The sequence below is a fragment of the Triturus cristatus genome, chromosome 6, assembly GCF_964204655.1.
Source record: "Triturus cristatus chromosome 6, aTriCri1.1, whole genome shotgun sequence".
Classification (NCBI taxonomy): Eukaryota; Metazoa; Chordata; class Amphibia; order Caudata; family Salamandridae; genus Triturus; species Triturus cristatus.
In genome coordinates, this window is record NC_140589.1 from 385,519,690 (window position 1) to 386,673,122 (window position 1,153,433).

General features: G+C 44.7%; 1 protein-coding gene across 1 annotated transcript; it reads right to left on the reverse strand.

Annotated features, from left to right (window-relative positions):
• Positions 1 to 6,777: 6,777 nt before the first annotated feature.
• Positions 6,778 to 968,671, reverse strand: TPO (thyroid peroxidase). The gene is made up of 17 exons (XM_085609184.1): positions 968,616 to 968,671; positions 914,633 to 914,727; positions 884,524 to 884,608; positions 835,313 to 835,482; positions 823,163 to 823,295; positions 622,754 to 622,883; positions 596,657 to 596,863; positions 553,472 to 553,987; positions 519,052 to 519,310; positions 448,739 to 448,909; positions 422,009 to 422,246; positions 403,461 to 403,669; positions 395,245 to 395,415; positions 285,602 to 285,733; positions 278,680 to 278,779; positions 151,343 to 151,478; positions 6,778 to 6,979 (listed from the first exon to the last, which is right to left on the reverse strand). The coding sequence occupies exons 2-17, from the start codon at positions 914,724 to 914,726 to the stop codon at positions 6,941 to 6,943; spliced, it is 2,790 nt and encodes a 929-aa protein (XP_085465310.1). The 5' UTR covers position 914,727; positions 968,616 to 968,671; the 3' UTR covers positions 6,778 to 6,940.
• Positions 968,672 to 1,153,433: the final 184,762 nt, after the last annotated feature.

The window sequence follows — 1,153,433 nt, forward strand, 5'->3', positions numbered from 1 at the left end:
CTGGACAGACTCCCTTGAGAGAGATCTATCCCTTCCAACCCTACTTTTAACTCTTCCTGGAGGGACAAAGAGGGGAGCATTGTGCTTATCCTCATCATCCTCATCCAGTGGAGCTGGGTTGTCCAGATACTGATCATTGTTATCAGTCTGGTCAGCAGCTGAGGTTGGGCCAGGGGGAGTTCCACCCCTAGGTCCACCCTCAACTGCTGCCCCACCCACTCTGCCTGCCCCTTCAGGTCCACTAGGCCCTGAGATATCATTCAGCCTGAGTATCTCCAAGAGATTCTTGGTGGTTGGGCTTCAGCTTCCTAATAGAACATAAGGCCCTAAGCTGAGCAAAGGCGAGATCCTCATACTTATAGGGGAGAAGCCCACTGGCTTCTGGCAGGGACCCACTGGTTCCTGGCTGATAAGACATTTCTAGTGTGGTGTTGTGTATTGCACTACCTACACTAGTGTGGCCTACTAAACTCTCTTGAGTTTTAGAAAGGGTGTGCTAAGCCCTTGACACACAACTCTAAGTTCAGTAGAACTTAAAGTATACTAAGCTTGATATTATATGTACCTAAGGTACCTTTAGTGGTTTTCAGTTAATCAATTCAATTGAGATTATCTGGTAAAACAAGAGCAAGCTGGAATCCCACATGCTGCACAACAATGTGAGGAAGTTGGCCTGGTATATGCTGTCCACTAATTAAAGTGGGCACCTTGTACCAGTCCAAACAACCCCTTATGGTGATAGGTTAAAGACAACCTTTATTGAAAGCTATCCAAGTGGTAGCTAAGTCTTGAAGGAATGTAAAGCAGCTTGTTTTACCAGTCTATAATCTCTTGAATGACCAAATGAAAGGACAACCACACCAGGTATATATTCAAAATATATGTATATAAGATAAAACACACCCCTGTTGTCTCTTTATGAGGCTGGAGTTCGAAGTACTTAAGTTACAAGTCAGTATTCAACAGTAAAAGCACAAATACACGTTTGGGCACTAGGGGCGTACCAAACCACATACCAATAAAGTGGAATAAGAACCACGACTGAAATAGACACAAGGCCTAGAGCCGTTAGAAGCGTTTGGGCCCCAAGGAACCACCTAAGGTAGTGACATAGGGGAGCCACAGGGGACGCGTGCAGTGTTAGAACACAGGCGCGAATCGCCGTTAACTTCTACGGGGAAAGTCACGGTTGGAAAATTACAAGTTAAGGACACTTAGAGGATGACTACAAGCAAACCCTTTTGGACTTAGAGGTGTCTAGGGCCAACACCCACGGGAGCACCGGAGTACTCGAGTTACCTCACCCAGGGAAGCCGGGTGCATAGGTGTCTTTTGGTGTCGGGTCGCGGCGTTGTTTTCAATGGAAGCTGGCAAAGAAGTGCTGCTGCCGTGAAGAGGAGATGTGTCCGTAAGAGATCCAAGCCTGGATCGAGGATGGAAGGAACCTGAAAGCAGAGGGGACAGAGTCTGGGTCACATACCAGTGTCAGGGGCACGATAGTTCAATGCCCACAGATGTTGGGTGCTTCAGGTGAGTTGACGGGTGTCTTAGCTCTTCAGCCACGAGGTCCAGGAGATGTCGATGATGACCAGGAGCTGGATTCGAGCTGTCCCACAAAGTCGATCAAGTGCTGTGGTGTCCGCGATCAGAATGGACCCAACAAGCCTTGGCAATGTCAAGTCAAGTGGAAATTGAAGAAGGATGTCGGTGCAGACCAGCAAGACCTGGGGGACTCACCCAGCAAAGATAAGTCAGGGCATGTCTGGAGCAACCAGGAAAGCCCAAACAGAACAGGAGTTGCCTTTGTGGGGACCCACTAGCCAACAGGCTAGCGATCGTGAAGGAGCCTCAAGCAGTCACACTGGAAACTGGCCTACGGGTCACTCGTGGAGAGGCCAGAGATCTTCAGTGCTGTAGGTGCCCAAGCCTGGAGCTATATGGAGCCCAGAGCACAACTTCGAGGAAGACCAGGAAGATGATGTACCGGCAAAAGTTTATGGTGTCCAGGGGTCACGGTTCCACGTCACCCACGATAACCACGGGCCTCAGCTTTGCTGTGAACTCAGGGTAGCCTCGGGGAAGTCTGGAAATCCACCTCTGGTGATACAAAGACTTCGGCGTCCAGCAGGAGCTTCAGAGTTGCAGACCGGACAGTTGCTTCTTTGGTGCCTGCCACGCATGGGAGTCACTCCTTGACCCCAAGAAATAGAACAACGAAGGTCCAGGGTATATGTTACAGAGTTTCGTCCAGGGTAATCCAAAGTCTCAAGGACTGGGTTCTTATACTTATACTAAGATAGGGGGCTGGACATACTCTAGGGACCCACCTATGAGAGGGTTTGGAAAGAGGGGTGGTTACACCCATTTCGTTTGTCCAGTTTCGCACCAGAGCAGGGGCAGGTAGCCTCTGCAACCGGTTTGAACTGGACTATGCACAGGGACACCAAGTGTGCCCCCAGGGCAGGACTTCAAAGCACCAGAGAGTGCTCCCGCCCAGCCCCAATACACATCTGCCTGTCTAGGGAGGTGGTTACACCTCCCTGTGACAGGAAACCTATTGTCCAGGCCTCCCCTGCTGGTGTTTTGGTCAGCAGCAGGAGGCCAGACCCGTATCTGTGGCAGTGGCATCCATTTTGTGATGCCCGGGCTCTAGAAAGTCTTTACCGGTTAGACCAGTGGGTACATGTCTCTCCCTCTAGAAGGGTGGAATGCTACCCCCGTCGCCAGAACTGGCGGGGGCTAGCATTCCAAAGTGTTTGACACCAAACACGACATGTTTCCGTGCAGCCAGTCCAAAGTTAGCATTTACTGTGAGGTTATAATGCACTTAAGAGTATTTGGTCAGGCTGCACCACAAACAGCATCAGAGGAGGTACTCCGAATGTTGCAGAGGGGCTCTGCTCATGCAGGGGCACCCTCTCACATAAAAATCAAGCACTCTGCCTTCTGGATTGTTAAGGCCTGCCATAGGAGTGACTTATAGGTTTTATATGTGTGTGCAATGGTAGTGATATAGGTAGCCTATGCTACAGTAAGGGGTGCATGCACCACCTTACCCAGGCTGCAGTAGCAGACCTATGGTGTCATTTTGGAGTGCTTCCCAGGGATGGCATGATACATGCTGCAGCCCCTGGTAGGCCTCTGAGGTACCTATGCCCTGGGTACATAGTGTACCATATATTAGGGACTTATAAGGCACTCCAGAATCCAATTAGAGATGTACCTAATGTACATGGAAACCATTTTAGAGAGGAAGCAACTAGGCTGGGGTCCTGATTAGCAGGGCCACAGCCAGACTAAGGTAAAAAAACAGTGAAACACCAGCAAAAAGTGGGGGCACCCATGTGAAGCAGATCCTACTCTCCCACAGGCAGCAAATATAAGAAGTTAAAACCAAATGAAATGCATTTTTATTGTTCATTGACCTTTTTAAAATCCCACACTTCAACATTGTATCAGGTGCCTCTGCTGCTTGAGGGGGGCAAAGATTTTTATGGGCTGGCCAGGCCCTCAAATGCCCGTGGCTATGGCCCTGCTACTAAACTGTCATAGCACGAGCCAAGACATTTGAGGCTGTGAGCACATTTCCTTGCTTGCCTTGTGTTGTTTCATCCTTGTCACAGTTTTCTATGTCACATTTGTATTAAGAGATAGTTATTTGGAAGAAATATCGCATATCATAAGTAAGCAACACATTTATGCCTGCAATAAAATATTGTCTGCGTATATCAGGAATTTGCTCTAAGGAAGTTAATGGAAGGTGAATATGTCGCTTGACTATCAACACTTGATCAGCAGTGAAAATTTTGGATATTAAAGAACACAGGCACATCTTTGTTTTCAGCCACTTCCAACAAATAAATTTACACTCCAATGCACAAAATTATCAAGGTGCGACACCAAGCTACGCATAGCAAATTGTTTTTTTCTGAAAAGGCCAAGGGGATTATTCTTCTTGTAGGAAATTGGGTTACTGGTTGAGCGGGGTGAAACTCTGCTCAAGCAGCACCCTCAATTTCTGTTAGGGTGAAATACAAGCAAACCCAAATTAACCTGTGCTTAACCCTCTGGCAGCTTGGCACAAAAGAAGCCAGGCTTGAGTTAGGGGCAATGTTTTAAGCATTTATGCAGCACTTCAAACAGTAATAAATTGAAAACACAACACAAAGAAAACCCTCACCAATTTAGAAAAATAGAATAAAATGTAAATGAAAACAGCCCAATTAGTAGAATGAGAGAAATGCGCTTTTAAAGATTTCAGGTAAATAGCACCTAAAGACATAAAGCTGCGACCACCATTATTTGGTAATGGTAGACCAGGTACAAGTAACAAGTTCAGGCTGACCATGATGGAGCATGGGCTGGATACAGGACTGAGGTCAGTCCATTGAGAAAGCACCTTGTGGGCCTGGGAATGGAGAAGTGAAGTCTTTGCGTCAAGATGCATGGAGATTTGTCGACATCGAAGAAGCCTGATATTTCCCTGTGGCTGTGGAAGGAGACCAGCCAACTGACCCTTAGAAATTTACTGGAGTTTGGGCTCAAAACAGGGAGGCTGGATACAGCAGGGCAACCTCAGAAGAGTCCTGGTGCAGCACTTGACAGGAGAGCATTCCTTGGTCAGCAAGCAGATTAGCAGGGTAGATTTCACAGCTTAACAGTCCTTTTTGCTGGCAGGGTCTACAGGTCTAGAAGCGATCTGAAGGGTTGGGTTTGAGGGTCCAATACTTACACCTGGTGCCCACTTTGAAGTGGCGAAAGGATTCTAGAGTTTTCCACCCCCAGATGTGCTTGGAATTTTCTGACTCCCTGCCCTGACCACAGCTTGTCTGGAATCACAAAAGACTAGTGTCAACCCCTTTGTGTGTGTATTCAGGCAGCAGTTTTGTGATGTGCAAATGTGGTAGGTGACAGCCCCCATCAAGTCAGAGATGGCCAATCCTGCCAACACCTATTCTCACTTTGTTTCACAGTCTGGGAGCAATACACAAAGACCAAATGTCTGCTACAAATAGTCATGTGACCCAGGATATAGACTGCAGGCAACAAATGATTAGAACAGCAAAAATCAAACTTTCGAAAAGTGGTGTCTTCAGAATTGTAACTTAAAATACAAATTTACCATTGAAGAGGGGTTTGAATTGGAATTCCACAGACACCAAACCCGATATTCCTTTCTGCTCCTAATTGAAAATTGCCACTTATTAAATGTAACAAAGGAGCCCAATGTTATCCTATGGGACATGTAGGCCTCTAAGTAGTGAACATTTTAATTTAGGAATATTTCACTACCAAGACATGCAAAACTTGAATGTAAATATCCAACTTTTTAAATACACTGTACTCGGCCCTCTGGCTATGTAGGGCCTAAACTAGGGGTAGATTATATGTATTGGAAAAGGAGGTTTGGTCTTGGCAAGTTGTTTATCTTGACAGGTCGAAATGGCAGTTTAAAACGGCACACACAGGCTCCAATGGTAGGCCTGATTAATGTATAAAAGGCTACTTAAGTGGGTGGCACAATGAGTTCTGCTGGTCCACCCGTAGCATTTAATTTACAGGCCCTGGGAACATGTAATGTGCCAATTGGATGTAAGCCAGTGTTACCATGTTTTAGGAGGAGAGCAGAGGCGCTTTAGCACTGGTTAGCAGTCATAAAATGTGCAGAGGCCTAAGGCCAGTAAAAACAAAGTCAGTAAAAGCAGGATGATTGACGGCAAAACAGGGGAAAATCATACCAAGAATGTCAGGTCCAATACTCCTCTAGTTCTCCTATAGTAACTCTATTAGAACTTCACTATATGGTTTTTCAAACTCCATATAGCATGTATATAATGTGTCTTTCCTAACACTGCAGCATTTATTTACCGAGACCCGTCCATTCATATTATATCCAACTTGAAAGCCAAAGTGGGAAAATTATCCCATTAAAAAGCTAAATCAATGACCTGGACAAGAAAGCTCTGTAAATAATGATGTTGCTAAAACAGCTGACTCTATGACCTGGCTAAGACATCTCTTAGAAATACTTTACTTCTGTTGCTTTGTAAGGGTGTTGAATAATATAGGATGTCTTTATCCCTATTACCATTTATATACAGCAACACAGCTCCCATGATAAATTCATCAATTACTGCCTGTTGTTATTCAACCATTCCACAGTATGTTTCACATCAACTCCTGACATGCTTTCATATTTTAATCCTTACAGTATGAATTTAATGTACTGTTTCACAACTGACATCCTATATGAATAATCCAAATAATCGTTCCACAAACAAGCCACAGAGGTTTAGCAATTCCTCTTGCTGAATTCAAAGCACATTATACTTAGAATCACCTTGCTGGAAACTATTTAGCATGTTGTCTCACTTACAATATTCTTTCATATCCAGTGTAACATTTTATACAACATTCTCAGGGTTACTCTCTCTCCCTGTTAATCAATTATTATCATTTTTTTTTAAATATCTCATTCCCCCTCTACATCTCTTTTTAATGGTCACTTACGTTCAGTTAGGAATCTAATGGTATTGAGATTGCAAACTTTTATTTTGGGGGGGAATCTGACCCTCATTGAATGGTTCCTGCCACCCAACTGGATGAGAGATACTTGGTCAATATTTTTGTTGAAAGTTGTTGTGGATAGTTCAGCACTACATTTCACTGATGATTCACAGAGCACTACTTACCACTATCTTTGATTCTATTTACCACTTTCAGTTTTAAAAGCGACACAACTTTAAGAATAACATCTGTTTATTCGATTGAGGTCTTTGTCAATAACACAAATGTGGGCACGTTAAAGAAAAAAGACAAAAACAAGACAACAAAAGTAAATATCTCTTTGGGGAGATATTCTAAAGATGCCTGGTTGAAGAACATCTTGGCATGAAGCAGTGACCCAATTGATTTGTGAAGAAGTTTCCAGTTCTGTAAATTACATGCGAAGTACAAATTGAGGGCCTCCAGAATAATCCTAAAGAAAACAAAAAAGCAAACTGAGGTTTTAATTTTCCATTGCAGTAATGACTATCAATAATACAATCTGCAATAAATAGATAATATGTGCCACAGTGTCATAGACTTATATGTTTAGTTTGCCATACATTTTGTATAAACATCTCTATTGCCATGTTCATCAGAGACAAGTCAGAGTTACCACATATCAAATACGATCAAACACAACAAGAAGTCACAACATGGAAAGGACACCTATAAACAATGTGGTTAACATATGACGCTACTTATTATATGGATAAGTCGTGGAAATCAGAATACTAATAGATATGAAAATATATTGCATTTTGTTTCACCCCTTATCTTACCTTATTCTGGGTGTAATGAAACATGCCACACATATTTTTAGATACCTTTGTGAGCAACCATCATCGATTACCTAACCCTGCCATGCAGCCTCTTGCCCATGTATGTTGCTTCTGTCTCTCTCTAGCATCGTACAAACTCCTATCTTGCCACTACAAGATGAAAGATCAACTTTCATTCCTTGCCTTTAACCAAATCTTAGTCTTCTACTAGGCCCAGATGGAATACTGTAGCACATTTACCTTTTCTGAATGGTCATGGCAGATTTTTCCCATTTATCTTTTTGCTGGTATTAGGACACTGTGCTTGTTGACACTACTTTCCATTGCTACAATGTATGTACCCTTGCCCCAATCTGTCTACTGAAAATTCCTGTCCATACTAGACGGCAGAGAAAATGCTTCACCAGCACGTGAGTTTAATGTCTTACATGGGCTGCATTGTGTAGTTACACCACACACAAATATGACAAAATATGTACCTACCGGGAGGAGCACTGTGCGCTGGGTGGACTGCTGCTTAAAAGTACTGCAGTAGCACGTCAAAGTACTTTTGCCATGTGGGAAAACCAGTTGTTATATAGTAATAACTCACCTCTAAAGTTTGCCATGAAAGCCGACACGTTAGGGTGGCTAATAAAACGGTGTCACACTATGGGGCCGATTCCGATCCTGGAAAAAGGTTGTACGAATCGTTGTATGGAGCGTTTTCTCTGTACGACTCGTTCCCGGTAAACTTTCCGTACAACCTAGGATGTACGATTTGTACAGAAAGCCTATTTCCGTACGTTTAGTACAAAAGCCTATACGGGTCAAAAAAACCTACGATTCTGATCCGGAACAGCTTGTACGCGACGTCTGGACGTATTCAGGCAGCGGTTTCCGGCCCAGCAAGTACGATTCGCCCCTACGTCACTTCGTATGGCCCTTTTTTTACGGGAGCCAAACACAGCCGGAAAAGCAGCGCTTTTCCGGCTACGCAACGGAGCCCCGGTACGCGACATACAAGCCATGAACCCCATCGTACGTGTCATCCCGGTCCTCCTAGCCTACCACCTGGTGCACCGGACCCGACGCACATGCCGCAGAAGGTGAGAACAACACCCAGGGGCCAGGGTGGGGGTGAGGGGCAGGCAACATACCACATACCCAAAGCCAAACCTATAATATGGAGCCCATACATTACCACCAGGGTCTGGTCACTTGGGGGGGCGTGGCCAGCAACCCCTGCGTACCGCAACAACGGAAGTGGACGTGTACGGTGCATTGCACACGTACCCCTACGGCACCACTACAATAGTGATATGGACCGTACACATGCAATGAATGTGTGGGTACGGTGCGTTTCACACGTACCCCTACGGCACCACTACAATAGTGATACGGACCATACACACGCAATGAATGCGTGGGTACGGTGCGTTTCACACGTACCCCTACGGCACCACTACAATAGTGATACGGACCGTACACACGCAATGAATGCGAGGGTACGGTGCGTTTCAATCGTACCCATACGGTACCAGTACAATAGTGAAACAATGCGTACACACGCAATGAATGCGGGGGTACGGTGCGTTTCACCTGTACCTCTATGGCACCAGTACATTTGGGATACGAGGCGCACACACGCCACGAATATGGGGATACGGTCTGGCCCTGCATGTTACCTTCATATTGGTGTGTGTATAGGTCCAGGCCAGCAGTGTACTGCTCCAAGGGGGTGGGTGGGTGGGTGCAAAGGATTCCCAGCAGTGGCCAGCCATATGGGGGGGGGCTGCAGATCAATACCAGCAGTGTCCAGACCTGTAGGGGTAGCTATAGAGGACTCCCAGCAGAGGTCAGCCATATAGGGGTGGCCGCAGATGAATACCTGCAGTGTCCAGCCATATGGGGGTGGGTGCATATGACTACCAGCAGTGGACAGAGACATGGGGGTGGGTGCATATGACTACCAGCAGTGGACAGAGACATGGGGGTGGGTGCATATGACTCCCAGCAGTAGACAGAGACATGGGGGTGGGTGCATATGACTACCAGCAGTGGCATGCAATATGAGGGGTGGGTGCAGAGGACTCCCAGCAGTGGACAGAGACATGGGGGTGGGTGCAGAGGACTCCCAGCAGTGGACAGAGACATGGGGGTGGGTGCATATGACTCCCAGCAGTCGACAGAGACATGGGGGTGGGTGCAGAGGACTACCAGCAGTGGACAGAGACATGGGGGTGGGTGCATATGACTCCCAGCAGTGGACAGAGACATGGGGGTGGGTGCAGAGGACTACCAGCCGGGGACAGAGACATGGGGGTGGGTGCATATGACTCCCAGCAGTGGACAGAGACATGGGGGTGGGTGCATATGACTCCCAGCAGTGGCATTCAATATGAGGGGTGGGTGCAGAGGACTCCCAACAGTGGACAGAGACATGGGGGTGGGTGCAGAGGACTACCAGCAGTGGACAGAGACATGGGGGTGGGTGCATATGACTCCCAGCAGTGGACAGAGACATGTGGGTGGGTGCAGAGGACTACCAGCAGTGGACAGAGACATGGGGGTGGGTGCAGAGGACTACCAGCAGTGGACAGAGACATGGGGGTGGGTGCATATGACTCCCAGCAGTGGACAGAGACATGGGGTGGGTGCATATGACTACCAGCAGTGGCAGGCAATATGAGGGGTGGGTGCAGAGGACTCCCAGCAGTGGACAGAGATATGGGGGTGGGTGCAGAGGACTCCCAGCAGTGGCATGCAATATGAGGGGTGGGTGCAGAGGACTCCCAGCAGTGGACAGAGATATGGGGGTGGGTGCATATGACTCCCAGCAGTGGCATGCAATATGAGGGGTGGGTGCAGGGGACTCCCAGCAGTGGACAGAGACATGTGGGTGGGTGAAGAGGACTCCCAGCAGTGGACAGTGATTTGGGGGTGGGTGCAGAGGACTCCCAGCAGTGGACAGCGACATGGGGGTGGGTGCATATGACTCCCAGCAGTGGACAGAAACATGGGGGTGGGTGCAGAGGACTACCAGCAGTGGACAGAGACATGGGGGTGGGTGCATATGACTCCCAGCAGTGGACAGAGCCATGGGGGTGGGTGCAGAGGACTCCCAGCAGTGGACAGAGACATGGGGGTGGGTGCATATGACTCCCAGCAGTGGACAGAGACATGGGGGTGGGTGCATATGACTACCAGCAGTGGCATGCAATATGAGGGGTGGGTGCAGAGGACTCACAGCAGTGGACAGAGATATGGGGGTGGGTGCATATGACTCCCAGCAGTGGACAGAGACATGGGGGGTGGGTGCAGAGGACTCCCAGCAGTGGACATAGATATGGTGGGGTGTACATCATTATCAGATGACCACACCTACATGGTGGTATGTACGCATCCCTAACTTTGTACTATGATGACAGTGCCATAACAACACATCACTGACAGCAGTGTCCCACTCCCAGGTGGATGGATGTCTTTCACCCACTGCATGACACACCACATGTGGGTGTGAGGACAAGTAACACATGCATACCCACCCATGGCGGATGCAGCACAATACACACCCTGATATCATGCCACAAGACTGTATAGTCATGTAACTGCCTACAAAACGAAGATAGCCAAAGGGAACACAGACTGTCACGAACATCCCAGGACTGATAGGAATGTCCAGGTGCTGGTCCAGTCACAAAGATGTTGTCTCTCATGGAAGGAATAGGGTGGAAGTCCCCTAGATACAATGCCCACAATTGTGAGTCACGTGCCCAAATACCCTGCATAACAAGTACCATTTGTTTGGTAGGCTGAAGGGTGAAATTGTCCCTGAAGGCATTTCGACATACTCAAAACACAAGTACTGTGACTAGCAAGGATGGCACAGACGATTCAGCAGGAGACATCGGTGAGCAGGGATGGCCATTGTTGAAGGGATGCGTCACCAACAAAGGAAATGTTGACACAGGTCAACAATAGTACAACTGTTTGCAGGGAAGATGTCAGGTGCCACAGAGGAAGGAACACTCCTTGGGACAATGTCTAAAAAAAAAATGAACATACACTACCAATGATTCTTTGCAGAGACAATGTGATGGCACACAGATACCATGGTTTACCTCATGACCATCATACAAAAACATTTATCACAACCCTAACACATTACCAGAACACCAACTCCAGGAGCCTCAGCACCAACATAAAGTACCTGAAATGCAATAGTGTTGAAAGTAAAAATAAAGGCTTTATTCAGCACAATTTTTTTTTTTTACCAAAAATAGACTATTTACAGAGGCCAATGGCCAGTCCATATGGAAAGTCCAAGGGGGAACGTAGGGGACTGCGTCTACCCCTAGCTTGCCTGCACAAATGAACCTCAAGGTTTGTCGGCCGGGGGAGGGCATCATCTGTGGAAGGACCAGGCACCGCAGGGACAGGAGGGGGAAGGGTAGGTGGGGTGGGTGCAGGGGTGGATGTCTCGACCACAGTGGGTGGGGCAGCGCCGAAGGTGGAGGTGAGCTCGGTGCTGCACACCGCTGCCAGTACCTCCATCCGAACCCCTGCACCTGAGGATTCCCCTAGGTCAAGGGAGGGTGTGGTGGACGAGGGATGGGGTGCAGTGCTCCTGGGGGAGGGGGTTGATGTGGTGGGGGGACACAACTCCCGTGCCCGGGGACTTCCTCACCCACCTGTGGGGTGGTGGCTCAACGGGGGCGAGGTCCAGCACACCCAGAAAGTGCTCCTTGGGTGACCGTTTCTCAGGGGAGCCAAGGGGAGTGGTTTTGGAAGGACAGGGCTGTGAGGACTGCGGTCTGCGACTGTGGCTGTGTGTATGTCATCTGTCCCCAGACCCTGTGGGTATGCCTACATCCCCCTGAGTGTGCGTGCCAGGAGGTGTGCGCTTTGCCTTACTTGGGGGTGTGCTGCCTGTGTCTGGTGGGGTGCGTGATCGTGAATGTCTGGGTGTGCGTTGGACAGGTATGGGAGAGGGAAGTGTGGATGGGTCTGGGGTAGGGGGGACAGAGTGCTGCAGGAGAGTAACTGCTGTTGTCAGGGAAGAGTCCATGGACCGCAGAATCCTGCGTTGGTCAGACATTGTTGCTGACATGCCCTCCATGAACGACACCATCTGTGTAAGCAGTTTAGTGTGGCCATGGAGGACATTCAGCACCGATGCCTGCCCAACCTGCAACTGCCGCAGTATGTCCACAGACTCTTCACTGAGGGCAGCAGGGGTGACAGGGGCAGGGGGTGCGGTGCCTGGGCCGAAGGAGACATGGTGGGCCTCTGCACGGACAGAAGGGACGGGAGCAACTGGGAGGGCGGAGATGGTAACGGAGGAGGCGGGGACAGATGTGGGGATGCTGCCAGGTGGTGTTGCAGTCTCCGCCTCCTCGAGGAGGTCAGCGTTGGACCCGTCGGCGTCGTAGCTGGTATCGCCTCCAGACTGGTCCTCGGACTGACTCCCCTCACCCTCTGTGCCACTGCCTCCTTCTGACTCTACAGCACTGGTGGCACTGTCGCTGGGTCCCTCCTCCAGGTCCGTGCAGTTGTCTCGTCCGGTTTCCGATGATGATGCTGTGGGCAAGGAGAAGAAACAGAAATGCATCAGTCACCTGTATACATCTGACACATGAGCACAAAAACAATAGGTCACAGTGCATATCAGGCAATGCATCATGAGTAACAGCTAGATTACTCCGCACATATGTAAACCCTGTAATGTCCAGTTGGTAGACCCACTATGCCACTTGGACACAAGGAAAAAAAGAACACACCAGGCCACAACTTGAATGAGAAATACACTGAGAAGCTAGTGTCTGTGAACAGGTGAGCACAGCAATACAATGAAGTCATGCCACCTCTTGTTTACCCTGAAAGAAACAGTAGTGGTGCACCCAACGTAAACTAACACACCTCACTACTCAAGGTGTCACCTCACTCAGAGACCTGTAAGTACTTTGGAACACAAAACGGAAAAATGTTGTTACCTTGGGACTCTCAATACTTTACACAATCGACATGTATTGAATGTGGCAATTCGCCATTTTGTGAAAAGAACACTCATGTGCCTGCATGAAAGATGTCTCCCAAGGAAGTGCACACAAACTACATTTACACTGTCATTGAAGAAGCTGGCACCTTTTTCAAAGAAGCCATTGTTAGAAATAAATGGTGTTGCAGAAAGTACATGTACATGGGCCCATGAAGGTCTTGATCTCTTGACACACGTTAGTTTGTATCACCAACAACAAAGGAGTTTCACAAAATTAAGACCACTGTGGGAACATGTATACAGAGAATCTGCAACACCATTTAATTCTAACACTGGCTTCTTTGAAAAGGTGCCAGCGTGTTCCATGAAAGTGGAAATGTCGTTTGGTGAGCACTTCCTTGGGAGACATCTTTTATGCAGGCACATTAGTGTTCTTAACACACATCATCAAATTACCACATTTAAAACATGAAGAACTGTCGACAAGTGCTGTGAGTGCCAAGGTTTTTGACTAACAACTTGAATTATGTCAGTTGTCACATGGCCATCCATTACCTGATGACACAGTCGGCTACACATATGACCCACTGCCTGTCATGTAGAGTGGCACACATGTCCAAACCCAGGACAATGCATAAGCTAATGGGCCTGCAATTGGGTTGTAAAAAAACATAGCTGTACTGTGGAGACACCCTCATGGAAAGCCAGAATGTCCACACAGATGTCAGCACACAAAGACCAAACTGCGTTGCATCTGAACCACACACATTTGCCAATAATTTATGAGCAGTATTCATGTTGTTAAAAAAATTACACAGGCTGCAAAGCACGAACATTAAGCACTGGCCACCATCACAGGGGCACTGCACGGTGATTCTTTGTACAGCAAATTCTCACACACAGGTCAGACCTGGCAAGGAGAAATCTGGGGTGCCCATGTAGGCCTCTTCCGCACAACCCCCCCATACCTGAGTCAATGTGATTGATACAGATCAAGAAGTGACACCTCTTAATCAGGGTTCCAAAAACTGTGCAGCAACAATTGCTAAATTGACACAACATCACCTCGTGGGGCTGCCAACATATATTTGTGACAAACAACAGATTGTTGTGAATAGCCACACAGGTACCTACCCCTTCGTTGCTGCAGTCTCTCCTGTAACTGCCTATCGAGGTCAGGGAAGACCACCGCCAGGACACGGGTCATGTGGGAGGTCAGGCGTCGGCTCCCGCCGTCGGGGCGAGGAGGGTCCAGCCCCAGCTGGACCCGGGCGATCCGCCGTGTCCAGCATCGGATGTCCTGCCACCGTTTTCGGACCTGTGGTAGGCGCCAACTGCGATCCCCCGCCGATCTCACGGCCCTGACGATGGCCTGCCAGATCCCTATCTTCTCGTAGGCAGTTACCTGTCAGGATGACAAAGTGAGACAACATCACTACACCTGCTCCATGTCCCAGAGACACACATTTGAACATCTTTGATATGTTGAACAGGGCATAGGATGCTGACAGGAATGGCATCATTCTCAATGAGAAATTGGCCTGTGTGCAAGCCCCAATGCACTACATGGCATTGAAAGTCAACAGGTGGCATAAGGGGTGTGACACACTCACTAATCATGGCACACACTGTGCAGCACATGCAACAGCAGGCAGATGGACAGCACGTGCCAAGCAGTCACATGTCCCACTCCACTGATGCACCCTCAGCAGACTAGACAGACACACCCAGGCACAGATCACTCGCCTGTCAGTGACAACAGTGGATACAACCCTCACTCTGCACATGTGCCACTTGCCTGTGGGGTGTCACAGGTGTCGTGCTAGCTCTGCAAGTCAGACACACAGCACGGCTTACTTGTCACATCAGATGGGTAGAGCTGTTTCCTCCTCCATGCAGCTGTGGTGCAACACTTCACATAGACACTCACCCACATGACAAGGAACATTCACACACATCAATGTCCATGAGGTCGAACACATCATTTAGACACTCTCACCACAGGTCCACTCAACTCATACACATCTGTGGGTACAGTCACCTGTCAGACCGGGGGGACCACTGAATCACCTCAGGACAATAGGAAAAAAAGCCACAAAGGATTTGCCAGGCTGAATGTGTCATGCACTATGCAGTGAATGTCACAGTAAGCACAATGCCAGTGAGGAGTGCACACAGGAACTAACTCATGCTCTGCATGAGAGACATAAGCATGTCCCCCCCTGGGACCCACTCTAAACAACATTGCATGTCTGACACACCTGGACACAATGCCAGAAATGACAGTCACACAACAGGTGCATAGGGAAAGGTAGTGGAGTCAGCACTCACCTGCTCCCCTGGTCTCCCATACAGCTTGGGGTACTGTGGGAGGAGGGTGTCCAGTAACGCCTCATTCTCCTCTAGGGTGAATGGCTGGGCCCTCTCCACAGTACGCGATATGGTCCAGAGGAAGCAGCGACAGCAGCAGTGTGGTCGACTGGAAAGTTGTGCAGGCAAGTGCCCTCTCATGGGTTCTGGCTGCCTTATATCTTTCTTGCTGAGGGGCATTCATTTAGAGGAGTACATAGTGATTGGTCAGACTCATTCGCATCATACGTTTACTCCAATCCCTTTAAACATGCAACAATGACTTTAAACATACACCAATGAAACACATTTGTTCAAATTTTGGGCATCATGTCAAGTCAACAACCACTTTGCAACATTGTATTATTTGGCCAACTGACTGTTCCAGGACACCTGATGGACACATTGCAAATGAAAAATCTGTATCCATGACAACCAGCATGCATTTTGGGCCTAATACTTGTCCCCTATGTAATTTTGAAATCCACACACATGCACGGTGCGTTTCACATGTCCCCGTACAGCACCAGTAGAACAGTGATCCGGACCGTACACACGCAATGAATGCGGGTGTATGGTGCGTTTCACACGTACCCGTACGGCACCAATACAATAGTGATACGGACCGTACACACACAATGAATGCAGGTGTATGATGCATTTCACACGTACCCGCATGGCACCAGTAGAACAGTGATATGGACCGCACACACCAAATGAATGCGGGTGTACAGTGCGTTTCACACGTACCCGTACGGCACCACTACAATAGTGATACGGACCGTACACACGCAATGAATGCGGGTGTACAGTGCGTTTCACACGTACCCGTACGGCACCAGTAGAACAGTGATACGGACCGTACACACGCAATGAATGCAGGTGTATGGTGCATTTCACACGTACCCGTATGGCACCAGTAGAACAGTGATACGGACCGCACACACCAAATGAATGCGGGTGTACAGTGCGTTTCACACGTACCCGTACGGCACCACTACAATAGTTATACGGACCGTACACACGCAATGAATGCGGGTGTACGGTGCGTTTCACACGTACCCGTACGGCACCACTACAATAGTGATACGGACCGTACACACGCAATGAATGCAGGTGTATGGTGCGTTTCACATGTACCTGTACGGCACCACTACAATAGTGATACGGACCGTACACACGCAATGAATGCGGGTGTACGGTGCGTTTCACACGTACCCGTACGGCACCAGTAGAACAGTGATACGGACCGTACACACGCAATGAATGCGGGTGTACGGTGCGTTTCACACGTACCCGTACGGCACCACTACAATAGTGATACGGACCGTACACACGCAATGAATGCGGGTGTCCGGTGCATTTCACACTTACCCATACGGCACCAGTAGAACAGTGATACGGACTGTACACACACAATGAATGCGGGTGTACGGTGCGTTTCACACGTACCCGTACGGCACCACTACAATAGTGATACGGACCGTACACACTCAATGAATGCGGGTGTACGGTGCGTTTCACACGTACCCGTACGGCACCAGTAAAACAGTGATACGAGGCATACACACGGCAGGAATGGAGGGCTACGAGTCGCACAAGGATGTCCATCAAGTACTTGTCATTGCATACTTTCATGTGCAGGCCCTAGGTGTGTCAGCCAGTGATATTGCACAGGTCCACTCATCTAGTTGCACAATTGATGTGTGATGACTTGTGGACACATGTCATATGTGATGGGGCACTATGTGGCACACATCACCTTGCCACTTGCCACATGTGTGTCTGTAGTCCAACTGTGTCATGCACAGCAGCAGTGGGATGGCATAGTCATCACCACCCGCACCTGTCTCCTGATGCCAGGGACAGGGACACTCTATCAACTGACATGTCACGATCAGCGTGCCCCTATGTGACTATGTCAGGTGTGTGTCATGTGTTCCCATGAGCTTGCTGTTAGTGTTCCATCAACTGCATCTGCTGTTGGTGCATCCAACATGGGTCTGTGTGGATATGGGCATGGCACAATGCCATCATGCATCAACTATGTCTCTCTTGTTTTCTTTGTTTTTGTCTTTTATTTTACATTAGGACACTACACCTTAGTGTCTCCACTAGCCGGATCTGATACCACACATCCATGACCCTAATGGGGTGAGTTACTTTTTGTTGTGTGCTCCTCCTGCTGCCTTCATTCCTGTTTTATTGTCTCATTTCACTGTTTCAAATTTGTACGACAGACACGTCATAACGCATGCCACTAACAACCTTGTTCAGCATGCGGTTTGCATCATCATGCTGCATGTATTGTCATTACAAATCCTTTATACTGTGACTTGAATTTCTGATATTGTAATCTTGTCTTTTACCTTGCAGGCTGTGTTTTTAGAATTACAGGTACCACACTTTCTTTGGGTGATGTAAGGGTGGTCACCTGTATACTGTACTATAGACCACCACCATTTAAGTGTAGGTAGATCCTTTGGTCCTGACAAATTGCCATCAAATAGACTTAAGGGCAAGAAACATGTTGACCGCTTGACAGACGCATAAACCCCACATCCTTAGAGTTGGGATTAGTGTTTTGTGTCTCATTTTTAATTTGGGTAGGGGCCACGTTCATTAAAATTTTCTGGGTGGACCTTCTCCCCTATTTTACTTTTTCCTACACATCATTATCACCTACACAATTTAGGGCCCTCACACACACTTCACCCACCGGCTTTTGGAAAAAAGATCTCTGCCAGGAAGGCCCCATCTTGGGTGCCGATCGGGGATTGCAGCGCCGCCCCGATAAGGAGCAGACCCGATGATGAAGCAAGACATCTAGCTGGCTGGGTGTGTGAGGGTCTTTTTCCAACAAGGAGAAGTTTCTTCTCCCCTTCTTGCGCAACTACTTACTCTTAAGTAGAGCCCATTTCTCAACACACGTTCGCCTGCATTCACATTAGGAACTGCATACCATCCTTGTTATAGTTCTATCAACGGACGTGTATGCTGGACCTGGATAAATAATAGTCAATTTTTCCCTTCCTTTGACTCTCTGCTTGCACGGGTGCATGCTCGTGGGTTTTGAATAGGTTACCAGGAACACATCTCATGTTACTCTGGACCACTTCTTTTATAACATAGTGTGATTTACCTTTTTCACACTATTTCTCCTTGTCAAGTCCATTAGTACTCCATACCAACAGTATGGAGGACTACCAGGGACTGAGCTTCGGTGACGAAGCAGCAGCTGAGATTCTGAGAGCACCGTCTCTACTAGGGCCTGATGGCAGCGCAGCCTCCAGCAGCCATTCAGAGGATTGGGCCTCATTTGCTAACATGAAGCACAAGTGGCTTAAGATCACTCTACATGGGGCAATGATGACAGAATACCTCAGAGCCAACATAGCCCCTAACAGCCTGATTGTCAATAATGTCCCACGTCTATTCCTTGAGAATACTCTTTTCAAAAAAGAATGGTCCCTAGTTGCATGGAAATGCACTAGGGACTGGCTTATTCTCATAATTAATACAGCTAAGAGAATCGCGGATGCTCTCTTGATCAGGATACAAACAGCAGAAGGGGCTATCAAAGTCATTGTCCAAACAGCAGCATACAAGAGTAAGCTGGCTGAAATAAATGCGGAAATAGCAGACAATCGTGAATACTTGATGAAACAAAAAATCTCTAAACTTCAGAAGGATATCCAGAAATTCTCTACTGAGAAAGTTTATCCATACCTCAAAGCGGATTACATTGCCACGGTCACTAGTTACTCCTCAGATGAAGGTTCCACCTCATCACGTAGGGGATCATCAACCAACAGTGACTCTAGCACTGGGAGTAGGAATAATAGACAACACAGACCCTTCCAAAACCAAGGATATACCACCATACCAGGGACCTCCCTTCTGGCAATTTCCTTTATATCAACAAGGTCCCCCGCCCTTCTTCCAACCTGGGGTTGAGCAACCACCTTTTTTTGACAGAGGTTGGGGCAGAGGAAGAGGGCGCAGAAGAGGACAAAAAAGAGTCCAATGGCCAGACCAACCAGCACGATCAGTGGAGACCAGGAGCCAGACAAGGGGGAAGAGAAATTGATCATCAACCTCTCAGCGAGAGCCTTGACAGCAACAGAAGAGAGGGTCCTACAAGAAGGTTTGGGCTTTGTCCCAACCCCGAGAAATGACAAATTTAGAGACATATGTGAAGTACAGGGCTTCTTCCGCAAAATCCGCTTGCAAGCCTTTTTTCAAGATCAAGCACCACCATCCAACAACGGCTCAGGTCTACATAGACCGTCTACGTTTACACCAAATAACAGTATGGTTCCCAACGAAGTACTGACTTTTGAGCAAGCGGTACTCCAAGATCTGAAGAACATGACGACCACTGCCCCATTCCATAACCTATCCCTGGATGAAAATACTGCCATTAAGACCTTAGCAAGTGACGCAAGCATCACCATTAAACAGGCAGATAAAGGTGGGGCGACAGTCATTATGTCTACCTCAGACTACAACGTTGAGTGCAATAGACAACTGAGTGATAGAAGGTACTACACTCCAATAGGAGAAGACCCCACTCCAAGATTGAGCAGGATTATCTCTGCGATGGTTTTCACTGCAGAAACCCAAGGGTGGATTACCAAAAAAGAAGCAGATTTCCTGGTAACCAAGGAACCCATAACTCCTTACTTCTATTGCCTTCCTAAGATTCATAAAAACACCACCCCGGTCCCGGGACGCCCCATAGTTTCAGGGATCGGGTCTATTCTGGAACCACTGCCTAAATTTGTAGACCACTTTATACAACCACTAGTCAGGGCTACACCATCCTTCATCAGGGACACCACAGATGTGCTCCGTCTCCTGGAGGGGACTCAACATCCAAAATCTATTGACCTTCTGGTCACACTGGATGTTGAGGCATTGTACACCAATATCCCACAAGGAGCAACACTCAAGGTCATTGAAGATGCTCTGTCCAACAGTGAGTGGTGTTCACAGACACCAGTAGCCTTCATACTGGAGTGTGCTACTCTAGCATTGACAGAAAACTTCTTTGAATTTGACTCCCAACTTTACCACCAAACACAGGGTACATCAATGGGCAGTACATTTGCGCCGAGCCTGGCATGTATGTACATGTCAACATTCGAAGAAAGGGAGATTTTCCACACTAGAAATCCCTATTTGCAAAACATTGGCATGTGGAAAAGGTTCATTGATGATATCTTGATCCTCTGGAAACGGGAAAGAGCGAAATGTGTTGAATTCTGTTCTTGGATTAACACCTTGAACCCTTACCTGAGATTCACAAACACTATCTCTCCTTCAGAAATCCCTTTTCTTGACCTCACAATCAGACTAGAGGGTGAAAACATCTCAACCACCCTCTATCGTAAACCGACCGACAGGAATAGCCTGCTACTTTTTAGTAGTCACCATCCTAGGGCTCTGAGACAGAACTTACCCTTTGGCCAGTTCCTTCGCATCAGAAGGAACTGTAGTAATCTAACCGATTATAAAAAAGAATCGCACACATTGAAGAAAGACCTTCTACGGCGGGAATATCCTAAACAGGTTGTTGACACTGCTTGTAAAATAGCTTTAAATAGTAACCGCAAGAACCTGTTGGAAGACAGGATCAGAGTACTAGACCCAGCGATTACATGTGTCACAACATTTACTCCTGACTCTAACCGAATAAGAAAAATTATTCGTAAACATTGGAATATCCTTAACATAGGTACACTTAACTTACCTACACCTCGGTTTGCTTTCAAACGAACAAGCAATATTAAGGATATCCTTATCCACACCAGACCAAAGAAACAACCAATCACTCGTCAAAGTACTTTGTGGGGCTTGCCCCCGGTCACGGGACATTACCCTTGTGGTTCTTGTTCCGTCTGTCACCTCACGAAGGCGACAAAAAATCTGGAATTTCCCAATGGGGTTACTTGGACCATCAATGCACACACCAATTGCAACTCCTCAAATTGTATCTATATACTGCGGTGCAAATGCAACTTGCTTTATATCGGCATGACCACAAGACCGGTAAAAACGCGTATAATGGAACACAGGAGTAATTTCAGATGCCTTAAGAGTAACACCAAAATGACCACCCATTTTAAAGACACACAACATTCACCAGATTCTTTTGAATGGGGTGTACTAGAGACTCATCCTGGAATAACAAAAAACGCGTTATTCCGCATTGAACAACGATGGGTCCTACGATTAGCCACTGATAAGACTGGGCTTAATGAGAATATACCTTGGAGCCTTTTGACTTAATCAATAAAGTTGTTATCTTTTATACATCTTAACATAAGAAGGTCTCACTTTACATCCTCCTCTGTTGGTAACCAGCAATGACCGGGCGGTATCTAATACAGCCAAGGGGCTCAGCCAATGGCGGCCCCCCCCCCTTGTTAAACGTTGTCCTCTACAGACACACAGTACATAACATAGTCCCAGGACCATCACTATTTATTGTCGACGCCTTACACAGACATGAATCAATTGTTGGTTCACCCCTTCAACATTATATCACTACTCCATCGATATAGACACAGAGTACCTAGTTAATATCTTAGGCTTACCACGGACTAGCTTCCACGAGCTGCTCGCTATTTTTTCTTTGAGCACCACTGTGTTGCTGCCCCGTACAGACAAGAACCGTTTTTAACTTTTTGGTGCACCCCTTCAATATCATATCGCAACTCGATTAATATAGACATAGAGTACATAGTTAATATTCTACACATACCGCAGGTTGGTTTTCACGAGCTGCGCACCTATATGGTTCTGAGCACTACTTTCGTATTACGCCCGCCAGGCCCCTTCCTTTTTGTAATTACAATTTTAGTCTGATTGGCATAACTGATTGTAGGGGACGCGGCGGTCTATTGGCTGCGGCGTGCTTGGTCGCGGAAGGTCCACAGTCTTTCTCCCCTCCCAAGATGGCGCCCGCATCTAGGCTACACTCTAGTCTTTGCCCGCGTTTCCGGACAGGTTACCCGGAAGTCCTGCACACCGCTGCCGGTCGGCCGCGGGTATTTTACACGCTAGTTGCCGGTTCTCATTTGTATTTCCCGGACCGGCGACGTGGGGGTAGGTCTGCCGCCACCCTCTTCCTTGGAAACCGTGAGTAATAGCCACCATGGCGCCTCCAGATAGTTGGTTGTACGTGCTATGCCCCTCACATGACTGGCACCTTACTGTGTGGGTTTGATGACCGCACGGGCCCGCGACAATGTTTGCATTGCGGCTACGCAACTCAGATCGTGCACAATACAGACAGGCCCTGCGGGAATACAAAGACCATCTAAAGTTGGCTAAGGCGAAGTTCCTGGAAGATTCTTTGACTAAAGCCACTAATAAATCGCAGACCCTCTTTAAGCTGGTTGACAACTTGGCAAATCCGGCTTCTGCAGCCCCAGTTACGACACCATCTCAGGAGCTGTGTGATTCATTGGCCTCTGCATTTGAGGAAAAAATCAGACTCATCTTGAGTGGCCTCTCGACTCCGAGCCATGTGGCCCTGATGGAGTCCTCCCCACGGAAACCCCCTCACCCTTCGGGTGTTGAGGAGGTTAAGGGTGAACAACAATTATTATCCTGTTTTCCCACCCCGTCTTTGGAGGAATTCTGCATAGTGGCTAATGGTGTGTCGTCGGGTTCCCCTTTGGACCCCCTGCCACATAGGATATGGAAGGCCTTTCAGATAGAGTTGCTACCTCCGCTGTATACCATCTGCTGTCAGTCTCTGACCTCAGCCACGGTTCCTGATAGTTGGAAGCTTGCAATTGTGACACCGTTGCTAAAAAAGGCCTCTCTGGACCCGCTTTGTCCTGCCAGCTATAGACCCATATCGCTGCTTCCATTCCCTATAAAAATTCTAGAGAAGTTGGTCACAAGAACTCTATCAAACTTCCTGGAATCCAACGCCTGTTTGGATGCTGCCCAGTTTGGTTTCAGGCCGGCGCATGGGACCGAGACCGCCCTGATCACCGTGCTTGACGATCTGCGAACGCGTGTCGATATGGGTAAGGCAGCATTTTTGGTGCTGCTGGACATGTCGGCGGCGTTCGACACGGTGGATCACGCTGTCCTGCTGGATCGCCTCAAGGGGGCAGGCGTGGGTGGTCTGGCGCTGGGCTGGCTTGAATCCTACCTGGAAAATAGGCAGCAAGCAGTGGCTTTACCACCTTTTCGGTCAGATACACGTCAGGTGAAGCAGGGTGTACCACAGGGGTCTGCGATCAGCCCGATCCTCTTCAACTTATACCTCCGGCCCCTAATCAGTTTGATAAAATCTTTCGGCATCTCGGTTATCAATTATGCCGATGATACACAACTGATTTTTTCTTTTGAGGGAAAGGAGGCGGTTTCGAGGGACACTTTCCATCAGTGTATGTCGGAAACAGCAGAATGGCTCCGACTCAACTCACTCCAATTCAATGGGGCAAAGACTGAAGTGCTTCATTGTTCATTGGATCAGCCCTCCCGTACGTTACCAGAAGGTTTCTGGCCAGCTTCTATCTTAGGTACGGTGACAGCGGCGGAGTCGGCCCGTAACCTGGGGATTGTGTTCGAGCCGGGGCTGCAACTAAATGCCTCGGTGAATAAGACCATAGCTACGTGCATGGGCCTGCTTCGAGCCCTACGCAAAATCTTGCCGTTGCTCCCCCCACAGGCTCGAATAGAGGTGGTGCGCAGTACTATACTCAGTAGGTTAGACTACTGTAACGCACTACTTCTGGGGGCACCTAAGTCCTTAGTAGGTAGGCTGCAGAGGGTTCAAAACATGGCGGCCAAACTGGCTTTAGATCGACCTCGCTCTGCATCTTCTTCAGAAGCTTTGTCTGACCTCCATTGGCTGCCTGTTCAGCAGCGTATTGTCTTTAAAGCTGCCTGTGTTGTGTTCAGAGCGCTGCATGGGCTGGGACCGCTGCCACTTCAACACCTTTTTTCGTGGTACCAGGCTGCTAGACCTCTAAGATCCTCCTCGGCTTTTTTGACCATAGTCCCTAAATTTGTTAGAGTGAGGATGGGTGGTCGTGCCTTTGGTTTTACAGCAGCTAAGCTGTGGAATACTCTCCCTCTGTTGCTCAGGAGTAAGCAAGAATTCCCCTCCTTTAAAAGGGAGCTAAAGACCTATCTCTTTCCAAAGTAATGTAGTGTATCGGATCTGATGACTCACCTATGGTCCAGCGCCAGGATACCCTTGGGGTGACAGTTGCGCTCAACAAGAATTTAATACTACTACTAATACTACTACGACCAGCGTTGCTCCCGGACCTACCCTTCGTCCTTTCCTTCCCTCTTCCCCCCTCCCTCCCCCTCTTTACCCCTCCCCTCCTTTTCCCCTTCCCTCCTTCTTCCTTCCCTCTTCCCTTTTCCCCTTTTCTCCTTTTCCCCCCTTTCCCCCCCATCCACCCCCTCCTCACCTCCCACCTTCAACATCCTCCCTGAATTGGTGACTGCTCCCGGCATTGTCCGCGTGGTTACCATGCTCCCATCGTTCAACACAGTGTTTTTTCTTGTGCAGTCCCAGGTTAAGCAACCCCACGCGGGGTCCCGCGCTACGCCCCCCCTGGGACACTAGCACTTGATTTTACTTTGTGCTCCTTACCTGGAGGCCTGGCACCACTGCAGTTTACAATGAACCCAGTGTTTACCTACTGGACACCCAGATTCACTGTGTGACCTCCTCGACCCTGGGTGCATGAGCCCGGGACTTGGTGTGCAGTTCCTCATGCATCAACTATGTCTCTCTTGTTTTCTTCGTTTTTGTTTTTTATTTTACATTCGGACACTACACCTTAGTGTCTCCACTAGCCGGATCTGATACCACACATGCATGACCCTAATGGGGTGAGTTACTTTTTGTTGTGTGCTCCTCCTGCTGCCTTCGTTCCTCCGTTTTATTGTCTCATCTCACTGTTTCAAATTTGTATGACAGACACGTCATAACGCATGCCACTAGCAACCTTGTTCAGCATGCGGTTTGCATCATCATGTTGCATGTATTGTCATTACAAATCCTTTATACTGTGACTTGAATTTCTAATATTGTAATCTTGTCTTTTACCTTGCAGGCTGTGTTTTTAGAATTACAGGTACCACACTTTCTTTGGGTGCTGTAAGGGTGGTCACCTGTATACTGTGCTATAGACCACCGCCATTTAAGTGTAGGTAGATCCTTTGGTCCTGACGAATTGCCATCAAATAGACTTAAGGGCAAGAAACATGTTGACCGCTTGACAGACGCATAAACCCCACATCCTTAGAGTTGGGATTAGCGTTTTTTGTCTCATTTTTAATTAGGGTAGTGGCCACGTTCATTAAAATTTTCTGAGTGGACCTTCTCCCCTATTTTACTTTTTCCTACACATCATTATCACCTACACAATTTAGGGCCCTCACATGCACTTCATCCACCGGCTTTTGGAAAAAAGATCTCTGCCAGGAAGGCCCCATTTTGGGTGCCGATCGGGGATTGCAGCGCCGCCCCGATAAAGAGCAGACCCGATGATGAAGCAAGACATCTAGCTGGCTGGGTGTGTGAGGGTCTTTTTCCAACAAGGAGAAGTTTCTTCTCCCCTTCTTGCGCAACTACTTACTCTTAAGTAGAGCCCATTTCCCAACACACGTTCGCCTGCATTCACATTAGGAACTGCATACCATCCTTGTTATAGACACTTCTACGCACACCATGCCACATGTGGATTCCCACGGCTGTAGTGTCTGTGTGCATTGGACATCATATTTTCCCAGGCATACATGTCTGCGTCGTCTCAATGGCTGTGTTTATTTGTTGTCACGTGTACCCCTTCATCGCAATGTGTTTCATATGTACATATGACATTCCATGTGACCTGTGCGTGTGCCTTGCAGTCAACTGTCTGGATGAGATGACATCCTTCTAATGCTGCTATGTGGATGTGTGTCACTCCAGCTCATTTCAGGGCATGTCATGTAGACTTGACAATCAACAGGTGTATATGGCTTTTCGTAGGAGTGCAAGCAAGCTGGCATATGTGTCCTGGATGTATGTTCATGTTTCGTAACTGACCATGTGTGCGGCGAGATTTGTTTTAGGTGACTTCTTGTGTGTCTGTCATTCCCAGGTTTTTGCACCTGTTGTCTGCTCGTGTCATCTTTGTCCTCCTGCTATTCCTTATGAGGATTGCAACGTGTGCTGAATCAGCATTCCATGCACGGACATGTGGAAATGTCAGTTTGGGTAATGATTGCAGCAAGGCTTTTTGGTGGTGGTACGGGTTGGGAATGTGTGGGCACTGCTTCTGTGCATGTTGTGGTACCATGCATACATGTCTTCTCACCATGGAGCATATAACATGTGGCATCACTCCCATGACATGTTAGTCACCCTTCTTGACAGTCATCTGTAGTGGAGTGTGGAGTCTGATGAAGGCATCAATGTGCATAAAACTTGCCTCTGAAACATTGCTGATGCTACGGGTGGACATAGTGTGGGACATCACAACAACAGGCTCTATGGTGATTTGCAGCCTCTCCGTGTGCAGCAGGATGTGTTTTACTCATCCCCTTAACTTGTTTGCCAGTTCATAGGTGTTCTGAAGGAGGGGTTCAGCGTATGTCCCACATGTTCTGTCAACTGTGAGTCTGTTCGTATGGATGCATTTCCCTTTGTGTGAGTTTGTGCAATAAAGGTGTTCAGCACAATCCAAAGTGCCTCATCTCTGTCACTGCAGATCTCTTGCCAGTTTGCATGAGTCATCTATGGCATAATTGTCAAATTTTGAGCATATGAGTGTATGTGTACTTCGGCAACATGCATGCATTTCTTCATGGCTAATAATCTCTATTGTGCATGAAGTACCTGTTTGTGTATGTATTTGTGCAGATTGCTCCCCACAACGAGACGTCAACGCCTGCTGATAGTGTGTCTCCTGTGCGCAGCTCCGCATTTTGTTGCCTGATCCGGTGGCCGTCATTTTTGTGGATTCTTCATCCATTTTCTCGGAGTGACCCATGAGTAACCTGACACTCCTTCCTTTAAGGACACCTATTGCACTGTGCCTTCTGACCTCCTTGTCTTTGTGTGCTACTTTTTGCCTAGTTTTTCACCCCTTCTGCCTGCTGCTGCCTCACCTGCGGCACCGCCCCACCGAGTGCCCTTATTCTGCAACCCACACGCCTCCAAAATGCTCCTTCCTTCCCCCCTCCACCCATTCTTAATGCAGCCAGCAGCTTGTCTGTGCCACTGTTGCGCCAACGCCGTGCCAAAGGCAGGACCGTCTGCGCCTGCAACGTGCACAGTGCACGACCCTCTGGTCCTTGCATGACCCACGTCACACAACAGGATCATGCTGCAGCCATCCCTCAAAGCTATGTCCACCATACAAGCAACCGCCTGCTATCAGGCAACTCCTAAGCGCACACACGACACCTTTGCATGCTGAGTGTGCAACTCCAAATGCCTACAGATCGCTGCCCTGCCTACCAGACCGTGTCAGAACAACCAGGTCATGCTCCACACCCGCTCCGTCCACCAGCACGCCATTGGACTCTGTTACCTCCTCAACACAACAGCCCCACACATCACCTTCATGACAGTAACCTGAATAAAAGCATCCTCAGCACACAACTTCTTCATTGCCATCTCTGACGGATACAAGATCACCCGCAGGGACGGCCCCAACAATCCCGGCGGATGACTTGCAATTTATTCACAAGTACACCCTCAGAGTCACAAATCCGGTTTTGTACCAACCCCCTGGCAACCCTCAGAGTAACTCTCATCTACAGATCTCCAGGCCTACATCCACAAATCCCCAAAGCTATCAACACGTACATCTGCACGCACGCCCTCACCTCCACAGGCTACATGTGGCCAGTAACTTCTTGCTGGAGAGGAACCACACCACCATCCATCATTGGTCCATCAACATTTGCATCCACGTCTCCGACAAGCAACCCACTGCCTCACACCCCACTACCGATCCCCCAAAGATGCTTGATGTAAGTCACCACAGACAAGCTGTGTGGGACACTCGAACCAACACCCCCGCCACACCCTGCAACCTCACACACTGGATCAGCAACTGATCCAACAATCTTGCCACATTGACAGACTTTCCTGTGAAGCACAACAACAGTTAAGCCACCTGGGACAAGGCAGACCTACTGGACTCATACAGATCTAGCCGGACTCTTGTGCAAACCTTGCAACACAAAGAACCATCAGTTACCTTACAGCCCTGGAAAACGCCACACACAGCCATCACCATATCATCAGCAAGGACAAGTGGAGATCCTTCAGATAGGGCCGAGGCACCACAACACATGACATAAAGGAGCTCATCAGCATTGTGAGTGGACTGACAGCAGCTCTCCATCCAAAAGACACCCCACCCTTGCAAGGCAGATCAAATCCCTTGCAAATTTCTACCACTGCCAGCTCATGGACATACACAACAGCCTTGGCACACAGAGGCAGCCAGCACTATTATCCGCGGGACAAACCCCCCTCAGGTTCTGGACTCCCGTCAGCAGCAAATACACCACCTGGCTCATGTGCACCAGCCACTCTGGCTCTACATCAGGCCCCTTCCCACACAACATCTCACCCACATCATTCCCCGTCCTTGAAGCCCACATCCAGCACGTCATGAATGTCTCTTTTGAGTTTGCAACATTCCATGGGAGCTGGAGGCATGCAGAGACCCAGGCCCTTCTTAAACAACGGACGGCAGTACCGCCGGAACTCCTGGAACATCACCCTGCTTCCCTACCCAGCAAATGTCATCAGGAAGACACTCAATGAGCAACTGACAAACTTCCTCCACGCAAACAGCTCCAGGCAACTGGCACCAGACCATCTTCCACAGTAATCACACCACTGCAACCGTCATAATTGCCACCACCAACTACAACTTTGCCCTGCTCAACAATGGTGAGACCACCCCCCTTGGCCTCTCAATGGCATTCTACACCATGTGCTACCACACTGTCAGCTCACACATCTCCAACACTGGTATCCAGAGGAGGGCCCAGGATTTAATCAACAAGTAGCTTACCAGCAAGGCCCAGGGAGTCGGCCTCCACCCTTCAGCATGTGGTACACTGGGGTCATCTGGCCCATGCCCCAGGGCTCATCTCTCAGCGTGACGATTTTCAATGTCTCCAGGACCCCTCTCTCCACCATCACATGCGCACACGTCCTCATCATCATCTCGTATGCCATTGACACCCAGCTGCTCCTCACCCTCACCAAAGACCCAGCCATTGGCAGATCCAACCTTCAAGAAGGCATGAGATCCGTTGATGAATGGCTGAACATCAGCCACCTGAGGCTGGGCTTGGAGAGGACTGAGGTCATCATGTGAGGGTTGTCCCCTTATGGCTGGGTCAACTCCTTGTGTCCCACCGGCCTGGGCACCGCACCAGCACCCAGTGGCCATGCACGCAAGTTGGTGTTCATCATGGACTCATCGCTCACAATTACCATGCAACTCAACACCCTCCGCATGCTGCATATGATCCGCAGATAGATCCACTCCAAGGCAAAAGACAGACCGTCCCCCAGGTCCAGGACACCAGCCGGGTCAACTACAGCACCGCCTTGTACGGTGGGACAACAGCAAAACTGCAGGAGAACTTGTCCACATCCAGGGTGCATCCGCACACCTCATCTTCAACATCCCCCGCTCCAGCCACATCACCGTCCACCTGAGATAGCTACAATGGCTCACTGTCTGCTGCAGGATCACCTTCAGACCCCTCACCCACACTCAGGAGGCAGTCCACAACCCCAGACCCAAAACCGACCTTGGACGTCTGTCATCCAACACCCCGTTGGCCCAACTCCGTGCAGCCAACCTTGCCCTGGCCACCATTCATCACATCCACAGAACAACTGCATGCAGGTGATAGTTCTCCCACCTCGCCAAACAGACCTGGGACTCCCTCCCCGGGCACCTCAACATGACCCATGACCTCTACGCCTTCATGATACTCTTCCAAATTGGTCTTTCTGAGCAGTATTACAAGCTCCCCCTCAGCAGCTTGAGGCCATAACGGGTGAGTATTGGGCTCCATGTCTGTATTTGATGATACATTGTGACCCATGTGTGTCCTCGACCGGACTCAGATCCCAGTGTATGGATGGCTGGAGTTAGTTCCACACTCAGGCATACTTTGACATATCCCCACACTTATGTTGTGGACTCATGCGAAATGACTGCAACATCAAATTAATTTAGTATTTTTTATTATAGGTCTGGGCCGTGATTTGTGCAAGAAAAAGGTGCAATACAGGGACCATAGAATCCAAAGTTCCCAGGGGGAGATGGGATCCTTGGCATTTGAAAGCAGCAGAGTCCAGACCACAGTGTTTGGCATCATTGGTCAGACTGTGACCAGCAAGTCCATGTGGCAGAGAATGTCTGTCAATGAGGTGATGCTGTTGCACATGAAGGCCAGGTGCCAGGCCAGGTGACCTGGGAGATGTGGATGGCCTGCTGCCTCTCACGGTCTTTTCCGTGGACGACCCACCTTCCTCAGGCTACCCTCAGATGCAGGCCTTGATGATGCTTGGGATGCTCCGTCGGACAAATCCTCCTCCTCCACCCTCCCTGTGGCTGGTGGTGGTCTTCGCCTGGTGGCACAGGGAGGGTTGCCCATGTTGTCTGCGATCCGACAGAGTGAATGGCTCATGTCCCTTTGCACCGCCAGGAGATCAGCCAGTCTTGCCTCCATCCGTCCTTGGTGTTCTTGTTGACTGGCGTGTAGCTCGGCCTGCTGGTTCTTCATCTCTGTGATGGTCCCCTTTATCTCTGTGAGTGTCCCAACTACCTGGCTGATATCCCTGGTGTCACACCGGTATGCCTCCATGATGTTGGGTATGTGTGACATACTGGTCTCTTCAGCTGGCTGGTCAGGTTCTCGGATCCACCTGCCTCCACTCCCACCACGCCTGCCCACGCGAGCCTGGCCTGCTGTTGTGGGCACATCGGGTCAACGGGACCCCTGAGGGATGGCAGTGGTGGTGTTGTCTGCCTCCTCCTGGGTTCCCGGCGAACCTTGTCCCTCCTGGTCAGACTGGCTCAGTTGTTCACTGCGGGCAGGGCTCCTCGGTGTCTCCTGGGATGTGGCAGGAATGGGGGTGGTGGTTGGCACAGATGTTCCTGAACCAGGTGCTGCAGGGGCTTGGACAGCAGAAGGTCCAGGTCAGTCGGGGTCATCCGCAGGGTGTTGAGAGGCGTTGCTGCCGGTGGGATCAGGTTCCTCCCGAGCCTGGGACTGTGATTCTTCACCCCTATTGTTGGGGGGAGATTCCTCACGTTGCCCTGTGTGTGAGAGACAGTCAATGTTAATGCTGTTTCATGCACCATCCATGTTTCATACACATTCTAGTTGACACTGTTCCTCCAGGTAGTTGTATGTGCCTAGCATTCTCCTCAATGTTCACTTGTGGATGAGTTTGTTGCGGGGGACAGATTGATATGTGTTCCTGAGACTTTGACTTGTTGATTATTTGCTTGGATGCTTCTTCGGCTATGTATTGGTCTTGTTGTGTTACATGTCCATTGTGACAGTGGGTAATTCCATTGCCTGTCCCGGGGTGTCCGCTTGTGTAAGGGGTGTGTGTGATAGGGCCTGCTGGTGAGTGTAGTGTGATTTTGCACTGGGGCTCCCAGGTGTTGTAGCTGTCCCCCCATGGAGAATGCTGCCATGACAGTGAGTGTGAGTTCCTGTCCTAGATATCTGACCTTGTTGTCTTGGTGTTTGTGTTTGCACTGGTCACAGAAGGGCCTTGGGCTGCCTACACCAGGGCCCAGTGTCAGCTATCTTGTCAGTACTTTCCCAGTCCCTGTGCATTGAGCATGGTGTATGGGTATGTACCTGGGCCATATGGGATGAGGGCAATTGTGTCTGATTTGGAGTTCAACAATGCGTTTAGTGACACCCACCCTCCCAGCGTACCGGACATCCATTCTTGGGTTAGTGCTTCGTGTAGCATGGGACATAGCATGGCCTTGCTTTCTCAATGGGGCATACACATGTTAGTGGCATTAGTGTTGTTTTTGACTATGGTTCTGGCCAGTGAGTGTTTGGAGGTAGTTGCATGCATTTTGTGTAGTTGGGGTGTGGATGCCATTACCCCCATGTTACATAAGTTGTTTGCGTACTCACCAGGCTCTGGAACTCCTTGAAGTCCATGTACTCCCACCGGCGGAAGCAGGGCCATCACCTTCTCCTCCCAGGGATGAAAATGTACTGGTCTGCGGGGCCCACCACCTTCAGTGATGTTGCTCTGGGCGTAGTCATCATTCATTTTTCGCTTGACTGCCCTCTGCAGATCGTACCACCTGGCTTGGCATTCAATCCTGGTCCTTCTGATGGGTGCAACACCATTCACCCTATCGACGATCCTCTGCCACAGGCCTGATTTTTCAGCTATGCTGGTCTGTCTGACCAATGTTCCAAACAGCTGTGGCTCGACTCTGATGACTTCATTGACAAGGATCTCCAGCTCCTCCCTTGTGAACTTTGGATTCTTGTCTGTGGGCATGGTGTAGGGTGAGGGTGTGGATGGTTGTGGGAGTGTGGGTCTGAATGTGAAGTTGTGGGTCTGAATGTGAAGAGGGGGTATGTGTGAAGGAGGTTGTGTGAAGGTGTATATGTTAAGGTGGATGGGTGCAGTTGTTGGTGTATGCTCTCTAGCTGCAGTGAGTCTGTTGCAAAGGCTCATGGTTTGTGTGTGTGGGCCCTTTTTATTGGTCCATTTGTGGGTGGGCCTCAGTTTGAATTTTTGGTGGGTGTGTTATAAGGGGTGGTTGTGAGTTTGGCCTGCTGTTTGCCTGTTTGGATGTGGCCAGGTCAGTAATTTCCATGTCTTGTGCACTGTAGACGTGTTTTGTGGTGTTGTGCGAGTCGAATAGACCCTCCTTGTGCTGTTTTACATTGCCTATGTACGGTGCGTACACACTCGGGGCCCGATTCACAGAACTAACTTAAGACAAAATCCTAAACTTACTACCATTTCGGTATTCACAGAAGGCACTTACTCATTTTGGTATTCACAGAAGACACTTACTCACTTCGGTATTCACAGAAGTTAGGAGTCCTAACTTTAGGACTCCTAAATGCCTTCTGTGAATACCAAAAGTCTTAAAATCAGGATTTTTCTCAGTTTAGGAGTCCTAAAGTTAGGACTCCTAACTTTACTACTACTAAATTGAGAAAAAGCCTAATTTTAAGACTTTCGGTATTCACAGAAGGCATTTAGGAGTCCTAAAGTTAGGAGTCCTAACTATACTACTACTAAACTGCGAAAAATCCTAATTTTAAGACTTTCGGTATTCACAGAAGGCATTTAGGAGTCCTAAAGTTAGGACTCCTAACTTCTGTGAATACCGAAATGAGTAAGTTCCTTCTGTGAATACCAAAATGAGTAAGTGCCTTCTGTGAATACCAAAATGGTAGTAAGTTTAGGATTTTGTCTTAAGTTAGTTCTGTGAATCGGGCCCATTATGTTGTTGTGAGGTGCGTACATACGCGATGTTGGGGTACGCACCGTACACACGCGATGATGTTGTTGTAAGGTGCCTACATACACGATGGTGTTGTTGTGAGGTGCGTACATATGCGATGTTGGGGTACGCACCGTACATACGCGATGATGTTGTTGTGGGGTGCGTACATACGCGATGTTGGGGAACGCACCGTACATACGCGATGATGTTGTTGTAAGGTGCGTACATACGCGATGTTGGCGTACGCACCGTACATACGCGATGATGTTGTTGTGGGGTGCGTACATACGCGATGTTGGGGTACGCACCGTACATACGCGATGATGTTGTTGTAAGGTGCGTACATACGCGATGTTGTTGTGAGGTGCGTACATATGCATGGGGGGCCTGTACGACTCGTACCCCTGTACGACTCGCACCCCGGGAACTACTTTTCCCAGGATACGAGTCATACAAAGTTTGCTTTGTAGCGGGTAAAGTCTCGTACAACTTTTCCCGATCGAATTCGTACGGATTGGGCCGATCCGTATGTATTTTTCCCGTACGAATCGTACTTCATGGGTGGGACGGGACTTGTACGATTCGTACGAGAAAAATTATGGAATCGAGTCGTATGGAAAAAAAAATACAGGATCGGAATCGGCCCCCATATCTTTAAAATTGTGCACCACAGTAACTGAAGCCTAAAATCTATTCGACTGTGTAGGTTCAGTTACGATAGGACAAAACTATGTGTGGCTCAAGTATTTACTTAGATCTCTCTGCCGGATCGGTGACAGAATATCGAGGAGCAAAATATTGACCTGCCAAAATATCGATGACAAAATGTAGAATGACAGAATATCGACTTCCTATATACAAACAGGAAAGTGCAAAAATATTGAATCAAAAATATTGTTGTAAATAATATAGGGGTCTATTAGGGTGTCGGGCGGATCGCCACCGCCCGCATGGCAGTGGCGATCTGCCCGACAGTCCCCTCCGCCCGCATGCCATTTCCCCCGCCATATTAGTATGGCGGGGTGACCCCGGTGGATGGAAAGTCCGTCCGCGGGTTTTCCGCCGGTCACACAGGTGACCGGGCGGAAAAGATTTGCATATGTGAGCAGTGTCTGTTAGACATCGACATCTATATTACATTGCATGCAGGGAAATGCCTTTCCGTGGTGGCAACGGCATGCGGATTTCGCAAAAGGGGGCCTGTTGTGGGCCCCCAGGATGTTGGGGGTGGGGGCCACATGGGGAGTACCTATGGTACCCCCCTGCATTGGCAAGGACAAAGTGGCAGGCACCGCACGGTGCCTGTCACCTTGTGCATGGCAATGCACGCCGAGCATTCCCAGCATTGTGGGGGCGGTGCTGTGAGCACCGCCCGTCACAATGCTGGGTATAGAGGATGCCCATCGCCACGGTGGTGGCGGCATCCTAATCGCCGGTGAGGGACCGCCGCACCACTGGTGGCTGGTCCCAGCACCGCTAGGGTCCGCCCGCAATCCTAATAGGCCCCATAGTTTGTTAAAACATCAAATTTTTTAAATGTCTTAAAATTTATGTAAAATAATGAAATAATAAATATAATTAAGTAGAATATACTTACAAATACTTAAATAACCTTAAAATTATTAAATAATTAATGTAAATAAAAAAAATGAACATGCATTTTTATATTTTAATACATATATATGGTAACTTAATATTATTAAAAAATATTAAATATTTTTAGTGTTGGATAGCGGGAGGGTAAAATGTACTATTCCCACTGCAGTGAGTGCAACAGTAGGGAAAGCGTTGGATAGCGGGAGGGTAAGAATTACTATTCCCACTCCAGTGAGTGCAACAGTAGGAAAAGCGTTGGATAGCGGGATGGTAAAAATTACTATTCCCACTCCAGTGAGTGCAACAGTAAGGAAAACGTTGGATAGCGGGAGGGTAAAAATTACTATTCCCACTCCAGTGAGTGCAACAGTAGGGAAAGCGTTGGATAGCGGGTAGGTAAAAATTACTATTCCCACTCCAGTGAGTGCAACAGTAGGAAAAACATTGGATAGCGGGAGGGTACAAATTACAATTCCCACTCCAGTGAGTGCAACAGTAAGGAAAACGTTGGATAGCGAGAGGGTAAAAATTACTATTCCCATTCCAGTGAGTGCAACAGTAGGAAAAGCGTTGGATAGCGTAGGGGTAAAAATTACTATTCCCACTCCAGAGAGTGCAACAGTAGGGAAAGCGTTGGATAGCGTAGGGGTAAAAATGACTATTCCCACTCCAGTTAGTACAACAGTAGGGAAAGTGTTGGATAGTGTAGGGGTAAAAATTAGTATTCCCACTCCAGTGAGTGCAAAAGTAGGGAAAGTGTTACCAATGACAAATTATTTAATAATTAATTAATTATAAATTCCAATAAATATTAATTATTAAAAATGTATTATCTATTAATAATTAATTAACAACACATTATTTTTCAATGCCAAAAATTGATAAGTAGTACAAAATGTTTACCAATTGATAATTAACAGTAAATTATCAATACACAAAAATATTTTCAATAATTATTTAATTACAATTAAATTACTTCCCACCCTATTGCCCTATAAACCCACAACCCGCTCCGAATAATACATTAATACAATTAATATAATTATCAATTAATGAATTAATAAAAATTCATTACCAAATAATACAAATTATTATCAATTAATAAATAATTAACAATAAACTAATTATCAATACCAATATATAAAAATAAATAATTACTTAATTACAATTAAATTACTTCCCAGCCTATTCCCCTATCAACCCACAACACACTCCGAATAATAAATGAATACAATTAATATAATTATCAATTAAAAAATGAATAAAAATTAATTACCAAATAATACAAAATAATTACCAATTAATAATTAATTAACAATACATTATTTTTCAATACCAATAAATATAATTATATAATTACTTAATTACAATTAAATTACTTCCCACCCTATTCCCCTATAAACCCACAACCCGCTACAGAACTAAAACGCAAAATTTAATTTAAAAAAATGAATAATTCCTAAAAATGTATATTTAATTCACTATAATTAAATTACTTCCCACCCTTTTCCCCTATAAACCCACAACCCGCTACGGAATTAAATTATGCAAAAATTAAATAACATAAAATTCATTACTTTAAAAAATTAAAACATACATTGCATAAATAATACATACTTTTAAAACATATACTAACACTTCAAAACACTATAAAAAAATCGATATTTTTAACAACTATATTATGACTGTCAATATTACTAACTTCGATATTATGACAATCGATATTTCTTACCTGAATTTCGATATTCTGCACCACTATATTTTGGCAATTCGATATTCTGTCCATTCTATATAATAAACTCGATATTCTGGCAATTTGATATAAAAAATTCGATATTATGACTGTTCACCCTCTCTGCCTTATAAAATTCTTGAAAGGTCATTCAAAGTTATTCCCCACTTAATTTTCAAAATTTGATTTACTTGTGAAATCATACCTTTAATGACTTAGGTGGAAGAGCAACTTTATAAATATTTACTTTAGCCAGAACAACTTAAAATAGGTTCTGGCACTCACAACACCCCAGAGCTGGAATACATATCCTTGGCTGGTTGAGTTAATGGCCCAGACTCAGAAGAAAAGGACAGGGTGGCATTAACGGCTGAGCACTTATCAGGCATTACTTATCTGGTATTTGACAGAAACAACTGGTAGAAAAACAACAGCCTTAGGACAACCTCTTTTGACTTGGAGACACCAATGTGGACTTCTTTTATTTACTCCCAAGCCTCTTCTGGAAAGCCAATGTCAGCCATGCCGGGGCAGCGAACCAGTTTGTGTCTCTGAAAAATAGAAGGTGTACTCAGAGCTCGTCTAAATACGGGAGTCGCTAAGGAGCTAAAGACAGGTCTGTCTAGTGCCAGGAATGTTGTGTCATATTCAAACAGGAGCTCTTGGGTCCCGTTCATCCCAATATACTTGAAGCCCTTGTTTTTCAATCAAAGTTCTGATTGCCAACTAACCTCTGCCATATGACTAAGTACTAGTCCCAGGTCCGGCGGCAGGGGTAGGTCTATGAGCACACGCGTCAACCGACGCAGGACCCACGTTGGAGTCCTTTTACCCGCCGGTCACTGCTGCAAGATTGCCTTGTCAGTATCATAGGTTACTTCTGAGCACCTATTAGGTATGTAGAATCCACACACCTTTGCTGTAGATAGTTCATATTTTTGATCCTGATGAATTGCCGTGACCATTTATTGGCTATCTAGGCATGAAACATGTTGATCTTCTTGAGCGTAGGGCATACATAACTAGCAAAATAACCACTAGTGGCTATACCCACCTCAATTTTCATTTATTTTAATTAGGCTGTTCACCACTCTAATAAATATTCATCCGTGGACAAACAGTACCTATTTTAATACTTCCACTACATCTACACACTCTAGGGCCCCTTACCCCCACAGCACCCTTCGGCAGGAACAAAAGATCCCCGCTAAAGAGCCCCATTACTGGGAGCCCGTCAGGAATTGCAGCGCCGACCTGACGAGGGGCAGGCTCAAATGATGAAGCATGACACCTAGCTTGCTGGGTGTGTGAGAGCCATAGTTCCAACAAGGGTTTTCCCCCCATCCGTGACACATGACAGTCCCACTGACAACATAACCCTTCCCCCCCCTTATGTTTTTCTTTGACCAGAGGAACTTTGTACCCTTTTTGCATTACTAGTTGTCAGGGTATGTACACTGGACCTCTTTAAACTTACCCTCCTGTCCCTTATTTTGTTGACATAAGTACTAGTTTGACCAGAGATTTGCCCAAGTTGATTTATATATGATTGAGAACATCAATTAATCTGGATCCAGTCAAATGACTTTGTCCCATGTCTGGAGCAGTACTTTTACTGATATTCGGTCTTCTATATCTGGGAACCACTGAAATCTAATACATTCATGGAGTAATATTTTCACCCAGTCAAACACTTGTTTTTTTTTTACTTTGATCAAAACGTATGTGACAGAAACCCATTGACGCTAACATATGTTCCCCAGCTGCTTCTATAGTGTGTTAAATTTTGTGAACCTAAAACCCATTCTAAAGTCCAGAAGTTATTTAAGAGCTCTATGAGTATTAGACTAAGTTTTCATTTAGTTTACCCAATGTGACAAGAGCATGTATTAAACCTTGAATTTTCATACCATTACATTTATTGGATGTGGTCAGGGCATTTATTACAACTTGAATTTGCCAACCAGTGCTGTATTTCCCTCCAGGTCCTCCTTTGTCTATTGTGGCTGTCTTATGCAGCATTCTGATTTTATCTGTGTGCTTTTTTTGCTACACTGACTCACGTTGTGTCTGCCTATTTTTTGCCTTTTCTTACTGCCCTGTATCACACCCCTGTCTTAACTCTTCTATATTTATGTTACCTCGTATTTGCCAAGTTGGCAATAAACTCTTGGATGTCCGGGAGCCTGAGATTCACATGTCTGTAACATTGTTCTGAGTCACTGAATACGTTTCCAGTTACCAGTAGGACATTATTAATTTAAATGCTTGTTGGCAACATCCTTGAGTTGCTGTTCATATTTCCCTGACCCAACAGAACATTACAACTTTGCGTGCATCCTACTATTGGTCACTAAATTCATGTTTATTATTTCAGTAGTCCTGCTTATGAATTCATTGACTCATAGTCTTTCAGATCTAATGTCAGTATTCTTTCTGCTGTTACACTATCATTAGTTGCATGATTCCGTCATAGATGTCTTAAAATGCACTAGCACTAGGCACTTAATCAATCAATAACATAAGCACGAAGGTAAATAGAATGCTATTATAAAAGAATAGGTATAGATATAACGCATCCTATAGTATCTAACTATGGGCATCTGATGCGAAGCTTGTTTACATTCTCTCTCCCCTTCCCTTTTCACCTCCTTCTTTAAAAATGTTATTGTTAAAATGTACTGTAAATTGATGTGCTTTTATGGTTTTTATGATGTAATCGAATAAAGATATTTATCGATCTATCATTAGTTGCATTTGTCTCTACATTTTTAACTATCTTGCATTCTGGATGTCCTTCCCATTCGTAATCTTCCTATTTCAAAATGTCCACTCTCTAGTGCATCTCGGAATCTGCATACAGTCTGACTTGAATTGAAAGTCTATTGCCTTCCTTTTTTATTAGCTCGTCAAATAAATTGCATTGCTTCATCACTACTTTAGTGTTAATCCAATCAGCACAGGACGTGACATCACTGGATTTCCCATCATCCATCTACACAGCAAGTGACATCAATGAATTGTTCATCATCTGTTTGGACAGGAAGTGACCTCACTGGTTCTCCTGTCAAAACTGTCTTTGAAAGAAGAAGCTAAACAAGAGGACTTCATTTCCCATCTCCTATCAGCACAGGAAGTGACATCACTAGATCCACCATCATACATCTACACAGCAAATGACATCACTAAATTTTTCATCATCCATTTGGATTGGAAATGACCTTACTGATTTTTCTGGAAAAAACGTTGTTAAAAAAAGAAGCCAAGCAGGAGGACTTCCTTTCCCATCAACCAACAGCACAGGAAGTGACATCACTGGATCTCCCATCATCCAACTGCACAGGAAGTGACATGACTGAAATTCCCATCATCCAGCTGGACAGCAAGTGATCTTACCGGTTTTCCCACCAGAACTGTCTTTAAAAGAAGGAGTCAAGAAAGAGGACTTCATTTCCCATCATCCATCAGCACAGGAAGTTACATCACTAGATATCCCAATCATCAATCTACACTGCAAGAGACATCACTGATTTTCTGTTCATCTATCGGGACAGGAAGTGACCTTACTGGTTTTCCCTCCAGAACCATCTTCAAAAGAAGAAGCCAAGCAAGATGACTTAATTTCATATCACTCCTGAGCACAGGAAATTACATCACAGCACTCTACATTCCTTTCCCCTCCCAGGACCTAACTAATGGCAGATGCAACATGGATACGTCTAGTGCTAGGAATCCCGGTCCATTCCCGCCCATCAAACTCCACAGCACTCCTCAGGCGGCTAGACTCCGGACGCCATTCCCCCAACTTCTGTTATGCTACACCTCACACCACAGTAGGAGCTTTTAGCTGCACCCACTGCTGGTTCTCCAGCAGCCACCCACCCACAACTTCCACTCAAATAGTAACAACACCCTTAACACCCCTCCAAATAAACAACTACCAACAATGCCTACACCCTCACCCTACAACACACGCCACAGCAAACCCCCACTTCAACACCCACTCACATGCATGCTTCTCAACACATGATCACTCAGCAAACACACAACCAAAATATGGGACATACTGAGTAGCAGGCACCTGATATCCTCTTTATCACAGATACCTGGCTCAACCCCTCATCAGCTTCCCATATTACCATGGCAATCCCAGCGGGTACAAGATCGCTCAACAGGACCACTTTCACAAGCCAGGAGGATGACTGGCTATCACCTACAAGGAATACATCAAATGTGCAACATCCACAGAGAAAGCCACCCCATTCATGGAACACCTGCAGTTCAAGCTGCAAATCTCTGAAAAATTCACCCTAAAGGGAACCTTCTCCTATTGACCACTAAGACCATGCACCACCTTTACCAATCTCATCACCAACTTCGTTGCTATACTCACTATCAAATCTAGAGCCTTTATTCTCTGTGGTGATCTCAACTTTCACCTGGAAGACCGTAATGACAACTGCTCAACAGCCCTCCTCAAAGCTTGAGGAACATCAGACTCACTCAACTCATACCAGAACCAACGCACACTATAGGACATGCACAGGACCCCGTCTTCACCACAAGCAACAGCATCAAATACAATACCACCATACCACTCACATGGACTGACCTCTCCAAAATCCACTTTCAAATCAAGACACCTCACGTCAACACTGCACCAAGGTTCAGCATTCCAAGCCTCAATCGGATAAAAATCTCTGGAGCAGGTTGACTCAGCACCCCCAGCACAGATCAACCTAGCCTCACAGACAACCTCGACAAGCTCATCAACAACTTCAACAACTGGATCAAGAACTGCGTAGGCTCCTTCACACCCATCCAATACAACAAGCATGGTAGTTAAACAAGCAAGTCAGCTGGTTCACAGAAGATCTCTGGAACACCAAGCGACTCTGTGAAGCGCTAGAATGGAAATGGAGAGCCAGCCATGACACTATAGACAGAACTACCTACAAGGCTGCACTCAGGTGGGGTCACCAGTAAATAGGAGGCACCTAGAAAAAAAGCACTAGCGGACCATATCGAAGTAAGCTCCAACAGCTGCAAGAATATTAAGGATTTCACCTCACCCATAGCCACTGTCGACAACATAGATGCCTACCAACAACTCTGTGATAATCTATCCAACTATTTCCAGAGCAAAATCACAAACATCCACAGTAACTTCGCCCACCAACCCAACCCCAGTTAACTTGTTGCTGATCTACCCATCACCAACCAAGACAGCCACCTGACCAAATGAACAACCCTCCCCATAAACGACATATCAGCAATCATGGGGGCCATCCACACAGGGGCCTCAATTGATCCATGCCCCTACTACATCTGCTACCTGAGAACATCAGCAATCAGCACCACCATGACCCACATCATTAACAGCTCCATCATGTCTGCTACTTTCCCAGAGGAATGGAAACTTGCAGAAATCAACACCATACACAAGAAGCCCACAGCCGACCCAAATCAATTAGACCAAATTTTGATGCATATCCCTGCTTCTCTGTGTAGCCAAAGTGATTGAGAAGGCCATAAAGCAGCAACTCACAACCCACTTCAAACTTCACTATCTTTCAAATAACGCATAATCAGAATTTAGAAAGAACCACAGCACTCATTGCGGCTACTGACGACATTTGAATAATCCTGGACCAAAGAAAAACAGCGGTCCTCATCCTGCTTGACCTCTCCATGGCCTTTGACATTGTCTCTGATAACACCCTCATCAGAAGATTCCACATGATTGGCATACAAGGATCTGCTCTGAAATAGATCCATTCCATCCTCACAGGAAGAACCCAGTGGGTCATGCTGTCACCCTTCAAATCAGTCCCACAGGGATCGTCGCTCAGCTCCACTCTTTACAACATATACATAACATTGCTTGCCAACATCATCCGATCACAGAACATCACCATCATCTCCTACGCCGAACACACCCAACTCATCCTCTTCCTGATGGACAAGACAACCACCACCAGCACCAACTTTGCAAACTGCTTACCATGGTAGCAGACTGGAAATGAACCAAATGCCTGCACCTCAACTCTGACAAGACAGATGTACTGGTCTTTGGAAACAAGACCTCTCCATGGGACTCCAATTGGTGGCCGTCGGAGCTAGGACCAATACCCATACCAACAGACTACGCTAGAAATCTAGACATCATCCTAGACAACAAGCTCAACATAATGGCTCAAGTTATCACAGTGCGTACCTCCTGCTTCCCCATCCGATGCATGCTACGAAAGAGCTTTAAACAGTTGCCTCAGAACACCAGAACTGTCACACAAGCACTCATCACTAGCGGACTGGACTATGGCAACACTGTATATGTCGGAATTTCAAAACAACTCCTGTACAGACTCCAGACCATCCAGAACACCTCTACAAAACACATACTCACCCTTCCAAGCCACGCCACACCCACATCAGACCACACCTCATAAAGCTTCACTGGCTCCCCATTCACAAGCGCAACAAATTCAAACTTCTCATGCACACATACAAAGTCCTACACAACACAAGACCAGAATACCTGAACAGCCTCATTCACTTTCATCAACCCAACAGATACATACCTGGTGCATCGTATAAGCGCCTTGGGGACCTCACAACTGCTTGAGGGCATGGATGCCCTCTCTGGGGATTAGTGTGCTATACAAATCAATATATCATGACATGACATGACATAAAATAACATTAATGGAAAGCACAAAGTAGAATTAACATTTGTTTTTTGTGATCCGAAGGATGTTGTCTCCATTCTTATAGTTCTGCATATTGTCTATTAGAGGTCTCAGTGGTGTGCCCAGAGATGGCTTGGTCATGGGCAAATTGGTTTCTACTTTAAAAAAAAATAGTTTAAAAGGCTGTTGTTTTACCTAATTGACCTGAATAGCGTTTCATGTATAAGCTGTGTATTTCTAACCTGTATCCTATTTTGGTATCCTGTCAGTCCTGACAATGGTCATAAGGGGAAAGACTTCCATGAATTTAAATCTTTCTATGAGGATAAATGTTCAGCTAGGTTGGAAAGTTTACTTTGCATCATAAAAATGTATGATAACAAAACATAACATAACATAGTATACCAATGTAACATACTGTAACATAATGTAACAGAACATTTTATTTTGTGGATCCTTCTGTCTTGCTCAGATATTAACTCTTTCTTCGTGACTCTATTGACTGCATTCTGTAGGTCTTGGCAGGGCAGGGACATGTGAACCAGCAATTTTCTTATTTTTACCTCCATACGACTGCAATCAAAATTCAGGCCATAATTTCCACGTTGTAAAGCTAAATTCACCAGAATTCACTTTCTGGCATGCATCTTCATTTTTCTTCCCCAGAGTAACGGTCAAAGCCCAAAAATTGAACTGTGCTGCACCGGATCGCCTGCCTTATCTCCTCTGGTCCTAACTAGCTTGCACACCATTTGGCACTATAAATAATTCAGTAGTAAGTGTCCCAGCCACAGTCTCACAGATTGCAGTTAGTGATCGAGTGTCTCAGTGTCTATTGTACTGTTAGCTCGTGTGTATACCACACTATGGGGTTATATTTCAAGGAAATGGTGTAGCTTGGCGTTGTGGCAAATGTTGCAGCGCCACACTGCGTCATTTTGTAAATACAGGGATGCGCCTTATTTGCAAAAATATGGCGTACACTTGTGTTTTTCCTCGCACTGGCGATAAATATTTCTGCCTAGGGCCAACACCGACACCCTAGCACCATGGTGCAAAGGTACCTTCATTGCAAAGATGATTTCCTGCAAACCAGGTCCTCTTTCACCATGGTGCAAGGGTGTCTGTGCAGGGAATGATTGTTTAGGTATAGGAAGGTTTAAAGGTGATTTTGTCATTCTATATGTGCTGCCGAATGCAGCACACATAGAAAGAGCAAAAAGGGGGAGAAAATAAAGTATTTCTCCTTGTTGACCCAATCTAACACCTGCTTTTTCATGACGTTAGTTTTTGGTGCTGCCTCAGATTTACACATTCTTGTAATCTGTGGCAGCGTCAAAAAGCAATGGGTGTTGCAGGGGAATGCCCACAGCAACACCCATTGCACACATATCCCTCCAGCTTGCTGATCAAGTCAGTGATTTCTTAAGGATAATTGTCTCCAGCTTCATCCAGTTTGACTAGGGTCCACTTTAGGGTCCTTTAATTCTTATTGAACCTGTGACATTTCAGATCTCGCTTGTACACGTTTTAGGAAGGGTATGCCTACTGATCTTGGGCCACAATGGTTATTAATGTAGTGTCCACAGAGCTGCTTCCTGTCAGGCATTTATTGCAAGTCCAGAAAATACCATAGATCTCCTCACATACAGCAGTGTGTCACCTTCCTATTTCATCAAACCCCCATTAATGGGTGGGCAAAAAGTCATTTGCACTTCTCCAGGACAATAGAATTTATAGGCCTTCTTTCCTCGTGGCCTAATGTCCGTCTTCTCCAAGTTTTTTTTTAACAATATATACGTCCATTCATTCATCTGCCAGCTCAGCTGTCATCATTCACCAGTCTAATTCCAGCAAAACTCTTTCCTATGCTTGTATGCAATGAACAACCTGTTGGATCGCTCTGCTGTATTCTCGCTACAGCCACAGTCCTCAGCAGGCTACTTTTCTGTGACCTGGTGCAGGAGAGGGCCTAATAAGTGCTGTGCTGTCTGTCACCCACCTCCTAATAATGTGAGGTCACTTTGTTCCGCCTCAGACTCCCACTTCACCGGTAGTATCTGAGCACCACTTTACGGCTTAACTACCAGCCTTATGTTCACAGTCTGGTACCACTTTTCTAGCGTTCTTTCATCAAATTGATTGAGAAATTTATAAGTGCATTTATCCAACCTCTTTAGCGTATTTTCAGGATTTGAAAACACTGAAGCTTCTCTTTCTCTTACCTTTTTCCTTGGCTCGTAGCTGGACCTAGTTTTCCACACTATAACACACAAACGTATGTTGATTTTAAGTTATGTGTGAGTTAATTTGATTAGAAACTGCAGTAAAAAAATAAACTAGTCCTGTGCAAGTGTTTGTGGATCAAATCTGCTGGCCCAGTTCTGACGGATAAGGCAGACTGAAATTCTGTCTGATTAGTCTCATGCTTAAATCATTGATTACATTATTGACGAGTTCTAGGTGAATACTATAGAGTATATTCACAAGAACGTGTGATGACTACCGCAAGAGTAGCTTAACGCAACTCTCAACATTGAAGCCTATTGTGGGAAAATTACGCCGTGCCAACCAAGTATTCACAACGCGGCGGTAACATGCGATAGTCACCAAATAACGCGTCAAATGGGCGTGCAAAAATCAACGCCACGCTGCAAAAATGTGAAACACTAAAGCAAAAAATCATGCGATGAGGCCAATCACGGTACAAAAAGTAGCGAAAACAAGCCACAGGCTTGGAAATCCCACACGACTGGCAGGAAAATGCACCATAAAAACCATCGAAACAACACATCAGAAACAAGCCAAAGCACGTAGCAACATGGATGCACCCTGACCCAGCGCAGAGGCCAACGCAAACCCCACAAGCCCCACAGACCACCAGCAAGGAACAACAGGGACGGGGACAGCCAAGGAGAAGACGGAGAGAAAGACGGTGTGCAGTCCACAGCAAAACCAGATCAGCGTCACAGAGGTGACAGAACACTACCAGCAACTGACCCACGAGTAGACCACCTGGAATGCAGTCGGAGTGCCGAGGAGGCCAATCGAGGAGGCCAAGAGGCGCTGGCATGATGTGACAACCTAAACCAGGCACAAACCCGCTGCCAACAGGAAGGCTGCAACGGTGACAGGAGATGGCAGGAAGAGCCGGAGGAAACCGAGGCCACAGTCATCAGTGTGGAGACCGTGCAACGAGTAGGGAGTACGGACACAGCTCGTGAGGACCTGACACAACATCAACAGGGAGAGTAATGACCAGGGACTGGGGGGATGGGGGAGATGGACACAATGGCACACATGGACAACGAGGTGTAGCACACTGCACACCCACAATTACCCTGGATCATGTCCCTCATCCCCTTGGCACACTGCAGCACACAGACATAGCAAGAACAGCACACCAAAATTGACGACAACGTGGTACAATGCGCAAAGCCGACACTGCAGAACAGAGGACACAACTGGCTCCGCACATGCACAGAAACATGCCTTCTACATCTGACAGAGCACCAAACTGTGAAATGGAAATGTACGCATTCGACCTTACATCCGTCATGTAGTCCAAATGTACACTGTCCCGCAGCAGTAGTCAGCACCTCCCAAACAATCACAATGTACATTGTCATACAGTGTGCATGTAGACCAGAACAATGCGCCAACATACATGTCAACACAATGTCAACATGCATCTCCCCTTCACATTGCAGAGGGGCACACAACACCTCCAGAAGAGCACAGAAGACAACACATCTGGGATGCGGGAGAGGACCACCACACCTTCGACACCAACGCTCTACAACAGCCCATGGATCGCGCAACCCACCACCAGGACCCGGGCAGCCAAGCTACTTTGAGGAGAACACAGAGCCTGCAGCAGACCACACAGCAGGAAGCATCTGCAAGCACAACTGGCTCACAACACTTCACCCACCCACACATGGCACCCCAATGCCATGTGTCAGCACGCCAAAAGGAGGTGGACCCAACAGGTGTGGGTGGGCTCCGAACCCATGGATGGCGAACTAGATCACATACAAGGGTGTCTATTACCCTTCAGGGACCACCCTCACCCCACAAAGGAGACCCAATCTGTCATAGAGACACATTCAGATGCACATACACAGTACACAACCACAACCAGGGGCCCGCATATATCAGTCTCACAGCCACGTTGGCTCTGCATACGATGGCCCAGGCCACTCCCCCTATGAACTGAGTGGGCGATGACAAAGCTACATGTCTAAGCTCAGACCTGATGCCTGCATCTGCTGTACACAGCACAAGGTAATGTCGTAGGGCCCTGGGCCCTCATGCATACAAAAAGACCACAGGGACGACGCAGCAGACATTATGTTGAACTGGCTACGGGTACGTGCGCCTCGCCCCTTTATTGGCAGGGCCACATGTACAGTGACACCTGTGCTGGATGTGTGTGGGGTGGGTACAAGCCAGCCCTCAGGGAGTTGTTGGTGCAAGCAACAAATACAACAGTTAACACAATGAATACGTAAACAGACAACACCAGCATCACAGGGACAACTGTGGAGCATCATGGAGGTAGCCTGAGCAAGTCAAGAGGGCACACAATGAGCAAACAGAAGTGTCCGTGACTTGCAGTGCACGGAGGTCTGGGCACTACAGCTGAGTGCGCCCATGTGAAGGAAAAGTCTTGGATTGTGTCCCTTCAAGATATTCCTGATGCAGATGCAGTGGGGTGTGTTAGACCTGCATCATCTTCCTCATCAACGTCCCAGGTCTCCCAAATCGCTTGAGGTGACATTGCTGTGCAACCCCTCCACAGTACAAAAATCAATCAGTAACGAACGATGGCTTGCGGTGCACTGAGTCAGTGGCAAGTGAAGTACCTAGCAGGGTATCAGTCTGATGATGGCATCCACGACAGGTGTGAGCAACTCTGTAAGTCTGCCAGGACGACCGTTTCGACTCTGGCAGATGGCGGTTGGAGGTGGTCCTGGCGATGGTGGCGTGTGCCTCCTGCAGTGATGCGACGTCTGGGCTGGTCAGGACTCGATTTGGTGAGTGAGCCCTGGTGGACCTCAGTTGAGGCAGGAGGCAGCGGACAGCGCAGGCCTACAGACACATGGAGTTGATGACCCTAAGGCCATTGCCTCACATGCCATGCAATATCTCAGAAGAAGGGGTCCCAGACCTGACCAGCACAGAGTTAGTGGCCCCGGATGCACAGCGGCTAGCACAGGCACCCTGCCATGGGACGGTGCCTTCTGGTACACTGAGGTAGGTCCACGTGCAGTGAGCGGGTCCTCATCAATGTCTGAGGTGTATGTTGAGGAGGGTTGCAGGGGACAGTGGAAGGTGTTCTCCAGGGCATGATGAGGAAGGTCTGATGTTATCCGGAAGCAGCAAATGGTGGAGTGGAACGCGACAGCCTCGTTTTTACCACCTATTCGGTATCAGCTACATGTGGATGAAAACTGGCCCCTAGTCCATGGACTCTGACGCCACCAATGTACGACCAGAGAGTGTCCATGAATGTCTGGGAACAGACTTAGTGGCACCGGTGCTGAGAGGGGATGCAGCCTGCGATGATGCCGGTACGCTTGTATGTCCTCCACCATCGCTAAATCAAGACTCTGTGATCTACTGGACCGCAGTGTAGGCCGGAGGCAGTGGACAGCAGTGGCCCACACCCACCTGTCGTTGAGATGCTATGCAAATGGTTGCTGCCACCTAGCCAAAGGGAGTACAGTGAAGTCGAATTTTCCTTTCTGTGCGTACACGGACAATGTATGATCAAGACTCAGTTCCAAATGTGTGACCTACTTGTTCGTAGTGTGGGCTGAAGGCAGTAGTCAGCAGTGGCCAACACCCACCTGTCGTTGGCTCGCGATGTACAGAGTTAGTGACACCACGGCTGCTGTCAGTAGTGTTCGATCACCTCCGTGACTATGATCCTATTCCCTCCAGACGGCAACGTGTCATCCTCTTACGCCTCTCCTTGCATGCGATGATATGTATTCTGCCTTTGAATAATCGATGTTCAGTTCCAATTCTGTGACTTACTCTTGCACAGCGTTGGCCGAGGGCAGTAGTCCACGTAGGCCCACAGACACGTGTGGTTGTAATGCTATGCACAGACTTGGTAGCACCACATCGAAGGGAGTATAGTGACATGAACTCTGCCTTCGATAACGTTCATTGCCATGGTGTAATCAAGACTCAGTTCCCAATGTGTGACCTACTTGACCATGGTGTAGGCCGGAGGCAGTAGTAGAGTATGTCAACGAGAAAGGAGTAAAGCGGGCCTGTGTCGTGGAAGCCGTGATGGTCTGAGAGGCAGTCAAGGTCGCGGGCCTCTGGCTTGGAGCTTGCGCAGGCACGTAGTGGGCCCTCCTTGACACACGCCGGTGTCGGAAGGTGATCAGTGTGGGCTGGCTGCGCAGGGTCGGGCATGACGGGTTCAGGGTCCAGCGACCTGGGGTACGGCAGGTGCACAGGATCGCAGGCAACTCCGCTCACGAGGACGGAGTTGACCTCGTGGTGTGGTGAGAGGCGCCACCCTGGCAGAGACGTTGGGCTTTCCGGAAGAGGACAACGCCCAAGGCTACGTGCTTTTTATTCACACCCCTACGCTGGCCTGCTGTATGCCGGGCCATCCCACTCCGCTCACGCTTACAGGGGGGACGTAACAGGCAACATTTCGCGTACTCCCCCACTGGCTGGGGTGACATGGTTGCGTCCACTGTCCACTACACTCCATACACCAGAGGTGTATGTCGCCATGGATATGGGTGTGTTCGGCATACTGCGGTCTGTCAAGCACATCTCTGCCACTCTTGGCATTGTGTACTTTCCCAATCATGGTTCTCCTGCATCCTTCACACATGCCTGGTTGCCACCTCTCCCCCACTTTCGGCTATTGTGTGGCTGAGGTGCCATGCCTTTGATGGCTCATGTTCACGGCTTGCCCAGGTTACCATTGTGAGTTGTTCTGGCGTGTCTGGTGTTGTTTTGTATCTTGGTTGTGATTTTGTGACGTGTGCATTGCCAGTGTTGTGAGTTGCATGGTTGTGGATTTGAGGTGAGTGGGGTGTTCATTTAGAACTTGCCAAGGGGCTGTGCATTTCCCTTTGGTGCCATCCTGGGAATGCTGGTTGCTGCTGGACTGTCGGAGGATAAAAGGACCATGCACACTTGCTGGGTATTTGGAGGCGAGATTGGTGGAGGTTCCACGATGTTCAGATGTTGCCTGCACATTGATGTGAGACGTGTGCTTTCTGTTGCGGTGATTGTGTGCTGTGTCACCAGGGGGCACATGTGGGACATGTGTGCTGTGGTTTGCCCCCAACATGTGCGTACATCTGGCTGTGGCGTATGGTCCTTGCTTGGTGTCCAGCGGATCCTGAGCATTGTGTTGGACGTATGGGGACTGGAGTACCAGGCTGATGGTGACGTCCAGGACAGGTGTGTGCGACTTGGATGTTGCTGGCAGTGTGACTCCTCGGACGGGTGTTGGTTGGTGGTACCGGGGGCCAACAGGTGCAGCACAGCCAGTAGCTTTGTGTGGGGTGGGATGTTGGTTGTCCGCTGTGTTGGTGCCGTCGGACTGTTGGGCGATGTTGGTCAGGATGCGTAGGATGGTTGTCCATTTGAGCCTGCAGTGGGCTAGGACATTGTCAGGTGTTGGGTCTGTGTGGCTGGTGCATTTCCTGGGGGTCCACTGTCTTTGTCTGCGCTGCCTCTGTGGTGGTTCGGTGTGTGTTCCGGGTGGAGTTTGAGGTCCAGGGGTGGTGGCGGTGGGTGTTGTGGCCCTCTTAGGTGTCCGGGATGCATGACCAGTGGCTGTGGGCTGTGCTCCCTTTTGTGGTGCAGGCTGTGGTCGGACTTTGCACCAGGTCAGAGCAGGTGTTATTTTCCTGCTGCTAAAGCACCTTATCGCCTGTTTTGTGTTCTTATCGCAGTTCTGGCTGGTCGTTATTCAATGTTGTGGAGTGGTGTTGTCGCTGCTTTTGGCACGGGTACGCCTACTCTGCATCTCATTAGCGATAGTTGCGGGGGTCTTCTGTGGCGATGTTTTTTGTGGCTGATATCGTGGGTAAACTGGTGCTGTGGGCTGTTGACACCAGCTTGTGAATGGGGCGATACATTTATCGCAACTTTGGCTGCGATAAAGTGCCGTTAACTCTGCGATAGATCCTTGTGAATATGTGAGTATTCTTGGAAATCCATGACAATCGAGGGTTTTCAAGTTATATTTGTATGTCTAAAATGTACCTATTTATATTTTCCACCACGTTTTCCACCAAGTTGACATTTTTCCATATGGAGATCAGATGAAAATTTGCAAATTAACATAAAGGGCCACTTGAGCTAACATTAGAACTAGAGATTACATTTTTTTAGTGTTGTATTTATTATGTCACACATCAAAATAAAGACGTCTTGATTCTACAGGTCAGGCCGTAAAAGTACACCATTACAAAGTATGCATTCTTGAAGCATTAACATGATTGTATACTGTAAAAGCAGTAATGCAAACCATTTTCTTACAAACAGGAGCCACAGAGAAGCCATTCAGTGGACATAGCAAGCACAATTCCATATCTCCCAGAGTGCATTTCAGTTGCTAGGTTAGTTACACAGTTTAGTTGCATACATCAGTGCCACGTTGGCTAGTAGCATTAGCATTTACCACGGGTTGTCCTCCGTATCGGGGAGTGGGTCTGTGGTCAGATGAGCCCTCCCAGCAAGATATGTTTTATATAATCCCCAAAAGTTCTTGGGGCAGCTTCGGGGGGGTAGTAGCTCACTATACAATTCCTTTTGTGTGTTGCAGTACAACATATCTCGTGATCGCTCCTGTATTGTAGGTGGCGGGCCGCACGAACAACGCATCGCTAATCTATGCTTTGCAATTAACACTCCCATTTCAATCAAACGCCTAATACCCTTTTTCATTTTTTAGTATAGTCTAGCTGTGCAATTAACGGATCAGAGAGCATTAGGGCCTACGTGATGTCACTCAGTGTCTGAAATACCTTTTCCCAGTACTCGGCAATTGTTGGACATAGCCAGGCTATATGTATGAAGTCCGCTGGGCACTCCCTGCACCACTCACACTCACCTGTCTCACGCAGCCCATCCCGAAACAGCTTCTCCGGGGTGTAGTAGACTCTTTGTAAATATTTAAAATGGATTAGTCAGTGCTGGCCGCTTAAGGACACCCGATGTGTCGCCTAACAACTATATCTCCGAGTATCGTCGTCTATATTCATGCCTAGATCCTTTTGCCACTCCTGTCTAGATTTTGTGTAAAAGTTCTTGCGATAGGCCTGTGTGACTCTATAAAAACTGGACACTAGCTTGACAGATGTTTCTGCCTTCAGTATGAGTGTGAGTGGGGTCACCTCTGGGGCTCCGCCATATCTTCGCCTAGTATCTCACGCATAGCGTGCCTCACCCTATGATACTGGAACTGCACTAATGGGGTGACCGCAGTGCCCTCTGTTGCTACCTCTTCCCACGTACGAGCTTTTCCTTCCAGAAAGAGGTTGCCTGCCTCAGTTACACTCAAAACCTGCAGTGCCTTGAGTACTGCTTGATCTCTGCTCATAGGGAGCCAAGCACACCATTTCAGTGGAACCAATGGGGAGTATAGTATGTTGCACTCTAGTCTTTTAACCAAGTCATGCCATGCGTGCACCGTACAGTTTATGGAATCCAGGATCCCAGTGTGTCGACCTGGGGGCCAAAATAGACTAGTGGGAAGGTCAGATGGGGTGACCGCCACCCTTTCAATGTGCAGGTGCGGCGGGTCCAGCGTCTGGTGTAGCCAATGAAACGCATGCAAACTTTGCGCTACTCAGTAGTAAAAGTCCATGTCTGGGGCTCCCAACCCTCCAAGATGGTAAGGAAGGGGGAGGACCTTCCACTGTACTCTCGGTTGCTTTCCCGCCCACGCCAGGTCAGTGTGGATGTAATATTTTGTTTTTAAATGAGCTGGGAGGACCATAGGGATATTTAAAAATAAAAATAAAAACCTTGATAATATCACCATTTTCATCAACGATTTCTGCCCCAAGAGCGAGATAGGCAAACGTATCCATCTTTCTACGTGTTTCCTGTAGTTTAGTGACTGCCTTTCCGTAGTTTTCCTTAAAAACTGTTTTTGGGTCAGTTTGAATTAGTATTCCCAGATAGCGGACCAGCTCAGTGTTCCAGGTTAAGGGGCAATCTAACTTGATAGGTGTGGTGGATGGCGTCAGTGGGAAGATTGTGGACTTAGTCCAGTTAATTCTTAAGCCTGAAAGTTCACCGAATCGAACAACTTCCCTTAGCACTGGGAACAGGTTGACCTCCAGGGTTCCTAATGTAAAGCAGCGTGTCATCAGCATATGATGATACTATTAAGTTATCGTCTGGAAACCGGATCCCACGGAATCCATGGTATTCCCTGAGAGCGCATGCAAGGGGTTCTGCTACCATGGCATACAGAAGAGGTGACAGCGAGCATCCCTGCCTAGTGCACCTAGAGATTTTTACCAGGGCAGTAACAATATCTTCAATGCGTATATTAGTGGTAGGTGAGTTTTACAGTACTGCGACTAAGTTCAAGAATACCCCACCCACCCCCATTCTTTCCAGCACTGCACGCAAAAATGACCATTCTACCGAATCAAATGCTTTTCTGTGTCTAAAAATACCGCAGTAGCTTTTATCTCCTGGTTAACAAGTTGGAGAGTGCCGAAAAAGGTGCGCAGATTGTATGTGATGTTACGACCCAGGACACACCTTGCCTGTTCTGTGGTGGCCAGGCTCGGGACCAAGGAAGCAAGATGGTTGGCTAGTTTTTTGCCATATATTTTTGTGTCCAAGCTCAGTAGCGGGCGGAAAAAGTAGCACTCATCTGGGGGCTTACCAAGGTTAAGTATAGTGACTATCATGTCTTTTCTCATTGATGGGGGCAGTTCCCGTGAGTCGCAAAGCTCTTTGAAAAGCGTCACTAAATGTGGAGTAAGGAGATCTTTAAATTCTTTATAGAAGACCACTGCCAAGCCGTCTTGTCCCGGGGCGCTGCTGGAGCGCATATGGCGTAATGCCTTGTGTATTTCCCCGGCCTCTAGCGGCCTCAATAGTTGGTCATTTATGTGCTCTAAATAGTCCCAAATCGTGCTGTCCTCTGCATGGGGACAAGAGTGATAAAGGGATTCGTAGTACTGCTTAAACTGGTTGGCTATGCCTACAGGATCTACCAACATCTCACCCTCCTCCAACCGTATTGCCGTGATCGATGATGCCTCTCTTCTGTTCTTTAATAGCGCCGTAAGTGTGGCTCCCGGCCGCTCTCCCTCCCCATAGCTTCTGGTGACCGTGTATTTTCCCACATGTTGAACTTCGCTATCAGCGGCCTCCTGATATTCCGCGAGCGTTTTTTGCAAGTCGTCGTCTCCCTCCCCCACCCCATCACTACGCAATGCCGACTCCAACTCAGTCAGACGTTTCTCTAGCTGATCTAGCCTGCTCCTAATTGCACGAAGCACCACAGAGTGCTTAGATATAGCTACACCTCCAATATACACCTCAAATGTTTCCCAGACCGTGGAAAACTGTGACATTGATCCTATCTTTTTTGCAAAAAATTCCTCAATCGCCTCAGCCCTCTCAGCTTTGAATGCTGTGTCAAGCAGTGAATATGGGGGAACCTCCAAGTAAACGGGGCGGGCCGCCTCTGTGGGCTGAGCAGAACCAAGAGTATAGGAGCATGATCAGACAGGGTACGTGGGTGAACCCTACAGTCTCTGACTTCCGAATACATTTCACGCAACAATAACCAATAATATAGTCTCGTATGGAGTCCGTGTGGAGCGGAATAGTGTGTGTATCCCGAGAATCGTGCCATCCAAACATCTACCATCTAATCGTATTGTTGTGTCCGTGATACGTTTTGCTGAGGTCGAAGTGCGACGTTCAGGACCCCTGGAGCAATCTAGCGTTGGATCCAAGATGCAGTGAAAATCGCCTCTCACTAGCAACGGAAGCGCTGCATCGGAAGGGATGTGAAAAGGGATTGGTTGAAGTGGGGGTTATCGTAATTGAGTCCATACATGTTGATTACCCAAAAATCCAGTCCCTTCCCCCTACACCTGGAGATAGTGTACCGCCCCTCTGCATCAGACACTCCCATGTCAATTTTAAATCCTGATTTCGGGTTTACCCACGTGAGTACCCCTCTGGCGTGGGAAGTGAACCCCGAAGCATGGAACAAGCCCTGCAGCACTCACTGTGATAACATCGTACTATCCACAGGCAAATGAGTTTCTTGCAGTAGGGCTATATCTACAGTGTCGTTTAAGATAAGCTATAACATTTCACAGTTTGCGGTTATTATTAAGGCCTCGGACATTCCCTGTTAAGAATCTAATTGTTTGTCCTTCATACTGTGTCATCGTATAGAAATACAGGGAGCTAAAGGTAGCAAAGTCAATCCTGCTCTGTCCACCCCAACCAACTGATTAAAGTAAGTGGAATGTATCTCATGTTCACTTCTTTGCTGTGGCTCAAAAAAAAATTCCCTGCAAACACCCCCGCAACCACGTTGCATCAACCCCCAACTGGACACAATCGAGTATCCCCCCCCATAACTCAAACAAAAATGGCATAATGCCATCAAGTAGTGCACACACAAGGGCGGATGTTGCCTCTCCGACAGCCCAGGCTTGGCTGCAGCCAAGAGTAACAATTAGCCATTTCCATATTATTATGGCAGGTTGCAGTCCGTACCTTAATGGATCGTATTCTCACAGACTGCCTAGGAGTCAGAGGCCCAATAATCACCACCCACCCGGAGTGTACCGCTCTCCCTACAATCTGTAGCTGCAATATCAAGGCCCCAGCTACCTCCAAGTATAGTGCTGCGATTGTCTCCTTATTCCTATAGGATAACATGGTTCCCTCGAAAGATTGACGTGCTCATAACCTCCGTGAAATTGCAAGCACCCCCACAACCCTATCCACTATGCGCCTGCATTGAGGGGTGCGCAGTCGCAATACGCCAACTCTTGTAGATAGACTTAGTGGTGTATATTTATGGGGAACATCCCACTCTGTATGTATCGACTAAGAGCGATCCAGTGCATCTCCCAATCTGATTGTATAGTAGCCTCATGACCCGAGCATCATTAATAAGATTCAATAATCCCCCTCAGCCCCATCAGCATAGGTATGTCCTGCTGGTAGCAAAGCATACATACATTTCTAGTCATTTTCATCCATGGTGCCCCCCTCAGCTCCATGCGACTGTTCCACAGCAGTTGTGCGTTGTTGCACCTTGGTGTAATACTTAAGCACTTTCTGCAAAGACTTGGGGTCCAGGAAAATATTTGAGACACCGTTCATAGTAACTCGCAGACGCGCAGGGTAGAGCATGGTGTAGTCTAGTTCTTGAGCCCGTAGTGCATGCTTTAATGGGGCAAACTGTCTCGACACCTTCTGAACTTTGATGTGAAGTCGGGGAACAGCGATAGTGTGGAGCCCTCATATTGTAAAGTCCCCAAGTCTCTGGCTTTTCTCAGGGCCGCCTCTCTGTCCCTACAGTTTGAAAACTTGGCAATAATCTGGCACGGGCACAACGAGCGATGCGCCTGCTCGATTACAAACATGGTGGAGAAAGTGTCACGACCCAGAAGTGAGACTAGCAGGGTTTTGATGAATAGTTCCATATTCCCAGTGGATGTAGACTCCGGTAGGCCGTAAGACGTATTTTGCTCCTCTTAGACCTAGCTTCAAGGTCTTCTGCTTTGTCTTGTAGCTGCATAAGGGCCTTGCCCATCTGCTTGTGCATTGATTCAGTCTCCATGTGTGCCTCCCCGACCTCTACGATTCGCCTCTCTATCATGTCGGTCCTCTCAGTGTGTTTATCCAGGCATTTAGACATTCGGTCAACACGATAGACCAACACATCTGTCTTGCCATCTATGGAGCTAAGACTGGATTGGGTTGTGGCCAGGAAATCTGCATGGGTCTCTTCGCCCATATCACACTGTTCTGGAGGGGGTTGGGTATCGTCGGTCTCCCAGGTCCTGGTCTTGCACTGTTCAAATGGGAGCTTGGACTGGACTTTGTTCACCTTCCCCATCGCCGCCGGATTGTGCCCAGGGGGAATGCCACAGAAGTCTACCGTTGTGAAGTCGCAGTTACAGCTAGTTGGCCAGGTGCGAGCCCCCCTTTAAGCACACTTAGACAAACGGCAGCACTAATAGCGATGTAAGGGGGGGACTGGATGGGGGCCCAGGAAGCCCAGCCCAACCCTGTGGAGCTCACTAGTGTCGACTTAACTTGGCTTGACTCTGTCGATCACCCTGGCTTTCCGCCTTCCTGGGGATTGTCAACTTTAAAAGAGGCTGTATATAGGCATCAACTCTGGGCTTCTCTTGCCGTACTGTAGCAGTTGTCTCCCTGCGTATGCACTGGGCTCCGGGCCAATTCAATGTACTCCGGGCTGTTGAATGCTCCCTGGTGCACCACAGTCCTGCAGGGGTGTCCCCAACCTCCAGCTTCAAGGGGTCGGTTTCGAAGGGCGAAACCAGGCACTCGCCCACCTGCGTAGACCAGCAATGCCAGCATTAGGCGATCGGATGCTCCTCTTCGTGCCGGGGCACTTCACAGAAGGTCACGCCTCTTGTCCCAGTTCACAGGCGGACTCTGGACATGTGTCACCTCTCAGCGTACTTATCTCTGCCGTTTCGCCATGTATCCGACTCGGAACAGACAGATCGATAACGGATAACCTCCGACACTCCAGGCACCCTAATTAGTGCTTATCAAACTGCAGGGTCTGCCAGGATATTGCAGGATAGTGTTATGGCGTAGCGGAGTTCAACTAGCACGTGGCCATCTTGTTGAGCCGGTAAGCACTGCCCCCCCAGAACTAGAGAGTACATAATTGTGATGTTCTGCGAATCACCATTAGGTAATCTCTATCACTAATGTATGAAACTCTAAGACCTACTTCATGAATTTTGAGGAAGTAGGTCGCAATTTGAGACCCTTAAAATAATGGGATGGTGGCCTGCTGTGGTCAGCGGTCCACCATGTCTGTGATTGCTTTTAAATGAAGCTATCTTTTTTTTTTTTTAATGTAGCCCGTTTTCGTTAAAGGAAAACGGGTGTGTTTAAAAAAGAACAATGAGGGGGGCGTGACTGGGCAAGATGGCCAAACAGACATAGCCGTCTCGGCTCCTGGTACACGCGTTGTCTCTGTGGGGAAAGAAGCAGCTGCGGCAACATAGAACCACCGTAAACGAAGCCCACAGACGTGTGAAGATGTGAGGCATCGGCGGAGATCACCTGCGGACATACATCGCCGCGAGAACTGCCAGGTTTGGTTTCGCCGCCTTGGAAGGGGAAGGCACTGCAGGTTAAAATGGTGGCGTGACTCTTGCGGCGTCGGGAGCCCTACCCGACTTTCTATCGAAGGTGAGGTTGCAGTGACCCCCATATGAGGAGCGGAATACAGTTCAAGTTAGCGGATGGTTCGGGGGCACCTGCAGCGGCAAATTTAGCTCTCTAACCCGGCTAAACTTCACCTCCCCCGCGTGTGCCTGACTTCAAAATGGCAGCCGCGCCTCGCTAAATGGCGGCGATCTTCCACGCTCGTACCTTGCTGCCCAGAATCACCTGTTGTCTACGCATCAGAGGGCTCATTAAGCGCTACAATTAGAGCCTCCACTTCGCTAGACACCGCGGGGCTGATGCATAATTGCAAATGAACTGAAGGCTTGAGGGGCTGCGGCTCACCACTGCTTAATAACGCCGGGCTTGCACATCTCCCCCTAATTGTGGAAACCACCAGCGCCAGTTAACCACTGCTCTTGATCCACGCATTGGCAACCCTGATTGCCGCAGTCTGGCATCTTGCTGCAGTTCCTCCGATCTGGGTCCTTCTGGCTGAGGGAGCACTACCTCAGGGCTCTCTTCCCTACTAAGGGTATTAACATTCACCTGATCGCCACACTCTCGGTGGCCTTCCCTGTGTGTCGGGGGACTGAATAGCTGAATCCTTGAGAGGAATCCTCCATAGGTTCCAAGGTGCGAGTCCTTACAGCACGGAGAGGAACATTTCAGGCACCACCTCATGACGCTTCCCAGCTGGATCCTTGCACACTACATTCTGGAAACGCTTGTGCGATTCCGAAGGTTTCATCCATATGCCGCCTAAGAAGACAATGAGCAAGACACCAAATAAGGTCTCAGATTTCTTTTCGACTGCAGAAAAACGATCTACATTACGGGGCGACGGAAGATCTGCAGCAATGGCTCTTACAAAGGCTTCAAAGACTTCAAATCTGAACTACGCAGTGACATCAGCCAAGACATCAAGTCCTCCATGGACCAACTGTGATCAGACTTGACGGAACGTTTGTCCTCCTTGCAACAAGATGTGGACTCTGTAGGCACTAGAATCCTTGACCTCGAGGCACATCACCAGGAGCAGGAACAACTCTACTGAGCTCCGAGACGATGTGCGATTACTTAAGGATCAGCTTCACCAGTCGCAACTCAAGGCGGAAGACCTCGAGAACAGAGCATGGAGGGAGAACATACGAATCAGGGACCTGGAGGAGGGCGCAGAGAGGCCTGATCTGGAGGCCTTTGTGGTAGGTCTCTTTTCGGAGATTTTTACACCACAGACTCTTAAAATAAAATTGGACTGAGTCCATCGAGTGGGGGCTTTACAATAGAAACAGCCACGTGACATCCTGGCAAAATTCCACTCTTATAAAGTCAAAGAGGCGGTTCTACAGGCAGCCAGAGTGAAAGATTCCATTGCATTTCAAGGTCATTCCTGCAACATCTATCAGGATGTCGCACCGTCCACGCTGGCACGGAGACAACTGCTCAGACCTGTTACCACTACGTTGCGAGATGACAAGATCAGGTACAGGTGGACCTACCCATTTGGGCTCAACTTTGAATTTCAGAACAAACAACGCCATATCACCGACCTACAGGAAGGCTTGGATCTTCTTGGCATTACCTCTGAAGAGGATGCCCCCTCCCAAGGCAAATCTGGAGAATCTACCCGAGGAGCTCCGCCAACCTCAGCGTGGTATGTTGGGTCGCGCAGGGGCGGCATTGAGCGCTTTTTGGGTGTGCCTTGGGCCGAGCATCACAGCCTCATGTTTGCCCGACGTACTGGCTGACGTCTCTAAACGCCTTCGTTGATGTACAACAGGAGCTGGCATCTGCCGGGAGTGCCAGGTAAATTTCACTCCTGAACCCATTACTGCCCCTGTTCTTGTGGCGTCGGACATTTTCTATGGAGGAGGAGAGATCATGAACATTGCAGACTTTATAAGTAAGACCGATGTTACTTCCTTTTGTCTATAGTGAAGTGGGTTTAACAAACGAGGATTTGATTGCTTTTAGATACAGGTTATGATCCACGTTGTTACTAAATGTTTTACTTGCCGATGTAGATGACTTATTGATGCATTTTACTAGGCGTGGGCCTTCATTAAGGTTGCCTTTTTTTGTCTCTGTTTTTTTTTCTCTATGAGCCGCACAACTATGCTTCTGTTTGAGCTTTCCTCCGGGACGGGTGTGGACGTGGTCCTCGGACCTGCTGTCTCCCAAATCTCTCGGGGGTCGCGTCAGCCCCACAGGGGGTCAAAAAGTATTGTTAGTATTGTATGTTTGTTTTTTGTTTTTTCTCATTTTTGTAGGGGTTACAGGGTGGGTCTGAGAGGGTTGTGGGGGCGGCATTTTAACAATTGCTTTGGGGGGGGCCTCTAATTTCTGGGAAAGCACAGCTGGCGTGCTCTGGTCTTACAGTACCGCAGGGGGACAGACTTGGAGTGGTGACAAGTTGGGGCTTTCGGGGCTTGGGGAGAGATGTAGTTTTTTCCCTGTGATATATTGCCGATTGCTATTGGAACTTGGAATGTTAAAGGTCTTAACTCCCCCCAAAAATGCCACAAAGTATGGAAATACATTATTGACCACCACCTTGAGATAGTGGCTTTACAAGAGACACATTTAGCTAGAGCCGAAGACACGCATCTCAAACACAAATATTTTCCACTAATTTATAGGTCCTCGGCCCATCCGAAACATAGGGGGGTGGCTATTATGTTTCGCTCTTCCATACAATTTCAACCTCTGGGTGTGCAGAGTGATAGAGATGGACGCTGGGTTATGATCAAAGGGCGCCTGAGAGGGAACGTCTGCACTTTTGCGGCAATATATGCCCCCAACACTGGTCAGATGGTTTTCCTACACACATTTTTGACGAAATTAAAGTACTTTGCGGAAGTTTCGCTAATCATCATCATGGGCAATTTGATTTGGCAGAAAGATTTGGACAGTACGTACATACAGCGTTCGGACATGGGCTCCTTTTCCGTGGAGACACAACAGCGCATACATGACTTGGGCCTTCTAGACACCTGGCGCTCTGTTTTTACGCAGACCCGAGACTATACGTTCTACTCACACGTCCATCGTACATACTCCCGGCTAGATTATATCTTTATTAGTAGTCCCTACAAGGCGCATTGCAGGACGCCAAGATCTTCCCCCTCTTGGTATCTGACCATAGCCTACTTTCTGTTTGTCTCAATTGGTTTGGGAATGCCCCAACTACCCCCAGGTGGTACTTTCCGCCGTCGCTTATTCGAGACAAGGAATCCTGTACCAAACTAAGAGAAACCATTACTGAATTCTTCGCTACTAACAGGCCAGAAGACACCTCGGAATTTACCACCTGGGATACACTGAAAGCTGTTCTTCGGGAGAGTGTATTGCCCTCAATGCGGCACTGAATAGGTAGCGCGCTAGCGCGAGAGAGCTATTGGAAACCGAACTGACTTCTCTTGAACGAACCCATGAAGCGAGCCCCAAAAGGCAAACGCTTTGCAATCTCACAGCGCTCCGAGGTAAACTCCGGCCCATTTATAATAACAGGGCGGAGTTCACACTCCTCATATTATGGCACCTATAATACACCCAGGGTAATAAAATTGGTAAACATCTTGCCAGACAATTAAAAGATAAAAGAGAGAGAGAATACATAGGCGGCATTTGGGGTCCTTCGGGGGAACTTGCGCATAGAGACGTGGACAAAGCTGAGATCTTTGGATCTTTTTATGGGAATCTATACTCTGGGGAAACCTTAGATTTGAACGCCCAACAGGATTATCTCCAATCACTGCCCCTACCCCAGGTGTCCGCTGTCTGGAATGAATTGCTCACCGCTCCTATTACCACAGATGATGTCACCATGGCCATTAAGGGCCTGAAGCCCCACAAAGCTCCCGGGCCGGACGGCTATATCGCCCTTTTTTATAAGACATTTGATGTGCTGGGGAAGAGTCACTCATGTGTCAGGCAGACGACACTCTTTTGACAGTGAGGCTCCTTCTGTAACATGGAATGAACTGTCATCCCAGTCCACGTTTTCTCTTTCGCCGAGCAGTGAGCAGGAGGAAGGAGGAAGGAGGAAGGAGGAAGGAGGAAGGAGGAAGGAGCAGGGAAACGCCGAAACTGCTACAGCCCCCGTACCCTCCGTCCAGCTTAATCTTGGCTTTGTTACCGGGCTCCAGCACCAGGCTCCCTTATCGGGAGGGTAAACGGGGGGCAAACGGACCGCAGTTCGGCTCAGATAGGGCCGTAATTGAGCCTCAAACAAACGCAACAGGAGCTGCAGGAGCGGCAGGCGGAGGTCTGTTGAGTGCGTTCACACCCCAGGTTCTCACCTGAACTCCTCGTTGGCCGGGTACTTTTAGCAAAGGCAAGGGCTACGGCATCTGTGGCAGTCAGGAGCCAGTGTTACAGAGGACAATTGAAGTGACTGCGCATACCTGCAATTGCCTTGCCTTCACAGGGACTACATTACTTCCTACGTTGTACCACTTACTTTAATGGGGAGTTTCTTTGCCTGTTTGGTGGTGTTCTTTTGCTGCTCGCCTACACCAGTATCATCCTGCTAAGCACCCCTGGTGGGACAAGGGTCCCAGGGGCAACGCCATCACCGCCGCACCATCAACGCTGGTTTGTACATTCTGGGGTGGACTGCAACCCCCAGAGTGCACCGCTGTCCCTGCCGTTCCCCGCAGCTGCCGCGAGTAAGGAGGAGGCGTGGCAAATGCGCTCATACCGCAGCCTCTCCCACCGCGACGCAGGACGCGGGCGGACGAAGCCCGGAACAAGGGCGGGCCTGTCTGTGCCCGTCCGGGGCTGTCAGATTCCGGGCTGGGCCACCCCTCTGACATCTCCTATCAGCTGTGCCTTGCAGTGCCGGGCTTGGCTCCGCTACCACCGGTGATACCCTCTACAGCCGGGCTTTGCTCCGCTGTATGGTACGCCCGGACTACATCCCCCAGCATTCATGCTGCTTTGGACGACGCGGATCATGCAATTCCCAGGCGCCAGGGGGCGCATAAAGGACAGTGTGGGGCCGAGGCCCTTGTGCTGTATAATTTGGGTAACCCCTTCTGGACACGTTTGCTTTCGTTACCCCTGGTGACTTTCTTTTTCAGCCGGGCTTGGCTCCGCTATCACCGGTAATACCCTCTACAGCCGGGCTTTGCTCCGCTGTATGGTACGCCCGGACTTCATCCTCCAGCATTCACGCTGCTTCGGACGACGCGGATCACGCAATTCCCAGGTGCCAGGGGGCGCATAAAGGACTGTGTGGAACCTCGTCCCGCGGGACGCGCGTGGGACAAGCCCGGGACAAGGGCGGGCCATCCAAGGCCGTCAGAGGCCGAAGGAGGCTGGGCCAGTCCCTTTCGGCTGTGTGAGCGAGAATATTCCTATGAGATCTAATGTCATGCTTGAGGTTTGTTTAAATCATAATTAGGGTGTACTCATTTCACCTCTTATTTTGGTGTTGCCAATTGTTTCGAATAATTTGGTATAACAACCGAGGCATGTTATATTGTTTTACTGGTTCTTGCTTTTCAGAATGTGGTACCGGGCTACATCGAGAACTAATAGGCTTGAGATCATGGCTAAAGTAGTGACTAGTCGCCCTTGTACCAGACAAAATGTGCCTCTTATTACCCCTGTTCCAAGCCTTACGGCAATTGATAAAATGTTGCAAAAAACTATAGGGGTGGTGGCAAATGCAATTGAAAATACTGAGCGACGCTTGTCTCTGACCCCAAGTTTAATTTCTTCTTCAATTCTTGGGAATGTTTCTAATCCAATAGACAACAATTTGGTCTCGTCTCTTGCATCCTCTTTTGCCGAGCTTCCTTGTGCCCAAACTCTCTTCGTGGATAGCCCTGTGGGTACTCTATCGAGCACCACACCACTACCTCAGGTTTTCCAAGTAACATCTTGTAATAGATTTACAAACCCACCTGGAACCACTCATTACTTCTCAATTTAAAATTCTGATGAGTAAGATTGATCGAGTGGTATCTCTAATTAATAGTAAACTATTTGGCTGCCCCTTCTGGGAGTGGGATTTCCCACAAGCCCACTGTAACTTCCTTGCCTAGTCATCAAGGTACCAGTTATACAGCTCGCCCTTCTGGTGTGAACAATAGTGGGGCAGGGCATTACATAGTACGACCATACCCCCTTCCACTCTAGGTCTAAGTGCCCCTGACCCCCTCTTATTTTCTAGGCTGTCTTTACCTGTTCCTAATTTGCCACCACCCTCTTCTACCTTTTTTAATTCAACATCGGGCAAGAGGAGAGAGGATAGTGTTTCTATACACCAATTTAAAGATGGGAATGTTCATAGTACTGGGCAACCTCCACCATCACTTTCTCCACACTTACCTCCGGAGGCCTCGCCATATGTGGTGGTTCTTACTGGTGTTCCACCCATGTCTGGCGCACGCCAGGAATCCTATCACAAACTGAAGAACAAGGTTACACATTGGTTAAATACTTATAGATCTTTACCAAGAGGGAGTACTGGGGAAATTTTGTTTGTCCGAAGGGTGGGTTGGCTGTGAGTGAATCAAAAAGATAAAGGAGGGGATTGTGTTATTATTAATTTCAGGGATCCCAGAGTGGCCAATTTTATTCTTGAATGGCATGATCGATCTTCGCAGAGTTTAATTTTACCTCTGAGTAATTTTTTCCAACGGCCATTTGGCCTGGCAAGGTCCGATCTAAGGAACCCCCACTCTGGCCCACACACTGTTACCTATAGTATTCCCGTTGCCAACTCTTTTGGTTGTTTGGACAACAAGGCTTGACTAGTTCCCTTTGTGGGAGCAACTGGTCCACCTTATGGTCGGCCTAATATCCCTAAGTTGGAGGGGGAGAGTGCAGAGGGAGGTTTTTCTATGGTTTGCGCAGCCAAAGCACCTGTGACTCCCCCTGGCTCCATTATTGGTATTTTCGATGATGATGTAGGTTTGTCTCCAACACATCACCGTGGTCATTTTGTGAGCTCAGAGATTGTATCCGACGATGCACACTCTGGCTCCTTAATAGGGTCATGGAATGTAGCGGGGCTGGGTACCAAACTCTCCAACCCTGACTGGGAAACACTGATAGATAATTACGATCTCTGTCTCTTCCAAGAGACTTGGATGACGACCTCTGCGGTCAAGGTTGGTTTTGCTTCTTATAATGTCCCGGCTGTGCAGGGTCCCAGGGGGCGTCCCTCGGGGGGACTATGTACTTGGGTGGCTACCCATTTGGGGTGTACAGTTAGTGTTATTGATTCCCAATCCTCGGATATTCTCTGTATAATTCTGAAGTTCGTGGATGGTACTTCAATACTAGTAATTAATATCTACTTACGCCCCACTCCTTCACATCTAGGTTTCACCATTCTTAATGCCCTCAATGACCTTCTGATTTTGTTTTCTGCACTCCCATATAAGATCATTGGTGGTGATTTCAACTGCCACTTTGAACCCCTGGTTGGCATACCCTCTGTTACTACTGAGGTAGATTTATCCTGGAACATTCAGGACTGTCTCATGTACCCTCCACCGCGTCTTACACCTCTGGCTATTGAGATTAAGAAGCTCGTAGTATCTTATTCAGTGCTAGCTTGTAATGGTAGACTTGCCCCAAACACCCCCGGGAAGCACACTTATAATAGACTGGGCAAAAGTTCAACCATTGATTACATCTTGGTTTCTGTGGAGTTTTGGTCCCATCTTAAATCTCTTACCATAGTGGACAGGGCTGATAGTGACCATAATCTCCTCAGTTTGGTATTCTTATACCATCTGGATCCAGCTCTAGCCCTAGGGGCTGTAGCTCAATCTGCAGTACCCAATCTATTAACGGTGGCTGGTGGTCGTCGCATCAGGTGGGCTAAGTTTCTGTCTGCCCCAAACAATATTGCGGCTTTTTAATCACAGGTGGTCACTCACTTAGCCGAAGTTTCTATTCTTATGGAGGCCGGACAGGGTCCAATAAATTTTGAAGCCTTAGAGACTATCCATTCCAATCTTTTTTCAATGGCCGCTAGCTTTTTTTTATATTTCGGTAAAATCTAAGCCAAATGGGGTAAAGAAACAAGCCGATTGGTATAACTCTAGCTGTAAGGATGCTAAACGGGCCCTTCTATGGGAAGTGAAACAAGGGACGTCTCATAGCATCAGAGGAGCTAGGTCTTTGTATAAAATCTTTACATCTATAGCTAAAAAAGACTGGGAGGTAGACAGGTGGGCTAATATAAAGGACGCCCTGGATAGTCATGATTCCAGGACCTTCTGGAACTTAGTCAGGTGTGGTAGAAGTGAAGGATCCCCAGCCATAACACCTGGTCTTAGTGAGGAGGTTTGGTTGAGGCATTTTAAGCCCCTTTTTAGTATCCCGATAAATGACACTGTGGTTGAACCTTCACCTTTTTTAATTAACATATTTCCCCAAGCCCCTATTGAAGTCGGGATTCTGATTTACTTCTCTGCACCTCTTCAGAAATCCAGGTTGCCCTACTGAGTCTTTCTTCTGGTAAAGCCCCTGGTCTAGATAGGATCCCTGGGGATCTATTCAAAAGTGAACCAACGGTTTGGGTCCCATACCTGAAGATATATTTTAATGCAATTCTTTCGGGTATGGCTATCCCTTTTACTTGGAGGGGTGCAGAAATGATCTCTATTTATAAAAAGGCCTCCCCTCTAGATCCAGTAAACTATCGGCCTATCAGTCTTATTGATGTCCTCCAGAAGGTATTCGCCTGAATCTTATACTAGGCCAGAAAGCTGGATGGAAGAATTCCACATTCTATCGTCCTTCCAAGCAGGCTTTCGCCCTAGAGTTTCCACAATTGATCAACTGTTTAGGTTGCAGTTGATATACTGGAAAACGGTATTCTTGGGGAAGGGTTCTCTTTACCTGATCTTTGTGGATCTTAGATCCGCTTTTGATCTGGTACAGAGGGATAAGCTTTGGTCAATCCTAGTCGAGATGGGCACCCCTTCTTACCTCTGTGACCTCTTCAAGCGACTCCATTCTGGAACGTTTGCAAGGGTTCGGTATGGTAGGAATGGTGAGCTCTCTGCGCCCTTCCCGGTGGACAGGGGTGTTAGGCAGGGGTGTGTGTTGGCCCCTACCTTGTTCATTCTATTCATCAATGGTTTGATTACTCATCTTAATACCGGCCCTAATGTTCGCTGATGACACCCTCCTACTTTCAAAATCTCCAATGGGAGCCCAGCGAACATTGGAGGACTTTTGTTCTTTCTGCTCCTCGAGAAATTTGGAAATAAACCTTTCTAAAACTAAATATATGGTTTTTAATTCCAAACCATCAACCTATCCCCGTCCACATCTGGAGGGATGTTCTCTTGAGAAATTCTCCACATTTGATTATCTGGGAGCTACCCTGAATGACAGGATGGAGTGGGATTGCCTTATGGTTAAGGCTAATCTTAAGTTAATACAATTATCAGGTGGAATTCTAAAGGTTTTTAATGAATGTTCTTATAAACCCGTGGGTCCCCCAGCGGAAATTCATAGGGCCCAGGCCAGGGGAGCAGCATTATACGGTGTAGAGCTCTGGGGCCACGTTAATGCCAGCTCTATGTCCGTTACCGAAAATAATTTTATTAGACGTCTTTTAAACCTCCCTAAGAGCACCCCTTTGATCCCCTTAAGATTGGATTTGGGATTGTGTCCTATACAGGAGACTATTCTTCATCGACCTCTGTTTTACTGGAGGAGACTTTGGTCTACTCCAGAGTTATTAAGCTATAAGGAGGGGTTAGTTGATCTTTTGTCTATATGGGGATCGGGCAAAATTGCGTGGCTTAAACATGTCAAACAACTCTGCTACGCTATACATAGGGAAGATTTGTGGACCTCACCAGAAACGTCTTGCTCTCTGACTAGCAAGAGGGTGTTGGGGGGCATTCTTAAACAGCATCACCTGAATCTCCGTGATCTGGACTCTAGCATGGGCAGGCTGTCTCTTAAATTCTTGGAGGTCAAGGACTATTATGCTTTTGAAAAGTTTTTGGATGACATCCAGCCCTCGCTAGCTAAAAAACTTTATCTTCAGTTCAGACACGGATCTTTACCTTTGAGGGCTTTGACAAACAAATGGATGCCCTCGTCATCCAGGTGGTGCCCTTGCCTTGACTGTGAGCATGTAGAGGAGACAGATGTGCATGTTTTGCTTTTCTGTCCCTCCTATAACAGGGCCCGATCTAAATGGATTATTTCCCTTTGTAAATTAAGCGGTCTCTGGGAGTACAGGGAAGTTTTTAGACTATTAAAATATGATCCAACCCCTGTGTTTGCCTTTGCCACTTCAAGATTTCTTCTCTCTATGTGGTTCGCAAGAAATGTAATGATTAAGGCAAACCATGAGTAGCATTATGTTGTTTTATCTATAGATCTACTGTCCCTCTTCCTGGTCATTAACTGTTTTCATTGTTGATACTGTTTATTAAGCACATTTTAATTATTTTATCTATTGTATTATGGCTGAGTATGTAATATGAATTTTTATCATTGTATCTTTGTAGTATAGTTCTGTGCTTTTATGGTTTTTAACCGAAATAAAGCTGTGAATGAGGATGATAAGACATTTGCCCCCGATATTACACCCTACCTTACACGTCTCTTTAACAAAATGGCGGAAGAAGGCGCGACCTCCGGCACCATGTCCGAAGCTGTGATCTCTGTGATACCCAAACCGGGGAAAGATCCCAAGCACTGCGCCTCTTATAAGCCGATTGCTCTATTGAATCTTGACGCTAAACTGTATTCGTCAATTATAGCCAAACGCCTAAATGACCTCATGCCCGACCTCATACACCCGGACCAGTCGGGATTTATCAAAGGGCGTCAAACACACGATAACACACGTAGAATCATACACTTGATAGAAAAGGCCAACAGACGCCAAATTCCTGCGGTCTTAGTAGGTTTACCTGCCAAGAAGGCCTTCGAACAGGGTTGATTGGGTAGTCCTATTCCACACACTTACAGCATTCGGATTTTCACCTAAATTTCTCAATATGATTAGAGATAACTACCGTCACCCCCGCTCGAGGGTGGTGATTAACGGGATACAATCATCCTCCTTCCACCACTCTAGAGGCACATGACAGGGGTGTCCCCTTTCACCTTTACTTTTTGCTCTCAGCATAGAACCATTAGCCCTAGCGATCAGGACTAACCCCGATATTCAGGGATTACCATTCACGGGGGAATCCCATAAAATTTCCTTGTTCGCGGACGATGTCCTTATGTCCCTGTCAGAGCCTGCTACGTCCCTCCCGCACTTACAGTCAGAACTGCGTTTTGAACTAGTGTCAGGGTTTAAAATAAAGCTAGGCAAATCATATATACTCAACCTTACCCTCCCGCCTTCAGAAGTCCTCCGCCTTCAGTCTATTACTACCATGGGCTACCTCTTTCATCCAATATCTGGGGATTCAACTAACGCCGAGAATTGAGCGGCTATATTCTGGAAATTTCTCCCCATCCTTGCACGCATTCAAGCATAACTCACGAAATGGAAACCTCTCTTCCTGTCATGGTTAGGCCGCATACACGCCGTGAAAATAACCCTTCTGCCCAAGCTCCTCTATTTATTTCAGGTCTTGCCCATTGAACTGGAGAGGGACTTCTTTCGAAGAGTGAAGGCCATGATCCTACGCTTTATCTGGCAGGGGGGACGTGCTCGCTTTTCTTACTCTCTACTGCGTCGCACAGATGGGGGAGTTGGACTCCCAGACATTCTCTTATACTACAAAGCGGCGCAACTGAGGGTCTTGGTTGAATGGTCACAACAAGACTCTGAGAAACATTGTTACATATGGATCATAGCATGACGGGGAGGACTATTTGGGATTTGGAGTGCCTCGAAAGGACAGACTTCAGAATACCTATATTAGCACCCCCACACGCACCACCCTAAGAGTGTGGGTCTCAGTCATGGGTGACGATAGGTGAGCTTCGTTCCCCTCCCCATTAACTCTGATCCACTTCAACCCAGCATTTCCCCCGGCCCTACATGAGGGACCCTTTGACGCCTGGAGAAGGGGAGGATGTTTAGCTCTGACACGCTTGTTTCATAACTTTGACCCTCTCACTTTCGATAACTGTTAATAGGACTATGAACTAGAGAACACAGACGGATACCACTATACTCAATTGATGCACTCGGCCCTTACTCCTCAGGTACGGGAGGCAGCCACCTGACCTCTCACAAAATTTGAGACTTTCCTTACCAAGGCCACTTCTATGAAAGGGGTGATTTCGTTTATATATAGCTTCCTGCTTAAAACCACCCTATCCCCACGCCCCCTATATATGTCCATGTGGGAAGACTTGATTCAACGTCCTATTTCTGATGAGGAATGGACACACCTATGGACTGATATTGCACGACTCAATCACTCCACGGAACTCAGGGAAGTGCACCTGAAGAACATGATGGACTGGTACCTGCATCCATCCAAACTTCGGCAGTTCTTCTCCGCCACCTATGATAGATGTTGGAGAGGGTGCGGATTACTTGGGGACTTTAAACACATATGGTGGGATTGCCCGACTATCCGCCCCTTCTGGGAAGAAATTCTGGCACATATAAAAGACATGCTGGGTTATTCCATCCCCATTACCATGGTGGGTGTTCTTTTGGGGCTTCGTGACCCTTCTCTAGAACACCAGACTCGAGCTGATAAAATGATTATGTGGCTTTGCATTGGGGCGGCTAAGATTACTTTGGCAGCCGCCTGGAAGAGGAAGGAGGCTCCGGCTATTTCCCTTTGGCACTCTCGCCTATGGAAACTGCTGAGCCTATAGCGTATGTCTGACATTTTCAGGGATCACTATAAGAACTTTGAATTCAAATGGGGTCCCCTAGTCTCCTTCCTTTTAAGAGGCCTCCCATCGGCTGTGTTTCCTTCCACCACCATAAGAACCCTACATCTCTTCCAATTTTGATTGGAGTCCCAGTGTCATATGATTCCTCTATTGTATGAGTGTTCCTGCCACCACGGGTAGGGTGGGAGGAGGGTATTAGGAGGGGATACTTTGTCCTTTTTTATGTTATCTCACGTTTGAGATAAGTTGGTACTTGATTTATGTTGATTTCATGCAACACATTCCAATGGGACGACTTGGGGAAGCTACCGTCGCAGAAGGAAGTTGAGCTTTCTGTAGAACTGACTGCTCGCATCTTGCCCCAGAAAGGACTCATCTCAAGCTCCATTATGTTTAGAAACAACTGTATCTACCACTCAGGCCACTCAACAAGGAAAGGAGCTGGTTTATATTGAGCAATGCACCTTGTTCGACTGTTATAGTCTGCGTGGGATGATGCGATGGTACTATCTCAGATTGTAAGCTAAAAAATGTATTAAACATATCTTTGAAGAAATTTTTTTTTTTAAAGTTTTCTTTTCATTTCTTTAGAGGAGGCAGTGGTCCTTGGGACCACTTCCTGCTCTGACATGTTTTTTGTACTACCATTCACAAAGGGGAAGGGTTACCACCAACTTGAAGTTGGTGGTAAAATGCGAATATTTTGTGACCCCCTTTAGGTCGCAAAAAATTCTTCATACTGCTGCGATTCTGTATTGGGAAGGGACACCCTAAACACACCTCTTCCTAACACCAAATTGCAAACCATATTTGCGATTCGGTATTAGGTTACCGTATCGCAAATAGGGTTGGGTGCATCAGAAAATGCTTTTTTCTGGTTGCAAACAGCCTGATTCTGTGAATCTGGCCTTTTTTCGAGCAGGAAAAAGATTCTTACATCTGGCCCTTAATCTTTGTTTGTTAATCTACAAGGAAATTTTTTTTCCCAATGAGAGATACCCTCCCTTACTGCCTGTATGTTCACAATCTGGGAATACACCTGCTCCTTTCAGAGCATTTTAAAGATAGTCAACCACCTGAAAGGTATATATGAAAGGGCAAAAAACCTACGTGTTTCTGGATGTTCACTAACAATTACAGGTAAGACTCTATGCAAACCATTCTCTAACCGGAATGTGAAAATTAATAAATCCATTAATACTAGTGAGATTTTTGAATTTATGGTTCCTGTTTGCAAGGGCCAATCCTGGTTCCCAAAGATTTCCACATCTTTGGTGAATAGATGAAGAAGGCTTGTCGTCTTGCTTTTTTGCACTTCTTCATGTCTAGTCTGATGGTGTTCAGATGCTTTTTTATAACACAACAATAGCAACAGAATTGAAGTATGGTGAGGAAAACCGCTACCAAAGGCATACTATGGAAGAAGCACCTCCTTAGCTTGTACAATACCCGAGGCAAACACTGAAGAAGTCACAGTATTTCACTTTGATACTCTGACCTGTATAAGGAGCAACTCAAGACTGTTCTTTAGGATCATAATTTTTCTGGAGGTGCATAGTACACTGTATCTGATAGCTGCTGTTCCTTCATAAAGAAACAGTATTGTATTGTTCTTGATCTATGTATTGGGAAGATTTGTTTTTACAGGTGTGGGAATTATGATTGTAACATATTATGATGGTTAGTGGAAGGACAAGTAAAAATAAAAACATTTAAAAAAAAAAAAAAAGGAGCAACTCAAGAGCAAAAAAAGTAGAAAGCTGTCCGAATGATCACGTCTATATTAGGTAGCATTTTCAATCAGTTTTAACTGTGATATTGGCACCTGATTTTTAATGGAAAACATATGTAATCATCTCCTGGTTTTGAAAATTCCCAAAATTAAATACATAGAGCGTGTGATATAAATTCCGAGAGTTTAGCATATCAGGGTATTTTTCACTTTAAAAAATAAGCAAAATAGTAAAAACTGCATGAACGCCTATAAATTAAGCAAAAACTGTATGACCGCCTATCAAATAAAGTTTCAAATTCCTCTAGACAGACAGAAATCTATGAAAAATATTGGTTCCCCAGCTGAAACATAAAACAGTCAGAAACACATGGATATAATCAATAACCCGACGCCAGAACTATTGTTTTGATGCTAGATGACACTGCTCACGCCATTAGGTTATTATGTTATTTGTCACTATTAATTAATCAATCAAAATAAGCTTTATTCAAATTCACAAATGAATCATAAAAGCTGCATTAAAACATCCATAAAATAGTTAAAACCCATATGAAATATGAAAAAGTTAAAAAAAGCTTAAAATACTACAGTATGTAAATACAAGTGCAAGTGCGATCATCAATTGCACACTCAGTGCATTTCAAGGTTTCACTATAACCGCTGCCTAAAATTAACAACGCTTAAGAATCGAGACATTACAGTACATATATAAATGGTAGGTAACATTTGCAAATACAAAAAAGCTGTTTGGCATTGCACAAAGCCCAATTGTCTTAACAAGGGTTTAACATATTTTTTTCTAGCCTTAAAGCAATGTTTACAAAACAAGACAGTGTGCATGGGGCTCTGCATTTTTTCGCAGGTACATTACCCCATGTCGGTGGACCAGTTATTAGTAATGGGAAAGCTGATTAAATGATGGAAGATATCCAAATGGAATCGGGTCAGCACGAACCTGTGACGTGCATTAAACACATTGACTAAATAAAACTGTATATTAAAGCTGGTCAGACTCATCTGATTCCTCTGGACAGATGGTTCCAATATTTCTGATGCTAGTGTTGTTTCCTCTAAAAGAGTTAAACATTTAATTTTGGGTACTTTTCTTGGAACGAGAGCCTAACTCTTGGGTTGATTGAAATATTGAGGGTGGCCAATGTCTGCCAAAACGTTGTGTACGAATTTGAGCCAAGGAATTTTAAGGGCTGATGTGGATCTGAGACAATCACTAATAATCGATTGGTTGAGTGTGGTGTGTTCAGATGACCACATTTTGTGCCATAATAACACTGGCTGTATCCTAATCAGGTCAGCAATATAGGGAACTCCTAATTCTGTGTGACAGACATAAGTTGCACTGCTTTTTGGAACTGCTAAAAGGTTTATCCAAAAAGTGTTTTCTTCAAGTTGGAGACTATCAGTCTGCCCATATCCCCATAGTTCGGCCCCATACATAGTAGTAGGTCTACATTTAGACTTGTAAATGGTCAACATTTCCCTTGGATGTTTGATTCCTTGGGTACTAGCAAACTGCAGCAGGGCTCTTGTAGTTTTAACAAATTGAAGTAATCTATATTTTATAGCCTGTTGCCACTTCCCAGTACAACTAAATATTATCCCCAGGTAAGAGAAAGTTGTTGTGTACTCAATTGTTTCACCCTCAATGAAGATATCTCGACATCTAGAACCCGTGCTTCCAATATTGATGGCAGGAGTTTTACCAATGGTGATTTTCAGTCCATGATCCCGCATAAAAAATGACAAATTCTTCCACTAAGCGTTGAAGACCAAGGGGGGTACGAGCCATTAAAATGGCATTATCGGCATAAAAAAGTGCCGGGATTGAACGATGACCTATTTGGGGTAGGTCAGCGCACTTGCTTGCCAAAGTGTCCCCTACGCTGTTAAAATAAAGATTAAACAGGAAGGGGGCAAGGACGCATCCTTGACGTACCCCTCTTCTTATATTAAAATGCTTGGTACAGTTGCCATTAATACTGTAGCGTACTCCGCCCCTGCCCAATGAGTACAGATCTCTAAAGAAGTTTACAATGGCACAATCCAATCCCAGACTAGTCATAATTGACCACAGTTTCTCGTGGACCATGAAATAAAAAGCAGAAGACATGTCTACAAAAACTAAAAACAAATTCCCTTCCTTGATATGCGAATATTTGCCAATTAAAGAATCCAAATTAATGGCCTGTTCGGTAGTCCCCAGCCCAGGTCTAAAACCGTACTGCAGGTCTGAGAGGATGTTATTAGATTCTGCCCAATCCTGCAAACGATCCAAAAGAATACGCCCAGCCACCTTCACTAAGCAATCTCAAAGGGAAATTGGTTTATATTGTGTTGGACTGTTATGGTCATCCTTTTTATATATGGTAATGATAACAGACTCGGGCCAGGAGTGCAAAAAACCCTTCTCCCGGCACACTCTGAAGAGCAAAGTAATAATGGGGCTTCACAGATCAATATTAGACTTGAACAAGTCATTGGGGATCCCATCCGTGCCTGGGGCCTTACAGCCCTTACTAAGCTTCAATGCTGCGACTACTTCATCCAAAGTGAAGACCGGATAATTCATTTGAAAAGGAGGTAAGGTTGAGGGAGACGGACTAAGGGCGGTTAAGGAGATCTGGAAGGTCTCAGTGTCATTCATGGGGGAATATAGGTTTGAAAAGTGCGCTAACCAAGTAGCCTCGGTAATGGCTATCTCGGCTCGTGGGCGAGCCGCAGGGTCGTAAGAAGGGGAATTGATAACACGCCAGAACATACTGCTGTTCTTAGACAAACTGGCTTCAAGTAAGCTAGTCCAAATGTCCTCCTTTAAAGGTTTTTTCCGTTGCTTGATGGCCATGTTATATGCAGCTATGCATTCTTGTGCCTCCAGGACCTGTTGCGGCTTTCTAGCTCAGGTAAGATTTAGCATTTTGTGTGTTTTAGAGCATGTCTCATCAAACCAACCAGGATGGGGTGTCCTAGTGATGTTCTGATTGACGAAGATCCCTTTGCAATGCCCTTTTTTATAAGATTAAATGCTTGGATGAACTCATCTTCCTCCATGTTTTCATCAAGGCATTGTTCGAAAGCCTCCCTATTTTCTCGAATTAATATCGCTCAAAAGTTAGACGAATCGACCAGAGACGTTCTTAAAGCATACCCATTACGACTTGAGATATGAATGTTCTTCAAAGTAATGGCTCTATGTGAATTCCCCCTCTGGGCCAAAAGATTCATATTCAGCGTAACTCTTTGGGAAAGTGGTCGCTAATAGCAATGTCATGTAAAGTAAAACCTTGTACTAAATTAGAATGGCACTGGGAGAAGAGTAGAAAATCTATCACACTATTCTCACCTCTGCCTTTGTAAGTACAACACCCTGGAACCGGGGTACTACTAAGCTCATTCCAGAAGGACAAACTATGTTTAAAAAGCATGTCATTTAGATAGTCCCCATATGCTGTGTGGGAAAAATGGGTAATATCACTGTTATCTGGGGACATGATGCCACAAATCTTGTTAGACGAGCCAGGGCATGCAAAGGTTATAGTCGCCACCCCAGAACCTGGTTCCCAAAAATGTCCATATCTTTCGTGAACAGATGAAGAAGGCTTGTAGTCTTGCTTATTTTGGCACTTCTTCGTGTCTAGTCTGATGGTGGTGTTCAGGTGCTTTTTTAGAACACAACAATAACAGCAAAATTGAACTTTGGTGAGGAAAACCGCTACCGAAAGCAGCACATCCTTAGCTTGTACAATACCGAGGCAAACACTGAAGAAGTCACACTATTTCACATGTATGAGGAGCAACTCGAGAGCAAAAAAAGTTGAAAGCTGTCCGAATTATTACGTCTAAATAGGTAGCATTTTCAATTTGTTTTATCTATGATGTTGGCACCTGATTTTTAATAGAAAACATTGTAATCAGCTCCTGGTTTTGAAACTTCCCAAAATGTAATACATATGGCGTGTGATATCAATTCCAGGAGTTTAGCATATCAGGTTATTTTTCACTTTAAAAAATAAACAAAATAGTAAAAACTGCATGAACGCCCATCAAATAAAGTTTCAAATTTCTCTAGATAGACAGAAATCTATGAAAAAAAAGAAAAATATTGGTTCCCCAGCTGAAACATAAAACAATCCTGGAAATACCTGGAAATAATCAATAACTCCACGCCAGAACTATTGTTTTGATGCTAGATGACACTGCACACGCTATTAGGTTATTATGTTATTCGTCACTATTTAAAAAGGCTCTTTCAAAGACTGGTGACCATGACAACAGAGATCTTGGAACAGTACCCCTTCAAAGCAGGGACACTGACCAATACACTAGGTTCTCACCCTCAATAACTTAATTCAGACTAATGCAGGACATTTCAGAGAAACCGTCTTGGAATATGACTGGCTACAAGTTCCCACTATACAACTAAACATTCAGTGCTGCTAACACCATGTGATCATTTAGGTACATAATTTCTTTAAAATGGAAGGTAATAGAAATAGTGTGAGTAAAAACATTTTCTGAACACATGTCCACACTTTTCATTTTCATTTTTCTTTAAAGGATGCTACAGCTCCCTAGGCAGTGCTAAGTGGCCACTTCTTGCCGCACATTTCATCTACAGTGGAACACATCCCGCAAGACCACTCTAAATCAGGCAGCCATTATAGAATGCGTTTGCCCATTGTATCTCATTGTTTTACCTCTCTCAAATGGCGAACACGTTGGTTCTAAACTTGGTGGTCACGCTGGAAACTTAAAACAGCAATAGGCTTTGTACAGTGCCACTGAAAAGAATGATACCTGCTGCTACGTTTGGTTCATTATTGCAAGCACGTCTGTTGTGTTTACATAGTAGCATGTTTTGCTTTTCTTACCTGCATTCTTTCAATATATCTTGCACATATTGTTGTTTGGCTGTGTTTTATTGTGGTTGTTGCCAGAGTTTGAATGCATGAATGAGTAACTGGATGGATAAATGGATGCTTGAGTGCCTAAATGAGTGAATGAATGCATTTATGAAATGCTGGTGAGTCCCTAAATACATCAATGAAACCATAGGCACTTTTAATCATAATCCAGACCTTTGCCAATGCATGTTATTTCCTTTAGTTCCAGGTCTTGTGATTGTTTTCATATAGATTTATTGCTTTGATCAGAACCAAGCAAGCTTTGTTATATATCTATGATGTAGCTGATACTAAAGACCAACAAAAACAGATACATAAAAAGGGTTACATAACAATATAAAAACAATGTTGTAAATATCAGGCGAAAAAGGAGAGTAGGGCACTTACAGTTTTCATTATGTGCCTATGTATTTTCATTCACACATGTTTAGGTTTCTAAAGGTATCCAGGATTTGTCCCCTGTAGTGAACTGAGGAAATAACCAAAATATAGCATTTTATTTTGCAATTGGGAAAATGTGCTGTGCATGAAAGTGTGTTTTATTTCTGAAAAAGGTGCCATCAAATGATTTGCTCTGCTACGGTCACCATCTTTCCAGCTTACATGAACAAACAGTGATAAAAGAAATATTTTTAAAATCACTGTATTTAGATCTTTATACATTTTAGTAGATTATTTTTGGTTTCTATATACTTGTTTGTGGTGAAAACAGCGTGAAACCATCACAGAATCCTAAAAACCTTTACATTTCTGAAAAGTAAATAAAGTTCCAAAGTCATCATGGGGTCATTTATGTATATCATTCAGGTTTTCCCAAAATAAACTAATAATTGAAATAAAAAACGAATGGAAATAAGTAGGAATATATTGTTATGTTCATCAGACCCTTCTGGTCAAAGGGATATGTACTGTATGTTGGTTTTCCACAAAAACAAAACTTCCAAAGCCAAAAATTGAGCTGCAGCTTTTATTGAAATATCATTAAGTACAGTGTCTTGCGGGTTAGCAACGAGGGAACTCTTTTTGCTCCTGATGGACTCCATAGAGCTGTGACGTAAGTGTCATAGCGGAATGCAATGAAGGCTGGTTTAGAATGTTGCATTTGCACGTGCACACTGAAGAATAAAAACGTATAACACTAAGCTCTTTGTGTGGCATAGTCATTGGTGGGACCCAGGCTGTGAAGGACGCTAAAACTGGTGATGCGAAGGTCGATAGTGCTCTCCCGGAGAGTTTGCTGTGGTCTAAGCAAACTGTACGGGCATGCCATGTGTGCTGTCATCAAAGTACGGAATCAACGCTTAAAGCATGTGGAGTCAAAGTGCAGTTCCAGCCACTGTGGAGCAGTTGAAAATAACAAAAGCATTGCAGAGAATCTACACACCGTTGACGAGAACCTGCTGCTCAGGACATACATAATTGTAATGCACTTCTGCCATGCAATATAAAGTTATATGTTATATATTGCCAAAAGTGGATACGTACGGATACAGAAAAAACGCTAAAGACTGCAGTAGTCAGATATGAATAAAATATATAAAAGCACTGGCTGACAGATCAATTAACAAGCAAGCATATTGCCATTGTACTTAGCAGAGCCACTTAAAACGGAGCTTTACAGCCTCAGCATGGGTGAGGAGACCCAAGAATAAGCATAGGGGTTGTGCTTACTGAGAGATCCACTATCTGAAGTGGCCCACCAAAAAGCTGCCAGGTGGTGGCTCACAACAACTCCAGAAGTCTCCAAAAAGTGAATGGCTCTGATGGAGACCAAGAGTGAGGTCACAGCCCTGCAGACTGTCAGGACGCTCCAGAGGTCAATCCGTTTGCAGGGCCTCAGAGGTGGCACAGATGACGCAGGTCCTAGTGGACAGCTGAAAATATATGAAGGAGATCCACCTTTAATGTCAGCACCTTCCACACAGCATTACACAATGCTGCCACTTTCATGGAACCACAGCCACCTTTCGATACCCCTAAAAAGCAAAATATTGGCAATAGATGGACTGCTTGGGTAGAGACTTTTGATGAGTTCATTGTTGCACTTGAAGAGATTGATAACAAAATGAGTAGCAAGTATCTCAGAAACCTTGCTGGTGTAAAAGAAGTAATAAAGAAAATGCTGTGAACTGATGAAGAAGTCACATAACATCAGATTCAAGAAGCTTTGAATCTCAAGTTTAATCCAATGCCCAATGTTCATTACAAAAGATACATATTCAGTCAAGAATGACAGAAAGTTGGTGAAACCATTAATGAATTTGTGGAGAGTCTTGACACACTCATCAAACACTGTAAGTTCAACTAATTTAATGATGAAGAAGCTATGCATCTTAGAATTATAGATGGATGCTTGTAAGATTCATTCAGACGACAAATGCTGAGAGAAACTCTTACCCTGAAGCGAGTGTCAATGGCTGCCACAGCTATAGATTGTGCTGATAGATAAGCAGCTGACGTGGAGGTGCCCCAAATGAATCAGCCATGAGTGTGAAAAGTAAGCCGAAGCAAAAGACTAAACGATACAAAGTGATGTCTACACATAAAGAAAAGTTGTGTTCTAGATATGGATTTTCATTCCACATGAAGGTACATGTCTGCCATTAGACAGATATGTAAAGGCTGTGGGAAGGAGAACCCTTTCCTGATAGTCTGCAAAGCAAAGAAAAAAGCATGTGTGTCATGGCATGAAGACAAAATGGCCACCGGAACATTCTGGAAGCAACGTTTGATGCATACCCACAAGGCTAAGCGGCGACATCAGTTAAGACAAATCGACATGGAACACATTATCATCTAAATCATCATCAAACAGTTATCGCTATCAGTATCAAGTGAAAGTGAAGAAGACAGTTGTGCCATGAAAAGTGTACACATGTATGACTAGCTGCTTGTGAAGAAAAATGTCAGTCAAACAAAAATCGACATGCCAAAGCACCAGAGTCATTCAAACATTGTCCGAAAATTATAGCGAAAAACAATGGTTGTTCGATACCTTTCATTATCGACAGTAGTGCAACAATAAATATTATGCCTGAGGAGAAATATAATAAATTGTCTCCATCACTGCAACTTACTCCATTGAAAACTAAAGTGTATACCTGGGCTGCATCAACACCCTTAATAAATTCAAGGTTCATTTGTAGCGACAATGAAACAAGAAATGGACGGTGCAAGCATCCATCTATGTGCTTCAAAGTACAGCGTCAAGTGTCTGTCTACTCAGTTTCAGTAGAGAAGAAGATAGGAGACTGATTTCCATAAACCCCAACACAAATGCTCACTTCGAAATAGTAAGTCAATTCCCTTTATTGGGTTATGGTGTAGGAAAGCTTGACTATAAAAGTAATGTTGCATATTAATGAGGACAGCTGTCCTGTTTCTCAAAGACATAGACAAATTGCTTTTCATTTACAAGAAGCTGTTGAAAAAGAACTTGAATCCTTACTTAAGCATGATATCATTGAGCATTTGGTGTGGTCCAACACCATGGGATTCTCCAAAAGTGGTAGGGCCCAAAATGGACAAAGAAAGAGCTGTATGCATCGGTGTTGAAATACCTCAGGCAAACAAAGCAATTGAACTAGAACAACATCCAGGTCCACACATTGCCCACATGATAACACAATTTAATGGTGCTATAGTGTTCTCTCACCATGATTTGAATAAATGTCATCATCAGTTGGACCACAAAGAAAACTGAAGGTACATTGCAACCTTTTCTGCACGTTGGTCTGTTTCGATGCAAAACTTTCTGCAGAATCGTAAAGCCTGTCATAAATGCGTTCAATTACAGTGATGACATATTGATTTTTGGAGCTACACAAAAAGAACATGATAAAGCTCTCACAAAAATATGTTGTTTACTTGCTGATTCAGGTTTGACTTTGAATGCAGACAAGTGTGAGTTCCATCTGACCAGGCTAAAATTATTTGGCCAAATCTTTTCTGATAGAGGTAAGACACCCGATCCTGCTAAAGTACAACCGCTGTCAAATGCTGATTCCCCACAAGATGTTTCTTTGGTGTATTTCTTTCTTGGCATGGCCAGTTACTATTCCATTTATATACAAGACTTTGCCATTGTAAGCGCTTCATTGAGAGAATTGACGTAAAATAATGTTATCTTTCAGTGGTCACATGAATGTGAGAAACGTTTTATGAAAATCAAACAAGTCATTTAGAATGCTGCTAAAATGACATACTTCAATCTGAAGCTGCATACAGAGGTTGTGGTTGATGCTAGCCCAGTCGCATTAGGTGCTATCGTCGCACAGCACAGCGGACACCCGAATGCTCGAAGACACATTGTGGCATATGCAAGTAGAAGTTTGTCAAAACTGGACGTGCTTATTCACAACATGAAAAAGGAAGTTATCTGGGGTGTCTTAATGTATTATTGTACAGAAAGCCTTTTATGCTGGTAACTAATCATCAAGCTTTACTGACTATATTTGACAATCCAAAGGCCAAGATGCCGCCTTGCATAGAATGATGGGGACTACAATTACAATAGTACAATGATAACTTTGTGCATCGTTCAGGAAAGAATCAGAACCCTGCTGACTACTTTTCCAGAGGGCTTATACAAGGTCACAGTAATCCATCCAAGACCACTGAAGCCTATATCAATTTCATTGGAGAATCAAACACACCAGTTGCCATTTCGATAGCCCAGATTATCACTACCATGAGCCATGATGGTGACATGCTGAATTTGAAAGACATAATCACACATCAGTCATGGAACCAGCACACTCGACCTCTCACAAGTGATGGTGAATATCAAAATTAAAAAAATGTCAAAATAAACTGTCCATAATTCAGGAAATAGTTATAATATTAGAGCTGAGAATCCTGATTACGGAGGGTCTCTGACAGAAATAATTGAAGTGGCCCATGAAGGACATTGTGGAATTGTTGCCACAAAACGAGGTCCCCAAGACCTAAGTCTGGCTTCCTTATCTCAATGAGAGGGTTGAAAAGGAATTAAAGGCATCTTTGCAACTGCCTTTCTACAAAAGATACTCAAAACACCTTGAACGTGTCGGAACTTCCGAAGCAGACATGGGGGAGCGTAGCCATTGACTTTTTTAGTCCACTTGACAATGAACATCACCTGATGGTGATTGTGGATAAATGCTCATAATTTTCTTTAATTGAAGATCTCTTATCGACTACACACAACCAAGTCATTAAGAGAGTAGATGGCATTTTTGCCACATGGGGTGTTCTAGCCTTAGTTAAATCTGAGAATGGTCGGGGGCCTGGCTTGCAGCCGACAAAGATGGCCACAGCCTAATGCGGCTCCGGTGCCTAACGCCCGATCCCGCAACTATCCTGACACTAATCCTGGTCGAAACCGGAGGGAAACTCGCAGCGGCATCCCCCGAGTGCCTGAGGCACCGGCCGGGAAAGGCAGGCGCCTGACAGCGTGCATCTTGGCGGAGGGCCGCATGACAACGTGTGAGCGGCCTGCAGACGGGAGCGGCGCCGGGGCCTTGGGTGGCGGCCTGCCGGCCCTGACGAGCCTGGAGGGGCTTGGCCTAGGCCTCTCGGCCGCGGACTCCTAACGCCTGAAACGAGACTCGGGTGGCTGCCGTGGACACGAGGTAAAGTGCCCTGAAGCTGGGCTTGCCTTGACGCCCTGAGAGACCCTGCACGTCCCCTCGTGGTGGCCCCCGCATCGCTCGGTGCCGCTTCTGGAGCGGAGGAGGGGCTCTGGCGGCGCGGCCCGGGGACTGGAATCGGTGGCGGACTGCAGTAACGGAGTGCACTACGGGTACGAGAGGCCGCCGCACGTGTGAGGCGGCAATGTCACCATCAGCGGAGGACTCGGAGGGGTGCCTAGACTTCCCTGGAGCCTCAACGAGCCCCTACAGCGGTCAGTGACTGGAGAGCGGTAGGCTGGCATTGGGGGCATCCGCGGTGCGGACTGGGCAGCACGGGTCCTGGCATCGGACCGGAGCGCGGCGGGAGGCCTGCGGAGGGTCTTGATTACTCTGCGATAGCGGCGGGACCCCGGTGAAACCAACAGGCCGCACATGGACATTCCCGTCGCAGGCGGCGGCACTCCTCCTTCTATTCTCCTGGGGACCCAGACCGACGGGAGTGGAGCCCACCCGCACCGGCCACTATGGGAGGCAGGGGGCACCGTGGGGGAGGCGCAGGCCAAGCTCGAGAAGTTTGCATTCCAGAAGGACCAGGCGGGCCCCCCCCCCCCCAGACAAACCTAAGGAGATTACCCTTAGGGACATCATGGCCACTCTGACACAGATGCAGGTCTCAATAGGGACGATCTCCACAGACGTAACGTTGCTGAGAGCCGATTTTGCAAAAATGAACACGAGACTGTCGGAGGTGGAATCGGCCACGGCGACCCTTACAAGCGAAGCGGCAGAAAGTAGAAAAAGGATACAGACGCTGGAACTAGTCCAAAAGCAGCTATTGGTCAAGCTGGATGACCAGGAAGGCAGGTCTAGAAGGAACAATGTACGAGTCGTTGGTGTGCCGGAGAGCGAACGGGGGCCAGCGTTGGACCTCTTCGTAGAAAAACTTATCACGGACCAGTGGCAGCCACGTGGGCTGTCAAAATTTTTCTCCGTGGAAAGAGCGCATCGGGTGCCCGGAGGACGGCCGAGACCCGGGGCTCCCCCGCGCCCAATCCTGGCGCGCATTTTCAATTTCCGGGACAGAGTCGCAATCCTGCAGGCGGTGCGTACCGCCCCCCGTTGAAGGTAGACAACTGCACGGTCACCCTCTACCCGGACTACACCACAGCAGTGATGAAGCAGCGTTGCGACTTCCTGGCAGTCAAGAAGGAGTTGCGCGCTCGTGAACTCAAGTACGCGATGCTCTATCCGGCAAAACTGCGGGTGGAAGCGGAGGGACGCACATGGTTCTTCACCACGCCGACAGAGGCCACGGAGTGGCTGGAGGGATGGCGACCGGCGAGAGATACGGGCAGCGCGGGGTGTGCTCGTCGAAACCATTCTGGATCCCCCGAGACTCTGGAAGACTCTGGCTCAGATGACAGGGAGTGCGCGCCACTGGACTGAAGCAGAAGGGGAGCGACTGGACTTTGGACAGCAAGGCGGAGTGGAGTGCCAGATGGGCCCCGGCGGTCGCAGGAGACACGGACACTGCAGGGGTGCTGCATGTTTGAACTTTGCTCTCCTCAATAACTGGTTTCTCGCATAGACATACACATGGTGCAGGGAGCGGGCGAAGGACAGCGAGCAGCTCCTCCCCCATACGCAAGTACCAAGTTATGGGATCTAAGCACTCTGCTAAGTTGGGGTGGCGGGTAGTTTTAAATCCGCTGGGCAGGGAGGCAGGGCGGGGGTATCACGGAAAAGTTGTTTTGTGTTATGTTATAAGTTTTGCAACTACACATTGGCGGTTTCTGCAAGCTAGGCCTGTCATAGACCGGGGGAGGAGTGTACAGGTTCTGCCACTTTTCTACTACCCTACATGACCGGGGAAATGCAAAACCCCACCTCGGAGGCCACCGCTAGCTCCACTGTGGGGAATGCGCAACCATCCAGCCCCTCGTTCATCATTTTGTCCTGGAATGGGAATGGATTGGGAGATAAAATTAAACGGGGGCTGGTCCTACAATAACTCAAGCGCAAGGGGCCGGCGGTGGCACTCTTGCAGGAAACGCACTTGGTGGGCACGACTACGAAGGCACTGGACAGATGGGGGTTTAAAATGGCGGTACACTCTGAATTCACGTCAGGTTCCCGAGGGGTGGGCATACTAGTTAATAAGCGCTTCCCCCTGATCATTGCTGACTCCCGTAGAGAGGACCAGGGTCGCTTCGCGGCACTGACCTGCCAATGGGAAGGGAAAATGTACAACTTAGTGACGGTATACATCCCCCCGACACTCCATCAGGATACTTTCCGGGCATTGGGAGAGTTCCTGCTGTCGCTACCACATGGGGAGCTAATCATGAGTGGGGACTTCAATGCGACAATGGATCCGTCACTGGACAGGTCGTCCTCCAGAGACCACGGCAGTGCCACTCCCAAACTGCGTGAATTTACGGAGGCACTCGGCCTCATAGACACCTGGAGAACGTGCTGTCTGGAGGAGAGGCAATACACCTTTCACTCGGGGGCCCACAACACTCTTTCTCGCATAGACTACATTTCTGCACCCACCACAGGGTTGAGGGGAATGACGGAGGCCGCGCACTTGCCCAGAGGCATTTCGGACCATTCTCCAGTACTCATTACATTTGCAACCTTCGCCCCACGGAGACGTAGGGTATTCCCACTTCACCCAGGCTATCTCAAAGTACCTAAAATTAGTAAAGCCCTTCAGGTGACAACCAAACAGTATTTCGCAGAAAACAAGGACTCGGTGACAAGTCCGACGATGTTGTGGGAGGCGTACAAAACAGTCCTTCACGGGCAGGCGATTTCGATGGTAGCTGACCACAAGAAAACCCAACGGCTAGCGGTACTCCAGCTTGAACAGGGGGTGACTGAGGCCGAAGCCGACCATGCCGCGCATACGGATGACGACACCGCACATAGGGTACTTATGGCGCAGCAAGAATATAAGTCCTATCTTTGGGAGGTGGCGCGAGCTAGACAGGTCACAACGCAGCATATGATTTACGAACTAGGGGATAAGGCGGGTAGACTGTTAGCCTGGCTTGAGAAGGGGGAGCGTGCGGCGAGGTGGGTGGTGCGGATCCAGTTGGACACGGGAGATTTCACGTCGGAGCCGCGGCAAATTGCGGAGGCCCTGTCGGCCCACTACAAAAAAATGTACACACCGGAGGCCACGTCCACTGTTGAGGACAATCTGTTTTTTCTTAAAGACATTGCTATGCCGGTGTTGGCCCAGTCTGAGGTGGCGGCCCTAGAGGCAGACCTGACTGCGGACGAGCTCACGCTTGCAATAGCCGCCCGTTGCACTCGGAAGGCGCAGGGGCCCAATGGAATCCCGGTGGAATTCTATAAGAGAACCGCTACTCACATCGTCCCGCACCTTTTGGATATGTATGCGGACAGTCTGACGAAAGGGATCCTACCCCAGGACCAGAGAATGGCTACCATAGTGGCTATCCCCAAGCCTAACAAACCAACGCACGAATGCGCCTCCTATCGCCCAATCTCTTTGCTGAACGCCGAGGCAAAGATTCTGGCAAAGGTCTTGGCGACAAGGTTGCAGCCCCACCTTACGGCCTTGATACACCCGGACCAGTCCGGGTTTATGCGTAACCGTAATACCGCCCTGAATATACGGCGGTTGCACGGGGTCCTCACGCACCGCTCATCGATAGAAGAGGATGCGGCCATCCTCTCGCTGGACGCTCGGATGGCGTTCAACCTGGTGGAGTGTCCGTTCCTCTTTGCCGTTCTTCGCCACGTGGGCTTTGGCCCCAAGCTATGCGCATGGATCAAGCTTCTGTATACCGAGCCGCTGGCACAGGTTGTTGTAAATGGGCATATCTCAGACCCCTTTCCGTTGGGGCGGGGGACGCGACAGGGTTGCCCCCTTTCCCTGCTCCTATTTGCTCTGGCTTTGGAGCCGCTCGCGGCCTGGGTGCGGCAGGACCCAGTGATCGGGGCCTAAAATGGACTATGGGATGGGAGGACCGCATCTCCCTGTATGCTGATGACGTCCTGCTGTACCTAGCCTCGCCGGCACGCTCGATAAACTGTCTCCTGGACATCTGTGCGTCGTACGGGAGGGTGTCCGGATATAAGATAAACTGGGAAAAGTCCTGTTTGTATATGCTTCAGGGCTCCCCGCCGCGGCTCCCGAGGGGGTGTGAAATCAGAGTGGTGGAGGACGGATTCAAATACTTAGGAATTTATGTGACAGCAGACAGGGCGAAGTTTGTTGCCGAAAACCTGGCGAAGCCCCTGATTCGGTTTCGTAGCGACGTCAAACACTGGCGTTCTCTACCCCTGACACTACTGGGACGGGCCGCCCTCTTTAAAATGATGGCTCTCCCTAGATTTCTCTACCTGCTTCAAAACACACCCTTCCCGGTCGCACCTACGTACTTCACCGCCATAAACGCAGAGGTGACCAGTCTATTGTGGGAAGATAAGGCGCCACAGATAAGCTGACCAGAGGCTGGTACGACGGGGGTATCGCCCTCCCTGACATACAGCTATACTATTGGGCATCTCAGCTTTTGGTAATAAATCAGTGGCTTCATGTGCCTGGGGATGACCCGGCGTACCGTATGGATCGACAACTGCTAGGGGCCGGGGGGGGTCATGGGAGCGCTCTACAACCATACGAGGGGCCGCTGCCCCATGGGACCCACGGCACATACTCTGCTGATATGGTTTGAGGCGCAGCGGGCTCTTGGTTGGGCGGGGAAGATAACCCAGGCCACGCCATTGTGGGAAGCAAAACAGTTGGAGGTGCTGCGCACCACTAAGGGGTTTCTACAGTGGGATCTGATTGGCATATCAAGGGTCGGCGATCTCTGGAAAAAAGATGACCTTGTGACATTTGCCCAATTACAAGCGGACTGTGACCTGGCCGACACTGAACGATCCCGATACCTACAAATCCGACACGCACTCTGGGCGGCGGGACCCGGCTGGTCGGAGTCTTCGCCGTTGGAAGACCGACTCCTCACGGAGCATCTGACTAAGAGTGCGACGTCCCTGACATACCGGAAGATGATAAACAACCAACCGGACCCATTTGCTGCCCTTAAGGCTAGATGGGAGACAGAGCTGGGGGACTTTGACGAGACAGACTGGCAGGCGGCACTTTCCTCCCCTAAGGAGGTGGGAATATCGGCCAAATTGAGGCTGGTACAACAAAAAATTCTACACCGCACTTACTTCACCCGCACACTCTTATTTAAACCTAAACGGGCTGACTCCCCGCTATGTCTCAGGCAGTGTGGTATGGACGGTACGCTTTTCCATACCCTCTGGGAGTGCCCCGTAATAGCCCAATACTGGAAGGCGATAATGCGCACACTCTCCCAGGTGACTAAAGTTCCGATGCTTCCGGAACCAAGGAGGTTTCTCCTCAATGTCTGGGAGCCTACAGACCTTAGCCGGGTGGCGCAACTCTGGGTGACACTGGGACTCCTGTTGGCGAAGCGCAATATAGCCCAGAGATGGGGTTCTCGGCAGACACCTACCCTCGCCCAATGGTCCCGAGACATGGACACCACAATGGTTGTTGAAAAAACAGTGTACATTCACAGAGGCTGCCCCAAAAAGTGGACCCCGGTATGGGGAGGGTGGAATGCATACAGAGGAAACATATGTGAACCCCCGCATGAAACCTCAGAATCTGACTTGAGTGACTGAGATTATATGGCTTGTCTCTCGTTTGACTATTGATGGCTGTGTTACTACCTGATGCCTCTAATGTGCCAGTGTTTTGGGAAGATGCTTTCGGAATCTTGATGCACACTCAAACGGTTGATGTGCTGATGTACGTAAGACCAATGTACGTTGTTTTATGTTTGAATTTCTCAATAAAAATATTTATAAAAAAAAATCTGAGAATGGTCAACCTTTCAACAATTGAGAGTTCAGAGATTTCTTGGTGCATCTAAATATAAAGCATCAGAAGAGCACACCTCTGTGGCCGCAGGTCAACTTACTTGTTGAGCGCTTTATGAATATGCTAAAGAAAGCAGTGCAGCATGCTACTCTTGAGACGCTCAATTTAAAAACCTTGTTCAACTCTATCATAAGGGCTTATTGTTCGACACCTCGCTCGATTACAGGTGGAAGTCTTGCTACATTGATGTTTGGGAGAGCAATGACCACCAATTTGGCACAATCGACCAATCAGAGAGAGGAAATGATAATACCACTCGTACAAAGGTCGGAAGGGCACCGAACGCGATCCGGCAGGAAAAACTACGAGCCGTACGCATGTTTTCCGCCCGACTCGTACAGCTGTATGAGTGAGCCAGTACGATGCGAGCTACATGAAATTCACCGACCGAGTCGTTTCCGGGTCTGAACTGCTCCGTATGTCTCGGTCGTAAACTAACCGTGGCGTGCAATGGATGCAATTCACGACCGAGCCAGTACGATGCACGCGTCGGACAGCCTGTGTGAGCCAGAGTGTCCGGCTCGCAAAAGCTCCCAGAGTCGGACTTCGGGGGTCCGCGTCGGACCACCCGACATCCACAGCTGTACGACTCACACACAGGAGGAGATACATGGGTCTCCCCCACACAGGCATGTACGGCACGGATGACACTGACGCGTACCCACTGTAGGGGGCGCACTTGTTTGAGATGTACCCATTCAGTCAATAGGAGCACATGTACGCGTCGTACAACTGGCTCCCATTGACTTCTATGGGAGTCCGACCGAACCGAGTCCGACAGCATACGTGCGCATCGTACTCGCTCGGTCGGACTGTAGGGGTCCGGTTCGGGCGGAAAACACTCCGGATCCGACTCGGTCAGAGTGCTTTCCGACCTGGATTGGAATCTGCCCCTATAATTTCAAATTTTTGCATTTAGGGTTACCTGGCCCAAGACCAAGAAACTTTCTGCAAAATCAGTTTTCTTCCCTCTGGAGGCTCCTACAATCTTTAAACCTCCATATGCCAGCACCGTATGTGAGTACAGGTAAACATTTTAAGCTATAAATTTCCAACAGGAGTGTTATTGATTTGCTACATTAAAAAAGGCCCCAACTACATGATTAAAGCATGAACAGCGGTCAAAATGAGAGGGCAAAAAACTATTACTGGCATCAAATAGCACTCCCAAACAGGAAATGTCCTGACCTTGGTTAAGTTACTTCCCTTCATGGATATAGGTCTGACCTTGCTGCACTGCAACCTGCATTCCACGATATGAAACTCTGCAGTATTTGTGTCAACCCACACCACAACATATTCCTTGCCCTCAAAGAGTGCCTGCTGCCTTTCAGTCCACTTGACATATCCAGTAAGCTCGATCATTTCAGGCCAATCTCCCTTGAGCAATCATATGAGGCTAATTTAAAGTGTAAATCGGGATCCCCAGTGGATGTTTGTGCCCCTGCTTTGTTGACAGTGGTGGTTGACGTCATTAATCCGGTTATTAATAGAATTTGCAACCTTTCACTATTCTCTGCTGTCATGCCAGCCACTTGGAAGCTTGGCAGGGTGATTCCTCTCCTCAGAAAACTATCCCTGGATCCTAGCATTTTTTGCAACTATAGACCTTTTTTTTTGCTGCCGGCCTTTGCCAAAATATTGGAAAAATTGGTCAATGATCGGCTTTATAATTATTTGGAACAGAGTAAGCTGCTTCATCCAAGTCAATCTGTTTTCCATTCTCATCACAGCACGGAAATTGCAGGACTGGTGGTCTGACCATTTTAAATAGTCATTACACCAGGACAAAAAATGCAGCACATACTTCTTGATCTGTCTGCTGCTTTCAATAATGTCCCCCATACAATTCTTCAACATTGTCCTGCCAAACTGTGTGTGGGAGGTACAACATGCAACTGGCTCAAATCCAACTTTGAATCTAGAGGTCAGTCATTCTGGATTACTCCACATTCTCTTCTGAGGTTAAAGCTGGAATCAAGTTGTCCCTTAAAGATCCTCATTGAGTCTTACTCCGTTCAATGTTTTTATTTCACAATTGACCTCAGTTGTAAATGCTTTTGATTGCAAAATATTTTCTCATGCTGATAACACCCAGCTGTTTTTTACCTTTAATGGACCCTTGACTTCCATTGAAACCTTTGTAAGATCCCTCTGAAGGCTGCCTTCAGAAAGTAGTAAAAAACATGGCTCTTCTCCTCTAGGGTTTAGGGTCACTTTGCTTGGTCTGCATACCTTCTATCGCTTCTTGGGTGGTTGTTCCAGTGGCAGCACATAGTTTAGTACCTGTGCATTCTACAAATCCCTCTTTCATTCATTCAAGGAGCTTTGCAAGCATATGCTATAAGGTATTTAATCTATTTCAGAAAGATCCAAGCATCTCAGAAGCAGTTTTAGGTTTTACATGGATTGGATTGCATTTTAAGAACAATTTATTTGCACAAACCATAACCTCAAAGGCATATTACTATAGTATAGCTTTAACTTTCAGAAAGATATTTGCTAAGGATCTCTGCCACCATTTAAAAGCCATGCATTTAATTATTTAATTTAACGAGATTTCCTTGAAATACACATGCCTCTAGGTTCACAACATATCTATGGAGCTGGGAAAACGAACTGTGTGTGTTGAAAGATACAAAAAGGCTGAAATAGAATTTTCCCTTCTGTGCCCTTTTAAAAAGTATCACACAGCTGTACACATGTGCCAAATGGTGCTGAGACAGAATATCGAGTTGGAAATGTCGACTTACACAAATATCGAGTTGGAAATATTGTGATTTAGAAATATCTACAGCAAGAATATTGTGGTCATGAATATCGAATTTAAGGTAAGAAATATTGTTTAAACATATAGATGTCATTATTATTGTTTACAAAAATATAGATGTTTAAAATATCGATTTTTTAGTTAGTGATATGTATTTTAGTTTATATTTTCAATGTATGTGATGTATGTTTTTGTATAAGTTTTGTTTATGTTTTTTAATAATGCGTTACATTTTTAGTAGTTATGAATTTTATTCTAATTAAGTTTTGCATTTTTTAGTTCCATGGCGGGTTGTGGGTTTCTAGGAGAATAGGGATTTAAGTATAATAAATTAATTATTATTTTTTATTTATTTAATTTAGATTTTATAGCGTTAATTGTGGGAAGTAATTTACTTGTAATTCATTAATAATTGGTTGTTAATTAATAGTAATTAATTAATTAATTGATAATTAATTATGGCAATTGTGTAATTTTCTTTAGGTGTGGGTTGTGGGGTTTATGGGGTGAAGGGTGGGAAGTAATTTATTTTTAATTAATTAATAATTAGTTCTTAATTAATATTAATTATTGATAGGAAATTGAATACGAAAATTGTGTAATTAATTCTAGGTGTGGGTTGTGAGGGTTCATAGGTGTAAAGGGTGGGAAGGCATTTTTGTTTAATTCATTATATATTAGTTGATCATTAGTATTACTTAATTAATTAATTTATATTTAATTAGGATATTTGTTTATATTGTTTTGTGTGTGTGCTTTATTGGTATAGGGGTACAGTGTGGGGAGTAAATGAATTTTACTTACTTTATAATTAGTTGTTAAATACTATTCGTTTTTTAATTGAAAATAAGTTTTAATTGTGTAATTAATATTTTTACATTGGATTAATGGGGTAAAGAGTGAGAAGTTAAAAATAATTTTTACGAGTTTTAATTTGTTTTTTAATCAATAATATTTCTTTAATTGGTAATTAATTATGTTAGTTGAGGAAGTAATTTAAAAAAAAATCGATGTGGCTTGTGAATTGTGTGGTGTTATAAGGTAGGAAATAACAAAAAAAGTAAATTGATGTATTAATTAATCTTTTTGTTTCTAAATAATTTTATATAAAAATATTTATTTGTTTGTAAATTATTTTTATTTTATTTAATATAATATTTGTATGCATTTGTTATATGTTTTTAACATTGTTTTTTTAAAATTTTAATATTAAATATATTTGTATTTAAATGTTTAACATATTTATACATTTTCTTATTTATTTTGTTCTTTAAATATTTTTATTGTTGTTACAAATTTGTTTGTTTTTAATTTTGAACTGACTGGAGTGAGAATATTAATTGTTACTCGTCTGCAATCCAACACTTTCCTTACTGTTGCAGTCACTGTAGTGGGAATAATAATTCTTACCCCTCTGCTATCCAACCATTTCCCTACTTTTACAATTATTGGAGTGGGAATAGTAAATTTTATCCCGACACTAGCCAACACTTTCTCTACTGTTGCACTCACTGGAGTGGGAAAAGTAATTTTAATGCCTCCGCTATCCAACACTTTCCCTACTGTTGCACTCACTGGAGTGGGAATAGTAATTTTTACGCCTACTTTATCCAACACTTTCTCTACTGTTGCACACACTGGAGTTGGAATATCAATTTTTACACCTCTGCTAGCCAACATTTTCCCTACGGTTGCACTCACTGCAGTGGGAATAGTCATTTTTATCCCTTCGATATTCAACACTTTCCCTACTGTTACGCTCACTGGAGTGAGAATCGTAAATTATACCCCTCCTCTATCCAACACTTTCCCTACTGTTGCGCTCACTGGAGTGGGAATAGTAATATTTACCCCTCCGCTATCCAACACTTTCCCTACTGTTACACTCACTGGAGTGGGAATAGTAATTTCTACCCATCCTCTATCCAACACCTTCCCTACTGTTGCACACACTGGAGTGAGAGTAGTAATTTTTACCCCTTCGCTATCCAACACTTTCCCTACTGTTGCACTCACTGGAGTGGGAATAGCAATTTTTACCACTACTTTATCCAACACTTTCTCTACTGTTGCGCTCCCTGGAGTGGGAATAGCAATTTTTACCCCTCTGCTGTCCAACACTTTCCCTACTATTTCACTTACTGGAGAGGGAATATTAATGTTTACCCCTCCGCTATCCAACACTTTCCCTACTGTTGCACTCACTGGAGTTGGAATAGCAATTTTTACATTTCCACTATCCAACACTTTCCCTACGGTTGCACTCACTGCAGTGAGAATAATCATTTTTACTTCTCCGATATCCAACACTTTCCCTACTGTTATGCTCACTGGAGTGGGAATCGTAAATTATACCCCTCCTCTATCCAACACTTTCCCCACTGTTGCACTCACTAGAGTGGGAATAGTAATTTTCACCCCTGTGCTATCCAAAACTTTCCCTACTGTTGCACTCACTGGAGTGGGAATAGTAATTTCTACCCCTCTGCTATCCAACACTTTCCCTACTGTTGCACTCACTGGAGTGAGAGTAGTAATTTTTACCCCTTCACTATCCAACACTTTCCCGATTGTTGCACTCACTGGAGTGAGAGTAGTAAATTTTACCCCTTCGCTATCCAACACTTTCCCTACTGTTGCACTCACTGGAGTGGGAATAGTAATTTTTACCACTACTTTATCCAACACTTTCTCTACTGTTGCGCTCCCTGGAGTGGGAATAGAAATTTTTACCCCTCCGCTGTCCAACACTTTCCCTACTATTTCACTTATTAGAGAGGGAATAGTAATGTTTACCCCTCCGCTATCCAACACTTTCCCTACTGTTAAGCTCACTGGAGTGGGAATCGTAAATTATACCCCTCCTCTATCCAACACTTTCCCCACTGTTGCACTCACTAGAGTGGGAATAGTAATTTTCACCCCTGTGCTATCCAAAACGTTCCCTACTGTTGCACTCACTGGAATGGGAATAGTAATCTTTACCCCTCCGCTATTCAACACTTTCCCTACTGTTACACTCACTGGAGTGAGAGTAGTAATTTTTACCCCTTCACTATCCAACACTTTCCCTACTGTTGCACTCAATGGAGTGGGAATAGTAATCTTTACCCCTCCACTATCCAACACTTTCCCTACTGTTACACTTACTGGAGTGGGAATATTAATTTCTAACCCTCCGCTATCCAACACTTTCCCAACTGTTGCACTCACTGGAGTGAGAGTAGTACATTTTACGCCTTCGCTATCCAACACTTTCCCTACTTTTGCACTTACTGGAGTGGGAAATTTAAGTTTGAAGATTTTCAAATCCTTTAATGTTATAATTTATAATAAAATCTTTTTAAATTAGATTTAATGTTATTGGTACACAAACACACATATATATATATGTACATTTTTATATAATTTTAAAATTATAAAATAAATTAAAATTAATAGTTTATTAATCGTTTTAAAGTAAATATATATGAATTATTACGTATGTGTGTTTATCTTTTTTGAATTAAGTTTATTTATTATATTTTGAAAAATGGGTATTAAATCTATTTTATCTTTTATATTAAGTTTATTATGTAACATATTTTTATATATATATATATATATATATATATATATATATATATTCACTGACAAAAACCTTAGAAATTCATTGAAAAAACAATAGGTTTTAGGGGTGTTATAGTTTGCTGGACATTTCACTCGAACAAAACCATTGAACTTCCTCCGATATAGTTAGTTGTACTAACTACATCTCGCGCGCCAGCAATCCACTGCTGATGATGTCACATATTAAATCATTCATGACATGATCAGTGACATCACTGATGACATCATCCAGTGAATGTGGTTTGGTTCGTTATTTAAATGTGTATTATATATATATATAGCAATTTGCATTGAAGAATGAGTGGATATATAAATATAAATATCTGAATGGAGGATTTAGTAGCAGTGTGATTGACTGTTTACTTGACTAATTTATAGTGTCTCACTAAATATATTGGATAGTGACTAAACTGTGTGAATATCTGTATCACTTTGTAAGTTGTTGTGTAAACTGCTGCACCAGTTGGTTACTAGCTACGTGAAAGTCTATATTATTTATTGATTAGTTAACTGAGTATTTGTATGGGAGAGTGAATGTGTGTGTGGTTCGGTGGGGGGTGTGTGACTGGCCAAAGATGTGTGAATAGTTGATTCAGTAGGTATATGAAGTTAAAACTACATGTTATAACAGTTGTTTGGGTGAGTGAATATCTTTATGGGTGTGGTGATTAGCCAATGCATGTCTCAATGGTACATGTCCAACAAACTAGGAAAATAAAAGCCAGTGTATGTGTCAATTGTTGTATATAAATAAGTATACATAAGACTCAGTGATTGTATGAGTGACTGTATGGATAACTGTATACTTGTAATAGTGTTTTTATAACACACTAAGTATGATTTATTATCTATATGAATAGATGAAGTGGTGTTTTTATAAGTGTATAGGTAAGTAAAAGTAAGTATGGTCCATTGTTTGCATAAGTGAGTAGGATGACTTCATAAGTGATAAGGATGTGTGCTGGTGTGTAATGTCGATATAGGTATATAAGTGATAGTGTTCTATTGATCATTGACAGCATGTATGAGTGAACCTATAGGTAAGTGATCAGATGTGTGTATAGATCTAGGAATCACTGAGTGGGTGTTTAGAAACTTGTATTGGTGTGTCAATGGTTTTAAATCTGGCACTCTGTATTTTACAGTGAGTGATGAAAGGTTATACTAGTGTATGATGAGGTGTATCTGATTGTCACATGGATGATGCCATCAGTGATGTCATCAGTGATGTCATTTGAGATGTCACTGACCATGTCATGAATGATGTAATATGTGACATCATCAGCAGTGGATTGCGGGCGCGCGAGATGTAGTTAGTACAACTAACTATATCGGCGCAATTTCAATGGTTTTGTTCGAGTGAAATGTCCAGCTAACTATAACACCCCTAAAACCTATTGTTTTTTCAGTGAATTTCTAAGGTTTTTTAAATGCTAATTCCTAACTATATCAGGCCTGAAACCTATGGTTTTTTCAGTGAATTTCAAAGGTTTTTTAAATGCTAATTCCTAACTCTATCAGGTCTGAAACCTATGGTTTTTGTCAGTGAATTTCAAAGTTTTTTAAATGCTAATTCCTAACTATATCAGGCCTGAAACCTATGTTTTTTTCAGTGAATTTCAAAGGTTTTGTAAATGACAATTTTTAATGTATTAATTGTTATACTGATTTTTTTTATACTGATTTACTACATTTTTTAAACTATTTATTTTTAGATATATATTTTTAATTACATTATAATTACATTATACATTACAATACAAAATATACTTTCTCAGAATGAATTACTTTAGTTTAAATACTTGGCAAATAGGCAACAGACTTTTAAGTACAGTAGTTACAGTTGTTGCAATGGCCAACACAATTTCAAACACAAAGCAACATTGACCTCAATGTGAAATTCTAGTTAAATGCAATTAGTTACTTTATGGATTACTTTTCTAACCACAGGACTGGATCCTAGATTCAGTCCTTGGACATCTCCTGTAAACAGTTGAGTAAAAGCGTTTTGGTTACGGTTGTTATTTTAAGGAATATTATTGTATTTTAAAAGTTGACACTTAGAAATTTTTTCACATGGAATCACCAATGTTATCCTATGGCAGAAAATTCACTTAGCAAGTAAGTAGTGTAATTGTTACTTTTTCTAACTCAGTGATGGATCCTGGATCCAGCACTGGCCAACCTCCTGTAAACATTTGAAAGAATGTGTTTAAGTCATACAGACGATTTTTTAGGAATATTTTTAGTTTCCGAAAATAGACACTTAGAAACTTTTCTGCTGAAAACCACACAATGGATTCCTATGGAAGGAAATACAAGTTACTGGTAAATACGCTTAGAATTACTTTTCAGGGTCAGTGCTGGGCTAAAAGATGCAGCACTGGGTTCTCTCCTGATTATCGGAATTCGTAGTTCAGCTGATTTTAGAGGAATATATGTACGTTTCAAAAATGAACACTTAGAACATTTTCTGCTGAAAAGCACACAATGGATTCCTATGGAAGGAAATAAAAGTTACTGGTAAGTACGCTTAGAATTACTTTTCAGGGTCAGTGCTGGGCTAAAAGATGCAGCACTGGATTCTCTCCTGATTACAGGTGAGTAAATCGGAATTCGTACTTCGGCTGATTTTAGAGAAATATTTGTACTTTCAAAAATGGACTCTGAAAATTTTCTGATGAAAACCACACAATGGATTCCTATGGAAGGAAATACAAGTTACTGGTAAGTACGCTTAGAATTACTTTTCAGGGTCAGTGCTGGGCTAAAAGATGCAGCACTGGGTTCTCTCCTGATTACAGGTGAGTAAATCGGAATTCGTAGTTCGGCTGATTTTAGAGGAATATTTGTACTTTCAAAAATGGACACTGAAAATTTTCTGATGAAAACCACACAATGGATTCCTATGGAAGGAAATACAAGTTACTGGTAAGTACGCTTAGAATTACTTTTCAGGGTCAGTGCTGGGCTAAAAGATGCAGCACTGGGTTCTCTCCTGATTACAGGTGAGTAAATCGGAATTCGTAGTTCGGCTGATTTTAGACAAATATTTGTACGTTTCAAAAATGGACACACAATATTTTCTGATGAAAACCACACAATGGATTCCTATGGAAGGAAATACAAGTTACTGGTAAGTACGCTTAGAATTACTTTTCAGAGTCAGTGCTGGGCTAAAAGATGCAGCCCTGGGTTCTCTCCTGATAACAGGTGAGTAAATCAGAATTCGTAGTTCGGCTGATTTTAGAGGAATATTTGTACAATGGTGAAGGAAGGGGGCGGGGCCTGAGGTGACGTGTGCAAACACGCCCTGTGGCCCGTTTTAAGTTGGGGAATTAATTCCTCTTCAATCCTGAGGTGCCCTGGGGGCCAACTAGCCCACCAGGTACCTCCAGTATACACCAGGGAGCTGCATTGCAGAGAGGTGTCCAGAGGCCACGCCCCTTTTTACAACACTCTGCAACGCAGCTCTGTGGCGCTTACTGGAGGTACCTGGTGGGCTAGTTGGTCCCCAGGCACCCTCAGGATTGAAGAGGAATTAATTCCCCAACTTAAAACGCGCCATAGGGCGTGTTTGCACACATATCACCTCAGGCCCCACCCCCTACCTTAACCACTGTGCAAACGCGCCCTGTGGGGTGTTTTAAGTTGGGGGATTAAGTCCCCTTGAATCTTGAGGTCCCCAGGTGGCCAACTAGCCCACCAGGTACCTCCAGTATGTGCCAGGGAGCTGCGTTGTAGAGAGGTGTTCAGAGGCTACACCCCTTTATACAACACTCTGCAAAGCAGCGCCGTGGCACTTAGTGGAGGTACCTGGTGGGCTAGTTGTCCCCTAGGGGACCTCTGGATTGAAGAGGAATGAATTCCCCAACTTAAAATGTGCCACAGGGCGTGTTTGCACGGTATCACCTCAGGCCGGGCCCCCTGCCTTCACCACTGTGCAAACGCGACCGTGGCACGTTTTAAGTTGGGAGATTAAGTCCCCTTGAATCCTGAGGTCCCCTGGCGGCCAACTAGCCCACCAGGTACCTCCAGTAAGCGCCATGGATCTGCGTTGCAGAGAGGTGTAAAAAGGGGCATGGCCTCATTACACCTCTCTGCAACACAGCCCCCTGGTGCATACTGGAGGTTCCTGGTGGGCTAGTTGGCCCCCAGGGACCCCCAGTATTGAAGGGGAATTTGTTCCCACTCTGCAAACACGCCAGTGGGCGTGTTTGCAGAGTGTTGAAAGGAGGGGGCGTGGCCTCCGGCGCGATGCCGGTCCTTTTTTTTTTTTTTTTAAAGATGGGGGCTGTGTAGCCCCCCTTCTTTCTCTATTTTTTTGGTCCTGGGGACCCCATCCCGCGATTTTTTTAAAAATAATATATAATTTTTTGGGCCTTGGGGGTCCTTGTGGGACCCCCTGAGCAGGCCTAGGGGGTCAGGGTGTTTCTACTCTGCCCCCTTGTCGCGTTTTGCGCCTTTTGTTTTCGGTTTTCTTGTGCCTCGGTTCTACTGAGGCACAAGATGGCTGCCAACACTTCCTGATCTGGAGTGTTTACAGCCAATTAGAATACAGCTCGTGCACGGCAGGGTGCGCGCTGGGTGCGGGGAGGGTGCGCGGATCCTCCGAGGCCATAGATATATCTATCTTTTTAACTCTAATTTTCTCAGGAACTACAGAACGGATTTACACCATTTAAGCAAAAGGCACAAGTCTGAACTGAGGACTACCTCTTTGCCAAATTTGGTGTAATTCCGTTCAGCAGTTCGGGCTGTAGCTGCGTCAACAGGTCCTATGGGAAAAAGGAATGGGGAAAACGTGTTTTGGGACCGTTCTTCTTTTCTCTGCCCCCGCTTGAGGAATCACCATGAAATTTTCAGGATAGGAGCGGACCGGAGCTGGCCAAAAGTTTGGAAAATTTCGTGAAGATTCGTCAATCGGCGCCAACGTTATTCCAAATAGAATGTTGAGGATTTTCTATGGAAAATAGGTCCTAACTATATCTAACTACTGGCGACGGCCAGTAGGTAATATATATATATATATATATATATATGCATTCAAACACCTCTCAGCACTTCCCTTTCGGCGAACTGACAGAAACGGACCACCAGGACAAGTTAGTGTCAATATTTTTTCTTTATTGTTTTTTGTTCCTCATTTCATGACGCGTTTCGGGCATCCAGTGCCCTTGATCACATATATATATATATTCACTGAAAAAACCATGGGTTTCACACACGTTATAGTTAGGAATTAGCATTTAAAAAACCTTAGAAATTCACTGAAAAAACCATAGGTTTCACACACGTTATAGTTAGGAATTAGCATTTAAAAAACCTTAGAAATTCAGTGAAAAAACCATAGGTTTCACACATGTTATAGTTAGCTGGACATTTTACTCGTAAAAAACCAATGAAATTGCCCCGTTATAGTTAGTTCAGCTAACTATAACTCGCGCGCCCGCAATGCACTGCTGATGACGTCACATATTACATCACTCATGACATGGTCAGTGACATCACTCATGACATCACTGATGACATCTCAAATGACATCACTGATGACATCACTGATGACATCATCCAGTGAATGTGTGTTTTTCTGAAAATTAAATATGTTTTATATATGTATATCTCAAGGTCGATGGAAGAATAAATGGGTATATAAGTGTCTAAATGGATGATTTGTTTTTGAAAAATTGATTGTGTAACTGACTGATTAAGTGTATCTCTCACTTTGTGTATAAGTGGCTGCATGGGTTGGTGAGTAGCTACATGGGTGTCTATATAGGTTATTAGTTGTTTTTTTGAGTATCAGTCTGAGTGTCTGTATGGTACGGTGGGGGGTATTACGTAGTGCATAGATGCATGAATGAGTGACTCACTGTTTGTATGTGTTGAAGACAGCATGTGTGCAGGACTGTATGGGTGGATGAGTGTGTGTATGGGTGTGTTAGTGAGTGAATGACTGTCTCAATAGTGTCTTCAGGAGTAACTACATATGTTTTAAACTAGTATATGTGACTATTGGTGAATATATGTGAGTATATGTGAGAGGGAGAGATTGAAAGAGTTCCTGTATGAATAAGTATGTGTTTCTATAAGTGATTGTTTAAAAGACTAAGTATGTGTAAGTTTCCGTAGAAGTAAGTATGGTGGTGTGTGTATTACTGTATATGCAAGTAAATGTATGTTTTATTCTTTATTAGCATGAGTGACTATGTGTGTGAGTAACTCTATGGATGAGTGGCATTGTGTAACAGGATGTATAGATGTATGAGTACATATGATGAGTGAGTACATGTATGAGTGACTGTATAGGACTGTTGGTGAATGAGTGGATGTGTATGTGGATCTTAGAATTACTGAAGAGGTTGTTGTAACTGGTATTGGTATGTCCATTGTTTTGAAATTTTTAGTCTCTATTTTTGAATGTGTGTATCAAAGCTTATATTAAGGTGAGAGGAGGTCTGCCACTCTATCACAAGGATGATGTCATCAGTGATGTCATCAGTGATGTCATTTGAGATGTCATCAGCGATGTCATGAGTGATGTCACTGACCATGTCATGAGTGATGTAATATGTGACGTCATCAGCAGTGCATTGCGGGCGCGCGAGTTATAGTTAGCTGAACTAACTATAACGGGGCAATTTCATTGGTTTTTTACGAGTAAAATGTCCAGCTAACTATAACATGTGTGAAACCTATGGTTTTTTCACTGAATTTCTAAGGTTTTTTAAATGCTAATTTCTAACTATAACGTGTGTGAAACCTATGGTTTTTTCAGTGAATTTCTAAGGTTTTTTAAATGCTAATTCCTAACTATAACGTGTGTGAAACCCATGGTTTTTTCAGTGAATTTGCAAGGTTTTTTAAATGCTAATTCCTAACTATAACGTGTGTGAAACCCATGGTTTTTTCAGTGAATTTGCAAGGTTTTTTAAATGCTATTTTTTTTTTTATTCTTCATTTTTTTCAAACATATTTTTAATTTAATTTTCTTATCTTTTATAAAGACTATGCTTAAATTTTTAAAATCCTTAAATATTTTTTTTATATATATTTTTTAAAATAAACATGTAAAATTTATTTCCAGATTTTTTTTTTTTGTTTTTGTTTTTATAGTACGCGTACCGTAAGCTCACGGTAAGCGTACGGTTTACGCAACGTCCGTAATCTATCTACGCTGCTTGCGTATAGTTACGTACTTTGCGTAGCCGCGCGTGCTGCGCGTGGGACGCGTGCGCGCTTACGCAACACGCGCACGTTACGCGGAAGTGCCGGGAAATGACTGTTATGCGCATGCGCGCAAGCGCGTGTCTTTTTTACGCGCACACGTACTTTTTGCCGTAAGCGCTCCGTAAGCGTACCGTAAGCGTACGGTAGGTCATGTGATCATGAAACACAACTTTTGATTGGTTGAAACTACTTTCAGTTCTAGAACTCTCCTACACCACACCCATTCCCCTCATTTCTGCTTGTGATCCCTTGGAAGAAGGAGCTGGTTTGTCTTTGGGATACGATGGCAGAACAGCAGAGCCCTTCTGAGAGTGAGGCTAGCACCAGCAGCACTGTCTTGAGGCAGAGAGCGAGGAAAGTAAAGCCTTCTTATGTTTGGGATTATTTTACTTTTCCAGAAGGCCAGCAAAAGGTGAATGCACCCTTAGTTACTTGCAGGCTGTGTCAGCGTGTACTTTCTAGAGGTAATCCTGACAGGAAGTATTCCTTTGGGAATCATACCATGATCAGACACCTCAAGGATGTACACAAAAGGACACATGGTCATCTTTTTGGAGGTAACTCTTCAGAAAGACGAGCCAGTACATCCACAGCAGCTCAGCCTGGACCATCATCTGCAGGGCAGACTCCTTCTTCTGCAGGTCAGGTGAGCCCTTCATCTGTGGGGGGAGAATCTCCTTTTGCTGGCCCTCTAGAAATTAACCCTCGGTTTGCGAGGGTTGAAGTACGGTGCGCCACTTGTCACGATCTAATTACTTATAGGGAGACCAGTATTTCCCTAGTGAACAATAAAATAGATCAGCACACTTGTCGTACCGTCTAATATTCCCAATCTTTCTTTCCTCTGTCCCTGCATGAACACAACGGCTCTTTTAAGAGCCAACCTTATCTTTCATCTTTTTTTTACATATGTTTTTAAAAACTTTTTTTTATTTTTTTTTTACCGTACGCGTACGGTAAGCGTACCTTTTTTTTATTTTTTTTTAAAAAAACACTAAAAATCATTTATCACATTACATTGACTTACCATACTCACTCAAAAAAATATTTATTCATTTGTTTTTTTAAAAAAATAGTTTTTAAAATGGTTGTAGTTTTCGAAAATTTTCTATATCGATCTGAAAAAAAAGAAAAAAGTATTAATATTTTTATAACAATTTATAATACAGTACACATATTTACATTTTTTTCCAAAAAATATTTTTGCCTCTTTTAACAATTGGAAATCACTTTTACAGACTGACACATTATGAAACCACTATTTTTGATTTATTTAATTGCACGTGTCCAAGCTGTTTTTTTTTCAGACCACCACCATGTGCATTCTCTGTGACTGCCTACACTCCACCAAGGGCAACCAGCCTTAGTGATGCTGAATGTATTTGCATTACAGACTTAAACCTGAAAACCCCACTGGCTTGTAAATACTGTGCATGACTATACACGGCAAGGACATGGGTGTGTGCTAACCCTCTGCTTATTCCCCCAAAAATTCGCTCCCCCTTTCCATCTAATGCAACTGTGAAATCACCAGAGCAAGACGCAATAAATCTCTGCCTATAATTCTTCTATGCACACAGAGTCATGTTTTCACATTAGTCCCAAAACGAAATTTCTTTGCCAATTTGAAAGCACACTTACTGCTCTTTTTTTTTTCAGGGGCAAGTGTAAATCACTTTTACACACTGACACATTATGAAACCACCATGTGTAACTACAACAAAAACAATTCCCATTTCTATTATTCATTTCTTAAGTTACCACATACATACCCTCTCAAACTGTAAACTCACCTTTAAAATTAGTTAGTTGTGAAAGAAATGTGACACTCAAACAGCAGATTATCAGAGCCAGGATCTCTGTTGTGTTCACCTCTCTCCTCTCAGCAGAACCAGATAATGGCAAACTTTCCCTCTATTTTTCCACACATATACATGTAAGTTTCAAATCTCAGTGCTTCCCCCTTTTTTTCACATGTAATCACACATTTCTATTGGTTGAAAACGAACCCTTTTCCAAAAGTACCCTTCCCCCAACTTGACTTCTGCCTAGTACCCTTCCCCCAACTTGACTTCTGCCTGCTACCATAGCAACAGCTCATGGAACACTGCTGTGTGCAGTTAGGTCAGAAGTTCGACACACAATGTTTCAATTCCACAGAGCAAGAGTGCTTGACTTTTCAAACCTAACAGCAAATCCATAGTACTGTTCTTTGGTTACACATTTTTTTGTACCAATACAAAACATGCTTCTATTAATTTACACATACAGCCTAGTTTTTATTCTAGAATGGTATGAAACAGCCAATCAGTTCTTTTTGTTTTGAAAAAAATATGTATGCCTCCATTTCCAAACTGTCTTTCTTTTCATATTGCCATTCTACTGAAAGACACCTCCTGAGTGCATCCAGATCTCCTTTGAAGATGTTCACAGTGTGGATTGTAGGGCACAGCTATGTCTTCTGGAGTGAAAAGTTTGCAGAGAAAACAGATATGGTGAGAGACCTTGCTTTGCCAAATGTAGACATTAAATGGATTGGTCAGAGAGGGTTAAAGTGGCACCAATTGATGCCATTGGTGAAATCCTTCATGCAAATCCAACACCCTGACCTCATAATAGTGCACTGTGGTGGCAATGACCTAGGCACTTTGACTGGGGTAGGTCTGGAAATGCTTATGAAGGACACCTTTGCACAACTGTTTTCACTTTTCCCTAAAACTGCCTTTGTGTTTTCCAACATATGCCAAAGGCAAAAATGGAACTGGTCCAATCATTTCTGTCCACAGATTGACAAAGCAAGAAAGCACGTCAACAAATCTGTTTCTGCTTTCCTCCGTGACTATGGTATGGGTGCCATTTACCACAACAACTTGCGTTATGACATGCAAGACATTTATAGAGGAGATGAAGGGAACAGAGTCTTCCTCTTGAACCTTAGACTCTGCATCGGTACTTACTTGTAGGTACCACTAAAAAAATGACTTCATAAACACAACAGCTCTTTTTAGAGCTCCCTAATATCTAAACTCTTAAATCTGCTTTTCATTTATTTATTTTTATTTTTTTACCGTACGCTTACCGTAAGCTTACCGTACGCGTACCCCGTGATTTTTTTTAAAATCAATAAATGTTTTTTTTGTACTTTTCTGTCCTTCTTTGACCCCCTTACAATTGTTAGGGGGTCTGTAACTCTCCTCATTGCCCCCTTTCCTTGTTTTCACTCTTTTTTTTCAGAGTGAAATACACAAAATGGCGGCCGCCGCTTCCTGGTTTCGGCCGATTCGAATGTTTACTAAGATCTAAGAGCCAATCAGAATCGCGCTCGCGCACGCCACCGTACGCTTACGGTAAGCGTACCGTAAGCGTACCGTAAGCTGGCTCAGATATATATATTGATTTAAAGGCTATTTTCTCAGAATCTACTGAACAGATTTACACCAAACCTACAAAAGGCACTTCCTTGACCTAGGGACTACCTCTCTGCCAAATTTCGAGTAATTCTGTTCAGCCGTTCGGGCTGTAGCTCGTTCTAAAGGTCCTATGGAAAAATGCATGGGAAAAACGCGTTTTGGGACCCCCCTTTTATCTCAGCCCCCGCTTGACGGATCCCCCCGAAACTTTCAGGGTAGGAGCGGAGCGTAGCGCCCCACCTATTTTGAGAAATTCGCGAGGATTCGTCGACCGGCGCCAAAGTTATTCAAAATAGAATGTTGAGGTTTTCCTATGGAAACGTGGTCCTAACTATAACTACCTACTGGCGACCGCCAGTAGGTAATATATATATATATATATATATATATATATATATATATATATATATATATATATATATATATATATATATATATATATATATATATATATATATATATTCACTGAAAAAACCATAGGTTTCAGGGGCGTTATAGTTAGCTGGACATTTCCCTCGTACAAAACCATTGAAATTCCCCCGTTATATTTAGTTTAGCTAACTATAACTCACGCCCCCGCAATGCACTGCTGATGACGTCACATATTACATCACTCATGACATGGTCAGTGACATCACTGATGACATCACTGATGACATCTCAAATGACATCACTGATGACATCAATGATGACATCATACATGTGATAATTTGATGCATCTTCTCACAACCTAATATAACCTTTGATACACCCACTCTAAATTACATACTGCCATTCTCAAAACCATAGACACTCCAACACCAATAAGTACATACCCCATCACAGAGTCTTAGGTCAACACACCCATCCACTCACTCACCCGTACAGTCACTCATACTTATGGTCACTCACTACAGGACTCTCATATGCACTCATACACCTATATAGACACTCACACACCGCTACTCATCCATAGAGGTACTCACACACGTACTCAGTCATGCAAATAATTAATCACACTGCCATTTACTCACCTATACAGTTATACACACACTAGCTCAATTACTCATACAAATAATAGCACATTCTTATGCTCTTATAGAATCAATGATACAAGCACACACTTATCCATACAGCCACTCACACGATCACACACTCTCACTTATGGTCATTTCTGTACTCCAACACACATATATACTGCCGTTCACATATGTACTAAATCACACATGTACTAATGAAATATACATTCCCTCACTAACACAACCATACACACACTCACCCACCCATACAGTCCATCACAGACCTAGGTGCCAATTCCGATCCGGTAAAAACCGGGTACGAACCGTCGGACGGAGCCTTTTCTCCGTCCGACTCGTACCCGGTGCGAAATCCATCCGAAAATGCAAGTACGAATCATACGGAAACACCATTTCCGTACGATTCGAACAAAACACCGACCGAACAGAAACTAAACACAATTCCGATCCTGAAAGGAGCCGACGTGACGTCGGTACGCATCCAGCCTACGTTTCACGAACCAGGAAGTACGATTCGAACCGACGTCATCCCGCACGGAAAATATTTACCGGCTGCCAAAAACTGCCGGGAAATCAGGACGACACACGCAAGGAGCAGCTGGACGCGACGAACAGACATGGACCCGAACCTACGTGCCATCCCTGCCCTCCTAGCAGTCCACCTGGCGTACAGGAACCGACGCAGACGCCGCAGAAGGTCAGCACAACAACCAGGGGCAAAGGGGGGGGCAGGGGCAGGACACACAACACCAACACATGGTACCAAATCACACATGGCCTGGACATACCTGACCATCAGGGCCTGGTCACTTCCAGGGGGTGGGGGCAAGGCCAGCAACGCAAGCGTCCGCCACAACGGAAGTGGATGGTCACGCGAACCGGTACGTACCCTACCCAGGCCGCAAGAGCGTGGGTACGGAACGTACCACGCGTCCCCCTACGTCACTCCAACAATAGCGGTACGGCCCGTACCCACGTCAGAAAGGCCTTGGTACAGCTCGTACCAGCATTGCTGGGGTCATGTAGGGGTACGCGTGGTACGACCCGTAGCCACGCCCCCAAGGCCTGTGTACGGTGCGGACCCCACGGCCCGCAACAATGGTGGGACGCACCGTACCCACACACCAAAGGCATGGGTACGGCCCGTACCCAGGCACGCAGAGCGTGGGCAGGGGTATGTACGGACCGTACCCCCACCCGTGGAAGTACGGCCCGTACCCCCACCCGTGCATGTACGCCCCGAACCCCCACTCGTGTATGTACGCCCCGAACCCCCACCCGTGTATGTACGCCCCGAACCGCCACCCGTGTATGTACGCACCCAAGCGCCACCCGTGTATGTACGCCCCGAACCCCCACCCCACCCTGGTATGTACGCCCCGAACCCCCACCCGTGTATGTACGCACCCAAGCGCCACCCGTGCATGTACGCCCCGAACCCCCACCCCACCCTGGTATGTACGCCCCGAACCCCCAGCCGTGTATGTACGCACCAAACCCCCACCCGTGTATGTACGCACCAAACCACCACACCAGCCGTGTATGTACGCACCAAACCCCCACCCCAGCCGTGTATGTACGCACCGAACCACCACCCGTGTATGTACGCCCCCTAACCCCCCCCAGCCGTGTATGTACGCACCGAACCACCAGCCGTGTATGTACGCCCCCGAACCCCCCCCCAGCCGTGTATGTACGCACCAAACCCCCACCCGTGTATGTACGCACCTAACACCCACCCCAGCCGTGTATGTACGCACCGAACCACCACCCGTGTATGTACGCACCAAACGCCCACCCGTGTATGTACGCCCCCGAACCCCCCCCCAGCCGTGTATGTACGCACCGAACCACCAGCCGTGTATGTACGCACCAAACCCCCACCCCAGCCGTGTATGTACGCACCGAACCACCACCCGTGTATGTACGCACCGAACCACCACCCGTGTATGTACGCCCCCGAACCCCCCCCAGCCGTGTATGTACGCACCAAACCCCCACCCGTGTATGTACGCACCTAACACCCACCCCAGCCGTGTATGTACGCACCAAACCACCACCCGTGTATGTACGCACCAAACGCCCACCCGTGTATGTACGCACCAAACCCCCACCCCAGCCGTGTATGTACGCACCGAACCACCACCCGTGTATGTACGCACCGAACCACCACCCGTGTATGTACGCCCCCGAACCCCCCCCAGCCGTGTATGTACGCACCAAACCCCCACCCGTGTATGTACGCACCTAACACCCACCCCAGCCGTGTATGTACGCACCGAACCACCACCCGTGTATGTACGCCCCCGAACCCCCCCCAGCCGTGTATGTACGCCCCGAACCCCCACCCGTGTATGTACGCACCTAACACCCACCCCAGCCGTGTATGTACGCACCGAACCACCACCCGTGTATGTACGCACCAAACGCCCACCCGTGTATGTACGCACCAAACCACCACACCAGCAGAGTATGTACGCCCCGAACCCCCACCCGTGTATGTACGGACCGAACCCCCACCCCAGCCGTGTATGTACGCACCAAACCACCACCCGTGTATGTACGCACCAAACCACCACCCCAGCCGTGTATGTACGCACCAAACCACCACCCGTGTATGTACGCACCAAACGCCCACCCGTGTATGTACGCACCAAACCCCCACCCCAGCCGTGTATGTACGCACCGAACCACCACCCGTGTATGTACGCACCGAACCACCACCCGTGTATGTACGCCCCCGAACCCCCCCCAGCCGTGTATGTACGCACCAAACCCCCACCCGTGTATGTACGCACCTAACACCCACCCCAGCCGTGTATGTACGCACCGAACCACCACCCGTGTATGTACGCCCCCGAACCCCCCCCAGCCGTGTATGTACGCCCCGAACCCCCACCCGTGTATGTACGCACCTAACACCCACCCCAGCCGTGTATGTACGCACCGAACCACCACCCGTGTATGTACGCACCAAACGCCCACCCGTGTATGTACGCACCAAACCCCCACCCCAGCCGTGTATGTACGCACCGAACCACCACCCGTGTATGTACGCACCGAACCCCCCCCCAGCCGTGTATGTACGCACCGAACCACCACACGTGTATGTACGCACCAAACCACCACCCCAGCCGTGTATGTACGCACCAAACCACCACCCGTGTATGTACGCACCAAACCCCCCCCCAGCCGTGTATGTACGCACCGAACCACCACCCGTGTATGTACGCACCAAACCACCACCCCAGCCGTGTATGTACGCACCAAACCACCACCCGTGTATGTACGCACCAAACGCCCACCCGTGTATGTACGCACCAAACCCCCACCCCAGCCGTGTATGTACGCACCGAACCACCACCCGTGTATGTACGCACCGAACCACCACCCGTGTATGTACGCCCCCGAACCCCCCCCAGCCGTGTATGTACGCACCAAACCCCCACCCGTGTATGTACGCACCTAACACCCACCCCAGCCGTGTATGTACGCACCGAACCACCACCCGTGTATGTACGCCCCCGAACCCCCCCCAGCCGTGTATGTACGCCCCGAACCCCCACCCGTGTATGTACGCACCTAACACCCACCCCAGCCGTGTATGTACGCACCGAACCACCACCCGTGTATGTACGCCCCCGAACCCCCCCCCAGCCGTGTATGTACGCACCGAACCACCAGCCGTGTATGTACGCACCAAACACCCACCCGTGTATGTACGCCCCCGAACCCCCCCCCAGCCGTGTATGTACGCACCGAACCACCACCCGTGTATGTACGCACCAAACCACCACCCCAGCCGTGTATGTACGCACCAAACCACCACCCGTGTATGTACGCACCAAACGCCCACCCGTGTATGTACGCACCAAACCACCACACCAGCCGTGTATGTACGCACCAAACCCCCACCCCACCCGTGCATGTACGCACCGAACCTGCTATAAGAATGGGGTGTGCAAAACACCCCCAGCAGTGCCCAGACACAGGAGGGGTGGGTGCAGGGTCCTCCCAGCAGTGCCCAGACACAGGAGGGGTGTGTGCCTATCACTCCCAGCAGTGCCCAGACACAGGAGGGGTGTGTACCTATCACTCCCAGCAGTGCCCAGACATCGGACAATATACCCCATCAACAAGTTCAGTGACCTACAAGGGTGATACCCCAGATGCAGGCGGAGACATCGCTGAGCCAGCATGGCTATATTGAAAGGCAACCCTCACACATCCAGGAAATGTAGACACAGCACAGCACAGCATTTGGGAGACACCCTGCAGGAAAAATGGGCTGGGCCACAGAGGACGGAACACACCTTGGGACAATGTCACCATACAGTGAGAGCAAACATGACCAAATACCATTTGCAGAGACCTTTGTGATGGCACGCAGATGGCAGGGTACACCCCATGAGCAGCACACTCCAACATTTCACAGACCCCTAACACATTATCACCACCCCAACGCAGGGAGCACCAGCACCAACAGCAAGTCCAGGAAAGCATCAGTGTGCAAAACAAAAAGAAAAGGCTTTATTCAGCAGGAAAATATATCAGAGAAAATGTCCACTATGTACAAGGGCCATGGGCCAGCCCAGCAGCAATGTCCGGGGGGGGGGGTACACATCGGGACGTGTGTCCCCTAGCTTGGCTGCACAGTTCACAAGTCCATTTCATCCACAGAAGAGGGGGCATCAGGGGGGAGGGTGGAAACAGGCACCGCAGGGACAGGAGGGGAAAGGGTAGGTGTTGTGGGTGCAGGGAGGGATGAATCTGCCACAGGGGGGGTGCCAGCGCCAAAGGTGGAGGACAGAATGGCGCTGCACACGTCGGCAAGTTCCCCCAGCGACTCCCCCGTACCCAATCCAACCACAGGCCCCAAGGAGGGGGGGGGGGCAAAGGGATGGGTCGCAGCGCCACTGGGGGAGGGTGTGGACAGGGTGGGGGACTCAACTCCCCTGGCCGGGTCCCGCCTCCACCGCTTGCGGGGTGGTGTCATCCTGGGGCTGGGGGGCACACTCGCAGTGGATGATGCTGTCACTGACTGTTGGCCAGGAGAGCTAAGGGGAGTGGATTTGGAGGGAGTGGGTTGTGTGGAATGCGGACTCCCACTGTGGCTGCGTGTTCTACGTTTCCCCCCCGACCCAGTGGGTGTGCCTTCCTCACCCTGTGTGTGCGTGACAGGAGGTGTGCGCTTCGACTTCCCTGGTGGTGTGGTGCCTGTGTCTGTTGGGGTGCGTGCACGCTGACGTCTGGATGTGCGTGGGACAGGCACGGGAGTGGGAATTGGGGATGGGGCAGGGGTAGGGGGTGTTACGCAGCGCTGCAGGAGATCCAGTGCTGCAGTCAGTGTGGAGTCTATGGACCTCAGCAACTGCCGTTGGTCAGACTGCGCAGCCGACATGCCCTCCATGTATGCCTCCATCTGGGTCAGCACCTGGGTGTGGGCATGGAGGACATTTAGCATCGCAGTCTGACCAACCTGCAACTGCCTCAGGATGTCCACAGACTCCGCACTCACCGCAGCAGTGGTGACAGGGGCAGGGGGTGCGGTGCCTGGCAGGAAGGAGACATGTGGGGACCGAGCACGGAGGGAAGGGCCACGAGCATGTGGGAGGCCGGTGATGGAACCTGAGGTGGCGGGGGGATGTGGAGGGCTGCCATCAGCTGGGGGGGCAGACTCCGCCACCTCTGGGAGCTCAGCCTCGGACCCGTCTGCGTCATAGTCTGTGTTGGCAGTCAACAGGTCCTCCGCCTCACTCCCTTCGGCCTCCGTGCCACTCCATGTGCCAGACAGGACAGCACTGCTGGTACTGGTGCTCAATCTCTCCTCCCGGTCCGTGCTAGTGTCTCCTTCCGTGTCCCCCGGCGATGCTGTGGGCAAGGTGAAGAGACAGGAGAAAATCAGACACCTGTACACATATGTCACATGAGTCAAATATACATAGGTCACATTGCATAGCCTGAAAAGCAACAGGAGTAACACCTACAAAACAATGTACACATGTAGGCCATGGAACACACAGTTTTTCTACCCACCATGCCACTGAGACACAATGGAGATCATGACACAACAGCAAATCACTGCACCTGAAATTTTAGAGAGGAGTCAGCCTCTGGGGACAAATGTGCACAGCACCTGCACCACACTGCGTCGTCAAAAAGGGATGAGCATGAATCATATCCATTTACTCTTGCCGCATGCTGCAAAGGCAATACATGAAACCAGGCCACACATGACAGGGTCACTGCACCTTGAGCGTATGTCCAGTCAAACATCACACACAGGCTAAACCCAGCAAGGAGGATGAAGCTTCTGACATGTAGGCCTTGTACGCACAAACCACCCACACCTGAGACAATCTCATTGAGACGGAGAAAGTATGTACACCTCTTACTCTGGGATGGAAACACATGGCCTCCACTAATTCATGACTGTAAACACACAGCCCCTGGTGGCCATGTCCACACATCATTGACAGGCAAACATCATCAGATTGTCTCAACAACACACACAGGTAATGCCCACTGTGAGTATGCACAAGCAAAATGGGTCCCCCTGTACAGTGGACACATGTAGCAACCTGTAGGTCCTAACAGTTGAGCCCAGGGTACAATGCCACCCTACGCAACCCATGGCAAAGACACAGTGAATGGCCATATTGTTGGATGACGCACATGATACCTAGGAAGAGGTGCCCCAGGGCACAGTAGTGCCCACACTCCTCCATGGTCCAGGATGGACATGACTGCAAATTAAGCAACCGTCCCTGCACTTAGCAGGCCTCCCACTCAGGCACATCATGTCAGAGGGCACACAATTGGACATGCATGCTGGAAGGCTGTACATTTTGGAGACACACCCCTATGTCGTGATTCACAATCAGTGCCAAGTGACATGGACACCACAATGACTGAAATTGGCCATGGCACACGCAAGGTCCCCATACCTGTGGCACATCACCCCCACACATGATGCTGATAGCATAGGGCACCTGCATGAACTGCCTGCATAAATAACCTTGTGCAAGAGTGGCGACAGACCAGGGAACACATTGCAAGGAGGGGAAGGGAGGGAGTGAGAACAGCACTGTGCTACTTTGTGGAGAAGTTGACGCACTGCACAATCAAACCCTGGCAGTGTATCCATGCAACTGCACACTTACATTGGCTGGGGACACACAACTGACACACATGTACCTACCCCCTTCCTGCTGCTGCCTCTCCTGTAGGCGCCTGTCCATATCGGGGAAGACCACCGCCAGCACACGCTTCTGGATGTGGGTCAGACGACGGCGGCCACGGTTCTTACGGCTCTCAGGTGAGTCCCCCAGCAGGAGCCGTGCAATCCTCCTCGTCCAGCACCGGATGTCCTGCCAGCGTTTCCTCACCTGAGACAGGCTCCGCCTCCGACCCTCTGTACCCCTCACGGCACTGACGGCTTCCCTCCAGATCTCCCCCTTGGCAATGGCGCCTACCTGTGAGGATGCAAAAGAGAGAATACATTAATCCACATGAGCAAAGACACAGAGACACACATATAGAACAATCCTCATTATGAACAGGCCATGGTATGCATGCAACTAATTGCACCTTTGTCATAGGGACATTATCCACTGTGGAAGGCCAAATGCACTACGTGCCAGTGGAAGCACACGGGTGGCATGAGGGGTACCACACACTCACTGACCAGGGATCACACTGTGCCTCACAGGCTACACCAGGATTATGTACAGCACCTCACAGCAGTCACCTGCCCCAGCACACTGATGCTACCTCAGCAGAGTACACAGACACACACAGGTACAGGACAATCACATGGCATTGCCAACTGCGGGTACACACCTCACTCTGCCCATGTGCCAGTAGACGGGGGTGTCACAGGTGTGGGGCTGGCTCAGCACGGCATGCACACAGCACTGCTCCCTGCTCACATCCGATGGCCAGGCCATATCCATCCCTCATGCTGCTTGTGTGCAACACTCCCCATATGCACTCACCCACATGACAGGGGACTAACACACACACCAATGTGCAGGGGACGAACACGGCCTTTGGACACTCACAGCACAGGTACACTGAACAAACACACATCCATGGGTACTGACACCTGTCACACTGGGGGGAACACAGGATCACATCAGGACTGTGGAAACAACATCCCCAGGAGGAGTATGCAGGCAGAATGTGGCATGCACCTTGCATTCATTGTCACAGTAGGCACTATGCAAGTGAGGAGTGCACACAGGAAACACAGCATGCTCTGCATGGGTGACATGAGGCCTTCCACACCCTGGGACCCACTCCAAACAACAGTGCATGTCTGTCACACATGGACACAATGCCAGAAGTCACTGTCACACAAAAGGGGCACAGTCTAAGCTAGTGGAGTCTGCACTCACCTGAACCCCTGGTCGACCATACAGGCTCTGGAACTGTGGGAGGATCACATCTATCAGGGCAAGGTTCTCCTCCTGGGTGAATGGCTGTGACCTCTCCACAGTCCTGGACATGGTGCCAGAGGAATCACTATCAGCAGCAGTGGTAATGGATGAATGGATGTGCAGGCAAGTGCTCTCTCATGGGACCTGGCTGCCTTATATATGCCTGGCTGGCCTGTTCATGTATAGGAGTACAGATTGATTGGTCAGTCACATTAGCATCCTACGTTTCATCCAATCCCTTCAAACCTACCCCAGTGTGTGGCTTTGCATGGTTTCAGTTTTGATAATGATGTCAAGTCAACATCCACATTGCAACAATGTAGATTCTTTCAAACTGACTTCTGCTGTGCACCTGGTGCTCAAAATCAAAAATTTAACTCAGTCTCCATGGCAACCATCAGGCATTTAGGCCCTTATACTTGTCCCTCATGTGTCCCCTATGTGTTTTCATACATTTACACACAGGTACGGTGCGTTCCACGCCCTAGGGCACCCCACAAGCAGTGATACCGACCGTACATGCGCTTGTACGGTCCGGATCACAATATGGGCGCTGGCGTATGCGTACGCCACAGTAGTACGGACTGTACACGCGCTTGTACGGTCCGGATCACAATATGGGCGCTGGCGTATGCGTACGCCACAGTAGTACGGACTGTACACGCGCTTGTACGGTCCGGATCACAATATGGGCGCTGGCGTATGCGTACGCCACAGTAGTACGGACTGTACACGCGCTTGTACGGTCCGGATCACAATAAGGGCGCTGGCGTATGCGTACGCCACAGTAGTACGGACCGTACAAGCGCGTGTACAGTCCGTACTACTGTGGCGTACGCATACGCCAGCGCCCATATTGTGATCCGGACCGTACAAGCGCGTGTACAGTCCGTACTACTGTGGCGTACGCATACGCCAGCGCCCATATTGTGATCCGGACCGTACAAGCGCGTGTACAGTCCGTACTACTGTGGCGTACGCATACGCCAGCGCCCATATTGTGATCCGGACCGTACAAGCGCGTGTACAGTCCGTACTACTGTGGCGTACGCATACGCCAGCGCCCATATTGTGATCCGGACCGTACAAGCGCGTGTACAGTCCGTACTACTGTGGCGTACGCATACGCCAGCGCCCATATTGTGATCCGGACCGTACAAGCGCGTGTACAGTCCGTACTACTGTGGCGTACGCATACGCCAGCGCCCATATTGTGATCCGGACCGTACAAGCGCGTGTACAGTCCGTACTACTGTGGCGTACGCATACGCCAGCGCCCATATTGTGATCCGGACCGTACAAGCGCGTGTACAGTCCGTACTACTGTGGCGTACGCATACGCCAGCGCCCATATTGTGATCCGGACCGTACAAGCGCGTGTACAGTCCGTACTACTGTGGCGTACGCATACGCCAGCGCCCATATTGTGATCCGGACCGTACAAGCGCGTGTACAGTCCGTACTACTGTGGCGTACGCATACGCCAGCGCCCATATTGTGATCCGGACCGTACAAGCGCGTGTACAGTCCGTACTACTGTGGCGTACGCATACGCCAGCGCCCATATTGTGATCCGGACCGTACAAGCGCGTGTACAGTCCGTACTACTGTGGCGTACGCATACGCCAGCGCCCATATTGTGATCCGGACCGCACAAGCGCGTGTACAGTCCGTACTACTGTGGCGTACGCATACGCCAGCGGCAATATTGGCCCAGGGACCCTATACACGCGCTCCGAGCGTATGTACGGTGCGTATTACAACTGTCAGTGGTGACAGGCGGCACACAGACAGGAATGGAGCGGACAGGTATTGCCAAGGGTGGACACCAATGCATTGTCTGTGCAATACCACCTGTGTGTGACACAGGTGTGTCAGGATGTGATGTGGCACTTTACCCCTGAGGTGTGGGCAAAGCACATGTACGATGAGCTGTGTACACATGTCGTGTGTGATGGTGCGCATTGTACCACACATCCCCTGCACTCCTTTGACATGTGTGCATGTCGTACACACTAGTGGAGCCATGAGTCACTTGCATGTCCCAGTCACGGACACCCGCACCTGTCCCCTGATGCCAGGTACACGGAATATTACATATGACACGTGTATGGCTGCGTTGCATGCTGCAACCATGTCATGTGTGTGGCATGTCTTTCCATGATTTTGCTGTAGGTGTGTGATTCAATGTGTCAGCAGTTGCTGCTGCCAACATGTGTCTGTGTGTCGATGGGCATGGCACACTGTTCCGCACACCAGCCCACATATGTGATTTGCCATGAGGTGTGTATGTATCCAACTACACGGAGTATCAACACAAGTACATATCCACATGCTCCCTATGTATGTTCTGTCTCGACATGTACTCCTCAAAGGCAATGTGTGTGGCCTGTCCTATTCCTATGACATGTGACCAGTGCATATCGCATCCAACTACCTGTCTGTACCATACGCATACTACTTCTGCACATGTGTGGATGTCTGTGAATCCTGTGATGCGTGTGCATGTTCACTTACACTGGCCCACAGCTAGTCTCATGCCATGTCATCGTGATCTTGCCCCCCTCCGTTAGTGGCTGTCCCTTGGTAGGAGTGTAACCTGACTGGCGTTCGTGTCCAGGAACTGTGGCACAGACCTGACTCACAACGTGGCATATGTGTATTGGCTGTGTAACATGTGCTCAGTGCATTGACGATGTTGTTGTACAGTGCTCACTCTTAGGTGTTCCTTCCATTTCACTGCAGGGCTCCGCCTCTCCCTCGACGTATGCCAGACATTGCTGCCCTGCATGAACGGGACTGTATACGCCGCTACAGATTCAGCCAACGGTTGATTGATGAGTTGACTGGCCGGCTGGAAGCACAACTCCTCCCGCGCCACAGGTATCCAAGTGCACTGACACCCAAGTTGAAGGTGATGGCAGCCCTACATTTCCTTGCCACGGGTACGTTCCAACATACCATTGCTGATGTCGGGGGCATGTCCCAGACGATGTTCAGCCGTGTTCTGCATGATTTCTTAGAGGCCATGTTGTTTCACCTGGATGAGTACATTAAATTCCCAAATCGTGAGCAGTTGACAGATGTCAAGCGTGAGTTCTATGCCCTGGGAGGGATGCCCCATGTCATTGGGTCCATAGATGGGACACATGTTGCGTTGGTACCACCACAGGCACAGGAGGTGGTGTATAGGAATCGCAAACATTATCACTCCATTAATGCCCTTGTGGTGTGTCTGTCCAACATGGTGATTTCACATGTCTGTGTTCGCTTTCCAGGATCAGCACACGATGCCTTCATCATGAGGCGTAGCAGGGTGCCAGAAATGATGCTGCAGCTGCGGAACGAGCGAGCATGTATTGTTGGTGGGTAGACTCTGGCAGTTCAGTGTTTGGCGTCATCTTCCAATCTCACTGCCTGTGCTGACACACTTCTGTCCATGATGTTTCCTTGTAGGGGACGCTGGCTATCCCAACATGCCATGGCTGATGACGCCTGTCCGCAACCCCAGCACGGCTGCCGAGCACCTCTACAACAACGCACATGGGCGGACCAGGAGAGTCATTGAGAGGACGTTTGGACTTCTGAAGAGCCGATTCCGGTGCCTCCACAAGACCGGCGGAGCACTCCCATATGCCCCGGTGAAGGTGTGCAAGATCATCATCGTCTGCTGCATGCTGCACAACATGGCAGTGGAGGAAGCTGTTCCACTCATACTGGATCAAGATGACCAGGACCATCCACCCGTGGAGGATGAAGGGCTTGGTGACGGGGCAAGTGATGTGGAGGAGGAGGAGGCTGTGGAGGACATGCGGAGTCGGCTCATACGCAACTTCTTTGCTTAGTGGTGAGTTCCAGTGTCTGAGTGTGCACGCATTGGGCCGTGTGTGGCATGTGTTGCAATGTGTGTGTCCATCTGCATGTCTGCCAAGTGAGTCAGTGGTGTGTATTGAAGTGTCACTCAAGTGATGGCGCAATGGAAGGATGTTGTCTGAGGGTCATCATTGTCACCTGTCATGTTAACAACATGATACGTGTTAAGTACATGCTTGCGGATGTGCTCCTTTGTGCTGAATCCTTGTGTGTCTCTCTTCCACAGGTCCATGTGCATGCTGTCTGCTGGTGGCATTGTTGTGCTCCTGCTACTCCTCATGAACACAGCGACATGTGCTGATTCAGCGTCACATGCACGGGCAAGTGTTGAAATCTCCTCAGGGTAAGGGATGCCTCACGTCGTTTTGGGTGTGTGAATTGTTTGTAGTCTGTGTGCACTTCTCCGGTTCATGTGTGTTCCATTTGCATACATGGTGATCCTACATGGGGAACATGACATGGGGCAGGCTTCACCTGGAGCCATGGTCAGACTTGGTGACTGTCATGTGGCAGGGGATTGGGGATTGTGATGAGGCCATCATTGTGTGTAACACTGGCCTCGGAAACATACAGGTTGCACCGGGTTGACATGGTGTGTGATTGCCCCATCAGGGCCTCAATGGTGTATAGCGGCCTCTCCGTGGCAGCAGGGGGTGTTTAGCTGTTATCCGTCACTTGTGTGCCAGGTCAATGGGATGCCAGCATCTGTGTTGCAATGGGGGGTGCCAGTGTTGCTCCCACATGTACATCCACATGACCTGTGTATGTGTTGACAGAGTATCATTGTCATTCCAACACACATGACTAATAAATTTGTCCCTCTGTCTCCAAGGTGCCTCTTCCCTGTCAATGGTGCCCTGTTGCCACTGTGCGTGCCGCAGGTCTGGCATAGTTTTCATAGGTGGTGCATATGTGTCTATGTGTAGAGTGACAAGATGCTAGGGGTTTGTCAGGGAGTGGGAACTGTATTATGCACAAGATGCACAGTTCCATCCACCTCAAGGCAAGAGAGACCATCCCCCAGGGAAACTACAACATCTGTGTAGAATCCTACCCTGCAGTCTACGGACATGTGCCTCACGACTCCCATGGTACTTGTCCATATCCGGAGTGCATCTGCACAGCTCTGCTACTGCGTCGGGCAACCAGGCCACATCAACGTCCTAACGGGATGGGGGGAATGTTTCACAGCCAGCTGCAGGATGACCTTCTAGATCCACGCCCACACTCATGATGCAGCCCACAACCCCAACACAACCATGTGGCACAGTGATCCTAAACTGCATTCTGGCATCTCCATGCATCCAACCTTGGCCTAGCCACCATTCTCAACATCCGCCTGACGCAAGCATGCTGCACATTGTAGGGACACATGTCTAGACATACCTGGGAGCGGCAAGCCAGGTCACTCCACATGATCCCTGACCTCTGCGCATGACTGTTGCTCCCCTGAATGTGTCTGTTGCCACAGTTGTGCGGGAACCACTCAGCTGGTTGGGCCCAGCACAGGTGAGTTTGGTACTCCATGTCTGTATCAGATGAGACATTGGGACCCATGTGTGTCCTGGGCAAGACTGCGACCCCACGGTTTGGATGGTTGGAGTTAATTCTGAGATCAGGCATGCTTTGACTGTACGACACACACATGTATTGTAATAATGTAGAATCACGGCATCATCTTGTAAGTGTGATTCATTTATTTGTGGTGGGGTACGGGTTTGTGGGGATGACAAGAGGTGCACAGCGGGAGTGTAGAATCCAGAGTTCACTGGGGGAGTTGGTATCCTTGTCGTAGCAAAATGTCAGAGTCCATGCCACAGTCTTCGTCAACATAGGTCAGACAGTGACCAGCAAGTCCATGTGGCAGAGAATGTCATGTGCTGCTATTGGGCCAGAGGGCCAGGTGCCAGGCCAGGTGACCTGGGAGATGGTGATGTTCTGCTGACTCTCACAGTCTTTTTCGTGGACGACCCACCTTCCTGCGGGGACCCTCGGAAGCAGTCCGTGACGATGTCTGTGACGCTCCGTCGGATGAATCCTCCTCCTCCTGATCCCTCCCTGTGTCTGGTAATGGCCTTCGCCTGGTGCCACAGGGAGGGTTGCCCATGTTGTCGGCAATCCGACGGAGTACACCGGTCATTTGGGTTTGCACCGCCACGAGCTCAGCCTGTCTATCCTCCATCCTTCCTTGGTGTTGCAGTTGACAGGCATGTTGCTGGGACTGCAGGGTCTTCATCTCCTGGAGGGTCCCCTTGATGTCATTGAGGGTGGACGCAATCTGGTCCATGCCCCTGGTGTCACGCCGGTATGTATCCAGGATGTTGCTGACCTGGGACACTACCGGGTCCTGAGCTGCCTGGTCAGGTTCGCGCCTCCGCCGTCCTCCACTCCCGCCACCCCTGCCCACGTGCACCTGGCCTGCCGTTGTGGGTGCATCGGGTCTCCGGGACCCCTGAGGGATGGCATCTGCGTTGCCGCCTGCCTCCTCCTGGGTGCCCGGAGGACCGTGTCCCTCCTGGGCAGACTGGCTGGGTGGTCGTGTGCGGGCAGGGCTCCTGGACGTCTCCTGGGATGTGGCAGGAATGGGGGTGGTGGTTGGCACAGTTGTACCTGACGCAGGTGCTGCAGGTGGTTGGACACCAGAGGGGCCAGGTTGGTCTGGGTCATCCACGGAGTGGTGAGAGTCATCGCTGGCGGTGGGGTCATCATCCCGCGGAGCCTGGTCCTGTGTGACTTCCCCCCCAGTGTTGGGGGGTGTTCGTCGACGTTGACCTGTGTGTGAGAGAGACAATGTTAACAGTGTCACATGTGGCATCCATGTTGCATGCATTTCTGATTTGGCACTCTTCCTCTGGGTAGTTGGATCTGTCCTGCATTCCTCTCACAGTGCACTTGTGCATGGCTATGTCCCTTGGCCACAGCTGTCAGGGCTTTACGCATGTGTGAGACACAATCTTAGTTGATGCATCTATTTGGGTACACAGTCAGCAGTGTGGTGTGCGGGCGTAGCGAGCCATGCAGAGGCGCCTTACGTGTTGCACTGTACGTGGCCAAATGGTGTTTTGGCAAGGCAATTTGATGTTGCAGGTAGGGGACTGAAGCATTTGTGACAGGGTTCTTACCGACACGGTGGGTGGGTATACTGGGTGTGTGGTTAGGTCTGTGCCTGCAGCACGGATGGACTCGTGCACAGATTGACACATGGACCGGTCTTCATCTACGGAAGGGGGGGTTGAGGCACTGCCAGACCTGGTCTGCATGCACACAGTCCACCGGCTGACGAGTGGACATGGCCACACCACCCAAGGGTGATTTAGTCTCCCTGTGTCTCCCTTCCTCCCTCCCTCTGTCACCCTCCTCCCTCCCTCTGTCGGTCTCCCTCTGTCACCCTACTCCCTCCCTCTGTCTGTCTCCCTGTGTCCCCCCTCTGTCTCCTTCCCTCTCATTCCCCCTCTCCCTCCCTCTCTTTGTCACTCTCTGTCACCTCAGGCCAGCTTCCTGGGCACACACAGTTAGCCGGTCTTTGAATGGCCATTGGCTTGTTCATGTGAGTTAGTCCCTGTTCTCCGGGCACCCATTGGGCAGTGTGTCTGAGTGTAGGCTGCTGCTGTGGCGGTGTGTGCTGAGACTCTATCAGAGCGATGCATCTTCATTGTCTGCTGTTATGTGCAAATTGTGCCTTCAGACCCATGGCATCCTGCATGGCAGCCATCATTTGCAGGCAAGACAGTACTGTGTGGGTACACACAGTTTGTATGGCTGTGCCCTGGGCCATATGGGCTGAGGGCATTGTTGTGTGCTTGTGAGTTGCTCAATGTTAGTTTTGCTGCCCCCACTCCCAGCATCGACCACATCCTGTGTTGTGTTGGTGTTTTGTGTGGCCTGTGACTTGGCATGGCCCTGATTGATGCATGGGGCATGGAGGTGCCAGTGGCATGTGTGTGTTTGTGGAGTGTTGTTGTGTCCGGTGGTGGCTTGGGGGGGGTGGCATGCATGATTGATTGTGTATGGCATCCCCCCCATGTGAGGTGAGTTGTTTGTGTACTCACCAGGGTCTGGGAGTCCTGGCAGTCCGTGTAGTCCCTCCACCGCCAGCGTGGACATCACCTTCTCCTCCCAGGGATGGTATAGTACCGGTCTGGGGGGCGGCCCTCCTCCAGTGATGTTCCCCTGGTTGTGATTGTCAGTCATCTTCCTCTTGACCGTCCTCCGCAGATCGTACCACCTGGATTGGCACTCGTGCCTGGTCCTTCTGGTTGTCCCAACAGCATTCACAGAATCGACGATCCTCTGCCACATGGCGGTTTTTTCGGATATGCTGGTCTGTCTGACCAATGTCCCAAAGAGCTGTGGCTCGACTCTGAGGATTTCGTCGACAAGGATCTCCAGCTCCTCCTTTGTGAACTTTGGATTCTTGGTGGTGGACATGGCGTGGGGTGTGGTTGTGGGGGTGTGGGTGTGGATGGCTGTGGGTGTGTGGGTGTGGTAGTGGAGGTGTGTGTGTGAATGTGATGAGGGGGTGTTTGTGTAGGTGGTTGTGTGAAGGTATGCAAGTGTGAGGTTCAAGTATGGTGGTGTGGGTCGTCTGTGGGCTCTGGCAGCAGTGGGTCTGTTGCAAAGGCTCATGGTTTGTGTGTGTGGTCCATTTTTATTGGTCCATTTGTGGGTGTGGCTGTGTTTGAAATTTGTGTGGGTGTGTTATGAGGAGTGATTGAGTTTTGGGCCTCTGTTTGGCAGTTTGGCAGTTGCAGGTGAGTGTATGTGATGTTTGTGGGGTTGTTGGGCCTGTTTGGTGGTGTGGGGAAACTCTACTTGACTCTCCTTGTGTAAATATGGTTTGTCCGGGTTCAGTACGTGTTTTTTTGGCGTCAGTACGGTCCGTACATGCACTGGTGGGGGTGCGGTCCGTACATTCCCTGGTGGGGTGGTGGTTAGGTGCGTAAATACACGGCTGGGGTGGGGGTTTGGTGCGTACATACACGGCTGGTGGTTCGGTGCGTACATACACGGCTGGGGGGGGTTCGGGGGCGTACATACACGGCTGGTGGTTCGGTGCGTACATACACGGCTGGTGGTTCGGTGCGTACATACACGGCTGGGGGGGGGTTCGGGGGCGTACATACACGGGTGGGTGTTTGGTGCGTACATACACGGCTGGGGGGGGTTCGGGGGCGTACATACACGGGTGGGTGTTTGGTGCGTACATACACGGCTGGTGGTTCGGTGCGTACATACACGGCTGGGGTGGGGGTTTGGTGCGTACATACACGGCTGGTGGTTCGGTGCGTACATACACGGCTGGGGGGGGGTTCGGGGGCGTACATACACGGCTGGTGGTTCGGTGCGTACATACACGGCTGGGGGGGGGATTCGGGGGCGTACATACACGGGTGGGTGTTTGGTGCGTACATACACGGCTGGTGGTTCGGTGCGTACATACACGGCTGGGGTGGGTGTTTGGTGCGTACATACACGGCTGGTGGTTCGGTGCGTACATACACGGCTGGGGGGGGGTTCGGGGGCGTACATACACGGCTGGTGGTTCGGTGCGTACATACACGGCTGGGGGGGGTTCGGGGGCGTACATACACGGGTGGGTGTTTGGTGCGTACATACACGGCTGGTGGTTCGGTGCGTACATACACGGCTGGGGGGGGGATTCGGGGGCGTACATACACGGGTGGGTGTTTGGTGCGTACATACACGGCTGGTGGTTCGGTGCGTACATACACGGCTGGGGTGGGGGTTTGGTGCGTACATACACGGCTGGTGGTTCGGTGCGTACATACACGGCTGGGGGGGGGTTCGGGGGCGTACATACACGGCTGGTGGTTCGGTGCGTACATACACGGCTGGGGGGGGGTTCGGGGGCGTACATACACGGGTGGGTGTTTGGTGCGTACATACACGGCTGGTGGTTCGGTGCGTACATACACGGCTGGGGGGGGTTCGGGGGCGTACATACACGGGTGGGTGTTTGGTGCGTACATACACGGCTGGTGGTTCGGTCCGTACATACACGGCTGGGGGGGGTTCGGGGGCGTACATACACGGCTGGTGGTTCGGTCCGTACATACACGGCTGGGGGGGGTTCGGGGGCGTACATACACGGCTGGTGGTTCGGTGCGTACATACACGGCTGGGGGGGGGTTCGGGGGCGTACATACACGGGTGGGTGTTTGGTGCGTACATACACGGCTGGTGGTTCGGTGCGTACATACACGGCTGGGGGGGGGTTCGGGGGCGTACATACACGGCTGGTGGTTCGGTGCGTACATACACGGCTGGGGGGGGTTCGGGGGCGTACATACACGGGTGGGTGTTTGGTGCGTACATACACGGCTGGTGGTTCGGTGCGTACATACACGGCTGGGGGGGGGATTCGGGGGCGTACATACACGGGTGGGTGTTTGGTGCGTACATACACGGCTGGTGGTTCGGTGCGTACATACACGGCTGGGGTGGGGGTTTGGTGCGTACATACACGGCTGGTGGTTCGGTGCGTACATACACGGCTGGGGGGGGGTTCGGGGGCGTACATACACGGCTGGTGGTTCGGTGCGTACATACACGGCTGGGGGGGGGTTCGGGGGCGTACATACACGGGTGGGTGTTTGGTGCGTACATACACGGCTGGTGGTTCGGTGCGTACATACACGGCTGGGGTGGGGGTTTGGTGCGTACATACACGGCTGGTGGTTCGGTGCGTACATACACGGCTGGGGGGGGTTCGGGGGCGTACATACACGGGTGGGTGTTTGGTGCGTACATACACGGCTGGTGGTTCGGTGCGTACATACACGGCTGGGGTGGGGGTTTGGTGCGTACATACACGGCTGGTGGTTCGGTGCGTACATACACGGCTGGGGGGGGGTTCGGGGGCGTACATACACGGCTGGTGGTTCGGTGCGTACATACACGGCTGGGGGGGGGATTCGGGGGCGTACATACACGGGTGGGTGTTTGGTGCGTACATACACGGCTGGTGGTTCGGTGCGTACATACACGGCTGGGGTGGGTGTTTGGTGCGTACATACACGGCTGGTGGTTCGGTGCGTACATACACGGCTGGGGGGGGGTTCGGGGGCGTACATACACGGCTGGTGGTTCGGTGCGTACATACACGGCTGGGGGGGGTTCGGGGGCGTACATACACGGGTGGGTGTTTGGTGCGTACATACACGGCTGGTGGTTCGGTGCGTACATACACGGCTGGGGGGGGGATTCGGGGGCGTACATACACGGGTGGGTGTTTGGTGCGTACATACACGGCTGGTGGTTCGGTGCGTACATACACGGCTGGGGTGGGGGTTTGGTGCGTACATACACGGCTGGTGGTTCGGTGCGTACATACACGGCTGGGGGGGGGTTCGGGGGCGTACATACACGGCTGGTGGTTCGGTGCGTACATACACGGCTGGGGGGGGGTTCGGGGGCGTACATACACGGGTGGGTGTTTGGTGCGTACATACACGGCTGGTGGTTCGGTGCGTACATACACGGCTGGGGGGGGTTCGGGGGCGTACATACACGGGTGGGTGTTTGGTGCGTACATACACGGCTGGTGGTTCGGTCCGTACATACACGGCTGGGGGGGGTTCGGGGGCGTACATACACGGCTGGTGGTTCGGTCCGTACATACACGGCTGGGGGGGGTTCGGGGGCGTACATACACGGCTGGTGGTTCGGTGCGTACATACACGGCTGGGGGGGGGTTCGGGGGCGTACATACACGGGTGGGTGTTTGGTGCGTACATACACGGCTGGTGGTTCGGTGCGTACATACACGGCTGGGGGGGGGTTCGGGGGCGTACATACACGGCTGGTGGTTCGGTGCGTACATACACGGCTGGGGGGGGTTCGGGGGCGTACATACACGGGTGGGTGTTTGGTGCGTACATACACGGCTGGTGGTTCGGTGCGTACATACACGGCTGGGGGGGGGATTCGGGGGCGTACATACACGGGTGGGTGTTTGGTGCGTACATACACGGCTGGTGGTTCGGTGCGTACATACACGGCTGGGGTGGGGGTTTGGTGCGTACATACACGGCTGGTGGTTCGGTGCGTACATACACGGCTGGGGGGGGGTTCGGGGGCGTACATACACGGCTGGTGGTTCGGTGCGTACATACACGGCTGGGGGGGGGTTCGGGGGCGTACATACACGGGTGGGTGTTTGGTGCGTACATACACGGCTGGTGGTTCGGTGCGTACATACACGGCTGGGGGGGGTTCGGGGGCGTACATACACGGGTGGGTGTTTGGTGCGTACATACACGGCTGGTGGTTCGGTCCGTACATACACGGCTGGGGGGGGTTCGGGGGCGTACATACACGGCTGGTGGTTCGGTGCGTACATACACGGCTGGGGGGGGGTTCGGGGGCGTACATACACGGGTGGGTGTTTGGTGCGTACATACACGGCTGGTGGTTCGGTGCGTACATACACGGCTGGGGTGGGTGTTAGGTGCGTACATACACGGCTGGTGGTTCGGTGCGTACATACACGGCTGGGGGGGGTTCGGGGGCGTACATACACGGCTGGTGGTTCGGTGCGTACATACACGGCTGGGGGGGGTTCGGGGGCGTACATACACGGGTGGGTGTTTGGTGCGTACATACACGGGTGGGGGTTCGGGGCGTACATACGCGGGCGGGGGGTGGTGGGGTGTTCGGCGCGTATGCGGGCACATGTCTCCATGGTTGCTATGGGAGTTCGGTTCGGACGGTGTTTTTTGCGTACGGTTGTGAAATGGGGAGGACGGGAGGGATCGTACTTGCGCAGTCGGACTTTATTTTTCCGCACGGTGGGTTTCTCGCCCGGGGACGTGTCGGTGACTTTTCCCGACCCGAGGACGTGTGGGGAAATCTTCCCAATGCGATTCGTATGGACTTTTTTCCGTTCGAATCGTACTTGGCAGTTTGTACGCTACTTTGACGATTCGGACGGAATAAAATCCGGATACGAGTCGGACGGGGAATTTTTTTACCGGATCGGAATTGGCACCCTAGTCTTGAAACCATGCACCCAGTGAATCACCCACTCACATATCTATGCACAGTCACACACACCCCACCCACACAAACACTCAGGCACCCATACCGATACTCAGACAACCAATCTATAACCCATATAGACAATCATGTAGCAATTTGAAACCCATACAGCTGCTTACACACCAGCAGACAGACGGATAAATGCTAATTCCTAACTATAATGCCCCTGAAACCTATGTTTTTTTCAGTGAATATATATATATATATATATACACACATATTTTATATATATACATACATATATACATGATTTAGTGTTAAAGAAATTACATATAAATAAAAAACATTATTTTATTATAAAACATTTTAATTTGTCTTTTTCGTTTGAAAAACTTTAAGTAATTTTAATTAAATCTACATATAACTTTTAGTATTTTGAATAAATAATAAACAAATACAAATGTTTTAGTGTAGGTGTTTTTTTCAATAAATCTGTAAAATAATTGGTATTTCATTTATTCATTTTCAATAATAATGACTAACTTAAAGAATCATGTTATGCACCACAGAAAATCATCCATTTACACACTTGTACACCCACTCATTCTTAAACAGGCCTTTCCCTATATATATTAAACATATTCAAATTTTTCTAAAACACATACTCACTAGATGATGTCATCAGTGATGTCATCAGTGATGTCATTTGAGATGTCATCAGTGATGTCATCAGTGATGTCACTGACCATGTCATGAGTGATGTAATATGTGACGTCATCAGCAGTGGATTGCGGGCGCGCGAGTTATAGTTAGCTGAACTAACTATAACGGGGGAATTTCATTGGTTTTTTACGAGTGAAATGTCCAGCTAACTATAACATGTGTGAAACCTATGGTTTTTTAAGAGAATTTGCATGGTTTTTTAAATGCTAATTCCTAACTATAACGTGTGTGAAACCTATGGTTTTTTCAGTGAATTTCAATGGTTTTTTAAATGCTAATTTTTTTATTTGTTTTTTCATATTTTTGAAATATTTCTTTTTTAAAAACTTCCCTATGTATACATTTATATATTATCTGTATCCTTTAATTTGGTGTGGCTTTTTTTAAAAGTTTTTTTTATTTAAAGTTGAACAGCATAGTTAATATCTTCTATTAAGTTATGTCCTCTTTTTTTTTATATAAATTCTTGGGGTGCGCGCTCAGAGCGCGCACCTCGTAAGTTTGCGTACATTTTTCATGAATTCCGGCGTACGTTATTTACGTACGCATACATACGTATTACTGCGCGCTCGGAGCGCGCACCTAGTACGCATGCGTACGTGCGCACGCTTACGTACGTCGTACGTACTCCACGCGGTATACTTCCGTATACGTGTAGAGTACGCGCGCTGACGTTTACGCATACGCGCGTGCTGCGTATGCGCGTTACGTACGCGCATAGTACGTAAGCGCATGCGCGCATATGCGTTCGCGCATGCGTAATTGTACCGTGCGCGCAGGGAGCTTGCTCGGTGCGCGCACGTCGGGATATGTGATGAATAAAACAACACTTCTAATTGGTTTTCATTACTTTCAGTTTCAGATTGTTTCAACACCACACCCAATCTCCTCATGGCAAGTCATGTGATCCAGAAACATCACTTTTCATTGGTTCAAAGTACTTTCAGTTCCAGATTCTTCCAAAATCACACCCACCCCCCTCATTGTTAGTTCTGATTCCCTAGGAGAAAGAGCTAATCTGTGTGTTGAGATACAATGGCAGAGCAGCAGCCTCCTTATGAGAGTGAGCAGGACACTCTTGAGAGACAGAGGCAGAGGAAGCAGAAAGACTCCTTTATATGGATGTTTTTCACTTTTCCTGAGGGACAAAAGAAGGTGAATGCACCAAAGGTCACCTGCAAACTTTGTCAGTGCGTCTTGTCACGTGGGAATCCTAACAAGAAGTATTCTTTTAGTATTCATACTATGTCGAGACACGTTGAGAAAATGCATCCAGTGAGTTTTCGTCGAGCTTCTGGAGCAAACCCTCCACCTGCTCAGCCGACGACATCTGCAGCAGCTCAGCCGAGCACATCTTCGGCAGCTCAGGCAAGCACTTCTTCTGCAGTGGTGCCTTCACCTTCTACCACACCTCTGGATATTCGTCCTTGTTTTGGGAGGATGAGTACACGGTGCATGGATTGTGGTACTCTCATTACTATGGGTGAGAGCAGTATTGATCTCATTCAGAGGAAATTTGAGGAGCACCCTTGCACTAGGCCATAGTTTTCATTTTTTTTTTTTCGTTTTTCTCTTCCTCTGTCCCTACATTAACTCAAGAGCTCTTTTTAGAACCACCTAAAATCCAAACACAAAAACTTGTTTTTTAGAATCTATTTCTCTCTCTAACATTTTTTTTCACCTTTACTAAACCTTCCGGAACTCCTTGAGAAAGAGAGGGGAGTGGCTAAGTAGTTAAAAAAGAGATGGTGTACATTTCACAGATGAACGTAAGACAGTTTTCCTATTAAACTTTAAACTCTGCATCAGTATTTATGTATCGGAACCCAAAAAACATAATAGCTCATTTTAGTGCTGCATTTGAATTTGCTGTATTTACAAGGAGAGGAAAAGACACACAGAGAGGCTTATCCTCTCCTTGTAAATATGGAGGAGCACCCTGCGCCACTAGTACGTCAAAAAAATTGACGTAGTGGTAGCGCAGGTGGCTTGTAAATGTGCCCCAGAGATGTAAAGGAAATTAAGGGTGAAACAGACAAATCAAGAGTGACAGATACAGACACAGAGAGCAAACAACTGACAAGGAGTAAGGCAGTTAAAAAGACTAAGACATATGAATACAGAAAAAGAAACATGGATGAAAAATTAGTTTTAGAGGTAGTAAAGGTAGGGGAGTAGTATAGAAGGAGTGAGGAAGTTACAAAAGAGTAGTAAAGCAGGAAGAGAGAGTGAGAAGATAAATGAGAAAAGTAGAGTAAGGACAGGTGAAGAAAAGGAAGCATGAAACGAAACCAGTGACACATACAGATATGTTAAACTTACCTAACCATCAAAATAAATAGTTTAGAATTAAATGTTTTTATTTAATTGCAAAGATAACTGAATAACATCTTCTAAATTTTCTTTCTAGTTCTGTAAAAAAGAAAAAAAAGTATTAATATTCAACAATACACTTTATTAAACAGTACATGTTTTTTCATATTTAGCAAAGCAATTTTTTGCCCTTTTTTTGCTGTTTTCAGAATGTTTTGATTTTCACTGAAAATAGTGAAATCAATTGTATTCATCATTTAACAGCGGGCAAAAAAAAAAACCAATCTGAAAGATTGTTTAAAAAAGCCCCAAATGTATCCTCACTAAAACATACCTTAATCGAAATGTTTAAAATACCTTTTAAGAAGAATAACAATTTCTAAAAAATAACATCTGTAAACCTTGTTGCAAAAGAACATTTTCCAAAATAATATCTGTCAAAGAAGCCCACAATTGTTTGTTTTACCTTTCCTTACGGCCAAATGATAAGTTTAAAATCCCTTTTGAGTGAAATATCCAATTTTAATCCTTTTAAATTTTAAAAATGCTTTCTTCCAATGATGATGTTAGTATTTAAAATTTGGGTTTCAGAAAAATTAGGTAACAATTGGGTAAATCATAAGGCAAACGTTGCTTGAAAATCAATTGAGAATCATTACACAGTGTCCATCCTTTTTCACATTTAAGACAAACTGTGTAATGACCAGAAGTTATGGAAGGTCCATCATGAAAAATTATTGCAACTGCAACAAACGTTTTTCCATATATTGATAATTGTTGTCCTGTAAACTTCTTTATTAAAGTATCCAGTTTTGTTCCATCAGCTCTACAACGTTGCATCATTAAAATTACATACTGTCCATATTTCTTTAAAAATAACGTTGATAACATGTCTGATTTACATTGAGAACATTCCATGTTGTGATTAGCATCTTTAACTAATTTACTAAAAGTCACTGTTTTACTCTCTGGTAATGGTAAATATATGAACATTTCAGAATCAACATTACTACTGCTTGTGTCCATACAGTTATCACAACAATGTTCCCATTTATAAGAGACACCAAATACATTTTCTACTTCTACCCCTTCATCTTCCAGTACCATCAGGATATACATCAAGAATTCCTGTGCATCTTGCTGGACATTTTGTGTAAACTGTGTACGTCCAGAACATACATCTAAAAGATTTCTAACATCAGAAGTACTTTCTATTTTAGTTTTATCATTACTCAGCTTCTCCTAGAGGAGACTCAGCAAAGAACAGAATCTTTTTTCTTGATTTAGTATTATCTGCTCTTGCAAACTTTCAAGATAAAATACAACATTCAGCACTACATTAGCGTAGCAGTTGACACCAGAGCTATTTTCAAAATGACAACCAACAACCTCTTCAGCATTGTCCTTTTTCTTTTTGCTTGCAGTCACATCACTATCTTTTTGTTTTCTCTTCTGTACACCCTCATTACAGATATCCTCAAATCTCCTTTTCCGACAAACAACACGTTTTTTCAAACACAGGATACTGACCTAAATGATGTGCATAGCTTCTTCTTAATCTATTATACTCCTTTACACAGTTTGCATCAGCACTTACTTTTGAGTCATGAAAGTCTATCATGAATAAACCAGATATTTTTTTCACGCGTGATAAAGCAACATATGCCATATCTTCTTTAAACACACTAGATCCAATGTTTACAAAAGCACTATCAACAGTTAATCCTTGAGACTTGTGAATAGTTACAGCATATGCTAGAGAAAACGGAAACTGCTTCCTACGCACATATAAGTCTTTCACAAGCAAGAAACGAACTGAACGACGACAAATGTCTTTAACCTCTTGTATCTGATCAAATTTTATTTTTAAACATTCAATTCCAACTTTTTTCTGGTAATTAATAAAACCCACAACTCTTCCCATAGCTCCATTCACTAAACCTTTCTCTACATCCAAATTCCGTCTTAAAATTACTCTACAGTTCATACACACATAAAGATTCTTTTCCAAACCTGCTGTTTTTGAAATGTTTTTCTCCAGAGAATCCAATTTAGTACCCAATTTGCCTGTCAATATAACAGTTATTCCTTCATGTTCTATTTTATCCACAGCTTCCAGTTTTATAATCTCTTCATTTTCCAATTTCAAAAGTTCTTGATTGAATACAGAACATTCATGTAGTGTTGGCATTAAGCAGATTACAGTATTTTTTTCTGCAATTTTCTTGTATATTTTGTCTGGAACTATTTGTTCTGTTGGAAACAAATTACTCAGCAATCGACTCTGTAATGCTTTTCTGCCATGTTCTGTGAGTAGTCCAATTCTTATATCTTTCAGAATACTTGCATAGTCCTCATCATTGGCTTGCCTCATATTGGTAATGAGTTCCTTATACTCAAAATATGTCCAAATATTTACATTGCCTATACTTCCTAATGACTTTTTTGTGTCTTCATGTGTAAGTGTATGGAATACCGGTTGTCCTTTAACTGGAGTAAGTTGCAAAAGATCTCCAAAAACTATGACATGTTTTCCTCCAAATAGGACGTCAAAGTCTGTCTTCAGAATTTGCTGGATTCTTAAATGCACAAAGGCAAGCATTAAGTTTGATACCATGCTTACCTCATCAATAATGAGTACTTTCATTTTCTTCAATACTCTTGAAACTTCCAAGCATGCTTCTCCTGCTAGTTTGTGGTACTGTATTTTGTTCTCATGCTCTACTGGTAACATTAGCAAACAATGTAATGTAACTCCTTTGATGTTATACGCTGCTAACCCAGTTGGAGCAGTAACAACACAAGACAAAATGTAATCCATTTTCTTCTGTAGGTAGCTTCTAATTAGATTAATTAAGAAACTTTTTCCAGTTCCTGCTTGTCCACTTACATACATTCTCATTGGTTCAAAAGATGTGCATGAGCACTCTTTATTTTCATGTAGTAATCCGTGATCAATTTTTTGTCTGACTTCTTCATAAATTTGTTTTTGTTCTTCATTCAGTTGCTCCTCCAAATATGTTAAGTCTACAAAATCTTCCTGAGCTTGATTCATAGCTGTTTCCACTTCGTTCATGGCTATTGCTGCTTCATTTTCGATGATCGGTTGTCCTAGAGGATCTTGACTGAATGTCCCAGAACTTTGACTGTCTTGAGAACTGTCTCTAGCTACTTCAGCTGCAATTGTTGCTTCTTGTTTAATTTCTTCATTTAACATTTGAACATAAGTTGTGAAAGTACTGCATTCAACGTTGTCTTTGTTAGCATTGAAGGAATCTTCATAGCTCTGAAATTCTCCAAGTAGTTCCTCCTCTGTACGCCATGGTTTAAACAGCTGCAAAAGTGCCAAGTAGTAAAATTCCTTTTTATCAGGAGTGTCGCAAGTCAGCTTCCGGTGATTTATCAAACTTCCTTTTGTTTGCTTCACCAAACATCCTTCCTCACCAATGACTTTATATTTTCCATTGTTGATATCTTCTGTGACATTCCGTTTAAAAATAAAGTTCTGCAGCACTTCAGAGAGACACATGTTCTCAAGGTGATGACTTCTTTGTGGGTAATATGTGTCCAACATGTTTGTTCTTAAAATGTCTGTACTTTCTGGTTCGAACTCTGCTATATATTCAATTTCGCGAATAGATTTCAGAACCCGATTTCGCATTCCTGCAAGGCCTAAACTTGCCCAAATTATTCTTCTGGATTTCGAGTACAGACTTGCAGATGATAACCTATCTGAGCATTCGTAGGATCCAATTTCTCGATGCGATAACATCTTTAAACTGAAACTGTATAGCTTCTTACTGACAGTCTTCTCGTGAGAAATCTCTTCCCACATTTCCTTCAATTCCGTTTTCTCAGATTTAGTGATGTAAGATGTGACATAGCGAGCAACAGCAATAGAATTGTCAGCCACATACTGTATATCCATGTTAGCATTCCACATGGATAAAATGACTGGGTTGTAGTAATTTATATATTTTGACTCTTCTTTTCTTCTTAGGTTGTAGGTATTCTTAGGCAATTTTCTTGTAATAGTATGTCGCACAGCTGACATAAAACTGTTTACTCTTCCTTTTGAAAGAACAGGTCGTGGAAATCCAAATCGACATTTTGTGTAGAATTTATCTTTACTCTTGTACTTCCGTCGACAGTATTTTCCACACCGATGACTTTGGAATCGTAAAACTTGCTCTTTTAAATTTTTCTCTTCTGTGCTTTTAGGTATAGCACATGTTGCATGTCCTTCGATGAAACTTAAAACTGCATCATCAGGATCTGTTCCAAATTTTGGAGCATCCTTGATCCACAACAGAATATGAATATGAGGAGCACCTCTGGCTTGGTACTCTTTTCTCCAAAAGAAATCCACTACTTCTCCAAGAGGTGGATTTTTGTTATTGCAGATGAAGGACCTCATAGCCTCAAATCTATGATTGAAATATCTGCAAACATTAACCGGATCCAATGAGCACAATTCTCCTGCTGTCTTGTATTGGATGTTTTCAATATTTGAATTTGCCTCTCGAAGAAAATCCAGAAGATCATCCCAAGCGTACTCAGCACAGCTTAGGGTAAGGAACCATGTAGGAGTTCCTAAATTCCGTAACATACATTTCAATTCTCCATGGCGTCGGTACCAATATTCATTCGTCCCACGCTGACAAGCCATCAAATTGATCAATTGAGATTCCAAATGATCATCTCGCTGTTGCACTTTGTTCATAAAATCCTTTGCAGTCACATTACATAGATGTACTCCAGTTTTCAAAATGTGATTTACTGCATAAGATAGTGCTGACAAGTCACTTTCAAATAAAAAGATGGAACAAATAAGGAATACTTTGACGAAATCTCGGATCTTCAGCATATAGTCTTGTAGTCCGATACTCAGAAGCAGGAATCTGTACTGGACGTTCATCATATCGTCCTCCTTCTCCTGTAGGAAACAGCTGGGGAAAACAACGAGCTTCCAAGCTCTCTTCCCATACACTCACAGGAGTTCCTTGTGCTTTCTTCCTCTGAAACAGATCAATAGCGTTTCCCATAACTTCTTTAGAATGTAGAGGATGTATGCTGAAATGTTCATAAATTTCTTCTTCTTTTGACTTATACACTTTTTCAAGTTGCCCAGTTGGTATTCCTGTGTCTTCTAGTATTTCTTCTTCATCCATATAAATGGCTTCATACCATTTATTATTTTTTTTCAAATACAAATTTGCTCTTTGTACTTTTCGTACATCCACCAGCTCCTGCCAAATTTTCTTATTCTTTGTAGGTACACCATTAACCAGAATAACTAATGGTTCAGTTTCCAAAGTATCTGCATCAATTGTTTCCATATTTTTTTTCAAATCTAATGGCAAATAGACAACTCTTCCTTTTAAACCTCTCTGTAAATCCGAAGGAGGTAATTTACCAGTTTTTGTCTCCATACGCACTATGGTCTGAAACGGATGGACACATTGAATGAGTATAGACTCATACGTATTTAAATCAGAAAGTTCTGGAGGAATATCAACCAATTCTAAATTATTATGTACAGCTCTAGCTGGCATTCTATTTTCTTCTAACTTGTTATAACAGTATTTACAAATACGCTGATCTTCACCCAAATCAAAACAATTTTCCAGAAATATATATGTTGCAAAATCTTTCCACTTATAATTATCTTCATTTTCACTTTTTTTATACAGATCAACATTCCTTGTTTGATTTTTGTAATGGCTTCTCCGGCAACATATACAAGTAATATTTGGTCTTTCATTAGAGATGATAGCAAATTTTGTCATTTCATCATCAAAATTTTTACTAACAGTGAGTTCTACATTCTCTTCCACATTTTCATCAATAACTGTATCATTTTCTGCACTTTCTTGTTCTGGACCAAAGTAACAAAACTGAATTTCATCAGTAACCTTCACTACATCTGATACAGATCCACGGAACAGAGCATTATTCAACTCATTTAACTTTAGTGCTGGACTTTTAGCAAAATACAATGTTCTCACAAACTTTCTCATTTCAGTATGATGAACTGCCAGCATCCTAAAATGGTAAAAAACACTTTGACACACTTTCCGAGATAGACAAGCCAGAGAATGTCCTTGCAAACCAGTATTCTCTCTCACTCTGCATGGATATAGTCTTTGAAGCACCTTAATCTTCTGTTTAACACTCTTTTTACTATATTCTCTTAGAAAGTCACGTAATTTATCAATAGATTCCTGACGCACAGTACAAATACTACTACAATTCCAAGTGTACACTGGGGCTTTAGGACGTCTTCCCATAACCTCATCAGCCATCACTTGTTCCTCATTTCTTGGAACCATTTTCTCCTTTTCCATTACACACCCATCCTTAACTTCATATGCTCTACCATTGGTGTCAACTGCATGCAACAAACTATTACTTTGAAGATAACTCTCTTCATTAAAAAATGGTTCAGTACTTGAACTATGCTTCCATTCTCCTAAGAACACTTTACAAAAGTTTTTTTTTTTTACTTCTCTTTTCCTTTTGCTTTGTGACTTCATTGCATTGACTAATTTATCTAATCTACGCATCCTGTTCAAAATTAAAATGAATAGTTTTTTTTATTTCTAATGCCTTGGTAACAATATTTTCAATTAATTTATTTTTCTTATAAAATTTTGTTTTTTTCTTATATTTTTTCATATCCTTCAGCAAATTTAACATCACTCTTCTCTGAAACATTTTTCGACGAATGTTTTTAAAATCTATTTTCCGTGTTAAGTCACTCTTCCTAACTTCTGAGTCTATATTAGCATTTTGTTTTTGCTGTCGACTCTGTTGTTGTTTTGTACTTGAAACACTGTTTGAATGTATCTTCCGATCATTTTTTTTTTTTTGAAGATATTTTTAAAAAAATCTTTAGTTTGCTTACCAGAAGACTTTTTCTGTTTTCCAACACGTGCTTCGCCTCCTATTTTTTTTTTATCAGTGGCCTTCAAATATAGTTGTTGTTTCTTTTCTTTTGTTTTTCTTGACTTTATAGGCATCTTTATATTTTTTCACTGTTGCTCACCAATACCTGCAAAAAACTAAAAAAAAATACCTTTATGTAATTTAAATTCATTACATTTTTAAAAAAAAAACTTTTCAAATCCTATCACATGAGCTGATCCTTTGCTACGAGTCAAACTCTTACAAAATAGAAGAAACATGAATTAAATCTCTGACAACAATTCCTGTGTCCACACAGACTCATGGTCTGATTCTATGCAGAAAGCGATATTTCCTTTGGCAATTTGAAAGCACATTTACTACTGGGGTAGAGCAAGTGATAATTTCTGTAACAGACTGACACATGTTCCTTCTAGTTTAGACAGGCAGAAAGGAGCACATGTCCTAACAGCTCCTTGAGACCATGACCATGTGTTACAGGGTGACTGATTAGACTAGAGCAAAGGAAACGAGCCTTGGTGATTTTGAATCTGTTTGCGTTACACACTGCTATCTGAAACAGCACACAGAGCTGACTAATACACATGGGAGTGTAGCAGAAGCTGCTGCGTGTGTGCAAAGAGTGTGTTTGTGGAGACTGTGTATTGTCAGCTGCAACAGACATCTGCATAGAGACTCCCACAACTGCATGAAGAGTACAGACATGTGTGTAAGAGTACATGTGTGGTAAGGGTTAATTGGAGTTTTCAACATGTAGGAACCACCTCAGCCATTGCAAGAATTGATGAATAATCTACCATGCTATTTTCAAACGTGTTTGCATTTGCATCACATTTTTGAGATACTGCTTTCTGCTGATTGCTAACCAACACATTGGAAGAAAACAAGCTGAGCCTTTCCTGAATGTGCAAGTTTTACAGAACAACAGCAACACAAATTAAAACGCTAACAACAATTCCTGTATGCATACAGACTCATGCTCTCATTCTAGGCAGAAAGCAATATTTCCTTTGGCAATTTGAAAGCACATTTACTACTGGGGTAGAGCAAGTGATAATTACTGTAACAGACTGACACATGTTCCTTCTAGTTTAGACAGGCAGAAAGGAGCACATGTCCTAACAGCTCCTTGAGACCATGACCATGTGTTACAGGGTGACTGATTAGACTAGAGTGTTACAAAAAAACAAGCTGCCCCTTTCCTGCGAGTGCAAGGGTAATAGAGCAAGACCAACCGGAATGAAAACTCTCTTTACATTTCCTATGTGCTCACTGTCTCATGGTATGATTCTAGGTAGAAAACAGTATTCCTGAGTGATACCAGTACCTATTAACTTATAATGAAGTCATACTCCATAATATATAACATGTTCAAGCCACTTAAATATCTTCCTTTACATAAAATGTTAAACACAACTTTTAAAGTGGTAGGAAAATGTACCATACTATTTTCAAATGTGTTTGCATTTGCCTCTCACTGATCAGTAAATGATTTCTGCTGAATGCTAACCATCACACTTTAACATAACAAACTACCCCTTTTCTGCGAGTGCAAGGCTAACAGAACAAAAGCAACACAAATTAAATCTCTGTAAAAAAATCCTGTGTGCAGACAGACTCATGATGTAATTCTAGTCACAAAACAATATTCCTCACTAATACCACTACACCTTAACTTACAGTGAAGAAATACTCCATAATATCTTACTAGTTCTAGACAGTTAAATTTCTCCTAAATCACAAAATGTAAAACACAACTTAAAAACAAGAATGAGAATTCTATTATTTATCTCAAAATACACCACATACTTCCTCTCTCAAACTCATAACTCACCTTTAAAATTAATTAGCTGAGAAATAAATGTGGGACTCAAACAGCAGATTATCAGAGCCAGAATCTCAGAGCTCTACACCTCTCTCCTCTCTGCAGAACCAGTAAATGGCAATTTTTCCCTCTCTTTTTTCCCACATATACATGTTAATGTAAAATCACAGTCCTTCCCACATTTTTTCAAATGGAATCACACATTTCTATTGGTTGCAACTTTCAACCCCTTTGCAAATCATCCCTTCCCCCAACATGACTTCTGCCTGCTACCATAGCAACAGCTCATGGAACACTGGCATGAGCACAGAGGTCAGAAGTTCAGCAGACATTGTTTCAAATCAAAACAGCAAGAGTGCTTGACTTTTCAAACCTAACAGCAAATCCAAAGTAATGTTCAGTGGGAACACATTTTTCTGTACCAATCCAAAACATGCTTTTAAAAATTTAAACATACAGCCTAGTTTTAACTGTAAAATGGTTTAAATCAGCCAATGAGTTCTTTTTATCAAAATAAAGTATGTTTGCCTCCATTTTCCAACTGTGTTTCTTTTCATATTGCCATTCTACTGAAAGACACCTTCTGAGTGCATCCAGATCTCCTTGAAACATGTTCACAGTGTGGATTGTAGGTCATAGCTATATCTTCTGGAGTGAAAAATTTGCAGAAAAAAGAGGTATGGTGAGAGACCTTGCTTTGCCAAATGTAGACATTAAATGGATTGGTCAGAGAGGGTTAAAGTGGCACCAATTAATGCCTTTGGTGAAAACCTTTCTACATCTCCCACAGCCTAACCTTATTATTGTGCACTGTGGTGGAAATGACCTAGGCACTTTAACTGGGGTAGGTCTGGAAATGCTTATTAAGGACACCTTTGTGCAATTGATGTCGCTTTTTCCTCAATCTGCCTTTGTATATTCTAACATATGCCAAAGGCAAAAGTGGAACTGGTCCAACCAATTTTGTCCACAGATTGACAAAGCAAGAAAGCATGTCAATAAGTCTGTTTCTGCTTTCCTCAGAGACTATGGTATGGGTTCTATATACCACAACAACTTGCGTTACAACATGCAAGACATTTATAGAGGAGATGGTGTACATTTCAATGATGAAGGGAACAGAGTCTTCCTCTTGAACTTTAGACTCTGCATCGGTACTTACTTGTAGGTACCGAAAAACACTCAATGAACACAAGGGCTCTTTTTAGAGCCACCTAATATCGAAACACTTAAAAGTGATTTTTATTACTTTTTTTTTATACTGTTTTTTTTCGGGTGTGCGCTGGGTGAGCGCACCTCGTGATGTTTTTTAGGTTTTTTCGGGTACGCGTAGAGTGCGCGCACCTCGCGATGTTTTTTAAAAAACTTAAATGTTTTTTTTGCCCTTCGTGTTCCTACTGTGCCCCCCTGACAATGACTAGGGGGTCTACAACTTCCTACCCTGCCCCCTCTTCACGGTCTCCACCTTTCCTTTTTAGTGCGACAGACAAAATGGCGGCCGACACTTCCTGATTTCGACCCATTCGAATGTTTACTGACATCTAACAACCAATCAGAATGACGCTCGCGCACGGCAGGGTGCGTGCACAGGGCTTGCTCAGTGCGCGCACGGTACGCGCGTATAGATATTGATATGCTTTTAAATGCTATTTTCTCAAGAAATACTGAACAGATTTACACCAGACCTGCAAAAGGCACTTCCTTGAGCTTATGGCTACCTCTCGGCCAAATTTCAAGTAATTCTGTTCAGCCGTTCGGGCTGTAGCTGTGTCTAAAGTTTCTATGGGAAAATGCATGGGGAAAACGCGTTTTGGGACCCCCCTTTTTTCTCGGCCCCCGCTTGACGATTCACCCCGAGACTTTCAGGGTAGGAGCTGAACGGAGCGCCCCATTAGTTTTGAAAATTTCGCGAGGATTCGTCAACCGGCGCCAAAGTTATTCAAAATAGAATTTTCAGATTTCCTATGGAAACATGGTCCTAACTATAACTATCTACTGGCGACCGCCAGTAGATAATATATATATATATATATATATATATTTTCACTGAAAAAAACATAGGTTTCACACATGTTATAGTTAGCTGGACATTTCACTCGTACAAAACCATTGAAATTCCCCCGTTATAGTTAGTTCAGCTAACTATAACTCGCGTGCCCGCAATCCACTGCTGATGACGTCACATATTACATCACTCATGACATGGTGAGTGACATCACTCATGACATCACTGATGACATCTCAAATGACATCACTGATGACATCACTGATGACATCATCCATTGAGTATGTGTTTCTGAACAATTTTAATATGTTTAATATATATTGGGAAAGGCTTGTTGAAGAATAAGTGGGTGTACAAGTGTGTAAATGGATAATTTTCTGTGATGCGTAACTGATTGTATAAGTGAGTCATTAAATGTATCTTACTGCAGACTAGTGACTAAACTGTGTAAATGTCTGTATGTGTCTGTATGTTGGTGTATAAGTGGCTGCATGGTTTTGTGAATAGCTATATGAGTGTCTATATGAGTTATTGATTGCTTGTCTCATTATCTGTATGGGTTCCTGAGTGTTTGTGTGGGTACGGTGTGTGTGACTCTATGCATAGATGTGTGAGTGGGTGATTCTATGGGTGCATGGTTTTAAGAGTGCATCTGTGATGGACTGTATGGTTGAGTGAGTGTATTTATGGGTGTGTTAGGGATTGAATGTATATCTCAGTGGTACATTTGTGACTAACTACATATGTGAAAGGCAGTATAAATGCGTGTAAGAGTATATAAGTGGATAGATGTGAGAGTGTGTGATTGTGAGAGTGACTATATGGATGAGTGTGTGCTTGTATCAATGATTCTATAAGAGCGTAAGAATGTGGTACTATTTTTATGAGTAAGTGAACTTGAGTGTGTATAACCGCATAGGTGAGTAAATGGGAGTGTGATTATTTGCATGACTGACTAGGTGTGAGAGTACCTCTATGGATTATTGGTGGTGTGTGAGTGTCTATATAGGTGTATAAATTCATATGATAGTCTTGTATGGAGTGACTGTAAGTATGAGTGACTGTACAGGTGAATGAGTGGAGGTGTATGTAGACCTAAGAGTTAATAAGTGGGTATGTAGTTATTTGTATTGGAGTATTTAGGGTTTTGAGAATGGAACTCTGAAATTTTGAGTCGGTGTATCAAAGGTTATATTAAGGTGTGAGAAGATGTGGTAATTTATCACATGGATGACGTCATCAGTGATGTCATCAGTGATGTCATTTGAGATGTCATCAGTGATGTCATGAGTGATATCACTGACCATGTCATGAGTGATGTAATATGTGACGTCATCAGCAGTGGATTGCGGGCGCGCGAGCTATAGTTAGCTGAACTAACTATAACAGGGGAATTTCAATGGTTTTTTATGAGTGAAATGTCCAGCTAACTATAACATGTGTGAAACCTATGGTTTTTTCAGTGAATTTGCAAGGTTTTTTAAATGCTAATTCCTAACTATAACGTATGTGAAACCTATGGTTATTTCAGTGAATTTGCAAGGTTTTTTATATGCTAATTCCTAACTATAACATGTGTGAAACCTTTGCTTTTTTAAGTGAATTTGCAAGGTTTTTTAATTGCTAATTTATGAATGTATTATTATATTTTATAAATATTTATTTTACAATAAGCTACCTATGTATATAGTTATAGATTGACTTTATCCTGTAATAAGGAATGGCTCAACTCTTTTTTTTTTTATTTGGATAAAGTTGAACAGCATAGTTAATATCTTCTATAAACTTATAAACACTTACATTTTTTTTTTTTTAAGGGTTTTTGACTGTGCGCGCACGGTGCGTGCACGGTGCGCGCACGGTGCACGCATGCGTACACGCTCCGTGTGCGCATGCGTACGTGCTCCACGTGCGCATGCGTACGTCGTGCGTGCTCCGTACGCGCATGTGCAAGTTCTCCGTACGCGCACATGTGCTCCGTACGCGCCTGCTCCGTACGCGCGTGCTCCGTACGCGCATGCGTGTGTGCTCCGTACGCACATGCGTGCGTGCTCTGTGTGCGCACGGTGCGCACACGGCAAGTCATGTGATTTAGAAACAACACTTTTCATTGGTTTATAGTAGTTTCAGGTCATGTGATTAAGAAACAACACTTTTCATTGGTTTATAGTAGTTTCAGTTCCAGAAACTTCCAACACCACACCCACTCCCCTCATTATTTCTTCTGATTCCCTGGGAGAAGGAGCTGAGCAGCTTTTCCAGTACTCCAGTACTTGAGAATGGCAGAGCAGCAGTCTTCTTCTGGGAGCAGGAGACCCTTGTGAGACAGAGACAGAGGAAACAGAAAGACTCTTTTGTATGGCAATTTTTTACATTTCCAGAGGGGCTGAAGAAGGTGAATGCTCCAAAAGTCACCTGCAATATTTGTGGTGTTGTCTTATCAAGAGGAGATCCTAAAAAGAAAAACTCTTTTAGTATTTTCACTATGATCAGGCACGTTAAAGGAGTACATCCTGTGGCTTTTGCTCGAGCTGCAAGAGACAACCCTCCAGCAGCTCAGCCGAGCACATCCGCAGCAGCTCAGCCGAGCACATCATCGGAAGCTCAGCCGAGCACTTCATCTGCGGCGGCAGCTTCACCTGCCTCTGTTCCTCTGGATATACACCCTCTGTTCAAGAGGGTGCATATACGGTGCAATGCATGCAATGCTCTTCTCTCTTATGGGGACACCAGCATTCCCCTAATAGAGAGCAAGATACAGCAACACACATGCGACACCCCATAATTTTTTTCATTTTGTTGTTCCTCTGTTCCTCAATTAACACAACGGCTCTTTTTAGAGCAACCTAACATCTAAACACTTAAATCTGATTTTTAATTCTATTTTTTTATGATTTTTTTCCGCCGTGCGTGCACCTCGCGATGGTGCGCGCACGGTGCGCGCACCTCGCGATTTTTTGAAAAAAAAATAAAATGTTTTTTTCACCCTTCGGGGTCCTTCAGGGACCCCCTGACAAAAGCTAGGGGGTCAGGAACTCTGTACCCTGCCTCCTTTTCATGTTCTCCACCTTTCTTTTTCACTGTCACACACAAAATGGCGGACAACACTTCCTGATTTCGACCGATTCGAATGTTGACTGACATGTAACCACCAATCAGAATTACGCTCGCGCACGGCACGCATATAGATATTTATGTACTTTTAACTGCAATTTTCTCAGGAACTACTGAACAGATTGACACCATATATGCAAAAGGCACATACCTGACCTGAGGACTACGTCTTTGCCAAATTTCAAGTAATTCTGTTCAGCCGTTCGGGCTGTACCTTCGACTAAAGGTCCTATGGGAAAATGCATGGGGAAAATGCGTTTTGGGACCCCCCTTTTTTCTCAGCCCCCGCTTGACGAATCACCCCGAGACTTCCAGGGTTGGAGCTGAGCGGAGCGCCCCATTAGTTTTGAAAATTTCACGAGGATCCGTCAACCAGCGCCAAAGTTATTCAAAATAGAATTTTCAGATTTCCTATGGAAACACGGTCCTAACTATAACTATCTACTGGCGCCCGCCAGTAGATAATGTATTTATATATATCAATCAATAGAGTCCGGATCACAATTGGGAAGAAGGCGGCACACCAATTGCACCACTGGTATATTTATTGGAGTAAGAACAACGCGTTTCTGCCAGAACGGCCTTTTTCGAGTTGCCAAACACTCGTCATCGATGCCATTAAATGCCACATACGTAAACATAGAGATGGAAAAAATCCTGCGTTCTGCAATATGTACTTGTGATCACAAAACATAAATTACTGTCCGTGTATAAGCCTTACATTGATTATACACTTCAATAATTAATCACAGGCAATTTCAGCATGTAATCACATAAAGAAAAGGTTACTCCCACAGCGCAATATCGGCGCTCGTAGGAGCCTTCCATAAACAGAGAGGAGAGACCTTACTCCTAGACTCTTAACCCGCAGATCGCACGTTGGACTTCCAATATACCAAAAATGTGTAAGAAGGAAAAGCAATCATTGAATGCATCATGATATAAGAAAGAGTGAAAAATCATGTTATAATAACAAACATGTTGCCCCACAACCACTTTGGTGTTAATTGTATCAAAGTGAATATATACACATCCACGTATATTGTAATAAATTAGGGCCTTATGTCCATTGAAACAATTCATTAGTAGAACAATTTATATCACACTGAGCTCAGAATGAAATCAACATGACTCATTTTATCATATTATCTGCAACTGACAATGTCGAAACAGTTGGCTGGGTCATTAAAATAAATGACGGCTACCAATGTCACCAATCAGAAGCCAAATTGTTCTAAGCACGCATCTAGCACCCTATAGTGCATGATGCAAAGACACCATATTCCGGGCAGTAAATTAAAGGCCAGAATATGTGTTCTCCAGAAATATATGCCTATTGTGTATTAAACACCATTATATTCACCGGACAAGAAATATACAATACTTCAATGTGGCAACATGTGAGATAATAGGCTGACATACATAAATTACTGATGTATGGACGCTGCATTCTACATGATACATACCATATCCTAGGATATTAGGACAAAGTGATACAATCCGATGTTAATCATATAAGTTAAGTAAACATTTGCTAGGCATCCGAGCGACGTGTGTGTGGGCTGAAGATATCGAAAATAGGCAAGAGGAGCTATCCACACACATAGGGGTATAGTACCTCATAGTTCTCCCATGCCTCCAGCAATTGCTTTTTAATTTCCATACTTCTTAGATGGTTCTGTATCCTGATTAATGTCCTTTTGCAGTTAAACAAGGGTGCACTTCTTACATAAGATGGCGGGCATTCTGTCTATTATCAAATTAGTGACAACTCTACTAATTTGAGAAGTGAGATGCACTATTAATCTTCAGCACTCTGAGGATGACGAGTTTGAAGTGCCATAGCAATGGATAAGAGTGGACAAGGAACTGAACTGAAAGACAATAGTCATTATGAAACCTTTGGCTCACCTACTGTTCCACTATAGCAGTTTTCCATCACACGTGTTTGTTCATGAAAGAAGCAGCAGACAATCATTAATATATTACCTCCTTTTCTTTCTCTGTCTCATTATTTATCTAGCTTGAGTTGTTTTTTAAAGATATTGCACATTTTCAGCTTTGATGCTCTGTTGAGACAACTAAAGTTTGAAAGGTGGCAAATGTATTCTAAAACACATCATATAAATATGTACTTTGCTTGAACAATTTTCAATAATTAAGCACATCTTTGGTTTAATGATGTTCTTACCCAAATGGCTCCAAATTCACAAAACTAAGGTATGAATTTCTGAAACCTAGTGCTTCCATTCCATCCCACGTCCCCTTTACTGCTCGGACTTGGCGTTTTCATATCCACATTTCAAAGAATCATATGTTCTAGCATTCGGTAAAAGATCCTCTATTTTCTTACCATATTAATTATGGCTCCACCTTGAAAACCATGGCTTGTTGCCCTCAATCTCTGAAGCTTCTACCAGATCACTGAGGGTTCTACAGACTCTGCCTCGGTTATAAAGAGCAAGAGAACTACCCACAATCTAGGTCCTCAGCATCCGGTATTCCCCTATTACTCATGATCAAAATATATCTGCGGATATGCCTCATCTTCCAAGAGAACTAATGGGTGAGATCAGTCCGCCCGCCATCATAACAGAGTTGGGACCGCCCGCCAGCCCTGCAGTGGTCCCACCAGTGCAATTAGGATGCGCCCGCCATACTGGTGGGCGCTTCCTGGTCTTGTAACATTAAGGACAGTGCTGCTGGCTGCAGCACCATCTACAATGTCAAAAGAGCATGCACAGCATCTCCCTGCACCACGTGGCAGGCACCATGCGGTGCCTGCCACTTGGTGCACGTAACTGCATGGGGGTACCATGGGTACCCCCCAGTGCCCCCCACACAGAGGGGCAACGGGCCCCCAAAGCAAGTCTCTGCCTGTCTTTTTGCAGCAGGATATCCGCACCAAAAAGACAGGCGGAAGGGCATACCCTAATCACTACGGCTGTGCGTGCACTGCACCACCGCAATGTTGCCCTGGTTCTGGGTTCCGTAAGGCGGGCAGAAAAGGACCACCTTGCGGAACCATGGCGGATGGAGTTTCCGTCCGCCGTGGAGCCATTGTGATTCCCACCGCCATCCTAATTTGGCGGTGGGAATTTTCAGTATGATGGCGAAAGGACCGCCACCGTCGCCCTGGCGGTGGCAGTCCTTCCGCCATCATAATGAGCCCCTTAGATTTTGGATGTAATTGCGGTTTATTATGCACTTACTAGTTACAATACATAATCACTTTGATTTTATTGCCTTACTGTTCAGGTTTGTGCGTTACTGGGAAGGGGAGGAGGGAGGGGGTTTGCCAACGAGCTGTGTGCTACGGCGGGTTTCAGCTGATTTTGTTACAGGGGACGATATTGCAGGCCCCCGGTAACAAAAATGGCCCACAGGGGCCCAAAACCAACCCCCACCCTGGCGTCCCATCGGGGAAACGCCCAATGCCCGCTACAGCTAGTTCGGCTCTGCGTTCAAGCAGGATAGGCAGTATGTACTTCAGTCCTATAAACAAACATGGTCCAAAACTGAAAGCTGCAGGAGTTCTAACATATACTTTTCTGTTTTTTTATTTAAATGCTGGCTAATACCATAGAGCCACTACAAGTCCTCCTGTGGTTCCCCAGCGGCCCTTACTGTTGGTAACAAGGTAACCGCTCAAACGGTCCAGTGGTTTCATGGCTAAACATCTCCATTGTTCCAGGCCTATTCATAGGTCTATCTTTGGGAATGGTGCAAATGGAAATATTGGATGTACTTTGAGATATATTGGTGAGAGTAAAAGGCATTTTTCTACTAACTTGTCCACTGCCAATTGGGGAAGGGTGTACTGAGTCAAGAGTAAACAATAGGTCGGTGGTTTACGTGCTGAAGAAATAGTTGTCCAGGGAAAAATCAGGGCATGCACCTAAGAAATGTGACACTATAAACCCCTATTCTGCTGGAGTGTGCACATTGCTGGACCATTGAGTACAACAAGAAAGGCACTGCAAGATGGATGGCCCAATCATAAGCAATGAAGAAGTGCTCTACCAGACTGCACACAACAGGCAAGTCCTGCACGCAATGGTCCTCAAAATGCACTATGGGGAGGTGCCCTGGGGTGTCCCCAGGCAGATGGCTGCTGTTGGGTGTGCTTTGAGGAACCTCCAGCAAAGCTCAGTCTCTGGGCACTCTACAAGGTACTCCTAGTCATGTCATGTCCTATGTGCATTGAACTATTTTTCTCACAAAGCTAATTGATAAATGAACATGGTATTGGATATTAGGGTGAATTATAATCAAATCACTTGCAAACTAAAAAGTAATTAATGTTGCATCACCACACATTCCTTGTATTTTTTTTGGAATAATTGCTTGAAAAATAACTTCCCTCTTCAATTGAAATATTAGGAGAGATGTAATAACTGTCTTACCTTATCTTCCTTTCCACATGGTATACTTGGCAGAGGAGCATTTATCTCATGCCAAGTGGAGCTGTTCATTTCTGCAAATGTCTGTGCATCTTCCTTTAATAGGTTAAGTTCAGAAGATGCATTTGCAGTCTTGGCTCTAATGATAGAAAAATGCACACAAGGTGAGTAAACAATGATCAGCTAAATGTTCATCTTATGTAGGTATTCCATCATTTAATGCCTATCTTCATACATATAATGGCATTTTTAACTGCATTACCATGATCCCATATTTTATACAGGGTGCCTGTACCTTTGGCCTTTATGAACAGGCTGTGCATGCATCTTAACTATTCGCACAAATTGTTTCAGCTTTTAAACTTTCATGATTACATATTCATAGGAAATATCATTTTCACCGTGACTGTAGTTTTGCAGAAGGTGTCTTATACGCATTCATTCTTGGTGCTTATTTCTGTGAATTAGTGTATATGGCAATCAATACATATTATGCAGGCAGTTCTTACCACACTCTTATCGCCTTGTAAATATTGTTTGATTAGGTCGAGCCTAGACAGCGCGTGCGCTGTCTGCAAGACATGTTGTATTGTATTCAATGTATATTAAAAAATTAACTGCTTTCTATTGGCTGTTGGCTGTGCCATTCAAAAATGTAGCCTTTGTATTGGTGTTGGTTGTAAAAGTCTCTCCCTTCTCTCCTTCTGGCGATTTCACTTAGTGATTATTTAGTTTGGCCATCACACTGTGTAGCGTGTGATGGCCCCTGTTTACAGAGACGTGCATCTGTTAGCAATTATCCTTATCGTAACTTCAGTCTGACTTCCATTCTGCCTAAAGAACCTTTGTGACTTTGTTTCTGTTTCAGCGTGCATCTGTTAGCAATTATCCTTATCTTAACTGCAATTTCACTTCAATTCCGACCTAGAAAAGCCCTGTGCCTTTGTTTATGTTTTAACATACATCTGTTATGAATCATTGTGATCGTAACTGCAGTATGACTTTTATTCCAACAGTCCAACTTAAAAATGATATTAAAAAACCACGGAGCATTTTATTTTACTAATATTAAACATTGCGTGGTATTAATGAAATAATAGGGTAGAGCGTTTTTAGTTTCCTTTTCTGTTGAAGTTGTTGGTTGTTTTTTTCCGTTTTGCCAGCGGACATGGGCAGAAATGCTGGAGTCATGTAAGGTGTGGCTGGAAGTAAATTGCAGTGCATATGCACTTGTTTCGGCTCCAGCTTTTTAGAGCTAACTATGGTGAGCACCGGCAGGATCTGGGCCAATTATAGCTGGTGTTATTAAAAAATATGTTACAGCATTTTTAGTTTCCTTTTCTGTTGACGTTGTCGGGGTTTGTTTTCTGTTTTTCCAGCGGACATGGGCAGAGATGCTGGAGTCCTGTAAGGTGTGGCTGGAAGTAAATTGCAGAGCATATGCACTTGTTTTGGCACCAGCTTTTAAGAGCTAACGATGGTGAGCACTGGCAAGACCTGGGCCAATTAAAGCTGGTTCTCTTGGGCTCATTAATACAACTATATCAAATAGTCAAACTTAAAAACCACGTAACATTATATTTTAGTAATATTAAGCATTGCGTGTTATTAAAAAATACTTTAGATGATTTTTTTCCTTTTTCTGTTCATGTTGTCGGGGTTTGTTTCCCGTTTTGCCAGTGGACATGGGCAGAGATACCCGAGTCAGGTAAGGTGTGGCTGGAAGTAAATCGCAGTGCATATGCAGTCATTTCGGCACCAGCTTTTTAGAGCTAACAATGGTGAGCACCGGCAGGACCCAGCCCAATTAAAGCTGTGTCTGTTGGTGTGATTAATACAACTATACCAAACAGTCAAACTTAAAAATAATATAAAAAAACACAGGCATTTTATTTTACTAATATTAAGCATTGCGTGTTATTAAGAAATATGGTAGATCATTTTTTTTTCCTTTTCTGTTGATGTTGTCGGGGTTTGTTTTCCGTTTTGCTACCACTGCTCTTTAATACTTTCACTGCTCTGTAATACTTTTTATATACTAAACTCCAATATACAGCGAGACCTATTGGCACTGCCAATGCTTGTTTATACTTAGCCGAGGCAAGTAGGAACGCTCCAGGCGTTGTGTTCACTCCTAGATTGGACCGTGGAAGTAGGAACCTCCCCATCTCTCCTTTCCCAAGTATCTTTTTTTATTTAAGATTACAATCTTTAAGCTGTGCGTGATTTGGGCCCCTTTCACCATGATGTGATTGTCTGGTCACTTGAGGTGCATGTGTTGGGAGATAACAAGTGGAACAGGTGTCTGCTCTCCATTTTCATCCCGATTATTTGTCAATAATATGCTACATTCTAAGAAAACAAATTGATACTATGATTGCATAGTCTCAGTCATGAGAGCACCAACTTTGCCCAAGAGTCAACCAGTGTTTTCTGAGGGATACCGTACTAGGGAGATCTTTGTTAGTGGGCTGCAGTATAGAGAGAGACCTTTCACTGGCTATACACAATCCAATATCGGAAGCATTGCCAGCTTCTGGAAATGGTCAGAGACAGAAATTTTATATGCATACGCATTGGTGGGAATGGTTCGATTCAGCCTTTAAAAAAAATCAGCAATTCAAAGCCACTGTCCCAGACAGATGTGCACCTGGGTTCTATGCAATGAATTGTGTGCAAGTTAGTATCAGGGAACAATGCAGGCTCCTGTAGACCCTAAAGCACAGGGGTGCCCCCAATCCAGCAGGGGTCACCACACCTTCAGTGAGGCCCTATTCAGCCTAAAGCCTAATAATACCTGTGAGAAAGTTAGACTCAGGTCCACTCATCACATTGTGCAGGGTGGCAACATTGTTTAGCATTGCACCACTGGTTAAGGTCCTTTCCTAGGGCAAAGAGGTGGTCCACCACTGAGGTTCATTAAAACAGTTTAAATGTGATATGACTCTTGTCAGTGCCAAATCACTTGATCTTTAATAAAAAGTTTGTTGCCAGCCTTTGGTTGATAAGACAGCTGTTTAGATCTCCCTCTCCCGGACCCAAAAGTTTCCTCTTTGTTTTTCTGTTTTCGGAGTTGCTTACACAAGTTTAATTCTTTTGTTATTCTTTATATTCTTTAGGTACCAGTCCAGCTAATTTGAATGTTCCATTTGTTTCTTCTTTTTGATTGCCTGTTGTGAACTGTTATGTACTAAATAGAATTCCTACATATTAATTTCAACGTTGAGAAAGCTCACAAAGTTAAGTTCTGTTTTTGAGCAAAGCATCAATTGTACAATTATTCTAACCCATTTATACGTGCATTCTGGACCTTTCCTTTTCTTGGCTCTGATCGATACTGTGAACTTGAGTTTCCTGTTTGCTACCACCTGGTTTTGCTGGTCTTCCTCTTTCCAAGTCCAAATTCAGACTTCCCTTCATTAGTGGTTCCCTTATTTCTTGCACCTGTCTTATTCCTTGCAGTTTGCTCTGTTCCTACATCTGTGCTATTCCACCAAGTCTCCAGCTACTTCAGCCATGTGAACCCAGAATGCAGTGGTTTGTTGAGTCTTTTCATGCTTTGTTGTGTCCTTGTTGCTGTTTTTACAGACTTGCTTTTGATTTTGTTTCTATTTCTTCCTATCATGCCTCTCTGTTTCTGTTATAGACTTAGGGGCTCATTACAAGGGCGGGCGGACCTGAGTCTGCCTGCCATCATTGCGGTGTGTGGGACCACCTGCCAGACATGCAGCGGTCCCGCCACAGCAATTACGATATGCCCGCCATATTGGCGGGCGCATCCATGGCATTTAACATTACGGACGGTGTTGCTGGCTGCAGCACCGTACGCAATGTAAAAATGTCATGCTGTGCATTTCCCTGCACTAAGTGGCAGACACCACGCGGTGCCTGCCACGCAGTGCAGGGAAATATAGGGGGGTACCATGGGTACCCCCCAGTGCACAGCTCCCTCTCCCCAACACAAAGGGGGGCCTGCTATGGGCCCCCAAATCCGTTTCCTCCTGTCTTTTAACGGTGGGATGACTGTCGCTTAAAGACAGGGATATTGTAATCCCAAAGGCGGTGCCTGCAAGGAACCACCACAATTCTGTCCTTTGTTTTGGTCCTGCAAGGCGGGTGGAAAAGGACCGCCTTGTGAAACTGTGGAAGACGGTCTTTGCATCCGCCACCCTTCCCTGAGGATTCCCCCGTGGGGGGAATACTGCTTTCAGATGGCGGAGGGCCCGCCACCGCACAGCTGGCGGTGGCAGTCCCTCCACCATCGTAATGAGCCCCTTAGTTCCTAGTCTTGTCTACACTCTTCCTAATCTGTCCTGTTAACTCCTTGCGTTAAGTGCAGTGTATTCCTGCCCTAAACCTGACCTTGATTCCAAACCTGCATTTCCCTAAGCCCCTCTCCTGGTTCTGTGTTCTATGTTCTGTGTTCCCTTCACTGCTTTTCTATGTTTTCTTGTGTGTTGTTTATATTATCATTTTGATTGTCATTTCTACTAGGGGTGCCAGTTAGATTCTGAGACTTCGGGCATAAAGAACAACCCAGCATACTTTCTCCATAGTAGCTGTTGGTTGTCTCCCCAAACTCTGTGGGACATATTTACTCCTTACGTTGCTGTAAGATCTTTTCACCTCACAGAGTGATCACAATCCAATGAGTGCACAAGATATCATTTATGATACTTTGACTATCTTTTCGCTCATATTCCTTTGCCGTAGTTCTTGTGTTATCATATAGTTTCCCCTTGCAAGTTTCGGTTTTCTGATCACAACCTGCTCAAATTCTCTGCCTCTTTCTTTCCTTCCTTTACAGTATTCAGGCATTTAATTGTATGTGTTTATCTCTTCTATGGGAACCCCCTTTCCTTCAGAGAACACATCACCCAGTAATCTAGTCTTGTCCCTAACTCAGCCTCCTAGCCTCCTGGCAGCTACAAATCTTCAAAAGATGTACTATTCAAGCTTTCTGAGTATAAACGAGAATGCTGCATTTTCCATAAAGTTCAGAACTCTCATGATACTTGAAAATGGAGGCAGAATTTTTTTAAATCTCGAGTATAAGCTGCTTGTGGTCCAGACCATCCTATTTAAGCAATCGAGATATGTTTTTGTTGCGGCCTGGACTTTGTTGTTAGAAAATTTGGAAACATTGTAGATTAACGGTTTTAAAGCAACTGAAGTCTGAACTGAAAACAGAGAAATATTCTTAGGAACTGAATCATATTGTGGAGCCAAACCCTAGTATTCTTTCGGAGATATCATTATTAAAGTACCAAATTATATTTTCTTTTGCACATCTTAGCTTATCTACCCGAGGAATGGGAGAGATCCCCATCTCATTAAAAGCCTTTGTAATCTCTCCTGCTGCACATATTGCATTAAGGTAGTGATATGAGGTTAAGGAAGTCATTGTTTTATCCCAATATGTGTTTTGTGTTGGACTTGGCGCTCTCTGTAGGGTCATCCCCAAACTTTTTGCCTCCACGCTGCCGCTCTCTGAACCTGCTTTTGGTGGCTTTTAGGTATCTGTGCACTTAACCACTGCTAATCAGTGCCAAAGTGCTCATGCTCTCTGCTCTAAACATGGCAGAATTGGATTACATCCAATTGACATATTTAATTTACTTGTAAGTCCCTAGTAAATTGGTACTACATGTGCCTAAGGCTTGTAAATTAAATGCTACTAGTGGGCCTGCAACACTGATTGTGCCACCCACTCATGTAGCCATTTAAACATGCCTCAGCACTGCCATTGCAGCCTGTGTGTGCAGTTTTAAACTGCCATTTAATTCTGGCAAAATCCTGCCTTTTCAATGCATAATAATCGCTCCTAGTCCAGGCAATGAACAGTCCAGAGGGCAGGGTGAAATGCATTAAAAAATGTGGACATGTACTTATACGTTTTACTTGTCCTGGTAGTGAAAAACTCTAAAATATGTTTCCCACTATTGCAAGGCTTACCTCTCCCAAAGGCTAACATTGAGCAACCTTATTACATTTATTTAGTGATAGCTTTCAATTAACATCATTTATCTGGTGAGGCGGCAGGTAATCCCACATGCGCTGCAGCTGAGTGAGCTGGCCACCACCCCATTTCCCACCAATCTCTGTACTGGGAGTTCCTCTTCTAGTACATGGAAGTCACCACCGCCGCTGCAGCTGCTGGTGTTCAAGCTGCTGGGGGACACTCCAACAGTGTCCAACTGTAGTGGCTGGGTTTCTACTCGGGTAATACGGACCCAGACTAGCTGATCGCCCGTCGGTCTGGTTACGGCTCTGCCTGCTACAAGGTGTGGCCACCCGGAGGCACGCCACTCGATCATTGGTCCATTGGGATCCTCGTGGCTGCTCAGCTGTTCCTTGTGGCAAACCACCATGGAGTTATATGGAATGCCCATGTAGGACAAAAAAGCAAAGGAAAAAGATTAAAAACTCAAGGATGGAAGACGCAGCACTTCTTCAGATTTTGAACCACGAGCCAAATGCAATAAACCTTTGAGGGATATTTGAGCACTTTCCTGCACAATTTTCCTTTTCTTTTTTAGCATCTGTTCTCCATGAACTTTATGAACTGAGACCTACTCTTCGGTTTGAGATTTTTTGTGTCTACTACTTCGTGGGAAGCCCATTTCACAAGTTGGGGTAATGTTACACTTCATTTCAGGACTTTTGTGAATGGGACATGGAACCCCTACCCAGCATCGAGGAGATCACCAAGTTTCACAGCAGGCTTCCTAGGGTCTGTCTCAATAAAGGCGCTCTGGGAATGGGTCACTGAATGGATTCCTCAATTAAGCTTACTCCAACGTTTAAAGAGTAAATACTCCAACCTAATACAATAGGAAAGCATCTAATAATTCCCAATATGATGATGAATACGGACTCTGCTGCCGGCCTGAAATCCAAAGCACCTTTTGTTCAAGCTAAAACTGCATCAGCGGTCACAAAGGCAGACAGCAGTTTAAAATCACAGCTTGGATCTGCTGCAGTATCAAGCCCATTGAGTTCTGAGGAAGAGATTTTTGTACCATGGAAGGGAGGCCAGGATTAACAGGCCAGATATGTTGAACACTCAACAGGCGGGACTAAAGGAGCAAGAAGGACCGGAGCTGAACCCTGCTTTAAACAACGCACCTTCATACTCCTCTAGCTTGAACAAGAGGCAGAGGACGATAAAGAGGCACAGTCAAGCGAGTTTACCGCAGAAGGGAAAATGGAAGCTTGCCTTCTAATGACAACAAATGAAGAGACCGCAACTTCAACTTTAGGGCAGGAGAAAGAGTATCCACTGTTCTTCAAAACTAAAGCTACTACAACCATACTGCCGGGGTCTTCCAGTATTCAACCTGGGCTACTTTCCGGTCTTCAGTCAAATGCTCCCATCTCAGTTTAGGTGTCCCTCTCGAAAGAAATTGCTATTCAGTAACGTCCATTAGAACTAAATTCACTCATAAATATGTAAGAATGCAGGAGTCAGAGTCCAGGATTTCGCAGGGCGAGGATCAGATGAATAGAATGCAGCAGCAAGTGGATCTTGTAAGGAAAGAGAAATCCTCACTGAAGAATAAGATTGACAAATTGTAAAACCACTTGAGATGCACCAACCTTCGATTAGCAGATGTATTAGAAGGCAGCGAAGGGACTCAAACGTTCTAATGGGTTGAGCCATACATTAAAAATAATGTTTCACCGGAAGTCTCTGATGATTTTTCAATTACTTGATCACACAGAGTGCCGGGCCATCCATATCCAAACTCAAAATTGGAGAGAACTATTCTGGTGAACTTCACAGATTATGTCCAAGGCCATCTAGAAGAAATATTTTGCTACCCATGAAGTACCTTGCTGTCAAATCTTCTCTGATATGTCTGCAGCAGCTGCATGATGTTGAAAAGAGTTTGTCAAGTGTTTATATTTATTCAAAGCTCAGGGTACGCAGACAGCAATAGCACAACATTCCAAACTTAGAGTATTAGTGAAAGGGAGGTTTCACATGTTTTTCCAATCTGGAAGAAGCCCAAGAATTGCTGCAAATAATTTCTACTTAGTTAGGAAGAAGTAGAAGAGAAAATCAAGTATTTAGATCTGTCAGGGGGGGGGGGGGTTGAGGTCCTCACTATGAGTGCATCAACATGGCACCCAGCACAGGCGTCCATGGAGGTGCCACTCAAAGTACGTTGGAGAGGGGTATTGTGGGTGGGCAATTCTCCTTCTCCCAGGGTTGGGAGGGTAGCAAGTGGTGGTGTGGGTGTTTGGGTTTTGGGGGATATTTGGTAGCACAGGGAGTTTTTTGGAGGTAGTATGGGTGTCGGGAAACATATGTAGAGGAAAAAAATAAGAATCTGAGGAGACAGCAAAAAAATGTTTCTAATGGATAATGGCTATAGAGGAAAGGTTTTCTAGCTCTAAAGATGAATCTTAAAATTCAAATACTATCATGAAATGTTAATGGTATACCTAAGAAACAAAAGTATGGAGGGTTAATCAAGTGTTTAACTTCATTATCCCCACACATTTTACTGCTTCAGGAGACTCATCTTAAAACCAACATCAAAAGCTTTGTATCCCTAAATATTATCATAAAACATACTTTGATTTAGCTGGGCTGGCAGTGAGGGGGTAGTGGTGTATCTTGGTCAAGGGTTTGATTTGGGGATGTACAAGTCCGAAGAGGTCCGGGTGGTAGATGGATTTGGATTACAGCCCGGCTAAATTGGAATACTATTAACTTAGTGAGCTATTATGCACCGATAATTGACGACCCTAAAACAATTATGCACATCAATGAGGTCAATCAATCAATCGTGGGTTTGTTGAGCGCGACCATTCCATTCACCCGTAAGGGTCTCAAGGTGCTGGAGGGGAGGCGAGGGTCCTGTCAATCAAGGAGGAAGCCTATCGAAGAGCCATGTTTTGAGGTCCCTCGTGAAGTTGGGGAGTGGTGTCGTCTGTCTGAGGTGGAGCCAGAGGGCATTCCAGGTTCTGGCCATGAGGAAGGAGAAGGAGCGGTCTCCTGATCTGGACTTCTTGGTGCGAGGGACCATGGCATGGGAGAGCTGGGCTGATCGTAGGGTCCTTTGGGGTGTGTGGAATGTGAGTCGGCTATTCAGGTAGGCTGGTCCGGTGTTTTGGAGGGCTTTGCGAGCGTGGGTGAGAATCTTGAAGGTGATTCTTGCCTCGATGGGGAGCCAGTGGCGTGTGCGCAAGTGCTGGGTGATGTGGCAGTGTTGTGGCAGGTTGACGATTAGCCTGGTGGCGGCGTTCTGGATGTATTGAAGTTTGAGGTTTTTGTTGATTCCAGTGTGGAGTGCGTTGCCATAGTCAAGTCTACTGGTGACGAGAGCATGTGTGACAGTCTTTCTGTGTTCGAGGGGGATCCATTCAAAGGTCTTGCGTAAGAAGTGAGGGTGTGGAAGCAGGAGGACGCAACAGAGTTGATCTGGTGGTCCATTTTGAGTTCAGAGTCCAGGATGATTCCGAGGTTGTGTGAGTGGTCTATGAGGGTGGGCAGGCTTCAGAGGGTGGGGGGCCACCAGGTGTCGTTCCAGGATTCGGGCTGTGGGCCCATGATGAGTACTTCTGTTTTGTCCGTGTTGAGTTTCAGAGAGCTGCTCTTCATCCATTTGGCAATTGCTTCCATGCCTTCTTTAAAGTTGTGTTTGGCTGCGTTGGGTCCGTTGGATAGGGAGAGAATGAGTTGGGTGTCGTCTGCATATGAAACAATGTTGAGTCCATGGGTTCTGATGATGGGGGCATGCGGAGCCATGTAGATGTTGAACAACGTGGGGTTGAGGGAGGATCCTTGGGGGACTTCACAGGTGGTTGATGTGGGGTCCGAGAGGAAGGGAGGGAGTCTGACCCGCTGCGTTCTGCCGGAGAGGAATGAGCGGAACCAGTCGAGGGCCTTGTCCCTGATCCCTGCGTCATAACGTCTGCGTGTTCGGGTGCGGTGAGAGACTGTGTCGAAGGCCACTGAAAGGTTGAGGAGGATGGGGGCGACTGTCTTTCCTCTGTCCAGGAGGGAGCGGATGTCGTCTGTTGCAGTGAGGAGGGCGGTTTCCGTGCTGTGGGTCTTTCTGAAGCCGGATTGGGAAAAGTTGAGGATGTTGTGCCCTTCGATGAAGGTGGTGAGTTGGCTGTTGATGGCTTTCTCAATGACTTTCGTTGGGAACAGGAGCATCGAGATGGGTATGAAGTTCTTGAGGTCGGTGGGGTTTGCCGAGGGTTTCTTCAGGAGGGGGTTGATCTCAGCGTGGGTCCAGTCATAGGGGAAGGAGTTGTTTGCAAGGGAGCTGTTGATGGTGTGGCTAAGCATGGGGGCGATGGTGTCGGCGGCTCTGTTTAGGTTGTGGTGGGGTCAGGGGTCCGTGGGGGCCCCGGAGTGGATTGACTTCATTGTCTTCAGTGTGTCTTCGGTGTTGAGGGCTGTCCAGCTGTCATTCGTTGGCTTCAAGGTTGTCAGAATGGTTGGTGAGGGTTCTGTGTGTTGGCTGTCTTCGTCGAAATTGTCGTAAATGTTCTTGATTTTGTGGTGGAAGAAGGTGCTGAGTTGTTCACGGATTTCATATGAAGTAGGGCTGTCAGTAGACTCGCTGACGGGTTGGGTGAACTCCTTGATAATGCTGAAGAGTTCTTTGCTGTTTTACGTGTGCGTGGAGATTCTGTCTTTGATCGCTTTCTTTCTTGTATTTCTGATGAGTTGGTGGTGGACGTTGGTGGTACCTCTGAAGTTGTTGTGGGCTTCCGTAGATTTGGAGTTCCTCCAGGCCTTTTCGAGGTGGCAGCATGTGCGTCTGGACTCTCGGAGTTCGGTGGTGAACCAACTGGCTTTCCTGGCATGTGTGTAGTTGTTTGTCTTGAGGGGGGCTATGGTGTTGGCGCAGTCGGAGATCCATCTGTGCAAGGTTCGGGCTGCGGTGTTGAGGTTGACGTTGTCCGCTATGGTTGGGGTGAAGTTGCTGAGTGAGGTGGTGAGCTGGTCATCGACGATTTTAGTCCAACTTATGCATGGGAGCAGGTGCTGGGTTCTGTGGATGGGAAGTGTTCTGAAAGTGAAATGGATGCAGCGATGGTCTGTCCATGGGAGTTCAGTGATGTGGCTGAAAGTGATAGAGTTTCCTATGGTGAAGATGGGGTCGAGGGTGTGTCCTGCTGAGTTAGTGGGCTCAGTCATGATCCTTTATTGTGGAGGTTGTCCAGGAGGGAAGTAGTGTTGGGGTCTTGTGGGTTGTCGAGGTGGAAGTTGAGGTCTCCCAGCAAGGTGTAGTTGATGGACGTTCTGGCCTGCGGAGTGATGCTGTCCGTGATGGAGATTGTGAATGGTCTGCAGGGTCCAGGGGATCGGTAGATGAGGGCTCCACGGAGAGTGATTGTAGGGCTGGCCTGTATCTTGAAGTGTAGGTGTTCCGTCAGGTCTGTAGGCTCATCGGAAAGTGTGCTCAGTTGGAGGGTGGATTTGTGGACAATGGCGATTCCCCCCCCCCCAGGGCGGGTGGGGCGGTCCTTCCGGGAGATCTTGTATCCTTGGGGAATGGCGATGGCGATGTCAGGTCCCGAGGTGGTTTTGGTCCAGGTTTCAGTAAAGGATGCGACATCCGGGGTAGTGCTGTCGAGGAGGTTCCAGCTTTCGGTGGCATGTTTGTGGAGGGATTGGAAGTTGAGGAGGATGAATTACAGTCTTTGGTGTGGTCGCATTGTTGCGGGTGGGTTGTGCTGGATCTATGCTCTTGGTGATCCTGCAGGAGTGGCGGCAGCGGTGACAGCTGAAGGGTCCGTGGGTGTTGACTGGTGATGCTCACTTGCAGTTGTTGTTGTGCCCTGGGTTGAGTGCGCAGAGTGCTGCTGGGTTGTAGCGTTGGTGGTTCCGGAGGTTCAGGGTTCCTGGCGCTGGTTGCGGATGGGTCACGGACGGTCACAGATGGGCTTGCCTTTGGCACGCCTTCGGCGTGCCAGTGGCCGCTATTAGGTAGGTGTCGGGGAGCGTTGTACAACTGGGAGGCGGGAGCGGGGAGGGGAAACTGGCTTGGGATGGTTGCGCTGGGGGAAGGGGCCACGTGGGCAGCAGCGGCTGCAAAAAACAGGAGAGAGGTGCACAGAATAAAGAGTAGAGTGAAACCAGAGTAAAAGTGAAAAGGAGGATGGAAAGTGATAGAAAGAGAGTGACAGTAAAAGGGTGAAAAACGAAGGTGAAAGGAAAAAGCAAGCAGAAAAATGGAGTGAGAAAGAGTGAGAGGTCCACTGGACCACCAGGGATGAGGCGCAGGTATAGCCTGCGGGTGGAGGAGGCCCTCGAACACCAACACTCGAGAGTGCAGGGGCTCAGGAGGGCCTCACTTGATGTTGGAGCTGAGAGGGTTAGAGAGCAATTTCACTGACAATAAGTCCGTGGTCTTGCTCACCTGTCCTCACAGTGGCCGCAATTAAGTAGGGGTCAGGGAGGGCTGGACAGCTGGGTGGCGGGTAGCTGGGAGGGGAAACTGGCTTGGGCTGGTTGCGCTGGGTGGAAGGGGCTTTGGGGGCAGCAGCAACAAGGAAAAAATGGGAGAGAGGTGCACAGAATAAAGAGAAGAGTGAAAACAGAGTAAAAGTGAAAAGGAGGATGGAAAGTGATAGAAAGAGATTGACAGTAAAAGGGTGACAAACAAAGGTGAAAGGAAAAAGCAAGCAGAAAAATAGAGCGAGAGAAAGAGTGAGAGGTCCACTGGACCACCAGGGATGAGGTGCAGGTATAGCCTGCCGTTGGAGGAGGACCTCGAACACCAACACTCGAGAGTGCAGGGGCTCAGGAGGGCCTCACTTGATGGTGGAGCTGCGAGGGTGGTAGAGCAATTTCACTGACAATAAGTCAGTGGTCTTGCTCGCCTGTCCCAACAGCTGCCACCATTAAGTAGGGGTCAGGGAGGGTTGGACAGCTGGGAGGCGGGAGCGGGGAGGGGAAACTGGCTTGGACTGGTTGCGCTGGGGGGAGGGGCCACGGGGGCAGCAGCGGCAGGAAAAAAACGGAAGAGCGGTGCACAGAATAAAGAGTAGAGTGAAAACAGGTTAAAAGTGAAAAGGAGGATGGAAAGTGATAGAAAGAGAGTGTCAGTAAAAGGGTGAAAAACAAAGGTGAAAGGTAAGAGGTGAAAGGAAAAAGCAAGCAGAAAAATGGAGCAAGAGAAAGAGTGAGAGGTCTACTGGACCACCAGGGATGAGGCGCAGTTATAGCCTGCGGGTGGAGGAGGGCATTGAACAGCAACACTCGAGAGTGCAGGTCTCAGGAGGGCCTCACTTGATGGTGGAACTTCGAGGGTGGTAGAGCAATTTCACTGACAATAAGTCAGGTGACTATGGTAGCAGAAAGGCCCAATAATTATAAAAGGAGATTTTAATCATACACAAGATACGTTATACTTCAAATAAAACCAAGAAACAGCTAAAGCTGTATACTAAGAAATTAATAGATATAATGAAACAGGAGTTTCAAATGGTAGACCCGTGGCGTAAAGCTCATCCAGAGTTCTCTCAATATACCAGTTTTCTACAGCAATTTAAATCAGCTTCTTGTATTGACTTTTTTTTAAATTTCTCATTCTCTCATCTGTGTTGGCTCTGAAATATGGGCCATCGCTTTCTCTGATCATTCATTGGTTAGTATCGATCTGGAGATTGAAACTATAAATAGGGAGAGGCCAGGGTGGCTGATGAATTGTCGCCTCCTTTCTAACCAGAAATAGATAGTAAAAAAGAGAAAGTTAATAGAGGAATCATGTCAGATAAACAAGGGCACTGCATCAGTTTTTTCAGTCTGGGGTACCTTTAAGGCAACTTTCCAGGGGCAGATTGTCAGTTTTATGGCCTCACAAGCAAAATAACAGGTTAAACGTATAGAGGTAATTCAAACTGCAGTTGACAATGCTTTACAGAACAGAAACAGTCATCTGGGGACACAAGATTTAGTAAATAGGCAATTAACAAAAGTGAAGCTGGTGTTGAGGGAATTCATTATTCTAGAGGAAATTCTGAGTACGTGGTTATATCAGCATCAGGTGTATGAGGAAAGTCAGATGGTAGGAAAGTTCCTTACTTGGTCAACCAGGGTTAAGCAAGAAGGGGCAATGATTATGGAACTAGTTGAACCAGAGACGGGGGCTCTAGTCTGTGAAAAGGATATGATAGCTACGATGATTCTACAGCATAATAATAACTCATATGCAACTAAACATATGGCCTCACTTGCGACCATGGGTCACTATTTTCAGTCGATACAATTCCCACAGCTGACAAACATAGAATCAGAAGAATTTGTTGTAGCTATTACAGTGCTAGAAATCCAACATGTCCTGTCCACAATGCCTTGTGGCAAGGCCTGTGGCAATGATGGCTTCCCTACAGAATTTTATAAAACTGATTCCCTTCTTAGTTGAGTTTTTTTAATTTTATGAAAAAAGTTGGGGAGAGTTCATAATATTTTAAGAAAACTACAAATATTAGGTTTGTCAAGAAAGGAAAGTACCCAAGAGACATACATTCATATAGGCTCATAAGCCTACTTAATACTGATCATAAATTTTAATGAAAAATTGGGCTATTCATGTTACTTCAATAGCTCAGAAGCTCCATAGGGATCAGACAGGATTTGTGGCAGACAGGTTGATGTCATCTAATACAGACTTTTTATTACAAGCACTTGACTTTATGAATGTTAATCAGACACCAGCAATATAATGATGGTAGATGCGGAAAAAGCATTCAACCTGGTTAACTGAAATGCTCTGTTCTTTGGCTTAGAGGGGTTTGGCTTCCCTCTACAGTTTATTAATATGCTTTGCTGAATATATCAAGGTGCACAGGCAAAGATTTTTATAAATTTGAATCTAGCAGGAGTTGGCAAAATTAACAGGGAAACTCGCCAGGGCTGCCACCTGTATTATTTACTTGTTTTATCGAACCATTGGCTGTTAGCATAAGGGTCAACATGGATATGGAGGCACTGATAGCCGGAATTTCCAAGCTTAAACTATTTGAGGACGATATAATACTCTATCACAGCCGAGAAGAACAAAGTATTAAAACAATGCTGACAGAATTTGAGCAGTTCCAAGCCATTGCGGGGTATAAAATTAACCACAGTAAAACAGAATTGCTGTTATTTAATGCCCCTCGCAATATTATTCCTTCTAGTCTTTAGCAGCAGTTTTCTAATCATGAACCAATGTGTTATTTGGGAATAATATTAACTAGTCAATATACAGAACTTTATAGATTAAATTATGAAACGATGATGAAAAAGATTAAAGATTTGTTGGATAGATCGACACTCCTTCCTCTTAAGCTAATAGGGCTTGTTTCGCTGATAAAAATGACTATTTTACCTTTATTGATTTTTTCTTTACTAATATTCCTATTAAAATTAATAGAGCATACTAAGGGAATTAGACACACTTTTTAGATGCTTTATTTGGAATAAAAAGGCTTCAAGAATACCGATGCTTCAGTTAGAAGTTAGTCAGGAGGGATTAGCATTACCATACATGTATGCATATTAAGAAGCCTCTCTTTTAGATACGATGGTGCGATGTACTGATGCCAAGGGATTCAAGGATATTTTTTTTGTTGACAAGATGGTCCAGGAGGTGGGATCCCAGTTGCCAATATTTATAAAGACGACAAAACTCTCCAAAAAGACAAGGTATAAAACACTTCAGAAGTATGGTTGGAGACTCTGAGCATTTTATTCAAAGAATCAATTTGCAAGGGATGGGTACTTGCAGCTAAGTGAATGTAAAGTGCTGGGCCTTTAAATACCAAATAGCCATATAAGGTACTGGAATACAAATGGATTTAAAAAACTGGGACATTGTTTGGTTAGAGGGAGTAACGTAACTTGGCAGCAACTCCAAGCCAGGTGTGGAGATCGCTGCAGGCTGTTCTATTTTGGCTACCTCAAGATTATACACTTCCTAAAAGAATACTGTGTTTACTCAAATTCTCACCTATAATGACTGCTCTATTTAGGACTGAAATGAGGGTCCCAGGAAATTGGTATATGCTATTACTGAGTCAAGGGGAGGGCCATCTGGTGAAAAGGTTCTTAGAAAAGATTACATTGGCAATGCAGCGCACTGCTTCTGAGGCTGAGTAGCAGACGATCTCAGAATTAGGAAAAAAGGCCTTAAGAGCTGCCAAGTTTAAGAGAATGTCTTTTCTAGCATGTTGAATGGCAAACTATGCTCTTAAATTCTTCCAGAAAATGTTTCCGGAATTGGAAGATCGTTGTCTTTGTTGTAAACAATTAGGGGTGGGGGCTGACTGGTTACATATGTTTTTTACCTTTCCAAAGATAGTTTGGTTCTGGGAACAACTGTTTGATACCTTAAGTAGGGGATTGCACAGAAGGATTGAACCTGAGGCAGGAGTGACACTTTTTGGACTGTCTAGACAGAGGCAAAATCAAGCATCGAGAAAGGGGGGTTCTGAGTTTGCAGAATTGGAGGACAAATAGAGTCCCAAACTATCTGGAGTGGTATAATAAGATGTGCCGCATTAAGAAATTCAAAGAGGCATATGCTAATAGGGTTGGTATCAAAAGATATAATGCCTCTTGCATAGTTATGGAAGGGATTGAAAATGAAACAGGCTAAGATTTTTGAAAAACCTATTCTGAAATTTGTTTTGAGTTCATGATAAACATAGTACATAGATACATAAGTATATGGATACATTGAAATATTCATACTAGAGGCATAATGATATAGTGGTGAAAAATATCAAGAAAAATATCTTACACATGTGGAAGGTCTACTTTAAAAAAATTGTTTTTTTTAGCAGTAATTGATTGCTAAACTAAACCCAGCACAGTTGAATTTTAATATTTTTAATACTGGCAACTGCATCTTGAATAGAAATGGCATACTGTCACATTTAGCAGGATTGCACTTTTTTTAAAGTATACCGGACTATCTCCTTTATGCACATTTGCACTTTGTGCATATAATATTGATGAAATGAAATTTATTATTAATATGACGTACTAACGTAAGGAACGTATTGGGCCCGATTCACAGAATTTACGTAAGACAAAATCCTAAACTTACTACTTTTGGTATTCACAGAATGCACTTACTACTTTTGGTATTCACAGAATGCACTTACTACTTTTGGTATTCACAGAACGGATTTCCGACTACTAACTTTACGTCCGCACTCGGGCCGGAAATTCCGGCCTGGAGGCAGAGCTTACGGCCCGGGGGCGGAGCTTCTGGCCCAGAGGCGGAGCTTCCGGCCCAGAGGTGGAGATTTAAATCTCCGCCACCGGCCGGAATCCCCACCTCCGGGCCGGAATCTCCGCCTCTGGGCCGGAAGCTCCGCCTCCGGGCCGGAATTTCCGGCCCGAGTGCGGATGTAAAGTTAGTAGTCAGAAATCCATTCTGTGAATACCAAAAGTAGTAAGTGCATTCTGTGAATACCAAAAGGAGTAAGTGCATTCTGTGAATACCAAAAGTAGTAAGTTTAGGATTTTGTCTTAAGTTAATTCTGTGAATCGGGCCCATAGTTATTAGGAAGAGTTTATTTAAAAAAAACAAAAGAAGATCAAGACAGAAATTCGATGAATTGCACTTTGAATAAGTAATGGCAGACTGTTAAATGTAGCACTGTTGCACTTTATCAAAAGTATACATGACTATTTCCTTTACCTACATTTGTGTTTTGTGGATATAATAATTATTTTATATATGTGTGTGTGATATTTATTAATGTGCTGTCTTTTATGTATCTGCTCAACGGTATGCGGTGAAATTTGGTGCATACAGAATTCTGAAAATGCCACTTTTAGAAAACTGGTAGTTTCCTGCCAAACCATTTGCCATCTCCTGCCTGTATCCTGGGTCACATGACGAGGTGCAACTAGCAATTGGTCTTTGTGTATTGCTCCCAGACAGTGAGACAAATGAAAGCTAGGTGTTGGCCGGATCGGCTACTCAGAGTTAACGAGTGGGAGCTGCTGTCACCTACTACACTTGCACATTAAAAATGCTCTGCCTGAAACTCTCACAAAGTGGTTTGACACTAGTCAATTGTGACCCCAGACAATCTTAGGCTAGAGCAGGGAGGCAGGAAATTTCAAGTGCTTCTGGGAATGGAAATTTCTGGAAGTTTCTCCTACCGCCCAAGGACTGTTGTTGCTGCACCAGGACTCTTCTGCTGTGAGTCTACCTGGTTTCCCAAGCCTGCCTGTATGTTCTAGAACTCCAGGATCTCAAAGGGTCAGTCAACTGACTTCCTGTTCTAAAGCACAATTAACACAACAGGCTTCTATGCGCCACGCTTCTTTGATGCATGACCATGCATTGCCTCAAAAGCTCCGCAGGACAGAGATCCAGCAAGATGCATCTCCACATTGATAAATGTCCCAGTGTCTTGCAGGTTCGACTCAGGACTGCATATCATGTCAGCGACTCCGCAAGTCTGACCCAGCACAACGCATCTCAACACTGACAACTGGCCTAGCTCAAGGCAGTATGGCACATCTCGATGCAAGTCCTTGCAAGCCCCAGTAGCCTCGCCAGCACCGGCCCAGCACAATGCATCTCGACCTTAAAATTGGTGCGTTCCCTACGCAAGTCTTTGCAATTCCAAGTGACTTCCTCATTAACAATACAGGACCTCACATCACAAACTTTGACTTTATCTTGTGATACCTGTCAGTGCAGGACATTGCATCACAAGCTCCACATTGTTCCTGAACACCGGCCAGCGCAACTCAAAGCAAGAGCTTTGCACCACTCCACAAACAAAATGTATGGTACTCTTGTTCAGCTGGCCTGACTGGGTCCCTGGAGCTGGCCTATGCTCCATCGAGGTTGACCTGAGCATGTGACTTTGACCCGGTCTTGCGCAACCAGATAACCACAAAATAGGGCAAATACATTTTAACATTATTTGCTGCTCTATTATATGGAAAGGAATAAACAGAATGTCTTACAGTCCATATGACAGAAACATTTTTTCACCAGAGCAAACATTAATAAAATGTATAGGCTATCTGGTTTTAGGTTTAAACCTATTATAACTGATAAAACCCCACCAAAAGGAAAACAGCTATCACTGGTGTAAACATATAAACCCTGAAAAAACACCTTTGCAACCACAAACTAAGTGCCATTCATAGAAAGCAAAAGATGAGTGAAAGAGTAATTTTTATTTCTTCCTGAAGGGGCCAATACAATGCAACTTTGTTATACAAGCTAGCATCAAGAAAGACTGGGCTAACATTCTGCTCGAGTTTTGTTGTTTAGGGACGTCACTAAACATTGTCTCTTCTTCCTTCTGCTTTTTTCATTTTTGTGGTCTTTGGTATAAAGATGCATTGTTTAGAAGCATGTTTTAGGTCTTATTTAGTTATTTTATAAACTGTAGAGAATCTGGAAATATCAAAATCATATTTGAAATTTTGGCTACATTTGATTTTACCGATAGGTAAAATGGCTGGTTTCATAAGAATCTTCCCCAATATGTACCATCACATTTACCCACAGACAAAGAATGGGTGAAATCCTTTGATACATCAGCCCCCTTTTCTAGTGAGTCAGTATTGATTGTAAGTGAATTGCCAAACACCCCAGTCTTTAACCATTCAATGCAAGATGTAGTGGCAGGTATATGTGAAAAGAATGTTGTCACCAAGCATCTGAGATTTTTTAATTTGTCATTTTATTTTTAGAGTTTTCTATAGTGTGGACCAGACCCAGGGAAGGGTATCAGAGTGCTTTACACTGAGGGCACAATATGAATAAAACAATTTGCAAAAAAAGAATAGCATATATAAGATCAACTTATTTGCAAAGTTTGTAAGGTCGCAGACGTGAGAGTATTTCTAAGCAACGGGTCGAGAGCAGCGAAGGTGTCTTTCGCGGGATAGCAGGGGCAAGTTTAGGGTGTACATCTGGATTGGTCCATGTGATAGTTTACGGGAGTAATTTGCACATAAGGAATGATTTTGCTTCTTTTTTTAACAGAAGAGTAGAGGAGATTTTTCTGATGTAGGGAGGAAGCGAGTTCCATATTCTTGGTGCAGCTCCGGAGAATGCTCTGTTTTTTTCTTTCCAAAGCGTGAGGGTTTCAGGAGTAAATTATCAGCTCTCCTTGAATGTCTGATTCCTCCAGATAAGGTCAGTTTTTGGGATAGGTAATGGGGAGTATTGTGGTGAAGCGCTTTGTGAGTGATGCATGCCATTTTTAGGTGGATTCGAGCTTCAAAAGGAAGCCAGTTGAGCGCTTTCAGGTGTGGCGATATGTGGTCAAATTTACTGGATCCTGTTAGGAGTCTTGCTGCGGCGTTGAGACAGGCTTTTAATGGGGCGGTTGAGATTTTGAGAAGTCCCGCGAGGGTGGTTCATACGTACTCCAGCCTTGAGATGACTAAGGATTGAACTGCGGTTTTGAGGTCCTGGTTATCGATGAAAGGTTTCATTTTCCTGAAATAGCTGAGGTGAAAGCGTGCATTTTTAGCTAACAGGTTGATGTGTGTTTGCATGTGAAGGTTAATGTTATGAGATAGTGGTGAAAACATGACACCAGGCGTTTGGTAAACCTGGAACGCAGTGTCACTTGGAATGCTGCTTAAAAAAGTTCCTACCAAGTTCCATGATGACTGATATTGTTTATATTTTCAGTAATTTAGTTATATATATGAAAAAGTTGTATGATGGCCTGTCAAAATCAATACCTGAGCTGAGGTGCATCCCTGTAAGAGATCCTTGTCACTTGCTAGATGGTATGCTGAAAGCATCTTTACAATCTTCAGAGTTAATGAAGAATGATATTGACTTTGTAGTCCATTCTGATGCAGTAAAAATGTATTAGTGCAGAATTAAAGCAAAAATTAAAATAAAAATAAAATTGCATAAACACAGGACAAACGCTGTTTCTGTTATTTTTAATGCCGCAAAAATGTGTAACCACTGATAAACACTGTTTTTTAAGGTATTGAAAAAACTGAAGAAACCCCACCAGAATTTACTAAAAATCGAAACAGAAAACAGGGAAGCCTAAAAAAGTATTATTAAAGAATGTGCACCACATGTTGTGCTTAGAAAACAGTGCATGATCTTGAGTGAGGCACAGTGATTTTAATACAGAATCCCCAAGCAATAATTAACACTTGCAAACAAACTTGGCAATGTCTTGTATGTAGTAGGCAAGTGCACATCCCTTTTTACATTTCTGTCATGTTTGGAACTGTAAACAAAAATTTGCAGAATGGCTACAAGCACATCATGGCTCATGCATGTATGTGTCACAATATAGGCACATGCATAGTTAGTGATGTGTGGTCAGCCATTATTTTACTTTACCAATGCCACATACCAGATTTCTATGTTGGGACAGTACATTTAAATTGAAAAGTTAAGTGTGCTGGAAAAATGAAACAACCAGCCCTGTGGTGTTTTGCAGTCGCCCTTTTGATTAATTTTTTGTAAAATGTGAGTCTAGGATGGCAGGATGACACTGGTGCAGGATAGACGGGGGATCCTTAGAGAACAACAGAAGGAGGGTGTGTAAAAAAAGGGAGCAGCTAAAGAGAACGTTGGGTACCACCAGTTAAAAAATAAACACCACTTTTTAAGGGTTTTTACATTTGTGAAATGACATTGGATGATAACTGTGCTAATGGGAAAGCCTGTTAGCCACTGGCCAAAACCAGATAAACCACATGCAATGAACATGCAGTTGCTGTGTTGCATGAGAAATGTGCAGTACGATCGATGAAACAGGCCACACCAGGTCCCGCGACTGGAGAATCTGCTCTCCATCACTAGACCCTCTATGAGGGTCAGGTCCACACAGTACAGGAACCACACACATTAAATGTGGGTGAGGTTTCTGGGGCTATGCACTAGACAATCCGGTCTCCAGACACGACCGCGCTCATGACACTCTACCAGTTGGGATTCAGTAGTCGAGGGGTACACTTGAGAGGGAACTGCTTTCCAGATGTCACAGGTAGATGGTGTAGGTCCCTCAGGGGAGATCTTTGATGTCCCTGAGATCTCCAGGAGAACAGGGGTCCCATAGTCTGGCCCTGGAGAGCACACACTTCAACAGTTCCTCAGCACAGGCCGGCCACTATTCGGACAGTTATCCTCCATTTGCACAACAAAGTCCTCTGACAATGTGCACCACACAGTCTGGGTTCTCTGGTCTCATGTCCTCACAAGTGTATCTCAGCCTTTACTGAAGGATGGCACTTGTAGTTATACTGTAGTATGTCTTTCAAGTTCAGAGTGGTTTAGGGGGTTTTCCCTTTGAACCACCAATCACCCCTAAATTGTAGTCATGGGGCTGTGGAATACTGATCTTATTCTATAGTGGGGCCATGATCCAGGCCCTAGAGGCTAAGTGTTAAAACCTTTATCTTCAATCTTTCCCATTCTGCCCTCTTTTGAGGTCAAATCATATCTATTTCTGCTGGACTAAGAAGCCCAACGCATGCGCAGTGATTCTTGACCTTCTGCGCAGGGCTACATACCTACCCCACTGTCCCGAGGAAGACCCGCCGTGACGCTTATTAAATATTGTGCTTTACACAGGGTTGAAACGTCGACGCATACTATGAGTCTACACAACGTCTCAGTTCACAAATTAACTTATACAGGATCATGAAGCGTATGTGAACAATCATATGGACATAATCACAAATTGTATCCTCACAAAAAATCTTTTTTAATTTCTCTATTTGTCATATACTAAGTGTATCATCTGTATTTACCACTACATGTCACTCCTTCTTCACAAGTCTTTCAATTGTATCACTGTAGCCTAGTTTATTCGTTATTCCTACTTAAAAAAAAAAATACCGATTGAAATTTCGCTTGAGTGTGTTTTATTTTCCTTCCCTTTTTCCTAATTTATGGATATGTGTTACATGTAATGTATATATACTGTGAACACTCTAAAGCTATTGAAAATTCCCCGACAGAACCATTGTATCTATATAATACGTATACCCATGTTCTGATGGACACCGGGTCACCCCATTATTTTTTGTAAATGCATTGGCAGGCAGTCCATGCAATCACGGGCATCATTGGTGTGGGTTTGCATTTACAGTGGCCTACAATAGCAATCTGCTCATGAGTTTACTCATGATAGAGGCCAGTGCGCACCCACTGGTCTGCAATGATAGATCAGCTAGTGTTTCAGAACATTGAATCAGTGCTACTTTCAAACGCAGATAGTAATCCCGCGTACACTTTTGCATGGCAAGGAAAGGCCTGGCATATGGCTCACCCAGGCCTTAGCACCTTTGGTGCAAGTGCGCACACACCACCCTGCTCAGACCAGCTGGACATGGGTTGACCCCATTAGAGGCGCAATTGCACACTCTCGGCCAGCAATGACGGATCCAGAACCTTGCCACTAGCACGGTGGATGCAAGCGCGCAGACCAGTCCTGCACCGGCAGGTCTGACCCAGAGGTTAGAATACTAGGGATGCAGGTATACCCTCATCAGCCCGCAATGGCAGCCGGGCATTTATCCAAAGTGCTATAGGTGCCAGGGTGCAACCTCCAGCCTGCCACAGAAGGCAAGATGTGTATTCGAAACAGCCTCAGGGCCGGTCCGCACACCCGGTCTGCGTTGTTATTCCAGCCCATGTTCTGGAACAGTGTGTCAGAACCTCTTCCTAATCTAGGTAGGAAAGCTCACGCACTTCTACATGGCTTTGACAGTAAGGACATGTGCAGGGTACTGTGGCCACTCCAGAAAATCAGCAACCCCCAGGAGTGTCCATGGGAAGAGCTGAACTCAAAGGCAGGGGAAGCCCCATTTGGGGGGTATCAGACTACCTAGGCAGTGAACATACATATGTACATGCCCAGCTTTCAGCCTACTACCTCCGGTGTGGATCAGGGCTTCCCTGGGGGTTTGTGCCGGCATCATATGGGACGACCTACTCAGAGTTGTCTGAGGCATGGGTGATGCCAACCTAGGCAGGGGTCCCATGGCACCCCCCAGGCTTGTCAGTGCAGACCCGATATAGGGTTGATAGCTATCCGGGGGTAGCACACTCAATGCTACCTCCGTCTACTATCCAGTGCTGTATGTGGTGGACCTGTTTATAGGGGACACTGAGGTTAGACACCTAAATCCAATGTGTACGCACCCCCAGCCCAATACAGATGAGGTGGGAGCACACACCTATCCGCCACAGTACGGGGGAAGGTGCCCAAATCTCTAAGGTTATGCTGAGAGAGTGGCTAAAGACTAGGAGGAAAAAACTACATTTTGAGGGTAATTTCCTCTAATAAGGCCATGTCCAACAGGTGGTCTTTGTATAAAATCACAAGGAAGGGGCCTGGACAAATCTCGGGAAGGGAGATGGGACTGATATGGGAATCATAAAGAGTAGGGCTGGAAGCCTGGAATTTACTTGTTGATGCGCATATCACTGCGGCTGGTTTCCAGGTGTGAAATCTAGTCACTCCTGTGGCCTGTGTTGTGAGACTATCCGCTTCTACGTCTCTCCCGCTGTGACAGACAGCCTTTCAAGAGGAAGGAGAAGGAGAAGGGAGAGAAAAGTGTGCACTTTAAAAGAAGCAAAACCCCAACATAAAATTTCAAAGATCCAGACCACAATTCACATTTGGTTTCTGTATAGGGAATATAAGAAGGGGAGGTTGAGACCCCAGACTTTGTCACCTGCCAAGCATCAAGAAAGGCTGTGTAAGGAGAGGAAGCTCTGCAAAACTTTTTCATGGGACCAGGACTGGGGGCCAAGACCTGCTAGTCTCCTTGCTGAGTGAGGGGACTACACCCAGGGAAACCAAGACTACCTGCCCTGGAGCACCAGTGTATGCCTGCTTGCCAAGATCAGTGTGCCCTGTGAGGAAGAGGAGAGCCTTGGAGGGAGCGAGGTTTATTGGGAAGCTCTACAGTGAGGACTCCCTGTGTGAGGTGTGAGGAGACGGCTGTGAACTGATCTGGTCGTTGTCCATGCACAGGAGGGAATTGTCAACCCCAGGATGCCTGGAGAGGGCTGCCATTGGCTGAACCATGCATTGATCGCCATGCAGGCAGCAGCAAGCCCATACCACCTCATTGTTGTGACCTCATAAGCCAGCGGGAGGCACAATTGAAGTGACTGTGCCAACAAGCGCACCCAGACTCATGTATTCTTTAACGGGGACCCCGTATGCGAAGAAGGGCTGCTGTGGTGTGGGTGATTGCATGGGAGGAATACATGCTGTGCCCAGGAAGGACTGTTGGTACTGAGTTTTGCCAAAAGTTCAGGTCATTGCCTGAGGAACCAAAAGTTGGGTTAAGCTTATGCATCCTGATCTGCCCCTGACTGACCTCGAGGACTTTGAAAAATCCCAAAGAGGAAATCACACCATTACTGGGATCCAGTTGGGAACCTGAAGATAAACCCCATCCCAGGGTAAAAACAGACTTACCATGCCTACAGAAGCTAGGAACATCTCTGATCACTAAGGAAGTCGACAGTGTCACTCGAGAGAGAGCCTGCGCCTGGTGGGTGTTGTCACGTGTACCATGAGCAGCTCGACTTCTCCAAACAGGATAAGAGCTTGCAAGTGCCAGTGGTCAGAGCACCTACTGAATGCTTTTGTGTTGCAGGAGCAGGTAAGACTTGAATCAGGCCTATGGGGCACAGGGAGACTCCCTGCTGAAGTTGCTGCAGCACCATAGACTCTTTTGACCAATTCCTAAAAGCCAAAGAGGAAGTCTTGAGTAAGGCCTATAAGTGACTATTCTCTAAATGCGGCCACCAGTGAATTGGGAATAACCCTGACCACATTTGAAGCAAGAGGGTGGGACAGGAATTTGCCAGACAAAAACTAGTATCATGTCCTTTAGGCTAGTCCTGTCATGTAGTCCCCTTTTTACATACATTGTTTCATCCACACGACAATAATGGTTCTGAACAAGTGACCTTTTATCTAGTAGCTTGCCCCTGTCTCTTCGACACCAGGCTCTTAGTATACTATAATAATCACTGTACCTGACGTACATAAACGTGTCCTTAGGCACTGCATAATTATTCTGTATAAAGGTCATCACTTTTTTCATTCTTGGCCAACAGGCTCTCTGTGCATGATCGCATTTGTTTGGAAAAACATTTATGATTGTTTTCAAAACATTTATGATTGTTTTCAAGACATATCGATTCTAAAAGAAACCCTGAAGTGACCACTCTAGTATATAAGACCCTTATTCCCCCCTGTAATATAGAGGAGTATTCCTTCCACACTGACACGGGGTCCTGCATGCTGAATCTTCAACACACACAGATCTGACATCCCTTGCGGGGTGTCATCCTCGGAGCAAAGACAGGGTCCTTCACTCTCTACCATCAGGTGATGGGGCTGGTTCTGCCCTAAGGGATTCTTGGCTGTATACAAATATATCCATACACATATACATGCTACACCTACATATCTAGGCTAGGTACATTTAGGCAAATTACGTAGGGCGCGCATTTTAGGAGGATGCAAGTGCTACTGTTTTATCTGAACTGTAAATGTTCATCTTCTTAGCACTATGGTAGAAATGTATCTACTGTTTACTATATTGGTCCTAATCGCCATCCTGTGTATTTTTTGAGAATAAGCAAGCACGAGGAACTGAGCGAAAAGTGCAGTACTTCTTCTACGATCCCTGATGAATCAAGGTTATCATGTTCAGTGGTTGCCAGAAACTTCCTACATCACTGTAAAATACAGGGGTGTGGTAGTGGCACTGTAAAGCTAGCTGATCTAACGGCTGACATATCCTGTGGGGGTGTTCGGAAGCAGTTTGGACACCAAGCCCTCAGTTTAGGTCATCCAAAACATGCAGACCCTGGGGATTCCTAGGAACTACACGACACTAGAGCCCCGACCTCAAGGGGATTGTGTTGTTGCTTGCGGATATTGTTATCTCTTTGAACAGAATGTATAGAAATAGAAATAAAATACTTATTTTTCATACAAAATCAAGTATTTGACTTGACGTTGATTTATTGACATTGCAGAGTGCACTTTGATTTATGAGTCGTGTTCACTAACCTTGCTCAGGATCCATTGTAGGTGGGGTCCCAGGACCTCAGACAGTTGGCCCAGTAGCCCCTGCATGCCCCATGACGCTTTGAATGGGGTTCTGACAATGCCATGTATTACTGAAGCAGATTTTTCACAACAGCAGTATCATTCCACACAGTCATAATAATTTGCTATTTTTTATCTACCACTGGCAAATCGTTAACATTTTTTGAAAACCGTCTCATGCAGCTGCAAAGGCCATGCAGGGCATACACAGAACACGAGGACTCTAAGTTACTGACGTAATGTTTGGAGAGATGATCTGTCATCCTCTGATTGCCATTCATGAAGCAGCTGTGTTGTATTGTATCTTTACTCCTAGCAGCATCCAATTTACGGCCTTCCATGAAGCCGTTGTCTATATTCAGAGCCTAGGGATGACATGTTGAAGACAGCATTCTCAGACAGGTGTTCAAGGTTTCTACATTAACTGAATACAAATCAAGTAGGTGGCAAGAAATACGATATTAAGAACTGACATTCACAGATCCCGTCTACACGGACTGCAAACTGCTAGGATTTAAAAAATATATATATTCTTGCATTTGAAGATATACACTACAGATGGATACATTCTGTAAACTGGAATAACTGGTGCTTTCTAGTTAAAGGAAAAAACAGTGCACGCTGTGGTTATGGAGTGAAGAGTGGTATGGAGATTACATATCACTGTACGCGAGCACACAAATAACTGCTGCATGGAATGAAATGCACGGTGGAAGAAAGGCAAGAATGGAATGTACTTAAATGAGCAAAAGGGTAGCAATGAAGAAGTGCTGCATGGAAGCTGCATTGCACTGTAGGAGGCTTTCCTCTAATTTCACTATCCAAGCACAGGTGAATTGATTAACCTGATATGGGGTTGGCAATAAGAACATCAACAGTAAAAGGGGTGAAGCCAAAGGGTACCCCAAATGTGTTTGTTTCTCTCTAGCTAGACAGAAAAGCTGATAGCAAGAACATGCTAAGACGCACTGTGTACCATGATACCCGAAGGATAAATCCCTTTTAAACATTTCAATGCTGAATTTGTCTCACTGTATTTCAAAATTCTCTAATGCAAAAGTTGTAACTATCAGTTGACATCCATACATATTTCTATGCATCCGCACCCGCTAGTTGCATGAATCCACATTCCATGCTGAGAACCAAGGAGCTGAATATTCCAAGTGCAAAGCATGGCCCTGGTGAAGGGTCTTTGTGACCCGAAATGCATTGGGATTTTGGAATTTGTCCGTTAAAAGAATATCGAAAATCATGGAACTACTTAGGGGCATATTAACAAGCCAGGCGATAAAATTATCGCCGCATTAGCGGCAGAAAACTGCCGCTAAAACGGCGATAATGGGCTTGATAATATGCTCTATTGAATTCCAGTTGAAGCACATGTTAGACGCCCTTCACATCTAACATGGGTTTCAATTGGAATTCCATAGAGCATATTAACAAGCCCATTATCGCCGTTTTAGCGGCAGTTTTCTGCCGCTAAAGCGGCGATTATTTTATCTCCTGGCTTGTTAATATGCCCCCAAATTATTTAATTTAATGGACATGCTACGAGGCAGTGCGGATGGACATGAATTTATGGTTTTTAATGGGTGATTATGAATTTACTGTTAAAGAATTTTGAAATACAGTGAGACGAATTCAGCATTTAAAAGGAATTTAACCTTTGAGCATTGTCATAATCAGTGCGTCTTAAGACTGATTTGCATGTTATTACTATCATCTATTATTTCTACTTTATGCAGTGTTCATGGGACAGAGGACACACCAAAGCAGTACGTAGAGGTTGGGTTAAGCTAAATTGATCAATTGAATAACTGGAGAGCTTATTTTGGACTTTGTATCAGTTTGGATATTTCTCTTTAGCGGACAGCACACTTTCTTCCGAAATCCTGTGGCCTGGAGGTGAACATGAGCAATGGGTTTAGGATGGGGCCGGCTTTAGCATTTGTGTCACCCAGTGCCACCACAACTGTTTTTTTAAAGTTGAGTTTTACTTTTTCTCTGACACATATTAAAGTATTACTGTATAAAGTAATAGTATACTAAGGGGTATAGAGGCCACTCTAAACCCCTCCCGCAGACCCTCCCGACCGGCTCCCTTCTTAAGGGGAGCCTGACCAGAACCAGGGAGTGACCACTGCGCCTTCCGGCCTGGTCACCCCCACGCTCCTGTGCCTGTGCCTGCTCCCGCAGCCCCAGCCACCCGAGGGCCGTCGAGCCCACACCAGCCTCCCGCAGCCCCAGCCACCCGAGGGCCGCCAAGCCCGCTCCAACTTTCCCGCCGCCCCAGCCCGTGGCCCGCCCCCCGCCAGCCGATTGGCCCGCCCTCCCGCCTCCCCGCAGACCCTCCCGACCGGCTCCCTTCTTATGACGTCCCCAGAGCGACCGCGCAGCGGACGCGCGCAGCGGGAGCACCGATTGAGTGCCGAAGGTGTGCCAAAGGTAAGCCCGTCTACGCCCGTCCGCGCCTGGACCGCGCCCAGCGCCAGGACCCCTGGCCCCCGCAGACCCCAGCCCACCCGCCGGACGTACGACGCCGCCACCCTCAACGCACTCAACGCCGGCCGAAGCCCAGGATGCTACCGAGCCACCCCGAGACGCACCCACGGACCCTTCTGCTGCAACTCCTGCAAGTTCACCTGCATCCGGACCTGCACTACTCCAGCACCAACCAAGACCAAGACGAGCAACAGCAGCAGCCACCTGAAATGCATCCTGCTCAACACCCGCTCCGTCCACAGACACGCCGTCGAGCTCTGGAACCTGCTTGACACCACAGCCCCAGACGTCGCCTTCCTCACGGAAACCTGGATGAACGCCTCCTAAACGCCCGACATTGCCATCGCCATCCCAGACGGCTACAAGATCATCCGAAGGGACCGCATCAACCACACCGGAGGAGGCATCGCCATCATCCACAGGAACACCATCCGCATCACGACCAACACCGACGACACCCTCGCACCCGCCGAGCACCTGCGCTTCCAGGTCCACATCAACCCCAAGACCACCCTCAGAGGCACCCTCATCTACAGACCCCCGGGACCACGCACACAATTCAGCGAAGACATCGCCGACTTCATCAGCCCGCACGCCCTCCCCTCCGCTGACTACATCCTCCTCGGGGACCTCAACTTCCACCTGGAGAACAACAACGACCGCAACACCACCACCCTGCTGGACAACCTCGCCAACCTCGGACTCAAGCAGCTGGTCACCACCCCCACCCACTACGCCGGACACACACTCGACCCCGTCTTCTCATCCAGCAAGGACATCGCCTTCAGCCACGCCACCGGACTCCACTGGACGGACCACAGCTGAGTCCACTTCAGCTTCAGAAGGACCACGATCCACCACCACCAGCAACAGGTTGCACGCAGAAGCTGGAACAAGATCACAGCCGACCAGGTCGCGACCGCCCTGAGCAAGAACCCACCCACCAGCGCAACGAACCCCAGCCAAGCGGCCACCAACCTCACGAAGTTGATCAGCGACTGCGCAGACGACCTCGCCCCTCTGAAGACCCCGACTAGCAGACCCAGTAGCAAGAAAGCCCCATGGTTCACCGACGAACTCAAGAGCTCCAAGAAGAACTGCCGAGCCCTCGAGAGAACCTGGCGCAGAGACCCAACACCGGACAACATGACTGCCCTCAAGCTCGCCACCCGAAAACACCACCAACTGATCCACGCCACCAAGAAAACCGCATTCAAGGAACGACTGGACAACAACGCACACAACAGCAAGGAACTCTTCAACATCGTCAAAGAGCTCTCCAACCCCAACGCCGGTAACAACGACATCACACCTTCACAAGACCTCTGCAACTCCCTCGCCTCCTACTTCCACAACAAGATCGCGGACATACACAACAGCTTCAGCACTCAACCGACGCACGCCACGACCGAACCACCGCCCCCCACCACCACCCTCCGCGCCTGGACCCCGATCAGCACCGAAGACACCGTCCGCACGATGAACTCCATCCACTCCGGATCTCCTACCGACCCCTGCCCTCACCACATCTTCAACAAGGCCGACGCTGTCATCGCACCCCACCTGCGGGACATCATCAACACCTCCTTCGACACCGCTACCTTCCCGGAGAGCTGGAAGCACGCCAAACTCAGCGCTCTACTAAGAAGCCATCAGCCGACCCCACCGACCTCAAGAACTACCGCCCCATCTCGCTGCTCCCGTTTCCTGCAAAAGTCATCGAGAAGACCGTCAACAAGCAGCTGGCCGCCTTCCTCGAGACGAACGGATCCCTCGACCTCTCGCAGTCTGGCTTCCGGGCCAACCACAGCACCGAGACCGCCCTGATCGCAGCCACCGATGACATCCGAGCTCTGCTTGACAACGGAGAAACAGCGGCCCTCATCCTCCTAGACCTCTCCGCGGCCTTCGACACTGTCTGCCACCGTACACTAGTGCAGCGACTCAGCAACGTCGGAATCCAGGAGAAGGCACTGGAGTGGATCATCTCCTTCCTCGCCGGAAGGACACAGAGAGTCCGCCTCCCCCCGTTCAGATCTGAAGCCACCGAAGTCATCTGCGGCATTCCTCAAGGCTCCTCGCTCAGTCCAACCCTCTTCAACGTGTACATGAGCCCCCTCGCAGACATCGCACGCCAGCACAAACTCAACATCATCTCCTACGCCGACGACACCCAGCTGATTCTCTCCCTCACCAACGACCCCGCCACCGCCAGAGCCAACCTCCACGAATGGATGAAGAACAGCCGCATGAAACTGAACTCGGACAAGACGGAAGTCCTCATCCTGGGATCCTCACCCTCCGCCTGGGATGACTCCTGGTGGCCCCCCGCCCTAGGCAGCGCACCGAAACCAACAGACCACGCACGCAACCTGGGCTTCATCCTGGACTCCACCCTCTCCATGACCAGACAAGTCAACGCCGTCTCCTCGTCGTGCTTCAACATCCTGTGCATGCTACGAAAGATCTTCCGGTGGATCCCCACCGGGACCAGGAAGACGGTCACCCAGGCCCTCGTCACCAGCCGTCTGGACTACGGCAACTCCCTCTACGCCGGAACCACCGCCAAACTCCAGAAAAGACTTCAGCGGATCCAGAATGCCTCAGCACGACTCATCCTGGACATCCCCCGTCGCAGCCACATCTCCGGACACCTGAGAGACCTGCACTGGATCCCGGTCACCAAGAGAATCACCTTCCGTCTCCTCACCCACGCACACAAAGCCCTACACAACCAAGGCCCAGGATACCTCAACAGCCGCCTCAACTTCTACGCTCCCAAACGCCAGCTTCGATCGACCGGCCACGCCCTCGCCACCGTCCCCCGCATCCGAAGAGCCACCACAGGGGGACGGTCCTTCTCCTTCCTCGCCGCCAGGACGTGGAACTCCCTCCCGACCCACCTCCGCCTGACCCAGGACCACCTCGCCTTCAGGAAGCAACTCAAGACCTGGCTGTTCGAGCAGTAGCGGACCCCCCTCCCCTAGCGCCTTGAGACCCTCTGGGTGAGTAGTGCGCTATATAAATGCTTTGATTGATTGATTGATTGACTTATAAAAATGTTTGCGCTAGGAATAGTCTGAAAGTTACTAGAAAATATATTCTAAAAGCACTTGTTTTAGCTTATACATTAAGAGCCTAAATACGATGAGAGTCGGTAAGCCTTCAACCGCATGTCAAAGGCTTCCCCAGTCTCATTGCGGTTTTGACTGCTGCATTACAATGTAGGGGATTGAAAGTGAAACTGGACGATCATTCTTGGTGGCTTTCTACAGGCTCAAGGAGCCTGTCCGCCATTTGGACACCTGCCCGTCATACCTACAGACATCGTTTCTGCCACAGGGATTACAATGTCGGTTTCTGACAGGCTTTCCATGTCTGGCTTTCCGATATGGAAAACCTGTTAAAAAGTGACACTGGGGACCTCTAGCAGTGCCCATCACCCTGTAGCCTCTGGTTGGAGGGTGCGGGGGCACCTATGAAGCCCCCCTGGTAATCGATGCACGGTGTTGCAGGCACCCTAAGCATGCGGTACAGGGATGAACAGATTCTCCCATTTCTCTATGGGCAATAGTGCTATTGCTCGTTTACGGCCGCGGTACAAGCTTCCATAGACAAATGGGAGCATACAACCGCTCCATGTCGGACGACTAGGTCCTAAAAGGAAGAAAATAACAGCTTTTGCTGCCCATGTTGTTCCATATAGTTTAAAAATTGTTTAGACTCTGCTGGTCACCCTATGTTTGATCCACAGCTGATCCATCATCATAATTCTATTGAATGTCTGATCATGTAGGGGAAAACTTTTCCAATAGCTCACATTTACCCTTAGATAAACAAACCAGGGCTAAATTGATATCAAAATGTCCTAGACCATCTTTACCATCCAATATCACTTCAACACCCTCTATTGATTCAAATATGTTAAAATTCTTTTCGAACTTTGGCAAAGATCAAAGACAAGGGGTTGATAAAGTGTGGTGAAATTGTCAAGATAAAATGTTGGGCATGGTAGGTCTTCTTGCCCGCATTTTAGATTTAGCAGAATCAACATGATTGGAGAATATTTCAATTGATGCCAACAAGTTGTCCATGTGGACTCTGTGGGCTTTTTGCTCATTGGGGTATGCAAATTCTGCTATTACCCATGAGACAAGTAAAGGACTAATTTTAAAGTTAGATTCTAAGTAAGCTTACTTGGCAACAATGAGTCATGGGATTAAATCAAAAGGTTTATTACTTGGTGATTCTTTTCTAAGAGAATAATAAAGTATGATACCACTTTTGCTGTTTTGGACAAAGCCAAACAATCCCTACAAAAGGCTTTCGGACAACGAGTATTTGCCACGGCAGGCAGAGGCAGAACCACTTTGCTGACCGTACCTACAAGTACAAAAATTTCAGAGGCTCCTCCAATTACGCCTACCAAGATTTTTGTCCACTGTTCTCTTCCCAGAGAGAGAGATGCTTCTGCTGCCGTGGTACAAGAGCTCACAGAGGTAGAAACCCAACAGGTAAGTCAATCTTCTGGCCTTCACGTTGTAGGGGGAATTAAAATGTTTCCTCAACAATGGCATTCCATAACGATAGATCCTTAGGTATTGGACAATGTCAAGGGTTATTCATAGAACTTTATGCAATTCCTTTTCATATTCATCCTCCTGTTCAAATGAAATTTTCAACCACAATGGAGGCCCTGGTGACTGAAGAAAATTAAAATAGCTTAGACAAACAAGCAATCCAGAAGAGCGTTTTGCATCTTACAGGCTTTCTGAGCTCTCTCTTTCTTGTTCATAAGAAAAACAAAAAAATTAGACCTGTGATAAATTTAAAGGCTTTCAATGTGTTGGGTATCACCATTTAAAGATGGAAACTATTATTCATCTTCGAGATTCCTTATTACAGAAAGACTGGATGGTCTGCTTAGATTCACATGATGTGTATCAAACCATTCAATATATTCAAGTTTCAGAATTTTAACCCCAATTTTAACCCCTTCGATGCTCATGACGGAATGGTTCCGTCATGAGCATCGGTGCCCCTGTGCTCAGACAGTAGAGGGATTTCTTTTTTTTAAAAATTATTTTTATTAAAAACCTTCATATACCATATATTACAATACAGCACAGCATAGAATACATCCATTAGTGACTATACAGAAAAACAAGGAAACAAAACAGAAACCCTATCCATCAATTATAATAGAAAATAACTTGTATGATAATTCATTAATCTTTCTTTCAAATACGGTAATGTAAACAACATGGCTACATTTTTACTCCATTTGCTCTTTCCATCTCTGTATTGGATCCCAGATTCTCAAACCCAGCTGCCTCCCCTTTCTACCTTTACGCTCATAGATCCCTTTTTCTAAATTATAGGCTGCCAAAAGATTGGACAGCCATTGATTCCTTATGGGAGGTGTTTTATCCAACCATGCTCTTGCTATGACAAGTCGAAATACTGCCATAGCTACAAAAATAAAGTCTCGATTGATAGCATCCCTATCTAAAATTATTCCCAGTAAGATCACAGTAGGTGTAATTGTAATTTGGATCCCGAGGTACATTCCCATGAATCCCTCCACCTCCTTAATCAGCGTAGAGAGTTGGGGGCAGGTAGCGAAAATGTGGACTAAATCTGCCTGTAATTGATTACAACGTGGACAATGAATCCCTAAAGTACCACCCCATTGTGCTATTCTAGTCGGTGTATGATACAAGCAATATAGAGTTTTATAATGCTGTGATTGTAACGGTGCTGAACAAAGCACTATACGTCCCAAATCCAACGATTCCTGAAAACCGACATTCTCAATACCCAATTTCATAGCCCATTTATCGCTATATTTAGCAAGATCATCTGTTTTTTCAGCTAATAAACTTGCATAGAAAGCGTATCTTGCAATCTTCCCCCTTCTCAATCTTATCTAGAATTTCATTATTATTAAACCCTATGGTCCCTCCTCGCTTAGTATTTAAAAAACTTCTAACCTGCAGATATTTGAAAAAGCCCCTACTGTCTATTTGATGTTTAGTTATTCAGTCAGCAAACGGCACAATCCCTTCTGGATCAATAATATCCCCTATCCTCCTAATCCCCTTATGTTCCCAAGTTGCAAAGACCGAATCTGCAAAAATCTCCCCTGGTAAGGATTTATTCTTAAACATTCGGGTGTACCTGTTATACCTACCCAACCCAGATTTTTTCAGGAAGGTCATCCAGATATTACCAGCGGCGATAACTGTCTTTAACCTTGTTCTTTTGAAGTAGGAGAAATACGTACAATTTAAAAAACAATTCTCGGCGTCCACCCCCAAAACTATTGCATACACCGCCGTGGACATTCTAGAAATTCTAGGATGTGCCCCTCCACCAATCAAACCCTGCATATATTGCAGTGCTTTGGCCAAATAATATAGACTAAAGTCAGGGGCCCCCCACCCCCCTCTTTCCCTTGGAAGGGTAATAAATCTATACGCCCTCCTAGTCTTTCCATGTGCCCAAATAAATCTATTTAGCATCAGCTCCAACGCCTGAAACCATTTTGCCCCAAAAAATAATGGTATTGCTCTAAATAAATAGAGAAATTTGGGCAAAATTACCATTTTGATGACATTCGTGCAGCCCACTAAAGAGAGATGGAGGTTATTCATTCTGTCTAAATTTAATTTTACTTTTGCCATTAGGGGGTCATGTTCTGCTCAACCACTCTCTCAAGGTCTGCTGATATTCCGATTCCCAGGTATATTGCCCAATTAACTACTCTGTTATCATCACATGACACATGTGAGTTCCTTACAATCTGTGTTTTTGTCTTATTAAGACTGTAGCCTGCCACCTGACCAAAATGTTGTGCTTCCAATTCTATTGCACTAATAGCAAGAGTTGGGTTAGATGTAATAATTGCCACGTGGTCCGCATATGCCTGCGTCTTAATTTCCATATAATTAATTATTATTGGTGGAATGTTAACATTAGTTTCTAATCTACGCAAAAATGGATCCATATAAAGCGCAAACAAGAGGGGGAAAGACGGACACCCCTGTCTAGTCCCTCTTTCTATTTGCACTGCGGCTGAGTGTCCTTTATTAACCCTAATTCTAGCTGATGGCTTGTTATATAAAGTCTGAATAGCTCTGATGTATTTCTCGCCGAATCCATACCATCTCAATACTGACCATAAGAATTCCCAGGAGACCCTATTGAACGCTTTTTTGGCGTCCAGTAACAATACCGCCATAGGATCTCCTGGGACCTCTACGGCATCGAAGAGTGTAAATATCTGTCTAATGTGTTGTGTCGTGCCCTTGCCAGGTATAAAACCATGTTGTATAGGACTAACCAGAGTCTCAATTACATCGGCCAATCTCTTCGCGAGTATTTTAGAATAGACTTTAACGTCTGCATTCATTAGGGTAATGGGCCTATATGAAGATGGTGCCAGTGGACTTTTACCTTTTTTCAAAATGACAACAATATCGGCCCCTCCCCACGAGTTAGGAATAGATTCCCCTCTTTGTGCCTGTAGCAGAGTGCGGAAGAGCTCAGCGTCTAATACCTCTTTAAAAACTTTATAGAATTCTACTGGGATCATATCTGGACCCGTGGCTTTGCCAGCAGGAAGGCTATCCAGTGCTACCATCACTTCTTCCAGCTTAATCGATGCATCTAGCAGACCCCTGTCTTCCTCAGGAAGAAGTGTTGGCCTGATATTATTAACATAGTCTGGAATGTCCCCTGAATCTAGATCCTTGTCTAAGCCATACAGGGCCTCATAAAACTGCCTAAACACTTCCCTTACCGCAACAGGTTCTGTGACCACATTACTCTGAACATCCATGATCTTTTTAATCTCTGCTGACGAAACTTTTTGTCTGGAGCGAATAGCCAATATATGCCCCACTCTCTCGCTCAACTCATAGGCCTCCTCTCTCTTTGTTAGATATCTGGCAGCAGCCTTACTGGCAATGCTCTCTACTGCCTTTGCTTTAAGACTAACTATCTTTAAGCCCAATTGTTCCACAGACTGTTGAAGCTGTACTGCTAAGTATAAGTCTTCCTCTGCTTTAGCTAGCTCTATAACTACTTCATTAAATCTTGCTTTTTCCCTTTTCTGTTTATATAACGAATAACTCAACGTTTCTCCTCGTATACCTGCCTTAAAAAGTGTCCCACTCCATTCCAGAATCTGCAGTCCCCCTGTTTATTTCCCAAAAATTCCTGATCCAAGATTTCATGTGTTTAATATATGCCTCCTCCTATAACAGGGCTCTTTCATACGTCCAAAAGGTACCCATTAACCGCCGCTGACCCATTTTGGCAGTTAGAGTCAGGGGGCTATAGTCAGATACAATCCGACGGTGCTTTTCTATTTGAGATCTACTGACCAGGGAATTAGATATCCAAAAGTAGTCTAATCTGACCAAAACCCTATGTGGTGCTGAGAAGAATGTACTTCCGTCCTTGAGGGGATAAACAGTGGCCCAAATGTCTATCAATGAATTATGATTTGCCAAGTCCTTTAATGCCCTGAATGTTTTTCTTTTCCTACCGGCATAACCCCTCCCTGCAGTTAAAGATACCCCAGCTGGACAATGGATATTAAAATCGCCACAGAAAATAATCTGTTCAGGCCACAAAGCTAACTCTGCATCTAAAAACTGAAACATTTCAGGATCATCCTCAGTGGAGCCGTAGACTGAAACCAACGTGAACCTCTCCCCCCTAAATATAATTTCCAATATCACCCATCTACCCCATTGATCTTCTCTCTTCCTGCTTACTACTATATCCCTATTTTTACCCAACACCGCAACCCCCCTAGTTTTAGACCCCTGTTTTGTATTAGCCAATAGAGAAAATCCCAGCTGCTCCAGCAAAAACCCCCTACCACCCTCTATATGTGTCTCCTGGAGACAGATTAAGTCCAGATTCATTGTTTTCAGTAGAGCCGATACTCGTAATCATTTGTGAACATCGTTAAGGCCACAAATGTTAATTGAGGCTAATTTGCATGTCATTAGAAAACCCCGTGCATTGATCTTATATTAACCACTAATGTAATACTCAAAACCAACAAAAACCAACCTGTGCTGTGCTGAAAATGCCAAATATGCTGTATTTTCTGTGTGATCCCCCTCTTCCTACCCCCCTCCCTCCTCCTCCCTACCCCCCCTACAGGCAAACAGGTCAATCATGACCTATGTGTGATCGCTTGAGAAAGCAGTTGTCGCCTCCTCCTCCCAGTGTCCCGGTGTCAGTAACCTTGTCCTCCCAATCTAACTAGATTCCTTTTTTTTTTTTTTTTTTTTTAATGACCTCCCCTCTCCTTGTAGCCCAGCACATCTACCATATACTCTTTCACATTTATTTCGGAGAATAGCATTTTCACCTGGCCTTTTGTAACTATCTTTAGTTTGGCGGGGTAGAGTAGATAAGCTTCTGACCCTAAGGCCTGTATTTGTGCAATCAGCTGTCTCAGCCTCCACCTTCACTCTACAGTAACATGACAGAAGTCAGGCCTAGCGAAAAAAAACACACCATTGAATGTACGTTTGGATTCTGGCTTTGCTTTCTCCAATATCTGTTGTCTCAGCAATAAATTACCTACAAACAAAAGAATAGCTCTAGGTCTAGTGTCTTGTCGTGGATTCTGCTCTCTCCTAGCCACTAGAGGGAATCGATGAGCTCTCTGAATTTCGGTTTCCCAGTGCCAGGCAGATAGCTCTGGGAATGCACCCTTTAGCATGTTCACCACAAACATCCTGACATCTTGCCCTTCAATCCCTTCCTCCACCCCCAAGAGTCTTATATTATTACGGCGCTGCCGATTTTCATAATCTTCCAACTTCCACTGCATATCCTCGGAAACTTTACTTTGCTCTTGCTTAAAGCTCCGTATATCACTCAAATCATCTTCCAGCCTCCCTGTTCTCTCTTCCACCTGTGTGACTCTTTCAGCAACCTCCTCATACAACTTATTCATCTTCCTTAATGAATTATGAAATTTGTTCAGCCCCTGTCTTGACCTCCGAGCTTCAGCCCTTGCCTCACTTTTCATAGATTTAAGAGGGCTAAATAGTAAGTCCAAAGAAGTTGCTTGGGGGTTTGATTGAGGTGGTCCCTCCCCCCCAGGTAACGCCATGTTGGCGGCATCATGGTATGTCTGTGAGGTAGCAGAATAATCCCATGATAACTTTTTAGTAGGGTCAGGTGGACTTCCTAATGAATTCGGCTTCTTTCGTGATCTACGTTTCTTTAAAGTACACTTTTGGGGCACCGAGCTGCTTCCTGAGGCAGAGGATTCATCCAAACTATCATCACTTGGGGTTATTGGCTCTGAGTCCTCATTTACTGAAAAAAAATAGTCCGGCGAGACAGCCCCCCCAACTGGCCCCCTATTCAGTAAGTCTGCTGTATTATCTTCAGCCAACAGCTGTTGATTTATAGAGACCTCGAGTTCATTGCTTGCTTCCTGTCTTATGTTTTGTAGGTCCCCCAACTCACCAAGTGTTTGAGGTATAGAGATCTCCATGGCCTCTGGGTGTTGGCTCATATTAGCATTATTTTCCATAGATAGAACTTTCACCCCTGCTTCAATTCTCAAGCTACAATCAAAATCTGAGGCAAGCTTTTCCTTTGTTTCTCCCGAGGATTCACCCTCTGCCTGCTCCTGCTCCTCGGCAGCCGCCCACAACCGCGCATGTCGACTCCAGCACGGGCTCCAACCCGGACGCCTGATCTGGTTGCCTGGATACCTCTATGTCCTCTCGGGGATTATGCGGTTCAGCACCGCTCCGTTTATCCCGCTTACTGGCGTTCCCCCAATCCAGGCGCCCCGTACATTTTAGCGGGAAACTCTCTGTTACCGAGGGTTGCCTCAGTAGCGATTCCTTTTTCGCCGCTTTGGCAGATCGCAGATTCCTCAGGTCGCGAGGATCGCTAGAAGCAGTCGACCCATAGGTATTCCCTTGCAGCTCGCCATTGCCTTGCGGCTCTCCTGTCTTTTTCCCCGGTGGTTCCCTTACAGTAAGTGTACCGTTAGCTTGCGGCGCTGCCCCAGTTGCTGATTTTGGATCGGTTTTGTCCCGGGTAGGCTGCTCTTTCATCATGCTGTCTTTGCTCGCATCAGACCCTTTGACAATACGAGGAGGCATCTTATAGCACTCAATGACTGGCGGTATAGTATACCTTGCAGCTTTCCCTTGAATCAATCGAGTTATCTTCCAGGGTAATCCGCCCAAAGCATAATTTTTCAAGACAGCCAAAATATTCTTAAGAGCAATTCCTCGTAGCCAGACGCCAACTCTCATTACCGTGTTGTATTGGGAGGAATTTATACCATTTTCCTTCTGTAATCAGGAGGAGGAGTGAGATGCGACTTCTCACTGCAAACCACCAGCGGCCATCTTGCCCCTCACATCCAGCAGAGGGATTTCTAATTAATTCCTTTGACCTTGGGAGCTGGGGAAGAGCTGGGGAAGAGCTTCAAAAATCCCACAAGACACCAGGGATTTTATTGGGGGCAAATTTGAATTAGGGTGGGGGCTCCCAAAACGGGCATGCCCACGCCCCCACCCCCGCCCACAAACATAACAGCCTTCCTGTCCCCCCCCTAGATGCAGGGATTTTTTTTGCCAATTTTAATTATTGTGGGGGCATTGGCATGGCAGTTTTGGGCAGCCCCCACCCTAATTAAAATTTGCCCAAAAGCTGCTTGGCGTCTAGTGGACTTTCTGCCCCCCTGGGGGGCAGATGGGGGCATTAGCCCCCAATTTGTCCCGCAGGGGGGGCAAAAAGCCCAATAGACGCCAGGGACTTTTTGGGGGCAAATTTGAATTAGGGTGGGGGCTTCCAAAACGGGCATGACCATGCCCCCACCCCACCCGCAAAAACAGCCTTCCTGCCCCCCCTGAGGGGAAGATGGGGCAGTAGCCCCCAATCTGCCCCCCGGAGGGGCAAAACGCCCACTAGACGCCAGGGATTTTTTGGGCTATTTTTAATTAGGATGGGGGCATTGGCATGCCCGTTTTGGGCAGCCCCCACCCTAATTAAAATTTGCCCAAAAACTCCTTGGTGTCTAGTGGACTTTCTGCCCCCCCTGGGGGGCAGATGGGGGCATTAGCCCCCAATCTGCCCTGCCGGGGTGGTAAAAAGCCCACTAGACGCCAGGGATTTTTTGGGGGCAAATATGAATTAGGGTGGGGGTTTCCAAAATGGGCATTCCCATGCCCCCACCCCCGCCTGCAAAAATAACAGCCTTTCTGCCCCCCCCGGAGGAGCAAAAAGCCCACTAGACGCCAGGGACTTTTTGGGCAAATTTTAATTAGGGTGGGGACATTGGCATGCCCATTTTTGGCAGCCCCCACCCTAATAAAAATTTGCCAAAAAAACTCCCTGGCATCTAATGGACTTTCTGCCCCCCCTGGGGGGCAGATGGGGTCTTTAGCTGCCAATATGCCCCGCCGGGGGGGGCAAAAAGCCCACTAGATGCCAGGGTTTTTTGGGGGGCAAATTTGTATTAGGGTGGGGGGTCCCATAATGGGCATGCCCATGCCCCCACCCCCGCAAAAATTACAGCCTTTCTGCCCCCCTCGGGGGCAGATGGGGAAGCAGCCCCCAATCTGCCCCCCTTGGGGGCAAAACACCCACTAGACGCCATGGATTTTTTGGGGCAAATTTTAATTAGGGTGGAGGCATTGGCATGCCCGTTTTGGGCAGCCCCCACCCTAATTAAAATTTGCCCCAAAAACTCCCTGGCTTCTAGTGGACTTTCTGCCTCCCCTGGGGGGCAGATGGGGGCATCAGCCAGGTGGTTTTGAGATAGGCAATTTTGATGTCGCCTCACTACGTTTTGGGCCCTTGCCTGTCGCGGGTACTTGGGCCTCCCACACAAGTGAGGCACCATTTTTATCGGGAGACCTGGGGGAACGCTGGGTGGTGGGAAATTTGTGTGAGCCCGGTGATACCACAACTTTCCCACACAAAAATGTGTGAAAAAAGTGATTTTTTCAGTTCAAATTGGGGCTTGCGAGGATTCTGGGTAAGGAAACGTTGGGGGATCCACGCAAGCCATGCCTCCATGGAAGCCTAGTCTAGTTTTTAGATATGTGTGGGTTTGGTAGGTTTCCCTAGGTGCCGGCAGAGCTATGGTTCACAAACTACAGCTAGGCACTTTGCCAAAAAAGGGTCATTTTTTACTGGGAAATTGAGATGTGACCACATTGCGATTTGCGCCGTTTCCTGTCGCGGACACTAGGCCAACCCACACAGGTGAGGTACCATTTTTCTTGTAAGACTATGGGGAACGCGGGGTGGGTGGAAATTTGTGGATCCTCGCAGATTCCAGAACTTTCCACCACAGAAATGTGGGGAAAATGTGTTTTTTTTGACAATTTTTTAGGTTTGCAAGGGATTCTGGGTAACAGAACCTGGTGGGAGGCAGTCAAGTCACCCGATCTTGGATTCCCCTGGGTGTCTAGTTTCCAAAAATGTATAGGTTTGCTAGGTTTCCCTAGGTGCCGGCAGAGCTAGGGTTAGAAAACGACAGCTAGGCACTTTGCCAAAAAAGGGTCATTTTTCACTGCGATATTGAGGTGTGACCACGTTGCGTTTTGCACCGTTTCCTGTCGCGGGTACTAGGCCGACCCACACAAGTGATGTACCATCTTTCTTGTAAGACTTTGGGGAACGTGGGGTGGGTGGAAATTTGTGGATCCACGCAGATTCCAGAACTTTCCACCACAGAAATGTGGGGAAAATGTGTTTTTTTTACAAATGTTTAGGTTTGCAAGGGATTCTGGGTAACAGACCCTGGTGGGAGGCAGTCAAGTCACCGCATCCTGGATTCCCCTGGGTGTCTAGTTTTCAAAAATGTATAGGTTTGCTAGGTTTCCCAAGGTGCCGGCAGAGCTAGGGTTCAAAAACTACAGCTAGGCACTTTGCCAAAAAAGGGTCATTTTTCACTGCGAAATTGAGGTGTGACCATGTTGCGTTTTGTGCCGTTTCCTGTCGCGGGCACTAGGCCGACCCGCACAAGTGAGGTACCATTTTTCTCGTAAGACTTTGGGCAATGCGGGCTGGGTGGAAATTTGTGGATCCACGCAGATTCCAGAACTTTCCACCACAGAAATTTGGGGAAAATGTTTTTTTGGGACAATTTTTTAGGTTTGCAAGGGATTCTGGGTAACAGAACCTGGTGGGAGGCAGTCAAGTCACCCCATCCCGGATTCCCCTGGGTGTCTAGTTTTCAGAAATGTATAGGTTTGCTAGGTTTCCCAAGGTGCTGGCAGAGATAGGGTTTAAAAACTACAGCTAGGCACTTTGCCAAAAAAGGGTCATTTTTCACTGCGAAATTGAGGTGTGACCACGTCACATTGCGTTTTGCGCCGTTTCCTGTCGTGGGCACTAGTCCGACCCACACAAGTGAGGTAACATTTTTCTCTAAGACTTTGGGGAACGCGGGGTGGGTGGAAATTTGTGGATCCACGCAGATTCCAGAACTTTCCACCACAGAAATGTGGGGAAAATGTTTTTTTTTTTTACAGTTGTTTAGGTTTGCAAGGGATTCTGGGTAACAGACCCTGGTGGGAGGCAGTCAAGTCACCCCATCCTGGATTACTCTGGGTGTCTAGTTTTCAAAAATGTATAGGTTTTCTAGGTTTCCCAAGTTGCCGGCAGAGCTAGGGTTAAAAAACTACAGCTAGGCACTTTGCCAAAAAAGGGTCATTTTTCACTGCGAAATTGAGGTGTGACCACGTTGCCTTTTGTGCCATTTCCTGTTGCATGCACTAGGCTGACCCACACAAGTGAGGTACCATTTTTCTCGGAAGACTTTGGGGAACGTGGGGTGGGTGGAAAATTGTGGCTCCACGCAGATTCCAGAACTTTCCACCACAGAAATGTGGGGAAAATGTGTTTTTTTTTTACAATTTCTTAGGTTTGCAAGGGATTCTGGGTAACAAAACCTGGTGGGAGGCAGTCAAGTCTCCCCATCCTGGATTCCACTGGGTGTCTAGTTTAAAAAAATGTATAGGCTTGCTAGGTTTCCCTAGGTGCCGGCAGAGCTAAGGTTAAAAAACTTCAGCTAGGCACTTTGCCAAAAAAGGGTCATGTTTCCCTGCGAAATTGAGGTGTGACCACGTTGCGTTTTGCACCGTTTCCTGTCGTGGGCACTAGGCCGACCCACACAAGTGAGGTACCATTTTTCTCTGAAGACTTTGAGGAACGTGGAATGGGTGGAAATTAGTGGATCCACGCAGATTCCAGAACTTTCCACCACAGAAAGGTGGGGAAAATGTGTTTTTTTCATAATTTTTTAGGTTTGCAAGGGATTGTGGGTAACAGAACCAGGTGGGAGGCAGTAGTCAAGTCACCACATCCTAGATTCCCCAGGGTGTCTAGTTTTCAAAAATGTATAGGTTTGGTAGGTTTCCCTAGGTGCCGGCAGAGCTAGGGTTCAAAAACTACAGCTAGACACTTCGCAAAAAAAGGGTAAATTTTCATTGTGAAAATGTGGTGTGTTCACGTTGGGTTTTGAGCCATTTCCTGTCATCGGCACTATGCCTACCCACACAAGTGAGGGACCATTTTTATCGGGAGACTTAGGGTAATTCAGATTTGTAAAGCAACTGTTATTACCTATTGATTTTTTATGCATTTCCGCCTTCCAAATGAAAGACATTGTGTAAAAAAAAAGTCATTTTGAAAAATGACTGATAATTCTCATGCTAGTATGAGTATTCCCAATTTCGAAAATGTGCAAATATGTACTGTTTCTAAACTCTATAATTTGTTCCCATTTCAGAAATACATAGGTGTCTTTCATACTGATTTTTCCATGTATACATTTTCCCATAATAATTTCTATATACCCGGAACATAATAAAAAACCTTTGCAAATTGCTGCTCAGTTTTTGACTCTGGGTTCGTTGGGTTATTGGTGAACCTACAAGTCCTATATATCCCCACAACCAAGAAGGTCCAGCGGATGTAACGGTATATTGCTTTCACAAAGATGTCATAATTAGAAGAAGTTACAGGTGAAAACGTCGACACAAAAGGCTGTTTTTTTCAACTGATTTTTAATTTTTCCTAGATTTAACTGTTAGTTTCTATAAAGAAACCTTGATAGATCTACACAAATGATCCCGCGCTGAATTCAGAATTTTGTCTACTTTTCAAGAATGTATAGCTTTTCCAGGATCCATTATTGCTTTCACACCCATTTCTACCATTAACTGGAAGGAGGTTGAAAGCACAAAAAATAGCAAAAAATGCCAAAACTGTTTAAAAAATGTTGGTTTTCTGACAAAAGTCTGTCATTCCCTAAAATCTGGCCAAGCAGCGAAGGGGTTAATAGAAGAGAAGAACTTATCAGTTTTCCTCCCTTCTGTTCAGTCTGTCTTCAGCACCTTGGTGCTTCACAAAGGTCTTGAACTGGAGGTAGCTCAATGTAGATCTCAAAGTATCTGATTGATTATTTGTCTAGAGGACATCCTTTTTATGGGTCAAAATCTCCAGTCCTTACACTCCCAAAGCTAGATTAACATGCTCTCTTTTACCGGATTAGGGTTTCATTATCAACAAAGTAAAGTCAATTTTAATTCCTTCCAAACAAATGGAGTTTTAGGCTTCCTAATAAATTCAGGGAGGACAACCCTTCATTAAGCCCAATCCAAGGCAAAAGCTATTAAACTAGAAATTTCTTTATGTCGTGTTCACGGCGCTTGCCGGTGCCCCCGCTAACACACACACAGAAACGACCGGGAGACTCACTTCCGGGTGGAGGTTGAGTCCCGGTCTAGTCTTTTGACTGAGGACGAAAGGTCATGGAAGCACTTCCTGGGGAAACGCATAAACATCGCGTTTCCCGCCGGTTCTGTGCTTCGAATTCCTTTAGAAGTTCCCCGAGTCGTGAGGATTGTCCTGGAGCCGAGAAGCGTCGGACGCGAGCGGAAACACTCTCTGCAGGAGCGCTTTATGGTTATTTTGGTTCAACCGCGCAGGAGCGCTTTATGGTTATTTTGGTTCAACCGCGCAGGAGCGCTTGGGCGTTCTCTTGAGTTACACAGCGCATGTGCGCTTGTTAGTTTCTACTTGGTTTCTGAGCGCTGGAGCGCGATTCCAGGGCAGCTTTGACTTCCGGTTACGGTACCCTTGCCACGCAGGCACGCACAAGGGATACCGGGTGTCAAACACAGGAGTGCCTTACTTTGGAGTTATCACAATATAGTGCAGTGTCCCATCGCGCATGCGCGCTGAATAGAGTTCCACAGGGTTGGAGCAGCGTTCATCAGGACATTTGCCTTCCAGGGGTGCCACTGTTGTAGTCGTGCATTTTTGGTTATACATTACGCGCAGGAGCACTTTCCTTTGGTTTGCTGAGGAGCTTGCATAGCAGCACCTCGCCTGGATACTACTTCAACTGAGCTACACGTAATACTGCATCCCGTGGTCTGCAGAGCACTGGTGAGTCTCCAGAATTGGGGACAAGGGTATTCTGTGTGTGTATTATGGGTTTTATAAAGAGTGGGAGTTGGGGTCCTTTACTGAACTGGGTCTTTCCTGTTTTCCAGTTGATTCCGAGATACCCTACACACCAACCCACTACCTTCTTTCTGGCTCCCTTCCCTGCATCCATCTCATCCCTGCTGGGTCCTACTGTCCACGAGGGTCAGGTGGGTACAGGGGCGGGCGCTCTTGTCGTCTCTGCGGAATCGCTTCACAAGCAGAGGTAAGTCTTGTGGGGTACCTGACACTTTAACTGTACAGATTTCCACAGTGTCTGTCAGAACTTTTGCAGGGATTGGAGGTTTTCTCGCTTCATCGACAGCCTAGCCTACTACTGGCCTGTTCTCAAAGTTTGTATCCTCTCAAAGCCATGGAAAGGGAAGTAATGAGAAATCTGACAGGCAAAGGGCAGCAAAACCACTTTGCCAACATGGGGGGATAGCTTCTCATCTCTTTTTATGAGGACAAAAAAACACGATTTAAAAAAAAATCAAAACAAAATCACTAGTTGTGCTTGACCTATCTATGTCCTATAGTATTGTCAACCACACAACGCTACAGGAAAGGCTTGAACTTTGGGCAAGTTTCACTGGATCAGCTTTACAGGCAGTTCAATCATTGTTCCCTGGTCAGAGCCAACAAGTCAAAGAAATGTCATTTAAATCGTTACTATGCCTAAGGACATGAAGCATTCTTTAAGATCTTCTCTCTCTCCTCACCAACATCATCTTACACCCATGACAGACCTCACTGGGCTGCGAACAACAACCTTCAAATTAACACTGGTTATACTCATATTACCTTTTTTTCCCAGTTTGTTTTTATTACAGAATTGTGCAGTCCTCTGTGTACATCAAGTTGCATGTGGTTACTATGTGCAAGATTGATATAAAAAAAATGCGCTATATGCATCCGAGTGGCCTTCCGGTGTCTGCAACGGTTCCAAGAATAACCTGAGACTAGGTTTGTGGTCAACACCCTAAAGTACATTTCTCCGTGCCAGGTGTATTACACAAATCCCATGCAATAATCCAGTGTTAGAATAACAAAAAAAAGGAAACGGGATGCAAAATCAAACAACTCTGGCAGCAATTGGCAGTGGTGATACAATTTATACTTTCTTGAGTCATATAAACAGTCTCAAATTAATTCTGGAATCCAATTCCCCCATCCCCCGGAGTGACCTGCTTCTCATTGAGTTGCAAGACTACAGTGCTATGAAGCGGGGCATCTGATCAGGTAGCAATTATTAGTTAACATATACATGAATTATCCCCAATATACAGAGGCAATTTTGTAGGGGACGCCAACCATTTACCCAGGAAGACCTGTAGCGGGTGGTCAGTCCCGGCACGGTCTCCAATGAAGGGGTCGCCACTCTCAGCGCTCTCTCTCAAACCCCTCACATCGGCCAGTAGCCATTATGTGACCAGAGGGTCGGCCTCCACTCATTTCAACTTTCACTTGGAAATTCAGTCACCTCTTTGAGCTTCCACAACCTCAAGAGCAGAAGAGCAATCTTCAAATGGCTTTAGTTTAAGAAAAGCATCAATTGCCACTGAGGCTATTATCACCAGCAACCTGGACTATAGCAATGCACTCTATATCAGCATCAACAACAAGGTCACAACAAAACTATAGGTCGTCACAGCAGCAAGGCTCACAATCAGGGCCCGATTAACAAAGAGCCTCCACACTCGTGGAGGATACCCCACAGTCATGTACCGGGGCCCGCAGCTGTGGCAGCAGGCACACACTCATGAGTGATGGCTCCCTACCAAAAGTGCAGAGGCCCTTTGTGAATCAGGCCTTCAGTCTCCCACTGCAGAGCTAGGTGCAGCAGGGGCGCTTTCGCGTATCTTGCTCCTACTGGGCATGAGAGCTGCCACTCAGTCTTTGATTTCCACAAGAAACTAAGCACCTGGCTACGCCATCTATACCCTTCTTTCCAGTGACTGGATACCCTTATGGTTGAATTGTGCACTCTACAAGTAAACATAACATAACATTACATAGCATAGCATATCATAATATACACATGGTGTACTAGAGAATCCAAGCAACATTTCATTTTACTTGTACCAGTAATGACCCCAAAGCAGAGCTCTTAGTGACTATACATCCTATTCCCAATGTGTCAATATATCAACACTTACCTTGCCCAACCTTGAACAATGACATCTAACTCAGTTCTGTTACCACCTCTATTTTTTTCTCTTCAGTGACACCGGCAGTTTTGAAAATTATATTGTAGCTCTGGATGGTGAAATGTTTTAAGTGGAGAGGAAGAGAGCCATGCTGCTTAGTGTTTTGGGGAAAGAAGGTCAACACATTTTCAAATTCTTGCCTGTTGTCCTTGATGATGGTAATAGGCCCATGCAAGATTGTAATAAGGAAGCAAAATTGCGACTGGAAAAGAGATTTGCCAAGGAAATGAATATCGTCATAACCAGATACAATTTTTATACTCATTGTCAAAGGCCAGAGGAATCCATAGATGAATTTGTTTCTAAATTGAGGGAGTTATCTACTAAATGCTAGTTTGGACAGATGACCGTTGAACTTATAAGGGATCAAGTAAACATATTGAGGAGTGGTTTGGACAGCAACAAAAATCCTTCTTTGAGGCATGCTATTCATACTGCCAAGTTGGTTGAGGAATCTGAGTTCTGTATGTACGAAATGATTTAAAAAGATACAGGAGAAGGCGGGCTGGGAGCGTCGACTATTGATAAAGAGGAAGGAGAACATGAACTGGTTGGAGCATTGAAGAGCTATGGGAAAAATTTGTAATGGGCAAACACCGATGGAGAAGGTTGAGAAGATGTGTTATAGGTTTGGAATTAATTACCATTTGTGAGACTCTAAATTGTGTTTTGCAATCAATAACGAGTTTCTGAAGTGTGGATGGAAAGGGCACTATGCCAGGGTGTGCAAGGGCAGCAGTAAGTCTAGGGTTGTGGTGATAGAAGTTGCTGACTTACCCATTAACTTCAGTGAAAATTGTGTTTTGTGTGTGAAGTAGGACATTGAAAATCAAATGGGCAGGAAATCTCACCCTGCAGCGTTGTTTGATATTTTGGGCAACAAGGTAAAAATGATGGTGGATTCAGGTTCATGTTTGCCATTATTCTCAAAATAATTTTTTGAGAGACCTGGCCAGAGGTAAAGCTGTGTTCCAAGTATTTCAACCCATGGGTTTTCAGGGCAAAACCATTGATATTCTGGGTTATTTTTCAGCTTGAATGAAATTTGAGTGCAGGGAAGTGCAAGGGAAGATTTACTTGGCAGAAGATGGTCTGCTAATTTTGGGGTGGGTTCATCAATATGATGTACACATTATCATCAACCACAAAGCACCCAATCATGTGATGGTGGTAGAGGAGGTGGGTTTTGATAGGATTTCGTAGGAAGCCAAAGATGTATTTAGGGAAATGTTAGATCTCTTGAAGGGGTATGTCCATGAGATTGTGCTTTAAAAAGGGGCAATACCCGTAAAACACATAGTTGGGAGGGTGCTCATAGTGATTAGAAGTGCAGTGGAGAAAATCCTGGAAGAAATGCTTTGTTTCGGGAATAATTGAGCCAGTGGAAGCCACTAGGTGGATGTCTCCAGTGATTTTCACTGAAAAGGCAGGCGGGCATCTCTGCTTTTGTGTCGACTTGCAAAGCGTGAATCAAGAAATTGTGATGGACAGTTTTCCTTTGCCTAATATCAACAAGATGATCTTGTCATTGAATGGGGTAAAGTTTTTTCTCAAAGTTGGACCTAAAAAGTGCCTGTCATCAGGTTCATCTTCACTAGAAGTCTAGAATAGTCACTATCTTCATCAGTATGGAGGGGACATTTTAATTTACAAGAAAACTGTTTGGCCTTTCATCTGAAGCCAGCGCTTTCCAACACATTATGACAGACGTGTTTCGGGAATGAAGAGCATTAAATACTATCAGGATGATGTTCTTGTGTTTTGTAAATCTGAGGAAGAACTCAATTGTACTCTCCAACATGCCTTGAGGCGATTATTGGAGGCAGGCCTCACATTGAAAAAAGTGCAAATACCTGACTCAAGAGGTAGAGTATTTGTGCCACACCATAACTTGTGACAGGATCAGGCCAAAATATGACCTCCCCAATGCTATAAGGAAAGCCCCCATCCCTCGAGAAAAGGACCAGTTGTGATCCTTTATGGGTCTGATTGAGTACTATTCAAAATTTGTGGAGGGGTTTGCAAGGAAAACAGAGAAATTGCGTGTGTTGTTAAAGAAAGGCTGTACTTTTGTTTGGGGCGAGGAACAGCAATATACTTTTTATTCCATCAAGCTAGAGATCTGAGTGATGGGCATTCAAGTGCAGAATCATGTTGACGGTGGATGGCGGTGCCACAGACCTTGGGGCCATGCTGTTCCACATGCACAATGGTATGGAAAGGACAGTAACCTTTGTTTTCTGGTCTTTAACAGACACAAAACTGAATTATTCTGCAATAGAGCGGGAAGCTCAGGCTGCAGCACGAACGTATTTACGGTACAATATATTTACTCTGCACTGACCATAAACCTTCGGTAGAGGTTTTAACACCTGGAGGGGCTGACAAAGGTTCTGCTAGATTATCAAGGCTGGCGGCTAGGCTACAGGAGTACTGTTTTAGAATTCATTCCAGGTTGGAAAAATACCCAAGCAGATTGCTTGTCTAGGCTCTCTTTGGATTGGGAAGAGGTTGGCCAGAAAACGGTTTTGAGGACCGAACAAGAAGGATCAGTAGTTTGGCTGGAGGACATTGGACAGGCCAGCAGAGGTGCCTTAACCATGGAGGAGTGGGAAAGGGAGGTGGTGGATGATGATGTTCTTACTGTGCCCACATGTGTCAGGCCTTATATTAGGGTGATGGAGGAGTTATCTTTGTGCGATCAGAAGGTGGTTATGAGATTGAACTAATTTGTACCACTGATATGGTGGAGAAAAGCATCATATAATTGGCTCATGAAGGTTACCTTGGCCAGACGTTGACTAAGAAAAATGTACAAGAGAGTTTTCTGTGGCCGGGAATGGATGAGGAAATAATTGATTGGGTGGTTAGATGTCAGGGTTGCAAGGAAAGCAAGACAAGACAAAAAGCTGGAGTATAATGCGAAGGGGGCAGATAGAGATTCGGGAACACCTCGGTGCAGTGTATGGATGTACTTTATTGGACCAATGCAGATTTTGAGGGATGAATTAAGCTAGGCTTTGGTAATGATGGATGTTTATTCCAAGTGGCCACTGGTAGAGTTCACGAAAGAAGGGTGTACTAGGAGTACCATTGCTGTGTTGTAAATGGTTTTCATGGAGGAAGGTTTTCCCAGGATTCTCATTACGGACAATAGGACCCAGCTTACGTCATTGGAGATGAAATTGCCCAAACAAAGACACACAGCGCTTTACAATCCACAATGCACTGGCCTTGTTGAGGGAGCAATATATGGTGTCAATCTGTTCAGTAGTTCCTGAGAAAATCAAAAGTAAAATCACATACATATCTGGGCGGAGCCTAACCACACATCTCATCGTGAGATATGATTGGCTGTCAGTACTTCATCCAAGAAGTGTTGGCAGCCATCTTGAGACCAATATACATGATAGCACCTCATTAAAAAGCATTGCAGTTAATAGAAGGTTTTAAGACTTTAGTTACATTATAAATCATTTGTTGATGGTACCATACTCATTTTAGGTATCATCTCATGCTTTTCCCACAGAGGTTTAGAAGGTGATCTATAAGCTAAACTGAGAGCATATTTTCTGTAAATTCACATTATCTTTCTCAGTCATGTAAGAATGAAGTCTGACATTCTCAGTAAAACATGTACATCCAACAAGGGCAGAGACTGTCAGTTGATTCCTTTGTGTTCTACTGCAGCTTCCCAGAGTGCTCTAAAGAACAACTAGAGCGCTAACAGTCTTACTTATGACAAAAGTATGGCACACCTGAAGACATCTTGATTGGAATAAAGTGGTAACACTTAAAACATTTAATTTACAAAGGAACAAAATGAGGGGGTTCATTTTGCCATATAAATTATGATTTGTGCTGCAGAAAGAAAAACTAGGGCACATTTTGACTTCTGAAATCCTCTTTTATTTCATAAAAACATTCTGACATGCAGACTGAAACATGCACTTTGAATACCAGCAGCAGACTTGCCTGGTGAGCAGTAGCTTTACTACAGTGATCTAATGAGCAACTAGAGTGCTAACATTCAGAATTTATTGAAAATGTGTGACACATCTGAATGCCTTCTTGATGGAATCAAAGTAAAACACTGAAAGTATTTCCTACTGAGGAGACTGCAGTAAATGAGGAAATTAGGAAACTTCATAACAAATAAATCTCCCAAGATGGCCAACAGAGACAAAAGAGCCCAAATGTAGCCCAAATATCACCCAGATGTAGCCCAAGTATAGCCCAATGACAGAATGTCCCAGAGTGTTCTTAAGAACAACTAGAGTGCTTACTGTCTTACTTATGACAAAAGTATGGCACACCTGAAGCCATCTTGATTGGAATAAACTGGTAACACTTAAAACATTTAATTTAAAAAGGAACACAATGAGGGGGTTCATTTTGCCATAGAAATTATGATTAGTGCTGAAGAAAGAAAAATTAGGGCACATTTTGAGTGACTTCTCAAATCCTCTTCTATTTCATTACAAAATTCTGATATGTAGACTGAAACATGCACTTCTAATACTAGCAGCAGACTTCCGTGGTGAGCAGTAGCTTTACTACAGTGATCTAATGAGCAACTAGAGTGCTAACATTCAGAATTTATGGCAAATGTGTGACATATCTGAATACCTTCTTGATGGAATCAAAGTAAAAAACTGAAAGCATTTCCTACTGAGGAGACTGCAGTAAATGAGGAAATTAGGAAACTTCATAACAAATAAATCACCTAAAATGGCCACCAGAGACAAAAGAGCCCAAATGTAGCCCAAATATCACCCAGATGTAGCCCAAATGTAGCCCAATGACAGAAGTGTGCAAAACACTTATTTTTTGTGTATTTGCAGTTTTATATAGTGCAGACTTGTCAGGTATTGGAGTGCTTTACATGAACACTGGTTACATCACACAAGATCAAATTCATTTTGGTTGTAGACATGGGGAGATTAAGTGATTTGACCAGAATCACAGAATGTTGAGCTGAAGCAGAAACTCCAACCTGGTTCCCCAGTTGCAAAGTCTGCCGCTCTGGAAGTAACACCACACCCTCTCCCGTTGGATGCAACATTTAATCAAGTGGTCAACTGGATAAAAAAACTAAGATTACAAATAATTTAAAAGTTCTTTGTCGCTATTTGAAAAGTCAGAAAATATGTCCTCATTTTAGTTTTTTAGAGCACTAACCATAATTTTGATGCAAATAAGACCCTCTCATATATGTAATTTCTAAAGGAAATGCTCTAGGCTTTACAGTTTTGATTACATCAAGATGACGTCAGGCATTCCACACTTTTGTAATAAATATAGAATGTTAGCAATCTAGTTGTTCATTGGGATACTGTTGAGAGGCAGAGGCCAGGGGCACGGACTCTGAAAATTGAAGGCAGGTAGGAGAGTGCAGAGGCAACAATTTGACCACACTAGGCAGGCAGGAAGGGCAGTGGCAGCACAACAGACTATGGAGGGCAGTGGAAAGGGGGGCAGGGGCACCAAACCAACAATACAGGACTGGCAAGAGAGGCTGTGGCAATATAATAGACTATTGTGAGCAGAAGGAAGAGGCAGTGGTCATACAACCATACATGCCAACAGACCCGTTTCAGCCTGGAAACGTCCAATGTTTTTAAACTCAAATGGGCTTTACTTGATCTGTTTCCTGTCTACAATCTTCTCTTTTTCAATGTAACTCAAAGGGGAAAATCAATACCCCAGTTTTATTTCAAAATCTCCCTCTTACCAAGTTCAAAATGTTCGCAAGTATGGTACATTGGATCATGGTAGGCAGGAGGAATTGGGGTAGGGACATGGACTCGGATAACAGAGGACAGGAAGGACATTGAGAGGTGCACCAAACTGACCCTACAGGGCAGGCATCAGGGTTTGCAGCAGCACAATACACCACACAGGGCATGCGGGACAGGAGTGCAGCACAACAATCCATAGAAATCAATAGGGAGGGGACAGGACCATGCACATGGACAACAGACAACATAGGGGAAAGAGGCAATGGTAGCTAGCTGACCATAATGGACAGACAGGAGAGAAAGCTGCAGCATAACAGACCATAAAGGGCAGGAGGGACGGATCAGGGGCATTACAATGGAACCGACAAGCCAGGAGGGAGGGAATAGGGGTCTGCACATGGAAACAGAGGGCTGGGGGCAAGGGGGCCGGGCAGGAGCAGCAAGATGACCATGGAGGTCAGGCAGGATGGGCACTAGAAACAAGACACACCATGGAGAGCAACAGTGAGACTATGATGGCATACACACATACCATGGAGGGAAGGTGGGAGGGGGTCAGGAGCAGCTAGCTGACCACACAGGGAAGGTGGGAGGGGCCATGACAGCACAGAAGACCATGCATGGCAAGCGGGTGGGTTAGTGGCAGCACAATGGCTATGATGGGCATGAAGGAGGGTGCAGGGGCATGCACAAATGACCATGCAGGATAGAAGGGAGGGTCAGGACCTAGGCACAGACAAGAGAGTTCAGGGGAAGGGGCCTCACAACAGACCGTGCTGGGCAGGCAGGAGGAGCAGTTGCAGCACAACAGACCAGGGAGGGCAGAAGGGTGTGGCAGTAAAATGGACCATGGAGGACAGGAGGAAGGGGATAGGGGCATGGCATGTGGACAGGTAGGGTGGAGGTGGCAGGGACAGGTTACAGTCATCTGACAATGCTAGGCAGGTGGTAGGGGAGTGGCAGCTCAACAGAACACTCAGAGTAGATAGGAGTGGCAGGTCCATGGAACATGGTGGTCAAAAAGGATGGAGCAGGGGCATGCACAAAGACATCGGAGGGCAGGGGGAAGGAGAATAGGGGCAGCACGCAAAGCACAGAGGCTAAGCAGGAGGTCAATGATGGGCCATAGAATTGGGCAATGGAGGGCAGGATGAGTGGACTGGTACATCATGCTAAATGCAGGGCAGTGGCAGCACATCAGACCATGCATGGCAGGAGGGAGGAGGCTCGTCCATGGATTCAGACAACAGAGGATAGGGAGAAGGTGGATGGGGCAGCAAGCTAACTGTTCATAGAAGGTGGGTATTAGGAACTTTATTGTTTTTAAAATGTGTGTCTGTGCAAACTACTTAAAATATGAACAAGTATGCAGCATAATCTCACTTTTATTCAGGAAGAAGAGGACGTTTGGGACTGTGACTCCGGGCTCACTTGGCAGAAACATCCCTGACCCTCCACCCCCCATCGCAAAATGTAATGCCCGTGAAAAGGGTAGGTGGACGCAGTGTTATATAGAACATAGTCCTGAGAGCACGATTGAAAATGAAAACTAGATATAGTATATGGTATAAACTATGCACCAAAAAGTGTGATATAAGATGAACCGGGGCGTGAAATATAATATGCAATACATTGTGCGCAATGACAGATTCATTGGAGAGCGCGAGATAGCACAGGCACTAGCGCTTGCTATGTGATATGCGCCTTGGAGTGTAATATGCACAGGGCAGTGTTGTGTAACCTAAGTAGTCTCTAAAGTTGTAATATAAAATATGTGCTGGGTAGTGTAACATTGCATATACACTGTGACAAAGATATGGATCCCAGATTGTAATATGTATGGCATAGCTCTGTGCTTTATAACATAGGCATCGAGGAAGGCACGTTAGATGTGGCAATATAACCTGTGCGAAGGCAAGTGTGGCATGACATATTCACGGGGTGGTGTTACAGTGCACATGGGCTAGAGAGTGTCATAGCATACGCACTAGCTGGTGGAATACAACACAGAGGTGTGTGGCACTCGGCGGGCACTGGTGGGTGTAACACAGCATTGGGCTCAGCCAGGAGCACGCTGTGACTCTCAAGTGAGGTTTGTCTCCTTTCCAGAGAGTAAAATAAAAAGTATTACACATCCGGCGGTGGATGTGTGTTTTATTAACCGTAAGGGGGTTTCTTGCATAGTTTGGTCGAATTTTTGTTGAATCCCCTTTGAATGGCTTGGTGTGCATGTGTATTAAATGTGCCCGTCAATAGCTACCCATGTTTGTATAAATAAACGACAAGGGTGTCTACTTGGAGAGTACCCACCAGCGGGGGCGCCGGTATTAGGCACGGTAGGGTGTCAGACATGTCAGAGCTTCACTAGTGGTGTGAATACATTCTACGTGGATTTAGTGTATGCATAGTCGCCTTTTAATGAATATCACGCAAATCGTCATGGTGATAGGTACATACGCTTTGTCCAGCATGTCCTAGGTGTTTCTATAAATATATATATATTTTTTTTAAATAAAAAACAAAGGCCGGCCCCGGGGGATGGGGTCCCCGGGGCCATAAGTGGCCTGAGGAGGGGGGCAACACAGCCCCCCTCCTAAAGAATAAAAAAAAAAAAAAAAAAAAGGCCATGACCTGGGGGTTGGGGTCCCCGGGGCCGATTAAGGCCTTGGGAGGGCCAAATTAATTTTTTTCATCAAAAAAAATGAGGGTGCAGGCCCTGGGGGATGGGGTCCCCAGGGCTAATAAATTAGAAAAAGAAAGGGGGCCACACAGCTCTCCTTCTTAAAAATAAATAAATAAAAGACCGGCATCGTGCCGGAGGCCACGCCCCCTCCTTGCAGCACTCTGCAAATGCGCCCCCTGGCCAGTTGTAAGTTGAGGAATTAATTCCCCTTCAATACTGAGGGTCCCTGAGGGCCAACTAGCCCAACAGGTATCTCCAGTATGCGCCAGGGAGCTGCGTTGCAGACAGGTGTTCTGAGGCCACGCCCCTTTTTACACCTCCATGCAACGCAGCTCTGTGGCGCTTACTGGAGGTACCTAGTGGGCTAGTTTGACCCTAGGGACCCTTAGGATTCAAGGGGACTTAATCTCTCAACTCAGAATGCCCACAGGCCCTGTGGCACGTTTTTAAGTTGGGGAAATAATTCCCTTTCAATCCTGAGGGACCCTGGGGTCCAACTAGCCCACCAGGTGCTTCCAGTAATCACCACTGCTCTGCGTTGCAGAGAGGTGGTGCAGGCCGTGCCACTTTTTACACCTCTCTGCAACGCAGATCTGTGGCACTTACTGGAGGTACCTAGTGGTCTAGTTGGACCCTAGGGACCCTCAGGATTCAAGGGGACTTAATCTCCCAATTTAAAATGGCTACATGGCATGTTTACACAGTGGGGAAGGGAGGGGACGGGGCATGAGGTGACGTGTTCAAACACGCCCTGTGGTGCGTTTTAAGATGTAGTTTTAATCCCCTGCCCTATTATATACTAGGGGCTTACAGAGGAGGTCATGCTAATCACAGGGGGACCCCAACACATAGTGTGCCCTAGTGTATGTAGGTGTTTTCACTGTATTCTGAGTGTCTTTTAACATAGCACTGGCTCTAGGACTGGTTAGTCAGACTCAGTTACCACCAGTATCCGTCTGAAAAAGTTGAGGGTACAGGATGATTTTGCAACAAGGCTTGTTTCTGCTCTTCTGTTTGTTCTTTCTGCACGTTATACTTCTTCCTGCACTTTTCTTCGTCTTTGAGGACTTCTGTTGCTTCTTTCTGCATTTCTTTTTTTCTTTCTGTGCGTTTTTCCTTCTTTCTTCACATGTCCTATCTCTGTAGGCATAGCTAGAAATTAGCATTTAAAAAACCTTTGAAATTCACTGAAAAAACCATAGGTTTCAGGGGCGTTATAGTTAGCTGGACTTTTCACTCATACAAAACCATAGAAATTCCCCCGTTAATAGTTAGTTCAGCTAACTATAACTCGCGCGCCCGCAATGCACTGCTGATGACGTCACATATTACATCACTCATGACATGGTCAGTGACATCACTCATGACATCACTGATGACATCACTGATGACATCATCCTTGTGATAGAGTGGCAGACCTCCTCTCCCCCTAATATAACCTTTGATACACACATTCAAAAATAGAAATTAAAAATTTCAAAACAATGGACATACCAATACCAGTTACAACAACCTATTCAGTAATTGTAAGATCCACATCCACATCCACTCATTCACCAACAGTCCTATACAGTCACTCATACATGTACTCACTCATCATATGTACTCATACACCTATACATCCTGTTACACAACGCCACTCATCCATAAAGTTACTCACACAGATAGTCACTCATGCTAATAAAGAATCAAACATCAGTTTACTTGCATATACATTTATACACACACCACCACACTTACTTCTACAGAAACTTACACATACTTAGTCTTTTTAACAATCACTTATAGAAACACATACTTATTCATACAGGAACTCTTTCAATCTCTCACTCTCACATATACTCACTTATATACACCAATAGTCACATATACTAGTTTAAAACATATGTAGTTACTCATAGAGACACTATTGAGACAGTCATTCACTCACTAACACACCCATGCACACACTCATCCACCCATACAGTCCTGCACACATGCTGTCTTCAACACATACAAACAGTGAGTGCACCTATGCACTACGTAATACCCCCCACCGAACCATACAGACATCAGACACTTATACTGATACTCAAAAAACCAACTAATAACCTATATAGACACCCAAGCAGCCACTTATACACAAAGTGAGAGACTGTTACAGATATTTACATATTTAAACATTACTCACTAAGCCATGTATTCACTAAGATACACTTAATCAGTCAGTTATACAATCAATTTTTCAAAAACAAATCATCCATTTAGACACTTATATACCCATTTATTCTTCCATCGACCTTGATATATACATATATAAAACATATGTAATTTTCAGAAAAACACACATTCACTGGATGATGTCATCAGTGATGTCATCAGTGATGTAATTTGAGATGTCATCAGTGATGTCATGAGTGATGTCACTGACCATGTCATGAGTGATGCAATATGTGACGTCATCAGCAGTGCATTGCGGGCGTGCGAGTTATAGTTAGCTGAACTAACTATAACGGGGGAATTTCTATGGTTTTATATGAGTCAAATGTCCATTTAATGATAACGTCCCTGAAACCTATCGTTTTTTCAGTGAATTTCTAAGGTTTTTTAAATGCTAATTCCTAACTATAGCATCTGTAAAATCTATGTTTTTTTCAGTGAATTTCAAAGGTTTTTTAAATGTTAATTTCATATTTTCATATTTATAAAAACGATATTTTTTCAAATTGTTTTTTAATATTTTGCAATGCTATCATCCTTTTTATAAACTTTACAAATTATGTAATCTTTTATATCTTCCCCACAAAATATGTATATCTTTTTTTTTTTTTCAGAAAACTACAGTCCCGTACCGCTAGTCTACCAAGCTTGATCAACACGCGAATCCTATCCGCCACATTTAAATGATGCGCAATTCGTATCCGACGGGTTTGTGGCACCGAGTCCCGCATAACAACTTTAGTATGAGACGGGTATGAACTACCAAGCCGCGCGTTACGTCATGTACGTATAGGGTCGCACCCGCTGCGTGTTGCGTATGCGTCTGTGTTACGTCATAGACGTACGATGTAGCGCCACATACGCCATTCCCTCCTTTTTTTTGTCTCAAAACTATATCTAAAAAACTTTAAAGTGTATATGCGAGCAAGCGATAATTAAAACTATTTTAAACAGATATATTTCTTTCTCTAATAAACTTATATTATAATAAATATATTTTCTCAAAATCACATCGGGTGCAGTCTCATTGCACACTGGCTGCGCAATTGCCATATAACCATAAAAAAAGCATTTCATTAGTTCATAACATTTCCCATTGTAATAGTTTGAAAACGCCACCCATTTTAGTCAATATCTGTACTGCATTTTATGAGACACACCTCTTCTGCTTAGAGAGCTTTGGTCAAACCTTTTTGCAATATACACATATCTTACACTACACACAACATGCAACCATAATTTTCATCAATATTCATGCTCTGTAAAGTAGCCTTTCACCTATGATACCCATACACCTAAAAGTTACATTACCGAAATTTCCTCCAATACCACAGGTAACATGGTTACATATGCTGTCCACAACATAACGTAATATAGTACGGCCCAGAGACAGTATCATGTATAGATAATGAACACACATACACAGATAGATAGTGGAAGTGGATACAGGCACGTACGCTCGACTCCTTTTTATTACCATTGTGACATATCCAGTAACGTCTGTGCTGGATGTGTCTGCGGTAAGTCTAAAGCAGCCTTCAGACAATGGTTGCTGCTAGCATCAACTACAACTGTAATCATTGGATCACACACAGAGATTCAATAATAAAAGAATCAATAATTTATGCTGTAGTAAGGTGGGGACAGTAGATGTGAAATAATACAGAAATAATTCCATCATAAAAGAACAACAACTTGTGGTATACTGACACACAATCAATAGATCTGAAATAATACACAAAAAGATTATATCATAAACGCTCCATCAGTTCTAGTGCACTCACATAACCACATCAAAAGCATTCAGCATGTGCACAGCCACCGATAATGCGTGCTGTAGACAGGCCGTACTAGGAGCAATATCTATTGCCATCAACACTGCATCATCTGCAATACCGACTCAATCTGAATAATGAACACTGCTGTCTGCAGTGTAGGCCATAGAGAGCGGTCACAAAGGACCCACAGATACGTAAAGTGACTTCACCTACCCAGTTTGTCATCAGCGAAGCAACAAAAAAGAGTGTGGAAAGCCTGCAATGATACATATGCATGGTGCAGACAGTACACACTGGAGCAATGTCTTTTCCTACAGGACTACCTCATCTACAATAGAGACTCAATCTCAATTGTGAACACTGCTCTCTGCAGTGTAGGCCAGAGTGAGCGGTCACAAGGGCCCACAGCCACATGGCATTCACTTGAGCTCTACTGTTTGCAATACACAAACTAAAAAAAACATGTGCAGAGCCTGCAATTATGCATATGAGTGGTGCAGACAGAGCGCACTGGAGCAATATTTTTTCCTACAGGGCTGCATCATCTACAATACTGACTAAATTTCAAATGTGGACACAGAAGTCTGCAGTATAGGCCAGAGAGAGCGTTCAGCAAGGGCCCCCAGCCATGTGGCATTGACTTAAGCTCTCCTGTTTGCAATACACGAAGCTTAAAAAACGTGTGCAGAGCCCGCAATGATGCGTATGAGTTGTGCAGACAGAGCACACTGGAGCAATGTCTTTTCCTACAGGACTGCATCATCTACAATACCGACTCAATGTCAAATGTGAACACTGAAGTCTGCAGTATAGGCCAGAGAGAGCGTTCAGCAAGGGCCCACAGTCACGTAGCATTGACTTGAGCTCTACAGTTTGCAATACACGAAGCAAAGAAAACGTGTGCGGAGCCTGCAATGATGCGTATGAGTGGTGCAGACAGAGCACACTACAGCAATCTCTTTTCTTACAGGACTGCATCATCTACAATAGCAACTTGATCTGAATTGTGAACACTACTGTCTGCATTGTTAATTAAAAGCAGTACTCACACACACAACCATCAATACTTTTTCTCACTTCCTCTTTACAAAATAAAACAACATAAATTACAGAGAACTCTACAATGAATAAATCAAAACAATTCGAATTGGGATTTCATCTTTCCACAGTCTACACTATTCACTTGGACTTCCAAGATAAATTTGGTCATTTCACTAAGCCTATAACTGATATAAAAAAACGTCTTGAAGCAAGTATACTAAAACAATATTGTGTATGGATTCTGTAATTAAACAATCACCACGCAATCTAAATTGTGAACCCTGCGAACTGCAGTCTACACCAAATCCTGTGGTCATTCACAACTCACAGCCACATACCGTTGGATTCGAAAGCACGGAGTTGGTTGCACCTGATCAGAGGGGGTACACAAAAATCATCACAGACTTTAACTTCCGAGATCCTCAATCATGGAATCAAGACCCCATTTCACTGTTTGCAACTGCTGTACCACAGTATACTCCACCGACTACTGTCAACTAATCTCAATAATCATGTGCAGCAGTTAGCTAAGGAATCACAGACTGTGATGCACCTCAACACACAAAATTCTGAAAAAAGGAAGCAGCAGGTAATATTGGACATCATCCATTGTGGGATCAAGACACTGTTCCACAGTTGGGACTTAAAGTTGGATGAACCTGATCGAAGAGAGTACCTTCATCTCCACTCTCAAATGCAGTTCTAAAATCGTCCATTGTGGAGTCAACACACCGTTCTACTTTTGGAACCTAGAGTTGGTTGCAGCTGGTGGAAGGGAATACCTCCATCTCCACTCTCAGATACAGTTCTAACATCATCCATTGTGGGATCAACACACCATTCCACTGTTGGGACCTACAGTTGATTGCACCTCATCGGAGGGGGTACACAGAAATCATCACAAACTGTAACTTCTAACATCCTCAATCATATAATTAAGACCCCATTTCACTGTTTGGACCTGCTCTACCGCAGTCTATTCCAGCAATACCAGTCAACTCTGCCCAATAACCATGTGCAGCACTTAACTACAGAAGCACAAAATCTGATGCACCTCAACAGACGGAGTTCTGTGAAAAACCAGCAACAGGTAATATCGGACATCGTCCATTGTGTGATCAAGACACCATTTCACTGTTGGTACCTAGAGTTGGTTGCACCTCATCAGAAGCTATACACAAAAATCATCACACACTTTAACTTCTGACATCCTCAATCATAGAATCAAGACCCCATTTCACTGTTTGCACCTGCTGTACCACAGTATACTCCACCGACTACTGTCAACTAAGCTCAATAATCATGTGCAGCAGTTAGCTAAGGAATCACAGACTGTGATGCACCTCAACACACGAAATTCTGAAAAAAGGAAGCAGCAGGTAATATTGGACATCATCCATTGTGGGATCAAGACACTGTTCCACAGTTGGGACCTAAAGTTGGATGAACCTGATCGAAGAGAGTACCTTCATCTCCACTCTCAAATGCAGTTCTAAAATCGTCCATTGTGGAGTCAACACACCGTTCTACTTTTGGAACCTAGAGTTGGTTGCAGCTGATGGAAGGGAATACCTCCATCTCCACTCTCAGATACAGTTCTAACATCATCCATTGTGGGATCAACACACCATTCCACTGTTGGGACCTACAGTTGATTGCATCTCATCGGAGGGGGTACACAGACATCATCACAAACTGTAACTTCTAACATCCTCAATCATATAATTAAGACCCCATTTCACTGTTTGGACCTGCTCTACCGCAGTCTATTCCAGCAATACCAGTCAACTACGCCCAATAACCATGTGCAGCACTTAACTACAGAAGCACAGAATCTGATGCACCTCAACAGACAGAGTTCTGTGAAAAACCAGCAACAGGTAATATCGGACATCGTCCATTGTGTGATCAAGACACCATTTCACTGTTGGTACCTAGAGTTGGTTGCACCTCATCAGAAGCTCTACACAAAAATCATCACACACTTTAACTTCTGACATCCTCAATCATAGAATTAAGTCCTTGTTTCACTGTTCGAACATGCTGTAGTGCTGTGTACTCCAGCAACTGCACTAAACCATGCCTAATAATCATGTGCAGCAGTTAAATACAGAAGCACAGAGTCTAATCCACCTCAACGGAAGGAGTTCTGTAAAGATTAAGCAGAATGTAATATGGAACATCTTCCATTGTGGAATCAAGACAACGTTCCACTGTTGCAACCTAGAGTTGGTTCCACCTGGTCAAAGGGATTACCTTCATCTCCACTCTCAGATGCAGTTCTAACATCATCCATTATGGCATCAAGATGCCATTCCACTGTTGGGACCCAGTGTTAGTTGCAACTGGTCAAAGGAAGTACCTCCATCTCCAATCGCAGATGCAGTTCTAACATCGTCCATTGTGGGATCAAGACACCGTTCTACTGTTCGGACCTAGAGTTGGTTGCACCTGATCGGAGGGGGTACACCGAAATCATCACAGACTTTAACTTCTGACATCCTCAATCATAGAATCAAGACCCCGTTTCATTGTTCGGAATTGCTGTACCGCGCTATAGTCCAGCAACTACAGTCAACAAAGCCCAATAATCCTGTACAGCAGTTAGCTATAGAAGCACAGCGTGTAGTGCACCTCAACGGAGGGAGTTCTGTGAAAAGCAAGCAGCAGGTATTATCGGACATCATCCATTATGGGCTCAAGACACCGTTCCACTGTTGGGACCCAGAAGGGAGTACCTTCATCTCCACTCTCAGATACAGTTCTAACATCGTCCACTATGTTATCAAAACACAGTTCCACTGTCGGTACCTGTTGGACTTCTGTGTTACTATTATACAGAGCACTCCACGCTCCTGGGCCTCAGGCTGAGCTCTATGTGCCTGTGTGGCGGTAGTCAGCGTTAATCTCAGGAGCCTTCCGAGCTCACAGACCTCTGCCCAGGACCTTCCACCGGCACGTGGTCACCCCTCTTTCACATACAACGGTGTTGAAAGGTGAACTGTGGGGCATATATGCGTCACAGCGGCTATGGCGGTTTCTGAGTACCAGCAGGCTGAGAGCATTATTCCAGCAGCCACCTTCGCTCACAGCGTCAGCCTTGTGGCGGTGTAAGCTGCGCAGACCTGGCAGACACATTCGCCAATCCGGAAGAGAACCACACCCAAAGAAACATGCCTCTTATTCATACCCCTACGCTAGCCTTGCGTACGGTGAGCCAGCCCACTTCCCCATACATTTGGGGGGAGGCACGTACGCGCTACCATTCCGTAATCTTCCTTACTGACTGTACTATCGCGGTTGCGTCCACTGTCCACTTCACTCAATAGACAATCAGTGTATGTTGACATGTACATGTCTGTGCTCTGCATACTCAAGACTTTGCCTTGTATACTTTTATAATCGAGAATTACTTGCCAACTTCGCACATACTTTGCTCTCATCTCTCCTTGCATTCTGCATAGTGAGGCAGAGGTGCCATGCCATGTTTAGTTTGTAAACATGGCTAGCCATGGTTCCAACAGTATATAGTGTCATTGAGTCTGTTATGTGCACATGTTGTTTGTCATGTTGAATGTCATTATATAAGGTAGCGCATTTATTCACGAGCAGTGGCTTATTCCATTTACATATCGCTGTCTTAAAGAGCATACAAAAGTTTTTCTCACAGGTGAATAGTGCGACCACAATGGCAGTCATTCATTACTATCCAAGAATGTCCAACTACACGGCGCTTCTAAGCTTACAGCCATCAATCTTGCATCCTTTCTTAAAAGGACGCCAACTCCCACAATCACACCAACATTCACACAGCTTTCTAATGACAGTTATCTGCTTCTCAATAACATACACTCCTACGGAATATGAGCTGGCATACTGCATGTCCTTACTGTTTCAAACACAGTAACTTCCTGTGGAAATATCTATTCCCACTCACACATACTAACTCCCAAACTTCAACTTGGTCTTCAATTCCTAGTGAAAACACATTTCAAGAAACAAACCAAACTAAAAGCACCTTTGTTCAGAACAGAAGTCTCCCTCACTTCTGCAAAAGAAATTAATCGACTTCAGATACCACGAACTTCAAATAAAATACACTCCCTTTTAAATACGAACCACCAATTACACTTTGTGATTTGTTACACAATTTTCAACACATGTCACACTCAAGGTCTGGCACACTTTTTTAACACATTCTCCTACAGCCTTCCAACACACTTTCAAACTGTTCTTCTTTTAATACCAGACTCTATGGTAATGGCTCGTAGGTGCTGGAGTATCCGCTTGTGCACCTGCAGCTTGGTACTACTCACGTAGCGCAGGCCACACGGACACTCCAGCACATACACCGCATACTCAGTCTTACAAGTCAGTTTGTGCTGTATAGGGACAGGACTTGTACTCAGGGGAGTAATGTATTCTGTTTTATTTACCCCATTCTTACAGGCTTTACATACTGAGCATTTAAAGAAACCTGTACTGCTATTAAGCCAGGAACTATTGGTTCTGATTTCTGGGCTACTAGATACTAGGCAATTGCTTAAAGACCTTGCCCTCCTATATGTGATACTAGGGGATCACGGTAATTGGCTCCCCAATACCGGATCATTCACAATCAATGCCCAGTTTTTTCTTTATGATCTTACGGATAGTCTGATGTTGGCTATTATACGTCAGAATCAATCTTGACTCTTTGTGCTCATCAGAAACCAATTTCTTTCTGCCTGAGAGTGCAAGTGCCCTGCCTGGTTCATTGGCTTTGCATATGGCCTTATTAATGAGTTCCATAGGGTAACCTCTACTCAAAAACCTAGTCTTACACTCTCTTTGTGCAATACTACAGTCCATGTCATTACTACAAATTCTTCTTATACGAAGCATTTCCCCGTATGGAATACTTCTAATCACATGTGCCGGGTGATGACTAGTGGTGTGTAATATAGCGTTACCCGCCGTGGGTTTTCTAAACAGTCTAGTCTGAAGTGCATTGGAACAAACCCGAATTTCAACATCCAAGAAACAAATAGATGTATCACTGATTTGCCCGGAGAAGCCAAGGTTCAATTCATTGTTATTTAGATTGTCTATAAATTGTTTAGCTTCACTTTCTGGTCCATTCCAAATTATTAAAAGGTCATCAATATACCTATACCACTTTACAATGTTTTCAGACATGATTTTGGAGTACGTGGGTATGAGGACATGTTCCTCCCAGTACCCCAAATGTAGGTAAGCATAGCTAGGGGAGAAACATGCCCCCATAGCCACGTCCCTCACCTGCTGGAATACTTGGTTAGAAAACAGGAAAAAGTTGTTCTCAAGACACATGTTGATCATTGATAGAAACATTCTGTTATGTTCATGAAAATGGATGAGTCTCAGATTAAGGTAGTATTCTATGGCTTTCATTCCATCCCTGTGATGAATACTGGTATATAGGGAGGATACATCTAATGAGATAAGAAGGTACCCTGGTTGCCACACTAAACCCTCTATTTTCTTCAATAGATCACCAGTATCTAGAATGTACGATGGAAGTCTTTTTACAAATTCCTGCAGAAAAAAATCGACATATTTACTAGTGTTTTCCATGATGTTGTTACAGGCGGAAATGATGGGACGGCCAGGTGGTTTCACGCTATTCTTGTGAATTTTAGGAATAAAGTAAATTATCGGCATCACCGGATGGTCATTCTTCAGGAATATGAACTCCTCCATTGTTATTAGACCCATACTTCTCCAACCCATAAGCTTTGTATGGAATACATTCCACGCCTGTTTAACCTCAGTCATTGAGGATCTTTTGTAACATTGTCTGTCATTCAGTTGGCCCAACGCCTCCTCCATATACATGTCTCTTGGCCATAGTACCACGTTTCCGCCCTTATCCGACTGACGAATAACAATATTAACGTTGTTCTGCAACTTCTTGACGAGCTGGTGATATGCAAAGTCACGATACCGATGTTTCTTATTTGTATTTGCTTGTTTTAGGTGCAGATTCTTTAATTCTTGTGATACTTTGTCTTGAAACATATCAATGTTATCTTTCAACATCAGGGGACAGAATGTTGATTTAGGTTTAAATGGGGTGGGTACTATTGTTCCTCCATGTCCCAAACCTAGATTAGCTGAATGTGTTGCGGTATCATCCTGCATATGCAGTAGGTCCTGTAGAAGCTCAGCGTCCCCCGCTGTTAATAGAGTGGGACTTAAATTAGGTTGTGCAGGTATCGTTGTTTTGGTAGACTTGTGAGTTGAGAAAAACTTTCGCAATTTCAATTTACGAACAAATCTGAACACATCGATTTTGGTATTGGCATAATCGAAATTGCTTTTGGCACTAAAAGTTAGTCCTAATGCCAAAATATTATTTTCTTGTTCACTTAGTACAGTATCGGTAAGATTTATGACAGTCAAAGGATCACTCATATTGCACAATGTATTTACCTGCGTTGACACTGCTTGCGGGTTTTCTTGTAAGGTTTCTTTATGTTCACGTTTGTGCAATTTGTTGCATCTCCTCCTTGCGCTCCGTTTCCTGTTGACATTTTGTCGGTGTCGGCATTTCGAATAATCAAGCGCAAGGTCTGTTTGCGATCTTGACGCATGCACTGCAGTTCTTGTGTCAGCGTGAATTTGCGAAACCCCAATCTCTGCGCCCTTTGTTGATCATTGTCAGATTCACTGTCCACATTGGAACTTAGTTCGGAGGCAGAAGTGTCAGGTATAGCAGTGTTGGCAGAGACAAATCGACACGTTAAATATCGAAATTGAAAAATTACCTGATACCTCCCTTGTAGCAAAGTATCGGGAGGAAATGGCAATACGTCTGCGCCAAGAGGAGGATGTGATAAAGAAGAGGAAGACGTACAAATTTCAGCGAGACCGCTTAGACTATGAGCACGGTCAAATTTTCACATTTGCCAAAAAATACGACAGTGTTAAAGCAAACAAGAAGCTCATTCCTAATACAACTGATGCAACAAAGCAACCTTCCAACACTGCTATACCTGACACTTCTGCCTCAGTGATGTTATGAGTGATGTCACTGACCATGTCATGAGTGATGTAATATGTGACGTCATCAGCAGTGGATTGCGGGTGCGCGAGTTATAGTTAGCTGAACTAACTATAACGGGGGAATTTCAATGGTTTTTTATGAGAGACATGTCCAGCTAACTATAACGTGTGTGAAACCTATGGTTTTTTCAGTGAATTTGCAAGGTTTTTTAAATGCTAATTCCTCACTATAAAGTGTGTGAAACCTATGGTTTTTTCAGTGAATTTGCAAGGTTTTTTAAAAGCTAATTTGTAAATATAACGTGTGTGAAACCTATGGTTTTTCTGTGTTTTTGCATGGTTTTTTGAATTCTAATTCCTAACTATAATGTGTGTGAAACCTATGGTTTTTTCATTGAATTTGTTTGTTTTTTTACATCATTTTTTTTCTTTTTATTTTTTCCTTCAAACACTATTCTACCTATGTATATATTCATGGTTTTAATGCATTCTTCAATATAGAAAGATTCACCTTTTTTAAATAAATGGTTAGATATAGTTGTATAACATAGTTAATATCTTCAACAAACCTTTATCTTTTTTTTATTTTTTTTATTTTTTTACCGTGCGCGTACGGTAAGCTTACCGTAAGCGCACGCTTCGCTTTATGTACGGTGAGCGTACGTAATATTTATACTCCGTGTGCGCATGCTTACGCAATTTGCGTACGCGTCCGTACTTCCTACGCGACGCGTAAGCGCATGCTTCATACGCGCACGCAAACCCTTCAGTAAGTCACCCGAGCACACCCGCAGAAGCTCAGCCGAGTACATCTTCGGCAGCTCAGCCGAGCACTTCCTCTGCGGTGGGAGCATCACCCTCTTCTGCTCCTCTGGAAACGAACCCTCGATTTCAGAGGGTACAAATGAGGAGCACCAGATGTTATGGTCTAATTGTTCATGGGGAGACCAGTATTTCCCTAATAAACAATAAGATAGACCAGCACATCTGTGGTCCTTGTTAATATTCCCATTCTTTCTTTTCTCTGTCCCTGTATTAACACAACGGCTCTTTTAAGAGCCAACCTTACCTCACAACTTTTTTTAAATTTTTTAAAGTAATTTAAAAAAAAATTTTTTTACCGTACACGCATTTTTATTTTATTTTTTCACCCTACAAGGTCCTTGAGGGAGTACAACGGAAATGAGAAAAGCAGAGAGAGGAGAACACAGCAGATTATCAGAGTCAGAATCTCAGAGCTGTACACCTCTCTCCTCCCACCAGAACCAGTAAATGGCAATGTTTCCCTCACTTTTTTTACACATATACATATTAATTACAAATCTCAGTGCTTCCCACATTTTTTCAAATGAAATCACACATTTCTAGTGGTTGAAAACTTCAACCCTTTTCCAAATGAACCCTTCCCCCAACTTGACTTCTGCCTGCTACCATAGCAACAGCTCATGGAACACTGGTGTGAGCAGAGAGGTCAGAAGTTCAGCACACAATGTTTCTATTCCAAAGAGCAAGAGTTCTTCACCTGTCAAACCTAACAGCAAATCCAAATTAATCTTCTGTGGGAACACAATTTTCTGAACCAATACAAAACATGCTTTTAAAAATGTAAACATACAGCCTAGTTTTAACTGTAAAATGGTTTGAATCAGCCAATGAGTTATTTTTATTTAAAAAAAATATGTATGCCTCCATTTTACAACTGTCTTTCATTTCATATTGCCATTCTACTGAAAGACACCTCCTGAGTGCATCCAGATCTCCTTGAAAGATGTTCACAGTGTGGATTGTAGGTCACAGCTATGTCTTCTGGAGTGAAAAGTATGCAGAAAAAAGAAGTATGGTGAGAGACCTTGCTTTGCCAAATGTAGACATTAAATGGATTGGTCAGAGAGGGTTAAAGTGGCACCAATTAATGCCTTTGGTGAAAACCTTTCTACATCTCCCACAACCTAACCTTATTATTGTGCACTGTGGTGGAAATGACCTAGTCACTTTAACTGGGGTAGGTCTGGAAATGCTTGTTAAGGACACCTTTGTGCAATTGATGTCGCTTTTTCCTCAATCTGCCTTTGTATATTCTAATATATGCCAAAGGCAAAAGTGGAACTGGTCCAACCAATTTTGACCACAGATTGACAAAGCAAGAAAGCACGTCAACAAATCTATTTCTGCTTTCCTCAGAGACTATGGTATGGGTTCTATATACCACAACAACTTGCGTTACAACATGCAATGCATTTATAGAGGAGACGGTGTACATTTCACTGATGAAGGCAACAGAGTCTTCCTCTTAAACTTTAGACTCTGCATCGGTACTTGCTTGTAGGTACCACAAAAAAAACACTTCATGAACACAACGGCTCTTTTTAGAGCCCCCTAATATCTAAACACTTAAATTTGATTTTTACTTCTATTTTTTTATTGTTTGTTTTCTGCCGTGCGCGTACGGTAAGCGTACCGTACGCGCACCCCGCGATTTAAATTTTTTTTTTTTAATGTATTTTTCATACTTTTGGGACCTTCTTGGACCCCCTGACAAACGCTAGGGGGTCTGCAACTCTCTTCGTTGCCCCCTTTTCAAGTTCTCCACCTTTGTTTATCAGTGTGAGACACACAAAATGGCGTCCGACACTTCCTGATTTCGACCGATTCGAATGTTTACAGTCATGTAACCACCAATCAGAATTAAGCTCGCGCACGGCAGCGTGCGCGTACGGTAAGCTTACCGTACGCGCTCGGAGCGCGCTTATAGATATATATATTGATTTAAATGCTATTTTCTCAGGAAATACTGAACAGATTTACACCAGACCTGCAAAAGGCACATCCCTGACCTGAGGACTACCTCTCTGCCAAATTTCAAGTAATTCTGTTCAGCCGTTCGGGCTGTAGCTTGGACTAAAGGTCCTATGGAAAAATGCATGGGGAAAACATGTTTTGGGATCCCCCCTTTTTCTCAGCCCCCGCTTGACGAATCCCCCCAAGACTTTCAGGGTAGGAGCGGAGCAGAGCGCCCCACCTATTTTGAAAATTTCGCGAGGATTCGTCAATCGGCGCCAAAGTTATTCAAAATAGAATGTTGCGGATTTCCTATGGAAACACGGTCCTAACTATAACTATCTACTGGCGACCGCCAGTAGATAAAATATATGTATATATATATTCACTGAAAAAACCATAGGTTTCACACATGTTATAGTTAGTGGAAATTTTACTGATAAAAAACCAATGAAATTGCCCCGTTATAGTTAGCGCAGGCAACTATAACTCACGCGACCGCAATCCTCTGCTGATGCTAATACTGTATTTAGACACTTATTTGCCCATGTCTTCTTCCATACATTTTTAGCTATACATATATTACAAATATTTTTTTTTCATAAAGACACATATGTCATCAGCAGAGGATTGCGGTCGCGTGAGTTATAGTTGCCTGCGCTAACTATAACGGGGCAATTTCATTGGTTTTTTATCAGTAAAATTTCCACTAACTATAACATGTGTGAAACCTATGGTTTTTTCAGTGAATTTGCAAGGTTTTTTAAATGCTAATTCCTAACTATAACGTGTGTGAAACCTATGGTTTTTTCAGTGAATTAGTACGGTTTTTTAAATGCTAAGTTTTTTTCCCTTATAATAAGCCCTGTACATTTGGTGGCCTACGGCCACCAAAAGCACAGGGGGTGGGGTAAGTGTGGATAGTGTTTTTTTCCATTGTAATAAGCCCAGCACATTTGGTGGCCTTCGGCCACCAAAAGCACAGGGGGTGGGGTAAGTGTGGATAGTGTTTTTTTTATTTTTATTTTTTTACCGTACGCTTACCGTAAGCGTACGGTAAGCGTACCCCGCGAAATTGCCGAAAAAAAAATAAAACCGTTTTTGCACTTGGGGGATGTTTGGGGACTCCCTCCACATGACTATGTGGGAGGGAGTTGTCAAAACAGCCCCTTTACATGTTTTTGGGCTTCCGATTTTAAAAATCTCTCTCAGTGCGAGAGACAAAATGGCGGCCGCCGCTTCCTGGTTTCGGGCGATTCGAATGTTTGCTAAGATCTAAGAGCCAATCAGAATCGCGCTCGCGCACGCCACCGTACGCTTACCGTAAGCGTACGGTAAGCGTACCGTAAGCTGGCTCAGATATATATATTGATTTAAAGGCTATTTTCTCAGAATCTACTGAACAGATTTACACCAAACCTACAAAAGGCACTTCCTTGACCTAGGGACTACCTCTCTGCCAAATTTTGAGTAATTCTGTTCAGCCATTCGGGCTGTAGCTCGTTCTAAAGGTCCTATGGAAAAATGCATGGGAAAAACGCGTTTTGGGACCCCCCTTTTATCTCAGCCCCCGCTTGACGAATCCCCCCGAGACTTTCAGGGTAGGAGCGGAGCGTAGCGCCCCACCTATTTTGAGAAATTCGCGAGGATTCGTCGACCGGCGCCAAAGGTATTCAAAATAGAATGTTGAGGTTTTCCTATGGAAACGTGGTCCTAACTATAACTACCTACTGGCTATCGCCAGTAGGTAATATATATATATATATATTCTCCAAACTTTAGAAAAGCAATCGACGCCGTGTCTGTGCAGAAAGTTCTTTATTGCCAGCTGAAAAAGCTAGACGCGTTTCGCCTGACCTGCAGGCTTGTTCACTAGCGATTTGGTAAAGTTTTCATGGCAATTTAAAACAGTGAATGACGATCAAGTCACATGATGGACTACAAGTACTGAAATAAACGACAGACTCGTAGTTCAACGGACTGCGGTAATATACATATGAATTCCAGGCAAGTGCCACAAGTTATACAAAACAATTCATTGTGGTTGAAGGAACATTGTGAAACTCAATAGATCTGAAATTTAAATAACATTCAGCGTATTTAACAAAATTATATTACCATAATGGTGCTATCTTATTACTCGTTAATCGTATCAAACCAAATAAGTACGTGGTTGACAAGGGTGGCAAAATGCATTAATAATTTGATCTAGTGATCAGATGCTCTGGATATGATTTCGGCGAATATGCCAAAAATAATAAACAGTCAGATCAAACAACGTACAGCTTATTAATGCATTTTGCCACCCTTGTCAACCACATACTTATTTGGTTTGATACGATTAACGAGTAATAAGATAGCACCATTATGGTAATATCATTTCGTTAAATACGCTGAATGTTATTTAAATTTCAGATCTATTGAGTTTCACAATGTTCCTTCAACCACAATGACACGGCGTCGATTGCTTTTCTAAAGTTTGGAGAATATTTGTGACCGCGTTTGGGAGGTCTCTTCTTCGACGCGCCCTTTGTTCTGGAGGCAACGGGTGTTCCCATCCACCTGTGGATTATATATATACATATATATATATATATATATATATATATATATATATATATATATATATATATATATATATATATACATATATATATTACCTACTGGCGGTCGCCAGTAGGTAGTTATAGTTAGGACCACGTTTCCATAGGAAAACCTCAACATTCTATTTTGAATAACTTTGGCGCCGGTCGACGAATCCTCGCGAATTTCTCAAAATAGGTGGGGCGCTACGCTCCGCTCCTACCCTGAAAGTCTCGGGGGGATCCGTCAAGCGGGGGCTGAGATAAAAGGGGGGTCCCAAAACGCGTTTTTCCCATGCATTTTTCCATAGGACCTTTAGAACGAGCTACAGCCCGAACGGCTGAACAGAATTACTCAAAATTTGGCAGAGAGGTAGTCCCTAGGTCAAGGAAGTGCCTTTTGTAGGTCTGGTGTAAATCTGTTCAGTATTTCCGGAGAAAATAGCATTTAAAAGCATATATATATATATATGCGCGCAGGGTGCGCGCACCGTGCGAGCACCGTGCGAGCACCCTAACGTGCGCGAGCGTAATTCTGATTGGTGGTTACATGTTAGTCAACGTTCGAATCGGTCGAAATCAGGAAGTGTCGGCCGCCATTTTGTTTGTTTTCAGTGCGAGAGTGAAAAAGGAAGGTGGCGAACGTGAAAAGGGGGCAGGGTAGAGAGTTCCTGACCCCCTAGCCTTTGTTAGGGGGTCCCTGAAGGACCCCGAAGGCAAAAAAAAAAAATTTTTTTTTTTAAAATCGCGGGGGTGCGCGCACAGTGCGCGCACCCTGAAAAACACAAAAAAAAAATTTTTTTTTTTGCCAAAAAAAAAAAATAATTCGCAGGGTGAAAACCAAACAAAAAAATAATAATAATTTTTAATACGTAGTTTATTGTAAAATAAATATATAAAAAATAATACATAAATAAATTAGCATTTAAAAAACCGTACAAATTCACTGAAAAAACCATAGGTTTCACACACGTTATAGTTAGGAATTAGCATTTAAAAAACCTTGCTAATTCACTGAAAAAAACATAGGTTTCACACATGTTATAGTTAGCTGGACATTTTACTGATAAAAAACCAATGAAATTCCCCCGTTATAGTTACTGTAGGCAACTATAACTCACGCGACCGTAATCCTCTGCTGATGACATATGTGTCTTTATGAAAAAAAAATATTTGTAATATATGTATAGCTAAAATTTAATGGAAGACATGGGCAAATAAGTGTCTAAATACAGTATTAGCATCAGCAGAGGATTGCGGTCGCGTGAGTTATAGTTGCCTACAGTAACTATAACGGGGGAATTTCATTGGTTTTTTATCAGTAAAATGTCCAGCTAACTATAACATGTGTGAAACCTATGGTTTTTTCAGTGAATTAGCAAGGTTTTTTAAATGCTAATTCCTAACTATAACGTGTGTGAAACCTATGGTTTTTTCAGTGAATATATATATATACATATATATATATTTCCAAATGTGCTCCCCACGAAACCCCGGGAAGCATTGGGTGGCACGCCCAAACTGGAAAATATCTCCTTTAATAATTTCAGCAGCAAGAAACATGAATTGCCTCCCAAAGCGATTCGACAATAAGTGTTGTTCACGGGCATGGCAGAGTCAATGGCTACTGTGCATCTCACAGGTGACTTCACTTTAATATGTTGCAAAGAATTAAGCAATCACGCAATGCATCCTGGTCACAGTAGTTCCTGAAAAACAATCAAAACCCACCATTAGGTAAAATAATGTACGTTTGATGCCCTGAATAAAAACAATCAAAGAGTCCAGTTTGTCCCGTCTCAAGTCCACAATCACCAATGGCTCGGACAGGCCCCAAACGCGGAAATCCGCGGTGACTCGGACCACCCATTAGAGAATTCCGTAGGCAGCCCGAAGTCCTTTTACGGGTGGTGCGCTCCTCTGCCGGCACTGGGCTGTGCCATGTAATATATTTCCAAATGTGCTCCCCACGAAACCCCGGAAAGCATTAGGTGGCACGCCCAAACTGGAAAACATCTCTTTTAATAATTTCAGCAGCAAGACACATGAATTGCCTCCCAATGCGTCTCGACAATAAGTCTTGTTCACGGGCATGGCAGAGTCAACGGCTACTGTGCATCTCACAGGTGACTTCACTTTAATATGTTGCAAAGAATTAAGTAATCACTCAATGCATCCTGGTCACAGTAGTTCCTGAAAAACAATCAAAACCCACCATTAGGTAGAATAATGTACGTTTGATGCCCTGAATAAAAACAATCAAAGAGTCCAGTTTGTCCCGTCTCAAGCCCACAATCACCAATGGCTCGGACAGGCCCCAAACGCGGAAATCCGCGGAGACTCGGACCACCCATTAGACAATTCCGTAGGCAGCCCGAAGTCCTTTTACGGGTGGTGCGCTTCTCTGCCGGCACTGGGCTGTGCCGTGTAATATATTTCCAAATGTGCTCCCCACGAAACCCCAGGAAGCATTAGGTGGCACGCCCAAACTGGAAAACATCTCCTTTAATAATTTCAGCAGCAAGAAACATGAATTGCCTCCCAACGCGTTTCGACAATAAGTCTTGTTCACGGGCATGGCAGAGTCAACGGCTACTGTGCATCTCACAGGTGACTTCACTTTAATATGTTGCAAAGAATTAAGTAATCAAGCAATGCATCCTGGTCACAGTAGTTCCTAAAAACAATCAAAACCCACCATTAGGTAAAATAATGTACGTTTGCCTTTTTGATTGTTTTTCAGGAACTACTGTGACCAGGATGCATTTCGTGATTACTTAATTCTTTGCAACATATTAAAGTGAATTCACCTGTGAGATGCACAGTAGCCGTTGACTCTGCCATGCCCGTGAACAAGACTTATTGTCGAAACGCGTTGGGAGGCAATTCATGTTTCTTGCTGCTGAAATTATTAAAGGAGATGTTTTCCAGTTTGGGCGTGCCACCTAATGCTTCCCGGGGTTTCGTGGGGAGCACATTTGGAAATATATATATATATATATATATATATATATATATATATATATATATATATATATATTCAGTGAAAAAACCATAGGTTTCACACATGTTATAGTTAGCTGGACATTTCACTCGTAAAAAACCAATGAAATTCCCCCGTTATAGTTAGTTCAGCTAACTATAACTCGCGCGCCCGCAATGCACTACTGATGACGTCACATATTACATCACTCATGACATGGTCACTGACATCACTCATGACATCACTGATGACATCTCAAATGACATCACTGATGACATCACTGATGACATCATCCAGTGAATGTGTGTTTTTCTGAAAATTAAATATGTTTTATATATGTATATCTCAAGGTCGATGGAAGAATAAATGGGTATATAAGTGTCTAAATGGATGCTTTGTTTTTGAAAAATTGATTGTGTAACTGACTGATTAAGTGTATCATAGTGAATACATGGCTTACTGAGTAATGTTTAAATATGAAAATATCTGTATCAGTCTCTCACTTTGTGTATAAGTGGCTGCATGGGTTGGTGAGTAGCTACATGAGTGTCTATATAGGTTATTAGTTGTTTTTTTGAGTATCAGTCTGAGTGTCTGCATGGTTCGGTGGGGGGTATTACGTAGTGCATAGGTGCATGAATGAGTGATTCACTCTTTGTATGTGTTGAAGACAGCATGTGTGCAGGACTGTATGGGTGGATGAGTGTGTGTATGGGTGTGTTAGTGAGTGAATGACTGTCTCAATAGTGTCTTTATGAGTAACTACATATCTATTAAACTAGTATATGTGACTATTGGTGTATATAAGTGAGTATATGTGAGAGTGAGAGATTGAAAGAGTTCCTGTATGAATAAGTATGTGTTTCTATAAGTGACTGTTTATAAGACTAAGTATGTGTAAGTTTCCGTAGAAGTAAGTGTGGTGGTGTGTGTATAACTGTATATGCAAATAAATGTATGTTTGTTTCTTTATTGGCATGAGTGACTATGTGTGAGTTACTCTATGGATGAGTGGCATTGTGTAACAGGATGTATAGGTGTATGAGTACATATGATGAGTGAGTACATGTATGAGTGACTGTATAGGACTGTTGGTGAATGAGTGGATGTGTATATGGATCTTAGAATTACTGAAGAGGTTGTTGTAACTGGTATTGGTATGTCCATTTTTTTGAAAATTTCAGTCTCTATTTTTGAATGTGTGTATCAAAGGTTATATTAGGGGAAGAGGAGGTCTGCCACTCTATCACAAGGATGATGTCATCAGTGATGTCATCAGTGATGTCATTTGAGATGTCATCAGTGATGTCATGAGTGATGTCAGTGACCATGTCATGAGTGATGTAATATGTGACGTCATCAGTAGTGCATTGCGGGCGCGCGAGTTATAGTTAGCTGAACTAACTATAACGGGGGAATTTCATTGTTTTTTTACGAGTGAAATGTCCAGCTAACTATAACATGTGTGAAACCTATGGTTTTTTCACTGAATTTGCAAGGTTTTTTAAATGCTAATTCCTAACTATAACGTGTGTGAAACCTTTGGTTTTTTCATTGAATTTCTAAGGTTTTTTAAATGCTAATTCCTAACTATAACGTGTGTGAAACCCATGGTTTTTTCAGTGAATTTGCAAGGTTTTTTAAATGCTAATTCTTTTATTTACCTTTTTTTTTTTCAATTTTTTTAACATATTTTTATTTTAATTTTCTATCCTTTTTTAAAGACTATGGTTAAATTTTAAAAATTCTACAATATATTTTTTATTTTTACCATTTTTTTAAACTAAACAGGTAAGATTTATTAGTATAACAGTGTTTTTTTTTTCCCCTTTTTTTTTTTTTTCTATTTTTTTAACGTGCGCGTACGGTAAGCGCACGTCTTGCTTTTATAACGTTAGATTTCTACGCTGTTTGCGTTCAGTTACACAATTTGCGTAGACGTACGTCACACGCGCGCAGTGCGTAACGCGTACGCTGCACGCGCATGTTACGCGGAAGTGAAGGGGCGTGCCTGTTTTGCGCATGCGTGCGTGCGCGTGTCTTTTTTACGCGCATGCGCACTTTTGCCGTAAGCGCTCCGTAAGCGCACCGTAAGCGTAACGTACGCTCACGGTAGGTCATGTGATCAAGAAACAAAACTTTTGATTGGTTTAAAGTACTTTCAGTTCTAGAACTCTCCTACACCACACCCATTCCCCTCATTTCTGCTTGTGATCCCTTAGGAGAAGGAGCTGAGTTGTCTTTGTGATACGATGGCAGAACAGCAGACCTCTTCTGAGAGTGAGGCTAGCAGCACTACCTTGAGGCAGAGAAGGAGGAAACAAAAGAGCTCTTTCATATGGGAGTATTTTTCTTTTCCAGAGGGCCAGCAAAAGGTAAATGCACCCTTAGTGACTTGTAAGCTTTGTGGCCGTGTACTTTCAAGAGGGAATCCCAACAAGAAGTATTCCTTCGGGAATCACACCATGTTGAGACACCTTCATGATGTACACGGTAGGACATATGCTCGACATACTGAAGGTAACCCTTCAGTAAGTCAACCAAGCACATCCACAGCAGCTCAGCCTGGTCCATCATCTGCAGGGCCGAGTCCATCTTCGGCAGGTCAGCTGAGCCCTTCATCTGTGGGGGGAGCATCTCCTTTTTCTCGTCCTCTGGAAATCAACCATCGGTTTTCGAGGGTTTTAGTTTGGTGCGCCACTTGTCATGATCTAATTTGTCATAGGGAGACCAGTCTTGCCCTAGTGAACAATTTAATAGATCAGCACATTTGTCGTAGAGACTAATATTCCCACTCTTTCTTTCCTCTGTCCCTGCATGAACACAACGGCTCTTTTAAGAGCCAACCTTACCTTTCAACTTTTTTTTATATATTTTTTTAAACTTTTTTTTTTTTTTTTACCGTACGCGTACGGTACGTGTAATTATTATTTTTTTTTTTAAAAACACTAAAAATCAATTTTCACATTACAAGGTCCTTGAGAGACTACAATGAAAAACTGAAAATGTGATTGTGGAGAAGTGGAAAAAAGGGACCATGACATTTTTGACTTACCATACACACTCAAAAAATTATTTATTAATTTAAATTTAATTTTAATTGCTTTAAAAATGGTTCAAGTTTTCGAAAATTTTCTATCTCAATCTGAAAAAAAAGAAAAAAGTATTAATATTTAATAAAACATTTTATAATACAGTACACATATTTTACATATTTTCCCCAAAATTTTTTTGCCTTTTTTTTGCTGTTTTCAGAATATATTGCATTTCACTATAAATTGTGAAAGCAATTGCATTCATCATTTAACAGCGGGCAAAAAAAAAATTACAATCTCAAAGATTGTTTTAAAAAAGCCCAGAATCTCTTTTTGCATAAACATAACTTTATAGAAATGCATAATATTTGTTAAAAATATCATCTAATATCAATACTTATTTCTTTAAAATACCGTCTGACAATTTTGTTTCAGAAGTATAATCCCAAAAATATTATATCTCAAATAACTCCACAATACATGTGGTTCCATTTCCTTTAGGCCAAATAGTAATTTTAAAATTCTTTTTTGATTAAATTTCCAATGTTAATCCAATAAAATTCCAAAATTTAAATTGTACAGATCTCACCGATTGTCTGTAACATTTTGGTTTCCGAAAGATTAATTAATAATTAAATAAGTCCACAATACAATTGTTTACCTTTCCTCATGGCCAAATAGTAATTTTAAAAATCTTTTTTGAATAAATTTCCAATGGCAATCCAATAACATTCCAAAATTTAAATTGTGCAGATGTTACCGATTTTGTCTAAATTTTTGGTTTTCCAAAGTTTCATTAAAAATTTAAAAAGTCCACATTACAATTGGTTACCTTTCCATTAGGCCAAATGATAATTTGTAAAATCATTTTTTTTTAATATTCCAATGGTAATCCAATAAAATGGTAAAATTGTTTTGTACAGATCTTGCCAAGTCTCTCTAAAATTTTGGTTTCAGGAAGATTAGATAGGAATTTGCTAAATCAAAAGGCAAACGTTGCTTGAAAATCAATTTTGAATCATTACACAGTGTCCAGCCTTTTTCACATTTAAGATAAACTATGTAATGTCCAGAAGTAACAGTAGGTCCTTCATGGAAAATTATTGCAACTGTTACAAAAGTTTTTCCTGAAATTGATAATTGCTGTCCTGTAAACTTCTTTATTAAAGTATCTAATTTTGACCCATCAGCTTTACATCGTTGCATCATTAAAATTACATATTGTCCGTATTCCTTTAAAATTAACGTTGAAAACATTTCAGATTTACACTCACTGCATTCCATGCTATGATTAGCATCTTTAACTAATTTAGCAAAAGTGACTGTTTTACTTTCTGGCAATGTTAAATAAATAAACCTTTCAGAATCAACATTAGAGCCACATATATTGTAACAGTTTTCACAACTATGTTCCCATTTATAAGAGAGACCAAACAAATTTTCAATGGGAACCCCTTCTTCTTCCAGTACCTGAAGAAAAAACATCAAGAATTCCTGTGCGTGCATTTTGAGAAAACTGTGTTCGTCCTGAACATACATCTAAAAGTTTTCTAATTTCAGTAGCACTTTCTATTTGAGTTTTATCATTACTCAGCTTTTGAAAAAGGACACTCAACTCAGAACAGAATCTTTTTCCCTGATTTACTATTATCTGCTCTTGCACACTTTCCAGATAAAATGCAACATTCAGCACTACATTAGCGTAGCAGTTGACACCAGAGCTATTTTCAAAATGACATCCTACAACCTCTTCTTCATTTTCCTTTTTCTTTTTGCTTGCAATTACATCACTCCTCTTTTTTTTCCTCCTCTCTACATCTTCATTACAGATATTCTCATTTCTCCTTTTACGAGAAACTACACGTTTCTCCAACACAGGATACTGACCTAAATGAGGAGCATAGGTTCTTCTTAATCTATTATACTCCTTTACACAATTTGTATCAGCACTAACTTTTGAGTCATCAAAGTCTATCATGAATAAACCAGATAATGTTTTCACTCGTGACAAAGCTACATAAGCCATACCTTCTTTGAACACAGTTGAACCAATGTTCACAAAAGCACAATCTACAGTCAATCCTTGAGACTTGTGAATAGTTACAGCATATGCTAGAGAAAACGGAAACTGCTTCCTACGTACATATAAGTCTTTCACAAGCATGAAACGAACTGAACAACGACAAATATCTTTAACTTCTTCTATCTGATCAAATTTTATTTTTAAACATTCAATTCCATCTTTTTTCTGATAATTAATAAAACCCACAACTCTTCCCATAGCTCCATTAACTAAACCTTTTTCAACATCCAAATTTCTCCTTAAAAATACTCTACAGTTCATGCAAACATATAGATTTTTTTCTAATCCAGCTGTTTTGGAAATGTTCTTCTCTAGTGAATCCAATTTATTTTTCAGTGTGCCTGTTAATGTGATAGTAATTCTTCCATCCTCAATTTTGTCCACTGCTTCCAATTTCCTGATATCTTCCTTTTCCAATTTTAAAAGCTCCTCATTGAATATTGAGCATTCACGTAGAGTTGGCATTAAGCAGATGACACTTTTCTTTTCTGCAATGTTCTTGTATATCTTCTCTGCAACTATTTCTTCCTTTGGAAAGAAATTATGTAGCAGCCGACTCTGTAATGCTTTTTTGCCAACTTCTGTGAGTAGTCCAATTCTGATATCTTTCAGAATACTTCCATATTCTTCATCGTTTGCTTGCCTCATATTAGTAGTAAGTTCCTTGTACTCAAAGAAGGACCAAATATTTGCATTACCAATGCTTCCCAATGACTTCTTTGTGTCTTCATGTGTCACAGTATTAAACACTGGTTGTCCTTTAACTGGAGTAAGCTGTAGAAGATCCCCAAAAACTATGACATGTTTTCCACCAAATAACACGTCATAGTCTGTCCTTAGAATTTGCTGCATTCTTAAATGCACAAAGGCAAGCATTAAGATTGATACCATGCTCACCTCATCAATAATGAGAACTTGCATCTTCTTCAATACTCTTGAAACTTCCAAGCATGCTTCTCCAGTTAGCTTGTTGTATTGTATTTTGTTCTCATGCTCCACTGGTAACATTTGCAAAATCAACAATTGATGGACAGAATGCAGAACAATGTCATACATTCACCCCAGTACAGAGATCTGGGCCTAAATCCATCGTTTTTTTGCTCACCATGCCATTCCAGTTTGAACCCAGCCATATGCAAATCAGTCTTGACCCTGTGCCCCATGGGAACAGTCCTGCCCGAACTGCCAAGCCAGGTCCTCCCTGGACTGGAAACAAGCATCCTAGGACCGGTTTCGGGCTTTCAGCCCTCGTCAGCCAGGATAGCTTGATTCCAGTGGCATGGAGAGCAAGGGACTCACGTCTGAGCATACCCTTCCGAGTCGGGGTGACAAATGCAAAATCAACAATTGATGGACAGAATGCAGAACAATGTCATACATTCACCCCAGTACAGAGATCTGGGCCTAAATCCATTGTTTTTTTGCTCACCATGCCATTCCAGTTTGAACCCAGCCATATGCAAATCAGTCTTGACCCTGTGCCCCATGGGAACAGTCCAGCCCGAACTGCCAAGCCAGGTCCTCCCTGGACTGGAAACAAGCATCCTAGGACCGGTTTCGGGCTTTCAGCCCTCGTCAGCCAGGATAGCTTGATTCCAGTGGCATGGAGAGCAAGGGACTCACGTCTGAGCATACCCTTCCCACTCGGGGTGACAAATGCAAAATCAACAATTGATGGACAGAATGCAGAACAATGTCATACATTCACCCCAGTACAGAGATCTGGGCCTAAATCCATCGTTTTTTTGCTCACCATGCCATTCCAGTTTGAACCCAGCCATATGCAAATCAGTCTTGACCCTGTGCCCCATGGGAACAGTCCAGCCCGAACTGCCAAGCCAGGTCCTCCCTGGACTGGAAACAAGCATCCTAGGACCGATTTCGGGCTTTCAGCCCTCGTCAGCCAGGATAGCTTGATTCCAGTGGCATGGAGAGCAAGGGACTCACGTCTGAGCATACCCTTCCCACTCGGGGTGACAAATGCAAAATCAACAATTGATGGACAGAATGCAGAACAATGTCATACATTCACCCCAGTACAGAGATCTGGGCCTAAATCCATCGTTTTTTTGCTCACCATGCCATTCCAGTTTGAACCCAGCCATATGCAAATCAGTCTTGACCCTGTGCCCCATGGGAACAGTCCAGCCCGAACTGCCAAGCCAGGTCCTCCCTGGACTGGAAACAAGAATCCTAGGACCGGTTTCGGGCTTTCAGCCCTCGTCAGCCAGGATAGCTTGATTCCAGTGGCATGGAGAGCAAGGGACTCACGTCTGAGCATACCCTTCCCACTCGGGGTGACAAATGCAAAATCAACAATTGATGGACAGAATGCAGAACAATGTCATACATTCACCCCAGTACAGAGATCTGGGCCTAAATCCATCGTTTTTTTGCTCACCATGCCATTCCAGTTTGAACCCAGCCATATGCAAATCAGTCTTGACCCTGTGCCCCATGGGAACAGTCCAGCCCGAACTGCCAAGCCAGGTCCTCCCTGGACTGGAAACAAGCATCCTAGGACCGGTTTCGGGCTTTCAGCCCTCGTCAGCCAGGATAGCTTGATTCCAGTGGCATGGAGAGCAAGGGACTCACGTCTGAGCATACCCTTCCCACTCGGGGTGACAAATGCAAAATCAACAATTGATGGACAGAATGCAGAACAATGTCATACATTCACCCCAGTACAGAGATCTGGGCCTAAATCCATCGTTTTTTTGCTCACCATGCCATTCCAGTTTGAACCCAGCCATATGCAAATCAGTCTTGACCCTGTGCCCCATGGGAACAGTCCAGCCCGAACTGCCAAGCCAGGTCCTCCCTGGACTGGAAACAAGCATCCTAGGACCGGTTTCGGGCACAGGGTCAAGACTGATTTGCATATGGCCATGTCTAAACTGGGGTGGTGTAGTGGGCAAAAGAACGATGGATTTAACCCAGATCTCTTGACTGGGGGAGAATGTATGCATTGTCAGCAATGTTGTAACGCTTTTCGCCCTAAGTGGGATGGGTATTCCCAGACGTGGGACCCGTGCTCACTACGCCACTGGAGTCGAGCTATCCTGGCTGATGACGGCTGATAGCCAGAAACCGGTCCTAGGATGCTTGATTCCGGTCCAGGGAAGAAATGGCTTGGCAGTTCGGGCTGGACTGTTCCCATGAGGCACAGGGTCAAGACTGATTTGCATATGGCCATGTCTAAACTGGGGTGGTGTAGTGGGCAAAAGAACAATGGATTTAACCCAGATCTCTTGACTGGGGGAGAATGTATGCATTGTCAGCATTCCGTCCATCATTTGTTTGTTGTAACGCTTTTCGCCCTAAGTGGGATGGGTATTCCCAGACGTGGGACCCGTGCTCACTACGCCACTGGAGTCGAGCTATCCTGGCTGATGACGGCTGATAGCCAGAAACCGGTCCTAGGATGCTTGATTCCGGTCCAGGGAAGACATGGCTTGGCAGTTTGGGCTGGACTGTTCCCATGAGGCACAGGGTCAAGACTGATTTGCATATGGCCATGTCTAAACTGGGGTGGTGTAGTGGGCAAAAGAACGATGGATTTAACCCAGATCTCTTGACTGGGGGAGAATGTATGCATTGTCAGCATTCCGTCCATCATTTGTTTGTTGTAACGCTTTTCGCCCTAAGTGGGATGGGTATTCCCAGACGTGGGACCCGTGCTCACTACGCCACTGGAGTCGAGCTATCCTGGCTGATGACGGCTGATAGCCAGAAACCGGTCCTAGGATGCTTGATTCCGGTCCAGGGAAGACATGGCTTGGCAGTTCGGGCTGGACTGTTCCCATGAGGCACAGGGTCAAGACTGATTTGCATATGGCCATGTCTAAACTGGGGTGGTGTAGTGGGCAAAAGAACGATGGATTTAACCCAGATCTCTTGACTGGGGGAGAATGTATGCATTGTCAGCATTCCGTCCATCATTTGTTTGTTGTAACGCTTTTCGCCCTAAGTGGGATGAGTATTCCCAGACGTGGGACCCGTGCTCACTACGCCACTGGAGTCGAGCTATCCTGGCTGATGACGGCTGATAGCCAGAAACCGGTCCTAGGATGCTTGATTCCGGTCCAGGGAAGCCATGGCTTGGCAGTTCGGGCTGGACTGTTCCCATGAGGCACAGGGTCAAGACTGATTTGCATATGGCCATGTCTAAACTGGGGTGGTGTAGTGGGCAAAAGAACGATGGATTTAACCCAGATCTCTTGACTGGGGGAGAATGTATGCATTGTCAGCATTCCGTCCATCATTTGTTTGTTGTAACGCCACTGGTAACATTAGCAAACGATGTAAGGTGATTCCTTTTATGTTATATGCTGCTAACCCAGTTGGAGCAGTAACCACACAAGACAAAGTAGAATCCGTTTTTTGCTGTAGGTAGCTTCTGATGACTTTTATTAGGAAACTTTTTCCAGTTCCAGCTTGTCCGCTTACATACATCCTGATTGGATGAAATGATGTGCATGAGCACTCTTTTTTTTCATGTAGAAATCCGTGATCAATTTTGTTTCTGATCTCTTCATAAATTTGTTGCTGCTCTTCATTCAGTTGTCTTTCCAAATTTTGTAAGTCTATAAATTCTTCTTGAGCTTGATTCATAGCCGTTTCCACTTCATTCATGGCTATTGATGCTTCATTTTCAACGATTGGTTGTCCTAGGGGATCTTGACTGAGTGTTCCTGAACTTTGGCTGTCTTGAGAACTGTCTCTAGCTACTTCAGCTGCAATTGTAGTTTCCTGTTCAATTTCTTCATTTAACATTTGCAGATAAGTTGAGAATGTACTGCATTGTATGCTGTCTTTGCAAGCATTAAAAGAATCTTCATAGCTTTGAAATTCTCCCAGTAGTTCATCCTCTGTACGCCATGGTTTAAACAGCTGTAAAAGAGCCAAGTAGTAAAATTCCTTTTTGTCAGTAGTGTCGCAACTCAGCTTCCTGTGATTTATCAAACTTCCTTTTGTTTGCTTCACCAAACATCCTTCCTCACCAATGACTTTATATTTTCCATTTTTTATGTCTTCTGCGGCTTTCCGTGAATAAATGTAGTTCTGCAGCACTTCATAGAGACACATGTTCTCCAGATGTTGACTTATCTTGGGATAATATGTGTCCAACATGTTTGATTTCAAAATATCTGTACTTTCTGGGTCATTCTCGGCCAAATATTCAATTTCTCCAACAGATTTCAGTACCCGATTTCTCATTGCTGCAAGGCCTAAACTTGCCCAAATTATTCTTCTTGATTTCGAGTAGAGACTTGCAGAAGATAACCTATCTGAACATTCGTAGGATCCAATTTCTCGATGCGATAACATCTTTAAACTGAAACTGTACAGCTTCTTACTGACAGTCTTCTCGTGAGAAATCTCTTCCCACATTTCTTTCAATTCAGTTTTTTCAGATTTAGTAATGTAAGACGTTACATATCGAGCAACAGCAATGGAATTGTCAGCTACATACTGTATATCCATGTTAGCATTCCACATGGATAAAATGACTGGGTTGTAGTCATTTATATTTTTTGATTCTTCTTTTCTTTTTAGTTTGTAGGTATTCTTAGGTGATTTTCTTGTGATAGTATGTCTCACAGATGACATAAAACTGTTTACTCTTCCATTTGAAAGAACGTCTAGGAAATCCAAATCGACATTTAGGGCCTCATGTAGGTAGCGAAATACCGGTCGGTAACGGCCGATTTTCGGTAAATATGCCGTTACCGACCGGTATTCAGACAAGTGAGATGTAGGAGTCCAAAAACCACTTTTCGGTAAATATGAGGCGGTAAATACCGATTCATAGTTACCGAATTCTAAAATACCGATTCATATTTACCGAATACATAATTAACGAATCGGTAAATATGAAGTGGTAAATATGAAGTGGTAAAAATTTAAAATGACATGTAGGAGCAGTCGGTAATTAAGAAATCCAGGAAAATCGGTAAATAAGAGTCGGTAATTAACACGGATGGAAAGCAGGTGGTAACCATCAACAATGCACATAAGCAATCCCAAAATGCAACAGCGTGGACAACATGGCCGCCATGTACGTCATTGCAAGGCGCCTACGTCTACAGGCAGCAGGACTGAGGGTGTGGCGACGGGAGGAACAAATCTACAGACAGCGCATCACACTATTCCAGCTGACTGATGCAGAGATACATGAGAGGTACAGGCTACACCCCGAAACCATCATGGACCTGATAAGGGACCTGCACCCACTCCTGGACCAGCCAACAAGAAGGGCGCACGCCATACCACCACATGTGCAGGTGCTCTGCAGCCTACATCTACTGGCATCCGGCAGTTATCAGGTGGTGACAGCTGCGGTGGGTGGTGTATCCCAGAGTTGCCTGTCCCGTTTCTTCAGGAAGTTCCTGGATGCCATGATGCAGAGAATGCACCACTACATAAGCTTCCCAAACACACAGGCTGCACTGCAGAAAACAAAAACAGACTTTTATCACATGGCACAGTTCCCCCATGTCATCGGCTGTATTGATGGTACACACATCCCAATCTGTCCACCAGCTGATACAGAGCACATCTACAGGAACAGGAAGTCCACCCACTCCATCAATGTGCAGGTGATCTGTGATGCAGGGAACATCATCACAGATATTGTTGCAAAGTTTCCTGGGAGCACCCACGACTCTTACATCTTCCAGAATAGTGGGATCTACACACGACTGAGTGCCGGAGAATTCGGAGAGGGATACCTGCTGGGTAAGTAACAGTGACGCCCCTTGAAACCTGCAAATCAGAGTGTATAGAGGCATGTAACTGATGGTTCCCTTTTACTCATCCAGGCGACAGTGCATATGCATGCCGGTCATTCATCCTCACTCCCTACCTACACCCAGCAACCCAGAGTGAGAGACGATACAACGTGGCCCACAAATCTACACGCAATGTGGTGGAGCGCACGTTTGGACTACTGAAGAGCAGGTTCCGCTGCCTCCACAAGAGCGGAGGCGCACGCCAGTACAAACCCATCACCTGCTGCAAGATAATTGCCACTTGTGCAATGCTGCACAACCTTGCCACGAAAAAAGGTACAGATGTGGAACTAACATATTTTGAGGACAACGAGGATGAGTCAGGCCAGCCAGAGGGCAGCGCAGCTAGAGTGCCAACTGCAGTCGATGGGAGAGAGAGACGGGCAGAGATCACATGCAACTATTTCTGAGTAAGTAAGGGGACACAGCGAGTTGTGAGAAGTCATGACGTAGTTTAATGTGGCACCACGCCATGAACACATGAACAGGCCAATCTGGCAATATGCCATCTATACAATGAGTATGCCCAGGGTTACGTCACCCAATGGCAAGTGGATGAGCAGGGCCACATCAATGTTTGCGCATACGCGCTGCAGTGGTGGATTGCACGGCCTGTGCATCCTCACTAGAGCCAACCCCAAGCCGCCTGCTGCTCCTGCGTGCTTCGGGGACGGGGGGTGTGATGCTGCTGCTGGTGTCGATGCTCTCCGCAGCATCCCCTGCAGCAGTTGTCGACGCCTGACTACTCAATAGCACCCCTAGTGCACTTGTCACCTGCACCATCCCCCGAGACAGGTCGCTGCAGCACTGTGTTAGGCCCTCCTGCATCGTCACAGAGCGCCGGCAAAGTAGGGAAGTCGCAGTTGCCAGACGGTTGAGTGCCCTGCTGGTAGTGTCCCTTCGCTGGCGTTCCCGGCGCCGTGCTTCGATGTCAGCATCTAATTTGCTGCACAACTGCTGGATTGACTGGGACATGTCCCGAATGCCCGCAGCCATGCCGCCAATGTTTGTGTCCATGTTGACTAAGCTTGTCTTCATCACCCGCATGTGCCTCTGGACTGACATAACTGCCTTTGATTGCAGGCGCTGTTGCTTCAACATTTGGCCCTCGAGCCCCAAGAAGACACCATGGCCGTCAGTGGGTGCTGGTGGACTCTGGACACGCGACCTGCGGCGCCCTCTTGCTCCCGTCTGTGCTGCCTGTGAGGTGTGGGGCACAGTGGGATGGCTCCCTTCCTGGGGCCCGGTGCGGTCTTCTGGGCCCATGCTGTCGTCTGACGAGGTGTCTAAGGCTCGTAGCCTGGCTGCTGGACGCCTCCTCATTCTCACACCTGCAAGCGGAGATGTGGCCGGTGAATCTAACATGAGTGGCGATGCTGGCTCTGGTGGTGGTGATGCTGGCTCTCGGTGAGGTGATGCTGGCTCTGTGTGCGGCGAGGCTGGCTGCGTAGGTGGTGCGGCTGCAAGTGGGCCTGCTCCCTGGTCTGAACTCGTGCTGGCTAGAGGTGATTTTTGTGGCCGGTGTGCCGTCTCCCCTGCAGCATGCCCTGTACTGCATGATGTCACATCTGTGGACAGAAAAACAACATTGGCTCAGTGTCCCCGAAGGGCTGCATTGCAAGCGTCACAATAAATCATTTCACATTCCAATCTGTCCTCTGTCTCCTTGTGCCTCGAGTGCGTGACATGCCTTGTCGCCCTGTGACATTTACGTCATGGTTAGTGTTGCCCTGACTACATCTCCCGGAATGCATTGCCTGTCTGCACTGACACGTGTGGACTGCAGTGTGATTCTCGTTTCACAATGGGGGATGTGGGATAGGGGTAGGGGAGGCTACATTGCTGTGCTTTCGTCTTACCTTGGTGTGTTGCGGCTCTGGCAGAGCTGTCGGCGTCCCCAAGACCCACGACGCTCTCTTGCTCGAGTGTGGCCGCCACCAGCTCCTCCAGTTCGGTGAGGGCAGGTGCCCTGTTGGTTCCACCTCCGGTCTGGCTGGCCTCCTTCTGGATGTCGCCCATCTTCCTCTTGGTCACAATCCTCAGGTCATACCAGCGCTTTTTGAGGACCTCAATGTCCCTGTGGGTCACTCCCACAGCATTGACCTGCGCCTGGATGGCCAGCCATATGTTGCGCTTTTCGGCCTCAGGCACTTGCAGGGATTGCCTCCCAAACAGCTTCTGGTGCTGCTTCACCACCTCCTCCACCAGCACCTGGAGTTCCTTGGGGCTGAATTTGAGCTTCCTCCTCCTTTCCCCTCCGTCTTTCTGTGTTCTCTGGCTGGACATGCTGTTCGTTTCCCGCTCGCACATGCAACTGCTCCCTGCCTCTCCTCTGCACTCCAGGCCTCTCCAGGGTCGGCTAATTATGTACACCTGCCTGGGTGTGGCCACTTCGGCTAATTGTGTACACCTGCCTGGGTGTGGGCAGTTCCTGGTTGGGTGGGCTGTCGTTGCACAGGATTAGCTGTTTCGTCAAGTCATGTGATGTTATTTACCGAATCCGTACGTACCGATACGGTATTTTCCGAATCGGTAGATACCACCTCGGTATTTTCCGATTCGGTAGATACCACCTCGGTATTTTCCGAATCGGTAATTATCACCTCGGTATTTACCGAATCGGTGAATTCCGATTCGTATTTACCGAATGTTACCGAATCGGTAACTGTTACCGAATTTTTACCTACATATAACTTACCGATTCTAATTTACCGATTCGGTACGGCTCGGTATTTAAGAACCGGTAAAATTTATTTACCTACATGAGGCCCTTAGTGTAGTATTTATCTTTGCTCTTGTATTTCCGTCGACAGTATTTTCCACACCGATGACTTTGGAAACGTAAAACTTGCTCCTTTAACTTTTTCTCTTCTGTGCTTTTTGTTATAGCACATGTTGCATATTCTTCAATGTAAGATAACACTGCTTCATCAGTATCTGTTCCAAACTTTGGGGCATCCTTGATCCACAACAGCATATGAATATGAGGAGCACCTCTTGCCTGGTACTCTTTTCTCCAAAAGAAATCCACTACTTCTCCTAGAGGTGGATTTTTTTTATTGCAGATGAAGGACATCATAGCCTCAAATCTATGATTGAAATATCTGCAAACATTAACCGGATCCAATGAGCACAGTTCTCCTGCTGTCTTGTATTCGATGTTTTTAATGTTTGAATTTGCCTCTCGTAGAAAATCCAGTAAATCACCCCAAGCGTACTCAGCACAGCTTAGGGTAAGGAACCATGTTGGTGTTCCTAAATTACGTAACATGCATTTTAATTCACCATGGCGTCGGTACCAATATGCATTTGTCCCACGCTGACAAGCCATCAGATTGATCAGTTGTGTTTCCAAATGATCATCTCGGTGCTGCACTTTCTCCATAAAATCCTTAGCAGACACATTTTGTAAATGTACTCCACTTTTTAAAATGTGATTTACTGCATAAGATAGTGCAGACAAGTCGCTTTCAAATAAAAGATGGAACAAATAAGGAATACTTTGTCGAAATCTGGGATCTTCAGCATATAGTCTTGTAGTCCGATACTCAGAAGCTGGAATCTGTTCTGGACGTTCATCGTATCGTCCTCCTTTTCCTTTAGGAAACAGCTGGGGAAAACATCGAGCTTCCAAGCTTTCCTCCCATACACTCACGGGAGTTCCTTTTGCTTTCTTCATCTGAAACAGATCAATATTGTCTCCCATAACTTCTTTTGAATGAAGAGGATGTATGCTAAAATGTTCATAAATTTCTTCTTCCTTTGACTTGTCCACTTTTTCAATTTGTCCAGTTGGTGTTTCTGAGTCTTCTTGTAAATCTTCTTCTTCTTCTTCTATATAAATTGATTCATACCATTTGTTATTCCTTTTCAAATACAAATTTGCTCTTTGTACTTTCCGTACATCTACCAGCTCCTGCCAAATCTTCTTATTCTTTGTAGGTACACCATTAACCAGAATAACTAATGGTTCTGTTTCCAAAGTATCCGCATCAATAGTTTCCATATTTTTTTTCAAATCCAAGGGCAAATACACCACTCTACCTTTTAAACCTCTCAGTAAATCTGAAGGAGGTAATTTACCAGTTTTGGGCTCCATACGTACTATGGTCTGTGTTAGAACCGGCGGTCTCTAGTTGGCAGAGGTATACACTTCTGACAAATAGGGACCAACCAACTCTAGTCAGGGAAAGGGGATTACACACTCAGATAACCCCTGCTACCCCCTTGGTAGCTTGGCAGAGCAGACAGGCTTATCTCAGAGGCAGTGTGTTAAGCATTTATGACCACATACAGTAATAAAGTGAATACACTACAGATGGACACGACACAGAAGTTATTATAAAAATAGTATTTTTATATAAGGCTTAGCACAAGACCAAATAACGACAAAAATATACCACAGTCTTAATAAATACTCTTTGGAAGGAAAAATAATAGTTCAAGTAAGGTTTCTTCTTGGCAAATAGTTTTTTAGCAAAGTATTCTTCTGAGCACAGTTCTTTGGCAACAATGCAACCCCCACAGGAGTCACACGACGTCGAATCTACAAGATTCCCAAGGTTCGGCGTCGACCGCGAGGAGCGCTACGTCGAGCCAGGAGTCGCAACAGACCCCACAAGTACAGTACCTTGAGAAACTAAGAAAACGATGATCCACGGCGTCGAGATGTCGGCGTCGAGGTCGGCGTCGATCGTGCCTCGGAGTCGGGTCAATCCGCAGCGGTGTCGAGGGATGTCGGGCCGGAGCAGCGCTCACGGCGTCGAGAAGGGCGTCGAGTCGATGCGATCAGCAGCGGCGTCGGGACGGGGTCGCTTGGAGGTGGAGCCGATACTCACTCCCCACTGGCGTCGATACCGGCGTCGAGACGGGGTCACTTGGAGCCGGGGCCGATACCCACTGCTCACTGGCGTTGCTGCTGGCGTCGGGACTGCAGATTTTCCCTTGTGTACTGGAAACAACACTTTCCAGCAATTCAGCAATTCAGTAGATGGTGAAGTCCTTTGGCCCTGTGACTTCAACAGGAGACTGGCACTCTTCCAGTCCTTGGAGATTTCCTAGCAAGTGTTCAGAGAGTACACACCAAGTTCCTCTCTCCTTGTTCTTTGGCAAAAATAAAGAAGCAGCTTTCAGGTTCCTCCACAGCAAAACAGCACTCTGGCAGAAAGGGGAGGCAAGTCCTTAGATCAGCAGGCTTCTTGTCCTTGGTACAGGTTTCCTTGTCAGAAGTGATCTGAGTTCTTGGTTCAGGGGTCCTTCTCTTATACACCTTTTTCCCTTTGTTCCCTTTGTCCAAGCAGGGAGATTCCCACCATCTCAGGTTTGTTGTGGGTGTTGCCAGGCAGAGGCACCTGGCCTATTCACTGAGCAGGGCAGAGTCCTCAGCCGCCCAGCAGGAGGCGGAGCCAGTATTGTCACTGGCAGGAGCAGGGCTATCAGTCGCCCAGCAGGAGGCGGAGCCAGTATTGTGTCAGGCAGGGCAGGCTACTCTTCCCTCACTCTACGTGTAAACGCCCCATTCACCCCACACTGACTCACCCAGACCTCTGGGGCCACCCAGCCCCTGACACACACACCAAACCAGCAGAGACCGGTAGATAGTTGGACAAGAAAATAGCCACTTTCTAAAAGTGCTATTTTCAAACATAGAATTTAAAAACCATCCATCCTAAAGGGTGTGTTATTAAATTCTGAGTTCAGGGATACTAAACTCGACATGCTACCATGCTCCCTGAGTCAGATAGATTATAATGGAGTTAATAATCAGTCTGCCCAGTCTGGCCTATTGGAGGCAGGTAGCCCTTCAATAGTGAAAAACGAAAATGGCTGTAATTCACTATTAGGTCATGCCACACACATCAGGGCATGACCTACCTTTTACCAACAATGCACCCTGCCCTAGGGCCTACCATAGAGGTGTCTGAAATGTGGCAAAGTGAAGGTTTAGAGACTGGTAAGTAGGTTTCCTTACCAAGTCGACATGGCAGTCAGGGACTGCACGTAGGCGCTGCGGTGGCAGGCCTGAGACACATTTTACACGCTGCTTCTGTGGGTGGCACAACCCGTGCTGCAAGCCCACCAGCAGCAGTTAACTTACACGCCCTTGGCACACGCAGTGCACTAGACTAGGGTCTGAACAGTAAGTCAACCAAGCCAATCATGGTAACACCAATCAATGTAACAATTTAACATAGGGAGCACTTGCACTGTGGCACTGATCAGCAGTGGCACAGTGCCCAAAGCAATAATCCAGCAAAAACATCGTAAACAGAGGAGGCAAACAGAAAAAAATGGAGGAGAGACTCATGCCAATGATGCCAGGTCTAACACGTGTCCCCTCCAGCTGAAATGTGGGGAGAACTACCCTTCACCCAGGGAGTCCTCATCACTAAGGCGGAAAAATCTGGACAGACCATCAGCATTGGCGTGATCTGTACCAGGGCGGTGTTCCACCGTAAAGTCCATGTCCTGTAGGGAAATGGACCACCTCAACAGCTTTGGGTTCTCACCCCTCATCTGCATTAACCATCTGAGGGGCCTGTGGTCTGTCTGAACCCGGAAGTGAGTCCCAAACAGGTAGGGTCTTAGCTTCTTCAGCGCCCAGACCACAGCAAATGCCTCACGCTCTATCGCACTCCACCTTTGTTCCCTGGGAAGCAACCTCCGGCTGATGAAGGCTACAGGTAAGTCTCGGCCCTCCTCATTCATCTGTGCTAGAACAGCCCCCACACCATGCTCTGAAGCGTCTGTCTGGACAATGAATTCTTTTGAAAAGTCGGGTGCCTGGAGGACCGGTGCTGTACACATTGCAGTTTTCAGGGTGTCAAAGGCGTTCTGACAGGCGTCAGTCCAGATCACAAGTCTCGGCTGCTTTCTGGAAGTCAGCGAGGTCAAGGGGTGCACAATGTTGCCATACCCCTTGACAAACCTCCTGTAGTAACCCGTGAGACCCAAGAAGGCTCTCACCTGAGTCTGGGTTTTGGGCGGTTCCCAAGCCAGGATGGTATCTATCTTGGGTTGCAGGGGGGCCACCTTGCCGCTCCCTACTTGGTGCCCCAAGTACACCACTGAACCCTGCCCAATCTGGCACTTACTAGCCTTGATTGTGAGGCCTGCTCTGCGCAGGGCCAACAACACTTCCTGGAGGTGGCGCAAGTGTTCCTCCCAGCTGGCGCTGAACACTGCTATATCGTCCAGGTAGGCGGCGCTGAAATCTTCCAGCCCGGCCAATACCTGGTTAACCAACCTCTGGAATGTGGCTGGGGCATTCTTCATCCCAAAGGGCATCACACGGAACTGGTAGTGCCCATCTGGTGTGGAGAATGCAGACCTCTCTTTTGCCCCATCAGTCAAGGCGATCTGCCAGTACCCAGACGTTAGATCAAACGTACTAAGGTACCGGGCAGCCCCCAACCGATCGATGAGCTCATCAGCTCTGGGGATGGGGTGCGCGTCAGTCTTGGTGACCGAATTGAGTCCTCGGTAATCCACACAGAACCGAAGTTCTGGTGAAGCACCAGGCGCGGCAGCCTTTGGGACCAAGACCACTGGGCTGGCCCAAGGACTGCTAGAGGACTCAACCACCCCTAAGGCAAACATCTTGGAGACCTCCTCCTTGATATATGCTCTGACCTTTTCAGTCACCCTGTAGGCCTTGTGCCTCACAGGAGTGCTGTCCCCAGTGTCCACATCGTGGACACACCACTGAGTGACACCAGGGATTAAGGAGAACAGATCAGGGAATTGTACCAACAGATGGCGACAATCTTGCTGCTGCTCGGGGGTCAGTGTGTCAGAGAGGACAACACCATCCACTGACCCATCTTTTTCTTTTGCACACAGGAGGTCAGGAAGAGGCTCACTCTCCTCCTCCATACCAGCATCTGTGGCAAGGAGCATGCCCACTTCGGACCTGTCTAAGTGGGGCTTTAACCGGTTGACATGCAGGACCCTTAAGGGGTTCCTGGGAGACTTCAAGTCCACCAAGTAGGTGACATCGCTCTTTTTCTCCACAACCTCAAATGGTCCGGTCCACCTGTCCTTGAGCGCACAAGGTTCCACAGGGGCCATGACCCAAACTTTCTGACCAGGTTGAAGCTCAACCAGAGTGGCATTCTGATCGTACCACCGCTTCATCTCTTCCTGGCTGGCCTCCAGATTTGCCTGAGCAAGATCTCTGAAGCGCCGAGTCTGGTTCCTAAAGGCCAGCATGTAACTATATACATCCTGGGGAGGTTTCCTGGGAGATTGCTCCCAGCCTTCTTTAACCAGACTCAAAGGTCCTCTTACCGGGTGACCATACAAAAGCTCAAAGGGGCTGAACCCTAGAGACTTCTGTGGCACCTCACGGTAAGCAAACAGCAGGCATGGCAAGAGGACGTCCCATTTACGCCTCATTGGTTCTTCAAGACCCATGATCATGCCTTTTAGGGTCCGGTTGAATCTCTCAACCAGCCCATTACCTTGAGGGTGGTAAGGAGTGGTAAACTTGTAGGTTACCCCACACTCCTTCCACAGAGACTTCATATAATTCGAAATGAAGTTGGTGCCCCGGTCTGACACCACCTCTCTGGGGAACCCCATGCGGGAGAAAACACCCATCAGTGCCCGTCCCACCACGGGGGCCGTCACTGTTCGGAGAGGGATGGCTTCCGGGTACCGGGTGGCATGGTCCACCAAGACCAGGATAAACCTGTTGCCCATGGCTGTCTTGGGGTCCAGTGGCCCCACAATGTCAATTCCCACTCGCTCAAAGGGGGTACTGACGACGGGAAAAGGTTGGAGGGGAGCCTTCTGCTTCCGCCCGCTTTTCCCACTTGCCTGGCAAGTTTGACAGGTCCTACAATGGATATCTGAATCCCTTCTCATCTGAGGCCAATAAAAATGGGTGACAAGCCTGTCATAGGTCTTGTCCTGCCCCAGATGTCCAGCTAACGGAACGTCATGAGCCAACCCCAGTAGGAAGGCTCTGAAGCGCTGGGGTACCACCAGCACACGGGCTGACCCAGGTTCAGCAGCCTTAGGCTCGCTATACAGGAGGTCGTTCTCCCAGTAGACCCAATGTGATCCTGACTGATCACCTGTCGTTTGGGCTGAGGCCTGCTGCCTCATACCCACAAGAGAAGGGCACACTTTCTGCTCAGCACAAAATTCCTCCCTGGAGGGACCACCATCCTGCTGCCAATGGGTCAGCTCGGGCAGGTCTCCCAGTTCGGCCACTTGTTCTCCTGTCGGTTCCAGGGCATCCCCCTCAGGGTCTGCTCCCTCCTGGACCGCGGGAACGATGGGGGACGGTTTCCCGCGCCCCCTGCCTCTTCTCTTCACGGTTGGGACCTGGGCCATACTTTCAGGCTCCGGGCCCCCATCAACACCCTTACTGACTGACATGGACCGGGTGGTCGCACACACCCACTCAGGCAGACCCAGCATTTCCAGATGCGCTTTTCTCTCCACCTTAGCCCAAGGGGAGTCCTCCAAATCATTGCCCAAGAGACAATCAACAGGCATGGCGGGCCTCACAGCAACCTGAAGAGTACCTGAGACCCCCCCCCCCACTCAAGGGGAACTTGAGCTACCTCACACTGACTCTGTGAGTTGTCAGCAGCTACAACGGGGTAGAATGCATGAGGGACCACCTGCTCTCTGGACACCAAGTGACACTTGACAGCTGTCACACTCGCTCCGGTGTCTCTGAGAGCTTCCACCCTATGGCCATTAATGGTCACCCACTGCCTATATTTCTTAGTGTTACTAGGCAGAGGGGTTGGAGGGACCATTTCCACGTCTCCTAAAGAGACCAGGGACATTTCTGCGGGACCCCACCCACCGGGGGCACCCATCTCATCCCCTCCCAGGGCTACACTCGCTACCTGACGAGGGGGTGCACGCGGCGGTGCATTCGAATCCTTCATGGGACACTGGGGATCATAATAGCGGTGTCCCACCTGCTTACAGGCATAGCAGGTCATGGGGCCCTTGTTAACAGGTTTACCTGTCGGGGCCTCTGGCTTCTTTACAGGGGGAGGCTGGGAACCCTTCCCTTGGTTCCCTTGGGGACTACTTTGGGGCCCTTTCTGAAACTCACTCTGTTTACCCCTGTCCCCCCCACTCTTCTGCTGGGGACCCTGCCCACCTTTGGCTGAGTCTCCCACTGGACCCTTGTGGACCCTGGTACTGACCCAGCGGTCCGCCTCCTCAGCAAGTTTTCTAGGGTTAGATAGCTTGCTATCAACAAGGTGCTGGCGTAGCTCTGGAAAACAGTTATTAGACAAGTGCTCCCAAGCAAACAAATCATAAAGAGCATCATAAATATCAACCTTGCTACCCTTTATCCAACCATCCATGGTTCTGCAGAAAAAAGACACATATTCAACCCACGTAGTACCAGGCAACTTCTTACATTCTCTAAAGGTTTGTCTGTACTTTTCTGGAGTTAAGCCATATCTCAGCATTAAAGCATCTTTCATATGAGTATAAGACATCCTATCCTCAGCAGGAAGGCTCAACAAGGTATCTCTCCCCTCGTTTGTAAAGCGGCTCCACAACCCCGTTCCCCAATCCTTCTCAGGGACCCGGTGGGCCAATAACGCTAACTCATATGCTTTAAACCATTGGCTAATATCTTCATTCTTACTGTAATCTTTGATCACATCTTTAGGAAAATAAAACCTACTTTCTGCAGGCACAGATGGAGTGCTGCCACCAGAGGGATTCAACTCTAAACTCTTAGTTTTAAGCTCCATCTCCCTCACCATCTTCTCACGTTCAAACGCTAATTTCTCTCTCTCAAAATCTAATCTTTTGCTCTCCATTTCAGCTTCTCTCTTGCTTCTTGCATTCTCTAATTCCAACTGCCCTCCTAATTTAAGTTTTGCCATTTCCAACTTGTACCCCCTCTCCTTCTCCCTGTCTTCTAATTCTTCGGGGGAAAGGCTCCTAGAGGACGCACTACTGCCTGGGGATGACACTGGCCCACCTGTGGGCTCTTCCTCTTCCTCTTCCTCTTCTTCTTCCTCTTCCGGTACCACCACCGGATCAGAGGGATTTCTGGCCTCTAACCAGGCCTTCAGCGCTTTGAGGAAGCCCTCTTTCTTTGAGACACCTGTGGTAGGAACTTTAAACTGCTTGCAAAATCCTTTTAGATCTTTTAGCGTGTAGGAATCTATCTTCTCCTTATCGAATTCCCCCACAACATTCTCCACAGGTGTAGCAGCTCCGGCATTCTCCATGGTCAAAACTGGCAGTGTTGAAAAAATAAGCTCCAGGAAAGCGGAGAACAAAAATAGAATATCCTACCAAACAGACTGTGGCTGCGTTATGGTCTGCTTTCACTATGTAGCGTACACTAATCACTGCACATGAGTCATAAATGCAAAGTTCAAATCCTCACCGCTGACCACCAATGTTAGAACCGGCGGTCTCTAGTTGGCAGAGGTATACACTTCTGACAAATAGGGACCTACCAACTCTAGTCAGGGAAAGGGGATTACACACTCAGATAACCCCTGCTACCCCCTTGGTAGCTTGGCAGAGCAGACAGGCTTATCTCAGAGGCAGTGTGTTAAGCATTTATGACCACATACAGTAATAAAGTGAATACACTACAGATGGACACGACACAGAAGTTATTATAAAAATAGTATTTTTATATAAGGCTTAGCACAAGACCAAATAACGACAAAAATATACCACAGTCTTAATAAATACTCTTTGGAAGGAAAAATAATAGTTCAAGTAAGGTTTCTTCTTGGCAAATAGTTTTTTAGCAAAGTATTCTTCTGAGCACAGTTCTTTGGCAACAATGCAACCCCCACAGGAGTCACACGACGTCGAATCTACAAGATTCCCAAGGTTCGGCGTCGACCGCGAGGAGCGCTACGTCGAGCCAGGAGTCGCAACAGACCCCACAAGTACAGTACCTTGAGAAACGAAGAAAACGATGATCCACGGCGTCGAGATGTCGGCGTCGAGGTCGGCGTCGATCGTGCCTCGGAGTCGGGTCAATCCGCAGCGGTGTCGAGGGATGTCGGGCCGGAGCAGCGCTCACGGCGTCGAGAAGGGCGTCGAGTCGATGCGATCAGCAGCGGCGTCGGGACGGGGTCGCTTGGAGGTGGAGCCGATACTCACTCCCCACTGGCGTCGATACCGGCGTCGAGACGGGGTCACTTGGAGCCGGGGCCGATACCCACTGCTCACTGGCGTTGCTGCTGGCGTCGGGACTGCAGATTTTCCCTTGTGTACTGGAAACAACACTTTCCAGCAATTCAGCAATTCAGTAGATGGTGAAGTCCTTTGGCCCTGTGACTTCAACAGGAGACTGGCACTCTTCCAGTCCTTGGAGATTTCCTAGCAAGTGTTCAGAGAGTACACACCAAGTTCCTCTCTCCTTGTTCCTTGGCAAAAATAAAGAAGCAGCTTTCAGGTTCCTCCACAGCAAAACAGCACTCTGGCAGAAAGGGGAGGCAAGTCCTTAGATCAGCAGGCTTCTTGTCCTTGGTACAGGTTTCCTTGTCAGAAGTGATCTGAGTTCTTGGTTCAGGGGTCCTTCTCTTATACCCCTTTTTCCCTTTGTTCCCTTTGTCCAAGCAGGGAGATTCCCACCATCTCAGGTTTGTTGTGGGTGTTGCCAGGCAGAGGCACCTGGCCTATTCACTGAGCAGGGCAGAGTCCTCAGCCGCCCAGCAGGAGGCGGAGCCAGTATTGTCACTGGCAGGAGCCGGGCTATCAGTCGCCCAGCAGGAGGCGGAGCCAGTATTGTGTCAGGCAGGGCAGGCTACTCTTCCCTCACTCTACGTGTAAACGCCCCATTCACCCCACACTGACTCACCCAGACCTCTGGGGCCACCCAGCCCCTGACACACACACCAAACCAGCAGAGACCGGTAGATAGTTGGACAAGAAAATAGCCACTTTCTAAAAGTGCTATTTTCAAACATAGAATTTAAAAACCATCCATCCTAAAGGGTGTGTTATTAAATTCTGAGTTCAGGGATACTAAACTCGACATGCTACCATGCTCCCTGAGTCAGATAGATTATAATGGAGTTAATAATCAGTCTGCCCAGTCTGGCCTATTGGAGGCAGGTAGCCCTTCAATAGTGAAAAACGAAAATGGCTGTAATTCACTATTAGGTCATGCCACACACATCAGGGCATGACCTACCTTTTACCAACAATGCACCCTGCCCTAGGGCCTACCATAGAGGTGTCTGAAATGTGGCAAAGTGAAGGTTTAGAGACTGGTAAGTAGGTTTCCTTACCAAGTCGACATGGCAGTCAGGGACTGCACGTAGGCGCTGCGGTGGCAGGCCTGAGACACATTTTACACGCTGCTTCTGTGGGTGGCACAACCCGTGCTGCAAGCCCACCAGCAGCAGTTAACTTACACGCCCTTGGCACACGCAGTGCACTAGACTAGGGTCTGAACAGTAAGTCAACCAAGCCAATCATGGTAACACCAATCAATGTAACAATTTAACATAGGGAGCACTTGCACTGTGGCACTGATCAGCAGTGGCACAGTGCCCAAAGCAATAATCCAGCAAAAACATCGTAAACAGAGGAGGCAAACAGAAAAAAATGGAGGAGAGACTCATGCCAATGATGCCAGGTCTAACAGTCTGGAACGGATTAACACATTGAATAAGTATAGACTCATATGTATTTAATTCAGAAAGTTCAGCAGGAATAGCATCCAATTCTAAATTATTATGTACAGCTCTGGTCGGCATTCTATTTTCCTCTAACTTGTTGTAACAGTATTTACAAATACGCTGATCTTCACCCAATTCAAAACAATTTTCTAGAAATATATATGTGGCAAAATCCTTCCACTTATAATTATCTTCATTTTCACTCTTTCTGTAGAGATCAACATTCCTAGTTTGTTTTCTATAATGAGTTCTGCGGCAACAAATACAAGTAATATTTGGTCTTTCATTAGAGATTATTGCAAATTTTGTTATGTGATCATTAAATGTCTTACTTACAGAGGGTTCTACATTCTCTTCCACTTCTTCCTCATTTACTGTGTCCTTTTCTGCACTGTTTTGTTCAGGACCAAAGTAACAAAACTGAATTTCATCAACAACCTTCTCTACATCTGATACCGATCCACGGAACAGAGCCCTATTCAATTCATCTAACTTTATTGCTGGACTTTTAGCAAAATACAACCGTCTCACAAACTTTCTCATTTCAGTATGATGAACAGCCAGCATCCTAAAATGATGCAAAACACTATTACACACTTTTCTAGATAGACAAGCCAGAGAATGACCCTGCAAACCAGTATTCTCTCTCACTCTGCATGGATCTAGACTTTGAAGCACCTTAATCTTCTGTTTTACACTTTTTTTACTATATTCTCTTAGAAACTCACGAAATTTATCAATAGATTCCTGACGCACAGTGCAAATACTACTACAATTCCAAGTGTACACTGGGGCTTTAGGACGTCTCCCCATAGCCTCATCCGCCATCACTTGTACCTCATCTCTTGGAACCATTATCTCCTTCTCCATTATGCAACCATTTTTCACTTCATAAGCACGACCTCTGGTGTCAACTGCATGCAGCAAACTATTACTTTGAAAATAACTCTCTTCATTAAAAAAAGGTTCACTACTTGAACTATGCATCCATTTTCCTAAAAACACTTTACAAAAGTTTGTTCTGTTCACTACTCTTTTCCTTTTGCTTTGTGATTTCAGTACATTAACCATTTTATCTAATGTACGCATCCTATTCAAAATTAAAATGAATAGTTTCCTTTTTAATTCTAATGCTTTTGCTGCAATGGCTTCAATTTCTTTTTTTCTCTTGTAATATTTTGCCTTTTTCTTATATTTCTTCACATCCTTTATCAAATTGGACATAACTCTTCTCTGAAACATTTTTCTACGAATCTCTTTAAACGCTGTTTTTCTGTTTAAGTTAATCTTTATTGTTGCAGAAGGAATATTTGCATTAACTAAATTCTCAATTTTTTCCTGTTTTTTTCTATTGAAAACATTCTTTCCAGTACAGACATTTTGTACATTTTTCCTTTTTTTGAAGATGTTCTTTAAAAAATCTTTTGTCTGCTTACCAGAAGATTTTTTCTTTTTCCCAACATGAGCATCTCCAACTAACTTAGGTCCTCCAGTTGTCTTCAAATATAGGTTTTTTTTGTGGTCTTTCTTTAGTCTGGATTTTGTAGGCATCTTAAATTTTGTTCACTGCTCTTCAGCAATACCTGAAAAAAACTAAAAAAAATTCCTTTATTTTATTTAAATATATTACTACATTTTTTATGATCTTTTGAAATCTTAAAATACTATAAACCCCTTTCCTATAAATGAAAATCACAATAACACCTTAAAAAATTTAATATCTAAAAACAATTCCTGTATGCACACAGAGTCATGCTTTGAAATTAGGCAGAAAACGAAATTTCTTTGCCAATTGCAAAGCATACTTTCTACTACTTTTTTGGCAAGTGATAAGTACTTTTACAGTCTGACACATTTTGAATCCACTTTTCAGATTCTGAAAACAGCACATGTCCAAACAGCTTTTTCAGACCAGCAACATGTGTAACCTGGGTGACTGACTACACTCCAGCAAGGGCAACCAGCCTTAGTGATGCTGAATGTATTTGCATTACTGACTGAAACCTCAAACCCCACTCGGTTGTCATTACTATGCATGATTCCACAGGATAAGCAGCTGGCTGTGTGCTAAGAGTCTGCTTCTGCACACAAAAAAATGGCTCCCCCTTTACATCTAATGCAAATGTAAATTCACCAAAGCAATACGCAATAAACCTCTGCCTGTAATTCCTATTTGCACACAGAGTCATGTTTTCATATTAGTCACAAAACGAAATTTCTTTGCCAATTTGAAAGCACACTTACTACTCTTTTTTTTGGCAAGTGATAAACACTTTTACAGACTGACACATTTTGAATCCACTTTTCAGATTCTTAAAAAAGCACATGTCCAAACTGCTTTTTCAGACCAGCACCATGTGTAACCTGGGTGACTGACTACACTCCAGCAAGGGCAACCAGCCTTAGTGATGCTGAATGTATTTGCATTACTGACTGAAACCTCAAACCTCACTCGGTTGTGAATACTGTGCATGATTCCACAGGATAAGCAGCTGGCTGTGTGCTAAGAGTCTGCTTCTGCACACAAAAAAATGGCTCCCCCTTTACATCTAATGCAAATGTAAATTCACCAAAGCAATACGCAATAAATCTCTGCCTGTAATTCCTATTTGCACACAGAGTCATGATTTCATATTAGTCACAAAACGAAATTTCTTTGCCAATTTGAAAGCACACTTACTACTCTTTTTTTTGGCAAGTGATAAACACTTTTACAGACTGACACATTTTGAATCCACTTTTCAGATTCTTAAAAAAGCACATGTCCAAACTGCTTTTTCAGACCAGCACCATGTGTAACCTGGGTGACTGACTACACTCCAGCAAGGGCAACCAGCCTTAGTGATGCTGAATGTATTTGCATTACTGACTGAAACCTCAAACCCCACTCGGTTGTGAATACTGTGCATGATTCCACAGGATAAGCAGCTGGGTGTGTGCTAAGAGTCTGCTTCTGCACAAAAAAATGGCTCCCCCTTTCCATCTAATGCAAATGTAAAATCACCAGAGCAATACCAAACACCTTTCTGAGACCAGCAACATGTGTAACCTGGGTGACTGACTACACTCCAGCAAGGGCAACCAGCCTTACTGATGCTGAATGTATTTGCATTACTGACTGAAACCTCAAACCCCACTCGGTTGTCATTACTATGCATGATTCCACAGGATAAGCAGCTGGCTGTGTGCTAAGAGTCTGCTTCTGCACACAAAAAATGGCTCCCCCTTTACATCTAATGCAAATGTAAATTCACCAAAGCAATACGCAATAAATCTCTGCCTGTAATTCCTATTTGCACACAGAGTCATGTTTTCATATTAGTCACAAAACGAAATTTCTTTGCCAATTTGAAAGCACACTTACTACTCTTTTTTTTGGCAAGTGATAAACACTTTTACAGACTGACACATTTTGAATCCACTTTTCAGATTCTTAAAAAAGCACATGTCCAAACTGCTTTTTCAGACCAGCACCATGTGTAACCTGGGTGACTGACTACACTCCAGCAAGGGCAACCAGCCTTAGTGATGCTGAATGTATTTGCATTACTGACTGAAACCTCAAACCCCACTCGGTTGTGAATACTGTGCATGATTCCACAGGATAAGCAGCTGGGTGTGTGCTAAGAGTCTGCTTCTGCACAAAAAAATGGCTCCCCCTTTCCATCTAATGCAAATGTAAAATCACCAGAGCAATACGCAATAAATCTCTGCCTGTAATTCCTATTTACACACAGAGTCATGTTTTCACATTAGTCACAAAACGAAATTTCTTTGCCAATTTGAAAGCACACTTTCTACTCTTTTTTTTGGCAAGTGATAAACACTTTTACAGACTGACACATTATGAATCCACTTTTCAGATTCTGATAAAAGCACATGTCCAAACTGCTTTTTCAGACCAGCACCATGTGTAACCTGGGTGACTGACTACACTCCAGCAAGGGCAACCAGCCTTAGTGATGCTGAATGTATTTGCATTACTGACTGAAACCTCAAACCCCACTCGGTTGTGAATACTATGCATGATTCCACAGGATAAGCAGCTGGCTGTGTACTAAGAGTCTGCTTCTGCATAAAAAAATACCTCCCCCTTTCCATCTAATACAAATGTAAAATCACCAGAGCAATACGCAATAAATCTCTGCCTGTAATTCCTATTTACACACAGAGTCATGTTTTCACATTAGTCACAAAACGAAATTTCTTTGCCAATTTGAAAGCACACTTACTACTCTTTTTTTTGGCAAGTGATAAGTACTTTTACAGACTGACACATTATGAATCCACTTTTCAGATTCTGATAAAAGCACATGTCCAGACTGCTTTTTGAGAACAGCACCATGTGTAACCTGGGTGACTGACTACACTCCAGCAAGGGCAACCAGCCTTAGTGATGCTGAATGTATTTGCATTACTGACTGAAACCTCAAACCCCACTCGGTTGTGAATACTATGCATGATTCCACAGGATAAGCAGCTGGCTGTGTGCTAAGAGTCTGCTTCTGCATACAAAAAAATGGCTCCCCCTTTACATCTAATGCAAATGTAAAATCACCAGAGCAATACGCAATAAATCTCTGCCTGTAATTCCTATTTGCACACAGAGTCATGTTTTCATATTAGTCACAAAACAAAATTTCTTTGCCAATTTGAAAGCACACTTACTACTCTTTTTTTTGGCAAGTGATAAACACTTTTACAGACTGACACATTTTGAATCCACTTTTCAGATTCTGAAAACAGCACATGTCCAAACTGCTTTTTGAAACCAGCACCATGTGTAACCTGGGTGACTGACTACACTCCAGCAAGGGCAACCAGCCTTAGTGATGCTGAGTGTATTTGCATTACTAACTGAAACCTCAAACCCCACTCGGTTGTGAATACTATCCATGATTCCACAGGATAACCAGCTGGCTGTGTGCTAAGAGTCTGCTTCTGCATAAAAAAATACCTCCCCCTTTCCATCTAATGCAAATGTAAAATCACCAGATCAATACCAAACAGCTTTCTGAGACCAGCAACATGTGTAACCTGGGTGACTCACTACACTCCAGCAAGGGCAACCAGCCTTACTGATGCTGAATGTATTTGCATTACTGAGTGCAACCTCAAACCCTTAAAGTATTCCTTATTTTTACCAGTACACCTTAATTTATCGTGAAAACATAGTCCATATTATTTTACATGTTCCTCACATTTAAATTTCTCCCAAAACAGAAAATAATAAACACAACTTCAACAAAAGGAATTCCAATTCTATTATTCATTTCTTAATTTACCATATACATCCCCTCTCAAACTCTAAACTCACCTTTAAAATTAGTTAATTGTAAAAGAAATGTGGCACTCAAACAGCAGATTATCAGAGCCAGGATCTCTGTTCTGTACACCTCTCTCCTTTCAGCAGAACCAGATAATGGCAAACTTTCCCTCTCTTTTTCCACACATATACATGTTAATTTCAAATCTCAGTGCTTCCCCCTTTTTTTCAAATGTAATCACACATTTCTATTGGTTGAAAACCAACCCTTTTCCAAAAGTACCCTTCCCCCAACTTGACTTCTGCCTAGTACCCTTCCCCCAACTTGACTTCTGCCTGCTACCATAGCAACAGCTCATGGAACACTGCTGTGTGGAGTTAGGTCAGAAGTTCGCCACACAATGTTTCATTTCCAAAGAGCAGGAGTGCTTGACTTTTCAAACCTAACAGCAAATCCATAGTACTGTTCTTTGGTAACACATTTTTCTGTACCAATACAAAACATGCTTCTATAAATTTACACATACAGCCTAGTTTTTATTCTAGAATGGTATGAAACAGCCAATCAGTTCTTTTTTTTTATAAAAAAAATATGTATGCCTCCATTTCCAAACTGTCTTTCATTTCTTTTTACCATTCTACTGAATTACACCTCCTGAGTGCATCCAGTTCTCCTTTGAAGATGTTCACAGTGTGGATTGTAGGGCACAGCTATATCTTCTGGAGTGAAAAGTATGCAGAGAAAACAGATATGGTGAGAGACCTTGCTTTGCCAAATGTAGACATTAAATGGATTGGTCAGAGAGGGTTAAAGTGGCACCAATTGATGCCATTGGTGAAATCCTTCATGCAAATCCAACACCCTGACCTCATAATAGTGCACTGTGGTGGCAATGACCTAGGCACTTTGACTGGGGTAGGTCTGGAAATGCTTATGAAGGACACCTTTGCACAACTGTTTTCACTTTTCCCTAAAACTGCCTTTGTGTTTTCTAACATATGCCAATGGCAAAAATGGAACTGGTCCAATCATTTTTGTCCACAGATTGACAAAGCAAGAAAGCACGTCAACAAATCTGTTTCTGCTTTCCTCCGTGACTATGGTATGGGTTCCATTTACCACAACAACTTGCGTTACGACATGCAAGACATTTATAGAGGAGATGGTGTACACTTCACTGATGAAGGGAACAGAGTCTTTCTCTTGAACCTTAGACTCTGCATCAGTACTTACTTGTAGGTACCACTAAAAAAACACTTAATAAACACAACGGCTCTTTTTAGAGCCCCCTAATATCTAAACACTTAAATCTGCATTTCATTTCTTTTTTTATTTTTTTTTTCTACCGTACGCGTACGGTGAGCTTACCGTACGCGTACCCCGCGATCTTTTTAAAAATTAATAAATGTTTTTTTTGTACTTTTCTGTCCTTCTTTGACCCCCTTTCAAATGTTAGGGGGTCTGTATCTCTCTTCCTTGCCCCCTTTTCAAGTTATCTCCCTTTTTTTTTCTGACTGAAACACACGAAATGGCGTCCGCCGCTTCCTGGTTTCGACCAATTCGAATGTTTACTAAGATCTAAGAGCCAATCAGAATCGCGCTCGCGCACGTCACCGTACGCGTACGGTAAGCGCACCGTAAGCGCACCGTAAGCTGGCTCAGATATATATATTGATTTAAAGGCTATTTTCTCAGAATCTACTGAACAGATTTACACCAAACCTACAAAAGGCACTTCCTTGACCTGAGGACTACCTCTCTGCCAAATTTCAAGTAATTCTGTTCAGCCATTCGGGCTGTAGCTGTGTCTAAAGGTCCTATGGAAAAATGCATGGGAAAAACGCGTTTTGGGACCCCCCTTTTATCTCAGCCCCCGCTTGACGAATCCCCCTGAGACTTTCAGGGTAGGAGCGGAGCGTAGCGCCCCACCTATTTTGAAAAATTCGCGAGGATTCGTCGACCGGCGCAAAAGTTATTCAAAATAGAATGTTGCGGATTTCCTATGGTAAGAGGGTCCTAACTATAACTACCTACTGGCGACCGCCAGTAGGTAATATATATATATATATATATATATATATATATATATATATATATATATATATATATATATATATATATAAATATATATATATATATGTATATATTATATATATATTATATTATAATATATATTATATATTATAATCAATAGACATGCACATATACACACCACACATATATATATGTGTGTGTGTGTATATATACATATATATATATATAACAGATTCTCCTCTCCTCCACTGAGTGAGAAAAACAGGCACTTCTATGAAAATATGGGGTTTTAACACAAAATTGAGGCATTTTGGCCACACAGGGTCTTCAAAGCGAATCAAAAAAATATATATACTCTCACACCCACTTTGACAACTATACAGACACTCTCACATCTACTCTGCTACCCATAAAGACACTATGATACCGTCTAACACACCCAGATATACACCTACTCTTATGTTCGTACAATGTTACACACACTCACTTACAGACAGACAGTCTCACGCCCAGTGTGATGCTTATATATTCTCACACTCACTCACACAGATATACAGACACTCCCATACCCACTGTGACATCTTATTGACACTCTCATACCCTCTCAAATGCCCAGACGGACATACTCACACGCACTTTGATGCTCATACAAACACTCTCACACCCACACTCACACACACACAGGCACTCTCAAACCTAGTCACACATACAGACAGACACTGTCACACCCATCTGATGCTAATATAAATACTCTCACACCCACTCTCATGCACAGACACTATTACACCCAGTCACACACACAGACACTATCACATCCACTGTGATGCACAGACAGGCACGTTCACACCTACTCACATACACTGATAGATGTTCTCACACCCAACCTGATGCTCATACAAACACTCTCACACCCATTCAGGCACATAGACACTCTCACACCCACTCACACACTTATACAGACACTCCCAAACCAACACATACTCTCTCATACCCTCTCACTTTGCCAGACAGACCCACTCTGATGCTCATATAAAAACTCTGACACCCACTCTCACACACACAGAGACACTATCACACCCAGTCTAACACACAGACACTGTCACTCCTACTCTGACACCCATACTCACTCCCACTCATACACACATAGACAGACATCCTTGCATCTACTCATACACCTATACATACACTCCCACACCCACTCTGACATCCAGACAGACACTCTAATACCCTCTCACATCCCCATATAGACACTCTCACACACAGTCTGATACTCGAACAAGCAGTTGCACACCCACTCACACACACAGTCTCACACCATGATGCCTATAGACACTTTCACACCCACTCACATACCCATATACTTTCACACCTACTCTGATATCCATCTAGACACTCTCATACCCACTACACACCCATACAGATATTTCAACACCTACTCTGATGCTCATAAAAACACTCTCACGCCCACCCACACCCACAAACACTGTTACACCCACTCTGACACCCATATAGATACTCTGATACCCTCTCATACACCCAGACAGATAGTATTACACCAATTCTGATGCTCACACAGACTCTCTCACACCTAGTCACGCAGATAGACACTCCCACACATAATTACACACCCAGACAGATGCTATTACACCCTCTGTGACACTCAGACAGACACTCCCACATCCACTTTGACTCTGTCTCACTACCTTGCAGGCACGCGTACAAGGAGGCTGGAGCGCCAAAGGGGACCCAAGGGAGACCGTTATTTTTAGTAAAGACTCTGCATTTGAACACTTCGCACCTTTCCAGGAATTTGTCTCTCCCATGCAACACTTACCTGGATACACAGCATTCTGGGAGCTGTAGTTGTGGCAGAACTACAGCTGAGTTGGTATCACATGGCCATGGGTCAGCGGATTTCCGCCAATGAGAGAGACACTGGACACTTAAAGGTGGGGGTGGAGCTAGTCTTTGCATATGGCGGCATCTGAGGAAGGCCGTTAGGCTGAAATGCATTATGCACACGCTGTATTCAATAAAGATCTTCCGACGTCTCCCCTGAGTGGCCTCTACCTCTTCTTTCCGGAGTGGGCAGTTGTGGATGTGTTCGCGCTTGCCAGAGGCGCGTTTGGAGGCCCCGTTCCGTCAAGAGGCTGGAGTATCACTGGCTCCCCGCTGCTTGCAGCTTCTTCAAGTATCAAGGTATTGATTTGACTCCGGCCCGCCTCTGAGTACATGCCTAGTATGGGATCGCTGCGTGGTGCAGATCGTCATTGACGAGGAGGCAGATACATTGCTATTCTGTCTCACTACCTTGCAGGCACGCGTACAAGGAGGCTGGAGCGCCAAAGGGGACCCAAGGGAGACCGTTATTTTTAGTAAAGACTCTGCATTTGAACACTTCGCACCTTTCCAGGAATTTGTCTCTCCCATGCAACACTTACCTGGATACACAGCATTCTGGGAGCTGTAGTTGTGGCAGAACTACAGCTGAGTTGGTATCACATGGCCATGGGTCAGCGGATTTCCGCCAATGAGAGAGACACTGGACACTTAAAGGTGGGGGTGGAGCTAGTCTTTGCATATGGCGGCATCTGAGGAAGGCCGTTAGGCTGAAATGCATTATGCACACGCTGTATTCAATAAAGATCTTCCGACGTCTCCCCTGAGTGGCCTCTACCTCTTCTTTCCGGAGTGGGCAGTTGTGGATATATATATATATATATATATATATATATATATATATAAATATATATATATATATATATGTATATATATTATATATATATTATATTATAATATATATTATATATTATAATCAATAGACATGCACATATACACACCACACATATATATATGTGTGTGTGTGTATATATACATATATATATATATAACAGATTCTCCTCTCCTCCACTGAGTGAGAAAAACAGGCACTTCTATGAAAATATGGGGTTTTAACACAAAATTGAGGCATTTTGGCCACACAGGGTCTTCAAAGCGAATCAAAAAAATATATATACTCTCACACCCACTTTGACAACTATACAGACAGTCTCACATCTACTCTGCTACCCATAAAGACACTATGATACCGTCTAACACACCCAGATATACACCTACTCTTATGTTCGTACAATGTTACACACACTCACTTACAGACAGACAGTCTCACGCCCAGTGTGATGCTTATATATTCTCACACTCACTCACACAGATATACAGACACTCCCATACCCACTGTGACATCTTATTGACACTCTCATACCCTCTCAAATGCCCAGACGGACATACTCACACGCACTTTGATGCTCATACAAACACTCTCAAACCCACACTCACACACACACAGGCACTCTCAAACCTAGTCACACATACAGACAGACACTGTCACACCCATCTGATGCTAATATAAATACTCTCACACCCACTCTCATGCACAGACACTATTACACCCAGTCACACACACAGACACTATCACATCCACTGTGATGCACAGACAGGCACGTTCACACCTACTCACATACACTGATAGATGTTCTCACACCCAACCTGATGCTCATACAAACACTCTCACACCCATTCAGGCACATAGACACTCTCACACCCACTCACACACTTATACAGACACTCCCAAACCAACACATACTCTCTCATACCCTCTCACTTTGCCAGACAGACCCACTCTGATGCTCATATAAAAACTCTGACACCCACTCTCACACACACAGAGACACTATCACACCCAGTCTAACACACAGACACTGTCACTCCTACTCTGACACCCATACTCACTCCCACTCATACACACATAGACAGACATCCTTGCATCTACTCATACACCTATACATACACTCCCACACCCACTCTGACATCCAGACAGACACTCTAATACCCTCTCACATCCCCATATAGACACTCTCACACACAGTCTGATACTCGAACAAGCAGTTGCACACCCACTCACACACACAGTCTCACACCATGATGCCTATAGACACTTTCACACCCACTCACATACCCATATACTTTCACACCTACTCTGATATCCATCTATACACTCTCATACCCACTACACACCCATACAGATATTTCAACACCTACTCTGATGCTCATAAAAACACTCTCATGCCCACCCACACCCACAAACACTGTTACACCCACTCTGACACCCATATAGATACTCTGATACCCTCTCATACACCCAGACAGATAGTATTACACCAATTCTGATGCTCACACAGACTCTCTCACACCTAGTCACGCAGATAGACACTCCCACACATAATTACACACCCAGACAGATGCTATTACACCCTCTGTGACACTCAGACAGACACTCCCACATCCACTTTGACACCCATACAAACACTCTCACACCCACAAAACCATTCACACACCCACTCACAGAACCATACACCTATTCACACACTCACTAACTGACCCATACAGCCACTCACACCCCAACTCACACACCAACAAAACCACTCATACACCCATTCACATACCCACACAGCCTCTCACACACCCACTCATTGACTTATACAGCCACTCAAACACCCACTCTCAAAGGTTACAGATTACAGTTAAGAATGGCAATTTGAAAAAAAAACTTTAAAATTCATTAAAAAACTAAAGGTTACAGGGATGTTGTAGTTAGAAAGTAGAATAAAAATACCTTAGAAATGCGATGAAAAAAACAAAGGTTACAGGGATGTTATAGTTAGGCTTACATTCAACTCATATACAACCAGTGAAATTCCGTATTTATAGTTACCTGAGCTAACTATAACTTGTGCCCCCGCAATGCACTGCTTATGACCTCACATATTACATCACTCATGATGTGGTCAGTGACATAAGTGCACTAGTAGCCATCACCCACATTTTTAAGAACTGTTTCTGTACATGGTTGAGAGTGTTATGTCAGAATCACCCACATATCACAGAGGGTGTAGGAGTACACCTCTGTCAGTGCTGTGAGATGTTTAATTAAATGTGCTGGTATGTAACTGCCGACTATGATACCTCTATGGGTGCCTAAATGTATGTGTAAGTGGCTGCAGAAATACTTCAGTGTGTGTTTTAGGCATTAGAGAGCTAAGTAGGTATCACTGCAACCCCCTTTGAGTCTGCTGCTTGCATAAATAGTTTCTGGTGAATGTGTCTGTAGCTGTTAATGTAACTGAAAGAGAGGCTCTATGCTTTTGTGAACATCTATGTCAATTGTTTTAGGGGTGACATACTCTATGTAGTACTTGGCATATAGACCTGCAAGTGCAGAAGTAACGTATTCAACTCAAAAGGACATCTGTCAATGTCTTGAGCACAAAAAAAGCATCCTTTATGGCATACCTACAGCATATCTTAGAAGTGTGTTTAGAATGTGCTCTCTCAATTGGAAAGTTGAAGCACCTTCTCAATCTATAAGAATGACAATGTTTGACTTCTGAGCTGGTTCCTTTACAGGGGTATGTCCTGTATGATTGTTTACTGATGACACAGGAGTGACATATTGCGAACTCACCATATTCAGGACCAAAGGGGTTCTTCCCATGCCTCCACATCTGGGAGCAGCAGGAACAATAGTTGACATATTTACTCCACTACGAACCATTAAAGCACATGTCATGGTCCCTGATGACTCATACAAAGGAACTGTAGGACCAATAGTAACTATAGCAGTTAAATCATCTGGGTTATTAGAAACAGTTGAGTGAATCGAAGCATGAATCCCTGAACTCTCTCCCATAAGGTTCTGACTTGTATTCACTGGAGTGGTGTCTCCCTCTGAGCTTCCACCGATAACAACACCACTCATTCCCTCAGGTTGAATCACATTATAAGGAGGTGTACTCTATCACTATTCACCTGATCCCTCTGCATTCTCCACTTTATCCTCCTTTTTCCTTTTCTCTTTCTGCAGTTCTTCACTTGTTAATGCAGGGTATAACCTAGCTCCCTGAATCATGTCAGTTCTCCATTTTTGTTATTCTGCAACCCATCTAGCTTCTGCACAGTTACATACTGCCTTTCTGACTCTACCCTGATATTTCTCATTCTCTTTTACATGAGCTACATGCTCCCATGCATTAAGTGGTTTGTAATGTGCATGTCTAGGAAGTGGCTTCATCTCGTACAATACTCTGCTCAGATTTTCAATATATCTCAAATTAAATGTGCCATAGCATGGAAACCTCAAAGCACCTTCTTTTTCAGTGATCATATGCCACTGACTTAACCAAATGTATGTGTTGAGTCCCATATTTATAGCCACATAATGACTCTCTGTGTCTTCTGGGGGCACCTCATATCCTCCTCTAATAGGGACTCTCACATCTCCCCAAATCAGATCTTGTATAGCCTTGAAAAATGTCATTTCTCAACAATCACATGTAGAATTCTCATTTCAAATCAAGACATCATTTCTTTTGCCAAAATTCTCATTCAGCATCAACAACCAATAAAAGTGTGGCACAAATGCTAACCGTCCAATCTCAGTGCGGCACACTAGAACGTATTTCTCACTTCTCACAGCGGCTAACCCTCCTTTACAATTTTCATGAATGCACCCTTTCTCAACACTAAGCAAATATAAACAAAACTCAAAGTGATTTAAACAAATAAGTTGTATGATCAACTAAAGAAATCAAAGTGTTCAATCACACCAAAAATGGTCTGGAGAGACACTTTGCGACTTACTTAGTCACATACGCGAGTAAAACCTCTACCAGCGAGAATCACACAGATCAGTGCAGATTATCCGTTGCACAGCAGGACCCACTAAACCAACCACACATTACTCTTGCCCACAGATGTGTGCCCCTATCTCAATTGTGCAGCCAATGGTACCTCACGACTAGCACCACACTTATATATCCATGGATCTCAGACTTTGCCCAGAGCCTGTACACAAGTAGAACATCATCACAGCTCAGCATGCAGGCTCAGCAAAACAACACAAGCTTGACATTAACAATTACAAGATGCGACCCTGTGAATACTCACTCTTCCGCTGTTACAACTCTTTTCTGAGCCACTGGAATTCCATTGATCCGATGAATAAATACATGGGCTTTAAGGCTACGGCTGAGTTTGGGCAAGTCTAGAATTTCTACATTGTATCCCCTAACTCCCTTTGCTTTAGTAGCAAACAATTTGACAAGCATAAGGACCAGGAATAATTGAAAAGGATTAAAGGGTTTTGTTTGGATTTCAGGATAAGCAAAGTGAAATATCTCAGTAGATTGAGACGCAATAGAATGTCATACAGAAATGTAATAGCCACAATAATACAGTACAAAAAGTGAACAGGTGTTCCATAAAAAACACTTCCTTTCTCTATTCTAACATAAGTCAGAAATAGGTTCATCTATCAAGGGCCTCTAATTTGGGAGCATAGGAGAAAGTGTCAGCATGAACAGAATTCAGTAGAATTCCATAGAGAAAGGAAATAAGTGTTTAGCATAAAGCTTCACACTTTCAAGAATAAGGACAGCAGAGAGGTATGTACCCTCAAAGTTTAAAGAGAATTTGCTGTGACTCTGTAAACACTAACTTAAAAGTAACAGAAGATGCAGCAACATTCTTATTTCCTTTCACACCACCAGGGACCATTCAGAACATTACTTGAGTGCATCTGCAACATTACTCTGAATTCCCAACTCATCAAACTGAGACTGCGGTGCTCAGCCTTGAACATCTTTTCATCCTGGCAAATTGTTTCTCCATGTTCACTGCCAAGTCTTCCTACAGGCCTATCTGTCAGCAGTCTAATAATAGACCACCAGATACCCCTTCACACGACTGGACTGCTCTCTAGTTCACCATCCTCATGAACCAGGATCAACCTCCATGTTTTGCTGTGCACCCCACAAGGGACAGCACTGTAGGCGCAGCTTGTGATCCTCTCCAACCTGGTTTAAGATGCACTGCCTAGCCATTCCCTCGATGCTTCTGTTAGTGGGCAGAGATGCCACTTGGGCACCCTCCTGACGATTCTCCATTTCATTATTTCATTTTCTCATGGGATACTGAGTACCCTTTAACCGTGCTTCACCTGGGGGCATGTGTATAATCCCTGACACCTTTCCAATTTACTGTAACTAAATGTTTCTTCGCTTATCCTTTGGGAAATTCCATGTCAAAGGACATTACACCACTCTTTGTCACTGGGCATTCCCATACTTGTAATAGACCTGTCCACATGGTCTATTTGACAGTTATCAATGTCCTTGATTACTGCCATTCTCATGGTCAAAAACTCAGACCTTATTTTATGGTGAAGCGCAGATTATACACTAGCCATTTAACTCCACTTGTTCGTGACTGGTACTTGTTTACAAACCTCTACAACAGACACCAGTAACCCACCTATAACATTCTAAGTCAACTGTTTGATTTGTTTTTGTAAGACTATACATCATAGTCTACTTCCCCCTTCTCTGTCTCCCCCCCTTTTTGCGTAGGTTTGGAAGCCACCTCGAATGCATGCACCAAGGGTGAGTAAGCCATTTGGGCTCCCGACAATACGGGTAAGGACCTAAATGATGATCTATTTATCAACCTTAATTGCCACAGTGATACAAGACTATAATTACATGTGGCACAATTTCTGAGGAGTGCATGTAAACACGTGTACTAAATCTTTTTTTATAACACTTGTCTCTTTACATAGATGACACTGAAAAGCAGAACCCTTCGATTGATGCACCCACCCATTAGTTGGTTGTATCCTTTTCCCTACCACCACACTTGGATTGGTGGCTAGATTTACACGCATACTGTCTTACATTTCACCTGGTCCTGAAGAAAGCCACAGCACATCTACGGAGGGCACTGAGGCTGCAACATGTCGACCAATTGACCACTTTGGGACCATGTTTGGGGCAATTTTCCTGCCATGGCCCACATTTAGAGTTTTTAATCCTGACCCCGAGGAGCCCTATTAAAAGTAATCTTTAACACACTAGGTAGTCAGTTTTATTTGCACTGTCACTCTCTTCACACAATACCTCCTCGTCCAGCTCATCTGAAGGTTTTAGTATACCTCCTTACCATCACAAACAAAAACATCCCTGAGCTCCTCCCTCACATTGAGGGGGTTGTAGCCCGCGCTGTGATTTGGATCACAGTGCGAGGAGATTCCGGATGATGAAGCATGCCTCCTATGGGTGGGTGAGGGAATTCGTCCTTTAAAAAGGGACCCCCTTGCACTCCGCTGTTACTAGTCTAACCCAGGATGGCTTGTTCGTGTTGCCACATTTGTTACAAGGGGAGTTCCCCCCTGCAGGTCATTAAACCTCCTCAGGCCTTTTTGGAGTGTTATATATAGCAGTCTAATACAGGCAAACCATCCTCTAACAGGCAAAATATTATACCTGCAAGAAAAGAAAAACATACTAGCAAGAAAAATGAGGTCTGTAGTCAGGCTGACTTTAAGTGAGCATTTAATGTGTACTTCGAAAATAGTATCATAAATGCACACATGTAACTTGAAACTCAAATGTAAAATGTGAGTAAAAGAGTACATGTTCACATACGTAAATATAATTTGAAGTGCAAGTGTAAAAACTGGAACAAAGAATACATTGTTCATGTTGAAACTGAACATGAGTGCACACATATATACATCTCCAGTTTCTCCTGTCTATACATTTCAGCAATTTAAGTGCTTTACACAGGTTAATATAGTTAAGGCACACAGTAAATATACTGTCAAATGCATGTATATAATTTAATTTCTGTGACGTGCAAGGGTGGAATTTAGATTGCGCTGGTCCATGTTGACATGATTTTCAAAATATCACATCCTTAGAAGCTATATTTAAAATATTCGAGCTCTATAATACTAAAATGGGCTAAAGCTCTAGACAGACCTTCTGGTGAGTACAACTTGAAGAAAGAGACTAACATCAGATGCTCATTATGATTGCTTTGGAGCCCATGCAAGCCTGTTTGATCTGGGTCTGTCCTTTACCTACAGTTGGGTCCTTAGATCTGTGAGTGTCTCAAAAGACCTAGGAATGGAAGGGAAGGTACCTGCCATAATATCCTGTGTCCAGGAGATACAGTCCAACATGTTGGAGCTCTCACAGGTCTTGACCCCCTGTGCCCTGGTTTGCTCTTCAATAACTCCTATCTGAGACTACAAATTATTAAAACTTCTCACACTTGCATATTATAAGACAATTGATAATTACATGCTAGGTGATGATTCATCAAACGGTTTATGTAGAACTCAGGCTGAGCTTGGATACTGCAGTGCTAACAAAATCTCACACTATATGGAAACCTGTAAAGACAGTGATTCCAAGGTAGTGCAGATATGATTCCCCTGCCTTGGATCATTGCTACTATTTTAAAGATGTGTTTGTGCTTCTTAAATGAAACCAAGCTGTGTCTTGGGGAACCTAATACATGAAACATTTTTGTTTTTTGATCCGGACGCTGTATCAATCGTGGTTGTCACCTCTATTTCTAGTGGCTGTGATGGGCGTTGTTCCTGGCCATACAACACTGATGTTCTAGATTGTGTGCAGGCTTAAGCCAGGTATAACCATTTTTACTGCTGTTCTGCCATAAGGCCCAGTAGTGGGCGTGGAACTCGGTCCCCCAGTGCACTTCAGGGCAGGAAGCAGGGGCCAGGAGATCCCCACACGAACTAAGGCACCGAAGCAGTCTCTCGGTGCGTGACTCCTAATCACATTCACTGCTGTTCTGCCATCATGCTCTGGAGCTGAGGGTAGGGCTAGGTCCCTGAGTACACCATGGGCCAGGAAGGAGGGACCAGGAGAAGTCCAAAGCGAGCAAAGGCACCAGAGCAGTAACGCAGTGCAGGATGCGCACAGTCCAAGACAGGGCAAAGACAGGCTTGTCTTCGCATGTCATTGGCCGGAGGAGGCCGTGCCGTAATTGAACTCAATTGGCTGTCCCATTTGGACCTGGACCAAGTAAGCCTTTTTTTCCTTTTTAAAATGCCATTTTTGTTATCTGGCATTTTAAACCTCATGTGGTCATTGGGGAAACAGAAAGCTGGAGATCCTGCAAAATCTGAGGCAAAAAAACCATAGAAGCCTCCAAAAACAAATCTGAGCTCCCGATGACTGACAGTAACACACTTGCCGACATTGATTCATTAATTGAGGCAGTGGAGTCACTTTTGAATACTAAAGCCCCTAAACCCAAAGAGAAATTGACATGGATGCTAGATATGTACAAGAAATCCAAACCAGAATCAGTTCTTGATGCAGGTACTAAAGTTTCAAGCATTCCAGCAACTGCTCCTCTTGACGCCCCTGTTTATCCTGAGACTATAGACCCTGTTTCAACCTAGATCTGTGCGGCATCACTTATTGAGACAACCCAAACCAATGCCACATCCCTTATCTCCTGTAATTACTATTGTTTCTTATGTTCCATGCCATAACAGATTTGCCTCACTAGCAACTATCGGAGATAATGGGGAGCAACTCACTCACATGGAAAATTCTCACATTTTTAATTATGTGCAAACTGATAATGCTTCCCTTCAAGAGTCTGGGGGAGTAAATGGCTTACAAGTACTCAATTGTAAGCTGGATCTTCTTAGGAAGCTGTTTACTTCTTTAATCGACCAGGTTACCACTCTGCAACCAAATATTGCTGTTGTAGATGTGTGTGTAGTACATGGCGATAAGGAATTCATTAAAAGGACCATATAAGTCTAAACTCCAATATAAGGAAACTTTCCTAACCAAACATAAAGTACATGAATCTGAGGCCGTACTCGGTGATCACTAAGCATCTAGTATGATTGGAGGAGAAAGACAAACTCTCTTAAAGAACCCTTGATTTGATATTCCCTTTGACGGCCCATTTTCAGCACTCATCAAGTAGCAAACCCAATGGACAATTGAATGACACTCAGCCCCATCTACCATCTCAAACTTTTACCACACCAGCTTCCTATTATAATATGGGGCAGAGGGAGCTAGCTAGCAGGAGGAACATACGTTTGTAGGCCAACCCAAGAGCACCAACATATCAATTGGTGAATAACTGTCCTTTGAACACATCATTGCTTTTCCTGCCATTAAATTGCAAAGACAATTCTAATTCTAGAAGAAAAAGTTATATGACTTGGGTACCTAGATTAAATCCAGGATCATTTGAAGACCATGATGCACTAACAAATAGAGCGATTCATTGGCTTAGGATGAAGCAAAATTGTCTCTCTGTGATCAGATCTAATATTGTCTATGTAAGAAGGTGTATCTGATTTATCTGCCCATGATTATATTCTGATCTTGTTGTGCTCAAGTTAGTTGGCTGAATAACTGATACATTTTGAATGGCATACCTGCTACCTTTAAGGGGGTAACAAGTTGGTAATAAGGCTAAAGACATCCCTCCATCTGCTAGTACAACTATGGGATCGGCCATGCATCTGCCTTCTAGTAGAACTGTGGGATCAACCATGAATCCTCCTAATCTAGCTAAACATGGTAATGTTACTTCTATGCTTAATGACGATTTCAATCTAAATACAGTCAACTGACTGAGCTTTCACGATGCAACAGGCTTGTGCTCTGCTACAGAAAAAATATCTTCTACTACTACTAGTGTTGTTGCTAAAACATTTAACTGCATTAGCTGCAGCTCCAATTTGATAGGTACGACTGACAGCCTTGCTGCCATGTTGCTAGAAGAAGACTTCCACTCTGCAAATATAGCTGACCCCAGAGGGAGCAGAGCAAATAGTTATGTCACAGATAATATATTTCTCCCTCCTATTGTGGCTTTGTTAAAATCTAAACCTGTGATAGCCATAGGGTAAATGTACAGGGCAGAGAGGATGGTACTATTAGCACACTGCCAGAGAAAGCCTTCTGTCCTCCAAGTACAGATGATCTTATGGTTGGTAGGGATCCCCATTCCAGTATTAATCCACTATCCTGGAATGTGGCCTGTATAAAGTTAAAACTGTAGATTCTGAATGGGTGTCATACATTGGTGGTTGTGACATTTGCATGTTCCAAGAGACATGGGCCACTGAGAAACTGTATATAACTGGTTTCACTACATTAAGTGTGGAAGCGAAACCCCCAGAGAAATCAGGCAGAGCAATTGGTGGTCTATTCATTTTATTTACGAATTACCATTTTTGTCCCAATACCTTATTGCAGATTGATTGTCCTGATTTGATGGAGATTATTGTTACGCTTTCCTCAGGCATCCGATTGGCACAAATGTCTATGTGAGATCAACCATGGCTAATAATGAATAGTCTACTTTACCTCTCCTGGAAGAGGTCCTAGAAACCTTATATCTGAATACAAAAATGGTACTCGCAGGAGACTTCAACCCCCCCTATGAACTTTCTTCATATATTATTGAGGTACCAGATGCGGAGGATGGAATATGGGGCATTCCTTCATTGGTAGGAAAGCCTTGGAATAATTTCTATGCCACTGCAATGGTTGGTAGATAATTCAGAGCATGTAATGGACGCACTCTCCCACACCCAGTGAGGGGACCCACTAGACTTGCACTCAGACAGTGATCACAATTCTTTGATCCTAACATTATCTGGCGATGCCATGAAAAAGACAAAGAAAGCCTGCCACACTATAGTACTGGAAACAATTTTAGCCAGTCATCTTTTTCTGGGGTTAAAATGTGCAGATATTCCTATACTTAATATAGATAACTTACTCTTTAATGAGATGCAGAAGGTTTTTAACAAAGAGGTTGGTCACATGAAATCCAACCTAGCCAAGGAGGTTAAGTGGTAGGATAACTTGTGTAAACAGGCAAAGCTTTCTCTGAGACTAGCTGTCATGGGGGTGTTAGAACCTCAAAAACTGAAGCTAGGAGTAACTACAATTCTTCCTTGAGTGTGGCTAAAAAGAATTGGGATAAAACGTTTGGCAAGGTGTGCTCGCTGCTGCTAAAACAAATGAGGATCAGTCCTTCTGGCATACAGTAGCTCAGTATCGATTAGAAAACACGAAAACCTACCACTATCATATCCAACCTGATAGATGGTTATCCCAATTTTACAAGCTATATGCGGCAAAAGATCTTAGTGAACCACCATTGTACTACGATTAGGTGACTGTTGTCGAGATGCCGTATATAGTCAGCACAGAGATCGTTGACCCAGTAATCTTTAGCTCCAAAGATACAGCTAGAGCAATTGATCTCCTAAAATAGGCTAAGGCCCCCCTGTCCTGATAAAATACCCAGAGACCTGTACAAAACATAACAATTAATTTGGATATGTTATATAGACTTACTATCTAATGCAATATCTACATGTGGTGAGATCCCTGATTCTTGGAGAGGGGCCAAAATCATCAGGATTTATAAGAAGGGAGATGACTGTGCCCCCTTCAACTACAGGCCTTTCAGTCTCATTGACAACCTATAAAAGATCATTGCAAGGCAAGTTTAGAATAGATTATTAGATTGGGTGGACTCTAAAAAAATCACGTCCCCACTCTAAGCTGGGTTCTGCCCAAAGACTAGTACCACTGATCAGATCTTTGGATTCGCCACGTTATGCTGGAAATATGCCCTATTAGCTAACCATTTGGCAGATCTTAGAGCTGCCTTCATTCTTATCCCATGTAACAACCTGTGGTAAGTCTTGTCACACATGGGGGTCCCTGAGAACTTGATCCAGCTCATGCTAAAACTTCACACTAAGAACTTTGCCAAAGTTCACTGTGGTAGCAGGGGAGAACTAACAGAACGCATTTCTATTGAGCACGGTGTGGGCCAAGGGTGTATTCTTGCTCCAACATTATTTACCCTTGATGTGAATGAAACAGTCGAAATACTGTTGGATTGTAGAAATTAATCACCTGCATTGAACAATAGGAAGGTTCCCATTCTTTTGTTTTGCAGATTATTCTCTCCTTATATCCAAAACACCTATGGGTCTCCAACTCCTGGGGTTCTGTACAGCCAGGGGTTTGGAGCTCAATGTGAATAAGACTAAATATATGGTGTTTGGGAAGAGAGTGGTTAAAAACTCTCTCATCTGTGTTGGTAGTGAAGTAATAGAGATGGTACACAGTTTTGATTACTTATGAGTTATATTAATGGAAAAATTCAAATGGTAGGACAACTTACTAAGAGAATTATGTTAATTGAGCATAGATCGAATGCTACCATCAGACAAAATATGAAAACGAGCTCACGCTCTCTATCACTGGCCCTAGAGGTGTGCCGGGCCAAAGTACAAGGTGCCGTGCTCTATGGTGCCGAGATTTGTGGATGCACTGATGTCCATCCACTAACTATCACAGAAACTAATTTCATGCGAAAGTTAGTTTCTATACCAACCATTACCCCTCTCATTCCCTTATAATTTGATCTAAGACTTAAGAGGATTACTGACTTGGCAGCACATGATCCCCTTGTACATTACTGCTGTATATTGCTGTTGCTAGTGCTACGTCAGTCCCCTGGGTTAAATTTGTGTCTGATTGGTTCAGTAGGTTGGGCCTTCAAAGGCTATGGGATGAGCCGAATCCTCTTTGTAAAGCTGAGTTTAATGGTTTGAAATCACGTTACGGGGCATATACCCATGAACGATATACAAACAGTGGGATAAAGGGCCTTATATCCAATATTTATTTGGAGTTCAAGTTATATCCGTGCTTTGAGCCAGTTCAAGATTCAGTTTCTCCTCCTCTAGCCAAAAGTTTGTATGTTCACTTTCAGCTAGGTATTCTCCCATTAAAAACATTTACAAACAAATGAAAAAAGGAATCAGTCTAGAGCCTTTGTCCAGCTTGCAGCCTGGATTATGAGACCAAGGCACATATTATGTTTTCTTGCCCAGAGTACATTGGGTCTCGCCGCAAATTGATTTGCCCAATCTGCCAAAACTTGGGACTGACCAGATATCTTGTAGCCGAAGAATTTTAAAAAGTGACACTTCTCTCCCTTAATTGTTTTTGCTGTAAGCAAAGTTTTTGCATGGATCTTCTTAAGTTTGCATTTTTTAATCTATTATAAAGTCAAAATTCATATTTATTATGAATTTTATGGTTGAATAGAGAGTTTTAACAACTATAAACTGAAGCAGAATGTGCTGTTTTATATTTTTACATAGATTGTTAGTATATTGTGTATGTATACTTTGATGGTTCTTGGCCAATTCAATAATGTATTATGATTTGAGTGTAGCAAAACTGATTCTTTAATGTAGCTTTGAAATTTGGTATGTTTTAACAAGCTTGATACTGTGCTTAGCTGGTGTAGTTACAACAAAATGTATGGTAATATTTAATTATTATTTGACTGACATGCCATACATGTATAATCTTGTATTTTCCATTGAAATATGAAACTTGATAAAAGTAACACTTACCCTCTACATATTACCACCCAGCCAAGTATTGAACAAAAACTAAGCATGATAACAGCTAAAATGATGGATGTTAATGATGATTTAGAGAGTCTTCCTGAATCTACAACAAGGAAAACAAAAACAATATATGTTAGTATCCAAATCTGTTCATCAAATCATTTACAGGTTCATGCCAATGTATCAATTAGCCAGCCTAGTTAGTTTACAATGTTTAATGACAAATATACTCCGCCTGACCATAAAACATTATACACTTAAAAATAATGTAAAATAATATAATACATTCCTTGCCGTTCCATCAACACAGTATGAACCAACTGTATCTAGCCTTATTTACTGAAAAGCATGTTCTTCTGGTTTACTTTTTGTGACTCTGTTTTTTTAGCCTGTCAATATCTGGCTTCCTGTTTTTATCAAGTAGAAACTTGCAATATGACAGTTCTGCATCCCCAACCTTGATGTAGCAGGATAATGCCAGCATGTCGATATTATCATAATTGAGCAATCTCTATATTTTCACATGTTCCAAGATGCAAACTCCAAATGTGGACTATTTTCTCTGTAGCAATTATGTTATGTTATGTTATGTTATGTTACGACTATTTATTGTGCGCACAGATACTCCAGCCAAGGAGCGTCCTGGCGCAGAGACAAGGTAGCACGTAACACAACCACAGGCTAAAGTTTTACCAGCAGAACTTATGCGTGGGACATGCTTTAGAATATTAGTACTTGTAATCCCAATCAAGGTTATTATGTCACAGAATGGGTTCTGTCCAGTTAGTCTCCCTGGAGTTTTTTGCAGTGGACTCCCTGGCTTTTGATTTTTACTGTGGCCGAGACTCACCACCTGAGTCTTACAGCAAATTCAAGGTAAATGGACTGAGAGTGCTAACTGCCAGTATCTGCCTTTTAAGATAAGGCCACAGCTGCACAGCTAGGGTAAGATGTTCTGGGCTAGTTACACAGAAACATGTGAGCACATGTTTGTGTACCTGTGTGCTGACTGCACATGTGAGACTAGCATGTTGCAGAGCCTGGCATTTTTGCACTGGTAGCCTGTCACAAAATGGGAACTTAAAGGATTTATACTGACCTGTGGTTTGCCATATAATATGAATTCATATTCACAGTGTAGGTCTGTAGTGTTTACTGAAGATATGTGGTGCTTACATCGTATTTCACATTATAAATTAAATCTGCACTAAAGTATAGTTTTACTCTATTTAGGCCTGCAAGGTCCAGCGAGTTATCAATCGAGGGGTAATGACTATCTTCAAAACTATACTCCTTGTGACACTTGAGGCTTTTTTTATTTTTCCCTGTCTCAGCTTATAGTCAGATTCCAAGCCCCCCCCCCCCCCATTCTGGGCTAAGTTAATTAATCTGCTCTCCAGCAGATGGACTGAAGCCCTCACACACAATAAAGCAATTAGGCTTGACCTACTTCCTTGGAAAATAAGAAGTGTGTGTGAAATCTATATCTGTTAATTAGCTTGTTCTACTGCACATCGATTGGGAAAGCCCAGGCTCACTAGAACAAAAGAGCCAACAAAGGAGGGGCTTATCTTTGAAGTTTCTGTGGGAATGGATCAGGCAACTGTACGAACTAGGAATGAAGAGAAGGCTCTCACAGAAGCTCTTTCCACAGACAATTTGAAGTTGCCATATAGCATTGTTCCAGACGGATTTTAGGAGAATTGGGACAAAGGTGTAATGATGATGTGGCACCCTGGGATTGACAGGGGGTGTCTAGCATCTAGAACTTTCCACCCCCCTTAGAAATCCCTGTACAAGTGAGAGACAGCTGACAAGACACAGAACTTAGAAGTGATGATGACAAAAGAGTGGCCAGCTGCAAGGAGAAGCCACCTGCTGCACTTGCGAGGATGTACTTTGGGACTTAGGCTCTAGGTGACACCTAAGGCTAGATGATTCTCTCCAGGGCCAGTTCCTCCTAGGAACAGATGGGGGATGTAGCTACCGGGAAATCAAAAATGGTCCTGGAAATGTCTGTGGACTGACACTTGACCCCACAGATAAAAGCAGCCAGGAGGCTGTGGGACCTGTAGAGTGACAGATAGGAAATTCTTCTCTGTTTGTGGGAGCGGGCTTCTCGCTCCCTGCACCAGAACTGTGCTCCTCCACTGTGTGTGGATTTATTTTTAACGAGGGGGGACATGCAACAGTTTTACCCCTGGAGGCCCCCATTTACCTAGGGGCCAGTGCATTTAAGCTTCTGTCCCGGAGACCCTGTCTCCTGGCTCAGGGACACATTAGCTGGGTGCAGAGTCACTCTATGTTCCCATGCCTGGGGGTGGATGCACACAACTCCTGCAGCAGTAGACCCAGCAGGCAGGAGAACCACAAGAGAAGTGCCAGCACCCACCTGCCACACAGAAGTGCTGTGCATTTGCAAGGAGCTAGCTCGGATCCTGGGGGCCTTGGGGCTCCTCTGCCTCCTCCACTAAAAAACATCGCTCTGGGAGCAAAAAAAGGAGAAAAAGTGCCACTCATCAAATATTCATGACCCGGGTGGTGGGCGCACCCCATAAGATCCTGCTAGGGCCTAATTTTCAAATTGTGCTTCTTTTGTGGTGACCCTTAGCACACAGTGGCACCTCAAACGTTCTGAAAATGCACTTGGGGGTGCATGGATTCTAGAAGCGCTCCAGAAGTTGCTCCATTATGTTTTCCCCCATGTCTCCTAAGGGTTGTGTTCATAATCCTGAGAGAGGTTTAGCTACATTCAAAGCTCTCTCTGTGCCTGAGCTTTAGACTTTGTGCTTTGTAGGGCAGGGATACCTGTTGGTTGGTCCTATGACTGCAGTAGCAGTTTGATAAGAACAAAAGAGAGGCTAACCAGTACATGCTTCAAATCACAATGATTTTCTAACTATGTTGGTGATTGACAAGGCACGGTTCGACAGTACAATGAATACTTTTGAATATTGGTATTACCTCCATTGACTTCAATGAAGGGTGATAACATGTACTGTCTCTATTGACTACAATGGTCTTGTGTTGTTGAATTATAACATGTGGCTGTTTTTACTGATGTGGTGACACCCTGACAGAGCCAGTAGACTTGTCTTGATGATAATGACACCCCCTTATATTGTGAAGTTGTGTACGTTAGGCATATTTTGTTATACGGTTCAGGACTCTCGAGGGATGTAATATGATATGAAGGTGTCATCAAATGTAATTCCATTTACCTGATTGTAAATATTTGTAATCTACAAAGTGTATTTAATTTTGAGTATTGTTGTTGCGTTCCAGCTTTACTATATGGAGAGATGCAAGTGCTACAACAGGATATTTTACATGGGAGGGACTCACATTATTCACAACTAATAACCCAATTTCTAACACACAGTTTGTAGCAAAATCCGTACTCAAAAACATTTGATAGCCTCGTCCTCTTTGTTTGAATCTATGCAGAAAATCTGCGGAAAAGTTGCACAAACTGACACTGACAAAATAGCTATTAAATCAGTTAGTATCTAGTAATCTGTCAACCAATTTATGGCGATTTAATACCCCGAGGGCTATGGGCCAGTTTAGTCATACCCCTTTATTAGGTCAGGAAGATTGTGACAATATGGTTTTCAAATCTCTCATATTTGTCAGCAATTTTAAACAGATTGGTCTTTGTGCTAGACCCTAGAATTACTGTTGCATTTCCTCTCTCAAATGATGCCAGATCATTGTTTTTCACCTCTATTATATTGAATCTTACCAAAGCTCCCTAAAATTGTAATTACTATAGTAATTGTCTTGCTACTATAATTAATGAATTCTGTTTTTTATTTAATTTAATTTGCATTACACGAAAGATTGGAAGAACTCAACACTCACATAGTCCTCTAAGATCAACTGAAAATTCAGCATTGATGAGAGCAGTGCCAGAACGAGTTTCTATTTTCACAAAATGCTCAATGTTACTAGTTTATATAGATCCTCCTGAAGAACCAGGCATCTGAAGGAATGTAAGTATTGTTGACAATGTTGAAAAAGTAAGCACTTGTGTGTTTAACAAGCAAGTTACTGATAACATAAAATTAAATATATTGAAATAGAAAAAACTATGTTATTGAATGCACCTTTTATGTTACCCAATAAAGCTCATAGGGTTTACATCGAGTATTACAGATTTTACACTGTTAGACCTATAATCCTTAGGATGATCTTCCCTCAGCGATTTGCCCGTTTCTCTCCACTTTTTGCTGTATCTTTTTGTTGGCCATAGGACTCTGAACACTTTACCACTCGTGACCACTGCTAAAGTACATGTGATTCTCCCCTAAACATGGTGACCTTGGTGTATACCTGATTGTCATATTTAGTTTATGTGTCTTGTAAAGGGGTATAGTATATACCCAGGGGCTGTAATCTAAATGCTAATAATGTGCCTGCATCACTGACTGTGCCACCCACTCAAGTAACCTTTCAAATCTGTCTCAGGCCTGCTTTGGAAGGGCCTGTGTGTGCAGTTTGCTGTCACTTCGACTTGGCCTTTCAAACCAATTGTCAAGCCTTAAACTCCCCTTATATTACACATAGGTCACATCTAAGGTAGGGCGTAGGTAGGAGTGTTGTGTGACTGAAAGGTAGGACATGTACTTTTAAGTTTTACATGTCCTGGTAGCAGGGCCGCACTGGGAACCGAAACCAGCGCTGGCAAACTGCTCAGCCAGCCCCTGCTATAGGGAAGGGGGGGTGCGGCCGAGCTGTTTTCTAGGACCGGTTTCGGACGATTTTGTTACCGGGGGCTGATATTGCCAGCCCCCTGTAACAAAAACGTCCCCCAGGGGCCCAAAACCGGCCCCCACCCTAGCGGCCCATTGGGGAAATGCCCGGTGCCCGCCACGGCTATTCCGGCCCTGCCTGGTAGTGACAAACAGCTGAATTTGTTTTTCACTCGTGTGAGGCCTACTCCTCTTATTGGCTAGCACTGGGAATTCCTTAAAACACTTTAAAGTTGTAATTCCTGATTAGAAAGGATTAACTGCATCATATTTCAAATCTTTGGAATGGTGGTGATAATTCCTCTTTATTGGTAAATTTCGATTTAACCTTACTATTTTAGAAATGCCACTTTTAGAAAGTATACATTTTTCTGCTCTTACCTTTGCCCTGTTTGCCTGCAGCCTTTCTCCAATACACATCTGGACTGGGAGACAGCTACACTTTGTGCATTCCCTCTAGACAGCCGCAAACACAGAAAGGGTGGGTGTGACAGAGGACCCATCTGAATTCATCTGCATTCGGATAGCAATCCTGGGCAGGAAGGTGAAAAGGGAGCTGACACTTGCATCTGAATAGGTAGTGTCTGATCCCCACACAAAGGACTGATTACCTGCCACAGTTAGCGTGGCAGAGGTGTGGGATAAATGGAGACCTGTGCACCTCAAGAAGCAGCTTTGAAGTCGCCCCCACTTCTAAGGCTCATTTTGGTATAAAGGGCACCGACCCTATCAAATCAGTCCACTACTGGACCTGGGAAGAACTGTGCCAGCATTAAGGACTGCTGTTCCACAAGGGCTGCTATTCTGCTTGATTGACTGTTCCAAGGAACTGCTTCACTGCTGAGCTGCCTTTGCTGAGGACCCATCTCACTCGAACCCAGAGTGATTCCAAGGGATTGCTGGCTTGCCTACTGTTTTCTGAGGTCTCAGGGAGGCAAAATATGTCTTGCGATTCTGCTGGTGCTGCTGAACTCTACCATCTTTGAATCCTGCCTTTGCCTGAGGTGCCCACTCCACTCCTAGGACTCAGAAGTGGGTTCTGTGGCTGATTTACTACAATATAGGTGCATTTCACCAGTGCACCAATCAGAATCAATGCAGTGCCCTTCGAGGCATAGTAATGGTCTGGAGAAATCCCTGCGTGCCAGGCGACGATGCAGGACCTGACTGTGAGGTATGACTATGAACCAGCGTGGATCCGAGGTCCCAGCTGCTAGGCTTGACTTTGACGCATTGACGCCACTTCGTGAATCACAACTGATGCATAAGACCCACAGCGACGACTCTTTGCTCCTTCCAAGGTACTTTGCCAGTGGGGCCTGTTTGAGTCCTCTAGCTAGCCTGCCCTCCATCGTGGTCAGCCGATTTGGATTTACCCCAGTCTAGCGTTTCCTTGAGTAAGCTTTTAGCGTTTTTGACTTCTAAGTACCATTTCTGGTTTATTCTTTAAAAATTCTTAACTCCGGTTCTACTAATTGGATTTCTGTCGTTTTGGTCTTGATTTTGTTATACAAATAATATACAGTCCCCAGTCCCTTGCTCTCTTTACCACTGGACACAAGCTAGCCTGGCTGATGAAGGGTGTTACCCAGAAACCGATCCCACGATGCTTGTTTCCGGTTCAGGGAAGACCTGACTTGGCAGTTCGGGCTGGACTGTTCCAATGAGGCACAGAGTCAAGACTGATTTGCATATAGCTGGGTTTGAACTGAGGTGGCGAAGTGAGCTAAAGAATAATGATGGATTCAACCCAGATCTGTGACTAGGGATAACTGTCTGAGAAGTTTCAGTGCTCCGTCCATCATCTCCTTGTGTTTGCTATAAGAATTATATTGCCAGATAACTTCAGTAGAGTGGATACTAGCTACAGCGAAATACATGAATAAACAAAGTGCAAGGCATATGCATTTACTCTAATATGACTTGTGGCTTGTTTTGGAAGAGTGAAATGTGAAAACTCTTGAACCCAATCAGCTGCTTCATAATAAACATATGCTTCAAAGTACAAAGAGAAGAAGTAGAAAAAAATGGCATTAGAGCAACATTTGTGATTTGTGGATGTCTGACACCAAGCAACAAACATATTATCAATATACGTAGCAGATGATATTTTGCAAAAGGACAAATCTGTAGAGGTTACGCAATTGGGCATAAAGGGTTGATAGACTTACCTATGCACGTTCTTTCATCATCTGCAAGTGTGTAAGGTTCCGTACATAAACACTGGTAGCTTCCTAATGTATTCTTACACACTGAAGAGCGATGACATGGTGGATTAATTTTATTTTCGCATTCATTTATATCTGTGTAAAATAATTCAACACATCATGTAAATGAGTAGTCAATGTAATGACATTTCAACATATAATAATAATAATGATAATTAGCATAACCCTCATCAATAAGGCTCTATGAATAGCAAATCAAGAACATTGATGGGACTGAATATCAAGGACAGAATACTGAAAATAAAATATCGACAGGTAAGTACGTCTAGATTTATTAAACATAACTCCACACATATGTACCCACGTTATATATATATGTATATATAGTTTAGAGGTATTGGTGTGGAATTAGGAATAGTACATCTATATTTCTCTATAACCACTTTCCTTTCGATATTTTGTCTCTCAATATCAGTGGCGCCTGGCATTGCTCGATGGTGGCAGCGTGGGGGCCGATGCGGGCGATGGGTTATGGGGGTGCGGTTTTGCACAATGAAAACAAAAAAATATATATATATACTTACCTAGCTGCCAGGTTCCGCATCTCTGCTTCTTGCTCCTGCTCTCCACATGGGACTTGAACAGGAAGCCAGGAAAAACAGTGTTGTGATTGGTTTTGAGTGTCCTGTTTCGAGGGAATGGGGGCCTGGGCATGTTCTCCATACAGGCTCTAATGCCACCTGGATGGAGAACGTGCAAAGAGCACATGAGTGGTTTGTGCGGCCCGAGAGGGCGCACCAAACAGTCACTGCGCACTTAGGAGTGGGCAAGCTACTCTTCCCTTGCCCTGCTCCGAGAGCAGAGCAGCCCCCTGCAAAGGAAACATAAAGTGATAATAACTCAAAGTTAATATCATTTGATAACTCAAAGTTAATATCATTTTATAATTTCTTTACTTTACACTGCTCAAAAGCAGTGTAGCGACATTCCTCCTCCATAGTGGAGGAGCCGCCACTGCTCAATATTCTGTCCTTGATATTAGTATACCATGATATTGTTGATGTTGATTTTCAGTAGTACAATCTAATAATAATAATAGTAATAATAATATTATTAATAATAATAATAAATGGTTCAGGGCATCATTTTACCGTAAGAACTTTTTAAAAATCCTCGCAACTTGCGTTGTTAAAGAGCAGAATGATTAATAGCATAGCAAAATGTTTTGTAAAATGAAGAAAACACACAGTATCCGATATGTTTGTAACAAGGATGGCACAAATACAAATATGACTGAACAGTAAACAATCGTGCCATGCATGACTTGCCCTGTCACAGAGAGGATAGTAACAATTCCAAGAAACGATCTACTCCAAGCTATTTTTAAAGATGGAAATTCAAAGAATGAAAACATTATAACATGACACAAATCAAACCAATAGGATAGCACATCTTTGAGCCAGGGCTCTTGTTCTACAACCTTTTTTCATCTTCTTAAAATAATAGCAATCAAACCAGGGACTAATTTAAAGGGTTTCCTGCAAATTCAATTACAGTCGGTAAACCCCGATCTTCATGACACTGTAGGCGTTCATGACTTGATGTCAGTCAAAATGTAAACTTGAATTAAATACTGCAGATCCATAGTTACATGCCAGGCAATTTCATGCAGCTAAACAGCCAAGATGACTGGTCAGGACGTCTAACTACAGAGTATCGTTTACTGCATCCTAATAGCTGTGTACCAAGGGAATTGCCGGCTGCTATACAGTAAACATTTTCCTACTACCGTCCAATGTTATCTTTAAGGGCAGTGAGTAAATTATTCCTGCTGAGCAGAAGCACACTGGTGGTTCCCCACCCATAATGGTCCCACAACATAGCATGGAACTGCAGTTTATGACAGCATCTCGTGACCTGAGCGTAAGCCAGAATATGTTCCTGCTGCTAAACAGGGCCACTAACGCTGCCCCTTTCTGTTTTCTTTTTTGCAAAGTTTTAACAATGTTAAGTGAGAGGAGGCAATCGTGTCCCTGTGGCCAAGGAAGAAAACAGTTGCTACAGAATTTTTAATTAGACTGAGAAAACCAACAGCGATTCCTATTTTTTGCTTCAAATTAACTTTCAATTGGTTTGGTAATAGATATGAATCTGATGGAACATTATAAGCAAGCTGTAAATTGCTCAAAAGTAGACAAAATTCAAAAATCAACAATAGGTAATTATGTAGCTTGCAAACTATTTTCCAGTGAAAACGAATGAATGAGATATAAAAAAATAGTGATATTTGGAAAAAAGACTAACAAAATGTTCACCAGTATATCAATTCATCCATTAGGATCTCTAGGTTACAGACGTATATTGCCACATCATTGGCCATTTAAGAATGAAATCATGAATACAAAGGTTGATGGGAATATTTATCCAATTTAAAAGTGGGCAGACCATAGGTTTAATCACGGCAGAGCATACTCCTTCTTTGCTGTAAATAAACCGCTCCCATTACCCTGCAGGCAGCCGTTGGAGGACCTTTGGCACACCTCTCATGTTTCCCACCTGATTTAGATGGACAGACTTAGAGGTCAGTTTTCTGTGCCCGTCGCCTCCAGACGGGGTTTTTCTGGCAGTAAGGGCCAGTCAAAACTGCACTAAATGCTACCCTCGCCATGGGAGAGGATTCCCATGCTGAAGAGAGCATTTTATTTTTTTATATAACTTCAAAATGCATTGACAGGAATCTCCGCAACGCCGGTTTATGCCAATGCTTGAAAAAAAATGACTATCTGCTTGGTGGTCATTTCTCAATTTGGCAGGCTGCAATCCCTTCAGGGTGATGGAGTAAATTTCTCCATCTTCCTGACGGAGAAACGGGACACCTGCCAAAATCTAAATTAGGCCCAATGCTCCAATACTGTAGCACAGCGAACAATGGTCCCACATTGGCCACTTAACCCTATCATTAAATACACAAAAGTTAATGGAACGAATGCTTCCAAATAATCTAAACCACTGACAGTTTCCCTGTGTGGCATTCCAACATATAGTTTTTCATCCACTGTACCACTACAGAAAGAGGCCTGCTTTAAAGACTTTAGGGGGATATGTACAAGAACTGCAGCTAACTAACGCTAACGCTAGGAAGCAGCAGTTTTCTTAACTCGGCCTATCACTAAAAACTATCGCCCTGTTAGCGATGTATTTACTATACGTCGATACATGATGATAGTTCCAGGTAGCTGCGGTGAAAACTGCCATTAACACTAGCGTGAGAGTGAAACAAATTCTGGGGTTAGAGGGCGAAAACTGATGAAAGGTCAATTTGCGGACAAAAAATTTATGTTAGTTTGCCCAACATGAGTTTTTTGCCTCTAGAGGCAAAGATAGCCTATAAGTCCACCCCCAATGAAAAATAGGAAGCAAATAGAAACCAAAACCAATGGAATGCAGATTGGAGAAGCCAGGGCCAAGTGCAGCATAGATCAACAACCCCCACCAAGCCACCAACAGCCAGGATGACTGGCCAGAGTCCCAGGGAAAGAGGAAATTCAGGGCTACAATCATGAAAAGAGGCGCATCGCTGGGCAAAACCAGTGATGCATCACTTATCATTGTGCACCCCTAGCAACATCATGACATCCAAAACCTTAAAAGCAAGACAGTCCCCGGGGCCCAAAGGCCTCCCTTGGCCTGCATTTGGTCCCGAAGTGGGATGCGGGGGTGTTGTGGAATTTCTGGCACGTGGTGGTAGATATTGAGGCGTTGGCCATCACCCTTACCTAGTGGTGAAATCTGCCAGGTCGCATGGAGAAACGTTGCTGACCTGTGTGACTGGTGCCCCTTGGAGCTGTGAACAGTATAGGTGCTCCTGCACACCAACGTTGGGAGGTCTGCATCGCATACCAAGCACCACCACTACACCTGAGTGCATGGAGGAGATAACCAATGGTAGGCCACGCCTCTCTTCCTCATGGTCCGGAAAATGTTGTGCTGACTGGACGCTGTTGAGGGTGAGGCCCCTGAGCTTCGCCAAACGTGTGTGGTCGGAGCGCTGCAACTTAACGCCTATGGTGGCCCTGTTGCATCACCTGCATCCGGAGGTTCCGCGGCAGACTTGGCATCGGCTGCTATACCCTGGCTTGTGAAATCCTGCCTGGCAGAGGTTCCTGCTGGCTGAGTCACAGATTTGGAGTTAGTGCGGCTGATTTTCTCACGGTGTCAATGCACAGGTGAGGAGAAGGTGGGATGCATAGCGGTGGAGACCTGGGGTTTGAGTCGGGCCAAGGCCTAGCACCTGTGGGTGGTGCACCCCCAGTGGTGGCTCATCTGCTGTGGTGGAAGAGCATCACCCCACTGCTTTCAAACAGTGCAAGAAGAGGAAACATAACATGATGATAATTTACTGATGTACTCATGCTATGTTTCCTTTCCCAGGAGGGTGGGTGGGGCTGCACTACCCACGGAGCAGGGCATTGGCGGAGTGCTATGCCCACTCAAGTGTGCACTGACTGGTTGGCCCTCTCAGGCCGTCCAACGCAGTTATGCGCACATCACTGTTTGCAATGAAGGCTGCATTACAGCTTGCATGGAGAACATGCCCACCACTCCAGCCACTAGCTGAACACCTTGTGACGGTGCTCAAGTACAATCACAACGCTACATTGCAGTGTTTTGATTGGCTTAGGGGAGGGAGCCTGGCTGCCTGCTTCTTGTTCCTGGGAGCAGACTCAGGAGAGCAGGAGCACCGACGACGCAGGACCCAGCCTCCAGGTAAGAATTAAAAATATATATATTTACAATCCCCGCTGCCCCGGCATTCCTGCCCCATCCAGGGTCCTTTCCTGCATTCCCCGCCTCCCAACTGTCCAGTCCCCAGCACCACATAATGGCAGCCGGTGTGCGGCTATGGACAGCAGGCATACCACTAGTGTGCCAAAGGCAAGATCGTCTGAGTCTGTCCACCCCTAGACCACGCCCAGCTCCAAAGACCCTTTCTCTCAGACAGTTCACCGCTACGACGCCAGAACACTCCTTGCCATCAACCCTGAACACCACACCGCCTGCCATCTAGCAACACTGTGGAATTTGTTTGCACCCTGCGCCTGTCAAAACTGGAAACGCACTTTCTGCGACATCAGTACACCAGCACCCCCTGCCCCCCAGCCGAACAACAGTGAAGCTGACTGCATCATCCTCAAGGTACGGTGCCTTAACAAACACGCAACAGAAATCTGGGACCTCCTCTACACCACCTCTTCAGACATCACCTTTTTCATGGAAACCTGGACCAACCTCTGCTCCAGACTGGACATCGCCATCACCATCCATGACGGCTACAAATTCACTCGCACGGACCACCCTGAGCAGCCAGAAGAAGGCATTGCCATTGTCTGGAAAAGGCACACTCCGACTGACCATGCACTCTAATGAACCTGACGGTAACCATGGAACACCACCACTTCCAGATCAGTACCAACCCCAACACCACCATCCGTGGCACCCTCATCTACAGGCCCCCGGGGCCATAAACCCCCAGTCACCGATGCCATTGTAGACCTCATCGTACCCCAGGCTCTTCCATCCACCAACTACATCCTACTCGGAGACCTCAAGTTCCACCTGGACAACCCCAGTGACCAGAATTTCACCCCCCTCCTGGGGAACCTCGTCAACATTGGACTCAACCAGCTAGTCAATTCACCAACCATATAGCCTGACACACGCTCGAGCCCGTCTTCTCCACCATGGTAACTTCAACTACAACCACACCACAGGACTCTCCTGTACCAACCATCTGTACGCCATCGCCATCATTGCGCCCCCATCGCAGGTCAATCAAGGCCACCAAAGAACTTCTCGTCAACTCCCTTAGCACCACCACTCCGTCAACACTAACAAAACAATTGTAGGACGCCACTGCATCAGTACCTTACGCCTGCCTCACCTGCCTCATGGCAGGCATAAGGGTTATGCAGTGTCACAGGGATAGGCTGTCCCCATGCATTGCTGAAGTTGCATCATGCTTGTGACACAACTGCAGTAATGCGTTACTTTTGCGCTGACAGATACTTCAGGATTCCAGTAATTAATTGCGACATGGAGCGCTGTTCAGTAAATACAGTGCATCCATGGTGTCGCAAGAAGGGCGTAGTGAAAAGTGGTGCAACGCTGTTTTTCGTGAATGAGTCTCAGGAATGCACCCTATCTTATTGATGGTGGGCATTCCTGCCCGGTAGTTTTGTCGCAGGGCAGCACAGCAACATTCCTTGCAGAGCTGTCCAGCACCACAACTTTCTGAAATGAGGCCCCAAGTGTTTGAACCATTTTTAGGACCAGCTATTTTCTGGTCTCAAAAAATGGCCTCTAACTGGAGTTAGAGGCAGTTTTATTGGTTTTGCACCATACAAGGAAATCTTTGTAAATATCGCGAAGTGGGTTTAGCGGCTGTTTTTGCATGGGAATGCCTACCTTGCATCTCATTTTCACTAAGCTAACAGAACTGGCAATCCGAAAAACTACCGCTAACTGCGTGTAGCGGCAACTTGTAAATACTGTGAGAAAAAAAAGCCACCATAAAGTCCCAAAAATTGACGCTCCGGCGGTGTTAACTCCCTGTGCATATGCCCCTCAGTTCTGATCCTGATCCTCATGGAAGCAGCCCAAACTGCCAGGTGAGACCTGCTCCAGAAAGCAGAAAAGAAACCCTGACAGGTTTCAGCCTTGTTAGGCCTCATCAGTGATATGTAGCTTAGATACTGTGGCACTGCGAGCAAGGGATCCATCTCTGGGCATACCCTTAGCCATTTAGGATATCTGGAACAGGAAATGTCAAACAATTATAACCATGAAAAACCGAGGAATGAAGTTTGGAATTCAGTTGAGTTTTGGGATGTGGGTCTCGTGGGTCTCGTGGATTTTGGAACTGAGATTGGCTGGCACCTAGGGAAACGTAACAATCCCAGGCACTTCCAACAACTATATACCCAGAGAATTCTGGATGATGTGGCCTATATGGATGCCACCACTTTTGTTACTGTCGGGGGGATGGTCGGAAACAAAATCTAGGAGGCCGGAATAGGGGCTCAATTTTGACTTTTCTATTGATTCATACAAAAATAAATGAATAAAAAAAGAATTCGCAATTGATTTACAGTCCTTCTTTCTTTCTCTTCTTTTCCTTTTCTTTTTTTTTCTTCTTATGTTCTCAGAGGTTTTTGGCAGTTTTCTGAGCACTTCTGTCCTGTTTTTGTGTTCTGCTACTACTTGGCTTGGTTGTTCATTTAATGTTCACTTAATGTCTCTTCTCATCTCCTTTCTTCACAGGTGCCCAAGGCGGACACACCCCAGGAGGCTCGGAGGAAAACAGGAGAGAAGGCGGTGAGTATCAAGGTTTTTTTTGGATTCCTTGTAATAGGAAAGACTGCCACCAAACCAAGAATGTGTGCCCATAAACTATAGAAACTATAGTGCTTTACTAAGGTGAGGAAAGGTTGTGTTGGGAAAAAAATAACATAATGTGCACACGCACACACACCAGGTTCCCCTCCTCTCTTTTTTCTTTATTGAGCCAGGGTACACGGTTTCGAGTCTTAGTATCTTTTATGTATTCAGATGGGGGGGGCTTTATGTAAACAATAAAGTTAGAGGGACAAATAAAAAAAGAAGAAAAATAAATAATACAATTTAAAAAAATGTTGCTTTGTCTTTAGCCCTTGTTATAGCGGTAATTTAGTCAGGTCTGGTAGGGTCCATTTAACATTGCGAAGGAGGGAGAGAGAGTCAGTTACCATTTCCACCCTCCTCTCCCGTCCGATCTCTCACTGCGATAGCTGCAACTCTCCTGAGTTGTGGCAGTGCTGTATCGCCCCTACTTAGTGGTCCACCACTCTTAGGACCAGCTCTCCGCTACGTCGTCTACTGGATCCTCTAGATCTTACCGGCCATGGAAACGTCATATGGAGTTCTTCTCCTCAGCTTTCGGCGTCTTGTCCCCATCTTCACGCTGTTTCTCGGTGTCCTCTCTGACTTCCTGCTTCTGCTCCTTGTTCCCGAACTGCGCCTCTTCCTCAACAAGATCCTCCTCTTCAAGGCTGCCTGCCTCAGCTGAATTGTTCCCCAGCGAGGTGGACTAGCCGTCAACCTGTACGGTGAAGGTCAAAGGTTTAACCCTTTGGTCACTTCCCCTTTTCTTTTCATGCCCTCGCTCTGCGCCGGCTCTAAGGAAAACAGTACCAGGTAGGGGTCAAGGTTCTGATCGTGTCTCTCCCTCACAGTTGCACACAATGCTATACAAACTGCAAACCCTGGTTCAAATAGCAAGATTCCCTCACATGTTTATTATGGATCCTTAATTTATTAAGAACAGTGAAAATGCCACCACACAGTGTTTCCACACTTTTCCTAATAAAAACAGTACATCACATGTGTGAGTGGGCCTATCTTCATGACAGGAACAGGCGAAAACTGTCAGCGTGTGAAGTCATTGTACCGTCAATGTGGTCTTTACACATCCAATGTTTTGGCCTCTTCCTGTCCTGTGCAGTTGGCCCACCTGAACATTTGCCGTACCATTTGTTACAGAAGAGGTATGGAAACACTGGATGGTAGGACATTTCCTATTTGACAAAGATTCTTAGGTTTTTTGTCATAGTAGAGTGAAAAAGTTAGTTTTTTTACTTATATTTCGACATTTGCAGGACATTCTGCCTAATCAGAGGTGCCATGACTATTACAAGCCACAACACCCTGGTTTCCCCGGGGTCTCTATATTTTATAAAAATCTATAGGATAGAAAGCATGTTTGTTACTTTCATCTTCAGGATGCTGATGGGAACACAGAGGCAGGTTAAGCCTTGCCAGGGATATCTTTCTTCATGTGTAAGACTGAATAGAATTGATTATCATGTTTAAGGAAAGAAAATTGCTGAAAGTCTAACACACATCATGTTCAATTTTGTTATGACCAGGCAATCGGCTTGTAGGAGGGTTGGTACTCACCAAAAGAAGCTTTATAATTTTTAGGTTTTAAAATATATAGTTGTACATTTCCATACAGTTGTGACCAAAAGCAAGGTAACATGAACCAGTATTTTGTCTTCCAAATTTCCCACTACATTCAGTTTATCTCCGGTGTGGACATTCAACTCACAGAAAGTCCACTTTTGTCTGGTATCACCATAATCAGAAAAGCCTGACTACAAAGTGTGAGGGTGTGGGAGTGTTATACCTGTCAGCCTTATGATTGTCTTCCACCAAAAGGTTTGCCTCCACGCCACAGCTTTTTGCTGAAATTTGTTTTGTTGGCCTTAGGACCACTGCTAACTAGTCATATGGCACTTGTGCTCTCTCCCATAAACATGTTAAAATTAGCTTCCACCTGATTGGCATATTTAATTTACTTATACGTAGCTAATAAAGTAGTATACCGCATAACCAAGACATGAAAATTAAATGCTACTAGGAGCTGTAGCACTTATTGTGCAACCCACTTAAGAGGTCCCTGAAAACCTGTTCCAGGTCTGCCTTTTCAGTCTGAATGCAGTTTTAAATTGCCAATTTGACTTGGCAAATGAATCCTCTTTCCAAGCTTTAAACTCCGCTTTCATTGAATACGTCACCCCACAGTAGACCCTAGGTAGCCATTAGGGCAGGGTACATTGCAATGTGTTTTTCACTACTGTGAGGCCTACCTCTTCTATAGCATAACATTGAGTTGCCTTTTTACATTTAATAATTGCCAACAGTTGATTGGGAATAGGTTGGTGTTTGAGAAATTGTAATAAAAAATCCTCTTTAATGGTAAAGACAGTTTTTAAGTTACAATTTTGAAAATGCCGCTTTTAGAATTTTTTTTTTTGAAACAATGGCTTTTATTAGTGATACAGTCATTTTAAAGATAACAAAAAGCAAGAAAGGCTGTAAGTAGGTGTACTGTTCACACCATAAATTAATGGGAGAGAGAGTAGTCAAAAAGGTATTCAACATTTATTATCATTTATATTTCTCATGTGTATAGTGTCACATGTGAAAAAGGGGGAACCAAGCAAAACTAGAATACTAATAATACACACTACATACATATAACAAGAAAGACACATAAACATATGTGTTCAATAGAACAACAAACAACCATATGAATATCCATATGGAACAGTAAATATAGTAAATCCATGACCTTATTGGGTCTCATCAGGATCAACAAATAAGGGGACACCTAGGAAATAAATGAAAAAACAAACAAAAATGACTGCATGGCGCCTATATTGTAATGACACCCACCTTTTAACTGTAATTATTGTACATTTCATTGCATCAAATTATTTATGTAATCTCCTTTATTGTCATCCTCCTACTCTCTCTGTGTGGCATATTTTGTGTACACCCCATTAACTCTTGCAGCATTACTATAAGTATAAAGCATTTTTCACCACCGTGAACATCAGCAACTATCTTGTGACGCCATCTAAAACACATTGCATATTTTGCTTTATTGCCTCATTACTTACAATGCTTTATTGCCCCATAACCATATTGATGTCATCCTTTTATTCTCTCTGATCCTTGACTCTGCTGCATGCTTCCCCATTCTGGAGGGTGATTCTTGATTTTCCATTCAACTTTGCTATAACCTTGATGATGGTAGCCTTTTTTTCTCTCTGCCTCTAGGCATTACTGCATGCACGCCTGTTTTGGAGCATGATTCCTGATTTTCCGGTCAACTTTGCCAATTCAAATCTAGCAGCAAATCCCCTACTCTTCTGGTTCACCCCTTGATTGTTTTCTCAATTCCTTTACCTTATATCTTTACTTACTTAAAAATGTTTGCTTTGCATTTTCGGCACGCCCTTGTTCTATTTACACTTTTTCCTTCATTTATTCATCCATTAAAAGCCTTCTTTTAATGCTGCAGCTTAAAATCCCTGTATGCATGCTCCCCTCTTTCAAGCATAAGTGCTTTATTGGTACACTCTCATTCATTTAATCTCAGAAGAGTGGGTGTGATCTCCCGATATGGCTGCACTGCCCCCCAACCTTTTGAAATTCCACTGTCTCTGTAGGCCTGGAATGCATGCATTCCATCCCTTACTTTTAGCTCCATCAGTGTCTTGAGAGAGAGCACATCCGCGTCTTCACTCAGAAAGTAAGGGAGGTGCGAGTTTGACGCCCATGGCCAAGATTTGCTCATGCAGAGCAGATATTGTCTCCTGCTATTGTTTTATTATATTACAGTGCTTATCCTTTGACAAGACTGTTGCAGGGATCTTGCGTAGGTGCAGAAGTATGCCTGGGAGCAAAGGACCTTCGTAGGCAGGTACTGAGTAATCCTATCACCTTGGTACCCATGAGCCCGTGACCAATTACCTAGTGTCTCACTTGCCCTCCTACTCACTCACAGAGGAGCAAGTGATTAGACTCCCGAGAACACAACACTCCCGATTCGCTCAGAAATCACGATTAGAGGACGCACCCTTTTGCTTTTACACTCATACTAGTCCACAATAAGATCTGACAGACACACAAGGTAAGTTTAAAATGTTTATTTGCAACTATCGTGCTGTAGTATGCAGTAAACGTGCCACAATAAGTAAGAAAATGCCTAGCACAAATACGGTCAGCATATTAAGTAGTCCATAAATCATAAAAGGAGCTGTTATTATATAAGACAGAGTTTCCTAACCCCCTCCCCTTCTACCGAAGGAAAGTGAATATATATCAGAAGATCTCCGTGTGTTGACAGCAGACCCCATACCTTAGCATGCACAGATGTAAGCTCTACATCTCGGGTGCTGTCACGATCTTTTCCCTGGAAAGACCCCTCACCAAGTGTGTTGTTGCCTATCTGTGCATTACTATAAGACAAAAGTTTGTGTTCCCAAACAACGGCTGCATTTGCATGTTTTGTCTAGGTGCTAGGGCCTAACCAGAACAAAATAACAATGGGTATTGTTGTTAGACCTTGTCTATGATGTTCAGACTAAGACCCAGGAAAGTACAGAATGCAAAAGAAAAGTAGGTTCTGTATGAAAGTACAGTGTGGCACAAAGCAAAACAAGTTTATATAGTAACGTGCACAAAGCAGAGGGCAGTTTGCAATGTGCCCATGCTAACATAGGCAAAACGACAATGGGCCTGCACGGGGCATGTGACTCATATTCATTGAGGCTTCTGCAGCAGTCATATTCCTGATTAATGTTTGCGTCTTCCTGAAACATCAGAAGAAGCAGTTAAATGTAATTGCATCACTGTGCATGCTTACAACAGCACACATGTCCATGTCCTTAACTGAAATAAGGTTATGGATTTACTATAATTCCTGTTCCATATGGATCTTCATATGGTTGGCTGTTGTTCTATGGAACTGATACGTTTATTCTGCTTTCTGGCTATATGTATGTATTGTGTATTATTATTGTAGTTTTGTTTGGGTCCGCCTTTTCCACAATGGACACATTGCACATGAGAAATATGAAAAATAATAAATGATGTATACCTTTTTCACTACTCTCTCTTTGTAATTTATGCTGTAAACAGTACACCTACTTACAGCCATTGTTGCTTTTTGTTATCCTTAACTCCTTCGCTGCCAGGCCTTTTCCCCTCCTGTGCCACGCCCTTTTTTGGCTATTTGGGGTAGTGCTCGCTGAGGCCCCTGTAACTTTTTGACCACATAAGGTATCCACGCCAAATTTGCGTTCTTTTCTTCCAACATTATGGGGATTCTAAAGGTACTCAGGGTTTGTTGATTCTCCTAGAGGGGTCACAGAAATGAGCCAAAATACAGCAACATTTAGTTTTTTTTCGGAAAAATGGGAAAAACGGGCTGCAAATGAAAGCATCTGAGTTTTTCCCTGCAAATGTTATCAAAAAAGGGTTTGTGGGGTTGAAATCCCCATTTTCCCAGCTTTTCGGGGATACCAGACTTTTGTCAGAAACCCAACATTTTGTACACAGTTTTGGCATTTTTCTGGGACATAGCCTATTTTTGCTATTTTTTGTGCTTTTGACCTCCTTCCAGTTAATGGCAGAAATGGGTACAAAAGCAATAATGGATCCTGGAAAGCTATACATTTTCAAGAAGAAGACAAACTTCTGAATTCAGCAAGGGGTCATTTGTGTAGATCCATCAAGGTTTTTTTATAGAAACTAACAGTTAAATATAGGATAAATTAAACATTAGTTGAAAAAAACTGCCTTTTGTGTCAACGTTTTCACCTGTAACTTCTTCTAATTATGACAGCTCTTTGAAAGCAATATACCATTACATCCACTGGACTGGTTGTGGGGATATATAGGACTTGTAGGTTCACCAAGAACCCGACGAACCCAGAGCCAAAAACTGAGCAGCAACTTGCAATGGTTTTTTATTATGTACCGGGTATATAGTAATTATTCTGTAAAAATGTGTACATGGAAAAATCGGTATGAAAGACACCTATGTATTTCTGAAATGGGAACAAAATATAGACTTTAGAAACAGTAGATATTTGCACATTTCTGAAATTGGGAATACTTATACTAGCATGAGAATTATCAGTCATTTTTTAGAATGACTTCTTTTTTACACAATATCTTTCATTTGGAAGGCAGAAATGCATCGAGAGTCAATAGATAATAACAGTTCCTTTACAAATCTGAATTACCCTAAGTCTCCCGATAAAAATGGTACCTCACTTGTGTGGGTAGGCATAGTGCCCGCGACAGGAAACGGCGCAAAATGCAACGTGGTCACGACTCAATATCGCTGTGAAAATGTACCCTTTTTTGGCAAAGTGCCTAGCTCTAGTTTTTGAACCCTAGCTCTGCGGGCACCTTGGAAAACCTAGCAAACCTATACATTTTTGAAAACTAGACACCCAGGGGAATCCAGGATGGGGTGACTTGACTGCCTCCCACCAGGGTCTGTTACCCAGAATCTCTTGCAAACCTAAAAAATTGACAAAAAAAACACATTTTCCACACATTTCTGTGGTGGAACGATCCGGAATCTGCGTGGATCCACAAATTTCCACCCATCCCGCGTTCCCCAAAGTCTTACAAGAAAAACGGTACCTCACTTGTGTTGGTCGGCCTAGTGCCCGCGATAGGAAACGGCGCAAAACGCAACGTGGTCACACCTCAATTTCGCAGTAAAAAATGACCCTTTTTTGGCAAAATTTCTAGCTGTAGTTTTTGAACCCTAGCTCTGCGGGCACCTTGGGAAACCTAGCAAACCTATACATTTTTGAAAACTAGACACCCAGGGGAATCCAGGATGGGGTGATTTGACTGCCTCCCACCAGGGTCTGTTACCCAGAATCCCTTGCAAACCTAAAAAATTGACAAAAAAAAACACATTTTCCCTATATTTCTGTGGTGGAAAGTTCCGTAATCTGCGTGGATCCACAAATTTCCACCCACCCCTCGTTCCCCAAAGTCTTACGAGAAAAACGGTACCTCACTTGTGTGGGTCGGCCTAGTGCCCGCGTCAGGAAACGGCGCAAAACGCAACGTGGTCACACCTCAATTTCGCAGTGAAAAATGACCCTTTTTTGGCAAAATGTCTAGCTGTAGTTTTTGAACCCTAGCTCTGCGGGCACCTTGGGAAACCTAGCAAACCTATACATTTTTGAAAACTAGATACCCAGGGGAATCCAGGATGGGGTAACTTGACTGCCTCCCACCAGGGTCTGTTACCCAGAATCCCTTGCAAACCTAAAAAATTGTCAAAAACAACACATTTTCCCCACATTTCTGTGGTGGAAAGTTCCAGAATCTGCGTGGATCCACAAATTTCCACCCACCCTGCGTTCCCCAAAGTCTTACGAGAAAAACGGTACCTCACTTGTGTGGGTCGGCCTAGTGCCCGCGACAGGAAACGGCACAAAACGCAACGTGGTCACACCTCAATTTCGCAGTGAAAAATGACCCTTTTTTGGCAAAATGTCTAGCTGTAGTTTTTGAACCTTCGCTCTGCGGGCACCTTGGGAAACCTAGCAAACCTATACATTTTTGAAAACTAGACACCGAGGGGAATCTAGGATGGGGTGACTTGACTGCCTCCCACCAGGGTCTGTTACCCAGAATCCCTTGCAAACCTAAAAACTTGTAAAAAAAAACAAATTTTCCCCACATTTCTGTGGTGGAAAGTTCCGGAATCTGCGTGGATCCACAAATTTCCACCCACCCCGCATTCCCCAAAGTCTTACGAGAAAAACGGTACCTCACTTGTGTGGGTCGGCCTAGTGCCCGCGACAGGAAACGGCGTAAAACGCAACGTGGTCACACCTCAATTTCGCAGTGAAAAATGACCCTTTTTTGGCAAAATGTCTAGCTGTAGTTTTTGAACCCTAGCTCTGCGGGCACCTTGGGAAACCTAGAAAACCTATACATTTTTGAAAACAAGACACCCAGGGGAATCCAGGATGGGGTGATTTGACTGCCTCCCACCAGGGTCTGTTACCCAGAATCCCAAAAATGTGTGAAAAAGGTGATTTTTTCAGCTAAATTTGAGGTTTGCAGGGCATTCTGGGTAAGGAAACGTTGGGGGATCCACGCAAGCCATACCTCCCTGCAGTCCCTAGGGTGTCTAGTTTTCAGAAATGTGTGGGTTTGGTAGGTTCCCCTAGGTGGCCACCGAGCACCGGCAAAAAACCCAGGTGACCCCCCTTGCAAAACCAGGTTATTTTGATGTAGGCAATTTTCATGTCGCCTCAATATGTTTTGGGCCCTTGCCTGTCGCGGGTACTTGGGCCTCCCACACGAGTGAGGCACCATTTTTATCGGGAGACCCGGGGGAACGCTGGGTGGTAGGAAATTTGTGTCAGCCCGGTGATGCCACAACTTTCCCACACAAAAATGTGTGAAAAAGGTGATTTTTTCAGCTAAATTTGAGGTTTGCAGGGCATTCTGGGTAAGGAAAAGTTGGGGGATCCATGCAAGCCATACCTCCCTGGAATCCCCCGGGTGTCTAGTTTTCAGAAATGTGTGGGTTTGGTAGGTTTCCCTAGGTGGCCGCCGAGCACCGGGCCAAAAACCCAAGTGACCCCCCTTGCAAAACCAGGTCGTTTTGAGTTAGGCAAATTCCATGTCGCCTCTCTACGTTTTGGGCCATTGCCTGTCGCGGGTACTTGGGCTTCCCACACGACTGAGGCACCATTTTTATCAGGAGACCCGGGGGAATGCTGGGTGGTAGAAAATTTGTGTCAGCCCGGTGATGCCACAACTTTCCCCCACAAAAATGTGTGAAAAAGGTGATTTTTTCAGCTAAATTTGAGGTTTGCAGGGCATTCTGGGTAAGGAAACTTTGGGGGATCCATGCAAGCCATACCTCCCTGGAGTCCCCCGGGTGTCTAGTTTTCAGAAATGTGTGGGTTTGGTAGGTTTCCCTAGATGGCCACCAAGCCAGGGGCCAAAAACTCATGGGACCCCCTGTGCAAAACCAGGTTGTTTTGTGATAGGTAATTTTGATGTCTCCTCAATAGGTTTTGGGCCCTTGCCTGACACGGGCACTAGGCCTACCCACGCAAGTGAGGTACCATTTTTCTCTGAAGACTTTGGGGAATGCAGGTTGGGTGGAGTTTTGTGGACCCACGCAGATTCCAGATCTTTCCACCACCGAAATGTGAGGAAAATATGTTATTTTGGACACATTTTTAGGTTTGCAATGGATTCTGGGTAACAGAACCTGGTGAGAGCCAGTGAAGTCACCCCATCCTGGATTCCCCTCGGTGTCTAGTTTTCAAAAATGTACAGGTTTGCTAGGTTTGCCTACGTGCCAACTGCGCTAGGGCCCAAAATCCACAGGTATGCACATTGCTAAAAACAAATCGGAGCCCAGTGGGCTTTCTGCCGCCCTGGGGGGGAATCGGGGAAGGGGGTTTCATCCCGATATGCCCCTAAAGGGGCAGAAAGACTGTGGCTATTTTTTGTGGGGGTGGGGGCATTGGTATGACCATTTTGGGCAGCCCCCACCCCATGCATAAAAAAGCCGGCGTACTCGCTGGCGCCTAGTGGGCTTTCTGCCCCCCCAGGGGGCAGATCAGGGGCCACCATCTGCCCTCCGGGGGGGGGGCAGAAAGATTGGAATTTCTCTGGGGGTGGGGTGGGGTATTGTCATGCCCATTTTGGGGATCCCCTACCCCTACACTAATAAAACAAAAAAATCCATGGCTTCTAGTGGGCATTCTGCGCCCCCCAGGGGGGTCAGATTGGGGGCTACAGCTCCCATCTGCCTCCTGGGGGGCAGAAAGACTGTCATTTTTGTGGGGGGGAGGGTGGGGGCATTGGCGTGCCCGTTGCGGGCAGACCCCACCCTAAATAAAACTAAAAACTAATCCCTGGTTTTTAGTGGGCTTTCTGCCCCCCTCGAAGGGGCAGATTAGGGGCCAATGCCCCATCTGCCCCCCGGGTGGGGCAGAAAGAATGTAGTAATTGGGGGGTGGGGGCATGCGCCTGCCCGTTTTGAGCAGCCCCCACCCCTATTGTTTTTTTTTATTATTTCCCTGGTGTCTAGAGGGCTTTCTGCCCCCCGGGGGGGCATATTGGGGCCAATGCCCCATCTGCCCCCCAGGGGGGGGCAGAAAGGCTGTAATGGTGGTGGGTGGGTGTGTGCATTGATGTGCCCGTTGCGGGCAGCCCCCACCCTAAATAAAACCTAAAAACTAATCCCTGGTTTTTAGTGGGCTTTCTGCCCCCCCAAAGGGGCAGATTAGGGGCCAATGCCCCATCTGCCCCCCGGGGGGGGCAGAAAGACTGTAGTAATTGGGGGTGGGGTGGGGGCATGGGCCTGCCCGTTTTGGGCAGCCTCTACCCCTATTTTTGTTTTCTTATATTTCCCTGGTGTCTAGAGGGCTTTTTGCCCCCCCGGGGGGGCAGATTGGGGGCTACTGCCCCCTTCTGCCCCCCAGGGGGGGCAAAAAGACTACATTTGGCCAAAATTCTTTGGGGGGAGCAAAGGCCCTTGCCCAAGGGGCCGCTCCCCCCCTCCCTGGTGTCTAGTGGGTGGATCCCTGCTTGGGGATCGCCCTCCTGTGGCGATCCCCAAGCAGGGTACCATTGGAAAGGGGAGATTCTCCCCTTTCCAATGATACCTCTCCCGTCTTTCTACGTGCTCAGGGGGCTGAGATAGCCCCCTGAGCACGTAGAATAGTGAAACTGAAATGAGCCTTTCACTGTAATGACGTCGGCGCGGCGTGCGCGCCGATCGTCATTACAGTGAAAGGGGGGGGGGGGGGCCTCGGGAGCTGGGGAAGCTCTTCCCCGGCTCCCGAGGCTATTTTGGCAGAAAGGGAATCCCTCTGGTGCCCGAGGGATTCCCTAGGGTATGCCTCGTGACGAGCTGGACTCGTCATGGGCACAGCGCGACTGTGCTCCATGACGAGTCCAGCTCGTCATGGGCATACAAGGGGTTAAAATAACGGTATCACTAAAAAGAATCATTGTTTCCTAAAAGTACCTTATACACTGGTTCCTTGCTTTTCCCCCCAAAAGTTTCGAAAATGCACATTTTTCTGCTCTAAACATTTTGGTGCATGTTGCCTACCTTGGGTCACATGACTGGGATTAGGAGTGCCTGGATGGGCCATCAGCTGGCAAGATGGGTGGTGGAGCTAGGCAGAGCCCCACTTGCAACTGAAAAAACTGTGCTCTACCTTCACACAAAGGACTTGTCAGTCCTGCATTCTTCATGTAGCCAGCTTGCAGCCTGGGCAGGGGAGTAAGGAAACTTCAATTACTTCAAAAGGAATTGTCTAGAAACCTCTCCTACTTGAAATAAGTCCCCATGTAGAAACAGGGAACTCTCAGACCAACTCTTGAATTCACATTCTGGACCTGCGGAAGGACTCTCAGAGGACCTCCTGCTGCTGTCGTCTGTTGTGTACCCCACAGGACTGCTTTACTGCACATTGAAGGACTGCTTTGTTGCCTGGAGCCTACCTTGAACCCTCATAGGCCTACCCTGCTGCCTGAGCCTCATTCCATCAACTGCATCCAGGACTACCAGAGTGACTCCAAAGGCTAGTGTGTTGGCTTTCTGTTCAGAGCTACAAGGACAGAAGGGGCTCCCTCCATCTTGAAGCCACACCTGGACCCAGCCCCCCAAAGGGTGTAACTTCAGTCCTGGACCATTAGTGGTGGTGCTAAGGGTGCCCAAATAGCCAAAGTCCAAAACTTGACTAAAAACTGGTTTGAGAACCGAGGGAAGACTGGGAGCCACCTGCTCATCTAACCGGCCAAGGAGCATCACTGGTTGTCCTAACTAAGTGGCTTATACAAGGAGTGTGGGAACCACTTTAGGTCTATGAAACATTTAGGTAGACAATAGGCAGTAGTAGGTAGACACTTCGAGGAGCGAAATTCATTCAGTCTCAATTAGCTACACAAACACATTTAGGTCGAAAATCCTCAGGAGTGTGGTATCTCATTTTCAGTGCAAAATAAAATATTTAGTGCCATATTGAGAATATTGGTTGAAGGAGCCTGACACAGACACATTAATAACTTAAAGGGAATTATACTGAGTCCCTATCTTAATATTTTTGTGTTGATGACCTGAGGTTTGTCACGCAGCTAAAGCTGTTTTTTGGTAGATTGCCTCTTCTGTGAGCTGTTTCAAAATATCAGTTGCACTTTTTTTTTAAATGGCTGAAGGACACTGGCCCATATCTAAATTTTTTTGTGGTGGCGAAACAAGATGTGACAGAAAGCCAAAGATCTCAACGGGAAAACCATGCAATAGACTCCTAATAAATTCCTCACTGGCCTTGGAATTCTATTTCCAATGTCCCTTTACATTTCCTTCAATGGCATACATTAAGTACCTTGTTGTTTCATGAACTAAGATGTTGACTTTTCTCATAGTTTAAAAAAATGAAACATGCTCTTTAATGTTCATATACATAAGGAATATGGTGTTATGCCCACATAGGATCCAGTAGAAATCTTGTAATGCAGCCAAACTATGGACTTGTGAGTTAAAGAAGAAAAAATATCTATGTCTATATCCAGTTTTGAGGAAGGCCAAGGCAGATCACTTGGCAATAGCAGAACCTGAGAGGAAGCATCTCATGAATCTGTGCAAGTCACTAACAAATCATTCACTGTGGATTATTTTTGCCGATGGAATTTAGATCTGTAAAATCAAAATGAGGTGGCCTACCTGCTACCTCAGCGGTCATAACTGTTGCTGGTAATTTTACCCCCTAAAATCACAAATATTCCTAACTGTATTATGTTCAGAAAACTAAAAATATATTTGCCTTGCACTGGAGTTACTTTTTCTATGAAATTTAATTTACTATTTTGCTTTTATCTGTATGTCATTCAATCATTAAGGCTGTCCATCATACTTTTTTGTTGATTTGATTGGTCAAGTTAGCATGCAATTGTACAAGCTTACACAGACTTTGCCTTTGTTCATGCCTATAAAATAATAATGGTATTCCAATTACATCCAAAAACATTACTGGTTGTCAAACTGTCACAAATACCATGATCTTTTAATACATATATTGTGGGCTCTTGAATCTGAAGGTTGCAATGCATCATACATTCGAAAAAGTCGATCTTAAACATGATACACTTTACAGATCACAGTTGCACTTTCAAATTTAGACTATAACAAATAACGAACATTTTTATTATTTCAAAATGATACACATAAATTGGCTATTTTAGCAAACTTACATTTTGAATTTATGTGTAAGGAAATGGACCGAATGACCTTGTACACAAATATGAGATAAGTTCACAATTGTTTTCAATATGCCGCTTTTAAATGCACCATCAGAATGAAAACTGAATGTATTTTGCACATTGTAAAAAGTACATAGTATTCTTCTGATAAGATAATTTAGTTTGATTATGCACAATAAGGTTTGAACATTGAACACTGTGAACCCCAACTTTAACCCAATGTCAGGCCACTTGCATTTACTCTGAAATCCAACCTCACCCTCAAGGAACACATTGCCCAAAAAACAATATGGCTTGGCTCCAGCTCTCTCTTCTAATGAAAGTCAAAACATTTCTTCCAGAAAGCTGCTTTAGAACTGCTACCCCTTAGGACCATCCTATTTGCTGCAGCACATCCCATCAAAGGCCATGAGAAATATGATCACATCACCCCGCCATCCTGATGGAGCTCCATATGCTCCCCTTGCCAGACCAATCCTCTTCAAACCCATCTGCATCATTTACAAACTATCACAACAATTACCCTTCACCCCTTAGCTTGCAGATAAGCTTGCCATCACTGGTGAATCTCAGGACACTATCAGACTGAAGTCTAAGAAGTATAAAAAAGAAAAGAAGGCAGCTTCATCCATCCAGGGCTTCATAGATCTATGCACACAGGAGCTGAAACAATGGGCCAGATGTACTAAAATTAGGAACAAGGTTTTCCTAATTACAATTATATTAGAATCACAATTAGGAAATCGCTGTGCCTAATGTACAAAACAATTTGTGACCCACTACAAAAATGCCACCATCAAAAGCACGGTGACCTGCTTGGGTTAGCAGACCATTGTTTTGTGATTGCTTTTTAATAAAGCAATATACTACCTACTGGTGGTCGCCAGTAGGTAGTTATAGTCACAACCTAGTTTTCATAGGAAAAACATTTTTTGATTTGCTAATAACTTTGGCGTCATTTGACGAACCTTTGCCAAATTTTCCAAAGAAAAAGCCTATCCAGGTCAGCTCCTATCCTGAAAGTTTGGGAGTGATTTGTCAAGCGGGAGCTGCGAAAAAAGGGGGTCCCAAAATGAAGTTTCTCAATGTTAATTTCCATAGGAAATTTTGCGATGAGCTACAGACCGAACTGCTGTACGGATTTACCCCAAATTTGCCAGAAAGGTAGAGCTTGCTTCAGAAAGCGACTTTTTTTTAAAATGGTGTAAATCCGTTCAGTAGTTTTTGAGAAATTCAAAGAATAAGAGCCAAGAAATCAATTTCCCATAGGAAACTTTGTGCAAGGCTAGAGCCGAAACTACTGAACTGAAATACCCCAAATTTGGCAAAAAGGTAGTGCTTGGATCAGAAAGCAACCTTTTTTTTTAAATGGTGCATATCTGTTCAGTAGTTGCTGAGAAATTAGAAAAAATAAAAGTTTTGATATCTGGTATGAGCCTAAGTCCCGTGCACGAGCTTTACTGTGATTGGCTGTCAACACTCCAAACCAGGAAGTGTTGGCAGCCATCTTGTGACTCGGTAGAAGCGAGTCACCAGAAAACAGAGAAACAAAGGTATAAAACAAGAGAAGGGGGCAGGGTAGAAACACCCTGACCCCCTAGGCCTGCTCAGGGGGTCCCAGAAAGACCCTCAGGCCAAAGAAAGCATTAAAAAAAATATATATATTGGTGCAATTCACGCTCGGGTCACGGGTTTCCACATTTTATTTTAATGAGACCCCGGGGTGGGCTAGGTCCCGGGGCATTTCTTAAAAAATAATAGGGGGGCTTGGTGGGGCTGCGGGGGCTCGCTGGGGTCCCCACAGACCCAGGACTTCACTCATGTTGGGAGTGGGGTTGCGCAGACACCCTCGTAGAGCCCTCCATGTGCTTATAACTTTGGCATCGTTTGAGGAATCTTTACAAACTTTTCCAGAAAGTTTCTCTTTTTTGATCTGCTCGTATCTTGAAAGTTTAGGGGTCCGAAAAAGTGTTTTCGCAATGCATTTTCCATAGGAAACTTTAGACAATGCTACAGGTCAAACTGCTGAACAGAATTACGCCAAATTTGGCAGGGAGAAAGGTCTTGGTCCAGAAAGCGTGCTTTTGTTGAAATGGTGTAAATCCGTTCAGTAGTTTTTGAGATATTAAAGGAAAAAATATATATATATCTGGACGGTGCCTAACTCCTGAGCACGAGCTTGCCTCTGATTGGCTGCTAACACTTCAAACCAGGAAGTGTTAGCAGCCATCTTGTGCCTCGCATCGAGCGAAAATATAAAAGAAAGGTCCCAGGGGCAATTTAATATACCGGAGCTCTGTCTGTGCGAGATACCGCTTTCAAGCTGCGTCTCCCTACATCAGCAGGTAACGCACCCTTTTCCACCATCAACAGCATACCTCCAACATCATTCTTGGGCCCGCAAGTCTTCCTCTGCGAACAGCTAGTCGGCTCACAGCTCTTCGGGTGCGAGTTCTCGGGCCCGCAGTTGTATCTGTGAAGCCAAGACTGGAAATATACCGCAGGTCTCTCTCTGCGAGATACGCTCTTCACGCTCCCTCTCCCCACATCACTGTTCCGTAGCTATCCCTTTGCAAGCCGATGGCCCGCACCTTTCCCTATACCAGTCGGCCTACAGCTGTTCCTCTGCGAGCCGGCCCGCAGCTCTCCCTCTGCGAACCGACGGGTGGCAGCTCTCCCTCTACGAGCCAGCCAGTCGGCTCACAGCTCTTCATCTACGAGCCAGCCCACCGGCTCGCAAGTCTCTGACAACAGATGCAATGGAGCCAACGATCATGCAAGTCGGACACCCAACACTGCTCCGACACCCTCCGCCGGCTGCCCCTTGTCCGCCATCCTCCATCACCCCCACCCCCCACAAATTGGGTAATGTTCTAAAAATGTTAATATGAAGATGCTTGTGAGGTTGGACAAATAAGAATCTTAGTCATGTATGGATTTACATATAAAAAACATTATTAAAACAAAATAACAACAAATACAACTATGTATAGCCATGTCGTGTCATCGCTGGACCATTTGTGAATCACAGCCTGCAAGAAAAAAAGCGTCCAGAAAAAGAGAAAGAGAGAAAGAGTGAGGGAGAAAGAGAGAAACAAAGAAAGTGTGAGAGAGAGGAAGACAAAGAAAGAAAGAGAGAAAGAGACAGAGTGAGAGAGAGAGAAAGAGTGAGATACAAGGAAGAGAGAAAGAGAGAAACAGTGTGAGAGAGGAAGAGAGAGAGAGAAAGAGTGAGAGTGGAAGACAGAGAAAGAGTGAGAGAGAGAAAGAGTACGAGTAAGATACAAGGAAAAGAGAGTGTGAGAGAGAGGAAGAGAGAGAGAAAGAGTGAGAGAAAGGAAGAGAGACAAAGAAAGAAAGATAGAGAGAGGAATAGACAGAGAAAGAGTGTGAGGGAGAGAAAGGAAGAGATAGAGAGTAAGAGAGAGAGAGAGAAAGAGTGTGCGTGACAGAAAGGAAGAGATGAAGAGGGAGAGGAAGTGTTGACACTGTGGAGAAGATCCTCACAGCTCACCTTTCTGCCAACGGTGTGTCTCCAACCACTTGCCGGGATATAGGGCAGCCCTCAAGCTTAGTCATCTGAAACATAGTATGGAATCAGTAATGGATGAGTACATACAAGTGCACAATTTGTGAATCACAGCCTGCAAGACAAAAGGAAAGCGTGCGTCCAGCAAAGGAGAGAAAGAATGAGATAGAGGAAGAGAGAGAGAAAGAAAGAAAGAGTGGGAGAGAGAGGAAGACAGAGGAAGACAGAGAAAGAGAAAAAGAGTGAGAGAGAGAAAGAGAGAAAGAGTGAGATACAAAGAAGAGAGAAAGAGAGAAACAGTGTGAGAGAGAGCAAGAGAGAGAGAGAGAGAGAGAGAGAGAGAGAAAGAGTGAGAGAGAGGATGAGAGAGAAAGAACTGCCCGGAGGTGACTTCGTGCCGCTGCGCACACAGGCTGCTGCACCCCATCGACTCCCACTGCCTGGAGGTTACTGCCTGCTACTGCGCAAACAAGCCGCTCTGCTCACCTTACACCACCGGTGTGTGTCGAAGAGGGTCCACCACGTGCCGAAGAAACCTCCTCACCCGTTGTGTACACGTGGCGAAGCAGAGCTCACAATTCAGGTTGAGTGTTGATTGCAGGATGGCCACGCATCATCGCAGGCCTGAAAGACAAAAAGCAAGATAAGATTGTGCGTCATGCGTCCATCAAAGGAGAGAGAAAGAGAGATAGAGAGAGAAAGAAAGAGTGAGAGGAAGACAGAGAGAAAAAGAAAGAAAGAGTGAGAGGAATACAGAGAGAAAGAGAGAAACAGTGAGAGTAAGAGTGAGAGGAAGAGAGAGAGAAAAAGAAAGAGTGAGAGGAAGACAAACAGAAAGAGTGAGAGAGACAAAGAGAGAGAGAAAGAGTGAGAGAGAGAAAGAGAGAGAGGGGAAGAGTGAGAGAGAGGAAGAGAGAGAGAAAGAGTAAGAGAAAGGAAGAGAGAGAGAGAAAGAGTGAGAGTGAGGAAGAGAGAGAGAGAAAAAGTGAGAGAGAGGAAGACAGAGAAAGAGAGAAAGAGTGAGATACAAGGAAGAGAGAAAGAGAAAAACTGTGTGAGAGAGAGGAAGAGAGAGGGAAGCAGTGTGAGAGAGAGGAAGAGAGAGAAGTTGTGTCTCCAACCATGTGCCGGGATATAGGGCAGTCCTCAAGCTTAGTCATCTGAAACATAGTATGGAATCAGTAATGGATGAGTACATACAAGTGCACAATTTGTGAATCACAGCCTGCAAGACAAAAAGAAAGATAAGATGGTGCGTCATGCGTCCAGCAAAAGAGAGAGAGAGAGAAAGAGAGAAAGAGTGAGAGAGAGAAAGAAAGAAAGAGTGAGAGAGAGAGGAAGAAAGAGTGAGAGAGAGGGGAAGACAGAGAAAAAGAAAGAGTGAGAGACAAAAAGAGTGAGATACAAGGAAGAGAGAAAGAGAGAAACAGAGTGAGAGAGAGGAAGAGAGAGAGAAAGAGTGAGAGAGAGGAAGAGAGAGAAAGAATGAATGAGAGAAAGAGGAAGAGACAGAGAAAGAGGGATAGAGAGTGAGTGAGAGAAAGGAAGCTATAGAGAGTAAGAGAGAGAGAAAGATTGTGAGTGACAGAAAGGAAGAGATGGAGAGGGAGAGTGAGTGTTGACACTGTGGAGAAAATCCCCACAGCTCACCTTTCTGCCAACGGTGTGTCTCCAACCATGTGCCGGGAAATAGGGCAGCCCTCAAGCTTAGTCATCTGAAACATAGTATGGAATCTGTAATGGATGAGTACATACAACTGCGCATGCCTAAATCGCTGTCCCGCCTTTGTGTATCCAGGCTAGTGTACCCCATCCACTTCCACTGCCCAGAGGTGTCTACTCGCTGCTGAACACCCAGGCTGCTGCACCCCATCCATTCCCACTGCCCAGAGGTGTATGACAGCCACTGCGCACCCAGGCTGCTGCACCCCATGCACTCCCACTGCCCAGAGGTGACTGCATGCCGCTGTGCACCCAGGCTGCTGCACCCCATCCACTCCTGCCGCCCAGATGTATTTGCCCACCGCTGTGCACCCAGGCCTCACTGCTCACCTTTTCACGGAGAGGGCACCCTCCACATCATGCAGTCCCACTCCGCAGTCCAACAGGTCATACATATGGTGCTGCATCATGATTTTGCCATGGCAGAGGACATACTAGTGCACCTATTATCATCGCAGGTTGCACACCCCTCAGTCCTTGCGGTGCCACTAACTCAGTCAAATCAGGTGTTTGTTCAGCGCGATCCGTAAGGGTCTCAAGGCGCTGGGGAGTGTGTGGTGGGCTTGCATGTTCCAGTCCATCAAGGAGGGGGTTTGTCGAAGAGCCAGCTTTTGAGGTTTCTTGCAAAGATGGGGAGCGATGTTATCTGTCTGAGTTGGAGCCGAAGGTCGTTCCAGGCTCTGGCCGCGTGGAAAAGAAGGAGTGGCCTCCCAATCTGGTCTTTCTGGTGTTTTGAGCCCATGATGAGTACTTCCGTTTGGTGTTTAGTTGTATGCAGCTGTTTTTCATCTATTCGGTGACGGCTTCCATGCCTTCTTGAAAGTTGTGTCTGGCGGTGTTGGGTTCGTTGTATAGGGAGAGGATGAGTTGGTTGTCGTCTGCATATTACACAATGTTGAGTCCATAGGTTCTGACGATGGGGGCGAGCGGAGCCATGAAGACGTTGAAGAGCGTAGGGCTGAGGGAGGACCCCTTGGGGACTCCGCAGGTGATAGGTGTAGGGTCCAAGAGGAAAGGGGGGAGTCTGACCCACTGCGTTCTGCCAGAGAGGAAGGAGCGGATCCAGTCGAGGGCCTTGTCTTGGATCCCTGCATCGTGGAGTCTGCATATTAGGGTGCGGTGAGACACTGTGTCGAACACCGCTGAGAGGTCGAGGAGGATGAGGGCTGCTGTTTCTCCTTTGTCCAGTAAGGTATGGATGTCGTCTGTTGCGGCGAGGAGGGCAGTTTCCGTAATGTGTTTTTTTCTGAAGCCGGGAGGAGTTGAGGATGTTGTGCTCTTCGATGAATGTGGCGAGTTGGCTGTTGATGGCTTTCTCAATGACTTTCGCTGGGAACGGGAGCAGGGAGAGGGGTCTGTAGTTTTTGAGGTTGGTGGGGTCCGCCTAGGGTTTCTTCTGGAGGGGGTTGATCTCATCGTGTTTCCAGTCGTCAGGGAACGAGGCAGTTGCCAGGGAGCATTTGATGGTGTGGCAAAGCAAGGGTGTGATGGTGTTGGTGGCTCTGTTGAAAATGTGGTGGGGGCAGTGGTCCGTGGGGGCCCCGGAGTAGATTGACTTAATCGTCTTCAGTGAGTCTTCAGTGGTGAGGGCTGTACAGTTGTCGATTGCTGGCTTCAGGGTGTCGGTGGTTGGTGAGGGTTCAGTGTGTTGGTTGTATTTATCGAAGTTGTCGTAGATGCTCTTGATTTTGTGGTGGAAAAGGGTGCTGAGTTTGTCGCAAAGGTCTTGTGAGGGAGAGATGTCAGTGAACACGCTGGTGGGTTGGGCGAACTCCTTGATGATGTTGAAGAGTTCTTTGCTGTTGTGTGCATGAGTGGAGATTCTGTCTTCAATCGCTTTTTTCCTCGTTTTTCTGATGAGTTGGTGGTGGGCATTGGTGGTGGCTCTGAAGTTGTTGTGGGCTTCTGTGGATTTGGTATTCCTCCAGGCCTTTTCGAGGCAGTGGCAAGTGCGTCTGGACTTTCGAAGTTCGATAGTGAACCATCTAGCTGTCTTGGCGTGGGTGTTGTTGTGGAGGGTGGATCTGTGGACAATGGCGATTCCTCCTCCCGGGCGGATGGGGCGGTCCTTCTGGGAGAACTTGTATCCTTGGGGAATGGCAAAGGCGATGTCCGGTCCCGAGGTGGTGTTGGTCCAGGTTTTGGTAAAGAATGCTATGTCCGGGGTAGTGATGTCGAGGAGGTCCCAGATTTCAGTGGCGTGTTTGTGGAGGGATCGGACGTTGAGGAGGATGCATTGCAGGGTCTTCGGTTCGGTTGTGTTCTTGCGGGCGGATTGCGCTGGGTCAGTGGCCTTGGCAGTGCTGCAGGTGTGCCGGCAGCGGTGACAGCTGAATGGTTCATGGGTGTCGGCTGGTGATGCTAGCTTGCAGTTGTTGTTGCAGCCTGGGTTGAGAGCATGGAGTGCCGCTGGGTCGTAGCGTTGACGGTGCAGAGATGCAGCGACCGCCATTAAGTAGGGGTCGAGGAGGGCTGGACAGCTGGGAGGCGGGGAGGGGAGCTGGATTGAGCTGGTCGCACTGGTCATGCTGGGGGGAGGGGCTGCGGGGGCAGCAGCGGCGCGTAAAAACAGTCTGAAAAAGGCAAAAGGAAAAAGGCAAAAAGAGAGAGAAAAGTGCAAATAAGGCAGCAAAAGTGCAAGAAAGAGTGGAGGAAAGACACAGAGGATGTGAGAATGAAAGGGGGAGATTGAGATGAGGGTTAAAAACAAGTGTAAAATGGAGGACAGACACAGAAGGAGAGTGAAGGGGGAGCTTGAAATGAGGGGAAAACAACAGAAAAAGTGCAGGAAAGAGTGGAGGAAAATAACAGAGGACACAGGAGAGTGAAAGGGGGAGTTTGAGATGAGGTTAAAAAATGAGTGGAAAAACGCAGGAAAGACACAGAAGGAGAGTGAATGGGGAGCTTGAAATGAGGGGAAAACAACAGAAAAAGTGCAAGCAAAAGTGGAGGAAAGACACAGAGGACACAGGAGAGTGAAAGGGGGAGATTGAGATGAGCTTAAAAAAACGAGTGAAAAACGGAGGAAAGACACAGAAGGAGAGTGAAGGGGGAGCTTGAAATGAGGGGAAAACAATAGAAAATGGAGGAAAGACCCAGAAGGAGGGTGAAGGGGAGAGATAGAAGTGTGGGAAAAAACAAGTGAAAAGGAGAGAAAAAGCGGAGCAGGAGAATGGAGACAGAGGTCCACTGGACCACCAGGGATGAGGTGCAGGTGAAACCTGCGGGTGGAGGAGGGCCTCAAACACCAACACTCGAGAGTGCAGGGGCTTGGGAGAAGGCCTCACTTAATGGTGGAGCTGCGAGGGAGGGAGAGCAATTTCACTGACAATGAGTCAATGGTCTTGCTCGCCTGTCCCCGCAGCGGCTGCCATTAAGTAGGGGTCGGGGAGGGTTGGACAGCTGGGAGACAGGGAGGGGAGCTGGATTAGGCCGGTCGCACTGGTCGTGCTTGGGGGGAGGGGCCGTGGGGGCAGCAGCTGCGGGGAAAAATGGTCTGAAAAAGGCAAAAGGAAAAAGGCAAAAAAGAGAGAGACAAGTGCAAATAAGGCAGCAAAAGTGCAGGAAGGAGTCGAGGAAAGACACAGAGGACACAGGAGAGTGAAAGGGGGGAGATTGAGATGAGGGTAAAAAATAAGTGGAAAACAGAGGAAGGACACAAAAGGAGAGTGAAGGGGGAGCTTGAAATGAGGGGAAAACAACATAAAAAGTGCAAGAAAGAGTGGAGGAAAGACACAGAAGACACTGGAGAGTGAAAGGGGGAGATTGAGATGAGCTAAAAGACGAGTGAAAAATGGAGGAAAGACACAGAAGGGGGAGCTTAAAATAAGGGGAAAACGGCAGAAAATTGAATAAACACCCAGAAGGAGAGTGAAGGGGGGAGATAGAAGTGAGGGAAAAATCAAGTGAAAAGGAGAGAAAAAGCAGAGCAAGAGAATGGAGACAGAGGTCCACTGGACCACCAGGGATGAGGCACAGGTGAAACCTGCGGGTGGAGGAGGGCCTTGAACACCAACACTCGAGAGTGCAGGGGCTTGGGGGAAGGCCTCACTTAATGGTGGAGCTGCGAGGGAGGGAGAGCAATTTCACTAACAATGAGTCAGTGGTCTTGCTCCCAGTGACCAGTGAGGCCATGCACGTGGCGGTAGGCCTCCCTATTCGGTGGCTCAGGCCTGCATAAGGTGTCTGGACCACGGTGACGGGCCATCTCAGTGCATGCGATAGGAACAACTCTAAAATGGCGTAGAGCAGGTGTGCCCGGTCATTTTTATTGGAAGGGTCACGTGTCCTGTGACGCCTGTGCTGGATGGGTGTGGTGTGGGTGTATACCAGCCATGAGGAGTGGCATACTGACAACTAGACCTGTGATCAGCTGATCACTACAATTAAAATCTGGACCATGTAGCGTTGTTGCCCTTCCCAGTAAGCGTAAGCAGATTGGGCTGGCCTGGTGTATGCCAGTCCTGCGTGAGGCTGTGAAGAATGACTCTGGAGCTATGGGCGTGGCTCCATTGTGCGCTGTATGAGAAATCAACTGATGCGCCGCTCTTTTGCCAAATTGGGCTAGATCACGCACAATTGGGCTATGTTTTTCCCAGTTGTGTGGTAAAATTTTGGTTTGTGCTAGTTGCCAGATTATATATATATAAACAGCGCTCCAGCAAACTGGTATGTTAAAGCGCTTTATTAGACAAATATTTACTTGGCAGCCAGCTGCAACATCAATTCCAATTCATTCACCGCCTGCTTGACAATGTCCCTGCCCCTCCTTCCTTAAATTAGCAATATTGGGCTACTTTGGGCTACTTTTTGGTTGTCTTTGGTCGAGAGAATGCTTAAAAAATCTGCAACACTAGCATGCGGGTGTTCTTGTTGTAGTGCTGCCGTCACCCAGGTCGCAAGCATCAATGTGTCACTCTGAGAGCCAAGTCCCACAACATGGCTAATATGAAAGGTACGGGGAATCACTGACCCTACATTCATCCATAGTTCCACACAAGAAAGATGGTGGACATGACACATCTGTGTGGATGTGAATGTTTATTGCACATTCAGTGGAGTATTGCAGCTGTAGCAATACTGGGCCATGCAAAGTCCAAAATTCAGTTTTTGGGACATGGAGGGCAGCCAATTAGAGACAAGCTCGTTGTCGCAGTTAGGCTGCACCAACATTTGTACTTATACAAACATTCCGCCAATCCCCACGCACTTAAAAATTCACTATACACTCTCCTTGCAGTACTCTAATCATCCAGTCTCTACGTACGTACTTGTACAATGACCGACACAAAGTTACATAACCAAAGTTTTCTCCCACTGTCAAAGGCAAGTTGCTTGCATACGCTGTCCAGAGCACAATGTAATGTGGTAGGGCCCAGGGGCAGCATGTTGCATACATAATGAACACACGGACACAGATAGATAGTGGAACTGGGTACGAGCACGGGTGATCGACTCCTTTTTATTACCAGGGTCACATGTCCAGTGACGTCTGTGCTGGATGCGTGTGGGGTGAGTGTAAGCCAGCCCTCCGGGAATGGTTCGTGCTGGCAACAAGTAGAACAGTAATCATTGGATCAGACAGAGATTCAAGCATAAAGGGTCAATGATTTGTGCTGCGCTAAGGTAAGGGCACCAGATGTGAAATAATACACAAAAGATTCTATTGTAAAGGGTCCATTACTTGTGGTACACTGAGGTAGGGGCACCAAATGTGAAACTATACACAAAATATTATATCATAAAGGGTCCATGAGTTGTGCTGCCCTGAGATAGGGGCATTAGAAGCATTCAGCATGTGCGCAGCCTGCGATGATGCGTGGTCCGGGCGGGCTGCACTGGGAGCAATGTCTCTTGCCTACTGGACTGCGTCATCTGCAATTACGACTCGATGTGAATTGTGAGCCATGCTATCCGCAATGTAGATGGAAGGCAGTAGTCAGCACAGACATCGAGGAATGCTTTTTGTCTCTTCCTCTTGACAAAATTCAAGGACTTAGAGTACAATTCTGTCTGCAATTAATAAATCATGTCTCAATGTAAATTGTGAGCTCTGCTGACCGCAGTGTAGGTAACAAAAGATGAAATATGTATGGAATACATTGTCGAAATGTGTAAGTTTCGGGGACATTATAGTTAGTTGCCTACTGGACTCTGAAATTCATGAATCAAGACTGAATTCGAACCGTGAGTTCTGCTGGCCGCAGTGTAGACTGCCATTCAGTGTTCCTTTGGACTTGCAAGATGAATTTCGTGATTGTACTAAAAGCTATAATTGATATCAAAAAAGTTCTTGAAGCAAGGATACTAAAAGGATATTATTTAGGTTTCGAAGACGTTGTAGTTAGTTGACTACTGGACTCAGTAATTAATGAATAAACACTTCATTTTAATTGTGAGCAGTGCTGACCGCAGTGTAGGCCAGAGGCAGCGGTCAGCAAGGGCCCACAGCCACATGGCGTTCAGTAGAGCTGCACAGTTGTTGGCAATTCAGCGTGTGTGCAGCCAGCAATGGTAAGTGGTGCACTGAGTTAGTGGCACCTGAAGCAACCAGCGTGTGTGCACCCTGCGATGATGCGTCGTCCGAGCGGGCTGCACTGGGAGAAATGTCTTTTGCCTACTGAATTCTGCCTAATAAGTCCACATGGCGATGACTTGTGGTGCAGTAAGTTAGTGGCACCTGAAGCAATCAGCTTTTGTGCATCCTGCGATAATGTGTGGTCTGGGCGGGCCGCACTGGTAGCAATGTCTTTTGTCTAATGAATTCTGCCTCAGTAAGGCCACGTGGGGGTGACTTGTGGTACACTGAGTTAGTGGCACCTGAATCACTCAGCGTGTGCGCACCCTGCGATAATGCGTGGTCTGGGCAGGCCGCACTGGTAGCAATGTCTTTTGTCTAATGATTTTTGCCTTAATATGGCCATGTGGCGTTGAGTTGTGGTGCACTGAGTTAGTGGTACCTCTGGCGCTCAGCATGTAGACAGCCTGCGATGATGCGTGGTCCGGGCGGGTCGCACTGGGAGGAATGTGTCTTACTTACTGGACTGTGTCATCTGCAATCGCCACTCCATCGGAATTGTGAGCCCTGCTGTCCGCAGTGTAGTTTGAAGGCAGTAGTCTGTACAGACATAAGTCTGCGGTGCTGTGCCACTGTGTTTGCAGGGGCGTGTGTCGAGGTGGCCAGCGGATATGGGGGCAGCAACATGGCAGGGTGAGGGCCGCTGCTTTGGCAGACGCGTTGGCTTTCACACAAGTGAACCACGCCCAGAGTCCTGGCCTATTTATTCACACTTCTACGGTGGTGTGGCATATGTTGGACCAGCCCACTGCGCTTCCGCTTACAGGGGACGACGATACAGGTACAAGACCGAGATCTTCCCCACTGCCTGAGGTAATATGGAATATGGTTGCATCCACTGTCCACAACACTACAAGCACCAGCAGTATATGTACACATGGAGAGGTTTGTGCTCTGCATAGTGAGGTCTGTCCAGCACATCACCACTACACTTGATATTGTGGGAATTATTATTGGTGGGTGACTTGCGTCCTTCACATATGTTTGGCTGCCACATCTTGCAGCATTCAGCTATTGTGTAGCTGAGGGGCCATGCTGTTTTTGTAAGATCCACTCTCCTGTTGTGCGCTGCCTCGGTGGTAGTAGGGGGGTGATCCGGGGGGAGGTCCTGAGGGTGGTGGCAGTGGGTTTTGTGGCCTTCTTGGGTGTCGGAGGTGCATGATCAGTAGCTCAATGACATGTGTTGGTCTTCAGATGTGATTCTGGGCTTGGCTCTCTTTCACACTGTAGGTATTCTTCCTACTTTATATCAGTAAAAAGCAGATGTTACATTCCTACTGCTAACGCAGCTTACAGCCTGTTTTTAGATCACACCGCAGATTTGGCTGCTCGTTGAAAATATCGGGAAGTGGTGTTTTTATGTTATTTTTGTACAGGAATGCCAACTCTGCATATTATTTGCGTTAGTTGTTGCTATCGTTTGTGGCAAAAAAAAATGCGGAAGCTATTGCTGGAAAACTGGCAATATCGCCTGTTTTCACCGTCTGAGCCGCGGAGGGAGGCCCGGTGCCTCACAGCACCCCTGCAGCGACGCCAATCGACGCCGCTGTTGAAGGGACGGGTGCCTTTTGTTTGGAGATACTGTGTGTCAGCGAGGAAGCGAGCTCTGCAGCACTACCCACTGTGGTTTTATTATTAACATTGTGAATGTGGGGCAAAGATTGCTCACTGTAGAAGGAATATGGCACTGCAAGTACCATCATGCCATGGTGTGTGGCCACGCCCACGGAGGTGACATACGAAGTCAGTATTTAAGTGCCTGAAAATGCCGTGCCTCGCATTTCATTAATCCATCACCTCTGAAGAAGTGGATAGACACGAAACGCGTCAGGCGGCTTGGACATTACTCCTGTGCTTGTGAACTTGAATTCTTGCTGTTCCCTCCAAGTAAAGATTGTGTGGCAGAAACTTACCTGTTGTGGGCTTCCTCCATACCAGGCACCTTTTGGTTGTTGATGTTAAGCGGCCCCACCTGAGCCACGGAGGGAGGCCCGGTGCCTCACAGCACCCCCGCAGTGATGCCAATCGACGCCGCTGTTGAAGGGACGGGTGCCTTTTGTTTGGAGATACTGTGTGTCAGTGAGGAAGCGAGCTCTGCGGCACTACCCACTGTGGTTTTATTATTAACATTGTGAATGTGGGGCAACGACAGCTCACTGTAGAAGGAATATGGCACTGCAAGTACCAACATGCCACGGTGTGTGGCCACGCCCACGGAGGCGAGGTACGAAGTCAGTATTTAAGTGCCTGAAAATGCCGTGCCTCGCATTTCATTAATCCATCGCCTCTGAAGAAGTGGATAGACACGAAACGCGTCGACGGCTTGGACATTACTCCTGTGCTTGTGAACTTGAATCCTTGCTGTTCCCTCCAAGTAAAGATTGTGTGGCAGAAACTTACCTGTTGTGGGCTTCCTCCATACCAGGCACCTTTTGGTTGTTGATGTTAAGCGGCCCCGCCTGAGCCACGGAGGTAGCCCCAGTGCCTCACAGCACCCCTGCAGCGACGCCAATCGACGCCGCTGTTGAAGGGACGGGTGCCTTTTGTTTGGAGATACTGTGTGTCAGCGAGGAAGTGAGCTCTGCGGCACAACACACTGTGGTTTTATGGGGCAACGACAGCTCACTATAAAAGGAATATGGCACTGCAAGTACCATCATGCCACGGTGTGTGGTCACGCCCACGGAGGCGGCGTACGAAGTCAGTATTTAAGTGCCTGAAAATGCCGTGCCTCGCATTTCATTGATCCATCGCCTCTGAAGAAGTGGATAGACACGAAACGCGTCAGGCGGCTTGGACATTACTCCTGTGCTTGTGAACTTGAATCCTTGCTGTTCCCTCCAAGTAAAGATTGTGTGGCAGAAACTTACCTGTTGTGGGCTTCCTCCATACCAGGCACCTTTTGGTTGTTGACTCCGCGATCAACACACACCGTTGAAATGTATGCTGGGATCTGTAGTCTTCCGATGACAGACTGCAGCTGATAGCAATCAGAGGTGGAGCCTACTGTACTCCCACCAATGGGAGAGCTGTGGAATATTCAAATGGAGGAAACGAGTGTGAACCAGTGCAAGTGGCATCAGAAGAAGGCCAACACCGAAATGCATCATGCCGAGCACTGTGAATAAATGGCTGCCCTGTAATCCCCGCTGTGTCCTCTGGTCATTTGAAAGAAGTGATCTTTGTTGGATGTTTTCACGCGCCAGCCAGTAGCGCGTGTTAGAGGACCCGTCTTAAAGAGTAGCTCACGGCAATATTGGCAACGTGGCAATTTTTCTCCAAGGGATTGGATACTGCGAGCCCGCCTCGGAAACAGACCAAGCAAACAGCCGCAGCTAACAGCAGTCCGTGACTGCACGGGGACCCGTGATTACTGAATCTACGCGTCACGGCCCGGTTTGGAACCTGGATTTGGGGCTGAGGCGTTGGGGACCCAAGGTAGCTATGGACACTGTTATTTCGGGACACATTCAGCTTTTACAAAGCCCCCTCCCTCTCTCCACAAGGCACAACAGTGCTCACTGAAGCACGTACTGACTCCATGATCAACACACACCGTTGAAATGTATGCTGGGATCTGTAGTCTTCCGATGACAGACTGCAGCTGATAGCAATCAGAGGTGGAGCCTACTGTACTCCCACCAATGGGAGAGCTGTGGAATATTCAAATGGAGGAAACAAGTGTGAACCAGTGCAAGTGGCATCAGAAGAAGGCCAACGCCGAAATGCATCATGCCGAGCACTGTGAGTAAATGGCTGCCCTGTAATCCCCGCTGTGTCCTCTGGTCATTTGAAAGAAGTTATCTTTGTTGGATGTTTTCACGCGCCAGCCAGTAGCGCGTGTAAGAGGACCCGTCTTAAAGAGTGGCTCTCGGCAATATTGGCAACGTGGCAATTTTTCTCCAAGGGATTGGATACTGCGAGCCCGCCTCGGAAACAGACCAAGCAAACAGCCGCTGCTAACAGCAGTCCGTGACTGCACGGGGACCCGTGATTACTGAATCTACGCATCACGGCCCGGTTTGGAACCTGGATTTGGGGCTGAGGCGTTGGGGACCCAAGGTAACTATGGACACTGTTATTTCGGGACACATTCAGCTTTTACAAAGCCCCCTCCCTCTCTCCACAAGGCACAACAGTGCTCACTGAAGCAGGTACTGACTCTGCGATCTACACACACCGTTGAAATGTATGCTGGGATCTGTAGTCTTCCGATGACAGACTGCAGCTGATAGCAATCAGAGGTGGAGCCTACTGCACTCCCAGCAATGGGCGAGCTGTGGAATATTTAAATGGAGGAAACGAGTGTGAACCAGTGCAAGTGGCATCAGAAGAAGGCCAACGCCGAAATGCATCATGCGGAGCACTGTGAATAAATGGCTGCCCTGTAATCCCCGCTGTTTCCTCTGGTCATTTGAAAGAAGTGATCTTTGTTGGCTGTTTTCACGCGCCAGCCAGTAGCGCGTGTAAGAGGACCCGTCTTAAAGAGTGGCTCGCGGCAATATTGGCAACGTGGCAATTTTTCTCCAAGGGATTGGATACTGCGAGCCCGCCTCGGAAACAAACCAAGCAAACAGCCGCTGCTAACAGCAGTCCGTGACTGCACGGGGACCCGTGATTACTGAATCTACACGTCATGGCCCGGTTTGGAACCTGGATTTGTGGCTGAGGCGTTGGGGACCCAAGGTAGCTATGGACACTGTTATTTCGGGACACATTCAGCTTTTACAAAGCCCCCTCCCTCACTCCACAAGGCACAACAGTGCTCACTGAAGCATGTACTGACTCCGCGATCAACACACACCGTTGAAATGTATGCTGGGATCTGTAGTCTTCCGATGACAGACTGCAGCTGATAGCAATCAGAGGTGGAGCCTACTGTATTCCCACCAATGGGAGAGCTGTGGAATATTCAAATGGAGGAAACAAGCGTGAACCAGTGCAAGTGGCATCAGAAGAAGGCCAACGCTGAAATGCATCATGCCGAGCACTGTGAATAAATGGCTGCCCTGTAATCCCCGCTGTGTCCTCTGGTCATTTGAAAGAAGTGATCTTTGTTGGATGTTTTCACGCGCCAGCCAGTAGCGCGTGTAAGATGATCCGTCTTAAAGAGTGGCTCGCGGCAATATTGGCAACGTGGCAATTTTTCTCCAAGGGATTGGATACTGCGAGCCCGCCTCGGAAACAGACCAAGCAAACAGCCGCTGCTAACAGCAGCCCGTGACTGCACGGGGACCCGTGATTACTGAATCTACGCGTCACGGCCCGGTTTGGAACCTGGATTTGGGGCTGAGGCGTTGGGGACCCAAGGTAGCTATGGACACTGTTATTTCGGGACACATTCAGCTTTTACAAAGCCCCCTCCCTCTCTCCACAAGGCACAACAGTGCTCACTGAAGCACGTACTGACTCCGCGATCAACACACACCGTTGAAATGTATGCTGGGATCTGTAGTCTTCCGATGACAGACTGCAGCTGATAGCAATCAGAGGTGGAGCCTACTGCACTCCCAGCAATGGGAGAGCTGTGGAATATTCAAATGGAGGAAACAAGTGTGAACCAGTGCAAGTGGCATCAGAAGAAGGCCAACGCCGAAATGCATCATGCGGAGCACTGTGAATAAATGGCTGCCCTGTAATCCCCGCTGTTTCCTCTGGTCATTTGAAAGAAGTGATCTTTGTTGGCTGTTTTCACGCGCCAGCCAGTAGCGCGTGTAAGAGGACCCGTCTTAAAGAGTGGCTCGCGGCAATATTGGCAACGTGGCAATTTTTCTCCAAGGGATTGGATACTGCGAGCCCGCCTCGGAAACAAACCAAGCAAACAGCCGCTGCTAACAGCAGTCCGTGACTGCACGGGGACCCGTGATTACTGAATCTACACGTCATGGCCCGGTTTGGAACCTGGATTTGTGGCTGAGGCGTTGGGGACCCAAGGTAGCTATGGACACTGTTATTTCGGGACACATTCAGCTTTTACAAAGCCCCCTCCCTCACTCCACAAGGCACAACAGTGCTCACTGAAGCACGTACTGACTCCGCGATCAACACACACCGTTGAAATGTATGCTGGGATCTGTAGTCTTCCGATGACAGACTGCAGCTGATAGCAATCAGAGGTGGAGCCTACTGTATTCCCACCAATGGGAGAGCTGTGGAATATTCAAATGGAGGAAACAAGCGTGAACCAGTGCAAGTGGCATCAGAAGAAGGCCAACGCTGAAATGCATCATGCCGAGCACTGTGAATAAATGGCTGCCCTGTAATCCCCGCTGTGTCCTCTGGTCATTTGAAAGAAGTGATCTTTGTTGGCTGTTTTCACGCGCCAGCCAGTAGCGCGTGTAAGAGGACCCGTCTTAAAGAGTGGCTCGCGGCAATATTGGCAACGTGGCAATTTTTCTCCAAGGGATTGGATACTGCGAGCCCGCCTCGGAAACAAACCAAGCAAACAGCCGCTGCTAACAGCAGTCCGTGACTGCACGGGACCCGTGATTACTGAATCTACACGTCATGGCCCGGTTTGGAACCTGGATTTGTGGCTGAGGCGTTGGGGACCCAAGGTAGCTATGGACACTGTTATTTCGGGACACATTCAGCTTTTACAAAGCCCCCTCCCTCACTCCACAAGGCACAACAGTGCTCACTGAAGCACGTACTGACTCCGCGATCAACACACACCGTTGAAATGTATGCTGGGATCTGTAGTCTTCCGATGACAGACTGCAGCTGATAGCAATCAGAGGTGGAGCCTACTGTATTCCCACCAATGGGAGAGCTGTGGAATATTCAAATGGAGGAAACAAGCGTGAACCAGTGCAAGTGGCATCAGAAGAAGGCCAACGCTGAAATGCATCATGCTGAGCACTGTGAATAAATGGCTGCCCTGTAATCCCCGCTGTGTCCTCTGGTCATTTGAAAGAAGTGATCTTTGTTGGATGTTTTCACGCGCCAGCCAGTAGCGCGTGTAAGATGATCCGTCTTAAAGAGTGGCTCGCGGCAATATTGGCAACGTGGCAATTTTTCTCCAAGGGATTGGATACTGCGAGCCCACCTCGGAAACAGACCAAGCAAACAGCCGCTGCTAACAGCAGTCCGTGACTGCACGGGGACCCGTGATTACTGAATCTACGCGTCACGGCCCGGTTTGGAACCTGGATTTGGGGCTGAGGCGTTGGGGACCCAAGGTAGCTATGGACACTGTTATTTCGGGACACATTCAGCTTTTACAAAGCCCCCTCCCTCTCTCCACAAGGCACAACAGTGCTCACTGAAGCACGTACTGACTCCGCGATCAACACACACCGTTGAAATGTATGCTGGGATCTGTAGTCTTCCGATGACAGACTGCAGCTGATAGCAATCAGAGGTGGAGCCTACTGCACTCCCAGCAATGGGAGAGCTGTGGAATATTCAAATGGAGGAAACGAGTGTGAACCAGTGCAAGTGGCATCAGAAGAAGGCCAACGCCGAAATGCATCATGCGGAGCACTGTGAATAAATGGCTGCCCTGTAATCCCCGCTGTTTCCTCTGGTCATTTGAAAGAAGTGATCTTTGTTGGCTGTTTTCACGCGCCAGCCAGTAGCGCGTGTAAGAGGACCCGTCTTAAAGAGTGGCTCGCGGCAATATTGGCAACGTGGCAATTTTTCTCCAAGGGATTGGATACTGCGAGCCCGCCTCGGAAACAAACCAAGCAAACAGCCGCTGCTAACAGCAGTCCGTGACTGCACGGGGACCCGTGATTACTGAATCTACACGTCATGGCCCGGTTTGGAACCTGGATTTGTGGCTGAGGCGTTGGGGACCCAAGGTAGCTATGGACACTGTTATTTCGGGACACATTCAGCTTTTACAAAGCCCCCTCCCTCACTCCACAAGGCACAACAGTGCTCACTGAAGCACGTAATGACTCCGCGATCAACACACACCGTTGAAATGTATGCTGGGATCTGTAGTCTTCCGATGACAGACTGCAGCTGATAGCAATCAGAGGTGGAGCCTACTGTATTCCCACCAATGGGAGAGCTGTGGAATATTCAAATGGAGGAAACAAGCGTGAACCAGTGCAAGTGGCATCAGAAGAAGGCCAACGCTGAAATGCATCATGCCGAGCACTGTGAATAAATGGCTGCCCTGTAATCCCCGCTGTGTCCTCTGGTCATTTGAAAGAAGTGATCTTTGTTGGATGTTTTCACGCGCCAGCCAGTAGCGCGTGTAAGATGATCCGTCTTAAAGAGTGGCTCGCGGCAATATTGGCAACGTGGCAATTTTTCTCCAAGGGATTGGATACTGCGAGCCCGCCTCGGAAACAGACCAAGCAAACAGCCGCTGCTAACAGCAGTCCGTGACTGCACGGGGACCCGTGATTACTGAATCTACGCGTCACGGCCCGGTTTGGAACCTGGATTTGGGGCTGAGGCGTTGGTGACCCAAGGTAGCTATGGACACTGTTATTTCGGGACACATTCAGCTTTTACAAAGCCCCCTCCCTCTCTCCACAAGGCACAACAGTGCTCACTGAAGCACGTACTGACTCCGCGATCAACACACACCGTTGAAATGTATCATGGGATCTGTAGTCTTCCGATGACAGACTGCAGCTGATAGCAATCAGAGGTGGAGCCTACTGTACTCCCACCAATGGGAGAGCTGTGGAATATTCAAATGGAGGAAACGAGTGTTAACCAGTGCAAGTGGCATCAGAGGAAGGCCAACGCCGAAATGCATCATGCCGAGCACTGTGAATAAATGGCTGCCCTGTAATCCCCGCTGTGTCCTCATATATATATATATATATCTATATCTATATATATCTATATTACCTACTGGCGGTCGCCAGTAGGTAGTTATAGTTAGGACCCTGTTTCCATAGGAAATCCGCAACATTCTATTTTGAATAACTTTGGCGCTGGTCAACGAATCCTCGCCAAATTTTCAAAATAGGTGGGGCGCTGTGCTCCGCTCCTACCCTGAAAGTCTCGGGGGGATTCGTCAAGCGGGGGCTGAGATAAAAGGGGGGTCCCAAAACGCGTTTTTCCCATGCATTTTTCCATAGGACCTTTAGACACAGCTACAGCCCGAACGGCTGAACAGAGTTACTTGAAATTTGGCAGAGAGGTAGTCCTCAGGTCAAGGAAGTGCCTTTTGTAGGTTTGGTGTAAATCTGTTCAGTAGATTCTGAAAAAATAGCCTTTAAATCAATATATATATCTGAGCCAGCTTACGGTGCGCTTACCGTACGCGTACGGTGACGTGCGCGAGCGCGATTCTGATTGGCTGTTAGTTCTTAGTAAACATTCGAATCGTCCGAAACCAGGAAGCGGCGGCCGCCATTTTCTCTCTCGCACTCTTAAGCGGAGAGGAAAAACAAAGGCAAAAAACATGTAAAGGGACTGTTTAGACAGCTCTTTACCATCTAGCCATGACTAATGGGTCCCCACAATTACCCCAAGGTCAAAAATTAATATTATTTTTTTTACGAAAAATCGCCGATTACGCTTACCGTACGCGTACGGTAAAAAAAAAAAAAAAAATATCCAAACTCTCCCCACCCCGTGTGCAAATCGTGCCCGAAGGTCGCCATTTGTGCATGGCATATTACTGTATTTGTAAATGTAAAAAATTACCTTTCACAGCGAAGCGCATAATATGTCCTCCATGTGCGCACGGTGCGCGAAGCGCATCGTGCGTACATGGCCCATCCACGGCACTAACTGCGTAAAGTGCTCACTGTGCGCGCACGGTGCGCGAAGCGCACCGTGCGCCCACGGAGCGAACTGCGTTAAGTGGGCGCGCACGCCACGAATGGCGTAAAGTAACTTAGCATTTAAAAAACCGTACAAATTCACTGAAAAAACCATAGGTTTCACACACGTTATAGTTAGGAATTAGCATTTAAAAAACCTTGCAAATTCACTGAAAAAACCATAGGTTTCACACATGTTATAGTTAGCTGGACATTTTACTGATAAAAAACCAATGAAATTCCCCCGTTATAGTTACTGTAGGCAACTATAACTCACGCGACCGTAATCCTCTGCTGATGACATATGTGTCTTTATGAAAAAAAAATATTTGTAATATATGTATAGCTAAAATTTAATGGAAGAAGACATGGGCAAATAAGTATCTAAATACAGTATTAGCATCAGCAGAGGATTGCGGTCGCGTGAGTTATAGTTGCCTACAGTAACTATAACGGGGGAATTTCATTGGTTTTTTTATCAGTAAAATGTCCAGCTAACTATAACATGTGTGAAACCTATGGTTTTTTCAGTGAATCTATATATATATATATATATATATATATATATATATATATATATATATATATAATCTACTGGCAGTCGCCAGTAGATAGTTATAGTTAGGACCGTGTTTCCATAGGAAATCTCAAAATTCTATTTTGAATAACTTTGGCGCCGGTTGACGAATCCTCGCGAAATTTTCAAAACTAATGGGGCGCTCCGTTCAGCTCCTACCCTGAAAGTCTCGGGGTGATTCGTCAAGCGGGGGCCGAGAAAAAAGGGGGGTCCCAAAACGCGTTTTCCCTATGCATTTTTCCATAGGACCTTTAGACACAGCTACAGCCCGAACGGCTGAACAGAATTACTTGAAATTTGGCAGAGAGGTAGCCATAAGGTCAAGGAAGTGCCTTTTGTAGGTCTGGTGTAAAGTTTTTCAGTAGTTCCTGAGAAAAAAGCATTTAAAGCAATATATATATCTGTAAGCGCGCTCCGTGCGCTTACAGTAAGCTTACCGTACGCGTACGGTGCCGTGCGCGAGCTCAAATCTGATTGGTTGTCACATGACTGTAAACATTCGAATCGGACGAAATCAGGAAGTGTCGGCCGCCATTTTGTGTGTTTCACACAGAAAAAAAAGGGAGATAACGTGAAAAGGGGGCAAGGAAGAGAGTTATAGACCCCATAACATTTGAAAGGGGGTTAAAGAAGGACACAAAAGTACGAAAAATACATTTATTAATTTTAAAAAAAAATCGCCGAGTGCGCGTACGGTAATCTTACCGTACGCGCACGGCAAAAAAAAAAAGAAAAAAAAAAAAGAAATAACAATCACATTTATTAAATAAATGGAAGGACCCGCAAGGGAGAAAAAAAAATTGTTACTGTGTAAAAAAAGGCGAGGCGCGCACGGTATGGACTGCGTAATGTGGGCGCTCGGTGTGTGAAGCGCACCGAGTGCCCACAGCGCGCGCACGGTGCGCGAAGCGCACCGTGCGCGCAGGGTGTGCGCACGGTGAAAAACCAGAAAAATAAATAAAAAATAAATACATAACTTAGCATTTAAAAAACCGTACAAATTAACTGAAAAAACCATAGGTTTCACACACGTTATAGTTAGGAATTAGCATTTAAAAAACCTTGCAAATTCACTTAAAAAACCATAGGTTTCACACATGATATAGTTAGCTGTACATTTCACTCGTAAAAAAACAATGAAATTCCACGTTATAGTTAGATCAGGTAACTATAACTTGCGCGACCGCAATCCACAATGTGTCATTTCAGATGTCATCATTGATGTGAAGAGTGATGTCACTGACCATGTCATGAGTGATGTAATATGTGACGTCATCAGCAGTTTATTGTGGGCGCGCAAGTTATAGTTAACTGATCTAACTATAACGTGGAATTTCATTGGTTTTTTATGAGTGAAATGTACAGCTAACTATAACATGTGTGAAACCTATTGTTTTTTAAGTGAATTTGCAAGGTTTTTTAAATGCTAATTCCTAACTATAACGTGTGTGAAACCTATGGTTTTTTCAGTGAATATATATATAGATAGTTATAGTTAGGACCGAGTTCCCATAGGAAATCTGAAAATTCTATTTTGAATAACTTTGGCGCCGGTTGATTATCTTTGTGAAATTTTCAAAACTAATTGGGCGCTCCGCTCAGCTCCTACCCTGAAAGTCTCGGGGTGATTCGTCAAGCGGGGGCTGAGAAAAAAGAGGGGTCCCAAAACGCGTTTTCCCAATGCATTTTCCCGTAGGACCTTTAGTCGAAGGTACAGCCCGAACGGCTGAACAGAATTACTTGAAATTTGGCAAAGAGGTAGTCCTCAGGTCAGGCATGTGCCTTTTGCTTAAATGGTGTAAATCCGTTCAGTAGTTCCTGAGAAAATCAAAAGTAAAATCACATACATATCTGGGCGGAGCCTAACCACACATCTCATCGTGAGATCTGATTGGCTGTCAGAACTTCATCCAAGAAGTGCTGGTAGCAATCTTGGGACCAATATACATGATAGCACCTCATTAAAAAGCATTGCAGTTAATAGAAGGTTTTAAGACTTTAGTTACATTATAAATCATTTGTTGATGGTACTATACTCATTTTAGGAATTGTGGTGTGTTCTAAGGTGATTTTACCATGTGAAAAAGCCTTCTGCTGTGATATCATGAATCATGTTTGAGAAAAAACTATTTTCTCATGCTTTTCCCACAGAGGTTTGGAAGGTGATCTATAAGCTGAGAGCATATTTTCTGTAAATTCACATTATCTTTCTCAGTCATGTGAGAATGAAGTCTGACATTCTCAGTAAAACATGTACATCCAACAAGGGCAGAGACTGTCAGTTGATTCCTTTGTGGTCTACTGCAGCTTCCCAGAGCGTTCTAAAGGACAACTAGAGCGCTAACAGTCCTACTTATGACAAACGTAGGGCACACCTGAAGCCATCTTGATTGGAATAAAGTGGTTACACTTAAAACATTTACTTTACAAAGGAACAAAATTAGGGGGTTCATTTTGCCATAGAAATTATGATTAGTGGTGCAGAAAGAAAAATTAGGGCATATTTTGACTTCTCAAATTCTCTTCTATGTCATAAAAAAATTCTGACATGCAGACTGAAACATGCACTTTGAATACCAGCAGCAGACTTCCCTGGTGAGCAGTAGCTTTACTACAGTGATCTAATGAGCAACTAGAGTGCTAACATTCAGAATTTATGGCAAATGTGTGACACATCTGAATGCCTTCTTAATGGAACCAAGTAAAAAACTGAAAGTATTTCCTACTGAGGAGACTGCAGTAAATGAGGAAATTAGGAAACTTCATAACAAATAAATCTCCCAAGATGGCCACCAGAGACAAAAGAGCCCAAATGTAGCCCAAATATCACCCAGATGTAGCCCAAGTATAGCCCAATGACAGAATGTCCCAGAGTGTTCTAACGAACAACTAGAGCGCTAACAGTCTTACTTATGACAAAAGTATGGCACAAGTGAAGCCATCTTGATTGGATTAAAGTGGTAACACTTAAAACATTTAATTTACAAAGGAACAAAATTAGGGGGTTCATTTTGCCATAGAAATTATGATTAGTTCTGCAGAAAGAAAAATTAGGGCACATTTTGAGTGACTTCTCAAATCCTCTTCTATTTCATTAAAATATTCTGATATGCAGACTGAAACATGCACTTTTAATACCAGCAGCAGACTTCTGTGGTGAGCAGTAGCTTTACTACAGTGATCTAATGAGCAACTAGAGTGCTGACATTCAGAATTTATGGCAAATGTGTGACATATCTGAATACCTTCTTGATGGAATCAAAGTAAAAAACTGAAAGCATTTCCTACTGAGGAGACTGCAGTAAATGAGGAAATTAGGAAACTTCATAACAAATAAATCTCCCAAGATGGCCACCAGACACAAAAGAGCCTAAATGCAGCACAAATATCACCCAGATGTAGCCCACATGTAGCCCAATGGCAGAAGTGTGCATAACACTTATTTTTTGTGTATTCACAGTTTTATATAGTGCAGACTTGTCAGGTATTGGAATGCTTTACATGAGCATTGGTTACATCACACAAGATCAAATTCATTTTGGTTGTAGACATGGGGAGATTAAGTGATTTGACCACAATGACAGAATGTTGAGCTGAAGCAGAAACTCCAATCTGGTTCCCCAGTTGCAAAGTCTGCAGCTCTGGAAGTAACACCACATCCTCTCGCCAAGGTGCAACATTTAATCAAGTGGTCAACTGGATAAAAAAACATAAAGATTACAAATAATTTAAAAGTTCTTTGTCGCTATTTAAGCTCAAATGGGCTTTATTTGATCTGTCTCCTGTCCACAATCTCCTCTTTTTCAATGTAACTCAAAGGGGAAAATCAATACCCCAGTTTTTTTTCAAAATCTCCCTCTTACCAAGTTCAAAATGTTCGCAAGTATGGTACATTGAATCATGGTAGGCATGAGGAATTGGGGCAGGGACATGGACTCGGATAACAGAGGACAGGAGGGACATGGAGAGGTGCACCAAACTGACCCTACAGGGCAGGCATCAGGGTTTGCAGCAGCACAATACAACACACAGCGCAACAATCCATAGAAAGCAATAGGGAGGGGACAGGACCATGCACATGGACAACAGAGAATAGATGGGAAAGAGGCAATGGTAGCTAGCTGACCATAATGGATAGACAGGGGAGAAAGCTGCAGCATAACAGACCATAAAGGGCAGGAGGGACGGATCAGGGGCATTACAGTGGAACAGACAAGCCAGGAGGGAGGAATAGGGGGTCTGCACATGGAAACAGAGGGCCGGGGGCAAGGTGGCAGGGCAGGAGCAGCAAGATGACCATGGAGGTCAGGCAGGATGGACACTAGAAACAAGACACACCATGGAGAGCAACAATGAGACTATGGTGGCATACACACAGACCATGGAGGGAAGGTGGGAGGGGGTCAAGGCAAGCTAGCTGACCACACAGGGAAGGTGGGAGGGGCCATGGCAGCACAGAAGACCATCCATGGCAAGCGGGAGGGTTAGTGGCAGCACAATGGCTATGATGGGCAAGAAGGAGGGTGCAGGGGCATGCACAAAGGACCATGGAGGATAGAAGGGAGGGTCAGGACCTGGACACAGACAAGAGAGTTCAGGGGAAGGGGCCTCACAACAGACCGCGCGGGGCAGGCAGGAGGAGCAGTTGCAGCACAACAGATCAGGGAGGGCAGAAGGGTGTGGCAGTAAAATGGACCATGGAGGACAGGAGGAAGGGAATAGGGGCATGGCATGTGGACAGGCAGGGTGGAGGTGGCAGGGACAGGTTACAGTCATCTGACAATGCTAGGCAGGTGGGAGGGGAGTGGCAGCTCAACAGAACACTCAGAGTAGATAGGAGTGGCAGGTCCATGGAACATAGTGGGCAAAAAGGATGGAGCAGGGGCATGCACAAAGACATTGGAGGGCAGGGGGAAGGAGAATAGGGGCAGCAAGCTAAGCACAGAGGCTAAGCAGGAGGTCAATGATGGGCCATAGAATTGGGCAATGGAGGGCAGGAGGAGTGGACTGGTACATCATGCTAAATGGAGGGCAGTGGCAGTACATCAGACCATGCATGGCAGGAGGGAGGAGGCTAGTCCATGGATTCAGACAACAGAGGATAGGGAGGAGGTGGATGGGGCAGCAAGCTAACTGTTCAGGGAAGGTGGGCATTAGGAACTTTATTGTTTTTAAAATGTGTGTCTGTGCGAACTACTTAAAATATGAACAAGTATGCAGCATAATCTCACTTTTATTCAGGAAGAAGAGGACGTTTGTGACTGTGACTCCTGGCTCACTTGGCAGAAACACCCCCTGACCCTCCACCCCCATCGCAAAATGTAATGCCCGTGAAAAGGGTAGGTGGACGCAGTGTTATATAGAACATAGTCCTGAGAGCACGATTGAAAATGAAAACTAGATGTAGTATATGATATAAATTATGCACCAAAAAGTGTGAAATAAGATGAACCGGGGCGTGAAATATAATATGCAATACATTGTGTGCAATGACAGATTCATTGGAGAGCGCGAGATAGCACAGGCACTAGCGCGTGCTATGCGATATGCGCCTTGGAGTGTAATATGCACAGGGCAGTGTTGTGTAACATAACTAGTCTCTAAAGTTGTAATATAAAATATGTGCTATGGAGTGTAATGTTGCATATGCACTGTGACAAAGATATGGATCCCAGATTGTAATATGTATGGCATAGCGCTGTGCGTTATAACATACACATCGAGGAAGGCACGTTAGATGGGGCAATATAACCCGTGCGAAGGCAAGTGTTGCATGACATATTCACGGGGTGGTGTTACAGTGCACATGGGCTAGAGAGTGTCATAGCATACGCACTAGCTGGTGGAATACAACACAGAGGTGTGAGGCAATCGGCAGGCACTGGTGAGTGTAACACAGCATTGGGCTCAGCCAGGAGCACGCTTTGACTCTCAAGTGAGGTTCATCTCCTTTCCAGAGAGTAAAATAAAAACTTTTACACATCCGGCAGTGGATGTGTTTTTTATTAACCGTGAGGGGGGTTTCTTGCATAGTTTGGTCGAATTTTTGTCGAATCCCCTTTGAATGGCTTGGTGTGTGTGTATATTAAATGTGCCCATCAATAGCTACCCATGTTTGTATAAATAAACGACAAGGGTGTCTACTTGGAGAGTACCCACCGGCGGGGGCGCCGGGATTAGGCACGGTAGGGCATCAGATACGTCAGAGCTTCACTAGCGGTGTAAACACATTCCATGTGGATTCATTCTATGCATAGTCGCCTTTTAATGAATATCACGCAAATCGTCATGGTGATAGGTACATACGGTTTGTCCAGAATGTCCTAGGTGTTTCTATAAATATATATATTTTTAAAATAATAAAAAACAAAGGCCGGCCCCGGGGGATGGGGTCCCCGGAGCAATTAGTGGCCTGAGGAGGGGGGCAACGCTGCCCCCTCCTAAAGAATTTAAATAACAAAAAGGCCATGACCCGGGGGTTGGGGTCCCCGGGGCCGATTAAGTCCTTGGGAGGGCCACATTTATTTTTTTCACCAAAAATATTAGGGTGCAGGCCCTGGGGAATGGGGTCCCCAGGGCCAGTAAATTAGAAAAAGAAGGGGGGCCACACAGCCCTCCTTCTTAAAAAAATAAAATAAATAAAAGACCGGCATCGCGCTGGAGGCCACGCCCCCTCCTTGCAGCACTCTGCAAACGCGCCCCCTGGCCAGTTGTAAGTTGGGAAATTAATTCCCCTTCAATACTGAGGGTCCCTGAGGGCCAACTAGCCCAACAGGTATCTTCAGTGTGCGCCAGGGAGCTGTGTTGCAGACAGGTGTTCTGAGGCCACGCCCCTTTTTACACCTCTATGCAACGCAATTCTGTGGCGCTTACTGGAGGTACCTAGTGGGCTAGTTTGACCCTAGGGACGCTTAGGATTCAAGGAGACGTAATCTCTCAACTCAGAACGACCACAGGGCGCGTTTACACAGTGGTGAAGGGAGGGGACGGGGCATGAGGTGACGTGTGCAAACACGCCCTGTGGCGCGTTTCAAGTTGGGGAAATAATTCCCTTTCAAACCTGAAGGACCCTGGGGGCGAACTAGCCCACCAGGTGCTTCCAGTAAGTGCCACTGCTCTGCGTTGCAGAGAGGTGGTGCAGGCCGTGCCCCTTTTTACACCTCTCTGCAATGGCGCTTACTGGACGTACCTAGTGTGCTATTTTGCCCCTAGGGATCCTCAGGATTCAAGGGGACTTAATCTCCCAACTTAAAACACGGCCACAGGGCATGTTTACACAGTGGGGAAGGAAGGGGACCGGGCCTGAGGTGACGTGTGCAAACATGCCCTATGGCGCGTTTTAAGTTGGGGAAATAATTCCCTTCCAATACTGAGGGCCCCTGGGGGCTAACTAGCCCACCAGGTGCTTCCAGTAAGCGCCACTGAGCTGCGTTGCAGAGAGGTGGTCCAGGCCGTGCCACTTTTTACACCTCTCTGCAACGCAGCTCTGTGGCGCATACTGGAGGTACCTAGTGGGCTAGTTGGACCCTAGGGACCCTCAGGATTCAAATTAACTTAATCTCCCAACTAAAAACGGCCACAGGGCTTGTTTACACAGTGGTGAAGGGTGGGGACGGGGCCTGAGTTAACGTGTGCAAACAAGCCCTGTGGCGCGTTTTAAGTTGGGGAAATAATTCCCCTTCAATCCTGAGGGACCCTGGGGGCCAACTAGCCCACCAGGTGCTTCCAGTAAGCACCACTTCGCTGCGTTGCAGAGAGGTGGTCTAGGCCGTGCCCCTTTTTACATCTCTCTGCAACGCAGCTCTGTGGCGCTTACTGGAGGTACTAGTGGTCTAGTTGGACCCTAGGGACCCTCAGGATTCAAGGGGACTTAATCTCCCAACTTAAAATGGCCACAGGGCGTGTTTACACAGTGGGGAAGTGAGGGGACGGGGCCTGAGGTGACGTGTGCAAACACGCCCTGTGGCGCGTTTTAAGAGGTAGTTTTAATCCCCTGCCCTATTATATACTAGGGGCTTACAGAGGAGGTCATGCTGATCACAGGGGGACCCCAACGCATAGTGTTCCCTAGTGTATGTAGGTGTTTTCACTGTATTCTGAGTGTCTTTTAACATAGCACTGGCTCTAGGACTGGTTAGTCAGACTCAGTTACCACCAGTATCCGTTTGAAAAAGTTGAGGGTACAGGATGATTTTGCAACAAGGCTTCTTTCTACTCCTCTGTTTGTTCTTTCTGCACGTTATCCTTCTTCCTGCACTTTTCTTCGTCTTTGAGGACTTCTGTTGCTTCTTTCTGCATTTCTTTTTTTTCTTTCTGTGCGTTTTTTCTTCTTTCTTCACATGTCCTATCTCTGTAGGCATAGTTAGAAATTAGGATTTAAAAAACCTTTGAAATTCACTGAAAAAACCATAGGTTTCAGGCACGTTATAGTTAGGAATTAACATTTAAAAAACCATAGAAATTCACTGAAAAAACCATAGGTTTCAGGGGCATTAGAGTTAGCTGGACTTTTCACTCGTACAAAACCATTGAAATTTCCCCATTATAGTTAGTTCAGCTAACTATAACTCGCGCGCCCGCAATGCACTGCTGATGACGTCACATATTACATCACTCATGACATGGTCAGTGACATCACTCATGACATCACTGATGACATCTCAAATGACATCACTGATGACATCACTCATGACATCAATGTGATAGATTGGCAGACCTCCTCTTCCCCTAATATAACCTTTGATACACACATTCAAAAATAGAAACTACAATGTTCAAAACAATGGACATACCAATACCAGTTACAACAACCTATTCAGTAATTCTAAGATCCACATACACATCCACTCATTCACCAACAGTCCTATACAGTCACTCATACATGTACTCACTCATCATATGTACTCATACACCTATACATCCTGTTACACAACGCCACTCATCCATAGAGTTACTCACACACATAGTCACTCATGCTAATAAAGTATCAAACATCCATTTACTTGCATACAGTTATACACACACCACCACACTTACTTCTACAGAAACTTACACATACTATGGGCCTCATGTAGGTAAATAAATTTTACCGGTTCTTAAATACCGAGCCGTACCGAATCGGTAAATTAGAATCGGTAAGTTATATGTAGGTAAAAATTCGGTAACAGTTACCGATTCGGTAACATTCGGTAAATACGAATCGGAATTCACCGAATCGGTAAATACCGAGGTGATAATTACCGAATCGGAAAATACCGAGGTGGTATCTACCGATTCGGAAAATACCGAGGTGGTATCCACCGAATTGGAAAATACCGAATCGGTATGTACGGATTCGGTAAATAACATCACATGACTTGACGAAACAGCTAATCCTGTGCAACGACAGCCCACCCAACCAGGAACTGCCCACACCCAGGCAGGTGTACACAATTAGCCGACGTGGCCACACCCAGGCAGGTGTACATAATTAGCCGACCCTGGAGAGGCTTGGAGTGCAGAGGAGAGGCAGGGAGCAGTTGCATGTGCGAGCGGGAAACGAACAGCATGTCCAGCCAGAGAACACAGAAAGACGGAGGGGAAAGGAGGAGGAAGCTCAAATTCAGCCCCAAGGAACTCCAGGTGCTGGTGGAGGAGGTGGTGAAGCAGCACCAGAAGCTGTTTGGGAGGCAATCCCTGCAAGTGCCTGAGGCCGAAAAGCGCAACATATGGCTGGCCATCCAGGCGCAGGTCAATGCTGTGGGAGTGACCCACAGGGACATTGAGGTCCTCAAAAAGCGCTGGTATGACCTGAGGATTGTGACCAAGAGGAAGATGGGCGACATCCAGAAGGAGGCCAGCCAGACCGGAGGTGGAACCAACAGGGCACCTGCCCTCACCGAACTGGAGGAGCTGGTGGCGGCCACAATCGAGCAAGAGAGCGTCGTGGGTCTTGGGGACGCCGACAGCTCTGCCAGAGCCGCAACACACCAAGGTAAGACGAAAGCACAGCAATGTAGCCCCCCCTACCCCTATCCCACATCCCCCATTGTGAAACGAGAATCACACTGCAGTCCACACGTGTCAGTGCAGACAGGCAATGCATTCCGGGAGATGTAGTCAGGGCAACACTAACCATGACGTAAATGTCACAGGGCAACAGGGCATGTCACGCACTCGAGGCACAAGGAGACAGAGGACAGATTGGAATGTGAAATGATTTATTGTGACGCTTGCAATGCAGCCCTTCGGGGACACTGAGCCAATGTTGTTTTTCTGTCCACAGATGTGACATCATGCAGTACAGATGCAAAAACAACAATTGATGGACAGAATGCAGAACAATGTCATACATTCACCCCAGTACAGAGATCTGGGCCTAAATCCATCGTTTTTTTGCTCACCATGCCATTCCAGTTTGAACCCAGCCATATGCAAATCAGTCTTGACCCTGTGCCCCATGGGAACAGTCCAGCCCGAACTGCCAAGCCAGGTCCTCCCTGGACTGGAAACAAGCATCCTAGGACCGGTTTCGGGCTTTCAGCCCTCGTCAGCCAGGATAGCCTGATTCCAGTGGCATGGAGAGCAAGGGACTCACGTCTGAGCATACCCTTCCCACTCGGGGTGACAAATGCAAAAACAACAATTGATGGACAGAATGCAGAACAATGTCATACATTCACCCCAGTACAGAGATCTGGGCCTAAATCCATCGTTTTTTTGCTCACCATGCCATTCCAGTTTGAACCCAGCCATATGCAAATCAGTCTTGACCCTGTGCCCCATGGGAACAGTCCAGCCCGAACTGCCAAGCCAGGTCCTCCCTGGACTGGAAACAAGCATCCTAGGACCGGTTTCGGGCTTTCAGCCCTCGTCAGCCAGGATAGCCTGATTCCAGTGGCATGGAGAGCAAGGGACTCACGTCTGAGCATACCCTTCCCACTCGGGGTGACAAATGCAAAAACAACAATTGATGGACAGAATGCAGAACAATGTCATACATTCACCCCAGTACAGAGATCTGGGCCTAAATCCATCGTTTTTTTGCTCACCATGCCATTCCAGTTTGAACCCAGCCATATGCAAATCAGTCTTGACCCTGTGCCCCATGGGAACAGTCCAGCCCGAACTGCCAAGCCAGGTCCTCCCTGGACTGGAAACAAGCATCCTAGGACCGGTTTCGGGCTTTCAGCCCTCGTCAGCCAGGATAGCCTGATTCCAGTGGCATGGAGAGCAAGGGACTCACGTCTGAGCATACCCTTCCCACTCGGGGTGACAAATGCAAAAACAACAATTGATGGACAGAATGCAGAACAATGTCATACATTCACCCCAGTACAGAGATCTGGGCCTAAATCCATCGTTTTTTTGCTCACCATGCCATTCCAGTTTGAACCCAGCCATATGCAAATCAGTCTTGACCCTGTGCCCCATGGGAACAGTCCAGCCCGAACTGCCAAGCCAGGTCCTCCCTGGACTGGAAACAAGCATCCTAGGACCGGTTTCGGGCTTTCAGCCCTCGTCAGCCAGGATAGCCTGATTCCAGTGGCATGGAGAGCAAGGGACTCACGTCTGAGCATACCCTTCCCACTCGGGGTGACAAATGCAAAAACAACAATTGATGGACAGAATGCAGAACAATGTCATACATTCACCCCAGTACAGAGATCTGGGCCTAAATCCATCGTTTTTTTGCTCACCATGCCATTCCAGTTTGAACCCAGCCATATGCAAATCAGTCTTGACCCTGTGCCCCATGGGAACAGTCCAGCCCGAACTGCCAAGCCAGGTCCTCCCTGGACTGGAAACAAGCATCCTAGGACCGGTTTCGGGCTTTCAGCCCTCGTCAGCCAGGATAGCCTGATTCCAGTGGCATGGAGAGCAAGGGACTCACGTCTGAGCATACCCTTCCCACTCGGGGTGACAAATGCAAAAACAACAATTGATGGACAGAATGCAGAACAATGTCATACATTCACCCCAGTACAGAGATCTGGGCCTAAATCCATCGTTTTTTTGCTCACCATGCCATTCCAGTTTGAACCCAGCCATATGCAAATCAGTCTTGACCCTGTGCCCCATGGGAACAGTCCAGCCCGAACTGCCAAGCCAGGTCCTCCCTGGACTGGAAACAAGCATCCTAGGACCGGTTTCGGGCTTTCAGCCCTCGTCAGCCAGGATAGCCTGATTCCAGTGGCATGGAGAGCAAGGGACTCACGTCTGAGCATACCCTTCCCACTCGGGGTGACAAATGCAAAAACAACAATTGATGGACAGAATGCAGAACAATGTCATACATTCACCCCAGTACAGAGATCTGGGCCTAAATCCATCGTTTTTTTGCTCACCATGCCATTCCAGTTTGAACCCAGCCATATGCAAATCAGTCTTGACCCTGTGCCCCATGGGAACAGTCCAGCCCGAACTGCCAAGCCAGGTCCTCCCTGGACTGGAAACAAGCATCCTAGGACCGGTTTCGGGCTTTCAGCCCTCGTCAGCCAGGATAGCCTGATTCCAGTGGCATGGAGAGCAAGGGACTCACGTCTGAGCATACCCTTCCCACTCGGGGTGACAAATGCAAAAACAACAATTGATGGACAGAATGCAGAACATTGTCATACATTCACCCCAGTACAGAGATCTGGGCCTAAATCCATCGTTTTTTTGCTCACCATGCCATTCCAGTTTGAACCCAGCCATATGCAAATCAGTCTTGACCCTGTGCCCCATGGGAACAGTCCAGCCCGAACTGCCAAGCCAGGTCCTCCCTGGACTGGAAACAAGCATCCTAGGACCGGTTTCGGGCTTTCAGCCCTCGTCAGCCAGGATAGCCTGATTCCAGTGGCATGTTTGTTGTAACATCATGCAGTACAGGGCATGCTGCAGGGGAGACGGCACACCTGCCACAAAAATCACCTCTAGCCAGCACGAGTTCAGACCAGGGAGCAGGCCCACTGGCAGCCGCACCACCAACACAGCCAGCCTCGCCGCACACAGAGCCAGCATCACCTCACCGAGAGCCAGCATCACCACAACCACAGCCAGCATCGCCACTCATGTTCGAATCACCGGCCACATCTCCGCTTGCAGGTGTGAGAATGAGGAGGCGTCCAGCAGCCAGGCTACGAGCCTTCGACACCTCGTCAGACGACAGCATGGGCCCAGAAGACCGCACCGGGCACCAGGAAGGGAGCCATCCCACTGTGCCCCACACCTCACAGGCAGCACAGACGGGAGCAAGAGGGCGCCGCAGGTCGCGTGTCCAGAGTCCACCAGCACCCACTGACGGCCATGGTGTCTTCTTGGGGCTCGAGGGCCAAATGTTGAAGCAACAGCGCCTGCAATCAAAGGCAGTTATGTCAGTCCAGAGGCACATGCGGGTGATGAAGACAAGCTTAGTCAACATGGACACAAACATTGGCGGCATGGCTGCGGGCATTCGGGACATGTCCCAGTCAATCCAGCAGTTGTGCAGCAAATTAGATGCTGACATCGAAGCACGGCGCCGGGAACGCCAGAGAAGGGACACTACCAGCAGGGCACTCAACCGTCTGGCAACTGCGACTTCCCTACTTTGCCGGCGCTCTGTGACGATGCAGGAGGGCCTAACACAGTGCTGCAGCGACCTGTCTCGGGGGATGGTGCAGGTGACAAGTGCACTAGGGGTGCTATTGACTAGTCAGGCGTCGACAACTGCTGCAGGGGATGCTGCGGAGCGCATCGACACCAGCAGCAGCATCACACCCCCCGTCCCAGAAGCACGCAGGAGCAGCAGGCGGCTTGGGGTTGGCTCTAGTGAGGATGCACAGGCCGTGCAATCCACCACTGCAGCGCGTATGCGCAAACATTGATGTGGCCCTGCTTAGCCACTTCCCATTGGGTGACGTAACCCTGGACATACTCCTTGTATAGATGGCATATTGCCAGATTGGCCTGTTCATGTGTTCATGGCGTGGTGCCACATTAAACTACGTCATGACTTCTCACAACTCGCTGTGTCCCCTCACTTACTCAGAAATAGTTGCATGTGATCTCTGCCCGTCTCTCTCTCCCATCGATTGCAGTTGGCACTCTAGCTGCGCTGCCCTCTGGCTGGCCTGACTCATCCTCGTTGTCCTCAACATATGTTAGTTCCACATCTGTACCTTTTTTCGTGGCAAGGTTGTGCAGCATTGCACAAGTGGCAATAATCTTGCAGCAGGTGATGGGTTTGTACTGGCGTGCGCCTCCGCTCTTGTGGAGGCAGCGGAACCTGCTCTTCAGTAGTCCAAACGTGCGCTCCACCACATTGCGTGTTGTTTTGTGGGCCACGTTGTATCGTCTCTCACTCTGGGTTGCTGGGTGTAGGTAGGGAGTGAGGATGAATGAACGGCATGCATATGCACTGTCGCCTGGATGAGTAAGAGGGAACCATCAGTTACATGCCTCTATACACTCTGATTTGCAGGTTTCAAGGGGCGTCACTGTTACTTACCCAGCAGGTATCCCTCTCCGAATTCGCCGGCACTCAGTCGTGTGTAGATCCCACTATTCTGGAAGATGTATGAGTCGTGGGTGCTCCCAGGAAACTTTGCAACAATATCTGTGATGATGTTCCCTGCATCACAGATCACCTGCACATTGATGGAGTGGGTGGACTTCCTGTTCCTGTAGATGTGCTCTGTATCAGCTGGTGGACAGATTGGGATGTGTGTACCATCAATACAGCCGATGACATGGGGGAACTGTGCCATGTGATAAAAGTCTGTTTTTGTTTTCTGCAGTGCAGCCTGTGTGTTTGGGAAGCTTATGTAGTGGTGCATTCTCTGCATCATGGCATCCAGGAACTTCCTGAAGAAACGGGACAGGCAACTCTGGGATACACCACCCACCGCAGCTATCACCACCTGATAACTGCCGGATGCCAGTAGATGTAGGCTGCAGAGCACCTGCACATGTGGTGGTATGGCGTGCGCCCTTCTTGTTGGCTGGTCCAGGAGAGGGTGCAGGTCCCTTATCAGGTCCATGATGGTTTCGGGGTGTAGCCTGTACCTCTCATGTATCTCTGCATCAGTCAGCTGTAATAGTGTGATGCGCTGTCTGTAGATTTGTTCCTCCCGTCGCCACACCCTCAGTCCTGCTGCCTGTAGACGTAGGCGCCTTGCAATGACGTACATGGCGGCCATGTTGTCCACGCTGTTGCATTTTGGGATTGCTTATGTGCATTGTTGATGGTTACCACCTGCTTTCAATCCGTGTTAATTACCGACTCTTATTTACCGATTTTCCTGGATTTCTTAATTACCGCCTGCTCCTACATGTCATTTTAAATTTTTACCACTTCATATTTACCACTTCATATTTACCGATTCGTTAATTATGTATTCGGTAAACATGAATCGGTATTTTGGAATTCGGTAACTATGAATCGGTATTTACCGCCTCATATTTACCGAACAGTGGTTTTTGGACTCCTACATCTCACTTGTCTGAATACCGGTCGGTAACGGCATATTTACCGAAAATCGGCCGTTACCGACCGGTATTTCGCTACCTACATGAGGCCCCTAGTCTTTTAAACAATCACTTTTAGAAACACATACTTATTCATACAGGAACTCTTTCAATCTCTCACTCTCACATATACTCACTTATATACACCAATAGTCACATATACTAGTTTAAAACATATGTAGTTACTCATAAAGACACTATTGAGACAGTCTATCACTCACTAACACACCCATGCACACACTCATCCTCCCATACAGTCCTGCACACATGCTGTCTTCAACACATACAAACAGTGAGTCACTCATTCATGCACCAATGCACTACGTAATACCCCCCACCGAACCATACAGACACTCATACTGATACTCAAAAAAACAACTAATAACCTATATAGACACTCATGTAGCTACTCACCAACCCATGCAGCCACTTATACACAAAGGGCCTCATGTAGGTAGCCAAATACCGGTCGGTAACGGCCGATTTTCGGTAAATATGCCGTTACCGACCGGTATTCAGACAAGTGAGATGTAGGAGTCCAAAAACCACTTTTCGGTAAATATGAGGCGGTAAATACCGATTCATATATTCCGAATTCTAAAATACCGATTCAAATTTACCGAATACAAAATTAACGAATCGGTAAACATGAAGTGGTAAATATGAAGTGGTAAAATTTTAAAATGACATGTAGGAGCACTCGGTAATTAAGAAATCCTGTAAATTCGTTAAATAAGAGTCGGTAATTAACACGGATGAAAAGCAGGTGGTAACCATCAACAATGGATAAATGCAAACCCAAAATGCTACAGCGTGGACAACATGGCCGCTATGTACGTCATTGCAAGGCGCCTACGTCTACAGGCAGCAGGACTGAGGGTGTGGCGACGGGAGGAACAAATCTACAGACAGCACATCACACTATTCCAGCTGACTGATGCAGAGATACATGAGAGGTACAGGCTAGACCCCGAAACCATCATGGACTTAATCAGGGACCTACACCCACGCCTGGACCAGCCAATAAGAAGGGCGCACGCCATACCCCCACATGTGCAGGTGCTCTGCAGCCTACATCTGCTGGCATCCGGCAGTTATCAGGTGGTGATAGCTGCGGTGGGTGGGGTATCCCAGAGTTGCCTGTCACGTTTCTTCAGGAAGTTTCTGGATGCCATGATGCAGAGAATGCACCACTACATCAGCTTCCCCAACACACAGGCTGCACTGCAGAAAACAAAAACAGACTTTTATCACATGGCACAGTTCCCCCATGTCATCGGCTGTATTGATGGTACACACATCCCAATCTGTCCACCAGCTGATACAGAGCACATCTACAGGAACAGGAAGTCCACCCACTCCATCAATGTGCAGGTGATCTGTGATGCAGGGAACATCATCACAGATATTGTTGCAAAGTTTCCTGGGAGCACCCACGACTCTTACATCTTCCAGAATAGTGGGATATACACACGACTGAGTGCCGGAGAATTTGGAGAGGGATACCTGCTAGGTAAGTAACAGTGACGCCCCTTGAAACCTGCAAATCATAGTGTCATGAGGCATGTTACTGATGGTTCCCTTTCACTCATCCAGGCGACAGTGCATATGCATGCCGGTCATTCATCCTGACTCCCTACCTACACCCAGCAACCCAGAGTGAGAGACGATACAACGTGGCACACAAAACAACACGCAATGTGGTGGAGCGCACGTTTGGACTACTGAAGAGCAGGTTCCGCTGCCTGCACAAGAGCGGAGGCGCACGCCAGTACAAACCCATCACCTGCTGCAAGATTATTGCCACTTGTGCAATGCTGCACAACCTTGCCACGAAAAAAGGGACAGATGTGGAACTAACATATTATGAGGACAACGAGGATGAGTCAGGCCAGCCAGAGGGCAACGCAGCTAGAGTGCCAACTGCAATCGATGGGAGAGAGAGACGGGCAGAGATCACAGCCAACTATTTCTGAGTAAGTAAGGGGACACAGCGAGTTGTGAGAAGTCCTGACGTAGTTTTAATGTGGCACCACGCCATGAACACATGAACAGGCCAATCTGGCAATATACCATCTATACAAGTAGTATGTCCAGGGTTACGTCACCCAATGGGAAGTGGCAAAGCAGGGCAACATCAATGTTTGCGCATACGCGCTGCAGTGGTGGGTTGCACGGCCTGTGCATCCTCACTAGAGCCAACCCCAAGCCGCCTGCTGCTCCTGCGTGCTTCTGGGACGGGGGGTGTGATGCTGCTGCTGGTGTCGATGCTCTCCGCAGCATCCCCTGCAGCAGTTGTCGACGCCTGACTAGGCAATAGCACCCCTAGTGCACTTGTCACCTGCACCATCCCCCGAGACAGGTCGCTGCAGCACTGTGTGAGGCCCTCCTGCATCGTCACAGAGCGCCGGCACAGTAGAGAAGTCGCAGTTGCCAGACGGTTGAGTGCCCTGCTGGTGGTGTCCCTTCTCTGGCGTTCCCGGCGCCGTGCTTCGATGTCAGCATCTAGTTTGCTGCACAACTGCTGGATAGACTGGGACATGTCCCGAATGCCCGCAGCCATGCCGCTAATGTTAGTGTCCATGTTGACTAATGTTGTCGTCATCACCCGCATGTGCCTCTGGACTGACATGACTGCCTTTGATTGCAGGCGCTGTTGCTTTAACATTTGGCCCTCGAGCCCCAAGAAGACACCATGGCCGTCAGTGGGTGCTGGTGGACTCTGGACACGCGACCTGCGGCGCCCTCTTGCTTCCGTCTGTGCTGCCTGTGAGGTGTGGGGCACAGTGGCATGGCTCCCTTCCTGGGGCCCGGTGCGGTCTTCTGGTCCCATGCTGTCGTCTGACAAGGTGTCTAAGGCTCGTAGCCTGGCTGCTGGACGCCTCCTCATTCTCACGCCTGCAAGCGGGGATGTGGCCGGTGATTCGAACATGAGTGGCGATGCTGGCTCTGGTGGTGGTGATGCTGGCTCTGGGTGAGGTGATGCTGGCTCTGTGTGCGGCGAGGCTGGCTGTGTAGGTGGTGCGGCTGCCAGTGGGCCTGCTCCCTGGTCTGAACATGTGCTGGCTTGCGGCGATATATGTGGCCGGTGTGCCGTCTCTCCTGCAGCATGCCCTGTCCTGCATGGTGTCACATCTGTGGACAGAAATACAACATTGGCTCAGTGTCCCCGAAGGGCTGCATTGCATGCGTCACAATAAATCATTCAACATTCCAATATGTCCCCTGTCTCCTTGTGCCTCGAGTGCGTGACATGCCTTGTTGCCCTGTAACATTTACGTCATGGTTAGTGTTGCCCTGACTACATCTCCCGGAATGCATTGCCTGTCTGCACTGACACGTGTGGACTGCAGTGTGATTCTCGATTCACAATTGGGGGATGTGGGATAGGGGTTGGGGGGGCTACATTGCTGTGCTTTCATCTTACCTTGGTGTGTTGCGGCTCTGGCAGAGCTGTCGGCGTCCCCAAGTCCCACGACGCTCTCTTGCTCGATTGTGGCCGCCACCAGCTCCTCCAGTTCGGTGAGGGCAGGTGCCCTGTTGGTTCCACCTCCGGTCTGGCTGGCCTCCTTCTGGATGTCGCCCATCTTCCTCTTGGTTACAATCCGGAGGTCATACCAGCGCTTTTTGAGTACCTCAATGTCCCTGTGGGTCACTCCCACAGCATTGACCTGCGCCTGGATGGCCAGCCATATGTTGCGCTTTTCCACCTCAGGCACTTGCAGGGATTGCCTTCCGAACAGCTTGTGGTGCTGCTTCACCACCTCCTCCACCAGCACCTGGAGTTCCTTGGGGCTAAATTTCAGCTTCCTCCTCCTTTCCCCTCCGTCTTTCTGTGTTCTCTGGCTGGACATGCTGTTCGTTTACCCGCTCGCACATGCAACGGCTCCTTGCCTCTCCTCTGCACTCCAAGCCTCTCCTGGGTCGGCTGATTATGTACACCTGCCTGGGTGTGGCCACTTCGGCTAATTTTGTACACCTGCCTGGGTGTGGCCTGTTCCTTGTTGGGTGGGCTGTCGTTGCACTTGATTAGCTGTTTCGTCAAGTCATGTGATTTTCTTTACCGAATCCGTACATGCCGAATCGGTATTTTCCGATTCGGTATATACCACCTCGGTATTTTCCGAGTCGGTATATACCACCTCGGTATTTTCCGATTCGGTATATACCACCTCGGTATTTACCGATTCGGTCATTTCCGATTCTTAATTACCGAATGTTACCGATTCGGTAACTGTTACCGAATTTTTACCTACATGTAACTTACCGATTCTTATTTACCGATTCGGTACGGCTCGGTATTTAGGAACCGGTAAAATTTATTTACCTACATGAGGCCCAAAGTGAGAGACTGATACAGATATTTACACATTAAGGGCCCGATTCACAGAACTAACTTAAGACAAAATCCTAAACTTACTACCATTTTGGTATTCACAGAAGGCACTTACTCATTTGGTATTCACAGAAGGCACTAAATGCCGATTCGGTAATTACCGAATTTCTCCGATTCGGTAATATTTACCGAATGATTACCTACATACGAGTTACCACTTCTTAAATACCGAATCGGTAAAGTTCGGTATTTAAGAAGTGGTAACTTGTATGCTACCTACATATGGCCCTAAGCCATGTATTCACTAAGATACACTTAATCAGTCCGTTATACAATCAATTTTTCAAAAACAAATCATCCATTTAGACACTTATATACCCATTTATTCTTCCATCGACCTTGCGATATACATATATAAAACATATGTAATTTTCAGAAAAACACACATTCACTGGATGATGTCATCAGTGATGTCATTTGAGATGTCATCAGTGATGTCATGAGTGATGTCACTGACCATGTCATGAGTGATGTAATATGTGACGCCATCAGCAGTGCATTGCGGGCGCGCGAGTTATAGTTAGCTGAACTAACTATAACGGGGGAATTTCAATGGTTTTGTACGAGTGAAAAGTCCAGCTAACTATAACGCCCCTGAAACCTATGGTTTTTTCAGTGAATTTCTTAGGTTTTTTAAATGCTAATTCCTAATTATAACGTGCCTGAAACCTATGGTTTTTTCAGTGAATATATATATAGATATATATACTCCATCAATATATATATATATATACTCCATAATCCACTGTACTATAATCCACCGCCTATATACAAGGGCAAGGAATAAATTAAGTGTAATCCCTACATTTAAGGAAGCTGTGATGAATTTGAAAATACAAGTCCCAGAATGCAATCTCACTGGGCACACAGACTGACACTATAAAGGGTGAAAGCGATAAAGGACTCTCATAACCGTGACAAAGACCATCTCTTGGTCGAAATGTTTGGTTGTGGTAATGGTCATGGTAATTATGCTTTAATAAAAGCCTTTTCAAACTACACGACTTCTGGAGTGCAGTGGATTAATTAATGGAGTAAATTACAGCGAGGTATGGTCTGACCTCGACACGAGCACCAGCGAAGTAAAGTGCGCACTGATTATGGACCATTTGCTTTTGGATATATATATCTTCCTACAGTTCTTCTGGAGGGTTCGTGGACATTTACAGCGTCAGCCAGAGACGCTTCAAGAGGCCCCGTCTGTCAAGTGGCTGTGGCATTACTGGCGTCTGCATGAGCAGTTTTTCTTTGCACCTGAGGTATTGGATTGCTCCAGCCCACCTGTCCAGCATGAGCAAAGCAGGGTTTGCTGCCAGCCGGCAGCTCGTGACTTCACGGAAAGGTTTGGATAATTTACCGGCCTATGACACGGCGGACTTGTGCTGGGGCGGTTATGACGTATGCGGGGACCCAGGGAAGCCCGAGGACTTAATTTGCACCAGCAACAGTGTGCCCCGCTCTGCAGTGCACCAATGCCACATGGACTTTAACCATCCATTCCCCTTGCAGCACCGACCCAGAGATGATGCATTCTGGGAGCTGAAGGACTGACAGCACTACAGCAGGTGAGCGATCACACGGTAGGGGAGGTGCTTCCTTTCAAGAGGGGGAGGTCTGCAGATGGATTCAAAAGTGGAGGCGTGGGGCTGTTTCTCAGTGCAGCAGTGGCATCTAAGGAAAACTACAATGTCGAAATGCATTATGCCTTACCTGCGTGTCCATTAAAGGCTTTTTTCCTGAGTTTCCCGTGTGCCCTCTTCCTACAGCTCTGCTGGAGGGTTCGTGGACATTTATAGCGTCAGCCAGAGATGCTTCAAGAGGCCCCAACTGTCAAGTGGCTGTGGCATTACTGGCGTCTGCGTGAGCAATTTTTCTTTGCACCCGAGTGATTGGATTGCTCCAGCCCACCTCTCCAGCATGAGTCAAGTAGGGTTTGCTGCCAGCCGGCAGCTCATGTTTTCACAGAAAGGTTTGGATATTATACCGGCCTATGACTTGGTGGACTTGTGCTGTGGCAGTTATGACGTATGCGGGGACCCAGGGAAGCCCGAGGACTTAATTTGCACCAGCAACAGTGCGCCCCGCTCTGCAGTGCACCAATGCCACATGGACTTTAACCATTCATTCCCCTTGCAGCACCTACCCAGAGATGATGCATTCTGGGAGCTGTAGGACTGACAGCACTACAGGAGGTGAGCGATCACACAGCAGGGGAGGTGCTTCCTTTAAAGAGTGGGAGGTCTGCAGATGGATTCAAAAGTGGAGGCGTGGGGCTGTTTCTCAGTGCAGCAGTGGCATCTGAGGAAGACTACAATGTCGAAATGCATTATGCTTTACCTGCGTGTCCATTAAAGGCTTTTTTCCTGAGTTTCCCGTGTGGCCTCTTCCTACAGGTCTGCTGGAGGGTTCGTGGACATATATATATATATATATATATATATATATATATATATATATATATATATATATATCCATAGAAAAACCAAGTTCCACCTTGCATGGAGACGCCATCACAGTTGGACATATCACCTCATTTATTGTGGGCAGCGAGGAAAACAGGTAGCACTCCACCACAGAAAATCGCCAAACATGTTTCGGGCTCCATGCCCTTGCTCACTGGTTGCAACAACAGAGTCCCAACAGCTGTGAGGACTATAAATCATTAACCCCGCCCAAGTGGGACGTCACTCTGCCAAATTGCATTATGGGGCATGGAGCCCGAAACATGTTTGTCGATTTTCTGTGGTGGAGTGCTACCTGTTTTCCTCGCTGCCCACAATAAATGAGGTGATATGTCCAACTGTGATGGCGTCTCCATGCAAGGTGGAACTTGGTTTTTCTATGGACATCAATAGCGGCGCGCCTCACCGCGGAGACGCCCTGCCGCGCTATTTAGCGGACCTTGGTGCATGGAAATCGAAGCACTTTGAGGAGATGGACATGCCGGTATTGTGGGGTTATCGTATCAGCAGGCAACGCGGTGGTTCCCTGCCTTAGGACCCACTTGGGAATAATTTTCAACACGAAGCGCTGACAGCATCCACTATGGTAAATGAAGGACTACTTACCCCATAATGCAATTTGGCAGAGTGACGTCCCACTTGGGCGGGGTTAATGATTTATAGTCCTCACAGCTGTTGGGACTCTGTTGTTGCAGCCAGTGAGCAAGGGCATGGAGCCCGAAACATGTTTGGCGATTTTCTGTGGTGGAGTGCTACCTGTTTTCCTCGCTGCCCACAATAAATGAGGTGATATGTCCAACTGTGATGGCGTCTCCATGCAAGGTGGAACTTGGTTTTTCTATGGACATTAATAGCGGCGCGCCTCGCCGCGGAGACGCCCTGCCGCGCTATTTAGCGGACCTTGGTGCATGGAAATCGAAGCACTTTGAGGAGATGGACATGCCGGTATTGTGGGGTTATCGTATCAGCAGGCAAAGAGGTGGTTCCCTGCCTTAGGACCCACTTGGGAATAATTTTCAACACGAAGCGCTGACAGCATCCACTATGGTAAATGAAGGACTACTTACCCCATAATGCAATTTGGCAGAGTGACGTCCCACTTGGGCGGGGTTAATGATTTATAGTCCTCACAGCTGTTGGGACTCTGTTGTTGCAGCCAGTGAGCAAGGGCATGGAGCCCGAAACATGTTTGGCGATTTTCTGTGGTGGAGTGCTACCTGTTTTCCTCGCTGCCCACAATAAATGAGGTGATATGTCCAACTGTGATGGCGTCTCCATGCAAGGTGGAACTTGGTTTTTCTATGGACATTAATAGCGGCGCGCCTCGCCGCGGAGACGCCCTGCCGCGCTATTTAGCGGACCTTGGTGCATGGAAATCGAAGCACTTTGAGGAGATGGACATGCCGGTATTGTGGGGTTATCTTATCAGCAGGCAACGCGGTGGTTCCCTGCCTTAGGACCCACTTGGGAATAATTTTCAACACGAAGCGCTGACAGCATCCACTATGGTAAATGAAGGACTACTTACCCCATAATGCAATTTGGCAGAGTGACGTCCCACTTGGGCGGGGTTAATGATTTATAGTCCTCACAGCTGTTGGGACTCTGTTGTTGCAGCCAGTGAGCAAGGGCATGGAGCCCGAAACATGTTTGGCGATTTTCTGTGGTGGAGTGCTACCTGTTTTCCTTGCTGCCCACAATAAATGAGGTGATATGTCCAACTGTGATGGCGTCTCCATGCAAGGTGGAACTTGGTTTTTCTATGGATATATATATATATATATATTTCCACAACGTTTGTGAACAGCCGCCGCACTCCTGATCAGCAGGTGCGTCGTCGAGCAGACCTCGCAAACCAGGTCCGAAATATGAATAAATACTCCTCTCACAACAGGAATGACGACGCCATGTCTTGACAATATGGATCAGATTTTAATCAACGGCAATGTCGGACGCGTTTCACCTGAACCAGCAGGCTTGTTCACCAACAAAGTTTTGTCAAAAAAACACAATTTTAAAGCTGTGCACATGATCAGTCACATGATAAACTACAAATAAAGTGCATTGAAAGACAGACTCGTAGTTCATTTAGGTTCTACTTCAAAACAAGAGCAGACATTGCGGAATTACTCTCAATTGAAATTCAACTGGTACCACAACTTTTACAGCGTAAATACGCACAAGGATACTGTACTGCTTGTCATGTATAATACACACGCCAAACCTTAAATAGAGCCCTAGTGGGCGTACGTAATGATTCTTGCTGGTGTCTAACTGATTGTGCCCAAGTGGGCATGCACTACATGATTTTTCAACCTCTTAAGAGCACATCATGACTTTTCTTATTGTATCTAATAAAGTGCTACCCAGTGTAAACTAACAAAACATACAATTACACACACTTACAATAAAATTGACATAAAAAGAGATTGCAGAAAGAGAGCAGTAGTAACATAATGCTGATAGCTTGAGTCTCAGGTCTTTATAGATGTGTAAACAGGTCCTCTTCCATATTGAGGCCTGTCGGGGCTCTGCTATTTACCTCTAAAATATAGCGGGACTCCAATTTTCTTAGATCTTTTTCCCTATTGCCCCCTCTAATATTGGGAGCAATCACTTCAATGACAAAGTACGTAAGGCCTAGAACATTATTTTCATGGTATTTTGCAAAATGACGAGCCACAGGGTACGTCTTGTCCCCATTCTTGATAGCTCGGAGATGCTGCAAAATTCTTTTGTGAACAGGTAAAATAGTACTGCCCACATAAGATAAGTTGCATGGACAGTTAAGTACATAAATGGCAAAAGCAGTTTTACAATCATATTGCCCTTTGATGTTCTTTTCTTTTTTCGAGCAGCCCGTTACATATTTTGAGGTGTTCTTACCATGATGACACGCTTTGCACTTAGTGCATTTAATAAAACCATTTTTGCGTTGCAACCAAGCAGCTTTGGAAGATATAACAATGGGTTTGGGTGCCATGTTACTAACCAACATTTGCTTAAATGATCTGGCCCTACGGAAAGTTATTAAAGGTCTGGCCGATACTATTTTATTCAGAATAGGGTGATTGCGAATTAGATGCCAATGCCTTGACAATTTATTCCTTACTTGGCCATGCTGTTTATTGTAGGTTGTTATCATTCTACAATCATTTGATACAATTTCCCTGTTCTTAACTTTCTTGTTGGGCCTTGTGATTTTAAACAGAATATCTTCCCTCGTTTTGTTCTTAACTTTGTGAATAGCTGCATCAATAGATTCATCCCCATAACCTCGAGATTTGAAGCGGGATTGCAGGTTTGTTAATTCCATCTCCCTGACTTCATGTTCACTACAGTTGCGCTTAGTTGAAATTGAAATTCCCCCGTTATAGTTAGTTCAGTTAACTATAACTCGCGCGACCGCAATCCACTGCTGATGACGTCACATATTACATCACTGATGACATCTCCAATGACTATAACTATAACGGGGGTTTCAATGGTTTTGTACGAGTGAAAAGTCCAGCTAACTAGAACGCCCCTGGTTTTTTCAGTGAATTTCTAAGGTTTTTTAAATGCTAATTGCTAACAATACACTGCCTGAAACCTATGTTTTTTTCTGTGAATTTCAAAGGTTTTTTAAATGCTAATTTCTAACTATGTGACATCATCAGCAGTGGATTGCGGTCGCGCGAGCTATAGTTAGCTGAACTAACTATAACGGGGGAATTTCAATGGTTTTTTACGAGTGAAATGTCCAGCTAACTATAACATGTGTGAAACCTATGGTTTTTTCAGTGAATTTGCAAGGGTTTTAAAATGCTAATTCCTAACTATAACGTGTGTAAAACCTATGGTTTTTTCAGCGAATTTGCAAGGGTTTTAAAATGCTAATTCCTAAGTGTGAAACCTATAACTTCCATAAACTTATAAACAGTATTTTTTTTTAAGTTTTTCACGGTGCGTGCACCGTGCGCCCACCGCCTCCGTGTGCGCATGCGTGCGTGCTCCGTGTGCGCATGCGTACGTGCTACGTGCGTGCTCTGTGCGTGCTCAGTGCGCGTGCTCCGTACGCGCATGCACGCGTGGACCATGCGCGCATGCGCGTGTACTCCGTGCGCGCACGGCAAGTCATGTGATTACAAAACAACACTTTTCATTGGTTCAAAGTAGTTTCAGTTCCAGAATCTTCCAACACCAAACCCACTCCCCTCATTAATACTTCTTATTTCCTTGGAGAAGTAGCTGAACAGCTTTTCCTGCACCTGAAAATGGCAGAACAGGAGACTTCTTCAGGGAGTGAGGAGGAGACCTTTGTGCCCCCAAGGCAGAGAAAGCAAAAGGACTCATTTATTTGGCAATTTTTTACTTTTCCAGAGGGTCAGAAGAAGGTGAATGCTCCTAAAGTCACCTGCACTGTTTGTGGAGTGGTCTTATCTAGAGGAGACCCTAAAAAAAATACTCCTTTAGTATTTACTCCATGATAAGGCACTTTAAAGCAGTGCATCCTGTGGCTTATGCTCGGGCTGCAAGAGACAACCCTCCAGCAGCTCAGCCAGGCACATCATCTGCAGCCGCAGCTTAGCCGAGCACATCATCTGCAGCCGCAGCTTCACCTGCTTCTAGACCTCTGGATATGCACCCTCTGTTCAACAAGGTGCATATACGGTGCAATGTGTGCAATGCTGTTCTCTGTTATGGTGAGAGCAGCATTAACCTAATAGAGAACAAGATACAGCAGCACACATGCTCCACCCCCTAATTTTTTTGCTTTTTTTTTTTTGTTCCTGGTGAACAGTTTTTCATTTTTTTTTTTTTTGCTGCATTTTTTTTTTTTGCTGCTCGACAAAAAACAACAGTTCTTTTCAGAACTCACTTCACTTCTCCAAGAAGAGCTATATTCCTAATATACTGTGTTGTAATTTTTTTAATTAATTTTTTGTCACTGTGCGCGCACCGTGCACGCACCGTGCGCGCACCCTGCGATTTTTTGAAAAAAAAAAAAATGTTTTTTTCACCCTTCGGGGTCCTTCAGGGACCCCCTGACAAAGGCTAAGGGGTCAGGAACTCTCTACCCTGCCCCCTTTTCACGTTCTCCACCTTTCTTTTTCACTGCGACACAGAAAATGGCGTCCGACACTTCCTGATTTCGACCGATTCGAATGTTGACTGACATCTAACCACCAATCAGAATTACGCTCGCGCACGGCACCGTGCGCTCACGGTACGCGCACAGTGCGCGCATATAGATATTTATGTACTTTTAACTGCAATTTTCTCAGGAACTACTCAACAGATTGACACCAAAAGGCACATGCCTGACCTGAGGACTACCTCTTTGCCAAATTTCAAGTAATTCTGTTCAGCCGTTCGGGCTGTACCTTCGACTAAAGGTCCAATGGGAAAATGCATGGGGAAAACGCATTTTAGGACCCCCCTTTTTTGTCGGCCCCCGCTTGACGAATCACCTCGAGACTTTCAGGGTAGGAGCTGAGCAGAGCACCCCATTAGTTTTGAAAATTTCGTGAGTATTCGTCAACCGGCGCCAAAGTTATTCAAAATAGAATTTTCAGATTTCCTATGGAAACTCGGTCCTAACTATAACTATCTACTGGCGAACAGGAAACATCCACCATGGACCAAGAACCTTTGATCAATAGAGGGTCCTGTACTACTCCCTTTAAAGCCAAATCTGTTTTTCAGCCGACCATGTTACTTGATAATTTAGATACCTATCATGAACTAGTCATCAAAGATCTGAAAAAGCTATATTTTACAACTAACCGAGCTTGCCATAGTATAGACAAGCAAAATGTTTGTTACAAACAGCTAATGAAGAAACTACAGTCCGACAACAACATCATTGTGAGGCAGGCAGATAAGGGCGGAAATGTAGTTCTATGGCCAAGACAACTCTATATGGAAGAAGCTACACAGCAGTTGGCGGATCTGGCGTGTTATAGAAAAAGCAATGTCCATGTTGTCAGAACGGCTTGGAATGAACACTATCATAAACTATTGGCTTGGAAAAGTGCAGGACTAATAACCAACGATGAATATCGATTTTTAAAAAAAGAACATCCGGTTATTCCTACCCTCTATTTAATACCGAAACTCCATAAACATAGTGATAATCCACCCGGAAGACCCATTATTTCTGCCATTGGCAGTATAATGGAAAATACGTCCAAATACGTAGACTTCTTTTTACAAGATTGGGTCAAGGGCTTGGCATCCTACGTTCAGGACACCTCGGATTTCCAACGGAAAATTGAACATGTGATATGGGGTCCTGAGAAGTTCCTAATCACCTTAGATGTAACATCACTGTATACTTCCATTAGGCACCTTGATGGCCTCAAAGCTGTGGAACATTACTTGAATCTACGTCCAATGAACTACTCTTTGCATAACAAGATGATTATCGCTATGATACAGGGATGCTTGGAACAAAATTTCTTTCTGTTTAATAATCAGATTTATCAGCAGATTAGAGGAGTCGCGATGGGGGCCTGCTTCTCCCCCAGCTATGCCTGCTTACATATGGGGCTGTGGGAGGAGCAGGTCCTCTGGGGAGAGAATAGAGAAATCATGGACGATCTATTTCTGATTTGGAGGGGTACTGAGTTGAGTGCCAAAGACTTTGTAGATTCTGTGAATGATAACTGTTTCAATCTCCAGTTTACATCAACCATTAGCACCATGTCGGTTTGTTTCTTAGATGTAGAGGTCTATGGAGATGGAGGAAATTTGGCCACTAGATTATTTAGAAAGCCGACAGCAGGCAACACGATCCTGCATGCAACTAGCCACCATCCGCATCATCTAATACGCAGCATCCCATATGGTGAGATGCTGCGTATTAGATGAATCTGCAGCACAGACCTGGAATGTGAGAGTGCACAGGAAGCTTGCAGGCAGAGATTTTTAGCTAGGGCCTATGCGAACAAGATCATTGACAGTGCCATCAGAAAAGTAAAAAAATCTATCTAGAAGAGAGGCACTTACCTCCAAACCTAAGATGTCAGTGAGCAACTTAACAGATACTTCATTGCAACCCAGGGTTATTTTGACATTTAACAACCAGCATCAGGAACTTAGGAAAATCTTTTACCGAAACTGGAATCTGATACAAGGGGATCCAGTTATTGGTAAGTTAGTTCCAGCAAAACCTGCATTGACATTTAAAAAAGCACCGTCAATGAGCAGCTCCCTGGTAAGAAACAGCCCAGTAGCCCCCAACATTTGGTTGGCACAGTGCAAGGGCTTTAGAAAATGTCCAACGTGCAAAGCATGCCACTTTGGCTGCAACAAAACCCATTATTCCAGTCCATTCAAGCAAGATCCCATTATGATCAATAAGAGGTTGACTTGTAAGACCGAATTTGCGGTTCATGTGCTGGAGTGTCCTTGTGGGCTCAAATACATCGGAAGTACCAAACTTCCGGACTACAAGAGGATACTCCAGCACATAAGAGCAATTAACTGCAAAGATCAGACGTACCCAGTCGCTAGGCACTTTGAGCTAAAACACGATAGCAATCCCACTTATCTTCAATATTATGTAATTGATACTATGATGTCACTGACCATGTCATGAATGATGTAATATGTGACATCATCAGCAGTGGATTGTGGGCGCGCAAGATGTAGTTAGTGCAACTAACTATATCGGAGGAATTTCAATGGTTTTGTTCGAGCGAAATGTCCAGCTAACTATAACACCCCTAAAACCTATGGTATTTTCAGTGAATTTCAAAGCTTTTTTAAATGCTAATTCCTAACTATATCAGGCCTGAAACCTATGGTTGTTTCAGTGAATTTCAAAGGTTTTTTAAATGCTAATTCCTAACTATATCAGGCCTGAAACCTATGGTTTTTTCAGTGAATTTCAAAGGATTTGTAAATGACAATTTTGTATGTATTAATTGTTATACTAATTTTTTTGATACTGATTTACTACATTTTTTAAACTATTTATTTTTAGATATTTTATTTTTTAAATTACATTATAATTACATTATACATTACAATACAAAAAATACTTTCTCAGAATGAATTACTTTAGTTTAAATACTTTGCAAATAGGCAATAGACTTTTAAGTGCAGTAGTTACAGTTGTTGCAATGGGCAACACAATTTCAAGCACAATGCAACATTGAGCTCAATGTGAATTTCTAGTCAAATGCAATTAGTTTCTTTATGGATTACTATTCTAAGCACAGGACTGGATCCTAGATTCAGTCCTTGGACATCTCCTGTAAACAGTTGAGTAAAAGCATTTTGGTTACAGTAGTAATTTTTTAGGAATATTATTGTATTTTAAAAGTTGACAAATTTTTTCACATAGAATCACCAATGTTATCCTATGGCAGAAAATTCACTTGGCAGGTAAGTAGTGTTATCGTTACTTTTTCTTACTCATTGGTGGATCCTGGATCCAGAACTGGTGAATTTCCTGTAAACAGTTGAAAGAATGTGCTTAAGTCATACAAACGATTTTTTAGGAATATTGTTAGTTTGTGAAAATAGACACAACCTTTTCTGCTTAAAACCACACAATGGATTCCTATGGAAGGAAATACAAGTTACTGGTAATTACGCTTAGAATTACGTTTCAGGGTCAGTGCCGGTCTAAAAGATGCAGCACTGGGTTCTCTCCTGATAACAGGTGAGTAAATCGGAATTCGTAGTTCGGCTGATTTTAGAGGAATATTTGTACGTTTCAAAAATGGACACTTAAAAACTTTTCTGCTGAAAACCACACAATGGATTCCTATGGAAGGAAATACAAATTACTGGTAAGTACGCTTAGAATTACTTTTCAGGGTCAATGCTGGGCTGAAAGATGCAGCACTGGGTTCTCTCCTGATAACAGGTGAGTAAATCGGAATTCGTAGTTTGGCTGATTTTAGAGGAATATTTGTACAATGGTGAAGGAAGGGGGCGGGGCCTGAGGTGATATGTGTGCAAACACGCCCTGTGGTGCGTTTTAAGTTCGGTAATTAATTCCTCCTCAATCCTGAGGTCCCCTGGGGGCCAACTAGTCCACCAGGTACCTCCAGTATCCGCCAGGGAGCTGGGTTGCAGAGAGGTGTTCAGAGGCCACGCCCCTTTTTACAACACTCTGCAACGCAGCTCCGTGGCACTTACTGGAGGTACCTGGTGGGCTAGTTGGCCCCCAGGTGACCACAGGATTGAAGAGGAATTTATTCCCCAATGTAAAACGCGCCACAGGGCGTGTTTGCACACATATCACCTCAGGCCCCACCCCCTACCTTCACCATTGTGCAAACGCGACCCGTGGTGCGTTTTAAGTTGGGAGATTAAGTCCCTTTGAATACTGAGGGTCCCTGGGATCCAACTAGCCCACCAGGTACCTCCAGTAAGCGCCACAAGGCCGGCCATTGATTTATTAATTTATTGTTTAATGGGGAGGGGGGCCGCGTTGTCCCCCTCCCGGGCCACTTATGGCCCCGGGGACCCTATCCCCCGGGGCCTGGCTCATGTTGGGGACCATGGGGGGGTCCCCAATCCCCCCATGGTCCCAGCCAGCTCCCTGCCTCCTGCGGGAGCCAGCATTGCTTTTCCACATGGGGAGCAGCTAACATGCTGCTTCCCATGTGGAAAAGCAATCTGCTTTGCTTCATTGAAGTGAGAGCAGGTTTCCCTGCTCTCGCTTCAATGAAGCAAAGCAGTTTGCAATGGCATGGTGGGAGCCGTGAGGCTCCCGCCCTGCCATTGCAAACAGCAGTGTCCCGGGGGGTTGGCACCCCGGGACACTGCAGGAGCCGGCCCTGGGGGGTGGCAGTCCCCAGGGCCTGTACAAGGCTCCAGGAGGGGGGCCACGCGGCCCCCTCCCTCATTTTAAAGTTGCCCCGGGGGGTGGCGGTCCCCGGGGCTGGGGGGCCTGAGAGCCCCCCACACATTTTAAAGAAGCCTCGGGGGTGGCGGTCCCTGGGGCTGGGGGGGCCTGAGAGCCTTCCCACCCAATTTAAAGAAGCCCTGGGGGTGGCGGTCCCCGGGGCTGCGGGGGGGTTGTGAGCCCCCCGCCTATTTTATGTTAGTGCCCCGGGTGTGGCGGTCCTGGGGGCAGTGTGGGGGGGGATTGGGACCCCCCACACTATATTTTCATTATGCCCCCGGGATTTGCGGGAGCCCGCGCTGATTTTTTTTTTCTATAAACAGGATGCATGCATCCAGCGCACATCCTCCCATTTGTGGGACCCCCTGAGCAGGCCTAGGGGGTCAGGGTGTTTCTACCCTGCCCCCTTTTTGCATTTTGCGATGTTTTTTGGGGGGTTTCTTACCGAGGCACAAGATGGCTGCCAACACTTCCTGATTCAGAGTGTTTGCAGCCAATTAAAATTCAGCTTGTGATCGGGAGGGTGCGCGGATCCTCCGAGGCCATAGATATATATGTACTTTTAACTCTAATGTTCTCAGAAACTACTGAACGGATTTACACCATTTAAGCAAAAGGCACGAGTCTGAAATGAGGACTACCTCTTTGCCAAATTTGGTGTAATTCCGTTCAGCAGTTCGGGCTGTAGCGGCGGCTAAAGGTCCTATGGGAAAATGCATGGGTAAAACGTGTTTTGGGACCCCCCTTTTTTCTCGGCCCCCGATTGACGAATTGCCGTGAAACTTTTAGGATAGGTGCGGACCGGAGCTGGGCAAAAGTTTGGAAAATGTTGCGAAGATTCGTCAATCAGCGCCAAAGTTATTCCAAATAGAATGTTGCAGATTTCCTATGGAAAATAGGTCCTAACTATATGTACTTACTGGCGACCGCCAGTCGGTAATATATATATATTATCTACTGGCGGTCGCCAGTAGATAGTTATAGTTAGGACCGAGTTCCCATAGGAAATCTGAAAATTCTATTTTGAATAACTTTGGCGCCGTTTGACTTATCTTCGTGAAATTTTCAAAACTAATGGGGCGCTCCACTCAGCTCCTACCCTGAAAGGCTCGGGGTGATTTGTCAAGCGGGGGCTGAGAAAAAAGGGGGGTCCCAAAACGCGTTTTCCCCATGCATTTTCCCATAGGACCTTTAGTCGAAGGTACAGCCCGAACAGCTGAACAGAATTACTTGAAATTTGGCAAAGAGGTAGTCCTCAGGTCAAGCATGTGCCTTTTGCATATATGGTGTCAATCTGTTCAGTCAAAAGTAAAATCACATATATATCTGGGCGGAGCCTAACTACACATCTCATCGTGAGATCTGATTGGCTGTCAGCACTTCATCCAAGAAGTGTTGGCAGCCATCTTGGGACCAATATACATGATAGCACCTCATTAAAAAGCATTGCAGTTAATAGAAGGTTTTAAGACTTTAGTTACATTATAAATCATTTGTTGATGGTACCATACTCATTTTAGGTATTGTGGTGTGTTCTAAGGTGATTTTACCATGTGAAAAAGCCTTCTGCTGTGATATCATGAATCATGTTTGAGAGAAAACTATTTTCTCATGCTTTTCCCACAGAGGTTTGGAAGGTGATCTATAAGCTAAACTGAGAGCATATTTTCTGTAAATTCACATTATCTTTCTCAGTCACGTGAGAATGAAGTCTGACATTCTCAATAAAACATGTACATCCAACAAGGGCAGAGACTGTCAGTTGATTCCTTTGTGTTCTACTGCAGCTTCCCAGAGTGTTCTAAAGAACAACTAGAGCGCTAACAGTCCTACTTATGACAAACGTATGGCACAACTGAAGCCATCTTGGTTGGAATAAAGTGGTAACTCTTAAAACATTTAATTTAAAAAGGAACAAAATGAGGGGGTTCATTTTGCCATAGAAAGTATGATTAGTGCTGCAGAAAGAAAAATTAGGGCACATTTTGAGTGACTTCTCAAATCCTCTTCTATTTCATTAAAAAATTCTGACATGCAGACTGAAACATGCACTTTCAATACCAGCAGCAGACTTCCCTGGTGAGCAGTAGCTTTACTACAGTGATCTAATAAGCAACTAGTGTGCTAACATTCTGAATTTATGGCAAATGTGTGACACACCTGAATACCTTCTTAATGGAATCAAAGTAAAAAACTGAAAGTTTTTCCTACTGAGGAGACTGTAGTAAATGAGGAAATTAGGAAACATCATAACAAATAAGTCTCCCAAAATGGCCACCAGAGACAAAAGAGCCCAAATGTAGCCCAAATTTCACCAAGATGTAGCCCAAGTATAGCCCAATGACAGAATATTCCAGAGTGTTCTAACAAACAACTAGAGCGCTAACAGTCTTACTTATGACAAAAGTATGGCACACCTGAAGCCATCTTGATTGGAATAAAGTGGTAACACTTAAAACATTTAATTTACAAAGGAACAGAATTAGGGGGTTCATTTTGCCATAGAAATTATGATTAGTGCGGCAGAAAGAAAAATTAGGGCACATTTTGACTTCTCAAATCCTCTTCTATTTCATAAAAAAATTCTGACATGAAGACTGAAACATGCACTTTGAATACCAGCAGCAGACTTCCCTGGTGAGCAGTATCTTTACTACAGTGATCTAATGAGCAACTAGAGTGCTAACATTCAGAATTTATGGCAAATGTGTGACACATCTGAATGCCTTCTTGATGGAACCAAAGTAAAAAACTGAAAGTATTTCCTACTGAGGAGACTGTAGTAAATGAGAGAATTAGGAAACATCATAACAAATAGGTCTCCCAAAATGGCCACCAGAGACAAAAGAGCCCAAATGTAGCCCAACTATCACCCAGATGTAGCCCAAGTATAGCCCAATGATAGAATGTCCAAGAGTGCTCTAACGAACAACTGGAGCGCTAACAGTCTTACTTATGACAAAAGCATGGCGCACCTGAAGCCATCTTGATTGCAATAAAGTGGTAACACTTAAAACATTTAATTTACAAAGGAACAAAATGAGGGGGTTCATTTTGCCATAGAAATTATGATTAGTTCTGCAAAAAAAAAAATAAGGGCACATTTTGACTTCTCAAAAAATCCTCTTCTATTTCATAAACAAATTCTGACATGCAGACTGACACATGCACTTTGAATACCAGCAGCAGACTTCCCTGGTGAGCAGTAGTTTTACTACAGTGATCTAATGAGCAACTAGAGTGCTAACATTCAGAATTTATGGCAAATGTGTGACACAGCTGAATGCCTTCTTGATGGAACCAAAATAAAAAACTGAAAGTATTCCCACTGAGGAGACTGCAGTAAATGAGGAAATTAGGAAACTTCATAACAAATAAATCTCCCAAGATGGCCACCAGAGACAAAAGAGCCCAAATGTAGCCCAAATATCACCCAGATGTAGCCCAAGTATAGCCTGATGACAGAATGTCCCAGAGTGTTCTTAAGAACAACTAGAGCGCTAACTGTCTTACTTATGACAAAAGTATGGCGCACCTGGAGCCATCTTGATTAGAATAAACTGGTAACACTTAAAACTTCATAACAAAGAAATCTCCCAAGATGGCCACCAGAGACAAAAGAGCCCAAATGCAGCACAAATATCACCCAGATGGAGCCCACATGAAGCCCAATGACAGACGTGTGCAAAACACTTATTTTTTGTGTATTTGCAGTTTTATATAGTGCAGACTTGTCAGGTATTGGAGTGCTTTACATGAGCATTGGTTACATCACACAAGATCAAATTCATTTTGAATGTAGACATGGGGAGATCAAGTGATTTGACCAGAATCACAGAATGTTGAGCTGAAGTAGAAACTCCAACCTGGTTCCCCAGTTGCAAAGTCTGCAGCTCTGGAAGTAACACCACATCCTCTCCCCTAGGTGCAACATTTAATCAAGTGGTCAACTGGATAAAAAAACATAAAGATTACGATTAATTTAAAAGTTCTTTGTCGCTATTTGAAAACTCAGAAAATATGTCCTCATTTTAGTTTTTTAGAGCACTAACCATAATTTTGATGCAAATAAGACCCTCTCATATATGTAATTTCTAAAGGAAATACTCTAGGTATTACAGTTTTTATTACATCAAGATGACGTCAGGCGTTCCACACTTTTGTAATAAATATAGAATGTTAGCAATCTAGTTGTTCATTGGGATACTGTTGAGAGGCAGAGGCCAGGGGCACGGACTCTGAAAATTGAAGGCAGGTAGGAGAGTGCAGAGGCAACAATTTTACCACACTGGGCAGGCAGGAAAGGCAGTGGCAGCACAACAGACTATGGAGGACAGTGGAAAGGGGGGCAGGGGCAATAAAACCAACAATACAGGACTGGCAAGAGAGGCTGTGGCAATATAATAGACCATTGTGGGCAGAAGGAAGAGGCAGTGGTAATACAACCATACATGCCAACAGACCCGTTTCAGCCAGGAAACGTCCAATGTTTTTAAGCTCAAATGGTCTTTATTTGATCTGTCTCCTGTCTACAATCTCCTCTTTTTCAATGTAACTCAAAGGGGAAAATCAATACCCCAGTTTTTTTACCAAGTTCAAAATGTTCGCAAGTATAGTACATTGGATCATGGTAGGCAGGAGGAGTTGGGGTAGGGACATGGACTCGGATAACAGAGGACAGGAGGGACATGGAGGGGTGCACCAAACTGACCCTACAGGGCATGCATCGGGGTTTGCAGCAGCACAATAAACCACACAGCGCATGCGGGACGGGAGTGCAGCACAACAATCCATAGAAAGCAATAGGGAGGGGACAGGACCACGCACATGGACAACAGAGAACAGAGTGGAAAGAGGCAATGGTAGCTAGCTGACCATAATGGACAGACAGGAGAGAAAGCTGCAGCATAACAGACCATAAATGGCAGAGGGATGGATCAGGGGCATTACAATGGAACAGACAAGCCAGGAGGGAGGGAATAGGGGTCTGCACATGGAAACAGAGGGCTGGGGGCAAGGAGGCAGGGCAGGAGCAGCAAGATGACCATGGAGGTCAGGCAGGATGGGCACTAGAAACAAGACACACCATGGAGAGCAACAATGAGACTATGATGGCATACACACAGACCATGGAGGGAAGGTGGGAGGGGGTCAGGGGCAGCTAGCTGACCACACAGGGAAGGTGGGAGGGGCCATGGCAGCACAGAAGACCATGCATGGCAAGCGGGAGGGTTAGTGGCAGCACAACGGCTATGATGGGCAGGAAGGAGGGTGCAGGGACATGCACAAAGGACCATGGAGGATAGAAGGGAGGGTCAGGACCTGGCACAGACAAGAGAGTTCAGGGGATGGGGCTTCTCAACAGACCGCGTGGGGAAGGCAGGAGGAGCAGTTGCAGCACAACAGACCAGGGAGGGCAGAAGGGTGTGGCAGTAAAATGGACCTTGGAGGACAGGAGGAAGGGGATAGGGGCATGGCATGTGGACAGGCAGGGTGGAGGTGGCAGGGACAAGTTACAGTCATCTGACAATGCTAGGCAGGTGGGAGGGGAGTGGCAGCTCAACAGAACACTCAGAGTAGATAGGAGTGGCAGGTCCATGGTACATGGTGGGCAAAAAGGATGGAGCAGGGGCATGCACAAAGACATCGGAGGGCAGGGGGAAGGAGAATAGGGGCAGCAAGCTAAGCACAGAGGCTAAGCAGGAGGTCAATGATGGGCCATAGAATTGGGCAATGGAAGGCAGGTGGAGTGGACTGGTACATCATGCTAAATGGAGGGCAGTGGCAGCACATCAGACCATGCATGGCAGGAGGGAGGAGGCTAGTCCATGGATTCAGACAACAGAGGATAGGGAGGAGGTGGATGGGGCAGCAAGCTACCCATTCAGAGAAGATGGGTATTAGGAACTTTATTGTTTTTAAAATGTGTGTCTGTGCGAACTACTTAAAATATGAACAACTATGCAGCATAATCTCACTTTTATTCAGGAAGAAGAGGACGTTTGTGACTGTGACTGTGACTCCGGGCTCACTTGACAGAAACACCCCCTGACCCTCCACCCCCCATCGCAAAATGTAATGCCCGTGAAAAGGGTAGGTGGACGCAGTGTTATATAGAACATAGTCCTGAGAGCATGATTGAAAATGAAAACTAGATATAGTATATGGTATAAACTATGCACCAAAAAGTGTGATATAAGATGAACCGGGGCTTGAAATATAATATGCAATACATTGTGTGCAATGACAGATTCATTGAAGAGTGCGAGAAGGCACAGGCACTAGCGTGTGCTATGCAATATGCACCTTGGAGTGTAATATGCACAGGGCAGTGTTGTGTAACCTAACTAGTCTCTAAAGTTGTAATATAAAATATGTGCTGGGGAGTGTAACGTTGCATATGCACTGTGACAAAGATATGGATCCCAGATTGTAATATGTATGGCATAGTGCTGTGCCTTATAACATAGGCATCGAGGAAGGCATGTTAGATGGGGCAATATAACCCGTGCAAAGGCAAGTGTGGCATGACATATTCACGGGGTGGTGTTACAGTGCACATGGGCTAGAGAGTGTCATAGCATACGCACTAGCTGGTGGAATACAACACAGAGGTGTGTGGCACTCGGCGGGCACTGGTGGGTGTAACACAGCATTGGGCTCAGCTCGGAGCACGCTGTGACTCTCAAGTGAGATTCATCTCCTTTCCAGAGAGTAAAATAAAAAGTATTACACATCCGGTGGTGGATGTGTATTTTATTAACCGTGAGGGGGGTTTCTTGCATAGTTTGGTCAAATTTTTGTCGAATCCCCTTTGAATGGCTTGGTGTGTGTGTATATTAAATGTGCCCGTCAATAGCTATTCATGTTTGTATAAATAAATGAAAAGGGTGTCTACTTGGAGAGTACCCACTGGCGGGGACGCCGGGATTAGGCACTGTGGGTCGTCAGACACGTCAGAGCTTCACTAGCGGTGTAAATACATTCCACGTGGATTCATTCTATGCATAGTCGCCTTTTAATGAATATCACGCAAATCGCCATGGTGATAGGTACATACAGTTTGTCCAGCATGTCCTAGGTGTTTCTATAAAAATATATGTTTTTTTAAATAATAAAAAACAAAGGCCGGCCCCGGGGGATGGGGTCCCCGGGGCCATAAGTGGCCTGAGGAGGGGGGCCACGCAGCCCCCTCCTAAAGAATTAAAAAAAAAAAAGGCCATGACCCGGGGGTTGGGGTCCCCGGGGCCGATTAAGACTTTGAAAGGGCCAAATTAATTTTTTTCAACCAAAAAAATTAGGGTGCAGACCCTGGGGGATGGGGTCCCCAGGGCCAGTAAATTAGAAAAAGAAGGGGGGCCACACAGCCCTCCTTCTTAAAAAATAAAATAAATAAAAGACCGGCATCGCGCCGCAGGCCACGCCCCCTCCTTGCAGCACTCTGCAAACACGCCCCCTGGCCAGTTGTAAGTTGGGAAATTAATTACCCTTCAATACTGATGGTCCCTGAGGGCCAACTAGCCCAACAGGTATCTCCAGTATGCGCCAGGGAGCTGCGTTGCAGACAGGTGTTCTGAGGCCACGCCCCTTTTTACACCTCTATGCAACGCAGCTCTGTGGCGCTTACTGGAGGTACCTAGTGGGCTAATTTGACCCTAGGGATCCTTAGAATTTAAGGGGACTTAATCTCTCAACTTAGAACGGCCACAGGGCGCGTTTACACAGTGGTGAAGGGAGGGGACGGGGCCTGAGGTGACGTGTGCAAACACGCCCTGTGGCGCGTTTTAAGTTGGGGAAATAATTCCCTTTCAATCCTGAGGGACCCTGGGGGCCAACTAGCCCACCAGGTGCTTCCAGTAAGCGCCACTGCGCTGCGTTGCAGAGAGGTGGTCTAGGCCGTGCCCCTTTTTACATCTCTCTGCAACGCAGCTCTGTGGTGCTTATTGGAGGTACCTAGTGGTCTAATTGGACCCTAGGGACCCTCAGGATTCAAGGGGACTTAATCTCCCAACTTAAAACAGCCACAGGGCGTGTTTACACAGTGGGGAAGTGAGGGGACGGGCCTGAGGTGACGTGTGCAAACACGCCCTATGGCGCGTTTTAAGAGGTAGTTTTAATCCCGTGCCCTATTATATACTAGGGGCTTACAGAGGAGGTCATGCTGATCACACGGTGATCCCAACGCATAGTGTTCCCTAGTGTATGTAGGTGGTTTCACTGTATTCTGAGTGTCTTTTAACATAGCACTGGCTCTAGGACTGGTTAGTCAGACTCAGTTACCACCAGTATCCATCTGAAAAAGTTGAGGGTACAGGATGATTTTGCAACAAGGCTTCTTGCTGCTCTTCTGTTTGTTCTTTCTGCACGTTATCCTTCTTCCTGCACTTTTCTTCGTCTTTGAGGACTTCTGTTGCTTCTTTCTGCTTTTCGTTTTTTTCTTTCTGTGCGTTTTTTCTTCTTTCTTCACATGTCCTATCTCTGTAGGCATAGTTAGAAATTAGCATTTAAAAAACCTTTGAAATTCACTGAAAAACCATAGGTTTCAGGCACGTTATAGTTAGGAATTAACATTTAAAAAACCTTAGAAATTCACTGAAAAAACCATAGGTTTCAGGGGCATTAGAGTTAGCTGGACTTTTCACTCGTACAAAACCATTGAAATTCCCCCATTATGGTTAGTTCAGCTAACTATAACTCGCGCGCCCGCAATGCACTGCTGATGACGTCACATATTACATCAATCATGACATGGTCAGTGACATCACTCATGACATCACTGATGACATGGTCAGTACAGTAAGTGCGAAGGTAAATTCACACGTATCAAATCAATTTGGTATTTGGAAAGTGCAAACTACTCACTCGTATGGGTCTGATGGCGCTGGGGGCATAAGCTGAGCTGCTGCCGGATTCGGGGATAAAGGCGCTGAACTACTGTCCCCTACCAGTCTGAAAGTGCGGGGTACGGAAATTAAGGGAGGTATTGCGTAGAATGTGATGCTGCTAAATTGAGCTGCTGCTGGACTCGAGGATGATACTGTGAGCCCAAACTGTGTGTCCTATGCTGTGAAGTCATGTGCTCTGGGCGTTGTGCCACACATGTCCAAGTAGTGTTATCAATATTTTATACGTAGTAGGAGGAAGTTTTGTTTGGAACACGGTAACTTGTATATGGTGCTGGTAAGTGATCTACAGCACTTGCAAAGGCAGTGCACCCAGGACATGCAGCAGACATGCAAGGTATAGGTGGACGTGAATGGAGTCGACCATGTGTTCAGGATGCCCTGCTATGCCTCAGTGGCTCTGCTTGTAGCGGCAGTGGCTTGCCGTGTGCCAGTCTTGTAGATAAAATGGTACAGCTTGGTGCAATGAGCCGGGTCTGTGTGCAATTGGTGCAGGGCAGGGTTGTGGTGGGAGTACGTGTGAAGGCCATTTCACGCACGCTAACTACAACAAAGGACTTTTGAGTGTGGGATGTCCACTCGTTGTTCTCAAATCGGGCAGTGAGTAGTGTGGAAGATGGATGCAAATATTATCGTTTCTGTTGGGGGGGCTGGCTACTTGCAAGTTCCTTCTCGGAGCGGCATATGTGTTAGTGAAAGATAGCTCAGACAAAGAACCTTTCTTCCTTACAATAACTTCTCCAGGTACATTCATACAGGATGTGTACAAAGGCCAGTCATGGGTGTTGTGGGATGTCTGCGACCCTGGTCATCATGGATGAGATGCCCAGCATGTGGCACATGAGGGGGTTCACTGTGTGGCAAAGAGCTGCTCCTCCCTCCAACGAGCCCCCACACTTTTGTGTGCTGCGCTGTTGTTTCCCATGCACTCCTACGGCACACCTTTGTAATGGCTATTGGCGCATGTCCTGCGGCATTTCAATCACACCGTGACACTGCCGTTTGGAGGTGGTGCATGCCACTTTACACCAACGACTGCTGCAGCCCTTGTGGTGGCCACAGCAGAACACAGAGACACACGTACCACACTTCTTGCACACGGACATGTATGAGACACCCCGTTCCCTTTGCTGCTTGTGCATGCAGGAGGATGCGTGCGTAGCTACATCTCCGGGCTCACTGCCAACGCTGAGGTGACATGGTGACATCCGCAGAAGACAGCAAACAGTGATGTTGCAGGGCCGGTGCCTATCATGTTAACCCAATGACCACACGGACATACTTGCTCAGATGTGAGTTCGGGGGGCGTTGGCGGTCCTGGGGTTGTTGCGAGGAGTGTTATGGCCCTCATGGGTATCAGTGTATCATGCTCATTGACTCTATGGCACCTGTGGGTGTTCAGGTGCAGCTCTTGGCAGTGTTCCTTTTCATGCTGCAGGCAGTCATCCTGCTTAACACCAGCAGAAAGAAGGTGTGAAGTCTCTGGTGCTAACGCGGCTTATCGCCGGAATTTGTTTTGCTTCGTACGTTTTGGCTTTCGTTGTGAAAGTTGTGATGTGTAAAGAAAAATAAACAAACTGGGCAGTGTATCCTGTCAGGATCCAGCACCTGACCCACTATTCCCAATCAATATAAATACAATGAGATTTCTTTATTGGTTTTGTGTGTACACTGTAAATGTACCCAGTGGAATTCAATACAGGATTTTAGTAATCAGAATAGATCGCAAAGGTGCACCTTGTGTGTTTTTGCATGGGAACGCCTACTCTGCATCTAATTATCAGCACTTTAATGCAACTAAAGTTGAGATAAATCTAACACACTAGTCAGAAGCTGGTGCAAACTGCAGACATCACCAGTATTCCCACGTTAACTGCCCCAAAAGTTAACACCATGGTGGACACCACCAAATAACAGTAATAAGAATGAGAAAGAGTGACACAGCACTTAAGTAACAAACAAAAACGTTATTGAAATTTTAAAAAACTCAACACAACAAGGCGGAAGACTCCGGTTGGGTCCATCAATTTCGACGACACAGCCTGGAAAATAAAGCACAAAATAAGGATGTGTGCAATGCGCATATCAGAGGAGTGAGACACAGAGAAAGAGAGAAGGAAAAAAAGCCAGAGAGTAAAAGAGAGTGAAGGAAAGAAAGGGAGTGAGAAAGGGAGAAGGGAGAGAGAGAGAGAGAGAGAGAGAGAGAGAGAGATAGAAGGAAAGGAAGGAAGAGAGTGAGAGAGAGAGTGAAGAGAGGGAAGTGAGAGAGAGAGAGAGAGAGAGACACTGCCACCCCTGCGCAGCCATGACCAAATAATTACCTGCTGCCACCGGAGTGTCTACCAGTGGGCACTCCACGTGCCCGTCAAAGCTCCGCGGCCCGGCCGATCGCACAGGTGTCGCTGAGTCCTGAGTCATGAATGGCAGAGACCACATCAGCCCGGCAGATCTCACACATGCCGCTGAGTCCTGAGTCCTCAATGGTGGAGACCACATCAGCTTTTGGGGCCGCTAACCCTGTGCAACGCAAGTCACCCCTGCGCAGCCATGACCAAATAATTACCTGCTGCCACCAGAGTGTCTACCAGTGGGCACTCCACGTGCCCGTCAAAGCTCCGCGGCCCAGCCGATCGCACAGGTGTCGCTGAGTCCTGAGTCATGAATGGCGGAGACCACATCAGCTTCTCAGCGGCCCGGCAGATCTCCCACATGTCGCTGAGTCCTGAGTCCTCAATGGCGGAGACCACATCAGCTTTTGGGGCCGCTAACCCTGTGCAACGCAAGTCAGCACCACGTGGTGGTAGGCTGCTGACGGGCATACAACTTAGGGTGCGACTAACCCTGTGCAACTCAAGTTGTCGCCACGTGGTGGTAGGCCCCTGATGGCCACATCAGCTTCGGGTGGCACTAACCCTGTACAAGTCAAGTCCACGCCACGTGGTAGTAGGCCCCTGACGGCAATGCAGCTCAGGGTGCGACTAACCTTCTGCGCAACTCTTCATGGACTCTTTATCATTCAGACCTATGGAGCGTCCACCATCCAGTCACCACCGGCAATAAAGGATGTGACGTTGTTGATGCATTATATTTGCGTGGTCACATGGCCTGTGACACATGTGCCAGATGGGTGTGGTGTGTGTGCAAAACTGCCCTCAGGGAGTGGCCGTGACATGTTGACAACTAGAGCACTGACCTGCACATCAACAGCGAGTACGCCTGCGTCAGGTCGTAATCTTCTCTATAAACGCGGGAGACTCTGGTAACACAGCGGCCATTGTCTCTAACAGATCATCCTATCTTGATTGGAGCAAACTAGATGCCACAAAACTAAATGAACAGCTTACACTATCCATTCCAAAATTAGAACCAGATAGCAATATCGCAACACATCAAATATCCAGCTGGATAAAGACAGCAATTCATGATCTAGTACCTCAGAAAAAAATCACATCCAGACGAAAAACCCCTTCCCAACCTTGGTTCTCAGACGCCCTCAAAACACAAAAACAACTATGTAGAAGGGCGGAGAGAAGATGGAGGACCAATTATGACCCACTGCTGAAAGATATTTATAAAACCTCCCTGGCCTCCTATAAAAAATTAATTCTTGCTGAAAAGAGCAAATATTTTGTCACTAAAATTAACGAAGCAAAGAACTGCAGCAAAGAACTCTTTGCCACTGTGAAAAAACTAACAAATATTGATAATGATAAACAGGCAGTAATAAGCACTGAATTTAGTAATACCTTGGGCCAATTCTTTGTGGACAAAGTAACTACAGTCTATGAATCCTTCAAACTATCAGATAAGGACACACCACTACAACGGCACACCACTTTCGAGAAGTCCCCACAACCTTCAAATCATAACATCCACTTTCATTTCACACCACCATCAGTGGAACAAATTCTTCAAACCGTCAAGAATATAAAATCAGGGACTTTAACGGACCCCTGCCCTCCCAGGGTCATGCATCTTTTCCCAGAGCTTATAAGTGAGCAATTAGGTAGTCTATTCTCACATATAATAACATCCTGCCAATACCCTGATCTCTGGAAAACTACCTCAGTACTGCCTCTCCTGAAAAAACCTAATTTGGACCCACAAGTTCCAGCAAACTATAGACCCATCGCAAGAATTCCTTTCTCAGCCAAAATTCTTGAAAAGTTATTAAATAAACAACTGTCTACGTTCCTTGCAGATACTCAGGCCCTAGACCACTCGCAATTCGGCTTCCGAGAGGGTCATGGAACCGAAACAGCACTGATTACGGCAGTTGAAGAACTCAGATACATTCTAGATGCCGGAGGGAAGGCCGCCTTGATCCTACTCGATCTCTCTGCGGCCTTCGACACGGTCAATCACGACATTCTTCTCACCCGCCTAACAGAAGCCGGAATACATTCATCAGCTAAAACATTACTTGCTTCCTATCTGTCTAACAGAACATTCACAGTTGAGCTGGGGGAAGCAAAATCACAATCTTTTAGCTCTCCATGTGGAGTGCCTCAGGGATCTTCTCTGAGCCCCACTCTTTTTAATCTCTATGTTAAGCCCCTAGCTGCCATCATTAGAAACTGTGGATTTCTGCCAGTTTCGTACGCCGATGACACCCAAATAGTGGTGTCAATTAAAAATGACACCAGGGAAACAGCAGTTAAATTCAAAGACTGTATGAAACAAGTTAATCAATGGATGCAGAGGAACTGTCTAAAGCTGAACGGAGACAAAAGTGAAATTATGTTGCTAGGTACAGACATGGAAATCTGGTCCCCGGAATGGTGGCCGAACAACTTAGGCCATTGCCCAAGTCCAGTAAACAAAGTGAAAAATCTTGGCTTTATACTGGACAATAAGTTGACTTTTGACGCACATACCAATAAACTTGCATCCACCATGTGGTATATCCTAAAAATAATTAGGAAACTCTTGCCTTTCATCCCCATGTCTGCCCGCAAAACGGTGGTAACCTCACTTGCTCTATCAAGGCTCGATTATGGAAATGCCCTATTTGCTGGAATCCAGGCCCAACATCTAGCCAAACTGCAGCGTCTACAAAACGCTGCAGCAAGATTGATCCTTGATGTTCCCAGATCAGAGCCAATCACACATAAACTGAGATCCTTACATTGGCTACCAATAGAGAAAAGAATAAAGTTTAAATCTGTCTGCCTAACTTACAAGGCCTTGCAAGGGGTCGGATCTAAGTTTCTGAGAGACCACCTGCAACTATACGAGCCCATTAGGACCCTGCGCTCAAGTCAATCAAAATTGATTCAAACAGTCAGATACAAGCAGGTTAGATGGGGAGGGAGAAGCTTCCTATTACATGCAGCAAGGGCTTGGAATCTCCTTCCTATCGCAATTAAAAACAGCCCCTCCATTCTGTCATTCAGGAAAGAGGTAAAAACATGGATGTTCTCGTCCATGTAAACTAGGCCACTGACATCTTCTTCAGGTAGTCACTATCTCTGTTCAGCGCCAAGACGCCCATGGGCACACGTGCGCTTTATAAGTTCTTAATCAAATCAATCAAATCAAATCAAATCGTATGTGGGGGTGTGAAAACGTGTTTTCTCAATGGAATTTCAATAGGAAACTTTAGACAAGGCTACAGGTCAAACTGCTGAACAGAATTACGCCAAATTTGGCAGGGAGCAAGGTCTTGGTCCAGAAAGCGGGCTTTCTCGCATTGAGTGAAAATATAAAAGAAAGGTCTCAGGGGCAAATTAATATACCGGAGCTCTGTTTCTGCAAGATAACTCTTTCACGCTGCCTCTGCCCAACATCATCACTTCGCATCTATGCTGTTAAAAGCCAGTCCGTCGGCTCGTAACTCTCTAACTTTGGGAGCTAGTACGCTACTGTGCCTGTACCTCTGCGAACTACCACGGTGCTGTTCCTTTGGGAGCGGACGGCTCGTAGTACTGCGTCTGTGAGTCGAGCGGACGGGCCGCAGTTGTCCCTCTGTGAGTTTGGGTGCGAACTGTTCATAACTCACACTACATAAGCATTGAAAAACCATTTTGTGAATCAGTCCGTCAGCTGGCATCTGTCTGAGGCATTTCTGAAAACATATCGGAGTTCTTTCTGTGAGAGATACCCCTTTCACGCTGCCTCTCCCCTCATCAGCAGGTAACGCACCCTCTTCCCACATTACCAACATACCCCCAGCAACCTTCTTGGGCCCAGAAGTGTCCCTGTGCGGTTGGACAAATAAAAATCTTAGTCTTGTATAGGTTTACATATGAAACATTTTATTTAAAGACAGCAACAACAAATAAAACTAAAGGCAGTCTCGTGCTGTGGTCGCTGCCACGAAGTAGGGGACACTGCCATTCAGGACTCAGGACACAGTTCCACATGTGAGATTGGCTTGTGTTGAAGAGGGTTAGTGGCACCACGTGTCGCTGGCTTGTGCTAAATAGGGTTAGTGGCACCTTGTGTCACCAGCCTTGCATATGGAAATATGCCAAACAGATCGAAGGGAGTCTGGTGCTGTGGTCGCTGCCACAGACTTGGGGTCACTGCCATTCAGGACTGACGACACAGTTGCACATGTGGGATCGGCTTGTGTTGAACAGGGTTAGTGGAACCACGTGTCGCGGCTTGTGTTGAACAGGGTTAGTGGCACCACGTATCAAAATTTCAAATCGCGAGCTCTGTTGCTCACAGTGTAGACTGTTGTTGAGTGTTTGTTTGCACTTGAAGATGAATTTGTTGATTGTACTAAAGGTATAACTGATATAAAAAAAGTTCTTGAAGCAAGGATACTAAAAAGATATTATGTAGGTTTTAGGCCTGTGATTGTTACTTGCCTAGTGGACTCTGTAATTAACTAATCAAGATTTAATTTTAATTGTGAGCCCTACTGACCGCAGTGTAGGCTTATCATGAAAAGATGAAATATGTATAGAATAAGCTATCCAAGTGTATGAGCCTGTGATGCTGCTTGGTGCGGATGGAACGCAGTGGGAGCTATGTCTCTTGCCTACTGCGTCATCTGCAATCGTGACTGTATCTGAATTGTGAGTCCTCCTGACCGCAGTGTAGGCTAGAGGTAGCGGTGAGCAAGGGCCCACAGCCACATGCATAGGTTGGTGGACGCTGCCACGGACTTGGGGTCACTGTCATTCAGGATTAAGGACACAGTTACACATGTGGGATCGGCTTGTGTTGAACAGGTTTAGTGGCACCACGTGTCACCGGACTTGCATGTGGAAATACGTGTAACTAATCAAAGGGAGTATGCTGCTGTGGTCGCTGCCACGTACTTGGGCTCACTGCTATTCAGTACTCAGGACGCAGTTACACATGTGGGATCGGCTTGTGTTGAACAGGGTTAGTGGCACCACGTGTCGCCGGCCTTGCATATGGAAATATGCCTCACTGATCAAAGGGAGTATGCTGCTGTGGTTGCTGCCACGGATTCGGGGTCACTGCCATTCAGGAGTCAGGACATAGTTACACATGTGGAATCGGCTTGTGTTGAACAGGGTTAGTGGCACTACGTGTCGCCAGTCTTGCATATGGAAATATGCCTAACTGAGCAAAGGGAGTATGCTGCTGTGGTTGCTGCCACGGACTTGGGGTCACTGCCATTCAGGACTCAGGACACAGTTACACATGTGGGATCGGCTTGTGTTGATCAGGGTTAGTGGCACCACGGGCCGCTGGCCTTGCATATGGAAATATGCCTAACTGATCAAAGGAAGTATGCTGCTGTGGTCGCTGCCACAGACTTGGGGTCAGTGCCATTTAGGACTCAGGACACAGTTACACGTGTGGGATCGGCTTGTGTTAAACAAGGTTAGTGGTACCACGTGCCACTGGCCTTGCATATGGAAATATGCCTAACTGATCAAAGGAAGTATGCTGCTGTGGTCGCTGCCACGGACTTCGGGTCACTGCCATTCAGGACTCAGGACTAGGCCTGGGCGGTAAATTCCGTTCCGCTTGCGGAATTTGCGGAATTTCAGTAATTTCGCGTTCCGCGGAGAACGCGAAACTGCCCAAAATTCTGCTTTCCGCGACTTTGCAAATTTTTTTCTTGTTCGCGTTCTCAAAATGCGTGTTCGCGAGATATTTCTCCCCGAGCACGCAAACAGCAACTGTGAACAGGAAAAAAGCATCGCGAACAAGCAATTCTGTGTGTTCGCGGAATTTCTGCATGTTCGCGGAGATTTGCGTAACGCGATTACACAAATTCCGCCCACCCCTACTCAGGACACAGTTACACATGTGGGATCGGCTTGTGTTGAACAGGGTTAGTGGCACCATGTGCCGCTGGCCTTGCATATGGAAATATGCCTAACTGATCAAAGGGAGTATGCTGCTGTGGTCGCTGCCACGGACTTGGAATCAGTGCCATTCAGGACTCAGGACAAAGTTACACATGAGGGATCGGCTTGTGTTGAACAGGGTTAGTAGCCCCACGGGTCGACGGCCTTGCATATGGAAATATGCCTAAGTGAGCAAAGGGAGTATGCTGCTGTGGTCGCTGCCACGGTCTTGGGGTCACTGCCATTCAGGACTCAGGACACAGTTACACATGTGGGATAGGCTTGTGTTGAACAGGGCTAGTGGCACCACGTGTCGCCGGCCTTGCATATGGAAATATGCCTAACTAATCAGAGGGAGTCTAGTGCTGTGATTGCTGCCATGGACTTGGGGTCACTGCCATTCAGGACTCAGGACACAGTTACACATGTGGGATCGGCTTGTGTTGATCTGGGTTAGTGGCACCACGTGCCGTTGGCCTTGCATATGGAAATATGCCTAACTGATCAAAGGGAGTATGCTGCTGTGGTCGCTGCCACAGACTTGGTGTCAGTGCCATTTAGGATTCAGGACACAGTTACACATGTGGGATCGGCTTGTGTTGAATAGGGTAAGTGGCACCACGTGTCGCCGGCCTTGCATGTGGAAATATGCCTAACTGAGCAAAGGGAGTATGCTTCTGTGGTTGATGCCACGGACTTGGGGTCACTGCCATTCAGGAGTCAGGACGCAGTTACACATGTGGGATCGGCTTGTGTTGAACAGGGTTAGTGGCACCACGTGCCGCTGGCCTTGCATATGGAAATATGCCTAACTGATCGAAGGGAGTATGCTGCTGTGGTCACTGCCACAGACTTGGGATCAGTGCCATTTAGGACTCAGGACACAGTTACACCTGTGGGATCGGCTTGTGTTGAACAGGGTTAGTGGCACCACGTGCCGCCGGCCTTGCAAATGGAAATATGCCTAAGTGAGCAAAGTGAGTATGCTGCTGTGGTCGCTGCCACAGACTTGGGGTCACTGCCATTCAGGACTCAGGACACAGTTACACATGTGGGATTGTTCGGCTTGTGTTGAACAGGGTTAGTGGCACCACGTGCCGCTGGCCTTGCATATGGAAATATGCCTAACTGATCGAAGGGAGTATGCTGCTGTGGTCACTGCCACAGACTTGGGATCAGTGCCATTTAGGACTCAGGACACAGTTACACCTGTGGGATCGGCTTGTGTTGAACAGGGTTAGTGGCACCACGTGCCGCCGGCCTTGCAAATGGAAATATGCCTAAGTGAGCAAAGTGAGTATGCTGCTGTGGTCGCTGCCACAGACTTGGGGTCACTGCCATTCAGGACTCAGGACACAGTTACACATGTGGGATTGTTCGGCTTGTGTTGAACAGGGTTAGTGGTACCACGTGTCACCGGCTTGTGTTGAACAGGGTTAGTGGCACCATGTGTTGCGGCTTGCGTTGAATTCTGCCTGAATAAGTCCACGTGGCGATGATTTGTTGTGAAGTGAGTTAGTGGCACCTGAAGCACTCAGCGTGTGCACACCCTGCGATGATGCGTGGTCTGGGCGGGCCTCACTGGTAGCAATGTCTTTACATGCTTTGAAAGAATCTTCATAGCAGTCAAAATCTCCAAGTAATTCCATTTCCGTACTCCAAGGTTTGAAGAGTTGGAGAAGAGCTAAATAGAAAAACTCTCTCTTATCTGGAGTAACACAACTTAATTTCCTGTGATTAATCAAATTTCCTTTGGCATTCTTTAAGAAACATCCATCAGATCCAATTACAGCATATTTCACTTAATTTATTTTCTCTGTAAGAACCTATAATGTTGCAATATTTCATATAGACATATGTTTTCCGGGTATGGACTTCTATTTGGATAGTATGCGAGGAACAGGAATTGAGTTATCTGCAACATATTGTATGTCCATATTTGTATTCCACATCTTCAAAATTACTGGATTGTAATCATTAATGTAGTTTGATTCTTCTGTTCTTTTTATATTATATGTATTTTTGGGTGAATTTCGAGTGATAGTATGCCTCACTGCTGACATAAAACTCTTCACTCTTCCTTGCGATGACTTATGCATGTACGTACCCTGCGATGATGCATTGTCCGGGATGGCTGCATTCGGAGCAATGTCTTTTGTCTATTGAATTCTGCCTCAGTAAGGCAACGTACCTTTGGCGCTCAGAGTGTACGTACCCTGCGATGATGTCCGGGGGGCCGGGGGGGCCGCACTCGGACCAATGTCTTTTGTCTATTGAATTCTGCCCCAGTAAGGCCACATGGTGATGACTTGTGGTGCACTGAGTTAGTAGCATCTGAAGTACTCAGCGTGGGCGCACCCTGCGATGATACTTGGTCTTAGAGGGCCGCACTGGGAGCAATGTATCTTGCATACTGCGCTGCGTAATCTGTAATCGCTACTCCATCTGAATTGTGAGGCCTGCTGTCCGCAGTGTAGATCGAAGACAGTAGCCTGTACAGACATAAGTCTGCGGTGCTGTGCCGATGGGTTCACAGGGGGCCTGTGTTGAGGAGAGCCGCGGTCATGGCGGCAGCCTCGTGGCAGGGTGAGGCCCGCCGCTCTGGCACAGTCGTTGGTCTTCATAGTTCACAAGTGAACCACGCCCAGTGCCCCGGCCTATTTATTCACACTCCTACGCTGAAGTGGCATACGTCGGACCAGCCCACTCTGGTTACCCTTATGCTTACAGGGGGGACAAAACAGCTACATGACTGAGATCGTCCCTAGTGTAACATGGTTGGGTCCACTGTCCACAACACTACAAGCATCAGTAGTATTTGTGCACATGGAGAGGTGTGTGTTCTGCTTACTGAGATGTGTCCAGCACATCACCGCTACACTTTGCGTTGTGTGCATTGTTATTCATGGGTGAATTTCTTCCTTCACATATAGTTTGTTCACACTTGTCCCAATATTCAGCTATTGTGTGGCTGAGGGGCCATGCCGTTTTTGGAAAGTTTGCTGTCGTGTTCTGTGCTGCCTCGGTGGTAGGGGGTGGGTCTTGAGGGTGGTGGTGGGTGTTGTGGCGTTCTTGGGTGTCAGAGCTGCTTCATCAGTAGGTCTATGACATGTGTTGGTCTTCAGATGTGGCTCTGGGCTGGGCTCCCTTTCATACTGTATGTAGTTGTTTAATATTTTAAAAACAAGAAGACATTAAATAATAAATAAAAAAATATAAAAACAATTTTTCAAAATTACTGAGAAAAACATAGGTTTTATGAACATTATAATTAGAAATTAGCATTTAAAAAACCTTAGAAATTCACTGAAAAAACCATAGGTTTCAGGCACGTTATAGTTAGAAATTAGCATTTAAAAAACCTTGGAAATTCTCTGAAAAAACCATAGGTTTCAGGGACGTTATAGTTACTTGGACATTGGACTCATATAAAACCATAGAAATTAGCCTGTTATAGTTAGTTGAGCTAATTGTGAGGGCCTCAAATTTACATTGACGTACGACAAAGCTTCCATTCCATTCCTTGATCTCAATATCCTCCATAAAGTAGGGGTACTAATCACCAGCCGTTTCCGCAAACCTACTGAGCGCAACACTTTATTAAGATATGACAGCCACCATCCCCTCACACTCAGAGACTCTTTACCTTACTCTCAGTTCCTCCGGATTATGAGGAACTGCTCACTCAAAGAAGATTATTTCCATGAGGCTATGGTGCTGAATAGCAAACTAACAAGTAGAGGGTATCCACGTAGGCAAGTCCGCAATGCCATGAAAAGAGACTGGTATTGTCCTTGAGACGTCCTTCTTGAACCCTCCCAAAATCACCTAGTCTGCGTCACAACCTTTTCCCTGGTCTCTAACATCATACGCAAAACCATCATTAAGAATTGGGGGGTCTTGAATGCTGGCACACTTAATCTTGAACGTCCGATGTTCACTTTCAAAAAGAACAAAAATATTAAAGACCATCACGTACATGCAGCCTTCCCCAATGCCAAATCCTCGAGCACCCTCAATGATTACTGGGGGCTTGCATCCCTTACTGGGCACGCTAAGTGTGGTAACTGCAGTGTATGCGACTTCACTATGGAATGTAAAGAATTTGTTTTTGAAAATACTAAAATCAAACTAAAATTGGTCTCTAATTGCAATTCATACAATGTTGTTTATGCTATTTTATGTCCATGTAATAAAATCTACATAGGGCAAACCACCCAAAAGATACACATCAGGATCTGCCAACACCGTCGCAGAGTACGTTGTAAGACACAAAATGCTCCCCTCGTTGAAAATTTTGAGGAAACCGGACACACTGACAAAGACATATGCTGGACTGTCATCAGTGTGGTTAAACCGAGAGGTTGGGACATTTCCAAACTACTCAACAAGGAAGAATTAAAATGGATGCTGAAGACTACCAGCATACACACAAGTCTGAACCGGCTTGAAGATTGGACCACACGTATATAAAGTATACTGTAATTGTGGTTTAATTGTACATTATCTGGAACCTTTGATGCAAGTATTACCATCTTCACACCAATGTATACATAGCACTGTGGTCATGCTCATTTATTGCTTACATGTTTTTGTCCCACCTACCCTCTACTGTCCTTTTTTTAATCCATTCGGAATTTATGGATTTAACTGGAGGCATTGGCATCGTTCTACCTGCCATTGGACGATTGTACTTGGCTCTGACCTTTTTGTTATGTAAGCGCCATACACTGGAAACTGTATAGAATTTCACCAAATTGGCTCCCCGTTTTTCACTTTTCTTTCTCTTTTATTCTCACCTCCGTGATCTATTTTTTCTACATGCTCTCGCTCTCAGAGTTGCATTCAACACTCTACCACTCTGACACTTCCTTACCAGCTTAAGATGACTGACACCATTCTTACTTTCCCTTGTCCCTTGTTCATCTCTATCCAGAGACCACATGACCATTTTTACCCAATAGCGCCTCAGCACACAACCACAAAACCCTTGTCCCTCTTTCATCTCTATCCAGAGACCACATGATCATTTCTACCCAATCGTGCTTCACCACACACCATAAAAACCCACCTGGCTAAGGGCTCTCTTTCCTACATCTCGGAAGCCGGCACTTACTGTCTGCAACCCAGGAACACGGACCTAGGTAAGCGCTCTCTCACTCCTAAATCCTACACACACCATAAAAACCCAGCTGGCTAAGGGCTCTCTTTCCCGCATCTCGGAAGCCGGCACTTACTGTCTGCAACCCAGGAACATGGACCTAGGTAAGCGCTATCTCCCTCCCAAATCCTACCACTATGCTTGAAGATACCATTCTTCAGACCTGACCTCATTCTTTCCTTACAGCACAACACTATATCTGGAATTAGGAGCACGCGGCTGCAGCTCCCTCCCCCATTGGGATACTCAAGCCATCGCGTCTTCCCCTTCCCATCACTGGATGGTAAGCCCTCTTTTCCTTCACTCACAAATTTCTATTTCAGAACGATTACTCTTTACGCTCCTTACTTTTTCCTTATTATTCTTGTTTGTACAGGTCTCACTAAAACTGCGCCATTACGTTTGACGCTCTAAGCGGTCCAGTTCCCCTACACCTCTGATTGTATTTTTCTCGATAAGCACCTGCTTGATCATTCTCTGGCATCTATTTTAACTACCTCTTCCCCCCTTACTACAGCTCCTCTATTTTTCCTCCTTCAGGTCTGGCTGTTCACCATTCATGCCCTCAGTTCCATGATGAACCATTTATTGTATGTATAGATCGAAACGCAGTCGACAACTGATACACCTTATACACTGCTCTAAATTGACATTTAATGTGTAAAGGTGTTCTCTTGCAATTTGTTTGTTACATTGAAAATTGTGTGTTTAACAAACCTACAGCTTTCATTGAGCCTATTGTGTTCTTCATTGTTTGTCCCTCTAGGTTTAGTTGGATGCAGGCTTGTGTCCCACTTACAAATTGTCTTGCCTGTATTGTTCCTATTCGAATTTAAAATATTAAATATCTGACATCTGTCTGGCTGGACAAGTTATACAAATATAGTACTAACTGGGTCTATATTAATTTCCCCTCATTTTACTCTTGTTTCTCTAGGGACCATTGTTCTTAAAAATATCCATTTGAGCAGTAGCAAAGTTCTTCAGTATTCTTCCCCTCTGTCATGTGTCACAGAGCTTTCATATGATGATGCAAATTACATGCAAGGCAGGTCTAATTGTACGTAAACATGACTGCCTTTATTACAATAGCATGTGTGGAATAGGCATAGGGCTTAGAAAAGCAAACCAACTGTTTGAATGGTAATGCTAACAAATATGTGATATATTGTATGGTTTTTAGTTTACAAACTCAATTTTTCTGACACTGTTTCAACCACCTTCTGCTTTGTAACTTTGTGGGCAAAGGGGTATAGACTTATAGAGATCCCTTTAGAAATGATGAAGCAAAATAGTAGTGTAAGAAAGTGGGTTATTAGTTGAGAATGATGTGAGTCCTCCTCAAGAAATAAATTCACAAATTGCTCTTTACTGGGAACCAAATATCCCATTGTAGCGATTGACACTTTCAGGGTAGCAAACCAGAGCAGTTCAAGGCACAGTCAGCGGAGGTGGTGTGGGCTTCTAACTCTAGCTCACTGGAACACAACAACAACAATAAACAAATCATTGTCCAGGCAGTGCCTTTTCTTATAAAAAGGAAAGGTACCTTTATTTCACATAGACTCATAAATACTATGCCCTAATTCCCAATGTATACAATCAGGAAGATGGGAATACCTTTGATGATAACCTCATATCACGTTAAACCCCTAGTGGGTCCTCAACCTCATGACCACAATATCTCACCACCTTTACTAGATGCACTATCAAAACATAAAGGGGGTCGTTATCAATAATGCAGACCTACTGGCTTTGTTAGGTTGTCACCACATTAGTAAAAGCAGCAATATTTTATATTCACCATTGCAGCACCATTAAAATTAATCGGCATGGTACCAATAAGTGACACAAGCTTTAACCCACCAGGGAGGTCAAAGGGGGGAGTAACATTCAAACGTATTCCTTGTACTGTACAAACCTGACATTGTCACCATGATCAATAAAGCATTGTCTTGAACAACGTAGCAGAATCATTCTTTTACTTTTACTATCTACAACTGCAGCTTTATAATCAAGCAACATATGTCCCTGCACTCCAGAGCTTATGAGCAAAAGCTCCAATTCCTTTGGTGCTTTGAAAACAGGGAAAACCTCTGTCAGGGTTAGAGATCCCCTTATAGATGTAGAATTACTTTAAAAAACATTCTGGGGGCAAAGGGGCTAACACATGTATGTATATTTGTATTTCTATAGTGCAAACATAGTCAAAAGGCAGCCCAGCCCTGTACATGGTCAAATGCAAGCCTATACTTGGTGAGTAATAGCAGAGGCTAGCTGAGTTGTGGACAGTTAATGCATTGTAATGTCGTGTTCTTTACAGAAGTGAACCTTAACCACTTTTGTAGATTGGAGCAGCATTGGGTTTTGATGGATACAGGGATGTTTTTCCAGATCCTGGCTGCATGCATAGATGGAAAAGGCCTGCTGTCTTGTTTTCTCTTGTTACACTTCTTAGTCTGCAGTCTAACGGTGTTGTGTCTACCAGTGTGCCGAGAAACATCTGAGATGGTGCGTTTGTCTTTAAGAGGATAGGGTGTGCCAGTTGTGCTAGCTTTGTAAATTATGCAGATAATTTTTAAGATGATGCAGGCTGGTAAGAGGAGGAAATGGAGTTCTATCAGGTTGGGAGTGATGTGATCATCTTCCTTCAATACGTGGAAGCGCTCCCTTCTTTAGGAAGCAGGATTCAGTGTAGAGTCTGGAAGGCCATTAAGTAGGACGTTACCACCATCCAGATGCCAGAGTTCCAGGGCTTAAATGGCAGTTCTAAAGTTGCTTTTTGGAAGAAATGATTTGACTTTTTTTTAGAAGAGAGAGCTGGTACCAGGCTGTCTTTGTTTTTTTGGCAACATGTTTCTTGGGGGTAAGGTGGGTGTTCAGGGTAGATCAAAGTGAACTGGCATTTGTTGAATGTTAGGGTTGGAAATTGTCAAGGTTCATGTCACAGACCAAGATTTGTAATGGATCTTATATATTTGTCCAGGCAAATAAAAGGAATTTTGTCTAGATTTGGTTGAGCTTCAGGTACATTCTGGACATCCAGGTCTGGATGATGTGCACACTGTGTTACAGGCTCTGAATGTCTGAAGAAGAAGACACTTTCAAGTAAATCTGTGTATCATCAGCCTATTGGTGAATCTTGATGATGTTATCTGTGAGTAGAGCACCAAGTGGCTTCATGTAAATGTTGAAGATGATGGGAAACAGTAAAGACCACTGGGGGACTCAGCATGTGCTAGGGATTTTGAGGGGTGAGGTGCCCATGTAACACAACTGGTATCAGTTAGAAAAGCAGGAGGAGAACTAGTGAAGGACATTGTCAGTGAATGCCCATTTGTGTGCCTTGAGACTGTATATAAGCATGGGATATTTGACTGCATCAGAGGCACCTGAGAGGATGTGCAATATCAGGGGGCAGGGGTCATCTTCACCTGTGATCAAGAGTCAAACTGGTAGGCATGCATGGGATGGTTAGCGTTGATGTGATCTTGGAGTTGAGCATAGCCTGCTTTTTCAATGATCTTGCCGATAAATGGTAGGCAAGTTATGGGCCAGTAGTTGGCGAGGTCATCAGGATCTAGAGCAGGTTTCTATGGGAGTGGGAGGATCTGACCACTAAAACAATATGATAGCAAACATTTTAATGCCAGGATAATTCTACTACAAATGTTTTTCATCTTATTTCATTGATATCAAGACTGGGATGAGCTACTTTAAAGATTTTCCTGTAAATTCAGGCAACTTTGATCTTCATGACAGTGGCAGGCTGTCAGTCAAAATGTAAACATCGGATGGTATACTGCAGATCCAAATCTCCACGATAGGTAATTTCCTTCAGCTAAATGTTGCAGGCAAGAAATCCAGGACTTCTAACGATGAAGAATAATTTACTGCATCATAATAGTTGTGTACCAAGGGGACATGCTGACTGCTGGACAGTAACCGTTTTCCTACTTCCAGTCATTGTTACCATTAAGGGCAGTAAATAAATAACTGTTGCTAAGCAGCCTCACACTGGTAGTTGCCCAATGCTGGCGGTCCCACACCATAGAGAGTGTGATTTCTACATGCTTCTTGTTGCCTGTTACCCATCAGGGCCACTAATGCTGCAGCCCCTTTTTTTTGTTATTTGCAAAGTTTCAAGCTTCACAAAACACAAACCTTGCAAAGCTTTAAAAATGTTAAGTGAAAGGAAGGAACTTTGGGGCTCATTATGATGGTGGGCGGACATCAGTCCACCCGCCATCATAACAGTGATGGGACCGACCGCCAGACGTGCAGTGGTCCCACCGGGCCAATTAGGATGTGCTCGCCATGCTGGCGGGCACATACTGGCATCTTACCATTGCGGATGGTGCAGCTGGCTGCATGACCGTCCGCAATGGTAAAAGGGCATGTACAGCATTTCCCTGCACCACGTGGCAGGCACCATGCGGTGCCTGCCACTTGGTGCAGGGAACTGCAGGGGGGTACCATGGGTGCCCCCCAAGTGCACCCACCCATGGGGGCCCGCAACGGGCCCCCAAAGCCAATCCCTGCCCGCCTTTCCATGGCGGCATCGCTGCCATGGAAAGGCCTTTAAACAACCCACATCATAATATGGCTGGCGGTGCCTTCTAGGCATCGCCACCATATTACCGGCCCAGCTCCGCCCGGCTGGCAATCGTAGCAATTTCCGACCGGCAGAAAAGCAGCGGACGGACTTTGCGTCTGCCACAATACCCACCACCATCATAATATGGTAGGGGTATTTCATTAAAGGATGGCGTAACGATCGCTACTGCCGGCCCGGCGCTGGCGGTCGTTACGCCATCCTAATGAGCCTCTTTGTCCCAGTTCCCAAGGAAGAAGCCAGTTGCTATCTGAATTACTAGGTAGGCTAAGAAAACCATCAGAATTTGAAATTTGTGTGCTTCATCCTAACTTTCAATTGGTGGAGAAATTAGGTGTGAAACTCATGGAACATCACACCCGAGGTGTAAATAGCTGAAAAGTAGACAACATTCCTAATTCATCTAGAGGAAAATTATGTAGATTGCAAAATAGTTTCCAGAGAAAACTAATCACTCAGATTAAAAAATAGTGACGGGTAAAAAATGTCTAACCACAGTTACTCCCTAACTTTTTGCACAGAAGTCTGATTCACAAAAATATTAATATATCATCAATCCATTTTGCTCTGTCACTCACAGACATGTATAATGTTCATAGTGTTTTCTAAAGCATGTGATAACTTGAACAAACAATTTAGCTGTGGTTTGTTATGATTTTCACTTTGTAATGATCATACATCAACTGATAATGACAGCTTCAATGAATTTAAATTAGAGATGGATAAAAAAAAATTGGGGGAAAATGCTTCACTACAGCAACTCTGAATTATCCATAATGCTAAATAATCCCGATCAATGCTTTTGTGGACACCGGTTTACAGTAGGAAGCCAAACATATAGGGAAATTCAATAGGTAATAGCACATGCAATTCTGCATTTCCAGTCCTATTGCAGCTAAAATTAGATCCAATAAATGTGGGTAGTGATATTATCTAGCACACAAAAGATGATAGGAATGCTCATAAATTGTCTAAACCACCATTAATCACTCTGGTAAGCATTCCAACCCTTCGTTTTTCATCCACCAATACCACTTTAGGATGAAGATCACCTTATGTAAATCAGTATTGACCCTGCACTTCATGGGAACAGCTCATTCCGAACTACCAGAGGAGCCCCCCTTCAAACCAGAACTCATGCAACCCTTTACCAAATCTATGTATATTTATTTACTCATTGTTTCAGCTTACAGTCTTACAATACTTTAAAAACATGCAATATAAAAACAACACAATAAAAGCATGTGCACGGCAATCTATCAATAAATTCATTGCAAGTACAATGAGATGCTAAAAATATGCTGTTCCATCAAAGGCATTCAATCTAAAAAAACATATAAATTCTTCGGATACAGTAAAGTACCAGTGCAGTGCAGTGAAAAGGTGTGCATTACCATCAGAGGCAGCATCCTAAGTGAGAGAAATATGTATGCATCACTGTCAGTTAAAAAGCATAAGATCATTTGGGAATTATTTTCTTTCCACATGTAGACAATCTGCCAACCCACCTAGGGAGAAGAAGTGCAGTGCATAAAAATGGTACAAAATTGTGCCATTTTTACAAATGATAGCAGTGTGTTCCATCATGGGAAACAACCGAGTTTGCAGAGCCTACCTACTTAAACATGTACCTAGAGTGGAAGGCAACTCTCTCAGGCAAAGCCACGTAAACCATAAATATGACGCTATGGAGGTGACCATGTACATATCATCTGGTTTAATACAAAACGCCATTGCTGGTTTAGCACATCTGACCACATAGTATTTAGAAAGGGGGTGGAGCGACCTCTCCTGTCCGGCTACATATTTTGTACAAAACAGAATAAAATGGGTTAGATTGTCCAGAATACCAAAGCTACAATAACAGCGGTCGTATCTACCATTGAGTATATGTATACATATAAAAAAATCCCTGGTCGAGAGGATAACCAGCCAGAATTTTAGGTACAGTGTTTACTTCAATTCAGGGTACCACATGTCCAGATATTCTTGACACGAGAGGTTACTGAAATAATTGCTCATGAAAGACCTTGGTTTCAACTCCTGACGTTTTTTTATCTGTGTGCATTCATCATACTGTTCTTTAATCAAATCTGCAGTAGCCTGTCTAATTCGACTGGAAGCTTCCCACAAGGACTCCAACTGTAGCTCCTTTATAATTTTCGAACATGTTATTTTTTTATTTTTCCAGAGTTGTTTTTTTGCGCAAACTTGACCCGATGGTATCAGCTATCAGAGCGCTTTACATGAGCACCAGTTACATTACACAAGGACACATTAATTATTGTTACACACATCGTCATTAAGGGATTTGCCCAGAATCACAGAATGTTGAACATCATTGCTGTGACATGGTTCCCTAGATTTGAGATCGACCGCCCTAGACCATTAGGCAACAACTTCTCCCCATGACCATGTATGGCCCCGACAAGTGCAGCTGGCTGTGACTTCTTCTAGGGTTTCTAAGTAAACTGCGGCCTTAAGGTTTCTTACTAGTCTAACCCAATAAAGAATTGGCCTGAGTGCGATGATTTCTGATATTGGGGTAAAATTGAGCTCCACATACAAAGCCGCCAGAGGGTTACCTGGTCCAAGCCCCAGGAATGTTTGGAGGAAATTATTTTCAACTACTTGGAGTGGGCAAACGTTCACAAACCCCCATAGTTCTGCACCATACAGTGCAGCCGCCACTACCATTTGTTTATATATTTGCAAAATAACACTGATACTTCTGGCACCAGCCTAATGCCTAAATCTTAGTACTCCTCCAGCCAATTGTCTCAAAACGTGCATAGCCTTCTGAATTCGAATGCCCTATCGCAAATTCTCTGAGAATCAGATTCTCAAATAGTATAATACAGTATAGTATATCTTCAACAGAAGGCATTTGCCTCAATACCATACTCTACCATTAGTGGTCAAAGACCTCTTGTTGCAGTACTTCACAAAGCGCGTTAATAACCTATGGGTGGCATTTTCTGTTCATGCCATCAGTAGCGCGTCATCAGTGTATAATAATATTGGAAGCTGCTTCCCAGTTACAGTGGGGATTTCTATGGGCTATTGCATCAAATAATCTGCTGCATCATTTAAAAAAAGTCTAAATAGCAAGGGACACTGGTCTACTGTAGATTTACCTGTACGAAAGCCATATTGTACCTCAGGTAAAATGTGATTATTATCTACCCACTCAGCAAGCCTATTTATTAACACCATTCCCAGAACCTTCACCATCGAGTCAATAAGAGAGATTGTCAAATAACAATACAGGTTGTCGCTACCTTTCTTTTTAAAAATCAGCACAATAGTGGCAGTGGTCCATGAAAGTGGCATAGCTGCCGAAACTGCAGCATTTAATACCCTTGTCAGAACAGGGGCCCACACCTCAATATTGTTCAGGAACAGGTTTGGTGGGATCCCGTCCAGTCCTGGGACCTTATTCCGAGACAGTCCCTCTATGCCTAACCTAGCATCATCAAGAAGGAACTTAATAGGGACATTACAGGGCAGGCGCTGTGAGTCATTAATAGCTCCCTCTGCATGACCAAAATTGTAAACAGTCTGGAAGTGAGCCTTCCATTGGTCAGGATTAATATGATGACGTAAGTTCGGCATATCTGGTTCGGAAAAACAGGGACTGTTAATGACCTTCCAGAAAAAAATGCTCTCTTTTAAATCGCTAGCTTGTAGCAACTCCTCCCAAGCTTGTTTTTGTAACTTTCTCCTCTGTTCGTTGGTGGCCCTTTTATACTTCTGCAACACAAGTAACGCGCTCTCATCCAGAACGTGCTTTAACCAGACTTCATCCCTACTCAGGGGGAGTTACACGCTTGCACCCACGAGTTTAATTAACTCAGGATTACCTTGTTACACAGCACGAGTGCGCTATCTCTGTCTATTCTGTTCCTTTTATACTTCTGCTTACAACTGACCACCCAGGGTCTATTACGAAGAGACTGTTTCAGGGCTAGTTTGAGGTTCCTGTACACCTGCAACACTCACTGTCAAACCCTCTTGGCTTATCCAAACAATTAGACGCTCCTGGAGCGGTTAACAAACTTGCCACCAACTGATCAATACCAATAAATGAGCTAACTATTTCTTCTTCTGAGGATGACATGTTTAAACACTTTATTACTGTTGCCGTAATTTAAAAAGTGAATGGTTAAACACATTAATATCCACCAGTGACCAACATAAGTGCCTTCCCTGATCTGTGACTGCTAGTGTACCCATGTTCCTGCCATCTGGCGCTACCTGAATACCCTGCGTCACAAGTGACAAGACCAGCAGGTTGTGGTCACTAAAAGGGCTACATACAATATTAAAAGAAGATATGCAGCATTCCAAGAATGCAGAAACAATAAAAAAATCAATAGTTGTTGCACAGCCTCTCCCTTTTAAAGATGACGGTTGAATGCAGTTTGGGGGTTTAGGCGCCTTATCAATTGTGGATATTAGCCCAAAGGTATCTAAGATCGCATTTAGTTCGTGACCATCTGAAGAGTGCTCCATGTGCAGTCCTTCAATTTCCCTGCATATGTGGGATTCTCGCAAAGACTGACCCATATTAGGACATAAGTGGCAATTAAAATCTCCTAACAACATAATATTCTCCTGGGGAGACCACCTCCCAGTAGCGTTTCCATAAGGCCACTTAACTCCATCAGACTAGAGCGGTACTGCTTGTTTCTTTTGGCATTATAAAAATAAATTACTGTTAGCCTCATCGCTCTCCTTACCACTAATTTGAGACCTTGTGCCACTTTAGAATCCCAGTTCACCAGCTTCACAGACCCCCCAAGCCTAAGGGCTATAAAAACTGCTAATTCTCCCCTTGTTTTGCCTGACGTGGAGCTCACTGCAGGAAGGAGAATTGTCTCATTTTCTTCAATGAAGAATTTATTAACCACTTCCCATGTCTCCTGGATGCAGATAATATTAAATGTTAAAATAAATTGGATCCACCCAGAATCTTCAAATTTGGAGGCTAAGCCTGCCACTTTTCAGGAGATACCATTTAGGTCTCCCTCTTTCTCCTGCTCACAGGGTGTATGACATGTGGTGGCTTCCACCTGGGGATTTGGGGCCTCATGTAGGTAGCCAAATACCGGTCGGTAACGGCCGATTTTCGGTAATTATACCGTTACCGACCGGTATATTGGCTATTGGTATGTAGGGGGACAAGTTTTGGTTTCGGAATTTACCGAATCGGTAAAATTACCGATTAGGTAATAATACCGAATCGGTAATGTTACCGTATCGGTAACTTTTCCGAATCGGTAATTTTACCGATTCGGTAAATTCCGAAACCAAAATCGAGATGTAGGGGGAGTGTGTGGGTGTGTTTAAGAGTCGGTATTTACCACCAACTTATAGTTGGTGGTAAATAATTAATGTATGTGTTTAAGCATTTTTACGCGCGTAGCAGTGTGCAATGTGGCATACATACATGCCCTTAGGGCATGTATGTGTGCCACATGTGCACACATGGCCGAATCAGGGGTGCAACAGGGTGTCAATGTGACACCCTGCCACCCTTTCATGTGTTCCCCCCATTACCGAATCGGTATTTACCGATTCGGTAATAAGGCATACCTTCCCATCAATGAGAAGGTATGCCTCATTACCGAATCGGTAAATACCGATTCGGTAATTACCGAATTGTAACGAATCAGTAAAAAATACCGACTCATTACCTACATACGAGTTACCACTTCTAAAATACCGATTCGGTATCGTTCGGTATTTTAGAAGTGGTAACTGGTATGCTACCTACATGAGGCCCTTGGTGTACTAATGGGGTTAGAGCAGCTATCAAGTTGTCCTTCCTTTGCGCCTAACCGTTGCTCACTGGACTTGCTTTCACGTGTTGGTAATTTAGCAGGCGTAACCTGCTCTATGGTATTGCAATCGCCCACCTTATGTCAGTCTAAACCGTTAAGATCCAACAAGAGGGTAAAGGGATTAGATGTGGCGTCTAGCCCCCCCCCTCAGCACAGACAGTCCCAGGGCTAAAACAGGCTATTATTTACAACATAGGCTGGAGGTCTACATAACAAATCCCAGTGAAAATGGCTTAATACCAGTAGCATAAAAAGAAAACTGGGCAGAATGTCTCAGGATGTTGCGTGCCAATTCTGGAGATCTAAGTGAGATGATCACACAGTCTCCCTCAAATGTTTTCTTAGAACAGCCAACCCAGGATATCCTCCTTGCCATCAACATTTGGCTGTGATCTGACACATAGAATCTGCGATATTTACTTAGCCAATGCGCCACCTTGTTAATTATTTATTTGTGGGTTCCTCACTGTGAGTTCCTAACCCACGGACCTCAGTCAAAACCACAGAATAGGGGCAGCAAGCAGGGATAAGATCAATGATTGGTAATCAAGGGCTATTTTTAATAGATGAACTTTCCATGGGTGTCACAGGCACCCTTGGCGCAGTGTGCCATTCACCACAATCCCTATTCTCACACCTAACTTGTAACTGATACCCCCCCCCCCCTCTGTCTACTAGGTAATTGTGCACATTTTAAATTGGAAAACAAATGCATTCCAGATTGTCCTCCATATGCCGAGGGGTCTTGAATGGGGGGGATTTTATTGATGGTGTTCAATATTCCTTCCATTCTCACAAGGGTATCTCAGGAGTCAGACAATGCCTTGTTCAATTTGTCCCACCACTGAGACATCAAACCCATCAACACCTCTGTAATTTTTTGAAGAATCCCAAAAGTCCCCTGTATCTGACCAGCTATTTGTTATTACATGTTCCCCCCCTCTTCCTTGGGGCTCACTTTGCTTCTTAGTTCTTCAAAGCCTCTTTATAGCTGGAGAGCCCCTTGGTGCCAATCCTTATTTGGCTACTGGTGTCGCCCTGCCATCATTGCCAGCAGTACCAGGAAGTCCAGGGGGAGGTATACTGGAATTTGCAAGTATGGAAAAGTACAGGGATCAGGCCACTGATTTGGAGGCGGGTGGCAATATATACTCACTGTGTCACCGTGTGAACGCACTTCTCCAAAGGCAAAATACTTTTCTTACTGCCATCCAAACAAAGAAGATGCAGGTCATCCCAGGGGCCGATTCCAGCCTACTCCAGCCAAGGGAGTGGGCCTGGCCCAGCCTCGGTCGGGCGCTGATGGGTGCAGATGGGCCTGCTCTTGGCACAGTGGGAGCCCGACCAGTACTTGATGGTGCCTCCGGGCGAGTGTCAGTGACGCTTGGAAGCAGGCGTCTCTGGGGCCTGTATTCTGGGTAGCCCCCACTGATGCCAGAAGGGAGTATTGAACACAACAAATATACTATGCAGCAGGGTGTTTCAGCCTCCCCCATTCTGTCCTATGGGCAGAATGGCCTTTCAGCAGTGAAAAACGAAATGGACAGTTTTTCACTGTCAAAACATAGCACACACCTCAGTATATGTTATGCCTTTTACCTAAACTGCACCCTGCCCAGGGGTTACCTGGGATCTACCACCGGGGTGCCCAATGTGTATGTAAAAGGGAAAGTCAGGCCTGACAAGTGGTTGCACTTGTCAGGACAACATGCTAACTTAGCATTCTGAACTAGATGAGCATCGTTTTAAAAAGAATGTGCATGCTAAAATTGACAAACATTTAATCATTAGACCTCGATGTGTATCTAGGTAAATATGTGAAGTGAACATTTACCAAAAGTTTACCTTTGCAGACTGGAGGCGGAGATGTCCAGTGGTTGTCTAGGCAGGTTATTTCTTCCTTTCCCTCCAAGTGATAACCATGATGGCATGAGTAAACTACAAGTGAGTCTTTGGATTCTGAACACAATACAAAATCTCCATTAGGAATCTTCCCTGGAAAGCCACAAGGTCCAGCTAAATGATAAAGAAATCAAAGTTAGCATTGATTTAGGTATTGGGATGTACCCCTTTTTCAGGCTAATCTGAACAGTTTAGGATGATGTTACTTTAAATATTTGATTACAAGAACAAACAGCACATTTAGGGCCCGATTATGATGTCGTTTGGAAACTGTTCCGACCAAATTGGGTCTTGACTAGTTTCCAAACGAATCAAGTCCTGCAAGTCCGTCTGACAGATTACGATGCTTCCCAACATCGTTCGGTTTGACTCGCATTGACTTCAATGGGAGCCTGTGTTCTGAAAGAGAACACAGGCTCCCACTGAAAAAAGGTGTGTTTGAGGAAACCTTGCACACTATGGTGGGCACCCCAAGGTGCCTGCCACATTCTGCATGGTTGGGAAGAGGGGTCCCATGGGTACTCCCATGGGCTACATCCATATGCCTCCGGGTGAAGGGGGGCCTGATTTGTAACTGCTGTCTAAATCGGTCATCGTAATCGCTCGTCCGGAAACTGTGCCCATAGAGCTGCACAATTCAGCTCCGAAAGACTCAGACTGTCCCAATGCCTTTGGGACAGATTCGGACTGCTCGAACGGTTTACAGGCTTCGTAATCGGTCGTTGGGAAATCTGTTCGATTCAGTCAGGAACAAGGGTTCCCAATTGGATTCTGGAATTCCGAATGCCATTCGGAGCCCTTCCTAATAAGATCGTAATCGGCCCCTTTGAAGTATATTGACAAGTTCATATATTTTGCAGATATGTATGTGTTGCACTGCTATAACTGAATTACAGAAGTGTCTTGTATATCTTATCAATTTGGGGTCAGATGTCTGCAGAGGATGCGGTAGAGGGCCTAGTCAGAAAACAGGGTGCAGGGTCTGTCCAGTTGCCAGGTCCTTTGAACCACTCTTCTCTCTGTGCATTTTCTAAGGCCACTTGTAGTAGAGTTGAGTCACCTGCGTGGCTTAGGGACTGGGCCTGGCTACTCAAACCCTGGAACAGGCAGGTTATAGAGCATTCTCATAAGTCATGATCTGCAACCAAACCTTGCTTCACATGGCTAGATCATCATGCGCTGTTTAGGTAAGCTGCCTACTATAGGTTGTGCAGAGGCCTACAGCAATTCCCTACTGTGCACAGCCTAAGTCTGTCCACAGTGATGGTTAGCCATAAACAGTGACTGAGGTCACAAAAAACAATTCCATGTGGAATATGCACTGAAAAAAATCCAAAGCTTAAAGTACAGTTAAGGTTAAGTTTGCTCATAACACCATAACCTATGTTTAACCTTTGAAGTCACTGAAAAAGCACTGTTAAAGTGCAGTTGGGGTTTGGAAACAAAACTTAATGAGTACTGAAATTAGCAAGTTATGGTTCAATAATCTAACTACAACTTGCACCCCCATCTTGGACTACTTATGAGGGATACATATTGCAATCCACATTGTAGGTTAAAAAGAAATTACAATAATACAAACAAAATGAAAAAAACACACTTTCTACATCAGCAGCGCACATTCATCATCTCAAAAATGTAAACACCACAAAAAGCACATATTTACTGTCAAACAAACACCCAATATCATACTACAACACACATTCCATGTAATATAAACATTTAATTGATGTCTAACCACATATTCACTGACAAACACAATTAAAACCTTTGGACCTATTTACAAAGGTGGATTTACATGTTGATATACTCACTGCAACCTGCAGTAACTTTATACTTATGCCAATTTACCACTAGTTGCATATTTGCATTTCTCCATCGCTTCAATTCTGGAGGTGGAGCCTACAAGAATTTATCAGTAGAAGTTAACCAGTAGTAACCTTTTAAAAATACGCAGAGTTCTGCACCACTGGAGCAGAGATCTCTGTAAGGTAAAGTATCATGAAAATAATAGCTTTTAATAATTATATATATAAATATTTTAATAGTTTATAATGAAAATGTAAATTAATTTAAAACAATCATTACTAACCTAGAATTAAGGTAATTAAATGTTACAGTTCATTAACCCAACAAAATATATGTTGAATAAATAATTAAATAAATAAAATGTATTCATTACATTTGTAATTATTATTTTAAACTTTTTTTATCCTTCATTCACTACCATTCTCAATAAATAGTATCAAAACATATTTGTTTATGTAACTTTAATTAATGGTAATCTTTAATTGAAAGTAATTTAATTATGTTTTACCAAAATGTAAATATTAATTTAGATTATTTTAAAGAAAATAAATGTAATTTTCAAAACAGAAAAATATATTTATATAATTCAAAATTCAGAATAATTTTTATTTTAGTTAACGTTATTTCCTATGGGATGCTATATTAAGCCTCCAAGGCTGGAATGGGGTACATTTATGACTGTTTTGGGTCACTTTTGTCTGTAATTACTTTGGAAGTGCACTTTTTGAATAGCAATGGGCTTACTCTTTTTTGGTTGAATGTTTGAATTTGTATGTCCCCCCCTAAGCCCCTCCTTGCCCCTTCCTAAGCCCAACAACTATTTGCACATTCCCTCCCATTTAGTAGTAAGCATTGGCCATTTTACAGACACTCCACAAGGTTCCTCCCACATTTACTACTAAGGGGGGCGATTACGATACTGCCCTTAAAGGCTCCGATCTTTGGTCGGAGCACTTGGGGCCACATCGTCATGAGCCAGTCGGTCTTCTTTCTGACCACCTCATTATGTTAGAGGCAGTCAGCAAGGACACCTAACCGTCATTCCGGCTGGCTTCCGATGAGCTCGGAGATCCCGTCTGCCAGTCGGAAGCGGGCATGTAATCTCAATGGGGGGGGGGTCTTTCTGCAATGGAGATTACAATCATGCTTTCAGACATGGTTTCCATACCAGTCTGTCTGACATTAAAACCATGTTGGAAGCGTGTTTTGGAGCCCCCAGCAGGATTCCACTTAGGGTGCCCCACAGTTGATCCCTGCACCTTCGGGCAAGGGGGGCAGGAATGAACCGCAATTCCCATTTCACTATGGGAGCATGTATTATGGCCAGTTTAAGGATGTAATGCATGCTCCCATAGTAAAATCCTAATGTGGCAGTTGGGACCGCCGACCATGTGTCGTTTGGTCTCATGACCGAGTCGGTGTTGGGCGAAAGTGATTCCGCCCAACATCATAATGAGCCCCTAAATGTGTACCTACATGTGCGGAGACCTCCACAACCAGGGCGTAGAATTTCACCTAAAAAGATTCAAGAGGCAGAAGTCTCCACACATAGGCTTGTAAAAAGCATTTTGTAGTGACTGAGTTACTATTTTAGTACTACTAAACAAACTACTAGTGCAGTGAATAGGCCAGCTAGAGCTAGAGACCACATGTAGCAACACATAGCATTATATACACACCATTTGCATGTAACATATATTAAGATATACATATGCAAACAGAAATGTAGTATATTATCAGAGTGCAACACACACCATACACCTAGGTAACTATTTGGCAAACATTCCACCATTAATACAGAAGTAGAGACACAGCAATATGCTGCAAAATAATATATTTAGCCAACAAAAATCTCTTTTGTTGCATTCAGATTACACTGTCTTAGAAACAGTAAATCCAAAATAATGTATTATGAGCTTAGTTTTTACTCCTATTACATCATCATCAAAAGCTTTATTTTGACATTACATATCATAAAAGCAATCTAAAATATAAATATTCAAAAGTGTAAAAGTATACAAGTTCATAAAAAAACATATATACATATGAATTATGCCCTGACATAACAAAAATAACTCTATAATTCACAGTAGGGCCTGGTAAATTCCATTTCAGGTTCCTAATGATGAAAAGGACAATGCATTATTCTTTGATCTTATAATCCACATCCATCCTACAAACTTAGCAACAGAGATACCATACTGCAAGGATGGATCTGAGTGCAGCAATCTCAAAACAACACTGCAACCTCTAGTGCCCATTTTCCTACATGTCTGTTTGAGCCATTTCTTTGTTGGTGCCATTGATTGTTTGATAAAATGTGTTCTCTGCTATAGTTAGAGGTATCAGATTCTCAAAACCCCAGAGTTCTGAACCATAAAGAATGGAACTCACTACTTTAGAATTGTAGTAAATATAATATAAATATCTACATTTGTCATTTACATCATTTACAAAATCAAAATAACATTAATAGTAGTGCCATGGGTGATGCCATCAGCAATGTAATTCGAAATGTTATCAGTGATGTCCTAAATAAAGTAATTAAACGAATCATGAGGAATGTAGTATGTGAGGCCATAAGTGTTGATTGGCACAGTTGCAAGTTGGGGTTAGTTTAATGAACCATGACATGCAAAGTACAATGGTTTTAGGATGTGGGTTGTAACCCTAACTGCACTTTAATTATGAGTTTCTTCTGTGAATTTCAGGCATATGTATGTTTTTTCACCGAAATAAATAAGGTTAAAGGGAAATTATTTTTCTAACATCTAAATGTAGATTTTAAAAAACCTCAGGAATTCACTGACAATACCACTGGTAACGTGCAGTTAAAAAGAGTGATCTTTAGCTATCTAGCATGGCGAACAGCCATGAAAGAACGCACCAAGTTTTTGTAGACGTATATATAACTTGCCTTGTCGAATCATCTTGGAGTTGGTTGGACACATTTGCTCCACTAGGGGCTGTAATAAACATATTTTTCTGGGCTGCTTTTAGCTCACAGTGAACTACTTTGGTTGTGTTCCGCCTCCATTCCCAAACTTAAAACCACATTTTCACATGTCCTTGCAAATAGTGAGTATATGGCTGTTTCAGTGTGGAAAACAACTCTCAAAGATTTGGTGACTAAACATACATTTTCTAGCATGTGATTGTTCCCTAACCTTGCAAGCTGAACCCACCCTGGAACACCCACATACCCACCCTTGACGGCCGACTTGCTCTCAGGAACATAACTACACTGGAAATGTCTGTTTGGCAAATTCTGTTTGTGAATTCACTCCATTTCTATGGCTTCATGTACAAAAAATGGAATAATGATTTCCTAATTGCAATTTTTTGCAAATTGCTAATAGGGAATCACTATTTCTAATGTAGGAAACTCTTTTGAGTTTCATTAGAATTTGATAGTGGGACACAAATAGACCCACCTCGTGAATATTATTGAGGCAGGTTGCAATTTGTGACCCTCTATGATTTGCTGCCATCACAGGCATGGTGGCAAGCTGGGGTCAGCTGTCTATAATTTTTTTTCAATTAAGCAATCTTTTCTTTTTATACACTGGCCGTTTTCCTTAAAGGAAAAGGAGATGCATTTGAAAAGAAAAAAATGAAACTTTCAAGTTCCACTTTTAGGAGTAAGCAGTGATCTGTGGAACCACTGCCTACTCTTAAAAAATATTTTACCAGCCATCTCAAAGGGGAAGGGTTTGCTTGGGAACCCCTCCACATTTTCGAGTGGGTTACCCCACCAACTTTGAGTTGATGGTAATGTGCAAATATTTTGCGACCGCATTTCAGTTCCAAAACATTCATAAATACTAATGTGAAGACACCCCTTCTAAATACTAAATCCAAAACCCAAATTGCGATTCAGTAACATGTTACCAAATCGCAATTTAGACTTTGTACATCCCAAAAAGCATTTGGCGAATCGGCCTGTTTGCAATTAGAAAAAATGCTTTAAACATAAAATTGAAATGAGGATTTGAATGGAGAAATCTGCACATCTAGGTGAAACAAAGGTGTGCAAATACCTATGTGAATCGAAACTGGAACTTCTATGGAACCAATATTTGCCTATGTTACTTGTTTGCCATGCTGTTTGTGATTTTGAGGTAAATTAAAGTATAGCTGCACTATTAAAAGTGTGATTTAAACAGTTTTACCAGACACATCTCTTAAAGGCCAAATTCATTTGTCGGAGTTTTACTTTACAAATGGAGACCAGAATTTGAGACCAATTTCACTTGCTAAAATATAATAAAGTGTACAGTTCAAAATCCAATACAGAAATTCCATATGCAGGTTTATGTCTTCATTAAAATAATAAGATGTAAACACAGTGCTGTATTTCCTAATGCCCAAGAAGTTTGTGGAGGGTTTCAGAATAGTAGAAAGATTAAAATGGGGATTTCATAAGGAACATTCCAGGTAACAAAAGCCACAGGAATCTAGTTTGTTTGTGTTTTGTGGCATGTTATTATGGGTATCTGGGACTGACTGATTCAGATAACATCCAAATATATACGTAAGAAAAGCATGTATTTGGCAGAAATTGGATTTATATTTTTAAAACTTGCATATATGAAACAGAAGTGAACAAATGGCCCAGTATGGGTTCATACTGGTCAACGTGATAATCAATAGAACAATTGCTGGTTGCCTTTTTACATGGTACCCCTAGGTTTGTAAAATTTTCTTTCCCTTATTTATGCTGGCATTAGGACTCTGCACAGTGACACCAAAGTGTCTGTTCAGCCCCTAAAATGTTAGTTTCACCTATTTGATCTACTGACCTTTCCATGGTAAATGGTAAAGAGCACAGAAAATGCATCAGGGGTATGGGTGGGCATAAATTGAGTAATGTTGCTGTAGTATAATTATGCAAAATTATGTAGAATTACGCAAGGAGCATAACACAGCATTTAGTGCTATTTTCGTAGCGCAAAATGAACCCTCGAGTCCAAAATGGACCTGGAGTTGCATTTTGCACTAGGAAACAGAACGTGAATGGCAGCAGCCAGTACCCACTCACTATGTTAATTGTTCCTGCACTCTTTTGGCAGGAGTTCTGTGGAAAGTTACTCACATTTGCGTAAATGGCTGTGATAGTATAATTTTTGGGTCATTTTGTATCAAAAGTAAGTCTAGGCGGTGAACTCTGCTACCCTCGCGGAGTTTGCGGAGATTTCCGAACTCAGAGTTACACGGAGCTAGCAGAGTTCCGAAAAACTCCGCTCTGCATAGCGGAGCAGAGATTTTTTCCTCATTCGCGATCATCAACATCAAGTTGGTGAGCGGGAGTGTGGAAAATCAACCTCCCGGCGAGATTTCTCAATGCAGGCGGTCAAATTTCTCATTGATAGTGGTCGCATATGCTAACGACTGCTCACGTTGAGAAACTGTCCGATCGCATTGAGAAAGCTCACCGGGAGGTTGATTTTCCACACTCCCGCTGCCGCTCAAGTAAAAATCTACTCGAGCTGCAGAAAGGAAGCATTGCCTACTTGCGCTGTGCATGGTGCCATTTGCAATGATTGCAAAGTGCAGACAAGCACCTGGCACTGAAAATAACCGCAAACAGCATTTCTCCAATGCACTCTGCCGCTTGCGGATCTCCTAGTAGCGCGGCTGATTTTGTTTTGCACTTCGCGGAGTTCCATGTAGCAGAAGGCCGCAAACTCCGCCCAGGCTTAGTCAAAAGAGTAAAACAAAATTACCAAAATTACTCTGGGTACTCCGGCCTAATGCAAATTATGCCAAGGGCTAATCAGAGCATGAAATTTAAATTAAATGTCAATAATGTACAGCAATGTGTATTTACAACATCCACATATATGATAAAAAATGTTTGTCTACCAGTGGCACTACTGTGGTCAGGCTGGGCTGCAGTTTAAAGCATTGCAATCACACATGGAAAGGAACGGTGCCTTTTCGATGAAGGGAATCCTATTTTAATGCATTTCTGAATCAATCCTAAAGTGTGTAAAATAATACAACACATCTCAAACAATTCTTTATCATTTATTTCTTTCACTTCTACTATTCTTTGACTTGGAAAAAAGCATACCTCTATATACAAATCACGTCTCTGTCATAGCAAAATGTGCAGTACTCAGTTCCTACATCTATGTGTAGAAAAGCTCAATCATGGTGTGAGATCTGCATGTTACGAATTCTCTCAATCCATGTTTTTACAGCCAGTAATCAAGAATGATCTTGTAGTCAAAAAGTCGAGTAAAAAACACCTTTCGTAGCAAGATATTGCCTATAATTCAATATTAATTAGGGCATAAAAACAAATAACAAAATAGCATGTTTTTAAGCGCTCAATTTCAACTTACCTCGATTAGGAGTTTCCTTCCAAGCTGCTAAATCCATTCCAGGGATTTGACTACATGAAACAAAGTCGTGGGGGTATGTCCCCAGTAGAAATGCATCAATGGGTACCTGGTAAAGTCCTGCATTATCACAGATTATACGGGAAAGGGAATGCTTTTTTAGCTGATTTTGTTGATCTTGTGTAAAAATTCCATTGTTCTCCCACCAAAACCTGAAAGCATTTGTGGCAAGCATTATGATTTATAAATGATATAGTTATCATTGTTTATTATTTTTTTATTGATGTAGAAAAGACATTATCTCAAATACAAAATACAATCATGGTTCAAGTAAATGAAAAACGTAATTGTAACAGACAAAACAATTCATTATAGAAAAAACAAATTGATGTCACTCATCCTAGCTTTGCAAAAATGTAAAAATCTTTTTAAGAATTCAACTTTTACCGGATACAAATTTTCAAACATTTTTGAGAGCCATTGACTGAAAGTAGCAACATCAGCGAATTTCCAATTAAGTGATATCAATTATCTAGCAATAAGTGTGGCTATAAATAAAAACTGTTACTGCCCAACGGGAATCTCTTGGTGGTGAAAGATTATGCTAAACAGGGCTCTGTAGATATCGGGCATTAAGTAAAAATTTTGACTAAAGTAAAGCAAATATGGAGCCAATCTCCCTTTTCATCTCTGCATCTAAATCATGCTGATGAAACTGTAGCATGCTTTTTATGGATAAACTGTGGTGTGCAATACCACATCAATCTGCTGAAATTAGACATTATCTTATAATTTACAGCTTGAATAGCTTTGGAACTCAATTGGTTATTACAAAACCTCAATTGGGTTGCATCGATCTTACAGCTGGTTGTGGATGAGATTTTGCTTAAAAAAAGGGGGTACCACTTCCTCATATAGGCCCTCATTTTGATGTGGGCTGGACCCCCACTGATAGGCTGTCGGTGGCAGTCTGCCTGACAACCAGGGCATTGGTCCGATGCTGGATTATAATACAGGCATTGGAGTAATTATGTCGGGGCGAAGACCACCGCCTCATACAGGTTCAAGGTGCTCATCAGGGTTGGCGGTCAGACCTTAATCCATACAATGGAGGCAGTGCCTGCACAGGCACCACTCTAGGGATTAGGATGTCCCTTTATGGTTCCACCTCCATAAAAAGGCAGAGGAAAAGAGTCTTTGGGCGGCCCATGCAAGGCCCTCATCCTCTGTGGGCTACAGCTAAGTAGCTTGGGGGGCCATGTGGTGCCCCCCAAACAACCATGCACAATGTGCCAGGGACCACACGGTGCATGGATGTTTGAAAAGCAATTTTCTTCTGTGGCGTCTGATGCGGCCTGGAAAAGGGCCACAGCACAAGCCGCAGCAGAAAAAGGCATTTTACAGCCACCTGCATGGCAGTCGGATCGTAATGGGCATGCAGGACAGCCGACTCATTGTCGGACGACGATAGCAGTCTGAGGCACGTCCAAGCACCATTATAATTGGGCCCATAGTTTCGGATACGAACCAAACTATTTAGACGCGCTTCAAAACATTTCTAATTTGAATAAAACTAAACCGTAAATTGAAACTTATATGGGGATAGCTACCGATCAGTTGATGCCATTGAATAAAAGAGCCAGCTTGAAAAAAATCCTCACATGTACAACATACAACACTATCCCATTAGCAAAAAGTATGCAAATTGAACTGTAGCCCTTATAAATGTAAAGATAAATAGAATCTGGGAATGTTATATTCTTGTCCAATCATTTCAAATCTATTGGTTATTACATGTGGCAACCTATATCTAGACATTTTCATGATTTGGGGTATTTTTAAAAATGTGAAAAGCTTGGATCCTGCTTCTCTAATCATCCTATCTAAGTAGAAATTCTTGTGAGCATTGTTGGTGGTAGAAGTTTGGGTTAACATATCCAAAAGGACTACCTGATAATACATTTTAATTCTGGGAAGTGCCAGCCCTCCTTCTTCCTGATTTAATAGCAATGTCTGTAAATTGATCGGTGGTTTGTTTGCCTGCCATATAAACTGTTGTAATATTTCATTTATTTAATCAAAAAAAGATTGCTACGCTTTAATAATGACATTACAAAAGACAAGGAGAAACAAGGGAAGGATATTCATTTTGATCAGTGTTAACTGACTGATAGTAGTTAATAGCAGCATCTACCATTTGTTCAATAGTCTACTCACTTTCACTAGTAGGGGGACCTAGATCAGGCAAAAAATCTGTTGCAACAAAGGTACCAAGGTATCTGACAGGAACAATAGCTTAGGAATGGGCTCATGTTTGTATAGATGGGACCTTCCAGTTATTATTAAATAAAAAGTCCTCCAACTTTGTATGATTGATTTTGCACTGCCCCCTTATACAAGTGAATTCATCTATTCAGAAGACCGCGTTTTTTAAATTCCTTTCCTCCACGGCCAGATAGAGTATCATGTAGTTCACTAACAATTTCAGTTTTGTAGCTCCAGGTTCGATAAATAAGGAAAAGAGTATATGAGACAGAGGGCAGCCCAGTCAAGTCCCTCAACTCGTGACAATTCATCCAGCTTGTTTTAAATAATAATGAATTTTACTTCAGCATTTTTATTTAGTTTTATCAATAGTTTCACCAGGCTCATTGGAAACTTAAGTCTGGCAATTATTGCAAATAGCACTTCTCACTGGACCAGATCAAAGGCTTTTTCAGCACTGAGCATAATAATTGCAAGCTTGATGTTGTTAGACGAATGAAAATCGATTGCTTGTAACAGGTAATTGGTGCTAATAGAAATCCATCTACCTGGTAAGAATCTATTTTGGTCTTCATGGATCAGAGCTTGGGCTAGTGGGACCAATCTGTTTGCAAACATTTTTGTTAAAAAATCATAGTCACTTTTAAGTAAGTTTATCAGTCGATAAGGATTCTTATTCTCAGATGGCTTCTCTTTCTTCAGAAAACGAACTATAACAGCCTCAGTGAATACGCTATGATTATCATTGCCTGTAAGGATTTCATTACACAAAGTAACTAAGAACTTACGTAATTGGTGCTGAAACATTGTATGGACCTCAACTGGCAAGCCATCAGTTCTGCAGGCTTTTGCATTAGAAGAGGAATTGATTGCATTTTCCACTTTGGCTAATGTAATTGGTGCAGCAATGCTTGCTTGCTGATCATTAGGCAAGGCTTTTAGGGTATTGCCTTCCATCCAGCTATGAATAGAGCCAGGGGTGCGTATTTGCGGTTCTGAATACAGTTTTTTGTAATGTTTCAAAAAAACTATTGTGATTACATTCGGCCGACTGCTAGTGTCTGAATTGAGAATAGATTTGATTGTGTTTTGAATATGTTTTTGTCTTACCGACCAGGCTGTGTTCACTTTCCTTGTAACTTTTTTGTAAATATGTATTTCGGTTTACTATTTTGCCCACATAAAATGATCGTTTCAGTTCTGTCTTGCTTGGCCTAGCTTTAGCTTTGTTACTGGTGATTTTCTGTGTATTAAAAGCTTGAGTTGCCAGATTTAATGAGATTTTAATTGCTTAAACTTCGCCTCCTCTTGTTGAGTCTGCTTCGCTTTGAAGGAGATTACCTTGCCTCTAATAAACGCCTTTAAAGCACCCCAAACAGGGAAGGAAGAGGCCGTACCTATATTACACAACAGAAATTCCTCTAAAGTAAGATGCATATTGTCCAGCCAAGTATTGGTATGTAATATAGATTTAGCGAAACACCACTTAGAGTGAATTGAATCCAACTCTTCTATGACTAGTTCAATTGTTACTGCTGAATGGTCAGAAAAGACACTAGCCAGATTCTCAACCTTCTTGAGGCAAAAGAAGTGTGATATCTGAGGCAGAAAGCTCTTATTTCTGACCAACAAGGATCATGAAAGAGTTTTGAACCTTTGTCCCATCTATGCCTTTCGCTATGATCTTCCATGTAGATAGGGCAGAACTTAAAGGCCCTTCAATAGTCCTGCCGGGAACTATTTCTCTCGTGCTTGTAAAGCCTAAAATAATGAACAACACCCATATGAGCTGGCAGCTTTTGAATCACATTTTTTTTAACTAATTTCTTCGTTTATGCAAAATACATTTTCCATTAGGAAGACACAGTCTCTGCATTGATGACTCTGGGCTTTAGACGTGTATCATTTGCCTTATTTTATTTTCTACTGCCTAGTAGCATTAAACCATTTACTGAATTTAGATGACAAAGTTCTGTTTGTTGAAGTTGTTTTCGGTACATTAGTGCTTAATACACACAGTTTAACTGCAGCCACGGTGGAAAAAACATGATTTAACTTTAAAAGAGTTTGTCTCAGAAATGTTTACATTCTGCTATTGTTTACTTGATGTGTTTCTTCATGCCTCTCAAAGTCAGGTTGAAAAGTTTAGTTTTATGGCCTGCAAGGATCTGAATTTTAATCCAACATAATTTCCCTACTGTCTTTATGCTGCCGGTCTTTAAGCCCTTTTGGGCCACATTCAAAAGATTTTCTTTTTTTTTCTTCATATAGTGACTCAATGACTATCCAGTTAACTACTTATTAGTGCCACATGCATCGAATAAGCAGTTTAAAAAAGAAGAAAATAACTGAAGCCACAGGTAAGAGAAAGGGTTGAAAGACTTTTTGAATGATTTGTCACCCTGCCGATCCTCATAATCGATACTGCAATTAACTCATTCTACCGGTCTTGCATTAGCTACTTACAGCATCCCCTGCCTTTACATAGCACCAGTTGTGTTACATGAGGACACATTCAAATCTAAAAGCCCACACCTAAAATATAACTAAAATAGATATATATAGCTCTATTTACATAATCAATAAACAATTAAATAATTAATTGGCAATCAAATTAGCTGTTAATTAAGTCCTTAACTTCCCCTAAAAACTTAGCAGCCTGCACCCAAACCATTACAAAAAAATATCATTATTTCACAATTCAGGTAATTAATTATTAATTCAATAGTTATAAATAAATTAATCATTAATTGTTAATTAATTAATACTTAAATAACTTCCCACCTATAACCCTGCCAACCTAGCAACCTGCATCTAACATATAACTAAAATGAATAAGTATAAGACATTTTACTAAATTGAAAATTAATTAAATCGTTTTTTGACAATTAACAATTAATTGTTCACTAATAATTTCTTTAAACATAACTAAAATATATCATTATTCCATAATTTACATTAATAATAATCAATTAAATAATTATCAATAAATTAATAAATAATTTGTAATTAAATATGTCTTAATTAATTTCCCAACCCATACCCCTACAAACCTAGCAACCTGCACTTATAATATATCTAAAATGAACAAGTACAGCACAATTTACATAATAAATAATCAATTAAATAATTGATTAACAATCAATAATTGATAATTAACAATTGCTTAATTAACTTCCATCCAATGCCCCAACACACCCAGCAGCCTGCAGATAAAACATAACAAAAACATGTAATTGTTACACAATTTACACAATTAATAATCAATTAAATAATAAAAAATAAAAAATAGTTAATTATTTCTTAATTAACTTCCTGCCGTAAACTTCTACAGAGCTTCCAACTTGCACCTAACAGATAACTAAAATAAATTAGAATTACATATTTTATATAATTAATATCAAACTCATGACTAGCTAAAAATTATTGTTTAATATATTATTAGTTTTTGCTTAATTAACTTCCCCTATGCCGCCACAAACCCAAAGCCCTCTATGACAGAATAGATTGCTATTAACAATTAGATTATTAATTCTAACTCACTTAAAATTACAAACTATATTAAAATAAATTAATAACAATCACAAAAACAATAGTAATGCATAAGATTAATATATGAACTAAAGTACATTAACATAATTAAAAATGATAATATTTATCACTATATTATTAAAAGGGATTTTAAAAACAATGATATTTTTTAAAACAATATTTTGGCATCACAACATTTTTGTGTTATGATATTTGTTTCTGATATTTGTGTGTCCCGATATTCTCAACTCGATATTTTGTCCAAACACCCACTACAGATAGGGAATGTAGATAGGTATTCAGTCCCTCATTACTCAGGGTACGGGCGGAGAGGGGTCCTTTTAAGGAAATGCCTCTATTTGCAGGATCACCCCCCAATGTTTTGGACTGATACTGCTGGTTTTTCAACACAGAGTATAATGAGGCCTGCCAACCAGACCCCAATGCCAGAGGTCTAACACCTTACAAAATAAATGTTGAATTGGCCACCCCCAATTGGCATAAGCTGACTCACTTTTAAGCCCCTAGTATATCGTACCAAGGATACACAGGCATGTAAGGCAGAGTGTCCCCCCAGGGCTGCAGCACTGGCTGTGCCACCCTGTTTGCAACAAAGTACAAAATGGCTCCCAGATTGCCACTGCAGCCTGGAAGAGCAGTTTTAACCTGCTAGTATGACTTTGCCAGTTAAACCAAAAGCAAAATCCTCACATCCCTTAACAATATATACCAGCCTCCCCTAAGGAAGGCCTGTGGATACTAATGCAGGACTCTGTATATTATTATGTGGGACATATACTTTTCATAGGTCATTATAGCCAAACTTCCAAAGTGTCGTTTTTGCTGAGGACACATTTGTAGCACCACTGGCTAATACAGACTTACCGACTGACCTCTCAGTCCTGATAACTTCTGAATGATACAATTAAAATGGATATTTCAAGGTATGAAATTAATTGTGGCATTAAATCTGACTGGATGCCCAAGTAGAAATTAATGTCACTTTTAAGGAAGGGCAACTTTTAGAAAGTTGCCACTCTGATGCCCAGTTTGTCCAGTGGCATCGCACAGTTATTGGCCACCAGGCAGCATTCTGCCATCCTGGGGAGTAGTGTGAACAACTCCCAGACTCGAGAACAATAGAAGCTTGCAACAGGAAGAGGTGTTACCTCTGCCTTGCAGGAAGCCTCTCTGGGTGTTGACCCAGAAGGTGAGCTTCAAAGGCAAAGCTGCTTTTAGTGGGCAGATGGCGAGCACACTCTTGGAGTGTTGCCCCTTTGTTCAGTTAGAAAGGCAGGCGACAGGAACAGAGAAGGGATACCAGTGCCCAAACCTGTTTTCCCGTGGGTGTGTAACCCACAGGTTGACACACCTATAGGGTGGAAACCAAGGTCCTTCCAGCCAAGGAAGGGTTCAGACATATTGAGAGTGGGCAGAATAGTGCAGCCTGTGATTGCTAGAGTGCACATATAAACAGAAGTTGTAGCAGAGCAGGAGGGTTCCTGGTAGCCCATTGGCTAGTGATTGCATCATCCTCCCAGGGCATTTTCTGGGCATAAATATCTCACATGTGGCACCCTGAACCTCAGATCAGGACTGTACTAGGCAACAGACCAAAGAAGGACTGTCCTGTTGACCACAAAACTCAGAACAAGAGGCTGCACTGACTGCTGGTCTACACCTGCTGCAACTTGGGATAGCAAAGAGAGGACTATGTTTGTGGCTCTAGGCTCATGGAAAAGTTGCTTCTGAGCCCCAGACCAAACAAGTGACTACAAGGGTCAGTCGGCTGACCCTCTGAAACCAACAAAAAATCACAAAGAGGGGGACGTAGGGAGCTAGATAAAGGTCCAGTGACCCGTGCACCCAAGGAAGACTATACAACCAAAGAGAGTTACTGTTCCTATCAGAAGAATAAAGGTAAGGGGTGAAGAGCTCTTGTCGTCCTACTTCTCTTTTCGTGGGGGACAGTGTTTCCTAGTCTTGATGCCCTCACACACCCCAAGAGGATGTCATGCTTCATCATTGGGCTATTGCTCATCATCGGGCTGGTGCTGCGATGCCCTACGGGTCCCCCGAAGGGTCACTTTGTCGGAGATCTTTTCTTAAAAGCTGTATGGGTGCATGGGGGTGAGTAGCAGTGATGTTCTAATGTGAAGGTAAAAACTGACTGGAGGGGTGATTGGAGAATTTATTGAAAAAAGGGAGTCCCTCTGTCATTACTAAAAACCAAGAAGGTGGTGCAGCGGTGAGGGATATAATGGCCCTCTATATGTTTTGTGCTATATCACGGTCTCAGGAGGAGATTCCAGTGCGCTTCTTTAGGACCAGTAAAGGTATTAGTGAACAGTAAGAGAGATAGTGTGTGGCCTATGATAATCTAGTTCCACTAGAAGAGTGTGGGAGTAAAACTCTGGGACGACAAAAGTAAAATAACATAAAAGATAATAAATTGCAACAAACTCCAATGTATGTATTAATACACTGAAAAGGAAGGGACCTGGGTCCCCCATTGGTGGGCCAAGTAGTAGGTAATTATCATATGGACAGCCTTTCCTATCTGTAACAATGCCGTGGTTCTACCACCTCCATAAGGTACCCCCAGATGTATTTATTGAACAATGAACAATCCTCTGATACTTATAGCCATCAGACATGGCTGTCATTCATTAGTTCCCTTATTATTTTTTATTTTTCTTATCACTGACTTGAGTACAATATTTGTGCCAGAATAGCCGTTTTTGTAAATCTCAGTTGTGGCAGTTGCAAGAAACTGGTTCCCACACCGCCATCGACTCTCTTGTCCTCTCTTTCAAAATGGTCTCTATGCTAACATGAACGATGACCAAGCGCATCTCCTGCCTGTCAGCCGCTCGCTATAGTTCAATAATCTGCACCAAAACAGCCATTTTGGCTAATGTTTTTATTTAGGCAGATGTGAGAATACTGATTCCCACACTGCCGTCTATACACCTGTTTTCCCTTTCCAAGATGGCCCCCACACTGGCGTGAGTGACGGCTAAGAGCATCTCCTGCTTGGCAGCCTCTCACGTGACCCAGAACTGCCACTTCTCCGCGCCGACTCAAGAGCACTTAAAAATACACAGCACTGGCTCATTCCCAGTACCAGCGGAGATGGCATGAGGTTGGGTAGGTGTAGCGGCACCTTTCCCTACGAGGAACTGTGAGTACAATTCTACTCCCTGTCTGCCAGAACCGCCTGATTAATGGCAGCAATCTACTTTTCACTACTTACACCGTCACTGCTTCATTTTATAATTACAATTGGTCTTGTGTTACCCAAGGACCAATTCTCATGGGGAACTTTTCCTGCTTTTCTGGGGTAAGCACACCAAATTGAGATACTTACCTATTATCATACTCACACAGTGATATGAGGTTTGCTATCAATGATGGGATTTTACTCTATATGTTATACGCACTTGTAGCATACCTACCGACCATGGCAGTCCTGACAAGTGGCACTGAGTTCTATGTGTTTTTGTTTGTCCCACCATATTATGAATTTGACATCCTCGCCATGGCTTTATAAGAAATGCTCACAAACCTGTATGCTTGTTTGTCCTGTTTTGTAAATTTATTTTTTATTTTTCCTCCATAGTTCACTTTTAGCTGCACATGATGTATGCTAAATTTCGAGGAATATGACCACAAGCACTTGGCCCACCAATGGGGGACCCAGGTCCCTTTCTTTTCGATGTATTAATACATACATTAGTGTTTGTTGCAATTTACTATCTTTTACGTTGTTTTACTTTTGTTGTTCCAGAGTACTACTCCCACACTCTCCTAGTGGCACTAGATTATTATAGGCCACACACTATCTCTCTTACTGTTCACTAATCCCTTTACTGGTCCTGAGGCAGCACACTGGGATCTCCTCCTGAGACCGTGATATAGTGCTAAACATGTCGACTTAACAGACTTATTACCTAGGAGTATATTATGTATCTAGCTACAGAGGGCCGTTATACCCTCACAACAGCATCACCTTCTTGGTTTTAAGTAATGACAGTGGGACTCCCATTTTTCAATAAATTCTCCAATCACCTCTCCAGTCATTTTTTAACTTCACATTAGGACATCACTGCCACTCACCCCGACAGCTTCATCGAAAACATCTCTGACAATTTGACCCTTCGGGGGACCAGTAGTGCATTTCAGCGCCGGCCCAACGAGGAGCAATAGCTCAATGATGAAGCATGACATCCTTTGGGGTGTGTGAGGGCATCAAGACTAGGACACACTGTCCCCCACATACAGAGTAGTAGGACGACAAGAGCTCTTCACCCCTTACCCTTTCTTCTTCTGATAGGAACAGTGACTCTCGTTGATTGTGTATCCTCTGAAATCAGCACCAGGGCCATGAAAGCTGAAGAAGCCCAATCTGGCAAGTCAGCAGCTGCATTCTCAAAATCCCCATTGATCGCCGCTGGGAGACCCCTGAAACCAATCGTCAACAGCCAAAAGTTACACTCTAGTCTGCCAGACCCAGGATTGTTATCAGAGTCAAGATTGGTCACCAAAGAGGGACACCAGCCTTTACCAAAGTATACTGCTTTGTAGGGAGATCAGTGGTCCAGCCGCAGCTGGCCTTTAACTGGATCAAAGAGGACTTAGAGAGAAACCAACCCCTGTGGCCTAAGTCACCCCAGCTTACCCATGGACCGAGGAATAAGCGCAAGAACACCCCAGTTGACCAAACAGCACCAAGAGCATCTTTCAGCATCCTCAGCATCCCCAGACTGCTTTGGTGACCAGGTAACCGTCAAAATACTCCTTCCCCTACCCTTGTCACTGTTGGATTCCCCCTCCCACTTTGGCTGGCGTAGCCGAACACAACTCTTTCAAACTTTTCAAAAGTTTCTAAACTTTACTGTTGCCAATGCTTGTTTGAACATAGGACTAAATAGCTTAGATTTAATTAAAAATCCATATCTCTGGAACCCTCTGGAACAGCCAAAAGTTACACTCGAGTCTGCCAGACCCAGGACTGTTGTCAGAGTCAAGATTGGTCACCAAAGAGGGACACCAGCATATACCAAAGTATACTGCTTTGTAGGGAGATCAGTGGTCCAGCCGCAGCTGGCCTTTAACTGGATCAAAGAGGACTTAGAGAGAAACCAACCCCTGTGGCCAAAGTCACCCCACCTTACTCATGGACCGAGGAATAACCGCAAGGACACCCCAGTTGACCACACAGCACCAAGAGCATCTTTCAGCACCCTCAGCATCCCCAGCCTTCTTTGGTGACCAGGTAACTGTCCAAATACTCATTATTCCCCTACCCTTGTCCCTGTTGGAATTGTTTCCCCCACTTTGGCTGGTGTATCCAAACACAACTCTTTCAAACTTTTCAAAAGTTTCTAAACTTGACTCTTGCCAATGCTTGTTTGCACATAGGACTACATAGCTGAGATTTAATTAAAAATCCATATCTCTGGAACCCTCTGGTAGATGTTGCTCATCTTGGTGTCAAAAACTCATAAAAATATAACCTATTTGTATAAATTGGTTATAGATTTTTTGTGTTGCGTGCCTTTCTTATTTCGCTGTTTGGTGCTTTTAAATGGTTTACACTACACCCTTTGTTTAAGCCTCACTCCTCGAGCCACAGCTACCCAGGGTTGAGCTAAAGGTTTTACAAATGAGCCTGACTGGACCCAAGGCAGTTTTTCAAGTGTATTACACTAAAATCCTCACAGTTCCATGCTAATACATCATCACTTTCTTAAATGAATCAGCATGTCATTAATACAAGCAGACTTGCAGTTGTGGTTTTGATTCACTTGTCAGAAAGAAACACTACAATTGACAGATAGAAAGAAATGTCCCTAAGATTAATTTAAAAATAGGTATTCATTCTTGTGGTCTATGTGTATTTCGTTTAGATGAGGCCACTGAAACAATTCTGATATCCATTCACTGATCGTGAGCAACATTTTAGAACGCCATTGATGCAGTACATAAACACAGGTCATTAATAATGAAGTTGCTATCTTCCAAGTGCCATCGGTATCATGTAACAGGAAAAGTTTAGATGTGGGGTAAAGCATAGGGCCACTTGCAGTTGATAAGGTTTTCCAGATCTTAGATGAGTAAGTGTTTACCTTAGGGCAGAACCACTGGATGTGCAGTTAAGAACAGTCTAGGGATTGCCATCTCCATCCACAGGCTTTTTGTAAAAGGCTTCCTTTCTTTATCTTTGCACCACTACCAATAATGCAATATCTTAGAATATGTGTATTGGAGCCTTGCTTCTCTTATGCCTTAGTCGTGAAGAGTTAGCAAGAAGGAACATTAATCTTCTGAGTAATATTGCATCAGCAGCAAGATTAATTTTAGGTGTAATTTATCCTCCGCAGATTTTAAAAAGAGAGTAGCCAGTTGTGCATTATACAAGCCCATTATTATTCTTTCAAACTTCCTCCTCTTCTACACATGTTTTTATAGGTGAGGGATTTGGGAAATGATCAGTGCCTATCCAGAATACTCTTGATGCACAGCGTGAGATATCTATAATATTAGTCTTGTGTGCATGTGGTAGGCATGGAATGTTGTTGGCTTTCAAGACTCCACTCTCAATAAATTATCCACCTTTCTGATGCCCTAGATGACCACTCAGTCCAATATTCAAACCTGTATTATGCCTGATGAGCACACCTCTGTGCATGAATGTATTGATTTAAGTTTATTGTCCACCACGCCCCCTGATAAACGCATTGCAGATATTGTAGGGAAGAGTGCTTTTTTGAAGAAAGTCTCCCTGCTTTATAAGATAACTAGGTTTGTGTTTCCTGTTAGGCGGAGCCTTGCTGCTTTTGCCGGGATCATGGGAGTTCATCCAAGTAGCCTAGATGCACTAGTTGTAAGAGTTAGTGGTTTAAGTGATGGTATCTTCCATTTTCCTTACCAGTAGTTTTGCCAAAGCAAAGGTTGTGAGTTTTAGTGTACAGTCGGTCACTAAAATGTTCACCAGCTGCACTCTGCCCCACAGGTAACTTGTAGAGTTGATTACCTGGCATAATTATTCACTGTCTTAGCTATTGGGTTTCACGGTTATCCTCAACCATTTGCATTAATTCCCTGTTGATCAGTACCCCCAGGTATCAAAGGTTGCTTGAGAGCTATAATACATTTTATCTGGTCATTTCCACCTGATTGGTCCCTCTGGACATTGGTAACCCCTCGATGTTTCCCCAGTTGATTTTATATTCAAAATAGGAGGAGAAGGACTATTTCTTTCTGGCAAGTGATTTGAAACCCCACACAAATGTGTGTAGGGGAAGTGAGGGTTTGGGATCTGTTAAAGTGAACAATATACCATTGGCAGAAAGAAATGTTTCAAGCATGATCGTTGTATTGCAATTCTGCCTAATAGCCATTGAGAGCGGCTTCAATGTCAGTAGGAATAAGAGTGATGTAAGTGGCTGCCTCTGTGGATCTTGAAAGCTTCAGCCACAAAATATCTTCGATCATTTGATGCCATGGGGTCAAAATATACCCACCTAACTTTAGCAATGAAGATTTGCCCTGGTACAGCTCTTTCCATGATCCTAAAACAAAACCTCCAATGGTACGATCACAGTCCTTTCCAGAATCCAAAAATATAGTCATGCTTCCACCAGATCATCTTATACTTCCAATAGCACATTGAAGAGTGCATAGGAGTGGTTCCAGGATACGAAGTGAGGAACAAAACCAACAGAAGAGTTATGAATAAGACTATGGATTCACATGAGGGGGTTTGCCACAACCTTTGAAGGAATATTACAATCTGTTTTCAGGAGGGATATTCTATGGTAGTTTCAACATTTGGCGTGTTCTTTGCCAGGCTAAGGGATGAGGAATTGTTACATACTGGGCATGGTATCCATATGGACTGAACCCCTTTGAAAATCCCATGCAGCATTGTGCCTTGTTGATGTTACAGTTTTAAACTGGGTTACTGTGTTCTGAAGAGGATACTTTGTACAGAATAGCATAGACGTTACCACCTCAGATATGTCACAAACAAAAATCTTCCTTTCTTACAGACCCCTTCACTCTGCAGTCAAATTATCAAAGAACATTTGTTCTACAATCAGAGCATATGATACAACTTCTGAAAATAAGAGGCAAAAGTGCTACTAATAGTAACAGGATGTGTGAGGGGATCTCCTTACCCTTACAAATTGATGACATCGATTGGTACACCTTTCTACTCTTTCTTTAACTAGGCAGCAAGAAGGCACCTGCCTTATCCTGCTCATAGTGTCTCCATTTTGGATGTGATAGTGCATATTCTGTCCTTGAGGTATTCAATGTAGCCAGGTCAAATATTTTCTTTTACAACAATCACTAAAGATTGTGTGTCGGCTTTCTGTTGTAAAGCTCAGCCATCTCAAACATTTCCCACACTATTCTTTCCTAGTCTTGTTTGGGTTTATGCTTGGCCAATGAAAATGTATTATCATTTACCCTCCCAGCTTCACTTTTCATGATACCTAGAGAGTTTGAGTACTAGACATAGAATCCCTAACAATTTCTAGAAATGTTGATAAATTCTTTTCAAGCCTGTGTCTGTAGGGATATTTTGTTTAAAAATGGTACATTCTCCACCTCATTGAAGCGAATACAACATGGCCTAGGAATAGCCTCATTAATATTGACGAGTGATCCAAGACCCTTTGTCCCGTGATAATGCACCATGAAATGTCTGACAGTACTATGCTCAAATGTATAAAGTAGTCTATTTTTCTCAAGAACTGTAAATACATAAAACATGGACTTATTTCTTTGTTTTGGGGTTGGCAATTCACCAAGATCCTCAAAGACAATTGTTATCCATGATAGTACAATGTATCACTCTGTTATTGGCATTTAACTTGTCCAGTGGAACAGTCTGGTCTAGGTACATTTCCAGAGCTAAGTTCCTGCTGCCCCCAAAGATTATTAGGGTGAAACCAAATTCTGTCAGTAGGTATGACAGTCTGTCTGTGCCCATTTTATTACTTTTAAAAGAGCACCTTCCTTCCAAAGAAGTCCTTGTTTTACTAATCCAGCAAAGAAGAGATCACTTGAGCAATATAGCAATGCCACATTTCTTGGTAGACCATACAGATGACATCCTATACCTCATCTCAGACTGCCATGAGAATCTGTACTGTTCACCATTTTTTCACACTCACTCTTGCTTACGTTTCAGGGATTCAAAAGTTAATAGGTGTATTTCCCAGATGACAGTGATGTTGCAGGATTTAGATGACATATGACATATTTTTTCATGTAATATAGTGATAGAGACCATTAACATTTGAAGACAGTGGCTTTAAAAATGGCTAAAAAGTCTGGCAATAACCTATTCCTGATGGAAAGGGAAGTTGGAGGTGATAAGGTTGCTCGGTGGGGGCCTTCTATCAGCCTTGATAGGCAAGCTACTTCTTCAGCAAACAAAAGGGTTCCCCCTCACCCTCAGAAGAAGGGTTGTGAGTCAGCAATATCATTAAACAGAGGTGGTGCAATCAATGCCTTCTATCAGTCTGCTCACCAATGACTGGAGGAGAGGTTATGGCTACTGTGGGAGAAGAGTGATATACAAAAGCATGCTCAAAACTAGCCCAATCATTTATACTCATAAAATAAGTAAATCAAAGTGGAGAAGCAGTTATCCTTCAAAGGCAAGCAGGACCTTTGCAAAAATACAAGCACTCTGTGGGGGAGCTGTCCTGACAACCACAGCGAGGGCCAGATTTATCAAGGTATTGCGTAATCCTGGCGCCTCAGAAGGGGGTGCAAGGGCAATGCAAAACATAAGTGAGATTTATCAAGCAATGCAAGTCTACCTTGCGTCACCCTGCATGGCTTGATAACTCTGGAGTGACTAAAGGAACCACAAATCGCTGCCATGTGTTACTCTGCCTCAGGAAGGCATTTCATGGGTGGGGCCTGGGTTTTCCCATGCACCCATCAATAGATTTTGGTGCATTCCCAGATTTACCATTAGTGGTGAAGCTGGGAATGTATCAACATGCTATGCTTCCCCAGGAGTATAAGGAGAAATATCTTTATTTTTCCTTGTTTTTCCCTCTTTCTATGTGTACTGCATTCTGAGATAAAATGCCTCTGAGGATTGTTTTGTGCAGGAAGATGTCCCTTTCTACACACAAACAATCCTGCCTACATAGCAGGGACCCTGCCCCATGATGCAAGGGAGCCTGCATTGGCGTGGGCAGCCAAAAGTGCACCTGTGCTAGGAAAGGACAGGAATGCGTCATATAATGTTAAATACGATGCATTCCTGCCCTTTCACACAGTGCTTCACAGCGAATGGTTTGCTGCGTTGCTTGGAAAAATTATAAAAGTGTGGTCCTGAATCTCAACAACAGATTTCCTTGCATCCATTGCCATGAGGGTTGAGTTCTCTATGTCCGTGGAGTCGAATGAATCCAAAAAGAGTTCTAATGCTTCAGGGACTGAATTTTCCTTGGTTTTACCATGATCATAATTATTGCTGGTTAAAACGTATTAATTGCTCTGCTTTCTGAGTCATGGCAAAATGTTAAGAATAGTTGCTCTTCATCTTTGTTTCAAAGGGGAGGCCAGCTGAAACATAGAATTTATTTATGTCAACTATCAAATGAGAATGTTCTATATTTCTTGGCAGCCCTGATCTTTGGCCTGGCCTGGATGTGTCAGCGAAGGAAATAATTATTGGCCTTGGTGAATGAGGTTTGAGGCACACCACACAATTGTTATTGTCCCTGCAGGATCTATCTTCCAGGTCAGCCAACTTGGCATGCAGAAATCTCAGTTCATTATCCCAAACATGGAAAAATCAAGACTCCCTGGTTAGTCTCTTTTCCATATTGCCGAGATGTTCAAGAAAGCTAGTCACATTATATCTAATGAATTTGAGCTCTTCGGATAGCTCCCCATCTTTATTACTAGGAATAAAACAGAGAGTCAGATAGCAGAAATCTCCTTCAAAATCATTTCTATTGATGTTTCACACATGTTGGCATTATCAGGTTCATTCTGAGACTTTTCTCTCTCACCAGTGCCTCTGAGAATGTCAGTCTTGCATTCATTTGTCTTCAAAGAGATTAAAAAAACAGGAGTAATATGGTGCAGTTTCCAGCGTCAGAAGCATGCAGTTTGTAATGAAAGTGCATTTGAACAGATACTACAGCACTCCAGGAGGGGTGGTTGGCATGTGCACATTCAAAAAATTAATGCTGTCATGAAAACAGTAAACACTTGCAAATGGGTATCAGTAGAATTATGTCACTATTGACTCCACATCACACCATCAGCAGCACAGCAACTCTCAGGTCTTAAAGAAGGATTGTTGCCTCTAGAAGGCTGACTGTTTCCAGTGCTTCTGAGCAGTGGTGCAACGATTTTGCAGGTGACCAAGCCCTGCCTGACAATGATGCATTCATAAATAAATACAAAGTGACCATGTGTACAAAGCAGTCAAAACCCCTAGGATTTGCTTACTCACAAGGTTGCTTGTGACCGCTAAATTGCTTTTTTGTTATGCCCTAAACTCTATTTTGTGATTTGGTAACAGGTTACCGAATTGCAAAATGGGTTTAGACAGGGAACTAATCACTATTGGGAAGGGTGTTTTGGAAAGAATCAATGGGTTGCAACTGCAAATTCAGTATCAAACCGTTAATAGGTTGAGGACAAAGAAGGGGACCGCATGTAACCTGCTTTCCATTTGTTAATGTAAAATATGTCTTTAAAACAAATTAGGCTGCACTTTAATAATTTACTATATTTAAAGGCAAGCCCAGGAATGGTGGTCAGCTGACCCCAGCAGTCGACCATACCTTTGATGGCATCTAATCGAAATGAGTGGCAATTTGTATCCTACCTCATGAATAATAATGAGTTGGGTTGAATTGAGACCCACTCCGATTGTGAACTGACCTAAAGGTAGATAGGGTGGTTTACAAAATCCGACTTGAAAAACAAAAAGTCAGTGCACAATTTGGGACCCCTTTTCGTGAATTAATTCTTTGTAAATCTGGCCCATGATATCAAAAATCATGAAAAAGTAACTTATTACCCCAAAAAATAAAAGGAGAAGATGAAAAATGTCTTTCACTATTTTAGTGAATGTATTCACATCCCGTACAACTCAGGAAAAATGTACAAACATTTAATTCTAATGAAGCCTCTACATGGGACTATCAGACCCACCAGAGTATAGAACTGAATACGGATGATGTATTGGATCCATTGAAATAAGTTAGCTTCAGACTATTCCTACCTCATCACCTGTGTGATGGGTCCAAATACTTTATCACCATCCCAGGTGTCATGCTTCATTATAGTGCTGTGTCATTTGTTAGAAATAATTATAGTGACGAATGGGCTCCCTATGTTTAAATTCAATATTTTTGTTGACACTGTTCATAATATTCTGGTCTCATAATATTTTTGTTGAAGATATTCTGTTTTGCCAACAAGGCGGTTTGTGACGCTGTACTGTCCATCATAGTCTTAATCAGGCCAACATGCATTTCACTGACAAAGTTGTATTTTACTGCAACGTACAGCAACATAGACATTTTTGAATGGTTCCTTCGGGTAATATTGAGTAGGAATAAAATCCAATGGGATGGCTGCAACTCCAACAATGGTAAAAATCTATTTTAAGGGTACTCTTTCATTCCTATACCCCTGAACTAAGCTTGCATTTTCACATTAACATACACATTTGTGAGACATTATATGCTCACCTGTCGCCATCTCGCAGTGCTTGCATTTGCTTACCAATTAAGCATGCAAACAGTGGCCCAGTTCTCGCACCTGGCATAATGTTTTCCACTAGACCACCGACCCAGACATCAACATTATTAATATGCCCATATAACTCAATTATTTTTTCAACCAATTTAGTATCTGAAACCACGGTGCTCAAATCTTGTTTCGTCACCAATGCTGGTAAACCACAATATTCCCTCCAGTCGTTGTAACCTAAAGAAAGAAAATTGTGTGTTTAAACCAATTGAATTTAGTGACCCTCTGTGAATTAGCATTTATAGAAGAATGACAAAAAAAGCAACAAGCAACACGACATCAGTTTCTTTTCTGTATATTTTTTATGAGTCAATATTATGCACAGCAGATGTGTAAATAGGTAGACATTGTCCAACGACAACAATTTCCTTGATCAGAGATTAAGAGGATCATGTATGAAAGGTGAAGAATGTTCCCAAAACAAGTTGTGATCCCCATATGTTTTTTCTGATCTTTTATGTAGAGCTTTACCCAGATATTTCACCTGCTTTCAGAAGTCAATGTGACAGGTTAAAATGCAGAATAGGTGGTGTTCCCCCGGGGCATCCTTTACTGGTATCATCAGGATACACAAGCCATTCATTATGAAGACATGAAGGTCTGATATTTTCTGCGTTGGAGAGAAAAATCCTTGAATCTGTGGAGCAAGTCTCTAGAATAGAATCCACTGGAACATTTGGCATTTTATGCAAAAGGCAGAGGATTTTCTTTCTCCAACAAAGTGATGTCTTATCTGCGTATCTTCTGTACCAGCAAAGAAGACAGTATAATTTTTATCACCACATTTATAATGGTGTCATGGAACATTTGCATTTAGATTAAGTTGGGCGGTGGCCTAGCCTGCATTCACAGAAACACAATCTCGATCTCTCAATGTGAGTCCTCTATGCCTTCCTCCTGTGAATACCTTTGTCTCAGCATCTCAAGCAAGAACCTACCGATTTGTAAACTTCACACCTTCTATCACCCCCCGGGAGACAAGCTCTCCTTTATTGAGCAACTAATGGAAATCATCTCCATCAATGTTGATTCAACTGTGGCCCAAATCTTCCTTGGTGATTTCAACCTCCACTCGTCGAACCCCGATGACACCGTTGTATCCTGCCTAAAATCGTTCCTAAATGAGCAAGACCTGACTCAGCACTGTGACCAACCAACCCATATAAAAGGAGAAACCTTAGACCTCATTATCTCAAATGAACAGTCCATCACCTTGGATTCCATTATCCCTTGTGACTGGTCCGACCACCACTGCATCCTCTTTTATCAACAGGGAGATGTCGTTGAGGAAGGCTCAACCTACAAAAGTAAAGATCTGGAAAAGGGACCTCAGATCAATAAACTCAGATGATATAGCTTTCCACTGTAAATCGGCCCTCTCCTCCCTAGCTGATGTGGTCGAAGTGCAGTCAGTCACTGGCTCCAACAATTCGACCATCTCCAACATCATGGATGACTTCGCTCCAATCCAACAAAAAAATGCCTCAACAAAATTATCTAAGCCCTGGTATAATGACAATTTAAACATGGAATGCCGCAACCTGAGATCATTTGAACGTTCCTGGCGATCCAATCTCTCTGCGGACCAACTAAAACTCCGTAGAGAGGCTAGGAGCCTTTACAACAAACAAATTATTATCCTGGTGGCAGCTCTCCCTCCTGCGAAAAACTTGCTGCTTTCTGCACTGAGAAAGCAAGACTCATCACCATTGACCTCACCTCTAAGAAGGCTCTATTGTCTTCCTCCAGTGACAGATCACGACTTGAGCTCTGTGAAAAACGCAGTTCTACTAACCTGAACATCAAGAACAATGCGTCCTGGAGCACCTTTACCCAATTTAGTGAAAAAGACATCACCAAGATCCTTCATAACATAAACCCATCCAACCACTTCAATGATCCGTTGCCCCCAGCCATCTTCAAAGAAATCAAGAATGTTCTCATTCCCACCTGGACAAGGATTGTAAACGCTTCACTCTCTCAAGGCACGATCCCCGATTGCCTAAAGGCAGCTCAAGTTTCACCTATACTAAAAAAAAAAACAACCCAGACAGAGCTGATCTCAATAACTTCCGTCCTATCTCCAACATTCCCACCCTAGCGAAACTCATTGAAAAATGCGTTCAATCCCAACTTTGTGCTCACATAGAGGAGTACCAACTCCTTGACCAGCATCAATCTGGCTTTCGGAGGGAGCACAGCACCGAATCGGCGCTCATTCACGTTATGGATGACATTTTTAAAATGCTTGACCAAAACGAATCCTGCCTCCTGATCCTCCTGGACCTTTCCTCAGCATTCGACACGGTTAATCATGATAACCTCCTTTCCATTCTGGAAAACAGGATGTGTTTTTCTGGTCAGGTGCTACAGTGGTTCTCGTCCTTCCTCCACCACAGATTTCAAAGGGCCAAGGCAAACCACTCTCTCCCCCAGCCCTCTCCAGTTCACATGGGGGTTCCCCAAAGGTCCGCCCTATCTCCTATCCTCTTCAACCTGTTCTTGGAACCATTAGCTAACTCTTTAAACTCCACAGACACTCTCTTTCATATGTATGCAGACGATACGCAAATCTATGTGAAAATCTCTTCCCCGGAAAATTTAATCTCTCTCAACACGACCCTATCCTCTACTCAAAACTGATTAACTGAGAACCATCTCCTGCTCAACACCTCCAAAACGGACTTCTTGGTCATCTCCCCTCCAAGCCACACCCCCAACCTTGACCTTTGGTTGAATCACCTCACTGCCTTCAACTGCACTCCTCTTATCATTGACTCAGCCAAATCACTCAGAGTCACCCTGGACAAGCACCTGAACATGAAAAATCACATCAGTAAGGTCCGCAAGGGAGCAAATCACTTGATGAGGACACTCAGGAAGATCAAACCATTTCTTCCACAAAACGATTTCAAGCAGGTGGTCCAAGTGCTTGTCCTGCCGAGGCTTGACTATGGCAGAGCAACCCTCTGCGGCCTACCCAAATACATTCTGGCTCCTCTAAGAGTATCGCTGAACTCTGCGGCTAGACTGGTTACAGGCTCAAAGCGAAATGAGCACATAACCCCAGTCCTAAAATCTCTCAAATGGCTGCCCTTCGAAGCTCGTATTCAGTTAAAGATTGCTGTTCTGACGCACAAAGCTCTTCACTTCAATTGTTATGAGGCCTAAATATCCCTGCACCATGTGGCAGGCACCTCATTGTGCCTGCCACATGGTGCAGGGATGTTTTCAAAGTGTACATTTTCTATTGAGGCGTGTGCTGAAGCACAAGCCTCAATGGAAAATATACACTTTGCGACCACCGCAAAGGCAGTCACATTGTAATAAGAGCAGTGGGACCACCGACTCCTTGTCGGGCAGTCCTGCTTCCACTACGGTGCCGGTCGGACACGAGGCCAACCGGTATAGTCATGTTGCCCTAAGTTTTCAACAAGGTGAACTTTATGTTATGTAGGTAAAATTGTCTGAGTGAGATTAGATCCTGTTTCAAAATAATATTTCCACTAGTTACCACTGATTAAATGAATCCTTTTTTATAATCATCTTTTAAGAATGATAGAAGACAATGTAATTTGAATTTACTTTCAATGTGTACATATAATTGCAGTGTGTGATTTAAACATTGTCGGTACCACAATTATAAAAGTATGTGTAAAGAAGAGAAGTAAATAAAAGAGAGAAACAAAATGTAACAATCAAACAAATCCACGGTGTGTTTGTTATAGATGCATTTCCGTAATTTGCACAGTTTGTATTAGGAGTGACCTGCATGCGCATAATCACGCAGTGTCTAAGACAGAGAGGTGCTCATTCACATCTCAGTGCGTATTTGTATAGTTGGGATGATGTAATAAGTATGATGTCTGTCAAATGGGGTACATCATGGCCAGTGGAGTAACAAAACGTGAAGGGACCCCCAGCAAGATATGCTGATGGGGCCCCCTCACCATGTTCCGCCCCCTTTTGCCTTCAGAAAATAATGATTTATGTGATATTTACAGTGGCATGAAGCACTGCATATAAATTAAGTTAATATTATGAGATTGATTTACAAATTATGAGGCTGATAGCATGCCCCTGCCTTAAAAAGACACGAAGGCCAAAAAATGCTTTCTCATCAACGAAGGTGATAAATGGGCGAATGCGGATATCTCAGTCAAACTGCTTCAAATAACATGTGGTATTGGACCACATTTATTTTTACTGGCATGTACATTTAAGAAACTTTCAAACACAAAATCTATTTCATGTTCTATAAGCATTTAATTTTGTTTTCAGGTATAAAGGCAGGCAAGATTGAACTATAGCATACTTCATTTGAAATTAATAAGATTATTTTCTGATTTCAAACATAAGGCAAGTTTAGAGGCAATATACCATTTGAATATAATTTGAATATAATTTGATTTCATACTGAACATAATGGTCTTCTATCATTCTACCTTTCCACTTATTGGTCAATACAGTCTAAGGGAATACGCTGAATATCATAAATTTCATTACAACAGAAAAGGCAGGTTTCCATTTGAACTCGAACCAAAGACAAAGGCCCAGACATTGCTGTCATAGGTATATGACCCTAGCTCCCACTCACAAACAAATTGTGTGATCCTGGGCAAACCACCTCTTCTCCCCATCCCTCAGGTCCATTATCTACCACAAATGCAGTTATACAAAGGTTGCTGTTGCTGCCACATTAAAACACTGAATTATCCTTCAAGGATTTTAAGCTGTGTGTTATATACAGAATCACCACCTTCTCTTCTCAAACTGGCAGTTACCTTTTTCATATGACATCCTATCCCCTGCTGTTACCATGCCAAAGACTCCAAAACGAGTGTCTAACAAGCTTCCTGGAAATCATCAAGTTTCAGGAGGAATCCTGAATATATCCCGAACATGAAGAGAGAGTGAAATATTTTGACAGATTAGCTCTCTGTGTATTGTAACTCACTGTGTCTCCTGCCCCTATAACCTTTCATGTTAATGTAAATAATATTTTTGAATATGGGTCTGTGTGCATTAATACATGAGCATTCATACCCTTTATGCAATTGGTGGCTTCTCCATTATGCAACTATAGATGGAGCATCACTTAACAGAAGAGGCATACTGTCTCGATTGTGTTGCTTGCAGTGGTGGAACGGAGGGTGATGGCCATCCCTGAAGGATATAGTGAAGGACTTCTGAAATTCATGCAGTTCAAATGCTGAATGTTAGCATGTCTCCACGGCCTACTTTGTTTTAAAAAGACTAACTAATCCTCATCTGACAATGAAGTTTGCAACATATAAATTCTGTTTTTCATTAGGATTTGGCAGACATGATTTTAAAAAGTAAAAGCACTTTGAAATTGGCGAAATCTAAAGACTATATTTAGAGATAGGCTAAGGTGCTCACTCAAAGGAAAATTTTGGAAAAATAGGTTACATATTGTGTATCTCAAGGTACATTAGCACAGCAAAACTGACAATAGCCTGATTAGTCCTAAATATGACCTTCATAGGAAGTTTTGAAGAGGTCTCAGTCAAGAGTCCTTTTAAAAACTGTGCAAAATAGAGCATTTTGGTGCAGAGCAGTCAAGTTAAAAAGCGACATAGTGGTGATGAGGGACGGCAGTTCTGCACATCTCTCTGTAAATTAAATGTTTCCTGCTACCATAACCAAAGTAGACTCTAGCACGTTATGAATAGCCGGTCTTGAACTGCCTCTTGCAAGCTCTGTCTCACAGTTTCTCTTAGATGCACTTCACATATCCTAGCACTCACACAAACATGCATGTCTACTTATCAACGCAAACATTTACATACACATGCTTACTAATAATATCCAACACGGTTTCTCACAAACACTTTTCTTCACACTTTAACACATTTTTAGCCTACATGGGCGGACATACACAATGAGTTTCACACTCATACACACTCATACACACAAGGAGCTTCATGGAGAGACAATGGGTTAGAGGAATCCGATGGAAGAGAAGGGAAGCTGCAGAAGTATACTGACAAGTATGTCAGCTTTAGTAACTCTTAATAAGAGAAAGCAGTGAGGATAAGAGAATGTAGGCTAGAAGTGTTTATATATTTTATGTTATGTTATGTTATAGGGTATTTCTTAAGCGCGCGGCTACTCCACAGAGTGTCCCGGCGCTAGCCTGACCCCAGAACAAAAAAGCAAACGTGGATACAGCCACACTATTTCTGGAAAAGCCAGGTCTTTAAGCCTCTTCTAAAGTTGAGGAGGTCACATTCTTGCCACAGGATAAGAGGGAGGATATTCCATAATCTGGCTGCGACCACTTGAAAAGAGCAGCCGCCTTTATGAGAACGGTGGAATTTGGGCACAATTATTAGTTGTTGGGATGATGAGCGCAGTGTTCTGAAGGGTTTATAAGGTTGGATTTTATTTCTGATATATGGGGCTCCAATATTATTCAAGGCTTTGAAAGTTAAAACCAGGGATTTGAAACAAATCCTCTGTCTTACTGGTAGCCAATGCTAAGTATTCAGATGGGAGGACATATGGGCTCTAGGTCCAACAGCAAGAACTGCCCTCGCTGCTGCATTTTGAACCACCTGCAGACGATTTAATAGGTAGTATACTAGCGTGGGCTCTGTGTGTGACATGATTAGATGGCACTACGGTATCTTAAGAGACTAAAAGACAGACCAAGCACAGGGTTTTTGTCACTGCTGGCAAAGATACATTTTCCATTACCATCATATGACCATTGCCCCCTCTTGATATAATAGAAAAATGGAACTCAAACTTATGAGACAAACATCCAGACAGTTTTTATGACCCCGTCTCAAATGTGCTGCATGTTGACCTCATCCAAACAATTTATCAACACACTAGGTTTAATCTTCTTCATGAAATACTCAAACAAAAGGGATAGGTGTGTGCATGCAACTGTATGACAGGTGTCAGGCATAGACATGCATAAACATTCTCTACAGTCACTTTCCTCATTTACAGTCACTTCCTTCAGGCAGAGTCACCCCTAAACTTTTTGCGATTATCTTAGCTTTTTCCCTATGTTTTGTGAGTGCTTTTAGGCCTCTAGGCGCTTTTACACTGTGTCCCAGTGTAAAGTGCGTGCGCTCTGGGTTACATTGAATGAGACTGACCTGCCCTCCCATAGGAATGCATGGGGAATGTGTGTGTCCCTGGTAGTTCCTGATGCGTGGGGAGTGCAGGGACGAGTTTGGTATGTGCGAACTCGTGAGAGTGAATGCTGCGCGATGATGTGTGTGGCGTTACTGTAGCTAGTGTAGAAGTGCCCCTTCTAGACACTGGCATAAATGTGCAGTGACTGTCTGGCGTGTGATTGGCTGGTGTGCATGATGATGAGTGGGAGGAGTACACCTGGGACCTGAATAGGGCTGGGCTTTCCCCACACAATGCTGGCTCCGCCCCCTGTGGTGTGACTGATGACCCTGGCCTGTTCTGTGAATAGGGAGAGGGGCTGAGCAAAACAAAGTGCTCAAGAACCAGTTGCATCTGGTTCGCCCCATCCCTGCACCTTGAAACAAAGGTAACCTGTGTATAAAAAGGGGCTGTGACCCCATGTAAAGTGTTCTTCTGATCCTAACTCGAGGGGAGCCTGCTGCTGCTGGGCGCCAGGAGAGACCGCCACTGGGGACTGCCTCCCTGCTGGAGGGCCCTGTGAGCTGGCCCCTGGGCCCAGCCTTTGCCCCCCCTTGCACCCCAAGACTTTCCCTGGACCTTGCCATATGGGGAGGAGCGCCTTGTCTTCCCTTACCAAGGAGGGCTTTATTTTGATTGCCTGAGGAGCGCCTGTCCGTCCTGAGGAGCAGCGCTTTCAATTTCAGCAGCAGCACAAAGCTGCACCATGTGGGATTCCCCCGCAACTGCCCTTTATCAAACGGGAGCCCACCCCACGTTATTGCCACCTTCAAGGATTATTTCTAAAGGCAGGTGCCCACCCTGCCTCTCGGCGCGAAGGAAACCGAGCGGGAGCCCACCCTGCATCTATGCCGTTTTGTGTACCAGACTTATTTCTAAAGCGGGTAACCACCCCGCATTGCGGTGCCGTTGGCGGGTGCCCACCCCGCGTATGACATAGTTGTGACGGGAGCCCACCCCGTATCGCCGCTGTCGCCGAGAACCCTGGGCCGCCGCGCTGCCTGCGGCGACCCGGATGCAAAAAGAAGTCCCGCCTGGTGGTGGGCGGGGCATTGAGGCGCGCAGCTTGCCCGGAGCCTCGCAAGCTCCCTGTCCGCCTTCCTCCATAGCTGGAAGAGAGGGGGGAGGCAAACGCCGAACCGAGTCCCGGTCCCGAGGAGGGGGACCGGGTGAAGCCAGGCGCGAGCACGGTGCGGGTCTCCCATGCTTCAACAGGTGAGAACTTCCCTCAAGGAGCCCCCCCCCCCCCAAGAGGGACGGCATAAAGGGCACCCTGCCGGTGCCTAAGTCCATGAGCGGCCCCACCTGGCAGCAGAGCGCTCCAACGAAGGGGGCATTATCAATCTAGAGCGCCAGTGCGCTCCAACGAAGGGGGCATATTTCTTTTTGCTAATCTAGAGCGCCAGTGCGCTCCAGCATTTGGGGCATAGTTACTTCCAAAGCCTAGGTGGCTCCAGTGCTGCATATTTGATTTAAAAGGCACAGTGGTGCCCAGGCTCATCTCCCCAGCTGCCCAGCACTTAGTGGGCAGCTGCAACGTTTAGGTTGTGGCCCTGTGCCCTGTTGCTTACGCTGTGTTGGCAGCCCAGCCCTGACTCTGTGGACAAAGGGTGTTTGAGCCCCTGAAAGGCCAAGTTGGCCTGGGGACAGTTTTCTGTGTTGTGCCCTCACCTAGGGTACATGATTATTCCTACATGTGTACTTTTGCACCATGTGTATTGCTTTGATGCTATTTTTTATTTCTAACTGTGCCTACGCGTAGGGGAGGGTTTTTCCTAGTATAGGTTATGCTAGTGTGTTCATGGTGCCCTGCGTGATCTATGCCTAAGTTGTCTAGGATTGCGTAGGGTGTAATAACCTTCTACCAGTGGTTACTGGTTGTGCGCTACAGTTATTATTTGTTCTACATCTACAATTTGGTGATTTGTGATGATTCTGACAGTGGTCCATGTGGCCCTGTCTTGTGTAAATAGTCCCCTGTAAATTCCGCCCAGTGCCAGTTGGCACAGTGTAAATTGTGTGAATATTATCTAATGTGTTTATTATGATACAAAGGCTATTTTTATATATAACCTTGTGTGGAGTTTCTTTTGTGGTGGGCCTTGGGTGTTGTTGCTGGGTGTGTGCGCAAACGCTTTACACATTGCCTCCGGGATAAGCCTGACTGCTCGTGCCAAGATACCAAGGTGGTGAGCAGGGGTTAGGTTTGGCGTGTAACTCCCCAGCCCTGACTTAGAGTGGTGGTTTCTGCCTGGCTTTGGCGCAAGCCCTAGCCAACCAGAAATCCCATTTCTAACAGGAGCAAAGAAAGCAGGATGGAACCTACATGTTGAGAGATGATGGAGGAGCAGCCCACAGAATGAAAAGTAGGGCAATCAACAAGGAAAAAGAAGGATGTTGTGTTGAGAGTAGTGATTTACAAGGTGATGGGAAGACACTTGGAATAAGTACACTGAATGCAGTGTGAAGCAGTGTTACTATGGTCTTTTAAATGTATGCTTTATTTCGAGTAGATGAGCTCTGCTCTGAGAGCTTTCACAAGAGTTTTCAGTGGTTTCCTACAAGAAGAAAAGCATATATTGTAAAGAAGTGTGGTGCTCTCATTTGTAGCGCAGTTTGAAAAATGGAAAAGCTGTCCCATCTTTCTCCCCCAGTTTTCATTAATTATGGAGGAAAAACTTACATTTAAAAAGAGCAATGTCCACTATTCAGAGAATAATTGGGATAGGGCTGCAAGTCAGGGCTCTGAGCCACAGGGCCACACTGCTACAATACCTATGGACTGATAGTCCGAGCTGAAAGCACCACTCACATACTCAAAGGATCTGAACTTGCTTGGTTCTTCTCCCCATTCTCAGACCAGAGCAACATGTTCAATACACATCTTTGGTAAATGTACTTCTGTCTGAGTTAGGAAATTCTTAACTCGCTGTGTTCTGGTGGTAATGTAGGTGCATTTATGTGGTCAGATGTTACTTCTAGGTTGGGGGGGCGGCAAAACCCACCTCTGAAAAGCAAGACTGAGCAATAAAAGGAGCAACTCGTACCCTGAATCCATCAGCTGTTATGCATTGTTAAAACAGTTGCCTTGTTCAGTACTTGAAGGGACCCCAGTGAACAATGCCCCTGCCCCGCACTGTGGGACTGCTAGAGGTTGTGAGGCATAATGAATGGATCTGTGGTATGGTCCCAATACCACTAGGGCCTGCAAGTAACTCTATGCATCCTCAAGCTGGAAATATAAAGTCTGTTGGTGGACTCAGCTGTTGGGGACACCAACTGGTGCAGCACTAGCCTCACTACTTCTTTAATCTCTACAAATCACAGCCCTTCAGCAGCTGATCGGTGCTAATAGGGCATGGGAGAAGGCTGCTGCAAGACCGGGATGCATGAAGCCCAAATGCAGCTCTTTGCTGCTTGCCGCCTCTTTAGTCTGACTGAGATACTGGCATCTTACTCAGGGTGTAGGCTGAATGTGGGAGAGTCCACAGTCAAATAATGAATCCTGCCTTAGTCATCCATCCACGTCTTCAGCAAGAGCCTTTCGCCCACTTCTGCAATTTTAAAGACGCTGGCCTGGCTTCCTGTAGAATCAGTGGCTTCCTAAAATGTCACAATAACTTATTACATTTCAGCAGACCAGTGTCAACCTATCGCACTGTCAGGAAAAGTAAGCTGCGTCGCTGATGGGTCCCAGGGGGCCTCTTGCACCATGGTGGTGGGGGGATGTTTGGGTTGTGTTGTGCCCCTCTGCGTTCACACACATACACACACACCCACACATAGAGTTCTATCATCTCTCTCTCTCTCTCTCTCTCTCTCTCTCTCTCTGAAGTCTCTCTGTATTGCTTCTCTTTCTCTGCCTTTTGACCTTCTCCTGGTCGCCGTTCTCTGGACTGTTTCTTTCTGCACACCCAGTGCTGAGTTTCACAGATAAACGCAGGGGTGCCTTTCATCATCCAGGCCTCTCTACACGTGCGTGAAACAAAAGCTGTAAATTGCAACTGTTTCTTTTTTGTGCACGAGATCTTCACAACACTGCTACTTGCCCAAATAAAGGCTGAAGCTAAACAGGGGGCAGTGGTGTATTTCTCAGGCCTATTTATCCTGCGCTTCAGCATTCACTTCAGTGTGGGCAGAGGGGTCCTTTCAAGTGTAGGGAAACGTGGAGCCCCCACGCACTGGGGGGGGGGGGGGGGCTACGATGGCCTCTGTTTTGCCCCAGATCATGTCATCTCTTGCAGAGGGGATATGTATCAATAAGTAAGGCTTAGTGCATCTATCATGTGTGGTAAGTGTATCTGACCAATGTGTGTGATTCACTAGTATTTGTCTGAGGGGGGTTTGTATCCTCACATGCTCAAATTCATGGACTGAATTAATTGGTTCCATTGGTGCGTTCTTGGGAATGTTATACGGTCTCTTTCGTCTTCAGCGCCCACTGCCACAGACCAGAGAAGGATGCAGGTCAGCCCGTTCTATACGATCTGAGAGGAGCTAGCCTTCCACTTCATAGTATTCAACTCTCTTTTCTGATATTGAAGGCAGGTTGAGGAACTTCGTTATCACTTAACATGTTTTCGATCAAGTCAGGTGCCCGAGTATGCAATTCTGCATGGACAGCAAACCTAACCTGTCTGTTGTGTCAGTCAAAATGTCTGTCGCCCACATTCAGTAATCCCTTAATTGGGGGCAGTCACATACCGTGTTTGATCCCTGCTGCTACAATGTGACATATAGGGTACCCAGAGTTAGAGGCTGGGAACTTCTGTTTAGTCTACTAAGTGTAACATTAGCACTGAGCTTTCATGGAATAAGCAAGAATCCTGTTCCACTCTGAGTCAAAAAAGATTCCTGCCTACGTCAGTTGCCAGTCCACTTTCAGTTTGTGTTAGTCAGCTCCAGTCTGAGATCCCAGTAGAGCCATGATATTAAATGCTGTTGCCCATAACAGAGAGCATCTGAACGTGTAGGTGGTTCTGTGTCCTATATGTCTCACATAACCCTCAAGTACAGAACAATTCTTCTGAGCATTACAAATTGTTCTCTGTGTTACTCTGACTGCTCCTCTACTGTGTCAGATGTTGCTTGGGACCCTCCTTCAAACAGGACCTGCTTCAAACATTCCAGATCTTCCAAGAGAAGTTCTTGGGAATTCTGCATAAGGGAATCACCTGAGCGCAGGAAGCCACGTTCACTGTGAGCTTGAGGCTTCTCTTATACCAGTCAAGAGCCACTCGCAGCAGTCTAGGGCTGCTCATGGGTATGGAGCACCAGTAACGAGAAATTCCTGCATTTTGTTAATTTGGGAAGCTGGTGGTGGGTTACCTGTCCAGTTCATGCCCAGCTAACCAACAGCAAATCCACCTAGGCTGCTAGGTCGTAATCCGTAAAGCTAGAGGCACCTAGCCCGACCCTGTCTATAGGTAGTTTGAGTTAACCCAGGAGACTTTGCACCTGCCAGTAATCCATGTCATATTCGCCAATATGACGTAGAGCACACATTATGAATTATGGTGACAAAAATAAGTTTGTGAAGAAGTAAAGAAGACACTTTCGCCCAGCATTAAGCTGCACTGATCTGTGTGCATCAAAGATGGCAGGCCTGGCAGAGGCTAAATGGCAATCAGTATATTGTAGTGCAAATGCAGGATGGGAAGAGGTCTGTAAAATCATAGTTCAGGGAGGCCTGTACTGGGTTTAGACAGTGGTGCTATTTGGGTTTCTCTGATTGTGGGAGGCAGTTCCCCAATCTACATATGCATCTCGTATAGTGAGTTAAGTTTGCAGGCCAAACATTTCGCATAAGTCATGTAAAGGACCCGAGACACCTATTCGTGCCTTACAATCCATACTGAACTTAATCTTTGAAGTTTTCGCTCAGCCGCAAACACCCTTTTGGCTCAATCCTGAGTCTGCTTTAACTACAACATTATTCAACTATTCAGCTCTTTTGTTCTGTGTTTTATTCTCACTTTAGAGCCCCTACAGCTCCGTGTAACTGCACGCTGTGTGAGCGGAAATAAAATAACATCAATACAGGCCATGGAGTCTTGCAAAGTGCAAGCTCTCTTCCTTTAATTCCAATTTACTGATCGGGCTGTTTAGTACCTCTCTGTGTTCAGGGGTAGTTCTAGGTAGTTCCACTTATGATAGTGAAGGCAGCATGTATTTCTGTCTCACTGTAAACTGTATGAGTGGGTATTGACGTAATTGCTGCTATGTGGGATCTTGTGTTTTCTTTCCTGACCAAGCAAGTGAGCAATCTGCCTATCGTCTCCCCTGACCCCTTCCACATGTGTCCTATGTGTGTTAGCTATGTCCATACTTCTTAATCATTTGAGCAGTATTACATATTTTCTTTGCTTCCATGACTAATCACTTATGCACCTCATTCTGCATATTGGCTGTTTCCCAGTGTACTTGGAAATTCTCAAATGTTCTCCTACCTCTCAATGGTGTGGCAAGCCCCCTGCACCTTTTATGCATAATCCCCTGATTTTAACTTTGAATGAGTCTCATTCAAAATTTGATGATGATGCCGTTTCCGCTTTTTGAGTAAAATATGTATCAATATTTTGAACATGGCCAACCTGAAAAAAGTCCCTTTCAAAATCATTAACTTCATTCTCAATGAGGGTAGAGCGAGCGCTGCTCCGTGAACACCCTGTAAACGGTGGAATATGGTCCAACACTGTTTTACCCTCTTGTTAAGTGTGTTATCATTGGTGTCATTGTTTCTGAACACAAAATGCCATTTAACCTGATATGAAGATCATGAAGTGGAGAATAAAAGCAGTGTTCTTGCACATTTGCATTTCTATGTCACCAGTTGTCAATCAGTGACCAATGGTGTGTTCAGTTTGCTAAAGCTTTGAAGTTTTGTACTGTGATGGAACGTGGCACAGGCAGCTATGATCTGCTAAGAGTGACATTAAGCACAGATTCAAAATTGCCCCCCAGTATCCAAGGTACGTGCGCCCACCTTGATAGTCTGGTGGAGTGTGTGGTCAGGTAGGAGCCTCATCGATGTTACTGGCATAAGTACCCACCAGGATACTTGAAACACTATCTAGCTTGTGTTCCACAACGACATGTCTTCCTTTGGAATCTTATATACTGCTTTCTAACAAGAAGGGAGTCCCTTTGCCTTATTCAAATTAGTGGCCTTCTGGGGTACTCATGGTATGTCGTGTGAAAAACCATGGCTCTCCATCTCTTTTGTAGTTTAGCCCCTGGTGCTGACAAGTGGGTTTCTGGCAGATACGCTATATTACCTCCCCGCCTGCATCTCAGGAATGCATTGGCACTGAACCTTTTAACAATTGTGTTAGTCTTCAGACATTCCAGGTCGCAACTGTTATTTTAATCTGGGGACTCATGATTATTGATGTAAGTAGTGAAAGTAAGTGGCCTCACCTACTCATGAACGCATGCATGATGCAATTTGGCCCACATAGGACCAAGTGTGCATCATGCATACTCAGAGGTTTACTGTAGGACTCAAACTGTCTAAAAATTAATCAGAACTCTCTACCTCAGGGAAAAGGACAAATGACCCAATACCCAAACTGTAAACAATTCTTTTCTATTCTATATTGCACTTACATAGCTCATGGCGACCCTTAGGCTTCCCAGCGCTGCTAGTGCAGCATAACCGAGTTAGAGCGGGTTAGAGGGATCTGGACTGGAACAGCCAGGTCTTAATAGATTTTTGTAAGGGAATTTTCATTTTAGCTGATCTAAGAGAAAGCGGAAGACAATTGCAAAGTTTAGCCGTGTTATAGGAAAAAGAACGCCCTCCAAATGTTGTCAATATGATCCTAGGAACTATGGCTAGATGGGCCAAGGAGAAGTACTACGGGGCATATCATCAAGGAGGTGATATAAAATTATCGCCGCTTTTGCGTCCGTTTTTGGACAAAAAGCGGCGATAACTTTATCGCCTTATCAGCAAGGTCACGCTATTGCGTGAATCCTTGCATTAGCGCCTGTTTACTGAACGCCCCACTTTGCATCTCTAATTTGATGCAAAGTGGGCATTCCTGCCCTGACATAACTGGAGAAATGTCGCTAAGCGACATTTCTCCAATAATCAATGGGCACGCTAACCTACAGAGCGACAAGCAAAGTAGCGACAACCTCTGTTATCGCTACTTTCCTTACGCTTGCTTCAAGACTGATTTAGCCATGATATCCTATGTAAGGTGGATATCATGGCTAAGTATGCCTTGCCCTATCAGCAAGCTATCGCCAAACTTTGTGAGATTATCGCTGGATTTCCACATTTGGCAGTTAGCGCTTGGAATTTTATCGCTTTTGAGATAAGCCTTGCTAATAGCACGCGATACAATTCCACGTGACCCAGCGATAATTATCCTAGCGCTAAGCGCGCTTAATGATAGTTATTGCCAGTCCTTGATGATATGCCTCAAAGTTCTTTTGGGAAGGTAGGGGGCTGCTAAAGTACAGGAGATCATGAGCCCTCTGTTGAGGAGTACTCTGTGGGCAATACAAAGTGATTTAAACTTGATCCTCTCTACCACTGGGAGCCAATGAAAAGAAGCCAGGGCTTGTCAGGCAGATTGTTGTCTGGGTAGATTGCACAGCAGACAGGCAGCTGAGTTCTGGATCACCTGCAGTTTTCTAATCTGGTCTTTGGGGAACTCAAGTATAAAGAGTTGTCATAGTCCAGGCGAGAAAGAATAATAGCCTGGACCACCAGCCTCTTCACAATGGGAGGAAGGAGGGGAACAATTTCTTGAAGCATCCTTAGTAGGTCAAAACAGATGGTTGACAGCTTTACTGCTTTGGTGTTAATGTTCAGGGATTTGTCCAGCCATATACCAAGGCTCTTTATAGCAGTTTTTGTGGTAGGAGGGGGGGGCCTAGACAACTTGGCCATTTCAATATAAATGAGGGCCACACGTTTTGCATAGCAACATGAGCTCTGTTTTTCCTCCAGTCAATTTAAGGCAGGAGCTGTTTATCCAACTTGCAACTTTTTCCAGGCAAGAGCCTAGTGCAAAGGGAGGTTGGGTATTCTGGCTTTGAGTGAGAGTGAAGACCAGTTGAGTGTCAAGTGCGTAATACACTACTGATGTCGCAAATGGATGAACGATCTCTGCAAGTGACCTCATGTAAACATTGAATAGAGTACGGCTCAAATACAAGCTCTGAAGTACTCTGCATTCTAGAGGAAACATCTCTGATGTACCATCTCCATCAAAGACCTAGCAAAACTTGCTTTCAAGAAAGGACTTCAGCCAAGAAAAGACTAGTGAGAAACCAGCTGTCTTTAATCTTTCAGCATGGATGTTATAGTCGATCGTATCGAATGCTGAACTGAGAACTAGGAGGATCATGGCTGCTGAGCCTCCTTGATCAAGCAGTTTTAGTTTCTTCTACTAACATCAATACTTACGTCTGTGCTGAGGTAACTTCGAAAACCGGTCTGTGTCAGGGGCAAAATATTGTTACTTTCTAAATATTCTGATTACGCAAGATTGACATGTTTTTCTAGGGTTTTACTTTTCCCAGGAAGCAGGAAAACTGGTTGATAATTACCAAAGTCAAGGCGGTCCAAATTAGGGTTCTTTAATAATGCTTTGACCATGGCATGTTTCCAGGCTACCGGGACTGTTCCTACCAGCAAGGATAGGTTAGCCATTTCCAACAAGTTAGGGAGTATCTGGTCAGCTTTTTTGGCTGGAATCTGTGGAGGAGCTGGGTCTTTAGGGGAAGGATTAAGAGGAGGGAATGCACTGAGCATAGGCAGGTTTGTGCCCATGGCTTTCATGAGACTCACGTTACTGGGAACCGTGGGTGGTTGGAACTCCCTGTAAACTTTAAGGATTTTTTCTGAAAGAACCTTACGAAGTCATTACACTGAGATGAAAAGGGTTCTGGAGGAGGGCCAGTAGAGGAAGATTCTGATACAGTTTTGGCTATCTGGAATATTTCGCACGAGGAATTGGCAGCACAATTTATTTGTTCCACAAAGTATGATGCTTAGGTTTTTTTTATTTCAGCATGGTAGACTCTAATAGTTTCTCTGTTTTTTTGTTTGCTGGCCTCCCCATAGTCTCTTCTCCAGGCCCTTTCAGCTATTTCACAATTTTTATTTTTTTTTTGTCCTCATTTTGCCAATTTACATGTTGGCAACACTCCCATCCTCTCTCTGGTATACCAGGCCGTGTTGGAGTCATTCCACTCAAGAGTAAAGCTGTCTCCACTTCCACCCTTCACTGGCGTAACACAGAAGGGAAATAGGACCGACAGCTGTTCACTGGCTTAATCATTGGACCCCAGGTTTTGCATCCAGTCCACCAACTTAATCCATACTCTCCCTCGACTGCTAGGGTGACATGCCAGGTCCTGTAAGCTTATATGTAGAACGCTCTTTTTACACTCCTGAAAAGGTGGTGGAATGCTCGATTTCCATGATTTACAAATTTCCCGTGTTCCTAGAAGAATTACATAAAAAATAAATCTTGCATCCAGCCTACTAACATTGGTAACATTATCTGGGCAAATACCCAAAAATACGAGGAGGGGACTTACCCTCACCGTAAAGCCTGTAACTACCGTTAAAAATTCACAGACCTCCAACCTAAACGTAGTAATCTTAGGGCAATTTAGAAACATGTGAACGTCATCAGCTGAGAGATCTCCACATCGTGGGCATGCATAGTGTGTTCCTGAGAATTTTTCTAATCTCGCTAGGTACCAATATACCCTATAGGCAGTGAAGAGATGATTGCGTTTCAGATATGATGGTTTAACTGTCTCTCTTAACATCGCAAAGGAACCCAGCCAGATTTCACTCATATTTATATTAATATTTTCATTTTCCCAAAGTTTTTGAATGTCTTTATTCAGATCATCTTCTGCGTTTACCAAGGTGTGATACCATAGAGCAACCTCTTTCTTAACCATACCAGCTTTAATTGCTTGGTCCATCCACGAATCATACTCCACCTCATTCCAATCTTGAGTTGCCCACCAAGCAGAAAGCTGGAAATACTTGAATCTGGTTAGTTGGCCCCCTGAAAGCAGACTCAACAACTCCCACCTGACTAAATCAGTTCCCAACTGGAGATCTCCCAAGCAAGAGACTCCCGCATTCTTCAGTGGGAGGCTAAGTGAATCCTTCAGACACTCTCCTCTCCATATGAAAAGTGCTGCAACTTACTAACCTTCCATCTGTCTGAGAGTATCTTGAAAGGGCTCCTTGATACTCTGCTTGCAACTGTTCTAGTTGCTTAGTGAGTGAGGGCACCATACTTGGGTTCTCTAATGAGGCCTTTTGTAACTCCTGCTCTTTACTTTTTATGGCTTGTAGGGACAGTTCCTCTTGAAGCCTCATACTACGTTTTTTGCCCACGATAATTGCAGTCCCGCTAGATCTTAGAAAGGCCTTAAACGCGTCCCATATGATTTGGATTTTAGCTGACCCATTATTTGTGTCAAAAAAGGCTGCTACATCATCCTTCATCTTAGACAGGACCCTTTCGTCTAGTAAGGTTGTCCTTTCTAAGGTCCATCTTGCTATACCCCTCTTGTCTTGAAGTTTTAACGAAAAGAGTACGGCAGAGTGGTTTGATAGTATAGCAGGTACATGCTTGATCATGTCCATCCCCGATAACAGCTCACGATCTAATAAAAAGTAGTCAATACGTGAGTGATGACCATATTTTTTGCTAAAAAAGGTAAAATCCCTCTTGTCTCCCATCTTAAGTCTTCAGATGTCAACTAAATGTAATTCATTGATTAAAGTCTGAAGTACCGCTGTTGTTTTTGATGGGGTAACATATTTGACTTTGGAGGTTCTATCCAGCTCCTTACTTAGGACCATATTAAGATCACCTCCAAGTATGATGGGGCATTCGATGCCAATAGTCCTGATTCCAATTTATTTAGTGGATCCGGATTGTCCTCATTTGGGCCATAATAGGAAGCAAACTATTTTACAATCTTGTTTGAGTTTGCGGACGTTAGGGGTATACCAGGGTGCAGATTTATTTTTCACTCTTCTGATATAAGTTGTTACTGGGATAACTTGATCAAGAATTAATGTAATCCACTGTGAAATGTTATTGTTTGTTTGGCTAGGTTCTGGGCCTAAAATAGGTATTGAATCATTAAGAGCTTGTTTCCAAGCCTCAATAAACTAGAACTGTTATGCAAAATTAATCTTGTCGGTGGGCATTGCTGACCTGAAATAAGTAAAGGGAAGTTACATGTGTACTAGGATGGCAATAGTATTTCCATCTGCTAAAATAATTAGGATTGTGTGTGCGCTCTTGCAATAAGTATGGTAACATATTGAAATCTACTGCATCTAATGTAGCAAACAATTTCAATCAATCAATCAGGGGAATTATAAGCACGCTACTCACCCGTGAGGGTCTCAAGGTGCTGGGGGGTGTAAGCAGCTCCGTTCAGTCGAAGAGCCAGGTCTTGAATGTCTTCCTGAAGATGTTCAGAGAGGGGGAACGTCTGATGTTGAGCGGGACCTCGTTCCAGGTCTTGGCTGCGACGTAGCCATGTAGATGTTGAAGAGCCTGGGACTGAGCGATGATCCTTGGGGCACTCAGCAGTTGATTTCAGTGGGTTCAGAGAGGAAGGGTGGTAGTCTGACTCTTTGGAATCTGCCGGTGAGGAATGAGTGGATCCAGTCGAGGGCGGCTCCTTGTATGCCGGCGTCGCGGAATCTGCCGGTGAGTGTGGGGTAGGAGATGGTGTTGAATGCTGCAGAGGGGTCAAGTAGGATCAGGGCCGAGGTGTGTCCTTGGTCGAGGAGGGTACGGATGTCATCTGTGGCTGCGAGTAGGACTGGTCGGTGCTATGGTTGCTGCAAAATCCGGATTGGGAGGGGTCCAGGATGGAGTTTGCTTCGATGAATTTGGTTAGTTGTGTATTGATGGTCTTTTCTGTGGCTTTGGCCATGAAGGGGAGGAGGGAGATGGGTCGGTAGTTCTTGAGGTTGGTGGGGTCTGCTGAGGGCTTCTTGAGCAGGGGTCTGACTTCTGCACGTTTCCAGTCGTTGGGATAGGTGATTGTCTTGAAGGTGGTGTTGATGATGTGTCATAGTTCAGGCGCAATGGCGGTGGTGGTTCTGTAGAAAATATGCAGGGGCAGGGATCCATGGGGGCCTCTGAGTGGATGCCTTTCATGGTTGAGGAGGTTTCTGGGCTGGCTGGCATTGCTGGAACAGGAAGTGAATTGGGAGTTTGGTGTCTAGTTGAAGTTGTCTTAGAGTGCCTTGATTATCAGATGGAAGAAGGATCCAAGCTTGTCACAGAGGTCCTGGGAAGGGGTGATGTCTGTGGTTTCGGTGGGGGCCTTGGTGAACTCCTGGATGATGCTGAAGAGTTGCTTGGAGTTGCCGGCTTTGGCAAGGATCTTGTTTTGGATGAAGGTCCTTTTGGTGGATCTAATGTGTTGGTGGTATTCCGTCATGGCATTTTTGTAGGTGTATTATCAGCAGTGCCCAGGGCAGTGGTACTTCATTGCGGAGCAGCAGGGAGGAGAGAGCACGTAACTGACCAGGAGGTCAGAGATCTTCATATAGGTCTATATTCAGTAAAAGTATCATAATTATTATACTTTTTTGCATAATTGCATTGGGCATTCAGAGCAGGCAACTCAATGTTCATATGGTGAAGGTGGGGAGAGTGTTCATGCCATTATATCACTAGCGTAATGATAAATATGTGTTAACAACTGTGTAAGTTATTCTACGCTCAAAGGGCCCTTTCAGCTACTAATGCTACTTGCCTGTACACGTGTTAATTATAATGACATTCCCGATTGCAGGGTGACTTTACCTCTTCTGGCAAACTTGAGTGGGAGGAACAGAACAAATTCCTCTGGTCCCTGGGGTTTGCTGTTAATGCTCTACATTATTCAGCACAGCCCCAGGCTTCTTCAGTAAAAAACACTCCTGGAATCAAATACATCTCAGGCCATGGATCATCTTAAGCTTGGCTGGTAGGAGTATAGATTATTTATGGCCCACAACTCTAAGTTTTCATTTCATTATCAGGAGGAGGAACTGTGGTGCAGAATGATTGTGGTATAATCAGGGAAGATCATGACCCTACTGTCTTCTATATTAAAATGTGCCAGTTCTTTGCAGAACCACACCAGGATCCCCCTAATTCTGAAGCTTTGCACAACTAGTATGAGGAAGGGATCCTAGAGGAGGGCATCAGAATGGCACCATGTGAGCCCTTTTTACTATGTGTAATGGTGACAGACCATAGGGAGTCACAACTGTCTTCAGCCATTTGTTTTATTGTCCAAAGAGTTGGGCCATTTAGGCCTTCTGGAAGCCCAACTATGCCCACTTTGTTGTTCTATTCCATGTCTTCTGCATCTTCAGATTGGTTGTAGTTTCCATAGGAAGACAATTTTTTCATTTGTCAATCTTTTGATATTGTTTGACAAATCCTTGCGAACTTTTCAAAACTAGTTTGATGTTCACTTCAGCTGCTGGCTGGAATGTTTTGGGGTGATCCATCAAGCAGGGGCGAGAAAATGGCGGGGGTCTAAAAATGCATCCCAATGTTAATTTCCATAGGAAATTTAGACACCAAATTTGGCAGAAAGCTAGCTGTTGGTCAAGAAAGTGCCCTTTTGTAAATTGATGCAAATCCGATCAGTAGTTGTGGAGTAATTTAAAGAAAATTCCACCTGGATATATAGTGATGCAGAGAATCTGCAAATCCTCCCCATCTCGTGCTTAGATCTGAGTGGCTGCCAACACTTCAAACCAGAGTTCAGTAGCCATCATGGTACTCGGCTTGAGTAGACTCCCAGTAAAAATGTTTAAAAAAAGAAAAGGGGGCAGGGTATAAATACCCTGATCCCTTAGCCGTCTTGGGGGACCCCAAAAATATTTTTCAAAAAACATTTTGGCAAGATCCACGGATCCCTCAAAACTTTTTTTTTTACAAAAAGGAACTGCGGGAACCTCTGCTTCATTACTTATTCGCCCCTGGGTGGGCCAGGTCTCGGGGGCTTTTTAATAATAAAGGAGGGGTGCACGCTCCTCCCTGCTGGGACTTATTGATGCCCCGGGTACCACCAGCTCCCCAGGGCTTGTTTACAAATAAATGTGGGGGAGGACCGAACAGCTTCCCCTGCTGCCCCAGAGACCACCACCTCACAGGGGATTATTTATTTATGAATGGGGGGCCTCTTGGACCACCCCAGCCCCAGGGACTGCCACCTCCCCAGGGCTTTGTCTTTAAACAATGCAGGGGGCCATTCAGAGCCCCTGCCATCCCGGAAGCTGCCATCTCCTCAGAGCTTTCATTTTGATTAATGCAGGCACAGACCTCCCTGCTCCCCGGGAATCACCACCTCCCTGGGGCTTTTTCTAATGTGAATGCAGGGGGCCCTCCCACAGCGCTGGGGACTACTAACTCTCCGGGGCAAAATTCAAGAAAGATGGGGGGCCATGCATCTCCCCTCCTGGAGCCATAGATGGCCCTGGGGACTGCCACCCACAGGGACAGCTTCTGCTATGTCCTGGGGTGCCACCCCCAGGCATAGATGTTTGCTATGGCTTGGCAGGAGCTTTACCACTCCTGCCAAGCCCTAGCAAACAGAACTCCACTTCCAGCAAGCAAGAGCATTAAGAAGGCTCTTGCTTCCTGGAAGTGGGGCACAATAGCTTTCAGAGAGAGAAAGCTAAATGTTCAGTAGCTACCTCTCTATCAAAGCAATGCAGGCTCCAACGGGAGGTGGGGAGCTGGCAGGGATGGCAGGAGCCTTCAGGCTCCCCCCAGAGTCCCCAACAGTATAAGTGGGTGCCCTGGGTGGGACCAGGAAACCCATAAGAGAGGCTGGGCCCCAGAGGATGGGGTCAGCGCATGAAGGGGGCCGCATGGCACCCCTCTCTTTAATTTATAAAAAAAAGTCCGGGCCCCGGGGATAGGGTCCCCAGGGCTGAAATCGGCCCTGGAGAGGGGTGCTCAGCCGCCTCCCTTTATTTACAAAAAAAGGCCTGGGTCCCCAGGGTCAAAATCAGCCCAGGGAGTGGAGCAATGTGCCCTCCCCTTTCAAAAAAGGCATGGCCCTGAAAGATGAGGTCCTCGGGCTGAAATTACCCCAGAAAATGGGGGGCACATTGGTCCCTGCCCACAAAAATTAAATTTGGTGGGGCCTCCAGCAAATTTAAATTTACCACTACTTTGCAAACACACATCCTGGTGCACTGCTGGTTGGGGGATGAAGTCCCCTTGGATACAAAGGATCATTGGAGACCAACAAGCCCTCCTCTTGCCTCCATTAAGTCCCACACAGCAGGATTGCTGGGAGGTCTTCGGAGGGCATGACTCCTTTCTTCACCACACTGCAAACGTGCCTCCTGATGCCTTGCAGGTTGGGAGATGAAGTCCCCTTGGATGCTGAGTGTCCTTAGGGGGCAAAAATCCCTCCTGTTTCCTCCAGTAAGTCACCAAGAGCGTGATTTTGGAGAAGACTTCAGAGGCCATGCCCCATTTCTTCACCAGTCTCCAAACATGCCTCCTGACACACTGCTGGTTGGGGATGAAGTCGTCTTGGATGCTGAGGGTTCTTGGAAGCCCAGAAGCCCTCATGTTATCTCCAGCAAGTCCGGCATGGCAGGATGCCTGAGAACTGGTCGGAGGCCCACCCCTTTTCTACACCACTCTGCACATGTGACTACTAGTTAAAAAAAACATAGCAATTCACTGAAAATACCACAGGTTATAGGGACATTATAGTTAGGAAATAGAATTTGTAAAACCTTAGAAGTTCACTTAAAAAACTAAACGCTACAGGATCCATATCGTTTGGAAAAGAAATTGAAAAAACATTCGACATTCACTGAAAAAGCCAAAGGTTACAGGGATGTTATAGTTAGGCTCAGATTTCACTTGTTCAAAACTAGTGACATTTAGCAGTTGTAGTATAAATTACACCCACACAATGCACTGGTTATGACCTCAAATATTACATTACTCATTACTCATGACAAGGTCAGTGACATCACTGATGACATCACTGATGACATCTCAAAAGGCATCACTGATGGCTTCACTAATGTCATTATGCACAGAACCACTCACAAACCCCTCATACCCCATACAACCTTTTGTATGCCCACTTACTCACCAAAACAACCACTCACATACCCATTCACAGACCCATTCCAGTACTCGCTTGTTCATAGAGCCACTCCATCACCCACTCACTCACTCGTACAGCTACTCATACAACCATTCACTCAACCATACACCTGCTCACATAACCAGTCACTTACTCATACAGCCACTCAAACCTCAAAGTTTTGTAAGTCATTTGGATAAAGCAATTTGAAGCATAGTCTACTGTTATTAGACTGGGACAAAAATATGCTCGGGCACCGAAAAAAACTGGCCCCCCATTAGCGAACCAGCTAGCTAAAAATGTGTTCCACATTTACAAATCAGGCCAGTTTTCTGCAAGGTGTGGGAGACTGCACACCTTTGTGTGTGCTGCAGGCAATGTTTAAAAATAGGAAAATCAACAGTAAAAACAGTAAAAAGTGGCCCACCTGGCTATAAAACAGGCCCCAAAAAATTAACCCATCGGTCAGACAAGCCTATCAGGCAGTGATTGATGCTGGTCCTTCCTGGATGAGGCAGGCTTTTGAGAAGAAATGTAAAGACTGAGACAAACCCTTGTGTCATTACCTTTCATGAAAAAGCAATACCTTTTGATAAGCTGTTGACATCTTGAGGACTTATTAGGTTTTTATGGCATCCAAACCAAGTTTACGAGGTCAGTCATGGAACTGTATAGCAGAGCTTTTTCAGTACTAATATTGCTTGGTAAAAAGGACAAAGGAGTGAAAACATAGCAGGGAAACAGTCAGAGTGACATATTTACAAAAGAAGTGGTGTTAGCCTCCTTGGCTTAACGCCACGCTTTGACACTTTTGAAATGCAGGTCTGCACAGTATTTACAAGAATATGGTGCAGCCCTGCATTTCCCCTTGTGCTGGCGCTAATTCAGCTTCCTAGCGCCAACGCAGGCCCCCTTGAACCATTGTGCAAGGGTGCCTGCGTTGAGGGGAGTGATTGTTTATGTGCAGGAAGGTGTCCCTTCCTGCATATAAACAATCAATAATGGAGCTTTGTAACATCTATGTGTGCTTCTTAATGCAGCACACATAAAAGGTGCAAAACATCATTTTTTTTCAATTATTTTTTATGGACAAGAAGGTGTCCCTTCCTGCACATAAACAATCAATGGTGTTTTGCTGTTTCGATGTGTGCTGCACAATGCAGCACACATGGAAACAACAAAAATGAGGAGAAATAAAGCATTTTCCTAATTTTGCCTGTTTAAGACCAGGTTTTTCCTGGCCTCCTATTTACGCCACCCTTGTAAATAGGGGGCAGCGTGAAAATCAATTGGTGTTGCAGTCGAACGCCCACCGCACCACCCATTGCCCTCCCTTTTCATGCTAATTGTGTAGCGTAAAAGGGGGCCTTATTTACAAGCCAGCGTAAAGCCTCGTTAAGTGGCTTAACACTGCCTTGTAATAAGGCAAAGCCCCAGAGTCTCCCTACTTATTCCTCTTATTAAAGAGTGTCTGTCATTAGAAGCTGTCTCATTTAAGAACTGTACTAGAAGACCTCTGCCACTAAATGTATATGTGGAAGATGTAATGTTGCATTCATGCAGCATCAAAGCAATCTTGGTTAATTGTGTGAAGGTATAGCGTTTATATTAAAATACGACTAGATACTGTGCAAACAGTGAGATTAAATGCATGTAGAAGGGTGGAATTTTAATAAATACTTGTTAGAACATTTAAAGACGACACCTGTCTGATTTGGAGAATCCTACATAATGGCAGGGAGATGTTGTGCTGAAATGTTTAGTCCCCGGTGGTACAGCTATAAAATTGGGAAATCGTATTCTTCTTCACTTTGTAGGCACCTATTATTTAATGTTACCAATATCTGCCAAATGATGTTAAAGTGCTGACATCATATGATGTTAGGAATAATAATGAAATGGTTCCATTGACAGCGTGACGTGGTCCAGGTCGCTAGAAGAGACCTAAAAAGTGATGCATGTTTTGCTCCAGATTATAGTTTGCACTGTTTCTCGTATGAAAGAAACACTTTGCTTCTTCTTTGACTAAAATATTACATCACTGTGACAAAAGCAAATAGCAACACACACATCTTTTTCCCGTGAACTTTGACTATGTGCTGTAGCACTGTGTATAAACTAATCGCTACTACTTTAATGTAATTCAAACCCACTCAAATGATTTTGGAAATCAATATTGGTCTTTACTCGTTAAATATTTGCATAAAAGTTTACAGTATGTTTACTTGCATAAATCTGAGCATATAAACGTATCAAAATGGTATTCTGTGTGTGGTGTCACCTTATTAAATACCTGGTAATGTGGGTTTTCTATTTATTTAATTTCAAACCGTTCTAAAATATATCAAAAGGAGAGCATAGACACCGACCTGGAAGAGCATGATCACGTCCACGCTGCAGATTCAATGATGCCAAATCCATCGAGCCATTATTGGACAGCACAAACAGCTTGTCAGTTAATTCTTCATTCATCATTTGATCTTGCTTTTGTAATTTTGCCGGTACTAGCAGAAGACCTCTTAATAAAGGATCCAATCCACCTTGAGTATTACACCAAAGTTAGAAACACAAATTGGGTCATAATCCAAACATTCAATGATTCTTGTCATCATATTTCTAAGGAGAGGAAACTGACTTAGGTAAAGATTACTCGGGCTCTTGTTTCTTGGCTGTCTTAAAAACAGAAATCACACACACAAATCATTATTATACTGCTGAAAAAAAACAATTATGTGAAGGTGATGTATGATATGGTTGCCTAGTTGACAATAACAATAGGAAATATAATGCACACATTGGAAAAAAGGAAGAACTCCAATACAGTGACTTAAACTCCATAAGGCCAGACTCAACTCTATTTTTGCATAATCATCGGCATGTCTGCCTTTAACTCTGATGCTGTCTGTCCTTATCTTTTCAAGAATGTGTGAAAGTGTCAAGTCATTCAGACAATGACATTAATAAGAACTTCTGATACAACATCATGAGACAAGTTACTTGTTACCTCTATATCAAGGGCAGATCATAATAATAACATAATCAGTGTAGTCTGAATGGACATGTTTTAACTTCATTTGTTTATAATAATGCATCTTATACTAGCATATTCGTACACACAGGTTATGTCAGACATTCCTTCGGTTATGTCAGAAATTCCAATTTTAGATAAGCCACAGTATAAAAGGCTCTCTTAAGTCTAGATCTTGAAAGAGGCTGCCAGACTGCTGTAATGCCACAGGATCCTGTTCTGTGCTGGAAACTGATAGAGAGCCAAGTTCAGGAGGAGAGGAGCTATTGCGGATGTGTGGTTTCCTTTTGAGAAAACACTCTCTCCCGGCTAGTTATAACTACAGTGTTTTCCTGTAAACAGGCACAGAAATAGGGTTTACGGTGTTGAGTTGCTAGATGACATTTTCACTGTGGTAGAAATTGCCATTTTATTCTAGTTGTTCACAGCATGTATTAGTGCTGTTTTAATAATATTCTGTGCGGCTATTTTACTTGTGCTAGGCAACAGGATGATGCAGTTCCTTCTTGCACATGCAGCACAGTTTATTACACGGAGAGGCTTCCCCCCGGCCCGCGCGCTGCGACCTGACTTGGACCCATCCATGGCCCAGACAGGCCTTCCTTGTGGATCGCAAATGCGACCCGTGGTTTCACTTCTCTGAGTTGCAGCTTGCAGCATCGGTTTTGGCGTTTCTTGCAAAATAGCTAGTGACTTATTTCTCATCATTAAGCATCTCTGTAATACATGTATGACCTCCCCAGCGGATGTGGTGCACACCCTTGCATTGTCCTAAAGAGGCCTAGAATCACAAGGGTGAAAAGAAATGAATGACCATCCATTCCAGGACTCTTGCCTCACAAGAATGACAAAACAAGATTTCAACTTGCCAAAGACTAGTGCTCTAATTTACTAGAGACAACTGATTTTTCACTCCAATAGGTGGTCCTCATTTTAGGCATCCTACCTGGTGTTGGTACTTTATTTACAAATATTGGTTTGTCTGTCATTTTTTGTAAATTTATGTCTCGCAAGGTGTGTCTTCGATACTCGTACGTGTAATTGTATTACAACATGTTAATTTGAAATTGATTTTGTCTGCAGAAAAAATTCTCATGTATTAGATTTTGTATTGTTTTTGCATAAACTCTTGAAAAAAGTAACATTATTTCTTTGTCTACACATATGCCAGCTGCCTCTCTTTTCGACACAACACTGGTGCCTTGTTGATTAGACATAAATATTCTTAGATATAAAAAGGTTTATATAACAGATAGATATGTTTGCTTTCCGAAAGATAAGTTATCTCTGTGAAAATTGCTTTCAGCTATCCTGCTAGAGCTTTTTTCTCCTTTATACAAGGCTACAGAAGGCGCCTACTGAAATAAATATTTTTAATCCTAAAGTGTCTTTTCTTAGTGCAGTACTTGTGTGTGATATTGTGAAGAACGAAATTTGGCTTTCAAATTACCGCTACGACCCTGAATCGCTATTTAGCGATTGTTGGCAACCTCGAAAGCATGGATTCTGTATTGAGTGAAGCTATTTGGGGCTACAACAACCTGTTTTTTACATTCAATCGCTGAGGCACTGAACTAAGTTCACTCATGACACCAGTAGGAGACACCCATGGGAGATACAGGGATAGTAAATTATTAAAAAGAGCTGCCTGAAGACAGAGGACATGGTGCAAATGGCTTCTAGTGATCAGCCTCAGGCAACCAACCTGCAAACAGGCCCTAAATAACAGAATTAGCACTGTGGTCTGTAGACAAGCAATCACAGGTCCATGCCGACTCCATATGGCATGGATTGAGATATTTCTATATGAGGAAGACTGAAGGATGTTTTTCTGGATTTAGAGGAGCATTGTGTGGTGCCAACAGCATATATTCGTATTCCTGTGAGTAATTTATATACCATATCTGTCCACAGAGAAGAATTGTTCTTGCTGGGATTACCTCAGCCATAACCTAGCCAGTAAGTAGACCCACATGGTACTTTTGTGTAGTGTGAACAAAATTAGGTGAAAAATAATGGGCTGAGGAAAGCATGATAAGAACCTGAAAGGAGATAGAGGATCAGGCTAAAGTCCTTTCTAGACAGTCAAATTCAATCAGCAAAACTCTGCCCACCAATCATGTTGCATCATACACAGATCAAATCAGATCAGATAAATTCCCTCCCAATCTTAGCTTGGGCTCATTTATAATATTGCTATTGAAAATTAGACACTGTATATTTGGGGTGAAATTAAAAAAGCTGTTTGTTAAAAGGTATGTTTTTCAAGGGACTATTTAGGTGGAAGATTTCAAGAAGCACGTCTGTTGGACTTTTAATAATCCCCAATTTTTGCCTTATTGAAAAACCACTGCAGATAATGCTGCTTTTGGGGCTTACAAAAGGCAGATATAGAACTGATGATATCAGATTTTAGTCACAATATAAATCATTTGTTGCTGGTGACATGCTAATTTGAAGATAAGTAGTGAGTTTTATGGTGTTTTCACCATTTGAAAAATGTTGACCCCCTGTTAGAATTTGAGTAACCATATTTGAGAGAAAATGGCTTTCTCACATGATTCTCTCATGAAATGGATGGTAAGTGCTCCAGAAGCTAAAATATTGGTGCCTTTTCTATGTATTCACATATATCTTTCTCAGCCAGGAGAGGAAAATGTCTGATATACTGGGTAAAACATACACTATCAGCATCAGTAGAAGTCTGTCCATTGATTCCTGTGTATTCTACTGTAGCTTTAACACAGAGTTACAATGAACAGCTACAGAGCTAACATGCTGAATTCATGACAAATGCGTGGCACATGTCAACGTCACTTGCTGGAATAGGAGATGTAGAACTGAAATATTCACCAACAGCGGAGATTGCAGTAAATTACCCAAACAATGGGTTTTAACTTGTCATAGATAAAAGTATGACTATATATTCTCAAATATCTTCTTCATCCATGTCAGAAATATGTCTGGAAGGCTGAGTGAAACATATACTGTCAACAACAGCAGCAGTCTGTAAAATGATTCCCCGGTGTTCTGCTGAATGTTCACCACAGATTTCTAATGAACAACTTGAGTACAAATATTTACATTCATGAACAAAATGGACACCTTGCTGCTGAATGAGAGATGTTCAACTAAAAGCTCTTCCTGTGGAGCAGGCTAAAGTAAATGAGCCTGATACAGATGAATACAGATATGAAACTAGCTGGTTAAAAATATGCAAGATCAGGCATAGAGTTTTAGTAACTACTGATATGATTTTTGATTTTTTAAATGAGTTGCTGAGTGGAGATTTAATATTACTTTTTACTTTTCCCGCCGTACTTTTGTCTGTAGGAGCATCTCCCTGCAAGTGCGTGCAGTGGTGTCCATTTTGTTTGTGAATTAAATATAAGAAAATAATAAAAATAGATGTCAAATATGTATGCATGTATTGACTATAAAAATGTTGCACTGTATACCTTGTAAATGACTACATTCAAAGCTAATTATTTGAATATTTTTAAATAAGTACATTGTAATTGAGGCAGAACATTAGGGCTGCATTTTAAAAACTTAGTAAAACACTCATGGACTACACAAGACATGGAATGCTTTAAAAATATACTACAACAAAGTGAACAGAATGTTTTTGGGAACTAATTTATTTCACAAATTTGTAGCCCAGATTAGAACCATTTTCATATTTAGCCTTTTGCACAGTAAAGTAAATTATTCTAATGTTGTCTTCTCCAGCAGCATTTTCCCCAGTGCTGCACATTCTGTGAGCTAGGTGTAAATTATAGTTGTTTATTAGAAGGCAGCTCTTGTGAGAAAAAGGGGTAGTGATGTGTGGGTTAATAGTGTAATGAGACCAATCCCATGTAGTTGCGATGAATCTCCTGGATAGATATTGTCTGACTAGGAGGCATTCAAACTGCAGCATTTTTTTGTAGAGTATGGTTGTCAGATTTACAATGTTAATGAGAGATCACCTGATAATGTATTCAACAGTATTATTGGTCATAATAAAGAAATCCAGTAACACTTCATTGACTTTATTACATTAAGTAAGGAACATATGAGCTGTTACTTTCCATTCCATGATATTTTAACTTTATATGGAGTACATTACCACAGTGACAGAACCAAAATTGGAGAAGATTAACCATGTGTAACCAAGGACATAATTGAGCAAATTATGTAATTTGTAATTCAAACTTGATATGTGACCTTTGCTGTCTGGAACAGCATTTGTACATCATGAATTTTAAAGAAACCAAAGTTAAGTTCTAAAACAAATAAGGCACTCATTATGATGTCAGGCAGACAACACCATTTCTGTGTGAGAACCGATCAACCATAGGTCGGTGGTTCTGCACACCGTATAACGATGCGACCACTCAGGGTGCAGTCGCAAATTTCCATTTCAAAAATAGGAGCTTGTGCGGTGGATGGCTGGAGCTTGTGCAGGGATTTTCAGAGGGGAGCACCATGGGAGCCCCCCCATGTGCACAACCATAGAGTGTGGAGGTATGAAGGCCCTGCTAGCGGTCCCCAAAGTCACTTTCCGATAGCTAGCCTTTCCATGTTGGAAAGGCTGACATGGAAAGGCTGTCCTTAAGAGATTATGGGCGGTTTCCGACTGGCCGACAGGCTCCTTGAGCTGTTGGAACTGAGTTGGATTGACCAGCTGGTTTACACTCCGACCACCGAAATTATTATTTGGGGGTTGGATTCTAAACCTACCATATCGATCAGTAAGACTTCGATGAGCGGTCGGAAGCTTGCAGACCGACATCCAGATTAGGCTTTAAGGTGCCGATCACGATCCGGTAAAAAATTCCCCCGTGCGACTCGTATCGGGTCTTTTTACCGTACGAATCGTCCAAGTGCCGTACGAACTGGCAATCACGATTCGCATGGTAAAAAGTCCATACGACCCGCACCGGGAATCATTCCCCACACGTCCTCGGGTCGGAAAATGTGTCCGACACGTCCTCGGACGATTTACCTTACAAACGTAAAAATCCAAGTCCGACCGAGGAATCACGATCCATCCCGTGCGTCCGAGCCTACAACCGTATGGAAAAAACACCGTCCGCACCGAACACCAATAGCAACCATGGAGACATGTGCCCGCATACGCGCCCAACACTCCCCCCAGCCCCCGTACGTCCGACACGTACCCCCCGTATATGTATACCCCCACCCGTCTATGTACACCCCAGTACGTTCCTGTCGTACCCCCACCCCAGTACGTGTCGTACCACCGTCAATGTACACCCCCCCACCCCTGTACGTGTCGTACCACCGTCTATGTACACCCCCCCACCCCTGTACGTGTCGTACCACCGTCTATGTACACCCCCCCACCCCTGTACGTGTCGTACCACCGTCCATGTACACCCCAGTACGTTCCAGTCGTACCCCCACCCCTGTACGTGTCGTACCACCGTCTATGTACACCCCCCCACCCCTGTACGTGTCGTACCACCGTCTATGTACACCCCCCCACCCCTGTACGTGTCGTACCACCGTCCATGTACACCCCAGTACGTTCCAGTCGTACCCCCACCCCAGTACGTGTCGTACCACCGTCAATGTACACCCCCCCACCCCTGTACGTGTCGTACCACCGTCTATGTACACCCCCCCACCCCTGTACGTGTCGTACCACCGTCCATGTACACCCCAGTACGTTCCAGTCGTACCCCCACCCCTGTACGTGTCGTACCACCGTCTATGTACACCCCCCCACCCCTGTACGTGTCGTACCACCGTCTATGTACACCCCCCCACCCCTGTACGTGTCGTACCACCGTCCATGTACACCCCAGTACGTTCCAGTCGTACCCCCACCCCAGTACGTGTGGTACCACCGTCAATGTACACCCCCCCACCCCTGTACGTGTCGTACCACCGTCTATGTACACCCCCCCACCCCTGTACGTGTCGTACCACCGTCCATGTACACCCCAGTACGTTCCAGTCGTAACCCCACCCCAGTACGTGTCGTACCACCGTCAATGTACACCCCAGTACGTTCCAGTCGTACCCCCACCCCAGTACGTGTCGTACCACCGTCAATGTACACCCCCCCACCCCTGTACGTGTCGTACCACCGTCTATGTACACCCCCCCACCCCTGTATGTGTCGTACCACCGTCCATGTACACCCCAGTACGTTCCAGTCGTACCCCCACCCCAGTACGTGTGGTACCACCGTCAATGTACACCCCCCCACCCCTGTACGTGTCGTACCACCGTCTATGTACACCCCCCCACCCCTGTACGTGTCGTACCACCGTCCATGTACACCCCAGTACGTTCCAGTCGTACCCCCACCCCAGTACGTGTCGTACCACCGTCAATGTACACCCCAGTACGTTCCAGTCGTACCCCCACCCCAGTACGTGTCGTACCACCGTCAATGTACACCCCCCCACCCCTGTACGTGTCGTACCACCGTCTATGTACACCCCCCCACCCCTGTACGTGTCGTACCACCATCCATGTACACCCCAGTACGTTCCAGTCGTACCCCCACCCCTGTACGTGTCGTACCACCGTCTATGTACACCCCCCCACCCCTGTACGTGTCGTACCACCGTCTATGAACACCCCAGTACGTTCCAGTCGTACCCCCACCCCAGTACGTTCCTGGCGCACCCCCAACACAACCTTCTAAGTACGGAGCGCACCCCATGCCCCAACATCACAACCGCATGTACGAGTCGTACAAAGCCACACACAAGGACCAAATCGTACAACCAAATGGCCCATGTACACACCGTACACACGCTCAAAACGCACGTACACAACAAGGACAAAACAAAACAACTCAACAATACACCATTCGCAAGGCACACAGCCACTAAACATGGCCAACAACCACTAAAATAACACAATCACTGACCTGCAACTGTCAAAAACAAACAGAGGCCCAATACACCACCACTCCTTATAACACACCCACCCAAAATTCAAACACTGCCACACCCACCCATGGACCAATAAAAAGGGCCCACACACACAAACCATGAGCCTTTGCAACAGACCCACTGCTGCCAGACACCACAGAACCAGACTACAAGCGACACCACATCTTACACTTGCACACCTTCACACGACCACCCTCACAAACACCCTCTCATCACATTCACACACACACAAAACCATCCACACCCCCCCCAACATCCACACACCCCCCACACCCACACCATCCCCACCCACACCCCTCACCATGCCCACTACCAAGAATCCAAAGTTCAGTCACCGAGAGTTGGAGGTCCTTGTTGATCAAATCCTCAGAGTCGAGCCACAGATCTTTGGAACATTGGTCAGAAGCACCAGCCAGGCAGCCAAAACAGCCATGTGGCAGACCATCGTCGATGCTGTGAATGCTGTTGCGGACACCAGGAGGACCAAGCAGGATTGCCAGAACAGGTGGTACGATCTGCGGAGGAGGGTCAGAGCCAAGAGACAGGAGGAACACGACCAGGCCAACGCCACCGGAGGAGGGCCCTCCCACAGACCCGTACAGTACCATCCCTGGGAGGAGAGGGTGATGGCCATACTGCCGGTGGAGGCAGTTGAAGGAGTAGAAGGACTCCGAGACCCGGGTGAGTACACAAACAACGCACCTCACATGGGGGGAACTGCAACCACAACCAAAATTAATAACAGGCACGCAAACACCACAAGCCATCGCATTACTCAACCACACTCCATGAGCAGGCACATGCCACTGCTGCCACCATGCCCCATGCACCCAGCTGGACAATGTCAAGTCACAGGCCACAGAAGACAACAACACATGACACGGTAACCCGGATGGCGGGAGTGTGGGCACCAAGAATCACATAGTGCGACTCCAAAGCAGACAACAATGCCCTCTGCCCATATGGCCTAGGTCACAGCCAGACAAACACTGTGTCCCAACACAGGAATGACTTGCCAGCAAATGGCGGATGCCTTGCATCAACACATGGGGGTGAAGGCACTGTTTTGCACATGCCAGCAGCTAATGAACAGCCAACAGTGTGAAAGAGTGGCAGCACACACCACCACAGCAGCAGCGCACAGACACACAGCAGACAAAATGGGTGCCTGGAGATCAGAAACAAACTCACATCAACAGGCCAAGGGCCACTCAAAGATCTGCTAACAGTGTGTGCCCAGGAAGCTGGGCCAAGGTGACAGAGGGTGACACACGGAGGGAGGGAGAGGGGGACACAGAGGGAGGGAGAGGGGGACTGAGAGGGAGGGAGACACAGGAAGATGGACAGAGGGAGGAGGCTGACACACAGAGGGAGGGAGAGGGGGACAGAGAGGGAGGGAGAGGGGGACAGAGAGGGAGGGGGACACAGGAAGATGGACAGAGGGAGGAGGCTGACACACAGAGGGAGGGAGAGGGGGACAGAGAGGGAGGGAGAGGGGGACAGAGAGGGAGGGAGAGGGGGACAGAGAGGGAGGGAGACACAGGAAGATGGACAGAGGGAGGAGGCTGACACACAGAGGGAGGGAGAGGGGGACACAGAGGGAGGGGGACACAGGAAGATGGACAGAGGGAGGAGGCTGACACACAGAGGGAGGGAGAGGGGGACAGAGAGGGAGGGAGAGGGGGACAGAGAGGGAGGGAGAGGGGGACAGAGAGGGAGGGAGACACAGGAAGATGGACAGAGGGAGGAGGCTGACACACAGAGGGAGGGAGAGGGGGACACAGAGGGAGGGAGACACAGGAAGATGGACAGAGGGAGGAGGCTGACACACAGAGGGAGGGAGAGGGGGACACAGAGGGAGGGAGAGGGGGACACAGAGGGAGGGAGAGGGGGACAGAGAGGGAGGGAGAGGGGGACACAGAGGGAGGGAGAGGGGGACAGAGAGGGAGGGAGAGGGGGACAGAGAAGGAGGGAGACACAGGAAGATGGACAGAGGGAGGAGGCTGACACACAGAGGGAGGGAGAGGGGGACACAGAGGGAGGGAGAGGGGGACACAGAGGGAGGGAGAGGGGGACACAGAGGGAGGGAGAGGGGGACACAGAGGGAGGGAGAGGGGGACAGAGAGGGAGGGAGAGGGGGACAGAGAAGGAGGGAGACACAGGGAGAGCAAATCAGTCCTTTGGTGTGTGGGAATGTCTGCTCGTCAGCAGGTGGACTGCGTGCATGTAGACAAGGGTGCCCAGTGCCAGAACCCCCCCTCTTCATCATGGCAAAACGCAGGGCCATGTCACAACCTGTACACGAGCACAAGGACAGCCACCTGCATCATATGAGTGTGTGGATCCACTCCATGTGCACATGTACAGTGCTACAAGGAAGGCGCAAACGCATAGCTCGGCACACATGCACACTCCACTGCTGACTGCAGTCACACTTGACGCAGCAAGTAAGACTGTGCCACACATAGTTAAAGGGGCCAAATTGGTGCCCAAGGGACACACACATGCACAAGTGCACTGTGAGTGGAATGCAAGACAGATCCTAATTCCAAGAGGAAATGTGCCAACTTTGTAACGGATGAAACATGGATGTTGCATGGATCAAAAGTAACATTGTCTCTCTCACACACAGGTCAACGTCGTGCTGCACCCCCCAACACTGGGGGGGAACACTCACAGGACCCGGATCTGCAGGAGACCGATCCCACCGGCAGCGACCACTCTCACCACTCTGCGGACGACCCCGACCGACCTGGCCCCTCTGGTGTCCAACCACCTGCAGCACCTGCGTCAGGTACAACCGTGCCAACCACCACCCCCACTCCTGCCACATCCCAGGAGACACCCAGGATCCCTGCCCCAACACCACAATGCAGCCAGGCTCGCCAGGAGGGACACGGTGTCCCGGGCACCCAGGAGGAGGCAGGCGACAACGCCAATGCCACCCCTCAGGGGTCCCGGAGACCCCATGTGCCCACAAGTGCAGGCCAGACGCAAGTGGGCAGGGGTGGTGGGAGTGGAGAGCGGCGGAGGCGCGAGCCTGACCAGTTGGCTGGGGATCCGGTATTTTCCCATGTCCGTAACATCCTGGACTCATACCGGCAGGACACCACGGGCATGGCCCAGGTTGTGTCCGTCCTCGAGGGGATCAAGGTCCAGCAGGCCCAGCAACATGCGGAGCTAATAGCCTGTCTACAGCTACACCAACGGAGGATGGAGGACAGACAGGCTGAGCAAGTGACGGCGTCCCAGGGGATTCACGCTGAACTCCGTCGGATGGCCGACACCATGGCCGACCCTCCCTGTGCCAGAAGGCGGAGAACATCACCACCCACAGGGAGGGATCATGAGGAGGAGGAGGAAACATCCGACGGAGCATCCCAGACGTCGTCACGGGCTGCTGCCGAGGTTCCCCGCAGGAAGCCGGGTCGTCCACGGAAAGGACCGTGAGGGTGGCTGCTACATCACCATCTCCCAGGACACCTGGCCTGGCACCTGGCCCACTGGAGCAACAGCATCACAGCATCAAGAGACATTCTCTGCCACATGGCCCTGCTGGTCACTGGCTGACCAATGTTGACAAAGACTGTGGCATGGACTCTGAGGATTCCCAATGGCAAGGACACCAACTCCCCTACTGAACTTTGGATTCCCTAATCCCGGAAAGGCCCTCACTTGGCCCCCCCCCCCCAATAATAAATCACACTATTAAGAGTAGATGCCTGCTGGTAGCATTATTACCTAACATGTGTCTTGTACAGTCTAAACATGCCTGAGTCATCTGTTCACTTCAACCATCCACACCCTGGGGCCTGAGTCTGGCACAGGACACATGGGTCACAGTTTTCTAGGCAAGACAGACATGGAGCACCATACACACCCGTGATGGTCAGAACCAGCTGAGGGGGTGGCCGAACAACCGTGCTGACAGACACATTGAGTACAGCAACAGTCATGCGCAGAGGTCAGGGATCCTGGCCCGTGTCCTGGGGGGCACCCAGGTACGTGTAGACAGGTGGCAGAACCATGTCCTGCAAGCTTGAGTCCGGTGGATGCAGAGAATGGGGTCATGGACAACGTTGGATGCATGGGGATGGCACATGTCACAATACCCACACAGTCATGGACATCATGCCCATTACACAGTCTCAGCACACACACACAGCTTGCATCTTGCCACTCGACACATTGACACATAGCCACAATCAGGGAATACCATGCCAGACATGCAGGATGCACCGTGCCAACACACCAGCATTGACTGAGAAGAGGCACCTTGGAGGCATAGGGACATCTTTAATAGTCATGTGTTTGGGATTGCAGAGGCAACTTGAAGTACACATGAACACATCATGTGGAGTAACATGTGGCTCCAACACTGGCACCCCACTCTGCAGCACAAATGCGTGATAGCCATGGAACTGGCACACAAGTGTCGGATAATAGCTAAATACCCACAGCTGCTCACGGAGAGCCTGCCATACACCATACATCCGCTGATGTGGAAGTCCCACGCCATGTCAAGACAATGTTAACCGTATGTGTCCGAGGGCAGTGTCACACACATTGATGCCTTCATCACAATCCACCATCCCATCACTGATGACTGACAACCAGGCAGCCCATCTATTCAGGTGTACCCAGCTGCATGTCGTGTCCCATGGGGATGCCACATGTCTGCAGAGGACCCAAACCCCGACCGGGGCAGTGTGCACACATCGTGAACAACTGCCACACCCAATACACCCCAGATGCATCCCTTACCCCATGGAGACTTCCAAACGTGTCCGTGCCTGTAACGCTGAGTCAGCCCACGATGCCATGTCCATGAGGAATAGCAGTGCCACAACAATGCAACCAGCAAACGGCATGCGCAGGTACCTGGGGAAGAGAGACACACAAGAAGTCAGCCACAAGAAGCACAGCCACTTGCATGTGCATGTACTCGACACATGTATGTATGACAACATGCTAGGTCACAATTATGTCTGGGGAAATACTACCATCACTGCCACCATCACTCCAGTGACACACCCACACACACCTCTGACCCACGTGCCATACATGCAGGTGGAGACACACATCACAACGCATGCCACACGTGGACCAATGCGTGCACACTCAGACCCTGGTACTCACCACTAAGCAAAGAAGTCGCGTATGAGCCGAGTCCGGATGTCCTCTTGAGGCTCCACATCCTCCACATCACTAGCCCCATTGCCAAGCCCTTCGTCCTCCACGGGTGGATGGTCCTCGTCATCTTGATCCAGGATGAGGGGCACAGCTCTTTCAACTGCCATGTTGTGCAGCATGCAGCAGACCATGAAGATCTTGCAGACCTTCGCCGGGGCATATGGGAGTGCGCCGCCGGTCTTGTGGAGGCACCGGAATCGGCTCTTCAGCATGGCAAACGTCCTCTCTATCACTCGCCGTGTCCGGCCATGGGCGGTGTTGTAGCGGAGCTGGGCCGGCGTGATGGGGTTGCGGAGAGGTGTCAGCAGCCAAGGCATGTTGGGATAGCCAGCGTCCCCTAAATGGAAAGCACATGGATATCGTTAGAACAGGCGAAGCGGTAGTGCTGCTCGGCCAAACAGAATACAGGACAGACAGACTGTACCCACCAACAACACATGCACGTTCGTTGCGCAGCTGCATCATCATATCAGGCATCCCGCTACGCCTCATGATGTAGGCATCGTGTGCTGATCCTGGAAAACGAGCACAGACATGTGAAATCACCATGTTGGACAGACACACCACAAGGGCATTGATGGAGTGGTAGTGCTTCCGATTGCGGTACGCCACCTCCCGTGCGTGTGGTGGTACCAAACCTACATGTGTCCCATCTATGGACCCAATGACATGGGGCATCCCTCCCAGGGCATAGAAACCACGTTTGACCTCAGTCATCTGTTCAGGGGTTGGGAACTTGATGAAGTCATCCAGGTGAATCAACATGGCCTCCAAGAAATCATGCAGCACACCGCTGAACATGCTCTGGGACATGCCACCAACATGAGCTATGGTATATTGGAAGGTACCCGTGGCAAGGAAATGTAGGGCAGCCATTACCTTCAGCTGGGGTGTCAGTGCCGTAGGATACCTGTGCTGCGGTTGCAGGTGTGGTGCCAGTCTCGCCGTCAGCTCCAGAATCAACGGTTGGGTGAAGCGGTAGAGCCTGATCCTGTCATTCTCCTGCATGGTGGCCAAGTCTGGAATTCTTCGGGCAACAGGAGGCGCTCTGCAGTAATTTGGAAGTGACAAGGAAGAGTGAGTGCACTACGAGAACAACTCATGTCTACTGAGCACATGTAAATCTGCCAATACACACATGCCACATAGGGAGTCAGGCATGTGCTACATGCCCAGGACACGTATGGATGCAAGGTGACACTCCTTCCAAGACCCAGCTACACACGGTGATTGAGAACCTCCCCATGCCACGCCATGGGAATAGCTGTGTCCCAGTGCAAGTGAACAGCCCGACGCAAGACAGAAGTGACATACACCCACACATCAGCAGAAGTAGGATGCCGATTGTAGAGACTGGTAGCGGAACACCGGAGCCACAGGTCACATGACATTACACTAGGCCTGCCCACACACCTTGCCATGAAGGTGCACATGTCATGACTCACCACACATTCCTTGTGAGGATGCTGACATGGCCTTGTCACGCTACTCCGTGTCCCATGCATACATGTGCACCTCACATCAGATACCACATGTGGCATGGTGTGCGGAACAGTGTGCAATGACAATCTACACACAGACACATGTTGGTTGCTGCAACGGCTGCAGCTTTTGAGGGTGCTACAACATCAACCTGATGTAAATCCCGGACACATAAATGACATAGTCACATTGTGCACTGTGGGTAGTGACAAGTCAGGTGTCATGACCCCTGTACCGGGCATCATGGGACACTTCCGTGTGTTGGTGTCCGTGCCATGCCAGTGACGCTCACCCCAAGTGCGCAGTACGACATGCACACATGTCAAAGGAGTCAAGGGCATGCCTGGCACACATTGCACCCTCACACAGTACACCTGTACACATCTCATCATACATCTGGTGCCTCCTCCACTCAGGAGGCATGTTCCACATCACAGCCTGTCACACCTGTGCCCCACACATGTAGTAATGCACAGACGATGCCTTGATGTCCATTCCTGGACAAGTATGTCCATCCATGGACAAGTATGTCCGCCCTATTCCTACCTGTGTGTCGACTATCACCACAGTGATGTGTACAAACCGGCGTACTGCTGCTAAGAGGGCCTGTGTATGTTCCCCAATCACTGTGGGAGTGCTGCCGTATGTGTACCCATCGTGATGGCGAGCGTACAGGCATTTGTACGGTCCGTACCACAACGAGTACGCATACGCGTGCAGACCCATAGTGATAGTGAGCGTACATGCGAGTGTACGGCCCTCTCACTATGGTTCTGCACGCGTATGCGTACTCGTTGTGGTACGGACCGTACACTCGCATCTACGCTCACTATCACTATGGGTCTGCACGCGTATGCGTACACGTAGTGGTACGGACCGTACACTCGCATCTACGCTCACTATCACTATGGGTCTGCACGCGTATGCGTACACGTAGTGGTACGGACCGTACAAATGCCTGTACGCTCACTATCACTATGGGTCTGCACGCGTATGCGTACTCGTTGTGGTACGGACCGTACAAATGCCTGTACGCTCACTATCACTATGGTTCTGCACGCGTATGCGTACACGTAGTGGTACGGACCGTACACTCGCATCTACGCTCACTATCACTATGGGTCTGCACGCGTATGCGTACACGTAGTGGTACGGACCGTACAAATGCCTGTACGCTCACTATCACTATGGTTCTGCACGCGTATGCGTACACGTAGTGGTACGGACCGTACACTCGCATCTACGCTCACTATCACTATGGTTCTGCACGCGTATGCGTACACGTAGTGGTACGGACCGTACACTCGCATCTACGCTCACTATCACTATGGTTCTGCACGCGTATGCGTACACGTAGTGGTACGGACCGTACACTCGCATGTACGCTCACTATCACTACGGGTACACAGACCCATAGTGATAGTGAGCGTACAGGCATTTGTACGGTCCGTACCACGACGAGTACGCATACGCGTGCAGAACCATAGTGATAGTGAGCGTACAGGCATTTGTACGGTCTGTACCACTACGTGTACGCATACGCGTGCAGACCCATAGTGATAGTGAGCGTACATGCGTGTGTACGGTCCGTACCACTACGTGTACGCATACGCGTGCAGACCCATAGTGATTTTGAACGTAGGCATGCATGTACGGGCCGTTGCCATGCATTTGGGGTGCCCTGGGGCCCGGAAACGCACCGTACCTGTGTGTGATTCTCCTAATTACATAGGGGACAAGTATTAAGGCCTACATGCATGCTGGTTGTCATGGCGACCAGGTTCAAATTTCGATTTTGTTCTGGAAGGTGCACAGCAGAAGTCAGTTGGAATTCTTCTACTTTGTTGCAATGTGTTTGTGGGGCTGACATCATGCAGGAGAATGAAACCGATAGAGAACCCACAGACTGCTAGGTTTGAAGGGATTGGTGGAAACATAGGATGCAAATGTGAGTGACCAATCACTCTGTACTCCTGTGCATGAGACTGGGCAGAAGGCCACATATAAGGCAGCCAGGTCCCATGAGGGATTACTTGCCTGCACATCTTTGCATTTGTCGACCAAGCTGCTGCTACTGATTCCCTGGAACCATGTCAAGGGCTGTGGAGAGGACACAGCCATTCACCCTGGAGGAGAACATGGCTCTGCTGGATGTGATCCTCCCACAGTACCCCATGCTGTATGGGCGACCAGGGTATCAGGTGAGTGCATAGGCCACTGCCACAGACTGTCCCTATGTTGTGACTGTGTCTTCAGGCATTGTGACCCGGTGTGACACACATGCCATGTACTGTCGGGGGGGTACCAGGGGGGGGGTGCCTGATGTCTCCCAGCAGTGCCCTGAGACAGGAGGGGTGTGTGCAGATTCCTCCCAGCAGTGCCCTGAGACAGGAGGGGTGGGTGTGGAGTCCTCCCAGCAGTGCCCTGAGACAGGAGGTGTGTGTGCAGAGTCCTCCCAGCAGTGCCCTGAGACAGGAGGGGTGGGGGCCTATCACTAACAGCAGTGCCCTGAGACAGGAGGGGTGGGTGTGGAGTCCTCCCAGCAGTGCCCTGACACAGGAGGGGTGGGTGTGGAGTCCTCCCAGCAGTGCCCTGAGACAGGAGGGGTGTGTGCAGAGTCCTCCCAGCAGTGCCCTGAGACAGGAGGGGCGGGGGCCTATCACTAACAGCAGTGCCCTGAGACAGGAGGGGTGGGTGTGGAGTCCTCACAGCAGTGCCCTGACACAGGAGGGGTGGGTGTGGAGTCCTCCCAGCAGTGCCCTGAGACAGGAGGGGTGTGTGCAGAGTCCTCCCAGCAGTGCCCTGAGACAGGAGGGGTGGGGGCCTATCACTAACAGCAGTGCCCTGAGACAGGAGGGGTGGGTGTGGAGTCCTCACAGCAGTGCCCTGACACAGGAGGGGTGGGTGTGGAGTCCTCCCAGCAGTGCCCTGAGACAGGAGGGGTGTGTGCAGATTCCTCCCAGCAGTGCCCTGAGACAGGAGGGGTGGGTGTGGAGTCCTCCCAGCAGTGCCCTGAGACAGGAGGTGTGTGTGCAGAGTCCTCCCAGCAGTGCCCTGAGACAGGAGGGGTGGGTGTGGAGTCCTCCCAGCAGTGCCCTGACACAGGAGGGGTGGGTGTGGAGTCCTCCCAGCAGTGCCCTGAGACAGGAGGGGTGTGTGCAGATTCCTCCCAGCAGTGCCCTGAGACAGGAGGGGTGGGTGTGGAGTCCTCCCAGCAGTGCCCTGACACAGGAGGGGTGGGTGTGGAGTCCTCCCAGCAGTGCCCTGAGACAGGAGGGGTGTGTGCAGATTCCTCCCAGCAGTGCCCTGAGACAGGAGGGGTGGGTGTGGAGTCCTCCCAGCAGTGCCCTGAGACAGGAGGTGTGTGTGCAGAGTCCTCCCAGCAGTGCCCTGAGACAGGAGGGGTGGGGGCCTATCACTAACAGCAGTGCCCTGAGACAGGAGGGGTGGGTGTGGAGTCCTCACAGCAGTGCCCTGACACAGGAGGGGTGGTTGTGATGCACAGTGTGATCCTTGATCATTGATTGTGACATTGCCATCATTCCACCTGAGTACCCACTATGGCACGTACTGCCTTTTCCCTCACCAGAGGATGATGTCCCTATGACAGAGGTGCAATGCGTTGGCTGCATTACATGCCATGTAGTAACCAGCTATTATGTTCACATATGTCCCTCTGTGACATGTGGCTGGTGTATTGATGTGGTGTCACTTGTTCTTCCTCACAGGTAGGCGCCACTGCCAAGGAGCAGATCTGGCTGACCGCCGTCAGTGCCGTGAGGCGTGTGGATGGTCGGAGGCGGAGCCTGTCCCAGGTGAGGAAACGCTGGCAGGATATCCGGTGCTGGACGCGGAGGATTGCACGGCTCCTGCTGGGGGACTCACCTGAGAGCCACAAGAACCGCGGCCGCCGCCGTCTGACCCACCTCCACAGGCGTGTGCTGCCGGTGGTCTTTCCAGACCTGGAGAGGCGCTTACAGGCGATGCAGCAGGCGGAAGGGGGTAGGTACATGTGCGTTTGTTGTGTGTCACCGGCATTTGTGAGGGCACAGTGGCATTAATTCACTGGCAGGGTTTAAAGGTGCTGTGCCCATCCAGTTTGCCCCTGTGTGGCGCTGCGCCCCTGCCACCCTTCCCCTCCTTGCAATGTGTTCCCTGGTCTGTGTGTAGTCACTCCTTCACAAGGTAATGTAGGCTGGCGCTTTGTCCACGAGAACAATGACTGTAGCATCATGGGTGGTGGTGGTGGGTAACAGGTTGTGGGACCTTGCCTGTGAACTGTCAAGTTCACTGCATGTGGGTTCCATGTCAGTTGGCACTGATGCTGGCTCCAGACATGGGAGTTGGTCTCTCATGTGTCATGCCTTACAGCGCGCATGTCCTATGTAGTGGCCTGTGACATGATGTGCATGAGTGTGCGCTACGCATAGTGCAGGGATGGTGACGTGTGTAGCAGTCATTCCCATTCAGTAGCATGTAGTTGCGTGCCCAATACTGTCCCCTGGGGCACCTTATCCTCAGTGTTGTTTGTGTCATCATCAACGTGGACACTCTCACTGTCTACAGCGTAGGTTGTGCTCTGTGCCATTGTCCCCTGTCACCATGTATATAGACGTGCTATTATGTACAGGTGTCCACTGTGCAGCCTGACCTGATTGTCCTTCTTCATACTCACAGTTGCCAGTGCCTGTGTGTCTTGTTATACTCATCTGAGGATGGGCACTGGTACCTCATTATTTGTACAGGCGCACCTTTGCTGTTTTGCGTCCAATCTTGCCTTTTGCCTGCCACTGTGTTTATCACCCAGACTATGAGATGTTGGTGCCACCTGTGTCTCAGCAATTAGCATCGTGTGGGGGTTGCTTGGGGCGGGCAATGCCTATGTGTCAAATCCTGATTCCTAATTGCTGGGTCTGGCCAGTGTGTGATGTTACTGGACACACACGCAAGGTGCAGTGACCGAGTTATGTTGGGCATGTTTGCAGCATTACCTATGCAGCATGTGTCTCAAGTTCATGGATATTGTCCCTGGTCATAGGTATTTTCACATACGCTGTGTGGTGCAGAGGCAGTGCAGGATTGTCCCCAGGGCCTGGGTGCTATGTCAGACTCCGTTTCCTGTCATCAGCTATTGTCTCATGCTCTCCATGGTATTTCAGTGGCATGGTGGCTCAACCAACTGTGTTTCATGCCCTACATCGGTACCTTGTTTTGCAGATGTTAGGGATCTGCCTCTTCAGGCTATGCAATGTTGACTATGTAGATTGGACTCATGTGACAGATGTGTACAGGTGTCTGATTAATTTCTGTCTCTCCACCCTGCCCACAGCATCGTCGGGGGACACAGAGGGAGACATGGACACGGACCAGGCGGAGGGACCGAGCACCAGTGGCAGCCGTGACATCGGGGCTGGCACATCGAGTGGGACAGGGGCGGAGGATAGTGTGGCCGAGGACCTGTCGACTGGCACATCAGACTACGAAGCTGACAGGTCCGAGGAGGATGTCTCAGAGTTGGCGGAGGCTGCACCAGCAGCTGACAGTGGAACAACACCTGCCACCGCCCCCTCAGTTCCCACCAACCGCCTCCCACTTGCTCGTGTCCCTTCCCAGCGTGCCCGGTCACCGCATGTCTCCTTCCTGCCAGGCACCGCACCCCCTGCCCCTGTCTCCACTGCTGCCGCCAATGCTGAGTCTATGGACATCCAGCGGCAAATGCAGGTTGGTCAGGCTGCGATCCTGAATGTCCTCCATTCCCACGGGAAAACCCTCAGCAACATCGAGGCATTCTTGGAGGGCATTCATTCTTTGCAGGCTGACCAACGCAACTTGCTGAGGTCCCTAGACTCCACACTGACTGCAGCAGTGGGTCTCCTGCAGCGCGACCTCCCCCCACCTACCCCTGCCCCATCCACACTTCCCACTTCCATGCCTGTCCCACGTACACCCAGACGTCGGCATGCACCCACCACAACAGACACAGGCACCACACCAGCAGGGAAGGTCCACCGCACTCCTCCTGACACGCACACACAGGGTGAGATAGGCACACCCACTGGGTTGGGGGGCAAACGTGTGACACGCAGCCAGAGTGGGAGTCCGCATTCCACACAATCCACTCCCTCCAAATCCCCTCCCCTCAGCTCTCCTGGCCACATCTCCCCCAAGGACTCCTTCATGGCCGCTCTGTCCCTGAGCCCCACAGTTACGCCACCACGCAAGCGGTCAAGGAAGTCCTCGGTCAGGGTGGTTGAGTCTCCCCCCCTGTCTCCACCCTCCCCCGGTGGCGCTGCAACCCATCCCTCTGAACCCCCCCCCTCCTTGGGGCCTGAGGTCACTTCGGGTGCAGGGGAGTCCCTGGAGGACCTTGCTAAGGTGTGTAGTGCCATCCTGGCCTCCGCCTTTGGCCATGACACACCCCCTGTGGTTGAGTCCTCCATCCCTGCACCCACAACGCCGCCCCGTTTGCCCTGATGTCCCTGCGGTGCCTGTTGCTTCCCCCCCCCCTGATGCCCTCACCAGTATGGAAGACGATGGCATTTGACTGTGCAGGCAAGGTAGGGGACACACATCCCACTGTGTCCCCCATGCAGCTGGGAATAATTGACTGCCCTATGGCCTTTGTTGACTTTGAACTGCCGTTGATCCACGGACATTGTGCTCATGCTGATTAAAGCTTAATTTTGTTTTCATTATCACACTCCTGCTATGGTGGTATTGGTGTTGGTGGGGCTGCTACATTGTTTTGGGTGGTGTTTAAGGCTTTGGGTGTGTGGGATTTGTAGTAGTGTTCTGCTCTTTGGGGCCACCCTAGGATCTGTGTGCCATCACAAGGTGTTGGCTAACTTCCTTAGGTCATGTCAGCAGTTACTGCATGGTTCAATTGTCCCAGGGTGTATTCCTTCCTCTGTGTACCCAGTTTCTTCCCTGCAGGGTGTTCCCAATGTTTAGCGCAGAGCTGTGTGTACATGAGCTGTGTGTGTGACGGAGCCCTTCTACTTTGGCCATGCATGCATGGCCATGTCTCCACCTGCAACAATCGTGGCATCCTTGGTGATCACTGTACTTGTGTGTGGAGTCAGTTGACATGAGTTCATGGGGACATGTTCCCTTGTAGGCAGTATGGATGTGGGTAATTGTGGCATCACACACATGTGTTACACCCCTCCTGGGTGTGGACACTGCTGGGAGGACTCTGCACCCACCCCTCCTGGGTCTGGACACTGCTGGGAGGACTCTGCACACACCCCTCCTGTCTCTGGGCACTGCTGGGGGGACTCTGCACCCACCCCTCCTGGGTCTGGACACTGCTGGGAGGACTCTGCACACACCCCTCCTGGGTCTGGACACTGCTGGGAGGACTCTGCACACACCCCTCCTGTCTCAGGGCACTGCTGGGAGGTCTCTGCACCCACCCCTCCTGTCTCTGGGCACTGCTGGGAGGACTCACCACCCACCCCTCCTGGGTCTGGACACTGCTGGGAGGACTCTGCACCCACCCCTCCTGTCTCAGGGCACTGCTGGGTGGACTCTGCACACACACCTCCGATTTCTGGATATGTGCGCTTGGCACATACACGGTGGGGTTACGCACACTGCATTAGAGGTGAGGGTACGTGTCTACTGACACTGGTGTGGTGGGGGTACGCTCCGTACGTCCGCGGGTGTGGGTACGGGTCGTACTTACACTGTTGGGCAGGGGGGTACGCTCCTTGCATTCGTGGGTGGGGGTTCGAGTCGTACTTACACTGTTGGCATGGGGGGTACGCTCCATGCATACGCGGGTGGGGGTACGGGTCGTACTTACACTGTTGGGCAGGGGGGTACGCTCCTTGCATTCGCGGGTGGGGGTACGGGTCGTACTTACACTGTTGGGCTGGGGGTACGCTCCGTACGGCCGCGGGTGGGGGTACGGGTCGTACTTACACTGTTGGGCTGGGGGTACGCTCCGTGCGTCCGCGGGTGGGGGTACGGGTCGTACTTACACTGTTGGGCTGGGGGTACGCTCCGTACGTCCGCGGGTGGGGGTACGGGTCGTACTTACACTGTTGGGCTGGGGGTACGCTCCGTACGTCCGCGGGTGGGGGTACGGGTCGTACTTAAACTGTTGGGCTGGGGGTACGCTCCGTACGTCCGCGGGTGTGGGTACGGGTCGTACTTACACTGTTGGGCAGGGGGGTACGCTCCTTGCATTCGTGGGTGGGGATTCGAGTCGTACTTACACTGTTGGGCTGGGGGTACGCTCCGTACGTCCGCGGGTGGGGGTACGGGTCGTACTTAAACTGTTGGGCTGGGGGTACGCTCCGTACGTCCGCGGGTGTGGGTACGGGTCGTACTTACACTGTTGGGCAGGGGGGTACGCTCCTTGCATTCGTGGGTGGGGGTTCGAGTCGTACTTACACTGTTGGCATGGGGGGTACGCTCCATGCATACGCGGGTGGGGGTACGGGTCGTACTTACACTGTTGGGCAGGGGGGTACGCTCCTTGCATTCGCGGGTGGGGGTACGGGTCGTACTTACACTGTTGGGCTGGGGGTACGCTCCGTACGTCCGCGGGTGTGGGTACGGGTCGTACTTACACTGTTGGGCAGGGGGGTACGCTCCTTGCATTCGTGGGTGGGGGTTCGAGTCGTACTTACACTGTTGGCATGGGGGTACGCTCCATGCATACGCGGGTGGGGGTACGGGTCGTACTTACACTGTTGGGCAGGGGGGTACGCTCCTTGCATTCGCGGGTGGGGGTACGGGTCGTACTTACACTGTTGGGCTGGGGGTACGCTCCGTACGTCCGCGGGTGGGGGTACGGGTCGTACTTACACTGTTGGGCTGGGGGTACGCTCCGTGCGTCCGCGGGTGGGGGTACGGGTCGTACTTACACTGTTGGGCTGGGGGTACGCTCCGTACGTCCGCGGGTGGGGGTACGGGTCGTACTTACACTGTTGGGCTGGGGGTACGCTCCGTACGTCCGCGGGTGGGGGTACGGGTCGTACTTAAACTGTTGGGCTGGGGGTACGCTCCGTACGTCCGCGGGTGTGGGTACGGGTCGTACTTACACTGTTGGGCAGGGGGGTACGCTCCTTGCATTCGTGGGTGGGGGTTCGAGTCGTACTTACACTGTTGGCATGGGGGGTACGCTCCATGCATACGCGGGTGGGGGTACGGGTCGTACTTACACTGTTGGGCAGGGGGGTATGCTCCTTGCATTCGCGGGTGGGGGTACGGGTCGTACTTACACTGTTGGGCTGGGGGTACGCTCCGTACGGCCGCGGGTGGGGGTACGGGTCGTACTTACACTGTTGGGCTGGGGGTACGCTCCTTGCATTCGTGGGTGGGGGTTCGAGTCGTACTTACACTGTTGGCATGGGGGGTACGCTCCGTACGTCCGCGGGTGGGGGTACGGGTCGTACTTGCACTGTTGGGCTGGGGGGTACGCTCCTTGCATACGGGGTGGGGGTAGGGTCCGTACATATCCGTCCCCACGCTATGTGATGTTTGTGCGGCCCGTACCCAGGCCTTTGCCACGTGGGTGCGATCCGTCCCGCCATTGTTGGGGTGACGTGTGTGGGCGTGGTCCGACTCGTACCCACGCTCTTCAGGCGTGGGTACGGGACGTACCTGTCTGGTTGTGTTGCCGGTTCGCGTGGTGACGGACTTCCGTTGTGGCGGTCGCTGGATTATCAGGACACGCCCCCACCCCCTCGTGGTGACCAGGGCATGGGAGTCAGGTATGTCCAGGCCATGTGTAGTGTGTCACTCATGTGGTTGTTTTGTGGCCTGCCCTGGTAGTGCCACCCCCACCCCACCCCACTTTCCCCCCTCCCTTAGTTATTCTGACCTTCTGCGGCGTCTGCGTCGTAACCTGTAGAGGAGGTGTACTGCTATGAGGGCAGGGATGACTCGTAGGTTCGGGTCCATGTCTGTCCGTCGCGTACTGGTACTCCTTGCTCGCGTCGTCCTGTCGCGTACGGGTCCTCCTTGATCGCGTCGTCCTGTCGCGTACGGGTCCTCCTTGGTGGCGTCGTCCTGTGTGTCCGTCACGTACTGGTCCTCCTTGTTCGCGTCGCCGTCTGTCCGTCGCGTACTGGTGGTCCTTGTTCGCGTCGTCCTGATTTTCCGGCAGTTTTTGGGTGCCGCAAAATATTCACCGTGCGGGGTGACGTCGGTGCGAATCGTGATTCCTGGGTCGTGAATGGCTGGCTGCGTGCGTCCCGACGTCAGGTCGGCGCTTTCCCGGATCGCATTGGTAGGTGTTTTTTGTTCGGTCGGTCTTTTTTACGATTCGTACGGTAATGGTGTACCCGTGCGAATCGTAATTCCATGTTTGTATATTTTGACGACCGGGTACGCGTCGGACGGAGAATATGCTCCGTCCGACGGTTCGTACCCGGTTTTTACCGGATTGTGATCGGCACCCAAGTATTTTATAACGTTGATGTTGTTAATGGATTTTCAAATAGTATTTTTTCTAAAATGTTTATCACAAAGTGCTGTCTCAAGGAATGTCATCCTCCTACATTTAATAAGAATGTGAATCTATTTCAGAAAAAGCTATCTAGTTGGTTGGTTAACTCTGTCAGCCTCTTAGATTTTAACAAGTGGTATGGTTTTTAGATACCTTCTTTATTGGCACACTGAATAATTTCACTACCTGAAATCCACCCACTTCTTTCTATCCCTTGCATGTAAACTGATATTTGAATAATTCTATATGTCCATCATGTTACTAACTGTACTGTCTGAATGGAGTTGCAGGTACACCATCAGGTAATGGAATTCATTTTGAAAGTTGCTCGTTTATAATATGACATTAGAAGAATAGAAGAAGAATTATCCCAACTAATCTTATTAATAAGATTAATTATGTGTTTCTGTGCTCTCTATATAGCTATGTATGTTATCTGTTTTGTGAAACCTAGGAAAGGCAGCAGAGCACTATATCGGGTCAAAGAAAAGACTACAGTCAACAAATGTTTGGAGAGGAAGATCGTTTGCAGACTCTTACTGTATCATGATGTACTGAGCCAGTAGAGTTCCATGAGGATGGGGGTGATGTGATGATATTTATTCGGGCCCTGGATGAGATGTGCTGCTATTTGTAGGATACATTTAATGGGGGCCAGTGTGGTGCTTGGGAGTCAATGGAGAAGGGTGTTCCCACTACTCAGATGTAAGATAAGAAGACTTTGAACAGCACTTTTAAGGTCATTTTCTGGGAGGAATGGTTTTATGCTTTTCAGTAGAGCTATCTAGAACCAGGCCATATTTGTTTCTTGGGAATGAGTATCTCGATGGTGAGGTTTTTGTTCAGGGTGAATGAAATGACTTGGGACTAGATGAGAGTTGGGCTTCGATGACATTATGGTTCATGTGATCGAGTCAAGATTGTTCTATTTTTAGATTGTTCATCTTGGTAACTACAGAAATTTTCTCTAGGTGTGGCTCCACTTCAAGTAGTTGCTGGACATTCAGGTCTGACAGAAGTGCAGGAATGTTTCAGGCAATGGATGATTGCGAGGAGAACACTGTCAAATAGAGTTGTGTATTATCTGTATTTGGTGAATGTTGATGATTTTATCAGTGAGCAAAGCCCCAAAGTGCTCCTTGTTGATGATGACAGGTCACAGTGTGAAACTCTGACAGTCTTCTCAGGTGAAAGGGATCTTCTGAAAGTGCCCATGTGAATGACCTTGTGATGACAGGAAAGGTATAAGGATAACTGTTAGAACTGGGGTCTCTAGTTGGCAGAGGTAGGTACCTTTGACCAAATAGGGACCCTTGCTTCTAGTCAGGGTAAGGGGTATACACACTTTAGATAACCCCTGCATACCCCCTTGGTAGCTTGGCACGAGCAGACAGGCTCATCCCAAAGGTAATGTGTAAAGTAGTTGTACCAACCACACCACACCAGTTTAGAAAAATAAAATATCTTTATCTAAACTAAACAAGACCAAAAACGACAAAAATCCAACATACGGAGACTCAGTTTGAATGTCTTTAAAAATGGTTGTTCCAAAAATAAACTTGTACATGACAAATGCGACACTTTAGTCTCAAAGTACCTGGGATGCGTAACGCGAAACAAACAGAAGGGGCACAGAGAAGGTGATGCGACGATTCTTTCCGTGCTCCGGTTCCGATGCGACAAGGTGGTGCCTCGATGCATTGCGACGATCCGGTGCGATGCAACAAAATGGCATCTCTGTTGCGATGCGACAACGTGGAGGCAATGCGTGCACGCCCGACGGCAGTGCGGCGAACTTAGTGGTTTTCTGAGCTGCGACAGGCCCTGCGACACACTTCCCCGGTGATGCGGTGAAACCCTCTGCCACCCTCGGCGACTGCGACATGCTTCTCCAGAGTATTGCGGCGGCGATCAGCAGCAGCGGTGACATGCTTCCTCGATAATGCGACTGCAGCTGCTGCGGCGGCATCATGCTTCTCTCTTGTTGTATTGCGGTTCCAGCTCCCGACAGCAAAAAGACCTCACACACAGTTACAGGCCCTCCTGGCCGACTGGAACTCCCAGCAAGGAAGTTCAGGGAAGCTGGGAGTGAAGTCCTTTTGTTCCTGTGACTTCAGAAACAGGAGGCCAGCTCTTCTCAGGCCCTTGGAGACATTTCTTCAGATGGATACAGCACAGAGCAAAGTCCTTCTTCAAGCAGGGGACACAGCACACAGCAAAGTCTCTTGGTGCTCTCCTCAATAGAAACAGCAAACTGCAGGCCAACCCCAGACACACAGCAAGGGCAGTACTTCAACTCAGTCTCTTCAGCTGGTCTTCTTTGGCAGCAATTCCTCTTGATCACAAAGTAGTATTGGAAACTTTTATATCCCTGTGTTTCCACAACAGCTCTTCTCAGGCCCTTGGAGACTTCCTTTTCAGAACAGAGTACACAGCAAAGTCCTATCTTCAATCAGAGGGGACACAGCACACAGGATAGTCCTTCTCCTTCCTTTGGCAGAAATAGCAACTGCAGGCCAACCCTAGACACACCTGGGCAGTACTTCTCCTTCAGCTCTTCAGCTTTCTCCTCAGCAAAGGTTCCTCCTTGATTCTAAAGTAGTCTAACTTTGAGGGGTTTCAGCTCTCATATTTATACCCCAAAAGTCTTTGTACTCTATGTGAGAGGGGTCCTGGACCCAGTCCATACCAGTTTTGGGGGCACTATGCCAGTGTACATCTTCTTCCTTTGTGAGTGTGGGCCAGGGCCATCAGACATACCGCAGGAGGTGAAGCCAGCATTATGGAGGGCAGGCACAGCCCTGTTCAGGCCCAGGTGCTGCTCCTCCCACCACTCCAAATGCAGATAGGTCTATTAAGCCTAGTGCTGACTCACCCAGACTCCTGGAGCCACCCCAGTCTCAGTCAGTCTCAAACCAGACAGTCAATCTAAAAACAGGCAGGGGCACACAGAAAGGTTGAACAAGAAAATATCCACTTTCTAAAAGTGCTATTTTCAAACACAGAATTTAAAAACCATCCTTCCTACAAGATGTGTTATTAAATTTTGAGTTCAGGGATACCAGATTCCACATTCCCATTTTGCTCCTATGGGAAGATATGCAGGTAAACACAACACACAGCATTCCCCATTCTGTCCTATGGGCTAGATAGCCTTCCAATAGTGAAAAACGAAATTGGCAGTATTTCACTATCAGGACATGTTTCACACACTGGTCCATGTCCTACCTTTCACATACACTGCACCCTGCCCAGGGGGGTACCTTGTGCCTACCATTAGGGTGCCCTATGTGTAGGAAAAAGGGCAGGGTGAGGCCTGGCAAGTGGGCAAACTGGCCAGGTCAACATGGCAGTTAACAAACTGCGCACAGGCACTGCAGTGGCACCCTGAGACTTCTTTTATGGCTATTCATGTGGGTGGCACAATCAGTGCTGCAAACCTACTAGTAGCATTTGAAATACCAGCCCTGGCACACTCAGTGCACTTTACTACGGACCTACTGGTAAAACAAATATGCCAGTCATGGGTAACCAATCACAATAATAATTTACACAGAGAGCATATGCACTTTAGCACTGCTTAGCAGTGGTAAAGTACCCAGATTCCTATAGCTAACAACCACAGGTCAGGTAAAAGTAGGAGGAAGAAGCAAATAAGTTTGGGGATAACCCTGCAAAAAGGGCCATTCCCAACAAGAACCATTGAAGGATGCTGCTGATTAATCTCATTTGAGACTTCATCATGAGTGTGGGATAGTTTTAAAGGCAGCAAAGAGGTTCAATAATATCAGGAGACATCTTTGTATGTGATCAGGAGGGCATTGCCTATGATGTGTAACATTGTGGTATGATCTGAAGCCAAATTATTGGGCATGCATGACATAACTAACATTGATGTGAAGTAGGAGTTGGGCGTAAACTGCTTTTTCAATTATCTTGCTGATAAAAACGATGTGAAATATGGGTCTGTAGTTGGCAAAATTATCAGGGTCTAGTGTAGGTTTCTTTTTCAGAATAGGTGATCTGGTCTGTAGTGAGAGCTTCTGGAATAATGGTTTAAGTGAGAGAAGTATTGACAGCAGTGAGTAGATGTGAGAGTTTCCTCAGAGAGGAATTACACTTGTCTATGAAGCGTAGAATAGGATTGTCAGGCAGTTGATGAGGTGTTTATCTTGAAGGGCTTTCCGCTTCCATTGGCAGTTTTGTTAATGGTGTTGCTACAGTACTTTGCTAAGGTCTTTGGATTAACAAAGTGCTGGGGTTTCAGATTTGACTTGTGTGTTTCAGTGAAGCATGGGTGTTTACATGGCTTTTCAGAAAAGTGTCAAAGTTGATCAGAAGGTTGATGATAATAGACCTGGAGTTAGCAGGATGAGAGACGTGTTGAAGTGTTTTGTTGTTAATGGAGAACTCTTTGAAGGATTTGATGGTTTTGTGTGAGTGTTTATGTGGTCTGAGTGTGATTACCAGGATTGTCAGTTGGGGTCCTGAGAGAGGCACAAATGTATATCTTACCTTGTAGGTTTCAGTGGACGAGGATTCAGGCTCTGTGCCCTTACTGGCTTTAACAGGCCAGAAAAACTATGCCCTTGTCTGATTCTACATTTTGCTGGAGATGCTGTGGCATGCCCTGAGGACTTGACTCAAGTAGAGATAAAGTAGAAATGTAAGTCACATCATGACAAGCTTGAAGCTGGGAAATGCAGTTATGTCACTTCCCGTGGCAGGGGCACTTGGAAAATATAACAATGTCACATCCTCTGGAAATGGAACACAAAGAATGAAGTCTACTTGTCTGATTTGTTCTTGTAAGGATGGTTTTGAAGGGAAAACTGTGATTTTACAAATTTCATCATGAATGCTTTATGGAATTTTATCTGGGAGTAACTTGTGTTATGCCTTATGACAGCCACATGTTGAATTTCCAATCCAATATAGTCTTTATTTTGATTATTGCAATCATTAAAGACACAACAAAACAGTGCTGTACAAACCTATACAAATTGTTGATACATAGTTACAAAAGATGCTAAAAAATCTTATAAAATACATAAAAAGATAAAATGTTAAAAATCAGTAGCATAACGTTGGTTAAGATTTTTGGGAATATAATTTTATTACTCAGGCTTTTTCCAGTGATATGTTTTAAATGGCCTGGGTAATGCACATTTCCATGGTCTCATTTACACAATGGGATAAAGCTGGAAGACGTACCTATTTACATGTCAACTGATGACCAAATAAATAATGAAGTTATGAAATTGAGCATATCTATTATGTAGAAATACCGCTCAGTGCACATTGTTTCTTCAAATTATTTGATCTAATACCCCACGACCAGCTCAGAAACTTAGCTATAGCTATTACTAAATGTTTGTGTGTATTGGTCTTAAAAATGTGAAGTGCATGTTGGCTAGATCTGGTGCCCAGATTTTGGCAGATCGGCTTAAGCCATCTGTTTCTGGGGCATTTATTTGTTGGACATGCAAACAGAATGTGAGGGATTGACTCGTCAGTGGTTTGACATGACGGACAAATGGAGTCTGTTGTATTATGCCATTTGACGGTGAGTGATTTTATCGGAAGTGATCCAACCCTAAACTGATGGTACAATTTTCTGTCGCTGGGTTTGGTTATAAAGTTCCAGTAAGCCTCAGACTGGGTATTGTGCTTGTGCTCCATGAATTTACCATTAAGGGATAAATTCTGGACAGATAACATCCACTTTGTTTTAGCCATATTCCTGTAGGCTTCCTTATAGTCTTTTTTAGAAGGATATTTACTGCCTGCTGGGTCCACCCACAGGTGACTATACCCCATATCTACCAATGTGCCCTTAATTCCATGTAGCCATGTGATTTTGCAAGATGTGTCAGCTTCTCTTACATGATTTAATGCATTCGCATAAGATAACAGCTCCAGTGTGGTCCACAGCCTTCTCCAATACGCTATTGGCCTAAACCGAACTAGTGCCTCTATTTCACAGCAGTCCAGGTCTATGTATAAGGGTTTAAGGGGGGTAGATTGGGGGAGACCTTTTATGACTCTCAGGAACTTGTTCTGTGCTATTGTTAGAGGTGTTATGTTTTCAAAACCCCAGAGCTCGGCGCCATATAAGATCGAGGCCCTCACTTTGGCATTGTAGATCGTTGGCGCGGGGCCAACCGGCTTTGTATGCGAGAGCCGGTACTCTTTTAATAGGACGCCAGCAAGTTGAGCATGCCTTAGGGCTAGTATGTCTATCTGGGGTTTCCACTTGAGCCTCTTTTCCAAGGTTACCCCCAGGTAAGTAAAAATGTCAGTTTGCTCCAACTGTGCATCTTTCATGTAGACTCTCCCTTTCACCACTTTACGTTTGTGCAGCACCATAAATGTTGTTTTGTCTACATTAACTACAAGCTCATGATCACTACAGAAGACCTTGAATCTATCTAACGCTCGCTGCAGGCCTTTCTGTGTTTTATATAAAATAAGGGTATCGTCGGCGAACATTAGAAGGGGTACCTTCAAACCGGCGAGTGAGGGTGCATCTGTGGGATATGTAGAATAATATTTAACTACCCTATTAATAAATAATGTAAAAAGGGTAGATGCCGGGACGCACCCTTGGCGGACCCCTCTTGTTACGGGGAACCTGTCTGTAATCATTCCCTTGGACACCCAGCGTACCTGAGCATAGTCCGACTCGTGCAGTTTGACAATTAGGGCAAGAAGTTCTGGAGGCATCCCTGATTCCTTCAGAGCTTCCCATAACTTATTGCAGGGGACCAGGTTGAACGCAGATTTTAGATCGATAAATGCAGCATACAAGGTACCCCTGTCAATGACTACAGTACGCCAGTAAAGCAGCATAAATCTAAAAACCTGATCAATAGTGCTGACGTGTGAGCGGAATCCAGCCTGAAGAGTTGATAGAATATCAAATTTGGATATCCATGTTTGGATTTGGCTCAGCATAAGCCTGAAAAAGATTTTTGGGATCAAATCTATTAGGCTCATAGGCCCCTTTTTGTATATAGCTATAATTTCTGCACCTCACCAGGAATCTGGGATAGGAGCCACCTTGGCTATTGCATTTACTATTATATGAATATAATTGATCAAGGTTGCTCTATCATGCCTAAATAGGTCAGCCGGGATGCAGTCTGGACCGGGAGCTCTACCCTTAGGAATCACGTCCAAGACTGTTTCAACCTCTCCTATCCCAAAATTCACGATGGTGTCTGATTCAATTAAGGGTTGGTAGTTTAAACTGTCCGATGAGGCTGCAAATTGAGCCTCAAACAACGAAACCCACTGATCTGGTGCTACGTAATTGTACAATGCTTGACTTAGTTCGCCACTACCCCATTTTGCTCTTCTCCAGAATTTCTGCATGCTTTTATCGTTACTCGCAAGCAGAAGATCATTCCAACATTTTTCATCTGACTCCTTTTTAGCTATGTTTTAAGTCTTTTTATACAATTTCCGAGCTAGTTTGATTTCCTCCATTGATTTGGTACGTATTGCTTGGGACAATTTCTTGTATGCTGTTCTGCAGTCCTTGTTATACCAATTAACTGACTTGGGGTTCTTCCTGCTACCAGTATTATTAGTCTTGATAAAAAAGCTTTTAAATTTAATGAACAAATCTTCATGAGCCTGTGTGATTACACCATTTTTATTTTCCTGTTAGAGTATTCTCCACCTCTGCCTTCATTTGTTCTAGGATGTTCTCTTTTTCAATTAACATCGCCCACTTCACTGTACGCAAGTCATTTGTTGGGATTATGTCTCCGGTCACCCTCTCAAGAGATTGTGGCTGTAATGTTGATAGCCCCTGCATCTGCAATGTTAGCAGTAATGGGTTGTGGTCGCTCTCACTTCTCTCTTGGACTATCATATCGACGAGGCAAGACCATAACTCCAGATTGATTAAAAAATAATCAATTCTAATGCTTCTTATACCATTGTTATATGTGTGCAGACCCTTGCTATCTGATGTTGACCTCCGGTTTACAGCCCTAACGCCCCTTTCTAGGTACAGGCTCTTTAGTTGAAGGGCTGCCTCTGTCCATTTTTTTATCGGGGTTAGAGAGAGAGATGGAATGCCCCATTGTGAGTCCTGTTCACTACTTAGGCCACCATCTTCATGGTCAAGGGGTTCGAAGGTGCAATTAAAATCACCCGCGATGTCAAAATTGTGTCTACCCCTGTATTTCTCTATTAAAGCTTCCAATAGGGTAAACTGTGTTAGAGAGCTTCCCACCCACCATCCCTCTGGCATATACATTGATCCATCTAGTGTCTCTGCCTTGTTTAAACCTTAGAACAATGGCCAAGATATCGGGACTATCCATTGATAGCTCTTCAACCCCATAACCAGAATGTTGCCGTACCCATAGGGTAATCCCACCAGAGGGCCACCCTTTGCCACTGATAGTAGCAAGTTTGGTCAAATTGAGATCCCCTGGACAAAAAATAAGGCACTCGGACCATGTTTCTTGAAAAGCCCATATACCTTGGTCCTCTATGAACATAGACCATTCGTCTGACACTGTCTTTGTTTGAAGACCCGCTATGTTCCAAGAAGCAATAGCCAGTGTTGAGATCGACAATTCAGAACTTGTTATGTGGAAATCTTCTTGGGTTTCTATTCCCTTATTGATTGACATGCTGCTATGTTCCCTCCCCTTAAATACCGCAACCTCAAATGGCTGCTGTGGGGGAGCTGTCTGTAGAGATCAATCTATATTATCTAAGGTTGAGCCCATTTCACTTCTTAACAATATTTTGGGGTGGTTATTACTGCTAGAAAGTGCGGGAGGATTGTATTTGATCCTGATGTTAGATGGGGTCAGATGGGATGTTCTTAGATCAAATGACACCAATTATCTGCAAGATTCTTGGATTTCAATATTAGACATACATGATAAGTATTAAGGCCTGGAGTCACACATCTTTTAGCTGTCAATATGTCTTCTCTAACTACATATCTACACTTCCTCGTGTGGCGTATCCAATGGATGCTCTTATTTATCAAGGATTGTTCATCTTCCTCATGGGAGTTAGAAGATGTTCTAGGTACATTAGTCAAAAACATGAGTGCACCCCTGGGGCCTACCAACGAGAAATTTGTAAATTGGTGGTCCTTGTGTGTGGGTGGACCTAGATTTCTGGGCAAAATAGTGGATGGATTTGCCAGACAGCCAGTTAACTTTTGCTGCTGCCTGAGACTGTTCTGGATGATATTGTTTGGGTTGGTTTTGGGGTTCGATCTTTCATAATTTTGCTGGTACCTACCATTAGTAATTGATTGGAAGCCTGCTGTGGAGATAGGACATTCCTCAGTGTTTTTGCCCAGTCTACCCGTTGTTGTCTTGTTGGAGGGACTGACTATTAGATTCCTAGTCGGTGCCGGTCTACCAGGATCCACTGCACTGCCGTGTGTTGGCAAGTTGAGGGTATCTGTCAATTCCTCAACCAACGCCTTGAGAGTGGTAATAAGTTCAAGGAACAGATTTAACTGGGACCCTATATTCTCAGTTGGATAACCTGGGCAAAAACATTTGCATATTTCTTCAGGTGTTGGAGTTTTGGTAGACCCGACAATCCCTGTATGCTCTTTGGGAATGATCGGATAAGGGGGCAAATTGGCCTCAGATATGTCCGTCAGAGGCGCAAATCTGCTACTACACTCCAACTCACTAACTGTGTGGATTTGTGTGGTTGTACGCTGGGGGGAGGGGCATTTTTCTCAGTGGGCAATACTGTGCCCTTGTTCAATGGAGGGAACACTTTTTGCGATCCTCTTTTGAACATATCTGGAATACATTTTGCGGGCTCTGGGGATGATGGCCGGTCTGTATAAGCAGTTAGGTTTGCAGCGTGAGTCCCACTTCCAATACCCAAGGGAGTAGTTAATATCCCCTCACAATCGCTGATAATTGCATCAATGCGATTCATGACACAATTGTTTGTTGCATGCTTGGGGCGTGTGGCCGATTTCTTTGGTTTCTTGCCCTTGCCAGTTTCTCCACCTCCTGGTACTTCCTCTGGCTTCCTTTTACCCATGCTTCAGAAACAAACACAGTCAGTTTTACAAGGCGGAGAATGATTAAATAATACACAAAGCTAATGACAGTTTGAAATCATCACTACAAAGATGGACCGACTGTTGACGTTATGTTGATTCCTCACAGCTAACGATACCCACCACAGTCAATATAGTGCTTTAGTTCGTACTCTTGTGCTTGATGGCTGCGCTTTAACCCGTATACACACTAACACTCTGGAAATGAAGCCCCTTGTGCTAATGCCTTCCTTGGCCCTGAGACACTAGAAACAGTACCTTGAGTTCGTTCCAGTCCTTCCAGACAATCGTGAACTGTGGCAGATGTTAGAGGGTTAGTCCTGCCCTGCCTCTTCCTGGCGATGATGGGCAAGGACGAGCCCGCCCTTGGCCCGGGCATTGCCCGGGCGCAGCCCGTGCGCGTCCCGTGCCGCAGTGGTGACTCGCGCTTTTTAGTGCGTTTGAAGCAGGCAAGCTCCTCCCTCCAGGGAGGGCACGGCAGGGCACAGGTTTCTGGGACAGGTAGTCCCCCGCAGCCACAAACAAACAAGGTGTTGAATTTCTTTATGTAGTGAGATTTAAATCCCAATTATTGAACCTGTGAAGGGAGCAACAGAGGACTCCTTTCTTTGAGGATTCACTGTCTTGTCCTTACCTTCCCAAGGCTTTTCTCGTACCCCATTGCCAGACCTGCCATGTGTTTCTTCTGTTGTTATTATTTTGTTATTGTCATTCGATAATTTAATTCTCCATCCACTATTGTCAATGACATTTGGCTCATTGCAAATCCTATATGGTTAGTTCTTATGTGTTATTGTTCATTCAACATTTTCTAAGCATATTTGTATCTTGATTTGTATAATAATCTTAATCTCAGTCACACTTTCACTTTTTTATTTAATCCAGTTTTCAGTTCTCACCTACGGACAGCTTCAGCCAGCTGTCGGGCAAGAGCTCATATAACCACTAAACGCATAACTGCGGCAACTCATATGTTACATCACATTTCATTGTTGCTAATGCACTTGCACAACCTCATTAAGCATGTTAGTGTGTTTGTTTTATGCTGTTTGCGAAAGACGAACTTCATTGAGATTTTGCATTGATTTCTTATACTGCAATTCTGGCTTTCTGAGCCTTTCGAATGAAGTAATCAGGACAAAAAAATTGCCAAGGCCATTGCAGATTAGCAACAAGCATTGCCCTACAAGGATAAAGTCTAATCCTTTCTTTACCCAATATTCTTAGTAACTATGTGTATGTAACATTGTTATGGTTTTAACTAACTGAACAATAAATAAATTATCGACATTCATTAGAAATATTCTTACTAACTAATAGACCAATATTTAGGGAAACCATGTGGAAAATGCATCATTAACTTGTACATTGTGTGCCCTAATAACCATGTTTGAATATATTTTTGAGATGGTGTTAAACCTATATATCCGTTTTCTTCTCCCGAATCCACTCTACACTGCCAGGCAACTGACCAACGTAGTCGCTTAAGGGAGCACTTGTAATCTGATTTGCACAGCATGCTGTTGTCAACTTCTCGGACTCCACACCCTCACAGTAAATATCCACTATGAAAAACCAACATGAAGCCAGCAGCCCGTTATGTAATCATATGTTATACATAGTATGGAAGCATGGAATATACCTCCAGATTTGCATGACATTTTAGTGAATTATGCATTTTTCTCGCATATGTACATTACAACTTTTTCTCGACATAATTTAAACACCCACATGATAAAAGCTAGAGCTGTCCAACCATTTTATTGTGTGATTGCAGTCTCACATAGATCCGAAATACTGGTATAACAGTATGTCACAGATTCCATATTATCCTTTGTCTACACACTTGAATATTTATTTCCACACACACTGCAATGCTTGTCTGGGGTTGCCAATATTTCCTCTTCTGCACCAATATTACCTTAAAAGAGACTATGGGGCAGATTTATGAGCCCCTTGCGCCACTTTTGCGTCACTTTTAACATGGGAAAAGTGACGCAAAAGTGGCGCAAGGGGCTCATAAATCTGCCCTATGTTTTCTCACAAGCGCAAGTTTCCACTGTAATTAATGTGGCCGCCGATTGAGTAAAACTTCTACCCGAGCAGCAGAAAGAAGCAGCACCCTCTTGCACTGTGCGAGATACAGTTCACCTTGATTTTACAAGGCGGGACAAACACCCGGCACAAAAAATCAGTGCCAATGGTGCGAGGTAACCCAATCCGCCACTCGCGGAACTCTGCAACGCTTGGTGGAGTGTTTTTTGTCACTTCACGGAGTTCTGCATAGCGGAACTCAGCGAACTCCACCCAGTCTTTGTAATCTCCTTCGTCTTCTTCCCAAGGCAGTTCTTGTTGTTTTCATCCTTTTAATCACAATGTCATTCTGTTTTATGTATAGTGTTGTGCACTGAAACTTCTCCCTTTCACCCTTGTCTGGTGATGCATTAATATTGAAGTTGCATTGCATTTCTACATTGGTAATGTTTTCTTCAGCATCATAGTGCTTGAATATTTGTCACTTAGCAATGCAATTCGCTTATTTAAAGATTTTCTAAATCATGTTTCCTAATACAGGGGCTATATCATGATAAGCTCCTGCCTCAGCGCACAGTCGAGTTATGCACCTGCAGCGTGTGAACGCAATTCATTTAATTCAATATTTCTCCTCGTGAGAGCTCATTTTTTAAACAGTATAGCTCCAGAAAAGTGAGCAAGGTTTGTCTCTGAGCGATGTTTTATAAAATGAACGACTAACTCAAAGAAATATTGGGTTACATTAATTAACTTTATAGAATACAGAAGCATAAAAACATGCGAGGCGCTTTGCTCTACAGCCAGCGGAGCCCAGCATGATACCGCCCCATATGTCTGTTCTGGCGTCATTTCCACTTTTATTGTAACATTCCTTAATTTAATTCTGCCCCCATCGTTTTCATCACCCTTTGCCTTATTTCACCTCTCCTCTTTTGCTTCCTAGAGGGAGAGTTCTTATGTTTCATGCCTCATTTATCATTCTCAGGACAGCCACTTTTATCTTGATGTGATCATTTTTCTTAATCTCTGTCCCACTTTCAGTTCTTTGTTTAAACCGTTTTACCATTGTTGTTCTTTTGTTTGTGATATGGGGATCTGCGTATTTTCCTTTGTTTTTTCCCCTGGCATTTCTTGTTTTTCTTCACGTTGTCAGTCTTATTTATGCTTATTTCCGTGGATGGCACCCCCTCCCCTTCTCTGATCTCTCCTACTGCTTGTATATTGAAGACGCCCGCTTGTGTACTTACATTGTCATCAGTTCATGATCTGTCCATGATTCATAGGCACTGGAATAAGTGATGCAGAGGTTACTGCAAAATATGTTTGAGTTTCAAAGGTGAATGAGCAATAAAGATGCTTTAAATTTGTATTTGATCTTGACACTTTTGTGGTGCATTCAAAGACTGAGGCTGAAAGCCAGGCTATGTCGTCTGACACATTATTGTTTATTCTTTTAAAATTGCGATTAGTGTTTACTTTTCTTTCTCTAACTTCAGAGTTGGAACATTTTGAAAAGTGAGCTATCTGACAATCTTGCTAGGGGTAGAGGGTGTCTGAAAGGAAAGGCTGTAGTCTATAATTTTTTCCTAACACACAACAACATTTAAATACATGTAAATAAACTCTACAAATATTTCTAAATATATCAGCAGCTTCTAAAACACAAATGAAGCACATTTTTTGGTAATTCTAAAGAGTGAAGAAAACAAAGGGCCCAATTTATACTCTGGCAGACAGCCCAGTGTGATGTAATAAATTACTCCATCGCACTGATGGAGGGACCACCGGTCAGAATCATATGGTCATTTATAAAGCATTTCCAGGAACTGCTGAAATGGACAGAAAACAAAAAAAGTAAAGCTCCCTTTGCCAAGGGAGTAATCTCCCATGACCAGGGGGAAGCATTATTAGCATTTTGCTGTCCCTCATCACAAGGGTTTACTTGGCGATGAAGGACAGTAAAAAAAAATGACTTCATGTCCACCCATCTAAGAGGTATATTCACAAGAACTTGTGATAACTACCGCAAGAGTAGTGTAATGCAACTTTCAATATTCCAGCCCATCGCGGGAAAATAGCCCCGTATCAACATGGGATACACAACAAGGCGGTAGCATGCGATAGTCACCAGATAACACGGACAATGTCAGCGTCAAAATCAACGCCATGCCGCAAAAATGCGAAACGTGAAAAAACATGCTGTGAGGCCAATTGCGGTACAGAAATGAGCAAAGACCAGCCACAGGCCTGCAAATCCCACTCGTCTGACGGAACAATACACTATAAAAGCAAGAAAAAAAAGCCACAAAGCAATTCAAACTGCGTAGCAACATGGAAGCAACCGGACCGAGTGCAGAGGACAAGCCGAACACCACAAGCTCCACGGCAGACCAGTCAGGAACCCTACGTCCGTGGAAGGGCAAGGACAAGAGGAAGAGGAAGACGGGGTTCAGTCCGCAGGAAGACCGGATCATCGTCACGGAGGTGACCCAAAACCATCAACAACTGTTCGGCACCTCCACTGCAGCACTGGCAACCGAAACAGAAATATGGCAGGCCATCGTCACCAATGTCAATGCAGTCGGAGTATCGAGGAGGTCACTGGAGGACGTCCAGAGGCGCTGGCATGACCTGAAAAGGCAGACCAAACATAAGCTCGCCGACAAAAGGGTGGCAGCAACGGCAACTGGAGGTGGGCCTCCTGCGACACAGGAGGAGCTGGATGAGCTGGAGCAAATGGTGGCCACAGTCAGCAGTGAGGAGACGGTGGCATGGTTGGGGGGCCTGGACACAGCGATACGACCTGACACAACAGCTATAGGGTGAGTAACAACCAGTGACGGCGGGGGACGGGGGAGATGGGCACAATGGCACACATGCACAATCAAGTCTAGCACACTGCACACCCACAATGAGCGTGGAACATGTCCCTGATTGGCCTGTCACACTGCAGTACACATAGAAATTCCAAGTAGGCTCCCACCCACAATGTACACAGAGGGCCCTCCCATCACCAACATCACAACCGACCCATGCATATGTGCAGAATCCAGCAAAGCAGTGGCTCTGTGACCCACACTGACTATGTAAGTAACACTGCATGTCCGATAGCATGGCAGCAGCCCAAAAAATGACATGGCCCATGAATCGACATGGAGGTAGCCCAGTGCGGATCACATCCGTAAAGGAGCAGGTCACACTCTGACACGTCGACTTGCACCCACAACCCATGCCCTATGAAACACGCAGCAGACGAACAATGCACCAGCCCACAAAATCTGTCCGATAGCACATATGAACCAAGTCAAAAGCAAATCAGGCCCCGATAAGCGCACAATTCTAAGGCACTCTGCCACAAAGGGAGAAGGCCACATGAAAACAAAGCTGCTGGGGCAACTCCCCCACAATGCAGCACCCACACATAGCAATCACAGGACATCAGCAACAACAGCAATGTGGTACAATGTGCAACACCAGCACCACAGGACAGAGCACACAACAGGTTCCGCTTGTGCGTACTAATTGTCCACTCACATCTGGCATTGCCTGACACAGTGTGATGATAATGAACGGGTACTACCACACATCCGTCATGTATTGAGAAAACACACTGAGTGCCATCAAGTATCCAGCTACTCCCAAACAGTCACAATGTACATTGGCATGCAGTCTGAATGTAAACATCTGAAACTCAACAACATACATGTGAAACTATGTTAACCTGCATCTTCCATGTGATGTGGGTTTGGAAGGCCATGTACAGTCCCAGCTCCGTCAATCACCTGAATGTGAATAAAACATTCTAAATCACAGAGATGTGTCATCACTATGTTCACTCACGTATGGAGTTATGGCTGGACGTAGGAACAATGTTTGCACATGGAGGTACACCCTGGTAACTGACATCTATGCGCATGTGTATCCCTGAGGCAGAGAGAGGAGTTTAGGAGAGCAGTTGGTCTTACGGCTAGGGCGCTCGACATCAGACCTAGGGAACTGGGTTCGAGTCTCGGTAATGACGCTGATCATCCTGTGATTCTGGGCAAATCACTTAATCTCCTCGTGCCTAACAAAAAAATGAATGTGTGTCCTCATGTAACGTAACTGGTGCTATGTAAAGCGCTCTGATACCCGATTGGATTCAGGTCAAGTTCGCGCTTTATATAAGTCAGCAAAAAAAATAACAATCTCCCAACCCCCAACCTAGGCACACGTCCATGTACTGAATAGGGCTGTGTGTGGGACTGACCCAAACAAAAGCAGGCCAGGAGCGGTGTCCTACACCCCATGTGACACCAGAAGTTCACGTTGCATACCTACTCACACACAGCTGTGTGGACACATTCGGTTGTGATATATGACATTGCTCCACATGGTCAGAGGTTGGACACCATACTCACAATGCTGTAGTCACGTAAGTGCACATGACGTCCAGCACCAATCCAAAAACACTGTCTGGCTCACAGAGGTAGAGCTTGCCAAAGGGAAACCCCCCCATTGCACAAGCATCAGTCAGTTCCTCCCTCTGTAGGGATGATGCTCATTGTGGCACACCTCACAGTTAGACACCAGTGGAGTTGCATTGACTTTATTGGCATGTGCGTGTCAGTATGGATGAGGCAATGGCCACAACAGGCATGGACATGCTTGAGACACAAGCAGCATGGGTGCATGTCGAGGTTCAGGAAAAGCTGGGGCTAAAATGGGCAACATTCATCACGGATGGCAACGCTCTCAGTCCACCTTGCCTTGCTGGATGAGTCATGTTTTGTTTGGCGTCTGCCCATTGCCCCATATGAGGGGGCACGACTCACTGCCCATGGGATCTGCATGGTGCTCTCCCTCTGGAGTGTGCCAATTGTCTGCTCTGCTGACGGTGATCAGGTGTGAGGGTCCAACAGGTTCACATGTCGTGCTACATTGCCATATGTGTGCTCTTCCCCAGCAGTGTGTACGAATTGGCAGCTTTGCCAAATGACGCTGTGTTGCACCAAGCATGGACCTGCTTCACCTTGCACAGGTGTGTATACACAGGCGTTGTACCACGCACATGCATCCAGAGCCCGGATGAAGGCAGACGTTTTCCATGTTGTGGTGGGATATGTGAGCAATTCCCATGATGCAACAAGTTGTTGGGACATGTGCTGTGGGTGACAATCAGATGTGGCTGCAGGAACGTAGTTACTCGTCCATGAATGCCCGTGCAGCTTCATATGCAATGTGTTCCAATAGTATGTCATTGTCGTGTTCAAGAAACCCCAGGGTGAGCCAATCCATTAAGTGGTCTGGGCAGGTGTGCTCAGCCCACGCCGTTTCCCCAATCCACAGCCCAATAGGTTAGTGCCTCGATGTGTTCACTGCACACGAGGAATTGTGCAATCTCCCATGCACAACTACCATTACATACGCAGTATGTCAGGGCATCCCATGCACTGCTGTCTCGGTTACACTCCTGTTCGTGATCAAACAGGGGGCGCAGACACAGGTCATAGTCCAATTCATCAACAGTTGTGTTGGATAGGCAGACATCCATGGGACATTCAAATGTGCATGTTCGGCAGTGGAACCAGGGATGGACGCAGGTGACGGAGGCAAGGCAGAAGCTGAGCCGGTAACTGACCCGCAGCACTTCCAGTGGCACTGTGCCCAGTAAATGTAGCATACGTGTACGATACTGTTCCACATTACGGGGGTGAGGTAATTCAGTTTTAACTCCATTTTGTATTCTGTCGCCATTTTGTTGCCCTCACTCACAGGCAGCTTGGTAAACCGAGTGTTTTTGCCCTTTGTACTGCGACGTGTCAAATAACCTTCTGCCTCTGTTTACGAGACTGATGTCAGGGACTGGCTGAGTCCACTAATCCTCGTCTGGTTTGACTAAACCCTGTCTCAACTGTCTGTCGGTTCACACCATTCTTTCCTGGCTTTATCTTATCTTCTGGCCTTCGCTATTCTCCACTTGCATTCTCTCATTTCACAACTGTCCTCCAAAGCATACAAATATGTCCTGCCATCTGCAAGTTGAGTTGTAGACACTACCACTGATTAACTTGTGGGGAGGGGTGACAAAAACAGTTGGAAGAGAGGTTTATTTGGGTTACTTGATATCTTGTTTTCAAACTTTTCTAATTGGTTATATCTTGTTTTCAAACTCTTCTCATTGGCTAACCATGTATGCATTGGGAGTGTTCTTGGTGAATCTATGTGCTATAAAAGATTGTGCGCCACGGAGTAAAGTGGCAGTCTCCTAAGAACATACTGAGTGTACTTCTGGGACAACTGTACTTAGCTGCAGCTAATAAACCTGATCTTCTACGCTCAACAGAATGTGTTGTGTCTCTGTTCAACAAAGCAGGTGAACTCAGGAGATTAAGGCGTGCTCTGCGCCGCCAGGCCCATAAGGCCCTGGTTCTTCAATTGGTGCCCTCTGTGAGGCGGCTTCAGAGGTAGCGGTTTTGCCTGAAGGTCGTGAGGAACCACGCAAGAAAATTCTGGAGGAATCGCGAACCACGTCAAGTGACCCCTGTATGTCGAAGTGGTCCGAAGGTCTTTTTCAGCGCGGTTTCTCCTTCCTGACGGCTGCTGACGACTGCTGCCCTAACTGCCGCCTTGCTTTGGCCCTTTTTGGTGATGTATGGTATCGCGAGACGTTAGACTGGCCTCTGTTGGCGTAAGAAGACACTTAGTTAAGTATTGGTGGGTAGCTCCCACTATTTTGTTTTGATTTGGGTCTTTGATTCGGCTATTGCACAAGCCGAAGCCAAGGGGTGAGTACGTTTGTGCTATATTATTTGATTTAACCCCTTGATGTTTGTGAACAGTCCAGTGAAATAACGATGCCTGGTCTGAGTAAGTTTAGAAAGTTTTGTTGTTTTGGTTGTGATAGGGATTCCCGGCTGGAGGACTCTTGTCCAATTCCTCCATTTGGAACTCCCACTTATGAGCTTTATTCTAAACATGGTGTTGGCCCCATTGCCTTTAATGAGGCATGGATCCGATACATGAAGAACGATGGAGTTCTGCAGTGGCCACAGAATGGTAGCTTTGAGCCTGACATATTAGATAATTTGGAAGCAATTTTGTTTAAAAGAAAAGCCCGGCCGGCAATGTTTGACTCTTTCCGCCTTTGGCGCAAGGAAGCCAAACAGAAAGAAATAAGACAAGCAAAAAGAGATAGGAAGGAAAAGGGCATGACTGTTATACAGGCTGCCCAGCAGTTTAAAGATAATGAGAATGATTATACAATTGAGGTTTTAGATAGACAACATCGTATGGCAGGACATATAGTAGTCTGTTGGGCTGGTTTTTTTGCAGTCTTTTGGAACACTATTAAGAAGCGTTTCTTGTAAATATGACTTGTAACTAGTATTTACAAATGGTTTGGTTTAATTACAGTCTGTGGGCTGTCCTTTGTTTCTGTCCTACGTGTTGATCTGTGGGTTAAAATGTGTGTTTCTGTGGGTTAAATATATGTGTCCTGAGTGTTTGACCCCTTTCTGTTTATGTCTGAAATGAGCTCAATGTGTGTTTGTGGTTTTTCTTGATGTTTTCAGTGTGTTAAGCAAAATGTCAGTTAATTAATATTAAGTAGAAATTAAATAAAAATCCAGAAATGAACCATGTGATATGCTAAATAGCTATATGTTGCTATATAATTTATAGAGTAAGCAACTATGCACATGTACAATCTGTTAAATGCTTAAAAAAAAATTAAAGTTTACATTCACTAGGAATACAATGGCCTCAAAAACGAAAATGTGTGTTTTGTAGAAAAATAAATTTATAGTATTTTTTTCACTTACATACATTGTATTAGATATTAACAGGCAAACACTTCAGCTGAAGTACATTTTTGCTGAACTCAAACGCAACACGCATTGATATGTCTTAGTTTGAAAAAGACTGCCACCGTGCTCATGTTACAACACTGAGAGACAAGCTTTTATTGTCGCTAAGCAAGCAGCTCTAATAGACAGGAATGTTTACTCAGCCAGGACTTCGCCCTCAGTTGAACACGGGTGAAACTTTGCATTTCAAAATGTTGTTTTGAAAAGGTTCCAAAACTAAGGTTCATTAATTTGTATTACAGGAAGACATTTCAATTAAGGGTTTCCTCTTTTTAAGCATTTTTATAAGAATATTCTTGGTTCTAATGTTAAAATAATTGTTCTGTTAAAAAAAAAAAAAAAACAAGTGGCGCAAAAATGTGTTGTGTTTTAAATTAGGCTTCTGTGCTTAATGAATGCATCTAAAATGATAGGCAAGGGATGCAGCTTGCTTTTATATGTGAAATTATCAAAAAGTATTGGGTTTATCAATTTTTGTTATTAATTATGAAAAAGTAATTATTAAAAATAAGTGCTTCTAAATTCATTTTATTACTATTTATAAAGCTTAATACTCATACTGTGACATCCTAGTATTATAATTTAATTTAAGTTGTGTTGTACTGCATAGTGAGGACATTTGTATATGGAATTTCACTTGGCGCAGGCTTAAAAAGACTCATTTTTCTAAAGGATTTGCAAGACATATGTCTAATGTCCAATATCTGCAATCTGTAAAGAACATTCTGAGGATTATTAATATGTAGCACAATTATAGGATATTTATTTTTAAGTGCCCCAAATATCAAAGTCGAAATTGGGTAAAATAGACTATTTAACAGCATTCTTGCCCTTTACAATAGCTTTAAAGTGCCTTAGGCTTCAGTAAATGCATATATTTAGGTATAATACAAATTTGCAGGTTGTTCCCATTTGGGGTTGCTTTTAATGTCTCAGTGAGCCAATGTGCCCAGTGCAGAGGTTTGGGTTTAATATCAAGACTGAAGGTTATAACTCTAGCTAGACCTACTAAGTACCGTTGCATAGGGTAGTAACAAACATTTGTTCTAAAGCTAGTATGTTATGTTATTATGTTTTGTGAGTTATTCACAGTAAATGTTTTAATAATTTAAAAATAGAAATAAATTGTAGCCCCTAAAAGAAGTAATATATATAACATGTGTTTTTAAAAAGGGTTAATTATTGCAGGTTAGGAAGAGTTAGGAAGGTTTTTTGTCTGTGACAAGCTTCAGGGTGAGGAGAGAGACAGGGCTAAAGAGCGCAGAATGCGATGCAGAAATTGAAGGCAGATTTTGACCTTGAAGCCTGTAAGATGGGTGCTAGAAATAGGAGCGAGTAAACCAGGAGGTGAAATCACTGCTTAGAAAGCTTCTCTGACATGAAAATGTGTAATGCTTGCAGCAGGAGAGCCTTGGAAAGAGGTGGGGGCCAGGAGTGCTCGCAGTGGCTGGTTCTGCGCTGAGGTGCTATTTTTAGCTTTTCTGATAAGATAGGACAGCCGAGAATCGTTACAGAGCCCTGTTTGTTCCCATATTGTTCAAGACAAAATTAAAAAAAGGGGTGCTGAGAAGAAAATGATACATTGGTATTTCTGCTTTTGAAAAATAATGTCCACGTAGTTGCCTTCATTTAACAAATGTGGCATTAGCCTCAGACAAAAAGTAAGATGAAGCTCTTTCTTAGAATTTTGTGGGCTACATGCCTAGGTAAAAACGATCAGCAAATTAAGATTCATTTTTCACAGGAGGAATTGTGGCGCAAGGGAACACAGAATGTCTGTGAAAATGTTTTCCTTTTAGACAGTTAAAATTAAGGTGGCTTAACAGGCTTACATGTTTTAGTCATTGCAAAGTTGACAAGATGGTTACAGTTAAGTACCACTAGGTTTGTATATTTTATTTTTTGTGTTTTATTAATGTGTGTTATGTTTTGTCTCCTGATTAAAAGTTATAGTTGATATTTTTGTGTGTTATGTGAAGTGTTTTTCTTTTGTGTGTTGCTTCTGCCCACAGATCATTCATGGATTGTTCTGGGTGGTTCGAGGGCTGACAATACTACAGTTGGACATGTGAGTTGGTTTGACAAAGATGTCAGTTGTGAAGGAATAATGGTGAAATGAGCGCCCTGAATGGCTATAGGCAGGAAATCAGGGTGAGAGAAGACTAGAAAGGACTGAGAATGTTACAGTAGGTGAAGAGGAGTAATGAAAAAGCAGGGGTTAACAGCCAACGAAACAGCGATGGTCCATATCATGAGGTGGTGGAACGAGTGTTCCATATGTCCTTGTGGGACCTAATCAATGTGCAAATTGCAAAAAGGAGGGTGCTGTCAGCTGTGTGTTGAAACAGATGTGTTTTTGCATAACTTCTTTGGAAAGAAATGTTTGTGTTTATTTTTGTGCATTTTGTCTTTCTATGAATTGTTCCTGCTGGTCCTGTGTGTCAGAAGTGACACAGTCAGTTGTTTTGACAGCCGGTCACCACTTTGGTTACCAGCTGTCAAAAGAGGGGAGTAAGGAAATGGAATATTATTTTTGAGCCTGACAAATTAAGCAGGCCAGAATATTAGTTGTTGGGTTGCAGGTTCATTGTGCATAAAGTGCATGACATACTGTTGTGCATCACCGTTTATTTACATATGATATTGAAATTTGTCTATGCTTTCTGTGCTTGGTATACAGCAAGTATACCTGATGGCTTGGCATGTGTGTTTTTAGTTTATGCACGTTTTTTGTTTTTGCGTTGTTTACGCTTTTGCTTTTAATACTGTTACAAGCTCCCCTGTGTTGTGAGGGGATGGTCATGACGATGCCCATCGCTAAGCAACAGTTGGCTGGACTTGTTCTGGTTACTAAATTTCACAGATATGATATTTCATGCTGTGAATATGACAGACAACACTTCACCAGTGCATGTCTATTTGGCTATAATGGTATTGAAAAAAATAAACAAAAGAGATATACAGGATTAAAAGTGTGTCACCTGCAGTTAGTCATGTTACTGCTCCTTCTTTTAAGGGACGAGCAGCCTAGATTGATGTTCCCTGATTAGACCCTAAGGATGAACTATAAATCTGTGGCTCTTGCTAAAGGTGACCTAACTTTCCTTATGCTATTGCACTTCTACATGTAGTCATAAGAGACACCAAGAGTTTCTTATTTGCTGTCCTGAGTAGCAGGATTGTGATTTTAAGTGGGTATAGTGCCCCTCCGGACAGGTGACTAGGGAAAGGAAAAATTGTAGATCAGACACCAGAGACCTGAGAATTATTAGACTAGGGTGACAGGTATTCTCAGTGATCATGAGGAGATATTGTTTAGCCTGTGTATTGCATGGTGCACTTGCTGCACAATGATTAATGGGAGGTATCTGCATGCCCCTGATAATTTGTATCATGCGTTTCCCCTTTTGAGGTGTTCTAGATAAGGAATGTAGGAACACACAGATGTAGTAATTTAAGAGATGTTTATCCCATTAGAAAATCATGAAATAAATATTTGTAAATCCATAAGGGACTGGCCTATGTGTAAAACTGGTGCCACTATGAACCACGTCCAGTTTTACTAATGATATCAGAATGTTTATTTGATTCGTTATTGAATTTGCCTTTTGGATTCCCCTCCTTTATATCTGTCCTACCTCATGAACACTTTCTTTTTTCACACTCCCCTTGGAGCAACCTCTTTCTCTATTAGGAGCATTTAATATGGTGATCTGTTCTAAAAGTCTCTTAGTTTTCTCTGGTCTGTATCATACCCTGTTCTCCTCAGGTTTTGAGCTGATCATGCATCTAACTGACACATTTTCACTCTGACTCCTGCAGTCCCACATTTTGGTGGGTCAGCACTGATTACAGCTCAGGCTACTGCTGCCATACCTTTTTGATGGTGCACTGTTCACACACATGTTGTGACTGATAAAGGAGAGACTGCAACATGGTCAATCTCCTTGTGGCTTAATTATATTGAGATTGGATACAGACTGTCATGTAGCAGATCCTATAGGCTGGCACACTGTGTGTTTGAGTGTTAATATGAGTTACTATGATACGTTTGGCTGGCTGTCACACTTAGGGTCTTGAGATGATCAGCGCTGCCTTCTTTAATAGGCACCTACTCTGAAATTGATTCTGGGCTTAACTTCACCTCAGAGAGCTACTTTGAAGGTACTGGCGAGCTACCAGTGGCTCCCGAGCTACTCGTTGGAGACCCCTGGACTAGAAGTACTGCCTTTGCCTTTGCATCTTATGAGAGTGACAGTGCATTCTAAAACCAGAGTTGTCCCATGGCTTCTGCCCACTCCCTTGAAGATTGCAGGCCACCTGCCTGCAGTCCTATTGTTAAATACAATGAACTGTTTTTATACTAAACTGAGGGAAACTAACAACTGTGTCACATTTCCTACGTCACTAGATTAATAGTACTTGGGTCTTCAGGAGATGATCTGTGCCCATGACCAACGAAGAGCACAATATCTGTAGTGCCTGCCGCAGAGGAAATATATTGGTGCACTGCCTTGAGACATTGAGACTTTTGAGTGAGGTGTGAGTGTTTGCCAGGAGGGCACTCCAACGGATACTGAGAAGCACTATTTTTATGAAAGGCCTGAATGAAGAGGCCCAATGCGGAAGAAAACAACAGAAGCAGATTTGATGGACGATAGAAGCCTACCAGAGAGGCTTAGAACGGACTTTGGCATAGTTATGGTTGCACAAGTGGTTCCCGTGCAATTGCATAGAATGGGTGTTAGGAGACTGATTCTTATTGTTTTGCTGGCATTGTTTTAGAGTAGTATTCTGTTTAGTAAAAGCAGAATGAAGTCTATCGTCTGTTGAAGAGTATCTCCATTTCACCTGAAAGCATTGATAAGGATCGCCACTGTTTCACCTGAGTATACAATAGTCACTGAAATGCATAAGAGCCCTGAAAAGGTTCACTAAATAATTTTAGGATTTGTTTTTGCCTAGGGTTGTGAAAAAATGATAATCCTGTTTGTAATAATGGTCATTACTTTCTTCTGCTATCTGAATGTTAATTTTGACCCGATGCTTTGTTCTCTTTGTATCCCTGTTGATAGCTTACATATAACTGCTTAAATGAAATGTGTAGAATGGAAAATGCTCACCTAGCAATGAATTAGGATTTGCCTGAGTAATGGCAAAAGGAGGGTCTGAAGTAATTCAGTTTTAGCTCCATTTTTTATTCTGTCGCCATTTTGTTGCCCTCACTCAGGCAGCTTGGTAAACCGAGTGTTTTTGCCCTTTGTACTGCGACGTGTCAAATAACCTTCTGCCTCTGTTTACGAGACTGATGTCAGGGACTGGCTGAGTCCACTAATCCTGGTCTGGTTTGACTAAACCCTGTCTCAACTGTCTGTCGGTTCACACCATTCTTTCCTGACTTTATCTTATCTTCTGGCCTTCGCTATTCTCTACTTGTATTCTCTCATTTCACAACTGTCCTCCAAAGCATACAAATATGTCCTGCCATCTGCAAGTTGAGTTGTAGACACTACCGCTGATTAACTTGTGGGGAGGGGTGACAAAAACAGTTGGAAGAGAGGTTTATTTGGGTTACTTGATATCTTGTTTTCAAACTTTTCTCATTGGTTATATCTTGTTTTCAAACTCTTCTCATTGGCTAACCATGTATGCATTGGGAGTGTTCTTGGTGAATCTATGTGCTATAAAAGATTGTGCGCCACGGAGTAAAGTGGCAGTCTCCTAAGAACATACTGAGTGTACTTCTGGGACAACTGTACTTAGCTGCAGCTAATAAACCTGATCTTCTACGCTCAACAGAATGTCCTGTGTCTCTGTTCAACAAAGCAGGTGAACTCAGGAGATTAAGGCGTACCCTGCGCCGCCAGGCCCATAAGGCCCTGGTTCTTCAGGGGTTGTGCATGTGCCCTGCCATTGCGTTGGTGCGTCTTGTGGAACCGGCACTCTTCTGAACTGCGGCAGTTGTGTGGAGCATATTCCACAGCTCTGAGCAATGATTCAAATGTGTGTGCAACGTTGGGAAGGTTGGCTTTCTGATTCCGTGTGTGTCAAGGGCATCCCATGCGTGGGTTCCACAGGCAGGGGCTTCTGTGTGTGGGGTGTGGATGAGTCAGATAGTTCATTTGCAGAATGCGTGGTGTGGGAGTCGTCCCCATCTGCCATGGCATCTCTCTCAGGGTGTTCCAGGTGCGTTCTGGGCCAAGGTCAGAGGTGCAGGTGTCCTCCCGCCTTCTGCATTGGAAAAATTGAGCTTTCATCCCTGATGTTTGTCTGACTGCTACTTGCGTCTTAGGGATGTGTTGTGGCTTTGGCACTGAGATTGGGACCCGGCCTTGGGCTCATGGTGTACGTATGGTGATACACACACACATGTTGGCATGTGGAGCTAGGCGGCCGAGAGGCTTTGCGCTGCTTGTGCAATCTCACTCCGTCTCTCTCCCTCGCTCGCTCTCTCCCTCACTTTCCTTTGGTGGGCACATGGCGCACCTTCTTCTCTTGCATTTGGTCTTCCAGGCTGTGTGCTATGGATTGTCCAGTGAGGAGCCACTAGGACTCATCCTACGGGTTGTCTCGGCTTTTTTTTGCACGGTGTTTTGTGTTGGTGATTGCATTGCTGTTTGACTGAGTCTCCATTTTCTGGCCATGCAGGTCTCTTGAATTTCCTGCTTGTGCAACATCAGGCAAAATGTATGTATTGGGATTCGTGGTGTTGGTGTGCAGTTTCTTTGTCTGGGGTTGGGGGTGGTCATGGGGGGAGGGTGTTGCAGGCCTGGGTGTGGTGTGGGTGGGTGTTGTGGCCCTCTAGGGTGTCCGGGCCGCATGATGGGTTGCTCCATGGCATCTGTTGCTCTTTCGATGTGGCCCTGGGCTGGTCTCCTTTTTGTGGTGCTGGCTGCCATCCAACTTAACACCAGGTCAGTGCAGGTGTAGATTGCCTGGTGCTAACGTGCCTTATTGCTGGTTTTGTGTTTTTATCGCTGATCTGGCTGGTCGCTGAGAATGTTGAGGAGTGGTGTTGCCGCGGCTTTTTGCACGGGAATGTCTACTCTGCATCTCATTAGCGATAGTTGCATGGATCCTCTGTGGCAATGTTTTTTGCGGGTAAACTGGTGCTGTTAGCACCAGCTTGTGAATGGGGAGGTACATTTATCATGACTTTGGCTGAGATAAAGTGCAGTTAATTCAGTGATAGCTCCTTGTGAATATGGTCCTAAATTGGGTAGGCAGATATGTAGCTATATCTTTCACGGCCCTTACTCCGTCGGGCCATGAGAGAGGTTTGGCTATGGTGGTTAATCAATCAATCAGGGGAATTGTAAGTGCGCTAGTCACCCGTGAGGGTCTCAAGGCGCTGGGGGGGTCTGCAGATCTGTTTAGCCAAAGAGCCAGGCCTTGAGGGCCTTCCTGAAGGTGTTCAGGGAGGGGGCGCTTCTGATGTCTGCCGGCAATTCGTTCCAGGTCTTGGCTGCAATGTGAGAGAAGGATCTCTGTGGATGTGCGGGGTTTCGGCCAGTGCGAGGTCGGAAGATCGGAGGTTTCTTTTGGGTACGTGGAAGTTGATTCTGTCGTTGAGGTATTTGGGTCCCGAGTGAGGATTCTGAAGGCATTTGTAGGCGTGAGTGAGGATTCTGAAGGTGATTCTTTTCTTCACGGGGAGCCAATGGAGTCTTCGTAGGTGTTGGCTGATATGTTCGTGCTGGGGGATGCCGAGGACAAGTCTGGCGATGGTGTTCTGTGTTGTCTGGAGTTTGTGGAGTAGGGACTTGTTGATGCCGGCGTTGAGAGCGTTCCATGGTCCAGTCTGCTGGTGATGATTGTGTGGGTGACTGTCTTCCTTGACTCAGGGGTGCTCCATTGCTAGGTCTTACAGAGGATGCGGAGGGTCTGTTGGTCATCCAGACCGCAACGCCTTGCATTCCTTTCTGGAAGTTGAGTTTGTTGGTGGTGGGGTCTTTGGTGAGGGAGAGGATGAGCTGGGTGTTGTCGGCATAGAATATGATGTTGAGGCCATGCTGTCGTATGATGGCTGCGAGGGGGGCAATGTAGATGAGGGTTGGGCTCAGTGATGACCCCTGTGGGACTCCGCAGGTGAGTTTTGTGGGATCGGAGAGGAAGGGTGGAACTCTGATCCTTTGGCTTCTTCTTGTGAGGAATGATCGGATCCAGTCCAGGGCTGTTCCATGTATGCTGGTGTCATGTAGTCTGGCTACTAGTGTGCGATGGGAGATGGTGTCGAAAGCCGCTAATAGGTTGAGTAGGATGAGGGCCTACGTAGTGGCCTTGGTCCAGGAGGGTGCAGATGTCGTCTGTGGCAGCGAGCAGGGCAGTGTCGGTGCTGTGGTTGCTTTGGAATGCGGATTGGGATGGGTCGAGGACGGCGTTCTCTTCAATGAATCGAGTCAGTTCCCTGTTGACTGTTTTCTCTGCAACTTTGGCTGCGAAGGGGAGGAGCGAGATGGGCCAGTAGTTCTTGAGGTTGGTGGGGTCAACTATGGGTTTCTTGAGCAGGGGCCTGACTTCTGCGCACTTCCAGTCATCTGGGTAAGTGCCTGTTTTGAAGGTGATGTTGGTGACGGTGAAGAGTTCCTTGGAGTTGGTGGAGTTGGTGAGGATTTTGTTGTGGATGAAGCTCCTCTTGGTGGTTCTGATTTGCTTGTGGTAGTCCGTCATGGCGTCCATGTAGGTGGAGTAGTTTTCGTTTGTCTTGGTGTTTCTCCAGTTCTTCTCCAGGCTTCTGCAGTTGCACCTGACTTCTTGGAGATTGGTGGTGAACCAGGCGTCTTTTATGGGGCGCTGTTTGTCAGGGTTCCGTAGCGGGGCAACCTCGTCTGCGCAGTTGGAGATCCAAGTGTGGAGTTCTCTGGCTGTGATAATTGCGTTGGATGCCCAGGTGTGGTTGTTTCGGTGAGGGTGGAGTTAAGTTGTTCATCGGTAACCTTGCTCCAGTTCCTTCATGGTGGGCGTGGGGCTTGTTTGGGTGTCTTGGGGTTGTCGATGGCGAAGTGTATGCAGTGGTGGTCAGTCCATGGTGGTTGCGTTGTGTGGCTGAAGTGGATGCTGTTCCCTGACCCGAAGATGGGGTCGAGGGTGTGTCCTGCTCTGTGCGTCGGTGAGGTGATGAGTTGTTTGAGTCCGATGTTTGTGAGGTTGTCACAAAGGATGGTGGTGTTGGGGTCGCTGGGGTTGTTGAGGTGGAAGTTGAGGTCTCCAATGAGTATGTAGTTCATTGAGGCGATGGCGTGGGGGGCGATGAAGCCAGTGATGGTGGTGGTGAAGGGTGTCCGGGGGCTGGGGTGTCTGTAGATGAGGGTTCCTCAGAGTGTGATGTTGGGGCCGGTCCGGATCTGGAAGTGCAGGTGTTCAGTGAAGGGGAAGGTTTTGCTGGAGGTGGTGAGGTGGAGGGTGCTCTTGTGGGCGATGGCGAGGCCCCCTCCTGGGTGGTTAGGGCGGTCCTTCCTCTGGATCCTGTATCCATCCGGGATGGCAGTGTTGATGTCGGGGGCGGAGGAGGAGTTGGTCCAGGTCTCGGGGAAGAAGGTGATGTCGGACGAGAGAGAGTCGAGTAGGTTCCAGATTTCTATGGCGTGTTTGTGTACGGAGCGAACATTGAGGAGGATGCATCTTAGGGAGTCACGGCTGCTGACGTCAGTGGTTTTGGAGGTTGGGGTGGTGGTAAAGGTGTGGTGACACTGGAGGCAGGAGAACTGGCCATGGGTTATGTCTGGTGAGGCCTGTTGGCAGTCTCGGAGTCTTACGGGGTTGAGTGTGTGGAGGGTGGTGGTGTCATAGCGATGGATGGCCGGAGATCCAGGGTTCCTGACGCTGGCCGCATTCGGGTCATGGACGGGAGCAGACGGGCTTGCCTTAGGCGCGCCTTCGGTGCGGCAGCAGAATGACCCCGCGGTCACCATTAAGTAGGAGAGGGGGCGGGAACACGGGTCAGCGAAGAGGCTGGAGGGCGGACTGCTGGAGGCAGCAGGCGCCAACCTTCACCAGTTGGAGGGCTGAGCACTGCGGCGAGGTGGCTTGACTGCGGAGCTGTGGGGGAGAGAGTTAGCCCAGAAAGGAGGTCAGGGACTTACTCCGGAGTGGAGTATTCACTACGGTAGTGGAGTATTCATTACGGCAGACAAAACGAACGTCTGCCTGCATTTAAACTGGATAGACCAACATTCATGTTGGTGATATTTATACTCTGTCACCATTGCAATGGCCTATACACACCACCAACATAAAACTGGGGCCCAAAGATTTTCATAAGATCAAAACAAATCAAGACACATTACTTAGTGATGTGTATTTGATGTGCAAATGATTAATATTTAATGATTTTGAGATGTGTACTTGATGTGCAAATGATAAATATTTGCTGAATCATTATTTTCCATGGATATTTTCTATGAGCTACAGTTTTGTCATTAAAATGGCATGTCAGTGTAAATTTTCTGGCCATTTCAATGGAAAATGCGCTATCAGTAAATGAAAAGGCTCTACCACACCATGCTTTATAAACGTATTTGCAACAGTATTCTCCAAAATGCACCACAGACTAGATTCCACACTCTTACCACTCTCCTGCTAAATGGGCTAAACAACCTGTTTACTATGCTTATTCCTTGTATGACACTTGGATTTTTCACAATCCCTATCACTTCAGTGATTTAACATCGATGTAACCACAACTCTGGAAATTGTTCCAACACCACTGCCATGATTAAAGGCGTAATTTACCTAATTTTAATAGCATGCAATTCCAATGCTTGGTGCCTGGATATGGATGCTAAACTGCACATTCAACCTTCTTTCAATCAACTCTTAAGCTACTTCTGAAAGTTCACACGCAAATATATTCTTAATGGCAATGGAGTTACAGGTTTTGATGCCCTGACCATATAAATACCTTCCTCCCCCCCAATTCAGTTGGAATTTTGGAATGATTAGAGCATTCTCACCAATCAGTTTCAGGCATTTGTATGATTGACAAGGGTTCAGTGTTTCTAGTAAATAAAGCAACAATGTTTTGTGCAACATGTGATATCTTTTTCAGCTGCAATTCACCTCTGACTATGGCATTCCCTGCCCTCTATATTTTACAAACAGAGATTTAGAGAGCTCAAAAGAGTGCATTAAAGTAATCAATACTTTCTTTGACTACAGACTACACCACGTAGATTTATGTGTGATTGATAGTTGTTAATAGACCTAACATCCTTGGTGTGGTCTTCACCCAACAGTTTTGCCTTTACCTCTCATGTTATCTGATTTAATCTTTGTTGGCATTAGGACTCTGTGAACTTTGCAACTGCTAAACAGTGGTAAAGTGCTTATACTTTCCTTAAAACATGGTAGAATTGGCCTGCACCTGATTTGCACATTTAATTTACTTACACGTCCCTAGTATATGGTGCTACCTGTACGTTGGGTCTGTAAATTAAATGCTACTAGTGGGCCTCCCGCACTCAATGTGCCACCCACTAAAGTAGCCTTTTAGAACATTTCTCAGGTCTGCCATTGCAGCCTATAGTGTAGTTTTAAACTGTCAATTTCAACCTACCAAAATAAACCTTTTGCTAGGCCTAAACCTTTCTTTTTAATACACATGTCACCCCTAAGGTAGGCCCCAAAGGCCCATATGAATGGGTATTTTGTATTGAAAGAATAGAACATGTTTCCCTAAGTTTCACATGTCCTGGTAGTGAAAAAGGCCTGTTTCTCCCATTGAATAACATTGGGTTACCTCGTTACATTTCATAAGTGCTAACTTTTGATTCGGAGCAGATAGGGATGTCAAGCTTGGACTTAATATAAAATCCACCTTAATGGTAAAATCTGATTTTAAGTCACAATTCTGAAAATACCACTTTTAGAAAGTTTACATTTTATTGTCCCAAATATTTGGTACCTGCTGCTAGTGCCCTGAGTCACATGACTATAAATAGCTTTCATATTGGCGTTATGTATGCCTCCTTGAAAAATAAACCAAAGTGGGCTATGAGTTGTCAGGATGAGCCATTCTGCCTGAATTTCTGGGGGTGGAGCTCTTTCCTGTCCCATTTAAAATTCAAAGGGCTTGCCTCATGCACACACAATGGAACCTGGCACTAGTCTTTGTCGGACCAGACTTCTTGGAGCCTTGGCAGGGGAGGGGAAGAATTCTTGAGAACAAGATGTGGGTGTAGTATAGGTAATTTCCCACTTCAATGGCTGAAATGAGGTATAAATAGGGAACCCTTAGAAAACCTCTTCAGTATAGTCCTGGTCCAGAGGAACTCTTCAGAAGGACTGCCTTGATCCCCAGAGAACTACCCTGCTACCTGTAGGCCTGCCTTGCTGCTTGAAGGCCTGCCTTGCTGGGCTGCTTGAAGGACTGCCTTCCTGCTTGAAGGAGAACTGGATCAGCTCCTTGAACCCAGGACCCCCAGAAGTGAATCCAATGGCTTGTTGACTGGCCTCCTATTTGACCTATAGGGCCGTAACCAGCTCTAGAGACATTGAACACTGCACCTGGCCTTTATTGGGTGTGTCCTAACCCCCAAAGTGGTGCCCCAGGTCCTGGACCTTTGGAAGTGTTTTTAGAGGCGCTGCTACTGCCTAACCCTAAAACTTGGGACTTGGAAAAATTGTCACCAAAATGTACCTGGAGAACTGACAGAAGACCAGGACCTACCTCAAAGCCGATCCACCTACGACTTCCAAAACGTTGTCTAAGTCTGAAGGTAAAAATCTTCACAGGGCTCGACAGCGACTGCCTCCCCATTGACCACAATGACCTCCTTGTCATAAAAAAAACAGCTTTACTCGCTCAGAAAGTTTTCCTGCTTCACTGAGACGTCCTTTAGCGGATACCTGGTGACAACGATGCCTCCTCAGACACAGCCTGCTGCCTTGCTCCTTTGAACTCTACCGTCTCCTGGATGTTTCTTTAAGAAATGTACCAAGTCTGAAGGTACACTGAGACCTGGCCCAAACCAACCCTTGTATCCGACACATGTTCCATTGTGGTCGGCCCTCACAGTTGGCTTTTTCTTTTCGCTTTGTTCTTTTCGGTGCTAGATTTCACACAAAAACTGTAAAATTCTTTAACAGTTCTACTGATTCGGCTTTGTGTAATTTTATTTATTAAATGTTTTTCTATTTTTCTAAATTAGTTTGGCATTTTACTTGTGTTGTGTTTTCACTTTACTACTGTTTGTGTGCTGCATACACACTTTACACAGTGCTGATAATTTAAGCCAGCCTGCTTTTGTGCCATGCTACCAGGGGTTTAAGCACAGGGTAATTTACTGGTTTTTGTGGTTCACCATGATAGGGATTGTGGTTGTTGCTTCAGTAGGTTTTCACCCCCTCAACCAATAAACCACTTTAATACAGTAGTCTTGTCATTTGTGCAAGTGGCAAACAGTGGTAATGCAGCTCATAATTGCAGTGGAGGTTTTGCAGCTTCAAGTTAATATGTAGATATTGAATTTCATTTGTATATAGCCAAGATTTTTCTCCCTATTATTGACAGGACCAATTACATTCATGACAAAGAGTTCTGTAAACTGAACAGAACACATAATTTATTTAAAAAAAATAACATATCCGGTGTTGCATTTCAGATAGCTAGCACTTGGCCTCTATTGTATGGTTTCCAGGATTTGGACTAATATTTCAAAATCAAATGTGTCAATTTCCAATCCATTGCCAGACTAAGAACAAAAATAGAACAGAAGTCAGCTACTTGGTAAGGAGCAGTAACACTATATAGTTGCTTTCCAATACATTTCCCACAATTTTAAAAACAATTCCAAAGTCATGAACAGCAATTAATTGGTAAAAATATCTGCATTGCATTTTTTTAGAAGTGGGTTTACCATCCTCATTTTAAGACTGTTGAAATTACCTTCTTGTCTAAAAACCTGCTATGGTCGAGTTTAATTGTTGGCTGGAACAAGTCAAAATGTAGCCTTAAGAACCAGGGAGTAACCCTCTGCTGAGTTGAAAACGGTCTTCCCAACTAATGTTTGGAAGCAAAAAGATAATCCACAAGAGTTAATATTAGTTTGCATATGGGGGCGTGGCTAGAGTTTGTGCAAGATGGTGCTCTCTACAGAGCTGCCACGAGCCCTTTGCATCTTGCTGCACCACATGCATCTGCCAGTGGCCAATTTGGGCCTGAGTTCATGGGCTAGATTGGTGATGAATGCAACAATTGATGGACAGAATGCAGAACAATGTCAAACATTTACCCCAGTACAGACATCTGGGCCTAAATCCTTCTTTTTTTGCTCCCCATGCCATTCCAGATTGTACCCAGCCATATGCAAATCAATCTTGACCCTGCACCCAATATAAACAGTCCAACCCGAACTGCCAGGTCAGGTCTTCCCTGGACTGGAAACAAGCATCCTGGGACCGGTTACGGGGTTTCACCCCTCATCAGCCAGATTAGCTTGACTCCAGTGGCATGGAGAGAATGGGACCCACGTCTGGGCATATCCGTCCCTATTGGGGTGACAAATGCAAAAAGAACAATTAATGGACAGAATGCAGAACAATGTCATACATCCACCGCAGTACCCAGCCATATGCAAATCAGTCTTGACCATGCACCCAATGGTTACAATCCAGCCCAAACTGCCAGGCCAGGTCCTCCCTGGACTGGAAACAAGCATCCTAAGACCGGTTTTGAACTGCCCACTGGAACGGGACAGAGTGAGTGAGCCAACTGGAGTCATAGCCAAGGATACTTTTCCCATTTGCCGCCTTGCTGCTTGGTGAGGAGTGATGCACGGTGAGCAAGATGGTGGAGCTTTGTGGAGTCTGTGCCCAATAGCTACAGTTTCAGTTCGTCAAGTAGGGAGGAAACACCGTCACAGGATTTGACAGCCTCATAACTCTCACTGTAATGGTCCTTATGTAATGTGAAGATATTTTCAGCCTCAGGGATGCCACGCTCAGTGCTCCTCTCCACATAACCGTTCACCGCCCACTCATGTAGCATTGTGACTCATGACTCATTAATGGAGCTGCATTCTCTGACTAGCTCCAGAGCTGGCCTCCCATTTCTTGGCCTCTTAGCTGTGTTTTCCAAGACTGGTAGGTGGATTCAATATTATTCTGGCACAGCAAAGTAGTGGAGGCAACCAGTGTATAAACTGTGTGGGGCATCTCATCCCGTCTCTCGAATGCACCCGCCGCTAACTTTTAAAGTGGCATACTTTACCGCCTACTGCTTTCGTTCACCACTGCTATTCCATTAGGTGTGGCAGTAGTGGTGCCTACCATAACTGTCACTTAACCGCACCTGGCCACACTGGAACTTGTACTCACTACTCCCTGCATTGCAACCTTTCTGCCTGCTAACATTTTGTTAATCTTACACTCACTGACCAATTCATCTACTAGACCTGACAGCCTTTTGATGGTCTTCCCCCAGGCATATTACTTGCTTACCTCCAATTTTGCTAATTGTGTTTGTTGACCTGAAGACTCTGAGCACTTTACTATTGCCAACCAGTGCTAAAGTGCATGTGCTTCTCCCCTAAACATGGTTTGAGTGACTTATCCACATTTGGCATGTTTAATTTATCTATAAGTCCCTAGTAGAGCGTGCTATATCTGCCTAGAGTCTGTAAATCAAATGCTACTCGGTCTGCAGCACTGATTGTTCTACCCACACAAGTAACACTTTAAAACATGTGTCAGACCTGCCACTGCAGAACCTGTGTGTGCAGTTTACATTGCCATGTTGACTTGGCATTTAAAACCCCTAGCCAAGCCTTAAACTCACCTTTTATTACATATAAGTCACCTCTAATGTAGGCCCTAGTAACCCATAGGGCAGGTTGCTGTGTAATTAAATGGTAAAACATGTACTTTTAAATTTTGCATGTATTAGCAATGAAAGCATCTAAATTGATTTTTTTACTACAGGGCGGCCTACCCCTTTCATAAGTTAACATGGGGGATTTCTTATTACACTTATAAACTGAAATTACTGATTGAGAAGGATTAGTTCTCTTACGCTTCATATCATTGAAATAGTAGCAATAAATCCTCTTTGCTGGCAAAGCTGAATTTATCATTACTATTTTGGAAATGCCACTTTTAGAAAGAAGGCATTTCTCTGCTCTTAGCTCGGCATGCCTGCAGCCTGTCTAAAATACATGTTTGGGGTGGGTGACAGCTAGGCTTTGTGCATTCCCTCTAGACAGCCACACACAAAGGAAGGTTAGGTGTGACTGAGTGGCCATCCACATCCTGATGGGTCATCTTGGCCAGTTTAGGAGGGAGGAGCTGACATGTAAACCTGAATTGGCAGTGTCCTGTCCCCAAACAAAGGGCTGGATTCCCCCTGAATTGTGTCTAGATCCAGAGCTGGGAGGGAGGACCTATGTGTACTTCAAAGCCCTTCTTTGAATTCACCTCCACTTCAGAAGCACAACTGGGTATTAGTACTGGGTCTCTGACCTCACCAAATGAGACACTACTGGACCTGTGAAAAATCTCTGCTAAAAGAGAAGGACTGCTGTGCTGCCACAAGGAGTACCTCTCTGCTGGACTGTTGCTCTGGAGGAATTGCTTTTCTGCTGTGCTGTGCTGCCCTGTAGCCTGCTACACTCTGCCCTGCTGAGGAAGAACTGGACTCTTTGACGCGAACCAAGAATGATCTATAAGGGCCTGCTGGCGTGCCTCTTGTTTTAAGACTCAGGGATATCAAAGTGTTCCTCCCTACTCCTGTGTCAGGTGCATTGGAAGTAGATCCAGGTGCTTGGTCCAGTGGAGCCGATGCATCAACTGTTGCATGAAGCAGAACTGATGCATCGCCACTGTTATCGGAACAAAACCAGTGCATTGCACTTAGAACTAGTAAATCTCCATCTGTACTAATGTATCGGAACCCTGGCTTTGCAGCCATCTCGAGAAGATAGTCAACATCCAGCTCACCCGCTACCTCGAAGACAACAGCATCCTGGACCCCCCCAGTCAGGATTCCGCAGCAACCACAGCACCGAGACCGCCCTCATCGCCACCACAGACGACATCAGGATCCTACTGGATAACGGCGACACGGCGGCCCTCATCCTTCTGGACCTCTCCGCCGCCTTTGACACCGTCTGCCACCGCACACACTACGCACACGACTCCACGACGCAGGGATCCGAGACAAGGCCCTGGACTGGACCTCCTCCTTCCTCTCCGGCAGAACCCAGATAGTCCACCTCCCCCGTTCCGATCCAAAGCCTCCGAGATCATCTGCGGCGTCCCGCAGGGATCCTCCCTCAGCTCGAAGCTGTTCAACGTCTACATGGCGCCTCTTGCACTCATCGCCCGACACCACGACCTCAACATAATCTCCTACGCTGACGACAAGCAACTGATCCTCTCCCTCACCAAGGACCCCCTCACTGCCAAATCCAACCTCCACCAGGGAATGAAGGCCGTCGCTGACTGGATGGAGGATAGCCGCCTTAAGCTTAACACAGACAAGATGGAGATCCTCATCCTCGGGCCCAACACCTCAGCACGGGATGACTGCTGGTGGCCCGCATCGCTGGGGACACCCCCCGCACCCACCAACCACGCACGCAACATGGGAGTCATCCCCGACTTGAAACTCACCATGACCAAACAAGTCAACGCTGTCTCCTCCACCTGCTTCAACACCCTCCGTAGGCTCCGCAAGATCTACAGATGGATCCCGACAGACACAAGGAAAACAGTCACCCAGGCCCTAGTCAGCAGCAGACTCGACTACGGAAACGCCCCCTACGCCGGAGCCCCGACCAAGCTCAAAAACAGACTGCAAAGAATCCAGAATGCCTCCTCACGCCTGATCCTCGACATCCCGCACCGTGACCACATCACCCCCACCTGAGGAACCTGCACTGACTCCCTGTTGACAAAAGAATCTCCTTCCAACTCCTGATCCACGCACACAAGGCACTCCACAAGGCCGGCCCAGCTTATCTCAACAGTCGACTCTCCTTCTATGTACCCAACAGGAAACTCTGCTCCGCAGACCTCTCCCTGGCTACCGTCCCACGCATCCGTAGAACCACAGCCGGAGTCAACTCCTTCTCCCACCGCGCCGCCAAGACCTGGAACACCCTCCCCCTCATCCTACGACAAACCGAAGACCTTCTAGCCTTCAGGAGACAACTCAAGACCTGGCTGTTCGACCAGTAGCAACAGCACCCCCCTTCTCCCCACCCTAAGCGCCTTGAAACCCTTGCGGGTATGTAGTGCGCTCTACAAGTTATTGATTGATTGAGTATGAGACTATTGACATAGCCCCTCGACTGCGTGGAGAAAACCGGCACATTGGCTTCAGAACAAACTCATCTCAGAACCGGTGCTTCGTCTTCACAAAGTGGCACATCGCCATCATTGCATGGAGAAAATCAACACATCACCTCGACTGTGGGATCAACACCTGTGCATTGCTCGGTTGCACCCCATATTTCGCTGTTGCAACCAGGATCAAGGTAATTTTGTTCTGCGGGCCTTGTGTGGCTCCAGAATGTGCAATACAAAACATGAGAGGAATCCCCCACTCAATATTCATGTAAACGGGTAATAACTCCAAATATGTATGTATCACCCACAGAGTATTTTTTCTCCAAAGTGTACAAAAATAAATTCTTTTATATATATATATATATATATATTATTGTGCATTGTTTTAAATAAATAATAAGTTATAAAAGACACACTTTTACATATAATAATCACAAAAAAAGTGTATACAGCTTAAACAGAGGGAGCCCTGGGTCAGTGCAAAGCAGACAACGACTATGTACATATATACAAATGACAAACTTATTAAACATGTGCAATGGAACAATAAAATAAAATGCACAAAAACAACAACATCTACAATGAGCAATTACAGAAAACAGGAAAAAATGTAATTTAAGAAAAACACATTAAATATGAACCAAATTCAACAACCAGAAAGACAAAGTGAATGCACAGACGCACGTTTCCGAAGTTCCAATTTGTTATAACTTCTTCATCAGGGCGCAGAGTTCATCAATCTAGATAGTGGTCACACAGGGCCATCAATTTCATGCTACATGAGAAAAAAAGAAGAAACAGGGCTCTAGTAAAAGATGAGTCTGTGGGGACAAGCAAACAATGAGTCAAATACACTATAGAAAAAAATAACAAATTGCCAATCGATAGGAGCAAGCTCACAGAGTTAGGTATGCCATATCCGATAGGGGTGTTGAAAGGGTTCTAAGTACCAAAACCACCAGATGTACAGAATTCACCTGATACAGTGTATAGTACTTCGGCTAAAAATGCTGAAAAAGGTAAAAACAGAACACAAATAGAAAAAGTAAAAGTAAGAATCAAAGCGGAAAATCAAAGACCTAAATAAAGCTACGAATTAAGGATACATAATTCTGGAATGACAATATCCAGGTGATTAAGTGAAGTTGAGAGACGACCATATGGTCGTTATTTTCTATATTTCTTTATTCTAATTAGCAGCCCTATTTCAATTTCAATTTCTCATCATTGTTCTCAGTTACGCTAATTCGGTTGGACCCCAATTGTGTTCTACTGCCTGTTTTTACGTGTGGTCTGGGATTCAGGCCTTCGGCTCTCGACTTCACATAATCACCTGGATATTGTCGTTCCAGAAGTATGTATCCTTAATTCGTAGCTTTATTTAGACATACCTGAGTAACAGTACCTTGTTGATACAGATGTTATTTGCCTTTGGTGTTTTCTTTAGGAATCTAACTTACCCTGCATAGACATACTAAAACTGCTTATCGACCCATGTTCCATTTTTATCCTACGCTTCCTGTTTATCTACAGCCATCTAGTTTCACCCTGACTCAGCACCAGTCTGAACATTATGTAAATATTGGTCTTTCATTTTCCGCTTTGATCCTTACTTTTACTTTTTCTATTTGTGTCCTGTTTTTACCTTTCTCAGTATTTTTAGGTGATGTACTATACACTCTTTTTGGGTGCATTCCATACATCTGGTGGTTTTGGTACTTGGAACCCTTTCGACACCCCTATCGGATATGGCATACCTAACTCTGTGAGCTTGCTCCTATCGATTGGCAATTTTTTATTTTTTTCTATAGTGTATTTGACTCATTGTTTGCTTGTCCCCACTGACTCATCTTTTACTAGAGCCCTGTTTCTTCATTTTTGCTCATGTACCATGAATATTGATGGCCCTGTGTGACCACTATTTAGATTGATGAACTCTGGGCCCTGATGAAGGAGTTATAACAAATTGGCACTTCCGAAACGCGTGTCGGCGCATTCACTTTGTCTTTCTGTTTGTTGTATTTAGTTCATATTTAATGTGTTTTTCTTAAATTCATTTTTTTCCTGTTTTCTGTAATTGTTCATTGTAGATGTTGTTGTTTTTTGTGTATTTTATTGTTTTGTTCCATTGCACATTTTTAATAAGTTTGTCATTTGTAGATATATATATATATATACATAGTCGTTGTTTGCTTTGCACTGACCCAGGGCTCCCTCTGTTTAAACTGTATACACTATTTTGTGATTATTTATTATATGTAAAAGTGTGTCTTTTATAACTTATTGTTTATTTACACCAATGTAAAATAATATATATACATATAAAAAAGAAAAAAAAATTGTATACTTTGGAGAATAAATAATTGAAAAATGATATACTCTATCGGTGATATAAATATATTTGGAGTTATTACCCGTTTTGTATTGTACTTGCCCCCCCCCCCAAAACTTGTGTTGTTCTCAGGGTCCCTCTTCTGTTTTTTTATTTTTTATTATTATTTTTTATGGCTCCAGAATGTGGCCCGCGCTGGATCGTGCTCAGCCTCAACTCTTGACTGTGTCCAGTCCAGCAAAACCAGATAACCCCATAAGTGCCTATTGTGTCTAATTGCTATTTTTCAGTTGTATTCTTTTAAAATTCATATCTTGACTTCTACATATTAAAAATTTGTCATTGTTGGTCTTATTTTAATTATGAATCATTATCTATTTTTCTAAGGTGGTTTGAAGTCTTTGGTGCCGATCACGATCCGGTAAAAAAATTCCCCGTGCGACTCGTATCCGGTCTTTTTACCGTACGAATCGTACAAGTGCCGTACGAACTGGCAATCATGATTCGCATGGGAAAAAGACCATACGAATCGCATTGGGAATAATTCCCCACACGTCCTCGGGTCGGAAAAAGTGTCCAACACGTCCTCGTACGATTTACCGTACAAACGTGAAAAACGAAGTCCGACCGGGGAATCACGATCCGTCCCGGGCGTCCGAATGTACAACCGTATGGTTAAAAGACCGTCCGCACCGAACTCCTATAACAACCATGGAGACGTCCAAACAGGTGCCCGGTACGTGCCGTACCCCCCCCAGCCCCCGCATGTATGCGCCGTACCCCCCCTGCCCCCGCATGTACGCACCGTACCCCCCCCCAGCCCCCGCATGTACGTGTCGAACCCCCCGTGTATGTACACCCGAGTACGTTCGAGTCGTACCCCCACCCGTGTATGTACACCCGAGTACGTGTCGAACCCCCCGTGTATGTACACCAGAGTACGTTCGAGTCGTACCCCCACCCGTGTATGTACACCCGAGTACGTGTCGAACCCCCCGTGTATGTACACCCGAGTACGTTCGAGTCGTACCCCCACCCGTGTATGTACACCCGAGTACGTGTCGAACCCCCCGTGTATGTACACCCGAGTACGTTTGAGTCGTACCCCCACCCGTGTATGTATGGTGCGTACCCCCAGCGCTACGCGCTGGGGGTACGCACCGTACATACACGGGTGGGGGTACGACTCGAACGTACTCGGGTGTACATACACGGGGGGGTTCGACACGTACTCGGGTGTACATACATGGGGGGGTTCGACACGTACTCGGGTGTACATACACGGGGGGGTTCGACACGTACTCGGGTGTACAGACACGGGGGGTTCGACACGTACTCGGGTGTACATACACGGGGGGGTTCGACACGTACTCGGGTGTACATACACGGGTGGGGGTACGACTCGAACGTACTCGGGTGTACATACACGGGGGGTTCGACACGTACTCGGGTGTACATACACGGGGGGTTCGACATGTACATGCGGGGGCTGGGGGGGGTACGGTGCATACATGCGGGGGCAGGGGGGGGGTAAGGCGCATACATGCGGGGGCTGGGGGGGGTACGGCGCGTACATGCGGGGGCTGGGGGGGGGTACGGCGCGTACATGCGGGGGCTGGGGGGGGGTACGGCGCTTACCGGGCCACCTACTCTGGTCGTTTCGCGCCGTACTTCGCATTTGCGGCACTTTTTGGGTGCCGTGAAAATATTGCCGTCCGGACTGCTGTCGGTTCGAATCGTAATTCCTGGGTCGTGAAACGCTGCCTAGAAGCGTCCCGATGTCACGTCGCAGCATTCCCGGATCACATTCGTATGCATATTTTCGTCGGTCGGTGTTTTTTACGATTCGTACGGAAATGGTGTTTCCGTGCGAATCGTAATTCCATGTTTGTAATGTTTTACAACCGGGTACGAGTCGGACGGAGAATACGCTCCGACCGACGGTTCGTACCCGGTTTTTACCGGATCGTAATCGGCACCTTTGTATGGTGTTTTCACTGTTTAACTGTTTGAAGTGCTGCACAAATACTTTACACATTGCCTCTTAAGTTAAGTCTGCCTGCTCTGTGCCGAGGTACTAGAGGGTGAGCACAGGTGAATTTATTGTGTGTATTTGACTTACCTGGCTAGTATTGTGGTTCCTGCTTGGATAGGGTACATATCTTTGCCAACCAGAAACCTAATTTCTAACAGCATCTTAACCCAGTACTGTTTATTTAATGCTGCCAAAGGTACTCTATGACAGACAATTGAAGTATCCTGCATTTTCAATGAATTGGTAGCCAATGCCACTACTAAAGACAGATGCAGCTACCAAGCAAAGATCATAAGGAGAAGAATGGAAGAGTTAACCTGTCGGCAGAACTGGATGCTTGCTCCTCACACTCCCCGAAGCTGGGAGCCATGGTATTGACAAATTTACTTTATGCTGACGAGCTAGTGCTGATCAGTAGAACTCTGATAGGACTTCAGCACCTTTTAGATGCCACCCACAATTTCTCACATCGGAACGCATTAAAAATAAATTTAAAAAAATCAAAAGTTATTAGCGTAAACCACCGAAAGAAGTCAAATCCCAGTTGGTACATGGAAGGCAAATGCCTGGACCAAGTAACTATCTATAAATATTTGGGCGTACTCCTAGATAAAAACAACTCCTTCAAACCACAACTTGAATCTTTACGAAGGAAGGGAGTAATGACTTGCTTGGCATTAAAGCCCCTTTAGAAATTGCTGCCGGACTTAACACTTGACCCCCTCTTAAAGGTTCTACGAGCAAAACTACAACCAGTAATCACCTATGGGAGCGAATCCATGACAGGAAGAGATGCTGCTACCCTTGACTGTATAATCGCAACCTCCTACCGGGCGATATTCCAGCTCCCTAAATATGTTTCACCAGCCCAAATAAGGCTGGAATTTGGAATCCAGAAACAGGAAATAGAAAGGCAGGGAGCTTTCTTAAAGAGTTGGCACAAAATCAGAGCTGGTGAGAGAGGGACCTTGAACAACCAACTTTGGCTAGAGCAGTCCTGCACTGGAAAATTACCAGTTAACGTCTACCTACAGAAATTTCTGCAGGCCCTCGGCCTGGCAGACGCCTGAAACACTCCAATGGGCCATTTGGTTTTTAGAAAAATAGTAGCAAAATCGACAAGGCTCATATCGGCTATAGAGAAATCGGTAACCAAGAGAGCTCACGGCTGGGCCGTTCTTAACAACTACGATGTTCTAAAACCTCAGCCCTACCTCAAGGTCGGACCCAACCTTGAGACCAATGAAAAATTTCTAAAGCTACTGGCGGGAGTCGGTCCGATCAACCCGTCCATGCCACCGTGGGAAAGAAGAGAGGCCGATCACTTGTGCCGTTTGTGTGCGAATGACACTGAGACTTTGATTCATATTATATGCACATGCAAGTAGCTAGACGACATATGGAAAAGTCTGTTAAAACCACTATTTAAGCAGCACAGAGTAAGGTCCTGCAGACAGGCAGTGATGAGTTTTAATCCCTCCTTAGTGCAGCTAAACTGTCGCCTTAGAAAATTCTTTGACCTGACAGCACAGAGACTGAAAAGCTCTTGCTGCCATCAGTAGAGACCTATTAATGACTACAGCAGACTCTGAACTCGTCCGCTAAACTGGTTTCAAAAATCACGCAGTTCATACAATGTCTTCAAATGGGCCTGCAATCCTGTGACAGCAATGCTACTATAATCGGAACAGTCTTATGTCTTTTAATTCTAATACAAAGGCTCTTTTTAATCTTGTACTTATATTTTAATTGTTTTATTTAATGTAACTTCTTTTAATATCAACCTATAATGTTCTGAATGCAATGGTTTTAATTAATCATGCATAATAAAATGACTTACTCATAGGTATTATGACGGCGCTGTAATATTCTTAAGCACCTGACAAAGACAGTTTGTGCCAGTATGTTTCATTGTACAGATCTAAAACCCAATAAACTCTTTAGAAAAAAATGTTTTCTCATTCTGTCGGAGTCCTTGTTTGGCACTAGTCTTAGGAGACCCTTTTCAATTGTATTAGTAATAAAGTTGCTAGGTTAGTCGCCAAATTCTGGGAGGAAATAGAAGCAGTCAACCTACCGAGGTCAGTGACAGAATCGAGAACAAAAAGTAACTTACCTTAATACCTATATGAGTGCCCAGTGCTAGATATTCAAAATAACTTTTGCCAGATACAAACGCTTGCATTAATGAACGAACCTGCTGAATACATTGGTGCGATAGAACATGGTTCATGTATACTCGGTAAAAAGGAAAAGTGTATAATTGACCAAAATATGTATGGGGCAAATTTACAAGAAAGTTGCGGAGCGCAGGTAATCCCTAAAATTGCTAACGCTGGACTCTGTCACTTTGAAAATGCAGGGACGCGCCGTATGTACAATAATACGGCACACCCCTGCATTTCCTTCTGTGCTGGCGCTAAATTCACCTGCCTAGCGCCAACGCATGCACCCTTGCACCATAGTGCAAATGTGTCTGCATTGAGGGAATGATTGTTTATGTGCAGGGAGATGTCCCTTCCTGCACAAAAACAATCCAGAATGGCTATTAGCAACTCCTATGTGTGCTGCATATGTGCAGCACACATAGAAGTTGCAAATCATCATTTTTTAAATGATTGCTATTTGTTAAGACCAGGTTTTTTCTGGTGATAGGGGGCATTATATACCAGGCTGCGTTAAGCCATGTTAACTGCCATGTTAAGCGCCATGTTAACGCTGCCTTGTAAATAAGGCGAAGCCCCTATCTCCACAGGAACATCACAAAATGTGATGTTCCTGTGGCTATATGGGCATGTAAATATGCCCCTTAGTTCATTCTATTTTCTTCATTATGTACCTACTGAAGTATTTTACCAGAACATCTTCATATGATAATTATATGTATTATTGAGTAATACGTTTAAAAGGTTTCTATTGTTCATCACAGTGAATAAATATTTATCATTTAGTAATGACACCTGCTTATTTGAAAATTATATAGAAATGTTACCTTCTTTGATAAGTCTCCAGGGGCTAAAGAAAGTTTCATGTAGAGGAAGGGTACGGAAAATCTGGTGCTCTTGAAATTCATTATCGAATCTCTTTATTATTGGTGGGATTGTTGCGTGACCGAAGCGAAATGCTGCTGTTGAAAAAACATTTGAAACGGTGGGGTTCACAGTATGATTATATCCATGATAGTCACCAACATACTGACTGAATGCAGAGGATCCAATAATTTTTGGAATGTAATCCCTTAGAGTAATAATCTAGAACAAATAACAAAAAGAATATTGTTGCTGGTACCTATATAATTATCTCATTACAATTATTCAATCGCTACACTAGAAGCATAGAATAATATAACATAACATAGGATAGCATAGCATTACATAATACACCTTCACCTGTGAGTTTCTTGGCCCTATCTGTTTTTTTAAATTACAAAAAAGAAAACAACATATACATTAAGAGCAAAGTAAGTAGACAGTGATGTTCATTGCTGTAAAGTAAAATTGTTATAGTACTCTAGCAAAATTTACAGTGAGAGCATTTGTTTGGAAACGTAGGGCCTGACAGAAGTTTTCCAATTCAAGATAGACTCCACACTACCTGTGTGTTATTTCCAGGTCCGGTCTTCTTTCATTTCTAATCAATCACTTTATAATTCCTCATGGATTCTTCATCTGCATGACTGCAATGCAATCACAGTATTTTTCGGCGGGGTTATTGCCCTCTCTTCTATTTTTGTCCATTGATTTTCACTCTATTCTTCAGTTGTGTGGACTTTGACTGTTCTGCCTTGTTCCGATCTAGCTCTGCCACCATGGCTTTTCTGTTTCTCTAAAAAAAAGTCTCTCAATTTTAGACCTGTCAGCCTTAGCGTGGTCTTCCCTCAAACTTTTTGCTTCACCCCTCCTATTTTTATGAATTTGTTTTTGTTGTCCTTAAGACTCTGTGCACTCTTACACTGCTAACCAGTGCTAAAGTGTGTGTGCTCACTTCCAAAAACATGGTCAAATTGTCTTACAACTGATTAACATAATTTCTTTACTTATAAGTTCTTAGTAAAGTGGTATACCATATACACAGGGCTTATAAAGTAATTGCTACTAGTGGGCCTGAATCAAGTATTGTTCCATCTACTTAGGTAGCCCATAAATTCTGTCCCATATCTGCAATTGCAGTATGTAATTTTAAGCGAGCATTCCATGGCTACAGCCTCCTTTATGGACACTGTCAGATGTCTTGCCCCGCTAAACTTTATCTTCTCAAACATTATTTCCTTGAACCTTCTTCTGAGTCCGAAGAAAAGCAGAGACCGGGCCCAATCGACCTAGTAAAATAGAACTGCTCTCCATTGCGGTTTGCCATAACTTTTGGGTTTGCCTTGGTCTCGCATGATTAGATATCCGCGGTTGATGCTTTGATCTTTTAGGTGCTAGTTTTCACTTTAAACTTCAAAAAATTTAAAAACTCCAGTGCTACAGACTAGATTTTTGTCATTATAGTCGCAAATAATTTAATAACATTTACACTATTTATCTGGATTGGTATGGGATTTTTCTTGTGCTGTGTTTTCACTTTACTACTGTTTGTGTGCTGCATAAAAACATTTACTCATTGCTTCTAAATTTAACCCTACTGTATTTTTGCCAAGCTACCAGAGGATTAAGCATAAGATAATTTGGAGACTTTTGTGGTTCACCCTGACACGAGTTACCTGAGAAGGGCTCACACCTTCATGTACAACATCCCAATTTCTCACACTTATCTTCTAAACTAGTCTACAGTCTTCATCCTTGCATCAGCAGTTTTTTCTGTTGTTTGGGCCTTCTAAGTGAACATCTACTTCTTCCATGCTTTTTTAATAGTTATTCAGGACACTGCGTTTAAAGGAAAGAATTACCCTTACTTTGGGACGGTCAAGTAATGTGTCAAGGAGCAGCTATTACATTCTGCCATTGACAATCATAAAGCATTCAAAAGGTCAAACCTTAGAATGCCATTATTAAGGCTCATCTGTGACAGCAGAAAAATGTAATGCAAGCCAGGGAATTGTCACAGCAAATTATATTTTCAGACAACAGGAGGAAATTGCTACATGGTCAAGAACTTGATGCACACCTAAATGATTTGGAGATCAAGCATTATCTACTAAGGGCTCAGATACATAAGGGATATATGCTTTGTTAAATATGCAGATGTCCAACTGTGACTGTGGGATCTAATCTGGCTGAGTATAATTCATATAGCATTTTTGATGTATAATTGATTTATATAGTGCATATGCCTCCTCATTGCCTTTTAAGAGGAGGAGGGCAAATATAGAATAAAAGCTGCATGCTGGGGGCGATGGACACATATTAGCTACTATGAGGAATCCATATGCTCCACTAATTTACTATATATGGTGTGGACCTCATCACTTTGTATTATAGCAATGCAAGTGGCTTGGTAGAGTAGCTGAGGTGATTCAACTCTACCCTTTAAATGTATGATGAATTAAAGTAGTTTGTTATTTCTTCTTTTGTGCTGTGTGTGTGAGTGTGTGTGTTTTGGTGGTCACCATTTACATTAGATGGGCTGATGGTATTCATCTAGACACCTTCTACTTCTACCTAACTAATCCAACCACAATGTCTGATGTCCAGCAGTTAGATGACCTATACCTATATCTGGAATCTCATTTACCAACAATATCAGTTCATAAAGGAGTGCTTTCATTAATCCCTGCCTCAAGCTCAATCTCTACCTGAAAGTACTCCAAGTCAAGACAGAATCTGTGCTAAGTGGCAGTAACTTCAAAAACAGTGGCCACAAGGCTTGCTCTCTGAGTTGAAATATGGTGGATTCTCTACTTGCTGACATCATTAAATCGCTAAGCACCTAGATTGATTCAGTTTCAGTGCTCACACAGTGCTCAAGGCAAAGTCTTTCTGGCACCAATGGAAAGTACTACACAGAGTTAAGCCTTTCAAATTGAAGCAGTCTTTAGAACAGTCATGCAGGCTCTGGTACTTTCAACTCTTTAAAGAGGCAATGTTTTGCCTCCTGGCACCTGACTCAATTAAAAACCATTCTCCTGCATCAGACTGAATGAGCTGATTTTTAAGGCACAGACAGCTGCCCCTAATGGTTTCCCAGCGCTAAGTAGATCGCTTATGACATATTGGGAGCAAGGCAATGAAACAGTTGTGAACAACGAGGTCTTCTGAAGCTTCATAAATTGGTACTCTGACTTGATGAATAAAATGGCAGTGGCCAGTTTATTCCATGCTTTAGCCACTAGGATGGTGAAAGATCTTCTTCCCTTTCTTTGTTGTTTGGAACTTTAAGTAATAGCGCCTTGCCTTGCTTAATCTTAGAAGACTTCATGGAGTGCATGGGAAAGTCTCTCTTGGAGGTAGATAGAGCCAGTACAGTTAAAGGCTCTCAGAGCCAAGACCAGAGCCTTACACTGAATATGGTTTAATATTGGTAGACACTGCAAATGTTTCAGATGATGCGATACAGAGCAGCGCTTGGGTGATTCAAGACCAAGATGTGCTGCTGTGATTTAGGTGACCTAAAATCATTTTTTCAAGACGTTCAAAAGATCTAAGTATAAGATGTTAGCATAATCAAGTCTCAAGGTAATTAAATCATGTACCACTGACTTGCACGACTGCAACAGAAGACTAACCAGGAAGCTTTTTAGGGCTTTTATGATAGAAGAACATGACCTAGTGACTGCTAGTATTGGGGAACAAAAAGTCTGCTCATTGCCAAACTTAAAACCCAGGTTTCTGGCAGTGGAAACCAGAGCAGGTGGAGTAGGCAAAGTTTCAGGCTACCAAACAGTGACTGAGAAATTGGAACAATTCTCTGTGACCAAAGAGTATCTCCATTTTATTAGAGTTGCAATTTAGGCATGCTGCTATGCATCCACTGGCATTATTTTGTGAGGCATTGTTAGAAATGGGATTCCTGGTTGGCTAGGGCAAGCGTCTCAGCAAGGCAGAAACCACCACTCTATTCAGGGCAAGGGAGTTACAAACCAAAGATAACCCCTGCTCACCTCCTTGGTAGCTTGGCACGAGCAGTCAGGCTTATCCCAGAGGCAATGTGTAAAGCGTTTGCGCAACACACACACACACACAGCAGCAACACACTAAGCATGCTACAAAAGAGACTCCACACAAAGTTATATAAAAAATAGCCATTGTATTATCTCAAACACGTTAGAATCATAATCACACATATACACTGTGCCAACTGGCACCAGGTAATAATTTACAGGGGGATTATATACAAGACCATGCCAATCGGACCACGGTCAGAAACCATTAGAAGCACAAGAAGTAAATATCACAACCAGTAACTGCTGGTACAATAATGACCTCAGCATTAAATCACATCAGGCATAAAACACATTATGCAATCGTCAGATTAGGCATAAACACATTATAACATCTCATTGGGCCTCATCATAAAAATGACCCCAGTCTAACTGGCCTTTCACTGGGGCCCAAAGGTCCTTGGTCCCAAATGTCAGGGCAACCAAGGTGCGCAATGTGCTGGGGAGTGTAACTCACCCCCTCCTCTTCATGAAAACCAAAATGCCCCCTTTGTTGCAGCTGCCCGAGGTCCGGCAGGGCAGCTGTAGGAAATTGGTTTTGGCACCACTGTGCCTGGGAAGCCTCAATGTGGGGCCCCTACAACAAACTTGCCCCCATGTTGCAGCGTCTTGCTCTCCTGCGGGATCGCTGAGGCAAACAGGCACTGTCTCCACCAATGCCACGGAAGCCCCACTCCAGGGCTTCTAAGATCCAAAAGGGCCCAAAGAGGAATTCGGCACAGGCACCACGGTGCCTCCAGGAGCGTCAACACTGCTCCGCTCTGCCCCAGCTCAGCTGGACAGATCGCGGCTGGCTCCAGGCACCGACAATGTGTCTCGGCAGACTTCTGCTCCCAGGGCTTCTCTTCACTTCCCCGGTCTCTTCTGGTGGCCGCACTCTGGCAGGATATGACTCGCGGGGATCCCACCAGTACATGGGTGCTCCGCCTACAAACAGTCATGCGGCGCCTGACTTCCTGCCGCCGAGTTCGCCCGGAGTGGTCCATGGGCATGGAAGGTGGCCCATTTATCAGGGATGCATTCCTATGAGAGGGCAGCCTCACAGCAGTGAGAAACCAAAATGGCTGTTTGATACTACCAGGACATGTCACACACTTAAGGTACATGTCCTACCTTTTACCTACAAGGAACCTTGCCTATCGGGCTAGCTAGGGCCTACCTTAGAGGTGACTGACATGCAGTAAAAGGGGGGTCACAGACATGGCACACACTTTAGGTGCCACATCACAGCAGCAGTAACACTGCGCGCACCGGCCCTGCAATGGCAGAGGCCTCAGACAGGTTTGAAAGGCTACTTTGGTGGGTAGCACAATCAGCGCTGCAAGCCCACCAGTAGCATTTAATTTACCGGCCCTGCGTATCTGAGATACCACTTTACCAGGGACTGACAGGTAAATTAAATATGCCAAACAGGTGTAAACCAATCTTACAATGTTTACCACAGAGAGCACACGCACTTTACACTGGACAGCAGTGCTAAAGTGCCCAGAGTCCTAGAACCACCAACACCATGTCAGAAAAAAGGCTAGGAGGAAGGCAAAAAAAAGTTCAGGGATGACCCTGCAAAAAGGGCCAAGTCCCACAGGCATGATTTGAGATATGAGACATTAGTGGAGCAGCCCAGTGAGAAAATCAACTGGGCATCATCATCATGTGAAATTATCTTGATCCCAAAAGATTCAATCATTGCCGTGAGTGGTGACAAGTAAACATTGAGCAGGGTGGGGCTCATTAAAGAACCCTTGGAGGATGCAGCAAACAATAAGTTTATTAGATGAAGAAACATTTGCTTATCTGACCAATTGCTGTCTGTCCAACATAAAAGACTGCATCCATCTGGGTGCAGGGCCGCAAATACCTAACCGAGACATGTGTTGAAGAAGTAGAGGAAGGGAAACAGTGTTGAAAGCAGCTGATCAATCTTAACGAATGAGGGGTGCCCTCTCCCCTTATGGAGGGCGATTTGGATGTGATTGGAAATTTAGAACAAAGCCGATTCAGTGTTGTGAAGTGGCCTGCAGCCCAACTGTGAGGCATGCAGAAGACATTCTCATTCCAGGTATAGTTGGGCATTGACCAGTTTATCTAAGGACTTGGCAACAGCAGAGATGGGGTGATAGTTTGATAGACTTTCTGGATTAGCTGAAGGCTTTTTCAAAAGAGCCATTGTTAGAAATGGGGGTCTCTCATTGGCAATGGTTTGCACATTTGTCCAAGTAAGGACCCTTCTTCCTAGTCAGGGTAAGGGGAATGCACTTCTAAAATAACTGCTGCTCACCCCCTTGGTAGCTTGGCATGAGCAGACAGACTGTGTGTAAAGCATTTGTGCACACATACAGTAATCCAGTAAAAACACTACAAATGGACACAACACCAGTTTAGAAAAATAAGTAATCTTTATCTAAAACAAACAAGACCAAAACAACAAAAATCCAACATACAATAATCAAAATGTGATTCTTAGAAGGTAAAAACAGTTGCAACACTTTCAACACAAAGTACCTTGGATGCATCACCATCATAAACACAGACAGCTACAGGGAAGGTGATGTGTCGGTTCCTTACGCGCAGGTAAGGTGATGCATCAGTTCCTTACTTCAGGGGAGGTGATGCGTCTGTTCCTTACTGCCACGCAGGGGATGTGATGCATCGGTTCCTTACTGAACGGAGGTTGATGTGTTGATTCCTTACTGTGGGGGGCGGTGATGCGTCGGATTCTGCCTGTGGCCCGGTGTCCTTGTAGGTTTGGTGCCCCGATGCGATGTGTGGGGATCGCGGATGTGTCGGTTTCATGATGCAACGGTGCTGCGTTGGTCCATCCAGCCACGGTCCCACAATGTGTTGGTTCTTGCAGCCGCACAGGAGAGCCTGCGTCGGAGACGGTGCGGTGATCTCGGGCTTTGGAGATCGGTGCACAGGATTCGTCATGAGGCGATTTCTCCGCCTTGGGCAGGCTCTGCATCGGTTTCTTCGGCCGAACAGATGCAATGCATCCGAAACAGGTGCGGATGCATCGCGCTTCTTGTAGTTGCGTTTCTTTTCCAACTCCCAACAGCAGGAACAATCTCTACAGGCCCAACTTAGCAACCTCTTGGTAAGTCAGCACTCCCAGCAAGGAAGTTCAGGGTATCTGGTGGTGAAGTATTTGTGTCCCTGAGACTTCAGAACAGGAGGCAAGCTCTACTTCAAGCCCTTGGAGATCTTCTTCAAGCATGATACACAGAACACAGCAAAGTATTTGTCCTTTTCTTGGCAGAAACAGCCACTGCATGCCAACCCCAAACAGCACACAGCAAAGGGGTAGTGCTTCTCCTTCAGCTTTCCCAACTCTTCTCCTTGGCAGAGGTTCCTCTTGAGTCCAGAAGTATTCTAAAGGTCTGGAGTCAGGGCCCCACTATTTATGTTCAATTTTTCTTTGTTCTCTTGAGGCAGAAAGGCTCTGTGATCAGTCAAAACCAGTTATGTCCTCTCTGGTCCAGCTTCCCGGCAGGAGGCGGAGACAGCATTGTGGAAGGCAGACGAGGCCCATTCAGGTGACAGGAAATCTCCTCCCCCTACTCTAAATTCAGCCAAGTTCTATTTAGCTCAGCCCTGACTCATCCAGGAAAGGCAGGACACAACTCAACCAATGGGTGTCTACAGTGATTGCACATCCCCAGCCCCTGTCACTCCAAAGCCAGCCAGTCAATACACAATCCAGCAGAGGGACGGTTAAGCAAGAAAATGCCCACTTTCTGAAAGTGCCATTTTCAAACACAGATGTAAAACTCATCTTTAAAAGATGAATCTTTATATTCTGAGTTCAGGCATACTAAACTTTACCTTCCAACCAATGAGAAGTTATATTTATTAGATGTTATAAATAAACCGACATTCCATTCTATTGGACAAATAGCCTTTCAATAGTGAAAACGAAAATCACTGTGGTTCACTATCAGGACATGTTACACACGTCAATATTTGTCCTACCTATCCCATACACTGCACCCTGCCCACAGGGGTACCATGGGCCTATCTTAGGGGTGAATCACATGTAAGAAAAGGGAAGATTAAGGCCTGGCAAGTGGGTGCACTTGCCAGGTCAACATGGCAATTCAAACTGCGCACAGACAAAAGACTGCTTGTGTGGGTGGCACAATCAGTGCTGCAGGCTCACTTGCAGCATTTGTCTTACAGGCCCTGGGCACACACAGTGCACTGTACTAGGGACTAGGCAGTAAGTAAATTAAGCCAATCATGGAAAAACCAATCCACATTGACAACTTACAGAAGGACCACTTGCACTTTGGAACTGATCAGCAATGGCAAAGTGCCCAAAGCATCTACACCAGCAAAAACGCAATTCAGCACACAGCAAAAATATAGATGGCAGAGCCAAAAATACAGGGGTAAACCATGCCGAGGATTCCAGGTCTAACATTCATTATCCTTGCTTGTTTCTAGATAGCTGGGACAGACGCTGAAATCAAAATACATTTAGTAGTTTATTTATCACTGGAGTAATGACTGATCACTTTCGCCATCACACTCGGAGGGCAATGGTACAATGGGGACCATGATTCACAGCAAATTAAAGAAGGTTTAGATTGTTAGAGAGTGATAGGTTCATACTTTTAAAGTGAGGAATTGGAAGAGGATGTCGAGAGCCAAGGAGGGAGAGCTTCAGAAGTGAAATACTGAGCAATCGGGCTGAGTTCCTTTTGGATATTCCTATTTTTGTGATAAAAAACTAAATTTCAAAGATTGGTACGTAATTTGATAGAGGGAATAGTTGCTGGATTACAAGTGTTGGGCTGCAGGAAGAGCTTGGCAATTTAAAAAAATGTGCGTGACTTATTGACGGCTGAGTCAATACCTCAGGCAAAAAAAGCAGATTGAGCCGATTTAATAGATTTCCGGTAGCTTTTTAAAGATTGCTTATAATTTACTTAAACTGCAGATAGATAGTACTTGTGCCACTTACATTTAAAAAATTTGCATTTTCGTTTTTCCTCAGCTAAAGGTGGTGAAAACCAGGGAGCAGTGTTCCTCGGCTTACTTGGGGCTTGATGGGATTCCGGAGCTAGTATATTGACGGCCATCTGAAACCACTGACTCTGTATTATTGTCAGATTCCATGTCAACTCTAAGTGCAAGAACCACATTAGACTAGTTTATGGTTCTTAGCCTGACCCCACTTATGTATGTAACTAGGCATGAGAGGAAAGGAGAGATCGCAACACATGAAGCCCGCCCAATGTATAAATATAACAAAATGGTCTGTTCAAACCATAGGAATTGGTTGGTGGACGTGCAGTGATAAATTGTTTGCAGCAGCAAAGTCAAGTGTGTGATCCTTCTCATGTGCACACTGGTGAACTAATTGTGTTAAGTTGAGTGCTATGAAGGTGTCCAAGAGAGCTCATGCCTGAGACTCCGCCAGAATGTCAGCATGGAGATTGAAGTCTCCAAGGACTATGAAGCTGGGGTAGAGAATACAGTATGAAGCCAATGCACTACCAAGAACATGCCTCAACAAATGCCTTCACTGATGTGCCCCTGTGAATACTGTACTGGAACCTACTCCCCACTCACATCCCATCAATACATTTTTCTTGGTTTTACAAGAAAGTCATCTCTGGCACACCTGAAGGAAGGATTAACCCTTCCATTAGAGCAAGCATGGTAGATAGCAGTGCCAGTGTCAGATAGGAAATAAGTAAATTGAGGAACAGGAAGGCAAAAAGCTACATGTTCTCCTGGTATTCTGAATTCTGAAAACCATTTCAGTCATGATGCACCAAGCTCCATTCCTTTTCCACTTTGTTACAAACCTAACCCCTTAACTTCTGGGCATCACCTCCATCCCAGTGCTGAGACCTTTTTTGGCTATTTGGGGTAGTTCATAACTCCATAACTTTTTGTACACATAGGTTAGCCACGCCAAATTTGAGTAAATATTTTCCAACATCCTGGAAATTCTAAAGGTGTACAGTATTTGTGGATTCCCTAAGACGGAAGTGAGAAAATAGCCAAAATGTAGTGATAGCTTGGTTTGCTGTGCTAAAGTCACCATCTTCCCACCTTTAGGAAAAATGCAGAGCTTAATAAAAAACAGGGGGTGAGGGGGGCTCGTTTACAAGGGGCCTGCACTGTCAGAGCATCACTTTTTTTGACACTCCGGTGTGCAGGCCACTCAATCATATCAACGAGGTGACACAAAGTAACCCTTCATGTCTTTGCATGGCCTCATAGGTATGGAGCAAGGCAGCGCATACAATGGGTGTTGCAGTGGGTGTTTCCATGAAACACCTATGTGTTTTGACCCTGCCCCAGATTTACAAAATCACATAAACCTGGAACATCATCAAAACCTTACGCCTACCTAGAGCAGGCATAATGAGGAGAAATGTTTTCAGATCTTCTAGTTTTTCCTATTTCTCTATGTGCTGCATTCGATAGCAGACATAGAATGGGGAAAATGCCTCTGGGGATTGTTTGATGCCCTTAATCTTTTACCGAAGCTTTGGCTTTTTTCTAAGTGGTAGCCCATTTTTACTATTGTTTGTACTTTCAAACTTCTTTCAGTTGTGGTGGAAACCAGTGTTAAACCCATGGGTGATCGAGGAAAGCTATATATTTGTGAGAAGTAAACATAATTCTGAATTCAGCAAGGGTTTATTGAGAAGGAGTAGAAAAAACAGCCATTTGTGACAATATTTGCACTGTAACTTTTGTCACAATGGCCAATTTCCAAAAGCAATTTGCCATAATGTTCACTAGACCATTTTGGTAGTGGGCATACATAGGGTATCCAAGAACCCGAGGAACCCAGAGCCAAAAAACGAGCTGCACCGTACAAAGGTTTTTCATTGTGTACTGACTATAGACCAATTCATATGGTGAAATAAGTAGAATGAAAAATAGGTTTCTAGATAACCTATGTATTTCTGAAAAGGGCACAAGATGTGGAGCAGTGGTTATTTGTTCATCTCTGAATTTGGGGGTACCCATTCGAACATATGATTCAGAGGGTATTCTTCAAAATATCTTCTTTCTTACACACTGGCTTACAATTGGAAGGCACAAATGTGGCAAAATCCAATTGGTCATAACAAATATCCTGCTATTCTATGCTCCCACATGTCGTCTGATAGAAATGTTACTTCACTTGTACATAGGCTTAGTGCCTGCAACAGGAAATGGCCCAAAATGCAACACGGATACATCACATTTTTCTACTGAGAACTGACCCATTTTTGCAATGTGGCTGGCTGTGGATTTTGGGCTCTAGCTCACCAGGCACCTAGGGAAACCTAGCAAACCTGTACATTTTTAAATACTAGACACACAGGGGAAATCAGGGTAAGGTGACTTGGGAGGCTCTCACCAGGTTGTTTTACTCAGAATCCATTGTACACCTTAAGAATTGACTAAAATAACAGATTTGTCTCACATTTCTGTAATGGAAAGTCATGGAATCTGTGGGGAGCCACACAACTACCACCCAGCTTTGCCCCACTTGTGCTGATAAAAATGCTATGCTTCTTGTGGGCCTAGTGCTCATGACAGGAAAATACCAAACCAAGGTCAGTAGAAGCTCTTGCCAGGGAACTCCAGTTGACGTTGGTTTTATCAGTTGGAACTGGTCAGCTGGGCAGTTGTTGGAAAGGCATCTTGTAGCTTGTTGTGTGACTGTAGCCTGAACAGGTGGTCAGCTTTATGATTGGAAACAGGTCGGAATATCATATTTGGCCTCAAGTGTTTTTTTTTTTTAATCCTCTGGAATGGTAAAGCTAGATTTTAAATCACAATTCTAAAAGATTACACTTTTAGAAAGTTGGAATTTTCTTGACCGAAGCATTTGGTGGCTGCTGCCAGTTCCATGGGTCACATGACCCTGCTTGTGAGCTTTGTTTATTTCTCCCAGACAGTGAGAAAATAGGGCTGAAGTGTGGGCAGGATGGGCCATGTTGACAGGATGGGTGGGGGCTGAGCTGTTCCCTGCACCACTTGTACTTCAATAGGGGCCGCCTCCTGCACAAATATGAAGAAACCTAATACAAGTCTTTTGTCACCCTAGACTTCTTGGTGTCTTGCAGGGGAAGGAAGGAACCAGATTTGGGGATAGCCTAAATGTTCCCCCCACTTCAGAGGCTGGCGCCAGCTATATATATTGGACCCTCAAACCAACAATTTAGTACACTCCTGGACCAGCGGAGGACATCAGAAGTACTGCCTTGGATGCCCAGAAGACTGCTCTTCTACTTAAGGCTTGCTTGCCCCCTAGAGGACTGCCCTGCTCCTTAAGGCCTGCCTTGGTCATTGAAGCCGGGACTACCAAAGTGAGTTCAAGGGATAGTTGGCTGGTTCCTTGTTTGAGCTACAGGGACCTTGAGCCCTGCATCTGGACTCTACTGCAGTGATTACTGACGCCCCAAGTGATGCCCCTATAGTCATGGACCCTTATAAGTGGTGTTAAAGGTGCTTCTTCTGACTACCCTAAACCTTGTGACTTGGAAAATGTTTCACAGAAAATTGGGCTGAGAACTGACAGAAGACAGGACCTACCTGTCTGCCGATCCACCAGAGGTGCATCGCCGGTCAGCCTGAATTTGCAGTAGCTCCTATTGCTTTCTTCTCTGCAGAAACAAAATCCTGTTCAGCTAGTCTTCTCAGCAAAGGTATCTGGTTACATGGTGCCCTCGTTGCTTACAATCTGCAGCTGGGTCTTTCAAACTTTTAAAAAAGTGACAACGTCCTAAGGAAGAAATCATGACCACAACTCCTTTCAGCAGCTCCCTGACGACAACTCCTCCTTCTCGGACAATGCTAGCAGCATTGCCCTGCTGTATTACCTCCTCAGTAACTTTGCTTTAAAATTAGTTTTAAATCCAAAGATAAGTCAATATTGGTCCCAATCAACCTGTGTAGCTGACCTTAACTCTTGACTTTCCGCCGGTCTTGCGTGACCAGATACTGGCTGTTAGTGCTTTAATCTTTGAGGAGCAATTTTACACTAAAACTTGTAAAATGTATAACTCTGGTTCAACTAATTAGATTAAGATTATTTTGGTGTAATTCTAATTATTAACTGTTCTCTATTTTTCATAAATGGTGTGGGATTTTTCTTGTGTTGTGTGTTCACTTTATTACTGTTTGTGTGCTGCATAAATACTTCAAACAATGCCTTTTACTTAAGCCTGACTGCTTTTGTGAGAAGCTACCAAAGGGTTAAGCACAGGTTAATTTAGTGACTTTCGTGGTTCACCCTGAAAAGGATTGTGGTTTGCCCCCCTCAACCAGAAAAAGAGACAGAGCGCTCTCGGTCTAGAGTGGGGTAAAACAGAGGAATTCTAATTTAGATAAATAGTCCATTAGTGGCTGCCATTGGGCTGTACATTTATTTTCAGAAGAGGAAGGTTTACAATGTATTTGTTCCATTGCAATGGATAGTCATAGCTTTTTAAACCATGATGCTATCAGAAGGGGTTCCCTCTGTTCCCAAAAAAGGGCAGTAAGCTGCTTGGCTGCTCCTGATATGTTTCAAACTAATACCCAGGGTGGAGATGTCATGTTGTGAATAATAATAATTAAAATGACAAAATCTGTTCAATAGATACGGAGATACTGGATTTCAAAGTTTTAGGTACATATAGCACCCAAAAGCACAAAACTCCACTTGTGGTCATGGGGTTGTGCTAGGCAAGGTGAAACTCACAAGTTTAGGCCAACTGCAATGGAGTATGGTCTGGATACAGTAGCAAGGTTAGTCCCAATGAAAGAGTTGCATTCTAAAAGTCTGGATCAAAGATTTCAAAACTCCACGATTGCACAATAGGAGCTCAACTGATGCCAGACAAGGGTCCAGACCTGGGAAGGCACCTCTTGGGGATGGGAAACTCACTTCAGCAGAGGCAAGCAGGGCTCTGGCAGGTCCAGTTGCAAGTCCAGGAGCATCCAGTTGCAGGTCCAGGCAGGGCGAGTTGCAGCATGTCAGCTGGGCAGTTACAGGAAGGCCTCTGAAGCTTGAAGCTCAGAACAGGAGGTCAGCCTATTGACCCCCTAGAATCACTCAAGGTGAGCCTGAAATGAAGGGAGCGGGTCCAGCCTTCCTTCTCACAGAGCAAGGCAGGTCTCAAGCAGCAGAACAGTCCTCTTGGGAACAAAGCAGTCCTCAAACAGCAGGGGAACAAGGCAAGTCTTAAGCAGCAGGGCAGTTCTCTGGTAGCAGCCGGGCAGTTCTCTGAGGAAAAGGAGCCGAGTTTACAGTAACGGACACTGCCAGGAACAGGGAGAGAGCTGCAGATGGTCATTGCCTTAGTGTGAAGAACAGCCCTGGCATCACGGATGCAGTTCACAGTAGCGCTTGGGCATCACAGATGGTCATTCCTGGAGCTTTGCATTGGCGGTCACTATGGGTTGCCTTTGCTGTAGTGTGAAGTGCAGTTCTCGAGTTGCCGGTAGTCACTGTAGCATAAAGAGTCAGGTTCACTGGACCTTTGCATTGCCGGTCATTGTGGGTGGCAGAGTCTTGCAGTGAAATAGGTCTATTCTCAGATGTGAAAACTCAAAACTTCAGGATTTCTCCTTTTCTTCCAGAAGAGTGCACTATGATGCCAGCCAAGGGTCCATGCTCTGTGGAGGCACCTCTTGGGGATCAGTGACTCACTCTAACAGAAGCCATCAGGGCTCTAAAAAGGTCCTGTTGCAGGTCCAGACAGGTCCAGTTGCAGCAGGTAAGTGGGGAAGTTGCTGGGAGTTCTCTGGAGCCTGCTATGACTCTGTTAGTGCTTTAATCTTTGAGGAGCAATTTTACACTAAAACTTGTAAAATGTATAACTCTGGTTCAACTAATTAGATTAAGATTATTTTGGTGTAATTCTAATTATTAAAATGTTCTCTATTTTTCATAAATGGTGTGGGATTTTTCTTGTGTTGTGTGTTCACTTTGTTACTGTTTGTGTGCTGCATAAATACTTCAAACAATGCCTTTTACTTAAACCTGACTGCTTTTGTGAGAAGCTACCAAAGGGTTAAGCACAGGTTAATTTAGTGACTTTCGTGGTTCACCCTGAAAAGGATTGTGGTTTGCCCCCCTCAACCAATACCCCAATTTCTTGCACCCCCATTTAATTGAAGAGACAGAGCGCTCTCGGTCTAGAGTGGGGTAAAACAGAGGAATTCTAATTTAGATAAATAGTCCATTAGTGGCTGCCATTGGGCTGTACATTTATTTTCAGAAGAGGAAGGTTTACAATGTATTTGTTCCATTGCAATGGATAGTCATAGCTTTTTAAACCATGATGCTATCAGAAGGGGTTCCCTCTGTTCCCAAAAAAGGGCAGTAAGCTGCTTGGCTGCTCCTGATATGTTTCAAACTAATACCCAGGGTGGAGATGTCATGTTGTGAATAATAATAATTAAAATGACAAAATCTGTTCAATAGATACGGAGATACTGGATTTCAAAGTTTTAGGTACATATAGCACCCAAAAGCACAAAACTCCACTTGTGGTCATGGGGTTGTGCTAGGCAAGGTGAAACTCACAAGTTTAGGCCAACTGCAATGGAGTATGGTCTGGATACAGGAGCAAGGTTAGTCCCAATGAAAGAGTTGCATTCTAAAAGTCTGGATCAAAGATTTCAAAACTCCAGGATTTCACAATAGGAGCTCAACTGATGCCAGACAAGGGTCCAGACCTGGGAAGGCACCTCTTGGGGATGGGAAACTCACTTCAGCAGAGGCCAGCAGGGCTCTGGCAGGTCCAGTTGCAAGTCCAGGAGCATCCAGTTGCAGGTCCAGGCAGGGCGAGTTGCAGCATGTCAGCTGGGCAGTTACAGGAAGGCCTCTGAAGCTTGAAGCTCAGAACAGGAGGTCAGCCTATTGACCCCCTAGAATCACTCAAGGTGAGCCTGAAATGAAGGGAGCGGGTCCAGCCTTCCTTCTCACAGAGCAAGGCAGGTCTCAAGCAGCTGAACAGTCCTCTTGGGAACAAAGCAGTCCTCAAACAGCAAGGGAACAAGGCAAGTCTTAAGCAGCAGGGCAGTTCTCTGGTAGCAGCCGGGCAGTTCTCTGAGGAAAACGAGCCGAGTTTACAGTAACGGACACTGCCAGGAGCAGGGAGAGTGCTGCAGATGGTCATTTCCTTAGTGTGAAGAACAGCCCTGGCATCACGGATGCAGTTCACAGTAGCGCTTGGGCATCACAGATGGTCATTCCTGGAGCTTTGCATTGGCGGTCACTATGGGTTGCCTTTGCTGTAGTGTGAAGTGCAGTTCTCGAGTTGCCGGTAGTCACTGTAGCATAAAGAGTCAGGTTCACTGGACCTTTGCATTGCCGGTCATTGTGGGTGGCAGAGTCTTGCAGTGAAATAGGTCTATTCTCAGATGTGAAAACTCAAAACTTCAGGATTTCTCCTTTTCTTCCAGAAGAGTGCACTATGATGCCAGCCAAGGGTCCATGCTCTGTGGAGGCACCTCTTGGGGATCAGTGACTCACTCTAACAGAAGCCATCAGGGCTCTAAAAAGGTCCTGTTGCAGGTCCAGACAGGTCCAGTTGCAGCAGGTAAGTGGGGAAGTTGCTGGGAGTTCGCTGGAGCCTGCTATGACTCTGTGGCTCAGAACAGGACGTAAGCCAACTGACCCTTAGAGTCACTCGGCCCTTCCTGTGAACAATGACATGGTCCAGTTCTCCTTTAGCAAGAGAGGTCTTAAGCAGCAGGACAGTCCTCTACTAGTCCAGGCAGACCTTCAGCAGCTGGCAGTCCTATGGGGAACAAGGCAGTCCTTCTGGAGTGCTTTACAGATCCAGAAGTATATGGGCAAAGGGTCCTGAGGGATCAATATTCATACCTAATGCCAAGGTTTGGAGTGGAAGAATAGTCTAGGCTACCCCCAAATCAGGTTTATGAAAGTTCCTTCCTTCCCATGGCAAGGGTCTAAGACATCTGGAGTGACAAAAGGATAGTATCATGTTTCTTTGTGTGTGTGCTGGAAGCACCCCATTGAAATGTAAGTGGGCAGAGAACAGCTCCACCTTCAACCATTCTGGCAGAATTGCTTACCCTGACAAAACCTAATCCCCATTTGTCTCACTCTCTGAGAGGGAAAAAACAACTACTAAGCTATTTACTGTCTTTTCACCTAGGGCTCCGGCTGCAGGCATCAAATGGTTAAGACAAGTTAATGTTAAAAGTGATATTTTAGGCACGTAACACAGAGTACTGGGCATATTCTGCCAACCACTGCATGGCAGAGTTTTTTCTCACATGTGGTTCACCAACAGTAGGTTGGTGCGCAAAAGTTGCTGTCCCATAGTGTGATTTTCAGTCACTTGGAGGGTACCCAGCAAGATTTCCCTATCGCGGGCGGTCCTGGGTGGTCGTGGCTGTTTGTGGTGAGAAAGCTGATGCTTGAGTAGAAAATCTACTTAAGCGGTTGCAAAACCAACTCAAGAAACAGCGCCCTTTGGAGCATAGCGTGATGCTTTTTTTGCAGATTTTTCAGTGCAGAACAAGCTTCTGACACTGAAAATCCACGTGAGCAGTGCGACGTGACTACTTCGACTCATTTTCATCTAACTCCGCATAATGCCGTGGACTGATACTCTGCGAGTTCGGTCTGCCCCTACTTTAAATATTACTTTACCAGTGAAGATGATTTAAAATTACAATTCATTTGAGTCCAAACATGAAGTTTCTACCTGTTTCCAATCAAAAGTTAGCATATTTTAAATGTGATAAGGTAACACAATGTTTGCCAATAGGAGAGATAAGCCTTACAGTAGTGATAAATTAATTTAAGAGTTTTTCACTACCAGGACATGCATATAATGCACCCTGCTGTATGGCCTGTTAGGGCATACCTTAGGGGTGACTTGTAAGTATTAAAATGAGGTTTTAGGCCTGGTAAAAGGTTTCTTTTACCAGGTCGAATTGGCAGTTTAAAATTGCATTGCATGCTGCAATGGCAGGCCTGAGACATATTTTTGAGTGCTATTTTAGTGGGTGGCACAATGAGTGCTGCAGACATACTAGTAGCATTTAATTTATAGACCCTAGTTACATGTAATTCTGTATACTAGGAACCTATTCCTAGGCTTTACAAGGGTGCTTTGGACCTGCCATGCTTGCACTGATGTTTCATGTTATTGCAGTCTGTCTTTATAGCTCTAAAAATACTGAATACAATATTTGAAATAAAAAGTGAAGAACACAATGCAATACAAATCGAATGCAATTTAGAAAAATAAAAGTAAATGTTAATAAACAAAAATGACAAAAAAACAATAAGGGGAACCAAAGGTATGACTTTTAGAATATTTAAGGAAAAATAGCACCTAAAAGCACTAATCTCCAATGATAGAATATAGTAGCTGTTGCCCATGAACTGGGCATGATTTCAGGCATTCTGCGATGGAGCACAGGTCAGATAGAGCAGCCAGGTTCATCCTAGCTGGATATGTTATCTTCGGGATTAGTCTCTGAAATGGAAGTCAAAAGCCTTCAGCGGGATAAGGTTGCATGCTGTGTCCGAGAAAGTCCTCTTGAAGTTGAAAAGTCATTTGACATAGTCACACTGAAGCTTTTGGGAACATTCTAATTTTTGGCACCCAGGGAAGTTGATGGCCTTTGCCAGGGCAATATTCCCACATTCTGACTCATTCTCTTTTCCTGAGCTCAGAATACTCTGGAATGGATCAGTCTCTTCTTTTGTAGTCACTCAAAAGTGGTTCTAGTGGTAGCTCCCCTCCCACTAGGGTTGGTGCCCACCTGGCTGCAGAAACAAAGGGTTCCTTTCTCCAGGTCTCACCTTATATTTACTTGTGAAATGGTAGTCCCCTGTACAAGGTAATAACATTTCTGGGTCCACTGCAACTGATCTTCCTTCAATTGGAGTGAAAATACCTCTCATGCAGAGGCCATTGTTCCTGGTTACAGAACAGTTTTTACACCTAACAAGGTCGATCATAGACTGGGCGCCCGCTAGAGACTAAATGCAAACTAGCATCTTGGTGCTTCTGACAGGGAAAAGGCAATGTTGTTAAAATTACATTTTATAAATATTTAGTAACATCCAAGTTCACCATTGAATTGAGCTTTTATTAAATATTAAAAATAGTACCTGAACTACGATTCTAAGTGGTCCCAAACCCAAGATAGAAGAATTAATATTTTAATTTGTAGTATAGTTATCTAATAGGATGCCCAGACATCCAATGTGAAAATAGATTTTGAGGCTTTTCACTGCAGGGACTCAGTTTTAAATGCTATATAGGGGTGGCTCGTTACTATTTAAAAGTTAGGTTGTTCCCTTGTTAAATGGTTTATTGGCAGAGCTGAAGCCACGGTCTCCTTGTCACCCTAGTAGATGGCACAACATGTGATGCAGTACACAGCTGACATTCAACTTTCCATGCCATGGGTGTAGTTTCTACACCATAATCTGGCCTTACAGAAGAGTTAAATATGCCAATCCGGGATGAGCCACTTTTTATGTGTTTTAGTGGTCACTGCATATACACTTGACACCGGACAGTAGTGCCCCCGTCTGCAGAGTCTTGAAAATAGCAACAAAATTCAGCAAAAAGTGGGGAGGTAATCACACAGAAAGGGGCATTTTTTCAGAACAGACACTTCTGGCAAAAGAAGGGAAGGAACAAGAAATATTTTTTGGCAGTTGTGTTTTAATCAGAAATGATGTGGAAAGGCTATCTCTGTTGCCAGGATCAGTTCCAGTCTCACATTCTACTGCGGTGAGCACCCTATGGGAAGTTGGAAAACCACAATAACTTTGAGCCTACCCACACGTTCAACCTTTGACTGTCCTGACACTCTGTCAATCTCAGCCACAGCCATTAACTTGGTCATTGGTATCCCTTCCCATCTACATATCTCACTTTGGATAGAGCTAACCATAGCCTACCCACAGAAGCATCCCATCAGCAGGTAAATAATACCACCACGACAAACAGGTTGATGCAGCTCATCCTTGCCACCAAGGTCAGGTGTTTGTCCCCAACTTAGGTTACGCTCTACCCTGATGGCAAGAAACCACCAAAGACCACTGACAGCTGTCAGTGTCAGGAACCAGGCCTACAGTTGTCCACTGACAAATGAATTCTCCAATTTGGTGACTTAAGTAGGACTCACTTCTTGTAGTTGTGCTAGTCAGGAGGTGCCTACCTGCTCATAAGGTCCCCTAGACCTCTTAGATTTCTCAGAGTGGGATGCCACATCCTCAGGTTGAGACATCCTCCCTCCATTCTCACTCCTGCCATCTCAAGGTCTTTAGTCTGAGACAGAGCATGTGCGTGGCAGATAAAGGCTTCTAGGGTAGACACAATCCCCCTCAAGGGTGACACTCTGTATGTGCCTTGTAGGGGTCTCTCTAGTCCAAGCCTCCTACCTCTTGTTTTTTTGACAGTGTAAGCAGCATCTGCAGGCCAGAAGTGGCCTCAGCAGTGCCAGTCTTGAGGTGATCTCCTGTCATAGCCAGTAACCCCAGGCCCTCTGGTCCTCCCACTGTGGATAGCATCCATCTCCTACCCCTTACTCTTCTCCCCCTAGACTCCTGCATGGCAAAGGCCAATACCTCTGTTTTGTCAGCATTAAGTTATGGGTGTTTTTTCTCATACATCAAGTAATGCTAGACATGCAGTGATTGAACTTCTCAGCTACAGAAGACTGGTTGTTGGATGTGGACAGGATGATCTGGGTGTCATCAATTCACTCAACAGAGCAACACATATGTTAAAAAGTGCTGGACTCGGGTACAAGCCCTGAAGAACTCCACAAGGAAGACTAAAAGCTTCTACCTTGAATCCTCCACAACTAACTGTTTGTAGCCTGATGTGAAGGAAAGAGCAGAGAAGCTGAAGAGCAGCCTCATCAACACCGATTTTCTGCAGCGGTTGAATCACAATGATAATGAATGTGGCCTAAAAATCGAGCATCACTAGAATTGCTGCCCCCCATCCCCAAATTTATTTGATGGAAGATGCTGTCAGCAGCCACAATGAGAGCAGATTCTGTGCTGTGGCCGCTCCTTAGTGCGAGGGATCGAGGATGTTGTATGCCTCAGTGAATTTCATAAGGTCCCAGTTAACAAACATTTCAAGAATCTTGGTTGGTACTGAAAGCAAAAAAATGGGGGGAGCTTTTAAGGTACTCGGAGTCTGCATTTTTAGTAGCAGAGTGACAGTTCTTTCCCTTACAAGTTCTTTTCATTGGAATATCTTCAGTTTTTCTCTGGTCCCCAACTGTCTTTATCGGAGTCTCTCTATTCTCCAAGGAACTTAAAGATGAATTTGAGCTAGATCTTTAACTACATTTTTTAAACAGCTTTGTCTACTTGGTTCACTGTAAACCTCTTTCTTCCTTTGGAGGTCTTTGTAACTTGAATTTTCAACTTCACTTTCTCAGATTCGATCAGAGAATACTTCTTGCTACCCCACATCCTTTTGACATTTGCATGCAACAGCTCGTCACTCTGATCCTTGCTTTCAAACAGGACATAAGGAGTTTCAGGTTCTTCATCAAAATGCTCACTCACTTGAATCTTAAACTTTCTTACTTCATTTCTTTCATTGCTTGCATCTTCACCAGTTGCATTATTGCCAACCCCCTCTTGATCCACACTGCAAACCTAAGCTTGGCTTTGAGCATCACCTGTTTGACTTTCCACTTGACTGTGTGCCTTTGCCTGTTCCAATGGTAGAGTCTACCACTTCTTCAGCTTCTGACACTTTCACTCTCTGCATGTGAACAGTGTGGATCCACTGTGGCACTCTAGCACACTTTCCTACAGTGTTCATCCTTAAAAATCACATGTGGGAGACCCATCCACTTTTCCTCCAGGCAGCTTTTCCTTATGTGTTTATGGACCCCAATATAATCACCTGGATTTAAGTTGTGACATGGAATGTCTTTATTTTCTTCTGTTGCCACATTCACCTGATGAGAGATAGATTTTGCCCTACCAGCCAGACATTTGCAGTAATCCAGCACAGTGTCATCAGCTATTGAAACTAGTGTAGCTGATGGAACATGTGCAAGCCTCATTGTTCTCCCCATAATGATTTCATGGGGTGACAAACCAGTCTTTATGTCAGGTGCACTTCTCATGCTCATCAAAACAAGAGGACGTGAATCTGCCCATCTCATACCAGTTAAAGCACAGACTTGTGCCAGTATATTCTTGAGAGTCCCATTCGCCCTTTCCACCACTCCCGAAGATTGTGCCAATAATTACATTGGAACTACTGTTTAATTGCAACTGCAGTAAATATGATTTGCAATACCTCATTGTGGGAGAGTCCCTTTTTTTTGCATGTTTAGCCCCCACTTTTTGCCTGACGTGATTTCAAACTGTAAATGCACTGTGTCCCTCCTAACGAGGTTCCAAGGGCCATATCTCTTTCCCAAACAATGTAAAATGATAGGCACCACTTCAGCTACCCCTGTTAGTCCCTAGTAAATGGTACCCTTGGTATCTAGGGCATGGGTACTGAAGAGGGTCCTTTGGGACTGCAGCACGAGTTGGGCCACCCCAGCGACCCCACACCAAGGCTATGCACTCTGCCATTGCAGGCTGCATGTCTTGGTGCAGAGAAATTCGAAGAGTCGTCATGGCACACAGTCCTACTTGCCATGCCGCCCATACACTGCATAAGATATAGGTAAGCCATCCCTATTGCAGACCTTTAGCCCTAAGACAGGGTGCATTATATTCAATGTAAGGGCATTACAGAATGAGCAGATATGCCCCTACAATGTCCAGTTTGTTCTGAGATATTGTAAGTGCACAAGGAAGCCATAAAGGGTACAGAGGCTTAATACATGTCAACATGAGTTTCCAAGCTCCATCATGGCTTCACTGATTTTGAAGATATTTGGCACAAAACAACTTGTCTTAGTAAATCCACCCTGATGCCGGCGTTGTATTTATTAAAAGACTCACACAGGAAACCCTTTGAAATGGTCCACTGAAAACCTATCAAGCACTCATATGCTCTCTGACTTGTTTTCACCAGCCTGCCACTACCAGATGTGTTTCTGACCTCATGGGGTGAGAGCCAGTGCTCTCAGAGGACAGAGTCAAAGCCTTCTCTGGGAGAAGGTGCTTCACACACAGGATGGCATTCCTGGGCGGGAAGCTTCAAAGGCGATGCCTCCTTTAAAATCCAACCCAGGAGTCTCCAAATAGTGGGGAAAGCCAAACCCCCTTTCCTGCTCTACCTTTGGTGGGAGGAAAGGTGGGATATTAGTTAGATTAGGAGTGGGGAAGGCAATGTGAACCCCTCTCCTGAAAGTCCACCATCTTGGGATAGTAGAGAACTAACCAAGCAGGGCTAGGGTAGTGCCCCTACCCAATAGAAGTGGTCACTAACAGAGTGTAGACACCCTAAAGGCAGGGAACCCATTGGCTACTACCTGTCTCCCCCTGTAACATCCCTAAATTCAGTATTTAGGTGGCACCCCAAGACCTGAACATCTGATTCAATGGACAAGCGAAGTCCAGGACAAAGAAGACCCACTGCACGAGAACTGATGCCCGTGATACAGAAGAAAAAGGTGCTAAACACTGCCTTCTGCTCGATGGACTTGACAATCGCTGCTTGGAATGTTGTCCTAAACCTTAAAGGACTCTAAGAACCCAGGAGCACCCCAGTTTTCAATAAATCACCAAGAAGCTCCCTTGGAGTGAAGGTATCACTCTCCTACACTTCGTAGGCACCATTCCTATGAAGTCTGGTTTGTTGACTTGCTGCTCTCCGATATACTTGATGCAGCACCAAAGAAAGAAAATGTACAACAGCTTCAGATGGTCAGATCTGTCTCCTCACCAAGTTTGGAGAAACCAGGACATATCGGAGCCACAATGTAGCATAACACGGGGTACCGGACCCCCAACGGCAAACACCAAGAAGAAGAGGCCACACTGGACTTCCACAGCACCAGAAGCAAGCACATTGAGAAACCTGAGATGCACTTCCTGAGTGGCCCGCCTCTCCAGGATGTCTGCTCCTGACCGCGAGGACCTAAAGACGCATGATCCACGGCTAACCTGTTCACTCTGCACTGGGCCCCACCGGCTCTGGCACCAACTAACCAGCTATCATCCCATGGTCCCTAAGCCCTTGTGACCTCCTTCCTCAAAGGAGACCCGTTGGACTTATCTGTAAAGCCCTCCTGTGCAGTGTACTTTCAAATGGCCCCCTTCGTCTTTGCACACCAGCTTCCAAGACTCTTAGCACTTAATTCCCAGCTGATCCAGGATGCTCCCGAACGTAACCTGCTAGAACTTTGGACCTGGTTCCAACAAGGACTTAAAACGAGAAGGTGAACTTTGTGAAAGCATTGCCTGATTGCACATGCATTTTTCTACTTTTTCCCCATTGGTTCCTATTGTACGTAATTGTGCACAAAAGTGATATATTTTCTGAACTTTTCAAAATTGTAACTCAGAAAGTACTAACCATAGAAATGTGTTCTTAGTCTGAACAATTACATAAAAATTGATATTATTTTTATAAATTGGTCTTGAATGTATTCTTGTGTGTAGGTCTCATTTATTGCCTCTGTGGAGTAGAACAAATGCTTAGCACTGCCTTCTGATAAGCCTAACCGCTCACCCACACTATCACAAAAAGAGCATTAGAATTATATGCTTTTACCTCTGTGTACCATTTGGGGATTCTCTGGACTTGCTGCACAGTGTACTTTATTTAGTACATTATACACACAGCCAGCTTTCTACACTCATTTTTAAAGTGTGAACCACAATCTGTTTAAATAGAAGTGGGGAAGCCAAATTTCAGAATCAATTCCCTCAACAACAATTTGACAGCTATAAGTCTATCTGATCTTTGAGTGGGGTAAGCTTAAACCCATTTTCAGAACAGGCTGACAATTAATACAATGTACTTTAATCCATTGTAATTTGGCATCTCAAAAAAGGTTTCCTAAATTCTTGTAAATGGGCCCTCTGACTTGTCAATGTGATTCACGAACACATGAGTTTCCTACCCTGGTTATTCAACTGACAAGCCATACCAGCATCCTCATCAACATTTCAAATTTTTTATGTTCCCAATATTTTTTAACTGCTGGCACTAGTCTATCTCTCCTTGCTTGCCATTTATTTTGGAAGTATTTCTACATAAGATACAGCATAGAATCGAACAGGACATATTCGCTATCAGCATTTACATACAAATACTGCTAATTTTTCTTTTAATCTAGTTTTTCCCATCTGTTTTTCTCATCATCAGGTGCATCTTCCTGTAGATCTCCCAGCTCACCTTGACAAGTTAAGATCGAACTCACAAAGAAACAGTTGACATTTTCTGCATTTTGTGCACTATTTATTCTCAAGTCATCATCTTCTCTCTCCTGCATCACTGTTTGATCCTGTCATGCACGATATCTTGCCATCTGGTCCAAGTACTTTTTTCAAGTGTGACCAATTCCATTCCAGCTTAATGGTCAACACATTTTACTACAGCAACCTCATTTGGCTGTTGTATGGCTTTCTACAAACAGAATATGTAGGCGCTACTTTTATTGGTGCTCTAGAAGATATCATAATTTTTTGTACTAAAGTTGGCTAAAGTCACGCACAACTTCAACACCATCTTGATTAAGAGGTGTTATACTTTGAATCCAGTAATAGCGCTTCCTATTTGAGACAGGGATTGTGAAGACCGGGAACTTGATGATGTGGAAAATGAACCTGAACATTATCGTTTGAAGGTGACAGAGTAACGCATACAACCAAGATCTCCCTTAGAAATGGTTTATCTGACATTATTTGTTGGTGGTTCTTGTTTGATAGATGAATTTGGCTTCCTGAGAGCTGACTGCAATCAGTGGGGACCATGTCAGAGACCTTGAAAGCATAGTTTCTGCTGTATGTAACTTCAGAACAAGTGGCAGAGTTGGTGACATTGGCAAGAGCGTTTTGCATGTTAGAAAATGTGAATGAGATCATTTATGCAGACAGCCGGTATGATCTGCTTGTTATATTTTGAGGAAAGAACTGAAATGAATTTTTTTCTTCTTTTTTTAATATGAGATATCAGTGTATGTTAACCATCATTGTTATGCTGCTGGTCAGATTTGTGTATGAATTTGCTTGTGATGCATTGTTAATTGATTACGTTATGTCTAAAAGCTGAAACATTTAGACTTTTACACAATAACCCTCTTAACACTATCCATTCTAACAAAGGATTTCTGTATGGGATGTCAGGTCCTCGGCTTGTCACAACCACACAGAGTAAATGCTCTTGGACAGCTAATCTAGCCCCTCTCAAAGGAAAACTTCACTCAACAGTGTGACAATTCCCCCAATCTACAATCACACAACCCCATTCAAGTCAACTGTCAGACCACATGCAGAGCCCTTTTTCCTTCTCCGGCTCTTACACCAAAACTGCTGGGCAACCCAAGAAAGAGAAAATATGGTTCAGGGACACATCCAACCTGGACACTGAAGCCATAGCCACCATGACCCCTCCTACCCTAATCTCAATTACACCCCACCTTGATATATTGATGAAGGATGTATGACAATAGAACGTAAAACAAAAACAACGAATGGCATTACATCGCATTTTTTACATCACATCCACTGTTACATCGCATGCATTTACCAAGCAAAACATGACATCGCATTCCCCTTCCCATGCATGCAAAATCCCTTTTCAACGCACACAAATACCACGCATTAAATTACATAGTAAAATTCTTCCTAACGGCCCCTCAAACACTAATATATGAACCTATTAAACACAGTACGACCCCCCCTTGACACTACCCTTAACCCTAAGCCTTAATCCCTAAACACTAAAGCCTATAAAACGACCCTACACTACGAGCTCAACCCTAAGCCCTAAGCCCTAACCCATAAAGCAAAAAACAGTATCCTACACTACTATTAACCATAAGCCCTAAGCCCTAAAGCCAAAAACAGTACCCTACAGTACTCTTAACCCTAAGGCCTAAGCCCTAACCCATAAAGCCAAAAACAGTACCCTACACGACTCTTAACCCTAAGCCCTAAAGCCTAAAACACTACCATATACTTCCTCAACCCTAATCCCTAAGCCCTAATGCCTAAAGCCTAAAACACTACCATGTACTACTTCCTCAACCCTAAGCCCTAAAGCCTAAAATACTACCCTCCACTACACTCCCTATCAACTACCCTAAAACACCACGAGTCCAGCGTCGTCTTTACCTGTCTCTCGTTGTGGTTCCAGCGTTGTCTCCCCGTCCCGGCGCACGACCTTCCCGGAGCCCGTCCCAGTGCACGACCTGTCGGTGTAAAAGCACGCGTTCTAATGTCGCATGCGATGTAATGGCGTGCGTAGTGAACGCACACGTCTTAACGTTGCATGTGTTGTGACGGCACGCGACGTAAACGCATGCTTTGTAACGCATGCGTTGAGATGGTTGTTCGCCTTAATGAGGCCACTGACAAATACAAATCCTGCATGGACTCCCTGAATGACACATTTGCACCCCTGAAGGGCAAGTTACCTACACCAAAACCCTCCAACCCCAAATTCTCAAAGAAACTCCACGAAGAAAGAAAGCTTATCAGAAAGAGTGAGAAAGAAAGGAGATCAGCCCTTGTGAATTCTGCAAAGAACAGATCAAAGAGCCTGTTTGAAATTCAAACACAAGCTACAAACCCCTCCACCACTTCAGGTCTTGAGCCATCAAGGACTCGTTGCTACAATTTCATGGATTTCTGTGACAGAAAATCCAGAGACATACATACCTCGTTACACACTAATGAACCTCCAGAAACTGAAGCTATACTGCACAAGGGAATCCAACTGTGGTCCTCTTTCTCCCCCATTTCTGAACGAACATACGGCGAACAGTCTGCAAAGTTAAACCCTCGAACCACCTTCAGGTTGCCATTCAAGGGTCTATCAGCAAATCTCTTGCCACACTCTTACTCCCCCTATGGACCAACATGGTCAACTCCTCTCTTCAACAGGGCTTATTTCCAGAAAGACTAAAAGTGGGTCAAATCTCTCCTCCGTTGAAAAAACAATCTCTTGACCCAGAAAACATGAACAACTACTGCCAAGTCTCCACACTTACAAAGTGGTTGAAATTTGTGTTGCTTCCCAGCTCACTTCAGACATTTGAGCAAACAACCTCCTAGACTCACTTCAATCTGGTTTCCTCCAGGGCCACAGTACAGAAACTGCAATCCTAGAAATAGTCGTCTACTCCCTTAGAATCCTCAACTCCGGTAACTCCTGTCTCCTGGTCCTGTCCGCTGAATTCGAAACTGTCAAAAATCTGGACCCTCTTTACACTCTTGAATAATGAATGGGCTGTGGAGGCACAGTCCTCAATTGGTTCTCCTCTTACCTTACCAAACACTCCCGAATTGTGAAAATAGACAACGCGTTCTCAAGACCAGTCGATGGACATCAAGGGGTCCCTCAAGGCTTGATCCTCAACGCTGAGGACACTCAAATATGCATGAAAATCACTTCCTCTGAAGACCTTGCCCTCCTTTCAATCACGTTCTAAAGATTCAGGACTTGATGTCTAACCATCACCTAAATCCCAACCCAACTAAAACAGAATTGTTTTTTATCTCACCTCCGAAAGCAAAAACCCTAATTTAGGAATGGATGGCCAACCTTCCTGTACTGGGTGGCTGCCCTGCTATTGTCTAGAGTGCTAGATCCCTTGGTATCACCCTTAACAATCATCTAAATCTCCACAACCACATGTCAGCCATGGCCAAAAGTGCACAACACAAATTTAGGCAGCTATATGGTGACAGACAACTGACCAGACCACTGAATTGCCCTTCTCTCAGGCATTCCCATAGTTCATCTAGACCCACTGCGAGCAACTCTATATGCAGCAGCGCACCTCGTACTAGGTCTCAAGAAATGTGACCAGATTTTCCTGCCCTGCTAACCCTCAAATGGCTTTCCATTGAAGCTCCTGCCCACATAAAGCAGCCTGCATTACCGACAGATTGCTGACTTCCTCTTTACGGTCCTTTCTAAGTGATAAACTGAAAATCTCTGGAGCAAATGGGGTTTCCAGAAATGCCACATCCCTGCTCCTCCATCCCCCCAACCTTCAGTCGAGAACTGTACATGAGCCAGTAATTCTCTGGTGGAGCCACAAGAATCTGAAACTCCTTACCTCCATTCCTTCGCCTAACAACATGATATCGAGTTGCACAAATATTGAGTCATTGATATCGTGGTTCAGAAATATCGACAGCAAGAATATCCTGGTCAAGAATATCGACTTAAGGAAAAGTTGTTAAAAATATTGTTTTTTTATTAATGTTATGTATTTTATTATATATTTTATATGTATGTGATGTATGTTTTTTGTATAAGAGTTGTTTGTATTTTTAATATATATGTAAATTTGTAGTAGTTATTAATTTTTTTTTCATTCGAATTTTGGGTTTTTAATTCTGTAGCGGGTTGTAGGTTTATAGGGGAAAAGGGTGGGAAGTAAATTAATTATATTAAGGGGCCGATTCCAATCCTGGAAAAAGGCTGTACAAATCGTTGTATGGAGCGTTTTTCCCGTACAACTTGTACCCGGTAATCTTTTCTTACAACCTAGGAAGTACGATTCGTATAGAAAGCCTCTTTCCATACAAATCCTACAAAAGACCATACAACTAAAATAACCCAACGATTCTGATCCGGAACAGCTTGCACGCGACGTCTGTATGTATTTAAGCAGCGGTTTCCAGCCCAGCAAGTACGATTCGTTCCTACGGCACTCCGTACGGCTCTTTTCTTACGGGAGCCAAAAACAGCTGTAAAAGCAGGGTCCCCAGGGGCACGAGTCATACAGGCATACACCCCGTGCGTTGTGTATGTACTGTGCGTACCCAACATCGCGTACCCCAACATCGCGTACCCCAACATTGCGTACCCCAATATCGCATATGTACGCACCGTACATATGCGATGTTGGGGTATGCGATGTTGGAGTATGCAATGTTGGGGTACGTGATGTTGGGGTACACACCGTACATACACGATGTTGGGGTATGCGATGTTGGGGTACACGATGTTGGGGTACGTTATGTTGGGGTATGCGATGTTGGGGTATGCGATGTTGGGGTACACACAGTACATACGCGATGTTGGGGTACGCACTGTACATACACAATGCACGGGGGTGTATGCCTGTACGACTCATACCCCTGTGCGACTCGCACCCCGGGAACAACTTTTCCCGGGATACGAGTCGTACAAAGTTCGCTTCGTAGCGGGTAATGGCATTCCCCATGTACGGGACGTTTTCCGTACAAATCGTAAATCGGAAAGCCGGTCCAGATCGTACTAGTACGGTTGGACTGCATATTTACAATTTGTACGGAAAAGTGTCCGGGTCCGTCTGGTACAACTTTTCCCGATCCGATTTGTAAGGATCGGGCCGATCCGTACAAATCGGATCGGGAAAAGTTGTATTTTTTCCGTACGAATCGTACTTCACGGGTCGGACGGGACTTGTACAATTTGTATGGAAAAATGTACCGATACGAGTCGGACAGGAAAAAAAAATACAGGATCGGAATCGGCCACTAATGTATTTAATATGTATTATTTTATTTTAAATTTATATAAGAGTCAATATTTTATACATCTATAGTTTTACACTGATATTTTTTAGTCAATATTTTTGTACTTACTTGTTTAAGTATAGTATTCAATTATTTTGTTGTCTAAATATTTTACATCAATATTTTTTACAGCGATATTGTGTCAGTGAACCACAACATGCATAGTTACCTTCAAAAAGGACCTCAACCTCTTCCTACTTAACAGACACCTGGGTTAATCACACTCAATCATATCTAAGGGGCTGATTATGATGGTGGAAGACCCGCCTTCCGCCATCTGACTGTGATTCCCCCCCCCCTGCCAAATTAGGATGGTGGGGGAAATTCGACCACAACCGTGGCAGGCACAAAGGCCGCTCACCACGGATCTGCCACCGGCAATTGGTCCGATTGCCTGGCGGAGCAGTCAGCATCCGTAAAATGGTGGCGGTGCCTAAGAGGCACCATCCGCCAAATTACAATGCTGCATCCCTGCCAGCCGGTGTATGGTGGTGGAACCGCCATTCACAGGCTGGCGGGATTGCATTTGGGGGTCCGTTGCGGGCCCCCCTGGGGTTATGGTGGGGGGTGCACTGGGTGGTACCCATGGTACCCCCTACATTTCCCTGCACTAAGTGGCAGGCACCACGTGGTGCCTGCCACATAGTGTAGGGAAATGTAAACTGTGAATCTTCAACATTGCGGCAGGTGCTGCAGCTAGCAGCACCCGCCACAATGTTAAAGATGGTGGATGCAAGCACCACGGTGGCATCGTAATATCAACGGTGGGACCGCCACCTTATAGGCGGCAGTCCCACTCCCTGACACGATGGCGGACAGACTTCAGTCCCTCTGCCAATGTAATCACCCCCTAAGTACTCTATCCAGGAGACAAACTACCTTCATTGTATGTCTTAATCAATGCTTGAACCATGTACGTCCCTGTCATATGGCTGTTTTTGTCCTGGTCGCAGCTACCAATGCGATATGTCTGAATGTAATAATTATAACTGTAACTTGCTATACCCTTGTATCATGCTACTTTTGTAAAGCGCTCTGATTCCTTTGGGCAATGTCCACACTATGTAAAATTGCAAAAATAAAGTAAAATACAAATAGACACCAATATGAATACATCTGACCTTGCTCCCCAACCCCTAAACAAATTACAGTTGCTGACTTTGCAAGTAACAACCTTGTTCAAAATCTTCTGCATTTTATAGAGAAGTTACAGAAGTACAACAATAGCCTGATTGTGCGCAAAACACTGTGGTATCCTAGGGTTGATTACCTCTCCATCTAATCACAAGAGGACGGATGCTACATCATCCAGATTTTATGAGAGAAGGAACACCGGATCCAATTTTACTGTCTAAAAATTGTCTAGGCAACCACAATAAAATGATGGACGGAGAGCTGAAACTTTTCAGACACTAACTCCCAGTCCAGGAACAGTCCCGCTCAAACTGCCAAGCGAGGCCCTCCCTGGACCAGAAACAAGCATCCTGGGACCGGTTCCGAGGTAACATCCCTCATCAGCCAGGCTAGCTTGAATCCAGTGCCAAAGTGAGCAAGGGAACCACGTCTGGGCATCCCCATCCAACATGGGACGAACAAAGCAAACACAATAAGATGATGGACGGAGCGCTGAAACTTTTAAGACACTCACACCCAGTCACTATTAGATCTAGGTTGAATCCGCCATCCTTCTTTTGCTCGCTTTGCCACCCCATTTCAGACCCAGCCATTTGCAAGACAGTCTTGACCCTCCTTCTCATGGGAACAGTCCAGTTTAAACTGCTAAGCCTGGTCCTCCCTAGACCGGAAGCAAGCATCCTGGAACTGGTTTCGTAGTAACACCCGTTATCTGTAAGGCTAACTTGAATTCAGTGGCAAGGTGAGCAAGGGACTTAGGTCTGGGCATACCCTGCCAACTTAGGGCGAACAATGCTAATACAATAAGATGATGGACAGAGCGCTGAAACTTTTCAGACACTCACCCCCAGTCACTATTAGATCTGGATTGATACATCATTGTTCTTTTGCTCACTTCCCCACCCCTGTTCAGACCTAGCCATATGCAAATCAGTCTAGACCCTACTCCTCATGGGAACAGTTTAGCCCAAAACTGCCAAGTCAGGTCCTTCCTGGACCAGAAGCAAGTATCATGGAACCAGTTCCAGTGTAACACCCCTCATCAGCTGTTGGTTGATGGCTTTCTCAATTCCCTAGATTGACACATTTTTAGATCACTGGGATCAGTGGAGGGTTTCTTTAGGAGGGGTCTGACATCTGCGTGTTTCCAGCTGTCGAGGAAGGTTCTGTGGAGATGTAGGTTTTGAGGATGTGGGGGGGGGCTGTGCTGATGGGGTTTGTTCCAAGGTTGAAAAGGTGGTGGGGCAGTGGTTAGAGGGCATCCCAGAGTGGGTGGAAGAAATTATGGCTTTGGTGGTCCAGACAGTGAGCAGACACCAAGTGGTGATTGTTCTGGTGTTTGCTGGTTGAATGAGGTTGCTGAAGTTGAGGTTGGTGAGTTGTAGATCGAAGTTGTTGTAGATGGTAGCAATATTCCTGTGAAAGTAGTCTGAGGGGGCATTGCAGCACTGTTGAGAGGAGTGGATAGTGTTCTCTGTGACTGTTGGGTTGGAGAATTCCTTGACTATTTTGAGGAGTTCCATAGTGTGGTTGGCTGTGGAGTCGATGCAGGCAGTTATGGCTGCTTTCTTGGCTTCCTTTATGTGCCAGTGAAAGTTGTCCAGGGCCGTTTTGTGAGCGGCTCTGTCAGCAGGGTTCTTCATGACACGCCATTGCTTCTTGAAGCCCCAAGCAAAACTGAATTTTATTGTTTTGGACTTTCCCTCCCTTGGTAAATATACCATATTGGAGGCCTGGAGGCCTCTCTTTGTAATATCCCACACCTTTAGTTAGAGCTCCCTTAGACAGCTGCATAACATTGATTTAATAAAGCCCTGGCCTTTGCTATTCAAATTGCATAAGTAAATAAATACATATCTGACGTGATTTACAACTTTTTTGTGGTATTTTGTCTTCCTCCTATTTTTTTTACATTACTCTAGAACTTCCAGGCCTGATTCACAAAGCATTTTCTGAGAGCAGTTGCATTTTACTTCAGGCTTGAGTGGGAGTTATTCCTAAATTGTTGAATTAAGAAATGCTTTCTCACATTTTTCAGAAATATCCTTTATCTATGAACGAGCACGTCTGCTCCCCTAAGCGTTTTCTATGATTAGCTTTGACTTCTTTCAGGCTTAGGTGTAACTTTCTCAAGAATTTCCGGAAAAAAGAGATGGTTACTTTGAGGGGAAAAAAACGATTTTTGGCAGACAGAGTTTTTTATGTGAGTAAACATGTTTTACTCTTGGAGAGTACCAAGTCAGTCTTCAATCTGGAATAAGAATCAATTGCTAACAGAAAATCGTTGGTGAATGAGGCCTGGAATTTCAGGGGTGATTTATACCAAAAAGAAAGGCGCAAGACACAGCTACGTCGCGAAAGACTTCCCATTGTTCTTATTGGATGTTTGTTCAATTGAGAACCTTTTTACGGTGCCAAGTTTCTTATTACATTACGATTTACATCAATATGGGACATTTCTGGCCTCTTATGCAGGCTGGCTGAATGTAAGTAGCATAAAAATCCATTTAGAAAACAATGTGTGAGTTTAAGCAAAAGCCAACAGACCTGATGTAATGCACCCACAATTTTGCGAGCTTCTTGGTAAACAGTCTCGGAACTCCAATGTGGATTCAGGATTTTCAGCTTTTTGGCCAGGCGGTTATGTTCTCGTAGCCATAGTGTATGTACAGCTGTCAATGAAATGACTTCGCTAGATCTGCTGTCCCCAGCAAAAAAGCACTCTATTCTCTCAGATGCATTTGCACTAGGGTCTTGTGCGCAGGGGGATGGCACTTGATTCACAAAGGGCAAGTAGTCACGGCCCTCATCTGAATATTGCTCATTTACTCTTAGAAGGCCTTCTGCACTTGTAAGATTTCTCAGCTTTTGCTCCAATGCTGTAGTGCTTCCATATACTGTTGAAGCATCAAGAAATGATGTCAGACCATTGAGTTGTTCTCTTGGGTTCCCTCCAGAAAGATTGCCAAACAGCATTCCTTGATTTCCGGTTCCACAAGTTGGAGATGAACGGTAAAAAGGCAAACACCCTAGTTCTGGGGATCTGGTGTCTTCAGCAGGTATCTACAATCATAGTCAGATATAAAAGATATAAAAACATTCACAATTAATTACTTAAACTAGTCACTCAAACAAAAGACTAAATGTCATTTTTCAAATGGCAAAATTAGAGATCCATCATCATGGTTTAGTTTTCCAAAGGGGTTAGTGATAATTAAATTATCAAAATACAGTTAAAATACAATTGCTCGGCTTTTTTGATGATATCTGCAACTATTGTGATGATGTGTGCAAATGTTTACTTATAGGCAATGTTTCCAGAAGCCCTGCAAGGTGTGCTATTATGTTGCTGAGGGAGACCAATTAATTCTGATCCTTGCTATCCTAATGGTTGGTTCTGTACTAAGAAGAAGTTTCTATCAGTTTCTTTAGTTTATATGTAACTCCTAAGAACCACATGATTCACCACCATTTACAGGTAGACAAAAGCTAAGTGTTATTTGTGGGTGACTCCATTAAACTTGACAGGGTGGCCATGATGGTTCATCCAGACCCAAGTGATCAAATTCCAGATTTCAAAAATGTTGCTGCATTAGCTATACCGTTTTGCAATTGGGTCATTTTAAACAATTGCAATATATTTGTTTGTTCAATTGAACGTACATAGAGATTCACCAAGCTTCCTTACCAATGCTCTTGGAGAATTGAATATTAGAGTTGAATGGTAAGTCTTTGGTGAGGTTCAAAACATTTCTGTGAGGTAGGCCACCATTTGTGCGCTACCAATGTCAAAAGTATTTGCTAAATCAAATCTCAGAGTTTCACTGTTGAGAATGTGTTCACTTGATTTTTGCCTTCCACGAATAGTAACTTTTGTATGAAAATATTTTGTTGAATTGACTAGGAGAATTCTATGAGATGTTGGCACTCTATTCCACTTCTGTTTGCATATTTAATTTTATTAAAGTATATGATGCTTGCTTTACATCTGTGATTTTCGATATTTCCCAGATCCTTTGTTACGAGAAATAGTGATCAGAAATGATTTTTCATATGTCAATATTTTTGTTACGTATGTTACTTTACTGTGATTTCATTTTGTATCATTCTTTTTGGAAAATCAATAAAAAGAACTTGAAATAAAAGAAATTACAGATTTAAACTAAAACTTGCATTCTTGTTTGGGTCACATAAAAGAACCCTGAGTTTATCTAGTGAGAGAGCTGACTGGCAGTGTTTTATTTGTTTCTGTCAGGATCCCCTCCACTCCAGGTTCGTTTTGGTAGCCATCTCAGAATGTGTGTCTTCATTTCTAAGTACAGCTATTTTGAGTATGTGTAGGGTTTACAACTGTCTTATCTTTCACTTTCCACAGACGTCTACTTTCAATTCAGTTTCCGTCTATTGGGCTTTTAGAATTTAGCTACATTGTGTATTTTAAGGGTCTTTTTTGCTTTGTGAACAGCAAGCTGTATTTGTATTTAAATGGAGGGGATTGTCCATATAGCTGTTTTTGATTTTCTATGGTGAATTGCTACAAATGTCCACCTACTCGGGGTTTGGTGACAAAGCTTCTGCTTTTGCTTTCCCTGAATTGCGCGGGGCCATCTTAAAGTGAAGAACTTAAATTATATCTTCAATTCTGGACTGGTTTTTCAAGAAGAATATTGTGTTGTGAGGGTATGTGCAATAGGACCATTGTAGTTTGTGTGATTGTATGCTGATGAATAAAGACATCTGTTACAGAACTCTGTTTGTGGCATATTTATTCGCATGCTCCTAGGATTGGGGGTTGCTACATCTGGCGATGAGTAGGGGACACGTGCACTGAAGGAACAAGACTTCTTTCCTTGAGAGTTTGGAATGGTACAGTAAACTGCTTGTGCATGTCAAGGGTGCCCGAAGTCAATGAAAAGCAGTTTGAAGTTGGCGTGAGTGGATTCAAAGCCCCGCTCCAGCCCAGACACAGACATTAAAGAAATTGAAGGCCTCACACAGGAGCATCTTCAAAAACCTTCCAGAAACCCACTGGTAATGTCTTAAGAAGAGATACTGCACCACATCATCATCATTAGACTTTATTCGCATATATAAAAATGCATAAAAGTACATAAAAGTCATAGTATACAATTTTATATACAGTAATTCCTCCTTTTAGCCTTAGAGTAAAATGTGATCTCATATAAAATCCAATAAAAGGTTTATAAGATACAGCACTGTCACATTGATTGTTCAAATACTACCATATCTGCTATGCTATGTTTTGTTTTTTATTTTTATAAAACCGATGCCCTTCTAGTTTTTATTACTGCTTGCAGAAATGCTGCCATTGCAAAGCATACAAATGCTGTCTCTAATTGAAAGAGCTATAACATAATCAGTTAAACTAAACTTAGGCAATGATGGTACAATGTACTTTCTCCGCTCTGTTTGATAAGATGTACAAAGAAAAAATATGCATAGTTGATTGAATCACTGTAGCGTTACATGGGCAGCCAGAACGTTGGTTTAGTGAGTAAGTGTTTGGTGGATAACAGAGGATTAAAGGGATATAACCTAACTGAAAGCTAACCAATAAATATTGATGGTAGTAGTTTGTCACAAAGAACAGATAAGAAGATGACCTGCACAACACAGGTGCTAAAGCTTGATATAAAGTTACTGTACATTTTGATGTATTCCTCTCCCATCTCACCTGGTTTGTCTTTGCCAAGAAAGATCTTTTAATCTTGATTTAGGTAAAGCTGCACAGCTAAGAGGGGTTTCGAAATGAGCTTAAAGAACAATGGAAACAAAAGATTGTTTCACATAGGTAAGCCTTGGGATTATTACACCATGATCAAGTTTTAAAATGTCCCTTATAATGTGTTGATTAACTTAAACCTCCTGGCTTTTCCAAATAGATAACCACAGGACTAATGATGCTATCTTAATGGTGTCAGTGATATATGGCAAACCTAACTCTTTGTGTACGATGAAGTTGGAACATTATTCAGGCATTGATAGTTATCTTTTAGCAAACTTATCTTCTATTTTTTGCAGTTGTTCCATTTGTACTGTTCCCCATACTTCTGCCCCATAGGTGGCTATGGGAACAGGTTTTGCTAGATAGATTTTAATCATCTCCTGAATTGGTTTATTGCCTAGGTTTTTTGAAAATTTGAAAAGTGCAGCTATACTCTTTGACTTGTGGTTAGCTCTGTTCATTAACATTTCTTTCCTTGTCAGCTTCGAGTCAAACAAGATGCCTGGATAAGTAAATTTGTCAACCCACTCTATGCTATTGTCCTATATATAGAGCCTCTTCAGTCTTTTCTTAGCCCCGTCCATTGCCAAGGTAAAGGTCTTTGTTGCATTTACATGCAGATCCAGTCTTGCCATAAAATCAATGCAAACCAACATAGATTTTGGAAGGGCTTTAGGGGTTCTAGCCGTCAGGACCGCATCATCCGCATATAGTAAGATTGGGAGAGGGATTGCGGCGGCGTAAGGAACGTCCACGTTATTTTAAGTCATAACAGTTCCAGCCCAAATGTATGATAAGCTCTATCGTAGGCTACGCTAATTTTATTACTGATTGTACAAATGTTTTTTTCAATTTTTTTTTTTTTTTTTCACCTCGCCTCACATGTTCATAGAGGTAACTACATCTATAGGTGTCTATTGCACTGTTTAAAATGTCAATGCTTTATATATATGTATATATATAAATATATATATATATATTTGATCCGCTATGATACTGTTTAATGCAACATTTCTATGTATATGTGAAGTGCTCTAATACCCTTTTCTGGGTCTTGTTCGCACTATATAAAACACTAAATAAATAAATAAACAGTATTTAGGTCGTTAGTGTACAAGGAGAATAGAAATAGGGCAAGGACGCAGCCCTGTCTCACCCCTTTCTCAATTTTAAAAGATTTCGTACACTCCCTTTGCCTCCACATACATTTGTCTAATGAATTCAATTATCCCTTCCTCCACTCTCATGTCCTCCATTGTGGGCCGCAGTTTACTGTGGGCCACACAATCAAATGCCACCGAGAGGTCCACGAAGGCCATATAAAGTTGACCTGTTTTTGCTAAAGTATATTTTGATACTAATAGTAATAAATTTAAACATTGATCAAGAGTCCCCCTGCTCTCTCTAAACCTATATTGTGCATCTGGTAAGATCTTATTTTCTTCCACCCTGTCTTCCAGTCGATTAAGAAGTCTGCCCATGCTATTGTCCTCTATATAGAGCCTCTTCAGTCTTTTCTTAGCCCCGTCCATTGCCAAGGTAAAGGTCTTTGTTGTATTTACATGCAGATCCAGTCTTGCCATAAAATCAATGCAAACCAACATAGATTTTGGAAGGGCTTTAGGGGTTCTAGCCATCAGGACCGCATCATCCGCATATAGTAAGATTGGGAGAGGGATTGCGGCGGCGTAAGGAACGTCCACGTTATTTTAAGTCATAACAGTTCCAGCCCAAATGTATGATAAGCTCTATCGTAGGCTACGCTAATTTTATTACTGATTGTACAAATGTTTTTTTCAATTTATTTCTTTTTTTTTCACCTCGCCTCACATGTTCATAGAGGTAACTACATCTATAGGTGTCTATTGCACTGTTTAAAATGTCAATGCTTTATATATATATATATATATATATAAATATATATATATATATATATTTGATCCGCTATGATACTGTTTAATGCAACATTTCTATGTATATGTGAAGTGCTCTGATACCCTTTTCTGGGTCTTGTTCGCACTATATAAAACACTAAATAAATAAATAAACAGTATTTAGGTCGTTAGTGTACAAGGAGAATAGAAATAGGGCAAGGACGCAGCCCTGTCTCACCCCTTTCTCAATTTTAAAAGATTTCGTACACTCCCTTTGCCTCCACATACATTTGTCTAATGAATTCAATTATCCCTTCCTCCACTCTCATGTCCTCCATTGTGGGCCGCAGTTTACTGTGGGCCACACAATCAAATGCCACCGAGAGGTCCACGAAGGCCATATAAAGTTGACCTGTTTTTGCTAAAGTATATTTTGATACTAATAGTAATAAATTTAAACATTGATCAAGAGTCCCCCTGCTCTCTCTAAACCTATATTGTGCATCTGGTAAGATCTTATTTTCTTCCACCCTGTCTTCCAGCCGATTAAGAAGTCTGCCCATTCATTTTTATGTATTTAAACAGCAACAGGGTTTACCCTAATCCTCTTCCCACATCTGGGCAAAATCTAACTACATGCAAAGGGAGTGATGCGGAGGAATCAATACAATACAATTTTCAGTAGGACACATACAAATTAAATCCTACTCTTCAATACATAGTACCCTCATATTAACTTGTTTGCATTTTTACACATACCAACTACAATTCCAATTGGAACAATTTATACATTATTTTTTAATTGTTCCCTTTTTTTAACAACAAATGAGATACATCAAACAAAACAAGGTGAAAATTTGACCATTTACACAAACATTTCTTTTTGCTGAGTTGTCAATTAGCTAAATGGGGCTATAATTTAGTGGGTTTGTACCATCTCCCTTCTTATGTACTAGGATAATCACAGATCTCTTCCAAGAGGCCATTGAGCCTGTTTTCATCACTGTATTAAATACAATTGTCAGTAGGGGTACCCAGAGTAGTTTTTGTGAGAGAAATAAATCAACTGGGACTCCATCCGGCCTGGAAAGAGCTAACTCTATTTCCTTGAGATCGATCTTTAAAAAAAAAAGGGTCTTTTTTGCCTGCCTCATTAACATCCACCTTGGTACTTCCCCTGTTTTGGAATATGGACTGGAATCAGGTAACCCAGGTTTCCTCCTCAATGTGTGTATTCAAAGTTGGGCCACCCTTATCTTGTAAGGAGGGGGAATTAACTACCTCCCAAAAAGGTTTGCTGTCCCTAGAGTATGCAGCATGTCATAACTTTTGTCATACTTCTGCTCTAAGGTGGTTATTTCTATTCTCCCTCGCTAATTTGTACTCCATTTTACTTATTTTGTTCTTTATTTCTTGGTTTCTGATTTAATACTTCCTTGAGTTTAGCAGTGGCTTGCGAACACTTCTTATCAAACCATCATATTCTAGGGCACATTTTTGTGGGGATGAGGCAGTTAATTTGGATCTTACACACTTCAAAACATTTACAAAAGATTCAATTTTTTGTTGCTCATTGGTTTGGGGATATAAACATATGGAAATATTGTTTCTCTTATTCAAAGTTATCTCAGTGATTAACTTATTTGGGTCTATTTTATCCCACCTCAGATTATATCCATTCTTCCTTTGAAGGATTGGCATAGGGACAAGTATATTACTCCTTGGGGCATATTCTCAAGGAGCTATTGCCAAGTTATTGGCACTTTATCGCAGCCAAATTGGCAATAAATTTATCGCCCCATTCACAAGCTGGCGCAAACAGCCCATATCACCAGTTTTCCGGCGATAGCATCCTCAAAAATCATCGCCATAGATGACGCCGGCAACTAACGATAATGAGATGCAGAGTAGGCGTTCCCGAGGAAAAATTAGCACAACACCACACCTCAACATTCTCAATGACCAGCCTGATCTGAGATAAGATCACAAAACAGGCAATAAGGCGCGTTAGCAGTAGCACCAGGAAATTAACACCTGCTCTGACTTGGTGTAAAGTCGGACCACAACCGGCACCAGAAAAGGGATCCCAGACCACAACCACACCTGAAGAACAACAGATGCCATGGAGCTACTCATCATTCAGCTCGGAACACCCACCTCCATCACCCCCAGGACCGCCACCCCCTCCCCGGTCAAAGAATCATTCCCGCACGTGTTGGGGGCAATTGACTGCACACATCAACAAATTGGCGCCCAACTACTGGGGCTCATCGGTGACTCGGATGCCCACAGGATTGGTCGCGACGAAGGATTGGAATCTCGCTCTGGACGCGATCGCTGCCCGATGAGACCCGAGTCTTGGCAACCACGGCCTTTTTCCTTTCTTTCTGATCTGACCATCCAGGTGGTGCCGGTCCTCAACTGAGATCTCTTCTGTTGATTCGCCGTGCAGTGACCATTTGGTCGATTTTAGAACTTGGCAGTTGGAACCTGGACACCAAGTGATTGGTAAGTGTCCTTCTGTGGCGCTTGCTGTTGATTTTGATGCCTGGGATTGATAAGGTAGTTTAGTAACACTTACTGTGGCTTTTGGATTTTGGATTTTGGAGTTGGTGTTGGCCAACTTGGTTTGTTATGAGATTTATATATGGATTGCAATCTATATAGGCAGGTAATGAGGAGAATTTTCTCTATTTGAATTGATTTGAACGGCACATCGTACTAAAGGTACCTTAAGTGCTACTTTGATTATAATACTGCATATTCTGCACTATTTTTGGCATGCCTGTTTTTAGCACACTTCATGGGATGTGTTGCTTTTGTAGTGGTACCAATTTGAGACTAGATGAAGCACAACCGCCCCCCCGGAGGGGACGCCTAATAGGGATATATATATTAAGTATGGTCTTTCTTATATAATGTACAGCGCATTATGGAATAAATACACTCGTAAGGATCCTGAGTTGCGTTGGCCTATGTATGGGTCATTTGATTTACGAAAGATTGAGTATGTGGAACAATGTATGTTTAAGCGAAAGACTAGGCAAAAGATGTTTGATTGTGTACGAATGTGGGAGAAAGAAGTGCATGAACGAATGAAGCGTGAGCAAGCCTTAATTGAAAAAGAACAGCGAAAGAACATTTATGTGAAAGCATTAGAGCTGAAGAACAAAGCAGTTAATTGTAAGCAAATGCGTGATGGTCTTTTTGTTTTCCCCCAGGTGAATTTATGAATGTGTTGCTTTCTTGGATGTACCATTTTTAAACTTGTATATAATTAGCCGGCTCCCCTAGAGGGGATACTTAACTAGGTTTAGGTATAAAAAAGTATTTCTTCTTTGGTGACTAGTACCCCGAGGAACTAAATATGTACATAGAAAGGATTCTGGTCTGTGCAGTTAGTAACATTCATAAGTGGTGATATGCAGAGTGTTTTTTTTCTTGGTGTTCTGCCAGCCAAATCTAGTGAATATGACTTACAACTAGTATTTACAAATGGTTTGGTTTAAGTACAGTCTGTGGGCTGTCTTTTGTTTCTGCCCTAAGTGTTGATCTGTGGGTTAAATGTGTGTTTAAATGTCTGTGGTTTGTCATTAGTGGTACTTGTAAGTAGCGATTGCGCTCTTGGTGCAAGAATGGCTAGCCTTAAGTGCCCTGTATTATGTGTATGGCACCGTTTTGAAAATGTCTGGAATGAGCTCAATGTTTTTTTTTGTCATCATTCTGTTATGCCAAATATCATTAAAATAAAATACATTTTAAAAGAATCCAGCAATGAAATATATAATGTATGCTAAATAGCTGCACGCTATCATTAAATTGACAGAGTAAGACACTATACATGTGTGCAAATTGCCACAATGTTAAAGATAAAATTAGAATCCACAATTAATAGGAATAAAAAAAGCTTCAAAAAACGAAATTGTGCGTTTTGCAATAGATAAATTAAGATACAAAATGTCACAGCATTTATCCTTCTGTATTAGGTATTAACAGGCATTCACATTATCTGAGTGAGTTGGTTGTTGCAGACCTGAATACATTACAGAACGACAGATTTGTGGAAAGGCTGACTTGAAAGGCGTGTGAATTCGACGCCTTTACGTGTCAAGCAGCTGTGTCAGCACGTGGGTATTTCTGACTCCGGCCACAGAGAACAGCTGAAGTCAAACACGGTGTAAAATCCTGCATTTCAGACTGCTGTTTTAAAAGTTAGAAATATAGTTTCATTATTTTTGATAAACAGAGGACAGATTGACAGTAGGGATTTATTTTCTTAATGCCTTTCTAAATATGGATAAAAGTGGTTTTTGATGTTAAATAATAATGACTGTCCTTCATTTAAAAGTGGCACAGACTTTCAAGTTCGGTTTCTGTTCTTAGGGCTATGAATGAATGTGTTTAAATATGTTAGGCAAGGGATGCAGCTTGCTTTTCATATGTGGACTCATCAAAATGATTGGATTTATTTAAAAAAATATATATATTTTGATTATATAAAAAATGTTATTTAAAATAGGTGCATTGAATTCGTTTTTTAATATTTATAATGCCAAATAATGATGCTGTGACCTCCTAGCATCCAAATTGAATGTATGCCATGCTATACAGCAATAGGGGGTCACTTACATGTGCAATGTCACTTTACCCAGGTGTACAAAACTCATTTTTATAAGGGTATACATTATACATTTCTGATGCCACATCTCTGGGATATGTAGGGGACATTCTGGGGATGACTATTATGCAAAGACATTGTAGGATATTCATTTTTAAGTGCCCCAAACAGCAAAGTCGAAATTGAGTAAAATTCACTATGTAAATGAGGTTATTCCAGCTTTTAAACTGCCTGAGGCTACAGTAAATGCACATATGTAAGCATAGAATGAATAGCTAACATCTATACTGCTAGACAATCATTCGGCACACTGCTTACAAATATAAATATGAACAAAAAAACTGGCAGAAGTTATTAAGCTTACCTCTGAATTGCTGGTAGACAGGAATGGAGTGGGTTTTGCTGTTGAGCTCTCAGTCTCCAGGGTCACTTTGAATTTGTAAAACTGCATGAAAACCTTGCACTCAAGATGGAACAACTGCGAATAGGTTAAAGGTCGAAGTTCTACATTTAGAAGCAGGGCTCAGCACAACATTTGCTTTGACATTTCGACATTTGAAAGACGAAATGGCAGGGCAGGGACAGAAAGAGGTTTTGCTTGCTTTTTTTTGCAAAAGCAAGTTTTTGTTCACTCATATGAACAGATTGAATAATAATGGTATATGTCAGCTTTTATTAAGACAATGGCTCTGTCATATGTATAGCACTAATGTTTTCAGGGCTGAATTAATGAAGCAATGGGATTTAGTGTGAATTCATGTGCCCTCGTGTCACACTTGTACATTTGCTAAAGGAATATGTTCTTTAGCTAGCTCAATGTCCTATTTAGCTCCTCAGAGTTTGTTTATGCCCAGTTGCTACAAATTGGGGTTGATAGTGTTCACATAATGAAACCTGTTACAGGTTTCCTACTGTCAAAAATGGGGGGAGGAGGCTAGCTCCTCTACAAATTAAGGGTAGGCAAATTTATGTTTTCTCTCTCTTTTTCCTAATTTCTTTTGAGCCTGTCTAAACTGTCTGTGAAATAGCCATGAGACATTTAATTGGCTATTCAGTAATACTGTTTTAAACATTATTAGCATTAATAAAATGAATAAATGAATTTGCTATGTTACTGCCCATCCTGTCTGATGAAATTATGAAAGGATGAGTAGTCTATATTGTGGTTTCCTTATTTGATCTTTAAGGGGAACTAGCTGCGGGTAGTTTTTGTTCTAAAATTCTCAGGTGATAACACCACTATTGTTTGTTATTCTCATGCTACATACCGTTTTTAAAGGGCATTGCTAGTTTTTATTAGCTAGTCTGTGTAAATAAACTGACAGTCCTTACTAGAGCTGATGTTGCATAGTTTGGATTGTGAAAAATAGAATGCAGAGAAGATGCCCATGTGATCCTTAGCAAACATTTTTGAGGAAAATATTGTTTTATAGGAGTCTGTTTGTCACAAGATGTTCTGCTGGAGAAAACGTACCCATTATGTTGAAGTTTTTAGTTCTTTATGTAATAGGAATCCCTGTTAAAGTAGCAGTTTTAGATTTTCCCTACTTCACAACTGGACAACAAACTCTATACGGATCAACTTAAACTAAACAAAAGAAGAAGCAAAATTTTTTATTATAATCACTACAGCAAACTCTGACAAACTATTTAAAATCACATTGTAGTTGATCTGTCCAGTTGAGTGTCTTTTAAAGTTTCTTTCTTTTCATTTTTCCCTTGTGTGGTGTGCTTGTTGGGATGTAAGAATAGTATGCGAGAATATAATGGAGATATTTATGTTGTCTGTCGAGGGGGATTTTCTATTTGCTCGAATATTGTGATTTGAAACCAATGTATTTGATGTTCACTTCACTGATTGTTTGTACACAATTGTTTCAAGAATATTTGTAAATCACAAAAGAAAATACAAAAATGGAATATTAACATATTTTTGATATATATAAAAAAAAACTCTCTTTTTGATAAAAAATAAAAAATCAAAGATGAAAAAAATAAAAAATTTTGTGTGTAGACATTGAATTTATGGGGAATTACTGATGTACTGATATTTGAACTATTGAGACTACTTACTGGAAAAAAAGAGTGAAAGGTCGGTTAAGAGGCAGTAACCTCACATATTTGTTCCTTTTCCCCCCTCTTGGACCTAAAAGTAACTGGGGAAAACCTCTCTCCCTGTTGCTCCTATAACATGATAGCACGGTCCTAAGCATACAATGTAGGTGCTTGTATTAAGAGAAATCATTTTAGAAGTGTCTGCAGTCCTGTACAAGTAATGCAAAGTCTATGAGTAAAAGTGTAGAACATTTCCTTTTTTCTTGAGGGTCTTTAGATGATTAAGATAGGAATATACAGATGTAAGGATTTGGAGTATGTCTGTATTGTTTTTCTCTTTTCCTCAGAATTTAGTAAATGAACACAGACTTCCTTGGCTGCTTGGGATTGGGTGACGTATTACTCTTGTCAGTTCACCAAAGAGTTCCTTTTATACTTGCCAATAGGTCGAGGCTGTTGTTTTTTTTTACTCTCACATAGATGAAAGTGGTTCTTGGGTGCCTTGCTAATATATGGGGCGTCCCTAGACTAGGAAGTATTCTGAGACTATCCTCTCTGTTGATAGATTATTTCTGTGCCTTGTCTAAAGACCTTTTGTTCTGTCCACCAATAGATATTTGCTGCCTTACAACCATTGCCAGAGGGGCGCAGACATCAGATCCAGCTTGGAGAGTCAGCACCAGTCCAGCTTGAAGTCAAAGTGAAGGTAACCAGCACAGGCATTGCTGGCAACCAGGACCTCAGTGAAGGTAGAAGGCCGGAAGCACTGGGATGTGAAGTGTGTACCCCTGCCACTGTCATGGGCAAAAGACGGGGTCACAAATCAGAAAGGAGAAATCATGGATCAAGTTTTTGATGCCCAGCCGAGAGTCACAGTCCGACCAGGAAGGCGAGAAAGTTTTTGCTTGAGGTAACCCCCTTTGAAACAAGGGTTGCTTCAGAGATCCTAGCATCAGGCCTCTGAATCCTGGTCCCAAAGTGGCTGTAAAGTTTTCACCTTTGTTGGTCAAGAGATACCTGGGCACACTGAATGCAATCTATGGCCCCAACGAAAGAGCAGTGTGCCAGCAGAGCAATACAGGAATTAGGGAAGGACTTGAGTGGGTACAGGTGCTGTGTCTCTAGTGCCTGTTAGATTGAAATGAAGAAAATTGGTGCACTGCCTGAGACACTGGACAGGATCGCTGAGAGCATTTGCCCTGGTGGGTGATTGCCCTATCCTGAAAGAAGACACTTTTCCCTTGAAACTGGGCCGTGATTCCTGAATTGCGAGTTGTGCAGCTCCACCGTGGGAACAACAAGAGTCTGCCTGTGAGGCTCAAACGGACACAGGGAGAAGACTCCCCTCTGGTTGGTTGTACAGCAGCTTTAATTTCCCAAGGACTTCTTTTTCTTTTTTGTTGAAAATGTACCCCATTGGTCATCCCATTTTTGAGGAGGAGCAACCCTTTGCAGCTCTTCGTCCTAATTCTCATGGTCCTGTGTGGTCCTCCTGGTCCTCTGGATCCAGGATCATTTTTGTAAGAATATGTCTGACTGCTTTCATAATTGTATTAGGAATAATGTTTATTCTGCGAGAGAAAAGTTCATCTGAGCAATTGACAAATGTTACTTTACCCTTTCCTTGATGGATACTCTAGCCCTCATAAAGGAAACACTGGAAAAGTCTAGTGAAAATGTTTTTATTAGATATGTGCTGTTGGCTATTTTGAAGTTGAAATTGATGGTCACTGAAATGCATAGGAGTCTTGCAAATGTTTTTACTGGATGGTTCTAGGATTTGCTTAGGACTAGAAAGCTAATAGTTCTGTTCCTGATAATAGTAATTACTCCCTCCTGCTATCTGTATGACCCAATGCTCTGTTCCCTTTGTAATCCTGCTTATACCTTATACATACCAGCTTAACAATATTTAGAATGAGTAATGCCCACCAAGCAATGAATTAGGATATTGATAAATTTATGGAAAAAAATTAATATGCGTATTCCTACTGGATAATGGGAATGGCTTTAGCTCATGCTAAAAGGACCATCTGTTGAAGATTGCATTAATCTCTAAGCATGAGCTGAAAGCCATTTTGTACTTGGCAGCCATTTTAGTTAGCTATGTGCTGGACATTTGCTGTTTCCCTCTCCCAGAGTCTTGCACATGCACAGATGTGCTTAGCTAGTAGAGTGCACCTGTTCCTAGTATAGAACTGTCAGGCTGTTCTAACTGATGTCAGCAACATATTACTCCTCCTACTTGTTGACTGTGCAGTTTCTGTATGACCATCTATGTGCATAACTCTTCTCATGTGTACTTGTACCACCTTTTTCAGCCCCTGTGTGGGTATAAAAGGACCATGCTTCTTCTGTTCAGTGTGCTACTTCACTCAACACCGAAGGGTGCTGTGTGAATGTAGTTCCACCTCATGAGGTTTATTAAACTTTGTATTTTCTATTCCAGATTCTGTGCCAACTTCTTCCTATTGGTCTGAGGACTCTGTGCAGAGAAGGGCGAACCCCTTGCACTGGTAGGCCTAGCTGAGGTCACCATCAACAACATGTCCTACTTGTGCCTCCTGCTGCCACTGCACACAATTGCCGCAACAGAAAGCACACACATTCCATCAATGTGCAGGCGATAGTGGACCACTGGGGACTATTCACCAATGTCGTCGCCAACTACCCAGGCAGTGTGCATGACTCATACATCTTCCGACAGTCCATCATCAACCGGTGCTTCCAGGATGGCACCTACGGAAACGCAGTGCTCGTTGGTAAGTACCAAATGAACACACCTCCAATCCACAATCATGCAACCCACACCTCAGGCAACACACACGTAACAAACCCACATACAACATGCCAAACAACATGCTCACCCACTAGACAAAACAGCACAACTTACCGTGGCAACCTGGCCTTGTCATGTACATGAGCCATTAACGGCATGGCACCTTAGCCACACAATAGCAGAATGTGGGGAGAGGTGGGAGGCAGGCATGTGTGAAGGAGGCAACTGAACCATGAATGAGAATGTACACAATGCCAAGTGTGGCGTCGATGTGCTGGACAGACTGCAGCATGCAGACCACAGACATATCCATGTCGACATATAATGCTGGTGTTGGTAGTGTTGTGGACAGTGGACACAACCATGTCACCCTAGCCAGTGGGGAAGATCACGGAAATGTAGCTTGTTACGTCCCCCTGTAAGCGTGGGCAGAGTGGGCTGGCCCTGCGTATGCCAGGCCAGTGTAGGGCTGTGAATAAAAAGCACGTATCTCGGGGTGCGGTTCTCTTCCGGAATGCCCAACGTGTCTGCCAGGGTGGCGCTTCTCACCCCACCACGAGGCCGATGCCATGTGCGGCCGTACCTGCGTTCCTGGGTGCCTGCCGAAGCCCGGGCCGCTGCTCCTAGGACCAGTCTCGTCCGTCCCTGTGTATTCCAGGCCTCACTGCTCACCTGCCGACATCAGTGTGTCTCCAAAAGTGCCCACCACGTGCCGGTGCAAGCTCCAAGGCCAGCGACCTTGGCAGCCTCCTCAGACCATCACGGCCTCCGCGAGCAAGCCCTGCAATACTCCTTTCTCATCGACGTACTCCACCAGCATACACAGCGGACACATAGGTCACACATTTGGAACTGAGTCTTGTTCACACAATGGAAGAGTACATGTTCAAGGCATTGTTTGAATCCCTATACTCCTTTCGATGTGGTGCCAGCAACTCTGTGCAGAGCATTCCGACAACACGTGTCTGTGGGCCCCTTGGGACTTTTGCCTTTGGCCTACACACTGGTCCAGCAGGCCTTAGACAAATAAAATTCAGTCCATCCCAGGCAGGACAAGGCATCGTCGCAGGGTGCACACCCGCTCAGCTCTGGTGCCCCCACCTCCGTCAACCAGGAATCTTCTCCACATGCCATTCCAACGCCGTGTGTTAGAGATCCAGGAGGAGCTGCCTACACAGCGGTTGCCCCAAGCTGACGGCTGCCTCCGGCACACACTGCGGTCGAGTAGGACACACAATTAGAACTGAGTTTTGATTTGTTAATTGCAGAGTTAATATCATTGTACAGGCCTCATCGCAGACTGCATCCCTTCCTAGCTCTGGTGCCACTGACTCTGTGCCACGGGAGTCATGGGCACTCTGCCTTTGAACTTTGTAGGCGTCTGAGTCTATGGCCTGGGGGTTGTCTTCATCATGTAGCTGATACTGACATGTTGGGAAAAAAGGAGACTGTAGCATTCAACTCCTCCCAATTGCCTGTTTCTGCTTGCTTCTGCCCTCTGCATCATGCCCTGGATGGTCACCTTCCACTGCCCCCGTAACACTCCGCGACATTCTCCTTGGACATCAACGTGGACCCGCTCAGCACTCGTGGCCCTATCTCAGTGCACCACAAGTCACCATCCCTTGCGGGTGTGCCTGTGCTGACCGCAGGGCATCCGGGACCGCTAACTCTGTGCAGCTCATGTCATGGACCCTTGCTGTTTGCACTCTGAACTTCTGATTGTCTGATCACTGTTGTAGTTGTTGCCAGCACCAACCAACCCCTGAGGTGTTGCTTGCACTACCCAACACCCATCCAGCACAGGCATCACTGGACGTGTGACCCTGGCAATAAAAGGAGCCGGGCGCACGTGACCATAGCCAGTTCCACAGATTCTTTCCGTTTTTCCGCTTGGTCATTATGTATGCATGAGGGGCCCGGGCCATACCACATCCCATTGTGCTGTGTACAGCATGCGCAACCTTGTCACCTCAGGCAGTGGTGTACACCTGGGACATGTAGCTGTGCCGGACCCCCCTGTGAGCGTAAGGGAGTGGGCCGGCATATTGCAGTATGGCGTAGGGGTGTGGTCATTCGACACATGGCTCTGGGCGTGGTTGAGTTTAGGCCTTGAAAAGGAGGTAACTGATGCATGTGTCTCTGGTGTAGTGTCTGCTCCAGCCGTCACGCAATGCGCAATGTTGCCATGTAGCATGCCCACAGATTGTGGCCTCGGCCGAGGGGTACATAAGGGTGAGTAAGCCCGCCCGGGGTCCGGTCCAGGATCATACATGCCAACTGTTGTGTGTGTGGTAATTTCCACAGCATTAGCCAAAGGTCTACCCTCTACTGCAGGGCGAGTTCAAGCAGGCATCACCTCTACATCTGTGTCCGCCCTGTCTTTACCATGGGCCTACACACATTTGGCCGCCCACCTTCAGGTCACAACATCACTGTGTCGTTGTGAGGCTTGTGGATATGCACAGTCGGGCATGACAATTGTGTGCCGTAGGGGTGCACGTGGTGCAACCCCGCTGTGCCCTCTAGTGAATGTGCTCAGGGGAGGGAGGAGCAGCAGTGAGGCTACGTAATACGCATTGATGCCGCTCATTTGCAACAAGCAGTACATATCATACAGGTATCACAAGGCCACACATATCACACACCAATGAACCAGTGAGCCTGCCAACACATCATGCAGAACCAACTATTGACTCTCTCTGCACTGTCACAGGTGACCAAGGATATGCACTATGCGCTTGGATGGTGACACCCCTCCGAGCCTCGGACACACAGGGCCAGAGGCAGTACAATGCGGCCCATAAACGCACCAGGGGCATCGTGAAACGCACATTTGGTGTGTTGAAGTCACATTGTTTCAGGTGCCTGGACGTCACAGGTGGAAGGCTCCTGTACAGCCCTGACATCGTGTGCAAGATGATCGATGCATGTTGTGTGTTGCACAAAATATGTGTACGCAGCACGGCACCATGGATACCAGTCCTAGAGGCACCGGACGGTGAGGATGAAGATGAGGCAGGTGGACCACACCCCACTGCAGCCGCAGCAGGAATAGCCAGCAGGGACACCATCATTGCAAATTTCTTCTGATGAACACATCACATTGTGACAGTCCTTGGCAATCATGGGACAGTACAGGATAACCACGGGCATAGCATGTGCAAATAAATGCACTCCAAAGTAACATTCCCTAAGTGCATGTCACTCATCTGTTTGGGCACATCACTCAGACAGGTGTGAGTGCGACATGTGTTGATGACGATTTTATAATGTGTTCTTGGCTGGTGTGTGTGACACCCCTGTGCAGAGGGGCTGTCAATGTACATTGTGACTGTGAGGAGATGCCTATGTGATGCGGGACAATGGTCATTTGTTCTACGTCACGGAAGTGGGGCTGTGCTCGTAAATTATCATCTCACAGTTTTTGTACTCTGCTTTTATGGTGCCTTTTCCCGCATGACACGTGGGAATTGTAGGCCTCTCGCTGATTATCGCTGATTTTTGTGTTGTGATTGGCCTCATCGCAGCTTTTTTTGTGTTCGTGTTTCGCATTTTTGCGGCGTCGTGTTGGTTTTAACGCGTTCATTTGGTGACAGTGATTCAATTGATGAGGCCACCCCATATACACTTATTCACTGTTTTACACTTCCTTTTGGTCCTGAAGAGGCGCTAGGGATCTCCTTCTGAGACCATTAAGAGCGTGAAATATGTTGACCTAAGGCATTTCACTTTTACAAATGCACAATATCCCTAAGCTACTGAGGGCCATAATTACCCTTCAGCAGCATTTAACCTTTCGGTTTTTTAACCATGACAGAAGGATACCTTTCATTCTCATTTTAGACACCCTCTAGTCATTTTTTAACTCACCTATCACAGAACTAGTACTATCCCGCACACATCATACGGCATGAAAACTAAAAAGATCTCCAGCAAAAGTAATCATTCTGGGAACACATAGGGCACTGCAGCACCTGCCCGATAAGGAGCACCTCCCTATGATGAAGCATGACATCCTTAGGGGTGTGTGAAGGCATCAAGCAAAGTCACTTTGACTTCTCCTCTTTTTAAAACAACTCCTCCTACCCCTTTCTTATAGGAACAGTGGCCCTCTTTAGTAGTGTAGACATTCATGGACCAACACATGTGGAGAAATGAGACGGTGTCAACCTTTAGGCAATTTTGGCATAATCCACACTTTTGCCAGCTCTGTGTAATCTGTCAGAAGCAAAATGTGGGCAAAAAGGTTGTAGTAACCATGAGCTATATAGGGAAGTCTGATGGTCCCTTCAAACATCTCCAGATCAATTTTGTGGAGATGCCCTAATGTAATCAGCTAAGGTATATCCTTGTGATTGTATGCTTATTTTTCTGTTGGGTGGAGACATATCCCACCAGGAGGTGTAACAGTTTGACAGTTGCCAAAGTACTATTGCAGGAATTAATTCAATGTTTTGGAATGCCAGTTGATCTTGAATAGAAACAAGGAAGTCACTTACAAAATGAGGTAATGCAGTTTCCATTTACAGCTTCCATAGCAGTTATAGACCAGATGCTTCAGTTATTGTTGAGAGACTGAATCGAACTATCAAGGCAAAGGTGGCCAAAGCCTGAGCATCCCCATATCAATTAAATGGCCCAATGCAATTCCTCTTGTATTGATGAGAATTTAAAGCATGACCTATAGATGGATAGGAGTGTCTCCTCACAAGGTGTTGATGGGAAGAGCCATGCTATTCCATTCCTTTCCAGTTGCTGCCCTTGTGAATATCAAAGATGATCTGGTTTTCGAGCTGATGTGGCGCATTCAATCTCTCATCAGGTTGGTGCTGCTACTCCAGCTGGGCGAGAGTCTCCAGGTCATGAATTGAATCCCAGCGATTGGGTGCACGTGAAGAAACATGTCTGCAAATCGTGCCTGGAAGATCGTTGGAGAGGCCTGTACCAGGTAATCATGGTCACCAACACTGCCTTAAAGTGTGCCTTAAAGTGTGCACATCTGTGGAATTGGATACACACCTCCCACTCCAAAAGGGTGAGTAAAGAAGAGGAAGAACTGGATCCAGTGTCCACTAACTTCTCGAGACCACCTAGGTTTGAAATCTCTTAGGCATTTATGGAAGAAGGCCAGTTCAAGAGCTTGTCGCACCAATACCCAGTCCCCTTCCTGTATGGATGGCTGTGTAGCTTTCGTCCGTCGGTCTGCATATTCCTTCATTTTCTCCTTTTTCAGTTTGTCTGTGGCTGTTAATTATTCGTGCTCAGAGTCTTGAGACAACCCACTAGCTGCATCTTCCCAAGTGTTCAATTTGCTGCTCGCAAAGGAAGGTTGAGTCTGCATGGTAATCCATCCATGCAAGGGAATGTTGTGCATACATTCCAAAAATAGATAACTATTATAAGATAATTTCCAAAGATAGGTTATTGGTTTATGATCCTAGGTGGAGGAATACTTTAATTGCTTTTAACTCCTCTCTTGATTATTCTAATGTATGTTGCATGTGTGCTCTTTCCCCTACCATTTTGCAAAAGAACTTAATCAGGTAATGGGTTTAAATGTGGGTATTAGAAGCTGTTAGCAAAGAGGAAGAGAATTGATGTAAATGTTGAAAGTTCAGTCTACAATACTATGAAGCATTTAGGAGAATCGAAATAGAAATCCTCAGGAGGGTTGTGAAAATTGTTTTACCTTTTCTATGTTTTCACTGTGGATGAAACTGAGCTTGCGCTACATAGCCAAAAGCGTACTGTGTCCTTTTTTGAAATTACGCATCGGTACACAACGTGATCATTGTTGTTGTCATTGGCTATGCTCTAACGGAGAACTGTGTGCTTTCCCACTCTATGGGATTAAAATGTACATAACCAAGGACAACTTAGCTGTCCCAGCCACTCTCTATATAACATTACATTTCATGTCACCTGTATCAGTTCTAGGAGCCTCTGAATCCAATGTAATAGTATTATGAAAGAATATTTGAATGTATTCTGTAGTAAAATGTTTCTTGTTGCCTGTTCCTCACTGGTGCATATCATGTGCAATGAGTTTAACACTTTGTCTAAAGTCCCATAAAAGTACCTGCATTTTCCACATGCATGGAACCCCCATTTTCCAAATCATAGAAGGGGAATCTAAACTGGATTTACTATTGAATTTTACTGAGTTCTTGTACTTATGATCTGTATTCTTGCTGCTAACCTAATAAAGGATAGATCACATAATTTGTCTAATACTTTTTTACATAAAGCCTTGAAACTTTGACCCATGTCTGTCATTCTTATTGAGAATGTCCTAGTTCTAATTCATTGTTGAGTCTCACAAGGAGATAAAGACGAGTCCAATCGGGGAGCACCAAAGTTCATATAGAGACTACACCCGGTTCAAGCCGCTGGCATGCACAGGGTAAGTCAAAGTGATCCAGATTTGCATGCCGTCAAGATCACAAGGTTATTTAAGAGGTCATTGTAAATTTGGAGTCAAGAATCATGGAAATCGATACCGAAGCATTTGGGGCACTCAAATAAAGCACAAGAGATGCAATATGGGCAGATTTCAAAAGTAAAAGAAAGTACGAAGCAAAAATTCATGTGTTGCTGCCTGTAAATGCTTTAAGCAGAGGTTCTCAATAAATAGGAGAAGGAATTGACAATTGATTTAGAATTAGAAATCTGAAAGCTTATGCGCAGAAAGATGCACTTATATCCTGTTTCTGTCCCTCTAAATAAGTAAATATAATGCTTTCTTTGTTATATGCTCACTAAACTGTAGAAAGGACAGACAACATGCAACAGCTGCATTTACAGCAGAATTACCACTATGAAGGTTTAGTTACTCTCCTTATGTATAACAAAATTGAGATGTGACTATCTATGCTCGAGGGGCAATAACAGAAACTTTTTTTATTTTAGTCAGGAGCGACTTTACGGCGGTGCGACCAGTGCCACCGCACCGGGTGCCAAGCTCAGGGGATGCTGTATTTTGAAGCCTCTGATGGAGTTAAAGGCACCTGTTGCAGAGTTGCTTGTGTGCCCAGTCAATAATAAACACATAAAGATAACTGTAGTGATTAATGTATCTATTGGAGAGAGATGGTGGTTTGTCTCACTCACCATAAAGTAGTGTAGAGGGTTAATGTGCCTTCTGCAATGCATGTGTACCATGCAGATCTCCATATTTTTTATGTATAGAGTGTTAGATTTGAAATTCCCATTCTAGCAATGCACTAGTTATATGCCATATTAGATTAGCAGTGGGTGGCTAAATAGACGCCATTTGCATTCACGTTATATAACCCGCCGAGTTATCCTTGTAATGTGCAGGCTTCAGTTAGCAAGTGTGACTCCATTTTGTATTTCGTAATTCCTATTTGGCTGCTTAGACTGGCCCTGAGTTAGGCCTTGTTTCCCATATTGCTTGCCTCAGCAGAACACTATTTCGTTATTATTTTTCTCAGTTGCTCAAGGCTGTTTTCTACCCTGCTAATGAATAGGCTGTTTTGCCCTGACAATGCTTATCTGAATGTGTAGCTGGCAGGTGTGAGCTCATCCTACTGTGCATCTTTCTTAATGTTCGGCTCAGGCCGGTAGTTTTCCATTATTGGCATGGCTGAGGGCCTCACAAGAGGAATGATTATCCATTGCAGACTGTTGGGCATCAGTCCCTCGCCAGACATCCTAGGGTGCAGGTCTGATTGGACTCCTCTGCAGAGTATTGGCAATAAACATGTAAGTGTATATTTTCTACTGTCTGACCGACTCTTCATTTTGGGAAGGCATAGCAGGTGGTTGTTAGCAACCCGCGTGGCCCTAGAGGGCCCGTCCTTAAGTTGGCGCCCAAACAGGGACCCCGCAAGGTGATCCTCTCACCCGTAATCGGGTTGCAGGATCAGGGTGCTGTCCGGTCGGTCGGATGGATCGGGGATCCCCATACAAGACCGAGCTTGGTTCTCGCAGCTGCCCCGCCCTAGTGATCGTACAGTTCCTCGTCTAGTGGTCACCTGCTGGGGTCTTGAGAAGGCGAAACCTTGGAGTTGACCGTCTGGTCTGAAGAGTCGGCAGTGGAGAATAACTTGACTCGACCTGTGTGCACCAGGTGAGTGACTTACTACCATTTTGGTATTCACAGAATGCACTTACTGCTTTTGATATTCACAGAATGCACTTACTACTTTTGGTATTCACAGAATGGATTTACGACTACTAACTTTACGTCCGCACTCGGGCCGGAAATTCCGTCCCGGAGGCGGAGCTTCCGGCCTGGAGGCGGGGCTTCTGGCCCAGAGGTGGAGATTTTGGCCATGCCTAAATCTCTGCCACTGGCCGGAATCCCCACCTCCGGGCCGGAATTACCGGCCCGAGTGCGGACGTAAAGTTAGTAGTCGTAAATCCATTCTGTGAATACCAAAAGTAGTAAGTGCATTCTGTGAATACCAAAAGTAGTAAGTGCATTCTGTGAATACCAAAAGTAGTAAGTGCATTCTGTGAATACCAAAAGTAGTAAGTTTAGGATTTTGTCTTAAGTTAACTCTGTGAATCGGGCCCAGAGTGTTTGCGAGCAGTCTACCGGACCAACTGGAAATTCGGCCTGCGCTTGAAAAGGTCTGGGAATGTTCGCGAACAATCTGCCAGATCAACTGGTAATCTGGCAATTGTTTGAAAAGGTCCGGGACTGAAGTCTGCCTTTGTGAATTTGGTACAGTCCTCGGACTGTAGGGAGTGATCTCTGGATCGTTCGGGTTGATTTCTGAAATATATCTGTTATTTTGTTCCTTTCCTTTATTTACCATTGCTGGTGTTATACTTGTTCATGAGGGACAGTGCATTTGTCTTATATTAGGATGCCTTGTTTAAGCGAATTGGGCTGTTTTGGGTATCGATGTTGCTCGACTGATACTCGATTGGAAGAGAGTCAGCCTGCGCCTCCGGAGGGTTCTCCAAATTTTTACATATACATCAAACACAGCATTGGCCCTATTATGTTCAGCACATTGTGGCATAAATATACGAGTGACAATACTGAGCTGCAGTGGCCACTTACAGGTTCGTTCGATGAGCAAAAATTGAATTACTTACAGGATAAATTGTTTGTCAAAAAGAGCAGGCAGTCGATGTTTGATTCTCTGAGAGTGTGGCATAAAGAAGCAAAACAGCGGCGCCTGAGGGCGGAGAAAGAGGCACGGAAGAGACAGAAACAAACTATAACCCAGAAAGCAGTAGCCTATGAAAGAGAGAAGATAGAGAAGAGCATAGAGTGCGCAGATAGAAAGTTTCAGTTACTTATAGACAAAGTTTATGTTAGTAGAGAGGAAGGTAACAATTTTGTTGAGGAACTACTGGATACTCACCCCCTCCTCCTTACGTCCCTGAATGGATATATCTGGCAGTCCCGACATCCCAGAGCCCATCATCTGGTACTGCCCCTTCCAGTGTTCCTGTTTCTAGTGCCACTGCCTCCGACCCGGCTACTCTTGCTTCACCCCTATTCGTACCAGACACCGGGGCGAGTGCTGTTAGCGCCCCTGTAAAATACGTTAGCTCTGTATCAACTGCTATTCCCCTTTTCACTCCTACCATCCTGTCCCCCTACATGATGGTACCTGTCTCTGCATCTGCTCTTTCCCCCATGAGTGTGATTCCCCAATCACTGTTGAATACCAAAACTCCTGTGCGTGGGGCTCATGAAGCAAATTTGGCAGCAGGGCGAGACCGAATGGATAAGGTGTTGGTGAGATCTGCAATGGGTAATGAGGAAAAGCAAATGGTGGCGGATCAGGCAGATCAGTGGGCTCAGAACAAGGTCTACAGTGTGGAAAATGTGTGGAGTGTGATGAAGGATTATGAGCCGTTTATACAGCAGCATGCCCTTAAGCACATGTCGGCCATGCTGATAGGTTTATGTGAACAGTGTTTTCAAGGTGTTGCACTGCAAATAATCTATGATATACGGACCAAGTGTATGCTGAAGGGATGGCTCCTAATGAGGTTTTTAGCAATATAACAACACTAGTGGGTTTCCGAGGCAGATTACTCCAGAAGGTTCCAACGTTAGCACACAGCATCCCATGAGGGAAGTCCATCCCATTTACCACCCTGAGATACCAGAACTGCGCGACTCTACAAATACTGTAATAAGGCCACGAGTCGATGCTCGGTTTCAGGAGCAGTGGATCTATACTCCGTGGAAAAGGAGTGAGGTCCTATCTCTGAAGAGCCAGCTGACAGACCCCCGGAAAAACCCCACAGCGTATTACAAAGAATTGAGGGAGGCGGGCTCCTCCACAGTAATGAAGCTAGAGTTGTTTTTCGGCTTGTTGGTACCAGTGGATATATGGAGGCAAGTCCATATGCAGGACCATGTAGTAGAGTTGGGGGCACCTGGGATGAGATCAGAGCATGGGATAAGGAGCACAAGCCTGGTGATAAGCCGAAAGCAGAGCTCCTAGCTCTCTCAGGGTGTATTATCACTGATATGCACTCACTTATCCCACCGAAGAAAGTGGACTAGGATAAGTTAACTGCGTGTCGTCATAAGAAGGATGAAAGTGTATTGGATTTCTTCACCAGATTTGAAGGAGTGTTCTTAGACTTTAGTGGTCAGGACCTGTCACAGGAGGGTAGTGCTCAACTTTTTGTTAACAGAATTGTCACTAACTTGCTCCCTGAGATCGCAACACAGTCGGTTGCAGTTTTCGGAAAGTACTTGGACGACTTTGCCCCCTTCTGTGATATTGAGTATGGCACAGTATTTCGAACATAGAGAGAATGAGGACAAGGAAAGGGTAGAGAAAAAGTAAAAGGATTTGAAGACGAGGGTATTGCTGCAGCAAGTTGTAAGGAGAGGTGGACGAGGTAGAGGTTCAGGACCGGTCCAACGGTTGCCCCAGTCCGGCAGGGGCGGTGCTTCGAGTGTGCCCCTCGGGCTTAACCAATGTGTGTACTGTAAGCAGGAGGGACATTGGCGTAATGAGTGTCCAGAGTTGTTGCAGAAAGGTGACGCCCCGAGAGGGGGTAGAGGAGGGATGCAGTCGGAGGACGCATCACACAATAGGCAGTACTATCATAATGATTATGACATGGATGAAGTGACAGGGTTGTCTCACAGCTAGGACAGCCAAGGGCAGGGCGAGGGACCTGTTCCAGTGCCCATAGATCAGCGTGGCCCAGGGGCTATGAATAGCTCTGTTTCCCAATCACTGGTCCCGGGGCAGCTCTATCTGGCCAAAACAATGTTTCAGTGGGTTTTTCAGGCGTACCGGTGATTAGCCCCATTTCCAAGCCTCTTGCTTTGACTCTTGGTTTCAGGATTGCCGCGCGCAGGACGCCGAGATCGGTGACTTGCTATCGCGCATGCGCGATAGAGGCCCGACTGTAGAAAAGCCTGAGACGCGATAGCCCAGGGCTTTGCGTTCGAGTGTTTCTCAGAAGCTTTGCCCCGTGTTTCCTGTTTCCTGTTTCCGGTTTCAGTACCTTCGACACCTGTCGGCGTTCTCTCGTGTAGGGACTTGCTCCTTAGCTTACTCATAGTTCCTTGTTTTAGAGCCCTGTTCATTTAGGATTTCCAGTGTTATTTCCTATCCCTTCACTTATCCAGGCCTCTACCCATAGCTCCGCGTGCCGGATTAGATAGTCCCGAGGTCGGCCAGGCATCTTGCGTGCTCCGCCCGCCTCGCCTCTGGCATTCCGGTTCCCGCTTACACTGTCGTTTGAGGACAAGACGCATACTCAGCGCTCCGCCCGCCTTTCCGGAGTTTGTTCCCGAGGGCCGGCCGGGTGTCTCGAGGTGCTTTTACCCTGTCATTGGCCTTTTCCCCACTCCACTCCTAATACCCCTTTGGTGCTCCATTTCGTTTGCGCTCCTCCGACCAGGCTGGAGTGTGTTTCCAAGATTGCCAGACAATCATCACTGAATAAAAACGTGGATGAACCTTCACCGCCTCCTCACACAAGCTCCTGGAGGTTCGTTGCACCAGACTGTGGCTACTCCCGTGCTACCTCTGAACAGTGGATCTTCTTCCTGTTTGCAGAGCCGGTAACGGGGTATGGGGATGTAGACTGGGCCGGGGGGAGGTGATTAGAAGGTAATATCACTCATGTATGTTTTCTATGTTTAGGAGTTATATATTGTAGAAGAGAAGAGAAGGAATCCTCCAAAGCTGGCTCACATAAAGTCTCTGTCATCTTCAAGTAGACGCTAGGTATATTATGCGCCTCTTTTCTTTCTTGAATACCTCTGTGCCTCGTCTCTCCTATCCTCAGCCCTCTCACCCTATTCTGCTATTCTTCCAGATACACTATCTCCAGTGGCCAGAAAGCACCGTAGACTCGGGACACAATCTACGTTCCATTATTCAGAAAAGGCAGCTGGCAGTAGCCTCAGAGATTTCTTCCCCTCCTTCCTTGTTTTGTTTCCCTGCTTTCCCCTATTACCAGTGCTCTCTAGGGTCTGATAGAGGCATTAGGTGGTGGTGGAAGGTAGGGGTCTAGCAACAACCTCACCGTATCTCCACGACGCTCCTGCAGAACCCATTGCTGGTAAGATCCTTACAGAACGCGAAGCCCACGTGGTTGTTCTGCCCGAGCGCCATGGACATACAACAGGTGACTTTGGCTGACCTAGCGAACATGATTGGGAATCTCCAGGTGGAGACTCAGGCCTTGGCTACTCGGGTTAATTCCATACAGAGGGACAGACAAGGAGAGAGTAGTTCCAGGGATCCTACGCAAGTCATTCATGTTACCACACCACCTACCATTCCCTTTGCTCCACCCGAAAGGTTTGTAGGCGATTCTTCTAGATTCGCAGCCTTCATTAGTCAGTGCCAGTTGCATTTCACATGTAAAGCCCACTGTTGTCCCACTGACCAAGCAAAGGTGGCTTTCGTGATTTCATATATGGGGGGATCCGCAGCCAATTGGGCGATCCCATTAATCGAAAGAGACGATGCTTTATTGCAGAACTATATGGCCTTTAAAGAAGAATTCAAGAAGTTATTCGATAGACATACTTATACCCAGTCTGCAGACACTGAGTTACTCTCTCTTAAACAGGAAACCACAGATCTTACTTCTTACATCACCTCTTTTCAAAGACTAGTGGTGGAGGCTGGATGGCCAGAGGAGAAGCGGGGCACTCTGTTCTATAGAGGGCTTAGAGAGGAAGTTAAAGATGCCTTATCCCAAATTGTGGATCTTCCCAGTTCATGTAAAGAACTTATCGAATTAGTGGTCAGAATCGATCATCGTATGCAAGAACGCAAGAGGGAAAGAGGCAAAACAGACGTTAGGGTGGTTACGGTGAGAGAGAGGAAGCCTGACCCCGTCCTTGGTAGAGAGGAAGGGGAACCCATGCAGATAGGTACCCTGAGGGGGCCGTTAACGCCCGAAGAAAGAAGACGCAGACGTGACAATAGGTTATGCCTATATTGTGGGAAAGCGGGACATTTTCTTAAGACCTGCCCAATCAAGCCTATTCAGACAAAAAAGCCGGAAAACTAACAAACCTGGAGCCCTGTGAGACAAGGACTTCGGGTTATTCTGGTTTGAGTGTCTCCTCTTCTGATCACAAGGCATCTTCGGGTCATTTCTTCGTTTCAGCCGACCTGTCCTGGGTAGCGGGAAGAATTACGGTTCCCATTATGATCGATTCAGGCGCCTCCGGAAATTTCATGGATAGGGCCTGGGCTCAGGTACAGCTAGTCCAAACTCAAGAGAAAGGGTACGGGGAAACCGTAACCACAATTGATGGGAGTGTTTTGAAATCTGGGCCTATTACGCATAAGACAGAACCTGTTACTGTTCTCTTGGAACCGAATCACATAGAGCAGGTGGAATTCGATTTGATTCAGTCCCCTCAGTTTCCTGTCATATTGGGCCTACCTTGGTTACGTTTCCATAATCCCATCATCGACTGGCATCAGGCAACGTTACTGTTTCGACCCGAGTGCTGCAAGACACATATTCTAGCTTCCAGTCAGGTCTCAAAGGAAACAGACACCGGGGATACAGAGGAATTGCCTAAGGTTTATCACGACCTTAGAAGCATCTTCGACCCAAAGGAAGCCACTTCATTACCCCCTCACAGACCATTCGATTGTCGAATAGATCTACAAGCCGGAGCTAAATTACCTTACAGTAGAGTGTACTCCCTAACTGAGAAAGAAAACCTCTACTTATGGGAGTACCTGGACAACATGTTGGAATTGGGTTTTATTCGGCCTTCCAAATCACCTGTTTCTTCTTCCTTGTTTTTTATACCTAAACGTGAGGGTGGTCTACGCTGTTGCATAGACTACAGAGCTATAAACAAGATTACCATCAAGAACAGGTACCCTCTCCCACTCATCTCCTCTCTTCTGGATAGAGTAAGAGATGCCCAGATCTTTACTAAATTGGATTTGCGTGGGGCATACCACCTGGTTCGGGTTGCTGAGGGAGATGAGTGGAAGACAGCATTTTGTACGAAATATGGGCTTTTCGAATATCTTGTAATGCCCTTTGGGCTTTGCAATGCCCCTTCTGCATTTCAATTCTTTATTAATGAAGTGTTAAAGGACATGCTAGACAAATTCGTCATAGCTTATATTGATGATTTGTTAATCTACTCCTCATCTGTACAAGAACACATATTACATGTGAGACAGGTGTTGGAGCAACTGCAGGACAACCAGTTGTACTGCAAATTGGAGAAATGTACTTTTCATGTCCAAACAATCCCCTTCTTGGGTTTTATTGTTTCGTCTTGGGGATTAACCATGGATCCTCAAAAGGTAGACGCCATTCATCGTTGGCCAGCTCCCCAGAAAGTGAAGGACATACAGAGTTTCATAGGCTTCGCCAACTTCTACAGGCGCTTCATTAAGGGCTTTTCAAGATTGGTGACGCCTATCACAAGACTACTAAGGAAGGGAATTCCCTTTATGTGGACAGAAGAAGCGGATCAGGCATTCCAGGAACTAAAGAAGGCATTCACTCAAGCCCCGGTACTACAACATCCAGACCCGGGTTCTCCGTTTGTGTTGGAAGCAGACGCATCAAACGCTGCGGTGGGCGGGGTGTTATCGCAAGCAGACAAACTCACGGGGGAATTACACCCGGTGGCCTATTACTCCCACAAACTGACACCCGCCGAAGTCAATTACGCTATAGGGGATAAGGAACTATTAGCGATAAAAAAGGCATTCGAGGAGTGGAGGCAGTATTTGTTAGGAGCAAGACACATCGTAACTGTTTATACAGACCACCGTAATTTGCAGTTCTTAAAGTCTGCTAAGGCGTTGTCTATGAGACAATTACGTTGGGCCCAATTCTTCAGTGAATATGAGTTCACAATTCAGTACCGGGAAGGAAGAAAGAATGGCAAGGCAGACGCATTGTCCAGATTGGGATATGACCTTCCTGAAGAACAGATAGAACCTCCTTTTTTTATCCCTCAACACAAGATTATAGGAGGGACGTCGGAAGAGGAGTTTCTTACAAAGTCTAAGAATGAACAACAAACTGTGGAGGGACAAGAATTGATAGAGTCAGTGGAACACTGTGTGAAAGATGGGCTTGCTTATGTCCAAGGGGGTATAGTTCTAACAACCCCAGAACTACAAGAACAAGCGTTAGAATGGTGTCATGCTCACCCTTTGGCGGGACATCCGGGGATTAAAAAGACCATTGATCTGTTAATGAGGTGGTTTTGGTGGCCTACCTTAAGAAAGGATGCTGAGCACTTCGTAAAGACATGTTATGTGTTTGCTCAAAGCAAGAGTCCGCATCACAAGCCCACGGGGTTGCTTCAACCTTTGCCTACACCTCCTCTTCCCTGGCACACGATGTCGCTTGATTTTATTGTTGAATTACCTCTGACCTCTTAGGGACATAACACTCTGCTGGTAGTGGTAGACCTGTTTACAAAGACTGCCCATTTCATCCCACTAAAAGGCCTCCCTATGGCGGCCACACTCGCCACAGTTGTTCTCCACCAAGTGGTAAAGTTACATGGATTTCCCGCGGTGGTGATTTCAGACAGGGGGGCCCAGTTTGTTTCTCGGTTCTGGAGAAAGCTATGTAATCTGTTGCAAATAGACGTGAGACTGTCATCTAGCCACCACCCACAGACTGATGGTCAGACAGAAAGAGTAAACCAATGCTTTGAACAGTATATAAGAACCCAAACAATAAGCTCTAGTTCAGAATGGGATAACCTGGTGTGGATGGCAGAATTTGCGTACAATAACAGCCAACACACATCTACCAAATACACTCCATTTTTCTGTTCTCATGGTTTCCATCCGAAAGCTTTCCTTTCTGTCTCTTCATCTGAGTGCGCCTCTCCGGCAGTCAGTGAGTTCATTCAAGACATTCAGACCATACATCGACTCACACAACCCAATTTGAATCAGGCTAAGGCTAACTACAAGAGAGGGGCTGATCTCCATAGACAAGCAGAACCACCATATAAACCAGGAGACGAGGTGTGGTTATCCTCTAAATACATACCCCTACGGGGTCCTTGTAAATTCAAACCCAGGTTCTTGGGTCCATACGAAATTACGAGAGTAATTAACCCAGTAGCAATGGAACTTAGACTCCCAGAGACGGTGAAGGTGCACCCTGTTTTTCATGTATCCCTGTTGAAACCAGTGGAACCCGGCACACGCCTCCCTCCAACACCCACACCAATCTCGGGGAATGGAGACGATGAGTACGAGGTGGAAGCCATTGTGGACTCCAGAAGGAGCAGACGCCGTCTGCAGTATCTCATACATTGGAAGGGTTACGGGGTGGAAGAACGCTCCTGGGAACCCGCAAGTCAAGTACACTCTCCTCGATTAGTACGTCAGTTTCATAGGAGAAACCCTCACAAGCCCAAACCAGTGGGGGGTGTTCTGGGGGAGTGTACTGTCAGGATTGCCGCGCGCAGGACGCCGAGATCGGTGACTTGCTATTGTGCATGCGCGATAGAGGCCCGACTGTAGAAAAGCCTGAGACGCGATAGCCCAGGGCTTCGCGTGCTAGTGTTTCTCAGAAGCTTTGCCCCGTGTTTCCTGTTTCCTGTTTCCGGTTTCAGTACCTTCGACGCCTGTCGGCGTTCTCTCGTGTTGGGACTTGCTCCTTAGCTTACTCATAGTTCCTTGTTTTAGAGCCCTGTTCATTTAGGATTTCCAGTGTTATTTCCTATCCCTTCACTTATCCAGGCCTCTACCCATAGCTCCGCGTGCCGGATTAGATAGTCCCGAGGTCGGCCGGGCATCTTGCGTGCTCCGCCCGCCTCTCCTCTGGCATTCCCGTTCCCGCTTACACTGTCGTTTGAGGACAAGACGCATACTCAGCGCTCCGCCCGCCTTTCCGGAGTTTGTTCCCGAGGGCCGGCCAGGTGTCTCGAGGTGCTTTTACCCTGTCATTGGCCTTTTCCCCACTCCACTCCTAATACCCCTTTGGTGCTCCATTTCGTGTGCGCTCCTCCGACCAGGCTGGCGTGTGTTTCCAAGATTGCCAGACAATCATCACTGAATAAAAAAGTGGATGAACCTTCACCGCCTCCTCACACAAGCTCCTGGAGGTTCGTTGCACCAGACTGTGGCTACTCCCGTGCTACATCTGAACAGTGGATCTTCTTCCTGTTTGCAGAGCCGGTAACGGGGTATGGGGATGTAGACTGGGCCGGGGGGAGGTGATTAGAAGGTAATATCACTCATGTATGTTTTCTATGTTTAGGAGTTATATATTGTAGAAGAGAAGGAATCCTCCAAAGCTGGCTCACATAAAGTCTCTGTCATCTTCAAGTAGACGCTAGGTATATTATGCGCCTCTTTTCTTTCTTGAATACCTCTGTGCCTCGTCTCTCCTATCCTCAGCCCTCTCACCCTATTCTGCTATTCTTCCAGATACACTATCTCCAGTGGCCAGAAAGCACCGCAGACTCGGGACACAATCTACGTTCCATTATTCAGAAAAGGCAGCTGGCAGTAGCCTCAGAGATTTCGTCCCCTCCTTCCTTGTTTTGTTTCCCTGCTTTCCCCTATTACCAGTGCTCTCTAGGGTCTGATAGAGGCATTAGGTGGTGGTGGAAGGTAGGGGTCTAGCAACAACCTCACCGGATCTCCACGACGCTCCTGCAGAACCCATTCCTGGTAAGATCCTTACACTTGGTCCCTTTACGGTTGACTCACCATTTTTGCTGACGTCTAATTGTTGGGAGAATTTGCTAGGACTGGATCTGTTGAAAAGATTTCATGCAACTCTTTATTGTTCTCCAGATGGTGTTTACATGACTGTTGGCCCGCAGGTAGCTCGTGCTAAACAATGCTTCGCAAATTATGCCCCCCTTTCCGCAGAGTTCAAAGATGTGCCGCCCATGTTATGGGCTACAGGAGACACGGATGTGGGATTACTCCAAATCCCTCCAGTATCTATACAGATGAAAGACAATGCCCGGTTTCCCCAATATAAGATATCCCATGCAGGTGGGAAGGCCCTATTGCAGATAATACAGGATTTGATTAAGTCTGCTGTGGTTGAAGAGACTGTGGCAAATGTGTTTAATAGCCCTATTCTTCCAATTCTTAAAAAAACACCCTTGGATTCTCCTGATGCCCACCCTGACATTTACCGTTTTGTGATTGACCTCTGGGAGGTCAATAAGATTGTGGTTCCCAGTACCCTGTGGTCCCAGACATAACCACGATACTGACGATGATTCCCCTATCAGCAAAATTATTTTCTATGATAGACTTAAAGAATGCTTTCTTCAGCATACCGATCCATACAGATAGTAGATATCTGTTTGGATTTGCAATAGCCAGTTGGAGCTTTAGATTCTGTCATGCTCCACAAGGCTATACTGGAAGTCCCAGTATCTTTAGCCTCAGGATTGAAAGTTCAATTGGATTCTTTGGAGCTTCACCCTGGTAATGTGCTGTTACAGTATGTTGACAACCTCCCTGTGGCTTCGGATGATGAGGATGGTTGCAAAGAGGCCACAGTTAAATTATTATTGCATTTGGCACATAACAAACATAAAGTGTCCCTTCCCAAATTCCAATATTGTCGACTGGAGGTCACCTATTTAGGTCACTTACTGTTGAAGGAGGGTCACAGACTAACACCTGAACACATAGCTGCTATTACTAATATGCCTGTTTCCTAGACCCCTTATTGGGATAACTTCTTATTGTCGGCACTGGATCCCCAACTACTACTTACTAACAAATCCCCTTCTTTACCTGACCACTAAAGATGTGCATGAACCTTTGCCTTGGACACCTGCATGCCAGCAAGCTTTTGAGTAATTAAAGGTTGCGCTTTGCTCTGTTCCTGTGCTTGGTACTCCTGATTACCTGAAGCCTTTTGTGCTCTATGTGCATGAGGCGGATGGTTTTGCACTTTCTGTCCTAACACAGGGTTTCGGTGGTAAGCAAAGACCCTGCGCCTACTTCTCTGCCATGCTTGAAATGTCACCAGAGCTCTCCCAATCTGTTTGAGAGTCGCCGTGGCAGTTGCGGTTTCTATAAGCCAATCGGCAGGGCTCGTCCTTGATACTAATCTCACAGTAATGGTACCCCATGCAGTGGATACGTTATTGAACAAGACAAAGACACAGCACCATACAAGTGCACGTCTAACTGGCTACGAACTGACCCTGTTTGCTCCGCACATTACCATCAAAAGGTGTGCTACTCTGAACCCAGCCACGTTACTACCCCTCCCTTTGGAAGAAAAGGACAATGATGTCCACGTTTGTTTATTTCAGACTGAGGAAGAAACAAAAGGACGGGTAGACCTGACTGATGTTCCCTTATCTGATCCCCAAGGGGAACTATATGTCGATGGCTCTTGTTTCAAATTACCAGATGGCACCACCACTGCAGCCTATGCAATCACAACATTGCATACTGTAGTTGAGACCTCCCATATCCCACACCAATCGGCCCAAGCTGCAGAGTTGGTTGCCCTCCTTAGGGCTTGTGAGTTGAGTGAGAGGCTGACTGTTAATGTTCACACCGACAGCCAGTACGCCTTTGGGGTGGCCTATAATTTTGGGCGACTCTGGGTGGAGAGAGGGTTCTTCACCTCGCACGGACAGCGAATACAGAACGGCCCACTGATACATAGATTTCTGTCCGCATTGAGACTTCCCACTAAGTTAGCAATAGTGAAATGCAGCGCTCATAAAGCCATTACAGATGATATGGGGAGGGGCAATGCTTTTGCAGACCAGACAGCTAAGGAAACAGCTCAATCGAAAATGGAAAAGATGTTGGTGCCAGGTCCCGCTAGGTGGGTCCTAGACAATGGGAGGTTTGAGGATACATTGGACAATGTCAGGGAAATTCAGGCTGAGGCAACTGTGGATGAGTTGGCCATGTGGGAGGAGAAAACAGTTCATTTGGACGAGGATGGGTGTTGGACTGATTTGTCTGGGAAACAGCGATGGTTGCTCCTAATGCATTTGTACTCCCTGTTGTCACTATGGCCCAAAGTCCAGCGCACAGTAGTGCCAAGGAATATGAAAGCTACTGCACCCAGTATGGCAGAATGATAATATTGCTAACGTCGCCACGCACCTAACACTGCATCATTTGTCTGAAGCACAACCCTGGGAAAGGTACTTCTAGACCTGCTGGTAACTTTGCCCCGCCTTCCTTCCCTTTCAAAGTTCTCCAAATAGATTTCATTGAAATGGAAAGTGTATGCAACCTAAAATATGTGCTAGTAGTGATTTGCGCATTTAGCAAATGGATTGAGGCTTACCCCTCAAAAGAGAATATAGCCATGGCGACGGCGAAGGCACTTCTAAAAGAGTACTTCCAGCGCAATGGATCGCCACACATGACAACGGAAGTCACTTCAATGCACGAGTCATTGAATTTGTGTGCACAGGTTTACATATTAGGCATAAGTTTCATACAGCGAACCACCCCCAGTCAGGAGGCCTAGTTGAGAAGTACAATGGTACTCTCAAACTAAAATTGGCCAAGATTCAAGAGAGCACAGGATTGAGATTGCCAGATGCGTTACCCCTGGCTTTACTATCTACCAGAGCAACAACGTATTCTAGAACAGGGTTGTCACTGTATGAGGTGGTCTTTGGACACCCTGCCAATGTCTGGAGCATCCTGAGACCCAAGCACTTTTCCAAGATAGAATATCCCCTGGTTGTACACTATTTGTACTAGTTGTCTAAAGATCTCTGTTCTCTTCACCAACAAGTGCATGCCGCTTTGCAGCCAGGACCAGAGGGGCCCGGGCATTGCATACAGCCCGGTGATTTCGTGCTCAGCCTGGAGCCAAGATGGATAGGGCCTGTAATCGTTCTACTAGTCACTAGAATGGCTGTAATGGTGGACGGCAGAAAACATTGGATCCATACCTCCCACGTGAAGCGGGTGCCTCTCCTGCTCCCGTATGACAGCTGGGTTAAAGACGGCAGGACCAGGAGTGTGGAAGGGTGCCACATTTTGTACCCTTCTCTGATGCCCGATTGAGGTGGGCACAGGGGGATGAGGAGAGTGATGCTGCTCTGTCAGAGATAAGGGCTGTCTCGGATCACTCTGTGTCTAATACACCTGACTCTGAGTCGCGATGCCCACCTGATTCTGAGTTTCTGCCCCTTTTTGTTAATGAAGCAGGGCCTGGAGTGATGAAATACAACTTGAGGCCCCAGAAAAATGGTGTTGCACCAGCCGAACAGTCTAGGAGTTAGGGAAGGACTTGAGCTTAGGGCACAGGTGCTGTGCCTAAGGTGCCTGTATTAGACTAGGGTGAACAACACTGGTGCACTGCCCTAGACACTGGACAGGATAGTTTAGGGTATTTGCCAGGAGGGAGGTTGCCCTATCCTGAATGAAGAATGATTTGCTTTTATGCAAGGGTTGCGATTGTGCAGTCCGTCTTTGGGAGTACTTCATAGCATCGTCGTTACTGAGCAATATGAGTCTACCAGCGAGGCTCTAAAAGCATGCTGAGTGAATTGTGCCCTCCTGGTGCTGTTGTTGCAATAGTGGCTCTAGCCTGTGAATTGTTCTCTCCCTTGTGTCATCTATAAATTGCTTTTGAAGTTTGTCTAAAATGTATCCCTTTGGTCGCCCTTTTCCTGATGAGGAGCAGCCCTTTGCGGCTCCGCGCCCCACTCCACATGGTCCTGTTTGGTCTTCTTGGTCCCCCAAGACTAAAATAGTGTTTGTGGTAATAATTTTGCTTTCTTTGCTATTTGTATTTGGGGTACTGTTCTTCCTAGAAGAAAAATATCCTGTGCATGTTTGGATAAGTACAAAGCCTACACCTCCTGAGCATATTATTGGCACCTTGGCTCCTCATAAAGAAGAACACCGGAAGTTCTATAAGGACAATATTTTTATGCCTCAAACACATGCTGTTTATGACACAATGCAATGTTGGGTGTGTGGGCTGTTACCTTCTGTCACACATCAAAGTGTGAATTTGCTAACTATGCCCCTGTCCTATGCTCATAGCTGTGAGGGTTGGTTCACCTTACTTAGTTTGATCTGCTCATTCTCCCAGCCTGACTCTTTGGAACACAGGAGCGCCAGTTCCCAAACTCTGACAATGAATATGTATTCTCAGCATAAGTCCCCATCTGGTGTTTCCCCTGGAGATGAGCGATTTGATCGAGTATTCTTGAGTTCTCGCCTCAGAGCAGCAGATCGAGGTAGGAAGTCAAACAGAACAGGGATGGATAGAGATAGGTTCTCACAGTTCAATATGTCTGAATATTACCAATCCTTCCAAGCCCGCAATGTCACTGAAGATAAGCCCATACCCCTGGCAGTGGTAGATGTACCGGCTCCCTTTTGTGTTCAAGGGACGGGGGCATTGAGGTGGGGGACAGTAGATGCAACACCACTTCCATATTGAAAATGCCCAAAAGTCCGCCATTGATCCCACCACCCAATGTTTATTTTGGCTATGTGTGGCTCCCTGAGGGATAGTCTGGGCCATGCTACCTTTCTTACCTCCTTCCCCCAGTTTATATAGCTCCTTCCAACTACCACAAAACACATTGCTTGCAGCGTAGGGATGTCCTAGTTCCCCGAGTTAAGAGGGTTGTCAATCCAGACAATATTGATCAGACAGATACTTCCCTGCAGCAGTTTACCGATATAATGAAGGGCATTCCGCCTTTCTGGGGTCCCATGTTCAATAGCTGCAATATTAGACGTCTGGTCAGAGTAGTTGAGGGAGTTAATAATGCTACAGCAGGTATATCGACCAATACTACAGTCGAGCTTCAGGCTACAAGGCTCGTTGCTCTACAAAATTGGATATTTCTAGACGTCATCTTGGCTGATAGCGGTGGAGCCTGTTGCGTCATCGTCAGCAGCTGCTGTGTTTATATACCCCCACTGTCTACTTCGCAATACAGAAATTACACAGACTTGCCTCAGAAATTCACCAAGACAACGGGCCATGATCCCTCACAGGATGGCTCTGGGGCCTCTTGACATCATGGGGTTGGAAGATACTAATTGTCTTAATAGTTATTGCAGGTGTCATCTTTTCCTGTTGCCTATGTATTCACTGCCTTCCGATATGCTGCACTTACTGTGTGACTAAGCTTACCCCTACTCCTAGATTGGCAGGACATGATAATAAAGTCCCCACTATGATGATGCAGGATATCCAGGATTTAATGCTCATAGACGAAGGCATCTTTGAATATTAGATCGGTTAGATGATTGACTATGTCGCTCCCTTCCATTGTTGCATGTTCGTCATATGAGTACCTAAGCATTTTCTTTTGTCCCTTAGAATTGTAAAGACCCTACCAGATAGCCAAATAAAGCATTTACCACTTCTGCTAAAAGGAGGGTATGTTAGATTTGTATAATTTCCATTCCAGCAATGCACTTTCATTATATTCCATATTAGATTAGCAGTACTTGGCTAAAGAGACACGATTTGCATTCACGTTATATAACCCGCTGAGTTATCCTCGTAATGTGCCGGCTTCAGTTAGCAAGTTTGACTCCATTTTGTATTTCATAATTCCTATTAGGCTGCTTAGACTGGGATCGAATTAGGTTTCGTTTCACATATTGCTTGCCTCAGCTGAACACTGTATTTCGTTATTATTTTTCTCTGTTGCTCAAGGCTGTTTTCTAACCTGCTAATGAATAGGATGTTTTGCCCTGACAATGCTTATCTGAATGTGTAGCTTCAGCTCCCACGTTAGGAGATGTTGAGACCCAGTTGTGGCCTTGAAGTCCTGTTAGCATGTACCCAACTGGCAGGAGTGAGCTCATCCTACTGTGCCTCTTTCTTCATGTTCGGCTCAGGCTGGTAGTTTTCCATTATGGGCGTGGCTGAGGGCCTCACGAGATGAATGATTATCCATCGCAGACTGTTGGGGGGTCAATCCCTCGGCAGACATCCTAGGGTGCAGGTCTGATTGGACTCCTCTGCAGAGTATTGGCAATAAACATGTGAGTGTATATTCTCTACTTTCTGACCGGCTCTTCATTTTGGGAAGGCATAGCGGGTGGTTATAAACAACCTGCGTGGCCCTGGAGGGCCCCATTCTTTAGGAGTGGTTTAATTTTTGTCGCAGAGATTCTTTTCTTACTTGCAGTTCATAAGTCACAATCCTAACATGACACAATCATCAAAGAGCTGGATGCAAACTGCAAGACATAGGTTAGAAACATATTTTTTCCGTCTTTCCTTAGCTTAAGGTTGCTAAAGAGGGTTTGTGGGGATATAAATAAATCTTATTAGAAAAGCTAACTGAAACAACGGTGATACATGTTCAGTGGCATACTTAGAGCTTTTGCCGCCCAGGGCGATCCCTGAGTTTGTCTCTCAGCGACGGCATGGCTATTGTAGGGAAGAGCAGGGGGGTTAGTCAATAGATGATGATTACATTTTTTTTTAAAGAAAACTTACCCTACGCTCGCCTCCGCCTTCAAATAAAGTGCCGCCCAGGGCAGAAAGGACCCCCAACTACACCACTGTACATGTTAAATCTTGAGTTTGTGCTTCTCGAGACCAAGTATTCTTAAACTATACTTTCTGCCAGTATGAATGACTTGTGACTCCTACATGTTGTAGTCCTCATTGTCGTTTGTAAAATTTGCTCTACTCTGATTTGCACACTTACAAATCTTTGTCTCTGTATAATCTGTGTGTGATGTAAAATGCTCTGTCACCATACATTGGTATGAGTAGCACTATAAAACAAATGAAATGCATGTGAGAGAGTGGCTATGGCGAGATGAGATGCAACATTGGCGGATAGGAGAGGTGGAAATCTACACACATAGGTCAGTGAATAGATATAACTATTTTAGGACTACTAAACACACAACAAAATACAGTTTGTGAATAGGACCTCTAGGTTCTCCTTTCTTGATCGCATGAACTTTTGTACGATCCTTAGAAATTACTGTTGAAATGAGACAGTTTCTCAAAAACAGACTGGTGCACTTTCATTTAGTGCATCATAAATGGTGCTCGGCAAATGTACTGAAATTTCAACAATGCTGTCGCTCTTATGCCCCACAAGAATAAGCCTTGGAACACATCATTGTCTATTGCCTATTGTGCTGGGGAGCAAATGACTGCCAAGGGTGCCTGAGCAAAGCTTTGTGTAAGGATCCTAAAGACACAAGCAGTCTCATGCCGAACAGGATACATTATGACCAAACTTACCCATTCATTTACATTTCTGGATATAATGAAACTATGTATGTGATAATATTGAAACATGCAATAGGTGTACCACTGTTTTTGAAATTAGGTTGCGAGAAGGTGAAATTATATGTGTTGTATCCATTTCTTGTTAGGTGGTCTTTGGTTATTTAGTTCTGAATTGCCAAACCCTTCAGTGCAGCTTTAAGTAACCAGGTGACCCCTTACCTATTAAATCCTTACATTGTAACATTTTTGGTGGTCTTAACGTTCACTTGGACCCGGCTAACAATATTGGTGCTTGAGAACTGGTGGATGAATTAGTTGCACTTTAGCTGGTTCAAATAGTAAGAGGTCCCACACACATTGCCTGACATCTTCTTGCTCCAGTTTTTTCTGACCTTCCCAATTAAGAGGTTGCACTTCGCTGACCTATGAACTGGTCACATCACTATCTGATCCCTATGACCTTAACAATATCGAACATCAGCAACTTTCTCCCCAGCAAAACTATTAGGAAAAGGTCCTGGCACAACTTAAATCTGACAGAATTTAGCAGCTATATATCTGCCACCATCCGTGAGTTGGAGAGCAATGTGGATCACTCTGATTCCAAGGTAAAGTCCTGGCTCTCCTCATCTCTTGACAAGTTTCCCTCTCCCCCCATCAAGCTCGGGCCAAAAGTAAGCCCTCGTTCCCTGGTTTAATGAGGAGTTGGTGGAAGAGAAAAAGCATTGCAAAGTGCTCAATCGAGCCTGGAGAAAGTCTTATGACGCAGTAGCCAATCTAACGTATATGAGTGCAAAGTATACAACAAAGCAATAAGGAAAGCGCAAACATTATTCTTCTCCAATATGATTTTAGATAGCAAAATCCCTCAAAAGAAATCTTTTCCATTTTGAACAGTTTTATGAAACCTGTCATGAGAGGGCCAGTTGAGGCCTCAACTGAACACTGCAACAATATTGCTGACTTTTTCGTTGAAAAGATCAACACTCTTTACTGTCATGTCTCGTGTAAGGTCCCTACTGACCTTGAGGCCTGTCCTGTCCGTTCAGAATAATCACAGCCTGGGCAAAACTTAATGAACTATCCTCCCTTGAGCCACCTTCTTTTTCCACTCTGTACTCCCCGTTGACCCCCTTAAACCAGACTTTGTCCTTAAATTTCATGAGGCCATCCTTCCCTCATTCCTTGAGGTGGCCAATCTCTCCCTGTCTATGGATTCTGTTCTACAGGCATGGAAGCAGGCGAAGGGGATACCCATGCTGAAGAAAGTGTCTCTTTACTCTGTTAAACCTGAAAATTATCGTCCTGTTTCCCTGCTCTCTTACCTAGGTAAAGTCATGCATAAACCTGTCAATCAAATCCTAATGGAGTTCCTAGAAAATAATCACATTCTGGATATGTCCCAAAACTGTTTTAGGTCGAATCACAATTCACAATCGGTCTTGCTGACAGCTACAGAATCTCTTAGAAGAGTAGCTGATGAGGGCGGTTCTGAAGCCCTCATTGTTAAGACCTGAGTACCACTTTTGACACCGTATCCAAGAAGGTGCTCCTACTGTACCTTTGTGATATAGGTTTCTTTGGCAAGGCTCTACCTTGTTTGCTTCTTTTTTGAACAACCACTCCTTTCAGGTTATTTCTCCTCCTTTCACTTCCTCACTGAGACCATTGGAACACAGAGTCCCACAGGGCTCCTCATTCGGCCCTACCCTCTTTAACACGTATCTCAGGTCTTGGCGGAGATTGTGAAATCCTGTGTGATTTCTATAGTATCTTATACATACGGTACTCAACTTTTTGTCTATTTCCCTGCTGATGCCTTTCAAGATTCTGTTAAGTTTAAAAAATGTATGCTGGCATTGGCCACCTGGATGAATGACAACTGTCTTAAATTTAAACAAAACCGAGATTCTGCTGTTCAGCAAGCATATCCAGAGGTGTGGTGTTTACTGGTGGCCGGAGGCTCAGGCGCTTCCTCCTATCCCCAAATCATCCATCAAATACTTGGAAATTTGGCTTGACTCACTTTCCTTTAAGTACCAAGTAAGAATGCATAGCAGCTCCTCTTTCGGTCTCCTCAGAGGCCTCAAACTTAACATAGGGTTTATTTTTAACCCCACATTCGACAGGTGATTATTCAATCCCTCATCCTGTTATGTTTTGATTATTGTAACAGCTTGTACTTGGGTTCCAAGAAATCAATACTGAAGAGACTACAGTTGGTCCAGACTTCTGCGCCTGACTACTTTTGGCCTTCCTAAGTTCTGTTCCCTATCAGGACTCCTTCTGAAGCTCCACAATCGCATCCAGTTTAAAGAACCCAGTACTGCCCATAAGATAATGCACTTCTTAGGAGCCCCTATCCTCTCAGATCTGATGCTGCCCTATCTTCCTACCAGAGCTCTGTGCTCTGTAGATCTTAATCTGGAAGTGGGCACCGATTCAAGAGAGGGAAATTGGGTGGTCACTCCTTTCGGGTACTGGCATCTGTCCTTTGGAACAGCATACCTCATGTTTTAAAGTCTGCCCGAGTCATCTTTGTGTCAGAAAAAAACTTTCTACTCTCGTCTCTTGCTAGCCTTTTGCCCTTCCTGCTGCTTTCTACTTGATTTCTGGGTCCAGCGCTGGGAAGCCCAGTTGCTGGGGCAGCCATGCGCTCCACAAATCATATTAACATCACATAACAAAACAAGACTTTCCCTTGAGGCAAAACCTTAAAGTATTAAAGTATTATCATCATAAACATGTTCAAAAACATAATTAATGAGGAAGCCTCAGACATTGAATGCAATATTCCCAAACATACTTTGAACCGGGTGTCCGCAAGTAAATATTGGATCTTAAGGAGGGTTACGTCAGTTTGCTACTAATTATTCTAAAAGTACATTATTTGGCATTAAAGATAACATTGTATTTTTTTAACAAAAATTAAAACATTATTATTTTCTTATTTTAAGATATACAGACGAATGAACCCTTTCTACATTATGAGTAGCAATCACTTCAGAAATACCTTTATTGGATAGCATGGCTCTTGGTTTTGACATGACAGATGGCATTCTTCTCCTGCAAGGAACGACACTCTGCTGGTACTCTGGGGCGTGAATGCGATGTCATGATCAATATATTGACCCCAATCAATTATAAGGTGTGAATACAGACTATCTTCAGTAACTGCTTCATTGGATACTTGGATGAGTTTTTGTGTTACTTCTCGCACCTGGTAAACAACAGAAAGTATTAGTATGATATTCTGTGTTAACGATTCAAAGCGGAATACACAGTGAGATAAAGTATCCTAGAAGCCCTTGTAGTTTTTTTTTACTAATGTTAACTTTCCGGGTCACAAGGCATATACTGCCTATTGCTTTCTGTGTTTTCACTGCATCGTGCTCCCTTCAATGATAATACAGCACTGCACGACAATCATAATCCTGATCCGCTGTCCCCTTCTCTACCCCATTAGTATATACACCCTTCACGAATGAGGCTGGCACCAGCTTCCCATCACTGGTATTATGACACAAGACGTTCTAGGTCGAAATCCTGCCTGCTCATACCTATGTGATAAATGATGAATATCCCATAATGAGCCACATGTTTATTGTTCCTTTTGCTTTTCCACCTCCTTTTGAAAGCAGTCGGCGTTTTTCCATGTAAACTCTCTTTGGCACACGAGAGACGATTCGACCACTAAACAGACAAATATTCTATGTTTATATTGAACATCTTTGAAAAGCAACGCAAATATAAAATAAGAAGTTTCAAAAGCATATGCAGCGGCAAAATAAGCAAACACGATCTTTGGTCGAGACTAGGCAGCGCATGCGCTGCCCTGCTAGGCATGCTGTATCCAGTGTATGGGCATTCAACACAACCATCACTTTTGATTGGTTCCTTGATCTGCTTTTCATAAATTCTTTATTTTCATTGGTTTATAGTTTACATTTGTCCCGCCGTTTCTTGGTTTGGTCACTCCCTGCAGGCTGCCCATGGTACATCCATTATTTCACAATGGGCCATATAGATTAGTGTCACGTGCTACTTGTTTTGTTAGTTTCCTGCTCATGAAGTACTTCCATGCCTCAGACTCTGGCAGCTGCTTCATCGTCACAGAGGTGTACAATTTACACATTTTTATTCTATGCTTCTTCGTGCACTGGGAGCAGGGGCGGAGCATGGCTGTTCGGTATTACAGCCCTCACAACAATAGAAGGCGAAGGACTCGGGTGGCTGCTTTCTCGTATCAGAGGTGCACATTTTACACATTATAGTCCTAGCTGCTCCTTGCGCTGGGGGCAGGGGCGGGCATGGTTATTAGGCGTTTGATCGGGTTTGGCAGTAAACTGTGAAAATGTTATGGCTGACTACCATGACACATGCAATTATTGTGCATTGCTTAAGCGAGGCCAGGGCTGCGCGCAGGGAACTACCCAAGAATTTGACTTTCATGCCACCACTGGCCAGGGAAAACCCGCAAACAGTAGTTCAGTTGTACTGCAGCTGTATTTAGTGAGGCAACGGGGGAAGCATGTGTGTTCAGCTATTACGTGCGCACACTAGGTCTCTCACATATACACTTTTTGCTTATTTCCACTCTTACACTACCATGCTTTCCATTTTACGTACACACACCTCTCCTTCACCGTTGTTTTCTGTCTCACTGTATCTCTCACAAACTTTCTTCATTTCCACTCAACCTGTCACACACTTTTTATCTTTCTCTTTCACACTCTTTATTACTAATTTTTAATCTCTGACACCTATACACCATCTCATTCTTCCCTCCCACTTTCTCACTCATATCACACAGACTATCCTTGGTGTCCCTGACAACCATTCACACTCCATCTTAGTCTCTTTCACGCAACCACAATGTTTCCCTCATATCCATTCTGAGTCTTTCACACCCACCTTTCTTTCTCTCACTCGCAGTCTGTTTGCTCTCTGTTTCGATGCCTTTCTTCCTTCTTTCACTCGTCGCTTTCCTGACCTTTCTTTCCTTTCATGCTCTGTTTAAATAAGGGTTTTATACCTTGTCTGAATGGCAGGATATATTTTTTAATTATACTAAAAACACTGATCTGTGCAGTTATTTGTTACAACATAGATGGCAGATGTTTTGTTCACGTAATCAAATGATTCTTTCAGATATGCACAATTGGTGTTTTGTGGGGAAAACACTTCAACGATTCCATGTTATTTTTTCTAATGATCCATTTCATGAATGCAATGCTGTCTTTGCACGGTGAAGTGCCACTCTCCTGCAAGAAGATCTGTTCATATTTGTAAACTTTCTTATCCCCTTCCAAGTGCCATATTTCCACATATTGGTTCATGTGTGTGAGAGACTTTCAGAGAAAGGCCCCAAAAGTTCTTCTTTATAGTTCTCAGATCTCATTTGTGTGTTTGCTTCAATTGTTTTGTTTTCAGAAGTTTACCGTCCATCTTCCCACCTGAGCCCAGCCTTTTAGCTTACAATCCCATTGTCATGAAGTTCCAACTAATCCGTAGGATCTGCACGTTTGTTGGACAACATAAAATTTGGGTGAGGTGCCTAGACTTATTCTGGGCACCCACGCAGGATATGTTGGCCTAGAGACCAGCTAGCTCACAGTGCCACCATAAGCCCAGCTAACCCTACCAGGTAGAGAATGGTTTCTGGCGACCACTGAATATGACAACCTTGAACCGTCAGGGATCGTGTTAACAGATCAGATCCTTTCGCTCAGTCACTTGTGCTCTCTTGTTCTCAGCAAAATATACAGAAAATACACTGTGAGACATTTTCAATATATTTATTGAGCCAAAGTTATTCTTGTATAAAATACATGTGATGCGATAATCAATAGACATAAGCAGATGAAAGTGATTACAAGCTCCAAAAGAGTAAATACTAGATATAGTTCTACCATGGTGGTAAAACTGTGTATATATATGCAGGCATATAAAACAAGTTAGTAATCAGGAATACTCCTACAATGTGAATCCTACCTTGTCTGTGTGCCTAGAGTGTGTGTAGGTGAAATGCCAAGAAGCCCCCAAGGGATGATGCAACCTTATGACCTGGCAGGAGAGAATGTAGGATCCCGTTGTTGGGTTTGGCCATTTTTGCAGGGTCTTCCCTGAACTTTTTGCCTTCCTCCTAGCCTTTTTTCTGACATGGTGTTGGTGGTTCTAGGACTCTGTGCACTTCAGCACTGCTGTCCAGTGTAAAGTGTGTGTGCTCTCTGTGGTAAACATGGTAAGAGGATGTATGTCGTTACAACGCACACTTTTACAACGCATGCACTTACAACGCATTTTTTACAATGCAACATCCACTACAACGCATTCCATTACATAGCATGACACTACAACGCATTTTTAAAAACTACCTTTACAACGCATTCCATTACATCGCATACTACCTTTACAACGCATAGCATTACAACGCATAATATTAAATTGCATTTAAGGTAAGTATTGGATAGTATAGGGGTAAAAATTACTATTCTAACTCCAGGGGGTGCAACAGTAGGGTAAGTGTTGGATAGTATAGGGGTAAACATTACTATTCTAACTCCAGGGGGTGCAACAGTAGGGTAAGTGTTGGATAGTATAGGGGTAAAAATTACTATTCTAACTCCAGGGGGTGCAACAGTAGGGTAAGTGTTGGATAGTATAGGGGTAAAAATTACTATTCTAACTCCAGGGGGTGCAACAGTAGGGTAAGTGTTGGCTAGTATAGGGGTAAAAATTGCTATTCTAACTCCAGGGGGTGCAACAGTAGGGTAAGTGTTGGATAGTATAGGGGTAAAAATTACTATTCTAACTCCAGGGGGTGCAACAGTAGGGAAAGTGTTGGATAGTATAGGGGTAAAAATTACTATTCTTACTCCAGGGGGGGCAACAGTAGGGTAAGTGTTGGATAGTATAGGGGTACAAATTACTATTCTAACTCCAGGGGGTGCAACAGTAGGGTAAGTGTTGGATAGTATAGGGGTAAAAATTACTATTCTAACTCCAGGGGGTGCAACAGTAGGGTAAGTGTTGGATAGTATAGGGGTAAAAATTACTATTCTAACTCCAGGTGGTGCAACAGTAGGGTAAGTGTTGGATAGTATAGGGGTAAAAATTACTATTCTAACTCCAGGGGGTGCAACAGTAGGGTAAGTGTTGGATAGTATAGGGGTAAAAATTACTATTCTAACTCCAGGGGGTGCAACAGTAGGGTAAGTGTTGGATAGTGTAGTGTAATATTATGCGTTGTAATGGTATGCGTTGTAAAGGTAGTATGTGGTGTAATGGAATGTGTTGTGAAAGTAGTTTTTAAAAATGCGTTGTAGTTTCATGCTATGTAATGGAATGCGTTGTAGTGGATGTTGCGTTGTAAAAAATGCGTTGTAAGTGTAGTGCGTTGTAAAAGTTGCGTTGTAAAGGTTGTTCCCCTGGTAAGATTGGTCTACACCTGTTTGGCATATTTAATTTACCTGTCAGTCCCTTGTAAAGTGGTATCTCAGATATCCAGGGCCAGTAAATTAAATACTACTGGTGGGCTTGCAGCGCTGATTGCGCCACCCACCAAAGTAGCCTTTCAAACCTGTCTCAGGCCTCTGCCATTGCAGGGCCTGTTCACACAGTGTTACTGCCGCTGTGACGTGACAGCTAAAGTGTGTGCCATGTCTGTGACCCCCCTTTTACTGCATTTCAGTCACCCCTAGCTAGCCCTCTGGGCAGGGTGCATTGTAGGTAAAAGGTAGGACATGTACCTTGAGTGCATAACTTGTCCTGGTAGTGACAAACCGCATTTTGGTTTCTCACTGCTGCGAGGCTGCTCTCTCATAGGAGTGCATTGGGGATTCCCTAATAAGTGTTTAAGTGGTAATTCCTGATATGAAAGGAGCAGTGTGGTCAAATTTGGTATGGTCGGAATATTAATAATAAAAGCTGCGCAATGGTGTGCGCAGATTTATTATCACTATTTTAGAAATGCCACTTTTAGAAGTTGGCATTTATGTGTGCTATGTGTCTGCCTGCCTGATGTGTTTTGCATGTCTGGCTCTGGAGTGTCAGGGGCTGGTGAGGTGTGCGTGGCTCCAGGGAGGGCAGGGTGAGTCAGCTCTAGGCTGAATAGGGGATCAACATTTGGAGTAGTGGCAGGAGTAGACCCCTGACCCTGAATAGGTCTGTGCCTGCCTAGGTGAATGCTGGCTCCACCCCTGTAGATTGTCTGATGACCGAGCCCCCACCTGACAAAGGGGAAGAGGAGCCCTGTAAACAGAGTGCTCCAATTACTACCAGAACCAGTTGGGACTGGTTCCCCCAGCCCTGTGCCAGGGCAGAACAAAGGAAAATCTGGTATAAGTACTGGGGCTGTGACCCCATGTTTGGTGTGTGTGCTTCCTAGTGACGGGGAAACTTGCTGCTGCTGGGTCCCAGGAGGAACCACCACGAGGGACTGCCTCCCTGCTGGAGGACTGTTAGAATTGGGGTCACCAATTCCGACACTGTAGCTTGGCGCGAGGTAGGAAGGCACCCGAAGGCAATGTGTAAAGCACTAGTGCAGCACTCACTCACACAGATTCAGCCATGTGCACACAATGAAGGACACAACACCAAATGCTTTGATGAAAAATGAGATTCTTTATCTAGATCAAGTAGTGGTGATTCAATTCATTTCAGGAATAATGCAGTTAATTTCAAGGCATCAACGAGTTCATTCACGTAATGAAGTAGCTGAAACAGTTATTCACTGGGCAACAATCAGTTCATCCCAATGATGAAGGAGTACACTTCAAGTCAACAATAACAATCAGTCCATTCAGTTACTTTAAGCAATGCAGGATCGAGGGACAATTAATCCATGGCATTAAATTAATCAGGGCACTTCAGAGCAACAATCAATTCATTTTAAGCTCAAAACAGGTATGAATCAAGTGAATAGCACCAAGAGTCTCATGACAACGGTTAATTCATTCAATTGACAGGTTCAGGTACTTCAAGGTAACAGTTAACTTATTCCGATAACCATGGCCAGTACTTGCAAGGTACAGTTAATTCAGTCGAGCCACCATAGCGCATCTGATTCACCACGCCACTCTCCTGGTGGAGGCAAAAGAAGGCACCACCCCTCAGGGGGTATGGACCCAGCTGTTATCACTTGGCCCCATGGCCGGGGGCCGCTTTCCACAGGGGGGGACGTGAATCCGGGTTGGCCCCAGCCCCCCCCTTTCACTCACCAGTCACGCTGCATGCTCGTGGGGCAGGTCCCTGGTACTTCGGCGCTAGCGATCACCTCGCGCCTCCCCCAACGCCTAGGCGGCCCGGCTCTCTCCTCACTTGAGGCCTCACCCAGGGGAAGGAGCACACTTCAGGCCGGCGGAGACCTTCTCGGTGTTCCGGCTCCACCGTCCTGGTTCTCAGAGGGCTCCGGGCTTTCCCTACAGCCCGGGGCCCAGGAGCCAATCAGGAGCCGGCCTTCGAGGGGCTGGGCAGCGGGAGCCAATCGGGTCGCAGCTCTCCGTAGGCGCGACCACCAGAGCCAATGGGGCCGTGCCCGCCTCGCGATGCGGCCGGCGACGTCACGCCCAGGCCTAGTGCGGTCTTCCCCACTGCCGCGGCGGCCCTACCAGGACTCAGGGGCTGCAGCGGCGACTCTCATGCGGGGCGGTGCTGTAGACAACAGGCGCCAGGGCCGCGGCGGTGACTCTCAGGCCCTCGGCACTCTCGGCAATGGCGCCCCACCACAGATCCCACGTCAGCGGCGCAGGCGGCACCTCCGCATCTACAGCGCCCGGGCCGTGGCGGTGATTCTCGGCAGGTGAGCACTTCTCACTCAGCGAAGCAGGGGCCCACGGTGGCGACTTCAGTGGTTAGCGCCCCCACCAGCACAGCGCTCAACCACGTGCACCCAGGAGGCTGCGGTGATCAGGGGCCCGCCGCGCTTATGGTGCACAGCGCTGGAGTGTCGTCTCATGCGGGGACATGGTGGTATCTCAGCCCCCTCCCGGGCGGTGGCGGTGATAAGTTTACAGCGTTTATAGGCACAGCGCTGGGCAGCACTAGCAAATTACTTCCCAGGGGGGCACAATTCCAGCAGTACAGCGCCAGGTAGGCACAGCGCTTGATCACAGTCAGCTTCTCCTTCAGCACGACCAGGAAGTCAGGCGCCCGTGAATATTGCCTAGTGCCAGTTGGCACCGTGTATATGTGTGGTTATGATCTAATGTGTTTTGGATAATACAAAGGCTATTTTTATATAACCTTGTGTGGAGTTTCTTTTGTGGTGTGCCTAGTGTGTTGCTGATGTTTTTGTGTGTTGCGCAAACGCTTTACACATTGCCTCTAGGGTAAGCCTGACTGCTCGTGCCAAGCTACCAAGGGGGTGAGCAGGGGTTATCTTCAGCGTAGAACTCCATTGCCCTGACTAGAGCGGTGGTTTCTGCCTGGCTTAGGCGCAAGCCCTAGCCAACCAGAAATCCCATTTCTAACACATCTCTTGGTCACAAACTGGACCTCACCCCCAGACCGCTGCGAGGTGAGGTCTCAGCATGCAGGGGCCCTTGGTGTCAGCTGGAGTGCCTCCTTTGCTAATCCTATGAGATGATGATTATTTATAATAAAAGCATGCTTGCGATGTACGCATAGATTAGCAATATTATGGATATGTATATTGTATATAGCCCTGTCGCCCCATAGGTGAAGATAGAATGATATTTGTGCATTCATGCGTGAAGACCTTGTACTTGGTGTTCGAGGCATCAGGATAATATGATGCAAATCCAGATGTGTGAACGGAAGTAGTTTCTTAAAAACACATCCACCATTGTCATGCAGGCAAATATTTGCAAAAGGGCACAGCAGAAATGTTAGGGTGAAAAATAGGACAATGTTAGAAATGAGCAGCTTTGCTATATGGGCCTTATCCATGAACATAATGCCCACTCCTCATACTAAGGGTCGATATATAAAAGCTATCTAAAAGCCAGCAGGCCATAATGAAATCAAGACTAAAAAGGTCTTAAATCACTTTTAAAATCTTGTAAAAGCAAGCATCCCTTTAAAATATTCATAAAAGCCATTACACTATTTGAAATCTAATGGAACAAGGTGAGCAATGGTGGACCGGGATAGCCGCACTTCCCTGTTGTATTCCCTGTGTGGTGGATCAAAAAGTATTTCGGGTTGGTGTGCACATGCAACTCCTGCACCTGCTGTTCTTGGGTGCCAACTGCAAAGCAAAGAGAGAACTACACCCTGGAGGGCTGAAAGTCCGATCCCCTCCTGTGTCAGAAAGGCCAGATTGTTGGTCAGAAGACGATTAACTCAGGAAGTAGTGAAACTTATGGTCAGAGTTATGTCCTTTGCTGATTGCCTGTAGTCTACAGATCCATTTGGCCTCCGCCCTTCGTAGTGTCAATTCCCTATCCCCACCACGGTTATTCATCGGGATATGGTCAATGCCAAAGAATCTGAATTTGATGGGCCCTGTGTGTGTTGTGCGATAATGCTCTGTCATGGGGTATCTATCATTGCCATTGATGAGGGCCCGGCAGTGTTCCTGGATTCTGGTTTTAAGACTGCGCACAGTGCTGCCTACGTAGATCTTGTGACATGGACATTCAATGATGTAGATGACATACTGTGTATTGCAATTTATGTGGTGTTTGATTGCGTGAGTGGAGTCTGAGTTATAACAGAATTCCTTGTATTTGTTGTTGCCCAAACTGCAGATATTGCAGTTGGTGCTGGTGTAGAAACCCTGGGGGGTCTGTGGCAACCACATGGTGATGGTTGCTTTGTTTTTTGTGATGCAGCTCGTGCATTGGGATCTCCTCAGTGTGCGACCTCTTCTGTAGATCGATGAGGGTTTGTCATTGATGAGTGGGCATAGTGTGGGGATGTCCAGCATTCAGTGTTTTCTGAAAGCCCTGAAAATCTTGTCACTGCGTGCTGTGTAGTTGGTAAAAAGTTGTGATGTTTGCTGTTGTGATGTTTACCTATCATGTCTACTGAGCTAGTTATACGTGTGTCTGCTCTGGGGAGGCTCAGTGCCCTCTGTTCGGCTCTGTCGAGGATTTTGTGCTCATACCCCTTAGTTTCAACTGTTCCTTGATGTCAATTAGGTTCTCTAGGAACCCTTCCTCTTCACTGCATGTGCGTCGTGCTCAAACCATTTCACCGTAGGGTATATTTGAGATGACTGATTTGTCATGGGCACTCCAGCGTGCAGTATGCTGTTGCAGGATGTTGTTTTCCTATATAGTGTGCTGTGTACTAAAAAAATGGATGTCCAGGAACTCAATGTGTTCATGGTGGTGCTGCATAGTGAGTTGGACATTAAAGGGGTTGCTGTTGAGGTACGTGAGATATTCATTCAAAGCAGCTTCTGAGCCTGACCATAGGCAAATATTGTCATCTATGTACCTCGCCCAATTGACGATCTATTTGGTCCATGGGGAGGCACATCTGTCCCAGGCATGCTCCTTCTCGTACCAGCCCATGAAGATCCTGGCATATGAAGGAGCAAACCTGGAACCCATGGCAGTCCCCTGTAGCTGATGGTACCCCCTTTCATTGTGTTTGAATACATTTTTGGTAAGGATCAGCTCAATCATGTCCATGATCATGTTGATGTATGCTTAGTGGTCTGCCCCTTCCGTGTCTAGGTAGTGGCGGACTGCTAACATCCCAAAGGTTTTAAAAATACAAGTGTAAAGTCCCACCACATCTAGGGTAACAAATCTGAGGGCATCGGACCATAAGAATCCTTCTAGTTTAACTAGGATGTCTTTGCTGTCCTTCAAGTAAGCTGGTAGGTTGGTGACACGTTTTTGTAGTGATAGGTCTACAAACTGTGACAGCCGTTCTGTGGGTGACCCTACCCCCGAGATGATGGGTCTGCCTGGTGGGAATTTCCCTCCCTAGTGCACCTTGGGTAGAATATACATGCACGGGTAGCGCGTATTGTCCACATATAGGTATCTGTACTAATTTTCAGTCAATAGACCTTTCTCCCTCCACTCTGTGAGTCTCGTGTTGATAATGTCGACATGTTCTTCACCCTCAGGGTTCAACCATGTCCCTCCCGCTCCCCCTCCCCTTCCATGACACCACTCCATTTTCCTGGGACATTCCATGTTTCCTATTGCGTCTCACCCACCACCCTCAGTGTTTGACCATACCCCTTCGGCTCACCCTTTCTCTCTTTTTTATTTATATTTTTTAAATATATCACACAGGTATCTCGACTATCCCTGCATATCGTACATTCCTTATCCCACCTCTGGTATTACAACAGGCTTCTGACTTTCACCACACACACGTTCTTGCCGGTAATGCAACAGGTGCTGATGCTGCCACATCTCTAGCTTGCAGGCTTATCACTTTTACTTCACTTACGTTCCTGTCGGTTTTTACCTCTCACCCCTTCTCACCACCAATGTAGACATGTGCTGACACTGACACAGGTCAGACCTGTCGATGGATTAATGGATACATCACCAATTCCGTCATCTACCGGAGGCCCTGCAAGTCTTTCCACCATGTCCCTTTGCCTGCAGGCTTCCCGCTCTCCCAGGGTATATATTACAGAGACGCCGACCCTGGCCAGACTCAGACCGGATTGAGATTCACCCAGGTGTACTGCTCTATCAGGTGTTTATTTCCTACCCTGTCCTCGCCCCTGGCACCGCGACCACTGCTCGGTTCCCTTGCCATCCTAACCCTGCTCCCTGATGGCATCTCCCAGTTACGCGGCACACTCCCCAACCGTCTGGTTCCTATTCACAGGGCCCTCACCATCCGGAGGCAACTACAGGACCCCTACTCTTCCCCACACCAGACTGTGCACTTCTATCTTTGCCCAACAGACCACTGTACATGTGGTAATGGGTCCATAATACATCGTGACCGCCCGTGTGCCAGCACGCACATCCAGCGCTTCGAGGGGGTCCCTTGATCCTCTACGTGACACCTCACTAGGCTGTACAGGAGCATCCATCCTTCCGTTTGGTTTCCTTCTCACCTACATCCCCCCGCAGCTTCCCAATGCGCACGCCAATCCCTTTTTCTTCCCTGGTTTCACTCACTGCTCTCTTTTTGTATCATCTTGTAATGCTATGCCGCACTGCATAAATGGGGTCCCGCTCTGCTCAGGACCACTGCACGGTGCCCACTCTATTCATCGATTCAGGTTCCCTGACAATGAGTCCTGAATCCCTTACTATATGTTTTCTTTTTTTTCTTTCCTTTTGTTCCTCTTTATCCCGGTTTTAATACATGCACCCCATCTTCTCCCTGTTTTTAACACATGCGCCCTTTCTCGCACTTTTCCCCAGCGGATACGGGGGTTACACTGCCGGTTTCAGCCCCCACCATGCCGGTAGATGCAGCTGCCGGCTTGTCCGTTATTGTAACTCCCTGCCCTGGCCTTACGAACCTTGCCACCCCGCTTGTGCCGTACACCCTAGGCACAACCCGCTACATATCTTTCCCGACTTCGCCCCATGCAGGGAAAACATGTTCACCCCTCTGGCTGCCTACCCTGGCAGACATGCACCCTACACGGCGGTTCCTCCACTTCTGCACATGCACCCTTTCTTATCACTAGCCCAGCCCTTTGCTCTACGTACCACCATCCTCTTTGTTCTCTCCCCACATTCTCAGTCCTGCATTTTGTGCCCCCGCCAGATCCCACGGACCTTGGCCCTTATCAAGGAGGCCATAACCCATCCACGACCACGGACAACCAGCGGCACTGATGCCCGGTTGTAACTATTCCAGACGAGCTCAACGGAGCGGAATCGCACCACGCGACCCTAGGACACGGCTGCAGAAAGCACAATTCTCTCCTGCTGTCCCACCGAACAACGATCGGTATGTACAGATCTCGCCCTCTTGCACCTTGCTCCAGTCACCCTCCCCCTTTAATCCCTTCTCTCTCCCTTTTGAGTTTTTGCCACACACACACATTCATGTATGTGGTTCCCTTTCTGCCATCACCACCCCTTGATCACACTCTGATTGCCCTGATTTCCCACCACAAGACACTTGTCGCCAGCCTTCCATCGCATTAGGCCACAGGGGACACACCTATACCAGCACAGAGTGACTGTTCAGCCTTAACATATACCTATTGATGTCCTGCAAAAGCTCATTCACAGGTATGCCTCAGTGTTATTAACTTCAACTTATTTCTTGCTTTGTCGGGCCCCAACAGTTGTCCTAGATCACGCCCTGAACTGCCATTACCATGTCACCCAGATACTTATGTCTTTTCAGTCTCAGGCCACAGGGTCTATAACAACATTAGAATAAAGGGACGGTTTAGCCATACTGTATATGTCCACATGTTCATGTCCATTTGCTTCCTTTCCCCGCTCCCACCTTTATTTACCCCTGCTTCCTTTTTCATTTCTGTTCCCCACATGCCCCTTTGCCCCCATTTCCGTTGTAGCATTTTGTACGTAATTGAGTATGTCTAGATGTTTTGTACGTATATTTATTTCATGTATTGTAATTTTCAGCCCTGAAGAAGTTAATTGTGTAATGAACGAAACGCATTGCCTGGAACTGAGTTTTGTCGGATGACTTTGAAAATAAAGAACTAATTTTTGATACAACTTCACAAGTGAACATACTTATTGAATTGACCACCTGGGTAGTGCACCACTCCAAATTCAGGTGTACTATTTGAAATCTCAAGCACTCACAAAGCCATGGTGCCTAGAAAAAGAAAGAAAAAACTGTTTTGATTCATTTTGTTTAAAAAACAGGCCAAATCTTTCTCACCACACGGAAAAGCCAATTGTTTATGTGGTCTGAGTGATAGTCGCAACATTGGCATTGCATGCAACTGCAGACAACATTCCCAGAGGTGCACCTCGAAGCAGGTTTATGGAGCAAAGGTGGTTCCATCCAGTTTCAACAGCAGCTGCTGAGAGAGGGTCTGCATCCTATACATTTATTGCAGAGCCGGTCTCCAGTTCACTAGGAGCCAAAGCATCCCAGGGTGGCTCGATGAATGCATTCATCAGCAATGGAGTACACTCAGGACAAGAATACCCATGGGCCTTCAAGGAGTCTATCAGTACTTCAATGTCCAATGGCATAACCGATTGTGATCCAAGACATAAATCCAATATGTATTCATGGCTGCAAAACAGCCAGCGGAATATAGGTTGTACGCAATGGAGCCAAACATGCCTGAACGATACGAACCAGTGCTCATTCCATTCTCCTAGCTAAGGTGTGGCAAAGCAGTGTATCATGCGCTCACGGCATCACAGCACAGCCAGTGCTGTGTCCATTCTGGGTTAAGCTGCGAAGTCTATTGCGGAGCAGAAAAAGTAAACTCTGAATTCCTGTCACATGTAGCGACACAAGCGGGAGACCTCCAAATACACTTTACAAACACGGAGTGTATAAAAGATGGTTTAACTCTGGAAATCGTCTGAAAGGTGCTAATCAGTCCAGAGCCAACACATAAAAAATGTGTGCTATTCCCTTTGTATCAGATATATTAAAGGTACAGTGGACCAGCTTCCTAAAATGCAGTGGAAGATAGTATGGAGTAGAGTCTGTATCTCAGATGGGGACCTTGCAACCTTGATATCAAACATCGCTCTGGCTTATGTTAAGGCCACATCTTTTTGAAATAGCATGGCTTTCAGTTTGCTCAGAGAATCAAATTGTATGTTGGAAACATGTATTGAAGGCCATAGCGTTACCATCCTAACTGTGCGGGCAGGTGGTTTTGTGTGAAACAAGTGACTATGGAATTAACCGTTACCAGATAAGCAATGCCTGGTTCCATTCCACTTCAACCTTGAATTCAGCATCAAATACCTCTCATCCAAGAGTAGGTTGATAACCGGATGAATCACGGCAGCTGGACAACCCTTCAGATAACAGGACAAATTAAGCAACTGAAGCATTGCTTGCCCCATGATGTGAAATGTCCTTACATACTAAGGACCCACTCAAAGAATCCTCACCTTTGGAACTGCTAAGGAAAAAGTCTTTGTCCCCATATCTGCATCTAAACCTAAATGTTAATTCCGAGTATTAATGCACATAACCTTCCCCTAGCGCTTCAACTGCCTTCTTGGTGGTATTGTAGACAATATTAAAATTGGAAAGTCGTGACCCGTAGGGAGAGATAACCATGGATTATGCAGTCTGTGGATGGTGTCTCAGCCCCAGTGAAAGGCAATTGGTCTAACTTTTCTATGTGTAACATGGTATACTTTGCATCTCTCCATGCCATTAATATCTGTCTTTCAGTCAGCTCGTATGCAGAAAACAGGCTTGTGCTGTTGTTATAATGCCACGGCACATGGCCAGAATGTAATGTTTGCAACATCCAGCTTAATAATACAATGGGCCATAGTTGAGATTGTCCATGCAGTAAGATGGACATATCTTGCTGTATTATGTCAATTGCAGAAGATACTAGTTGCCCAGTGAATATATCCGGGATGTTAATGTGGTCATACCATTGTCAACCACAGCCAAAGCCTTTTCTAAGTTAATCCTATTAATCTTGCTCTGTCTCTCAGCAGCCTTCTGTTGAGAAACTTTCCATACCTCATTGTATATTGCTTACAACAAGAGCTTTAGATGTGGGTTCCGGGTACCTAACAAGAAATTCCTGCGATCCATGTAACCAGAAAGCAGGGACAAGTGTTCCTTCACCTGAGAAAGTGTGGAGGTTTTTAGCCAATCAAGACACAACATCCTAACACTATATGCTGTCACCACCCTAATTATTCTGATTCCACATATCGCTGGTCAGGCCTATTTATTTTAAACCCCTCTGCATTTCCCAGGAATCTAGACTGACGCCCATTAGTGTCCACAGGCCAAACCAACCAACCCTTCCAATTGGGGTCTGATGAATCATAAGAACTATTTTGTATCATGGCATCTAATGTAACCTCACTGTATTGTGTGAAATGCTGTCAGTTCTCAAAACGTGAGAATGCGGGAATACAAGATGTATTCAAATCCTTCATCTTGGCTATTCCAAGACAGGAAGTTTGTTGCGCTGTTTTATTCAGGAAAATAATATGATGTGGAATGAGGCATTCTCTAAACAAAGCCTCAGTTCCCTGAACCTGTCAGTCTTTTTGTTCCTCAAACAGATTTTGTGTCTATGGTGTCATTCCAAAAGTCAAAACCCTGTATAGACAGCGGGGATAGAAAGAAAGCAGAGTATATCAGCTTAGTGTTTGTCAGCATATTTTTCTTTGCAGGTGTAGGTGCAAGCCTATAGTTGTAAGAGTCTGGATCAAATCCTGAAAAATAAACAAAAGTGTGTGCAAATGTTTTTGAACCACCTTTCCGTGGTGTTGGGCAGCGTTCCTATTGAGTGTAATTATAAACAGCATTTGGAATACTTGCTTTGTGTAAAAAATAGTGACCATAATATTGATAACAGTACATATCACTGAAATTAGATGGACCATCATACACTTCATCAGAAGAAAATGCAGCTGATTGTTCTAAATCTGCAAGCAAATTGTGCACTGTCTCAATGTCCCAATCATCAGAGAAAGTACTAGAGGTGATGATAATATTTAAGGAAATTTTAAACCAACACAGTATTTGTAAAAGTTCAGTAGGACCATACACATCATATGATATCCTGTCCCACACAATTCCTTCCAGAACTGGAACTGCTGTAATGTTCACCAGGGACAGGTCCCCCTGCTCACAGTGCGATAATGCATGTGGTTTCAGTACCAAGTTCACAAGTTATACTGCAGAGCATTCTGGGAGATAGTGTCCATTCAGAAGCAGGAAAAAGACAGTCACAAAACATAACTAAAGGACCAGGAGTAGTCATACAATGGTAACCCAGAGGTGTAGCCAAGGAGTAACAAAGTATGTATTTTTCAGCTAGATAGAGAGGAAGCATTTGTAGCCTGAAAGGAAGAGGCAGTGGTGATGGTATTTCATGTTCAGTTGAATCTGATGAGAAGTTGTCATAGTCCATGAAGTAGCCAGACACCTTTGGGTCTATTTTTGGCAGCTCAGCAGGTTTTGTAGAAGTGGGAGATGACTCAATCTGTGGCATATTCACGTAGAAGTCATCAATTTTTCGGATTGAAATTTGTGTTTCTGTATTAGTTGACTGTACAGTTGTAGTTGTTTCAACAGAAAGAAGAAACACTTAATTGTTGTTTACAGTGTCTCTTTGGAGAGAGGAATCTTCTTTAGATAATAAAGCTTCCATCTGAACTTCCTGAACGGTAGTGAGAGGAGTGCGGCGGCTACCCTACGCAGCCTACTGTTGAGAATCAGCCACATAGTACGATTGATCAGATCTATGGAGACAAACTTTTAGTTTTTCCGGCCAGCAGGAGGAAGAAGAAGTACAGTTTTGGTACATGACAGGTACAGGCGCTCTGTAAAATGGCCCAAATTCCTTCTTGTACACAATATCTTCCCTGACCAGATCCCCAGCCTTCGGGAATCAGCCAGGCCTTTGCTGGAACAACTTTCATTTCTTCAGTGGCGGCGCATTTTACTTGGACGTTGCTTTGTGCACCCTGGAATTAATTGAATTTCTGTAAAACAGCCAAACGTTCATTGATGTCAAATGGTGGTTACACCACCATTGAGCTGACCTTATCGAGGTCTGGGACCCACATTCTCAGTCCAAACAGGATTTCATATGGAGTATGACCACCCATGGATTTTCTTGGCATGTTATTGAGTGCCCTCTGGACCCCATATAGGTGATTGACCCAACTGCGACAATGGCCTAATACCCTTGCTGTTAATGACTGATTTAAGTCAAGGTTTGTCCTCTCAACTATCGAATTTCCCTCCAGATGATAAGGGGTGGAGTACCGCTAGGCCGCAACCAAACTTTCCATGACTTCTTTGTAAGCCTGAGAGCAAAACGCCGGACCCTGGTCAGAATGTAGTGTGCCAATTGTGTATGTCCTGATAAAGGCTCACAAATCCTTTATAACAGGAATCTAGAGCATGAATCCACTGCCACCAAGATATACTTGCAAGCCTTGTCTGAGTATAAGGAGCTGCAGTGATCCAAATAAACAACTGCTAGAGGCTTGTCTGAAATCAATAGAGGGGTCTGTGGAGGACGTGCTATGGTTGAACCCTTCATCTGCTGGCAAATGTCACATTTAAGGATGAAGTTCTTGGTCTGTTTGGTTAGACTAGGCCACCAATAGCAGTGCTTCAATAATGAAAATGTAGCAGTAACCCCAGTGTGTGCTGAACCCAGACCCTCATGTGTGACTAGTATTAAACCCAATCTGCAATCAGTGTTTGGTATACCTTTATCCCCCACTCCTGGAATCCAAACATACAGAATGTTTTATGAATCTAAATTGTAGGAGTATTTAAGTGGAAAGCCTTTCGCAGGTGTATGTCATTAAGAGCAGCATTGACAGCATCCATGATGTCTTTGTCTAATCTAGTACTAGAAAGAGTGATTGCAGCCATGGAATTCCCTGCAAATTGAACGGCAACATTTTGATGACTGTGTGGATACCATGAGCCTGTGGCAAGCATTCTTTCAGCTTTACCACCTGTTCCCAAAGCAGCTTGCACTTGATTGTGCAACCCTTGGAATTTCGAAATCCATTCTGGCCCCAATAGTGAAGATATTCATTTTAGGACTGGACACAGTACTATGAATCACACTCTATAAGTATGAGGAATCCATGATCCATATTTTGTAGAGCCAGTATCAGGGCTTTGAAGTATGTGCTGTACAGTCCCCTAGGGATTGCATGTGTGCTTTTTCAGGATGGAAGTTTTCGTTATGCATGGGCCCCTTTACGATTGCGCATGCCGCAGAATATTTGTGTCTTGTCCCTACTGCAGGCTGAGCAAACCCATCAGTGTAGATGATGTAATCATATCGATCTAGAGGCGTTATTTCATTCTGCAGCGGATATTCTTGTTCGCACAGCAAGAATGCTTGAGTTTGTAATGTAGAAAAAAATCTGTAATCTACATCTGTTGCAGTGAGAGAGTTAGCCCATTGAATCCATCATGGATGTAATGGTTTGGCATTTGGAACACTCGCTTTGGTAAGGCCTCTAAGGTCAGTACCGGGGTCACAACAATTATGCGTTTCTCCTGTGCTTTTGCTCTCTCTTTCACTACAGCAGTCTGTACTGTTGTGAGAATGTTTTTAGACAGTGTAAAATGCATTTCAGCATTTGTGTACAAATGTGATTTGTATGCAATTGGTACTGTATCACCTTCATTGAACGTGATGTATGTATACCCAGTTGGTCCAGCAACTATGCAGATCACCAGGTTAGTCATATTTACATGTGTGTGTAAATGTTTGGAAGCTATCAAGTCAGCTTGTACAGAGCGTACAATGTTTGTATGTTGCTGTGTCTAATGGTTGCTTGAAAAATATTGTCTAATTAAATCGTAGACTGGTTTTACTCATTCTGCATAATCCAAAGTGTATGTTCTGCCAAAATTTTAAAACCCTAAAATGGATTATAGTCTTTTCGGAGTTGTTGGAGGTTGGAGCAATTCACATTTCTGTAAGAAATGTGCCGTCAGGCTTTTGCCTTCACTTGACAACTTATATCCCAGAAACAGGACATTGAGGGGGCATTTTGGGATTTTTTTAAATAAAATTTGTAGCCCAGGTGAGCAAGTCCTATAATTGTACATTCTACTCTGTCCAAGTGTTCCATTAAATCATTGTCCATCAGATAAATAGAATCTGCATAGGACAACTCCTCCTATTCAAAGTTTTGAAGTAACACAGTCACTCTGGAATTCCCCAAGACATTGAAAAATCACCAATTTTTAAATATTCAAGAGCTGTGGATCAATGGATGGCATGGAGCCATCTCAAACTGAATGTTTTCAAAATAGAAATACTCATGTGTGGCGATTGGAACAATTATGACCCGCTTGCCACATGGCCTGATGATCGGGGAACACCACCTAAACTATTGAAGGAAGTAAGAAACCTTGGAATGACCATGGACTCCAAACTATCAATGAATGTCTAAGTGAACAAATTAGAAAGATCAAGCTTTGACTATAAAAACTCTGTGACGCATCTTCCCCTACCTGCAATTCCCATCCAAGGTCCAGGCTACCATCTCTCTTGTTCTGTCCAAACTCGATTACGCCAATAGCCTCCACCATGGATCACCTTTAACAACTATGAAAAGACCACAACGGATTCAAAACGTGGCTGCTAGACTACTCATACATATAAAACCACGAGCCCACATCTCCGCTTCCTTGAAAGCCCTACACTGATCACTGGTTGCCAGAAGATCCACTTTCAAGCTGCTTTGTATCACCCACAAATCTATACATGTAACGGGACCGCTCTTCATCAGGAAAAAAATCACAAAACACATTCAACAAGGAACCTCCACTCTACACCGGCACCGTGCCTCAAATTCCCACCTTACAAGAAAAAAGCCATGGGCGGTACATCCTTCTCTCTTTAAGCAGTCAAACTATGGAACTCTTTACCTCCAAATATAAGATCCACTCAAAATAACCTTATCTTCAAAAGACTACTAAAGAATTTGCTTTTCCCCACATAACCACCATACTCAAACATAAATATACGGCATTTCCCTCCATATATTAGCATTTATTTGGACTATAGGTGTGTACCTGCATATGTGTATTGATTTGTATAATCATGTATAATAACATTTTTAAGGATATAGATCTTCATTACGTCTGCTTTAAAATGTACACATTACTTATAGTTACATTTTTCTATGTTTAATATAAGTGAATGCGTAAATAAGTGACTCTTTTATCATAACTCTTTATCTACAATTTGTTCAGTATTGAATTACAAAAATAGAAAGCAAATACATTAACAACACTTGACAATCTGTGTTTATTAAATCAAACTTGAATCTACATATATTACTTTCCTTATGCATATACACCTCTCATGTACTTATAATATACCTTCTGTCTACTTATGTATCTCTTTATTTATTACTTTGCTTCAAATTCAGCATATCCAATGCATAACCCTATTTCTCACCATATACCACTCTCAATATATCCTCTACCTCCACTCTCTCATTCATCCCATACCACTACTATGAACCACAAAATAACCCTTTCTAGACTCTTCCCTCCTCTACCCCTCCGTGCATCATCTCATACCTTTTTTACTATTCAGATCACCCAAACAAGTCTTCATAAACCCTCCCCTCTGACTCTTCCCCCTCCACCCCTTAACTCATCCCAACCCCCTCCTACTGCTATAAACTCTCCCCAAAACCCAATTTCTAGACCCTTCCCTCTTCTATTCCTCCACTATTCCTTTTCAATCCAAATAACAGACTAACATGTCCACCACTCAAATTAACTTCATATTTACCCATACTAACTCCCCACTAATCCTGTTTGGGTTCCGGAGTAGCATGAATCCCACCAAAAAGCACTTCGACACCTTCTCAGGGGAAGCAAGCGTTACTTAAACGCAAACCCTTCCCTCTTCCATCCCGCCACTATCCTTTTCAATCCAAATAACAGACTAACATGTCCACCACCCAAATGTATTTCATAGTGCCCCAGACTAATTCACCACTAATCCTTTTTGGTTCTGGAGTAGCGTGCTGCTCGTCTAGAATCACATTGACGCCTCATTGGTGTGGCAAGTGCTATATAAATGCAAAACTTTTTCCTCCTTTATTCCTCCACTATCCTTCTCAATCCAAATAGTAGACTAACATATCCACCGCTCAAATGAATATCATATTTCACTATACTAATTTCACCATTAATCCTTTATGGGTTCCGGAGTAGCGTGCTACTCGCCCAAAAAAACGCTTTGACGCCTCGTCAAGGGTAGTAAGTGCTATATAAATGCAATTAGAATTAAAATACAATACTCTATCGAGAGTTCATTCTCCACTTCATACACAAAGGTCCTCATTTATGAGAAGTGACGCATCGCTGCGTGAAAGCAGTGATGCGTCACTTCTCAGTGTGCCCTCCTTGCAGCATGATGGATGCGTCATATTTACTGTATGACGCATCATGTCGCAAGGAGTTACAGATACGTCATTATTTCTGACGCATCTGTAGGCGCAAAAGTGACGCATTGCTGGATTGTGTCAAAAAAGTGACGCAACTCCAGAAATGTGTCCTTTCACATGGGGCAAGCCCCATGTGAAAGGGCCTGTGTCAGTCTTACGCCTACTGTGAGGCAGGCGTAAGATTTTGATGCATTTGCACCCTAGAAGTGGCGCAGTGAAATCTCCTAGATTTCACTGCGTCACTTCTACGAGGTTTACTTACGTGTGAACGCCCACCATGCATACATTATACAAGACGCAGGAATAATGTAGCGCAGGGGTTTACAAAGTGACAGGGGTTTACAAAGTGACGTATCTGCTTAGATGCGTCACTTTGCAAATAGGGAGCAACAGGAGGCATGTTTTACGCCGCCAATGCGTCACAAAAAGTGACACAACGGAAGCGCAAAACTGTCGCAAGGTCTCATAAATAAGGCCCAAACTACCTATCACTCTCAATCTTACTTTCTATCTATTACATACAGCTCTCACCCCTATCTAGTCACCGTACCACATATTTCCAATAAACAAATACACTACACACCACGCAATTCCACACCCCACAATTCAACAACTAACAATTCCAATTCAAAGCACATAATTCCACTACAAACAAAATACATCCACACCACTACAAAAAAATAACATAAGTAGAAAACAAAATCATCTACAACGCAAATAGCTCTAACTTTCGCAAATGTGAGTCTGATTGCATTGCAAGTGCTTGCTGCTGAACTGTTTTCGTGTACCGCATTCGTCAGGAGGTTATTTTGCACCTCAGTCATATAAATGATTGACATTGCAAAATCTCATTATCCGTTGTTTTCTGTGGTGTGCGAATGGGACTCTCTCGGACTAAGCTCGGTCTTATGTTTCAAAATATCAGGCTGTCACGTACCCTTACAATGTGCATATAATGATTCATAGATAACACTTTTTTTGTTTCTTTACTAAAAGTTATCGGTAAAAGACATCAATCAGTGTATATTGTTGTTCGGTTCAACGTTTGTGTAGCATTCTCATTCAGACAGAAACCCCTGTGCCATCATCCGCTGTCTAAAAGTGTATGATGAATGCAAAAGTAAGCATCCTTCTTCAAAATCATATATGTGAATGTCATATTCAGAATTACCAGTCTGAAAATGCTATACTGTATAACAAAAACTGTTATCTAAACATGCCAACAACATCTGAACCCTTTCGCCAATATAATGCACTGACAAATTCTTCCCACGTGAATTCGAAATTCGTTTGCAATAAATTGCCAGGACCCGAAAGGGTTTCTTGCCTTGTTAAAACCTGCATCCTCTACTTGTTTCAGAGGAAAGCTTCCTGGCAACCATCAATCAATTAAAAGCTGAGCGACAGAATACCTTATTTCAATACCTCAGCACACATCACAAGTAGGGCAAAATATTCCCTTTAGAAGGAATCTGTCATAATCTTAGCACACTGTGTGAAACCCTGAGATTGGCCCTGCCAATCAAAATATTTAGAAGGCTAAAACAAACTGAACTGATTTGCCAGTATTTTAGCTCTAGTGGCAATGAAGTAGGCGGGCGCAGTGGATGTATTTATTTGTCTATTTCGAATGAGAGGACTGCGGTAGGTGCAAAAAATATATACACACGGTGTTGGGCTCTTTATCTCTGAGTAGGCCATTAGCAGTGGTAAAAGCCTTCCGCAGGGAGTATTTTCTGCTGTAAACGGCCCGAGAAGACAGCAATGATGCTCCATTCTTTACGTGTAATGCAGATCACCCATCAGATGTAAAAATGAGCAAGAAAGCACATGTTGTTGTAAATAATTAAATATTTTAAAGAAAATTGAGAACACTAATCACGTATAATTAAAATATATGTTTCAATTGTATATGAAACAAAAAAATATCATGAAATAGATCACGTTATATAAACGGTATTTGCATATTACATCTCACACAGATAGCCATTAAAACATCACAATGAACAATGAATGGAACAACATTATATGTGTTTAGTGTATTGTAATTGAAATAACCTTTTTACGTAAATATCCAGTAAACACGCTTATTAAAGAACCTCTATTACACTTGTATCTTGGCCATAGTTTTATATCTGTAGCCCACCGTCATATTAGCCAGGTTCATTATTATTTGTATTATTTTCGTATTGGAAAGGTAAGGAATAGAGACAAATCAATTAAAACAAAATGACGCATTTGCTAACATAAGGCACCTGCACACTATATTGCTAAAATTTCAATTCCAAAATTACATAACTGAACTTCGTTTACTGCTTACTTTACTAGCCCACATATCTACTATTTCAAGCAAAAGATTCTGGTCTAAATATTTTGAATTGTTAGGTAATGGGAATTATAATCTGGAAAAAAGGCACCTGTGTAACCTAATTTACAGAGTTTTGGCAAAAACGGACCGTTCATGGTCACAAGGAGCCTAAAATTCGGGATTTTCACTTTTACTTCAGGAATACACTCTGAGGCCAGCCAAGGGTCTGGGACTTAGGATGGCACCTTTTGGGGTTCAGGGACACACTCCAGCAGAGGCCACGAGTTAAGCTGGTCCATAAGCAGATCCAGGCAGGTCCAATTGCAGAAGGTTAGCTGGGTAGTTCCAGGGAGGCCTCTGAACCTTGTTGTTTCCATGCAGCACACAAATGAGGTGAGCCTTAAAATCACTCTGGTTAGCCTGAGATGAAAGTATGCAGGTCCAGTCTTCCTTCTCAGACAGCAGGGAAGTCCTTCAAGCAGCAGGGCAGTCCTCTGGAAGCTTGGCAGTCCATCTTCTGTAACTTCCACAAGTCCGGTAGTGTTCTGAAGCATGGCTCTGGATACTCAATATTTACACATGGTTCCAGCATTTTTGTGGGGTGCTCTTCCTGTCCTACCCCCACATCTGTGTCTCGAAAGTTCTTCCCCTTCACCTATCAAGACTCCACACTGTCTGGGGGGGGGGGTACAAAAGACAGTTCAGACTTGGTGTCAGGTTTGCTTGTGTGTGTAGGCAGCAAAGCTCTGCAATATGCAAGTGGAGCTGGGTACAGCTCATCCTCAGTCATATTGCAGGGATGGCCCATCCTGTCCACACCTAAGCCCCCTTTGTGTTACTGTCTAGAAGCAAACACAAGTAAAGGATGGACGGAGTGCGGAAACTTTACATACACATTCCCCAATCACAGATCTGGGTTGAATCCATCATCGTTCTTTAGCTCACTTTACCACCCAGTTCAGACCCAGTCATATGGAAATCAGTCTTGACCCTGTTTCTCACGGGAACAGTCCAGTCTCAACTGCCAAGCTGGGTCTTCCCTGGACCGGAAACAAGCATCCTGGACCGGTTTCAGAGTAACACCCCTCATCAGCCAGGCTAGCTTGAATCCAGAAGCAAAGTGAGCAAGGGACCCAGGTATGGGCATTCCCTGCCAACTTAAGGTGAACAAAGCAAACACAAGGAGATGATGGACAAAGCACTGAAACTTTTCAGACACTCTCCCCCAGTCACAGATCTGGGTTGAATCCATCATCGTTTTTTAGCTCACTTTGCTACCTCAGTTCAGACCCAGCCATATGCAAATCAGTCCTTATGGCAACAGTCTAGCCTGAACTGCCAAACCAGGTCTTCCCTGGACCAGAAACAAGCATCCTGGGACCTATTGTGCCACCTAAAAAAATATGTCTCTATGTGTGGTGCTTCAAATGAAAACTTGAAATTGTGCAGTGCATAAGTGGTGACCAAGTGACAGAAAATAAACAGCTTTAGATAAAACCAGAAGATTGGCTGCCAATCACAGAGAGAATCACTAATGATAATGAGATCAGTCTATATGTTTCCTTGTTCAACAGCATTTTCTTAGCAGCTCAATCCAAACATGATTATCGACGTTTCGACACCAAAGAATCATTTGAGAAGGATTTTCATCAGAGCACATTTGGGGGCATCCTCCATACCATCGGAGTGTTTACCACTAACAAAGAGGAAACAATGGAAAGAAGTGACTTCACCTCAAACAATATGCAAGCCTGGGGTGCAAAGATAACCACTGTAGAAATATGAGGTCAAGAGATTCCTAGGCATTCCAGGACCTGCTCTCAGTATGAAGTTCAATACAAGGGTGCTTTCTGCACCCTGAGGCACTTTGGTATCACAGAAGGCTCCACAAAGGCTTGAGGAGTCACTTCTGTGATACAGTTAGCGCCAGCCCCAGAACAATGCTAAAGGGGCGTCGGTCCATTTACACATGTGCAATCATTTACTAAACCCAGCTGCAGGGCATTTTCTGTCCCGCTTTGTAAAGCAGGCTAGGTTCCAGCCCATGACATTATGGTATTACAAAAAAAGGCACCAGTGCTTGTGGAACCCCTTCTGTAATACAGATAGCGCCAGAGCACATATAGCTCCATTATGATCGTAATGGGGTATTCTCCCTTGTGAAGGGGGACCAGGTCCCATGTAAAGGAGGGAAACACTTTGCCTCTGTGCCATAATATGGAAGTGAGCCCAAAGGCAAATATGCTCTCAGAACATACACTGACTGTGTGCCATAGTGAGCTGCCGCACAGTTAGTTCACTCCCAAGGCTGCTCCCTGAAAGGGGGGAAAGGGAGTGGAATGGACCTTCCTCCCAAGATCCTTCTGCAGGGAGGTGCAATTACTCAGTGCAATCACCTTCAGAGGGACCTCTCCCCCCCTTTGTTAAGCAGGCTGTTTGAGATCTACAATGTGAAAAGCAAGGTTGCTGCTGCAAAGAGCCACTCCGGGTACCCCTGCATTTGTCACTGCCCTGGTGGCAGCACATTGATTGTATGAGGGCGCACTGCCCCTATCTGCACCTATCACACCTAGTTAAATGTGTACCATGGTGCAAATAGGGACACTGCACATGAACCTAATGCACCCTTAGAATATATTTATGGGAATTAGGTACAATAAATAGTTTTCCAGGCAAACCTACTTTACTTCTGAATTGGCCTGCTTCATGATGACATCTAACCTGGGTACAACAGAGAAAATAAGCATTACATTAATTATATTACTGCCGTACTTACCAATGGCAACTGATAGCCATTGTACAGGAAATTAGAATTCCAGCCCTTTGGTTCTGCGATTCCATCTTCATACATTGGTGGAAGCCACCTAGCCAACGCAGTGTTTGAAGCCCCCCATCTAGGGTGATCTCTGATAGAAATAGATTAAAAACATATTATTTGCAGACGGATAGAAAGTTAGGGTCTAATAATTCCATAGAAACATTTTAACACATATATTTAGCTTGTTTGTTTTCTATGAAAACCAGTAATTTGACATTTTAAGTGTCACAAACTAGTTGCAATGATGGTGAATGATAGTTCATCAGTACAATGATACTGCAAAAGAAAAATTGTTCTAACTTTGCATTGCACCCTCTGCTTTACCTATTTGGTATATCTATAGCTGTGTTTTAGTGAGCACTAGCATGCCTTTTTTATGCAAAAGATTTGCGGTGCAGAGTTGTCTGAATCTTGTGACAAATTAGCACTATCTCTTCTGAGACAATGAATGGTTGTGATTTTGCTAGTGTCTTATGAGATTTTTCTTAGCTTGAACAGATCATAAAACTGTACTTTGTAAAATGGGGAATGGCAATCTAGATGAGTATCCAAACTAGAGGTGAAGCTTTTGAGGCCGTTCTTGAAAATGATGAGGTAGGGCAGGATTCCCAGTTCACGTTGTAAAGAGTAGGGCTAAGGCATGAATCCTGCTCTACTCAATGTTTAAGAGCCATTGTGGAGAATGATAAAGAGGGAAGCTAGACAGTTTGACATCTGTTTAAGAGACAAGAATGGATCCAATGTAGCGCAGATCCAAAATGCCTGAAGTTGCTAATTTTTGCAATGTCCATCCTATGTCTCTAGAGGACTTATTGACTGTTATCAAAAGTCTGAAGTCGGGATCTCTTTCGGACCCTTTGGTCTCCCTCAATACTGGCCAAAGTAGCCCAGCTCATTAACCCAATGGTAAATAGATTGCTGAACACCTCATTACTATCAGGCATGAGTCCCACATTGGAAAAGTGCAAAAATCGTACAACGAGCCACCGCAGCCCCACACGACTGGAGAACTCCAACTTTTAAAGGTGGCAAACCTTGCTATCCATAACACTACTATCACTTTAAAAAACCCACAGCAGATGCCAAAATACCTTCAAATTATAGAACTATTTCCCCTCTCCCTGCTTTCTCAAAAGTGTCGGTAAAATTTGTCAACTCAAAACGTTCAGAATTTTTAGAGAGGAACAATCTCCTACACCATAGCCAGTCAGGCTTTAGACCCCACTTCAGCACTGTAACAGCTCTGTTAGAAGTTGTTGAGTATTTAAGGGTCACCCTAGATACAGGAGGCAAGGCCATCTTGATCATATTGGACTTACCGGTGGTCTTCGATACTGTCCCCACATCAAAGATTGCTTGACCGCCTCCACGCAATTAGCATGAAGAATATAGTCCTGAATTAGCTGACCTACTTTTTGGATGAAAGAAGCCAAAAGGTTTGAATGTTTCCTTTTTCTATCAAAGTGTGTGAACTGGTGGTTGGAGTACTTTAGGGCCTGGCATTAAACCCTGCCTTGTTTAATGTTTACCTTACACCATTAGCAGTATGAGCGGAGTCTCTGGGAGCCTAGGTAATCCTATGCAGATGACACACAGCTTCTCTCCTTATGTGGGAAGGCAGAAGAGTTTGCTGGGGAGGATATTAAAAAGTGCCTTTCTTAGGTGTTTCATTTGCTGGTCATTTATCAGCTAAAATGTAACCCAGATAAGACTGAAATTATGTTACTAACTTCGGCCTCTGTTATTTTGGTCTCCAAGTGGTCACGCTGGTCTGACGAAAAGGTAGGGAGGTGGGCCTGGTCTAACCATGCCTCCCTAGCCTCCCTAGCCACTTGGTCATCGACAATATCCTCCTTGTAGATGTTTCGAAAGAACTCCTGAAAGGCGATCCCTATTTCTGTGGTGGTGGATCTGACCCTGGCTTCCCCTACCATTTTTATTTCCTTAATATATTTCTTGGCCTGGTCTGTTTTTATTTTCCAAGCCAAGATTTTACCAGCCGCCTCTCCATATTCAAAATGTGAAAGCTTAGATGCCTACCATCTCTTGGCCACCCTGTCCTGAAGTAGGTTTTCAAGCTTTACCTTCAGCGCTACCCGCTTCTCCTGGTCCTCTGCCGAGAGTGACCCGAATTTCAACTCTATCTGACTGAGTTCCTGCTCTATGTTGGTGACTGCTGTTCTATAAGCTTTACACCTATAAGAAGCTCTGTTTGTTATGCAGCCTCTTAGGAAGGCTTTCAATGCTTCCCATACAGTGACTATTGAAGCTAAGTTTATATTGATGTCCAAAAATATGCGTGCCTCAGCAACAAGGAAGCAGATTTCATCTTCTTCAAGCAGAATCGCCCGATCAAAGGACCAAGAGTTTTGCCTACTCTGCTGATGGTGTGACAGGGTGAAGACAGTAGCAGAATGGTCAGAGAGGTGAGAGGGAATATATGTTATATCCTTCAAATCATCCTTCAGCTTATAACTGAAGAAGGGGTAGTCAATTCTTGACTTGTGTTTGTACTTGTAGTTATGAAAGGAGACCCCTAGAATATTGCCCGCTCTCTGCCTCCATTCATCCACCAACCCCAGATTCAACAAAATAGATATAAGAGTTTGCCTGGATTTAGAGGGAGTTATTGCTCTTGAGTTAAATGATTTGTCCAGCTTGGGATTTAAGACAATATTAAAATCTCCCACCCAGACAATGGGGTCTTGGCATGAGATCAAGTGATTCTGAATTTTATTCAGAAATGATGGGTCATCTTGGTTCGGGCCGTAATAACCCACTAGGGTATACACTAGCCCTTCCAACTGCACTTTTACCAATAGCCATCTACCACAAACATCTGAAGCGAGCGAAAGCCGCAGGCCCGGACGGCATTCCAGGGGAGGTGTATAGTGCTTTGGGTTCAGTTATAGTTCCATCTTTGACTGCCCTTTTTAACGCTATATTCTTAGATGGCATGGCCCCGCCAGAATCATGGAATGAGGCTACGATTGTGCTGATCCCTAAACCTGGCAAGGACCCGGCCGTTTGCGGGTCCTATTGACCAATCTCACTCCTAAACAATGATTATAAGATCTTTGCGGCCATTCTTGCGGGAAGGTTGGGGAGTGAGATTGGTTCAATAATCCATCAGGACCAGAAGGGATTTATAAGAGGGTGACAGCTAGCAGATCTTACCCATGACCTGGTCGGAGCAATAGATATAGCCACCTCATTCTGTCTCCCATTGGCCACCTTCACCCTGGATGCCACCAAAGCTTTTGATAGGGTCAATTGGCCCTACCTGGCCGCGGTGCTGAAAAGATTTAATTTAGGCGATAACTTCAGTCGTGCCATCTCGCTTCTTTACAACAACTCAAGGGCCAGACTTCTGGTCAATGGAGTTCACATTGAACAATTTAAAATCACGAGGGGTACCAGACAGGGTTGTCCGCTTTCTCCGCTCCTATTTAATATGTATATAGAACCCTTAGCTCAAATCTTGAGAGATGATAACAACCTTCCCTCTTTTGAGTTTGGAGGTTGGGCTAAGCGGATAGGACTCTATGCGGATGATATAATAGTCTATACATCGGACCCTGTGCAGGCTCTCCCCGTTATTATTAAGAGAGCTAAGGAATGCGGGCAGATTTTGGGATATGAAATCAATGAAGGAAAGACTGAGGTAATGACCTGGAACATCCAAAACCCAAAGTTGGCCGTTACTTCATCCATGAGCTACCTGGGAATCAGGATCACCAAGGAGATAGGTAAAATTGCTTACACCAATTTGGAACGGGTTTCACGAGAATGTCGGGCATTATTAAAAGCCTGGGCCTTTCTTCCATTGACAATTTTGGGGAGAGTCAGTCTAGTAAAAATGTCCATCCTTCCCAAGTACACGTTTATTTTTAATACCATCCCTCTAGCTTTTGATCAGAAACAAATTCAAAAATGTCAACAAGACATAAATTCCTTCGTTTGGAATTATAAAGCCACTAGACTAGCCTGGAAAAAACTGAGAAGGAGGAGGGAGAAGGGGGGGGCTCACACTCCCAGACCTACAATACTATGTCTGGGCATTTCAGTTATCATACTCTAGGATGCTGTTGAAGGCTCCATCAAGTGCACCGATTGGTAAAATGTTTAAGGCCATGCTGAATGGGGCTGATTTGCCACCTGACGGTTTTCTTTTTAAATTTGGAGACTGGAAATTCTTCAAGAAGGTGAGGTTAAAGATCTTACTATCTTTGGCCCATGCGTGGAAATCGATCAGAGAAAGGGTGGGGTTGCCTTACTATTCTCGGTTTGCCCCAATCTGGGACTCGCTGGGGCTTCCTCCGTGTCTGAGGGATAGTCTTGCAACACCTATTAGAGAGGCAGGGATAGTAAGGTGGGGTCAGCTGTTAGTGGAGGGGGCATTGGTGGGTTGGGAGGAGTTATATGAGAAGGTCGGCCCAACACTATCCAGATTTAAATACATCTAGCTAGCCAGCTGGTCCCGGGAATTGATTAGGAAAAAGATACACTTGGGGAGGAGTTGCCTCCTGGAAGAACAGTTGGTAGAGAGACAAGTGGGGGGGAAAGAGGTAGCCTTTTGGTACTGGGCCATCTTGGAGAAGGTGGATGGGGACTTCACTCTACCCGATGTACAATGGGGAGGGCTCACGGGGATGCAGTGTGAGGACATATGGATAAGATCTTTCACTCTCCTGTATAAACTGGTCAAGTCGGCTTGGTTGAGGCGGAATCACCTGTTTACCCTCCATCGAGCTTACCTATCCCCTCAAAGGCTATCTAAATATCAGCCCGGAAAATCATGTAATAAGTGTAATCTTCCTGCAGCCTCCGACGTTCACATGTTTATGGAATGTCCATTTATCAGCACCTTTTGGGAGGAAGTTAAGATCACTTTGCACTCTATCCTTAAGAAGCCTACTCTTATTACTCTGCCGTTAATCATATTTGGGGTGGACGACAATATCATAGGCCAGGCAAAGAGCTTTCTGTTTTATGCAATTCTGCTGGCTAGACGGCAGATTTGTAAATTCTGGGTAGACCAGAAGGCACCATCACACGCAGGCTGGCTAGAGTCTTTATATGATACATCAAATGTGGACATGGCCAGAGCGTGTCATCAACGTAACCTCTCTTTTTGGAACTTGTTGGTCCAGTGGAAATAATTGGTTCTGTTGAGCCTCCGGGGTGTTTTTTTTTTTTTTGTTTTTTTCCCCGGGTCCGATGATTATGCCATCATACTCCAGGTGCCTTGGTGGTCTCTTTCGAAAGGCTTTTCAAGTTTAAGATGGAGTATCGAGGGGTTGTGAGCCCTCACATATTTTTCCCTTTCCTCCCACAACATCATCCTGAGAACGTCTCTCGCCGGTCTACACTTGTTTGATGTCTGGGATGTCTGGGTTGGGGATGGAATAACATCTATTTCCAGACGACATCTAAGGGGAGTGGCGCTTCTCATGGAGACTGTGGGGCAGGCAAATGAGGACAAAAAACATTTAAAAAATAAATAAATAAAAGACTGAAATTATGGTCTTCGGCTCATCTTCACCAGACCTATGGAGATCCTTTGAGCCAAAGGACACTCACCTCCCAGATCCTCAACAGCGCTCAGTAAAGAACTTCGGCATTACATTTGATATTGCCCTCCCCTTTTAACCACAGATCTAGGCACTGATAGGTATCTGCTTTGGTCTGCTGAAAAAAATCTTGCCCCTTTTGTGAGAGTGTTCCAAGAGAACTGTAATCAGGACTTCAACATTGGATTACGGGAATGCTCTTTATCTAGGTCTCCCTATCTACCTTCTAGGCAGACTTCATGTGGTACAGAACTCGGCAGCCCGGGTGCTTCTTAATCTTCCCCTGAGAACACATATTTCCTCTCATCTAATTGCCCTCCTTTGTCTTCTCATAAAAAAAGGATTCTGTTGAAATCCATGGTCCTGGTACATAAACCTTTGCATGTCCCAGGTGCCAGCTATTTGACAGAAAAGATTCATGACTACGTACCTTCCAGAACTTCACCTTTCTCTTCTAAATGTTTGGCTAGAGTTCCTAACAGGGAGCATATCCTTCTCCTATCTTGGGCCAGTTACATGGAATAAACTCCCATCGTAGCTATGTACTACAGTCGATATCCCTACTTTTAAGAAACAATAAAAGACATGGCACTTCGGCAATCTTTATAGGTCAGTCACTGCTTGTGCCATTATGTCTGGTTAGCGCTGAGACACTCTTTGAGTAGCTGTGGGCTGTATAAATCTCAATCACATTACATAACATAATATACCATTACATAACATAACATAGCAAAGAAACACTATGGAAAACAAGGTCAAAAGCTGCAGCTAAAACATGTAATGACAGGAATGCTGGGCTGCCATGATACAAGGTAATTTTGAGGAATTTAGATACTTCAAGAAGGGCTGATTCTGTGCTGTGATTGAGGCAGAAGTCTGATTGAGATGTACGGATTATAGAGCAATTCAAAAGTTGAGTGTTAACTATTTTTCCAATATCTTAGAAACTGCAGGAAGAAGCGAATAAGCTGCAAGTTGGCCAGAATGGCTGGATCAACAGAGGGTTGTTTCAAATAGGGGACCACTTGGGCATGTTTTGTGATTTAAAGGAACTGAGGCCATATTTAGAGACAAACTAAACAAAGAGTTCAGCACAATGTTAATGGGCTGACTAGCCATAGACAGCATACGCAGTGGACAGGGGTCTTCAGGCGATCATGACTTAGAGATGACAATGGCTTGTTCTGATACGGTTAAAGAGATGTTATTTAACTGAAGGAGGTTCTGAGAGGGAAGGGAGGGTGAAAAGATGGTTCTGTCAATGTATGAATTTCAGGTCGGTCCAGGAAATCCTCATGGAAGAATATGGAGAGATTATTTCATAGAGAAATGGATAGTGTAATAGCTGACTGAAAGTTGAAGGACAAAGGAAAGATTTAACAATCTTAAAATAGTTTCTGGGGCATTAGTTCCAAGTCTGATTTGTTGGGAAAGAAAATGTCCTGCACTCATCTTATCAATTTCCTGGTACATTTTGATGACTGCTTTATTGTATCTTTGGCTAAGGGTAGGTAGTGAGTTCCTTTGCCATTTTCTTTCTAGGTTTTTACATTTATGTTTTTCTGCAATCAAGTCTGAGGAGAACCCTGGGGCTGACAGCCTCTGATGTGGGAAATAATACGCTTTCAGAGTAGTACGTTTGTTAATGGTGGAAGCAGTCAGCTGTTTACTAGGCTGACATTGTCTGATCTAGTGCCTGTAGGGGATAGTATTGATGAGTCCAGTGCTTGTATGAGATTGCTGGACTTGATCCTACCCCAGACACACAAGGGTTTAGGCAGAAAAATTGAATTGAATCAAGGAATGAATGGACCAGGTTAAATGTAAAGGTGTTGAAACTTGAAAAGTGGAGAAATTGGAAATAAAGTCAGTCTGATCATATGGCTTGCAGTAGGTGTGGCATTATGGACTAGCTGTTTAATGTTAAGGGCTGATGAGGCATCAAGTAAAGACCATGAAATGGGAACAGCGGTGTCTTCTACATGAAGAGTAAACCTAGGTGTAGATTTACAAACATTTAGCAATGGGTTTGTGTCAAAAAAGGGATGCTTACCAGCCCAAAATGTTTTTTGCCTTATTTATTTTCCAGTGCAAAACTTGTTTTGCACTGAAATGTACCCCGAAAGTAAAGCAAAGCAACGTGAAGCACTGCTTTGAGGTTACTTAGTACCAAGGAGGCGTTACATGGGTGGTACATGGATGTTCCCATGCAACCACCCATGCCTTTTGATGCAAAAATCTAATTACAAACAATAGTAGACATGGTGTTGGCCCCAAAAGTTAATGCCATTTGAAAGGAGGAGTTAAAAGGAGAAATGTTTTTATTTCTCCTTTCTTTTCTGACTTAGCATACGTGCTGCACAATGCAGCACACACACAACTTAGGAAAAGTTTTATAATGTGTCTAATCATAGTATTTTGTACTGGAAGGGTACCCTCCAGTATAAAAACTATGGTAGACTCAGACACACCCTTACACAATGGAACAAAGGTGTGTGTCTGGTGCACAGCAGCTAAAATGTGCGCCGGTGCAATGTAGAGTGGAGGAGAGTGCCATATCCCTGTAGATATGGTGCTCTCTTGCTCCCTCCCTGGTACGCAACTCAGTGCAGCATTTTTGGCTGCTGCGCTGTGTTTCGTGAATGTTTGGAAAATCCGGGCCCTAGACCATTGAATGCATATGGGGCAATTTGTGTTCAGTGAGAGAATTAGGAAATTATGGAGGCCGATAAATAAGAGCACTAGACAAAGAAAATGTGGTTTTAATGTTACAGACAAATCTGTCTGGGAGATCCTTAACTTATGGGTTGTGCAGTCAAAAAAATAGTGGCAACGGTGCTACAGAGTGAGTGGTGGCCTGAAAACGTAATTGCCAAATCAAATATGCAAACAACAAATAAAAATACCATTGGTAATTCTACTAGAAAGAGACATTTAATAAGTGAATGAAATTTTGAAAACCAATATAGTCCTCACTTTACTAACAGTCTTTTTCGCCATAGTTTGGATATTATATTTGTGATTATGTTCTCGGGCCACTACTGATTGTGTGTTCACAATATACACTGAGCTCAAATTTAAAGCTAAATATTAATAAGTATAGTTGATTGTTCAACTATTTGTTGACTTTATCTTATACAAATGATTTCCTTTCTAAATTTCTTAGTGTGTTTGATGCATCTTTTGTATCTGCAATAGACCTCTGGGTAATGACAAAAATAACTATTCTTCTCAGTGCTTAGTTTGTAAAATAATGAGTGCTGATGCCCAAAGATTTGCCCAGAAACCCCCAGTAGGAGCTACTAAACATAAGCACTTCAAATACCAATACAAATATTCAATACACCTCATGACTGTTTAATCCACTACCAGACAGCCCCTTTCCTTTCATCACACTGTTTTCTCCTATTTTTACTTTCTTTGTCCTTGTCTTTCTCCGTCTTGCTCCTTTGTGAGTCTAGCTCTCGGGAAATGTCATGAAGAGGAAAAATAAGTGCAGATCCCCAAAAATGAGTGCCGTAGCCCCCGCCGGCATCCACTGGCTCAATTTAAGCACTGTTTCTCCTGCTACATTGATACTTACATGGACATTTTTCCTTATTCCTGAAAAGTATAGAAAACATTTTTGTTTTCTTCAAGATGGCTGCTATTGTTGCAGTGCAGCACCAACGTCTTGTGTTGAATTAAAAACTTCACATGCAGGCTAAATCGAAAGAATATCTGCATAAGTACACAGGTACAGTGTATATTTCTCAAAAGCTATGAGGTGATTAAGCACAAAGCTTGTTTGCATTGTTGCAAATAGAGACAAAACTTAGCCTTTCCAAGTCTCTAAGACGTTATTACTCACCACCTTGTTCTAGGTGTTGCAGGAGTCAATCTTATTTAAAAAAGAGAGTGAGAGCTAAACGCAACTTTATGCTGAGTCATTTGTATCTGTCTTGTGATGCTTGTGTCATGCCACTAGGTCTCTTCAAATACCCATTTATCCACATTTTGAAATAAAGCTTATGGAAATGTCATTGGGAGAATCAAATGTTGTGCATTGTTCCTATAGTGACCTCCATTGGTATCTTTCACAAACCATCTATTATTTCTGAATGAAGTCTGTTATTGTCATATTTATTGTACTCCTTTTGTCTGTAATGATTGAAATTTCAGTGAGCAGTGGTAGGTCTCAGACCAATGATTCATTTGTATACAATGGCATACATGATTACTCTGGCCAAGGTCATCTAAGACCACGACATCAACTTCCTCTCCTACACAAAACACATACCCTCCCTCTCAGACAGGACCCCATCACAAGAGTCAAGTTCACTGACCACATGACCAAAGTTGCTAACTGGATGTAAGCAAACTGTCTCAAGCTCAATGCCAGAAGTAGTGATCTTTGCCTAGAACACCTCAACATGGGACTCCAACTGGTGGCCACCAAACTTGGACCCATACCCAGCACCCATTCCAGGAACCTAAGAAAAATCATCAAATGCAAACTGCACAAGTCCAAAATAGAGTAAAGTCTAATATATTATTTCACATCAAAATGACAAAAATTCAATTAGTAGAACTGGGGGTATGCAATTTTAGACATTTTAGTGAAAAACAGTGTTTAGGATCACAAAGCACAAACTGGGTTATCTGGTCACACCAGAACAATACAAAGTCACAAGTTCAGGCTGACCGCAATGGAACGTGAGCTTGAAACAGGAAACAAATTAAGCCACTGGACAAAGTACCTTTAATCCTGGTTTGGGATCGTTGAGGATAATCCCACGAATACTACTGGGATTTGAAACGTGTCAGCACTTTCTTTCTGTTTACTGTTGAGGGATTGACACATACTGAACTAAGACATTGTTGAGGGATATTTAACATTGATTTAACCCCATCAGTTCTTAGGCCCATTCCTAATGGATAGCATCTCTCCGAAGTGACTATGAACCGCATGTTATGAAAGTGCTTTTTGTTTAATAATCTAGAAACCACTACCTAGTGTAATGTTTATTGTTTGTTTTGCACTATTATTCAAATTAGTTGTATGCACTATTTTTGATTGTTGTTTATCACGTAACTGCACTATTTGTGAATGCTGTTTCTTATGTAACCAGTGATTGGTCCACATTTTTGCATAATTTTATTGTTTATACTTGTTTGCACTAAATAGTGTACTCTCTATTTTCAGACTGTATGAATTGTCTAAATAACCTAATGAAACTATGAAGTAATGGTTAAATAAAAAAAACAGGACCAAAGAACTCATATATTGGCCCTTAGTCTGTTTAAGAAAATAGCAGCATTAAAAGTGGTAGCCAGGTTCTATTGTGTACCACTTCAACTAGGCCCTATCTGGCTATCAATACAGGACTTACCCCCCTTCATATTACAGCTCTCTAAAAGTGGCATTTTCAGAATTGTGACTTAAAATTCAACTTTTCCATTAGAGAGGGCTTTAAACTACAATTCTTTAGAGACCAAACTCAAGATTCCTACCTGCGACCTGGCATCCTTGCCGTGGTTTTCCTCTAACATTTTGCCTTTAGACCTCCTGTTTTTGCTGATTTTGTTTTTGCTGGCCTTAGGACTTTGTACACTTTACCACTGTTAACCAGAACTAAAGTGCTTATGTTTCTTCTCTAAAATGTGGTACCCTTAACTTATACCCCATTGGCATCTTTAATTTACTTGTAAGTCCCTAGTAAAGTGGCAGTACCTGTGTCCAGGGCCTGTAAATAAAATGCTACTCGTGGGCCTGTAACACTGATTGTTCAACCCACTTATGTAGCACTCTAAACATGTCTCAGGCCTGCCATTGCAGAGCCTGTATTTGGAGTTTAAACTGCCATTTCAACCTGGCAAAGTAAACTCGCTGCGAGGCCCAAACCTTCCTTTCTAATATTAGTCACCCTGAGGTTAGGCGCTAGACAGCCCAAGGGCTGGGTGCGATGTATTCAAAAAGTACTTTAAATTTTATATATCCGGGAAGTGGGAAACTCTTAAATGCCTTTTTTCACTACTGAAAGGCCTCCCTCTCCCAAAGGATGAAAATCTTATTACATTTCATAAGTGTAAATTCCAAATAGGAACAGGTAACTCCTTCATGTTTGGTTGTATATGGAGAAGTCAGAATTTGAATTGCAATTCTGAAAAAGCCACTTTAAGAAAGTTGGTATTTTCTTGCCTTAGCCATTTGGTGCCAACATCCTGTCCCTGGGTCACATGATTGATTGAAGATGACAGTTAGGCTTTGTGTATTCCGCCTAGATAGCCGCACACAATGGGAAGCTTAGGTGTGACTGAATGAGCAAATCACTGGCAGGATGGGAGGGAGGAGCTGGGACCAGCCCCACTTACACTTGAATAGGCTGTGTCCTGTCTCCAAACAAAGGGATGCATACCCCCTGTAGTTAGTCTGTAGCCAGAGAGATGAAGGTAGGGCACCTGTGCACTTGAAAGGCAAGCAAGCAGATTCGAGCACACAACAAGTTTAGAAAATCAGTCCAAAATCCAAAATCGATAGATCACAGTCTTTATTCCATTTCCTTAGTCCAGGCCAAAAGGGTATCATCCAAATTCTTCATATTGGTCTAGTGGAAACTGTTACAGCCAGTATACATTCCAAATTGATAACGGTAATGCAGCCAACAAAGAAGTCTACATCCACATAGAGCTTTACAGCCAACACGTGTTTTTTCATTAGGTAGGTAACATCGCGACTTCTTCAGGACTGTGGGTATTAAGATACATAACATAACCTATGAGAAGTGTACAAAATAATATTGTCTACACCCACTATTGGTGTCCGATGGTAAAGGGTGAAGTGCAGAGGACCGCAGAGAAGTTATAACAGATGATCCAATATCTGGATTAATAAAGGTTGTGCAATAAATATACATAGTGGGTGACCCTAAAATTACATGCAACTCTTCAAATTTCATACACAGATAGGCACACAGCCAGTTAATCTGCATAAAGACAATATATGGTGTGTCACAGAAAAGAACCAAACTCCCCAACATGTCGGAGCTTCAAACACCAGCACCGGACCCTATCATGAGGGGAAAGAGTAAAGCAAAAAAGGCAAGCCTCTAGAAACTTCACTCAACTTCAAAGGCACAACTGTGCATAAATACTGGATCTCAGACACCACCACTTCAGTTCACTTCTAGACCTGTGGATACTCTGCAAGCAAGAAGGAATGCTGTGCTGCTACAAAGACTGCCAGTCCATTGGATTGCTCCTCTGAAGGAATTGTTGCCTTGTGGTGCTTACCTGATGCCTTCTTGCCCAGGTGAGAAGGCCTGGACCTGCATCTATTGAACCCACAGTGACTCCAAGAGCTAGTTGGCTGGCCTCCTATCTGAAGCCTTAGGGACATAGCATGCTTCCAACAACCATGCGTCTGCTCCTGGTCTCTGCCATCTGTGAGACTACCCAGCCAAGTGGTGCCACCCAAGTCCTGGACCCTTGGAAGTCAGCTTAAGGTTCTTTGCCAGTCTCTGTGGTACCAGTGGAACCGACAAGTCTCCTCTGTGGCATGGTGCAACCCCGTGCAGAGCCAACCCATCTTCTCTAGTGAGTGGATTGGATCCATCGCAAAGACCCACATTGCCTCTGGAACCCACAACGTCATAAGAACTGCCACAGTGTGATGCATCTTCGACTCAAGATCTTCCATCCCTTGTTGACAACAACCTCGACGACAACGTTGAGCTATGCATTGCAGCCTCACACCTCTTTGTATCCAATGCATTACTCTGGCTCTGCAGCGCATCCTCAACACCTGACTTCGCATCGCAAGTACTGTTGATACAATCCTCAATGACGAAGCAGGCCCTTGCATCACAACTTCGCTGCATCTCGTAACCAATGCATTGCTTTGAATGTGCAATGCATCTTTTACAAGGATCCCCGCAAAGCTATGCAAAGCAGGATTTAAGGTACTTTTTTCAGCGGGCCTAGCTGAGTTCCTGTAGCCGGCGTGTGCTCCATCAAAGTCGGCCTGAACTTGTGACTTTGTCCTGGTCTAGCTCGACCAGTTATCCACAGTTGGAACTTTGTGCATTTTGGCACTATTTTCACTAAAATCCTAAACGTTTTAAATATCTGGGTGTACTCATTGGGTGTTTGTCATTTTGGTTTTGTTTTATTTATTATAGAAAGTTCTATTTTTCTAACCTGGTGTGGGATCCGTTTTGTGTGGTGGTTTTACTTTATTATTGTTTGAAATATTGCACAAATACCTTACACATTGCCTCTAAGTTAAGCCTGACAGTTCTGTGCCAAGCTGCCAGATGGTTAAGCACAGGTTGATTTAGGGTTGGCTTGTGCCTTACTCTGACAAGGATCGTGGTTGCCGATTGACCAGGGCTCACACCTCAGTCAACAAACAATCCAATTTTTTATACCTCCCAATTGAAAGCTATTACTTATTAAAAGATATTAAAAGATAACTAAGCCTTATCACATGGGAAAGACAGGTCTCACCGACATGTAAAACAGAAAATTACATGTTCAATGTTTTAAATACACTGCAGCCTGACTTATGGGCTGTGTAGGACCTTTCCTCTTAGTGACAATATGTATTAAAAAGGGAGGTTTAGGCCTGTCAAATGGTTTATTTTGCAAGTCCAAATGGCAGTTTAAAACTGAACACACAGGCCTTAGACACTCTCTGCAGTGTACAGTGCAGTGGTTCCGCCCCCATATGAGTCAGATGTCCCTTTGTGAATTGGGCCCATTGAGTCTGCAAGTCTAGTGGGCGGTTTGTGTGTGCCAAGATAGATATACGTTCTTATAGTGTTGTGGTCAGATATTCCACAGGGTACAAAGTCAGCATGCATAACTTTGGGTAAAAGAGTATGAGATACCGAGTAGAAGTCAATATGCGTACAGGTGCCATGGACACATTAGGTTAACATGTATTCTCTCTCCGCGTGATGTTGTAGGCACCATGAGCCTGTATGGGAGATGTCCTGTATCGAGTCTCAAAAGAGGTGTCAGTCCTTAGGATTGTGTATGGTGTGATGTTGAGATTTGTCCAAACAGGGATCAGGCGCTAAGTTCCAATCACCTCCACCAAGAACTTATTGCACAGCATAGAAAAGAGCAACATGGTTATCCACTCAAAGAGTTTCCTTTTGTTTCCTATTTGGCATATACTGATCGTATGGCTAGGGTTTGTTGCTTTACCGGTCGTCTTATGATGACTGTCAGGGTCAGACCATTTTTGTGTTACACTGATCAGAAGACCTTGTGGATGAGGATTGCTATTACGCCTTTCCTTCTAATTCCTGGCATCGTGTCAGGGACAGCAGAGGAGCGAATTTTGCAAGACAAATATACTTAACCCACTCTGTCTCTTTATAATGTATCTGTCTCTATAAGTGTAAGATGGGTTTCTTCCAAGAGGACTTTTTAATATAGTGTGTAAACCCATTAATATTGAGGGATACCACCATAAGGCCATTGTTGGGAAGGGCATGTAGTCTGACAGATTATCTAAGTGAATAATACAGATAAAAAGTTAAGTAAGAATAAATATATCTTATAGTACTAGGGATGGGGGCATAGTCCCAACTGCAAAGACTTTTCTGTATGTACATCTGGTACTGTTGGTTCCACACCACAATAATAGTATAGTTTGCTATTGTACTCAGCTAAGGTCCTCAGGTAAGAAGGCCCAAAGGGAGGGGGAGATATGGTACTGAAAGTGTGTGTTTAGTTGGGTAAACAACTGGAGGTCCTAGGGAATGATTGGAAGGGCCCCCTACGCTCGAGTCACAAGCGGTGACAGAGGAAATTCTTATGAAAATCTCACTACCCACCAGAGGTAGAAGAACGGGCATGGGTAGGAGACAGAAGGGAAGAATGGTGAAACATGGGAAATATGAGATCTGCATGGTAGTGTTGGACAAGGGTGAACCTCAAAAACATTTGCCTTCCTCCTGTATTGTTTTTGACCTGATTCTGTTGGCTTTAGAACTCTGGGCACTTTACCACAGCTAGTCAGTGCTAACATGCACGTGCTCTCTCCTTTTAACATTGTATCATTGGTCTACCCCAGTTTGGCACATTTAATTTTAAATGTAAGTCCCTTGTACAGTGGTATCCCATATAACCAGGGCCTGTAAATTCAATGCTATTCTGGGCTTGCAACGATGTGTGTGCCATCCACAGAAGTAGCCTTTCAAACCTGTCTCAGGCCTGCCACTGAAGGGCCTGCGTGCACATTTCACTACCACATTGACTTGGCATTTAATGTTACTTGGCAAGCCTGAAACTCCCCTTTTATCACATATAGGTCACCCCTAAGTTAGGTCCTAGGCAGCCCTATGGGCAGGATGATGTGTAGGTAAAGGATAGGACATGTAAAATTGTGTGGCATGTCCTGATAGTGACAAACACCATATTTCATTTGTTATTACAGCGACTGCTGTTTCTCTCATAGGCTAGCATTAGGAATTCCCTTAAAAGTCTTCAAGTGGTAATTTCTGATCTGAAACGAGTAGCGTTGCCATGTTTGGTATGTTTGGAATAGTGGTGATAAATCCTGCGTATTCAAAATAGTAATGATTTTTTAGAAAGGGATTGTAAAACAATAAGACCCCCTATACCATAAAAGTATATGTTACTTTGTGGGCCGTATAGCCTATAAACATCCAGACATGCAATTTATGTCCCTGTTTACTGTCTAAATGTGTTCCCTCTCCTTTCCTCTCTGTCCTTTTTTTATCTGTGTATATCACTCATCTTAAACCAACATCTATGTAAACATAAACACATTAAGGACAAATATTGATTAATATTTTTTGTATTTTTTGGTCCAAATGCACTTTAAAAATGCATAAACATATATTGTGTATACATTTAACACAACATACAGTTTAAACATACATTTTCTGACATCTCAATTCCATAAATATTGGATATATCAAAACATAATTTAATCATAAATTGTACTCACTAACAAAGAAAATAAGACATATAAAGGCATAACATTCAAATGTACACGTCCAACTGCAAAATTAAAGCAGGGACATTATTAGGGATTCGATTTTTTATGGTTCCTCAATCGTTTAATCCTGGGGGTCATAAGGTCCTATGAGGTCAGGGAAAAAAGGAGAAAGTGTCTATGTGCAAGAATAATAGATGATAATAATATTCACCCTAATTTTCCTTTTTTTAACCTGATTTGTTGGAAAATGCTCCCCCCACAAACATAATACACTGACGCTTTTTTAAGCTTCACAGTGGGCCTTCTCTTTGTCTTGAAGCTCTTCCTCATGGATGGATCTATGCTTTATATGGACACAGTCTGGGTCATTATTCAATCAAGAATGAAATCCCAGGATACTTCTTCAAGTTACTCTGATAACCTCTTTCGTTAAGACGATAATGCGGTTCCTCTAGAAACTTGAAACCCACCACTAAATTTGCATATTCGATATGTAAATTGTTGCCATCCTTTAGATTTTTTTGCTGCCTTCTGTCCTGGCTTCTAAATTGAACAAATTGACAAAACTAAGGGACCCCCTATTTCCTCAACAGGATCACCCCTATGTTTGATAGACAACTTTTAGAAAGTGGGCATTTCTATGTACTATGACTCTTTCTGTTTGGAGCCTAATTCCAATCAATGACTAGAGCAGAGTGAAAGATAGGCTTTGTGCATACTTTCCAGACAGCCATCACCCAGAAAGGGTTACATCTGCATACTGAATGGGCTTCCTGGGGTGGGAGACAAGGAGTTGGGCGGAGTTACATTTTTATAGGCTGTTCCCTGTCCTCGCACATAAAGGGCTTGTTTACCCCCTACTGTACATCTGGAGCCAGAGCTGGGTTGAAAAGGGGTGTTGTGCACTTTTAAGATTCTTTTGAAGTTAGCTCCACATCAAAGACATTTTGAGTATAAATGCAGGGGCTCTGGCCCATGTTTTTAGACATTGCATGGACTTGTAACCAGATGCTGCTGGCTTCACACAGTGCGCATTACCAGAAGAAAGTGTAATGCTGCCAGGAAGAATAACCATTGGACTGACTTGCTTGGTGTGCTTACCTGTGGTCTGCTGGGCTATTAGAAGGACTGCCACTTTGCACAAGGACCCTGATGGGCTGGCCTGCTGCTTGTTCCCTGCTCTCGTGCACCCCAGTTGTTCTCCAAGAACTGGGTGGTGTGCCTCCTCCCTGTTTCACTATAACGTCTATTTTCATTATGGAGAGAGCTGTGCTGAAGTGCTGATTTCCTTAAGTTTTCATACAGGGTATTTTCCTACACTAGGGCTGGTCCTGAGTTCTAGAGATAAGCGAATGGTGAGCGGTTCTCTGTTACATCATCTCAAAGTGAGCACGGCTCATAGCCTGATCAACTTGAGTGGGAAGCCCCAGGACCTGGAGCATGTTGAGTGCACTTAAAGCCCGCCCCTTTGCTCCATTCAGAAGAACAATGCAGCGCACTGTGTAAACCAGAATCAGCCGGTTTTGCCCATTTGTAGCACCAGAATAGTGGAGTGGATCAAGGGCCTGAAAAACGGTGCTGGGTACTGGGGAAAAGCAAGGCTAGTTGCCTCATTGTCTGGGCAACACCAAGGAACCGCCGAAATCAGCACCGCTTTGAGGCCACCCTAGGAAATGCCAACATTGCTGACACAGGCCTGAACGGCAGGTTGCCTTTCTCCCGGCGTGTTGCTAAGGCAACAAGAAGGCGCCACTTCCATCACGAGCAGCTGCAGAAGAGGTGACCCGCATTTGGAGGGAGCTGTTTTCAGCTACAGGGCAAGGTGGAAGCCCCAAGAATAGCATGGAGCAGTTAGGAGAGACCGAACCATATGAAATGGCTGTCTCTCATCACCAGTTCCAAAAATGACTGTATGCCATCTAAGAGGTGCGCAGGTGCCTTGGTGCCTTATGTCGTCAGAAGGTAGTTCTGAGCGGCATACTTGAAAAGCCTGGACTGGGTTTCTTCAATAAAAGTTGCTCTGGTCAATTGTGTGCCTTTGACTTTGGGGAACATACGTTGGTTTAATAGAGGTAGGATGGGGTGTGTCCTCACAGAGGCCCAAATCTAGGTTTTCCCTAGGCGCAGTTGTATCTTGGTATTCCGTGTGACAGGCACACAAGTGCCTCTGAGCCCTTTGCATGTTATTGGGTTACCATAATCAATGTTGTGGTTGGGCAGGTGGTTCTGTTACCTATGTTTGGTGAAAATTTACTGCATTACTGCATAACATGTAAGACTATATGTTGACTACAATTGTGAGCGGTATTTTGTAATCCCTGTCCATGACTTATTACAAGCAGCCTTTTAGCCTCCGAGATTTATGTATGCCATGTTATATACTGACAGAATCAAAAAATCTCTTTTTAGAGGCTTCATAAGGTGCACAGTAATGTTTGCTTTTATGATGTCTTGCAACATAACAGTCGTTCTTTGATTGCATGCATTCTAATGTTCTTGACAATTGCCTAGTTGGCAAAGTAATCACAGTTTTTGGATGTTTTGGTCTATGTTCACACGTTTTTTTTATTTTAATATAACATTGCGAAGAGTCTCTTTTGTGGTGTATTTATTCTGTCCCTGATGTGAGTGTGTTGTGCAAATGCTTTACACATTGCCTCTAGGATAAGCCTGACTTCTCTGGCCATGCTACCAAGGGGTCAGCTGGGGTTATATTCGGTTTGTAACTCCATTACCCTGACTGGAGTGTTCTGCCTGACTTTTTATTTTTTTATAATAGACATATAATCCAGAGCAAGGAAAAGAAAGATCATAAAGAACAGAAAATTACATTAAATGTCATTTTTTAAACCTTCCCCCCTCCCCTGGTCACTCTCTTCCTGCCCCCCCGATCCAACCCCCACCCTCAGGATCCCAAAGGTAATTAAACTTAGCATTCCTTAGAAGCACAACTAAGCTTTAGTTTCAATTTGCATATAAATGAAAAAATGAAAAAATACCTAAAGTTATTGCCACAAGACTTTCCAAAACCCTTATACTATCTTAAACTAGTTACCATTTAACCTAAGTCCGCATTAATCCATCTAGTCACTGTTGCCCAGATTTCATTTCCTTTCCTTGCTGCCCTATGACCCCTCCGTTTGTACACAGCTATCTCCCACTTGTATACTGCTAACAATTTAGCAAGCCAGGAATGTACAGAAGGAGGGTCCTGGTCTAACCAGGCAGTGGCCACACAAAGCCTAAGTACAGCCATAGCTGTGAACACAAAAGTCTGGTTTGGCCCAGCCATTTCTTGACTGCTTACTCCAAGGATAATCCCTTGGGAAGTGAGATCCAGCCCAAATCCCAGCATGCTACTGAGCCGCTCGCCAATCTAATTTTGTAAAGAAACGAGTCTTGGACATGTGACAATTATATGCACAATATCCGAGGCTAAAACTCTGCATCACAAGCAGTGTACACTGTGGACCACAACCCATTTAAAAATCCATTCTGTGATAATGTACAGATTAAGCCAGGTTTTAAAGCATTGTACCTGCAGATTAGCCAGTAATAAATGCTGTCTGACTCAACAAGAGGGAGTCCTTGCATTCACCAATCCCTGCTTGTAGGAGATCCTGCCAGCGATTTGTATGTTTTAATAAATCATCTCCCATTTCTTAAGTAGTTTATATATTGCTGACAACGTTGGCCTAGCCCCCAGTAGAGTATACAGTAAAGGTACTTTGCAGTAACTGATTACTTTGTGAAGAAATCCCGTAGCTGTAGATATTTTAAAAAGTGATTTTTCCCAATCCCATATTTCCCTTTGATTGTGTCGAATAGGCAGATCTGCCTATCTTCCATTACATCCCCCAGATATCTCACTCCTCTTTCAACCCAATATCTCATATATCCATCATGAAATATAGCTGAAAGTAACACATTATGAGCCAGTGAAGTATATCTGTGGACCCTACCCAGCTTCATTTTCTTTCGGACTCGGGTCCAAACCCTGTAGGCTCCCAGCAATATCTTACATTTGACCCTTTTAAAGTAAGCAACATCAATATGCTGCATAAGACAGCCTCTAGATTCTATCCCATATATTAATTCATATATAGAGATATTTGGACTTTCCTTCGTCTCGCAATTGTCTCTACCCAGCAGATCAGCCATTTGCTGTAAAACAGCAGCCCAATAATACAATTTTAAATTAGGGACTGTCCAACCTCCTCTATCTCTTGGCAAAGCCATGTATTTTAGTGCTCTCCTCAGGTTTTGCCCAGCCCACAAAAATCTAGAGATCAGCTGGTTTGAAGTTAAAAACCATGATTTGTGTATTTCTACATGGATGGCTCTAAACAAATATACATTTTGGGAAAAAATAACATTTTAATATTATTGCCCCTACCTAGCAGTGTGAGATGTAAATTATTAATCATAGTAAAATCTGTTTTGAATTTCTGCAATAGAGGTTCCAGATTAATATTTACGATGTTATCAACATTCGCGCAAATTTCGACCCCCAAATATCTCGCATTCTGAACCAATCTTGCATCCTCCAATTCTTTTTTATCGTTCTTGACAATCATTGCCTTGAGATCCTCACGGGTATGTAGTGCACTTTACAAATGGTTGATTGATTGATTGATTTACTTTCGTTAAGATGGTACCCTGCGATATATCCAAAATAATTTGCCTCTCTTTCTATCTCTTTAAGGGCATCACGCGGATTAGGTGTTACTATTGCCAGGTTATCCGCGTAAGCTAAAATATTAGTATCCTTTCATTTAGTATGTATAGCCTGGATCTTTTCATTTTTCTCTATTTTTCCAAATAGAGGATCAACATAAAGGGCAAACAGTAGAGGCGAGCAGGGGCAGCCCTGTTGTGTACCTCATGTGATCTTAATTATATCAGAAGTAGAACCCATCATAGCTATTCTGGCAGTGGGCCCCCGATACATAGTCTGAATAGCTCTGATAAGCCCCTTGCCCAACCCTTTTCGCTCCATAACTTAGAAGAGTCAAATAGGGCAATCGTCCGATGAATATGATCTGTTGTGCCCCGACCCGGGACAAATCCGTGTTGGTAGGGAGAGACTAATTTCTTCATGACTTTGGCCAGCCTATTGGCACAGATTTTGGCATATATCTTTGTGTCGCTATTGAGCAACGTAATTGGATGATATGATCCTAATTCTGTGATAGGTTTGTCTTTTTTCAGAAACACGACTATGTTAGCCAGTTTGCAAGAATTGGGGGCCTCCTTGCCCAATTGTGCCTTTAAAAATATCTCTTCCATAAGTCCCAATAGCTGATCTGTAAATGTCTTATAGAATTCCACCTGGATCGCGTCAGTACTGACCGCTTTACCTGATGGTAAAGATTCAATTGCCTTTCTCATCTCTTCAATGTTTATCGGTATTTCTAGGGTTCTCTATCTGCTGGAAAAAGTCGTTTTGAGGTTTAATTGTTCAGATATTCTTTTATTTCACTATCTTCTATCTGGAGGTCTTCTGTGTATAGCTTCTGATAAAATTGTTGGAACAGAGATAGAATAGCTGACGGCTCAGTAACCACACCCATGTTAGGGTCTCTGATTCCAGCGATTCTAACTTGGACCATCTTCTCTCTAGTACGGACTGCAAGCATGTGGCCTACCCTTTCGTTACTCTCATATATCCTGTTCCACCAAGCCATATACCTGCCTGCCGCTTTCTGTAATCTCTGTAATTGCCGATCTAGCAAGCAGAATACCAGATTGAGCTTCTTCAGGAACACCACCATTAGAAATAGCATCTATCAGGAGTTGTTCTGCCCTTCCCAGCTCCTCGTACAGTTCTCGTAACAGATTCTTCTCTTTCTTCTGACTCTCCCAGCCATATTTAGATGTTTCCCCCCTGACGCAAGCCTTCAGTGTATCCCAGATTACATGTTCACTAGTACTCCCCTGGTTCTCTTCAATAAACCTAGGTATCCATATCCTCATGCGCTGTAAATAACCTTCTTCGCTGAGTAAAAGCCTATTGAATGTCCAGCATACATTCAGTTCCAGCACCAGAGGGTTATGATCAGACATAACTCTCGGAAATGTATATATTCTGCATCCCTGCAGCAGCTCTTGAGATACAAAGAAGTAATCCAATCTTGCAAGCATTTGATGCGGTGCAGAGAAATACGTAAAGCCTGGGTCGTTAATTTCCTGTTTTGCCCAAACATCTGACAGCCCATGAAGATGCCGTAGCTGTGTCAAATATTTGTAAACTTTGAGTTTGCGGCCTTGATAACTATCCCCCATTTGGCTAGAGGTTTGGCAGCTCATATCAATATTAAAATCCCCACAGATGATAAGTGGCTGGGGCCACCCGACTAATTGCACAGTCAACCATTCAAACAATGCTGGATCATCAAAGACAGAACTGTAGACCGAGCGTTGTGTAAACGCATTATTATCTATACAACTTTGAGTTATTACCCATCTTCCCATTGTATCGGAGCTAGATCGTGAAAACCTGGCTAGTCCCTTTCGGGACATTACTGCCACCCCTCTTGTCCTTGTGTTTTGCATAGTGCTAGAAATCAATTGATATCCTGTCAGCTTCACAACCTCCCTTCTACTTCCTTCAATATGCATTTCCTGGAGGCAGATAATATCGGCCTTCAGGTATTGGATGTCCAAGCTGACTCCCCATCTCTTTTGAGGGTTATTTAGTTCGCAAATATGTAATGAAGCTATTCTGAGCTTACCCATTGGTAGATAATTGACATTTATTTGCTATATGGCGAACTTAAACCAGTTTAAAACTGCCTCCCATCACTATCTCGTAAACCTGCCCATTTATTTTCTTTTTGATCCTTCCCTCCTCCCTCCCAAACCCACTCAAAAAGGCAAAAAGGTCCGTAGACCCTTGTGATGCCTCCTGCATTTCGCTGTGCCCCAAGTTGCTCCCCGCCTGGTTTCAACCAGAAAAAAAGAGACAAAAAAAAGAAAGAAGACCTAAGTTAAAAAAGTGAAATAATCCTATTGATCCTATTGAAACATAAGTCCCCCAAACCTCCTAGATGAAAAAAAGCATAAGGGAAGAGTTCGGTCCTTATATTGTTCCCTTAACCAGGTGACAGTTCCTACATGTACTCATGGGCTTGTATCTCTGAGGTAAATACTCTTGTTGTTCCTTTATGAATAACCTTGAGTCGGGCAGGATTCATCAAAAAAACCTCGCAGCCCATCTTCTAGAAGGGAGTTATTAGCTGCCGGGGCCTCCATCTCCTCTCCTCCGTCTTGTGGCAAAAATCCGGTCGTACAAAGAAAGAGTGCCCCTCAGCTACTCGTCTTGCATCAGGTCTAGCCTTCTCAAATATTGCCTGTCGCAGGAGGAAATTCCCCCAAAATATAAGAATAGCTCTGGGTTTCTCGCTTTGGCCTGCTCTCTTTTTCCTCATCGGAGGGAATCTGTGCACCCTCTGCACCTCCGCTTCGCAGTTCCACTGAGCAAGTTCCAGGAAGGCCCCCTTAAATAGTCTTATAAAAAATACACAAATGTCTTCCCTTTCCACATTTTCTTCGGTTCCTAGAAGTCGCAGGTTATTTCTTCGCTGTCTGTTTTCAAGATCCTCCAGTTTCCAGAGTATATCAGTCATTCTGGACTAATTTGCCACAATTTGTTTACCTGTGTTCTCTGCCCCAGCCTCTAGCCCTACAATACACTCCTCTAAGACAGAAGTACTCTCCGAGATCTCTGAACACACTTTATTTACTTTGCGAATGGCCCCTTGATGTTTCTTTGTTTCCATGTGGGCCCTCTTGTGCTTGTGTCGATCTTCCATCTGGGTTTGCTTGAGTGTAGAATAAATTAACCCCATGGAAGGAGGAGATTCTGTATTATCTTTGGATTCTATCAGGAATTTGGGAACGTCAAGTTGAATATAATTCGAGCCTTCCTCCTCGGTTTTAATCCCGAAATGAATGGTTTGGGTGTCAGGCCTCAGGGTGGGTTGCCACTATCCTCCCCTGTGACTTCGGGACACGTTCTCTCGCTTCCGCTGTTATTAGTAAGTTCTGATTCATCTTTCAGGGAGTAGAATTTATCGCCATCTGGAGTCCCTGTAGTCTTTCCTCCATTATGGACACTGACATTAAGAAAGAAAGTACAGACGTCTGCTTAATTTTGTTTATGGGGTTATGATGAGGGTGTATGATAACCCCGACAACTGCACATAATAATTAAGACATGTTTTTTCTAATAATAAGATGGCGCCGAAGAATATTTTACATGCAATGCCCATGTTACTCTAATTTTCAGTGTTAAGATGGCGCTCACGCATGCGCCTTCAGCCTTGTGATCTCGTTATCTCTCCGTTTAGGATGCGATAACGCGATACACTCGCTATATATAAATCATATTAATAGATGACTATGGCTAATAAGGAGCAGTAGATAGAGGACCTGACATTTAATACATGGAAATGGCACATCCGTTGTGATGCAATTTATGACATCATTTGGGGATAAAAAGCTAGCGTGTCTTACTGAGCTAGTTACAGTATACTGGCAATAATGAACTTTAAAGTTCATTAAATCATGCGTCTTATGAACTACACGTCGGGTATTTTTCCACTGAATGAGACATAAATAGGTTTGTGATACCTGATACTCAGATCATTATCTTACAGATTCATACTGAAGAAGAATTCATATTTCTTATACAAAAAGCGAAGCCCATAGTGAAAATATTCATTGATCGCATAGGAATTTATGTAAACAACTACGCATGACTCTAGCAGTAAGTGACTCTATATATTTTTATGCACATGAGAAACAAGGCCATTACATATAGTCCTTATTGTGATATCAAGATATATGCATTTTAATAAATAATGAGCTGTAACCCACATATTCCTAAATGCATCATTGCTCCAAATTTATTGTGTGTTGGTGTGTTGTACATTATGAACTTTCATTTGGTTAATACAACGAATACTTTGCGATTGTATGTATGCATATAATATAAATACATGTTGAGTCAAAACCTAAGAGCTATCGAATTATATGTTTATAATATGATTATAGGATGTGCCAAAGCTAAAAGCTATAACTGGTTTTTGTCTATAGGTTTACAGAATCTCATTTTGGGTGCAGACAATATTGATCAGGCACCATATTCACCATCAATAAAAAAGACAGCACGTTGATGAGGTATGAACAACAGCCTTAGAGCAATTTATTATTATAAACTACAACTTGACTTAATTTAGAACTAAGAGCGATTCAATTTATGATTTATGATTTTACTTATCGATTATGAGATAGCCATACTGAACTGGGTCTCCTAGGTAGAGAATACACTGACTATAGAGTAAATACAGTCACTGCAATACTTTAAAGTATCACAGAGTAGAGATGCTCCCTCTCTAGTACATTAAAGCTTTAAAATTCTAGGCATTACACAAAGTTGATTCCCAGTCTATTTAGCATGCAATGAGAATATATTTTTATTCATGAATATGAATTGTGTCATTTATAGAGGATTATGACATACAAAATGAATTAAATCGATGTTCATGTGTTACGTAGAGCTCCACGCTAATGTTTTTAACATATAAATATTGTATATAAGAGTTGTAAATTTAGATTTGTAAATAGTGTTTTTATAAATTGCTTTTTAGCCCTGAAGAAGTCCCATGAGGGATGAAACGCGTTGGCAAAGCAATCATTTTTTTGGTGTTAAAGGAAGATAATTGAACTTCAATAAAGAATGGAATAAAAGCTACAATCAAGATTTACGTCATTTTTAGACAAATGCATGCATGGGAAGCCTAATAACTGTGTTTTTGTAATATGAAATATACATTTCTCGGGTGCAGGATCAGTGTATAGTTTGGTAACAGTGGTTCTTAACCACTAAATTGGGTGTATGTGGGTCGCACCCTAGATCTTACTGCACCGAGGCTCAATAGTAATACATTAGGCAGACATATTGGTGACGTTTGGTGCTTGGTTCCTTAAAAGCTCTGACCCTGTCCTTTGGTTAATATGGACACTGACATTAATACTGGAATCAAGAGAGCTTGCCACGCTTTGAACATCTGACACCATTGAGCTTGCTTGTGGACCATTGTTGTCCCCTTTACTTAACTTTGTATCAGTGGTAGTGTTTGAGTCAGTGCTAATGATGTTTGCATTAGCCAAGTTTGCTTCAGGTGTTTCTGTCAGTCTTATACCATGGGGCAGTAAGAGACGGGCTGGGTTTACTGCCATTGCAAGGGGGTCAGCAGGGGTTATATTTGGTTTGTAACTCCCTTACCCTGACTGGAGTGGTGAGTTCTGCTTGGCTTAGGTGTATATCATATCCAACCAGAAAACCTATTTCTAACAGGTAGTATGATTTACTTGTGAGCAAACCAGGCTCGAGGCTTCTCCATCACCATGAGGTGGGTAGTAAAGGACGCCATTTCAGAATGTAGAAAATATACTTCTGAGGAAGTCCCTGCTATGTTCTCCTTGATAACTGTAACTGAACTTTGAGTGCTGAGAGTTTTTTCAGGATTGCCTCTAGTGAGTCATTCGCCATACAGTGAATAGCAGTTCACTTGAGAGTTTCAACATGTGTGTGGACTATCGAAGTCTCAACTCCGTGACTAAGACGGACGCTCACCCGATCCCTAGAGCGGATGATCTCATTGACCGGCTAGGGGCAGCTCGGTACTTAAGCACTTTCGATCTTACGTCAGGTTGCTGGCAGATCGCTATGACGGACGGAGCCAAGGAGAAGACTGCATTCTCCACCCCAGAGGGCCACTTCCAATTTCGAGTGATGCCTTTTGGGCTGAAAAATGCTCCTGCCACTTTCCAGCGGTTGGTAAACCAGGTACTTTCTGGCTTAGAGGCCTTCTTGGCTGCCTACCTGGATGACATAGCGGTCTTCAGCAGCAGCTGGGCGGACCATCTGGAGTATCTCCAGGAGGTGCTGCAGGTCTTGCAGTGGGCTGGCCTAACCATCAAGGCCAGCAAATGCCAGATCGGACAGGGATATGTTGTCTACCTGGGGCACCTGGTGGGCGGGGGTTAAGGTGCAGCCCCTCCAGGCCAAAATCATGACCATCCTGGCCTGGGAGCCCCCCAAAACTCAATTTGACACCCTCAAGCAGGCTGTGTGCACTGCTCCAGTGCTTAGGGCTCCGGATTACCGCAAGGAATTTATTGTTCAAACGGACGCCTCTGAGCATAGCATTGGGGCAGTACTCTCACAACTTAACGAGGAGGGCCTAGACCAACCTGTGGCCTTCATATCAAGGAGGCTACTCCCCCGGGAATAGTGGTGGAGTACAATCGTACGGGAAGCATTTGCTGTGGTTTGGACCTTGAAGAAGCTGAGGCCATATCTCACTTCCTGATTCAGACCGACCACCGACCCCTTCGCTGGCACATCCAGATGAGGGGCGAAAACCCAAAATTGCTGAGGTGGTCCATTTCCCTCCAGGGTATGGAATTTAGGGTGGAACACCGACCCGGAGTAGACCACGCCAACGCTGGCGGTTTCTCTCGATTCTTCCGCCTTAGTGATGAGAACTCCCTAGAGGTTGGGTAGCTCTCCCCACTTTCGGCTGGGGGGGACGTGTGTTAGACCTGTCAGCCATAGGGTGGTCTAACCCCGCATTTTTTCCCTTTCTGCCTCCATTTTTACCACCATCTTTTGTTGGACATTGGACTCTGGGCGCCTTACTGCTGCTGAACAGTGCTGAGGTGCAGGTGCTCTCTCCTACCAATATGGTTGCCATAGGCCCCTGCTACTGCGGAGTGGCCACTGTCATATCTGCGCGCTAGTAGTTGGGATCAGGCTGGGACATAATGCTACTGTAACCCTGAGCGTCCTGCCTCTTGTCACCAGAGAAGCCACCACAGAGTCCCCAGAGCCTTCTAGAAACATCCCACCACCCAGGCTGGCGCCAGAACTTGCTGCCTTTTTGAGGGTCACCTGACCTAGGGGTATAAAGGTAAGGGAGGGAAAACTTAACGTTCAATTGGAGCACTACTGGACAGGGGGACCCTCCACTGGAGTATAGGCTTCTGGGCCAGGGGGAAGCTACACTACTGAGGCCCTGCTGTCCCCAAGATAGCTGAGTGATCCTGCCAGCCTGCTGACCTTGCCCAGTGTGAGGGGGAACCCGGGGTGCCAACACCCATGTGCCGGCTCAAGCCTTCCATTCGCCCAACCTCTGCTGCTGACTTCTGCCACTAATGTTTGTCACCTACTGCCAATGCTGAGAGAAGCCGCGCTGGCTACCTAACATCTGGATCACCCCAACTAGCGCTGAGGAACCTGTGAGCGCTGCTGCAGCTGGGAAACACCAGGTAAGGCGCTGAGTCCCCCAAGCGCTGGATGGCCAAAATCTGTCACCTTCTGCTAGCGCTATGCCACAAGAATCCTGCTATTGTCCATGAGCGCTGTGTCTGCTAAGCGCTATGCCACAAGTATCCGCTATCGTCCATGAGCCCTGCATTTGCTAAGCCCTATACCACAAGAATACGCTATCATCCATGAGCGCTGTGCCTGCTGAGCGCTGACCAGCCCGACTCGCAGTGAAGGCTAAGCGCCTCTGCCCAAGATCACCGCCGCAGCCCGGCATGGCGAAGAGAGGAAGCGCTACTGTGCCTGAACTTACCGCCGCCTCCCGGGGCCTTTAGCGGGCCGCGAGCCCTGCTGAGCGTGATGCTGTGGCCGAAAATCACCATCGCAGCCCGGGCGCTGACAAGGAGGAAGATTGCGTGGCCCTGAACACCGCCGTGGCCCCCGAAGGGAGGGCCGCTGCGGTTACCGAAAAGGCTGCGCTAGGCCGGGGGAGCGCGAGAAGAGCGTTGCTAGGCAACCGGGGCACCGGCCACGTCATCAGCCGCGCCCCTAGGAAGCCGTGGTCCGATTGGCTCCTCGGCCCAGCGTCAGAGAGAAAACGCCGGAGCCCCCCGACCTAAGAGAGAGGAGCTCTGAGCCTGCCGGTCCGGTCCCCCCTGTGGCGAGGAAGCCTGCCGTCTGCCGCGATGCCCGTTCCCCAGGTAAAGGCCTGATAGGAGTGTAGAGGGGGCTGACTGGGGGCACGGCTAAATCGAGGGGGGGAGCGCCCGGACAGGGGAGTGGCCCAGCGCAAACCGGCCTGCATGCCGGATTGCCCCCACTCTCCCTGGACTGGGGAGTAGGGGAGCGCTGGGGCCACCGTCACGTTGATGCCTGAGCCAAGCCTACAGCAGGGAGGGCGGCCCCAGGAGACCATGGGGGTGGTTAGCCTTCGGCTGTAAGGTACTGCATAAGTTGAATTCTTTTACCAGAGGAGCGCTTCCCCAGGTGAAGCTCAACACCCAAATGATTACCAATGCTAAAGCTCTGCAAGAGGATGTTTACCTATGTTGCCTATATTGATTACACACCTGCCTAAGAAATATGTCCCGTAGTGAATCTCTGCCTAGGGATTATTGCATGTGTTGTATAGGCCTGCCATAGCAGTGTTAACTGTTCTTCCTGCCTAAGTGAGCCTAATGACCTGCAGTCCATAGATGTTTAACTAAGTTTACCTGCAGGGAATATATGCCTAGAAATGATTACCTGCATTAGATGACCACATAAGCAATGTTGCATGTCTTGAATATTTGCATGGGAAATGTTGCCTAAATTGAGCCTCTGCCTTAGAGATGTTTCTGGTATTGAATAATTGCCTAAGAATTGTTGCCTGCATTGACCTGATGTTACCAGAACCCGTTTACCCTGCACCCTGTGTGGACTTTGAAGTGCTAATCCTGACAAGACATAGATAAACATACTTGTTTTTGTCAAAGAACTTAACCCCTTCGCTTTGGCACGAATTTTGCCGCGGTGCTGGGGGGGTTTGGGGTGAGCGCGGCGCCGCCATGCCTGTGACGGAACCACTCCGTCATAAGCCACGGGCGCGCTGTGCTCATGACGGAGTGGTTCCGTCACGACTCCGCCCACTTGCATTGTTCGCCCGCACAGGCGGGGAATCAGTGCCGCGTGGGCGGAGCGGCCGCAATGGCCGCAGCATGACGGAACCACTCCGTGGCTCATGACGGAGTGGTTCCGTCATGAGCAGGCAAGGGGTTAAAGTGGTGTCTATTTATTGTGTGTGCTTTACTGGGTCAGTGTGAGTGTGTGCTGCACAACTACTTAACACATAGCTTCCGGAGTGCCTTCCCGCCTCGCGCCAAGCTACCGCGTCGGAGTCGGTGGTCCCTGGGACCTTCCGGGTCTAACATATGGGTTCGCTGATGATGTGTCTTATACGTCACAGAAGGTATTATGCAGCGACTCAGCTCCAGCTTGACCCCAGCATAGATCAGGCTACCCCTGTCTCAGAACCTAAAGGAATGTCTCAAACTGCCATTGGTTTTGGCAGTCTGTCGCAGAAGGTGAGATTTTGCTACTGTCTGTCTCTAGTCTATAACAGCTACTGCTAGCGAGCACGTTGACGATGGGCCTGCACAGAAACAATCATATGCTTAGGGTTATATTAAGTCCCCAAGTAAGTGGTACCATGTGATTTGCTTGCCTGTGAAATGGGGGCCAGGGATGGTGAAAAGAAAGCACATCCACTTTGAGATGTCAGTGGTTGACTGATAGTCCTGTTTTTCTTTCTATTTCTATGCAGAGGCTGTAGCATTGCTGGAATGCTGCAGCAGGTCGATCCTTCAGGGGCTCCGCTGGTCACTTCAACCTCATGATCAGCATGAATGTGACAGTGGTGCGGGAGTTTAAACCGTACCCCAATATTCAAGTCACCCCAGAAGTTCAGAAAACCTAGTTTAATAACAAATGGCTTTTCCATTTAAAGTAATTGCATCAAAAGACAGAAATAATTATTAAACACACAATAACTGAGTTCTGGCTGAGTAGCGGGGAGAGAGAGGAGAACATGGCGGTCGTGAGTTAAGCGGTCGCTGCCGCGCCGGCAGTATCTCCCGCTATTGCTTTTGCATTGCACTTAATTCGCCCGTAAGGGTATGGAAGTGCTTTAAAATGAATTCCAAATATATCTTCCCCGCAGCTCCTTCGGCAATCAGTGAGTGCTCTATATAGTGGCCTTTGAACGACAATCCGGGGTGGCGTCCTTGCCTTCACAGTGCACCCCCCCCGACACACAAGGGTCGCTGATTTCACTTGTGCAGTGGTGATGTCCTTAGTTTTACAGTGGCACTCTTTTGGCACATGGGGTCACTAACTTAGCTGGCACAAGGATGGTTGCTCTAGTTTCATGTTAGCCAACTTCTGCAACACAGACGTTGCTGAGTTCACAAAAACAGATGGATGTCCTGCACTCTCACAGCTGCGGCCCCAATGAAACTGGGCTTCTTACAATTTGCATGCCAGGATGCCCTCACCAGGATCCCAGCAGGGCCATAGTAGATCCAGGTGCTCTCCTTCTCCTCAAAAGGTGCACTAATCTTGGTAGGCAGGCAGAAGGCTGGTGCTCGAGGCTCAGTAGAAGTGGGTTAGACTTCCTGGGTGACAGCTTCTCACCCACCAATGAGACCAGCAGACTTTAGTCCCACGTCCTAGTTCCAGCAGCTAGAAGTCTTGGTGATCTTCTACCAACCACCTCACTTTACACCGAGCCCAGGTCTCACTGGCAGGCAACTCTTCCTGGAATGAAAGAGGCCTTTTCTATGCACAGAGGATGCTTCATTCCCCTTTCTCCAGTGAATGTGTCCCAGCCCTAAGAAATTCCATAAGCCACATCTCTGTCAGCTGGGTGCCTCCTTACCTTCTCTAGCTTTTCTAAGCCCACGCTTCCAAAGTAGAACCCACAGGACTCCAAGTCATGTACCATCCACAGGCACACAGACATCCTAGCACACACTCTTAAGCATCTCTCATTGCATGGTGCTCCATACATTCTCCATTTCGGCCAATGGTGAGTGAAGTGCACAGCAGCGGAACTTTACATGACAGGGCGGGTAATTACCAATCCAGCGGCACAGATAAAAGACTTGTTCAAACTTTTGATTGTTACTGTACCCAAAATGGGTATAATGCCTCTATTGCACTTGTGTAACTGAAATCCTGGCAAGGAAAGTCTCATGCTCCCTCTATGAGGATAGCGCTGGCTGCATCCCTCCTGGTCTAAAAAGATTGCTTTACATGTGACAGGACACTGTTATGGCACACATGCATGATTGTGTTCGCTCTTGAACAAAAATCAGTACTAGGGATCAAGAAACTCCTCAGTGTGACCTCTTACAAAACTATCTCTTAATTTACTGAATTCATAAAGGCTAGAGTTGCACACAAAATAATGAAGAAAACAAATCATATTACAGTGTCATACTTTGGCTGGAAAAGATGTGATTATATCACTCATATACTATGGAGTTAGGCAGCAATCACTTGGTTTAAGAAGTCCTGATTTGTGTTAAACTGTCCTTGTCTTTACTGGGATTACACAACCTCATACTTCATAAAATATATCTACCCATCAAGTTAAACAGATCTTTTAGGCTGTAGAAAGGAATTTTTTTCATTGGTTACAGACATCACATATGCAACTTAAGATCTTGGAAAGAGGAACAATGTATTACTTAACAAGGATTTCACAGGATTTAAATAACTGAACTTTCCTTATTCTACACTTCCATTATAGGTTCAGGTCTCTGTTAGAACCAACCCTTCAGTTACCATCTCTTAAATTCTCTTACTTATGCCAGCAAACCTATCCTATAGGTTACATAAATCATACAACAGCCCTATTTTCAGGGTTACAGAGCTCTTTCAGTGTCAATCATTGTAGGAAATCGACTTTTTCTGTGTAGTCACTCCAGATTTTATGTTGGGACCTGTGGAAGAGCAGAGGAGGACTGGACTTGCTGTCTGTGTGTGACTTGTGAGGAGCTCTGAAAGACTGGAACTGCTCCCCTTTGTACAAGAAAAAAGACGTGGACTCCAAAGGTCAGTTGGCAACCCTTCTCTGTGGCCACAGGAACAGGAAAAGCTGCAAGAAGTATTTTGTCTACAATTTGCAACTGGCAAATTGCTATTGAAACTTGGATGAAACATTACTTGTGGCCTCTGCCTGGCATCCCGAGGGTCTCCAGGTGCACTCCCAAAGGCCCTGGGTCTTAGAATTGTACTCCTGTGGTGGCTTGGGCACCAGGAGAACGTTTGAAATCTTTTGAAAACGTTTGCTATAGAGTCAAGGGGACCTGCCCCAAAAAGTACTTGGATGTCAGTTCCATGGCAAAGGATTTAATTTCAGATTTGCCCCCCCTATAAAGGGTTCATCAACTCTGAAAAAACAGCAAAGTCCCTTTCCATTTTGGGACTTATGACTTTTTCAAGAAAAAAACCTCAAAAACTTCAGAGCCTTATGGAGAACCAATATGCAGTAGGTACCCAATCACCACTTACACTGCTTTGACTACAATTTCAATTTTGTCTCATAGGGAGACACCTTTTTCTTCAAAAAAATGACAAAGTCCCTTTTTTGATTAGGACTTTTTTTAGTTTTTGGCTTTCATTCACTGGCTCCAATTCACGTAGTTTATCCAAACGGGGCTACATCGCTGTTAGCCTCAAATCGATCTTAGGTCCCACTCTACAGCGACCATTGACTACCATTGGCACTTTGCACTTTTTGGGACTGTTTTCACTTAAATCTTAAAAAAATTAATTTTCAAGATATCTTCATTGGATTTCTGTTGTTTTGGTGCCATTTAGTTCATTGCATGTTTCTCTATTTTCCTGATTTATTTTTAGGATTTGTATTGCTTGGTACTTGATAACTGCTTAACATGTTGCCCTAAATTAAGCCTGTCTGCTCTGTGCATAGCTACCACGTGGTTGAATTCAGGTGGATTTGGTGACCATGAGGGTCCACCCTGACAATAGTTGTGATTATTCCTTGAGTTGGGTAGTTGCTTATTTCAAATAGTAATTCAATTTCTTACAATCATCTTGCAGCAAAGCTATCCCATAGACCTTTGGATGCTGGCTTATACTAGGACGGCAGAATGAATTTTCAGGCTACAAAGATTCTGTTAACTCAGGAATCAAACAGCACGGATAAACCTCAGATTACACAGATCTTCCATGTTCATAACTCTTACAGCAGACCTATTTTTCTATTTCTATACAGATGTTGCAGACTTAGGCAGCAGAGGTGTCTCTCAGGGTACAGGTATCTCTCAAGCTTCTGACAGAAATTCTTCAGTCCTTAGGGACTCAGCCATTGGAAAAAAGCCATCCCTCTGTGTAAATAGATTGAACAGAACTTTGAGAATTACATTGGCTGTTGAGGCTGATCAAGGGTTTCTTGAACTAGAGGACTGTCCCTTAGTATTTAAGGCAGAGTGATGGAGGCTAAACTTGGAAAAGATGGAGAAAGGTCTGAGACTAAATTTGTGCATTTGAGTCATTCAATGGACATCAAATACTGAATGTAGGCATATTCAGTGAGACTGAGTTGAAATGTGGGTATAGGAAATGGAAGCTGAACCTGGGCAAATGGGTGAGGTATATGAGGCTGAAACAGAACATATAACTTAGCCCATGAACGATACAAGCTGCTGCTTGGTCTCTTGGGTGGTTTAAGCCTGTGGATGGGCAAACAAGGCCGCACCAGCATAGTTGCTGTATCTGGAATATTTATTTATTTTGCCGTTTTATATGGTGATACAATGTTGACTTTTGGCCTGTACAGAGTGCTATTAAGTTTTTTCTGCTACACAGGCATATGTGGTGGTATGTGGTCACATAAGTCTCTACCTACACATATGAGGCAATATCGGTCCATATTGAGTGGTAGCAAATATACTCCAAGCTAATATTTATGAAAAAAATAGTGAATTTACAAAAAACAAAAAAACAGTATTTAAGAGACTAAATTAATGTAGGCTCATCATGTGGAATGACTTATCTGGTGTAAGATAAAAGCTGTGTACTTGCAGATAAAAGTATTTGATTTATAGAAAAAGCCAAGCTGACATTGTTGTAGAAAAGATTAGACTGATATGAAAATATGGCACTTAGGATAGTGCAAAACTAATTGCAAACAATGTCATACCAATGCTTTGTGACAAAATTACCACATGCCCTATATTTTATTATCATTACATATAGCTCTGTTTTGTTAGACTCAGTGCTTAATTTGAGCTTCTGGTTTCTGGTGCTTGGCACCTGCACCTAATTGTCAACACAGGCGCTTGTGAAAGCCTGCCACAAGGTGGTGCTGTCTGGCTCATCTAGAGGTGACCACATCAACAGTTCATTATTTATTCAATATTGTAAAACTTGGCATATTTTGGCGTGTTTCCCCTGTCTTTTTGCTTTCTCACCTCTCTGTTTTGGCTCTGCTTTAGCTGGCTTAGTGTCTGTGCGCACTTTGCTCCTGTTGTAAATTGTTGTTATGAATTGGTGATTCCACGATTGGTTATTTGATTTACTAGTAAGACCCTAGTACAGTGCACTGTGTGTGCCCACGGTCTGTAGATCAAATGTGGCTAGTGGGCTTGCAGCACTGGTTGTGCCACCCACACAAGCAGCCCTTCAAAGGTATCTCAGATCTGCCACCACAGTGTATGTGTGCAGTCTAGTACTGCCATGTCGACTTGGCAAGTGCACCCACTTGCCAGGCCCTAACCTTCCCTTTTCTTACATGTGAGTCACCGCTAAGGTAGGCCCAAGGTATCCCTGTGGGCAGGGAGCAGTGTATGTGGTGTGTATGGCATTTCCTGATAGTGAACTATTGGCAAGTTCGTTTTTCACTATTGCAAGGCTACCTGTTCCCATAGGATAGAATGGGGAGTTTGCTTATAACATCTTATTAACATAACTTCCCCTGGGAACAAGGTAGGGAAATAACGTTTGGTATGCCTGTACTCAGAATGTTATAATGCATCTTTTAGTGAGGGTGATTTTTACATTCTGGGTTTGAAAATACCCCTTTTGGAAAGTAGGTATTTTCTTTCTTAGCCATCCAGTGTGCCTCTGCTGGGTTTGTGGATTGACTGTCTGGCTTTCGAGTGACAGGAGCTGGGGCTGTGCTGTGGCTCCAGAGAGTCTAGATGGGTCAGGGCTGTGGGGGTAGGAGATTTCCTTTAACCTGAATGGGCCTGGTCTGCCTCTGACAATGCTGTCTCCACCTCCTGCCAGGAAGCTGCATCAGGGAGGACCAGACTGGTTCTGGCTGGGCACAGACACTCTCTGCCTCCAGAGAAAAATTGATTTTGGGCTATAAAAAGTGGGGGCCAAACCCCTAAACTTTAGAACTCTTTTAGAACCAGGAAGACTACCAGGAAGAAGATCTGGAGAAGCTGTGAGGAGAGGCTACCACTTTGCTGTGTGCTTTGCTGTGTTGGCCTGCAGTGGCTGCATCTGTCTTGGGCAGTGAAAGGACTGGACTGAACTTTCTACAACTTCCTTTTTGTGAGTTTCTCCAAGGGCTTGAGGTAGAGCTTGCCCCCTGTTCAAAAAGTCTATGATGCCGCTGCTGACTCCGTGTCCTGAAGGCACCACAGAGGGCACCACCACAATGCTGCACCACAACCCTGGTTTCACAGACGCCGCCACCTGATGCTGCCACCGAGCCGCTGCTTGCAGAGCAACCTGTGGGCACTGCACTCCGCACCACTTTGCTTCACGCTGTCGCCCTGGTATCCCCGACGATGCCGCTGCATGGCAACATCGATGCCGCTGCTTGCACCGTGGTTCGAGGGCACAACTCGTAAGTTACACAATGCACCATCCTCATCCCGCACCGCAGCCTTGGCCTACCGGCACCGGCACCATCGACTCCAGTTCGTCAGCCGACAACAACGCTTCAGCAATGACAACGCCACTGCTTGCACCGTGACCTGCCAGCACAGCGAAGAGCACCACAGCCCTGGTCTCACTGACGCTGCTAGATGACTGTCATTGAGCCACTGCCTGCACCACGACCTGAGGGCACCGCATGCCGCACCGCTTCAATTCGCACCGCAGCCCCAACACCTGCAGATGCCGGTGCTCCTGACTTCAACCGTGAGGAGTTCGATCTGCAACACGTGTGACTTCAAGGGTCTGATGACACCTGCACTGACACCTGGAACTGATGCCAGTGGACACCGGCCTTTTGGGGCTCTTAGAGAGGTCGCCAACACCCTGCATTTCTAAAGGTACTGTTTTGCGGGTCTACCGAACACCGTAGCTGGCCCACGACGCCGCGGCTAGCCAGAACTGTTTGGATTTGTTGTTTACGAAGCAGTGATAACCCCAGACGGAGCTATTGGCTTCAAGGAACTATATTTCAAATCTATTTTGATGACTGAAGATTTCAAAGTACTGTATTGTGGATTTTTTTCGTTTTGGTCTTGTGTGAGTATATAAAATTATTGGATATGTTTCTAAACTGGTGCGGTGTCTTTTTGCAGTGCTTTCACTGTGTTACTGTTGGTTATGTGCAAATGCTTTACACACTGCCTCTAAGATAAGCCTTGATGCTTGTGCCAAGCTACTAAGGTGGTGAGCAGGGGTTATTTTAGGAATGTAACTCCCTCATCCTGACTAGAAGGAAGGGTCCCTACTTGGACAAAAGTGCAAACCCTTGCCAACTAGAGACCCCCATTTCTAACAAATATACATTAGCAGTGACTATTACCTGCTGCCCAACCCATCTTATAGCTTTGGGGGACTTAAAATAGTTTGAATTGTCACACTAATAGAAGTGTGATGGTTAGTTGTTGTGTTGTTACTGTCATTAGCAGTATGGCAGAGGCAATTTGTGGTGCAAGCTACAGCTGCAGTGGCCTCCAGACGAGAGCTCTGGCACTTATTCTTTTATAAATTAAGCAGTGGTTAGACCCAAGCTTTCTGAATCTGTGTAGTGTTATACCTTTTCCTGCTTTATAAAGTAGTAAGTTCTCTGTAAAATGTTCCAATCAGCTAAGCCAGCGAATACTGGACAAGTGCAGTTTTTTATTGAACATCTGCACCTTAACAGTTGGCTCATCCTTGTGCTTGTTACGTAGGGCCTGGTGTTCAAACACTTCTTGTAGACAAATCACAGGATTTCCAATTGCAAAAAGGATGGAATTTTGTATGTTGTAAAAGGGCTTTCCTTTCGAAATCACAAATGGAAGGAAACAGGCAGGGCCGGCTTTAGCACTGCTGGTGCCCAGTCTGACCATATGTTTTGGCCTCCTCCTTTGATTCCCTCACTTCCACCCAGCAAAAGTGCCCCTCAACTCTCCATAGCCCCTCTGTTACATACATTTAATTTGTTATAAAGACCTGCTAAAGGCTTGCTTCACTAATCCACTCAGTTATCAACATAACATACAGATCTGTACTTTGCAACTGGCATATTAACTCTCTGTGCAACTTTATGATGAGTCAACCTAGACAGAACTCTGACCTCTCTCTAGCAGGAACATCAATCAAGAGAGTTATCTTGACATTTTTCTTGCTGCATGAAAGCTGGATGCACAAGAAACGCTGCACCATGCCTTTTTAAATCTTAAGTTATTGCTAGCACAGTAGGTCAGTGCCCCCCTTCAGGTCCGCGCCCAGTGCTGCTGCATTAGCTGCACTACCATAAAGCTGGCATAAAGCTGGTCCTTCCTATTTATAGCTCATAAAGTTATGTACCATTGGTTTGTAAATTGAACTGTGGTCACAAACCAATGAATCAGGTACCGACTGGTTCGTGGTGACTGGTCTTCAAAGGACTGCGCCCCCATTTGAATTGTATCTGGTGACCTCAGAGGAAGCAGGTCATGGTCTAGGAAAATATCGCCGGCTCCCCTTATGCCTTCTCGAATGGGACACATCATTTTTTTAAGTATATAACCCTTTATGAGTATGGGGTGTGTACGAAATTGGGTTAGTGGATGGGAAGATGAAACCCTACTCAAGCAAGAACCACTACCCTTGTTAGGGGAGCCACAAAAATCACTAAATGAATCTGTGCTTAACCATCTGGTAGCCTGGCACAAAAGCAGTCAGGCTTAACTTAGAGGCAATGTGTAAAGAATTTATCCAGCATGCAAATAGAAATAAAGTTAAAACACAACACAAGAAAAATCCAAAAAGAATTTAGAAAAATAAAGTACATTTTAATAAATAAATGTATTCTCTGGGAGGAATATACAAAGCCTAACAGCAGGACCATGTGACCCAGGACATTGACAGCAGGCACCAAATATTTAGGACAAGAAAATGCCAACGCTCTAAAAGTGGCTATTTCAGAATTGCGACTTAAAATCCAATATTACAATTTGAGGCCAAACATGACATTTCTACGTATTCCTAATGAAAAGTTAGCACTTATTAAATGTGATAAAGTAACTCAATGTTATGTTATGGGTCAGATAGGCCTTACAGTAGTGAAAAACAAATTTGGGAGTTCTTCACTACCAGGACATGCAAAACTTAAAAACACATGTTCCGCATTTTAAATACAATTCGCCCACACTGTTGACTATCTAGGATCTCCCTTAGGGGGTGGCTTTTAGGTATTGGAAAGGAAGGTTTAGACCTGGCAAAAGGTTTATTTTAACTTTTTCGAGTTATGGGGCACTCTGTGTTGCTCTGTGTAATTTAGTTTTTTAAAGCAACAAGTGTATGCCTCAGTGGGTGTGTATGTTGTCCAACCTACACAAACTGTAACTGTCTATACTGCCAAAGATAATGTTTCTTTGGACCCCACGAGCACTGCGTTAGAATGTATCACAAACAATATTCAAACTTAAACCTCTGTAATCATTATTTTCACTCAACGTTTATTTTACCAGTTCGGATTTGCTGTTTAAGGCTCCACTTCAGGCTGCAATGGCAGGCCTAAGACATGTTCTAAAGTGATACTTTGGTGGGTGGCACAAGAAGTGCTGCAGGCCCACCAGTAGATTTAAGTTACTGGCTCTGGGTACAAGTAGGACTGTATACTAGGGACTTATAAGTATATTAAATGTTTGAATCAGGTGTAGATCAATTTTACCATGTTTTAGGGAGAGAGCACAACAACGTTAGCACTGGTTAGCAGTGGTAATGTGTACATATATATATTTTTTTGTTTATTTGAGTTTTATATAGCGCTGGCTATACCCGGATGTATCCGAGCGCTTTACATGAGGAAACAGCGTGTTACAAGTTGCTAAAGTTTCACAATAGTTACAGAATGAATAAATATACAATACAGGAGTAATTTAACGAACACGAAAATCAGAATCAGAAAGACCAGGGAAAGCTAGTAATCCATAGGAAGGAGACAGCAGTGGGGAAGAAAATGAGACAAATGTCCGAAGTCCGGCTGGGTAGGTGATGACCATAGCGGTGTGCCAGAGCCAATCTCCCCTATAACTGTCGGAGCAGCTCCACCAGGAATCGGCCATGTATGCGTTTCAGGCTCCGCCAGAGTGAGGAACAGGAGGTGATGAGGTGTAGAGAATAGAAGCCTGAACTTCAACAGAGATAGGCCACTCATGGGGACATAGAAGAAATTGAGTCTGGGCGCCATTTTAGAGTCAGGCAAGTCCCAGGTAAGGAGTGATGCTTAAGGGGGGACTGCTTAACCCCGTGACTCAGCTGTTTGTCTTGTCTCTTGTACTGAGATACTGAGGCCCTTGCACTGAACATTCCCTTCAAACTGTAAGCCAGCGTTCCTACGCTGAGCGGGCTGCCCCAATGCGTGATGCTGACTGTGGGGGAGGGGACCAGTCAGTGACTGAGGTTCGGGCCTTCGGAGGGTGGAAACGGGGTGTGAGTGCCAAAGAGCAGACGCTATGCTAGGAAGGATAAGGGGTAGAGGGCGATGCCGCTTTTCCCCCGTGCTTAAGTTTCACGTTGCGTCGGCAGTGTACTAGGCCCTCCGCGGCCCACAGCGTAATTGGGAGAGCACCCACTGCATAGGCTTACCGGCTGGCAGAAAGGATCCTCCCGGTGCCACCTCAGGACTCTCACAGCGACTCAGTGGGACAAACAGCAGCAGTAATTCCGATGAAGATGAGTGGAGCCTCACGAAGACAGTGCGTTCCGAGGGAGCAGGCCTTCCTTCCACTGATCGATGTGGCATCTGCGGTGTCCTCCGGTCAGATCCTCCACGCCGCGTCGCATCGGCGTCACCCATCCGGCAAAGCGGCGTTCCACATCGCGACACAGGACCCAGGAGTTCACGCAGGGGTTCAGGAGGGAATGAAGCAGCTCCCCGATCATGTGCGCGGGGGAGCCTTTCGGCAGTCTACATAGTCCTAATGCCAACAAAAACTATTTCAGAAAACAGGAGGTGTTGAGGCAAAAAGCTTGGGTGTAATCATGCAGAAAGGGCCAAGTCCAACAGCTGCTTGAAAAATGTTAGGAACCTAATTGCAGAAGAAGATGCTTGGTGTCCCTTAAGGTTACCCATCCTTGCATTTGCTGCCTAAATCACATTCATTAGGCAGGTTGTTTTTTAATCCCCTATGAATGGACAATTTGCGCTGTGAACTATTAAGCCATATTGCAAACTGCACACCGATTCGTAAAGCAGTCAGTGTGCAATTATACACATCCTGGATTGCAAATGGTACTTTGTACATCAGGCTCATAGATTTGATCTGAAATGGACACAATGGAATATGCAAGCAAATTGAATGATGAAGTGACGAGGGAAACTTTAGAAATGTCAAAGAAGCTGTTTTTTTTACTAGTTTCTTTGGGAAATGTTACTGTCATAGGTTATGTTTGGCACCATGATACCAAAATGTTCATACAGGTGAGAATCCTCACAGACACCCTTATCAAGGACCCACATTAATTTAGCAGATTATCAAGTGCTGAAAAATGACATGACTGCTGTTTTGAACTGACTGCCAATCATATGACTTTTTTTTTACTATTCCTTGGAAAAGTGTGCTTTTTGACCCCATTTTTTAAATGTTTTTTTCCAACAGGGACCAATTCCAAATCTGCTGGGGGTAATCAAGCTTGCTTATTTACTCATCCGCTTAGTATAATTTGCAACGAGTAACCAATGTTACTGCGCTACCTTGAATGAAAAAACGGCAAAGAGACTATTGTACATATGCGGCCTCCATCTTCGAATTTGTAACAATTCACATTGGAATCAAAAATTGCAACCTGCCTAATTCAAATTATTAGACAGTGCATTCCTGCACAGATGGACAATTTGCATTGATACCTACTAGTACCTATTAGTAGAATGTATGACATTACAACACAAACTATTACAATGCATACCTTTACAATGTGGTTTTTACAACGCAACCTCCATTACAACGCATGCCATTACAATGCAAGTCATTACAACGCATGTTCCATGCCAACGAAAATGACTATTCTAACACCGCTGGGTGCTTACGTTAGGGAAGGTTCTGGTCTGTGAGGGACATGCGTTTTAATGGCATGCGTTGTAATGGCAAGCATTGTAATGGAACTTGCTTTGTATTGACTGCGTTGTAAAGACTTTGCTTTGTAATGCCTGCATTGCAATGGATGTTTATCCTATTAGTAAATAGATGGCATCTCAAATTGCATTCTCATGTGCGAATGCTCTGAAGAACCTTAGTTGAAAAACCTTAGTTTGCAAATAAATATAGGATCATTGATACCTAATTAAGCAATCAGTATGTATATAGCACAACCAGTGGTGGTTCCTCTGCTAAGCCGGAGGAGCGTTGCCCCACTGCCATGAAGCAGCAAAAACGAGAAAAAAATAAAATTATAATAATGTAATGTTATTACCATTTTAATTTGTCCTCCTGCTGCGGCAGCATGCCTGAGGGGGCAGGGCTGCAGAGCAAAGGATGAGTGATACAACCCTCCTGAATGTGCAGTGACTGTTTGGTTGGCCCTCTCGGGCCGCCAAAACAGTCATGCGCAGTTTCCCAGTTCTCCAAGCAGGCTGCATTACAGCCCACCCCTCCAGCCCCTGGCTTAATGCCTTGTCACGGTGGTCAGACCAATAACAACACTGCATTGCAGCGTTGTGATTGGTTGTGGGGAGCTTGGGAGCCCTGGTGCTTCCTGCTTCCGAACAAGAACTCAGGAAGAGGACAGGACAGGACACAGGAGAAGCGGTGGCGCCCGCCAGCTTGCCAGTCGGGAGATAAGTGATTTTTTTGTTATCCAATTTTGCTCCCACCCGCCCCACTGCTGCTTCTAGGTAGCAGCCGCGACTGAGCACAATATTATCACCCCTAGGGGTATCTGGGCATTGAGGTTGCTTTGTCGCCCTCAAAGAGCCAGGTCTTGAATCACTTTAAGAAATCCACCAGGGAGGTTGCTGTTCTGAGATGGAGGTCGTTCCAGGTCTTGGGGGCGCTGTAGGAGAAAGAGCGGCCCCCGCTGCGGCTGAGATGGATGCGGGAGGATGGAAGGGCAATTGCCCTTCCATTTCAATGTAGCAGTGTGTGGGGAACTCTATTGCTGAGTTCAAGTACTGCTCTCGCTAGTGTTAGCTCAGAATCCACCACCTGTTCACTCTGCAGACTCTAAAAACATCATGTGATTTGCATAGGTTTGCGAATGCGCCCTGTAGTGTCTTTTTTAAGGTACTTGACTCTAGGCCCCATTTACAGTATGACATTGGTCAATCGCTTGTAGACTAGGCGAAATGGTCTTTTTCATAAAGAATGCATGATTAAGCCATGTGCAGAACCTTAGGTTTGATTCCAAATATTAATTTCTTGTTCCTTCATTATTATCGTGTAGCTGCATCTCAGCATGCAATAGGTGGTGCACTTGGCTTGCTGTCAAACGGAAGAAAGTCTGCGTCCATCAGATACGTTCATAATTTCTATATTTAGCTATTTTTCGTGCTGTGCATAAACATGACCCCACAAGTACATTTCAAAACATAATTTTTAACATTGGGAACAAACAATGTAAACAAGTACTTATAGGTATATTGCACGCCAGGCCTTCTTGTAAAGTGGAGGTTTTTGTACATTCTGAAAATCAGTACACAATGCTTGTAAATATTATTCAACTTTCTGTTAATTGAATTTCTAGATTCCTGCAGTTCACTGACATCAAGAGCCATTTCTAAATGTATTGTTGTGACTCGAATTTAAAATGATGTTGCTATAAATAAATTGCAGAACAATATAAAATCACAGGTGCCTGGAATCACTGTTCAGCTTCAATCAATCTTTTTTTGTATGCCTTTTTGCCATTGCCAGCAGGGCAAGCTTTGTCATCTTTGTTTTCTAATGAACTGCAGGAGTCACAAATATAAAAAATGATTGAAATTATAATTTCAGTGCAGAGTGGTTTTAATATTTTAAATACGCCACATGTCTGCTTTCATCCAGCCATGGCCGGCTTTAGGGAAATACGACTGGTGCAGCTGCACCTGGCACTGAGCTTAGGGAGCGCTTTGTTTAGATATAAGGTATGGGTTTAAAAGTACCTGCTGCAGAGTTCCGTGTGTGGTAGTAGTTTTCAGGCAACGATAAAAAATGTCAAGATAACTCTGGTGATTAATGTTCCTCCTAGAGGGAGGTAGACTATTGCCTAGTGGCAGTTATGACTCATCATAAATTAGCACAGAGGTGTTAATATGCAAGCTGCAAATAACGTGTACATGCAGATCACAGAACTGTATTTTATGTGAATAGCTCAGTGGGTTATTGCTTTTGTCACAAAGATCATTTTTTTACTTGCAGTTCATAAGTTACAACCCTAATAAAACACAGTGACCTCTAAGCTGTCATCAAAGCGCTGCATGCAAACTGCATGGTATAGGTAAGAAAGCTATATTTTTCCAGAGTCTTTCATGTCCTTATTTACATATATGATACACTGATATGAGTAGTGCAATAAAACAAATGAAATGCCTATGAGGGACTATGGGGACAGGGAGGACTAGAGGGTAGTAGTGAGGGAAACCATGGAGAAATAGGTCATGGGAGGGGTGCAAAAAAGATTGTTGCAGATGGCGCCACTAAAGCCGGCTCTTCATCCAGCGGTATGTGAATAAATAATTTTGTGACATTGCACATTTTTGCTCTTCACAGAGGTGGTTATTTTCCCATCTTTGCCAGCCTTCACCATCGTGAAGTATGGCACCCATGTTCCTGTAGACATGTGTGCAGCTCAGACAGCATTGGAAATATGGCTGCAATGAATCCGTGATATTTGGCTGCCAGCAGCAAGCCACTCAGGGCTGCCCTAAGACCTGAATGGTAGCAAGTAAAGCAGTAGTGCTCTTCAGCTTTGCGTTGGTGATTCCTCGACACCAGTAGTCTTGTCGCTTTCCTCTGCCATTGAAAGACTAACGCATGGCTAGGACCGAAAACTGGCGGTCAACTCAATGCCCTAGACAGCAGTGTTAATATTTACTGTTGGTGAGCAGAGACCCATTTCCTTATGATTTACTATAAGAATACAATGCAGGATACCCTCATTGCAAGAAGAGTAATTTAACGGAAGTAGCAACCCCGGCAGTCAACTCCTAGACTATGATGACACATGCTTAATCTAAATGGTTTGCACAATTCATCTATCATTCAATCACCCAATAAATCAATAAGTCACTCCATTAAATCATCGTTTAAGCACATACAAAGATAAATGTAGTTTCCACATAGATCATAATGCTATTGACATTTTTGAGGAATTGACACACTTCCACAGCACAGATATCTTCCCATGTCAGAAAATCAAACACAGTTAAAAATTAACAATTTAAATGCCCATTGAAACTTTGAATGAACAAGCATTGATGAGCATAGTTACCACTTGTGCAGCCCGAGCAGTGGCACTGGGGCATGGAGAAATATAGGGGCCCATTACGATGGCGGGCAGACAAGGTCCGCCCGCCACCGTAATGGTAAACGGGAATGACTACCAGAGGCGCGGCATTCCTACTGTGTCTATAAGGATGCGACCGCCACCCTGGCGGTCGCATCCCGCATATTTAACATTGTAGCGGGCAGTGCTGTAAGCAGCACCCGCCACTATGTAAAAAAATTATATTATGTAAACAATGGGGCGACCCTGTGTCCCTCAGAACCTGGGTATAAATGATATGAAATACTGTGGTTCTGTCGGGTATGACCAAACAATTGCTTTGTTTTATGTTATGAATGAATCAAAAGAGAACCTAAGTACATTAATCAGATAGAAGAAAATTCTAAGAATAATTACATTAACAGGACCACATAAAGCAATGACAATGTACAAATCACAATAAAATCAGATTTGTAGGGTGGCAGAATGTTCTTTATATATAAATTGCCTCATTTATATCAACACCCATAACATTCTTTTTTTGCAAAGTATGGCTACCAAAGTTATAAAGATTAAAGTGAATTGGTGAATCAGTGACAAAGTGACACAGGTGACACAATTAGTGTACAATATATACAAAGTGAATACAAAAGTTTTTATGTACAGAATAAAAGTCGGCCAGTATTTGAAAGAGCACAATGACCCAGTTTCCACGGAAAATTCAGATTCTATAAGAAAACGAGTCTTGGACTGGTCCTAGGTACTGTCGACGTTTCAACCCTATATATGCGATCTTAAATCGTCATGCGGGTCTTCATCAGGACTTAAATATTGGCAGTGGCAACCTACAAAAGCAAGTAAAGTACGTGTCAAAGGCTGGTCCTGAATAGTCACAAGCGTATGGTCCCAAATAAGCCAGAAATGGCCATGACTCACCTAGCGGTTGGTCTAGGATGGCCTAGTGTTCATATTTAGTGGGTCCGATGCATTCATCCAGCGGAGTTTCTAAAAATTAATTCAAACAAATGGTAATTGGATGACGTGCAATCATCAACCCATCACCATTAATTCAAGAGCTCCACCTACAATTCTGGGAATTTTGAGACTAACACAATCATTGAATCTCAACGTGGTGGAAATTCAGTTAATGGTAACGTAATTATAACCCAGGGCCAATTTGGAGGTAACTCATGGGGTTAAATAAAAGCTCTTACCATAATAGGGAAGTGCGTATCGATTCAGATATTAATAACCTAATTATCCGGATGAGATTGGCAATTTAATGAGGACCAATTAAAATGAGAGACCACTCATAAAATTGGTCCAGAAACAGAAAGCAATTGTTAAAGAGACATCCCTAACAGGGGGCTAATGGTGACAGGCTCATTCCTTAGGTTTCAAATTTATGTAGAATACGCTTAAACATAGTTTTCCCAGTTTTAGGTATGGACGATTCGCTCACCTGAAAACTGACTTGTAAGCTACAATATTTATTGGAGCAAATGGTAGCCGTCAAATCCAATTTGAAACAGGAGTGATTGGAAGATTCTAACTGCGTCTACAAGGTAAATAACAAGCGCAAGCTTAGTTATAACCATAGCAAGGCAAACAGAGAAGGGCAATGCTTAAACGCGTTAATCGTGAACTTACTTTCGGTGAGAGCAAAAAACGTTCTTCCGAGCGGTCTTGATTCCCGCTTCTGTACCACCTTTCGTTGCTGTGGGAAACCCGCGTAATCCCACCACCCACGCAGTCTTAGGGACAACCTCCCATACGACCAATACCTTAGACTAAGAAGGAATTGTACACGACGAGCTGATTTCATTAAAGAAACTGACATCCTTACCACTCACCTCAAGGAGAGGGGTTACCCTACTGGTCTATTGAAACGCGCACGGAAACGCGCCTGGTACTGCCCGAGAGACCAACTCTTACAAGTGAAGGAGAGAACAACTAAAAAGGAGAGCATTGTATGTGTCACTACATTCAATACTAAAAGTAATGACATGAAGAAGATCATGAAAAAATATTGGAACTTGGTTGCCAGTGAGCTTCCAACCACTGAGGAACCTCTATTTGCTTTTAAACGAGGCAGGAGTGTGAAAGATAATGTTGTTAAGGCATATCTGGAACCACCTAAACCCCTTGGACTCAGAGATCACCTGGGTTTACCTCCCCTCCTGGGCCATTATAAATGTGGCCATTGTAAAGCCTGTCCTTTGACAGTGGAGGGCTCCTCTTTCACGTATCACAACAGAACATACAAATCATTTAGTTTCACAAATTGTAACAGTTGCAATTTAATCTATGCAATAATCTGTCCTTGTGGCCTTCTGTACGTGGGTCAAACCACGCAAAAGATAAAAGTAAGGATACTCCAACACATGAGTCGTATCAGATGTAGGACACAAGGGGCCCCTATGGTTGATCACTGTCTTGCACAGAACCACCAGCCGGAGGATATCAAATGGTGGGTGCTGGAAAAGGTGACTTTGGCTCCAAGAGGGGGTTCAATTACAGTTAATCTAAAGAGAAAAGAATGCAAATGGATACATTCCCTTGACACAGTACAACAGGGTTTGAATGAGTTTGAGGAAACATCTAGACAGATGGGTCAACTATAATCTATGGTTTCCTTTCTTTTCTCTTTAACTGCACAGATATCATTTTAAGGCTGCTGGCCATTGAACTCAGGTTTTACTAGAGTAGGTTAGGTAGTGGATGTGAACGCTTGCCTAATCCCATTTAAATCTTTATCCCTAGATTTATATGTCATGTTGTTTGAAACTTTATTGAAACTCTCTTTTTTACATCCAATTGAAAAGGTGCAACGTGCACCTCCTTCTGAGAGACCATGTTGTAATGTTATGGGTTCCAAATCATAATGCTATCGTGACCAAATTCTGTTCAGGTTTGTTTAATGCGCAAATTGCTATGCACAACGGTCGTATTAGGTTTTCCATTCTGATGTACTCTGTATGACATCTCACAATGCCCTTTGAAATTTTAGTTTTACATCTATATGAAAATGTTCAGTGTGCCCCTTTTTGGGACGAGATATAATTTTCAAATTTGTTTTGGATCATATAACTTCTTTACAAATTATAGTGTCGCTGTTTTTAATAGTTGGCCCGATGTGACATAATTATTCGGGTTTGTATTGATGTCTTCGGATGTTTGCTGTACACAGGGCTTTGTACGTTATGTCATCAACGTTTCACAGAACAAATTGTTTTCAATTTCCAAATGAAAAATTTGAATATGTCTTATTCGTAAAGAAAAGAATTGTTTGTAATTTATTCTAATTCAGTGTAACTGTTTTAGCACACATAACAGCGTGACAATGCTGAATCTTGGTTCACGTTCGTCTTCTGTTGAGTATGTCTCATTTGTAATGCAAAGAATTTTGTATGATTTATTTAAATTCGTTGTAACTGTTTTGGCACATATAACAGCGTGATAAAGCTGAATTTTCGTTCACGTTCGCTTTTTATTGGGAATCATTAGGTACATCAGCAGTACGAGGGCACTCAAATGGGGAGTTCTGTCTCCTTAGTGTGGCTTTCGGCGGAAATTCCGTTACCCAGCGAACATCATGACACATTCCCCATTAGTCATCAGAAGACCATACATTTGACGTCAGTATAGAAAGTGGCACGGTCGAACAGCGACCGCGTTCTATTAGCGGGCTTGGTTTCCATTGACGCTGACTGAGTTGCGTGGCAACCGTCTTGGCGTTTTTTGACGTTTTACGTCATACAGGGAGGGACCTGGTTGCCTTCATATATCAGCTGGCCTGCCTTACTATGTTAAAAAAGGCATGTTGTACATTTGCATGCACAACGTGACAGGCACCGCGCGGTGCCTGCCACCTTGTGCATGCTAATGAAGGGGGTACCATGGGTACCCACCATGTGCACCCCCAACACCCCAACACACCGGGGCCCACAACGGCCCCCCCCAAACCAAAGACTGCATGCGTTTTCATGGCGGTGTCTCCGCCATGGAAAGGCATTCTACCGCACCCATCATAATCTGCAAGGCACCGCCACCATATTATGGGCCTTTTCCGCCCGGCAGGCAATCGTGACGATTGCCTGCAGGCGGAAAAGCGGCAGACCGTCTTTCCTTCCGCCGCGGTACCCCCAGCCATGCTAATGTGGCGGAGGTAAATGGCCATCCAGCGGTGAGGTTTGGCAGGCAGATCACCGCCGCCAGTTAGGCGGTGGCGATCCGCCAACCATGATAAGAGGCCCCTTAGTTTCCACATAGATAATAATGCTATTGAGATTTTTGGGAAATTCACACACTTCCACAGCACAGATATCTTCCCAAGTCAGAAAATCAAACACAGTTAAACATTAACAATTTTAGCACCCATTGCAACTTCGAATGAACACGCATTCATGAGCATAGTTACCACTAGTGCAGCTTGAGTAGTGGCACTGGGGCACAGTTGTAAAGATGGGCCCAATCTGACCAGCACCAGCGGCATTCATATTAGAGGCCGCCCTTTAAGATTTTTTCAAACACAGATCATGCGTGGGCTTAACTTTGTGTTTACGCTTTGGTGGGGGGCTGTAGGTCCTAGGACTCCCCAGGACCTGAGCGTTTTTGATGGCCTAAACTGAGGGCTTGGCGTCCCAACCACACAAGATATGTCAGCCATTAGACCAGCTAGCTTTACATGCCCACTACCACCCCCCTGTATCTTACAGTGGTGTAAGTAGTTTCTGACAATTACTGAACAAGAGAACCCTGATTTCTCAGGGATTGTGGAAAACAGTATTGTACTTTTCACTCAGTCACTCATGCTCACTTATTATCAGAAAATACACAGGATGGTGATTAGGACGTTTTCAATAAGCACTTATTGGTCCAGCGCCAGTCTTGTGTAAAACATATTGGCTGCGACAATCAGGAGACAGAAGCATGCGAAAGAGATCGCTAGTACCAATATAGTAAGTATTAGATACATTTTCTACCATAGTGCTAATAAGATGAACATAAGCAGTTCAGATAAAAACCATAGCACTTGCATATTCCTAAAATGCACGCCCTAAATAATTTGCCTAAATGTACATAGCCTAGATCTGTAGGTGTAGCATGTATATGTATGTATGTATGTATGTATGTATGTAGCCAAGAAACCCCCAGGGAAGAACCATCCCCCTCACCTGCTGCTTAAGAACGAAGGACCCCGTCTCTGCTTCGAGGATGACACCCCCAAGGGGTGTCAGATCACTGCGTGTCGAAGATTCAGCATGCAGGACCCCATGTCAGCTTGGAAGGAATTCTCCTCTAATTTACACGGGGAAATAAGGGTATATATATACTAGAGTGATCACTGCAGGGTTTTTTCTAGAATGGTGTGTTGAAAACAACCATAAATGTTTTTCCAAACAAATGTGATCATGCATGGTGGGCTTTTGGCCAAGGATGAAAAAAGTGGTGACCCTTATACAGAATAATTATTCTGCGCCTGAGGACATGTTTACGTACATCAGGTACAGGGATTATGATAGGATTCTAAGAGCCTGGTGTTGAAGATACAGGAGCAAGCTACTAGCTAAATGGTCACCTGTTCAGGATTGTTATTGTTGTATGGTTGGAACAATGTATGTAAAATGGGGTATCCATTACAGGACTATCCTGAAGGACATGACAGGTAGAGGGGTTGAGAGAGAGTAGAAAATGAGGGAGAGATGATGGAGATGAAAGGGATGAAAGAAAATGAGAGGATGAAAAACCAAAGGTCTAGGAGGAGAGCAAACGTAGGAGAATGGTGGAAAGAATTAAGGATCAGAGAGAAAGAAACAACGTATGTAGAAGCAAAACAGGCAAAAAAGCAGAAAACAAAAGGAGTAATAAATATGGATGTTGGGAGGCAGGGACAAGAAGATGGGTAAGATTCGACAGAAGAGGGGTATGAAAGAGACAGGAATGGGTAAGAGAGGAAGGGTATGAGAGAGTGATGAGTTAGGGAGGAGATAAGGAACGCTAGGTTGAATGGGTAACTTTGAGACAGGTAAGCAGGGGGTAGCTGCCATACATGCAGCAGGTGCAGTGACTCTGAGGTCCATAGGCATGATTAGCTCACTGAGCCCCAATTATATCTTCATTTTATTACCAACTGGGGTGGGGAGCATTGTCTTTGCTTGCAATAGGAACCATGACACCCAGGCTAAGAAAAACAAAACATAAATACCAATATTTTAATACACAGCCATGAGTACCAAGACAAATCACACATGGCAGTGTGCATTTGTGCAGGGCACAGCTGTTTTAAAGTGATTCGAGTTTTACATGCATGTTCCTTGCAATTACAGGGACTGCTGACAACACAACTGTTTTTCCTAACCATGCTGTCTGCAAAACGTACATTAACTCTGGGAAATTGCATGTTAAATGTAAGTGTTTTAGAAAGTGTAATCATATAAAAACACACCCACACTGCTGTGCCCTGTGTGAACACACACTTACTTGATAAGGCCTTTTGGCTTTCAAGTAGTAGGGACAATCTGAAGATATAGAAATAACATTGCAAGTGTTCCTTACTAATTCTCAACCCTCTTCAAGTGCTGCTTTCTTGAGCAGTCAAGTGATTGCTCAGAGGAGGTGTTATTAATGTTAAGAACACACGGTACAAAACGCTTATCAATGTGAGAATGTCCAGCAAGAGTATAATAGATTGGTTGTATGCCATTACAATGAATGCCTTTACCATATATCCTTTACCATGCAATGCCTTTACAACACATTGCCTGTACAACATAAGTCTTTACCCTGCTTATGGATTCCTGAGAGCTGGTCGGAGGTCCAGCCCCCTTTTTCCACCATTTTGCAAAAGTGACTACTACTTATAAAACCTTAGGAATTCACTGAAAAAAACGAAGGTTACAGGAACGTTATAATTAGAAATTAGCATTTAAAAAACCTTAGAAAGTTGGTTTAAAAAAAGCCTCAAGTTCCAGGGATGGTATAATTAGGCTCAGATTTCACTAACTAACTAGCTGAGCTAACTAAAACGTGCGCCCTTGCAATGTACTGCTTCTGACCTCACATATTACATCACTCATGACATAAGGCCAACTACCCCTCCAGTTTAATATATGATGTTACAACGCAAACCCTTACAACGCATCCTTTTACAACGCAGCTATCATTACATCGCATGTTTTTACGCAATTTCATTTGAATGCACTAAAACATCCATTACAATGCAAACCATTTCAATGCATACTATTACTACGCATACCATCACTAGCTTTTTTTCTTAAACATTATTTTAATTAAAAGTATAACTAACCCCTGGGATGGGATGCAAGGGAAATAGGGGTTTGGGGTGGGGAAGTGTATTAATACACGGGTATTAAAAAATAATAATGTGATATTCCAATTAATACTCAAGTGATAAAATTAATACTTGTGTACATGTCCCATAATATTCTCTTTAATCACTTAACAATTCCCAATATTTTTTTAAAATAGGAGGATGCAAGGGAAAGAGGAGTTTTGGTAGGGCAGTGTATTAATACACAGGTATAAAAATAAATACTCATTTATTAAAATTAATACCCGTGTATTTTAATATGTCCCAAAAATAATTAATGCCCACAAATTAATTTTAAAATATATAATGAATCCTTTAAAAAAGAATAATATATTTTTTAGTGAAAACAAATAAACAAAAGCACAATTATTACGCCACCATTTCCAACAACACAAAAACGAAAGTCCAGCAACAATTTCTATGAATGCACCTTAACCCGCAACTCGCCCCTGGGATGGGATGCAAGGGAAATAGGGGTTTGGGGTGGGGAAGTGTATTAATACACGGGTATTAAAAAATAATAATGTGATATTCCAATTAATACTCAAGTGATAAAATTAATACTTGTGTACATGTCCCATAATATTCTCTTTAATCACTTAAAAATTCCCAATATTTTTTTAAAATAGGAGGATGCAAGGAAAATAGGAGTTTTGGTAGGGCAGTGTATTAATACACGGGTATAAAAATAAATACTCATTTATTAAAATTAATACCCGTGTATTTTAATATGTCCCAAAAATAATTAATGCCCACAAATTAATTTTAAAATATATAATGAATCCTTTAAAAAAGAATAATATATTTTTTAGTGAAAACAAATAAACAAAAGCACAATTATTACGCCACCATTTCCAACAACACAAAAACGAAAGTCCAGCAACAATTTCTATGAATGCACCTTAACCCGCAACTCGCCAAAATGGCAGACATTACAACAATAAAAGATATAACTATTATAATTATAGTTTTTATCAGCTTCTAAATCACGCAAAAAAACTGTGCACAAAACATATTGGGCCATATTCTCAAGGAGCTATCGCCGAGTTATCGGCACCTTAACACAGCCAAATTTGCAATAAACGTGCCACCCCAATCACAAGCTGATGCAAACAGCCCATACCACCAGTTTTCCAGCGATAGCAGCCGCAAAAAACATCACCAAGGATGACCCCGGCAACTATTGCTACTGAGATGCAGAGTAGGCGTTCCCGAGCAAAAAACAGCGACAACATCACACCACAACATTCTCAATGACCAGCCTGATCTGCGATAAGATCACAAAACATGCGATACGACGCGTTAGCACCAGGAAACTAACACCTGCCCTGACCTGGTGCGAAGTCGGATGGAAGCCTGCACCGCAAAAGAGAGCCCAAACCAGAGCCACACCTGAAGAACAACAGATGCAATCATCAAAGGACAGAGAGAGAGCGAAGGAGAGAGAGAGTGAAGGAGAGAGAGAGCAAATGAGAGTGAGAGCAAAGGAGTGGGAGCGAGAGAAAGACATACAGGGAGGTGGAGCGAGAGAAAGATGGACAGAGAGAGATAGACGGACAGAGAGGGATATACGAACAGATAAGGGGAGAGAGAGCTAGAGAAAAGAAGAGAGGGACAGGGAGAGAGAGTGCCAACACTGCGCACCCAGGCCACATTGCCCACCTGCTGCCACCGGTGTGTCTCCAACCACGTGCAAGTATGTAGTGCGGCTCATCAGGTCCCACATCTGAGACAGACCCGTCATCTGAAACAGAGTCCAGATACCTGAATGGCAAAGTACATACAATTGCACAAGACATCATCGCCTGACCGCCCCTGTGCACCCAGGCAGCTGCACCCCAGCCCCTTCCGACACCCAGCGGTGCATACCCGCCCCTGCGCACCCAGGCCTCACTGCTCACCTTCCGCCACCGGCGTGTAGAAATTAGGGCCTACCACGGGACGCTGCAAGCCACAAGCCCCGGACCTGCAGACATGGCACCCTCCACATCATGCAGCCAGCAGGTCTCACATTTGGTGCTGGGTCTTGATTACTCCATGACAGAGGACATACCAGTGCACCCAGCCTCATCGCAGGCTGCACACCCATTCAGCCTCATAGGGGCTACTAACTCTGTGTTCCAGGAGGCAATGTCACGTGGCGGTAGGCCCGCGCTGCCCATGGACCCTCTATGATTGGGTTTTGTGGCGCGGACACCATCATGTCCCCTCCGGGCCTTCGGAATCTGATGTTGCAGGCCCCTCAGCACCCATGCCTACATGCACACCACACGGATACACCCCGAGAGAGGTTGGAAATGGCATTGTGCACATGCACCCGGCCCTTTTTATTGGCAGGGTACCATGTGCTGTGAAGCGTGTGCTGGATGGATGTGGTGTGGGTGTAAACCAGCCATGAGGGAGTGGCCGTAGCCTGCTGACAACTAGACCTGTGAGCAGCAGATCACTACAGGGGAGTCCTGGCACATGTTGCATTGTTGTCTCCCCCCTAGAGCGTAAGCGTAGTGGCCTGGCCTGGCATATGCCACTCCAGCGTAAGGGTTTGAACAATGATCCCGGGGGTCTGTGCGTGGTTCCGTACGGGACTGGACAAGGAAGTAACAAATGTGTGTGTCGCTGTTGTTGAGTCAGTGCCACCCGGACGGCAATCGACAATGTGTCACCCTGTGACCCAAGTCCAACGACATGAGCCACATGGATGTAAGAGGAATTCACTGACCCCACATTCATCCATGCCACATTTGAAAGACCATAGAGACGACACATCTGTGTGATTCGGAATGTTTAATGCACATTCAGTGGAGTGTTGCATCTGGAGCAGTACAGGGCCATGCAAACCCCACTTTCAAATGTTGGCCTGTGGAGGGCCAGCCAGAGTCATTCAGAGAATGACCAGTCCAAAGGAAGTGGAAGAGTTCAGTCCGCAGTCTGATAGCAGTGTCATTGGTGATCAAACAGGTTATGGCAATCCATGTCGAAGCCCAAGGTGAGTGTCACAGAGTGTATCGGGGGACAGTGGAAGGTGATGATGCAGAGGGCAGAACCAAGCTGACACCGGCCATGATTCGGAGATGGTGGCTACCGCATCCTTCTGAGCATGAGGGCAGATTCATCCGCATCTTCGTCCCTCTGCTGTTTCATGTGCCTCACGTGTGGGTGGTGCTGGCCTTTCTCCAGCACTGTGTGGCAACGATACCTCAGGGGCCGGAGGTGGAATGTCTGCTGCACTGTGTGGCACTGACACTTCAGGGGGCAGAGATGTGGATGTAGTGGTAGCAGCAGCATGCCTCTGCGCCAGGCCTTGTGGCAGCAATGCCATGAGGATGGTTTTGAGGTAATTGTGGAACCCAGCTACCTCTCGCCGGTGTGCAGCTGTGGCAGCCGCTCCTTCTGCATTGGCATGCTCCATGTTCTCCATGAGCCTTCGCATGAGTCCTAACTCCCGTACGAGCTCCGTGGAGCCACAGTCAGGACTCTAGCGATGTCAGCCATAATTCGTTGGAGAGCATAGAGTGGACTGTGGGTGTCCGTTAGGGACTGTGAGTGGTCCCTGATGGGACTTAGACACCCATGTATGGCATCTAGTTTGTCTGACATGTGGTCGAAGCCCACCCACACCTGTTCAGCCAGCTTCTCCTGGCATGCCAACACAGGGCATTGGAAGGCCATGTGTTCTTCCTGGGGGTCCTGGGAGGCAGCTGTGGTGGTGGGTGCTGCCTGCAGTGTGGTCTGTGCAGGGGGTGGGATCTCCTCATTGTAGCTGGGCTGCTCTGCTCCTGAAGGTGTGCTGCAGACTGTCAGTGAACTCTCTGAGGGTGTTGGAATCAAAGGTGTGGTGGTCCTCTTCATCATCAGATAAGAGAGGTTGGGACTGCTCTGCAGGAGGTGGTGATTGTCCCTCTGCAATGTGAAGGGAAGATGCAGTTTAACAATGTGTTCACATGTGTGTTGTCGCATTGTACATGTTTACATACAGACTGCATGACTGTGTACATCGTGGCTGTTTAGGATGGGCTGCCCATTTGCTGCGGGACTGTGGACATTTTGACAACATCACAGCTGTGTGTTTGTACTTGTACATATCAACTCAGATTTCCCTGCAATGCCACTTGTGATTGGTCAGTGTCTACACCCAGTCGGCACCAGTTGTGTCCTCTGTTCTGTGGTGAACGTGTTGCGGTTTGTGCTTCTTAGTTGTCAATGTTGATGTGCTGTGCACGTAATGTGTGTGTGTGTGTACCGTATTTTGGGGGAGTTGCCCCTGCAGCTCTGATTTGGCTGCCCCTTATCCCTTACATGCAGTGTGCCTCTGATGTCTGTGATCATACAGTGCTGAAATGTTGCATACTTGGGTACATAGTTCTCTTGGTGGGAGTTGGGGTCTTGGGCATGATTTGTCCACAGCTGTGCTCTACTTAATTGTGCATGTGTGCCATTGTGCCCATCTCCCCCGTCCCACCATCCCTGGTCGTTACTCACCCTCTTGCTGTTGTGTCCGGTCCTGTTGAGCAGTGTCCGGTCCCTCAACGCCTGCCACCATCTCCCCACTGACGACTGTGGCCACCATTTCCTCAATGTCGTCCAGCTCCTCCTGTGACGCAGAACTGCCACCTCCAGTCTGCTTTGCAGCCTTCCGGTTGTTGGCGAGTTTCAGCTTTGTTTTGTGCTTGACATCATTCCAGCACCTTTTGACCTCGTCCATTCTCCTCGTAAGCACTCTGAGTGCATTTACCTTGTCCACTATGGCCTGCCATAGTCCATTTTTTGTCGCCAATGACACAGTGGAGGGGAAGAACTGTTGTTAATGGTGTTCGACCACCTCCGTTATCAGGATCCTGTTCTCCTGCTTACTGAAGCGCTTCTTCCTACTCTTCTTCTCCTTGGCCTTCCCTGACCCCGAGGTCCCAGGCAGGTCCTCAAGGGGGGCTTGTAGGGTTCTGGTTCTCCTCCGTACTTGCTCCAGCAACATCCATGGTTCTTGGCTGTAGTTCGGCATTTGTTTTTCTGTTTCTTTTCACCTTTTATGATGATTGTTCCCGCCTGATGCGTGTGAATTGCAGGCCTGTGGCTGGTTTTTGCTGATTTTTGTATCACGATTGGCCTCATCGCAGCTTTTTTTGCGTTCGTGTCTTGCATTTTGGCGGCATGGAGTTGATTTTAACGCGCCCATTTGACACGTTGTCTGGTGACTATCGCATGGCACCGCCTTGTTGTGACTACCTGGTTGACACGGCGTAAATTTCCCGCTATGGACTGCGATGTTGAGGGTTGCGTTAAGTAACTTTGGCGATGGTTATCACACTTTCTTGAGAATATGCCCCATTTTCTTTTAAATTATCGTTCAACATCAAAAAAACGTATCAAAGCAGCCGACCACCATTTCGAAAACAGTGGTAAACTGACTTCCACGAGGACCACACACGTTTTTCAAGGCAGGCAACAGTTGAAATTTGAGGAACAGAAATAGCGCCATCTACAGTCTGAAGTAAGTGTACAAAATAATTATGTTTTAAATACAATATTATCACGTAAAACTAAAAAATTACATTTAATATTTTAAAGGTTTTACAGCATTTGCTGATTTTGAAAAATAGCAATATATATTATCCAGTTACAACACAGCCAATAAATCCACAAACTCTGTAAGTAAAACAAAGAATTAATTAAAAATAAATAAATATAATTTAACGTTTTAATAATATAATATATGGTGAAGTAAAATTTTAAAGGAATAAACAGAGCTCTATTTGACTCTCACGAAATGTGGGATGGCCCAAAAAATTTACTGTTCCAAATCTGACCTGTATTTCACTCACTTAAAGTATAAGATGGTGGGGGAAGCAAATTTATTATACCTACTCCGAACCATGCTGTCTTCAGGGAACGTGTAGGATGTTGGGTGGAGGGTGCAAATATACTATTCCTATTCCAACCTGTGTTTGTCTCAGGGAAAGAGCAGAATGTTGGTCTGTAAAAATGTACTATTCCAACTCCAAGCTGTGTTTGCCTCAGAGAAAATGCTGGATGATGGTGGGGGCAAATTTAATATTCCAACTCAAACCTGTGTTTGCCTCAGGTAAAGTGCTGGATGGTGGTGGGGGAAAATATACTAATCCAACTCCGAATAGTGTTTGCCTCAGAGAAAGTGCTGGATGGTGGTGGGGCAAATTTACTATTCAAGCACCGACCAGTGTTTGCCACAGGGAAAGTTCTGGATGGGGGTGGGGCAAATTTACTATTCCATCTCCACCCAGTGTGTGCTACAGGGAAAGTGCTGGATGGTGGTGGGGCAAATTTACGATTCCTACTCTGAGCACTGTTTGCCTCAGGGAAAGTGCTGTTTGGTGGTGGGGCAAATTTATGATTCCGGCTCTGAGAGGTGTTTGCCTGAGGAAAATTGCTGGATGGTGATGGGGCAAATTTACTATTCCTACTCCGACCAGTGTTTGCCTCAGGGAAAGTGCTGGATGGTGGTGGGGCAAATTTACTGTTCCTAATCCAAAAAGTGTTTGCCAAAGAAGTGCTGGATGGTGAAGGGTGCAAATTTACTATACCAACTCTGAGCAGTGTTTGATCAAGGAATTTTCTGGATGGTGGTGTCAGAGAAAATTTTAGCCACAAATAAAAGCAAAGTTTGTAGATCTCCCCAAAAATGTTTGAAAATGTAAAAATAGCATGGATATATGAAATATTTGTAATGAATAATATAAAACATTTTCAAAACATTAAGGGGCCTATTACGAAAGTCCGCCCGTTATCGCCCCGGGAAATGGGAACGCCCGCTATGTGTGCGGCAGTCCTGCATGTGCAATTTGGATGCGCCCGCCACACTGGCAGGCGCATTCTGCATTTTTTGCATTGCGGCAGGCGGTGCTGTCAGCAGCACCAACCGCAATTCAAAAAAGGCATTTGTGCATTTGGATGCACAACGTGGCAGGCACCGCATGGTGCCTGCCATGTCGTCCATACAAATGCAGGTGGCCCCTCACCCCCCCAACATCCTGGGGTCTCGCAACAGGCCCCCAACTGAGGAATCCGCGTGCCTTTCTGTGGTGGCAACGCCGCCACAGAAAGGATGCTTTCCGCTCCCATTGCAATATGGATGGCACTGTCTAGCAGACACCGCCACCATATTCAACACTTTTCCGCCCGGTCGACTCGTCGACTGGGCGGAAAAGTTGCGGACGGTCTTCCCGTCTGCCGCAGTACCTCCTGCCATCATAATATGGTGGGGAGAAATGGGAGGCGGGCGGGAACTGATGTGGGGCGTATCGCCACCGCCATGCGGGTGGTGGCGATCCGCTCAACATCATAATAACCCCTAAATTTTCTCCACAGAAAAAACATTCAACAACACCAGGAGAGGAGGACACACCCTCCATCAGAAATAAAAGACAATAATTAATAGAAAAAAATAAGAAATCAAGGTAATAAAACTCTACTTTTTTATATATATAAAAGCACAAGTAATTTGAAGCAAAATGTGAGTAACTTTACAAAAGAACAATGAAATTCCCTTTAAAAAATAAAACTATCTTCAACTTTTTACAGACTTTTCATAAAACAAACATTAAAAACAATTCAAACATCAAAGCAGAAGAAAAACAATTTTCCAAGGTAAATATTTAGCTATAGGTTTTTAAAAATAACTTTTTAATAGCTCAACAAAAACACATAAGACAAATCGAACCAAACTAGCCCAAAAAAAACAAGCCAAAATGTTTACTGTACAACCATTTCAAAGCACTAATCTTTTACAGTGCAGGGTAATGGAAAATATAAAATACACCAAAAAAGAATGCTAAACCAATATTTTTTTTTCCAGACCCAACAAACTAACAATGGAAGCAACTTTGAAAAAAAAACAACAGAACAGAAAACAACCACCACAGAACAACCAAAAATCCAGAAGCATAAAAAAAGAACTATAAAAAAGGTAAGCTAAACCAATAACTGTTCTTTATAACAACCTAACAATTATTCATTTCTAGGTAAATAATTAAGACCATAACACTTCAAAAGCAAAATCAACAATGTGAAACAACTACATCAAAGTTCATAGTGCCTAATATTTAAGCTGCAAATATTTGTTCATAAAATGTTCATTAACATTTTTTTTTAAAAAGGAAATCACCAACACTTGCAAATAATTAAACAATCATTTTTTGTTTTAAAATCTTTACAGATAATGACTTCCAATAATGAAGCGAAATACATAAAAATCCAGCAGAGGAAACCATCTGTTAAATCATAGCGGGTATGTTTATTGTAAAGAGAGACTAACTGAGCCCAGGTGTCATTGGAGGATTGTGTAATATTACTATTCCCATTGCACAGGCAAAGCGGTTACTCTTGGTGACTCTGTTTTAAGAACCACAGAGCATCACCACTCTGCAATGGAGATTGAAGTTTGGGAAAACATCAATGAAATAAAAGCAATTGCATCCACCTTCAATGAACCCTGTGACACAGTTTTGAGGGAGGTATCTCAACACATTCCATCTCATGTTGCAAATAGTATGCTCACAATACCCAGCCTACACAGAATTATTCAGCTTAACAAAAAATCAAGTAACCCTCTAGGAGAAACACCCCAAACTTTTTCTGACATTAACACTCCTCCTGAACTTTCTATAACAGTTACCAATGAACCATTTCTTTTACATGACAACCAAAACCCTCATAAAAAATACTAATCTTTAGCACACCCCATAATCTTGCTAAGTTGAAGAGTAGTGATATTTGAATGATGGATGGGATGTTTAAATCCGCACCCCATCCATTCACTCAAATATATACTATTCATGCCTATATCAACTATACAGTTGTTCCCTTAGTGTACAGTTAAACACTCTCAACATACACTGAATTTTTGTCAGTGATGAAAGCTGAAGCAATGAACAAAAGTCCTAGAAAAGTGTTAATTGACTTTGAATTACCAATAATTAACACAATTACCAAAATGTACACGGATACCCAACTACAAGGATGTTTTTTCCACTTTCACAGGCATATTGGTGAAAAATGTATAAAACATCCTTAGTTGAGGATTATATATCAGACAGCAAACTACAATTTGAATTAAAAAAAACAACAGCACTTTGTTTTGTTCCTCCTGACAGTGTAGACGAATCGCACACTTCTATTACAGAATCTGAATACTTTACTGCAAACGAAGACAAATTGGCAACCCTACTAAATTCCTTTGAAAAAAAATGGATTTGCCATTTAAGCAGGTCAGGTCGCAGGAGGAAACCACGTGTGAAGTGATGGAACTGCTACTCGACGTGCTTGGAGGGAGGAGCAAAAACAAACAATGCCATAGAGGGATGGCACAACTCCTTCAATAAATCAATTAGGAAACCTCATCCTAACTTCTATCATTTCTTGGAAATTTTGAGGCAGGAGCAAAGTTTCCAAGAAATTAGAATGTTGCAATCATTAACTGGTAGCCTGAACCCATGAATTTCAAAAAGAACTGAAGAAATGCCCGACCGACTATTGGGTGCAATTCAACAATTTTCGTAGATGGTGGCTTCAGACTACCTAGATAATATTGCACACATCCTCCATTTCTAATCTACACTATCTTCTATAACTCCTTACTTGCCTGTTTTGACCCAAAATACCCCCTAATTCAATTGCCATTTTCCTACCAATACTAAAATGTTGTTAAAAAGTTGGGTTTTCTTCTCTTCTGATGTCTTCTTTTTTTCAACTCTTGGACTTGCATTCAATTCAGTTTTTCACCAAGAGTCCTTTGTATTCATTTAAACCATTGGAACTATTCCATAACCCTTGTTGAAATCCATGACCTGAATGAAACTTTAAAAAAAGAGCACAGTTCTGCAAAAACATATTGTTACCGTTAATAAATAAACTGTAAACATTTTTGTTAACACTGCCAAAAATCATACCCCAAAAAACAGTCCAGAAAAAAAATTGTGGGGCAAAAAACGCATAAGAAATCTAACGATGCAATCCAATCTCAATCAAAATCCAAATCCAAAATAAATCCACATCCAAAACTCCAGCGTTGCAATCCCTTCTAAAAAACAAAATCCAATATGCAATGGTTTAAAAATGTGCCAAAATGTATTTTTCAAAACACAAAGGGGCCCATTAGGATGTCGGGTGGTGGCACCACTGCGGTGCTGGCGGTGCAGAAAAAAGCTATTTTCCAGCCGCTAGCAGCGACCCTCACGTCCACCATATTAGTATGGCCAAACATAGCTCATTTCCAGACCGCTGCAGTGCGACGCGCACCGCCATCAAAGTGTGCCCACCACCGCGGCAGTGGGAGCCAATGGAGACTCACCGCCATGCAGAATGACGTCCGCCAGGCTCCACAACTTAGGATGACTCAAACAAGCAGATGCACCGCAGCGGAGATACCGTCCAACCAGAGACGGCGGAAGCTCGAAAGTGGAGCGCAAAACTAGAGTCCCGGTCATGACTGCCATGGACCCAGCTCTACATGTCTGTACCTGCTACATCACCAGGAATTCATGGACCACCTTGGATGCCGCCGCAGGTACGCAACAACACGACACACAACACACGTGCAGACACAGGGTCCAAATCCACATCAGACACCCTAGGGGGGACAGGGACACATACACAAGGGCACCCACACATCACCCACCTGCCACAAAGTCACCCCTCTGCATCCTGGACACACAGCTACCGCCACCATGCAGCAATGTCCCGGACACATCACTGCAGCGGTGAACACAAGGGAATACATGCGCACAATGCAGAAGGCAGGGCCAGCGCCAGGCATGAGCAGGGCACAAAGACCACAGGGCCACACCTCCACCCACCGCACACTAGCACACCCCGTGAAGGCACATGCCATGTGCCCCTCCTGTGCAGCCCATGCACAACAACAAGCCAGGTCAATACACACCCTGCACCACACAACAAACAATCATGGAGACAGACACTGCAGGAGTGGCTGCACAGGAACACATAACACACATCACAGTAGCACAGGGCCAGGAAAACACACACACCACCACAACACCACACTTGGGGAAATAAAAATGAGGACAAGCACCAAATGAACACATACAAGGAATTAACATCCAAATGGACACACAGCCTACACAGTCCCACATACATACCACAGACTGACACACAGACACATACACACCCCACATGCCAACAGCAATGGAGACAACACATTGGAAAGCCAAAGTGGGATGCACACAAATGGAAGGCCATGGAGACACACAACAAGCATGTGTACATCACATCAACACAAAGAACAGAGAACAACACCCTCACACCAGCAGCACACAACACCAGTACCAAACACACTGAAGGATGGCAATACTTGCCTGTCAATACACACACAAACAACCACATACCCTGGGGTCAGCCACAAACATCACACACAGGGATGCCACCACAAATGTTGAAACAAATACAACAGACAAACACATAACCCAACAGAAACACACACAGAGCCACAACAACAACAACAGACATGCCCTGTGCAGCTAAACTGGGGAAAGGCAATGGGACTGGAGCACAGACACAACAGGAATGCACAGCCTCATCACACAGGAACAATGCACAGACAACATACCACAACATACACAAGAAGTGCACCATCACAGAACAACACAGCCACAGCAAACAAACAACAGATGCACAGGCAGAACAATCACATAACAAACACAGCAGGACATCAGGGGATGCACACCAGGCAATCACAATGCAACATACACACACAGCACTGCATGCACAACAAGCTGTGTGTGCACAGCAAGCATACCAGCCACACACCGACATCAGTGACAGAACAGCAACCCACACAACACCATTCAGCACAGCACAAAGACAACAGCACACACAGGAAGTGAAGCAATAACACAGCCAACACACATACATCCAACACAACACCCAACAGATGCACAAGTCTGGGACACAAAGGTGGGAACAACTTGACCAGATGACTGGGCAGCACACACAGTTGAACTGCATAGGAGCAACCATGACTGACAAACAGTACCAGAACATCGCACATGACCCATTGGGGAAATGCCAAATGACACATTGACCCTGGCCAAAGAACTGCACCACAAAGCACAGTGTCACAAATGAAGTCATGGGGAAGCACACACACATATAAACCAAGAAGCCAAAGTGAAGTGTACTACATGTCAGTAGGGGACATGGCAGGAGTGTACCATACACAAATAGAGGGAGTGCAGAGCCACAATGGATAGGCAGGTGAAGCACAGATAGGGGATGGAATGACAACACACACAACAGCCACACTGGAGGCAAGAAGGCACCATGTGACAGCAATGCATGAGAAACACAACCGCAATTGCAGTGTGGAGCAGTAGGTCTGCACAGTCTCCACAAACAGCAACAAGACACATGGATGTGCAACAAAACACAACACTGACTTGCCAGGAACACTGTCTGCATACTCACAAGTGACAAAAACAACAAGTAGGAGTCAGACAGAACTGCAAGGGCACAGTAACACACTGCACAGTGCACAACATACAACTCACACATGGGCATACAACCACATCCACAGGGATGAACAATCAAAACAACAGACACATAACTCCTGGGTGACACATGTGTGCATTTGACTGTGCAGAGGCATGTACACCTCAACACCCCCCACAAACTAACCCCCATCACACTGCACACTACCTGGCCATCCAAGAGCACACATGGAAAGTAAGCAATGGGACTAGGATGACTGGCCATCACAAGATGACCACACACATACACCACTGGGCACACATAAAGGAAGAATACCCATAAATGATGACCCTGGCCAGCCTGCCTGAAATACTGTGTGCAGAAACCCACTCTGTGCTGGCGGTGCCCCCCCAACCTAACATGTGTACAATATAGCCAACATGAACTAATTAAGTAAATGACTACTGCTATCCATTGTAAATTGACACCATTGCCCACAAAAGAGCTCGCACCTTCACTGCAATGGCCCTCCACACGTTCTAACGCTGGTATACCTTGAGCTGCAGGCATGGGAGACAAGAGGGGGAAACGATAAGTGACACAGTGTCATGTACCGACATCTATCAGTATAGCAGCAAGATACAAAATCATCACATATCCAACGATATGTCAATTAGAGACTATAGTACAGCTCACATGGGACACCAGCATGGGAAAAGCTGATCTTAAAGCATGCAGGTATGAGGGGGAACAACACAGTCCCTGCACATCTCACGCACATGCAGGATGCCAGCACTGAAACATCTATGTAGCCTGCCCACATCTCCAGTCCATTGTTGGCTTGAGCAACACATACATCACATGTCAACCTGTGTTTGGGGGTGGACTCACTGTGTCCAAGACTGCGTAGCCATCAATGTCCCTATCCTGTGAATAGATGAATGTGTCATGGTGGTCACATTGAGGGACATGATCTCACAAATACAAAATGCCATTCACAAGGGCAGTTGTGTGCAAAATACAGTACTGAGATGGCCCATAGCTGGAGTGCAATGTGAAAAGACTGATGTCATACTCTGTAAGCTAAGTGAGGTGTCTTTGTCTTTGTAGGCGGGGACTGTGCAGGCCAGTGGGGCTCACACTGAGATGGACTACAGGGGCACACACTGCCATCCAGCCAAGCAATTACTGTCCTGAATACAGCATGAACAACCTCCTGTGTCACTGTATGGCTAACAACACAACACAGGTCACTCATACATACATGTGCAGGGAGGGAAAGCTGTGTCATTTCCCTCCCTGCACAGCATGTCAGGCAGTGCATGACACTACCCCACACTCCCAGGCACATACTGCATCAGTCCAACTACATGTGTGGCCCCCCTGCCCTACCCCGCCACTGTCGAAGACTTACCACGACATTTGGTGCACCATATAGCCGTGGGTACTGTGTGAGCACCTCGTCCACCAGGACCTCGAGCTCCTCACTCGTGAGGGGACTGGCACCAATCTTCTCTGTCCTTGCCATCACTATGGACATGAGACAACAGCGGCAGAATTGGGTGGTGAGGGGTCTCAGGCAGCAGTCCCTGAAGGCAACAGCAGGTGAGGGGTCTCAGGCAGCAGTCCCTAGAGGCATCAGCAGGTGAGGGGTCTCACGCAGCAGTCAATGGAGGTAGCAGCAGGTGAGGGGTCTCAGGCAGCAGTCCCTGAAGGCAGCAGCAGGTGAGGGGTCACAGGCAGCAGCCCCTGGAGGCAGCAGCAGGTGAGGGGTCTCTGGCAGCAGGCTCTGGGAGCAGTGGAAATGTGAGGCTCACTCCCACACATATATAGCCCCCTGGGGTTGTTTCAAAGGTGCCAAGCTGCAGCAATTGGTGGTCCAGGTCTGCCTCTTTCAAATGCATCCAATGACCTCCTCCACGGTGGTGGAGCACGCTTATCGTGATCTTCAAATTTGCATCATGCCACCGCAATCATGGCTCCCATTGTACAGACAAAAGCTCTTACATCTAACAGAAACAATATCCAGGGGACCGATCGTACAAGCGATCGTCAAAATGAAAATTTTGCAAGCAGAACGAAAGAAAGAATTAGCAAAAGGCCATCTTAATGCTTAATCTGGATTTACTTAGTCAGCGCGTGGTGCTGCTTCCGAGACTCTGCAGGGAGTGACGCGTTGGTAGGGTACAGCACGTTGTTTATATGCGGAAGTCCTTTGGGAGTTGAATCACGTGATGACATGCTCAACGTGTTTGCGTATATACGGATAGACCGTAATGGTAACAAAATAAACCCGGGAATATAGCAATGTGTAATTCTAACTCATTAACTATATTCACATGTAACATAAATATCTATTGTTCGTGTAAAAGCGTCTGACCGGGATATTATTAAAACCAACATCTCTTTCCTTACTGAAATGCGGATGTATTAATGTGACTGATCACGTGGTACATGTCTCATTATGTTAAAGTGTGTCTGCTCTAGTTGCACTCACTTGCATTTTAATCACTATCACTTCGGCAGGAAGAATAAAATTGTTGCCCCTTAGTAGATAGTTTTTAACCTTCACTTTTTTTAGTTTATTACTTTGCACTTTGCCCCTCCTTACCATTTCGAGTTGGTGGATCCAACACATGCTTTTGCACTCCTGCTCCTTCCCTCTTGGGTCAAGTTGTAGCCCACACGGGGTACCTTGCGGTCCCCATGTGTTGGAGGAACCCAATGATGAAGCATGTCACCCTCGGGTGAGTGAGGGTTTTCGTCCATAATTGGCATATGCCCAAATAAATGGTTGGCTCCTAGTTTTTAGTGTACTACCCTATATTACTTGTGAGATTTATTCAATTGGGAAGATATATAGGACAACAGTTTGTTGAAAGTAGCCTTGTCCTTCCTTTAACCCTTCTTTGTGTGAGCTACAGGATATTTTATTTGCAATGGTGTGATGCGAAGGGTGTACATTTCCATTGGGGGGTGGGGTGGAGCAGTGAGTTGACAGTTGTGGTAGATGAGATAATCGAGTAGTCACCACATTGATGTGGTGACCCAGTCCAATAGACAGATGCCATTCACAAGACAGTGTGGGGAATTACAATCCAAAAAGTCAATGCAGTGGTGGAGAGGGTTGCCATCATGGCTGGCTCCGTGACTGGCATCTGGCAGGTGCTTTGCCTCCAGATACTCCCAGGGTCTTCTTGGGATGGCCCCTTTGTCATTTGGCAGGTGGGGCCTGCTGATGGGCCAGTGGGGTCTGAGGACTCACCCCTCTCTGTGGGCACTGGGGAGGATGGTGAACTGTCATCATGCGGCCCACCAGAGGGAGGTGGAGGTGTTGTCTGTGGTGCATGCCTGTTCCTCAGTACAACCACTTGCTGGCTCAAGAGGTCCACGATTTGTCCCATGCGGGTGTCGATGGACCTCATCAGCAGGATGAGCTCATGCAACAGTTCGTCCGACCAGCCTGTTCGTCCCTGGGACTGTTCATATGCGCCCAGGACTCTGCTGATGTGTTCCAGGCATTTGGTCCCAGCCTTCTGGTGTCTGAGGGTGACCCTGCCCCTCCCACCTGCCCTGCTGCCACGGACCTGTTGCCCGCACCCGCATCCTCTCCCTGCCCTCCTTTGTCGGTGGTGTGTGCTGGTCATCCTCTGGGACAGGGAGGGTGTTGCAGGCAGCAATGGTGGTGGTGGTGTAGGTGGCGGTGGCCGCACAGGCCATGACAGCAGGGGTCTGCTGTGAAGTTGTTGTTGGCACAGATGTGGTGGGGGGGACGATGGGGTCCTGGGACATGTTGCTCCCTGGCACACCAGATGGGCCGGCTTCGAGCTCATCGTACATGGAATCCTGGTAGTCAACATCCGAGAGTCCATTTACCGGGTGGGGGGATACTGGCTCTGTGTTAGCTGTGTGTCATTCACTTTTTGTACACTGCACAATTGACAGATCATCACATTGTTTACTATGTGCACTACTGTGCTTCCTGACATGATGCAGTGGTACAGGCATTACTTGTCCATAGTGTGAGATGTCAAGGCATACCATGCGACCCGTACACAATTAAGGATTACAGGGACTTGTTGCCATCTAGGGCCTGGCACAACATGTGTTTAATTGAGAACTCATTGTGCATTTGTCTGACCTGGCAGACATCACATCTGGCCACGGACTGGCCATTGTCATCTCCTGCATACCTTTGTCCTGTCATGTGCATATCTTGATTTGTACCACCACACATGCTATATATTTTTCGAATGGTCCTTGTTGCACTTGCCCCATGGCGATGCACATGTAAATAGGTGCTGTGCATGATTGTGCCTTGACTTTCTTCTACTTGTGCATTGGTGTGTCACACTTTGGTAACTGTGACAGTTTCCTTAGCTTACCTGTGTGCACACTGTGCTTGGCAATGGGGTAGGTATGCCTCTTTGTGCAATGAGAGGGTTGGTGTTGTCATATGGCACCATTTAATTTGTGGGTGCTCGTCCTGGCTACTTACCTGTAATGTGCCCCCATGTGGGTTTGTTATGTCACACATGTGTGTGTGCGTGGTGGCGGCTTACATCCTGCCCAGTGGGGTCACGGTCCAGAATCATATGTCTACCTACCTGTGCGTATGTTTGGTGTACTGCAATGGCTTCCAACTGCTTCTGGGTGGGGGAGTGCTCCATCCTGCTCAGGTGTGGGACAGGGGGAATGTTGAGAGTAGCAGTGCAGGCCTCCCACACCCAGCCACCCTCACTTTGAAGATGGCTACCTACCTGTTAGTTTGATGAGGGTGATGTAATGGCTTCCAACTGCTTCTGGGTGGGGGAGCGCTCCATCCTGCTCAGGTGTGGGACATAGGGAATGTTGGTAATAGTAGTGCAGGCCTCCCTCACCCACACACCCTCACCCGGAAGATGGCTACCTACCTGTTAGTTTGATGAGAGTGATGTAATGGCTTCCAACTGCTTCAGGGGGGAGGGCTCCATCCTGCTGAGGGGGAGGTAGGGTGCATGGTGGGAGTAGTGGTACAGACCTCCCACCCACAAACACCCTCACTGTGAAGATGGCTACCTACCTGTTAGTTTGATGAGGGTAATGTAATGGCTGACACATGCTTCTGGGTGGGGTGGGGGAGGGATCCATCCTGCTAGGCTGTGGGACAGGGGGCATGGTGGGAGTAGTAGTGCAGGCCTCCCACCCCCAGCCACCCTCCCAGGGAAGATGGCTACCTACCTGCAAGTTTGTTTGGTGAACTGTGCTGGCTTCCAACTGCTTCTGGGTGGGGGAGTGATCCATCCTGCTCAGGTGTGGGACAGAGGGAATGTTGGGAGTAGTAGTGCAGGCCTCCCATGCCCAGACACCCTCACTGTGAAGATGGCTGTAAGTTTGATGAGGGTAAGATAATGGCTGACACATGCTTCTGGGTGGGGTGGGTGGATGGAGGGCTCCATCTTGCTGATGCTGTGGGACAAGGGGGCCTGGTGGGAGTTGTAGTGCTGTCTGCCTGTACACATGACCCCATGGTAATGTTGGTAGCTACGTTTGGGGTGAATGTTGGATCTGTGAGACATGTTTTTGTGAGTGTGTGGTGCAGATGGATGGGATTTGTCCTAGGTGGTGTAGTTTTGTAGTTATGCAAGACAGTACATAGCAGAGAGGTGGTAGTCATTTGTTTGTACTTACCAGACTCCACTCCCCCGGCTACTCCTGTGAGACTCTCTGGATGCAGTATGGCAAGCACCTTCTCCTCCCATGGTGTGAATGGTTTTTGTGGAATGGGAGGGCCACCACCAGTCCTCTGAGCCAGCTCACAGTTCTTGCTCCTCCTCTCCTTGACCACCCTCTTCAGATCATGCCATCGCATCATGATCTCCTTTTTTGATCTTGGGGTTGTCCCTACTGCATTGACCCTTTGGACTATCCTTGCCCACATTTGTGTCCTTGTGCCTAATGGTGTCTGTTGGACCAGGCTACCAAAAAGCTGTGGTTCCACTCTGCCTATCTCATCTACCATGACTGTCAACTCACTCTCTGTGAATTTGGGCATTTTCTGTGTGGCCATGGTGTGAGGTGTGCAAAGTGGTTGTGGGTGCAGAAGTGTGAGTGGTGGTTGTGGTTGTGATGTGTATGGTGTGTGTTGTGCAGGGGGTTAGTTGTACAGGTGTGGAAGTGGTAATGGTGCTGTGTGTGGTGTGGCTAATGATGTGTCCTTTGTCTCTCCTGTCAGCTGGGGTATGTGTCCCTTCTCTCATGGAGTATTGCAAGGGATTGTGGTCAGGGAAGGGGCTTGTTTTATACTCAGCTATGTGGGTGTGTCCAATTGGGTTGTTGCTGTCAGGTGTGTTGTCCTGGGATTTGTGTGTTTCTTTCTGACATTTGGTTGTATCATTGGGGTGTGTTTTGTGAATTTGGGGGCCATAGCTGGTTTTCTTTGTGCACTTTTTGGCCTTGTTGTGGGTTTATTGCTTTGTCCGCCATATTTATTACGGATCGTCCACAGCGGTGGCTGTACTTCAGCTCTTCTGCTGGCTCTCCCATTCATCCCATTGTCCGACCGCGGCGGTCGGAGACAGCGGTACGTATCGCGGGACCGTTGGGGATATCCTAATTTCCCGTGTGGTGTCTCCGCTATACTTGCGTCGGGTTGGTGTTTTTCCACCACAAATCCGACCACCGCAGACGGATTTTGGCCATCACCGCCCGCTACGGCCGTTTTTTCTTGGCCCCGTTCCGCCGCGGTCGGTGTTTTTTGGCGGTTGATCCTAATTTGCCGCCGTTTTTCCCATGGTGCCTGCGGGTGTATGTTTTACACTTCCATGGCGGTCGGGGTCCTTTTCCGACTACCATCCTAATAGACCCCAAAGTCTTTTTGAAAGCTCCTACAAACTATCCCTATAACCGTGACGACGCATTAACTTTTTTTCCCCAAAGAACACAGTTGCTTAAAAAAATATATATATATGATTACTTTCATTACACTTTGGTTACATTTTTAAGTTAATACAAACAAAATGAACACAAAACACATTTACTATTTCTAACTACCTCCCTCCTTTCTCCTTTCAAAAAAGATTACCACATTTTTTTTTCAATAATTAAAATTCGGCTTACCTTGAAGGAGCTCTCCCCTGCATCTGATCCATAGCGCGACAATCCTCGAAATTACAAAAGTTACTTATACCCGGCAATGTCATGTCTTTCTGTAAAAATGAAAAAGGACAATTTTCCCTATTGACTTCAATGGTAAACCGTGGGAAAACCTACAAAGAATTAAAAAAATATATGTTACTGTTCATTGAAAATTCTAAAATATTTTTTAAAAATATTATTAATAAAATATTTGCATATTTATTTAAAATTGTATAATTCTTTTAAATGTTAATAAAATTAAGATTTTATAAAACTACATCATTAATCTGTGTATTGGTTATTTCTTTACTGTATTTATTTTACAAATTATATTGAGATGTTTTAATTTTGTGTATGTACTCTTCCTTGCTGATATAGTTCAATTATATTTAGTATATTTTTAAATTGTATTTAAATGTAATTAATATCTTTGTTAAATTCTTTATTTAACATTTTCTAAAATAATTATATTAATATATTGCAATTTGATTTGATCCCCTCTCTCTAAATACTTCCTTTTATTATAAGTACTTAATTTTTTTAATTGATGTAAATATTTTTTAGATATTTTATGAATTTAAAAAATACGTTTATAATATAATATTAAAAGATACGCTACTTTTAAAATTATTACCTGAGTACTAATTTACTATCCCACCAATTAAAAAAAAATGTATTACATCATTTGATACTCATACAAAAAATGTCAGCTCTGTATTAAATATTTTTATATTACCTGAGTGTTAATCCATTAAATGATGAGTATTTAAAAACAATAACTCATCCCCTAATTTGTAATTTAAATGTAAAAAAAATCTACATCTAATTGTTTTTTTTAATTAATAACCTTTTGATTTTTTTAAAATCTGTTATCATATAATACTCTAATAATAAAAATATTACATGAGTATTATTAAACACCCCCGCCCAAATCCAGAATGTACTAGTTTTTTAAAAAATACCTCAGTACTAATATTCCATTACAAATACTCTAAAATTAAGCTTAAACAAAATATAAGTTAAATAATTACAAATAAATACTTATGTGAAAAAATTACCTGAATAATAATAAACACCCACACCCAAATCCACAATTAACCAAATTAAAAAAAGATTACTGAGTATTAATATTCCATTACAAATACTCTAAAATTTATATTAATAAAAAAATCAAAGTTGGAAAATAACAAATAACAACTTAACTAAAATACTTACGTTACAATGCTTTGTAATGACATGCGTTGTATTGGTATGTGTAGTAAGGGCATGCGTAGTAAAGGCACATGCGTTGCAATAGCATGCAATGTAATTGTAGTTGCGCTGTGAAAGTTGCGTTGTAAAGGCATTACGATGTAATGCCTGCATTGTAATGGACGTCTCCCCTCCTGTTACCTTCAGTAAGACCTACACAGCTGGATTGCTGAGAGGTCATCAGAGGACATGCCCCCCCCTTTTTCCACCTCTCTTCAAATGCGCCTCCTACAGCATAACTGGTTGGGGGAAAAAGTCCACTTTCTTCCTGAGGAACTCAGGAGGCAATGGGACGTCATCCCCACACCAGCAGTGTGCTGAGAGGTACATTTTCAGAGTGGGTGTGGCCTCTGACCACTTCCTGCAATCCCACTACGTGAGACTTACTGAAGGTGATAGGAGGTCTTGTTGGCACCTAAGGACCCTCAGCAGCAAAGGGGACTTCACCCCCCAACCTGCAGTGTGCCAGGAAGCATGATTGCTGAGTGCTTCAGAAAGGGGTCAGGGCCTCTGGCATTGTGCATTCTCTTTGCTTTTTTCTTTGATTATAATGAAAGGGGGCCATATTTGGCTTCAAGGACCAAATCCCCCAGGGCAGGCTTTTTTAGAAGCGGTCCAAGTGGCCCGCCACCCAACTGCGATTAGAGCCCCAGGAACCCATCCAATTTTGACCCCTGGGACCCCATCCCCCAGGGCTTGCCATATATTTTTTTTAAATACAAATTTTGTAAAACAAGGGAGGGGGCTGCGTGACCCCCCTTCCCTGGGACAATTTTTGTCCCGGGACCCCTTCCACTGGGCCTAACCTTTATTAAAAAAAAACATGGATGTATTTTTTCATATATGTATGTGATCAAGGGCACTAGGTGCTCGAAACACGTCAACAGAGGAGTGAGGAAGAATAAACAACTTGCCAAATGTATCCGGGTGTCCTTTCTCTCTGTTCGGCTAAGAGGAGGTTCCAAGAGTGCTGTGGTTATATATATATATATGTATATATATATATATATGGCGGTGGTGCGCTCATGTTGAGCTGAATAAAAGAAACTTTTTTGCACTCATCTTTGGGTCTGTGTTCGTCTCTTGCGTGAGGAACATTTGCAAGCTGTGAGACGACTCCTGTGGCATATATATATATATGGCTGGCTTACCTCGAATGAAATAAACAATCATCACGAGCATCAAACTGTGGTCCGTGCTTCTTTCTGTGAACCTGCGGGCGCTTTCCAAAGCGGTGGCGTAGGAGTGCTCTGGATATATATATATATATATATGAGATCTACAATCCTGAAACAATCCCAGTCACGGGCGCGAAGACAGGTATGGACCACACACTGAGAGAAAAAAGGTTTTTCCATTTATTGTTTGCAGATAAAAACGTTGCTGTTACAAGCAAGTGCCCAGCCTGACGCGTTTCGACTGCCCCTCGGCAGTCTTGGTCACATGACGCGCAGGACCTATCCGTGCAAATATATAGTGAAGAACAAAATAGGCACATGTTACTTGTGTTCTAATTGGTTCATGCGGACACAGTGCTCAAATAATTAAAGGGCCATTTACTCTGAAACATTTACGTAAATCAAATACCACAGACATAGGATATTCATAATCCACAATAGATTTAAAAAAATAATTGCATAGTGCTCCTTTGCAAGAATAGTGTTCTGAATGTAGTCTTCATCCACTATAGTCTCCTATATATGTACAAGATAAAATACATTGTGGTAGTTGCCCTCGGTAAAAACTAAGCACATATATATATATATATATAGATATATTCACAGAAAAAAACATAGGTTTCAGGGGTGTTATAGTTAGCTGGCCATTTCACTCGTACAAAACCATAGAAATTCCTCCGTTATAGTTAGTTCTGCTAATTATAACTCGCGCGCCCGCAATGCACTGCTGATGATGTCACATATTGCATCATTCATGACATGGTCAGTGACATCACTGATGACATCACTGATGACATCTCAAATGACATCACTGATGACACCATCCAGTGAATGTGGTTTAGTTTGAAATTTAAATATGTATTATACATATACCAATCTGTATTGAAGATTGAGTGGATATGTAACTGTCTGGATGGAGGATTTAGTAGCTGTCTGACTGTCTGTTTAAGTGAGTAATTAAAAGTGTCTCACTTAATACATGGATTAGTAACTAAACTATGCGAATGTGTGCATCATTGTCTCTGTTGTTGTAACATGCTGCATCAGTTGGTCACTAACTACATGAGTGTGTATATTAGTTATTGATTAGTTGGGTGAGTATTTGTATGGGACACTGAGTTTGTGTGTGGTTGGATGGTGTGTGTGTAACTCTCTGCATAGATGTGTGAATGGTTGATTGACTAGGTGTATAGGTTTAAGAGTGCATGTGGAAACAGTTGTTTGGGTGAATGAGTGTATTTATTTGTGTGTTGGTGAGTGAATATATATTTTAGTTGTACATCTTCAATAAAGTAAAAAAAATAAAAGGCATTGTATGTGAGAGTTGGTGTATATAAATAAGTATGTGTAAGAATCAGTGATTGTGAGAGTAACTACATGAATGAGTGTATAATTGTAATGGTGATTTTTTAACACATTAACTATGAGTTACTATGTGTTTGAATAAATTAGGTGTTGTTGGATAATTGTGTAAGTGAGTAAATGTAATTGTGATTAATTTTTTTCATGAGTGAGTAGGATGACTGCACAACCGACTAAAATGACTGCTGATGTGTCAATGTCCATATTTGTGTATAAGTGCATTTGATAGTGTTCTATTAATTAGTGACTGCATGTATAAATGATTCTGTTGCTGAATGGGTAGTTGTGTGTGTAGACTTAGGAATCAGTGAGTCGGTATGTAGTAACTGGTATTGGTGTGTCAATGGTTTCAAATATGGTACAATGTATTTTACAGTGAGTGATGAAAGGTTATACTAGTGTATGATGAGGTGTATCAGATTGTCACATGGATGATGTCATCAGTGATGTCATTTGAGATGTCATGAATGATGCAATATGTGACATCATCAGCAGTGCATTGCGGGTGCACGAGTTATAGTTAGCAGAACTAACTATAACAGAGGAATTTCTATGGTTTTGTATGAGTGAAATGGCTAGCTAACTATAACACCCCTGAAACCTATGTTTTTTTCTGTGAATTTCTAAGGTTTTTTAAATGCTAATTTCTAACTATAACGTCTCTGAAACCTATGGTTTTTTCAGTGAATTTCAAAGCTTTTTTAAATGCTAATTTCTAACTATAACATCTCTGAAACCTATTTTTTTTTCAGTGAATTTCAAAGGTTTTTTAAATGCTAATTTTTAAGTGTGATAGTAGTTATACCTATTTTTTTGTACTGATTTTCTACAGTTTTTTTAACTGTTTATGTATAATTTTTTTATTCATTAAATAACATTATATATTTTTCTGAAAATTAAAAAAAAAAAATGTAAAAGAAATTCAAACTGAAATATTGATTCATTTTCTTGTTTTCATTTTTTATTTTAATACATTTATATTATTTTCTTTTAAAAAAAATTCCACACACTCAAAGCGTACACATCACGGTGGGTGCGTGCATTCTAGCTGCCATTTTAAAAAAGTCGTGAAAGATCCGAGTACGGTGTGCGACGGCTGCGTGTTTTTCAGTCACATCATATACATTTAATATTACGTGATGTGCGCGATTGGTATGCGACCAGTCCGCGACTCCTGCTCCCGCACATTCGCGACATATACGCATTACGGTACGCTGTGTGCGCGACTCCCGCAAACAAAAATTATGTTCCAAAATGATATGTAGGTGTCTTTAATTAATATACATATTAGGGCACGAGATTATCTAAGATATTCATCAAAATAATATATTTGTACTTATAATAAATTTATATTATTTTTAAATATATTTTCGCGAAGTCGGGTGCGTGCATCGTGAGTGCAGAGAACCAAATCAGCAGAGCTGCTGTAGAGCCAGAGAAACCAGGTCAGCAGAGCCGTTGTAGAACCAGAGAACCAGGTCAGCAGAGCTGCTCTAGAGCCTAAGAAGCGGGTCAGCAGAGCTTCTCTAGAACCAGAGACCCAGGTCAGCAGAGCTGCTCTAGAGCCAGAGACCCAGGTCAGCAGAGCTGCTCTAGAGGCAGAGAACCAGGTCAGCAGAGCTGCTGTAGAGCCAGAGAAACCAGGTGAGCAGAGCTGCTTTAGAGGGAGAGAACCAGGTCAGCAGAACTGCTTTAGAGCCAGAAAACCAGGTCAGCAGAGCTGCTCTAGAGCCAGAGAACCAGGTCAGGAGAGCTGCTTTAGAGGGAGAGAACCAGGTCAGCAGAGCTGCTTTAGAGCCAGAGAACAAGGTCAGCAGAGCTGCTCTAGCTGACACTGACTGACTGACACTGACTGACTGACACTGACTGATTGACACTGATTGACAGTGATTGACTGACACTGACACTGATTGACACTGACACTGACTGACACTGACACTGATTGACTGAAACTGACTGACTGACAATGACTGACACTGATTGACTGACACTGACTGACTGACACTGACTGACTGACTGACACTGACTGACACTGATTGACTGACACTGACTGACTGACGGACACTGATTGACTGACACTGACTGACACTGATTGACTGACACTGACTGACACTGACACTGACTGACTGACTACTCTCTACTACTCTACTACTCACTCTCTACTACTCTCTACTACTCTCTCTCTACTACTCACTCTCTCCTACTCATTCTCTACTACTCTCTACTACTCACTCTCTACTACTCACTCTCTACAACTCACTCTACTGCTCACTCTCTACTACTCACTCTCTACTACTCTCTCTCTACTACTCACTCTCTACTATTCCCTACTATTCACTCTCTACTATTCACTCTCTACTACTCTCTACTACTCCCTCTACTACTCTCTACTACTCTCTCTCTACTAGTCTACTACTCACTCTCTACTACTCTCTACTACTCTCTCTCTACTACTCACTCTCTACTACTCTCTACTACTCACTCTCTGCTACTCTCTACTACTCACTCTACACCACTCTCTACTACTCTCTACTTCTCACTCTCTACTACTCTCTACTACTCACTCTCTACTACTCTACTACTCTCTACTACTCACTCACTACTACTCTCTCCCTAATACTCACTCTCTACTACTCTCTTCTACTCACTCTCTACTACTCACTCTACTACTCTCTACTACTCACTCTCTGCTACTCTCTCTACTACTCTCTACTACTCCCTACTATTCACTCTCTACTATTCACTCTCTACTACTCTCTACTACTCCCTCTACTACTCTCTACTACTCTCTCCCACTCTCTCTCTTCTAGTCTACTACTCACTCTCTACTACTCTCTACTACTCTCTCTCTCTACTACTCACTCTCTACTACTCTGCTACTCGCTACTACTCACTCTCTACTTCTCACTCTCTACTACTCTCTCTCTACTACTCACTCTCTACTACTCTCTACTACTCACTCGCTACTACTCTCTACTACTCACTCTCTACTACTCACTCTCTACTACTCACTCTCTACTACTCTCTCTCTACTACTCTCTACTACTCACTCTACTACTCACTCTCTAAAACTCTCTAATACTCACTCTCTGCTACTCTCTCTACTACTCTCTACTACTCCCTACTATTCACTCTCTACTATTCACTCTCTACTACTCTCTACTACTCCCTCTACTACTCTCTACTACTCTCTACCACTCTCTCTCTTCTAGTCTACTACTCACTCTCTACTACTCTCTACTACTCTCTCTCTCTACTACTCACTCTCTACTACTCTGCTACTCGCTACTACTCACTCTCTACTACTCACTCTCTACTACTCTCTACTACTCACTCGCTACTACTCTCTACTACTCACTCTCTACTACTCACTCTCTACTACTCACTCTCTCCTACTCTCTCTCTACTACTCTCTACTACTCACTCTACTACTCACTCTCTAAAACTCTCTAATACTCTTTCTCTGCTACTCACTCTCTACTACTCTCTACTACTCACTCTCTACTACTCTCTACTACTCACTCTCTATTACTCTCTACTACTCACTCTACTACTCACTCTTTGCTACTCTTTACTACTCACTCTCTACTACTCACTCTCTAATACTCACTCTCTACTACTCTCTTCTACTCACTCTCTACTACTCACTCTACTACTCTCTACTGCTCACTCTCTGCTACTCTCTCTACTACTCTCTACTACTCACTCTCTGCTCTCTATTACTCACTATCTACTCTCTACCTCTCTACCTCTCTCTACCTCTCTCTCTACTACTTTCTACCTCTCTACCTCTCTACCTCTACCTCTCTACCTCTACACCTCTACCTCTACACCTCTACCTCTCTCTACCTATCTCTACGCGCACACATATGCACATATATATATATACATATATATGCATATGCATTTATATATATGTATGTGTAGATATATATATATGTATACATATATAAACATATATATACTCTACATATCTATATAAATACAAATATAAATGCATGCATACATATACATATACATATATGCATACATATGCATGTTATGTACATGAAAGTCTGAAAAACACTAATACAAGCAAAGCTAAAAAGCCATCTGATTACAAACAGAATTGCTTTAACTTAAACGAGGGCGAGACCTATTGCATTTTCAATGCTTGTTTACTTTGGTTCCATCAAGGCATTCAGATTTGTCACACATTTGCCATAAATTCTGAATGGTAGCACTCTAGTTGCTCATTAGATCACTGTAGTAAAGCTACTGCTCACCAGGGAAGTCTGCTGCTGGTATTCAAAATGCATGTTTCAGTCCGCATGTCAGAATTTTTTAATGAAATAGAAGAGGATTTGAGAAGTCAAAATGTGCCCTAATTTTTCTTTCTGCAGCACTAATCATAATTTCTATGGCAAAATGAACCCCCTCATTTTGTTCCTTTGCAAATTAAATGTTTTAACTTTTACCACTTTATTCCAATCAAGATGGCTTCAGGTGTGCCATACTTTTGTCATAAGTAAGACTGTTAGCGCTCTAGTTGTTCTTTAGAACACTCTGGGACATTCTGTCATTGGGCTATACTTGGGCTACATCTGGGTGATATTTGTGCTACATTTGGGCTCTTTTGTCTCTGGTGGCCATCTTGGGAGACTTATTTGTTATGAAGTTTCCTAATTTCCTCATTTCCTACAGTCTCCTCAGTATGAAATACTTTCAGGTTTTTTACTTTGATTCCATCAAGAAGGCATTCAGATGTGTCACACATTTGCCATAAATTCGGAATGTTAGCACTCTAGTTGCTTATTATTACATCACTGTAGTAAATCTACTGCTCACCAGGGAAGTCTGCTGCTGGTATTGAAAGTGCATGTTTCAGTCTGCATGTCAGAATATTTTAATGAAATAGAAGGGGATTTGAGAAGTCACTCAGAATGTGCCCTAATTTTTCTTTTTTCAGCAGTAATCATAATTTCTATGGCAAAATGAACCCCCTCATTGTGTTCCTTTTAAATTAAACTACTTACTCTCTACTACTCACTTGCTACTACTCTCTACTACTCACTCTCTACTACCCTCTACTACTCTCTACTACTACTCTCTAATACTCACTCTCTACTACTCTACTACTCACTCTCTACTACTCTCCACTACTCTCTCTCTACTACTCCCTCTCTACTACTCACTCTACTACTCTCTACTACTCACTCTCTACTACTCTCTCTCTACTACTCACTCACTACTACTCACTCTCTACTACTCGCTCTCTACTACTCTCTACTACTCACTCTCCACTACTCACTCTATACTACTCACTCTCTACTACTCTGTACTACTCACTCTCTACTACTCTACTACTCTCTACTATTCTCTCTACTACTCACTCTCTACTACTCTCTACTACTCTCTCTCTACTACTCACTCTCTACTACTCACTATACTACTCTCTACTACTCACTCTCTACTACTCTCTCCCTACTACTCACTCTCTACTACTCACTCTCTACTACTCACTCTCTAGTACTCATAATGGAGCAGATAATACAACATTTTGTATACCCCCCATTTCTGCTTGATTCAAATTAATCTGAATAATCTATTAATTGTTATAATATTAATCTGTTTGAAGTGATATCTAATCATTCGTATTAATGAAAGAATTACACGTGGGATTTGCATTTGTATGACTAAAATAATTTGTCAACTAATATATGAACACATACTAATGCTAGAAAATTAGAATATTGCATGATATATGTTGCTTTTGTGACGTAATTGTAAGTCGCACCAGATGACATCGTTGGGTGAATATAAATGCTTTGAATGTTGCTATTATGCTAGATAATTACATACACATAGGGGAATTAGTGAGGGTTAAACATTTTAATCGTTATTTCCATGTTTTAATTACTTTTGTGTTCGTTTTACTTAAGTTGACTGAATTGGGCCTACGTCAAGATGGCCGACTTTTGACTGGACGGGACTAGTCACCATTCCACGTGGTTTCGGGTGAAATGCGCCTGCGCCACCGCGAGCAACAGTGGCCTCGTCCTGACCCCATGCAAGATGGACACATCAAGGTCACAATGGGAGAATTGCCAGAACTTTAAACAAAGGACTATCTTTTAAACCGGAACCAGCAAGTGTGATGACCTAACCAAATAGACTATGTGAGAACTTCACCGAACGGCCCCAAACCCACCAATCAGGACTGCCTAAAACTGATTTTTGTTACATCTTGACATTACATTTATTATAAAAGATGGTAGAATAGTGAGTTGAGGGGGCTAAGAAAACTTTGACGAGATGCTGTCGAGACGCTGACGGAGAGATTTCTTCGACTTCGACTTTAGACACGTGCGAACTGATGGTTATTTTCCTGACGTTATGCTGACGGAGAGGACGGTGACACTGCTGGACAGCTGTTTCTCTGAATCTTTGACAGACTGAATTGCTGTCTGATTTTGATGAATTAAAGATTTTCACGACTTGATTGATTTAGAGGACGACTAATAGCCAGATTAGGTAAATATGAAGTTCCGTGGTTTGACTAATGATTTATTAAATTTTGCAATTAATTATATAAAAAGTATTGATCTACAGACAAATGTTTTAGGCTGTTTATTGAAGAGATTAGATTGAGATTAAATATAAATAGAAGAATTGAATTACCAATTATCCAAAACAACTAATTTGATCCATCGACTAAATATAGGGAATATCTTGAGGTTCAAAGTTTAATAAAGGTATTCAATGTATGTATATGTAAATATGTTCTTTTATGTCAAAGGGTATTCCTTTCATGTCAACGTTTGGAAGACGTATCCCTCCCATAAGAGCAGATCAGAATAGTGTGAGTATTGGTGTTATGGGCCCCACCAATGAATGTATTGAGTGAATGTGCTAGTGTGATATTTGGTCTGTAACGAAGGGAGGATTTGACATTCCACGCTGCATCAGTTTTTCTGGTAGCAGGATGATGGTTGTTATTGTTTTGGTTTGATGATTGTTGCTTGTAAATTGCTTATTGATTATTGATTGATATTAGGGTATGTATTACCACTCGGGTGCCCATTCCGATCCTGTAAAACCCGGGTACAAATAGTCGTAAGGAGCGTTTTCTCTGTCCGACTCGTACCCGGGAAAAACACCTTACAAACTCGCAAGTACGGTTCGCACAGAAATACCATTTCTGTACGAGTCGTGCAAAAGACCGACCGTCAAAAAAACACATACAAATCTGAATCTGGACGGCGCATACGCGACGTCCAGACGGAGTCAGGCAGCGTTTTACGGACCAGCAAGTACGATTCGTGCCTACGTCACTCCGCACGTAGCATTTTTTATGGGAGCCAAAAACTGCCTTGAAATTGAGGACGACGCGAAGGAGCACCGGTACGCGACAGACAGCGATGGACCCCAACCTACGCGTCATCCCGGTCCTCATAGCCTACGACCTCGTGTTCAGAAACAGACGCAGACGCCGCAGAAGGTCAGAACAACCCCCAGAGGCAAAGGGGGGGTGCAAGGGGCAGGAAACATAACCCACACCCCACAAAAACAAATATATCCTGCACATTAATTACCTCCATGGTCTGGTCACTTCGGGGGGGGGGCCACCAATCCCACATCCCACCACAACAAAAGTGGACGTGGACGCGTACCCGTCACCACCACAATGGTGGTATGGGACGTACCCATGCCCCTCAGACCTTGGGTACGGTCCGTACCACCATTTCAGTGGTGATGTAGGGGTACGCATGTACGGACCGTACCCACGCCCCCAGAGCGTGGGTACGGTCTGTACACGCGTACCCCTACATCACCACTACAATGGTGGTACGGACCGTACCCACGCCCCCCAGAGCGTGGGTACGGGCCGTACCATGCGTACCCCTACGTCAACGCCACAATGGTGGTACGGCCTGTACCCACGCCCCCAGAGCGTGGGTATGGGCCGTACCACGCGTCCCCTACGTCAACGCCACAATGGTGGTACGGCCCGTACCCACGCCCCCCAGAGTGTGGGTATGGGCCATACCACGCGTACCCCTACATCACCGCCACAATGGTGGTACGGCCCATACCCATGCCCCCCTGAGCGTGGGTACGGGCCGTGCCACACGTACCCCTACGTCACTGCCACAATGGTGGTACGGCCGTACCCATGATCTGGGGGCATGGGTACGGCCCGTACCATGCATACCCCTATGTCACCGCCACTATGGTGGTACGGCCCGTACCCACGCCCCCAGAGCATGGGTACGGGCCATACCACCCGTACCCCTACAGCCCCATTACATGATGGATACAAGGCGTACACACGCCACGGATGTAGGTGTACGGCTTGGTGCAGCACATCATCTGTAAATTGGGGGTGGTGTATGCCCAGGAGAGCAGTGTACTACAGCAAGGGCGCAAGTGGGTGGGTGGGTGGGTGCAGAGGACTCCCAGCAGTGGACAGGGACATGGGGGTGGATGCAGAGGACTCCCAGCAGTGGACAGAGACATGGGGGTGGGTGCAGAGGACTCCCAGCAGTGGACAGAGACATGGGGTGGGTGCAGAGGAATGCCAGCAGTGGACAGGGACATGTGAGCGGTGGGTGCCCATCACTCCCATCAGTGGACAGAGACATGGGGTGGGTGCAGAGGAATACCAGCAGTGGACAGAGACATGGGGGTGGGTGCAGAGGAATACCAGCAGTGGACAGAGACATGGGGGTGGGTGCAGAGGAATACCAGCAGTGGACAGAGACATGGGGGTGGGTGCAGTGGACTCCCAGCAGTGGACAGAGACATGGGGGTGGGTGCAGAGGACTCCCAGCAGTGGACAGAGACATGGGGGTGGGTGCATATCAACTCCACCAGTGGACAGAGACATGGGGGTGGGTGCAGAGGACTCCCAGCAGTGGACAGAGACATGGGGGTGGGTGCAGCGGACTCCCAGCAGTGGACAGAGACATGGGGTGGGTGCAGAGGAATACCAGCAGTGGACAGAGACATGGCGGTGGGTGCAGAGGACTCCCAGCAGTGGACATAGACATGGGGGTGGGTGCAGAGGAATACCAGCAGTGGACAGAGACATGGGGGTGGGTGCAGAGGACTCCCAGCAGTGGACAGAGACATGGGGGTGGGTGCAGAGGAATACCAGCAGTGGACAGAGACATGGGGGTGGGTGCAGAGGACTCCCAGCAGTGGACATAGACATGGGGTGGGTGCAGAGGAATACCAGCAGTGGACAGAGACATGGGGGGGGTGCAGAGGATTCCCAGCAGTGGACAGAGACATGGGGGTGGGTGCAGAGGACTCCCAGCAGTAGACATAGACATGGGGGTGGGTGCAGAGGAATACCAGCAGTGGACAGAGACATGGGGGTGGGTGCAGAGGACTCCCAGCAGTGGACAGAGACATGGGGGTGGGTGCAGAGGAATACCAGCAGTGGACAGAGACATAGGGGGGTGTACATCATTATCAGATGACTACAACTCCATGGGTGTATGTATGTATCCCTAACTTTGGACAATGATGATAGTGCCATAACAAGACATCACTGACAGCAGTGTCCCACTCCCAGGAGGATGGATGTCTTTCCCCCACTGCATGACACACCACATGTGGGTGTTTGGACAAATAACAAATGCATACCCACCCCTGGCAGATGCAGCACAATACACACACTGAGCTCATGCCACAAGACTGTATAGTCATGTCACTGCCTAATAAACTAAGAGAGCCAAAGAGAACACACACTGTCACGCACATCCCAGGACTGATAGGAATGTTCAGGTGCTGGGCCAGCCACCAAGATGTTGTCTGTCATGGAAGGAATAGGGTGGAGTTCCCACAGATACAATGGCCACAATTGTGAGTCAGGTGTTCAAATACCCAGCAGTACCATATGTGTACTAGGATGGGATTACACACATGCATTGTGCGGAAAAGGGACAATTTCCCCATGAAGGCATGGCAAAATACTCTATACACAAGTACAGTGAGTACCAAGGATGGCACAGACGATGCATCTGGAGACATTGCTGAGTAGGCATGGCCAGAGTTGAAGGGATCCATCACCAACAAAGGAAATGTAGACACAGGGCAACACAACAATTATGCAACCCTCTGCAGGGGAGATGTCAGGTGCCACAGAGGAAGGAACACTCTTAGGGACAATGTCTCCAAACACAAAGAGCAGACACAACCAAAGATTCTTTGCAGAGACCTTGTGAGGGCACGCAGATACCAGGTTCCACCCCATGAGCAGGGACATCTTAAGGATTTGGGGGGCCCTGGGCCAAACATATTTTGGGGGCCCCTGTTCAGGACACCTTTGAATTTATGATCTAATTTGAGCCCCTGTTTCCCACGCAGTTTCCGCTTCCTCAGGTGCGCTAGCGATCCAGTTTGCATCATAGGCATTAGCCTATATATTCCCAATGTAAATGGACATGTGCAGCTTACAGGTGTAGGATTCAGGGTTTCCTGCCCTGCTACTATGTTTTTAATACTTTTTAAATTGTATATGTGTGGCTGAATTACTCTGTGCTTTTTAACAATTTCTCCTACCTATGCGCCCTTGCACTTTACTTGATTCTGCTTGTCAACACCTCCTTAGCTGCTCCAATTCGCATTTCGGTTTTCTTCCAGTCCTGGTGCGCTGCTGCTGATACGCCGATTGTGTGGAGGGCTGGGGCTACTATCGGGCTATTCACTTCTGCCCACGCAGTTTCCACTTCCTCAGCTGTGCTAGCGATCCAGTTTGTATCATAGGCATCAGCCTATTTATTCCCGATGCAAACGGATGAGCGCAGCTGATAGCTGTAGGATTTAGTGTTTCCTGCCCTGCTACTAGGTTTTGATTACTTTTAAATTGTATATGTCTGGCTGAATTACTCTGTGCTTTTTAACAATTTCTCCTCCCTATGCGCACTTGCACTTTATTTGATTCTGCTTGCCTACACCTCCTTAGCTGCTTCGATTCGCATCTCGCTTTTCCTCCAGTCCTGGTCCGCCGCGGCTGATACGCCGAATGTGCGGAGGGCTGGGGCTACTATCGGGCTCCTCACTTATGCCTATGCAGTTTCCGCTTCCTCAGATGCATTGGCGATCCAGTTTGCATCATAGGCATTAGCCTATATATTCCCGATGCAAACGGACGCGCTAAGTGGACGTGCACAGCTGGCGCGCCGCTGGCGCCAATGGTAAGCCTGTCTGCGCCCGGAGGCGTTCGGCGCTGGCCCAGCTGCCCAGTTCCCCTCCGGTGAGTTTCTTCCACTATATTGCAATAGGGAAAAACTGCTTAGCCTTAGGTGGCTACCATTATGTCACTGTAGAGCCGCTGATCCGAGGTTGGAGGTAGACTTTCGATGCAATAAGTGCAACTGGACTCTCCTCCAGCCCAGGAAACTCTCACCCAATATCCTCCCACGCAACAATAAGTGTAAAAACAATAAGAAAACAGAGGACTTAAAGGCTACCCTTTTAAATTGTCGCTCAATACAAAAGCATGAACCATACATTTATGGCCTACTTTTAGACTAACAGTCTGATCTTTTATTTCTCACTGAGACCTGGCTGTCTGAAGCCTCCAACCCTACTATCACCTCGGCCATCCCTACGGGTTATAACATTCTTAGGAGGGACCAATCGAATGGGAAGGAGGGAGGTGTTGCCATAATTTACAATAAAAAACTAGACTGCTTAGGCTTCTGCTGTACCTTATCCCCCCATCATAGCATAGCTGGATTTCTGATTTACAGACCTCCCAGTGTTATTGGAAATGTTATTTGGCCACCCATGAGAAGGGCCATACCCTAGACCAAATCGTTCACAACTTTGAAATATCAGTAAGCCTACCTCTTCCCATTACCTGGTCTGACCACCACCTATTAAAATTTGTCATTCCCAACTCTGCCACAGCCCCTTGAGCTAACACAGGGCAGAGGGTCTCTAATTACAGGACGTTCCATAAAATATCCATCCCGATGTTAGCAGACGCCCTCGGTCGTTCCTCACCAGAGCTGTCTGGCTGCCCGACTCGGACGCCCTCTCAATAGATTCATGGCTCCAAACCAACATTGATGCAGTGGTACTGGTTGTTTCCTGCTCCTCAAAGAGGTCAGCCCCACCAGCTCCATGGTTTAACGATTCCCTTAGATCTCGCATCAGAAATTGTGGAACAATTGAATGGAAATGGCGTAAATCCTATCTACCTGAGGACAGGAAGGTGTATAAAGACACCTTAAAAGCTCATTACATTCTCGTGAAGGCAGCCAAGAAAAACCTCTTTCAAACCAAGATGGAAAATGCCCAAAATAAGAGTAAGGAAATCTTTAGCATAGTTAAATCCTTTACTGCCCTGAGAGCCAGCACAAAGGAAGGGCCATGCACTGAAGAATGGTCTAAGTAAATAGTTGAATTCTTCCACAAAAAGATCTCCATGATCCAACAAGCCTTCACTAACATCTCAGAGGAAGAACTGACCTTCTATCTTAGTTCTAATAGCAAATTTCACCTCTTGGATCCTCCATCTTTACTAGCTTTCCCTGAGTTTCAGCTTGAAGAGTCACTGAACCCTCTCCAAAGCATTAAGTCTGGCTCTCCTACTGACCCATATCCAGGGAATATCTTGAACCTATTAGCTCCCACCATAACCACACAGCAAACCAGCTCTTTAATGCTTCTCTCTCCTCAGGCAACATGCAGAAATTATGGAAGAATGCTAAGATTCTTCAACTGATAAAAAAGGCTAATGCCAAACTGACGGACCCTGCTAACTACAGGCCAATCTCCCTTCTTCCGACCCTCTCCAGAGTACTAGAGAAGCATGTAAACAAGGCCCTCCAAAAACACATTGAAGATGGGAAGCTCCCTCATGAGTCCCAATCCGGATTTAGGGCTAACTACAGTATGGAGTCCGCTCTGCTGGAAGTGACTGAATTTCTCAAGGGTAAGCTGGACTAGGGAGGCAAGACTGTTCTGATACTGCTCGATACGTCCGCGGCCTTCGATATGGCCCCACATGAGAGGCTCCTGGAGAGACTTGCTAACATCGGTCTGGGGGGGGACCGCCTTAACACGGATGTCATCCTTCTTGGCAAATAGATCTCAGGATATCTGGCTCCCCCCTTTCTCATCCCCAGTTCCGGCCATGAATGTAGGTGTCCCTCAGGGCTCCATTCTCAGTCCTACCCTTTTTAATATATATCTATCCCCCTTGCATTTCTGGTAGAGGAAGAGCGCGCCTAAATTGTTTCCTATGCTGATGACACTCAGCTGATTTTTACGTGTGAAAAAGGAACCGAATTTGACGGGGCAATGATTAGATCTTGCCTCACAAAGGTTTTTAACTGGCTTAAGATCAATCAGCTGAAGTGCAATCCTGACAAAACTGAAGTTGTTTTCTTTGGTAATCCATAAACGCCTGACAGGAGCGCTTGGTGGCCAAAAGATCTGCCGCCCCCGCCCGTGGAAAAGGAGAAAGTCAAAAACGTAGGAATTGTCATAGACAAGACACTCTCCATGTGCTTTCAAATTCAAAATCTAAATGGCACTTGCTTTGGCATACTCTGGATGCTAAAAAAACCTCCTGCTACTGTTACCACTTGAGAGCAGAAAAATTGTGGTGCAGACTCTGGTGACATCAAAGCTTGACTATGTCAACAGCTTGTACCTCTGTCTTCCCAAATCCCTTATCCAGCGCCTACAAGTGGTACAATACGCGGTGCCAGAGCCATCCTGAGACCTAAACCCAGATCTAGTTTGACCCCTATTCTTAAGTCTCTCCGCATAAAAGAACGGATCGGCTTCAAAGCGATGACCATCTTCTTTAAAGCTTTCCATGGCTTAGGAGCCGGCTACATAAATAAGCGCGTTAATCGCTACACAACAGCTAGACCCCTAAATTCTTCCAATGCCAACCTGGCCACCATGCCTAAAATATGCAGTGCCCGCATTGGAGGCAGATCCCACGGCTTTCTAGGCCCAAAATTGTGGAATAGCCTCCCTGAGTCTCTGAGACTAACGACAGACCTACTCTCTTTCAAGAAAGAACTTAAAAACCTGGCTTTTTGATAACTGATGGGTCTTTTACACATGTTTTCCTCCCACTGTCATGCGCCAGGACACTCTAGTCTGAGTACCTGCTGCGCTTTATTAAATACACAATTTCATTTCATTAGGTCCCCGACAGTGCAAAGGAACACTCATCCAAATTCTAAGTGCCTTATTTATGAGGCTTAGCTTCACTTTTATGCCGCTGGTGCGTCACTTTTTGTGACGCACCGGCAGCATAAAATATGTGCAATGTTACGCCCTATTTACAAAGTGATGCATCTAGGCAGATGCTTCACTTTGTAAACCCCTGCACCGCATTATACCTGCGCCCGGCATAATGTATGCAGGGTGGGTGTTGCCCCGCAAAATGCCTCGTAGAAGTGGTGCATTGAAATCTATGAGAACTCAATGCGCCACTTCTAGGACGCCATTGCGTCAATAACTTACACCTGCCACACAGCAGGCATAAGACTGATGCAGGCCCTTTCACATGGGGCTTGCCCCATGTGAAAGGACACATTGCTGGAGTTGCGTCTATTTTCAGACACACCCCAGCAATGCATCACTTTTGCGCATACAGATTCGTCAGAAATACTGACATATCTGTAACTCCTTGCGACATGATGCGTCATACAGTAAATATGACACATCCATCATGTCGCAACGAGGGCGCACTAAGAAGTGACGCATCCCTGTTTTCAGACAGCGATGCATCACTTCTCACCTGAATGTGTTTACATCTAATATTCAGGGATAGTTATGTGTGTTTTCAATATTGTAACACAGCAGCAGCTCACAAATATTACTGCAAATAATCTCTGTGACGCCCTTCCATTTCTTATATGTTAGGCCTTGTTTTGATCTAAAATAAACATTTTTTATGTATATTGCATGAAACATAAACACAAAATTTCTCTGCAAAATGGCTGTACTAGACTCTCACACAAACCAGGTACATAAGAAATAAATGAAAGGAAAACAGAATTTAAAACAAACTGTTTAGGAAATATTCAAGGTCATTAGGGCAAAACTCTGGAGAATGGAGCTGACTGTCAGGGGGCCCCCTGAAAGGCTGGGGCCCTGGGCCAGAGCCCACTTTGCCCATGCATTAAAACGTCTCTGCCCATGAGATGCAGACTACAACATGTCCATGAAACATAACACATTCCCACAACCCCAACTCCTGGAGCCTCAGGATCAACATCAATACATGAAATGCAAGACTTTTCAAAACGGAAAACAAAATGCTTTATTCAGCATGAAAAAATAAGATGTAGTAAAGAACACTATGTACAAAGGCCAATGGCCAGTCCAGATATGAAGTCCTTGGGGGGGACACATGGCCACGCGTCTCCCCTAGCTTGCCTGCACATACTAAACTTCTGGTTCACTGACTGGGGGGGCATCATGTGGGGAAGGACCAGGCACCGCAGGGACAGGAGGGGGAAGGGTAGGTGTGGTGGGTGCAGGGACGGACGACTCCACCACAGGGGGTGGGGCAGCGCCAAAGGTGGAGGTGAGCTCGGCGCTGCACACTTCTGCCAGTTCTTCAAGCGTCTCCCCTGCACCCGGAGAAACAACAGGCCCCAAGGAGGGGGGTGGTTGTAGGGATGGGTTGCAGCACAACTGGGGGAGGTGGTGGACAGGCTGGGGGACTTAACTCCCCTACCCGTGGAGTGCCTTGACCGTTTCTGGCCAGGTGAACTAGTGGGGCTGAGGCCCAGCCCAGCAAAGTAGGCCTCCTTCTCCGAATCTGGGGCAGGGGAGCCAAGGGGAGTGACATCGGAGGGACTGGGGAGTGAGTCATGTGGATGAGGACTGTGGCTGCGTGCCTGCCTGTGTGCCCCAGACCCAGTGGGTGTGCCTGCTTCCCCTGAGGTGTGCGCTTGCCCTTACGTGGTGGTGTGCTGCTTGTGTCTGGTGGGGTGCGTGTGTGTGGATGTCTTGGTGTGCTTGGGACAGGCATGGGTGTGGGACTTGTGGATGGGGCAGGGGTAGGGGGGGAGGCAGCGCTGCAGGTGACTCACTACTGCCGTCAGTGATGAGTCCAGGGACCTCAGCAACATCCGTTGGTCAGACATCGCTGATGACATGCCCTCCATGTACGACACCATCTGGGTCAGCAGTCTGGGGTGGCCATGGAGGACAGTCAGGATCGATGTCTGCCCAACTTGCAACTGCCGCTGAATGTCCCCAGACTCGGCAGTGAGGGCAGCAGGGGGGACAGGGGCAGGGGGTGCGGTGCCTGGCACGAAGGAGACACGGTGTGGCCTAGCACGGACAGAAGGGACCCGAGCAAGTGGGAGGGTGGTGATGGGAATGGAGGGGGCAGCGAGAGATGTACTGCTGCTTTCAGCTGTGGGAGCAGCCTCTGCCCCCTCTGGGAGCTCAGCCTCGGACCCGTCTGCCTCGTAGTCAGTGTTGGTACTGGGCAGGTCCTCCGCCTCACTCTCCTCGCCCTCCATGCCACTAGATTCCACCGACTCCTCAGCAGTGGTGGCACCACTGCTCGATCCCTCCTCCATGTCCATGCCGGTGTCTCCCTCGGTGTCCTCCGATGATGCTGTGGGCAAGGTGAAGAGCCAGGAAAAAATCAGCCACCTGTATACATCTGACACATGAGTCCAAACTAAATAGGCAACAGTGCTTATCAGGAAAGGCATCATGAGTAACATCTAGGATTCTCCCCACATATGTAAGCCCTGCAATCCCCAGTTGGTTGACCCACCATGCCACTTGGAAACAATGAAAATTAGGACACAACAGCAAATAACTTGAAATCACAAGATCATGAGAAGCTAGTGTCTGGGATCAGTTGAGCACAGCAAGACTATGAAGGCATGCCACCTCTTGTTCACTGTGAACCAAACAGAATTGTCACACCCAAGGCCAAATACCACATGCCAATGCAGAAGGTGTCCCGACGCTCAGAGACCTGTGAGTACTTTTGACACCCTAAAGAAATACATTGTGACTCCTGGAGAATCACAACAATGGACATGTCTAGAATGTGTGAATGTGGCACTCTGTGAAGACAACACACATATGTCTGTATAGCAGAAGTCACACAAGGAGGTGCACACCAAACTATATGTACACAGTCATTGTCTGAGCTGCCAGACTCATTCAAATCAGCCACTGTTAGGCTGAAATGGCGTATCAGTAAGTACATATACATGGCAGCATGGTGGTCTGGATGACTTGACACTCGTAAGTTCGTATCAGCAACAACCAAGGACTAACCCAAATGCTACCACACTGTGGGAACATGTATATATATGAACTCTAAACAAGTTTTGTTCAAACAGTGCCTTACTTTAAAATGTGCCAGCGTGTCCCTGGAAAGTGTAAAGGTGGTGTCTTGTGCACTCCCTTGGGAGACATCTGTCATGCAGGCACATCATTGTCCTTCACAACAAAACAACAAGGTCAAGCATATGAAACATTGAGACATGTTGACAGGTGTAGTGAGTGCCAATGGACATTTTCTCTGAGTAACAACTTGAATAATGTCATTTGTCAAATGGCTATCCGTCACCTGATCACACAGTTGGCTACACATATGACCTACTGACTGTCATCTGGAGTGGCACACATGTCCACACCCAGGACAATGCATAAGCTAATGGGCCTGTAATTGTTTAGCAAAAAAGCCTAGCTGTACTGTGGGTTCCCCCTCATGGCAAGTCAGAATGTACCCACAGATGTCAGCACACAAAGTCACAACTGTGTAGCATCTGAACCACAAACAGGTGCCAAAAATGTACAAGCAGGATACATGATTGTCAAAAACTGACACAGGCTATGAAGCACGGACATTAAGCACTGGCCAACATCACGGGGGCACTGCACGATGACTTTCTGTACTGCGAATCATCACACACAAGTCAGAACTGGCAATGAAACATCAGGGTTGAACATGTACGCCCCTCCCGCACACACCCACCCATACCTGAGTCAATGTGACTGATACCGATCAAGAAGTGACACCTCTTATTCAGGGTTACAATAACTGTGCTTGAAAACTAGCTTCATTAACACAACATCACCTTGTAGGGCTGCCAAAACATATTGCTCACAAACAAACATCAACAGATTGTTGTGAACAGCCACACAGGCACTGGCCAGTGTGAGTATGCACAAGAAAACTGGTGTATCCCTGTCCAGTGGACAAATGTATCACACATGTGAAAAATACTACCTAGGGCAGGGAACAATGCCACAGAGGCAGAGCCATGCTGAACCCACAGTGAATGTGCACAGTGTTGGATGACACACATGACTAGGAATATGGTGGGTCAGGCGCCGGTGCCCGCCATGCTTGCGAGGAGCCTCCTCCTTCAGCATTACCCGGGCGATCCTCCGGGTCCAGCACCGGATGTCCTGCCATCTCTTCCTCACTTGTGGCAGGCGCCGACTGAGACCCTCTGTCAGAAGCTGTGTCGGAATTCCCACGGAGGCAGAACGCTGCTAGCTCCCAATGCCCACCTCCCGGAACGCACCGTAGAATACAATGGCTCCAGGCAGGGGGAAAGGGGAATGGGACAAGAAGAGACACTCGAGCTTTTCTGGACTCCTTTTTCTATTCTTGATATTGTTGTCTGGAGTACCTAATGCACAGAGGGAGAAATCACTTAACTCTTATTTACTCTAAATACCTGACTGCTTCGGTTCTCTCTTGTTGTTACCTTCCCTACCAAGGTTTGCTGGAGTTTGAGCTCCTCTTCGGATTCAGCTGACTACTTCTGGCATGTGTTTCTATCAACCTAATGCACAAAGAGATATTATTCAGTCAGGTGATTACCTATTCTCTCCTCAGGTCTCTTTACTCCTTCGCCTCCCCTTCTATTCTCTTACCTTGTGTAGTCTGATTGAATGATTATCAAGGGGGTTCTACTGCTAGCGAGGACTGCACTGCTCTTGGTGAATGGTGGGATGACCACAGAGTTTTAATGGACTATAGTTCTGCTTCTGGTGATGTGATCCACAGGCAATTCTTGGCTTTCAACGGGAAGCGCGCAAAAAGGTAAGTAAAAGGAAAGTCAGGAAGGAGAGAATAGGGAAGAACGCAAGCGGGGAGATTCGAAGGGGGGGAATACGCCAGGCAGCGTGGTCTCTTTACATTCAGCAAATGAGTACAAGAAGTTCTAGTCTTTAACGGTTGATCTTACTTGTTTCTTGAAGTCTGGACACAAATTCTTAAGCTCCCTAAACTCGACGATTTCCCACCGGAGCAGGAAGGCTGCTAAGTTCTTCTTGGAATATTACTGCTTCTTTCACTCCTGGAAATTATTTATCTCTTCTCTCACTGAAGGCTCTCAGACGGACTGTGAAGGAATATTCCCATAATACTGGAACTCGGAATTTCACTCTTCACAATCCCTCTTCCGCAGCTTACGGAAGAATTCGCCACAGCATGTGACACACACTTGAATTTACTCAAATTCTACGGAGTGCACCCAAAACACAACTTCTCTCACAAAGGACTAAATTGAAGTGCGCATTAGAACGCTCTTCGCTGATGCACGAAACCTCGTATCTCGCGAGATCCCGTGCGTCAAACAGTACTTAGATAGTTCTGATGAGTCAAGCGGCCATCTTGAAATGGTGCGCTTAATCTCTAATAGGCATTTGTCCAAACGTTACAGCAGGAGGGTTTAACCGTCACTCAAGATCTTTTCTGATGCAAATTGAGGGTAGCGACGGTTTTTGCTTCCCTGACAGTACCCCCTCTCAAAGACCGATTTATCGGTCCTGGCTTTAGTGGGTAACGCAAATGAAATTGTTTGATTAGTCTTGGGGCATGCACATCTTCAGCAGGTACCCAGGTTCGTTCTTCTGGCCCATAACCCTTCCAGTCAATTAAGTAGACTGACTTGCCTCTTACCCTCTTACAGTCTAATACCCCCTTTACCTCATATTCCAGGTGTTCTTTGATTTGCAAAGGGGGTGGCGGTCTGTCTACTCTGAGATTAGGAGCTGTCTTTTTTAAGAGGGACACATGAAAAACTGGGTGAATCCGCAACTGCTTGGGTAGCTTGAGTTTGCAGGTAACTGGACCCAAAACTTGTTCGATAGGAAATGGGCCTAAAAATCGAGGCTGAAATTTTCGATTTCCCTTCAATCCAAGATGTCGGGAAGATAACCATACAGAATCTCCCTTCTGATAATGTGGGGCTTTTCTTCGATGTCGATCGGCTTGTTTCTTGTAACCTTCTTTTGCTTTCAACAGATTAGTTTCCGCAGCCTTACGAGCAGAAGCCAAATCCATTAACAAGTTACTAACTGCAGGAACTTCAAAATCTCCCTGATTACAAAAGGGGTTTGGATGTCTCCCAAAATTTAAAAAGAATGGTCAGTAACCTGTTGAAACGTTCTTGGCATTGTTGTGTGCAAATTCCGCCATCCACAAAAAATCTGACCATTCACCACCCCGATCCAGAAGAAACAGACGCAGATACTGTTCTAGCTCTTGGTTCACTCTTTCAGTCTGGCCATCTGTCTCTGGGTGGTAGCTGGTAGAATGTCGGACTTCTACACCCAACCCTCGCATAAACGCCTTCCAAAAGTGGAATACAAATTGAGGGCCACGGTCTGAAATCTGGATCTTTGGAACCCCATGAATCTTTACAACATTTTCCCTGAAAAGCTTAGCCAACTCAGGGGCCGACGGAACTCCTTTTACTGGGATAAAGTGGCTCATCTTGGTGAAAGTGTCTACCACTACTAATACGGTATCATAACCCTTACTCTGAGGAAGATCTACAATCAGGTCTAACGTGACCGTATGCCAGGGATGTCTTGCTGTGGGTAACGGTTGCAAGAACCCCCGAGGAGCCTGTCTACTGGATTTCCCTCTGGCACAGAGCCCACAAGACTCCACATATCTCCTGATCCGAGACCTCATGTCTGGCCACCAAAAATAGCGCCGGATTATATCAATTGTCTTTAGAGTTCCTTCATGGCCAGCTAAAGGTTGATCGTGACAGTCTCTTAAAACTTGTTCCTGAAGCTCTTCAGTGGGCAAATACAGAGCTCCCTGACGATAAGGCAAGGAATCCTTGATGACTCTTCCTTCCTCTTGACTTGCCCATTCGGCCATTTCCTCTGCGGACATCTGTCTGCTGATCTCTTCCTTATAGTTCGAAAAAGATAGTGTGCACACAATCTTAGTGTCTTGAATGATGGGTTGGGGAGTTACCACATGTTCTGTTCCTTCTGTCTGGATTCTGGACAAAGCATCCGCCTTCCCATTCCTACTCCCTGGGCGGTATGTGATCACAAAGTCAAAATCTGCTAAATAAAGGGACCAACGCAACTGACGTGGAGTTAGTGTTTTTGCAGACTTAAGAAATTGAAGGTTCTTGTGGTCCGTGAACACTGTTATAGTGTGTCGAGCCCCGAGTAAATGGTGTCTCCACTCCGTGAACGCATCCTTCACCGCCAACAGCTCTTTTTCTGCGATGGTGTAATTAATTTCAGCTGGATTTAAATTCCGGGAATGATAAGCCACGGGGTGCAGTTGTCCAGTGGATTTGTGCCGCTGAGACAGGACTCCACCTATTGCTTGATCGGAGGCATCTGCTTCCACAAAAAAGGGTTCACTAGGATCTGCATGCAGCAAGATGGGTGCCGAGGTAAAGCTGGTCTTCAGATATTCGAAGGCTTGTTCTGCCTCTGTGGTCCAACTGAACTTCACTCCTTTCTTGAGTAGTTTGGTGATGGGGATGATCTTTTGCGAGAATCCCTGGATAAACCGACGATAGAAGTTAGCAAATCCTAACAATCGCTGAATCTCTTTGACATCTTTTGGCGATGGCCAGTCCACCACCGCTTGAACCTTCTTAGCATCCATCAAGATTCCTCCTGGGGATAAAACGAATCCCAAGAACTCCACCGTCTGTACACTAAAAGCACACTTCTCTAGTTTGACATAGAGCTGATGCTGACGAAGCCTTTCTAGAACCGCCTTGACGTGCCCAGGATGTTCTTCGGTATTCTTGGAATATATCAAGATGTCATCAAGATATATTACTGCCACCTTATCCACCAGATCTCCCATAATGTCATTAATAAAGTGCTGAAAAGCTGCCGGGGCATTGCATAGGCCAAAGGGCATTACCTGATATTCAAATAGCCCGTATTTGGTCCTAAAAGCGGATTTCCATTCGTGCCCTTCCTTCATGCGAATTAAATGGTATGCCCCTCAAAGATCCAACTTAGTGAATATTTGAGCATCTTTAATCTGGTCGAGGAGAACGGAAATCAGTGGCAGCGGGTAACGGTTCTTGACAGTGACCCGATTGATAGCACGATAATCGATGCATGTCCTCAAGGAGCCTTCCTTCTTCGGAATGAAAAAGAGTGGAGAGGATACTGGAGACTGTGACGGTCTAATGAATCCGTTGGCTAAATAGCGATCTAGGTACTCCTTGAGATAGCCATTCTCTGCTTCTGTCAACGCATAGATTCGACTGCAGGGCAGCGCAGCTCCTGGTTCCAACTCAATGGTGCAGTCGTAAGAACGATGTGGCGGAAGTCGTTCCGCTTCCTTTTCACTGAAAACTTCTTGGAATTCTGTATATTCAGATGGAATGTCTAAGGTGTCTATGACCCCAATTGATTCTCCACCAAACGATAACAAGGTGGCCATGGATGGTTCTGGAATCTTGGATGGGGAGTCGAAACAATGTTCGGAGCAGAAGATCGAATCCATATTGACTGTCCGATTTTCCCAATCTATCGTTGGATTATGTAATGTGAGCCAAGGAAGACCCAAAATTATCTGGAACTGAGGGGCGTCAATCAAATTAAATTGAAGGATCTCATGATGATCATTTACCTGGATCAGTTCCACCAACTCAGTGTGATGCGTGATTGGGCCTGAAGATAGATCGGTCCCGTCTACTGCATGAACAGAATCCTTTTGTTCCTTGCGCACAGCCAAAATTCCCATCCTTTTCGCATATTTGATGTCACAAAAATTGCCGGTAGCCCCTGAATCAATCGTAATGCCCACACCACCAAATTCTTGATCTCGAAACTTCAAAGTCATTTGCAGAATTAAATGTGGCGTCAGGGTCTGAAGGGTATTCATGACTTGATGAACTTCTGGAGTCTGATCTTCCATTTGCGCCACCTGAGCGACTCCGCCTACAGATGGTTTTGAGAGTTTCCCTGACTCACTGTCTTCGGTCTTTTCGGACATTCTTTCACAAAGTGTCCAGGACCCCCGCAATACATGCATAATTTCTTTTGTCTTCTTAGTTCCTTTTCTTCCTTGCTTAAAGGCCCGCAAACAGATCCTATCTGCATGGGTTCACTTTCTGCAGCTCCTCCCGAACCCTTACTCGTATCCGACTTTGCTCTGTCAAACCGGGGAAGGTTCCAGCGAAACTCTCTTGTTTTCCTTTCTCCTCTTCTTTCCGAACTTCGAAAGTCAATTTCCAGAACTAGATCTACCAACTCAGAGAAGTCTGTGGGTCTATTAGGAATCTGTGCCAGAGTATCCTTAATCTCATCTCGTAAACCCCGATAGAATAGGGCTGATCTTTTCTCCTCGGGCCATTTGGTTTCCACCAATAATTTATTAAATTGAGTTAGGTAAGTAAGAAGATCTCTGTTCCCTTGACGCAATTCTAACAACTCATTATCAGTGGCCTGTGAAATTCTGCGCCTATCAAAAATCCTAAGGAATTCTGTCTTGAAACGTTCAAAATCATATAGGAAGGGGTCATCTCTGGAAACTAAAGGCATGGCCCAATTCGCTGCATCACCCCCCAAATAGGGTAAAATGAAGGCTACCCGTGACTGAGCATCAGGGAAAAGGGTGGAGCGACACATGAAATGTAAAGAACATTGGGTTAGAAAGAGTTGAGCCTTTTGAGGGTCTCCATGAAATCTTTCGGGAGGGGCCAATGGAATCAAGGGGGAAACCGAATGAATTACTTGAGCTACAGTGTGTGGGTCTTGAGCTGGTTGTGCACTACCAGAAAAGGTCGAGGCTGGAAGTGTTCCAGTGGAGATCTCACTAACTCTCTGGGACAATTGTGTGGTTTCCTGTTGGGAAATTAGCAGTTCCTGTCTTAAATTCTTATTTTCTTCATTTAGGGCTCCTAATTCCCGCTGAATTCCCTCTAACATTTCCCCTAATGCCTTCAAACTAAAACCTTCAGCCATTCTGCCCAAGTGGGGAAATTAACGGCACTTCAATCTGTCAGAAGCTGTGTCGGAATTCCCACGGATGCAGAACACTGCTAGCTCCCAATGCCCACCTCCCGGAACGCACCGTAGAATACAATGGCTCCAGGCAGGGGGAAAGGGGAATGGGACAAGAAGAGACACTCGAGCTTTTCTGGACTCCTTTTTCTATTCTTGATATTGTTGTCTGGAGTACCTAATGCACAGAGGGAGAAATCACTTAACTCTTATTTACTCTAAATACCTGACTGCTTCGGTTCTCTCTTGTTGTTACCTTCCCTACCCAGGTTTGCTGGAGTTTGAGCTCCTCTTCGGATTCAGCTGACTACTTCTGGCATGTGTTTCTATCAACCTAATGCACAAAGAGATATTATTCAGTCAGGTGATTACCTATTCTCTCCTCAGGTCTCTTTACTCCTTCGCCTCCCCTTCTATTCTCTTACCTTGTGTAGTCTGACTGAATGATTATCAAGGGGGTTCTACTGCTAGCGAGGACTGCACTGCTCTTGGTGAATGGTGGGATGACCACAGAGTCTTAATGGACTATAGTTCTGCTTCTGGTGATGTGATCCACAGGCAATTCTTGGCTTTCAACGGGAAGCGCGCAAAAAGGTAAGTAAAAGGAAAGTCAGGAAGGAGAGAATAGGGAAGAACGCAAGCGGGGAGATTCGAAGGGGGGGAATACGCCAGGCAGCGTGGTCTCTTTACATTCAGCAAATGAGTACAAGAAGTTCTAGTCTTTAACGGTTGATCTTACTTGTTTCTTGAAGTCTGGACACAAATTCTTAAGCTCCCTAAACTCGACGATTTCCCACCGGAGCAGGAAGGCTGCTAAGTTCTTCTTGGAATATTACTGCTTCTTTCACTCCTGGAAATTATTTATCTCTTCTCTCACTGAAGGCTCTCAGACGGACTGTGAAGGAATATTCCCATAATACTGGAACTCGGAATTTCACTCTTCACAATCCCTCTTCCGCAGCTTACGGAAGAATTCGCCACAGCATGTGACGCACACTTGAATTTACTCAAATTCTACGGAGTGCACCCAAAACACAACTTATCTCACAAAGGACTAAATTGAAGTGCGCATTAGAACGCTCTTCGCTGACGCACGAAACCTCGTATCTCGCGAGATCCCGTGCGTCAAACAGTACTTAGATAGTTCTGATGAGTCAAGCAGCCATCTTGAAATGGTGCGCTTAATCTCTAATAGGCATTTGTCCAAACGTTACAGCAGGAGGGTTTAACCGTCACTCGAGATCTTTTCTGATGCAAATTGAGGGTAGCGACGTTTTTTGCTTCCCTGACACCCTCCACCGATTGCACGGCCTTGACGGCATCTTTCCAGATCTTCCCCTTGTGGTAGGCGGTTACCTGTGTGGATGACAAAGTGGGACAACATCACTACACCTGCACCATGTCACAGAGACACACATTTGAACATCTTTGATTTGTTGAACAGGGCATAGTATGCTGGCAAGTAATAGCACCTTAGTCATAGGGACTTTTTCCACTGGGGACGCACCAATGCACTACATGGCATAGTAAGTACACAGGTGGCATGAGGGGTGCGAAACAATCCCTGATCATGGCACACACTGTGCATCCCAAGCAACACAAGGCTGATGGACAGCACCGCAAAGCAGTCACATGCCCCAGGCCACTGACGAAACCTCGGCAGAGTACACAGACACACACAGGCACATATCACTCACCTGCCATTGGCAACAGCGGATGCAAACCTCACTCTGCACATGTGCCACTTGCCAGGGGGGTCACAGGTGTGGGGCTAGCTCAGCAAGTCAGACACACAACACGGCCTCCTCCATGCAGCTGTGGTGCAACACTCCACATAGACACTCACACACATGACAAGAAACATTCACACACATCAATGTCCAGGGGGCATACACATCATTTGGCCACTCCCACCACTCTCACCACAGCTCCACTCAACTCTCACACACATCTGTGGGTGCAGTCACCTGTCACACCGGGGTGACCACTGAATCACCGCAGGACAATAGAACAAGAATGCCCAAGAGGATTAGGCTGGCTGAATGTGCCATGCACTATGCAGTGAAGGTCACAGTAAGCACAATGCAAGTGAGGAGTGCGCACATGAACTACATCAAGCCCTGCATGAGAGACATAAGCCATCCACCCCCCCTGGGACCCACTCCAACCAACATTGCATGTCTGTCACACATGGACACAATGCCAGAAGTGACAGACACAATAAAGGTGCACAGGCAAAGGTAGTGGAGTCAGCACTCACCTGCTCCCCTCGTCAACCATACAGCATGGGTACCGTGGGAGGATCACATCCAGCAGGGCCTCGTTCTCCTCCTGGGTGAAAGGCTGGGCCCTCTCCACAGTCCTTGACATGGTGCCAGAGGGAGACAATACAGCAGCAGTGGTATCGACTGACATGTTGTGCAGGCAAGTGCCCTCTCATGGGTTCTGCCTGCCTTATATCTGCCTTGCTGGCCTATTTCATTTACAGGAGTACAGAGTGATTGGTCAGACTCATTTGCATCCTACGTTTCCTCCAATCCCTTTAAACATACACCAGTGACAGCCTTAGCATCTTTCGATTTTGCAGCATCATGTCAAGTCAACAACCACTTTGCAACAATGTATAATGTGGTCAACTGCTTTTTCCAGACCACATGATGTTAAATTTTGAACTTGAAACTCGGTATCCATGGCAACCAGCATGCATTTAGGCACTAATACTTGTCCCTCATGTGTCCCCATTTCTAATTCTTAAATCCCCACACAGGTACGGCGCGTTTCACACGTACCCCTAGGGCACCATCACTACACTGATACGGGCCGTACTCACGTGTGTACGTGCCATACACGCGTGAGTACGAGCCTATCACTATAGTTGGGGGTACCGTAGGCCCTAGTGATATGGCACGTACTCACGCGTGTACGGCCCGTACACGCGTGAGTACGTGCCTATCACTATAGTTGGGGGTACCGTAGGCCCTAGTGATACGGCACGTACTCACGCGTGTACGGCGCGTATACGCGTGAGTACGTGCCTATCACTATAGTTGGGGGTACCGTAGGACCTAGTGATACGGCACGTACGCACACGTGTGTGGTCCGTACACGTGTGAGTACGTGCCTATCACTATAGTTGGGGGTACCGTAGGCCCTAGTGATACGGCACGTACTCAAGCATGTACGGCCCGTACATGCGTGAGTACGTGCCTATCACTATAGTTGAGGGTACCGTAGGGCCTAGTGATACGGCACATACTCACGTGTGTACGGCCCATACACGTGTGAGTACGTGCCTATCACTATAGTTGGGGGTACCGTAGGCCCTCGTGATACGGCACGTACTCATGCGTGTACGGCCCGTACACGCGTGAGTATGTGCCTATCACTATAGTTGAGGGTACCGTAGGGCCTAGTGATACGGCACGTACTCACGCGTGTACGGCCCGTACACGTGTGAGTACGTGCCTATCACTATAGTTGGGGGTACCGTAGGCCCTCGTGATACGGCACGTACTCACGCGTGTACGGCCCGTACACGCGTGAGTACGTGCCTATCACTATAGTTGGGGTACCGTAGGGCCTAGTGATACGGCATGTATTCACACGTGTACGGCCCGTACATGCGTAAGTATGTGCCTATCACTATAGTTGGGGGTACCATAGGCCCTAGTGATACGGCACGTACTCACGCGTGTACGGGCTGTACACGCGTGAGTACGTGCCTATCACTCGGACCTACAGTAACACAACTATAGTGATAGGCACGTACTCACGCGTGTACGGCAGGTACTCACGCGTGAGTAGGGCACGTACACACGCCCTCAGAGCGTGTGTACTGCATTTCACAGCTTACACTGGTGATAGGAGGCGCACACGAAAGGAATGGAGGTGTCAGACTCGCACAAGGCTGGACATCAAGTCATTGTCAGTACAGTCCTTCATGTGAAGGGCCTAGGTGTGTCAGGCAGTGATGTGGCACATGTCTCCTCATGTTGTGGCACAATAGATGTGTGATGAGTTGTTTACACATGTCATGTGTGATGGGGCACTACGTGGCACACTTCCCCTTCACACTTTGCACATGTGTGCATGTAGGACACACATGTCAAGCACTGCATCACTGGTATGGCACAGTCAGCAACACCCACAACTGTCCCCTGATGTCAGGTACACGGATAATTACACCTGACATGTGACTACCAGCGTGCCACGATGTGACTATGTCATGTGTGTGTCATGTGTTCCCATGAGCTTGCCGTTGGTGTTCCGTCAACTCCATCTGCTGTTGCAGCATCCAACATGTGTCTGTGTGCATATGTGCATGACACACATATACGCACACCATGCCACATGTGGACTCACACGTTACATGTGTCATGATGGTTCGAAGATGACTTCCTGACATGAGGCAATATCTGCGTTCTCTCAATGTCTTTGTCATCAGTTTTTGACATGTACCCCTTCATGGACATGTATGTTATCTGCCCTTTTTCAGATGACATGTGACCTGTGCGTCTAGACTCCCGCCAGCTGTCTGTATGAGATGACATCATTCAAATGCTGATATGTGGATGTCTGTCACTCATGTAATGTGTCTGGCTTGTCACTTACACTGGCCCACAGCTATTTTAATGGCATGTCACGTCAACATTGCCATGCAACTATTGTGGCTGGCTCTTCGTAGGAGTATCACCTGGCTAGCCTACGTGTCCTGGATGTATTGCACAGCCCAGACTCTGTATTAAGCAGATGTGTATTAGCTGTTGAACATGTGCTCACCTCAGTGACATTGGTGTGGTAATGTACTCACTCTTCGTTATTCCTTCCAAATCTCTGCAGGGCACCGCCTCTCCCCAGACGAATGCCAGGCGTGAACATGACTGCTTACGCAGATACCGCTTCTCACAAGAGTTGATAGAGGACTTGACCCACCGGCTTGCACCACACCTCCAACCACAACACAGGTATCCTACAGCTCTGACCCCCAAGATGAAGGTGATGGCAGCCCTACATTTTTTTGCCACCGGCACGTTTTAATTGACCATAGCTGATGTTGGTGGCATGTCCCAGACTATGTTCAGCCGTGTCCTGCATGATGTTTTAGAAGCCATGTTGGTGCACCTGGATGAATTCATCCATTTTCCCACAGGTGTCAAGGGTGAGTTCTATGCCCTGAGAGGGATGCCTCATGTAATTGGGGCCATTGATGGGACACATGTGGCTTTGGTACCACCACAGGCACAGGAGGTAGCCTATAGAAACAGAAAATATTATCACTCCATTAATGCCCTTGTGGTGTGTCTTTCTAACATGCTGATTTCCCATGTCTGTTCCTGTTTTCCAGGGTCCGCACACAATGCATACATCATGAGGCGTGGCGGGGTGCCAGAAATGATGCTGCAGCTGCACGTGGAACGAGCATGTCTTGTTGGTGGGTATACTCTGTTAGTCCTGTGTTTAGCGCTATCTTTGTATCTTACGGCATCTCCTGACCCACTTCTTCACATGAATTTTCCATGTAGGGGACTCTGGCTATCCCAACATGCCATGGCTGATGACGCCTCTCGGCAACTCCAGAACAGCCGCAGAACACCTGTACAACGACACACATGGGCAGACGAGGCGCGTGATTGAGAGGACGTTTGGATCCCTGAAGAGCAGATTCCGGTGCCTCCACAAGACCGGCGGTACAAAAGGGGGTGGTGATGGACGGAGCATCAGAACCAATCAAACACTCACACCCAGTCAACAGATCTGGGTTTGATCCATCACCGTTCTTTAGCCCACTCTGCCACCCCAGTTCAGACATGGCCATATGCAAATCAGTCTGACCCTGTGCCTCATGGGAACAGTCCAGCCCGAACTGCCAAGCCATGGCTTCCCTGGACCGGAAACAAGCTTCCTAGGACCGTTTTCTGGCATTTCAGCCGTCTTCAGCCAGGCTTGCTTGAATCCAGTGGTAAAGTGAGCAAGGGACTCACGTCTGAGCATACCCTGCCAACTTATGGCGAACAAAGCGGTACAAAAGGGGGTGGTGATGGACGGAGCATCAGAACCAATCAAACACTCACACCCAGTCAACAGATCTGGGTTTAATCCATCACCGTTCTTTAGCCCACTCTGCCACCCCAGTTCAGACATGGCCATATGCAAATCAGTCTGACCCTGTGCCTCATGGGAACAGTCCAGCCCGAACTGCCAAGCCATGCCTTCCCTGGACCGGAAACAAGTTTCCTAGGACCGGTTTCTGGCATTTCAGCCGTCTTCAGCCAGGCTTGCTTGAATCCAGTGGCAAAGTGAGCAAGGGACTCACGTCTGAGCATACCCTGCCAACTTATGGCGAACAAAGCAGTACAAAAGGGGGTGGTGATGGACGGAGCATCAGAACCAATCAAACACTCACACCCAGTCAACAGATCTGGGTTTAATCCATCACCGTTCTTTAGCCCACTCTGCCACCCCAGTTCAGACATGGCCACATGCAAATCAGTCTGACCCTGTGCCAGTTCGGGCTGGACTGTTCCCAGGGGGCACAGGGTCAAGACTGATTTGCATATGGCTGGGTTCAAACTGGAATGGCATGGTGAGCAAAAAAACGATGGATTTAGGCCCAGATCTCTGTACTGGGGTGAATGTATGACATTGTTCTGCATTCTGTCCATCAATTGTTGGTTTTGCATTTGTCACCCCGAGTGGGAAGGGTATGCTCAGACGTGAGTCCCGTGCTCTCCATGCCACTGGAATCAAGCTATCCTGGCTGACGAGGGCTGAAAGCCCGAAACCGGTCCTAGGATGCTTGTTTCCAGTCCAGGGAGGACCTGGCTTGGCAGTTCGGGCTGGACTGTTCCCATGGGTCACAGGGTCAAGACTGATTTGCATATGGCTGGGTTCAAACTGGAATGGCATGGTGAGCAAAAAAACGATGGATTTAGGCCCAGATCTCTGTACTAGGGTGAATGTATGACATTGTTCTGCATTCTGTCCATCAATTGTTGTTTTTGCATTCCACAAGACCGGCGGCGCCCTCCCATATGCCCCGGTGAAGGTCTGCAAAATCTTTATTGTGTGCTGCATGCTGCACAACATGGCAGTGGAGAAGGCTGTGCCACTCATCCTTGATCCGGATGAGCAGGATCATCCACCCGTGGAGGATGAAGGGCTTGGGCACGGGGCAAGTGAGGATGAGGACATCCGGAGTCAGCTTATCCGCAACTTCTTCTCATGATTGTGAGTCCCTGTGTCTGAGTGTGCACGCTTTGAGCCTTGTGTGGCATGTGTTGCAATGTGTGTGTCCAGCTGACTGTGTGCTAAGTGACTTGGAGGTGTGTTCTGATGTGTCATTCAAGTGATGATGTCATTCCACACATTTTAGCTGGGACACTAAATTTATTAAGAGCATGGTGACAACATCATTCCTGTAGAGTACATGTACATGTCTGCGGATTACTAGCTCTTCGCTGACTTGTTGTGTGTCTGTCCTCCCCAGGTTCTTGCGGCTGTCGTCTGCTCATGTCATCATTGCCCTCCTGCTATTCCTCATGAGTATTGCAACGTGTGCTGGATCAGAGTTACATGCACAGACATGGTGAAAAGTCATTTGGGGTAAGGAGTGCAGCAAGGCATTTTGTGGGTGGTACGTGTTTGTGATATGTGGGGACTGCTCCTGTGCCTGTTGTGTTACCATGCATACATGTCGACTCACCATGGGCCACATGACGTGTTGCATGGCTCCCATGAATTGATAGTCACCCTTCCTGACAGTCATCTGTAATGGTTTGTGGATTCTGATGAAGGCATCAATGTGTGTATAACGTCCCTCAGGAACATACGGGATGCTAATGGTGGACATAGTATGGGACATCCCCATATGAGGCTCAATGGGGAATTGCAGACTCTCCGTGTGCAGCAAGGGGTGTTAGGCTCAACCCCTTCACTTGTGTGCCAGCTCAGTAGGATTTACCACATCTGTGTGTTGAAGGGGGTGTCCAGTGTAGGTCAAACATGGTCAGCCAAATGACCTGTGAGTCTGTTCCAATTGATGCATTTCTCTTAGTGTGAGGCTGAGTTATAAAGGTGTTCATCACACTCCAAGGTGCCTCATCTCTGTCAATGCAGGTCTCTTGCCACTTTGCATGCGGCATATCTGGCATAGTTGTGGAAGATTATGCATAGGAGTCCATGTGCAGTTTAGCAACATGCATGCAGTTGCTCATGGATTAGGTTTCCTATTGGGCATGGAGTACATGGTCGTGTATGTTTTTTGGCATGTTGGTCCACACAACGGGCCATCAACAGCTGCTGAGGGTGTGTCTCCTGTGCGCAGGTTGGCCTTCAGTTTCCTGATCCGGTGTCATGCTTCTTTGGTGATTGTGCATGCATTGTCTCTGGGTGTGCCATGTGACACTGGACACTCCTTACTTTACACACGCGCCTGTTGCAGTTGTCCTTCTGACATCCTAGTCTTTGTGTGCAAATTCTGGCATTTTGCAAGGAGATGCCGCCTGCTGCTGCGGCCCCTGCAGCAAGGGCCCACAGAGTATCCAGATTTGGCAACACACACGCCTCCAAGATGCTCCTCACTTCCTCCCTCCACCCATTCATTTGGCTGTCCTCAGCTTGTCTATGCCACTGTTGCCGCCACGCGGTGCCAAAGGCTGGACCATCAGCACATGCAAGGTGCACATTGCACCACCATCCTGTCCTTGCATAACCCACATCACACTGCAGTCTGATGTAGCAGCCACACTCCGAGCTATGTCCATCCGCACATCTAACGCCTGCTGTCAGACATACCCTGGGCACACACACAACACCTTTGCATGCTGAGTGTGCAACTCCAACTGCCTACACTGCACTGCCCCACCTTCCAGGCCCTGTCACACCAACCAGGTCACGTCCTAATACTCCCCACTGGCTATGTAGCCCAGCAAGGGCATGGGAGTGGGACTCAAGGCTTTAGCATGTAGTATGGTGTCATCATCTGGGACATGGCACAGGTATCATCTCTCAGCATGTCAATCTACAGAGTGTCCAGGACCCCCCTCTCCACCATCACATGCGCACAGCACCTCATCATCTGCTCGTATGCCATTGACAGCCAGGTGCTCCTCACCCTCAACAAAGACACAGACATTGGCAGTTTCATCATTCAAGTATGCATGAGATCCATTGATGAATGGCTGAACACGAGCCACCTGAGGCTGGACTTGTACAGGACTGAGGTGATCATCTGAGGATTGTCCCCTTCCAGCTGGGTCAAGTGCTTGTGTCCCACCCGCAAGAGCCCTGCACAAGCACCCAGTGGCCACACACACAAGATGGTGTGCATCATGTTTGGCTCGCTCACATTTGCCATGCTAGTCCACAGCATCTGTACCTCATGCTGCAACGCCCTCTGCATTATGCACATGATCCACAGATAGATCCACTCCAAGAAAATACAGACCTTCCTCCAGGTCCATGACAACATCCGTGTCAAATACTGCCCTGCCCTCTATGGAGCAAGTACATCCAAACACCCAGGTAACTTGTCCACATCCAGTGTGCATCTGCACACCTCAGCTTCAACACCCTGCGCCCCAGCCACCTCACCGTCCACCATAGATAGCTGCTATGGATCACTGTCTGCTGCAGGATGACCTCCACATTCACCACCCACACTCAGGAGGCAGTCCACAACCCCGACCCCAAACCAACCTTGTACGTCTGTCATCCTAGATCCCGTTGGGCCATCTCCGTGTATCCAACCATGCCCTGGCCACCGTTCTTCACATCCACCGTACTCCAGCATACAGGACATTGTTCTCCCACCTGGCCACACATACCTGGGACTCCCTCCCTGGGAACCTCCACATGAGCCATGACCTCTACGCCTTGATGATAATCTCCCAAATAGGTCTGTGCGCACAGTTTAGCAAGCACCCCCTCAGCAGCCAGAGGCCATCACAGATGAGTGTCGTGCTCCATGCCTACATTGAATGATACCTTGTGACCCATGTGTGTCCTGTACCAGACTCTGATCCCAGGGTGTGGATGGCTGGAGTTAGTTCAACACTCAGGCATAGTTTGACATTTCCACACACATATGTCGTTGAATAATGCAAAATGACAGGAACGTCTCATGACCAAAGTATTATATTTATTTGCGGTGGGGTACGTGTTTTGGTAGATGAAATTAGGTGCTCTACCGGGGGAATAGAATCCAAAGTTCACAGGGGGAGATGGTATCCTTGGCATTGAAAGTCATCAGAGTCCAGGGCACAGTGTTGGTCATCATTAGTCAGACTGTGACCAGCAAGTCCATGTGGCAGAGAATGTCATTGGATGAGGTGCTGCTGTTGCGCCAGAGGGCCAGGTGCCAGGCCAGGTGACCTGGGAGATGTGGATGGTCCGCTGACTCTCACGGTCTTTTCCGTGGATGACCCACCTTCCTCCGGGGACCCTCAGATGCAGGCCTTGACGATGCTTGGGACGCTCCATCAGGCGAATCCTCCTCCTCCCTCCCTGTGTCTGGTGCTGGTCTATGCCTGGTGGCACAGGGAGGGTTGCCCATGCTTTGGGCGATCTGACGGAGTGATTGGCTCATGTCCCTGTGGACCGACAGGAGCTCAGCCAGTCTTGCCTCCATCCGTCCTTGGTGTTGTTGATGACTGGCATGATGCTCGACCTGCAGGTTCTTTATCTCATCGAGGGTCCCCTGCATCTCTGAGAGTCTCGAAACGACCTGGTTGATGCCTCTGGTGTCACGCCGGTATGAGTCCAGGATGTTGCATATGTGTGACATACCGGTGTCCTGAGCTGGCTGGTCAGGTTCGCGCCTCCACCTGCCTCCACTCCCACCACCCCTGCCCACTTGAGCCTGGCCTGCCCTTGTGGGCACATCGGGTCTACGGGACCCCTGAGGGATGGCATTTGCAGGGTTGCCTGCCTCCTCTTGGGTGCCCGGAGAACCTTGTCACTCCTGGTCAGAGTGGCTCTGTTGTTCAGTGCGAGCAGGGCTCCTGGGTGTGTCCTGGGATGTGGCAGGAATGGGGGGGTGGTTGGCACAGATGTACCTGACGCAGGTGCTCCAGGGGCTTGGGCACCAGCGGGTCCAGTTTGGTCGGGGTCATCCACGGAGTGGTGAGAGTCGTCGCTGCCGGTGGGATCATCTTCACGCGAAGCCTGGGACTGTGATTCTTCCCCCACACTGGGGGGAGATCGACAACGTTGCCCTGTGTGTGAGAGAGAGACAATGTTAATGGTGTTTCAAGCGACATCTATGTTTCATACATATTCAAGTTGACACGATGGGCCCGATTCACAGAACAAACTTAAGACAAAATCCTAAACTTAGTACCATTTTGGTGTTCACAGAATGCACTTACTACTTCTGGTATTCACAGAATGAACTTACTACTTTTGCGATTCACAGAATAAACTTACTACTTTTGCTATTCACAGAATGGATTTAAGACTACTAACTTTACGTCCGCACTCGGGCCGGAAATTCCGGCCCGGAGGTGGAGCTTCCAGCCCGGAGGCGGAGCTTCCGGCCCGGAGGCGGGGCTTCCGGGCCAGAGGTGGAGCTTCCGCCCCAGAGGTGGAGATTTTAAGTTCATTCTGTGAATACCAGAAGTAGTAAGAGCATTCTGTGAATACCAAATGGTACTAAGTTTAGGATTTTGTCTTAAGTTTGTTCTGTGAATCGGGCCCAGTTCCTCCAGTTAGTTGGTTGTGCCTAGCATTCCTCTCAATGTCCACTTGGGGATGGGTATGTTGCGGGGGACAGATTGGGATGTTCTCCTGAGTGTTTGACCTGTAGATTGTTGGCTCTGATGCTTTTGGGAGTGTGTAAATCTGTTGCCTGCCCCGGGGGTGTGTGCTTGTATTATGGGGGTGGTTGTGACCGGGCCTGCTGTTGTGTGTAGTGTGAGTTGTCATTGGGTCTCCCAGTTGATGTGTCTGTCCCCTCATGGTGCATGCTGCCATGACAGTGAGTGTGAGTTCCTGTGCTAGATACCTGTGCTTGTGGAGTTGGTGTTTGAGTGTACAGTGGTCCCAGGAGGGCCTTGTGCTGCATACAGCAGGGCCAAGTGTCAGCTACCTTGTCAGTACTTTGCCAGTCCCTGTGCATTGTGCATGGGTATGTACCTATGCCATATGGGCTGAGGGAATTGGTGTCTGCGTCTCATTTTCACAATGTGTTGTGTGGGGCCCACCCTCCCACCCTCCTGGACATCCAGTCTTGTGTTTGTGGTTGTTGTAGCCTTGGACATGGCCTTGCCTTGATTTGTGAAGGGTGCATGGAGACGTTAGTGGCATGAGCGTGGTTTTTGAGTGTGGTTGTGTGCGGTGAGTGCTTGGGGATAGTTGCGTGCATTTGGTGTATATGTGGTGTGGACCCCATTGCCCCCATGTTACGTAAGTTGTTTGTGTACTCACCAGGCTCTGCGACTCCTTCGACTCCGTGTACTCCCACCGGCGGTAGCAGGGCCATCACCTTCTCCTCCCAGGGATGGTAGTGTACGGGTCTGCGGGGCGGCCCACCTCCAGTGATGTTACTCTGGGCATATTCTTTGTTCATTTTCTTCTTGACCGCCCTGCGCAGATCGTACCACCTGGCTTGGCATTCATGCCTGGTCCTTCGGATGAGCGCAACAGCATTCACCTTATCGACAATCCTATGCCACATGGCAGATTTTTCAGCTATGCTGGTCTGCCTGACCAATGTTCCAAACAGCTGTGGCCCGACTCTGATGACTTAGTTGACAAGGAGGTCCAGCTCCGCCGATGTGAACTTTGCATTCTTGTCTGTGGGCATGGTGCGGTGTGTGGGTGTGGGTGTGGATGGTTGTGGGTGTGTGGGTGTGAATGTGACGGTGTGTGTGTGAATGTGAAGAGGGGGATGTTTGTGAAGGAGGTTGTGTGAAGGTGTGTGGCTGTGTTTGAATTTTGGTGGGTGTGTTATAAGAGGTGGTTGTGATTTAGGGCCTCTGTTTGCCTGTTTGGATGTGCCAGGTCAGTCATTGAGATGTATTTTGTCATGTGGACGTGTTTTGTGGTGTTGTGCGAGTCGAATTGACCCTCCTTGTGCTGTTTTACAGTGTCCTGGTTCTGTAAGAGTATTTTTCGCGTAGGTATGATCTGTACATACGCGATGCTGGGTGAGGGTGCTGGGGTACGGTGTTGGAGTGCGGCGCATACATGCGGTGGGGGTACGGTGCGTACACGTGCGGCCCTGGGGTACGGCGCATACATGCGGAGGTACGGCGCGTACAGGGGGGGTAAGGCGCGTACATGCGGCGGGGGTACGGTGCGTACACATGCGGGCCTGGGGTACGGCGCGTACATGCGGAGGTACGGCGCGTACATGCAGCGGGGGGTAAGGTGCGTACATGTGGGGGGTACGGCGCGTACATGCGGAGGTACGGTGCGTACATGCAGGGGTACGTCACGTACATGTGGGGAAGGCGCGTACATGGGGGGTATGGCGGGTACAGGTGCGGGGCTGGGGTACAGTGCAGACAGGGGGGGTAAGGCACGTACATGGGGGTACGGCACGTACATGGGGGGGTGCGGCGTGTACAGTTGCGGGGCTGGGGTACAGTGCGGACAGGGTGGTGTACGGTGCTGACATATTTGGGGGTGGGGGGCTGTACGGCTCGCACACGGGCATAAGTTTACCCGTGTACATGTGTGCTACTGCGTTGGCTCTGTACGGGCCATTTTACGTGCGATTGTGTATTCGGACGGACGGTCGGGATTGTACTTGCGTGCTCGGACTTGTGTTTTACGATTTGCACGTAAAAATGTCCGGCTCACTCTCTTATACTTTTCCCGATGATATTCGGACGTAAAAACTTTCCGACGCACTCTTGTACACTTTTCCCGACGCTATTCGTAGTTATTTTTCACATACGAATCATACTTGGCCATTTGTACGGTCCTTGTACGACTCGTACGTAAAAAAATATTGATACGGGTCGTACGCAAATTATTTTTGACGGATCGGAATCGGCACCTCTATGTTGAGTTGCATTGAGTTCTATGTTGTTTGTACGGCTTCTGGGATGTAGGAAGTCGGAAGTTTGTAACGGTTCCGTAGTAGACCAGAGGTAAGTGCTGCTCTCAAGAAAGACGGAATTGTTGTTACCCTGTAGGTATACGGGGAAAACGTGTGACGATTGGAGTTGCACGACGCATTGTCCGGGTTCGATTCGGTAACATCGTCGTGTGTTGCCATTAGGGACAGTTTCTGTATGAGAGAAGTGTATTAAAGCGAAGGTTACCTGTGAAATTCTGGTCTTAGGTACCAGGAGGCCAGAAGGTACTCTGATAACGCTTATTACTGGAAAGGTAGCAGGTGTTCTCTAAGCTTGTTAGAAGGACAGAGTAGAGGTAAGTGCTACTTTGATAACGAGTGTCATAATTCTGTAGTAGGGCAGACTGTTCGCTGTTTTCGGTAAAGACAGAATTCTGTGTGAATGTACTACATTTTCCGTGTGAAAGTGCGTGAATGAAAAGGCATTCGGGTTAATTGCGAAACTCTGGTTATATTTCTCAGGAGCACTGGGTCTCCAACCAAGTGTCTTAATTCTGGAGAAACAGTTAGCTAATGCTTGCTAGAAGGGTAAGGGAGAGGGATGTGCTAGTTTATCAACGGAAGTAACGATTCCGTAGTAGGGCAGAGGTAAGCGCTGCTCTTGGGAAAGATGGAATTCTTGTGAGAAAGGTCTTTTGCTATTCCTTGGTTAGCGAAGCGGACAATGGTGGTGTATTTGTGTTGTTACTAACAGATTTGTAAATTTGAAACAAAACTTACCGAGTGAATTTTGTAAAGGAGCTGAGGCAGTGCCTGCTGACGTCAGAAAGACCACGCTGGGATTGGCTAGTCAGTTAGAAACGTAAACGCTCCCGATTGGTGCGTTAGTGTGAGTCGCACTAGGAGTGAAGAATCACAGGGTGATGTAGACGCTCCTGATTAGTGCATTAGTGTGAGTCGCGCTGGGATTGGAGAATTGCAAAAGTGACATAGACGCTCCTGATTAGTTCATTAGTGTGAGTCGCGCTGGGATTGGAGAATTGCAAAAGTGACATAGACGCTCCGGATTGGTGCGTTAGTGTGAGTCACGCTACGATTGGTCAGAATAAGCGGTCCAGTCGAGAAGAGAGACCAGTGATACACGAAAAGACAGAAAAGATGTATTACGATCCACCAGAAAAGGAGAAAAAGTCCTGGTTTGGGAGAATTAAGAAGTGGTTTAAAAGGGACAAACTGATTGTGACTAGGGAAGGACAATTACTTCCTCCACCGAAAACCCCCGCATCCTTTATGGTTGCGAAATATGGATATCACACTTGTATTTGGTTAGACAATTGGGTAAAGTACACTAGAGATGACGGAGTTCTGGCTTTCTCAGAACATGGTTCATTTAATTTAGCAGTTCTAAAAATTTAAGAGAGAAAATGATGAATCTAGAACCGAGACCTAGACCAACGCAATTTGAAGCGTTGACAGAATGGGAAGAGGAGATGCATGACCGAGAGAGACAGAGGAGTGGCGGAAGGTATAGGTACATGTTTGGTAGACCATACGGACATGAGAATCATGATGATCGAATGAGAAGGTGGCGCAATGCGTGTATGACTGAAGGTTTGTTTCCTGTAAGAACTGCAGAATAAAATTGAGGAAAAAAATGCACAGAAAAAAGACATAATGTGGAATCAAAAGGGTATGGAATGAATGAATCAGAGGATGATGTTCGTGATGACATGGTTTATAAAAATCCACCTCTGTATCGACCAGAACCCGAAATATTACAGTGCCCCAATGAAAGAAACTTTACGAATCATTAAGTCAGAACCAGTGTCCCAAGAGTTCGAGAAAAATAATTCCATTAGAGATGTAGAATGGAAGTCAGAAAATAAAATAAATGGTGAAAATTCAGCAGAATTAGCAAAGACAACTTTAGAATTAACTGAGAAGATAAGAGAATTGACTAAAGGTCTGGAAGCCGTAACAGTTCCAATGACGATAGGCCCAGTGATGCCTATTTTTAATAAACAGAAGGATAGCGAACATTGTTTAATGGTTCCTTATAAAAGCAATAAACAGGCTGAGCAGCCAAAACTGAGCCAACATGAAAATCCATGGAGACAGACAATAAGTATGATCGAACCAAATGTTTCAAATAGCCCGTGTATAGGCCAAAATTGTGCAGAAAAACATATAGCGACAGTGGAGTCAATGTTAGAAACACAAAAGGATTCAGAACAAGGTAATGTAGAGAAGCCAGTAGGACCATCTACAGAAGAATTAAGTGAATGGTTGAGAAGCTTGCAGAGAAAAGACAAAGAATCCCAATCAATAGATGTGGCCAAATTACGAATGGTACTGGAGGAGTTAATAGTAGGAACTATCCCCACAGAGAAATTAAAAACTTACCAGGATGAGAAATTACTATCTTTATGCAAAAGTGTGACATGGAGAGCGAAAAATCTGCATGAACAATTAGAAGAAGTAGCAAATGAAATGGGTATAGATATTGAGAAGGTAAAGGCTTTGCAAAAACCATATCGAATAGATTTCACTGAAAAAGATATTGATAACTTGAACACCACAGAAAGGATAAGTCAGATTAAGGAAATAATTATCTTATTGAGAAAATGGGGAGATGTGGATAAATGGAGAAGCAGATGGTATCGAAAACGAGATGATACCTCAGATAAAACATTTGCAGCATTCCCGGTAAGAGAAAAAGAAAAGATAGTACCAGAATGCCCTATGAGAGAAATTCCTGGAGGAGGATATGTGCATGTCCCATGAACAAGACAGGATATATTGTCCTTTACAAATGATTTCCCTCGACTACGCAAAAAGCCTGTCGAGTGGTATAGGCAGGTAGATAGATTTGTGAAATTGTCTAAAGTATTATGGATTGACCTGAATAGTTTATTTGACATAATAGTACCAGCAGATTTATGGACAGAGTGTAAGCTCATGATTAATTGGCCAACTCAAGAATACCCTAGGGATCCAAAAACAGGGGCTCCAGACCCCGAGATAATGAAGAAATACGAACAGGTTATTGCCTTTCTGAAAAACAAGGTTCCGCCTAAAGAGACAGACTGGGTGAAAATCGACAGAACACATCAGGAAAGCAAAGAGTCAGTACATGCATATTATGAAAGGCTGATCTTAGCTTTTAAACAGTTTAGTGGAGATGAGAATCTGAGTGAAAAGGATTTAAGTCATTTTGTATACAGATTTGTATATGCTCTACGTCCAGAAATTAGTGAAATGATAAGAACAACATACCGTAGATTGGCAAAATAAGAAAATAGATGAAGTATTGAGACATGCCAAATATTTCAGTGATGAGGTTGAAGCAAAACAGTGAAAATTAAAAGAAAAGGCTATGTGGGCACAGGTAAAGGTAGCGGAAAGGCAAGAAGCTCAATTAGCGGAACAAGCAAATAATACGGGACCAAGACAAGAATTCAGTCCTGGAAAAGGTAAAGGAAATTTTAATATAGAGGAAGCTAAAAAGAAATTCCCATAATTGCGGTAGAATCGGGCATTGGAAATCTGAGTGTAAATTTCCCCCAAGTACTAACAATGAAAATGCATCATTGAATCCACAGGTGCAGAATGAGGTGAGTGGTCAACCGCAGTGACAGCAGCAGGTTGTAACACAACAGAATCAGGTGCCAAAACCTCTTTTACCACAGAGCAAAAACTCTCAGAAATTTAGTCACGAAATGGGATTCTACAATGAAGAACAGGGAAATAAGCTGCTACGCGGTAGCGCTGTTTTCCAGTATTGGCTACAACGAGATGAGAGTGATTCAGAAGAGGGTTATTGACGGTGCCGAAGGGAGGAGGAAGAGTGCGTACTTGGCGCAACTCTAGAAGTAGACCAGACAGGCCCATTTGTAGATGGAAAGATTAATAATGAAAGTATTACTTTCCTAGTTGATACTGGTGCTACTCGATCAACTGTCAGATCAGCTGATGTTAAGAACCTTCCTCTCTCGGATGAAACGATCCAAGTAGTTGGTGTGTCCAACAGGCAAATTAAGACTTACCTTACAGAACCAGTGAAAGTCAGCATAGGGAAATTTTCTGAAGTGCACCACTTTGTCGTGTGCGATACCAGTCCTGTGAATTTATTAGGTAGAGATTTGTTGTGTAAAATGAACTGCACTATATTTTGTACCCCGGATGGGATAGCATTTGAAACCCAGGATGAGGATGTGCTGTATAAAATGACAATGGCAAACAGGGAAAATGAGGTTATTGAAACCTATGCTGTATTTAACCATGATGAATTACCTAAAGAATTGGAACAATTTGTAAAAGCAGAAGTTTGGGATTTTACAGGAGAAGATGTGGGATTAATGAGAAATGTAGTTCCAGTAAAAATAACAGTGAAAGAAGGAGTAAACTACCCAAATGTTCCTCAATATAAACTGACACCTGAAATAATTGAAAGAGTAACTCCTGTGATTGAGAAAAAGATAAAACAAGGTATTTTGAGAGAAATAATGAGTAGTCCATGTAATTCACCATTAATAGGACTGAAGAAGCCTAATGGGAAGTTCAGGATAGTACAAGATCTGAGAAAGATAAACAAAATTGTTGTTTCATGCTGTCCCATTGTACCAAATCCATCTGTGATTTTATATCAGATTCCCCATGATGCAGAATGGTATACAGTGATTGATTTATGCCATGCTTTCTTTTCCATCCCATTGCACCATGACAGCCAGCAAATGTTTGTGTTTCGTTTCAGCGAGCGTATTTTGGCGTGGTGCCAAATTCCACAGGGGTATACAGAAAGCCCCTCAATATTTAATCAGCTATTGAAGAAGTCTTTGGAAAGCTTAAAAATGCCCGAAAATTCAGTGTTAGTTCAGTACATCGACGACCTTCTTGTGGCGTCGAAAACCCGTGTAGCATGTGAGCCAGACACTATAGCCTTACTGAATCATTTGGCAGATGGAGGACTTAAAGTGTCACCATCAAAATTACAATTTTGCAAGAAAGAAGTACAATATTTAGGACACAACATTGAAAAGGGACTGAGAAAGATAACAATAGACAGAATCAGGATCATAAAAGGAATGAGAGCACCCATGACCCAAAGAGAGGTGAGAATGTTTTTTAGAATGGTTGGATATTGTCGTCAGTGGATCAGCAATTTTTCATTGATCGCAAAACCTTTGGTACGACTGACAAGAAGTGATGTGAGAGATCCCATTGATTTGAACAACGAAGAATTGGCAGCTTTTAAGCGATTGAGAAATGGGTTGTGTGAAGCACCTGCATTAGGTATGCCTGATTATGAGCAAGAGTTTGAGTTGTACTGCAGTGAGAGGAATGGGTGTGCAGTCTCTGTTCTAATACAGAAGCATGGAAAACTGAGGAGACCAATTGCATATTTCTCATCAATGCTGGACCCAGTAGCTGTAGCCCTACCTGGGTGTTTGAAAGCAGTAGCTGCTACATGTCGGAGTTTGGAACAAAGTGAAGGAATTGTGATGGGATATCCTGTGAAAGTGTTTGTACCTCATGACGTGGGAATCCTTTTAACAAGGAGTCACACTCAGTATATGACACATAGTCGGCTGACTAAATATGAGAAAGTCATACTAGGTGCAACGAATGTAAGCCTTGTGAGATGTTTGAATATAAATCCTTCAACATTGCTGCCTGATGCTGAGAATGTGGAGGTCAGAGATGAAGCAGATCATGACTGCCTGGATATACTTGATTTCTGTACAAAACCACGACCTGACATGAAAGATGTACCTTTACCAGAAAGTGATTTTGTCATGTTCGTAGATGGGTCTTGTTTGAGAACAGATGATGGAGTGTTAAATGCAGCATATGCAGTATGCACGGTTGCAGCAGTGATGGAAGCATCCTATCTGAAAGGAGTTAAATCGGCCCAAGTTGCTGAACTTGTTCCTTTGACGAGAGCATGCAAGATTGGGAAAAGTGTGAGAGTGACTGTGATAACTGATAGCCAGTATGGCTTCGGAGTAGTACACGACTTTGGTCAAATAAGGCTGCAGAGAGGTTTTTTGACATCAAGTGGAACTCCCATTAAGAATGCTGAAGTGGTTGGAAAATTTCTTGAGGCGATACAGCTTCCTAGACAATTGACTGTTGTGAAGTGTGCGGCCCATAGTCAAAGTGGCGATTAGATTGCTACTGGCAATAAATATGCAAATGACATGGCACAATACTGGGCACGAAATCAGAATTCCATTAATCGGTCCAAGGAAAGAGAGGTGATTTCATACTCCTTGATGTCTACTAACACTGTGGGAACATGGGAAGAAGTAAGACAATTGTAGGAAGAGACAGGAGAAGAGGAAATGAAGCAGTGGGTAAAAGCAGGATGTGCACCCAGAGAGAAAGATCATGTGTGGGTCTATCGGGATGGAAGACCAGTTATGCCTGATAGCATGATGTCTGCCATGGCACAGATGTATCATGGTCAGGGACACATAGGGAGAGATGCCATGATCAGGTCATTGAAACAAACCTGGTACAATGCAAAATTCAGACTTGTAGCAGAAAGTCTTTGTCAGAGATGCCTAATATGTCAGCAATACAATCCAGGAAGAAAGACAGTAGTGAGTCTAGGAACAATAGGACGAGAAGGAGGGCCTTTTACCAGAATGCAAGTGGATTTCATTGAGATGCCTCCCTGTAACAGGTTGAGGTATGTCTTGGTTATGGTCTGCTTGTTTTCTAGATGGGAAGAGGCATTTCCAACAAGAAGAAATGATGGGATGACAGTAGCAAAATTACTTTTGAGGGAATTTATCCCTAGATTTGGGTTCCCAGTGACTATTGAATCTGATCGAGGAGGACATTTCCATAATGAGATCATAAAATTGATTTGTGAAGCACTGAATGTACAATAAAAATTTCATTGTGCCTACCGACCAGAAGCTTCTGGTGTGGTGGAATAGATGAATGGTACTATCAAAAACAGGTTAGGGAAAATGTATTTAGCCACAGGTATGAAATGGCCTGATGTCTTGCCTCTGGTACTCATGACTATTAGATCAATTCCAGACAGATGTACAGGGTTAAGCCCTCATGAAATCATCATGGGACAAGCCATGCGACACGTGTTTATACCAATCAACAAGCTGATGACTATAACTGATCACATGGTGTTGGAATACTGTAAAAGCCTGGCTGACGCAGTCCATTCTGTGTTTCATCAGATTGGAGCGGATGCCACCACCCTTGAAAAGAAGCCAGCCCATGATCTAAGCCCAGGGGACTGGGTAAGGATAAAAGTGCACAGAAGAAGAAACTGTTTGGTTCCAAGGTGGGGAAAACCAAGACAATTCGTCCTGACCACAACAACAGCTGTAAAGTGTGCTGGACTGAAAAACTGGATCCATGCAAGCCATTCATTGAGAATTCCAAATCCAGTGGACAGCACAGAAAAAGAGTATTTTGATGAATCAGAATCCAGTACTGAGTCGGATGACGGAGAGCCAAAAACAGAAGAAAAGCCTGAAAGGGGGGAAACAGAACAAAGTCTAACATTTGTCCCCAGAAGCATTTCCCTGAGAAGAAGATTACATATATCTGATACCAGCTCAGACTTGGAGACTGAACAAGGAGTGAAATGTTCTAGGAAAAAACAAGGAAAGAACAAAGAAAAAGACAGTGAAGAGACAATAAAAGAAATTAATGAAAGAGAAGTTCCAGACGAAAGTTTGAGAGAAATTCCACCTGAAATAACACATTTAGATGGACAGGTGCTAGATACAGAGAGAGAGGGAAAGATTACTGCAGAAGACCCCCGAGGAGGTGTAGGGAATTCCAACATTCAGTTAGAAGCAGGGACAAGTAGTCAGCAGGAAGATTGCGTGTCGGAGATTCGAGGAGGGACAGAAGTAGGAAAAACAGAAGAAGTGGTGGAAAAAGAATCTGTTGAGAGTAAAAAGCAAGTTGAAACAGAGTCAGAGGAAAGCGAAGATGAAGTACCTGAAGGTCGAGTTCTAGGAAAGAGAGCTTGGAGAACTGAAAAGAACGATAAAGGAAGTAAATTGAAAAGAACTGCAAAGGACGACATTTGGTCGAATAAAATAAAGAGATTAATATATCGACTGACATGAGTAAATTCACCAAGGGCTGAACAGGTGAATGAAGTGACGAGTCAGGAGAAATCAAAAGACGAAGAAACCATTGCAATTAAAGAAAGCAAAAGAACAAGAAAACTTAACCAGAAGTATAAATCACCAGAATGGACGTATGTGGCCCTGCCTGAAGTAAAAGAGGAGGTGGATAGCCAAGGAAATCCAGAGGTGGTTGTACCAGAAGTGGTTGAGGAGGACGAAGATTTAGAGATCCTGAGAGTTATCTGGGCCGATATTGGAGAAGAAGCAGATGTTCAGGACATTCTGTATTCAGATCTCGAAGGAAAGGTGAAAGATGATGAAATGCCAAACTGAATAGGATAAGAATATTACTGATGGAAAGACAATAAAATACGGAAAAAGACAAAAACTGGTAGAACCAAGTAGGTGCTTAGAGCCTTGGGTTAGAAAACTAGTTGTCAAGTAGAAGAGGCTAAGTCAAAAGACACTGTCCATTTTAGCAAAAATGGCAAACACATATAGTAGAATAGTAGATGTACATTCTTGAGAAGATGGTGTAAAATGTGTTGTTGTTGTACAGGATTACTAATGCTTCTATGGAGTGTACTTGCTCTTCTGATCTCATTTAAGGTTACTATAGATACAATAGAAGGACATAGTGAAAATAAAACTAATATAGAAAAGATTCAAAAGGTAGTTCCAACCAGAATAGATAAAAACTATTTACACAAAGATAGGTCTACAACCGATTTTACTAATAATATGTTTTTAAAATTGTTGAATGAATATGTAAAGACAATGGATGTAAGGGTCTGCTATGTTTGTATGCAGTTACCTGCCTCTGTATCGGAGGGAGTGACTTATCACCACCTTCCAGTAACCTATGGAATAAGATGTAGTGTAATAGCTAGTTTATTTTATCAAACAGGGAAATTATTTTTCAGATGTAGATAGCATATTTTCACAAGTACCATCAATTAACAAGCTAAACAAAGTAAAACCTGCAAAGGTATTAGGTGAATTTTTCTTAGAAACTAAAGAACTAACATTAGAGTAAATATTTAAAAACAATTTGATTTGCAGTCTAAAGAAAGAGGAAAAGACATTTCTAGATATGGTTGAAGAAAGAAGACTGGAAATGCAAAGAAAGGCATCTGAAGGAAAGGTGGAGAAGACAGTCTGGGATGGAGAAATGGAAAAGCACTTGAAAGGAGAAGCTAGTCCAACTATAGCTTTAAATTGGCCTCAGAAAGGGAAATTGTGTATTAGAAGGAATCAAACTGCATATGAAAATTATTTTGTAGGTAATAGCGAATGCCATGATACATACCGAATCATGGGTGGATGGGGATTTAAAGGTGGAAAAGACCCAGTTTTTCCTGGGTTATATTTCATTTGTGGGAATAGGGCGTATTATCGTTTGCCAGACCATTGGTATGGCACGTGTTATGTAGGCCTGGTTTTCCCGAAGATTTTTCATATGGATAGAGAAGAAGATGATGTACATAGTTTAGGTAGTTATTTAGCTCGTAGTAAGAGAGAATCTTGGTCAGAAATAGTAGGTGACATTTTTGAAGCATTGATACCATCAGTGAGAATATCTCTGAATGCAAACAAAATTAGAAGGCTTTCTTAGTAGTGGATCGCTTGTCAACAAGCACCGCTGGAGGATTTTTATTGGTAAACACTGAAATGGTTGCCATGCGTGCCATGGTAATGCAAAATCGACTTGCCCTTGATATATTATTGGCAAAAGAGGTTGGAGTCTGTGGAATGCTGAAAGTTCAACATTGTTGTACGAAAGTAAAGATTTGAAAATTTATATTAAAAATATAACAGAACTGCATGATGAAATTGCACCACTGGAGGTTGAGAGTGTTTGGGAAAAGATTGGAAAGAAATTATCAGCTATTAAAGATTTTTTAGTAAACTTGGGTAGTACCCTTTTCGGTAAAATATTATTTCCATTAACATGTGTGATTTTCATAGTATTAATAATAAGATTAGGGTGTATCTGTCGCAAAAAGAGTAAAAATCAGAAAAAGTTAAAAAGAGAAAATTTAAGGAGGAAAGATAAGAAACAAGAGAGAGAATTTGAAGAAATAGAATTAGAAGAAGTAAAGGAGAATATGTATAAGTCAGCAAAAAGAGAAGAGACAGGGGATACTGAATTATGAATAAAAGCAAGAAATCACCTTGAAATTCCATAAAAGGGATACAAAATTTAATGGTGTGGTGATATAATCACCAAAGGGGGGATTGAATGAGTGGATAGTACAACATTTTGTATACTCCCCCCCCATTTCTGCATGATTCAAATTAATATGAATAATCTATTAATTGTAGTAATATTAATCTGTTTGAAGTGATATTTAATCAATCGTATTAATGAAAGAATTACACGTGGGATTTGCATTTGCATGACTAAAATAATTTGGAAACTAATGTATGTACGCATACTAATGCTAGAAAATTAGAATATTGAACGATATATGTTGCTTTTGTGACGTAATTGTAAATCGCACCAGATTACATCGTTGGGTGAATATAAACGCTTTGAATGTTGCTATTATGCTAGATAATTACATACACATAGGAGAATTAGTGAGGGTTAAACATTTTAATCGTTATTTCCGTGTTTTAATTACTTTTGTGTTTGTTTTACTTAAGTTGACCAAATAGGGCCTACGTCAAGATGGCCGACTTTTGACTGGACGGGACTAGTCACCATTCCATGAGGTTTCGGGTGAAATGCACAATTACAACGATAGTGGTATTTTATTACAATAGGGAAAGCGCTCCTGGATAATTTCACTCCAAATATCTATTAGGGATGAGTGTTGGGTGTGGTGCTAAAAGGGGAGAGGAGAACCACCAAACTCTTCCAACACGACCGTGGCAAAAGCTACAGTCAGCACATAAATACAAAACCCTTAGCACACAACAAAAAATAATAACATAGTGTTCTTCATATCAGGATTACAACAACACCAATTATGAAAGAATTTTTTGATGCAAGACTTGTCCTTATTGGTTTTCTTCTAGGTCCTCTTTAATAACACGAACTGTGATTCGATAGATAAGTCAATGCCAAATGCCAACACGTGTTTCGTCGACATAATGAATCACAGTAAATACTCAATAACAATAGTCATAATCATGTATTTAGGTAAAAAGTACGAAAGTTCCTTCACCGTGTCCAAATACAATAGTGCAAAAGTACATTCTGATTCCGTATTGCCAATGTGAAGAGATTGGCTACGTAGAAAATAAACGAATAAGTAATTGAGCATAAAAGAAAAGAATCTTGAAAGGAGTGGACAAAAGGTGGGTCCAAGTGTAAATTTATTAAAAGTCACCTCTATAAATTTGTGCGGTGACAATCATAGCAACAAGAATCTCTATATCACCGACACACGTGAGTGCCCTGCCACCCACGCGTGTATACAACTCCAATTTCCACCAACCTGTATTGGCTTCAATACATAAAACTGTGGGGTAAACAAACATAAACTATATCAGTAATCATGCTCAAATTCAAAAAATACTATCAACACAATAGAAAAAGTCTCAGTGGATGACCAAATAAACACTTACTTAACGTGTGGTGTTAATTCCGACCCACACGATCCTGCCGCGTGAGTAGTAAAGCTTAATTGAATATCAGTACAGTATGCAGTCATGTATCGCTTAGGTAACTGTAAGAGAATACAATCCAGTGCTAGTAATAAACCTAAAGCCATTGAGAGTCTATGTATGCTAAGCTATATATCAGAAAACTCTCCTTTTAAATAGAAATCAGATAAACGCAATAGTCGCAGTACCCACTGAAGCACATAGAAAATAGTGAAAATGTCCCTAAGCATACTATATAAAGAATACGACGTGCCTGGTCCCACATTAATTAATTTAGAGATCACTGACTATCTGTGTCAAACGCCGAGAAGCTACATCGGACGGTAACAACTAGCGTTATATTACATGGATTGCGAAGTAGTGAGCATGCATATCGGCAAAGACGCCTCTGTATTGTACATATATAACCCTGTAACAATGCACTATTCAGCTGGATAAATTAGTGTGGTGATCAAATAATGAATCTATTGCTGATTAATTACGTTTCTAACTCCAAAAAGTATATGCACCAAGTTCTTACCGCCTCCTCATCTGGAAAAAAAGGAACAGTCTCACGCCGATTACCTCGAGTACGAGGCCGATTCTTCCGTAACCTTGTTTTCTTAAAACAACGTGAAGACATCACGTGTCTGTACATATCCGGTGCCTGGACACATCCAATGTCGGCGCCATCTTGGAACATGTTTGTTTACTCAAAAAAGTGGGTTACTCCTATCCAAGCTGGTTTATGAAAATGCAGCAAACGCCACTCCTCGCCATATATCGATGTATATAGTGTACTCGGTCTGTCAGCCAGATAAAATTTCAACATACCTCAAAATAAGGCAATACCAAAATAATCATTTGGGGGCCGATTACGATCCTGGAAAAACCCGGTACAAACCGTGGGTCAGAGCTTTTTCTCCGTCCGACTCGTACCGGGTTGTAAAACTTTACAAACATGCAATTACGATTCGTTCGGAAACACCATTCCCGTACGATTCGGAAAAAAGACCAACCGACAGAAAAATACATACAAATGTGATCTGGGACACCGCGGACGTGACGTCCGGACGGAGTTAGGCATGTTTTTACGTACCAGCAATTACGATTCGCACCGACTGCAGTCCGGATGGGAAAATTTTTACGGCACCTAAAAAGTGCCGGAAAAGCTAAGTACGCAGCGATGCGAGCTGATTAGGGGGCCCGGTACGTGCCGTACCCCCCCCACCCCCCCGTATGTACGGAGCGTACCCCCGTACCCCCCAGCCCCCCGTATGTACGGAGCATACCCCCCAGCCCCCCATATGTACGGAGCGTACCACCGTACCCCCCCGCCCCCCGTATGTACGGAGCGTACCCCCCAGCCCCCCATATGTACGGAGCGTACCCCCGTACCCCCCAGCCCTCCATATGTATGGAGCGTACCCCCATACCCCCCAGCCCCCCGTATGTACGGAGCGTACCCCCGTACCCCCCAGCCCCCCGTATGTACGGAGCGTACCCCCCAGCCCCCCATATGTACAGAGCGTACCCCCGTACCCCCAGCCCCCCATATGTACGGAGCGTACCCCCACCCCCGTATGTACGGTGCGGACCCCCAGCGCTACGCTCCGTACATATGGGGGTGGGGGTATGCTCCGTACATACGGGGGGCTGGGGGTACGGCGCGCCCATCCGCGGGGGGGGCTGGGGGTATGGCGCGAACATACAGGGGGCGGGGGGGGGTACGGCGCGTACCAGGCACTTGTTTGGACATCTCCATGGTTGCTATGGGAGTTCGCTCCGGACGGTCTTTTTTCCATACAGTTGTACAATCGGACGGATGGGACGGATCGTAATTGCGCATTGGGACTTCAGTTTTCCCATTTGTACGTAAAAATGTCCGGGGACGTGTCGGAGACTTTTCCCGACCCGAGGACGTGTGGGGGAATTTTCCCAATGCGATTTGTATGGACTTTTTCCCATACGAATCGTAATTGGCAGTTTGTACGGCGCTTTTACCATTTGTACGGAAAAAAGTCCAGATTCAATTCGGTTGGGGAAATTTTTTCCAGGATCCTAATCGGCACCTTAGTGTGTGAGCTGAATTAAAGTCGCACCTCATATCCTAATTCAGTAAAAGACCGCATATATTGATACGAGAAAGCCGGCAATCAACCAATGTCTAATATTATAAGTGTATAAGTAGTAAGAATTAAAGGAAAAGTATCGGTTAGAAGTGTAACCCGTAGTTCTCATCTGTAAAATTCTGTCAAGAGTCTAAAACAAGGTGCATCAATTGCTACCATTATTGTCACTGCACATCACTATTGGAGACGAAGTAAAAAAGGGGGCCGAAATTCACAAGCCAAAATGGAAGTGAGTATCGCGCATCCTAAAAACATACACTGTGAAATATAGAGATTAATACTCCTATGAGTGTATTGCCATTGTATATCCAAATGGCTAATTATTGACTCAAATTAAAAAAACAATGACCTATATTCATGTGTCAACTGAAATACAGTAGTACCAACAAACATCTGGACCATGAATGGAGAAAAAGAAACAGTTACCTCCATATATATTTTTGTATTGCATAAACGGTCCTATACATAAACAATTGAAACATACTATGTAGGCTGACAAACTGTACAATCAGCGCATATTATTTAGTCTGAATATCATATTGATTACCCTTCAGTATAAATATTTCCCACAGTTACGTAAATGAATTATCACTACTCAAAGGTCACAGGTCTATTAATAACATCTCATTTGGTACCTAGGAAATAATGTAGCTCCTGGTCAATTTTAAAACCTAACTCAGTAGTCCGTAATCTGAGGATCCAAGTTGCTTCATTCTGTCGCAACTGTAGTTTCCGATTACAACTCCTTGGGTTTCTGGGTGTTTGTTCAATTCCATAGAATCTGAAGTCTTTGTTTTTGCCCTGTGAGCTGCATTGGTCAATGTGAGCCGCTATAGGGTATCTGATGTCACACTGTTTAACTGCTCTTATGTGTTCACTCATTCTCTCTCTCAGTGTGCGGATGGTGCTGCCCACATATTTTCTGTTGCATCTGCATTCTATAACGTACACAACATAAGTACTGGTGCAAATAATGTTGTTGCATATTTTGTACTGTTTGTCTCCTGGTCCCTTGAATTCTTTCATACCACTGTGTGCCCATTTACGCGCCACACAATGTCAACATTTGTGGAAACCCACACTTTCAAGGGTGAGCCAGTCCTTATTCTTGGCCGGAGTTCTGTAGCTCGGGCTCAGAATGTTGAGGCAAACACCTCTTCTGTACGTAATGTCTGATCTTGATTTAATGTAATCATTAAGGGAGATATCTCCCTTTAAGATGTGCTAATGTTTGTTCAGGCTTTTGATAAGTACCTTAGATAGTGCGCTGTAGTTAGTCACCATCCTAATCTTATCGTCTTTGTTATTTGTGATAAGTTTAGTGTTTTCTTTCAGGGTTTCATGTCTCTTGATTTTGCTAATGCGAGATCTAGCCGAAGTTAATATTTGCGTGTCATAACCTCTTCTGCTAAAGCGTGTCATCATGTCATTAGCACTAGCTTCAAATGCAGGATCAAAGCTGCAATTTTTCCTGGCTCTGATTAGCTCACCATAGGGAATAGCTTTGATTTGATGAGGGGGTGAGCACTGGAGGCATGCAATATTGAATTACATGCTGTAGTTTTCCGATATAATCGGCTATGAATTTTATTCTCTCTAATGTAAAGTTCGGTGTCAAGGAAGGAGATTTTTTCTTTACTGATGTCAAATGTAAATTTAATGTTAAACTCATTTCCATTGAGGAGTCTTATAAATTCCTTAAGTTTATTTCCCCTCCTTGTTTTACGCCTGTTGTAGGGCGTCTGTTTATTTCTCTGTTCCCCCGCTTGATGCGTTGAACTTCTTTTAAAAAATGGTTCTCACTATTAACAGTATCTGTGGAGCCCTCATCTCTTTCTGCTTCTCCTCCACTAGTGCCTGGTGTGTCTAGTGAGCTACGGCTGGAGCTCAGTGTGGTATCTTCCTTTGACTTGTTCTGATTATCTTTGTTCACTAAGTCATCATATTTTCTTGCCAAAGTGAATATTCTACCATTAAGGTAGTCAAATTCATCCCTCTTCAGTTTTTTAGTCTTCCTAAGTTTAATTTCTGCTAGATGTCGCTGCAAAACCTCATTCAGTATCACATAGTTTTTTTTTGTGGCCTCTGGCAGATTGAGTGATTTGATTTCTGCTTCTAAAGCTTCTATTTCAATTTGAAATCTTGCTGCTTTGCGGTCACAGTTTTCAATGAGTATGCCCATCAATTTATTAGGATTGTTAGTCAATTCTTGTTCCCATGTAACCAGCAGATCAGCATCTAAATCGTCATATGTGGGAATAACTTGTGAACGTAAGCCTCTGGGGATTCTTTGCACCTTAATGTACTAAGAGATAAATTCTTTCGATTGGAAAGGCTACGAAGAAATGAGATGTCAAAATGGTGGGATGGGGCCACCCTACGCCAGTACTATTATGACTATTGTTATTGAGTATTTACTGTGATTCATTATGTCTTATTTAGCCTTGAAAAAGTTGCATGTAAATTGAGAAGGCGACGAAACATGTGTTGGCATTTGGCATTGGCTTATCTACCGAATCACAGTTCGTATTATTAAAGAGGACATAGAAGAAAACCAATAAGAACAAGTCTCGCATCAAAAAATTCTTTCAGAATTGATGTTGTTGTAATCCTGATATGAAGAACACTATGTTATTATTTTTTGTTGTGTCCTAAGGGTTTTGTATTTTTGGGTGAAATGCGCCTGCGCCACCGTGAGCAACAGTGGCCTCGTCCTGACCCCATGCAAGATGTACCCATCAAGGTCACAGTGGGAGAATTGCCAGAACTTTAAACAAAGGACTGTCTTTTAAACCGGACCCAGCAAGTGTGATGACCTAACCAAATAGACTATGTGAGAACTTCACTGAATGACCCCAAACCCACCAATCAGGACAACCTAAAACTGATTTTTGTTACATCTTGACATTACATTTATTATGAAAGATGGTAGAATAGTGAGTTGAGGGGGCTGAGAAAGCGTTGACGAGACGCTGTCGAGACGCTGACGGAGAGATTTCTTCGACTTCGACTTTAGACACGTGCGAACTGATGGTTATTTTCCTGACGTTATGCTGACGGAGAGGACGGTGACACTGCTGGACAGCTGTTTCTCTGAATCTTTGACAGACTGAATTGCTGTCTGATTTTGATGAATTAAAGATTTTCACGACTTGATTGATTTAGAGGACGACTAATAGCCAGATTAGGTAAATATGAAGTTCCGTGGTTTGACTAATGATTTATTAAATTTTGCAATTAATTATATAAAAAGTATTGATCTACAGACAAATGTTTTAGGCTGTTTATTGAAGAGATTAGATTGAGATTAAATATAAATAGAAGAATTGAATTACCAATTATCCAAAACAACTAATTTGATCCATCGACTAAAAATAGGGAATATCTCGAGGTTCAAAGTTTAATAAAGGTATTCAATGTATGTATATGTAAATATGTTCTTTTAGGTCAAAGGGTATTCCTTTCATGTCAGCGTTTGGAAGACGTATCCCTCCCGTAAGAGCAGATCAGAATAGTGTGAGTATTGATGTTAAGGGCCCCACCAATGAATGTATTGAGTGAATGTGCTAGTGTGATATTTGGTCTGTAACGAAGGGAGGATTTGACATTCCACGCTGCATCACTCACTCTCTACTACTCACTCTCTACTTCTCTCTACTACTCACTCTCCACTACTCACAATCTACTACTCGCTCTCAACTACTCTCTACTACTCACTCTACTACTCACTCTCTACTACTCTACTACTTTCTACTACTCTCTCTACTACTCACACTCTACTACTCTCTACTACTCACTCTCTACTACACACTCTCTACTACTTGCTCTCTACTACTCGCTCTCTACTACTCTCTACTACTCACTCTACTACTCTGTCTCTACTACTCACTCACTACTACTCACTCTCTACTACTCTCTACTACTCACTCTCTACTACTCTCTACTACTCACTCTCTACTACTCACTCTCTACTACTCACTATCTACTACTCTCTCTCTACTACTCTACTACTTTCTACTACTCTCTCTACTACTCACACTCTACTACTCTCTACTACTCACTCTCTACTACACACTCTCTACTACTCCCTCTCTACTACTCACTCTCTACTACTCTACTACTCGCTACTACTCTGTCTCTACTACTCACTCACTACTACTCACTCTCTACTACTCTCTACTACTCACTCTCTACTACTCTCTACTACTCACTCTCTACTACTCACTCTCTACTACTCACTATCTACTACTCTCTCTCTACTACTCTACTACTTTCTACTACTCACTCTACTACTCATTCTCTACTACTCTCGCTCTACTACTCACTCTACTACTCACTCTCTACTTCTCTCTATTACTCTCTCTCTGCTACTCACTTTCTACTACTCACTCTCTACTACTCTCTGCTACTCACTCTCTATTACTCACTCTCTACTACTCTATTATACTTACTCTCTAATACTCTTTACTACTCACTCATCTACTACTCACTCTCTACTACTCTCTACTACTCACTCTCTACTACCCACTCTCTACTACTCTCTCCTACTCACTCTCTACTACTCACTCTACTACTCTCTACTACTCACTCTCTCTACTACTCTCTACTACTTTCTACTACATACTCTCTACTCTCTATTACTCATCCTCTACTCTCTACCTCTCTCTGCCTCTCTCTCTACTACTCTCTACCTCTCTACCGCTACCTCTCTCCCTCTGCCTCTCTACCTCTCTCTTCCTCTCTCTACACGTACACATATGCACATATATATGCATATATATGCATATGCATTTATATATATGTATGTGTATATGTACATACATATATAAAATATATATAATCTGCATTTATATATAAATACAAATATAAATGCATGCATACATATACATATACATATACATATATGCATGCATATGCAGGTTATGTACATCAAAGTTTCAAAAACACTAATAAAAGCAAAGCTAAAAAGCCACCTAATTACAACCAGAATTGCTTTAACTTAAACGAGGGCGAGACCTATTGCATTTTCAATGCTTGTTTACTTTGGTTCCATCAAGAAGGCATTCAGATGTGTCACACATTTGCCATAAATTCTGAATGGTAGCACTCTAGTTGCTCATTAGATCACTGTAGTAAAGCTACTGCTCACCAGGGAAGTCTGCTGCTGGTATTCAAAGTGCAAGTTTCAGTCTGCATGTCAGAATCTTTTAATGAAATAGAAGATGATTTTAGAAGTCAAAATGTGCCCTATTTTTTCTTTCTGTAGCACTAATCATAATTCTTATGGCCAAATAAACCCCCTCATTTTGTTCCTTTGCAAACTAAATGTTTTAAGTGTTACCAGTTTATTCCAATCAAGATGGCTTCAGGTGTGCCATACTTTTGTCATAAGTAAGACTGTTAGTGCTCTAGTTGTTCTTTAGAACACTCTGGGACATTCTGTCATTGGGCTATACTTGGGCTACATCTGGGTGATATTTGTGCTACATTTGGGCTCTGTTGTCTCTGGTGGCCATCTTGGGACTCTTATTTGTTATGAAGTTTCCTAATTTCCTCATTTACTACAGTCTCCTCAGTAGTAATACTTTCAGTTTTCTAATTTGATTCCATCAAGAAGGCATTCAGATGTCACACATTTGCCATAAATTCAGAATTTTAGCACTCTAGTTGCTCATTAGATCACTGTAGTAAAGGTACTGCTCACCAGGGAAGTCTGCTGCTGGTATTGAAAGTGCATGTTTCAGTCTGCATGTCAGAATTTTTTAATGTAATAGAAGAGGATTTGAGACGTCACTCAAAATATGCCCTAATTTTTCTTTCTGCAGCACTAATCATACTTTCTATGGCAAAATGAACCCCCTCATGTTGCTCCTTTTTAAATTAAATGTTTTAAGAGTTACCACTTTATTCCAATCAAGATGGCTTCAGGTGTGCCATACGTTTATCATAAGTAGGACTGTTAGCGCACTAGTTGTTCTTTGGAACACTCTGGGAAGCTGCAGTAGAACACAAAGGAATCAACTGACAGTCTCTGCCCTTGCTGGATGTACATGTTTTACTGCGAATGTCAGACTTCATTCTCACATGACTGAGAAAGATAATGTGAATTTACAGAAAATATGCTCTCAGTTTAGCTTATAGATCACCTCCCAAACCTCTGTGGGAAAAGCATGAGAAAATAGTTTTCTCTCAAACATGATTCATGATATCCCAGCAGAAGGCTTTTTCACATGGTAAAATCACCTTAGAACATACCACAATTGATAAAATGAGTATGGTACCATCAACAAATGATTTATAATGTAACTAAAGTCTTAAAACTTTCTATTAACTGCAATGCTTTTTAATGAGGTGCTATCATGTATATTGGTCCCAAGATGCCAACACTTCTTGGATGAAGTGCTGACAGCCAATCAGATCTCACGATGAGATGTTTGGTTATGCTCCGCCCAGATATATATGTGTATTTACTTTCGATTTTCTCAGGTACTACTTAACGGATTTATACCATTTAAGTAAAAGGCACGAGTCTGAACTGAGGACTACCTTTTGGCCAAATTTGGTGTAATTCCGTTCAGCAGTTCAGGCAGTAGCTGCGGCTAAAGGTCCTATGGGAAATTGCATGGGGAAAACACATTTTGGGACCCCCTTTTTTCTCGGCCACCGCTACACGAATCATCCCGAGACTTTCAGGTTAGGAGCGGACCGGAGCTGGCCAAAAGTTTCGACAATTTCACGAAGATTCGTCTATCGGCGCCAAAGTTATTGGGAATAGAATTTTGCGGATTTCCTATGGAAAATAGGTCCTAACTATAACTACCTATATATATATATATATATATATATATATATATATATATATATATATATATATATATATATATATATATATATATATATATATATATATATATTACCTACTGGCGGTCGCCAGTAGGTAGTTATAGTTAGGACCCTGTTTCCATAGGAAATCCGCAACATTCTATTTTGAATAACTTTGGCGCCGGTTGACGAATCCTCGCGAATTTCTCAAAATAGGTGGGGCGCTACGCACCGCTCCTACCCTGAAAGTCTCGGGGGGATTCGTCAAGCGGGGGCTGAGATAAAAGGGGGGTCCCAAAACGCGTTTTTCCCATGCATTTTTCCATAGGACCTTTAGACAGGGCTACAGCCCGAACGGCTGAACAGAATTACTAGAAATTTGGCAGAGAGGTAGTCCTCAGGTCAAGGAAGTGCCTTTTGTAGGTTTGGTGTAAATCTGTTCAGTAGATTCTGAGAAAATAGCCTTTAAATCAATATATATATCTGAGCCAGCTTACGGTACGCTTACCGTAAGCTTACCGTACACGTACGGTGGCGTGCGCGAGCGCGATTCTGATTGGCTGTTAGATCTTAGCAAACATTCGAATCGGCCGAAACCAGGAAGCAACGGCCGCCATTTTGTGTATTTCACTCCGGTAAAAAAGAGTGATATCTTGAAAAGGGGGCAAGGGAGAGAGTTACAGACCCCCTAACATTTGTAAGGGGGTCAAAGAAGGACAGAAAAGTACAAAGAAAACATTTATTGATTTTAAAAAAAATCACGGGGTACGCGTACGGTAAGCTTACGGTAAGCGTACGGTAAAAAAAAAATACAAAAAAGAAATGAAATTCAGATTTAAGTGTTTAGATATTAGGGGGCTCTAAAAAGAGCCGTTGTGTTTATTAAGTGATTTTTTTGTGGTACCTACAAGTAAGTACCGATGCAGAGTCTAAGGTTCAAGAGGAAGACTCTGTTCCCTTCATCATTGAAGTGCACACCATCTCCTCTATAAATGTCTTGCATGTCGTAACGCAAGTTGTTGTGGTAAATGGAACCCATACCATAGTCACGGAGGAAAGCAGAAACAGATTTGTTGACGTGCTTTCTTGCTTTGTCAATCTGCGGACAGAAATGATTGGACCAGTTCCATTTTTGCCTTTGGCATATGTTAGAAAACACAAAGGCAGTTTTAGGGAAAAGTGAAAACAGTTGTGCAAAGGTGTCCTTCATAAGCATTTCCAGACCTACCCCAGTCAAAGTGCCTAGGTCATTGCCACCACAGTGCACTATTATGAGGTCAGGGTGTTGGATTTGCATGAAGGATTTCACCAATGGCATCAATTGGTGCCACTTTATCCCTCTCTGACCAATCCATTTAATGTCTACATTTGGCAAAACAAGGTCTCTCACCATACCTGTTTTCTCTGCAAACTTTTCACTCCAGAAGACATAGCTGTGCCCTACAATCCACACTGTGAACATCTTCAAAGGAGAACTGGATGCATTTAGGAGGTGTCTTTCAGTAGAATGGCAATATGAAAAGAAAGACAGTTTGGAAATGGAGGCATACATATTTTTTTCAAAACAAAAAGAACTGATTGGCTGTTTCATACCATTCTAGAATAAAAACTAGGCTGTATGTGTAAATTAATAGAAGCATGTTTTGTATTGGTACAGAAAAATGTGTTACCAAAGAACAGTACTATGGATTTGCTGTTAGGTTTGAAAAGTCAAGCACTCTTGCTCTGTGGAATTGAAACATTGTGTGGCGAACTTCTGACCTGACTCCACACAGCAGTGTTCCATGAGCTGTTGCTATGGTAGCAGGCAGAAGTCAAGTTGGGGGAAGGGTACTAGGCAGAAGTCAAGTTGGGGGCAGGGTACTTTTGGAAAAGGGTTGGTTTTCAACCAATAGAAATGTGTGATTACATTTGAAAAAAAGGGGGAAGCACTGAGATTTGAAACTTACATGTATATGTGTGGAAAAATAGAGGGAAACTTTGCCATTATCTGGTTCTGCTGAGAGGAGAGAGGTGTAGAGAACAGAGATCCTGGCTCTGATAATCTGCTGTTTGAGTGCCACATTTCTTTCACAACTAACTAATTTTAAAGGTGAGGTTAGAGTTTGAGAGGGGATGTATATGGTAAATTAAGAAATGAATAATAGAAATGTAATTCTTTTTGTTGAAGTTGCGTTTATTATTTTCTGTTTTGGGAGAAATTTAAATGTGAGGAACATGTAAAATAATATGGACTATGTTTTCACGATAAATTAAGGTGTATTGGTATAAAAAATTAATAGTTTAAGGGTTTGAGGTTGGACTCAGTAATGCAAATACATTCAGCATCACTAAGGCTGGTTGCCCTTGGTGGAATGTAGGCAGTCACCCAGGTTACACATGTTGGGAAATATAGGCAGAGATTTATTGTGTACAACTCTGGTAATTTTATATTTGCATTAGTAGGAAAAAGGGGGAGCGATTTTTTGGTGCAGAAGCAGACTCTTAGCACACACCCATCTCCTTTCCATGTATAATCATGCACAGTATTCACAAGCGAGTGGGGTTTGAGGTTTCAGTCTGTAATGCAAATACATTCAGCATCACTAAGGCTGGTTGCCCTTGCTGGAGTGTAGGCAGTCACCCAGGATACACATGGTGGTGGTCTGAAAAAGCAGTTTGAACATGTGCATTTAAAAAAATCTGAAAAGTGGATTCATAATGTGTCAGTCTGTAAAAGTGTTTATCACTTGCCAAAAAAAGAGCAGTAAGTGTGCATTCAAATTGGCAAAGAAATTTCGTTTTGTGACTAATGTGAAAACATGACTCTGTGTGCAAATAGGAATTACAGGCAGAGATTTATTGCGTTTTGCTCTGGTGATTTCACAGTTGCATTAGTAGGAAAAAGGGGGAGCGATTTTTTGGTGCAGAAGCAGACTCTTAGCACACACCCAGCTCCTTTCCATGTATAATCATGCACAGTATTTACAAGCGAGTGGGGTTTGAGGTTTCAGTCTGTAATGCAAAGACATTCAGCATCAGTAAGGCTGGTTGCCCTTGCTGGAGTGTAGGCAGTCACCCAGGATACACATGGTGGGGGTCTGAAAAAGCAGTCTGGACATGGGCATTTAAAAAAATCTGAAAAGTGGATTCATAATGTGTCAGTCTGTAAAAGTGATTATCACTTGCCAAAAAAAAAGAGCAGTAAGTGTGCATTCAAATTGGCAAAGAAATTTCGTTTTGTGACTAATGTGAAAACATGACTCTGTGTGCAAATAGGAATTACAGGCAGAGATTTATTGCGTATTGCTCTGGTGATTTCACAGTTGCATTAGTAGGAAAAAGGGGGAGCAATTTTTTGGTGCAGAAGCAGACTCTTAGCACACACCCAGCTCCTTTCCATGTATAATCATGCACAGTATTTACAAGCGAGTGGGGTTTGAGGTTTCAGTCTGTAATGCAAAGACATTCAGCATCAGTAAGGCTGGTTGCCCTTGCTGGAGTGTAGGCAGTCACCCAGGATACACATGGTGGTGGTCTGAAAAAGCAGTCTGGACATGGGCATTTAAAAAAATCTGAAAAGTGGATTCATAATGTGTCAGTCTGTAAAAGTGTTTATCACTTGCCAAAAAAAAGAGCAGTAAGTGTGCATTCAAATTGGCAAAGAAATTTCGTTTTGTGACTATTGTGAGAACATGACTCTGTGTGCAAAGAGAAATTACAGGCAGAGATTTATTGCGTATTGCTCTGGTGATTTCACAGTTGCATTAGAAATAAAGAAATAAGTATTGATATTAGATGATATTTTTTTAGAATATTATGCATTTCTATAATGTTAAGTTTAAGTAAAAAGAGATTCTGGGCTTTTTTAATACAATCTTTGAGATTGTTATTTTTTTTTGCCCGCTGTAAAATGATGAATGCAATTGCTTTCACAATTTATAGTGAAATGCAATATATTCTGAAAACAGCAAAAATAAGGCAAAAATATTTTTTGATAAATATGTAAATATGTGTACTGTATTATAAAATGTTTTAAAAATATTAATACTCTTTTCTTTTTTTTCAGATTGATATAGAAAATTTTCGAAAACTAGAACCATTTTTAAAGCAATTTTTTTAAAAAACAAATGAATAAATATTTTTTTGAGTGGGTATGGTAAGTCAATAATAATAATTGTAGTCTCTCAAGGACCTTGTAATGTGATAATTGATTTTTAGTGTTTTAAAAAAAAAAAAAAAAACATTACGCGCACCGTACGCGTACGGTAAAAAAAAAAAAAAAAAGTTTTTAAAAACATATATAAAAAAAAGATGAAAGATAAGGTTGGCTCTTAAAAGAGCCGTTGTGTTCATGCAGGGACAGAGGAAAGAAAGATTGGGAAAATTAGTCTCTGCGACAAGTGTGCTGATCTATTTTGTTGTTCACTAGGGAAACACTGGTCTCCCTATGACAAATTAGATCATGACAAGAGGCGCATCGAATATCAACCCTCAGAAATCGAGGGTTAATTTCCTGAGGGCCAGCAAAAGGAGATGCTCCCCCCACAGATGAAGGGCTCACCTGACCTGCAGAAGAAGGACTCAGCCCTGCAGATGATGGTCCAGGCTGAGCTGCTGTGGATGTGCTTGGTTGACTTACTGAAGGGTTACCTCCAAAAAGTCGAGCATGTGTCCTTTTGTGTACATCCTTGAGGTGCCTCATCATGGTATGATTCCCAAAGGAATACTTCCTGTCAGGATTACCTCTTGAAAGTACACACTGACACAGCTTGCAAGTCACTAAGGGTGCATTTACCTTTAGCTGGCCTTCAGGAAAAGTAAAATAATCCCATACATAAGAGGTCTTTTGTTTCCTCGCTCTCTGCCTCAAGGTAGTGCTGCTAGTGCTAGCCTCACTCTCAGAAGGGCTCTGCTGTTCTGCCATCGTATCACAAAGACAACCCAGCTCCTTCTCCTAAGGGATCACAAGCAGAAATGAGGGGAATGGGTGTGGTGTAGGAGAGTTCTAGAACTGAAAGTAGTTTCATCCAATCAAAAGTTGTGTTTCATGATCACATGACCAACCGTACGCTTACGGTGCGCTTACGGTGCGCTTACGGCAAAAGTACGCATGCGCGTAAAAAAGACACGCGCTAGCGCGCATGCGCATAACAGTCACTACCCGACACTTCCGCGTAACGTGCGCGTGTAGCGTACACGCGTACGCGTCCCACGCGGAGTACGCGCGGCTACGCAAATTGCGTAACTATACGCAAACAGCGTAGATAAATTACGGGCATTGCGTAAACCGTACGCTTACCGTAAGCTTACGGTACGCGTACTAAAAAAAAAATAAAAAAAAAAGGAAAAAATGTATTGCTAATAAATTTTACCTGTTTATTTTATAAAATATTTTTAAAAAAAACATATTATAGAATTTTAAAAATTTAACCATAGTCTTAAAAAAAGGATAGAAAATTAAAAAAAATATATGTTTAAAAAATAGAAGAAAATAAAAAAATTAGCATTTAAAAAACCTTGCAAATTCACTGAAAAAACCATGGGTTTCACACACGTTATAGTTACGAATTAGCATTTAAAAAACCTTGCAAATTCACTGAAAAAACCATGGGTTTCACACACGTTATAGTTAGGAATTAGCATTTAAAAAACCTTGCAAATTCACTGAAAAAACCATGGGTTTCACACACGTTATAGTTAGGAATTAGCATTTAAAAAACCTTAGAAATTCAATGAAAAAACCAAAGGTTTCACACATGTTATAGTTAGCTGGACATTTCACTCGTAAAAAACCAATGAAATTCCCCCGTTATAGTTAGTTCAGCTAACTATAACTCGCGCGCCCGCAATGCACTGCTGATGACGTCACATATTACATCACTCATGACAAGGTCAGTGACATCACTCATGACATCGCTGATGACATCTCAAATGACATCACTGATGACATCACTGATGACATCATCCTAGTGATAGAGTGGCAGACCACCTCTGCCCCTAATATAACCTTTGATACACACATTCAAAAATAGAAATTAAAATTTTAAAAACAATGGACATACCAATACCAGTTACAACAACCTCTTCAGTAATTCTAAGATCCACATACACATCCACTCATTCACCAACAGTCATGTACAGTCACTCATACATGTACTCACTCATCATATGTACTCATACACCTATATATCCTGTTACACAATGCCACTCATCCATAGAGTTACTCACCCACATAGTCACTCATGCTAATAAAGAATCAAACATACATTTACTTGCATATACAGTTATACACACACCACCACACTTACTTCTACGGAAACTTACACATACTTAGTCTTTTAAACAATCACTTATAGAAACACATACTTATTCATACAGGAACTCTTTCAATATCTCACTCTCACATATACTCACTTATATACACCAATAGTCACATATACTAGTTTAAAACATATGTAGTTACTCAAAAAGACACTATTGAGACAGTCATTCACTCACTAACACACCCATACACACACTCATCCACCCATACAGTCCTGCACACATGCTGTGTTCAACACATACAAACAGTGAGTCACTCATTCATGCACCTATGCACTACGTAATACCCCCCACCGAACCATGCAGACACTCAGACTGATACTCAAAAAACCAACTAATAACCTATGTAGACACCCATGTAGCTACTCACCAACCCATGCAGCCACTTATACACAAAGTGAGAGACTGATACAGATATTTACATATTTAAACATTACTCACTAAGCCATGTATTCACTATGATACACTTAATCAGTGAGTTACACAATCAATTTTTCAAAAACAAATCATCCATTTAGACACTTATATACCCATTTATTCTTCCATCGACCTTGAGATATACATATATAAAACATATTTAATTTTCAGAAAAACAGCCATTCACTGGATGATGTCATCAGTGATGTCATCAGTGATGTCATTTGAGATGTCATCAGTGATGTCATGAGTGATGTCACTGACCATGTCATGAGTGATGTAATATGTGACGTCATCAGCAGTGCATTGCGGGCGCGCGAGTTATAGTTAGCTGAACTAACTATAACGGGGGAATTTCATTGGTTTTTTACGAGTGAAATGTCCAGCTAACTATAACATGTGTGAAACCTTTGGTTTTTTCATTGAATATATATATATATATATATATATATATACGTATTTATTTAAAGATACACATATATATTTATAGATAGATAGATAGATAGATAGATAGATAGATAGATAGATAGATAGATAGATAGATAGATAGATAGATAGATAGATAGATAGTATATAGAACCACTACACCTCACAAAAAAAGGAAAAGGATACCTTGCACTCATCGGTGAGGTGACCTTTGATCATTATTATACGTCGCATTACACTCCAGAGATGCGTTTCGGCGTTTCCGCTTTTATCAATCTGGATGATTGCTTTAATTAGGCACTGGCAAGGAAGAAATACTTTCCATTTGCTTCCAGCAACCCAGTTCGTCATAATACATTTAATGCAGTCTAATATCTCAAGCTGTGCGGTAAGTATTCAAATGTAAAAATAAAGCTGAGCAATCAAAATGGATTTGTTTTTACTGGCGTAATGTCCTCCTTTGTGTGATAAAAAGAAGTGTAAGAAGGTTACATTTTCTCTCCTCTTCACTGCTTGGCGATGCGTCACACAGTGTCCTGATCCGAAGTCCCTGTTGATTCCTTGGCAGATATAAAACATGGGAGGGGGCCGTGCTGCCCTCTTTCCTGGCCGAATTTGGCCCTGGGGACTCCATCCCCTGGACCTGACCCCATACTGGATGCCCTGGTCTCACTCAGGGCACCCAGTTTTTCAAGTTGGGGAACACTGGGGGAGCCTGAATTCCCCCATGGTCCCTGCCAGCTCTCCACCTCTTCAGAGAGCTAATATTGCTTTTGGACAGAGAGAACTGATAACATGCTGCTCGCTCTGTCCAAAAGCAATGCTGCTCCACTTCCAGTAAGCAAGAGCGCGTTCTGCTTTCGCTTACTAGAAGCAGAGCACAGTTTACTTTGTCTTAGTGGGAGGGGTGCTCCCGCCATGCCAGAGCAAACTGCAATGTCCTGAGCCTGGGCTCCCTGGGACTTTGCTGGCGCCGGCCCTGGGGCTGGTGCTACCCAAGGACATATATGACTTCAGGAGGGGTACCGTGCAGCTCCCTTCATCAAACTGAATGACCCCGAGAAGATGGTGGTCCCCAGGGCCTGAGGTCTGCAATGGACCCCCTGCATTATATTATTTAATTTCAGGGGAGGTGGGGGGTCTGGTGGCCCAACTGCATTCCTATTGCCAAGTGCATCGGGACTGTGTCAGTTCCTGGGCCTGCGGGGTAGCCTGTCAGGCCCTCTGCATTCCTATTGTCAAGTGCCCCAGGAAGGTGGCAGTCCCTGGGGTTGTGGGGGTGTCGGGTGGTCCACCCTGTTTTCTTATTGTCAATTGCCACAGGGAGGTGGCAGTCCCCGGGGCTTCTTGAAAGCCTAAGAGGGGGGACCATGAGCCCTGCTGAACGGATTTACACCAAATCACACAAAGGATGCTCTCTTGACCAACAGCTAGCTTTCTGCCAAATTTGTGTAATTCCGTTCAGCCGTTCTACCTGTAGTTGTGTTCAAAAAATGAAAAATCCCCTTAGACGTAACATGGGGAAAACACATTTTGGGACCCCCCTTTTTTCTCGGACCCTGCTTGATGGATCACCCCGAAACTTTCAACACAGCAGCTGAACCAAAATGGGACTTTATGAAAATGTCATGAAGATTTGTAATAGACAAAGCAAAATTTATTGGCAAAACAAATTCACTTTTCCTATGGAAACTTTGATCCTAACCTACTGAAAAAAAAGGTTAAAGGAAAATTATTGTTAGGAAATAGAATCTAAAATACATACAAAATCTAAAAAACATACAAATTCTCAAAAAAACAAAGGTTACAGGGACGGTATAGCCCAGATTTTACACACAAAAAGACACAGAAATTCAGCAGTTATACTCATCTCAAGTAACTGTAACTCATGCCCTAAGGTAACTATAACTAACTCATGCAGTCACTCTCACATCCACTCTTACACCAATACATATACTCTTGCATCTACTTATATACATATACAGACACTCTCTCACCCACAGTTACACCTATACACACTCTCTCACACCCACTCACACACTCATACAGACACTTTTAAACCCGCACTTACACCTGTACAGACACTCTCACACCACTCAAATACCCATACACAGACTGCCACAGCCACACTACCCATATGGACAGTCTGAGACCCACTAAAATATTCATACATGCACTCTCACACCCAATCACACACCTGTACACACTCTCAAACCCACTCATATATCTATATAGACACTCTTACACCCACTGTTACTCCCACTCCCATAGCCATAGACATTCTCACACCCACTCACACACCTATACCCTCTTACACCAGTCACACACCCCTACAGACACTCCCACACCGTCATACAGACAGACAGATGCTCTCATACACACGCTTGCTTTTAAATAACCACTGGGTGGGCCAGGTCCCAGGGAATATAATAAATATAGGAGGGGGACACACCGGGCCCCCTTCCTAGGACCTATCAAAGCCCCAGGAAATGCCACCTCCCAGGGGCACTTTTCATTATGAATGTGGGTGGGGCTATTTCTAATTATGTGTGGGGCCTCACGGACCCTTCTGCCCTGGGGACTGTGACCTCCCTGGGGCCAATTAAAACAATATGGGGGCCTCACGAACCCCACTGTCCCAAGGACCACCACCTTCCCTGGGGAACATACATTATTAACAAAAGAATGCAGGGGCCCGCAACCCCGGTGACCGCCACCTCCCAGGGCACAAATACAATAATTAAGGGGGCTATGCGGTGTCCCTCTAGGAGCTCTACATGGTGCTGTGGACCGCCACCACCAAGGTCCTGCTCCAGCAATGTCCCGGGGTGCCCACCCCTGAAACATGGCAGTTTGCTATGGTGCTCCTGCTCCCACCAAGCCATAGCAAACTTTGCTCCGCTTCGTGCAACCAAGAGCAAAAATGCTCTCTCTTGAACTAAGCGGAGCAGAATTGCTTTTGGACAGAGGGAGCTGCATGTTAACAGGTCCATCTTCCCAAAAGCAATGCTGGCTCCCGCCGGATAAGGGGAGCTGTAAGGGACCGTGGGGGTCTTCAAGCTCCCTCTGTGGTCCCCAACGAGGTGCCATGCCCTGGGGGAATGGTGTCCCTGGATTGATATGAGCCCAGGGAGGGGGCCGTGTCTACCACCCTCCCCATTTAAAAAGAAATTATGAGGGCATGGCCCCGGGGATGGGGTCCTTTTAGCCGAAATATGCCCGGGGAGAAGGGCCGCTTGGCCCCCTCTCCTTTTAGAAAAAATAAATAAAGGCCTGGTCCTGGGGGCTGGGGTCCCTGTGGCTGAAACCTGCCTAGTGAGGGGGGCCGCGTGGCCCCCGTTCTTTTTTAAAACAAATTTATTTTTGAAAAGGGCAGGTACCAGGGGATGGGGCCCCCGGGGCCAAAAATGACCCCCTTAAACCGCCACTCTGAAAAAGAGACTGCTACTTTTAAAACCATAGACTTTCACTGAAAAAACCAAAGGTTACAGCAACGTTATAGTTAGGAACTAGCATTTAAAAACCCTTAGAAATTCACTAAAAAACCAAAGGTTACAGACACATTATAGTTAGGAAAAAGATATAAAAAAACTTGGAAATTCATTGAAAAAACCAAAGGTTACAAAGATGTTAGAGTCAGGCTGACATTTTACTCATACAAAACCTGAAAGTTCAGCAGTCATAGTTAGCTGAGCTAGCTATAACACACACCCCCGTAATGCACTGCTTATGACCTCACATATTACATCCCTCATCACATGGTCAGTGACATCACTCGTGACATCAATGATGACATCTCAAATGCCATCACTGATGACATCACTGATGACATCAATCACAGAATCTCACTCACACATCAATGTTACCTTTCATACACCCACTCCAACTTCCACACTACCAATCTCAAAGCTATTGACATACCCCTTCCCGTACTTACACAACCACTCACTGATTCATAGGTCAACACAAACATCCACTCAGTCACCCATACAGCCACTAATACACCAACTCACGGACTATCAAATGAAATCAAACAAAGCTTATTCGATTTCTGTTTAGAGAATCATAAAAACACATAAAATCATACATTATCACACAGTAAAAAATAAAAATAAGAGACATAGAGTGTGAAATCAATCCATTTTGATCTGCTACCAATCTCCTCTAAGATACAAATTCATTGATGTCTAATTTTTCAAAAAAAGTAAGCATTCACATTGTGATAGTATTCCTGAGTTTAAAAACACTTTTGAAAAACATTGATAGTCTCCATACTACATGTTCATTTTCTAAAAACTGTAATGCTATAAAAGCAGGGCGACATTGTCTAAGACCAAATGACTTTAAAATTGTTACTATCCATTTTTCCTTTGCACATCATAAATTTAACAGAATAAAAGGACAGGAAGTGTTGATTGTTCTGAATGATTGTTGCAGGAACACAAATGCATAACTCTTGAAGAGCCATTCATTCTTGGGAAGATTTTTAGTCTGTGTAAAATCCCTGGTCTGAATCTGGTCAATAATAATCTATGATAACCACCAGGGACAATAATGAGATAAGGTTGAATGCTGAATGTTGTTAAAATCATTTGGTTAGACAGTACAGTCGGCTGTGTTATTTCTACAGATAGCCTAAGTGATTCAAGTAAAATTAGTCCCTCTTTTTTAAAGTCTTTTATTGTTATGGTGGTCATGGTACTGGGCTTAGTGTAAGACTCTGGAGGGCCCAGATCGCACATGAAATTTCAGACATGCCTTAGCCATGGAATAGTTAATACCCGGTCCAATTTGAAACTATCATTTAAAATATCCTGGTTAAGCGCAGTTTAAGTTGATGGCCATATCCTATGCCATAATAGAATGAGTTCCAATTTTATAAGATCTACAATATATGGCACATCCAATTCAGAATGACAAACATACGTGGCTTGGGACTGCCAATATATATCTTAAAAATGCATTTTCCACTATTTTCAAAGAGTGCGGATCGACATGCCCCTAAACGCCAGCACCATACATAGCCGTAGAGTCACACTTGGCCTTATAAATCTGTAAAAGCTCAGTCGGCGGCCATCTACCCAATGTACTCACAAGATTAGCAAGGGCGGCTGTGGCTTTCATAAATATCAATTTTCTGGCTTGCACAGCCTGGGTCCAGGAGCCAATTTGGTTAAAGAGAATCCCCAGATATGAGAATCTTTTTGTGAACTCAACCTTCTGTTTATCAATATACATGTCACTGCATTTTGGACTGCCAGTACCACACCTCATAACAAAGATTTTTGATGTATCTACTCTAAGACCCAGGTTGTGCATGAAAGATGAAAAACTGTTTCTTACCCTTTGTAATCCCACTTAAATGCACAACCTCAAAACAACGTCATTCGCATACATAAGGGCTGGTATGGGCCATCCACCAATTTGTGGGAGGTCCTGGCAATCATTAACCAATACTTGGCCTAGTATGTTTATATACAGATTAAATTAAAAGTGGGCCAGCACACAACCTTGCCTTACCCCTCTCCTTATTAGGAACGGATTTGTCCATTCTCCACTGGTCCCATACCGCACCCTCGCTATATAATCATCTCAAAAAGTGAATAATTAGGAGTTCCACTCCTAGGTCCTCAAGAATCCTCCCTATCTTGTCATGCCTAACACAGTCAAAGTCTACTGTGATGTCAACAAATGCTAAGAACATCCCACCCTTCCTCACAATGGTACACTTCCCTATAATGATGGTCAAATTTAGGCTTTGTTCAGTTGTTCCTAGGCCCTCCCGGAAGCCAAACTGTAAATCGGAGATTACCTTATTGTCTTTGGCCCAATCCTGTCATCTTTCAAGTATAATTCAGCCAACTACTGTTACCAGGTATCTAGTGCCATGCTCCGAAGTCCCTGTCCCTTTATAGATTGAAGAAAACAAGATATATTGATAGTTTGAAAATGAAAGAGAGAAGAGCATTACTATATTTAACCCAAGATGACCAACCTGAAATAAACACTGCGGACAAAGGAGGTAACATCATTATCTAGGATAAGTCTGATTACATAAAAGAGGCACATGATCAACTGAAAAATATCAATTATTCTAAAAGATTCCAAACTAATCCAACCCCTGGTATGAAAGTTGACCTGGATAAAAAATTGCAAGACTGGTTAGCAATGAATCTTATTGATGACAATGAATGAAAATATTTAACTACACAATATCAATAACTGCAACTATGTATTTCCGCCGAATATTCTTAAGCATCGAACCAAACCACCTGGACACCCGATTATATTGGGAAAGGGATCATTATTTGAACCAGTGGCAAATTATGTTGCCTATTTTTTTATATCTTTTGTGTCGAATCTCAGCTCTTATATAAAAGATACCAGTGACCTACTGAGACATCTGAATGGGACACCATGGCAAGAGACATGCAAACACATCACGATGGATGTGGTGTCACTTTATACAATTATTGAATATGCGACTGGCATTTCTTCTTGTGAGTATTTCCTTAAGGACAGAAACATTCATTAGGCTCAACATAATGTTATATTACTGGAAATTATCAAGATGTGTCTCACCCAAAATGTTTTCCTCTTTGGTGATGAAATCTAGAAACAAGTAAAAGGTAAAAGGCACAGCAATGGGCTTTTCTTTTAGTCCAAGCTATGCCTGTTTAGCAATGGGCTGGTCAGAGCAGAAGTGGGCCTGGCAACCGGATAATAACAAATTTGTGAACAAAACTATCATGTGGCTCAGGTTAATTGATGACCTCCTGATTATTTGGAATGGATCGTATGAGGAATTTAGTGAATATTTTAATATCTTGAACTCAACACCAGTACATTTTAAATTCACTTACAATAACAGCCAAACAAGGGTAACATTTTTGGATACAGAAATTTACATACGGGACAACCATACACACAACATTATATCGAAAAGAAATGGCAACTAACGCGACACTACACGCAGAGAGTTTCCATCAGCAAACTGTGATCCAAAATATTCCGTATGGTGAATTCTTAGGAGTTCGAAAAATTTGCTCTGAAACCAGTAAATGGCAAAAACATAGCAAAATGCCAGCACATAGATTCAAATGAAGAGGCTATCCGGGGAATTTGATAAAAAAGTTTGGGGAAAATCTGACCTAAAGGAGAGAGAAGAAATTTTAAAAGCAAGAACACTGAGCAAAATGATGATCCGGAAACAATTTGGTTCACTACCACATATTCAAAAGAATCAAAGCAAATTAAAGAAATATTGAAGAAAAATTAATGTGCGCCCCAATTCTTGTCCTTGTGGAGAGGAGTGTTTAATATATATATATGTACATAAATACTGTGAAAAGAGATGGGCAATAAAACGAACTTAACACAAAATAGACATGACCACATAGATCATGTCAATGTGCACTCTCCAAAATAGTGCTTGCAAAATGTTATGTATAAAGTTTTCATTGATGGACCGCAGTCCGCTTTCTATGCGGAAATGTTTATAAAGCCTTTACTCACTGTGTAACCGTTGTCTGAATAAGCCCCTTGAGGGTGAAACGCATCACGGCGGGTTTATGAATTAATAAACCCCCCTTTTGATGAAACTTGGTTTTGGTGATATTTTGGCTCCGAGAGTGAGATTGGAACTTCGTTCGCTATTAAATATTGGAATACCGGCACACTCCGCCGGCATCGCGCGACCCCTCGAAGGGCTACAATCTTCAAAGGAGCAACTCTAGTTTGGTATATATATATATATATATATATATATATATATATATATATATATATATATATATATATATATATATATATATTGCAAAAACGCCGTTATCCTTCCGTACTTCGTACCTGGACAAACTTGGCAACCACGAACACTCTTCAGCTTCACCACAGTTCTTTTATTGGGAGCAATTTACCAAACGACCGACTCAACGCGTTTCGGGATGAAAATCCCTTGCTCACGAAACACCAAATTTTCTCGTAAGAGCACATGACGATACACCGGCAGGCTCACGGGACCTATTTCTCTCCCTTTGAGTTTGTTTCGGTCATTTTCAACCGCTCTTTCACTTTGGCTACGACACACGACTAGAACGATTTTCCAATATTATGTGTGCCAACCATTTTAGCTTTTTATTCCACACTTTGGTTACCAATCTGTTCACGTTGTTTCTGCCATGGTTTTAGCTTAGTCTTCACAAACACAAGTTGAGGGAATTCCGTTTTTGCCCGTGTAGGCTGAAGGTGCCTCTCGACCCACGGTGTTAACATTATATCTCCTTCTGGAATTTTTCCTCTTTAGAGCGGTGCCTCACTGTCCTGAGCGGATGCCAAGCGAGGCGAGGTGCGTACCCACATTGACTCGGGTAAGTGCAAACGAGAATTTGTGTCAACAACAATTTTTGTTTTAATAAACATGTATCTTCTTTGTAAAATTTCATATCTTTGAGAACTGTTAAGAATTGAGGAGTGTATACTACATTGAACTACACACTATTTTTGGATCAGCAATGTATACTATGGTGCAAACAGATTAAGTTGAGTGTCCCTCTTAGCATACCTGTTTGTTTGTTTCCATCCAGAGGCCCACCTCCAGACAATGCCTGTAACTGTTCCAATGTGACACACAGGACTCGATCAGGTTGTATTGGGTATCAACCGTCGATTCAGTTCATTATTATTATTATTATATTTCATTTTCATCACGCTTTTTGCAGTAGCGTTTACATGGTCCTGACGAGAGCTTGGACTCCCTTGTCCAACAGCCGAAACATGTAGACCTGAAATCTGACAGTTATTTGTTTGAGCTGTCTATATTGGTTTTAATCTTGACACCAGGATAGCGCCAGAATAAAATTACACAGTGTCTTGGTAGTCATTTTTAACTTCACCATTTTTTTCATCACTTTTTTCGCACTGCAATCATCACCCGCTGGTAACAATTTGGCACGGTTGCCTGGGACAACCAGGGTACCACCACAACTAACATAGTGATTGGTACTCCGGGGTTCGTCCTTAGTTCCCAAATGATGAAGAACCACCACCGGTGGGTGATGGGAACTTAAAACCTCAGTGGAGGTTTATACACCTGCCACGGTTACTTTCAGACTCTCTTTCTTTTTCTTGCTCTATTATTACATGCTCTGATCCTACACTCGAGACCCACAGTATTCTTTTGTGTATTGATATTTGATTTGGGGATTTATACTGTGTTGGTCTTTAAACTCATCCCTAGGACGCCCTTATTTAGCTCTTTGTTTCTACTATATATATATATATACATATATATATATATATTACCTACTGGCGGTCGCCAGTAGGTAGTTATAGTTAGGACCCTGTTTCCATAAGAAAACCGCAACATTCTATTTGGAATAACTTTGGCGCCGGTCGATGAATCCTCGCGAAATTTTCAAAACTAATGGGGCGCTATGCTCCGCTCCTACCCTGAAAGTCTCGGGGGGATTCGTCAAGCGGGGGCTGAGAAAAAAGGGGGGTCCCAAAACGCGTTTTTCCCATGCATTTTTCCATAGGACCTTTAGACACAGCTACAGCCCGACAACTCATAAAAAACCAATGAAATTCCCCCGTTATAGTTAGTGCAGGCAACTATAACTCACGCGACCGCAATCCTCTGCTGATGACATATGTGTCTTTATGGAAAAAAAATATTTGTAATATATGTATAGCTAAAATTTAATGGAAGAAGACATGGGCAAATAAGTGTCTAAATACAGTATTAGCATCAGCAGAGGATTGCGGTCGCGTGAGTTATAGTTGCCTGCACTAACTATAACGGGGGAATTTCATTGGTTTTTTATGAGTAAAATGTCCAGCTAACTATAACATGTGTGAAACCTATGGTTTTTTCATTGAATATATATATATATATATCCGCTCGAGATTAGCTCCGTTCTGTGGACCTCTGGCGCTTCTGTTTTTGGTGCGATCCCCAGCAGAGCCAAAGCCGTCACAATATCACCAACAAATTCCTTTCCAGGAAGATTGGAACGCACTCACAGATCCTTTGTTAATATTCAAAGTCTTCTTTATTAAGCCATCAAATCCCAAACATTACCGGGAGATAACCAACGCGTTTCGCTATCAGCAGATAGCTTGTTCACGGTCAGTTTTTCACATTCAAAAACAACCAATAAAAACATCTTGATGCCATAACATGTGACTCGTGATGTCACTTACTTGGCCATAAGGCTTATGGTCATTGTAGTTCACATGTTGTACAGCCATTTCATCAACCCCAACATTAAGACTTTTTTGATAGGCCATTTGCGGTAAATAGATATAATACACAAAGAAGTGCATACACTATCCCTCGACTCATTTTATGTGTGTCCACCCTTTTGTGTTAGCGGTATTCACAACTGTTCATTTACATATATATTTATGGTGGAAATTCGTTATTCCCTTATTTTAAATGTATATGTCTATCTGTATGTGAAGCAGATTTAGCCTTCTTATAAAGGTTGGTCGCCGGTAATTATGTATTTCATGCCCCATTATGTTTGCAGCATTATTGGCCTCAGGGAACGCTCAATTAACGTTACTGTTAGTAATCGAAATTTACAACTGTGCTCAGATAGGTCCCCTCAATTTAAAAAAAGGACTCCGGATTGTATTAACTCAGTCCTCGTATCAAGGTTGACACAGGATGATAGGATATATATATATATATACGTATATATATATATGAACGTAAATTATTACTTAGTGCCCTCCAGTGGGCTTAAAATTAACAGATGTACAATGGTGTGTATCTGTGGGGATGTTATTTTCCCAAAGCTGTGTCAATTACCCAAACCTAACGTCACCAGGGTGTAACTGTGTGGAGTGTCCTAATTGTAGGGTGTTCCTACCTTATTAAATGGGTATCTTTGGGTCAGATGGCTGGCTTGTAAGTAGTTATGTGTGTGTAGTTACTGTTTATCAATTCCCTCCTCAACTTCCTCTCTTGGGGTATCTCTCGCAGCTATTTTTCTTATGTCGTCACATGGTCCTATAAGTGTATATACAATTCTTCGCTTTCATTAAGACCCCGTGGTATGTAAGTCCTGAAGTTCAAGATTTTTCGCGATTCTCTGCGTCTCAGGTTTTTTTCTCGGTCCCCTCCTCTTTCATGTGCTGGAATTGTCTCTAGAGCATAGAAGCGTAGAGATTTCCAATCTCCTCCATGGTGGATTTCCATATGTTTGGCAACCGCGTTGCTCCTGTCTTTGTTGACCGTTGCTCGTACATGTTCGAGTATTCTTTTTTTCAGTTCACATTTGGTACTGCCAATATATTTCTTCAGGCAGGGACATTCAATTACATATACCACATATTGGCTTTTACATGTGATAAAATCTTTGATTTGCCATTTTCTGTCATCCGGCAAATTAACCTCAGTGATGTTTTTAGCAATTTGACAAACTTTGCATGCATAGCACTTTTTGAAGCCCTTAGTTGATAGCCATTGTGTTCCCTTTTTTCTATCATGATCTTGATGATGGCTATGGGCTAGTTTGTCTCGTAGGTTCTTAGCACGTCGGAACGTGATCTGGGGATGTTTTCCCATGATTTCGCTTACAATTGGGTCCAGTTGTAAGAGTTTCCAATTTTTACGAAGGACATCCCCTATTTGTTTGGCTTCTTTGGAATGATCCAAGATTAGTCTTACTGTCGGGATCTGTTGGTTGGTTGTTCTGCTCTTATCTCCTTTGTAATTTGCATCCAAAATGATTTCTCTTTTTTTCTCATTGGCACGTTTCCAGCATTTTTGAATGATACCTTTTTTGTATCCACAATGTTTGAATCTTTTTGCTGTGTTTTTGCTGTGTTCCAACCATTCCTGTTGTTCTGAACAAATTCTTCGCAGTCTCAGGAATTCCCCGTAAGGGATATTATCCTTCACTGATGTTTTGTGGAAGCTATTTGCGTGTAAGGTTGAATTTGTAGAGGTTTCCTTCCTGTGTAATGTTGTTTCCAGTTTGTTATTGGCAACATAGATCACTGTATCAAGGAAAATTATCCTTTCACTGCTGATATTGTACGTGAATTTTAAAGTTGGCATCTGTTGAATTCAGAATCTTGAAATATTCCTCGAATTCCTGCATCGATCCATCCCACACTATTAGGAGGTCGTCAATGAATCTTAGCCACTTCATGATCTTGTTGATAAATTTTTCGTTGTTTGGATGCCATGCCACTTGTTGCTCCCACCAACCCATGGTGAGGCATGCATATCCTGGACTGAAAGAGAAACCCATTGCACATCCCTTGGTTTGAATGTAGATTTCATCTCCGAAAAGGAACACATTTTGGGTGAGGCATATGTGGATCATATCCATCAGCATTTGGTTATGATGTTTAAATTTGATGTCTCTTTCCTTGAGGAAATAGCTGCATGCCAATAAGCCAATATCATTTTCAATATTTGTATAGAGCGATGTCACGTCCATTGTGATTAACATGTATGATGTTTGCCAAGGTAGTTCCTGTAGGTGTCTTAAAAGGTCTGTTGTGTCTTTCAAGTATGAATTTAAGTTGAGTACAAAAGGCATTTAAACATGGGTGTTGAGGCTTAACATATACGTTATAAGTGATATAAATGTGTAAGAAGTATATCCTTTTAAAGTAATAGAGTTGCCAGTTTTTATTTATTGTTTTGAGAGTATTTGCCCTTATTCTGCCACTCTGTATCCGATGTGTCAGGGGCCCTCTCATGTTTCCTAGAGTGTGGGGTTCAAAATCTGCATGTCTCTTTTGCTGGTGTTCTCCTGGGTGTTCTCTGGCACTCTTGGGAGATATGTGCTTTTAGAGTGCTCTTTAAACAGGGCCTGTTACAATTTTTTACGTGTCTATGGCCCCCCACAACTAACTACACCTACACTGAAAATGCTTAGGGACTTCCTATTAAACTTACCCCTAGGCAGGACAGCCATAGGGGTGATTTCAATGACATACTAGGTTCCCTGGATTATTTGTATGCCCCGGGAATTGAAACTAGTGAGGGAAAGTGGCTGTGTACTTGGGCACAGGGCCTTGGCTTATGCAATGCTAGAAGGATATGAAATCCAAATACCAGGGCATACACTCATGCGTTGATAGTGCATGGCTCCCTAACCTGCACTGATTTTTTTCTGGTGGCAGCTTTGGGGCTTCTGCATACGCAGGGATATCACATCCTGGTCCCAAGACCTTTCGGGACACTCACTTGTGCTCCTCCAGTTAGCAGACTACCAGCGGGAGGGGGCGTCAAATTTGGCCCCGTAATGCCTGGTTTCTCCAGTATCATCCATTCCTTGCGGAGCCAATTGAACAAATCAAATAATGTCAACCAGGGGACAGTGGATTCACCGGGGACATTGTGGAGAATGTGTAAGGTCACCATGCGTGGTTACACATGATCGTTTATTAAGGGCTGCGCCCGTGAGGATTAAGACCAAATGGCCTAACTGGAAAGGGACATTTTAACCTTAGAGAGCAAGCATTGAGGTAATCTGACTGAACTGCTTGGCTGGTATTTGGCTTTGGAAAGGCAGACCTTGCGCCAACTGTGTTTAGATGAGGACCGAAGACACTCGGAGACATTGATCAGACAAGTCTGTAAATGGGGGGATAAATCGGACAACTGACTGGCGACTAAAGAGTCTAGGGTGGTGCCCAGTGTAGTAAGGGACGATGGTACTCGAGCCATAACGGGCTCTGAAATAGCCTCCTAATTTGCAAAATACCATGTCCTTCTCTATGCTGAGAATAGGAGATGTCCACCCTGGTCATTGCTGACATTCCACTCTCCTGTCTCACCCCCCTAGAACGTCAATCCCTGGACCAGCCTTTGACCATCGGAGAGGTCAACGAGGGCCTGATGGAGCTTAGTGCTGGTAAGCCTCTGGGACCCGATGGGTTCTCCTGTGTAATACCACCATAAAATCAATCCGATCATTACACAGCCTATCTAAGCCATGTATCTAAAAGCTATTGAAATTAAGTGATTCCCTGCAGAGATGGACCTAGTCACCATTGTGGTGTTGTTGAAACCTGGCAAGCTGTCAGATCCATGTGACTCCTACCAGCCCATCTCCCTCATTAACATGGAGGTTCAATTATCTGCCAAGTTGCTGGCAAGCAGGCTCACTCACATCCTGACCAGGCTGGTCCGCCAAGACCAATGCAGCTTTCTCCCCCACCAGTGCAAGAGGCACTGCAAGGAGGGCTCATCTGGCCTTGGCCTACTTTTGGTCGTGGACCTGGGCCACCGCTTTTCTGCTTCTTGACTTCTTGAAAGCCTTCGACTCACTAGACTGGTCTGTCCTGCAGGAAGTCCTGATGAAACTGGGCTTCGGCCCACAATTCCAATCCTACATTTGGGTTCTGTATGCTGGACCGCAGGCACAGGTGAAGGTGAACAGAGAGCGTCCCCCAGGTTTCCTTTTAGAAGAGGCACAAAGTAGGAATGTCACCTGTCACCACTGCTCTTAGCCCTGGCAATAGAACCATTAGTGGCGTGGCTACAGTGTGATACCCATGTCTGGGCTTTCACCCTTGAGGACAGAAAAGCACTATAGGCAGATGACATCCTCCTGTTTATGGCCTGTCCAGTGGAGACCGTTCCCTGCCTCTTCTTGAGTCTAGACACCTTCGGGCTCCTCTTCTGGGTTAAAGGTAAACTGGTCTAAATCATCACTAACTGGGCTGCATGGCAACAAAGAAGATGAAGATGTTTCCCTATAAGGCTCCTCAGCTTCCGGCACTTGAGAATTCAAATGTCTTGAAACCCAGACTTAGCATGGGGTCTTAACTCAGATATAAAGTGGACTGTGATAGGTGGACCAAGTTGCTGCTCAATCAGACCAAGTCTGGGCATACCCGGCGCACGTAAGGGAAGGAAGCAAAAGACACAAATTGATGGGCAGAATGCAGAACAAAGTAAAACATTCACCCCCAGTCAAGAGATCTGGGTTAAATCCATCATTATTTTGATCACCATGCCACCCCAGTTTAGACCTGGCCATATGCAAATCAGTCTTGACCCTGTGCCTCATTTGAACAGTCCAGCCCGAACTGCCAAGCCAAGCCCTCCCTGGACCAGAAACAAGTATCCTAGGAACGGTTTTGGGGTTTCACCCCTCATCAGCCAGGATAGCTTGAATCCAGTGGCACAGTGAGCCTGGGACTCATGTCTGGGTATACACGGCACACTTAGGGGGCGGAAGGAAAAGACACACAATTGATGGATAGAATGCAAATCAAAACATTTACCCCCACTCAAGATATCTTTGTTAAACCCATAATTATTTTGCTCACCATGCCACCCCAGTTTGGACCTGACCATATGCAAATCAGTCTTGACCCAGAACTGGTTTCGGGGTCTCACCCCTCATCAGAAAGGATAGCTTGAATTCATTGGCACACTGAGCCCGGGACCCAAGTCTGGGCATACCCGGCGCACGTAGGGGAAGGAAGCAAAAGACACAAATTGATGGGCAGAATGCAGAACAAAGTAAAACATTCACCCCCAGTCGAGAGATCTGGGTTAAATCCATCATTATTTTGCTCACCATGCCACTGCAGTTTAGACCTGGCCATATGCATATGGACTCATGGGAACAGTCCAGCCTGAACTGCCAAGCCAGGTCCTGCCTAGACCGGAAACACTCATCCTATGACCAGTTTCAGGGTTTCACCCATCATTAGCCAGGATAGTTTGAATCCAGTGGCAGAGTGAGCCCGGGACCCACGTCTGGCCATACCTGGCGCACTTAGCGCGAGGAAGCAAAAGACACACAATTGATGGACAGAATGCAGAACAAATCAAAACATTCACCCTCAGTCAAGAGATCTGGTTCAAATCCATCATTCTATTGCTCACCATGCCACCCCAGTTTAGACCTGGCCACATCCAAGTCAGTCTTGACCCTGTGCCTCATGGGAGCAGTCCAGCCCAAACTGAGAAGCCAGGTCCTTCCGGTACCGGAAACAAGCATCCTATGACCAGTTTCGGAGTTTCACTCCTCATTAGCCAGGAGAGTTTGAATCCAGTCGCAGAGTGAGCCCAGACCCACGTCTGGCCATACCTGGCGCACTTAGGACGAGGAAGCAAAAGACACACAATTGACGGACGGAATGCAGAACAAATCAAAACATTCACCTCCAGTCAAGAGATATGGGTTAAATCCATCACTCTTTTGCTCACTATGCCACCCCAGTTTAGACCTAGCCATATGCAAATCAGTCTTAAACCTGTGCCTCATGGGAACAGTCCACCCTGAACTGCCAAGCCAGGTCCTCCCTGGACCGGAAACAAGCATCCTAGGATTGGTTTCAGGGTTTCACCCCTCATCAGCCAGGATAGCTTGAATCCCGTGGCACAGTGAGCCCGGGACCCACATCTGGGCATGCCCGGGGCACTTAGGGCGAGGAGGCAACCAACACAAAATTGATGGAAGAAATGCAGAACAAATCAAAAAATTCACCCCCAGTCAGTAGATCTGGGTTAAATCCATCATTATTTTGCTCACCATGCCACCCCAATTTAGACGTGGCCATATGCAATTCAGTCTTGACCCTGTGCCTCATTAGAACAGTCCAGCCGAACTGCCAAGCCAGGTCCTGCCTGGACTAGACACAAGCATCCTAGGACCGCTTTCGGGGTTTCACCCCTCATCATCAAGGATAGCTTGAATTCATTGGCAGAGTGAGCCCACGTCTGGGCATACCAGGCGCACGTAGGGCAAGGAAGCAAAGACACACAATTGATAGACAGAATGCAGAACAAAGTAAAACATTCACCCCCAGTCAAGAGATCTGGGTTAAATCCATCATTATTTTGCTCACCATGCCACCCCAGTTTAGACCTGGCCATATGCAAATCGGTCTTGACCCTCTGCCTTATGGGAACAGTCCAGCCCGAACTGCCAGGCCAGGTCCTCTCTGGACCGGAAATAAGCATCCTAGGACAGGTTTCGGGGATTCACCCCTCATTAGCCAGGATAGTTTGAATCCAGTGGCACAGTGAGCCTGGGTCCACCGTCTGGGCATACCGATGCCCTTAGGGCGAGGAAGCAACCGTCACACAATTGATGGACGGAATGCAGAACAAATCAAAACATTCACTCCCAGTCAGGAGATCGGGGTTAAATCCATCATTCTTTTGCTCACCATGCCACCCCAATTTAGACGTAGCAATATGCAAATCAATCTTGACCCTGTGCCTCATGGGAATAGTCCAGCCCAAACTGCCAGGCCAGATCCTCCCTGGACCGGAAACAAGCATCCTAGGACCGGTTTTGGGGTTTCACACCTCATCAGCCAGGATAGCTTGAATCCAGCGGCACAGTGAGCCCGGGACCCACGTCTGGGTATACCCGGAGCACTTAGTGCGAGGAAGCAAAAGACACACAATTGATAAACGGAATGCAGAACAAATCAAAACAATGATCACCAGTCAAGAGATCTGGGTTAAATCCATCATTCTTTTGCTCAGGATGCCACCCCAGTTTAGACCTGGCCATATGCAAATCAGTCTTGACCCTCTGCCTCATGGGAACAGTCCTGCCCGAAATGCCAAGCCAAGTCCTCCCTGGACCAGAAACAAGCATCCTAGGACTGGTGTCGGGGTTTCATCCCTCACCTTCCAGGATAGCTTGAATTCAGTGGCACAGTGAGCCCAAGAACCATGTCTGGGCATACCTGGCGCACTTAGGGCGAGGAAGCAAATGACACACAATTGATGGACGGAATGCGGAACAAATCAAAACATTCACCCCCACTCAAGAGCTCTTGGTTAAATCCATCATTCTTTTGCTCACCATGCCACCCCAGATTAGACCTGGCCATTTGCAAATGAGTCTTGACCCTGTGCCTGGAAATCATCTGCAGCTGGACCTTTTTTATGACAGTATCTGGCCTCATGAAGCCCTCTTGGACTACAGCCTCCTGCCTTGCCTCACTGTAGATTAGCCAGGATAGTTTAAATCCAGTGGCAGAGTGAGCCCGGGACCCACGTCTGGCCATACCTGGCGCACTTAGGGCGAGGAAGCAAAAGACACACAATTGATGGACGGAATGCAGAACAAATCAAAACATTCAACCCCAGTCAAGAGATGTGGGTTAAATCCATCATTCTTTTGCTCACCATGCCACCCCAGTTTTACCTGGCCACATGCAAATCAGTCTTGACCCTGTGCCTCATGGGAACAGTCCAGCCCAAACTGCCAAGCCAGGTCCTCCCGGAACCGGAAACAAGCATCCTATGACCAGTTTTGGAGTTTCACTCCTCATTAGCCAGGATAGTTTGAATCCAGTCGCAGAGTGAGCCCAGACCCACGTCTGGGCATACCTGGCACACTTAGGGTGAGGAAGCAAAAGACACACAATTGACGGACGGAATGCAGAACAAATCTAAACATTCACCCCAGTCAAGAGATATGGGTTAAATCCATCATTCTTTTGCTCACTATGCAACACCAGTTTAGACCTGGCCATATGCAACTCAGTCTTAAACCTGTGCCTCATGGGAACAGTCCACCCTGAACTGCCAAGCCAGGTCCTCCCTGGACCGTAAACAAGCATCCTAGGATCAGTTTCAGGGTTTCACCCCTCATCAGCCAGGATAGCTTGAAACCAGTGGCACAGTGAGCCCGGGACCCACATCTGGGCTCTTAGGGCGAGGAAGCAAAAGACACACAATTGATGGACAGAATGCAGAACAAAGTAAAACATTCACCCCAGTCAAGAGATCTGGGTTAATTCCATCATTCTTTTGCTCACCATGCCACCCCAGTTTAGACCTGGCCATATGCAAATCAGTCTTGACCCTCTGCCTCATGGGAACAGTCCAGCCCGAACTGGCAAGCCAGGTCCTCTCTGGACAGGAAATAAGCATCCTAGGACAGGTTTCGGTGATTCACCCCTCATTAGCCAGGATAGTTTGAATCCAGTGGCACAGTGAGCCCGGGACCCACGTCTGGGTATACCCGGAGCACTTTGTTCGAGGAAGCAAAAGACACACAATTGATAAACGGAATGCAGAACAAGTCAAAACATTCATCCCCAGTCAAGAGATCTGGGTTAAATCCATCCTTCTTTTGCTCACGATGCCACCCCAGTTTAGACCTGGCCATATGCAAATCAGTCTTGACCCTCTGCCTCATGGGAACAGTCCAGCCCGAACTGCCAAGCCAAGTCCTCCCTGGACTGGAAACAAGCATCCTAGGACTGGTTTTGGGGTTTCATCCCTCACCTGCCAGGATAGCTTGAATTCAGTGGCACAGTGAGCCCAAGAACCACGTCTGGGCATACCCGGCGCACTTAGGGCGAGGAAGCAAATGACACACAATTGATGGATGGAATGCAGAACAAATCAAAACATTCATCCCCACTCAAGAGACCTTGGTTAAATCCATCATTCTTTTGCTCACCATGACACCCCAGATTAGACCTGGCCATTTGCAAATCAGTCTTGACCCTGTGCCTGGAAATCATCTGCAGCTGGAACTTTTTTAAGGCAGTATCTGGCCTCATGGAGCCCTCTTGGGCTACAGCCTCCTGCCTTGCCTCACTGTAGATTTTGGATTAACATTTTTGAGAAATGTTCCATGGTAAATCCTCTGACCAGGTCAAATATGGTCCCTGTATCAAACACACCCTCCTTCGTGGTTGTCCTCACATTGTGACTGGGTCTTGGTCTACACAACCAGTTGGCCATGGTTGGTGCTTAACACTTTTTGAAACGAGTTATATATATATTGGTTTACTGTCATTTTGGTATCATCCTATCTATTAAACTTTACTGTATTTTTCTGATTCGGATTGTGTTGTGTTTTGACTTTATAACTGCTTGGTACTGCATAAAATACTTTACACATTGCCCTAAGTTAAGCTTGCCTGCTCTGTCACATAGCTATACGGCGAATTTAGTGACTTTAATGGTTCATCCTGACCAGGACTGTGCTTGGTTCTTGAGGTGGGTAATTACCACTCTCAACTAACAGCCCAATTTCTTAGAGGTGTTACTGGGTGGGTGCACCTCCAAATTTGCATTTTTATGGCTATGCAGCAAACCTCTGTAGAAAATGTCCTTCCTCTAAACACATAAAAATATTCTCCTGGCAAAGGCAATAGTAAATATGTTTCCAGAGTGGCAATTTGAAAGTAACAATATCAAAGTTGATCGGAATGTGGAAGAAGGGGTTTGTCCATGAAGCCACTCTTGTTTTATATCACTATAAAGATACAGTAAAATATTTTAGCACTCTTGACTATCACAGATTTCCAAAGGTACAATAATTTTCGTAAAAAGTTATATTTAATATATTCCAGGCATACATATAAGCTGAAATTATCACATATATGACATTCTTGCCTCACATACTTGCAATCAACCGAAAATATCTGCTTCTCCGGGAACAAATATGCCAAACATAGAAGTGTCCAGAAATGTGGCAATTGTAAGACTGTGAAAGAGGAAAACATGGGGGTTTAGTCACAAACTTGTGTGTTGCTAATTTATCGGCTGTCTGTCAGCAAAGTATTAATCAGTGTCTCAGAGTTTCCAATTATTCTGTGCTACAAGGTTGAGATTGGCAAAGACTATGAGGCTTCCTGCTCACAAGGGAGCAGTTGGAAAGTAATACACACAGACTTCAACCGCATTAGCCACCCATTTTGGCATGCCTTTCTTCATGACTGAATGTCTCGGACTTTTTCCCATGAGCATTTTTCCCACCTTTAGGTCAGAGTGACTGCCAATGTCTCCATGCTTTTATGCGCCAGGAGACCCAGTGCTCCCAACCTACTTACTGCACAAAGGAGGATGAATAAATGTTTAATTTTGATAATGAATGCCAAACCAAACCAGTTTTCCTATGTGTCAGCACACATGCACAAATTACTGCTTCTTGTAATAGAGCCGGTTACATTCTCACTTCCACCTTTTGCACCTGAAATTAACTATCAGTCAATTCTTCAGAATGTAAATATTTTTTTTTTGTTAAGTAATATTATGCTATTTTCCTGCCATCACATAGAATTAGAAAACATGTGATGAGTCTGATTGTAGCATAGAATACTCGTTTTTGATATGTGCCTTTGAAAAAACAGATTCCTTATTCACTTACTTCTCCTTTATGTCATTACCATTCTCTCCCATGTCATCAGGGCCCAATTTTACTTTTCTCACATCATTGGTGTTTACAGATGTGCAAATTCTACCATTTCCTTGGTCTAAATGTTCCATTATGATTATGTCTGCTTGATTTCATTGTGTGCAGCTGAAGTGAGTCTAAAAATGTGTACACAGATTAGGAGAATAGAGGATAGGAACTAAAACGGTTCACACGCCAAACCTCCCAGTGTATTTTACCCAATATTACAAACACATTTATATTAACACCTTTTATAAATGGTGTCTCTAGTTGGCAGTGGTTTGCACCCTGCCGAAGTAGAGACCCAATCTCTAACATTGATGTTCAGCAGTGAGGATACGACTTTGTACTGTCCTAGACTTTGTTTCTGTTTCTGGCAAAAGACTGCAGCCAAACCAGAGCTCGTAAGAATATTGATTTTTGTGTGGGATTATATGTGTGGAGATTCTATGTAAGTTGCTGAGACATGGTGATGGTGGGTCCTGCTTAGCGTGCAGCTCTGTATTACCAATAGGCTTCCCAGTGGTTTCTGACCTGGTGTAGAAGTTTCCTGGCAGATTACCACACTTTTAATGGTGACAAGCAGCAGAGCTGCCATAGGACCCATGTGTCAGAGTAGCTCTCAAAGGACGGGGAGCTAAACGCAAGTTATTTTATTCTGGGTTCACTCACCTACCTGTGTTGTTCTTTTCAGTTTGTAGGCTCGGCAGGAGTTCACAGTAGTCTCTTTGTTCAGCTTCCCCGATACTGTTCCTTGGGTAAATCCTGTTCATCGCAGCCATTCCGCATCTGCGTTTCAGATGCATTGCAAGTCCGACAGCCATCACAGTTGAATCTCCTACTGTACAGTTTTTTTTATCTATTGTGTTGCCACCTTTATTACTGAATTCATATAAATAGGTGGGTACAATGCAGTCTGTGAATCCTCTTTCATCATTCTTGGAATCACCTGGAGAACGCACTGTAGGATGGAAACATTGGTTTGATGTCTTTGAAACATATTTATGGGCTACAGGGCTTCAAGTGTCTACCCTGAAAGAAAGACGTTTTTATTGTTGCATTTTCTAGGGTTTGAAGGGCGTGCCATTTTTAAGCATTTACCCAACATAGAGGTTTCAGAATTTGGAACAGGTGGATGACTATACAAGTGCGTAAAAGAATTGGAGAAACGGTTTGCTGTCCAAACCAGACTAGAAGTCCTAAAACACAAATTTCTGATGAGGAAGCAAATGACAGGAGAAAATGTTGATATGTATGTGTAAGCTTTTAGGAGACTGGTGGGGGATTGTCATATTGAATCTTTTGCCAACCAGTTAGTAGGTGACCAGTTTAGTTGTCATTGCTCTAACAAACCCATACAACAGAAGTTGTTGTCTTTAACTAATCTGGAGGAAACGCTACATATAGACAAAAGCATTTAAACATCACAGATGTCCATTAGGGAATTGGAGGAACGGAAGACTTAGACTGTGACTGTAGTTAAGCAGAAGGGGAAAGATTCTGTTAAAGACATTGCTCAACCAAGGGAAAGCACAAAAGTGGATAGGATTTTTTTTAAACAAACAAATGTATGCTTTAGTTGCAGCAATCCATCAAATAATAAGAGCGGAAAGTCTAGTCCGGCGAGGAATATAACATGCAGAATTTGCAATAAGTTAAAGTACTTTGCCAAAGTGTGACAGAGTCAAGGGAAACAGGCAAGTAGAAACAACCCTCTGGTCGCTAATTTGGGGGATGAAGTTTCTGAAAGCCATTTGGACAGAGTGCAAGAAGGTCTCCAAGACCTGGTATTAGTGGTCAGTGATGACATGGTGTAGAAAAGTGATCAATCTGCATGTGTGGACCCATATGTGGATGTTTCAATTGGGCACAGATTAGTTAAATTGCTGGTTGACCATGCTGAAAGAATAACTATGATAGCTCAGGAGTTATTCAACGAACTGTGACACAGAAGAGTGTTGGATCCGCCTGACCGGGCTCCTGTATCCTATGAATGGCGTTGTATTTAATTGTCTGGTTTTTTTGAAGATGTGTTAATTTTCAGAGGGAGAAAGATTTTTGGGAAAGTGAATCTTGCTGTTGAAAGGTTGTATATTCTGGGTTGGTTTCACCAGGATTTGTTCAGGGTTATTATAAGACCAGGGGGCAGATTTATGAGCCCCTTGCGCCACTTTTGCGTCACTTTTAACATGGGAAAAGTGACGCAAAAGTGGCGCAAGGGGCTCATAAATCTGCCCCCAGATCTCCATTGTGAGTGTAAGTGAAGCTAGTACTGAGGGTGGCGGTAAGGTAGATGATGGACGTGCAAGTGTCTCCAATGTGTCTTCGAATAGCTTAGGAACTATAAAAGGGTTTCAACATAAAATCAAGTTTAAGGACGTGTTCATTCCTGTCAAGTTTTGGAATCTACCTTTCTCTGTCAGGGAGGATTTGGAAATGGGGTTAGTAAAGCTTTGTGACAATGGGGTAATTGAACCTGTTGAATCTTCACTATGGTTAGCTCCTCTTGCAGTAGCCTGCAAGAGGAATGGTGAAGTTAGGATTTGTGTTTATTTATGCAACCTAGACAGGGCAATTTGGATCAATTTGCACCCACTTCTGAAGATCTCGGACTTGTTAGCTGTGGTGTTGGGTGCAAAGTGGTTCAGCAGATTTCATGTTGTCTCTGCTTACCACCAGGTGGTTTTGGAACCCGAGTCCAGATATTATACTTTTTTCGTCTCTACTATGGGTACTTTTCAATCTAGCACGATGCCGTTTGGGTTAGCCTCAGTGGCATCGGTTTTTCAAAGGATCATGTACTAGTTGTTTAGAGAGGTAGATAGTGCAGTGGCTTTCAAGGACAACACATTAATTTTTGCTAAAACTAAAGAAGAACATGAGGTCATTATGAATTGTGTTCTTTCTATCCACCAGGAAAAGGGTGTAGTTCTTAAGAGTGAAAAGTGTGAGTTTTGCAAAAACTAAATTGAGTACTTGGGTCATGTGGACTCGGAGGATGGCATTGAACCTATTTCAGGGTTGGTTAATGCAATAATTGAAGTGAAGTACAAGCTCCCAGTGATAAAACAACCCTTAAACTTTGATTGAAATGTGCAAATTTTATTCTCGCGTTATACTAGATTATGCTGCTCACATTATACCATTAACTAAACTTCAAAAGAAGGATATCAAGTTTAGTTGGGATGGTTCATGTCAAGAATCGTTAGAATGGAGAAAGAAACAATTGGCCAGTTCTAAAATTTCAAAACCTTTTTACCCAAGCTAGCATGTTGTATCACTCTGGATGTTTGAAATTAATGGTTTAGGTACCATTTTGACCACGGAGAATGGGTTGGTAGAGAACACAATCAGTTATGCTTCTTGGTTATTGAGCGAAGTAGAAATTATTCATCCATTGAAAAGGAGTTGCTAGCTTGTTGGTGGGTTATTCAAAAATTCAAACCATATCTCTGGGGTACAAAAGTTACTGTAAAAACAGATCATAAAACTCTGTTCGCCATTTTGTCTGGGGAGCTAATTAAAGAACGAACAGTCAGAATCTCAAGATTATCGTCCAAGCTGTTACAATTTCACTTTGATATCGTACATATCAAGGGGGGGGCAAGAATGTACGGGCAGATTATTTGTCTCAGTTTTACACAGTGGCGTAGCTAGAGCTTCTGGCGCCCGGGGCTATCCCTCAGATTGCCGCCCATGGCCAGTAGCAAGGGGCGGGCGGAGCTGGGGAAAAAGGACGGCGAGCAGCGGGGGTGGATTAGCAGGGTTTAAGTTACGACACCACTCTCTACTCCACTGCAGGTGAAAGCAAAGGTCGGAGCTGAGTTTGCTGCGTGCGTCCACCCACTATTCTAAAGGTGAACGCCGTCCACCCTGCCAAGAAGTTGGGCCACACAAAAATATGCTGAACTTGTCCCGGTATCATTTTCAGACTCCTGGACAAGTTACACTCATTGTGAGATCCTCTGCTGGCTTCTTGTGAGGCATAAAATACCCCATTGATTGTACACCGCTCTATCTAATCTTTCTCTCCTCTTTGTATCAGGGATTCACTTTAATAATACAGCACAATGTTAACTTTGCACGCCACAAATAAACATTTGCTGAATGTCCTCAGGAATAAAGTAGCTTCCTTTTGGGACAGGGCCTTCTAATTTGCATTGGCTAGAGAATGACCTTCCCCTATTGTGCATAAAAAAAACTTAAGACTTGTATGTAATCTGTATTGTATCATTTTGATCTATAATTCTCTATGATTTGCCTTGTTTTTATTACACTGTTTTTTCCTATTAAGTTGTTCTATAGTGCCAGGAATCCAAGGTATTCATGCTTGTATTAATAAACCATAGCAGCATAACATCAAATGTGAACTGAGCTCTCGGAGAGCGGCCAGCTGCTGTTTGCTCTCCCAATTCTCAGCTCGCAGTTTTGAACTGAGCACAAAGAGAACTGTGAACAGTTCACAGCTCACTGAGTGCTCAGTTCACAATTGCAATAAGCGTTTTGAAAGAGCTATGGGTTGTTCTCAGCTGAGGAAATCCTGAGGAGGTCCTGAGGGAGAGCCCAAGAAGTGTCACTTGCATGATACTCCCACCTCAGAAACCTCCAATTCCCATCAAAGAGACATTACAAAGAAATATACTCTATTTTGAGAACGATAACATTTAGAAAGGGATTTGGAAAGAAAATAATGTGTATTAATGAGCCCTTGTAAGACTAAGGAGAGATAAAGGAGGGCCCTGAAGCAGGCCTGGCATATAAGTAACGATCGGGCGTGCAGTGGCCCACCCGAATGTATCCTTGGCCCACCCGAATAAAAATTCCTGTAACAGGGCCTGTTGGGAAGAAGCACTGTGCGGCAACACGCATGTCATGGGTTCAAATACCGGTAAGGTGGGCAAATCGTTTGAATCTGGGCAGAAGTAACTATCATTCAAGCGCCTTGGGACAATTTTCTGTTTGTGCGCGATATGACGACAGAACATTTGCGGTCATCCAAAAGGTGACTAAACATGGAGCCGAAAAACAATTTCATCCACACACTTTTGCAAACAATCCCCTCTAACCCAGGATAAAAGAGTATCGCGCGCCACAAGGAGAGGCCCTTGCGTATTCCCGCCATTCTACGTTCCACTCCATCCGTTCAGTGGAGAATGGTTTGATTTCTCACAAAAAGTACGCACCGTTATCGCCATTGGCTAAATCTGTGACTTGAGCAACACCTACAGGCTATGTTCAAATTATGACTACGACTGCCATGATTCCAAGCACAAGTTCAAGTGATATGGTCAAATGCTATGTGGCCACACTTCCAGCTTGTCTTGCCTTTTTGGCCGCATTCTAGGAATTGTAGTTGCATTTTAAACATTGAAAGTATGTGCCAAAAATATTATCTTAATAGCCAAAACTGGTTGGCGGTGTCGCACATGACAGGCACTAGTTGGTACATATACATTTGTACTCTTATAATTTAAAATTTATAACGCCGTACATAACAAGTGTTATTAGTGCACTAGTCAATAAGGAACTCGATTTATCGACCCAGAAGTAAATATAGTGTGGACCCCGACGTGATTAATACTAATCAGCTGCTGATAATACAGTCGAGCAGAGAATTGTAGCGCGCTGCAATGATGCATTTTACTCAGATAATGTGCAGATGGCCTGCATTCGTGCAAACATTGATCAGATCAAATGCTCTTTTGGACAAGTTTTGCTGTTTGCTTTTAAGGGAATGGCTCAAGGGGGTTGCTCGTGTCAATATTATGTCAACTGATGAACCAGGGTAAAAAGGGATAACAAATAAATTCCAAGATGCAACCTATGTTCATAAATCATTTTATGCAAAGGTTTTTCAGAAATAAAAACAGAACACAAAATAACAAAACAAAAACTGATTATAAAATTATAGGAAAGAAGGAGAGAAAATATATTGGTTACATTTCTTGTTACGCAAACAAGGCAAATCAGAGAAAATTCAGTATGCCCCACATGCAAAAACCTGTGCGTGCTATGGACTGCTATAACGCCTGGTTGCTCAAACGCTTGAACGCCATTGGCGACGAGGCAGTCACCCACTCTGCTGTTCACATACAGTGGAAGAGCTGCGCGCTCAACAGACATCCAATGAAAGCACTTCCTACCCAGTAACACTGTGGTTAAGGGAAAGGAAACAGACCGGACATCCGACCCGTGTGAAATGCAGACAGTGTCTGCAGCAGATCTGTATTTCCCGGCACGAGACTCCTCCACTCAGAAGAGAGCGCACGTGGTGGTGTGCGGCGTGCGCGATAGTGTGCATCACCGCTGCAGCGCGGGGCTGGCCAAAAATTATGCCCAGGGCCGTCATTGGTAGCGCTTGATGCTCGCTACAAGATTGATGGCCCTGGGACCACATAAACAGTACGCCGGCGCCGCACCACCACCAAGTTAGGTGGAGGTGGTGCAGAATTTTGTGTGGTGCGGCATTTGGGTGCAAGCAGGTGAGCTTGTACTTACAGTTACACGTGTGGTGTACTGGCTGCTCAGCGACAGCACCAGTGCCACGCAGCTGCCGCTGGCCACCACGAAAATAGTGCTACGCCACTGATTTCACTGCGCCACTTCTACAACTTGACTGCATCACAATCCTTCCGCCTGCTTCAAGCAGGCGTAAGGACTGACGCAGGGCCTTTCACGTGGGACTCGCCCATGGTCAATGGCACATTGCTAGAGTTGCCTCAAGTTTCTGGCACACTCCAGCAATGCGTCATTACTGTGCCAACAGATACGTCAGGATTCCTGACGTATCTGTTGACTACCTGGGACATGGAGCTCCATACAGTAAATACGACGCATCCACTGTGTTGCAAGGAGGGCGCAATGAAAAGTGTTGCATCGCTGTTTTTAACCAGCGATGCCACACTTTTCATAAACGAGGCCCTAAATTATTATCAATGGTTGTTTACAAAATGTACCTAGAAACGCTGCCTTTGTCACAGCTTTCCCCAAAGGAGTGCTGAGGGGGAGCACACAATACCACGTCTAATTACATTCATGTGTGTTTACTTTTCAGCAGTTTTATTGGAGAGCATTTAACACATATTTACTGAAAGTAGCAGTGTCCCTTGCTCACTGTGCTTTAAAATGTGCCATTTCCAATATATTATTACAAACAGTTGTAAATATAGAATAATAACAGTTAAAAAATACTTCAAAATGTGCAACATTCTTTTAAATCTCACCATATTATGTCTTTCATTAAAAGATATTGTGAGGGATCGAAACCCATGCCCATCACCAAGACCCAAGTGTTGTTATTGGGGATCGTGCACCCCCAAAACACCTACCTCCGGCTACAGGCTTTTTCTGCACCCTCTTCCCCTCTGCCTGCACCATCTCGCCCTCTGCCTGCACCATCTCGCCCTCTGCCTGCACCATATAACTCTGTCTGCACCATCTCACCCTCTGCCTGCGCCATCTCACCCTCTGCCTGCGCCATCTCACCCTCTGCCTGCGCCATCTTACCCCCTGTCCGCACCATCTCTCTTTGCCTGCAGAAATCTCCCCCTCTGCCTGCACCATATAACTCTCTGACTGAACCATCTCACCCTCTGCCTGCATCATCTCATCGCACCCTCTGCCTGCACCATCTCCCCCTCTGCCTTCACCACCTCCCCTCTGCCTGCACCATCTCACTCTCTGCCTGCACCATCTCACTCTCTGCCTGTACCATCTCACTCTCTGCCTGCACCATCTCTCCCTCTGCCTGCACCATCTCTCCCTCTGCCTGCACCATCTCTCCCTCTGCCTGCACCATCTCACCCTCTGCCTGAACCATCTCACCCTCTGCCTGCACCATCTCTCCCTCTGTCTGCGCCACATCACCCTCTGTCTGCGCCACATCACCCTCTGCCTGCACCATCTCCCCTTTGCTTGCACCATCTCCCCCTCTGCTGGCAGCATCTCCCGCTTGCCTGCGCTACATTACCCTCTGCCTGCATCATCTCACTCTTGGCCTGTACCATCTCTCCCTCTGCTGGCACCATCTCACCCTCTTCCTGCACCACGTCCCCCTTCCCTGCACCATCTCGCCCTCTGAGAGCACCATATAACTCTCTGACTGCACCATCCCACCCTCTGCCTGCATCATCTCATCGCACCCTCTGCCTGCACCATCTCCCCCTCTGCCTTCACCACCTCCCCTCTGCCTGCACCATCTCACTCTCTGCCTGCACCATCTCACTCTCTGCCTGCACCATCTCACTCTCTGCCTGCACCATCTCTCCCTCTGCCTGCACCATCTCTCCCTCTGCCTGCTTGCACCATCTCTCCCTCTGCCTGCTTGCACCATCTCTCCCTCTGCCTGCACCATCTCACCCTCTGCCTGCACCATCTCACCCTCTGCCTGCACCATCTCACCCTCTGCCTGCACCATCTCTCCCTCTGTCTGCGCCACATCACCCTCTGTCTGCGCCACATCACCCTCTGTCTGCGCCACATCACCCTCTGCCTGCACCATCTCCCCTTTGCTTGCACCATCTCCCCCTCTGCTGGCAGCATCTACCGCTTGCCTGCGCTACATTACCCTCTGCCTGCATCATCTCAATCTTGGCCTGTACCATCTCTCCCTCTGCTGGCACCATCTCACCCTCTTCCTGCACCACGCCCCCCTTCCCTGCACCATCTCGCCCTCTGAGGGCACCGTGTCACCATCTGTCTGCACCAACCCCCCCTGTGCCTGCACCATCTCACCCTCTGCACATCTTCCCCTCTGTCTGCACCATTGAACCCTCGGTCTGCGCCATCTCTCCCTCTGCCTGCACCATCTCACCCTCTGCAAATCTAGCCTCTGCCTGCACCATTTTCCCCTCTGCCTGTCCTGTCTCGCCCTCTGCCTGCTGCACCATCTCACCCCCTGCACATCTCCCCCTCTGCGTGCACCATCTCCCCCTCTGCCTGCACCGCCTCCCCTTGTGTCTGCTTCTCTTGTAACCCTATTACCTTCTATCCACCCCCACCGATGCTTTCTGTCTCCCAGTTCACAGCTCTTCTCAATGTGGCGGAAAATAAACTCTCGTGAAATGTGCTTTGAATTCGTGCACGCGATACTGAAAAGTTTAAATAAACAGAGAAGACACACTCACCCTCACCTTCACTCTGCCTTCGAACACACCGCAGGGACTGGGGAGGACTGGTCAGGCTGGGAGCAGGAAGAGTCTAAAACGAGGGGGTTTATGGAGAAGGGAAAGATAGGCATGTAGCTTTGCTTGCAGTAGACACCGCGGGGCTGGCCACAAATTGTTCCCAGGGCCGTCATTGGTAGCGCTTTACGCTCGCTACAAGATTGACGGCCCTGGGACCCACATAAACAGTAAGCCGGGCCCGGCGCCGCACCACCACCAAGTTAGGTGGAGCAGCATTTTGTGTGATGCGGCATTTGGGTGCAAGCAGGTGCGCTTGCACGTACAGTAACACGTGTGGTGTACTGGCTGCTCAGTGACAGCACCAGTGCCACGCAGCTGCCGCTGGCCGCCCCGAAAATAGTGCCGCCTGGGGCGGACCGCCCCCACCGCCCCCCCCTAGCTACGCCATTGGTTTTACAATTCAGGAAGATGGTGTGGAAGATGTAGAGACTATGGAGGAAAGTTGTTCTATTGCTTCAGTGGCTCTGGATTGAATGTATGCAATTACGGAATGTGAATAGAGAGAAGAAATGGATTGGGAAGAAGTTATGAAAATAGTTATGGGGTGTGTTGCTAGGAGATGGCCTAGTGAAAGGTCATTTTCAATTTTGTGTCAGCCATTCTGGAAAGTTTCCAATGAACTTTCAGTGCATGATGGTCTCCTACTCAGGGTGATAAGTTGGTACAGCCCATTGTTTAAGGTTTAAGTTCATACAGATTGCTCATGGGGGACACATGTGAGCAAAGTTCACAAAAAAAGGATGAGGTAAACTTTGTGGTGGCCTTATATGGATAGGGAGGTTAAATCTTTCTTGGAAAATGTGCGGTATGCCTAACCTCAGAGAAGTAGTTGGTTGTGAGGACACCTTTTCTACAACCCATTGAATCTCCAGGGAGAGCCTGAGAAAAAATTGTTGTTGACTTGGTAGGTTCGTTCAATAAACTGCCGGGGCAGTATCGTTTTGCATTGGTAGCAGTTGATTTATACTTGAAGTGGCCAGAGGTTAAGTTTGTGCCTGGACCCAATGCAGTCATTGAGGTTAAGTTTCTACTCGACCAGAGCAGTCATTGATTTCCTCAAGGAAATGTTTCTCAGAGAAGGTTACCCTCGGTTCTTGATTTAGGACAATGGGGTTCAATTTGTTAATGAAGAGGTTGGGAGGTTTCTCAAAGTTGGTGATGTCAAGCACTTGAAGACATCTTTATATCATCCACAAACTAATGACCAGATAGAACGCATGAACCGACTATTAGTCCATTGTGTTCAGTGGGCAGTTAATAACAGGTGTGTAGTGGTTAATGCAGTATGGCCTATGTTTTCGTTTTACTGGACGACTCCACATTCTACTACCCAAGTCTCGCCTTTTGAAATGCTGAGAGGAAGGGAGCCGGCTACCAAGATATGCCGAATTGGATGAACAAATGTAAAAAGTTTGGCATGAATGTTTGGGATGCAAGGGCAAGAACGAAGGGGGAAGAAGTCGAGTTAAGACAAAAAGAAAGTTTTGACAATCGTAATCGGGTCAGAATGATTAAGGTGAGTGTTGATAATAGTGTGTTTATTAAAAAGGGGGATGTGATAAGAAGGGTGGCCGTAAGTTAGATGGACGTTTTGTGTTAGATAAGGTTTGTGATAGTGCAGTGAGAGTTTCCGGTACTAATTGGTGGAATGTAGCAAGGTGGTCAAATTCTCACATGGTTTGGGAATGGAGAAATTGAGGAGAAGCATTCTAGTAAAGGATGGGTTTGGAGGCAGTAAATGGGGTTAAATGCAAGCGTCAGGTACAAAAAGTGGCTGAGGAGCCTGCGAGAGTGCAGTTGAGGGACCTGGTGTGCACAGAAGCAACCGTTTTAATACACATTCCTTTGAGATTCAGGCAATAAACTGATATGTTTGTCAATGACATTGTAAGTATGTGCCTGTCTACTTCTCTATTTCTTTTGATGTAATTGGGAGAAGAAATGCGCATCACCGTGAATATTTGGCATTATTGCAATTACTGTTTTTGTTTTAATTTTAGTTTTTTTTTATTTAGGATGGGTCTTTTTTTTGGGTAGGCTTGGACTGTTTTATGCTTCTGTTGTGTTTAAGGGGAAAAGTAAAATGTAGTGTTCTAGACATTTGTTTCTGGTTCTGGTAAAAGACTGTAGCCAGAACCAGAAAGAATGTAGAGTTTTGTGTGTGGAGATTTTGTGTCAGTTGCTGAGACGTGGTGAATTTGTGTCCTGCTCTGCGGGCAGCTCTGTATTACCAATAAAGTTCACACGGATTTCGCACCTGATGTGGACGTTTCCTGACAGATTACCACAGACTTGTATTTCTGCATTGCATTCTGTGATTGGTGTATACTACTCTTTTTTGTTTTGGAAATCATGTCTCAGTGTGGAGAGGCATCAACTATACCTGCAGATTTGGAGTTTGAGCAGGAGAGTTTGGAAATCTATACTATATTTCAGCTCGAAAAGTTTTTCAGGGATTTCAAGTGATTTCTTAAAGGCCTTACTAGAAAGGAGGAGCTGCACAAGATACTGAGTGCCTGGTAGGCAGTCAGAGAGGTAGCTGGGCACCAAGAAGATGGGAATGAGGTTGTGGAATATGGAGGAAAAGAGTAGGTTTTTGGATTTACTTGAGATAAGGCTCTTCCTGGGGGAATGGCACCCTCTAGGGCAGGGAGCAGTGTTTTCTCTAAAAGCCTGTCCTCAGTAGAGTTGAGGGACAGGCAGGAAAAAAGGAAGCTCAAGTTGGAGCTGACCAAAGTCAAAATGGATTTGGAAAAAGATTCACTGGCAATGGAGGAAAATAAGATGCTTCTAGCTCAGGAGCTGAGCTTGAGGGGCTTGATTTAAAAGCCAAGTTCAGCACAGATGGTGGCAGTGTATTCTGAGGGAAAGGTACACATACCCAAGAGTCTAGTGGCTGATTATCAAGTGGGAAATTACATAGATCAGTGGTTTCACAGCTATGAGGCAGCTTTACACATGCACAGGGTTCCTTACAGATATTGGGGGGTAGGCTTGAGGATGCCTTTTGCAGTGGAGGTGGGAGGCACTTGTTGGCCCTGGGGCAAGTAGACCAGATGAGGTACCCCACGATCAAGGAAGCCCTAACCAGGAGACATGGTCTAACCTCAGACAGATACAGGAAGAAGTTTAGAATAAGTGAGAAATTTGGTTCCCAGATATGTGTGGATTCCTTTTGCAGGGCACAGGATGGTTTGGTGAAGGGCAGTGAGGTAACAGACTATCAGGGGCTGTACAATTTGATTGCACAAGAGCACATGTTTAGTCTATGTTTTCCAGAGCTGTACCAGAACTTGATTGATAGTAAGCTGACTGACCCAAGGAAGATTGTTAACGAGGCAGACCTCTGGTTCAGTATCAGGGTCCAAAAGAAGTTGTATGTGGGAGACTACGCCAAGGGTGGGCAGGAACAAAAATAAAAGTACGGAGTTCTCTAAATGTATTTAGTTATTTAAAAAAACATCAGTAGGAGTAGAAAGAGGTGAAACATTTGGGGAATAACAGGGCGAATACAATGTTCAGATCATAATGCAGAGAAATCCAGCAAATACATTTGTGGGAGTGCAAGGTCAGTACAAGATGTATAGCAGCCAGTCAATCCAAACTCTAGCTGCAACAAAAATAAGCAAAGCCACTGAGCGGTGTGTGCAATGCATGGTTAATAGACGAAACTTGCCTATTAGGAAGGTTTTGGCTTCCTTTTTAAATATTGACAGAGAGGGAATTTTTCTGATGAAAGATGACAGCAAGTTCCAGATTCTTGGTGCGGCCCCAGAGAAAGCACGATTGTAAGTTTTTCCATTCGGAAGCAGGGTGGCTGGAGCACAAAGTATCTGGTGGACCTGGAGTTTCTGGCTCCTCCAGAAACCATGACTTTCTGGGCGAGATATGCTGAGGATTTCGTGTGTTGTGCTTTGTGGGTGATAGATGCTAGTTTGAGTTGGATTCTGACTTCAAGAGGAAGCCAGTTCCGCGCCTTCAGACGCTGTGAGATGTGGTCGGATTTTTTGAGCCTGTTAAGAGTCTGGCGGCGGCGTTGAGGCAAGCTTTTAGGGGGGCTATGGAGATCTTGGGCAGGCCTGAAAGGGTTAAGCATCGGTATTCGATTCTGGAGATAACTAATGCCTGGAATGCCATTTTTAGGTCTGAGGTATCAAGAAAGGTTTTAGTTTCCTCAGGTAGCTCATGTGAAACCTGGCAGTTTTAGCCATTGAGTTGATGTACTTCACATATTATTTATGTATGTGCACTTTGTTTTTACAATAAACAATGATCCAATACAAATATACAAACACTCTATATACAAAGAATACAAATCATAAAGATCCATGAATTTTACAAAACTACATTCAGAATGTGTGCCCAATGCCTTTCGGGATGCAAGTCCCTTCTTCAAGGGAAAATCTGTAATGAAAACAAAATAGAGAGTTCTAGTGTACATACATGGTTGATTTGCAGTGGACAAAACACATGCCAGCTTATACATTTGTGTGTTCTAAACTGATTATAATGTGTAGCTATAAATGTTCCTGCAAGGTGTGAAATGGCGAGTCAGAGTGAATAAAAGCATATGTGTTTAAACGCACCTTCAAGTGAAGAATATCGACACCGTGGTGAAATTGATTCTCGGTTACTAACCAAACCAAAGTGTTCACAAAGATCAATGCCATTGTTGCTGCCAAATAACATAACTACTAACCCTCCGTAAAAAGGAGAATCTAACATGCAACATTAAAAACCGCATGCCGATAGTGCCAAGATCCCCAAGATGCTGGCAACCCTCACCGCAGACCTGCGAGTTCTTGCTTGCTCATCATACAGATTAGTCTATCTGAAGAAATGGAACGAAAAGACCCGTGGGATTAACAACATTCACAGACAGGTCAGTCTATTACCATTTAAAAGAGTCTCAAACATGTCCCTCTCTTGTGCTAGAACGTTCCTGAAGAATGAGGTGGGTGCCTCAATTGTAGCCGAAAACTGCGCATCAAGAAAATGAAGCTCAATAAATTGTGGTCCCATAGCTCAGAAGAACAGAGGGTAAAGACCCCAAAAAAATAAGTTCTTACTGATCCAGTCATGACGTATTAAATCTTAGCAACAGGGTCCGGGTCTCACGTAGGAGTGCGGATCAGGGGAGGGTGTAGTGATTTAAATTGTTCGAGCTAATGAAGACTGGAATTAATAGATTGCTACTATGGGTGCCATCTTGGAATCAATTTGTACGAACGTATATGCCCCCAGAAATGAAGTTCACATAAAGCATCACATAGAGGAAAAAAACTGTGTGCATAGTTTATACACCACGCATCAATGTTAAGTTTGAATGCAAAGTGCCATCATCGATTTCTTTAAAAAAGCAAGAATTGCATGCTGGCCATCCAAAACCAGAGAGTCTGCTTCCGAAAATTGGCCCAGGAGAATCTGGAAGTTAGCCAGGAGGAAATGAAATGTTGATATGAACAGAATACCACTCTGTTTAAGTTTAAGCCTGGTCAGAAGCTGTGGGTGATGTGCCAGTATTGCCCCATGCTCTACAAGAACGTTGGTCTGGGCTATTTGAGGTGAAGGAGCGCAAGAGTGATGTCACTTACCTGATGGACATGCAGACTTCTGGGAACCCTTTGAGGGTCCTACACCTGAACTGCTTCAAACCACATTTTGAGAGATCTGATTTAACCATGCTCTTGGTCACTGATGATGAGATGAAAGAGGAGAGTGAACCCCTCCCCTACCTCCTGTCTTCCAAAGAGCAAGATGGGTTAGTAGAGGGTTTGATCCTCTCTCCTACTCTGACACTAGACCATCAGAGGGACTGTCACCAGCTGCTTGGGCAGTTTGCCTGTCTGTTCTCACGCATCCCTGGTGTCACCCAATGGTGCACCCACAATACTGTGAAATAAACAGGGTAACGCACTCCTCAGTAGGATAAAGGTGATGAGTATGGTAATCCGGTTGGAGGTGCAATCAGGTAAGTCCTCCTGAGTATGAAGATGATCTAGAAGACAGTCACCCATGCGCATTTTGTAAGTACGGTTCATTCTCCACTCGTTCCATTAATCACGGCTGTTTACTTAGATACCAGCCACACTTTTCATCACCGGCTTTTCCTTAAACAACACAGGAGTTTCCAATCACCGAGGTTTATTGTACTCACATACCACGCCCCTGCACGTTACACCAACCGAATTGCAATTCGTTTTACAACACGTACGCTATTCACTCCAGCATCTTTCCTGTTACCCCCGAATGATACTACGCGGTAATCGCCGATGGTTTTAGATTTCCGCACTAACAGCCACTCTGGTTTACTGTTCTACTGATTGCACTACATGCATCAGTATATCACGTACCTACATTCCGTGCACAGTTGCATTAACTTGTCTAACATCACGCCCCTTTCTGCACAAATTTCAAGTTCTTACATTTGCTGATATCCTGTTTCCTTATTTACAGCACATTAACCCCTGATGAAGGGCACTCATGCCCGAAATGCATTGGGCACCGGGCACTTTGAATGAATACCAATTCAAAGCACTTACAAGTGTGTTATAATCAAAATATTGGTTATGGATTAACCTTATGATAACAAAAAAAGACATTCAAACTAAACAGCATTTGAAGAATCGTTTACTGCAATAAAAACCATTGAACCCAATTTTTGAGTGCAAGAGGGAGACACGCTCTTAGTCCAAGAGAGTGCAACTGTATTCTATAGCACCCACAATACTGACACTCGGGACAGCCTTCCTGTTAAGCCCAAGTCTTAGAGGTTGTCTGACAGAGTGAGGAACAGCATCAATTAGGAAGTCTCTGAGATGCTTACTTGGTCCAGCCCAGTGGCTTTGGTCCCCAAGGCTGCCCCACCCAGTGCCTGAAATGCAGTTCTGTGTTGACTACCATGGGCTCAATGTCATCACCAAGACTGATGAGTTTGTTGATCGGCTTGGAACTGCAAAATTCCTCAGCATGTTTGACCTAATGCCTGGGTACTGGCAGATTGCCTTTACTGAGGGGGCACAAGAGAGGTCCATGTTCTCAACACCAGAAGAGGAATGCCCCAGCCTCATTCCAGAGGATGGTCAGCCACGTCCTAGCTGAGTTTGAAAACATCAGTGCCACCTACCTTAATGACATTGAGGTCTTTAGATCCATTTGAAAGGGCCATGTGTACCACCTCAGTGAGGTGTTGAAGGCCCTGCAGAGCATAAGGGTCAGTGGTAAACATTGGACACCAGGTAGGGAGCAGCAAGGTGCAGCTGCCACAAACAAAGATTGACACCATTCTGGCTTGGGCACCCCAAGACCCAGGTAGAAGTGAGAGCCTTTTGTGGTCTCACTGATTACTACAGGCAGTTTGTGAAGGGATACGGCACCATTGTTGTCCCCTTGACAGAGCTGAATTACAAGAAGGAGTCCCTTCAGGTGATCTGGACAGAGGCATGCCCGACTGCCTTTGACACTCTGAAGGAGGTCATGTGCATGGCACCCGTGCTCCTGTTTCTTGACGTCTCCAAGAAATGAATGGTGCAGACTGATGCTTCAGAGCATGGTGAAGAGAGCCTAGATCAACCTGTAGCCTTCATTAGTCGGAGGTTACTTCCCAGGGAACAGAGGTGGAGTGCAATAGAGAGGGATTCTTTTGCTGATGTCTGAGCACTGAAGAAGCTAAGACCCTTCTTATTTAAGACACACTTACAGGTTCATACAGACCACTGCCATGTTGACCTGGCATGTTCACTTACTTGCCAGGCCCAAACCTTTCCTTTTAGTACATGTAAGGCACAGCTAATGTAGGCCTAAGTTAGCCCGATGGGCAGGGTGCAGTGTATTTATAAGGTAGGACATGTACTTGTGAGTTTTACATGTCCTGGTAGTGAAAACTACTAAATTAATTTTTCAGTATAGCAAGACCTATATCTCCTATGGGTTAGCATTGGATGTGCCATGCAACATCTTAAAACGGTATCTTCCAATTGGGAGTAGATAGAAAATTGGTGCTAGGTGTCTCTGGACTCACAGTTTAAAAACACATCTTTTTGTAGAGTTATTTTTTAAATTGCAGGTCAGAAAATGCTACTTTTAGAAAGTTAGCATTTTCTTACTTAACTATTCTGTGCCTCTGCCTGTCCCTAGTATACATGTCTGGGTTGGTTGACAGCTGAGCTTTGTGAATTCACTCTAGACAATCACACACAAAGGGAGCTGAAGTGTGCCCTGTATATCCTGGTGGCCCATCATGAGGCTGATGAGCCTTCCTGAACCAGAGGGGTGGGAGGAGGTGACACTTGCACCTGAATATAGTTGTGACCGGAGCTGACTTATCGGAGGACCGCATCTCAAGGCTTGGTGCCGATTGCTGACTCCGCCTCTCCCTTCATTTCTTCTATGGGCAGCGACAGTGATTTCTGAGGAGGCACGAGTGAACTGCAGGAAACCCAAGGTGCCAGGGGGCCTGGTCCACATCTGCACAGGTAACAAGGGACACGGGGTTGGAATTTGTCCCAGTTTCTTTGAAAGCATGCAGTCAACACTTCAATAAACCACAGAGCTGAATGACACCCCTCGCCCAAAACCCCCAATCTCTCAACCCTTCAAACCCTTCAAAGCCAGGAAGCCAGGAAAACCCCATAGAAATTGCAATAAGGGGCAGCGAGAGACTGCACAAACAGCAAGAGCATAAGAACAGTGGAAAAAGGGAAATCAGCAAATCAAAAGCCGGATCAGGCAGGCTGATCACAGGACACTCTAACAGCAGTGGCTCAACACAAGCACAGCTCAGTACTGCTAGCATACAGGAGACATGCAAGGACAAATCAAAAGCAAATAAAGCAAAGGAAGAAGGAAAAAAAGACCAAATATCATGCAAAATATTAGCAAGCAAAACATCAAACTATCCATCTAAAACACATGGGCTGCCAGGAACCTCAGGGGTGCAAATAGATGAGATCTGGGAAAGAGAGATGGATGGTCACATCCATACTTAGTGAAAGGAAAAAAAGAACAAGTACCACAACAAAACCACTAATAAGGAAAACCTAACGATGGAAGAGAGCACCCACCACCACCACCGGATATTGATAGACCTAAATCCCACTCAGCCTGCTAGAACTATAAAAAGCACCTACCAGCACAAAATCTACACAAAATTCTCATTTATGAGGGATGTGGCGGTGGCACTTTGCTCCAGCAATGAAAGTCTCAATGGCCTCCCTTCCCCCCTATGCCCAGTGGCAGCAGACCACCCAAGTCTTAATGCAGACAAGACCTAGCTAGGAATGGAAGAGAACATGAACAGGGCTAAAACCGCTCCATGCTCAGGTGGCCACCAATGAGGAACAGTCCTAAAGGAAATGAACGTGGACTCAACAAATGGAGACCCCATCACAATTCTCCAAAATATACCCTAGCACAGATGCACCCTGGGCAAACCTGAAAACAACAACAAGATCACTCTCTGCTCTGACCGAGTCTGACATAGGTCCACAGCTCGAACCAACCATCAGAATTCTGTCAAGAAGAACAAGTTCCATCCCCCCAAAAAATCAAAAAGCTCAAATGGTCGCCTCCACCTCAACCTCCCCATCTATAATCTACAATGAGGTACTCATATAGTCGCTAGTAAGCCCGGCACATGGCTCTATGTAAGCACGCATCAAAGCTACCCTTAAAGGGAAACAAAAACAAACCATCTACGAGGCTCCTCAGCTCCAGGAGGCACTGGAGTCAAAGGATTTATGCCACTCTAGTCCGGTGACAGATCAGGAAATCCTGGACACTTTAACAAGTTCAAGCGGGGCTAGGAACCCACGGAGCACTGATAACAGAGAACCACAGCGAGACAAGTCAGCTACAACCAATTGCTTTAGCTCTGGCGCTCTCGGCACAGCACTCTATTTATCCTCTAACTGCCTAGCAGTTTACAACAGGGACTCAGAAATGGGAAGTATGGAGAAGCTTAATAGCAAAACAGCTAATATTCTTGCTCACGCACCATATGAACAGGAGCGGCACAAACCTCTACATTCCTCTGGCTCTACGTAGGCAGAGGCTATTCGCGTCTATCAAACCCACACCAAAGAAGCAAATCAAATGAACACAGAAAAGCTCTGGTCATCTTTATTGGACACCATGCAGCTATCCATCAAGTCAATGCAGTATCACTCTGACAAGATGGACACTCAACCATTTATCCTTAATTTGGTGGCCACTCATGTCTCAAACATCGATAACAGACTATCAGATATGAATAATTTGAGAAAAAGGGCTCAGGCAGATACACAACTAATACAAACACACTGCACCTATGTCGCCATAGTAGTTAAACTTTCAACCCTCCCAGCGGTGATATGGAACCTTTTAGCAGACATCAAGTAAGTGACAAACATTCCAAGCACAACGGCTCAGGAGGCCCAAGTATATGGCCCGATAGAGGGATCATCCGGCGGTACAGAGGTGATGATCAACAAGGGATGGCGAAAAGGCCCCTCAAAGGATTCCCAAAATGATATGATATGATGTAATATACCTAAATCACTCAAGCCCCATATTGAAAAGCTCAGCTAACACACCAGCTGACCATATATGTGAGAAAGCCAGGCCAGCTGACAGCAATACATCAGAATTACTGTCTCTAAAAGTGGGCAACAAATTGAGCCAATTGGCCACATTGACTAAAGGGGGCCCTGAATCTGAGCTGTAAAGGGCTGAGGACGAACTGCCCAAGCCATCTCACAAAGCATCAGACAATAGCATGAAGACTGCAAGTAGCAGCAACCCGAACACTTCAACTAATAATAGGCACGCACATCCAGTCTCTTCAACAAAAGCAAATCCCACCGCAAATGGAAGACTTCAGAGGTCAAGCTGACTCTCTTAATCTCCACCTTCAGGAGGGCCAGGCCACTCAGGCTAAACTCCCAACTAACAATCAGCCACAACTTAAAAGCCGTACTATCCGGTTCATTCCTGAATACAAGTCTAGATGTCATGGGGATATTCTCAATAGAGGGAACATTCTAGGATTATTTTTATCAATCAATAGCTTGGCGGACATAAGCTCACATGACCTTTGAAAAAAGAGAGTTCAAAACCATTAAGAAACTCTCAAGCCGAGAAGCAACAAAGGCAACCTGGTTCTCATAGGAAACAGTGAGGAGAATTCTGGATGATGAGGTCCAACTAAAGGTCTGGGGAATCAAAACACACCTCTATCAAAAGGCAGGCTACCCAGATCCCCTGATCTCAAATAGACATGAGCAAGCAACTCCATGTACCTCATCATTGGGCACGTAGCCACAATCCGTGCATAAAGGGGTCCGCAGCATGGAAGCACTGCTGACAGAATAAAAAAAAACTGAACCTAGCAACCATACCAGAAGACTGGACCTGGTTAGCCAGAACAATAAATCACCATGGCGAGAGTACTTGACTCAGAACAAAACAACTTCCAGCAGGCGACCAACAGATACAAATCTGCTCTTGGAATATAAACGCATCAGGAAACAAAACATCGGATAGAGATTTTCTGGATTACTTCCAAGGCATTGACCTCATCTTACTACAAGAGACATGGTTAGATGAACCTATTCATCTACTTGGCTTCAAAACACATCACTTGCGAGAAGTAAAAGGTGCCAAATTCGGGCACCTAAACGGCGGACTAGCAATTTACTCCTCAATTAGGATCATAATGGCAACCAAAGATGTAGACACTATTAAAACCCCCACAAATGCAATTAAAGCTTTCAGAATGAATATTTGGGATGGCAACATAAAACAACAAATAATAGTGCTAAACCTATACATACATTCACGCGACAAAATCAAAGGAGTCGAATTGATGGGATCTGAAATAACCAGATTGCTCTCAGAAGAATCAATGTACAACATACTGCTGACTTATGACTTTAATATGCACCTACTAGGGCAACAAAAAAGAGATGAGCCACTGGAGGAACAATTTAAGGCCTGGAACATCCCCGCTAGGAAGAGAGCAACTGGACAAACCAATCAAGATTCTGCAGGAACCTCATAAGGGATATGGACATTTTAGCTTTGTGACACTAAATAGGCATTTCCCGGGAGAACAAACCCGGCGGCAACATTTCACAATGCTGATGCCAGTACGTTAATAGATTACACCTTCGTAACCTTACCACTTATAAGCAAGATTGCAGGCTTCCAGATAGGAACACAAGACCAAGGCGATCATCTACCACAGGAAATCACCATGAGCACCTCCAGTCCGATACTAGCCTAGCCTGTGGAGGATCCAGATCCCATATACACTGTGAACGTCAGGAGGATAAAATGCAACACCAACCAACCAGAAATATTGCAGGCTTCAGCAAAGGTACTTTGAGATAACCTATAGGAGGCAGACACAAACGTGATTACGCGCCGGGAACTTTTCATCAGAAAATTAGGAGAAATGCACACAGCAAGTGCCAGTCCTGGCTCAACAGCTAGGGAAACTCTTCAAAAACAGATTCCACGTTGATCATAAGACAACCAAAAGAATCATCTCTTTACGTCCAAGATCTTTGTTAGAGTCGGGGATCTCTGGTTGGCGCAAGGTTGCCCTTGTGTCAAGCAGGAACCCTCTCCTCCACGTCAGGGCGCAGGATAACCCCTTGCGAATGACCCTTGCTCACCCTCTAGGTGCGTGGCGTGAGCAGCCAAGGCGATTCCTCAGGCGTTGTTGGTTAAGCACTTACAATCGTACACACAGTAAATACATTAATCCCCCCAGAAACGGACACCAGACTTGGATATATATAAAAATACGCTTCTTTATGTAAAAATAGGTATATATATCTCAGCAGACTTATCACAAGACCAATAACGTTTTCGCTAGGCCACCAGGTTATACAGCAGGCAAATGTTCTTGGTTCGTAGTTTCAAATGGATACTTTGTAGTCTCTTGCAAATGTTACTTGTGGTTCCCAGTACTCACAGAGATCGGCTCCTGCGAACGGGGAAATAAGGCGTTGCGGGCCCCGAGCCCGATACTGGAACTTCTTTCGTGATGTGGAGAGTCGGCACCGGTCGGTGCGACTCTCAGCTTGGGAAGTGTTCTTGGGTCCTCAATCAGCAGGTGTGGGCACGTAGGCAGGCGCGGCCAGCGACCCTTTAGCACGGCGGTGCAGGAGGGTCTCCACAGCGGGGGCGGCGCGGCCCGAGATGTCCGGGGATAGCGAAGCGGGGTCACAGGGCACAGTCAGTGCAGCTGGATGACCCGGCGTAGATCACAGTCGTCGGACGGCTTCCGGCGGGAGGGGTGATAGCGCGGTCAGCGCGCTCCAGTAGCAGGCGGTGACAGGGATGCAGGCGGCCTGGCCCGGGGACAGAGAGCGGCTCTGGACGGAGCGGGGCTCTCACGGGTTTGAGGCAGGCAAGCTTCTGGGTGTCACGGCCCTAGGAGGGGCGATGAGGGGCGCAGTCTCTTTTCCAGCGGGATGCACACACGGCTCGAATTGCAGGACGAGCAAAAGCACAGAGAACCCACTGGTCCTGGGGTTCAGTTCAGGGGGCAAGCTCAGATCAAGCCCTTGGAGAATGTTCAAGCACAAAGTAGCAAAGTCTCTTCAATAGTCTCTTCCTCTCCTTTCTCAGCAAGGCAGGCAGCAGGCCAGCTCCTCCAGCGTCTCCTTCTCCTTCTAGTCGGGCAGAGGTTCTTTGTGGTAAACAGGATTCTGATTTCTTAGGAGCCAGGCTCCTACTTTTATACCATGATTCTTTTGTTCTTTAGCGCCAGGGGGCCTAGGCCTGGCTCAGTCCAGTTCTGGAGCACTTTGTTATGGTGACTCTGCTCTTTCCTTTCAGCAGCAGGGCAGAGACATCAGCCGCTCCACAGGGGGCGGCGCCGGCTTTGTGGTGGCAGAGCACAGGTCTATTCAAGAGTCAAGGTGTACTCCTCCCACCCATCCTGGGGTCACCTCTCTACCCACCACCTGGCAGCCAACCTGTCTCTGGGGATTCCCCAACCCTGCTCCTTACTGTTGCTAGGCAGAACACACACACACAGCAGAGGCGGACTGAGATGGTCAGATCAGTAAATACTAACTTTCTAAAAGTAGTATTTACAAACCCAGGATATTAAAATAAACTTGACTACAAGAAGTATTTTATTATTCTGAGTTCAGGCATACTAAACTTGACATTCTACCATGCTCTCTGAGTCCACTGGGGTCACAGCGTTGGCGTGATCCCAGCAGCCCATTCCGGCCTATGGAGAGCAGGTAGCCTTCAATAGTGAAAAACGACAAGGGCTGTAATTCACTACTAAGACATGCCACACACATCAGGGCATGTCCTACCTTATGCCTACAATGCACCCTGCCCTTGGGCCTACCAGAGGGGTGGCTAATATGTAGGTAAGGGAAGGTTTAGGGACTGGCAAGTGGGGGCACTTGCGCAGTCAGCGTGACAGTCCCAGACTGCACGCAGGGTCTGCGGTGGCAGACCCTAGACACATTTTACAAGGCCGCTTCTGTGGGTGGCGCAACCAGCGCTGCAGGCCCACCAGCAGCATTCGCATTTACAAGCCCTGGCACTCCTGGTGCACTTTACTAGGGGCTGATAGTAAACCGAATAAGCCAAACATGGACACCAATCAATGTATACATTTTACCATAGGGAGAGCATATGCACCTTAGCACTGGTCAGCAGTGGTAAGGTGCCCAGAGTCATAAAACAGCCAACAACAGGTCAGAAAAAATACAGGAGGAAGGCAAAAAGTTTAGGGATGACCCTGCAAAAAGGGCCAAGTCCAACACAACCCCCTTCCAGCCAAAACGCAGGGTAGACCAATCACCACCGCGATGGTCTTCCCTGCTTGGGGCGATAGAACAAGGACCTGGCCCACAACTGCAGGGGCAGACTCCATTTCTACGCCAATCTGAACCTATCGGACTCCCTCTGTCCATACTCTCAGGGCCCACCAAGCCAATCCATGGGGAACCCTTCTCCTCACCTGTGGACACCACCTGTGCAGCACCTAACCTTAACTGGCCCACAGGTGTGTCCCAACAGACAGACAGCAAAATGCTACAGTGGCCACTGACAGTAGTCAGGGATGAGACCCAGGCCGTATGCCTCTCAGGGCTCTCAATCCTCGGTGGCGCCAGGGAGCGGGGGGCAGTAGCCCCAGGTGCTTGCCACCCTTCACCCAACCATCCAGCGCTCTGCAGAAAAAGGTCACATATTCCACATACGTACTCTCAGGGATCTTCTTCGTCTCCCTGAACCGCTGTCTATATAGCTCCGGAGTTAACCCATACCTGGTCATTAAAGCTTCCTTCATATGGGGGTATGAGGTTTGGAGATCTAAGGGTAAATCTAACAGTGTGTCACGCCCTTCAGCAAGGAACCTTCCCCACAACCCCGCTCCCCAGTCTTTCTCAGGGACCCGGTGTGAGGACATGGCCACCTCGTAGGCCCTAAACCACTGCCCTATGTCATCCTTTCTGAAATACTCCTTTACTACATCTTTGGGGATGTACACCTTGGACTCTACCTGCGCTGGTGGAGTGCTGCCACCAGAAGGAGCGGTGTCCAAACTTTTCGCCTTCAGCTCCAACTCCTTCAATCTTATGTCATGATCCATTTGGCGTTGTTGTGCCTCCAGGGCCAACTTCTGCTTTTCCATTTCCATTTGTCCGGCCAACTTTGCCATCTCCATTGCATGCGCCCTGTCGGCTGCCCTGTCTGCCAGCTCCTCTGGCGACCGGACTCTGCTGGGCTCCTCAAGGTTGTCGGGTGGAACGATGTCCCCCGCATTCCGTGGGTCTCGTGACTCCTTCCAGGCTCTCAGCGCCTTGGCGTACTGGGTTCTCCTCTTGAATCCAGCATGGGGGACTCGGAATTTTACACTGTAGCCTTTCAATTGCTCCATCGAGTAGCCTTCCAGTCTCTCCCAATCCACCTCATCTATTCCAGAAATCACAGAGAGTGCTCTTCCAGCGGAGTGCGAGCCAGGCATGGTTGCAGTAATGGCAGATGTCTCAACAAAGTTCAACAATTACAAACCTGTGGCTGCGTTATTTGGTCTGCTCTCACTATCTGGTGATTAATAATTCACTGTGTGCAAATTACAAGTGCAAATCCGAAATCCCAACCGCTGCCAACAATGTTAGAGTCGGGGATCTCTGGTTGGCGCAAGGTTGCCCTTGTGTCAAGCAGGAACCCTCTCCTCCACGTCAGGGCGCAGGATAACCCCTTGCGAATGACCCTTGCTCACCCTCTAGGTGCGTGGCGTGAGCAGCCAAGGCGATTCCTCAGGCGTTGTTGGTTAAGCACTTACAATCGTACACACAGTAAATACATTAATCCCCCCAGAAACGGACACCAGACTTGGATATATATAAAAATACGCTTCTTTATGTAAAAATAGGTATATATATCTCAGCAGACTTATCACAAGACCAATAACGTTTTCGCTAGGCCACCAGGTTATACAGCAGGCAAATGTTCTTGGTTCGTAGTTTCAAATGGATACTTTGTAGTCTCTTGCAAATGTTACTTGTGGTTCCCAGTACTCACAGAGATCGGCTCCTGCGAACGGGGAAATAAGGCGTTGCGGGCCCCGAGCCCGATACTGGAACTTCTTTCGTGATGTGGAGAGTCGGCACCGGTCGGTGCGACTCTCAGCTTGGGAAGTGTTCTTGGGTCCTCAATCAGCAGGTGTGGGCACGTAGGCAGGCGCGGCCAGCGACCCTTTAGCACGGCGGTGCAGGAGGGTCTCCACAGCGGGGGCGGCGCGGCCCGAGATGTCCGGGGATAGCGAAGCGGGGTCACAGGGCACAGTCAGTGCAGCTGGATGACCCGGCGTAGATCACAGTCGTCGGACGGCTTCCGGCGGGAGGGGTGATAGCGCGGTCAGCGCGCTCCAGTAGCAGGCGGTGACAGGGATGCAGGCGGCCTGGCCCGGGGACAGAGAGCGGCTCTGGACGGAGCGGGGCTCTCACGGGTTTGAGGCAGGCAAGCTTCTGGGTGTCACGGCCCTAGGAGGGGCGATGAGGGGCGCAGTCTCTTTTCCAGCGGGATGCACACACGGCTCGAATTGCAGGACGAGCAAAAGCACAGAGAACCCACTGGTCCTGGGGTTCAGTTCAGGGGGCAAGCTCAGATCAAGCCCTTGGAGAATGTTCAAGCACAAAGTAGCAAAGTCTCTTCAATAGTCTCTTCCTCTCCTTTCTCAGCAAGGCAGGCAGCAGGCCAGCTCCTCCAGCGTCTCCTTCTCCTTCTAGTCGGGCAGAGGTTCTTTGTGGTAAACAGGATTCTGATTTCTTAGGAGCCAGGCTCCTACTTTTATACCATGATTCTTTTGTTCTTTAGCGCCAGGGGGCCTAGGCCTGGCTCAGTCCAGTTCTGGAGCACTTTGTTATGGTGACTCTGCTCTTTCCTTTCAGCAGCAGGGCAGAGACATCAGCCGCTCCACAGGGGGCGGCGCCGGCTTTGTGGTGGCAGAGCACAGGTCTATTCAAGAGTCAAGGTGTACTCCTCCCACCCATCCTGGGGTCACCTCTCTACCCACCACCTGGCAGCCAACCTGTCTCTGGGGATTCCCCAACCCTGCTCCTTACTGTTGCTAGGCAGAACACACACACACAGCAGAGGCGGACTGAGATGGTCAGATCAGTAAATACTAACTTTCTAAAAGTAGTATTTACAAACCCAGGATATTAAAATAAACTTGACTACAAGAAGTATTTTATTATTCTGAGTTCAGGCATACTAAACTTGACATTCTACCATGCTCTCTGAGTCCACTGGGGTCACAGCGTTGGCGTGATCCCAGCAGCCCATTCCGGCCTATGGAGAGCAGGTAGCCTTCAATAGTGAAAAACGACAAGGGCTGTAATTCACTACTAAGACATGCCACACACATCAGGGCATGTCCTACCTTATGCCTACAATGCACCCTGCCCTTGGGCCTACCAGAGGGGTGGCTAATATGTAGGTAAGGGAAGGTTTAGGGACTGGCAAGTGGGGGCACTTGCGCAGTCAGCGTGACAGTCCCAGACTGCACGCAGGGTCTGCGGTGGCAGACCCTAGACACATTTTACAAGGCCGCTTCTGTGGGTGGCGCAACCAGCGCTGCAGGCCCACCAGCAGCATTCGCATTTACAAGCCCTGGCACTCCTGGTGCACTTTACTAGGGGCTGATAGTAAACCGAATAAGCCAAACATGGACACCAATCAATGTATACATTTTACCATAGGGAGAGCATATGCACCTTAGCACTGGTCAGCAGTGGTAAGGTGCCCAGAGTCATAAAACAGCCAACAACAGGTCAGAAAAAATACAGGAGGAAGGCAAAAAGTTTAGGGATGACCCTGCAAAAAGGGCCAAGTCCAACAATCCTTAACCTATGGGAGCTCAAGAAAGCAATAAACAAAATACTACGTAGGCTTTGGCAAATGGGACACAACACCACTATTCTGAAGGAGCTAACACAACTAAAAGCGAATAAGAAAAAGGGAATCTGGCAAATGGGAATCGGATAATAAACTGTGGGCCAGGCTATGGTATGACCCGAAGACCAACAACAGAGCAAAGTTCTGGTGCACAATAAACAGCTTAAAAATCCTAACTTTCAAAGAGTTAACTCACACCTAACGGAAGAAGCCTGGGCCACTCACCTCCTGCAACACTTTAACTCAGAACAGGATGTGAAGCACAGCCCTAGCCACATCTCTGAGGCAACACCCCACGACCAAACTAACCTAGCAGAAAATTATCTTCTTTGATTTACAACCCACCAGATCAAGATCAAGAACAGGATTGCTAAAGGCAAGCCGGATGGTGCACCGTGCGCTAACAGGATCCCTCCGTTCCTATTAAAAAAAATCCAGATTACTGGGCAGCTGCACTACTAACGCTGTTTGAGCAAATCTCCTGAGGAGACAGCCTACCGGACTCCTGGAGGGGGTCTGTCATAACCCCAATATACAAGCAAGGCGACAAGAACAAAGCAAATAGCTACCGGCTTGTAGTATTAATCGATATTGAGGCCAAATAGGCTGGCCTTCCACTGGATGACCTTACAGCTTGGGCAATCGAAAATTCTATCATTCCCATCAACCAGACGGGCTTTTGTAAAGGCATGGGAACTGCAAAGAACATACTCGCCCTGTCTCTGCTAATGGATGGCGCCAATACAGCAAAACTCCCACTCTTTTTGAGTTTCATTGACTAATCATCAGCTTTTGACAACATAGACAGGAACAAACTCTGGGCCAAACTTGAGAAAAAGAAACCAGGTAATACTCTTATACACTCACACGTGGGTTCAAGTAAAGCTAGGAGATGGCAACTTCCTGTCCAGAAAAATACCAACCACAAAGGGGTTGAAACAGGGGTGTGTGCTGGCCCCCAAAGCTGTTCAATTTGTATATGGGTGACTTATCAATGGAATTGGACATCTGTAAAGTGCATGCTCCAAGGTTTCTACTCTCCAATCTGCTGTACGCAGATAACCTTGGTTTGATCAGCCAAACCCCTATCAGACTCCAACACCTGCTAGACGCAACCAGCAGTTATTCAGCTAACAACGATCTAACTATCAATCTCGATAAATCGAAGGTAATGCGCCTAAACCCAAAAAAGATAACATCCTGTCACCGCTGCCATTTGGCCATAGAAGCAGTCGAATAATATAAGTAGTTGGGAGTGATAATAGACAACAAAGGCACACTTAAAACACAAAAAGGAGCCATCAAGAGAAGAGGTAACTCAATTGCAGTTGCTTTAAAATCCATCAAACATAAAGCAGCCGGCCCAAACCTCACCCCACTGCTACAGGTCTAACAAGCAAAGCTCATCCCAAATATTACTTATGGGAGTAAGTGCCTGAGGGGAAGAGATGTGGACATCCTGGACAGCACAGTCTCAAGATCGGCAAGAATGATATTCAACCTACCCAAATATGTCTCACCCTCCCAAATCAGGCTGGAATTTGGCCTGCAGACTCAAGAAATCACTCGCAAAGGTGCCTATGTTAAGTGCTGGCACAGGATTAAAAAGGTCGAACTAGGAATACTGAACACTGATCTATAGAATGAAATACACTTAAGGAAGGAATGTGCAGCCATGTTCTATTTGACAGCATCAATAAATAATCTAGGCCTTGTGGACCTTTCGGCGGCCTCCGGAACTCACAATAGCTTCAAACAACTGGTAAACAAGACAGGGAAAAGGCTGTCTATAGTGGAAGACATGGCAGCTCTCAAAGAAAGGGCCCACGGATGGTTCGTCCTACAGAGCTACACCAAGCCCTCCCCACAATCTTATTTAGGTGCTGGATTCAACAGGAGAATGAAAGAAAAATACCTTCACTTCTGAATGGGCAGTCTACCATCCCTGCTGCACCTCCCTCCTTGGATCACTGACACCAACTACCTGCTGCTTATGTGGGAAAGTGGAAGAGATTGTCTTACACCTATTGTGCATCTGTGGGTAACTGCAATTTGAAGGCTGACAGCTACTGAAACCCATTTTTAAAATCAAGGGGATAAGATCCTGCAGGCAAGCAGTGAGGGCATGTTTTGGAGGTGGAGATGCACACTTGTCTTGTTATTTTGTATGATTTATGGAGACGGCAGGGGAAAAAATATGGAGAAAAAGCGGCTAGGAACCTTTATCACTGCAATCAAAAGAACCCCACGGTGTCGCTGTTCAGTGAATTTCAAGCACTTAGGCCAAACATCACCCACTTCAATCTCAACCAGCGAGCAGCACATCTTTTTGTCTTGTCCCCTACACACACCCCCTTTAAAACCGGGAAACTCTCCCCTCTGTCGCTTGGGACCTCTGAGCCTCATGCTCCTCATATTTCGGCTCTGATGTAGTCACTTGGGATAGCAGAATGATCAGGACCTGGCACAAAAAGCTGCAGCACAACGCCCAACAGTAAAACACCACCCCGGCTGTCTATAGATCAATCGAGTATAGAACTGTCTCCTACCTCTACAGAGATATAATCCTGGGCTTTTTAACCACCAAATCATGCTTCCCTGTACCCTATCCCTCCACCCCCCCCGTTTTTTGCAACCAGGCAACTTTAAATTTTGATACCTCTTTGCTATGGCTTTTAAATAAATCAGGTGAATAAAGTCATTCATCTTCACTTATAATGCACTAGACACTTTACGTGCCAGCAACAGCAAGTTCTTCAAAAAACATTTAGAGCCAAGAATGGAGTTGGTATTCACCTTGCTACTACCTGCACATCAAGCCAACTCATAGAGGATGCATTTGTTATGCTGCTATGCAAGACTGAATATTGATTGACAACTTTAGCTAGCAATGCACCTAGGGTTTTAGTGTTTTATCCCAGTATCCATGTTGCTTTCTTTGCGCATTGAATAAACTGCCTACATTGTACACATTTAGCTAATTACAGCTGAAATTTTATACATCTATTTACCTCAAGACAAATATTTTATGTCCGATCTCAAGATTGAAGACTTTGTCTGTCTACTATCCTGACAACAACCATTGTACATTGTTCCAACTACCTTGACACAAGGAATTAATGTTTATATGACATGCTCTCAAATCTTTTGATTATAAAAACCTGCTGTGTTATGCTTTTCACGTGAAAATTGTTAAGGTTTTTATTTATTAAACTTGCTTACTTACAAAGACCTTTCTTTGAAGTCTCCTCTCTTCAAAGACCAAAGTAGGTATAAGTACTGGACCTCTGACACCATATATGTAGAACACTTCTGGACTGAGGACGTTCTGCCAGGAAGAAGAGCTGTTTTGCTTCCAGAAGAGACTGCCACTTTGCAGTGTTGGCCTGCTGCTTCTGTCCTGGACAGGACTTTGCTCTCTACATCATGCTTTCTAAAGTTTCTCAAAGGCTTGAGTAGAGTTTGCTTTTTGTTGGAAGACTCGGGCCATCAAAGACTTCACCTGCAGCACCGAGGTATCTTTGCTGAAAACCCTACCTGCCAAGTGGTGCCAACACAGTTCTTGGGACCTTGGAAGTGAGTTTATGTGCTAAAAGCTAAAAACGATGTCAAGTGACTTTGGTACTGGTGCCTGTCTACGACTTTCATGCCATGCTGCGGCCTGCACCGAAGACATGGGCCCCGCTCGACTCAACAACCGTGACTTACAATGCAGGCTCCAACGACTCTGCAGCACCTCTGAAGAATCGCCACTGCTTGAGTCTCAAGAACCTCTCCACGGACTTCTGTAATGCACCTCTCTGACATCACAGCTGTGGCCTAGCGGTTCGACATGAACACCGCACAACAGTAAGGAACCGAGGGTCATCTTGGCAATTGCTGCATCACCTCCTCTCCGTCCTGCAACATTCTCGGTGTCAGTGACTCCACAACTCTGCACTGCCGCCTGGAATCAATGCCTCACTTGCTTTAGTGATGCCTCACCTCTTTCGTGCAATGCACTATGCTCGAGTGCAGATGTGCCAAGGACCTACCTAGCAGTAAGGGAACAATGCTGTACTTGCCGCCCCGACTCCTCACCTCCCCTGAGTCTTGCCTCTTCTTTGATTTCCAGTGCCTACAAGGTATTGTACCGGGGTCTGCATGACTACTGACACCTGTTCTCGCTTGATCGACTTATCTTGACTTGTAAATGTTGGATTTTGGTCATTTTGGTCTTGTTTTACTCAGAGAAATATTGGCTATTTTGCTAAACTGGTATGGAGTATCTTTGTGGTATTTCCACTGTGTTATTTTGTGTGTTTGCACAAATACTTTACACATTGCCTCTGGGGATAAGCCTGACTGCGCTTGCCAAGCTACCAAGGGGGTGAGCAGGGGTTATTCTTAGTGTATAACTTACCTACCTTGCCCAGGCTTGTGGGTCCCTACTTGGACAGGGTACAAACCACTGCCAACTAGAGACCTAATTTCTAACAACGGCCAATTAAATAGATTTGAATAAGGTAAATCAATAAAACAACACAATAACAACAGATATCTTGCTTGCAAAATGCATTTATGATGTTGTGGCCTTTGTGTATGTGTGACACCAGTGTGGGGACTTCTAAAGGAGTCAGCTCTGATTTATTTCCTTATGTATTTCCATCACACAGGTCCTGAGTTATGTTATGTTATATTGATTTGCATAGCAAATTATTCACCCAAGCGGGTATCCATACACTTGGGCAGGTGTGTAGGTGTGTGGTCCCCAAGGTGCTTATACAAGGAGCCAAATCTTCAGCTTCTTGCGGACTTAAGAAGTGACAAAAAGGCTCTGATGTGTTGAAGTATGTGGTTCCATGTGTTGGGTGTGAAGTAGGAGAATGAGCGACCTCCAGTTTTACTTCTGCGGATGTAGCTGTCTAGTGAGTTGGTGAAAGTGTATGCTGCTGTTCATGCATTCTGGCCCTGTGTTGTGTAGGGCTTTGTATGTGTGAGTGAGAAGTTTGAATTGGCTGTGCTTGTGAATAGGGACCCAGTAAAACTTCCTGAACTGCGGTGTGATGTGAGTAGGAAGGTGGAAGTAAAAAGTGGGTCATGGACTGTTTCATTTGTTCCCTGGGGCCTGTAGCCATGCTCCAATTTATATTCACTGATGTTTGTGATCATCTAAGGGTTAACCCTAAAAGCATGTGGACAGAATGCAATCTTGATTTGTGTTCCATTCTGTAATGTGCAGTTACCGTTTTGTATTGTGACAATGTTTATATGTATTTGAGGCTTTGATGTATGTTGACATGGTCTGTCCTTCTGCACTGAGTGTTGTATTAAGTTTTCACGCTTGTTATAGGTGCACTAGGTCTGAAAATTAAGCCGCAGAATAAACCAGGGCTTTTTTGCTATATTTGTAAAATTGACATCGTTTTATGTCCGATATTGTCATGTGGTGGTTTTTCCATGTTGCATCAGCTAAGGGGAGTTTTCAGTTATTTTACTACATTCTCACGGTGCCTGCGGTAGTGGAGCTTCTCCATAAGCATGCCTCTATTTTGTGCTAACAGAGTTCAAAAAGTAGAAAGAGCTAATTCTTCTGAACTTCCTTCATGCTTCAATGGAAAATATTATTTACAGCTTGGTGTTGAAAACACTAGGTTGCAAGCAAGAAACAATATGAAGAGAAAACTATATAAATTGAACCCAATTATGGAGGAATGAGAAGAGAAACTAGTTGCTGGGAGGCAAGCTGTCTGTTGAGAAACCTATGGATATTAAATGACTCAACACAAATTGGTTAGAAACATGATGCTGCAAATTAGGAGTTGTATGCAACCTAGTTAGGGATGTGAGGTGAACAATTGCATGGGGTCTATATTGTATTCACTCTAATAATATTCATTATCAGTGAGGTAAAGTATTGTTGTTATAATGACAATTCTTATTCAGATGATTTATAAAAGGTCAACATATAATAAAAACTATTAAATATACCAATTTTGTGTGCGTATTGATTCCACTTGTTCATGGTGAGGGCCCTTTTCTATTCCCTGCAACAATAAGAAATTCTCTGACGTTTCTGTCTGATTCTAAACATCTCACTCCTTCAAAAACATCCAAGATGAGCGGCAGAAATATCTATGTCCATTTTCTTCACTTCAAACAAAAGTGATTCAATGATAAACCACCCTTGTTTCCAAGTTCACAATCATTGCAAATACAACCTAGATCATGGGAGAATGATGAATCTAAATCATACAAACCTGCCACAGGGCCACATTTACTGGAAGAGACAGGACTTAATTTGAAGGAAGCCAGTATGCATCACCCTTGCGTGCATCAAGTGCATTCAACGGGTACATAATGTAGACACGCAGTCTTGGGAATGGCTACAGGGGCATTACCTGATCAGAATTAGAGTGTGGAAACATATCTAGAGTCTCTCCTGCTCTGGTAAACACCAATGATGCCCTTAGGAAGCACTTGATTCACAGTTTGCTTGGGTTACTTTGATAGGAGGAATGTACCACATTTGCAAAAAATACAGGGGAGCCCAGGGAACAAAGAAATGATCACCCTGAGACTTTTGTCATTGCAGTTAGGCTTGACTTTTATATCGGCTATCACTGGGCTATAACTTCCATTTTCTCAGTCGAGTGGAAATGCTGCTTCAGACTTCACTCCTTAATTTCAATTGATCATATTGTTTTGTACTATTTAAACCACACTACAGTTTTGAATATTATCATTTTCAATATAATTTAATTGCTAAGTATTATTTCTTCTTTTCCATCTTCCATTTATTAGGAAACTTGAGTATGAACACAAACCATTTGGACATGTATTTATCAATCATTTATACAAATTACTATAGGAAGGATTGTTAATTTTCTGGTGCAAGTATCAATCGACTTCGGTCAGATGGAGATTATACTAAGCAACACTTACAAATATTCCACCACAATGAAAGCGATTGACTAAAAGCAACAAGACCTACATCATATAATAATGCATAAGATGTCCCTTCCCAGTCATGAATCATTTGCATTAAACTGAAAGAGTTGCTATTAAGCGTAAGGACTGAGGAAAGCAGGACTTTATAAAGATGTATGGATCTTCACTGATGGAACTGCTTCAACTCTTTTCTTTATTTCCCACCACTGGAGCTCCTCCCTCTCTCTGATGTCCAAGGATGCCTTTATAAAAATTCAGGACCATGTCATGAAAGGCCTGAAATTATTGGAGGTTACACCTTCTTAAATATCCATATTTTATTGGCCTTACTTCTCTTATGACAGGACCTGCCATCCTTCAGAAACACTGAGACATGCTACTTAAGAAAACAATGTTTTCAAGAGACTGCTATGAAAGCGATTACACTTCGTTTCTTCACCATTGATCTTGTGAACTCATCTAATTTGCAGGACAACGTGTTCTTCTTTTACTGGTGTGTTCTTTCCAATGGTGTGTAGGAAGCTGGCTTAGTATATGGTGCTCACTTATGTAAGTGTAGCACCTTGCACTAATCCAAGCAATGGGAATTTAAAATTATATCTCCTCTTTCTTAGGGCTCGATTATGATGCGGTTTGGAAAGCTTCCCAACCGGATGGGTTTGGGAATGGTTTCAAACCAAATCAGATCGGGAGAGTCCAACCGAACGAGTACGATGCATCCGGATGCTTCCAGATACAATTTGGTTGGACTCCCATTGACTTCAATGGGAGCCTTTGTTCCGACCAAATGCATAGGCTCCCATTGAAGAAAGGGGTGGCTGGAAAAAATTGGACACCCTGTGGCGGGCACCCCTGACACACTGTGCATGGCTGGTAAGGGAAGACCCATGGGTACCCCCACCAGCCTGATTGGGAAGGCTCCAGGTGCAGGGGGTCCCACTACGGGCCCCTAAAGTCTGATTTCGACTGCCAATTTGAGTCGGATGGCACGATTCCGAAAGGCTGTCCAAATCCAGCATCGTACTCGGTTGTTAGGATACACGGCCCATAGAGATGTACAATTCTGCTCCGTATGGCTTGGTCATTCCAAATGCCATCGGGTTTGGAGTCGGATATTCCTAACGCCTAACTCACATCATACTCGGTTGGTTGGAAACCTTTCAGAGTCGGTTAGAAAGACACATTCCCGGACCAATTTGGATGGAGCAAATGCCATTAGGAGGCACCAGATTCAGGCCTTAGTGTTGTTTTGCATGTGTTATTCATTGATGAAAGAGGGTTTGGAGTTCCACTGTGTTCCTGAACTCATCTAGTGGGACTAATCAAGACCAGAAAACACCACCTGCACAGTACCGTTCAGTAGTTTGTGTATGGGTGACAGTCCAACTGGATTTCAAATTGGTATTGGTGCATTGAACGGAATTCTTGCACCAAGGAGGTAGAAATCTAACCCCTGTGGCTTTGGGAGGACCCCCTGATTGTGACAGTTTGGCCCATCAAGGCTGCCTGCAGTGAGAAGCAACAAGAGGAAAAGTTGAAGAGAGGGGCTTAAGATTAAAATCTCAGATATTGACAAACCCCTGCCCCACTGCCTTATTGTGAATTTGAACTATAATTTGTATAGTAAACATTTTGCAGCCTGGTATGAAGCATACTTCTCTATATCATCCATCTTATGTTTTTACCTGTTATTGCATGCTCCGGTGATGAGTCTGTATTTTGTAGCTAGACATTTTTTGGGACATATTGGTGGCAGCATGTAAGGAAGACATCCTGATACATTGGCAATCATGGCAAGCATTTCCTCCGATAACCGATCTAGAAAAGAAATCCATCTCTTAAGTAATGTTTGCATTTGTGTTCGGTTATTGAAGACATTACTCAGTCTTCCCTATAGCCGAGACGTTATTATAAGTCTTGTGTAAATTTATAGTACTGACGTAAATGAAGTATTCGTTTTCTGACTGATAGAATATACAGGACAATAATCATTCTCTCTATAAAATTCCACCTTCTGTTGGGAATAATTGAGGCACACTGCTATGTTTGCATGATTTACTGGATGTGCATGCTTCTTCTCTCATCTTTGTCTTATTCAATAAGCATACGCCTATTTTATGACAAAATAAAGGTGATAAAAAAGCAAAGACACCTACATCAAGAAAAGGAAATGAGACAAATACAAATAGGCATTATTATTCGAAATATTGATATATTTGTTTAAGGCAAACTCAGTTATAAATACTTTTTTTCCCTTTTCTTTCAGTTGCGCATGTCTAATTATTAAATTCCTGTATATATCTAACCAACAAAATAGGTAATAAAAATATTGTTATTTACAATAAGGGATATTAAATGCATTTCTGTAGCATATTGACTATTAAAGATAGACAACGTATAGGTGAACTTGGTCTTGGTCAAAACTTAATCCACCTACAGCTCTCAAGCTGTGCTTGATTTGTAAATGAAATAGTGACGGTGGTCAAAGCTCTGCTCTGAAATGCAGCTGGTGCAATTAAATTTGCGCGCACGGATTTCCAAGGCTGTGTATTCCTAAACCCCCCTCATTCATCTTTAACTTGCCAAAAGACTCCCCACTCACCTTCATCTCACCTCTGTATGTCCCTGCTTTCTCACTTTGTGACTGTGTTTATGCCTTTCTCTTCCTCCATCCTTACATTTTTTTAATGTTTCCTCTTCCTCTCAGTAAATGTTTAGTGCAGATAAATAAGTGCAGGCCCCCAAAAATAAGTGCTGGTGCTCCCCACCGGAAACCACCATCCCAAATTAATCACTGCTCTCAAGAGTAAGGGAGGCCTGAGGAATCTCCAGTGTGTGGCCCATGTTGAATAAGTGGGTTTCGCAATTTGGAAACCTGAGCAGAACCTTGCCTCAATGGAAAACATTCTCCTTCTACTTCTACTAATTATGACAGCTCTTTGAAAGAAATATACCGTTACATCTGCTGGACATTACTGGTTGTGGGGATATATAGGACTTGAAGGTTCACCAAGAACCCGACGAACCCAGATCCAAAAACTGAGCAGCAACTTGCAATGGTTTTTTATTATGTACCGGGTATATAGTAATTATTCTGTAAAAATGTGTACATGGAAAAATCGGTATGAAAGACACCTATGTATTTCTGAAATGGGAACAAAATATAGAGTTTAGAAACAGTAGATATTTGCACATTTCCGAAATTGGGAATACTCATACTAGCAAGAGAATTATCAGTCATTTTTTAGAATGACTTCTTTTTTACACAATGTCTTTCATTTGGAAGGCAGAAATGCATCGAAAGTCAATAGGTAATAACAGTTCCTTTACAAATCTGAATTACCCTAAGTCTCCCGATAAAAATGGTACCTCACTTGTAGGGGTAGGCATAGTGCCCACAACAGGAAATGGCTCAAAACCCAACGTGAACACACCACATTTTCACAATGCAAAATTACCCTTTTTTAGCAAAGTGCCAAGCTGTAGTTTTTGAACCCCAGCTCTGCCGGCACCTAGGGAAACCTAGCAAACCTATACATTTTTGAAAACTAGACACCCAGGGAAATCTAAGATGGGGTGACTTGACTGCCTCCCACCAGGTTCTGTTACCCAGAATCCCTTGCAAACCTAAAAAATTGCCAAAAAAACACTTTTTCCACACATATATCTGGTGGAAAGTTCTGGAATCTGCGTGGATCCACAAATTTCCACCCACCCCGCATTCCCCAAAGTCTTCCGAGAAAAATAGTATCTCACTTGTGTGGGTAAGACCAGTTCCCGCGACAGGAAACGGCGCAAAACGTAACATGGACACACCTCAATTTTGTAGCGAAAAATGACCCTTTTTTGGCAAAGTGCCTAGCTGTAGTTTTTGAACCATAGCTCTGCCAGCACCTAGGGAAACCTAGCAAATCTATACATTTTTGAAAACTAGACACCCAGGGGAATCCAGGATGGGGTGACTTGACTGCCTCCCACCAGGTTCTGTTACCCAGAATCCCTTGCAAACCTCAAAAATTGCCAAAATAAACACATTTTCCCCATATTTCTGTGGTGGAAAGTTCTGGAATCTACTTGGATCCCCAAATTTCCACCCACCCAGTGTTCCCCAAAGTCTTCCGAGAAAAATGGTACCTCACTTGTGTGGGTCGGCCTAGTGCCCGCGACAGGAAACGGCGCAAAACGCAACGTGGACACACCTCAATTTCGCTGTGAAAAATGGCCCTTTTTTGGCAAAGTGCCTAGCTGTAGTTTTTGAATCATAGCTCTGCCGGCACCTAGGGAAACCTAGCAAACCTATAAATTTTTGAAAACTAGACACCCAGGGGAATCCAGGAAGGGGTGACTTGACTGCCTCCCACCAGGTTCTGTTACACAGAATCCCTTGCAAACCTAAAATATTGTGTCAACAAAGAGAGGGATAGGTGGGTAAGATTAACGAGGTCCAGTGTACATACCCAAAAGACTGATGAGACAAAAAGGGTACAAAGTTCCTCAGGTCAGAGAAGAAAAAGTTATGGTTTCAGCAAAAAATGTCGTATGTCATGGATAGGGGGAAACCCTTAGTTGGAACTAGGGCCCTCACACACCCAGCAAGCTAGGTGTCATGCTTCATCATTTGAGCCTGCCCCTCGTCAGGTCGGCGCTGCAATTCCTGACGGGCTCCCAATAATGGGGCTCTTTGGCGGGGATCTTCTGTTCCTGCCGAAGGGTGCTGTGGGGGTAAGGGGCCCTAGAATGTGTAGATGTGGTGTAAGGATAAAATAGGTACTGTTAGTCCACAAAAAAATGTATTTAATGGAGTGGTAAACAGCCTAATTAAAAGAAATGAGAAAAGTGAGGTGGGGATAGCTACTAGTGGTTATGACGCTAGTTGTGTATGCCCTACTCTCAAAAAGATCAACATGTTTCTTGCCTATAAAGCCAGTAAGTAGTCACGGCAATTCGTCAGGATCAAAAAACATAGACTATCTACAACAAAGGTATGTGTGTTTTACATACCCGAGAGGTGCTCAGGAGTAACCTATGAAGAGATTGGAGACAGAAAAAACATGACAACATACTGCATGGTAAATAATACACACATAACATAATGAGCTGAAATCATCAAGAGTCTCCTGGGGAGAAGTTCCCAGGGCGGGTATTGAAAGGTCACAAAGGACGGATCAAGAGACAGGACTCGGGGCGGAGACAGAGGGGAGGTGCAAAACTCACCTCTTGTATTAGCAAGACAATCTTGCAGCAGTCTCCGGCGGGTAAAAAGGACTCCCAACGTGGGTCCTAGGGTAAAAAACCGGGAAGAGCGATTATAAAAAACCAAGCATGGACCAAAATCCACAGTGGCATGATCGTCCCGGCAATCCAAGCGGTAAGTAAAGTGTTGGAGGGTGAAGGCAGCCTTATATTTCAAAAGGTACTAACGTGAGCGATAAGGTGTGCAGCCGTGGTAACCCTCGTGCTCAGGGGCCAAGGTGTGTCGCCGCCCAAATGGTCAGCGAGGTCAATAACTGGGTTGTTACGGAAGGCTCGTGAGCAAACAGGGGGCGACCGCCATAGCCACTGATAGCGGATGGGTCAGAGCAGGACGTTCTCGCTCGAGGTGCCATTGAAGTCATGGAGGCGCCAAAAAGCCCCCTCAATGCAGCCAAACTCACCTTATGGAAAATAGAGCGGCGGAACACGATGCACTCACCTGCGTCGTTCGACGCGTGGGATGAAAGACCTACCCCTGCCGCCGGACCTGGGATGGGTCCCGTCCAGTGTCGGTCTTGGCCAGATAAGGATATCGAGAGACGCCAATTACGTCACGTGACCATGGTTGTCTCAATCCCATTGGTCGGGGAATAGATTGAGGGGCGGCCATGTTGGAACGGGTAGAGTGAATAGCTATCGGGATCTGGTATGAGTCAGGAAGTGATACTACATTGGTAGGTGTACTCAAAGAGCAGGGTGCCTTAGCGATATAGATTAAAGCAAGGCAAAAGGTGAGTGACCAGGCACAGTCCCCCCAAAAAAAACCGGGATAATGGTGGCGGTCGCGGGGGCCATGATGGAGTTTCAATGACCTAAAAAATCTACGGGGGTATAACCCGTGAATAGGGGTCTAAAAACAGCGCGGCAACTATCCGCACGGGAGACAGACACATATAAACGAACAGAGGGAGGCAGAGAAAAAGATAAAATAAGATACGAGTATTGTGTATCTATTTACTACAGTGAAAAAAGGGATCTAGGTGGTTTGTGATCTCTTCATGGTGTATTTTCAACTATCAACACTGCTAGGGAGGTGAGGTCCGCATGAAAGATAACAGGATTGGCCAAGGTGGTCGTAAGAGTAACAGGCATACATCGTGTATTAAGGAAGGGTCACAGGTCCTATTAGGGAGCATGCTTACCCACTGAGTGTGGACCAAGGGATGTCGTCGTTCAGCCCAGTCAGATGCGAAGACAGTCTAAGAACCCATCTTTGCTCAAGTTTAAACAAAGCATTTTGAGAGATCTGAGGATGTGCTTCTAAGACCACCCAGTTGATGGAGTCTGTCTGATGTTGCATTGTTTTAAAATGGGTGTAGAGTTTGGTGGTCACTCTCTGACATCGTATGTTACTCTTGGCCCTAGTTCCAACTAAGGGTTTCCCCCTATCCATGACATACGACATTTTTTGCTGAAACCAAAACCTAAAATATTGCCCAAAAAATGAATTTTCCCTATATTTCTCTGGTGGAAAGTTCTGGAATCTGCATGGATCCACAAATTTCCACCCACCCCGCGTTCCCCAAAGTCTTCCGAGAAAAATGGTACCTCACTTGTGTGGGTCAGCCTAGTGTCCGCGACAGGAAACGGCGCAAAACGTAACGTGGTCACACCTCAATTTTGTATCGGAAAATGACCCTTTTTTGGCAAAGTGCCTAGCTGTAGTTTTTGAACCATAGCTTTGCCGGCACCTAGGGAAACCTAGCAAATCTATACATTTTTGAAAACTAGACACCCAGGGGAATCCAGGATGGGGTGACTTGACTGCCTCCCACCAGGTTCTGTTACCCAGAATCCCTTGCAAACCTCAAAAATTGCCCAAAAAATATATTTTCCCCATATTTCTGTGGTGGAAAGTTCTGGGATCTACTTGGATCCCCAAATTTCCACCCACCCAGTGTTCCCCAAAGTCTTCCGAAAAAAATGGTACCTTACTTGTGTGGGTCAGCCTAGTGTCCGCGACAGGAAACGGCGCAAAACGTAACGTAGACACACCTCAATTTTGTATCGGAAAATGACCCTTTTTTGGCAAAGTGCCTAGCTGTAGTTTTTGAACCATAGCTCTGCCGGCACCTAGGGAAACCTAGCAAACCTATACATTTTTGAAAACTAGACACCCAGGGGAATCCAGGATGGGGTGACTTGACTGCCTCCCACCAGGTTCTGTTACACAGAATCCCTTGCAAACCTAAAAAATTGCCCAAAAAATGAATTTTCCCTACATTTCTCTGGTGGAAAGTTCTGGAATCTGCGTGGATCCACAAATTTCCACCCACCCCGCGTTCCCCAAAGTCTTCCGAGAAAAATGGTACCTCACTTGTGTGGGTCAGCCTAGTGCCCGCGACAGGAAACGGCGCAAAACGTAACGTGGACACACCTCAATTTTGTATCGAAAAATGACTCTTTTTTGGCAAAGTGCCTAGCTGTAGTTTTTGAACCATAGCTCTGCCGGCACCTAGGGAAACCTAGCAAACCTATACATTTTTGAAAACTAGACACCCAGGGGAATCCAGGATGGGGTGACTTGACTGCCTCCCACCAGGTTATGTTACCCAGAATCCCTTGCAAACCTCAAAAATTACCCAAAAAAACACATTTTCCCCACATTTCTCTGTTGGAAAGTTCTGGAATCTACGTGGATCCACAAATTTCCACCCACCCCGCGTTCCCCAAAGTCTTCTGAGAAAAATGGTACCTCACTTGTGTGGGTCGGCCTAGTGCCAGCGACAGAAAACGGCGCAAAACGCAACGTGGCCACACCTCAATTTCGCTGTGAAAAATGACCCTTTTTTGGCAAAGTGCCTAGCTGTACTTTTTGAACCATAGCTCTGCCGGCACCTAGGGAAACCTAGCAAACCTATACGGTTTTTGAAAACTAGACACCCAGGGGAATCCAGGGAGGTATGGCTTGCGTGGATCCCCCAACATTTCCTTACCCAGAATGCCCTGCAAACCTCAAATTTAGCTGAAAAAATCACCTTTGTCACACATTTTTGTGTGGGAAAGTTGTGGCATCACTGGGCTGACACAAATTTCCTATCTTCCAGCGTTCCCCCGGGTCTCCCGATAAAAATGGTTCCTCAGTCGTGTGGGAGGCCTAAGGACCCGCCACGGGCAAGGGTCAAAAACGGTCTGCCCGGTGATGCCACAACTTTCCCACACAAAAATTTGTGAAAAAGGTGATTTTTACAGCTAAATTTGAGGTTTGTAGGGCATTCTGGGTAAGGAAACTTTGGAGGATCCACGGAAGCCATACCTCCCTGGAATCCCCCGGGTGTCTAGTTTTCAGAAATGTGTGGGTTTGGTAGGTTTCCCTAGATAGCCGCCAAGCCCGGTGCCAAAAACTCATGGGACCCCCTTTGCAAAACCAGGTTGTTTTGTGATCGGTAATTTTGATGTCTCCTCAATTGGTTTTGGGCCCTTGCCTGATGCGGGCAGTAGGCCTACCCACGCAAGTGAGGTACCATTTTTCTCGGAAGACTTTGGGGAACGCGGAGTGGGTGGAATTTTGTGGACCCACGCAGATTCCAGAACTTTCCACCGCAGAAATGTGAGGAAAATTTGTTATTTTGGACACATTTTTAGGTTTGCAATGGATTCTGGGTAACAGAACCTGGTGAGAGCCAGTCAAGTCACCCCATCCAGGATTCCCCTCGGTGTCTAGTTTTAAAGAATGTACAGGTTTGCTAGGTTTGCCTAGGTGCCGGCAGAGCTATGGTTCAAAAACTACAGCTAGGCCCAAAATCCACAGGTATGCACATTGCTAAAAAAAAGCCGGAGCCCAGTGGGCTTTCTGCCGCCCTAGGGGGGAATCAGGGAAGGGGGTTTCATCCCGATATGCCCCTAAAGGGGCAGAAAGACTGTGGCTATTTTTTGTGGGGGTGGGGGCATTGGTATGACCATTTTGGGCAGCCCCCACCCCCACGCATAAAAAAAGCCTGTGTACTCGCGGGCGCCTAGTGGGCTTTCTGCCCCCCCAGGGGGCAGATCAGGGGCCGCTGCCACCAACTACCCTCCCAGGGGGGCAGAAACACTGGAGTTTCTCTGGGGGTGGTGTGGGGGTATTGTGATGTCATGCCCATTTTGGGGAGCCCCTACCCCTACACTAATAAACCAAAAAAATCCATGGTTTCTAGTGGACTTTCTGCGCCCCCCAGGGGGGGCCAGACTGGGGGCTACAGCTCCCATCTGCCTCCTGGGGGGCAGAAAGACTGTCATTTTTGTGGGGGGGAGGGTGGGGGCATTGGAGTGCCCGTTTCGGGCAGCCCACACCCTAAAAACAATTGCGCAAAAAAAATATCTCATGGATAGTGGGCTTTCTGCCCCTCGGGGGGCAGATTGGGGGATACTGCCCCATCTGCCCCCCAGGGGGGGGGCAGAAAGGCTGTAATGGTGGTGGGGAGTGGGGGCATTGGCGTGCCCATTTCGGGCAGCCTCCACCCTAAATAAAATCCATCACCCTAAAGAAAATTGCGCTAAAAAAATCCCTGGCGTCTAGTGGGCTTTCCGCCCCCCACGAAGGGGCAGATTAGGGGCTAATGCCCCATCTCCCCCCCAGGGGGGTAGAAAGGCTGTAATGATGGTGGGTGGGTGGGGGCATTGGCGTGCCCGTTTCGGGCAGCCCCCACCCTAAAAAAAAACTAAAAACGAATCCCTGGTATTTAGTGGGCTTTCTGATTAGGGGCCAATGCCCGATCTGCCCCCCGGGGGGGCAGAAAGGCTGTAGTAATTGGGGGGTGGGGTGGGGGCATGGGCCTGCCCGTTTTGGGCAGGCCCCACCTCTATTTTTTTTTTTTTCCCCTGGTGTCTAGTGGGCATTTTGCCCCCCCTGGGGGGGCAGATTGGGGGCCGATGTCCCATCTGCCACCCAGGGAGGGCAGAAAGGCTGTAATGGTGGCGGGAGGGTGGGGGCATTGGCGTGCCCGTTGCGGGAGCCCCCACCCTAAAAAAAACCTAAAAACTAATCCCTGGTATTTAGTAGGCTTTCTGCTTCCCCGAAGGGGCAGATTAGGGGCCAATGTCCCATCTGCCCCCCGGGGGGGCAGAAAGGTTGTAGTAATTGGGGGGTGGGGTGGGGGCATGGGCCTGCCCGTTTTGGGCAGCCCCCACCTCTATGTATTTTTTTATTTTTTATTCCCTGGTGTCTAGTGGGCTTTTTGCCCCCCCGGGGGGGCAGATTGGGGGCCGATGCCCCATCTGGCCCCCAAGGGGGGCAAAAAGACTAAATAGTGCCAACGTCAGTTGGGGGAGCAAAGGCCCTTGCCCAAGGGGCCGCTCCCCCCTCCCTGGTGTCTAGTGGGGAGATTCTCCCCTTTCCAACGATACCTCTCCCGTCTTTCTACGTGCTCAGGGGGCTGAGATAGCCCCTTGAGCACGTAGAAAGTGAAACTGAAATGAGCCTCTTGGCTCCTTTCAGTTTCACTTTCACTGTAATGACATCGACGCGATGTGCGCGCCGATCGTCATTACAGTGAAAGGGGGGGGCCTCGGGAGCTGGGGAAGCTCTTCCCCAGCTCCCGAGGCTATTTGCACTAAAAGGGAATCCCTCTGGTGCGGGTGAGGGAATGCCTCATGACGAGCTGGACTCGTCATGGGCACAACACGACTGTGCTCCATGACGAGTCCAGCTCGTCATGGGCACACAAGGGGTTAAATTGTGTGCTTAGAAACCACATTTTTAAAAGTGGCTGGTTTCTTGTCTTAAACCATCTTGTGTGCCTCTGCCTGATTTTTGCATTACGAATTGCATTATTATTGCATTACGAACTGCCTGATTCTTGCATCGCGAATCGCATGATTATTGCATTACACACTGCCTGATTCTTGCATCACGAACCTCATTATTATTGCATTATGAACTGCCTTATTCATTCATTACGAATCGCATTATTATTACATTACAAACTGCCTGATTCTTGCATTAAGGACTGTCCTATTATTACATTACGAACTGCATAGCATTGTATTAGGACTGCATTAGAGATCGTAGATGGCTCATTAATACCGCAAGAACCTACAAGTGATTGCTGGCCTAGTAACCGGCCAAGTGAATTATTACGAATACGCATATGTTGGTTTTCTATCATTTGGTCTCATTGTATTCCTTTTTATAAAGATACTGCTATTTTTATGAAACCAGTGTGGTGTCCATTTGTGGTGTTATCACTGTGTTACTGGGCGTGTGGTTGCAAATACTTTACACATTGCCTTGGAGATAAGCCTGGCTGCTCGTGCCAAGCTACCAGGGGGTGAGCTGGGGTTATCCAAAGGAGTGTCCCTCCTTACCCTGACTAGAAGCAAGGGTCCCTATTTGGACTAAGGTACCTACCTCAGCCAACTAGAGACCCCCAGTTCTAACATTCATATATATAAAAACAATATTTTGGACAATGATATTAGCAACAGCGATATTTATTTTTTATATTTTGGTCATTTACATTATTAGTATAGGAAAACAATATTTTTGAGTTTGATATTTTTGACATGATATTTTTGTATCACGCTATTGTTGCTGTTGATATTATGTTAGTGAACAATGAAAAAAAGTGAGGCCACAATTTTCCACTATCTCAGCTAGTGGTTGTACATATAGGTTGAAGAGCAAAGGACTCAAACTGGATTCCTGAGGCACATTTTACACTAAGGGGTGATTTTGTTGATTATTGGGCACCTGGAAGGTGCGGCCCTGTAAAACAATTTTAGCCAGGACAGGGGCCATATCTTTATTTCACAGGCCGTCTAATCTTTGAAGGAGCGTGTGATGATATACAGTCTCAAATGCTGCATTGAGGTCTAGCAGAATCAGTTGAGCGGCTCTTACATTATCCAGTTGAAGACTTAAAACATCAGTGACACCCAGCAGAGCTGATTAGCTGCTATGGCCTGATTGAAACCCGGATTGCAAGGGGTGGAGAAGGCCATTGAGTTCTGTGTACACGGTAAGTTGTTGGATCATGTGTTCTTCTAACTATTTTGCACAAATAGGTAGCAGAGATATATGTCTACAATTAAAACAAAAGAGTGGGTCAAGATTGGAGGCCTCATTTATGAGGCCCTATCGGCACTTTTGTGCCCCGGAACATCACTTTTTTGACATTCCGGCGGGGCAGTGTGCAACAGCATTTTTATAAGGCCGCGCAAAGCAACTTTACGTGGCTTTTCAAGGCCTTGTAAATATGTGCCCCTTTCACACAGAAAACTGCGTGAAAGGGGCGTTTCATGGGTGTTGCTGTGGGTGTTCCTATGCAACACCCATGGAACCTGACACAATCCCAGCTTTACGAGGCATGGTAAACCTGGGAATGCGTCAAAAGCGAATGTCACCCCAGGGGTGGCATTAGCGGGCGCAACGAAGAGAAATGGAAACATTTCTCCTTGTGCTTTCATTTATCTATGTGTGCTGCATTCTGCAGCACACATAGAAAAAGGAAAGCGCCTGAATGGATTGGTTTTGTGCAGGAAAGGTCCCTTCCTGCACGAAATCAATCATCCCCGCAATGGACAAGGATCCAATGAAAATACTGATTTATAGATCTCAGGGTAGCCCTAAAAGCATGACACATCTAAGGGCTGAAACCATTAAAGGAGGTGCACGTACAGCTGACCTGACTTGCTGCCGAAAGTTAACCTGTACATCGGCCATTTTTTTTAAATGATGCTTCTTCTTGGAGACAGGAATTAAACTATCCAATGAGAACCTGAGCCAAGTGTCTTTAAAGGAGTGTCGCCTCTACTGAATCCAGCAATAACTGGGGGTAAGCTTCTAGGATGGCATTCCACAGAGGGGCATCCAATTCTGCCCAGTTCCTGCCAGAAGATACCCAGTGCTTCTCGCGACTCTGTAAACTGTTTCCCAAAGAGAGTGAGAGAGGAACTGCAGATGTACACAGAGGTTTCCTGAGTAATCCGTGATTGACACTTTCTTCTATTATAAAGGACAGTGGTGACCTTTGGATGAAACACTGATGTACTCCCGGCAAAACTGGCCTAAGGGCATGGACCCACACTCCCGCTAGCAGATGGCGAGCTCTCAAAAGCTTTCTTGTTTACTGGGAGCGACTGCATGAGATAAGTTTGATATGGACCGACACATTGTGAAAATAAATTAGATGATTATTTTGTGACACAGCAACATGTAAGAATAACATAACATTCAATTCAGCTATGCGGTATGAATAGGAAATTAGGAATGCGCCAACATATATTAGTTTTGGAAACGTGTGAATTGACTGGCAGGCACAGAATTAGTTTAGAATGATTCTGGTGGGCTTCACGTCCAGCAACGTATGACACGCCGGTCATACAAATGAGCAGTGCACTTCAGTGAATAACTACAGATCCGAATGCGAGATGGTCTGAAAGCAGCTGTGTATTAATATTGCATCGCAGCCTTCAAGTATCTATTTGAAAGCCAGCGCCGACCTAAAATATGAAAGAATTTGCAATGATTTATGACTCTCTGTCCTCTGCTTTCAATGTTGTCATCCATCTATTAAGTTGCTGCATTAGAAAAACCGAGAGTAGTTCAATGAGAAAGAATTGAAGCAGAAAGGAAGGCATATTTCAACTTTTCATATATTTACCAAAGACTTGTCCAGATCGTCTGTTTTCGAAGATGGCTCTGTCTCTCGTCAATTGTGTTGTAATTTCCATTATTTCAGCTGCCCTGGATGCTTCCCAGCTCTCTTGTTGGGGTCGCTTTAAGAAAGCCATGAACTGAGCTGGCGAACACTCTTTCTTGGTTTTAGCATCCCTTTAAGAAACAAAAAGTAAGCTGCAACTGAGCTATTCTTGCCGAAATTGTTCACATCCACAATTTATTTCCAGGAAAATACACAGCAGCTTTATAATACGAGTCAGGCCAAGTCCATATAGATTTAGGAGCATCTGTAAGTATCCCAAAAAGAAATGTTAATCTCTTTTTAATAACCTACCTTTTTGTCATTTAAAAACAAAATGACGTTGCAGCGCCGCCTAACTATCAATGTGTGTCTGGTAATTTTTATTTGCGAACAAGTTTTGTACATTTGAGAATGTCTTGATTACTTACCGGAGATCTTACACTTGATCCAAATCGTTCTCGTCCACCTCGCTTTTAAAATTGATTAGCAAGATTTAAATATATCTACTCATTCGTCCATAATACCATCAGTTATTACATCAGAAGCCTACTTAAAGGTGTGGTGCTGGAATAATGTTCAGAGTGGGGTGCTGCTAATAAGATTACATCACTGAAGCCGTAGAGATCGTGAATTTCTCAAAGAGCAAGAACACCAAAAAAGCCACATCCATTCATCTGAGTAGGGTGTGGTGTAGCAAATTTAGCATTGAAATGGCCACAGAATTTGCAGTGAGATGACGTTTTACTGATAAAATTATATAGTGCACAAATGATAATGTATGTTAGCTTTCATCAAAATATTTATCATTTTCAACTCATCCAGTAAAGAGTCCTAATTCGTTTTAATCCTTTCTATGTATCCATTACGATTTAGAATTACAAAAAATGTACTTCATTAGTGCTTTGCTGAGGGCTGATATATTTTATAATATCTGTATAGGTTGTAGCATCCTACTCAGCCCGGGCACTCACCAATGACTACGCAACACGATGAGTAGTTATACACGTCTTTATTTTTCAGTGTGTAAGCAAGAACCCAACGTAAATCTGAATTCACTTCATTACCTTCCACCGCTTACGTCACAGGTCTACGGAGTCCAGAAGGAACCAAAAGAGTTCCATCATTCTTTACGTACATGACACTACACAGGTACTTCCATTTTTTGTGTGTTAGAAAAAATTGAGATCCTGCAGCCTTTCCTTTCACATTCACTGTACCCAAGATAGATTGTCAGATAGTTCACTTGATAAAATCCTGCAACGTTTCAGAGAAAGAAAAGTAAACACCAATGTATTGTCTTTACTGCATCCTTCACAGCCTCTGACTTGTTCCTGTAGAATGTTCGTATTGTTATGCTGCATTAGAATGTTCCCTGACTCCCTGAAGTCAGTTGAGACCTGAGGCTGAGCGCGTAGGACCCTGCTCCTGGTGGGGTTCATTTATTCAATTATCCATTTATTTCATATTCATTCTCGTCTAATGTACTTACCTGGAATAAACCTGATTATCTACCACTCAGACTGAATACTTGATCCTTTATACATCACTACATACCAATCCCTATGTAAACAGAATAAGGAGCAATTCGTCAGAAGACGTAGCCTGACATCTGAAGTCTGACTTTTGTCCTTGAACCCACAGAAACTGTGACAAGATAAAAATCGAATTTAAAGGTATGTTTATTGCTCATTCACCTACTGAACTCCAACATGGTTATTTTGGGAGTGCTACAACTGCATATTTAGGCATTTTTGCAGATTCTCATTCCGTAAAGGAGTATGCACAAGAAGCTGCAATAATCCAGCCATACTGTTGGTCCTTCGTGTGCTTTCTAGTGGACTTTATGCGTGGCGAACATTCAACCACACTATGCATAATGTAAATGTGCACAAACACAGTTGATGTTTACCTGTGGTACATAACGTGCACTGCACAAGTTAACTACTTTTAAGAGTTTTTGAGAAATAAGTCAGCAAATATCTAGTAGTAGATAGTCCTTGTGGTGAATAAGTAAGAATCTGGTACAAGATTGAGGAAGAATGAATGGTGTTTGTCTTTGGATTATTTTATTGCTCAAATGATTTCCCTATGGAAAAATATTTCCTTTACTTCCCCTTAAGGTATGACCCTTCCCTTCCTTATAGTCCCATTCCTGTACGATTTCTGCCTTTTGTGCTAGTTATTTTGCATTATTTTTTTTGGGGGGGGCAACCTGAAAAATGTTTGTGAAAATCCACTTACACTACACGTTTGGGGTGGTCACTGAATTCTTTCAGGGACACACACCCCACTCAAGTTCTCACTTTCTAAAACCCTGCTTAAACTTACAACATTAAACCATACAGGTGGATTTTATACAGTTGGTGATGCACTTTGTGCTTTGAAGATTTAACTCACTACGGGCCATATTATCAAGGACGTAGTTAAAATTATCACTGCTTTAGCGGAAGGAAACTGCCGCTAGTGCGGCGATAATGGGCTTGATAATATGCCCTTGTAAATTTCCATAGAAGCCCATGTTCCAGTGTGAACATGGGCTTCTATGGGAATTCACAAGGGCATATTATCAAGCGCATTATCGCCGCTTTAGCGGCAGTTTCCTGCTGCTAAATCGGCGATAATTTTAACGCCGTCCTTGATAATATGGCCCTACATTTCATAAGCCATCATATGCCTCCAGTGGCTAACAACAAAACCAATGCTCAAGTATAAGGTTTTCTTGGTTAGACAGCTACCTTGCAGACCTACTGGTTCTGTACAGGTGGACCTAGCACCTATGGTTGGCCACTCACACCATACTAGCTACTGTGCAATTTGTAAGACATATTTGGTGACAGAACACTCTATTTACAATACTACATTGTTTGAAATTCTCTTTGTATCCCTTTGCTTGGACAATACATTTATATACTTTAAGAATCCCTTCAAAAAAATATTTGTATGAAAAGCTTCTGGTCTGAAACACAATTGTTAACCATGATTCTAGAACTTCGTTCCCTTTAAGTCTCCTCCCAGCTCTCTGGAGTGAGTTTTGAGTTGCACTATCTCTAGAAAAGTAATTAGTTAGAGACAATGAAATAAATCAAGTAAATTCTGTGACTGGATGCTGAATTTTACAAGTGTTTTGTGGACATAGCCTTCACGTAAGTGTTCAGGAATGTGTACATAAAAATAATTAGGAGTGAGTGACTAGGGAGATGTGCAGGGTTTCGAATATTATCAAACTCAATAGGATTTATTGAGCAGCACCATCAGCACCACACAAAGAAGCAGAACTGCACCTATATCTGCACCAGAAGCCTTCCCATTCTGTTACAGAGTAAACAAGATTGGGAATGGTCAACTTGCCACCATTTAACACTATATTTACTATATTTGTGAAAGCTGCTTCATCTAATTATAGGGTTGGAAGCTGACTGCATTGCTAGATTGCATCCAGGGCAACAAGTTGGCAAGCAGCAGCATGGCACGGTTTCCTAATGCCAAAGGAATCTCACATTTCCTCTTCTCCTTATTTGGATGTATTGGAATCCAATAACTAAAAGGGGCCTGCAAGATCGCACCCATCCCATCGCTTGTGGGGCAGGGATGAGGGAAGGAGAGATACATACACCCTGTGCCTCTAAGTAATGCTCTTGCTTGTTTGATAGATTCTTTGATAAAGAATGCAGTGTCCATGTTTTGTTGTTCTGAAGTTTTTGTTCACTATTTTCTGAAGGTTGCCGGTGGAGTTGCAACACTCTTCAAAAGACTCCAGTGATCAAAACACCCACAAGAAAGAGCTCAAAGAGGATTGAAAGCCAATGACTCTGGAATCCTTACAGAAGCAGCCGAGGATGAAAGTGAGGGCATCCCATTATTTATTAGGATAGTTTACAGATATAAAGTGAACTCTCAAAATATTATAATGCCAGAACCTGGTTTCTGGTTATTACATCAAGCAAGCAGTGAGATTAGGTCATATGATTGCTGGCCCTATTTGGATCACATGTAAATGAATCCAGTGCCTTAAATTATAAACCTGGGAAAGCGTTTTAAGAACATAATATAGTTTATCATTAATTTGCAGAATTAACGTGTAGGCTTTGATGAAAAAAAAAAGCGTGTTTAAATGCAAAAATTGTAGTAGGCATCTATATTTATTTGTACTAGACCTAAAGTAGCTGAAGCAACAAGAAATGCTAAAGGTGCATAAAATGGTTATTTCTTGGCCTTCCCATGAACATGTTCTGCGTATTATATGAGATAAAGCCACCACATAGGCACACACAATACGAAGCATTACAGTTTTGGGAGAAAACAGCACATGCTATGGAGAGAGAGAAATACCAGAATAAAACTAAGAGAGCAGTGTGTAATTATACAGATGCATATGGAATGAGGAGCAACAGAGACGTAGGAAAGCTGCGGGTGAAGAGACTAGACTGTATCCAGCTATTACTACTGAAAAACCCAAGAAAAATATGGAAAAAGTTGAGGAGGGTGCTGCAAAGAAATCAGCTACCAATAGAGATTCAGGGATGACATTTTGGATGCACTGTTAGCCGCCCATCCACCACCTTATGGATCCCCTCTAACAAATGCTGAGGGTACTTCAACATCTAATGTAACCTTGGCTACAGCCTCTGTTGACGCAAAAATGATTCAAGTTGAAAGACCTTTACAGATTACACAGCCTATTGTTTAACCTGTTATATCTAATGTAGTGCCTACACAAGTTGAAAATGTTCCTACTGTGATACATCCAGTTAATACAGCTTCAATTATAACTTTACAAGCACCTGTTAATAGGATTGTTTCAGAACAACCATTAGCGACTCACAAAATGAGTACTCCGATTAATGTTGTCCCAAATGCAGTAGTTCAAGCAGCTTTTGGAGGAGCACCTGTGACAAGGTTTATCACAGAATTCACAAATTGTAGCCTAGACACCACCTCAAAAAGTTCAATCATTGAGAGAAAGGAGAATGAATGTCTTTACAACACCAGTAACACAGGGTGAGACTAACCTATTTGGAAATGGGATCTTTACCCCATGGTTTGAAGAATTGGCAGAGAATAAAAAGACGGAAAAACATGTTTGCACTACACAGCAGACAGAGACGGAGATACTGTTGATTGTTCCAAGATTAAAAATAGAGCTAGAAGAAGTAATCAGAAGATGTTTAGGTCTTGAGCAAGTGAACCAGTAGCATGAAAAAGAGCTGATATATTTGAGTAAAGAAATTACTCAACATGCAGCGACTACACATGATAAATTACCTGAATTAGCCAGAAAATATGAAGTTGATATTTCAAAAATTGTTCAATATCAGAAAAGTTTTAAGGTACAATTGGATGAGGAAGCTACTGAGACAATGCTTTCTTCAGGAATGCAATTACACATCACTGAATTAGTATAATGCGTTCGTAGGTTGAGGGAATTTGATAAATTAGAGAGCAAATGAGCAAAGAAAAATGAAAAGAACAAGAAACAATTAGAGGCAGTAGAAGAAAATAATAAGACAGTGACAGATTAAGAAGAAGCTTCAACTTATCTGTTGAGAGAAATACTAGGTGGAGAGTATATTCATGTACCTTGGAGCAGTGGAGATCTTGCAGCATTTATGAATAGTATTCCAAAATTGATAGAGAAGTCTGTACAGTGGTATACTCAAGTTGACGGATGTGTTAAAATTTCGAAGGTGTGTGGATACGTTCTTTGATATTGTAATGCCAAGTAATTTGTAGGCTGAGTGAAAAATTGCTATACAATGGCCACATGCTGAGCCAACGAGTGATGTCCACACTAATGCACCATCTCCTGTGGTTATAGAGAAATATGATGCAGTCATTACATTTCTGAAAAGCAAGCTTGCTCCAAAATATATTGATTAGGTAAAGATTAAAAGAAAAGTGCAAAAGTGCAAAAGGAAACAGTGCATAATTACTATGGGAGATTGCTTCAGGTGTTTCAACAACACAGTGGATGGGAATATCCCAGACAGAGTGATATGGGATTTTCTATCCCTCAGTTTGTTCTTGGGTTAAGACCAGAGATCAGTATGCACACAGAGTGGGATTTTCTGTCAGAGTTATGCAATGTATTGCAGTGACAAGCAAGAGATTAAACTAAAAAAGCTCAAGGAGAAGTTCATGCTAGACCAGATGAGGTTTGCTCAGAAAGGTTTTCAAAATCAGTCATTTGCAGGAAATCAAGGAGGAATCCAAAGTGTTGAAGTGCAGACTCAAAGTGTTCAAGGAAAATGTGGGGGTACACATGGTAAAAGGTAGAGGTGTTCTGATTGATCCAAATTCTGGTGTAGATGTTAAAATGCTGAAGAAAATAACTCTTTGTCAATTCTGTAATAAAATCGGACATTGGAAGAGGTAGTATAGATTGAAAACAAATAGATTTAGCGGAAATGGTCAAATGCAAGGAGGAAATCAGATGCATATGTAGAATGTACCAGTTCAGTGCCACTGACCTGGGGACCTGTTTGGTCACATGGGTACTTTACCATTAGAGCTATCCACAGGCAAACTCAATTCCATGCCCTTAGGTCTCAGCCCGGCCCACTTATTATTAGCCCAATTTGAGCAATTGGGCTTTATTTTGAGTGATAGCTTGGTAGCAGAAGACAGGCAGTGGGCAATACCAGCCACTATCACCCCCCTACTAAAAAAGGGGTCCCCTATAGTGCTACAGATTTATGCTCTTACACTGAACCAGTCAGTTCGGACCTGTAATGGGCGTACACCATCAGACAAACATGGCCACCCTACGTTCAATTGGGCCGGCTCTAAGTCCATAATTGATTATGTCCTTGTGGATACAGAAATGTGGGCCTCGGTTTTAGACTTTGCCATTTTAACACGCCATGATAGCGATCATAATGTCTTGGCATTATATCTGATATTCCAAGTAGGGAACAAACATGAAAAGAATAGGGATCCACTTGACCCTAGGCTTCGCCTGTTGATGTCACTGAGAGGTATCCGCTGGGATAAAATAAAGGGGTGCCCAAAATCTATTTCCACCATTTATAAAATTATGGTGACCACTATGGAAGACTTGAGTGTCTGCATGGAGGATATTGAATCTAGAAACCAGGCATAAAAAATGGCTGTAACTCATTCACTCTGTGAAGTAAGATCTAGAGAGAATAAACAGAACATTCCTACTTGATATAATGGGCATTGCAGAAAAGCTAAATCTACCTTAGTACTGGCAATAACATCTAAGGATAAAATCCAGATTTCTAGTGCTGGAGCCAAGTATAAGGATGCAACTAAACAGGCCAAAATAGATTGGGATATGGCCAAATGGGAGTCTCTCTTACGGGAACCCAAATCCAAAGATCCTAGCGCATTTTGGAATATAGTCACCTAACCAGGAAAGGGGAAACAATTTAAAGCCAAATATCATGGCTGAAGTGTGGAATTGCCACTTTTGCTCTCTCTATGATGCCCCGGATCGCCCAAAGGAAGCGATGTACAAAAATGGAGATCTGAAAACATCAGACTGGGACTGGGGCGGTACAATGGATAAAGAGAAGTTTCCTATTGTATACCCTGAGGAAGTATGGAAAGCCATTTCTAAGATAGCCCCCAGCAAGGGGCCCGGTATGGACAAAATTCCTGGGGATTTATATGTCTCAATTTGGGGCTCCTTCTTGCTAGTTATCTGTAATGCAGTACTGGGTGGTATGTCCATCCCTCAGACATGGGCCAGTGCTAAAATACCCCTGTATACAAGAAAGAGTCACCGCTCCTACCGGGAAAATATAGGCGCATTAGCCTTATAGATGTGATGCAGAAGGTCTTTGCAAGGGTTATCCTTGATTGGCTACAAGAGTGGATAGAAACCCATGATGCCCTCAGTGCCCTACATTCAGGCTTTAGAAACCGAAATTCCACCATTGATCAGGTATTCCGCCTTCTACTTCCCTACTCAACAATAGTGATGTTTGAAGGTGGTAGTCTTTGTATATCTAAAATCTGCTTTTGACCTAGTTCCCAGGTCTAAACTCTGGTCTGTCATGTCTAATATGGTGGTCCCCACTGACCTCTGTAACATTCTTAGGAGGTCGCATGAGAAGAACTTTGCACAGGTTCGATGTGGGAAACTGGGAGAGCTCTCTGAACCATTTCCAGTAAGTAGGGGTATCCGACAGCGCTGTGTATTGTCTCCTACCCTCCTTTGTCTGAACATTAATGGCCTGGTTGATACCTTGAATGGGGCCAGTGACAATGATGCTCCTAAGATCTGTTCAACCAAAATACCAGCCCTCATGTTTACCAATGGTACCCTCCTTCTCTCAAAATCCCCCATGGGGTTCCAAAGGGTTCTTGATGGCTTCAATACCTTTTGTATTGGGTGGGGCGTCAAGGTTAACATTGCTAAGACACAAAATGTTTGGGTTTTAATTCTGCACACTCCACCAGGAACAACCTTCTGTTGAATGGAATTCCACTGGAGAGAGAGGATCGCCATCTTTAGGTACTTGGGGATCACTCTCAATGAGCATGTGGATTGGGTCTTTCACATAGGGAAACAGAGGTGGAAATTAGCACAGAACGCAGGTGCACTGGCTAAGGTTTATAGATCATCTTCTTTAAGGTTCACAGCCCCTTAATGGAAATATACAAAACCCAATCCCTGGGAGCCATTATTTATGGGGTAGAGTTATGGGGACATAAAACTGTTAAAGACATCATATCAGTAGTACTCCTCTGGCTACGCTCCGATCTAGGGCTGACTCCCATCTTGGAGGTTATCGCCCTAAGACCGACCCCTGAGTTGACCCTATATAGGCAAGCATTAGAAGAACTTTTGGAGATACCAGGGGCTGAAAGTCTACCCTGTTTATACCATCTCAAGGCCTCTTGGCATCTCTATGGGAAGACTCTTTAGCAATCTCTTCTGTTATCTCTTATCATGAGTTCAACTGCAGGGACCCTAACTGGGAATTGTATACAGTTGAAAGATGTTTATAGATACAAGAATGTGCTGGATAAAATTCAGCCAGCACTAACCAGAAAGCTGTATTTTCAATTCAGGCATGGTTCGCTCCCCTTGCACACCTTTACTAGTGCCTGGTCAGGGGAAATTGACCGTAAATGCCCCACCTGTGAAGCAGGAAAAGAAACTGAGGCTCACGCTTTTTTCTTTTGTCTAGTTTATAAAAGAGGAAGACAAACATGGATAGTACAGGTTTGTAGGAACATAGGGATTCCTAATTGTCTTGAGGCGCTAAGAATACTGAAATATGGTCTCCCTCATGCAATATTATTCGTGGTATCAAGATTTCTTTTCTCTATATGGTGTGTTAGGAAAAGGCTTCTAGGATAAGGGATGGAGATCTTACATGAACTTTGGAAGTAGGAATGGAAATTCAGGCCTTATGTAACTTGGTATTAGGTTCTGGGGGACAAGAAAGTAATAAATTATGTTTTATGACCCCGTATTTTAATTTCCAAATGTTTTTAAATTTCATGTGGATCTTAACTTGCATATAATTGGATCATGCCTTCTTAATGTTCAAATGAACTCTTATGGTCTCTAAAAGCTGCAATAAGGATCAAATGAAGAAATGAACACAGTAAAGTTACCAATAATAGGACAAAGACTGCTGGGAGAAATCCTTGAGAAAAATGATATTTAGGTTTTATGCTGTAGAAATTATACTTTAGCCATTATCATAGTGCACAGTTTTATATTATTCATCTCATTGAGTATATCTGAGCTCCTCACACTAGGTACCAACTCAGATAATTTGTATGACAGAGCTGGCCCCTAATAAGCTCACTTTTAAGGACATTTGTTGAGGTTTGTTCCATGGTCTTTTGTCTGAGTATTGTGGTAGCCTTCTGACAATTAATGTGGTATGATTCTTTTACATATTTATACTGCAATGAGTTGAGAGTTGTATTACAATGTTTTTGGGTATATTTATTATCTTGTATTATGCACTTTTATCGTACAGTAAATCAAAATAAAATTGATTGATTATGAGAACTTGTTATGGTTAGATAACCATAAGAGGGCGAAAGTGGCGAAGCATTTTATTAAAAAAAAGAAAATAATATAGTTTATAATAAATGTGCAGAATTAACAATGTTATATGGCCATTAGGACCATTGTCGACATTGCTAAGTTAGCCTGAGCTCTGCTGCCATGATGTTACTTTTGTGCACGTTACTAAATGACTTTATTTTGCAAGACTCTGTTTGTGCCTTTCGCATGAGAACCGTCTGCTTTCTGCGTTCTCTGCCTGTTCCTGGAGTTTAGTCTGAACACGATGTACAAGGTCAATAAACAATGCCCCTTGTTATTCTTTTCTGGTCAGTCCCTAGCACCGAGACAAAACATGCTAACACAGCTGCGCTGCTGGAAACTCATGCTTTAATATTATGGGGATGCATGTTGTTCAATACACACACTTGGAGAGGGATCTTTCCAGGGCGAAGAGCTATGCTCTTCCTATGATGTAAAACTTTTACCTAGGCACTAAATATGGGGTCTGCTGACAAAGCCCAGAGCTCTTCATTTATATCATAAACTTAACCTTACCAAGAGGAGGGTGGTTAGGCCTTATAGTACTTGTTCCATTGTCTGTATGTGATGACTTCCCCCTTTATACTCTACGGAATTGTAACAATGCTATCTGTTTTAGGTTTATGCATTTTGCTGCTGGTAGTGCCTCGTATACTGCATTATAGAGCACGATAGTTAAAATAAAATTTTGAACTATAACAGTGTCTCTGACCATTCTTATTGGGGACAAGTACGAGTGAGTGAGCAAAAGGGAATGTCTTGCTACCGCGATTCCTGAGAGAGTCAGGAGAGTTGTGTTCTGGGTTGTCTGAACATTTGTAGCTTCATGATTATGTAGGAGAACAAATGAGACACTATAGCTAGTCGGTTCTGAAATTTTGGGTACTAAGGTGGTAGGAAGGTTCAGCCTCTATACACCGAGGGCCTGTTTTCCTGCGCATAGTTATGTGTATGTGCAGAATCCCGGCAACAACATGTAGGTTCTGATGAAAAAATAAAGTGTGTTAAAAATGCAAAAATATTAGTAGGCAACCATATTTACTTGTTCTAGGACTCAAATGGCTGAATCAACATTGCCTGATAAGCGGACCTAACTAGAAATGCTAAATATGCAAAAATTGTTTGTTTCTTGACCTTTCCATAAACATAGTTTTCAGAATAAATAATAGTTGCAGAGATATTTTCACAAATTGTTTCTGCTTGCACAAATACCACAGTTAAGAAATGATTACAAATTAGTCTGTTAAATGGGGTAATGAGTTCATATATATGAAGCTGCAGCATCTTTAAAGAGAATAAAGGGTTCCTGTGCTAAATGTTTTTCTTTTCATTATATTGATGTTTTAACTGCAACATAGGCCATTGTTAAAACATGAATATGTGTGATATAGTGTAAGGTTTGAAATGTAGTTCATACGTTGGAAAATATACTTGAAAGGGTGAATTACCTATTATGAAACTTATAATTGATATAACTTAGTTGCAAATTAGACATTGTTGTCTGGTGACTATTGTATTTGTGTGAGAAGACAAGGAGTGATCCTGCTCATATGAGAGCATCAAAAACTGATTGGCTGACTGGAGTCAGAAGTAGCAACATGTTTCAAACCTTCACGAAATGTGCAGTCTATAATAGTGCATGTTCCTGGAGTAGGTTGCCACGTTTCCAGACCATTCTTCCATGCAATTTACCATACCCAAAGCTCACATTGGCTTGAGACTTTATTGAGTTTTTGAACCTCTATTTATAAGAGGTTCTGCTTTATTGATATTTTGATATAAATTTAGCTGACTTTAATTAACCTTGGGCGTAGTTAGCATAGTAGCTCTACGCGTAGCTACGTGAAGTACACTTCACACTATGCAAGCTACGCATAGCTGCGCGAACTGCGTAGTGCACTAATTGCACAGTGCCGGATGCTTGTCCGCACTGTGCGATCATTGCAAACGGCATCTTGCACAGTGCAAGCGGTCGTTTCTGCCGCTCGAGTAGATTTGTACTCGAGCGGCAGCTTTCTCAATGCGGACTGGTAGTTTCTCATCGCGAGCGGTCGTGAGCATACGCGACCACTTGCAATGAGAAACCTGACCTCCCCGTGTTGAGAATCTCGCCGGGAGGTATATTTTCCACGCTTGCGATCAGCAACTTGATGTTGCTGAACGCGAACGAGGAAAAAGTCTCGCTAGGATGTTATTTTGCTCGCTCACGGTCGCCAACTTGATGTTGAGGGCCACGAGCAAGCAAAAAATGCTTGTTACGCTATGCATTTTTGCACTGTGCTACGTGCAATTCGCGTAGCGCGTACTTTCGCAAACTACGCAAACTACCCGAGCGTAGCGTTGTCCTACGCCCAGGGTTAATTTTAATGCTGAAGCTTAATGCTTTTTCTTTCACTCTCTTGAACTAGAACTTTTTATGGGTTCTGATTGACACAATTTCCCCTATTCTTAGGGTAGGGATTCTTTCATTCATTTATTGTGATTCTTATTGACCAATATATTTCTGTTTTTATTTGATAATTGAGATTACCTTGAATAAACTAAGGACCTTAAAAAAGATGAATTCAAAAAATGATCAGATGAATAAAAACCCTTTAACTCATACCAACCTCTCATTATTGACTGAAAATAGATTAGTGAGTGTGATCGTTTATGTGGTGTACAGATCCTGATTGTTAGACCTGGCCCTTTATGCAGGGTTATCCCCAAACTTTTTGTCTCTTCTCCTATTTTTTCTTGACCTGTTGTTGTTGGCTTTAGGGCTCTGGGCACTTTACCACTGCTGATCAGTGCTAAGGTGTAAATTGTGAACATGATTGGTTATCCATTGTTGGCATATTTGATTTACTGGTAAGTCACTAGTAAAGCGCACTGAAGTGTTCCAGGGCCTGTAAAATCAAATGCTACTAGTGGTCCTGCAGCATTGATTGTGCCACCCACGCGAGTAGCTCTGAAAAGGTAACTCAGGCCTGCCACTGCTGTGCCTGTGCGCAGTTGTTAACTGCCACGTCGACTTGGCAAGTGCACCCACTTACCAGGACTTAACGTTCCCTTTTTGTACATGCAAGACACCTCTATGGTAGGCCCAAGGTACCCCCCCCCGGGGGAAGGGTGCAGTGTATGTGAAAGGTAGGACATGTACTGGTGTGTGACATGTCCTTGGTATTGAAATACAGCCAATTTTGCTTTTCACTATTGAAAGGCTATCTTGCCCCATAGGATAGAATGGGAGTTAATTTATAACATCTTAATAAATATAACTTCCCAATGTACATCATTTTAAATTTTATCTTTGGGATATACCTTTTTCTGGTTAAAACGGTTCATCGTCCCTTGGTTCAAATATTCTCATGCCATCATAGTGAACAGTTTACACCCAGGTTGAAACGCTGGAGTGAAGGTCTCCAGGAATTTAATTTCCGTGTACAATACATACCTGGGAACATGAATAAGTCTGCTGACTGTCTCTCGCGGTTACCTATTGACTATGATCAGAGTGAGATCAGAGATCAGAGTGAGAATGAAACTGAGAGTGTTTGCTGGATGTCTGAGCCAACCTTGTCTGGTGAAGAATGGTTAGATGGGGTAAGTAAGGATAAGGTTCTTTCTTCCCTCAAGATGTGGATAAGTCAAGGGTGGCCTGACTATAAAACGTTGGACCATGAAATGAAATCCTATTGGCCTGTAAGGGAGGAGTTATCATTTTATGATGGGAATGTCATGAGAGGTGACAGAGTGGTTCCTCCCCTTAATTTCAGGAGCAGATTGATCAACATTGCCCTTGAGGGACACTTAGGCAGAAGCCTTACCAAGGCCAGGGTGAGAGGAAGATATTGGTGGCCTAATATGGATCATATGACTGAGGATGTTGTTAAGAATTGTATGTCATGTGCTGCAAATGATAAATCTCGTGTTACTAATGTTGCCCCGCTCTCACCTGTAGGAATTCCTGAAATTGTGTGGACTAAGCTTGGATTGGATATTGCTGGTCCATTTGAACTTTTGCCTTCCAGTGAACATTTTGTCATTTTGTTGGTGGACTACACCTCGAAGTGGGTGGTCACCAAATGTGTTTCCTCTGTGTGCACTAGGGTTGTGATTGATTTCCTCAAGGACGTTTTTACCATGGAGGGGGTGCCCAAGTTTTTAGTAACGGATAATGGAGTGCAATTTGTCTCTCACGAAATGTGTGAGTTTTTAATAGATCACAATATCATTCATCAAAAAACTGCGCTGAACTCACCACAAAGTAATGGGTTGACTGAGAGAATGAATAGAGTGGTCAAAAGTTGTGCTCAGCGTGCTCTTGAATGTAAAGTTTCTTTCAGCGGTGTCTTGAGAGATACTTGGTGGGCACATCGTACTGCTCCCAATATTGTTACTCGCATCTCACCTTTTGAAGCTCTGAGGGGTAGAAAGGCTATCTCCAAACTAAAATCTACTTGGTTGCCAGTCTGTTTAGATAATGGTATTTCTGTTGAGACTAAACGTGCCAGGATTTCTAGTTATCAACAGAAATATAAGTCGAGTTTTGATTCAAGAGTGTGTGTGAGACAAAAGAAATGGCAACTTGGTGATAAAGTTTTGGTCAAGAATGCTAAATAATACTCAGAAAGGCAAGTCTGCTTTCTTGGGTCCTTTCACTATAGTTGCCATAAAAAAATATGTAGTGAGAGTTGATTCAGGTTCCACCTGGAGTATATCCTGACTTGTGAAGTTTATGGAGAAATCATTGGGTTCTTCGCCATCTTTTAATTCCAAACCTCAGTTGCCTGAGGCTAATGTCAATACTAGGAGTCCCAGGGATAAGCATATGCCTGCCAGGTTCAAAGACTTTGTTTTACATTAATGTGTGATTTTAGTAGTAATTTGTATTGTTCGTAATATTCTAATTACTGTTGTTGGGTGGGTTTTTTTTTTCTTCCTTCTTTATCTCTCATTCATTTTTGGGTGGGATTACTCTTGCTCTTACTGTTGTTTGGGTATGTTGTATTTTTATGTCGTAGTTAATTTTTTAAAAATTTCTTTTGTGGGAGGGGGATGTGTTGAGACCTTGTGGCCTGCTTGTGGCCTGCTCGCATTGAGAATGTGATGTGGTCATCTTTAGAATGTACGGGGGTGGATGATTCATTCGTGGGCTGGGAGAGAGGCTGTAATGTTGGTGCTGTTCTTGTCTTATCCACATACAATAAACGCAAATGAAACCTACCGGCACTGGAGCATCTTAAATTCAACACTCTGCCAACTAGCGACTTCCATTTTTAACACTAATCGTATCTAAAACACTGGCAAAGATTAATTGCAGAGTTACAGCTAGTGACTAGCCCTGATGCTGGTAAACTGATCAATCTCAAAACTGGTTTGGGCTTACTTATTCTCATGGCATTTCTTTAATTCGCTGAATGCGTGTATTAGCTGTTTGGATTGGCTAATGGATATCAAAGCTGTGGAGTATACCCACAGCTAATATGGAGAATCAATGTGTAGCTGTACACAGATGTCATAGAGGTCAAGAGGGATCGCAGCTGCGGCCTCTGACTTGTCTCTTGCAGCAATGGGTATTGCTTTTCATTCTATTTTGTGCAGACTCAATCGTATAATAACAAGACCAGAGTTCATTTTAAGTGAGGCATAATACGTTTGCTACTTATGCAGCTGAGTACTATCACCTAAGGGCAATGAAGGCAGCATCAGAAGTCATGCCTGCATTTTATAGTTTCCACACCGTGTCCTTCCCCTAGCCTCTTAGCAGCAAATGGGACACTGCTGAGGAGCTAATAATGGGCCAAGGGGTCAACAGTATGATGGCATTAAGGGTCAAAGAGTAGAGAAATATATTTTAAGCTTCCGCTGAAATTCAAATGCATTAGTGCCTATACCTTTCCTGCCCAATGTTTGTGAAAGTCTACAACAGAATACAAAAATAAACCTTTTACTATTTGCGAAATAAGCTTGGCCTTTGGCCCTTCGCAAGTACGTTGACGGCATTGTATATAACCTTTATCATGTTATTTGATAATATTTTATAGTAAATTACTGTCATTTTATTTTCATTTAATAGTTGCATTGAATAGTGTGAAAGCATGATGAAGTTAATTCAATCAATCAGTGTTTTGGTAGCATTAGTAGGGGACAGATTGATATCAGGGCTATTCCACAAATGCTAGGTTTAAGTTTACAACAATGATGTTGAATGTTTTCCCTATTTATTGCCATGCTGTGCCCACTAGCAAGTCTATAAGCTGTGGAGAAAGAAGACTTTCATACTCCACTGCTAAGAAATCAAGAATATCTATTCTTCATTATCCATAGTACCTTATTAAGCTGACGACCTATTACTCAGAAAGGACTAGAAAAAGCAATCTGTGAAATCACAGATATGTTGATAGGATATGTTTTTCATATTTCAGGTTCCATTAGTTCTGTGTGCCTGCCTGAAAGCTGTGTGGTCCTAAAGACAAAGAAACCACAAGTTTGTGTGAAACAGTGAAGCAAAGAGCGGAGGTCCCAATTTCTTCGTTATAAGATGGCTGATCCAAATCTAAGTGGTAAGGGGACTCGTCTCAACACAATCTGTGTTTTGAGAACTATCAGAGAAATATCGATTATCTACTAGCACAAATTCTCAAAACATGAAATTGCCTTAGATAGATCAAATGACTCATCGTACTTGTAAAAATAAAAAAAATCTTGTGGCTAGAAAAGCTTCCAGGCAAATGATTCAAGACTGGAAAGCCCTCGTGGGTTTCTTCTGCTACGTATATCTAAGCTTCAGCAAGCTCCAGAGAATTCACAAGAAAACAAATGACAATAACAAGGCATTAGTCTGATCTGGCTACCTCGCACTGTTCGTCTTTTGGTTAAAGGTACCTTCCCTTGACTGGATGCACTTCTTCCAGTTTTTTTTACTTCACCAAGGAATCTAGCAAGTTTGTCCAGGCTATGGAGGCCTGATTAAACGTGTCTGCATCATCATCCTACTGAAGGCAGTTTTTCTATGCATAAGAAAATAGTTCTGTAGCTGAAGGGCCTAATTTAGAGTTGGACTAATTCGGGATCGCCAACAAAAATTTGGAGATGTTCCATCCACTAAAAGTGCATTGATGTCAATGGAACTCTAAATAATGCACATAAAACATGCACCACTTTTTGGTGGGCATATCACTGTATCACACTTTAAATAAGGCCCTAGTGGGCATATTTACAACGAGGCAATAAAAAATTATCGCCGCTTTAGCGGCCGTTTTCGGCCAAAAAGCGGCAATAATTTTATCGCTATATTAGCAAGGCCACGCTAACTCGCAAAACCTTGCTTTAGCGTGGGGATGTCTAACGCCCAGCTTTGCATCTCTAATGAGATGCAAAGTGGGCGTTCCTGACCTGACATGATAGGAGAAATGTCGCTAAGCGACATTTCTAATATCATCAAGCCCTACGCTATGAAGCATAGCATCAGGAAAAGTAGAGATAACACCTGTTATCGCTACTTTCCTAACACCTGCTTCAGGACTGACTTAGCCATGATATCCTGTGGAAAGTGGATATCATGGCTAAGTTTGTGAGTCCCTATCAACTAGCTAACGTGAGATTATCGCTGGGTTGCCAGCGATAATCTCACATTAGCCAGTTAGCGCTAGGACTTTTAACGCTGATGAGATAAGCGTTGCTGATAGCACGCTATCTCAGCGATAAAAATCGGCGCTAGCCGGCGATAATGATCCGAGCGCTTAGTGCGCTCAGCGATAATGATCGCCGGTTGTTGTTGATCTGCCCCAAAGTCAGTTACTGATGGCAAAGACCAGCTTAGGCCATCCAATCATGGCTCATAATTAACTGGGCACGAGGTCCTTCTAAAAATCCTACAAGAAAATCAATATTTACATGAGATGTTCACATTCCCATAGACTAAAATTACAAATTGACAGTGTCACTTGCATGGAAGCCAATACTGAAGAAATATTTCTGTAAAAGTTGTACAAAATTTTATATAGGTTTGAGGCAACTTGCTAAAAGATCTCAGGAAATTACTGCTATAATTTTAATGACAGCGGCTGCTTGTGATGAGCAGGCTTCTGCACAGCTTATATGCTGCCTCCAATACCCAACGGCCATCTAAGCCTGGTTACACTTGCAATTGAGGTATATGGAGTAGCAATACTTTCCCCATAGCCTCACCTGTCTCACCTGGCCTTAGAGTGACAGATAGAAGACTGATATTCCCCTTTCTCACACTGCCCCTTCATTAGATGGTACCGTGTTTAATTATTGTCTATGTGCTGGTGATTAATACAGGTAAGAGGTCTGAACTTTTGGTGCAATTTGTTTCAGAGCTCAAAACATATATATATTCAGATTTAAATATTCTGTTTTAGTTATGAAATTATGAGGGTGAAGATTGTACACCGCATCTGGTCAAGTGGCATGAGTGTTTAATCATGCCTCTTAGCAGATGGCTAGGCAAAGATCTAATAGCTTTCTCACCTTGAAGGATTGATGTGGGGTGTGAGCCCTGGTCATGTAGCGACCACAATCCTTGTCAGGGTGAGGCACAAACCAACCCTAAATTGACCTGTGCTCAACTCTATGGTAGCTTTGCACAGAGTAGTCAGGCTGAACTTTTTGCCAATGTGTAAAGTTTTTGTGCAGCACCTCAAACGTTAGTAAAGGGAAAAAAACCACCAAACAAAAAGGATCCCACACCAACTTAGAAAAAGAAGGTACTTTTTATTAAATAAATCAAAACCAAAACAACAAAAATCAAGTCAGTGGAACCAGAGATATGCTATTTTAAAGATTCTGATGAAAATCGTGCCAAAAAGCACAAAGTGTCAACTGCGGCTATCTGGTTGTGCCATACCAGGGAAAAGACACAAGTTGAGGTCAACTGCGATGGAGCCCATGCTGTCTACAGGTACCCAATGAGACCCACTAAACAAAGTACCTTAAATCCTGGTTTGTGGAGCAATGCAAATATCTGAATCGAAGATGTATTGCACTGCCGAATAGATGTGTCAGTTCTGAGGTACAGCAAGGTTGTGATGTGAGTTCCTATGTTATCAAGGATCCCGTTGATGAGGGCTCGCAATGCAAAGTCCGGCGTTGAGGATGCGTTGCACAGTTGAGGCGATGCATAGGTTGGGAGGAGCTGTGAGGGTGCGATGTGGAGTACAGCATCGCCATCAAGGCTGCCATGGACAAGGGATGTGGGGGCCTGTGCCGAGGATGCATCAGGCAACGGTGGATCTTAAGAGGCTACAGAGGTGATGCAGGTCATTGTGATGCGTTGGTTCTGCTTGAGGTTGCGCTGCCTAGCAGAGGAGATGGGTTGGTTCACTCAATCCACAGAGCACATTAAGCCCAATTCCAGTGGTCCGGGACTGGGGTAACAACACTTGGCAAGATAGACTCACAGATGGCAAAGTCCAGGTGCAAGTTCAGTGATTATGGAAGCCCGTTGTGTCCTGTGGCTTCAGATCTGGAGGCCGGCCACCTAACCCTTAGAGTCACTCTGGAATTCTGGGTCAACAAGATGCAGGTACAGTCCTTCTCACCCAGGCAAGAGAGCAACAGGCAGCAAAGCAGGGCAGCAGTCCAGAATAGTGGCAGTCCTTTCAGCTGCACAACAGTCCTTCTTCCTGGCACACAGGTCCAGGTTTAGAAGTGTACTGAAGTGGTGTCTGAGGTCCAACATATACACCCAATTGTGCCTTTGAGTGGGGAGACATTTCTAGAGACAGACCTTTGAAGTACACATTTGCCTTGCCTTCCTGGCCCTGGCTCCAGACTAACTACAGGGGGTATGCAGCCTTTTGTGTAGAGGCAGGACACAGCCTACTGAAATGGGAGTGGGGCTGTGCCCAGCTCCTCCCTTCCATCTTGCCAGTGAGGGCCCATCCAGAAACATAAGCTACCTATTGGGTGTCGCTGTCTGAGTGCAATGCACAATGAAAAGCTGTCACCTACATCCAGAGTCAGGCTGCAGTCACAAAATGGCTAAGGGCTTTATTATGAGTTAGACATGAGAGACATGTGAGGGTGCAGTGGTGGTGGTCTTCTGACTTTCAAGACCATCCGCAAGAGTCCCACATCATCCAGACTATTCTTGTTTAACTTATGGTACTCCATTATGGCTTCCCTGATTTCAGTTCTGACAAAAGGCATCTTGGATTTCCATACCCTTTAAGCACCAACTATAAAACCACAGAGGTGGGGCTGGACTATTCCATACCAGCAAGACTGGAGAGGGTCATTGGCAGAACCTGAGCTTCCCTAATCATGCTCAATAGTGTTTGGGGAATAATCCACATGTCAATCCTAGAGGACACCCTGTGTAACAGGGATTAAAAGGGTATTTGGCGTCCACTGGGCGCAATACTCCCCAGGCATACTCCAAGTTGCATAATTGATTTCTAGCGATTGGGCGTTTGTGAGGTTTATGGTGCTCAGATAACTTTTGCTTATTGTGTTTATATGAATAAAACTTAAGATTTGCTGTGCTCTCAAATTTGGAAGATACACCCTGCTTCCTTAATTGTCAGTTCTACGACACGCAATTTATATCATCATATACATTTCAATAAATTATATTTCAACAAACACAGAGATATTCTTGTCTTGACTTTTGGGTTTATTTGCTGGCTTTTTCTTCCTGCCGAAGAGATGCTTTTTAGCCAACACGTTTTTCGTCGTCTCGGGAGAAAATCCCTACGACTTCATCAAGGCGATTGATTTCGGATATTGTTGGGGTTCATCCTTCTTCTCGCCATATTATTCAAAGTCGGGAGACTCAATTATTATGCCAGTCGACGGCACTGTTGTTTTATGATGTGAGCTTCCACCACAATGAAACACAACTACTGTGGTATATATTTGAGCATTTTCCCTGGTATTTTTCTGCGAGGGATTCATGCAATGTTAAAGGTAGCAGCCTGGATGAGAACCGCCTGCCTGAAACTCAACTGTGACAAGATGGATGTACTGATCTTTGGGAACAAGAACTCTCTATGGGACTATACCTGGTGACTGTCAGAGTGAAGACCAACACCCACAAACCATACCAGAAACCTGGAAATCATCCTCGACAATAAGCTCAACGTGACAGTGCAATTCGAAGTGTTCTGCTTTTCCTGTTTCCAAAAGCTTAGCATGCTATGCAAGATCATCAAATGGTTACCGCTGAACACCAGACACATCATCATGGAAATACTCTTCACATGTAGACTAAACTGCGGCAATGCACTCTATGTCTGGATTTACAAACGATCCTACACAGACTATCCACTATGCTGATGCAAGTTTCATCCTCAACGTCCCATGTAGCACCCACATTTAACAACACTTCAGAGAGCTCCACTGGCTCCCCATTCACATATTCTCAGCCACATTCACACTCACACACCCTCCCCCACATCCACAAGCCTCGAACTGGAGGTCAATCGTCCTACATCATACCCAAAATCCGGAGACCCCCCTTAAAACAACAGGGCTTCTTCTCGCTTCACGAATTCTGCAAGAAGCTAAAGGCCTGGATCTTCGAGTAACTCAGTGAAGTCCTATGCCCATGCACCTGGTCAAGGTGCCTAGATACCTTCAAGAGTGGTTAGTACGTTATGCAAGTCTACATATCATAACATAACATCACAACATAACATACCATAACAGAACAGAACAGAACATATATGTTCGATCCTACTCCATTGCCACTCCTCGTATCTAACGGTACCACTTCCCATTGTGAGTGAATATGTTGTTATCAAGGACTAATCTGATTAGATCTAGTAGCATAATTGTATGTTCATACATGTTGATTGGTCGACTGTCCAAAAAATGTAGTGCAGCATTCAAACCCTGTTCTCCTGGTATGCAATTATATAAATAGCATACATCCAGGGTGACAAGTTGATGACATTCCACCCATTCCACGTCTGCCATTTTACTAAGAATGTCTTGAGTATCTTTTATGTAAGATGGTAAGTTGATTACTAAGGGTTGGAACACTTCGGATTTATTTGGTTACTAATTTGGGGCATCTTGAAGCATAAATTCCTTCATGGACCTTTGCTGTGGAGCTGAGTATAAGGCACATTCTTGTTTCTCGCCTTCTTCTTAATTACTTGGTTGTGTTTTTAACACGAAGTAGGGGTATTTATTTGTGGTATATGCTTAACAAATTGTATAATATAACGCAGCATACAAACCATGTGTATATATGTTTTTGCAGCCTTGAGAAAGCCCAAGGGGGCGAAACACACATTGGCTGCTGTTGATTTCCATGTTAATGGAATGGAATAAAACAAGCAATGGGACCTGATTCAACAATTGTGGTGGAATTTTTCTGAAGGACGTTTATGTTAACTGGCTCAACCACAGACCATTGGAAATTGGATGATAGCTACGATCGTTTGGTGTGCTTTGGTGTTTTTTGGTTGAAGAAAGAACCAGTGGTTGCTCCTTCAAGAAGGAGTTAGAGGTACGCCCCCCTCTCTCAGCCCTCCATGCACACTAAATAGTGCAGAGGCTCGTACCAGCTCCTATGAGACTCTGCACTGTTTAATGTGATCGCAGGCATTGCTGTTGAACCTGCTCCTCTGCACATGTGTAGGGATAGCTAGGGTGAGCCTTGTTCAGCTTTCTGATTCCTACTGAAACACAGCAAGGACAAGCAGTGCAAAAACACACAATTTTAAAGCCCCTTGGGGTGTACAGCTCACAAGCCATGATGCTTTTGGAGGAGTGGCCATGGTCCAGTGGCGTAACGAAGCTTCAGGGGCCCCCTGCAAAGTACATGAAGGGGACCCTCCTCTCGACTCACTCAGGAGCTCTCAGGCCAGGGTACAGTGTTGTGGGGCCCCTTGGAGCTTGGAGACCACCCCTGGAGCTCGGCCACCCTGGCAACTGTAAGGGTTGCGGTAGCCTTTGTATGACAAGACCTGCCTTTCAATCCGCTTCTTTCCATATTATAACAGGCTGCAATGGAGGCAGGTTTACTGGTTCTCAGTCTTTGAAAAGCTAGGACGGCACCATGCGATAGCAGCATGATATCCCGCCAAATGACTGCGTAAAAACCAACGTGACAAACAAAGAATGCAAAACACGAACACCCAAAAAGTTGCGATGCCTCAAAGCATGATACCAAAATCAGCGAAAACCAGTAACAGGCCTGCAATTCCCACGAATCATGCGGGAAAATGCACTATAAAAGCAACAACAAAAAAAACAGCAAAACCAATTCAAATTGCGTAGCACCATGGATGCACCTGGACCGAGTGCAGAGGACAAGCTGAACTCCACAAGCCCCACGGAGGACCAGCATGGAACCCCGTGTTCGGGGAAGGGCAAGGAGAAGAGGAAGACGGGGTTCAGTCCTCAGGAAGACCGGATCATCACCACGGAGGTGATAGAGCACCATCAACAAGTGTTTGCACCTCCACTGCAGCACTGGGAACCCAAACGGAAATATGGCAGTCCATCGTCACCAGCGTCAATGCAGTTGGAGTGTCGAGGAGGTCAATGGAGGAGGTGAAGAGGCGCTGGCATGAAGTGCACAGCCAAACCAAGGGGAAACTTGCCGCCAACAGGAAGGCAGCAACGACGACTGGAGGTGGGAGTCCTGCCCACAGGAAGAGCTGGATGAGCTAGAGGAAATGGTGGCCACAGTCGTCAGTGTGGAGATGGTGGCAGGAGTTGGGGGCCTGGACACAGCTCAAAATGACCTGACACAACAGCAACAGGGTAACCACCAGGGACTGGGGGACGGGGGGAGATGGGCACAATGGCACACATGCACAATCATGTGTAGCACACTGCACACTCACAATTACTGTGGAACATGTCCCTGATACACATGCAACACTGCAGCACACATACAAACACTTAGTAGGCCCCCGTCCACCATGTGCACATATGGGCCCCCTCCAAATCACCAACGACACAACCGAGCCATGTACATGTGATGAATCCAGAAAAGCAGCGGCTGTGTGAGCCACACTGACTAGGCAAGTGACACTGCATGACCGGTAGCATGGCAGCAGTAATGGTGGGCGTCAAATTCCGTTCTGCTTGTGGAATTTGCATAATTTAGGCATGTTCGCGTTCCGCGGAGAACGCGGAGATGTCAAAATTTCCGCGAACCGCGGCGTAGCGTAGATTTTTTTCATTTTCACGCTTTAAAACTGCGTTCTCGTGCGCGCGGTCGACTTATCGGGATCCTTGTGTTCGCCAACGAGTTTTCCGATTCATTCGCGTGTGCCACGAGATGTTGGTAGCCGGTCGCGCTATCCCGCGAGAGTTTGCGAACACGTCATTCACCGCGCCATCGGACACCGCAAGATGTCTGCGATCGCGAACACGTCATTCACCACTGCGAAAGTGAGCGTGAGATCGCAAACATGTCATTGGGATGCGCAATCCGAGATTCGGCTGAAGTGTGGTGAAGCTCACGATCCCGAACACGCAAAATTTTCAATCTGGGGAAGAATAATATCTCGAGCAGCAAAAACCTTCTGTAAATGATGATTTGGATGAAAAAAACTCCTCAGATTGACATTTGGCTGTCCTTTTTTGTGCAAGGAGTCCTTTAGTTAAAAAAAATTGGGGGGGGGAATGGAGGAAGTGCCACTGAGTCTCCAACTTCCTGTTCCTGTCTAGCAGGCTCCTCCCAGTGCTTTGTCCATCTCCTGTTCATTCTGCTTTGGAGTTTGAGCTGGAAGGATCACTCTTTGTGTCTGCTGCATCATTATTATTGGATTTGAGGACTTTTGAATTTGATATTTTACAAGTAAGTTGGTGTTGTTGTTTATTTGATTGGGGCATTGCAGTTGCTGCAACTACAATGTTGGTACTTTTTGTTTTTTCAAATTGTTGTCGGTAGCCAGTAGGCCCAGAGCTAGTCATGGGTGGGTGCATGATAAAGCAATTGTTCCTTTGGTGTGTTTTGAATTTATTTCAAACACCATTTAGGGCATGGATGGCATTGGATTGAATTGCAAAATGTGTATTTTTGGGGGTATTTCTGTTCTTTTTGGGTGTGCGTTAAATACATGCCTTTGTGGTGTGTGGTGTGTTGTGCACCTTGCAGACCTTGTTTAGCCCTGTGGATTTTCCTTTTTGCATTTTATTGCATTAAAAGGCAAACCAGTGTGGTTTAGTATGCATCCTTTGCCTGGCTATTATAGGCCTTTTCTCAGTACATTGTTTTCCAGGCCTCCTGCGTGTTGCTTGTGATTTTTTGTGAGTGTCCATGTGGCTGGTGACATTTCTGGTGGGAGTTATTAATGTCCTGCTTTTGCCATATAGGCCTGCATGTTATTCCTTTGTGGCCTAGGCTTCTTGTTGTTGTGGGCCTGGCCATGAGGCTGGCGGACATTTTGAAGCCTGGCAGTGTGCTTTTTGCAATAGGTCTGCATTGTCTGTCTTCAGTTTCTTGTAGTTGTGTGGGCCTGGCCATGTGGCTGGTGGCCATTTTGAAGGCCGGTAGTGTGCTTTTGCCATAGGCCTGCAAGCTTGTGACCTAGTCTGCCAACAGGCCTTTCATCCATTAGGCTTAGAAGTAGTCACGGGTGCATGAAACAACTGTTTCTGTGTGTTCTGTTGAATTTAAACACCATTTAGGGCATGGAAGGCATTGGATTGAATTGCAAAATGTGTATTTTTGTGGGTATTTCAGTTTTTCTTGGGTGTGTGTTAAATAAATGCCTTTGTGGTGTGTGATGTGTTGTGTACCCTGCAGACCTTGTTTAGCCCTCTGGATTTTCGTTTTTGCATTTTATTGCATTAAAAGGCAGAGCAGTGGTTTAGCATGCATCCTTTGCCTGGCTATTATAGGCCTTTTGTCAGTACATTGTTTTCCAGGCCTCCTGCTTGTGGCTTGTGATTTTTTGTGAGTGTCCATGTGGCCGGTGGCCATTTCTTTTGGGAAATATATAAGTGTGCTGGTTTTGACATATAGCCCTGCATGGATTTCCTCTTGGCTTACTGCTTCCTTCCATCCCCTTTGCCAGCAGCAGCTCCCTGAATGATGTGATGAGCAAATAATTTAATGCCAAACAGGGTCAGCTTCCATTACATTTGTATTTTTGTTGTTCTTCTTCTTTCTTCTTCTTCTTTCCTATCCTTCCTGAGAGTGTACACAGTATACCATGAAAGCCCTTGTTGACAAAGTCTCACAAATGGCTACACTGTTATATCTTTTATTTGTTTGTTTTTACTAGTAGTAATTGAACCACAACAACAAATGCTGATGTTCTTCTCATGGCTTCTGTGCTTTTAGGTGCACAAAAAGACAGAGGAGGAGGTGTCGTCATCACCCGTTGTACTGCCAGACAGAATCTTGCTGCACACCACGTCACATCTACGTGTGACCACAGACATCTCTGCAACTTGTACACCTGCGTCCTGCTGACATCTGAAGAAGATGGGCCCAAAGAAAGGTAACAGGTCCTCCAGTACCAAGAAAGTTGTCAGTGAGAAGAAAGAACAGAAAAAGGAAGTGGCACTTACAGACTGGTGTGCCGCCCCAGATGTTTTTTGGGAAACAAAAAATTACGCCTGCAGCGCCGTTCTCCGGGGACCAAGCTGGGAGCCACACCTCCGCATCAGCAGGCCAGCCCCACCAACCTAGGCCCAAGCCCATGAGTGTCGCAGAGGTAGCCAGTCTACTAACGAGCAGCAATCTTGAAATGTCATTATCGCAAAGTAGTACACAATCAATGCAGGCGGAAACTCAGCAGATAAGTGGGCAGCAGCAGGCGCCGCAGCAGGTGCATCAGCAATTGCAAGAACAGCAGCAGCCGCAAGAACAGCAGCATCCGCCAGAGCAGCAGCATCCACAAGAACAGCAGCATCCACAAGAACAGCAGCATCCGCAAGAACAGCAGCCGCAAGAACAGCAGCAGCCACTGCCCACAATAGTAGTTGTTCCTCCTGAAGTAGGGGCATTACTAGAAATCGAGCTTCCTGCAGACAAAGAGGAGCAAGCCACTGTTTCAGAAGATCCATTGTCTTCCAGACCCCAAGAAAGGAAAAGGAGGGTTAATCCATCATCTTCTTCTTCAAGCCCCGCTTCGGATGATCTTGATGCCACTTGGAAGCCACCAGCTCAGTCTGAGAGTGATGCACGCCACAAGACAAGGCTAGTGAAAAGGAAGGTTCCAGAAAACCTTACAGTTATGGAGGTAGATGTACACACCTATCATCACGAACATCACTCCCGGCCCGAGGAGATGGAGACCAACATTATTACCCTATTCAAAATCGCTGCGAGGGATGTAGCACGGATACCTCCAAACCAGGTAACAACAACACGACCTCAAGCTTCCATATTTTCAAAGGCCCGGCAGGGACCTACATCCAGCTCAACAACCACCTCAGTAGGTAGTGGTAGTGTAACTGCACAGAGTCAAATTCCAGGCACACCCTCCAGTTCATCTGGTATTGAAAGTGGCACATCCAGCAGCGCCAGAAAGTTCTCCTCCCCAGTTTGGGACTTCTTTTTGGTTAGCAGTAAGGAGGCGAACATTGCTATATGCTCAATTTGTCGACAGGCTGTTGGGCGGGGTAAGCTTGGTACAAACTATGGTACCGGAGGCCAAACAAGTCATCTCAGAATACACCATAGTATCCAGTGGGAGGCTCACCTACTTCGCTTAGAAAAAAGTAAAACTGAACCCATTGCTGTTGTTGGGGGATGAAGAATTAGGGGAAGATGTGATGGCGGTGGAAGCTGAACAAGATGGAGACATTTCTAGCCCTATCCCCAGCAGTGTAGTGGTAAAGCCCACATTTTCAGCAACATCTCAGTGGCACCGCAGTAAGAGTCATTCTCAGAGTCAGCCTGAGACAGCAAGGCAACCAAGTACTGCAATGAAAAAAAGTGCGTAGTGGAGCCTAACTGGGTTCAAGAAAACAGCTGCACCACAAAGGAAAAAAATCCAGCCTACCATTCTCAGCATGTTTAGATCAGAGGAGACGTACGAACGCAACCACCCAACAGCACTGTTGTACAATGCGAAGCTGGCTAAAATGTTAGCGCTGGACCTTCTCTCTTTTTCATTTGTGGAAGGGGTGGGTTTCCTTGAATTTGTGTCAGCCATCTGCCCTAAATGGAAGGTTCCCAGCCGGTCCTATTTCGCCAGAGTTCCTGTTCCAGCACTACATCACCATGTGCTGGAATTGGTTGGACAAGCTTTGCAGCAGAGTGCTGTTCACAATACCCTGTTGACCAGTTGCCAAGCCACAGATTACATGTGCATCACTGCACACTGGGTCTCTTTTGTGGGGGTTAGAGATAAGCTATCTCGAGTAGGTGCTGTTGACAGAGCTGAGATGTTTAATGCTACTCGGAAACATGCAACTGCAGCCATGTTCACCATGGAGAAATATCATACTGCTGTACATATTTTGGAAGAGTTTCATAGCAAGATTTTTGAATGGCTGCGCCCAAGAGGGCTTAAGATTGGTTTTGTTTCCACAGATAATGGCAGTAATGTACTTAAGGCCATGAAGCTTGGTTACTATTTCAGGGTCCAGTGTTTGGCGTACTGCATTAACATTATAGTTCAAGACTTTCTGAAAAAGAAGCCATAGTCAGCAACTTACTGACCACCTGCCGAAGAATATGCACTCATTTCAGCCATTCTTTTAAAGCTCAGAAGCAGCTGAGGATCATTCAACGTGACTATAGAATGCCAGTCAAAGCACTCATCCAGGAGGTGGCAACATGTTGGAACTCAACTTATTACATGCTTGACCGTCTGTTTGAGCAGTACAGACCAATGAATGAATATGTCATGCGAAGAGGGGATGCTACTGTGAAAGGCATGAACCTTCAGATGGACCAATGGTGCCTAGTTAAATGCCTGGCTGAGATGCTTCTTCCTTTCGAGGTCTTCACACATGAAGTCAGCAAGGAGGACTGTACTATGGGCCAAGCTATCCCATTGTTGCACATGCTAGAGGCACAGCTGAAGGAGGTGTCTGAAGTCTACAAAGGTGTAGAGAAGAAAAAAAAGAAGCATATGAGTTGGTGGAGAGCTTATTCCGTCGCTTAGCTGACAATTCAAGGGTGGAAATTAAGAGTTTGCCACACGAACATTACATTTGTGCCACAAGATTGGAAAGTAAGACATTAATTCCTTTTTCTGAAGTGGACGTTGCCCGGTACAAAACTTGGATAGCTGAGGCAGCCAGTAAGTTGGAAAATGAACGGCTGGTAATTAAAAGCCCGCTCCATACACCCACAACCACAACAAGTGCTGCAGCAGTGCTCAGAACACTCACCAACACTATCGACAACAGCAAGAACTGGATCATTAGCCCCAGTAATCATTAAAGGATTGGTATTTACAGCAAGGACTTGGTAGGTCCAGTACTAATGCACAAAAGAGGCCGAACAATGTGTAGCTCCCCTGAACATTGAGCGGATGGTCCAGGTCTATCTGGATGACCCGACAGAGGTGTACATTGATCAAAACCCATTGCTTTATTTGTATGGGAAAAGTAGCCAATGGCTACTGCTCAGCAGGCTGGTGATAAACTAACTGGCTTCCCCTGTCGCAAGTGTCTCTTTTGAACGTGTTTTCAGTACTGCTGGTTCCATTGTAACAGTGGGAAGTACCAGTCTCTCGCCCAAAAATGTGGAGAGGTTATCTATGATCAAAATGAATCAGCACTTTATACCACCGAATTACACAATGCATGAATCAACGCAGGAAGATGAGGACTCAGGTGACGGAAGTAGCGTGTTAGATGATGACTACCTACTTCTGGTTGAACCCCCAGAGTTTGAAGACGAGCTATACTTCCCTGACAACTAGATTTCCACTTCTTACTGTCTTCCTCACTTATTTACTTTTATTTGTGTGTCTGTCTTGCTGGTTTGGAAACTTCGAATCACTTCGATTCACAACAAATCCATCACCACCGTCTTCTAGTCTTTTATTGCCATATATGAGTTTCAGCTTTCTGCATTTCAGTCCACTCCTCTGAGTCCTGCTCCTCCATCCTCCTGAATTGCCCTAAATCTATTACCCTCAAGCCAGATGATTAGCATAATAGAAGAAAATCTTGCCTCGTTGAGTCCCTCCAAAAGAAGTGGAACATGATGATGACTACTATAGCTATCCTCCTTTCCGAACTGAGAGAGACTGCCCATTAACTAAAGATGAGAAGGAACAGGTAATGAATGATGACATGCATTGGACGCTGACTGAGTGGTTTGTGTCGTTGTTGTTTGTAGTGCATGAAGTTATTCATTGTGTACTATTATCTAATCTACACACTAAAAGTAACTCAAGGCAATGATTGTTTCCCTTCTCGTTTTTTTATAACAAATTTGTACTTCTACTGCAGGCCGATCGATTGCATTTTGAATATGGAAAGGGGACTCAATCTGTACAATGCACACTGAGTTTGACAACACCATGATGATGACTACAGTGACATTATATCTTCGCAGTCACTCAGTAGGATCCAAGATGATTGATGGAATAACTCAGGGTGTTTCATGAGTGGCATAAAAGGGAAACAAGTCAACAAAAACCACTGCAGACCTACATGTCTGTGTAGTGGTAGAGTCAAGTGTGGTGGTATGACTGAGAGCGGTGCATTGATTTAGTCACTTAATTTGTTAAAATGCTATGTTGCTGTATATTATGTGCTTTGTCTGCCTCTGTCCCCCCAAAAAAGTACGCTAAATAGAGGATGGGTCACGGTGGGTGACGTGGGCCTGCTCTGTCCTGTTGTTGTTGGAGGTTAATGCTGGAAACAGACTAGAGAAGACATGATGTATCCATGCCACCTTTGAAAGTGTTCTTGTTGCACTCCACCGTAATTTATGCATTTTGTTTTCTACTAGATCCTTCAATATGCCTTTTGTTTTTCTATCTATAATTACAGGCCGGCGCTTACCCTGTGCTATACTGGGAAAAACAACTCACACTTACCTTACCAATATATCTACATCTGCCAGGCAGGCAGTGGCGTCACCCAAGATTGATGGCCGGAGCATCCATGGAAGGGAGGACCAAGAGGATTGCCGAGATGCAACTCCCCATTTTGACCAGGATAACATACAGTAACAGTATCAACTTTCATCATCTTTTAAATAATTTGATTCATTTTTTGTCTTCAATCATTACTACTGTGTGTTGTAGTTATTAGTATGTTTGCTCTCTGCATAAAATTCAATTCATCCCTACAGCTATTTTTGAATTTCCTTTGCTATCTTTAAAAGTAAGCCTGGGCCGGTGCAACAGAACAGAAACTGTATGTAATTTGGGCCTCTGAGGGCAGACAGGCAAGGCAAATTGCATAATATACTGCTGCCCTGTACTGTCTAATTGTCTAGTAGTTGTTAGTAAGTACTTCAGTAATCACCAAGTTATCATCATCATTCATGCATTTCCTTTTTCTCCCTTAACATATTTATGCATATGGTCGTCTGTCAAAATAGATTTTTCTTTTGTTGTTGTCCATGCATACTGTTTATCTTTGTCAAACCTTTCCCCAAACCCCCCTTAGCAACCATTCATCAAACCCTAACCCTCTTCCCCCGGGCTGTGTGACTTATTGAGGTGTATAATTGTTTGGCAGTAAGTTCTGTACTGTACTTCGTTCTACTACTCCTCCAACAGTCTGTCTCAGGCGACTGACTGTCTCATTTTCATTTTTTGCAAATGCTACTGCCAGTGTCTACTACTACTACCACCATAACCATGGCATGTTGGGAAAGAAAACCATCATCACCATGCAGCCATCGCTGTGCCTAAGTTAAACATCAAGCACAGGTAAGAGAAGAAGTTTGGGGGAGGCATAATTAATAATGGAAATGTTTTCATTAATTCAATTTCACACACCCCTTTGATGAGTCCTGTTGCAGAATGCATAGACTAGGAGGAGAGAGTGACAGTACTAGTAGGACAAGTCACTCAGTCAGGGGTACTGCATCTATCTGTTTGTGTCTTACAAAGTCAGCCAATTATTTAAATCAAACAATGGCTGTGGCCCTGCACCAGCAAGGAAACAGTGTGACTTAAAACAGTAACCCCACCCACAAAACATTAACAACATCGTATGTAAATTATAAATATATAATTTAATCCCCTAACAGAAATAAACTATGTAAAAAATCCCACAACAACACCTGACCCACCTCTCTCCCTAACTCCAACCAATATCCGGAACGAAAAGGTCCAACCTTTATGAAAAGTCCAATTGTCCAAAGTAAGTTAACCCCAACGCCCGATTCCCACCCACCAAAAGAAGAAATATAAAAGGGGCAATTAACAGGGTCTTATCGTCGGGCTCGCCTCTCCAGGAGGACACGAACTTGCTCCTCTAGCCGGGCCATGTGGTGCTTCAACGCACGGCAATTGCATCCACGGGGGGGGCAGCAGTGATATTAAAAGATGGGCGGCTGCCACACGGTGGTGCCTTAACGCTGAAGGGGGGTGGCTGGGGCCCGGGGCATTGGAGGAGGCTGCAGCTGCTGCCACCTCCTCCTATGCCAAAACCACCAGCCGCCGGTATTCCCTTTGTATGGCCTCCAGCTTCCGTCACCGGGCCTTGGCTGCCAACTCTTTCCTGTCCGGTTTCCCTTTGGAAGGAGTAGCTATATCAAGAAGAAAAAACAAGACTATTGTAAAATATACTCTTAGCAAAGCAGTAAGACAAATTAATTCTAGACATAGTGGCACGGTAGCACTAGCAAGCACAGTACATAACATTTGTGGTATGTATCTATCTTCCCACTTCCTCTGCCTCTAACATTTGTGGGAGTTTCAGGCATTCAACCACCCATGCATCTGATTCCTATCAGCCACCTATGCATGCATGCATCCTACGTATCCTTCTCTGCCAGTCATAAATATTAAATCTCCTTCTTCCTTCCACCCTTCTTACCCTTTTCATTCAACCCATCCATCAAGGTCATCTGATCGGACTTTTAGTCTTCTCCATAAAACTTTCACAGCTGAGTTGAAGTCAGATAGAAGAGGCCATTGGTTACTCAACACTCCCGCCGCTAATGCTCTTACTAATGCTAAGTAAAGGTTGTCTTCAACCGTTCACAACAACTTCTTACTTAATAAGTCTCAGCTGTACAGTACAGTATACAGTACACCCTTATAGTGAGTGTAATGTCAATAAGTAAGGATTAGGAATATAACTTACCACCGCCCGCCACTGCTGCTGGCTCAGCCCCGGCAGCTCCTCCTGCAACTGCAGCATCTTCTCCACCCTCAGCAGTCTCGTTGCCTTCGCCGCTGGCCCCGGCACTGGAGGTCGGTAGTACGCCTAGAAAAAACATTACACATTTTTTAGATACCATATATACCTCACCATATTTTTCACTAGCAAGATTGAAAAAAAAGTTAATAAATACATATACAACATACATCACTAGTACAAATCAGGTAGTAGAGTAGACACTGGTAGTGTTATATGGTCCCTAGGGTCATTCTAGTCTTTGCTTAGTTAGCCTGAGCCATGCAACCATTTTACCTTTGTGTCTTTTATTTTTGCACACGTTACCTCGCAGCTTGTTGTGTAAGACACCATTGAGCCCACGTGAGCTCATACTGCTACTGTCTGAGCGCTGGGTACAAGGTCTAAAAACAAGCCACTTTGTAATGGAGTTCTGGTGTTAGTCCATATTGCTTATCCATAAAAATGCTACACTTTTTGGCACGACTGAGAAATGCTTGCAATATAGTACTAACGCACACCCTTTTTCTCATAACAGACTGAAGAGTTCCTTCTACGAACCAGAGCTTTGCAGAGCTTAGGATGTAACCAGTACTAGGTTCTTCTAAGGTGAGGGGTCCCCAGAATTCACTCAGAGATCTTCATTTATAATTTTATATAAACTATATTCCTACCATGGGGAGGGTGGTGCTTCCACCACTGTTCAGTTATCATGATTTCGCCATTTGTGTAACAATGTTTATTGTTTTAATCTTATGCATTTTGCTGTTGACGCTGCATTATAGAACAACGTGCAGAGCTTGTCAGTTGAAAATAACCCTTTTAAACTTACATAGACTCTGTGGTATTTGGTGTGGACTTACACGAGTGAGTGAGCGAAAGGTGTGCATGTGCATTGCTTCCGCGATTGAGAGGTCGGGAGTGTTATAATTTGGGTTGTCTACTCATTGGGTATCTTGGGGGGGGGTTCGGAGAGTGTCAGGCCTCCAGAGGACGAAGAAGCGGTAATGGGGGCAACGCTGGGGTCTTTCTGCCGCCCAAGACTGAACGGACGGGCAAAGAACAATCTATGGACTGAATTAAACAGAAAAAGGAATTCCAAGAAGGCGGCCGCGCTGGAAGCATAGCGGCAGTCTAGTCTTTCTCCCACAGGTGTCCAGAGGTTAGGTGAGGCGCGCGCTCCAAGAGGAATGCGCACTTCACTGAGGTAATTCAGAGAATCGCAGCTAGAAATTTAGAGCTCCCGAGTAAATGAGTTTAGAGCAGAATTAGAGTTGGTTAGTCAGCGTCAGTGCTAACAGAATAGTTTTCCTAGTCAGGAACGTTACATAACTCCGTGAGAAATAATAGAAGTGAATTCCGAAAATTCCACAGAGACGGAAAAGACGACGAATTCACTCCTACCTTCGTGAAGACTTCCAATTACTTCTCCGTTTTCCCGAGCAGAAATTCGGAGGTCTTTTGGCGCCATCCTGTGACAAAAAGAGAAGACCGAAGCTAAGTACAATTGAGAGGCATGAGAGATTGAATAAAAAAAAAGAATATGATAGTAAAAGATTGCATGGAAGACTTACCTGAATAGCCATAGTAATCCGTAATTCAACCTGAGAAAAATAGACAGACGTGTTATGCAATAGTGTTGAAAAAGACAATACGAAGAAATATACTCACCACAGTTTCAAGTAGTAGATAACTAGAAATAAGGGAAAAGTAAGGAATACACAAGCTTCGAGCTTAGAATAGTATTTGCGTTTAGAGAAACACACTACAAGAAGAATTCACAGAAGAAGAAGACTAGCTAGAAATACTCTACTCTAGAAGTAAGTCAACCAATAGTAAATTTCAAGGTAAACGAATTTAAAAGGAAAAGAGGTTATGAGAAAAAACTAATAGAAAGATGTTTTGTAGAGAAAAGAGTTGGAAGAGTATCCAGACCTACAGAAAGGAATTTAAAAGCACAACACAAGAAGACAGACATACAGAAGAGGGGCACAGTGCTTGAAACCCAGGGTAGGTGTTAACACATAGAGAGAGGTTTAGGAGTAGAAGGGAATTTGATAGTTATCGTGTTGTGTTCTTGTTTTAAGGTTCTCATTTACAAGAGCAGCCAGCAGTGCTAAGAAGAAGCTGAGGAGAATAGTAGATAACCGGTGTTTCAGGACCAGTCTCTTCTTGGTTTATTATTTTATCTACTCCCCCCCTTCCCCCTGTAGGGTAGTTGTGGAGTCCAGGTGAATATTACTGGAACTCTGGCTGCCTTGTAGAGGGAGTTGGGAACTAGCATCTCTGTTCCTGTGCAAGCACTTCTGGAGAACGTCACCTTGACCCTTACAGAGAGCTAATAGTAATGAGACACTATAACTAGTCGGTCAGGGGATTGTGGTGGGTTCTGATTGAGGTGTGAGGAAGGTCCAACCTCCCATCACTAACGTCCTATTTTCTTGTGCAAAGTTCTGTATGTGCAGAATCCCTACAACAGTAGTAGTATGAAATGAAATGAAAATGGCACTTATAAAGCGCATGGCTACCCTAAGGCCTCCCAGCGATAAGAACCGAGCCTACCCAGTGACCGCTTTAGGTGGCCGGGAACAAGAATGTCTTGACTGTCTGTGAAAGGCTAGGTGGTTTTCTTCCAAACGAATGCGGTCTGGAAGAGCATTCCACCTCTTGGAGGCAATATAGGGGAAACGTCTGCCCCCACTTCTGGCCCTGTAAATTCTAGGTACTATGGCCATCCGTTTGTTTTCTGAGCGATGAGCTCTGCTGCAATGGTATGGGGAGATGATAGACTGTAAAATTGGCGGTGCTTTGGAGGCCATAATCTTGTGGGTAATGCAGAGGGATTTGAACTGGATCCTCTCTGCAATTGGTAGCCAATGTAGAGAGGCTATAGATGCTTTTGCCGATTCTCTGTGGGGGGTATGTAAAAGCAGTCTAGCTGCACATTTCTGAACCGTCTGGAGTCTTTTTATGGCGGATCGCGGAGAGTCCTAATAAAGGGCATTTGCATAGTCCAAGCGTGAAAGAATTAAAGCCTGGACCAGCAGTTTCTTTGCGCTGAAGGGGAGTAGGGGTAGGACTTTCCTTACCATCCTAAGTAGTCCGTAGCAGCAACCTGCTACCATCTGGGCTTGTACCTACATGTCTAGCTTCCTCCCCCCCCCTGTTGTCCTGAAGAAGACCCGCACGGTCAAGGTCTCAAAATACCTCTGTACCCTGAGACGCGTCGAAACGTCGACACCCCCTTGTTGTTAAGCCTGGTATACGCCATTCCCCAACGTGCTACAACATGAATTAAATTCTGTGTATGAAATATCCAAAACTGTTTGTTGATATGTTCAAACGTTACCAGGACACCTTTTACGGTGAATTATAACCGTGTACTCTGTAAAGGTTTTTAACAATTGTTCTATTGTTTTCCTAATCTTCTGCCTCTACACATTCACTTCTCAGCACTCTCGTTTTTATGCACGTTCCCTCTGGAGCAACCATGCGCCGAACATTATGCAATTTGAACTCTCTTTGTAAATAAATATTGATGAATCAAGTACTGGATGTTGCATTGCTTCATGTTAGAATGCTATATTGAATATTTTGAGCTACCCTAAATGATCTCTCTTAGCTCTAAACTTGAAAAGATATAACTGAATGACATTATTGTGTTGTGGTAACTATTGAGTTAGGACCCTTGTTTTTTGTATAGCTTGTGATCAAGCCAGACTTCCAAACTTTTTATTTGGTCTTCGGGCGGCGGCATGCTGCCCAGGCATTTAGGCCATAGGTGGGGTGGAACCTACTGGAGAAGGATTCCCCAGAAACATCAAGTTTGTTTTTGCTCCATTTAGTTGTAGAAAGGAGCGCTCCATCCACGCCGATACTTTTTCCAAGCAGTTAGCTACATTGATTGGCTTGTTTCCAGATTGATTAAGGGAAACTATCAATTGAGTATCGTCTGCGTATGAAATAATTTGTATGCCAAAGGATTCAACAATTTTGGCCAAGGGGCTCATATAAATGTTGAAAAGAGTGGGGCTTAGGCATGAGCCCTGCGGCACCCCACACCTCAATGGCATACTCTTAGAGATGGAGTTGTCCTCGAAGACCTGAAATGAGCGGAGATCTAAAAAAGACTCCAGCCACATTAGCGCAGTTCATGATACCCCTGCCTCTCTGGTCCTGGAGATCATCAGTTGATGGTTCACAGTATCGAAAGCCGCACTCAGATCTAAGAGGGCGATTGCTGATGAGCCTCCGCAATCTAACATTTTTCTAGCTTCCTCAAAGACAGCAATCAGAGCAGTCTCTGTGCCCTGATGGGGTCTAAATCCTGTTTGGATTGGGTAAAAACAGTCATTTTGCTCCAGAAAGGTGTTTTTCTGCAATTTTTGCGATCCCTGGCAGCAATGAAATAGGGCGGTAGTTGGAGAAAACTTTAGGTTCCGCCCCTGCATTTTTAAGCAGTGCTCTCACCATGGCTTGTTTCCATAAGGAGGGGACAATCCCTGTACCCAGCGACAGATTGATAAGTTTTAAAATAGTGGGGGCAACTGTTTGGAAAACTTGGTTCAAAGCGGTAGGAGGGGACATGTCCCTGGGAGAACCTGATTTTAGATTACTAAGGTAGATTTTAAGAGATTTAATATCCAGAGGCGGAAAGATCTCCAGTCTAGTCACTGGTGGATCTCCCCTATTTTCCAGCGGAGGGTCATTTGAAAAGATAGTAGCTGAGGGGAATGCTAGGTAGAGGGATTGAATCTTTGTGTGAAAGAACTCTGCTATATCATTACAGTGTCCTATACTATCAACCGCAGGTAAGGCTGAAGATAGAGGTGTGGTTAGTGCTTTAAAAATCTTGAAAATTTCCCGCAGAGCATTAGATGCTGAGGAGATTTTAGTTGCATAATACTTGGATTGTGCTTTACTGATTTATAATTTATACAATTTTATGGCTTCCCTGTAAACATGCTTCTTCTCATCTGAGAAATCTTTCCTCCACTGTCTCTCTGATTGTTTGCACTTTAATTTCAGTTCTCTAAGGCCAGGAGTGTACCATGCTATACTCTTTCGGCCCTTTTTGTTGAATCTCAACTTCTTCGAGGCCACCAAGTCCAAGGAGGCTTTAATCCATTCATTAAATTCATGGTTCGCTGGTTCTGGGTCGCCTTCTAATATTGGGCGAGTATTGTTAAGGGTAGCTGCCCATGACTCAATAGAAATCCTGGACCAATTGCGGCTGAGTTTCTTTAATGGATCCACAAGAGGGTCCCTAGTTGGTGCGGACCAAGAAAAAGATATCAAATAATGGTCACTCCAAGGTAATGTAATGTAAATATGTCCTATCCTATCAAAAATAGTAAAATCTGGTTGGGCATTTTGTTGGTGGGAATTGTCGAAAAGCCTCAAGATTAAGAAAGCCTCAAGATTGAGAAGACTAGAAGTAGTAGAAGAGGACAACCCAAAGAACTGGACTCAATGGCTAGAGCAATTGGTGAATCGGAGTTTTATTTAAAACCTTTTAAATAAAGAGTGGCCAACTGGGCAAGCTTAGCTACAGACAGAATAGTAGTAGTACAGAAAGTCATAGCAGAGGCAGTTAGAGGTAGGGATAACAAGAATTTAGAAACAGATAGTCTAGATCGAAGAAGAATTGATAAAAAATAGCATTAGGAAACGGAAACAATAGTTCGGAAAAAATAAGGTGCAGTAAAAGTTAGGGAATAATAATTAATAATATTAGCAACAGGAAGACTTACTGGGGCCAGCAGCAGAGCCCTCGATAGAGGAGTGGTCCTGGTCCTGTTTCTCCTGTCCCTGGTGTTCTTGTCCAGCTGCTCCCGCCGACTCCGACCCCGTCATCTTGCCCCTGGATACTCATCATGAAAGACATAAGAAAGAACGAGACAAACATTGATGATTGGTGTGAAACAAATAAAATATTTGTAAAAACGGTCAAAAAAACATTTATGGAAACAACAATTGCAATAAAATTGACCTATCTAATCTGGTCGAGTAGTAGTATCGGGGGATTTGCGGACCGACTAGTTATTATTTAGCAACACTAATCCAGTGTTCCATTCTGATTCCAGAATACCAACTAAGCCTAAGTACCACCTGACCTAGCCCACCTATTCCAGGCGGGCCAATTGTTCACTAAGTCTGCATTTCCATTTATTTTAATCCTCAAAAATGCATAAATGGAGGACACATGCCTACATTTTTGCATACACCAAATTGTTGGTTGGTTGCTGCTGATGTTCTGCTAGTGCTAAGCCTATTACCACTCACTAAACAAACTACAAAAGGTTCTACTAAGGACTGGGGTAAGCAGCACTCAGCAGCACGTGACGTAACAGAGGGTGCGTCACGAAGACCACACAAAAATTACCAAATCATACTAATAAGTAACTAAACCTAAGTATCAATCCACCATTATCTCTTAGTGACAGGAGGACAAAGGAAGGACTAGAGTCTCTCTAGCATTACCTAACTTAAGTTCTCTAAAAGAAACTCCTATGTAATCACGCTACGCAAGCGCAAAGATGCAAACAAGTAAGATTAGTAGCGCCGAGCACCTGTGTCAAAACAATCACAGAAGATTCTTAAACGTAATTTACCTGCAATGTAAGCAGCAGCATTCTCGCTGGTCGGAAAAACAAATATTTGCAATATATAACACAGAGCAGAAGAACAGACACAAAGTAGTAATATTAAATAGCTACTCACCAAGCCCCAGGACCTCCACTCCTAGCAGGTCCAGCAGGTCCTGCTCCCGGTCCAGGATATCGGACCACCGGTGCGTCAACTGGTTTTGGGTGCGCCGGACACCAGAGCAGCAAAACACTGCCGGGCGCACCTTTCCCCAACGCTGCCGACGCTCCCGGAGCCCGGACCCAGACCCAGGCCTGCTGCCTGCTGCCTGCTGCCTGCTGCCAGGGTTAAAGGAAGGCAGCGCTGCACAAAAAAAACCAGTGCGGCCACCTCGACCTCACCGAATAAGGCCAGTGACTGCACCCTATGTTGGTGCCGGCTTCGGAAGGCGGTCGCGGCTCTGGCTGTGGCTAAGAGCCCTGAGGCCCTTTGCCATGGTTCTGGGTAGTAGGACAGGGGGGCGGAAAAGAAAAGAAAGGAATGAAAAAAGTAAGCGAAAGAAATAAAAAAGGCAGGTAATAGAGAAAGAGTGAAAAAGTAGTGAAAAATACAAACAAAGTTGAAAAAAACTCAAAATATAGAATCAGGAAAATAGGTCCAAAAAAGTTTCCAGAAATAAAGGATTGAAAAGATAGAGGGAGGATTGAAAAACAGGCCCAGAACCATAGCAACAGAGTGAAAAACAAGATGGCCGTGCCCATTGCGACTGCGTGGGCAAGTTTGTGCGATATTTCCCCCCGAGCATGCAAAAAGCGTCGCGAACACGTAATACGCATTCCCGAACAGGAAATACTTATCGCAAACGGACGGGAGCATGCAGTACATGACCCGGAACAGGAAATAAGCATCGGGAGCACGCAATACGCGACCCGGAAGAGGAAATAACCATTGCGAGCGGGCGGGACAAGTGAAAAACAAGATGGCCGCGCCCATTAGCGACCACATGGGCAAGTTAGCGATATATTTTCCCGCGAGCACACAAAAATACATCGCGAACGGGCAGAACAAGTATTTCCACGTCTTCGCGGAGATTCTGCATGCTTGTGGGAGATTTGTGGCAATTTCGCAGAGATTTGCGTAATGCGACTATGCAAATTCCGCCCACCCCTAGGCAGCAGCCAAAATACATGACATGGTGAACAAATCAACATGGAGGTGGCCCAGTGCGGATCACATGCGTAAAGGAGCAGGTCACACTGACATATCCACGTGCACCCAGAACCCATGCCGTCCAATACACGCAGCAGACGAGTAATGCACAAGACCACAAAATCTGTCCAAGAGCACATATGACCCAAGTCGCAAACATTTCAGCCCCCGAAAATTACACAATTCAAAGGCACACCGCCTCAAAGGGATAAGAGTACACGAAATCGGAGCTGCAGGGGCAACTCCCCCACAATGCAGCACACACACACATAGCAATCACAGAACATCAGCAATGACGCCAATGTGGTACAAAGTGCAACACCTACAGGACAGAGGAAACAACAGGTTCCGCTTGTGCATAGTAGCTGTCCACTCACATCTGGTATTGCCTGACACTGTGTGATGATAATGTACGGGTACTACCACACATCCGTCATGTAGTCGAAAATCCCATTGTCTGCCGTTAAATAGCCAGCTCCACCAAAACAGTCACAATGTGCATTGTCATGCAGTCTGTATGTAAACATCATGGGAAACTCTGTTAACCTGCATCTCCCCTTAACATTGCAGAGGGACAATCAACACTTACTGCAGAGCAGACCACAAATCTCACCAGTGATGATGAAGAGGACAACCAGCACATTTGTCAAGACACGCTCCAATGGCTAATGGACAACCTCCGCACCCCACCCCCAGAAGCAGGGCAGACCAGCTGTCTCAAGGTGACCCCACCACCTGCACAGACCACACAACAGGAAACACACACCACCACGGCTGGCACCCAGGGCCCCCACAAACAATACATTTAATTTCAACGCTGTGTGTTGGGTTGCCAGGTGGAGTTGGCTGATCAGCTGCGGGTGGGTTTCGAGCTCGTGGCACCAAAATTCAATGTCATACGTGGGTGTCTGAGTCCCATCAGGGATGACGGACAGTCATGACGAAAAACCCTTGTCTGCACCATGCTCACCGAAAATCCTTGGCTGACCTCGCTGGGGCCATTACTCGGATGCAAGAACTGTCTAGTCAGACAGGCACCAGCGATGACAGCACAGAGGTGGCATAGATGCGAAGGACAATGGGGACCATGGAGCAGATGCAGGCTGGAAGTATGGCTGCCACGGCTGAACACCAGTGGGATGTAGCTGGGATCTTCCATGCCCTGCAGTTCATCATCTTGCCATTGCTGCCACTGAGCCAGTCCCAGATAACTGCAGCGGGAACTTTGACACACACATCTCTGACACCTGATGTGTCAGTGGCACACAGTGCTGCAGCCCCATCACCTTCACACCCTGATGTGTCAGTGGCACACAGTGATGCACCCGTCAAACTGCCACACACACCGGACACACCAGAAACCGAAGAATTATCAGAGGAGTAAGATGTGGATGGTAAATACTATGTGAGGAAGGAGATAGTAGCATCCATCACCACCAGATGGCCTGTCCCTGCCTGGTTCTGCCCTATGCATCATGCCCTGGGATAACATCTTCAACTGACCCCCGGAAAACTCTGCGACATCCACCCGGACCCCGACATGGACTGCCATATCTTCGCTGCTTGACAATTACACAGCAAGCCTGCTGCGGACTGCACTCTCCCTCTTCCAAATCACTTTTCAATCCCCAAAGGACCCTGGTTAGCCCACCACTGGGCTTCCATGTTATGTGGGCTTGGATGGCCCTGTACCGCTCCAGCTCCGTCATTCAACAGATTGTGAATAAAACATTCAAAATCACACAGATGTGTCATGACTATGTTCACTCACATATGAAAGTAAGGCTGGATGTAGGGACAATGATTGCACAAGAAGGTACACCCTGGTGAATGACATCAAAGCACATGTTTATCCCTGAGACACATGGCCAATTGGATGACTGTGACGGTGAGTACTAGCTGTGTCACTATTGCACATTAACAATAATCTCACCCCCCCAACGTAGGCCCTCGTCCATGTATTGAATAGGGCTGTGTGTAGGAATGACCAAATCAGTAGCAGGCCAGAAGTGGTGTCCTACATCACATGTGACAACAGAACTTCATGTTGCATACCTACTCACACACATCTGTGTGGACACATTCTGTTATGATTTATGACATTTCTCCACATGGTCAGAGGTTGGACACCATACTCACATTGCTGAAGACACGTCAGTACACAGGTCCACCAGCAACTATCCCAAAACAATGTCTGGCTCACGGAGGTGGAGCTGTCAAAAGGGACCCACCCCCATTGTACATGCGTCAGTCAGTTCCTCCCTGTGTAGGGACGATGCTCATTGTGGCACACGAGTGGTCATTCTAATCAACACTCCTCACAGTTAGACACCAGTGAAGTTGTGTAGACTTTATTGGCATGTGCGTGTCAGTACAGACAAGGCAATGGCCACAACATGCAGGGACATGCTTAAGACACTTACACACAGCATGGGAACATGTTGAGGTGCAGGAAATGGGGAGGCAGAAATGAACACCAATCATTACGGATGGCAACGGTCTCAGCCCACCTTGCCTTGCTGGACGAGTCATGTGTTGTTTGGCATCTGCCCATTGCCCTATGTGAGGGGGAATGACTTACAGCCCATGGGGTCTGCACAGTGCTCTGCCACCGGACTGCGCCGACTGTCCCCTCCGCTGACAGTGATTAGGTGAAAGGGTCCGACAAGGTCACATGTCGTGCTACATTGCCATGTATGTACTCTCCCCCAGCAGTGTGTCTGAATTGGTAACGTTGCAAAACAACACTGTGCTGCTCCGACCATGGAACTGCATCACCTTGCACAGGTGTGTGTATACACGCTTAGTTCCACGCCAATGCATTCAGAGTCCAGACAAAGGCAGACATGTCCTCTGTTGTGGTAGGATATGTGAGCATTCCCCACAATGCAACAAGGTGTTGGGACCTGTGCTGTGGGTGACAATCTGATGTGGCTGCAGGAACGTAGTTACTCGTCCATGAATGCCAGCGCAGCTTCATGTGCAATGTGTTCCAATAGTACGTCGATGTCGGGTTCAAGGAACACCAGGGTGAGCCAATCCATTAACTGGTCCGGGCAAATGTGCTCAGTCCACACCGTTTACCCAATCCGCAACACAGCCCAATAGGGGAGCGCCTCAATGTGGTCACGGCACACGAGGAGTTGTGCAATCTGCCATGTGCAACTGCCAGTACATACGCCAAAGATCAGTGCATCCCATGCACGGCTATCCCGGTGACAATCCTGTTCGTGGGCCAACAGGGGGCACACTGTCAATTCATAATCCAATTCAGCTACCGTTGCGTTAGCTAGGCAGACCTCCATGGGCCACTCAAATGTGCATGATCGACAGTGGAACCAGGTCTGGACTTAGGTGACGTAGGCAAGACGGAAACTCCGACGGAAACTGATTCAGAACACTGCCATTGGCAGGGATCCCAACAGGTGCAGCATTCGTGAACGGTACAGTTCCACATGACAGGGGTTGTGCATGTGCCTGGGAATTCCTGCAATTGCGTTTGTTGGTCTCGTGGCACCGGCACTCCTCAGACCGGCGGTAGTTCGGTGGACGATATGCCACAGCTCTGGGCAATGAGTCATATTTGTGTGCAACGTTTGGACGTATGGGTAGTTTTTCATCAATGTGTCAAGGGCATCCCTTGCATATGTAGGTCGTGCAGGGACAAGTGTGTGTGGGGTGTGGGCATGTTGGTGTTTCATTAGCGCAGTTCGTGGTTTGGGAGTTGTTGGAGGCTGGTATGGTATCTCACGCAGGGTGTGCCAGCCGCATTCAGGACCAAGGTCGGGGGTTCGGTTGGCCTTCAGCCTTGTGTGTTGAGACAAAGGAGCTTTCATTCCTGATTATAGTAACTACTGCTAGCATTTCTTAAATGTGATGTGGACTTTGCGCTGACTTTGATGCCAGGCCTGTGATTTGGGGTGCACAGATTTCGAGACACACGCAACTGTTGGCATGTTTGCATGAGCCAAGGGCCCGATTGGTCCTGGGGATGGTGGCGGTGCATGTTCAGTGGCTCCATGGCATCTGTTGTTCTTCAGGTGTGGCGGTGGGCTGGGCTCTCTTTTCTGTTGCCGGCTGTCGTTCGACTTTGCACCAGGTCAGAGCATGTGTTAATTTCTTGCTGCTAACGTGCCATATCGCATCTTTTGTGGACTTATCACCAATCTGGCTGGTCATTGAGAATGTTGTGGTGTGGTGTTGTCGAGGCTTTTTGCAGGGGAATGCTTACTTTGCATCTCATTACCTATAGTTGCCGGGATCATCTGCGGCGATGTTTTTTGCGGCTGCTATCACAGGTAAACTGGTGCTATGAGCTGTTAGCACCGGCTTGTGAATGGGGTGATACATTTATTGCAACTTTGGCTGCGATAAAGTGCCGATAACTTGGTGATAACTCCTTGAGAATATGCCCCTAAATGTATCGATAGGTAAAAATAAAACATGAGCAGTATTTCATAGGAACTGTAATGATACAGTGTGAAGCATCCTGATTCTTAGATGTGAGCTGGAGCATTTCCCATCTCTTTGTAGACAACAATATAACAGCAATGCTCACAAATGATATCCAGCAGCACTTCCATATCATGGGAGTGCAGAGCAGTACTCCTACACATGTTTGCTTTACTGAAGGAAAAGACACCAACAAACGTGCATACATATGCTATTGCATGCACACCAACCTACCATCAAATAAACCAAAAGAGAGTGGCACAAGTAACCTACCCACTTCTGTACTCAGCAGTAAAATAAAAAGTAAATGGAAAAATACCAGCTGTGTCCATGCCTGAGGTTACTTACTTATAACAACTTCCCCACCATGAAACCTTCAGAATTTGAGTGGATGGGGAAGAGTGAGATAAAACCGCAAAGGAGGGTAGTAAGCATCAAGGAGCAAGACAGACAAGAACAGACACACCATTGCTGGAGAAGAGAAGCCAGAAGGAGAAAGAATGACTTAACGTAAGTAAATCTGAGTGTGATAGAAAGAGTGAGATGGGGGTTTGTGAGAGAAACAGATGTTGACAGGGGAAGCTGTTGAGGAGAACGTGAGAGAAAGGGAGAGTAAGGGTGAGTTAGCTACATATGGAGAGACAGGAAGATGGTAAGGGAATAATACATGGCTGGAGAAATGTAGAGAAATGTGAGAGAGTTAGGGGTCGGAAGTAGAATCCCTATTTTGAATATTTGTATGAGTGCCTTTTCATAGTGGTCTGTAAACCTGTTGCATTTTGACATATCTGTTGTACTGTAAAATGGACTATTTGGCATTCAAATTTTAAATTTTTTCTTCATATGAACCCTTACAACACCCCTTCATAGAATTGTGTTTGCACACCATTCTCAGTTTCTGTCTGCAATACAGATTACCAATTCATTCCCTACGATCCCTACTTCATCAAATGAGGATACAATAAACTTCCTGAAAAACGATTCTTCAGGTTCCCCTTACGACCCTTGCCCACTTAACATACTTAATTGGCAGCAGAAGTCCAAACTAACACTTATTTTCAAGCCATGTGTAAAACAGGCACTTTCCCAAATATTTGGAAGAAAGCAGTACAGATCCCCTTACTAAAAAAAGCCTCTTTACACCTAAAAGATCCAATAAACTATCATCCAATCTCCCGTCTTCCACTACCAGCCAAAATAGCCAAAAATTTTTAGAATCATCAGCTGATAACTTTGATTGAATCAAACAAATTGCTGGACACACCCCAATTCGACTTTCGGCAAGGCCATAGCACTGAGACTGCATTGATCAGGGCAACCGAAGAGATCAGGCAGATTCTAGATCAAGGAAAAGGGGCAGCCCTCATTCTGCCTGATCTCTTGGCTGCCTTTGATACAGTCAGCCATGAGTTAATGTCAGCACGGCTAGCAGCATGCAGGATCACTGATCTAGCAGGGGACTTGCTAAAATTCTATTTAACAGATCAGGAACAAATACTAAAACTGGAGAACTTTGTCTATTGCTCTGTCTCCCTTCCATGTGGAGTTCCGCAGGGGTCCTCACTGAGCCCTAAACTTTTTAATATCTATATTTCCCCATTAGGGAATCTGATAAGAAGCTTTGGGTTCTCTCTGACATCCTATATCGACGATACTCAAATATTCGTCTCTGTTGGAAAGAACGATATAGGTATATAGTCTAGATTCCATGATTGCATGCTCGCTATCCATAGCTGAATGGACAGTAATTGTCTTAAATTAAATACAGGAACAACAGAAGTCCTAATTTTTGGACCACTGTCATCTTTCTGGGGTCCAACAGTCTGGCCAGCTATTATGGCTCCTATCCCTTCCCCACGTGGAAAAGGCTCAAAACCTGGGGGTGATTATTGATACCAGACTCAACTTTACTGATCAGGTAAATAAACCTACTTCTTCTGCCTCTTACACTCTCAGAATAATTAAAAAGGTATTGATCTTTATACTTCATAAAATACAAAAGATACTAGTCACATCGCTAATTCTGTCCAAGATTGACTATTGCAATAGCCTGCTTCTCACTACTCACAAGTATAAAATCAATAACCTTCAGGTTTTACAAAATGCAGCACCCAGACTTCTGTTAAAAATTCCCCCAAACTGCTCAGTGTCTCAAGACTGAAAAAGTTTGCACTGGCTTTCTCTTAAACAGAGAATACATTTTAAGGTACTATGTCTAGTTTATAAAGCATTCCATAATCTTGGCCCCGAATCCCTGAACCAAAGTTTCAAACAATATCTCTCTGTCAGAAATCTTCGATTATGTTCTGCTAATTTATTAATACTATCAAGGTACAAACAAGTACAATGGGGGAGAAAGAGCATTGTGCTGGAAACATCTAAATCATGGTACACACTGCCTCTCTCCATAAAAACAGCATCCAGTATTTTAGTTTTCAGGAAAGTAGTAAAGACCTGGCTGTTTGAATCCCAATAACCCTTCCGGACCTGTAACACAACTAGCCTGAAGTGAATAGCATTTAGACGCCTCTGGGCAGTAATGCGCTATAGAAGTATTGTTAACTTAACATAAAATAACAGCTTCACAATTTACTAGCCGCCTCTGGGAAGCATTGAAGGAAGGGAGCCGGAGCCACATAGGCAACCTTTAACATAGACTAGCAACACTTTAGGCACTAGTAATCATATTCAGAACAGCTCACCTGAGTAATAGGCTAGGCTAAGCAGTAAACAGAGTCAGTCTTCACAATGAAAGCTGCACGTCCATCAGCATTTAATAACCGAGAAGCTGATAGCTTCTGCTGGAGTGAGTCTTGATCCAGTCCCAAAGTGCTGTTTCTGAGGTCATGGGAATATGGGCTGTGTCAAAGTGTACTCCACTTACCATCTTGTGTAACCTGGGACTAAGAAACGTTTTGCTTCCAAAGACCTCCGGTGGACGAGGACAAACCTGCCAAGCAGGTCTGATGAAGGTGCGTTGCTGCTGGGCTCGAGATTCAGGTTTCAATCATTCAGAGATTTTTCACAGCAACAAATCAGATTTTGCAGGACATCATGGAGAAGGTATCAGGCCTCGTGGAGCCCTCTTTGGCAACAGCCTTGCTCCAAGGGAGGAAAGCAAGCTCCAAAACAGTGATTAAAAGGCTATATCCTTCGGTGCAAAATTCAAATTTCTCTTGCCCTGAGCATTTCAGCCAAATGTCAGTGGCTTCACAGGGACATCATCCAACAGATATCCAACCTCCCGGAATCCTTATGCCATGGCCCACTGAATATATTGGATTCATTTCAGAGACTAAGTCCAAAGGTAAAACTGGGTTGAACCTTTTTTCTGTTGCCCACCCACACCCCATTGTAGTCGGCCTCAAAACGCGGCTAGGTCCGGGTCTTCCACAGCCAGTTGACTGAGGTTGGCACTTAATACTTTTTGATGCTATGTATAACACTTACAAATTCATATATCCACTAATATGCACTATTCCCCTTAGTGCATCTTTGTCCCTTTGGTGTCATGATTTACTAACATTTGCTCTATTTTTCAAAAGTGGTCAGGAATTTATTTTGTGTTTTGGTTTGACTTTATTACTGTTTTGGTGCTGAACTTTCATCTTTAGCCAGGTATCTGTGAATCTATTTCAAGTCTTACATTCACATTATTGACATCTTATTGCACAATTGATCATACCTTGTTATTGTTGTGTAAATTGCACTGTCCACTATTTTAAGACCTTCTTGGAAAGCACTGGTAACCGTGGCACGTTCATCGTTACCTGCAAATATGAGCAGTTTAAATAATAACACCTCTATTAAAACAAATCTTGAAATAACTCACAGTATGTTCATTGCTTAGATTAATTACATGGTAAAGTAATGCTTGTTTCACTAAAAAAAATATTAAAACATTTCCATACAAAGTAGATAAATAAATAGCAATTTATTAGGCTAGCATATAGGTTTGTTATGTGAGATTAACTTGACACTACATATTACGTAATGTGATGTTTAATGTGATGTAAACGCTGCCAGAAACTAACCTCAATCTATTGCAAGATCTAGAGACAACTACACAAACGTATACATCTTGGATACAAAATGTATGGACACTCTAGCACCTGAAACAGTTTTCATCAATCGTCGCAAAAACCCCCTCAGAACCCTGGTTCTCTGACTGCCTGAGAACTCAGAAACGAGTATGTAGGAAACTGGAGTGAGTTTAGAGGTCCATACGGTAAAATAATTAACTAAAATGGTCGCACCCATTGGCCGTATTTTCAATCAAACTTTATGTGACCATCTCGCAAATTTCTTTCAGAAAAAAGTACAAGACGTCTTTGACTCGTTTACATTAAATAATCAAGGGGCATTAAAACCCCTGCTGATCACATCACAACCTCAAAAAAAATTATGGGCAGGTTTCCTTTTTTATATGTAGAGCAAGTTTTAAAATTGATTGAATCAATTAGAACAGGATCCCCACTTGATCCACGCCCTTCAAAAAACTGTTCAATTATCCCCCAGGATTTATGGAACTCAATTGACCAAGATTTTAAATAAAGTTATCATTACTGGTCAAATTCCTTCTGAATGGAAGTTGGCATCAATCCTACCTCTGTTAATCAAGAATCATCTCGACCCCCAGGAGCCTAGCAGTTACATGCCTATATCCAGACTATGCTTTTCTTGTAAGCAGCTGGAAAAGGCCTTGAATATGGAACTTATGTCATGCATCAGCAAAAACAAATATTTTGATTGCACTCAATACAGATATAGGGAGGCACACAGCATGGAAACTGATTTGTTAGCCGCATCAGAAGAACTGAGATTCATTTTGGATGGTAGAGGTCAAGCCGCACTGATACTGCTGGATCTCTCTGCGACCTTTGACACAGTCAACCATACCATCTTCATTGAACGATTAGCTGAACTAGGAATAAGAGGCGCAGCAGTGAAGTTATTAACATCTTTTCTAACCTAACCGATAGAACAACTCAAGAAGCAATGGGTGAGGTTACCTCTGAGCAATTTTGTTTGCCATGTGGGGTACCTCAGGGATCCTCATTGAGCCCTATTCTTTTTAATCTCTATGTTACCCCTCTGGCCAAACTTATAAAAGCAGTATATCTCTCAGTAGTCTCCTATGCTGATGACAACCACATTTTGGTGTCAATATTCAATGACCCCAATGAAGTTGCAGACAGGTTTAGTTCCTGAATGTCCCAGATAGAACAATGGATGAGGGCGATTTGCTTGAAGCTTAATGCAGGAAAAACAGAGATTCTTCTCCTTTTGGAAATGATAAATCGTTTTGGTCAACAAGTTGGTGGCAACAGGACATGGGGCCTTCACCTATACCAGTACAGAAGGGAAGGAATTTAGGAATGGTCTTTGATGACAAACTTAACTGTGAAGATCAAGTTAATGCCGTTGCTACATCAGTGTTTTTTAGTTAGAAAATAACCAGAAAAATCTGCCCCTACGTTCCTCAGGACCTTCAAAAAACAGTGGTCTCCATCCTAGTCATTGTTATAATAGACTATGGAAATGCCATTTTCATTGTCATCTGAAAAAGATAGTTCAAAAACTACAAATGCTGCAGAATGCTTGACTTCTAACAGGAATTCCAAAATATCAATCAGTGTCACAGGCCTAGATTAAACTACACTGGCTTTCAGTAGTAATACGTTTAGAATTTAAGGCTCTTTGTGTTGCATTTAAAGCACTGAACAATTTATTATTTTTGTCAAAATGTATCCCATACAGAGGACGCTTAGATACTTAGCACAATGCTACTAACACTACCAAGGGTTAGGCGGCCAGATGGGGAGGTAGGAGTTTCATCCTGAGGACTGCCAAGTTTTTGAATGTCCTTCCTGTCAACATAATAAAGTGCTCAGATATCATTGTATTTCAGAAATTAATAAAGACCTGGCTCTTTAATCAATAGGGATCCGTCACCTAATTCTTTTTTGCATTACTTCTTCTGTGAGTGGCAGGGCAGCAGCACGAAGACGCCTCAGTACAATTGAGCGCTATTCAAAATTAAAAATCAAATCAAACGTGATGTGATGTTAAGTGTGATGTAATTTCTGATGGTGTTAATTTGCAAAACATGACGTTACGTTAAGTTACTACTGCAGATTATTAGGATTTCATATGATTATGAATATACATGAGCATATAAAATATAACTGTGAAGAAGATATACCATCCTCTTACCACCATTGTTATGTAAGTTAGTACACTTCAGATATTTATTGCCCTTGGCAATAAAGTGGGTGTCACACTCTCATTTTTGTGATTGATGCCTATATGGTTTACTTTAATATGGTGGTGTACTACTTTAAAAATAGTTACTTTATTATAGATATGGGTTGGGGATGCCTGGGTTGCAAAATGCCACATTGAAAACATGAAACAATGAGCGGGGTGGGTGACAGAATGTGTCTGAAATAGTCCCCAGGCCATCAAAGTGCCACGACAGTGGCAGTGGGTCAGCAGTTAAATTGCAGTTCATTTAGGGGTTGGTGGTTGTTAAGATAACAGTGATAGAAAAATAATAGAGGATCTAAGTTTGAGATTTTGTCTTAAGGGAGGTGTTCAAGTTTTTTATGAAATTCACAGTAGCAGCGAAAATGTTTAGTTTTACTCATGCATTTGATAATCACTGGCATACGTGGTAGAGAATGATAAGCATTGCTTTCTTGATACACAAAACATCTATATGTCCCAGGCTGCCCACTGTGAGAAATTAGGTTGGGTATGCCACAACCTTGCTTGCCTGTGCTTTGGGGGACTCCAAGCCCCACAAGACATCTTGCCTGCCTGGAGGAGGGGCTGCAAGTGCTTAAAAGCGCCAACGAACACCCGGGACGCGGGACGCCAAAACCTTGTTTGCCTGTGCTGTGGGGACTCCAAGCCCCACAAGACATCTTGCCTGTCTGGAGGAGGGGCTGCAAGCACTTAAAAGCCCCAATGAACACCCACGACGCGGGACGCCACAACCTTGTTTGCCTGTGCTGTGGGGGACTCAAAGCCCCACAAGACATCTTGCCTGCCTGGGAGAGGGGCTGCAAGTGCTTAAAAGCACCAACGAACACCCACGACGCAGGATGCCACAACCTTGTTTGCCTGTGCTATGGGGGATTCCAAGCCCTACAAGACATCTTGCCTGCCTGGAGGAGGGGCTGCAAGCGCTTAAAAGCGCCAACGAACACCTGTGACACGGGCCGCGCCCGGGGCAAGCGCGGGCCAAGGGAGGGCCTGTTATTGTCCGTCATTGCCAGGAAGAGGCAGGGCAGGGCCACCTCTCTTTCGCCTACCACCTAGACGTTGGATTTCCCTATGGACCTTTACTGGACATTGAGGTACTGATCATCTTTGCTTTCCCCTATTTACCTTCTTAGGTGGAGTACCCGTGCAGAACTCTGAACTTTAGAGCATCTCGTACTGTTTCAATTTGTCGAGTGTTCATATGTCAAACCATATCCTGATTTTAACATTGGATCTGGGTTAGATTTGAAAGCATTCGCAGACATTTTGGTTTGGTTGTACAAACTAGAAGTATGGGGAAAAGAAAGGCCATGGAAGGAAGCGGGGATGGAGGCGGTGGAACTGTACCGGTTAACAAAGGGAAAAAGGCCAGAAAGCTACAAAAGCATGCAGGTTGTAACTGTGTCCTACACCATATTGACACCCTCATTAGTGAATGTGAGGATATACTAGAGGCGGTGCCTAATGCACAATCTGTGAGTGATAAGTCCCCCCCTAGACCCAACCAACCCACTAATGGAAGCCACAACTGCTATTTTTCATAAACCACGCAAAAAAGGGCCAACTATTCCTAATGTCGAGGGAAAGCGTGATACAACGAGGGCAGGACACTCGCCTAACAGCTCCTCCGGGACAAATTCTCAATAAATAGACCCCGCAATCATATGTACAAACAGATTCTTGCCCTTGTCGGAACTGACTTACACTGATAGGGAAGAGAGGTCCCTGTTAGCACAATTACCCCAGTTACCTTCAGTTAGCATTGTGTGGGGTAGTGGTAGGGTCCAAAAGAGAGTCTCAGGACATGATCCAACTAGTCAATATGCTCTATCTCGAAATAGGGACCATGAAAACTATGATTGAGGATTTAACCTCTATGGTTAAGCTCCTATCGCATCAGGATTTCTCCCGTACAGAGAGTGTCAACACTCTGTACAAGCCATTCCTCTCTACTTAGCCAGGCCACCAACTCAGAGAGAGCAACAGTCCCCCCTGTCACGAGCACTAACCTTAATGACCGTCACTCACTTTCTGATGCAGCTAAGAGTCAAAAGCTAGTGCCACCACTACCTACGATTAAGCACCTACCGCATCCTAACTTAAGTAATTTCAATAACTTCCGCAGTGTAGCAACAATGAGGGACCAGGCATCGCACAGTAGACATACTCTTTCCCAGATTCAATCACCTCAGTGTAGTTCCCAAGCCAGGTTGGCTTAACAGAACATCTCCAATCACCCCCTTAGCCACAGAATCTATATGGTGAATGTGCTTAAATATGACATCAACTCAGGTACAGAGAATGTGGACTCCCTAACCAATAAAGCCATTCATTGGATAGGGTATGTCGGGGGATGCCGCTCAGTGATAAAGGAAGACATTGTTAAGGCTCGTAGGCTCACTTCCCTAGCCCATCAGATTGCATTGAGCTTACCCTAACTAGGGTGGATCTTGCCAAAAATCTTTTTGCTCTGTAGTTTCAAACTAGTTCTCCTGGATCATCATCCATCCAGTTTAGATGATCTCCTCCGAGCAGCCAGACTAGACATCCCCCTATGTAGACACTTATCAGTCAGTCGGAATGTTCCACATTGGATAATAATGACTGACTCAAGAGGGTGCCCCAAATCCACCAAGCTTCCCCCAAAGTCCCCACAAACACCAGGGGTAGTACTCCCACTACCAAGCTTTTGAGTATAGGCCCTGCTCGGCCTTTAGGGACCTCATCTACATCTCCACCTTTGAAAGGGGGCTTGAGGGAGGTCAGCTGCATATCTCCTAATCTCCTAATAGATTAAACGGGCCACTATCACCCTGTCATACCTCTTTAAGGAAATCTTTGTTGTGTTGGAATATCGCAGGGTTGAGTTCAAAGATCACATCTCCCGAGTTGTAAGCCTTCATTGAGTGCTATGACATCTGCCTCTTCAGGGAAGCCTGGTCATTGGCCCCCCTCCATTGTTTAGGCTATTTAAACTATTACATTCCAGCTACCAGAGGAGCAAAAGGGCGTCCATCAGGAGGATTGACAATTTGGATCTGACAAGAATTAGGCTTTAATGTCCAGATGCTCTCAACTCAAAGAGTAGTGACATCCAGGTCTTAGACTGAATATGGGTTTACAAGGGAACGTAGACATTTACAACGTTTATGTGAGAGGAACTAGGGGGAAGAAGTCAGAAGTTTCAGCGGCTCTCGACGACCTTCTTGACCTATAATCAGAAGAATCTAATGTCATAATTGCAGGCGATTTTAACTCGTCATTTGAGCCCCTTGCCAATGAGGAGTGCTATCTCACAAAAGAGGAAGATGCTCAGTGGGGCATTCCAAAGCTGGAGCTTGCACCCATAAAAAAATGGACGGATGTGGCCATCCAAATTAATTTCATTTGCTTGGAAACAGGCTTGCGGGCGGCAAATGAAAGATCGCCATCAGAGTGACTTGGGGTGAATACATTCAATAACAGATTCAGTGCTAGTCGCATAGATTACTTATTAATTAGCTTGAAATTATGGCACACTATTGGAGATATGATTGTTAGGGACCGGCTAGAGAGCAATCATAACCCATTGTGTGCGACCCTGGGACTATTACGACATAAGGCATCTGCACAAATAGGAAGTCAATTGCTCTCTTGCGATGTTGTTCGTACTAATGATATGAGACATTTAAAGTGTGTGAAGATATTAGAGAGGCCCAAACTTATATTTAGTATCACCAAGGACATGGACTGTGCTATAACAGAGTTTAAGGCTAGCGCAGCTAATACAGTGGTTTTCGAGCTTCCCCTCTATATTCATAATACATTCTTTGCCCTTTTGCGCACGCACTTTATCAAGCAGGGCAAGCCCAAAAAGGCTATAAACCAGAAAGTCTGTCACTGGTTTAATAAGGAATGCAGAGGGGCACGTGAATCACTATGGCTAGCTATTAAAGCAGGTGATCCAGTTGTAGTGGTAGCAGCTAGGCAAATCAATAGGGGTGCCCAGAAAAATGCCAAGAAAATCTGGGATGAAAAAAGATGGCAGGATCTTAAGGAGGCTTGTGCCTTGAGTAATACCAAGCACTTCTGGAACATATTAAAATGAAACAGAGGAGGGCAACCGCAACAGCCACAAAACCATGTAACACAGGAAGATTGGGTTAATCATTTCAAACCCCAATATGCCCGTAGTCCATCAGAGAAAGATCTGGGTGAGACTGTACATTTGCTTTATCTAGACGAGGCCTAGACGGCCTTCCAGCAGATATATTCCTTTATGACAAGGCCAGATGGTGCTGGTACATTCTCCTGCTGGCTAACGCTATTGTCCATGGTGCGCCAATCCCTGACCCGTGGAAAGGGGCTGAAATTATCCCCGTTGTTAAAAAAGGGGAGAAATCTCACCCAGGAAACGACAGGCCCATTAGTTTAATAAACTCCTTGCAGAAGGTAATGGGGTGGCTAGTTCTCAACAAGGTCCATGAGTGGATAGATGAATATAGTATCCTATCCCCTCTGCAGGCTGATTTTCTGACTTACACTAGCACCATTGACCAGGTGTTCTGTTTTATCTTATTATACTGGAAGACAGTGGTTCTGGGTAAGGGTAACTTGTATGTTGCCTTCGTTGACCTTAAGACAGCATTCGATCTTGTCCCCCGTAACAAACTATGGGTGATTCTGCAAGAAATGGGGATGCCCTCTGAACTGCTAACCCTCATTATTAGATTACATGAGGATAATTATGCAAAAATCTGATGGGGTTCGTAGGGTAATGTTATCAGTCCCTTTCCAATTTAGAGAGGCGTGTGCCAGGGCTGTGTCATGGCACCCACGCTATTCTCCTTGTTCATCAATGGAATAGTGAACTGTATGGAATCCACCGCTACTGATGCCACAACATTAGATGGTTAAAAAATCCCTATATTAATGTTCGCAGATGGCACATTAATCATCCCAAAGACCCCGAGTGGTCTCCAACGGGCCCTGTCAATTTTTGAGGAGTTTTGCTTCACGCAGGGCCTGGAAGTTAATGTGTCGAAAAAAAAAATGTATGTCTTTTAATCCACATAGAGCATTCAAAGGTGGTATTTTAATGAATGAAGTCCTTTGGAGCAAGTTAATGCGTTTACCTACCTGGGGTCAATATACAGGATGACTTGAAATGGAATCATCAAATTGATCTGGCAACACTGAAGCACCAGCAACTTTCGGGAGTGCTCTACTCTGAGTATAATCTCTGTAAGCGACTGTAGCGTGCTTGGAGACGCTCTTATGATGAAACAGCAAAACTTGAGTATCGAATGGCCCTTAAGCAATATCATAAGGGTATTCGAAGAGCGCGGGCGGATTTTGTGGCCAGCAAAATTCTGGGTAGCTCCAACCCGGCCAAGACTATTTTCTCTTTGTTGAGGGACATGAAGAGTACAGGTGCTATTGGGGCTTCGCCTGTCACCGTCATTGTGATGAGCTAGCCCAGTATTTTGTTAAAAAGGTGGAACTGATTTATCTGGCTCTCCCTAAGGCAGCTCCACTGCAGGAGGAAGGTGGCTTGCGGGGGGGAGCTGACATGGAGGGTCGTAGTTTGGCGACACTTCCTCCCCTCTCGCCTCAGGAGTTTGAGGCACTATGTTTAAAAATCAAATCAGGCTCCCCGGCCGATCCAGTAACCCCTACCCATTTTCACCAGCTCTATTCCTCCATATCAGCCGTGGGCCTGGATCTGGCTAATCTGTCGCTGCGGTCGGCATCAGTCCCTCGGGCATGGAAACATGCAAAGGTCGTCCCCTTGTTAAAAAAACCTTCTTTGGATGCTGCCAATCCGGCCAACTATCGACCTATCTCCCAACTGCTTTTTCTGGCTAAAGTTGTGGAGGCTCATGTGAATTCCATTCTGGCCAATTTTGTCGAGCAACATGCTATATTTGATTCTACTCAACACGGCTTCCGGCCCAGACACAGCACTGAATCCGCCCTTCTAGCTGTGTCAGAAACCATTAAGAGCAGTCTTGATATTGGGGACTCAGCGGCCTTGGTCCTCTTGGACCTAAGTGCCGCTTTCGATACGGTGTCCCATAATATACTTCTCAAGCGTCTGCAGGATATCTGGATCAGGGACTTAGCCTTGGCCTGGATTAAATCATTTTTATCTGAAAGATCTTTCCAGGTCCTGGCACCCCCCTTTTCCTCACAGGAATTTGCACTACACCATGGGGTTCCACAGGGCTCCATTTTGAGCCCTTTACTATTCAATCTATACGTCAGCATTCTGGCAGTGCTGGCGAAAGAGAGGGGGCTGTCGCTGGTGTCGTATGCAGATGACACCCAATTAGTGATATCCTTTTCTAGGAAATGTACCTCCAGTTTAGATAATTTTAAGGACGATCTGTTAGCTATCTCTGATTGGATGGCAATTAACTGCCTTCAGCTTAATTCTGGCAAATCAGAGATCCTTCTATTTGGAAAGGATAGGGAGCTGTGGTCAGATCTATATTGGCCGGATCGTCTAAAACCTGCCCCACTTCCAAAGGAAACCGTAAAAAATCTTGGGGTATGGTTTGATCAGGGACTAACCTTTGAGAAACAAACTAAAACGGTTGCGGGGGTCTGTTTCGGACTCCTGCGGGGTCTAAAGCCTTTGCTCGGGTTTTTCCCTCCTTCAGTGCGCCAGACTATCGTCCAGGCATCTGTCCTTTCAAGACTGGACTACGGCAATTGCCTATATTTGGGAGCTATAAGAGCCAGCGTAAAGCGCCTCCAGAGGGTCCAGAATGCAACGGCGCGGATTCTGGTCTCATTACCCAAGCATTGTTCAGTTGCACAGGTTCTTCCCAAACTCCACTGGTTGCCAGTGGACAAATGGATACAATTTAAAGCACTGTGCATCTCACACAAGATCTTGTCTAAACAGGCCCCGCCAGGCCTTCTCCAGCTGTTGGAGGTTTACACACCCAAGCGCCCTCTGCGTTCCGCTAACCTAGCTATAGTCTGCACCCCTCGAGTGTGGAGGGCTAGGGCAGGGGGACGCTCGTTCCGCTGGCTGGCGGCAAAATTATGGAACTCACTCCCGACCCCTATCAGAACCATTTCTAACCATCTGCCGTTTCGAAAGGCCTTGAAGACTTGGCTTTTTCCCACTTCTACTATTTAACTGCCTCGATTTGCCTTGGTTCTCGTCTCTGGTCCTTGTACTGCGCTGGGACGCCTCGTTGCTGGGGCAGCCATGCGCATTATAAATCTGCAATAATAATTCACAAAACCAATCAGTCCGGTGCTCCAGATATATAACATGAAAGTTGTCAGCTCAGCCCTTTATGGGGCAGAATTATGGGGTTGTAGGAACCTGTCTAATCTCACCATAGCAGAAAATAGGTTCCTGCGTAATATTACCAACCTCCCACAAAGTACTCCAAGGTCCCCTACTCAACGACCTGGGTAGAAAACCAGTGGCCGACACTGCAAAATTAAGCCCTCTATTATATACTGGCGTAGAATATGGACTACACCTGAATTGGCATCGTACGCTGCTGGATTCAAAGAAATAACAAAGGCAGATCATTTTCATCAAATAAAATGGCTCTTCCTGGAAATTAAACTAACCCCTAGCCTAGAGCAATATTGGGATATAATAACAAAAGTGCACGATCAGAAGTTATAATTCTAGTTCAGGGTGGGCTCACTGCCATTAGGAGCTTTTACTGCTAGATGGGTGAAATCTGGTGATAACTTGTGTCCCGTATGCCAGGCTAATGTAGAGTTGCTGGCACACTTATTGTTCGCCTGTTCAGGATATGTTACCCCAAGTCGTGCATGGCTGGTGCCAATTTACAAACTATTAGGCATCAGAAGGAGCAATGAAGCAGAAAGAATATTAGGCTCTGACACGTCTACTCCTATTGTTATAGAACTGGCAAAACTCTTGGGGTGGTCATAAGGTCACATTCCCTTCGGGTAAAATAAGTTTGTATCTGCTATTATGCATCTGCATATGAACTAGGGGAGCTGTAAATTATATCCTACACAAAGTAGATATTAGCAATAACCAAGTGTCTGCATTATCTAATTGTGGCCAAATATTTGTACCCCTTTGGCAATGAAATCCAAAAAATTTTGATTTTTTTATCAATTGAGTTTATAATGTCATTTTAAATGCTTTTATTGATATCAGTTTTTCTTATGGCTTAATTTAATTTCCCCAATCAAGCTTCAAATCATATTTCTGTATGGTGTTTTATGAAATATTTATGTATCGTGCTTTTATGACTAATATGTTGAATATTAGGATTGGATTGGATGGGGTTGCTGTTTGAGGAGAATGTTAGCCCTTCTCAGGCATCAGCCACAATCTCCATCAGGGTGAAACACTAAAGTCACTAAACTAACCTGTGGTTAACCCTCTGTTAGCATGGCACAAAAGGAGTCAGGCTTATCATAGAGGTAATTTGTAAAGGATTTTATGAAGAACACAAACAGTAATAAAGTGAAAACACAACACAAGAAAAATTCCACATCAATTTAGAAAAATAAGAGTACATTTAAAAAAACGATTTGATTCTAAAACGACAAAAACGACAATTAGTAGAACCGGAAATATGCAATTTTAAAGGTTTAGATAAAATTGGTGCTTAAAAACACAAAGGCCCAACTACCTGGCATCCAGAATTTTGTCATATTTCTCAGCTAGGACACTCCGCTCCTCAAACAGGGCATTAGCTAAGGTACCAAAGATAAGCCACTCCAGGTCGAGTGGATTATCTTAGCTTATCTTCTCTTATTTGGGTCACTCTGCTTGGAACAATCACCCGCTCGACCTTCATTTAGTTGAATCAGAATCTCTCTCCAAAACATGTTAAAAACGGGGGGCCCGATTCACAGAACTAACTTAAGACAAAATCCTAAACTTACTACTATTTTGGTATTCACAGAATGCACTTACTGCTTTTGGTATTCACAGAATGCACTTACTACTTTTGGTATTCACAGAATGGATTTACGACTACTAACTTTATGTCCGCACTCGGGCCGGAAATTCCGGCCCATCCTGCAAAAACACGGACCTCCCGTTGTGATGCTGTCTAGGACACAAATGCCAACTGCCAACTAGAGCTAGTCATGTGACCCAGGGACAGTCTGCAGCCACCAAATGGTCAGGACGAAAAAATGCCATATTTCTAAAAGTGTCGTTTTCAGAATTGTGAATTAGAATCTGACTTTACCACTAAAAAGGGTTTTAAATCATAATTAGTGATTAAATGTATTAAGGTAACCAAATGTTATTCTATGGGAGAAGTAGGCCTTGTAATATTGAAAAATTAATTTGAGAGATTTTCAATACCAGGACTTAAAAAACGTAGGTGTACATGTCCAAACTTTCACATACACTGCACCGTGCTCTCTGTGCTGTCCACGGCCTACCCTAGGGGTGACCTTCATGTATTAATAAGGAAGGTTTGGGTCTGGCAAAAGGCTTCTTTGGCCAGGTCACAATGGCAGTGTAAAACTGCACACACAGGCTGCAATGGCAGGCTTGAGACGTTTTGAAAGGCTACTTAATTGGGTTGAACAATAAGCATTTAATTTGCAGGCCCTGGTTACATGTAGTACCAACTTTACTAGGGAATTAAATTAGGTTAAATGTGTCAATTGGGTGAAAGCCATTTCCCCATGTTTTAGGGAGTGAGCACAAGCATTTTAACACTGGGTAACAGTGGTAAAATGCACAGAGCCCTAAGACCAACAAAAGCAAATTCTGCAAAAACAGGAAGGGTGAAGTCAAGAAAGTCTGGGGATACCTCTGCAGAGAGGGCCAAGTCCAACACCCACCATATTAGAGCACACCTTCCTCCTTTCCCCCAGTACCCATTGTGTTAGCCAAGGGAGCATCTGATTGAGTAGTACCAGTGACTTTCCATGGAGAGCTAATTCAGACCTTCAATTTCTCAAAATTATGCTGCAATTGTAAAAATATGGGGGTCATCATTGTTTCAATTTAAAGTGCTGGCGAGGAGGCCTCTGAAGGACTTTTCGAAGACCACACAGTCAGCAACAATGAGAATCTGCAGCGTAGCTTGCACCCCCCCTTCTAACTGCATGCAAAGAGGCATTAGCAGCAGCATCAAACTAATGTTAGTGTAGGGAATTGGTCCAATATTTTTAATCTGAACTATGAACTGAGTTGCAAACCTCAAGATGTCTAGCACTAGTACAACAAAACTTGAGGGGGGATCCCATGTTCTGGACCAAGTCAGGAGCTCCCAAGCCAGGGGCTGGCCGCCTGTACACAGTGCCAAATGGGGCCCACTATAGATTGAGGCCCCCTTGCACCATGGGGGCTGTGGGGGCTAATGTCAAGCCACTGATGTCCCATATGGTATTTGTAATTGTTTGGAAGGGATATTCTTCATGCTTTGATGGAGTGCTTGTTTCTGGTCCAGGGAAAACCTGGCTTGGCAGATTGGGCTGGACTGTTCCCATGAGGCACAGGGTCATAGCTGGGTATGAACTGAGGTAGCAAAGTGAACTAAAAAATGATGATGGATTTAACCTGGAACTGTGACTGGTTGTGAGTATCTGAAAAGTATCAGAGCTCCGTCCATCATCTCTTTGTGTTTGCTTTGTTTGCTCTAAGTTCACAGGGTATGCCCAGATGTGGGTCACTTGCTCACTTTGCCACTGGATTCAAGCTAGCCTGGCTGATGAGGGGTGTCACCCTGAAACCGGTCCCAGGATGCTTGTTTCTGTTTCAGGGAAGACCTCGCTTGGAAGTTCGGGCTGGACTGTTCCATGAGGCACAGGGTCAGAACTGATTTGCATATAGTTGGGTCTGAACTGAGATGGCAAAAGTGAGCTAAAGAATGATGATGGGGTGAGTATCTGAAAAGTTTTAGCACTTCGTCAATCAATTCCTTGTGTTTGGTTTGTTCGCCCTAAGTTGGCAGGTTATGCTCAGAAGTGGGTCCCTTACTCACTTTGCCACTGGATTCAAGCTAGCCTGGCTGATGAGGGGTGTTACCCCGAACCCGGTCCCAGGATGCTTGTTTCTGGTTCAGGGAAGACCTGGCTTAGCAGTTCAACCTGGACAGTTGCCATGAGGCACAGGGTCAAGACTGATTTGCATATAGTTGGGTTTGTACTGAGGTGGCGAAGTGAGCTAAAGAATGATGATGGATTTAAATAAGATCTGTGACTGGGGGTGAGTATCTGAAAAGTTTCAGCGCTACGTCCGTCATCTCTTTGTGTTTGCTAAATTCTATATAAATCCCTTTGTTTATTTACGAGTGGTTGAGTGACGGTACATTTACAGTACCTTGTACTTAGGTAATGTGTCAAACTGAAAAATGATATCCAGGTGCAAGCTTAAAAGTTATCTGCTATTGTAGGATGATGATTATAAGACCATTTTTCTTCCAGCACGTTCCAACTGTTTCTAGGAGACCCTTATGGATAAGATAAAGGCATTGCCAATAAAGCCACACTCCCACAGGTATACCCTAGAAGAATAGCTCATAGAATTATTTTTACATGTGAGTGAGACATTTAGATAGAAAGATGGATTGCTGATTGGCTGCTTTTCCTTGATAGATATCATTGTCAAGTGCTGTTCTGAATGTTATGATTTATCATGCTATACTCATAATATGCAAGGGTATATAACCTGTGCATGGAGAAAGGGCGAGTTACAGTTAATGTAGTGTGGTGATTGAGGTGAAAAGACTGTGTATGAAAATGTGCAACATATAGTATATTCAAGGTGGTCCGTAAATGCTGAATGTAAATGATAACTGGTGGTGCGTAAATTACAAATGTAAGTTTTGTAAATAAAGTTTAAATACCTGTAACTTATCCTTAACCTTTGTTTAAAAAAAAATGTGATTTAAATTGTACTGTCCAGGATTATCAAGTGGATTGTTAGGTGGAGAGTCGTACAGTACAGTGGAGGAGAGTGGCGTACAGTGGAGTAGAGTGGATTGGAGTACAGTGGAGTGGTGTGTGGTAGAGTGGAGGGGCGTGGAGTGGAATAGCGCAGAGTGGAGTGTGTACAGTGGAGTTGTGTGCTGTAGACTGTGGTGTACAGTGGAGTGTTGCACAGTTTAGTAGCATAGAGTGGAGTGACGTAGACTGGTTTGGGATAAAGTGGAATAGAATGGAGTGGAGTAACATACAGTGGAGTAGAGTAGAATGAAATACTGGACAGTGGAGTAACGTATAGTGGAGTGCTGTACAGTGGAATGGCATAAACTGGAGTGGTGAACAGTGGAATGGCGTAGAGTGTAATAGCACAGAGTAGAGTGGCTTAGAGTGGAGTGGCGTAGAGTGGAGTGTGGTGCTTCAAACAGATTTGGCATGAAAGTGAGTGAATTGATGAAGATGTAATGTGGCAGGAATATAGATTAAGAGGTGTAAATGTTCATTTTTGGTAGTATTTGTAAATAGTATACGTAGTGTTAAAGTTATAAGTGTTAAACTACTTAGTTATATATTGTGCCACAGTATACCATGGTAAGTTTGTGGTACATGCTGATGAGAAGGCACAATCTGATTGGATTGTGGTTGTATTTATAAATTGTAAAAGACAGCCGCGTCTTTCACTGTGTTCTGCTCTTTACTGACTTCTGGGTTAAAGCCTTAGATATAGGTGAGCAGTGGGTTTTATTATTTTTCCCTTTATGAAAGGGAGTAATTTATTTATGTATTTATATTTATTTAAAATAGTTAGTTATAGTTTCCTATATGTTTTTGCAGCACTGTACGGAGAACGACACTTACAAAAAGTAGTATAGTAATTTTAAGGTATTACCACAGTACTTTGTAGATTTTTTTGTAAACAAATATGTAAAAAAACTAATATACACTCTAGTACACGATGGGCCTGATTTACAAAAGTAAACTTACACTTTTGTGTAAGTTTACTATTTTTTGAATTTCACAAAGGAATTTTAGGAGTAGTCTACTTCTGAGGAGTCTCCGCACTTGTGTTTGAGACTCGCACATAAAACGATAGGCAGTTGCCAATGTAGAAAAAGGAATAGGTCTGCAAGGTTTAATGGAGATTTGTCAAATGGGTAAAAAGTTATTAATGGTTAAAAATTCTTGGAATTCCTATTTCTAGCAACCCTAACTGTAACTGGAGAGTGGCTAAGGCCATGCGCAGAGGGCCAGGCCCTGTGGTCAACCCACCTGAAGGCAGTCAACCTTCCCGCTGGCTTCCGAATTTAGAATTTAGAATGTTCGTATAGTTTAAGTTGAATTTGTATAAAAAGAATAAATCAAGATTTCCTGACTATAACTTATCTGATTCATTTTGAATACTTTATTTCAGTCAATGACTATTAAATTAACAATCAAAAACGATTATACAAGCAATTAAATAAAAAGATCACTAAGAGCAAGATTAAAAAAACAGTTTCATGAAAAAGACAAATATTTCATTATCTCAGGACAGTATTATAGTAATAAATTGTAACCATACAATACAAGATTAAAAAGACATTTAATGTATTAAAACAGGATAGCTGCTAGTTATTAATGACAATATATTAATTCTCCGGGAACAAAGATTCCATGACTTTATGTCGTATGGGCCAGATGCGTTCAAGAAACTTAGCAACTGAAAAACCAATTAAGGGAGACGTGTCTGCTCTACAAATTCTTAAGGCTACTCTACATTGCTGAACACCCGAATGGTATAAGGGAAAACCCAGTGTTCCGTTGTTTAAGAAATGCAGGACAAAAAAACTGAAGATGGTTGTCAGTTTCTTCACCCCCTGCAAATGCTAGGCAGATCTTGCTATCCCACATTCCTTTAGTCCAATTAGGAGTGAATGCAGCTAAATAGAGGGAGCCCAATCTACATTTTTATTGAAAGGACTTTGTGTGGAGACGATCAATCTCATCCATATAAGCCTCAAATCAGGGGAATAGCCTGAATTCTAAAACATGTTCAGTCAAGTACCCCAATTGAACATTCCTTTGTCGTCATACTCCCAGAAGGAGTACTTCAGTTTTTAGAAGCAATGGACATTATGGTTTTTGGATCAAGACAATATTCTTGAAGGCCACACTGTAAAGCAACTGTTTCACATGTTTAAACCATGGTAATATCTCCCTTCCTTGCAGCCCAGTCAGGACATCTTTTAGGCCATCCATATAATGCTCTAGGTCAGGTGTATGCCAGACTATCAACCAGTATAAAATTGGCTTAAGGTGAATTGTTGGGCTATAGGCCTATATCTCAAAACATTTCTGAATACCAATAGGACATTTTGGTACATTTATTTTCTGCTACTTCCAGAAGATTTAGGTTACTATCACCCCACAACTTAGCCGTTTTAGATCTCCAAACTTCAAGAAGGGGGGGAAAAGCAATGGAGAGAAGATCTACTGGTGAATTTTAAGATGTTGCCTGCCTTATGGTTCAATATAGAAATGCTTTTTGTGACTTGGTTTGTCCAAGTGTTTAGATAAGATAGGCGAATGCAGAGATAATCAAGTCAGGCACTCTCTCAATTTCCTCCCCATCTAGGGCAATTGTCCCTCTAAATCCCCTATTGGGATGGATAGCCACACACTTTGTTTTTCTTACGTTAACTTCCAAAACCATAATCTCAACAGAATTTATTGAATTTTCCAGGAGGGTTTGAAGACCTATAGGGAGTTTTGATACTAGCAAGGTATCAGCAAACAACAGTGAACGGTAGCATGATAGCCCCTAAAACCGTGGAATCATTGTCACAATACAATAAATACTCAATGCTGTTGTTAAGAAACAGCAGGAATAAGGTTGGGTCAAGTACACACCCTTGCCTTGCACACTATTCAAACCTAAATTCCTCATTTGGACTCCAGCAAATTTGGGCAAAGGTGTTATGAAGGAGCCGGACAATGATGTCTAAAAGGAGTCAAAGGGCCATATTGAAAAAAACATAGGTTTCAGGGGTGTTATAGTTAGCTGCCCATTTCACTCATACAAAACCATAGAAATTCCTCCATTATAGTTAGTTCTGCTAACTATAACTCGTGCGCCCGCAATGCAGTGCTGATGATGTCACATATTGCATCATTCATGACACGGTCAGTGACATCACTGATGACATCTCAAATGACATCACTGATGACATCACTGATGACATCATCCACTGAATGTGGTTTAGTTTGAAATTTAAATATGTATTATATATATACCAATCTGTATTGAAGATTGAGTGGATATATAACTGTCTGGATGGAGGATTTAGTAGCTGTCTGACTGCCTTTTTAAGTGAGTAATTAAAAGTGTCTCACTTAATACATGGATTAGTCACTAAACTATGTGAATGTGTGCAGCACTGTCTCTGTTGTTGTATAACATGCTGCATCCGTTGGTCACTAACTACATGAGTGTGTATATTAGTTATTGATTAGTTGAGTGAGTATTTGTATGGGACACTGAGTTTGTGTGTGGTTGGATGGGGTGTGTGTAACTCTATGCATAGATGTGTGAATGGTTTATTGACTAGGTGTATGGGTTTAAGAGTGCATGTGGAAACAGTTGTTTGGGTGACTGAGTGTATTTATTTGTGTGTTGGTGAGCGAATATATGTTTTAGTTGTACATCTTCAACAAAGTAAAAAAATAAAAGGCTAAAAAAATAAAAGGCATTGTATTTGAGAGTTGGTGTATATAAATAAATATGTGTAAGAGTCAGTGATTGTGAGAGTAACTATATGAATGAGTGTATAATTGTAATGGTGCTTTTTTAACATATTAACAATGAGTTACTATGTGTTTGAATAACTGAGGTGTTGTTGGATAATTGTGTAAGTGAGTAAATTTAAGTGCGATACATTTTTTTCATGAGTGAGTAGGATGACTGCATAACCGACTAAGATGACTGCTGATGTGTCAATGTCTATATATGTGTATAAGTGCATTTGATAGTATTCTATTATTTAATGACTGCATGTATAGATGATTCTGTTGTTGAATGGGTAGTTGTGTGAGTAGACTTAGGAATCAGTGAGTGGGTAGGTAGTAACTGGTATTGGTGTGTCAATGGTTTCAAATATGGTACTCTGTATTTTACCGTGAGTAATGAAAGGTTATACTAGTGTATGATGAGGTGTATCAGATTGTCAAGTGGATGATGTCATCAGTGATGTCATTTGAGATGTCATCAGTGATGTCACTGACCATGTCATGAATGATGCAATATGTGACATCATCAGCAGTGCATTGCGGGCGCGCGAGTTATAGTTAGCAGAACTAACTATAACGGAGGAATTTCTATGGTTTTGTATGAGTGAAACGGGCAGCTAACTATACCACCCCTGAAACCTATGGTTTTTTCTGTGAATTTCTAAGGTTTTTTAAATGCTAATTTCTAACTATAACGTCTCTAAAACCTATGTTTTTTTTCCAGTGAATTTTAAAGGTTTTTTAAATGCTAACTTTTAAGTGTGATAGTAGTTATATCTATTTTTTTGTACTGATTTTCTACAGTTTTTTAATTGTTTATTTATAAATATTTTATTTATTAAATAACATTATATATTTTTCTGAAAATTGCAACAAAAAAAATGTTTTTAATTAAAACTGAAATATTGATTAATTTTCTTGTTTTCATTTTTTATTTTAATATATTTATATTATTTTCTTTAAAAAAAAAATCCAATTTTTTTCGGAGTCGCGCACTCAAAGTGTACACATCATGGTGGTGCACGCATTCTAGCCGCCATTTTAGAAAAGTCATGAAGGATCTGCGTATGGTGTGCGACGACTGCGTGTTTTTCAGTTACATCATATACATTTAATATCACGTGATATGCACGATTGGTATGCGACCAGTCTGCGACTCCTGCTCCCGCGCATTCGCGACACATGCTCATTATGGTACGAGATGTTTGCGTCGTTGCGGGTCCTGCGTGACATCATATACATGCTGAGGCATGCTAGGTGCGCGACTACTTATAATAAACTTATATTATTTTTAAATATATTTTCGCGAAGTCGGGTGCGTGCATCGTGAGTGCAGAAAACCAGGTCAGCAGAGCTGCTGTAGAGCCAGAGAACCAGGTCAGCAGAGCTGCTCTAGAGCCTAAGAACTAGGTCAGCAGAGCTGCTCTAGAGACAGAGAACCAGGTCAGCAGAGCTGCTGTAGAGCCAGAGAAACCAGGTCAGCAGAGCTGCTTTAGAGGGAGAGAGCCAGTTCAGCAGAGCTGCTTTAGAGCCTGAGAACCAGGCCAGCAGAGCTGCTTTAGAGCCAGAGAACCAGGTTAGCAGAGGTGCTTTAGAGCCAGAGAACCAGGTCAGCAGAGCTACTCTAGAGCCAGAGAACCAAATCAGCAGAGCTGCTTTAGAGCCATAGAACCAAGTCAGCAGAGCTGCTTTAGAGCCAGAGAACCAGGTCAGTAGAGCTGCTCTAGAGCCTAAGAACCAGGTCAACAGAGCTGCTCTAGAGCCAGAGAACCAGGTCTGCAGAGCTGCTGCAGAGCCACAGAAACCAGGTCAGTAGAGCTGCTTTAGAGGGAGAGAACCAGGTCAGCAGAGCTGCTCTAGAGCCAGAGAACCATGTCAGCAGAACTGCTTCAGAGCCATAGAACTGAGTCAGCGGAGCTGCTTTAAAGCCAGAGAACCAGGTCAGCAGAGACGTGTAGATCCAGAGAACTAGATCAGCAGAGCTGCTCTGTAGCATAAGAACTAGGTCAGCAGAGCTACTCTAGAGCCAGAGAACCAGGTCAGTAGACCTGCTGTAGAGCCAGAGAAACCAGGTCAGCAGAGCTGCTTTAGAGAGAGAGAACCAGGTCAGCAAAGCTGCTTTAGAGCCAGAGAACCAGGTCAGCAGAGCTGCTCTAGCTGACACTGACTGACTGACACTGACTGACTGACACTGACTGACACTGACTGACACAGACTGACTGACACAGACTGACTGACACAGGCTGACTGACACTGATTGACTGACACTGGCTGACTGACACTGACTGACACTGACTGACACTGATTGACCTGACTGACTCTGACTGACTGACACTGATTGACTGACACTGATTGACTGACAATGACTGACTGACTGACACTGACTGACACTGACTGACACTGACTGACAACTCTCTACTACTCTACTACTGACTCTCGACTACTCTCAACTACTCTCTCTCTACTACTCACTCTCTACTTCTCACTCTCTACTACTCTCTACTACTCACTCTACTACTCTACTAATCTCTACTACTCACTCTCTACTACTCACTCTCTACTACTCACTCGCTACTACTCTCTACTACTCACTCTCTAATACTCACTCTAATACTCATGCTCTACTACTCTCTACTACTCACTGTCTACTACTACTCTCTCTACTACTCACTCTCTACTACTCTCTACTATTCACTCTCTACTACACACTCTCTACTACTCACTCTACTACTTTCTACCACTCTCTACCACTCACTCTCTACTACTCTACTACTCACTCTCTACTACTCTCTACTACTCACTCGCTACTACTCTCTACTACTCACTCTCTACTACACTCTCTACTACTCTCTCTCTACTACTACTTTCTACTATTCACTCTCTACTACTCACTCTCTACTACTCTCTACTACTCACTCTCTACTATCTGCTGCTCTCTACCACTCACTCTCTACTACCTCTCTCTACTACTCACTCTCTACTACTCTCTCTCTACTACTCTCTCTCTACTACTCTCTACTACTCACTCTCTACTACTCACTCTACTACTCTCTACAACTCACTCTCTACTACTCTCTCTACTACTCACTCTTTACTATTCACTCTCTACTACTCGCTCTCTACTACTCACTCTCCACTACTCACTCTCCACTACTCGCTCTCTACTATTCACTCTCTACTACTCACTCTCTACTACTCACTCTCTACAACTCACTCTCTACTACTCTCTGCATGTCAGAATTTTTTAATGAAATGGAAGAGGATTTGAGAAGTCAAAATGTGCCCTAATCTTTCTTTCTGCAGCACTAATCATACTTTCTATGGCAAAATGAACCCCCTCATTTTGTTCCTTTGCGGTGATATTTGTGCTACATTTGGGCTCTTTTGTCTCTGGTGGCCATCTTGGGAGACTTATTTGTTTTGAAGTTTCCTAATTTCCTCATTTACAACAGTCTCCTCAGTAGGAAATACTTTCAGGTTTTTTACTTTCATTCCATCAAGAAGGCATTCAGATGTGTCACACATTTGCCATAAATTCAGAATGTTAGTACTCTAGTTGCTTATTAGATCACTGTAGTAAAGCCACGGAAGTCTGCTGCTGGTATTGAAAGTGCATGTTTCAGTCTGCATGTCAGAATTTTTTAATGAAATAAAAGAGGATTTGAGAAGTCACTCAAAATGTGCCCTAATTTTTCTTTTTTCCGCACTAATCATAATTTCTATGGCAAAATGAACCTCCTCATTGTGTTCCTTTTAAATTAAACTACTCACTCTCTACTACTCACTCGCTACTACTTTCTACTACTCACTCTCTACTACTCACTCTCTACTACTCTCTACTACTCACTCTACTGCTCTCTACTACTCTCTACCACTCACTCTCTACTACTCTACTACTCACTCTCTACTACTCTCTACAACTCTCTCTCTACTACTCCCTCTCTACTACTCACTCTACTACTCTCTACTACTCACTCTCCAGTACTCACTCTCTACTACTCTACTACTCTCTACTACTCTCTACTACTCACTCTCTACTACTCACTCTCAACTACTCACTCTCTACTACTCTCTCTACTACTCACTCTCTACTACTCTCTACTACTCACTCTACTACTCTCTACTACTCTCTACCACTCACTCTCTACTACTCTACTAATCACTCGCTACTACTCTCTACTACTCTCTCTCTTCTACTCACTCTCTACTACCCACTCTCTACTACTCACTCTCTACTACTCTACTACTCACTCTCCAGTACTCACTCTCTACTACTCACACTCTATTACTCACTCTACTACTCACTCTCTACTACTCTACTACTCTCTACTACTCTCTCTGCTACTCACTCTCTACTACTCTCTACTACTCACTCTCTACTACTCTACTACTCTCTACTACTCTCTCTACTACTCACTCTCTACTACTCACTCTCTACTACACACTCTCTACTACTTGCTCTCTACTACTCACTCTACTACTCACTCTACTACTCCCTACTACTCACTCTACTACTCACTCTCTACTACTTACTCTCTACTACTCCACTACTCTCTACTAATCACTCTCTACTACTCACTCTGTACTACTCTCTAGTTCTCACTCTCTACTACTCTCTACTATCTACTACTCTCTCTCTACTACTCTCTACTACTCTCTACTACTCACTCTCTACTACTCTCTCTCTACTACTCTCTACTACTCACTCTCTGCTACTCTCTACTACTCACTCTACACTACTCTCTACTACTCTCTACTTCTCACTCTCTACTACTCTCTACTACTCATTCTCTACTACTCATTCTCTACTACTCTCTCTCTGCTACTCAGTTTCCACTACTCACTCTCTACTACTCTCTACTACTCACTCTCTAATACTCACTCTCTACTACTCTCTACTACTCACTCTCTGCTACTCTCTACTACTCACTCTACACTACTCTCTACTACTCTCTACTTCTCACTCTCTACTACTCTCTACTACTCACTCTCTACTACTCACTCTACTACGCTCTCCTACTCACTCTCTGCTCTCTACTCTCTACTCTCTATTACTCATCCTCTACTCTCTACCTCTCTACCTCTCTCTACCTCTCTTTCTACTACTCTCTACCTCTACCTCTCTACCTCTACGTCTCTACCTCTACACCTCTACCTCTCTACCTCTCTCTACACGCACACATATGCACATATATGCATATGCATTTATATATATGTATGTGTATATATATATACATACATATATAAACATATATATAATCTGCATATCTATATAAATACAAATATAAATACATGCATACATATACATATAGCATGTTATGTACATGACATTTTGAAAAACACTAATAAAAGCAAAGCTAACAAGCCACCTAATTACAAACAGAATTGCTTTAACTTAAACGAGGGTGAGACCTATTGCATTTTCAATGCTTGTTTACTTTCGTTCCATCAAGAAGGCATTCAGATGTGACACATTTGCTATACATTCTGAATGGTAGCACTCTAGTTCCTCATTAGATCACTGTAGTAATGCTACTGCTCACCAGGGAAGTCTGCTGCTGGTATTCAAAGTGCATGTTTCAGTTTGCATGTCAGAACTTTTTAATGAAATAGAAGGGGATTTGAGAAGCCAAAATGTGCCCTAATTTTTCTTTCTGCAGCACTAATCATAATTTCTATGGCAAAATGAACCCCCCTCATTTTGTTCCTTTGCAAATTAAATGTTTTAAGTGTTACCACTTTATTCCAATCAAGATAGCTTCAGGTGTGCCATACTTTTGTCATAAGTAAGACTGTTAGCGCTCTAGTTGTTCTTTAAAACACTCTGGGATTTCTGTCATTGGGCTATACTTGGGCTACATCTCAGTGATATTTGGGCTACATGTGGGCTCTTTTGTCTCTGGTGGCCATCTTGGGAGACTTGTTATGTAGTTTCCTAATTTCCTCATTTACTGCAGTCTCCTCAGTAGGAAATACTTTCAGTTTTTTACTTGGTTCCATCAAGAAGGCATTCAGATGTGTCACACATTTGCCATACATTCTGAATGTTAGCACTCTAGTTGCTCATTAGATCACTGTAGTAAAGCTACTGCTCACCAGGGAAGTCTGCTGCTGGTATTCAAAGTGCATGTTTCAGTCTGCATATCAGAATTTTTTTTATGACATAGAAGAGGATTTGAGAAGTCAAAATGTGCCCTAATTTTTCTTTCAGCAGCACTAATCATAATTTCTATGGCAAAATGAATCCCCTCATTGTGTTCCTTTGTAAATTAAATGTTTTAAGTGTTACCACTTTATTCCATTCAAGATGGCTTCAGGTGTGCCATACTTTTGTCATAAGTAAGACTGTTAGCGCTCTAGTTGTTTGTTAGAACACTCTGGGACTTTCTGTCATTGGGCTATACTTGGGCTACATCTGGGTGATATTTGGGCTACATTTGGGCTCTTTTGTCTCTGGTGGCCATTTTGGGAGACTTATTTGTTATGATGTTTCCTAATTTCCTTATTTACTACAGTCTCCTCAGTAGGAAATACTTTCAGTTTTTTACTTTGATTCCATGAAGAAGGCATTCAGATGTGTCACAAATTTGCCATGAATTCAGAATGTTAGCACTTTAGTTGCTTATTAGATCACTGTAGTAAAGCTACTGCTCACCAGGGAAGTCTGCTGCTGGTATTGAAAGTGCATGTTTCAGTCTGCATGTCAGAATTTTTTTATGAAATAGAAGAGGATTTGAGAAGTCACTCAAAATGTGCCCTAATTTTTCTTTCTGCAGCACTAATCATACTTTCTATGGCAAAATGAACCCCCTGATTTTGTTCCTTTTTAAATTAAATGTTTTAAGAATTACCACTTTATTCCAAGATGGCTTCAGGTGTGCCATACGTTTGTCATAAGTAGGACTGTTAGTGCTCTAGTTGTTCTTTAGAACACTCTGGGAAGCTGCAGTAGAACACAAAGGAATGAACTGACAGTCTCTGCCCTTGTTGGATGTACATGTTTTACTGAGAATGTCAGACTTCATTCTCACATGACTGAGAAAGATAATGTGAATTTACAGAAAATATGCTCTCAGTTAGCTTATAGATCACTTTCCAAACCTCTGTGGGAAAAGCATGAGAAAATAGTTTTCTCTCAAACATGATTCATGATATCCCAGCAGAAGGCTTTTTCACATGGTAAAATCACCTTAGAACACACCACAATTCCTAAAATGAGTATGGTACCATCAACAAACGATTTATAATGTAACTAAATGCTTTTTAATGAGGTGCTATCATGTATATTGGTCCCAAGATGGCTGCCAACACTTCTTGGATGAAGTGCTGACAGCCAATCAGATCTCACGATGAGATGTGTGGTTAGGATCCGCCCAGATATATATGTGATTTTACTTTTGATTTTCTCAGGAACTACTGAACGGATTTACACCATTTAAGCAAAAGGCACATGCCTGGCCTGAGGACTACCTCTTTGCCAAATTTCAAGTAATTCTGTTCAGCCGTTTGGGCTGTACCTTCGACTAAAGGTCCTATGGGAAAATGCAAGAGGAAAACGCGTTATGGGACCCCCCTTTTTTCTCAGACCCCCGTTGGCGAATCACCCCAAGACTTTCAGGGTAGGAGCTGAGTGGAGCGCCCCATTAGTTTTAAAAATTTCATGAAGATAAGTCAACCGGCGCCAAAGTTATTCAAAATAGAATTTTCAGATTTCCTATGGGAACTCAGTCCTAACTATAACTATCTACTGGCGACCGCCAGTAGATAACATTTGTGTATATATATATATATATCCACACTTAAACATGATTATGACGCGTTTCGGCCACCGGTTGAGGCCTTGATCACATACAACACGCGCTACGTAAACATCTCATTAAATATGCACAGACATATATGTGACGTTACAACGCCACATATTACATCACAATAGGTAACAATGCGGTCGTTACAACGACCGCATTGTTACCACGCGTGCCTTTACAACGCAAGTCGTTTCTACGACTTGCACTAGATGGCGCACTGGACTTAGGAATAGTATAAATTACTATTCCTACTCCAGTTAGCACAACAGCAGGGAATGTGTTGGATTTAAAATCCAACACATTTCCTCTTGTTGCACGCCACTTAGCCCAAGTCGTAGAAATGACTTGCATTGTAAAGGTACGCCTAGTAACAACGCTGTCGTTGTAACAACCGCATTATTACCTACGTACGGGGTAAGAACAGCATTGTAAACGTGGTTTCCCGCACAGAGGGAGGAAACATAGCGAAAATACTTATATTGTCATGTGATTGACACTGTGAAAAAGTTCAAGAAGACAGATCTAAGATACCAGACTGCTCTTAACACATCTTGCGCTATTAATATATGCTGTTATATGAATTATATCTTTGTGTAAATATTGAATAATACTCTAATAACATGGTGTTATTTATGCTGCTTCCTACCTTGCTAGTAATATTTTCTGCTCAGAAATGCTGATAGAGGTTGATTCAATATTTGACAGAATGCAGATAAGCTTCTTAAGACTCCAGATACCTAGTATCGCAATCTGCATGATGGTAATGGCTGGACACAGGTAGACTTCATATAGTAATACCTGTATGCTAAACTGGGACGGAAACTGTTGAGTGGTTGTTCTACTATGTACTGGGCTATTTCCACCTGGTGTTTTACTGAGCTATGTGCGTTGAGGTTTCCAGTTAAGAGAGAGATGCTGCTTTTTGTTTGCCCCACTGGAAATTTCCTTTTTAACCCTCTCCTCGTTAGTGGTTAGGGAATCTCTGGAACTCCCCCACGCCTACACAACCTCTATAGTCACTCATTACAATGTCATTTTTCTTTTGAATGATGTACACTCTTCAAGCATTGGTTTATAATGCTTATCCTGCATTTGGAGATTTCAACTGAAATGATTGTAATTGGATTTGCAATGGGCATCCTATTCTGCTTATGCAGCTCCATCTGCAGTCTGCCAGCGTGAGCACCTTCAAATAGAGTTATATCTGTAGGATTGTCCCACTGGCAGCAGACTGTATGCATTATTGCTATGCTGTTTCAAATGAGTAGGCCATGGACTCCAATAAGATTGAGGTGGTGGACTCGTTCCCCTATTAAGGAGTCCTTTTTGATAGAAACCACTTATGGTCCTCATTAATAGAGGTAATACCGTTGGGCATGCAGAGAAGCCTTATGTGGCACTGAAAACATTCTCCAAAAGGCTGGGAGTCAAACCTCTGATCCCAATTAAAAAAATGTACAATGCTAAAACTAAGGCGGCAGCAGTATATGGTGCAGCGATATGGGGGATGGCTCCCTGTGATACTCTGCGGTCCATAGAGAACATTTTTTTAAAGTATTTTACTTCCGTTCCACAGTCATATTCAAGCTCTGTTTTACATATGGAATTGGCTTTACCGTACATCATTGGTACGATTAAAATGGCACCACTCCTACTGTGGCACTCTATCTGGCGCAGGATGGCAGTTCCCCTCATGCAAAACCTGATAACACTCATTCTAAAGTCAGATAATTACAGCAGGGCTAAGTGGCTACAGTATGTGGAGTCGGAATTATCTGCCATTGGTTTAAGCTGCCTTTTTAAAGACCCCTCTACTTTTAAGTCCATGTCTAATCAAAAACTGGTTGAGATATTCATTTTGAGGGCACAATATCTGAGAAAGGAAAAAACTCCCACACCCAGACGGCTCGTCTGTATGAACTAAAGCCAGTGTTAATGGAGGGATGTTTTCTGTACTTGGCTGATGTCACACTCTCACAGCACAAATACATTCTACTGAGATTTCGCTTAAATATGATCCCTCTGATGATAGGATCTTCAGGGAAGCAATATAAACATTCCGATCTCTCAGTATGTCCTTGTGACAACAAGTCCCCACAAAATGATCTCCACATTTTGTTTTTTGGTGGTTTTTATTGCCAAGAACGACACAAATTTATTGTACCAATTTGCAAGAGTCATAATTTTAAACTTTGTCGTGTAGCTCTGGTCTTCCTCAAATCCTTGCAGAACCCTTATGTCTGTTTTTCTCTGGCCTCATTTCTCTGGACATGCCTGAAAAAGAGAAAGCAGCTGGGCCCTTAAGATATAGCAGGATGGCTTATCGTGTTTTTATTGTATTCATATAGAGGAATTAGATTTTATGATATAATGAATGTTTGCATTCTTTTTACACCTGGGTTTATGATACATTTTACTATGTCTTTTATAAACTGTGATTGTAAACACTTATGATCTTATGAGTAAGATCGAATAAAGGACTTTGAATTGAGTTGAGTTGAGTGGGCCATGCTACTGAAGTAGGCACATTTACCACAAAGTGTTAGGGACTGTACACATGTGTAAAGGGATCCTAATGTCTTGCAGACATGCTTGGAACTTCAGGTTACAAGGTAGAGCAGAAACCTAAGGTCATCACCCAACGGTGAAGACAAGTTACTGAAAATAGACCAGAAAATTACATTTCTTTCACTGTATGAAAAGCACTGAACCTACTAAAATTAGATTTTTCCTGGAATGCAGGATAAACTTCCAAGGTTTTTGCTTACATATAATTTAAGACTATTTTATTCATTAACACATTGCATATCTTCCCTGTCTATTTCTTAGAAAATTTCTTGGGATGATAGTACACCTTAAAAAAAATATATTATGGTCACACATGCCTAACCAGCATATGGCTCTGTGAAAATGATGTCTGGAACCTCATTGCCTTCTCTGGAGCCTTTACAGCATGCACATATTCTTTATTCACCATAATAGATTCCAGCTCGCATTCCATAAATCTCATATAATACTTTTAGTATGCAAAGGCATCATTAAAACCCCCCCTATTTTAGCAGCTTGAGCAGGTGGGCGTGCAGAAGGGGGTGGATAAATTGCCATTCGGCAGTTCTGTGTAACACAAAACATTTACATTGGTGTTTATGACTCCTTTGACTTTAATTTATTGAATTGTGGTCTTCAAATAGATCATAAGTATGGCCGTTTGAATGTAATGAAGAGGGAGAGTGGGTTGTACACTGAGAGGAATGGAGAGGGAATGGATGTATTAATGATTAAATACAGAGACGGATGGAGAGGAGAATGAAGGGATGATGGGGAGAAGGACGATGCAGCGATAATGGATGTAAAGAAAGAAAGATGGATTTATGGAGAAAAAAGATAGACTGATGGATGGATTGAACGATGGAGAATAGGATGTTTGGATGGCGAGAAGGAGATAGACTGATTAATGGCTTGAACGATGGAGAGAAGGGTTTTTGGATGTTGAGACGGAAAGATGGATGAATAGATGAAGGAAGGACAGAAGAGGATAAAGATGGAGAGAAGAAAGGTTGCAAAAAAATCAGGTAGAGAGGAGGAAAGATAGAATGAAAAAGACAGAAAATAAGGATGGTTAATGGAAAGGGCAATGGGATCCAGGAAATGGATGTTACGAAGGATGATAAAAGGGAGGAAAAAGGCAAAGAGGGTGGAGAAAAGGAAGGGTGGATTAAAACAAACAGGAGATAGAGAGAAGGTTGAATGGTGCGAAAAAGGTAAGCAGAAGGATGGATTGAAAAAATTACAGAAAGTATGGAAAGAACTAAACAAAGCAAGAGGGAGAAAAAAAATAGGCTAAAGAGAAAGAAGGGCCAAAGATAGAAAAATAAGGGAAAGAAGGTAATTTCAGAATTCTTTCATCGGAGCAACATACCAAACGACGGAAGGGTGTAATTGCCTCTCTAGCTTGCTCACTGCTATGTGTGACATGGCTTAAAGGGGGATATTGTTTGTCTCTGGCTACTTCCTCAAAAGTACATTTTCTATTTTCTATAAGAGGAACTACCTAAATATACTTACTATAAAGCCTATGTTTGTCTTGTGTTATTAGAGAAAAGAACACTGCAGTGCATGTCATTAATAGGGAGGTTCCAAAAGCAATAACAGCTCTCATTCTGAAAAATAGAAAAAAGAAGGAGAGAAATTTAAAAAAAACTCACGAGGCTTCCTTTCAAATTCATACTTATAGTTTTTTTTGCATATGGATACAAAGATGTGACTTCACAAATGTTTTATGTGGTCTGAAGGCAGATGAGTCAATGTAAACATGAATTTAAATATTTGAATGTGGAATTAATTTAAATATCGTGATTCTATGATTGCTATCAAGATAATTAGTAACAAATCTCATTCATATACCCTGTTCATTTTCGGATTACGTAAAATGACTCAATCACATTCGCCAGAGTCCGCATTGTGTTCCTAAAAAAAACACATTGGAATAAAGAAAAGCACATTGATGATTCAAGACAAAATATGATGAACTCCTGAAAACTGCCTGATGCCCAGAAAAGTACACATAGATTTAAATGAAGTGAAGTGAGTCTATTGATGACACACTGCCACACTGCCAATCTTACTCCTTTTAAAAAGTGTTGAAGTCACCAAGCAAGGATCAATTAATAGTTGGTCAGTAATAGCAGAAAAAGTTAAGTGATGGTCGATCAATGCATTTTAATGTATTGTTTTTTAAGGAGGTGAGTTGTCAACTCTTTCCTCAATTGGAGCAACATTGGGCAGTCCTCATGGATAGGGGATGTTATTCCAGATCCTGGGTCCATAGATAGAAAATACCTATTGTTTTTTTTTAACTTCTTGGTCTACCGTCTGATTGTATCCTGGCTAGGGTGTGCAAAAAATCACTCAAAAGGGTGAGCTATTACCACTTCTTAGGGGCCCATTCGGATGGCGGGCGGACTTCAGTCCGCCCGCCATCCTCGTGGTGCTGGGACTGCCTGCCATACGTGCGGCGGTCCCGCACCACCGATTAGGATGCGACCACCATCCTGGCTTCGCAGTCTGCATATTTGACATTGCTGCGGGTGCTGCTTACAGCAGCACCCTCCACAATGCCATAATGACAAGTTGTGCATTCCCATGCCCATGGTGGAAGGCACCGTGCGGTCTTAGGCATCTGATCATGCAGTACAAAGGTGAAACTTGCGTAGTTACGATTATCCATATGCTTGATGGAAAAGGTGAGTCTTTCAAGATCTTCTGACTTTGAGCTGAGGAGCTCCAAAGGGAGAAATGCTTTGCACCTGGACAGGACGGCTGCCATATCTCCTGAATCTGACCTATTAGGAGAAGCACAGTACGTGGACCTGAGTATTCCGGTCGGTTAGTAATGGACAAATTGTATTATATTTTATTTGGGTGAGTGGCAATAGAGAGCCTTATTTACAAGGCAGGGTGTTTTTTTAAGGTTGCTCTTTCCTTTATTGGGTACTTGTGAATTTCAGGGCCTCCTGACGTGGTCATTTAATTTCAGATTAAACAACAGATGTACTGCATAGTTTCAAGAGAAATATGTTGGGGAGATAATTCAATCATAACATTATTATGGTGAGGATTACATTGATTTTCTGAGAAGTGTCGAACTGCATTAGAACCATTTTTAGCAAACATACATTGTGTAGTGATTGGATACATTACTGATCAATACACACAAATTGTGTAATTTATTCATAGGGAAAGAGAGTATCTACTTCCTCTGTATAGGGCAGTACTAGATTGCCTGAGCTGTGTAGTGTCATTTCAGATTTTTAACAAAAAAGAAAAGGTAATTGCTCTGAATCCAGAGACAAATCTGAATTTCCTCTGCAGACTTGTGATATCTTGTAGGACTGTAGCTGGCAGTAGGTCTGTTACATTGTGCAACACACGTTACAGCCATTAGACCTTCATAAGTGGATAGTTATTGCACCCTGTTAAAGCTTGCAAACACGTTTCTAGCATGTATTGCTACAAATTATGTTTGAAGGTAAAGCTTTGTTAATCCTGTGTGACAAAAACAGTTTTTGTTTTTTTATTTCATTGGTTTTGAGCCCTGGTTTGGCAGGGCAGCTATCTGTAAGGCCTTATGTGATCACTTGAAAAAACGCTGCAAGAAGTACCTCTAAAGAAGGCACTGTGGCTCTGCCCACAAGTTCTTCTTCTATGCAAGCATTTGAGTATTATTGTTATAATTTATATTATTAATAATAATAATAATAATAATAATAATATTACACTTTATTTCGGCCTGAAGGCCATGAAAGTACAAGATAAAAATATGTATGCATCAATAAAAAAAAGTTAATAGCAGTACAAATTCCAAAGAACACAGGCTACATATTTAGGGCACATTAAAAGGAGCATCTAGTAAGGGGCAGATAAATACATGATGGTATAATCCTATGTGACAATAAAATGCTTAACTACTTAGAATCGATGTGACACAAGGTCACCAGTAATCTTAGGGCAGAACGGTAGGTATAAGAGATCATCGTAATCAGTGCAAATGCATTAGGTAAATCTAGGTATAATTACTCTTTAGAATTTCTCGTGTCAGAGCGATAAAAAAAGTTTAGAAAAATATAAAGACTGTGCAATTTCTAATATGTCAATCAGCATCCTTAAGGTGGAAGGTGGTTAATTGGAGTGTGTAATACAAAAATAGGCCCACACATTTCGTTCTACACAATACGATTTACCTTCTATATTATTATTATTACTATCTTCAGGTTAAAATCCAAAAGATTTGCAAAAGTTAAAATAATGTGCCATGCATGTACGGCAAAAAAACAATCAGATGAATTCACGAACACACATTAAAAAGTTCAAAATAGGCAATTCTATCCCAGTCTATAGAGTAATGTGTATATTACGTTCTACCAATTTAAATTCCAAGCAGGCTTATCATGAGTCTACCTTATGAACTTATAGATCTAGGGGCCGATTCCGATCTTGTAAAAAGGCTGTACGAATCGTTGTACGGAGCGTTTACCCCGTACGACTCGTACCCGGTAAACTTTCCGTACAACCTAGGAAGTACGATTCGTACAGAGAGCCTATTTCCGTACGTTTCGTAAAAAAGCCCGTACGGGTCAAAAAAAACCTACGATTCTGATCCGGAACAGCTTGTACGCAACGTCCGAACGTATTCAGGCAGCAGTTTCCGGCCCAGCAAGTATGATTCGTCCCTACGTCACTCCGTATGGGTCTTTTTTTACGGGAGTCAAACACAGCCGGAAAAGCAGAGTCCGACGCGAACCGCTACGCAACGGAGCCCCTGTTCGCGATGTACACGCCATGAACCCTGTCGTACGTGTCATCCCGGTCCTCTTGGCCTACGACCTGGTGCACCGCACCTGACGCACATGCTGCAGAAGGTGAGAACAACACCCAGGGGCCAGGGGGGGTGAGGGGCAGGAAACCAACCCCATACTCAAAGCCTAACCTATAATATGGAGGCCATACATTACCACCAGGGTCTGGTCACTTGGGGGGGGCGTGGCCAGCAACCCCTGCAAACCGCAACAACAGAAGTGGACGTGTACGGTGCGTCTCACGCGTACCCCTACGGCACCATTAGAACAGTGATACGGACCATACACACGCAATGAATGCGTGGGTACGGTGCGTACCACACGTACCCCTACGGCACAGTAGAACTGTGCTACGGACCGTACACACTCAATGAATGCGTGGGTACGGTGCATGTCACACGTACCCCTATGGCACTATTAGAACAGTGATATTGACCGTACACACATGCAATGAATGAATGGGTATGGTGCGTGTCACACGTACCCCTACGGCACAGTAGAACTGTGATACGGACCGTACCCACGCAATGAATGCGTGGGTATGGTGCGTGTCACATGTACCCCTACGGCACCATTAGAACAGTGATACGGACCGTACACACGCAATGAATGCGTGGGTACAGTGCGTGTCACACGTACCCCTACGGCACCATTAGAACAGTGATACGGAACGTACACACGCAATGAATGAGTGGGTACGGTGCATACCACACGTAACCCTACGCACAGTAGAACTGTGATACAGGCCGTACACACGCAATGAATGCATGGGTACGGTGCGTGTTACACGTACCCCTACGGCACCATTAGAACTGTGATACGGACCGTACACACGCAATGAATGCGTGGGTACGGTGCGTACCACACGTACCCCTACGGCACAGTAGAACTGTGATACGGACCGTACACATGCAATGAATGCGTGGGTACGGTGCATGTCACACGTACCCCGTTATGGCAACAGTACATTTGGGATACGAGGCATACACACGCCAGGAATGTGGGCTTAGAGGACTGGCCCAGCATGTTACCTTCATATTGGTGTGTGTGTAGGTCCAGGCCAGCAGTGTACTGCTCCAAGGGGGTGCGTGGGTGGGTGCATATGACTCCCAGCAGTGGTCAGAGATATGGGGGTGGGTGCAGAGGACTCCCAGCAGTGTCCAGACATATGAGGGGTGGGTGCATATGACTCCCAGCAGTGTCCAGACATATCAGGGGTGGGTGCAGAGGACTCCCAGCAGTGGTCAGAGATATGAGGGGTGGGTGCAGAGGACTCCCAGCAGTGTCCAGACATATGAGGGGAGGGTGCATTTGACTCCCCGCAGTGTCCAGACATATGAGGGGTGGGTGCATATGACTCCCAGCAGTGGTCAGAGATATGAGGGGTGGGTGCATATGACTCCCAGCAGTGGACAGAGATATGGGGGGGTGTACATCATCATCAGATGACCACACCTACATGGTGGTATGGAGGCATCCCTAACTTTGGACTATGATTTTAGTGCTATTACAACACATCACTGACAGCAATGTCCCACTCCCAGGATGATGGATGTTTTCCACACATTGCATGACACACCACATGTGGGTGTGAGGACATATAACACATGCATACCCACCCATGGCGGATGCAGCACAATACACAGCCTGATTTCATGTCAACAGACTGTATAGTCATGTAACTGCATATAAAACTAAGATAGCCAAAGGGAACACACACTTTCACGCACATCCCAGGACTGAGAGGATTGTTCAGGTGCTGGTCCAGCCACCAAGATGTTGTCTCTCATGGAAGGAATAGGGTTTAATTCCACCAGATACAATGCCCACAATTGTGAGTGAGGTGCCCAAATACCCTGCATAACAAGTACCATTTGTGTGGTAGGCTGTGATTACACACATGCATAGTGCTGAAAAGGGCCAATTTGTCCCTGAAGGCATTCCTACATACCCAGAACACAAGTACAGTGACTAGCAAGGATGGCACAGACGATTCAGCAGGAGACATCGGTGAGCAGGCATGGCCATTGTTGAAGGGATCCGTCACCAACAAAGGAAATGTGGACACAGGTCAGCACAACAATTGTGCAACTGTTTGCAGGGAAGATGTCAGGTGCCACAGAGGAAGGAACACTCCTTGGGACAATGTCTCCAAACTAAATGAACACACACTACCAATGATTCTTTGCAGAGACATTGTGATGGCACACAGATACCATGGTCCACCTCATGACCATCATACAAAAACATTTCTCAGAACCCTAACACATTACCAGAACACCAACTCCAGGAGCCTCAGCACCAACATCAAGAACCTGAAATGCAATAGTGTTGAAAGTAAAAGAAAAGGCTTTATTCAGCACCAATAATAAATACATTTAAAAGAGACTATGTACAAAGGCCAATGGCCAGTCCATTTCTCAAGTCCAAGGGTGGACGTAGGGGACCGCGTCCACCCCTACCTTGCCTGCACAAAGGAACCTCAAGGTGTGTCCGCCGAGGGGGCATCATCTGTGGCAGGACCAGGCACTGCAGGGACATGAGGGGGATGGGTAGGTGTGGAGGGTGCAGGCCACCATCTGAACCCCTGCACCTGAAGATACCCCAGGGCCAACGGAGGGTGTGGTGGGCAAGGGATGGGGTGCAGCACTCTTGAGGAGGGGGTGGACATGGTGGGGGACTCAACTCCCGTGCCCGGGAACTTCCTCGCCCGCTTGTGGGGTGGTGGCTCAGTGGGGGCGAGGCCCAGCTCAACCATATAGGTCTCCTTGGGTGAGAGTTTGGCAGGGGAGCTAAGGGGAGTGGTTTTGAAGGAACAGGGTTGTGAGGACTGCGGACTGCGACTGTGGCTGCGTGTATGTCATCTGCCCCAGCCAATGTGGGTGTGCCTACATCCCCCTGAGTGTGCGTGCCAGGAGGTGTGTGCTGTGCCTTACTTGGGGGTGTGCTGGATGTGTCTGGTGGGGTGCGTGCCCGTGACTGTCTGGGTGTGCGTTGGGCAGGCATGGGAGAGGGCAGTGTGGATGGGTCTGGGGTACGGGGGGGATGGAGCGCTGCAGGAGAGTAACTGCTGCCGTCAGGGAAGAGTCCATGGACCGCAGAAACCTGCGTTGGTCAGACATCGTTGCTGACATGCCCTCCATGAACGACACCATCTGTGTGAGCAGTTTAGTGTGTCCATGGAGGACATTCAGCACCGATGCCTGCCCAACCTGCAACTGCCGCAGTATGTCCATAGACTCTTCACTGAGGGAAGCAGGGGTGACAGCGGCAGGGGGTGCGGAGCCTGGGCCGAAGGAGACATGGTGGGATTCTGCATGGACAGAGAGGACGGGAGCAACTGGGAGGGCGGAGATGGTAATGGAGGAGGTGGGGACAGATGTGGGGATGCTGCCAGTTGGTGTTGCAGCCTCCGCCTCCTCAGGGAGGTCAGCCTCGGACCCATCGGCGTCGTAGCTGCTCTCGCCTCCAGACAGGTCCTCCGACTGACTCCCCTCGCCCTTCGTGCCACTGGCTCCTTCTGACTCCCCAGCACTGGTGGCACTGTCGCTGGGTCCCTCCTCCAGGTTCATGCAGGTGTCTCCCTCAGTTGCGGATGATGATGCTGTGGGCAAGGAGAAGAAACCGAAATGCATCAGTCACCTGTATACATCTGACACATGAGCACAAGAACAATAATGCCAGAAACCGGTCCTAGGAAGCTTGTTTCCGGTCCAGGGAAGGCATGGCTTGGCAGTTCGGGCTGGACTGTACCCATGAGGCACAGGGTCAGACTGATTTGCATATGGCCATGTCTGAACTCGGGTGGCAGAGTGGGCTAAAGAACGGTGATGGATCAAACCCAGATCTGTTGACTGGGTGTGAGTGTTTGATTGGTTCTGATGCTCGGTCCATCACCACCCCCTTTTGTACCGCTTTGTTCGCCATAAGTTGGCAGGGTATGCTCAGACGTGAGTCCCTTGCTCACTTTGCCACTGGATTCAAGCAAGCCTGGCTGAAGACGGCTGAAATGCCAGAAACCGGTACTAGGAATCTTGTTTCCGGTCCAGGGAAGGCATGGCTTGTCAGTTCGGGCTGGACTGTACCCATGACGCACAGGGTCAGACTGATTTCCATATGGCCATTTCTGAACTGGGGTGGCAGAGTGGGCTAAAGAACGGTGATGGATCAAACCCAGATCTGTTGACTGGCTGTGAGTGTTTGATTGGTTCTGATGCTCCGTCCATCACCACCCCCTTTTGTACCGCTTAGTTCGCCATAAGTTGGCAGGGTATGCTCAGACGTGAGTCCCTTGCTCACTTTGCCACTGGATTCAAGCAAGCCTGGCTGAAGATGGCTGAAATGCCAGAAACCGGTCCTAGGAAGCTTGTTTCCGGTCCAGGGAAGGCATGGCTTGGCAGTTCGGGCTGGACTGTACCCATGAGGCACAGGGTCAGACTGATTTGCATATGGCCATGTCTGAACTGGGGTGGCAGAGTGGGCTAAAGAACGGTGATGGATCAAACCCAGATCTGTTGACTAGGTGTGAGTGTTTGATTGGTTCTGATGCTCTGTCCATCACCACCCCCTTTTGTACCGCTTTGTTTGCCATAAGTTGGCAGGGTATGCTCAGACGTGAGTCCCTTGCTCACTTTGCCACTGGATTCAAGCAAGCCTGGCTGAAGACGGCTGAAATGCCAGAAACCGGTCCTAGGAAGCTTGTTTCCGGTCCAGGGAAGGCATGGCTTGGCAGTTCGGGCTGGACTGTACCCATGAGGCACAGGGTCAGACTGATTTGCATATGGCCATGTCTGAACTGGGGTGGCAGAGTGGGCTAAAGAACGGTGATGGATAAAACCCAGATCTGTTGACTGGGTGTGAGTGTTTGATTGGTTCTGATGCTCCGTCCATCACCACCCCCTTTTGTGCCGCTTTGTTCGCCATAAGTTGGCAGGGTATGCTCAGACGTGAGTCCCTTGCTCACTTTGCCACTGGATTCAAGCAAGCCTGGCTGAAGACGGCTGAAATGCCAGAAACCGGTCCTAGGAAGCTTGTTTCCGGTCTAGGGAAGGCATGGCTTGGCAGTTCGGGCTGGACTGTACCCATGAGGCACAGGGTCAGACTGATTTGCATATGGCCATGTCTGAACTGGGGTGGCAGAGTGGGCTAAAGAACGGTGATGGATCAAACCCAGATCTGTTGACTGGGTATGAGTGTTTGATTGGTTCTGATGCTCCGTCCATCACCACCCCATTTTGTACCACTTTGTTCGCCATAAGTTGGCAGGGTATGCTCAGACGTGAGTCCCTTGCTCACTTTGCCACTGGATTCAAGCAAGCCTGGCTGAAGACGGCTGAAATGCCAGAAACCGGTCCTAGGAAGCTTGTTTCCGGTCCAGGGAAGGCATGGCTTGGCAGTTCGGGCTGGACTGTACCCATGAGGCACAGGGTCAGACTGATTTGCATATGGCCATGTCTGAACTGGGGTGGCAGAGTGGGCTAAAGAACGGTGATGGATCAAACCCAGATCTGTTGACTGGGTATGAGTGTTTGATTGGTTCTGATGCTCCGTCCATCACCACCCCATTTTGTACCACTTTGTTCGCCATAAGTTGGCAGGGTATGCTCAGACGTGAGTCCCTTGCTCACTTTGCCACTGGATTCAAGCAAGCCTGGCTGAAGACGGCTGAAATGCCAGAAACCGGTCCTAGGAAGCTTGTTTCCGGTCCAGGGAAGCCATGGCTTGGCAGTTCGGGCTGGACTGTACCCATGAGGCACAGGGTCAGACTGATTTGCATATGGCCATGTCTGAACTGGGGTGGCAGAGTGGGCTAAAGAACGGTGATGGATCAAACCCAGATCTGTTGACTGGGTGTGAGTGTTTGATTGGTTCTGATGCTCCGTCCATCACCACCCCCTTTTGTACCACAAGAACAATTGGTCACAGTGCATATCAGGCAATGCATCATGAGTAACAGCTAGATAATTCCGCACATATGTAAGCCCTGTACTGCCCAGTTGGTAGACCCACTATGCCACTTGGACACCAGGAAAAAAAACCCACAAAAGGCCACAACTTGAATGAGAAATACACTGAGTAGCTATTGTCTGTGAACCGGTGAGCACAGAAATACAATGAAGTCATGCCACCTCTTGTTTACCCTGAAAGAAACAGTAGTGGTGCACCCAACGTAAACTGACACACATCAATACTTAAGGTGTCCCCACACTCAGAGACCTGTAAGTACTTTGGAACACAAAACAAAAAAATGTTGCTACCTTGGGACTCACAATACTTTACACAATCAACATGTTTGGAATGTGCAATTCACCATTTCGTGAAAAGAACACTCATGTGCATGCATGTAATATGTCGCACAAGGGAGTGCACACAAAAGTACATTTACACTGTCATTGAAGACGCTGGCACCTTTTCTAAGAAGCCACTGTTAGAAATGAATGGTGTTGCAGAAAGTACATATTCATGGGCCCACGGAGGTCTTGATGTCTTGAGACTTGTCAGTTTGTATCACCAACAATAAAGGAGTCTCACAAAACCAAGAGCACTGTGGGAACATGTATATGGAGAATCTGCAACACCATTTTATTCTAACAGTGGCTTCTTAGAAAATGTGCCAGTGTGTTCCATGAAAGTGGAATTGTCGTTTGGTGGGCACTTCCTTGGGAGACTTTTTTCATGCAGGCACATCAGTGTTCTTAACACAAATCATCAAATTTCCACATTTAAAACATGAAGAACTGTTGACAAGTGCTGTGAGTGCCAAGGTACAATTTTTTAAGAGTAACAACTTGAATTATGTCAGTTGTCACATGGCCATCCGTCACCTGATTACACAGTTGGCTACACATATGACCTACTGCCTGTCATCTTGAGTGACACACATGTCCACACCCAGGACAATGCACAAGCTAATGGGCCTGCAATTGGGTTGAAAAAAAGCCTAGCTGTACTGTGGGGACACCCTCATGGCAAGCCAGAATGCACACACTGATGTCAGCACACAAAGTCCAAACAGCATTGCATCTGAACCACACACAGGTGCTAAAAAAGTATGAGCAGGAATCATGTTTTTAAAAAACTGACACAGGCTGCAAAGCACGAACATTAAGCACTGGCCAGCATCACAGGGGCACTGCACGGTGATTCTTTGTACAGCCAAGTCTCACACACAAGTCAGACCTGGCAATGGAAAACCAGGGTTGCACATGTATGTCTCTCCCGCACACCCCACCCCATGCCTGAGTCAATGTGATTGATACAGATCAAGAAGTGACACCTCTTATTCAGGGTTACAATAACTGTGCTTGAAAAATAGCTTCATTTACACAACATCACCTCGTGGGGCTGGCAACACATATTCGTGACAAACAACCATCAACAGATTGTTGTGAATAGCCGCACAGGCACTGCCCAGTGTGAGTATGCACAAGCAAAATGGTGTATCCCTGTCCAGTGGACACACGTAGCACACATTTGCAAAATACAAACTAGGCTAGGGAACAATGCCACAGAGGCAGACCTATGCTGAACCCACAAAGAATGTGCACAGTGTTGGATGACACACATGATAAGGAGACCAGGGTGTCTCAGGGGACTGTAGTGGGCACACTGCTCCATGGTCCTGGAATGAGCTGACTGTACCATATTCAACCGTCATGGCAATATGCATATCTCCCACTCATGCACATCATGTCTGAGGCCACAGCGTTGGTCATGCATGCTGCAAGGGTGTTCAGTTGAAAGCTCACACTCCTATGTTGAGAATCATCATCAGTGACAACAAATATGGACCCCCAACATAGTGAACAGGTCATGGCACAGGCAAGGTACCAACACAAGTCACAGATCACCCTCCCACATGATGCATAAAGCAATGTGCACTTAGATTTACTGGCACCCTAGATGACCATGTGCAAATGTGATTACACACAGACCAGGGGACACATGTCAAGAAGGGGAAGGGATGAAAAAGAGCACCAGTTGACATTGGGGAACCGAAAACGCACTGCACATATTAACTCTGGGAGTGTATCCAGGCTACAGAGCACTTCCAAAAGCTGGCGACACATAACACGACAAACAGCCATGTACCTACGCCCTTCTTGCTGCAGTCTCTCCTGTAACTGCCTATCGAGCTCAGGGAATACCACCACCAGGACACGTTTCATGTGGGGGGGTCAGGTGTCGGCGGCCGCCGTGGGGGTGAGGACTGTCAAACCCCAGCTGGACCCGGGCGATCCGCCGGGTCCAGCACCGGATGTCCTGCCACCTCTAGCGGACCTGTGGCAGCTGGCGACTATGCTCCCCCTCAGATCTCATGGCCCTGACAATGTTTTTATAGATCACCCCCTTCTCATAGGCAGTTACCTGTCAGGATGACAAAGTGACACAACATCAATACACCTGCTCCATGTCCCAGAGACACACATTTGAACCTCATTGAAATGTTGAACAGGGCATAGGATGCAGACAGGAATTGCATCATACACAATAAGAAATTGGCCTGTGTGCAAGCCCCAATGCACTACATGGCATTGAAAGTCAACAGGGTGGCATGAGGGGTGCGACACACTCACTGATCATGCCACACACTGTGCAGCACATGCAACAGCAGGCTGAAGGCCAGCACATGCCAAACAGTCACATGTCCCACTCCACTGACGCACCATCAGCATACTAGACAGACACACCCAAGCACAGATCACTTGCCTGTCATTGACAACAGCGGATACAACCCTCACTCTGCACATGTGCCACTTGCCAGTGGGGTGTCACAGGTGTCATGCTAGCTCTGCAAGTCAGACACACAGCACGGCTTACTTGTCACATCAGATGGGTTGATCTGTTGCCTCCTCCATGCAGCTGTGGTGCAACACTTCACATAGACACTCACCCACATGACAAGGAACATTCACACACATCACTGTCCATGAGGTCGTACACATCATTTGGACACTCTCACCACAGGGCCACTCAACTCATACACATCTGTGGGTACAGTCACCTGTCACACCGGGGGGACCACTGAATCACCTCAGGACAATAGGAAAAAAATCCACCAAGGATTTGCCAGGCTGAAAGTGTCATGTACTATGCAGTGAAAGTCACAGTAAGCACAATGCAAGCGAGGAGTGCACACAGGAACTACATCATGCTCTGCATGAGAGACATCAGCATGCCCTCCCCGGGACCCACTCTAAACAACATTGCATGTCAGTCCCACCTGGACACAATATTGACAGTCACACAACAGGTGCATAGGCAAAGTTAGTGGACTCAGCACTCACCTGCTCCCCTGGTCTCCCATACAGCTTGGTATACTGTGGGAGGAGGACATCCAGCAAGGCTTCATTCTCCTCCTGGGTGAATGGCTGGGCTCTCTCCACAGTACGTGACATGGTCCAGAGGAAGCAGAGACAGCAACAGTGTGGTCGACCGGAAAGTTGTGCAGGCAAGTGCCCTCTCATGGGTTCTGGCTGCCTTATATCTGTCTCCTGATGCCAGGGACAGGAACACTCTATCAACTGACATGTCACGATCAGTGTGCCCCTTTGTGACTATGTCAGGTGTGTGTCATGTGTTCCCATGAGCTGGATGTCAGTGTTCCGTCAACTGCATCTGTTGTTGGTGCATCCAACATGGGTCTGTGTGGAGATGGGCATGGAACACATCTTAGCACACCATGCCACGTGTGGATTCCCACCGCTGTAGGGTCTGTGTGCATCGGACATCATATTTTCCCAGTCATACATGTCTGCGTTGTCTCAATGGCTGTGTCTTTCTCTTGTCACGTGTACCCCTTCATCGCAATGTGTTTGATATGTACATTTGACATTCCATGTGACCTGTGCGTGTGCCTTGCAGTCAGCTGTGTGGATGAGATGACATCCTTCCAATGCAGCTATGTGGTTGTGTGTCACTCCGGTGATATCTGTGGCTCTTCACTCAGACTGGCCACCAACTCATTTCAGGGCATGTCATGTAGACTTGACAATCAACAGGTGTATCTGGCTTTTTGTAGGAGTGCCAGCAAGCTGGCATATGTGTCCTGTATGTGTTGCACACACCCGACTCCATAGTTACCTGACCTGTATTAGCAGTGTAACATGTGCTATGTTCATTGACATTGATATTGGCAGACTCTCAATCTTCATTCTTACAAACAATGTCTTGCAGGGCACCGCCTGTCCCAAGAACAATGCCAGACTTGGGTGCCATGAGGGAACGTGCCTGAATCCGTCGTTACAGATTCACTCAACAGTTGATTGAGGACTTGACCGACAGGCTGGCACCACACCTCCAACCGCGACACAGGTATCCTACTGCGCTGACCCCAAAGATGAAGGTGATGCAGCCCTACATTTTTTTGCCACAGGTACGTTTCAATTCACCATAGCTGATGTTGGTGGCATGTCACAGACAATGTTCAGCCGTGTCCTGCATGATGTTTTAGCAGCCATGTTGGAGCACCTTGATGAATTCATCACATTTCCGACTCCTGAGGAGTTGACAGATGTCAATGGTGATTTCTATGCCCTGGGAGGGATGCCCCATGTAATTGGGTACATTGATGGTACACATGTGTCTTTGGTACCACCACAGGCACAGGAACAAGCCTATCGCAATAGAAAACATTACCACTCGATAAATGCCCTTGTGGTGTGTCTTGCTAACATGCTGATTTGCCATATCTGTGCACGCTTTCCAGGATCAGCACACGATGCCTACATCATGAGGCGTAGCAGGGTACCACAAATGATGCTGCGGCTGCACAACGAACGAGCATGTCTTGTTGGTGGGTATACTCTGTTTGTCCTGTGTGTTGCGGTATCTTTGGCTCTTACGGTATCTCCTGACCCACTTTTTTACATGATGTTTCCATGTAGGGGACTCTGGCTATGCCAACATGCCATGGTTGCTGACACCTCTCCGCAACCCAAGAACAGCTGCAGATCACCAGTACAACAATGCACACGGGCAGACCAGGTGAGTGATTGAGAGGACGTTTGGACTCCTGAAGAGCCGATTCCGGTGCCTGGACAAGACAGGCGGGTCCCTTCCTTATGCCCCAGAGAAGGTCTGCCGTATCTTCCTCGTGTGCTGCATGCTGCACAACATGACAGTGGAGAAGGCAGTGCCACTCATCCTGGATCCGGATGAGCAGGAACATCCACCCGTGGAGGATCAAGGGCTTGCTCACGAGGCTATTGATGAGGAGAAGGAGGAGGAGGATGATACCCGGAGTCAGCTCATACGCAACTTCTTCTCATAATGGTGAGTCACTGGGTATGAGTGTGCAAGCTTGTAGCATTGAGTGGCATGTGTTGCAATGTGTGTGTCCAGCTAACTGAATGCAAAGTGACTTTGATGTGTGTTCTGATGTGTCACTCGAGTAATGATGTCATACCACACAGTTTTGCAGAGAGACTTTCTTTGACATTTACATGTGTCCAACATTGTTCATGTTTTGTAAATGTCCATGTGTGCGGCGAGAATTGTTTTAGGTGACTTCTTGTGTGTCTGTCATTCCCAGGTTTTTGCGCATGTTGTCTGCTCGTGTCATCGTTGTCCTCCTGCCATTCCTCATGAGGATTGCAACGTTCCATGCACGGACATGTGGAAATGTCAGTTTGGGTATGGATTGCAGCAAGGCTTTTTGGTGGTGGTACGGGTTGGGAATGTGTGGGCCTGCTTCTGTGCATGTTGTGGTACCATGCATACATGTCTTCTCACCATGGAGCATATAACATGTAGTATCACTCCCATGACATGATAGTCACCCTTCTTGACTGTCATCTGTAGTGGAGTGTGGAGTCTGATGAAGGCATCAATGTGTGTTAACCTTGCCTCTGAAACATTGCGGATGCTATGGGTGGACATAGTGTGGGACATCACAACAACAGGCTCTATGGGGAATTGCAGCCTCTCCGTGTGCAGCAGGATGTGTTTGGCTCATCCCCTTGACTTGAGTGCCAGTTCATTGGGATTTACATCATCCGTGTTGTGAAGGGGGGTCCAGCGTATGTCCCACATGTTCTGTCAACTGACCTGTGAGTCTGTTCACATGGATGCATTTCCCACTGTGTGTGTATGTGGAATAAAGGTGTTCAGCACAATCCAAAGTGCCTCATCTCTGTCACTGCAGCTCTCTTGCCAGTTTGCATGCGTCATCTATGGCATACTTGTCAACGATTGAGCATATGTGTATGTGTACTTCGGACAACATGCATGCAGTTCTTCATGGCTAATAATATCTATTGTGCATGAAGTCCCTGGTTGTGTATGTATTTGTGCAGGTTTCTCCCCACAACGGGACGTGAACACATGCCTGACCCCGTGGCCGTCATTTTTGGTGATTGGTCATACATTTTCTCATAGTGATCCATGAGTAACCCGACACTCCCTCCTTTAAATACACCTGTTGCACTGTGCCTTTCTGACCTCCTTGTCTTTGTGTGCTACTTTTTGCCCAGTTTCTCACCCCTTCCGCCTGCTGCTGCCTCACCTGCGGCACCGCCCCGCCGAGTGCCCTGATTCTGGAACCCACATGCCTCCAAAATGCTCCTCCCTTCCCCACTCCACCCATTCTTAATGCAGCCAGCAGCTTGTCTGTGCCACTGTTGCGCCAATGCAATGCCAAAGGCAGGACCGTCTGCGCCTGCAACGTGCACATTGCACAAGCCTCTGGTCTTTGCATGACCCACGTCACACAACAGGCTCATGCTGCAGCCAACCTCCAAGCAATGTCCTCCAGACAATCATCCGCCTGCTATCAGGCAACCCCTAAGTGCACACACAACACCTTTGCATGCGGAGTGTGCAACTCCAACTGCCTACACAGCGCTGCCCAGCCTACCAGACCCTGTCAGAACAACCAGGTCATATGCCTCCTACTCCACACCGGCTCCGTCTACCAGCACACCATTGGACTCTGTTACCTCCTCAACACAACAGCCCCACACATCACCTTCATTACAGTAACCTGGAAATAAGCATCCTCAGCACACGACTTCTTCATTGCCATCTCAGACGGATACAAGATCACCCGCAGAGACGGCACCAACAATCCCAGAGGATGACTTGCAATTTATTCCTAAGTACACCCTCAGAGTCACAAATTCGGGTTTGCAGCAACTCCCTGGTAACCCTCAGAGTAAGACTCATCTACAGATATCCAGGCCTACATCCACAATTGCGCTAAGCCATCAACACGTACATCTGCATGCACGCCCTCACCTCCACAGGCTACATGTGGCTGGGGGCCAGAAACTTCTGGCTGGTGGAGAACCACACCACCATCCATCATTGGTCTATCAACATTTTAATTGACGTCTCCGACAAGCAACACACTGCCCCACACACTGCTAACGATCCCCCAAAGATGCTTGATGTAAGTCACCACAGACAAGCTGTGTGGGACACTCAAAACAACACCAACGTAACACCCTGAGACCTCATGCACTGGATCAGCAACTGATCCAACCATCTTGCCACATTGGCGGACTTTCCTGTGAAGCACAACAATAGTTAACGCACCTGGGACAAGGCAGAACTACTGGACTCCTACAGACCTAGCCGGAATCTTGTGCACACCTTGCAACACAAAGAGCCATCATTTACCTTACAGGCCTGTAAAAGACCAAACACAGCCATCACCATATCATCAGCAAAGACAAATGGAGATCCTTCAGATAGTGCTGAGACGCCAAAACACACGACATCAAGGAGCTCATCAGCATTGTGAGTGAACTGACAGCAGATCTCCATCCAAGACACCCCACCCTTGCAAGGCAGATCACATCCCTTGCAACTTTGTACCACTGCTAGCTCATGGCCATACACAACAGCCTTGGCACACAGAGGCAGACAGCACTATTATCCGCAGGACAAACCCCCCTCAGGTTCTGGACTCCCGTCAGCAGCAAGTACACCACCTGGCTCATGTGCACCATCCACTCTCGCTCTCCATCAAGCCCCTTCCCACACAACATCCCAACCACATCATTCCCCATCCTTGAAGCCCACGTCCAGCGCGTCCTGAATGTCTCCTTTGAGTTAGCCACATTCCATTGGTGCTGGAGGCATGCAGAGACCCAGGGCCTTCTTAAACAATGGACAGCAGTACCGCAGGATCTCCTGGTACATCACCCTGCTTCCCTACCCAGCAAATGTCATCCAGAACACACTCAACAAGCAACTTACAAATTTCCTCCATGCAACCAGTTCAAGACAACCGACACCAGACCATATTCCACAGTAATCACACCACTGAAACCGTCATCATTGCCACCACCAACAACAACTTTGCCCTGCTCAACAATGGTGAGCCCACTCCCCTTGACTTCTCAACAGCATTGAACCCCATGTGCTACCACACTGTCAGCTCACACATGTCCAACACTGGTATCCAGAGGAGGGCCCAGGATTAAATCAGAAAGTAGCTCACCAGCAAGGCCCAGGGAGTCGGCCTCCACTCTGCAGCATGTAGTACACTGGGGTCATTGTGGCACATGCCCCAGGGCTCTTCTCTCAGCGTGACGATCTTCAATGTCTCCATGACCCCCCTCTCCACCATCACATGCGCACACAACCTCATCATCATCTCGTATGCCATTGACACCCAGCTGCTCCTCAAACTCACCAAAGAGCCAGCCATTGCCAGATCCAACCTTCAAGAAGGCATGAGATTCGTTGAGCACGGAGACGGCCCTGTTGGAGGTGACTGAGGCCATTAAGGAAGTTCTGGACTCTGGGGGGAAGGCAATGCTGATTTTGCTTGATCTCTCGGCGGCATTCGACACCGTACCTCATGGCCACCTTCTGGCGCGCCTTGAGGAGATCGGTATTGGTGGAACGGCGCTCAACTGGTTTTCGTCTTTTCTGTCCAACCACCAACAAACAGTCTGGGCACCCCCACTCTCCGCGGTAGTACCGCCCATGGAGGTGGGTGTCCCTCAGGGATCAATCCTGAGTCCAACTCTTTTTAATATCTATATCTCCCCTCTGGCGGCACTTGCGGAGTCTCTCGGTGCCCAGATTGTCTCATATGCTGATGATACTCAGCTCCTTTTCTCATGCGGGAAAGATATGGACTTCGATGGTGCTCTCATCAAAGGCTGCCTGGAGGCAGTTTTTAATTGGCTTCAAGAGAATCAACTCAAATGCAACTCGGATAAATCCGAGGTTCTCTTTTTTGGCTGTCCCCCTGATACTTGTTGGAAATCCTGGTGGCCGCTGGACATGTCCCCCCCTCTAATGCAACACTGGTGGCAAAAAATCTTGGGGTTAAGCTGGACACCTCTCTCACTCTGAAACCACAAATTATGAGTCTGGTTGGTCAGTGTTTTGGGGTCTTGAAATCACTTAGAAAATTTCTTCCCCTTCTCCCCATTGCCCATAGGAAAACGACAGTGCAGGCCCTAATAGGATCCAGGCTTGATTATGCCAATGTCCTTTATTTGGGCCTCCCGAAATCTCTCCTCGCGCGCCTGCAGATTGTGAAAAATTCGGCCGCTCGGGCGATCTTTGGTCTTGGTCATCGCGCCCATGCGACCGGCCTGCTGCAAACCCTTCACTGGCTTCCTATCCAGAGGCGCATTGAGTTTAAAACGCTCACCCTTGCTTTTAAAACCCTTCAAGGCTTGGGCCCTAGCTACCTCAGAAAGAGGTTTATCCTCTATAGACCAGCCAGAGCCTTGCGCTCAGCGTCTCTATCTCTCACCATGGTCCCAGCAATCAGGCGCGCCCATATTGGTGGACGCTCCTTCAAGTACCTTGCGCCCCGGGCTTGGAATGCCCTCCCACTCTCTTTAAGGAAGAGTGAGAGCTTGCTGTCCTTCAGAAAAGAGCTCAAAACTTGGCTCTTTAGCCAATAAGCCCCCCTCCCCCTGTTTAGAGTTCTGTGGTTTCGGGTCTGACAGCGCCGGGACACTCTGCTTGAGTAGCTGAGCGCTTAACAAAACCCCGTCTAACATAACATAACATAACAAATGGCTGTACATCAGCCACCTGAGGCTGGACTTGGACAGGACTGAGGGCATCATCTGAGGACTGTCCCCTTATGGCTGGGTCAACTCCTTGTGTCCCACTGGTCTGGGCACCGCACCAGCACCCAGTGGCCACGCACGCAAGCTGGTGTTCATCATGGACCCATCGATCACAATTACCATGCAACTCACCACCATCTGTACGTCATGCTGCAACACCCTCCGCATGCTGCAAATGATCCACAGATAGATCCACTACAAGGCAAGACAAGGTCTACGACACCAGCCGGCTCAACTACAGCACCGGCCTCTACGTAGAACAACAGCAAAACTGCAGGAGAACTTGTCCACATCCAGGGTGCATCCGCACACCTCATCTTCAACATCCCCAGCCCCATCACCGTCCACCTGAGATAGCTAGAATGGCTCACTGTCTGCTGCAGGATCACCTTCAGACTCCTCAACCACACTCAGGAGGCAATCCACAACCTCAGACCCAAAACAAACCTTGGACGTCTGTCATCCAACACCCCGTTGGCCCAACTCCATGCAGCCAACCTTGCCCTGGCCACCATTCATCACATCCACATAAAACTGCATGCAGGAGATAGTTCTCCGACCTCGCCAAACAGACCTGGGACTCCCTCCCCGGGCACATCAACATGACCCATGACCTCTACACCTTCATGATACTCTTCCAAATTGGTCTGTCTGAGCAGTATTGCAAGCCCCCCCTCAGCAGCTTAAGGCCATCACGGGTGAGTATTGGGCTCCATGTCTGTATTTGGTGATACATTGAGGCACATGTGTGTCCTCGACCGGACTCAGATCCAAGTGTATGGATGGCTGGAGTTAGTTCCACACTCAGGCATACTTTGACATATCCCCACACGTATGTTGTGGACTCAGGCTAAATGACTGCAACATAAAATGTCATGTATTAATTATTTAATAATAGCTCTGGGGCGTGATTTGTGCACTGAAAAAGGTGCAATGCAGGGACCATAGAATCCAAAGTTCACAGGGGGGAGATGGGATCCTTGCCATTTGAAGTCATCAGAGTCCAGACCACAGTGTTTGGCATCATTAGTCAGACTGTGACCAGCAGGTCCATGTGGCAGATAATGTCAGTCAATGAGGTGATGCTGTCGCACATGAAGGCCAGGTGCCAGGCCAGGTGACCTGGGAGATGTGGATGTGCCGCTGCCTCCCACGGTCTTTTCCGTGGACGACCCACCTTCCTCTGGGGACCCTCAGATGCAGGCCTTGACGATGCTTGGGACGCTCTGTCAGACGAATCCTCCTCCTCCTCCCTCCCTGTGGCTGGTGGTGGACTTCGCCTGGTGGCACAGGGAGGGTTGCCCATGTTGTCGGCGAACCGACGGAGTGAATGGCTTATGTCCCTTTGAACCGCCAGGAGCTCAACCAGTCTTGCCTCCATCCATCCTTGGTGTTCTTGTTGACTGGCGTGTTGCTCGGCCTGCTGGTTCTTGATCTCTGTGAGGGTCACCACTACCTGGCTGATCTCCCTGGTGTCACGCCGGTATGCCTCCATGATGTTGTGTATGTGTGACATACCGGTCCCTTCAGCTGGCTGGTCAGGTTCTCGCCTCTGCCTGCCTCCACTCCCACCACCCCTGCCCACACGAGCCTGGCCTGCCGTTGTGGGCACATCGGGTCTACGGGACCCCTGAGGGATGGCAGTGGCGGTGTTGTCTGCCTCCTCCTGTGTGCCCGGCGCTCCTTGTCCCTCCTGGTCAGACTGGCTCAGTTGTTCACTGCGGGCAGGGCTCCTCGGTGTCTCCTGGGATGTGGCAGGAATGGGAGTGGTGGTTGGCACAGATGGTCCTGAAGCAGGTTCTGCAGGGGCTTGGACACCAGAGGGTGCAGGTCGGTCAGGGTCATCCGCAGAGTGTTGAGAGGCGTCGCTGCCAGTGGGATCAGGTTCCTCCCAGGCCAGGGACTGTGAATCTTCACCCCCATTGTTGGGGGTAGATTCATCACGTTGCCCTGTGTGTGAGAGACAGACAATGTTAATGCTGTTTCATGCAACATGCATGTATCATACACATTCAAGTTTGCACTGTTCCTCCAGGTAGTTGTATGTGCCTAGCATTCTCCTCAATGTTCACTTGTGGATGGGTTTGTTGCGGGGGACAGATTGATATGTTCTCCTGAGTCTTTGACATGTAGATTTTTGGCTTGGATGCTTCGTTGGCTATGTATTGGTGTTGTGTCACATGTCCATTGTGAACCCATTGCCTGTCCCGGGGGTGTCTGCTTGTGTAAGGGGTGTGTGTGACAGGGCCTGCTGGTGGGTGTAGTGTGATTTTGCACTGGGGCTCCCAGGTGATGTAGCTGTCCCCCCATGGAGCATGCTGCCATGACAGTGAGTGTGAGTTCCTGTCCTAGATATCTGACCTTGTTGTCTTGGTGTTGGTGTTTGCACTGGTCACAGGAGGGCCTTGTGCTGCCTACACCCGGGCCGAGTGTGAGCTATCTTATCAGTACTTTCCCAATCCCTGTGCATTGCGCCTTGTGCATGGGTATGTACCTGGGCCATATGAGATGAGGGCAATTGTGTCTGATTTGGAGTTCAACAATGTGTTTTGTGCCACCCACCCTCCCAGCATACCAGACATCCATTTTTGGGTTGCTGCTTCGTGTAGCATGGGACATAGCATGGCCTTGCTTTCTCAATGGAGCATACACATGTTAGTGGCATTAGCGTTGTTTTTGACAATGGTTCTGGCCAGTGAGTGTTTGGAGGTAGTTGCGTGCATTTTGTGTAGTTTGGGTGTGGGTGCCATTACCCCCATGTTACCTAACTTGTTTGTGTACTCACCAGGCTCTGGAAGACCTTGCAGTCCATGTACCACCACCGGTGGAAGCAGGGCCATCACCTTCTCCTCCCAGGGATGGAACTGTACTGGTCTGCGGGGCGCACCACCTCCAGTGATGTTGCTCTGGGCGTAGTCATCATTCATTTTGCGCTTTACCGCCCTCCGCAGATCGTACCACCTGGATTGGCATTCATTCCTGGTCCTTCTGAAGGGTGCAACAGCATTCACCCTATCGGCGATCCTCTACCACAGGCGTGTTTTTTCGGCTATGCTGGTCTGTCTGACCAATGTTCCAAACAGCTGTGGCTCGACTCTGATGACTTCATTGACAAGGATGTCCAGCTCCTCCCTTGTGAACTTTGGATTCTTGTCTGTGGGCATGGTGTGGGGTGAGGGTGTGGATGGTTGTGGGTGTGTGGGTCTGAATGTGACGGTGTGGGTGTGAATGTGAAGAGGGGGTATGTGTGAAGGAGGTTGTGTGAAGGTATATATTTTAAGGTGGATGGGTGCAGTTGTTGGCGTGTGCTCTCTAGCTGCAGTGAGTCTGTTGCAAAGGCTCATGGTTTGTGTGTGTGGGCCCTTTTTATTGTTCCATTTGTGGGTGAGCCTCAGTTTGGTGGGTGTGTTATAAGGGGTGGTTCTGAGTTTGCCCCTCTGTTTGCCTGTTTGGATGTGACCAGGTCAGTCATTTCCATTTTGTGGGCACTGTAGACGTGTTTTGTGGTGTTGTGCGAGTCGAATAGACCCTCTTTGTGCTGTTTTACAGTGCTTGTGGTTCAGTACGGTACAGGGGTACAAGTCGTACAGGCACACACCCCCATGCATTGTGTATGTACGGTGCGTACACCGCCATTGCTATGTATGGTGCGTACACCGCCAGTGCGTATGTATGGTGCGTACACTGCCATTGCTATGTACGGTGCGTACACCGACATTGCTAGGTACGGTGCGTGTACCGACATTGCGTATGTATGGTGAGTACACCGCCATTGCCATGTACGGTGCGTACACCGCCATTGCTATGTACAGTGCATACTCCGACATTGCGTATGTACGGTGCATACACCGACATTGCGTATGTACGGTGCGTACATGACATTGCATTTGTACAAGTCATTCCCCGTGTATCGTAAATCGGAAAAGCGGTCCGGATCGTACTTGTACGCTCGGACTGTCTTTTTACGATTCGTACGGAAAAGTGTCCGGGTCCGTCTCGTACAACTTTTCCCACTACAATTCGTACGGATCGGGACGATCCGAATGTACTTTTTCCCGTACGAATCGTACTTCACGGTTCGGACGTGACTTGTACGATTCGTACGGAAAAAAATACGGATACGAGTCATACGGGGAAAAAAAATACAGGATCGGAATCGACCCCCTAGTGTTACAGTGTCATCCCGGTGAGCATATGTATCATAACATGAGTCCAGCTGCCTTTATAATACCCGCATTCAGACCTGGCTCATTATTTGGTGCTTTATCCACTGATTCCAAACTATCCATACTGCATGCACGTATTTCGCTAGACTGATAACAATCAGCTCCTGTGTATCTGTTTTTAGTATCCTAAGTGCAGTGCTCAATATCCTTCTACCTAGTAATCTACAGAGGGAAATAATCCATTTCCTCCTCAAAACTTTATCAACCACACAGAAAAATTATCTGTGGATTAATGATTCTCGAGCAGTGCTGCAAACAGGGCAGCTGGTGTTAATGATCTTAGTGTTCACCCATCTTGCTGTAAATTCTTGTGTTGACAGATTCCCGTATCTGAACTTGCAGTACAACTCTCAAAGTAGCGAGCCCTGGATAAAATAAAGGGAAGGTTCATATAGCGGGACAATCTTATGATCAAGAAATTGATCTGTTAAGCTCCCTAGTTTTCTATTCTTTATTATCTCTCCCCAGAGATATACTCTGCACCATTCCTTTATTACTTGCCTTGGTGCAGATGGGAGGCTTATGGAGAGACCCAGAGATTCGCAAGAGTGGTAGTTCTTTACACCAATGACAGCCAGGGAATCTTGCGATGGCCCTCTGTTTTTAGAATCTCTCTGAGTGAGGCTCTGTAGGGCTCCAACTTTGGCATTGACCATAATCTATGCCAGAATAATAGTGGGCGCACCTGGATAGTGAATGAGATTGGGAATAGGCCAAATCTTGCAAAACTGGGATAATTGGGGAGCTATATGGAAGTTGTGTTAGATTTTTGAGGAATTTGTTTTCCACTATTGTTAGCGCACGGGTTGGTTCTTGGTCCCGGAGCTCTGCGCCATACATGGCAACATTTTTTGCTCTGGTCTTATATACCTCAAGTGCGGGGGCTATGCTAATTGATTTGAACTTTTTTGCCATCTTTAGGATGGCCCCTGACTCTTGTTGCAATTTCAATGAGTATTTGCTTAGTTCTGTCTTCCATCTAAATTGTGCAACAGAGTCACGTCCAGATATGTAAAATCCAAGACCTGCTCTAAAAGAGTATTATTATCAGTTAGAGTTGGTTTATTAGATTTGTAGGGATTAAAAGCAAGGGTTTTTGTCTTGCTTATGTTCAATTCTAGGCCATGGTTAGCACCGAGATCGACACAATGTCCACACTATGGATCTGTCCCACAAGGGAATTACTCAGCAATATTTCATCAATCCAGCATGTTGTCTGAAAATAACAACACTGGGTATTTCGAAAGGCCAATCTTGGGGGCGTCATTATTTTCAAAGTTCAGGTGTTCTGCCAGATCATTAATAAACAGAGAGAAGAGTGTCGGGGCTAGGACGCAACCTTGGCGTACGCCGTTCTCTATTTTGAAAACTTCAGTTAGTTCCCCGTTCCTCCCATACCTCGCCCATGCAATATTAGTCTTGTGTATTTTTTATTAGGACTTCTATGATTTGAGTTCGAACTCCCATGTTTGCAAATACCTCCCATAATCTGCATCTCAGGACAGTATCAAATGCTGATTTTAAATAGACAAAAATAACGTATAAATGCCCTTTACCCAGGTTGACGGTTTTCCAATAGATCAGGTTAAGCCCAAAGATTTGGTCAAGAGTACTAACTTTTGGTTGAAAGCCCACTTGTAAATCACTAAATATATAATTTGCCAATTGCTAGTCTGACAGTTTACCCAGGATCTGTTGACGAAAAATCTTTTGGAGTCCATCGATTAGACTAATCGGCCTATAGTTTCCAGGATCATCTTGTCTGCCTTTTTTATGTATTGGCACTATCTCTGCATGATGCCAAGACTTTGGTATTTGGCTACCCTTTAAAGTTATCCTTGTTACAAGGTTTAGATATGTAGCCCAAATTTCAGGTTCATAGTGATCGGAGGGGATACAATCTGGGCCTGGGGCTTTGTTAGCTGTAATCAACGTCAGTGCCTCGAGAGTCCGTATGCGATATCTCCAGGTAATCTACATGCTCAGCATCTGTGCTGTGCTGACTCACACCGGTATCTACGGTAACATCGATCTCTATAGAGTATAACTCAGTAAGGTGCTTCGTCCACTTACAAGGTTCAAAACAAAATTCCACTGGGCTAACTGCGGAGTGGCTACATGTGCCAATATGGTCCAGAATGTTTTTGAATCCCCATACTTTGCTGCCTGTACTAGTTCTGCCCAGATCTTAGTCTCCCAGGTATTTGGTGCCCTTTTGATTTCAGCCTCATAATTTTTCCAGAGCCTTTGTAACCTTCTCTTGGTCTCCTGCTTTATACATCCGAGGAGTAAGGTGTTTGCTTTCCTGCATTCAGCATTATACCAATTGTGTTGTTTACTTGGGTTATTAGTTTGATTCCTGGTCAGATTCTTATTTGTGCAAATAGATCCTCATGAACTTTCATTGTTTGATCAGGTGCTACCTCTTCCACAAAGAGTCTGTTCATTTTCTCTATAGCAGTGACCACATTTAAGTATATCTGTTCTAATATTTCAGGGTGAGCCTTGATATGGATTCATTTCAGCACCTTTTTGTTGTTGATCAGTACTACATTCCCTAATATGCTAGACTTATTCACTTCTACGTGGGAATTAAGGGAATTGTGGTTGCTATCTGTTCTTACCACTACTGCCATGTCGCCCATATAAGCCCAACGAGGTAAGGAAAGAAATATATAATATATTCTGCTTGAGCTATTTCCACGTCTAAAGGTCATTCCACCTTCTTGATCCAACGTTGTCCTCCCATTGCATGCCCTTAATACGCTTCTTAATATGATGCCCAGTAATTGTAAAGCCAGGGTTGAGCATTTTTTAACTTGGGAAATACCCACTCTTGGTATGTTCCATGAGGTGTCCTCCTCCTCAGTTATGGAAAAAATACAGCTATCCAGAGTGACATTGAAATCGCCTGCCACTATTGTACGCGCTTAACAGGGCAAAACACTTATCTGATTTTCCAGGAAGTTTAGTATAAAATATTCCTTGTGATTGCCCTGAGGTCTATTATAAACATTGAAAAGATAGATACAAAAATTGTCTTTGCACAATTTTAGACCAATGATCTCAGGAGTAATTCCATCAAATTTGGCCATTTTACAACCCACGAGTTTTTTACCCAAATTAGTAAAGCCCCAGCACAGCGGCCTTTCTCCTTAATCAGGGCAGGACATGAAAAGCTAGAGTAACCACATCTAAAACAAGGTTCATGGGACCATGTCTCTTGGAAAACACATATATCATGGGCATCTATATGAGTACCCCAATTGAGGGTCCAATCCAAAAGTTTCAATCCATCCATGACCTGGAGAGTGGGCAAGAAGGCCTCCTGTTGGGAGTGAGAACAGCTTAATACCATCTCTGCTTGTTGTTTGATGAATAGCGGGCTGCTAATATTTCCCAAACCTCTAGGTTTATCCAAATTACTACACAGTCAATCAATTTCTTTCAATGGAGAGGGAATGTTTTCCTCATTAGCAACATTATTGCATTGATCAAGGTAGCATTGTTTCCCCGGGCCAGCTTCATCAGGAGCTCTTTTTGGCAAGGCCTGGGATAAGCTGTTTGGAATTGAATGGGCCTTGTTTATGCTAGTATCAACACTTCCAGATCCCCTAGGCAAATTGCATGAACACTTGTGACTCTGCATTTGTGTTTGCGGGCAGCCTACTACATAATCAATGTCTAATGATGGTTTAAACTGGATTGCAGAACCTTGAGAAGGAGAGGAGCTAGCTTCCAAAGCTAGAAGGCCATCAAAAATAGTCTTGTTTCCTATGGTCAATTTAATGGAATCATAAGAGCATTGATTATTATATATGCTGGGCAGCAGACACATCTGAGGGTATGAATGAAAGGCAGTTACGTTTGTGACTAATCAAGTGAATGACCTTATTAATTAACGAATGAGGGGGTTCTCTCTGGTTGAAAGTTAATCTAGGAACTCCTGTCATATAGATAATTCCACCCTGCACATTATGTGGTAGGACACAAAAAAGATCTTTAAAAGAAAGTAATGGATCAGTCAGTAATGGTCCCTGTGTTGAAGAGTTGAACTGATTAAAGTGGCAGCTAGCTGTTTGCGAATAGAGGGTTAAGAAATTATTTGCGTTGTTATTGGATCTATTTCTATGGTAATAAGGGTCAGTGACTTTCCCACTAACTCCCCTAATTGGTCTATGAGACTCTTGGTCATCTGGGAGAAGATATGGCTGAGGATTGTTGGCCAGAGGTGGCTGGACAAAATTTACTTTTTTTTTTGTCCTCAGCCACTGCTGCTATCTTAGACTGACCTCCGCAAAATTTGCAATTGTCAGAATTAGAATTGCCTACTTTCTCCCCTTCTAGCATTTCCTTGCTAAATTTAGTGTTGTTGTATGATAGCTTTTCATGGTGACGAGAGATTGTATTGCCCCAGTGTAGTGAAGATATGGGATTAACAACAGACCTTGCTAAATTAGCATCACTTGGTACATGCTTGGCCGCCATTCTGCCACTTTTGCACACGTTACTACCTGACTTGGTTTTCGTAAATACTTTGCTTGTGCATTTTCACAAGAGAACCGTCTGCCTTTCACACAACTTGCTGTGCTCTGTGCTTCTCGTCTGCACATAATGTTCAAGTTCAGAAAACGACATCCTTGTTAATCTGCTTTGGTCAGTCCCAAGCACATTAGACACAACATAGAACACAGCTGCACTACTGAATTTCAGCGCCTTTTAATATTGCACAGGATGCACGTTTAGGCACTTGGAGTAATCTTTCCTGAAAAGAAGAGCTGTGCTTGTCCAGAGATGTAAACCTTTGCATCTAGACTCGGAGGTATGGGGTCTCACTGGAAAGCCCAGAGGTCTTCTAATATTATAATAAACTAGCTCTTAGCACTGGGAGGGTGGTAAGGCATTGTAGTCTTTCTTCCACAGTCATTATAACATGTTATCCCCGTTCGTGTTTTATGGAATTGTAACAGTGCTGCTTATATTGTTTTTATGCATTTTGCTGCTAGTATTAGCTCGTGTACTGCATTATAGAGCACGTTAGTTAAAATAAACATTTTAAACTATACAGTGTCTCTGTTACTCACGTTGTGGACGGATCACTGACAAAATATCGAAGCTGAAAATATCGCCCTGACAAAATATCGAGGTCAAAATATTGAACACAAAAATATCGAATTCCTATCTTCAAACAGGTAAGTACAAAAATATCGAATCAAAATATCGTTGTAAAAAACTATAGTTAGTCAAAATATCAAATTTTTTAAAATGTCTTAAAAGTAATTTAAAATTAATACATTAATAAATATAATTAACTAAAACATAATAAAAAATACTTAAATAACCTTAAAATAAATAAATAATTAATTTAAGTAAAACAAATCTATATATATTAACGTAACATAAAGAAAAAATATTCAATATTTTTACCGAAGGATAGCGGGAGGGTAAAATTTACTATTACCACTCCAGAGAGTGCAACAGTAGGGAAAGCATTGCATAGTGTAGGGGTTAACAATTACAATTCCCACTCCAGAGAGTGCAACAGTAGGGAAAGCGTTGGATAACGGGAGGGTAAAAACTTACTATTCCCACTCCAGAGAGTGCAACAGTAGGGAAAGTGTTGGATAGCGGGAGGGTAAAATTTACTATTCCCACTCCAGAGATTGCAACAGTAGGGAAAGTGTTGGATAGCGTAGGGGTAACAATTACTACTCCCACTCCAGAGAGTGCAACAGTAGGGAAAGCATTGGATTGCGTAGGGGTAACAATGACTATTCCCACTCCAGAGAGTGCAACAGTAGGGAAAGCGTTGGATAACGGGAGGGTAAAAATTATTATTCCCACTTCAGAGAGTGCAACAGTAGGGAAAGTGTTGGATAGCGGGAGGGTAAAATTTACTATTCCCACTCCAGAGAGTGCAATAGTAGGGAAAGCGTTGGATAGCGTAGGGGCAACAAAAACTACGCCCACTCCAGAGAGTACAACAGTAGGGAAAGTGTTAGATAGCATAGGGGTAAACATCACTATTCCCACTCCAGAAAGTGCAACAGTAGGGAAAGCGTTGGATAGCGGGATGGTAAAAATTACTATTCCTACTCCAGAGAGTGCAACAGTAGGGAAAGCGTTGGATAGCGTAGGGGTAAAAATTACTATTCCCACTCCAGAGAGTGCAACCGTAGGGAAAGCGTTGGATAGCGTAGGGGTAACAATTACTATTCCCACTCCAGAGAGTGCAACAGTAGGGAAAGTGTTGGATAACGGGAGGGTAAAAATTACTATTCCCACTTCAGAGAGTGCAACAGTAGGGAAAGCGTTGGATAGCGGGAGGGTAAAATTTACTATTCCCACTCCAGAGAGTTCAACAGTAGGGAAAGCGTTGGATAGCGTAGGGGCAACAAATACTATTTCCACTCAGAGAGTGCAACAGTAGGGAAAGCGTTGGATAGCGTAGGGGTAACAATTACTATTCCCACTCCAGAGAGTGCAACAGTAGGGAAAGTGTTGGATAGTGTAGGGGTAAACATTACTATTCCCACTCCAGAAAGTGCAACAGTAGGGAAAGCGTTGGATAACGGGAGGGTAAAAATTACTATTCCCACTCCAGAGAGTGCAACAGTAGGGAAAGCGTTGCATAGTGTAGGGGTAAAAATTACTATTCCCACTCCAGAGAGTGCAACAGTAGGGAAAGCATTAGATAGCGTAGGGGTAAAAATTACTATTCCCACCCCAGTGAGTGCAACAGTAGGGAAAGCGTTGGATAGCGGGAGGGTAAAATTACTATTCCCACTCCCAGTGAGTGCAACAGTAGGGAAAGTAATGATTTATTATATTAATAAAAATAAATTAAATATCAATACCAATAAAATATGAATTAAAATTAATTTCCAGTTACATATTGTTTTATAATTTAATAAATTATAAATACAAATAAATGTTAATGATTAAAAAATAATTACCTATTCATAATTAATTAACGACTAATTAATTTTCAATAACAAAAATTCATTAATAATAAAAAATATACCAATTCATAATTAATTAACAGTAAATTAATTATCAATACACAAACATAGTGTTAATATGTAATTAATTACAATTAAATTACTTTCCACCCTATTCCCCTATAAACACTCAACCCGCTACAGAAAATAAATTAATACAATTAACATAATTATCAATTAATCAATTAATAAAAATTAATTACCAATTAATAACAATAATTCCCAATGAAAAATTACTTAACAATAAATTAGAAATCAATACCAATAAATAAAAATAAATATTTACATTATTACAATTAAATTACTTCCCACCCTATTCCCCTATAAACCCACAACCCGCTACAGAACTAAAACGCAAAATTAAATTAAAAATAATTCATAATTCATAAAAATTAATATTTAATTTACTATAATTAAATTACTTCCCACCCTATTCCCCTATAAACCCTCAACCCACTACGTAATAAAATTTTGCAAATATTAAATAACATAAAATTAAATACTGTAAAAAAAAAATCAATGTACATTACAAAAATAATATACACTTTTAACACATATACTAACATACTAAACACTTTAAAAAATTCGATATTATTCAAATTACGATATATTTTAATGCCTATTCTTTATACTTCGATATTTTCACAATCGATATTACTTACCTTCAATTCGATATTTTTAACCACTATATTATGTCCATTTGATATTTTGTCCATTCTATATTTTTACTTCGATATTATGTCCATTTGATATTATTTTTTAGATATTATGACTAGTTACCGTTGTGGATTAGTGTGAGTGTTTGAACAAAAGAGTGTTCTGGTTCCCACTACTCCTGAGAGGAACAGATTGGCATGTTCTAGGTTGTCTAATCATTGGTAGCTTCGCTGTAGTATGGAGAACGAATGAGACACTATTGATAGTCAGATTGGGGTTCTAGGTACTGAGGTGGGTTTTTTGGTACACCACAATACACCGAGGTCCTGGTTTCCTGCGCATAGTTCTGTGTATGTGCAGAATCCCTGCAACATGGCGCACCTAACGTTCGGTCTGGTACTTATATACGAGGCACTTTAGTAGTACTTTGTGCTAGTCCACAACCCCCTCACTTCTGTTTTCCAGAAACAGCTGTGACGGTGTAACCTACCTATATTTATGTTTTTATAGGTTTTTTCAAGCTTGAGGCGTCATTTGGGCACATATGGAGTGTCTGACGTGGGTGTCAGTCTTATCTTTATGGTAGGAGCTGATGCGGCATACCCTTTTGATGTGTTTTATTCCTGGGTAATGTTTCCAGTGGTAGGTGGGACTGATGATTTGTTCCATACCTACACTCCTACACAAACACCTCATGCATATCAGCTTTATAGGACTCTTGAAGTTCCACTGTCGGCATGGCAACACTGCATTTGGTTTAATGGTGCCCTCCCCCACCCAGTGACTCTGGTCCGTTTAGGCCCTTTATCGATAGATGGGGCCACTTGGCCAGTTTTGGCGGAGTACACACCACATTCACGTTATCTCACAGTTCAAATTGCGGAGTTTTGTGTTATGTACACCTCCTTAATCAGGGTGCACAGAGCGTTAGTACAATATGTCTCACGCAATCTCCAGGTGGGAGCACCTGGGATTGCATCGCAACCTGCTGGACCTGGCGGAATTACTATTAGTCCCGTCATGGTTAATTCGGTTATGGGCAAGGGTCCTCAAAATAAGGATGATTTACCTTATTGGTTTGCAGGGAAATTTGACCAGCTAGAAGCGGTATTTCCGAATACCACTCCTGTGGAGCAACATAGGATTTTAACAATTAGTTTGCAGAAAGAATTAGTACCCAAGGTAACCGATTGTGAAAATTGGGGTAAAGTATTCGCAGGAGTATATGCGAAGTGTTTCGGCACACCCTCCATGACTGTACTCCCCACCGTGATTAAGCGTGTTCAAGATGAGCACAGCCCAGGGGCGGCAGTAGAGTTGAGGATGAGGTTAGTCGGAGTGTTCGACGTAGTTGCTGATCTGATCCTTGCAAATTATCAAGGGAGATGCAGTAAACTTTCAAGTGTCTAATGCTTTGCGCATTTTGCTAGAATACCAGCACAACAGCAAACACAGCAGACGTCTCAGTCTGAAACGGATGACCGTCCCACCTTTCCCAAAAAAATTGGAAGAATAAAAAACAGGGGAAGCAACAACAGAAGCAAGGGTCGTGTGCAGCGTCACCGCTACCCATGTCTTCTGAACGCACTTATGATTTGTGCGACCACACAAGAATTAGGTCTCCTGACAGGTTTCAGGTTCCTGATCAGCGTTCTCCTCGTTCTTCACAGAAAACATCAGGCTCACAAGCCGGTGGAGGTGAATGCCAGGATCAAGGCAGAGGTCGATGTGCCCCTCAAGGACACGAGCAACCCTGTCCGAGTGACGGGAAGGGGAAACAAGACGACTTTCCTCGACAGCGCCCGCAGTTTCAGAAAAAGAAAGTTGCTGCATTAACAGCGAGATATGCCACTGACGGTAAGAACCCGGCTCCTGAATCTAACATGGGCAGTAACGCTGCTCGACAGCGCAGCGGAGGTTACAATAGTGCGGCAAGCACTGCATTCATTTCTGGAGGCGACAGCAACTGAGACTTTTATTACAGTTGAAACTGCTGACACTCGAACATCTGACTTCTTCATATGACATTTTGTTAGCAGTGGCAGATTGGCCTCCGCCTTTTGTTCTAGCCACTCCAAGTGGGGAGGAGGTTATACTCCCTAGTTTTTCACACAACGTCTCCAAGAAGCAAGCACAGGCTTTTGCAGAAGAGTGGGCTTTGGTGCTTGCGCCGGTACTTTAGAGACCCTTAGAATCAAAGCAAAAACAGATGGAGTGGGTAGAACGCAGGACACCCTGCTTGAGATCTTTCACTTTGCTGTCCGCATCGCTGCATCGCACCCTCGCAGACGGAGGGTACGTTTTAGCGCGACGCCTGGCTTTAATTTTCCTGGCATACTGGCACAGGTTTTTACTGGTGCAAACTGCTACTTTTAAAAAGAATAAATTGTTACATTGCTACATTGTTTCATTGCCCACTTACCCGCACTTTAAAAAAACTGTTCACCTCACCGCTTCGTGAGACGGTCACGGAACGCGCGAGAAACACGCCACCCACTGAGCGCCGTCTTTGTTAGCGGTCTAGTCGCTGGCCTATTTAAGAAGGGGGATGCAAGCGCAGCGCTACTATTAGAGACCCTTAGAATCAAAGCAAAAACAGACGGAGTGGGTAGAACGCAGGACACCCTGCTTGAGATCTTTCACTCTGCTGTCTGCATCACTGCACCGCACCCTCGCAGACGGAGGGTAGGTTTTAGCGTGACGCCTGGCTTTAATTTTCCTGGCATACTGGCACAGGTTTTAACTGGTGCAAACTGCTACTTTTAAAAAGAATAAATTGTTACATTGCTACATTGTTTCATTGCCCACTTACCCGCACTTTCAAAAAACTGTTCACCTCACCGTCTGGTGTGACGGTCACGGAACGCGCGAGAAACGCGCCACCCACTGAGCGCCATCTTTGTTAGCGGTCTAGTCGCTGGCCTATTTAAGAAGGGGGATGCAAGCGCGCAGCACGCGCGCGCCGATGGCGCGCCGGAGGCACGCCAGAGGCAAGCCCGTCTGCGCCCGTTCTCGCCTCGGTCGCGCCAAGCGCCCTCCACGCTGGTTCAACCAGCACAGGTAGAACTTGCTATTCAAGGGACAGTCTACTTAATATTGGCAAAGGTGGAAGGGGGGGGATCGTTATGGACCATGACCTGTGGCTTGATCAACAGCAGGTCCCTGATAAAGCATCATCAGGAGATCTTTAACCTGTTGGAAGACCAGGACCTGGATTTCCTATTCATCACAGAGACCTGGACCACCCCGGTCTCCTCTGTGGAGATTGGGTTTGCCTGTCCATCGGGCTACAAAATTCTCCATAAACCCCGTTTAACGGGGAGAGGAGGGGGGGTAGGGATAATATTTAAAGATAAATGGGACTGTGCCCCACTACAGGTAAACGAGATTGCGGGGTACGAACTCCTGGGCTTCACCTTACAAGAAGCCAAAGGGAGAGTGCTGACCGGCCTGGTCTGCTACAGACCCCCGGGTCCAGATCCTCATCAACAGGCCTTACTCGACACCATTGCTGGTCTAGCACTGACACACTCTAGACTACTATTACTTGGTGATTTTAATCTCTGGGAGACGGGGAGCCTGGGGAATCATTTACAAGCTCTAAATCAAACTTGTGAAAACTGTGGCCTATTACAACATATCCAAGAGCCTACTCACCAGGGAGGACATGTGCTTGATCTGGTTTTTGCCAAGCAGTCTGAGCTTGAGGTGCTCAATATATCCCCGCTCAGCTGGACAGACCACTTTTTGATACGCTTTAGGATTACCCTATGGGGTGGGAGTTCAGGAATTAACTGCCCCCGATGCGATGCGTGAGAGGCAGATAGCATACACATTTTTGCAACATGTCCCCAGCTACAATTATTGATTAAAGAGATAGAGGGGTTTTTATCAAAGTCCTTGGGTATAGTGATCTCTCTTGTACCATCTTGGATCATGTTAGGAGTGGCTGAAGGGGAGCAGGAGCAGTACGCAGAATTTTTGTTTGTTATAATGGCTGTTTATAGATTGACAATAGCTAGGGCTTGGCTAGATAAAAATCCCCCAAAATTTCAAACTTGGTTGGCAAATACGTTGTACGCATACAATATGGAGGAAAATATCTATGCTCGGAAAGGGAGGAGAGGAAGATGCTTGGGGAGAAGGATATGGGAGCCATTAAGTAAATGGAAGGAGAAGCAAAGTAAGGACGAATAGGGGGAGGGATGGGAAGAATGTGGCGGCTCTATCTTTCCGTTATTTTTTTGTTTTTTCTCATTGTTTATTTTAGACTCCCTTATTGTTTAAACAAAGTGTTAAAACAACTTGGTTGAATTTATTATTGGCATACTTCAAAGATGGAATTTAAATAACAGAAATTAAGGAAAATATTGCAACTGTTAAAGTGTATTCAATGTAAGGTAAACTGTGCTTATTTTTTTTGGTGAGAAAAATAAAAAAGAATAAAAAAAAAAAAAGGATTACCCTACCCCGTGCTCTATCGATCGAAAAAAAACTAACTTCCTTTCGGTGGGGCAGAGACTGGGCAAAACTTTCAAAAGAGAGTCTAGTCCCTCTAGTTGCTGAGCCTTTTCGGTATGTCCCTGACGCCTCAGTTAAGGAGAATTACAACAGTTACAGCAATTTTATCAGCAATACGCTTGATGGCTGTATCCCTAAGAAAAAACTTAAAATGAAGGCTATACCATCTGCCTCATGGTTTAGTGAGGAACTGAGAAAGCTCCGCCTCATCCGACGACAAGCCGAACGACGATGGCGCAGGTCATATTCTGAAACAGACAAAATAGCCTCCAAACTAGCCCAAGCCCAATATAACCAATCTATCAGAGAAGCTAAGGCACAGTTCTATGCCAGCTCCATGTTACAGGCGCCCAACAGCACCAGGGCCCTTTTCAAAATCGTTAAAGATCTCAACAATCCGGGGTGCACGGCAAACAGAGTTCAGGCATCACAAAATCTCTGTAATGAGATAGCCACTTTTGTCATTGAAAAGGTGGCCAAAATTGTGGGGGGTTTTTGAGACTACCTCTAGGGGAACTTCGCCAACTATTAAGGAAGATAGACAGGTCACCTCACTGGAACATTTTCAACCTCTCACAGACGATCTTTTCAACAGCCTAGCACAGGTGGTGTCGTCCGGCTCACCCCTTGACCCTCTTCCTCATAAAATCTGGAAGGAGTATGGCCCTATCCTCTTCCCGGCCTTGCGGCATATATGCTGCCAATCCCTGGAAGAAGGAGTGGTGCCTGATGTCTGGGAACAAGCGCTAGTGACTCCCCTGCTGAAGAAGCCATCTCTAGATCCTTCACTGCCAGTAAGTTTCCGACCCATATCTCTGCTGCCTTTCCCTATTAAAATCTTGGAAAAGCTGGTCAGCAAGTCCCTGTCATGCTATCTAGAAGAGAATCACCTTCTGGACAGGGACCAGTTTGGGTTTAGGCCGGGACACGGGACGGAGACCGCCCTGATCACTGTAATGGACAAGCTGAGAATGCGTGCCGACAGTGGGACCTCGTCAGTGTTGGTCCTACTGGACATGTCGGCCGCATTCGACACGGTCAGTCATGCGGTACTGGTGGCAAGACTAGAGAGTATTGGAGTGAGGGGGTGTGCCCTGAAGTGGCTTCAATCTTATCTGTTAGGCCGACAACAGGCGGTTAGTTTAATGCCTTTCGTCTCCCCCTGGTCTCCAGTACGCTTCGGAGTACCCCAGGGCTCAGCAATAAGTCCGATTCTTTTTAATGTCTATCTTAGCCCCTTGATCCCCATCATAAAATCTTTCGGGATTGATGTTGTCAACTACGCCGATGACATCCAATTGCTACTTTCCTTTGAAGGAAAGCATGCACAATCCATGAGCTCCTTTCAGGCGTGCATGGGGCAAATTTCAGACTGGCTAGGGGCTAATTCCCTTCAACTTAATGCTGGGAAAACAGAGCTGTTGCTCTGTGGTGCTGCTCAAATGTCCAGACAGTTAACGGACAAATTTAGTCTTCGACCAGAGGATGATCCCTTAGTGGCAGCAAGGACGGTCCGTAACTTGGGGGTCATGGTGGATGAAGACCTTCAAATGAGAACCCAGGCAAATAAAACAATCGGTATATGTTTTGCACTGTTGAGAGCCCTCCGCCAAATCCTCCCCCTACTGTCAAGCGAAGTGAGACCACTTGTGGTCCGCAGCATCATTATGAGCAGACTGGACTTTTGTAACTCCCTGTATTTGGGCGCACCTAAATACATTTTGCAGGGGCTGCAAAGAGTCCAGTCTATGGCAGCCAAATTGACCCTCAAGAGACATCGCAATTCCTATGCGACGTTGGCACTGAGGGACTTACACTGGCTACCTATCAGTTTTAAATCTTCATGCCTTGTCTATAGAGCCTTACACGACACAGGACCGCTTTCTCTTCAAGAGCGGTTTACCTGGTACGCGCCCAAAAGACTTCTCCGGTCCACCAGTCAAGGCCTGGCGTCTGTTGCCAGAGTGAAATTGACAAATTTGGGAGGCAGAGCTTTTGGCACAGCAGCAGCTTGCCTTTGGAATGAAATCCCCACAAGTCTCAGACGTGCTGACTTGTTGCTGATGTTTAGGAGGAACCTTAAGACCTGGTTATTTGCCAGAAACTGTTAGCTACATTCCTGGTCAGTGATCTGGCCATTTTGCTCTGCTCTATGTCACCAGGGTCTATAAGCGCCAGGATACCCGTAGGGTGATAGTTGCGCTATACAAATATTTTATACAATACAATACAATACTTTACCATACTCAGGTGGGCTGGGATAAAGATTCTCCCCCACATGAGATACCATTGCTGTCTATGCCACAGCCACAACCCCAATATCCCCTCCAGCGGGAGGCTAAGGCTCCCGTTTCTGACATTCTAGAACAATTTGAGTATCAAGGAGTAATTGGAACATGTGTATCACTGATGAATAACCCTCTTTTTACCATAACCAAGCCCGATGGATTGTACCGCATTGTATTGGATTATCGGCATTTGAACTCTCATTGTCGTAACTTTGCGGTTCAGAATACCCATAGTTATGCTCTTATAGACAGTCTTGTTTGTAAGAAATATAAAACTACCCTTGACATTTCCAATGCCTTTTTCAGTCACAATCTGTCCCCCATATCCAGTCAATGGACAGCATTTACCGCCGGCAGAAAACAAAAACAATTTCGGCACCTAGCCATGCGCTATTAAAACAGCTCAGGAGTTTTCGGCGCCTGTGTTGCCTCTTTGTTAGATAACATAGACCCAGATGCGTACTCATATATTGATGATATTTACCTCACGGATGATGACTTCTGGCCGCATCTTTGTCGCATGGACCGCATCATTAGTTTGTTTGCGGACCACGGTTACAAATGTAACTTTGCAAAATCACACATTGCAGAGTACACAGTGTTGTTCTTGGGCTACGAGCTCAATAATGAAGGTTGAAGTGTAGCACCTAATTTCTTGGGGAAATGCGCATGTTTGTGACCTCCTACAACCCTAAAAAACTACAATCTTTGCTGGGGTTTTTAAATTTTGGTCATACTAGTATTTCCGGATATGCCCAGCGTATCAAGCCTTTGTATGCTTTGATACAACCTAATTTTTCTAAAGCCTGCTGGCTTCGAGAACATTCAGCTATCCTGTAATCTTTGCAGTCTGATCTTCTTGAATCTAAATACTTGTTGACACGTGATAACCACACAAACCTGGTGATGCGAATCGTGCCAGGTGCAGTTGGTTTCACTTACTTGACATTTAATGAAGGAGACACAGTACCTATTGCTTACAAGTCGCATTTGTACAACTCAGCAGAACTGTGATTTTCCACTGTTGAAAAAGTCTTGACAGCTGTCCAGATGGCAATCCTAAAAGAACGCGCTCTGGCACAGGGGAAACAAATTTTAGTTGTGGCACCGTATCCTGCTCTGGAAGCGGTGACTAAAGCGAGTGTACCAAACTCAAAGGCTTTATATCCACGGTGGATACAATGGGCTACTTCTTTGACCTCTTCGGATGTCACGTTTATTTTTGACGCCTCACTGCAGACTCAGGAGTTTTTGCAGTATGAATTTGTTCATCCTTCTCCTATGACGATGCGACCACTTGAGGAGTACCATTGTATCATATACACCGACAGTTCGGCACAAGCGGCTACAGGATCAAAACATTCTTATTCGGCAGCCTGTGCACTTGTGGCAGGTACAATGGTGAACGGAGAGTTCAAGTCCACTGTAGTTCACACACAGGCACTAGGTGACTGTACCGTCCAATTGGCCGAGTTAAGCGCTTTCGTGCTTGCACTTGAGTTTGCAGATCCTAAACTGACTACTTTGATTGTAAGTGGTTCATACTACTGTGTTCAGTCTTTCAATGACAACTTATTGTTTTGGTCTCAAAATGACTATCACAATTCCAAAGGCAGCGCAATTAAGCATAAGATGCTTTGGGTTAGAGTCGTAGATCTCAAAGAACGTCTGCCACTCACACATGTGATTCATACTTTTGGCCACCAGCGCGTAGGAGCACACATGGTTGGCAATACTTAAGCTGATGACGCAGCTAAATCAGCAGTAGCCACGTTTTTTGTAGCAGCAGTTACAAGATCCATGGATAAGATTGATAATGACATTTTGGCATCAATTGCTGCTACCAAGAACGGTGGTGATTTCCCACAGGGTTTCCCTTCAAGATACTCTTATCATTTAAGTCCCGATAAAGTTCCTTATGTTAGAATAAACAACGTTGGTGATAGGTTAATTCCCAATGCAGACTGCAGACTTGCACTGATAACAGCCGCACACAAAGGCATGGCTTCAGCCTATGCTGGCGTGTCTGCGACTGTTTCTATCTTACATCAGCGTTATTGGTGGCGTGGTTTATATAAACAGACCCGGAATTATGTGCTGTCTTGTGACATTTGTTAACAGATTAAATCATCTATGGTTGCAAGCCCACCACAAACACAGCTATGCATTTCTAATAGACCATTCGGTTGTGTTTATCTAGATCACTGCGGTCCTTTTTCTTTAGCTACTACCTATAAATTCATCTTAGTTGCAGTTGATTCGTGCAAACGTTTTCTTTGGGTATGGCCACAACGAAGTGCTGAGGCTCGATATTTCATCATGGATTTGCATGTCTTTGTGGGAATTTTTGCATGTGGCACCTTCCATTCAGACCAGGGTCCAGCGTTCGCCTCTAAGGCGTACAAGGGAGCCATGAGGTCTTTGGGCGTGCAGGTCAAATTTTTGTCTCCATACAGGCCCGAGGGCAACTCAATTGTGGAGCGAATGAACTGTGACTTAAAGCAATCTTGGACAGCTAGAGTCTTAGGTGCTGTCAGGAACTGGTTTGCCCATTTGTATAGCATACAACGTGCACTAAATAATCTCGCTAGAAGATCTCTGGGTGAGCGGACCCCATACGAAATGTTCTTTGCCATGAAAATGTTTGTGCCAGACCTTGATGTTCTAGACATGGCGGCGGCTGCCGCACCCTTGGACGTAAATAATCATTCTGTTGTATTACAGAATCTACAAGAGACTCGTGACAGTCTTGCAAAGGACCATTTACCCCCTGCCACTGATGTTGCACTGCAGATTCTGGTAGTTGTCTGGCTACCCAAAATCGGAGACCTGGTCTGAGAGAAGGTGGAGAACAGAAAAGAGTTTGGCCCCTCTTATCGTGCACCGGTTCCAGTTCTTGGCGTGGAGTGTACTTGTACAGTCATTTTACCACCTCTTCCTGGACGCAAAGACGACAGATATATCTCAGTGGACAATGTCAATCTACAACATCTGGCTGATCCTGAATAGTGTAACACCTGCTTCGTCATATCCAGCAATTGCCAGACATTCTGTGATTGGCGCCTCTGACAAGAAATGACACTGCCATAGAGATGGGCTCTGTTGCTAATCCCTTGCTTAACCCACGGGCCTCCAGCTGTAATGATGAGACTGAATATACTTATCCCACAAGTGAGTCATTGCCTGATTTGCAACCGGATACCCTTAACCAGTCAAGTTTTTCCTTTGACTCAAACTCCACATCAACTCCGTCCCCTACCAAATTCCATTGTTTCGTATCCTGGTTCAAACAGACATATTTGGTTGCCCCTAGGACATACATCTGGGAGGTACTGATCATTATTTGTTTATTCATGTCCATTGGATTTGTGACAGTTTTTTTCCTTCTCATCAACGGTCACTATCTTCGTGAAAACTCTGCTGTCAAACTGCTCGATGTTACCAGCATTATGGACACCATTTTTTACATAAAGCTAACACATTTAAAAATGTTTTTAATTACACACAATGGGAACATTGCCCGACCCCAGTGGAAGGCAGCTCAAAAACAATGTTAAGTAAATTTACATATTTTACACATTTTGATAGGTCCAACCAGGGGTCTTATTATTTTAGATTGAATTCTACATCCAATCCTAAGGTGATGCTCACCTACCCTAAATTGTTATATTCCAATTCCTTTATTGAGGAATTGTCAGTGGGAGGCTATGCTCTGTGGAAAGCCACAGTTGATTTAAAATCAGTTTGGGGTTCTAGATCCTGGCAGGTAAGGGGCACAGAAGCTTTACATCGTGCATCCCTCATCCCAACACAGATTTTATTTTAAAATGATTCGGTTTTTCCAACTACTTACTTTGGTCTGGCTTCATCAAAGCAAATGAACGGCCCTACTATTCCACCTCTTGCTGAATATAATACCTGGAGCAATAATACCAATTACTCAAGGGACCAATTGCAAGCATTAATCACAAATGTTACATTTAATATTTCCAGTTTAGACCCATTAGGATGGCTAAGTTGGCCGGCCAATTCTGATGGTTGCCAGCAGCGTTTTTATAATAAGGCCCCTGGCTACTGTCAGAACAGACCTGATCCATGTTTCTCTAACACACATTCGGTTACCACCTATTCTTTTGGGAAATTATGTCAAAACTGGTTGCCGCACTCCACACTAACATCAGTTAAACAACATTTATCCTTGTTGTCAGACAACATCGATTTGACCGATTTTATAAAAGGCCCTGTTGTTCCAAGACCAAAAAGATTTGTTTATGCAGCTTACAATGAAATATGGAAACTATCGCACATCGAAGCAGCATCACGGTTAAGGGCAATAGATCAGGCTAACCTAGAAAAGGTACTTGCTGTGGTTGACAATAGTGTTAATACACTTTCTTCTCGCATTTCTATGCTAGATAGTATTGTTTCATCTGTAGTCGATATTGTACAGGAGGATGTGTCCGTTTTGTAGCATGCTCAAAATCAATTACGTTCAGTAATGCAGTTTGCATGGACTTTACAAACACTGAAAATGGGGAAAGTTCCATGGGATTATTTGAACGACCTCATCTTTATTTTTACCTTTTAACTTGACAGACAAACAGCAGTTTAAGTCCATGAAAGACGCTGCATACACTCTCTTACATATTGAAAAAATAGACCCTTTGCCCTTCTCCGTGGCCGAAACTGACTTGGCAGTCTGGCACATCCATGGGGTTATAACGCTACCTTTTACTTTGTTCAAATTCACTACCTGCATGAAGCATTATCCGTGAGGCCATTTTGAACCCTTGGGCGGCACTTTCCTTCACAAATGTTGGTCTTTATCTTTCACATATAGATGCCTGTGGGACGATAATGAGGTTTACCTAACCGGTGAATCATGTGAGTCCTCGATCGGACACTCCTTAGTCTGCAAAAACATACAATTACATTGCGCGTGTAATGTTACCGCACCGAATCTTGTGTGCATTTTGAAAGGTACACCAGTGCCAGCCATTAAGCCGACTTTCACTCTGCTGGCGAACGGTAGCTATCTACTTTTAAATAATGAAGAATGCTGTGGCATGTTAGCTGGCATCCCTTACCTTGTGCCTCACAGCGCGTGGTTTGCTGCAAAAATGTGCTTCTTCCACCACCACATGGGAGGCTCGATAACTCCATCTGGCCTTCCATTCCGACCTTGAAGGCAGACTTCAATAAGTTGAGCAGAATAAGAGCACTATTATCCCAAAAAGAAGTTGCGCTCACATCTGCCCGTGAGACATTCGTCCTCCAGGTGCCTAACACCCGGACAGAAGTACAAGCCCTTTAAAATACTGACCTCCCACAGCCTTTCGGTGAATTGATTCATGCTATTTTCAATGCTTCGCATACTGCTGGCTTGGCGCTTTTTATAAAACTTGTCGGCTCTGGCCTTATAACCTCTTTCCAAACTATATTCGGGGTAATACCAACATTTATTCATTTTATTTTTTCCAGTGTCTTCGGTGGGTTGCCACTAGTGCTTGCCTTAGCTGCGGGGATTTTGCTGTTGGTCTGCCTGCTACAAAATGGCTGCTCCTCTTGTCAATGTACACAGCCCAGCATGACTGCAGCTGCTATGTAACCGCATGCTTGACTGCTATGGTACATTGCCCCTGGCCACTCTCAGTGTGGCTTATGGATTGTCGTTTCGTTTTGCGTACTACACTTGTGTGCAACCTGTCTTCACCTGTTTGCAATGCCCTTTTCAGTGGGCATTGGATCTTTGCTTATCCAATACGTCATCTCCTGCACCAGATTTCGACCTGCTGATGAGTCCCTCAGTGTTCCATGAGCAGGAATGTTTGGGTGTTGGTATTATGGCTTGCGCTGCTGCGCTTGGAGTTTTGGCACAATGGAACATCTGTGCAGTGGCATAGGATTTCCTGCAACGTAGGTGCATCGAGTATCACGCAAGTTGTCCTACGCTGATGCTGGACCCACCTAATATTGAAGAACACGTGTGTTCATTCAGTTTACTGAACTGGATGGCATCTCTTTTTTCTGACCAAAACAATGATTTCATCTTAGAAGCGGTTGCCACATACTGCTCATACACTCTGATGGATTGAGGTATTTTTTTTAGTGTTACTTTTTGTCACTGATTTTTTTCTCTTCTCCTTTGGGCATTGTCAAAACCACCAAAATATAGATGCTCTTACTTGCTGCTCAGACTTCTTGAACTCTGTGTTCATGTCCAAGAGACTGACCAGCAGAGGGTGTAGTGAAGATATGGGATTAACAACAGACCTTGCTAAGTTAGCATCAGTTCGTACATGTTTGGCCGCCATTCTGCCGCTTTTAGCACACGTTATTACATTGCCTGGTTTTAGTTAAATACTTTGATTGCACGTTTTCACAAAGAGAACCGTCAGCCTTTCACAAGTCCTACGGCTTTCAAATAACTTCATATGCAGATGATACAAAAATAGTCCACACATGGACGGGAGAAGGAAACTGAGGCTTGGTTTCATAACTGCATGAAGGCCATCTCTGGATGGATGACAGCCAACTGCTTAAAATTAAACTCTGGCAGAACAGAGGTCCTCATTTTCGGAAATAACCCCAATATCTGGCTACCTGAGTGGTGGCCAGAAGAGTTGGGCCTATGCCCATCACCCACCAGGAAAGCAAAAAACCTGGGGGTGATTATGGACAATAAACTCTCCTTTGGTGACCACGTAAGCATGGTGGTCTTGGCCTGCTTCCTAATCCTTAGGATAATAAGGAAAATAAAGATCTTTCTCCCAGCGAGCAGTCACAGTACAGTGATCACAGCCCTCATTATGGCTAGGATCGACTATTGTAATAGTCTTCAGCTAAATACTCAAAAAAACACATCAATAGACTGCAAATCACTCAAAATGCGGCAGCAAGATTAATCACAGACACTACTATATTTGTCTCGGTAAAGAAAGGGCTGGCACAACTCCACTGGCTCTCCTTGAGGCTAAGAGAACACTTTAAGGCCCTATGCATGGCCTTCAAAGCCCTCAACGGCATTGACCCCAACCACCTTAGGCAGAAATTTAAGTGGTATATGCCCAGTAGAAATTTTCGGTCTACAGAAGCCAAACTAGTTGTAACTCCCCCGATCAAAAAGGCCAGCTGGGAATGGCAGAAGCTTCGTTACATGTGCCTCCAAAGCCTGGAATGGCTCCCATTCCACTTGAGGAACTCACCTGATCTCCTCTCATTCAAAAGGGGGCTGAAAACATGGCTCTTCACTCAGTAACTCTTCTCACAGACATCCAGCAGGCATGCGCAGTGCCAGGACACCCCAGTGCGCTATACAAGCTCCATTAATATAACATAACATCTTGCTGTGCTCTGTGCTTCTCGTCTGCACATAATGTTCAAGGTCAGAAAACAACACCCTTGTTAATCTGCTTTGGTCAGTCCCACGGACATTAGACACAACATAGAACAGAGCTGCACTACTGAATATCAGTGCCTTTTAATATTGCACAGGATGCACGTTTAGGCATTTGGAGAAATCTTTCCTGAACAGAAGAACTGTGCATTTCCGGAGAAGTAAACCTTTGCATCTAGACTCGGAGGTATGGGGTCTCCCTGACAAAGCCCAGAGGTCTTCTAATATTATAATAAACTAGCTCTTAGCACGTGGAGGGTGGTAAGGCATTGCAGTCATTCTGCCACTGTCATTATAACATGTTATCCACGTTTGTGTTTTATGGAATTGTAACAATGCTGATTATATTGTTTTTATGCATTTTGCTGCTAGTATTAGCTTGTGTACTGCATTATAGAGCACGATAATTAAAATAAACATTTTAAACTATACAGTGTCTCTGATTACTCACGTTGTGGACTAGTGTGAGTGATTGAACGAAAGAGTGTTCTGGTTCCCACTACTCCTGAGAGGGACGGAGTGGCTTGTTGTAGGTTGTCTAATCATTGGCAGCTTCGCTGTAGTACGGAGAACAAATGAGACACTATTGCTAGTCGGATTGGGGTTCTAGGTACTGAGGTGGGTTTTTTGGTACACCACAATACACTCGGGTCCTGGTTTCCTGCGCATAGTTCTGTGTATGTGCAGAATCCCTGCAACACCAGTCAGAGTCTTGAAATCTTCTTTCAGGGTGCTGATCTGCAATAGGGAACCCTCTACATCTAGGACCTTGTCAGTTGGTACGTTTTGATCTTCAGTAGTTGGATTTCCCTCCTCTTGGGGCATTAAGGGGGCATACTGGTTAGTGCAAGGGATGTTAGGCTTGTTTCCGACTTCTTTTGGCTCTTGACTTAAGGAGACTAGTACTCCTCTGTCCACTACTGTAGTAGATAGTGGGCTGGTGCCATTAGATTGTGTGGCCACATTAGTTTGGTCGACAACATTTCTAGCAACACAGTCATTCTTTTTGTTTTTCTCCTCCTACCTCTTCTATCAGGACATTGATAGATGCAAGTGTGGAAGTGTCATTACTAGATTTTTTTGCTAACTTCCCCTGTGTCAGGCTTTCCTATGGTAAAATACCCTATCTTTATAGATTGTAAACGTAGAGTTAAGCTAAAGTTTGATAGGCTCATGTATTTTAACTAACTCTGGGTGGCCCTTGCATGCCTCTCACTTTTTGGCTATTGCAACCCTCTTTGTCCACCCTAGACCACTCACTTGTCGGTAGATTAAATGCGTCCAGTGGTTTCCATTTGGGGGTCTGGATCCCAATAGCAGGCTAAAGAGAGTGGGCCTAGCTTGGCCTCTTCTGGGCGATGATGGGCTGCGGGTCTTGTGGAGCACTTATGTTGCATCAGGCCCTGCACCTCAGTCATACGGTAAGCTGGGGGACCGAGTCCCACCCCAGTCGTAATGCCCGGGTAATCAGGAGGCGGCAGAAAGGCAGCAGCAAGTGAGCCCCACGCTGCGGGTCTTATGTAGCGCGTTTGTGATGTCAGGCTCCACCCCTCAGTCGCACAGCAAGCTGGGGGACTGAGTCCCACCCCAGTTCTGATGTCCTGGTAATCAGGAGGCAGCAGGCAGGCAACAGCAAGTGAGTTCTGTGCTGCGGGTCTTGTTGAGCACTTTTGTGGCACCAGGCCCTGCCCCTCAATCGAACAGCAAGCGTGTGAAGAGTGCTGGGGCAACAAATTTGTATATATACAGAAGTTCACACATGTGCCTCTTAGGTAACGGCAGCACGCTACAGTCACAACAGTAGGTGCTATCTGTGATATTTCTTTAGGGTACTTGATCTGCACCCTTATTAGGCTGCATCCCAATAAATCATAAACATATTTTTCATATTGAGTATAGTATTTAGCTGTGTTTGCATTTTGTTTAACAAAACCATAGGTCAGACAGTGATTTGTTTTCTTTTACTTTTGTGCTTTGCTCAATTCAGAGATTCTAGCCTGAAACACCTCCCTGAGTCAGTATTGCACTGGTGAGCATCAGTACAATACGAGTCAGGTTTTACATTTTGAACTTTGACATATTCACTAGGAAGTGGGTTTACATTGTTAACTCTCTATGGAATGCACAAAAAAATAGTTTTACGTAGATAACTGTGTGACAGCGACAGTAAGAACATCCAATTGTGAACTCCATAATGAACACCAGAGGGAAATGTTATACATTGTTTAACACTATGAAATCTTCTGAAACTGACCTATAGTTCAGCTGGTGGCAGACAGAGCTTGATTATATTGGGAACAATTGTAATTTTATTAGTACTAATTTGTATGTGAATTTCTTTTTTAAAATGAAAAAAACTGGACATTGTTGTGTACTTAACCTAGTTCATTAATGTGTATCTGACCCTATTACTTACCCTATCATATTCTTTTGGCGTTACCTTCTTAACTGTCTTGATATTCAATTCCTGATACAACACAGTGGTAGTAACTCTGAAATTACCCTTAAACCTCAAGAATATCTTGCTTCAATTGCCTTTTTGATGACCAGTAGCCTTTCAAGCTGAATTTAGTTAAAATGGAGGTGCTGGTTCTACAGAATCTTCTTAAACCTTGACCCTTGTCTTGGCCCACTCTCAGCCTCTTCTACTACGAACAGAAATATTGTATGATATATTAACACTGATCTTACCTTCTGCCCACATGTCAGCAATACCTCAAGTACATTTTAGTTTACAAGAGCTTAATAAAAATTATTTCTTGCCTATGAACTGAAGAGAGACATTTAATGATATTTTGTAAGACACTTGGGACGGTATTATACAAAGTGCTCAGGGGTGCAACGGGCATGTGTGCCTGCTTTGCACCCCACCTGAGCTCTTTGATATTATACAAAGGGCCGCAGATGCTTATGCGGCCCTTTCTGAAATACAGATAGAGCTGGCGCACATATAGTGCCACCGCTAACATCAGAGGGTGCTCCCTCATTTGCATGGAGGCATGGCCCCATGCAAATGAGGGAATCCCTGTGCCTTTGCACCTGCGCCATTTTTATACATGCACCTCCTGATGGCACCCCTCTGGAGGCACTTACTGCACCCACCTACAAGGGGATCTCTAATCCCCTTTAAAAGTAGAGGGGGATACAGCCTGCAAAGTAAAACACAAAGCGGCGTTTTTAAAGCTGCTTCATATTTCAGATGAATGAGCTACCCCCAAGGCAGCATGACTAAGCTGCTGACCGAGGGTCAGTGCACTCAATATATTATGGTGCAATCTCCTTGTTAGTGCGAAGTTCACCTTTTGAAAACTGCGCTCGGCGCTAATAAGGAGAGTGCACCGTATTCTATAATACGCAACTTGGCACTTGCCTTTATTATCTCAGTTCTGTTCTTAGCTTCTGTACTACATGTCCTCTCAAATGCTTACTGTGCACATTTGGGTGTAACCTTGTTCTATTTCACCAGAGCAGGCAGAGTTCTCTTCTTGGATCTCCCTCCTATTCATAGTAGACTGTATCATTAGATTTCAAGGAGAGCAGTGTGCCTTTGAGAGTGCAGGGTGAAGTACATTTAAGTCAGCCCTATTCGCATAGCCAATGCATGTTTGGGATGGGACTTTCTATTTACACATAATATGCCAAAATCTCTCCTCGGTCTCGGAGACAGTATTTGGCTGCTTCTATAGCGATAACTCTTAAGGCCAAAATTTGTACGCCAATCAAGGAAAATCTCAGGAGGTTCCGCTGTCAAGAATTACTGTGATTGTACATACAAAATATAGGATGGAAGCTAAGAGCTCTGTTTGTGGATCTCGGAGTGCTAGGGTTTTGTACACATGGAAAAGCAATCCAAACATTAGTCTGCTATAAATATTTTTCACACACATCCACTTTTGTGGATGAGCCTAGGTAACCAATCCTTTGTCCAGAGAGAGAGAATGGTTTAGCTGACTATAAAGGATACAACTACATTTTGTGCAAGCACGCACAATGCATGTTTAAAAGGAATACGGTTAATCATTTTCAGTGCATGACCTTCACCTGCACATTCGTACTGATCTCACCACTGCATTCCAGTGTTTTTAAGAAAACAGTGATGAATTCCTTTCGCAACAAGATTTATAAAATTCATAGGTGTGTGTGTGTTGAAAACAGCTAATCCCCAAGGTAGGAACTAGTTTCACTGCAAGGTGCTCCATGTCAATTATACGTCTGCAATGGCCCTCAGTGGCGTAGAACATCAGTTTGTTGCTTTTCTGAAGTCTATGGGCCATATTATCACGTCGAGCGATAACTTTATCGCCGCTTTAGCGGCAGGAAACTGCCGCTAAAGCGGCGATAAGGGGCTTGATAATATGCCCTAGAGCATGGGTACTCACAAACTTTCTCTCGGGGGCCAAATTTACAGTGTGGTTTGTGGCCGTGGGGGCAGGGATCATTGGGGGAGGGGGCGGGGCTAGAGCAACAAACAAAAAACTGTGACCATGAGGAGGAACACAGGCCCCTGCAGTGGACGCCTTCGTCCACTGAGCCACTGGACCCGGCATACACATCTCACTCTCCCTCTCTCTCTCTCTCTCTCTCTCGCTCTCTCTCTCCCTCTCTCTGTCTCCCTCCCTCTGTCTGTCTCCCTCCCTCTCTCTATCTCTCCCTCTCTCTGTCTCCCTCCCTCTCTCTCACTCCCTCTGTCTCCCTCCTTTTGCTCTCTCCCTCTGTATCCCTCCCTCTGTCTCCCTCCATCTGTCTCCTTCTATTTGTCTCCCACTCTCTCTGTCTCCCTCTCTCTCCGTCTCCCTCTCTCTCCATCTCCCTCTCTCTCCGTCTCCCTCTCTCTCTGTCTCCCTCTCTCTCTGTCTCCCTCTCTCTCTGTCTCCCTCTGCCTGTCTCCCTCTGCCTGTCTCCCTCTGCCTGTCTCCCTCTGCCTGTCTCCCTCTGTCTGTCTCCCTCTGTCTGTCTCCCTCTCCCTCCCTCTGTCTCCCTCTGTCTCCCTCCCTCTGTCTCCCTCTGTCTGTCGCCCTCCCTTTGTCTGTCGCCCTCTGTCTCCCTGTCTGTCTCCCTCTGTCTCCCTCCCTCTGTCTCCCTCTCTATCTCCCTCTGTCTTCCTCTGTTTCCCTCCCTGTCTCCCTCCCTTTGTCTACCTCCCTCTGTCTCCCTCTCTCGGTCTCTCCCTCTGTCTCCCTCTGTCTGTCTCCCTCTCGCTGTCTCTCTCTGTCTCCCTCTCGCTGTCTCCCTCTGTCTTCCTCTCTCTGTCTCCCTCTCTCTGTCTCCCTCTGTCTTCCTCTCTGTCTCCCTCCCTCTGTCTCCCTCTCTCTCTGTCACCCTCCCTGTCTCCCTCCCTCTGTTTCCCTCCCTCTGTCTCTCTCCCTCTGTCTCCCTCCCTCTCTGTCTCCCTCCCTCTGTCTCCCTCCCTCTGTCTCCCTCTCCCTCTGTCTCCCTCCCTCTGTCACCCTCCCTCTCTGTCTCCCTCCCTCTCTGTCTCCCTCACTCTCTGTCTCCCTCTCTATCTCCCCCCTCTGTCTCCCTCCCTCTGTCTCCCTCACTCTGTCTCCCTCCCTCTGTCTCCCTCCCTCTGCCTCCCTCCCTCTGCCTGTCTCCCTCTGTCTGTCTCCCTCTGTCTGTCTCCCTCTGTCTCCCTCTGTCTTCCTCTGTCTCCCTCCCTCTGTCTCCCTCTGTCTGCCGCTCTCCTCTCTCTGCCTGTCGCCCTCCTCCCTCCCTCTGTCTGTCTGTCTCTCTCTGTCTGACTCCCTCCCTTTGTCTGTCGCCCTCTGTCTCCCTCTCTGTCTCCCTCCCCCTGTCTCCCTCCCTCCCTCTCTCTGTCTCTCTCTGTCTCTCTCTGTCTCCCTCTCTCTGTCTCCCTCTCTCTGTCTCCCTTTGTCTTCCTCTCTCTGTCTCCCTCTGTCTTCCTCTCTCTGTCTCCCTCCCTCTGTCTCCCTCCCTCTGTCTCCCTCTCTCTCTGTCTCCCTCCCTCTGTTTCCCTCCCTCTGTCTCCCTCTCTCTCTGTCTCCCTCCCTCTGTCTCCCTCCCTCTCTGTCTCCCTCCCTCTCTGTCTCCCTCTCCCTCTCTCTCTGTCTCCCTCTCTCTCTGTCTCCCTCTCTCTCTATCCCCCTCTCTCTCTGTCTCCTTCCCTCTGTCTGTCTCCCTCTGTCTCCCTCCCTATGGCTCCCTCCCTCTGCCTCCCTCCCTCTGCCTGTCTCCCTATGTATGTCTCCCTCTGTCTATCTCCCTGTCCCTCCCTCTGTCTCCCCCTGACTCCCTCCCTCTGTCTCCCTCCTTATGTCTCCCTCTGTCTGTCGCCCTCCTCTCTCTGCCTGTCGCCCTCCTCCCTCTGTCTGTCTGTCTGTCTCTGTCTGTCTCCCTCCCTTTGTCTGTCGACCTCTGTCTCCCTCTCTGTCTCCCTTGGTCTCCCTCCCTCTGTCTCCCTCCCTGTCTCCCTCCCTCTGTCTCTCCCTCTGTCTCCCTCCCTCCCTCTCTGTCTCCCTCTCCCTCCCTGTCTCCCTCTCTCTCTGTCTCCCTCCCTCTGTCTCCCTCCCTCTGTCTCCCTCCCTCTGTCTCTCCCTCTGTCTCCCTCTCTCTGTCTCCCTCTGTCATCCTCTCTCTGACTCCCTCCCCCTCTGTCTCCCTCTCTCTCTGTCTCCCTCCCTCTCTGTCTCCCTCCCTCTCCCTCCCTCTCTGTCTGCCTCCCTCTCTGTCTCCCTCCCTCCCTCTCTGTCTCCCTCCCTCTGTCTCCCTCTCTCTCTGTCTCACTCTCTCTCCATCTCCCTCTCTCTCTGTCTCCCTCTCTCTCTATCTCCCTCCCTCTGTCTGTCTCCCTCTGTCTCCTCCCTCTGTCTCCCTCCCTCTGTCTGTCTCCCTCTGTCTGTCTCCCTCTCCCTCCGTCTGTTTTCCTCTGTCTCCCTCAATCTGTCTCCCTCTGCCTCCCTCCCTCTGTCTCCCTCTCGCTGTGTTCCTCCCTCTCTGTCTGTCTCCCTCTCCCTATGTCACCCTCTGTCTCTCTCCCTCCCTCTCCCACTCCCTGTCTCCCTTTGTCTCCCTCCATCTCCCTCTCCGTCTCCCTCTCATCTCTCTGTCTCTCTGCCTCTCTGTCTCTGCCTCTATCTGTCTGTCCCTGTCTCTGTCTGTCCCTGTCTCTCTTTGTCCCTGTCTCTGTCTCCCTCCCTCTGTATCCATTTAAGTCTCTATCTGTCTCTGTCTCTATCTGTCTGCCCCGTCTCTGTCTCTGCCTCTATCTGTCTCTGTCTGTACCTGTCTCTGTCTGTCTCTGTCTCTATCTCTGTCTGTCTCTATCTCAGTCTGTTTCTGCCTCTGTTTGTCTCTGTGTCCCTGTCTCTGCCTCTATCTAGCTCTGTCTACCCCTGTCTCTGTCTCCCTCCCTCTGTCTCCATTTCCATCTCTGTCTGTCTCTGTCTGTCTCTGCCTCTGTCAGTGCTGTCCCTGTCTCTGCCTCTATCTGTCTCTGTCTGTCTCTATCTCTGTCTGTTTCTGCCTCTATCTGTCTCTGTCTGTCTCTGCCTCTATCTGTCTCTGCCTCTATATGTCCCTGCCTCTATCTTTGTCTCTCTCTCTGTCTCTCTCTCTCTGTCTCTATCGCTGTCTGTCTCTGTCTGTCTCTACCTCTATCCGTCTCTGCCTCTATCTGTCTCTGTCAGTCTGTCCCTATCTCTGCCTCTGTTTCTGTCTGTATCTGTCCCTGTCTCTGTCTGTCTCTGTTTCTATCTGTCTCTCCCTACTGCCCTCTGTCACCTCACCCGACTCTCACACCCTGCTGTCCTTCTATCATTCTTTGTCACCCCCGCTTGTGTGGCAGCTGAGGCAGCTTTCCTTCCCTGGCACACTCACAGCCCCACCGGAGTACTTCACAGGTCTTTAAGAGACCATTTGCATGATAACGAGGCTTTGTTGTATTTCACCTCTTCTTAGCGCCCCTGCAGCTCCACTCGGACTATCACTTGAATCGCCCAGCCCCCACAGAGCAGAGTCTGTGTTTGCTGACACTGTAAAAAAAAAATAAACACCAGTACGATGTCTGCAAGGTCCGCGGGCCGCCAAGAAAGGCTTGCTGTGCTGCTGGCGGCCTGTGGGCTGTACTATGAGTATTCCAATAGAAGCCCAGGTTCTGGTGTGAAGGACATCAAACCTGGGCTGCTATTGGAATTCTGTACGGCATATTATCAAGCCCCTTATCGCTGCTTTAGCTGCAGTTTCCTGCCTCTAAAGCGGCGATAATGTTATTGCCCGTCCTTGATAATATGGCCCTATGTGTGTTTGTTATCTCATCTTCAATTTGCTGAAATATACTACATATGACCAAGCATTGCAGTGTAGTGATAGGGCTTGACTGGTTGTTCCAGCCTTGCCACCTAGTTTTATGTTCTCATATAGATTTATATTTGTAATCGCAGTGTAGTACACACTTTATCACAACCTCAAATAAAAATATGACAATAATGAACGTATCCGAATAGTGTATGTTATTATTGTTATATGTGTATCTATGAGCATCTCAAATACATATATATTCTACCTTTTCTGTTACAAAAAGTAGGTTGAAGTGTACTGACCTCTTTTGGCTGCGGAGACTGTTTCCTGCCGCACCTCTCCAGTGGCTGGTAGTCTTCCAAATGTGAAACTAGCATGCTTAGTGCGGGTCTAATTAGCAGTATAAACTTTCTCTACACACCAGCACTCAAGCTCTTCAAATTTCCTCCTCCTACATTTACCTTCAGATGAATTCCAAGCTGACCACTTGAGAGATTTACTTTCTTGAGTGCCCTTCAATGGAGCAGAGAGCAGAACACTTGATGTGTGTGGATGTGTTGCCCTCTGTTTTCTTTCTCAGAAAAGCTGGATTTCCTACTTTGCCATACCTCTTTGTCCAGAAGCGGCGTCAACGCTTTATTGTTATCGTCAAAACTTAGAAGGTGGATGGACATCCTGGTCAAAAACGAGAGGTCGAGCGAGAGACCCATAAGAGCAACAGGAAGAACAGTGCGGTTTGCAAACACTGTTTGCTTTCTATTTAGAAATACATACATCGAATTGTTTAAGCCTTAGTTTGCTTGTGGAATACTTAATTGCAATTTTCAGGCACAAAAGCAGTTGTCATTCATTCTATCAATGAAGCTACGTCTGAATCGTCAGTACTTATCTGTGAGTAATAATGCTTTGCAGGCTGCACTCCCACTCCTTGTATGTCCTTTTCGACATGCAGCACTGCACGCAAAAACCTTAATCGCCCAAGGACTGACCTAAGTCACATTTAGGGTTTCCAGCCCCAACATATGCTCAGTATTGACCTTTCACTTAACAAATCGTGGTTATCAACATCACAGTCCAGTTGGGAGCCATTGAGAAACAAAGACTACAGCTCCTAAAACGCACAGTTTTTTAAAAATGAAAGTCAGTGTCTTCGAATATGTGATCATCTTATATAGCGAGATCTGGGACCTAAACTGCACAATGCAGTCTGCATGCAAAAGCCACACAGAATCAGTTTCCCATGTCAGTGATGTTCACAATGTTATCAATGTCACCTAGATTCCTGACTACCACCAATGTGTTTATCACCAGTGGCAGACCATGCCGAATGAAAATGGGAACTCCATTATTCTTCTGAATGTTAGATGAATGATACATTGCTGAATAATCCCTAAGTCTCATCTCATTTTAATCTTTTTGGCAAGATAACGCCCTCGCAGGCATAATATATCTGGTCGATGGGCTGAAATTGATTTCCGTATGGATTCCTGTTTTACTGGGGATGTCAGCCCTTTCACATTTTATAAGAGGTTTTTCACTGTCGTTCTGATTTGTGGGATTCGGTAATTCATTTCCCACTTCTAAGGCACGAAATGCGTAGTGGTGGGATGATAATTGTGTGGACAGAGGAGACAGGCTGCTTCATAGGGCTGTAGGTATCACTGGTCCTGAGGTTGCGGTGCCACTGGTGTGGGGAATGTGGGGGGCCAACGAAACTCTATTTATGGCTGTTTTAATATACATCCTTGCTTATATTCGGACTGGGAGCATCCCTGCTGTGCCAGTGTTGCTTTGGACTTCGGAGCAATAGCTCAAGTGAGGCAAAAATTGAAGCAGAGTTGACACCTTAGGTGCCGATCACGATCCTGCAAAAACCGGGTACGAACCGTCGGACGGAGCACAATCTCCGCCCGACGCGTACCCGGTCGTCAATTTTCACAAACAAGGAATTACGATTCGCACGGGTACACCATTACCGTACGAATCGTAAAAAAGCCCGACCGAACAAAAAAACACCTACCAATGCGATCCGGGAAAGCGCCGACCGTCGGGACGCCGACCGTCGGGACGCTCGCAGCCAGCCATTCACGACCCAGGAATCACGATTCGCACCGACGTCACCCCGCACGGTGAATATTTTGCGGCAGCCAAAAACTGCCGGGAAATCAGGACGACGCGAACAAGGACCACCAGTACGCGACGGACAGACGACGACGCGAACAAGGAGGACCAGTACGTGACGGACACACAGGACGACGCCACCAAGGAGGACCCGTACGCGACAGGACGACGCGATCAAGGAGGACCCGGACGCGACAGGACGACGCGAGCAAGGAGTACCAGTACGCGACGGACAGACATGGACCCGAACCTACGAGTCATCCCTGCCCTCATAGCAGTACACCTCCTCTACAGGTTACGACGCAGACGCCGCAGGTCAGAATAACTAAGGGAGGGGGGAAAGTGGGGTGGGGTGGGGGTGGCACGACCAGGGCAGGCCACAAAACAACCACATAAGTCACACACCACACATGGCCTGGACATACCTGACTCCCATGCCCTGGTCACCACGAGGGGGTGGGGGCGTGTCCTGATAAGCCAGCGACCGCCACAACGGAAGTCCGTCACCACGCGAACCGGCAACACAACCAGACAGGTACGTCCCGTACCCACGCCTGAAGAGCGTGGGTACGAGTCGGACCACGCCCACACACGTCACCCCAACAATGGCGGGACGGATCGCACCCACGTGGCAAAGGCCTGGGTACGGGCCGCACAAACATCACATAGCGTGGGGACGGATATGTACGGACCCTACCCCCACCCCGTATGCAAGGAGCGTACCCCCCAGCCCAACAGTGCAAGTACGACCCGTACCCCCACCTGCGTATGCAAGGAGCGTACCCCCCATGCCAACAGTGTTAGTACGACCCGTACCCCCACCCGCGGACGTACGGAGCGTACCCCCACCCCAACAGTGTAAGTTCGACCCGTACCCTCACCCGCGTATGCATGGAGCGTACCCCCCATGCCAACAGTGTAAGTACGACTCGAACCCCCACCCGCGGACTCACGGACCGTACCCCCACCCCAACAGTGTTAGTACGACCCGTACCCCCACCCGCGAATGCAAGGAGCGTACCCCCCAGCCCAACAGCGTAAGTTCAACCCGTACCCTCACCCGCGAATGCAAGGAGCGTACCCCCCAGCCCAACAGTGTAAGTACGACCCGTACCCCCACCCGCGAATGCAAGGAGCGTAGCCCCCAGCCCAACAGCGTAAGTACGACCCGTACCCCCACCCGCGAATGCAAGGAGCGTACCCCCCAGCCCAACAGTGTAAGTACGACCCGTACCCCCACCCGCGTATGCAAGGAGCGTACCCCCCAGCCCAACAGCGTAAGTACGACCCGTACCCCCACCCGCGAATGCAAGGAGCGTACCCCCCTGCCCAACAGCGTAAGTACGACCCGTACCCCCACCCGTGAATGCAAGGAGCGTACCCCCCAGCCCAACAGTGTAAGTACGACCCGTACCCCCACCCGCGAATGCAAGGAGCGTACCCCCCAGCCCAACAGTGTAAGTACGACCCGTACCCCCACCCGCATATGCAAGGAGCGTACCCCCCATGCCAACAGTGTAAGTACGACCCATACCCCCACCCGCGGACGTACGGAGCGTACCCCCACCCCAACAGTGTAAGTTCGACCCGTACCCTCACCCGCGTATGCATGGAGCGTACCCCCACCACACCAGTGTAAGTAGACTCGTACCCTCACCTCGAATGCATTGAGCGTACCCCCACCGTGTATGTGCCAAGCGTACATATCCTGAAATCGGAGGTGTGTGTGCAGAGTCCACCAAGCAGTGCCCTGAGACAGGAGGGGTGGTTGCCTATCACTCCCAGCAGTGCCCTGAGACAGGAGGGGTGGGTGTGGAGTCCTCCCAGCTGTGCCCAGAGACAGGAGGGGTGGGTGTGGAGTCCTCCCAGCAGTGCCCTGAGACAGGAGGGGTGTGTGCAGAGTCCTCCCAGCAGTGCCCTGAGACAGGAGGGGTGGGTGTGGAGTCCTCCCAGCTGTGCCCAGAGACAGGAGGGGTGGGTGTGGAGTCCTCCCAGCAGTGCCCTGAGACAGGAGGGGTGTGTGCAGAGTCCTCCCAGCAGTGCCCTGAGACAGGAGGGGTGGGTGCCTATCACTCCCAGCAGTGCCCTGAGACAGGAGGGGTGGGTGCCTATCACTCCCAGCAGTGCCCTGAGACAGGAGGGTGGGTGTGGAGTCCTCCCACCAGTGCCCTGAGACAGGAGGGGTGTAACACATGTGTGTGAGGCCAGAATTATCCACATGCATACTGGCTACAAGGGAACATGTCCCCATGAACTCATGTCAACAGACTCCACACACAAGTACAGTGATCATCAAGGATGCCACGATTGTTGCAGGTGGAGACATGGCCCTGCATGCATGGCCAAAGTAGAAGGGCTCCGTCACACACACAGCTCATGTAGACACAGCTCTGCGCTAAACATTGGGAACACCCTGCAGGGAAGAAAGCTGGGTACACAGAGGAAGGAATACACCCTGGGACAAGTGCACCATGCAGTAACTGCATACATGAACAAAGAAAGTTAGCCAACACCTTGTGATGGCACACAGATCCCAGGGTCCCACCAATGAGCAGTACACTACTACATATCCCACACACCCAAACCCTTACACACCACCAAAAACCATGTAGCAGCCCCACCAACACCAATACCAGCATAGCAGTATTGTGATAATGAAAACAAAATTAAGCTTTATTCAGCATGAGCACAATGTCCGTGGATCGCAGGCAGTTCAATCTTCACAAAGCCCATAGGACAGTCAATGATTCTCAGCTGGATGGGGGACACAGTGGGATGCGTGTCCCCTACCTTGCCTGCACAGTCAAATGGCATCGTCTTCCACACTGGTGAGGGCATCAGGGGGGGGGGAAGCAACAGGCACCGCAGGGACAACAGGGCAAAGGGGCGGCGTTGTGGGTGCAGGGATGGAGGACTCCACCACAGGGGGTGGGTCAGTGCCAAAGGCGGAGGCCAGGATGGCACTACACACCTTTGCAAGGTCCTCCAGGGAGTCCCCTGCACCCGAAGGGACCTCAGGCCCCAAGGAGGGGGGGGGTCAGAGGGATGGGTCGCAGCGCCACCGGGGGAGGGTGGAGACAGGGGGGGAGACTCAACCACCCTGACCGGGGACCTCCTTGACCGCTTGCGTGGTGGTGTAACTGTGGGGCTCAGGGACAGAGCGGCCATGAAGGAGTCCTTGGGGGAGATGTGGCCAGGAGAGCTGAGGGGAGGGGATTTGGAGGGAGTGGACTGGGTGGAATGCGGACTCCCACTATGGCTGCGTGTCACACGTTTGCCCCCCGACCCAGTGGGTGTGCCTACCTCACCCTGTGTGTGCGTGTCAGGAGGAGTGCGGTGGACCTTCCCTGCTGGTGTGGTGCCCGTGTCCGTTGATGTGGGTGCATGCCGACGTCTGGGTGTACGTGGGACAGGCATGGGAGTGGGAAGTGTGGATGGGGCAGGGGTAGGTGGGGGGAGGTCGCGCTGCAGGAGACCCACTGCTGCAGTCAGTGTGGAGTCTATGGACCTCAGCAAGTTGCGTTGGTCAGCCTGCGATGAATGAATGCCCTCCAAGAAAGCCTCGATGTTGGTGAGGGTTTTGCCGTGGGCATGGAGGACATTAAGGATCGCAGCCTGACCAACCTGCAGTTGCCGCTGGATGTCCACAGACTTTGCATTGGCGGCAGCAGTGGAGACAGGGGCAGGGGGTGCGGTGCCTGGCAGGAAGGAGACATGCTGTGACCGGGCACGCTGGGAAGGGACACGAGCAAGTGGGAGGCGGCTGGTGGGAACTGAGGGGGCGGTGCGAGGTGTTGTTCCGCTGTCAGCTGCTGGTGCAGCCACCGCCCACTCGGAGACATCCTCCTCGGACCTGTCAGCTTCGTATTCTGACGTGCCAGTCGACAGGTCCTCGGCCGCACTATCCTCCACCTCTGTCCCACTCGATGTGCCAGCCCCGATGTCACGGCTGGCACTGGTGCTCGGTCCCTCCGCCTTGCCTGTGTCCATGTCTCCCTCTGTGTCCCCCGACGATGCTGTGGGCAGGGTGGAGAGACAGAAATTAATCAGACAGCTGTACACATCAGTCACATGAGTACAATCGACATAGGTAACACTGCATAGCCTGAAAAGGAAGATCCCTAACATCTACTAAACAAGGTACCGATGTAGGGCATGAAACACACAGTTGGTTGAGCCACCATGCCACTGAAATACCATGGAGAGCATGAGACAATAGCTAAACACAGGAAACGGAGTCTGACATAGCACCCAGGCCCTGGGGACAATCCTGCACTGCATCTGCACCACACAGCGTTGGCGAAAATACCGATGACCAGGGACCATATCCATGAACTTGAGACACATGCTGCATAGGTAATGCTGAAAACATGCCCAACATGACTCGGTCACTGCACATTGCGTGTGTGTCCAGACACATCACACACTGCCCAGACCCAGCAAGTAGAAATCAGGATTTGACACATAGGCATTGCCCGCACCAACAAGACCCTACACGAGGCAAATTGTTGAGACACAGGTGGCACCAACATCTCATAGTCTGGCTGATACACACAGGGGCAGGCAAAAAGCAAGAGTGTACGCCACACAGCCAAGGTGCGCCTGTACAAATAATGAGGTACCAGTGCCCATCCTCAGATGAGTATAACAAGACACACAGGCACTGGCAACTGTGAGTATGTAGAAGGACAATCAGGTCAGGCTGCACAGTGGACACCTGTACAAAATAGCACGTCTATATACATGGTGACAGGGGACAATGGCACAGAGCACAACCTACGCTGTAGACACTGAGATTGTCCACGTTTATGATGACACATACACCACTGAGGAAAAGGTGCCCCAGGGGACAGTAGTGGGCACGCAACTACATGCTACTGAATGGTAATGACTGCAACACACGTCACCATCCCTGCACTATGTGTATCGCACACTCATGCACATCATGTCACAGGCCACTACATAGGACATGCGCGCTGTAAGGCATGACACATGAGAGACCAACTCCCATGTCTGGAGTCAGCATCAGTGCCAACTGACATGGAACCCACATGCAGTGAACTTGACAGTGCACAGGCAAGGTCCCACAACCTGTTACACACCACCCCCACACATGATGCTACAGTCATTGTTCTCGTGGACAAAGCGCCAGCCTACATCACCTTGTGAAGGAGTGACTACACACAGACCAGGGAACACATTGCAAGGAGGGGAAGGGTGGCAGGGGCACAGCGCTATACTGGGGCAAACAGAATCTGCACTGCACCTTTAAACCCTGCCAGTTAATTCATGCTACTGTGCCCTTACAAATGCCGGTGACACACAACGAACACACATGTACCTACCCCCTTCCGGCTGCTGCATCGCCTGTAAGCGCCTCTCCAGGTCTGGAAAGACCACCGGCAGCACACGCCTGTGGAGGTGGCTCAGACGGCGGCGGCCGCGGTTCTTGTGGCTCTCAGGTGAGTCCCCCAGCAGGAGCCGTGCAATCCTTCGCGTCCAGCACCGGATATCCTGCCAGCGTTTTCTCACCTGGGGCAGGCTCCGCCTCCGACCATCCACACCCCTCACGGCACTGACGGCGGTCAGCCAGATCTGCTCCTTGGCAGTGGCGCCTACCTGTGAGGAGGAACAAGTGACACCACATCAATACACCAGCCACATGTCACAGAGAGACATATGGGTAAAAATTAGCTGGTTACAACAAGGCATGTCATGCAGCCAACGCATTGCACCTTTGTCATAGGGACATCATCCCCTGGTGAGGGAAAAAGCAGTACGTGCCACAGTGGGTACATAGGTGGAATGATGGCAATGTCACAATCAATGATCAAGGCTCACACTGTGCATCACACCCACCCCTCCTGTCTCAGGGCACTGCTGTGAGTGATAGGCCCCCACCCCTCCTGTCTCAGGGCACTGCTGTGAGTGATAGGCCCCCACCCCTCCTGTCTCAGGGCACTGCTGTGAGTGATAGGCCCCCACCCCTCCTGTCTCAGGGCACTGCTGTGAGTGATAGGCCCCCACCCCTCCTGTCTCAGGGCACTGCTGTGAGTGATAGGCCCCCACCCCTCCTGTCTCAGGGCACTGCTGTGAGTGATAGGCCCCCACCCCTCCTGTCTCAGGGCACTGCTGGGAGTGATAGGCCCCCACCCCTCCTGTCTCAGGGCACTGCTGGGAGTGATAGGCCCCCACCCCTCCTGTCTCAGGGCACTGCTGTGAGTGATAGGCCCCCACCCCTCCTGTCTCAGGGCACTGCTGGGAGACATCAGGCACCCCCCCCTGGGACCCCCCCGACAGTACATGGCATGTGTGTTACACCTGGACGCAATGGCAGAAGTCACAGTCACAACATAGGGACAGTCTGTGGCAGTGGCCTATGCACTCACCTGATACCCTGGTCGCCCATACAGCATGGAGTACTGTGGGAGGATCACATCCAGCAGAGCCATGTTCTCCTCCAGGGTGAATGGCTGTGTCCTCTCCACAGCCCTTGACATGGTTCCAGGGAATCAGTAGCAGCAGCTGGGTCGACGAATGCAAAGATGTGCAGGCAAGTGCTCCCTCATGGGACCTGGCTGCCTCATATGTGCCCTTCTGCCCAGTCTCATGCACAGGAGTACAGAGTGATTGGTCACTCACATTTGCATCCTATGTTTCCACCAATCCCTTCAAACCTAGCAGTCTGTGGGTTCTCTATCGGTTTCATTCTCCTGCATGATGTCAGCCCCACAAACACATTGCAACAAAGTAGAAGAATTCCAACTGACTTCTGCTGTGCACCTTCCAGAACAATTTCGAATTTTGAACTTGGTCTCCATGACAACCAGCATGCATGTAGGCCTTAATACTTGTCCCCTATGTAATTTGGAGCATCACACACAGGTACGGTGCGTTTCGGGGCCCTAGGGCACCCCAAATGCATGGCAACAGCCCGTACATGCATGCCTACGCTCTCCATCACTATGGGTCTGCACGCATATGCGTACCCGTAGTGTTACGGACCGTACACACGCATGTACGCTCTCTATCACTATGGGTCTGCACGCGTATGCGTACCCGTAGTGTTACGGACCGTACACACGCATGTACGCTCTATATCACTATGGGTCTGCACGCGTATGCGTACTCCTAGTGATAGTGAGCGTACATGCGAGTGTACGGTCCGTACCACTACGGGTACGCATACGCGTGCAGACCCATAGTGATAGTGAGCGTACATGCGTGTGTACGGTCCGTACCACTACGGGTATGCATACGCGTGCAGACCCATAGTGATAGTGAGCGTACATGCGTGTGTACGGTCCGTACCACTACGGGTACGCATACGCGTGCAGACCCATAGTGATAGTGAGCGTACATGCGTGTGTACGGTCCGTACCACTACGGGTACGCATACGCGTGCAGACCCATAGTGATAGGGCCGTACACACGCATCTACGCTCACTATCACTATGGGTCTGCACGCGTATGCGTACCCGTAGTGGTACGGAACGTACACACGCATCTACGCTCACTATCACTATGGGTCTGCACGCGTATGCGTACCCGTAGTGGTACGGAACGTACACACGCATCTACGCTCACTATCACTATGGGTCTGCACGCGTATGCGTACCCGTAGTGGTACGGAACGTACACACGCATCTACGCTCACTATCACTATGGGTCTGCACGCGTATGCGTACCCGTAGTGCTACGGACCGTACAAATGCCTGTACGCTCGCTATCACGATGGGTACACATACGGCAGCACTCCCACAGTGATTTGGGAACATGCACAGGCCCTCTCAGCAGCAGTACGGCGGTTTTTACACATCACTGTGGTGATAGGCGACACACATGTAGGAATAGGGCGGACATACTTGTCCATGGATGGACATACTTGTCCAGGAATGGACATCAAGGCATCGTCTGTGCATTACTACATGTGTGGGGCACAGGTGTCACAGGCTGTGATGTGGAACATGCCTCCTGAGTGGAGAAGGCACCAGATGTATGATGAGATGTGTACATGTGTACTGTGTGAGGGTGCAATGTGTGCCAGGCATGCCCTTGACTCCTTTGACATGTGTGCATGTGGGACTGCGCACTTGGGGTGAGCGTCACTGGCATGGCACGGACACCAACACACGGAAGTGTCCCATGATGCCCGGTACAGGGGTCATGACACATGACTTGTCACTACCCACAGTGCACAATGTGACTATGTCATATATGTGTCCGGGATTTACATCAGGTTGATGTTGTAGCACCCTCAAAAGCTGCAGCCGTTGCAGCAACCAACATGTGGCTGTGTGTAGATTGTCATTGCACACTGTTCCCAACACCATGCCACATGTGTTATCGGATGTGAGGTGCACATGTATGCATGGGACACGGAGTAGCGTGACAAGGCCATGTCAGCAAACTCACAAGGAATGTGTGGTGAGTCATGACATGTGCACCTTCATGGCAAGGTGTGTGGGCTGGACTAGTGTAATGTCATGTGACCTGTGGCTCCAGTGTTCCGCTACCAGTCTCTGCAATCGGCATCACACTTCTGCTGATGTGTGGGTGTATGTCACTCCTGTCTTGCGTCGGGCAGTGCACTTGCACTGGGACACAGCTATTTCCATGGCGTGGCATGGGGAGGTTCTCAATCACCGTGTGTAGCTGGGTCTTGGAAGGAGTGTCACCTTGCATCCATACGTGTCCTGGGCATGTAGCACATGCCTGACTCCCTATGTGGCATGTGTGTATTGCCAGATTTACATGTGCTCAGTAGACATGAGTTGTTCTCGTAGTGCACTCACTCTTCCTTGTCACTTCCAAATTACTGCAGAGCGCCTCCTGTTGCCCGAAGAATTCCAGACTTGGCTACCATGCAGGAGAATGACAGGATCCGGCTCTACCGCTTCACCCAACCGTTGATTCTGGAGCTGACGGCGAGACTGGCACCACACCTGCAACCGCAGCACAGGTATCCTACGGCACTGACACCCCAGCTGAAGGTAATGGCTGCCCTACATTTTCTGGCCACGGGTACCTTCCAAAATACCATAGCTCATGTTGGTGGCATGTCCCAGAGCATGTTCAGCGGTGTGCTGCATGATTTCTTGGAGGCCATGTTGATTCACCTGGATGACTTCATCAAGTTCCCAACCCCTGAACAGATGACTGAGGTCAAGCGTGGATTCTATGCCCTGGGAGGGATGCCCCATGTCATTGGGTCCATAGATGGGACACATGTAGGTTTGGTACCACCACACGCACGGGAGGTGGCGTACCGCAATCGGAAGCACTACCACTCCATCAATGCCCTTGTGGTGTGTCTGTCCAATATGGTGATTTCACATGTCTGTGCTCGTTTCCCAGGATCAGCACACGATGCCTACATCATGAGGCGTAGCGGGATGCCTGATATGATGATGCAGCTGCGCAACGAACGGGCATGTGTTGTTGGTGGGTACAGTCTGTCTGTCCTGTATTCTGTATAGCCGACCAGCATGACCGCTACACCAGTTCTAACGATGTCCATGTGCTTCCCATGTAGGGGACGCTGGCTATCCCAACATGCCTTGGCTGCTGACACCTCTCCGCAACCCCATCACGCCGGCCCAGCTCCGCTATAACACCGCCCATGGCCGGACAAGGCGAGTGATAGAGAGGACGTTTGGCATGCTGAAGAGCCGATTCCGGTGCCTCCACAAGACCGGCGGTGCACTCCCTTATGCCCCGGCGAAGGTCTGCAAGATCTTCATGGTCTGCTGCATGCTGCACAACATGGCAGTTGAAAGAGCTGTGCCACTCATCCTGAATCAACATGACGAGGACCATCCACCCGTGGAGGACGAAGGGCTTGGCAATGGGGCTAGTGATGTGGAGGATGTGGAGCCGCAAGAGGACATCCGGACTCGGCTCATACGCGACTTCTTTGCTTAGTGGTGAGTACCAGGGTCTGAGTGTGCACGCATTGGTCCCCGTGTGGCATGCGTTGTGATGTGTGTCTCCACCTGCATGTATGGCACGTGGGTCAGAGGTGTGTGTGGGTGTGTCACTGGAGTGATGGTGGCAGTGATGGTAGTATTTCCCCAGTCATAATTGTGACCTAGCATGTTGTCATCCATACATGTGTCGAGTAACAGCACATGCAAGTGGCTGTGCTTTTTGTGGCTGACTTCTTGTGTGTCTCTCTTCCCCAGGTACCTGCGCATGCCATTTGCTGGTTGCATTGTTGTGGCACTGCTATTCCTCATGGACATGACATCGTGGGCTGACTCAGCGTTACAGGCACGGACACGTTTGGAAGTCTCCATGGGGTAAGGGATGCATCTGGGGTGTATTGGGTGTGGCAGTTGTTCACGATGTGTGCACACTGCCCCGGTCGGGGTTTGGTTCCTCTGCAGACATGTGGCATCCCCATGGGACACGACATGCAGCTGGGTACACCTGAATAGATGGGCTGCCTGGTTGTCAGTCATCAGTGATGGGATAGTGGATTGTGATGATGGCATCAATGTGTGTGACACTGCCCTCGGACACATACGGTTAACATTGTCTTGACATGGCGTGGGACTTCCACATCAGTGGATGTATGGTGTATGGCAGGCTCTCCGTGAGCAGCTGTGGGTGTTTAGCTGTTAGCCGACGCTTGTGTGCCAGTTCCATGGCTATCACGCATTTGTGCTGCAGAAGGGGGGTGCCAGTGTTGGAGCCACATGTTACTCCACAAGATGTGTTCATGTGTACTTCAAGTTGCCTCTGCAATCCCAAAAACATGACTAATAAAGGTGTCCCTATGCCTCCAAGGTGCCTCTTCTCAGTCAATGCTGGTGTGTTGGCACGGTGCATCCTGCATGTCTGGCATGGTATTCCCTGATTGTGGCTATGTGTCAATGTGTCGAGTGGCAAGATGCAAGCTGTGTGTGTGTGCTGAGACTGTGTATTGGGCATGATGTCCATGACTGTGTGGGTATTGTGACATGTGCCATCCCCATGCATCCAACGTTGTCCATGACCCCATTCTCTGCATCCACCAGACTCAAGCTTGCAGGACATGGTTCTGCCACCTGTCTACACATACCTGGGTGCCCCCCGGGACACGGGCCAGGATCCCTGACCTCTGCGCATGACTGTTGCTGTACTCAATGTGTCTGTCAGCACGGTTGTTCGGCCACCCCCTCAGCTGGTTCTGACCATCACGGGTGTGTATGGTGCTCCATGTCTGTCTTGCCTAATAAACTGTGACCCATGTGTCCTGTGCCAGACTCAGGCCCCAGGGTGTGGATGGTTGAAGTGAACAGATGACTCAGGCATGTTTAGACTGTACAAGACACATGTTAGGTAATAATGCTACCAGCAGGCATCTACTCTTAATAGTGTGATTTATTATGGGGGGGGGGGGGGCAAAGTGAGGGGCTTTCCGGGATTAGGGAATCCAAAGTTCAGTAGGGGAGTTGGTGTCCTTGCCATTGGAAATCCTCAGAGTCCATGCCACAGTCTTTGTCAACATTGGTCAGCCAGTGACCAGCAGGGCCATGTGGCAGAGAATGTCTCTTGATGCTGTGATGCTGTTGCTCCAGTGGGCCAGGTGCCAGGCCAGGTGTCCTGGGAGATGGTGATGTAGCAGCCACCCTTACGGTCCTTTCCGTGGACGACCCGGCTTCCTGCGGGGAACCTCAGCAGCAGGCCGTGACGACGTCTGGGATGCTCCGTCGGATGTTTCCTCCTCCTCCTCATGATCCCTCCCTGTGGGTGGTGATGTTCTCCGCCTTCTGGCACAGGGAGGGTCGGCCATGGTGTCGGCCATCCGACGGAGTTCAGCGTGAATCCCCTGGGACGCCGTCACTTGCTCAGCCTGTCTGTCCTCCATCCTCCGTTGGTGTACCTGTAGACAGGCTATTAGCTCCGCATGTTGCTGGGCCTGCTGGACCTTGATCCCCTCGAGGACGGACACAACCTGGGCCATGCCCGTGGTGTCCTGCCGGTATGAGTCCAGGATGTTACGGACATGGGAAAATACCGGATCTCCAGCCAACTGGTCAGGCTCGCGCCTCCGCCGTCCTCCACTCCCACCACCCCTGCCCACTTGCGTCTGGCCTGCACTTGTGGGAACATCGGGTCTCCGGGACCCCTGAGGGGTGGCATTGGCGTTGTCGCCTGCCTCCTCCTGGGTGCCCGGGACACCGTGTCCCTCCTGGCGAGCCTGGCTGCATTGTGGTGTTGGGGCAGGGATCCTGGGTGTCTCCTGGGATGTGGCAGGAGTGGGGGTGGTAGTTGGCACGGTTGTACCTGACGCAGGTGCTGCAGGTGGTTGGACACCAGAGGGGCCAGGTCGGTCGGGGTCGTCCGCAGAGTGGTGAGAGTGGTCGCTGCCGGTGGGATCGGTCTCCTGCAGATCCGGGTCCTGTGAGTGTTCCCCCCCAGTGTTGGGGGGTGCAGCACGACGTTGACCTGTGTGTGAGAGAGAAAATGTTAATTTTGATCCATGCAACATCCATGTTTCATCCGTTACAAAGTTGGCACATTTCCTCTTGGAATTAGGATCTGTCTTGCATTCCACTCACAGTGCACTTGTGCATGGGTGTGTCCCTTGGGCACCACTTTGGCCCCTTTAACTATGTGTGGCACAGTCTTACTTGCTGCGTCAAGTGTGACTGCAGTCAGCAGTGGAGTGTGCATGTGTGGCGAGCCATGCATTTGTGCCTTCCTTGTAGCACTGTACATGTGCACATGGAGTGGATCCACACACTTATATGATGCAGGTGGCTGTCCTTGTGCTCGTGTACAGGTTGTGACATGGCCCTGCGTTTTGCCATGATGAAGAGGGGGGGTTCTGGCACTGGCCACCCTTGTCTACATGCACGCAGTCCACCTGCTGACGAGCAGACATTCCCACACACCAAAGGACTGATTTGCTCTCCCTGTGTCTCCCTCCTTCTCTGTCCCCCTCTCCCTCCCTCTCTGTCCCCCTCTCCCTCCCTCTGTGTGTCAGCCTCCTCCCTCTGTCCATCTTCCTGTGTCTCCCTCCCTCTCTGTCCCCCTCTCCCTCCCTCTCTGTCCCCCTCTCCCTCCCTCTGTGTGTCAGCCTCCTCCCTCTGTCCGTCTCCCTCCCTCTCAGTCCCCCTCTCCCTCCCTCTGTGTCCCCCTCTCCCTCCCTCCGTGTGTCACCCTCTGTCACCTTGGCCCAGCTTCCTGGGCACACACTGTTAGCAGATCTTTGAGTGGCCCTTGGCCTGTTGATGTGAGTTTGCTTCTGATCTCCAGGCACCCATTTTGTCTGCTGTGTGTCTGTGCGCTGCTGCTGTGGTGGTGTGTGCTGCCACTCTTTCACAATGTTGGCTGTTCATTAGCTGCTGTCATGTGCAAAACAGTGCCTTCACCCCCATGTGTTGATGCAAGGCGTCCGCCATTTGCTGGCAAGTCATTCCTGTGTTGGGACACAGTGTTTGTCTGGCTGTGACCTAGGCCATATGGGCAGAGGGCATTGTTGTCTGCTTTGGAGTCGCACTATGTGATTCTTGGTGCCCAGCCTCCCGCCATCCGGGTTACCGTGTCATGTGTTGTTGTCTTCTGTGGCCTGTGACTTGACATTGTCCAGCTGGGTGCATGGGGCATGGTGGCAGCAGTGGCATGTGCCTGCTCATGGAGTGTGGTTGAGTCATGCGATGGCTTGTGGTGGTTGCGTGCCTGTTATTAATTTTGGTTGTGGTTGCAGTTCCCCCCATGTGAGGTGCGTTGTTTGTGTACTCTCGGAGTCCTTCTACTCCTTCAACTGCCTCCACCGGCAGTATGGCCATCACCCTCTCCTCCCAGGGATGGTACTTTACGGCTCTGCGGGAGGGCCCTCCTCCAGTGGCGTTGGCCTGGTCGTGTTCCTCCTGCCTCTTGGCTCTGACCCTCCTCCGCAGATCGTACCACCTGTTCTGGCAATCCTGCTTGGTCCTCCTGGTGTCCGCAACAGCATTCACAGCATCGACGATGGTCTGCCACATGGCTGTTTTGGCTGCCTGGCTGGTGCTTCTGACCAATGTTCCAAAGATCTGTGGCTCGACTCTGAGGATTTGATCAACAAGGACCTCCAACTCTCGGTGACTGAACTTTGGATTCTTGGTAGTGGGCATGGTGAGGGGTGTGGGTGGGGATGGTGTGGGTGTGGGGGGTGTGTGGATGTTGGGGGGGGTGTGGATGGTTGTGTGTGTGTGTGAATGTGATGAGAGGGTGTTTGTGAGGGTGGTCGTGTGAAGGTGTGCAAGTGTAAGATGTGGTGTAGCTTGTAGTCTGGTTCTGTGGTGTCTGGCAGCAGTGAGTCTGTTGCAAAGGCTCATGGTTTGTGTGTGTGGGCCCTTTTCATTGGTCCATGGGTGGGTGTGGCAGTGTTTGAATTTTGGGTGGGTGTGTTATAAGGAGTGGTGGTGTATTGGGCCTCTGTTTGTTTTTGACAGTTGCAGGTCAGTGATTGTGTTATTTTAGTGGTTGTTGGCCATGTTTAGTGGCTGTGTGCCTTTCGAATGGTGTATTCTTGTGTTGTTTTGTTTTGTCCTTGTTGTGTACGTGCGTTTTGAGCGTGTGTACGGTGTGTACATGGGCCATTTGGTTGTACGATTATGTCCTTGTGTGTGGCTTTGTACGACTCGTACATGCGGTTGTGATGTTGGGGCATGGGGTGCGCTCCGTACTTAGGAGGTTGTGTTGGGGGTGCGCCAGGAACGTACTGGGGTGTAGGTACACGGGGGGTATGACACGTACTGGGGTGGGGGTGGGGCTCGAACGTACTGGGGTGTACATCGACGGTTGCACGACACGTACAGGGGTGGGGGGGTGTACATTGACGGTGGTACGACACGTACTGGGGTGGGGGTACGACTGGAACGTACTGGGGTGTAGGTACACGGGGGGTATGACACGTACTGGGGTGGGGGTGTGGCTCGAACGTACTGGGGTGTAGGTACACGGGGGGTACGACACGTACTGGGGTGCGGGTACGACTGGAACGTACTGGGGTGTAGGTACACGGGGGGTACGACACGTACTGGGGTGGGGGTACGACTGGAACGTACTGGGGTGTAGGTACACGGGGGTATGACACGTACTGGGGTGGGGGTGTGGCTCGAACGTACTGGGGTGTAGGTACACGGGGGGTACGACACGTACTGGGGTGGGGGTACGACTGGAACGTACTGGGGTGTAGGTACACGGGGGGTATGACACGTACTGGGGTGGGGGTGGGGCTCGAACGTACTGGGGTGTACATCGACGGTGGTACGACACGTACAGGGGTGGGGGGGTGTACATTGACGGTGGTACGACACGTACTGGGGTGGGGGTACGACTGGAACGTACTGGGGTGTAGGTACACGGGGGGTATGACACGTACTGGGGTGGGGGTGTGGCTCGAACGTACTGGGGTGTAGGTACACGGGGGGTACGACACGTACTGGGGTGGGGGTACGACTGGAACGTACTGGGGTGTAGGTACACGGGGGGTACGACACGTACTGGGGTGGGGGTACGACTGGAACGTACTGGGGTGTAGGTACACGGGGGTATGACACGTACTGGGGTGGGGGTGTGGCTCGAACGTACTGGGGTGTAGGTACACGGGGGGTACGACACGTACTGGGGTGGGGGTACGACTGGAACGTACTGGGGTGTAGGTACACGGGGGGTATGACACGTACTGGGGTGGGGGTGGGGCTCGAACGTACTGGGGTGTACATCGACGGTGGTACGACACGTACAGGGGTGGGGGGGTGTACATTGACGGTGGTACGACACGTACTGGGGTGGGGGTACGACTGGAACGTACTGGGGTGTAGGTACACGGGGGGTATGACACGTACTGGGGTGGGGGTGTGGCTCGAACGTACTGGGGTGTAGGTACACGGGGGGTACGACACGTACTGGGGTGGGGGTACGACTGGAACGTACTGGGGTGTAGGTACACGGGGGGTACGACACGTACTGGGGTGGGGGTACGACTGGAACGTACTGGGGTGTAGGTACACGGGGGGTATGACACGTACTGGGGTGGGGGTACGACTGGAACGTACTGGGGTGTAGGTACACGGGGGGTATGACACGTACTGGGGTGGGGGTGGGGCTCGAACGTACTGGGGTGTAGGTTCACGGGGGGTACGACACGTACTGGGGTGGAGGTACGACTGGAACGTACTGGGGTGTAGGTACACGGGGGGTACGACACGTACTGGGGTGGGGGTATGACTGGAACGTACTGGGGTGTAGGTACACGGGGGGTATGACACGTACTGGGGTGGGGGTACGACTGGAACGTACTGGGGTGTAGGTACACGGGGGGTATGACACGTACTGGGGTGGGGGTACGACTGGAACGTACTGGGGTGTAGGTACACGGGGGGTATGACACGTACTGGGGTGGGGGTGGGGCTCGAACGTACTGGGGTGTAGGTTCACGGGGGGTACGACACGTACTGGGGTGGGGGTATGACTGGAACGTACTGGGGTGTAGGTACACGGGGGGTACGACACGTACTGGGGTGGGGGTACGACTGGAACGTACTGGGGTGTAGGTACACGGGGGGTATGACACGTACTGGGGTGGGGGTACGACTGGAACGTACTGGGGTGTAGGTACACGGGGGGTATGACACGTACTGGGGTGGGGGTACGACTGGAACGTACTGGGGTGTAGGTACACGGGGGGTATGACACGTACTGGGGTGGGGGTGGGGCTCGAACGTACTGGGGTGTAGGTTCACGGGGGGTACGACACGTACTGGGGTGGGGGTACGACTGGAACGTACTGGGGTGTAGGTACACGGGGGGTACGACACGTACTGGGGTGGGGGTACGACTGGAACGTACTGGGGTGTAGGTACACGGGGGGTATGACACGTACTGGGGTGGGGGTACGACTGGAACGTACTGGGGTGTAGGTACACGGGCGGTATGACACGTACTGGGGTGGGGGTGGGGCTCGAACGTACTGGGGTTTAGGTTCACGGTGGTACGACACGTACTGGGGTGGGGGTACGACTGGAACGTACTGGGGTGTACATGGACGGTGGTACGACACGTACTGGGGTGGGGGGGTGTACATTGACGGTGGTACGACACGTACTGGGGTGGGGGTACGACTGGAACGTACTGGGGTGTACATAGACGGGTGGGGGTATACATATACGGGGGGTACGTGTCGGACGTACGGGGGCTGGGGGGAGTGTTGGGCGCGTATGCGGGCACATGTCTCCATGGTTGCTGTAGGAGTTCGGTGCGGACGGTGATTTTTCCATACGGTTGTAACCTCGGACGCACAGGATGGATCGTGATTCCTCGGTCGGACTTGGATTTTCACGTTTGTAAGGTAAATCGTCCGAGGACGTGTCGGACACATTTTCCGACCCGAGGACGTGTGGGGAATGATTCCCAGTGCGGTTCGTATGGACTTTTTACCATGCGAATCGTGATTGCCAGTTCGTACGGCACTTGTACGATTCGTACGGTAAAAAGACCCGATACGAGTCGCACGGGGGAATTTTTTACCGGATCGTGATCGGCACCTAAGTGTAGTCCGTTAGCATGATGGTGGTGGGGGGGATGTGACGACGCAAAATGGGCCTTATGTTTTAACAATGGCCAGAGCCAGCCCGCTTTGTAAGGCTGTAGCTATCATTATTACAGCAGGTGCAGCGGCACTGCATTACAAGTAAGACTGTCAAAAGGGCAAGGGGATCCTTTTCCTTGATAGCTTTAGGGCTCATGGCACCATGATTGCAGGGAGGAGGGCAGATCTCATTTTTTCCTCAAAGGGACAGACTACTTACATATTGGAGTCATAGCCACTCGGTGTGGAGGGACGAAGAGGCAAAGGAGGCAGCCTGCAACTGAATCCACAGCTATCATTAGTGCAGGTGATGCTTTTGAATTGGGGACATGGAAAGTGCGGGGCTCACAATACTCATATTGGGGACCCATGTTTTTGGTCAATGTCTGTTTTTGTTTGATGTATTTGCTCTTTTTTAAGTCTCATATGGCATGGATTATGAGTCACAGAAATAGCACCCCTGAAAAGATATCATAGGCACCAACCTTGTGTACAGCCCTGACCCTTCAAGCTCAATCAGCCCATGCCATAACTATTTGGCGGTGGGCCATGACTTCAAAACAGATTTACTTAGGGGATCTCAGAGCAAAAGGTTAGAAAACCTCTGGTGTAGAGCATATTTAGAAACAATATTGAGTAAAAAATATCTGCGAGCAGAAATATCATCCAAAAATATTGGAAGTAAAATTATTAAGCTATAGAATATTGTTTTTTAGTAAATTACATAGTTGTCAGGAATATTGTTGTTTTTAATATCATTTTCAGTAATATAGTTGTAAAATTATTGTTTTATAATTATTTTAATATGTGTTACTTAATATAAATCTGAAAAGATATAATTGGCCCTGCCCACTGCATACAGCCCTGACCCTCCAGCTCCCCTAATTCTTGCCATAAATATTTTCAGGGTGACCCTGACTTCCAAACATTTAGATATGGGTCTCTGAGCAAAAGGATTTGAAGGATTCTGGTCTAGAGGGAGTTTATACAAAATATTGAGTTACAAAAATTGGACAGCAAATATATTTGCAGAAAATATTGTGATTCAAAAATACTGAGGTATAGATTTTTGCTGTTTTTAATATCATTTTCAGTAATATAGTTGTAAAAAAGAGATTGTTTTGAAAATTATTTGACTATGTTTTAGCAAATAAAAAAATTTAGGTATTAGTATAGTTGGTATAGATATGTTTACTTTTCTGAAATAATATTTGGAATTTTAAGTGATTTCATTAATTTTTTTAATGTTATTACTAAGTTATAGTGTTGTACTGTGTTGTTGGGTTTGTAGGGATAATGGGGTAAATTAGATATATTCTTAATGTACTGATAATTTGTTTTAAAATCAAATAATTTGTAATTAATTGTGTAAATTATTTTACTTCATATTATATTTTGAAGCTAAACTAGTAATTCTATTTTTGATTTTTGTTTTATTATTAGTAATAGTAAGTTATATTTTAGCAACGGGCTGTTGGGTACGTAGGTTCGTTTTTCATTGGTAATTATTATTTAATTGATTGTTCATTATTTATATAGTTTATAGTCATTTATTTATGTTATATTTCAGTTGCTGTATGCTGGTTTTATAGGGGTGTTGGAAGGCATTGGGTAGAAAATTGAATTACATTAAATATATTTTAATGTAATTTTAAATATGTTTGATACTATTAAATGTTATTTGAATATTCATTATGTATATTAATTATTTAATGATTATTGTGGAATTTTTAACACGTACTTTAATTGTATATGTTAATTGCACATGTATTTTAAATTGTCTGTTATGTCTTTAGGTAGATGTAGGGAAGAAATTACTATTTCTATTATTCAACTATATGTAAATCATTAAATAGTAATTATGTATATTGCTTTCTTTTTAAACTAATTTATTTCATGGCAAGTGTTTGTAAAATATTGTTTGTTGAATGATATTTCTTGATTAAACTTGAGGTGGTAATGATTTAAAAATGTTGTTATTTTATTGTTACTTGAGGAAGTTAATATTATGAAATATCATTTTATTTTTTCCTTTCTTTCTTTTTTTAATTTAGATAGTGACCCTTAGAAATATGTGTATATATATATATATATATTCACTGAAAAAAACATAGGTTTCAGGCACGTTATAGTTTGGAATTAGCATTTAAAAAACCTTAGAAATTCACTGAAAAAACCATGGGTTTCAGGGGCATTATAGTTAGCTGGACTTTTCACTCATACAAAACCATTGAAATTCCCCTGTTATAGTTTGTTCAGCTAACTATAACTCGCGCGCCCGCAATGCACTGCTGATGACGTCACATATTACATCACTCATGACATGGTCAGTGACATCACTCATGACATCACTCATGACATCTCAAATGACATCACTGATGACATCATCCTTGTGATGGAGTGGCAGACCTCCTCTCACCCTAATATACCCTTTGATACACACATTCAAAAATAGAAACTAAAATTTTCAAAACAATGGACATACCAATACCAGTTACAACAACCTATTCAGTAAGTCTAAGATCCACATACACATCCACTAATTCACCAACAGTCCTATACAGTCACTAAAACATGTACTCACTCATCATATGTACTCATACACCTATACATCCTGTTACACAACGCCACTCATCCATAGAGTTACTCACACACATAGGCACTCATGCTAATAAAGAATCAAACATCAATTTACTTGCATATACAGTTATACACACACCACCACACTTACTTCTACAGAAACTTACACATACTTAGTTTTTAAAACAATCACTTATAGAAACACATACTTATTCATACAGGAACTCTTTCAATCTCTCACTCTCACATATACTCACTTATATACACCAATAGTCACATATACCAGTTTAAAACATCTGTAGTTACTCATAAAGACACTATTGAGACAGTCATCCACTCACTAACACACCCATGCACACACTCATCCACCCATACAGTCCTGCACACATGCTGTATTTTACACATACAAACAGTGAGTCACTCATTCATGCACCTATGCACTACGTAATACCCCCCACCGAACCATACAGACACTCAGACACTCATACTGATACTCAAAAAAACAACTAATAACCTATATAGACACTCATGTAGCTACTCACCAACCCATGCAGCCACTTATACACAAAGTGAGAGACTGATACAGATATTTACATATTTAAACATTACTCACTAAGCCATGTATTCACTAAGATACACTTAATCAGTCAGTTATACAATCACTTTTTCAAAAACAAATCGTCCATTTAGACACTTATATACCCATTTATTCTTCCATCGACGTTGAGATATACATGTATAAAACATATGTAATTTTCAGAAAAACACACATTCACTGGATGATGTCATCAGTGATGTCATCAGGGATGTCATTTGAGATGTCATCAGTGATGTCATGAGTGATGTCACTGACCATGTCATGAGTGATGTAATATGTGACGTCATCAGCAGTGCATTGCGGGCGCGCGAGTAATAGTTAGCTGAACTAACTATAACGGGGGAATTTCAATGGTTTTGTACAAGTGAAAAGTCCAGCTAGCTATAACGCCCCTGAAACCCATGGTTTTTTCAGTGAATATATATATTCACTGAAAAAACCATAGCTTTCAGGGGTGTTATAGTTAGCTGGACATTTCCCTCGTAAGAAACCATTGAAATTCCCCTGTTATAGTTAGTTCAGCTAACTATAACTCGCGCCCCTGCAATGCACTGCTGATGACGTCACATATTACATCACTCATGACATGGTCAGTGACATCACTGATGACATCACTGATGACATCTCAAATGACATCACTGATGGCATCTCAAATGACATCACTGATCACATCACTGATGACATCATCCATGTGATAAATTACTGCATCTTCTCACACCCTAATTTAACCGTTGATACACGAACTCAAAATTTCAAACGTCCATTCTCAAAACCATAGATACTCCAATACCAATAACTACATACCCACTTATTAACTCTTAGGTCTACATACACCTCCACTCATTCACATGTACAGTCACTTATACTTACAGTCACTCCGTACAAGACTATCATATGCATTTATACACCTACATAGACACTCACACACCACCAATCATCCATAGAGGTACTGTCACACCTAGTCAGTCAAAACCATGCAGCCACTTATACACCAACAGACAGAAACATACAGACATTCACACAGTTTAGTCACTAGTGTGCAGTAAGATACATTTAATGACTCACTTATAGAGTCAGTTACGCACCTAGAAAATCATCCATTCACACACTTGTACAGCCACTCATTCTTCCACAGGCCTTTCACTATAAATATATAAAACATATTTAAAATTTACAGAAACACACAGTCACTGGATGATGTCATCAGTGATGTCATCCGTGATGTCATGATGTCATTTGAGATGTCATCAGTGATGTCACTGACCTTGTCATGAGTGATGTAATATGTGACATCATCAGCAGTGCAGTGCGGGGGCAGGAGTTATAGTTAGCTGAACTAACTATAACAGGGGAATTTCAATGGTTTTGTACGAGGGAAATGTGCAGCTAACTATAACACCCCTGAAACCTATGTTTTTTTCAGAGAATTTTAAGGTTTTTTTAAATGCCAATTCCTAACTATAACGCCCCTGAAACCTTTGGTTTTTTCAGTGAATTTCAAAGGTTTTTTAAATGCCAATTCCTAACTATAACGTGCATGAAACCTATGGTTTTTTCAGTGAATTTCAAAGGTTTTTTTAAATGCTAATTCCTATCTATAACTTATCTCTGAAGATATCATGAAAAGCATTCTTTTTTAAAAGTAGGGTGCACATTAGTTTTGTGGAAAAGCATCTTTGTGATTGGTTAAGAAAAAGCAGTTTCAACGTGGAGTACATATCATAGGATAACATTTGCTCAGCTCAACCACACCTGCTACTTGCATTTGGAAGGCACTGTTCGAACTTAAAACAATCATCAAATTTTAACCTGTACTTGTCATTAAATGTTCAGGAAAATGTTACAAAAAAATATCGTAAAGTTTTAAAAAATTGATGAACTTTTAACCTGCACGTGTTGTAGAATGTTCTAGAAAGTGTGTTGTTAGAATATGTTGCACTTCTGACTTCTATGTGTTGTTGAATATTTAAAAAACGGTTCATATGGAACATTAAAAAGAAACCGATAGAGAAGTTTTGAAACCTAAAAGAATCAAGGAACTATTCTAATTTATTCTTTACATGTATTTATGTGTGCAGCAAAAAAATTATAGACACAACAGCACCAGGAAGAGGAAGAAGCAGGGAGTGGGGGGGTGAGGGGAGATGGGCAGAATGGCACACATGCACAATTAAGTACAGCACAAGTATAGACAAACAATGGCCAAAATGAAACACACCAACAAGGAGCACAAGTCACACAATCCGCCAACATCACACCACTGAACGAGCATAGAAGTAAAAACCACGCTGCATTCATACAGGATGTGTACAAAGGCCAGTCGTTGGTGTTGTGGGATGTCTGCGACCGTGGTCATCATGGATGAGATGCCCAGCATGTGGCACATGGGCGAGTTCACTGTGTGCTATGTTGCCAAACGGCTGCTCCTCCCTCCCACGAGCCCCCACACTTTTGTATGGTGAGCTCTTGTATCTCGTGCACTCGTTCAGCACGCCATTGTAATGCCTATTTGCGCATGTCCTGCTACATTCCAACAACAACATCACAGTGCCGTTTGGAGGTGGTACATGCCACTTTACAACATTGACTGCTGCGGCTCTTGTAACAGGCCACACCAGCACACAGAGACACACTTACTGCACTTCCTGTACACGGACATGTCCATGACACCCCGTTCCCCTTGCCGGATAGGCACACCCCTCAACTGACCTGTGAACCCCAGACCAGCACACGCCAGTTGTGCATGAAGGAGGATGCGTACGTAGCTACACATCCAGGCTCACTGCCAACGCTGTGGTGACAGCACACTGTGATGTTGCAGGGCTCGTGCCCATCATGCTAAGACAATGACCACAGGGACACACTTACTAAGATGTGGGTTGGGGGGCATTGGCGGTCCTGCAGTTGTTGAGATGAGTCTTCTGGCCCTCATGGGTATCCCTGTATCATGCTTATTGACTCTATGGCACCTGTGGGTGTTCTGGTGTGGCTCTTGGCTGTGTTCCCTTTCATGGTGCAGGTAGTTGTCCTGCTTAACACCAGCAGAAAGCAGGTGTAAAATCCCTGGTGCTAAGGTGTCTTATCGCCGGAATTTGTTTCGCATTGCAATTGGGGTGAAAGTTGTGATGTGATTTTTTTCGTGTGCACAACAATATACGAACTGAGCAGTGTATCTCGTCAAGATCCAGCACCTGACGCACTATTCCCAATCAATAAAAATACAATGAGATTTCTTAATGGATTTTGTGTGTACACTGTAAGTGCAGCCAATACCTCAGTGCAATACAATACAGGATTTTAGTATTTAGAATAAATCGCAAAGGTGCACCTCATGTCTTTTTGCACGGGAACGGCTACTCTCCATTTCATTATCAGCACTTTAACGTAAAGTTGAGATAAATCTAACACACTATTCAGAAGTTGGTGCAAACTGCAGATATCACCAGTATTCCAGCGATAAGTGCCCGAAAATTTAACACCATGGTGGACTCCATCAAATAACAGTAAGAAGAACAAGAAAGAGTCACACAGCAGTTAAGAGAACAACCAAAAACATTATTCATTTTTTTTTCAAACTTTATTTTTTATAATAATAAATATATAAACGATAAACTATTTTCAAACTTTTTTTTTTTATTAACATAAATATAAACACCAAACTAATAAACAAAATGTAACAACAATAATACAAAACAACAAGGTGGAACACTCCTGTAGGAACCACGGATGTCGACGACAGACCTGGAAAATCAGAAAGATTGTTAAAAAAAACCAACATGGTGTTCTCAACAAAATACCACAAGAAAAAAACATAACAGATATAAAAAATGTATACAGCTAACAAAATTGTATAAGTTTAACTTACAAAAATTGTAAATGTTGCCGCTTTAAAATATTTACCGAATCTGAGGAAATGTTTTTGCAGAAGGCACCACGCCCACAACGTTTTTCTTCAGTGGTGAAGAAATTTTTAACTTTTTCCAAGGGGCAAACAAAGACCAATGCCACCTTATTCATTCGCAAAATTTGCCAAAGAGTTCTGTTACGAGGGGATCCTAACAAAAAATACTCGTGCGGCACAGCAAGTATGATGAAACACCTAAAGACCCTTCATCCAAACAATCTTGCACAAGAAGAGTGCAAACAGATGAGAAACACTCCTGTTCTGTATCTGTAAATAGAATCACAATTAAATGTATGTTAATAACTTTCAAATTTATACTATTCCATTACTGTACAAACACATGTTATATAAAAACTGACTAAGAAACTATAGCCCTGAACCACAAGTGTGACGATCGTTAAAACACTACATGCATAGTGCATACTACTTTGAAGCAGTTCATGCCCTAAAGCCTACCTCACTAAAAGACTACATGCTAACTGACTAAATGATTACAGTACTATAAGGAGACACACTGGGTGAGTGTCAGGGTGTTTGCTAGAAGAGTATGAATACTAACTAGGGAATTGAAGGTGTGAAACACAACTGTGTAGGTGATTAGAGGACTGCTTCCATACTGCATAGGCATTTAAAGCAGTCCATGTGCTAAGGCCTGGCTCACTGCATGACTACTTGGGTACTGACTGAATGATTAGAGTACAGCAAGGTGAGTGCCTAGGTGAATTTATAAGTGCTAGGCTTTTCGCACAGGGGATGGATTAGTACTTGGTACTGAATGGGTCACTAGAGGAGTGCAAAAGCAGTCGCAAGTGCTGGACTGTATGGATACTGACAAGGACATTTAAAGTGTGAAAGGCAAGTGTCTAGGTGGTTAGAAGACTGCATACATAGTGCATAGGGGTTTGAAACAGTCCATGTGCTAAGGCCTGGCTCAGTGTATGAATACTTAGGCAGTGACTGAATGATTAGAGTACTGCAAAGATACTATCTTGGTGAATTTATAAGTGTTTGGGTTTTAGCACAGTGAATGGATTAGTACATAGTGCTGAATGGGTCACTAGAGGACTGCAAAGGTAGTGACAGGGTATTTCCTGGAAGTGTATGGATACTGACTAGGGAATTGAAGGTGAGAAAGACAATTGTGTAGGTGGTTAGAGGACTGCATGCATAGTGGATAAGGGTTTGAAGCAGTCCATATACTAACGCCTGGGTCACTGGATGAGTACTTGGGTACTGACTGAATGATTAGAGTACTGCAAGGAGAGTGCCTGGGTGAATTTATTAGGGTTTGGCGCAGTGAATGGATTAGTACATGATGCTGAATGGGTCACTAGAGGAGTGCAAATGGAGTGACAGGGTGTTTGCTGGAAGTGAACGGATACTGACTGGGGAATTGAAGGTGTGAAAGACAAGTGTGTAGGTGCTTAGAGGACTGTATGCATAGTGGATAGGGGTTTGAAGAAGTCCATGTGCTAAGACCTGGCTCAGTGCATGAATACTTAGGCAGTGACTGAATCATAAGAGTACTGGAAAGAGAGTGTCTTGGTGAATTTATAAGTGTTTGGGTTTTGGAACAGTAAATGGATTAGTACATACTGTTGAATGGGTCTCTAGAGGACTGCAAAGGAAGTGACAGGATGTTTCCTGGAAGTGTATGGATACTGACTAGGGAATTGAAGGTGTCAAAGACAAGTCTATAGTATGTTAGAACACTACATGCATACTGCATAGACATTTGAAGCAGTCTATTTGGTCCTCAGAAACTGACTAAATAATCAGACTACTTCTAAGACAGTGCTTAGGTAAAACTTTTAAATTTTCAGTTCTGCCACAGTGAACAGAATAGTACATGGTACTGCACCTCAGTGTCAAACCCTGACTCATTTTATCAATGCATAAGCAAAAACTAGCTTCTAATGCTACTAAAACTTGACAACATGAGAGGTTTTAAATTAGTTATCTGTCAGCAAATACACTATGTTACCAAATGCTTCTCTCACAGTGGTTTTCAAATGCACACAGACTCACAGTGTAATTCTAGACAACAACCACTATACCTAGGAGTTTACCAAAAATCATTCACTACTGTGGAAGTGGTAAGCGAACTGCACACAATCTTCATATTTCAGGACTGCACTTTTGTGTCAAAGCCTGACTTATATAATCAAAGCATAAGCAAAGACTGGCTTCTAATGCTACTAAAACTTCACAACATGACCGGTTTTAAAACAGGTATATGTCAGCAAATACACAATGTTACCAAATGCTTCTCTCACAATCCTTATCCTTACCCAAATGCACACAGACTCACAGTGTGATTTTAGACAAGCAACACTATCCTAGGACTTTACCAAAACTCATTTACTACTGTGGAAGGGGTAAAGGGACTGCACACAATCTACATATTTAAGTACAGCACATCAGTGTCAAAGCATGACTCATTTAATCAACATATAAGGAAAGACTGGATTCTAATGCTACTAAAACTTCACAACATGACAGATTTTAAAACAGTTATCTGTCAGCAAATACATGATGTTACCAAATGATTCTCTCACACTGATCCCAAATACACACTAACTCACAGTGTGATTCTAGACAAGCACCACTATCCCTATGAGTTTACCAAAACTCATTCACTACAGTGCAAGTGGTAAGGGAACTGCACACAATCTACATATTTCACGACTGTAATTTACTGTCAATGCCTGACTTATTTAATGAAAGCATAAGCCATAACTGTCTTCTAATGCTACTAAAACTTGACAACCTGACTGGTTTTAAAACAGTTATCTGTCAGCAAATACACGATGTTACCAAATGCTTCTCTCACAGTGGTTCCCAAATGCACACAGACTCACTGTGTGATTCTAGACAAACAACACTATCCCTTGCACCATATCAAAACACATTTCTTCATCTAAAAGTAGTACTACATTTTAGTATAGAAACATAACATAACTCACTTCACAAATTCATAAACAATGACTGGTTTCTAATTCTACCAAAATATAAAAATTGCACAGCTATCTGTCTACAAACACATGAAAAACACAAATGCCAATCACAGAATGGTTTCTACATGCACACACATTGTAGAGAAAAAAAGGACTCCCTACACTTTAGCAGGAAAAATGCATTAGTCTGATTAAAATCAAAATAGTCTACATACATCCCCTCACAATTAAATAACTCATCGTTCAAGTTCTTTTGTAGATTAAGGAGTATATCAATCACTCACTATATTTTCTTTTACAGAATTTCTGCACTGTGCACCTCTCAGCAAAAGCAAAGAATGAAAAAGTTTCCCTTTCATTTTCCACACATATACATGTAAACATCAAATCACAATCCTTCACACATAAACTCAAAAGCAAACACACATTTCTATTGGTTAAACATTTCAATCCTTTCCAACTGAAATACATTTCAACCCTTCCCCCAATCTGCCTTACCATAGAAACAGCTCATGGAACACTGCACTCAGCACACAATGTTCCTACACAAGACAGGAAGTGTGCTTGACTTTTCAACATATCAGCTTATCATATATAATGTTCCTTACAATCTGTTTTTGTTAACCAATAACAATCATACCTTTAAAAAACAAAAATATACACCCTACCTTTCACTGTAGAAAGTTGTTATACAACCAATGATTTCTTGTCGTTTCTCAAAAAACGTTGCCGTGGATCCGCGCACCCACCGCGAGAGAAACCGTGCATCCAACGCGATAGGATGCGCGCACCATGCGCGCATTTCGCCGCTTTTTTTTTTTAAAAAGGGGGGCCACAGGGGGTCCTTCTGGGAACCCCTAAGCAGATCTAGAGAGTCAGAGTATTTCCACTCTGCCCCCTTTATATCTTTTACACACTTATTCCCCTTCCATCTTCAGCCTCGCTTCTACCGAGGCAGAAAATGGCCGCCAACAGTTCCTGGTTTTGAATGTAGAGAGATGCTCAACAGCCAATTAGCATTCAGCGCGCGATCGGGAGGGTGCGCGCTCCGTTCGGGGAGGGTGCGCTTACGGTGCGGGTACGGTCCGCAGGATCCTCCGCGGCCATAGATATCAACAACTTTTTTACCCTCATTTTCTCAGGAACTACTGAACAGATTCACACCAAATATGCAATAGGCACGAGTCCGAACTGAGGACTACCTCTTTGCCAAATTTGGTGTCATTCCGTACAGCAGTTCAGGCTGTAGCTGCGACAACAGATCCTATGGGAAATTGCATGGGGAAAACGCGTTTTGGGAACCCCGTTTTTTCTCGCCCTGGCTTCATGGATCACCACAAAACTTTCAGGGTAGGAGCGGAGTGGAGTGGAGCTGGACAAAAGTTTCGAAAATTTCGCGAAGATTCGTCAATCGGCGCCAAAGATATTCCCAATAGAATGTTGCGGATTTCCTATGGAAAATAGGTCCTAACTATAACTATCTACTGGCAACCGCCAGTAGATAATATATATATATATATTCACTGAAAAAACCATAGGTTTCACACATGTTATAGTTAGCTGGACATTTTACTGATAAAAAACCAATGAAATTCCCCCGTTATAGTTAGTGCAGGCAACTATAACTCACGCGACCGCAATCTTCTGCTGATGACATATGTGTCTTGATGAAAAAAAAATATTTGTAATATATGTATAGCTAAAAATTAATGGAAGAAGACATGGGCAAATAAGTGTCTAAATACAGTATTAGCATCAGCAGAGGATTGCGGTCGCGTGAGTTATAGTTGCCTGCACTAACTATAACGGGGGAATATATATAAATATATATATATTCACAGAAAAAACCATAGGTTTCAGGCACGTTATAGTTAGGAATTAGCATTTAAAAAACCTCAGAAATTCACTGAAAAAACCATAGGTTTCAGGGGTGTTATAGTTAGCTGGACTTTTCACTTGTACAAAACCATTGAAATTCCCCCGTTATAGTTAGTTCAGCTAACTATAACTCGCGCGCCCGCAATGCACTGCTGATGACGTCACATATTACATCACTCATGACATGGTCAGTGACATCACTCATGACATCACTGATGACATCTCAAATGGCATCACTGATGACATCACTGATGACATCATCCAGTGAATGTGTGTGTTTCTGAAAATTAAATATGTTTTATATATGTATATCTCAAGGTCGATGGAAGAATAAATGGGTATATAAGTGTCTAAATGGATGATTTGTTTTTGAAAAATTGATTGTGTAACTGACTGATTAAGTGTTTCATAGTGAATACATGGCTTAGTGAGTAATGTTTAAATATGTAAATATCTGTATCAGTCTCTCACTTTGTGTATAAGTGGCTGCATGGGTTGGTGAGTAGCTACATGGGTGTTTATATAGGTTATTAGTTGGTTTTATGAGTATCAGTCTGAGTGTCTGCATGGTTCGGTGGGGGTATTACGTAGTGCATAGGTGCATGAATGAATGACTCACTCTTTGTATGTGTTGAAGACAGCATGTGTGCAGGACTCTATGGGTGGATGAGTGAGTGTATGGGTGTGTTAGTGAGTGAATGACTGTCTCAATAGTGTCTTTATGAGTAACTACATATGTTTTAAACTAGTATATGTGACTATTGGTGTATATAAGCGAGTATATGTGACAGTGAGAGATTGAAAGAGTTCCTATATGACTAAGTATGTGTTTCTATAAGTGATTGTTTAAAAGACTAAGTATGTGTAAGTTTCCGTAGAAGTAAGTGTGGTGGTGTGTGTATAACTGTATATGCAAGTAAATGTATGTTTGATTCTTTATTAGCATGAGTGACTATGTGTGTGAGTACCTCTATGGATGAGTGGCATTGTGTAACAGGATGTATAGGTGTATGAGTACATATGATGAGTGAGTACATGTATGAGTGACTGTATAGGACTGTTGGTGAATGAGTGGATGTGTATGTGGATCTTAGAATTACTGTATAGGTTGTTGTAACTGGTATTGGTATGTCCATTGTTTTTAAAATTTTAATTTCTATTTTTGAATGTGTGTATCAAAGGTTATATTAGGGGAAGAGGAGGTCTGCCACTCTATCACAAGGATGATGTCATCAGTGATGTCATCAGTGATGTCATTTGAGATGTCATCAGTGATGTCATGAGTGATGTCACTGACCATGTCATGAGTGATGTAATATGTGACGTCATCAGCAGTGCATTGCGGGCGCGCGAGTTATAGTTAGCTGAACTAACTATAACGGGGGAATTTCAATGGTTTTGTACAAGTGAAAAGTCCAGCTAACTATAACACCCCTGAAACCTATGGTTTTTTCAATGAATTTCTGAGGTTTTTTAAATGCTAATTCCTAACTATAACGTGCCTGAAACCTATGGTTTTTTCTGTGAATTTCAAAGGTTTTTTAAATGCTAATTTCTAACTATGCCTACAGAGATAGGACATGTGAAGAAAGAAGAAAAAATGCACAGAAAGAAACAAAAGAAGTGCAGAAAGAAGCAACAGAAGTCCTCAAATACGAAGATAAGTGCAGGAAGAAGGATAACGTGCAGAAGGAACAAAAAGAAGAGCAGAAAGAAGCCTTGTTGCAAAATCATCCTGTACCCTCAACTTTTTCAGACGGATACTGGTGGTAACTGAGTCTGACTAACCAGTCCTAGAGCCAGTGCTATGTTAAACACTTAGAATACAGTGAAAACACCTACATACACTAGGGAATATTATGCGTTGGGGTCCCCCTGTGATTAGCATGACCTCCTCTGTAAGCCCCTAGTGTATAATAGGGCATGGGGATTAAAACTACCTCTTAAAACAGGCCACAGGGCGTTTTTGCACACGTTAACTCAGGCCTCGTCCCCTCCCTTCACCACTGTGTAAACACGCCCTGTGTCCATTTTTAGTTGGGAGATTAAGTTCATTTGAATCCTGAGGGTCCCTAGGGTCCAACTAGCCCACTAGGTACCTCCAGTAAGTGCCACAGAGCTGCGTTGCAGAGAGGTGTAAAAAGTGGCACGGCCTGGACCACCTCTCTGCAATGCAGCTCAGTGGCGCTTACTGGAAGCACTTGGTGGGCTAGTTAGCCCCCAGGGGCCCTCAGTATTGAAGGGAAATTATATCCCCAATTTAAAACGTGCCATAGTGCGTGTTTGCACACGTCACCTCAGGCCCCGTCCCCTCCCTTCACCACTGTGTAAACGCGCCCTGTGGCTGTTCTAAGTTGAGAGATTAAGTCCCCCTGAATCCTAAGGGTCCCTAGGGTCAAACTAGACCACTAGGTACCTCCAGTAAGCGCCACAGAGCTGCGTTGCAGAGAGGTGTAAAAAGGGGCTTGGCCTCAGAACACCTGGCTGCAGCGCAGCTCCCTGGCGCATACTGGAGATGCCTGTTGGGGGCGCGTTTGCAGAGTGCTGCACGGAGGGGGCATGGCCTCCGGCACGATGCCAGTCTTTTATTTATTTTAGTTTTTTAAGAAGGGGGGCTGTTTGGTTCCCCTTCTTATTCTAATTTATTGGCCCTGATGACCCCATCCCCCAGGGCCAGTCTCCTAATTATATTTTTTTGACCCCAATCCCCAGGGCCGGCCACTGTTTTTTATTATTTTAAAAAAATATATATTTATAGACACACCTAGGACATGCTGGACAAACCGTACGTACCTATCACCATGACGATTTGCGTGATATTCATTAAAAGGCGACTATGCATGCAATGAATCCACGTGGAATGTATTTACACCACTAGTGAAGCTCTGACATGTCTGATGCCCTACCGTGCCTAATCCTGGTAGACACCCTTGTCGTTTATTTATACAAACATGGGTAGCTATTGACGGGCACATTTAATACACATGCACACCAAGCCATTCAAAGGGGATTCGACAAAAATTCGACCAAAACTATGCAAGAAACCCCCCTCACGGTTAATAAAACACACATCCACTGCCGGATGTGTAATACTTTTTATTTTACTCTCTGGAAAGGGGACGAACATCACTTGAGAGTCACAGCGTGCTCCTGACAGAGCCCAATGCTGTGTTACACCCACCATTGCCTGCCGAGTGCCACACACCTCTGTGTTGTATTCCACTAGCTAGTGCATATGCTATGACACTCTCTAGCCCATGTGCACTGTAACACCACCCCGTGAATATGTCATGCCACACTTGTCTTCGCACGGGTTATATTGCCCCATCTAACGTGCCTTTCTCGATGCCTATGTTATAACGCACAGTGCTATGCCATACATATTACAATCTGGGATCCATATCTTTGTCACAGTGCATATGCAACGTTACACTCCCCAGCACATATTTTATATTACAACTTTAGAGACTAGTTAGGTTACACAACACTGCCCTGTGCATATTACACTCCAACGCGCATATCGCATAGCACGCGCTAGTACCTGTGCTATCTCGCGCTCTCCCATGAATCTGTCATTGCGCACAATGTATTGCATATTATATTTCACGCCCGGTTCATCTTATATCACACTTTTTGGTGCATAGTTTATACCATACACTATATCTAGTTTTCATTTTCAATCGTGCTCTCAGGACTATGTTCTATATAACACTGTGTTCACCTACCCTTTTCACGGGCATTACATTTTGCGATAGGGGGTGGAGGGTCAGGGGGTGTTTCTGCCAAGTGAGTCCGGAGTCACAGTCACAAACGTCCTCTTCTTCCTGAATAAAAGTGAGATTATGCTGCATACTTGTTCATATTTTAAGTAGTTCGCACAGACACAATGTTTTAAAAACAATAAAGTTCCTAATACCCGCCTTCTCTGAACAGTTAGCTTGCTGCCCCATCCCCTTCCTCCCTATCCTCTGTTGTGTGAATCCATGGACTAGCCTCCTCCCTCCTGCCATGCATGGTCTGATGTGCTGCCACTGCCCTCAATTTAGTATGATGTACCAGTCCACTCCTCCTGCCCTCCATTGCCCAATTCTATGCCCCATCATTGACCTCCTGCTTAAACTCTGTGCTTAGCTTGCTGCCCCTATTCTCCTTCCCCCTGCCCTCCGATGTCTTTGTGCATGCCCCTGCTCCATCCTTTTTGCCCACCATGTTCCATGGACCTGCCACTCCTATCTACTCTGAGTGTTCTGTTGAGCTGCCACTCCCCTCCCACCTGCCTAGCATTGTCAGATGACTGTAACCTGTCCCTGCCACCTCCACCCTGCCTGTCCACATGCCATGCCCCTATCCTCTTCCTCCTGTCCTACATGGTCCATTGTACTGCCACACCCTTCTGCCCTCCCTGGTCTGTTGTGCTGCAACTGCTCCTCCTGCCTGCCCCGTGTGGTCTGTTGTGAGGTCCCTTCCCCTGAACTTTCTTGTCTGTGCACAGGTCCTGACCCTTCCTTCTATCCTCCATCGTCCTTTGTGCATGCCCCTCCACCCTCCTTCTTGCCCATCATAGCCATTGTGCTGCCACTAACCCTCCCACTTGCCATGCATGGTCTTCTGTGCTGCCATGGCCCCTCCCACCTTCCCTGTGTGGTCAGTTAGCTGCCCCTGACCCCCTCCCACCTTCCCTCCATGGTCTGTGTGTATGCCATCACAGTCTCACTGTTGCTCTTCATGGTGTGTCTTGCTTCTAGTGCCCATCCTGCCTGACCTCCATGGCTATCTTGCTGCTCCTGCCCTGCCCCCTTGCCCCCAGCCCTACTCCCTCCCTCCTGGCTTGTCTGTTCCATTGTAATGCCCCTGATCCGTCCCTCCTGCCCTTTATGGTCTGTTATACTGCAGCTTTCTCTCCTGTCTGTCCATTATGGTCAGCTAGCTACCATTGCCTCTTGCCCCTCTGTTCTCTGTTGTCCATGTGCATGGTCCTGTCCCCTCCCTCTTGCTTTCTATGGATTGTTGTGCTGCACTCCCGTCCTGCATGCCCTGTGTGGTGTATTGTGCTGCTGCAAACCCTGATGCCTGCCCTGCAGGGTCAGTTTGGTGCACCTCTCCATGTCCCTCCTGTCCTCTGTTATCCAAGTCCATGTCCCTATCCCATTTCCTTCCATGATCCAATGTACCATACTTGCGAACATTTTGAACTTGGTAAGAGGGAGATTTTGAAAAAAAACTGGGGTATTGATTTTCCCCTTTGAGTTACATTGAAAAAGAGGATATTGTAGACAGGAGACAGATCAAATAAAGCCCATTTGAGCTTAAAAACATTGGACGTTTCCTGGCTGAATCGGGTCTGTTGGCATGTATGGTTGTACTACCATTGCCTCTTCCTTCTGCCCACAATGGTCTATTACATTGCCACAGCCTTGAAGGAGGGTAGATTTTGTATCACAGGGGGCCCCTGGCCCGTTCTGTCCACACCTGAAGTATGAGACCCTTGTCCTTGCCCTGCCAGCTGCATTTGTAGGCCGTATTAAATTGACCAGCGGGTCCTGTGTTGCTATATAATTATCCTGAGACATCCTTACCACTCAGCCAGCATAAAACCCCTGTGTAGGCCCTTCTGTTCAATATGTAGGCCTCTTTGTTAAATTGACCATAGCTCTGCAATTTTAGTGTATAGCAGTCTGAAGGCAGGTCTGCGAGGCCTTCTGATCCAAACTAGTAGCCCCCACCCTACCCGAGTGCTCCGTGCTCGGTATCAAAGTTCAACATCCCCCTGAAGCTGTCGACATACAGTAGGCTGCATCCTGGACTGGTACTTGCTTCCTGGGCAGGTTTCCCGCTTTTAAGGAAGTGGCAACCGCAGAGCGTCAAGTTAGGAGAACTGAGGAGATTTTATACATGAATATATTGAATTCCCGTACAATACCCATTATTTTCTGCTTGCTCTATGGAACTTACGATAAGCGATTGGCCTGAGAGACTGACCTTTTCACCCAGTCCATTGTCAGCATTAAGTGGGTAAATGACGAAATGTCTGGTAAAATCTGCAGACGAAGCTTTTGGGTAGCATACGTAGGTAGATGTAGCGTGCAAAGGAGCCCACAAAATGATATAAAAAGGGAGCACCCACAGATATCGACGGACTACCTCGCCGTCTGTATGTAGGTTAACAGGGAGTGCAGGTTTTCCCCAAGAGCTGGGAGCTCTTGTCTTCCTTTGCTTAAAATGTCTTGCTCTGCTTTGCTTGAAGTATCTTATTCTATTTTACCTATATGAAATGTCATGTTATGTTTAACCATTGTTCTCTTTACTTTTGCATTTAAAAGATTTTGTATTGTAATTGCAGGAATGCTTGCTCTAAGAGTAAACGTGAGTGTTCCTAGGTAACATTTTCCTTGGTGTAACTTGTTTCTCATGATGCATTTATAGATGTGTTTTCTCTCTCTCTCTGTCAGTACATTAATTGAGATACAGAGAATATTATGACAGCTGTATGATTATCTGGATTCTGTATTTTGTACTTTATGTCTCTATTCTGCGGTTTCTTTGAAGTTGCATCTTCTCATTAAACTGCCATTGTATTCTGCCTCCAATTCCATGTCTCATATGTCTGTTTTCTTCATTTTTGGAGCAAGCGTTCCTAGGCACCCCGGCTCAAATTAAGGTGCCCCTTTTGTCCCTGACTCACTCTCCTGCTCAGTTCTGTGGTGGCTCCCGGGGATCTGGGGACCGCCCCTAGCTTCCTTGACCCGTAATAGATCTTCCCTCCAACAGCCTCTCTTGCAAGTCCTGTATTGTTGGTTTGTTGCCCCTGCCCCCCTTTCCACTGCCCTCCATAGTCTGTTGTGCTTCCACGGCCCTTCCTGCCTGCTCAGTGTGGTTAAATTGTTGCCTTTGCACCCTCCTACCTGCCTTCAATTTTCAGAGTCCGTGCCCCTGGCCTCTGCCTCTCAACAGTATCCTAATGAACAACTAGATTGCTAACATTCTATATTTATTACAAAAGTGTGGAACGCCTGACATCATCTTGATGTAATCAAAACTGTAATACCTAGAGCATTTCCTTTAGAAATTACATATATGAGAGGGTCTTATTGGCATCAAAATTATGGTTAGTGCTCTAAAAGACTAAAATAAGGACATATTTTCTGAGTTTTCAAATAGCGACAAAGCACTTTTAAATTATTTGTTATCTTTATGTTTTTTTATCCAGTTGACCACTTGATTAAATGTTGCACTTAGGGGAGAGGATGTGGTGTTACTTCCAGAACTGCAGACTTTGCAACTGGGGAACCAGGTTGAAGTTTCTGCTTCAGCTCGACATTCTGTGATTCTGGTCAAATCACTTAGTCTCCCCATGTCTACAACCAAAATGAATTTGTTCTTGTGTGATGTAACCAATGCTCATGTAAAGCACTCCAATACCTGACAAGTCTGCACTATATAACACTGCAAAAACACAAAATAATAAGTGTTTTGCACACTTCTGTCATTGGGCTATATTTGGGCTACATCTGGGTGATTTTGGGCTACATTTGGGCTCTTTTGTCTCCGGTGGCCATCTTGGGAGATTTATTTGTTATGAAGTTTCCTAATTTCCTCATGTACTGCAGTCTCCTCAGTAGGAAATGCTTTCAGTTTTTTACTTTGATTCCATCATGAAGGTATTCAGATATGTCACACATTTGCCATAAATTCTGAATGTTAGCACTCTAGTTGCTCATTAGATCACTGTAGTAAAACTACTGCACCATGGAAGTCTGCTCCTGGTATTAAAAGTGCATGTTTCAGTCTGCATGTCAGAAGTTTTTAATGAAATAGAAGAGGATTTGAGAAGTCACTCAAAATGTGCCCTCATTTTCTTTCTTCAGCATTAATCATAATTTCTATGGCAAAATGAACCTCCTCATTGTGTTCCTTTTTAAATTAAATGTTTTAAGTGTTACCAGTTTATTCCAATCAAGATGGCTTCAGGTGTGCCTTACTTTTGTCATAATGAAGACAGTAAGCGCTCTAGTTGTTTTTAAGAACATTCTGGGACATTCTGTCATTGGGCTATACTTGGGCTACATCTGGGTGATATTTGGGCTACATTTGGGCTCTTTTGTCTCAGGTGGCCATCTTGGGAGACTTATTTGTTATGAAGTTTCCTAATTTCCTCATTTACTGCAGTCTCCTCAGTAGGAAATACTTTCAGTTTTTTACTTTGATTCCATCAAGAAGGCATTCAGATGTGTCACACATTTGCCATAAATTCAGAACGTTAGCACTCTTTTTGCTCATTAGATCACTGTAGTAAAGCTACTGCTCACCAGGGAAAACTGCTGCTGGTATTGAAAGTGCATGTTTCAGTCTGCATGTCAGAATTTTTTAATGAAATAGAAGAGGATTTGAGAAGTCACTCAAAATGTGCCCTAATTTTTCTTTCTGCAGCACTAATCATACTTTTTATGGAAAAATGAACCCCCTCATTTTGTTCCTTTTTAAATTAAATGTTTTAAGAGTTACCACTTTAATCCAAGCAAGATGGCTTAAGGTGTGCCATACGTTTATCATAAGTAGGACTGTTAGCGCTCTAGTAGTTCTTTGGAACACTCTGGGAAGCTGCAGTAGAACACAAAGGAATCAACTGACAGTCTCTGCCCTTGTTGGATGTACATGTTTTACTGAGAATGTCAGACTTCATTCTCACATGACTGAGAAAGATAATGTGAATTTACAGAAAATAAGCTCTCAGTTTAGCCTATAGATCACCTTCCAAACCTCTGTGGTAAAAGCATGAGAAAATATTTTTCTCTCAATCATGATATCCCAGCAGAAGGCTTTTTCACATGGTGAAATCACCTTAGAACATACCACAATTCCTAAAATGAGTATGGTACCATCAACAAATGATTTATAATGTAACTAAAGTCTTAAAACCTTCTATTAACTGCAATGCTTTTTAATGAGGTGCTATCATGTATATTGGTCCCAAGATGGCTGCCAACACTTCTTGGATGAAGTGCTGACAGCCAATCAGATCTCAGGATGAGATGTGTGGTTAGGCTCCGCCCACATATATATATGCTTTTAAATGCTATTTTCTCAGGAAATACTGAACAGATTTACACCAGACCTGCAAAAGGCACTTCCTTGACCTTATGGCTACCTCTCTGCCAAATTTCAAGTAATTCTGTTCAGCCGTTCGGGCTGTAGCTGTGTCTAAAGGTCCTATGGAAAAATGCATGGGGAAAACGCGTTTTGGGACCCCCCTTTTTTCTCGGCCCCTGCTTGACGAATCCCCCCGAGACTTTCAGGGTAGGAGCGGAGCGTAGCGCCCCACCTATTTTGAAAATTTCGCGAGGATTCGTCGACCGGCGCCAAAGTTATTCCAAATAGAATGTTGCGGATTTCCTATGGAAACAGGGTCCTAACTATATCTACCTACTGGCGACCGCCAGTAGGTAATACATATATATATATTCAAAAACAAGCGCTCAGCACACGAGGGTGCACTCGGAGGACCACTATTCACCAGCAGACAGCACGCAGCACTCCAACCCGATGAGTCGTGCCTGACGCGTTTCGGTTTGTACCTTAATCATAGGCTGGACTCCGATATCTTGCATTCATGTTGACACTTTATTTAAATGTTTGCCCACCAATGGGCTCCATGATGAAAAATCCCAAAGCCTGATGGGAAATCTAGTGCCACACAATCTGCCTCGTTGCCCAAATGGGATCAGGTAAGTGTCTGTCCTTCAGCCCTGGGTGGGCCGTGAAGCGCCGCATGTGTCCACAATCCACGGTATCAGTCTCCCCACTTCTGGCGCTAGTCCATTGATGCGCCCGTGGCCCCTCAGCAATTCGAGGATGGTGCACCCTCCACGCCCGGAGCCGGCGTGAATATCTTCAAAAACAAGCGCTCAGCACACGAGGGTGCACTCGGAGGACCACTATTCACCAGCAGACAGCACGCAGCACTCCAACCCGATGAGTCGTGCCTGACGCGTTTCGGTTTGTACCTTAATCATAGGCTGGACTCCGATATCTTGCATTCATGTTGACACTTTATTTAAATCTTTACCCACCAATGGGCTCCATGATGAAAAATCCCAAAGCCTGATGGGAAATGTAGTGCCACACAATCGGCCTCGTTGCCCAAATGGGATCAGGTAAGTGTCTGTCCTTCAGCCCTGGGTGGGCCGTGAAGCGCCGCATGTGTCCACAATCCACGGTATCAGTCTCCCCACTTCTGGCGCTAGTCCATTGATGCGCCCGTGGCCCCTCAGCAATTCGAGGATGGTGCACCCTCCACGCCCGGAGCCGGCGTGAATATCTTCAAAAACAAGCGCTCAGCACACGAGGGTGCACTCGGAGGACCACTATTCACCAGCAGACAGCACGCAGCACTCCAACCCCATGAGTCGTGCCTGACGCGTTTCGGTTTGTACCTTAATCATAGGCTGGACTCCGATATCTTGCATTCATGTTGACACTTTATTTAAATGTTTGCCCACCAATGGGCTCCATGATGAAAAATCCCAAAGCCTGATGGGAAATGTAGTGCCACACAATCTGCCTCGTTGCCCAAATGGGATCAGGTAAGTGTCTGTCCTTCAGCCCTGGGTGGGCCGTGAAGCGCCGCATGTGTCCACAATCCACGGTATCAGTCTCCCCACTTCTGGCGCTAGTCCATTGATGCGTCCGTGGCCCCTCAGCAATTCGAGGATGGTGCACCCTCCACGCCCGGAGCCGGCGTGAATATCTTCAAAAACAAGCGCTCAGCACACGAGGGTGCACTCGGAGGACCACTATTCACCAGCAGACAGCACGCAGCACTCCAACCCGATGAGTCGTGCCTGACGCGTTTCGGTTTGTACCTTAATCATAGGCTGGACTCCGATATCTTGCATTCATGTTGACACTTTATTTAAATGTTTGCCCACCAATGGGCTCCATGATGAAAAATCCCAAAGCCTGATGGGAAATGTAGTGCCACACAATCTGCCTCGTTGCCCAAATGGGATCAGGTAAGTGTCTGTCCTTCAGCCCTGGGTGGGCCGTGAAGCACCGCATGTGTCCACAATCCACGGTATCAGTCTCCCCACTTCTGGCGCTAGTCCATTGATGCGCCCGTGGCCCCTCAGCAATTCGAGGATGGTGCACCCTCCACGCCCGGAGCCGGCGTGAATATCTTCAAAAACAAGCGCTCAGCACACGAGGGTGCACTCGGAGGACCACTATTCACCAGCAGACAGCACGCAGCACTCCAACCCGATGAGTCGTGCCTGACGCGTTTCGGTTTGTACCTTAATCAGAGGCTGGACTCCGATATCTTGCATTCATGTTGACACTTTATTTAAATGTTTGCCCACCAATGGGCTCCATGATGAAAAATCCCAAAGCCTGATGGGAAATGTAGTGCCACACAATCTGCCTCGTTGCCCAAATGGGATCAGGTAAGTGTCTGTCCTTCAGCCCTGGGTGGGCCGTGAAGCGCCGCATGTGTCCACAATCCACGGTATCAGTCTCCCCACTTCTGGCGCTAGTCCATTGATGCGCCCGTGGCTATGATTAAGGTACAAACCGAAACGCGTCAGGCACGACTCATCGGGTTGGAGTGCTGCGTGCTGTCTGCTGGTGAATAGTGGTCCTCCGAGTGCACCCTCGTGTGCTGAGCGCTTGTTTTTGAAGATATTCACGCCGGCTCCGGGCGTGGAGGGTGCACCATCCTCGAATTGCTGAGGGGCCACGGGCGAATCAGTGGACTAGCGCTAGAAGTGGGGAGACTGATACCGTGGATTGTGGACACATGCGGCGCTTCACGGCCCACCCAGGGCTGAAGGACAGACACTTACCTGATCCCATTTGGGCAACGAGGCAGATTGTGTGGCACTACATTTCCCATCAGGCTTTGGGATTTTTCATCATGGAGCCCATTGGTGGGCAAACATTTAAATAAAGTGTCAACATGAATGCAAGATATCGGAGTCCAGCCTATGATTAAGGTACAAACCGAAACGCGTCAGGCACGACTCATCGGGTTGGAGTGCTGCGTGCTGTCTGCTGGTGAATAGTGGTCCTCCGAGTGCACCCTCGTGTGCTGAGCGCTTGTTTTTGAGAATATATATATATATATATATATTACCTACTGGCGGTCGCCAGTAGGTAGTTATAGTTAGGACCCCTTTTCCATAGGAAATCCGCAACATTCTATTTTGAATAACTTTGGCGCCGGTCGATGAATCCTCGCGAATATCTCAAAATAGGTGGGGCGCTACGCTCTGCTCCTACCCTGAAAGTCTCGGGGGGATTCGTCAAGCGGGGGCTGAGATAAAAGGGGGGTCCCAAAACGCGTTTTTCCCATGCATTTTTCCATAGGACCTTTAGACAGAGCTACAGCCCGAACGGCTGAACAGAATTACTAGAAATTTGGCAGAGAGGTAGTCCCTATGTCAAGGAAGTGCCTTTTGTAGGTTTGGTGTAAATCTGTTCAGTAGATTCTGAGAAAATAGCCTTTAAATCAATATATATATCTGAGCCCGCTTACGGTACGCTTACCGTACGCTTACCGTACGCGTACGGTGGCGTGCGCGAGCGCGATTCTGATTGGCTCTTAGATCTTAGTAAACATTCGAATCGGCCGAAACCAGGAAGCGGCGTCCGCCATTTTGTCTCTCGCACTGAGTGTTATTTATCAAACATGATGCCCAAAAACATGTTACGGGGCTGTTTTGACAACTCCCTCCCACATAGTCATGTTGAGGGAGTCCCCAAACATCCCCCAAGAGCAAAAACGGTTTTATTTTTTTTTCGGCAATTTCGCCGAGTACGCTTACCGTACGCTTACCGTAAGCGTACGGTAAAAAATAGAAATAAAAAAAACACTATCCACACTTACCCCACCCCCTGTGCTTTTGGTGGCCGTAGGCCACCAAATGTACAGGGCTTATTACATCAGTAAAAAAACTATATTTTGGCAACATGAAATTATAAAATCAAAATAAAAAAAACACTATCCACATTGACCCCACCCCCTGTGCTTTTGGTGGCTGAAGGCCACCAAATGTACAGGGCTTATTAAAGTTGATAAAAACCGTGCACGGAACGCACTGCGTTAAGTGGGCGCGCACGCCTCGAATGGCGTAAAGTAACTTAGCATTTAAAAAACCGTACAAATTCACTGAAAAAACCATAGGTTTCACACACGTTATAGTTAGGAATTAGCATTTAAAAAACCTTGCAAATTCACTGAAAAAACCATAGGTTTCACACATGTTATAGTTAGCGGAAATTTTACTGCTAAAAAACCAATGAAATTGCCCCGTTATAGTTAGTGCTGGCAACTATAACTCACGCGACCGCATTCTTCTGCTGATGACATATGTGTCTTTATAAAAAAAAATATTTGTAATATATGTATAGCTAAAAATGTATGGAAGAAGACATGGGCAAATAAGTGTCTAAATACAGTATTAGCATCAGCAGAGGATTGCGGTCGCGTGAGTTATAGTTGCCAGCACTAACTATAACGGGGCAATTTCATTGGTTTTTTATCAGTAAAATTTCCGCTAACTATAACATGTGTGAAACCTATGGTTTTTTCAGTGAATATATATATATATATATATATGTATGTATGTATACATATATATATATGTATGTATGTATGTATATATATATATATATATATGTAAATACCGCCAACTTTTCTCTTGTTAAGAAAAATCCAGGACACTCCAGGATGCTGAATTGACTTTATTGCAGAAAACAGCCCTCTACCAACACGTTTCACCTTTCGGCTTGTTCATGGTCTGTGTGAGTATTATATATATATATATATTTGTGTACTGTAATTAAATTATGTTTCATATTATGAGCCTAATTACAATGTCAGTCAGAAAGCCTTCAACCAGTGGTCGGAGGCTTTCTGACCGACATTGTAGGTTTTAACTCCCACCGCTGTATTACAATGATGACGGTCAGAGTTTAAACTAGCTGTAGATTCCAACTTGTTTCCGACGGGCTCAAGGAGCCTGTCGGGCAGTTGGAAAGGCCTCATAATCCCTAAAGGATTGCGGAGAGGAGTTGGCCTAATGGCTAAGGCGGTCGGCCTTGAATCTGGGGAACTGGGTTCGAGTCTCGGCAACGACGCTGAACATCCTGCGATTCTGGGCAAATTACTTAATATCCCTGTGCCTAATAAAAAAGAATGTGTCCTTATGTAACGCAACTGGTGCTATGTAAAGCGCTCTGATATCCGATACCTTTGGTTAAAGTTCGCCCTATAAAAAAGATGGTGTTTTTTCCGTCGGGATAATGATGGCACTTTCCGAAAGCAGTTCCATGTCTGCCTTTCTGACATAGAACTGCTGTTGGAAAGTGTCTTTGGGGGCCCCTTTTCCTCCTGGCCCTCCGTATTGCCCCATTCCACATCCATGCACCGTGTGGTGTCTGCCAGACATTGTAGGGTTGTTAAAAAACTTCAATTTTTCAATGGGAGCTTGTGCTGCGGGTGGTTTCGGCCCGCAGCGCAAGCTCCCATTGAAAAATTGAAGTTTGCGACTGCACTATGTGCGGTTGCATCCTACTTGTGGTATCAGAACCGCCGACCTGAGGTCAATCGGTTCCGCATCGCATCGATGTCGGTCGGAGGCAACTCTGACCGACATCATAATCAGGTCCTAAGTGTAAAAAAATGACTAGTAAAGTGATAGGACTAGTATTCATATATGTAAACCTTTTGAAGTCGAACACTTTCCCTAGTGTTGCTTAGACTGGTGTGGGAATAATAAACTTAACCACTCTGAAGGGCAACACTTCCCATACTGTTGATTTGACTGCAATGGAAATAGTAAAAGTAACCCCTTTGAAATCCAGTACTTTCACTACTGTTGCTTAGACTGCAGCGGGAATAGTAAATGTAAGCCCTCGTAAGTCCTGCGCTTTCCCTACTGTTGTTTAGAATCGAGTGGGAATTCTAAATCTAACTCCTCTAAAGTCCAACACTTTTCCTACTGTTAATTATACTTGATATGAATAGTAAGCCTAACACCTATAATCACACATTCAGCCTGCTTCACCTGTGCTGCCCAATGCCATGCTTTGCCTGTACTGCTCATGCCATAACAAGCCAACCTTCCCTTCCCTCCTCCCTCTGTGGCTCCTAGATTCCCCAGTGTTTCCCTCTTACTTCTTCCCCCAGGGTCGATTGTGTACTGGAGCATACTTAAGGCCTCCTTCCCTCTCTGATGTGACACATCATCTTCAACTCTCTCAGGAGTCAGGAACCCAGTCGCCATTTGTGTCCTGTGATATTTAAACCACGCCTCTCCTGTTGTTAAACAGTTAGCATGAAACTCACATACAACTTCACCACACAGAGCTTACCTGTTCTGAGCATTATGAGGGCCCTAACTTCTATTGTAATTTCCATGATGACCTAAGAGAATATAATGACTCAAGTGCACGGTAAGCCATATTACAGCATGTACACCCAGGTGCCTCCAAATGCCCCCGAAAAGCACAAGGTTTTTAAATTATTTATTTTAAAATTTTATATTGTCTGGACATAGCCTGAAGACATCAGAGCGCTTTACAGCAGTAGCTGTTACATGGTTAATGGTGCGTTCCAGTTCCAGTAATTCAACTCAGACATTTACATCAGTAGATGAGTGCAGTATTTACCACATAATAAAGCTTGTCAAAGGTTGTACACAGTTAAAGCATCAATTTAGATTCATATAATCAATGAAGTTCAGATCCTGGTGGTGAGAGCACTTAAGTATGGTCAAGGGTGATTAACCAAGGTGTCTATCAAATAAGAAGAGCATGAGGTTCTTTTTGAAGGTGACTAGGCAGGTGGTTCAGCAGAGGGAAGGAGGCAGAGAGGTCCAGATTCGTGTGGCTCTACCAGAGGCAGAGAGGTCCAGATTCTTGTGGCACTACCAGAGTGACTTGTTTAAGTATCATTCTCGATTGAAGGTGGGGGATTCCAGTAGCAGGGATTGGGCCTCCTCTTTGCTCCAGAGATTTTTAGTTTCTAGTTTCTCATTTAGGTAGGATGGTGCAAGCGGTTTTGAATTGGGCCAGTGCTTCAATGAGAAGCCATTGGAGGATTAGCAGGGCAGGGAAAATGTGGTCACATTTCTTGAAAACTGAAATGAAGCATGCTGGTGAATGTAGTGGTGCTATCAGTGGGCCAAGGTGAACTTTGGGAATGCCTGAGAGAAAATCAATTCCATAATCTAGTATGGAGAGTATGAGTGACTGAACCACTTTTTTGAGGTCTTATTCGTGGATCAATTGTCTGATGCTCCAACTCTGCCTAAGATTGAGTTGTGCGCTTTTGGCCATGGCCTTGATTTGGCTGTGAAGATTGAGATGATTGTCAAGAGTGATACCAAGTGATATGGCACTCTGGACAATGGTATGGAAGTCATCCAGAGCAGTAAGGTTAGCCATTCTTTCTTGTACTGGAGCTTTTGTTTCCAGGGGCAAAATCAAAAGAAATTCTGTTTTAGTTGAGTTGAGTTTTAAATGGTGGTTAGACATCCAGTTTTGAATCTGTAAGCACGTTTGAAAACAGGGTGACATCTTCTCGGGGTGAGATTTTCAAGTATTTTTGGGGGTGGTCAGTGTAGAGGTGGAAAAGAATCCCAGAATTTCTGAGAATCATACATTGTGGTTCTAGGTAGAGGTCAAGAGGGTTGTGGAGATGATCGAGCCTTTAGGGACCCCTTGACATACGCTGACTAGTCTAGAGAACAAGTTACCCATTTTCACAATTTGGTAACAGTTGGTTAGGAATGAGGAGACCAGTTGAGGACTCTTCCACATCCCATGCATTGTTCTAGGGTGTGAAGGAGGTCCAGATGGTTGACAGTGTTAAATGCAGCAGACTCATCCAAGAGGACCAGGCAGCAGAGTTACTGGAGTTAAGAAGTCTAAGAGAGTCATTGACTATTTGGAGAATTGCAGCTTGTGTACTGTGGCGCTGGTGGAAACCTGATTGGAAAGAATCTAGGAGGTTTTTTGTTCGAAATTTGAGACTTGGCTAATTTTTCGCACTCTATTTAAGACAGTATTTGTGTGAAAAGGAGGCACAAAAACACTGAAAATCAAGGTGCTCTTGAAAAGGTTGCACATCCTTAGGAGTCAGTAGAAATGCAACCGGGTAATGCAAAGTAGATAGCGAAAACATTGTTAGAAAAGGCATAGTCTAGGAAAAGAGGTGTAACCAATTTTCCTATTTCCTAGGTGACACTAGATCAAAGCAAACACAAGGAAATGATGGACTGAGTTCTGAAACTTTTCAGACACTCACCCCAGTCACAGATCTGGGTTGACTCCATCATCATTCTTTAGCTCACTTCACCACCTCAGTTCAGACCCAGCTATATGAAAATCAGTCTTGACCCTGTGCCTCATTGGAACAGTCCAGTCCGAACTGCCAAGCCAGGCCTTCCCTGAATCGGAAATAAGCATCCTGGGGCCGGTTTCTGGGTAACACCCTTCATCAGCCAGGCTAGCTTGAATCAAGTGGCAAAGTGAGCAAGGGACCTACGTCTGGGCATAACCTGCCAACTTAGGGCGAAGAAAGCAAACACAAGGAGATGATGGCTGGAGTGCTGAAACTTTTCTGACACTCACCCCAGTCACAGATCTGGGTTGAATCCATCATTTATTCTTTAGCTCACTAGATCATAACCACATTCCCCACAAGGAGTTCATAGGAGACATATCTCATAAGGAAACTGATAGGAAAAGCAAAACATAAGAAGTACACTAGTTCAGGGAGGAAAACACACACATCTTTGGGGGTTTGGAGGAACACAACCATAGGAATAAAGTAACCTTTCCTTGCATCTTTTGACAAAGACTGCCTACACTAACACAACTGAAGTCCTCCCAGAACCAAATTTGCCCAAGACAAGAGCTTACATTGTGTTCTCTTAGTTATCCTGAGCGCAGCAAGATGAGTCTCTCTTTAATGCACAATAATAAATACTATTAAATACATACAGACATTTGTCTGCCTTTAGATGGCCTGTGAGTGCTGAAATGCCGCTCTCACAGCAGCAGCACTGGCTGGGATCTAGCAGAATGACTTAGGGAGGAATGTGACCCAGGTTAACCCAAGCGGGGCAGTTTAGGACTTAAAAGGGACTAGGGAAGACCTGTACCTTTATAGATTAGTGATAAGGGGAAGCCTGGATAAGAGGGGTCTTTTGTGTCCTTCTGGTTTGGGTCTTAGTGGTAGAGGGAGCTGGGAGTAAAATCAGTTTGGAGTGATTTTGCGGGATGGAGTGCCCATTGCCTTAGACTCACCCCTACATGTGCCATAAGCTCCCTCGAGAGGCAGAAAGATTGTGCCATGATAGATTTTACTGAAAATGTTGCACTGCGGGATAATGTGCCATGAAGCAAACAGGGTGTGCTGCAGAAGTGAGAAGGTTTGAACTTTTGAACATTTTGCATTTGTTAGGGGGTATTAATAAGTCACCCAACTTACTATCTAGTGATTTGGATAAACATTACACCTCTGAACATGTCCTGCACCTGAGGCAGAACATGAAAAGGACTGGATCTGCTGTCTGTAATATGTGTGAAGACCTGAAGGTCTAGACCTGCTCTGCTTGTATCCAGAACTAAATTTGGACTCCAAGGATCAGTTGGCTGATCTCCTGTGTGGCTACACTGATATAAAAAGTTACAAAAGGCCTTTTCTCTTGATTGACCAGTTACAGCTGGACCTGGACTGGACTTTGCTGGTAGCCTCCACTGGAGTATCTTCTGGGCCTAAGTGTTGTTCCTGAGGTCCTGGGAGACTTAGAAGGTCTGAAAAGTTGTGACTTCCAAGACATCTGGAGCTTTTTATGGAATTCAGGGATAAGGTGACTGATTTCAAGTAGACTTCAAGCTTCAGTCTTACTCAATTGAAAGATGTTTGAAGGTAGAAATCTTGACTGGACAAAAGTGTAAAAAGTACAGTCACAATAAGAGGACTTCAGCAGCTGCAAAATTGGGATTTCCCTGCCTGGAGCCTTTCCCTTCAAAACCAGTGGCTTCAGTGGGATCTCATTCAGCAGTTATCCTAGCACAAGAGGTCTTCATTGCATACAACCTTCAACCTTGGCCCACTGAAGGACTTTGACATCCATAAAAATGACTAAGGAACAGGTTTAAAGTTTGGGGATGCTATAGCTCTGTCAGATATCATCTGTAACACTGTCATCCACCATGGAGATCCGTTTGCTTGATTTTGAGGTTGATGGAGTGATGGATGAAAGACTGTCAAACCTCCAGAGTAAGGCAATAAATATGGCAGATGGAATAGAGTCAGTCAGAATTCCACTCTTCATATTCAGACTTTTTTGTCAATGAATCCACAGCGGTCTCATCTACTCAATTGAGATGGCAGAAACAACCTATAAAAGGGTCATATTACCATAAAATACCCCCTAGCAAATCTGGCCATCATAGTTGAGATGGAGGAGCAAGTCAATCAGAACCTAAACTTTAGGAATGTTGCTGTTGGAACTTTTAAACAATAGAATGTGTGTAAAATGTTTGCCAACATACACGTATCTTGTTAACATTTTTTTTATTTTATTTTTATTTTGAGAGAATATACATATTACAAAATACGCAAAAAGTAAATTTTAAACTACATATATGATATACATTCTTAGTTATACATATATTAAGCAAATTGCATATTTGTTCAACATTTCATATATTTACACCGTAAGAAAGAGAAAAAGAAAAAAGAAAAAAATAAGAACATAGAAAATATGAGAGATGGGGAAAAAACAAAGCAAGAAAATGCTGCCTGTACCCATAAATTCAATACCATTAGGCCAGCTAATCTCTTCCCTCATTTTGGCTAGTTAGCCATTTATTCATAGGAACTCAGATTTCCCCACCTCTCTTGCTAGCATGCCGCCCTTTGCAATTATACAATTACCTTTTGAGATTATATATGGCCAACAGGCAGCCTAACCAAGCATAATATACAGGTGGATCAGAATCCTTCCATTGAGTAGCGACTAATAACCGGGCCACAGCTACTGAAACAAAAACAAATTCATTCTTACTTGAATCATATCGTATTTTTTCATTGTATCCAGGTAACATTAGTGTAGGGGATATGCTAATTATACTCACTAGTGCGGCATATAAGAATTCCTGCATTCCCTTTTTGAGAGGTTCTAGTTTCTCACAGCCATGGAACATATGTATTGTATCTGTTGGGCCTTGATCACATCGGGGACATTTATCATTCACTCTTTTCCCCCAGCGGCAGAGCATTGCAGGAGTAAAATAAAGATCATAGATGGTATAATCATGTTGGGCTTTCAGGTTAGCTGAAGGAAATGTCCCCTTACCTAGTGCTAATGATTGGCAAAGGTCTATATCAGGGTCTACTAATTTGGTGGCCCATCTAGCTTCCACTATTTCCAAATCATCAGGAAGTGTACCAATCAATATTTTGTATATATATTTAATTTTTGTCTGGGGGGTGCAACATAGCTTCCATTAAGGGTATCCAGTTTGTGGAGATCCTTTGACTATTTACTTGATTTAGAAAGCTAGTGATCTGTCAATATTTAAAATAAGTCACAGCCCCTAAATCCTATCTTTGTTGTAGCTCACTAAATGACAGCCTCTGATCATTTGAGAGTAGATCTCCAATTTTTAAAATCCCCTTTTCTCCCCATAATTTACCCAGATTATCATACATTAATATGGGGAATAGTGGAGACTGCCACAAAGGTGTATATCTGTTATACTGTGGAATTGGCATGAGTCCAGCTATTTTACTCCAGACTTTCCACATTGCTATCACCACCGTAAACCTATTTTTCTTGTAATAACTGGCCTTGACTTGTCGGAGAAGTGTTCCCTGCACTATCTTACCGATAGACAGTTCATATATAGATGGAATACCCATATTTGCCTCTTGATGTCTATCAGTCACATGCCCATTTCCTGATGAAATCACAAAGGTCATGTGCTGTAAAAAGTTGAAAAGTAATAGAATCTTAGATTGGGAGCTGACTATCTACCTCGGTCTTGTGGTAGTGTTAAGAATCTAAGGGATCGTAATATTTTTGTGTATTTCCAAATTAAACTACTGAAAATACTCTCCAATTTTTTTAAGAACAAATTGATCTAAACATGTATAAAATCTTGGGGAACATGGCCATTTTAACTATATTGCATCTTCCTATAAGCGTAAGATGGAGTCTATCTAGTAATCGTAGATTCATGCTGACCTTATTTATCATGGGTAGCATGTTTATGTTCTAAATTGAGTCTATCTTGCAGCTTATTTTAATCCCAAAATAGGTTACCTCATCCTGTTTTCGGGATCGTTACATGGAGTTTTAGAATTGCAAATAATCTGGGTTTTCCCTGTATTCAGTAAATAGCCAGATTTCTGGCCATAATCACTGGCTAATTTATGGATTTGTGTAATTGCTCTTTCAGGGTCAGTGGTTACTACCGCTAGGTCGTCGGCATACGCCATTATTTTTGTATCATGGTCATTACAACAGAGTGGAGTAATTATCTGGTCTTGAAGAATTTGCTCAATAAAGATATCAATATATAAGGCAACCCTGCCTTGTCCCTCTCGCAAAATCAATTTGGCTTGACTCTAAACTCATTACATGTAATTTTGCATACGGCATGTGGTACATTGCCTATATTGATTTTATAAAGCCTGGCCCACACCATCTTTGTGCCATGATTGCCCATAGGTATTGCCTTGAGACTCGATCAAATGCTTTCTCTGCATCCAGGAGGATCATAGCCATCTACTCACCTGTCACCTCGGTTATATCAAACAGGGCTATAGCCCGTCTAATGTGATCTGTTGTCTCTCTTCCAGGTATAAAGCTGTGTTGCCACGGTGAGACTAGGTGAGCTATGATCCTCCCTGATCGAGTCGCAATGATTTTTGAATACAGCTTAGTATCCACATTCATGAGGGATATGGGTCTGTAGGAAGCTGGATTATCAGGGGGCTTTCCCTTTTTTTTTTTAAACCACAATGTCTGCTCCTTGCCAGGATTCCGGGGGAACCCCACTGTATTGAATAACGAGGAACAGATCTAAAAGTAGCGGAGCTATTTCGTCCTGAATTGCTTTATATAATTCCAAAGGAATTTTTTCAGGGCCAGCCGCTTTTCCTGAGGCCATAGACTGTAGGGCAGATACTACCTTTTCTATTGTAATCTCTTTTTCCAATTCCTGCTTCCTTTCCTCATTAACCCTACATTGATTTCCCGTGAATATTTCATTCTCATTAGATAAGAGAGGATTGAGATTATCTTGTCATTATAGATCTATATAAAATTTCTCGAAGACCTTGATAATATCTTTTATATCTTTAAGAGATGTACCATCCTGTCCTTTAACTTTGGTTACGTTATTTCTAGCACCTCTCTGTTTAGCCCGTAGAGCCAACATTTTACCCACAGATTTCCCATACTCATAGCTCTTGTTTTTGTGTGCCTGAAAGGCTGCCACCCCTTTCTTGTTGTAGTAACTATTGATTTCAGCTTTAGCTACGGCTATTTCCTGCCGCAATGATATCTCCATGGTCTCTTGTTTTTGCCTAATTGCACAGGTATGTTGTTTTTCTAATTTCCCAGACCTTCAATCAGAACATTAATCTCTTCTTTCTCTTGTTTTCTAGTCCTACCCACAAGGCTGATTTTTTCCCCCTGAAGGCCTGCCTTGAAACAATCCCAAACTATACATTGTGATGAACTATAACGATTCATCGCGTAATATTCTATCAGCAATTGCTTGATATATTTCAGGTATCGTTCATTAGTTAATAATGTCCTGTCAAAAGTCTATTTCATTATTGGATGATCTTTAGTTTGAAGTACAAGTTCCAAAATTAGGGGGCTATGGTCAGATAACAATCTAGGCATTTTCTTTGTCGTTGAGACTGCAAGGAGTGTTGAAGATACCAAAAAATAATCAAATCTAACATACTTGTCATGAGGGTTTGAAAAGTAAGTATATCCTGGATCGGTAGGATATTTTGCTGCCCACACATCCAGCAAATATTGACTAGTCCTTAAGACATGAGGTTTTCTTCCTGAATATTTATATAATTGTGCGCTACCTGCTTCGTAATTGATATTCAAATCACCACATACTATTAATGGGGCTAGCTATATTGCTAGTTTGATTTCTAAATCATTGAAGACTTGTGGATCGTCTTGATTTGATCCATATATCGTACAGACTGTCAAACCAACAGGAAGTAGTGCAATAGCCCATCTCCCCCATTGGTCTTCCAGGACTCGTTTAGCTGGGCCCATACTATTTCTGACATGGATAGTTACCCCTCTAATATTCGAAGTTTGAGTAGAGCATGCTACGAGGGAATAGAACTTAATAGTTAAAATCTCTCGCTTGCTCCAGGGAATATGCGTTTCTTGTTGGCATATTATATCAACTTTTAATGTTCTCAAAGCTTCTGTGACACACATTTATTTGACTTTATCATTCAGCTCCCTACATTAATTGAACAGATATTGATTTTATCCATTTTCATTATATGATTTTCTCGATTTTGCTATTATTTGATTAATTTCATTTACTCTCCAATTTAAGTTCTCTCCAAATTTTTTGCTAACCCTCCACCTTGTGCCCAACTCGCTTAAACCCTCTATCCCCTTTCCCTCCTTCTAGACCCCACCCTTGCCCCCCCTCGTGCCCTTGCAACCCTCCCCCTCCCCTATTGAAAGGCATCCAGACTGATCCCAGTCTGTGGTGATGATTGCTGCTCCCTGATCAAAAAAAAAAAGGAAAAAATACTTGTCCTGTTCTTATCTATTCTTATCTATTCTTACCTGCATTAGGCCAAGAACAAAAAAAGGAAAAACACTTATTTTAATCATTTTTAACAGAAGAAAACAATATAGGAAGAAAGAAAGACGGAGCCCATGGCCGTTATATACCAATATCAAATTAAATCTGGCTATGTAAGACACACAGATTAATCAACGGTCCTCCCATTGTGTAATTCAGTGTTACATATGTAGCCCTATTGTTATATTTGTTGAGCTCAGATTTCTGATCCCAGATCTCCAAATATTCCTTAGCCTTTATCTCGGAAACCGGGTGTGATCTCCCTTGGTTACTTTCAGACGAGCGGGATACAACCGGAAGGCTTGCCCTCCCAAGTCTTGAAATGGTTTGATCATCTGGCGTAGAGGCCACCGTCGCTCTACTGTGAAGTGGAAGAAATCTGGTTGAACGAAAAAAGAGTAGTCCCCTCCACTTCGTTTTGCTGTTGTTCTCGCTTTTTCGTAAATAGACTGGCGCAGGAGAAAGTTACCAAAGTAGACCAACATAGCGCGTGATTTGCATCCGACCTTAATGGCTGCTTGAGATTGAATGGGACCCGGTGTGCCCTCTGCGCATCCAGTGCCCAATTCCATCTGTACAAATCTGGAAACGCCTGCGATAGCATATTGACCATGTAGGACCGGGGGTCAGATCCTTCTTTTCCCTCCAGTACACCTAGTACCCGCAAATTGTTTCGGCGCTGCCGATTTTCATAATCTTCTTAGTTTCCATTGTATATCGATTAATTGTGCATCGTGAGCGGCACTACTAGTGCGAGTATCAGCCTGGTCATTCTCCAAAGTTTCTGTCCTAGTTTCAAGGGTTGTCAGGAGCTCATTTATTATGATGCATGATTTCGCAACTTTCCTGACTGCCCCTTGAATCTTCCACATGGCGGTCTGTGCGCGCCTACTATCTTGATGAGACTTTTCCCGATGGGAGAGTATACATTGCAGAACAGTGTCCAGAGTTGGGAGTGTTGGGGGGAGTGTATTATCCCCCTGAGGGGGTGTTGTTGTAAGACTGCTGTACAATTCCGTCTCTGAGTAGTCCCATTTCAAACGTTTGTTTTGTAGGTTAGAACTTGCTCTTCTTGTTGCTTTGTGCATTGTGGCTGTTGGATCTCTTTTGCCTGTCTCTGTGGCCTCCTCACTAGAGTCACCTAATGAATCTGACCCCAATTTTGACCCTGACCAGATTCCATCTGAGAGGGAGAAGAAACAATCCATGTCGGCTCACTATGGTTTGAGGAGTGTGCTTGTTTCATAGTTTGGATATTTCCCTGTTGGGGGTTTAATGGGATAGTTTCTGGTATCCTTCCCTTTGATTGAGCCCCCCCAGACCCTTCTAAGATGTACTCCTCAACGCACCTTGACATAGTTAATAACCCTGGGGTAGCAGAGGCAGTTGTTGCCATACTGGCTGCAGGGACTGCTATGGGTATAGGTACAAGTGTTGATATAGGTTCAGCTGGAACCTTGAGACCACTACCAGCCGTTACAATATCATCCTCCCCAGCCGCATCGCTCCCCCCTCACATCCGCTCATGTGCTCCCTCCGTATTTTGCTCTTGTGATGTCCGCACCTGTTTCACTCCCGGTTTGCTCGCGTGAGGCTGGGAGGTCACTCCGCTTTTACTCTTCCTGTCATCCGCTTGCCCTTTCTGGGTCATTGCAGGCTGCTTCCTTCCGTGTCTCACCAGGTTTCCTGCCTCTGTGTTTCCCCGAGGGCCCGATGATGCCGGTGACTTTGGAGAGGATCCTGGTCCTGAGCGCGTCTTTCCCTTGGCTCCCCCACCGGCCAGCACCTTTGGTGCCATCTTTTTCCCGCAATGCGTCCGGTAGTGTCTCGGACACCCGAGACCTCCTCCTCGATCCTTGCTGCGTGTCAGTGCGGCCCAGAAGCAATGCAGTGCCCTGATGAGTTCCGCATGGCAGCTGGCGATCTCGCACCTGTTTGGACTGGAACAGAACTGCAGGTAAGGGAACAGTGTTTCCATTCGATTTTTAACAGTGATATTCTTTGGTGCCTGACTCTTCCACTGATTATCTCTCCTTCGAACTTCAAGATTTCAAGGCACAGTGATGTCTCTCACTCCATCATTTTGTCATCGTTGTAGCCAGTGACCAGGGAGCTGCAGTACGACCGAGTCAAGCGGTCGCCATCTTGCCTTCCATCTCCCCTTGTTAACATCTTCAATGTATGGAAGTCTGCATTCTACACAGCTCTTTGTTTGTAAAATGTGTTTTTTAATCAAGCAAATAAATGTAAGTACAGTTGATTAAAATGTAAATGCTGTAAAATGTGTACAATTCAGACCTTGACTTATCAAATAATTAGTTTTATTTAAGCATTATAAATAATAGAGTTTTACATTCAGTAGTAATTTTACAACTATATTTTTTAGATATATAAGACAAATGTATGTGTACAATTTTGATTTGAAATTATTAAATGTTTTATTTTTGTAATAAACCTAAAGTTTCTTGTGCTGATTGTTTGCCCAATAGTGATCCTAATGTTCCTTCTCTACCAACCACATCTCTTTTATATATTGTTTGCTCTGTCTCACTTTTGTCAGCTGATCTGTGTATTTTGTGTTTTTCTTTAAAATTTAGAGCTCTTTATTTAATAAACTTGTTGACATTTTTTACTTCCTTTGTGATCATTTGGTTTTAAGCACAATATCCATAATTTCATATTTAAAAGAAAATGCTGCTAGTATGTTTTTAAAGAATGTTCACAGTTCATTATTATGTTTCTTTATGTTTTATTAAAGTTGTTAAGCAAATTAGCACTTTGGGCAACTTATTCACCTTGTACTGTTTCATTCCATTTGAGTCACTTTCAGTTTTCTGTGTTGGTGCTCGCTATTAGAGTATTTGAATTTGCGAAGACTTTAAGATTAGTCTTAAACTCAATAGACTGAGGAAGTGATCACTGGATTGCTGGATATTTCTAAACTGAATGATGTACATCAATGTATTCTTCATAATGCACATGAGGTTTAAATTAATTAAAAGACATTGTGAGACTGCCCATGCTCTTGATCACAATCACTACAGCTACAGTCTCCCAAAGCATGTTTTTGATCTTGTCTCTGGGAAAGCGTACACAACAACTCAAGGGAGGACCAATACATTTCGAGACCCAACTTCTGTAAGAGCAATTTGCAGAACAATAGGGTTCCAATTCCACAGTGGTCCACAACCAGTTTGAAAAAGTTAGCAATCTGCATTCGATTTTATGTGAGGTCTTACGCTGAGCGAGGTCCAAATATTAGACTACTCATGGGAACTGATAGTAAAGCCCATAAAAACCTGTGGCCCACCATACTAAGACTATTAGGGTTAAAGGAGCCCTATAAATCAACACCATGCAAAACAGACCTAATGGCCTTGACATTGTACATATCAAGGGCAGGGGGGTCCCTTTGAGAACTGGTTTTACGGAGGACCTTTGCTATATTTGCAGTCTGCTGGGTGACCACTAATTGAGCCTTTTCCAACTAGGGTGTCCAACACAGGTTGGGTGCTATTCAAATGTCTAAGTAGTCAAAAATGGTCACCCGGTCAATACATGTGTTACCCACCAGTATCTGCCTATTACAATGGATCACCCTGTTTTGAGATAAAAACATACATTTGGTTTTAGCATCATTGAAATCTAAACCCCGTTCGACAAAAAAAGAACAAAAAAGATCTAACAGCAATCGCAACCTCTAGGAAGATTTAGATATCAATATGGTGTTGTCAGCAAAGAGAGGGCTGGAACCCTTCTCCTTCCAGTTTGGGTGCATTGCACCTGTCTTTGCTAAAGGAATCAATCACCCCATTATTATACAAGGAGAACAGTGTAGGGGCTAAAACACACCCCTGTCTGACTCCCTGAACTACCTTAAAGGGTTCAGTCAGCTACCAATCCGCTCCCCATTTAACATGAGCCACATTTCTTATGTTATGTTATGTTATGTTACTGCCATTTGTATAGCGCAACAGCTGCCCCTGCAAAGGGGCGTCCAGGCGCTGTCAGCAGAGCGACTAACACGCAAGAAGACAAGAACTACACGCAAGGAAATAGGATTGTATTTATGGCCTTCCTAAACATCAGATAGTTAGTGTGGCTTCGTATGTGAATGGGCAGTGAGTTCTGAGGAGGGCTGCCCTGTTATGGGAGGAGCGGCCTCCTGCCCGTACTCTCTGGAACCTAGGGACCCTCACCAGGTGTTGTCCAAGTGACCGTAACTGGCGTGTAGGAACATAGGAGGTGACCAGGTTGGCCAGAATACCAGGATTGTTGCACTTCTGGGCCTTAAAAGTAATACACAGGGCCTTAAATTTAATTCTCCTGGCCACCGGTAACCAGTGAAGCCTGTGGATTGTGGATGACACCGGGCAGGGCCTGCGCAAGCCAATCAGTGATCTGGCTGATGCATTCTGAACCCGTTGTAGCCGAGCAATCTCGGCCTTATTAGCCCCTAAGTACAGGGAACAGGCATGATCCAGTCTGGACATTATAGCTGCCCGGATAATAGACTGGCGAGTCGGGGGTCAAAAAACCCCAATAGGGTTCTAAGCCCCCGCAGGAGCCCAAAACACGTCCCTGCTACCTTTTTAGTTTGAACTTGATTGTTGAGTGATGAGTCTAAACATTCCCCCAGGTTTTGGACGACTTGCTTAAGGGGAGGGGGACTACCCAAGAGGGAATACTGATACTTTCCAGTACTCTCCAAAATGTACCTTGTGGGACCAGATCAAATGCTGTGCGCAAATCTATGAAGGCCGTTGAACAGTACCTCACACTAGTAAATACAAGCAAAATGGAAGACCTGATCTATTGTACTAATGCTTGTTCTGAAGCTCACCTGCAAGTCAGATAAAATACCCTCCTCTTTAATCCAATCCTGCAAATGGATCAACACTTGCTTACAAAACTATTTTTGGATGGAGTCTATTAAACTGATGGGGCGGTAAGTCTCTGGGTTGGCCAGGTCCCCCCTCCCATAGATTGGCAGGATCTCTGCTAACTTCCAAGAAGAGGGAATCCCAAGGCCAGACAAAATGGCATTTGATAAGATATTAATATATGTTCTCACACCCTCGGATTCTCTTTGTACAAATAATTTGGGATCCTGTCCGGTAATGGGGCATGAGCTTGCATACCAGAACTAATGGCAGTCAAGATCTTGCTAAAAGTAATAGTGAGAGACTTTACATCCTCTTGGACTGACACATATTGGGTCATTTTATCATCCACCTCTAAATCACCCCCAATCAAGTACAACTTGCTAAAATGGGTCACCCAGTCATCTGGTGGTCCGATAAAATCCATCACAGTTTGGGAACCTTTTAGGCAGGCTGATGATGTACTCCTAAAAGAATGGCTATCTTTAGAGGTCAGTGGTTCATGAAGAGTGGTCCGCAATGTATGTTCCCATTCCTTTTTGGCCCTAAACTATAGCTGGCTATACCCAGCCCCACACTTTATTTTATCTGGGTGTGAGTTGGATTTGACTGCCAATAGGAGCTTACTCTTAGCTAGCCTACAGCTACTATTGAACCAGGGCTTGTTCTTAGGACTCCTCAGCCCCCCTTTCAATGATGTGCCTACCAAATCATTGACATGTGCAAAAAGATGGGCATGACTCACTCACAACACCTCTCTCCTTAGGTGCGCTGGGAGGGAAGATAAATAATCCAATTCTTTCTTCACTCTAGCAGTAGCTGTCTTTATGGCTAGGGTTTTTTCTACCCATTTCCATGTGATATTCTTATTATTATTGGTTGAGGAAAGGCCACCCAGATCAGTATGACACCGCAAGATAGTTTTCAACCTGGAATTATCAGACAGAGTTATTGTAGAAGTATGATGATCACTATCTGTTCTGCCTACCACTTCCATATCTAACACAGCCAGCCGTAGCTATCAACAATACATACATTCATTCATACATTCAGCACTTTTCCCCAAGTTTCTTGCGTCAGTTTCTTGGCAGGAGCTTTTGATATTTTGAATATTCTATAAGAGATCTTGGGCTGACATTTGGATATCCTAGGTTATGTAACAAAACATTTGAATTTGAATCCCCTGTCAAAAGGATAAAAGCATGATTATATCCTAGTTTCAGCTCCATGACGATATTTCACTATCTATATTCATTGAACCCCCACCTGCCACCAAAAAGAATTCTTGGTGTATGAACGCCGAAATTCTAGCAAAAGATTCAGACATCTTTGAACTAGAAAAGGAAGTATCATTATTCCTAAAATAATATACAAATTTACTCTCCACCCCAGTGACCTTATGGGAAGCCTTCAAATGCTATGTAAACAATACTGTGGGAAGCTTATAAATAATATTGGACCACATACTTTATTTTACAACCAATGTCTGTTCAACAGATATGATTGAGTAATTGCTAAAAAAAGGATTGTTGACATTCTATTTTGATGTATTACATGAAAATATAGTTAATGTTGATTACTTTCTGAAAGATATGGGCCTAAGATTTATTGAAAACACTCATTTCAAATTTACAGTTTACCTGCGACTCCAGTGGACCATTTAAGTGGCAGACATTCTTTAGGGCCCCCAATAGCATGATTTCCAGTTCTTCTTCAATGAAGTTGGGGGGCATGTCTACTGTAGACTCTGCTCTTACATGATGCACATTGAAAGAAATCTGTAAACTGAGAGGAGGTGTTCTAGCTTTGAGGTCTAGGAGGCAAGTCATAAAATGGCTACAAAAACGTATATATGCGGATGTGATGGACAGTTGCATCAACATATATGTAAGTACATATAGTGTAATAGCTCCATCATGGAAGCAGTACAGAAACAACTTATGAATGACGGATAAAATAATCATAACACATTGATAATTTGTTTCCCTCTTCAATTACAGACATTTCCGGCATGCTTCGAGATGTGAATTTACAATATACTAATTTTCTATGCATAAGCATAGGACATCCACAATAGACTGACTTGTCTGTCAAAATATTGCTTAGTCATTAAAAATAATCTATAGGACTGACCCTGAATGTGGCATATTGTGAGCATGCACAATTGTATTAATATTGCTTAATGTTAAAATAGTGTCAATGTTTGTTCTACTTGACAAGACCCACAAGGAGGAACGAAATGGCAGATTTCACTGTTTGAGGATTTATTGCACAGGTCAAATATTTCTCAAGGGAAACACAGAAAGATAACTGAATAAGCAGACGTCTGAAAACCAATCCCAGCAACATCTATGAGGACACTAGGACTTGTTGATGTTACAAAGGTTGTGAGCAGACAGCAATCTCCCCTTCTGAGCTGCCTTCCGATGTTGTATCTATGGCCTTCAATGATGGGTTTGCAGGTAAGGCGTGGAGCGCTATGGCCTTCAATTATAAGTTTGCAGGTAAGGCCTGAAGCGGTATGGCCTTCTGTGATGGGTTTGCAAGGAAGGCGTGAAGCGCTATGGCCTTCAATGATGGGTTTGCAGGTAAGGCGTGAAGCGCTATGGCCTTCAATGATGGGGTTGCAGGTAAGGCGTGAAGCGTTATGGCCTTCTGTATTTGGTTTGCAGGAAAGGCATGAAGCGCTATGGCCTTCAATGATAAATTTGCAGGTAAGGCGTGAAGCGCTATGGCCTTCAGTGAGAGGTTTGCAGGTAAGGCGTGAAGCGCTATGACCTTCAGTGATGGGTTTGCAGGTAAAGCGCGCCTAACTCTGCTCCCAGTTGTGCTTTCGGTGCGAGACCCTTTCATGAATGTGTCCACATGCATAAAACCTTGTGTGATTAGGAGGTCCGCATCTTTAACGTAACCGGGAAATTCTAATGGCTAAAACCAACCACAATACTGGAAAAGTACTGCAGTAAGTATTAGTGTCACAGAACCATTTATGTTAGCCTGATATTTGTCAGAGGGAAAAAAAAAGCAGTAACACTATAAAAATCCTTCTCCCACCACCGAATGTTGCCCAGTCTGATCCTGTCACAGCAGCACTGAAAAGCACTCCACTGGCTGCCTACCAAACAACGGGCCACATTTCCAAACCCTCCTCCTAGATACTGAAAGCATGTGGCATCATCCAAAATTGCATTTTTTAAAATTTTAAAATGGCAAGTCAAGGATGACAACTCAGCTATGTATTTTGCTTGAACTGCTGCCAGCGGCTCCATTTATAAGCAGCCTGTGGTGCCAGGAAAAGGCTGCTACTGCCCGCCAAGCCTGTCGTCATCCAATTGACTTCTATCTGGAATCCCCTGCAGGCCTCTCTTGTCATGCAATGCAAAGACAGCACACCTGCTGACAGTGGCAAGAAACAGTAAATAATGTAGGTGAAAATACAATCTCTAATCGAAGGCTACCATTTTGCTCTTTTTTAAGGTGTTATCTTCGCCCATCGCAACTACTGTAATATTTGTAGTCTGTATTTGCACGATTACCACAAACAGCAATAAAAGAGAATCAGTGTAAAGTATGCCTTGTCAGAAAAATTAAACAAATCCTAAAAAGGTCATTTGCATTTAGCTTATGCATCTAAACATATTGTAACGTGTTCGCAAGCATTAACAACAACGCTAGGAACGCTACGTGTTAAAATCCATAAGATTTGTAATACCTACTGCAAAGTAGCCTGGCTGTTAAGTAAAGTCAATCTGCAGAGATCGCAGTAGGATAATACATTTTTAAACAAAGCACAGCAGCGGTTTCCACGAAAAAGAATGTCCTACATTTCTTCAGTTAGTAAACAAGCAAACCAAAACACACACAAAAATAAATTTACCTGAAGCATTCCATTAAGTGCCTTAGACTTGTCAATCACCTGCCAGTTGGCAAATCCTCATAATGTGATTATTTCTGTCCTTGTGGATTACTTTCCTGGCAGCCTAATCCTTCGCGGCAATGTAAACAAGTCTCCTGATTGCAATTCAGAGGGAGAAAGTAATGGAGCAGCTAATTGGTTAATCCACACACTTAATTCTCTGAACCTTTGCATAAAGATCTGTTTCCTTTACGGTCTTGGGAGGCGAGACTTGTTTTGCTTTAACATGTGAGCTTTATCTAGTCAGACGGGCAGTTCCTCTGAGCTCTCTCTGAATGGCAGACCCACCCCTACCCGTGCATGGATCCATCCACAAAATACATTCCCCACCAAAATCATGATCATGTCTCCTCTAGCCTGCATCCCAATACTATTTAAAGAGGGGGGGGGGGCGACAGATACTTTTACCAGCCATTTCTGTGGTGCTGTAAAGCGAAAAGTGTTGGTGAGAAACCGTGAAACACGGAGAGTTGGAAATTACAGAATTGTTAAAACAGGCAACCCTGCAAGAGGAAATAGATGAAATAAGAGGTTAAAACGAACGAAGCTGCGCCCTGTTCACAACAGACGATCAAAGGGACAAATTGATTTCTTCTAATGTGTAAGCACAGACAAGAGAGCGCGTTAAAGAATTAGAGGGAATGAGCTACTATACTCATTCTTTGTCAGTGCATGAGAACAGAGAACCTGGAGGCACCGAGTGGGAACAGGCAGCGGGAAAGGTAAACAAACAACTTTGACGAGAGACAGCAGGGGGAGGAGAGAGAGGAGGGGGCCTGCGCCTGTTTCCCTTGCGGGAGCGAGCAGGAACCATCTGTTAATTACGAACAGATGGTTTTGAAAGCTCGCTCCTGCAAGGGAATCGCCAAACGTGCACACGTTGCCATTGAAAGCAATGCAACGCGTGCACGTTTTTGGGGCCAAAACTGAATCGATTACAAGAGGTCTTTTTCCTATGCAGTGCATGCCCGCTGCGTAGGCGAGACCTAAAAAGGGTGCAAGGGATAACCCTGCCAACTACAGACCAATCAGTCTGATAGATGCCATGCAGAAGCTCTTTGGCCGGATGCTTCTGCACAGGACACAGACATGGATAGAGGTCGAGAACATCCTTTCCCAGTATCAGGCCGGATTTAGATCAAAGACTGGGACAATGGACCAAGTTTTTCAACTTCACCGTATTTCTTGGAAAGTAGTTGTGCTGGGCAAGGGCAGTCTTTACCTTGCATTTATCGACCTGAAAACTGCCTTTGACCTAGTCCCTAGATCTAAATGGTGGGCAACGCTTGGGGGGATGGGTATCCCCCGTTCATCCTTAAACTACTAATTCAACTTCATGAGGGGCATGTCGCCCAGGTCAGGTGGGGGGAGCAGGGTCAAACAACAGAGCACATCCCTGCATCTCGGCTCCAACCCTGTTCTCCCTATATGTGAACGGGGTAGTTGACTTCCTCCTGGAGGAGCCTGCTGACTTGCCCACTTTGGGAGGTAACAAGATAACCTACCCTGTTATTCGCAGACGATACCCTACTGATATCTAAGACCCCAGCAGGGTTACAGCATCTTATTAATAGATTTAAACTTTTCTGTGATAACATGGGATTGGCCATAAACAGCTCCAAAACCAAATTTATGGCTTTTAATTGCCAGAATTCCTCACTTCCGGTTCACTTGGGCTTCCGGCTGGTGAGCGGGCTAGTGTTCAGGCACAAAGAGCCTACTTATTCCACGGCCGGCACCATAGCACAGTTGGATGCGGTTGACACTGCAGACTGCGCGCTACCTTTTAAAGTAACTTTTAAACATTGTTGCACTATCGCTCTATAGCTTTTATCATTGGAATATTGTATTTTTAATTAGTGGGAATCAAAGAGTGGAGGTGGGATTGCACGGAGGGTGACTACTGGGACTCAGAATTCCTCACTTCCGGTTCACTTGGGCTTCTGGCTGGTGAGCGGGCTAGTGTTCAGGCACAAAGAGCCTATTTAACAACATGCTGAGGCGAACGGGCAGCGGACGCACGCAGCGGGCGCGCCGGCGGCGCGCCGAAGGCGTGCCAAAGGCAAGCCCGTCTGCGCCCGTCCGCGCCTGTACCGAGCCTAGGGCCGGAACCCCTGGTTTTGCGGATAGGATACCAGGAAGAATTGTATATACATACAAAGAGCTACTAAAGCTGGATAACCCAGCTGGTAACCACTACTGCACACGTCTAAACCCCATGGATGAAGTCAAACAATGTGATTGTTGCAAAATGCCCTTTCATTTCACGAGGATAGGCAAATTTGAACCACAGACGACCGCCGCAAACAACAAACCGAGGGTTGAGGTTTTCAGGGCAGTACTAATAAATGCAAGATCCTTGATAAAACATAACACAGATATCGCAGAAATGCTGGATACACACCACCTGGATGTGGCTTTTATCACGGAGACATGGGCTGACGGAGCATCAGACCCAGATATTGCTCTAGCATTACCACCAGGGTATACTGCCACCAGAGCTGACAGAATAGGGAAAAGGGGTGGAGGGCTTGCCATTCTATGTAGAGAGGAACTGCACGTCCACAGCTCAATTGTGGGTAACTCCTCTGACTGTGAAATGCTTCTATTTCAAATTACACTTTCAAAGAACTACACATTCAGAGGCCTTCTATTGTATAGACCTCCCAAGGCAAAGGCCCCTCTGTTATCAATCCTAAGCCCAATTCTAGAATCAAGTCTGCAAGGATCAGACTTCACAATCCTAGGGGACTTTAACTATCACCTTGAAAAAGTTACGGACCCCAATACTGGTGAATTGCTCGATGCAATGTCTGGACTCTCCCTGGACCAGATCGTTAATCAAGGTACCCATGTGGCAGGACACACACTGGATGGGATCTTTTCCTCCAACTCCAACCTTAAGATTTTGGAGATTCTACCCGTCACATGGTCAGATCATAAAGCCATCATATTTACTATCACCATTAGTCAGGTACAACTTGGAGTATCCAAAGGCCTGAGGCCAGTTACATACCAAGACTGGGAAAAAATCAACACACAGCTGCTACAGGAGACACTCACTAGGACCAGACCTGAGTCAGTGCCCAACAGCAATCAGCTAGCCGACAGGATCTCCTCTTGGATAAAGACTGCGGTGAAACTGGCAGTCCCTACGAAATGCTTTGTTCCAAAACGGAAAAAGCCGTCAGAACCTTGGTTTTCTGGAAAACTCAGGGCACAGAAACAAACATGTAGGAGGGCCGAGAGGAAATGGAGAGCCAACTACGAACCAAACCTTAAAAAGGACTATGCTCAAACATTAACTGACTACAAAAAACTTGTAATCAGGGAAAAGTCGAATTATTTCACCAGTAAAATCAAAGAGACGATGAACTCAAGTAAGGAACTCTTCGCGACTATTAAAAAATTAGCAGGTCCCTCACCCACGAATCAATTGGAAGGCAGCACTGAGTTCTGCAACAACCTAGGAAAGTTCTTTGTGGACAAAGTTGCCAAAGTATTTGAACCATTCAAAACGAACCACTCCATTATCAGTCCAAATAACTATCCTAGCCCAGAACGAGAGACATCAAATCCGGAAACAGGCTTCCGCTTCACGCTCCCTACAGTAGAACAGATACACCAGGCGGTAAAAACCATCAGATTCGGCAACCCAACGGATCCTTGCCCGCCAAAAATTATGCATTTATTCCCAGATATACTCAGTGAGCAGCTACAGGTCCTGTTTTCAGAAATAATCCATTCAGGAGTCTTTCCAGATGCCTGGAAAATCGCTGCAGTCACCCCCTTACTAAAAAAAAGTACCTTGGACCCTAAAGACCTCAGCAGCTATAGGCCAATCTCAAGAATACCCTTTCCAGCTAAAGTATTGGAGAAATTGCTTAATCAACAACTGAAGGATCTTATAGTCTCCAGAAATTACCTGGATAACTCACAATACGGGTTCAGAGAACATCATGGCACTGAGACAGCATTGGTAATGGCAGCAGAAGGTCTCAGGAGTGCGTTAGACGCAGGAGGGAAGGCCGCCTTGATCTTGTTAGATCTATCGGCGGCCTTCGACACCGTGAACCACGAAAACCTCCTGGCACGCCTGGACGAACTAGGGATTCAAGATTCTGCCCGCCAGCTGATGGCGTCCTTTCTGAGAGACAGATCTTTCACAGTTACCCTGGGAGAACACGCTTCCAACCCTTTTATGACACCATGTGGGGTTCCTCAGGGCTCGGCGCTTAGCCCCACTCTCTTTAACATTTACGTTGCCCCTTTAGCCTCAGTTATTAGAAACTTCGGTTTCACACCAGTCTCATACGCCGATGACACTCAAATAGTGGTATCAGTCTCTGGCAATATAGAGGAATCAATAGACCGCTTCAGGAACTGTATGACCCAAGTCAACCACTGGATGCGATGTAACTGCCTAAAGCTAAATGGTGGTAAAACCGAGATCATGCTGCTAGGTACTATGGCCGACCTCTGGTCCCCCGACTGGTGGCCTGACACTCTGGGCGACTGCCCTCTCCCAGTCGGGAAAGTCAAAAATCTCGGTTTTATCTTCGATGACAAATTGACGTTTAATTCCCAGGTAAATAAGGTGTCATCCTCCATATGGCACACTTTGAAACTGATCAGAAGAATATGCCCATTTATTCCACTGGATTCACGGAAAACTGTGGTTACAGCGCTTGCCTTGTCTACATTGGATTATGGCAATGCCTTATACACAGGTATCCAAACTCAATACCTTACCAAACTGCAACGCCTCCAGAATGCGGCAGCAAGACTGGTGCTGGACATCCCTAGATTTGAATCGGTGTCTAACAAGCTAAAGAACTTGCACTGGCTCCCCGTGGACAAAAGGATACAGTTTAAATCCTTGTGCCTGGCCTATAAGGCACTTCATGGCTCAGGTTCACATTTCTTGAGAACCCAATTCCAATGGTATGTCCCTGGCAGAAGTCTCAGATCCTCCAACACCAAACTTGTCCAAGTCCCCAAATTCAGGCAGAACAGATGGGGAGGAAGAAGTTTTCTGCTGAGGACAACCAAGCTGTGGAACCTTCTTCCTTTCAACATTAAAAACAGCCCTACTCTCTTCGCCTTCAGAAAGGCCATCAAGACATGGCTATACCCCTGCTAATCATCCTCGCAGAATCTCCCTGCATCCAACTTCAGCGCCAAGGCGCCTACGGGCATGCGTGCACTCTACAAATATAAAATCAAATCAAATCAAATCAAATCACAAGTCATACAAAAGCGGCCCTTTGCTAGGTGGTGTCCCCCTCGAAAAGGTGGACACCTTTGATTATCTGCGTTTAAGATTTTCTGACAAGATGTCCTGGAAACCCCACAAAGCAAAGATGTTGCTGGGACATAAAAGAATAACTGGAGTAATTGGGAAAGAACATCGCCTTTCGCATACTAATCCTGTAGCCCCAGTACTCCAAATCTACGACCTAAAAGCAGTCAGCTCTGCCCTTTACGGAGCAGAAGTCTGGGAGTTTGACAAACTTGATGAGCTCTGCAGGTCAGAATACAAATTTCTGAGAGACCTGGTCATGGTACCCAAATAATTACCCCTTGCTCCCCTATTGTGAGATATGGGCAGTCTGTCATTGGGTGACATAGCTAGGTTGCGCCCCTACTCTTTTGGGCCCCGCATTAGGTGGACCCCTGAACTCTCTTCCTATGCAGAAGCCATGACTGAGATTATTAGCCTAGACACCGGCGGGAAAATAGGCTGGATTGCTAATATTAAACGAACGCTGTCAGCTATGGGTCTCCAGGGCTGCTGGGTCGGCAAGGTGTCCCCGAGGAGAGAGGAACTCAAACGCCTATACTGGGAATAGGTGGACCTACGAGAGAACTGTAATCCCAACGTGGGCAAACTAACATTAGAATTCCATTCCCACAGGCAGACTAGATATTTTGAGCCCTTTCTCGACACAACTAAAGTACCAAGAGATAGAACACTCTACATCCACTTTAGGCTCGGAACTCTCCCTGTCCGTGAGGCGACAGCAAAGTGGAGCCCAAGCAAGGAGAAAAACTGCCCATGTTGCACGGCCCCAATTGAAAGCACTGCCCATTTAATGTTTGCTTGTCATTGCGGGTAAAATGGCTGAAACCGCTCTGTCGACAACTGGGCACACGTGACTACTATACAGCAATATGTATTCTTAGATCTGATCCTAGGCCGTTTTACGCATGCTGTGTAGCAAAGTTTCTTGGACAAGCGTGGCTCATAAGGTGTAAGGTGCTCGCAAGAAAGACATAGCCTCAATTGAAAGCAGATTAGCGGGGACCTCACAGCCCTATTACATAAGCTGCTGCACCCTCTTTGCACAAGCACTTTATTCGTTAAAATTGTTGCTATTGGCCAAGGAAAACTGAACGTCTCTTTGAACTTTCTTAATATTCTTAATATTCCATTGTAACAACAAAGGTGCCGATTCGGATCCTGGAAAAAATTTCCCCATACGAATCGTATCCGGGATTTTTACCGTACGAATCGTACAAGTAGCGTACAAACTGCCAAGTACGATTCGTATGGGAAAAATTCCATATGAATCGCATTGGGAAAATATCCTCACACGTCCTCGGGTCGGAAAATGTGTCCGACACATCCTCGGACGATTTACCCTACGAATCGGGAAAAATGAAGTCCGACCGCGCAAGGACGATCCGTCCCGTCCTTCCAATTTTACAACCGTATGGAAAATACACTGTACGGTCCGAACTGCAATAGCAACCATGGAGACATGTGCCCGCATACGCGCCGAACCCCCCCCAGACCCCGCGGATGTACGTGCCGTACCCCCACCCGTGTATGTACACCCGTGTATGTACGAGTCGAACCCCCACCTGTGTATGTACACCCGTGTATGTACGAGTCGTACCCCCACCCGTGTATGTACATCCGTGTATGTACACCCGTGTATGTACGAGTCAAACCCCCACCCGTGTATGTACACACGTGTATGTACAAGTCAAACCCCCACCCGTGTATGTACACCCGTGTATGTACGAGTCAAACCCCCACCCGTGTATGTACGAGTCGAACCCCCACCCACGTATGTACACCCGTGTATGTACGAGTCGAACCCCCACCTGTGTATGTACACCCGTGTAGGTACGAGTCGTACCCCCACCCGTGTATGTACACCCGTGTATGTACGAGTCGAACCCCCACCTGTGTATGTACACCCGTGTATGTACGAGTCGAACCCCCACCCCTGTATGTACGAGTCATACCCCCACCCGTGTATGTACACCCGTGTATGTACGAGTCGAACCCCCACCCGTGTATGTACGAGTCGTACCCCCACCCGTGTATGTACACCCGTGTATGTACGAGTCAAACCCCCACCCGTGTATGTACACCCATGTATGTACGAGTCAAACCCCCACCCGTGTATGTACACCCGTGTATGTACGAGTCGAACCCCCAACTGTGTATGTACACCCGTGTATGTACGAGTCATACCCCCACCCGTGTATGTACGAGTCGAACACCCACCTGTGTATGTACACCCGTGTATGTACGAGTCGTACCCCCACCCGTGTATGTACACCCGTGTATGTACGAGTCGATGCCCCACCCGTGTATGTACACCCGTGTATGTACGAGTCGAACCCCCACCCGTGTATGTACACCCGTGTATGTACGAGTCAAACCCCACCTGTGTATGTACACCCGTGTATGTACGAGTCGTACCCCCACCCGTGTATGTACACCCGTGTATGTACAAGTCGAACCCCCACCCGTGTATGTACACCCGTGTATGTACGAGTCGAACCCCCACCCGTGTATGTACACCCGTGTATGTACGAGTCAAACCCCCACCTGTGTATGTACACCTGTGTATGTACAAGTCGTACCCCCACCCGTGTATGTACGGTGCGTACCCCCAGCGCGCGGTTGTGCATACAAGGATAACTCCAAAGGTGCAAGATAATCCTTAATGAGTACTAATGATGAGACTAAACACCTAAAAGCGTGACAAAGAATACCATATCAGAAAGCTGATTACTAAAACAAGATAAAGTAACAAGATAAACACCAACAGATCAAGGAGACAAAAACCCTAATGCCTTTAGGAGCAAAAGAAGGAAAGGTGGTGTGCAGAAGTAAGAAAATGGATATCCCAGTGCAATAAAATATGCCACAACAAAAATATGAATTTTGCAAAACGCAAAGCTGTTTTGTGTAGATTCATGCCAGGGGTTAGTTCAAGTCCCATTTACCTCACGGATATTTGTCCAAGTCCCATTCACTACATGCATATTCTTAAGACCATTCTAATATGGCCGCCGTTCTGTGTTTTGCGTTGATTTACGCCAGATTTATGCCAGGGGTTTGTTCAAGACCCATTTACCTCATTGATATTTTCTTATCCTAATTAGTGGTACACTGGATATGGTAGGAAACTGACTATTATTAAATGTTATTATGATTTCATAGTCTATTTCCGTAAGATTATTGGCAGATCAGGTGTTTCCACATTGGTGGCATTCTGAGTTAGGGCACTTACAATATGGCTGCCCCATTTTATCAGTGTTTTCATCTGAAACACCCCTTACCTGCTGCCTGGTACGCCCTGAACCAGGTGTACTGTTTCAGCAATTAAGGGAGGGGTCTTTAAATAAGAAGAGTTTTGTCTTTTGTGGTTTGACTAAGTTCACTGCTTTGTGAGGGTACTAGAGAAGTGCAGGCATCACATCGGCACGTATTATGGTGAGATACTTGACGCTTAAGAATATAATCTTTAAAAGGATTGGGATTTCACCCTCTGTTGGCGTATTGTAAACATCTTGTATATTCCTACAATACAACAGTTATAGCTATATTGTTTATTTTGGGATCTCGGAATTGGGACTTTCTTGCTGTCTCTATTTTTTTTTCATGTATATCAAAAGCGTGTTATTCACGGTTCTCAATGACCCAACAGAATATAGCAGCTCTATTAGGCCATAAAATATGAGTTCTACTTTAATCTGGCATACTCTTGGAATTTCTTGCATTTCATCTAATGCGTCAATCCTGGAGATCTCATGCTTTTTACTTTTGTAATTTTGTCATGTCTTTTGTTAGGTGATGACTCAAGGGTTCATATGCCCTTGGTCTCCATAAATTGGGTAAATCAAGAACTGACCTCACTGTTTTTTTCAAGTATCATTCCTTTTTTTAAATAATCTTTTTTATATAGTAAGTTTTATTAGGCTTTACCTTTTGAGTATGTGCATATCCTTATGGACATGACAGAGCTAGTGGTATGTCTGTGCTCTCATTTTCTTGCATTAGGACTGCAGTTATTTACAAAAAATAGGTTAGGAGTCACTCCCGTATTTGAATTAGTGAATTGGTGGCACCATCATCATCCATATATTATTAAGCGCTTGGTAGGTATCTTCCAGCTTTGCGTTTTGCAAAATTCATATTTTTCTTGTAACATATTTTATTGCACTGGGATATCCTATTTCTTACTTGTGCCACACCACCTTTCCTTCTTTCTCTCCTAAAGGCATCAGGTCTTTAAAGTTTCCTTAATCTTTTAGGGTCTATCTGGTACTTTATCTTGCTTTAGTGATTGGCTTAACAATATGATATTCCTTGTTATGCGTTTAGGTATTTGGTCTCATGATTAGTACTCATTAAGGATTATCTCGCACCTTTGGGGTAATTCTTGTATGCACTGTCTTTTTTGTGCTTAATGTATTCAATATGATTTTTTTGTTACACTCACACAGATGTTTAGACGTATCACTATTGTTTAGTGATATTATTGTTTGTAAATATATATATAACAATGTGTTTATATGTATTGTTTGTTTTAGACTGATCTATGTATCTCATTTTGTCTTGATGGTCTGTCTGTGCTTAAAGAGGAACAGACTTGTCACTGTATTTTACAATGATTGTGGCTTTATTGTATATATATTTGATGTGATGTTACATGATGGAATGTTATGTTTTTAGTCTTGTTTCATATCTATGTAATTGTATTTACATATGTGTATATGTGTCATTTTGCAGTCCTGAAGAAGTCCAATGTATTGGACGGTCTGCACATGCATTCCGTATCTGAAGCTATTTCAATAAAAAGAAGATTTGAAAATGCATCTTTGAAATTGAAACGTTCAATAAGTGCTAACTTTTGAATGGCAACAGGTAAAAATGCCATGTTTTGTCTGAAAGAAATAGCAATTTAAAATCCTCTTTAATTTTAAAGTCAGTTTTAAAGTTACAACTTTGAAAATGCCACTTTTGGAAAGTTGGCATTTTCCTACCCTATTTGGTGCCTGCAGCCTGTTCCTGGAGTCACATGACTGGATGTAGTTGGCAGTTGGACATTGTTTATTCCTCTCAGACAGCCACATCATAGAGGTATTAGACGGGCCTGACAGGGCACCACTGGCAGTATTGGGAACAGAGTTGGTAGCAGCCCCACTTGCAACTCAATAGGCTGTGCCCTGCCTTCACACAAAGGACTTGTCACCACTGCATTGTTCATGCAGCCATCCTGGAGCCAGGACAAGGGTATTCTCCAGAAACTTCTCCTACTTCAAGTGAGGCACCAGGTATGAAAATAGAACCCTCAGACCCACACTTCAGTTCACTTTCTCGACATGTGGAAGGACTCTCAGAGGACAACCTGCTGTGTACTTCAATAGACTGCTTTGATAAATCTGGAGGGGCAGCTTTGCTGTCTGAAGTCTGCCTTGAACCCTCAGAGGCCTGCCCTGCTTTTTGAGTCCTCTTCCACTTCTTGAACCCAGAACTACCAGAGTGACTCCAAGTGCTAGTTGGATGACCTCCTGATCATAGCCTCAGGGACAGAAAAGGTTTCAACAATCTTGAAGCTACGCCTGGACCCAGCTTGAGTGAGTTATAACCCCCTAAGTGGTGCCCCTCCAGTTCTCAACCCTCAGTGGTGTTGTTAAAGGTGTCTAGATAGCCAAACTCTACAATTTGGAACTTAGAAACTTATTGGATGAAAACTACTCTGAGAACTGAGAGGGGAACAGCACCAACCCGCTTGTCCACCTGCCCAAGGGCATTGGCAGTTGACCTGACTTTGTGGTTGTTCCCGCTACATTCTGCTGCACAGCAGCAAATCCTGTTCAGTGGTTCTTAACAGAAGGGCCTCATGGAGCCCTCGTCAGCTCCAGCCTACAGCCTTGTGCCACTGGAGATTTCTCTTCCGCCGTATTACAATTCCATTATATCCTATGGAAATTGTTATATGGAGGATGGGGAATCTGTCATGTTTGTGATGGAGTATCCCATCTGCTAAACTTGTAATCATGCCCTAAATCTGAACGTGGAACTCTTCACCTTGACTTCATCCAGCAGCTCACCAATGATGACGCCTCCTCCTCGGACACCATCTGCAGCCTTGTACCGTTGAACTTCTACCTTCACAGAACAGTGCTATGTTACTATGTACCTAGGTACTATGCAATTTCTTGAATTTATTCAGTATTCACGTTCTTGGTCAGAGTATTGTTTCATTTGAGTTAGAAGCGATGACCACTTACGACTGTCCTTTTTATATTAAGTGACTTTAATTGCATGTTTTAGTCTTTTCTGTTATTTATGATTCAATGATCAACAATAACCTACACCATGCATGGCCGATTTATACAGTAACATGCTCCATTTTACAAACACATCTGTCGAGCCTTTTTCTTACATGACGGCCACAGTCAGTTGCTAGAACATTTTACGGCTGTCAGTGCATGTCAGTACTCCTCATAATACACTAAAACAACTCACTCCCAACATGGTTACTATGATCGACAGTCTAGATACTGCATGATCATTATTGGTGCCCTCTGATCCCACAATGTTTTTTCTAAGGATGCATTTTGGGCACACATTCAATGATGCCATTGCGCCTGCTAGCAGGTTGCTTTCCAAGATTTTGTCTCAGCAGGTGAGTCATGTTTTTACTCCAGTAAAATGTGCAATATACTAATAAATAACTCTTGTTGTTTACTTTGTTTTTATTTTTAAACTCTGTTTCATGAGAAACACACTACAACACACTACAACAGCGAACCAGGGAACTCCCATAAGTCCATTGATGAGTTTGCTATTAGATATGCAGTGAACAGTGCCCAGATATATTTGGGTCCTGATGTCACCGGTAATTCTTTTGCTTAAATATCTAGTTAGTCTTTACAATATGCCATATCAACCAGCCAACTATCAAGTGTACCCAGTGAAAAGATACTCTTCTTTTTGCAAAGAGTAGCGCTATCGCCATCAGCTTGCGATTGTGGGGTTGCATGAATTAGTCCTAATAGACACAAGTGTGGAGTGCAGGCCACCAGTTCCACCACCATATCCAATAAGGCCCAAATCACCTGAGTCCAGAATTGTTGCACTGAAGCACAGGGTCAGGCCAAGTGCATAAAATCTGAGTATACCATTGTTCTACTAATCTAGCTTGACTGGGGGATGCATTGTGTCGCAGTGTATAGTCTGTTAATTGAGCGTTTATGTGAGCTACTAGTAAGCATGTTTTGCAATGGCCCCAGTGTTCATTGTGTTAATCTCTGATCTAGGGACCTTTGAATGTGTATAAAGCAAGATGGCACTAAATGGTATTAGATCAGCATCATCATTTTCCATCACTATGTGTGGCAAGTACGTGCTTGGGAAATACCAGTAGTGATCAAAATGCACCTGTGCACATAAATAGTATAAAAATATATCCAGGGCACCAAATCCCCCTTGCTCATACGGTCTGGTGAGCGTTTCCCAGCTATATCTGATTTTGAGGACAGAACACTGTAACACAGGCTCCCACTCGGTTTAGCGGGCGGAATTAGCGGCGAACATTTCATGTGAGTATAATTTTAATTAACGATGATTTTTACTTGGCTAATCTTTGCACATGCGAATTTTGCACTTTAGCACTTAAAACTGGGCTTTGATATTTTAAAAATAGCGGCAAACTTTATGCTTTCTATTTTATATACCTTGCCACTCTGACCCTGTACTTTAGAAAAAGAGAGGGAACGGGATCAACACTCACCAGTGGAAGTCTGCAGCACCTCGCACCCTACGATCTCCCCGGTCCACCGCCAGTCATTAGCGGACTGTTCGAAGTGAAGGGAGATCTCTGGGTACGGCCATCATTGTTGAGGTGCTCTACTTCCTGGTGGGGCCATCTAGAACCGCCATCTTATTTGGGTTTGCAGTCTAGCCTTCCGCTACTCGAACAGGCAGGGCAACATAAATGGAGGGAATGGCGCGAGCGCGCAGCGGGCGGGCGCAGTGGGCGCGCCTCCGGCGCGCCAAAGGCAAGCCCGTCTGCACCCGTCCACGCCCAGATCGCGCCAAGCGCCAGAACCTTTGGTCCTGGAATGTTACCTCACAATTATATTATTGAATATTCCCGTGAGGAATTACTCGCATTAAAACAAGGTAAAGCATCTGAAATAATCGGTGTTTCACCTATTGTTCCTCCATACACCTTGCCTCTGGCGCCCATAAATTTATATCAACCCTTCACAATAGACAAACTGAGTATCCACTGCCTGCTTCTTAACCCCAGATCTCTGGTGCAACATCAATTAGAGTTTCACGAACATGCTCTCATGTTAAACATAGATATTGCCTTTCTAACAGAAACATGGGCAGATGAGAGCTCCGGCCCTGATATTATTGCTGCCACACCCCCCGGATACACTATCGCTAGATCAGATAGGCAACATAAAAGAGGTGGAGGTTTGGCGATTTTGCACAGGGACCACTACAAGGCTAGATTTGAACCACTACAATTGTTGGACCTTGAAGCTATGACATTCTCAATCGAACCCCCAGACTCACTTGCTATTAAAGGAGTTCTGTTGTATCGTCCTCCAGGAGATAGAAATGGCTTCATAGACAAACTTAGCTCCACTATGGAAACCGTTATTACTAACGAAAACTATACGGTGCTGGGAGATTTTAATTTCCACTTAGAAAATATGGAAGATCCTAATACACGTAAACTCATTGACATAATGGACTCATTTGGACTGTCCTTAGTCAGTAAATGTCCTACACATAAAGCAGGTCACATGCTGGATCGCATATTTTCCAATTGGGAACATTTTAGGTTCGCCCCATCCCTTCCACTAACCTGGTCAGATCACTGGGCAGTTACCTGGTCTATGATCAATGTTCCCTCTAATTACTCTTCCTCGTGTGCGGCAATAGAATGTTTGTGTGCACACTTTTCTTGTTAGTGTGCGCAACTGAGTGATGAGATGTGCAACTAGACAAATCGACCAACTACCACTTAACTGTTGAAAACAAGCATTAAAGTTACTCCTTAGACGCTGATTGGTCATCATACATGCACTCGGTCACTCATCCTTGTACTTGTGCATCCATTAATCACTTATTCATTCTTGAATTCACCCACTTACAAAACCACTATACAACACATACACAGATTCTGCCACATATACAAGATAAAAGTACAAAACGTGTTATTGGCTAAAAATGTCTGACGTATGCTTGCAATAACAAAATTAAACAAAGCAGCAGATGGACATCTTGCAATGGTATTGTAAATAGTGGTGGACATCTTGCAGTGGTATTGTACATTGTGTATAGTTCCAGCTGACTGCCACGTTAGAATTCTGTAGACCATCTTGCAATGGTAAAACAATGATGCAGTGTGGATAATATCAATGCATGGTGGTCAGCTAGTTTAGAGGCAACAGTTGGGCAGGTTGCAGTGCACTGCACATGAAGTAAGCGTCAAGCAAGTAGTCAATAAGCTCCATCTTTGGCGCTTAATGAAAATAAAAAGTAAATAAAAGCACTTGTAAGCAGAAAAGGGAACACTAAAAGACTGGCCTACTAGCTTGGACACTGAGGGCACTCATTTTCAGATGGATGTGCCCATGTGATCAGACAAATGTCACTCTCATGGTAAGAGAACCAAGAACTGAAGTGGAAGGACCGATTTCGTTATGCTCTATGGTGACAATGACGGAAGGAAAGTGTAAATGACACCCATACAGACCAGTGGCAAAAAATGGCTGACCATAAGCCTCTCTCTGTATCTATATGGATGTATATGTACACATATGTATGTTTTTTTTAAGGGTTTTTATTTTTTTTACAAGATCCTCGTATACAGATAAACCTGTCAGACCTTCCATAGAGATTCTAGCAAGAATTATTACAATGCGGATTTTGCAACCCTAAGGTTTGTTGAAGGGAGTATTCAACACCAAACTCCTTGCCTAAAAACTGTAATCTGTGAGATTCCATGTAACCGAATACAACTGTCGGCTTTAAGAAGGTCCAGTAGGGATCCATCTATAAATGCCTATTGGCTTTAACAGAGGTTTCATAGTGAATAAATCAGGTCTACTGTTTTTGTCGGAACTTTTAATATGAGACAGATCCAAACTATTGCATCAGAAATACCTTCCCAGTGAACCAATCATGTGTATAGTTTTTGTCATTGGCTTGACACTGTAATTAAGTCAGGCCAAATGTATTGAGAATAAGCTTTCCTACAAGGCAACCATCATGTATCCTGCAATAAAATGACGAACGTACAAAATTATAGTTCTCTAAAGAACTACCGGATTGCATTTTGCATAAATAAGCATTAGCTTTGCATAATTTTCCCCACATTTTGGGGAGCTCCATGAATTCTCTACACCCCTAAATCTTATTCTTTTATTGAATTATGTTTTAGTATGCCATGTTTTTGTATTTCGTTTTTGGAGTGGCTGCGGAATTTGCTGCAGAATGTATTAACCAAAAGTTCCCAATCCAACACATGGTGTCAAATAATGAGTAAAGGGATAGTGTTTCTAGACAAATATTTGTTATTCTTCTACGAAAAATATGCTGAGCCAGATTTTGTGTGAGGGGAAGAGGTAAAGGCAGTGTGGCTAAGGGACTGTGTTACACCGCTTAGGCTTTCTTCAGCAGAATGCTTTAGTTTCACTCACTGATTGTATTAATCACTCAAAAACCTCTGCACTAACTCACTTAGCTTGCTCACTGTCACGCTTATTTTTTCTGTCTAAATTCAAGAGAAGCTTCAAACTCTTGGTCGTCAATTGTTCTTTCAGTCACTTCATGGTTCACTCACTCACTTGCTCATTCACTGACTTGTAAACTCACACTCACTAAGTCACTATCATGTGCTTAGTCACTTATTCTTTGCACACTTCTTCACTCACCTCAATCCCTTGCATATATCATTCAGTCACTTACTGACTTGCACACTCTTTCGTTTGCTTTCTCACTCAGTTACTTACTGCTCACTCTTTCACTGATTTTTCACTTGCTTATTCATTCACTAATTCGTACACTTGCAACCCAAACACTTACTGATTAATTCACATACGTACTCATTCCCACATTAAACTGCTCACTCACTTGTTCAATATCTTGGACATTCACTCCACTCACCCACTGTTTCACTTATATACTCACTTGTTCATTCTCCTACTTGCTTGGACAGTCACATGTTCATTCAAAAACCCACAAATTCACTTGCCCATTTACTCATTCATTCATTCTATTTCTCTTTCTTTCACTCACTCACTGTTTACTTGCACAATCACTAATCCGTTCATTCATTCAAGTTACTGCATAAAGTTATGATTATTTGAATTATTTTGATTTGCAAAGGAGGAATACAGTTTGTGTCTATCTTTAGCTCTTAATCTCCATTTTAGACATGCCTGAGAAGGTTGTAAGAGGGTGGGGACTCTGCAGCCACCTGGCAGAACGCACTGTGGTGCGTTTGCTTTCTAGAAGGACTATTTGATCTGACGGTGGCTCATCTGAAAGGCCCCAGCATATGACAATGTCTCTTGTCTAGAGTGAACTGGGAGAGGGCACACAGGGCTGGCTCGCCTGGCATACGCTTCTGGTTTACAGGGTGGCTCTCTGAAGCTATCTGGAGGTGAGTGTGAGTCCTCAGGGACAAGGCTTGTGTAAGGGTCTGTAATTGGGACGACCTCCGGGAACCCTTGCTTTCTGGCTCACTAACCTTACGTAGTATGTGCAGTCTTTTTTTTTATAATGAGATAAGTACAATTGTGCACTCTCTGAATGCCCCTGAATGCCCCTGAACGGTTGATGACCTTTCAAAGACTAAGATTCTGGACATGTATTTTCAGTCGTCTAAAATGCACTCCGTCACCATCACTAGAAGCACCAGCTGCGGGAGAGAGTAATCAGCAAAAATGGCGACAAAATTATGAGGCAGTTGAGAAGATAGCATACAAAGTGAAACTTGCTAAACATAAAAAAGATATAATCACAGCAAAAACTGACTATTTCACGAAAAAAATAAGAACTGCCTGTGACACCAACAAAACTCTCTTTTCGGTGATCAACAGGTTGGTTAAGCCTAATAAGACCAACCACAGTGAATACAGTCAGGATTTCTGTAATGGGCTGGCAATTTTTTTAAAGAAAAAGGTGACAGATATCTACGATTTGTTCACTAGCACCGATAGTCAAAATAACCCCAAAGCCAACATCAAGAAAGATCTAATTAGTTTCTCTGAATTTTCACAGCCGCTAGATGAACAACTATCGGACCTTATTTTATCAATCAAGTCAGGATCACCCTACGATCCTTGCACGCCCAACATAATGCATTTAATTCCTAAACAAATGATAAAGTGCTTGGGTCCCATCATCAAGATAGTATTTACCAGCGGAATCTTCCCGACTTAATGGAAACAGACTTCCATTCTTCCTCTCTTGAAGAAAGACAACCTTGATAGCTCGGAACCTGGTAACTACCGCCCCATTGCAAGACTATCCTTTGATGCTAAATGTATTGAAGACATAATGAATAAATAAATAACTCAGCATATCGAATCTAATGCCCTGCTAGATGAAACACAACATGGTTTTAGGAAGAATCACAGCACAGAGTCGGTCCTAATTAGAGCCACTGAGGACATTCGGTCTATTTTAGACATAGGGGGTACGGCCGCTCTGGTGCTGTTGGATCTCTCGGCGGCCTTTGATACGGTGAGCCATGAGATCTTGGCTGACCGTATGCAAGAGGCAGGAATTAAAGGCTCGGCACTTGAACTGTTGAAATCTTTTCTGAGCAATCGGCAACTTAATGTAGCAATGGGGTCGGCAACCTCTAAACAATTTTCACTACCTTATGGAGTGCCGCAGGGACCAGCTCTGAGCCCTACGCTCTTCAATCTATATGTGGCACCGCTTGCCTCAATAGTAAAAAAAGCAGGTTTTGTTTTGGCTTCCTACGCTGTCGACACACAGATCATTGTGTCCCTAACCAAGGAAGAAAAGCACCCGGGTGAGGCATTCAAAATCTGCATGAAGAATGTGAGTGATTGGATGGATGTCAACTATTTGAAGTTGAATGCAACAAAAACAGAGGTAATCATCTTGGGTAACAAACCTGCCCTTTGGACATCAAATTGGTGGCCACCTGCTTTGGGGGTGCTACCAACACCCGCTACCAAAACCAAGGACCTGGGTGTCATCATTGACAAAGAACTTACATTTAAAGCTCAAGTCAACAAAGTCACAGCTATCTCTTTTTGTGCCATTAGGCTAATTAACAAAATAAAGCACTTCATACCAGAGGATCTCCGGAAAACAGTGACCTTGGCTCTGGTCCTCTCCCGATTAGATTACTGTAATAGCCTCTACTTTACCATCAATTCAGGTTTGATCAATAGGCTCCAGGTGGTACAGAATGCGGCAGCTCGCCTCATTATGAATATCCCCAAGCACGTCTCAGCCAAAGAAGCCATAAAAAATTGCATTGGCTTCCAGTCAGGCAAAGATGTAAATTCAAGGTCCTATGTTTGGCTTTTAAGACACTACATAATCTGGGACCAGCACAGTTCAGGAACAAACAAAAATTGTATGTTCCCAATAGGACCCTACGGTCGGGAACAGCCAGGAACATGGTTATCTCCCCTTTTAAAAAAATAATGCGGGGAGGCAGGAGTCTTTTTAGATCTGCAGCTTTGCTTTGGAACACACTTCCCACCTCTCTAAAATCCGCTTCCTCTTTGATTCACTTTAGGAAAGACCTGAAAACATGGCTGTTTACACAAACCATCTAATCCGCTTAACCAGACGACAACCTGTGCTTCTGTCCCACTGTTCTTTGATCAGGCAAAGCGCCAAGAAGCCTCAGGGTATATGCTGCGCTTTATAAATTCAATTCAAATCAATTCAATTCAATATCTGGACTATTTCCCTGCCCAGGCAAGTGCTATCAGATGGAATCTCAGGGTGTTAAAGAAGGTTTTGGATAAATGATAAAGATATTAGGAATAAATATAGAAAGTGGGGCATTATGACCATTTTCATAATCACCATTCTGTCGGCTAGGGACAGAGGTAGCCGTATCCATTGTGTCAGCTGATATTCGAGTCTAGAAAGTGCTTGACCATAATTGTGACTAATAACAATTTCCAGATCTCTATGAATTCATATTCCTAACTATTTGACTGGTTCTGTGCTCCATTCAAGGGGGAAATCAAGTGCATGCAGTACAGTGCTTTGTGACAGGGGAAATATAGTCAATTTTTTCCCCAATTTATACTCAGGCCCGAGTATCTTTCCTAACTTATGTATTCGCATATGAGGGGATCTAGGTGTGTAGCTGGTTCATGGACGTACAGCACCCTGTCATCTGTGTATAAGGAGATGGCCATTGGGCGTTGGTGAATCCCAATGCTGCTTATGCATGTTTTTGTGGTATCCTACATGCTATAGGTTCCAGCGCTATAGCACATAATTTCAGTGCCAGTGGGCACCTTTGTCCCATTCCTCAGTAGATCTTCATCAAGGGTGATGTATTGATGTCACAACCTAGCTACTGGGTCTGTATAAAGCAGTTGTATCCACTGCAAACAAGCTTTTGACATCCCCATTATGATGCAGCAGAGGACATATATTCCCATTGTATAGTATCAAAGGCTTTGGCAGCATCTAACAGTATCCCCGTCGCTTTAAGCGAGGGGTCTAGTTGATGTGTGACTGCAAATAGCATGCTCAAATTAAGGGAGGTAGAACGGTCCGGTATATTTCCTGTATGGTAAGGCAGGACCAATTCTGGGAGGAGTGGTTCAAATCTGGCAGCAATAATTTTCACTAATATTTTAGTGTCAGTATTTAATGATGATAAAGGTCTATGTGATTCACATTATTCTGGTTTTTTGCCTGATTTTAAAAGGGTTATTATGAGTGCTTCCCGTAACATTGGAGACACAATTTGTTTCATAGGCCTCTTTGTACATCACATGGAGATGAGGTGCTATCAGGCCTGCCAACTCTTTGTAGAATTCATCAAGCAACTCAACACTGCCTGATGCCTTACCATTTGGGAGTGAGGATATGGCTTCTCGTGCTTCTTCTGATGTGATTGGTTATACCAAACATTCTTCCTGACCAGGGAAAAGCAAAACCATTGCTTTCACATCAAGGTAGGTTTCTACTTCATTTGTAGCTTCTTGTGGCCCATACAGGTATGAGGAGTACTCCATAAATTGTGCCGTGGTGGCTGGTGTGTAGTGACACAACAGACCCTCACGGAATTCTATCCCAACAATGTACAATTGTGCCAATTAAGTTTTCAGTTTAGTAGCTAGATTATGCCCTGGCCGTCCTCCTTCTCCTTATGGCCTAGCCACCCACCTCTCTGGACCACCACTTGTTCACCTCTTGTTCCGCAGTGTTGTTATATTCAATAAGTTGTTCTCTGATTTTTTACAGGAAAGCAGATGAAGAATATGGTTCATATTGTCTTTCTAACTCTTTCAGTTCATTCTCAATGGATTGCATCCAAGAGCAAAGTACTATCAGTACTCCTGCCTGTAATCCCATACATACTTCTCTGATGGTAGTCTTATATGCTTCCCACAATATATCTGCGTCCTCCACAGAACCCTTGTTGTCAACAAAGTAGTGAATTATTGCTTCTCTCACACCATCTCTGAATATCGGGTCTTATAGAGAAAAGGACTGGCACCTACATAGAAACTGAGGAGGACAATGTGCAGGGATAACCTTTTCCAGCAGGACCGGAGAGTGGTCTGACAACATCCTAGGTGTGTGGCTGGCGGTCACTATCCACATGCAAGTCTCTCTTGATACCAGCCAAAAATCTAGTCTGGAACATGTCTTGTGGGCGGGAAACATCGTTTACAATGCGGGGATTACATCGCAATGCCATTACATCGCGGTTTTTACAACGCAAGTCGTTACAACGACTTGCGCTAGATGGCGCTCTAGGACAAGGAATAGTATAATTTACTATCCAACACCTTCCCTACTGTATGTAGACTGGAGTTTGAATAGTAAATTATACTACTCCTAAGTCCTATTCCTTGTCCTAGAGCGCCATCTAGCGCAAGTCGTTGTAACGACTTGCGTTGTTAAAACCGCGATGTAGTGTACCGCGATGTAAATGTATGCGTTGTAACATCATATATCCTCATGGATAACCTGGGCTGAGTGTTTGCCCTGCCAGGCAGTCAAAGAACATACAGGCAATTTTAAAAGTGTGTATTAAAGTCAGGGTCATCAATATTAGGCCAGTTTATGTTAATAATGATTACAACTGTACCACTGATATTGCCTTGTATCGGTGTGTGTAGAGCCCCTTTTCATTTGATTCGGATTGCAGGAGTGTAAACTGGAGAACTTTTTTAACCAGTATGAGGACTCCTCTGGAGTATGCCGAATCGCATGAGGCTGCACATACTGCGGCCCACCTAGACCCCATCTGCCGGTCAGTGGAGAGCGTCAGATATGTTTCCTGCAGCAAAGCTATCTGTGCCCAGTGGTGGTCCAGATAGGCAAACACTTGCCAAATTATTTTAGGACTATTTAGTTCTGTAATGTTCCAGGATATCAATCTAAGCAGACTCTGCATGTTCGTCATATTGGCCAGCTATGAGCTCTAATCATATTATGTGATCACAGTGTCTCAGCATAGCGCGGTATAGTGGCTGTAGGTATCATGTGGTACTGAAATGTTGACATATAATAAACAATATCCCTCTTTCCAACCCACTTCAGCATCCCAATCATGCCAAAGACATCCAATTTAAAACTCAAACAAAAAATAAACAGTCCAGGTGTGCAATACAACATAATCTGATTATCACAACTTCACAATATAACATAAGGTGGGGTATACCCTTGTGGGGCAGCACGAGGGCATAAATTCCAACCGGTGGACGGGAGTGGGTAGAGACATGCAGTGTTATACATAAGTTGGATTCAGTATGTCTAGGGAACAGCTGTACATTGATTCATTGAGAGGGGCAAGCAAAAGGGGAGACCTTGACATTGACAACATTTTGTATTCAAGTGTCTGCCCAGACATCATCCAGAGTTCATGCAACACTGAAAAGGTGTGGCCCTGCCATCTATCTATATCTCTTAGGACCAGATAAGCGGGATATCAATGCACATTACAGCCTATCTATGGCACCACCACATACCTGCTTGGAATATAACATGCATCTCACCAACAGTTTCATAGTCACTAATCGCCCTGGGCCGAGGACAGAGATTGCACCGGGCTGCCCTGGGATCACTGAACGGATAAGAAAGTTAGTGACTGCTCTCGGTGATATGAAGATCTTCTTTTCCCATTGTTTTCAATTCTTGGCGAGCTGGATATAGCATGGCAAAGTGGATGTTAGCTATGTGTAGTATTTCTTCACCTGAGTTTATTCCCTAGGCGCCGCTTCGACAGCCACCGTAAAGTCAGGAAAAAAGGCAGCTTCATAGTCTTGATAATTATTGTTCTGCTTCTCCCTAGCCCGGCGGAGAACTACATCCCGATAGTTCAATAATTTGGCTATGATGGATCTCGGAATGGTGCCAGGTGGAGGATGTGACGCTAGTGATCTGTGAGCTCACTCAACTATAAATATTTCGGACAGTTTTTCTGGCCCAAAAATATCTTTCGGCATAGTTTCCATAGTCAAATGTTATTACGCCCCAAGCGCAGTTCAAAATCCTCATTTTTCCCTGGATCATCTCCAGCACTTTTTGCATATTTCGGCATTTAGCGATGGTACTATGGGAGTCATCTTCTATGTTTGAGATATGCTGTTCTGCTGCAGTAATGTGTGTTGCCTGCATATCCAGCTTTGCGGGTCATGTGGTCCATCCTCAGGGTCAGTGCGTCTAATTTCCCATCAATACCATGCAGGCTCTGTTACACAGCTAATACCATGGTTTCAAGAGAGCTGGGCTTGTGCGGCTGGGATTCTTGAAGTGAATCTGAGGGCTCATGATGCCGTCTAGGGGTGCATCTGGACTCAAATATGAGGTGGGTCTGGTGCTTAACTGCCTTCGCCATGGTGACCATTAAGTGCAACACCTTCTGAAGCTGGCTGGGGGTGTCGTAGCACCTAGAGACCTTAGAAATGTTTTAGAGGTGGACTCGGGTAGGCTGGTGAGTGCCACCAAGCAATATTAGAACTCAATGCCTGGTAGGGGCATGCATCATTGTCCCAGACAGCAAGGGACTAATGTTCCCACGATGGTCCCCTATGAGTCAGCTTGCAATTCAATACATGTTCATATTAGGTTGCGTTTAGCAATATAATCCAGGACTCCGAGGTTGTATGCAGCTAATCTCCTCATGTGTGCTGTTCACTGCACGCCTTTCCCCCACTGCCAGCCGGTCACCACTCAATCGATTGCCACCCCAAAGGTCCCACACAGGGGACGGCCGTGCAGGCATCACAGAGGAAGCTCTCAGGCCTAGCCGGACGGCTGATGCTCCAGGACAGGTCCCAATTGGGTAGATCTTCTCCTTGAGCCATGATGCAATTAAGGATGTCCTGAAATGTGTAGGGCCCAGGGGCATACAAATATACAAATTGGGCTGATGTCCAGCGGTAGGCCTTAACATTGACAAAGAGCGCTACACCACAGCAGTTCAGTGCTTGCAAAAGCAAACGCCTTCCGTGTTTGGTCTACTCACAGGCCATCTCTCTAGTGAGGGACGGCGATGTTATGGAGCCATGCCTTGTCTCATTGCTCTTGAGCCAGTTCTCGCTTCCGCTGGCCTGCACCAGCTGCCATCGGTCCAGATTCCATCGATAGGACTCTCCGGGCCGACCTCTTCTCCCGGCTCCGCTCCAAATGTCAAGTCCAGCTGGGTAGATTTTTGTGAGCCCAGTGAGGCCCGCAGCCCACACCACACCTTCCGCATGGGCCCCGCCGCATGATGCAGTGCTCGCTGCCACATATGCTCACCGCTATTCACAATATCTCAAGTATGGAAGGTGGCCGCAGCTAAAGGACCGTCAGGTCCCCAGATTTCAGGAATTGATGGCCCAACACTAACTCTGCTCACCGTAACACAGGCCGCAGTGCGCCGTCATCTTCTCACAGGCCCTCTGTTTCACTTTGTAGCTTTCACGGGCTTGGAAGGTACAACATACGACAAATTCAGCCCCATGCAGTCCAGCAATTCATTCTACAGCTTGTCCCTCATTTTTAAGCTTGTGTCAATTGGCCCCATGCATAATTGATGGATTGTCGTCTTCAGCCGGCAGAGCTGCACTAGGGTGCGGCCATCTTGCCATAGGCTCTCTGGTGCCCGTGAATATAATCGTAATCGGATATTTGAAAGAGCTAAGTATCAAGTGATATATATATAGATATATAAAAATCTTCATTCATATTATATTCCTGTTCAATTCTCATTTATGCACACCAGCAAATTGCAGGAGGTGTTTTGGACTTTCGATTTAGCCTCATTAAAAATCCAAGCACCTGGTTCCTCACTAGGATGCATACACACCTATTCGAGCTCCAACTAGGCACCTGGACACATGTCTGTAACCAAGAGAGAAGGCTGCATGGTGTTTAATTTTTTTTCCTTCTCTTTGCCAGACAGAGTCCATTTCTTTTAGTGAGCATAGAAACTTATGTCAATACCTGGAAGCCTACCAACCCAAGACATTTCTGAACACTAAACACCTGGTGGTCTACTCGGTGGTGTGTTTGTGAGTATGCCACCACTTTTTCTTATGCAGATTTCCTTGCAATAGTCAAACATTGGGTAAAAACAAGAATTTCCTAACATTTCTGATTGTTTTATTATTTTTACACTTGACTATTCTAGTAAAGGAGCAAGACTTTTGGACCTGTTAACAGGTAATATAGAATAATGTACTTTCATACTTGAGCTTTATCTGAAGTTATTACATGACGCAAAATGCAAAAAAAGATGGGGGAAGATAAATTTATAGTTTACAGTACAAAGTTTTAGATAAGAAATGTTTATTTTAAAATGTTAAAAAATCATTTCTGTGATGGAAAGTTACAGAATGTGGAAAACAGGATAGCTCCTGCCACCTGTTGTTCCTACACGTCTCCCATTACATCTTCATGTGTGAGTGGGCCTATCGTAACTAACAGGAATGGGCCAAATATGGACTATGTGAAGTCAGTACAGTGTTAGTGTAGTCTACACATGGTCTGAATTTTGAGCTACTCCTGTCCCGTACAATAGGCCCACCCAAATATGTGAGGCACCCTTTTTTATTGAAATTAGTGTGGGAACATTGGATGGGACAGTGTATTCTATTAGCCTCAAGTTCTAGAGTTTTCGTCAGCAGAAAAGGGAGGAAAGTGCGAAGTTACATCCAAATTTAGCATTTTCATGGGATTCTGGATATTAAATAGTATTTGTATTTATACTGGCCACATCATCATGGATGGATTCCCCTGTATTCCTAGCCTTTCAGATATGTCTTTGGTTATTAGGTTTCCCTGGGTACTGGTTGACCTTGGGGCCAAATACAAAAGAAATTCACCCACAGAACTCCTTTCATTAGAATCTAGTGTGTAGATCCATGCTCAAACCTATGCAAAAACACGTAAAACTCAGAAGACCTCTGGAACACTTGAGTTTGGATCATGCTTTGGGAGGGAAACGTCCTTTCGTGAGAAAGACTGAAGGAAACTACCATATTTTTAAGGAAAAGTTTCTCTCACACTTTGTCACCAAAGAAGGAAGTTGCCTGCGGTATTATGCCCTAAAGAACATACAACTGTGGCATCACTACTGACGTTTTTTAAAGTAAATTTATAAGCAAAAAGGGATAGAATTTTCTCATTTTAGGCATGTACTGATTTCACTACGCACCTGTATTTTACAATGATTGTGGCTTTATTGTATATATATTTGATGTGATGTTACATGATGGAATGTTATGTTTTTAGTCTTGTTTCATATCTATGTAATTGTATTTGTATATGTGTCATTTTGCAGTCCTGAAGAAGTCAAATGTATTGGACGGTCTGCACATGCATGCCATATCTGAAGCTATTTCAATAAAAAAACGATTTGAAAATGCATCTTTGAAATTGAAACGTTCAATAAGTGCTAACTTTTGAATGGCAACAGGTAAAAATGCCATGTTTTGTCTGAAAGAAATAGCAATTTAAAATCCTCTTTAATTGTAAAGTCAGTTTTAAAGTTACAGCTTTGAAAATGCCACTTTTGGAAAGTTGGCATTTTTCTACCCTATTTGGTAGGAAAATGCCATGACTGGGTGTAGTTGGCAGTTGGACATTGTTTATTCCTCTCAGACAGCCACATCATAGAGGTATTAGGCGGGCCTGACAGGGCACCACTGGCAGTATTGGGAACAGGGTTGGTAGCAGCCCCACTTGCAACTCAATAGGCTGTGCCCTGCCTTCACACAAAGGACTTGTCACCACTACATTGTTCATGCAGCCATCCTGGAGCCATGACAAGGGTATTCTCTAGAAACTTCTCCTACTTCAAGTAAGGCACCAGGTATGAAAATAGAACCCTCAGACCCACACTTCAGTTCACTTTCTCGACATGTGGAAGGACTCTCAGAGGACAACCTGCTGTGTACTTCAATAGACTGCTTTGATAAATCTGGAGGGGCAGCTTTGCTGTCTGAAGTCTGCCTTGAACCCTCAGAGGCCTGCCCTGCTTTTTGAGTCCTCTTCCACTTCTTGAACCCAGAACTACCAGAGTGACTCCAAGTGCTAGTTGGATGACCTCCTGATCATAGCCTCCGGGACAGAAAAGGTTTCAACAATCTTGAAGCTACGCCTGGACCCAGCTTGAGTGAGTTATAACCCCCTAAGTGGTGCCCCTCCAGTTCTGAACCCTCAGTGGTGTTGTTAAAGGTTTCTAGATAGCCAAACTCTACAATTCGGAACTTAGAAATGTATTGCCTGAACACTACTCTGAGAACTGAGAGGGGAACAGCACCAACCCGCTTGTCCACCTGCCCAAGGGCATTGGCAGTTGACCTGACTTTGTGGTTGTTCCCGCTACATTCTACTGCACAGCAGCAAATCCGGTTCAGTGGTTCTTAACAGAAGGGCCTCGTGGAGCCCTCGTCTGCTCCAGCCTCCAGCCTTGTGCCACTGGAGATTTCTCTTCCGCCGTATTACAATTCCATTATATCCTATGGAAATTGTTATATGGAGGATGGGGAATCTGTCATGTTTGTGATGGAGTATCCCATCTGCTAAACTTGCAATCATGCCCTAAATCTGAACGTGGAACTCTTCACTTTGACTTCATCCAGCAGCTCACCAATGATGACGCCTCCTCCTCGGACACCATCTGCAGCCTTGTACCGTTGAACTTCTACCTTCACAGAACAGTGCTATGTTACTATGTACCTAGGTACTATGCAATTTCTTGAATTTATTCATTATTCACGTTCTTGGTCAGAGTATTGTTTCATTTGAGTTAGAATCGATGACCACTTACGACTGTCCATTTTATATTAAGTGACTTTAATTGCATGTTTTAGTCTTTTCTGGTATTTATGATTCAATGATCAACAATAACCTACACCATGCATGGCCGATTTATACAGTAACATGCTCCATTTTACAAACACATCTGTCACGCCTTTTTCTACCATGACGGCCACAGTCAGTTGCTAGAACATTTTACAGCTGTCAGTGCATGTCAGCACTCCTCATAATACACTAAAACAACTCTCTCCCAACATGGTTACTATGATACTGCATGATCATTATTGGTGCCCTCTGATCCCACAATGTTTTTTCTAAGGATGCATTGTGGGCACAATTGCGCCTGCTAGCAGGTTGCTTTCCAAGATTTTGTCTCGGCAGGTGACTCATGTTTTCACTCCAGTAAAATGCACAATATACTAATAAATAACTCTTGTTGTTTACTTTGTTTTTATTTTTAAACTCTGTTTCATGAGAAACACACTACAACACACTACAACAGCGAACCAGGGAACTCCCATAAGTCCATTGATGAGTTTGCTATTAGATATGCAATGAACAGTGCCCAGATATATTTGGGTCCTCATGTCACCGGTAATTCTTTTGCATAAATGTCTAGTTAGTCTTTACAATATGCCATATCAACCAGCCAACTATCAAGTTTACCCAGTGAAAAGATACTCTTCTTTTTGCAAAGAGTAGCGCTATCGCCATCAGCTTGCGATTGTGGGGTTGCATGAATTTGTCCTAACAGACACAAGTGTGGAGTGCAGGCCACCAGTTCCACCACCATATCCAATAATATCCAATAAGGCCCAAGTCACCTGAGTCCAGAATTGTTGCACTGAAGCACAGGGTCAGGCCAAGTGCATATAATCTGGGTATACCATTGTTCTACTAATCTAGCTTGACTGGGGGATGCATTGTGTCGCAGTGTATAGTCTGTTAATTGAGCGTTTATGTGAGCTACTAGTAAGCATGTTTTGCAAAGGCCCCAGTGTTCATTGTGTTAATCTCTGATCTAGGGACCTTTGAATGTGTATAAAGCAAGATGGCACTAAATGGTATTAGGTCAGCATCATCATTTTCCATCACTATGTGTGGCAAGTACGTGCTTGGGAAATACCAGTAGTGAGCAAAATGCACCTGTGCACATAAATAGTATAAATATATATCCAGGGCACCAAATCCCCCTTGCTCATACGGTCTGGTGAGCGTTTCCCAGCTATATCTGATTTTGAGAACAGAACACTGTAACACAGGCTCCCACTCGGTTTAGCGGGCGGAATTAGCGACAAACATTTCATGTATGTATAATTTTAATTAACGATGATTTTTACTTGGCTAATCTTTGCACATGCGAATTTTGCACTTTAGCACTTAAAACTGGGCTTTGATATTTTAAAAATAGCGGCAAACTTTATGCTTTCTATTTTATATACCTTGCCACTCTGACCCTGTACTTTAGAAAAAGAGAGGGAAAGGGGTCAACACTCACCAGTGGAAGTCTGCAGCACCTCGCACCCTACGATCTCCCCGGTCCACCGCCAGTCATTAGTGGACTGTTCGAAGTGGAGGGAGATCTCTGGGTACGGCCATCATTGTTGAGGTGCTCTACTTCCTGGTTGAGCCTTCTAGAACGCCATCTTGTTTGGGTTTGCGGTCTAGCCTTCCGCTACTCGAACAGGCAGAGTAACATAAATGGAGGGACTGGCGCGAGCGCGCCAAAGGCAAGCCCGTCTGCGCCTGTCCACGCCCAGATCGTGCCAAGCACCAAAACCTTTGGTCCTGGAATGTTACATCACAATTATATTATTGAATATTCCCGTGAGGAATTACTCGCATTAAAACAAGGTAAAGCATCTGAAATAATCGGTGTTTCACCTATTGTTCCTCCATACACCTTGCCTCTGGCACCCATAAATTTATATCAACCCTCCACAATAGACTAACTGAGTATCCACTGCCTGCTTCTTAACACCAGATCTCTGGTGAAACATCAATTAGAGTTTCACGAACATGCTCTCACGTTAAACATAGATATTGCCTTTCTAACAGAAACATGGGCAGATGAGAGCTCCGGCCCTGATATTATTGCTGCCACACCCCCCGGATACACCATCGCTAGATCAGATAGGCAACATAAAAGAGGTGGAGGTTTGGCGATTTTGCACTGGGACCACTACAAGGCTAGATTTGAACCACTACAATTGTTGGACCTTGAAGCTATGACATTCTCAATCGAACCCCCAGACTCACTTGCTATTAAAGGAGTTCTGTTGTTTCGTCCTCCAGGAGATAGAAATGGCTTCATAAACAAACTTAGCTCCATTATGGAAACCGTTATTACTAACGAAAACTATACGGTGCTGGGAGATTTTAATTTCCACTTAGAAAATATGGAAGATCCTAATACACGTAAACTCATTGACATAATGGACTCATTTGGACTATCCTTAGTCAGTAAATGTCCTACACATAAAGCAGGTCACATGCTGGATGGCATATTTTCCAATTGCGAAAATTTTAGGTTAGCTCCATCCCTTCCACTAACCTGGTCAAATCACTGGGCAGTTACCTGGTCTATGATGACCATAAAAAACACAGACCAAGTACTCTACATACCACCAGTAGAGCCTGGCACAGAATTAAAACAGATGTTTTGGCGGAGGCAATTATCACTGCCCCGTGCCAACTCGAGCTGGGTGAAGACGCTGAGCGCAATATTGATATCCTCTCAGACTGGCTACACACCATACTAGATAGAATAATCCCCATTTCTCGAGCATCTAAAAAAGAAAGGAAGCTGTCCCAACCGTGGTACAATGAGAAGCTAAGGTTATCCAGGCAGGAATGCTGCAGACAGGAACAAAAATGGCGAAGAAATTATGAGGCAGTTGAGAAGATAGCATACAAAGTGAAACTTGCTAAACATAAAAAAGATATAATCACAGCAAAAACTGACTATTTCACGAAAAAAATAAGAACTGCCTGTGACACCAACAAAACTCTCTTTTTGGTGATCAACAGGTTGGTTAAGCCTAATAAGACCAACCACAGTGAATACAGTCAGGATTTCTGTAATGGGCTGGCAATTTTTAAGAAAAAGGTGACAGATATCTACGATTTGTTCACTAGCACCGATAGTCAAAATAACCCCAAAGCCAACATCAAGAAAGATCTAATTAGTTTCTCAGAATTTTCACAGCCGCTAGATAAACAACTATCGGACCTTATTTTATCAATCAAGTCAGGATCACCCAACGATCCTTGTCCGCCCAACATAATGCATTTAATTCCTAAACAAATGACAAAGTGCTTGGGTCCCATCATCAAGATAGTATTTACCAGCGGAATCTTCCTGACTCAATGAAAACGGACTTCCATTCTTCCTCTCTTGAAGCAAGACAACCTTGATAGCTCGGAACCTGGTAACTACCGCCCCATTGCAAGACTACCCTTTGATGCTAAATGTATTGAAGACATAATGAATAAATAAATAACTCAGCATATCGAATCTAATGCCCTGCTAGATGAAACACAACATGGTTTTAGGAAGAATCACAGCACAGAGTCGGTCCTAATTACAGCCACTGAGGACATTCGGTCTATTTTAGACATAGGGGGTACGGCCGCTCTGGTGCTGTTGGATCTCTTGGCGGCCTTTGATACGGTCAGCCATGAGATCTTGGCTGACCGTATGCAAGAGGCAGAAATTAAAGGCTCGGCACTTGAACTGTTGAAATCTTTTCTGAGCAATCGGCAACTTAATGTAGCAATGAGGTCGGCAACCTCTAAACAACTTTCACTACCTTGTAGAGTGCCGCAGGGACCAGCTCTGAGCCCTACGCTCTTCAATCTATATGTGGTACCGCTTGCCTCAATAGTAAAAGAAGCAGGTTTTGTTTTGGCTTCCTACGCTGACGACACACAGATCGTTGTGTCCCTAACCAAGGAAGAAAAGCACCCGGGTGAGGCATTCAAAATCTGCATGAAGAATGTGAGTGATTGGATGGATGTCAACTGTTTGAAGTTGAATGCAACAAAAACAGAGGTAATCATCTTGGGTAACAAACCTGCCCTTTGGACATCAAATTGGTGGCCACCTGCTTTGGGGGTGCTACCAACACCCGCTACCAAAACCAAGGACCTGGGTGTCATCATTGACAAAGAACTTACATTTAAAGCTCAAGTCAACAAAGTCACAGCCATCTCTTTTTGTGCCATTAGGCTAATTAACAAAATAAAGCACTTCATACCAGAGGATCTCCGGAAAACAGTGACCTTGGCTCTGGTCCTCTCCCGATTAGATTACTGTAATAGCCTCTACTTTACCATCAATTCAGGTTTGATCAATAGGCTCCAGGTGGTACAGAATGCGGCAGCTCGCCTCATTATGAATATCCCCAAGCACGTCTCAGCCAAAGAAGCCATAAAGAAATTGCATTGGCTTCCATTCAGGCAAAGATGTAAATTCAAGGTCCTATGTTTGGCTTTTAAGACACTACATAATCTGGGACCAGCACAGTTCAGGAACAAACTAAAATTGTATGTTCCCAATAGGACCCTACGGTCGGGAACAGCTAGGAACATGGTTATCTCCCCTTTTAAAAGAATAGCGCGGGGAGGCAGGAGTCTTTTTAGATCTGCAGCTTTGCTTTGGAACACACTTCCCACCTCTCTAAAATCCGCTTCCTCTTTGATTCACTTTAGGAAAGACCTGAAAACATGGCTGTTTACACAAACCATCTAATCCGCTTAACCAGACGACAACCTGTGCTTCTGTCCCACTGTTCTTTGATCAGGCAAAGCGCCAAGAAGCCTCAGGGTATATGCTGCGCTTTATAAATTTAATTCAATTCAATTCAATATCTGGACTATTTCCCTGCCCAGGCAAGTGCTAACAGATGGAATCTCAGGGTGTTAAAGAAGGTTTTGGATAAATGATAATGATATTAGGAATAAATATAGAAAGTGGGGCATTATGACCATTTTCATAATCACCATTCTGTCGACTAGGGACAGAGGTAGCCGTACCCATTGTGTCAGCTGATCTTCGAGTCTAGAAAGTGCTTGACCATAATTGTGCCTAATAACAATTTCCAGATCTCTATGAATTCATATTCCTAACTATTTGACTGGTTCTGTGGTCCATTCAAGGGGGAAATCAAGTGCATGCAGTACAGTGCTTTGTGACAGGGGAAATATAGTCAATTTTTTTCCCAATTTATACTCAGGCCCGAGTATCTTTCATAACTTATGTATTCGCATATGAGGGGATCTAGGTGTGTAGCTGGTTCATGGACGTACAGCACCCTGTCATCTGTGTATAAGGAGATGGCCATTGGGCGTTGGTGAATCTCAATGCTGCTTCTGCATGTTTTTGTGGTATCCTATATGCTATAGGTTCCAGCGCTATAGCACATAATTTCGGTGCCAGTGGGCACCTTTGTCCCATTCCTCAGTGGATCTTAATCAAGGGTGATGTATTGATGTCACAACCTAGCTACTGGGTCTGTATAAAGCAGTAGTATACACTGCAAACAAGCTTTTGACATCCCCATTATGATGCAGCAGAGGACATATATTCCCATTGTACAGTATCAAAGGCTTTGGCAGCATCTAACAGTATCCCCGTCGCTTTAAACGAGGGGTCTAGTTGATGTGTGACTGCAAATAGCATGCTCAAATTAAGGGAGGTAGAACGGTCCGGTATATTTCCTGTATGGTAAGGCAGGACCAATTCTGGGAGGAGTGGTTCAAGTCTGGCAGCAATAATTTTCACTAATCTTTTAGTGTCAGTATTTAATGATGATAAAGGTCTATGTGATTCACATTATTCTGGTTTCTTGCCTGATTTTAAAAGGGTTATTATGAGTGTTTCCCGTAACATTGGAGACATAATTTTTTTCATAGGTCTCTTTGTACATCACATGGAGATGAGGTGCTATCAGGCCTGCCAACTCTTTGTAGAATTCACCAAGCAACTCTACACTGCCTGATGCCTTACCATTTGGGAGTGAGGATATGGCTTCTCGTACTTCTTCTGATGTGATTGGTTACACCAAACATTCTTCCTGACCAGGGAAAAGCAAAACCTTTGCTTTCACATCAAGGTAGGTTTCTACTTCATTTGTAGCTTCTTGTGGCCCATACAGGTATGAGGAGTACTCCATAAATTGTGCCGTGATGGCTGGTGTGTAGTGACACAACAGACCCTCACGGAATTCTATCCCAACAATGTACAATTGTGCCCATTAAGTTTTCAGTTTAGTAGCTAAATTATGCCCTGGCCGTCCTCCTTCTCCTTATGGCCTAGCCACCCACCTCTCTGGACCACCACTTTTTCACCTCTTGTTCCGCAGTGTTGTTATATTCAGTAATTTGTTCTCTGATTTTTTACAGGAAAGCAGATGAAGAATATAGTTCATATTGTCTTTCTAACTCTTTCAGTTCATTCTCAATGGATTGCATCCAAGAGCAAAGTACTATCAGTACTCCTGCCTGTAATCCCATACATACTTCTCTGATGGTAGTCTTATATGCTTACCACAATATATCTGTGTCCTCCACAGAACCCTTGTTGTCAACAAAGTAGTGAATTATTGCTTCTCTCACACCATCTCTGAATATCGGGTCTTATAGAGAAAAGGACTGGCACCTACATTGAAACTGAGGAGGACAATGTTCGGGGATAACCTTTTCCAGCAGGACCGGAGAGTGGTCTGACAACATCCTAGGTGTGTGGCTGGTGGTCACTATCCACATGCAAGTCTCTCTTGATACCAGCCAAACATCTAGTCTGGAACATGTCTTGTGGGCAGAGTCCCTTCTCGGCAGTTTGATGATGTGACCTCCAAGCTTCCAGCAGCTTATTTTCTTCCATAATATCATGGATAACCTGGGCTGAGTGTTTGCCCTGCCAGGCAGTCAAAGAACATACAGGCAATTTGAAAAGTGCGTATTAAAGTCAGGGTCATCAATATTAGGCCAGTTTGTGTTAATAATGATTACAACTGTACCACTGATATTGCCTTGTATCGGTGTGTAGAGCCCCTTTTCATTTGATTCGGATTGCAGGAGTGTAAACTGGAGACCTTTTTTAACCAGTATGAGGACTCCTCTGGAGTATGCCGAATCTCATGAGGCTGCACATACTGCGGCCCACCTAGACCCCATCTGCCGGTCAGTGGAGAGCGTCAGATATGTTTCCTGCAGCAAGGCTATCTGTGCCCGGTGGTAGTCCAGATAGGCAAACACTTGCCAAATTATTTTAGGACTATTTAGTTCTGTAATGTTCCAGGATATCAATCTAAGCAGACTCTGCATGTTCGTCATATTGGCAAGCTATGAGCTCTAATCATATTATGTGATCACAGTGTCTCAGCATAGCGCGGTATAGTGGCTGTAGGTATCATGTGGTACTGAAATGTTGACATATAATACACAATATCCCTCTTACCAACCCACTTCAGCATCCCAATCATGCCAAAGACAACCAATTTAAAACTCGAACAAAAAATAAACAGTCCAGGTGTGCAATACAACATAATCTGACTATCACAACTTCACAATATAACATAAGGTGGGGTATACCCTTGTGGGGCAGCATGAGGGCATAAATTCCAACCGGTGGATGGGAGTGGGTAGAGACATGCAGTGTTATACATAAGTTGGATTCAGTATGTCTAGGGAACAGCTGTACATAGATTCATTATGAGGGGCAAGCAAAAGGGGAGACCTTGACATTGGCAACATTTTGTATTCAAGTGTCTGCCCAGACGTATCGCTTCATCATCCAGAGTTCATGCAACACTGAAAAGTTGTGGCCCTGCCATCTATCTATATCTCTTAGGACCAGATAAGCGGGATATCAATGCACATTACAGCCTATCTATGGCACCACCACATACCTTCTTGAAATATAACATGCATCCCACCAACAGTTTGTTAGGTTTGATAATCATAGCCACTAATCGCCCTGGGCCGAGGACAGAGATTGCACCGGGCTGCCCTGGGATCACTGAACGGTTTTAAGAAAGTCTGTGACTGCTCTCGGTGATGTGAAGATCTTCTTTTCCCATTGTTTTCAATTCTTGGCGAGCTGGATATAGCATGGCAAAGTGGATGTTAGCTATGTGTAGTTTTTTCTTCACCTGAGTTTATTCCCTAGGCGCCGCTTCGACAGCCACCGTAAAGTCAGGAAAAAAGGCAGCTTCATAGTCTTGATAATTATTGTTCTGCTTCTCCCTAGCCCGGCGGAGAACTACATCCCGATAGTTCAATAATTTGGCTATGATGGATCTCGGAATGGTGCCAGGTGGAGGATGTGATGCTAGTGATCTGTGAGCTCACTCAACTATAAATATTTCGTACAGTTTTTCTGGCCCAAAAATATCTTTCGGCATAGTTTCCATAGTTTCTATATAATCTCCATGTCAGCCAGTATAGGTAGATTATGTTAATCTTAGAACTCAAATGTTATTACGCCCCAGGCGCAGTTCAAAATCCTCATTTTTCCCTGGATCATCTCCAGCACTTTTTGCATAGTTCGGCATTTAGCGATGGTACTATGGGAGTCATCTTCTATGTTTGATATATGCTGTTCTGCTGCAGTAATGTGTGTTGCCTGCATATCCAGCTTTGCGGGTCATGTGGTCCATCCTCAGGGTCAGTGCTTCTAATTTCCCATCAATATCATGCAGGCTCTGTTGCACAGCTAATACCATGGTTTCAAGAGAGCTGGGCTTGTGCGGCTGGGATTCTTGAAGTGAATCTGAGGGCTCATGATGCCGTCTAGGGGTGCATCTGGACTCAAATATGAGGTGGGCCTGGTGCTTAACTGCCTTCGCCATGGTGACCATTAAGTGCAACACCTTCTGAAGCTGGCTGGGGGTGTCGTAGCACCTAGAGATCTTAGAAATGTTTTAGAGGTGGACTCGGGTAGGCTGGTGAGTGCCACCAAGCAATATTAGAACTCAATGCCTGGTAGGGGCATGCATCATTGTCCCAGACAGCAAAGGACTAATGTTCCCACGATGGTCCCCTATGAGTCAGCTTGCAATTCAATACATGTTCATATTAGGTTGCGTTTAGCAATATAATCCAGGACTCCGAGGTTGTATGCAGCTAATCTCCTCATGTGTGCTGTTCACTGCACGCCTTTCTCCCACTGCCAGCCGGTCACCACTCAATCGATTGCCACCCCAAAGGTCCCACACAGGGGACGGCCGTGCAGGCATCACAGAGGAAGCTCTCAGGCCTAGCCGGACGGCTGATGCTCCAGTACAGGTCCCAATTGGGTAGATCTTCTCCTTGAGCCATGATGCAATTAAGGATGTCCTGAAATGTGTAGGGCCCAGGGGCATACAAATATACAAATTGGGCTGATGTCCAGCGGTAGGCCTTAACATTGACAAAGTGCGCTACATCACAGCAGTTCAGTGCTTACAATAGCAAATGCCTTCCATGTTTGGTCTACTCACAGGCCATCTCTCTAGTGAGGGACGGCGATGTTATGGAGCCATGCCTTGTCTCATTGCTCTTGAGCCAGTTCTCGCTTCTGCTGTCCTGCACCAGCTGCCATCGGTCCAGATTCCATCGATAGGACTCACCGGGCCGACCTCTTCTCCCGGCTCCGCTCCAAATGTCAAGTCCAGCTAGGTAGATTTTTGTGAGCCCAGTGAGGCCCGCAGCCCACAGCACACCTTCCGCATGGGCCCGCCGCATGATGCAGTTGTCGCTGCCACATATGCTCACCGCTATTCACAATATCTCAGGTATGGAAGGTGGCCGCAGCTAAAGGGCATGTTGAACCGTCAGGTCCCCAGATTTCAGGAATTGATGGCCCAACACTAACTCTGCTCACCGTAACACAGGCCGCAGTGCGCCGTCATCTTCTCACAGGCCCTCTGTTTCACTTTGTAGCTTTCACGGGCTTGGAAGGTACAACATACGACAAATTCAGCCCCATGCAGTCCAGCAATTCATTCTACAGCTTGTCCCTCATTTTTAAGCTCGTGGCAATTGGTCCCATGCATAATTGATGGATTGTCGTCTTCAGCCGGCAGAGCTGCACTAGGGTGCGGCCATCTTGCCATAGGCTCTCTGGTGCCCCGTGAATATAATCGTAATCGGATATTTGAAAGAGCTAAGTATCAAGTGATATATATAGATATATAAAAATCTTCATTCATATTATATTTCTGTTCAATTCTCATTTCTGCACACCAGCAAATTGCAGGAGGTGTTTTGGATTTTCGATTTAGCCTCATTAAAAATCCAAGGACCTGGTTCCTCACTGGGATGCATACACACATATTCGAGCTCCAACTAGGCACCTGGACACATGTCTGTAACCAAGAGAGAAGGCTGCATGGTGTTTAATTTTTTTTCCTTCTCTTTGCCAGACAGAGTCCATTTCTTTTAGTGAGCATAGAAACTTATGTCAATACCTGGAAGCCTACCAACCCAAGACATTTCTGAACACTAAACACCTGGTGGTCTACTCGGTGGTGTGTTTGTGAGTATGCCACCACTTTTTCTTATGCAGATTTCCTTGCAATAGTCAAACATTGGGTAAAAACAAGAATTTCCTAACATTTCTGATTGTTTTATTATTTTTACACGTGACTATTCTAGTAAAGGAGCAAGACTTTTGGACCTGTTAACAGGTAATATAGAATAATGTACTTTCATACTTGAGCTTTATCTGAAGTTATTACATGACGCAAAATGCAAAAAAAGATGGGGGAAAATAAATTTATAGTTTACAGTACAAAGTTTTAGATAAGAAATGTTTATTTTAAAATGTTAAAAAATAATTTCTGTGATTGAAAGTTACAGAATGTGGAAAACAGGATAGCTCCTGCCACCTGTTGTTCCTACACGTCTCCCATTACATCTTCATGTGTGAGTGGGCCTATCGTAACTAACAGGAATGGGCCAAATATGGACTATGTGAAGTCAGTACAGTGTTAGTGTAGTCTACACATGGTCTGAATTTTGAGCTACTCCTGTCCCGTACAATAGGCCCACCCAAATATGTGAGGCACCCTTTTTTATTGAAATTAGTGTGGGAACATTGGATGGGACAGTGTAGTCTATTAGCCTCAAGTTCTAGAGTTTTCGTCAGCAGAAAAGGGAGGAAAGTGCGAAGTTACTTCCAAATTTAGCATTTTCATGGGATTCTGGATATTAAATAGTATTTGTATTTATACTGGCCACATCATCATGGATGGATTCCCCTGTATTCCTAGTCTTTCAGATATGTCTTTGGTTATTAGGTTTCCCTGGGTACTGGTTGACCTTGGGGCCAAATACAAAAGAAATTCACCCACAGAACTCCTTTCATTAGAATCTAGTGTGTAGATCCATGCTCAAACCTATGCAAAAACACGCACAACTCAGAAGACCTCTGGAACACTTGAGTTTGGATCATGCTTTGGGAGGGAAAGGTCCTTTCGTGAGAAAGACTGAAGGAAACTACCATATTTTTAAGGAAAAGTTTCTCTCACACTTTGTCACCAAAGAAGGAAGTTGCCTGCGGTATTATGCCCTAAAGAACATACAACTGTGGCATCACTACTGACGTTTTTTAAAGTAAATTTATAAGCAAAAAGGGATAGAATTTTCTCATTTTAGGCATGTACTGATTTCACTACGCACCTGTATTTTACAATGATTGTGGCTTTATTGTATATATATTTGATGTGATGTTACATGATGGAATGTTATGTTTTTAGTCTTGTTTCATATCTATGTAATTGTATTTACATATGTGTATATGTGTCATTTTGCAGTCCTGAAGAAGTCCAATGTATTGGACGGTCTGCACATGCATTCCATATCTGAAGCTATTTCAATAAAAAGAAGATTTGAAAATGCATCTTTGAAATTGAAACATTCAATAAGTGCTAACTTTTGAATCGCAACAGGTAAAAATGCCATGTTTTGTCTGAAAGAAATAGCAATTTAAAATCCTCTTTAATTTTAAAGTCCATTTTAAAGTTACAACTTTGAAAATGCCACTTTTGGAAAGTTGGCATTTTACTACCCTATTTGGTGCCTGCAGCCTGTTCCTGGAGTCACATAACTGGGTGTAGTTGGCAGTTGGACATTGTTTATTCCTCTCAAACAGCCACATCATAGAGGTATTAGGCGGGCCTGACAGGGCACCACTGGCAGTATCGGGAACAGGGTTGGTAGCAGCCCCACATGCAACTCAATAGGCTGTGCCCTGCCTTCACACAAAGGACTTGTCACCACTGCATTGTTCATGCAGCCATCCTGGAGCCAGGACAAGGGTATTCTCCAGAAACTTCTCCTACTTCAAGTATGAAAATAGAACCCTCAGACCCACACTTCAGTTCACTTTCTCGACATGTGGAAGGACTCTCAGAGGACAACCTGCTGTGTACTTCAATAGACTGCTTTGCTAAATCTGGAGGTGCAGCTTTGCTGTCTGAAGTCTGCCTTGAACCCTCAGAGGCCTGCCCTGCTTTTTGAGTCCTCTTCCACTTCTTGAACCCAGAACTACCAGAGTGACTCCAAGTGCTAGTTGGATGACCTCCTGATCATAGCCTCAGGGACAGAAAAGGTTTCAACAATCTTAAAGCTACGCCTGGACCCAGCTTGAGTGAGTTATAACCCCCTAAGTAGTGCCCCTCCAGTTCTGAACCCTCAGTGGTGTTGTTAAAGGTTTCTAGATAGCCAAACTCTACAATTTGGAACTTAGAAATGTATTGCCTGAACACTACTCTGTGAACTGAGAGGGGAACAGCACCAACCCGCTTGTCCACCTGCCCAAGGGCATTGGCAGTTGACCTGACTTTGTGGTTGTTCCCGCTACATTCTGCTGCACAGCAGCAAATGCTGTTCAGTGGTTCTTAACAGAAGGGCCTCGTGGAGCCCTCGTCAGCTCCAGCCTCCAGCCTTGTGCCACTGGAGATTTCTCTTCCGCCGTATTACAATTCCATTATATCCTATGGAAATTGTTATATGGAGGATGGGGAATCTATCATGTTTGTGATGGAGTATCCCATCTGCTAAACTTGTAATCATGCCCTAAATCTGAACGTGAAACTCTTCACCTTGACTTCATCCAGCAGCTCACCAATGATGACGCCTCCTCCTCGGACACCATCTGCAGCCTTGTACCGTTGAACTTCTACCTTCACAGAACAGTGCTATGTTACTATGTACCTAGGTACTATGCAATTTCTTGAATTTATTCATTATTCACGTTCTTGGTCAGAGTATTGTTTCATTTGAGTTAGAAGCGATGACCACGTACGACTGTCCTTTTTATATTAAGTGACTTTAATTGCATGTTTTAGTCTTTTCTGGTATTTATGATTCAATGATCAACAATAACCTACACCATGCATGGCCGATTTATACAGTAACATGCTCCATTTTACAAACACATCTGTCACGCCTTTTTCTACCATGGCGGCCACAGTTAGTTGCTAGAACATTTTACGGCTGTCAGTGCATGTCAGCACTCCTCATAATACACTAAAACAACTCTCTCCCAACATGGTTACTATGATCGACAGTCTAGATACTGTATGATCATTATTGGTGCCCTCTGATCCCACAATGTTTTTTCTAAGGATACATTGTGGGCACACATTCAATGATGCAATTGCGCCTGCTAGCAGGTTGCTTTCCAAGATTTTGTCTCGGCAGGTGACTCATGTTTTCACTCCAGTAAAATGCGCAATATACTAATAAATAACTCTTCTTGTTTACTTTGTTTTTATTTTTAAACTCTGTTTCATGAGAAACACACTACAACACACTACAACAGCGAACCAGGGAACTCCCATAAGTCCATTGATGAGTTTGCTATTAGATATGCAATGAACAGTGCCCAGATATATTTGGGTCCTGATGTCACTGGTAATTCTTTTGCATAAATGTCTAGTTAGTCTTTACAATATGCCATATCAACCAGCCAACTATCAAGTGTACCCAGTGAAAAGATACTCTTCTTTTTGCAAAGAGTAGCGCTATCGCCATCAGCTTGCGATTGTGGGGTTGCATGAATTTGTCCTAACAGACACAAGTGTGGAGTGCAGGCCACCAGTTCCACCACCATATCCAATAAGGTCCAAGTCACCTGAGTCCAGAATTGTTGCACTGAAGCACAGGGTCAGGCCAAGTGCATATAATCCGGGTATACCATTGTTCTACTAATCTAGCTTGACTGGGGGATGCATTGTGTCGCAGTGTATAGTCTGTTAATTGAGCGTTTATGTGATCTACTAGTAAGCATGTTTTGCAATGGCCCCAGTGTTCATTGTGTTAATCTCTGATCTAGGGACCTTTGAATGTGTATAAAGCAAGATGGCACTAAATGGTATTAGGTCAGCATCATCATTTTCCATCACTATGTGTGGCAAGTACGTGCTTGGGAAATACCAGTAGTGAGCAAAATGCACCTGTGCACATAAATAGTATAAATATGTATCCAGGGCACCAAATCCCCCTTGCTCATACGGTCTGGTGAGCGTTTCCCAGCTATATCTGATTTTGAGAACAGAACACTGTAACACAGGCTCCCACTCGGTTTAGCGGGCGGAATTAGCGGCGAACTTTTCATGTAAGTATAATTTTAATTAACGATGATTTTTACTTGGCTAATCTTTGCACATGCGAATTTTGCACTTTACCACTTAAAACTGGGCTTTGATATTTTAAAAATAGCGGCAAACTTTATGCTTTCTATTTTATATACCTTGCCACTCTGACCCTGTACTTTAGAAAAAGAGAGGGAACGGGAGCAACACTCACCAGTGGAGGTCTGCAGCACCTCGCACCCTACGATCTCCCCGGTCCACCGCCAGTCATTAGCGGACTGTTCGAAGTGGAGGGAGATCTCTGGGTACGGCCATCATTGTTGAGGTGCTCTACTTCCTGGTTGGGCCGTCTAGAACCGCCATCTTGTTTAGGTTTGCGGTCTAGCCTTCCGTTACTCGAACAGGCAGAGCAACATAAATGGAGGGACTGGCGCGAGCGCACAGCGGGCAAGCGCAGCGGGCGCGCCGTCGGCGCGCCAAAGGCAACCCGTCTGCGCCTGTCCACACCCAGATCGCGCCAAGCGCCAGAACCTTTGGTCCTGGAATGTTACATCACAATTATATTATTGAATATTCCTGTGAGGAATTACTCGCATTAAAACAAGGTAAAGCATCTGAAATAATCGGTGTTTCACCTATTGTTCCTCCATACACCTTGCCTCTGGCGCCCATAAATTTATATCAACCCTCCACAATAGACTAACTGAGTATCCACTGCCTGCTTCTTAACACCAGATCTCTGGTGAAACATCAATTAGAGTTTCACGAACATGCTCTCACGTTAAACATAGATATTGCCTTTCTAACAGAAACATGGGCAGATGAGAGCTCCGGCCCTGATATTATTGCTGCCACACCCCCCAGATACACCATCGCTAGATCAGATAGGCAACATAAAAGAGGTGGAGGTTTGGCGATTTTGCACTGGGACCACTACAAGGCTAGATTGGAACCACTACAATTGTTGGACCTTGAAGCTATGACATTCTCAATCGAACCCCCAGACACACTTGCTATTAAAGGAGTTCTGTTGTATCGTCCTCCAGGCGATAGAAATGGCTTCATAGACAAACTTAGCTCCATTATGGTAACCGTTATTACTAACGAAAACTATACGGTGCTGGGAGATTTTAATTTCCACTTAGAAAATATGGAAGATCCTAATACACGTAAACTCATTGACATAATGGACTCATTTGGACTGTCCTTAGTCAGTAAATGTCCTACACATAAAGCAGGTCACATGCTGGATGGCATATTTTCCAATTGGGAAAATTTTAGGTTAGCCCCATCCCTTCCACTAACCTGGTCAGATCACTGGGCAGTTACCTGGTCTATGATGACCATAAAATTAGGACAACACAGACCAACTACTCTACATACCACCAGTAGAGCCTGGCACAGAATTAAAACAGATGTTTTGGCGGAGGCAATTATCACTGCCCCGTGCCAACTCGAGCTGGGTGAAGACGCTGAGTGCAATATTGATATCCTCTCAGACTGGCTACACACCATACTAGATAGAATAATTCCCATTTCTCGAGCATCTAAAAAAGAAAGGAAGCTGTCCCAACCGTGGTCCAATGAGAAGCTAAGGTTATCCAGGCAGGAATGCCGCAGACAGGAACAAAAATGGTGAAGAAATTATTAGGCAGTTGAGAAGATAGTATACAAAGTGAAACTTGCTAAACATAAAAAAGATATAATCACAGCAAAAACTGACTATTTCACGAAAAAAATAAGAACTGCCTGTGACACCATCAAAACTCTCTTTTCGGTGATCAACTGGTTGGTTAAGCCTAATAAGACCAACCACAGTGAATACAGTCAGGATTTCTGTAATGGGCTGGCATTTTTTTTTAAGAAAAAGGTGACAGATATTTACGATTTGTTCACTAGCACCGATAGTCAAAATAACCCCAAAGCCAACATCAAGAAAGATCTAATTAGTTTCTCTGAATTTTCACAGCCGCTAGATGAACAACTATCGGACCTTATTTTATCAATCAAGTCAGGATCACCCTACGATCCTTGCCCGCCCAACATAATGCATTTAATTCCTAAACAAATGACAAAGTGCTTGGGTCCCATCATCAAGATAGTATTTACCAGCGGAATCTTCCTGACTCAATGAAAACGGACTTCCATTCTTCCTCTCTTGAAGAAAGACATCCTTGATAGCTCGGAACCTGGTAACTACCGCCCCATTGCAAGACTACCCTTTGCTGCTAAATGTATTGAAGACATAATGAATAAATAAATAACTCAGCATATTGAATCTAATGCCCTGCTAGATGAAACACAACATGGTTTTAGGAAGAATCACAGCACAGAGTCGGTCCTAATTACAGCCACTGAGGACATTCGGTCTATTTTAGACATAGGGGGTACGGCCGCTCTGGTGCTGTTGGATCTCTTGGCGGCCTTTGATACGGTCAGCCATGAGATCTTGGCTGACCGTATGCAAGAGGCAGGAATTAAAGGCTCGGCACTTGAACTGTTGAAATCTTTTCTGAGCAATCGGCAACTTAATGTAGCAATGGGGTCGGCAACCTCTAAACAACTTTCACTACCTTGTGGAGTGCCGCAGGGACCAGCTCTGAGCCCTACGCTCTTCAATCTATATGTGGTACCGCTTGCCTCAATAGTAAAAGAAGCAGGTTTTGTTTTGGCTTCCTACGCTGACGACACACAGATCGTTGTGTCCCTAACCAAGGAAGAAAAGCACCCGGGTGAGGCATTCAAAATCTGCATGAAGAATGTGAGTGATTGGATGGATGTCAACTGTTTGAAGTTGAATGCAACAAAAACAGAGGTAATCATCTTGGGTAACAAACCTGCCCTTTGGACATCAAATTGGTGGCCACCTGCTTTGGGGGTGCTACCAACACCCGCTACCAAAACCAAGGACCTGGGTATCATCATTGACAAATAACTTACATTTAAAGCTCAAGTCAACAAAGTCACAGCTATCTCTTTTTGTGCCATTAGGATAATTAACAAAATAAAGCACTTTATACCAGAGGATCTCCGGAAAACAGTGACCTTGGCTCTGGTCCTCGCCCGATTAGATTACTGTAATATCCTCTACTTTACCATCAATTCAGGTTTGATCAATAGGCTCCAGGTGGTACAGAATGCGGCAGCTCGCCTCATTATGAATATCCCCAAGCACGTCTCAGCCAAAGAAGCCATAAAGAAATTGCATTGGCTTCCAGTCAGGCAAAGATGTAAATTCAAGGTCCTATGTTTGGCTTTTAAGACACTACATAATCTGGGACCAGCACAGTTCAGGAACAAACTAAAATTGTATGTTCCCAATAGGACCCTACGGTCGGGAACAGCCAGGAACATGGTTATCTCCCCTTTTAAAAAAATAACGCGGGGAGGCAGGAGTCTTTTTAGATCTGCAGCTTTGCTTTGGAACACACTTCCCGCCTCTCTAAAATCCGCTTCCTCTTTGATTCACTTTAGGAAAGACCTGAAAACATGGCTGTTTACACAAACCATCTAATCCGCTTAACCAGACGACAACCTGTGCTTCTGTCCCACTGTTCTTTGATCAGGCAAAGCGCCAAGAAGCCTCAGGGTATATGCTGCGCTTTATAAATTCAATTCAATTCAATTCAATATCTGGACTATTTCCCTGCCCAGGCAAGTGCTATCAGATGGAATCTCAGGGTGTTAAAGAAGGTTTTGGATAAATGATAAAGATATTAGGAATAAATATAGAAAGTGGGGCATTATGACCATTTTCATAATCACCATTCTGTCGGCTAGGGACAGAGGTAGCCGTATCCATTGTGTCAGCTGATATTCGAGTCTAGAAAGTGCGTGACCATAATTGTGACTAATAACAATTTCCAGATCTCTATGAATTCATATTCCTAACTATTTGACTGGTTCTGTGCTCCATTCAAGGGGGAAATCAAGTGCATGCAGTACAGTGCTTTGTGACAGGGGAAATATAGTCAATTTTTTTCCCAATTTATACTCAGGCCCGAGTATCTTTCATAACTTATGTATTCGCATATGAGGGGATCTAGGTGTGTAGCTGGTTCATGGACGTACAGCACCCTGTCATCTGTGTATAAGGAGATGGCCATTGGGCGTTGGTGAAACCCAATGCTGCTTCTGCATGTTTTTGTGGTATCCTACATGCTATAGGTTCCAGCGCTATAGCACATAATTTCAGTGCCAGTGGGCACCTTTGTCCCATTCCTCAGTGGATCATAATCAAGGGTGATGTATTGATGTCACAACCTAGCTACTGGGTCTGTATAAAGCAGTCATATCCACTGCAAACAAGCTTTTGACATCCCGATTATGATGCAGCAGAGGACATACATTCCCATTGTATAGTATCAAAGGCTTTGGCAGCATCTAACAGTATCCCCGTCGCTTTAAGAGAGGGGTCTAGTTGATGTGTGACTGCAAATAGCATACTCAAATTAAGGGAGGTAGAACGGTCTGGTATGTTTCCTGTATGGTAAGGCAGGACCAATTCTGGGAGGAGTGGTTCAAGTCTGGCAGCAATAATTTTCACTAATATTTTAGCGTCAGTATTTAATGATGATAAAGGTCTTTGTGATTAACATTATTCTGGTTTCTTGCCTGATTTTAAAAGGGTTATTATGAGTGCTTCCCGTAACATTGGAGACACAATTTTTTTCATAGGCCTCTTTGTACATCACATGGAGATGAGGTGCTATCAGGCCTGCCAACTCTTTGTAGAATTCACCAAGCAACTCAACACTGCCTGATGCCTTACCATTTGGGAGTGAGGATATGGCTTCTCGTGCTTCTTCTGATGTGATTGGTTATACCAAACATTCTTCCTGACCAGGGAAAAGCAAAACCATTGCTTTCACATCAAGGTAGGTTTCTACTTCATTTGTAGCTTCTTGTGGCCCATACAGGTATGAGGAGTACTCCATAAATTGTGCCGTGATGGCTGGTGTGTAGTGACACAACAGACCCTCACGGAATTCTATCCCAACAATGTACAATTGTGCCCATTAAGTTTTCAGTTTAGTAGCTAAATTATGCCCTGGCCGTCCTCCTTCTCCTTATGGCCTAGCCACCCACCTCTCTGGACCACCACTTGTTCACCTCTTGTTCCGCAGTGTTGTTATATTCAGTAATTTGTTCTCTGATTTTTTACAGGAAAGCAGATGAAGAATATGGTTCATATTGTCTTTCTAACTCTTTCAGTTCATTCTCAATGGATTGCATCCAAGAGCAAAGTACTATCAGTACTCCTGCCTGTAATCCCATACATTCTACTCTGATGGTAGTCTTATATGCTTCTCAAAAAAAGGGGGGGAATTTAGAGGTTAATAGTTAGGTTCACCCTCCACTAGTACATGTATCAAAACAACAACCTGAGCAAGTCAAGTCAAAGGAACCTAACCTGGGTATATGGGCGGTGTCAGAAATCGACTTGATCCTGGAAAACACCAATTTGAAAGAAAGGGAAAAATTAACTCTTTCTTGAGTCCCCTCACTCACCAGGGTTTCCCCACGGTGACATGCTTCATCATTGGGGTCCTCCCAGTCCTCTACGGACTGAGGCCTGCTACAACTTACGAATTACGAAGGAGCACTAAAAATCAGAATATGTGTAGTGCAAGTGAAGTGGTAGAGTGGGATAAGGAAAATTAAAATAATCAGCTAATGGGCCAAATAAACTTTATTAATGCTCTAAGCTGATAAGTTAAAACGGGGTGATATGCTAGAAAAACCTTACTATGATGGAAAGGTGTACCTAGCATATAGTCTGGTCAACTAGTTTAGAAATACATACGTAATGTACGTCAGCAAATATCTGTAGGATATTAAACAAAGGTTAAAGGAGAAAATATATGATCAAAAGTACTATTTACAATATTAATCATGAGCACACTACACCCAAGTGTTTGTACACTTTCTGATGTGCTTCTAAGTGAATTGAAACTGAAGAGAAATTATTAATTATATTCTCCATGCCGGCGTTGTGCTGAAAACAGTGGATCGAAATTCATAATACTAATATGTCTGACATAACATATAACACACATACACTTAACGAAGAAAAAGACATTACATACTTAATAAAAAGCAACAATGTGCCTCATGGTCAACGGAGGGGGTGCGGTGATCTTGTACATCTAGGAAAGGATTGTAAATGTAAATGAGATCGTTAGGACTGTGGCGTGCTCCGTAGTGAAGACTCGCCCTACGGCTAGAAAAAAACGGGAAATCTGATCTCCTCGTGGCGTTTAGGTTTGAAGATCCTGCCCTTCAAAGGTCACTTACTTGTACGTGGACAACCACACTCATGGACACCTACTGGAGCCAAACCTCACTGACCGCATTCTGGCGTGTCCCCGGTGCGGAGCTGGTTATCATTGATTGAACTCGCATGGAAAGCGAGGAAGGGCTCCTGAACGGGAAACTAAATGGAGCGGCCATTTTGAATTGGGACGGAATTACAGGGAAAAGTTTCGTATGTGGTGATGGCAACAAAGCGGTTTGTGATGCACCATTGCCCTAGATGGATAATGTCTGCAAAATTCTGTGCCCCAGGCCGAAGGTTGTAAAGGCGAGGTATTTACCAAGAGAAAGTTTTGAAAAAAAAATTGGGAAAAACTTTATTGTCCAGAGGTCAGATGTATGACAAAAAATGTATGACAAAAATGGGAATTGTTGCCTAATTGGGCGGAAAATAATCAGAGGTTGGGGGGTTGTTACAAAACCTGGGGTGAAACAGATAATCAGGTGGGATTTGCTAATGCCAAAAAATAGAAAAAAATGACATATTCAATGAGTAGATATACAGAGAGTATCTGCCAAATTCAGCGAGAAAAGCCTAAGTGCACTGGAAAACTGATCATATAAATTGACCCCAGGGTATATCATCATTCAGACCCTTACTGTCCGAACGTAACTTAAAAACCCATCGCTGTTCTTTTTCGTGTAGTTGTCTTTCAATGTTTGGGTGATTGTTGACATGTTCCAGAATGACCCAATTAAGGTCATTGGGTGTGTGTTTGTTTTCCAAGAAATGAGTGGTCATTTTGGTGTTGTTGCGTTTGCACCTAAAATTACTCCGGTGTTCGACTATTCTGGTGTTTGCCTTCCTTGTGGTCATCCCCACATAGTGAAGGTTACAAACGCAGGTGATCAGGTAAACCACCCCTGCTGTATTACAGTTGGTGAAGGATCGAAGGTTCCATGTCATTCCATTGTTGTAGGTAACTTTTTTGGTCACCTTGGTAAGGTGGCATACACTACAGTTACCACATGGGTGGTGGCCCTCAGGTAGTGGATGGAGCAGACGTTGGGGACCTATGGTTTTTGTCAGTGTAGGACGAGTATGAACAAGAAAGTCCCTCAGATTCTTAGCTTTACAATGGCTGAACATGGGTTTTTGTAAGTCTAAACCACCACTGTTCAGGATCCGCCAGTGTTTTTTAATTATTTGGCTGACTTGATTAGATGCAATATTGAAAGTAGTGATGCAAATTTGCCTTTTAGGCTCTTTGTGTGTAGTCACCGGTTTATCTTCCAAGAGTGCCTCTCTGTTATTGTTTGAAGCTCTTTTTCGGGCTCTGGACACCAGATGTTGTGGATATTGTCGTTGTATCAGTTTCTGTGATAGGTCATTGGCTTGGATGTTGTAATCTTGTCGTGTAGTGCAGTTCCGTCTCAGGCGCAAAAATTGGCCAAACGGAAGGTTGTCTTTCAAACTGCGGGGATGGAAACTATCGTACACAAGTAAGCAATTCCTTGCTGTGGGCTTGAAATGTGTGGTAGTGATTAAGCGCCCATCATGGGCTGTTATGTTGAGGTCTAAGAAGACCATATTAGACCTGCTCATAGTAAATGTGAATTTCAAGAATGGGTCTTGTTGGTTGAGCCAGACTAGGAAAACTTCAACCTCTTTTTCATTGCCTTCCCAGATCAAGAACACATCGTCTATATATCTTTTCCATAATTTTATATGGTTGATGTGTGGGTTTTGATGGTGGAGAATTTTTTGTTTCTCCAGATGGTATATGTAAAGCCCTGCTACGCTCGGCGCAAATGTGCTTCCCATACTGGTACCGTGGGTTTGTTTGTACAGGGAATCGTTGAACTGAAAGAAATTTTCAGTCAAAGCCAGGCGACAGCATTCGAGGACCACATGCCTGGGTGTATGGTAACCCCAGTTGTTCTGAAAAAGTACCTCCTCCAAGATATCTAAAGTATCCTTATGGGGGAGACTGGTGTAAAGGCTCTCTACATCCAAACTGATCAGTATACTGGTTTCAGGGTTGAATTCAAGGTCCTGGATTAAGCAAAGGACTGCCTTTGTGTCTCGTAGGTACGTTTCGGTAGCTTGGACCAAAGGTCTTAAGAATGCGTCTGCAAACTTAGATAGAGGTTCCAGGATGGAACCGATTCCTGATACTATTGGTCTACCTGGGGGTGACTCCATGGATTTGTGTATTTTTGGGATTGTATAAAAGTAAGGGATTATAGGTTTTTTGTTTTCTAAGAAATCCGCTTCTTTTTTACTAATCCAATCATTGGTCAAAGATTCCTCCACCATACTCGCGATCTCTATCCGTAGGCGTTCAGTGGGATCCTGTTGTATTGCCAGATAATTCCGTTCATCACCCAACAGGCGTGGGCATTCTTGTTGATAGTCAGTCGTGTTTTGTAAAACTAAGGCACCACCTTTATCGGCTGGTTTTATTGTGAGGTCATTGTTGTTTGACAGTTGGCGAATAGCCTCTAGTTCTACATTGCTCGTGTTGTGGAATACTTTTATAGTTTTGGGGTCTATTTCCGTGACCTCCTTCATAACCGCTTTTTCGAAAGCTAATAGCTCAATAGGAAGGTTATGGGGTGGAGGAGTGAAATTGGATTTTTTGTGTAGTCCAGTATCCGTAGAAGTGTCAGTACTGGGTTCTTTGTCTTTAAAGAAAATATCCAGTTTAATCCTGCGAATAAACTCTTTTAATTCGCAAATCAGTCTGAATTTGTCCAATGAGGCTGTGGGAACAAAGCCTAATCCTTTTTCCAAAACAGTTTTTTGGATCGGTGTGATAGTTACTTTGGAGAGGTTGACTACTAGGCTTGGTTGTTGCTCGTTGAGGGCATGTTCGGTGGTCCCATGCTCCGTGTATGGCTCCTCACTGTCTCCAGTGGCTAGGCCCATTGTACTTGTTGGCCTTGTCTGTTTTTTCCTCTTGATGGAGTCTTTCCTCTCCCTAAAAAAGACTGATTATGTCCCTGGTTCTGTGGTCCATCCCAGTACGGGTAGGGTTGTGGTGGGAATGATTGAGGGAAAGGAGGTGGTCCATAGAAAAACTGCGGAGGTGGAGTAGTACGGTGGCATATTTTGATATGGAGACCAGCCAAATCTTGGTCCGCCTCTACTTCTTTGGCGTCCTCCTCTTGATCGCCTGTTTCTGTTGGTGAAGTTGTAATTCCTACCAGAATCTGAAAGATCCGAGCCTGTATCAGAGCCCTCGCTGTCCGTGTTATATCCTGGGTTACGATTTGTGGGAACGTAATCATCTCTAGTGTAAGAGTACACTTTTTCTAGAGAAAAATGTTGCTGATCTTTGCGTAGTTTGACGTATTTAGTGTCTTTTAGACCTATTTCGAACTCAGTCATGGTCTTATTTAGTTCTTCCAGTCTTTTTTTCAGTTCAGCTGTACTCTGATATGTTTTAAGGCGTATTTCCAAATCATGAATGCTAATTTTCATTTCCTCAGAGAGGCGTGCTGCAGTTTTTATAATTAGCACAAGCCAATCTCTGGTGCAATGCCAAGATATTAGCGACCAATCCTTCTTGAAGAGTTTGTCATTTAGGAAAATAAAGGGTTCATTTCTGACTATCAGACCACGTGGGGCCATATTTTCTCTTACATGCTCAGTCATCATCATTCCATGTATCAAGGTTTTAATTTGTTCTCGTTTCAATTCTATCAGCTCATCCCAACATTGGCTGGCTTCATTGGTGTCCCTGGTACTGGTCCCAGCCAGGGGAAGCATGGATGCTATAATTCTGTCTACCTCATCTTGTGAGTAGGTGAGACCTGTTATCTCGGTCATTGTGATAAAAGGGTATGTGTGATGGAATGTCAGACAGTGATTAATCAAAAGGAACAGGGATTACCACAGCTGCACGCTGTAAATAATGGTTCTCAAAAAAAGGGGGGGAATTTAGAGGTTAATGGTTAGGTTCACCCTCCACTAGTACATGTATCAAAACAACAACCTGAGCAAGTCAAGTCAAGGGAACCTAACCTGGGTATATGGGCGGTGTCAGAAATCGACTTGATCCTGGAAAACACCAATTTGAAAGAAAGGGAAAAATTAACTCTTTCTTGAGTCCCCTCACTCACCAGGGTTTCCCCACTGTGACATGCTTCATCTTTGGGGTCCTCCCAGTCCTCTACGGACTGAGGCGTGCTACAACTTACGAATTACGAAGGAGCACTAAAAATCAGAATATGTGTAGTGCAAGTGAAGTGGTGGAGTGGGATAAGGAAAATTAAAATAATCAGCTAATGGCCCAAATAAACTTTATTAATGCTCTAAGCTGATATGTTAAAACGGGGTGATATGCTAGAAAACCCTTACTATGATGGAAAGGTGTACCTAGCATATAGTCTGGTCAACTAGTTTCGAGCTTCCCCAGCTCTTCTTCAGGACTCCACTGGGACCAGCCCTGTGTGAAAAGATGCCACTCCTAGTTAACCTGAATCAGGTGCAATAAGTGAGACGCTGCAACTATAAGCCATGCGTTTAGAAATACATACGTAATGTACGTCAGCAAATATCTGTAGGATATAAAACAAAGGTTAAAGGAGAAAATATATGATCAAAAGTACTATTTACAATATTAATCGTGAGCACACTACACCCAAGTGTTTGTACACTTTCTGATGTGCTTCTAAGTGAATTGAAACTGAAGAGAAATTATTAATTATATTCTCCATGCCGGCGTTGTGCTGAAAACAGTGGATCGAAATTCATAATACTAATATGTCTGACATAACATATAACACACATACACTTAACGAAGAAAAAGACATTACATACTTAATAAAAAGCAACAATGTGCCTCATGGTCAACGGAGGGGGTGCGGTGATCTCGTACATCTAGGAAAGGATTGTAAATGTAAATGAGATCGTTAGGACTGTGGCGTGCTCCGTAGTGAAGACTCGCCCTACGGCTAGAAAAAGACGGGAAATCTGATCTCCTCGTGGCGTTTAGGTTTGAAGATCCTGCCCTTCAAAGGTCACTTACTTGTACGTGGACAACCACACTCATGGACACCTACTGGAGCCAAACCTCACTGACCGCATTCTGGCGTGTCCCCGGTGCGGAGCTGGTTATCATTGATTGAACTCGCATGGAAAGTGAGGAAGGGCTCCTGAACGGGAAACTAAATGGAGCGGCCATTTTGAATTGGGACGGAATTACGGGGAGAAGTTACGTATATGGTGGTGGCAACAAAGTGGTTTGTGATGCACCATTGCCCTAGATGGATAATGTCTGCAAAATTCTGTGCCCCAGGCCGAAGGTTGTAAAGGCGAGGTATTTACCAAGAGAAAGTTTTGAAAAAAAATTTTGGGAAAAACTTTATTGTCCAGAGGTCAGATGTATGACAAAAAATGAATGACAAAAATGGGAATTGTTGCCTAATTGGGCGGAAAATAATCAGAGGTTGGGGGGTTGTCACAAAACCTGGGGTGAAACAGATAATCAGGTGGGATTTGCTAATGCCAAAAAATAGAAAAAAATGACATATTCAATGAGTAGATATACAGAGAGTATCTGCCAAATTCAGCGAGAAAAGCCTAAGTGCACTGGAAAACTGATCATATAAATTGACCCCAGGGTATATCATCATTCAGACCCTTACTGTCCGAACGTAACTTAAAAACCCATCGTTGTTCTTTTTCGTGTAGTTGTCTTTCAATGTTTGGGTGATTGTTGACATGTTCCAGAATGACCCAATTAAGGTCATTGGGTGTGTGTTTGTTTTCCAAGAAATGAGTGGTCATTTTGGTGTTGTTGCGTTTGCACCTAAAATTACTCCGGTGTTCGACTATTCTGGTGTTTGCCTTCCTTGTGGTCATCCCCACATAGTGAAGGTTACAAACGCAGGTGATCAGGTAAACCACCCCTGCTGTATTACAGTTAGTGAAGGATCGAAGGTTCCATGTCATTCCATTGTTGTAGGTAACTTTTTTGGTCACCTGGGTAAGGTGGCATACACTACAGTTACCACATGTGTGGTGGCCCTCAGGTAGTGGATGGAGCAGACGTTGGGGACCTATGGTTTTCGTCGGGGTAGGACGAGTATGAACAAGAAAGTCCCTCAGATTCTTAGCTTTACGATGGCTGAACATGGGTGTTTGTAAGTCTAAACCAACACTGTTCAGGATCCGCCAGTGTTTTTTAATTATTTTGCTGACTTGATTAGATGCAATATTGAAAGTAGTGATGCAAATTTGCCTTTTAGGCTCTTTGTGTGTAGTCACCGGTTTATCTTCCAAGAGTGCCTCTCTGTTATTGTTTGAAGCTCTTTTTCAGGCTCTGGACACCAGATGTTGTGGATATTGTCGTTGTATCAGTTTCTGTGATAGGTCATTGGCTTGGATGTTGTAATCTTGTCGTGTAGTGCAGTTCCGTCTCAGGCGCAAAAATTGGCCAAACGGAAGGTTGTCTTTCAAACTGCGGGGATGGAAACTATCGTACACAAGTAAGCAATTCCTTGCTGTGGGCTTGAAATGTGTGGTAGTGATTAAGCGCCCATCATGGGCTGTTATGTTGAGGTCTAAGAAGACCATATTAGACCTGCTCATAGTAAATGTGAATTTCAAGAATGGGTCTTGTTGGTTGAGCCAGACTAGGAAAACTTCAACCTCTTTTTCATTGCCTTCCCAGATCAAGAACACATCGTCTATATATCTTTTCCATAATTTTATATGGTTGATGTGTGGGTTTTGATGGTGGAGAATTTTTTGTTTCTCCAGATGGTATATGTAAAGCCCTGCTACGCTCGGCGCAAATGTGCTTCCCATACTGGTACCGTGGGTTTGTTTGTACAGGGAATCGTTGAACTGAAAGAAATTTTCAGTCAAAGCCAGGCGACAGCATTCGAGGACCACATGCCTGGGTGTATGGTAACCCCAGTTGTTCTGAAAAAGTACCTCCTCCAAGATATCTAAAGTATCCTTATGGGGGAGACTGGTGTAAAGGCTCTCTACATCCAAACTGATCAGTATACTGGTTTCAGGGTTGAATTCAAGGTCCTGGATTAAGCAAAGGACTGCCTTTGTGCCTCGTAGGTACGTTTCGGTAGCTTGGACCAAAGGTCTTAAGAATGCGTCTGCAAACTTAGATAGAGGTTCCAGGATGGAACCGATTCCTGATACTATTGGTCTACCTGGGGGTGACTCCATGGATTTGTGTATTTTTGGGATTGTATAAAAGTAAGGGATTATAGGTTTTTTGTTTTCTAAGAAATCCGCTTCTTTTTTACTAATCCAATCATTGGTCAAAGATTCCTCCACCATACTCGCGATCTCTATCCGTAGGCGTTCAGTGGGATCCTGTTGTATTGCCAGATAATTCCGTTCATCACCCAACAGGCGTAGGCATTCTTGTTGATAGTCAGTCATGTTTTGTAAAACTAAGGCACCACCTTTATCGGCTGGTTTTATTGTGAGGTCATTGTTGTTTGACAGTTGGCGAATAGCCTCTAGTTCTACATTGCTCGTGTTGTGGAATACTTTTATAGTTTTGGGGTCTATTTCCGTGACCTCCTTCATAACCGCTTTTTCGAAAACTAATAGCTCAATAGGAAGGTTATGGGGTGGAGGAGTGAAATTGGATTTTTTGTGTAGTCCAGTATCCGTAGAAGTGTCAGTACTGGGTTCTTTGTCTTTAAAGAAAATATCCAGTTTAATCCTGCGAATAAACTCTTTTAATTCGCAAATCAGTCTGAATTTGTCCAATGAGGCTGTGGGAACAAAGCCTAATCCTTTTTCCAAAACAGGTTTTTGGATCGGTGTGATAGTTACTTTGGAGAGGTTGACTACTAGGCTTGGTTGTTGCTCGTTGTGGGCATGTTCGGTGGTCCCATGCTCCGTGTATGGATCCTCACTGTCTCCAGTGGCTGGGCCCATTGTACTTGTTGGCCTTGTCTGTTTTTTCCTCTTGATGGAGTCTTTCCTCTCCCTAAAAAAGACTGATTATGTCCCTGGTTCTGTGGTCCATCCCAGTACGGGTAGGGTTGTGGTCGGAATGATTGAGGGAAAGGAGGTGGTCCATAGAAAAACTGCGGAGGTGGAGTAGTACGGTGGCATATTTTGATATGGAGACCAGCCAAATCTTGGTCCGCCTCTACTTCTTTGGCGTCCTCCTCTTGATCGCCTGTTTCTGTTGGTGAAGTTGTAATTCCTACCAGAATCTGAAAGATCCGAGCCTGTATCAGAGCCCTCGCTGTCCGTGTTATAACCTGGGTTACGATTTGTGGGAACGTAATCATCTCTAGTGTAAGAGTACACTTTTTCTAGAGAAAAATGTTGCTGATCTTTGCGTAGTTTGACGTATTTAGTGTCCTTTAGACCTATTTCGAACTCAGTCATGGTCCTATTTAGTTCTTCCAGTCTTTTTTTCAGTTCAGCTGTACTCTGATATGTTTTAAGGCGTATTTCCAAATCATGAATGCTAATTTTCATTTCCTCAGAGAGGCGTGCTGCAGTTTTTATAATTAGCACAAGCCAATCTCTGGTGCAATGCCAAGATATTAGCGACCAATCCTTCTTGAAGAGTTTGTCATTTTGGAAAATAAAGGGTTCATTTCTGACTATCAGACCACGTGGGGCCATATTTGCTCTTACATACTCAGTCATCATGATTCCATATATCAAGGTTTTAATTTGTTCTCGTTTCAATTCTGTCAGCTCATCCCAACATTGGCTGGCTTCATTGGTGTCCCTGGTACTGGTCCCAGCCAGGGGAAGCATGGATGCTATAATTCTGTCTACCTCATCTTGTGAGTAGGTGAGACCTGTTATCTCGGTCATTGTGATAAAAGGGTATGTGTGATGGAATGTCAGACAGTGATTAATCAAAAGGAACAGGGATTCCCACAGCTGCACGCTGTAAATAATGGTTCTCAAAAAAAGGGGGGGAATTTAGAGGTTAATGGTTAGGTTCACCCTCCACTAGTACATGTATCAAAACAACAACCTGAGCAAGTCAAGTCAAGGGAACCTAACCTGGGTATATGGGCGGTGTCAGAAATCGACTTGATCCTGGAAAACACCAATTTTAAAGAAAGGGAAAAATTAACTCTTTCTTGAGTCCCCTCACTCACCAGGGTTTCCCCACGGTGACATGCTTCATCATTGGGGTCCTCCCAGTCCTCTACGGACTGAGGCGTGCTACAACTTACGAATTACGAAGGAGCACTAAAACTCAGAATATGTGTAGTGCAAGTGAAGTGGTGGAGTGGGATAAGGAAAATTAAAATTATCAGCTAATGGGCCAAATAAAATTTATTAATGCTCTAAGCTGATAAGTTAAAACGGGGTGATATGCTAGAAAACCCTTACTATGATGGAAAGGTGTACCTAGCATATAGTCTGGTCAACTAGTTTCGAGCTTCCCCAGCTCTTCTTCAGGACTCCACTGGGACCAGCCCAGTGTGAAAAGATGCCACTCCTAGTTAACCTGAATCAGGTGCAATAAGTGAGACGCTGCAACTATAAGGCATGCGTTTAGAAATACATACGTAATGTACGTCAGCAAATATCTGTAGGATATAAAACAAAGTTTAAAGGAGAAAATATATGATCAAAAGTACTATTTACAATATTAACCGTGAGCACACTACACCCAAGTGTTTGTACACTTTCTGATGTGCTTCTAAGTGAATTGAAACTGAAGAGAAATTATTAATTATATTCTCCATGCCGGCGTTGTGCTGAAAACAGTGGATCAAAATTCATAATACTAATATGTCTGACATAACATATAACACACATACACTTAACATACACTTAACGAAGCCCAGTGAGGCCCACAGCACACCTACCGCATGGGCCCCGCCGCATGATGCGGTGCTCGCTGCCACATATGCTCACCGCTATTCACAATATCTCAAGTATGGAAGGTGGCCGCAGCTAAAGGGCATGTTGAACCTTCAGGTCCCCAGATTTCAGGAATTGATGGCCCAACACTAACTCTGCTCACCGTAACACAGGCCGCAGTGCGCCGTCATCTTCTCACAGGCCCTCTGTTTCACTTTGTAGCTTTCACGGGCTTGGAAGGTACAAAATACGGCAAATTCAGCCCCATGGAGTCCAGCAATTCATTCTACAGCTTGTCCCTCATTTTTAAGCTCGTGGCAATTGGTCCCATGCATAATTGATGGATTGTCATCTTCAGCCGGCAGAGCTGCACTAGGGTGCGGCCATCTTGCCATAGGCTCTCTGGTGCCCCGTGAATATAATCGTAATCAGATATTTGAAAGAGCTAAGTATCAAATGATATATGTAGATATATAAAAATCTTCATTCATATTATATTCCTGTTCAATTCTCATTTCTGCACACCAGCAAATTGCAGGAGGTGTTTTGGATTTTCGATTTAGCCTCATTAAAAATCCAAGCACCTGGTTCCTCACTGGAATGCATACACACATATTCGAGCTCCAACTAGGCACCTGGACACATGTCTGTAACCAAGAGAGAAGGCTGCATGGTGTTTAATTTTTTTTCTTTCTCTTTGCCAGACAGAGTCCATTTCTTTTAGTGAGCATAGAAACTTATGTCAATACCTGGAAGCCTACCAACCCAAGACATTTCTGAACACTAAACACCTGGTGGTCTACTCGGTGGTGTGTTTGTGAGTATGCCACCACTTTTTCTTATGCAGATTTCCTTGCAAAAGTCAAACATTGGGTAAAAACAAGAATTTCCTAACATTTCTGATTGTTTTATTATTTTTACACTTGACTATTCTAGTAAAGGAGCAAGACTTTTGGACCTGTTAACAGGTAACATAGAAAAATGTACTTTCATACTTGAGCTTTATATGAAGTTATTACATGACGCAAAATGCGAAAAAAGATGGGGGAAGATACATTTATAGTTTACAGTACAAAGTTTTAGATAAGAAATGTTTATTTTAAAATGTTAAAAAATCATTTCTGTGATGGAAAGTTACAGAATGTGGAAAACAGGATAGCTCCTGCCACCTGTTGTTCCTACACGTCTCCCATTACATCTTCATGTGTGAGTGGGCCTATCGTAACTAACAGGAATGGGCCAAATATGGACTATGTGAAGTCAGTACAGTGTTAGTGTAGTCTACACATGGTCTGAATTTTGAGCTACTCCTGTCCCGTACAATAGGCCCACCCAAATATGTGAGGCACCCTTTTTTATTGAAATTAGTGTGGGAACATTGGATGGGACAGTGTATTCTATTAGCCTCAAGTTCTAGAGTTTTCGTCAGCAGAAAAGGGAGGAAAGTGCGAAGTTACATCCAAATTTAGCATTTTCATGGGATTCTGGATATTAAAAAGTATTTGTATTTATACTGGCCACATCATCATGGATGGATTCCCCTGTATTTCTAGCCTTTCAGATATGTCTTTGGTTATTAGGTTTCCCTGGGTACTGGTTGACCTTGGGGTCAAATGCAAAAGAAATTCACTCACAGAACTCCTTTCATTAGAATCTAGTGTGTAGATCCGTGCTCAAAACTATGCAAAAACACGCACAACTCAGAAGACCTCTGGAACACTTGAGTTTGGATGATGCTTTGGGACGGAAACGTCCTTTCGTGAGAAAGACTGAAGGAAACTACCATATTTTTTAGGAAAATTTTCTCTCACACTTTGTCAACAAAGAAGGAAGTTGCCTGCGGTATTATGCCCTAAAGAACATACAACTGTGGCATCACTACTGACGTTTTTTAAAGTAAATTTATAAGCAAAAAGGGATAGAATTTTCTCATTTTAGGCATGCACTGATTTCACTACGCACCTGTAATATTAAAATATACCCCAGGAAATTGTATTAATAAATACAAGTTTCACCTGTATAGTGCCAGAAGATGAGAAGTCTATTTGCGAACTGAGGGATGATTAAAAAAGAATGGAACAAACAGTGCTTGCACGTGTAGAACATTTCTTGTTTTAACTACTCTCAAAAAGACTAACTTGTGCCTAGAAACAGAAGTCAATGAAGCAAAGCGTGCATTCAAATGTTGATATATAGAACAAGTCTTGGTGCATTTTCCTATCGACATACCCCTATGCATATACCGCGCATAGACAATTTTCTTTGACAAACCTCAACAGAAAAAAATGAAGCAAAAAAATCCTCTGCGGCCACAGAAGTGCAAAAAAACAGAACAGAGGATAAATGCAGCCCTAAAGGGTAAATTTCATATTAAAAAAATATAAGAAGAATTATTATTTGACTCTTGGGTATATCTGACATTCAGGACATTAGAAGAGGAATAAACTGTGTAAACATGAGGAAATGAAGGACTCCTGTTTTCAGAATATTTAAACGTTTAGACGAAACTGCACCTTGGTGGACCTAAAACTAATTTACACTCGTCTTTTATGGATGGAAGTTCATATTTGATAATTAATAGAAGTTGGAGCCTTTCAACAAACAAAGCATATACGCGAGGATGCGGCTAATGGTTTTGTTACCGGCAGTCCATTCATGACAGAGAAATATGATTTTCTTAATCCAAAAATTAGGCCAGAAGAATTGCTGAACAAGATTGATCCTTTAAAGCAAAAAAAGTAGGTCATCCATCCCTGTGGGATATGGGTCCTGAAAATACCTGCATTTTTCAAAACCCTCTTTACATGCAGCTGTGATCAGTCACACTGAAGAATAAGTATTGCATTTTGACCATGCATGCAGATGTGTGCTACTTCTGATATTTTTACCGCTCATGTATTGCATTTTTGTTATTTTCATGGATGCTATATTTGATCAGTTTTTAATCATTCATATATTGTTAAGATATTTTCTTTATAATTATTGGTATTCTAGTTGAGATATTTATACATGTCAATGTTATCAATGTGGAACACGCTTATTAAATACACAACCAGAAGCATAATGAACAAAATGTTTTACTTTTATTCAAAATGGCGCTGCAGTAAATGCTGATGCTTCTTTCATCACTGTTTATCAGGAAGGATGGCTACTTACGTGAGCAGAAGAAAGTTCATTAAAGTGTTTGAGGTTATTAAATCCTTCCCTAACCCTTCCTGGTCAGTCACGAAGATCATAATAAACTGGTCTCGTTTTTTCACTCAAAAATCTGAACTATCTATGAATCTTTTAAAATTCCCCAGGCTCGGTTTACCTGGATGTATTTAACAATGTGTGATTTTTGCCCGAGCTATATTGGGCCGCTGTCCCTTGTAGATGGTACCTTATGTTAAGGTAGATGTTACTCACCAAGGAGGAGTCTGAATGTCATGGCACTAAAACAAGCACTGGCATAGCCTATAGGTCTCGCCTTTGGGGCCTTATAAGTGTTTCGGCAGAGCTTTTGGCGTTCCCAATGCCTTTAAGCTATGTTGTAGAGCAGTGTGGGTGCCGTGCAGCTTGTTAAAAAGTTGTAATGAAACAAGGGCTACTGATTTCGCCAATATGTTTTTTGCCATGGTTTACACCAGCATGGTTGCTGTTTAGGATGGCTAAAAGTTAGTGGGGTAAGGGAGTGTCATGTAGTGGTGTAGAGTGGGGTGCCAAAGAATACTGGAGTGATGTGGAGGGAGCAGAGTATTGTAGAGTGGACTGGCATAGAGCGTTGTGAAGTTGTGTAGAGGAAAGTGGAGTGGTGTAGAGGGTTCTGCATAGAGTTTTTTAGAGTAGAGTAGTACAGATAGGAGTAGACTGTTGTAGAGTGGAGTGGCATAGAGTGTAGTAGTGTAGTAGAGTGAAACAGCAGAGTGGAATAGAGTGCCTTAGAGTGGAGTGGCATAGAGTGGAGTAGAGTTGAGTTTAATGGATTAGAGTGTCATAGAGTACAGTGTTATAAAGTGGCCTATAATAAAGTGGTGTAAAGTACAGTGGTGCAGAGTAGACTGGTGTAGAGTGTATTGGTTTTGAGTAAAGTGGCATAGAGTGTTGTGAAGTTGTGTAGAGCAGAGTGGAGTGATGTAGAGTGTTATGCATAGAGTTTTGTAAAGTAGAGTGTTACATATAGGAGTAGACTGTTGTAGAGTGGAGAGGCATAGAGTATAGTAGTGTAGAACAGTGGAACTGCAGAGTCGACTAGAGTACCTTAGATTGGAGTGGCATAGAGTGGAGTGGAGTAGAGTTGAATGGATTGGACTGTCATAGAGTACAGTGTTATATGATGGCCTATAATTAAGGGGGGACGATTCATTCATTGTTTGCCATCAGCCCAGAAGTGCTTACCTGCTACAGGAGTGTTGCTGTGCCAGCCGAGGGTTGTCCTGCCTCCCGCCGCCGCACCGCCACCTAACGCGGCCGCAGAGTGGAGGCACTACACTACATTCCCCAGCGTTCCAAGCGTGCCAGGACAGGAACAGGAACCCGGAAGCATCAACATCGCGCCAGGAGGCGCCATAAATTGCAGCCTCTCTCCGGGGGAGCGGGGGACGATTCATTCATTGTTTGCCATCAGCCCAGAAGTGCTTACCTGCTACAGGAGTGTTGCTGTGCCAGCCGAGGGTTGTCCTGCCTCCCGCCGCCGCACCGCCACCTAACGCGGCCGCAGAGTGGAGGCACTACACTACATTCCCCATCGTTCCAAGCGTGCCAGGACAGGAACAGGAACCCGGAAGCATCAACATCACGCCAGGAGGCGCCATAAATTGCAGCCTCTCTCCCGCGTCACGGGACGCGTGCGGGCGGCGCCGGGAGAAGCCCGGGACAAGGGCGGGACCGTCTGTGGCCATCAGGGGCCGACCGAGGCCGGACTGGGCCATTCCCCTAAGTGTTGTGTTCCAGCTCCTGGACGGTAATTTGACACTTTGTTGACTATTTGCTGTAGAACTTGGTTGTCTGACTGCCCAATATACTGTTAGTCTTATTGCACGCACTACACTGCTACCACACCACCTGCAAATGGCTATGTTGACCCGGTCAGGTAGAGGAGGCGCTTCAGGAGGTTCATCATCAATAAGTGGCACTTTAGATCACTTTATAATTCGTGCCTGCTCGGTTCTTGAGAAAGAAATCGCCCTCACTGAACGACGTGTTTCCCTTGGTCTGCATAATGACAAACGTTCTTTACTGGGAAATATTGCTTCTGTTGTATCCCCTGGCTCAGATAATAACATTATTACACTCGATAGAACCCCATTGGGGCACACACCACATATGTCACCTACTTTGGCTGCCTCACCTGTGAGATCTACAGCCCATTGTTCAAATTCACAGTCTAATTTATCGTATTCTCCCCTCTTTCCTACCTCATTGGTTGTTCCTGAACCCACCACTAATATTACATCACCTTTCCCTGAAGTCTGCGACTCTTCTGAGCCACCTAACCCAGCAGGTCAGAACCCTACCTCAAATAAAAGCAAAACGGTGGGCAGTGGAACAATAGAGGATCAACCAAAAGTTCCCCAGAAATGTAAAGGGAAATTGCGCAATACTCTTGGAAAGAGAGCTGGCCGTATAGTTTCTCCCCAATTCCAGCGTCAGAAGTCAAGATCTCTTGTCCAGACCCCTAATTTAGTTTCTGCTAACACTGTTGAGCAGTGCCCCCTGTCTTCTGATCTGCTAGAGGTCCCAGATTTCCAACATTTGTTCATCGATCAACTTAAGTTACTTATTAACTCCCTCTTATTACCTCTGATGGAAAAAGTGAGAATATTGTCAGAGAGGCTTGAGAAGTTTGAACAGTCTTCTCTTGACAATTTTTTCTCTCTTAAATCTTTAATTAAGTTATATTCAAAAATGGTCCAAGAAAACTGCGCAACCACCAACCCTCAGCATACTAGTCATGCCGACCCTGTTCCTAAAAATGGTTCATCGCACACAAATGTAGCCCCACGTCCAGAGGTAAATAATGGAACCTTTCTTTTGGGTATCAAGTCCCCGGCATCTACATCGCAACTGGGTACTCTACCCAAAGGGAAGAAGCTAGATACTACTTCAAATGCCAGTTCCACAACTCTTGAAGTACCAGCTTGCGCAGCAAAATCCGCGCAGAACCCCTCTAAAACACTTGATATAGGCCCAGCCCAAGATTCCCTAAACAGTGCCGCTAGCGACCCTGTGGACAAATTACCCTACATTAATCTTCCACCTGAATGCCAGCTTTTTGTTGCTGTCCTAACAGGCGTTCCACACCTCAAGGCTGGCAAGTCAAAATCCTTCTCTGAGCTCAAAAACAAGACGACATACTGGCTGAACAACAATAGGCCACTCCCTAGGCATTTGGATGGCCATGTTCTTCATGTCAGGAGGGGGATGTATGACGTTACAACGCACACTTTTACAACGTATGCACTTACAACGCATTTTTTACAACGCATAATCCATTACAACGCACTACACTTACAACGCATGACACTACAACGCATTTTAAAAAAATACCATTACAACGCATACCATTACAACGCATAATATTTAATTGCATTTAAGGTAAGTATTAGATAGTATAGGGGTAAAAATTACTTTTCTAACTCCAGGGGGTGCAACAGTAGGGTAAGTGTTGGATAGTATAGGGGTAAAAATTACTATTCTAACTCCAGGGGGTGCAACAGTAGGGTAAGTGTTGGATAGTATAGGGGTAAAAATTACTATTCTAACTCCAGGGGGTGCAACAGTAGGGTAAGTGTTGGATAGTATAGGGGTAAAAATTACTATTCTAACTCCAGGGGGTGCAACAGTAGGGTAAGTGTTGGATAGTATAGGGGTAAAAATTACTATTCTAACTCCAGGGGGTGCAACAGTAGGGTAAGTGTTGGATAGTATAGGGGTAAAAATTACTATTCTAACTCCAGGGGGTGCAACAGTAGGGTAAGTGTTGGATAGTATAGGGGTAAAAATTACTATTCTAACTCCAGGGGGTGCAACAGTAGGGTAAGTGTTGGATAGTGTAGTGTAATATTATGCGTTGTAATGGTAGGCGTTGTAATGGTATGCGTTGTAAAGGTATTTTTTAAAAATGCGTTGTAGTGTCATGCGTTGTAAGTGTAGTGCGTTGTAATGGATTATGCGCTGTAAAAAATGCGTTGTAAGTGTAGTGCGTTGTAACAGTTGCGTTGTAAAGGTTGTTCCCCCAGGAGGGTTGCTTGGGTGGGGACTAGATTAAAGCAAACGACTGGCGACTGCATTGTTATAAACTTCAGGGATCCTCATGTAACCAAGGCAATTTGTAATAAAGGATATCCAGGCCTTAATAATAGCGGGATAGAATGCTTAGACTTAAGTTACTTCTATTCTGATCCTGTGTATTCTCATTATCCACATTCCCCCCTTTTTCACCTGCCCCAGGCGGAATACTTCTTGGGTAACTGGGTTCCTCGTGGAAATGCCCATCTCCCTTTTGTTCAAAATAGGTATTGTGCCCCTTATGGGCGCTATGATTCCTATTGACACGAATCTCTTTCTCTAGGGGATAGATTCTACCCTTTTGCAGAAGCACAGAAAAGTAAAGAAGCAATCATGCTCACCACCCTAACCAATGATTTTCCCCTAAATATCCAGCAGTGTAACCTACAGCTTACTTCTACTCATCAGGCTAGTAACTGCCCATTCCCGTCCTTACCACATAACTCTCTACGGGACCTTTCCAACTCCCCTGGCCCTATCACAACGCAAGGCACAGTATCCGATGCCTCCTCCCTAGAGGTGCTTAGTTTGAATGTAGCTGATCCTTTGACGCCCTTACCTTATAACTCTTTACGGGATTCCTCCAACTCTCCTGGTCCTACTACAACACAAGGCATAGCAACCGATGCTTCCACCCTAAAGGTGCTTAGCTGGAATGTAGCTGGTCTTTCCAGCAAACTTGATCTACCTGATTGGAATTCCTTAATAACGCCTTATTCCATTTGTATCTTCCAGGAGACATGGAGCATAGTGCCCCACCATATGGTCGGTTTTACCACCTTTTTTATACCGGCCATTTCACCACCAACAGGAAAAGGTCGCCCTTCGGGAGGTCTCCTGATTTGGGTTAACATCTCTATAGGGTGCTCCGTAAGGCAAGCCTGTACTATCTCCCCTGACATCCTAAAATTAACTCTAGGGGGTCCCAATGGAAGGAAGTCTATTGTGATTTTCAATGTTTATGCCAGGGGCCTCAATGGTGGTGCACTATCCCCCGTATTTCCACTTCTAGAGGGCGAATTACGCAAGTGCCACCATACATCACACATATTAATAGCCGGGGATTTCAACTGTTGTTATGAGCCCCTTGCTTCACTGGACCTCCCTGATCTTTTTGAGGATGATTCCAAAAGAGGCATCCCCTTGTTATCCCTAACTCCCATAAAGAGATGGACGAAAACAGCCATCTTTCTAAACACTATGACACTTGAGTTTGGCTTAAGGGCTACAAATGGTAGAACATCTTCTGACCTTCAAGGTATGCACACTTATAATAGGTCCAACCATTCATCTCGGATCGACTACATACTTCTTGATCTTAATCTCTGGGCATACGAGGTAGATATGGTAATAGTCCCCTCACACGATAGCGACCATAATCAGCTATCTCTCACCATAAAATCATTGTGGGAAGACATACATGGGTCTCTGCCTCTTCCAGCAATTAGCACCATGCAAACCCACGAGGTACGTCCTGCCAATTGCGAGACACGCCTCAAATGGCATAATGTGAGCCTAGATGATGCAAAAATCGATTTAATTAGATCAATAATGAAGGAAGTGCAAGCCGATCTGGCCCCACTAAGCGACCTTGAGACTAACTTAGATAAAGCTTCTTTGATTTTTCAAGATACTATAAGTAAGCTGGGCAATTTATTCCGTATAGAGGGCAAGGGTGGCCCATCATGCGGTACGACTAAACGCATTCCCACTGATAGGTGGTATTCACCAATGTGCAGGAAGAAAAAATCTGCCCTAGTTGCAGCCATAAAAACAAGGATTATATCCGAGATCCAGCTGGCCAGGAAGGACTATAAGGTTACCGTCTTTAATGCCAAAAAACTTTGGGAAGATCAGTATTGGCAGGCACTTAGAGAGGCTTCTTAGAAACGAGATTCTGGCTCCTTTTGGGAAATAATCAGAAATAAAACCAGGCCAACCCATATACTTTTAACATGCAACATCACGGGCATGGCATGGTCCGAACATTTCTCCAAACTTTACTCCTCCCAGTTGGAAGAGTTGGGGACATCCTCTATTGACAATGCCCCCCCTCTTGCAAAAGTTCCAAATCCTACACCATTTACCGAAAGGGAAGTAGTCTTCGCTATCAAGTCTATTGTTCCCTTGAAGGCTGCTGGCCCAGACGGCATTCCTGGAGATGTTTTAAAACTTGATCCATCTCGGTGGGGGAGGCTTCTCTCTATTTTAATCAATGCCATCGATAATGGTGCCTCGGTTCCCGAGTCTTGGAAGGGGGCGGAGGTTGTTCCCATTTTCAAAAAGGGAGCTAGAGACGATCCAGCGAATTATCGCCCGATCAGTCTTATTGATTCATCCCAGAAGGTGACCGGGAAAGTGATCCTGGAGAGGATTCTATCTTGGGCCAATGAGAACAATATTATTTCTGACTACCAAGCAGGCTTTAGGGTCGGAACAGGCACTATAGAGCAGGCCTTTAGGCTGTTTCTTCTTTATTGGAAGGTTGTACTCCTTGGTAAGGGCAGTCTCTATCTTGCCTTTATCGACCTGAAAACAGCTTTTGACCTTGTCCCTCGCAATACTTTGTGGCGAGTTTTGGCCAACATGAATATCCCTTCCTATCTGTTGGCTTTACTAATGAGATTACACAAGGGAAATTATGCCCAAGTGCGTTGGGGGCCCCAAGGTCAGAAAACGGAGAGAATCCCAGTGAACAGGGTCGTCCGCCAGGGATGTGTCCTTGCCCCTACCCTATTCTCATTATATGTGAATGGTGTGGTGGAGCATCTGAAAAAAGTTCCTTCCGATGCTCCATCCCTGGCGGGCGATCGTATTCCAACTCTCCTGTTCGCGGACGATACTCTCCTGTTATCTAAATCGCCAAGGGGTTTACAAATCCTGCTTGATAGCTTTCAGGCTTTCTGTAGTGCTAGAGGCCTCATTATAAATACCTCTAAAACCAAGTACTTAATCCTAAATCCACCAAGAAAGTTAGGGCGGCCACCAGTCCTGAATTCTGTCACCCTTGAGCGGGTGAAAGAATTCGACTATTTGGGTATCCGCATTTCTGATACGATGTCCTGGTCATCCCATTTACAAAAAATGCTAATAACCCACAAGAGGGTTACTGGCGCCCTCCTCAGGGAGCACCGATCCTCCATGTCCCGGCCGATAGCTCCAGCTTTGGATATATACAAAGCAAAAGCTGTGAGTTCGGCACTCTACGGGGCCGAACTATGGGGCTTAACTAATATTGATGAGCTTGCCAAGTCCGAATCTAGCTTCTTTAAAGAATTACAGGCACTCCCACAGAGCACACCTTTAGTTCCGTTATTAATGGACCTAGGGTGCCACACAATCAAAGACTTGGCAAAAGTACGCCCCTTACTCCTATGGGCCCGGATTTGGCGGACCCCCGAGTTAGCCAAATACGCAGAGGGTTTATCCGATATTTTATCCATTCCTTCTTGGCACAAAATTAAATGGTTGAAAGAAGTCAAAACTTTACTTATGGATCTTGGCCTTAAAGAAGCTTGGGACAACAAAACTTCTCCCCCAAAAGCAGAACTCAAGAAGCTTTACTGGAGATGGGTGTTTGAAAAAAGAAATTCTAATTCTTTTGGCGGCAGTCGAACTACTGAATTCCTCACGTTTAAAGATGTAGTGTGTTACGAGCCCTACTTTGACATAATCCAAAAGCCGTATGACCGATCCCTCTATTTTAAGTTTAGGATTGGCACTCTTCCGGTTCGTGAGTTGACTGCACGATGGAAACCGCCTTCTCAGACATCTCCATATTGTCCTTTTTGCGAGTCCTTAATTGAGTCGATCGCGCATGTTTTATTTGCATGCCCGAAATACAGAAACCCAAGATTCTATTGGCTCACTCCCTTATGTAAAACCTTGGGAACACGCGACCACCGCATAGCTTTACGTATCCTGAAAACAGATGCTCGACCCCTTTATGCCTGTGCTCTGGCAAAATTTTTGAGGTAGTCCTGGCTGCTGAGAACCAAAGCCCTTGCAGACTCTAGCTAAGCTGGATGATTGATCCCCCTCTTTGTACATACCCCATCTTTTTAAATTGTCCTATTTATTATTTATTGTGTCTATATGTATTTTTCTTAAACCTTTGCTGTATAACCTGGGATCTATGGATGCTATTGTACTTCTCCAGCTTGTGCCCATCTTGTACGTTACATTTGTATGTGCTTTTAAGATATGTTTTTATCGAAATAAAGCTTATTTCAATTCAATTCAAGTGGTGTAAAGTACAGTGGTGCAGAGTAGACTGGTCTAGAGTGCATTGGTTTTGAGTAAAGTGGCATAGAGTGCAGTGGGGTAGAGTGGTGCAGAGTGCAGTGGCATAGAGTGCAGTAGCAGAGAGCTCAGTAGTGGAGAGTTTGGAGGTTAGAGAGTTCAGTGGCAGAGAGTGCAGTGGCAGAGATTGAATTGGTGACGAGAGCTTTGGTGTAGAGTGGTGTATATTTCAGTGGTGAAGAGTGCAGTGGTGCAGAGTAGAGCGGGTAGCATGCATTGGCATAAAGTATAGAGGTGCAGAATTAGAGTGGGGCAGAGTTCATTGGCACAGACTAGAGAGGTGCAGAGTAGAGTGCAGTGATGCAATGTGGAGTGAGAGTGGAGGGCATAGTATAGAGTCTGTGCATGAGGTGCCAGACTGGCTTCTAAAACAAATGAGCAGGCCCTTCAATGGGTGATTACCATTTGCACTTCAAAGGTGGAGGTCACACGTCTTCCATCAGCTGGTCTTTGTTCCTCTTCCTGTGAGGCATTCTCACCTCTTCCCAGGAGGGTAGGAGGCTATCTTGAGTACAGCAGCTTGTGTGCAACCTTTAAAGGATACTGGAAACTTTGGGCAACAAAGTGGTAACTTTCTAAAGTTGCCATTTATGCAAATGTTATATACAATTTGACTTTATGCAACAAGTCAAACTTGATGTAATGATTCATTTGATACCTTGAAGTACTGTATCTATTAATACCATTCAGAAGTTAGCACTGCTGTGTTGCTAGCTTCTAACTGTGTACTCCTCAATGGGGCTACTAGCCTTTCTATGGTAAAAATGACAATTCAGAGTTTTTCTTGACAGGTCATGTAAAGTTAATAAAGCACAAAGCCTTCTTTTTTAGTATCATAAACCCTGCCTTTGGGGCTCAGTTGGTCTGCCTTATGAGTGACTTTTAAATATTTAAATGGATGATGTGGGCTTTGCTATTTGGTCAAATGAAAGCTGAGTTAACAGTTTAAAAACCACTCTGCCAGGGTGTTATGTCATGCTTTGCTTTGTCACACTGATGATGGCACCCTAAATGCTGCAGTCCATGAGGAACACTTAACTTACAGTCCTTAGGTGTACCTGGTACCATATACTAGAGACTTATAAGTAAGATAACTAATGCCAATTGTGGGTAAACCAATTAGACAAACATCTTTTAAGGGTTTGAGCACCGTCTCTTAAGCCTGTGTGACAGGACTCAGTGCATTTGCAAAGTCAAAAACCAGCAGCATCAGTCCAAATGTCTGGGGGTGATAATGCAATAAGAGTTATCACCTCACACTGCTCATTTCCTAATGCAATAAATCCTGATACCAGATTTGGTTTTTTCCTTCAGGCATTTTTATGATTTTACTTTGTCTCTGATTATCTCAACTAATGTTGTGGTAGCCAATGAAGTCCCATTAGCAATTCATCTTAAAGACCTTGGGCCTGAGAACGGTGGCGGTCTGTTCGATATCTGGTGCAGCTGTTTGACCGCCACATTATGATGCACAGTGCTCAGAGGCAGCTGGTGGAGTGAACGGCCGATGCTGCTTTAGCCCGTTGGACCATTGGTGGAATGTAATACCCTAGAATTGGGGCAGTGGCTGCTCAGGCAATGCTGTTGGGATTAGGATGGCCCTTTCCGACTGCTTTTTCATGGCAGTCCAATCGCCAGAATGGGACTTTGGGGCCCCTAGCAGGGATGTCATCAGTGATGTCATTTGAGATGTCATCAGTGATGTCATCAGTGATGTCACTGACCATGTCATGAGTGATGTAATATGTGATGTCATCAGCAGTGCATTGTGGGGGCGCGAGTTATAGTTAGCTGAACTAACTATAACAGGGGAATTTCTAGGGTTTTGTACGAGGGAAATGTCCAGCTAACTATAACACCCCTGAAACCTATGTTTTTTTCAGTGAATTTCTAAGGTTTTTTAAATGCCAATTCCTAACTATAACGCCCCTGAAACCTTTGGTTTTTTCAGTGAATTTCAAACGTTTTTTAAATGCCAATTCCTAACTATAACGTACATGAAACCTATGGTTTTTACAGTGAATTTCAAAGGTTTTTTAAATGCTAATTCCTATCTTTAACTTATCTCTGAAGATATCATCTTTAATGATGTTAATTTTATTTCTATATGTTTCAAATTCAGTGTGTCAATTTAATTAATTATATATTTTTTAAAATACCTTTTTATCACCGTTTTTTAAACTTATTTTTTCAATTAATTCTTTTAAAAATTTAAAAATATTATTTGAATTTAATGGGTTTTTCAAACATTTATTTTATATTTTTCAAAATATTTTTTTAACTATATGTTCTAAACTTTATTTTATATATTTTTTTCCATGTGTTTGGATCCGCGCACCCTATGCGCACCGTTCTCGATCCCGCGCATGGTATGCGTTGGGTAGTTGTTTAGTGCGCGATTTCAATGCGACTGGTACGCGACTCCCAGCCTATGCGCGACACGTTCGATGTACGTAACACGACATTTACGCGCTTCCGCAATGCGTCATATGCGTCTATGACGCGGTAGGTGCGCGGATCCCGCAAAATATTTAACATTTAAAAAACATATATATGTATTTCATGTGAATATTAATTGAAGACAAACTCTAAACTAGTCTTAAAACGAATATATTTTTACATCTAATCCTATAAATTTTTTTAATTCAATTTCGCGAATCCGTGCTGGGTGCGTGCTCCGTAAGCGCAGGGTGCACGGATCCCATGTGACCTGCAAAAAAAGAGATTTGATTGGTTCATTGCACTTCCTGTTCTAACTATTGAAAGACCCCACCCAATTCAATCATTCTTCTTTGACTTTCTTTGGAGGAGCATCTCTTTGCAGAGAAGAAGATTTTTTAGACTAAGTTTACACTTAGCTCTAACTTTTTTCAACTAAAAATGGCTTCAGGGCAGCAGGCATCACCTGCATCTCCTCATACATCTGAGGATGAATTTTTGGAGGAGTTACCACGCAAAGAACGTTTTTCTTCAGTGGTGTGGAAATTTTTTTACTTTTCCCGAGGGGCAGAATAAGACCAATGCCACCTTGGTCACATGCAAGATTTGCAAAAGAGTGCTGTCGCGAGGGGATCCTAACAAGAAATACTCATGTGGCACGACAAGTATGATGAAGCACCTGAGGACCCTTCATCCGAACAATCTTGCACAAGAACAGTGCCGACGGATGAGAAACACTCCTGCTCTTGCGCCTTCCACCTCAGTGCATCCATCAGCCCAAAACTTGGACATCCGTCCTCAATTTCAATATTTAAAGTGCTCTGCACTAAGTGCAATGCAACTTTGTGCTACGGTGAGCAGTTGATCGATCTGATCTGCCGCCGGCAAGAAAGTCACATTTGCCAGTTTAAAAAAAAAAACAATTTTTGTTCCCTAAAGTTCATTGTTTAGTTCCTCCTGTTTTGTTTTTTGTTTCTTTCCAGAAAAAACAAAAATATCACAAAATTGTTAGAAAACCCCCCTAAACAATATAAAAGAAGAAAGAAGAAAAAAAAAAGTTCTTGTAAGAACTAACTTTCCTGGTTTAAAAAAAGAGCTAAATTTCTTTGTTAGTGTGTGAAAGTTTAGATAAATGTATGTGTAGTACGTAATTGAGTGAATGAATGCATTAGTAGCGTATGGTGAATGTATAAGTGCAGAACTATGAGGAAGTGCTGCAGCATCACACAGTAACCTCTTTAACTACAGTGTGCTGTAGTACTTCCGAAGCACATGGATGCAACATATGTACATAAATATGTTGCAAATCTATGCTTCTCTCTTCACGGCTGCTTAAACTGCAGCCATGTGGTGACACAGGCACCCTTGCACCATAGTGCAATGATATCTGTGTCATGTGCTGTTTGTTTTTCTGCAGGAAGACACACCTTCCTGCACAAAAACAATGAGAAAATGCATTTTTCTCCTTCAATGTATGCTGAACATTTTAGCATGCATTAAAGATATAAAAATGTGGAGAAATAAAAATAATTTTCCTTATTGTACTTTCCTACACTAATTTTAGAATGGTGCAGTGTAATAATAAGTCCTTGCCAAGATGAAAGTGTTGTAATAGAGAATTATTGATAATTCTTCCAACCCAGCATCAACGGTCTCATCCACAGCTTCGCTCCTCAACTAATGAATCTCACTCACCCTAACATTCCTATGACATCGTGAGATTCCATTGAATAACATTCTTAAGCAGATTACAACACATCTCCCTTACCATGAAACAAAACAATATGAAAAGAATAAAACACAAGGTAACAACAGGAAAGGATCAACTAATAAGAGCTTACAATCTAAGGCAAGGTGGTACATTACTTTGATCACAAATTGTGACTCAGCTTCTATGCAAGACTCATTACATAGCATAATCTTTGAATTTGACAGGAAGATTCCTATCTCTTTGAGTGGTTTTCCTGAAAACATGACTTTTACTCATAACTCGTTCTTTTCCACAAGTATGAGCACATTCATCAGAACTATCATCAACTTTACACTCATCCTCTACAGGATGGCTCATGCTTGTATGTTTTCCCAAACACTTCACCAATCTGGACATGCTCCACATACAACCAGTGTTCACTTTCACAACATTTTTCCTAATAGAAATTATCGTGAAAGGACCAATGAAAGATGATCTTCCTTTCAACGTATGCTTGGGGTTTTTCACCATCACCTTATCACCGACATTCCATTTCTTGTTCTTTACTCGCATCCTTGAATCAAAATCTGCTTTATACTTATTTTGATAATTCAAAATCCTCCTATGTCTCTCTTCTACAGGAATTACCACACTCGAGCTCACAGGCAGCCAAAATGGATTCAACTTAGAAATAGCTTTCCTTCCCCTCAAAGCCTTGAAAGGCGATAATTGAGTGAGTGCGTTGGGCGTCGTACGATGCGCCCACCATGTGTCTCTCAGAACACTACTGAATGAAACTCTAGAGTTAAGAGAACGCTGTGCACAATCCTTCACTATACGATTCATCCTCTCAGACAACCCATTTGCTTGAGGTGCATACAGTGCCGTCTTCTGATGTACAATGTCGTGATCCTCAAGAAACTCTCGCATCTCGTGAGATACAAATTGCACTCCATTATCTGTTATCAAAAACTTAGGCACACCTTCAGAGACAAAGACAGCCTTCAAAAAGTCAATAACTACTCTCGTGCTCACAGAGGAGACACATTTCGTGACTACCCACTTAGAGGTGTAATCAACTAGAAGAATGACAAATCGCTCACTTGACGGCAATAGCTCAAATGGTCCAACAATATCCAGTCCTAATTTTGACCAAACAACATCAGGAACCTCAACAGGAGATAAGGGCGCCCGACTGACCACATGAGACTTGTCACTTGAGGCACAGGACACACATTCTCTGACAACATCTTCAATCATACGATCCATGCCAGGCCACCAGTATCTCTCTCTCACTCAAGCCTTGGTGAGACTCCTTCCTAGGTGACCTTCATGCGCTGTGTTGATAATCTTGCTTCTGAATTCTACAGGCGGAACAAGTCTTTCACCCCTCACCAGGTTCCCACTAATATACGAAATTTCATCCCTGACAGGCCAATAACCTCTCATCTCCTACTCCAAAGTTGTGTAATCCGGCCAACCTTGATTAATCCACAGCCTCAACAATTCCAATTCCTTATCCTTGTCTACCCCATCTGTCCATGCTTCTTGTGTCATAGAGGACTCAGCGACCCAACACACATTATCACTATCATCGTCATCACCCGCTTCTACCAAAGGTAACCGAGAGAGACAGTCTGCGGACTTGTTGCTAGACCCAGGTATATATTGCACCTGAAAATTATATTCTTGCAACCCTTCACTCCAGCGTTTGATCCTGGGAGTGATGTGTTCACTGTGTCTGCAAGAAAATATTTGGGTGAGAGGACTATGATCCGTCCTTACTAGAAAAGGAATCCCCCACAAGTAAAACTTAAAATGTTGCACTGCCCAGAAAATACTCAAGGCCTCCCTTTCAATACAGGAATAATTAGCTTCAGCTCCCCTAAGAGCCCTGGATGCAAACGCCACTGTTTTGTGTTCCCCATTCACCACTTGGGAAAGAACTGCACCCAAACCCTTAAGACTAGCATCAGTGGTCAATATTGTTTTTTTATTAGCATCAAAATGCCCAAGAGTAGGAATCTTTCCAATCTCAATTTTGATCGCCTCAAAAGCCTTCTGACACTCACTAGACCACACAAAATGTGCTCCCTTCTTCAACAGCGCTCTGATAGGCTCAGTCACACAAGCAAATCCTTGAACAAATTTAGCATAAAACTCAGTAAGGCCTAAAAATTATCTTACTTCCTCCTTGTCCTTGGGTGTGGGGGCATTCACCATGCTTTGTGCCAATTCCAATTTCGGTTGAATGCCCTCACCAGAGATCACATGTCCTAAGTAAGAAACAGTTTCTACCCTAATGCGAAACTTTTCCTTTTTTACTGTTAGACCTTTTTCTTTTAGTCTTCCTAAAACCTCTAGTAATGTCCGACTATGCTCTTCATAATTCTTCCCATATATCAAGATATCATCTTGAAAAAACATGATGTTGTTTATGCCCTCTAAAACTTTCTTCATGACCCTCTGGAAACATGCTGCTGCTGATGCCAAGCCAAACGGCATCCTCAGGAAGCGAAATGCCCCTAGAGGTGTCACGAACGAGGTGAGATGTCTTGAGCCCTTATGCAAGAGAACTTGGTGGTAAGCAGACGATAAATCTAGCACACTAAAAATACGAGCCCCTTTCAGTGTACTGAGCGATTCTGCAATATTCGGTAGGGGTTGTCGATCTACCCAAATCCACTCATTCAAGCCTCTCAGGTCAACACACATCCTGACACCCGCACCACCATCCTTTGGGGCCAAAACAATCGGGGCCAACCACTCCGAGGATTCTATCTCTTCTATAACCCCCAATTTCAACAACCTATCAAGTTCAGACTTCAGTGGTTCCATCATCATGTTTGGCACTTTCCTCACTTTATGCACACAAGGTATGGCTCGATATTTTAAAATGATTTGGTGCTCAAAGCCTTTCAGACACCCTAACTCTTCAGTAAAGACTTCAGGGAATTTGTCAAAATACACACAATTTTGGTCAACAGGTGCCCCCTTGTCAACCTCACAATCCACCAGCATGACCTGATCCTTAGGATCTTTGGCATTGGGATTAAGCATAATGCCCAGGTCACGTTGATGTCTCCATCCTAATAGGTTGTCCCCTCTTTCTGCTACATAGACCTTTCCCACAGTATTCCTATCCTTGAATGTAATGTGCGCTTCAATATACCCTAGAACATTTATTTTTGCACCTCCATAGCTGACCGGACTAATGTCAGGTGGAATGAGCACAACATTGTCAAAACCCACTACTTCATCCCACTGTCTATTCCCGATCATGGTGAAAGGAGAACCGGAATCAGCTAGGACTATGAAGTCAAAATTATCCACCCCAATTTTGCATTCAGGTATCGTTAATCTCCCAGTATCAATATCCCCATTGCCACCATCAATATGCAAAAGTACAGTGCGTACGATCTCAGTCTTCTTGCCTGAGTTGTGAGTTGATCTGCAAACCCTTGCATAATGGCCCTTGGCCCCACACTTCATGCAAGTGGCTTCTTTGGCATAACAATGAGGATAGCTAGAAAAATGAGAGAAACTGCCACACCTAAAACACTTCATTTTAGATTGGTCCATGGCTTTCTTTTCACTGTCACCAGTGTTAGGACGAATTTCCCTGTCATTCCTAGCTGGCAAACTTTTATAGGAATTATGAGTGTGTAAGTCTTTTCCAGGCACCTTGGACTTCTCTTGAGGGGAAACTTTTGCCACATTATCAGAATCCACTAGGTCCTCTGTTTCTGTTACAACATGGACCTCACTAGTTTCCTTCTTCTCTTCATGGTTTTTCTTCATTTCTTTCACCCAAGAAGAGGTGTTTTCCATGCCCTCTACGATTGCGACTGCTTCTACTAGAGTAGGATTTTTAGATAAGAGTTTTTCTTGCACGCGGGTGCTGTTTGTGCATCGTACTAACTGGTCTCTGACTAAAGAGTCAGAAAGATCTCCAAATTCACATGTTCATGCCAGGGTTTTAAGAGAAGCAACATAACTTTTCACTCGTGCATTGCTGCTCTGGACTCTAGTGAAAAACTTATGTCTCTCAAGAACTACATTTATCCTAGGGCCAAAGTACCTCTCCAACATCATCATGGACATTTCATAAACATCATTAGGTTCTCCCTCTGCTGTTCCAATCTGAATAAGATCCATGCTATCATATGTATTTCGCCCCTCAACCCCCAGGTTATGTAGTAGAATAGCTTGCTTTCTGATGGCTGAAAACTTTTCCCCTCCTATAGCAACAATGTAGGAATCAAATAAATTCCTCCAGCTTTTCCATGGAAATATGGGGTCACCTTTTTCTGAAAGAAAGGGTGGAGGTTGAGACATGCTTGTTGAAGCAGCCATCATTAATTAAATAATTCAAATCTTATATATGTAACAAAATCTGACAGAATGTATGTTGTCCCTTAACTTTTAGAACAGTATTAAAGAAAGAAGAGGAAAATCAATGTAGTCACTTTCAACAAAATAAGCTAAAATAACTAACGTAGTCGCCGTAGTCTCCGTTGAGAAATATGTCTTGAATTCCTACTTGTTGTTCGTGGTGATGTCCCAATACTCGTGAATCTCGTAAAGAAATACAATTATCCAAGATGGCGCTGACGCAGGTTCACGTTGCGCAGATGAACGTGATGACGAGAGAAGGAAGTCCAGTCCGTCTAGGAAGTCGGGAACTGCGTTCGGATGAAGTCCTTCATCTTGCGCGAGTGCGTGATTCCAAGAATGTTGCCGGTGAGTGCAAAACGTCACGGAGTGCGAGCGTTATCACCATTCAAACAATGCAGTTTGTGGGGTTTTATAGATAAGAAAATTGAACAGTCTTACCTCGGAATGAGTCACTTGAGTTGTTCGGAGTTCGTAGCCGAGAATTGTTGATCCAACTCAATTAAGGAACGAAAGATTCCTTTTTGAGCGTAGTAAACTCAATACCAGCTCCAATATAATGTAAATCGAAGTGTCTATACGCAAGTCCAACCCATAGGTTACGATCAATAAAGTCTCAATAACGAAACATTTTCCTTGTTAAATGTAACGTGGGTTCAAACGAAAGTCTTCCGAAATTGTAGGGGAGTCGATGCTGGAATCCAGTGCTTGTCCCCAATCAAGCCAGTTGGTCCATCGTCGCCAGTGTAATAATAAGTCCTTGCCAAGATGAAAGTGTTGTAATAGAGATTTATTGATAATTCTTTCAACCCAGCATCAACGGTCTCATCCACAGCTTCTCTCCTCAACTAATGAATCTCACTCACCCTAACATTCCTATGACATCGTGAGATTCCATTGAATAACATTCTTAAGCAGATTACAACACACAGCATTCACATACATATCGAGATTTATGATTTCTGATAAATCTAGAGATATATCTTGTTCTATGAGTATTCAGTGCAATCATGCACAACAACACTTATAGAACACCCTTTCAACGCAAAGTGGTGTGTATGATGAGGTTGTACTTACATGGAGTAGAAAAAGTACAGAGTGCCTTTTCCTCTCTTTGTAAATATAAAAGAGTGTCTTGCGCAATAACTATGTTACAAAAAGTGACATATTTCCGGTTTTAAAATTCCTTGCGAATGATAGAAGGTAAGCACAGAGGTTTGTCTGCAAAGATGCTCAAAGAAGAATGATTGAAATGATTGCGGTGCTTCAATAGGTACAATGGGAAATATTATGAACCCCTCAAATCTCTTTTTTTGCAGGTCACATGATATCTGATTATGGTCAGATTTCAAAACTACATAGGTATAAACATAGTATTTTTAGAAATGTGTTTCAACTTTGTAGCTTCTTGCATACCTCGTCATTCTGCATATTGAGACTTAGTTAAACTTACCTTCACAATAATAGGAATAAAAAATGGAATACATTTTCTTCATATTTTCATTGCAATCTAAATTCATATAAATTGCTTCTTTTAAAATTTGGATCTGTGAAAGAAAAGAAAAAAAAATTATAACATGTAATAATAAATTTTTTACAACACAGCATAATTTCCACAAAGTAATTTGTTTGCCTTTTTTGCTGTTCTCAGAATATATTGAATTTCACTAGAAATAGTGATTTCAATCGTACTCATCACTTAACAGCGGGCAAAAAAAAAACAATCAGAAAGATTGTTAAAAAAAACCCAACATACTATTCTCAGTACAATACCAGAAAATACAAATCACACATATATGAAATGCTTACAGCTTACAAAATCTTATAACTTTAACTTATAAAAACTGTAAATGTTGCCGCATTAAAATATTCACAGAATCAATGACCACCAAAAAGTCCATAATTCAAAAATATACCTTTCCTTGAGGCCAAATGGTATTTTTGCACTCCTTCTTTATGTAAATTGTCAAATGGTAGTCCTATTAAATTATAATAATAAAATACTCAGAGAGTGAATTATCTTCCTAAAACGTTGGCTTTAAAAATATTAGGTAGGAATTTGGTAATTTACTAGGCAAACGTTGTTTGAAAACCAACTGGGCAGCATTACAAAGTGTCCAGCCTTTGTCACATTTTAGGCAGTGTAATGTCCAGATGTTGTGGAAGGACCATCATGGAAAACTATTGCAATTGCTACAAAAGTCCTTCCTGATATTGATAGTTGTGCTGCTACAAATTGCTTTATTAAAGTATCCAATTTTCTTCCGTCAGCTGTACAACGTTGCATCATTAAAATGATGTATTTTCCGTATTTTGTTAAGAATAATGTGGATACCATTTCTGATTTACATTGGCTACACTCCATGTTTGAATTGCACCTTTAACTAATTTATTGAAAGACACTGATTTACAGTCTGGTAATGTTAAATACAGAAATCTCTCAGTGTCTACATTGGTGCTACATGTATACATGCAATTTTCACAATAATGTTCCCATTTGTAAGAAAGGCCAAAAATATTTTCTATTTTTACACCTTCATTTTCAAAAATGGTAAGCATATACATTAAAAATTCCTGAGCATCTTGTTGGATATTTTGTGTAAATTGTGTAGAACCAGAACACACATCCAAAAGACTACGAACATCTGAAACAGATTGTATTTTACTTCTATCTGTTGTCAATTTTTCATAAACAGAATGCAACATAGAACAAAATCTTTTTTGCTGATTCTGCATAATTTGTTCTTGCAAACCTTCAAGATAAAAAACAACATTGACAACTACATTAGCATAGCAGTTGACACCAGAACTATTTTCAAACTGATAACCAACAATCTCTCCAACAGTGTCCAATTTCTTTTTACCTGCAATCACAACATTATCTTGTTCTTTTCCCTTCTTGACACCTTCAGAACAGATATTCTCTAACCTTCATTTTCGACCAACCACACGCTTTTCAAATACAGGATATTGACCTAAATTTGGAGCATACACCCTTCTTAACCTATTATACTCTTTTACACAGTTTGCATCTGCAGTAACCTTTGTCTCATCAAAATCAATCAAAAACAAACCAGATAATGTTCTGACTCGCGACAAAGCAACATATGCCATACCCTCTTTAAATACGGTAGATCCAATGTTCACCAATGCACTGTCTACACTTAATCCTTGAGATTTATGAATAGTCACTGCAAATGCCAGAGAAAATAGAAATTGTTTCCTACGGACATATAAATCTTTAACAAGCAAAAAACGAACTGAACAACGACCAATTTCTTTAACTTCATCAATCTGATCTAATTTAATTTAAAAAAATTAAATTCCTTCATTTTTTTGATAATTCACAAAATCCACCACTTTACCCATTGCACCATTAACTAAACCTTTCTCTACATCCAAATTACGCCTTAAAATTACCCGACAGTTTACACACGCATATAGTGTCTTTTCTAAACCAGCAGTTTTAGATATTTTTTTTCTAAACAATCCAGTTTTGATCTCAACTTTCCCGTCAAAATAATAGTGATTCCTTCATGCAGAATTTTATCGATGGCTTCCATTTTTACAATTTCTTCATTTTCCAGTTTTAATAATTCTTCGTTGAATATTGAACACTCACGCAGTGTTGGCATTGAGCAAATCACTGACTTATTTTTAGTAATTTCCAAGTACACTTTTGCAGGAACTGCATTTTCATTTGGAAAGACATTGCAAAGTAATCAACTCTCCAAAGCTTCTTTCCCTTGTTTTGAAAGAATTCCAATTCTTATATCTTGAAGAATACTTCCATATTCAGCATCATTTGCCTGTCGCATATTTGTTGTCAGTTCTTTGTATTCAAAATTACTCCAAACGTTCACATTACCAACACTGCCAAGAGACTTTCTGGTATCTTCATGGGCAAGTGTTTTAAATACCGGTTGTCCTTTTACCGGAGTCAGTTGCAGTAGATCTCCCAAAACTATGACGTGTTTTCCTCCAAATAACACGTCATACTCTGTTTTAAGAATTCTTAAATGCACAAAGGCAAGCATCAAGTTTGAGACCATGCTCACCTCATCAATAATGAGAAGTTTCATTTTCTTCAGGACTCTTGAAACCTCACAACAAGCTTCTCCAGATAGCTTGTGGTATTCCAATTTGTTCTCATGCTCTACTGGCAGCATTAGTAAACGATGTAAAGTAATTCCTTTAATGTTATGAGCTGCCAACCCAGTTGGAGCAGTGACAACACAAGACAAATGCGAATCAGTTGTTTTCTGCAGATAACTAGTAATTACTTTAATTAAAAAACTTTTTCCTGTTCCAGGTTGACCACTCACATACATTCGGATAGGTTGAAATTATGTACATGAGCACCCTCTCTTTTCATGAAGTAATCCATGGTCAATCTGCTCTTTCACTTGCTGATATATTTGTTTCTGTTCAACATTTAGTTGCACTTCCAAGTTTCCTAAATGTATTGCATCTTCTTGTGCTTGATACATTGCTGTTTCCACCTCATTCATTGCAATCGCTGCTTCATTTTCAACAATTGGTTGTCCTAGTGGATCTTGACTCAGTGCAGCAGAACTTTGACTGTCTTGAGAACTGTCTCTAGCAATCTCAGCTGCAATTATAGCTTTGTGATCAATTTCATCATTCAACATTTTCACATAATTTGCGAAAGCACTGCATTGTATGCTATCTCTACAAGCATTAAATGAATCTTCATAGCTGGGAAAATCTCCAAGTAATTCCAGTTCTGAACGCCATGGTTTGAACATTTGCAAAAGGGCTAAATTTTGTCAGCAGTGTCGCAACTCAGTTTCCTGTGATTAATTAAATTTCCTTTCCTTTGTTTCACCAGACATCCTTCGGAACCAATCACTCCATATTTTCCATCGTTGATGTTCTCTGTAGTATTCCGTTTAAAAGTGTAGTTTTGCAGCACTTCAAAGAGACACATGTTCTCAAGATGATGACTTCTATTTGGATAGTATGTGTCCAACATATTCGTTTTCAAAATATCTGTACTTTATGGGTCATTTTCTGCTAAATATTCAATATCTTGAACAGATCTCAGTACCCAATTTCGCATTCCTGCAAGACCTAGACTCACCCAAATGATTCTTCTACTTTGGAATATAGACTTGCAGATGATAACCGATCTGAACATTCATATGCTCCAATTTCACGATGCGATAACATCTTCAAACTGAAACTGTATAATTTCTTACTTAGAGTCTTCTAGTGAGAAATCTCTTCCCACATTTCTTTCAATTCAGTCTTTTCTGATTTAGTAATGTAAGACGTTACATATCGAGCAACAGCAATGGAATTGTCCGCAACATACTGAATATCCATGTTAGCGTTCCACATGGATAAAATAACTGGATTGTAGTCATTTATGTATTTTGATTCTTCACTTCCTTTTAAGTTGTAGGTGTTTTTCTGAGGCTTTCTTGTGATGGTATGTTGTATAGCTGACATAAAACTGTCCACTCTTCCTTTGCATAATACAGGACGTGGAAATCCAAAACCACATTTGGTATAGAACTTATCCTTTGACTTGTACTTTCGTCAACAGTATTTTCCACACCTGTGGCTTTGAAATCGTAAGACTTGTTTTAAGTTTTTGTCTTCTCTGCTATTTGGAAGAGCACATGTAGCATAATCTTCAATGAAAGACAAAACAGTTTCATCCGAATCTGTTCCAAATTTGGCGGCGTCCTTGACCCATAACAACATATGTATGTGAGGAGCACCTCTTGCTTGATACTCCTTTCTCCAAAAGAAATCCACAACTTCTCCAAGAGGAGGATTATTTTTTATTGCATATGAAAGACATCATAGCTTCAAATCTATGATTGAAATATCGGCATACATTGACAGGCTCCAAAGAGCACAATTCTCCAGGTGTCTTGTATTCAATATTTTTTATATTGGAATTTGCCTCTCGAAGAAATTCAAGTAAATCATCCCAAGCATACTCAGCACAGCTTAGTGTAACGAACCATGTCGGAGTTCCCAAGTTCCGTAGCATACATTTCAATTCTCCATGTCGACGGTACCAATATTCATTAGTCTCACGCTGACATGCCATCAAATTAATCAACTGAGATTCTAAATGATCATCTCTCTGATGCACTTTATCCATAAAATCCTTTGCAGTTACATTTTGAAGATGGATTCCAGTTTTTAAAATGTGATTTACTGCATATGAAAGTCCAGACGAGTCACTTTCAAACAGAAGATGAAACATATAATGGATACATTGTCGAAATCTTGGATCTTCTGCATATAATCTTGTTCAATATTCAGATGCAGGAATCTGCACAGGATGTTCATCATATCGTCCACCTTTTCCTGTTGGAAACAACTGCGGGAAACAACGAGCTTCCAAGCTCTCCTCCCATACACTCATGGGACTTCCTGTTGCTTTTTTCATTTGAAACAACTCAATCGTATTCCCCATCACCTCTTTGGAATGAAGTGGATGTACACTGTAATGTTCATAGATCTCTTCACATCTGGACATGTCCACTTTTTCAATTTGTCCACTTAATGTTTCAGTATCTTCTGCTAAATCTATGTCTTCTTCTCCAACAAACACATTTCTATAGTACTCATAATTTTTAACAGATACAATGACGCCTTTAGCACTTTTCTAACATCCACTAACTCTTGCCAGATTTTCTTATTCTTAGTAGGAACACCATTAACTAGAATGACTAGTGGCTCATTTTCTGCATGGTCTACACCAATAGTTTCAATATTTTTCCTTAAATCTAACGGTAAATACACAACTCTCCCTTTCAATCCTCTTTGCAACTCTGATGGAGGTACCCACGAACAATAGCCTGAAACGGGTGAACACATTGTATGAGAATAGACTCATACATATTTAAATCTATCAGCTCTGGAGGAATAGCAACCAACTCTAGATTATTATGAACAGTTCTAGCAGGCATTTTATTCTCATCTAATTTGTTATAACAATATTTGCAAATACGCTGCTCACATCACAAATCAAAACAATCCTCTACCAGGAAATAAGTTGCAAATTCCATCCACTTATCATTATCTTCTATTTAACTTTTTAAATACAGATTGACACCCCTAGTCTGATTTTTATAGTGACTTCGCCGACAAAAAATACAAGAAACATTTGGTCTTTCACCTGAAATTACCTTAAACTTTGTGATTTCATCCTCAAATATTTCTGTAATTACGAGTTGAACATTGTCTTCAACATTTTGTTCCACTAATGTGTCAGTTTCTTCACTCTCTTGCTGAGGACCAAAGTAACAAAACTCAATATCATCACAGACCTGCTTCACATCTGATACTGACCCACGCAAAAGAGCACTGTTCAACTCACTTAACTTTAGTGCTGGACTTTTCGCACAATACAATCTTCTCACTAACTTCTGCATTTGAGTATGATGTACTGCCAGCATCCTGAAATGGTGAAAAATACTTTGACAAACTTTCCTAGAAAGACAAGCCAGAGAATGACCTTGCAAACCAGTATGTTTTCTCACTCTGCAAGGGTCTAGTCCTTGCAACAGATTAATCTTTTGTTTTACACTTTTTTTAGTATGAGCCCGTAAAAAACTACATAATTTTTCAATAGATTCCTGTCGTAAACTGCAAACACTACTGCAATCCCAAGCGTACACAGGGTTTTTAGCACGTCTCCCTAAAACTTCATCAGCTATCACTTCTTCTGCATTTCTTTCAACCATTTTCTCTTTCTCAATTGGACAACCGTCGCTAACCTCATAACCTCTACCACTGGTGTCAACTGTATACAATAATTTTTCGCTCAGTGAATAACTCTCTTCATTAAAAAAAGGCTCTGAACTGGAACTGTGTTTCCATTCTCCCAAAAAAACATCACAAACTTTTTTTTTATTAATAACTCTTTTCCTCCTACTTTTGGCCTTCATTACATGAATTGGTTTATCTAGTGATCGAATTTAACACTAAAATAAACAGTTTCCTTTTTACTTCAAAAGCCTTTTCCACAATGTTTTCAATATGCTTCTTCTTTTTATAAAATAAATCTCTCTTTTTATATTTCTTCCCATCTTTCAGCAAATAATGCACTACTCTCTTGTACAATATTTTTTTGCGTAATTCCTTATACTGATTTTGCCTTCTTTTACCATTCTTTATCTCCTTTGACTGACCATTTGCTTTTTTACTTTTCCTCTTATTTTGAATTTTTTTCTTACTTGAAAAATTCTCAGTAGTTCCAGCATTATCTACATTCTGTTTGCTCCTACAAATATTTTTAATAAATTGCTTTGTGATCTTACCAGAAGATTTTTTCCTTTTAGCCACATTATCTTGTACATTCAATACTTGTGGTTGATGTTTCTTCAAATAATCCTCCTGTCTCTGTTCTTTTCTTTTTCTTTTTTTTTCTGGCATGATTTCTCTATTTTAACGTTGAAAAACAGTATCTGTAAAAAAGAATCACAAATACATGTGTATTAATAACTTTCAAATGTATACTATTCCATTACTGTACAAACACATTTTATATAAAAACTGACTAAGAAACTATAGCCCTGAACCACAAGTGTGACGATGGTTAAAACACTACATGCATAGTGCATACTACTTTGAAGCAGTTCATGCCCTAAAGCCTACCTCACTAAAAGAATACATGCTAACTGACTGAATGATTATAGTACTATAAGGAGACACACTGGGTGAGTAACAGGGTGTTTGCTAGAAGTGTATGAATACTAACTGGGGAATTGAAGGTGTGTAGGTGATTAGAGGACTGCATGCATACTGATAGGCATTTGAAGCAGTCCATGTGCTAAGGCCTGGCTCACTGCATGAGTACTTGGGTACTGTCTGAATGATTAGAGTACAGCAAGGAGAGTGCCTGGTTGAATTTATAAGTGGTAGGCATTTGGCGCAGGGAATGGATTAGTACTTGGTACTGAATGGGTCACTAGAGGAGTGCAAAGGGAGTGACAGGATGTTTGCTGGACTGTGTGGATACTGACTAGGGAATTGAAGATGTGAAAGACAAGTGTCTAGGTGGTTAGAAGACTGCCTGCATAGTGCATAGGGGTTTGAAGCAGTCCATGTGCTTAGGCCTGGCTCAGGGCATGAATACTTAGGCACTGAATGAATGATTAGAGTACTGCAAAGAGAGTGTCTTGGTGAATTTATAAGTGTTTGGGTTTTAGCACAGTGAATGGATTAGTACATGGTGCTGAATGGGTCACAAGAGGACTGCAAAGGGAGTGACAGGGTGTTTCCTGGAAGTGTATAAATACTGACTAGGGAATTGAAGGTGTGAAAGACAAGTGTCTAGGTGGTTAGAAGACTACATGCATAGTGGATAGGGGTTTGAAGCAGTCCATGTGCTAAGGCCTGGCTCAGTGCATGCATACTTAGGCACTGACTGAATGATTAGAGTACTGCAAAGAGAGTGTCGTGGTGAATTTATAAGTGTTTGGGTTTTGGCACAGTGAATGGATTAGCATATGGTGCTGAATGGGTCACTAGAGGGCTGCAAAGGGAGTGAGAGAGTGTTTCCTGGAAGTGTATAGATACTGACTAGGGAATTGAAGGTGTGAAAAACAACAGTGTAGGTGGTTAGAGGACTGCATGCATAGTGAATAGGCGTTTGAAGCAGTCTATGTGATAAGGCCTGGCTCACTGCATGAGTACTTGGGTACTGACTGAATGATTAGAGTACAGCACGGAGAGTGCCTGGGTGAATTTATAAGTGGTTGGCTTTTGGCACAGTGAATGGATTAGTACTTGGTACTGAATGGGTCACTAGAGGAGTGCAAAGGGAGTGACAGGGTGTTTGCTAGAAGTGTATGAATACTGACTAGGGAATTGAAGGTGTGAAAGACAAGTGTATAGTATGTTAGAAGACTGCATGCATACTACATAGACATTTGAAGCAGTCTATGTGGTAATGTATGGTTCACAACATAAGTACTTAGAAACGGACTAAATCATCCGACCACTGCTAGGACAGTGCCTGGGTAAAACTTTTAAATTTTCAGTTCTGGCACAGTGAAGAGAATAGTACATGGTACTGCACCTTAGTGTCAAACCCTTACTCATTTAATCAATGCATAAGCAAAGACTAGATTCTAATGCTACTAAAACTTGACAACATGACCGGTTTTAAAAGAGTTATCTGTCAGAAAATACACGATGTTACCCAATCCTTCTCTCACAGTGGTTCCCAAATGCACACACACTCACAGTGTGATTCTAGGCAAGCACCACTATCCCTAGGAGTTTACCAAAACTCATTCACTACAGTAGAACTGGTAAGGGAAGTGCACACAATCTACACATTTCAGGACTGCACTTTTGTGTTAAAGCCTGACTCATTTAATCAAAGCATGAGCAAAAACTGCCTTCTAATGCTACTAAAACTTGACAACAAGACAGGTTTTAAAACAGTTATCTGTCAGAAAATACATGATGTTACCAAATGCTTCTCTCACAGTGGTTCCCAAATGCACACACAATCACAGTGTGATTCTAGACAAGCACCACTATCCCTAGGAGTTTACCAAAACTCATTCACTACAGTGGAAGTGGTAAGGAAACTGCACACAATCTACACATTTCAGGACTGCACTTTTGTGTCAAAGCCTAACTCATTTAATCAATGCATAAGCAAAAACTGTCTTCTAATGCTGCTAAAACTGGACAACATGACAGGTTTTAAAAGAGTTATCTGTCAGAAAATACATGATGTTACCAAATGCTTCTCTCACAGTGGTTCCCAAATGCACACACAATCACAGTGTGATTCTAGACAAGCACCACTATCCCTAGGAGTTTACCAAAACGCATTCACTACAGTGGAAGTGGTAAGGAAACTGCACACAATCTACACATTTCAGGACTGCACTTTTGTGTTAAAGCCTGACTCATTTAATCAAAGCATAAGGAAAAACTGCCTTCTAATGCTACTAAAACTTGACAACAAGACAGGTTTTAAAACAGTTATCTGTCAGCATATACACGATGTTACCAAATGCTTCTCTCACAGTGGTTCCCAAATGCACACAGACTCACTGTGTGATTCTAGACAACAACCACTATCCCTAGGAGTTTACCAAAACTCATTCACTACTGTGGAAGTGGTAAGGGAACTGCACACAATGTACATATTTCAGGACTGCACTTTTGTGTCAAAGCCTAACTCATTTAATCAACGCATAAGCAAAGACTGGCTTCTAATGCTACTAAAACTTGACAACATGACAGGTTTTAAAAGAGTTATCTGTCAGAAAATACATGATGTTACCAAATGCTTCTCTCACAGTGGTTCTCAAATGCACACACAATCACAGTGTGATTCTAGAGAAGCACCACTATCCCTAGGAGTTTACCAAAACTCATTCACTACAGTGGAAGTGGTAAGGAAACTGCACACAAGCTACACATTTCAGGACTGCACTTTTGTGTCAAAGCCTGACTCATTTAATCAAAGCATAAGCAAAAACTGCCTTCTAATGCTACTAAAACTTGACAACAAGACAGGTTTTAAAACAGTTATCTGTCAGCAAATACACGATGTTACCAAATGCTTCTCTCACAGTGGTTCCCAAATGCACACACAATCACAGTGTGATTCTAGACAAGCACCACTATCCCTAGGAGTTTACCAAAACTCATTCACTACAGTGGAAGTGGTAAGGAAACTGCACACAATCTACACATTTCAGGACTGCACTTTTGTGTTAAAGCCTGACTCATTTAATCAAAGCATAAGCAAAAACTGCCTTCTAATGCTACTAAAACGTGACAACAAGACAGGTTTTAAAACAGTTATCTGTCAGCAAATACACGATGTTACCAAATGCTTCTCTCACAGTGGTTCCCAAATGCACACAGACTCACTGTGTGATTCTAGACAACAACCACTATCCCTAGGAGTTTACCAAAACTCATTCACTACTGTGGAAGTGGTAAGGGAACTGCACACAATGTACATATTTCAGGACTGCACGTTTGTGTCAAAGCCTAACTCATTTAATCAACGCATAAGCAAAGACTGGCTTCTAATGCTACTAAAACTGGACAACATGACAGGTTTTAAAACAGTTATCTGTCAGGAAATACACGATGTTACCAAATGCTTCTCTCACAGTGGTTCCCAAATGCACACAGACTCACAGTATGATTCTAAACAACAACCACTATCCCTAAGAGTTTACCAAAACTCATTCAATTCTATGGAATTGGTAAGGGAACTGCACACAATGTACATATTTCAGGACTGCACTTTTGTGTCAAAGCCTGACTCATTTAATCAACGCATAAGCAAAGACTGGCTTCTAATGCTACTAAAACTGGACAACATGACAGGTTTTAAAAGAGTTATCTATCAGAAAATACATAATGTTACCAAATGCTTCTCTCACAGTGGTTCCCAAATGCACACACACTCACAGTGTGATTCTAGACAAGCACCACTATCCCTATGAGTTTACCAAAACTCATTCACTACAGTGGAAGTGGTAAGGAAACTGCACACAATCTACACATTTCAGGACTGCACTTTTGTGTCAAAGCCTGACTCATTTAATCAAAGCATAAGCAAAAACTGCCTTCTAATGCTACTAAAACTTGACAACAAGACAGGTTTTAAAACAGTTATCTGTCTGCAAATACATGATGTTACCAAATGCTTCTCTCACAGTGGTTCCCAAATGCACACAGACTCACAGAGTGATTCTAGACAAACAACACTATCCCTTGCACCATACCAAAACACAATTCTTCATCTAGAAGGAGTACTACATTTGAGTGTAGAAACATAACTCATTTCACAAATTCATGAACAATGACTGGTTGCTAATTCTACCAAAATATAAAAACAGCACAGTTATCTGTCTACAAACACATGAAAAACACAATTGCTTATCACGGAATGGTTTCTACATGCACACACACTGTCAATAAGATTGTAGAGAAAAAAAGTACTCCCTACACTTTAGCAGGAGAAATACATTAGTCTGATTAAAATCAAAATAGTCTACATACATCCCCTCACAATTAAATAACTCACCTTTCAAGTTGTTTTGTAGATTAAGAAGTATATCAGTCACACACCAGATATCAGTCACACACCAGATTTTCTTATACAGAATCTCTGCACTGTGCACCTGTCAGCAGAACCAAAGAATGGCAAAGTTTCCCTCTCATTTTCCACACATATACATATCAAATCACATTCCTTCCCACATAAATTCAAAAGCAAACACACATTTCTATTGGTTAAAAATGTCAACCCTTTCCAAATGACATAAATTTGAACCCTTCCCCCAATCTGCCTTCTGCCCGTTACCATAGAAACCGATCATGGAACACTGTACTGAGCACACAGGTCACAAGTTCAGCACACAATGTTGCTAATCAAGACAGCAAGTGTGCTTGACTTTTCAACATATCAGCTTATCATATATAATGTTCCTTACAATCAGTTTTTGTTAACCAATAAGAATCATGTGTTTTAAAAACAGAAATATACACCCCACCTTTCAGTGTAGAAGGTTGTCAAACAACCAATGATTTCTTTTTTTTTTTCAAAATTGCATCTTAGCCACCATTTTAGTGACATCTTACTCTCCAAACTGCCCTTTCATTTACAGAGACCATCTGAGTGCATCCAGACCTCCTTTCAAGATGCTTAGAGTGTAGATTGTGGGACACAGCTATATTTTCTGGAGCCAAAGGTATGCAGAAAACAAAGGCATTCACAAAGACCTAGGTTTGCCAAATGTAGACATTAAATGGATTGGACAGAGAGGGTTAAAGTGGCACCAATTGATGCCATTGGTGAAATCCTTCATGCAAATCCAACACCCTGACCTCATAATAGTGCACTGTGGTGGCAATGACCTAGGCACTTTGACTGGGGTAGGTCTCGAAAGGCTTATGAAGGACACCTTTGCAGAACTGATTTCACTTTTCCCCAAAACTACCTTTGTGTATTCTAACATATGCCAAAGGCAGAAATGGAACTGGTCCGATCATTTTTGTCCACAGATTGAGAAAGCTAGGAAACATGTGAATAAATCCGTTCTGCTTTTCTCCGAGACTATAGCATGGGGTCCATTTACAATAACAATCTGCGCTTTCATATGCAAGAGATGTATAGGAGAGATGGAGTACACTTTACTGATGAAGGAAACAGAGTCTTCCTCAACAATTTTAGACTCTGTATAGGTACTTACTTATAAGTACCAAAAACTCTCAATGAACACAATGGCTCTTTTTAGAGCCACTCAAGAACAAAACACTTAAGCTTGATCTTTATCTCCCAACAATTTCAATTTTGTGCGGCAGCCACCCGGCTGTGCATCCAGGACTGTTGGTAGTGGGATGCGGCTCTCACCAGGGGCATACTCCCAATTGCCAGGCACACCTCCATCATTGGCCACCTACATTGGGGAGTTCTACCGCCCACTGCAGATCATGTGGAGACCCTGCCAAGAAGTGGCTTCCTGACTCCACTACTTACATTAGAGCGGTGACCATACTGGCCTTGCAGCGTAGACTCCGGTGCAGCAAATCGGCACACTGCGAGCCCAGAGCACGCAGCAGCAATCCGCTTGATTTTGAAGAAAGAGCCCATTTCAGGTCATCTGGCTCTCTGGGAACACTGGCTGCCATACCAGAGAAACCATGTTGGGCACTACGGCCCTGGTATAAAATCATCCAAGCAGCTGCCTCCGGCCACATTAGGCCTGCACAGACGAATCGGCCACATAGACCGGCTTAATAAGCTAGCTCTAATAAAGGAGAGAAGAACGGTGCTGTCCATACGGCTGTTCTATTCAAGATGGAAGAAGTGACTGGCACCTGGCTATTTCAAACAGTTACACAACATTAAATAGCGCTTCCCTACCACATACCTCCCATTGAGTACCTCTTGAAAATGGACGCGCTACCAAACTCAGCGCAGTAACACCGCGCTACTCGGTTGTACCGGTCAATCCATAGCGACAAGCATGCAAGATGGCACTGGCAAAAAAGACCCGAAGAAAAGGGTTTTAACATTCAGCAAAACAGCGGAGAGGTCACAGGACTCCAGCACCACCAAGGCAGAGGGGGGCCAGGAGGCGGCTACCACGTCGGACTCAGCTGCCACCCAAGTCTCCTTATTGTCAGAGTTGAGAGCTGGCTTTAAGTCTTTGAATGGTAGGTTTGATACATTAGACAAGCGTCTAGATTCATTGGGGGCCAAACTTCATATACATGATAGACGGCTGGACACAGTGCAGGGCCGAGTTTCTGATCTCGAAGATGGTGCGGCCCAGTCTACTAAATGCTTGGAACGCATGGAGAAAATTCTAAAAACTGTAGCAATAAAGAACGAAGATTTAGAGGCACTCAGCAGGCGCATCAATCTTCGTATTCTTGGGGTCCCGGATTCTACCAACACAGGAAGGATAGACCTTTTTGTGGAATCAATGCTTATTGACATTTTTGGGAAAGAAGTCTTCACTCCCAGCTTTGTTGTTGAGCACGCCCTCCGCTCACTAGGCCCTCATCCAAACCCTGGTTGTCCACCGAGCCCCATCATCGTGCTCATAATGAACTTTCGAGACAGAGACACTGCACTTTGCCTGGCCAGGGAACGAGGAGAACTCTCCTGGCAGGGCTCCACTGTTGCACTTTATCCAGACTTCACAGTAATGGTTCAGGAGGCGTAACACATATACACAGGCGTTAAATCTACTCTACGAAACCTAGGCCTCTGGTATGGCATGCTGTACCAGGCACGTTTATGAGTGGACATTAACAGAAGACCCCACATTTTTGACACACCCACCAAAGTCCAGGAATTATGCAGATCCTACAAAACCTCCGGCAGTCAGCAAAAGGACGCTGGGGCTTGCTCTTCCCCTCCTCACAGCATCTCTGTTGCCAGTGTTGAACTCTTCTCCAATGACTAATCCATTCTACATGTACTGAATAGCTGTTTGACAAGTTGAAAGCCACCTTACTATGGTTGAGACAGAGCCAGTATCATGTTTCTGAACATCTATGAAAAGCTGGGCACTGTCGGAGTGTTGCCTCCCCCCCACATGGTAGCACATTGGTAAAATCACAGATTGTAATGTATCTCCTGTGCATTTGCATTTCTAACGAGGATGTTTACAGGATGCATTTGGTTATTGTTTATTTGGGCTGGTCCCTTGCATAATGGGACGCGAGGTTGGGTGGGGTGAGGGGGAGGGGATGTTTTGCGAACTGTTAGTTACAACTTGATTACCAGTAGTTTGTTTGACAATCAGATGTTTCTTGCCGCATATTACACACTATTCACACATTTCAACGGCTCTAATGACAGCAGTACTTAATCTCCCAGATCACTCCACCCTGTCTGTTATAACTTGGAACGTCAGTGGTCTCAACAACCCTAGAAAAGGAAAGCATGTACTGCATTATTTGCAAAGACACCTCGTAGATGTAGCCTTTTAACAGGAGACACACCTGCCTAAATCGGATGTTACACATTTTGCTGCTAGCTGGGTCCTACATTGTTATTGTTTCTAATTACAGTTCATATGCACGGGCACAGTGATAATGATTCACAAGAGACTTCCCTTCTCTCCGCACAAAAGCTATATAGATAGGGAAGGCCGATATACCATAGTAGTGGGTAAACTGTTGGGCCATGTTGTGACACTGGCCTGCCTGTACGCCCCTAATATTGACTGCCTGAATACTTTCAGGAACTAAATGCTGCCATCTTAGGCATGGGTACTGATTGCATAATAATGGGGGGGATTTCAATCTGCTCCTAAACCATACATTAGACTGTTCTTCCACTTCAGCAGACACCAAACCACTCTCACGATGAGCACTGTTGGCCATGTGCAAATCCCCACAGCTTTCTGATGTTTGGAGAAGGCGCAACCCAACATCCTTAGGCTACACTCACTACTCGGCCTAATATGACACATGGACCAGACTAGATTACTGGTTCATCTCCCCAAAGCTGACAACATGGTAAAAGTCTACCATAACTCTTCCCAGAACATAGTCGGGTCACTCCCTAGTGATACTTAAAGTCTGTATACCCAGGTCGGAAGGCCATGAGCGCCTGTGGAGATTCCTTGTGAGAGCCCTAAATGACAACTTATTCCACTCAGAGATCAGGGAGGCTATAGAAGACTACTTTGAACTAAACATAGGGTCTGTTGACACATGGGCTGTACTTTGGGAGGCCTTTAAGGCCTATATCAGAGGAGTTACCATTGCAAAACATGCTGGAGTGCTGAAGGACCTCAGCAAAAATCTTAGCCCACCTCGAACAGCAATTCATAGCACTAGATAATGCACTGCTGCAGTCCCCGAACCCAGAGGGTCTAAAACGCAGATTAGCACTACTTGTGGAATTTAGAGAAGCAGCAGACAGGGAAACTCACTTCCTGAGTAAATATATCACAGCGCGCAGATACAGCGAGGGCGAGAGACTGGGACAAACCTTATCACGACTACTGAGACCCCCATATGCAAATCATACATCACAGAACTTAGCACCGAGTTGGGACACCTCCTTACAGACACACTTGAGATTTGTGCGGATTTCCAAGCATATTATGAGACCTTATATGCATCCAAAACATCGCACAATCCTGTAGATGAAGAAGACTACTTTTCAGAGCTAGCATTGGTCTACATGGAAAAAGTCATGCAAGTTTTTCTTGCTGAACCTTTCTCCTCAGATGAAATAATCAGTGAGATTGACGCATTTTATGGCTCCACTGCTCCTGGCCTTGCTGGCTTCACGGGTGATTTTTATAAAATGTACAAAGACCTATTGGCCTCACGTCTTCTCGAGGTTTATAACAAGGCATTAGAAGGGAAACAGCTGCCTTCCACTCTCAGAGAGGCAGTGATTGTTTTGCTGCCCAAGCCTGGCAAAGACCCCTTGTTGTGCAGGTCCTATCGTCCACTGTCACTGTTAAATTTAGACTACAAAATCTTGGCAAAAATGATCGCCTTCCAGCTCGCCCTACTATTAGACAGAATAATATCCCCGGTCCAATTTGGATTTGTACCCCACAGATCTACTTCTTTGAATCTGCGAATGCTGTTTGCTGTAATGCACTGAATTAACCCGGCAACTCCAGCTGCAGCATTCCTGTCAGACACGGAGGAAGCATTTGACTCCTTGGAGTGGCCTTTTTTACTATCTGTAATGTGCAGGCTGGGTATGCCCAGGGGGTTCATTGATCTTACAGCCCTTCTATACTGTGCCCCCATTGCAGGATACGCATAAATGGCACACTTTCCCACTCCTTGACACTGTCATGGGGAACCAGGCAGGGTTGCCCCCTATCGCCATTACTATTCATACTAGTGGTGGATCCACTTGTCAGACAGTTTCATGAATGCCATCTGCAGAGAGGACTCCAGTTTAACACAGGGCCCTTCTGGTGTCATTATATGCAGACAACATTATTCTCTATGTTCGAGACCTGCAGACTAACCTCGACCCGCTAGTCATAGATATTATTAGATTTGGCAGATTTTCTGGCCTCGGAATAAACTGGCACAAGTCAGTGATATTCCCCCTTACTACAAGCATGGTGAGATGAGATTGCGAGTTCCCACTTGCCTGGTGTACCAACTAGGTTAAATACCTGGGGATAAATATATATTTGGATGCCTCCGAAATAATGCAGTCAAATTACAGTAAGGCTGTACGCAAACTTGAAACGCAGGTGGACAAGTAGCTCCGGTTTCCACTCTCGATTGCAGGACGGGTAGCAATGATCAAAATGATTGTCCTCCCAAAATTCCTGTATCTATTTAATAATATCCCTATCCCACTAACCAATTGGTTATTTATGACATCACAAATCGACTGACTTTGGGAGGCAGAAAGCCTAGGGTCCGCCGGGAGGTGATGACATTACCTTACCACAGAGGAGGATTCTGTGTTCCCAATCTTCAGCTATACTATCTGTAGCACAGTGCAGCTATGCACACTCCTGGTTCCACCCGGATGCCAGGATCCCGTATCTACGTCCAGAGGCGGATCTGGTCTTACCCGACACCCTTAACGCAGTGCTACCTCAGGGCTTCCCACGAGACCCGAACGATATCCAAACAGTCTTCTGCCTGGCAGAAGCTGTTTGGGGTCATGGGCTCCCCGGTGCTATACTCTCCTGGTCTACCGATCCCCAACAACCGCTGGATACCCATCACAGGGGAAAAGATAGTGCAATGTACACTTTCCAAATACAATATACATACAGTTGGGGATTTGTACATTGCAGGCAAATCTTTTTTGTCTCGGAATAGGTAAAGTTTAGTGACGCCTCCTTGATGGACAAATTTGTACTTAACTGCATGCGGTCGGCATTGAGATCAATTGTCCCAGGCTTCCCTTTGGAACCTGAACCGTTCGCTCCCCTCCCCGCTGTTTTGGATAGTACTTGGGGGGACATTTAAACTCCAAGATGTACAGGGCATGTGTAGAGATAATCCCAATAAATGATGCCAAAATAAGGTCGTCCTGGGAGGCAGATCTGGGACACCCCATCCTAGATGATCAATGTGCAGTCTGTTGCAGTCAGACCAAGGAGGTATCCCTGAACAGTCTTCACAAGCTGGTGCACTTTAAATTTCTGCTGAGACACACATTACCCCCGAGATGGTGCATAGGTCTGACCCAGGCAGACCCCACTGCTGTTTAAAGCGTAAATCCCCACATGCTGACTTCGCCCATCTCTCCTGGAACTTTGGTAAAATGAAAACCTTCTGGGCCGCAATCTTCCAAACACTCGGGGAAATGATAGATTTAGACATCAAACCCACCCCAGAGATGGCACTGCTGGGCTATGTGATTAAAATTCCAAAGGCTGTCCGGAAATTTACCGCCATGGGGTTAATTCTGGCCAAGAGAGAAATCGCAATTAAACGGGGGAGCAAAACAGCTCCGACATTAAAGGGCTGGCTAAACAATCTTGGGTATTGCAACACCAACTATGATCTATACACCAAAATGCTTCCTAGAACGTCCCACCCTAGGGACCTTTGGAGCCCTTTCAAACACTATACGTCAGCAGCACAGTTACAACCTGCCACACAACTTGAACCTGGATTTCTACCAACTAGAGTGGGCTGAGCAGTTATCACACTGACTCTACAGTACAGAAATGCAATTATTAATCAGGTCTAATGCATTGATTTCTGGAAATTCTTTAAGGTTGAAAGAAATGATGACAGGTTGGAGTGCCGCTCACATAATAGTTGATTTAAATGTTCATATTGAGCTAAATAGTGCTAGAACTAGATTTTTGTGTGGAACCTGCGAGTTACTTATTTCCTGCTACATAGGCACTGTAATTACTTAAATGTCTAAGATATTGATGATGCATAGTTATACTCATGAAACTGGTAAATAAAGTTTAAAAAGAAAAAACAAAGAATTACAGGATAACAAAAACATAGTGATAAAAACATCTGATAAAGGTGGAAATATAGTTGTCTGGCCGATAAAAATGTATTTAAATGAGGTCAAAAGACAACTGAATGATAAGAATAGCTATGTGACAACAGACAGAAAAAGATATGAGGAAAGCAACAAAAGATATAAAGTCAATCTTGTTAAATGGAGAAATTAAAACTTATTAGCTAATGATAAGTTAAAATTTCTCAATTGTGAGTTTCCAAAGTTAGCAGCAATGTATTTGTTGCCTAAAATTCATAAAGACAGTCAAAATCCCCCAGGAAGACCATTTGTTTCCTCATTGGGTAGTCTATATGAAAACACCACAAAGTACATCGATTACTTCATAAGACCATATGTACAAGCTCTACCATCGTATGAACGGGATACAGGAGATTTCTTAAGATTAATTGAGAACATAATCTGGGAAATGACATGCTATTAATAAGATTAGATGTCAATAGTTTGTACACCCGCATACCACACAATCAAGGTATGGAAGCATGTCATTTTTTCCTAAAGAATCTTGCCTACTGAAATGCTTTTGAACATGATGCATACAAGTCGGACAAACAATGAATTTTTTTGGATCATGTGATCTATTGCCAAACCCAGGGAACTGTAATGGGGACCTGCTTCGAGTCCAGTTATGCAGGTTTATACCTTGGCTGGTGGGAGGAGCAGGTGGCAAGTAATAGCGAAGCCTTTAACCAACATTTTGTCCTCTGGGCCAGGTACATTGATGTATTTTGTATCTGGAAAGGGACTGAAACTAAAGTCACACGTTTTCTTGAGACCCTTAAGGATAGAAATTTGAATCTAAAATTCACGTGCACCCTAAACAAGAATGTTATTGAATTTTTGGATGTGGAAGTTAAAGTGAGTGGCAATCAAATTGAGGGCAGATAGTTCCATTAAAAAAACTGCTGGGAATAGTTTACTGTATGCAGAGAGTTGTCACCCCATTAACTTAATCAATAGTATACCATATGGAGAGCTATTATGGGCGAGGAGAAACTGTAGCTCTGACCTAGCCTTCAAGAAAGAAAGGATGGTAATGAAAGCAAGATTAAGGGAAAGGGGATATTCTAAAAAAATCAGTAAAACAAGCATGTGATAAAGTGAAAATTGTCAAAAGAGATGATCTGTTAAAAACTAAAAGTGGAGTAGAGGAAAAAGAAGAACCCATAAGATTCATAACGTCATTCAGTAATCAAGCTTGGGAGGTGAAAAGATGCCTCCGAAAATTCTGGGATGTTTTGGGGACAGATGACACACTATGTAAATATGTTGGAGACAATCTGCGAATTACGTTTAGAAGATGCACAGCTTTAAAATATAATCTTTGTAGGAGTATATTACCAACTGCTATGAATATCATAAAAAATAATACAACGTTTTTTCGTATGCAGGTCTTGCAAAGCGTGTCAAAATAGTACCAACTGTAAGCAAATAGAGTTATCCATACTTCAGAAGCCATTTGTGATTACAAAACAACTGACATGCAAATTTGATTTTTGTGTCAAGGCTTTGATTTGCTCGTGCGCATTAATTTACATTGGGAGCACAATTCACCAAGTAAAAAAATGCATTTTAGAGCACATGAGAGCTATCACAAATGAGGATAAACAATATCCCATTGCAAGGCATTTCAAGGAATTTCACAACAAAAATGGCAGGTTTTTTAAATATTGTGCCCTTGATAGAATTTCAGTCTCTAAAAGAGGAGGAAATAGGGTTTGGGACTTAAGACGTTTGGAATCCAAGATGATTATAAAATATGAAACCTTAAACCCAGTTGGCATGAATAAAGATGAGGAATTATCTGTACATATAGGTTAACTGGCCAAATAGTTGATCAGTGGTTGATAAACAAGAGATTCTGTACCGTCATTGTTAGGAATATGAAATTGTGTGTATGCCTCTTTTGTATAATGTTTGTAATTTTTAATGATTATAGGTGGATTGTTAATAATCTTTGCACTTGTTTTTATCTTATAGGAGATGAAGAAATCATCTTGTAATGCAGAGGAAGACAAAAGAGCTACAATATGTGGTGCTAAAATGTAATTACATGTGTCGATTTGCATATGTATGCCCACAAGGGCTTTTCGGGAATTTATCTAGAAAAATGGTTGTTGTAATTTTGCCAATGGAGACATTAGTGAAGATATAACGATTCATCAATTTGTGTGCTTACGCCCACTTGAGCTTGATTGTCGAGCACCATGAAATTTGATGTTTTATTTAACCTTAGCTTTATCAGCAATAAGGGCATTATTGATTATGGGCAATGAAACATTTACACTAGTTTAGGGCAAGATGGCGGCTGAGTGAAACCCTCCGATACTCACCCAGCATCTCTTCTGTGATCCCTGGGACAATGAGGCTTTCTTATCGGGTGGCGCTGGCTATGCGCGAAGGAATCAATGGTTGGCCTCTGCTGAATGGATGGTGCAGAGGATGCCATAGATCGTCTGTTCGACGACCCTCGGTGAGAAGCCTGCAAGACGAGGGCCGGTGCAGATGCTGGGAGTCTTTAGCACGGCTCCTACTTTAGGCGGGCGCCGGCTGTGGGATTGCTGACGCGAAAGCGGCACTGCTTAGCAACACAGAAGCCAGAGAATCCAGTGCACAGCTAGCAGGACAGATGGAGGCTCGCGGTGCTCGGAGCAAGACGCGCTTAACGGCATAGGCGGTATCCGTGTCTGCTCAACCCGAGCTGAACAAGAAAACAGAAAATGACAAGAAAAAACACAAGTTGCATACCGGTAAGAGCAGGAAGCAAGAAACTAACAAATATTCTTTGCCAAAAGGTGTTGTAACTGGGGACCAGAACAAAAGATAGATAGCCATAACAAGCCTGTTTCCACTTAAGGGAACAATGGAACTTGAAAAGGGGCAAGAGCATTTCAAGGTCATAAATGGCATAATCAATAACCCAATCGAAAACTCTACCTCTACCGGTGTCGAACTGCCTGTTACAGACTCCCCAGGCTCCAACGCCACCCCAGATACAAGGACAGAATTCATTAGTAGGCGGCTATCATGGGGGTCCTGTGGTGAGACAACTGTTTTGGGTACGCCAGAAGTATGATTAGGCAAACACCTAGGAGGGGTGGAAGCTCTAACCAAAGACAATATCTTGGAGACGGTCCTTCCAGTTGAGACATCAAGCATAGCCTTAGAAGCCCCCAATGGATTAGATATGACCAACAATAAGGACATAACCTTCCCCATTCTTTTTACTGAAGCGGAGAAGGAAATACAGGGGGAAAATAACCAGGAGACGGGTTCTTTGTCTCCAGATCCTCTGGAAAACTTTTATTCTTTGAATGAGGAATCTGAAAATGCAGTCTCAAGCTTAAGCAGTGATGAGGAACTGGATGAGGATACATTGACAAGCCACTGTAGTCAGCAAGAAGAAAAAAGGCTGCCTAGGAGAACTAATAGGCTTTCGGATGGAAAAAAAGGTGGTCAGTGACCGAAACCGGCCGAGGAAGAGGGAGAACGATGTTGAGATTACTCGGACACACAGACATTACTCTGTAATGGGGTATCTGGGATTATGAGATCGCCTAGAAAACAATTAAGGAGTATGTCCGGACAGAAAGACTCGGGTTCACCTGGAGAACCATCCCTATCCCTGATTCTACAGTCTCTCAAGTCATTTCAAGACGAAGCCAAGCTGGAGAACCGACAAGCCCGTCTGGCCTCAAAAAAGATACAGGGATCAATCAGAAAAGTTGGGAAAACATGCACCGAGATCATGGAAAGATTAAGTCTACCAGAAAATAGAACTGAGTTGTTGGAAACCACGGTCGATACCTTGAAAAAACAACGTCTCAAGAAAGTACCTTGAAGGACGTGATGTGGAAGATGGAAGAGGCAGAAAATCGGCAACGCCGTAACAACCTAAGGCTACTTGGAAGATCGGAGAACAGCAAGGGTGAGGACATTAGGAAGTTCATAATCAATCTGCTAAAAAACTCTCTTCCTGAGCTGATACATTGAGACTGGGATAAAGAAATCCAGCAGGTGCATAGATTTCCACTAAATATATCAAGACGGCGCCCGAATGACCAACAATACCCAAGAGCAATTCTAATCTTCTTTGGGAACTTTCTTCTGTGACAATCAGTGTTCGAATTGGCGAGACCTGACAAAAAAAGGAACTGGGAGAATTTTTTGTACTTTGTCCGACCAGATTTTGCTCATGCCACAGTGGAGAGGAGATGGCGACTTAGACAGATGATAGCGCCTTTCCAGAAAATGGGTGCTACCGTCTTTTTACAAAACCCTGCTAAACTAAAAGTTAATTTCCAAGGACAGTACTTTTATTTCACATCTGAAATTCAAGCGCAGAAAATGTTAGATGAAATTACAACGGGGAAAAAGGCACTAATGAGAAGAATCGCTAGAACAGATATGAAATAATGTAGTTATCTTTTATCTACATGATAGCTTGCAATTTCTTTCTTTTTTTTGACTCGCACCACACCTTGTTGTTGTTTTTTGGGGTTTTTCAGTATGGCCAGCAACAGGTAGTAATGGTCATTGATTGTGGGGCTGTTCTTTTCAATCTTTTCTTCGGGGATGGGTGGATTTATAGGTAGATACTGGAATGTTGTTTTGGGGGGAAAAAAAGAAAATATTTACATATAGATATATGGGTATAAGAACAGGGAGAGCGGTGGAAGTGGGGTGAGGATGAGACAGACACCATCAAAACCGGCTCAGGGCTGAGCCTGATTACCTACATACTGGTGGGGGGTGGGTGTTGGAGGGGAGGGCAGGGGAGGGAGGAGAGAAACTCAGATCAGGGCTAATGCTGACCTTAGAAAACTCTAAAATCAATGTAGAAACAAGCAGTAAGGGGAGAAAGTATAGAAATGGAATAAATACAGAGAAGACAAGTAAACATATACCAGAGATTGAAAAACATCAGTATGGATAGGTTAAAAATTCTGACTATTAACATCTGTGGCCTTAACGATGAGAAGAAAAGGCAAAGAGTGGCTATCGGGCTACAACTGACTGGGGCTAATATTCTCTGTGTTCAAGAAACACATATCGAGGGGTCTCAAATACATCTACTTAATAAATTGGGTTTTAAGGTGGTTACTGCCACAACACAAGGGGTCAGGACAAAGGGTGTAGCTATACTGGGGAAAGCGAGCAGGACACAATTTACTCGCTCTATATCTGATAAATATGGATGATGGGCTATCACAGAGTGTCAACAGAACAATGGGGTCAAAATTACTATCTGTATAATATATAGTAATATTAGTGATGACCCAGAAGTCTTGGATCATATGTCTAATGAGCTCATCCATTGGCCTCTCCCATTAATAGTGTGTGGGGATTTTAATCTGAATTTACCTAGTGATTGGTCAGAGTATTCAGACTTCCAGTACAAAAGCAGGAAGCCAAGAGTTTTTCAAGCTCTCAAAAACTTATGTCAAACCCATGGTCTGATAGAAAGCTGGCAAGCGGAGCATCCGAATGATCCAGGTTTTACTCATTATTCCTATCCACATGGATGTCATGCAAGACTGGATTATTTTCTGTTCTCTAACACATTAGCCGCTAGTTGTACTATTGAAAAATTACCAAGGGTACTTTCTGACCATAATCCTCTTCTTTTAACTATCGAACTTGGGTCAACAAATCACAATAAGAAAACATGGACGTTTGAAAGGGCATTATTAACGAATGAGAAGTACTGTGATTCTATGCGACAGTGGATTCCTAGATTCTTAGGAGAGAATATAGGTAGTGTGATTGTTTGGGATGCCCTAAAGGCTGGAATTAGAGGTGAAACACTTTGATTTTCATTGAATGCTAATAAAAAACCGAAACAAGAGATGAAAGTTGTTGTAAAGTCACTTAATAGACACGTAACAAGAGCAAAGGTAAGAGGTGTCTTTATTACAGGTCATCCGCTCTCCAACAGGCGAATATATCGTCAACATTCTAAGGTAAGCTCCCAGGCATACTAACTGAGGGAAAGAGGAGGGGCGGACGGGAGATACCAAGGGAAGAGGCTGGAGGGAAATTACAACACATCTCCTTACCCACGGAATAATACCTGAACATAGGAGGAAGATGAGAAATGAAGATTCTACATGCCTAGTCTATCCCCGCTCCATATTTGTCCATCCTCCAACTGCACCACATTTTTCCTGAAGCTCTTAACATTTTGAGGAGGAAATTTGCTCTGTCCCACCTGTACACGGGTAGGCTTCCTTACCACCACGGGGTCATTGACTTAGAGGTTAAGTTCTTTCATCTCGTATTTCCTGTTATACCAATCTTTGTACCCGGATTGATGTTGTAGGACTTTAAGATGACTCTCCTTCCTGTTGTAGACCACAGTTTTCCCCCCGTCCAGCCAGATAGGGTTAAGTTTGGTGCCAGGCTCTCTCCCTCTTAGGGCCACAAAAGGTGATATTCCACTTACGAGGTTGGGTGCCGTGTGATAGGCCCATAAACTGTCTCTGAGGGAATCATCTATGTTGAACCCATTGGAGATTGCCAGTTGGATATGATCTTTAATCATGCGGTTCGTTCTTTCTGCTAACCCATTTGCCTTGGGACAGTAAAGAGCAGTCCTTTTGTGCTTGATGTTGAGGTTTTTTAGAAAAGCTTTCCTCTCATCAGAGGTAAACTGCACCCCATTATCGGTCACTAGGACTGCTGGAATCCCTTTGAATGAAAATACGGACTTTAGAAAAGTCATGAGATTGTTGGTTGTGGTAGATGAGGTGAATTTGACACTTACCCAGTGTGAGGTGTAGTCCACAAGAACGAACATAAACCTTTTTTGTGGTCCTAATGCCTCCATTGGACCGATAATGTCCATAGCAAGTTTGGTCCATGGAGTTTCCGGCACCTCTAATGGGGGTAAAGGAACTTTGTGTAAAATTTTGGTCTTGTCGCTTCTAGCGCAACTGATGCATTCCTTCACTTTCAGCTCCACCAGAGAATCATGGTTGGGAAACCAAAAGCTGTTCCCTACTTTACTTTTAGTAATACTTCTCCCGAAATGTCCCTCATGGGCGAGGTCTATGATTTTATCTCTTAGGGCCTCAGGTGGGACAGCTTTCATATTGCGTTAAACTTTGTTGTCACAAATGGTTAACTCATTTCTTACCTCCCAAAATTTCTTCAACTCATCCGGGACATTGCAGCATTTCTCAGGCCAACCATTGATTATTAGATTTTTTAAGGCATTTATATTAGCGTTATTCTTCATTTCTTCGTCCCATTCTTTCTTAGTGAAGGAAGGAAGAAGGATAGATAGAATGGGGGCATCTAAAGTATCCTCATTATGTTCGGTTGCGAGAGGTGACCTTGATAAAAAAATCTGCAAACACATTTTGCTGTCCCAGGAGGTTCTCTATCCTAAAGCAAAAATTATCCATCCCTACAACCCATTTGGCAATCCTAGGGGAATCACAATGAACTTTTTTGGAAGAAAATATGTGTGTTAAAGGCTTATGGTCCGTGCGGGTCGTGAATTTTGTTTCTAAAGGAAAAATATTAAATGAATAATGGCCCAGTAGCATGCAAGAGCTTCTCTTTCAATATTGGAATAATTCCGTTCAGATTGACTGAGGGTACGGGAGGCAAACGCTATAATGGTCTCACCGCCTTCCCCTTTTTGAGATAGGGTAGCCCCCAGACCTTTGTTTGAGGCATAAGTGCTTAGAATGGTCTTTTTTTTATGGTCAAAGGGACCAAGGGCGCGAGACCCTACGATTTCTTTTTTAACCTGTTTACAGACTCGGAGTGTCTCTCTTCCCACTTGAATTCTTGTTTATTCTTCAAAAGTTCTCATAAGCTTTCACATTTCTCTGAGAATCTTGGTATGAATTTTGCCATGTACTCTGTCAGGCCTAAGAAAGACTTCAGTTCTTCTTTATTTGTGGGAAATGGTGAGTCTACCACTGCTTGGATTAGATTGTGTTTAGGCCTGATCCCTTCACATGAGAGTTGATGCCCCAGGTAATCTACTTCAGTTACTTTTATTTTACATTTGTCACGCTTTACTGTCAAACCAGCTTCCGACAGTCTTGCACAAACTTTCCTGAACACCGAGTCATGTTCGTCTTCATTTGCCCCACAGACTAAAACATCGTCTTGGAAACACATACTGTTCGGGATGCCATCCAGCACTTTTTGCATCATTTTTTGAAACACAGCGTCAGCTGAGGCAAGGCCAAAAGGCATCCTTCTGAACATATATGTGCCAAATGGTGATGAGAAGGTGGTCAAAGGCCTGGACTCCGGGTGGAGTTCAACTTGGTAGTACGCCACAGATAGGTCTATAACAGAGAAGAATTTGGCTTTACCTATTATACTCAGCATTTCGTTGATATTGGGGAGAGGTAAACGCTCAACCCAAATATTCTCATTGAGACTGCGTAAGTCAATGCATAGGCGGATGCCTTGCCCATTGGCTTTCGAAGCGATAACGATGGAAGCTAACCACTCCGAGGCATCAATAGGTTGTATAACTCCTAAATGACACAGTTTATCAAGTTAATTTTGTAGTGGCTGTCTTACCAGTAAAGGGACTTGGCGTATTTTATAGACAACAGGTTTAGCACCTTGTCTGATCTTTATTTTTTGTTGATATTGTTTCAATAGCCCCTGATCATCAGAAAAAAGGTGTGGAAATTCATCACAGAGAGATCTATTCAAGTCAGCATCCTCGACCAGAATGACCTGGTCCTTCCTGTTAGGGTCGAGAATGATGCCAAGCTCCTTTTGGTGTCTCCACCCTAAAAGGTTAGACCCTGTGCTCACAAGATACACCTTTCCTGCCGTGGATCTGCCCTTAAAGTATATCTGCGTTTCCAGCATACCCACCAGGGGGATAGGATCTTTCGTGTAACCATGTGGTGTGATATCAGGTTTGTTGATTATCATGCCCTGAACACCCAGACTTTTCCTGTAATCCTCTACATTTAGCAATGTAAATAGAGAACACGAATCTGCAAACATTTCAAAAGTTTTGTTGTTGATTAGAATGTTGCATTTAGGGTACTCCGCAACAAAACTACCACAAGAGCTTTTCACTTGAAAAACGAATTTGAGTTGATGATCGCAGCCATCACTAATTGCTTTAACTTGACCGCTCTCACCATCCCTACACACTCTTGCTAAATGTCCTCTTCTGTTGCACTTTTTGCAGTGGGCATTACAAGCAGTGCACAAAGGGTTGTTGGCTAAATGGTTGTTGCTTCCGCATCTGTAGCATTTGAGGCTAGAATGTTCCCTTATAGGTCTGTTGGTTAGTTCCCCTTTACTTTTAACTTTCAATACACTGTTAGTGAGACTGTCAACCTGTACTGCAGCCACCGCTTCCTCAGATACTTTTATTTCTTTCATGCATTTGGCAGTATGTTCTATTGATTGGACTAAAGAGATAGCTTCCTCTAACGTGGGATTTTTGGACAACAACTTTTCTCGAATCTTGCTGTTGCTTATATATCTTACTAACTGGTCATGTATGAGAGAATCATTTAGTTCCCCAAAGTCACACCGCTGAGTTAGGCCTCTTAAGGCTGCAATATAGTTTTTGACAGACTCATTCTTTCCTTGCACACGGTTGAAGAATTTGTAACGTTCTAAGACAACGTTTATTTTATCGCCAAAGTGGTTTCCTAACTTTAACAGGGTGATCTCATATGCATCTAGGTCGTCTTCCTCCTCTAATTCCGGTTCAGGTAGGGTCTCGTACACTTTACGACCATGAACACCCAGATTATGTAAGAGGATGTGCTGCTTACGCAAAGCCGAGAACCTTTCCCCCCATGGCAATTAAATAAGACTCGAATAATTTAGTCTATTCCTTCCAGTGGATATCAGGTTCTCCACAATCATTTAAAAATGAGGGCGGTTGACAGATCCCTGGCGTGTCCATGCCGGGTTGAGGACACAGAAGGAATGACGACCCCCTTGAACAGGTAAGTATGTGACCAGGAAGGTTGTAAATTGCACCAACACTATCAAAATAGAAAGGGAGTTGCAGGAGGATCACCACACCCCGTTTGCCCCCCTATCCTGTTACATAGAGGAATGGTGCACAGTCAGAATAGCAGAACAAGAGATGAATGTATTTCAGAATAACATAGCTATTGCAGAAGAAGGACTAATAAAAGCTATCCTGGAGGTAAGGGAAGTCGTAAATGAGCTCAGGCAGATTGCAATCGCTAAAAACTGTATTATAGGTGTATTAACGGTAAGAGTCATTGATAGAGCCACAATATATAAGGAAAATGTCTATGAATTAAGAGAACAGGTTGGACATCAGCTGGCGGAACGAACCCGAGAACAAAGCACTGTTAACTTTATTAAGGTTATTCGGGATCCAGAAGCTGGGTTAAGGACAGATCGCAATCAGAACTGCGTTTCAAAAATACTATCAGGATTTGTACAGAGATACTGACATACAACAGGATTCAATCAATGAATATATCAATCAAGACAGATGTATAAGATTAGAGAGCAATGACTTAGAAAGTATGGATGCTATCCCACAATGGGAGGAAATTCTTCTCGCATTAAATTGCCTTGCTCCAGGTAAAGCGGCTGGTTTGGATGGGATTCCTACTGAATTTTATGTTAAATTCTCCCCACAATTAAAAAATATACTGTCAGAGCTGGTCACACATATATTTCAGGGGGGACGACCTCCGGATTCGTGGTCTATGGCCAAAATCGTAATTTTTTTTTAAAACATAAGGATTCTACAGAACTCGGGTTGTACCGCCCTATTACGCAAATAACTAGTGACTCTAAAATTTATGCCAAGTTACGGGCTACCATATTAAATACTGTATTAACTTACTATTTAGCACAGACGCCAGCAGTGAAGAGGATATTCCAACACCACAAGAGCTCTTATTAGGAAATGAATCTAGAGGATGTTTAAGGCGTCATGTGAACGATAGTTACTTTAAAAAAGTGAGATTTAAGTCTACATTTGGTATTTATAAGGCTTGGAATTTTGTGCGAAAATTAGTGGGTATTGGACGATTATCTTACTATACCCCAATCCATAGAAATAGTAACCTTCCTGGGATTTTTAACGATTCTTGTATGGAAAGATGGGTATCGAATGGGATCACACAACTTGGATGTTTTTATATGATTTTAGGAATGAAATATTTTGGGGAATTACAGATGGAATACAATCTAGTTAATCAGGATTTCTTCAAATATTTGCAAATTCGTGATTTTTTTTTGAAGAAAGGTGGGGGGGACTAAAATTTCAAATGGTTCAGTTAATGGAGAACTTGTCTAAGAAGACTAATGTAAAAATTGGAGAAATTTACGAACTATTGAACATTTTTGTTACCCAGATAATCTGGATAAATATATAATTAAATGGCAGTATAAACTTGGGGTCTCAGCTGAAACCGTCCACCATTCCTTCGCTTTATATCAGTCTAGTTTAATGTCTACTAAGTTTCAGGCTCAATATTATAAACCTTTTTTTTTTTCTATACTATACTCCCTATAAAATTGCTAAGTGGGGTACGGGAAAAGGAACTACATGCCCTAGATGTGCATTAGCCGAAGCTGACAGCATATATATTTTTGCTTCCTGTACAGTATTAACAAATGTAGTGAATGATATCTCAACCTTTTATCGGAAGTATTTAATACAAGAGTAGAAATCTCTGTTGATGAGATTATGTTAGGTATTGCTAATACTGAACGACCAAATTATATGCGAGGGCTGATATTCGTTGCAATGGTGGTTTTTAGATTATGTATTGCGTCAGCATGGCTAGATATAAAAGCACCGGTGTTCCAACAATGGAGATCTCGATTGTTGGCTACCTGTAGTTTAGAGGTCGCCATTTACAAAAGAAAGGGGCGTGGTAAACGTAAAAAAGGACTGACAATTTGAGATCGTTTATTGCAATGGTCACAAAGACAAATAGGATATACATAATTAATATGTGTTAAATATCTATTACAGACCTGCACTGTGTTAGTTTTTGTATTAACTGAAATCTGTTCTATGTTTCTTCTCCTATTATCTTTCTCTATCTATCTTTCAAAGGTTTTCTTTACTGTAATATTAATGATGAAATATATAATGAAATGGAATATTGTTTGTATTTGGTAATACAGGGCCGGTCTGAGTTTGGGGTGGGGGGTAATTGGTTGTGGTGTAAATGCAATTTTTTTTTGGTTTTAATAAAGAGCAATTTAAAAAAAAAAAAGAAAAAAGAAACATTTACACTAGTTTGTTGTGAAGCTAACATTCTAAATTCTATGTTAGCAAGTATATAAAACATAAGAATGTACCCCCTTCAAAATGGATGGCATTTTGCTTGATATTATAGGTGATACAGTAGTCCTATCTTTATGTTTACATTCTGTGCACTATATGAAAATGGTGAAAACAAACGTTTACTGACCCGTGACCAAGAAGCAGCTGTCCCGAAATGCGTTGGGTGTTTTTGCTACATGGAAAAATAAAAAACAATCCAATCCAATCCAATCCAAAATAGATTTATTCGAGGTATACTCATAAAAGCACAAAACAAACAACATTTAAATACACACAATTAAAAAAATTCTTGATTGGATTATTAAAAATATTTGATTTAAAAACTAAAATCTGTGCAAAATGGAAGAAATACAAATTTCGTGTCAACAATTTTCATTACATTAAAAAAGTTCATTAGAACAACAAATACATTTTTTTAATTAATTAATCATTGCAAACTATGGCCGAGCTGAGGAAGCAAAAAATTATTGCTCACCAAAATTACCCAGTTTTTTGGTTCAACCTTATTACCCACACCCATCCTAGGAATTTGGCTACCGCTATTATAATAAATGGCAAGGTACTAGTGCGCATAAGCCTTTCGGCTTCAGCGCTCCAATTTGTACCAAGTAGTTTGCACATTGGGGTCAGCCAAACACGCCTGGGGATCGCATAGGCAGGACAGACAAAAAACAAGTGGGCAACTATTTTGTTGCGACTCCCACAAGCAGGGCAGATGTTATCACTTGTGGGGGTCCATCTGGAGGTGAGGGACTTTAAAGGTAATGAGCCTGTCCTAAGTTGGAAATACAGCTTCCTATCTCTCGGCCTGGAGATAATATCCCAGTAGGATTCAAGTCTGGGGGTAAATTTTGCTTCTAAAAAGATTCCCGCCATGGTAGATGGATCAGTGTTACTCCAAGTATTATGAACTATCCGTTCCCAATACTTCTCTTTTAAAATGTTTTTAGATGGAAAGGAGGCCTGTGTTGGGTTCCCCCATAACATTTTCATACCCAAGCATACGAGGCTGTTTCTAACACCCCTTAACAATCCAATTTTGTGGAAGCCATCAGATTTTATTACATCAAGAAAACCAGCGGTATATGATGAAAGTTCAAGTGTCGTCCACAACCTGCGCCAATATAAAATTGGGCGCAGCTTGGCAATATTTGTAATGGCTTTTCTACCCAAATCATATCTAAGTGGTTTTAGGGGAGTACTTTGTGGGAGGGTAATGCTGCGGAGAAACTTGTTTTCAGAGAGAGTTAAGGAAGCTGCTTTCTCAAACCCCCATAGTTCAGCGCCATACAGAGCGGAGCTAAGAGCTTTTAACTCGTATACTTGGAGGACTGGTCTAATCGGTTTTGTTAATGACCTTTTGTGCTCCCGGCATAAGGCTCCCGTAAATTGTCGATGTTTTAGAAGAGCTGTATCTATATGGCAGTCCCACTTAAGGTTCTTCTCTAGGTGGATATCAAAATAGGTAAAAGCACAGACCAATTCAAGTGGTTGCTTATTCATAAAAACTTTCCCTTTAAAACTTTGGTGCGGATTAAAAGCCATAAATTTAGTTTTTGCCACATTAACTTCCAGGCCTCTAGCAGTACAAACATCTTCAAAGAAATAATCCTCATGGAAATAATTAATGTGTCATCTGCAAACATTAAAATCTGAATTTTTACACCAGCTAGAGAAGGGGCATCTGTATTCACTGGCAATAAATGATCCACTATTCCATTAATATACAAAGAGAATAGCATTGGTGCCATGGCACAACCTTGCCGCACCCCTCGTTCAACTGCAAACTGGGTAGTGACCCTACCCTGCCCCCCCATCGGATTCTAGCATAATTTGTCTCGTGCAGCCTCATTACCAAAGTTAAAATCTCATCAGAGAGACCTAGTTCCCTTAATGTCATCCATAAACGGGAACGATGGACAAGGTCAAAAGCTGCACGTAGGTCAACAAAGGCAGCATAAATGCTGCCTTTGCCCAATGTCACAGTTTTCCAATACAAAAGGATAAAACGAAAGACTTGGTCAATGGTGCTAGTATATTTACGAAAACCTGCTTGAAAGGGGGACAGTATACTACTCTCGTCAATCCAATCTTTTATTTTATTCAGAATCATCCTCCCAACTACCTTTTGAATCGTATCTATCAAACTGATAGGTCTATAGTTCCCCGGCTGGTTTTTGTCACCTTTTTTGTATACTGGAATTATCTCGGCCCCTTTCCAGGATACCGGGATCAGGGCACCCTGGGCCGTTGCATTTGCCATCAGAAGAATATATCTACCCCATCGTGCTTGGCCGTAGAGAAACACATCCGCAGGGACACCATCGGGTCCCGGCACTCTACCTCCAGCCACTGTACTAAGGGCTATTAAAACATCATTATCATTAAAAGCCTCATCAGTATAAAAAACATAACTAGGATCTTCCATTTCTTTATCTAAAGGGTCACGCGTATATTGAGGTCTAAAATAATTAACCCATCCTTCTTGGGAGACATCATTTTTGGGGCTGATCTGATTTAGTATTATTCCGCGAGCTAGCTTCTTTAAGATCCTGCCATCTAAGCTCATCCCATAGGCACTTGGCTTTATGGATAGCTTTTTTATATTCATAGCTTGCTGATCGGACAATATCCAATTCCCCCTTTCAAATAGCATTGCCAAGAGCAATTCTGGCACGCCTGCATTCATTATTATACCACCGGAGGGGTTTAGAATCAACTGGTTTCTTCATTCTAATGGGCTTAATAAAATGGGTACTTATACGCATGAAAAAACTATCATGTGACTGTGTTACGTGCCCCAGATCCCCACCAGTACCCAGAGCTTGCTCAATCTCTAGCACAGTTCTATCAACGTCTTCAATAATGCTTGCCAGAACCTCCGGTTTTTTTAATTACATGTGGCCAATTAAGTCGGCGCATGTCATTGGTAGGGACAGCTTCCGGGGCACAAAGTTCAGCCTCTCCCACCCGTGGTTGCTCCAGCATCCACCAGCCATGGGTAACACACAGGGGGTTATGGTCACTTTCCAGGCGATCCTCAACAACCATATCAACTATTGTGGGCCAGATTTTCAGACTGCAGAGGATGTAGTCAATACTATGCTGTACCCATTATTAAACGTGAATGCCCCAGTCCTGTCATGTGGTGTCCTGCCATTGAGGGCCCTAAGCCGCCTTTCATAGCAGATGGTATTAATCTGAATAATGACCTCTGTCCATTTTTTTACGGGGTCGAGATCCAATTTCGGTACTCCCCATGAAGTATCCTCGTCATCAATGAGGTACCAATCAGGAGTAGCAAGTGGCTCGAAAGTTGAATTTAAATCACCCGCAACAATCACACTACTGCCCATTGAGTAGAGCTCGAGGAGGCTGTCCAAAGCTGCTATGACTTGAGACTTTCCCCCCCGGACTCCCCTCATATAGACATTATAAATGTCCAGAAGGCCTAGGGGGCCAAGGTCTAGTCTTATCACCTGAATATCACTACTCTTAGAAGACAGTTCTTTGATATTCTATGCAAAGGCTTGACAAACCCATATAGTGAGGCCACCCATTGGGTGGCCTTTAGCACCTTTAATTGCGGGAATACATTTTTTTTAGATAACCTGGGCAAAAATGTGGTTCAAGGAGCCAAGTCTCTTGAAAAGTACAGATATCAAACTCACTGACAAATGTGAGCCAATCCGGTATTGATATTTTTGAACCCAAACCTGCTATATTTCATGACATGAATGAGCCCCTGCTAGGGGCATAGCCTGCATACGATGATTCGTTAACTTGCCTTGGAGATTTAGCCATAGCCTGTCTCTGTAATCCAAGGCCAAAGGCATCAATGGGTGGAATTGTGTTGAAAGGTCTCCCCTCAATATAACCACTATCAATATCAGTATTATCTAACTGGGCGCTACCTATACGAGCAGCCAAACCATCAACCATACAAATACCTGGCCCTTGCGGATATCTCATTTCTAAAGTATAACTGGGAGTATCACTGATATCCGCTCGATCCTTAACACTATCACTGGACAGGTGTCTTATATCAGAAATAAAACTGGCAGTGTCACTACTTTCAGCTTGGTCCTTTCCACCATCACTGCACAGCCCTTGCCCGAATACACCAGCGAGTCAATCAATATTTTCTAACCCAGAACTTCCCACACGACCCCATGTCCACTGCCCAGGGTAGTGATACACCTGGGAGAGAGGTGGGGCCTTCCTTAACTGGATGCATGAATGGGCAGGGGGGCTAGTTCTAAACTCAAGGGCAAATAGATTTTCGGCTAGTTCCTCTGTCCGAAGTGTCAATTTGATACAATCAAATTGCTCGGTAGCCGAAATCAATCTACTTGCCTTAGAGATATCAACCCTAATTACCGACCGACACGCTCTAACATGGCGCAGCGAATGGATAGCTTTATTGGTCAGAGAGTCAGTACTCTCATTGCTTCTCGCTGGTGCTAACGTGGGAACATTGGTCATGTAGATTTTGTTGGTCCTCTGTGTTATACTTTGTTTCATATTTCATACCCCCTCTTCTATCTTGGAATTTATCTTGATAGATGGCCTTTGGGGAAGTACTCCACCTTATTCTAGGTACCGAATACTCCCTCTCTTTTTCCTTTACAGGACAAGTTAAGCTATTTTTAGTAGGCAATGGGGGTCTATTTAATGGATATAGGGGAGATAGAGATTTTCCGGATTTCGCCACCTCAATATAGGTGGTGGTAGCTTTGCACCCACCGCTCGCTTTTCTGATTGCCATCGAATTTGGCAAAATACTGGCGGCTTTCAGTGGGAAGGCGCTAGCATCACTCCAGATAGGGTTTAAAAAGGCACGCGCCCCACCATTAGGCGCAGGCCCTACCATAGCAGACAGGTTGACAATCAACGCCCTCATGGACTCTATCTCATCCCGTAAAAGATGTACTAACTTCACTAGGCCCTGAATATCTTGTGCATTACTTCTACTCTTATCAGTGGGTTGGATGGGGGAGTCTGGTGGATGTTTTAGGGCAACATATGTAACTATTCCGGATAGTTGAGATGGTTGTAACATAATACTCTCACTTTGTACATTTGCCAGAGTAGAAAACCTATTAGAACAGTGGACAATAGGGGCAGATGTTAGGGTGTGGCTGCCGTCGCCTAGTAGAGGGTTAACAATGTCATTAGTTATGATTCTCTCCTTTAGTAGACCCCCCCCCGCTCACAGTGCCACTGTCCTTTGGAACTTTCGATTTTGAGAGAAACATAGCGGGGATAATAGCGGGGATAATGGGGGCGGCAAGCCCCTTACAAGAACCCTCCAACCCCAACCCAACCCAGCTATGTTCTGTTGAGCCATATCCCCCACTAGATGCAGGCTAGGTTAAGAAGTTAAAATCACCTCACATTCATCCACAAGACTATCGATGCGTTCAAGAACACAATTGCTAGCAGCATGCTTGGTCATTCTTCTTGCCTTCTTTCCTTTACGGGGTCTACTGGCGTTCCCAGCCTCAATCCCCCCTCCTCCCCCTTCCATTATCTTGCGCTTTCCCATTCGAGTAGACCTCTCCCTGTTTGAAGGAAAGACTTAAAAGACAACAAATGACACTATCAGTCCACAAAAAGTAACAAAGGGACCTTCAGTCTGGCGTTTGCAATATGCACAGCAGTAGACAGTACCTTTCAGTGTTTCCAAGATCGGTCCATGCTTCAACGTCGAACACAATAATGTACCAATAGGATGTAAATGTTAAGGGAATAGCCCTGGCGGGCGAAGCGGAAGGGGGTTCCTAACTTATGAAGACTTCAGGCGCCCTCCTGTGGTGCCAGCCTTATGCGCCATGCAGGGCCTCTTGGGAGATGTAGTCCAGCCGCTTAGCTGTTCCCCTCACGGCAGTGTGGCAACGCGGCGTGTCAACTAGCCCCCATGATGCAGGAGAAAAGAAAAAGGTAAGTACAAGCCGTTCCCCTCACGGCAGTTGAAGGCAAACTATCAGCGTGTCCCCCCCAGGGAGCAAAGAAACGAGGTAGGACCACCAGGGGTCATCCAGACCAATCCAAAGGGAAGGTGGGGCAACTCCGTAGGTAATGTGAGCAGTGGTAATTACGGATGGCTCTTGTAAAGGAGAGCTCCTCCTCAAATCCAAATGGTGAAAGATAGTAGAATAAAAAAGGAACAGTCAGAGAATACCCTAGACGGGGTGTGGGGGGCTTGCCACCAGTCTTTTCAAAAGACATACGTCTGCCAACCTGCACAGATAAAACATGAGGTACTTAAGTCCCATAACAGACTCCTCTGGAATGCATACACCCCATTGCAGATCCTTTCAAAGAAGGCTTGAGCATTCACACGCTCTATTACAGCATAGAGCATTCAACAGCAACCAAGTCAAAGTGAGATATGTCCCCGCAGCAAAAATGTAACCGCTGCTCACCTGGCTCGACTATCGCGGAGACAAAGCAAGCAAAAATAAAATTCAGCGTCGGTTTGCGCATTGCTTCTTGTCTCCTTAAACTCTAAGAATCAGTGTCGTCTAGAGAGAGTTCTTGCGTTCTGCTGGGGTGAAGGAAAAAATATAAACAGCGCGTCCTCGTGCTTTGCTGGCAGCAAAAGAAAGAATATGGACAGCGCGTCCTTGCGCTTTGACGGGGGCGAAGAAAAAATAGAAACAGCACGTCCTTGCGCTTTACTGGTGGGAAAAAAAAATATGAACAGCGTGTCCTCGCGCTTTGATGGTGACCAAAACAGAATCACAAAACAGCACGTCCTCGCGCTTTAGAGCAGGAATGTCAGAAGACCAAGGAGTGTTTGCTTTGCGGTATTCCACAGCAGAGCCAGGACACAGACTAGCGTGGAGGAGATAGCCTGAGGGATTCCAACACAGAAAGGGCGGACTCCTCCAACACGGAAAGGGCAGACCACTTTTACAAAGGATTTGGGCTCGGCAGTATTTCTTTATTCACAAAGGAATGTGTGTATTACAGAGGTCCGTGACCTCGCCGGAAGCCCTCCGCCATTTGGGGAAGAGTTTCATGCGAACTCTGAAAGATCTTTTTTATTACCCCTAACTGTAACGTTACTTTAACCTTTGTTTTTGTCAGTTAATTTCTAGGTTTTGTTTTACATAAAGTCATATTTTATAGCACATCAGGGGCTATCCGCAGGGCCTTGCCTGATTAGAGGGCCTGTGGCAACCCCCCCCACCCACAGCCAACCCACACTGGCTGTGCCCAAAATGGGGTTGGCAACAAGCCCTGCCTACATGCCAATACCACCTGGTGCCAGTAGGGTTGCGTACTACGAAAGTGGAAGGGGCAAGTCCAAATGGAATGAGGTCGTAGGTGATTTGGCACCTTTGCATACTCAGCAGCAATTAAAAGAGAAAACCTTGAACTCTGCTCTTAGACCAGGAGACGATGTGAAAGACCCCACCAGAGATTGTGCCACAATAAATCAGCAATGCATTCACCTCCCTTAAGGATTTCAGATTGTTTTTCAATGTGCATTTGTTAAGAAAACACACCTTCCATCAGCCTATAGAATGGTGGTAACACCATTGCATACTACTACCAGGAAGGCGTGGGGCCAACTGGAGGGTGCTTACAGGTGATTTGGACCCTCTGCAAACTCAGCAGCAATTTAAAGGAAGAACCGTGGACTCACTTGTCTTGAACAGCCACTACAAAAGAGATTGTGCTCCAAGAAATCAGTGATGCATTCACCTCCATCAAGGATTTCAGATAATTTTTCAACCTGCAATTGCAATTGTAAAGAAAACACATTAATCATTAAACAGTGTTTTAAAAGGACCCCACCCAGAAGGTCCACATTTTTTTTAAAGGGTAGGAGGCACCCCTCCTGGTTCTCAGCAAAGGGGACGCCGTGCCCCAGGGCCCAATCTGTTAATTAAGTGGAGGAGGCCTGCATGGCCCTGCTCCCCAAGCCTATTCTGGCCCGAGGACCACTTCTGAAGGGACCCATGTTTAATATAGGTTGGTGGCCTTGTGCCCACCCACGGCATTCTCAATTAACACATTAGGGTCGTGGGGGGATCTCCAGGGCCCCCGTGGCCCCAGTCAGCTTTCTGTGAGGTGCGGTAACTGGCACTGCTCCCGCCCCCCGGGAGCAACTATTTATGCTGCTCCCTCCAGGTGGAGTAATATGTTGATCTGTTTCCCTACCAGCATTAGCTTGGGAAGGGAAACAGATCACATGTCTGCATGGTTCTTCTCCCCCTTTTTGTAAGTTTCATCCTAGGGGGTGGGCTCCCTTTGGACTATAATAGCTCAGGAAGGGGCACCGCAAGCACCCTCCCCTTATGAAATAGGGCCCTGGGGTGGGATGCCTGGGGCCTATAATGGCATGTCCCCTTCTCCTTAATTAAACAGGGTGGCCCGGGCTGCCATTTGTTTTTTATCGACCCTAAAGAAGTCCAGTGGGATCGCAGCAAAAATTGCAATTTTTCCTCCCCCTGGGGCCTAGGGGCCAGAGTATCCCTAACATGCCCCCTTATATGTTATTTTTTCAAACTCCAGTACAGGGGACTATGTCCCGGATTACTGTAATGGCAGCCTGCAACATTTTTCTGATGAGCAGCAAAACAGAGCACTTGATCCTGCAGGTGTCTGACTCCTGCTGGAGCCAATTGGACCAGTGGAAATAAAGGTCCCTGGTTGAATCAGAATGCTCTATTTTTAAATTATTGTTCCCAACCCAATCATCCAAATATTTTTGACCTATAATTTCTAAAAAAAAATTACTGAATGGATTTACACCAAATCACAAAAAGCACAATCTACAGAGCATCATCTACTTTCTTGCCAAATTCAGTCCAATGCAGTTTTTGCTGTAGTCCTGCCTAAAGAGGTCTATTGAAAATGCATGGGGACTTTATGTTTTAGGGCCCCTCTTTTTTCACGCCCCCAACTTGATGGATCATCCCGAAACTTTCCATGCACAAACTAAGCAAAATAGGGCACATTTCTGTAAAATTTGTGAAGCTTTGTCAAACATTGTCAAAGTTATTAGCAACACAAAAAAGCATTCCCTATGGAAATGTTGACCTAACCATAACTATCTAGTGGGACTCGAGCCCTAAGGTAACTCTAACTCACACCCCTGCCAAGCACAGTTTTCTCATCCATAATAGCATTGCAAATGTTGCAGTGATATTATGAATGTTTTCATAGAAGATGTCATGGTTGATTTAATATAACCTGATACTATTAATGTCTTGTTTAGACAATGTTCAACTGCTGTATAACATCCTATTGTGCAATGAAAACAAATGATAATATTAAAAGATTATTTTAGAAACATTTTTGATTTCATTCTGTATGCATTTATTTCTAATAGACATCCTTCTTTCTGCATTGACATCTGTCCTTCTGTGATTCATGTGGCATGTAAACACACAGTGCAACATATACACCATGTCTCACTCCAATAGGTTATTGAAATTAAATGGCCTATTACTAATGCATAAAGTTAT

Bases quoted from the DNA above. Each gene is read 5' to 3' on its own strand.
- TPO (XM_085609184.1), bottom strand. From the start codon at position 914,726: ATGAGAGCTGTTATTGCTTTTGGAACCTCCCTATTAATGACATGCACT. The intron at 596,864-622,753 runs GTAAGTACGGCA...GTTGTTTACCAG, and splicing joins ATGGCTATCAGTTGCCATTG to GTGCGAGAAGTAACACAAAA. The intron at 395,416-403,460 runs GTAAGTTGAAAT...TTTATCATTTAG, and splicing joins GAAGGAAACTCCTAATCGAG to CTGGACCTTGTGGCTTTCCA.